Genomic DNA, 975175 nt, shown 5'->3' on the forward strand with positions numbered 1-975175 from the left:
GTATAAAGCTTAGGTACTGTGAGCATTTCATTATGCCTGGGAGATTTCTTTCTGCTCCTTTTAGTCATCTAGAAAGGTGTTTGCAACCGGCTTCTATGTAAGTGAGAAGAAAGTTACATGCTTTAAGAAAAAAAAAAAAAAAAACCTGCCGTACTGACTTTGATTAAACCAGCAGATCTGTCAGGAACATGTACATCTGGAGTAGGGTGGGCCCTGCTTTGATCTCACATCTTATCGTGAAGGGAAATTTTCTCATAATCTGAATTACCATGTGTCAGCAAGTCCTTGGATGCATCCATCTAAAATCTACATGTTGGAAATATAGCCTGAGTGTAGGATCAATGCAAGTATAACATTTGCCAGCTTAAATCTCACCATTGAACAAACAGATGGAGAAAAAAAATATCAAATGGTATAAATGTCACCTTCACTTTCTCAATACAAGCAATGCAATGTGTGCCTGATTGCTTAGGAGAGTTTTTTGCTGGACAGATGTATGCTCAGATTCAGCCTATTTATTAGAGAACAGTCTCAGCTCTCATTCTCAATTTTAATCACTGTGTCAATTTTAAAAGGGCAGTTCTCATTACATAAACATTTGGAAGTTATAAAGCTGAAAGGTCAGGGTGTAGACAAGACAAAAGATAACATGCCACCAGCTGGCATAAACTTCCTTGAGCAAAATATTCACCCAGTCAGCCCAACCCTCAGACAGCAAGGACTTAGCACATAAAAGCAAAATGTTCTCATTTTTCTGTTTTTCAGGCGAAGTAATTTTATTTATGAGGCTGGAACTTACACATATCTTTTCACTCAATGATGCTGAAGAATGGAATTCTGCAAGGAAATTTTATGACAATTAATAAACAAACTCATTTAACCAAATATTTTTGTCTAAATATAACCTGATTGCTATTGTCTACCCTACAGTAATGATGGAACAATTGTTCTCCCAATGCTATTCCATTTAATCCTTCTTACAGGTTTATTAAGTGGTATTTTTTAATCAATAATATACAGAAATGGAAATTCAGATTTAGAGAACAATAGCAACATTCTGAATTATTATATAGTATATATGTATATATACACACACATATACACATGTGTATATATATACACATATATATATGTGTGTGTGTGTGTATATATATATATATATATATATATTAGGTACAGCACTCTAACCCAGGCCTACTTAATATTAAGACCTAAGATTAATCTACACACAGCTTTCTTCTTTAACAAGTGTTGCATAAGTAGAAAAGTTTGTTTGAATTACATTAAAAAGTATAGTGTAGGAGTGAAGAAATCCTGAGAAGCAAAACAGGAACTATAAGTCTCAGACGTCCTATTTTCATCAGCTTTGTGTAAAAGATAAAAATGAAACAGGAACTTCAAAAGTATGATTTGTACTCCAGGTTAACATTTGAGGGAAAAAATGTTTTCATTACTTTTATTTAAAACTGATAGAAAGTTATATCACTACATAAAACAACAACAAAAAAAAAAAAAGAAAGAAAAAACCAGAACATCTGAAACCCAAACACTCAAAATATAGCTATGAATTATTATTAAATCTACACGGAATTATAGATGAGATTTTACCATTTTTGTACTTTTTGTTTATTTATTTGTGTTCTGCCTGCATGTATGCTTGTGTACTGCATGCGTGTGGTGCCCACAGAGGTCAGAAGAGGACATCAGGTCCCCTGTAACTGGAACTACAGACAGTTGGAAGCCACCATGTGGGTGCTGGAAATTAGACTTTGGTCTTCTGGAAGAGCAGACAGTGCTCTTAATTGCTGAGCTATCACTCCAGATTCACAAATACTTAAAGTTTGGGAGCACTGCCTTAAATGAGCTACCCATATATTGTAGACAAATTTCTAAACAGTCTTATTAAATAAGAAACACAAAGCCAAATACAGGGGTGACAGCCATGGAAAAATAGGAATAGCAACCAACTAACATTAGCTCACCACACCTCCATCGTAGCTTCCCCCTGAGAGAACCAAATCAACTTCTTCCTGTCTACCCATGCCTTTATTGCCTTGCTGTTCTGCTCTCTCATTGGCTCTAAGCCCAGCCACCTCACTTCCTTGTAACTGCCTGTCTGTACAGACCTCCAAGTCTCTATGGTTGGTACTGGTATTAAAAGCATGTGTCACTACACTTGGCTGTGTCCTTGAACATACAGAGACTCTGCTGGCCATGTGATTGGATTAAGGGTGTGTGCTACTACCACCTGACTTTTGTTTATGGCTGGCTAGCTATATGTCCTCTGATCTCCAGGCAAACTTTATTTATTAACATACAAGTAAAATATCTCCACAATATATAGCTAAGAGATTCAAGGACTAGAGCTATAATTGTTACATAAGAAAATTGTTTAGATTCTAATGAAAACTTTGGATAGTAGAATTCAAAGTGGAGGAGAGCTGGGGGAGAATCTTTCTCTGAGAAGTGCTTGGACCAACATCATGATGCCTGAGGAGACCCTAGAGGGCTAAATGGGAACAAGGACAAGAACATATGATAGCTGACAAGAGGACTGTGATTGAAACTGTCTTCAATAAGCATGTTGAAGACTAACATCGGCAGCCACAAAGATGGTCATTGTCTCTACAACAAGGGTGATAAAGCCCAAGAGGGCTGGCTCATTTCAATGGCACCATTTTTGTCCAAATGATTCTTCAACAAGCTTCCCTGAAAGTTATAAGGATAGTGGAATCCGCTTAGAATTCTTATGTGGTGTAGGATAGATTCACATTGGAACACTGGTCAATACAGATGAAAGGCACATGATGCAAGACAGTTATTGTTTTATTCCTCATAACAAAACCAACAAAACCTGCAAAGCTTCCAACAGAAAATTATACAAAATTAAGAGATGAATGAAGTGTTCAGATCAGTAAATTTTTAAACAAATATTATGGAAAAATCAATTACATTTAAAAAAGAAAACTACATTGTCCTGAATAACTTCCACTGATTTCTCAAGAATGTAAAATTTTGCTTATTTAGATTCTCTATACTGATAGAACTAAAAAGTGGCATCATTTTAAAATCCCAAGGACAATAAGTAGCGGTAATATTAAGGATATACTTTCTTCCAGCTCCCTGAGCTCTTGAGGAGTCACTCCTAAGAAATCAAAGGAAATGTTATGCCTTTAAAATCATCTTTTCTAGGATTATTATATGTCAGAGGACTAAATCCAGTACTGATATTCTGTCATCATCAATGTGAGACTACTAGATGATCTCTTTAAGCATCACTTTGTATTATTTCCTCTTTCTTGTCTACCATTTTTTATTTTGAAAATACAAATGCTATATTTTGTATTTACTGCTTTTTCAATGTAGTTTTCTTTTTTAAATGTATTTGATTTTTCCATAAGTCTTACCTTTTAGTTCTAACTTACTCTCCTAACTCTCTCTTCCTTTATGATGAAAACATTGTATATTAACAAATATGAGAGTACTGTTAAGATGATCAGATTCCTGTGACCAATGTTGACATAAAAATAACCTTGGTGCTCATAAAATGATTGTAATTTCAACTCATTATTAAAATATTCCAGTCATGAAATCACCAGAGCTTTATGACTTCTCCAGTGAGCAATCTCAAAATTCTATTGGATAAAATCCAAAATTACTTCAGAATTTTTTAAATCTAAGATGATGTTAGACAAAAACTAACAAGAAAATTAAAAAAAAATGAATCACAGATAGTTTTAGGTAATCATAAATGAGATGTACCAAATGAAGTATTTCTCTATATAATTAAAAGCCTCACAATTTTTTTCATTTCATAATACATGTGAAAAGTGATGTGTTGGCAACCTATATAATCTAGGGTCATCTGGGAAGAGAGCATGAACTGAGATTAATGATTGATGCTGGAAGGTTACTCTTAAGCCATGGTCTTGAATGATATAAGAAAGGAGGCAAGTAAGTTATTTTGATGGTGAGCATATGTGTAATTCTACAGCTCTCCGGGTCTGGTTTTTGCAGTAAGCCACTAGATCCCATATTGAACACAATTTAATCTCAGTATCAGCCATTAGAATTTTTTTTACTTTGCTGTTCTAGCTTATTTCTTACAGAGTGAGAAGTCATTCTTTGAAGAGTTTCTTTTTTCAATAGATGGTTGATGTTGGGATGGTTACTCAAATCAAGTGATGAGTGAGGAACTCCAAGTCATTCTTGGAAATAGCAAATCTGTAGCCCAACATAATTATCCTTTAAACTAGAGAATATCACTTGTGAGAAAGCCATCATGGTCACATGGCTGATCTAGAGTGGAGTGCTGAGTTCTGGCAAACAGCTGTATCTTTCTTCCAGTGAGTACCTGAACAGGGCTGATGTGAATTATGTACAGTCCAGATTTTAAGAATCATACTTTCTCAGGGATCTCCACAAACTAGTGGGTGTCCTCGCTGCCCCGTGAGACAGCCTCTGTACGGGAGAGGCCTCACGTGACTTTGTCCCTGGTGTTCCTCTGGGGACACCTGTGTGAGAAACTGCATGCTCCAGAACCAGCTCTCGTGTCCTTTGGCCAATGCCGGATTGTGAAATAGTCCAACGTGGGATTTTTCTTACTGGTAGTAAACAAAGGATGATCCCAATCGGGAATCGTGACTTTTTTTTTTTTTTTTTGATGGTCATGTTCTGTTTTGAAATAACCTCTGTGTATTTCATTTATTTTCTTTTGCCTGGCAATCTCTGAGCAGGCTTCAGATTTTGACAGTTGATGAAAGATACGACAAGCATTAATGTGTGGGTGAAAAGCTTGGTGAAATTCTGAGTGAAGTTTTAAAGATGGTTGAACTTGGGATTGACTGGGAGGCCAAAGATTTAAAAAGCAGAAGATTCTCTCAAGACACAAGTTGTATGATAATAGTGTGTTTTGTGTGTGTGAATGAGAATTTGTAAATGTTGAATTCTAGGCTCCGACAATCATTGTCAGTGAAGATCAAGCTGCAAGTATTTATGTTTTAAAACTTAAATTATAAAGCTAGTTACGTCTTTCTAACAACTAGTTTTAATGTTTATGAGCATATTTTACCTACATTACCTTTTCAGGATGTTGAGAAAGATGCATCACAAGCACAGGCTGGAGGCTGGGGGATAGATGGTTTTGAGGAAGAGGTCTTGGTGGACTCTTTCATAGAGCAAAGGGAAGCAATGCCTTCTGGGAATCGAGCTAAGTTTTAATCTAAAGTTTTGACTTTAAGATTAGAAGTCAAAAACAAAAATATTAAGGAAATGAAAACCTAATTGGTCTTTGAAGCATTGTTATGTGGAATTGAGTGGGACTTTTGAGGCCTTTCTTCCAGAAAACAAGGACTTGGTTGTCAGGCCTATATTAGGCCTAAACCTTGGTGCCATGTATTTGTACTTAAATCATTTCAATGGAAAGTGTCTTAGTGATTGGAACTTCTAGTGCAGTTTGGAGTTCTTCCATTTGAAAAATGTGATATTTGCATGGGATTGTTTGAATCTTGTTTTCTAATCCCTCCCCATCACCACCCTCAGAGTCTGAAGGTAGATTTTTCTCTTGATAAAGGAACAAAAAAAGTGAACATCTTGTTTGTAAATTGGTATCTAGTAACTAGTGGTAAACTTGAAATGGTAGAATTCTTTAAAGCCTAATTCTAGGTAGCCTTAGGAAAATGCATCTTAATTATTTTTGAACCTGTTTTCACCTTGTTTTTTTCAAATATCTTAAGTTATATTTTCTTTTTCAGAGCTGCTTCTTATTTGGGGCTACTTTTTTTTTTTAATTGAGGCGTAATTCATAAAAGGGTATATTGTTTTGATGAGACTTTTTACAACTGTGGCTGGATGTCTTTCTTTAGTCTTCCAAGAAGGGCCATTTTACTTTTTTAGAGTTACTTTTTAAAGTCATGAAGTCAACAACTTGGACTACTATGCATGTAAGTGCTAATGCAAATTAAAGCCCAAGTTGCCCTCCAGCAGCAGTTCATTCTATGTTGACAGTGAGAGAACACTTTGCCTGTTAGGATACTGTTACTCGTGGACTGAAATGCTGAAGAAACCCCTCCCCTATTTTGTTTTTTGCAAAAATCAAGGTATATTCTAGGGTTTCCTGGTTGACCTCAACAGATAAACTGAGCTGATAGTCTTAGTTCAGAAACGATCTGAATGTAGATTTACAGTCTATGCGTACAGCTGGCTAAGTGAGATCGCTTTCACAGTTCTGCATGTATCCCATCGGCTCCCCATTAGTCACTGAACTCTTAAAACTAGTATTGTAACATTACCACAATGTTTTGCGCCAATTTTATAAACTTTACAGTGCAATATGTGTTCCTTTTCTGAGGCAAACCAAAGGTATATTTCTCAGGGTTCTGCTGCTATCAGCAGCGTTGATGGAGGATCTTTTATACATTTGTAATAGATAGAAATAAACCAGATTGCATATTTTGTTTTTCTTTTTTTGAAAATTTAAAAAAAAAAGAAAGAAAGAAAGCAGGCTGAGCAAGCCAAGAGGAACATGTCAGTGAGCAGCAGTCATCCTTGACTTCTGCTTCAGTTCCTGCCTCTGGGATCCTGCCTTGAGAGCCTGTCCTGACTTCCCTCGGTGAAGGACTGGGACTTGAATAAGAGTTGTGAACTACAACAAGCCCCTTTCCTCTACGACTTGCTTTTGGTCATGATGTTTTGTCACAGCAGAATGTCTGAACATGTGACTATCACATGCCAGAAAGAATGAAAGAATGAAATAAACTAATAGAAAGAAGATAAGATAAAATCCTAACCAAATTCTGTAGGGTTCAGAATATATACTGGTGTGTGTGAGGGGAGATAGGGTGTGCACACATACACATGTTTAGTGTAAGATTTAGCTTTCTTGCTATCTGTTTCCTTTATTTTTTTCTGGATATCTATAGGAAACACAGCTGTGCACCTGTGAAGAGAATTCTGCATCCCACAGCGACAGTTTACCGAATACTGGGCTCAGCACTCTGCTTTCTCAGAAAGGACCAAATGACTCAGGTGCCTGCTGTAAGCCACACATGCAGCTCTCTCTTCAAAGAGACAGTTCAATTTTCTGTCTTTAAAAAGAAGCACAGCATAGTTATTCTTTCTTGCCAAATACACTTTGATCACATCCAAATTAATTACATGGAGGTTGCTTACATTTCTCCACAAAACATTTAATAAATCCATTGTCAAAGGCTCTTCCTTTTAGCTATTCAGTGTCCTCTCACTTAAAGGACAATTTACAAACGTTTTGGAGAAAGTCTTATCTTCTAGTTCTAACTTACTCTCCTAATTCTCTCTTTGTTGCTAAGACTAGGACACATTAGAGCCATTTTTTCCCTTAAAACTTTTTTGGTTTCCTCATTTGTACAATGAAATAAAGGAATGTCAGAAGTTTATGCTTTTTTTTTTTTAAATTTCTGGGTAACCACACATTTAGGGACTTAAACACAAAGTTAGATGTGGTAAGAATGCATACATAACATGCCAAGGCGTTTAATCTCCAATCCCAAGAAGAAAATTCCAAATAATATTTCCAGTACCCGCAGATGAAATAACCCAGGGGCTGAAAGGAAGTAACTAAGAAATTAGAAAGGTAGTTCACAAAACATTGCGAAAGCACCTTCACGGCTCTGTAGTCTGCAGTCTGCAGTCTGTCCGTTCTCTTCAGCGTGTGGGACGTGACAATCAGTACTAGCTACTGAGTGATGCACTGCTTAAGGAGCCGGTCATGATGACATTCTCTGCTCAGATTCTGAGAATGCTAAAATCCATTCTCTGTATCCATGGCTTTTATCTCTGGCTGACGGTCTTCTGCAAGGCCCACGAGCTGTTGGCATAGTTTTTGCCTTGCTCATTCAAACTAAAGGCCCGTTTCTCGGCTAGCTGTTTCTCAGAGGTATTTTTTCCACTCACATACTGCTGGTTTGTGCTTACAGCTGGACCCCTCCGGCTGCTACCCAGAAGCAAAGAAGGCGCCTCTACAAATCTGTTCATACTTCAAATCATAGACTCCTTATATTAGTTTATACTTCCACCTTCCCTTCCTCCACTTCAATAGTTCCCTTTTCTTAGATGTAATTGTGCTAAATATCATGATATAAATATGAGAATAAAATTTTTTAAAAAACTACTTTTCCAACAAGCATAATGTATAGAAACATTCCCCAGGGTTAGAGACTCTGGAGAACACTCAGAACTTTACCCTCTGATTTTGTTGTTTTAAGGACCAAATAGAAAAACATTTAAAAGCATTAACTTGATACCTAACTTTTAATAAAAGACTAATAAATTATAATTTATCATGGCTATGATATTTGAAGGGAAGAAAAATGAGTGAACCACCAACTAATCGTTTATTCAGTTGAACTGTAAGAAACTGCTGTTTCTACATTAATGAAAAACTTTAAAGTGCTGTGGGATGTTGTGTATGACAAATGTGTTGCTCTGATTGGTCAATAAATAAAATACTGATTGGCCAGTGGCTAGGCAGGAAGTATAGGTGGGACTAACAGAGAGGAGAAAAGAAAGAACAGGAAGGCAGAAGGAGTCACTGCCAGCTGCAGCCAGGACAAGCAGCATGTGAAGATGCCGGTAAGCCACAAGCCACGTGGCAAGGTATAGATTTATGGAAATGGATTAATTTAAGCTATAAGAAGAGTTAGTAAGAAGCCTGCCACAGCCATACAGTTTGCAAGCAATATAAGTCTCTGTGTTTACTTGGTTGGGTCTGAGCGGCTGTGGGACTAGCAGGTGACAAAGATTTGTCCTGACTGTGGGCCAGGCAGGAAAACTCTAGCCACATTAAAGTATCAGTAACTCATGTGATTTTATTTCCTGAGTTCAGTGGCATTGTTCACAAGACATTGCAGAAGCACGGCCACATTTGTTTTCAGTATCTTTATCGTATGGTTTGTAACATGTAATAGGTACTGAGTACTGTGTTTGGCAGTGTTGAGCACAGTTTGACACTGTGGGTCATAATCCTGCATAGCATCCTGCAACTCAATGCCGGGTTGAAATAGAATTAGAAACAAAGTTTTCTGAATATATAATGATGAAAGTTAAATTCAAAATCAAACGAATAATGAATCCAAGGTATTTCTGGCAGTGGTTGCTTATGTTGCATAGCGTGACTTCACTGCAGTCTTGGTTCTGGACATACCACACACTCTGAGCACCTTGTATGCTCGCTCTCACACAATGCAACACCAGTGAATGCTGCCTGAAACAGTGTAGGTTAGGTTTTGGATTACTGATGCCATATAAACTACAATGTTTTCATTGTATCTAAAGAGTTTTCTGTTCTTATGGAAACATAAGGGTCAAACTAAAGAAAAGACAGTCTTTTAGTAATTTCCTACCATCGTGTTTTTTTTTAATTTGCAAATATCAAATTAAGGGTGCTTTTATTTGTGTTGTCTTAGAATATTTCACTGACTTTAAAAATTGCCTTTGGAATTGGTGACTTGAGTTTCATTTTTAAAAATCAATTGAATTTTGGGGTGAATTTGCAATAGAATTTCCAACCATTTCTGAAGATCCTTTAGCAACTTCATACTATGTATTTATGAAAAGCATCTTTCTAGGATTGGTCATTATAAATCAAGATTTCATTCAAGTTCTGCCTCCTGTAGTATCAAATATCCAACCAAGATTTAAATTTTTATGTTAAATAAAATACACATACCCATCTCCTTAGAGCAAAAATTTACTTTCATCTTTAATAAATGGCAAACTTATAAGAACAGTAAAGGGTTGTTTTAAACTAAATTTCTTTATAATCTATTAATAGCAAATGTTTGATTTGTGTACATATATGCCTAGGATCACATAAAAATTTCTTAAGCAGTGAAGTGTCATGGATGAAAAAGTTTATGAGCCGGGGTTTGTACGTACAGAAAGGCAGAAGGCCCTCAAGGCAAGGATTGGATGGTGTCTGACTTTACCTACACTTGGGAGTGAAGCTGATAATAAACCAAGTTTCTTCCAACAAATATAAAGGAAGCAACACATGTAGCAATTTCATGTATCTAACTCATACTGTTTATAATTCCAGTACAAAAACACACGCAGCAGATAAATTTAGAAGAAATTCTCCGCTGCACAGGCCCCATGACAAATGGAGTGTGCAGGCTTGGCTAGCAGCCCCAAGGTTTGCAGCGTCAGCTGGCTTCCTAGTCTGGAAATACCTTTCTTAGTTTCTCAGCAACTCATGACAAACAATTTTAGCGTCTCCTTTTTTGGTTCTGAAAAAAAAAATAACATAAGCACATTTGAACATCTATCTTCTAGTTTCAAAATTCTTAATTGCTGGCTTGGTGCATCTCAAATGGGAGCCCACAGAGAGAATTTGTTCCAGATTCCCTAGACACAAGCTTCTTCCTTCATGCAACAGGATCCCAGCCTTCCCCGGTGTGCTTTGTCATTATTTCATTGGTCAGGACATGAGCAACTTCTGATGCAAATGTAGACTCTGCTGTCTCTGCAACACTGGTGTGGGATTGCTTCAGTTACATTAAAATAAAAGTCTCCAGGTCAATTTTGTCTTTACTGTGAGAAATTGTCTAATAGTAAAACAAACTACACAAAGTATCTTAGAAACAATGTAATCTAATCCTCATTGTACCTGAGTTTTGATGGCAGTATGTCCCTAAACAGCCGGGAGTCTCCTTTTGAACACTGGGGTGCAAGGAGAAGTACACAGCAAAGCATGCTCTTCACACTTCTTATTCTTCATTGCCAAGTTAGAATACTGTTGCCTCTTAAAACCCACATTGTTTTGTGTTGATTGTGGATTGGCAAAAAAAAAAAAAAAAAAGAAAAAAAATTCCACACCTTCCCCAGATATTCACAGATTATATTAAACTCTGATTTAATTAGTCAAAGACACAAATAATTAACAGAAGCAAGATGCACTGTGAAACAGACTAGAACAAGTTGGAAACAGATGCACCTTCTCTTGATGTGACCTTTTCTAGGCCTCAAGTTCCCTTAAAAAGGCAGAAACTAACACTTGGCATAAAGTTTAATAAAGCCTGATGAGAGAAAACAATTTGAGTTCTGTTAGTATCACCTTTTGTACTCAGGGCTTGCCATCTGCTATTGGTAGAATTATGAAGCTCCTATACCTATGTCCTAATCTATAGAACTTGTGGCTATTTTGTTTCTGGGCAAAGGAGAGTTGATGTTGCAGATAGAATTAATGACCAACTCAATTGAACATAAAGTATCCTGCGTTATCCATGAAGGCCCAGATTTATCACAGGGTCCTTCAACATGGAAGACCTGAAGAATTAGTGAGAGTTATAAAAGGCTTTGAAGAAGGAGAAAATGGATCATGAAGTAATCAGTATAGGTACATATAGAAACTAAACATGCAAAGAAGCAGTTCTCCCTAAGAGTACAGTGGTGAAACACTCCAGTTTCAGGCTGGAGATTAATTTTCACAATGATAGGTTTTAACCCTTGTTAGACCTCTGGTCTACAGCATGTCCAAGATTTGTGCAAGCTCAAAATGAACAAAATCCCATAACAGAAGGAAGTGGGCATGAAGTTCCACCCCTTGGCAAGGAGATATTGTAAATTAAGCCTGAGAGAGAGAGAGAGAGAGAGAGAGAGAGAGAGAGAGAGAGAGAGAGAGAGAGAGAGAGAGAGAGCTTTCCTTGAGTTCCTTGAGACTGTGGTCCCTGGTAAATTGACCTCACTCAGTGGAAGGCCACATATCTGAGACTATAAAGAATATATAGGCAGCACAAATTGAATTTGATTGTTTATTTTTAAAGAGGACTCAAAATTGGATGGATAAGAAAGGGGGTGGGTGATTTGGGAAGGTTTGGGAGAGAGGGGAATATGATAAAAACACATTGTACTAAATTCTCAAAGAACTAACAAAATTAGTTTTGAAAAAATTATCTATATAATGTTAGTTGCAAAAAGAACAAAAGAATAGTCATGCAGTCTCTTTCATTTTTATATGGGAACACTAAGATAGCAACAGAAATAAATTTCATAAAGCCAAGTAGTTGACTACAGATCTCATGTTAAGTGTTACCATGAAGGTACAACTTAAAACATCCCAAAGTCCCATAAAGGAGCTCTTAAGACAGTGTGGGTTGCTTCCTCGTGATCTTAAGACAAGGATAAGACGTCCGAGATATTCATGCACCTCTGACCAGACCTCTGCAAACACACTGTTCACATCATAGTGAGGAGCACAGAGGAGCAAACTCCTCTGCGCTCTGTGCCTGTGAAAGAGAGGGAGAAGAGGCATCTTCCCATGCAGGTGCTGCATATTCCAAATGAAAGTTGTCTGGGAACTTGCACATAGGAATGTAGTAAAGAATTTGAGGGAAGAAGGCTTTGAACTGACAGTGTCTATTACAGCTCCCACATAAAGGGTTGTCTTCTAAGAATCTGTGAGCTTACACAGCAGAGGAGGTTGAGTGTGATTATAGGTCAGTTGGTCTTTGGAAATTATTCCAGGTAGTAAAATCTACTTTGTCTGATGTTACTGCACTCACTACAGGTTTTTTGCTTGTTTGTTTGTTTTGAGTGTGTGTGATTGTTGCATTTTATGTTTTTCCTTGTTTTATTTTAGCATATTTTTATCTTTCAATCTAGAGTTAATATGTACGTCACAATTTATTAGAACTAGTTTCAAATTTATACTGACTTCATTTCCATGAGCTATGGAGCTGTGTCTCTGAATACTCTCCCCTCTCTCTTCTCATTGGTAACACTGCAGAACACAAAGTCTCTGTTACAGATTCAGTACTTAATGGTTATAAGCATTATATTGTATAATTTTATTGTTTCAAGAAGTCATTAAACAAAGCAAAGGACATATACAACTTCTGTCATAGCAAATGTCTTGTCAGTTCTGAGTCTCTATTCATTTCTGTGGATTTGAGTTACTCCCTGGAATAATTTCCATAAACCAGTTGACCTATACTCACACTCAACGTCCTCTGCCATTATTGGCAAAGAACCCACATTCTTATATATTAACTATACATGTAGCCTTTTATTTTATACAATTGCTCTTAAGCAGGCAAAGGAGGAAGCATTCACACACTTAAAATTCCACAACTGCCTTCATAATTGTTCTTTGGAGAGCAAATCCAAAGAGCATATGCTTTTTGTAGCTTTGCAAAACATGTCTTCAAACAGCTAAGTATTTTACTCTTTCTTATGTTTCATGTATTTTTCCTGTTTTCAACTGTGAAGGATGGATTTTCTGTGGGTAAAATTTGGGGTAGACTGTTTGTGTTTTTGGGTTTTTTTTTGTTTTTTTTTTTTTTGTTTTTTTTTCACCAGAAACTTGGCTTGTATTACCACCTACCACCAGCTTCCAGGCACTTCCTCCTGGCTTCCATTGTTTCTGAGGAGAATTTACCTTTCCTTTGCCTAAAGTTCCTCCTAGATGCTGAGTCATTTTCTCTTTCAATACCTTGCTTTCAGGCTCTGGGCTCTTTAGTTGCTCGGTGGCTTTGCTCATCCTCCTTGGAGTTCATCCTGAGATTCCTAGACTCACAGACTTGCGTTTCCACATAAACTTGGAGATTTTTTTTTTAGAATTGCTTCTTTAAAAATTGTCTTAAAACTTTTGTCTATGTTCTTCAGATTTCATAGTCTCTGTAAATTTACCTTCATGTCAGACCTCAGCTGTGATTTACACAAGCATGCTCTCCTGTGTGTTCCTGGGATCATGTGCATTTGTTACTTTCATGGTACATTTCATTTGAAATCACTTTCTAAGGAGGATACTATAGAAAGATCTGGATACTTGTTCATCCCTCCCCACATTTGTTGTTATGATTGCTGTTTACACTTTCTGTGACTTACTGAATTATTTTAGTGGGTTTATCATATGCTTTGTTTCTACCCATTCACTGGGAAACTTTTGATGCTGTTTATCCGAGGACACAACCTTGAATAACCCACAACTACACGGAGATGACAATACTTTTGGCAGATATCTTTTGCCTCTTTCCCAGGCCACACCCAGTTGTTGGGCTCCAACAATTGTCAGATGATATTATTTTCAACAATGTGCAAGGCTCTGGATGACTACATAGGCTGATCTAATCTGATCCAGGCACCTCTGAAGGTGTCCTCAGGTCATCATTTGAAATGTGTTCATCCATACAAGTCAAAGAGGGCTCCATCCAGCTGCCTCTTTCTAGTTCGCTCTGACGAATCAGTCAATCAACAGTTGAGTCCACATCCTCAGTAAATCTACTAGTCTCCCATTGTTCCCAAAGATTGATTGTTATCATGGTCTGTTAGACGTGAATTCTTCCATAGTCTACTGTCAGTGAAAACACTTTTTAGAATAAACTCAGAGTTCTCTTTCAGAACCTAATATCTCACCCTGTCCACCACAGAAATCTTAAGCTGGGAAATGACAACAGTACCCACCCCCTGAGGGTATCTAATATATTAGGATGACCATCTTCTTAGTTTACCTCCCACTCTGGAATCTCTAAGAGAAGAGTAGGCCCACTGTTTTCAACAATGGCATACCCAAGAGAACACAGCCTTTGTTTTGTGGAGAAGGCTTTGTGGGAAGAGTGATCTCTTTCCTCAGTGATTCTTACTCAGAAAGAACTCAGTCCTTACACAGGAAGTGGATTCAACTTGAGAAGGGCTGAGCCCTGGCCTGACCTAGGTAATAAATCTGAGCTTAGTTGTGAAGAAAAGGAGCTCTGTGTTCTTTGATGCACAAGTCTAGAGTAGAGTTTGTATCGAGTGAAATGGGAGAGCAAAAGAGGTATAAGTCTGAGGTCAGATGCTATGAAGCTCATAGAGCTTGCTAAATTTTAGTTGATTTTCTTAAGTATTTTCTCATGTTGTAGGCCATGGGCTCATTTCCTAGGTACTTCCAGAGTTTTATTTTGAATAATACTTTTTTAAAGTATAGCACATTTTTAATAAACTAATGTAGATGAGATAGGTACATTTATCAATTCATAGTAAACTGTGTTTTACAGTCTAATGTCAACCCAAAAAATTGCTCATATAATGTCCATGACAGTGTGTCCAAGTATGAGAGTCAGATGGCATCCAGAATAGTCTTCCCTGGTTCTACTTGGTAGCCTGGCCCAGGAGTTTGATTTTATTGTGCATTGTCTGGAAGATTCATACACACACTAGTATTTGAAAACCATATAGAAAAACATCAAATCATAATAAATGTATCCTAAATATTGAACTTACTCCATAAACGAGAAATGTTATAAAGGGATGAAGCAAAGAACCCCTGAAAAAGATGTAAGAATAATCAGAGAGGTAAAGGCATAACCAGGGATAAAATGTTTTTTCCAGTATTTAGAGTTTATAGGTTAAAAACTTGTAAGAGAACAGCATAAAGTGGAGACTGTTTTTAGTTGCCAAAAAGTAAGTTATAAACCATATATACAATTAGAACAAACAATATTTTAGTCATGTGTGAACAGACATACTCAAGTTCTTGGTCATCCTTGGCATCTGATACAATAGTTTATCAGATATTTCTGTTTTGACAGTACATCTAAACGTGTATGAAAAGCAAAGAAAGCCATTTCTTTCTTGTTAATGTTAGGTTAAATGGGCAATGGCATATTCAAAAACTGAATTTCATCAAAGGTCATTCAGAGCAAAGTGCAACAATTGCTTATTTTTTTTACAGATACTAATTATGTTTTCACTCAGGCTTTCAGTATTTCAAAACAAAATTGTTCCTCATTTTTGTGCCAAAGCATCTTTATAAAAGTTGTTACAAATTATTTCCAATACCTTTTGCTCAGCAATTTGGCATCAATGCTGTTCAGGCAACAACATTCATATGGTAATAGTTAAGTTTGTTTCTCCCTAGGGACCTCTCAGCCATTTTTTTTTCATTTCGAGCCAGCACAGGCTGAACTCTAGAAAGTGCTTTAACTCCTTTGTTCAAATGTGAGTCTCTCTAAATCAGTTAGTATCAGTCAGTTAATATCACACACACCACCAATTTGTTTTGTCCACGAAGAGTGGGCAGGACTTGAAAAGTTTGAGTAGATGATCTCCCAGACTCCAGCTGGCTAAGCAGCCCTGGCTTTACATTGCAATGCTTGTGTTCTTACCTGTGTGGTATTGGTAACTTAGCAGACCATCACTTCCTCGTCTCTGAAAAGAAAATAACACTTTGTGTTGTTCTTGGACAAGGGAGTTGAGTGTAATAATGCAGAAAATAGAGCTCCTGGTATGTGGTAACTGGCTCCAGTTGTTGCTACTTAATGAATTAACCCAAAACTATAGAGGTGAGCAGTTTACATCCATCTGTTTATAGAGTTCAGAACTAGGGAGATGCTTAGCTGGGGGGGGGGGGGGGGGGGTTCATGTTGAGGGCCCCTGCAGTGTTTTCTTTTAGATGGAAGGATGGGCTGCTGTTTTTATAATCACAGATGGACAGGATGTCAAACAGCTCATCCAAAGCTGACACATGAGAGGGGTGTGAAGGTTCAACTTTCTGTTAGCAATTCAGACACTGACTCCTGTTCCTGAAAGAACAACAGGTAAAGGTCAGAAGTATAGTAAGTGAATAATGAAATAATGGAATAATGGAATAATGAAAGTAGGCACAGGATTCCAACATGTATATGTGCCCAACATCAGTGTCCATTGAAAGGTCCCCACCACAGGAGGCCTTCAAAACCAAACGGACACGAGGACCCATCCTTGTGGAGATCAGTCATCTTAGTTACTCAGCCAAGACGATGCTGACAAAATGAGTTATGAATAAGGTAGGCCTTTTTCTTGTGGATAGGGACCATGAATGGACCAAAAAGCACAGACTTTATCTCACCAAGAATAATCCAGCCACTGCCACCACAGAATAGCCTGTCTCTAGTGGTAATATGACACATCTGAGTTTTGTTATGTTGGACCCCTTTTACGTGTTGTGGTCCTCACCAGAACTGAAGCCAGAGTTTCCTTTCAAACCTAGGAGATTTTCTGGGATTAATCTTAGGTAACTAGTGCTTGAACCTATGATAGAGTATTATATTAAATGCTGCCTCACTCTAACAGACCAATTCAACAATAAAGGCAGTATCAGAATAGATGCCACCCACAGAGTCCACTTTGGACTTAACACACACCTCATCATCTAGAAGCAGTTATCTTTATTAAACTGAAAATTACCTATTCAATGGCTTGGAAAGTTGGGGCCCAGTTCTCTAGAATGAGGTCTGTCTTTGAAATCAATATCCTGTTCCTGGTTCTGGGACCACAGTAAAAAGAATATGGAGGCCTTGGAAGAGTGGCGTTTTTTATCACCATCACTACTAGTGACTCTCTTAAGACAGTATACTGTCAAAGATAGTCTCCTTAGAAGTTCTGATTGAGGAAATGCAACTTGGAAGAAAGAAGCATGCTGGTGAGTGAGAGGAAGGATTCGAGAAGATTGGGTTCAGATGTGAGCAGTAAAAGGTCACCATAGAATTGAAATATGTACATGAAAACTCATAATGAAACCATTATTTTGTATGCTGAACTTAAATTTTAATTTTAAAAGAATGTAAAAATAAAACCATAAAAGAATTTTTTTTAAAAAAAAGGAAAAGCAATTTCTGTTTCCTGAGCTCTTTCCATCAGGAAAGGAAGGGTTCTAATGTTTTTTGAAGTTGACATAATGCCTATCAAAGTGCTATAAGATCAGTAAGTGAAGAATTAGCTGGCAATATTTGGCCTTGGTTTATTAGTTGGAATTGTTACATATTAGGGTCTGGGAGAAATACATTAGGGATAGAGAGACACTGGGGTGCCCTGCAGTGCTTCTTCAATACTCAGAGACAGCAGAATAAACATCTGTAGCAATTACAACCCATAAATGTCAAGGGCACCGAGGGCTCCAAACTTCTAGGGATAAAGTGCTGTAGTCATTTCCCCAACTCAGTCAGGTAGTGACCAAGTACAGGAATAATATAAAACAGATCATGGGTGGAGGAATATTTATAGCATCAAGGACTAGAGCTCATTCAACTCGCTCTCTTTTATCCTAAGCTTCCAAACTCAGGAACTGTCTTGAAGAGGGCTATGTGATGAGTTGGAGAGAAACTGAGAAGTGACAGGGTTGAACTTTGGGCAAAGGTGATGTAGTGCTGGACTCTACCTCAAATGTTCTCCTTCTCCTGTTCCAAGATGCTACAGTTCTTTAAAGATTTTGATATAATTTCCAATGTTGCAACCTGATCACATATAACTTGGCCCTGAGATAAACATCCCTCAGTTTCTTCCTGTCTGTTTTGTCTTAGCTTTGATACGTCTGCATGGGAAGTTAGCAAGAACCTACAAATCAATCGGAAGTGCAAAAGAGAAAATGTCAGTAGAGTTTTCCACATCAATTGTAGTCAGAAACTGAAGGATAAACTCTCATTTCTGTTGCTCAGTTCTGAAACTCGTACAATAAGGCTTCTCTGAGAAAACTACAGGGTTGACACTCTCTGATCAACTTAGTAATGCACCCTTGCATCAGAGTTTTCTATTTCCTGTTCAAATCTCTCCCACTTCTTCCTTTCCAGTGTCTCTTCACTTAAAATCGCACATACAGAATACTGTCTTAGAACCTGCTTTCAGAGCCTGAAATACATGGCTACTGGAAAACCTAAAGCCATGGGGAGGAAGGAAATTTGCAGAATGGGAAAGCTGTAATGGTTTTAGGGCATTATGTTTCTGTATGGAGATACTAGAAAGTTGCCTATTTATTAGAGACTTCAACCTACTAAACAATACTTGAAGCCTCTAGAAAACTGATGTAAAATTCACTCTCATTACTTCTGGGCCTGAAAACTATCCTAACACAAAGGTTTAAAGAATCCAGAGCATGATGCAGTCAAGGCTGGAAAGTTTTCAACCAGACACTCCCATTTATGTCATTAGAGTACGGACAAAGATCCAAACACAATGACTGGGCCACCCTTTTGGCAGAGGTAAGTCTGCATTTGTGGCACAGAGGCAATGACGTGTCTTTTTTTCCTCATTTCAAAAAACACTTTCTCCTGATCTCTGAACACTTGTCAACAAAATTTGAGAATCCACCCAATTCTCTTTGCAGAGTGTCCTACAACAACAACCAATATGTGTTTGGGGTTTACAGATGTTGTTTATGAATTCCTCTGTGTGACATAGCTCTGTTTCTGATAAACAAGTTGTAAAACTTCAAAGATCTGGCATATAGGATTTAGACAAAATATATGAGGCAAATATCACTGTCAACAAGTTTTAAGCACTGACGTCATCAGAGTTGTCACAATTCAGTATGAATATGCCTGGAGACTTTTAAGTTTTGAGACGATTTTCCAGAAAACTCCACATATGTGTGATTTCTTTACTGAGGAAATTTGTAGAATGCAAAACACTTTTAGTACAAATTAGACACTGCAGAGAACTAACTATGAAAGTTTCTAATAAAAAATTTACTCTGCCCTTAAATATACACTTATTACTTTAAAATTGGTGTATTTGTACACACCAGAAGAGCCCTACACTTAAATGAATAATGAAAATACTGAAAATTGTTATAGCAGGCACTATCAAACACTTTCTATGCCATAAACATTTTGCTGAGTGCTTTACATATATTATTCTATTTAATTTCACACAATTGTGTGAGCTAGATTCTGATATTATCTCTGTTCTCTAAGTGCAATTACTCAGTCACTCAGAGATTAGAAACTTCCAAAATAATGTCCAGCTTGTAACTCACAGAACAGTAATGACACTCCTTCAGAGAAACACGATAAAAGGGCAATTGCTTCATATTTCTCTGAGGTGTGTGATAGCAATTGTGTCCAATAAGATAAGATGAAACAATATCCGTTGGTATTCTAAACTAATTTCCCTTCGCTGTAAGGATCTTGCCGTAGTTCTAAGGTGACGTTTTACCGGAATGAGTCATAATGTGAGCAGTGACACCAGACCCTCACATGCATATTTAATTGTTTAAAATGGAGCTGTATTTTCTGCTGGAGTTTATGCCGTGTTGTGTCAAGAACAAACGTTTGCAAGCTTTAGTGGACATGCTTGTCATTGCCTTACCAGATGCTGAAAAGCGCCCAAAATGCAAAGCACTGTTTCAAATGTCCCTGCCTTGTAGTATGGTCATGCTACTCAAACTTGCATTTCATTTCTCTCTCCTTCCGTGGCCATCATGTCTGACAAAGGTGCCTCCAGGTCTTCACATTTTCTCCATAAAGGGGAATTTTCAGAGCCTCTGTAGGATCCCTGGTGATCTTCACAGATTCTGCCTTCCCAGCTCTTCCCTCATTACTGGCTGTGGTCCAACAAGATGATGCAAGGTTGAGCAATTGGACTGAGCTGAGGGAAGCAGGCCACAGAGGTCAGAGAAACCCCATGTAAGCAGAGCTATGTCTGGCTTGGGGAGAGCATGCTGAGCCATCTCCTCCACAGAGCAGGCACACATCTATGCAACAGTCAGCCTTTTTGTGTTAATGACATAAATTATTTCAACAATCGATGAATTCCATATCAGGATCAGGGCAAGCCCTTAGGATAGGTATGAACCAAGCCTGCTCCCTTTTGACATCCTTTGTCACCACTGCCATTATTTCCCCATTGGATTTTAAATATACCTCTGGAGCTCATCTTATATGGAGGTATCACCTCCTGCTGTCATGCCTCAGCCCTCATGACTTAGTGTTCTGAGTCTTATCCCAGCCAAAATTAACATAGGACTGTTTTTTACATCTTGTCCTGCTAGCACAGGATCTAGGCCTTAGTTGACATGTATTTCACGTTAGATATACTAATTAAGTTTTGAGTGTGGAAACCCTTTTATAAATAGTCTGTTAGAGGTCAAGAAGCTGGATGAAAGAATTTCAAGCTACATTTGACACTGAAGCAGCTTAGTTTGCAAAAGGTGCTGATTTTCTCCATCTCTCCGTCAGCATTGCCTTCCCCATGTGTAGCCACGGCATTGTACAGTCCTATGACCCCAGGAGATGCTTGACAAATGAAGTTCCTAATGCATCATTCATCTTACTGTATGGTGCATGGTCATTTGACCCACAACTCAGCCTCTCTGTTGAGCGGGAACTCGCAACACTTACTCATGCAGGTCTGAGCCTTTCTAATCCTTTCCAGCTGTCCATTGTTCTTGGATCAATCTCAGGTCCAATCTTTCCTCCAACATTTCCTTTACCATCATGAGAGCAGAAATAAGGGTAGGGAAGAGTACAGGGGCATTGAGAAAAGCAAACTCTATTGCCTCCAAACTCATGGACTTTATAAAATTCTATTTTAATTAATAATATGGAACCGGGCGGTGGTGGCGCACACCTTTAATCCCAGCACTTGGGAGGCAGAGCCAGGTGGGTCTCTGTGAGTTCGAGGCCAGCCTGGGCTACCAAGTGAGTCCCAGGAAAGGCGCAAAGCTACACAGAGAAACCCTGTCTCAAAAAAAACAAAAAAAACCAAAAAACCAAAAAAAAAAAAAAAAAAAAGAGTATTTTCATGTGATCCAGAAATAAGCAGTTAGGCTCAGAAAAAAAAAAAAAAAAAAGTATCTACTTTAGTACCGTGGGCCCAAGAAGAAATATATCAAACCTGGAGTCAAAGACAGGATACTCAGTCCTCATTTCTCATGCGGAGTGTGAGCTTGGTCTAACTTGTTTCTCTCTGGGTCTCGGGCCTATGAACAAAAAGACTACTACAAAATTAAATTAAGAAGCTGGAGAAGTGGATCTTGATCAGTGGTTAACGGTATTTGCTGATCTTGCAAAGGACCTGGGTTCAGTAACTATTATCTAAGTGGCATCTAATAATTTATGTAATTCTAGTTCAACACAAGCACCAAGTGCATATATGTGGCATGTTGACTTATAAACACAATTACATAAAATACCCATACAGAGAAAACAAAGATGGAGTAATTTGAATTAAGTTCTATGATATATGAGTATACATGTGAATGTATTTGTGTAGTGGTATATACTTAAAGTTGTAAAAGATGAATAAAAATCGAAGAAATAAATAAGCATTTAACAACCTGTTGTAAGCATCTATGTGTGTTCTTAAGAATTCTATGATTAATGATGACAACCAGTAGTAGGCATCCCCTTAATCACTGTGGTGTCCCTCATCTGAAATGCATGATGTACTCTGATCTCATCTCTTGCCAGATCCCCATCCAAGGTTTTATTCCTTTACTTTAAAGACCTCTGCCTTGACTTCCTAAATCCCCCTGAAAAATCACATCCCTTCACTTTCACATAAGCTATTCTTCTCAACCTGAAAATACTTTTCTACCTTGATCTCCTGAAGAAGCTAAGACACAACTTCTTTGTGAAGGCTTACAGTTTTCCCAAGACATACATGATATGCAAATATTCGTATACCTGCAAGTTCACATGCACCAACTTATTCCTCCACTTATTCCCTGGGCATGGCACAGAGATTCTGAAGAACTGTAACCCTGTGTGGACTTCCATGAGTGATATTCAGGCAGTCAAAAGCCTTATAAACTTTTCAATCATATTTGCTTTGCTGTTCCACATTTAAAAAAAAAAAAAGATACTTGGATCTTTCATCATACTATTAGTAGGCTCTGTGATCCTAGTGAGTATAATAAGCGCTGTTGTAGCTTTAGGTAGAAATGGTCATTGAGTGGCAATATTATCACTGGCATCAAGTGTTACTGTCTTTGCATCCTGAGCCTCTAATGGCACTAAATGTTTGATAGGTGATTAATTGAAGTTGCACTACAGTATTCTCAAGATATTAAAAGTTGTGGTCACGATGCTACACGAGGAACATGGCATCCATGAGACAGGCAGAGCCTTCCTTACCCAGCTGCCAGCAGATAGAGCTTGGTTGATGTGGTTCACAGTTTGCTAATAATTGGTGCTTTTTCTACACACAGGAATTAATTATAGCATAATAGAATTTAATAGCATTTGTTCTTAATTCTCCTCTGATCTGTATTCTGCTGTTTATTCTCATTTGTTCTGATAAGGCCCATTGTCTCTAATGTTGCTTCACAAAGGCCAAGATATAAATCAATGGTACTTAGCTTTCCCACCATCTGGTCTGGCAAACATCCCAAAATTAATGTTTAAACCTGGGTGCAGTTCATGTATTTTGTCTTGTCTTGGGAAAGATCTCTGGTGGCAGGAAATGAGGGGTAGGAACTGTCCTTGTAATGCCTAGAGAAGGTGGAGCTTTCTTTAGGTATCACTGCTTCTGTTGCAGATTTCCATGGTGCACCGCCATTATTGATCATTCTTAAGGTTCCTGCTTAGGAACCTTACACTTCAAAGAAAGAGAGAAAGTTAGAAAGTTTTTCCCACAAAGACTCAGAGGGCGAATCTTTCAAGCTTTGTAGGCCACTCAGTTTCTTTCACGGTCATTCAACACTGCCAAGAAGAGTCAGCACAGACAAAGAAGTATAACTCTATGCCAAAAAAAGTTTGTTTACAAAAATTAACACTGAGGTAGAGTTTGTTGACCCTTAGAGGAAGGATTTTTGAAAAACCATTAATGAATCACTTGATAAATTCCAGGTTCCCATTGTATGGTGGGAAAGTATCCAGTGATGTTTTTGAGGCTCAGTTTTCTAGTCTGCAAAGCAATCATGCAAGCACCAGCCTGAAGGAATAGTGAGAAGACTTGGGAATACATTTTAGCATGTGTACACGTTTTTCTCATAGATAGGACTTAATAAACCATTGTCATACTGTTCCATCAGAAGCCTTCCACTGGAGTCTACTTGACATTTGCTACCAAAAATAACAGTTCACATGTTCTGAGTGTCTAATGTAAAGAGCAAGCACTGTGCGAGGTTATCTTTTTTATTTCTCATTACAATCCTATGAGGCAGGCATTACTGCAGATCTATTTTCCACAGAACACATATGAGGCATAAGTTTATTGTGCCACTTTTTGAAGGCTGCACTACTAGCAATTTTCACACCCATGTTGTCAAGTTTTGAAGTCACAAAATGGACAGGTGTAGTAGGTTATCCCATCACAATGTGGGAAGGGTGTTCCTTTTACAATAGCCTAAAGTTCTGATACATCTTACAAGGGAGAATCACCTTTGCCCTCTCTCCTTGGATCTGGGAGGCCTACCACCAGTTTCACCAAGAGTATGGAATAAAAGCAAGGCTGCATGACTCATGGGGCCAGGCCAGGCACAGCTAGTCAGTTTCCACCTGCTTCCTTCAGGGCGTCTGCTCTGGAAAAGCTGCTGCCGTGGAGTTTGGCTATCCAAGAGAGGTTGCATGTGAATGTAGCAGTCAACAGCTTGGCTGAGTTTCCAGCCAACAGTCAGATCATAAATGAGCTATCTTTCATAGTTAACATAGTTTTCAAGTGGCTGTAGCCCTACTCCTGATCTAGCTGCATTTAAATGATAGAGTTCACAAAACTTTCATACTTCCTGCCTCAAGTTCAAGAATAAAATATCATGATGGCATAAAGAATCTTTTTCCTCTGTCTTCCTACTCCATGACATCTTTTCATCAGTGACCCTTTCTTTTCTGGTCCACCTCCATTCAGATTGTCTTTCATTTTGGACAAATGAGAAACCCTTCCTTTTTATTCATAACTATTCATTCCTCAATACCATTTAATTGGAAAATAAATTTCCTATAGAACATATATTATCCTAAGGGTCCCTTTATGGAAAGAATACCAGTAGCGGCATATGTAATTGGGCACATTATCCTTTAACCATGGTTTCTCAGTATGGTCAGAAAAGGCCTCGCAGTTGGGAAAACTTGTCAGGATGTAAGTAACTCATGGCCCCTTATTTAATTGGGAATATTATTCTGTAACACACACTTCTAGAACCTCCACATTCTGTCCCTAGCCTGCTTCTCTCATGCGCCCCTGTTGTATTGTTCCCTGTACTGCCAGCTCCTGTGCTTGCCATCTGCGGCAGCGAAGGCAGGGACGGTAGGACTTATTTAAAGTCCCTGCTTAGACCATGAGTGTGTTTGGGCAGTGAGCGCAACAAAAGCCACAGAATTAGTATAGCTCTCTTACGGTAGACATGTTTAGTAGAAACCCTAAAGCCAGGTGCAGACACCGATAGATAGAAAACGGGGATCTATCTATGCTGAGTCCAATCTTCCCTGGAACCCAGTTCCCTTGGATTTCTCATTTTATCACATCAAACTGGAAAAGCCCTGTCTTCGGCTCCACACTCAGCTGAGTTTTCTAGGAAAAGCGCACACCTTTACATGCATGAGCCCCCCTGGCATTTTGAGTCACGTCTTTCCCCACCGTGCCATGAGTCATATTCTGCTGTTTGAATGTGAAATATCCCCAGAGGGGATGTGAAACACAAACTCATATGGCCCCAACCACTGGGACTGTTCTAACAGGCTGTGGGACCTTTGAGTCAGAAATTCCAGTAGGCATAGCCCGCTAGAGTTATTGATGACACCTACCTGCAGTTCCAATGTAATCTCCTCTTCGTGGTCCTGCTGCAATGAGATCTCTGTTAGATGTTCTCATGGCCCCATGATGTTCTATCCCTTTGAAAGTGTGTCAGAATAATAGCTTCTTCCTGTAAGTTGTTTCTCTCCATATTTATCTCAGCAACAAAAGGTAAAATACATCCTCTCACATTTCTAGAATGTTCTAATCCTTCTCTAACATCACACGCAAAACACTTCCCCCTATCTTCCCTGTTCCTGCTGACCTCAATTCTCATTTTACAGGATAAATTAAAATAATATAAAGACAATCCCCGCAGCTTTTATTTCTACCTGTAACCATAGTTGTGTGCCCATGTCATAGACTCTTCCTTCTCTCTTGTCCTCTCAACGTTTTGTACCAAGGATTCTCTCCTGGGTTGTTTGTACTGGGGCCACACAGCTCTTGTCTTTTCAAGGTCAGTGTCTTGCAGATCTTTCTCACCTCTTGTATTACCACCACCTTTCCCTCTTTACCGGTTTCTAATAGCTTCCATGCTTGATGTCATCTGTTCTATAGTAACCAGCGAATTCTTCCCTTGATGTTGTCACACCTATGCGATTCCATATTCTCTATCATCCTGATCTTTCCAAATTGTTTGTATTCAGTGTTTGCAATATTCTTGTCCCTTTCCCTAGAAGTCCTCTGGCTTTCTCCACTCCTCCTCTCGGAGGGCTCCCTTCATGGTCATCATTGATGGCTATACTTCTAAATTTGATAACTAGTTCTCAAAGCTAAGCTCATCTCACATCCCTCTCCTTGGGGCTTGCGCATGTTGAAACCTAGTGGGTTTTGTTGTTGTTCTTTTGTTTTTTTGTTTGTTTTTGTTTTTGTTTTTCAATCTGGCTGAGAAGATTTCACATTCCCCCAGTTATCAACATACACTCTCCTCATTCCTTTGCCATTTTCTCTTTAGTTCCTCAACCTCCAATACAATGGAGACTCCAGAGCTCAGTCCTCAAACTCTTCAATTTTCTCTTTACCTCCTTGTTGCACATTTGTGACTGAAATCATAATTTATATACAACTCACACTAATAATTCACCTTGGTGCCACACACATTGGACTACTGCTAATCTATTTATTTATATTTTGTTGTCTTGTCAGATTCACAAATTCATTGTTCCCTAAAACCTGTAAACTGACAGTCTTCCCAGTCTCTGGGAATCTGAGCCCTTTTCTTCTTTTTCTTGACTAAAATTTTGAGGTCATCTTTCACTCCTTCCTCAGAGTTATCTCACACCTTGTATGCTAGTTCTGATGACACAGCATTTCTGGAATCTTACCAGTGCATGAGCATCTGCTATTGACTTAACTAGTGTGTCTCCTTCTACATTTGCTTACGCACTCTCAAGTCTGGTTTCAATGCACTTTGAATCGTGGATGTTGTTCTTTTATCAAACAAGTAGTAAGTGATAAAATACTCTTTCCTGATGCGGGCCAGTAGGAGGGAGCATTAGCTTCTTGTCAACCACACAGTTACCATGGCAATATCCCAACATTCCACAGAATACTATGTTCCATGCCATGATATTTAGTAGGTAAGGTGTAGCAGGAATCTTAAAAGTTCTTATTAATAAAATCAAACCTGGAGCCAGGTATTGGGGTGAACTGGAAGATCAGAGAACCAGGACAAGCCACAGCTAACCTCACCTGGCCAACTTCTCAGCTGGTCTTGTTTCCTCAGACTGGATGCTTCTGTGTCCTCATCCCAGTGGCTCTCAGCTGAACTGTGCTCCAAAGCCTGAAAGCTTAACCAGTCAAATTCTTAACCAGCCAAATGCTTAACCAGCCAAATGCTTCTAGCTTCTGGTCTCCACGCCTTATATACCTTTCTGCTTTCTACCACCACTCCCTGGAATTAAAGGCATGCTTTCTGGAATTAAAGGTGTGAGTCACCATGGTTGGCTGTATCCTTGAACACATGGATTTCTGCCTCTGGAATGCTAGGATTAAAGGCATGTGCTACCACTGCCTATCCAATATGTTTAATATTGTGGTTGTTCTGTCTCTGACCCCAGATAAGTTTATTAGCATGCACAATATTTCGGGGAACACAATACCACAGTAAGGTGTATTAAATGTTTTCCCTACTTGTGATATTTTTAACTGAGGATAAAATTATCTGGTTGTAACCCCAGGATACTCTTAAAAATATCCGTATTTCTTGGGAGATCTTCATAGACCTCCCCATTTTTAAAAATTGCAACAATGACCTCCCTGGTGCTAGTGCTTATTTTACATTCCTCCAAAGTACTTAATATCAGAAGCATTTTCCCTCCCTACGCTACAGGAAGGCATGGATTATGTACTACGGCTACAAAAGTCCTAACACTGTACAACACTGGCTCCTGTGACAACAGCTAGAGTCAAAAAGGTGACCCAGCAAGATGTGAGGGAAGGCATGCCCAACACACAGGACAGTTGGTCCACTCACAACTAAAAGTTAGCTTTGTTTTCACAACACATCTACCTCACACAGTGCCTCTCAGATCCCCCTTTGAAGTGACTGTGTGGAAACAGATTTGAAACAGATTCCCATGTCTGTCTCACAAACACTTTTACCCAAGCCATTGATCTTCTATTCATCATTTCCTTTTCTTTGAATTCCTGCTCCCTTTGCTCTGCTTTCGGTACACAAGTGAGAATGTGTTTGACATTACTGATGTTCCTCTCCATCCCAGTGTGCCAGTTTGTTATGCCTCTGGAAAGGTGACCTTTCCTCTGAAGGAACAAGGACATAAATAACGTTGGTAGCATCTCCACCAATGCCTTTGTTGGGAAGTCTTAACAAATGAATTGCAGACTCTTCATTTAACCCCTTAGTGTATCAGAATGCATACGAAGTATGGTTTTTAGCTTGCACATTTGCATATTTACATGTTTTCAGAAATAAAGAGAAAATAGATAATATTTGGGAATAGTGTATGAAAATGATTTTCACAAGTTACAGATGTCCTGATAACTCATACATACTGAGACTATGTAAGGTCATTTCTAATGAGTGAAAACATTTTTTATTTCACACTTCCCACATCATTTTGCTCTGTTTATAAAATTGCTTGAGATATTTTAATTTTTAAAGAAATGGTAGTTTCATTTAACTATGAAAACTGCATAAATATATTTTTACCCAATCTGACATTGCTAAGATTACATTGGCTTAAGAATCTTTAAGGTGATAAGGGAAAGACAGTTCTTGTAACTCAGAACTTAAAACATAAATTCTTTTTTTTTTTGCAATCATTATAAATAATTCCATCTATCTCTTTCTTTATGATAGAACATAGAATATTTTTGAGCAATATGTTTTGTTGCTTTATCTTTAAAGAGAGCTTATTATATATTTAAAATAAATAGGCAGCTATCAAGAAGCAGATCTCAAGACACAAAGGATAAATCGCAGTGACTCAATGTGAGAAAGGTTTTACATTTACTAAAAGGGAAAGTATGAGCATGGGAAAGTATATTCCAGTCAATCGTATCTTCTAAAAGGTCACTTTAATGTTAATCATCCAGTCAATTATACTTTTCAAGTCACAAGTGCCACTTTCCATTCATTTGTTTACTTATTTGTTTATTTATTTTGAAGATTTGTCTTGTTACACTGCTTCAACCGGCCTTGAACTTCAGATTCTTCTGTCTCAGCCTCCTGAGCAGCTGGAGTTATATATAGGTGAGCAATACCACACCAGGCAAATTCATTTTTTTAAAAAGTAAAACCTTGTAGTCACCCAAACATGGATGACAAGAACATTAGCTGTGTTGAACTAAGGAAGAAAGATTTCCTATGGTACTCCTATGGGGTAAATGTGCCCCACACTATAGTCCAGATCACTCTGAATTCCAGATGGGAAGCATTCTACTACTGAATTGTGTGAATGTACATGTCTGAAATATGGTTTAATGTCTAAAGAACTGTATTTAGAGAGAAAGGTGATTTTGTTTATTCTGATGTTGTCATTAGGGTGTGGATTATCCATAGCCTTTAATGAAGGAAAAGGGGTACCGTGTAGATAGGGGAGAAAGAAGAGCATATATCTGCCTGACCACTACTGCTGTGTTCACAATGGTTCTCAGACATTCTAATCCCCTTGGATTTTTTTATCTACCAAAACAGCTTGGGCCCATCAGCAAATTGCAGTGGCATATGGTCCAGGTTTACGGGTAATCTGGCACATGATTAAGGCAAGGGAGAGGCCACCCTTCAGCAATACTGAAAATACCATGAAAAAATTTGGTAAGGTTTCAAAAGTCAAAGTGATAGAATTGTGACTGTTAAATAGTTCTCCAAACCGCCACTTTTGATGTTTTTCCAAATTAAAGTTTTCATTAGATACAGAAAGTTACTGTGGAAGTTTTGAAGAAAACAAACACCAATGCCTAAGGTATTCAGAAGCGGTTCTGCTCCTGAGCCTGGAATCAATAGCTTTAATCAATAGCTTTAATCAATAATAGCTCCTTTAAGAGCACACATGACTGCACACTGGGCCGGTGTTCAGAAGAGGACCAAGTTTCCTCCATCCCTTGCATTCTCATTACAACTGACTGGAGCGATACTCCAGGAAAACAATTTAGGCCTTCCAAAGGAAGGCATGATATGACAAGTAATACCACAGAAAAAAAAAAAAAACTGTCTGAAATAGCCCTGCCCTTAGTTCTCAGAGTGGACTAATGTCTAGCTGCGGCTTTTCAGCCCTACATGAGCAATGAGATCATCTGAGGACAGTGTAAAATGTAGCAATGCTCATTCTGATTCACCAAAGGTTCGGCTTTAACCGATCTAAGACTGGGGCTTGAGTGTTACCACTGCTGGTCCACAGTTACATCCCACTATGTCAGGGCAACAGGCTGGCATGCCAGGTGGTACCCAACCAGTAGGATAATGGTGAACACAACGTTCTGGAAAGCCCTTCTTACTCAAAATTTGGAAGACAATGCCTTTCATTACCCTTTGCTGTGGTGATATTTTGTTTGTGCTCTGACAAAGAAATCTTGCCCTGGGGATCAGAGTGGGGAGCAGGCCACTAGAGCCCAGGCAGAGGTGGCTCACACCTTTCATCCCAACACTTGGGAGGAGGAAACAGGAAGTGATATGGCTGGGCAGAGAGGGGAAGTGATTAGGCAGGGTGGAGACAGCAGCTCAGCCCCTTTTTCCATCTGAGGATTCCTAGAAGTAAGAAGCACGCAGCCGGAGTCACTGTCCCAATCCCACTGACTAGGTTTTCCTTTCTTTTTGGGATTTTTCTGTTGTGGACACTCTGCAGCAAACTCCATAGGCATTGGGGCTCCAAAGGCCACAAGAGTTAGCCGTTTTCATGTGTTCCCCCACACAGATGGCTGGCTCTTTGGCTTCTTTTCTCCTCAGTGGGTTGTGGACTTTCCCTGGACCCCCTCCTTGGGTTGCTGCCAAACTATGTAGCTGCCTTGAAAATGTGCTCAGGCTTCTATGTTCTACACAGAAGCAGTCAGCTTCACATTATCATCGACAGATTTGGTGAAACATTTAGGAATTCTTAAAGGAAAAAATAGTTAAAAGAGAGAGTTCCACCCACCCTTCACATTAAAAAATGAGACATGCTATTACAATGGAGAAAGTTAAGTCTCTGTATGATAATACATTGGATGGTTTGAAAATGGAGCAATTAAATGAAAGGATAATTAATTTAGATGGGATTTATATAATGTGAATTATAAGTAATATCTGTTTGATAATTTTTGTTTTATCAGTGAAAAAGTTGATTAATACAAGTGCCAAGATAAAAGTTTTAGAAAAACTTATTAAAACAGATCATAGAGATATTCAGACCCAGACAGAGGAATTTAAAGGAGAACCAATCTCAGCATTGCATTATAAGGTTAGAGAGGAACAGCCTAAGGTTTTCAGTCAACCTTAATTTATCCAGTAACCTCACAGGAACTGCCAATAGTAGATATTCCCAAGGCTATGTAAAAACTGAATGGATGCCTGTGCAAATGTTAGATCTGAGGAGATTCAAGGAAGCAATAGTCTTATATGGCATGTATTCACCCTTTGTGAAGCAGATGTTAAATTTGTGGTCAACTTGTAATAGAATTATCCCTGAAGACTGGAGAGACTTGGTTTCAGCAGTCTTGGAGCCTGGTCCTTAGTTACAGTGGAGGACTTAGTGGAAAATGAGGCTAAGACCATTGAACAACGAAGTAGGGCTAGAGGTTTCCCTAGACCAACTTCTTGGAGAAGGAGATTATGTTGATGTACAAAGCCAATTTCTATATGATGACCACACCCTGGCTTATGCCATGCAGCAGCCTTGAATGCTTTGGACAGAATTGAAAAAGTAGGAAAGATAACTGAGTCATTTATTAAAGTTAGACAGGACCCAAAAGAAACCTTCACCAATTTCTTACAAAGATTGACTTTAGCTGTAAATACAATTATACCAAATTCAGAAGCTAGACAAATAATAATTGAATCTCTTGCTTTTGAAAATGCTAATCCACAATGCAAAAGGGTAATTAAGCCATTAAAGGCAAGATCAGCACCCTTGGAGGAATGGATCTGAGGTACAATCAGTATTGAATCTCATGACCATGGTGATGCTTGGATAAGATAGGTGATTTCCAGAGGTTTGAAGAAAAATTGAAGTGTCAAGTGTTTCAATTGTGGTAAACAAGGTCACCTAAAGAGGGATTGTAAATTGAACATTCCTAGGATGTTTTTTCTAAGAATAAACCCAACAAAACACCCTTCACTTCTAGACTATGCAGAAGGTGTGCCAAAGGCAGGCATTGGACTAATAAATGTGGCTCAAGAAAGGACGGACAGGGTAACCCTTTGACATGAGAAAACATCTTGGGGGGGGCTCTTGAAGACCCCCATGTCAAATTTGGTTCAGTTATTTTCTATTATCATGGAGGAAACTCCTTCCCACAGCAATTAATGGACCTAATGACTATTGTAAAAAACCATACTGCTCTGGATGATAAAACAGCTTTAGAAAATAAAACAAAAATTTCAGGAGAAACCATAAATCAAAACTGATAAAGATTAGATTTGAACAAGAGAGAACTCTTAATTAGAAGGGTTCATCAAACAGCATGCCTGTTCAATCAAAACTAATTTATAAGATTAACAAATGTTTCTCATTTGATCAGATATGCCAAAATGGAACCTCCCCAAAGTTAGGGTTGGGGCAGGGTTTTGTTTTTGTCTTTCAGGAAGATGAAGACATCCAGTTAAAGAATCTGGAGAACACTGGACAAAGGAGACATATGAAGAAAAAGGACAAATTATCAAAAAAAAAGTCCCAAGAAAAAGAATAAATTAGCCTATTGGTATATCATATCTCTAACAGGATAAAATTTCATAACTCAAACCAAAAAAAAAAAAAAGCCAGGCGGTGGTGGCGCATGCCTTTAATCCCAGCACTCTGGAGGCAGAGGCAGGCGGATCTCTGTGAGTTCGAGGCCAGCCTGGGCTACCAAGTGAGTTCCAGGAAAGGCGCAAAGCTACACAGAGAAACCCTGTCTCGAAAAAACCAAAAAAAAAAAAAAAAAAAAAAATTTCATAACTCTTCCTGAACAGTTGTTTCTGCTGTTCTCTACAGACATATAATGCAAATGACAATTCCAACAGGACTATGATAATACCACTAAGCTGAAAAACGCCACCTAAAGATCAGCTTTGGACTACAAACTGTTCAGGACAATTTCGAGGGGGCTAGCTGAGATGATCCAGCCTCACAGACTATTCTAGCCGTGACTTGAGACAAGCCCTGCACTTTCCCATTACATAGAGACTGGACAACAAATAATACGGCTACCTCTCCCAGGACTTGACAATTAACCCATTTTCTTTTTCAGGATCCCCTACAGATGCTGTCACCCCCCAGACAGCAAGAGGTAATTTTAAGAACAGGAGGCCCATATTCCCAAGAGGAGAGGTGGTTGGTTTTTGGTTGTTCAAAATTTGTCATTATTTAGGATGGTTGGTTACAAGTTGTAATTGGTAATGGTTAAAACAAAAAGCTGAACAAAGGAGATAAGACTCAGGGGTTTTGTTTGAAAAAAAAACGAAAAGAAAAAAGTGGGATATAGAAATGATAGGATAAAAGGGTAGATTATTGAATCTACTCTGAAAAGAAAAAAGGGGATATAGCTATGTAGGATAAAAGCATAGGTTATTGAATCTACTCTTAAAAAGCTACTACTTGTTTTAAATATTTTACATTGATATGGATCTTGGTATATTGATACAAATTTGAGATTATTTTTATTAGAACATACTGTACATACATTTCTAATCTTGTTCAAGGTATTGCACCTATATAGCTCATTTAACAATGTGATGTAAATTGCTAGTCCTTGAAAGTTACTATTACCAACTAATTAGAACATTAGAAATGCAAGTTAATAATTAGTCAACACAATCAAACCTGTAGTCATATTAGGTATATTTTTAAAATCAAACAGATATATTTTAGATAGACAAGTCATCTTCAAACACTTCAGAAATCTACAGACTATGGCATCTAAGATCTTTTAATAACATAGGTTCATATTTTTTTTTTAATGGCAATGAGACATGTCTGCTCTTGGCAGCATCAATCTACTTCACAGAAGATGATGGGCATTGAAAAAACTCCTTATGGAGTTTGCTTTCTTTGTGACAAAAGTTAGCCACTGGGCAAGAAAATGTCCATACTACTGACAGTATGCTGTACAAAATGGACAAGCAAGATACAAAAGAAAGGACTGCTAAACCTTGCCAAGACAAAGTAGAACAGCCCTTCAGAAAATCCTGCTTCACAGAGAAGTCTGTCAGATATGCTAGGCCTATGTACTCTAGCATGGTTGGGAACAAAGACATTCATTACCAAATAATTTAAAATACATTTATGCATACATACATATGCACTAAATTTCCCAAAATGTGTTCTTGTACTTAAATACCTATTATGTGAAAAACAGGCCAAGTTTAACTTTATCGTCTTCTAATTTTCAACTTCATAAAAGTATTAAGAGGACTCCAGTGATGTCCTCTACTCACAAACTTTCTCATTTTTCTCATCAGGGTTAGTTAAAATAAAATTCTGTATTGATCCATCTTTGCTACAGTATTCATGTGAGGAGGAAATGTGTTTTATTTCACTCTTAGCAAAGTAATTGTTGTAAAAATTCCAGCTGGGAAAAATCAACTGGTGAGTACTTGGCCAGCTGCAGAATCACCATAGCAACATGGCATGGCCATCTCATCATGTCAAGACCTCTGTGCTTTGAGGATGCCGACTGTATCTAGCAGTGCAGTGACATGGAGAGCAAGGGTGTGAGACTCTAGACAGCTCTGGTAAAAAATTACATGTCTGTACCATTTGGAAAAATCCTACAACCATAAATCAACGGTAAGTTCTTTGCATTGGAGCGAACCCTCAGGAAAGCTCAAAAATGTGTTCAATAGATGCAGGTGGGGGGAGGAAAGGAGAGAACTAAGGATAACAAGGTAGTTTCCAGCAGTGAAAGGATTCGAATCACCACCACCATCTGGCAGGCTCAGAGTGGATTCTGATGACTTACATGGAAAGTTATTTAGGTAGGAGAGAGCTACTCTGCAGTCTGGAATTTTAAAGTGTAAAGATTTACTTTTCTTTCTTTTTTTTTAAATCACAGCATGAGAAAAATGTAGGCTGAAGCAGAATCTGTGTGAAAGGTCTGAGAGTAATTTTCCTGACTTCCTTAGGGATCAGTTGAGGCAGAGAGCCGAGAAGGCCAAAGGACCACTAAGACACAAAATCACAGGGCAAACCCAGAGAAGACGTAAAACAGCGTGTCTGGGTGAGATCTGAGTCATTTCTGATAGAGGCGAAGCACCACGCCCATGCTCTGCAAGCTTGGGTGCGTGTTCACTGGAGGGATTCTGCTGTTCTTCCAGCCAACTCATCTGCGCTGTTAACAACCTTGTTTCTAACCCTCGTGTGACTTGAAATGTACTGACTCTTCCATTCTTATCCCCATCAGTATCCTGTTGTCCCCATTTCTCATGTTCACGATAATATTCACCCAGATCAGGCCTCTGCTCCTCCATTGCTTGCCTCCTTCTGTCACCCTTGTCTCCTGTAACCTCAGTGTAAGTAACACCACAATCCCTCCTACCCAAAGTGCATGGTTTTCTCTAGATCACTACAAGTTAATGGTGCTGGCCCTTAACATTTCCAGAAAATCCTGTTGTGGGTTCCTAATGAGCTTATTACTCCCTCTACAGATTAACCATTTTTTAACTGCTTTTCCAAAGTTTTTCTTCCATAATCTCATCCTTCACTCTCAGCCAAAGGTCCCCATCTCACCTTTTACAAAGAAGAAAAGACACAACCCAGAAGTTGCCCAGTCCTTTATTTTTCTCAGGGTAAATTCTGTGGCCTCTCTGTATGTGTGTGTGTTAATTCCTTCTCTTTTACATAGAGCATCCATCTAGTCTCTGAAGGCAAAATGTTCTCTCCTAATTCTCTATTCGTTCTTAACTACCTCCCATTCTCATCTTAAAAACACGACAATTCAAGAAACCATGTGTATCTAAAGACTTTAATATCTTACCACCCACTTTGCCTCCTGATGCTTGCTGGCTAGTCCTTACTCCTACCGGGCAACTAAACAGCTCATGCACAGATAGCGTGGCCAGACATCCTGACTTGCCTGAAACTCTCAGATTGTTTCCGCTTTTCTATCACACTCACTACAAGCCACACATTTCATTCTCAAATCTAGGTTATTTTAGATGCCGAATTATTCTGCTTCCTAATCCTTGATTTCCTTCCCAGCACTGTGGCCCATGACCCAAGTTCTTTCTTTCAATTGCCTTAGCTCCAAGACTCCATCTTCACCCTTCACCAACTGCTTCACTTACTCTCTTATGTAATCTCTAGTTTCTTCAACTGTTTGAAAGGTTAACATCACTGCAGGTTTGGTTGCAATCCAGTCCTCTCAGACTGGTGGATGGTGTCATTCCCAATTGCACAGCTCTATCAGGGATGGCTCCTCTGACCCTTATGTGAAACTACTCGTGGGTGTTTACCCTGGAATTCTCACAGTGACCATGTAAATTATACCTGTCTCAGCTGAATGCCTCGCCCCCAGATCACTTTCTTTCCCTTGGCTGCTCCATACAGGGAGGCAGCAGCATCACACTTGCTGCTGAATTCAGAGATCTGAAGACCACCTGAAACCTATTCCCTTCCCTTGTTCCCACACTCATGTCAAATTTGTCCTCTGTTATAATTAATTTGTATTTAAAAATATTTCTTGAATTTCTGACCCTCACATACATTGACCTGGCTACCTTGCTTTGGGACCATACGTGTTTTTAACTGTCCTGCTCTAACAACCTTTCAAGTGGCCTTCCTGTCTCAGTTGTAACCCCATTTAACCCATGTGCCACAATACCACTAGCATGGTCTTCCTGTGTCTAGTCAGTGACTTCAGTCATGGGCTTTCATAAGCTCACCTTGGCTTGCCTGCCCAGCCCTGGCACCCACTCATTCCTCCTACTTAACAAGGAATTCCTGGTCTGAGCCAAGTTCCTCCTGCTTCTTATGTTTCTTCTGCTCCCTGGAACGTCTCTCCTAATTCCCTCCTCATCCAAATTTATCACACTTGCTCTTCCTGTCAGTGTACTCTGAGAGGCATTCAGCAGGATTAGCTGCTCTGTGTTCACTGCACCACTGAGTTCACTGCACCACTGCATCACTGCACCACCATGTTTCACTGCACCACTGTAGCCACTGCATCACTGCACCATTGTGTTTCACTGTATTACTGCACCACTGTGTTCACTGCACCACTGCACCACAGCGTTCACTGCACCGTTCTGTTTCACTGCACTGCTGTGTGTTCACTGCACCACTGTGTTTCACTGTACCACCACAGTCACTGCATCACTGCACCATTGTGTTTCACTGTATTACTGCACCACTGCACCACTGCACCACAGTGTTCACTGCACCATTGTGTTTCACTGCACCGCTGTGTGTTCACTGCAGCGCTGTGTTTCACTGCACCACTGCAGTCACTGCACCACAGAGTTTGCTGCACCACTGTGTTCACTGCACCATTGTGTTTCATTGCACCACTGTGTTCACTGCATCACTATGCCACTGCATTCACGGTACCATTGTGTTCACTGCACCACTGTGTTTCACTGCTCCATTGTGTCTCACTGCACCACTGTGTTTCACTGCACCACTGGGCTGCACCACTGGGCTGCTCCAATGTGTTCCCTGCACCACTGGCCCTTTTCCCTTGTAGAACTCATCATCTGGAGGTACAGTTGTTGTTGCCTGTCTCCACTGTTAGTCTTTAAACCATAAGACTTCATTGCTTCCATCAGGCACAAATAGGTATTCTGTAGTTTGTTAAGCTAATTACTTAATGGATATCAGCTCATTAAAATATTTTAGCCTAACAGGGAAGGTACAACTGAAGAAAAAGAAACATTTTCTAATATTTTTAAATATTTATAAATAGTTAACTAAAACTTGCTTGTTTTAAAACAATAAATTTATACTTCTTAGATTTGATTTAAGCATCATGTGGAAATGTTAGTTACTTGGTTATTTTGCTCAGTGGTTCATGACTTCTATCTTCTGATTTACCACTCAAAATCCATAGCTTATTTTTCTTTCTTATTGCTTAATTACTGTGTTCCACTTTCTATCTGCTGTGGTCCTAGTAAGGTTGTGACTATGTAGTAATTCAGTCCTTCAGGAATGTATACCAGTCATTATAAGATTCATTTTCTTGTTAACAGCTTGGCTACTTTCTGAAATGTTTCATTCTCCTAACACTTGTTTATGAAATAATTTTAAACTAAATTATAGTCTCATAATGTTTATTATTTTCACATTCAAAAGATGAGTAATAAATCTCTTTTTTCTTAGCTCATTTGTGAAATAAAATGCTATAAATTTGTTTAAATAAAAACATTTTTTAAAAAGCCGTAAAGTTGCCGGGCGGTGGTGGCGCACGCCTTTAATCCCAGCACTCGGGAGGCAGAGCCAGGCGGATCTCTGTGAGTTCGAGGCCAGCCTGGGCTACCAAGTGAGTTCCAGGAGAGGCGCAAAGCTACACAGAGAAACCCTGTCTCGAAAAACCAAAAAAAAAAAAAAAAAAAAAAAAAAAGCCGTAAAGTTCTATGATTAAGGGGAGAGGGATCTCACAGCTTTTGCCAATTTAATCCAAATGGAAAGTATGAAGTGGACTGCATCAAGAAAAGTAGAAATGGGAATCAAAGAGGTGATTTGAGGTAAAACTGAATAAGGTAGTGGCTTGTGATTATTACCTTGTAGCAACAATAACCAACAGAGAAAACATGTCATATTCAAGTTAGAAAGTGAGAGAAGCTTATGAGAAGGAACAGAAATGCTGTTTGTGCTTCCATAGACTATGACTTCCCAGACTCCATGAAGAATTCTAACACTTGTTCATCTTCCACAACTTTGACCTTAACCCTCTGCTGCTCATAACTGTGCACAGTGCTGTTCTTTGAGGAAAGGTCTACATATTTTTCAAGTCAGTTTTGAAGACTGTATGTGTCCAAAATGCCTTAAATGTTTTCTGACAAGTTTTATTTGTAGGAAATTTCAAATGATTACTCCCAGTGAACTTTAGGTAACCTAACTAGGTTGAGTGAGAACTGCAGAGCCTTGGCGGGGGGGGTGCTGATACAAATACAGAAAAGACTATGGTGGGAATTCATGGGACTTCTCAAACTATAAAGACACAAGGCCACTCAAAGCCACCTAACACCACCATGGCCTACAGGGACAACTGATGACTGTCTTTGCTTCAATATAATAGCGTCTCCAGCATTAGCCTTGGATAATTACCAATTTCCATTATGCACCCAATATCATACTATACCCAACCCTGAAAAAGGACAGAAATGGGGAATGAATACTATTCTGGAGTAAATATTACCTATTCCTGGAATTCCACACCTTAACTCCTGATTAATCCTCCCAACACTAAGGTTTGCACATAAAATGACCTGTGCAGAGTCCCACAAACTCTCTCTCTTTAGAAGTCTTCATTCATACCCTTGAATGTGTGCCAGCACTTGCATTCTCTGGTCTCTGACTCTTTCTCTGCTAGAGCTGAGGCATCAATACTTGACAAGGATAGCAAAGCAAATCTTCCCCCAAGTATAATCCCAAATATGACCCAGCGATGATTCTTATGTCACTTATCCCTTAACTTTCCCTTTCAGCCTTCACAAAATTAATATATAGACAGTATAACACAATCCTGTATAGTTGTCCTCATCAACTATTCAGTCACAAAGGTTATGCCTGTCAACACAGCAGACATAAGTAGGTCAAAGTCTCCATTTGTTTTGTGATATGTGGGAACATCTGGAGAATTCCTAGAGCTTCATGGGTATTATATCACAACTTAAAGATGGTTGATCCCCAGCCACCATTCACAGAAGTTCAAAAAGGAAAAAAACTCTATGTCAAAACAAAGAAAATGCTAGGATTCAAGAAGCTATGCCCTTCAAAGAAAGTGATCCTTATGTCTGAGTATAGAGTCCAAGTTTATCAATTCAAATGACTCAAGCCAACCAGAGACTACAATCCCAATTCTCTGGGAAACCAGAGCAGGAGACTGGCAAGTTCAATAAAGACTTGGATTTCAAATGAGTTCAATACCAGTATGAGCAATTTAGGATGATCCCATCTCAAATAAAAATTAGAGACAGGGCTGGGAATGTATGTCAGTAGTAGAGAGAAAGAAAAAGGCAAAAGGGTCAATCTCCCAACTTGACTTAGATATTTAATTCAATCTCAATCAAAATCCTAGCAAAATGTTTTGAGGATAGCAAGCCAGTAAAACAGCTTCAAAGCAGTGAAAGATACAGAATGGACAGCAAATTGCTGAGGCAGTAAAGCTACAAGAAACAATCTAATTTTCAAAAGGGGCCAAGGACTTTAACAAATACTTTACCAAATGAGATGGCACAACGGTCTATGTTCCACACAAGTTGTCATGAAGGGAATACAAGCTTGCAAACAGTGGAATACTACTACACACCTACTAATAGATGAACTACCAGATCCTGATGACCCCCAGTGAGGGTGTGGAGTAACAGAAAAGCTCCTTCTTTGTAGGAGGCATGCAAAATGGCACAACCTGTTTGGAAGAGAGTTGATCCATTTCCTGAAGAGCTAAACATACACTCTCCATGTTTTCTGGTAATCAAAGAAGTAGTGAATGTGTGTAGACATGGGCTCTGAGTAGGGGTGCTAACAGCATCTTTGTTTATTAGTAGAAAAACTTACAAGTGGCCAAACTGCCCTTCAGTTGGTGATGGATAAACTGTGGTGTATCCTAGCAATGAAACACTTCTTACTTGGTATTAAAAAGAGATCAGCTATGAAGGCATGAAGAAACATGAAGGAAACTTAAAATATTACTAAGGGAAAGAAACCCAACTGGTGGCTACACATTACACAATTTGAATTAAAATACATTCTAAATAAGACAAAACAATGGAAATAGTAAGAAGTTCCATGGTTGCCAGAGGCCAGAGTTCAGGGAATGCAAAAGCAGAGCTGATTTTTTTTATTAAGAATTTTTTTTTATACATTTTACATACCAATCACAGATTCCCCTCTTCCCTATTCCTGCACTTCAGCCTTTCCCCACAAACCTACCCCCTCATTCATTCCTACAAGAAGATAAGGCCTCCCATGGGGAGTCAGCAGAGCCTGGTACATTTAGCAGAGGCAGGTCCAAGTCCCTCCCTCTGCCTCAAGGCTGTGTGAGGTGTCCCACCATAGGTAGTGGGCTCTAAAAAGCCAGCTCATGCACCAGAGATGGATTCTGATCCTACTGCTGGGGGCCCCTTAGGCAGATCAAGCTACACAACTGTCTCGATAATTTTTAGGACAGTGAAAATGTCTTCGTAGTACTGTCATGATGGCTAGAAAACAATATAGACTTATTGAAGGTCAGAGGATAGTCTGTGAACTATGATGTCATTGGAGGTTGATCAGTTGCACCAACTGTGCTGATATGGTATGGGATATTGTGAATGAGAGAGGCTATGCATGTGTTGGGATATGGGGTATGTGGAAAAACCTCTGAACCTTCTTAATTTTGTTGGAAATGTAAAATGCTATTAAACTACAAACTCTTTAAATGTTCTTAAAGTAGTGAGAGTTCAGGTTGTAAGTGTTTCACGGAGAGAGAAAGAGAAAGAGAGAGACAGACAGACAGACAGACAGAAAGACAGACAGAGAAACAGAGAAACAGAGACAAAGAGAGACAGAGAGATTTTCATGAATCAAGGATCAAAATGAATGATCAAATTGCTGATTGACAATCCATGGTTCATGTCACTAAACTTTTCCTCATATGAAATCAAGAAAAACATACTTATCATTTGATTTTAATTTTTCCCAGAATCTCATTATAGACCAGACTGGAATTAAAACTCTCTATGTTCCTGTCCCAGCAACCAAGAGTTGGGAGTATTGGCATACAACACCACACTCAATGATCATTTGACTTTTGAACATATTTTAGTATTATTTCACTGTTTGTTGAGTTTAAGAACACAAGGCAAACTGCTCAATATCAATTAATTGCTTTCAGAAACTATTCTAATGCAATGGTGTTTCAAGCTACCTCTTCGTGTTGGAAGATCCACCTAACAATGGAGACTGTACAGGAATACTGAGCCTGTGGTGAATCTTGGGGAAAGAATGCTCTTTCTACAAGCTGGAAAAAGATTTTTCCATTCTCATTTATAAATTCACTGGCACCTGTGACTAACAGTTTGCTATAAAGCAAAATTCAGCATAAGGCAGGTCCATATTGAACCCTATCCAAGGGGGTTTAATTACTGAATCACCAAAAAAATCCTGTTATAAAATGGATTTACCCCAAAGGCAGCCAGATGGCCTAGTTCCAATGTATCAGAGAGGACAAAAAAGAACAAGAAACATGTTGTCCCCTACCCCACCCCCAAGATATTTGTTGTGTTGCTTAGATGAGTCAGAACCCAGGTAATGGGAAGAGGTTAATGCCCGGAAAAGTGACACCAGTTTCATGACACTCTCAGAGACTGACCAGACTCGCTGAGGCCTGAGCAACACCAAGGGAAAAAAGTCCTTCTAGACCAAGTTTATTGTTTCCAAAAATGTTGGTGCTACTTGCCTTCATAAGCAACTGTATCTTAGGAACAGAAAAATTTAATTGACTGAAATGCACTGTGCGGAACTTAGAATGGAAATTGGGTTCTCCACCTCCGCGGCACCTTTATTTTGGGCCATGAAGCTTTGGAAGGACAGCAGAGAATTTCAGCCGGCTACTGGTTTTCTCCAGTTTTATTCATTCATGTGCTCAGACCCACCAGGAAGCATTCCAGTTCAAGGAAATTGAAAGGAAGGTTAAGAGTGGTGCTAGCAGGGCAAGAGAGATAAGGTGGGCGAAATGCTGACTAGTTAAGCAGGACAGACACAACTGTCATTCTAGCCCCGGAGCTCACTGGCCAGATTAGTGAGCTCCAGGTTCAGCTATAGACCTTGTCTCAAAGAAAATAAGATGGAGAACCACTGAGGGAGATACCCAGTGTCAATCTCTAGTCTCCACATACACATGTGCACATGTCTACAAGAACAGGTGTTGCACACATATTCACTTGGAAGACACACACACACACACACACACACATGCATGTGGTTAACATTAACAAGCAAAATCATAAAAATAATTGTATCCTCACCCTTCCCAGAGAGACTGCAGGTGAAACATCCTCCTCACATAACCAAACTGAACATATGAGGCCAGCTCTGTGGCCTAGGAATCACTCTTAAACTGCAACCACAAAACAACAGGAATGAGCTCCAAAACTGGACAGTGTCCGCTCTGCTAGCCGAGTTCAAACTCCCACAGATGGTTGAGGAGACAAGAGCCCTGATGACTCATACAGGCCATCAGGTTTGGCAACAAGTGCTTTCACACTGAGCTCGTTTACCAACTTGAACCCCATTCTTAGTGGATTCTCTTAAAATACCACCCAGGTGCTGGGGAGTTTTAAATCTGTCCCTTGAATAGAGTCTCTATCTCCATTGTTAACCTGACTAGACTTAGGATCACCTACAATACTGAGGAAGATTTGTGGTGTTCCTGTAGGGTTTCCCAGAAAGAATCAACTCAAAAGAAGTATGGGTTGCATTATTTTATAGACTGCAGACTCAGAAAATAAGAGACCAAAGGGGTAAAATGAGTCAAACACTGATATTTACCTTTGTCTGGCTTCTAGCTTAGACAGTAAAGCTCTGCTCCTCCACAACTGCCTACCATCCATTCATGCCCATGGCATCCAACCATCCATGCATGCTTGTGTCACCCAACTATCCATTCATGCCCATGGCATTCAAGGCAGCATCTATTATATAATAAAGCTGAGTAGTGGACTATGTTTCACGGAACCTAATAAAGTATTTTAAGGAAATGTCTCTTGCATACTCAGCCAGTTTCTGTCAGTTTCTTGAATGGATGAGTACCACAAGCATGCATGGATGGTTGGGTGCCATGAGCATGCATGGATTATTGGGTGCCCTGATTTAGAAGGTGTACACTTACTTTTCTAGTCAATGTGACAAAACACTCAAAAGCAGTAAAGGAGGAAGGATTCGTTTAACTTGTGGTTTCAGAGGGGTTCATGAGTCATGGCATGGAAGTTGTGGAGGAGCAGTGCTTTACTATCCAAGCTGGAAGCCAGACAAAGGGAAATATCAGTGTTTGACTCATGGTGTGCCTTTGTTCCCTTATTTCCCAGACTATGGTATAGTGCAACATTGGTGTCCCTAAAATCACCAGCTACTTTTTCTTTATATTTCTTCTGCTTTGAGGACTTGGAAACATTATTTTATAACAAATACTAAATATTGCTGCAGTGATTTAACTAACATATTCCACTTTATTAATACAAAATATTGTTAGCATCACTATGGTTTTGTTGACTTGAATTATGTTACCCAGCATTCCTTTTAATGCTTTATTAAACATAGATTCATTTTAATTTTAGTGTAAGCAAAATGTAGTCCAAGGGCAAATGATTTCAAGATGACTTGCTAATCAGAGAACCATTCTTTTTTCACAATCTGGTTCTAGAGCCATTGCAATATTCAAACTGACCTTTATCATACAGATATACCTAAGAGAATGCATGATATTACAAGCTGCCATTTGGTAGAAGGAATAAGATGAAAACCTGAGAGCTTTGCTCAACGGACTCAGAAAAATTATCATTTTCTTTAGTTCAACAAGTCAACTCAATTGACAGTCGCATTCACAGACTTGATGTCACTGGCATGTTGCTATTACCATCAGCGATTAAAACTGCCAGCAACATGAAAGGAAGCGGTTTGATAAAACATAGGCACTCAAAGTCTTTTTTGATTGGTTTTCTAAAGTTTCACAGATGATTGAAAGAAGAATTCAAATCAATCCTAACCTGTAACATGTGCTTGGTGCTGTTAAGAATAAAAACACATTCTGAAAATTCGAGTCTTTGTCTCTTCTCCACAAAATGTTACGTGTTCTCTTAACTGCAAATTGAAGCCCTTCCTAAACACACTGTTTTTCACAGAAGATGGAACAAAAGTTTTAAAGAGAATATAACAAGAAGTGCTCTACAAACTAGCCAGTAGTGTCATAAAGAACAGTGAGCCGCTAAGAACACCGTATTGTTAAAATGAATCAGCCACTCCATTACAAATTATTGTGCACATAAACCAAAGTAGAGCTCATAAGAGTCACTGTAACTGCAGTAAGTAGGTAATTTAAATACCATGTCGGGAAGAGAAATATATTTACTTTTAGCAATCCTTTAATAAGAAATATTTGTCTATGCTTTGTGTATTGAAATAACAGGAACAGGAAGCAGTGGTGTAATTAGACCATGTGCTAACCCAATAACTTTATTTATTTCTTTTTTTAAGATTTACTTATTTTTTATGTACATTAGGGCTTTGCCTCCATGTATATCTGTGTGAGGATGCCAGATCCCCTAGAACTGGAGTTACAGAGTTGTGAACTACCATGGAGGTGCTGGAAATTGAACCCAGGTACTTTGGAGGAGCAGCCAGTACTCTTAACCACTGAGGCATCCCTTCAGCTCCTTATTTCTAATCATTATTGCTTGGCTGTGTTTTGTTTTGTTTTTTCTCTAATGCAATGTGGTATCAAATAACATGATTTCCTGTGTATTAGTCATAGCCTCATTTTTTCCAAATAAACTGTTGGTGGTCACATGCATAACCTGCCTGACTAGTTAGTGTCTTTGCCTTGGAAAATTTCAGAGACAGATGTCCTGGATGGGGTCCAGTTAAGGAGAAAATTATTCACTTTAAAATTAGTTAGAAGCAGTCCATCCTTGAGACAAAATAAGCCTAAATTATTTTAGTTCAACTAACACTTTAAACTCTGAGTAAATATACACAGAAGTATTATTTTTCTTGTCTAATGTATCCAATATTATTCTAATGATATCTCAAGTTATAGAAATTATGTTTTATAGATATATTTCCTAATAGCACAAATCATTTTTTGCATGTTTTGCATCCACTTTAATGGTGGTTAACTTGAGCTCACAGAGGTTGGAGCTTTAAGCCCTATAAGGAGGACTCCTCCAAGAGGCAAGTGAAACGTAGTCCTCACTTAAGACCTTTATGAGAACACCAGATGGAGCACTCTCGACCTGCTCTGTCCTCTCGGGCAAGTGACTGATGTTGTTAGTAGAAAGACATGACCACAACATATAGATGAGCTACTCTCTCTGCTGTACCAGATTTATGAAGCCTGGGTCAATATAAATTGTTATAGGGGACCGACAACCTTCTAATTCACTAGGGAACAATAATTGAAATGAAAACATGGCCTTGATGCTGTCTTTGCTCACTCTTGTTATTGGCAGATGTATAATTGAATAAAAAACTATCTTGGCATGTAATGAGCAGTAAAGTATGAAGAATTGCCCTCTTTGAGCACTGTATTTAATCTTTAGTGATAGCTCAGGCAACAGAAACAAAGGTGAGCTTTGAAGGCTGAATTGGCGGTCATTGCACTAGAAGTCTCATCAATTTCCTTTGAGTTATTTATTTATGATTTTGGGAAGAGAATTCTCGTATAGTGTGCATATGAAAACCCCACCTTCGAAAAGCACATCACTGAACAATCGAGCATAATTCAAAAAGGTTTTTACTTTGAACTTTATTTTAAAGTCAAATGGAAACAACTATTCATGCTGTTGTCCCCATGCAACATTTATTATCAGACAGTTCAAAGGACCTTACAGGCCATTAGGCTAAAATAACAAAATAACTCATAAGCATAGCATTAAGTGCTTATCACCAGTCCATTGCCATCTACAGGACTCATTCCTTCTATTGCATCTATTTCATATTATTGTTCTTTCAAATGCTTTCAGGCTTCATCACAATTGTTATCAATAAAATCATTGCCTGTATTTCACGTGGTGTTTGCTCCTTTTAGTTACTTGGTGCAGCCATCTCCAAAAGGCCAGGCATTCATCAGTGTTCATCAGATGAGCATCCAGGCCCTCGAGTAACATGAACAAAATTTAGCTGCAGGTGCAATTAGAGAGAAAAGTGAAGGAAATAAAAGAATCTAAGATAAGACTTTCAACTGAAAAGCAAAGTAAAAATTTTGCAGATGATTACGGCCCTGTCAATACAGATCGATTTGTAGCAATTCATGTGAATTTGAATGTGATGCTCTATTTACCAAATGGGCTCTGGAATTCCCTTTAATTTTTTATATTATTATTATATCTGCATTACCTAAAAATAAGATAAAATGGCAATTGTGTTATCTGCTAGATGGAAAAACTGGGTCTTTAGAAAGAAATGACAGAGTGAATTTTTACATGTCATCTGAAATTGTGAGTGTCAGGAACGTCGTCCTGGAGATCCCTGTTGAGGATAAGCTATACCCATGAAATCTCAACAATGTGGCTGTTTAAGCAAGGCCTGAACAATAACAATGCCAGTTGATGTGCCAACATGGATGAGAGAAACCTCACAAGGTCTTATACCCACAGAAAGAACTATGGACAATGAATAACTGCTGAAATGGGAGAGTCAGTTTTCCAGGAGATGAGCCCCTTAATTAATTACCCAATACCAAGGGGCCAACACAAAAACCATTACATTTGGCCAACATAAAAGGACTCAGCAAGTTGTATTTAAATATTTATACATATGTGTACATATATAGATATAATAATTCTAAAAATGAGGCCATGGCTTTTTTTCAGTTAGATTTATTTATTTTATTTTATTTTATGTGTATAAGTATTTTGCTTGCATGTAAGCCTGTGTACTACATAAATGCCCAGTATCCAAGTTGGTCAGAAGAAGGTGTCAGATCCCCTGGAACTAGAGTGACAGATGGTTGTAAACTACCTTGTGGGTGCTGGGAATCAAACCTCGGTCCTTTACAAGAACAAGTACAAAAGTACTACTGAGCACGTCTCCAGCCCTGGGGCATTGAATTTGAGGAAAAAATGGGATATGGGGTGACACATAGGAGTTGGATGGGAGAGAAAGAGGGAAGAATGGTGTAAATGCAGTATTCATAAATGAGATTCTCGAATCAATGTATTTTCAAAAATGAATCAAGTTGTTGCATGCTGCTAGGGTGGGTGAAGGATTCCAAGATGGGTAGGCTTAAAATTGCTCCAAAAGCCTTTGGTTGGGTAGCTTGTGGGGAGATCATACACTGAAACCAAGATAACTGTGAACTCCCTATTGTTCTGGAAGAGACTTTCCACTATAGATTGGCTACTGTGTCTGAGAAACCCCTAGTAATGGACCAGGCTTACTACAGGCCACTGTGGCCAAGGCTGGTTTGGTGGATGATTATGAAAAGAAGTTTAATGCCCTGAAGATTGTTCTGCTGGAATAAAATTGCTCTGGTGGACACTGAGGAAAGAAGGACCTGAAGAGCTGTTCTGGTAAGCTCAAGAGAAGCATGAACATAATTCCTTCTGATTGGATGACCATTGAGCACATGAATGAAGTGTTCCCAGAAGCCGTGTGAGACAAAAAGCATTCCTGTAGGCCTCACAAGCTGATTGAGAACCTGCGAACAGTCTAGAAGGGACCTGTGACCCTTGTATTTCAAACTCTGTGCATTAAAATAAAATCATTAAATACAAAAAATAAGAGAATAAAGTTGCTATAAGTTTTCATGTGAAAAAGAGAGGGGAAGGGAAGGAGGGAGGGAGGGACAGAGAGAGAGAGACAGAGACAGAGACAGAGAGAGAGAGAGACAGAGAGAGAGAGACAGAGAGAGAGAGGGAGAGAGAGAGAGAGAGAGAGAGAGAGAGAGAGAGAGAGAGAGAGAGAGACAGAGACAGAGAGAGAGAGAGACAGAGAGAGAAATGCAGAAACTTGTTGAATTGTGTTGTGACCCACAGTAGGTTACAGGCAGGGATGGAATTTGCACTGTTAATACTTTTTCATAATAAATTATCAAAGATTTTTGTTAAAGTAAAAAAAAAAACAAACCTATGTATCAAGGTACTAATGCCTCATTAAAAGTAGCTCTAAAATTAATTAGCTGATAGTAACCAAATAGCAATTATGCCAGGTAATGAGGGTGGTATTTACTCTCTGTCCCACAGGAGCCTACTTGCTGTGTGTAGAAAATTCTAAGTGATCTCCCAGTATCCTTGTGAGGTGAGGAAATAGAGTACCCTCATAGGTTTACCTCCATTTTACAGATGGGAAAACCGAGCTAGAGTTCAGCAAATTATGCAAAGTGCTATTTGGAGGAATTACGAGGGTTTTCAGGCCAAGGAGTGTAGTGGCCCCTGAGCTCTTGACCACTGCGCTACCATTTTTTTTAATAAAAAAGACAAGAACATGATGATAGTTGATGGCCAAGTGCAGGAAGATACAGGAACAGATAGGATGCCATAGGACCTCTATTAACTCCAAACTACACACACACACACACACACACACACACACACACACACACACACACTGCAGTGAATGAAATTTCACACAGAAATGCCTAAGGTTAATGATATTTAGGTCAAGGTGAAAAAACTTGATGATGATGAGAGTTTAACATATATCAATATGTATTAACACAGATTATATATACAGTACACACACACACACACACACATAATGTGTAAAGTAGGCTTTTACACATACACATGAATACAGCTGAGACACAGTGACAGTATGAGATAAATCAAAGGCATAATACAACTATAGCAGACCACAAGCTCTAAGTGTGCTTTCTACCACATTACATTTAATCAGGTACAAATACTCTCATTTATAACTGTTTTTGCTAAGTTTTGTATTCTTTTCCATCATTTAATTATCCTTAATTATTATTCATTGACTAAAGCAATGAATATTTAGTAAGAGACAGAATTAATTATTATTTATTGAGAGCGCACCATGTGCCAAAGACTGCTGGCAGAGCATAAAGGGACACGATCTTGCCTTTGGAGAATTCTCCAGACAAAAAGAAGAGTCAAATGCAGTTGGCCTTGGTCTGTAAGAAGGTTATTCATGCTTATATAGTCCTGAGTGACAGGATACTTTCGAGTGTATGTATGTGTGTGGGGGTGTGGGTTATTTCTGTGTGTGTGTGTGTGTGTGTGTGTGTGTGTGTGTGTGTGTGTGTAAGTATTTAGGGTGTGTATGTGAGACTGTGAGATGTGTGTGTGAGTGTGATATGTGTGTGAGTGTGTGAATGAGTCTGTGTGCTTGAGTGTGTGAGTACGTGTGAATGAATATGATCCTATGTGTGTGTGTATGTGTGGGTTGTCACCCATGTAGCCTATGACTAACTCCTTTCTTGTTTTTTTTTTCTTTCAATTGACCACTGATTCGCATAACTTGGTCTCAAAATGTTGAAATTAAATTAACATTATATTATTACTGTCCTCATATAAATAGTAAATATTCTCAAATTGCTTTTATTTAAAACACAAAATATTCACGAGGCCTTAGGAGAGAGAAGAAAAAAAAACATACAACAAGAAAATAGAGCCAACATACAGAGCAGTGGTTCTCAACATGTGGGTCTTGACCCCTGTGAGGGTCAAATGACCTATTCACAGGGTCACCTAAGACCATCAGAAAACACAAATATTCACATACATTCTGATTCATATCAGTAGCAAAATTACAGACATGAAGTAGCAATGAAAATAATTTTATGGTTGGGGGTCACCACAACATGAGGAACTGTATTAAATAGTCATGGCATTAGGAAGGTTGAGAACCACTGGGCTAGAGCAATAAGAAATCAATATATTTTGTGCTGTACTCCTTTCTTACTAGCTACTATCATAGTGTTGACATATGTCTGTCTTGGGTTTCCTACCTATACATATCAAGCTCACAAAGATGATGCATACTATTCCCATGAATGTTTATATTTTTGCTCCCTACAAGTAATATAAGTGTTTTTGTTTAATTTTCACATTTTTACCTGAATTATCGTATAGATTTTCTCAGTAGTTTGTGTTCCTCTGTGCTGCCTTCTGGGGATTTATCCAGGCTGATACTTGCAGTTCCAGCAACATGGGTGATCTTATGTATTTCGGTGGCCCACAAGAAGCCATGAACTAATTTCCACCTTTTCATAGTTATTGAGCGCCCCCAGCAAACATCTCTACCACAGGTAAGTCTCTCTGTGCATCTGCAGAAGCCAGCCTTTGTAAACCACGGAGCTTCCCCAGCCACTGGGATGATTTAGCTTTATTAGTGGCAGGTTGTTCATGGCAGGTTATCTGCCTACTCCTGAAGCTTGCTGTCTCCATGAGGACCGCCATCCACTCTCATCACTCCGCATCTCAAAAGATGAATTTCAATTGAAAATACAGTGTTTTAATTGTACATGTATGAGTGTTTTGCCATATGTACTTCTGTGCACCACATGCGTTCCTGGTGTCAACAGTGGCCAGAAGAGGGCGTCAGATTCCTGGAACTGGAGTTACCAATGGTTGTAAGGTGTCATGTGGGTGCTAGGAATAGAACGCGGTTCCTCTGAACAAGCACCCAGTGTTCTTATCTATGGAACTGTTTCTCCAACCCCAGGAGACGTTTTCTTTCAGAGAGAGCCCTTGCTGTGCATGTCCTACTGAAGACAATCTCATCCTTTATTTATTCTCTACTCACCGGAACAAAGGAAGGCCCAAGTCCTTTCCCTGATGATGCAGCCATTGGCCTTGCTGGGCTTTTCATGCCATGTTGGGATCCTACTCTGACATGTGTTTCCTCTGTGCTCGTCACCCCACCCAGTCTCAACCTTTAAATACAGTTTTATCCATTTTTTAAGGAAACAATAGCTTTTTTAATCTTCCAAATTTTCATTTCTGACCTTTCCAGCCAACCTTCCATCCTATCCTTTGGCCCATGGGCATCTCCTTTCTAAACACTACTATTTCACTGCAATTGTCTGACCAGTCCTCTTAAAAATTACTACATCCAAGGAACATTTTTCAGTTCTTGCCCTCTTGGGTTTCTGGAGAGTCTGGCAAAGTTGATTCATTCCTTTCAATTTTATTAATGTTGAGTAATGTGAATACACAAATATATGCTTCCAATCACAGTTGAGACAACCATTCCATATCACTCCCTTAAACAAACCTAGGCGTTTTTGCTGTACTTTCCTGAATGATTATTTAGAAAGGAATAACACGTGCAAGACCTTGTTCTTCTCCTTTGCTTTTTAAAAATTAACTTACAGTCTGAAATCAACGGAGATTTCTCTGAAAGAACTTTGGAGCTGAAACAGCCTTCTGTGTCCTGTGCTCTTCTGTCCCCCAGGGTTCCGTCCCCCTGATTCTCATGGCTGTTTCCCTGAGCCCTTGTCAGCCACTGCTGATTGTAGATCTCCTTATCCCCTCTCAGAGTGTACTCTTCTCTTTCCCAATGAATTCAACATCTTGCACAAGCCCACATTTCAACCATTCTCTGATTTTTTTCTGTTCACAGTTTAGTATTGGCTGTTCTTGTATATATAAGAAGAATCATTATTTTGTACCTTATCTTATTCAATATAGAATGGTATGTTTTTCATTTTACTTTACTGAGGTACAATTAAGATTCAAAAACACATTTGATGTATTCATTTTGGTGGAATTTTGAAAAACATTTTCCTGTAATAACCCCACCAAAAGGAAGCTATTATACATATCAACCACTCTCTGAGTATTCTTGTGTTCTCTTTTTCATATCTTGTTTTTTGTCATAAAGAGGAAACGAGGAATAGAGATAGTTAACTGGATTCAGAAGATGGATATGAATAACCACACATCACTGCTCCCTTTACCTAGTTTTGTGATCTGGGTGACCTCATTTACCAATCAGATTGCGGAGACCAGTTTGTCTGTAATATCCCATTGTCTACTGCTGAGACTGGCAAGGTTAGGCCTTGTAATTGTTTTTGCATATTTTAAGATACACAATAACATATTAGTGGTGAATATTGTATTGTCCAGAAGATCTCTGAATGTATTTACATCATGTAACAAAAGCTTTTTATACATTAAAAAAGGGACCTATATTGATCCCTCCCCTCTCATCAGCCCCTGACATCCGCCATTCTATTTTCCAAGACCTCCATGTGCTTGGATGTACTAGAGACCTTGTCCTTGTATGACTAGCTTATTTTACTTGGCATACCATTCTCTGAGTTTAATTTATACTGTTGCAAGTGGCAAGAATGCCTTCTTTAAGATTAATAGTCTATTGTACATCCATACCCATTTTCTTTAGACACACATCCATCACACACTTAAGCTTGTGGGGCAAGAGTTGGATAAAGAGATGAAAAGTAAAAATGCTCTGACTTGGCATAACCAAAAGATGTGATAGGCCTGGTGACTAAAGATGGTCCCAGGTGACAGTCAGCAAGAGAATAGCAACTGCAATCCAACAACTTCAGGGAAACAGATTCTCCCCTAAAGCTTTGAATCTGGTTGACAGAACTTTAAGATGCTGTTTGTGAAGTTTTAAGATACTAGACCTGTTTTAGTAATTTATTTTAGCATATACAGAAACCTATTGTTAAGGATAACTTCTGTAAGGCAAAGATTATATTTCTGTCTTTTTTTATTGCCATGAATAACCAACTTTTGTTCTGGGTGCATGTCTATTAATTAAATTAATGAACAAATTAATTAATGCCTAAATAACATTACATTGTGTTAGCTTTACTTAGTAAGGAAATGGTTTCACTAGGTAGTCGAGGAATAGAATACACCAATTAGGTTTAGATTCTAGATGGATGGAAAATGCAAATCAACCCTGGAGAAAGTTTTTGTTTCTTATGTTGTTAGCTATATTTAACTGTAGGAAGGACTAGGTTGGGCTCTTCTAATGTAATTTTTTATCTCCTTTTACTTGATAAGGAAAATTATGGAACAACAGCAGGAAATGTATTATTGTAGCGATATGGCCTCCAAAATCTAATCTCAGCATGACTGTGGACCTGAGTCCCTTCAAGGCAAAATCAAAAGAATACGTTCAAACAACTCAAAGGCAGGTTTGCACGGACAGCACTCATTAGTACTCCTTGGAAGAGGAAATCTTAACTTCTGTGCTTTATTCAGAAAACAAGGAAAATGTGCACAAGTGGATTTGTGAAAAATGATAAAAGTGGTGAAACAACTTAACTGTTGCAGCAATTCTAAGCCTGTGCTACTGTGTGACTTAGATGTAAATAGTAAGCACTAGGTGACCAGGCTTCAGAGAGATCAGATACAGATCACACAAGAGAACTATATGCTGTAGTAAATACTTTGTCACATGTCTGCTTGAGTGGCATCTGTGATACACTCATGTTTAGGAATTCAACCTCATTTTGACTCTCAGGGGAAGAAGGTACAGTCTAGTGGCGTGTAGCAATGGCAGTGTTCACCAGAGTGGTCTCCATACAGAACGCTTGTCGTGCTGAGACCAACTTACCCTACATCTATGACAGTGTCCTCGCTTGGCCTTTAGACCCTACATGTTGACTTTCCCTTCATATCTGTGACTTTCATGTCCTTTTCTCTATCTTCCCTACAAAGCCAGTCATCCAGGTCACAAAACCAGGCAAAGGAAACGATGTGTGATTTATTCATATCCTTCTTCTGATTCAATTAATTATTCCTATTCCTCATTTCTATGAATTTAACTGACATATCTGTCATGCTACTTTCTTCAACTTATTGGGCAAACTAGAATTACTGAAGGGTTAAAATTCAGAAACAGTCCATATAGAAATATAAAATGCTACAGTGGTTTTGAAGGAATATATTCCTTTTGTGTATTTTTACCTTATAAAGTTAAATACACACTTGTAATTAATAGCCCCTATATAGTTTAGAAAGCAATATGCATGTCATATTGCATAAACATCCAAAGGCCTCTATAAAAATATTCTTAGACATTCTTAAAATTACTGAAAACTGAAAATCACCCAAATGCCTGGACACAGGTAATCCAGATGGATTATATCTGGTACATCTGTACAATGGAATATAACTTGGTAATAAAAATTGCTGCAACATGCATAACAGAAAGAAGCCAAAGCATACTGTGTGGTTCCCTCCATCTTACATCTCCAGAAAGAGATGACTATGACAGTGAGCTACGCATACATGTCAGGTGTGGATGAGAGGGGCATGATGTGAACACAGGGCAGATGTTAAGGGGGTCTTTCTGAAATCCTCTGCTTTGTATTGTAATAGTGGTTATGCAAATTTATACATTTATAATTGTTCATAGAACTTAATTCACAGAGCAGGCACATGTATGCACACACATGCATACATGCACATGTGCACACATACACAAAGCCATCAAACTATATGAAACTATTGTGTGCTATATTGTCAAACAAATCTTGCCTAAAAGATAAAAATTTGATATAGCAACACACTCTGTGGGAACTCAGTACTTCCAGTTTTCTTATAGAGTGTTTAATGGACTGTGATCTGCCCATTGAAAGACTATGTTTGGTTGTGTGGTAGTTGCTGTTCTGTATGTCAGTTACATCCTGTTGTTTGTGTTGTTTGATTTTTCCATGTCCTTTATAATTCTCTCATGGTTGGAGAAACTAACTGACTAGGATGTCACACTTGAGCCACCTATTAATTACTGTGGACTTATTCCTACTTTTCTTATATCTCTGTCAGTGTGTGTGTTGTGTATATGGAGGTTTGATGGCTTTTGTTGCCTGCTTTTTGTTTTGCTTTGATCTTGGTATGCACTTAGAGAGATTGGTATTTTATCACTATCTAATATCTCTTTCTGTCTCTAACAGTATTCTTCCCTGTGACTTTATTGCATACTAATATAGTTATACTTGCTCTTTTAATTTTTTACAGTGCACAGCACCTTTTCTTTTACTCGAATACACTATATCCATGTCATTTCATTTGAACTGAGACCAATTTTACTGTATTTTGATAATCTCTCTTATTTAATTCCTAGCTCAAGACGACACTGGGAGATAATATATACTTTACTTATTTAGATGGGCTCTATCTCAGGGAGGTTCTGGGTGGAAGGAAGACCACTTGCTCTCTCTCCCACTTCCAGCAAACACTATACTACGTTCTCTAATGACACAGACAGGGTCAGGCTCTTCTCTTCCTCTTGTGTGATCTCATTAAACTTTATTTCCTCTTTGAAAAACTCTTGATACATTTTTTTTGGTTCCGTATCTGTCCTCCTTTGACAATCAGAATGCAGAGATCAGCTTGTCGTCGATATCCCATTGTCTTCTGTGGAGACCTGCCCAAGATAGGCATCTGCTGGCAGTAGTGAAGTCCATAAGAGCTTCGACTCAAGACACTTTCTTTTCCTCTCTGGCTTGGCTCCCAAGGTTGCCCTTCATCCTGTGTTTTGCAGCAGGGCAGAATTGGCAGCATTCTGTCTTGGAAGATCTTGGGCTCCTTTCTCTTAATGATAAAATTAAACTCACTGACCTCTCATTCTTTAATCATTCAAATAGTCCTCTTGATCTCTGGCAATCAAATCCAGTTAACCTCCTGTTACCCCAGGACTCTGCCTGCAACAGTGTTCCTGCCATTCTAAGAGACACCATGAAAACTTGAGTGCTGGGGATACCGTAAGGCAGCATTCCCTGGCTTCTGTGAGGTATCCCTGTTCTTTCTCTACTTTGTGTAGGTCAGAGAGGGAAGTGAGGGTAACAGACTAGAATGTATACCTGGGACGTACCATTATCACGAGGTAAAAACAAAATATAACTATCTTTTTCCAGTTGTCCATTGTGAAGGGCTACTTCACTACATATCCCTCAGCAATTAAAACTAAGTTCTGGATTAATTATCCCTTCAGTGCTCTGGTTCTCTTTGTTTTTTCTATTCAATAAGAACTGCTTCTGGATCATGTTAGACCAACAGTCTTCAGATGTCCTAAACACATTGTACAGCAGAAGCCTCACTGCCCAGCAGTCAGGCCAGCCTCTGAGCTGAATCATCATCCTAGCATTTGTTTTCTTTCCCCTGGAGGATATTAAATTTATGTGGCTTAACTTTCCTGTAAGTTAAGCAAAAGTAATATTTTGCAACAAATGGAATGGTTTAAGGCCTGGTGATTCATCAGTAAGACTTCAATACACACTGAAAATTGTGCAGTGGCAAAATGAGATGCTCTGATTGGTACAGAGTTTATCTAGGCTTGGCCACATAAAACAGGCCCCACTGAGCAGTAAATCTCATTTTACGCGATCAGGTTTATTTTTTTAAATGGACCACTCAGGATTCGTGCTGTAATAACTATTTTTACTGAGTATCATCAGAAGATCCTTCTACCTCCTAACCATGTCCTCAAAATACAAATTAACATTTCCACAGGGGTTGGCAAAATAAGCACATTGCACATAATATGCACCTAGTATATACCTTTTGAACAAAAAAAATGGGTAATATATGCATAAGAACATTTGAAAATGCTCAGATACTCTGTAGATACAGGCAGTCTTAGGATCTCAAAGCATATAAAAGTTCACATCATGAATAGTTCACAATATTTTGAAATACATAAATGGATTTTGAGAAAGGAGTATGTATGTATTTATACAAAATTGGAAATATGCAAAAATGACTTCTTCTGCATGTATCAAAATTAATAATTTGTTTTGAACAACTCACGGTACATGACATATAATGTTTTTATTTAGAGAAAAAAATCTATCTAGAGAGTTTAACCCCTTCTATTTTCATCATTTTAGACTTTATCACTTCTATGAATATCTTAGTAATTGCTGCTTAACAATATTTGCTATAGAGGTAAGATTTGCTACAATTTAAAATCCTTCCTTAAGAAAACACTTTTAATTATGGATTAAAAATGGTTAGCAGGTGAGAAGAAGTTCTGTTTAAGTCCATATGTCTATTACTGATGTTAGCATTAGAATATCAATGTATTTTTGTCCATAGTCTCTGGTGATATTTAAATATCTTCCTAAATGTTTTTCAGAATGACAGTAGAAGGTTTTCCAGGAATATCTTAGTTAACTTATGGCCTTCTGCACAAATGCTTTGGAGAAAACAAAACTCAGACCACATGATTTCGTCTTCTGAGAGATTTTTTCATCTGGCAAATGTCTTCCAAAAACTTATTCCTTAGCTACACCACTTGTATAAAGTCTCAGGTAAAATAATACAGCACAAAAGGGGGACCAATGGAGGTCCCCTCCCCCACTCCAACCACAACATATCAAGATAATGAGTTTGTACAGGGAAGGACTTCACGTTGAAAGCTGATCTTGACTCCTATGTTTCTTATGACGGTAGACTCAAAGGAAGTATTTACTAAAAGGAAGATTCCTATATGTTTGCAGTGGGCTTAAAAATGGCCTTCCCAACATTCATGTCTTTCTCCCCAGAACCCATGATTGCTACCCTCTCTGGAGAAAGGGAAACTACAGACATGTTCATGCTGAATTATATGAGTGAAGGCGGGACATCATGGTGATCTTTGTATGTCGGCAGGTCAGAAACAGCTGCTGAGGACTGCAGGCCTTTGGTGTGAGACACTTCAGGGCAGACAAAGCTAATGATGGCAGGCAACAGTAGAAACTGGGAGAGAATAAATGTGTTTTGTATTGAGACACTAAATGTGTAGAACTTTGTTACACTAGCTATAGGAAAGTGAAATAAAATATCTCTGCTTAATTTGGTTGATATTAAAAGTTTCTCAAAGCCAGAAATTTTGAACATATGTAGTTATAACCTTGAGGTGAAATTTGTCAAACTGACCTTTCAAGTTATGGCAAATATTTTTAAAGAAAACTGACCCTCAGCCTGTTCATGAGGCTTGTTTTATGAATTTGAGAAATACACTATATTTGAGTATCCAGGAAGCTAAATGAATCAGCCTTTCTCTGTCATTGGATAAGGACTTTTGAAAGTACTGGTTCAGTGTTAGAAATGCATCCGGTCAGTAGTTTCTGGGTAGTGGTAGCACACTGAGTTGCTAGGCAACCATGATGTTGCAATCACTTTCTTTTCTAGTATGTGCTGTACACCACTGAATATCCCAAAAAGTACACTGTAGGTCATGATGTAGTCCCCTACAGTAGCTTTTTTAATTACTTACAATTCTTTCCAATTTTCTGAAATATCCTTCTCCTTAGGAGTCTCAAGATGTTCGTTACAAAACTCTTCAAAATTTCTCCCATAAAAACATTAAGAATTTGTTGAAGATTTTTACACTTGAACATATTGTTTAAAATATAATCATTCTCTCTGTGTGACAGCCTCACACAAACAAAGTATTTAAAGAAAATGAAGGTCTGTCATTGCTCTGTTTAATTAGCAGAAACTTTTAGAATTAAAAGATGTTACAAAAAGTAGAACTCAAAGGGAACTTGTATAATCATGGTAGTTGTCTGATTTTACATCAGAATTTCATCAAGTCCAAATTCCATTTATAGGTGTCATCTGCTAGACTGGTCAGTTTTGTTTCACATTTTGAGTTTTTTCTTTCCCCAATTACTTTTACAAATCAGATGGTGGAGTCCATGAGCATGCCAAAAGATTTATACTTGCTTCTGGTTTGACACATGATGCAGCAACTCCCTTTACCATCTATGGCTTTGAAGGCACCGAGACCCTTTCCTTTGTATCTAAATTGTTTACCACCTTGTATTTTTCTTTATGAAAGAACTGCATTTATTTTTCATGACCTAAACTCTGGGATTTCTTTTCTAATATTTCTAGTTACATTGAATATAATTAAATATACATTTTAATTGTGTTTACAATTTACTTTGTATTATGACTAACACCTGCAATCTTGTAAAGATAACTTATCAGAGATACAAATAATTTTACAATGATTAGGATTATGAGACAAAATTTAGGATGTTTTTCTTTTTCTTCTTTTTTTGGGGGGTAATGGAATTATTACAGTAGCCTTCTACATTAAGACCGGGATGAGTTTGTGCAGGGATAACTATTCAAATATACTTACAAATCCTAAACTGTGTCAAATTACTCAACAAATTAGTTGCCGCCGACTATGTGCTGTGGGCAACACAAACATAGTTATTGCTAATTAAGTAAATTTTTTTGTTCAATATTGACTAGAAGAGAGTTTAAATTTTAAATTTCTATAATGTATAAACTATCTCATAACAGCTTCAGAACAGGTTGAGTTTTGGGTTTTTTTTTTTGCCTCTTTATTTGCACATTTGAGATACTCAATGAGACTGTAAAATCAGAATGAACTGTATTAATACTTTTAATAATGATTTGCTCATCTTCTGAGAGGTTTTTTCATACACTGACTATAGTACCAGTTGTTCTGACAAATTCTACTGTAAAAAAAATTAACTAAGGAATTACTCCATTATGACTTAATTATCAAATTATACGTTAGAGTTCAGTGTCTTTTCTGTAACTACGTTGGCAGTTTACAGAGCTAATACTGCCAAACTTTACAAGAAAGAAGGCACTCATTACAAATTTGAGATAATTAATAAAGCCTCTGGTTACATCATTTTAATGCAGACATCAGACCTGGGAGGAGCTTTTGGTATTTCAGTTTGTCTCCAGTCTATGACTGAACAGTTGGCTTCTCAACCTGGTGGCTAGGTTGCCATGTAGGACCTTCCTCACCTACTTCCTAAGCTGACTAATGTAGAAAGCAACCTCAGCAGAAACATTTATATATAAATGAATATGCAGTCCTGTGTACATTCATATTAGAATTTTCTTCTGGCAGGAGTACAAAAACATATTTTACAAAACAGCACGAGGCCTGCTATATTATGGGTTTTCAATAAATGTATTCCTTCTTTTACCCAATTGACTGAAGAAAGTTCTAGTAAATATAGAAACATACTAAAATTAAAGTGTTCTCAGAATATGGCATAGAAATTGACTAGACATAACACTAATCTAATGAGACTTGACTGTAGCTATCCTGACTACCCCGACTACAGACAACATTCTTTAGCTTCACCTGCCCAGTACTTTAACTATATAACAGATACACTAATTATTCTTAGCATTTAGTGTGTGTGTGTGTGTGTGTGTGTGTGTGTGTGTGTGTGTGTACCCACCACTTTGGGAGTAGTCGTTAAATTCTAATAAACTTACTAATGTGATAGGGATGAAAATCTAATAAAAGTTAATCAGAATATGCAAAGGAATAAATTACAATGCTTTTAATACTTGTATATATGACCTTACTATATTTTGTCTTCAAAAGTTTCAAACCCAACATCTAGTATTCCGATCAATCAGAAATGTCTCCACTAACTTGCTCGTCATAATACAGATAGTATTTCAACTTTAAAATAAAGGAATAAGTCTATCTCTGAATGGTAAATAAGGGTCAGCAACACTCAGATAATGAAATTCAGTTTGTAGAGACATTCATATCTTATATCCAGTAAGGATTTATTAAAAAACAACAAATAATGAATAATTTGTTATTTAAATAATTAGAACAAAGTTCACTGGAAATATAAGCGAAAGTTCTCGACAATTTGAAATCTAAGGTTTTAAACCTTATACACTCTTAAGAAAATAGTAATTAACCATAGATGACAGATGCTGCTTCTCAGTCAATGGAGACTCTCAAGCTTTACTCTGCATCTCATTGGGAAGGAAATATAAATTTTTAAAATAGAATTAACTTGGGGGAAGGCATCAGCACTGCAACTCTTAGCACCAAATGTTTCTTCTTGGAGCACCAAATGCTTTACGGAAAACATTCCAAGTATCAAAGTTTTCAGATAGATAAATATTTATGGATCAAATCCATAAAGAACAGACATTGTTATGAAATATATATAGATGCCTTCAAAACTTTCTTTCTAGGCAGAGGAGACACATAAGTTAGGAGTCGTTCCCCACTTAATTGCTTTTGCAACCTTATGCAACACAAATGGATGATGGACAAGACTCATTTGTTTGCACAAAGAAGGAGATCTCGACTGACATCATGTCCAGATAAATCACACGGGCGCTATTGCTATGTATGAAAAGTGTCATGTAGAGAGTTTCAATGTCCTTTGCCAAGAAGATTAATTTTAAAAACAAATTCTTCTCATTTCTGGTTAGATTCGTGATTAAAGCATAACATTACTCTGGTTCATAAGTTTAAGGGCAATGAAATTCCATCTGTCTTTGAACCTTATGAATGATACTTTTTCAGTCTATGTATAGACTTGTGATTCACCCTCTTCATTTACAGCTCTTTGTTGTATTTTTATTACACATCTCCAGCCAGTGCAACAAATCTCAAGAAAGCTATTTTGCCACTTAAAGGCAGAGGTTTATTTACATTTCTCGTGGTGCAAATATGCTACATGATTCTGTAAAAATTTAAAGTGGTTACCAAAGAAACACAGCCAGAGCTTCTGTAGTATTTTGGATGCTCTTAAAATATCCCTGATGGGCACACCTGCATCAAAAAGGAAGTTCCTATTGGAAAAAGTAGCCATGGGTCCTGCTCTAGAGGCAGACACAGAACAAATGTCTACAAGGACTTACTGCAGAAAGAGTTGGGTGCACTTATCAGCCTTCTACATTGCACATGCACACACACATTGTACCCCAAGCATCAACTGTGAATCAACTGTGAATATACTAGACGTTTTTCAATTGAATAGAATTCTATCTTGTTACTAACCAGAGGAGTTATGTATTCAACCAAGAGAGTGTAAGTTCTATGTGGGCTTAAAGAAACTGATAACAAAGACTTAGGTAAAAATTTTATTCATTAATATGTGGAGGTGTGACTTTGGATCCAGCCAGTCAGTGACATAAATAAGCTTGAGCAAAAAGATTCAAGCTAGAGAATATGAGTGTGCATTTGTATATTTGTGTGTGTGCGCGTAAGGCTTCTTGGAGCAGTGCCACAAACTTGGACACCAACCAAAAGTATCACTGCAGCCCTTTGAAATGTCCATAAAGAGCACAATGTGGGTAATTATACCAGGATGCTCCAAATCGTTTTTTCCATCTTGTGCACTCACATGCCCGCCAAACATGAAATGTTCGCCTTCTCCCTTCCAAAGTGATGGTTGTTGAACTTATTTTTAGTGTCATTTGATAAGCCTTTGTGCTCGCAGAGAGACATCCCACTGACCCGGCCACTGGTCATTGTCTATACCAGTTCACATCAAAGCAGGCGCACTTTGTCAGGTTTCCAGTCGAATATCCATTTCGCATCTGAAGTACAGTATCAAAAGTGACTAGATCATCTGAGTTATTTCCTTCAGCTGCTGCCGCCTTCCTCCCCCGCCGTGTTTCTGTTCACGCTAACATAATCTGGCATCGTTGATGTGGCACGATGGTGATATTTCTAAAAATTTATAGTACGTATATTGTCAATGCTTTCTGATGGCGCCCCTCCTGATTTTAATTTATAAACTGAAGAAAGGAGATCTTTTTTTTTTCTTCCTGGGCTGAATCACACCCAAGGTGCGGTGCTTCTCAATATCCAAGTAACATGCATACAGTGATAGGTCATTCAATGTCAAAAGGCATAAAAAAGATGAGCAAAGTCTTCACAGGCTGCTGCTTGCTGTTGCCTTTAATTATATTAATTAAACTTTGAAATTTTCATGCAAAGAGAGTTGCTGGCTTGTGACGCTGAGGAGCCCTTGGAGACTTGAAAGAAGAAAAAACCCTGAGCAGAAGCTTGGTGGTTACTGCTTCCTTAAATTAAAAGCCAAACAAATACGTAGGTGTGTTTACAGATACTAATGCTTTATGCACTGCTAAATCCTAAACACTGAGAAAGGAGAATCTACCAGTCAGAGGACAAGGTCTCAAATCACGAGTCCTTATGCTGAGCTCCGGGTCTTTGGTTGGAGGCGGTCTTCCTGTTGAATTAACGCTCTATTAATTCTCTTGTCCCGAGTGCATAATGAAAGAAAGGTGTCTTGGAAAACTAAAGGGCAAAATTCTGCTTGCATCCAGTACCTTGGGGCGTCTCGTCCACATTTTGTCATGCGTGTACACTTTCAGTGTAACAGTGACAAGATTTTCTAGTCAGAAAATTCCCGTAAGGCACAAAGTCATAGAGGACTTAGAAGGCTTTTGCTATCTAACATAGCTACAAGGCAGTGGACTCCATTATCTGTTTAGCCTGGTAGGAATTTTCCTGATCTGCATGTAGCTAAAGATCTTGCCAAACAAAAGCACCCACACTGTGCATCCACGTCAAAAGCACCAGTCGCCATTACAAAGCCACATGGCTGGTGGGTTTCCAGTCTTTGCTTTGGTATCATCTTTACATCATAGCTGTGTCTGCTTTGTCTTCTTACACATTCAAATAAGCTTTTCAGAAACCGTAGCATGAAAATTAACATTCCTCTGTATTTTCAGTGTCATAAATCATGAGTTATCGCCGCCAAGTTTCATCACCTCTCATGAAGATGGCAGAGCAAGTGTTTGAAAATGTTTGGTGCACAGGAAGCAGGAGAGAAAACATTTCCTGACAGAGAGGAACTGGGCTGTTGTCCCAAGAACTTCTGAGATGCACTGGACTGTCCATTCTATTGGAAGTCAGCATCATGAAGGTGTGCTGTCTTCTTATCTTCTCATTCTTTGTGCTCTCATTTTATTGATGTGGAACTCGGGAAAAGTTTATGCACCGACCCTGAGGAAAGAAGGAGATCCACAGTGAAATACTGAAGCAGTTGTTTAAAATCCAAGGAACATCTAGTTTCCACAACATGACACAGCTAATGATACCCAAGCTCAGAACAATGTCCACACAAGTCACAATGTCATATCATTTTCCTTGGCTCAACACAATATAGCTCAGGTTTTACTTTACCGTTTTTTTCCCTACAAAAAGTTAACTTATTTGATGGTATTCTAAAATCCACATAGGAAAAAAACATCATGCAATAAAACTTTCTTAGTGCTGTCTAAAGTGTGGTACCATTGTCATAGAAATCAAACTATCAAAGACATTGTTGTATACGTCTCTATGATGAAAGAAAATGGAAGAATTTTCTTATGTTTTGGTGATTCTAAAATGTTCACATGAAGAGTATATTTAATAAGTTACAAACACTGAAGATAAGGAAACATGAGACTGGATATAGATGTCTTCTTTGTGCTGTATTTATAAATGGCTTTTGTAGCTCACAGCCTTGTTTGATATCATGTCCAATGCTGCCAACCCATTTCTCATACCACTATAGACACTGCTTTCCAACACTCCGAAATTGAGACAATTTTTTTGAATTATGTATTTTCAGAGTATTTTCCAGTTCAATTTCTAAACACTTTAGGGAAAGTTGTGTGGACACACTGATTCATAAACTAGTCACAATCCAAATAATATTTGAAAATAAAATTTCCAATTATTGATGCAGACTCTCCTTTCCTCCCTTGACCTATCATGTAACTTGTGTCCAGAGTCCTCCACTGGCCAAAAGCTAGCCCATTCTCCCCTAGTTTAAGCCAGAATAATCACGTGATTAAGACTTTTTCATTTGTTATTATATCCGCTCTCAGAAGTTCATCATGTTAGAACTTCCCCTAATGTGAGTGCTTGTTTGGAATACTTGACGCATGGATATATATATATCCATATATATATTGAAAGAAGTGGAAGAAGAGAACTTAGAACATAAAAGCTTAATTTTTGTTCATTTTTGATTCAAACATAACTGCTCAACAAATTTTGAAACTTCAGACATTTTTGAATACAGAAAACCATAAAGACCAAAAAGAGATGGAGTTTTTAATCAGCTTCTACTAAAAGGCAATTGACCATCAAAGTTTTTGTCTTCTAAATAATTTTGGAAGCACGAATATTTCTACAAATACTAATTTTATTAGTTTGTGCCTAACGTGAAGTCAGGTGTAAGTTTTAGATAATAATACATATCTTATATCATAAATTATACTTAATATGGACACAATTTAATTTTCTCAGTTTTCTGAATTTTTGACTCAATATTTCTCTAATTATTTTTCTAAATTTAGGCTCGTGCTCTGCTCACACCTGAAACCCACACAAACTGTTCTGATGCGTTGAGTATTACCTATATTGCATATTTGGGCATTAATATAACTAACTTGAATTTTATGCTCTACAAATGACTGAGTCATGTTTGAGTGATAACATTTGTCAATAAAAATTGAATTAAATTAACATCATAATACTTCATTACTTTCAAAATTAATTATAAATATATTTCTTCTGCTTTGGGGATGGAGATCTCCTTGATTTCAGTGGAAGTATGATTTAATTTATTCATTTTGCATGAGAAATTATTAGCAGTAGAATTTGCTAAATATTTAAAGGAACTAAACCTAGGCAGAACAATATGAATTTACTACTGACTTTAGGCTATAATCAAATATTTTAAAGTATATAGATGCATTGTGATAATTCAATTATTAAGTTGTTGATCTTTCTCAGTATACTTAAATCAATTGGGCAAATTAATTCCAAAACAAGATCACTCCCAACCAACCTAAACTAAATGTTTTCTATCATATAAGAAAGGTGTATGTTGGTAACTGGCATCACTTTATACACTCTTTGAAGGTCATGATTATTTAATAAACACTATAACTTTAAAGAAATAAAACTGCCTTCCTTTTAAAGCATACTGTTTTATGCAACCTTATATGGAACATATTACCTAATTACTGAGTTTCTGTGGCAAGGAAACAATTCGGATGTCATGTAAGTGGAAGTATAAATTGGCAAAATCTAGATGGTAAGCAACTATGCACAAAATGGTCTGAAAACACTTCTATTCTTTGACTCTAATCTAATGTTGGGACTTAAAATATTTACCGTGGGACTTTTGTAATAGTGAAACGATAATGTCAGTTTATATTTCTGTTCAACAATTCAGAGAATAAATTATGATTCTCCTAACTCAATACCATGTGGTCAATCAAATAGGGATCTTTAAAAGATGAAGGAAAATGATAGCAAAAAGAGAATGCCAAATTGTTATACACACATGATCATAACTGTGCAAATGTGTGTCTAGATAGTGAAAGATTAGCAGACAGCTTATCAGCCAACTGTGAGGAGTAACATTCTCTATGACATCTTATTTTTCATTTGTACATCTTCTGTACACTTGCACTTATTTAATCACTTTTAAATAAATATTAATTTTCAAAGAATAAATTCAGTGACCAAAAAATAAGTTCATATTTATTAAATTTCTTTATAGCACTCTTTATTTATGGGTTATTAAAAGTCAGCCCAAATATCTATTCATGTTTTGTTTTAGGGAACCACCATTAACTGCCCAGTCAGAGATTTCCAACGTTTGCTGGACTCATTCATTTTCTCGTCCAGGTTGCATCTGACATTTAGCATCCAGGTGAACCTGCCTGAATTGTAGTTCTGCTCAGGGGTGGGAATGTCTGGAATCAGCAGATTGATTAGTAGATCTTAGAATCTCCACTCAGCATTTTCTATAAATATGTGATCTAGAGTTAGCACTGCAAATCCTATAATCTAGAGTCTTCCTTTATTTTTATGGTACTAAATTTCAGGAGTCTTGATAAAAAGGCTGTTCAGGCATCTGACAAGGTTTATGGTTGGCTAATTTTTAAATATGCTTGTTTATATGTAAGGACATGACACCAATTACAGCAGTGGTTCATCACATTTATGCTTATGAATAAATGTATCCAGTGGTTCATTTAACCACATTTAACCAGAGGAAGGAGAATCTATAATTTTCATACATGAAAATTTCCTAGGCACATTGCTAGCTAGGGCATATGTTTCTCTGTTCAATTAATAACACAAAATATCCATGCTTTTGGTACCTGACAAAATAGTTTGAAAATCCTTTCTTGAAACTACCAAAACTCTGCTTGAGGAGGAGGCCATAAAGGAAATATTAGCCAGCTATTTCTTTAAATCAGTAGTGTTTTCATTCTGTGGTTCATGAACAACTGTGCATTCTACAGGTGCCTCAGAAGCTACCAGGGTTGGAGTGGCACATGTGAAGGTCTCATATCCATTCCAGCCTAAGGAACTCTGCTGTGTGTTATCTTGAAAATTGCAAGTCCATACTGTATGAGACCTTGTCTAAACTAAAACTTTAGTTTCATAACTACTAATACAGAAATTTAACCTGACCTTATGTTAAATGGTGAATGAACTATTCATATACCTTGTTTTTTTATAGCTCTTATGAATGTCTTCATAGATCTCCAACATTATAATATTATCCCCATAATTTTCCATAATATAAACAGTCTGTATAACCATTGGGTATATAAGGAGAAGGCTGGGTTTTGGATAATTATGTTTATAATATTGATACTGAAGGATCAGTTCACTTAGAGCTGGAGAAAGCTTAGGCTAAGCTCTCTTGCTTCCCTTTTGCTACACAAACACTACTATATAGCTTGGTCTTTTTCTCTTTCTGCCTTGGACATGGGGAGCTCATCCTGGGCAGGATGATTTAAAGTAACAAGTGACCATTACAATGAATCTTCTGACATAACTGAACCTTGATTTTGGCCCATAATCATTGCCCTATTTTTACCCTTCTGAAGCTTTCTTGTCGTATGTTTTCTCTCACCACTTCTTTGGAAGTAGTGTAGGGTTAAGTAAATATAAATTAATGAAAACCCCTTAATTCTTACTTTTTCCCAATCATAAGGAGTATTTGTATTAAACTTAACCTTCACAATCGTCCAACAAGGCATCTCTTTGACCTCTGCCTTGTGCAAGCAACCCTATCTCATTTCCTTTCCCTCTCTTATTCTGAAAGCCTTTAATGAAGGATTATACAGACAACACTAAATAGATGACAAATGATGATTTATTTGAACTGAACCTGAGCTACGCAGAAACAGAAAACATGAACTTGAAGTTTAGACATGTGAAATACTGAGGCCATGCTTTTCTTCATGCAGCATTCTTCAAAAATGAGTCCTCTGAGTCTGAAGACTGAACATTGACTAATTTCATTGAATTCTAGAAAACAGTTTGCTCGATATGAATCATTACAAACCGGAAATATAGCTAGGCCGGTGATACAAAGTTGCAATCCCAGAACTTGGAGGTATAAGCAGGAAGATTAGGACTTCAAGGTCAACCACAGACACATGAGTTCTAGGCCAGTCTAAGGCGTATGATTCTCTGCCTCAAAAACAAATCTAGAAATCTATTAACATTCCCAACTTGCACTTTAAAGTGGAGCTCCACATGAAGTTTTAATTCTATTAGAGATTTTCACCATAAGAAGAACCCGAATATACCAAGCAAGAATGTACCATGAACAAAAGACTGAGGTAACAAGTGGTAACAAGGCTAAACTCACAGTCAGCTCTGACAGCTTCAACTGTACTCAAGTGATATTTCAGGCAATAATGAAACTCTCCCCAGTAACCATGTATCTTACTGACATTTTCCCTCACATCATTATTAGCAATGCCCCTTCTCCTAGGCTTCACAATAAACAAGGGAAGCAGAATACCCAAAAGAAAAATATCAAAAACATTACCACTCCTCACTGAGCTAAACCAACAGGGGAAAATAAGACAGCTGCAGACACTGGCATGTTTGCCGCGGGTGAAGTGAGCAAGATACGATTCTGTCACAGTATTTAAAACCTGATTTCAGCCCCATTTTTATTGTGGTCAGTAACAGCAGCAATAACCAGAGCAGACACCGGGTTTCCCATCTCTGCAGCATTAACATTCCGCGGGCGTCAGTGCTTGCACGGTCCTTTACTAGCTATCTGCACAGGATGTATTTCACTGCCGTAACCGTTACAGGATTATGCTCACCTCATAAACATCCATTGACAAGGCAACGCAAACAACTGCACTTTAGTCGAGACTTCTCAAACACGGAGAGCTGATTTATTTTTATCTCCACGTCTAAAAAGACCTCCCTAAACCTCCATGCACAGTGCGATAGTAAACACCATTTCAAATTTTAAATGGTACAAAAACCCAAAAATACACAGACACACAGACAGAGATTAGTCAAAAAGTCCAGGAAGCCACTATTGCTAAGGAAACCAAAGAACACAAAAGGCTTTTTCAAGGTCAATTTCCTATAGTAAATGGTGGTACAAAACTCAAGAAAGGTATACACCCCTTCCCCATTTATAGAGAATCTGAACTAGAGATGGTTTTACCTAAAACTGAAAGATTTTGAGCTGAAATACAATTCTAACATATTGTCTTCTAATTGAAGTTCACTCTATAAATGCCCCATCTAAATAGACTATAATTAGATGTTGTTAATGGAATTGCTGAGTTTGCCTAAAATTCCCCTTTAAAATTGTTTCTTCATTTTGTCATGATACCTGCAAAAATTTTTTGTAACTCTGTAAATACAGATAACACTTTGCAAATATTTTGTGTATTGACAGTTTTGAAATTTAAGCATATTTCTGGAAATGAATAAAACGTCTAAACCATGGTTAATAAGAGATGAAATGATCCTTCTAAGTTATTAATTGCATTACAAGATGTGCGTGTATGAATGTATGTGTGTGTGAGAGAGAGAGACAGACAGAGAGTGAGTGTGTATGTGTGTGTGTACATAGATATAGATATAATTTTGACAGTTTTCTGGAAATCATTATTGGCAAAGCCATTGCTATGCTTCATAATAAATTATAATGGGAAGTAGATACCCAAAAGACACACTGCATACATACAGTCAAAACAGATTTCTGTATATTTTACTCTTTGCTTAATATTTATTTTATCGGTTATATCATAGGTAGTATAGCAATGATTCTCCTTTCCCTAATTTTAATTAAAATACAGACTGTGGTTCTGCTACTTCCTCCAGATGGTTGGCTGCACTGGTCCTCAGGGTGGAGGGAACAGAAGCAGGGAACAGAGTTCAGACAGCCCTCTGGGAGACAGACTTCTGTGAACCAGCTCAACTTTATTCCAGAGCATAAGGAATATATAGGACTAGGGAGCCTGAGGACAAACCCTTATTTGCCTTAAGTGGCACACTCCTATCACAAGGCTTTGCATGTGGCAGTAGATGCTATCAAAATGGCTAGAGCATTTATCTAACTACCATGTGGGTCACCAGAGGAAAAGTGTTTGCAGGTATCTGTGTCAAGGGTCAACCTTGAGGTAAGTCAGGCATCCTGGGCCTAGAGACATCCTCCAGATAAGGCTAAGGAGAGCAGGATGCTTTGCTGGGGAAGGAAGGAGGAAGTTTCCTTATTGCCAGACTTAGAGAGTACTGCCAGGCTACAGTCGACTGTGACCTCTACAGTCAGCAATGTCTTCCAACAACAGATTATGTCTTAGGTAATATTAAAAAATAAAAAGACATCTTTAAAACAATAGAATACATGGCCGGGCGGTGGTGGCGCACGCCTTTAATCCCAGCACTCGGGAGGCAGAGCCAGGTGGATCTCTATGAGTTCGAGGCCAGCCTGTACTACCGAGTGAGTTCCAGGAAAGGCGCAAAGCTACACAGAGAAACCCTGTCTCGAAAAAACCAAAAAAAAAAAAAAAAAACAAAAACAAAAACAAACAAACAAACAAAAAAAACCCAATAGAATACAAAAAAAATGGGGACAGAGAGATGGCCCCATTAGGAAAGTGCTTGCCACACAAGCATGAGGACCGGAATTAGGCTCCCCAAGGCCCGTGTATAAAAACTGGGTGTGGTAGTGCATCCTGTAACCTTAGAGCTGGGGGAGGAGTGTCAGGAGAGGCAGACAAGTGGATCCCTGGAGCTCACTCGCCAGTTAGTCTAGTCCAATGATAAGCTACAGTTTCAGTGGAAGACTGTCTCTAAGGCTAAGGTAGACAGTGACTGAAGAAGACACCCGAGATCACCCTCTGGTCTCCATACATGTGCACTGGTACACACACAAACATGCACATTCTCATATGCAATAGAGACAGACAAACAGAGAAAACAAAAAAAAGTAATGCAAAACAAAAAAAATGCAAGCAAAAAATTTAAAACAATCCAAATGGGTATCATTAGGGGAAAATGAATAAACTAATACATAGACAAAAGGAAAATAATATAATTCTAAGGAATGTCATTCTAAAGAAGGCCATCATAGAAAGATGGCCAAGGCTTATGAAAAGCTAATGCTTTTATGTTATAAAAAAGGGAAATATATTGGGATGAAAATGTGGTTATATTTTTAAAGGAAAGAGAAGTAATCATTGCCTCAAAAGTAAGTGTTTAGCAAGAGATGGGGATACACCTTTTTTATTATGGGAACCCAAATGCAAACATTTAAATATTTTACATTGGAGGCAGAGTTGGCAATGAGAAATGTCTACAAATAAAACAGTTTCACAAAGTACAACCTTGAACCTATCAAAAGCATAACATGTGGCAGGAAAGATGATGCAGAAAAGACCCCAGTACATGCCAAAATGCTTTTGTGCAGAGCAAAGAATTAGTCATCTGAAGGCTGGATGATGAACTGTTCCCTATTTCCTTAACAGAGGAACCCTGAGAAAAGAAGCATCCCACTGGGAGTTTGGGATAAAGCAAGAGAATATGAACCACGGCCCTAATGGACCCAGTTTCCTCCTCAGCCACCAGGATATAACCACACAAACGATGAGAAGGACTGAAAAGATCCTTCCTAAGCACACATGGCTTCTAAAGAAGCTGACCCCGAGCAGTATAAGGCTTCAGGCATGGGCACATATGGAGACAGACCTTTCAAAACAAAAAGCTTACTGTGGGTCATGAGAAGATGCAGTTACAAAGTGACATCCCCTGCAACCCAAAAAGTTTAGGGACAGGTTCTAAGTTGGGAGGCAGGGGTTAAGAGGAGGATCCTCCTGGTGAAAATTCTTAACCTTGCCCCCCAAAACTCTGCCCTGTAGTTCATTGGTGAAGCCAGCAGTGAATTACAATGAAGTCTGCAACAAACGCAGCCCAGAGAAGAAACCTATCAACAACCAGACAGAGAAAGAGGTTTAGTCTATGTATTATTCTAGGGGTAAAAGTCAGTGTCCAACTGCCTGCCTCTTTCTTCTCTTTGTATATATAAATGCATACATCTATCATTAAGATAGCTATACACACATACACACAGACATTATATATGTTATATATATTCACAATGTCCTGCATAAAATCATAAATGATAGTTATAAAGAAATAGAAAAATATTTCCTTTAATCAACAGAAAACACAGCCAATACAGGTGGCTTACAACACAGCCTAACAAACAAAGACAAACAATAGCTATGGTAAAGTTGTTTTTAAATCTACTGATAGCAGCGGATAGCATGCCTATTCAGTATTTCAAATGAAGAGTAAGTTTTAAATAAGAAACTGTATGAATAAAAATTAGTGTATTTGACTGGTGTTCATGTAAACTGGACACAGTAAAGACTTAACTGATCTTGAAATTTTAGTTTTTTACATTGAAAAGCAAAGTAAAATAAGAATGCAAGATCTCTGAGCCACATGACTATTGTCCTCTAGGAAATCGCTGCCCACAAGGAATAAATACAAAGTGAATGGGAAATAATTGCTTAGGACCTCCTAGAATCAATGAATGATCTAAGCTTAAAAATCAAAGAAACTTGTTGAATCCCAAGGAGAACAAATGCCTATAAAAACGAGAAATATACAGTAAAATTTCAAAACACAAAACTATATCCTAACAGCAGGTATCTCTGCTTGTTTTCTTCCTCTCATGCCCTGATACATGAGAAACGTCATAATGCTAACAGCTGACTTTCTCTCAGAAGCAGTGGAAGGCATCTGACAATGGAACGTTCTAACTATTAATTTCTTTAAAATTAACTATAACTTACATATTTATTAAGTGAAATAAAGACATTTTGAGGTAAACAAAACCTGAGAAAGATGAGTGGAAATAGACTTTAAGAGACTATGATTGGAATTTGGGTGTTTTAGTCTGGTAGGGTCTATAGACGTGCTTCTTGGGTTGAGTTGTTTCAATTTGTATTTAAAGAAAAGGGCGGCTGATGTTAGCTTTGCGTGAACTTGCTTTGCTCTTAACAAGAATATCTGCAATAGTGTTTTATTCATCACTTTATTCAACACTCACTCTGCTCTCTCTGTGCTGTTTGCTCTGTTTTCCCACAGGTACAGGAGGGAAACTTTATCCCAGGGTCTTTATGACCGCTAGTTTTTCTACAAGAATAGTTCTGAAGAACAGTTGTGGATTACCTTGTAAAAGATTACAAATAACTTTTGGAGGCTTTAGTTTTTATGTGCTTATCTCTGTCTGTGGGTATGTGTCCATAAGCGCAGATGCCTTCAGAGACTCAAATCGGGTCTCCTCTAGCTGAAATGACAGGCTATGAACCACATGATCTGGGTCCACAGAGCAGAACCCAGGTCACCAGTAAGGTGCTGAGCACCCTAAGATGCTAAAACATTTATCTCTCTATTCATATTTTTTTTTTGAAAAATCTTCCTAAAGCTCTAATTTAAAAGATTAGCTGCAAGCCAGGCAATGGTGGCACATGCCTTTAATCCCAGCACTCAGGAAGCAGAGGCAGGCAGATCTCTGTGAGTTCAAGGCCAGTCTGGTCTACAAAGAGAGTTCCAGGACAGCCAGAGCTACAAAGAGAAACCCTATCTCCGAAAAGAAAAAAAGAAAGGAAGGAAGGAAGGAAGGAAGGAAGGAAGGAAGGAAGGAAGGAAGAAAGGAAGGAAGGAAGGAAGGAAAGAAGGAAGAAATTAGTTGTTATGATTCTGTTTTCAGTCCATCACAGTCTTAATAAATACCATATATATATATATGTGTGTGTGTGTGTGTGTGTGTGTGTGTGTGTGTGTGTGTGTGTGTGTGTAAGGATAATTCAACTATAAGACTATAAGTATATGCTTTTAATATTTTCATTACACTTGAGGAAAACAAGTTTAAATAACTGCAGTTTATCTTTATGTTTAATAGTTAGACATCTAAGTTCCAAAAATGGGGTTTAATTTTAAATATATGCATACTAATATGCCAAAAAATAATTGTCTTTTTATAACATAATAATTTGAATGAAAAGTTTTGTGGTTGTATTTATGCTTTCTAAACTCTTAGAGAAACAGACAAATGACTACATTTGTTGCTAAGTTGAGATCATGGAGAAGAAAACTCCAAACAATACTTGAAGTCCTTTATGTACACCAACTTAAAGCTAATAACACCTGAAGACTATGCTGCTTGTATATTCAGACACAGGTCCAAATAAGATTTTATGATACCTTTTGTTGCAAGGAAAGATGACAGATACTGTGGCCCAGATGTCATTTCACTGATCAGTGAGTATACAATGGCATTTAAGTGGGATTTCATGTTCACAGCTTGGAAAGAAACTAAATGTGCATTAATAATGTCCTTTAATTAACATAGTTATCACTAACCTACATGGTTTCTATAAATTAAAAAGAGCAAGTTTTAAAATGATTATGGAAATACTAAACCTATCTGGAGATACAATTAGTTTCAACAAAATGAAAAGTATAAATGCTGAATCTTTTAAGCTTTTACATAAGAATACATGTATATTCATATGACTAGAGATATGAAACAATGCTGTTCCAAAACAACAGTTGATTAAAAATGAAAGTGTATGAAGTCTCCTTTATGTACAAAGACTCAAAAATGTCCAAAAAAAAAAAACAGATTGAAGTAAAGTAACAAAAAAATATTTGGTTTTGACAGTGCAGCACCCTTTTGATCATGGTGTGATATTTCAATGTAATTACATGTTACAAAGTAAGACCCTGAGGTTTCAAGTCTATCTGCAAACCAAACATTGAGTAAAATGGATGATATCATGGGATATGTGAATACACAGGTGGATGAATAGCTAGCTAGCTAGCTAGATGATAGAAAGAAAGAAAGAAAAATAGATAGATATGTAGATAGATAATAACACAAACAAAACAAGCATATGGATATGAATATAAGGATACTGTAGAGAAATATGTTCTGATATTCTAAGAAAACATGATATTTTAGTAATAATGTATTTAACTACCTCATTACACTCTCTGAAAATAAATTTTTCAAAAAAAACCAGTATTAGACTTTAGATGCCATTACACTGGGTTTAGCATTATAGTAACTTCTAATTCCTACTATTTTCACTTTTTAATATATAGATTGAGAAATTGCGTGTGTGTGTGTGTGTGTGTGTGTGTGTGTGTGTGTGTGTGTGGTATCTGCATGTGTGTGTCCTGCTCTGTCACTGTTTGCCGTATTCCCTTGACACAGGGTTTCTCACTAAACCTGAAGCTAGGCTGGTGGTCAGCAAGCCCGGAAGATCCTTCTCTCCCTCTCCCCAGTCGTGCTGAGATTTCAAGGGCAGGTAGCCATGTCCTGCTTTTTACATGGGCCCTGGAGATATGATCTCAATTCTTTCTGCTTGTATAGCAATTGGTCTTACAGTCTGAATCATCTCCTTCCCCCCATTTTTTTTTCAACAAACTAGTCTTGGGTATTTGTTTCCAGCCCAACCATCCTGTTTTTTATACCATAAACTCCATTATGGTTTTTTGGTGTTTTGTTTTGTTTTCATTACTATTTTGCAAATATTAATTCAGGGCTCACCCTGCAGTGCTACTGATAAAATACTAGGCAAATGAGTGATCATTAAAATATAAAATCACAGGCTGGGCAAGGTTATGTACATCTTTAATCCCAGCACTCTAGAGAAAGAGGCAGGTGAATCCTGTGAGTTCTAGGACAGCTTGGTCTACATAGTGAGTTCCATGAGATCCAGGACAAACAGGGCAGGGCTATATAAAAAAAACCCTGTCTCAAAAAAATTAAAAAATAAAGAAAAGAAGGAAAGAAGGAATGAGGAAGGAAGAGGGAAGATGGAGGGAGGGAAGGAGAGAGAGAGAGAGAGAGAGAGAGAGAGAGAGAGAGAGAGAGAGAGAGAGAGAGAGAGAGAGAGAGAATAAACAAACCAGGCTTGAAATGCCAAATGTAAACTATATAGTCAATATTCTCTGACACATATAACTGGTATTATTTATAAGGGTATTGAAATTTTCATTCTAACAACATGGTGGTCAGTGAGTTGTAAAATAAAATGTAGTGGTTTACTTGTCTAAAATGATGTATACAAAACTACATGTCACTGCCCACTAACTGACTTGTAATTAATCAGCAGGAACAAGAGTCTTCCTGCTTTCTTTTGTCACATGAATATTCAAATGGCCTGAATGTCCTGTTTCCAGTGCCTAACACAACTGGCATAACAGAGAAGTGGTTGGATTGCAGGATGGCAGTGCTCTAAACTGGGCAACAGCAGGCATCATGGAGGGGCTGACCTTGGTGTCGGTCCTGAACAGACAGCAGATGGTAGAAGCTGGGTCTGTTTCATACTGAAAGCTACCAACAGACAGAGACAATAGGAAGGATATTCCAGCTCCATAGCAAGTCTTAAATCGAAATAAAAGACACGTTTATACAAGTGGAAAGTGATTCTCCTGAACAACTCCACCACCATGTGTTGTTGTTCATAGCAGGAAGTAGAATGTTAAGTTGGTGTTATTTAACATGAACATTTATTTCCCACTATGCTTCTGTTGTTTCTTGTCAGAGCAGTCAGTATTTGAAAAAAAAATCATAAATTTTCCTTCACACAGGTAGCATAACCCTTGGTGTATATGTTGTGAAAATCCCAAGGACCAAGCTATGAACCATGAAGGCATACCACATTCAAGTTATTAAATATGAAAATGAGAATATTGAATACTTTACATAGATTTTTTCAAAACAAATATTTTTAAAAGCTCTCAAAGTTGACAGCGTTTTCCAACAAATATAAACATTCAAGTACTAATTTTAGATTTTAAAGAGAACAAAAATATTTTTAAAATAATAAAACCCAGAGCTGGAGGAATGGGTTAATGGTTAGAGGCATTCACTCTTCTTGCATGGGACTCAGATTCTGTTCCCAGCACCCACGTGGTAGCTCACAACCACCTGTAACTACAGTTCCAGGGGATCAGATTCCTCTTCTGAGTGCCACAGGCTTCTACACATATAGTGCACGCACATACACAATTAATTGATTAGTTAAAAATTAATGATGAGACCCAATTTAGTAAACTAATTTCAATTACTATTCCTTATTTAGTTAATGAGGAAAATACTTATCTGTATTTCACTATTAGAGGCATTCTTCTTGGGATAAAAGACTAAGGTAATTAATAATTCCATAGAGGAACAGAACACAGACACTCTTTGAAGTTAGAAACATAAAAGAGGAGAAAGCTTCAACTGCAATACATAACAACAATAACAACGATTAATAATAATAATATAAAATCCAGTTTTCTTAAAGCCTGTGTCCTTTGAATTGAATTTTAAAGTCTTACTATTTGAAGAGTTGAGAAGATGGCACACTTGGTAAAGTGCTTGTACAAGCATGAGATTATGAATTTGATCCCAAGACCTCACGTAAAAACAAAAGCCTGACCTGGTAGTACACATTTATAATAACAGCCCTGGGGAGGGATAGATGGGTGGGTCCTGGTCATTCACTGTTCAACTATCCTAGCTTAATCATTTGTGAGCTCCAGGTTAGTGAGAGACCCTGTCTCATTTTATGGTTCATGGTTCTTGAGGAACAACACCCCAAGATTTACCTCTGGCCTCAACAGATGTGCAAATGTGTATAAAACAGAGAGAGAGAGAGAGAGAGAGAGAGAGAGAGAGAGAGAAACTTGTCCCTTGAAAATATCCTTTTGATGATTGAAGCAAATAAATAAGAAGCCTAATTGTCATGTCAATTACAATGCCACAGTACAGCCTGTGCATACACAGCCACAGCAGCCTAGCACAACAGAAAGAAAGGCTCTGTGAAATGATACAGTTGTAGTTTTATTTGAATAGCACCCCTAAGGAAATTCAACAGCAACAGCAAACATTTTAGATTGAAATGAAATGTGGTATCCTAAAATCTTATTGTTTAAGCAACAACACTAATCTTTGGAACTTGGAAAACGCTCAGTGAATATTATGGTGTTGGCACACCCACTGGACAATTGTACCAGTGTTTACACATAGGCTCTTCTGACAGCATCAATGTAGAATGACAGCCAGTTGTTCATTCTATCTGGTGCTCTGGGATGTCTTTCTGTGTGCTGTGAATATGTGTTGCTCCCATTGGCTAATAAATACAACTGTTTTGGCCTAAGGCAAGGCAGCTTAGAGGCAGGTGGGAAATCCAAGCAGTAATGGGGAGACAAGAAAGGAGAGTAGGGAGAGAAGAAAGGAGAGTAGAGAGAGATGCCTAGCTGCCACCCAAAGAGCAACAAGATGCCAGCAGACCGGTAATGCTACAGCCACATGGCAAAACATAGATTAATAGAAATGGGTTAATTTAAGATGAAAGAGCTGGCTAGCAAGAAGCCTGTCATAGGTCATACAGTTTGTAAATAATATTAAGCCTATGAATGATTATTTTATAAGCAGCTGCAGGACCTCAGAGTCAGGTGGGACCACAGGGCCAGGTGGGACCAGAGAAACCAATCATTGCAGTTGGCACCCAATGTGGGGCTCTTGAATTTCCAGAAGGCCTAAAAGGGCTTAAAAGGGGGCTTCTAAACACACAACAATGGAGCCAAAAACAGCTTCCTACTTGTGTCTCTCATGCAGGCCATGGTACAGAGACACTGCAGCATTTGGGCTTGAGCATAGCTTGGGAGATTCCCACATCGGTAGACAGAGCTCGCTCCAAGCTGTGCAACACACTACATGGCAGATTTAGCTTTTGCTCATACAGACAAAAAGGTTTTATGGGCCAGCTGCATGTTACCTGGTGGCAGCATGGACCCCAGACTTGGTGGGGTAGGTATGACTCTCCTGGGTACCTCCACCATATTGGGAAGCTGAAATGGGTGAAGTCAGGGGCCAGGGCTCCTGCTTCAATCTTAGCCAAGCTGAAGTTTGTAATGATCAGAAAAGGATTATAGATACACAAAAGACAGATTCAGATGGAATAAAGCTCTAAATGATTTACATTATATATAAAACTTTACAAAGGCTTGGGATAGAGAGGAAAAGAGGGATAGACAGTTATATAAAGAAATAGATATTTTTAATAGATAGTTTTAACCTGCCTAGCCCCATGGTCCCACCCAGCCTCAAGCTCCTGCAGCCACTTATAAAATAATCGTTCAGAGGCCCAATATTATTTACAAACCGTATGGCCTATGACAGGCTTCTTGCTAGCCAGCTCTTTCATCTTAAATTAACCCATTTCTATTAATCTATGTTTTGCCACGTGGCCATTGCATTACCAGTCTGCCGGCCGGCATCTTGCTGCTCCTTAGGCGGCAGCTAGGCATCTCTCCCTACTCTCCTTTCTTTTCTCCGTATCTCTGCTTGGATTTCCTGCCTGCCTCTAAGCTGCCTTGCCATAGGCCAAAACGGCTTTATTTATTAGCCAATAGGAGCAACACATATTCACAGCATACAGAAAGACATCCCACAGCAATCTGGTGTTATTAAAACCTGTTTTACAGACATAACTTAGATTCTCTCTTTCCCATTCCAAATGCCGATGGCACTGAAGCCTCTGATAATAAAGAAAACATATTTTATGTGGGTTTTTTTGGGTACTTCTAGTTTTAAATAACATCTTAACATATGTTTAAAACAGAGCATATGGAAAAAAGAAAAAGCAAATCTGAATTCCAGGCACAAATATTGGTTAAAAAGATAACACCATGCAAATCCATTACTTTTATAGTAATCTCAAATCATGCATATCAATAAAACTAAACACCAATAGGAGCATGATGGTTTTCTATAATCATATCACCTTCTAGGAATTCAAAATTTCTACATCTAACATTTGTTTTCAGGGAACATGAAATTAATTCTCACAGTCAAAAAGATTACATCAGACTTTTTGTGTATGACTAGCTTCAGTTTCCATTGATCGGTATTTTTAAAAAAATGCATTTTTATAAACCATCCATTGAGTAACTGCAGCAGCTAGTATGTAGCATCAGTGTAACTATGTCCAACTGGCTGTTCTATCAAGTAGTGTTTATGAACAGGAGAGCCCCCAGGAGCCAAAGTCTGATATATATAATTCAGCATCATTCAGTAGTTCTCCAGACAAAGAGAATTTCTAAAGGAGTTTGTTTCTGTTAATGCTCTTCACTTGTATGGGGAAAGACAATTTATGCCTGAGAGCAAATGGGCTTAGGCAGTATTACCAATCAACATACCCTTAAACAAATGGCTTCAATGTTGTATGCTTCTTTTTTTAACCTTGGGAGAAGTTAAAAATTAACATTTAAAGCAATGGCTGCAGCCAACAATCAAGATTACAGGATCAATGCTGTTTGCTACACAACTCAATAAAGCAGCAAATACTTATAGATGAGAATTTGCATACAGAATCTTAAAAATGGATGGTCCACACAAGTCTCATGGTTATGTGACATTTTTAAGGGGATTTATGTAATGGATTAACAAGAATTTTCATTTTACCAAAATATAGAAATCCCAACCACTTCTATACAAAATAACTTACTATATCACATTACTAATGTGGCTAACTCGATCCCAAGAGGTCTTTGGTCTAATCCCATCATCTCACAAACTACATGCCAACTACTCATGTAGAAGGCCATGTGACCTAACAAGTTGGAGGGGGAGTATAAACTGCCATATTGAAGCAAATGATGAGTTTTGACTTTAAGCTGAAAAAGGAAAGGAGAATTTATAAAGCTCTGTAAAGACTTGCATTCTGAAGTATATATTTCATTGCAAAAATACATCAATTTCATCAAAGGAGACAGCTGCACATAACAAGTCTATAGATATTTTTAAATGAACTAAGAAGTCCGATTACATTTCTTATATAGAAAATCCATTTTGATACTATATCTCACCCGACATAAAGTCTTTGTATTTGTATTCCTATGCCAATCCAAATGCCTGAGTGGGAAAAAAGCATTGTCGTGTGTACAGAAATACTCAATAGCCAAAGTATAGAAACAATCTGTGTCTACCAATGAATTAAAAAAAGAAGATTTTTAGACAAATTATTCTTTTAAGATGAACATGATTTTAAAGGAAAAGAAAGACGTGGTTTATACAAAAGAACTCTATTCAGCATTCAAAAAGAATATTCTGCCATTTACAACATGATTGAATCAGGGTGACACTGAAAAGTCAAAGAAGCCAAACACAGGAAGAAAAGCACAATATGATAATACATACAGAAGATTTTCTTAAAAGTCAAATAAACAGAGTGGTTGAGGGATGGTGGCCAGGGACAGAAAGGCAGAGGGAAAAAGGGAAAGCAGGTCAAAGGCCACAAATAGGCAGTTTGAAAGGTGTTTCAAGACACACTGTGTGGAGGCTGTAATTAGTAACACCGTATTAATGTATGGGAAAGACGTGCTAAAAGCAGGCTTGGTGTCTTCATATCTCTCTCTCTCTCTCTCTCTCTCTCTCTCTCTCTCTCTCTCACACACACACACACACACACACACACACACGGAGAAAGTTAACTATGGAAGGGGGTAGATATGTTTATTTGATTTTAGTAGTCATTTCATTTTGTATGTATAAAGATCATTGTGTATCTTAAATATATAAGAAATTAATTATATATATATAATTAAATGTAAATTACTTATAAGTAAAAAGTAGAGAAGAAATAGAAGCTTTAAAAAAAGCCCTAACAGAGAATTGAGAGAACAGGAAGGCGGAGGGAGACACTGCCAGCCACCACCATGACAAGCAGCATGTGAAGTTGCTGATATATGGGCCGGCGGAGACAAGCAGACGCAGGCTCTACTCAGCCCGGGCTTCCTTCTCCCATGGATATTGCTCAGACTGGGCCTGCTCAGATGGAGCTGCCTTCTCCCCTGGAGCCTCCTCAGAGGGAGCCGCCTCCTCAGAGGGAGCCGCCTCCTCCCACGGAGCCTCCAGGGATGGAGCAGCCTCTTCCCATGGAGCTTACTCAGATGGAACAGCCTCCTCCCATGGAGCCTGATTAGATGGAGCCTCTTCCTCCCATGGAGCCTGCTCAGAGGGAGCTGCCTCCTCCCATGGAGCCTGATCAGATGGAGCCGCCTCCTCCCATGGAGTCTCAGCGGGGACATTGTCGGAAGAGGCTGCTTTGTCCTTTGGACCATGCTCAGGTAGAGGTTGCTCAGACAGGGCCTCCTCACATGGGATCTGTTCAGAAGGAGCCTCCTGCTGTCATGGAGCCACCTCTTCAAGTGAAACCAGTCACCAAAAGGTCTTCTCCCCGAAAAGAGAGTACCAAGAAGAGGTTGGGCATGCAGAGTGAGGTGGTGCGGCAGGAGCAAGTCCTTATTGAAGTTGGCTTAGTGCCTGTTAGAGATAGCCAGCTTCTGAAGGGAAGCAGGCGAGCACAGGATCTTCCAAAGGGAAAGTCAAGAAGAGATGAGACACCCAAGGACCAAGAAATTGGCTCTGATGGGGAAGGAAATAAAATGGCCCCTCTCAAGAAAGTGAGAACAGAGGAAGCTGGCAAGAGTCTAGCTACGCTTGCTGCTCCTAAGGAATCTACCAGTGTCTTATCCTCGAAACAAAACCCAAATGGGTCAGGTGGTGAAACGTTACATGCTAAGTGTCAGACTGGTTCAGCTGGGCTTCGTGAAATGGAAGTGGACACTGAGCAGAACTCAGACAGTGTCCCTGTGAAAGCCTCAGCACCCAAACCGACGTCACCATTGCCTCCTGTCCCATCACCAACCGTAACGGCCTCGCCTCCTATCACTTTGGCTTAAAACGAGTCACTAGACATTGATGAAGACGAAGGCATCCACAACCATGATGGAAGTGACCTGAGTGATAATATGTCTGAGGGAAGTGATGATTCTGGGCTGCATGGGGCTCGGCCACAAGAGAAATTAAAAGCGGAGGCCAGAAGAGGTCGCAGATCCCTGGAACTGGAGTTACAGTGGGTTGTAAGCTGCTATTTGGATGCTGGGGACTCACCAGGAATGGTATGTACAGACGTGCACAGAAACAGTATACAGGCAAACAATAAATGTACCTTAAAAATACATACATAGCATAATAAGAGATCTTTCATTTTGAAACTAAGGCTCAAGTAGGAACCAACAAATTTGGTTTAGAATATCTTTTTGAGAAGTTCTATTTAGAATCACAATTCTGATTCACTGCTATGTTTTCCAAAATTTTAACCACCAATTGTCTTAGTTAGGGTTTCTTTTACTGTGAAGAGACACCATGATCATGGCAACTCTTATAAAGGAAAACACTCAATTGAGGTGGCTTACAGTTCAGCGATTCAGTCCATTATTATGGTGGGGAGCACAGCAATGTACATTTAGATGTGGTACTGACTACAACAGAAAGTGGACTATGACACTGAGGGAAGCTTAAGCAACAGAGACATGAAAGTCTGCCTCAACAGTAACATACTTCCTTCAACAAGATCACACCTATTTCAACAAGGCCACACCCCCCAATAGGGACACTCCCATGAGCTTACATTCAAACTATCACACCAACTTTGATTTCACAACTGATGAGAAGAACTACCCAAACTGTTGCAAGATCTCCAATAATCTTATAATAGTAAGCAAGCAAAATATTTGTTGTATAGATTCATAAATAAAAATGAACCTTATAGCCACAAAAATAAATAAGAATAAAAATAAATGTGGCATAAATATCCCAAACTACCAAATAAACAAACAAAACACAACAAAAAACTAAACTTACACACCTGACACACACCTTAAAATATTTTGAAAACACTGATCTAGACTCACAGATGAAGGAAAGATTCCCAGGGAACCTGTGTGTAAACAAGGCATCTATGATATTTGTGATGAACAAAAACTATGTGAGAATTATGTGTTTCTTTAATTTTTTAAAGAAAAATTTAAAAGTCCTTCTTTAGTTATCTGTTACACTATTGGGTATTCAAGATAAAGCCACTTTTGTATTTACATATATTATGAATTTCTTCAATGAAAATCTACTTTGGTTGATTGGTGGGTACAGAAAATAAAAAATACAATTGTATTTTTAATTTGTTAATATTTATCTGGTAGTGTAAGATATTTTATATTTTGGACAAGATTCCTTCTGTTTAAAAGAATAACATATGCTCTGAAACTAACATGTGAAATATTCTGTAACTATATGTTAGGATTCTTTGGTCAGTAATGTTCACATATTCTGATTTTGTTTCTTGGTGATTGGTTGATGAAATTGAAGTCATATAGGCTCGCTTTTTTTCTGTATGGAGACCTTTGTCTCACTGTAGATCCTGAAATACTTTATTGACTATTCTGCTGTTGATAAAAGTGTGTACCTCTGCACATACATACTTGATGCATGCCCTATAAACTTGCCAAATTAACTGTTTTGCTATAACATAATAGACAAAAAAAAAATCCAAAAAAAAAAACCCTTTCCTCCTCAAGTCTTGGCAACGAAGTTTAAATAAAAGGCAAACTAAAACAAAACAAAACAAAACAAAAAACAAAAAACAACAACAAAAAAAAAACCCTAACATTATCCTACTACTTAGCTCTTGGGACGACTATGGTCATTTTAAAAAATGAATAAAAATAACAGTTTGGAGTAGATGTAGAAAACTCAAATTCTGTGAATGGCTAAGGGAAATGGAAAATTATGTGATCTTTCTGGAAAACAGCATGATGGTTTTTCAAAAAACAACAACAACAAAACAAAAACAACAACAACACAGAATTGCAGTATGAGCCCCAAATGGCCTTTCTGATAAGGCTCTAACAGACCTGGGAGCATGGACTCCTGCATCCAGGGCAGCATTATTCACATGCCAGAAGGCAAAAAAAGCCAAACAGGAATGTCTATTCAGGGATAAAGCAGTGCTTGAATTAGAAATATGAATACAGTGGACTCTTCTATCCATCCTTAAAAAGAGAGTCTACTGCAGCCACTTTCCCAAACCAATACAACTCCCAAATACATTCTCTATATTTATCTTTCATTCTCAAAGACAAATGCAGCTCTCACCTCTCATCAGCAAAGTTCCTTTCCTCAACAGATGGAGACTACTACAGACATTCACAACAGGTCAAAATTCAAACAACTGACTACAGGGTGTCCAGCACAAAATCATATATCTATAATGCAAATAACTCCTACACCTAAAGCTCAGGTAATATCATGGAAGATGGGGGTCGGGAAGATTCCAAGAGCCAGAAGACCAAGATGTCTGCTGCTAGTGCCTTATAGACATGACAGGGATACTGCATCCATGAAATCTCAACAATATGGTTCCCTAAGAAAGGCCCACATAATGACAAGACCAGGTGAGATGCCAATGTGAATAGATGAAATCTCACAATTCCCTACCACTGGATGAAGAGCTACAGGTAGTCAGTGGTTGCTGAGAGAAGGAGATTAAATCTTTTCCAGGGAGTAGCCTCCTGATATTTTATCTAAACCCAAGCAATCAGCTTCGAACACACAGTAATATGAGCAACACTAAACGAACTCAACAAGTGTGTAAGTGTGTGCAGTGTGTATGTGCAGTGTGTGTGTGTGTGTGTGTGTGTGTGTGTGTATGTAACAATGTAACAGTAACAGTAAAGATGTCCATAATTTGAGACAGTGGGGAGAGACATGCTAGGATTGGAAAAGGAAAGGGAGAGAGAGAAATGATATAAATACAGTGTGTATGTATGAAATCCTAAAAAATAAAAATTTAACTTCAAAAAAGGAAATAATATTCTAACATTGCATGCTACGGCGCTGGAGAGAATTATGGCAGCCGAAAGAACCAATCACAAAAGAGGGATGCTGCATGATTCTACATGTGTGTGCAACCTAAAACTGCCACATTCACAAGGACAGATGATACAAAGTGGCTCCCAGGAATTAGGGAGGAGGAGAAGGACTGTTTCATGGGCATGAAACTTCAGTTTGGGTTAATGATAAAACTTCTGGAGAGGATAAAAGTGACGGTTGTAAAATAATGTGGATGGATTGGATGATTCTGAATTATACATTTAAAATGATTAGTATAATAACTTTTATGTAGTACATAACTCGACAAAATAAAAATATTGTTATTATGTGTACAATTTTTAAGTAACTGTAGTGTGATTAAAGAATTCAGTGATGAGGTGAACTTAAGGTATACAAATGAAGAAAGGATTCAGCAGGAGAGAGGGGATGAGACAGTACAATGTAGAGTAAATATACACATGAAATTGTCAAAGAATAAAATGCAAAATGCAAAAATACATAATAAATTAGGAATATAATAAAAAGTGTGAGTAAAAAGAATCAATTTCCCTATAGATAATGAGACTTTGGCTCTAAAAATAACTAATAAAACTTTCTTGAAATTAACCCCCCCAAACTAACTATTTAAAGATATGATGGCCTTCCATTACAAATTATTACCACATGATTATTTATAGATACTATCATGGTTGTTTTATTTATAATGCAGTTGATTCATTTTACTGTAACAAAACTGATAATGGTACATAAAAAGTATTGCTTAATATGTATTTTTACGAGGCACGTATTCAAGAAAATATGTACCATTTCAAAATTTAACTAAGAATAATATGGTAGAAATATTACTGACTCAATCTCAATAGGATGCTTAACAGAGTTGGAAAACTATTAACTCTGCATAATAGCTGGAAAATCAGTAATTCAAAGCAGAGCAATTACCCTAACCGTGGAGTGGAGGGGGTGGTGGGCTGGTTTTCTACCCATCCTGGGCGCTGGAAGGGCTTTTGTCATTGCCAACCATCTGGCAAATGAAGATGAACATAACTGGGTTCACGGATTAGGTCATCAGGAAAAAAAAATCAGTTAGGACCCCAACACTTGACAGTGAAAGAGTACCACTGTGCTTAGCTGTGCTTAGCTACTAACGATGTAGCTACAACCACGGGCTTCCACCCCTACTCTCTAGATACAGCTGTAACCAATAAGTCCCACCCTCACCCCCACCTCCACTCCCACCCCCTACTCCCCAAGATGGGCCTAGGATGTTTAAGCAGTTCTGCGGTCTCTTCTCCTTCACACTAACAGAAGAATAGCACTGTGGTTCTCAAGACTTTTCCAGTATCTCGATGATACTGAATATCCAGAACACAGTAAGTTTCAAATATCATTTTAAAGTAAAATTTGAGGGTGGGCAATGTGATACACTCGTATAACCTCAGCATTTTGAGAGACAGCTGCAGGATGGACACATGTTTGAGTGTTGCCTGGTCTACTAAGTTCTAGGCTAGCCGGTGCTACACAGTGAGACTCAGTCTGAACTTCTCTCTGAACCTAAAGTACAGTGCCAAGTAGCACACAGAACAGTTCTACTCATTAGATTCTAAGACTTTATATGTCATTTGGGATTGAGTCTTTTCAAGAACATATTCATACTTCCTTCTTCTTCCTGAACTGAGCTGTGTGCACAAACCCTCGTGATCAAGGAGGCTGTAATTGCCGGCACTGGTTGTTCCTGCTGTCCAGGGTTCAGGAGTGTCTGCAGGGAGCTGCTTCTTCCCCCAGTGGACATCTCTGCACTGCAATGCTTCTCCGAGTGAGTCCCTGTCTGTCTGCTCTTTCCTTCCTCTTCTCGAGGCTGCCACTTCTCCCCACTGTGTTGTATCTGTCGCCAGGAGGCCCCCGTGACCCTGGTCTAGTTCATCACGTCTAATCCACCCCAAGAATGGAAACCAGATGATCAAGCATCTGAAAATAGGTATAATTTAAAAATAAACAGCATAAATGAGCTGAAACTTTTCGACATCTATTTTTACTGATGAGAAAACGATTCATCTATTTCCACTCACAGCTTAGGGTGTGTTGGAGGTATGAGAACTGTGGCAATACCATATGGCTTAAAATAATAACATCTTGGAGAGAGTCTATGGAATAATTCAGCAATCTGATTTATATGTCGAATATAGAGCTATCGTTTCCTAAATAAAATTGTAAAATTAAGTCGACACTTCAACACATAGATCAAAATAGAACTCAGTTCAAGTATCTACCATATTTTTTCAGCCACACCAAACCCCATATTATGTATATTCACTATCACATGAGAAGCACCCTCGTATTCAAACTGCATATAATTTTTCTCAACTTGAAAAATCTAGCAAATGTGTGCTTTGTTGTATTTCCTTATTTAGATGCTGGGTTGTGACTTCTTTTGCATTTCATAGGCTAAAAATAAATTATTATATTTAATTTTCCAAGAGTCAGTAAGTCAATAGATATGGCTTTATGTCTCCCTTACAAAATTTCCACTTGTGCCAACACTGAGTAAAATCAGTCAGTCTCTCTCTCTCTCTCTCTCTCTCTCTCTCTCTCTCTCTCTCTCTCTCTCTCTCTCTCTCCCTCTCCCCCTCTGTTTCCAGATAAATGCCAGTCATTTGGACAGGGCTAACTCACAGAAGGTGCAGCAGGCACAGATGGCGCTAATGCATAAATGTAATCTAGCAAAAGAATGCCAACGCCAAGCCGTAAAAGGTTCCAAGTTACTACAGTGCACTTACAGGAAGTCTGCGGTTGGCAAGGTTAATGCCGCAGCAGTGAGGGTTCACTGTTGGTTCCCAGAGCAACACTACAAAGTCTCAAGTAAATGAGTACACTTCACGTATTTGCCACAAACGCACTGATTTAGATAAATGATGTATCATTAGAAATAGCAAGGTCCATACACAACACACACACACAAACTCACACACACACACACACACACACACACACACACACACACACATTTTGAGCAAAGCCCTTACTGGATTCAAATTCATAATTCTCCTGCCTCAGCTTCTATAGTAGCTGGTGTCACAAGCAGGTGTGTGCTAACAAGAAAAACATTAAATAAAGATAATATGATTTGTGCCGTTCCCTGGACATATTCAGATATGGATCTGAATGATGTTCATTCCCTATTATTTTACTTACTTTGTTTTCTTCATAGTACTTACCACCTAAAATATCATTGTTTGCCTAAGGATATGCCAAAGTATGACTCCCTCAGTTACCTTCACTGATATTCTTAGTCATGGGACAATATTTCATACTTACTTTGAATATTTACCTACTGTCTGCCTTATGAGATAGAGATTAACTCCATAAGAAGAAAAATTCGATATGTATCTTAGTCATTAATTCCCATGGTGCTTTGTAATAAATCATAAAGTGAACAAATATTAAACAAAATAAAAAAATGAAGAAGTTTATGTGCACTTATTAAACACCACGTGGATACACATTTGAAATGATTGCAAGCCAAGGGTAAATGGCATTTGAAGGAGAGTTAGTGCATACTCTTGCCCTCCCTCGCTTCCTCTGCTTCCCTCTCCACTCTTCTCTAGGTTTGGAATTCCCACCAACTACCCATTGTGTAGGAAAATGTAACTATACCTTTAACATTTATATTCTGTTAAATTTTATATATGAGTAAAAGATTAATAGGGCTAATTTTTTTCAAGAGTCTTGCTTGTCCCTGAAAAGTGCTCCCAAGAGAAGGGAAAGACCCAGGCTGAAGGAGTAGGAAGAGAGGGGACAGGGGCTCAGGAGGGGAGGACAGCAGTGTAGAAAGCCTTCTTGGGACAATCAATTAAAATGTCCTCATTAGCATTAGCTGGATAAAAGTGATCTACTTGCCTTGAAAAAAAATAATTACTTTTCATCCTTCCTTGATGAAAACTCCTATGAGTTTTATTCTCAAAACACCCCACCTGGAATAAAAGTATCCCCTCTTAGACAGGCAGTAGACATGTTCTAGGTGTCCATTTATGCCTGACTATGAATAGCACTAAATACTACAATGCCAACATTTTCCCGTGCGATGTGCACAGTTGATGCATTTGTATTGTGTCTAAGCAGCACCATACGCTCTGGTGTATGCTGTGTACTCTGCAGTACCACAGCAGAAATAGCACTGATTTCATTGTCTTAGCACTTACATGGATGGAAAATCTGTGGACAGAAAGATCGTGTTGACGGTAGATCTTAGCAACCCCAGCATACAATTGTCCTTCCATAAATAAGAACTTGCACATTTTCACTTAAAAAAAAGTGTCTTAGAGAGTCTCACTTATGCTCTGGGGTTATTGCCAAGTAAAATAAGGTTACTTGAGTACAAGCACAGAAATAGCCAATCTGATAACATGCCAAGCGATGAACAGGCAGGTAGCATATACAGTGTGGATGCACTGAACAGAAGAATGGTGCACATCCATGGCAGATGCAGCAGCACCATCGTTGATATAAACATGTTATTCAGAAAAGTGTGACACTTAAGTGCTTCTTCCGAAAGCTCTCCATTTAATATTTTCAGAATGAGGTTGGCCACAAACATCTGAAATGAACCTTCAATAAGAAGGAACTCTGATTGCTGCCTTTTACACATGAAGATGCCGTCCCTACCGTGAAAAAGTATCCAATATTCAGAGGACAGATAAATGAGCAATCTCAAATGTGCTTAGTTAATACAACATGGCTGTTACGACTACCATATAAAATAATATAAAAGAAGGTATGGTTTATTTTTATTCCAATAAGTAATGCATATTAATTGTGATGAGATTCACTGTGAAACTTCTATATATGTGTATATTGTGCAGTAATGATATAGTTGACACACAGGAGAGAAATTAGTACTTAGAAAACATAGTCTCAAGTAGATTTTTAAAACAGCCTGAGAGAAAAAAATGGGATAATACTTTAACTCTTTGACAGCTGGTAGAGGATACATTTTGCCTTGGCCCTTCTGACACCTATATATTTTTCCTTAAAAATATATTTTTATTTTGTAATAAGAAAAAGTGTTTGCCACACATTACTACACACAGAAAACACATACAAAAAAACCCATAAACAATGATTATGTTACTTTTCCCCTAATATTTCTTTTTGTGTGTGAGCAATTGCATAGACATTTATATGACAGAGCACCTTTTGAGGTCAGAGGACAACTTGCAGAAGTCAGTTCTCTACTTGTACCCTGGGGTGCCAGAGATCAAACACAGATCCCTGGACTTGGCAGCAAGAACCTTTACCCACTGATTCATCTTACCAGGTTGCCCTACACCCTTTATTTACTTAGTATAATGCTATGGAATTAAGTGTGTAATCCTGAGGTGTTTTTCTCAGATATGAGCTTTGGTATATTACCGAACTTTATGCATGAAAACAGTAAAAGGCTTTGGGAACAATATGGGTGAATGGCTGCCTTCACTTTTGAATATGATGATGAGAGTGGTCAATAATATAGGTTTTTCCTGTCTGTAAAAACCCCATCTCAGCTATCCTTCATTTATACCATGTGGAATACAATAGCATACCTGCCTCACAGCTTTACTGGGAGAACTGTGGAAATGTATGTGATGCTCAGTGTCAATGCAGAGCAACACAGAATAAATGTCATGTGTTACACTACTGTGTCCATTCAACACACTTGAAATACTTTGATGCATACAATTATTTTCAAAGAAAATTTCACAGTAGATAGTAGAGCTGAAACAGAAAAAGATGCCAGAAGTCAAGTTTAAAACCAGAGAAACATCTGTTCAGCAGGCCCCTCATGAAAGGTTCCCACTCCTCCGTATAAAATGATCCTACTTTCAAAGATTCACCTCACCATTTTGGTAAGACATAAGTGAGCAGTGATGAAAGTTTGGATGCATTTGTGGCACACCTCAAGTTACAGTGTGCACAGCTTGAAAATTTTAAGCTTCTATTTTTTTGAAAAGAAAAAAGAGATAAAGCGAGAGGGGATGGAAGAGAAGAAAGCAGAGCAGAGGAGCAAGAATAGGAGGGAAGCGGAGGGGAGGGCAAGGGAGGAAGAAAACGAAAAAGTAACAATTTGGATGCTAGAATAAACCATCTTTCTCTCTAGCTTGGCCAGAACAAAGAGGGTTGAAATGATAGCATAAGCCACAGCCAGTGCTCCTGCCCCCATTTCCAGTTTTCTGCAGAATATAACATGTTCAGGTGTGGACAGCCTTCCTGAAATTATATGCCATTTTTTAATTTTAATCTTCATTACAAAGATTAAAGTGTATTGATAGTTTTTTGGCTTTAACTCTTAAGAAAATTAGTAAATGAATTGATTTTAATTTTTACTAATGCTTAGAAAACACCCATAAATGTCAATAAGCTTTTCCTCCCACTAATATGTAAGCAAACAAATAAATAAATAAAATAAAAATTAAAAAGATGTTTTCATTCCCTAGCTATTGTGAACACAGCAACAATGAACATTGTTGAACAAGTATCTATAAGGTAGAATATCGAGTCCTTTAGGCATATGCCAGGGAATGGGATAGCTGGGTCATGTGGCAGATTGAATTTAAAGTTTAGAGGACAGATTTCCAGAATGTGTGCATCAGTTTGCAATTCCACCAACAGTGAATGAGGATTTCCTTTTCCCACATCCCTCCAGCATTTGTTGTCTATTCTTTTATTGGTCTTTGCACTTCTGATTGGAGTAAGATGATATCTCAAAGTTGTTTTCATTTGCATTTCCCTAATTGCTAAGGATAATGAACAGTTGGGGATATCTCTTCACCATTTTAATCCCTTCTTCTGAAAGCACTGTAGATGCCTAGCCCATTTTCGAATGGCTCATTTGTTGGGTTTTTTGTTTGTTTGTCTGACTCTTTGTGTTTAGAGTTTTAAATGTACTCTGGATATTAATTTTCCATCAGATGTATAGCTGGCAAAGATTCTCTCAATCTAAGTGTCCTTCAAGTGATAAATGAATAAAGAAAATGTGGTACATACACACTATGGAATACTGTTCAGCTTTGAAGAAAAATGAAACAATTAACTTTGCAGATAAATAGATGCAAATAGAAGAGATCATACTGAGTGAAGGAATTGACCCAGAAAAACATGATGTCTCTCATTTGAGTCTCCTAGCTCCAAATCTTCAAATGTGAGTACATAACCTGGAGGAGCTGCAGAAACTTAGAAAGTAAACTTAGAAACCACTGTGGGGCAGGGTAAGCAATAGAGAGGTGAATATCAGGTTATGAGTGAGCTGAAGGGGGAAGAGGGAGAAGCAGAGGGGTTTTAATTAGGGAGAGGAAAGAAATAAAAATAGAAGGATGGAGGAGGGTAAAATAGCAGTAAGGCTGTCTGGAAATGTCATAAGAAATCATACATCTATCTATTTCTATCATCTATCTATCTATCTATCTATCTATCTATCTATCATCTATATTTCCACCTATATGTATTTCCAATTTGGGCTGACATTTCTTCCCTCTCAAGAAACATAGACTATTAAAAAAAACTGGCACGAAAAGTTTTCTTTTGAATTGCTGATAATGATTGACCAAGAGACACTGAAAACATTACACTTTGTTACTGTTGCCCTTGGTTACCCCCAGACAAGAAAGATATGTCCCCATCTGAAGACACCATACACGTCATATAACTTGAAAGCTTCCTCCCTAATGACTAGCTTTCATAGTACCAAAAGGCACCAAGCAGGTTTCCAAAGTATGGAAGCAACCGAAAGTCCTACCCGCCTATGATGCCTATGAGCCACAGCAATGACCAGCATGACATAACAACCCTAAGGGTGCAATATTGGCATGCACATATTGGTGTCAGCAAACAGCTCTTTAGTTGGACTTATGACCTGTCCAACAAGAAAGAAATCATGCCTGGTACTGGAAATCTATGACCTACCCACGGCTAGTGAAAACATGAATCTTGGAGAAGAACCCACAAACTCCACTTCACTAGCATAATCCCTAACTATATTATAAATGTTTGTCACTATACCCACATATAAATGTAGTCTTCACTTCTCATCAAGGAAACTTCTTTATGCAACAGATAGAGACCATTACAGAAAACTATAACCAGCCAAAATGCATAGTTATGGAACCCAGCCCCAACTGATATATCTACAACAGAATGCTTGCACCTAAGGCTTAGGGATCATTGCAGAAGAGGGGACAGAGGGATTGTAAAAGTCAGAGGATCATGAAGTTTGCTGTGAGATTATTTCTCCTGAAAATTTCACTGAAGTCACACCCGTTAAGTATCACCAACATGACTGCCTAAACATAATCTGAACAAGGATAACACCAATAGACATGGTAAGGTGGATTGTGGAAAGGTTGTGAGGTCTCAACCCTAGAAGAAGAACTACAGGCAATTAAGGAATGCTAAGAACAGGAGAAACAGTCTTCCCCAGGGAAGAGCACACCAAGTGGTTATCCAATACCAAATGGTCAACCCTGAAAACATAAATACAAGTAATATTATACAGATTGAGCTTTCTCCCTCTCCCTCTCCCCCCTCCCCTTCCCGTGTAATGGCAATTAAAGAAGAGGGCATGAATTTGAGCAAAGAGCAAAGGAGGGTTCATGGGAGGGTTTGGAGGAAAGAATGGAAAGGGGAAATGATGTAATTATATTCTAACCTCAAAAAAATAATTTTAAAAAAGAAATCAATCAATCTAGTCACAACAGCAACATTAAGAAAATTGAGGCACCCATTTTATGTTCTTAATGGGGCAGCTACTCATCATAGGAAAATCTCAAATGATCCAAATTTGGCTGTACTAAGTTCCTCATAAACAAATCTTGTATTATCATCCCAAACAACAGAAAATCAGTCAGTGCAGCTCTCTGGAAGATGGCTTGCACTAGCTGACCATGCTCAGACTCTTCTGGGTGGCTTCTAACTAACTGTACTGAAAGCCTCGCTGCAGAACATCCATGGAAACCTGTTTCTTTGGAAGCAAGTTTTCACGCCTCTCACTTGGTCCAGTTTTCCCAACTCCAATTTGTAATGTGAATTTATCCTTATAAAAATACTGCCTTGATCATGCCTCTCTCAAAGAATCGATTTGATTTATTGTATAAACTAGAAATAAAGAAGCTATAAAATGCTCTATGTCATTAAGTGACAAGGAGACTGATAAGTGCATATTGAGCATCAATTATGTACTGGACATTGTGCTGTTTTGTTTTTTTTAATCATCTAATAGTAGTCAAAATGCATTGGATGTAAATTAAAAATGAGAAATACTATTTTGTTGTCTGATTAATCTTTCATCTATCTACTTATTTATCATAAATGACTGTATCATGAGTTTGACTAAACCTTACTAGTGACCATTTAGACAGATGCTGTCACATAAATAGAACACAGCCTCAACTTGCTGACTCTACATTCATTTCTGATTGAATCTCCAAGGTAGAACCTGAGAGAGGCTGCTGCCCATACAAATTAAAACACAGAATCCTCTAGAGCAGTGTTTCTTATCCTGTGGGTCATGACCACTTTGGATGTCACATATCAGATCTCCTGCACATCAGATATTTAAATTACAATTCATAACAGTAGCAAAGTTACAGTTGTGAAGTAGCAACAAACTAATTTTATGGTTGGGGGTCACCACAACATGAGAAACTGTACCAAAGGGTTGCAGCCCTAGGAAGGGTGAGAATCATTGCTCTAGAGAATATTTTTTTGTCAACAGAATGCTGTTGACAAAATTACAAGGATGGGAGAGCGCTCTAGAATTCCAGCCCGATGAATGTATCCAGAATGCTTTGGCATTTTCATGACAAACTCTCAATTACTCACTCTGGCCCTACAGAAAAATTTAAATAACACTGAAAAAGTGGTTTATTACCTTAAGTACTGCTACTTTGCTATCTGTAGAGGCTAATGTATTGCATTACATATAGAAATAATTGCTACTGCTGCCCTCGTTAAAAGCCATTAAATCATGAGACCATTTGAAACTGCTGTAGTAGAAGAAAAATGTTCCTTTTTTTTAACTGTATCATACTCTGAAACCTCACCCCCCCCAAAAAAAAAAAAATCATGTACTGCTGCACTGCACTACTTGGAGGTAAGAATGTGAATACGAGATCTTATAACCAAGTGTACATTTCTACTGTGTGGGAGAAACAAAAGATTATTTCAGCCTTCCAAATCGGAGGAAAACTTCTGTCTACACTGTGACCCCTCCAGTACAGAAGTAAGCCATGGGCTGATGCTGTGGCCCATGTGGTTGTCATGCATGCATTTGTGAGTTAGTGTTGCATGCTTTTGTTGAAGGTTTTAATTTCAATAGTCCATTAATCCTTTAAATACATTAAGCATGTCCACCACTTCTGGCAGACCCTTCTGCCCTTCTGATTCTCTGTTATAGTTCAATGCTTTATCCCCAGAGCCTGAGGAGCAACTGCCAACAAGATGAAGAAATTGAATGAAAATTGCACTCTCGACCCATGATCTCACAATATTCTATTCTTGTGTATGCTAATATCAAGTATACATATATTAGAAATGCACACATGTTGATTTAAAGCATGTTTGTTTAATCTAGGCTTAATTTCAAGCTATTTACTGCAAATAGATCCTTTCACACTAGAGCAAGCTTGGCGTGAGGAGAAGAGCCTCTCCCTCCCTGCTACATTCTCCTACCGGGAGCTGCGCGCATCCAGGGGAGCAAAGAAAGTAAATCTGCAGGGATCTGCAAGCAGACAGAAGACCACTCAGGAGACCAGGTATTCTGCAAAGTATATCCAGCATAAAGATTCTACGTTTGGGGGGATGCACTCCCAATGCTTCCTCAGACATCAATATTTGGCTTGACTGCAGAGAAATCGCATGCCTCAAAATTCCCGTCACCTTGGTTTCCAAAGGTTCATGTCAATCAAAATCCACTTTCTCTAGGAAAAGAGGCACTGACTACCAAGGGATTAACACCATAGGCTAACATGGCTACAATCACTGAGTGAGCATTTACTCCAGGCTGGGCAATGTTCTCAGAGATTCATGTGTGTTAACTCATTTAGTACTCAAAAGAATGTGAAGCTGGGTATTTATGTAACACAAAACAAAGCTGGGAAATCAGTTTTAAGTTTCCTTTCCTAATAAACACATTATTCTCTGATTTGAAATGCTCATTGTAGGTTGGAATCAAAATAGTAAGTTTTTGTTGTATATCTCAGTATTCCAGCTGCTCAGATTTCTCTTGTTGTGTTCATCTGGCATCTTTTCCCATTAGGCATCCCACCCACAATGCAATGAGTGAAGAAATCCCATGCAGTCAAAATGGTCTGGGCTAGACCAACAGCACCTAAGTCAGATTTGTTTTGGCCAACAGGAATACATATGCCATGCATTAACATAATTGCTCTATACATAAATACATACCCTAGATAGGTTCACTGCCAATCTTAAAATTATTTGAAAAGAGGAAAAGAATGAAGGTTAAAGCACAGTGGAAAATATGAAATGTGAGATGTAAAGCTGAGAATCAAAGATGCCAATTTTGAGCATAATGAAAATAAGCATAATGAAAGTTTGCTACTAAAAATATCAAGTATATAATCTAAGATTTTCTGAGCTTGAGTCACAGCACTACAACCTTTCCTATTTCATTTACTCTTCCGTCACCCCTGTGAAATAAGGGTTATTATGCAGAACATCTGATCCTGAACATCAAAAAGGAGAAAATAAATTTTGGAAAGACTGGGAATTTGTTCATGGCACAGAGGTCCTACAATCAGGCCCAGAACCCAGATAGAGCAACTTAGTGAAACAGATTTTTGAACATGGTCATGGGCCTGTAAAGAGGCTCTGTCTTAAATCTGTTATGTCTGCTCTTGTTGAAAACAGAGGGCATTCAGTTTTCTTATATTGCTAATGAAGTATCCAACTTAAAAAAAAAAATAAGTAAATGAAATCGGTCATGACTGGAAACAGTCCCCTCTGCGCCTGTTTGTTCCCCTGCCCCACCAGAGGCATGCATTTGTTTGGGGTGTTCCCCACCACCCGATGACAGAGAAAGAAATATACCATAGTTCAATAGTGCTTATATTTTATATTCTGAATCTTTCATGTCTGCACACAGCATAAAATAAAAAGTCACGATTTTTTTTTTCTTACAGAAGGACTCACGGAGGTAATATCACAAATTGCTATGAATCTCTTCTATGTGTGTATCAGCTGTGAGATGCTTCTGGTCAGAAGCAAATACAAACCCCACTGCGACTATGATTCAGAGTCCACACTTCCCAGTGTAAGAGGATGTTCTAAGATACACCACGCAGCCACCCTGAGTTTGTAGGTCTTGCATTAGAAATACTTCCCTCCTTCAGATTTGAGGCTAACTGAGTCATCTACATTTTTTCCCTTTTAAACCAGCTCCTATGAAAAGGGGGAAGACGTTTTTATAAATAAAATATGAGGCTGGGAGAAAATTATACTGCTTTGTATGTTGGTATCCCCTCTTCAAAACAGAATGGATCTGTTCATAAATTCTAGTCCAATGAGGCTAACCTGGTAGTCAACTGGGCAGCGAGGTTCCCTTTGTAACAAAGATTTAATCTGCACTTCGAGTCCTACAAAGACTAAACATTAAGACGTGCTCGATATACACAAAACCAAACGAGAACGTTTATTATTATGTGCCAAAAGACTATTTTCTAGCCCACAGCCTGCATTCACCCTTTGCCATGGTGGTGTCAGAAACACTTACTGTACACGCAGAGATCTGTGTTTCCTTTGCCACAGACAATAAATCTTTAGTGTCTTCTCCTGACACGCATGGCTCCCCTTGCTCTCGTGAGGCACGGTGTGTCTCTCTTGCCACCCCCCTCACCTAACAAGGTCATTTTGGAGTGATGGTACAATATATGGGGAATATCTAGGTATGTGCAATAACCAGGATCGGCTCTGAAGAACCTTGACTGCAAATACTACAAAACCCGGAAAAGGCATCTTTCCCAAGCATCACGTAGCCAGAAGTTTGATTTCACAAATACAGATATGAATAAGTCTATGTTAAAAGATTTCTGCCCTATTTGTTACTGACAGAAAAAAACACTCCTATAGAAAATAGTTATTTGAGAAAAAAAATTCTAGCTTCATGGAAATCATCTTGTCATTGGATAGTAATGTAGAAACTAAATATAAGAAATTACCACTTGACTGTTTTCATTTCTATATTGCAACATTGAATCTTTTTCTCAATTTATGGGAAAAAGCAGTGGCAGAAAGTCTGTGGTAGAAAATTAATTTTGTCCCCATTAGCCTTTCTGAGCCAGGTTCATGAGTGCATGAAGCCCCGACGTTCAAAGATGTCCAGGCTGTATAGAGCCACCTCTCACATGGACCTCATACCAGCCATGTGGCATCCTTGGGAAAACTGAGGAGAGTCTTTTGAAATGCTGCCTCTGTTCTGGGTTTCACAGAAGAAGCTTCAGTTGAAAAAGTCTGCTTTAAAACAAAGGGCTGAGAAGGACGGTCTGAGGAGCTCTGGGCCAATCACAAGTAAGTTAGAAAGACAACATGTGACTCGGAGCTTCTCACAATTACAGCACATGCACAACCCATGTTGTTCCAGAGTCCAGCCATGACACTCTCTTCTCTTGAAGTGTCAAATTAAGACACATAAAAATTCAGAACTCACTTTAGATTTGTTGCCTTCGGCCCATCAGATGTCTCAGAGTTTAAAGATGCTTACTGTCCAGCCTGAAGACATGACTGAGTTCAATCCCTCGAACCCACATGGCTGAAGGAGAGAGCTAACTCCCAAAAGTTGTCCTCTGACCTCCATATGCACACTGTGGCACATGGGAACATGGGAGCACGCACGTGCACACGTGCACACACACACACACACACACACACACACACACACACACACACCAACTAACCACATGTTTGTTTGCTTGTTTGTTTAAGTTGAAATAAGTCTCCTAAAAAGTGTGGGGGTGGGTATGGATAACACATGTCTACAAAAAGGGTCTTAAGTGAATCACGAAAGATAAAAGTCAGAGATACTTCAAATGCCGGCATCTGAGACAAAGGAACTGCTAAATGTATTCCATTTAAATATACACTATCACGACAACTTTAGTTTAAGATTAAAACCATCAAGGAGATTTCTTCCATTTCCACTTCAGTAATTCGGTAAATGGGGGAGAGAAGTAATGAAGGAAGAGGCGGGGAGATTAGGGGACAAGACGTTAGAAGAGGGGAGGGGAGGAAAGGGAGGTGTTTGAATTAAAGCAAAGGTTTGATGGAGACATTATAAGGCTCTGTGGGCATGATTTACAATCTGGGTTTCCTTGTTCCCTGAGTCAGCCCTTCTGTTGCTTCTCTGACTTCTCCTCTAGCTGTCCAGCATAGCAGGATAAAAAGGGCCTCTAAATCCATGGGCCATGCTTTATGTTCAGAAAATATTACACCTTAATAAATGTCAGGCTATGACTTTAAAACTAAGAAGGATCCTCTCAGTAGGAGTGGCATAATGAAAACTCATCAATTTAGCTGTGAGACCTATTTTAACACCATGAAAAAGAAGGAAAGAAGGTGCACACACACATGCCCACAAACAGGATGAGGCGAGCAGATCACATGGGCTCAGTGCATTGTTCCATGATAGTTACATATCTGGAATGACTAGGAGCTGTCTAGTAAACAGATAGTGACAGGTAGTAATTATTCTAATGAACATATGTGTACACTAAGCAAAGATGGCCAGGACACTGTGACAAATGCAAGCCACTAATGATGACAAGAGCTGGATTTAACTGCAGTAGCTGTCACCATCTGAGGTTGGTGACCACACTATGACAGTCCTTACGGAGTGCTTCCTGGGAAAACGCAGTCTATTTTAAAAGTATACATGGAAAACGCTGGGCACAGAAACAGGCACACAAAATCAGAGTCCTCTATGCATCAAGGCTTTGTTCCTTGGAAGGTTGTAAGTTATTAAACCCAACATAAAGGGACTATGGGTGCAGCCTTCCCCACCTGCTGGCTGTTGGGTCATTATCCAACTCCCATGTACATAATGGAAACCACCTCTCATGAGGATCCAGTGAGAAAGGGAATAAGCGGCATGCAGGTGTGAAATAAATTTCAATTCTCTCCTAAGCCAAGTTCTTTCCTGGGAGAGTTGGCCCAAGCGAGACTTAAATTGCTTTTTGTTAGTAAACCTGTACCATTCTTAAATATTTTGCTGAAAATATGATAATTGATAAATTGTCATCTCTCACTGTTTAAAGTGAAGTGCATGGCTGGTGGTTATAAAACATTTGCAAACATAACATTCTGTCGGTGGTATCTGAATTTCACTGTTTCCATTAAGCTAAAAAAAAAAAAAAATACTTCTAGTCTTGGCTGGGAGGCTGCTCAATTGGTAAAATGCTTGCTACAGAAGCTTGCAGACCTGAGTTCTAATCCCACATGTGACTTCATAAGAAGCAGAGCAGGGTCATGGTGGTGCACCTGTCACCTCAGTGCAGGGGGGCAGGGGGCAGACAGGAGGTCCCTGCAATTGATGGAGAGCTAGTCTTGTTTAATGGGTGAGCTCCAGGTTCACTCCCAAAAACAATGTGGAGAGAACTAGAGGATGAACTTAAGATGGGCCTCTGGCCTTCATATGCATGAGAACACATGAGTAGTATGCGCTGGTGCACACACACACACACACACACACACACACACACACACACACACACATGCACACGCACATACACATACAAAAACTCTTCTATTTCTGAAAAGTTCTCAGTATCCATTATTTTGCTCAGTTTCACTCATATTCCTTTTAATTAAACGGCAAATCTAAGACTCATCAGTCTTTGATCTTTGAAACAGCTGTGAGAAGATAGCCCCCAATTCCTTTCTCATCTTCTCTATCCTTTTTGAGTCTTGATGATTCCAATAGTTACTGTACAATACTATCTCCCTTAGAAATCAAATATCACCCTTTGATACCAACTTTTTAAAACGAAATCACTTCTTAGAGTCTACAGACCCTCAGCCCTTAGTCAGGATCCTCCCTCTTCAATTTACAAAAGCTTGACTGTTCTGGAGGGAAGAAAGGCCATGTCTCGAGCAGATGCATGCCAACGGTGCTTGGAGGAAAGAAACCATGGGGGAAATGGCTGTAGAAAGTTAAGAGCTTCGTAATTTTCCAAACAGAATACTATCGCTTCTTTCTTCTCTCTTGCTGCCCTTTCTTCCCACTGCTCCAACACTGAGGGTGCAGTGTGTTTCGCACTTTGCAAATGGCAAAAGTACTAGGAAACAAAACATGACATCAAGGAGTGCTCGAGACTCTGTTTCGAAGTTTCAGATGCATTTACTATGGCTGGATGCAGTAGCTCACATCTGTAATCCTTCTGGGGGCTGAGGCAGGAAGATTGCTGCAAGTTCAACACCAACCTGAGCTACAGCACAGCACAAGAACAAGAGCAGGTGCTGTGTTGGGTCCAAGAGACAAAGTGATAATAAGTGAGTAGCCCTTGGTCCTTACAGCCTTCCACAGTTCCAGTGTCTGGGTCTGACTTTTCTGCCACACCCTCTTTCCACTAAGCATATCTGACTTTCTCCTCCAAGCTCAAGGCACTGTCAGCTGGGTTGCTTGCTCCGCTTAGCATCTGAATTTCCAGACTAAACTTTACTACCCTGACCCGCCCCCCCCCCCAACCCTAACTGGGTGTTTCCACAAACTCCAGCTTCCTCCTGCTCTTATCTTCATTTCATGAAGCAGGACAACAAAATTAGAAGACACTAATTAAAGTCTCTTTTTGTCTGAGAGACATGGATTTTCTTCATCCCAAAGTTTAAGAAACAAAGCAATAGATACTTGTTGGCCATTCCCTGGTTAGTCTAGTAGACTAACACCATAGACCATCTAGACTTGCACAAGACTTCAAGTTTCCCCTGTTATCTCCCACCCATGGTGCCAAGGCTCCAGATAACTAAGCCAAGCTTTCTTGCCTTTGGACCTTGTCTACTCCAGAATCTCCTCTGTTCTGTGCTTGTTTCCTCACCTCTCACTGCACCTCATGCCCCACAGGTGGAGTGTTTTGCCTTAACACAGAAGGCCATTATATCTAGACCATCCATTACTAAGTTGAGCAATCCTTTCCTCAGAACCTTCCTCTGCCTTGAGCTAATATTTGAACTGTTCATTATTTACTTCCCACCTGCCAACTACGGGTTTTCTGAGTAGGTTACAAACATGTTAATGAACACGTGCTAAATATTTTGGGGTCTCAAACATTGTCTGAAAATAGTGGCTGCTCAAGAAAAATGTTAAGTTTTTATTTTATTGCTATGTCTCTCATGTCCTAATTCTAACATATGATGAAAAGCCAAGCAATTAATTGGTGGAAAATTATAATTGTGAAGTTGTCACATAGGTAAGTATATATGTATGTAATATATATGTGTGTTTGTGCCATTCTTTGCTATATATCATAAATTACTTGTAGACAATTCATGTGTATATTACTAAAATAGTATGAAGCAAAATTATTATTTTCAAAATACATTTTGAATGGCAATATAATAGATTTCTAGGGCATAAATTAATGAGAAATTTAATTAGAAATTAGAACACATCTTGATTGAATAAATAGCTTTATTCTTGCCTATCTTGCTCTGGCTCCATTATATCTTTTGGAGCTTTCTTAGTTTACTTTTTGCTGTTCGGGTTATGAAGGTTTTTGTTTTTTCATTTTCATTTGTTTGTTTGCTTGCAGTAGACTCACTTTGTAGCACAGGCTGGCCCATAACCCGCTTTGTAGCCCTTGCTAGCCTCAAACTCATGTCATTTCTCCTCTCTTAGTTTCCCAAATGCTGGCATTTTGATTGCCATCCACGACACCCTGCTGGATTATAGTTTTTCAAGACTTTTTAACCTCGTGACTGCCCCAAGTGAAACATAATAAACTTCTAGCAGGTGTAGATTATCCAGTTATCTTTAAATTTAAAAGGAAAATAAAACCTAACTCCTCTTTAGATAGAGTAAGTGGTAACTTGTAGCTCTTTTCCCTAATTTTTTTAGAAAACATTTTGCCTCAAAAGAGGAGACAGAAATGTGTTTCAAATCCTCCAGTAGAAACAAAATAGCAAACACAGGTAAGTGAATAGAAAAAGAAGTATCTACTACAAATAAATAACTTACATTTAAAATATCCAGTACGTTTTTTCTCTTTCTGTCTTTTTTTTTTTTTTTTTTTTTTTTTTAATGTGGAAGTGCTCGCCTGTGTGTTCCTTTGTGCAGCACTTAAGTGCCCGGTGCCCACAGAGGCCAGAAAGGGTGTTTGATGCGCTGGAACTAGAGTTACAGAGAGTTGTGGGCTGTGAGCTGTCTGTGGTACTGAGAGAACCTGGGTCCTCTAAGAGAGCAGCCAGGACTCTTAACCACTGAGCCATCTCACCAGCCTCTGCCTTGCTTTTGGAGACACTCACTCTGTAACCCAATGGACTCTGAACTCACAGTGATCCTTCTGCCTCCTTAGTTCTGGGATTACAGGGGTGAGCCATCATGGTTGACTTTAATGTTTTTCTCATGTTTGCCATTAAGCAGAGTGTCTTATAGTTGCTATTGATAAACTAATACTATTGTGTTTATACAGGAAATACCCAAAATGACATCCTTGGAGCAGAGAAACACCCTGTTTTCTATTATTCAGTACAAAGGCGTGGTTTTTTGTTTGTTTGTTTGTTTTTTTGCAAAATAATAACATGGCCAATATTTGCATTACCATGTCATATCATGAAAGTCTTTCAAAGTGTCTCCTCAAAACCTCAGGCCATCACTTGAAGCCACTGGCCTCCCATAGGACGTTTAAACTTAAAGTTTTATCTTAATAAAACTGGCTTTGTATTCTATTATTAAGGAAGCAAGACATGTATTTGATCTATTAAGTGCCTAGAAAAGTATAGTTGATTAGTATTCTTCTACTCATAAGCAATCTAAAACACACGTTTACTCTAATTGATCAAGAGTAAGGTAAGTATGCTACAAGAAAAAAAAATCACAAGCAAGCCATCCTCCTTAGAGGTTTGTTGAAACCTGGGGCTAGAGGTCAAAGACTAGATTGGTGTTATCTGCCATCCAGTGAGCTGTATGGAGAGAGACCACTTAATAAAAGAAGTGTATTTATCTGATTTAAATCAAAATGATTGATTTTCATTTAACATGTGTCTAGTATTGTTAGCCTTGCTTGAAAAATCAATTTTAGTGTGACCCAACGGGAGAACAGTTCCATGTATCTCTATATATTTAGTGACAGGGATATATTAGTGCTCTTCTGTGAACAACTATTAAATAAAAGGAGAGATTGAATTTTTCAGTTGTGCCACATGGCAGCAAGTTGTAGCCTACCAAAATGACCATGGGAATAATCAAATCTCATATGCTAAATTCTCTTTTTTGAGGAAAAATTGTAAAGGAATAGAGATGTTTTAAAAATAGAACACTAGCAGACAATTAGCTATATAGATCTTTTAAACCTCCATCCCCTTTGCTTCCTTCCACATGCAGATATTTTCAATTTATTGTAAAGCATAACAGCAGCAGAAAAAGGTCTCTATGGAGCTAGACTCGTGGCTTTGCAAGAGTCACTTGAGCAGATTTCAGCATATTATGAAGAATGCTTGCCATTTTTCCGGCTTATATGTTACGATAAAATATTTGTGTTTTTTCTTGATCATGGATAGCCTAGGAAATGTCTTATTGCTAAGTATGTGTTGCTGTAAAAATATATTTGTTAACAGTAAGCTAGATTTTGCCACCATAAATTCTCTTAAAAGCTTTTTTTTTCCTGAAGGGTAATGGGCAGGGTCCAGAGATCTCCTCATGAGCAAAAAGGAAAGGATCCTTCTTCATAGAGCAGTCTTGTTTAGACTTCAATTGAAAAATAAATAAAAAGACAAGCTCACACTCTAAAATATTTTGTGGATCTTTTCAAACTCTACGCAAATGAAAAACCCAAAGATTAGAAAAACTGTGTTATGTTGACACAAATCAATGACAGTGTAGAAATCCCACATCCCTGGGCTCCAATGAAGTAAGTAGCCTTTCCAATTTTCCAATGGTGTTAGAAGCTGCATTAATTCCATCCTCACCAACAGTCCTCTCCAACTCAAAGTCTTCTGCTCCCACCTAGACAACAGGTTGTGATTCCTAGACACACTAGCCATTGATCTCTCTCATACCTCTGCACATTCTCTTCTACTGGGGCACAGAATTAAAAGTATGGATGGAAGCTTCAGTGAATGAGGTTAAATCACACGGCTGATGAGGTCTATTTTGGTTCAGTTATTCCTTATCCATGCCTGTGAACTTTCCGAGGAATTCATCACCACCCTGATACATCAAATTTTATTAATTGATGCACACAAATTAAAAACATACTAAATATGTTATCATCGAGTAATATGCATGTATCCTGAATACATGACAAAAGCAGTTTATCAATAATGATGATTAGTTGCCAAGACAATCAAATTTAGAACTAAAAATTTAAAAGTACCTTCATACCTGTATAATTATCCTCATGTTTAGCTGGTTCAAAATATAAAATGTACTGCAAAATAATAGCACAGAACCAGATGTGGAGGCATCCACTTATAACCCTAGGAAGCTAAGGCAGGGAGATTACCACAAGTTCAAAGCTAGCCTGTGTTATACAACAACAACAAACACTGAAACAACAACAAACACCGAATTTGAGTCTAGACCCAACTACTTTCCAACAGTGAGATGTTGAAGAATGTACTAAACTGAGTCTGTCAATTTCATGTGTAAAATGGGACTGATATGATATCTAGCTCTGAGACTGTTAAGGCAAAAATGAGATAATGTATTTGACAAACCAAAGATGCAATGGATGCTCATGGGCTGGTGGCTGAACTGGGGTTCTAAAACCACCCTATGAAAAGGAAGCTATAAGTTTCCTCCAGAATGGCAACGCCTGTTTTCCCTGCACTGGCAGACACCAACCACCACTCTACCCAACACACATACACCCATGCACAGATGCACACAAGCATTACAGACACTGAAATTCTGAGCCTCAATAATCTACACAAATATTCCCAAGAAGCAAGAAAAGAGTCCTCCAAAAAAACCAAGAACATCTTAGACAAGGACCCACAACATCCTAGGTTCATAAAGCAAAATTGGTGCTCTAAAAAGAACTACTTCTATTGGGAGATTGTTCTTTTCTTCAAGAGTCTGCTGGTCTTAACCAGCCGAGCTGCAGTACCACAAGCTCCATACAATTCAATTAGTGATCCATAATGAAAGACTAGAGATAAAGAATAGAACCATCAATACAGTCTAAGCTGTTCAGAAAACAAAACAAACAACAAACAAACAAACAAACAAAACATTTTCTTTACTCACCATCATCTAAGAGACTTTGAAGGGCACACTCCTAATCTCTGTTTTGTGTTATTACTGACTGTTCAAAGCTTCCATGGGCTTTCTAGAGCCTATAAATTAAAATCTAAATCGTTGGCATCAGCAGGCTTTTGCATCTGCAACAGTTCCTATGCACAATTTAAGTAAGTAGATTAACGGAGAATTTCATCTCTATATTTTCCTACAGACTATGTAAAGCAACCCATAAAAAGGAGAGAACAATGCAAAGAATAGCACACACCTCAAAGTCTAATGTATGATTCTAAATCTGCTGATAATCAAGAATACCCAGTCCCCTGACTAAATCTCACTATTGAAGTTTAGGTCACTGCTATCAACTGAAGAAGGTCTATGTATATTTTGCCACTGATTTTTTTTTTATCCAAACACATGGAAAACACAGAATATAATCCTGAAAACTTATTTCAGAAGTTCTGATCCTTATCTATTTTTAAAAGATCTTTTCCCTTGAAGATTTATAAGCCACTTTTGGCAGACAAAAATACTCATAAGTAATATAAGTAGTTACAACTTTCCATTGAAAAGCAACACAGAATCCTGCCATAGACTGAAGAGTAAAGAGAAGTTAATGGGAAGCATGGAAAGGGAGGGAGATGGGATTTTAAGAACAGAGAGGTTAATTTGTTTGCTTTGAAGTGGTCAGGACTATAATCATTAAAAATACACAATTTGTTGTGTATTACCTAACCACAACATCTCACGTTCCTATTTCTTGAATTCTATTTGGAGAAATAATACTCTCTTGTTTCTTCATCTGTTTTGTCCTCTTTTTTTTTCTGTTCCTTATTCTTGCTCTGCTTCTCTTTCTTCTATGTCGCTCCACACCTGACATCTCCCTTCAGTGAAGTGTTTGGTATTCAGGTAAACATGAAAGTAACATTATTCAGACTTATTGCTAAGCTATATCGAGAGATTTTATATAGATTTATTATTAACAGTTCATCATTTCTGGATGCTCACGGTAGCTGTCAAAAGGTGAAGGCCTGAGTATTAACACAAGGAAATACTTGAAAGACACAAATGAAAATATTTATATAAGGCACATGCATGTGTGCATGCACACAGACACAGACACAGACACACACACACACACACACACACACACACACACACACACACACACACTTCTATGCCTCCTAAAATTCTTATCTTGTAAAACATTGTTTGATACCAAAGCATGACAAATTAAGGGCTTAACATCAGTATTAATAACTCAGATTTAAATTTCTTGGCAAATAATTAAGATTAATGACAGAAAACATCCCCTTTTCCCCAACGTAACACTTGCTTGCACCTCTTCACACCTTTCCCATCATCCCTTCCAGGCTCGTTTTGGGCTGTGAAAACAGAGGTCCTGAAACACTGATCCTGTTATCTCCTGCTTTTTGCAGCAGAGTTAGCAAAATAGACATGAGCAAATTTACAGCCAGCAGCTCAGACAGCTGCCTTACTTAGCAGTTAATAGGAAAGGCACTAATCTAGTTAGGATCCGGGACTAGTTCATAAATCTGGATTCAGAGGACAGCTTAAGCCATCACACATTTTTCCAGAGAGTAGGATTTGAATTAGATCATCAGCTTTCTCACCATGAAGAGCCAGTATTTCTGTAAACTAGAACAATGGGACATGGAGCTAACATAAGCTACATGCTAGCCAGCTGGTTGAGTGACTAGGCAACACATGATTGACAAGAACTTACATGGTTTGGCAGGGACTAGTACGTATCTAGAAGAATGCCAATCACTAAAAACTTTTCTTGGATCAAATAGGAAGTAAAGATCAAATACTTTTTAAAAAAAAAAAATGGGGGAAATGCTACTCTAAGCAAAAAAATCATAATCTAATGAAGTGAAGTAATAAAAATAACTAAACTCCATCTAAGCAGAATTCAACCTCAAGGGAGATTATTGTGTCATACTTGTGTAACTCAAAAAAATGCTTAATTTAGTTCATTATAACTTGAAATTGATTACCATGCAAAAAAGACAAATCTTAGCTCCATAAAATAACATTTTATGTACCACTATTCCCTACCATGCCTTAATAAGGAATTATTCAAACGTGTCAAATAATAGAATAGCTTTGTCTTCCTGTTCCCTGCAGCTTATTTTCAGGAAGGTGTAGGACAGTAAAATACGAAGTAATGATCATAGAAATACTTAAATCTACAAAGTCAAGTGACATTTCTCTCACATATCTCTAGGATCTAACACATTGTTCATTTTTATAAATTACAACAAAACCAGAGATGACATCTGTGTACAGAATTCTGTGTATTGAATCAATCTCATGTATAACAGATAAGATATTGTACCCAAACTTAGAATATCAAAGTCTTAATGCCCCTTACAGAGTTGTAAGAACCACATAGGCATGTTCATGTCTACTGGGTCTCTCCTTAGATGTAATTTAAAGGATAGAGTGAACGGCATAGAGGATTATATAACTAGAACCTGAAAGCCTCCATGAGTTGTATGATTAAGTCCAGTTAAACACAGATAATGTAGTGACAACCAGGCATCCAAGTGGAAAATCACATAAGTTCTCAGACATGCAGGTGGAAGTCAGGAGGAAAGGCAGACTTGTCTGAGAAAGATATTCCTAATGTTGATATCAAATCACAGGGCATCTCTGTGCTTTCCACAGAAAGGTGGGAAACCAGAGAAATAGACCAAGGATTAGGACTTGGGGACACACCAGGGTTAAGCGCTAAGATGGGGTTGAACTGAAAGAGAGTCACTGCAAAAAAAAAAAAGCACCTTTTACTCTAGACTTCTTATCAGTATGCTATGCACATAAACATGCTATATGCATATTTCACTGCAATACTCTGCAGACTTACTAACTCCATTAGGTGACTAAATATAAAGGGGATTTATTTGTGTACCTGGTCCTTCCTTGGGAAGAGCAGAGATGTATGGCATAAAATACAGTGAATTCAGAAAAATTCAAGAAATCATTAGTGCCATGAAATGTGCTAGTAGGACATTTATTTTAAGAAGGAACCCTCTTTATTTTAAAAGCCTGTTTCAAATCTGTAATTTGTATTTAAAATAAAATATGCTTAGTAATCAATGGCATTATGAAGTATAAATTTCATGTAGGTGTACATGTATGTCTATGAGATATATGTATGTATGAAAGACACATACTTAGCATTCGGTACATTAACCAGCTTGCTAAGAAATATCATGTGAATCTGAAGTTTAGGACATGTATTAGTTTCCCCAAGTGTTGAAATGAACAGATCTGTGGACAGAAACACATGATACAAATCAGAGGATAAAATTAATTTGAATTGAGTTTGAATAAACTACCCAATTTCATTGTTTTTGAAAATCATAAAGAGAAATAAAAATAATTTCACATAATTCATTAAAAGAGGATAATTATTATTGCAAAGCCAGAAAAAGTAAAATTGTAAACAAATGGAAGTATGCTAATGTGTGTCTATGTGTATTTGCTATTTATTCAGCTTAAAAAGTAAAACATACTTATTTTACATCTGAAAATCATCAGTTTCAAAATAATTATTAGACATTTAATTTTATTCAAAGTAAAAAATGGTAGAAATATAAATGTGAAGGAATTTTAAAAGATGAATTACTATAGTTAAGAGATTCCAGGTTTTATTTGTAAATAAAAGTGAAATAAAAGATATGTAGCAAACAACACAAACAACTAAGCAGTGGGGGAGAAAGGCACATTGATATCAAAAGGGCAGTCCTAAACATACAGACCACTAACATTAGACAGACTGAACAGACTTAGAATTTGTACTAGAGATGTATAAACATAGGCACACACAAATGTATGTAACAATTAATGAAATGAGTTCATAAACTAGGTATCTGTGGGAGGGTTTGGAGGAAGGGATGGGAAGAAGGGAAATTAATTATATCATAAACTTAAAAATAAATGTTTCTTAAAGTACTTAGCAAAGTATTTTAAGACTTTGTCCTAAAAGCATTATTTATATAGCATGTTTGGATACGCATTCTTTTGAGAATCAGAGGACACCCAAGCATGCTGGCACACACTTGTAACCCAGCACTCTGGAGACTGAAGCAGGAGGATTGCTGCAAGTTCAAGACCTATACAGTGAGGACAAGCCAGTCCACGGCTACCCAGCAGGACTCTGTCTTTGGGAAAGAGAAAAGGATGAAATAATGAAAAACTTTAACAGTAAACTTACAAGTGGGCATCTGGTAGACCTTAACGGCTCAGTCAGTCACAGCACATTCTTTTTATTTTTGGTTGTGAGCCTAGCCTTTAACGGCTGAGCCATCTCTCCAGCCTGCACAATTCTTTTTAAACAATAAGTTATTTCAAAATACATTTTCTTCCTTTTTAGAGTGCATTCTGAGCTCCAAATTAAAAATTGAGTATTTACACATAATGAAAAAATACAACTTTTATGTTATAAAATCTGTGAAGTGATTGATTAGAGATGTGTTCTCTCCTTTATAATAAAGATTATATTAAGATTTAAATGGGACTAAAAGGATGGCTCAGCAATTAAAAGCACCTTCTGCTCTGGCAGAAGAGCCTGGTCTGGTTCCCATTGTCCCCACAGTGGTTCACAACTGCCTGCAACTCTATTCCCAGGGGATCTAATGACTTTCTTCTAACTTCCAGAGGCACCTACATGTGATGCACAAACATACACTCAGGCACACACATACACACACACACACACACACACACACACACACACACATATAATAAATAAATCCTGTTTTTAAAAGCTTACATATAAAGTACTGAAAAGAAAAGGGCGGGGGAAAATGTTAAAGTGTAACTCTGTGAAGTCATTTCTCCCCCAGGAGGGATGACTGTGGATGCTCTTAAGATGTTCCCATTTAAGCACACACCGAGTTTATGAAAATAATGTGCTCAGCCCGGGAAAACTGAGATCAACTTTTGGCCTTTTTTTTTAAAAGGATCTTTTTTTGTTTTGTTTTGTTTTTGATATTATAATATAATACATTTCTCCCTTGCCTTTCAAACCCTTCCATGTACCTCCTAAATCTCTTTCAAATTAATGGCCTCTTCATTTATTTATTGTTATTGCATGCATACAGGTATATACATATACATTCATAAATATAACCTGCCTAGTTTATATAATGTTACATGTATACATGTTTTCAGGGCTGTTTGGCTTTGGACAACCTATTGGTGCTTCCTTGGGGAAGACCACCTCTTGCATTTTTTTAAAAGTATTCTTTCACTGTGCCTGCCAAAGCTTATACATGAAGGAAAATTTATATTTCTAAAAGCAGTACATTAATCTAAAAGAAGTGTAGAGGTGTTTATCGTAATAAATAATTTTCTTTATTAATTATAAGAATGCTCATTAAGCATCCAAATACTATTTATAGGTCTTTTTAAAAAATTCATCTAGCTTTGTAATTTAAGTAATTGAATCTTACATGTCCTGCATCTCACTTCAAGAAACCAGAATGAATTAACACGTACCTGTTTATTACATAATTAAGAGGTGGTTTTACTTAAGCTGCACTCTCTATGAATGTTAATGTCCAGAGCAAGAGCCATGAGTTGATGACTTCCATAAAAAGCAAATGTGTTCTGTACGACAAAATACAGTTATACAACCACAGTGTAAAGGCACGCCGGTCTCTTCAGGCATGCACCCCTGGAGCAGTCAGGGGATCTGCTATGACAATGGCATGTTCCTGCCATGGGTTGTTCTACTGGAAATTTTATCTTTCAAGCGTGAGTCAGCCAAAGGTAAGTTAGCTATAGTCAGTTGCAGTCATTAACAGCATACACCCAGGCACCGAAAACATTTAAAATAAGGAACCATTTGACGAAAAGATCAACCTTCTCCAGAAACCCAGAAGAGGTTTCCATAGCAAACACGGTGGACAACAAAAGCAGGTGACAGGAAGCCCTGATGTGGAGGAGTCGGCCACTCCATCCTCTGGACGGTGTCGGGTATCACATGATTCATAAATGCAGGGCAGCTCACCGTGACCCTTGGGAAGGCTGGAGTCACTGAAGAAGCTGAGATTCAAAAAAGGGTCAGGCCTGCTTGTTTGAGCAAGAGAATTCAGAAGCAGAGCTAACAGAGGTATGGACATAAGTTGACAACTAGGATATAAACTGGAGGTGGGCTTCGGTCACTGGCCTCTGCAGTGACAAAGCTCCTCCGCACCTTCTGAATGAGTTTGTGCTCCCTGGGATCCTGATGCATCTTGTCCTGTTTGGTTATAAACTTTTAAAAAATGGGGGGCTGATGTTCTGTCGGAACCGACATCAGTCATTTCAAAGAATGCAAAGCACACCAGTATAATTTGTCAGTGTTCTGCACATACTAGATCTGGCTTCACTTAAACTTACCGTGTACCTACTCTGCTTAGGTCACTTCTGGCTGATGAGGCCTTGCCAGCTCCAGCTTCTATCCCCAGGCCCTTTCCAAGGCTACTCTGTAGCAGGAATCTTAAAGAGTCTTATTAATAAAATCAAACCTGTGAGCCAGGTATTGGGGTGAAAGCTAGAAGATCGGAGATACAGAACAGGCCACAGCTAACCTCACCTGGCCAACTTCTCAGCTGGTCTTGTTTCCTCAGATTGGAAGCCTCTGTGTCCTCATCCCAATGACTCTCAGCTGAACTGTGCTGCTCCAAAGCCTGAAAGCTTAACCAGCCAAATGCTTAACCAGCCAAATGCTTCTAGTTTCTGGTCCTCACGCCTTATATACCTTTCTGTTTTCTACCACCACTCCCTGGGATTAAAGGCGTGAGTCACCATGCTTGGCTGTATCCATGAATTTCTGCCTAGCTTTGCCTCCCAAGTGCTGGGATTAAAGGCGTGTGCTACCACTGCCTATCCTCTATGTTTAATATTGTGGCTGTTCTGTCTCTGACCCCAGGTAAGTTTATTAGGGTGCACAATATTTTGGGGAACACGATACCACCACACACTACTCCTTTGCTCCAAAGCATTCGTTAGCATAGGCGACTCTCTCATCTCAAGGAGATAGATGGTAATGCAGCCACTTCACTGGATGGTGGGGTAATTCACATGACTGCAATCTTTATTCTCTGACATAAGCCTGGAACTCCTACTTGCCAGGCTAGTATTTTCACCCATCCCACTGCCATTTACACACCCATGCATGATTAAGACTTTTTACAATATTTTTGGTAAAAGTCAAACAGATCGATGAACTTTCTTTCAGCTAAATGTAGGTACTAGAAAGGGGTGTTCCCTCTCCAGGAGGAAAATGTTCGTTTATGTTGATGCACCACAGGTATGGAGTCCTGATAAATAAGAAGCACAGTGAAGTAAATTCAATTTCCTAGATTTTTGTTTTACTGGGGGGGGGGGGGGGACGACGCATTCATTTGGGAAAAAAACAGAGCCTAAATTTCACATCTGCAGAGTTCAGAATGTGCAATAGCACTGAACAGAAGCCCATGCATTTCAGGCATGCTCTGCGATTCTTCTGTTGCTTGTGTAAGTTGATGTGCCTACTGGTGAATGAGGAGCCATTTGAAGGTTAACATAACCTCGAACACTGTCAAGGTCCTCGGGGATTTAATTGGTTTGTGGAACAACTCCAAACTAGTCCTCTGCTTTCTTCTTTCTTTGCCTTTCTGATTCTCTACTCTCTTTTCATAAAAAAAAAAAAAAAAGGAGGACGCGTGGTAATGCATCATTTATAAATTACCTTGTTATTGAGGGGGAAAACACACACACACACACACACACACACACACACACACACACACAACACTGCTTTGAAAACCAAACAAACTCCTGCTGCGGACTCGGGCCTGTTTGATGGAGACCCTTCAAAAGAGTCCAGGGCGTAATGGAGGTTGTTTGTGCAGAGACTTCGATCTGTACCTGCTGTCCCCTGTCACTCCCTGGAAACTTGGCGGCAGATGTTGCAGCCCTAAGTTGTCTCTGAAGTGGCTCTCTGTCCTGTCCCCCCACCGCCGTGGAGTCAAACTGCATTAGATCTCCTGTTTGTGCCTCCGGCAAGTTTGGGAGCGCAGCTGTGTCCACCCCGCTCCTACCTTTGGAGTTTCAGGCCTCCAGGCAGCGCGCGCGAGACCAAAAACGGTCCTGCCGCTCTCAACTACCTCGGCTGACAATCGGCCGCCGCCACCACCAGCAGATGTCGGGACAACCTGCTAGCGCGCACCTGGCCGCCAAACCCGCGACTCCCAGGACCTGCCGCCCGCATCAAAGCCCGCGCTCGCCCGCAGCCGCGCGCTGGGAGCCCGCCCGCCCGCCCCCGCGGCCGCTTTGATAAGGCTCGCACCAACTTCAGCCTCCGCATCAAGGACTTCGGGGCGCGCAGAGCTCAGCCCGGGAGCCCCGCGGCCTCTGCGCCCCAGCACAGCTTCAGCTCCAAATGCGCCGGGAAGGACACGCTGCCCCCACCTGCGGGACTCAAGGCAGCTTCAGTTCTGTGGTCGCGGGTTTGTTTATTCGACTGAGCTCTCGGGAGGCGGAATCTGCGGGAAACTGTTCCTACATAAATGACAAGGCTGTTTTCCAAAGCACAAAACAAGCTGCTGGGTAGGCAGGGGTTGTGTTCCTTGGAGCCATTAGTCAGGCCCTGAGAACAATTGTGCTTTACTAGCTGTCATGCGGCTTAAAGTCAGCCTCCTCCCCCACCCTCAGAGGATGTGACTCTCTGGTATCCAGAAGGAAAAGTATTATTTATGCCCTGGCAATGTAAACGAACACCCCCCATCTAAATGTGGGAGTTCCGAAGCCTTCCTAATGCCTAAAATGAACCAACTGTTTTACAATCACACAGTCACCCTCCTGTACCAACATAAATACTTCACAAAAAGCACAAACAGAAGTAAATGTTGTATTTGCGCATACGCATGCATACAAAAAAAGGTTGACGGCCACCACCGGAGACGTGGAGGGGGGGGGGATTAGTAACGACACCAGTTTACATGGTGAGACATTTCAAATTTTTCCTTTAAGTAATTGACCTTAATATCAGACAACACTGGTCCCAGTGAGTTATTTGATATCATAGTCAAACTACTTCAATAGGAATTTAACATGCTTCCCTATGCTGACAATACACTATTTCATGGACTTTCTAATATTTAATGGAAAGTAAATTTTTAGAGCAAACTGGTAATCAGATGAAGGCCTCACCTTACATATATACTGTTCATATTTACATGAAGTATGTATTCATGATTTAGAACTTAATGTTGAACTCTGTTTAACCGAGTACTGGTGAATTTTAGGGGAGTAAATTTTGCAAACATCCAAACTTTTTCATAATAGTTGAAAGAGCATATAAAGTTTTAAGAAGAGAACTGGAATCCCACCCCCAATATCTCACCATTCACTTAATATCCAACACTTAATAACTTAATAAGATGGAAATTATTAAACATACAAACCAATATCTAACCTGGTGAAGAGCACACTGAGAAGAGGCATGAAAATAATTGCAGTGGTATTGTGTTCCCCGAAATATTGTGCATGCTAATAAACTTATCTAGTGTCAGAGACAGAACAGCCACAATATTAAACATAGAGGATAGGCAGTGGTAGCACACACCTTTAATCCTAGCATTCCAGAGGCAGAAATTCAAGTGTTCAAGGATACAGCTATGCATGGTGACACACGCCTTTAATCCCAGGGAGTGGTGGTAGAAAGCAAAAAGATATATAAGGCGTGAGGACCAGAAACTAGAAGCATTTGGCTGGTTAAGCATTTTGGCCTGGTTAAGCATTTGGCCTGGTTAAGCATTCAGGCTTTTGAGCAGCAATTCAGCTGAGACCCATTCTGGATGAGGACTCAGAGACCTCCAGTCTGAGGAAACAAGACCAGCTGAGGATCTGGCGAGGTGAGGTAGCTGTGGCTTGTTCTGGTTCTCTGATCTTCCAGTTCACCCCAATGTCTGGCCCTGATTTGTTTTTATTAATAAGACTCTCTAAGATTCATGCTACAGAAGTGAAAGTCTAGAGAGTTCACAAGGAAGAAGAGTTACATGTAGCTCCAGAAACAGAACTCAAACCCACATCTGAACTTAAACTGAGATGTGAATTTCCATATAAAAGAAGTTTCTATTGAGAATCTGCCAATAAACTGGCAATAGAAGAGTCTGCATCATAGAGCACATAGCTTTCTCTCCCAGTGGTCCTATCAAAGGGCGCTGGCATTATGTTAGAGAGTTCATCAATATTTCTCAAGATGCATATCCTCAATGGCTGAATTCAGAGGTTCCTGAAATGTTCCAAAGTTGAAGTTTAAGTGTGAAATTCTTTTAAACTCTTCAACACCGAGCTAAAACCACCTAATACTAAATACATCTTATCTTGGCTTCATAACGTAAGTACTAATTTGATGGAGTACTTCACAGTGTTGAACAGTAGCATGTTAGACCTAAGTGAAGCCAAAGTCCTCTGAGGAGATGTACATGGTGTTCACTCCTTTGTAGGAGAGGCAGGATTACACTCACACCATGGAAGCAGTCTGGCATCAGGAACGGCACCGGGTCTCGCAATCAAACCTACCACTGTTGCCTATGAGGAGCCTTTGAACAATTTCTCTAAAAGTGCTACACAAGGAAAATGGCGTAAATCATTAGAAAAATATTAAAAACAGAGTAATTCTAAACATATTTTTAAAACAAGAGTTTTAAACCAACTCCCTTGGTGAGGAAAAGACATACATACAACACATCTGTAAATATGTGGATCTAAATAGCACGACCACAGACTTCTTTGGTGCTTCAAGAATTAAGGACACCTTGACATTATTTCAGAGGCCAGACTATGCCAACTACTGAAGGCAGGTAACATGTTTATAGTGAAAGACAGTGGGTCTGAGGTATTTTCCCTAGATCTCATGGCTACTAAATGCTAGAAAAAAGACTTCAGATGCAAATTCCCAGTCTGTTTCTTCCAAAAGAAAATAACTCAGAACACTTGTTTTCAAAGTCAAATGCTAAAGCAATGAGCATGCTTATGGTTTTAATTAATTATCTGGGAAGGCACTGCTGGGGAATTGGCTTGAAAATGAACTGTAAAAACAAAATTTAACAAATACCCCATGTAACAAGAGCACACACTGGTCAGTATCAATTCCACCCTGCACGCTAACAGGAAGTTTTAAATTATTTTCGTTAATATTTCCCTACTTTCATTATACTGCCCCCCCCCAGCACCTTTCTCAAGAGATCCCCATACACAAACCTCGTCTCCTTCCTGGGGTCTCATCAAGGACACCCGGTCATATTGCTTCAAGATCAAAGCCCAGAGTGCATCCAGACGACCCTAAAGAGAGATTGGATTTGTGAGCTTGGGTAGCTTCATTTCATTAATCAACTAAGTAAGTTAGTAAATACAAAAACTGGAAGGCTTTTACGCTAAGAAAATAAGTAGTTGCTAGAGCACAAAATGAGTATCTGCTATCTGACCTGCCTTAGTCTTCCTCCTGGGACAGGAGAGACAGTAAAAGCTACTACATTCCCGTTAGCGTTAAGCTGTATCATGCGAAATGCAGGCCAGTACCTTAATCGGCGTGTACCACTTTGTCTGAGGGGCCTGGTATGTGGGTTTGGGTCGAGGTGGTCTTGATGGCATGGGTATCTCTTCTTCGGGGATCATCACCACAGCATTTTTGGCTTTCTCTAGCCTTGCCCCTTCCTCTGTAGATCCTTTATCTCCCCAGCGGACCTTTAAAACGAAAGAGACACTGATGTCAGACAGAGTGTCCCAGAAGAGCAAGCTCTCACGTGGCCCACAGGCCTTCCAGTCACCAGCCCGTGTAGGAAGATGAATTGGTATAGTGACTCCCAGTTCCTTCTCTTCTGAATTTTAACGGGCCCCTTGCCATTCATTATTATTTGCCTGTGTAGATATGTGTGGGTATATATGTGCATGTTCATGTGTGTTTGAGTTCATATGTGTGTGGAGGCCAGAGGTAAACTTCAGAGGTCATTTCTCAGGTGTCCTCCACCATGTGTTTGTAGACAAGGTCTCTCACTGGGACCTGGAGCTAGCCCATTAGAATAAGCCGGCTGGACAGGAAAGTTCAGGGATCTTCCTGTCTCTGTTTTCTCATCATTCTTTATTATATGATGATCATGACCCAAATGCAAAGTAACTCTTGTAAAAATATGATATTACTTAAATCTGGTGTAATGGTTTCTCCATCAGTTCAAATAAGGAGATAATTTGTGGTATACACGTATGACTATGTAGTTCAATTCCACCTTAAGGTATTTGAGATGGTAATGGTAGCATTTATTCATTGTGTTCATGTGTATTCAATCCATACGAAATGCAAGGAAACAGATACTATGTGTGTCTCTTCCAGATGACAGAACTATGGCACGGGTTAAAAAATTGTGCCCAAAGCTACCACAGGTGCGTACAGACAGGGCAGGGATTTGGACATAAGCAGTAAGAAATGAGTGAATAAGTTTTACATGATTTTGTATTACATAAATTTATCTTACATAAAAGGAATTAATCTTTTTAAAGTTTTTCATATTTCATATTTGATTGGTTCTGAAAGTATGAATTTCCATTTACAGCATTCTTCTTGCCAAAAAAGCTTTCTGTTCTTTTCTCATCTGAATATAGTCATTTGATAAATAAATTCTTACTTGAGAGACAGGAATTGGAAAAGGTTCTGTTTGGGGGGGGGGTAAAACACAGACCATTAGGGAATCCCACAGATTTTAGATCATTTCATTCTCTGGGAACTCTTAATATTGACCCAAACCAAGAGGACTGGGGTTATTGTTTTCTTTACTTTTCAGTAAACAGAAATTAAGAGCCAACTCATAACCCAATAATATATGAATAGGAAATGGTCTCAGGAGAAGGACTTTACCCAAACAGGATCAGTGGGAGAATCCCAGCACTTTGCCCAAGAGGACAGTGCTCAACAAGCAACGTGCATGTAGAGAAGCAAAGACCAGTCCAAGACATGCTACAACATACCATTAAGTCATCTCAGTGGAAGAAAAAGTTTAAAGACACTGACTGAATTGTTAAGCAGGAAGATGGATGGTTACTTTTCATAGAAAAAAAAAAAAAACAAAAAAAAAAACCTATGCAAGCCAGTTAGATAGTTTTAAACACATACACACATACCCCTTTTTACTACAATTTTAGAATAATTTTCAATTTCAAGTGGACCCTGCTGAGTCATCAAAGTCTATCTGTATCTTTCAATGTGATCAATAGCTAGAATGTTCTTTATGGGGTTGTTAAATTTGTTTGAAACACATTAAAACTAGATAGTTCGGCTTTCTTTCTGAAAAAAACAAAGGAAGAAAGGAAGGAGGGAGGGAGGGAGGGAGGAAGAAAGGAAGGAGGGAGGGAGGGAGGAAGAAAGGAAGGAAAATTACCATCTTTTTTTCAGATCACAGTCTTCGCCTAGATAAGCTAATACTTAGAATAAGATCTTTAGATATAACTAATGAATTTAAAACTCTAAAACTAGTACACATTTCTTGCAGCTCAAACATCTCAATTTTGGGGAGCAAAACTAAACAAGAGACAGGTGGTTCAGTAAACACATGGATTCACCAACTCACAGAAATAGTTCAGAGTGAATCTGTAAGTAGATATAATTTAGATTCATACAGAAGAGGTAGATTTGAAAACAAACAACTCGTTAGCCTGGCTTTCACAGTTGAAACCAAAGAGGTTATGATAACTAGACACAATATCGCTGGACCCATTCTCAGATTTTAAAACAGTGAAAGTTGGTTGAACTGCAGTTCTGATCCAGCATGGCATTCCCAGGCTTTGATGATGATATGCATGACCCTCAGTCATAGAGGCCTAAGGAGATTGATAAGTTTGCTGTCTTTGTTTCATGAAAAAGCTCCTGAGTTATCACCAACCTTCACCAAACACAAGTTTCACTTAATCTCAAGGACTAAGACTAGAAAACACCTTGTAGAAGTATCCTGCAACCCTACAAAGGAATTAAACATGTGTGTGTGTGTGTGTGTGTGTGTGTGTGTGTGTGTGTGTGTGTAAATTTAAATCTTTAATTTGATCACACTGGAATGCCCTGAAAGGACAGAAGGCAGAAGAACAGAAATAGATTGCTAAAGAAATTCTTAGGAGAATTTGCCCACAGCTTTATTTTATTATGGGGGAAAAGTAGGTAAGGACAAACTTCAGAGCTGGATTCTTCCAGCTCTACTTGGCTTTCATTATCAACAACAAGTTTCCTAATTTTCAAAGCATATTTGGATAACTTAGAGTCTATATGATAAAGGAACAATTTCAGAATTTTTAAAAGTCTCTTTCATGAGAAATTGGCAGGAACCCCCGTGTGAAGTGATTAGGAATTGTAGTAGATCTGTTGTGATAACAGCTGTTATTAAAAGCTCTGCTCCAGCTTTCTGAAAACTCCATTAGATGAGAGTTTAAATCAATATTTAAATTAAAAGAGTGAGATTTGTAAAATCCAGAACAAAAAGTATCCATTGTGACTTAATCTAACCTCAGCTCTGAAGGTTTCTTCTCCAATTCTGATGACCTCAGAACTTCTATAATCCATTTACTCTTTCCAGCTTACGTACTTTGCAGGTTTGAAGAGGTGTGCTTATAAAACCACTATGGATGGTTTTTCCCACTCCAATTCTAAATTCACAGTTGAGAAATTTTAATGATACTTAATTCTCAATTCAGTTTTATTGTGTACCTGTATATACTGAATTTCTTCTTTGTAAATATCTGTACTTTCTTTGTCATTTTAAAAATTCATTATCATACCATTTACCATCATATCAATAGAGTGTTCCATTTATGTGGCCAAAATTTTTCAAGATTAATGGATACAGAGTCAATGGAGGTTGACTCTTTTTCAAAAATAAAAATTTCCTCTACTAAAAAGGAAGGACAGGTGATACAATGTCACATGCTGGAATTCGAGGACTCTCAAAGTTGGAATTACAGGCTACATGGAACATGCCTGTGCTTTCTTGAGCATAGAGAAATTACTGCAGTTTGGATATGGAATGCCCCCAGGGACCTGGGTCTTGGTCATTGGTGTGGCTCTTTTGGAAGGTGGCAGCACCCGTAAGAGGCAGGACCCAGGAGGAGGGCTAAGAGTTTTTACAGGTTGCGCATCTGGGGGTGATAACAAGATGTTCATTGTCTTGTTTTGCTCCTGCCTGCCCATAGTAAGCAACATGCTCTACCAAATGCTCCCTGCCACAATGTTCTGCCTGGACCTAGACCCCAAACCAAGAAGGCTTACAAACCACAAGTTAACCTGAGCCAAAATAAAATTCCTTTTTTGTAAGTTGATTTATCTAAAGTATTGGTAACAAAAACCTGACTAATACATAGAATCATGTTCCTTTTTACCCAGGATCTAATCATGGGTTTATGATTTTTTTTTTTAAGAAAGAATCTCAATCTTTGGACTACTGCACTAACAACAATTAGTTTAACATAATAAATGATATGCAGTATTAATTAGGATAGTTGGTGAGTAGCAAGTAAAAAGCTGTTGAAAGTTTTAAATGTGCCTCTTCTACATTTGTGATAAATCCATATCCATGCTGTTGAATATTTTAAAAATTTGTCTGTCAAATAGTAACTAAGTGTTGGGTCTTTTCAAAGAAGAACATTGTTGCAACTATGAGTGACTGGCATTCTTGGAGTTGGTGTTCCATGGGGTAATTTTTCCCAAAACAGTAGGGAAACCCGTAACTATTTTTAGGCTTGGGATTCAGAAATTTTATCAATGCAGTCCTTTGACTGATGAAGCCTCTTGTTCTTCCCAAATTCTGACATGGCTAGGATGATTCCACAGAAAAGGAATGTGCTCAGAGAAGGCCCAGTGCTAACTAAAGAGGTTATAAAAAAAAAAAAAAGAAAGAAAAAGCAGTGTCTGTGGCTCAATAACCCTACAAATACATATTTTAGATTAGCACTCTCTATTTCTTTATGAGACCAACCTCCATTCTTTTAATTCCTCCAACTCCTCGACCACCATAATAGGAAGCATCCACAGTCGGCCATTTCTTGTTGGGCAAAGGTTCTTCTTCCTCTTCCTATGGAGATATAGTTTTAAAAGTTGATTTAATTAATTTCTTAAAACGTCATTTGGTCAGAGCTGCATCACATTTAAATGTTTTAAATAATTCCATTGTTATGGGAAAATGTAAAAATTATACCTGGGATATATGGGTGCATTTATAATCACATGCATCAATTTCAAGTGCAGTTCTACAAGAGATTAAGACATCTTCCCTTCAGCAAATTCTCACTACATCACCCCTAGGCTAACAGAAGTTGCTTTTTTTTAACTGTTAGTGTTGTGTATTTAAACCAAGTATATCCACCAATTCAAACTTGAAAAGATGATTCAACTTAGGGCAACACTTCAACAATTATTTCATGTGTTAATATATATGTAACTTTGAAGTGTGAAATTTATAGTGAAAAGACAAACTTTAAAGAAGCCTAGAAATGCACAATACCAGCAATTCCTTACTTTATGTTGCTAGAATGATATTAGCTAACAACGGAATATAATAGCAAATTGTCACTTTGAAGAAAGTAAGGGCATCTTTGAACTGCCAGCTTGGATATTTCAACAATTTTAGATAAGTGTCATCAGGACTATTAATACATTATTATAAAATATATTAAATCGCTATGTACTTTTGATCCTGTAGCTAGTCTACCAATGAAGGGTTCATTCCACTACTCCATAAAAGAAATCATAAGATTGAAAAACAGCAGTTGGTTTTCACAAAGTAAAAAGTAGATACTTAGTTATCACATAAATAGAATTGGTCTAATTTTGGAATGATATTTACATATGAAAACAAAACAACTCCATATCACTTTATTAGGCACTCTCTTACCTCCTTTGGTGCAGGAGGTGGTGGGGGAGGATCCTTGATAACCTGTCCCAAAACAAAACATAATAAAATGTAAAAAGTTCCATAACATAAGAAAAAGTAAGAATGTATAAAAAAAAAATGGTTACTGTCTTAATTCCAGAGGTGGATTAAGATTTAAAACAAAACTGTACTCAAATGAAGCTGACTTAAGGTTATTAAGAAGGGGATACTTTGTATCTTTACTGACCTATATATCCAATGAAAGTACTGCTATCAGCATTTCACTGGTAAGACCAACACCAACACAACCTTTCTTCACAATGTTTTCTTTCTAGGAGTTCACTCTTTCCAGATGCAGACAACAAATGCTGGCATAACCTACAATGTCTCCTTTTTCTAAATAACTTCTCAAATCCTTTCCAGGTCCAACTGAGTCTTTAACATAGTTCTCTACCCTCTCCCCCTCCCATACCACGAATTCCCGTCTTCCCAAAGCAAAATATAATTTCTGCGATATTTACAGATGCCTCTCTTCTTCCATTTATAGGGTTCTTTGTTTTTTAATCCAGTTTTTAAAAAATCCCCTTGTAAATGTCAATACACATTTCACATGAGCATTTCCTGCACTCTGTGCTCCTACTGTTTCGCAGAGGGGGATTGGTACAAAATACACTTTCAAGGATGTAAGGCAGGAGGGAAGGGGGAAGCCGGGAAGAGAGAAAAGTAAAAAGGGTGGGAAGAGAAAAGAAATGGAGGAGGAAAAGGTAGGGAGGAAGAAGGGAAACAGGAGGAAGGAACTACAGAAAGAGAAAAGATAAAGAGATAAGAACGGATCATTTTTATTTCATTCTCACTGTCACAACCCAAAGTCGAAGACTTAGGAATCTATGAACTTTAAAGATGTCAAGCACATTTTTTAACTCATGCTAGTTACACACAACCAAAATTTCAATATTCTAAAAATTCCCCACCTAGTAATGGTTCCAATTATGTCTGGACTACTGCAATAGAGAAATTCACTCTTTCACAAATCATCATTTGACTGGCAAGGGACTCATCACTTAAAAGTTGTTTTTTTTTTTCCCCCAAAATAAAGCCAAAGCTTCTCTCTGTAACAATTTCCACTCTTCAGCCCTGGTCCTGGAGTCTGGAAAACCTGAGCTTGTGCACACACACACACACACACACATACACACACACACACACACACACACACACATGCTTTTTTTTTCCTAATGAAGGTAAATTCCTAGTTTTGGAGACTACAATAATTATTTCATTTCTATTGAGGTTATATTTGGGAGCTAAAGATAAAACTCATTTTTTATAAAATGGTTATGAGTTACCTGGGTTATTTTGTTCACTTTCTATAATATATATTCATTTGTCAATATCCTAACTACAGTTTCCTTAATCCAAAATAACATTTTTTAGATATGGTTCGGCAATTAAACTCAACAGCATTTTGGACAAAGCTGTTGGACCTTGTGATTTCTTGCCTCTTCTGGGCATTTTAATAGATAGGTTTCAAAAAAGAGCAAATGAGATTGGTAGGGGATAGTGGTGGGATTGACGGAGGAGAATTTAGAGGGGAGGGATTAGGAGTGGTAGATTTGATCAGAATATATTATATGCATGTAGGAAATGCTCAATAAAAAGCCAAAAAAAGGAAAGTATTAATGCTAATATACATGCTGTTGACAGTCTATCATTACTTTTTTTTTTTTTTTTTTTTTTTTTTTTTACCAGTGGTTATATGCAATCCTTGTGGTAAAAATTAAACAACTAGCCTCTTTCAGTATCTCTAGCAAGTCTTTGTTTTAACTTGTGTAATCCGGTCAATATTCTTCTAAAAGAAGCTTAATCAATCATTTTTCCAGTCAAAATAGACTCAAAGTTCCAATGCATACAGTTCAAATCAAGAAATAATTGAATTTTATTGTAAGGACTCTCTTACGTCTTCCAAGTGTTCTCTGGAGATCTCTCACTAGGGAAAGTCCAAAATACACCCTTCTATTTCAATGAGCCTGAACATATCTGAGCTCACTTTCACTTCATAGCAAAGATTTCAAATTTACTCAGATAAATAAAATTTGCACAGATAAATAAAAAATAACATAGACTCTCTAGTAGTCTCCTTTATCATATCATCCTGGGTATTACTGTATACTCCCTTCAATAACTCTTCCTTTTTATTTCATACTGACCATCCACATGAGTGCTAATAGAGAAAAATTAAGATTCAGCCTAAGATTCTTCTAGAAGGCAGGAGAAATTGGCTCAGGAGTTAAGAGCATTTACTGTTCTTGCAGAAACCCCAGCTTCATTTGCCAGAACTCACATGGTAGTTCACAACCACCCATAACCCCGGTTCCAGGGGAACCAATTCCCTCTTTTGACCCCTGTAGACTCCTGTACGCATGTGGCATACACACAACACTCTGGTACACACACACACACACACACTAAATAAATATGTATTTAAAATCTTTATGTAGTCACTTCTGTCAGAGTCACACAGGACAAGGAGTACCATTGTGTTTCCACTTTGCTGGAAAGCCTTTACTTATCCTAATCTGTAATGTGGCGATATCAAGCCTCTGGGGTACATCTATATGAGCCAGCCATTCTGTTGTCATTGTCTGATGCCTCAGTTTCCACACAACTCTGTCCCAACTTTCTCTCTACATGTGTCTAACTCCAACAAGATCAAAAATCCCCCTACTTCCTTCAAATACATGAACCATTAATATTTTAGGTCATGGCGTATTATAAATTTAAAGAGATTTTGAAGTCTGAAGGTATGCATGGCTAACAATGAAAATAAATCTTTTATGTCCTATCTCAATCGAATGCCAGTCTGCTGAATTAAGAGACACAACCTCCATCACAACAAATGACAGGAACCTCAGGACAGGACCCAGAACTCAGGTTGGACTGTGTTCTTCTTGCTAATAGTAACCATCCTTCACTTGTGCTGTCATATGGCAGACACTCTTTATTTTCATAATCCTGTAAGATAACTATGCTGATGTCTATTTTAAGCACAGCAAAAGGAACTCCAACAACCCCTAATTACAACACCTCTCCAAGTCAATACAAAGAGCAAAGATAGAACTAAAATTCAAATCCACCACTTAGAACAATCCACTTGCAAACTCTGAGTTTAATTCCATTACATTAGATACTTTCAAATGAAAGGCAACTGCCAAAGGAAAGTCTGTGAAAGATCAGTTGTTTGCCAAGCAATTGTTACTGGGATGGATGGGTGAATGGAATCACAGATGATAGAAAATTAGAGTTACATAAAGTGTAGGCTTGAGATGGGCTTTATACCATTTCAGAGAAGCTTTGAACATTCACTGTGATCCCCCCCCCCCCAATCACTCATTTAGAAATTTCAGGACAGGAAATAAACTAGTTTTCTTCTTACATTTTGAAACTATTCCTATACACATTACGATGTGGCCTCATAAGTAACAAAAGGGCAAGAAAATAACGTCCCTAATGACAGGAGTCTGTAGAAGCGACAAGCCTGCACACCAGTAAAATTTGTTTGGGGGGAGAGAGCAACTCAGTGTTGTCCAAGTGCATTAAAAAATAACAGTCATGAGGATCTCATTCTCGTATTAAATAGTACAAGAGCACATTCACTCCAGAGAAGGGTGCATTCATGTGCACCATATTTCACGAGAATTTGCAGGTTTTAAAAGGCATAATATTGCCTAGTTGCCAGGATTTTTTCCACTTAGCATCCTTCAGCTCTGTATTGAAAATTCTGGAAAACACTTTCACCACTTTACGAACCATATGGAGAGTTTGAGTCTTCTCCAATTTTTTTTCCATTTGTTATTATCATCATCGGGGTGGGTGGGGGGAATTACATCTCATCTACTTAGCTGCTAGAATGAAGATTTCAGTTTGGAGGAGAGCCGATTTCTTAAAAATTTAAAAAAAAAAAAAAAGAAAGAAAGTTAGCTGCTTCAGGCAACAGTCCTTTTGATCTGCTCATTAACACTTTTCAAATGTTCGAGTGATGTGGGCATTCTTTGCGCTAGAAAATGTCAGCACTGGAGCCTGCAGCCAGCTTGATGCAATCATATGTTCTGATACTCAGAAAAAAAAAAGTGAAAGAACTGTCAACATTGAACTGCTTTGGATTTTACTTACACACACACACACACACACACACACACACACACACACATACGTACATGCGCGCGCGCATATACACACAAATACAGTGTAATGACTGTAGATAAGAAGTATTTCAGAAGTAATTTTTTACCAGTAATTAAAAGAAAGCCATCTACATGCTACAAGCCCACAGACAATGGGGGAAACACTCTGTTTACAGGAAGTTTTAAAAAAATATATGTGGTATATGTAGGCCTCCCTTTCATTTTCTCCTTGACAAAACCATGGGTCAAGGACATTGTCTTTCTTCTGGAGTGCATAAGCCCTAAGTTCCCTTAGGTGGGTACTTGGAAAGTCCTTTTCTGAATCCCACAGTTGGACACAGAAAATATAGTCCAGTTATCTTGTCCTTCTTTTCCTTCCCTTCTTAGCAAGGTCACTAATGCTCAGGGCATCTTACCTTGAACAGATAAACAAAAAGCCAGAAATCTATGCAATAAATACAAGGTCAAATGGGGCATGGGAAGAACAGTAAAAAGATGCATCCTGACAGGAGTTAACGGTGCTACTGTCACAGACCAGGAAGAATCTGGTACTCTGTTTCCTAAATGATGGTGTTGGAAAATATCACCATGGAAGCAATACATCCAAGCATCTACCACACTATATTTCAATGAGGCAACCAAACATAAATCATTTTAATTAATGGTGCAAGGAAGGCATATTAAAATTTAAATTACTTCTGTTTTATTGTGCATTCCCCCCCAAAATCGGGCCTCTCTGAAAGTAATTCAATAAAGGTACCAGGAGCCCTCCTCAACAATAAAAATCGAGTGCAATATAGAAGCATTATTACTATGTAAAAGGAGCAGCACAGCTGTTGCTGGCTAAGAAAATTATTCTATGGAGCTCTGGTTGGAAACATCACCATGAAGTTTACCTTATAAGCAAATTAGGTTTTTTTGTTTTTTTTTTTTTTTAAAGGCAACTTTTAAGTTGCTTTCTAATTTAAGATTCACAACATCTTTCTGTTGTGTCCTGAATGCACTAAAGACACAATGAACTTCACTGCACTTCCTTGAGAGTGGATAAGTTTGGGTAAGGACACTGAGCAACATGAGCATTCAACGTTTCCAGCATAATCAGTGATATCTGCTGCTGTGTACCACACTCATTGACAGCAATCCAGAAAGCTTCTGTTTGCTACCTCGTGAGCCTTACATCTGTAAGCCTGTGGAGTGTCTGGCTCTCCCAAAGGATGTGACTATGTGGCTGTCATTTCTGCTGTCCTGTCCAGTCAAACAAATCTGCCATCAACACAGCATGTCCTCTAAGCTAAACAGTAATGAAAACACCGATATTTTTCTGATAGCTTACTCATAACTCAGTACACAAGAAGCTTTTCTTTAATCCCTTGTGTCTTCATTCTTTTCATCAAATGCAAAAGGAAAACCAGTGGCGATGTCCTTGCTAAAGAAAAGCAGTTGCTCTGGAGGATGTGGGGATTCTCGACGGGCAGCCTCAGCCTTAAACAGGAGGCAGGGATGACCTCTCATCAGAAGAACTTTCCCCTGGCGGAGCAGTTCACAAACACCACACAACCTGCAGCTGACTAATGGTAGGGTCTGTCTATTCAGCTTCTTATAAAAGCTCTCTTATTAAAAAGTATTGTTGGATAAAGGCCCCCCCTCCACACCCGCCCACCCTCCCCCGCAGGTCACCTTTGCTCCTGTTTCTGATTCAATGGGAAAGCCAGGCACACAGAGGACACAATCCGAAGCATTTTTAGTTACAACCATCTCCCTCCTCAATCCCTAAAAGTGTTCCTTGCAATGAATGGCAGGATAGAAAATTATAAACAGTCCCAATAAAAGCATCTTGAGTGGCCGGACAATCTACGACAGACACTTTTGAAATGACTTTTGTATCTTGTGCCTTACTTTAGCAGCCTGGTGAACCTACAGAACCTTTCTCATATTAACTAAGCAAAATTTAAACACATGGTATTTTGAGTACATGAATAATATTGAAATTAAATTACAGTTATAAAGATACTACATTTATAAACCTATTAAAAGTCTGTCGCAGAAATGGGCATGCTTCTTTATTAAGTCATTAAATAACAAGACCAAGTGACAGACGTGTGACTTATCATGACTTTGAAGCAGTGAGGCATGTAAAGTATGTTTCAAAAATACCTGAACTATAAATGTGTTATAGAAACTATGTTTTCTACTGGTGACAAAGTCTTCAGTACTAATCAATACTTTAGGGACCACAGACAAGGAATGAAGGCAATTGATAGGCATCGGTTACAAGTAGAGACAAAGTTTTTTTTTGTTGTTGTTGTTTTGTTTTGTTTTTCATACAAATTCTTAATCCTTCTGCTAGAAAGTCCCCTGTGGGTTACATGCAGTAACAATTCCACATGAGCTAAACTGATTATATTTCAGATTTTATTACAGTTAAGAATTCTGTTTCTGAGACCCAGAGCCAAACACTAGGCAGAGCTTGGAGAATCCCTTGGAAGAAAGGGAGGAAGGATTGTCACAGACGCCACAAGAAAACCCACAGAATCAACTAACCTGGGCCCATAGGGGCTCACAGAGACTGAACCAGCAACCAGGGAGCCTGCAGGGGACTGACCTAGGTCCTGTAGACATATATTACAGTTGTGTAGCTTGGTCTTCTCTTGGGACTCCAAACAGTGGGAGCAGGGATCCCTGACTCTGTTACCTGCTTTTGGAATCCTTCCCTCCTACTGGGTTACCTTATCCAACCTTAATAGGAGAGGAGGTGCCTAGTCTTACTGTAACTTGATATGCCATGACTGGCTGATATCCATGGGAGGGCTGCCCTTTTCTAAAGAGAAAGGAGGGGGAGTGGATGTGGGGTGGGGGAAAAGGGAGGTTGGGGGGAAGGACTGAGAAGAGAGGAGAGGAGGGAACTATGATTGGGCTGGAAAATTAATTATGTAAGTAAGTAATAAAAAAAGAACTCTGATTTTATGGGAGTACAACATGTGTACTTTCTATTGTGTATGCATTTATAAGTGACAAGTTTTCAGTGAAATGAAAGAAACCAGGCATCCTGGGTAACTACAAATTCTCTTGAGCACAACATGCTTCCACAGCCAACAGAACTTCTGTTATAATGAGCAAAAGAGTGCTCTGTTTTAAAGCTGGTTGTGGGTAGACACAGACTTGACATCTCTCAATGTTTGGGATGATATAGTTCAGGAAGATGCCCCAGGAAGAAGTATTTACTGGGCAACATTTATATGTTATTTATTTATATGTTTATGTCACTGAGCAGATTTATAATAAGTAACACAGTGCCCGCTTTTATAAACTTCCTGAGATACACTAGAAGATGGATTTTAAGTAAATAATCATGCTAAATGCTTGCTTAATTATAATTTTACTCACACATCACCAAAAATTATACTATTTTACACTGTGCATTTTTACTAGAATCAGTATAAAACTGGTTAGAAGTAAAGCTCCTGGCTTTTGTTTGTTCCTCGAGTCCTGGGATGAGGCTGGTAGAGCTAACGGGGGGACAAACTAGTTTCACAGACACAGTACCTAGCTAAACATTCTGCGGCCTGCTGTTCTCTAGACAGTCTCGGGTTTTCAGGAGGGTCAACAGCTCAACAGCTATATTTGAATGAAGCCATGTTGAACACTTCTTGCAAGCAGGATCAGCCTGAGGAACCTGCCCACAGATCCCTGCTGCCAATGGTGCTATAATCTAATACTGTTTTCATCTCACTCTGAGACAGTAAGTCAGTCCCACTCAGTACATGAAGTATTACACATGCTAGTTGACAGTTCTCCACTACAAACTCAAACCGGGCTATTGTATTTTGTTTAGTTTTATTATATTTATCTATTTATTTTGTGTCATTATGTGAATAATGACATCAGAGAACAATTTTTAAGAGCCAGTTGTATCTCTCTACATTGTGGTTAGCAGATATTAAACTCAGATCATCAGGCTCCGTGGCAAGGGCCTTTACCCCTGAGCCATCCTGCCTTCCCCAAATCAATAACTTTAACCAGTCATTTCCAATGTGAGAATACCAGAATGAGTCTAAAAATATTGTTTTCTTATTGTTGCAACAAAAATATCATCAAAAACCTGTGGCTTAAAACAATAGAGACTTGTTCTCATTCACTTCTGGAAGTCGGGGGTCTGATTTAAGTCTCACAGAGGTTAAAAGTTAACTGTTGGCTAGCTGCTTCCTTCTGCAGGCTGTGGTGGGGACCACTCCTTGCCTTCCCAGCTTCTGCTCATACCGGCATTCCCTGTCTTGAGGTCTGCGTCACTCAGGTCTGTCTCCATTGCACTGCCTTCTCCCTTTCTGTGGCCCGATTTCCCTCATAAGACTTATGGTTATGTGTAGATTCCATCTAAATTATTCAAGACGATCTCTCTGTCACAAGAACCTAAATCATTCAGTCCTCAAAGACCCTCGAATCTCTCTAGTTACCTCCCATTCTGAGGTGAATGCAAACTTTCTAGAAGGCATAGGAGACACTTCTGCCTGAGGGGTTTTGTCAAAACACAAACTGTCTTCCACAGGTCTCAACCCAGCACTTTTTAAAGCACACCACAAAATAAACACACACACACACACACACACACACACATCTGAAATGTCCACTAACCGCACATTTTCTTTATTATTGAAAACATATTTGAGATCATAGACTCAGTCAGGTTCCTCTCAAAAAATGTTCATATATTGCTATTGGGCACTTAGAGACCTTCATTTACACTTCTAGCCCACATTTTTTGTTTCTACATTAAAATATAAATTTTCATATCATATTGTAGGTATCTATGATTGCCCAGTTCCGAGCACAGTAGCTGCCATGATCAACATGATCAACACATATTTGCCAAAGAGTGAATGAAGAATTTTGCCTGTGCCTTATCCCAGCTTTTCAACCTCCTTTAGAACACATTTGATACAGTTTGCTTCCACCTAAGTGAGACTATGCACATTTGCTACAGTTCACAGTTCCACCTAGGTGTGACTATGAGTTCACATCCAGGACTTGAGGCTTTTCATTTTGTGCTTCTAAGTATAAAATAAAAGCGACTGCCTCTGTTAAACAAACCGGAACTAAGGAGCAATCATGCTATTTCTGAAGCTAGGGACTCTTTCTGAAATCCTGTGATAACTGGAGGGACTTCTCAATGCCTTACATAAATAGTTCCATGGTTTATTATCTGTGAAGCCTCAGGTTAGAACAGACCTGCTCTCACCAGCTGATGATAGGCTCTCCTCTATAACATCCAAGATTATATTCTAAACCTACATTTCAGAACATGTAGCAACTTTCTAAAAAGGATCCATTTCAGTTTTTTTTTTCTTGTATCTTTAAGGGAACAAGCATACACTTTGACACTTTTCTACCCTGTGACCAACAGTAAATGAAATTATAAACTAATGAAGGGAGGAAATTTGCCATCATAAAATTTAAATTAAAAATGCAAGGAGCACAAATCACATTAGGGCACCATTTTGCTTTTTAATTTGAGACTCAAGAATGCCATCCACCCCCAAAATAGCCATATCTAAGATAATCAAGTTTATACCAGGAAACTGTCTGAGCATAACCTGCTGTGGCAGGAACTTGATGAGCTCAGCAACGGGACAGGAAGAGTTTCAGCTCTCCTCTTGTCAGAGTTAATGCTGTGGGCCTAGTACCCTGAGATAAAGGATTGGAAGGCTACCTCACGACAGCAGACTGTGGTACAGCTAATAAGAAATGTAGATGGAATACAAAACCTGGCCTGATGTCCTGGGAAGCGGAAATCCTAACAAAGGTGAAGGGAGTGGATGGAGGGAGGCAGGCTACTGTGTCACATGAAATACCCCCATGAAATGGAGTAACACTCTCCAAACAAGTCACAGGAACACCCTGAAAGATTTTCCTGGGATAATCTTTCCTATAAACTCTAGATAAACGGGGATTAAGTGAAATATGCTAATATATATAAGTTATGCACTATCACGTAGGAGGCTGAATAATACCTCTATAAAGATGTCTATGACTTAATTCTCTGGTACTGTGAATAAAGTACTTTACATGGTAAAGGGATTTTAGAGATGTGATGATTAACAACCCTGAGATGGAAGATGATCCTGTAGTGTCTAAATGGGTCCAACTGAGATATATAGGTCTTTAACACTGGGCAGCCTTCCCCACTTGGATTCACTCAGCGATATGTAGGTACAGAAAAAATGATCAAGGACATATGACACAGCCACACTGGCTCTGAGGATGGATAAAAGAGGTCCCATGGCAAGAAATGAGGGTGGCCTCCTTAACCTGGAAGTGATGGACTCTGGCCCTGAGTTTCCGAAAGGTGTGCGTGCCCACTGCATCCCCCTGGTCCAGGTGAACCCAGTGAAGCCCATGTAAGAGCTGTGATGAAATAATCATTAGGTAAAATGTGTGGTGCTTTTGCAAGTCAAGCAGGTGGCAACATGTTAGCTCAGTAATAGAGAACCCCACACCACCAAACTCTTCCACGGGCTTCCTGCAAACGCGAAGGCAGCATAAACTGAAGCTGCTCGTCTGTCTCTAAATTAAGTGTTTAACTGACAGCCTAGCTTCTACCTTGGACTTACCTCTAAAGCATGCCATGGGTGGAAGACAAAAGAAGACCCTGGGCCAACAGAGCTTTAAAGCACTTTTTACTACTCTGAGCACTTTTAACACAGACACCAGACCCATGATTCTCATGATGAACATGAGCAGAACATGGCACCTGTTTACCCAAAGTTTTCTTGAACTTGAGTGGAAATAATTTTCAACCCAACTATCCCCAACCTCTCAACACCTCTTCCCCCAAGCTTGAGTTCTGAAGTGCCTCTGAGGTGCATTTTATGCTAGATAGTGACATACCTGTTTTCTAGAAGCTACTCTACGTAAAAGACTAGAAATTCAGGCTGCTAAGGAAAACTGTGCTGTTGCTGGACCACGTGGCATCCACTTGTGCGCCGGGCCTTACTTTATGCCTTCCTGCTCTAGAACATGAATAGGAGCAGAGTTAAAGTACTTACCACTTTACAGCAGAGGGGCCAGAACCACCACATCAAGGCCACGCCCACGAGCAGCAATAACACCAAAATAGCTATGATGGCTGCAATCCCGTTAGACTGTAGAGGGGAAAATAAACAAACAAAGAGTAAAGCTTGAGGTCACATCCCACAGGTCATTTATTCTTTTAAGGAAGCTCACACCAGGCAGGAGAAAATGAGCACAGGAGGCAAAACAGTGTCAGACCCAAATTGTGTTGCATTCTCTTAAGTTTTATTAATTCCTTTTTATTTCACGTACTATACGTCATGTTATGTTAAGGTGGTCAGTAATAAATGTGACGTCTTCCAACATGCTACAGACAGATTTCGATGTGTCCTAAAAGGATGTGAGAACGGCAACTTCTGAGGAGTAAACAAATGGTCCCCTTAGGGACTTTTGTGTTTAGGCAACAATTATGTTGGTTCAGGCTCAATTTATTCCAGGCAGAATTTCCTCGGGTTTTGTGATGATAAAGCGGCAATTACTTTACATACTTGGAGGGTAAGGAAGATATAAACATGGGCCAATAAGAAAAACACAATGGGGACCAGGTGGTCGTGGCGCATGCCTTTAATCCCAGCACTTGGGAGGCAGAGACAGGTGGATCTCTGTGAGTTCAAGGCCAGCCTGGTCTACAGAGTGAGTTCCAGGACAGCTAGGACTGTTACACAAAGAAACCCTATCTCAAAACATAAGAAAGAAAGAAAGAAAGAAAGAAAGAAAGAAAGAAAGAAAGAAAGAAAGAAAGAAAGAAAGAAAGAAAGAAAGAAAGAAAGAAAGAAAGAGAGAAAGAGGGAGGGAAGGAGGGAGGGAGGGAGGGAGGGAGGGAGGGAGGGGGGGGGGAGGGAGGGAAACACAATGGCTTTGGCTATGTATGCCTCAGTGGAATACAGCTGAATGAGTCCTTAATTCCAGTGACTTCTGGTCGTGGTTCACATGTGACTCAGGCAAGACCTTCACTGTCTGACTGCCAAGCGCCTCCACCCTAAAGGTTTAAACCTAAAGGTTTCCAGAGCACCTGCTCTGGGCTCTGCCTGTAACCACTGTAGCAACTACTGATCCATCCTTCGGCCTCAAGCTAAGTCCTCCCAGTAGGAACCCTGCCTAGGATTTCATAGATACAAAATGGTTTAGACAACAAATTTAGACAGAATTGCTCTAGATTTTAATCAAAGCATTTTTACAATGGATTGATTATGAGCTTTGGATAATTTAATTCCATGTTTCTATCATGAATGTACATCTCCTACAAAATCAAGGGCCATTTCCAATCAGCTAACCACTTGATACTCCTTTCTTAAAGTTTACAAACTATGTACCAAGAAAATGAACTCCAAAGCAATAAGACTCCACATGACACAGATGTCAAAAAGAACATACACCTTCACTTTTTTCACTGAGTTTAAAGGAAACTGGCATCTCTGCCAAAGCCCAACTTCTCTGGGATTCCCAGGGAAACTGTTTTAGTTGGTTGTCTTTTGCTGGTTTTGTTTGTTTTAAAAGAGAAAGAACTGAGAGAAGAAAAACAAAGGGAAAGAAATATTTTATAGAGAATCTGAGACAAACATCTCAGTGCTGTCTTCTCAAAGCCAGCAGAAGACAATCAGAATGTAGATGAGGAAAACACGGGAAGTGCATCACCCTTCCTCACAAGTTGCACACTCAGGAACAAGCCTGGCCACCTCCACAGATGCAGTTACAATAAATACAAAAGCAGGCAAATGGGAACATAAAGGAAAAGCATGTCCTAGAAGGACACAGGAAAACTATAGCATACACTAAGAGAATCACATGCATTCTTGGCCTTACTGTCAACTGTAGGGTCTTGGGGAGATCATCCCCACCTCCACCTAGGCCCAGCAACTCACAGAGATACTCTGTGTGGTTGTGCTATACAACTTCACAAAGAGCTGTGCAAACATCTGATTGCCCCTTTTCTTAGCATTCACACCCTGTTTTCACAAAAGAGGAAATGCAACTAGAGACCATGAATCTGCTGAAACGGAATGGTCACTTTGTTCTTTCTATGCAATGAACAAGAAATCACAAACCTGTGCTGACTATTGGTATATTAAGTAGATAGGCACTTAAAATTCTTAACTTTTTCCCTCAAAATTAAGTGCCTCAATTAGTAAGACTGACAAACAACACAGCCGCCCGCAGTGGAAACAGACATTTAGTGTGGCAACACTTTCATCACAACTGATTCCAAAGACTGCCTCCAAAGCTTAAAGCTAGAATACACATGTTCGGGAAGACTACACGTCTCACTTTCCTTTGTCTCAGCCGAGCATGTCGGAAACAGGATGGGCCGAAGCAATGATTTAAAGCTACCTGACCTCGCTTTGTCTGTCTGTCTGTCCTTATCCCAGACACTAGCTCAGCTTGTTGTATAGGAATCGCAGCTTTCCCATTTCCTCTGTATTTGTTGTCAGAGCTATTATCAGATCATAGAATGGACAGCGAGGAAAAGGAAATGATTGCATTGTTCACCTAACTTCATAAACATATTCAGGAGAAGCCAAGCGTGGAAACCACAGTTCTATGAATGGACACCATGGTGCAGACCTAGAAGCCAGATGAGGAAGATTATGAAACTGGGTCTCAATACTCCTAGATCTGTGTCATGATCACAAACCAAAAGTTTCTCACTTCTACTCAGAAACGCCCCCTTTAAACAGACCTCCAGCTGAAAAATCCTCATAAGTATTCAACACATGCATGCCATTTTTCTTGAATCAATGAATTCATATACACGGCAGAAATCTAAAAGTATTTTTCCATTCATCTAAACCACGCTCGACCAGCCACTACTCTGTACTGGGCTGTTAAATGGGTGCCGGGACATGTCCTCATGTAGGCCACGGGTAGTGAAGCTCGGACAAATAACGAAAAATGTGAAGACGGGGGAAAAAAACAAGAGAAGGATGGGAAATCTGGCGGACAACCCTTTGAGGAAAGGTCAAAGGGTGGAGGAAGTCTGTAGGCATACCGAAAGGGCCTTATAAATGCGAGAAGCCACTGTAGCTGGGGTGTAGAGTCACAGAGAATGGCTGATACCTGAAGAGACTCAAGAAGCCAAACGCAAAACTCTGAAGAGCTGAGTTCAGGGTCTCCAGCAAAAACTGTGGAATTGGTGTTGCTGATGACTCCCCAAATGACCTTGCAAAACACTAACACTTGTATAGTAGCCAGGGACTTCCCTAACACTGTCACTGAGGGACCATTGCCACTTACACACACCTGTCGCTCAACAGGGAACTCCTCATATTCCACCTGATAACTAGTCATCCTTCTGGCTCGAGGATTAAAAAAAAAAAAAAAAAACAACTATTTTAAAAATTCTAAATCTCTTTCTTACAAATTACAATTTAGACAGATTGAGGAACCCAACAACTTGAAATGTACTGAAACCTAACCTCTTCTTAATCATCCCCCTCACTGTCACCCCAAAGGGACGACATGCTTCCTGTGCTTCTTAGATTATAGAAATGCTAATGGAATTGGTGTCCATGTTTGGTTGTTGTTGTTCATTTTCACACAGTGGCCAGAGAGAGCCTGCTCAAACTTCTTCCTCTAACTAGGAAGACAATCTTAAGGCCTTACAGTAGCTCACACAGTATCAAAAGTCCTGCACCCCATCCATCACTGTTTCTACCACACCAAGACTCCAACTTTCCTGGCCTGTCTCGATGCCAGCAATGTCCACTGACTCTTCTTTAGGAGTCCCGCCTCAGGCTCTGTCCTGTCTTGGCCCATCTGTGCAGAACCTTCTTATAACACATGGTCTTGAGGACTGGCTCCCTCATCTTCCAGGCCTTGGCTCAAACATCACCTCAGTGAGAGTCATCTTGACTCCTATTTAAGGGTTAATATTTTCATCTCCAACGGTTCCCCACACCCGACATACCCGATATTCTTTTTTTAACATTTTATTCTCCAACAGCCTCTGGTAACCTAACTCTCCTGAGAACTCTCCAGGCTCAGATACAATGGCCTCACATATCTGTAAGCACCAGGTGAGTCATTCCACCTCAGCATCCCTGCACATGGAGCTAGTTTTTGGCTATAAGACAGAAACAAAGACCTGTTTTCCTGCCTGCCAGGAGGAAAGATTTTTCAGTGGGGGGAGGGGGTAAGGAAGGGGAAGAAGGGTGGAGAAAGTGTCATTTCAGTGAGCTAAGCACTAAGCAACTAACTACACAGCACAAATATTTGTAATCTTAATCAACCACATCCTGAGAGACCAGAAAACCAAAACTACAACATCCACAAAGCCTATTTGCTGAAAAAAAAAAAATGCTATTTACAAAACAGAAAAAATGTTAATTAAAATTATCCAGAGTTCAATAGGATCAAAAGCCCATGTATATACTTCCTTTTTCCCTACAACATTGTCTTACAGTGAGAAACAGATATTTCTGCAGAGGCAATATTTTGTGTCTCCTGAATTAATAGATAAAAATACATTAAAAACCAAGATATGAGAAAATACTAAGCTTGCTTTTTGGTGTTTTAGAGGAAAAGAGGGTTTCTTGTTTTCCCTTTATTTGCTTGTGTGTGTGTGTGTGTGAGAGAGAGAGAGAGACAGAGAGAGAGAGAGAGAGAGAGAGAGAGAGAGAGAGAGAGAGAGAAAACGCATATAAAATAATAGCCATGTAGAAAATCTATTTTAAAGCATTCTGTTTTCACGTTCAACAACCTAACATCAAAACTTTCTGTCAATATTCAAAATTAACTACAGTGAAAAAAACTGTCTCTGTGGAGTTTATGTTTTAAAGTACTGTATTTTAGATGATGCAAATAAATAACTCAACTGAAATACAGTTTCAAACTTAGCTATCACCCAGCTCTCAGAATGAGATTTCTTACTTACATTAGAAAGTACAGACAGCATCTATGTGGACAAAATGATGATATCGCCTATGGAGGTGCACTAATGATTTCAAAACCTGATCAACCTCTTAGATACTAAATTCTAATCTTCATAATAAAAGAAATCATTTCCACATTTAATCTCCTAAAAAGAATGCTTCATTTCTATTCTCTTACCTTATGTTGTGCTACAATATGACTTTGGGGAATTTTATAAATGTTAAAATCTAACGTATAGTACTTAGAAATCCTTTCAAAGGGATCAGAACAGAAAGAATTAAAATAAACTCTATACAAATGTTTCCTTGTCGTGTTGTGACTCCTGCTTTGCGCCTTCCTTGCTATAACAAACAGCACAGAGACTCCGTAGGCTATTATCTCATGATAAAATTCTTTCTAAAGGTGATTAGCTTTTTACTCACACATTCTGTAGCTGTGACAGTTAAGGATCTTGAGACGGCAGACTTCCCATCATTAAAGCTGATTGAAACTTCAAGAGTTCTACAAAAAGAGTGAAGAAGCAACAATTAAAGCCAACCAGGAGATGTCAAGGTCAAGTCGATGAAATCTTTGCCAGAGCTGTTTAAAGCCATCGGTACTTTCACAGTCTCAGAGCTGGGGGCCAGGATTGAACCAAGGCTTCTACCTGATTTCAAACCCTTCCCTTCACACCACCAAGGCAAGAGGAAATGATGCAATCAAAGTCCTTCTGGTGCATCTTCCCTCACCACGACAGCTTAGCTCAGATCCACACAGGGATAGAGCCACAGAGAAAGATAGTACTGCCGAAGTCAAGCTGAGATCTTACTCATAACTCAGAAATTCTCCTGTTAATATTCTTATAACATGCCCACTTCAAAAAACTCTTCCTTAAGAAGAAAACAGTTTAGTTAAAAACGGAAAAGAAGGGGACTTTTTAATTTAACTGAATTTTTGCAGTATTTCAAAATAGAATGCCAAATGGCCTGTTTTGTTTTTTTTTTAAAGTTAAACCAAATTCTTTATTCTGCAGAACTTTGTTTTGTTTTGTTTTCATGACTAAGCATTACAGAATCCAAAATAACCTTTCCTAATTCCAAATTCTCATGCTTTGATGTGTGCAGTCATATGACAGGGCAGACATGGTTCTACTTGGAGAAAAGGTTATTTTTATTGATGCTAATATATTCTTGTCAGGGTAATCTCATTCACTACCCTCTAGATCCGGCTAGAGTTGTTTACAATTCCACACTGAGAGTCCAGCAGAGATAGTCACCATTTTAACACTTAGTGAGGTGAGTAAGAACACAAGATGAAATTTGAAAATTAAGGTGTAGAAGAAACACATGCTGAGACCTTAGTTATACAAAATAACTCGTTATCCTCAAACAACATTCTAGTATAACATGACCAGTTTTGAGTAAAACTGAAACAAGTCTGCGCAGATATGAAAATCTACCAGAAGCTTCTTTTTATACATGGTCTTCACAGAAACAATAAAATGCACATATTGGTAGCAAGATCCAGACAGGAGAGTCAATAAGAGCACTAATCAATTGAGTACTTCCTATCATCCAGAAACATCAATTCATCTCATTTAATTCTCACAGTAATCCACTGGCACTATCTCCATTCTGCAAGTCAAGAAACAGAAGTTTCAAAAGGTGCCTCATCAGAAGATTGGATCTCTCTGAATTTGTAATCCAGGAACCTGCACTTCTCTAGCACACCATCTTCATCCTCCACACATATTTTAGGGACTTCTATTTGCATTTATCTCATACACATTAGCCAAGGATTACTTACTCAGATTTTCCTATATTCATATCTTTTCATGGTTAACTACAGCACCATTTTCCTAAAACAAGATATTTACTCTTGAATATATATTTATGAATATTTATAATTTTTGGAAAAGAATTTTGAAAGTGTTGTAAACATGAAAAACACAGTTGCTTCTGCTTTTGAATTCTGTTGTTCCTTTAGAAAGAGTCCTTAAATTCCTGGTATGGTATGGTATTGTCATGAAGCCAATGCCTACCCCAAGCACAAAGGTAGTTAAAGGCCATCCTCTAGCCTAAAGCCAATGCTTGGAGCATTGTTTGTCCCAAGATTGCAATGTACATAGTAAATGTTTTCTGTCATATTTTATGTCCTTTCTCTTAATTCCAATACATTGCTCATTCTTGTGCCTGTATAACTCCTACTTCTAGTTAGAATGCATCTAATAATGGAATCCAGATCCTTGGTTATGGGATCTAATCATAGGCTGAAACATATTAAATAAATATTGTGTTTATTGAATTCCAGGCATAAATAGGAGGCAATGGAACAGTTCATCTTTATTTGTCCAAATGTGACCACAGCTTGCAAAATTAGGCGTATTTATGACATGCGTGGGGCAAGCTAGAGTCCCAAGCTTGAACTTATGTCGATCAGTTTTAATATTCTATTCCTCAGCCTGTGAAAGTATGGAAGTTATACCTATGCCAGAGTTGCTCGAGGGAGGGAACTTAACAAAATATATAGATGTTCCTTGCAGTGTGTGAAACTCAGGAGCTCTATGAACCTTTGTTATCGCCAGTGATTTATTGAAAGGACTTTCATAATATCACTATGGTTTTACAATCTTATTACAACCACTCTAAAGAACTAGCATAGAGAATATAGGATATATATAACCAGAATTAGACATATACGCAAGATGTTTGCCTAAAGAATTTCTCTTCTACTGACATAAAAATATAGACAGCTAAACTGTTCAAAATTTCCTCTTAATTTTGCGTAGACTTGTGTAAAGAAAGTTTGCAGTTCTATTTCCTGTTATAGACATCTTATTAAACCCAACATTATAGCTATGTTGAGTTGTGTGTGTATATCCATATACATAGACAGATATACTCAAATCATACTCTATATTGTTTGATCAATGTTTGCTAATATCAATCACTTGTTCTTTTACTAGTTAACACAACAAAGACTCTTAAGTTGATTAAGATACCACTAATAATTGCTATAAAAGAAGCACAGCCAAAATAGGATTTGTTTAATATGACTGTCATAACAAAACCAGTCGCAATGTAACTGAATGGAAGATACACAAGAATTCACCATGGAGTGTGCCTGGCATTATAAGAAATAGGTATGAGCACAGGCGTTCTATCGGACCGTGGAGGAGGACAGATAATTCATTCTTGGAATGAAATGACAAAAGTTTCCAGAAGATAGTCACCTCTAAGACAAATCCTGAAGAATGATCAGGAGTTCAAAAGTAAGACCAAAAAAAAGTGAATTCTTGAAGATGGAGAACCTGACAGGCTGAAAGACAAGAGAGGCAGAGAACGGTCCAACAAGATGCCATTCTTGCAACATAGTGCAAGAGAGTGGGGAGGCAGCTTCTAGTTGAAAATGGTAGTAGCAGGGATGGCTGTGAGGTCTGCAGAATTCCAGCTCCAGGAATCTGAAAATAGTCTGAAAAGGCAACGAGCATCATAAAAACATGGCAATAATTGTGTTTTACAAATGTCATTCTTGTTGATCTTGCCTGGAAATTTGGAGCTGGTTGGCAAGAAGGGAAGCCTTTGAGAAGATGATTTTATAGGTCAGGAATCCAACCATGAGAAAAATGGATAGTTAAGAGACTCAAAAAACAACAGGAAGCTGGTGTAACATCTGGAGAAAGACTGAAAACATGATGTCTTGCGAATGTGGAGACAGTCTAGGAGAGGCCATAATGCATGATGATGCAGGAACACGAGGCTGAAAACCCAACTTACTCAACCCTGTTGGCCATAAATGGAACTAGAGTGCTTAGTACTTCTTCTAGACATCCTAACATTCCATGGGCACCACCCTTCTAAGTTTTTCAAAATAAAATATTTTCAAAATAAAAGACAAAAGAAACCTTTACAACATATCACAATATGAAGATTTTTGAAATATATTTTCATGGTTCCTGTTACTCAATTAATGCTGATAAAGCTCAATTCTTCTACAAGAGAAATTGTTAAATAGTGCTCTGGCATATTATTGACTAAATAAAATCAATTAGTCCTCATGGTCTTAGTGCCTCAATACACCTACAGATACGTGAGTAATCCAAGATAAGAGGAGGAGGAGGGCCCAGTGCTATATGTCAAAGCTACTCTGATCAGAGAAATGTCGTATTTCATGAAATATGGTTAACATTGCAATCCACAGTAACCTGGTTGAAATGTGTGCATTTGCTCCCAACTTTATATATAAATATATATTCTGAGAACGATTTCTATTTTATGATCCATTAGAGAGGATTTTAAAAAGTAAATGAAACTGTTAAAGACATTTGCTGGAAGCACTAAATAATTCACCTCCAATTTGCACATACTGAAAATTAAACTGGCAACCACTCAAAAAGTTGTTAAAATTGTGGTGACTTCAAATATTTTGAAAGCAAGCACTACTATTGAATACTTGGCAGAGTGTTCTTTGAGCTAGCTTTGTGAATGATAAAGATTTCAAATTGAAGAGAGAGGTTTCAGATTTGTGAGTAGTTCAAAGAAGCCACTTCAAATTGAGGGTACAGAGGTAAATTAATGTTTTGTCTAAATATATTCTTTAAAGACATTAAAGGAATTTTTAATTAAATAATTTCCTTATGCTATGGTGATACATATAAAGCCAAGAAGACTAACAACATTCAGGAGAAGCCAGTGGGTATTCCAAGCTATAGGAAATCACGTCTAAGGGCACAGTCTAAAGGCACAGGGTTGCACTACCACAACTCCTTTTTAAAAAGTTTGTGAAGTTTAATAAAATATATAAAAAAAAGATACTGGAAAATAGTAACTCCTTACTTTGTTTTCATAATCATAAAATTGACATGGTAAGTTTTATGGGAAAGAACACAAGAAGCTGTAAGAGATACCACATCATCATCTTCTCATTCCCAGCACACTCACTAAGATATTCTAGGATTTGAAAAGATCTTCCTCACAACACAGCAAAGTATGCTTCTCTTCTCATGCTGTTCTTTCTTTCCTTCATTTGTAGCAATAAAGAGTAAGTTGGGGCCTTCCCGGGAGGGCTCTTCCGATGCTTGGCGAGGCTGTGTGTCTATCACATGGGAGCCACACCTTTGCCCAGTCTTGGAAGCATTGGACTTCACATTCTCACATCTGGCAACATCTTGTTGGCCAGCCATACAAGTGCTTGAAACAAGCATTGTTGCTCTTAAAAGACAGTGTCTATCTGGGTGGCGGTGGTGCACATCTTTAATCCCAGCACTAGGGAGGAATACCCAGGTGTGAGTTCGAGGCCAGCCTGGTCTATGGAGCGAGATCCAGGACAGGCGCCAAAACTACACAGAGAAACCCTGTCTCAAAAAAAATAAATAAATACTAAATAAATAAATATAAAAGACAGTGTCTATAACTGTTTCAGATACTCAGGAAAGGGATACAGTGTTGACCAAGTGAATATGACTTGCCGGTTGATATAATCAGAAGACAATATGAAAGAAAAATGGTACAAGTTTCAGGATGGGAGAGGATTAGAGTAACAAAATTAACTTATTTCATTAAGATTCTAATGGTTATAATCCAAACAAAGGCATAACTGATGTCCTGGTATTCAGGATTGCAAATTAAATCATCAAGTCTCATTCCTTGCAAGAAAGAACAGATTGAATCAATAATGTTTGTATCACCTGCTGCCAACACAAAGGATCTAGGGACTGCATAGATATGGATATACACACACATATGTGGGTATGTTTTTGCAAAAGAAAGGAAAGCTTGGTAAAAAGAAAATTCAGCCAACTAAGAAAAAAATAAGTAAAATTGGTCAATTGGATGCCAGACAAACTAAATTAGGCTTACTATTGAAAAATAACAATGTTCAGGGAGAAAATTTTTAATCAATTACCAGGTCTAGCCCTCATTCCAAGTCACCCTCAGGGAACATCCTGGAGATCCCCTATCAAACTCTTGAAATGACCCTCATCCTCCATCACCTCCATCTCCACATACTCTGTTGGTGGCTTCCCATGCTGCCTTTTAAAAGGACTAATACTATCACTTTCGTCTGATTTAGATATTTATTTCATATTTGCCAGAAGATTCTGGCCAATGTTTTTGAAGGCAAATTTAACTATACCATATGCCTCCTTAAAGTCACATCTCTCGAGCAAGCTGTAGATTGAGGCTCTGCTCTGATCCATTCTGTTTTTCTTTCTTCACAATGTGTTTATGTATGTTTACCCAATTTTTTTTCTGTTCCTTTTGTCAAATCGCAGGTTTGAGATCTCAAATACTCCAGAGCAGCTGTGCTATTGTCGCTGACTCACAGAACAAGGGTCAGAGAATTAGCTCTGTATCGCAAGTATGTGTGATGACCACATAGCCTACCTGGAGTCTGCTACCATGGAACCGAGATCAAAGAACCCTTAGGATGTCATCCTATTTAAACTCAAGGAAGGCATCTTGCTACAAATGAGCAACTCACACAAACAAATGAAATAATATACCAAAATTTTGCTAAGACAATTTTCATAAGTATATGAAGTTTTAAAAGGAAAGCATGTTCAAAGAGGAAGAGGAAAAAAAAAAAACCAGCTACGTCCACTCTTATTTCTTTCTCAGATCCTTCAAATTTGTTCATCTTAACAAAATATCTGTATCAAGGAAATTTAGTAAACATTGGTCTCTTTCAGAGAAGTTGCTCAAAGCCCCACTCCAGGTCTGCTAAGTAGAATTACTCCTAGATATAACCTGCGCAGATATTTTTAATTTCTTTGTTTTAAAACTTGTTTATTAATTAAATTTGCTATTTGACAGCTTGATACTTACATATGATGCATTCTGATGATTCCCATCTTACCTCCTACCCCCAACCTCAATCCTGCAAATCCCTTCCCCACATTCAAGTCTGTCTAATTTTTGTTACTTCATAACATCAGTAGTTGAATATAAGACATCTTAGCTATTCTAATGCAAGTTCTTAGTCCTGTCTCCCAGTAAACACCCACCTTACCCCTCATTTAAATCAAAATCCACAAGCACATTCAAAAAAATGCAACACAAAGATGAGAGAAGAACTAATAGGACAGACTAATGAGCAGAGGCGCATGTCTGTGGACCAGCTCTGAGACCATGCATCTGTCTGTCTAGGACTACTTCACCAGAGCATTGTTAATTATTTAGGTGAGAGAACAGAGGGACCCATCACCACATCTGTCACCTTCACACAGTGAAGCCTTCCTTCACTGATGGGCCAGATGTGTTTATTTGAAACACAGACTAACTAGCTATTTAATGGGTTTGAATCCTTAGCCAAAAGGTAATTAGGCAAACATATTAAGCATCAGTCACCTTACAAAGCTACACTGTTTCAGTTCTGTTGGTCTTAATTCAATCTCCGAAGAGCTGGTCACCAACAAAAAGTATTTGAAGAGAAGTCAAGACAAAGGAAACAGTCTAAATTATGTGCAACAAAGTAAGTAGAGTAAATAATGATACTTTCCAGGACCCAGTGTATTAACAATATTCCCTAAAAGTTTGCCTCTGTGATTAGCTAGAACCTGGTACCAAAATAAAGTAAAATAATACAAAAGCAATTCTTTTAGATGGATTTCCTCCCAAAATATTCTATACCTATAAGCAAAGTATTAATATTTAAAGCTAAATAAATGATGGTTTTTTTATACCCAATGTTCATAATTATGTGTGCAATTATTAAAAATCATGTATCTTTAAGTATTTATCCTATCTGCAAAGCATTAAAGAATGTCAGTAGTTGCTATAGTACACTACTCAAAAGGAGAGAGAAAAATACTGAGGCCTGGGAGACAGCAGGTAAAAGAGGCTGCTGCCAGTTTGATCCCTGAGATCCACGTGATGGAAGGAAAGCTGAAAGTTCTTCTGTGACTTTCTTATATACCACGGCAGGTGCACATGATGTGCCCGCACAGCACACCCACACATATAGAGATTAGCAAAAGTAAAAGTAATTTTTTTAAATTTAACTGATGCTTGACATATTTTATATGTATTTATAAATATAAATTCGCATGTCATTTCATTTTATAATTATATGAGATAATAAATTAAACTGTCCTCTTTAATCATTCACTTATTTAAAAGTTTTGTAAATTTCTGTCCTTGTCAATGGTACATCATCCTAAAATAAAATTCTGAACATTTTTCCTAGCCCTGTTCCCCCATCAGAAATCAAGTGACCTCTTTTTAACTTTTTATATTTATTGGTAAACAGAACTGTTTGAGAAAAAAAAAAACGTAATCACCTTCATCCATCAAATGCTTAGTGAATTTATACTATTATGGGCACTGGGTAAATTCAAGGGAGTCTCCAAGAAACAAAACACAACATTTATCTTAGCAGAAAGGAGCCACAATAAACAGTAAGCTTTTGAGAGAAAATTCAGAACATGTAAAGGCAATAAGGAGGTAGCTTGATCAGAAAGAGTACCTAGGAAGGGTTTCTACTTTACTGAGAAGGTGACACGTGAGCAAGACTTAAGGAGACAAGAAGATTCCATTCCAAGCAGAGGGACCAGCAAGTAGGGCATCACTGATGGAAGTGTAAGCTGATTGGGTTAAGAGATGGGAAAAGGGTTGTGTGGCCATAGCTGAGCAGAGAAGCAGTGAGGAGATGAGATATAAGGAAGGAGTTTTGTGGCTGGAGAGATAGCTCAGTGGCTAAGAAAAGGAGTTGGGTTCCTGTAGAATTTCAGGGGCATACTGCCAACTCTCCTTGAACTTCAGGTGGGACCTATTCCCAATAATCCTCTCTGGAAGGATGACACAAGCTTATCTATTCAATGGGATCCCTGAAGCCAAGGACAGAAACAGAGGCCAACAGAGAGATGAGCGGTGTTGGCAGGAGACATGACTTTGCCTAGGATGGCAGTAGTGGAGACAGTGAGCTGAGAATCTTATGTGCCCAGTGAGCTCGCTGGAACAAATCAATTATGATTCAAAAGATTTTTCTACCTGAATGACAAAAAACAAAGATGCTATAACCAATGGAAAGACTAGAAAATATAACTGAGACTGGGCCAGGGGCATAAAGAAGGCCAACCAACAGGACGCCAACTAAACAGGTCCAAACTCTAATACAAGATCACTGAATTCTACTATACGCTTAGGGTAAGAAGATGCCATGAAAAACTAAAACTACCAGAAAGTCCAATTCAGCCACAGGCCAATCATCACTAATACTACATAATCACACAGAACACAGAAATTTTTGAATAATAGTCTTACTCCTAAAGCTATATAATATAGCCCTTTCAATCTATTTAAAATAGAAAACTGATACTGCTTGATTTTATTTGCATGACCAGACATGTTGTTCAATAACTTCTGAATATACTGAACATTGACACTTTCACAAAAACTAAATATTCATAATGACTGAAAAATACAAACACCATTCTCTTTGATTCCATGGAGAAAAATATGATCTTCATTGTGTGAACACTAATTTTGACATGAGATTATAGCTTTTGGTTGTGATGATATTGTGTTCCCCAAAATATTGTGCACCCTAATAAACTTATCTGGGGTCAGAGAACAGAACAGCCACTAGATATAGAGGCCAGAAAATGGTGGCACACATGCCTTTAATCCTAGCATTCCAGAGGCCGACATTCGCCTGGATCTCTGTGAGTTCAAGGCCACACTGGAAACAGTCAAGCATGGTGACTCATGCCTTTAATCCCAGGAAGTATGGCAGGAGGCAGAAAGGTATTTAAGGTGTGAGGACAAGGAACTATAGCCTGGTTAAGCTTTCAGAAGCTTATTTGAGAAGCAATTCAGCTGAGATCCATTCTAGATGAGGACTCAGAGGCTTCCAGTCTGAGGAAACAGGATGGCAAGGCAAGGTAGCTGTGGCTTGTTCTCCTTCTCTGGTCTTCCAGAGTTTACCCCAATACCTGGCTCCAGGTTTGTTTTTATTAATAAGACCTTCTAACAATTCGTGTTACATTTGGTGTTTAATATTTTTATGCTCTGTGCAAAAGATCAACATTAAGTAATTCCATCAGTTGGATCAGCATTCTGATTTTTTTCTTATAATCTTTAATATGCAACAAATAATTGCATTCATTGCTATCAATGTAGAGAACATCTCAACTTTTTGCAATTATTTGTTGCATATTAAAAATTATAAGAAAAATCAGAAATACTAAGTTATTAATTAAAAATATTTTTGCATTGATGAGTCAAAATAAAAGCCTGTCTTCTGAACTAAAAATTTATTTTAACCAGTTATAATCATAGTTTACAGTCACAAAAAAAAAATAATGAGTATAGGATTAACTGAAATGGGGACTAAAGTACAAATTAATGAAAATGTATGCTTAGTCATATTACCATGAGCCACTGGCTTTTATCTCTAATATTTATTAAATTTTATAGCAAATATTTAAAATCTTACTTTGGAACTCTGTGTGTGTGCATGAGTGTGTACATTCAGTACTCTAAAGTTCAAAATACTGGGTGTGGCTCTGGTTATCTGCAGATTTTAACAATAATTCTCAAACTCATCTATGTGATTTTAGATTGTATTTAATCAATATTCATAAACAAGATAAAGTAAACATTAATATCTTCAACCTACTGACATTACAGTTTTAGATTTAATTTATAATTTCACGTTCACTTTGTGCCATGTGGGAGGTACTGAGGTCATGTTCACAGATAAGCACTTGGGGAAATAGGAATGTTAAACACACAGGGAAGTTTCTTCAAAGGAAGGGATGTATAACTTGTTATCCTCCCAGGAGGTTGAGAGCTGACCTGGTTAATAGTCTGGTATCCTTCTGCACTACTTGTGTGGCTAAGACCACACCACATTCTCCCCCAAGACCCTTATTGTGAGCTTGTCAAATCTATAGAACATATGTTTATGGAGGGTGTCACATCTACTTTACAAAGAGTGTCAACGGAGTCAGTCACATCTTAAGATTTATTGTGCACATAGGACTGAATCAATTATCACCAGTGAAGTTTTCACCAAATTGTGCTGTGCTTAAATACGCTTTAATATAGACTACTCAAAGTCAGACGCCCAAAGTTTGAACCAGTACAAGCTATTTAGTTTTGTTGAACCGAACTGCCTTCTTGCCTCTAGTGGAACATTATTCTGCTGACCATGGTGGCTGTAGAGACCCATGTAGTACAGTAAAAAAAATATTCATAATAAATTGAACAATTAGCCTGGCTTGGTGGGTGCACACTTGCAATCTCAGCATTGGAAGGTAAAGGCAGGAGGACCAGGAGTTCAAAGCCAGCCTCAGCTACTTAGTAAATTTGAGGTCGCCCTGGGCTACATGATACCTTGTCTTCAAAAGACAAAATAAATAAACAAAACTACCAATGTGCAATTGTCATTTTATAGTAATTTGTTGCTTTTTTTGTTTTGATTTTGTTTTGTTGTTTGTTTTTAATCCATGAAGAAAGGCTTTTGTTAGGAGTGAGGACAAGAGAGAGAGAGGAGGGGGATAGGGAGAGAGAGGGGGAGGGAGGGAGACAGAGAGAAGAGAAGAGGAAAGATCCTCCTTAGAGCAGAGCAGTTGCTCAGCATCCCTGTTGAGCTGTTTTTGATGGAGTACTTACTCTCCAGCTTTGTTGAGGACAGGTGCAGGACAAAGTATGGAACTGTGCTGAACAAGGACGGGCTTTTCACCTGAAATAGAAAATGTCATTTAATTAATAAAGAGTTGTATATCTCTAACACAGTCTCATTTAATAAACAACAACAAAGTCAAGCACTCCACAGTAAGAATTCAGGGCCCTCTGCATAAAAGAGACAGTTGGGTAGCTTGATCGGCTTAAGGGGCCCCCTGGCAGTAGGACCAGGATCCATCCCTGGTGCTGCATGAGCTGGCTTTTTGGCGCCCACTCCCTATGGTGAGATACCTTACAAGGCCTTGAGAGGGGGAAGAGCTGGAACCTGCCTCTGCTGAATATACCAGGCTCTGCAGACTCCCCATGGGAGGCCTTCCCTTCTTGTAGGAAGGGATGGGGGGATGGGTTGAGGGAGAAAGGGTGGAGGGGTGGGAAAAGGGAAGGGGGGAGGGTCTGTGATTGTTATGTAAAATGAATAAAAATTTTCTTAATTAAAAAAAAAAAAAACATTTAAAAAGAATCCAGTGGGGAATATGAGAAAGAAAGGTCAACAGTATTTTTTTTAAGTCTAGTTAAGGAGGCAAAATAAAAAAGATGGAAAAATGAAAATTTATAAAACCTTGATATGAAAATATGGTAAATCATAAGTTAGGACTTTTTAGCTAAGTTAACAGTATACATTGTAGATACAACTTTTTCTCTAGAATGTTTCAAGCATCTCAGACTTTCAAGGATAAATTAGACATTGTTTCTAAGAAAGAGAATTTAGAATGGATTGGAAGACTAGTGCCTAAGTGGACAAGCTAGCTATATCTCTACACCATACAAGCACATCCTAACAAGCTGGGTGCTTAACCCCCCTTGGAGCTTTAACAGTCTGTGTGAAAATTCATCTAGCAATGGAACTCCTGAGAAAATTTCCATAAGCAAATGGATCATCTCAGAATATGAGGAATGAAAATACAATTCCACCTCCATAAATTTGAGAGTTGACTTCAATAAAATGAATCTTATCGATGTGTATATTATAATCAACCCAAATATGCAACCCAAAGGAGTCATATAAGTCTAGCACTTACATACAAATAACTACTGAATAGAAACAAAGTTAGCCTTCCCTGCTCAATTGTGTAATGTATTATGAATTTGTTACAAATATTATTTTGCCAAAACAAATGGTGTTCCTGATACAGAGAAGAGAAAGTAGTGACCACATTTACCATGCTGAGATTCTCACCACTTTCATTTCACACTAGCGCACAAGTGGCTGAGTGTGGCCAAACCTATGCTAATCAGAGAGTTGAGTACCGTCAGAGAAACAGCAAAGTTACAGCTGAATTTCTCTAAAAACAGTTACACCAGAATTCATACATTTTAAAGGCCGAAATACCCACTGGCTGAAGAAAAAAAAAACAAAAAACAATGTTTTACTAGCAGACCAACACACTCAGGAAACCAAGACCTACTTGTGTGATGATCCAACTCACTTCTGGTGAACTCTGAAATCCTAAAAGGCCAACAGCACAGAAAAGCAAACCAGACAATAATAAAAGTAATTTAAGAAACTGAAAAGTTATTGGACATGAAGTATAGAGAAGGGCTGACCAAAACAATAACGCTAAGGCAACAAGTTGTGAAATAGTGTGATACAATTTTAAAATTACATTTTAAGGCAAGAGTAGCAAAATGTAAGTCTGGACAAAGGACAGTTTGATCACATGACTGATGTTGTTAGTCCAAAACCCAGGTGCAGGTATTTCAATTTTCAGCTGTGCCTGTCATTAGCTATTTCACCACAGGAGGAAGGTCATTCTACTCACCACAAACCATCTTCTGAATAGGGAGGTTACTTAGGACAGAGTCTAAGTGTTTAGTAAGTAATGAACAAATGTTGTCACTGCTAAATGATTATTACCATTTGTAGTATTATGGAGGTTTCATTTCTTTTCTGATGAAAAACTGTAGCATGGCAGATTTTAATGAAGGAAAGGAAGGAAGGGAGGGAGAGAAGGAGGGAGGGAGGGAGGGAGGAAGGGAGGGAGGGAGAAAGAAAAGGAAATATCCCAGGCTGCAGCAATGGCTCAAAGATTAAGAGCCATTGCTGCTTTTCCGGAGGACCTGGGTTTGAACCCCAACACTCACATGGCAGCTCACAACCACCTATCACTCCAGTTTTGAGAATCCAATGTCTTCTGGCCTCTGAAGGCATCAAACGCTCACTAGGCACAAAATATGTGCAGGCAAAGCACTCATACACATAAAAGAAAAACCCTTTTTAAAGAAGAAAAAATACTCAAAATTGTGTGCAGCAAAGACACTGATGTGACATTGGCATTCCTGGAGACGTACTCTTTGAGTATGTGCTGTTCACAGTGAATGTACAGAGGACACTGTCATCATGACTGTTCGATGTGACGGCTCTTCCACTCAGAACAACTTGAAATTCCTCTAGAGATAAAAAGAAAGGCAAGCACTGAAACCAGTGTTTTACTAAAAAAACAACCAAAGTATTGAGAGATTTGGAATACATTTCTTCATTCTATCCATTTAACCAATAACCATGAAGATCCAACTCCAGCCAAGATTGCTTTCTGTAGATTGTCTGGGTGGGTATAGTGGAGACAACATTTACTGTCACACAGAACTGTTATTTGGTTTTTACTAAAGTATTTGCCAATAGTAACCCAGGTATTAGAATTAAAATATAGTAATAATTACATGGCTTATCTCAATTCCCAGAATTCCATTCTTACATCTTTTTCAAAAAAAAAAAATATATATTCTCTTTTTTTTCCACTCTCAAGCATAAAGTTCAGGTAGTAAATAAAGAAAATGTGTCAACCTGTTTCATCTTCTGTTGCATACAAGCTTAAAATCCAACAGAGGTTCTATCATTTGGATTCCTGACAGCTGTGACCATGACTAGAGGAAGTTGACTTACTGTCTCCCTGTCTACAATGTAATAATAGGCACTAAATGTTAGATAAGGAAAGAATATACCAGAAGAAAAGTTGACAGACAAAATCTCTTGATAGGTTGAGAACACTTACTGTTTGACTACAAGACAATATGTTTACCATCCCAACGGTGATGAATTATTGTCACAAAGACACACTGAAGGAAAAGAAATGTTAGAGAATTTATCTGACCAAATTACAATTTAGAAATTGGCAGCTTCAGCCGGGCGGTGGTGGCGCACGCCTTTAATCCCAGCACTCGGGAGGCAGAGGCAGGCGGATCTCTGTGAGTTCGAGGCCAGCCTGGTCTCCAAAGCGAGTTCCAGGAAAGGCGCAAAGCTAAACAGAGAAACCCTGTCTCGAAAAACCAAAAAAAAAAAAGAAATTGGCAGCTTCAAGGCAAGGGTAGTTTGAGAGCTCCACCAAAAAATTCAGCAGTTTTTTTTTTTTTTCTAGAAAGAACATAGAAATAATGCAAGTATACACACATGTATATACAGAGAGAGAGACACACACACACATGTCCACACATTCACATCTACCTCATGGGAAAGTTCCTACCTTAATATTCTAAATATATTGGTTGCTTTTGACTGGTTCAGCTGAAGTTCTGTTTTTTGTTGCTGTTGTTTGGTTGGTTGCTTGGTTTGGTTTGGTTGTTATTTTTTAGTACATGCATTTATAAAAATATAGCTCGGGTTTTGTTGAAGTTCACAGATCAAGCAAGGGCCACTTGTGATGTCTAAATGGACTTTTATGCCCAGATTTCTTTCATTTTAACTCACATTAATACCCTCTATCCTCTCAAACTTCTCCCTCCCTAACATCATTCCCCACACACAGGTACTGCCATCAGCACCAAAACAAAACCTACTGGCCACTCTCCATTCACAGAAAAAAGACTTACTTGTCAGTTCTAATGATGTACAGGTAAAACCTAAAACGTAATTCAGTGAGAGCATGGGCCCTGCTGTCAGATGGGTAACGATCTAAAGGACATTGACTAGTCTGTCTGTGCCTCAGTTTCTCCATCTGCAAACTGAGGATTATAAAACTTCCAAGTAGCGTTGCCATGGTGAGTAGGTAAAACTATCTATTCAAAGGACACAGTCAACAAGGTGCATGAAGATGGACTCTAACAAAGAAGAGCTGTTGTTTTAATGCAGCTTCAACCGATTTGTCTTCATTTTCTCTAAGAAACTAATGATCATTGCCTTTAGAAAAGACCCTGCTGCTCTGGAATGTCCTTGTGTGCTCTTCCTGCTCAGCATCTCCATGACCATTGATTAGGGAGCCAGAAGATGCAGAGAACAAGAGCCTGTGCAGTACTGTGATGCTCTGTGATAAATACAGGGTATATTCTCCTCCTTTCCTCCAGGACTCAACATTTTTCCTTTTCTAAGTAAAGTTGTGCTAAAATGAACGCTAGGTCAAACTTGAAGAAGAAAATAGGCCAGGGAGAAGCAGCCTGTCTGGGCCGGGATGTCTGGGAGGTGGGGACCTGAGCCTGCTTTGAGCAGCAGCTGATGAGGCCACCTGCTTCCTTCCTGCACGCTGCCCCTAAGTCACTTCCTCATGTGCCTGGAGCTAGCAAATATGATGATATGGCCAGGTCATCAGAGCACACAGCCCTGTGCCTTCCGATCGATACCTGACCACCCAACCAGACAAAAGATTCTATATTTTATTTTATTTGCCATGGAAAAGGTCTCCAACATGAACTAAATATACAGAGCATTCTAAAAGCCTGTCATACAATATGCTCATTATTTAAAATAACATTCAAATCTTAAAAATTTGAATTTGAAATAGAAATATTTCAAGGAATTATTTAAAAATTCTTACACAAAAAAAGATGCCAAAAAAGTTAATTTTGCTATTCTCCTTCCAACATGAGTTTCAAATCATATATTTTAGCTATGGGGAGAAAAAAAAAACAATTTCTTACATGGTATTTTTAAATTCTAAACACTTACCCCCAACACAGACACTGGAAGGACTCAATTCCAGAATTTCAGTACATGATTGAGCTAGTATCTGAAAAAAGAAAAAAAGTAAGGCTAAGCTATAAGACTAATTGTAAACATGAGAATTCTATGTGTACTAACAAACTTGAGGTCACCTCCCTGTTTCAAAAGATGTCAGATAAAACTCACTTCACCATTACACACAGAGCTACAAAAGTCTTTGGAGTCACTTGTGTTATCTGAGGGTATAACCTAACATTGTACATTGTAAAATCCAGATCAACAGAGAAAAGATGCACACCGCCTCAAAGCCGGGTGGCCTTGGGAATGAATAGCTGAAGTTTCTAATATCAAAACCAAAGCTAGCCTTTCCATGTCTGGCAAAAATAAGACAGCAAATCAAACTTCCTACTTAATACTGCTGTTTGTTATGTTTTTTTGTTTTGAAATTTAAAGTTTACCAATATATAACAGCTTCTTTACTGGCCAATGTGTTCTTAGTCTATTTCCCAAGCTTAATTCCCAAAGGTGCAAAACATCACACTTGCAGAATGAAGACTCTGTGTGAAAGCCAAACATTATTCTCAAAAACACTGTCTGTGTTCAAGCATGCACAACACCCTGGAGCAGAACAGCTCCACTTAACATGCTCCGAGTCCCAGAAACCACCACACAAGGCACATGGTTGCAAGTAAAAAACAATGATGAGGAAAGCTCTATGCCTGGTGGTCACCACAATCCTGTCTCTATTTTGAGAACTCCTCTGCACAGCATATCAAAGTCAGACAAAGTCCAGAGGGTCTGTGAGCAGCCTTCCTCTGCTGGTGGAAGTTGAGGACAGATGAAGTGCAGTGGTTTCCACAGCCCCTGCCTGTAACTAGACAGGACGGAAGTCCTAGGGCAAAAAGTACAAATACTTCCTGTACTTCTCACTTACTGTGGAAACACTCAGCATCTGAAATCACCTGTAAAATCATGGGCCTCTGCCCACGGAATGTGCATCTGAACAGGAGGCATCATTTGAACTTTGGAAAGGTTTTTCCAAATGAGTACAACTTTTCACATACCAAGCAGAGTGAGCCTCCAGTGACGAGAAAACAAATCTAGTAAGAACTTACTTTTGAAAAACAAAAAACCTATAGATAACAAAACTCAGGGCCCATGGTAAAAGCTAATACAGCCTCATGAAGGGGTGGGATTTCAAGTCAACATGTGTAAACATTCTCACAGCATTTGGGTAACAAGACTCTAAAGAAAACAGGACAGAAAAGTTTTGTGGGTTAAGACTAAACTAAAACCTTTCCAACTATTGAAAACGGGCATGATTGATTTAGTTTAGGCTAAGGAAGAAAGTTTTTTAAAAAGAGTGAGTCACAAAGTCAGCATCACCATGTGACATAATCCAGTTGAATTTGCTCAGCATTATCTCCCTTCTTCCAAATTTGAACCTTATGTTCTATAAGAAGATATTTTTGGAAAGTTACAATAGATTACATTGCAGACCCCACCTCATGATGAGTTTATACATGCAATACAACCACTAACTACATACATTTTAAAAAAATGAACAAGAGGTAGCATTAAAAATGTTTCTCCAACCATCAAAGCAACATGACATTAGGGCACAGATAAGTCAAGACAGTTGGTAAGAAAAAGCAACTAGCCCTCCTACAAATTATGAATTTTAGAAACACAGGATTATATAATTTGAAACAAGGTTCACCAAAATCACTTCCAAATGAAAAACAGTCAGAGGGTGGGTGGACGAGAATGACAAGAGAGTTGATACAGTTTTAGAAATAAAAATGACTTGTAAATTTGCCTTCCTCATCTAGAATTTACCATATTCTATACTAAGAAGGCAACAACTAGATAAATTAATTAATTTTTTAATTTGAATTTAAAAATAATAATTTATGTTGGAATGTAGACAGTTTACATGTAACACTTTAAACAATATTTAGCACTGAAGCACAATAGTTCATGAAATCTTCTCTACGCAGCTCAGGACATGAAAATGGAGATCTTCCAGATAAGATGGTCAACTAGACGTTGTCTCTGCATGAACTAATGGAGAAGAGTCAGAATTTAAAAAAAAAAATACTAGCTCTACTCCAAAGAGAGAAAAAGACCAAACTTACAAGACTATGGATAGGCTATCTAAAGAGTATAGATGAATGCACAGGTGCTTCATGGAGGATGCCAAGTATAAGACACTGTGAGCATAGGGATGCCTCCTGGGGAGGGATGGAGGAAAGCAGAGAGTTTGTCAGAAGGGTAAGGCCTGTGGCCCTGGTGAAAAGGGGCTTGGATTATTACCTCTAGCATAGTGCCCAAAGCATGGGCAGGCCTAAAATAAGATGGTTTTGGTGAAATAGCAATTCCTTGGGCTGGTGGATCAACAGTGGTACAGAATCCCACTTTCACTCTGTGTGACTCATAGGGAAGGTGCTGGGCCAGGCAGCATCATAAGAGAGAAATTACTGTTTGAAATAAAACTATCCTTGGAGACTAAGAAAGAAGATCAGTCATGGGACAGGGAATTGGAATGATCTGCAACCATCCCACGGTAAGAATATCCCTTGGATGCCACAAGAAAATACACAAGATCAACTAACCTGGGCTCATAGGAGCTCACAGAGACCGAACCAATAACCAGGGAGCCTGCATGGGACTGAGCTAGGCCCTCTGCATACATGTGACAGTTGTGTAGACTGGTGTTCTTGTGGGACTCCTACCAGTAGGAGCCTTGGGGGGCGGGGGGCTGCCTCTCACTCTTTTGCTGGCTTTTGGGACTATACTCCTCACACTGAGTCACCTTGCCCAGCCTTAATACATGGGGAGGGGCTTAGTCTTACTGCAACTTGATATGCCATGTTTGTTTTTTTTTTGTTTGGTTGGTTTTTTTTTTTTTTTTTTTTTGATATTCATGGAAGACCTGCCATTTCCTAGACAGAATTGGAAGGAGTAGATTGGGGAGGGGGGACAGAGGGCAGGGCAGGGAGGGACTGGAAGGAGAGGAGAGAGGGGAAACTGGAGCTGGAATGTAAAATAGATGAATAGGCAGACAGAAAGAAAGAAAGAAAGAAAGAAAGAAAGAAAGAAAGAAAGAAAGAAAGAAAGAAAGAAAGAAAGAAAGAAAGAAAAGAAAAGAAAGAAAAAGAGAGAGAAAGAAAGAAAGAGAGAGAGAAAGAAAAATAAGTGAATGAATGAATGAACAACAACAACAACAAAAAAAGAATAGCCCTTGGAAGCAGCTGTAGAGAATTCGAGGATTAAAGCTCTAAAGCCAAAAACAGGACATGGCTCAGGAAGTGGAGTACATTAGGAGAGGTAGATGCCCTTCTTAATTGCCTAGAGCAGGTTTCATCAACTATGAATAACCCCAAATTTGGGTAACTTGGAGCTTAGAAGCTCAGTGAATATACCTACCACTGAAACCCATTTATCTGTTATTCATTGCCACCTGAAGATCCCATGGTCTACTAACACTACAGCTGCATTTCAGGAGGTGGACAAAATATTTAGGAGATCCTCCTACTTGTACAGATCTCAGTGTGTAGTTTTCCCACTCCCAGTGAATGTGGGAGACACATACAGCTAAAACATTAACTACCCTAGGGAACAGTAAGAACTGGAAAGTCCCGAAGAGTGAGAGATTCTATGCAGAACAGACCGATTGCAAAGCTGAATGTGAGCAGCACAGGCCCTGTTATGCAAAGAAGGGAAACTATAAAAATTAAATTTGAGACCCTTACGAGTATGGTACTCAATAGGAATATCCCCCAAATAAAACTGAAAGATGTGCACAAACCCCACCACAGAAACAATAAATATGAAAAGGCAAGGCGTCATGAGTCCTTCAACATACCATAATTTTTCAACCACTGACTTAAAGACACTGGAACAATCCTCAAAATCATTCCACAAATAGAGAAAGCAAAGTACCAAATTTGTTCTCCAAAATCAGTATTGCTCTGATACCAACTAGATAAGGACATAAAACACAAACACACATATGCATGCACACAAAGAAAGAGACAGAGAGACCGAGATCTGTAGACCCATTTCTCTGGTGCACAAAGACAAAATTCTTACAAATCATACTCTTGTGAATATATTAAGAATCACACATATGAGGCTGGAGAGATGGCTCAGTGGTTATGAGTACTTGCTATTCTATTGGAAGACCCATATTCCCAGCACCTACATGTTGGCTCACAATCATTTATAACACCACTTCCAGTGAATAGAATGCCCTCTGTTTTACCTCTGCTGACACCAGATATGCACGTTACACATACATACGTGCAGCATACATTCGTATATATTAAATGAAAGTAAATAATTCTTTGAAAGAAAATTATAAAACGACATCACGCATGTATTATGACTAAGTAGGTCTTACTCCGGGCAAGGAATGAAAGGTTGGTTCAACATACTAATGCAACACACAGGGACTTAAAAGACAAAAATTACATCATTGTCTCAATTGGTGTACAAAGTCCTTTGACAAAGTTCAACATCCTTCCTGATAAAAGCCCTTAAAAAACAGGAATAAAAAGAATATGCTAAAGATTGTATATAATAATTTTGCAGACAGCATGATACCAAATGGGGAAAACTGAAAACATTTCCCTGACATCAGGAATGAGACAAGAGTGTCCACTCTCACTGTTCTCATTCAATATAGTACTTGAAGCCTTAACTAGAGCAAAAATGTAAGAGAAAGAAATTAAAATGAATATAAACAGGAGAGGAAGAAGTGAAGGTATTTCTACTGCAGATGACATAGTTCCAAAGCTAGAAAAGCCTAATGACTTTCCCAGAAAACAATGAGAAATTATAAACACTTTCAGAAAAGTCTCAGACCATGAAATGACCATACACCACTCAGTAGCCTTTCTATATGCCAATAAAGACATTCCCAAGAACCAAACAAGGAAAGCATCACGTCCACGATAGCTTCAGTCATTTACCCAAAGGGGTGTCAGAAATGTTAAGACCATGATGGAGGAAACTGAAGTGGTGACTAAAAGATACTTTCCAGGCCTCCCATGTTCAAGGATGGGAAGAAGACATTGGAAAAATGGTTATCTAGCCAAGAGCAATCTGCAGATTAAATATAAACCCCATCCAAATCCCAATAAAATTCTTCACAGGACTAAAGAAACTTATTCCAAAATTCCGATGGAAGCACAACAACCCTGATGATCCAAAACAATGCTTAATAGAGAACATAATACTGGAGGTATCACAGTATTATATCTCAACATTCCTCTATACTACAGAGTCACAGGAACTAAAATAGCATTGTAGTGGCATTAAAAAAAGGCACATAGACAAACATCCCAGAATAGAGGACAAAGAAGTCCCGCAGAGATATAGTCATCTAACTTTGAACAAAGATATTAAAAATATATTTTGGAAAATGGCAGACTCTTCAACAATGATGCTGGAAAGCAGAAGATCTATCTTATCATCTGTTTTATACAGGAATGTGACTCATTCCATATCTCTCACACTGTACAAGCATCAATTCAAAGTCAGAGATTTTAATTTAATACCTGGATCCTGGAAACTGCTAGAAGAAACACCAATAAAGAACTTTAAGACATAGGCATAGGCAAGGAATTTCTGAAAAAATAATCTAACAGCCCAGAAAATAGCTCTAAGAATTGGTAAATGGGATTCTAAAAAATTAAAAAGCTCCTGCACAGCCAAGGAAACCATCACCAGAATGAGAAAAATCTTCATAAACTACATAGCTCACATGGGATTGATATCCAGGCTATATAAGGATTTTAAAATTTGAGCACCAATAAAACCAAGTCATTCAATCAATGAATGGGCAGTGGATGGAATAAACAGTTCTCAAAAGTAAAACAAGAAGCGGCCAATGAACGTGAAAAGCACTCAACATCCTTAGCCATCAGGGAAACGTAAATTAAAAGCAGTTTAAGTTCCGTCTCACTCCAGTTAGAATGACTGACATCTAGCACATAACGAACAGACAATAGTGAGGATGCAAAGAAAGGGCCATGGACTGCTGTTCGGCTGTTTTCCTTCACTCTTGCAGACAAGGGCATCTGCTGTTGCTGTCACTGCCGCTGCTGTTCTATTCCCTCACTGACATCAGAACCCAGCTTCTTTGGGCTCTGTGGCACACATACCATACATACACACACATTTGCACATATACACATGAGAGTGAACACACATAAACACACATAAAACATATGTCAAATTCTTTTCTTAAGAAAACAAACTAAAAATAGAACTACCACATGAACCAGCCATACCACCCCTGGGTATATACATGAAGGACTCTAAGCCAACATACATGTGTCCATATTTGTTTGTTTGTTTACCATCCACAATAGCTGAGACATGGAACTATCTAGATATACATCAGCAGGTTAGGGAGTAAAGGAAATGTGATACATACATGCCCAGGGGAACTTCATTCAGCCATAATTAAATGAATAAGGGCTGAAGAGACGGTTCAGCGGTTATCAGTGTATCCTGCTCTTGCAGCGGATGTGAGTCCAGTTCCCAGCACCCACGCCAGGCAGCTCATAACTGCCTGTGACTCCATCTCTGGAGGCAGGAGGAGGTGGGGGAGCATCAATGCATCTGGCCTCCGTGGACACCTGCACTCTCATGCACATTTCCACACACATAGTTAAAAATAAACACTTCAAAAAAAAAAGGTAAACCTCAAAAGGAAAAAGAAAAAGAATGATATTTGCAGGAAGGTGTACAGAGCTGGAGATAGTGTTCAGTGACATAAGCGAGAATCAGAAAGATAAATACCATGTATTCTCTCAGGGGCAGACTTAGATGTGTGTGTGTGTGTGTGTGTGTGTGTGTGTGTGTGTGTGTGTGTGTGTGTGTGTGGTGTGTGTGTGTTTGTGTATGGGAGTGTGGGGGGTGTGTGGTATATGGGGTGTGTGTGTTTGTGTGTGTGTGTCTGGTGTTTGTGTGTGTGTGATGTGTGTGTGTGTCTGGTGTGTGTGTGTGTGTGTGTGTGTGTTTGTGTATGGGAGTGTGTGGGGGGTGGTATATGTGGTGTTTGTGGGTGTGATGTGTGTGTGATGTATGTATGTTTGTGTGTGTGTGTGTGTGCGCGCGCGCGCGCGCGCGCGCGCGCGCGCACTGTGTCCTGCTGAGGGCTGGTCTTTCATTGTTCTTTCTCTTCATTTCTTTCCTTCTTCCTTTTGTGAACCACAGTCTCTAAGGTCCTTTTCATCAACATCTGCTCCCACGGGATACAGGTTGAGTGGAAGATGAAGATGTGAAATTCCAGGAGGCAGAGCTCACGAAGGAGTTGCTACTGGGACAACAGCACATCTGTAAATCTTGTGCTTACAAGCTTGCGTAGAATTACAATGGAAAACAGACAGACAAATAGCATTTTGTAAAACCCTAGGTTCCAAACTGTTAATCAAGTGGCCATGTTTAAATGTCTTTGTTGAAACGCCTTCCTATTTAAGACTCGTGTGAGTGCCTCCTGTATAATGTGTATAACAATTTAAAAAATGGTTTTCTAGTAACAAAAAAATTCAAAGTCCAAATACGTCATCTTTTCTGACTTGTAGGGTCAGATGGATTTCTGGGCACGGTGGATCACCACTTTAATCCTAGCACTTGGAAGGCAGAGGCAGACAGATCTCTGAGTTCAAGGCCAGCCTGGTCTAGAACAGCTAGGGCTACACAGAGAAACCCTGTCTTAAAATAAATAAATAAATAAATAAATAAATAAATAAATAAATAAATAGGAAATGGCTGTTGAACTAATTACAGTGTCCTTTACAAACAGTAATTGCTAATTTTCTGTTGCTATCACCAGTACAGTTCAGAAGCCAGAATTCTCTGAGGAGATTGTGAAGTTGCAAACACTGATTTTGTGGAATTTCTCTATTTGACGAGGGCAAAGGGAAGAATCAGATAAGGCTGTCTCCTCTCCACTCTGGGTTAGCACCAAGGCTGGGTGTCGGTGGAGAGGCAGCTGCTGCAGCTGCCTGCTGGCCTCCTTGAGGGCACAGATGTTTGGCCCGAGATGAAAGTGGATGTCACTACTGTCCCTTTTCCGCAGCCCAACTTGAATGAGGTATCAAAATGGTGTTTGAACCCTGGATGCTGCAGGCACATTCCAAATTAATTTGGATTAAACCTCCTCTGCAATCTTGTGCAGTGTCAGGCTGCAGACTTTCACTAGAGACCGGGCTCTTCACTAGCTAACAAGGGGCAGACATGCCCTCTGTAAGCAAGAGCTGGCACAGAACTGAAGAATGGGAACCAACTCTAAGTCAGAAGCCAGCTTTTCCAGAGATTCCTCTGTCTATGCTGAGTGCATTGTGTTGGCTTCATCTGACACTCATGTGTTTATAGCTGCTGATTAGTAACCAAATGCAATGACACTGTGGTCAAGGAACCATCACTTGCAGGGAAAAAAAAAGGATTTTATGATATATTTAAAAGGATGTCTCATGTATGTGGAGTTTTCTATATTTTTCTTGAGATCACATAACCTCCTGAACGAGTCTGCATATTAGATGTGAGTTGTAATATCCAGTAGGACACACATAAAGTAAAAGCTGTATCATGAACTGAAAACTATGTATGATATAGTTAATGGGTTTGTTTGTTTTCTGGGATTTGGGACAATATAGGGCTATTTAGTGAAAAGTTGTACTTGGAATACTCCCATGATAAAATCTAACCTGGAATAAATTAATGGAGCAAGGAAGTAAAAATATTATTTACAGCCTACGGCACCTTCAAAACTTATGACAACAGTACAAGACATAGCTCAGAGCATTATGATTTAAATATCAAATGTCCCGTTTGGAAAAAAACAAAACCACAAACTTTCAACAACCAATATAAGCCAAGACAGAGTGAAAAGTCCATATATTATTTCTAAATAGCCTATTCCATAAAAATGTAAATAATTTTAAATGAATAGGATTACCATATCTTTAAACTGAAACCTAATACAAAAAGTGTATGGAACATTATGCTACAAATATCACTTGCTCAATTTAATTAAATTTGACTGAAAAACAAATACAGGGCTGGGCATGTAGTTCAAGGACTTTTCCAATAAAAAGCACAGACAGATAAATGAATACAGAGCTTCCTGGTTTGCTTTCTACTGCTATGATAAAAAAAAAAAAAAAAACCTGACCAAAAGTAACTCGAAGAGGAAAAGGTTTGTTTCATCTTAGGACTTACAGTCCATCATGAAGGGAAATCAGGGTAGGAACCTGGATGTGGTGTTGTTGAATCTTAGGTGGTCTTTAAAAAAAAAAAACAAACACCAGAGCCAGATATCAGGGTAAAAGCTGAAAGATCAGAGCAGAGCAGGTCACAGCCATCATCTATTACCTCACCAACTCCACAAATCCTCTGACTGAAAGCCTTTGAGTCCTCGCCCAAATGGGTCTCAGCTGAACTGATTGAGTTCCTGTCTCCTCACACCTTACATATCTTTCTCCGCCCAGCCATCACTCCCTGGGATTAAAGACATGTGTGCTTCCCAGTACTGGGACTAAAGGTATGTACCACACCACTGCCAGGCTCTGTTTCCAGTGTGGCCTTGAACTCACAGAGACCCAGATGGATCTCTGCCTCTGGAGTGCTAGGATTAAAGGTGTGTGCCACCACCACCTGGCATCTATGTTTAATTTAGTGACTTGTTCTGTTCTCTGATCTTTAGGAAAATTTTATTAGGGTGCACAATATATCACCACACAAGATTATTTTGTACTTATCTTAATAGCTTGAGTATAATAAAAGCTAAGAAACCTTTTTGACTTTAGATAAGAGGAAAAAAAGAAGACTGTGTTCTAATCCTTGGTGATCATGTTGTAGTATCTAAGCAGCACCCTGAAAACTGATTCTAGGTTTGAATAAATCTTGTCAGTTTGGTTATTAAATCTTTATAGTCACTCAAGCTCTGCACTTTTCATCAACCATGATTTTACAAATACAGGTTTCCCCAGCTAAGACAGTCACTGAAGTCACTGTGGTGTTCAGCTTTTAGGCTCCAGCTTCTCTGCTTGCCAAGAGAGAACCAAGTTTGCAGTATTTCCCCTTTCTGTTATAACCTAGTTCTACACCCACTCAGATTTTTTTCAAACAAAACAACAATGAACATGACTAGAAACAAGTTAGCTCCAGATGCCAATGTTTATATTCCCAACACTATGGATGAAGTGACTTTTTAAATCTACATTGTATAGTTCCTCTTAGACAGCATCTATTGCAATGTTACTTGAATACACCCTGTCTGGGATTATTCGCTTCTTGTTTATGCACCTGTACTTTATGTTAGCTCTTTTTCCAAACACATTCTCATTAACCACAGTCACACTGAGTATAGTGTTCTTAAGTTTCTGATCACAGTTATTCTATGAAGCCAGCTTCATGATGGATTCATCTCTTTCTGTTTAATCTTCTCCAAGATACTCTTATTAAAAACAAAACTTGTATAAATAATTCCAAGTAGCGAAACATCCATGGTCCTACTTTGAAAATTAAAAGCCAGGGAGTTTCCACAGAGCATTTTTACTTTTGCTCTTTCTAGACTGTTCATCAATCTGTGGGTTTGTTTTATTTTTATCTTTTCTTCCACAGCATAGTGTAATGAATCACTGACTTTGAACCACGGGATACTCACAAGTTGGGTCTGACTTTTAGTAGTTCAAATACAATTTCATTTCAAATATAAATCTTGCAATCATTTTCTCAAGAAACCAAAAACAATTTTAATGACTACAATTTTTTAAAAATAATCTCAAGTTTAGAAAAACAGAAATTGTTTGTGCTTGCAGTCAGTGTGGTTGGGGGAAATAACAAAGGGAGATGTAATGACTCAATTTTAAAAATTTCCAACCTTAACATTTAATTTGTCTTCCAATTTTCTAAGGGACATTTCCCCTCTGGGTTTTTTTTTCTCTCTCAAAATCAATTGGATTCCCCTCTCCACTGAGCTCTTAAGCGTGTCCAGTAAGCTTCCGCCCACTCCGTATGAGAAGTTTTCACTCTGCCTTCAGCTAGTTATCCATCTTTGGAGCCAAATGCTGCTGTTACATTTGACTTCCTTTTTTGTTCCTTAGTCCTATGATCCAGAGATCTTTCAGGTTTGGGTAACTTTTAATCACCCAGATTCACCATTTTATTACCCGTCTATCACAAATAACAGGCTACAGCACTAGTACCACCCTAGGCATAGGAGTCCACACAGCATGACGTAAGAATTACATAGCTTAAGAGTCAGGCTCGCCCTATTCTTGACTTCATTCTGACCAGGAACAAGAACCTGTTGGGTGTTTCCCCAGTTAGGTCCTTGAGTTAGTTTTATTCTTAACAAGCTAAAAATCCTCTGCCTTAAGGAACTATGATTATTTGAGTATGGTCTTTCCTCTTGATACCTGGCTCTAAGTAGCACTGGAAAAGAATGCTCCCTCAAAAGAAATTGTGGCGTTTTTTGTGAGTGTGGGGTCCTGAAATTTTACATAACATTTGACATAGCAGATACAGATCTCATTACCGGGTTTGGGACTGAGTCTTGATCCCATGACCCGAAGATTTGGAAGTAATGTCTGGCCAAACACTTGATATTGATTATCATACCATCTAGAAATCCTTTTCATGACCTGCTTATTGAATTCAATTCTTATATAGTTATGTGAATCCAATCCCCATACAGCTATGTCCTATTATCCCTAAGACTTTGTCACACACATTGCTGAACATCTTTCCTCATGGATTGCCTTACAGATGGATCAGTTGCTGCATCTTATATGGTTTTTAAGCTCTGCTTTCCTAGCTCCCCACCAGATGTTTCCAAGTCCAACATCTCTGCCCTGGGACACTCTTAACCATCTAATGAAATACAACTCGTCACTTGCATTCCCAAGGGTGAAATTTAAAATTCAAGAGAATTACATTACAGATATATTCGAAGTCACATGGTTCCATAGCAGCAGGTTGGAAGTCATACCTGGTCCTCCTACTGTCAACCTCAGACTGTCTCCACCCCTTTTCCCTCTTTCACGAGGACAACTGTAAGAGATTGTAAACATGCGACTCCATTCTATACATCGCCCTACCCATTACTATTTGTTGTTTTTCCTAAATCTTCATGATCATCATACAAATACCAGGCTCTAAATTAACCTTCCATTTCATTTAGGAGATGAAATTCATCCAAGTATGCCTAAATCTTCATGATCTTAGTCAATGCTACCTGTCAACATTTACTCTTTAAATCACTGAGCCCAGGCCATTCTAGTCAAGTGTGCTTTGTTAATAATTAGCCCCACTCCAATGGTGAAAGTCCCATTCAAATCCCACCATAAAAGCCTTCTATAGCATCGCATATCCAAACCTAGCCTGTCTTCACGTCAGTTTACATCCAATCCACGTTAGCATTTGATACCAGTTGTGATTTTAGTTTCTTTTGAATCCCCTGGGATGACTGTAACTCCCTTCTTCTCACTTCTCTGAAAGACTGAAGTGTTCTTATTTATTCCATATGCTTAGCTTTAAGTACACACCACAGTACAATTTCAGCCACCGGTTTGATAAAGCATAACTCACTCTGAAAGACATTCTACATTTGTTATAAATACCAAATACACGTTTCAAACAAGGCAGTAGCGTGTAACTATAAAACACAATTCAAGTTTAAGACTAAACAAGGGTCTTATGTATTCTTGGGGACTGAGCAACCTCTGTCCTAAAAAAAAGAGATGGCGTAGTTGAATTGCATCTTATTTCTACAAAGAGACGCAACCCTCAAGCTGGCATCTCATGGATAAACACGCCGGGCATTACTAAGACCAGACTGCTGTTGGTCTCCAGCTTCCACCTGCAGACCCTGCAAGGTTTCCCAAGGGGGTGCTCCTTGGGGTGACAGAGCAGCTGGAGCTGAACTGTGCTAATGACAGGGCGCCCATCTGCACCCTCCAGACGAAATGCAAGTGGTCTTTCAATGTGACTTGGTGTCTAATTTCCTGCTGACTCTTCTGATATAACGTATTCGAGCTAACATCTACCAAGAGCTGCAGTGCAGACAGGCTGCACTGTACTTAAATCACATCCTAAAGTTTCCCTGAAGGGAAAAAAATCACTACACTTCTATCCCCCATTCATAGTTTTGGAAAGCTAGGCTGTCATCTAGAAGATTCTGATGCATAGAACAACAACAACAGCACAAAATCAAAGAACTAATCCAGAGAGGTCTTTACAAGCACATCCCTAAGCACAATAAAAATCTATCAAAAATACACACCACTGACCGGTTTACAGGGAGTCAATTATTCCTCCATCCCCTTGAATTTTAAATTTTACATCATATTGTTATTTACCCTGAACTTAGCCATAAAACTTAACCATTTTTCACGTGGCAATTTTTCCCTAAAAATCAAAACTAAATAATCTACTAAAATCCTGCAATGATTTAATCTCCATTTTATTCTGCATTTACATTTGGGATGTCCACTAGATGTGACTGAACCAACTTATATGTCTTCTCTAAAAACTCCATTAGTTCTTGTAAAAGTAAAGCCAATAAATCCCACCCTGCGTGTCTCAGGAACATGATCTTTAAAGAGAAATTTAAAATGCCAGAACCAAATGGTGGCAGTGAGATACTTCTCCCTTTTATAAATGCCTAAAGATTAAAGGAAAAGATTTTGCTTAGAGATATATATTCACTTGCAGTTTAGGGTGATGTTTACCAAATATCATAAATACTTAATAGCAACTGTTCCTAGTGCTTCTAGCAAAAGGCAGTAAAACGAAACATAAACCTCCCCAGCAAGAGCCAGGAACTCGACTCCAAATTTCATTCCTCGCCTTCCCCGCCAGACCCCGCTCAAGAGAGCCCAGAGTCTAACAGTCACCAGGGAAGACGCTGCTGAATCCCAAACAGAAATATTATGTGCTCCAGGGAAACTATTAATCATTGAAGTGGGAAGAACAACTGCCATCAAACCTTCAGCCGCTGGATCAAGTTGCCTGACTAATCCACAAGCAGGCGTGGAGGAAGCAGTCATCCTGCATTCCAATCAAATTTTTTATTTTACATTTCTCCTATAAAGCCTGGGGGAACTCTCAAGGTATAAGGTGGTTAACTCCATGCTGAAAGGGTGGAGATGTCGGAGACAGTTTGTGAAAATCTTAAACTAGAAATCACCAGCCCAGGATTGCAGAGCACACGTGGAAAACAGTGTCAAGTCTCATGGACAAAGACATCTGGGTCTTTGGAATTACCTCATGTTGGCAGCAACAAACAAAGCTCACGCTCCTTTTGCTACACACTGCCCACCTGCTCCACATGCGAAAATTGCTCTTACAGCTTGAAAAGCATGTGAAGTTATCGGTTCAGATAAGTTCCAGACCTCAGAGGCATACTCACAGAATTGATGATCCCTTTAAGAGCTTGGAATCCACCTTTGACAGGGAAGACTTGGTCCTTGGAATCAGCAATTTTTTCCAGCTTAAAATGAAGATGAAGGCTTAATGGATGACCGAGACACACAACCCTTTATAAACTAGCACTCTTCTGAAAAATTACTGCCTATGACTCATTCACTCTGTGATACAGGAAATTGTTTTAATGATCAAATACACACACACACACACACACACACACACACACACACACACACACACATATATATATATATATATATATATATATATATATATATAAAAGACAGAGTTATATAACTATAAAAATACAATTAAAATTCAAGGCCAAGAACTAATGGTAAGGATACCACTTTCCCTCCAAAGATACTACCATGAAATGAACTAAAAAAAAGTCACTGGCTACAAAATCAGAGCAACATAGAGATGGTCTAATTACTGTTAATGGCAGGAGATTCTGGAATTTTAGCCATTACTCACACATAAATTTAAATGTAAAGTGATTTGTGAGAAAACTTCATGCAACAGATTTATATGGGAAAAAAGTCTTAAAGATTTCTAAACAGACTCTTCAAATTCCTGCAGATAAGAACTCTAGACATAACTACCATCATAGTCTTACCAGTTAAGGTAAAGGGATGTTACACAGCATTAATCTAAACATTTATCTTCTTTTAAGACCCACGCCAAATAAATACTCAAGAAATTTCTTTTGAGTTTCATTTCCCATAACAAGACCTATGAACATTCTGACATTTTAGGAGAGCTCAAAACATACATCATTTTATAAAAAAAAAAATCTTTGTAAGTCACAACAGAAGAGCTCCTTTAACTATCTTTAAGGCAAGTTAGTGAGTTGCAGTTTACAGATCTGGTTTAACTCACCTGAGCTTGTTCAAAATCGAGGACTCCAACACAATAAACACTAGCACCAAGTGACCTGGACTTCTTTGCCTGTGAAGAAACAGAAATAGGAAGGGGAGGGGAGAGGGGAGAGAGACTCAGATAAGCTATACGTGCACACACAGCTGACCGAAACACTGCGTGTGTAGACGGCTCCTGCTCAGCACTCACCTCATTTTCTGCGTATGACGGCACCAAGCCATCCAGCTTACCATCCGTCAAGGCAATTATGATACTGGAGGTTTTCAAGCCTCCTGCATTTTGAATTTGTTCATTTGCCTGAAAATGAAGAATAATGATTAAGGGGTTTTTTTGTTTGTTTGTTTGTTTGCTTCTTTTTCTTTTTCTTTCTTTCTTTCTTTTTTTTTTTTTTTTTTTTTTTTTTTTTGGTTTTTCAAGATAGAGTTTCTCTGTGTAGCTCTGGCTGCCCTGGAACTCTCTCTGTAGACCAGGCTGGCCTTGAACTCACAGAGATCCTCCTGCCTCTGCCTCCCAAGTGCTGAGATTAAAGGCATGCGCCACCACCACCCAGCCTAATTTTAACTATTGACCAGCATGGTCTATAAAGCTGAATTTGTAGGTCTGACAAGATAAAGATATTAAGGACTATAAAATAATACATACATATTTATATATACTAGTTGATAAACCTAGGTATTTGTATTAGTATTTTTATTTGAAATATGTGGGTATTTATATAAAAGATACATAGACATACATAAATGTGTGTGTGTGTGTGTATGTGTGTGTGTGTATCATTGGGTTTCTATGATATAGATTTTGATACCTATGATGATTAATCTGAATATAATCCCAGAGGGAAACAGAAGATTTGTTAAGAGACAAAATACACACAAACTTCACCTTTCAACACTCACCACTGGTGTTTCCTACCAGTCATGTCTAGGATGACTAAACCATTGGAAAAATAGACATAAATATGTAAAGGTACTTTCCTTATATAATAAGCAGCCACTCTCTGTCATAGTTACAAATATAAAATAACTTACAAGCTTTAGTCCTTCATGGATATACGTCTCTCCAACTGGCTTGACAGCTTTTAAATCCTCCAGTCCTCTACCAATTTTGTATCTGGGGGAGAAAAAGGAGATTGATCAAAGACCGAAGACCATAATAAAGACTTTCTGAATAACTTAAGTCCTCACTAGTAAGAAAAAAAGGAAGGATGTGGGCTTTGAAGGCATATCACTTCTTATACTTTCTACCATGTTAATAGACGTGATGAATTTTAACCGTGCAATGGTAAGGCACTAAATATGTCATAGAATCAAAGTATATCATATATATTTTGAACCATGAACAGATACCTTTGATCATACTTGCTTTATCAAGTGCTAAGAAGTCCAGTATGTTTCCTTTCATACAAACAAATGCAAAAATGAAGTGCCTAAACCTCCCTGAAAATGTTCTGGATGCTCTCACCCCACCTTCCTAAAAGGGAGCATTGCCTTGCTGTCTCACAAACTCTTAAACTCTTACAGGCGAATGTTAACCCTTGCACACGGAAAGCGACACTTTCTGCTTCAGTCTTATCGAGTCTTAAGTCTTGGGATTTCACTTTTGGAGGAACTATTCACACATTCAGACTCCAGCATATTCTCTTGATTTTAGTAGGAACTTAGTACAAATTTGATGAATGAATGAATGGGTAAATGGATGAATGGATGGGTGAGTGGATGAATGGGTAATTAAATGAATGGATGGACAAGAGGTCAATGAACTCTTGTTAAAGAAAATGTGAATAAGAAAGACTAAAAAAGCAAAGAAGCATCTTTTTCCTCTTTTCTCCTCCTCCTCTTCTTAAGGCATGGTCTCACTATGTAGCCTTAGCTGGCCTAGAATTTGTTGTGTAGACCATGCTAGCCTCAAACTTCCTTTCAAATTTCCTTTGAAAAAGAAAAGAAAACTAAGAATCCTGAGGCAAAATAATGTTACAAAACCAGTCCAAAATACATTCAATTTTTGAGGGTTTTCCTTTTGTTTTATGTTTGGTGGGTTTGTTTGTTATGCAGTCTAGGGTGGTCTTGAGCTCCTTACCCTTCTGTCTTAATTTCCTGGTTACTGGAATCACAAATGTGAGTCAACCACACCTAGCTTAAGTATTAATTTTAATGGTACAGAAAATATCTTCATAAAATATTTTTTCAACTCTTAGTTTTCAATAAAGCAAAAAAAAAAATTCGTTTTAAATGTAAATCTGGAACTATCAACAGAATTAATGTCCTTAAAGAAACAATGAATAATGTTCACACTACTGCATATAACATACAAAGGAGTTGGGTTATAAAAATAGTATCACCTTAATATTAAAAAGCATTCTGAAGTTTTACAAAGAATTTCATGCGTACATTATACGTATGTGTTGTGTGTGTAACATGTGGTGGTAACACATAAAATTAATAAGAAATATACTAAAATATTTCAATGAGCCATGCACCATGTTTCACACATTTTAAAAGTAACTTATTATTGGTGATATTTTAATAGTATTATGAATTTTTTTCATAGATATCCAATCTCCATTTCATGACTCTTCTAGAAAACACAGCACAAGTTTCAAGGTATAAATAAACCTAACTGCATTTCCTGTTTCAATAGATTCTTCCAAATGAGGCCACCTGTCTTTTGCAATGCTTGGTTTAAAGATCTACCAACTTGTAGCCTTTCACCAAACTCTCAGCTTCTATTCATATCTATATTCAGATTTTATTATGATAAAATATAGTTCCTTGTAACATTTTACTTACCCAATTAATTTAATTGAAACTGTTCACTTCTCAGCGAGACTAGAGGTTTGCACTAGATGCTTATGTCTTCTATTGCTGATGTAGTCTCCTGCTCTGAACCTGCTCCTTACTATAAGGCATCTTGCAAAAATAAATGCTCAATAAAACTTTCAATCTTCCATGGGAAATAATCATAGTTCCACAGATGACAGAGTAAATACCATAATGTATAAGCTTGTTTTTGTATAAATATTTATGTTTGAGATCTATGGAAACAACTTGAAACTGCTTTTATCTGAATGCAGATAAATATCAAATACTTGGTATTTCCTCGAAATGAGTGGCAGTGTGTCCTCAAGCATTAATGTTTGCTGTCAAATAGGAGAGAGACAACTGATGTGCAAGCTTACACAAACAGAATCCGTGTGGTAAAAATAGCCCTCCCATTGGCTCAGACCCACTCACTACGGCATGTGAGAACCAGAAACATGAGCAAGGCTGAGTAGAAGGAACCCACCAGTGTGGGATTCACAGTCTTTTCCAGCTACGGCTAGTCCACTTAGGGGGACAGAGAACACATCAAGGTTTTCTATCCCTAAGTGTGCCTACCACACACATGCCCCTCCAGACTACGTGTGGTTCATCGTTTTTGTGTTACAAAGACATACAGGGGAAGTCCTTGCCCAGAGCCAGAGACATGGGCACGCAGGGGGCAGGTGTGGGCCACTTATGATAGTACGTATCCAAGCTGTTAGGCTCTTCTTAGTCAATGTCAGTTTAGGGAAACTGGAAGCCAGACCCAGACAGGGCAGATTTCAAGGGGCTTCCAAGAAGTAAAAGTTCTTAGTTTCTCAGTCAACAAATGAGAAGTGGATGATGCTGCAGATTAAGGACAGACGGTCCTGTACACATCACATGGTGCTGTGACAGAGGACTCTAAAGGAATGTGAGTAGAAATGAGAAGAAAAGGAAGGGTGAGGAACGGTGAGTCTGCTAAGAGATGCTCAGATTCATGTCATCTTGAAAGCCCGTGGTTTCACAGGGCTTGACTTTAACAATGTGTCTTCAGCTACAAGGAAGGGTAATATTGAAACCGCATCAGTGTTTGTTTGAAACTGTTGCCAAGGATACCGCTATCAAGTAAAACCCCCAGGAAGCCCCACAGTTGAAGGCTGTTGTCACCTTTTAGTACTTGCTAAGCACTTCCTCCTTTCTGCCTTTTACAATATGTCAACTTTTTTAAATTCCAAATATCTATTTCTCTTTTTTCACTTATTGAAAATAGATTCTTTTCTCATATATATATATATGTGTGTGTGTGTGTGTGTGTGTGTATTTATATATATATATATATATCTTGATCAGTTTCCCCTCCCTCTATTCCCTCCAGTTCCTCTCTGCCTCCTCTCTTCCAGATTCACTTTTTCTGTCTCTCATTAGAAAAGAATAGCTTTTAGGAGTTCCTATGTCAACTTTTTATTTTGCCCCAACTGCCAAGAAGCCCACAAAAAAGTCTTAGTCACAAAAATCTGTTAAGTTCTTATAGCTAGCCACTTGTTTAATCTTCTTTTCTAAGATATTACCTACTTTTTCATATTTTATTAATGTTATTATATCCTAAGGAGCCTCGAGTATGTTTTGGAAAGAAGTAGGATTAAAATAAATAGAACTGTTTATTAAACATCTTTTTTTTTTTTGAATTGAGAACCAGGGAACAAAACCCCATTATCAACCAGAGAAAGACAGAGGGAAAAAACAAAGAGGAGAGAGAGGAAGGAGGGAAATGGGACAGAGGGAGAAACTAGACACTGATTCCTATGATAAACCCTGAGGTCTAGCAGTGCCACTTATATGTCTCTGCTGAGGATGACGGGAAGGGGGATGGGAGGGGAAAGGTGTCTCAGCACATTTGATTAAGAACCCTTGCCTCACCTAATTAAAACTGTCCATGTTCTTGGAGTGCTCCTCCCCCTACCAAGTCTACCAGTCAGTTCTCCTGAAGGGATCTGGACTAAACAGGATAATTTCTTAACCGGTAGCTAGAGTTTTTGTAATGCCATGGATCAAGGTGACCACAACTGATAAGAACATAAATTAATTTCAAAGGCAACCTTGTTTCCTCATCTACAAAACATTTGCTTCATGGAACCTTTATGAGAGTAATAAATAAGTGCGTAGCGGTACAGTCACAGCTCCCGTCAGTATCAGCCATTTCTCTGTTAGCATAATTCTGTTCATCTAGTTACTCTCTTCCTGATTCCAAGCAGAGCTCTCATGACAAAGGATCAAAAGAGGAAACAGAGGCAAAAGAGGAAGTAGAGACAAAAGAGGAAGTAGAAGAAAAAAGAGAACAGTTATATCATCAAAGCTTTGGCGAGAAGGCACCAGATAAGAACTATGACTAATTCACAGGTACCACAACAGCAAATTCAACCAACTGCAGATAGGGTTATTTCTTTCACTTGTGTTTTGAGACATGGTCTCATATCTCAACCTCACATCAAACTCATGATCCTCCTGCCTTAGCCTCCAGGTACATTAGATCACAGTGTTCACCACCATGCCCAGTTCTCAGAGTAGAAAGATGATCTATCTCATATCTATATTCTCTTTTTCTTTTTGCTTTCTAGGGGTGAAGATATCTTTAGGGAATCTTGAAAGGAAAATTTTTGGGTTAATTGTCAAGTCCTGTATCATTTGTCCAGTCTCTGCATAATAGGAAATTTCAGGGCTTGTCACAAGTCCTTGTTCGAGTAGTCTGTCAGGTTGGATTCCCTCAGCTAGTCATCTCGAAATTGTCCTGAGTAGTTTGTAGTCCAAAGCCAATCTTTCCTTGGTGTTAATAAGCTTAATGGCTTTACCATAGTCCTTACAGAATCGTCTTTGTGGAGTCCCATCTTCTTTTTGAAGATTCCAAAGTCACTGTTAGGTGTGGTCATGGTTCCCTGCAGGTGTGTATTTTTTTTTTTTTTTTTTTTTTTTTTTTTTTTGTGGTTTGGAGCAATCACAGTCTGATAAATGTCTGTCTCTTGGAACCATGAACGTTCTTCCCTAGAAGAGAATATCTTCACAGCAATTTCTCCCCACCATTTGTCTTGCCAAACTTTTCCAAATTGACCTTTGCCAATGCTTTCTTGTAACACAATGGTTCTGGTAATTCTTCTCTGAACAAGCAGCAGTAAATCTTTTGTTCCAGCTAGTGGCATCACTGCAGTTACCAACATGATGAGAAGCAACTAGCAACTCGGAGCAGCAGCTTTTGCCTCTATGGTCCCACCACTGTTTGTGGTTCAGCCCGGGCCAAAACTTCTCCCAAGCCTCCTAGGCCGGCCTCAAACTCAGGATCCTCCTGCCTCTGCCTCCTTCAGTAAATCCAACCAATGTGCCACCGCAACTGGCAACGTGTAGCTTGGGCCGGAGCTGGGGCCCACAAGGCTACAGGCAAGCAGCTTTTTCATGAATTTGTACCACAAACGTTGGGCACCAACCATGAGCCTTTAATCCTAGTACCAACCATAGAGACCTGGAGGTCTGTATAGACAGGTGTCTGTCAAACTCAGAAAGACAAATGCTTCGTGTTCTCTCTCATCTGCAGTTCTTAGTCCAAAATCTTCATAAGTGAGTACAAAACATGGAGTAAATACACAAACTAGGAAATTATAAAGAGACAACTGGATGGTTTGGGAGAGGAATAGCAGGATACAGATAATATGAAGCAGAAAACAGAATAAGTGGGCGATGGGAGGTCAATACAGAAGGAGAGGGAAGACAAAGGACAAATAACACCAAGGTTGTTTCACCTCAAGGAATCATATTATCTTATATTCATCTGAAATTATATATAACATATATATAATATATGTTATATATAATATATATAGAGAGAAAGTCTGAAAGGAAGTTGTCATTTGGGCTGACAATACTCCTCACAAGAACCATAGACTAACAGAAACCCAGAAACCCAGTAGCAGACACCAGGAACCTCCTTTTGTGATTCCCAAAACAATACCGATTACTGATGCAGCCCTTGGCTGCCCCTCAGGGGTTAAAGGTAGATACCTGTTGATGGAGACCCCATACACTTGGGACACAGGAGCTGGGAATTACCTGAAATCTTCTTTCCTGCAGTCTATCTTTTATGTTTCTAGAAAATACTATGCAAGCTGCCTCAAAAGGGAAGCAATTTAACAGTCCTACCCAGCTGCAATACCTATGAACCACACAATTACCAGCATGGCAAGATATAACAGTGCAAAAAATGGTCCTCAAATGTTGAATGCAATCAACAGCTGTCTAACTAGGCTTAGGCCCTCTCAAGAGGAGGTAACTCATGCCTGGTATTGGAAATCTAGCCATCTTCCAGGAACTAGTAAGGAAACAGACCTTAGAAAAGAATCTACTGCCACCACTTTGCTAGACCAGCATAATACCTAACTACATTCTAAAACTTACCTTTACACCCATAGGAAAGTATGGCTCTCACCCCTCGTCAAAGAAGCTACTCTTCACAGAAAGCAGAGAGCATCACAGAAAACCACAAATAGACGCAATGCAAAGACCAACAGATTGTGGAGAGCATAGCCCAAAGGATACATCTCTATCATAGCTCCCCTGCATCCATGGCTCAGAGAATGTTGAGGAAGAAGCTGTGGAAAGATTCTAAGAGCCATAATACTAAGAAGTCTGATGTGAAACTGTCTCTCCTAGAAACAACTGCATAAATAAGACTGGAACTGTAGCAATATCAATGGACATGTTAATGTGAAAGCAGGAAATTTTGTGGTGTCCCACCCCTGGACTACAGGCGACTAATGACTGGTGGGAGATGGAAAATTAGCATCTCCCAAGGATGATGTCAGTTAAGAGTGGTCAGCCTTGAAACTATATACATACAAACAACAAAAATGGATTCAGTAGGATATATACATAAATATATATGTATACATATATACATATATATATACAAATATACATATATATTTGTGCTTGAGTACATGTAAAAATAATTAAAGAAAAAGAGACTATCAACTTGAATGGAGGACATAGCTGGGAGGGGCTAGAGGGAGGAAGTGGGAAGTGAAGTGTTGCTGTTGCCTAAGCCTTGCTTAGTATGCTTTTTTGTGAATCAGTCAATAATTAAAAGAAGGAAATGACATCAAAGGGTCAGATTTCAGGGCTGAGAGACAGCTCAGTTCTATACCGTGCTGGCCATGAATGCATGAGGGTCATAATCCAGTTCCCAGGACTCACCTAACAAGCTGGCCCATGAGTAGGCAGAGACAGGTAGATCCCTGGGGCTGGTGGACCAGCCAGCCTAGCCTAAATAGTGAACCCCAAGGTCCTCGTGAGAAACTTTGTCTCTATAGAGTAAGGCGAATGGTCACTTTGAGGGATGACATTGCGGTTGTCCTCTGTCCTCCATACATGTGCTTAAGCACATGAACTCGTGCATACTCATGTACACGCAAGAAGCGTCAGATACATCATCAGCACCCCTTCCCATTCCTTAAGTGAGGCCCAGTCCCAATACTTAGAAATATATTTTTGGTTCTTAGATGTTCCTGCCAGTGTTTGGTTCTGTTTCTGTTTTCTGAGTCATTCTTCCTTGTTCATAAGAATTAGTTCACATGTTAAATTCCTTCATGCCCATGGGAAGCCAAGGGTCCAAAGGTTTGTTCACTTTGAAAACTCTGTCTTTCAATCCATGGTGAAAATTTGTGATCCCTATATATCGAATAATGATCCACTCTGCTGGACAAAGGTCATAAGCAAAAAAAAATTTTTCACAAGAGGATCCTAACTACTTTAGATTATACATAGGGTGAAACATAAGCCCAGGATGCTTATGATGCCACCATTTACCTGAAAGTATATGCAGCACACCTTTTAGATTCTTGTAAGTCCTGTTGTTTAGAGGACAGCATCTATAAGACCCTCATCTCAAATCTTTCAGAAACCTTGACACAATGTCTTTGTTTTGCACTCTCTGGTTTGAACTCAGATGCCACACTTTACAGGCAGCATGCTAGGTCTGATGACTAACCCAAGACCTTAGACTTGGCAAGTACTTTGTCAAGAGACACTGGTGGATGAAAGAGAGTTCTATTTTTAAAACTATCAATCTCAACTATACACTTTGACTAAACACAGCTTGAAAGGGGGAAAGTTACTTTTTCAACATGGCTCCATCCTCTCTCTTGTCAACACAGGTAGCTGAGAGAAGCTGACTGATGAAGCTGCCTGATGTCGTCAGCAAGCTTGCTACAAGCCTCTTATGCAACATCCAGGCGTGAGTGTTGTTTGCGAAGCACCCTTTTGTTTTCAACATTCTACGGAACTTCCCGCAATGACTAGCCAGGCCAACCTGTGCATGTGGCCTTCAGCAACAAAGTATGTGCTGCCCTTCCGGTCACTGCTGTTCATCTTCCCAAGGGCTTTCTACTGGTTCTACTCTTCATGGGAAGGCCGGGCTTCACTCCAGCACAGCAGTCTCTGGGTCATCACAGTTTTATACAGTCAATGTTTTTCCAAGACCATGACAGGGGGAGCTTCCATGGCTTGTTAAGTCATGGGCCTGGAACTGGAGCTGACAGCATTTCATACTCATGTCTGCTGCATGCTGTGGTCAGCCAGCCCCAGTCCCGGAATGGATTTTAAAAAAAAACGTGAACATGTGGGTGTTTCTATCATCTTAGAAAATGGTAGGCTCTCACTATAATTTATATAAAATCTTGCCTATTGTTTACTTAAAATATTATTCCAAGGCCTATGTTTGTGGTACAGAATCTAAACCAATAAATCCAAGAAGTTGTCCTGGATCTGAAAATATCTGCTCACCAAGTCCCCTGTCACTCTGACTTTAATGGGAGGGTCCCCCAATTTAGTCTGCATTTTTCTAGTCCTCCAGCCTTGAAGTTCATCCCTGCTGCATTTTTTCATATTATCGCTTTCTTTCCTCACTCACCACACCCATTGAACTACTGAAAGTGGCCCCTGCATTTTACCCCTTCTGTGTGTTCAGGTTTGTCCCCCAAACATGAGTAAAAGCGTACCTAATTCTCTAAGACAAGTTTACAAAGCAAAGTAACTGTGAGTACACCCATCATCAGACCCTAGCAGCTGCCATGACCAGACGCGCCCAGAGGGCAAGTCTGTGGCCAAAGCAGACTTTTCTAAACTGATTTCCCTAATAGAGTCTTTTTTAAAAAGAAAACCAAGCCATGTATGGTCACTTTATCTCTGGTTTGTAATAACAGAGTAATGTAGAAGAGGATGACTTTTCCAAACTCTGACAGATTCATTTGAAAATTATACAAATGAACCACTGGCAGCCTGAGTCAGCACAGCACACTGGAGTGTTCATGCTTTGGTGTCACGCCAGGGTGAGTCCGCCTGCTGGCCTGAGCCTCTGTGAGCCGGACCACTTGGAAATCTTTGACCTTCTGTTAGTAACCTGGCACGGGATGAAGCTGGAATAACCTTCAACTCCAGTTTCACCTTAGCCCTCCTCACTAACCACTAAAGCATAAAAAAAAAATGAAAACATGCAGGGAAAGGAAAGATACATAATTATTGACAGGGGATAGAAACAAAGAGAAAAAAGCAAAGAGTCACAAACATTTCAGTGCGCCCAGTGTATGCTAAATCCTTAGCCAGACTTTCTCAGGAAGAGCACTTAGTCACTTCATCATTGCTTTACCGTGGGGATGGTCAGATCTTCCTGTGTAGCTATGGGCTTGGGCTGAAGAAGTTAAGAAAGCACCCAGTGTCACCCAGATACTATGGAGCTCCTATGTTTGACCCAAGGTCAGATCTTCCAACCAAATGTGTTCTTCATCTCAATGATTCTTTTCAATCCCTCAATCCCATTCTGGTTCCAAGTCTGCAACCCATGGCTGCAGAAGTAAGGTTCCTTTAATTCAAGCATTTTTAAAAACTTTTCTACAAACATATTCCTGTTGAATACATGAAGATCGAAACTATGATGACTCTCCTTACATTCAATCTGCCTACAACAGTACCTTTAAAAGTTTATTGTTTATCATAGGAGCTCCAGAGTATCCGGGTGACACTGGGTGTTACTTAACTTCTTGAGCCCAAGCCCATAGCTACACAGGAAGATGTATTTTTGAACACATACAATACATTAAAGAATTCTGTTTCATTTTTCTTTTACAAAAAATTCATGTTATATTCTGCAACTTGATTTTTCATATACTAAATCTTATACACAGTTTATATCAGTATTTTGATTTACTTAATTGTAATGACTGCATAATATTTTATCCTATGTATATATGGTGACTTAAAATATCAATTGATGAACATATGGTTTGGATATAGTTTCTCATTATTACAAATAATTATTTAGTGTCCAATTTTGTACCTATATCTGTCTTTGCTGGGCCAATGCAAAAAGTGGAATTTTTTATTTGATACTTTTTACTTTTAGAGATGCTGACGATTCTTTTCTGCAAAAGTGATGTGCTAATTTATGAGTTACCAACTGTATGTCAAGAACAACTTCCCCATAAGTAAATATTTAATTCTGTTTTTAAGCAATTAGAAGAAACTCATTGAAACAATTAAAATGCATCTATAGTATAAACTTAATTAAATGACCTCTATCATCTCTACAAGTTCTCATAGGGAGTATTTTTCCTAAGTCATCTTGTGCTCAAAATCTAAAGATCACTTGGAATACACAAGACTTTCCTAACTTGAGGCAAATATAGATATTGAAAAGGAAGGTGAGAATATTTACAACTGCCATGTAAGAATAGGAACGAGGAATGTAGCAGATACAAGTCAGTATTTACATTACATTGGTAGAATTTATAATGCTGGCATAACTAGAATGCACTTTATTATAGTGGCTCTAAGCCATTAACTAAGGCTCTGGCATCAGAAGAATTCAGTCACTAAACAAGGATTTGTTGAGCTTCTACCATGTAGCAGGCTCTGTTCTAGGGTTGGGTTCGGCCTACGAGTGAATGAGACCAACCAGGGCCCCATACTTTCATATATTCTAGGCTTAGGGAGATACAAATTAATTAATTAATTAATTAATTAATTAATTAATTAAATATCTTAAAAATAACAGTGTTTTTGGAGGAACCAGGGAAGGGGAAGGATACCTTAGACTTGGAGGCAAAACCAAACTTCTCTGAAGTTATACATGAGACGAGCTTTTGGTTGGTTGGTTGGTTGGTTGGTTGGTTGGTGTGAGGTTTTGCTCATTCATTATTCCCCTGTTTTCTGAACCTAAGCTCAAACCCAGGATCATACTCATGAATGCTTTACCATGAAGTTACAACCCCAGCCCAGGAAAGGAAGACAAGAACAAGACCTCAGAGAAGACCTGAGTCAGAGAAGGAGGACAGGGTCTAATGTGCAAATACACTTGGCTTGTTCATGGGATGAGAAGACCATGGCATGCAAGGGGACAACTGGAGGGGGCAGGGGTGTGCAAGCGGTTGAGAGAACACCGGGAGACATCTATTTCTATTCTGGGTCATTAGACTGTTTTAGACAGGATGACATAATGTGTCCAGACATTAAAGAACCATGTGGATAACACACTGCTTGGCATTTACTACTGTGTGTTCTTAGACCAGATAGATGGCCCGTCTTAAAGTACAGGTTGTTACAACACCTGTAACTTAGAGTCAACAGAGGCTATGCAAAGAAAGAACATTAAGGACTACCTGGCACATAATAATTGTTCAGCAAATGTTCTAATCTAAATCATTATCACAGAATTAAATAATGATAAACAGAATTGGATAAAAATCACTCTTCCCAGTGTGTAGCCAGTTATATAAAATAGTAACATAACATCAGTTATGTGAAATAGTAACTAGTAATATCTTCAGACTCCGTTGTGATTCCATATTCTGAGAGGCTGCATATTTACATACTGAATATTGCCCCTCCCCTGACCCTCTAATATAATTCTTGGTTATTTACGTATACAATCATGTCTTCTCTCTCTCTCCCCCTCTCTCTCTCTCTCTCTCTCTCTCTCTCTCTCTCTCTCTCTCTCCTCCCAACTCCTTCTCTCCCTCTCTTCCCCCACCCCCACACATACATTAGACCACTGTCTCTGTGGACTCCAAATCCCACATATATAGCAGACAGGCAGGAAGGTAAGTAAGTGGATCAGTGGCCAAGCAGGTGTAAGGAAAACAAACATCATAGGAACAAGAGAAAATTAAGTGTGCTTCAGATTAAGGCATTAAATGTAATTTAAAAAAAATAAGCAATGAGTATATAAAATGTATAACTGGAAACTCTGCCATGATTTTGGGACTTTCCATGACACTGGACATCATGCTAAAATCGTAACAGAAGACACTGCCATGGTGTCAGTACTCACTGCCTTCCCATCTTGCTTCATCTGTTTAGCAACCTCCGAGAAACATAAAAGAACTACTTCTTGTATTTGCCAAAGTACTGAAAACTATAAGTCATACAACCAAAATTGTGAAACTCTCTGTACTTGTCTTTTCCTTAACTATTGCTTTTCAAATCATGTGCACCCTTGGGAAACTTTGTAAGCAGTGAGGATTCCAGGTTCTAGGTTTTAATACTAAGATCCACATGGGACTAGGAAACAGTTGCCCACTGATCTTCCATCTCAACAAGCAAACTGTTCCTCTAAATTTAAAATTGTGGAGTGATCCTATATCCAAAGACAGAGAACCATAGAAAGTTGATATCAATTCAATTATTAGAACTAGCAAAGTGGCAACTTAGAAGAAAGTAGCCCCTTTTATTGGATATTGTTCTGTGACATGTCGTTGTGCCTATGGTCTTATTTGGATCTTCGCAATAACTCTAAGAAAACATGGCCGACTGTAATCTGTGTTCTATACACAGAAAAACTGACACTGAGTAACGGATCCGCCTCGTTTTGTGTGTGTGCACATGTTGTGGAAGCCAGGGGACAACCATGGATGTCACGTGTCAGAAGCAAGCCACTTTTGTGGTGGTATTGTGTTCCCCAAAATATGTGTATCTTAATAAACTTATCTGGGGTCAGAGAACAGAAGAGCCACTAGTTAGGCAGTGATAGCACACGCCTTTAATGCTAGCATTCCAGGGGCAGAAATCCATCTGGGATCTCTGTGAGTTCAAGGCCACATTGGAAACAGCCAGGCATGGTGACTCACGCCTTTAATCCCAGAAAGCCAGCCTTTAATCCCAGAGAGTGGTGGTAGAAAGCAGAAAGGTATATAAGGCGTGAGGACCAGAAACTAGAAGCATTTTGGCCTGGTTAAGCATTTGACCAGTTAAGCTTTCAGGCTTTGGAGCAGCAGTTCAGCTGAGAGTCATTCTGGATGAGGACTCAGAGGCTTCCAACCTGAAGAAACAGGACCAGCTGAGGAATTGGCAAGGTGAGATAGCTGTGGCTTGTTCTGTCTCTCTGATCTTCCAGTGTTCACCCCAATACCTGGCTTGGGTTATTATTTTATTAATAAGAACTTTTAAGATTCCTGCTACACACTGTTTTTCTTTTCATTTTTGTTTTGAGACAGGATCTCTAGTTGGTCAGAAGCTTGCTGATCAGGCTAGGCTTGCCTTCTGTCCAGCAAGCCCGGAGACTCCCCCGCCTCGGCCTGCCCCGCACCCACTGGTACTGAAGTGTGACCACCATAGCCAGCATTTTTTACACAGTATCTAGGGATTGAACTTGGGTCCTTAAGCTTGCACACATGCACTTCACTGATGGAGCCATATATCTCCCCAGCTCCAAAGCTCTTATCTCATGAGTACTAACAGACTGGATCCTTTCTCATATTCTTTGCCTTCAGTTCTTGCAACTATCTTATAAGGTAGGAGTTACTTTTGTCCTCACATTACCATCATCATGTAGGTGAGAAAAATTGAGTCATAAGGAGCTTAGTATTAAGCAACTTCTCTTTGGTCACTCAACCAGTAAATTGGAAGGACAGAATCCAACGTCAAGTAGACTCAGCGCAGTGACTCTGAAGTGTGTCGTAATGTTGCCTCTTGAGATTCTCTTCTCCTAGCTATTCCAGTCCCTCCTGCATTGGATTTAACCCCTCGACAAAGGACATATCTTGAGCTTAGATAAAAGATTTAAATCCCCTCCACACATGTCTAAACATTATCAAGTTGGGCGACCGGTGACTACATTTCATCTTCGGAGTGATGGAGGACCCATATGCAAAATGCCTAGCAGAAACCCTGGCACAATGTGTGTAGCTGTCAGTTACTGAGTCTTCAGCATGCCTGGCACTGTGCTAAGTGTATATATATATATATATATATATATATATATATATATATATATATATGAATGTCATAAATATTAAAACTGTGTGCTTCTTCCTTGACATGCCAGATCCAAACCCGACTCTTTGAAAATTAAACTGGTCAGTAGACACATCTCCTTTTCATAAAACTAGAATCTTTGTACCAATGAGTTATAAGGAACTGTAACTGCTAAGAACCATATCTACATATTAACTTACAGAGGCAAAGTACAAATGGGAAGACTGAAGCCCTGGGCTGGACTCACAACCTAGAGAGAAGTTTCCTCTCCAGGAAGAGGAAAATGTAACACAAGAGTTACATGTAAACACACACACATCATAATATATATATATATATATATATATATATATATATATATATATATATATAATTTTCCAGACCAAGTCAATGAACTGTAAACAAGTTATCCAATTATTTTTCAAAAATCTACACATCCTTCAAGTCAAAGCACAGTATCTCCCTTATAAGTCAGGAAGACATGACTCCAAAATGATGCCCCTCATTCATTAATTCACCAAAGAATTAATTCACAAGAATGCACTAAACAAGGTCTTAGAGCCTTCATGTTAGATGAAATGAAACAAAACTAAAGAATAACATCCCATTTCTGACTGTAGAATTCATTGTCTAGCAGCAAAAATAGACCCTGGAAAAGCAGCCATAATCTAGATATGTGAATGACTACTTCCAAAGAGGCCACGATATGATCAAACAGCATAGAAACAGCCAAAAGAAAGACTACGACACTAGACAGGGAAGCCACTCCTTTCCAAAGCACTGAGGGGTAGCAGTGTGTGTGTGTGTGTGTGTGTGTGTGTGTGTGTGTGTGTGTGTGTGTGTGTGTGTGTTTATAAAGTTAAATACATTCGGCATCACTGAACTTCAGAGAAGGACTGGAAATGTGGAATATCTGCTGAACCTGATAAATTACCCAAATACATCCATCTCTCCTCCTCCTTTGAATTCCTCTTTGACCCACACACTGCATCTCCCTAAGACAAACGTACAGCTGCTCACAGTAACAGAGGGGGAAGGTGGGAAATAGTGAATACACAACTAAGGAAGGGACTTGCGCTCTATGCTGCAACCAATATAAATGATATTGATTTTCAGATGATCTATTCCATATTACTCCACTGCTTCTCCCTTCTATTACTGTAGAGCACTGAATTGTCTGTGCATTTGCTTGATCCCACTGAGAGGCCTGAATCACCACATGGCAATATCAATCATGCCTTTATGATTCATCCCTACTAAAAGCCTACATTGAAATGATAATGCACTAACCTGTCTCCAGTTAATGGCAAAATAATGGTTGCTTGAGAAGAAAACACAATGAAGGACAATCTCATTTCAGGGCTGCAAAATAAGGAAAGAGGCAGTTAAAACATTTTTAAAAGAAATATTGGTACAATACAGAGGCAGAGCCAGGGAGTCTCGTTTAAAGTGATTCTCACTGAACAGTCCCCCCACACACACCAGCCCGCTTCCCTTAAATGGAACTCTCTAAGTAGATCCACTGACTCTGCTCAGCCTTGCTGTCTGGACTGCATTTCTTTTTACGAAGCTGGTGCTTCTCAGCTCTCAGAAACGCTCCCCCATGACCTACTGGGGTTTACATCTAGAAAGAGAATAACTGGAACGATTCTAGGCGGCTGCAAAATTCTTTCTGAGAAAAAAATGTTCCTTCCTTGGATCTTCTATGTCATCTCTTTGCAGTAGGCCACACCCTTCGGGTAATAGATAGGAACTACTTAGGACTGAAGAGGAGCCAGTCTGACTCAATGGCCAGAGTCACGATAAGAGTTCAAACAAACCTCACCCTAAAGCAAGAATACTTAAAGCATTAAGAAACCACTGTTTTATTTGGCACATTCAACTTTCCAATCTATCTTCTAGGCTTCAGGCACTTATGTCACACAATCATTCCTGTTTCGAGAAAAGTGTATGCAAATACAGCTCAGGTCTGAAACTTGAGACATGAAACTATGATACAAGCCCCGCCGAAGGTCATACTTGGAGCATTGTGCTTGCCTTTTATTCATTTCCTACAACATAAAATGAGTAGCTGATTAACTACACTTGAGCCAGAGAACAGTATATGCTATAGACATCCAACTTGCAAGCCAGATTCGATAAAGCAGCTTCCTTTTCTTCAGACGTTACACTGAAAAGATCCACCGCTCCTGACTAACACTGTATGGCACTCCCAGCACGTTCTAGGACGGAGTTGAAAATTTATAAACAACTGCCTATTCCACTTTGACGATTACAGATACGGGGGTCTTGTTTATTTTCTTTCCTAGACTGTTTTACCTCAGAGCCTGTCCAGGAGCCAGAGTGTTCTCTTTGGCTCCTGACTCAGGAGACTGGTGATTGAACACGGACAGGCATACATTTTTATAGGAATAGCTTTACTGCTTGCCAATACCCGAAAGCAGGGATTGCCTAGGCCTCTACAGATTGTTTGAAGTTACTTGCAACATGACTTTCAAAATGTTTTGATCATCCAAGCCTGTTTTACAGAAAACATTTGGGCTAACAAGACTGAAGGAGGCAATATTTAATGACACGGTTCCTATTCGTGTCCTTCCCATTATCCTGATAAACTTGCACTTGTTCCTGACATTTTTTTTCCTTCCAAAAAATCAAGGAGGGGGAGCCACAAAAACATGGTTTCCAAGGGTTATTTTTAAATAGGAGATGCCACTAATTCCTAGTTACTTCTAAATAAGAGACTAAGCTGGATTTCCTAGCAGCCATGCTTTTTATAGGCGAGGAAAACAGTGTTTGCTGCTAGTGAAGCCTCCTGCATATATAGAACAGTTAAATTTTAAACCAGCCACACACCCACACATTGTGTAAACACAACTCGTTTCTTTAAACACACACACACACACACACACACACACACACGTGCTTTTTCTGCTAGTGGGTTATTAACACGTGTTCATTTAAAGTTTTCCAACACTTTTTTTTTCCTTTTCAATGTAGACGTTTACAGTGCTAAGTGTGTGGAATTGAAAATATAGCATGGATACTATTAGCATAAAATTTATTTTTTTAATGTGATAAATTATGAGAAAGCATAACTCAAACTCAAAACAGATGAAAATTGGAAAAGGAAAAGACATTAAGAGTTGCATTTGAAGATGTTTCCCCACTGCCTGGGCCAAGTTTCTGGGAGCCAGATGAAATGAACCTTCAAGGGACAGCTGAAAGATTCCACGGAACAACATGTGGACAAGGGCCACCTTGAGACACTTAAAATTCGACATTTCGGGAAAGGTTTTCCCTACAAAGGGTTTCAGAACGGGGAAAGCCGGCCTTGCGGTTAGTTTCCTCTCTAATGTCAAGAGTGAAGTGGGAGACGTACCTTACAAATCGTTCTGTAAGCTGGTGGACAAAATTATAGATTTCAATCCAGTTATTTGCCACACTCCCAGACCTGAAAAATGAAGATAAACTGATCAGAAAAACAAAACAGGGGACTGAACTGCAAACATTTCTTCAGTCCCATAAGGCTGGGGGCGGGGTCCTGGCCCCCCAAAGTGAAGTACAGGGCTTCACCTTAGGAGCTGAAACTTGAGCGTCTGGACTGCATTGAGGAAGCCAGGAAGACCACACTCCTCTGGGGGCAGCTCGCTTGCGAATTGTTTAGTGTGAGACCAGGCTTTTCAAAATAAAAACACAAGCCCTCATTTCCCAGGAAATGCAAACCACATTGGGTATATTAAGCCTTTTTTCCTGGCTCTCATGAAAGGGCTGTGATCAGGGGGAAATCGGGCAAACTTTAGAGAGCCTAAAGGGGTGTGGATGATAAAGGGACCCAAGGAGCCAAAGAAGTTCCTGGGGTGAAACATGCTGCAGGTGGCCGCACACTCATATCCCAAGAGACCCCAAGACTAAATCAAGCAGTGGATGCTTACCTCTGGAGAGCCAAGTAGACCCTGGTTCCCACCACCCCGCTCCAGCCAAAGTGCTTGCTTGCTTTTTGAAAGGAAGCAGCAACAGGGCACCCTAGCGAGGGTTCCCACTGCCCTTCCCCAGAACCCAAACACATCTCAACTCCAGTCCCAGCTGACCCAGTGTTGCCCTCACAGGAGACCTTGACCCCCTTCACTCACTTGTCCAGGACGAAGTACAGATCGAAGGCTTTTTTGCAAGACGGCTGCTCCTGGGCGCGCAGCAACGACCCCGGACCGCCCACAGCCAGCAGCCACAGGCCAGGCAACAGCCAGCACCCAGGGCTGCGCGCCCGGGACCGACCCGCCACCATCCTGGGGCCGGGGCCCGGTGGTTCCCTCTGGCTCACAGCCCCTTAGGCTCCGGGCTCCGGCAGAGCAGAGATGTGAAGAGGCGGAGTCACCAGGGACTCACCCGGGGGTCAGAGGCTGAGAGGGGCTGGGAAGCCCGCTCCAAGCTCAGCGCCACCCGACAGCTGCCACCGAGAACGAGAGGGAGGGAGGTCCTGGGAGGACAAAGGGAGTCTCTGCGGCCGTCACAGCTGCCACCGGAACTCTGGACAAATCCCAGTAGGCGCGCGGTGCAGTCCTCCCCCTCCAGATTCCGGAGAGTTGCTGCAGACAATAAGGCCCGAGGCGACAGCTCGCTGGATAAGTTCCTCCTGGCCTCCGGTCGAGTCTCTAGCGCCTACCAGGGACTGGAGAGCTGACGTCCAGCTGCCTTGGTGAGCGGCGGGACAGGCGCCGGGGGACCCCACGGTCGCCCCGGGAACTCAGCCGAGTCCTCCTCTTCCGCCTCCCCTCCTCGGACCGCCCAACTCCTCGCGGCACTTTACAACTTTCTTCCCAGCACCAGGCACCGGCACGGGCACCGCACCGCGGGGCGATCCTCTGCAGCAGCCGGGGATGCTGAGCACCCAGGGGAGCGGCAGGACGCGGGACACCCCGGGTCAGGGTGCGCGGGCGGCTGTGCTCGCGTGAGGCTGTGCGAGCCCGAGGGCGGGGCGCCGGGAGGAAGCCCGCGGAGCCTCACAAGCACACTTGTGGGTTCGTTCTGAGCAGCGGATGACTAACGCCTGCCAGATTTCAGAAGAGAAAGAGAGGGGAGTTCGGAGAAACAAATGTCCTCTAGAAACTAAACATACCCCGCTCTCCTGCAAGCCTGGCCCGGGCCGGTTTCCGCAGCTGTGCTGGAACAGCCCTCCTCCACATACGGTTTAGAGACTCAAGACCAGCTGTCTCCTGAGAAGGGATGGCCTTATGCCTCATCCATCCACACCTTTCATCCATCACACACCGACGACGTAGTGACGCAGGCCTTAGTGTTTAAGAAAGGGGACTTCCTCTTTTCTTGTCTTTCCTTTATAAACTTTTTTTTTCATTTCTTATTAATTCTTTGAGGATTTCATGCGATGTGTTTTTGATCAATTCACCCCCAACACCTCCCCCTAACTCCTCTTAGCTGGACCCTTACCTCCCTACATGCGTCCCTCACCTCCCTACATGCGTCCCTCAACTTTAACACACACACACACACACACACACACACACACACACACACACACACGCACACACGCGCGCGCGCGCCTTTTTTAACAGTAACCCATAGACTCCAATTTGAACTGTCCTTATACTCCTGGGTGTGGGGCCATCCACAAGAGTAGGTTTGACCTACCAAGAACTACATTCTTAAAGAAAACTCCAACCCCCTAGAAGCCATTGACTGTGCATAGCTCCAGGGTGTCAGGGTGGACCTTTCCCACTCACTGCTAAAATATTGGCGAGCTTGCTCTTGTGCTGGTCTTGTGCAGGCAGCCATAGCCGCCCTGGGATCATGAGTACAGCCTTCCCGTCATGCCCAGAAGACAACGCTTTGCTCGGGTCCTCCCTGACCTCCCTGACCTTTCTGATCTTTTCACTGACCCTCACTCTAAACCCCCACCCTCTCTGGGTTGCCCCTGAGCGTTGAGAGGGGGTGTGATTTCTAAGTCCCCACTCATGGCCGAGCACTCCACTAACATGTATTCTCTTCGATTCGACCGGTTGTGGATTTCTGCGTTAACCATCATCCCTGCTCTAAGAAACTTCCCTGAGGAGGAGGAGGCCAAAGAGTTGTACCGCTCTCCAAGTAGAGATAACAGGAATTTAAATACATGCGCAGTTTGCTTCCATGTCCATTTAGTCCCCTCTGAGGAGTCGGTTCACTCTTGTGGCCTGTGAGCACCAAAGGAGTTCTTGGCCAGACTTACAGTATCGTATGTGTTCCTTTCTGCGGAGTGGGACTTCGACCCAATCAGAAAATGGTTGTTACCTCATAGCATTTGTACCATTATTATAGACATGGGCCTATCTTGCCACGCTAGTCACTGCTGTGGTTTGTAGGCCTCACTGGTAGGCGGAACTATTGATTGCTTTTCTCTCTTGGCAGCTCACCAAACGATTTCTAAGACCGTGAGAGCAAGTCTTCAGGGAGACTCCAGGTCAGTTCCTGGAGATTCCTTCGAAGTCCAAAGTGTATGGTGTCTTTCGCAACTTAACTTCAAGTTCTGGTAGGCAACCCAAAGCAATAGCAATAGGAGTGATGTGGGGGTCTTTGGGGCATCTCTGACCAACGACTTAAAAGGAGGTTATCCCACACCCGGCACTGGGCTTTTATTTTGCATCTGACCCAGCCAAGAAAAAACAAGGGGACAGTGATCACCAGTAATGGAAAACTTCACCTCAAAATATTTTGTCCCACTCTCATTGTGCCCCAGTTATCAAGTATTTCACATTGAAAATGCTAAATAGTTGAGGAGATAACTATGGGCAACTTGTGAGCATTGTACAATGTGTACATTGATATGTACAATTTTATGTTTGTATATGGATTAAAGAACCAATTTAATTAATAACAATAGACTTTATTTATGGTGAGTTTCTCTGCTCTTGCCCAAGTCCTTCAGGAGCTGAAATTTGTGTGCAAATTTCTACTTACTGATTCTGCTCCCTTTCTCCTCTCTCTCTCCCCTCTCCTCTCCACCACTTCCACAGGATGACTGACTGGTGTGAGGTACCACCTCCTCCTTTACATTTTCACGACGTCAGTGCTTTATAATATGAACGTCTTGTGGTATTTACAGGCAGCTCTTTTGAATGTTTTGTTTGTCACCACCTATATTTAACCTTCTATTTATGATGGTTTTGATTTATAGCCAGATATGTCAAGTCAGCTCCTTGAAGTTAGGAGACAGTCACTTTAAGGAATATTTATTGAGTACCTATGATGTACTAGGAACTGTTCAGCTAATGCACAGAATTCTGATAGCAAAAGCCTTTTGGGAAACTTGCAGTTGGGTCTCTATTTTCAATTTTAATTCAAATCAAAAGAGAATTACCCTTTAAGTACTTTTACCAACTAATACCATACATGTCATATGATTAGATATATCCTAATTATATCTGAGGTGAATGACGTCTGTCAAAAACTGTGAAAGTGGTTTTAGGGAGCAATTTGAAGAGATAGGGTACAGGATGCTGCCCTTCATGAAGAACTTGAACTCTTATTGATTGGCTTCCTTTGCCCCCAGCTTCTTGACTCCTTGCTTGCTCATCTCAGGGATTTCACAAACTGGTCTAAGGATCTATTTTCTCTTATACACAAATTATAGCAAAATACACACTGTGTACTCAACACTTCCCTGATTACAAGGCCAATAGAAGTAACTGATATACTAAACCATGTCACTCATGGTTCTTTGGTTGGTTTGTGGAGGTGATGAGCTCAGCGTGGTTCCAGAAGTCTTGCATTTCACTTGCTTGCTCATGTAAGATCTACAGCAAACCAGGAAACGACCTCACCCAGCACAGATCAATAGTCAACCAAATCACTGCATGTAATAAATGTTTGTAGGCAGGTCTTTCTTCATTGGGGTAACCAGCTGTCCTGATTCCCTGCCAACTATGAGGAGTCCAAGGACATGGGCTAGAGCTAAAACTAGGTCAGTCCCTCCCTGGGAGTGTCCCTGGCAAATGCTGCTGCTGGCCATGCTTTTCACAAGCAATAATGAAGGAGGATGAAAGCCAGAACACACTTGGGAATCTCTCCAGGCCATGTAGGGCTGAGAGGACAGCAGCCCTTCCCTCTTCTATCCTTACCCAAACTAACTTTTCTTTTTCCCTAAGACCAGGAAAAGGAACTCAGAATTTCAAGGACTGCGGTGCGGGGAGAGGAAGGGAAGGAAGAAGGAAGAGATGAAGATACACATATATACACACACATATGTATGTATATATGTATGTATGTATGTATGTGTGTATGTATAGAGTGAACTAATTAGGATGAATTCATATGACTTAAACTAAAATATTAATCATCTAATTATTTGAATTTATGTTGAAGTACTGTGCTTAACAATCCATCCATCTCCTCCTTTGAAACATTGTTTGTATCAAACCCAACTTCAAACTCAATGTTTGCCTATATCACCTTATTATAGAAAAGCATAAATAACCCCCAAAACATTTAACTTCAATTAAATACAAATAAAATAATGTGAGTTTATATGTGGTGCTTATTGGTTTTTATTGGACACCTATTATAGATCCTTTCTACTGCCTAGAGTTTGCCTATGGACTCATGTTCCATATTATATAATTATTTGTGTACTAATCTTTGTTAACAGATGTTTATGGATACCTACTTTGTGTCTTGCAACATTGTAAGCAAAAATGCAGAACCAGAGATATGGCTCAGTGGCTAAGAGCATATACTCCACTTGCAGACAACCATATTTCAGTTCCCAGTATCTATATCACGAGGCTCACAACTTCCTGTAACTCAGCTCTAGGGTATCTAATGTCTTCTTCTGGCATCTGTGAGCAACGTACACATGCACATACCCCCACACAAACACACTTATATGCACATCATTTAAAAATAAATTAAAATGCTACATACCCTGATTTCAAGAAATTTGCATAAATTATTTTATTCATATCTTCCTTTTACCAATAAATAATAAGCTAACAAGCAAATGAGTAACACTAAAGGCTAACATTTTAAAACATCTTTTAGGTCTAAAAATTCAAAATCTATGTTACTTACGAATAGGCTTCTTTGCCTGGCATCTGTAAAGTTGGACGTGACTCCCTTGGATGTCTAGTGCTAGAAGTGATTCATACACACATCACATGGGAAGTGATTCATTATATGGTACCTAAAGTGACTCAGAGGAGGGAAGTAAATCTTCAATATCTACAGGTGACAAAGCCTATTTCAGCTTTTACCAGACATGATCTTAGGAGAACTAAATTTCCCCTATGTCTGAAATAGTTCCTGGGAGTGGTTTGGGGAGTTGGACTTACCTATAAACTGTGTATGACAACAAAGAATTTCAGTCTATATTAGAAAAGGATTATCAACATCTGCATTTGGAACTAGATGCTTCAAACCCAGGTCCCTAGAAAGAGATGTGAAACTAAGACTGCGTGCAGGAGGTGAACTGGGGCATCCTCTCAAGAGCAGAACCTAGGAGAAGGAGGAGGCAGGAATGGTCCCAAGTAGGACATGATGGCAGGGGAAGCCTCAGTCATCCTCAAAGGTAACTCAGGAGCTGAAATAACCATCCATAGTTGATTCAAAGTGAGGAGGAAGGCGAGGGCCAGGTTTTTGTGTTCCTTCATAGAAACGTCACCAAATGTGGACTGCCCCTCAACTCTGGGCATGAGCTCCAGCAAGGAAACATCCTTTGGCTGGGCACCCTTATGAGGAACTCAGCTGTGAGCTGTTACTGGCAGCTTCCGAGAGCGAGGGGACTGAACATGAACCCAGATGGTGCAGCTGCAACCACATCTACAAATACAGCATCCAGAAAATCAGAACAAGCCAGGGCCCTGGATCCACTTCCATGAAAATCATCTTGTGTGTGAATTCAGGCCTTCACAAACCAGCTCAGGGTTAGATTGGCATGGTGGAAAATAAAGTCATATGAGTATATCCCTTCTACTGTGCTTTCTATAGTGGCTCTATTCCTGGTCAGTTTCTCATTTTTCAGTGGTGGAGTTATTCAAATAGTATTCCATCTCCCTATGCTTCCTATACCTTTTAATAAAACTGATTGTGAAAATTGCACACCTACTCACTGTCAGTGTAATCACATTTCCAAATAATTTATGGCTCACAACACTAGTATCACTGCTTAACTCGTCTAGTTCCTGTATGCATCAGAAAAACCAGGATCTTTCCTGCTCCCCTCCCAGGCACAATTGCAGCTTCCAGGCTTACCTCATTTTATAATGTCCATTTTCCCTGATACACACTCCATGGGTCAATGCAATCTCTCTTTTTCTTCCCTTCCATTCCTTTGCTGAATAATTCAGTCAAAAGCCACTAGGCAAGGCCAACCAAATGGTTATGGAGAGGAGGTGTAGCAGCCCGGAGCAGGCTGTCAGAGACTGAGCACAGTGAGAAGAATGCCCTATGTGCCGAGAGACTTGGCTTAGAATCGGTGTTGGAACCTGTGAATGGTAAGAAAGATATCCACCTAAGAAGGCAGTGTCTCGTTATTAATCAAAAAATAAGCCTAAAGATGAAGTGTCTGAGCCTCAGAATATGAGGAAGACCTTGGTGTGGAAAAGCCTGCTTTGGAGTTTGGAGTGACTCCAACCGTGTGAAGCAGGATCAGGACAGCAGATTCAGGGTCTGAGGAAAGCTTGTACTTCAAAATTGACCCCTTTTGTAACATCCTCACCTGGAAGAAGGCAGAAGGGTTTAGAGGACAGAATTCATCACCTACAATCTTTGTAAAAGGGCACTGAGCTCTCTTAGGAGGGCAAAATCCTCATGGCCCAGTCACCTTCCAAAGGTCCCGTTTCTGAATATCACCACTTTGGCATTAAAGTTCCAACAAATACATTTTCAGAGGTACATTTACACTCAAAGCAGTAGATGAGTGGCTGAACAAACTGTGCTACATACATAGCATATACTGTTACTCAACAATAAAACCAATCAACTATTGAAACATGGAAGAACTTGGCTCCATCCCAACAAAAGTATACTGAATTTTTTAAAAACCTAATCTAAAATGGTTATACCCTGTCCTAGTTAGAGTCATTACTGCTGTGAAAATAACACCATGACCAAAGCAACTTGGGGAGGAAAGGATTTATTTGGCTTATACTTCCAAGTTATTGTTCATCATTGAAGGAAGTCAGGACAGAAACTCAAACAGGGCAGGAACCTGGAGGCAGGAACTAATGCAGAGGCCATGGAGGGGTGCTGTTTACTGGCTTGCTCAGCCTGCTTTCTTATAGCACCCAGTATCACCAGTCCAGGGATGGCCCCCCAGTGGGCTAGGTCCTTCCCCATCAATCATTAGTTAAGAAGATGTCCCATAGGCTTGTTTACAGTCCAGTCTTCTAGAGTCATTCCCCCCTCCCTCTGGTGGAAGAGGTGGTTTATTATAGATGTGTGGGAGACCATAGCCAGATCAGATGCAGGGACATCTGGGAGAGTCCAGAGTGGACATGACCGTGAGCCATGTGACAAGAGGAGGGGAAGGAAGAGGGGAGAGAGGGGAACCGGTGCAGCAGCCACAAGACCCAAAACAGAGTAGACAAAAAGGAAGAACCATTTTCTTAACTGAGGTGCCCTCCTCTCAGATGACTTTAGCTTGTGTCAAGTTGACATAAAACTATCCAGCACACACTCTTTATTTCCCCATTAATATGTTCTTGAAATAAAGTTAAATAAATTGAGATCAAACTAGAGGTTCTTTGGACTTTAAGAAAGGCGAGAGGGCGAGGAAGTTGTTTAAAGTGGGCAATTCAAGGCAGCCCCGTGTTCAGGAACAGTTCCGCGCGTCCATTGTGCTGGTGCTTATGTGAGGACACACAAGTGTGAAATCACAGAGAACGACATATGCATCCAAAACCAGTAAGATCTGAACAAGTTGTGTGGATTGGGCATGTATGGGTTTCCTGGTTGGAATAGTGTGCTGTAGTAACTTAGGGTGTGACCGTCAGAAGAAACCAGAAGTGCACACAGAACAGCACCTCTGTGTTGTACCCTTTGTTTCCATCATAATCCCTTGTGTCGTCTAGTTCTAAGTAAAAAGCTGTTTAACTGAACAATGGTAAAACATCATAATTTAGTAGACAAAATAAGAGACCATGAGTCCAGGGTAATATAAATAAATATATTAATATATATATATAAGAAGCAGAATTGATAGGAGTGATCACAAAATATTTATGCATGACAAAAATAAGTAAATTTGAACTACATAAATCTCTCAGATGTTTTCTCAATCAAGTTATCAAAGTTAACATCAGTAGCACGGACACAAAACTAAGTTACGGGACTGGGGAAATGCTCAGTCAATAAACTGTGAGGACCTGAATCTGATCACCTGCTGGCACATAAAACACAAGTGTGTCAGCACACAGGACACAAGTGCTTCAGCACACACCTGTAAGCTCAGTGCTGGCAGGAAGAAACAGGATACCTGGGTGAGCAGGCCAGCTAATGTGCTAGAAGTTCAGTGAGACACCTTCTCTCCAAAAATAAGATGGACTCAACAGGATATATATACATATATATATATATGTTATATTATATTATATATTGCATACACACACCACATATATAATAATAAAAGAAAAAGAGGATATCAACGTGAAAGTGAGGGGACACAAGTGAAGGGTTCAAAAAGTGTAGCCAGCAAAGGGAGAGGGGGTCTGGAGGCAGAAAAGGTGGGAGGAAAGTGATGTAATTCTATTTCAATTAAAAATATATTTAAACAAATATGAAAAGTAATTGAGGAAGACCATGTCAACATCTGTCCTCCACGTGGATGTGTGTGCACATGTGTGCGCACGCAAACACACACACATACACACACACACACACACACACACACACACACAACTAAATTCTGTATTTCATTGTATGTAATGAAAAGAATGCTGTATTACTTGGTAATATTCCTGTGTTAGACCTATCACCTGAATCTAATCATGAAAAAGCATTATACAAATCAATGGGCTTTGTACAACCTCACTAGCCCGGATTCTTGAAATGTATCCAGAAAGGACTGATGAATCATTACACAGCAAAGACTAAAGGGATGTAGCAACCACATGTAATATGTGGTTTTCAAGAGAATCGTCGGATGATTAGAAATACTTAGTGCCTATATTGGAAAACTTAGGGGAATGCCATAAAAGTGCTTGGTCATGGTGGCTTGTGATGAAAACGACTCATCCTCAAAGTGGTCCAGGAGAAAACACCTCTTTGTATTTGCAACTCCTTAGAAGATCATTGTAAAGTTGATGTAGGAAGGTGAGACTAACAAAACAGAATCCTGTATCCTACATTTCATCAAAGCAGACAATAGTTGTTACTAGGAAGTTTGGTGAAACTGGAGTGAAGGAACTTTCCTGATAGTATCAACCAGTCCCTAACGCTATTCGTATTAATGCTATTGTACCAATATGAACTTTCTACTTTGGGCAAGTAAGAGGTTGGCTGGTTGTGGGCAGCTGGTCTAGCCAATCACCGAGCTCTAGGAACAGTGACAGACTCTGTATCAAAGCTTAAGGTGGAAAGCAATTAAAGAAGTCACCTACTGTCAATGTCTGACTTGCACACACAAATGTCAACCTCTGACCTCCACATTCACAAAATCAGACTACCAACTACTTCCTGATGTGTGTGTGTGTGTGTGTGTGTGTGTGTGTGTGTGTGTGTGTGTGTCCTTGTGGACCAAATGTAAGCTCTTAGCTACTGGTACAGTGCCATGTATACTTCCTGATGCCACATTTGGATGGTCATGTACTAACTTCTGAAAATGTAAGCAAGTCCCCAATTAAAATACTTTCTTTTATAAGTTGCCTTGACTTTGGTGTTTTGCCATAGCAACAGAAAAGTAACTAAGACAAAAGTTGGTATCAGGAGTGGTGTATTGCTGTGATAGGCCTGGCCATGCTGAGTTTTGGAGAAATGTAGAAGACTTGGGAAATATGGACCAAAAAAGTGGTTGAATGCTGCATGCAGGTATTAATAGGCTATCCTATTTGTGGAAGACAGCAGTGCTAAGAGCTGTGTGTTCTGTGGAGGCCCAGCTCATGAAATTTCAGAGGGAAACAATATTAGTAACTGGGTTAGAGATCCTTCTTGTGATATTTTGGCAAAAAAGAAAAAAATGTGACTTTTTTGCCCTTTCCTAAGATTCTGTGTAAGATTGAACTGAAAAGTTTTGGATTTATTTCATTGGCAGAGAATATTTCAAGACAGCCTAATATCCAGGTGTGGTGGTGCACTCCTTTAATCTCAGAGCTTGGAAGGCAGAGGCAGGAGGATCTCTATGAGTTTGTGGCCATCTTGTTCTACATAGTGAGTTCCAGGACAGCCAGGACAACATAGTGAGACCCTGTCTCAAAAGATAAAATAAAAACCAAACAAACAAAAAAGATTTTTAAAAAAGACAGCCTAGTATTAACTGTGCTACATGGTTATTAGTGATCACTCTTATTGAGTCTGTGCAAATGTAATTCAAGGAGGGGGCCATGTTCCAAACCAAGCAGGTAGCAGAACTTAGCTGTTTCAGCCACATGGTTACGGCTTTCGAGTACAAGGGATACAGGAGTAAAGGGGCTGTGGAATTTTCCTACGAGGTTAAGGAAAGCCACTGAAGCCAGGCATGTTGCAGAAGAGTCCCTGAATGGAGGCCCAGAGAGGTCATCGTATGAAGCTATGAAAGTAAAGCCTGAATGTGTTGAAAGACCCCAAGATGTTGGAGATTCCAGATACATGATGCTTACTGAGAGCTGAACACAGGGAGTGGAGCCAGCCAAAAAGAGAGAAGTCTGCTATAGTCATCCAAGTTGGAAGGGCTGAAGTGTCTAAGCCCTTTGACATCATTATATCGTTATATATACACATCATTATAGAGTTAGAGTCTGCCCCTGCTGACTTTCAGTCTTGCTTGGTCAAATATTTACTCACTAGGCCCCCTTTCCTCCCATGTGGAATGGTAATGTACATTCTGTGTCATTGTATGTTAGAAGTATATAATTTGCTTTTGGATTTTATGGAGGGAATTACCCATAAAGAGATTACCTTGTGTCTCAGAAGAGACTTTGAAATCTGGACTTTTAAAATAATTTAGAGACTGAAAGACCTTGGGGACTTTTAAAGGTGGACTATATGCATTTTTCCTTTGTGATATTGGTATAAGCCATGGAGACTGGGGAGTGGAATGTGGTGGTTTGAATAAGAATGGCCCCCATATGTAGTGGGTAGCAGCTGTTCTGTCTATGACCTTGAAGCATCACCCCAGAGATGCAGCAGGTAACTGCTCCACCTGCCTATGACCTTGAAGTACTTGCCCCTGGGGTGTGGCCTCTCAGCGACCCTTAAGACCTGAGATGCATGTAGGCATTGCTCTCTCTTTACTCCATCACGCTACTTGGATGTGGGACTGATTCAGGCGGCCGGGACAGCGTTCCAGAACCTGTGTCAATTCTGTTCTGTGCAGTGAGTTTCCCCCTTAATAAATTCTCTTGCCCTCTAAACAGACTCCATGGATTTCTCATTATACCCACAGGCCCATTTATTTAAATGTTTGATCCCCAGGGAGTGGCACTGTGGCACTATTTGAGAAGGATTGGAAGGACTAGGAGGTGTGGCCTTGTTGGAGGAAATGTGTCCCTGGAGGTGTGCCTAGAAGTTTCAAAAGCCAACACCAGACCCAGTCTCTCTCTCTCTCTCTCTCTCTCTCTCTCTCTCTCTCCCTTCCTCCCTCCCTCTCTCTGCTTGCACATCAGGATGTAACTCTCAGCTACTTCTCTAGCAACACACCTGCCAGCTGCCATACTCCCTGCCACCATGTTACCCGCCATGATAATGGACTAAGCCCCTGAAACTGTAAGCAAGCCACCCGACTGAACTTTTAAAATAAGTTTTTCTGCATTATGGTATTTTGACACGGCAGTAGAAAACTAACTGAGACACGGTGGGGAGGGCAGGCATGGTGGTACATACATATAATTATCAATAATTCAGGTGGCTGAAGCAGGAGTTCAGGGCTGCCTGTGTCACAGAGTGAATTCAAGGCCAACCTGAGCAACATAGTGAGACTCTTTAAGTAATAAACAAACAAATGATTGGCGATATAGCTCAGCGGTAGAGCATCCACCTAATATGTGCTAGGCCTGAATTCAATCCTCAGTATCTCAACAAAAAAAAAAAATTGATGAGTTGTATTGTTATAAAAGTTGAAATTCTTTTTCAGTACTCAAATTCTACTAGAAAAATGTGGATCAGCCAATATTTTCTTCATGAACCCTCACCTAATTGTTTCTGTTCACACGAGTATCTCCTTATTTCTCTGTGTAGCATAGTTATTCTCCTCATGAGTCCTCAATGCAGCTTGATTTATATTCCAGTTTTGAAAATCTAGTCATCATTTTCTTCATTATTAGTCTCCAAATGGGAACTGGGTGATCATTAAAACAAAATCAGACTAAGAAAACAAACCAGAAAATAAATCATGACTGACATGGCAGGTAACGGAAACTGATTCATGCAACACTAGCTGTGGGATGGTCTTTCTGAACTCTGTGAATATGTGTTGCTCTCATTGGTTGATAAATAAAGCTGCTTTGGCCAATAGCCAGGCAGAAAAAGGTTAGGTGGTACAATCAAACTGGAGGTGAAAAAGGGTGGAGTCAGGGAGATACCAGCCAGCTGTGGGAGGAGCAAGATGTATTAGAGCACAGATAAAACCACGAGACATGTGGCAAAACATAGATGAACAGAAATGGGTTAAGTTGTAAGAGCTAGTTAGTAATAAGCCTAAGCAATAGGCCAAACAGTTTGTAATTAATATTAAACCTCTGAGTGATTATTTTAAAAGCGGCTATAGGACAGGCAGGACAAAAAAGCCTCTGTTTGCATATACCTATCTATATGGACACTAGGAAAGCTGAAAATGGTTACTTCCAAGATCCTCCACTGGATGGTTTCCTCTTGATTTGAAATGACACTGTGTTTACTCATGCTATACTCTGAACCAGAGCTGAATTTCCCAGGTGAAGAATTAGGGCATGATGTCTTCCCATTTAGGTCAAGCCATGGCATAACCATGCAAGGCACCACACTCTGGTTGTTGGCCTTGCTGGAGTGTACTCTGGAGAGCTGATTTTCAGCAGTCCACAGGACCCTGTGAGTTGCTCAGCACTCTTAATACAGTTCTTTTCATTGCATGTGGCTAGAGGAGCTTCAGTCACAGAAGACAAGACAAGCTACCCCCTCCATCATCTCCATGAAACTTAGTTATTCACTCTGGCTGCCATTTATAATTATGAAAAAATATGATAAATAAGAGATTGTGCTAGTTTTGTTCCTCTGTTGTGATGAACACCATGACCAATAGCAACACAGGGTTGAAAGCCTTTGTTTTACTTACAGGATACAGCCCACCATCCAGGGAAGCCACAGCAGGAACTCAAACAAGTAACCTGGAGACAGGAACTGAGGCAGAGACACTCAACTTGCTTTCTCAAATAACCCAAGAGGACTTGCCCAAGGATGGCACCACCCACAGTGGGCTGGGGCCCTTCTCCATCAATTGGCAATTAGGACAATGCCCCACAAACTCTCAGGTTTCTCAGTGAGATCCCTCCTCCCACATACGTCTAGATTTGTGTCAAGTGGACAGGAACTAACCAGTGTAGACATAAAGAATTGTGAATTTTTAAATTGTCCATTCCATTCATTTGATATTATTCCTCTCCTTTTAAATGCAGATACCCTAAAAGAAAAAGCAAAGTTAGATTTTAAAAGGAGACAGAAAAGTAGGGAGAGAAAAAAATGGAGGAGGAACAATACACATGTTTTGAGAATTTTTGTAACAAATAAACATCTTTTTGGCTACCTTAACACTCACCATAGAAGTGGGCAATTTAGACAACAGATTCAAAAAGTAGGATTAATTATAGAAAAAAAGCAGTTCAAAAAGGAAGCAAACACAGCTAGGAGTGATAAGTAAAAAACATAGTCTTTCAATCTGCTACTCCCAAATTCAATAAATTGCATGTTTATATTTATTCCTACTTCCAAGAAGTTAGAATATATGATGACCTAGAATGATTTAAATGATAACATTAATATTTATTTAATTCTATGATGATACAAAAATTTGAAAATACTATGAAGCTAATTTTGTTTTTTTTTTAATTAACTTATCTTTATTTTATGTGCATTGGTGTTTTGCCTGCATGTATGTGTGAGGTTGTCAGATGCCCTGAAACAGGAGTTGTGAGCTGTCATGTAGGTGCTGGGAATTGAACCCAGGTCCTCTGGAAGAGTAGCCAGTGCTCTTAACCACTGAGCCATCTCTCCAGCCCCAAAGATAATTTTGATAGTAACATAGTTTTAAGGCAATCTGTGCTGTCTTATCTCTTATAAACATTTCTAGTTTCAAACAAAGTAGCTTTGAGGTATTCAAGAGTAACGGAGTCCAATACTGTTCCCCCCTTATCCAGAAGTTTCCTCCAAAGAAACAAATAAGAGCAGGATAGCCTGGGGAAAGTAGCTAAATAAAGATGGTCTCAGCCATGCATCAAGTTAAGGGAATTCACGGTTATATGCTCTTGTTCACATGGGGTAGGGGCATCTTACATCACTGTCTACACTGTTTTCACATGCAGCAGACATACAAGCTCTCTGGGAGCTCAGCCCTAACTCAAGACTTTGGAGGCACACGGGAAAGGCATAAAGCCCCTTTTTACTTGTTTCTAACTTATTTAACATTTTTAACAGCCACAGTGTTTCTGCTCCAAGATATTTCAGCTTTTGGATATTTAACTGCTTTTTTAAAATGAAAAGTTTGAAATGTGATTTTATTCTTTGGAGTGACTACTGTAGGAAGTACAATTAAAGACATTTTTTCATGGTTTGGAGGGCCTCGTGTTTCTCATGGAAACCGCTTGATTAACGCATATCCAACTTTATGTTAGCAGCACATATGGCGTGTGGATCAGACATCCCAGCTTCCCCGGGAAGTTGTTTGAAGGAGCAGTGGGAAAGTTGTCAATCCCCAAATGGCCAATAGGTTTCATATGCAGCTAAGTTGGCTGGCAAAACCCTCAGTGTAAGTTCAGTAACACTAAACCACTCACAAATGAGGACATTTAAAAAAAAAAAAAAAACCAGTACAGCAGAGGTTTACCTTCAGTCCTGATCCTAGCACAGAATAAACACTTCCTCATCAAAAAGGGGAAGCATCGTTTTATAATTTTTTAACTTATTAATCAATCATTTAATGCCTACTCTTAGTAAACTGATCTGTGTTGTTAAGAACAGATAAAGTCTACTAAGACAGATACATTGGTTGGATATCGTAGTTACCGAGCTAATCTCCATAAAAAGTAAGTAGACCAAGATTAAAATGGTTGTGATAGAGTCTAGCAGGATTCCAGTGAGGGGGAACTTATTCATAGCTCCAGGCCCAGGGAGGACCAGGGGTTAATCTCCATATGTAAAACTGGGTAGTGGTTTTAAGATTGGCACAGATGAAGGGAAGAAAAAGAGCAGCAGCTTCTATCTGAGGATGAAGTGGGGATAAGATGGCATCACTGGTTGGAACAAGCAAAAGAGCGAGCATATGTATATATTTTTTAAGTCCTTATTGTTGAGAGCTCATGGGTGCAGCTTCCCTATCGTATATAGCAGACACCATTTCGCAGCAGATGCCCTGATCTTCTGAGTCTTACAATCTTCCCACCCCCTCTTCGGTGATTTTTTTTCCCCAAGCCTTGGGTATAGGGATTGCATTGGACATGCATCAGTTGGGGGCAGGCACCACACAGTCACTTAATCTTGTCATTTTGACCATTTGGGGGTCTCTGTAACAGTCTCCATCTGTTGTCAAAAAGAAGATTCTTTGATGAGGGGTGGGAGCTGTACTTATATCTAAAGATGCACAAGGTCAGCACAGTGACATCAATGGACATGCAAACAGATACAGGGAAAATTCAACATGGTCCCACCACTAGATGAAGAGCTACAAGTGGTCAGTGGCTGCTCATGGACAGATGATAAGTCTCCTCCCGGGACAATCTCCTGCATGTGTTGTCCAATCCCAAGTGGTCAGCCATGGACATATGTACATACATGCAAGAATAAATGGACTGAGTAAGTCACATAAACATACACACACACACACACACACACACACACACACACACGTAACAACAGTCATTAAGGAAGAGATCATGGGTGTTATGGTAGAGATGCAGGAGAGTTGGAGGCAGGAGAGGGAGGAGCAGGGGTGACATAGATGTAATGCTCATATATGAAGTTATCAAAAATTAAATAAAACAAAATAAAAACTTTGGCTGCTTCCTACCATCTCACACTATGGCCTATATCATAATCTTTGAATCATGAAATGAGGGAAGATTGCTGTTCTTAGACAGGGTCTCACTGTGTGGCCTAAGCTGTTCTCCAACTCCTGCACTCCCAGGAACCAGGTCTATGGAGTCGAGCCACTATACCTGGCTTGAATTGTTTTGATCATTCATTTTTTTTTTTAAATCATGCTCTCTCCAATAAATCTTCATGATAATTTTAACAAGCAGTATGACAACATAACTTAATAAAGTTATGTGAATTTATCACTTTATGGAAATGTATTTAAAGAAATAACATCACACCACCCCCTTATCCAGGGGGACAGAATATAGAGTAATATATAAATACAGAGTATTTAAAAGCCACCAGCCAACCTTACCTCACCAACTCTGCAGCTTCCAAATATGCATTACTTCCTGTCTACCCACACTTTTATTGCCTTGCTGTTCTGCCCTCTCATTGGCTGTCTTAGCCCAGCTACCTCACTTCCTCTTCCTACACAGCTCTGTCACTTTCTGTCTGTCTGTACAGACCTCCGGGTCTCTATGGTTGGTACTGGGATTAAAGGCTCTGTTTCCTAGTGTGGCCTTCAACACACAGAGACCCTGCCTGCTAAGTGATAGAATTAAGGGCATGTGCTGCCTGACTTCTTGTTTACTTAAAATGTCTGCCCCCCCCCATCTCCAAGCAAGTTTTATTAAAGTACAAATAAAATATCACCACATTCCATGTTATTCACATTTAGGCAAATATGAAAGCCAAGACTGAGTAAAAACTGAAAATTTAACAGTAAAATCAGAATGACATTTTAGGAGTAGGGGAGGTAAGGGTATTTCTGTGCCTCAGAGAGATGCCTGTGGTCTACAGTGAGCTCTTCCTGGGAAAAGCCAGGCAGTCACATGAGCTGCTAGTGGGGAGGCTGGGAGAACAGCATGTGGGAACTCCCCATGGGAAAGCATTTCAAAGATCTTGACAGTAAATAAGCAAATTCAAGCCACGGGGTTTAACCCCAGGAGGAAATAAGTTTGGTTTTAGAAAAAAAAAAGAGAGAGAGAGAACTGGGTAAAAAACAAAGGGAAACATGCCCTTAGGCCACAAAGTGTCTCCTGGAAATAAAATGGTAAAAGCTCCAATGTGGAGTCTGAGGGCTCATCTGGAAAGGGCATGTCTCAAGTTCAAATTTCCAGGAAAAGGACTCTGTTATATTGAACTTTTTAGATCAGAGGGTCATCCATGATTACGTCTTAAGTTCCAAGGAAGACTCCAGTAACTATGACAAGGCTCCAGCCTAGGAGGTGAGAAGACATTTCTAGAAATGGTGGACTTGGAAGAGACCTCAGGCGGGGGTCCTCCATAGAGTAATTGGAGGAAGGACAAAGCTCACATTCAGAAAGTTCTGCTTTCTGCTATGGTCAAGCTCTTTGGGACACCTCAGTTCCACAGACTAATAATAATGTAGATTGTTTATACTTAGCATATCCCTATCTCCTCTCTCCAAAAGGGTTTTCACTCTCATTAAGCTTAATTAGACAAAGACAGAAAATGACTTTTGTAATTCATAAAAAGAAATTAGTCAATATTTTGATTGATAATCTAGCAAACTGCTAAGGAGCAATTACTCGGTGCAGGTTCAATCAACAACCTTCTGTTTTTGAATTTGACCTTGCAAATTTGCACTTTGCAGTCATTCATTAAAGATTTTCCTTCTGTGGCACAAATATGGAATACAAACCAAGGGAGCTGAGTATGCATACACACTAATCTATAAAGAATATTGCCACATACCTTGAGGTGGCTTTAAACTATTCGAATTCGGGTCTTTGAATTATCGCTTGTTTTTGTTCATACATGATTTTGTACAAGATGAATCATGAGGTAGTCAAAAAGAAAAGGCTAAATCGACATCTCCATTGTCCATCTATCCCTTGACTTCTGTCAGAGTGGTTCCCCCCCCCCCCCCCGAACTGACAGTCCAACCAGAGGGACAACACATAGAATTTCATGTTGCATTCATTCATATTAAATGGTAACCCAATCCAGTAACAAACCCATGAGATCAAACAGCAATTTCTCTCTTGCCCGATGCCGACTTAAAACATGCATCATCCCTTTTAACTACTGATTTTTCAGACAGGATTCATGTAGGAGACAGAGCACCTCCACCATCTCCATACATCACCACCATGTGCTGGGATTTAAATTGAAAGCTAGGTCTGCAGGGAAACAAGCAACAATGTCTTTTTAAGTCCTCGTGCCTTAATAAGAAAGTTAATGATCAGGCTAAAAATGGACACGAGAACACAAAAATTAGTTTTTGAAGAGACGTTTTAAAACAGTCATAGTCACACCCTTGCTAACAGTTATGAGCTACTCTGTGACTGCGCTGAACATTTTCTATTCTAAAGACTCAAGGAAAAGTTTAGGTTTGTTTTTGTTGTATTTTTCCTTGCCCTCTCTTTCCTTCTCTCTTCCTCAGTTTGCTTATTTACAAACATCAGATGTCATTCGTGTGTTTAAAACATCTGTCTGTATGCACATGTGCAGATTAATCACATCCCATGCCTTAGAGCTCTAGGATAGATAGATGTCAGGAAAAGAAGGTCATTCTTCCTTTTCATTTGTTCCCTAAATTTTATTTACTATTTATCGTTGTTGTTGTATGAATGCATGATGGCATGATATGGGAGCACACCTGCCATGGCCTGCATGTTGCAGTCAGAGGACAACTTTGTGGGGTCAGTTCTTTTCTTCCACTTGTACAGGGGTTCCAGAGCTTAAACTCAGGTTCCTAGGGGTAAATTAAGGGTGCTGACACAGTGAGCTATCTCACTGGCCCTGTCTTGAGCCTTTGTCTTCTGTTCAGATGAAGTGTTTCTTCTGGCTTTCCACTCTTGAGGACTCTGTTTTCAGCAGCGTTTATGTAAATGATGTTATCTTGTTCTTTTAATCACAGCTGAACAAGATGTTGTTAGTCTTTCGTGGGATCAATCTCTAAGTTTCTATTCTATTCTCAGATGACCCAACATCTGTCACTATGTGGCTTACAAGTGGTGGGAGGCCCAGAGGGAGAGTGCTGGTCCCACAGAAGCCAGGAAATAATTCCTTGGAATATAAGTTGTGTATAATATCTTATGACCCATTCTCTCCAAGATGTGTGTGTGTGTGTGTGTGTGTGTGTGTGTGTGTGTGTGTGTGTGTTTTCTTTTTGCTTTACAGTACATCTAGAAGCTAGGGACTAGTTCCCTGGGTAAGAGCATTTATTTGTTCTGCAGACACAAGGACTTGAGTTCAAATCCCCAGTACCCACTAAAAAGCTAGACATGGCTGCACATGCATGTAACCTTGGCAACAGAGAGTGGAGAAAGGTAGATCCCAAAAGATCTCCAGTCACCCGTCCTAGACAAAATGGCAAGCTCCTACTTCAAGAAGAGACTGTCTCAATGCGGACAGCAATAGAGGAAAGCATTCCAAGTCTTGCTCTGGTCTCCATATGCACATGCAAGGGCACATACACCTGCACGCACATGTGCCTGCCACTCATCTACACAACACACAAACACACAGAAAGGAAGAAAGGAAATAAAAGAAGCTAAGAAAGGAAAAGAACTTCTGGAAGAAGAAGATGACGGTCCGTCAGAGGCATCAATCAGGCACTTGCTCCTCCACAAACATGCAAAGCAGCAAGCATACCACCACACCATGAGGAGAGCAGTTGTGAGAGGGCACTTGACTCAATGGGAGAAAAACTTAAAACTTGTAAAGTCTAGAGGCTAATGATAAAAATATAGCAAGAGAGCCGCGCGGTAGTGGCACACGCCTTTAATCCCAGCACTCAGGAGGCAGAGCCAGGCAGATCTCTGTGAGTTTGAGGCCAGCCTGGGCCACCAAGTGAGCTCCAGGAAAGGCACAAAGCTACGCAGAGAAACCCTGTCTAGAAAAACCATATATATGTATACATATATATATATATATCAAGAGAAAAAAGATATCTTAACACCTATGACCCTGGCTCCACAGCCACGGGGAAAGTCTCCATTTCATCAAAAGTGAAGAAAGAATACCAGAAAATTTTATCGACAAGGATGATAGCAAGCCAAGCCAGGAAGTCTCACAAGCACAGAAGCCTTGCAGTCTAACTAGACAGGAAACGGGAAATCCACACAGTATCCTCACATTGAAAAAGGAAGTCACTTCATCTTCCACAACACCTCCCCCATACTGTGCCCAACAAACACAGTATTGCAGTCAGGAGCCACCTTGATAAGAGATGCGCTGTGCATATTTGGACTGTTCTGGGGAATTAGCAACAGCTGCATATTATTGGCTCTAAGAGTCCAGGGACTTTCTGCTGCCGTGACTCAGTGGGTAACTGCCTCTCATGAGTCAAACATGGGTCAGCAGGGTGGCTGACACACAGCTGCTGAGAGCAGTGTCCTGGCATGAAATGAATGGGATGCCACCCTCCTGAAATGGGGATATTAGGTTTCTAGGCCTGAGGAATACGCAGGCATGTGTGGCAGTTACCCACACAATTTCTGCCATCCCAATGCTAGGCATGATGCCTGTCATTATTAAGGTGGAGAAAAGAGTTTAAAATCGCTATCCTTCAACTAAAGGGACATGGTAGGGTTGTCCCAAGCAGTCCGATAGCTTCAGTTGTCTGGGGGCAAACTATCTAAGACCGTCTATAATGAGACTTATCTAGTCTCAAGTTCTCAGCCTCACTAACAGTGTCAAGTAAGGCTTGTACCATAAAAATTGTTTCTTTCTTTTGAAAATTGTATTACAGTGTGTATGTATGTGTGTGCATGTGTGTGCGAGAAAGAGAAAAAGAGTGTGCGTGTGTATGTCTGTCTGTCTGAATCTGAATGACTGTGTCTGTGTCTTTGTGTGTGTATGTCTGTGTCTGTCTGTCTTCCTGTGTCTCTGTGTGTGTGCCTGTGTCTGTGTGTTTAATGTGTGTGTCTGTGTTCCTGTATGTGTTTGTGTGTGTGTGTGTGCATAAGTGCATGGTGCATGCCTGTGTACATGTTTGCATGCCACAGCATCTGTGTGGAGGTCGAAGGACAGCTTTTGGGGATCTGTTCTCTTCTTCTACCATGTGGGTGCAGGACGTCACACTAAGGTCTTCAGACTTGGCAGCAAGTGTCGCTACCTAATGAAACATCACTAGCCCCAGAACCGGTTCTTTGAAGTGATAAACAAAAATAAAATTTCACCAAACTAAAGGGTCAGGGTAGAAGATACCTTAATAAATGCAATTAGAGACAAAGGAGAGACACTGTGACTTATATAACAGAAATTCAAATGACAACGATTAATCATTTTTTTTACTATATGCTAACACATGGGAAATTATCAAAGACATGGACAAATTTCTGAAAATATGTGAACAACCAAAATAGAACCAAGATGATATGAAGCATTCTTAGTACTTATTATTATTATTAGATCAATGTCAAATTCTAAAATCACATCAATATTTTAAGTTTTCCAGCAAAGGCCAGCCCAGGACTGAACAACTTCACCAGTGAATTCTACCAACATTTTAAAGACTAAATCCCGTAGTTCTCAGACTACTCTATATAATTAAAAAGAGGTGGTTCCTCCAAACTCATTCTAAGAGACCACTATTAGCCATTATCAAAGCCTGCCAAGGACATTATTTATAAAAGGAAGACTGCACCAATACCTCTGATCAACACAGATGCAAAATTCCTTAATGAAATATGAGGAAACTGAATTCACAACACATCATAAAGATCATACACAATGATTACACTGGTTTCATTCCAGAGATGCAAGGATGGTTCAACAAACACACACATGGAATATATTATAGAAATTGCAAAATAAAAATCATATGCTATGTCCAGGCACAGTGAGTCACATCTTAAATCCCAGAACTGAGATTGGAGAGTAGAGACAGGCAGATCGCTATGAATCTGAAGCCAGTCTAGTCTATATAGTAAGTTCCAAGTTAAATGGGGGTTACACAGTGAGACCCTGTCTCAAAATAAATGATCATTTCAAAAAATTGTCATCTTAATAGATGTGAAAAATTCATTAGACAAAATGAAATATCACTTCAAATAAAAGCCCTGAACAAACTAGGTATAAAAGTGATAATGGTATGATATGATGATCTAATAACTACCCTAGTGCTGAATTGGAAAACACAGAAACACCTCGTCTAAGACCTAAAATAAGATGGGTACCAACTCTCGTCACCGTCACTCAGCATAATATGATAAATTTTAGTCACAGCAATTAGGCCATAAAAAGAGATAACATGGAAGTTCCTGGATGAAGAAAACCAAGTTATCTTTGTTCGTCGGGCATGGTGGCAACTGTCTGTAATTCTAACACTTGGGAGGAAGTAACAGGAGGATCCTGAATTCAAGCTCAACCTGGAATACATGGTGAGAACCTGCTTCAAAATGAATTATCTTTGTTAGCAGATGTTATGACTCTACACAAAGAAAAACCTAAGGAATCACAGAAAGACTACTAGACTGATAAATCCATTCAGTAAAATACCATGATCTAATGCCAACACACAAAAATCAGTAGCTTTTCTATAAGCCAATAATAAATCTGATGAGAAAGAAATATAGAAAACAATGAAATTTACAATAGCACACACAGACACAGATACACAGACACACACACACACAGACACACACACACACACACACACAGAGACACACACACACACACACACACACACACACACACACACACACACAAACTTAGCCAAGGAGGTGAAGCACTCTACAGCAAAAATTACAAAGACTGAAAAATGATATTGAAGAAGATGGCAAAGGTTAAAAAGAGACATTCCATGTAAAGAGAAAGAATAACATTGTTAAAATTGTCATTCTGTCCAAAGCAATCTATCAGTTCAATGCAATTCCCATCAATATATGAATGAGATTAGGAGTCCAAAATAATAGAAGACAAGGGCAGACATGGACAGCCAAGTGAGATTATAGACAGTAACAGCCAGCTATCCATCTAAGAGGGTTAATATCCAGCTTATATAAAGGACTCAAAAAACTCTACAACAAAAAGCCAAGAAATCCAATTTAAAATTTGGCAAATATGAACAGACATTTCTCAAAGAAGAAATGTGAGTGGTCAATAAATATATGAAAAATACTCAATGAAGTTAGTCACTGAGAAAATGAAAATCAAAGTTACAATGAATTATCACTCCATTCCACTTAGAATGGTTATTTCTTAAGATTCATTGTGTGTGGTGGTGGTGGTGGTGGTGGTGGTGGTGGTGGTGGTGGTGGTGTGTGTGTGTTATGTGTTGGGAACTACAGATGCAAGAAAAGGGGGCCAGATCCCCCCTGGAGCTACAGTTACAGGCAATTGTGAGCCATCCAGCATAGGTTCTGGGAAACAAAGTTAGGTCCTCTACAAAATTAGTACAAGCCCTTCATCTCTGAAGTCAGGGAATGGTTATAATTTAAAAAGTGAAATAGGGCCGGAGAGATGGCTCAGCCATTAAAGGCTAGGCTCGCAACCAAAAATATAAAAAGTGAAATAATAAATAGTGGTGAGGATGCAGGGGGAAAGTAACCCTTATACACTGCTGTTAGCAAATAAGTACAGCCTCTGTAGAAATAAATCAGCCTGTGAGTCCCACCCCACAAAAAAAATTAGGAGAAAACTATAGTGTAACCCAGTTCCTGCTTCTGGAAATACATATAGTGGAAGTGAAGTCTACATACACATGAAAATATCTGCATTTCCATGTTTATTGCAGTACTATTCACAATAGCTAAGGTAGGAGGTCAGCCTAAACACTCATGTAAGACAAAGAAATGATCACACACATACACAATGAAGATATGTTTGGCTATAAAATATAATGAAATCCTATTATGTGCAAAGATGTTCAGAACTGGAAGACGTCATGCTAAGTGAACTTAACTCACGTGTAGAAAGAAAAATATCACATCTTTCCTCCCAAACATCTAAACGAAGAGAAAACCTTAAGCAGAAGAGTGATTACTATAAACTACAAGGGGAAAGGGGCTAAGGTTCGAAGGGAGTCGGGGAGTAAGCAGGGAAGAAGTCGGGGAGTAAGCAGGGAAGAAGTGGGAAAGGGGGCTGTGGATAATGGATGCATTTATGGAAATATCACAATAATTTACATTAATTTTCAGTATTAGTGTAAAGTATGCATAATAGCTTTAACAAATAAAAATGTTTTATCTATTCTTAATACAAAGAAAAACTGGCACAAGACTTAGCTAACCCATTGTCCACAAGTCTTTTAATGGATGTTGGGTGTGGTTTTCTTCCTACTGTGTCCTTCTTGACCCTTGCTCTCCATGTTCAAAGTCTCCTCAGATTGACAGTTACATGTCAGAGGCCACAACTTCACTTGGTATCCAGCTCTCTGCTACTAGAATCTGATTTTAAACTCGAGGTCCATTTTATTAGTTTGTGAGAAAGACAACAGTGTGGTCAAGTTGGAAATTACGGCAGCTGCTGGAAGGAGGGAGATGAGAAAGAAGAAGGAGAAGGTCGTGTCTTCTGAGTTAGAGTTGGCTCAGAAATAGAAGTCATCAAGATGCTGCATGACAGCAAGCAGCAAGGGAGAGAACTTCAGAGGAAGAATGAGAGACCAGGGTGTCAGAAAGATACCATTTATTAAACAAAAAGCGTTACCAAGAATAGGGAACAGAGTAGTTAGCAGAATCAATCTTGGGGTATAGTGTTAAAGGGTCCCACCCCATATTTTATAAAAAACCTCTGCATTAAACTATTCAATTGAGAGGCTAGACAGATGGCTCAACTATTAAGATCACTGGCTGCTCGTCCAGAGTTCAATTTCAAGCACCCACCTGGAGGCTCACACTGTCTATAACTCCAATATCAGGGGGATCTGGTGCCCTCTTCCAGCCTTTCCAGGCACCAAGTATGCAAGTGGAGTACAGCCATCCATGCAGGCAAAATACCCACACATATAAAATAAAACAAACAAATGTGTACTTTTTAAATTATCCAATTGAAATGTTTCCAAACTGCATTCTACTGGGATCCTGATCAAAACAGCCCAGCTTTGAACAGTATCCTGTGCTCTACCAACCACACTTCCCATTTATAGCTGGAAGTTTTTCCGTGTCCCACAGCTGCTAGGTTCCAAGTAAACACACAGAGGCTTATATTAATTACAGTCTGGTCTATAGCTCAGGCTTCTTGCTAGCTAGCTCTTACATCTTAAATCAACTCATTTTTATTAATCTATATATCACTATGTGTCTTGTGACTTTACCTGTGTTTATTACATCTTACTCCTCCAAGGCTCTCAGCATCGCGCACCTCACTCTGCCTTTCTTCCCCTTATCTCTTTGCTTGGATCTCCTGCCTGGCTATAACCTATCTTGCCATAGGCCAGAGCAGCTTATTTATTAACCAATAGTAGCAACACATAGTCACAGCACACAGAAAGACATCCCACAGCACTTCCCCTTTTCTGTCTAATCTAAAAGGAATGTTTTAACTTAGTAAAATTACATAAAACAAAACAGTTGTCAAGCAAGAATTACAGTTACAATATCTAGTCTATTTGGCAAAATTAAAGAAAATAGTCTATCATCTATCCTATTTTTGTGAGTCTGAAATTTTATATATAATTTACTTTTTCTCATAACTAAGGAAAACTATAATTATAACTATCTAATCTTCAACTCCATCAAAGACCCCAGAAGGATATATATGTGTGTGTGTGCGTATAAATATATATATATATATATGCATGTGTGTGTAATATATAATTATATATATTTTATATAATATATAAAAACAGAAAGTGCATTGTAAGCAACTTCCAAAATTCTAGAAATGACAGAGACATCTGCTGCCTGGATAGTCATTCAAAGTTCCTCTGCAATGTCGGGGTATCCATCTTTAGCCTACAGGCCTAGAGTCTCTGGCAGATGTTTTTAGTGAAGCAGGAAATTTGAAGGGTTGTCTTGCCTATTGGCAAAGTTCATCAGTCACTTTCCTCTGTGTCCTACAGAATGTCTGGCAGTTTCTTCTGTGAAGCAAGAACCTGAAGGACCATCTTGCCTTATTTTGGCGAAGTTCAGTGGTCACTTTCCTATGGGTCCTGCATGTTCAGTTTATACAATATACTGTCAAGTAGTCCAGGCAAGAGCAGTTTCTTGCCTAAATGGCTAGTCTTTTCCACATTCTAAGCAAACTCCATAATGAGATTCTTCAATGCCCATCATCCTCTTTGAAGAAATTGGTGCTGCCAGGAGCCAACAGGTCTCACTGTCCAGAAATGTCTGGGTTCTTAAAATATTTTAAATGCTATATTCTGCAGGTCTTTGAAGTGTTTGAAGATTACCTACTTAATTGAGATATATCTTTGTATACCTAGAAAACTTAACTAACATGACTATAAATTTGATTATCATAGATGACTATCAATCTATATTTCTTATATATTACAATTTTAAATGAGTTGCATAAACATAATACCTTAAACAAGAGTAGAAATATACATACAGTATAACAAAATTATCTTTAAATTTGTGTCAATAAACCAAAATCCATACTAATGTAAAGTATTTTGAGATTAACAGTTGTCTTCTGGATCAAAATAGATTCAATAATTTATCATTTTTAACATTTCTATATTATATCCCCCTTTTTTCTTTAGAAAGAGATTGCATTTATAATCAACTTCCTTTAAATAAAAACATTCATAAACAATATTTTAGGAATTTAGACTCAGCTTTTCATATTGCTTCCTGCTGATTGGGAGTGCTGGTAATCTTTGGGGGACCCTGAGAAAATTTAGAATTATAGTTAAATCTTGTTTATAGTAGTCTGTGAGGCTGCATCATCTCAGCCAGTTGCCTTGAAGCTGTTTTGGATGTTGGATCATATGGGCCATGGCTGTCAAATCATCAGAGACCTTTCATGGCATCTTGGTCAATCAAACCACATTAGCCTGGAAGCAATCCACAGGTTCTCATTTTCTGTGGAAACAAAAGCAGAATCTCTTTTCCAAAGCAACATATCCTTAGACCCCAATTTGGAAGTCAAGATACTTTTAAAATATATATGTTGGTTTAAATTAGCAGCCTTAACAATCACATGTCTCTCTGATGTTAAAAAAAAAAAATTCCCAAAGACAACACAATAATATACAGTATCCAGACTCTCTGTGTGTTTTCATCTTTATGTGGCTTATCATATTTTTTATTATTCTACTTCTTTTTAAAGGACTTTTCTACTCTTTTTCTTTTCTCTCTCAAGCCTGTGTATATATATATATATTTTTTAACACACTGTAACCCATTTAGAGTTTTGTAATCCTCATCTGACCAGAAGAGTTCTTAAACTGTTAAGCTGCATGGCTGGAATGAAAACACGGCTTGGGCTGCTGGCTCCAGCCCACGTGGCTTTGCAGCATGGTGCAGGTAGGTACCAAGGAGTCATGCCTACCTTCCCAGTTCTGGGGAGCAGTATTAAGTACCATGGAGCTGTGCTTCTTCTTTTGTTTGTTTGTTTGTTTTGTTTTGTTTTTTGAGACAGGGTTTCTCTGTGTAGCTTTGCGCCTTTCCTAGAACTCACTTGGTAGTCCAGGCTGGCCTCAGACTCACAGAGATTCGCCTGCCTCTGCCTCCCGAGTGCTAGGATTAAAGGCGTGTGCCACCACCGCCCGGCTTGAGCTGTGCTTTTAAACCCTCAGCTTGTTTTCAATCCCGCAGTCAGAGGCTGTGAGAAGCCTCTTTGTACCACGGCCTGCGGGAGAGACCGCAGAAATCCGACGGTTAGCTCATGGCGGCTGGCGTTCAGCTCTATCTCACAGGCAGCTGTTGAGAGACGAGTCTCTGCACTGCTGCTGGCACGAGACTGTGAGACTAGGACACCCAGTGTGGCTCCATTTCTGTGCATTCAGAATCTTTTTTTAAGCTTTCTCAGGCCTATGTGGATCAATGTACCACACTGGGCACCAAATGTAGCCAGAAGTTTTCCTGTGTCCCGCAGCTGCTCAGTCCCAAGTAAACACACAGAAGCTTATATTAATTACAAATTGTTTGGTCTATAGCTCAGGCTTCTTGCTATATAGCTCTTACATCTTAAATGAACTCATTTTTATTAATCTATATGTCGTCATATGTCTCGTGGCTTTACCTGTGTTTATTACATCTTGCTCCTCCGAGGCTCTCAGCATCTCCCCTCACTGCACTTTTCTTCCCCTTGTCTCTTTGCTTGGATTTCCTGCCTGGCTATAACCTGTCTTGGCATAGGCCAGAGCCGCTTCTTGATTGACCAACACATATTCACAACGTACAGAAAGACCATCCCACAGCACCCATTTCTACTTCGACCCTTCTCAACTCGTCCTTTCTTGCATTAAAGTCCTATTTCTGCATTCCTTGATCTAGACAACCCAGCTCTTCAAGCTTTCTTCATAAAGAGATAACATCATAACACACACACACACACACACACACACACACACACACACACACACACACACACGCCATTTACCAGGGAGTCTGGAGAGATGGCTCATTGGGGAAAGTTCTGGCCGCACATACATCACAACCCAAGTGCCAGGGTTCAGTAACCACATAAAGCCTGGAATGATGGCACACATCCGTAATTCCAGCACTGGAGAAGAAAGACCCAGGTGGTTCCCTGGAGCTCATTGGTTAGCCTGTCTAGCCAATCCGTGAGCCCCAGGTTCAATGATTGGCTCTGTCAGTGGTGGTTTGAATGAGAAATGTCTCCTACAGACTCGGGGTTTGTACATCTGTTTCCCAGTGGGTGGCACTGTTTTGGAGGTGATGTGGTGGTGTTTGAGGAAGGACATCAGTGGGTTGGGCTTTGAGAGTTCATACACTCACTGAACTTACAGCTCACTCTCTCTGCTCCATCTTTGCCTCTAAAAATGTGATCTCTCAGCTGCCCGCTCTAGGAGATCTTTGAACTCATAATTCTCCTGCCTCAGGCTCACAAGTGCTAGATCGATAAGCATATGCTGCCACAACTGATGCACAGACCTTTCTATATAAAAATGCTTACATGTATTTCCTTAGGCATGTATTCACAGGAAGGCTACTTAATAAAATTTCAGTATGAAAATAGTCATATTTTTTTTCAATAAATATCTTCTCTGTGGCTTTGCATAGCAAATTATTCTCATCCTAATTAAAATGGATATGGTCCTATTTCACTGAATAAAACAGTAATTTAAAAAAATAACAACACAAAAATTTTCTATGAACTTTTAGAGGAAACAGACAAATTAGAGGATTAAAGACAACTAGATTGTCTGTACATTATCAAATTATAACCCAAATAAAATGTGCTTCCAGACATGTACAGATGGCAGTTTAAAATCACTGAGACTTAAAAAATGATGAAATATGGCTGGCCTTTAGGTTTCCTGGATGAAGTCTACTACAGCACGACTCAGCATCTGAGGATGCAGAGGATGTATAACAAGTGTTATCACCAAACAGCGTTGGATAAAGTCTTCAGCGGAGCAGAAGTAAGAACGCAGCCTGGGGCCTGGAGGCCTTCTGTCTGGCCTCTGGCACACTGTCTGCCACTGTATCTAGTCTACGCAGAAACCTTATTTTAATTCACTTTGGGTCCATATGTTTCTGCTGCCCTTTCCTTGAGAAGATGACTTTTTTCCCACATTTTGCTATTTTCTGCTTTATAAGCATGTGGATTTTTTTTTAATTCTTTGGTTTTGTTGAAGTGACACTTCACTAGCTAAGACAAATAAAGCATTTAACATAAGGGTAGTAATTAAAAGATTTCAATAGTATCTTAAATGTACACACAACATCCTAAAGAATACCATAGACGGTGAACTCCATGTTCTGACATTCCCTCTAATGCAGTGTTCATTTAATCAAAAATTAAAAGCCTTTAGCTTTATTTTTATCAAAATGGAATAAAGTTCATTTTAGTTACTTTACACCTCTAAATGCACTTCTAAGGATCCTAGAAGTCCAGCTAGATGAGGTCATGTGCTCCAAAGTTTAGGATCACAAGTCTGAGGCAGTCAGGGCTATACAGAGAACCTTAGGGCAGGCTGGCCTGTGTAACATGGTCCTGCATCAGAAATCAAAAAAAAACAAAAAGCTGAAAAGAATATTAGAAAACCATATGGCTACATTACTCATAATAATTTTGTAATTCCTGAAGAAATTGCTTTCAGATTTTACTTTAAAATCTATCATATCAAGAAAGTATGACGGGAATGTGATTTGGTGAAGAAGAAAGTTTTTACCTAGGCATCCAAAGTAAAACTGAAGACCAAGTGCCTACACATCAGCGGTCTTACTCAGCCTTGAACCCTGCATGCTATAATAATATCAACCGACCAGGCAAGACATGCCCACTACTTCAATAGCGGCGTAACTCTTAGAGAGAGAAATAACTGCTTTCAGACTGGATGTGAGGCCTGTCCCACAGGAAAGAAGTAGTAGTATAGTCCTGGTCAAAGCCCATGGATCAGGGTGTGGCAGGCCTTAGGGGTAGCCTACTTTTGTTATTTTACTAAATAGTCATATTGTCATAGTTTCTAAATATTTATGCTTATACCCATAGTTCTGTGCTGTTCTTAACCTCTGTCAACAAAGCTTCTCTTTACAGTGGACAGGGGCTGTGCAGAGACTCAGAATTGGTCAAAGTTTTGAGACTAAGTGACTGTGAATGCTCATACCTCAATGGCATATTTGTAGAAAGCCACACCCCAAAGCCCAATGAACATGATGATGAAAGGGCTGGGAAGAGCATAAGAGTCAGAGGATAGGGAGGAGTGTTGGAAAATGCTGTCTTCCCTACATGACATGATGGTTGCACTATGGATACTTGCAAAAGACTCACAAAATGTCAAGCCAATTAAAAGTCCAGCATAGATAGATAGGGAGGGGTTCATAAGGCCCTACCCATAGCTGAGGACCTGTTGGCAACTGATGACTTCTGAGGGAGGAAGAATCATTATTTCTTATGGGCATGGCCACTGGTAGGTTGCCTATGCTCCAGTAAATGGTGCCATACCCATTCACCATGTACATGATACTAAATGGACTCTGGAATTAAGGGAAAAAAAGCTTATGAAAATCAGAGAAAGAATGTGTTGATAGGAGCCAGTTCTAAAGGAGTTGGAAGAGGGAAATTGGGTAGATTGATCAAAACACATTGTACACATGTGTGAAACTCTCAAAGAATGAACTTAAAATACTACAATATTTTTAAAAAGAGTGTCAGCAGATGGTCTGCATTAAGATGGTACACAATTCTACCAGATTAGTTACAGCATGACCCAAGAATGGAAGTGCCTCACTCAGCTGTCCTGGCCATCCGTCTGCCTAGCAAGAAAGAGTTAGAAGGTATTGAGGGCCATTGCCCATAAATTGATGACATCCACCATTAAAATTATCCCATAACTGTGTTCCAATTGCATTTCTGCCAACCTGTTTCAACTCCCCCAGAAACTTTTAATTTCTTTATAGAAAAGATAATGTACAAACCAAGCAACATCAGAAACTCAGTTTCTTTGTTACATATTTCTTATTGAAAATTAAACTTAAATATCCCCACACTGAGTTGTAAAACGTTCCCTAGAACCAAATCATTGCCTCTGCCTTGCTTCTATAGCTATGCTAATGCCTAGTTAACTACTGTGCCTTGCTTCTCTTTTACAACTTTTCCTCATTTCTTACCTCCTAACAAGTCCAACTCTAAAATGCTAATGCACCGGTTATGCAGGGCAATTATGAAAATCATATGGAAGAGCATATGTGTAAGCGCTCTAATCAAATGTGACAATCATGCGGATTCGTAATGGAACCTAGTGCCTAGCCAATGTTCGGCACATTGCAGATACTCACTAAATCCTTTGGACTTATTTATATGACACCTATTCCACAAGAGAATTGAAAAGAATAAACAAAGGATTACTTTGTAAAAATTTTTTCTTCTTTTTCAGCAAGACTGGCATTACTTATTTCACTCTAGTTATTTATCTTAAGTGTAAAAGGCAAACATCTGTTTCTCAGAAGCTTTACTGTGTTTGCTCTTCACATATACATTTTATGAGGATCTCCATAAAGACATTATACATTTACACATACATATACAAATAATGTGCGTTTACTCAAAGCCAAATATTTATTTCTTTCCTTATTCTGAGTTGATTTAGTCTCCCCAATTCAAAACACACTGCCATATTGGAGCCAAAAGGAAATCTCAGTGATAGAATGGTTGCCTAGTATGCCCGAGGCCTTTAACCAAATGCTCAGCACTGTAAGGGAGAGAAGGACAAAGAGAGGGAAGGAAGAAAAGTCACAACAGAAAAATTCCATTGACTAAATAGACATTAGTCAGCTTTCCATTACTATAACCAACGCTTGAGATGACTGACTTATGTGGAGAAAAGTTTTGATTTGGGTCAGAGTTTTAGAGATTCCAGTCCATGACTAGAGAGACCTATAGCTTTTGCTGGTATGTGGAACACACATTGTAGAATGTGTATGACAGGAATCAAAAGGGATAAAAAAAAAAAAAAGGGGGCTGGGTTCTACAGCCTCTTAAGAAATGCTTCCCAATCACCTGAAAATTTCCAGAGAAGCCAAATTCCTTAAAGGTTTTACTACCTTCCCCAAACACCAAATCTTCACTTCAGAGGCTTTTGGAGGATACTTAAGACTTTAGTTTAAGTATACACAAACTGCTTAAATATATCACCTTATATAACAATCAAAATAAACCAAGAATGTAGGTCCAGGTTTCCTCAAAAAACAGTTTCTTTAGTTCAAGCAGATAAGCTTAGGGTTTCTATTTGGGAAAGAGTTGAATAGAGAAGAGAACAACAATCAGTTCCCTTGTTCCTTCCTCTGCCCTTCTGCTTAAGTCCCGCCTCCTCACCTTCAGAAGCCACGCCCTTAGGCTTAAGTTCCGCATTCCTCAACTTCTGAAATGGCTGGTTCTTCTCTTTCCAAACAGCTCCAAAGCTCAGTGCAGTTTTAATTTGCTTATTGGTAGCTTGAGTTTTAGCTCCCCAGACCTGCTAAGTCCGTTATCATTTATCCATCTGCTTGACAGCTTCCAAAATTATCAGTGTGTCCCAAAATGTGCTAGAATGATAAGTCAGAAACTGAGAGGTGAGGTCTTATCCTTTGAATTAACAAGCCAGATCAACCGATAAAAACCCACATTAGCCACAGTACTCTCAGCTTGCTGGCGGCCTCCAAAGCTATTTAGGGACAGAGTCTGTTGGTTGGGAGAGGAAATTACAGATTATCCAATTCCACTTCAATCTATAATTAAATAACCTCATGAAAGAATCACTCATAGGCACTGCTCACCCATCAGCATATTCTTCCACAGAGCATCTTAACTTGCGTCTGACAGAGAAAACCTCTTCTTAGCCCATACATGTTTCTTGGCAATAAATCCCGGTGGTAGGCATGCTGCCTGACCCATAACTGGTGCTCAACAAATGTTTGTTGAATGAATGAGCACAAAGATCTGTCCCTCAGAAGTTTAATTCAGTTCAGCATGAGCAATTTAAGGTTGCGGCTTTCAATATTGGCAGAATGATGACTGGCAGCAAATCCTCACAAGAAATTTTCTTGTACTTTTTTGTTCATGAGCATCACCAAAGATGAATCTTTTTAAAGAGTGTTCTAGTTAGTTTCTACTTTAGATAGAAAACTGTTGCCTTAGCCCATTTCGGAGGCTGACAGCACTGAATGCTGTGGACCAAGCAGCTTATAAACAATAGAAATTTATTATCATTCTGAAAGTTCAGAAGTGAAAAACAAGGCAATAGATTTGCTACCTGGTCAGGTCTCACAATGCTCCCCGTTGTAACAAAAATACCCCCAAAAGACCCACCTCCCAATACCATTCATTACATTGCAGCTGAAGATTTCAACATACAAAGTGTAGGGAGACACATCCCATCTATAGCAGATAGAATCTGGAAATTCAAAATGGGGCGGGGGGAGTTGTGCATGCTTCATATTTAATTTTACCAAACAATTAAGATGCTCAAGAACTTAATATTAGACATTATGCCCAGACTGCTAAATTTCTAGTAGAGTTGAGAGTTCATGTGTTATAAAAAAAGAATTTCAGTCAAACTTCAGCTCCCTTTTCTCTTTCCCATAGATGCACTACAGCTAGAGGGCATGTACTGAGCGGGGGATATTCGGGGAGGAGTGGAGAAATAAGGCTTAAGCTGGTCTTCAGTATCACCTGCTCTCACCGGATGTGCCAGCCAGCCTAATCTATGAGAGGGAAGAGGCAGAGGGTGAATTCAGAAGGAAGGGTGGTCGGGGTTGAAAACCCCACAGAAGTTTCATTAGTGGCCCATCCAAGCTTTGCTGACCGGATTCTGATATTTGAACTTGAATTGTGTCACGTGCCCGCGCAGACTTCTTTGTTGTTTGCCTTTCTGCCTTCATCTGCGCCTTCTCGCGTAAGCCCCAGGGAGCTTTGCACCTGGCCCCGGCTGCTTGCTTCTGTCTGACAATTTCATAGTTCTGCTGCCAGTGGGTGGGTCGATCAGACTGTGCCAAGCAATTCGGATAGCATCATTCCTGGCAAGAAGAGACGTTTGCGGCGGCGGCGGCGGCACATGTAGCACCTTCCTGGAATTCCTGGAGGAATCCTGAGGGGCTCCTTTGCATAAAATTGGCTCTTTGCATCCTTCAGCTGGCAGCCAGGACCTGAGACCTAAAGCTGTTCTCCAGAAACAACGGTGGGAACATCAAATCCAAACTGTTTGGTACTGTTCTGCAAATATTAAAAAAAGTAAATGTTTTCATTTGCTTTGACAGATACTCCTGCAAGCAGCGTTTCCAGGGGAACATTATGACCATTTATTTTTACTGAGAAAATTTAACTTTTTACAAGTCATGACCATAATAATAACTGGCATACAGTGAACAGATTCGGGGCTTAGGCTAAACGCTGTCTCTCTAAATCCACACTACCATCTCACCTCTGTCTTACAAATAAAGCAAGACTGTAATGGAAAATGGTACTATGACCTCCCTGAGGTCAAATAACTTGCAAATCTGAAGTTCATGATTAACTAAAAATTATCCTGAGTTCTAAACTCAGCCACTATTACATTAGCCAACTAAATTAATGTAAATATTGATAAAGTTCTGGGGTGTAGAAGAGAATAAATAATATTAGGAAAAAGGAAAATTTATTGACATTTATTTCTCAATTAAATTAAAGTGTGAGTACAGGCAGATAATCAGTATTGCAATGCATCCTGAAGTAAGCAAAAACTGATTGTATCCAATTTTACCTATTTAAAACATATTCATCACTAGCCCAAAGGTGGCGTCACTAACAGAGAAGCTGAAACAGAACAAAGCCAGATTAGCACGAAACCTATTCCACTTATTTCTACCCTTATTCCTTTCTATTATTGTATTTCCGGGTCCTTGAATATAAAATATAATGGAAATATATCTTTGTATACCCTCATGTGACCATAGAACCAAAGACACCGGAGCCACCAACAAACTAGGGGGCAGAAACTTCGGTTAGTGCCGGCTCAGCCAGACAACTTGGCGGTGAACTCTTGGAGGTTGATGTCGGGGAAACATGCAGCAAAACAGGAGGAGGCTGGACCGACTCTCAGGTTGTGCTTTGCAGCCTGTAGGTCCTGTTACTTCAGCTGTGGAGTTTAATTACCAGAAATCCTCTGATGACCATGACAAAGACGGCAATGCTCATCAAACCCAGGGCTTCCACGCTTTTGAAAGACAAATAATCTTATTCTCAGTTGCTTATAAGTGCAGTTTAAATTTTAAAAAAAAAATTGAGATTTTATCTTAAATGCTTCTTCACCACCACCCTTTTATTTCTTCAACTGTTGTCTGTTTACATGCAGGCAGACTCTAGGGCAACAAGCCTGGAGATGGCTGCGGTGGTAGGGGAAATGGAAGTGAGAGATAGAGTCTGTAATGACCACTGAGTGGAGCGCAGGAACAGAAGAGTGCCATGCACCAGGAAGAGGGAGAGAGGTCAGGCAATGAGGGAAGCAAGTGTGAGCCAGGGCTGAAGGCCATCTGCATTGGAACTTCAACCGCACTCCCTAAGCCCCAATTCTTGCTGGCTGTCTCCTGATTCTAGGCCAGGACTTATAGTCCTCTCTGAGCATCACCTTCTGTAGAACAAAGTACAGAGAGCTATCGTTGTCCTCTTGGGATAAAATCAGAGGGCCTCCAGTCCTGTGTTCTTCTGTCATCCCTGGTTGAGTAGATCCACCATGGACAGCTGAGTGATGCACTGCATTTCACAGAGGTCATAATCTTCCTGATGCTCCAGCTCGCCAGGGCCACACTATAGCCCAGAGTGAGCACTGGCCTCAAGTATTTCTCTGGCCTGTGGATGAGTTGGAGAAGGGGGATGTGACAGGGGCTGGAAGAAAGTCTCCAGGAGGCTGCCATGGCACTACATACTTGATGTGATGACAGGAAAGTCAGGACACTGCCTGGTCAGCACAAGGACCACCGCTCCCTTTTTGAAAGCCTCAGAACTTGCCAATATTCATGGTCAAGTTCAGCCCCAGGTCTACATCCTCCACACAGGTTTCTTTGAGTGGGAACTCACAACACAGAGAAGATGCCATAGTGCTAATGGGTGTGGCCAGCTGTCACTGCTCTGGAGATCTGGTGTCACAGAAATGATGGAACCATGTAGGTGGGATCTAGCCACCTGGGGAACATGTCTGCCAATCTTAATGAAGATGATAACAGCACTTGAAGGAGGCTTCCACAGAGCCCACAGTCGTGGCTTCCGTGGGGGGGTCACTAGGAACGGGCACCAAGAGGCAGAGTTCCTCATGGAATTGCAAGTGGTGGACGCCAGCCTGTGCCTCAGGGGTAACCAGGTCCTGCACTCAAGCAACCTTCAGAGGGTGGTCCATTTGGGCTGTTTCTCCAGCTTGATGCAGTCAGGTGCATCTAGGACCACACTGGTTATATCACTGGCGTTCAGCCCAGGCAGGACAGGGTTTTCTGATCGCCTTCAGCGGCATCTGGTGTGCAGCAGACATCTTCCACGCTGTTGCATCGCCCAATCATCATCATCTGAGGAAGGAAGACCTTCTCCACTGGAAGAATCTCGATGCGTAGCTCACAGCCAGTATGACCTTGTGACTGGTCTCCAGGAACTCATCAGACCCATGAGCTCCCTTGGGATCTAGATCCTGCTGACAATCTTGGTGTTCTTCCACTTCTCTCTGAGGACCTCCTTAACTGTGAACATATCTGCTGCCTTGCAGATGAAAATACCATATCTACATCTTTCTCTACTCTGAACTTCAGATCCTGGATACCTTTGCTGGCATGGCTAGGATGCACAGAAGCCCCTGGAAGGTTCTCCTCCTTTTTGTTGCCTAAGGAGCCACCATTTCCCTTGCCTTTCACCAGGAAGTCAGCACCTTGCCCCTTCACCTGAAGGGAACGAATCCCTCATCATATGGTCTTCTTCCTTCCACTCCCACCACATTGCAAATGTTCTTGTTGTCTGACCACAGGATGTCATCCTCACACTTTTCCAAGCAGGTGTCATCCAGGGAGATCTTGAGCGTGACTCCCTTATTCTGCCCCCTTCACAGTGCTGCTGCCCTTGACAAGCACTGTCAGGATCTCAGATCCCTTAATACACAGAGCCCCAGCCACAGGCCACATGGCACTTACAAGTTCCAAGAGAGTAATTCAGACTAAGCACATTCACTCCAGACTTAATCAGCTCCTTCTTCAACATCTGCCCACAGATGAGGAAGCAGGACCCAGGGTATGAATGATGCCAGTGTTTCGAGGAGTGGTGGGTGATAAGCTGTTCTCCATGCAGCATGGATGCTCTAGGAACATGCCAACCATGATTTTGTGCAGCTGCTGTGTCTGAATGAAGGCAGTTATGCTGTACTTTGTGGCTTTGGCATGAATTCTCCAGACCTCAGGTATGCCACAACTCTACTGAGCTCTACTGAGCTACAGAACTATAGGATTGGGACGCTTAGCTCCTATAGGGCTGGAGGTTGAGGGAAGAAATGTATTTACAGATACGTCTCTGCACTCATTTTTAGCATGAAGTACTCTATGAAGTCTTCTTCAAATTCCTTTGGAGGAAGACAGACATGCTCCCTATGTAGTATAAGCTTATTATGGTGCAATGGTCTGTACATTTCCTAGTAGAGACTTTCCATAACTTATTGGAATCACTGATGAATTCACTCTTCTTTCAACACCATATTTTGCAACTGAGAATCTGTTTCTTTTCCTTCCCAGCACCCTCTGCAGTTCCTGTGAGGTTTAAAAAATTGTCCTAGCTAAATGCAATAAAAAAAAAAAAAAGGCAAGAAACAAGGAAAAACTCAGTCATCAAACCTACAAGCAAAGAGACGAGACAGCTTTAACCTCTCTAACATCTGGGTATATTTTCTTAGAAAGGTAACTACGTACCCTAAAGACACATGGACAGGAGAGCAGGAGTGATCTGTAAACACACACACACACACACACACACACACACACACACACACACACACACATCTATGGAAAGACTTTTTTTTAAAAAAAATGTATTACAGGTGCATTTGTGCATCACACACAAAAATATCCATTCAGTATATAAAATCTCAAGTTACAGAAGACAGAGTGAGTCTTCAGTATGGGACGACTATGAATCAAACATAGTGCACGTGATTTTGTTCCCAAATGACTGGCTCATCACATCATTTTGAGTTACTAACTTCCCCAAATCTCCCATAAACAAAATAAATAAAAACTTGAGTAATCCCATTTATTTCCAGATAGCCATAATCAGCCAACTCTAAAAATGGAAGTTTGGAGATGGGTATGAAGGGATAAGACAGTTGCTATGGAAAGAGAGAGTTTAAGTGCAGAACTGGGTGCCCAACAGAGGAGCCAGCAAACTGCCTGGTTCTCAGTCTTTATTTTGCATATTATAATTTTTAGAGTGTCAGCAGACACTTGTAGCCCACAAGGAAACAGTATGAGAGCAAACCCTGATGTTCTCTGGGCAGCAGGATAGAAGGAAACTTGACTTTTTGAATCATTTGAAGAGTCATCTGATTTGCTATGCCTACCATAACAGAAGATGCGTATTTGAAGTCAAGGTATATTGTGGTGGTATTGTGTTCCCCAAAATATCGTGTACCTTAATAAACTTATCTGGCATCAGAGAACAGAAAAGCCACTAGTTAGGCAGTGATAGCACACGCCTTTAATCCTAGCATTCCAGAGACAGAAATCCCTCTGGATCTCTGTGAGTTCAAGGCCACATTGGAAACAGCCAAGCATGGTGACACACGCCTTTAATCCCAGAAAGCCAGCCTTTAATCCCAGAGAGTGGCGGTAGAAAGCAGAAAGATATATAAGGCGTGAGGACCAGAAACTAGAAGCATTTGGCTGGTTAAGCTTCAGGCTTTCGAGCAGCAGTTCAGCTGAGATTCATTCTGGATGAGGACACAGAAGCTTCCAGTCTGAGGAAACAAGACCAGCTGAGAAGTTGGCCAGATGAGGTTAGCTGTGGCTTGTTCTGTCTTTCTGATCTACCAGCATTGACCCCAATAACTGGCCTAGGGTTTGATTTTATTAATAAGAACTTTTAAGATTCCTGCTACAGTATATGAAGTTCACTGAATGTTTTCTAGAAAGCACTTTACATTGACAGCCACTTAGAATCTAGCTCTTGTATATACATAAAGCTAACCACATATAACTGGCATCTATCAATACTTCCTAATTTGTATGTTAATGAAACTTGGAGGAGGGATATGGTCACTTCCCAGAGGAGTTATGTCTCTATCATCTGCATTAGTCAATAAGTTTCCTTTTTCTTGTTATATTGAAAAGATGCTGCCTTCTGAGGATAAATGGGCACACCTCCCCTGTGTATAAACCAACCGGTTACTTGGTTATAGCAATGTATCCCATACCACCCTGAAAATCCCAAATCCCAAAGATATGTGACAAAAGACAACATCAATAACAGAGTCGATGATAAAGTAGAAAATCCACATCTTCCACACTGAAGATACTCCTTATAAATATTGGGATACCATCAAGTACTGTATCTTTTGTGATTGAGTTGTATTTACCAAAGTTACAATACCAACCATAGGTTATCTAGACACACTCATAAACAAAACAAGCTTGGAGAATAGAAAAGATACAAGATTTTTACTAAATTTTATTTTTAAAGTGTAGAATACCTATCATATAAAAATATTCTATGGTTCCAGCAATGTAAGGAGACCATGAAAACTGCTTTGGCTCATTTTAGTGAACAAGAAATGAGCAGAATTATTCACTGACTAGAAGGGAGAAAGCTCTCTCATCTCTCGCTTTGTCAGTAAATGAGGGCAATGGTTGGTGTGGCAACTATTTCTTCAAAGCTCCAGCTTGCCTGACTTGATTTACCCTTCTTTATTTCTATCAGACCGCAGGGTGCACACCTTCTCCGTCTGCTCTGTCTCTGCCTTGCCTTCTCCTTAGCTGGGGTGGACGTATTTTCATTGGTACATTTCTAGAAAAAGATACTGATGGCTTCCTGAGAAAGTTCTGTCCCTCCCCTTGCTATTGTATAACACTCCCAGGGTGAAGGGTTTTTTTTTTTTTTCCTCTGAAGTTCTCTTTAAAATGCACAGAGGAATCCTGAGACTCAGGAGTGATCCGCTCCTTCACCAGGAGCAGGCACGGGAAGAAATAACAACCCAAGGGAGGAAGATGCGATAAAGAACAACTGCTGAGAGCAGTGTTTGGAGAGAATTATGTAAATATTTATGCAAAGACAGCTTTGCAGAGCACACCGAGCTGCATCAGAACTGTTCCTGCCAGTGTGCAGGCAGCTTCACAGTTGGATCAACAGCCTGAAAAGCAGATGTGCCAATTTCCTGTATTTGATTATGATGATTCCTAATTATGCCAAAGCTGTGGCAATGTCCTTCCCTAGAATGACTCTTAATTTTGTTTTGCTAAAGCACACACACAACCTGTTTTGGACGTGTCATTTATTGTCACGTTAAGTCCATGAAATACTCATTTGCTGGCTGGTGATGAGGACAATGGGCCACATGGATGCTGTTTCCATTTTTTTTTTTTTCATTTGGTATTCTCAAGCACACAGGGAAAAAAGAAAGAAAACGTGCATCGTGCTGTAGTTAATGTATCTAACATCAGCTGATCATAGACTCCCCATCACTTTCTACAATTTCAAACGCAGTTGAATGTTTATTTCTGGAAGGCCCACTTTCGTGTCTTACACAGATGTACATTTACAGTGCTAATGACCAATCAAATCTCAGCACTGCTTATGTGACTCAGCTGCTGTATAAATCTGATGTGGAGGACTGGGGAGATGGCTCAGTCAGGAAAAGACTTCCCATGCAAACATAAAGACCTGAGTTCAATCCCAAACAGCCATGTCAAAGCCAGAGGCAGTAGGGCACACCTGTAATCCCAGTCCTAGAGACCAGAGGATCCCTGAGCCTTGCTGGCCAGCCGGCTTAGTTGAATCAGTGAGCCTTATGTTTAGTGAGGAGTCTTGCCTCCAAAAATAAGCCAGACGGTGAGAAAGGAAGGCACCTGCTGTGACCTCTGGCCTCCATACATACGGGCACACACTTGCATGTTCACATACATGCAGGAAAATTGATATAACCCATAAAAGATGTTAAAATAACAAACTGCCTGGCTTTTGGGTGCTTAGACCTCAGATATATAATTTGCAGTGGGAGAAAGAGCAGAATATGGGCAATTCAAGCTCATCTTAAACATTCCACGAGTTCCTTGTACCCTTGAGGAAGGCTTTGCTGCTCAGGGCTTTAGTAGATGCACCCTTCTGTATCCCAGAGCCATCAGTGATGGTTGTATTTGCCTCACAAGTTAAAATGCTCATTTTACTTAGAATTCTTTATTTATACTCTATGGTAATCCCGTGAGACCAGTATTCTTACAATCCTAATTTAGCACTACAGAAATGAGTAAAAAGGATTAAATCCCTTAATCCAAGTACAAGACTTAAATTCCAACATATACATTGGTCAACAAGTTTTTATTGTTGTTTTTTTTTTTTTTTTTTTTTTGAGGGGGTTCGGGGGTTGTCTGAGGCAGGGTCTCACTATGTAGCCCAGGCTGGGCTGGCGTTAGTTGTCTGCCTCAGCCCTCTGAGTGTGAGGATTACAAGCACTATGCCTGGAAGATAACTATTTATTAACTGAGCTTGATCTTTGTGAACAGTAATGATGAAGAAAATCTTGGGTTTGGATGCCCTGCACCAAGTCTTACTGTTTTGTAACTGTACAAATGTATGGTGTGTGGGAACAATATTCAGCATGTGAATGAATACAGGGTGTAATGATCAAACCAGAGCAATGAACATTGCCCTCTCTTTACCATTTTAGTGCTTTTGTGGGTTTGTTTGCTTGTTTGTTTGTTTGTGTTAAATACTGAATAATTCAGTCTTCAACTCTTGACAAACTGGAACTGTGTCTCTTTTTCCGGCTTCCTGCTGTTCTTTGTATCAGAAGCCAAGTCAGGGTCCCTCTGCCTCAGGGAGTAACCTGGAAACTTTCTCTCCAGTCTTCTCCTCATCCTACCTTACTGTGTTTCTCAGCATGTTAGTCCAGATGTAGTATGGAAAGTCTCCGGGGGAAACGACTGTGACATGTGTGGGACCCAGGTTTGACAAGGAGAGAGTCTTTGCTTTCTGTGTTCCCTCACTGCCAGCAGCACCTCCAGTGCAGACCAGAGGACACAGCAGTTAGCCCCCCTGAGTTACATCAGCTCAGTTGTGCGTTCTCAAGCTCGTACTGAAGGTGACCACCTGAACCCGAAAGCATGGCATGGCGTAAGGCCTTCAGTCGAGGTGGGTGATATGGGGGTGATTTCTGGAAGCAGGAATGAGTGTGGGATAGAACACCAACAGAAGGTGTCATAATCCAGGCGACAAGTGTGGATGATCGGAACTTGACTCCTCCAGGATTTCAAAGTACTGGGGAGAGAACACACTGAGGCAACTGTCATGTATCCTCTGGGGAGAAGGAAGGTTCGCTTTAAAGATAAGTATAAACGGAGAATGTCTTTGGTTCCATCCTTGACTCCTCCAGGATTTCAAAGCAGTGTGGAGAGAACACATAACCACATCCTGAACGGCAGGGAGTAGAGGTTTACCCTAAGGATGTATGTGGTAATAGCGCCACATTTACAGGAATTGCAAGCAGGTTCCCACAGCTTTGTAGAAAGCTCTGAAGAAGGAAATAGGATAACAGGGTATAGTGGGAGGTATCAATATGAGAGGACCTTAGTGTATACTCTTATTTATTTACACACACACACACACACACACACACACACAGACACACACACACACACACACACACACACATAGACACATACACACACACACTTCCTGCTTCTTTAAAATTATATGTGCTATCATATGCCTCCAGCCAGAAGAATGTGTTTTAGAATTTTCTTCAGTATGGAACTAAATAAAGTCTCTGTTTATACTTATCTATAAAGATAATCTTACTTCTCCCTACAGTATATGACATTTGCCTGAGTGTCAACTTTCAAGTAGGCAGTCATTTTCTTCTACTGGTTTGAAGCTGCTCTGTGGCCTTTTACCCATTATTTCTGTTCATCTTTCTCAATTCTCTCTCTTTTCTCTTTTGTTGGCCTCTGATAATTCCTATTCAAGAGTTCCCTCAGTGTCCCTTCCGAGCTTTAGAGTGTCTCTGTTCTCCAGGCATTGTTGCCTCTGCTCTGTCTGAATCTTTTTCCTCTAAGACATTTTCTAGTTCTTTTGTTTGGTTAACACGTTATATGCCCTGTCCTACTTTCCTCTGGGGATTTTTAATTTCCCTTATGTTTCCTTCTAAAGTTTTCCTATGTGTTCAAAAACAGAGTTGCTCTCTCAAATATTTTTATTTATGTTAATTTGTTAAGTGTAACAGTGAGAAAGTTGCTGTGATTGTCTTGACTCTCATAATTTTAGTTTTAGTTGGCATATTTGTTTCTCTTACTCCCTTCTAAGTTGGACTTAATTGTTTGTAAGTATTATAGAGAGAATTACATAGAGATAGTTGAAGCCCCGACAGAGGTATCTTTCCCCAGAGACGATTGCATTATTTCTCTGAGTTAGAGGCACTCTCCAGTGCTTTTAGCTCAAGCATGACTGGGGAAGTTTGGAATGGGTTATCTTCAGCCATCACTGATGTTGTTCTAACATTTTAAAGCAGTGCTTCTGCCCCCCTTCCCATTACCTGCCCCAAATCTTCAGTGTCTATGTACTGTCTAGAACTTAAATTTTAAAATTTAGTCTTGGTGTTCACGATTCTTTTAACTGAAGCCCCTACCTCTCTTCCAATCTTGTTTTCTACTGTTCTTCAAAATGCAGTTTCAGTTCATGAAAATAATTTCTTTAGCATACCATGTCTACCTTTCCTCTTTCATTTCTTTGCCAATATTGTCATGCCCAGAAAGCTCTGATCTGTATTCCAAATCCTCATCCTTTTTAACCTTCTAGATCTATCCAAATTTCATCTGGTTTAGTGAAGACATAATTTGCAATCAAGTTTACAGCATTATCCACTTCCTCTGGGTAATATATTTCCTCAAATTTTACTTAGCAAGAAGAGTTTGTTGGCCATGGTGTTAATGTAACAGCAAGGAATTTTTATTTTTCTGGATATGTGTCTGTTCCCTCATAGCAGATATTTTGATTCATTCACCCCATTTCTGCAATATCCAGAAAATCTATACATAAAATGTATGTGTATATTATTTTCTCAAAATATTACAAATCTATTCTAAATTTCCACAGTTTCCCTAAAAGCTTTGAGAATTGTTAGTCCTGGATGCATCTAGCTTCCCAAGTCATCCTCTCTCTTAAGTCATAGGGATTTCTTTCAGAGGAGAAAGAAAGGTTCTTATGGTCTCTGAGAGATGAATTAAATTTTTTTTTGATTCTTGACTAAAACAAAACTGTTTATAATAAATTCATTGCTTGTGTTTTTTACATTATAAAAGCAAATTTATCCACCAAACGTTGGCAAGGTGAGAAAAACAATAAGGTTGATTTTTTTTAAAGTTGTTTTACTAAACCTTAATTACTTGGAGCATACTTTTGCTGAGTGGGACCTCTACTCCATTGCTGGAGGACATGCAAAATGCTACAGCTGCTTTGGAAGACAGTTTGTCATGCAATGAAGTGATTGTGGCTTTTGGTATTTTTTCCTAATGTGTTGAAAACTTATGCTCACACAAAAGTCATACACAGGTGTTTATAACAGGTGTGTTCATAATTACTAAAAGTTAGAAGCAATCAAGATATCTTTTAGTAGGGAAATGGGTCAATTGTGGTATAGACAGACAATAAACTACCATTCCAAATTCTAAAAGATTGGCCTATTGAGCTATGAAATGACCTGGAGAAATCTACATAAAAATTCTCAGTAAAAGTCATCAGTTCACAAGGGCCGCTTACTACATTATTCCAAAAATATGACATGCTGGAAAAAGTAAAGCTATGGATAAAGTAAAAAGACCAATGCTTTCCAGGGATTAGACACAATGGAGAGATGACTAGATGGAACACAGGATTTGGGGAAGGGAAAGACTTCTTCACAGCACTATAATTGCAGGTGCATGTTATTATACACATGTCTGATCTATACAATATAAAAGACCATGAGTGAATTCTGATGGGCACTTTGGCATAGTACATCAGTGCAGGTATAAGGTATATCGTTACTCTGGGTGGCTGAGGTGATATCTCAATGGGTAAAGTGCTTACCTTGAAACAACGAAGACTCGAGTTCAATCCCCAGAACCAACTAACAAAACCAGGCATTGTGGCAATGCACTTGTAACTTCAGTTTCTTCTACAGAAAAAGGAAAGAAGTGGAGCCCTGAGGCTTGATATCCAGTAGCTTATGGTACTTGGTTAGATCTAAACTTATGAGAAACTGTCTCAAAAAAGAGATGAATAGCAGCTAAGGAACAATATCTGAGGTTGTCCTGTGGTCTCTATACATGTATATGTGCATATGTACTCACAACCTGCTCAGTGAACAGACCCCCCAACACAGACATAACTTTGATGAGAACAATGACAATGGCCGACTTCATGATATGTCTGAGCAGAGTTGAGGAGGTGTATGAAAAACCTCTGTGGTTTCACCTTGATTTTACAGTGAACCTAAAACTAGTTTTAAAATTGTCCTTAAGGAAAATCAATGAGTTAAATCTAGCATTCCTGAGTAAACTTTTTAATTAAATTTAATTGAAGTTGGTTAAGTTAAATTATTTTGGAAACAATAAATCTCTGCAAAAGATTTTGAAACCCTTATAAAAAAATAACTTTTAAAATAATTTAATAAATTTAGGTAGTATAGAAATTTTTTATAGTGGGAGGACATGGGCATAGGTGAAAATAAAGGGACCCTAAAGGGTAGGGTGGTGCGTGTGACCAGAATGTATTTGTGTGTGTGTATGTTTCAGTTGCTACTTTCTCTATTAGATAGCAAATTCCGTGAGAGCAAAGCCACTTTTTAATTTTTCATTCACTGTGTACCCCGAACCCAACACAATAGATGCTACACTCTAAGAGAACAAATGGCTGTTGAATAGATGAATCACTGCTGCTGTCTCTTGGGGCTAACTTAAGTACTTGTAACTGTGATCCTGAGAGGTCATTAGATTTCAATCATTGCCGAAGACCTAAGCCCCTGCAAAGATACAGAGAATCTGCTGAACCCACCAGGCTCTGTCACCTGCAGATGACAAAGCTCAAGTCAGGCTCTTTTGCAGCTCACCTTGTTTCCACATCCAGCTTAGCTTGACATCTTTGCACTTGACTTGTCATCCTCTAGGCCTTTGGTAATAGAAGGTCTTTTCTTCTTTGGTCCAGGATGAAGACGTGAAGATGTGACTTGGATACAGAGCATCATGATGATATTATACCTGCATCTACCACCAGCTCCTATCCTCCCAAATCCAGGCTTTCTTTACTCTAAGCTTTGAAGCTTTTCTGCTTCTAATATCTTTTCTCTCCAAAAGAGCCCTCCATATCTTACTGTGCTGTTCTAAGTTGTGTTTCCCACTCTTTACCTAAGTAGTCTCCTTGCCTTTCAGCCCACAGCCCTGCTCAGGCACTTACACTACACAATCATGAGCAGTAGGTAGGACAACAGTGACGTAGGCTACCTACATATTATACATCTAAGACCTTTCTGATGAAATTTAGACATTGTTCCATTGCATCTCCTGGTCTAGGCTTGACCTTGTGATTCTCAATCATGTTTGAGAGTGATACAGATCAAGACATTAACTGTTCAAGGGCAAGTAATGGTTTGAAGGCTCAAGAATGATTGGTCGGGTGTGTTGACACAGAGATATCTTTATCTCAAATGATCATCAGGAAAATGTTTTAATTCCCCCAGCATGGTGTACTTAGAAGAGGTCCTTGGGTCAGATCCTAGCTCTATCATGGATCAGTTTGAGGCTGTTTGACACTTTTGTACATACTTCTTCATACACAGACATCTGCAGGATTCCTGTCAACATTTCATAAGATATCTACATAATAATTACATATGTGTAGGTCTTTACCTATCAAGCTTCTGGCACAGAGCAAGTACTGAAGAAATTTTTTTTTTTTAATAATTGTTCTGTTAAAAGTCCAACTCCTCACTTGCATCCAATTGTCACTATTGCTGCTTTTCTCTTTTCTTCTCGTCAGTGCCTGCACATTCTCCCAATGAGAAGAAAACAGTACAATCCTAACATACTCCATCAGTATTCATTAGCATTTGTGGATCATCGGAAGTCGTGATGCAAAGTGGTTGGGTTGGTGGACTCTGGAAAGTGAAGGCTCTGCCATGTTCTTATTAAGATAATCAACTCAGTTTTATCACATGAAGAATTCAGATAATATTTGTGTCTGCTTGATGGGGTTATAATGAAGAGAAAACAATAAAATTACTATTATATATTAGTAGTTTATGCTTCCTTAAAAGTTTTTACTTTTTTAATACGTGAAGGTTTACTTATAAACCTCTGGTTTGAACAGAACTATTTGAAAGCAACAGGATCCCCTTTCATGCCCAGATGAAGACCCCAAAATAACCTGTCTTAAACCTTGTTTTAAAACTTACCCACCTTTCAACTACTTTTTCCTGCTTTCATGGTAGATTTTTTCCCCTTGGTTTGCCTTTCAATGAGTCACTTCCTAGTCTGCTTCGTGTTCACATTTTAAACCTCCTGATGGTTGGTGAGTCACTTCTCTGCTCCTCACTGGTTTGTTCCTTTGCCCCAGCACCTGCCTCTAATTCCCCTGGGAAAACAAAACAAGGAAGAAAAAAAGACGATTGAGATGAGAACCATGGATACCTGGAGAAACTCTGCCATGAATGCTTCAAATAAAGCTCCAGTTATCTGTTGGTAGAAGTTCCTCTCCGTTTTTACCTCATCACAACCCTCAAGCCTAACCCATGCTTGTCTCTAATCAAACCTGGTGTTCAAACACTTACATTGCTTTAGTAATATACATTCTACACTGAAAAGATTTGGAGGATGTAACTATAGATAGAAAGGGTATCTTTCTATGATATGAAGAACATGGGAGAAGGGAAAGGAAAGGAGGAAGAAAAGAAAGAGATGCCAACAAAAACCAAGAGGAGGTGGTAATCATACAGGAAAAGAGAAAGGAAGAATAAGGAAGAGAATCAGGGAGGTGAACGGAGACTAAAGGAAGTAGACTGGAATTTACCCAGCAATTGAGCAGACATGCAGAGCTCCACAGAATGCTCATGGGGTAGCTTTACCACTCACTGACTGTGTAGCCTAGAGCAACCGGCCAAGTCTCCCTTCCATGCCTTGCTCTCCACATCTTCATAATGAGGAAGATTGAACTACCTACCTCTCAGGGGTGTTGTGTTGCTCGAAAAGCTTTGTGGATAATTTCAGAACTTTAGTGCTTAGTAAGTGTCACTGTGGTGTTAGTTGAAGTATTTATTTTTATAATTAGAATAATAACTGTAATCATTACATTTCTTATAACAACATTTACAGTTTCTGCTAACTCCTACAACATCCAATCATTAGGAAAATGCTGAGTAGAGACATGCAGTGCATTCATCAGTGATGCTGAATGTTACCATCTCACTGAGAATGTGCTAAAGAAAATTCAGCCAAACAAATCTTTTCACAACTTGCACAAATGTGCTGCAAACATGAATAAAAAGAAATCTAACTGCATTTTATGCTGGATTTAGTCTGTTTTAGAATATCTAGTCGTCATCCTCACAGCAGGACGTCCTATTTTAAAACACCAGGATCTAGAGGGAGACTAAATATTATACATTTAACTGTGTTCCATACACTTCCCAGGGAGCTGTCCCCACACTTCAGCATGTGGTTCCTATGAGGAGGAGAGAGGAATAAGAAACTTTTAGGTAGAAAGAAAGCAGAGAGGAGACAGACCAGAAACACAGGATAGCTGGATCAAAATCCACCAGCCCCTTCTGTCTCTTCAAAGGGGCTTCTTATAACAATGCCAAGGGGAGGGGTAAAAGACCTCCCCCTTGCTAGATCAAATCACATGGCACAGCCAAGTGTAGACCCTTCTAAACACCGGGTGACCATGTCCATGGTCCAATCATCCCCTTATGCAGCCCTGTTGGGTAAAGCAAGCTCAAATCTCACTAGGAAACCTCTGTGGTCTCCACAAGCATGAGTGTTACATACCTGTCTCAGGCGCCTGAGTCAACAAAGGGGTGACTAGTCCTCACTATTAGACCCACATGAAAGTTCTAATCAAAAAGATCTCATCAGATGTTCAGATATTCTGAACTTTGTTAAGAGGAAGTAGAGATGTTTTTCCACTCAGCAGGAGGTGTGTACAGTCAGGCTCCTTGAGGACATCAGCGGTTCAAGCAGGTGAGTGACAGACTTGGTTACAACCAACAAGATAATCTACATTGTCACCTCCCCTCCCCTCTAAAATATCTCACATTAAACTGACTAATAAACTTCAGAAAATACAGCCCACTGACACCCACACATTCGAACTGTTAGTAACAGTTAGTCAGACACCTGTTATCCGGTTTGTGTGACTTGAAGGTGATGAACCTGGGTACTTTTCCTTCATCAGCTGACTCTGTCATTTTTTAACAGTGGGAACAGGATGAGAGGATTCATCCCAGTAAAGTGAAGAGCCATGTATATGATGTCATAGAAAAAGAAATGAGCTACAGTCTAGATGCCTTGCTTTTGTCAAAAACCATGGTGTTGCCATTTAAAAAAAAATGAAAGCAATAGATTTTATATGTGAGGTGCAGAATTTCCCATACATGGCCACTTACAATTTCTCAATGATCTTAAGGCAAATTATACTCTTAGATTAATCTCTATAAAAAAATACCCTACATAATCTATGTTCTTGATCCCAAGAACAAAGAGTCTACAATCATGAGGGAAGATATTTGTGACACAATACATATTCTTCATCTAGCCTAGTAATTGCATGAGCTTCCTTATTGTGCTTTCATTTTATTTTTCTCTAATGAGGTACAAATGTCAACTTTGCTGAGACGTAGTGACTTTGGTTTTCTATAAATTATTATAATTTAATTCTTACATTTATTCTAGTAAAGACTTCAACTTTACTAGAACTAATAAAAGGCATCTCAATCAGATCTAGATCTGCCTCAGTCTCTTTTGGCTTAGAAATCTATTACTATTTCATGCTCTTCCCCTTTCTCCTTCTCTGAGGATAATTCTGAGATGCTCACTGTCTCCAGGGTCAGATCATGGATTTGAAATGTGCCATCTTTGGTCTACATTGGCTAATACTGTTTGGTACCCTTGACCTTTAAGTACCATTCTGCCTTTTGGTACCTGGCCTGACATGCAGCGGCATTGTATAATGGCCTGGGGCCACCAGTTTGTAAGCCAGAAGCCCTCTATGAGGTAACTTGTCACCCTACTGGACACGAAGCTACTTGTCACCCCACTAGGACCCACGGGACTGTAAAAGGCTGTTCTTAAACCAGTTAGCAGATACTTCCTTGGCCAAGGTTAACCTACCACTTAGTCATGCTTGAGGGCCTAGTTTGGATGCTGCACCTACTAATGTCCATTGAGTTCCATTTCCCTGGGGTCCTAGCGTACTTACCTAGGCTCTCTTTTGCTTTTCCTCTGAGAATTAGAACTCCATAAAATATAAGAAAGCAAGAGCCTTCCTGGCACCTACTTACCTCTCAAATTTTTTTCTTCACATCAACTCATTTGAGTTCAGTTTCTTTTCCCTCAAAAGTTTGTATAAATCAAAAAACACTGGCATTGAAGTGCTCAGTTTCTGATACAAATGAATCGTAGTCTACATAATCTGCTCATAGAATTATCAATACACAATCATTAGACACTTGGTCTTAAGAGCTAGATATCACACATTCAAATCTCAGTGTCAACACATACTATCTATCTGATATTACAAACATCAACCTCTCTGAAGTCCTAAAATGTTCTATAAAAAGATTTTTGTCTCAAAGGGTTGTAATAATTAAATAAACATGTATGTATTGTTCAGAAATGTATCTAGCATGTAGGAAGCAATTATCTTTACTATTAAATTCATCAAAATTATTATGCTTAGAAGCCAAAAAGTCCAAGAATTGAATGTAGGTCCTACTAAGCACCCCAGTGCTGCTCATCTTCATGCAATGACCCACAGCCTGCATGGGGAAACACCTAACATATCCTCTCACTACAATGAGTAAAATTTAACATTTTTCTAACCAATATGATGTCCCATTTAGATTATACTAAACATAAATTAAATTGTTGCAGTGGCTAAGACTGATGAAGCAGGATCATCTTTTTTTCAGATGCATCTAGATTTATATTCAGCAGATCTAAAATAAAACATTCATATCAAAATTCAACCTGTTGCTAGAGTTTTTCTGCCTTGCCCACAGTCAGGATAAATCTCTGTCACCTGCCAGTCCCACAGCCGCTCAGACCCAACCAAATAAACACAGAGACTTATATTGCTTACAAACTGTATGGCCGTGGCAGGCTTCTTGCTAACTGTCCTTATAGCTTAAATTAATCCATTTCCATAAATCTATGCCTTGCCACGTGGCTGGTGGCTTACCGGCATCTTCACATGCTGCTGGTCATGGCGGTGGCTGCAGTGTCTCTCCGCCCAGCCTTCTGCTTTCCTGTTCTTTTATTTCTCCTCTCTGTTAGTCCCGCCTATACATCCTGCCTAGCCATGACCAATCAGGTTTTATTTATTGACTAATCAGAGCAACTTGACATACAGACCATCCCCCAGCACAGCCAAGTGCAGACCATCTCAGACACCTGCACTCAGGCCCATGGTCCTAATCATCCTCCATGCGGACCTGCTGGGCAAAGCCACGAGGAACCCAAGAAGGGCTCCCACAGGACATACAGAACATCCCACAGCATCAACCTACCCCACAAACTCCTTCCTAATTATCACCATGCTTTCATGTGTACCTCTAACACCTCACATAAAACTCAATGTGATCTCTCTCTTTTGAAGTCTCATAATTGACTCTTCCTTTTGTGACATTATCTTCTTACATATTGCATCATTTTGACTCTTTTCCTTGTCTAGTCTCGCCATCTACATAATTGACTCCTATTTATTTTCTTTTGCTGACAATGTCTATTATGTTTCATATAAAAAGATTGTAAGTAAATGCTGTTCAATATAATTCATAAATCTGTCTGTGTGAGATATAGACAAATTGGATCAAAAAACCTGCAAGGGGTGCTAAATTTGTAAATGCAATAAAGGTCATTGTTTAATAGCATGGTCATTGATAAAAACTGCAACAGGCTTAAATCACAAATTACCATGTTGTGATCTGTGCAAAAGTCTTCATGGCCTTCTCATTTTTACTTTTGTGATAAGATAGCTATTTGAATTAAAATATGGACAAAAATACTTAGCACATTATCTAGCATATAACGGTCATGGATTAATAATAGTTATTAATAGCAATCACTCTTGAGTTTGGGCTAAGCTAATCATTCTAATTGAAATCCTTTGAATAGAAAGTCAGAGGCTATGATAGCTGAAACGGTCATTCCAGATACACCCTGTTCACCAAAACTTGTAACTCTTATCTATGTAAAAAGGATACCCTTGGGGTTGGGGATTTAGCTCAGTGGTAGAGTGCTTGTCTAGCAAGTGCAAGGCCCTGAGTTCAGTCCTCAGCTCTGAAAAAAAAAAAGACAAAAAAAAAGGATACCATTATATGTAATAAGGATACTGAGCTATGTGTGAACATCAAGTTGAAGCTGTAGGATCATGAGTTTGAGGCCAGCTTTATCTACATAACTACACCATGGCCATAACAAACAAAGAATATAAAGATCTTGAGATAAGAGACCATACACATGGTTCTCAGGTAATCACAGAGTCCTTATAAAAGGAGGTAGGGTGAGTGGCGAGACAGTCATCAGCTAGACATGACCACACATACCATTAACGCCTGAACTAGAAAGGCAGAGCAGACTGGTCCTGTGAGTTCTCTGGTCAGCCAATGTAGCCCAACGGCTGGCTTCTGATTCTTTTAGACACTCTGTCTCAAGGGAATAAAATACAGAGCTATAGAGGAAGATGTCCAATATCCTCCTCTGGGCTCTGCATGCACACACATGGACAATGCACATATCCACAAATCAGAGAGAGAGAAAGAGAGAGAGAGAGAGAGAGAGAGAGAGAGAGAGAGAGAGAGAGAGAGAGAGAGAGAAGAGAATGGTCAGAAACAACAAAATGTGATGTGGTGGTATTGTGTTCCCCAAAATATTGTGCACCCTAATAAACTTATCTGGGGTCAGAGACAGAACAGCCATAATATTAAACATAGAGGATAGACAGTAGTAGCACACGCCTTTAATCCTAGCATTCCAGAGGCAGAAATCCATGTGTTCAAGGATACAGCCAAACATGGTGACTCACACCTTTAATCCCAGAAAACAAGCCTTTAGTCCCAGGGAGTGGTGGTAGAAAGCAGAAAGGTATATAAGGAGTGAGGACTAGAAACTAGAAGCATTTGGCTGGTTAAGCTTTCAGGCTTCTAACAGCACAGTTCAGCTGAGACCCATTCAAATGAGGTCACAGAGGCTTCCAGTCTGAGGAAACAAGATCAGCTGAGAAGTTGGCCAGGTGAGGTTAGCTGTGGCTTGGTCTGTTTCTCTGACCTTCCAGTGTTCACCCCAATAACTGGCCTCAGGTTTGATTTTATTAATAAGAACTTTGAAGATTCCTGCTACAATGTGATGCTCACAAGTTAAGCACAGCAGCCATTAGGAACTGAAAGAAAGCAAAGGAATCGTTCCTCAGAGGCTCCATAGGAGCCAGGCCTCCCAGCTGGATTTATTTCTTTGCGCTTCTGACCTCCCAGACTCACAATAGGTGTGTGTTTGAGCCAGTAAATATATAGTAATTCACTACAGCAGCAAGAAAATTAATACAAAGACCACAAAACTAAAAATCAAGATACTACTACTACAAAAGACAATTTGATAATTTATTAAAGGTTAAACACACAATTGCTTTATGATCAAGTAATTGCATGCCTAGGTACATTGCAAGAGAAAGAAAACACAGTGTTTATACAAAAGCATTCACAGCACACAGCTGCTTGCTCAGAATAACTCAAAACTAGTAACAACCTATGTGAATTAATGGATTAATTAAAAAAAACTAAAATGGTGGAATACTATAACATAGCAAAAATTAAATTACTGATACAATAACAAGGATGGATCTCATTCTGCTAGTGGAAGTTTGGACAAAAGTTTGCCTTCTGTATCATTTCATTTATATACATTAACAAGTAGAGTTAATTCACTCTGATAGAAGTCAGATCAACAGTTGCATTGGAATGTTGGTATAAAGAAACATAAGCTCTGATGAAAGAAATATTTCACACTTTGGTTATGGTGGTAGATACTCAGGTGTGCAAGCATAAAAATACAAAGAGTTTATGAAATTGTCCTAGCTAGCTGAATGACTATTCGTGTAATATAGACCTTAAAATTGGTAATGATGCTAATATACACTAGACTAGTAAATTCATGTGGATTTCAAATGCTCCCTCATCTGAAAAACAGTACTGAGAAACTGAATGCACACAATTTATTTGGAGCATTGCAAAACTTCAGAAACTGTTAAAAATAGATAAAACATGAAAATTGCTATTTTTGATTATCTTTGTTGAGGGAGATGGTGTTTCTTTAGAAAAGCCATATGTTTTAGACTACACCAGAAATAATCTATAAAGGTTAGAAAAAAATCAAATATCAACAGTTTTTCATAATTTGACTAGTGCCAATCAATTTTTCAGCTAACTCCATTTAGTTGCCAAGTAGTAAAGTATAAAAGACCCACTAGTTTCTTACAAGTAAAAAAAACCTTATGTCCTGGGTGAACATACTTTTCCAATGAACATTTTAAAAATTGGGGTAGAATGTGGTTATTATCTTATTCTGTCAATTAAAATTCAAAGATAGTATATACTTTGAAAAGTATTTTTGCATACAAAATGCCGTCGGTTTCAAACACCCTGCATATATTTACATTCTGAATCAGTGTCGCTTTCATCATATGTTACCACAGTAGAATGTTTCTTCTGTAATGAATTTTAAAAAAGAGCAAAAGCAGGGAATTCTTGAGCAAGCAGGCTTTGACCAGCTGCTCAGCTCAGCCTAAGCCCATGGTTTTGATTGATTCAGGTACCTATAATTATCTAAAAAGCAATCGAGATAGAACCAATTTCAATCCAATTCAGGTCATTCCCTCAAGGCTTCGTGCCTGTAGAGACTGGTTAAAATGAGGATTCTGGAATGCTTGGCAACAGCTCCCCTCAGCACGAGGTTGAAGTACTAAAGAAAAACTGAGAAAAAAATCCAATTAAAAGGTCCAACCATGGACCTGCATTACTCAGTTTCATTTCATAACAGAACCACAGTTGACTGGAGGAGGAAGGAGCTCTGGGAGCCTGTAACACATTTCCATACCACTGTCCTCCTGGTTTGATTAAAATCAGAGTTCTGTAATGCTTCAGATTTGGGTGGAGGGCTGGGGTGGGGGTGAGGGTGAGGGTGGGAGGCACATCTAATGGATACTCATACAGATTCAGAAAATGGAGCAAGTTCTATAAAAGAAGAATAGAGTGGTTTTTGGTTACTGTTGTTGTTGTTGTTGTTGTTGTTGTTGTTTTCTTAAGATGGGAGGTTTGGGACCAGGAGAAGTGTCTAATAAACTCTTCTTTTCATTATGGAATAATACCTAAATTGCAAAAAAACAAAGCAATGGCACATGGTGCTGCCACCAACTGTGTACCTTCTGCCCTGGGTATTTAGGAAGATTGGAAAACACAGCCTTTCTCGTTTTTGAATGTGTAAATAAATATATGAGAACATCATTACTGTGCCACATTTAACTTCTGTCTGACAAGATGCTCTTCCTTTGGGGGCTATCAAGAGCATCCCATAGAATTTAAAAACTTATTCTCTTTAAAGGCAATCAGTCCTTTTCTCTTTCAAACCCTCCCCCATTCCACTTGTTCTTCAGATCTAACTGTCCCTTTTCCAGCAAGTCCAAGATTAATTTAAAATCCATTAAAATTGCAAATTAACAAAGGATACAATTCATAAGCGTGGCTTTATAGTCTTGCTGGCTATAGCCAAGTCCATATATAATCGAGCAACTGAAAATAGCCATGCTTGAGGGTAGGGAGACATGTTTTAAATATCTCCTTTGGGAGATGACAAAAAGAAAACCTCTTGTTTGTTTCTCCTTAGATCATCCTGTTGTAACCCTCTGTACATCACGACTGGGAACACAGTACCTAGGGATGCTAACAGGACTCGAAGCAGAAGAAAAAGAAGGACATTATGTCTCTTGAGTTTTCTTTAACTGTGCTTTTTCCTTTTCTTCTCATTTGTCTAACTCGGAGGCAGAGAATACTGATTATAAAAGATGCATTGGTGTACCCAACTTCAGTCCGTTTTATCCATCTGGGTAGAAAAAGTTTGACAGGCGTGCGTGGGTGTGGGTGTGTGTTGTGAGGATGTATAAGCAGGGATGCAGGCTTGAGAGAGTGAGAGCGAGAAAATGGACTGTGAAAATTTAAGTCCACCCCAAATCCTTATTAACAAGTCTGTTATTTATCTTAACTCATTTTGTAATCAGGGCACACAGGCACCATTTTTCTTCCAGCCTTCTCCGATTAGAAAGGCAGAACCAATAGATCTGAGAGCTATTGTCCAAACTGTTTCTCTAGACCTTGCCTTGGAATGTCTATCAGTAAAATCAGTTTCATAGGTGTAATATCCAAAGCAAAGTACAGGAGCTCAAAATGCAGTTTGGCAACAGGGGCAGCTATACCAAGCAAGCAAGTTCCATGGTCAGTGCATTGCCTTTGGCCCAGATACCTTCATTAACTTTACCCTACTGGTTTTCCTCCTAAGTCCCCACTATTGGTTATATTTGGGGTTTTCTTGACTTATCTTTCATCTTTTAATTCTTTATTTTTTCTAACTCCTCACTTCTTCTTTCTTCCATACCTATTATCATATATATCAGCTACTGAAATTTCTCTTCCCTTTTTTCCTTTTACATATACTGGGACTTATTTTCCACTATAAATGTGCACTTCTTCAATCCTTATGATTGAGAAGTAATTTCTTTTCTATTCTTTTTTTTTTTTTTTTGCCCTTTTTTTTTTAGACAGGGTTTCTCTTTGTAGCCCTGGCTGTCCTGGAACTCACTTTGTAGACCAGGTTGGCCTTGACCTCACAGAGATCTGCTTGCCTCTGCCTCCCAAGGGCCGGGATTAAAGGCATGCACCACCACCACCACCACCTGGCTTAGGAAATTTAATTCCTTGCTTGAAGTAGCTAGTACCACCAGAGCCTTTTTGTATTAATTTACTTCCCATAGAGGGAAGGTACACAGAGCTAGCCCCTGAGGATGTTCATAGGGAAGGAAGCAGCATGGTCAACCAATGACCCAAAGTAATGATCTCCATAACCAGCATCCACAGATGATTTTCATAAGGCTACTGGCACCCACATGATTTAGTTCTCACATATAATCATGGTAGTAGATCTGCTCTCTGAAGAAAGAACTGAGACTAGGAGAAGGCTACCCCAAACTAAGCTCATCGTCACACCATTGGCGAATATAAAAATAGGACAGGAACTGAGGTCCTCTATGAGCTGTCAATTTTATTGGTGTTTTTAACATCATGATATGAATCTAGACACAGAGTGGGCCTTAAGTAAAAGCTCACCATACACATGGCTTGAACCAAAGACAATTTCCAACTAAGCAGACTGCATGTATGCATGGCTGCCACAGTAATCATTTTCAGATCACTGTTGAATAACATCAAGTGCTAGCCAGTCACTTTTTAGTTAACTAACTCTACCCTGGAGTTCTCTTTTTTAGTTACTTAAAATAAACAGTATTGAAATAGTTAATAAACTGTAGTCTAGTCTTCAGGGAATGAGCTCAAATGGTTTCAGTTTCCAGGTTGTTTTCAGCTGAAATTTAGCTGATATTGGCTAGTCTCTTCTAGACAAGAATTAAGTGATTTGCTTAAGAAAGAAAAATATTGAGAAATGTTTCCATGTTTTACAGAGCTCAAATCTGTTGGATGTTCACTGTCTTGTCTCAATAGTAACTAAACAGTGTGATGTGACAGATGTTGGAGAAACTTGGGTACTAATTATACATCTCCATTATTTTTTTTTCTTTACTTTCTCAACTAATGAAACTGCTGGTCTTAAAGAATTGCTTGTTTTTTCTTATTTTCCATGGAGGTATAAGGATAATGAAGAATGCATATAGATGCGTTTATGTACCCCAGAGCTCAAGTGTTGGAAATTTAATCAAGTATGTTGGGAGGAGGGACCAGGTGAAAGGTGAAAGGTCAAAGATCTGAAAACCTCTCCTGATCTGAGAAACTCCAGGCAGGGAAGTTAACTTGACTAATAACACAAGCAGGCTGTTAGAATCCAGGGAGCTTCTTAAGAGACAATCAATGTGCCGATGCTGCTGGTATTCACCACTTTGGGATTACAGGAGAACTGAGTTACTTATCTGGGGGTCAGAGACCAGAACAGCCACTATATTAAACATAGAGGTCAGACAATGGTAACACACACCATTAATCCTAGCATTCAGGAGGCAGAGATCCACCTGGATCTCTGTGAGTTCAAGGCCACACTGGGAACAGAGCCAAACGTGGTGACATTCACCTTTAATCCCAGCACTTGAAATCTCATGTCTTTGCTTGGGAGGGACACAGGCCCTTAATCCCAGGAAGTAATATGGCAGGACACAGAAAGGTATATAAGGCATAAGTATACAGGAAGTAGCCCTCTCTTTGGCTGAGGATTTCTAGCGATAAGAAGGTGGCAGGCTTCTGCTTCCCTAATCTCTCAATTTCTACTCCAATATCTGACTCCAGGTTTTTATTAATAAGACCATTTAGCAATTTGTCTTACAAGAACATTTCAAAAGTTTTGTTTGGTAAGTTAGGAAAATATTCACAGAAAGAAATGTAGATCTACAGAATATGACCTATAAATGATTTTTTTTTTAAGAGCTTACATTACCTATTCCATCCAAATAGGTTCTTGTCAGCTTCTATCAGTTATTAGCATAAGATTTCTTATTTAGTTTTCTCCCTGGGACATCCCTCAGGGTCAGTGCGTTATAAATGATATCTTGATTTGATCAGTGGAAGAAGAGTAGACATAAATATAGATAAACGCAAAGACATAGATAGTTCTTAAAGCTCAGGGATTTAGAAGGATTCCAACCAGTTTAACTTTGCCTTGTTATAAAGTACATAACTGTGTATCCCTACCAGATCAACTTGACACCTAGGAGGCAGGCTCCCAGCTACACCTGTAAGTGAATTACTGGATTAAGTAAGGTTAGTCTCTGAGACTATCAGTTAGGTGTTGTCTTGATTAAGATAAATTAATGTGGGAAGATACATTTTAATTGTGGATGGGGCCATTTCCTGATGGGGATCCTGGACTATAAAAAACAGAGATGGCAAGCCGAGCACTGTCATGCATGAATTAATTATTTGCTCTCTGCTCCTGGTTAGGGATGGAATGTGACCAGATCTCTGAATCCCCCGCTGCTCTCACTTCTCTGCCAAAATGGACTGGAACTCAAATTCTGAGCCAAATCAAACCCTTTTGTCCCTAGGTTGCTTTTGTTAAAGAACCTACAACATAAGGTCAATAGTTAAGACACTTACTGGTGGCATGGATGTATATAGCCAATGGCTGTCTACTGTAGACATTTCTTGTTTCATCCTTGAGGCAGATGTTTGTTGAACCCTGCGGCACATCCTCTCACTTCCCCATGGGTCTTAGCAGCAGCTGTTGTGGAAGATGTCGTGAAAGGTGCAAACCTCTTCACCCACTCAAGCCCCAAGTCTCTTAAAGCAAGCACTCCACAAGTTAAAGTGCGTCAGCAGCATATGGCATGGAGTCCCAGAGTCTTGGTCCTTTGGAAAGGTGTTCCCAAGGTCATTCTGCAATCATACCTCAGAAGATCCACAATAGAATTGAGTTTCATAACTCAGCACCATCTCACTTCATACCCCTTCCCTCCTTTCTCACCTCATCTTCCTCTTTTTTAGCCAAAGCACTATTTCTCATCACCACTAAAATAAAATTTAAAACAAAACAAAAAAATAACACATAGACTTTGTGTCAGCTTTGTCTTAAAGGGACCCAAGCTAGTACACTACCTGCTCTTCACATTCACCAACACGCTTATTGAACAGTCCATTTTACTTCCATTTAAAAAGTGGCAATAGCATTTAACAATGATAACCATGTCTGCGATTACCAAACAAGAGGAAAAAACAACTTTTTCTCATTAATAATGGCCTGGTGAAGAAGTGAAATCAGAAGAGAGTGACAAAAATGATATCAAACTGTCACCAAGGTTGTGGGGATACAGACCTGGTGTGGTAAAATGGACAGATCTGAAGAAGAGGGACTTCGCATGTGACAAGAAGTTACACAACATTAAGCTAGACTTCACTTATAAGTAACTATATTAAAAATGAGAAGTCTGTGAGTAAATTTAACATACGGTTCCCATGGCTTAAAGGCAGAGCAATGTTGTGGTAGGTATAACGCCAGTCTGCCTCCATGACTTTATTCTGGACTAATTAAGAAGAAAGCAGAGGAATTAAGGAAACAGTTACTAAGGTATTGCCTTTATGGCTTAGACTGGCTTACAGGCCAGGGGCTGTCCTTCTGTGGATTCATTCTGTCCTAACTGACGATGATCCCACCCCGGGCACCCTGAGGGCAGCACCTACCCCGGGATGCTGGTGTCGTGTTGCACGCACGTGTGTGTGTGTGTGTGTGTGTGTGTGTGTGTGTGTGTGTGTGTGTGTGTGTTCTCCATGTAGCTGGAACTGAATAGAAACAGAGTGGCCAAGAGCCGTCTAGTCTCTCCTTCTCAATTCAGCCACCAAATGCCATTCCTTTCTGTCTAGGAGTAAGGACATGGACATCCCACCGGTCAAACTCTCTCTGTGCCGAATGAGCCTCAGAGCTGGGGAAAGCAGGCTGTGTACTCCCACCATGTTGGACAGCAATTGCTGAGCTCTGGTGCTGTCTGCATTAGCACAGCCTCCCCCAACTCCTGTGGTTTCCTACTTCTCTTGCCTGTGAGGACGTCACGTGCTTTCAGTCGATGCGGAGTTTACTGTGACATGAAAGTATAGGACACTATTATGTGCCTAATGGCACCTAAGAAAATTTTACTCTGGGTTCTCTTATTTGAATTAGACACTTTCTCACAAACAGGGAGTCCCAGAAGTGTGAGTCTCAAGGGCATTTTGCAACCAGTGAAAAAGAATCTTGAGATAAAACCCTTGGTTCCCTGTCCTTTCAAGAAGAAGAGGGCATTCCATGCTGTTCTGCAGATCTCCAGTGAGTGAGTTTCAGTCACCCTTGGTGGTAGCCAATGGGAGAACATCCCCAATACAAGAAATTCACACTCCATTTCTGGTTAGTAGTTAATATTATCTATTTTCAATCACTATTAAAAGATAAGTTGGTTCCCCTACTCCTCTCCCACTTATCTTTTTCTGTTTGAATAACTGTGTTGTGATAAATCCGATAACTTTGATCATGGTAATAAGTAAACTACATAATGCCTACATATCATATATATATATATATATCTCATTATGCTGTATACATTAATATATATTGGTTTTTCGAGGCAGGGTTTCTCTGTGTAGCTTTGCGTCTTTCCCAGATCTCACTCGGTAGCCCAGGCTAACCTCGAACTCACAGAGATCCGCCTGGCTCTGCCTCCCGAGTGCTGGGATTAAATATATATGTTTTTATTTGTCAGTGGAGCTATACTTCACTTTAAAAGTTAATTTAGGAATTGTTTTAGAATCTACATTACTATTGGGAAACCACTATCAATGTGATTAGAAAGCTAAGCATTATAGTAAACATTTATAGTCCTAGTACTCAAGAAACAGAGGCAGGAAGATAGTAAGTCCCAGGCTAGCCTGGACTCTATAGGGACACTGTCTCAAAATCAAACCAGAACAAAATAAGGCATGGTATTGTCTGTCTGTAGTTTCAGTTACTCTGGAAGCTGAGACAGACAGATTCCTGGGATAGCCAGCAAGATAAGCTTACTTTGTGACCTCTAGGCCAGTGACAGACTGTCTCACAAGAACAAGGTAGATAGTTCCAGAAAAATGAAACCAGAGATGTTCTCTGGACTCCATGTACACACACACACACACACACACACACACACACACACACACATACACACACACACACAAACACACACACACACACACACACACACACATACACACACACACACACACACACACACGCACGCACGCACGCACGCACGCACGCACGCACGCACGCACGCACATACATACACAAATTAGAAGTCAGTCTCTTTTATGATGGGAAAAGATGCTTGGACAGTTCCCAGGCAGTTAAAGCTGTGCATCTCTCTCAGAATACTCAGTGCTGACAGATCCTATTGTCCAAGGAGTTTTCATCAATCAAGAACAAAATCCCTAATGTTCAATCTATTTACCTAATGAAACTATTAAATATGTAAAAGACCTTTAGGCACTAAAAATTAACATTACTGTAATCATCCATGCCATATTTACATAATAAGTCAACATTTCCCTAAACATTTGGAAATTGACTACAGACGTATCTAAATTATCTTAAATTCAATTTCAGTTTATAAATTATTACTTTATAATTTTCTAATGCTCTGGTATCTAAATGTCTTAAGTGGCTCACCAGTTAAAAATACTTGCTGCAGCCAGGCTATGCTAGCTCACACCTTTAATCCCAGCACTTAGGAGGGAGAGGCAGGTGGATCTCTGTGAGTTTGAGGCCAGCCTGATCTACAGAGTGAGTTGATATGTCATTATGAATTCATAACTCTCCCACATTCAATTTATATCAATGAGCAATAATTATTTTATTTTACTGCCTAAGTTTTCCCAATTTGAATAGTGGATCTTTTGCTAGGTAGAACATTTATCAGGTTTATCCTCCTGGCATTCCTAAAACTACTTTTTTTTTTTGTCAAAAATGGTATGCTTCTTCCACATCTTAACTTTTTCTCATTTCAAGATAGTGAAACTCTTGCTCTCTGAGGAGTCATGTCTTCTTCAGTTGAAAATGGTAATGAAGAAGAGGAGGGGGAGGGGGAGGAAGAGGAGGAGAGGAGGAGGGGGAGAGGGGGAGAGAAAGAGGGGGGAGAGGAAGAGGGGGAAGAGGGAAAGGAGGAAGAGGAGAGGGAGGAGAAAGAGGAGGTAGAGGAGGGAGGGGAAGAGGAGAAAGAGGAGGAAAAGAAAGAGGGGGAATAGGGAGAGAAGGAGGAAAAGGAAGAGGAGGGGAGGAGGAAAAAGAGGAGGAGGGGGGAAAGGGAGAGAAGGAGGTGAATGTCACAAGGAACCTCATTACTCTGGACCAGTAATACACACCAATAAAGAAGAAAATGATACATCTATTCTGTTACAGTCCTTTTTCTTTTTGTCTTAAAAACTTTTATACATACATTTTTCTTGTTGATAGGGTAGGAGGAGGAAGTCTGGCCTTCAGGAATGCAATGCTGGTCTTGTTGTAGGAGAGAATGCTAATAACTCCTAAATCCTCAATGTTTGAGAATGGTATGGGATGACTTTTTTTTTTTAGGGTCAAGTTTCAAGCTGACATTTTAATCTAGTGCTAACATTTGACATAATGTTCTTTTATCTTATTTTTAAATGATGTTTTGCAATCCACAAACAACGCCTACCACATGAAATTCAGTCTAGCAAGTGAGCCTAACTGCTCCGAGTTTTCTAATGAGGAAATGAAAAGCTTCTCGACTTAGTCCAAGTGACCATGCCAACAAAATTGTAAAACTCACATCAGGTCAATAAACACTGTTGAACAATCTTTATGAGAACCTCTTGTTTCTCATAAAATTGTGAATTCCTGTTATTTTCTCTGCGTGAGTATCAGCTGCTCTGCGTCCAGTTATGCAGAAATTCTGTCCCCTATGTCCTTGCCTACTTAGAACCAGTTTGCTGTTGCTGTTTGCTTGCTTTGGATTTTTGTTGTTTGTTTGTTTGTTTTATTTCACTTCCATGTATCTTTAATTAGTTTTCAACTATATTCAAAGTACTGGGCTTACCCATGGCATTGCCATACATGTTTTGTCCCTGTTGTTCTCCTTCCTGCCCCCTTTCCCTGGTCCTCTGTGACCTCTGTGACCTCCCATTGGTCCCCTGACACACACATTAGGCCCCCTTCTGCTTCCATGTTGCACACATCCTGTTATCCCTTTTCCCCAACCCACTTTAAAATGGTCTGTTTTCATGCCTTTATCATGTACGTGTGTAAATCTAGGACCTGCGTTCTAGAGAAAGTGTGCAGAGTTCATCTCTCTGTATCTGTCTTATTTTGCTTAGCGTAATCATGTCCACTTCATCCATTTCCCTGCAAATGCCATCATTACCTTTTCTTTACAGCTGAAGAAAATCCCACTGTATGTATGTGCCACACTTCTTTATCCATTCTTCTGTTGGTGGACATATAAGTTGATCTCACGTCTTAGCTATTGTGAATAATGCAGCAATGATGTGGATGCACTAGTGTCCCTGTGGCAGGGTTTAAAGACCCTTGGGTGTATGCCTGGAAGTGGTGTAGCTTCATCATGGAAGCTCTATTGCTAGTTTTTTGAGGAACATCCATAATGACAAGCTGTACCATTTTACAGTTCCACTAACAGTAAACAAGGGTGTTTTGAGAAAATGTCTCACTAAGTGTCCTGGTTGGCCTTGAACTCCTGGCAATCAGCCCTCCAAGTGCTTAGATTACTGGCATTGCTGGCATTTGCCACCACATACAACATAAATGCTTTTAAGTAGAGGGAAATTCTCTGGAATTTTCCTAACTCTAACAATGATTGTTGATATTGGGAAATATCCGCCATCACAGACCTTCCTTTACTCTAGGCAAATATTTGCATTTCCCATGATTTTTATCATCATCTCTGCTGACCACCACCTCAATACTCATTCTATACTTCGCAGGGAGATAGCATTATAGAAACAAAAGTTGTAATAAAACACATGTTCACTGGCACGCATGTCAACATGTGGGTGTGTGGGTGTGGCTAAGTGATGTTATTTTACCTACTTCCCATGGCAAACATTGCTGTGTGATCACCCAATTCTCACCTCTGTTCTTGCTGCTTCATGTTACAGTTAGTAGGGGGAAAATTAAATCCCATATCAAATGGCCTACAAAACCAGTGGCCCATGTGACATAACCTCTAGGCCATGAAATAGAAGTTGCTTAATCCACTTAGAATTGAATTCTGATGTTAGAAAGTTCTTCTAGAGCAGTGGTTCTCAACCTTCATAAGGCTGTGACCCTCTAATACAGTTCCTCATGTTGTGGTGACCTCTGACCATAAAATTACTTTTATTACATCATAACTGTAATTTTTCTATTGTTATGAATTATAATATAAATACTTTTAGAGATAGAGGGTTGTCAAAGGTGTTATGATTCACAGGTTGAGAACCACTATCTTAGAATGTTCTTCTAGAGGAATTCAAATCAAGACAATAACAGGAAGGTAGACTCTTACAGAGCCATATGAAGAAAGTCTTTCCCATGGTGAATCGGTACAAATGCAGGAGGAGGAGAATGCAGGGCGTATCATCACTTAGAGTATTGGAGAGGCAAGGGGACAATGGTACCAACAATGGTATCTGATTGCTTTGCCACCAACGTGAAAACAGAATAAAATCATGAAGTCAGCTCAGGAAATTTTCAACTCAAAACTCTTTGTCATTGGTCTGTTATACCTGTGTTCAAAGACCCCCTCACCTTCCACAGCCAGAGGACAGACAGACAGCCTAAGTTAGTCAGGCTACAGATCATGTTGTGAATATAACAGTTGATAAGGCTGAATATATAATATTGGGAATTCCCTATGCTAAAGACATGGTCCTGGTAGGGAAAGGAGTACACCTAAAATCTAGAATAAGAGTGACTAGGTGTGTTCACATAAAATTTTGAACTAATAATCTCCTGAAACTCCTTACCTAGCAGAATCAGCTCTGTCCTCCATGGTAGATCATAACCCTGGACCATGAAAAAGTCACTTCATCCTCCATGGTAGAAGATCATGGCCTGGACTATGAAAAAGTCACATCTGAAACAGTTCGCTTACAAGATAACATCTGACCACTTCAACATCTGCACTCTACCCTGGCTCACAGCTTCTCTACAGGTGGATTTAAAATTTTACCATGTATCCGTATCACCTGAAGGATTTATCACATCACAAACAGACAGGTCCACACTCTGAGATCCTCTTCTAACAAGCCCCAGATGGTTGCACTGGTCCAAGGACCACACTTTCAGAACTCCAATGTAGAAAAGTGGTCAGGACAACTCTCAACCCAGCTTTGACTAAGGCAAATGTCACAGAACTTAAGTAGCCATGACCAAGAATGGATCTGAGGTATAGATTGGTGGGGAAAGAGGCAGTTGTTAAGTGGCTTGTTGATTTGTTAATCTGCAAACTTCAAATATTCTCTCATGCCTCAGAACCCACATAGCTAGGCCAGTCTCACCTTGCTGCTATGGCAGTTCTAGAAGCAGGGAGGTTATGGGGGGCTCTGTTATGTGAAGCAGAAATGCCTAAAAATGGCCATTGTAGAAAGAGTATTGATGATGGACTCAGAGGTTTATGTTAAAATAGATTTGGAATGTATTACCAGAAAACCCACCAATTATGCCCCTCAGGAAATATCCAAATAAACTCTTTTTATTAAGGAGGGAGCCAGGTTGGTGTGTACAGGTTATCTGCCCTTTGTCAGTCAAAGACTACAACAAAAATAGTCCTATAAGAGTCGGTATCCTTAGTTTCAGTTGAAAAGTAGATGGAATTCAAAAATAAGAAATGGCTAGCCATAGCATTTGAAGCCATTGGGTGTGGGTAACAGCTGGAGTACCAAGCAGCCTTCACTCTTGGAGGTACATAGCCACTGCTGATCTGGAAGCTCCAAGAAGCAAACTAGGTAGGGAAGACCTATGGGTGCCATACCAAAAGTAAGTAGAAGGTTGATATCAGACGGCATGGCGAAAAGTCATGATTCTTCATCTGGGCTCCCTGAGTCAGTGCTCAAAACTGACGTCGGGGTGGGTCTGCAGGAAGCATCGTCCGTTTTCCAATAAAATGAAGCTACAGCTGCTCTCTGACTGTATCGGCCAAAAGCAATGCTGCTGCCTGCCTTTGGATCGTCATCAGTTGCAGTTGCCGACTTAAGTGCTTTCCGAGAAGTACCTGAAGCAGGTGTGCCTCGGATAACCACAGGTGGAAAAAAGCCTGAAAATTGCAGAAGCTTCAGCTAGACAAAAAAAAAACCCACAGTAAAAAAGGACTCAAAAAACTTTTAGGGAAGGTTTGAGAGGTGCAAGAGAGTAGGTAACCTAGACCGGCAGAGGTGCTAGCTATGGGTACAGAGCAATTAGGGTGCATAACAGTGGGAAAGATGACCAGTTTCACTCACAAAAGCAACACTAGCTATAAGAACGAGGTCCATCCTTTGTTCTACTAACTCACTCACATTAAATGGTTGGGGTTTTTTGTGTTGCGGGGGTAGTTAGTATTTTGTTTATCCAGCACTGTAACCAGAGCCACAAATTTGAAGACTACATAACAGAGGAGAGTAAACTCATCACAGGTCAAAAATGCATGTAAGTGGTGCCAAGAAGGAACTGTGGCAGATTGCCACCAATACTACAGCCATAGCCTCTCAGCCCCAACCATCTGTTTGTGCTAGTCTGGCTTCCAACTGCAGAACCTTCTCCTCTTTGCCTGATGGTGTTCTCTGTCTACCAACCCTTCTCTGCTTCCATCTAGAGCAGATGAAGGAAGGGGCCCTTGAAAACAAATGCCTACAAGGTCAGTCCTCAACCAAAGACAAGTGGGTAGGATATATATATATGTCCCTCTTCCTTGGATGTGAGTATCACAGTGATTAAGTTCCATTCATTTTCATGCCATAAGTAGCATGATAAAATACATTTGCCCCTTTTCATGCTTCCCTGCTTCCCTTCCTCCTCTCACTTTCCCACTCTCCTCCCAATGTCTCCATAATCCTCTCCCAGGTACACTAGATAAACATGTGGAAGTTGTATTTTCTGCAAAGAAATGTTAAGATGCACAAGTAAGAGAAGGAGGAATTAAAAGCTTTCTCTGGACTCTGGCATAGTCCACCATCAACGATGGGCATCTGGTGGAGATTAGAGCATGTTGTGTGCTAGACAGACACCAAGAATGGGTGCAGGGTGACAACCTCTGAGTCCTTCTCTCTCACACGAGATTTAAGAATTATCATGTATAAATCAGTTAGGGGTCAAAAGCCCTGTTGAAAGTAAGAAAGATGAGGCAATGTCACTGTTGGGTCTGCTGGGCGCTGACAATGATGTCAAGACTCAAGATGGGATCAGCTGTCTACGTGGAAGCTCATGGTAGCCTGCCCATGCCAGGAGACTTGACCACACATCCCTTCATCTGTAACTTCTGTAGGCTATTCTAGAAGGCTGACTTGCAATTGGGGGTCAGGGAACATTGCCCAGACTTTCAGGAGAACTCCAAACCCCATGGAGATCAACCTTCACTTCTCCCATGACTGTGGGAAGTCCCACAGACAAGCCCCACTGTTGAATCCAGATGTCACTGTTTAAGTGAAAGAGAAGAAAAGTCATCCTTGTAGAAAGGAAACTGTAACTTGATGGTTGTATAAAATAGCATCTCTTTAAGTTCAAGGAGAAAGAGACCATTTTACCTGATAAGTGTACCTTCTGGCACCGTTGAGTCCACACCATCCAAGAAAGGGGCTTGGTGTGAATATCACTGAGCAGAAATTGAATATTTTCAAGAATAACTTTCTTCTCTTACTTGTTAATGGGAAATCACTTTCAGTGGTGTGGCTCGACCTCACCCACATGATGAAGTACATGTTTACACTTGCACTTTGCAGAGATATGAAGAAAGGGAAAGGCAAGTGGATTGGTTTGGCTGCACACAGGAAAGCTCTTGGGATGCTGTCAGTCCCACAGACCCAGGACTATGACAGAAGCAGGCAGACCATGGCTACAGGACTCCAGACTTCAAGAACAAAATAATGACCTTCCTTATCCCTTCTCTTCTCCATGAAAACGTTTGCCCTGTTCCTGACTGCTCTTATATATGTGCTGTGTCTTTAGACAATTCAGCTACTCAGAACCAAATGCTATTAAATGAAGGAATCTCACAGAAAGGAAACCCTTTCAGAAGTGTTTAGTATATTAAAATTATTGTTAAATTGTGGAATGGGTCTCAACATAGAAATGGAAAGAAAGGAATGCAACCTCAAGGTTACTAATTTACAGGATATGAGTTCCAAATCTATGTCAATATTAAACAAAACACCTCAAAGCATGGTTCTGCAGGGTATTCAGCAAAGTACTGTCTAGAGAAAGGTAATACCACATTCAAAATTTCCTTACAGGCTGTGGTGGTTCAAAAGAAAATGGCACCAAAAGGCAGTGGCACTATTAAGAGGCATGGCTATGTAAGAGTAGGTGTGGCCTTGTTGGAGGAAGTGTGTCACTGTGGAGGTGGGCTTCAAGTCTCATACATGCTTAAGATACTGTCTGGTGAGATAGATCACTTCCTGTTGCCTGTGCAGGATGTAGGACTCTCAGCTACTTCTCCAGCACCATGTCTGCCTGCATGAGGTCATGTCTCACCATGATGATAAGAGATTGAACCTCTGAATTGTAAGTGAGCCAGCACTATTAAATGTTTTCCTTTGTAAGGATCATGATCATATTGTCTCTTCACAGCAATAGAAAACCTAACTAAGACAGAGGTTGGTACCAAGAACTAGGGTATTTCTGTGATAGGCCTGACTATGTTTTTGTTTGAAGAAATATGAACCTTGGGATTGTGGGTTAGAAAAGCAGTGGAATGCTTTAAGTGCTGCTTAGTGGGTCATCCTAGTAGGAGCATGGAAGACCATGGTGCTAAGAGTTCTTTCTACTGTGGAGGGCTCACTCAAGAGGTTTCAGAGAAGAACTTTAGTATGTTGCCTAGAGATCATTCTTGTGAAATTTTGGTAAAGAAAATGGCTACCTTTTGTGCTTGTATGAAGAGTCTGCCTGGGGGCTAAAGTGAAGAATTTTGGATTAATTCCCTTGGCAGAGGAAATCTCAAAACAGCCTAGTATAGACTCTGTTATGTGGTTGCCAGTGTTAACTATAACAAAGATTTATAATGAAGAGGAGCAAGCTGAGCAGAGTAAATTACAAAATGTAAGTTTTGAGGAGAAAAAGAGCACCAGGAAGTGGAATGGAGCTAAGTCCTGTGTTCAAGGAGATAAACAGATTAAGAAATGGAATAAAGGCAGTGGTGACCTTAGGGCAAGATCCCACCCAGCTAAGTTTCCAACTTGTGAAAGGGAATTAAAGAAAAGCTTAGAGCCAGATGTGGTGGTGCATCCCTTTAATCCCAACACTGGGAAGGTAGAGGCTGACAGATCTCTGACTCAGAGGCCAGCCTGGTCTACAGAGCAAATTCCAGAACAGCCAAGCTTAGGCAGAGGAGGAAACATAGGAAAGCTGGTGAAGACATAACTGGATGAGGGGGGGCATGGTCCAGTCCCAGAAAGCAGCAGAACTTGGCAGCTTCAGCCATGTGGTTCTGGCTTTAGTATCAAGTATAGAAGAAAAGAACTAATAAAATTTGCCCCTGCATCCAATACAAGCCTGACATGTATCCCTGGATGGAGGCTAGAGAAGCCATTGCATGAAGTTATTGAAGCCTGGATTGCCTTGGAGACCCCCAAGATATTGGAGATGTCAGAGTCATGGGATACCTGTTGAGGAAAGTTGCTAACAGGTAAAGTGGAACCAGCCCAAGAGAAAGAAGTATGTTATAGTCAACACTGTCAGAAGTTGGAGACTGAAGAGCGTTTTGACATCCTACATGGAGATGCAGAGTCTGGAGTTTGCCCAGCTGGTTTTGGTCTTGCTTTGGTCCAGGATTTCCTCACTATGCTCCCTTCCCTATGTTTTGGAATGGTATTGTATATCCAGTGCCATCATATGTTAGAAGTATGTGTTTTATTTTTCAGTTTTGATTTTATAGGGTATTACAGTTAAGAGATTGTATGAATATCTGAAGAGATTTTAAACCTTGTACTTTTAAACATGGTTGAGACTGTGATAGACTATGGGGACTTTTGAAGTTGGACTGAATGCATTTTTGCATTATGATATAGCTATAAGCCTTTGGGGGGCAGGGAGTGGAATGTAGTGGTTTGAAAGAAAATGCCCCCCAAAAGAAGTGGCAGTATTAGGAGGCGTGGCTTTGCTGTAGCAGGCATGGTTTTGTTGGAGGAAGTGTGTCACTGTGAAGGTGAGCTTGAGGTCTCATACATGCTCAAGACACCATCCAGTGATATAGACCACTTCCTGTTGCCTGTGCAAGATTCAGGATTCTCAGCTGCTTCTCCAGTACCATGTCTGCCTGCATGCTACCACATCCCACCCTGATGATAATGGACTGAACCTTTGAATTGTAAGTGAACCAACACAATAAAATGTTTTTCCTTTATAAGAGTTGCTATGATCATGGTGTCTCTTCACAGTAACAGAACTCCTAAGACACTCAATTTGATCATTTGCATGGGAAAAGGCAAGAATAAGACTTTCCATAGGCTGGGAGCAAAGGATCTGAAGCCTCACCAAACCCACTCACAGGAAGGAAGCAAACTAAAGGAATTAAAGCCAGCTTTGCCACCTGGTGGCACCGCTGCCTGGGAACCAAGCCTTCAACATTTTGTGGGACGTTTATGATCCAAACCACATGGGTGTGAACACAGAATCCCTGACAAGTAAAAAGCTCCACACACAGTTTAGCCTAAGCTCTTGGTGATGTAGACATCGTTATTTAAAACACGACAGCTCTGAAGTTGAGGTTCAACCTCAGGAAGTAGGAGTGGAGGAGAACTCTAAATCTGAATAGATTTAAACCATCGATGGCAAATTGACCCAAGCCTTCCTGGATTTAACTGCATGTTAGTAAGGTAATAGTTGTCATTAGCCAATAACAGTCGCTATATATAAAACTATATCAAACATATTTGCCCTCATATTTGAGAAGATGTACCACCAACTCCAGTAAGAAAATCTCTGTCAACATTTTGCATGCAAGTATCCTGCAAACCATCTTTCTGGAAAGACCATAGCCTTGACCGGGCAGTGCCAGAGTCCCATCACTACAGAACTTGAGTCTTTCTTGTAAAATAGAGGTGACAATAGCATCCACATGATAGAATTAAGTCAAAGATCTAATGGTTAATACATGGTACCTAGCACTTAATATATGACAGTAATTATAGGGTGTCATTAGCAAGCAAACATTTATTACCTCTATATGGCATTTTCTTCTGTATGGGCAAAATTTAGTGTAACCTCCCCCTTTTGTATAAATTTATTCCATTTTTCCTAGGAAGAGAGATACCTAAATGATAGATTTGGAAAAATAGACAGGAATGCTGTTACCATGGCTCCTTCTAACTTCCCTTTTGGAAACTATGGTCAGTGCTCTTCCAATGAGAACATCCATTACTCATCCAAATCCAGTAGGTCCTCCATAGTTTGAGATTGCCCTGGTTTAATCATGATGCATATTCAAGTGCTTCTGTTCGGCCTACACTATTAGCGGGTTCATTTAGCCCATGCCCGTAATTTACCTCTTCTAAGCAACAAGGGTAATATTTTTGCCCATGCCTCTTACTTATTATATGCCAGTTTATTTTTAAAGATCAGGTAACTAAAAAGATTGCCACTTGGTTCTTAAACAATTTGCTAATAGTCATACATGTTGCTAAAGACATTTTGGTTTTTTTAGATTCTTTGGTATTCCACTTAAAGAGGTGATTAAATGAATGTAGAAATATGAATGCATAAATCTTTCCCAATATTTTTTCATGATTGATAAAATTTGATTGTCTATTGCTAGAAAGATGGCTCAGGGGTTTAGAGCAGTTGTTGTTCTTACAAAGGACCTGGTTTGGTTCCAGAATTCATATCATGCCTCAAAATCATCTGTAACTCCATTGCCAGGGGATCTGATGCCTTCTTATGAACTCCACAGGCATGTACATGGTGAACAGACATGTATGATGGCAAAACACTAAAACACATAAATAAATAAATACATAAATAAATAAATATCTTTTTAAAAAAACATTAATAAGAAAAAATGTTTTGAAAATTTGATTTTCCAACAAAAGGTAACTACTTCCATATATGGAGCAATCGACATTAAAAACCACATTATAGAGTTAGAGAGATGGCACAGCCATTAAAGTCCAGGCTCACAACTAAAAATGATGCTGTAGTCTTTGAACTCTAACTAGGTGAAATAATATAAACCAGATTTACACTCTCAGTTGACTCATCTAAAAACATGGAAAGCACATGAAAACAAATGTTTAGTCTTGGACAAAAAGAAGCCAGCGTTGTGTTCTCTGAGAGTTGTGAAAGAGGTCGCATCCCACATTTGAAGTACTTACTGTGTGGACCCTGTTTGCAGTCAAAGAGCAGGAAGAAGGACCTCAGAGAGAAACTGATTGTATTGCTTTGTTGAGAAGACAGAAATTGGAGCTCAAGAGAGCTGTGATCTGAGAGGCAAGGAATGAAAACAGGGGCCTCAGAGAGAGAGCTCCGTGATCTGCAGGCAGACATTACTGAGTCTTTAACTGAGTGCCCATCCACAAATGTGTAAGGAAGTTATAAAACAGTAAGAAAACACTAATGCCAAAGAAACGCTTTCTGAGCCCACAGTTTAACTTCCCATCAGTCAGGATGGGAAGCTCTAATGATGCATGGTCACACATCAGGAGGAAGTCTCACAAATACATCATGAAGACAACATGAATAAACTAGTCCTAAACTAATGTGTTCTTTATGCCTACAAATATTAAAACTTAATGAATGTAATTGATTAAATGTGCTACCTGGACAAAATCCAAGACTTAAAAAACATAACTGAAAAATAATTGACCAGCTGGGCCGTGGTGGTGCACGCCTTTAATCCCAGCACTCGGGAGGCAGAGGCAGGTGGATCTCTATGAGTTCGAGGCCAGCCTGGACTACCAAGTGAGTTCCAGGAAAGGCACAAATTTACACAGAGAAACCCTGTCTCGAAAAACCAAAATAATAATAATAATAATAATTGACCAACAATGTAAATTCACAATATCTGACATCAAAATTATGAGGTAAGCCAGGCATAGTGACACAATGTCTTTAATCCGAGAGCTCAGGAGGCAGAGACAGGAGGATCTTCGTGAGGTTGAAGCCAGCCTGATCTACATAGTGAGCTCCAAGACAGTAGGACTACATAGAGAGACCCTGTCTCAAAGAAAAAGAAAAAAAGAAAGAAAAGAAAAAAATTATGAACTAAATGTGTAAATAAGAAAATATGAATGCCACTGTGTTGAAAGTCAAACAATGGAAATATAAAATAATATCCTTAAGAATTAAGATGGGGCTTGAGAGATGAAGGGGTGTAAAAGAACACTTTTGCTCTTGCAGAGGACCTGGATTTAGATGGCTCACAATCATTTTTAACTCAAGTTCCAGGGGATCTGATTTCCTCTTCCTGCCTCCATAGGCACTATGCGCATGTGCACACACACACACACACACACACACATACACACAGGCAAAAACACCCATAAAATAAAATAGATAAATCTTTTTAATGTTGAATTGAACATCAATATTAAAATATTTTTGTTTGTTTATATTTGAGACAGGGTCTCACTTTGTAAGCCAGGCTAGCCTCTTGGGTACTGGGAAGATAATCGCTCCAGTGCTCCTGGAAACACTTTTAAAGAAATGCTCTCTCTTTGGTGGTTGTTTATGTAAATGGATTATGAGTTTTGCCTATCACATTCTCTTCCTGAGAAGGCATAATGAAAGGATGAATAAAAATCACAGAAAAGTAGAACCAGAGGCAATGTATCACAGACTACTTTCTTTCATGTAAACACATATATTTGTGGATAGTTTAACACAATTTATAACATGTTTTTTGTAACTTGCCACCAAGTCTTTCTATTTGAAACTTACAAAAGCCAAAATGTCAGTAGTTCTTTATGGATGATCAAATAGCCAAAGCTTTCTAATGTTTGTGGAGGTCTCTGAAAACACACGGGTTTGCAGAGTAACTATCTCTATGAGGCAAGAGAAAAATCTGGTTCAAGACTCAGTATCCAGTTTTGGTTCAAACTGCAAGAGCCTGACACTGGGCAGTTTATTTTAGGCATATTTAAGTACAGAACAATATGGGGGGGGGGGGGTCCCCGCTGGTATACAATCCAGTGTGCACAATAAAGCATAATCACATGGAAATTCTTCTCAAAGTACATGTCACTTCTTCCATGAAGACGGGTCTATAAATAGACTACATGTGTTATCATAAGGGCTATGGGGAGGGTCTGGTGTGGTCTCAGTCATACAAATAGTGCAGAGGTCACCTAGGCTTTTAAGCATCTCCAATCCTGTTTGTGGGAGCCTGGGGTAGCCCTGGGCCACACAGACTGTGCAAAGGTCAGCTAGGCTACTAACCACATCCATGACAGCCTTGTGGGTGGAAAACAGGCCATATACCTCTTCCTTTGAAGAGATTGCTGTGTGTGTTTAACATTCCTTATTTCCCTAATGCTTCTCTGTGAGTGTAAGGCTCTCTGCTCCCAACCATGTTTCTTGTGTTGTTTATTGATGGACATTTTCTACAATGGTAACAAGAGTTAACAACTGTTGTTGAGTTTTCACCCCCAAGAAAGGAATATTTTATGTAAGTAGTCTCGGTTTAGTCTTCCCAGCCACTTCCTAAGAGCCCATCCCACATGTACTCATGAATGGGTTAGTCTACTAATGAAGCTGGTCTTTCATGATCCAGTCACTTCTCTATGGCATAACAGCTGAAGTCCACGCCTTAACATAAGCCTTTTGAGGAGGAAACCTCATGTCTAATCTATAGTATTGAACAATGTGCTACTCTGATTCAATGAACAAATAACCATTACAATCACATTCTTTATGTTAAAGAGACCAAATATTTAATAACCGTGAAGACTTAGTAGATAAAAACTCTTTCCTTTCACAACGTAAGAGGGACAGAATAAGCCCAGCATGGTGGTTCATGCCTGTAATCCTAGCAACTAGGAAGGCAGAGGTGGGAAGATCACTTGGAGTTCACGGCCAACTGGGTCTACACAGCAAGTTCCAGGCCAGCCTGGCCTACATAGTGAGGTTCTGTCTCAAACAAACAAAACCGACAAGAACATGGCAGTCATACATCCGCACAAGTAATACAATGAGGAATCTCAGTTGTCCCTTGGTGAGATCTAGAGCCACAGCCTCTGGCATGCCTATGGGAAATGGTCCTGATTACATCAACTGGATTAGGACTTGCCTGGTGTGGGTGACACTGTTCCCTGGGATGGGATCCTGGACTGCATAAAGAGGCACTTTTTTGTGAGCATAGGTATTCCGGTCTTTTTCCTAACTGCAGACACAATGTGACCACCTGCTTCAAGCTCTTTCAGCTTTGACTTCACTGCCACGATGGACGATACCATAAACCGTGAGCCAAAATAAACCCAACCTTCCTCAAGTCATGTTGTCACAATATTTTATCATGACAGCTAATGATACCCAAGTCACTGAAAGAATGAATTTCCCCTTACCGTATCGAAGTAGAAATAGATTAACAATTATGTTAATTCATATTAAGTATTAATCTTCCTCAAGTGCATAAGCTCCATTCAATAAACCCAAGAGAATGCAGAAAATAAATTCATAGTTACATATGGTTTTATATATATATATATATATATATATATATATATATATATGTGTGTGTGTGTGTGTGTGTGTGTGTGTGTGTGTGTGTGTGTGTATATATATGTATGACTTATACATATATATATATATATATATATATATATATCTTAGTTAGGGTTTCTATTGCTGTGAAGAGACACCATGACCACAGCAACTCTTATAAAGGAAGACATTTAATTGTGCTGGCCCACTTACAGTTCAGAGGTTCAGTCCATTATCATCATGGTAGGATATGGCGGCAGGCAGATAGACATGGAGCTAAAGAAGTAGCTGAGAGTCCTACATCTTGCAGGCAACAGGAAGTGGTCTGAGTGTTACACTGAGTGAAGCTTGAGCAAAAGAGACCTCAAAGCCCACCCCCACAGAGACAAACTTCCTCCAACAAGGCCACACCTACTACAACAAAGCCACAACTCCTATAGTGCCTCTGCTTTGGGGGGCCATTTTCTTTTAAAACATTACATTCCAGTCCCTGGATCCCAAAGGCTCATAGCCATTTTATAATGCAAAAATGCATTCAGTCTAACGTCAAAAGTCTCCAAAGTTTATCACAGTCTCAACAATGTTTGAAAGTACAAGGTTCAAAGTCTCTTCTGATATTCATGCAATCTCTTAACTGTAATCCCCTATAAAATCAAAATTAAAAAATAAATCACATACTTCTAACATATAATGGCACAGGATATATATTACCATTCCAAAACACAGGGAAGTAGAGTGAGGAAATCCTGGACCAAAGCAAGACTAAAAACCATCTGGGCAAACTCCAAACCCGGCAACTACATGTCTAATCTCAAAATGCTCTTCAGATACCAACTCCTTTCAGCTTTATGGATTGTAACACCCTTCTTTCTCATGGGTTCCACTCCCTGTTAGCAGCTCTCCTTGGCAGGTATCCCACAACTCTGGCATTTCCAACATCCTGGGGTCTCCAAGGCAATCCAGGCTTCAACTTCACAGCTTCATGCAATGGTCTCTCTAGGCCTCCATTCAGGAATACCCCTGACACATGCCTGGCCTCAGCAGCTTTCCTTAGTCACAGGGGAAATTTCCATAGACCCTTTTTCTCTCCTTAACTCCAAAACGATGTGGTGGCTGAAGCTGCCAAGTTCTGCTGCTTTCTGGGACTGGACCATGGCCCCCCTCATCCAGTTATGTCTTCACCAGCTTTCCTATGTTTCCTCCTCTGCCTAAGCTTAGCTGTTCTGGAATTTGCTCTGTAGACCAGGCTGGCCTCTGAGTCAGAGATCTGTCAGCCTCTACCTTCCCAGTGCTTGGATTAAAGGCCTGCACCACCACACCTGGCTCTAAGCTTTTCTTTAATTCCCTTTCACAAGTTGGAAATTTAGCTGGGTGGGATCTTGCCCTAAGGCCACTACTGCCTTTATTCCATTTTTTAATCTGTTTATCTCCTTGAACACAGGACTTAGCTCCATTCCACTTCCTGGTGCTCTTTTTCTCCTCAAAACTTACATTTTGTAATTTACTCTGCTCAGCTTGTTCCTCCTCATTATAAATCTTTGTTAGAGTTAACACTGGCAACTACATAACAGAGTCTATACTAGGCTGTTTTGAGATTTCCTCTGCCAAGGGGATTAATCTGAAACCTTCACTTTAGCCTCAGACAGACTTTTTCGACAAGGGCAAAAAGCAGCCACATTCTTCACCAAAATATCACAAGAATGACCTCTAATCAACATACTAAAATTCTTCTCCTCTGAAACCTCTTGAGTGAGCCCTCCACAGTTAATATCACTCTTAGCACCACTGTCTTCCATGCTCCTATTATTTTTGCCCATTAAGCAGTGCTTAAAGCATTCTGCTGCTTTTCTAATCCAAAGTACCAAAGTTCATATTACTCCAAACAAAAACGTGGTCAGTCCTATCACAGTAAGACTCCAGTCCCTGCTACCAAGTTAGGGTTTTCATTGCTGTGAAGAGACAACATGACCGTGGCAACTCTTATACAGGAAAATATTAAATGTGCTGGCTCATTTACAGTTCAGAGGTTCAGTCCATTATCATCATGGTGGGAGAGGGCAGTGTGAAGGCAGACATGGTGCTGGAGAAGTAGCTACAGTCCTACATCTTGCAGGCAACAGAAAGTGGTCTATCTCACTGAGTGGTATCTTGAGCATAAATGAGTGTTGCTAGAGAGCTTCTCTCCAGCTCCCACCAAGCCCCGCTGTCCCACAACCCACGTATAAAATAATCGCTCAGATGCTTATATTACTTACAAACTGTATGGCCGTGGCAGGCTTCTTGCTAACTGTTCTTATAGCTTAAATTAACCCATTTCTATAAATTTATACCTTGCCACGTGGCTTGTGGCTTACCGGCGTCTTCACATGCTTCTTATCATGGCAGTGGCTGGCAGTGTCTCCTCCCACCTTCCTGTTCTTTCTTTTCTCCTGCTGGTCCCGCCTATACTTCCTGCCTGGCCATTGGCCAATCAGTGTTTTATTTATTGACCAATCAGAGCAATAGATTTGATATACAGACCATCCCACAGCATATGAGACCTGAAGCCCACCTTCACAGTGATACACTTCCTCCAACAAAGCCACACCTCCTAATAGTGCCTTTGGAGGCCATTTTCTTTCAAACCACTATATATATATATATATATACACACACACACATACATATTTGTGAAAATAATATATTATAAATATAAGCCGGGCAGTGGTGGCGCACGCCTTTAATCCCAGCACTCGGGAGGCAGAGGCAAGTGGATCTCTGTGAGTTCGAGGCCAACCTGGGATACAGAGTGAGTTCCAGGAAAGGCACAAAGCTACACAGAGAAACCCTGTCTGGAAAAACCAAATATATAATTGATTATTATTTTGCCATTTTCTACTCAAAGCCTCCATCCTTCCCTGGAACTTCCATGGTTAGATTAACCATTGACCTTTTTGGAATCTGGAGTTTTCTGAATGGGGATAGATTCAGTTTGGCTTTGCTGAGATACATTTACGCTCCCAGTCCAGCCATTTTCAATTTAGACTTCATACATGCAAAGGTGCCTTCCCACGGCATCATATCTCAATATGCTGACATACTTGAGGCTGTGATCTGAAAACACAGTACTGGAGTTTGTAGTAGGAAATGAGCCTGTCCCTGTGGGGTTTCATACTGTAGGTCAGAGAACAGAGAAGAAAAAATAAAATATAAAATTGGTCAAGAAGCTAGTCTGTGAGAAACTCTACAAAATCTCAGATACAGGGGAAAAAAACAGAACCAAACCTGCAAACAGGTGTCAATTATTCTCAGTAAGTAAATCTCTGTCAATGGACTGTTCTATTTCCTCTATTAGAAATGATTCTTGGGTCAGTAAGATAGCTCCCAGGCAAAGGCACTTGCACTCAAGCCTAGTAATCTGAGTTCAGTCCCTGGACCCCACCCCACGTAAAAATCCAGATGCAGTGGCATGCATCTGTAACCCCAGTCCTCCTGCAGTGAGACTGGAACAGAAGTGGAAGAACTGCCCAGCGAGATAGCCTGGGCTATGTAGTGTATCCCAGTGTAGCTACAGAGCAAAAGCAAGGAAGACCCTTTCCAAGCCTCAAGAGAAGGCTAAGTGGTAAAGAGCACTGGCTGCTCTTCCAAAAGACTTGGCTTTGATTCCCAGCACCCATTTTGCAGCTCACAGCTATTTCCAGCGCCGGCACCAGCTGGATTTAATGTCCCCTTCTGATCTCCAAAGGCACTTCGAGCACATGGTGCACAGACATACATGCAGGCAAAACATCCATACACATAAAATGAAGAAATACATTTTAAAAAACTAAAGACTCTGCCTCAATAAGGTGCTTGGCAAATAATGACTCTAAAACGTTCACCTCAGATCCCTACATAGAGTTACAAACACAAATAATAATAAATAAATAAAATGACCTTACATAATTCATAGGGTTATGAGGAAATGAAACCAAATGTTATGAGAAAATAAAAGGAATTAAAAAATAATATCAAGAGACCAAGCACTGGTTTTAAAACTAGGTTATTAATTTTCCAGATTTCATGATGTTTGTGATATCTTATGGAGATATTTTATTTGTGCTGAAATGTGATTTTATTTGTATGTTAATAAAGTTGCCTGGGGATCAGAACTAAGAGCAAGCCATTAAGCAGAAGTCTGGTAGTGGTAGCACATGCCCTTAATCCCGATCACATGGCAAGCAGAGTCTCTGCGTGTTCAAGGACACAGCCAAGCGGTGACCCAAACCTTTAATCTCAGTACCAACCATAGAGACCTGGAGGTCTGTATAAACAGGCAGTGATGAGGAAGTCGTGTGGTTGGGTTTACAGCCAATGAGAAGGCAGACAGAAAGACAATAAAAAGACAAACACACAGGAAAAAGGTTGCTGTGGGATGGTCTGTATGTCAAATGCTCTGATTGGTCAATAAATAAAACACTGATTGGCCAGTGTTCTCCTCTAACTAACAGAGAGGAGAAAGGAAGGAACAGGAAGACAGAGGGAGACACTGCCAGCCACCGCCATGACAAGCAGCATGTGAAGACACCAGTAAGCCACGAGCCACGTGGCAAGGTATAGATTAATAGAAATGGGTTAATTTAAGATATAAGAACAGTTAGCAAGAAGCCTGCCACAGCCATACAGTTTTTAAGCAATGTAAGTCTCTGTGTTTACTTGGTTGGGTCTGAGCGGCTGTTGGGACTGGTGGGTGAAAGAAATTTGTCCTGACTGTGGGCAAGGCAGGAAAACTCTAGCTACAGGTCTCTCTCTCTCAGGGGAAGGACAGGAGCGAGTGGTAAGATAAGGTGGTCTTAGCTCTTGGCTAAAGCTCTGATCTCTGGGCTTTTAACTCTTTATTTGGCTCTGTGTTTCTTATTTAATAAGACCATTTAGAATTACATCTACAATATCTGTCAACTTTTAAAATCTTATATTTTTTAATATCATTTTCCTAATAGATACACATTATTGTTTCTAATTTTTTATTCACTTCAAGTTCTGTCCCAAAAAAATATGTCCAAAACTCCAGGTGCCTCTCAATAACTGGCTTCTCCCCAGCCAAAAATCTGAGATCTACTTAAATAATGTCTTGTGTGCCACTGAATTGTGAAGCACATTAGTAGATAATTAAATTTATTAATGCTTCAATATTCTGCATACTTCCTTCCCATAGTAGTTCTGAATTATCAATGAGACCATTGATGGGAAACACTTAGAAAAGAAATAAGTGCCATATCAGTGCAGATTGCCACCTTTATACTCTTTGAAATGCAGGCATTGGGAGTTCTGGATATTTGATAGGCAGCTTTCTAGCGATATTTCACTAAGTGCATGGGCTTCCTGGGACTGTGTGGGTATAAAGATAATTTATATCCAAACTTGTCTTCAGGAAGCTCACTGTCTACATCATGAGAATATTGTACTGAACATAAAGTAAGAGATCAATTCTACATTAGTAAGCTTCTATTTTTTATTACAATCCACATTTTAAAGTGAAGCTCACAATCACCCACATGCATACATATGTGCCAACAAAACACAGACTTAATAAAAGATAATTATTTTTACCTGGCATGTCCTCTTACAGTTCCCTTTTCTAGTCAATTTCACAAAATACTGGCCATACCATCTAACTCAAATTCCTAACTTCCTAATGGGTCAAGCCTATCATTTGAAAAGTACTGTTCTATGGGAAATTGGCTTACAGGGTGCGGATTTTAAAAATCCATAAATATAACCAAAAAGAAAATCTTCATTATCTACAGTAAAAATTTTAAACTCTACTGAGTGAAAGAATGTCCTTGAGATTCCATCAGGCTTCTGGTCCCAATTCTTCATATGCACTTTGTGGGAGAAAAATGTCAGCATTTCTCTTACATTCATATGCACAGACGTGAGAACAGATACTTGCACTCACGTGCCTTCTCTCTCCACGTCTGTATGCTACATTAGATTGTTTTTGCACAGCAACAACTGCAGTGAAAGCTCCCTGCAGAGAATCACAGGAGTCTGAGTGAAGGGGTCACTTCACTGGCTCTTCACCATCTCAAAACTACATTGAGCCTCAAGAGCTTTCTGACAGGACTTGGCAAGCTTCGTGCTATTGCCAAGATTGCTTATTCTGTTGGCAAATTTTTGATAAAAGAATTTGTCTCTTTATTCTAAAGTATTTATGTGCATAACCATATATATTTAATTTTTTATTCTTTAAGATCATAATAAAATTATATCGCTTCCCCTTCCTCTTTTCTCCTCACAAATCCTCCCATATACCCCTTCCTTGCTCCCTTTCAAATTCATGGCTCTTTTTATCATGAATTGTTATTACATACATGTATGTATGTGTGTGTATATGTAGCTTGAATTCTAATTGGTCTTACTAATAAAAACCTGGAGTCAGAGTATCAGGATGAAAGCTGAAAGATCAGAGAAGCAGAGTAGCCAGCCTCTAGAAAGACTTCTTACCTCTAGGAATCTTCAGACTGAAAGGGCCAAGTTCCTGTCTCCACCCTGCCTTAACACTTCCTTTCTCCACCCAGCCTTATCACCTCCTGTTTCCTCCTCCCAGGTGCTGGGATTAAAGGTGTGTGCTACCACTGCCTGGCCTCTAGTAGCTAGCTCTGCACTCTGATCTTCAAGCAAGCTTTATTTGTGACCGCACGAAATATCACCACATGTATATATTCCTGAATACATAAATACAACCTACTCCATTTGTATGATGTCACCTATATGTATTATGTTTTCAGGGCTGATCATTTGGTATTGGATAACCAATTGGTGTGATCTTCCCGGGGGGAGACTCTTTCCCCCACTCTCAGCATTCCTTGGTTGCTTGTAGTTCTTTGTGTGGGACCGACACTTCAGGAGGGCTTTCCCCTTCCATGTCTGCATGTCTATTTGGTGCCATCCTTATTCGGGTCATGTTTAGGCTGCCATGGTGGTAAGACTTCATGAGTGTAGCTTCTCTGACATTTCTAGGCAATATAATCTCACAGAATACTGCCTGATCCTCTGGCTCTTGCAGTCTTTCTACCCTCTCTTCCACAGTGATTCCAGGGTCTTAGGTGGAAGGATATGCTGCAGATGTATCTATTGGGCTCCACAACTCTGCATTTTGATTGCTTGTAGTTTTCTGTAATGGTCTGTGTCTGTTTCAAAGAGAAGTTTCTGTGATGAGAATTACATCTATCTGTGGGTATAAGGACAAACAGAATGTAGTTAGGGATTAGGCTGGTTTAGTGAAGTGGTAGTTCTTAGTGTTCCTCGAAGATCCATGAGTTCCTAGCCCTGAGCATTTGGCTAAAATTCCTGTATTAGGCACATATATTTAATTCTACAGAAGACGTACACATGAATGTGTTTATATACTTCCCTGAACATTTTTTACAGTATTTATGCTTTAGCTGCCACATGATAATAAGTAATTTTCTTAGAAATATGCCATATTGATGGAATGGTTCTACAAGCCTCCCTCCTCAGCACAGAACTCAACTATATTTAAGATGCACATTGGGTCTGTAGACCTCAGAAAAAAAAGTGTTCCACAAGAATAGCAATAGTCAATGTGGGAAAGAATGCATTTTAAAATGCAAAAGTATTAATAATGTTCTATTCTAGGAGATGGCCAAAAGGTTTATTCAGTCCATTTCTCTTACATCTGAAGGAGGAACACAAGTGCCCATCATTGCTGCCTAGGGGGTCAGCTTCCAGCAAAACAGGGCTCAGAGACTCCACAAAGTCAGCAGGTACTAGGATTTTTTTATCTGAGGGGGTTAGGGGAAAAGACACACACACACACACACACACACACACACACACACACACACACACTCTTGATAGTTTTATTCTTTTTTCTTCTGTGTTCTTCTGTATTCTTTTCCTACTGTCATCTTTTTTTCCTACAGCTTATATACTCCAACAAAGTTTTCCAAGCAACATAGGGATTACAATGTAGTTACATTCTATTTTTCAAGTGAGTGATTATAATGAATACAGGTAAAAACCTGTTTTTCATCTCCTGCTGTGGGATAATGCTTTTTTCCACTGGCTAAATAAAACACTGATTGGCCAGTAGCCAGGCAGGAAGTATAGACAAGGAGATGTCCTCTGGGAAGAGGAAGGGCAGAGAAGGAGTTGCCAGCCAGACACAGAGTAAGCAAGATGACAAGGCAGAGCTGAGAAAAGGTATCAAGCCACATGGCTAAACATAGATAAGAATTATGGGCTAATTTAAGTGTAAGAGCTAGTCAGTCATTAATAAGCCTGAGCTAATGGCCATGCAGTTATAATTAATATAAGCTTCTGAGTGATTATTTTATAAGTGGGACCTCAGTACCTGGCAAGACAGGAAAAAACATACAACTACAATCTCCCTCACATGATTAAACATTTTACGTGTTATAAGAGAAAAACAAATTATCCCAAGAACCCATGTGCAATCATACCCAAGCAACTTGTTATAGATTAACTGTGTAGGCAATCATGATATTCTTCTCAGTAAAGTCTTTTACTGGTAGGATATGTTTTGCATTTATAAAGAAAGGGCCAATTACTTTATTATTTATCTTGAAAAGTAATCTTATAAGGATTCACAAACCTAAAGTTTCATATGAAAAAGAATCAGTCAGCCCTTCTTTAAATCTTTAGGGTGCATACCCACGCAGCAATATAGTTTTTATATCAAGAGATTGAGGGTAGAAATGAGTATAAGGAATTAATCATCACCTTTGGTCATCAACCAATCCTCAAAAGAAAGGTGTGTCAGCCAATGATACTGTTCTTTGGTCTTGTCCCGGACCTTAATAAGTTCCTCACTCAACTATGTACCTTTCTAATACTTTAGATTATCTTCTAGAGTTTTTCACCTCAAAACTATTATCAAAACATCTGATCTAACCTGAAGTTATGACAAGGCTTTGTTTCAGCTAATGATTTACTCCAAACCCTATGAACCCATCTCCCAATATTAAGGTTAAAGGAATTTAAGCTAGCTGGGCTACTGGGACTCATTTGTTTTTCTTAATCATTAACCTAAGCCACAGTCTATACAGCTCCTCAATAGAAACTCATGTGTTCTAGCTGTGTGACACTTCCTTGTTTATATTTTAATCAAAACTCTATTTAAACTAATGTTATTATTATCAATTAGACAGTACAGCTTAGGAAGGAATCATCTTCATAACAATCTACAGGTAAAAATGCCCAGTAGAATGGGATTTTTTTCATGAGATAAACACACTACATTACAGGCAGTAGGGATCTCCCCACACCCATTCACACCATGCCAGATATCAGAGAAAGATGGCAGCAGCAAACATGTAAAGGCACAGCAGAAGCAAAAGACTTTCTGGGGCCTGGGGTCTTGGGTCCTTCCCTATCTGAGATTCACCCATCAGGAAGTTTCCCTGTGGTAGGCTGACACCTTGAATGTCAATTGCCACCTGCTACTCCTCTGACACGACCACGGGCAGCTCATCTTCATATTTTACTCTGATCATATCTTGTCAGCAAATTCACTTCCTTTGCTCAGTTCACGAATAAGAAAAATCAGGCTGGAGTGAGGTCATGACCCCGAAACTTTGGGATCCAAGAAATACCCCTAGTGTCAACCCCCTTGGAGTCATTAATAAGGCCTTGTGGTGAAGTTACTTCCTCTTAAGTCCCCATCTATGCCACACTGGCATGCACCAAGCCATGAAGACATTTGGTGAGGTAGGAACAGCAGGGTGAATGCAAAAAGAAATGTGGCAAATTCAGATCTTAGACACATGTGAGCCAGATGTATGTGTCATTGGAAAGTTCCCAATGTTTTCTTTTAAATTAAATTATACTCCACATCTATTAGTTGGTTCAGCACAAGAATTCAAATATCCGTGATTTTCTTGCTCTTCAAATTAGACATAAAACTCAGTCATTGCAATTCTCAATTCCAAAAATCTGTTTCTAAATTATCTGTAAGGCTCGTCTTTGCTTTGACCCATTCTTTATCTTTAGATCCTAATTTTTTATACACCATTCTTGCCAGTGTGATATTTTTGTGACATTTACATACACCTAATGCTGTTTCCCCTAACAATGTCTTTACTTATTTTGCAAAAGAGAAACTCTCAAGATCAAACTTAGATGAATCTCCTGTGAAATATTCTGGAAACCCAAGAGAAGTGAATCCTTTACCCTCACACCATGAATGAGCCTTGCACAGCATTTTAACATTTCTTTTTCTTCCTTCATGAATCCGGAAGTTCTTGAAATTTGAAACTGTGTGATATTTACATTTTGTCTTCAATGCCTCTTATAGTAATTGGTTCAGGATTTTAGTAGATTATTCAATTCATTGATCTCGTCAATCAATATGACTGCCTTGATGTCTCTATTGCTCTTGGACCCCTATTTTATCCAAAGGTACTTTTCTCTGCCCCGTCTGAATTTCTCAAACTGTGTTCAGCAATCATTCATGAGGTTACATTGCACTTCTTCTGAAGTCTGTATTCTTTACCTGAGAAATAGGCACAGTGACCCAGTCTGCCTCTGCCTTGCAGAGTGTATTCATTGATGGTGGATGAGGCCATTCATCCTGAATGTGAATATGAGAATTACATTGGCTCATGTGAATTGCCTTGGCTCCTTCTGATATCAGAGGTAAAGTACTTAAAAAGCTTTTTGTCACTGCTCTTAATTTTCTTTCTGATTGGCAGACTTCTCTAGTAGATCGTCTAACTACATCCAGATCAATGGTAAAATCAGGACAGCAACTTTCTGCCCTATCCAGCAGCCCAGGGACACATCAGTGAGTATGGGGGGGGGGGGGGCTTACGGAGAGCCTGCTCCAAGGCCATCTCCAGGGTAATGCAAGATCCACGAAGGCAGTGAGGGCTGGATTTTTTCTATCTGAGGATATTTAGAAACAAGTTTCTATCTACTGACCGTGAAAGAAGAAAACATACATGTTTTCTGATGTTAACTTTCTCTTTTATTTCATCTTAAGAATGGTCTCTGATGCTTTCTATCTCCCTACAGCTACATATCTCCACTTTGCTATGTTCTATACACACAGCTACATGTCTTTCTTTACATACATACAGTCATACATCTCCATACAGTTACATCTGTTTTCACACGTGTACACATCTGTCTCTTACATACATTTCTCTTCTGCATATCTTTTCTATCCAGCTTCGTCTTCCTTGCCTCCACATGGTTACAAATCTCCACACAGCCACAGCTAAACATCCCATTACATAGCTCTCTCACCAGACAGCACTTCACACAGTTCCTAGGCACAGCTCCTCTACACAGCAGCAGCGCTTACACACAGCTCTGTCACACTCATTCACACACATACTTCTACATTACTCACTCACGCTTTACACACTCATTCACCCACTCACTCCCTCACACTTCTCTGGTGCTTCTTCATCTCTCACTCAGCACACACACACACTCACACACACACACTCACTTCCCTCACCTCCTGCAGCAGCTCTCACAGACCTCTGCACAGCCGTCTCTCTCCACACCACCGCTGCTGCTGCTGCTGCCTCAGAGCCAAACTCTGGACAATTATAAGTTACATTTTCAGGGCCCTATCCATTCTCAAAACACAAGATAAGTCACATGGTTTCTCTTAGGCTAGTAATGTCACATTGACCCATGCATGCATGTAGCTTTAAGTTGGTGAGGGGTCCCAGACAGTAAACAATCGGCTGAACCTTGATCGGCCAGGGTTTGTGCAGAAAGGGAGCTACTTACAAGAACCATCTTGATGTAAACAGCCTGGCCTTGATTTAGCAATAAACAACGCCTGGGAATTAGTCTTTGTGTGTTTTCTACAGGGGCAGTTTAGTCTGTATTGAATTTGTCCTATGTGCTTTCCAAAATGTGTAAAAGGCTGTCTTTGAGACTGAGAATACTGGTACTTGTCTGGGTCAGTAAAGAAGAATATTCTGGCATTATGTATTAGAATTATAAAGCTTAGACAAATCATAACCTGACCATCCACAACTGTAAGTGTGCCCAAAGGTGTAAAACACACTACCAAAGGGCTGTGGAAAGCACCCCCCAGCTGTCCTTATTAGGGAGGCATAGCAGTGGCACCCGAGAAAGCTACAGACAGAAAACAATCGGTTTCCACAGCCAGTGACCCCACGGCTTTGCCAGTGGAACTCCCCGTCAGGGAGTTCTGTCTGATGGGTCGACTTGTCAAACATTAGTTGTCACCTGCTGTATACTCCCATGTATACTCAGCAAGTGAGAAGTCTGTTTAGAGGTTTAAAGTGTTAGTGGTCCCCTAACAGCATTATTTCTCAGTTACTGGAGCCCATTGTAGGGGATGTCTCCCTCTTAACTACTGCTTCCCTGATCTGCTGTACCTGAATGTCCGTACAGACGTCATTTTCCCAGGAAGTATCTGCCACTGTCTTACTTGCTGTGAAACTCATCCACAACTTCCTCTGGTCTTGCTTGACATTCAAAGACAAACCCTATTTAATATGTGGATTGAAACTTATCAAAATATTAATGGCAAAATTAGATTCCTGAACAAAATGAGATTCCATGAGAAGTTTTTTATTCTTTTTTTTTTTTTTAGTTCAGTGACAGAAACATTATAGAAAAGAGTTCAGCAACCTTGGGCTACCTTGCTTAAGAAAAACAGGATTTGTCAGTATTGTCTGCAGCCATGGAAGGAAAAAATTAGTATTACCTAACAGAGTTCCAAAGACCATAGAGCCCAGGTGAGGAGAACTTTTCCATAGAGTCACCCATAACAATTCCATCTGCATTTGCTACAGTCAGTCAGACCCCTCACTGGGTGGTACATACCTGTGCAAGCACCCATGTGTGATGCTGAAACATCACCATTGAGAGTTCCTGACCAGCCTGGACTTTGTAGTGAGACTATATCTCAAAAAAATCCCAAGATTTAAAAAGCCTGAACCAAGCCCTAAAGTATCCCAAAGAATCAATCCTTCCAGACAATTTTTTTTTCCTACATTTAAGATAAGACTAGAACTCAGGAGGCAGAGAACAGCTGACCTCTGTGAATTTGGGGACAGTGTGGTCTAAGCGGTTAGTTCCGGACAGGAAGGCTAGACAGAGAAATCCTGTCTCAAAAACACAAAAAGAAAAGGAAAAAGAAAAGACTGATCCCCCAACTCCAGTAACTGGCAATGAGATTCTGTATAGCTGGGAAACGTCAATGGCATTTCTAATGGAAGTTACCTTATACTAGAGCACCCTAGATTTTTTTCAACCTTATCTTCTCTTTGGAATAGCTCTCAGACTTTTTCTTAAGCATGATGGCTATTCTCAATCCCCAGCACGGGAAGGTTTATAACCACCCAGGAGATAAACCTCAGGAGGTGCTATGAAAGCATTTCCAGGAAGATTTAACTGAGAAAAGAAGACTCACCCTGAAGGTAGATGACATTATTTCAATGGCTGTGGCCCCAAGCTGAATAGAAAGGAAGGAGAGTGGAGTACCAGCCCTTAACCTGTCTTTCCAGCTCAGTTAGAACTTCAGCTGCCACAGCTGGAGGTATCCAGTGTGCCACACCTTCGCCCATGGTATTAGGCTGCACCTCCTAACTATAAAACAAATCCTTCCCTGTGTTGCTCTAGCAATGAGAAAAGTAGCTAGTATACTATGTATTGTTCCTCCTGAATTGTTCCTGTTATCTGTTCAAGATGATACCTTGGATCTCATGTGAATGCCAGAGACACCTTCCCTGCAGACCAGATTCTCACACCGCCCCCTCCCCCCTTTTCAGCAGCCCTCAAATGATCCCTGCTCTGGCCACTGAGTATCAGGTGGTAAATAGTTCAATAGCCCTAACACTAAATAAGTATCTGAGAAGTTCACATTTGACAAATATTTCCAGATCATAATCAAAATAAAATTTAATCATTGCGGTTAATTTTTAAAAAGGAAGACGATAGGCAGAAATGGAACCAGACTGGGGTTCTAGCTCTTCATTAACTGCTGTGAATTGAAAGGAGTGGGGGGAGAGAGAGAGGGAGGGAGGGAGGGAAGGAGGGAGAGTGATCTTTCAAAACAGCTAAGGAAAGTCAAATGGATTTCCTTATATTGGATAATTGTAAAATTATAAAAAAGGCACTTTCCTTTAGACCCATCTCCTCACTGACCGCCTCACCAGCACTTCAGGATTTCCAGTGTTCCTCGGAGGTTTGCGTGTGTAGAGAAAAGCACTCAGGGATAAATACCACAAGCCTCCTTAGGTCTCTAGACTACCAGAAAGTCTACAGATGCCTTCTTTTTAATAATAATAATGCCAGATAAGTGCACTTTCACAACGATTATAGCATATTATCCTCACAGTAATATCCCCAGGGAAGATATTATCCTCATCACACATATGGAAACAGGCTCAAAGAGGTTAAACAGCTTGTGGGACGACAAGAGGAAAATAACGACCTCTGAGTACCCCTGCTGTCCCTTCCGCTCTGTGTCTGTCTGCAGCACAGAAGCCGGAGCTGAGGTCTACCCTCCGCCAGCTACGTCCAAAGCAGCAGAGAAAATGAAGCAAAACAAGGCTAGCTTTGACTCCCCAAATTATAATTAGCTCTACATCGTGATTTTTATATATTGGCTCGAATGCTCATGGTAGCATGAAAGCTGTTAAAATTATCATTATTTCCCATTTCAAAGCAATTATATCCAGAGACCCACATCCTCAGACACCATACCCTACAGAACTTCAATACTAGGGAGACCCCAGTCTCACAGCAAAGAAACCTTGTCTCCTTTTGCTCAGATTAATATGTCCTAGTGAGATCTGCGTGCGCCTTTAGACTGTGTGTTGTCTAGAGAACATGCCCAGTGCATTCTCTTTGTTTCACAGAAGAGGCCTCCAGAATAGCGTGGATTTTAATTTGAAAAATAAATAAGCGCCCTTGAGAAAGGAGAGTGGGTATGTTACCATAGCCTCCCTCATTAGCGCAAACTTCATGAAACACGTAGTTCAGCAGTGGGGCTCAAGGTCAGAGGCAGCGGGGCACACAAACTTGGTTAAGCCTTTTAAAGATTGAAGAAGGAAAAATGCGGTTTCTAAGTTGCACTAGTTGCAGAATGAACAGCATATTGTATGTGCTACGCTAGAGGTATGTTATGAATAACAAAAGCCCTGGAGCATTTACATATTTGTTTGCAGCCATCCCGGCAGTTGGATTTCACCAGTCTACGCCTCTTTGCCAGAATCACTAAACACTGGTACATACGGCATCTGAAGTACCATATGCCACGGAAAATGTTAGCTGATGCCTATACTTCTAGATTATATTTTTATTTCAGATTTTTGCAGTTTGAACAAAGAATAGTCGGAAAAACAAAATATTGGACAAGCAGTAAACAGTAAAGTGAAAAAAATGTCTTCAGAGAAAGCAAATAAAGGAAATGAATCTATCATGAGTTAACATGACTGTATGGTAATGAGTCAGATATGAGAAGTAATTGTTTTGCATGAACAGATTTACATAGCCTTTCATTCCATTGTTTTGGGAGCTGGGAGCTACAGCGGGAAGACTGAAGGGTAACATATTGTTCCTACCTTATTCTGTCTGACATTTCTTGCTAAAAATCAAATCTCCATTTGATTGAAGTTAATTAGCAAGAGGACCACAGTTGGCACATCTAGATTCAGGTTAAAACAGAAAAGTTTAAATATCGGGAATTACTTTTCCAATATTTATTCAGGTTTTTAACAGAGATTGTTAGTACAACGTAGGTGGGTTCTTTTGTTTTGTTTTGGTTTGGTTTTTTTTTTTTTTTTTTTTGTCTTTCTGTTTCTCAATACAGGAAGGTTCTAAAACAAAATCAGCATGGCTGAATAGTTTGCTTTATCAAAACAAGAAAACAAAAACCCCAGGCCAAACTTTTACCAATAAGAAAAATATCTAAATATCAGAATAGGGCTGGTATATTACAGAAATGTTTTAATCTCTGAAGGGAAAAAAAAAAACCCTACATATTCACAACATTCCAAATGTAGTTTACTCCCTTTAATATGGCCAAAATTCAGACACAAACTGCCCAGCCTGTATGTGGATGATGACCTGGACTAATCATGTAACTCAAAACTGTGGAAGCTGATAAGGCATTAGAATAGTTGACCCAGTAGTTGAATGCATGAATCTGATGGAGTAGAAAACAATGGAGTGAGAAAAATACATTTGCTTAAAGCATATGTTGCAGCATTCAGCTTTAAATAATTTAACAAAAGCAGTAGCTTTAAGCTACCCTGATATTATAATACTTCACATCCTTAAAACCTCATTTATTCTGGGAAATGATGCCTTTAATTCCAGCACTAGAGAGGCAGAGGCAGGCAGATCTATGAGTTCGAGGCCAGCCTGGTCTATGTAGTGAGTTCCAAGACAGCCAGAGCTACACAGAGAAACCCTGTCTCAGGGGGAAAATCATTCATATGTTCATATTCTGTCTCATGGAAACAATTACACAAACGAGGTATTAGTGCTTTCCCATTTCACAGATAAGAAAGTCAGTTCAGAAAGGCTGTTCTCTTCTCCTTATGTCCTGGCCAGATACTTTAACTATGCTGCACTGTAGAAATAATCTCACTGCGGATGAATAGGAAAGAGGTCCGTAGCAAGATGTATTCGCAGAGGAATCATTCTGTATGGTGCAAAATGGTATATGAGATACAACCTTAAGCTTTTCCTAAAAGTTTATTCATGAGAGTTACAGAGTTTTGATAAGCTTGGGGCTGTATTTTCTACACTTCAGTCATTTCGAAATCAAGAATCTCGAGCTGTCAAGTCTACACAAGAAACCAACTGTAGCATGTGCTAGTGTTGGCCTCCCTCTCAGAATGCTGAGCTACAGCAAGGAAAAGATATGCTTGCTTTTGAGAGGCGCCCTAACAAATGATCGTACACTTGAGACTTCAAAGAACAGCATCTAGGCCTACACCACAGAGATCTCCCTAAACGTTCCCGAAGAGCCTACTGCCTTGCTTTGCCCTGTGGGAGCTAGGGATCCCTAGCCTGTTGCTGTACAGCCCCGGTTTCCATCTTCCTCTCTCTGTGCAGTTCTTCTCATCTTTGTATGCATCATTCTCCGGTGTCTTTTTTAGGACGCGTCTTGCTGGCATTTGTCAATTCATGCATTTCATGTTGCACTTATCTGAGATCCTTAATTGTATCAGCCAAGTAAAGTCACTATATGGCTTCCATTTCTGGGAACTGGAATGTAGGCACCTCTTTTGACAGTCACCCTGTTCAACTCATGTCAGTCCACCCTCTGCTGTCTATCTGTTCTCATCCGTCACCCTGGGAAAATCATATTACTACCCCCAAGCAGCTCCCAAGTCTCAGTTCATTGCTGTGGCAACTTCTAGGTACAAAGTTTTAAGCAAATACCATCGGCTGAAAAAAAAAAAAAAAAACAACTCAACTTTATTATGTGGGCCAGGTATGGGTTAGACTCTGGGTATGATCCATTCTGAGACAAAATTGTTCTCCATATGTGGACACAAAAACTAAGAAAGCAAATGACTCTTCCAAATTTCAGTGGTGAAATAGACACAGGCATTAGATATAGATAGGAGAGAGAGAGAAATGAAGAGAATACAGGTGTTACCTTTTCCAAGTAAGTGTAAAAACGGGCAGGAATTCCATTAGTCTGCTGTGTGTAAGTTTCTGTGTCTTGATCCCACGCCATCTAAGAGCCATGCATAGTCTCTCTCTCACCTGTAATCCTCCACACTGGAGTCATTATTCCTTTTCTCTCCAAGGAACTGTGCTTACAGTCTCTTGTCTGTGTGATTTTGAAGGCTCAATCTCATTCTCTCATTTGGGTCCTTATATTTTGGAGTTCAAACTATCAGTGTTCCTGATGACATAATATTATCAAAACTCTTGTGGGTCTCCCACATATGTACAAGGTGTGTGGCATTAGACAAGGAAATCTGGATCATCATATCTCCGTTCCAGATATCTACCAAGATCGTTGAGTTGATCTTTAAGTCACAAACCTAATTGCTTAAGTAAAAGTTTTTTTCCAGTTTCATCCTCAGGCTTTTTTTCCAGAGACTACTTGTCCAGCAGTGAATCTTTGCAGTCTGGATAGGCCAGAGACTCTCAAACCATCAAGTACTGAGATCTGTTTGGCTAACAGTTCCTTCCTTCCTTAAATTATATCTTCCCTACAGAGCAAGAATAAGAAAAGAAAAAGGGTAAGGGGACCACACCTTCCAAACCTCCCTTAAGAATCTCTTCGGCTACAGATATCATTTTATCACTTCCTGTTCTCCCCATTAGTGTAAAATGTAATTCAGCCAAATTTCCTGCTACCCTATAACAATTCCTCAAGTATATAAATCCCTTCAGTTTTCAACATAGTCCCCATTTACTCCTACTGCCATAAGGCAATAGGCTTTTTCTATGGTGTATTTAAATGTCTTGCGGCCTCTACTAATTGCCTAATTGTTATATAAGTGAGCCAGAGATGGTCTCTCTATATTGGTCCCCAGGTTGTTTACTTTTCCATTAACTGAAATGCCTGCCAGCAGCAGACTCAAACATTCACATATCCAGTCATTTTTAAAAAGAACCCAAATAGGCAGACAGTTAGCTACTTTGAACCTGTCTTCTTTGCATAATCCCACGAAATTATGTACAGCACTGATAAGCTAATTGCTAGCTGAGGATAAGAGAAAGACCGAAAGCATGAAGACTGTGAGCTGCTGGTAGCTTCCAGAACCCTCTGGCTAGAGAATCTCCCATGCTGGGAAGGGACATCTCAACACATGCATCTGTCTCCCTCATGAGTTCCCCTCATGCTCCCCTTTTAAGGAGCCCACATCACAACTTCTAGAGAGTGCCATGTTGTGAGGGACTTCCTGTGTGATGCAACTCTGTCCTGATAAAGCCTGATAGTGTCTGTGTGTGCTCCTGCTATACCTTGCTTATACCTTTTCCTTGGTCAACCCTACATACATTGAGGCTCTCTACAGAAGGATGGAGTAGCCATCCCCAGGTTTAGGTTATCTGTTACTGCAGTCCTCCACTTTCCAATGCAATGGATTTATCCCTTTAACCACATCACGCAAATGAAAGCAGCACCGTGCAACCTCACCAGATTGTCTTGCTCAGCTTGATGCTTTCGAGATCCATCCAGTTTCATCTATAAATCTCTAATAAATCCATTTTTCTTGGCAAACAGTAGTCCACTGTATCAATGAATCAAATGTATCACCTGCTGATAATATTTCAGTTGCTACCCGCTTAGGCAACTATGAATATAGTTGTGAACATCAGCAGATACAATTTTGTGACTGTGTTTCGGTTCTCCGAGGTAAATACCCAAGAGGTGGGAAAGCTGGGTTATAAAACACATGCTCTCAAAGAACACCAAACTATCTCAAAATAGCTGAGCTTCTTTACACACTATGATCATGAATGTGAGTTCCAGATCCCAGGCAGCTGCATCTACACTTGGAGTTTCCACAGCCTTCAAGCAATTCTAAGAATTCTGTAAATAAATTCACCATAAAGACTCCAGATGCTGAACATCACTTTTTGTGCTTGGTTACCATCCCCAAGCTCATTGAAGAGTTTCTGTTCAAATTATTCACTCATGTGTTAACTGGACTCTTTTTTATACTGTCCAGTTTGAGAGTTCTTCTATGTTTTCATTATAAGTTTTACATATATAACTTGCCAGTGGTTTCTTCTAGACCCATAAATCCTATCTATGTGTAGCCGTGTGGCTTGGTACCTTTTCTCAGTATGGCATTCTTATCTTGCTTCTTCTGAATCTGGCTGGTGACTCCCGACTCCACCCTTCCTCTTCCCAGCATTTAGTTTGGTCACCCTGCCTACACTTTCTGCCTGGGTACTGACCAATCAACATTTTATTAAACCAATTTGAGTGACAAATCTTTACAGTGTGCAAGAAGATTAATCCATAGCAAAATTGTGCTAATTTGTTGTTCAATGCAATTTTTTTTACTGCCATAGTCAAGAGTGTAAAGCTGAGTTGAGTATGTTGACCTCTTCTTCTCTTGTAGTCTACATAACATCTTGCAACACTATGAGAGCTAGGCTCCAGGGAGCAGTCTTCCAGATATACTTATCTATCTGAGTCCTGTAAACAACAGGTATGATGACTTTGGCAGTATTCCTACCTTTAAGTTCCACAATCAACCAATGATAACAGCCTGCATTGTTTGGAAGACAGCTTGAACTTCCTGACCTACAAGTTGAAGAGAAATAGCCTACACCTGACACTGGGCTTTTGTTTGACGATCTATGGCTTCTTGAGGGAACATTTTCCCCCATGCAGGATAATTCTAATTAAACTATGTTTTTCATAAATGTTTTTAAGAAGTTCATAAAAATAGTAGGTTTCTCTATGCTTGTTCAAGTACCCTTAGAATTATCTACGTTCCCCCACTCTCTTGCTCTACCCTCTCTCTTATCTCCTTCCCTACTTATTCCCCTCCCCCCACCACACCATTTTTTCCTCTTCATAGTACCTCTTCTGTTCTACACCCACTCTCTGGAATGGTTTCCCCTCCCTTCCCACATACACTTACTTTTCCTGAGTTCTATAGTTACTATGAATAGAACACTTAAACCTAAAGATTAGGAGACAGGGTGTGTGTATAAGAAAGAACACAGAGCATTTATTTGTCTTGCTGGGTATGCATTACCTCACCCAGTACAATATTTTCCAGTTCCATTCATTTACTTTCCAATATCATTATTTATTTTTTTTCTTTACAGCTTAATAAACTTCTATTGTGTTTATTTACATTTTTATTATCTATTCATCACCTACTAGACATCTAGGCTGTTTCTATTTCCTAGTCACTGTGCATAGAACAGCAATAAGCATGGAGAGCAAGTGTATCTGCAGTAGCATACAAAATCCTTTAGGTATAAATCCAAGTGGCCGGGTCACATGGTAGATCTACTTTTAGCTTTTTGGGGATTCTCCACACTGATTTCCATGGGAGTTGTATCAATTTTCACTCCCTCCAACAGAGAATAAAGATTCCCCTTCCCCATATTCTTGCTAGCCTTTAATGTTATTTGTTTTCTTAATCTTAGCAATTCTGACTGGGATGAGATAAAAATCTCAAATTAGTTTTACTTTGTACTTCTCTGCTTGCAAGGGCGTTGAACTTTTTTTACATATTAGCTATTTTCTTCTTTTGAGAACTCTATTCAGATGTGCTATCTATAGATTAATTAAAGGTCAGTTGATAACTTTGCTATGCTGAGTATTCTAATACATTATTTAGTTATATCTCTTTGTTATTTATATTTCTGTAAATTTCCTTTGTCAGTAGCATTATGTAGATCTCAGCAATAATCTCAAGTATATTGATTTTCATCATTTTATTAAAAAATTTGCAATTTTTAGCAAAACAATTAGTATCAAATTGTGCATTGCCTTTATATAGAATGATTATTCTACGTGTTTACTTTTTGAACTTGTGTTACTTGACTTTGCTTTATTTATAGTTCCCTTGGAGACATATATATAAAATTTCAAACCTAGAGCCCCCTTTATGAAAGGCAAGTACTGTATAAATAAACACTATCCCCATTCCCCTGATGTCTTAGTTGGGGTCTTTATTGCTGTAATAAAACACCATGACGAAGGCCATTTATAGAAGTAAGGGTTTATCTGGGGCTTCTGGTTCCAGAGATATAAAAGTGCATCACCATCAGTCACATCAAGGAAGAGTAGCAGCAGACAGACATGGTGACTTGAGCAGGAAGCTGAGAGCTGTGAGTTCACATCTCAAACCACAAACAGGAAGCAGAGAGCTGTAGTGGGTAGCCATTCCAGCTTTGGTCTGGAAGTTCCAACCCCCACTGAGGTTTTGGTAACTATCACGCCCACAAGGCGGGGCAAAGGGAGGGCCTGAAGACCGGAGATAGGGACCTGCTCTCTTGCTGCTGGGAGCCCAGATGCTAGAGGTGGACAGAGGAGAGTTCTCCAGAGAACATCCCCGGACTACTGCTGCGTCTTTCCCAGAACCCTCAACCTACCTATTCCTTCATGTGTAAGTTATACCATTAAATAAATCTCCTTTTAACTACATGGAATGGCCTTAATAATTTCACCAATAGAGGGCAAAGGCTTTTGTAGCCTCCAAGCCTGCCCCCAGTGGTGCACTGCCTCCAGCAAGGCCATACCTCCTAAGCCTCCCTAAACAGATCACCAATGGGGACCAAATATTCAAATGCCCAGACTGTGGGGGACATCTCATTCAGACCCCTATACCTAGGAATATTTTATATTGGGAATTCTGTCATCTGCAAAAAAGGAGGGGTACTTCCTCCTTTCTGCCCTGTATGTGCTCATTATTGAAGTGGCTAGGATTTCCAGGATGGGGATAAATGGTAACAGAAAGAGTAGATAATTTTGCTTTTTAAGTCACTGGGTAGGTTTCATTGTAGTGCTAGTGAGTACAATAGTAGCTACAGATTATGGAAGGCCTGCATTAACTGGAACAACATCTCCTCTATTTCAAGTTCACTAGAATTTTTAGCCAAGAATGGATGTTGATAACATGAAAAAGAGTGGAATTAAAATTTTATTTCACCCCATATTGGAAAATCAACTCAAAGTTGGCTAAAGATTCAAATGTAAAATTTCAGAACGTACGATTGTTATTTTAGAAGAAAAAAAAAGTTTCTTAGCAATGATCTCAACAACAACAAAAATGTTGGACATGTCCCCAAAAGCACAGGAAGAAAAACAAAAATAGACAAAGAATTACATCCAACTAAAAAGCTTAAGTATAACAAAAGAAACAACAAAGTAAGGAAAGATAACCTATGAAATAGGGAATATAATTGTAAATCGTACATTTGATACAGAATTAATGTCTAAAATACACAAGGATCTCAGACAACTCAAGAGTATGAAAACAGCTCAACTAAGAATAGATGGAAGATCTAAAGTGGTAAAACTCAGAAGACAGTCAAATGTTCAAAGATACGCAAAAATGCTATTGTCCAGGAAATGGGGTCAAAATTAAGATGAGATGCCATCTCAAATTTTTTAGAGTGGTCAAGAAGACAGATGGTAGATCTTGACAAGGGTGTGGAGTAAAGGGAACCCTTATGTACTCTTTGTGAGAATATAAATAAGTAGAGGAAAATAGATGGACAATATGGGAAAAATGGAGTTTTCTCAAAAAATGTAAATGGTGTTATCATATGATCCATCAATTCCTCTTCTGAGTATATATTCAAATAAAATGAAGTCAGTGTGGAAGAAGTCTCTATACTCTTATGTTCATGGAAGCATTATTCATAACAGCAAGATATGGAACCAATTAAGAGTCCATCAATAGATAAATAGATAAAGGATGTTGAAGGATGCAATGTAGCTCAGTGGAACAGTACTTGTGTAGTATGTACAAGACTCTGGGTTTGATCCTCAGTGGCAAAATCAGACAGACAAGCAAAAAGAGTAAGATAAAGAAAAAGGGTAGATGCCATACACATATACTCAGGCTCAAGGAGAAAAGCCCATCATTTACAACCATGTAGACAAACCTGAAGAACAAGAACAATAAAACTAGAGCTCTAAGAGGTAAAGTGCAGAACAGTGGTTACCAGGACTAAATGAGGCTAAAGGGAGTTTTAAGTTTCAGTTATAGAGCAGGACCAAGTTCTGAAACAGATCCAGCATGTTGACCATATGACTTACAGACTGTGTAGTAGAATTTTTTGTAGTTGAAAGTATGGGACTGGAGGCTAGGGGGTAGGGAAAGAAGTGGGTAGTGGGTAGGTTAATTAAAATTAAGGATATTTGGAAACTATCCTTAGAGTTAAAATTAAGCTCTTTGGAAGCCCATTAGTTAGTAATTTATTTTCAAAATACAACCTTAAAAGAAATAGTTTGGGCAGAATTGTCCTACATAGGTTGACAATTTCACTCCCAGAAAACATGGGTCATTCCATGAACATATCAGTGTAAGACAGGTGGGTTGTTGGTCAGGAAGACCCAACAGGTCTTCAAAACTGTAGGCTGTGGCTACTGCCCTTGGTCACTCACCATAAATACAATGTAAGACCTTATTGCTGAAGATATCACACATTTTGGCTTCGGGGAATAAAGTAATCCATCTTAAACTGACTAAGCAGCTTCCTCCCTTCTGGCTAGCTTTCATAGTTTCAGAAAGTGCTATGCAAGCTCCTGGGGAAGAAAGGCATCAATCATTTTGCCCACCCCTGGACTCTGCATACTGCAATACTGACAGAAAGGATGTGCCCCATGGTGTGATAGTGGCATTACTGCTAGAGAGTAATAAACTGCTTTCAGATTAGATTTGAGACATGCTCTACAGGAGGTAATCTCATGCCTGATGCTGTAATCCTAGGCAAAAGCCCATGACTAGGGAGGTTATGGACCCATAGAACCTGCCATTGTTATTTAGTAAATGGTCATGCTCTTGGGGTGCTTGTAGGCCATAGTTACCCTAATACTCAAACCACATAAAGACTCAACAAAGAAAGAATTACAGGCCAATGTCCCTTATGAACATAGATGTAAAAATACTCAATAAAAATACTTGCAAACTAAACCCAAGAACACATAAAAAAAAAAAAAAAAAAAAAAAGGTCATCCACCATGAACAAGTAGGCTTCACCCCAGAGATGCAGGGATGGTTCAATACACAGAAATCAGTAAATATAATTCAACTTAAACAGACTGAAAGAAAAAACAAACAAAAAACAAAACAACAACAACAAAAAAAAAAACCCAGCATGATCATCTCATTAGATGCAGAAAAGGCCTTTGACAAAATCCAACACTCATTCATGATAAAAATCCTGGAGAATACAAGGAATATACCTAAACATAAAAAGGCAAGTTACAGCAAGCCTATAGCCAACATTAAATTAAATAGAGAAAATACAAAGCAATTCCACTAGTGCTTGTCAAACTGGATGCCTGCATGTAGAAGAATGTAAATAGATCCACATTTATCACCCTTCATAAAACTCAAGTCCAAGTGGATCAAAAACCTCAACGTAAAACAAGATACACTAACCCTGATGGAAGAGAAAGTAGAGATCAGTCTTGAGCACATTGGCACAGGAGAACAGAACACGGATGGTGCAGGCACTAAGATTGACGATAGATGGGACCCCATGAAAGGGAAAAACCTTCTGTAAGGCAAAGGACACCATCATTTGGACAAAATGGCAGTCCACAGAATGGAAAAAGATTTTCACCAACTCCACATCTGACAGAGGGCTAATATCCAAAATATATAAGAAACTCCAGAAACTAGACATCAACAAGACAAATAATCCAATTAAAATGGGTTGTAGATCTAAACAGAGAATTCTCAACAAAGGAATCTCAAATGGCTGAGAAACACTTAAAGAAACAATCAACATCTTTAGCTGTCAGGGAAATGCAAATCAAAACTACTTTGAGATTTTATCTTACATCTGTCAGAATGGCTAATATCAGTAACTCAAGTGACAGTTCATGCTAGCAAGGATGGGACTACCCTTCCATTGCTAGTGTGAGTACAAACCACTATGGAAAGAAATATGGCAGTTCCACAGAAAATTTAAAATCAATGTACCTCAAGACACAGCTATACCACTCTTGGGCATATACTTAAAGGATACTCTCCATTCTACCACAAGAACATTTTTTTCAACCATGTTTGTTATGGTTTTATTCATAATAGTCAGAAACTGGATACAACCCAGAAGTTCCTCAACAGAAGAATGGATGAAGAAAACGTGGTACATTTACACAATGGAGTTTATGCAGCTGTTAAAAACAATGATATCAGGAGATTTGAAGGCAAATTGATGGAACTAGAAAAAACCATCCTGAGTGATATAACCTAGACTCTGAAAAGCAAATATGGTATGTATTGACCTGTATGTTGGCATTAGCCATTAAGTAAATGATAACCAAGCTACAATCCATAGACTCAAAGAGGTTAGGTAAAAAAGAGGGGTCTTGGGGTGATGCACGGCTCTCCCTGGGAAGGGGAAATAGAGTTCATGGTTGGACTGGGGGTGGGTGGAGATAGAAGCAGGAAGGATCGGGTGGGGTGGGGGGAGATGGGCTGGAGGGAGAGAGTGCAGGGCAAGACAGCTGGAATGGGGGGGGCATTTGGAGGGGTGTGGAAACTTCCTGGAATTTATGAGGATGATCCTAGTGAGAATCCTAGTAATGGGAGATATAGACCTCAAGTGGCCCTCTCTTATAGCCAGGCAAGGCTTCTAGTAGTGCACTGTGTTGCATTCAGTTGAATTATTGGCTAAAGGAGTCCTGTGGAATCCCCCAAAGAACCCAAGATGATGCTAAGACAGTGGACTGCTCTCTGCAAACTTGCAGTGGCACCCCATTGCTGAGGACAACATCCACACAGCTCATTGAACATGGAGAGGTTGAGATGGTGCCTGCATGGAGTCTTCATCCCTACATTCTAGTCTCTTTGGTACAGGAAGGTACATTGCAGGCTACCAAAAGAGAAACATGGACACTAACCCAGCCACAAAACCTTTGACCAACAATCTGTTCTGCTTACAAGATGCGCTAGGGCAATGGTGTCACAAACTTTGTGGGAGCGGTCAATCAATAACTGGTTTAACTTAAGGCCCACTCTTCAAAAGGGAGCCCATGCCCTACACTGCCTGGATAGCCAGGAACCAGAGACTGAATGACCCAGAGACCTAAGTTACAACCAAACAGGACTGATCTAAAAAAAAAAAAAAAGTCAATGAAATGATTCCTAATGATATTCTGCTATACTCATAGATTAGTGCCTTGTCCAGTCATTACCAGAGAGGCTTTCTCTGACTGCAAATGGGAACAGATACAGAGACCCACAGCCAGACATTATGCATAGAGAGTCTAAATTGGAAGTCTCCATTGGATCCTTCCCCTAGGAGCTTAAAGAATTCCATGGAAGAGGGCCCCTGGAAAGATCATAGGAGTCAGAGAGATGGAGGACACCAGAAGTACATGGTCCCCTGAATCAACTAAGCAGGGTACATACAGGCTCACAGAGACTGAAGCGGCAAGCACGGGGCCTGCATGGGTCGGCACCGGGTCTTCTATGTATATATTGTGGCTGTTAGCTTAGAGTTTTTGTGGGACTCCTAACTGTGGAAGCAGGAACAGGAAGCAGGTCTCTGCCTGCTCTGGGATGCTTTTCCTCCTCTTGGGTTGCCTAGTCCAGCTTCAGTGTGAGGGCTTTTGCCTTATCTTATTGTATCCTGTTTTGTTGTGTTTGGTTGTTGTCTCTTGGAAGTTGGCTGTTTTCTGAAGAAGAAATGAGAGGAATTAGGATCTAAGGGATGGGGAGGTTGGAGGAGCTGGAAGGAGTGGAAGAAACTTGGTTGGGTGTGTTGTGTGAGACAAGAACCTATTTTCAATTAAAAAAAAAAAGCTTGTTCTAAGTCTCAGATGATTCTTTAAATTCATACTTTTGAGCAGTGTTGAACCCGTTAAGTTGTTGAGAATTCATTGACAAGGATTGGCTGTATTTTTCATTTTGAAAGTGACATGAGCTTTTGGTGGGGCACAGTGGGATTTTATTATCTAGAGTGAGGTATTTGAGTGTCAAATTGACAAGGGGTAGTAGACTTGTGGCCTTTAATCTTCATTGTCAACTTGACTATATTTGTTCCCATCTAGGTTAGTGTGCAAACCTTTGAATGTGTAGGCCAGGGTGTTTCCAGAGAAGATTAAGTGATGGGGGAGTACCACCTGCTGGGCTGGGTGCCTGGATGAAATAAAAAGAGAAGAAAGAGAAAGCCAGTGGAGTCCTGGTGCTTTTACTCTCTCGGCTTCCTGGCGCACCATGATGTGAGCTGCACTGCTCTGAGGGATGTTCTCATCATGAAGGACTGGACTCCCGTGAAGTGGGAGCCGAGATTAGCTCCTCCTCGAGTCTGTCCAGTATCCTGTTGACAATCACAATAAAATTAACTAACAGCATGCTCGCTTTCCTGCCCATTATAGAGAAAGGAGTATCTGAGACTCCATCTGCATTTGTATATTAGCCTGTTCCTCCTCTCGTGTCTGTAGCTTTCCATGTTCATGACTTAAAGTGTAGTTATTACTGATTCTTTTCCCCCTGATATTTTCTTTAGCTGTGAAATTTGTATCAGCTAGTGATACAGCCACTACATGTATCTATGATTGTATTTTTATGTCTCTATATTAACTTACCCTCATCGTTACATTTGAAATAACCGTTTTATAGATGGCATCAATTTGATTTGTGGTGACATTTCCCCTTAACCCATTCTTTAGCATGTTTAGAACAAAAACACTTAATGCAATTATCAAGTTTGCACTTCTTCTTGGAGCTGTCATTTTTATTACTCTGTCTTCCACATATGTGGTTTTCACACTTCTGTTTCTCCCTTCCCAGCTTATTTGGGGTTGTTCTACCATTTTAATGTGCTAAATCATACAATAAATTCTATTTAATTTTTGAGGCCCTGCCATGACCTTGTTATTGTTTGTTATTGTCTGTCTTTTTCATCATAGCCATTCTGGAAATGGTATCTCATGATTTTGACTTATCTTAGTCACTTTTCTGTACAGTTTTTCTGCAAAGATGTCCCACACAGAACAGCAAAATTTGTAAGCTGAATTATTAATGGAATAATTGCCTTATTAATTTCATTACCAGGTTGATTATTGAAAGTATGTAGGAAAACATTATCCTCTTAGATACTTATTATTATCCTGTCATTTCTTTATCATACTTATTACTTCTAATAATGATTTAATGACTTTTCCTGGATTTTTCTGTATTAGGATCATGTCTTCTGCACATAGGTATTGGTGAGCATCTTTAAGTGTGAATGCCTTTTCTATTTCCCGCCTCAGTGCTCAGGTTAGGATTTCCATCCCAGTGCTGATTAGATGTGGGGAAAGCAGACATCCTTACATTGTTCCTGGTCTTAACAGGAAGGCATCTAGTCTCTTGTCATTAGTATGATGTGGGTTCTTGTGGGTATCCTTTATCAATTGAGGAAGGCCTCCTCTATCCCTAATTTGTGGATGTTTTAATCATTTTAAAATGGGTTAGTTTTGTTAAATGCTTCATATGCATATGTTAAAGTGATCACATCACTTATTTTTATTCTGTTGATACTTAATTTAATTTCACATATTAAGCCAAACCTGGTTCTCTGAGTAAAACTCCATGTGTTAATATATATTCCCTTTTCATAACATGTTGTTTTAGATGATTGATGTTATTCTTAAATATTTTCTTGAAGATTTTCCCACTTACATTAATGAACAATATTAATCCAGAGTTCTTTTTTTTTATGTCTTTGTTCTGATTATGTAATCATGGTAAACGTGGCCTCCGAAAATTAGTCTGGATTTGTTCCCTTGTTTTCTATTTTTTCAAGAGTGTTTGAAGAATTATGAATATTAACTTCTGAATACTCAGTAAACATTAATAGTTAAGACATTTCTTCTGGGATTTTTACTGTGGATAATTTCCTTTTTTGAAGTTTTTTTTTATGATTTAAGAAGATATTTATAAAACGAATAAAAATTGTCAGCGATAAGAGGTGAAGAACATGTAAAAAGGAAAGTGTATAGTGCAGGGGTTGGAGAATTTTGGTTTGTTAGTGAACACAGCACTAAGCTGGGCAGTTAGCTCACAAGCAAGGTATTAGCTTTGGTATACTCAAGATTCTGGGTTTGGCTGACAGAAAATAAGTAGTAGGCAAATGAATAAATACATAACTGGAAAGTTGTAGTATTACCTGTGGTATTGTATTCCCCCAAATATTGTGCACGCTAATAAACTTATCTGGGGTCAGAGACAGAGCAGCCACAATATTAAACATAGAGGATAGGCAGTGGTAGCACGTGCCTTTAATCCTAGCATTCCAGAGGCAGAAATCCATGAGTTCAAGGATACAGCCAAGCATGGTGACTCATGCCTTTAATCCCAGAAAGCAAGCCTTTAATCCCAGGGAGTGATGGTAGAAAGCAGAAAGGTATATAAGGTGTGAGGACCAGAAACTAGAGGCATTTTGGCCTGGTTAAGCATTCACGCTTTTGAGCAGCAGTTCAGCTGAGATCCATTCTGGATGAGGACTCAGAGGCCTCCAGTCTGAGGAAACAAGACCAGTGGAGGATCTGGCAAGGTGAGGTAACTGTGGCTTGTTCGGGCTCTCTGACCTTCCAGTGTTCACCCCAATAACTGGCCTCAAGTTTTATTTTTTTAATAAGAACTTTTAAGATTCTTGCTACAATTACCTGTGTGTGGACTGTCTACGAGACAACTCTTTCAATAATTCCAGTGTTACAGATTTACCTAAGAACAAGGCGACCTTAGTCAAATGCCACTTAAACTTCTATTAAAACACACACACACACACACACACACACACACACACACACACACACACACACAAGCAAGCCGGGTGGTGGTGGCGCATGCCTTTAATCCCAGCACTCGGGAGGCAGAGGCAGGCGGATCTCTGTGAGTTCGAGGCCAGCCTAGTCTACAGATCGAGCTCCAAGAAAGGCACAAAGCTACACAGAGAAACCCTGTCTCGAAAAAACAAAAAACAAACAAACAACAAAAACAAAAACAAAAACAAAAAAAAACACAAGCAAAGGCCATATTTGCTGCTGCTGATGCAATTGAATGCAAACTATTTTTTTTTTTTTTTAAGATTTACTGTTAATTCTGTGTAATGTTGAAGGTTCCTCTTCCAACCTTTCCTGGGCTCCTTCCAGCTGTTAGACATTACCAAGTTCTGGGCAGTCACTGTTTCTCAGCAGAGCCAGCATGTACAAACTCCTTCCAGGTGATTCTCATCTGTGTTGTCTCTATAAAAAAAAAAAATCCACCCCCACCCTGAATTTAAAGATCATATGTATATGTGTATTTTACAGTACACCTTTGCTTACAGCCCTTTTGAAGACCACTTTGTAGTTGTGTGCTCATTTTACCAGTTGTTTTTGGCCATTTCTTGGGCTTCATATTTATCAAGCTTTGATCCCAGGCAGCTGGGGATTAGATGAGGAAAAACCAAGACCTGCACACTCTGTAAGGAATGCCGTGGAGCTGAGATGTGGGGCAGTTGGTCTGGAGTAGTCTGTGCTACTGCTTCTGCCTTTACAGACCTGAGAGAGGCTAGCAGCAGGATGGTCCTGCCTCAAGCACAGCAAACTGCACCTTTCCCAGGGAATCTTCATAGATTCCATCCGGTGTGTGTTGTTTGCCCTTACAATCATTTCTACATCCTTCAAATGGTTGCTGTTTTGCAGATGACTTTTCCTCATCTCTACACTTTATTTTCAGAAGTCAATCTATAGCGCACTTAAACTTATGGTATACAGTACCCGCAGAAGGTACAAAATGAGTCCATCTTTGCTGTATACTTTCAAGTGCCAGTTTTTCTATAGTTTCCCTCTGTTCAACACTGCAGACTTTCCTTAGTGCTTCAAGTTTTCAGATCTAGCAGAATCAGAAATGCAATTTTGTTTGTGGTAAGATCTAGAGTTCCCATTCCAAGCTCTCATGCCACCTGTAATTTTTATCTAAGTTTACAATGAAGAGAATGTGTTTTTCCACCACTGTGTTCTTCCACTCTTGTTGTCTGTGGGTTAGTTGGATTCAGAAGAGGTTAGGAATGGGAAGTCAGGAAGAGGAAGTTGACTGCATTCTGGAATCCAAAGGAAGCCTCCAAAGGAAGTCCCAGAAGACTCGCCCTTTGCTCTGCAACTGGTTTGTTATGAGATGATCATCTTTGGCTGAAACCTGGCTGGTCTTAAGAAAAAGAGTTAGCAAGTGATTAATCAAACATAGTGAGGCTGGTCCCAACACAGGAAGCCACAAAATGATGAGAGCCCCTCTCCCCTCAGGGCAGGTGCCCAAAGAAAGGAAAACAATAGGGTGTGCCTTCCAATCTTCCAGATCTTGGCTTGCAAGGCCCTCCAAGATTTCTTAAGAGTTGATAAGAGCCCTTCAGCCAAATGACTCAGAAATGATTCTTTAAACTTGAATTCAGGGAGGGAGGGGATTCAACAAAAAAAACAAAACTACTTAAATACTTGGGGCTGGAAAGATACAATCAGTAAAATGCTTGAAATGAAGGCCAGAACTGTGCTCCTATGGGAAATGGAATCGCTTGGAGACAGTGCCACACTTGTGAGGCATTATTTGGCCTCTGGGTATTTTTGTGAGGGATTATGCTGAATAGGTTCACTGAAGTGGGAAGACCCGCACTGAAAGTGGCCTCCACCATTCCCTTGGCTTGGGTCCTGGGCTCTACAAAAAGGAGAAAATAGCTAAGCACAAGCATTTGTCTATCGCTCTCTGCTTCCTGACCATGAGTAGGATATGGTCAGAAGCCTTGACTTCCCTGCCCTGATGGACTGTATCCTTGAACTGTGATCTGGAATAAACCCTTTCTCTCCAGAGTTGCTATTGCCAGGATATTTTATCATAGCAACATGAAAGAAACCAAGACAGAATCCTCAGCACCCACATGAAAACCCAGATGTTGTGACAGGGGTCCTTTAATCCATTCCTGGGAAGCTGGAGACAGGAGGATCCTGTCTGGGGCTTGCTAGCCAGCCAGATAGCTGAGTGAGCAGCTTTAGACTGAGAGAGAGCCCATCTGAAAAACTAAAGGATGAGGAGTGATTGAGGAAGACCATCAACATCAACTCCTGGCCTCCACATGCAAGTACACACATGCATACACACAAATGCACACACAACCCAAGACTTAAAAAAAAAATACAAAAAAAAACAAAAACAAAAAAACCAACCACTTGCATGCTTCAGTTTACAAAACCTGTTAAGATTTTTACCTCCATATCAGGAGAGTGGTGCAGGCCTTGAATCTGAGCACTTGGAGGCTGAACTAGGAAGACGGAGAGCTCCTGGCTAGATTGAGCTATACAACAAAACCCTACCTCAAAAACAAACAAACAAAAATTACCTCCAGATAGAACTGTTCCTCAAAAAGAGTTTGTAAAAAGGGCTCTGTGGCGAGTACATCCCCCGGTGGGAGGAAGAATCACTGTTGATTCAGACTTGGTATAACACTCGTTTATTCACACAATAAGATTACAAGCAATATTTATCCCGTCTTCCAAGTGGAATCGGGGGTACCTCTCCGGGTGTATAGGTCTGGACTCGCCACGTCTGTTCCTCTGGATCTCGGGTCAGCCTTTCTGTGGTCAACCTCGTCTGCGCTGAGGACAGGATCTCACGTCTCTGGCAGAGGAAAAGTCGTCTCACATGAGGGTCTGACGAGCTCTGTTGGTCGTATCCGAGGCTTCATCTTTTAAACCCCTTTCTGGGTAGGTTTCTAGTCTTACCCCTACTCCCACGCAAAGCTTATCACTACTCCATTCGTGGTTTATTTATGCCATTCTATTGCTTACCACTCCTGACCAGGGTTGTTCACCCTAGGTCTTACATGTGCCTTACAGGCTCACAGAGCATTTTATTCATAGGTAATAATACTATTGTGCAGGCCACTCTTCTGCCCCGAGAGCATTCTTCAGCATCCCCCCGCCCCCCGCGCCCCAGAAGTCACGTCATCTAGACCCCAGAAGTCACGTCATCTAGACGCATCACCAGATTCCAGCCTCTTGCAGCTACTTTCCCAATAGATTTGGTCAATAGTCTCCACTAACATGAAATGAGGCCCTAGGAAGACAGATACGGGGAGGCTGCGCTCTAAACCCCACCTTCCTATACCACTCACTGTCTCTCTGGAAGCAGTCACCTCTCAGTATTGGCCTTCTCCTCCAAAGCTCCCATCCTATAAAACTTGGTAATCGATTCTTGCTTGTTGCTGACATTAACTCTTTTATCCTTCCATTTCTAAGGGTTCTCTTTGTAGCCCATCACCCTTGTCAAAACCCTCATCACCCCTATTTTTTTTTCCCACTTTGAAGACTAGTTTTTCTCAGCTGGTATCTATGGCCGTGTGACTCAGAGCCTAATCATGGAAACAAAGCAGTTCCTTGGCTGAGGAAAAGAAACAGCCAGAGCTCTTGACCCCATCCCTTTCTTTAACCTTAAACTAATAATGTGACATCTGGAGTTATAGTAGTTATATTGTGACCATGGGCCAACACACCCACGGTTGTTAAATAATGTTTCTATATAGCAAATAAGATACCCAATTAAATTTGAATTTCTGATACATTGATTATAAATTTGAAGCATTCATGTCTTACTTAGGGTTTCTATTGCTGTGACCAAACACCATTAACAAAAAGCAAGTTGGGGAGCAAAGGGTGTATTTGGCTTGCACTTCCTGATCATAGTCCATCATTGTAGGAAGTCAGAACCAGAACTCAAGCAGGGCTAGAACCTGGAGGCAGGAGCTGATACAGAAGCCATGGAGGGGAGCTGCTGATTGGCTTGCTCCCCCAGCCCACTCAACCTGCTTTCTATAGAACCCAGGATCACCAGCCTAGGGATGGCGCCACCCACCATGGGCTGGTCCCTCCCTCATTGATCACTAATAAAGAAAATGCCTTACAGCTGGATCAAATGGAGGCATTTCCTCAGCTGAGACTCCTTCCTCTCTGATGACTCTAGCTTATATTAACACAAAACCAGGCAGTAAAACTGACCCCCTCAATCCTGGGCCTTCAACTGCCGCTGAGGCTGCACCTTCACCAATGGCCTCTCCTGGTCTCTCACAGTGCCAAGCCTCAGCTGCTGTCCATGATCCCTTCATGCCTTCAAAACCAGTACCACCTGGGTGACTCTAACACATTATTACCAAGTATAGCTGCCAACAGGAGGTACAACCTTGGCCACCTCTGAACACAGCTTCTCTGTGCTCTCAGGAAACACATTCCAGAAAATTTCACCTCAATGATGCTGGTCTCTTCTTAATCACTGCTAATTCTTAGCTCTAGCTTAGCTGACCAGCATCAACTATCCCAGCAAAACCAAGTTTCGCTTTAATAGTTCTGGTATCTTGTTAATCACAGCTGATTCTTCAGCACCAGCTAACCAGAACCACAGATTCTTAATTCAAAATAACAAATGGCCCCAATGAGTCTTTAAACTTCCCCCTGAAACTTCACAAACCAGGCCTCATCTTCTGCATCTTAACATCTCTTAACATTCTAATCTTCCAAATTACTAAAGAACATCCCACAGAGCTCTTAACACCCAATGGCTTTTCTAGTTCAAAGTTTCAAAATCCTTTCACAATCCTCCCTAAAACATGGTCTGGTCTGTCTCAGCAACACCCCACCACACTGGTACCAATCTCTGTCTTAGTTGGGGTTTCTATTGCTGTGAAGAGACACCATGACCATGGCACCTCTTACAAAGGAGAACATTTCATTGTGGTGGCTCACTCACTCACAGTTCAGAGGTTCAGTCCATTATCATCATGACGGGGAGCATGGTGGTGTGCAGGCAGACATGGTGCTGGAGAGACAGCTGAGGGTTCCACACCTTGCAGGCAACAGGAAATTACATGTCACTGGACATGGCTTGAGCATATATGAACCCTCAAAGCCCGCCTCCACAGTGACACACTTCCTCCAACAAGACCACACCTACTTCAACAAGGCCACACTTCCTAATAGTGCCACTCTCTGTGGGGACCATTTTTCTTTCAAACCACCACAATTAGTTTGTGCCAAATGTTTTATAGTGTATATTTTTAAAAGCATAACATGTATACTAGTTATATTGTGAAGAAGAGCCAACATATTAACAAAATAAAAAGCTGTTTTATTGTACTTTATATTGAGTGCCACAAACTCTTTAAAAATAACCCCTGGTGGGGCTGAAGAGATGGCTCAGGGATTGGAGAGCACTGGCTGCTCTTCTAGAGGTCCTGAGTTCAATTTCCATCAACCACATGGTGGCTCACAACCATCTAAAGTGGGATCTGATGCCCTCTTCTGACATAAAGGTGTGCATGCAGACAGAGCACTCAGACCAAAAATAAAATAAAATAAAATAAAATAAATGAATAAATCTTTTAAAAAAATTTATCCCCTGGTTGTGTTATTAGCTATATTAAATATGGAATGGATACAATAATGTTTATAAAGTGTGCATGTCAAAAGGAAAACAATAGGCTGACTACCTACCAAACATCTGAGTCTAAGACAACCTTTGCACACGGCTATGTTTAATTTTCCTTTTCCTCCCATATCGTTCCCTGGTTTTGTTCAGCCCTGTCTACTGTGACAGTCAAGGAACTGAAGCAAGGCCTTTGCTGCCCTTCGAAGGAGAGTGGGCTCGGCGTCCCTCTGCCGCCTTACCAAGCTCTGGGCTGAGTGATACAAGTTCAAAACGAGAAGGCACTCTTTCCTGATACTCAAGGGTCACCACCAAGGCAGAGAAGTCGATCTTTTTAGACCTAGTCGGGTTTCTGGGTAGGCAAAGGTACAAGACACAAACCGCAGTGAAAGACGCCTTGCAGTTAAGGTTAGACTGTGGGTCTCTGGGCATTTTCAGAGAAGCAACCTCAACCTCCAGATTTTCTAAGGACTTCCTCTGCCTTTCCCCCCACTCAGCCACAGGCTGTGAGGCACACCCCTGCCCAAGCCTCCCTCCTGAGATTCTGCATATGCTTTCCTGCTAAACGACTCTTTCCCTGGTTATCTCCTCACGGGATGCATCTGCTGGGTGCCTAGCATCCTCAGCTCCGCTTTCATCTCTTCGTGTCTCAACACATTGTTTCCTCCAGTCCTGATGGCAGTGTGGAAGGGAGCCATCCCACCCGGCCGCGCTTTGGGATTGGCAGCGAATGAATGATTGGCAGCGGGCATCTCTGTCAGAGCTTTGGCATGCCGCAGAGTGGGAGCCCCGTGCTAATGAATGCCATCTACACCTACCAGATGTGCCACTGGGTGACATGCCAGGTCTTTTACATAATGCCATTCTGCCGGACACGAGACAGCTGGGGGTGGGGGGTGTCTTTTAATGCCTTGGGGTAGGAATGGGTCTGTCTTCTCTTTATTTCATTTTTTTTTTTTTAAATTCAGACTACCCTTCACTGTCCATAAGCCCCATCCGCTCCCATTGTGTTACTGTAAGACTATAAACCTGATGATGTCTAAGAGACAGCTCTAAACTGGAGAAACTTGAGTTCACGGAATGTGTCCCCTGGCCTCCTGCACACCATCGCCTGTCTTCTACTTCCTCGAGTTTGCTGTCGGCTGGCATCGCTAGAGAAACCTCTTAGAAGTGTATAGAAGAAACTGAAAGCGCCTAGGAGATCTGAAATGAGGGGAGCGGAGAGGAGACGCCACACTTCCCACCCCACACACACACACCCTCCACCCCCATGTTAAATGTGCACTGAGCTTCCCACACTTCCGCGGCCCCTTCGGTTCTTCCCTCTGCCGCCACCACCCTTGGGAAACTAAAGACCATTTTCCCCAAGGAAGATACCTTGACACCTTGCCCAGCGTCTGTCTCAAGTTCTGGATAAAGTGTGGGGGTGTCCAAGAGACTCGTCTTTTGAGGGGAGGGGATGTTTCCTCGAGTAGGATGGACGATGTTGGGAGGCAAGGGAAACTAGAGATTTTAGACCAACAGCGGATCTCTATCTGCAGGCGAGTCTGGGGGGTGAGGGTCTCCACCCTAGAAGCAGAACCGCTGAGCTCACGGGATGCTAGATTGTCCGCAACGCTTCCGCCACATCTACCCCAGTGGGGGGATGCCCCGAATCTGGGCTACCTGAGGAGGGCAGGGCTCGGATCCTCCCAGGAGCCATACCTTCCCCACACACGCCCTCCCACGACCGCTAGCCGCTCTGAGGCCACCAGGCGCCGCTGCCAGCCAGGCGCTGCTCCCACGCGCGGGCCGCTGCCCTTGGCCTCGGGTCCCGCAGGCAGGGCCGGTCCCTAGCCCCCGCGCCCCGCCCGCCGCCGGGCTCCAGATGGCCGCTCCTTGCGCTCGGCTGGCGAGCCCCCCGACACCGCCCCGCAGCAGCCGGCAGTCGCTCCCTCCCAGCTGCTGCTGAAGAGCCCAGCCCAGACCCGAGAGCCTCGGCGGGGATCCGGGCGGGACCACGGTGTGCCGGAGCGCGGGACTTGAGAAGTCCGCTGGCCGGGACTGAGCGCCCCGCATTCCGCAGGTAAGAAGCCCGGGTGCGCACTGGGACGCCGGCCCCAGCCTGCCCCAGGCGACCACCCGCGCTCTCCCTTGACCTTCCTCCTCCCCACCCCCGCCCCCACCCAACATCCAGCGAGTCGAGGGCGGGGCTCCGGCTGGACCACCCAGGGGACAGCCCAGAGCCGCTGCACAGCGGCCAGGAGAGGGCGCCCAGCACCCAGAGCCCGCTCGGGAGTCAGACTGTGTCCAGGCGCCGCGCCCCGCGCAGCCGAAAGCCGCTTCGGCCCTGGAAGGACGCCCCCTTCCGCCCGAGAGTGGTAATGCCCACCACCTGGCGAGACATCCCACTTTTCCAGTTTTCTTCTCTTCTCACTGTCCTTCACTCGCTTTCCATTCTCCTCTCCTCCCCTCTCCTCTCCTCTTCTCCCCTCCTCTCTCCTCTCTTCCCCTCCCCTCTCCTCTTCTCCCCTACCCATCCCAATTCCTCTCCTCCCCAACTCCTTCCCTTCCCAACTCCTCTCCTCCCCTCCCCTCCTCTCTCCTCTCTTCCCCTCTCCTCTCTTCTCTCCTCTCCTCTCCTCCCCTCTCCCCTCCTCTCTTCTCCTCTCCTGAGCTCTCCTCCCTTCTTCCCTTCCCTTTCCCTCCCCTCCCCTCCCCTCCTCTCTCCCCTCTTTCCCTCTCCTCTCCTCTCCTCCCCTTCCCATCCCAATTCCTCTCCTCCCCAACCCCTCTCATTCCCTCCCCTCTCCTCTCCTCCCCAGCTCCACTCCTTCCTCCTCTTCTTCCCCACCCCACCCCCATCCCCGGTTCTCTTTCTGCTCTCGCCTCCGCCCTAGCATTTCGGTAATTTGCATTTCGGTAATGTTCCCCATTCACTCCCTACGGTGGCTTAGGAAGATTTTGTCCGCCCTGGGAGGTGATGTGCAGGGTGATGGGTTTCCTGCCCAGACTTGTTGCTCTGTACGGTGCCTCCAACCAGCCGGGAGTATGACAACCCGCGAAGGTGGGGTTGGTCCTCTGGTGACGATGAGAGAAATGGAGTGTTTGACTTGGGAGTGTGTGTTATAGTGGGGAGCCGCGCATCTTCAGAATGCGGAGCTCCGGTTTCCCCTTGCTGGACAACAATACGTGAAGTTTAGTCTCCTAGAACTGAGCTCCTTCTTCCCAACGCACTCAGGACGTCCCACAGAGTCCTCCCTTTACGAAGGCACCCCGAAGACCTAAAGTTGACCTCCCAGACCAGTCTTCTCTGTTTCTACCAAAGCTGGGGCTGGGGGTAGGGATGGAGAAAACGCACTAACGGCCGCGGTGCCTCGCCCCTGCGCGCCCATCTGACGTCCCCTCTAATCCCCAAGTGTCCCGGCGCGTGCCCACAGTGCCCTCGGGGCCGCTGCGCCCCAGCCGCGGGGCTTTAGACCCCGGGAACAGGTTCCATAAGCTCTCAGAATAAATCCCCTCGGAAACATTAATCACAACGACTAGCGAGTGCAAATTGTGAGCCCGCGCGGTGTCTGCCTTTTAATCCTGAGTGTAATTCTGAAAAGCAGCACAGGACAAGGGCTCTGTTGATCCCTTACATGAGTCCGTGCTATCTCTGACCTATGGACGTGCTTTTCTGAAATTCCACGAAGCCTTGGCCAAGGTAAAGGAATGTGAAAGGGCAAAAGAGAAGCAGTGAGAGGAGAAAAACGGGAAACTGGGGTGCACGTTCATTATTGTGGTATAACCTTAGTCAGGAGTCCAGAAACTGGACGGGACGGTCGGCACTGCAGTGGGGGTAGGAAAGAGGTTGGATGGACGGAGGCGCTGAGGTAGGTTAGGAGCTCGAGTTGAAACCCAGCTCTTTCCCTTCCAGGCTTCGAACCCACGTGACCTCGCCGAGGTCCGGTCCCCTTGTTTGGGTCAGCTTGCAAGAATCAGGGTTTGCCCCTCTGGGGCTTGTTGCTCGCTCTTGAGATTTCACTACCATGTCGTTCAATTAATCATATTTCACTTCTCCCATTTTATTCAAAACCGTCTTCCAGGTCCCTCATAATCGTAATTTGCGCCATTGCCTTTTATCTTTGATTAATTAGGAAGCTGAAAATGATAATGGAGGGTTGGACCAATAAATTAGCTTTAGGAACAGACAGACCGACACCCGGAGTTGCTGTGTGGGTGGGCGCTACAGCAGGGGGTGGCGGCCGCCAGGGTGAGAAATACACTCGCTAGGCGCGAAATGCGCGGGCTAGGATCATTCTGGGTCCTGAGTACTGAAAGACCCCTCCTGCAGTTTGAGGCTGCTCTTGGAGAGGAGCAAGTGAGGGCGGGGCTTCCCCTTTCTTTTTGAGGCTACGCTAACTAGCTAACTAGAGCCCAGATCTAGTCTTCCCTGTTGAGCACATTTCTCTAACCTAGAGCTAGGAAGTTCTCATTGGCTTTTGCACCCTTTCCTTCTTCCCTTACTGGCTGAGAGAGAGGAGAGGGGAGAGGAGAGAGAGAGAGAGAGAGAGAGAGAGAGAGAGAGAGAGAGAGAGAGAGAGAGAGAGAGAGAGAGAGAGAGAGAGAGAGAGAGAGAGAAGAGAGACTGAGAGTCAAAAAATCAGCCCCGTGGCTCCCAGGCCCTAGAGGCCCATTGCGTCCCTTTTCTCCTTCCGTGAAATCGCTCACGCCTCCAGACGGCTGAATGAGAGAGCACTTTGCCGCTCTTCAAGGCTTCACCCCAGCCTCTTTAGCTTTCAATTGAAAACCAATTAAAGGTTTCTATAAATCTGTTAGCTCCCCTTTTATCTGGGGACCCCTGATGCATGCGATATTGCCCTTTGGATGCCTCTTCCGTGTTTTGTTTTACAATTGTTGTATCAATATAATGCAGCCTTTCTTCTCCTGTCTCTATAGATACAGATACACAAGGAGAACCAGAGCTATTCAGGCTCATTTGTCCAGGAGCCTAGCAGCGCTCCCTTTCTCTGCGGCTGCTTTCCCTGCTTCGGTAGCAGCAGCAGTTATGGTAGAAGCAGATGGCTGCTGATTGGGGGAGCTTTGTGGCACTAATGCTGAATACTTTATGGAAAAGGACTTTATCATGCTTGGTTGGGCAGAGGAACAAGGGGGTGAGATTTATGGCTAGGAAAAATAAATCTTTTTCCAAGTTGTGGCTCCTTCTCACCCGTGTCTCCTCTGCCCCCGGGGGTCAAGCACTAAGGAGCTGGTTTGATTTGATTTGATTCGCCCTTTCTGCTAACAGCGTTTTTTTTTTAGTCGGGATCTGCGTGGAGAGCGCACTGAGAGTCAGAAGTTTATGAAATACCCCCACCTTGCTGGTGCTGCCTCAGCATCCTCTGACCGCAGGGTGAAGAACGGAAGGACATGGTCTCAAATGCTGTTGGAGGCCATGCTTTCCTGAATGTCTTGCTGAGTGGGACATCATTGCTGATTATCCTATTAATCAGTGGAGAAGAGAAAAGGGTGCTTTCACAGCCAAAGCCGGAGGAGGACACTAATTGTGAAGGAGAGAGGAAAGAATAAATATGGAGAGACCTGTGTGCTTTCCACCCTGAAAGGGCTTCAGCTGGAAGATAGTTAAGGCATGTCTGTGAAGGCAACAGTTTTAGACTGAAATTTAAACCCAATTGTTGAAGGATACACACAGTGCAACCTTCTACTAGAGGGCAAATTCATCTCCACATGCACCCGTATCATTTGCCTTCTCTTTTCCTCTCCTGAGTTTTGTTTCTCTTAAATCAGATGTGTTCTGCATCTGCTGCTGGAGTGGGTGCCCCTCCTCTTGCCTTTAGAACCTGCTCTAAAGCAGTGTCACCCTGTCCCTAAGGTCATTGTGTCCCTAAGGCACAGTGTCACCCTGTGCCTCCCTAGGGAACACAGAGATAACATGCACAGCTCCTGGAAGACTGGCATGAAGAGAGGCCAACTAACCTCAGTGTTGGCTCTCTTTCTACTTCAGACATCATACTCCTTGTTTTCCTGACCTTTGAAATGCCATTTTCCATATATATATTCACATTTCATCCTGACCCCAGAAACTGAAAAGGCAGGCAGGGACAGCTTCCACAAATGCCACAGTTTTCTGCTACTAACTTCCTCCTACCTTTCTTAGGAACACTGCCACCCACATTCCAACATGCACCTCTGCATCTTCTTTCTCTCTAGAAAGGAAAAAAAATATGCAGTAATTGAGCCAAGATTGAAAAAGCTATATTCACTGAGCACCTCACAAGGGAGGCATTCAAATGCTTCAGACAACTAACGTCTGGCCTTTTCCTGTGTGCTAGGCCAAACGTTCACCCACACTTAATTCGTATGCTGACACACGGACTATTTTTTAATCATCGTAGGTTTACCCTTTCTTCACAGGAAGCAGCAGTGCAGAGGGACTGGTTAACCCAAGTGACAGAGCTGTGATCTGAACACAAGCCTGGTCTTGCAGTGTGGAAAGTTCAGAGGGGTTAAGGGATTTGCTCAGACACATAACTAGCTAACTAAAGATCTAAAGCTCAAATTTAAGTGCTCAGCATCCCAAATAGACAGCTCTTAACTACTGTCTGTGTTATCCTTTAGAAGGAGGAGAAACTGGGGATTCACGAATGTCTCTGAGTCCGGGAACTAGGCTGGAGATTTCAGATAGCTGAAGATTGTAAACTTGGGACAGTATTCCTAGTTGTAGAGGGTGTGTACAGTAGGAGGAGGCAGTTGCTGGGCTAGTATGTAGGTAGGTATCAGGTCTGGGGAGGGGAGAAGGAGAAGAAACTAGTTGGAGGGAGGGTAGAGAGTGCTTAGGGCGTGGCTTGCTGACCCTCCCTATGCAAATTAGCTGTGCTGTCTGTTGGGGGGGGGGATGCTGCCAGTCCTGTCGTCGATGCTGCTATGTATGGACCCAGCTGCTTGGTCTGTCTTGAGTTACCAGTAACACATTCCCAGGTTTCCCATCCACTGAGCCGGCTTACCTCGGACTATGCTACCCTGATTCCTCTTTTATCTAACTTGGCACCCTGTTGGGTGGAACCTCCCAGGCCTGAAGCAAAGTTTCCCAATGAGAATGGAGGTGTGTGTGTGGGGGGGGGGGATCCTGTCTATTCCTACTATCCTTCTTTCGTGGACTCCCCCAAACTCGTGGAGACAGGTTGGGTGGGGAGGCAGTATCTCCTCGGCCTTCACTGAACCCCCTGGAAAGCGGGGGGAATACACTTTACTGCATTCCCAATGAGGAAATGAAGGCAGCCTGAGTAGCTGCAGGCCTCGTTGGCATTGGGCATTTGCCCTACACTAGGCATTTCTGTGCTCTTGCTAAGGAGAAACACGATCCTCGCAGTAACTCCATAGAAGGGCTCCTGCACTGCCTTGTGTTTGTAGATGAGGCTGTGACACATGCCGGATGTTCTTAGAGCAAGGAGCTGAACCCGGTGTCGCTCCTCGGGTGGGACAGTGAGCCTGCTAGGCCGGTTCTTCTTGGGTCGGTGCTCTAGGCTTCTGACTAAGGAGGATGTTCGTTAATGAAGGCGTTGAGACCTCCCCAGGATGTCAAAGACTGAAATGAAACTAACCCTGGCTCACGGAAGTAATCCCTTACCATCTGCCCAGCAACTGGCTTTCCAAAGCTAGCTCGCCCTTGTTCCCTCACCGAGTCCTCACTGCAATCCCGAGGCAGCTCTTGCCAGCTAGTTCAATTGCAGGAAAACGGAAGCTGAGCTAGGTCACTGGCAGCCAGCTAGTGAGAGTGCTAACATCGCCGGCACTCGCAAAAGCTGGGCGATCTGCCAGGGCTAGGTCATGCACCAGAGCAGGTGGAAAGTGATGCTGGCGAAGAAGTGAAGGAGTATTACTCTCCAAGCAGGGTTCGCCCTGGAGACCCCGTTCTACAACAACCAACCGCCCGGCACCTCGCTTTGGCATTAACTGAGAGGAGGCTGTTGGGAGGTTAGGCAGTCTGGGAAATGTGACAGACCCTTAGGATTTCTCTGGGCCTCTGCCTTAAGGAGAGTGCCTAGCACACTGGTTGGCCTGTCCCTGCTCCAAGTTCAAGGTTCCTCCAGCCTCTCTCAACCTGGTCCCCTCCACTTGCTGTGGGCGGTACCCCTTTCCCTTCCCAGGTGACATCTTCGGCCATCAGCTCTGCATTCTGGTGAATTAATGCAAATATTATGGATCCCTGGCTATATTCAAGTCTGGGAAATATTGTTGGGTGCTCCCTCCTTGAGGCCTGTGGTTTGGCCTTCTCTGGAAGATTCTTAGCTCTGTCGCTATTGCTGAGACATGGGCACCGACAATCCAGACATCAGAAACTTTCCAGACCCCGCAGCAGTGCCCATACTTTGCCTTGCTCCCAAGCTCTGAGTTCAGATTCAGTGTTAAGGGGTCTTGGGATACAGCACCCAGTGAGTCTAGGGAGGAAATGTAATCTGCTGTAGTCAATATGCATTGGCTTTCTCCACAAGTGAAGAGAAACCCTATTTGCATGCAAACAATATGCTAGGACCTCAGATAGACCTAAGATCTTGTGATGCTGAGGGGCATATGCTCACACACAGACACCACACAGTAAAATTATATTGAGAAAATATATTTTTACTATTTTGCCTCTCTCCGGGGCCAATAGCTTTATCATATGACTTACCTTGAATTGTATTCTCAAAACAGTGTCACATGAAGACATGCAGCAAGGAGCATTGAGTCCGTTATAGGCATGCAGCCAAGGAAAGTAAGAGAAAGTCATATTTTTAATTGCTAATTTCAACAACTTTCACATCGTCGTAAATACACAGGCATACAGAAAAAGGGTTAACATTTTTTGGGGGGGGGTTGTTTGTTTGTTTGGATAGAAGATGACAATTCAAATGTCAAGGAAGCCAAGAGTCAGCCTGAAGTAGAAAGAAAGTCAGCACTGAAGTTGGTTGGCCTCTCTTGTTACCAGGCTTTGGGGGGGGCAGGTGTCCATGTAGGTCCCTACACATTAGGAACATCTCTGTGTGTCTTCAGTTATGGTCCTTGGGAGGGGAAGGCCCTAGGGGCAGGGTGATGCTGCTTTAGGATAGGTTCTAAAGGAAAGGAAGGAATTCACTCCAACAGCAGGTACAGCACATCTGAAGCAAGAGATGCAAAACTCCGAGGAGGGCAGGAGAAGATGGAAGATGTGGGCATCTCTCGGGGTGAATGTGGCCTCCAGTTGAAAATTGCCATTTATGTACTCCTCAATATTTGAATTTCAATTTCACTCTAAAAAGGTTACAGTCATCTATAGATAGATAGATAGACAGACAGACAGACAGATGGAACCATGAGTGAAGTGCACAGTTGTTTTGGCCTACATTGAATTTGAGGCCTAGGCAATCACAAATATTACAATCATTATAGTCAATTATGTTTACTTGGGAATATTTCAAAAAGATTCATTTGGAAATTTAAATATAATCCATTTTTTTAAAACATGAGTTCTTGTTAAAATCTATGGAGGCTCATTGATATACTGTAACCGGTATATCCTATTGCTAGGGACTCCCATGCCAGCGTGAGAAGTAGCTTTCCATCTAATTCATTCAAAAGAGCAAACATGCATGTCAACCCCACTGCAGAGTTTCCTCCACCTCATGAAGTACACTCCCTGCCATCTGTCACATCTATGATGTTACTATTGCTTCTGACAAGCTTTTCACCTTTGAGTTTTTAAGGATACTACTTCTCCAAGTATTCTCATTGAAAACCATATTTGCTGGTGATTTTAAGTACTTTTAAAAATATGTTGAAAGTTATAGGCTTTCCACAATACATTTGAGAAGACATCCTCTACTGATGTTAAATTAATTTATGGAACACCTGTTGTCCATTTGCACTGAAATCATGGAAGATGGCTTGTACTCCAACAGTTCAAATGGCAATGCAAGCAGAGGAGTCATTTAAATTGGATTTTAGGAGGACTTCTAAAACTCTTACAAAGCAATGTGAATCTCACTGTTGTTACTATTGGTATTCCCAAAGGTCTCAAAAAGTATACCACCATTAGCAAATTCCAACCTAGAAAGGCCTGAGCTTGTGTGTACTCTGGATAGACTCCTTCCCTAAGAGAAGAAATGCTTTTCTGCTCACTCCCACCAAACAATTCCTTGCAGGGCAAGTGCTTATCTGTTCAAAAGGCCAGCTGGAATTAGGCACCAGGGAATGAGTCTGCCTGGGAAATGCACATAGTGTGCCTGATCAGTGCCTCCCTCCCCACTGATCGGGTTTCTCTTTGTAGCTCTGGCTGTCCTGGAACTCACTCAGTAGACCTGGCTGGCCTAGAACTCACTGAGATCCCCCTGACTCTGCCTCCCAAAGTGCTGGGATTAAAGTCTAGAGTTATAGTTTGAAATGAGGCATGGGGTAGATAGAGTTCAGGTGTTGAATGTCAGGGTAAGATCTTTCTCCTGGCTGAGTGAAGAAATCTGTTATAAGGTCTCTCAGCTTGGTGACATTCTCCAGACTTAAGCCAGCTTCATCAAAAGTCTCTCTCTTCACTGTTAGACATGCCAAGATCCCACCCTGGCTGGCATTGATGAGGAGTGCTGAGCAGTTCTCCTTAGTAATCTGTTGCTCTTTTGTTCCGCTCACCTTTCATAGTGCTATTGATGGCCAGTGGTGTCAGAGTCTGGGAAGAGTTCAAGAATCTACAGACCTGACAGAAAACTAGCTGTCCCTTGAGAGATCTCTAGACATTCATCTAGGGAGTGGTAGAAAGGCTGGCATTATCCAAGGGTCAATATACTAGACTAGGTTCACACATCCTCCCCATCCAGGTGAGTGGGAAGCATTGATTTTTAGATTAATAGTGTATCATTTCAGACTGCTAGCCCTTCTGGAACTTGTATTCAGAAGCCATTGAGCCAGTAGGCTACCACTCAGATCCAAGAAGGGATGGCAGAGCAAGGCATGAATGACACATGCCTTTAAAGACTACCCGGCTCTCAGATCGACCCCCAAAGAACTGAGAGGAAGGTAGATTGTAATCACAATGATGCCAAGGGGAACAGCACTAAAGACGACTGAAGAAAAAAAGAAAGGAAAGAAAGTCTTTTTTTCTTTCCTTCTTTTCCTCTGAAGAGGCACAGTGAGGAGAGTGTGAAGAATACGAACTTCTTCCTGACACGCTGTAGAATTATCCATCCCATGAGATGGATGATTTCCCAGGACCAGACCAGGAAGCACATTTTTTAAAAAATAACCACCCAGTGGTTATTAAAGCTATAATACCCCAGGAGAGGGATAGACCTAAACTGAGCTTACCATATACACTTGTAAAACACAAATTGTTCACAATGTTGGTGAACCTTTATGCTCAGCAAGACATAAAACAAATAATGAGATTCGTATCTCACTCTCTTTCTAAACTCACCAGTTATCATCCTCAATAAAAGAAAGTGGTAGCCTGGTGTCGTGGCACACGCCTTTACTTCCAGCACTGGGGAGGCAGAGGCAGATGGATATCTGAGTTCAAGGCCAGCCTGATCTACAGATTGAGTTCTAGGACAGCCAAGGTTATATAGAGAAACCACGAAAAAGAAACCATGTCTCACTCCCCTCATTCCAGCCCCCCCCATTCCAGCCCCCCCCCCCAAAGAATAAGAAAATGAACTGACCCATCATCAATAGTTTTGGTATCTGACAGGTGTTTCGCCCAAACCAGTGGCACATTGCCCATGGTTTCTGCTTCTAAATACAAATCATCAGTCATATTTTTCCCTTAGAAGACTCCTCATTCCGAGAGATGAAGTAAGATAATATCATGCTGCACTGGAAGTTCCTTCTCTCTCTCTCTCTCTCTCTCTCTCTCTCTCTCTCTCTCTCTCTCTCTCTCTCTCTCTCTCTCCAACTCTGATGTCCTCTTCTGCAGACATCCCTGTAGGAACTTAACCAGCTTGGGAAGAGCTGCTACCTTCGGCTTCCTGCATATCCTCTCATGTCTGAGAACAATGTTCCCTTCATCTCTAAGAATAATCCTCTGTGCACTATGAATTGCCAAACTCTTTTGGTCACCAAGACTGTGCTGGTAGATTGCTTTGGCAATGGGATTAGAGATGGAAACCAAGACCTAGACAGACATAGAAAAACAAAACGATGTGTTCTTGCTAACAGTGGCCAATCCTTATGTGACATCTTCTCAGAGAAGTCATTGTTTTTCTCCTGTGGTGGCCCTGCTTCTTAAGCCGGAGGGAGAAATTCACTGAGGACCAAACTTCACTCCTTGTCCTTTCTTCACTCTCTCCTGTAGGTCAATAATCATCCATCAGCTTCTCTCGCCTTCTCTTCCACAGCAGCACTACCATGGTCTACCTGTGTGTTTGTTGCCACAGCTGCTAGAAACCCTGCCAAAGCAGAGCAGAGTGAGTGCTCTTGCTCATTACGAGTGGCACTTTAGTTGGAAATAAACCCCCAGGAAAGAGCTCCAAGTACATTCATAAACCCAGTGTTCTATTTCACTGCATAAAACTATTGAGTGCAGTGTGTTTTTATAGCACTGTCTGAGGCTGAATAAATGTCTCAACTCCTCATTTAGCATTGCTAAAATCCAGTAAGTGATTTCAAAGTAGTTTGTGTACTACCTTGGCCCATACATTGCTAGAAAAATAAAAATAATGGTGGAGTTTATTAATGTTCTATTAATGATAGTCATTTTGACCACGTATACGACCAAATAAAATATATATACCACTTAAAATACTTAAAAATGGAAGCCTCTGAAGCAGGAATTTCAGCATAACTGTTTGTGTGGATATGTCAGACATTTATTTGGTCTTCAAACAAAAGAGCAACTCAGATCCATCAATGTGAGGGATTTTAAAATTTAGACACTTTAACTTAAAAGCAGAAGGGACATTTACTTAAAGGATGAACAAAAATGAGATGAAACATCTTTTGATCAGATTCTTTAAAAAAAAATCTCACCTTGGAGCTGGAGGGTAGCTCAGTGGTAGAGAACTTGAGGAAGGTAGGCCTCTCTTCCTCCTGATGTACTGAATTCTAGGTTCCCTCCAGTTTTAGATTTGAAAACCAAGCTCATCAACTCCCACATGAAATGCCAGAGACATTCTTTATTTTTCACCAGGTAGAAACAAGAATTCAGTACACCAGCAGAAACAGAAAGAGAAAGGAGGCATAACACTGGAGGAGAAAAAAGTCAGACACAAGAAAAACACCCTCCATTACGAGAGTTCATTTTCTGGAAGCCTTCTGAAGTGGAATGGGGGGTTGGGTGTTTACAGGATGTATGGAGATTGTTAAAATGCATGGGCAGATGATGTTTTCTGGGAAAAACAAACTTGGTGTTTTCTAAAGGATAACCAAAGCAGACACAAAGCTCTGTTCTGTTCAACTCATTAATGGAGCTGAGTTCCCCCAGCTTGTGTCCCCCTTAAGGCTTGTGTTACCTGGACCAGGCCTTAGTTTCTACCCCACCACAGCCCTATGAGAACTGATTTTCTTACATTTTTGGTTGTGAGCCTTGCCTCATCTCTTCAGTCCTAGAACTTATTTTTCTCTCATGCCTTTCTATTGCTTACATTTGGACCTTTCTGGTCTTTCATGGCTTTCCTTCTTTAATTCACTTAAATATCTTGCCTGTATTCTTTTACCCAGGGGCTTATTTTCCATATCTGAGACAACTCTTTCAACATTTCTAATGCTCCGATCCTTTCTTTAAAATATCAGTATGGGGATGCTGTGAGAAAGAGAGAAGGGGGGCAGGAGAAGCGGGAGGAGCGTAAGGAGGAGAAGGAGGAGAGGAGGAGAATGCAGAGGGTTCAGAATGAGGAGAAATCAATGGAGTTGTAAGAAAGTTGATGGCTAAATACAGCTGCAGACTCTTACATGGAGATATTTGAAGACTGCCATTTCACTGAACTCCTTCACCAGGATATTTTAAACTGAACAGACTTAGAGAGGAGAAAGGACATTTGGGAGTTGAAGAAGAGCTGCTGTTCAGGAACTTTCTTTGGAATGTCAGGTGTTAGCCTTGAAGTCAAGTGAGAACTTTGACCTTTCTCCTGGTCTATGATGATTGGCACCCGGCCCTTCCTCCAGCCCCAGCTTAGTTCTAGCTGGGGATTCTGCCTCATCAGGACTGGCAACCTTCTGGAGGAGGTGAAAAGAAAAGACTCCGGAGATGTGAACTTCTAGGAAATTCCCTACTTTTCTCCAATGCGCATTCTTCCCTGGCGGCAGGTACCTACAAGGAAAGACACTGATGGTGTGTTGGTGTGTTGCTGGCCGAGAGAGAGAGAGAGAGAGAGAGAGAGAGAGAGAGAGAGAGAGAGAGAGAGAGAGAGAGAGAGGAGAGATCTCAGAACTGCATGAGGACCATACTGTCCTCTACCAACCCTTCATAAGCTCACCCTGAGAGGCAGGGACAGAGATTGTCTCCTTAAATCCTGGTCCTGCCTCTTGCTCTTTAGGGAGTGAGTAAACTGTACAATTGAATTTATACTAAACCTGACCTATTGCCCAATTGAATGCACTGGGAGTGGGGGGTCGGAATTGTGGGGATCGTTTCTGCCTCTCAAAGGCCTTTCTTCCCTTAGGAATGGAAAGCTACCAGAGAGAAACAGCCTGAGAGCCCGCTCCCCCCCCCCCCCCCCCCCCCGTCATTGTGTTGTGGCCCCTGCAGAATGAGTAAACTCTCCGTCTGTCAAAGACCTCAAGTCATTAGCATCAGCTGCTTCTCTAAAGGACAAGCCAGCGCCTCTAAGTGGCTTAGCGCACCAACGAGGCTCCGGAGACAGCCTCACTCCTGTGACTCCATCCACTCGTCCATCAGCGGTTGGATATGAAAAGCTCTTGAGAGCCCGTCTCAGTAATAATTTTTATTTTACTTTGAACCATCCTCCCTTTACCCCGAGGTCTTAGAATCCCGGTCGCTCTTCCCATTATGGGTCCCCTTGGGGACCACACAGTACACGATACAGAGGGTGAAAAGCTTTAACACCTGAGTCCAACGAGTCAGGCTCTTCCCAGCAATGTTCTCGCAGCCCATACCCACTCAGGGACCCTTTTCCTGGGACCGGAAGACCACTGAAGTCCCTTTAGGAGGTCTGGCATCGTTCCAGATTTATCTTCTTACCCCATCCCTTAGGGCAGGAGAGGGCTAAGCCAAGTTCCCAGGAAAGCGCATCCCTTGGTCCCCCGAATTTACAGGGGACTCCCTGCTAGGGAGGGAGAATGCCTTTTAAGAGAGCTGGGGTTGTCACTTCCTAGGTCACTAGCCTCACAGATTAGCTGCAGCTCAATAGCCAGAGAATCCCTCGGGGCAAATCCTCCCCCTTTCTTTGGGCTACAGCACTCAAACTCTGGGGACATATGCGAGCAGTCCACTTGCTGGCAACAGAGCCAGCTCCTTGTCCTAGGTCCTCCTAGTAAAACGGAAAAGAACCGCTCTGCTCCTTCGGGTACCTTCCTTTCCAGAGCCTGAAAGTGATTTTGCCATCCCAGGAGTCCCAGAGGGCCCCAGCCGCAGGAGGAGGCGAGCCAGGCTGCTCTTGGGGAGGCTTTACCACTTGGGGAAGGAGCTCAGGATCTGCCTGGCTCTGGCAGGCCGGAGAAGCCAGGCTTTCGGCGCGGCGCGGGAGGGAGCTCCCAGACCAGCAAGAGTTAAAGGGAGGGGACGTGGGCTGTCACGCGTCATTGGGCAGATTATGTGCAGCAAACAAAAAGTGTGTGTCTGCGTGCCAGTCAGTCATTGCATCGGGTCCATCTGTACAACTCGCCTCCTCTCTCTCTCTCTCTCTCTCTCTCTCTCTCTCTCTCTCTCTCTCTCTCTCTCTCTCAATCTATCTGCATCTCTCTTCTCTCTTTGGACAGGACCTACAAGACTGACATCGACACCTCTTGACATGGAGATAACACTAATGTAATAGGCAGAAAGGAACACTGGGGTGCACCCTCTCGGTTCCAGGTGGCCTTATTTGGGAGACTCGGTCCTGACCTTATTTCTGGTAAGTCTATTTGCATTGACGTTGGGGGTGGGGAGTGGGAAAAGGGCAGGTTGAGTGGAAAGAGTGGGGGGGAAATTGCCTTCTTTCTCCTCGTTATCTGGAAGATAGGAGAGAAGCGATTGCTGAATGTTATCTCCACTGCCAATAAGATTATACAAAGGGAGGAGCGGGTGGGAGCACTTTGCGGGAGAAGCAAGGGACTGGGGAGCTCGCGGCAGGCAGACAATGCCAGCCCGGAGTGGAGGGAGACCATCCGGCAGCCGCGACAGCAGCGACCGGTTTTAGCGAGCCCACCCGGCTCTAGGTTTCCCCGGAGAATCTGCGGAGGAAGAGAACCCGGGGCCTAGGGATAGGCGTCGGGCTGTGAAAGACTAGCTGGGTTCTGCCTATGGCTTATTGTGGCTGGCTTGCGTCGTGGCGGCCACCGTGGCAACACCGACCGCTATTAGCCCGGGCGTGGGACCTTTTCGCTGTATTGTTAGTTAGAACTGCATTTTAATGACTTCGTCCCTGCTGTTGCCGAAGTAGTGGGCGATCTCCTGTCACAATGAAACACTTCTGTGAAAGATACTTTCAAAAAGCGAGGCAGAAATCAAGGTACAAAACATTGAAATGCAGGCAACTGGGGAGAGAGAGAGTGGGATTCTGTTGAAAGGGAGCCAAGATAACCTGTATTCTGCAATGTATTTGATCCGCAATTGGAAACCAAAACGGGATGGAACGCATTCAGGACAGAGGGTAGCATCCAAACTTTCAATTTTGTGGTTGTTTTCCTTACTCCCGCTGTCTGGAAGACATACTTGCCATTTGGGGCATATGAAAGAATGACTAGAAAAGAGCCTGACTGGAGTTTCAGGCATTACCTTTTTATCACATTTGTAAGACTAAATTGGTTACTAGATGCTGATAAAAATACACATCGCCAATATTGTTCTTTAATGAGCTGCTAGCTGTATAAGAAAAGAGTAAGACGGATGCTCCCCTGCCACTTAAATTATATAAATATAGAGAAATCGCCGTCAATGGTGAAATTACTAGGGAAAAGTCAACTTAGAGGACTCATTAGATCACTCAGAAAAAAAAAAATGACACGACCAGCTAAAAGCTAGTTTAAATATCTTAAATTATTGCTTTCTTTAAGTGCTAAGTTTTGTAGGGGGTGTCCAGTGGCTGAGGAAGGAAACCTTCCCTGTATGACAGCTTAATAGAGAGCCCTCCACTGGGGCATTACTTTCTAAATTGCTACGGATTAAACAGCTGGAGGGTCCACGGAGGACCATTCAAGCAGGGCTGCCCCCTCTTGCCTGAACAGGGAGATACCCAGGGATGGGAGCATTCACCAATCATTGCACACTGTATCTCAGACGGGGGATACTTGAGGCCTGCCCTATACCTGCTCGCTTCATGGGCCACAAGCAACTCAATCCACCCCCTTGTATAACAAGGTAACTGGGATTCAACCTCATCCATAAATAAGCATGTCAGAAAAAAAATAATTACCTCTGCTTGCTGTTTTTAATTAAAGCCTCGGAGGGACGGTGTTGGATTATGGTAATGAGCAGACATGCGTCCCTTCTTGTAGGCTGCAGAGAAAGGTTAGCTGACACAGAATTAGTGGCCCTGACACTCCACTCGAAATCCATTCGCCATGCTCCGCTGTCCCCCGCCTGCTAGCTAAGGCTGCTCCCCTCGTTAGAAGAAAAGAAGAAATTAGGCACTGGGTCCAGTACATAGGAAGACAGACTTTCCCCCAAGGGTTAAAAGTTTTTTTTTTTTTGGGGGGGGGGTTGTATTCAGTCAGAAAAAAATCTACATATGCTGGTTTAAAAAAAACCCACCTTCACCTCCAAAGCTCACTCTATGCACCCCAAAGCAACGTAGATATGATCTAGTATTCACAAGCTCTTTATTTTCTTTTTCTCAAGCAGGAAGCATGCTCTCACGCTTCCCATTCCAGATATTTAAAAGGAAAGAATAATACTTTGAAGCTGGCATCTTTAAAACCTGCCAGATTGATCTGCTTTATTTTTAAAATAGGAGCTATGAAAGAAAAAAAAAAAAAGCCGGCAAGTGCAAAGAAAATATGTCTAGTAGCGGAAACTCTCTGCCGAGGTTCATAGCAGAAAAGGCAGTAACAACTCACTTCTTGTCCTGTCTATCTGTCTCCAGTGATGGAGGATTCAGGCATCCAGAGAGGCATCTGGGATGGAGATGCCAAAGCTGTTCAACAATGTCTGACAGATATTTTTACCAGTGTATATACAACCTGCGACATCCCAGAAAATGCCATATTCGGTCCCTGTGTTCTGAGCCATACTTCCCTGTATGACAGCATAGCTTTCATAGCCCTCAAGTCCACGGACAAGAGAACAGTACCTTACATCTTTCGGGTAAGTCTTCAGCTGGTACAGTGGAGGTGTCTGAGGGTGAGACTTCCTGTTGGGAATAAGCAAGGAACCATCCTAAGGACAATGTGATCATTTGAGCAATCATAGTGAACACAGCAAAAATTAGAAAAGAAAAACTAGACTCAAATTATCAACTGATTTTTTCTGAGAAAATTTGACTTGAAATACTAAGGATGTGGAAATCAGTGCCCTAGTTCTGGGTTTCGGGCAGATTAGGACTTCCTGAATTGCTAGGGAGACCTCTCTAGGGCTGGGACTGTTTACTTGGTAAGTACTCCCTGGAAGTACTTTTACAAGTATTGAGTATGTTTGTTTTCTAACCTGGGATGTCTCCTCATCTTCTGAACATTGCTTTCATAGTTAAGATTAGCTAGTGCTCGGGGTTTGTATTTAAATAAGAATGGCAATTGTTTTGGCAGCCAAGTATCCTAAATTGTGTTTGTAACAGGCCTCACGTTTCCTAGTCTTTCCTTTTTAAGAAAACCTGTATGTTAATCCTTCAAGCCGCGGTTAGTAAGATGGACATGAGTGCCATAGAATAATTTCTAAGATCCAAACCTGCCATTTACTTGTGAAACGCATGAAGTTCCCTCTACTTCTGTGATAACTGAAAATGAAATTCTGAATAGGCTAACCTATAAAACTGACTTAATGTCGCAAGGGATCATCATCTTGCCCGTTGACTACAAATATAGGGATGTGGTCCGACTCTGGTCAAGTTTTGCAAACTTGGTTTGGGATGTTAGGAGAGAACAAAAACCAAACAGAAGGAAAAACCCTGGTTTCCCTCCTTCACATGGACGGCCCTTCTTGTCTTTCTTGAACACTGTAGGTAGACACTTCAGCGGCAAATGGTTCCTCAGAAGGTCTCATGTGGCTGCGGCTGGTCCAATCAGCCAGAGATAAAGAAGAACAGAATCTCGAAGCTTACATAAAAAACGGACAGCTGTTCTACCGCTCTCTCCGCAGGATTGCCAAAGATGAGGAATTATTAGTTTGGTACGGGAAAGAACTGACTGAGTTACTCTTGCTCTATTCCTCTAGATCCCACAAAATGAACGGTAGGTTGGCTTGCGACCTGCGTGTGGGTCTGTCGCCAGCTGGGAAGAGGCACGGGGGAGCCGAGCATCAGGGATTAACCCAGGCTCCCGGCACACCTTGCTTCTCTTGGGTGTCTCATAGGCTAGAGTAAGTTTCTGAGGTGTCTGTCCAGAATACAGCTGGGACAGAAAGGGAAGGGAAAGATGGGGCTCACCTGGCTTGATAAATGTACTTCACCAAGTCAAGAAGCAAAGTTGTACCAAGTGGGATAGTATATTCTTTTCTCCGGCACTCAGCCCAGAGAGATAAAGTGGATTTGTTACGGGGATGATGGCTAAGTGGCCTGGGGGCAATGCTGACTAACCATGTGATGTGGTGTGTGTGTGTGTGTGTGTGTGTGTGTGTGTGTGTGTGTGTGTGTGTGTGTGTGTTGTTTGCTCACTAAGCAGGGTCGTCCCCTTACACATGCCTGGAATGCAGCCAACGTTTCCAGTTTGAGTTCCCCTACGTGGCGCATCTGCGATTCCGCTGCCCCAAGAGACTTCACAGCGCTGATGCGAATCCCCAAGACCAGCAAAGTGGCGGCGTGGGCACCAAGGACCACGGCGGCGGCGGTGGCAAAGAACAGCAGCAACAACCACAACAGCAACAGCAGCAGCAGCAGCAGCAGCAACAGGAGGCGCCCTTGGTCCCAGGCCCCAAATTCTGCAAAGCCGGACCCATGCACCACTACCCGGCTCCGTCCCCGGAGACTAGCAACCCACCGGCAGCCGCAGGTGCCGGCAGCGCCAAGCCGTCCACGGACTTCCACAACCTGGCTCGGGAACTCGAAAACTCCCGGGGAGGCAGCAGCTGTTCGGCCGCCCCGAGCGTCGGCGGGAGCCGCACCGGCCACCAGGAGGCGGAGCTGAGTCCCGACGGCGTCGCCGCGGGCGGCTGCAAAGGGAAGAGGAGGTTCCCGGAGGAGGCGGCCGCGGAGGGCGGCGGCGCGGGGCTGGCGGGTGGCCGTGCGCGCTTCTCGGAGCGGCCGCTGGCGACCTCCAAGGAGGAGCTGGTGTGCACGCCGCAGCAGTACCGCGCCGCGGGCAGCTACTTCGGCCTGGAGGAGAACGGCCGGCTCTTCGCGCCGCCCAGCCCCGAGACCGGAGAGGCGAAGCGCAGCGCTTTCGTGGAGGTGAAGAAGGCGGGCCGCGCGGCGGGCTTGCAGGAGGAGGTGGCGGCGGCGGACGGCGCGGGAGGCACAGCCGAGGACCCCGACGCGGGAGGCGGTGGCGGCGGCGGCGGCGGCGGCGGCGGCGGTGGCTCGACCACGCCCGCGGCCGTGTCGCCGGGGGCGCGGAGAAGCTGCTGGCCCCGCGGCCCGGAGGTGCGTTGCCCGGCCGGCTGGAGGGCGGGAGCCCCGCGCGCGGTAGCGCCTTCACCTCTGTGTCGCAACTGGGCGGCGGTGGCGGTGCCGGGACGGCGGGGACCGCCGGGGGCGCGGGGGGCGGTCAGGCGGCTGCCTCGGACGAGCGCAAGAGCGCCTTCTCGCAGCCGGCGCGCTCCTTCTCGCAGCTGTCCCCGCTGGTCCTGGGCCAGAAGCTAGGCGCACTGGAGCCGTGCCACCCGGGCGATGGCGTGGGCCCCACCAGACTCTACCCGGCCGCCGCCGATCCGCTGGCCGTGAAGCTGCAGGGGGCCGCGGACCTGAACGGAGCCTGCGGGCCCCTGGCGAGCGGGGGCGGCGGTGGCCTGCCCAAGCAGAGCCCCTTCCTCTACGCCACGGCCTTCTGGCCCAAGAGCTCGGCCGCGGCGGCGGCGGCGGCGGCGGCGGCCGCGGGGCCCCTGCAGCTGCAGTTGCCCTCGGCGCTCACGCTGCTGCCGCCCTCCTTCACCTCGCTCTGTCTGCCCGCGCAGAACTGGTGCGCCAAGTGCAACGCCTCCTTCCGCATGACCTCCGACCTGGTGTACCACATGCGGTCTCATCACAAAAAGGAGTATGCCATGGAGCCCCTGGTGAAGCGGCGTCGAGAGGAGAAGCTGAAGTGCCCCATTTGCAACGAGTCCTTCAGGGAGCGCCACCACCTCTCCAGGCACATGACCTCGCATAACTGATGCGGAAAGGACCCCGGCTTTCCAGGCGCGTGCACGCACCGTCAAGTCACCGGCAGGAACAGACACGCGAGGACGTCCACCACTTCCTAATGCCCCAAAACACTGCAACCAAACACGTGCACCACACAGGTCCCTCCCCTGGACAGGAGCCTCATCATCCAAATGTTTAACATGTTTAACGTGGGACACACACACACACACACACACACACACACACACACACATACACACTCTGGACAGGATGGTGGATTTTGGATTGGGTGGGTTGTTTGAGGGGTTTTCTTTTGAATGCACGGATTTTCACTTTCCCAAAAACAAAGGTACATTTAAAAAAAATCATATATTGCAACATATTGATGCATTTGTCATACGTTTCTACTTAAATTATTAAGCACTTATGGTTTAGATGTAATAATTATATGTAAGGACAAAATTTATTTTAGATATAAAGTAATGGAGGAAGGTGAGATGCTTTCTGCATTTCCGGATGACAGCTGTGTTCTTACAAAAAATAAACAAAATGAATAAAAAGGGGATCACCATTCAATTGAAGTTTCCAGGGGGAAGTGCATGTATCACGAAATGATTATGGACTTCAATGAAGAATGTCATCGATTATGTAAATATGTATTTCCTTTTAATACAAAGTGTAATTTTGTGCCAGTGAAATGGAGTCTGAATAGTTATGTGTTTCTTTTATCCCTAAAAAGATTTATTAAACTTTATAGTTTATCCAGGTATGTTGGATGCTTTGACAATAAATAACTATTTTCTTCAAAGCAAATATTTGGAAAGTTTTTAAAATTTTTTTGTAGGCCAGTACACTTTGGGTAGTTCATGCATCTTCACTGATGCCTTGAAAAGAAGGGAAGAGGTAGCCCGTGCCATTTTCATTTACTTAACTACAAGCCAGTTTTGAGACCAGAGTGTTGCTTGTCACTGGAAAATTCTTTAGTTGAAAAGTGTTAGGCTGACTGATCAAGAACAAATCACCTAGACACAGGGCTTGCCACACAGCTAACCTATCATGAAGTTGTCAGCATCCCTTCCAGAAGGAAGATAATCAACCAATCAGGTGACCAATTTTTGGACAGCATCTGGGAGAACTGATTTTCTTAAAAAGCCACTTTAGGGTCTAGAAATGATGCTTCCACCACGGGGTAGCCTACATTCTAGAACTTTCAGGTTTCTGCCATTCATTAAGGATTCCACAGAGAACTTGTAATCAGGTTGTAAAGATCGTGGTTTGATGGTCGTCAGAGTACTGAAGGGCCCAGTTTCAACAGCTGTTCTGCTGGGAGTGATCTTGAGACTGAAATACAGCAGCCCCAACTGGTTCTTTATGAAAAACCTCCCTATCTTCTGCAGCCACTGTCAACAACTCTGAGAGAACATCTGTGTATGTGTCTGGGGTGTGCACTGAGCTTTTAGACTAAAAACCAAAAGGTCGGTGAGCCTTTTGGGGCAGCATCCTCACACCCCAGAGTCCCAGGAACAGACTTATTTCTCCAGAGGTTGAGGCACCACCCTCACCCCCATCACCCACACAAACACTTTCATAGTCTGTTGATTTTCCCCTTATGTTGGAGAGATATTTGTGGATAGATTTCTAGTGGGAACTTCACACAAGCTCTCCGTTCAGAGGCTTTCCAATAACTTTCCCTAAAGCATTTTGAAGCATCCAGTGTTTTAAGACCACCAGATAGCAAGTTGCATTTAGAGTCGGGAGCCTGTAAAGAGTAGGGGCAGGGTTAGTAAATTTGTTAAGGACATGTGACCAGTGAAAAAAGGTGACTGGCTTCCTTGGATTCATTCAAATAGTATTTGGCTAAGATTTTTTTTCTCTGAGGCCTTCTTTCAGTTTCCCCACACAGCGGTTTGATGAGCTTACAGAGAAACCTGCTCAAGATGTAGGTAAAAAGAATGGTCCAAAAATACCAATTCCACCTCTGCTAATTTTGGCTGGTATTACCCTGTATCATCATTCACATCATTCGGTATGCCTGATGTGAGCATATTTATGTCATCTGTAAAACCAGTGAAGCATGTTCTGGTGTCTTTAAATTACTTCCAGCACTGAAGAGGGGTTTTGTCTTTTGTTTCCCAGGGAACCAAACAATTGAACCTAAAGAGAGATTTCTAGAAAAGGACTAAGCTCAGTTGTGAAGAAAATGGAACAGCAAGAACAGAGGACGATATTTAGGTGTCAACAGAAAATGGTTCTTAGGGAATGCTTACTCCCACAGTCTGACATATTAAACTATCTATGCTTGGGAAACTACTGTATCACCGGAACAAATATCTACTAAAAACAAGCAAGTGCAGAACATCTTGGGAACCAACTTTAAGAGGGGGAAAATACTTAAATTTGCTTTCCTGTTCTATCTGATCCTTCTGGAACCCTCACTTTAACCTAAACAGCTTTATTATCAGTGGAGATTCAGAATGAGTTGTCTGGGAAAGTTCAGCAAACACTGCTCTTGGAAAAGGACACATGCAGACATGGCAGTCCCTTCCTTATTCTCCTTGGTTTGGTCATTATCTTACCCGTACTATCTATGAAGCAGGAAAGCCGCCCAAAGGCTGAGCTATTGCCTAGGCGACCCAGGTAGGCAGACACTTTAGTGCCGGGTGGGCTGTGCTGTTTGCTCCGTGTACAGACCGTTTTGGCGGGAGGTAGTAGAGGAAGGATTCCCAAAGCTAGTTTTACCATTAGCCAAGGCAAACTCAGTAATGTGTTCTTTTAACGAGCGAGCGCTGTCAGAATGCCCTGCAATCCTTTCCGGTATTCAAACCCCAGAAGAGAGTTTCTAGAATTCACAATCTCTCCTAGCCGAGGTCATTGGCCAAAGCTGTGTTAATGCCTGCACACAGCTGCGGAGGAAATAAGGTCACAGGGCCTCAAGACAAGCTGGTTCCACAAATTCCATGCCAGGTGTCCCAAGCTTCCAGGCCTCGCAGGTGGCCTGAGCTTTGAGTGAGTGCCCTGCCGGAAAAGCAGGTCACAAAGGCAACCAGTAACTTCCCAGCATTTGTTGTGTCCCAGTCACTGGAATAATGCCTGGAAATGATCCGACATCTGGGGTCTGAGAGTTCTTCATTCGTCTCCTTCTCCAGGCATTTGCACATGGAGGAGGCCATATGTTACAGGGTGTCTTTACCGGGTGCAACCGGCACCCACAGGCCTGCACAACGGGGGAGGGAGACAGGAAGGGATGCTCTGCTGGAATGCAGAGCACGGAGAGCTAAGTCCAAAACGAATCTTATCTGGGAAAGTTCCCAACTCCTACCAGCCTTGACTTTGCAGCCCTCATACACCTGGATCCTGGAGTGTGGCAGCCTCTGTAGGGCGGCCAGGGACTAGTTGCAAACACACGTGTGTGGCTGTGGTCTGGTATCGAGTCCAAATTGCGTGATGGATCCTGTGCCGGACCTCTGAACTGTGGCTTCTGGTTCGCGTTAAACTTGTCCCTGACAGCTTTCTTACCTCAATAGGTGCTTTGAATGTGACCTTTAATGGGAAACTGTTGAACAAGCAAGGACTAGAAGCGCCCAGAAAAAGGGCAGGGAAGTGTCCTGTCTCATCCCGCCCCCGTCGCGTCCCTGTCCGTCTGTTCTACCCCACCCCCCCCCTTAGCCTGCTCTGTTCTGAGGACTGAGAGAACGGAGCAACCTACCTCATCTAGGGGGTGGGGGAGAGTTCAGCTCTTGCAACCTTTCTACTTCTCTGTCTCCTAGGCCAGGTTCTCCTCTCAGCCCAATATAAACTGTAGGTTTCATGGCTGGAGCCCACCCTACGGATCTGGCATAGTACCATGCCCAGTGTGCCCAGCTGGGAGGCCAGCATCTGTCTGGGGGTTTTAGCTTTCCCCTCTTTCTTCCTAGGGGGCTCAAGCTCAGGTTCTGGAATTAACAGAGCTGATTCTATGGTATCTCCTGCTTTCCATGCCCCCATCTCCTCCTCGCTCCCATGGCCTGTCTCTTAGTTTCCTAAGCTCTTGTGGAAGTTTTCCTTCTCGGTTTTATAAGGAAAGTCCCCTTGGAAGTTCTGCCCTCCAGGAAACTGGCGCCAGCACTTCACCTGAAGACTACACTGTAAATTACTCAGCCTGGGACTGGAAGAGAGGGACTATTCCTCCAGCACACACACACACACACACACACACACACACACACACACACACACACGCCACATACCACACAAACATACACTTGACATTGTTTTCCAAAGGTGACATTCAAGTGATGTAGAATGGAGCCTGCCTAAGGGCTGATTAATGCACCCACCAGAAAGCTGGGGGCCTTACCTCCCTCCTTCAAAGGCATCACTGAGGTGGAGACCCAGTTGGTGGCCCAGTGAACCTTTCTAACTCTTAGAAGGACTCAGAGGAGCAGAGCATAGCTTCTCCTTTCCCCACTGTAGAAGGAGAATGGAGAACTTGACAGAATTTTGTCTAGTCTACAGAACTTGTGAATGATACAACTGAAGACTAAAATGTTTATTTTTAATATTAGGCTGTCCAGCTTGAAGTACTCTACTTGCCGCTGATTACTTAGCTATCCTATTCCAAGTTGTGTGTATAGTAGAATATCTATGTAAGTTTGCACACATGTTAACCTATGTACAAACATGTGCATTTAGTATACATACAAATCTACATATAAATGTAATACATACTCAAGCACATAACAGGTAGGAACTATTTTTAAATATTTTTCCTGTATTGACTTGATTTAATCTTCACAATCTACCCAAGAGGATGGCAAACTAAAGAGTCCATTCTCTCGTGCCTCAGCATGGTTACCATGGCTGTCACTCTGGAAGAGAAATGTGAGTATATAATTGGGCATAATATAAAGAATAGTGGATCGTAAGTCAGTAGACCAGCTCCAAAATTTGTGGCCTAACTGTTTATGCTTCCTTTCTAGAAAATGTGGGTAATGCCACCTAAGGGCTTATCCCTTAACAGTGTCTTGAAAAATAAATATAGACCATATATGTAGAAATTTGCAATCCTATTATATAATGGCCATCACTGTTGGTGGGTGGGATAGACTTTTATTCTCTTTTTATTCATCTTCCTTAGCTGGTTAAGGTGCTCTAAAACTTTTATAAGGAGTCTTTTGTGGCCTTAACTCTCTTTAATGGTCTGCTCACTTTAAACCATAAGTGGAAGTGATCACTGGTTGATTTTGGAGGTGTGTGTACCACTCTCGGACTTGTCCTAGTGTCTCAAGCTTACAAGGGGGCCCCTGGGGTTGGAGGGGACCTGAGACATAAAATCAAGCCAAGTCAAGGTACACTCATTTGTAGTTTCAGTTGGCTTAGCAGCAATGGTACTAAATAAGTATGGTGAATTTCTGGTACTTATAAATGATAAGCCACCATGATCATAAAGATAAAAAGGGCTGTAAGAAGAAACGGAGCTGTAATGTTTCCTGCCACAGACAGAGTGACCAGAAAGTAGAAAAGTAGATGGTTCCAGTGGTTGATGTGTGGCAAACAGCACCGTACTTTGGAAGCTCTACTGTGCTCAGTATTGGAGGAAATGCTTCCTGCTGCAGAGGATGCCCTAAGAGCTGGTTGATACTCATTCATCAGTAAAACACCATGCAAAGGGACCCCTGGCTTTAAGTTTAAGCTTTTCAATATTGTTTTTATTATTAATATTTTCAGTATTTAAAGACGCATGCTGAGCTACAGGACTCTGCATTCATAAGCAACTCTGCTACTTTAAAAACGGAAACTTGAAAACACACATCATCTCTTCTCTTTCCCCATTCTTTAGGTTTCTAGAGAACAAATTCTTGGTTGAGGGAGTAAGATCTTTTGTAAACTAAGAGACAATAAACATACAAAATTTGTTAGAAAAAGGAAGTCATGAAATGAAAGTAACTAATTCTGTCAGGTCTTTGTTTCTTCACTTTTCCCTAAAATGCTCGGCCACCAACTCTAAATGCCTTCCCCACTCCCATCCCCTGGGCTTCAGAAGAGAAACACACAAATCACTTCTGTCCTTGGTGGAAGGCTCTGTGTGGATTGTTTCCAGGGCTGAAATCTGGACCAGTGCCTTAGCGCTACACCTTTCCTCTGAGGTCATCCCTGGGCAGCTGTTGCCCGTGTTACAAAACTGCACACTGCTTGTGCAACTCAAGTAGCCTTTTGTGTTTTGTTTGGCTTTGTTCATTTTCTAGTGAAGTTTTAAATTATTATTATTTTTTTTGCAAAAGTATTTGGTGACTTCTTTTCTCTCCAGTAAAGTAAATTAAGATCTGTTTTCCCCTCTGGCAAGATTTTTCACTTGCTCTTTAAGAAAGACAAATGTAGTCAAACAGCGACATCCAGCCCAGAAATCCATGGAAGCCACAGAAATGGAGAAGTCTTAGCTTGCTTCTTCTCTAGGCTCAAAAGAGGGTAGGAGAAAGAAAGTAAAGGGGCTATGACTTCGGAGTCCGCCCTAGAAAGATTGAAGGTAGCATTCCGGGAGGGCAATTAATGTTTCCACTAAAATGCTTTCAAGGAGAGCGCAGGCTAACTGCTGGCTTTAGAAAGGAGACTAGGCAGGGATAAATAATGAGTGTGTGAAAGCTTATCTCCAGGGAGGTTTAATCTGCTGGCTGAATTCCATCTCCAAAACCCCCATGTTCTATTGCTCACACCTTTAGGCCTTTTTAAAATCTCCCTTTGTCTGTTTCCTCCCCCAGGCAAAGAGGTAGCATCCAAAGTCTCCACCAGTGAGAATAATAGCTAAGATAAAAGTTTCAGTCTCTACTAGATTTCAAAAATTTATGCCCTTTTTTCGTACTTATTTTCTAATTTTGAAACTTCTAAATAAAGAGAAAGCACTGATATGTAGAGGTGCCTCTCCACCTAGGGTGATAATGCTTCCAAATCAGAGGTATTTGATTTTGAGGCTCTGGCTTATTAAGCCTCCAAACATGCCTAAACCTAAAGCCAGGAAAGACATTTCAAAAACGCAGCTTTCAAAACTCAAATTCCACACCTAGTAAAGAACAGCATGGTAAAGCAAGTCTCATCAGGTTATATGATTGCCAGCAGCTCACATCTGAATTTCTTAAATCCTTTGAATATTCAAAATATATTCACTTTTAACAACTCAGGCACAGAGGGTTGGGACTTCATGCATCTATATAAATTGATACACATATGTATCTTGCCAACTTTCTTCTTCAGGAGACTGAGGGGTTCCTTTTGTATACATTTCAAGAGAAGCCACTTGTTTTATTACTATTATTGTGGCTGGTGTTTTGATACAGAGTTTTCATGCATGATCCAGGCTGGCCTGGAACTCAAACTCCTCTTGCTTCATTCTTAAAACTGCTGAGATGGCAGGTATGGAGCACTTTACTAGGTGGGAGGAGAAATCTACAGTTCAATAGTGCATAGTTTCAGAGTGCCTGCCACCATAGCTTTCTGTAGAAGCCTCCTCAAAGACGCAGGATACTGCCAACTAGAAAATCGAGGAAGGGTGCAGATAGAGGGGAACTTTTGATATGATGTCACAGTCTCCCTAACTCCATAGGGAGAAGACAGAAAATAAGGATAATTTCCACAAGATTCTCATTCTTAAGATTCTCATCATCATTTTTATTATTTACCTCTATTTATAGTGGGGGAGCATATATGTGTGCTACGCATGTGTGTGGAAGTCAGAGGAGTCAGAGCTCTATTTCCACCATGTGGGCACTGAGGATCAAATTCAGACCAGCAGCCTTGCTTGTAGGCCCCTTTACTCCCTGAACCGTCCCTCCAGCCCAAAGAAATTTCATTCTGTAAAATAAGCATAAGCAGCTACCCAAAGAAAGGAAAAAGAACAGAATCTAAAGGACTTTACAGATATCTTATAGGAAGAGATTACTCTTAAATCACTGTTAACTTAAAAATGCAAAGCCCACAGGCAAGATCAGAGACCCTGCTGTGGAACAATCCTTCTGTAAATTGTGGAAATGTGTTGTTTTCATTGTTAATAAAAAGCTGATTGGTCAATAGCTAGGCAGGATTTTTGGGGCAGAGAGAATGCTGGGAAGAAGAAGGGATGAAGAAGCAGCATGGGAAGTTCATAGATGAGGTAAACGAGCCTCAGGGCAGCACGTACATTAATAGAAATGGGTTCATTTAAGTTGCAAGAGCTGGCTGGAGACAAGCCTAAGCTATCAGCCAATCATTTATAATTAATATTAAGTCTCTGTGTCATTATTTGGTGAGTGGCTGCCTACAAAACCCAATAGAACTCTCATAGGAGCCTGAATCTTTCACTTCCAGCAGTTGACCACAGACCTTACAGGGTGGCTGGATCTGCCCTTAGCTAAAATTAGAGAAGAGGTTAGATCTAGCCCTGCCAATGCTAGAAATGTCAGGATTGCCACCTTAGAAAATGTCTATACTCCTGAAATAGAAAATGCACTCTGCATTATATTGTTATAAATAACATTTTCTAAATCTTCAGTACTGTTCTGTCTGCATTTCAGATGATCACAGTTTGCTCTTTTATTCCCACTAAAACCTGTGCTAATTCTATAAACAAAACTTATGAGAATGGGTCTAAAGAGATGGATCAATGATGGCTGTTCTCCAGAGGACCTGGTTCAATTCCCAGCACCCACATGGCTACTCACAATCTTCTGTGACTCTAGTCCAGGGAATTTGACTCCCTCTTCTGGAGATCCTTTGCCGGCTTACATGGGCACCAAGTATGCACTAGTAATACACACACATACATCCAGACAAAACACCTATACAAATAAAATAATTTAAAAAATTTTTTTGAAGTGTGAGGATATAAGAAAGTTCCTATTTAATACCCCTTTTAAAATTTTATTTCATTTTATTTTTTGAGACAGGTTTCTCTGTGTAACCTTGACTGTCCTGGAACTCACTCTGTAGACCAAGCAGGCCTTGAACTCAGAGATCCTCCTGCCTCTGCCTCTTGAGTACTGGGATTAAAGGTGTGTGCCACCACTGCCTGGTTTTGAGAGCACTTTGTTATTATTTTTTTTTGGTTTTTCAAGACAGGGTTTCTCTGTGTAGCTTTGTGCCTTTCCTGGAACTCACTTGGTAGCCCAGGCTGGCCTCGAACTCAGAGATCCGCCTGCCTCTGCCTCCCGAGTGCTGGGATTAAAGGCATGCGCCACCACCGCTGGGCGAGAGCACTTTAAAGTTAAGCAGAGGAAATTGTTTAAATGTTCATGGATCAGTACCCTATCAGTACTTTCCATTTTGCTCGGTAGACATTAATGCATGGAGCTTTCTGAAATTGCTTCCAAACTTACTTGTACATATGCCCTTTTCAGGATCAGATGTGAAATTCCCAGGTACTCTCCTAAGCCCAGGTTTTTGAAAAGCTAAGAGCAGTAGCATCAAAAATCCCTTGAGCTACGGGTTTGTCCTTAGTTCCAGCCCAGGAGCCAACCACAGTCTCTGCCAGTGATGGCTTTCATAGCTGCTGCTGCTGCCACTTTCTGATTGGGGAATGGCTCTAACCCCTGGGCTCCCAGCTGGTGTCAAGGCAGCGAGTCTCCACTTCCCGCCTGTCACTGCTCTAAAGGCTGCCGCATTCTCTTGCCATTGAGGACGGTGTCTCAGGAGGCATGGTAGAAGATCTTAGTAACACCAAGTGGCACACAGTGCAGAACGTACAATCACCCATCAGATCTGAAGCTGCCCATGGCTCCTGAGCACAGTATGGGTTCCTGGAACGCATCCTTGGTATAAACACGGCTATGCCAATTCTGCTTTTCTAGGCTTCTAGATGTGTCAGGACACTCTAATGAAAGGAAGAGGCACAGACTATCAGTGGGCCATAAGTATAAGCTTATCTTAAAGTTCCTATAGTTTTCCATAAGCATACAGAATTTTGCTAAAAAATCACCTCGTGTCTGAAGATCAAAACTCTAATCCTGTAGCAGGCTTTTTTGGACCGCCAGCCCCCAAATCATGACATGGAGACTTATTATTAATTATGAATGCTAAGCCTTAGATTAGGTTTGTTTCTAGCTAGCTTTTTTTTTAATCTTAAATTAACCCATTTCTATTAATTTATGTGTGGCCCAAGGCTTGTTTACCTCATCCAAGTACTGTCCATCTTTCTTTCCTGCTTCTTCCATGTCTGTCTGTCTGGCCCATGGCTGGCTGGTCCCTGGCTGGCTGGCTGGCTCCCATTTTCTCTCTGTCCACCAACCCAGGCTATCCCTCCTCTGCCTAGCTATTGGCTGTTCAGCTTTTTATTAAACCAATCAGGTGCCTTAGGCAGGCAAGGTAAAACAGCAACACATCTTTACATAGTTAAACAAATGTAGCATAAATAAAGTAACACATCTTTACATAGTTAAACAAATGCAGCATAAACAAATGCAACACATCTTTACATAATTAAATAAATGTTCTATTCCACAGCATTTCCCCCTTTTTGTCTAAATAAAAAGGAAAGGTTTTAACTTTAACATAGTAAAACTATATACAATAAGAACAATTATCAAGTAAGAATTACATTTACAATATTGAGTCCATATATATTTGGCAAATTCAGAGAAAATATTCCATTATTTATCCTATGTTGGTGAGTCCAAAGTTTTGTACCTAACTTACCTTTTATCATAACTAAGAAAACTGTAACTATAACTTTCTAGTCTTCAACTCCATCAAATATCCTAGTAGGATATATCACCTGAGTAATCAGGAAGTGCAATGCAAGCCACTTCTAAAACTATAGAAGTGACAGAGACATCTGTCACCCAAGGTTCCTCTACAATGTTGGGGCATCTATCTTTGGCCTTCAGGCCTAGAATATCTGGCAGCCTTTTCTATATAGCAGGAATTTTGAAGGACTGTCCTGCCTTGTCTTGGCAAACTTCAGCAGTCACTTTCCCTTGTGTCCTGCATGTCCAGTTTGGACAGCATACTGTCAGCAGTTGAAGCAAGGGCAGTTTCTTGCCCACATGGCTAGCTTTGCCATATTGAAGGCAAACTCCATATGGAAGTTCTTAGATGCCCATCATCCTTTTATAATGTAGACTGGTGCTGCCAGGAGCAGATGTGTCTCACTTTGATGAAAAAGCCTTAGGTTATTAAACATTTTAAATGCCATATTCTGTAGGTCTCTGAAGCATTAGAAGATCACCTATCTAAAACATATCTGTTTAACCTTGAAAACATACCTAATATGACTACAAGTTTGGTAATTATAGATGATTAACTATTAATCTGTATTTATTAATTATACACTACATTTTTAAAAGATTTATTTGTTTATTATGTATACAGTGTATACAGCATTCTGTCTGCATGTGTGCCTGCAGGCCAGAAGAGGGCACCAGATCTCATTATAGTTGCTTGGGAGCCACCATGTGGTTACTGGGAATTGAACTCAGGACCTCTGGGAGAGCAGCCAGTGCTTTTAACAGCTGAGCCATTTCTCCAGCCCTACATTACATTTTCAAATGAGCTGCATAGGTTCAATACCCCAAACAAGAGTGAAAACATGCATAGTGTAACAAAGATAACTTTAAATTTGTATCAATATACCAAAATACATACCAATGTAAAATATTCGAGGTTAATAGTTTTTTTTTAATCCTATTTTCTTATATCCCCCCCCCCCCAATGATGTCAAATATCCTTAACCCAACAAATGACCAAAAACCATCCCCTACCTCTTGGGAATGTGGATGTTGTGTTCTCTAGACTGCTTCCTATTGTCTGAGGACTATGGCATCTTTAGGGGATGCTGAAAAAATTGAGATAATAGTCAAATCCTGGGAAAACTAGTTGTAGCATTTGTTGTCCAGTCTCAGAACTGTTCCCATGCAAAGGGATCAGTATACGCATCATCTATCTTGTAGTTTTCCTTGGTTTGTTTCTTTATGTCTGTAGGCAAGATTTTTATTGAGATCTCCCCTGATCAAACCTGATCTCTACTAACCTTGAATGAATCCACAGCCTTTCATTTCCTGTGGAAACAAAAGCATAACCTCTCCCCCAACTCAAGACATTTTCTGTCTTCCATTTTAAAGTTAAGACATCCCTAAAGTATCTAGGCTGGTTTAATTCAGCAGTCCCTTTTACATTCCAATGTCTCTCAGAAGCTGTTGTTCGCTCATCAAAAAAATTCTAAACCAGGGGGCTGGAGAGATGGCTCAGAGGTTAAGAGCACTGACTGCTCCTCCAGAGGTCCTAAGTTCAACTCCCAGCAACCACATGGTGGCTCACAACCATCTATAATGAGATCTGGTGCCCTCTTCTGGCCTGCAGGGATACATGCGGACAGATTACTGTGTACATGATAAATAAAATAAATCTTTAAAAAAAAAAATTCTAAACCAACCCAACATCATACAGGATCCAGACTACTTGTGTATTTCCCATCTTTACGTGGATTTTTTCCCGAGATACTACTTTACTCTTTCATCAAAGACTTTATTATTTATTTATTTATTTATTTATTTATTTATTTATTTATTTATTTTTCTATGACTGTCTATATCCATTTTCTTTTCTTTCTTAAGCACCTACACAAATTTTTAAACACACTATAACCTGCTTAGTTTTATTTTTTTCCTTAATGTCTGGACCTGCTTTACTGTGCTCCTGTAGCATTTTCTGACCATGTGAGCCCAAACTTACACTTTCCCTGTGACATTGTGCTGGTAGCTGGTTCTACCCTGTTTGGGTCTGGGGTCTGTGAGAGTTGAGCTGTATACCTTGTGGGCCTGGCTGTGAGCTGTGTTTAACCCAGAGCTGTATTTAACTGTCCCAGCTCTAGGAAGTTGGTGCCCACACCACGGAAGGAATTTATACTTAGCTTGTTGTTTCTACTTAATGTGCCAGATGCTCAAGTGCTCTCTGTGTAACAGAACAGTGCTCCCGCATGCCACAAGCACTGGGCTCCTAGGAAGCCATGTTGTTGTTTTTCAGCTTCCTCGGGCCCTATGTAAAAATATGTGTACCATGTTGGGCACCAAATGTAGCAAGCTTTCTTGGACCACCAGCCCCCAAATCATGACATAGAGACTTATTATTAATTGTGAATGCTCAGCCTTGGCTTAGGCTTATTTCTAGCTAGCCTTTTTTTTTCCCCCCAAATTTTAGATTAACTCATTTCTATTCATCTATGTGTTGCTTGAGGCTTTTTTTTTTTAACCTCATCTATATACTGTCCATCCTTCTTTCCTGCTTCTTCCATGTCTGTCTGTCTGGTCTCTATCTGGCTGGCCCCTGGCTGGCTCCCCTTTTCTCTCTGCCCACCCACCCTGCCTATCCCTCCTCTACCTAGCTATTGGCTGTTCAGATTTTTATTAAACCAATCAGGTGCCTTAGGCAGGCAACATAAAACAGCAACACATCTTTACATAACTAAACAATTATTCTGCAACACAAACAAATGCAACACATCTTTACGTAGTTAAACAAATGTTCTATGCCACAACATAATCCCATTTAACTATGCCATTTCCTAGCTAAGGAGTGAACTAAGGCCTCTAAGCTCCTGGATTCTCACCTATAAAATAAGAAGGATGAGATTGGAACTCTCCAGATGATAGATGCTATATACCTGGAGATTCAGAATGAAGATGGGAATGGATAGGGACTGTTGAGATTTACATTTTAGTTAAGCTTCAAGTTTATTCTCTCAGTACCTTTGGGATATCTATCTAGATTCTCCATTGTGGTCTCCTATTAGAAGCTTTTGGAAAATTTAACAATTACTTATATCCAATGCCATTTCAAGTCAATTTCTGAGACTCTCTTGTGTCTGAGGTTGGGGCCTGTGTTCTAGTGGGCAGAAAAGGTCTGTTCTGCAGCCAAGAGCCAGTGGGTTAGACCATTTCTAAGAGATTTTCTTTTTAAAGATTGTCATTTAATTACATTTCTCCTTTTTTTTCCTCCTTGCAAACTCTCTCATACACCCCTCTTCATTTCCCTTCAAATTCATGGCCTTCTTTTTTGATAATTGTTAATTGCATGCATACATGTGTATGCACCCACATATATATTCCTAAATATAACCTATTAAGCTCATACGATGTTATTTATACATTAATGGTTTAAGGGCTGACCATTTGGCATTGGATAACCAATTGGTGTGCTCTCCCTGGGGAGGACCACCTCTCTTGCTCCTAGCTTTACTCAGTTGCCTATAGTTCTTTGAGGTTGGGGACTTGTGGGTTCCTCCATTCCCATGCAGTTTGGCATGTCATTGGTATTCTCATTCAGTTCATGTTTGGGTAGTCACATTGGTGAGATTTTATGGGTGTAGCTTCTGATGTTACTGGGAGACACAATCTCAAAGAAAACTTTCTGATCCTCTGGCTCTTACCGTCTTTCTGCCCCCTCTTCCACAAGGTTCCCTGGGCCTCGTGTGGGAGTGTTTTGTAGATGTGCTGGGACTGGCTTCACAACTCTGGATATTGACTGGTTGTGGTTTTCTGCAGTGGGTCTCTGTTCTAAAGCAACATTTCCTTGATGAGGGTTGAAGACTACGATTATCTGTGGGCATCAGAACAAATGTTTATAGAGTGTTGTTGGGGATTATGTTGGTTTAGTAAGTTAGAAGTTTTACATTCTCCTCCAATAACCATGGTTTCACTAGCATTGAATATTTAACTAGGTTTCATGTACTTTGAATTCCCATTTCTTATCTAGGTTTCTGGTTCTGTACTCTAATCGCTCAGCTTGTAACTGTGAACTGATTTGTATGTACAGATGTACTGTTATTTATAGGCAGAATTGTTTGTCCCCAAATGCACACACTGGGGTCCTAGCACCCAAAAACTTTGAGTATGATTGTATTTGGAAAGGCCATTACTGGGGTCACTAAGGTTAAATGAGGTTCCTGGCATAGTTCCTATTTTACATGATGGATGTTCTTATTATAAAAAGGGATAACCACATGGAAAACACTGGCAGAGAGACTCCCACATGAAGAAACAGTGAGAAGGGGGCCATGTATGGGTCAAGGAGAGAAGTCTCAGAGAAAGCAGACCTGGCAATATTTTGTTCTTGAGCTCATGAATCTGTTGGTCTCTGGAACAGTCACATCTGACAATTGATTTTAAGGTGGTCATTGTAATCACACAGTGAAAAAGATTACCAAAACCACCTGGCTTTAGAGTGTTTCATTTGTTCAGAAACAGCATACTACTAAATGAGTACAAATGGACTCAGACAAGCCTAACTTCAAAAAGAATGAGTGTAGTAGGATTTTACCCCAAAAGTGATTATTAAAATGAGCCATGGAAATAAGAAATGCATTTAACAATACTATAACCTGTTTCCAAGGCTAATGTATTAAGTAATTAGACAAACAAAAAACAGAACAAAGAAAATATTCAGTGTTTTTTGATACAAATAATAAGTTTTAATTTCACTTAATAAATCACTACCAAATATTTAATGTGATCCTTTAAGAGTTAATATAAATTCTAATTATGAGCATATGTGGAACACTTTATTAATTTAGTTTTGTGCTGGCTATTTATGTCCTTGTATATTTACAAGTTCCTGCGTCTCTATGTGACTATTTCTCTATTATTAATCTTTTAATCTTAACTTTGCGGTTGGTTCCACTAAAGGGGGAAAAACTCAAATAGGTATTTTCATTTTACCAGAACTGTAAAGAAAAAGATATATTGCCACCTAGTGGAAAATAGGCTGAATCTTTGTGTAATTCAGGTTTTTGCCACAGCACGGGTAGCGGGGCTATGTTTCTGAAAGACTTTTATCATGCCTATGGATACATGGTAAATCATGCCTATCTGCCATGTCACTGTGGACTTTGTGCTGTGTGTCAGTCATCACTACTTTCAGCAGCAGCTCCGTGCATCTGCTACTGCTCGAGGCTGATGGACACAGCTGAACGCGGTTTTTCTTCAAGGCATTTAGCTGAAATACTAAGATAATTTATGGGGAAATATAAAACAATTGTCACTACAGAAAGCCAGTGAGTAGTATGGTAACCAGCTGGGGTGAATATGGCTGACTTAGCTTGGAAAAAAAAATCACATCTCTAGACTCATTTCTTCATCCAAAAAAAATGAGGAGTGGACTGCATGATTTGTAAAAAGTTTTCAGTTATGATCTTAGGACATACTGACACTGCACGAAGTTTTCTTCTTCTTAGTATCAATTGCTTTTATTTATTTATTTACTTACTTACTTACTTATTTATTTATTTATTTATTTATTTATTTATTTATTTTGTACTTAAGTAACTGCCCAAGTTGTTTTTAGAAGTGGAGCTCATGAACTCATAGGTATTTGCCTTGGAACGACATTTCAGAACAGAACTGAAGGAGCTTACTCATGGGAAGGAACTGCCTATCTATTTACTTGGTTGCCAGGTTTCCAGGAGGATTTTCTTTTCCGTAAGAGTAAGGTGACCTGGCTAATTTTATCTTGAGCAATTACGTTCCACCCAGCTGAGTTATCCTCACAGCTTCTCTCTGGATATAGCATCTTTATTGTTTCCTGTCCCCAACTTTAAGGAAGTTGTTCTTAGCTGATTTACTATTGCTGACCTTTAGCAAGTGTGGAGGAGGTTGTCAATTACTTGGTAATTTTGTAAGAGCCTTTCCTACCATAGATCAGGGAAGGAAAGGAGAGATTAAAAATACTTCCCCTTAGATACTTAGTTAACCATAGAACGTGGATGGCCTCTCACAGCCTCTATGTCAGGTGATGTAAGTAAGGCAGGGAGCTTAAGTCATTAAATAGTTGGATTTTCTTCTGCACTAAGATAGAAAAGTCACTAATGGGGTCCTTTCAAATAGTGTGGGCCTCATATGAAATGTCAACTCTAGGAAATAAGAAAGTCACAAAATACCCCAGATAGGTAGATGGTATAATTAGTCAGCTTTAAAATAATTAGTTATGAGGAACTGTCTGTAAATCATGCCTATGGGGGCATGCACATAAAAAAAAATAAACAATGTGGGAAGGATTAGTATCATAATATTTCTGGTAACTTCCTTTGATTCTTTTTTCTGTGCCATCTCTATTACAATAAAAAATAGTAAGAGAAAGAATGCAAGAAAAATGATTGATTCAGCCGGGCGGTGGCGGCGCACGCCTTTAATCCCAGCACTCGGGAGGCAGAGGCAGGCGGATCTCTGTGAGTTCCAGGCCAGCCTGGGCTACCAAGTGAGTTCCAGGAAAGGCGCAAAGCTACACAGAGAAACTCTGTCTCGAAAAACCAAAAAAAAAAAAAAAAAAAAAAAAAAGAAAAGAAAAATGATTGATTTTTTCCAACTAAATTTACAAGTCTCACAAAGAACAAAAGAAATAGGATCTTTTCTTTTCCAAGGAGCTTTTAAAATGTATCCTCTTCAGTAGTGGTTGATTCGTAAGTGTATTTTTGTAGCATTTATTGCTTGCTTGATCCAACCAACAAACAGCAGAAAAAGTTAAATCCTAGATGGGGAACTGCAACCACCTGCCTCCCTAGACTGTATAACCCCTTCTCACCCATTGTCTTTTCTTTTCATATAAAAATCTTTAGATTGACTTATTTTATTTATTAGTGTATGTGTATGAGTGTTTTGCCTGCATGTATGTCTGTGCACCACGTGTGTGCCTGGCCCAAGAAGGGCAGAAGAGGCCTTTGGACCTCCGGGTACTGGAGTTACATAGATGGTTTTGAGCCACCATGTGGGTGCTGGGAATCAAACCTGGATCCTCCACAAAAGGAAGGGGTGCTCTTAACTGCTAAGCCAACTTTCCAGTTCCTGCTGAATTGTCTCTATAAATCATTTGGTAAACAGGCTCACCTCATTTCAGAGGTGAAAGTTTCAGTTTAAAATGTAAAGTGCCTCTCTTCTCTCAGCTTTTAAAGTGAACATGGAAAAGGAATACTGCATGCCTGAAGCAAGAGTTGAATGTGACAGAGACAGATGAAAGGTCATGACACATGTCATTAAGGACACTTTCTATAGTTTTTTAAAACAACTTTTAGATTGATCTATGACTCAAATTCCAACATAATTTAATATGCCTGTTTTTAGTATAGAAACATCTGCCAACTCATTACCATTATTCTCTCTAAGATATCATTTCCCCTCCACTGAAATAAAGTAGTACCAGATAACAACAACAACAAGAAAAAAACCTCATTTTGAGAAGACATCTTAAGAGTAGATCCCCCCAATGAATATTTTAAAAGATAACTCGTTTTGACTGTACTATTTACTGCTAGTATTAGTTGGTAATAAAATATTATTTGATAATAAAGAGTTTTATTATTGGAGTGCATGTTGTTTTAATACACATTCCAGGAAAGCTGAGGTTAGAAAGTTAACGGTCTTATCATAATAAATGAGAAGAGATTTCTAAAGTCATACGTGTTAAATTCCAGGCATTTTCTGTGGCTCTTAACAGAAAAAAAGTCATAGTTAAAATGAAAGACTTTGGCAGTGCTGCTATTCTCAGAATTTAGAGAGTGTTAAGATAAGAAAATGTCTGGGAAGCATATGCAAACTGACAATGGTCCTTTCTGCTAAAATATTGTTCTGCTTAGGTATAAAATGTTTTATTAGCCCTTGGTTCTATTGAATGCTATTATACATATGCATGATAATAAGCTTATTTATATTCAACAAAACATTCATTTGGCAAGCAGCCTAGAATATTCTAGTACTCTAAGAGTCAAGCAAATGCCTCAGAGATTCAAAGTCTTTGTTGCCTTTTCAATATTGCAAAGCATAACAATTCTTTATCCTCTTGTTGCTACATTCTAAAAAGTATATTAATTGACAAGTGACACAAGTTGCCCAGATGTGTTCGATGCCTACTAATGTAGAGCATTCATTTGGGAATCACCCCTGGTACACTTATACATACATATACATACATACATACATACATACATACATACATACATACATACAATTGAATGAATTTATTTGGCTTCCAGATAGTAAGAGAAAAGCCACTAGTCAAAGTGTGTGTTTGATTTCATTTTGTTTTTGCTGTTGTTTTCTCCTCACGCATTGTGGCATACAGCTTAGGTCGGGGTTCAGAAGCACCAGTCATGGAGTTAATGAAGTTGACGGTTAAGATATCAGATCTCTGGTGAGCAAAGGGATGACCATTGGTGGCCCCTCCTCACACTTTGGTCTGTATTAGGAGGTGGAGCTGGAGAAGGCATTGGGGTCAGAAGGACCTGGCGCTTCTACCCTGGTTGTGTTCTATGATTGTCTGAACTGTTGGCAAGCTGCCTTCTGAATCTGTTTACTCCTTCTTCTGTTACCTGCATTAGCTGAAAACTCTACAGAGTTATAGTAAGGAGTGGAGATAAACCATTAAAAGCCAAGTCACATTGTACACAAATATTATTGTTTTCATAATTCTTTCTTGTAGGTTTTGGTGAGCTTTCTATAACCTATGGTTTCTCAACTTTAATGGCATAAATACTTTTTTTTTTCTCACTTATGAATGAAAGAGGCATTTCCTGTCTTCTTTCTGTAAGTGGAACAGGATGTTGCTGGAAACTCTGAGAGGAGATGTTTAAGGAAGGTTACACTATTCCTTTTTTTTTTTTTTTGGAATGGTAGATGGGAAATTAAATAAGACCAAGTCCAGTTTGATTCTGAATCAGCTCCTGCACACCTCACAGTAGATTTCTTATCTTCTCTAAACATCTTGGGTAAAAAAATTCATTCCCCAGGACTGGCTTGGAGGTTTAGTACTCCCCAGCTCCCTTCCCTGGTGGTCTGGTGGAGCCCAGGAATGCTGGCCTTTAGGGCGCATGGCCAGACCTGTTTGCTCACTCCTGCTGGAGTGAGCATCGTGGGAGGTCCTGATAAGCTGGCTACTTAAGGGTGCAAGATGCTTTCTGAACATTTGTAAACACTAGTGAGACAAGCTGTCAAATGGTCATCAAGAAGTTTCTAGTCTAAAAAAAAAAAAAGTGTGCATTGTATTGGCATATTATCTTACAGAATCATTACAGAGATTCTCTAAAAATATTTTCCAGTATTTATACAACTTTGGAAAGTAACCAGCCAGATCTTTAACCTCTTCTGAATTGTTTGGGTGCTAGAAGACTCTAAATCTGATTTTAATATGAAATGAGTAAATTTTTTAATGGAGGAGAGGGTTGGCTTCTGCCTTTGTTTAATTCATTCATTGTTTGAATAGTTCTCGGGTATATAAAAAGTGAACATCAGTAATAGCAAGCTTCCACAGCCTGTTGCTCACACTCTCTTGAGTACAGTGAAGTTGTAGGGGAGGTATCAAGTTAGGGAAGTTTCTCTGGTTTTGTAAAGATGACCTTGTGTGAGTTCAGCTTCTAGTTCCTGCGCTTAGTCTAATTACTGGGTGTACAATATTCTCAGACGAGAAGAAACAAAGTGACTGTGGGTAGCACATGCTTGGACTCTTAACACCTGGAAGGCTGAATGGAGAGCCTTGAGGCTAGCAAGGGGCACTTCTGTCTTAACAAAAACCAGGGAAGCAAGCAAGGAAGGAGGGAAGGGAAGTTGAGGAGAGAGGGAGGGAGAGAGGGAGGGAGGAGACTGGTTAGGGCATTCCTACATGCTCTTTGGTTTTTGTGTATTTCTGGAATAACAGAAAATCCCATTCTGAATATATTTTCTCTTTTGCCTTTCAGTATCTCTTTCCCTACCTTCCTTTACTTTTATTTATATTATTTTATTTCCCTTTATTTTTTTTTATTGGTGCAAGGCAAGTGCTCTACCATTGAGGAATATCCCTAGAGTCTAAATTTCCCTTTATTGGGCTGGGCCCGTATAAATTTCCCTGTATATGGGCGGTGCACACCTTCAGTTCCAAGCAAGCAGATCTATGAGTTTATGGCCAGCCTGGTCTACTTAGTGAGCTCCAGGCCAGCCAAGGTTGTATGCATAGTGAGATCATGTCTCAAAACCCCAAACAACCAACTGAACAAAGCCAAATAAACAAATTTCCCTTTTTACATTTTTCCCTTTCTATAAAACAAAATAGTCTATACTTTTAAAATAAAATCAAATACATTTAGTGATGTGTCCTGAGATATGTATCTTCAATCTGGCAAGGATCTCTTCTGCTGTCCATGTTTCATCACACAACCAGAAGTTGTATTTTCAACATGTGCTGTTTAAATGGATTTACTTCATGATTCTGAACCAGGAAGCCATTGATACTGATTTATGACTCTTGTTCACCTTGCTCAGCAGAGGATCTGGATTATGGCGGAAGGTTAACATTAGTTTAGAATTCAAGGGACCAGCATAAGCCCTCTGGTCAGTTGTGGAAAAGCATGCTGTAGACCATTTCCATATGCAGAAGGTGAACACAATGAACTTCAGACCCAGAAATGTATGTGCTGATGGGCCATCCTGGTTTGTTGCTCATGACTCTGAGCTGTATGCATCATGGGCTGACCAGACAGGCCCTTTTGTCTGATAAACACCATGCTGCACAAATAAAACAAACCAAAACAGCAAATAACCCCACCTCCGCAGCACACACGCACAAGTAACAACAACAACAACAAAACCATCTTTTAAAGTTCACCTTATTTCAAAAACATTAGTTCAAACCAGGAGAATTCACTAACTTCCTGTGAAATACCGATTTTAGAACTTAAATGCAGCTGAAATAAGGAAACTAAGTTTCTAAGTTTGTTTTTACTATTATCCTGAGTGACTTGTGTCTACAGAGTAAAAAAAAAGGGGGGGGGGAGCAGGTGGTGAAGGCAAGATAAACGTGCTTTTTCAAAATAAAGAGCCAACTTTGCCAGTGAAGAAAAAAGCCCACTAGAGGTCACTTTTCAACTCATTTCTCCGAATAACTGAAAAATTGAGCCTTGATTCTTGCTCCTGTTCCTTTTTCCCGTCTCTGCACAGCTGGTTAGAAGCTGTTACTTAAGAACCCACGGCTGTTCCCTGGGGTGGCACATGGTTATGCTTCAAGCACAATTTCTGTCGGAACATTTCTGGGGATTGTTTTGGGTGCCTCGTTAATTTCGTATTATTTCTGATTATTGAATGTCACTATTTGAACTCAGACAAGGTGTGCTTTTATTTCCTGAAGTTTTAACGAACTTTGCGATGTTGTGTTGGTGTGAATGAGGCCGGCAGTGCACAGTCTTCAAGACTGCAGCCTTCAGTCATCATCCCTTGCTACAAACACCACACTTCCACAAAAGCACTTCAGCCGCACCGTCGGTGGACTTGACTGACAAGAAACCCAAATCGTTCTTGATTTTTCTCTTGTATTTATTAAACTAGACTTTGAACCACTTTGTAAAAAGTAAAGGTTCAGAGCTGGGGGTTGATTTCAGCTCAGTGGGAGAACACTTGCCTAGATGTAGGCCCAGGGAATAATTCATTTTAACTCCCCCCTCCACACACACAAGGTATAGTTCTCAGCTGTAAATTCCTAGCATATTTTATTTAAGAAAAAGACATTTTAAAACCTTTTTTTCCTTAAACTTGAGCATCAGAGCATTCACAAGCTGCTATTACGTTCATTTCAGTACTTATGCATGAAGGGTATCATCATAAACAGTCTTGTACATTTACTAAAGGCCTCTGGCAGAAGTTAACAATATTCTGACTTCTCAAATGCAAATACTATATCCTTCCTGCATCCATATATTTACTGATCTTCAAACATTTCTCAGTTATGTGAAAATTCAGTTATGTAAAAACTCCGAAAAATAAGGACTTTTAAACTTGGCATTTTTCTATGACAGGGAAGCATTAACTTTAAAAAATCACATGCAGAAGTTTATTTTTGGCTTCTAAAACCGTGTCTGTCTCTTTACATCATTATTGTCACTTACCTACCTAAGTGCCATAGAACACCTCAGACGTGGTCCTTGATTCCTGCTGTTCCCCTAAGCTTGGTCTACTACTGTTACTGAGCTTCATCATAGCAGCTCTGTGTAAATTCTAATCTCATAACTTCTTGTTCTAAAACAACCTCAGAGTTACCTAGATTCTTGTATTTTTCTCCAGTTTCACAGACAATTCACTAATTTTCCCTGTGCACTCCATCAGAAAATATGGTTCACATCTCCTTACCCCTGTCCTTACCAGCCTAACTGGCCCACCCCATGGTGATCACCTTGCTGATAGGATAAACTTCTGTGACTCTTCTTCTTCCATTATTCTTCCCCCCCCTCCATTCTCCCCTCCTCATCTTCCAGTTTCAATGACCAGTAGCTCACTGCCCATTATTTTTCATCTGGAATGTGAGATCTCAGCTTAACATTCAATCAGAAAGAACAAACATTAGACCAATAAAGACTGTTTGATGATCACAAGAAAATAGAACAACAGGAGGTTTATCCAAATTAACTAATTTCAAAGTCAGCATCATCTCACATAGCTCAGGTTAGCTAGCTTCAAGCTTGCCTTGTTGCTGAGGTTGACCTTGAATTCCTAGTCCTCCTGAGTACCAGGATTACAGGTGTGTGATGCCATATAGTTTTTTTTTTTCAAATCTACTTTTTCTGAAAACACTTAAGAAAATACCTAGTTTAATTCCTGTCAAGCACCAGAAAACAGAAACTGTATAGAAACCACACACTTTCAAGTGTGACTATCAACTTTGCAATTTTGTTGATTTGCCATGACTGACTCGCAGTACAACAATTCTTATATAGTTGATAAATTTCTTTTTCTCACACAGCAGCTCATTCAAGTTCCAGAACTGCACCATGAACTAGTCTGACTGAGCAGTACTGATCTCTGTTATGAGTGAAGAAGCAAACATGTTTTTCTTGCATAGTTTGCAAGCATTCGCTGCTACAAAGTAGCATAGAGTGAAAACTGTTTGGTTTCCATGTAAATAACTATTTTGTAGCTAGTGCTCATGGTTTGTTGCTTCGGACACAAGGAATTGGTGAGTCACAGGACATGTATGTGCAGCATTCCTTAATTATCACTAATTTTGCACACCTGGATATTCTGAATGTCAAGTTGTCAGGCTTGGGTCACAGGATATATAGCTGGGCTGGGAATAAGTAATCAAAAATAACTATCAGAGTATGTAATATAAGAAACATGACACTCAGAGTCTGTTCCTGGCTTTAGAGGAGAATTCAGCCAAGCACTTATCTCTGAATTTTTCTGTACTATTACAAAGAAAATATGGTTGTTTATAAAACAAAATTGTAACTTTTTTCTTTTAAATAATTTATTTACTTGTCTTTTGTGTACATTGGTGTTTTGCCCACATGTCTGTCTGTGTGAAGGTGCCGGATCCCCTAGAACGGGAGTCACAGACAGTTGTGAGCTCCCGTGTGGGTGCTGGGAATTGAAGCTAAGTTCTGTGGAAGAGTAGCCAGTACTCTTAACCACTGAGCCATCTCTCCAGCCCCAAGTTCAACTTTTTTCAATTATATTTTGAGTTGATTATAGGTTTAAAAAAGCTGAAAGGAAACTTGATTTCCAGTGTTCTGTGGAAACTAGTCTGGAAAATTAGCATAATAAATTAGCATTATTCAGGAAGGTCGGGCTGAAAACCATAAATGCAAGATGTGGAGGACCAGAGGTAAGAACAGAGAATGGTAGCATAGGTTTGCAGTCTTAGCACTCTGGGGCTAAGGCAGGAGGACCTTGAGTCTGAAGCCAGTGTGAGCTATCCAGAAGGCTTAAGGTAGCTGGAGTTACATGGTGAGACCCTGTCCATCAGTCAATCAGAGAGACAGACAAACAACTAGGAATACAACACGGTGGTTAAATACTTACCTAGTGTGAGCAAGGCCCTGCATTTGATCCTCAGAGCAACAAAATCATGTTTAAGAAAGACCGAGGTGTGCTATTTTAATATTGTAGTGGGTTTGGTTGTGGAATATTGTTTTAACGAGGCAAAGACATATTACATTTGTTTGTGCTGCAGACTATCACTTTAACTGTGCAAAGGTGTATTACTCTTGTTTGTGCCGCATTTGTTTAATTAGGTAAAGCCGTGCCTTGCCTGTCTAAGGCACCTGATTGGGCTAATAAAGAGATCAACAGTCAATAGCTGGGCAGAAGAGGGATAGGCAGGGCTGGCAGACAGAGAATAAATAGGAGGAGAAATCTAGGAAAAAGAAGGAAGAAGAGAAGAAGGAAGGAATAAGAAGTAGAGAACTAGGGAGACGCCAGGGGCCCGAAGACAGGCAGCCACCAGCCAGCAGACACAGTGAAGTTAAGATCTACAGAAGTAAGAAAAAGTAAAGAGCCCCAAGGCAAAAGGTAGATAAATCAAAATAGGTTCATTAAAGTTGAAATAGCTAGCCAGAAACGAGCCTAAGCTAGGCTGAGCATTCAAAACTAGTAATAAGTTTCTGTGTCATGATTTGGGAGCTGGTTGGTGGCCTAAAAGAAAAAGCCTGGCACAAGGTTTTGTTTTTCATGTCACTTGTGCACAATTAGAGCATTTTTCTTCCTAGTAATCTCCTTCAGTTGACTTTTCCCCCAGACTCCTATTCAAGGGTCCATTCATTGAACTGATTCTATAGACAATGAAGCACTTCATCTTTGGAAGCTTGTGTTCTTTCCTGTTTCACATATCTATATCCTTTTCTTCAGTAATATAAAAAAGCTGCACCCAGTTCCATGGTTAGTCACTTAAATATACTTAATATGGATTTAATTAGAATCCTTGGAATCTGAAAGTTACAGGTAGATAACTTAGTCATTTGCAGTTGAGTAAACTTAGGTTGAAAATGTAAATAATCCCCCCCCACACACACACCCGGTGGTCCATGGCAATTACTCAATCTCTACCTTGAAACTCAAGTGCATGGTGGTTCTCTATAGGATACCACGTCTACCACTGTATGCTTCTTGTAATTGATAAATGACAGGCTTTTGTCATATTGACAGACTTTGAGGCTCCAGTAGGTAAGTACAAAGACACTAGGTTCATAGTATGGAGGTAGTATGTAGACACCCTGGACCTGTCTGACTACGTGATCAGGGGGGCCTTGTGAAAATCAAAACACTGAAATATACAAGCTTGAATATCTCAAATGTCATGACTTTAAGTCACTTAATATTGCACTAAGAGAAACTAAAAATTTTAATTTCAACTCGCATTTTTACTATTTATCTCCACTCAATGAGAATTTTAACTGTAAATTTTTAACTACACCACTCTCTTTTTTACCTTCTATGAGTTTTGTCCTTACCAGGGCAGTGAAAATATGCACAAGACTGAATCATAATTATAGAGAGGCAACTTTTTTTTAATACTATTTTTAGGTTCTTAACAACGAAGGCGTGGCCTTCAGCAGGAAGTAGCTCGACCCCATCCCCTTCCTTCTGCATTCAAAGTAAGTTTTGAGTACATGGTCTCTGGGACTTCCAGCAAGACCCTCCCTTCTCATTCTTACTCTTGAGTGCAGCCAAATGCGTGTCTGCAACTGTTAAGTCTGATTTCCCATGTACAGTGTGCCCACGGGAGACCTGTTTCACAGATGGGGCAGTAAAGAACAGTGGCAGGCACTTACATTGTACCTAGATCCTCTGTTGCTCACATGAGCCACTGTGCCATTGGATTTCATTTCCAAAGCAAAATTCCACGCCAAGTGAGAATTTCAAGAGGGCACTAACAAAGCGTTCGAGTAAACGAGTCTGCACAGGTGCAAGGTCCTGAAGCTGACTCTACCTCAGTTGCTGCTGCATCCTTCGGGCTGGTACCCACAGGTACCCAGCTTCCTCTGCAGCAGGACACATCTGCTCTACTGGTTCCACCTCCTCACTTGCCCCCTCATCTTTTCAAGCAGATTTTGTACAAAATGTTTCCCCTCATGCCTGACAGTCGACTTCTAGTTCCCAGCACTTACTAATCTAGATTGTTTTGACTTTGTTTACCTTTAACATCATTATTTACCTGCCAAGTAACTTACCCCCAAAACAGTCATTTTTAAAATCAATTTCCTCATCTTTTCAAAGCAATTTATGATGCAAATTATTAACCATCAAAGATTATTCAAAAATACAACAACACTATTGTCTATTATGATGTTTTCCCCAAATGTGTCTTAGAAATACAATCACTATATAAAAATTTCCTTGTAACTAAACTCATTTGGTTATTGATAACCAAGCCTTTCACATTTGAGATAACTGATCTAGAAAATATAAACAATTTCCTCACTTGTATATGATAACAAGGATTCAATTCCTGTCTTAAAAAGCCAGTCTATGGCTCTCGCTATTAAGCCTTTTTGAATATAGTAAATTTATTTTTTGAGACTGAGTCTCTTGCATCCTAGTGAGTTACTTGGCTTAAATGGTGGGAGGACAATTTCAGCAAGTGCTTTCTTCTTGACACTTGGTTAACTTTCCTTGGAATCCTATGTTCTTTCTTTCTTTCTTTCTATCTATCTATCTATCTATCTATCTATCTATCTATCTATCTATCTGTCTATCATCTATCTATCTGTTCATCTGTCTGTCATCTATCATCTTTTTGTTTGTGTATGTGTATGGACATGTGGAGGTCAGAGGACAACTTTTGGGAAGTTGGTTCTCTCGTATTTATTGACTTTGATCTTTGATAATTTTAGATATTATAAGGTGCATTCTGCTTACTGTAACCCCACTCTCTAGCCCCCCTTGCCTTCCCACATATATCAATCCCTTTCTATGCAGTTCTCTTTAAAGATCTTTCTCTACCCCCCCCCACCACCGCCAACTCTTCTTTCCTCCTTCTCTTTGGTGTTCAGTCCCACTCTGTAGCCCAGGCTAGCCTGGATTTAAGGCAATTGTCCTGTCTTTACCTCCCAGGTACTGGGATTGTAGGCATGGACCACTCTACCCAGTTTTCATCCTTCTTCTTTATTATTGTTATTATTAATTATTATTATCAGTTTCTCATTTAGCCCATGCTGGCCCTAAACTAACTTATATAATTAAGAGTGTCTTTAACTCCTGATCTTCCACTTCTCAAACAATGAGTTGACATTCATGGCCTACTATGCTCACAAATTTTCATGAAAAATATTTCATGTATTACTTTTCTCCTAAAATTTGAATTATGTGTAGTTATTCTTGAAATTAGAATTGCTGCAAAATATTCTTGCTATTACAATACGCCTAACGAATTTTAATCAATCAACATTTCCAACATGCATAATAGCAGAGTTACTTGAAACTTAAAGAGCCCTCACCTCATTTTTACTGTTTTATGGCTTATGTTTCTTAGGAATTATCTTCATGGAACACAATATGTATTCTTACATGGCCTAAAATATGTGACCTTATGAGCCTATTGAAATCTTTTTGGTAGTGTTCCTAAGTGAGCTTTATCAAGGTTCTCAATGCATACTGCTTTCTTCGAACTGCATTCTGATGACTAATTTCTATTTTAAATTCAGATTCCTTTTCCTGCTAACTCTCCATGACTCTAGCTGGACACACAGATGCTTGGAATACCTCTTCATGCCCACACTTCCTGTCCCTGAGGTTTCACTTTCCACCCTTTTCCTTTCCTGGGTGTTCAGTTTCTCTGCTCCCTGGTCCTCCTCTTCCTGTCCTGAGGCTGGTATGTCTGCCTGAGAGTCTTCAGGTCCTCAATGGTGGAGAAAGCATATTTCTATCCTATACTTCACAACATTCTCTTGCTGTTACCTACTTCTGCTTGGACTGCCCCCACCCATGCCCCCCTCTGTGGATGCCAAGTTCTTTTCCCATGCATTTATTCTTTTTATCACCCCCCCCACAATAATTCCTTGTATCTGATATGGGAATTCTTGCCATTAGAATTCCTGATTGGAAACCTCCATTCCCCATGTGAACATGGCCATGACTCACTTCTTCAATACTATACACCATTACATAGGACCCTGACTCATCACTGCCCACATCTACACCAGAAGGGTGTTCCCTGAGTTTGCTGAAAAGCAAACATTTTCTATGTAAGATGCTTATGAATTTGTAGATGAAATAAATTATTTCCATTCCTCTATTTTATATCTGAGGATATTGATATCCTTGCAAAGAATGTCTTGTGAAAATTATTCACAAGGAAAATATACAAACATGGATTAAAGCAAAAACTAGTAGCCCATAACCATTCTCTTCAAATAGCCAGCAGACTATTAAATGAAATAGCAACTAAATGATTAAATTTATTGCCAGAGGGTAGTAATTGGACAAAAGCACTTTTATAGTTTCTAATGTGATACATATGATGTACTGCCTAACTGTGCACTTTTCTATTTAGATTATAAGCTTTACCTGTGACTTAGAGATGTTGAATGGCAGGAGTATTTTCTCTCCCAGGGAGATTCTATCATGTATGTTCTCCAGACTCATCCTGATAGACATAGGATATGAAGGAACTTATCAAAGCTTCTACCTCACTGTTCTCAGTTAGGGGGACTTCATTCCCTAGAAGACATTTGGCAAAATCTGGAGACAATTTTAGTTGTCACAACGTGAATTGGCAGGCTACTTGGCCAGGAGCCACAGAGGCTGTGGGGTTTCCCACAATGCACAGCACAGGCCCCTACAACAAAGCATCCCTCCTTTCAAATGCCCACAGTGCTGCTGAGGGTGAAAAACCTGAGTCTACCAAGACGACAGTCTGGTTTACAAAGTTAATCCCAATTAGTCCTGCTGCCTAATCCTATTTTGCATGCAAAAAATCAAATATTACTTCATCCTTTCTTATCATGTCTCTTGTCAAATCTTTATCATTTTTCTCCTTTTAGGTTGTTGGACATTTAATGTAAGCTTGATAAAGGTCATATATCAGACATTTATGATTTTTAAAACATGATTATGTTAGAAGTATGTCACTATTAGAAATAGCCACAAATGACTTCCTAATATGGCTGAATAATTGTTTGCGCTATTAAATTTCTTTTTATTCCTGTTTTGTATTTCCCCTTTCTTTCTATCCAAGCAGGTGGCTCATTCTGAGTTAGAATGATTGTATAGTGGTTAGAAATAGCATGCAGTACTTATAGGGTTCAGTCAGAGGGTTTGTGGATGCACGCAAGAGGATGCAGAGAAGTCTCAGTCTTTGACAAGGTGTTTTAGAGACTCCAAGGTAGAAATACTTTTCTTTTACCTACAGACTGAAGGGACAACTACCAATTATGTAGGAAAGGTCAGGCAAGGGGCAAATAAATGCTTGAGAAGGTATCTAGGGGTTGTGAGGAAGAGGAAGGTTTAGAGAAGGATCAATTGGTATATTCATACTGCAGACACAAATTACCAGAAGCAGAGGCTCCATCCATGGGAATGCTGTGGGAATACGTGGCTAAGAACCAAGTTCTCCTAAGTTATTCCAGTCTTGCTCTAATTGTGAATAGGGAGATGGGAATCCCAGAATAACATTTTAATATTTTGTGAATCTGGCATAATGAGAACCAGGAGAAACAAACTCAGTCATTATATATATAATTTCATTGAGTGTCTTACCCATGTGAATTATAATTCCAAATCCACCAGAAGAAGGTGCTATTGCCCCTAAACACTGAAGGCGCTTTGAGAAAATCTGCTCGCACAAACCAGTTACAATCTCATTCCACACAATCTTTTGATAGTGTGAGCCTTTTCAACCTACCAAGCACGGCCTGTTCATGGACTGTGAAGAGATATTAGTAAGGTATAGCATTTAAAATGAGAGTTCTAAAGAGAAAAAGGAAACAGAAATGCCACACATGCTTAGCTGAAGCATTCACTGGTGAAATGTGTCGTGCAAGCCACATAAAGTATAATTAAGACAAAGTTGTTAAAAGATGTATTTCCAAGAGACTTTTGGACTTAACCCTTTCCTCCCGCATCCAGCTCATCTTACTCTCCTCGTAGAAAGGCCTTTACTCCACTCCATCACTTTGCCCTCTGCCCCTCTCTCGGTTAGCCATTCGGCCACCATTGGTTGCTTCTAAAACATTGGTGTCAGTATTGCGCCCATCAGCCTCTTTGCCGGGCCAGGTGTTACTATAGTTGTCAGGGCTCACCGACAGGTGAATTCACTTTTCTCTCCCAGCAGCCTGCACAGCACCTTCCAGCACTATGAAAGCTAGCCAGTAGAGAAGGAGCTTGCAGGTGAGTACTAGCAGGTGAGGAACAACTCTGTGTTTGGTGACTGAAGTATATAGTGTCCGCAGCAACGGGATCTCAACATCAAGTTCTGGAGGGTATCCAGGAGCAATGGCAATAGCCTATAATGTTTGGGGGTTCATGTGACTCATTAGCCAACAACTCCAAAGGAGACCACCCATTTCTGGTACTGGGGTTTTTGTTTGCTAAAATGGGATGTTTCCTGAGGGTATTGTCCCCGATTGTAGTATAACTCCATAAAATTATTTTAATACATGTATGTGTATGTATTTTATGAACTCTCTATAGCAATGGGTTTCCATAGGGTTTTTTCAAAAGGCCTTCAATGAGTTATCCTCCACATATTGCCCCTCTCCTCTCCCATCTTTTATGCCCCTTACACTCCAGGTCTATATTCTACGACAGTGGTGACATTTTTGAAAACTGTCAACCCGTGTAAGTTTACTCAGATGCTTTCAACCATTTCCCCTACCTTTCAGAATAGAATTTAAAATTCCTGTCATCAGTGAGGCTGCCCCTGATAAGCATCCCCACCCCTTTGACCTCCTTTATTACTCTCATTCTCTTGTACTGTGTTTTGGTCACAATGTTCTCCTTGTTCTCGGCATTGCACCATCCATTCTGTTGTCCTCCAGGATGTCTTTCTTTCCTTTCCCTCCCTCCCTCCCTCCCTCCCTCCCTCCCTCTCTCTCTCTCTCTCTCTCTCTCTCTCTCTCTCTCTCTCTTTCTTTCTTTCTTTCTTTCTTTCTTTCATCTCTTCATTGTTTGCCTCCTTCCTCCTTTTCAGTGTCTCTGTCAAAAAGTCCTCTTTTGGAGGCTGGAGAAATAGCTCTGTGGTTAAGAGAACTACTGCTCTTGCAAAAGACCCAGTTTTGATTTAAAGAGCCCATGTTGGACGGCTCACATCCAAGTACAACTCCAGTTCCAGAGGATCCAATAACCCTTTCCAGCCTCTCTGCAGACACCAGTATTCAGGTGTACATTTGAACACACACACCAAGTAGAACATGGAAAAAATTAAGCTGGTACTGATCTGCAAGCTTCATTCATACTGTCTAACTTTCATAGTATTAGGAGATGCTATGCAAGTTACCAGAAAAGAAAAATAAATTATTAATCATATGAACTTATGAAACCTACAGGCTATAATAATGACTTGCTTGGCATGATGTGCCTAGTGGTGGAACAATTCAACTAATGTTATGGTACTAACTAAACATTTTCTGATTGCAGCAAAGGCGTACTCCTTGAGATGGTACCCACACCTGGCACTGTTAATGAGTCCAATAATGTGGCTAAATGTCTAGATAAGTTATGGGCCTACTACTATTATTCCTACTAAATGGACATAGCATTAAGCAGACTCCTAATAACTTATTACCATATGCATAGATTAATGCAGCCTTCAGACCTCATCAGAGGAGGTTCTTGTAGTAATGGTGATTGACACAGAGACCCACAACTGGCTGTTGTTGGGTAAATTGGAGATTGTAGAGTGCTTATCTTTAAATGAAATATTTATATCACACCTCCCAACCCCAATGCTCAAGTATCATTACAGAAGAGGGGGAAGAAAGATTGTAAGAGCCAGAGGACAAGGATGACAAGGTGAAATAGTATTTTCTAGACAGAACAGGGCCATTGCACATAGAAACTCACAGTGATTGTGACACATTGCACGAGACCACCTCAAAGCCAAACCAGACAGAATCCCAGCATGGAGGGGGAGGTGGGCATGAAGTCCCACCCCATCCAAAGAGATATTGACAGTTGATAGCTGCTGAGAAAGGGAGAGTCAGTTTTCTTTGAGGGTGTGACCTCTGGAAGTTTGACCATGTTCCAGGGGATGGCCCTACAGCCAAGAGCATTTGGGCAGCATAAATTGGGCTGGCTGAGTTATTAAAAAATGAGGGCATAGGTGGGGTAGAGAGGTGGGTGTAGATCTGGGAGGAATTGAGCAAAGGAGGTGGATATCATCAAATTATATGAAGTTCTCAAAGAATTAGTAAAATAAAAATATTTTCAGAGTCTTTTTAGAGCACCCCTGTAAACCAGCAGCACCCCTTCTTATCATACCTAATATCACTGTCCTGCTATGCATCATGATTTTATTTTGCTTATTTAGGAAATACTGATTGATTTATTTTCGTGTGTGTGTGTGTGTGTGTGTGTGTGTGTGTGTGTGTGTGTGTATGTGGGTTATGTTCGGATGCTCACAGAGGGCAGAATGTGTTGGATCCCCCAGAGGTGGAGTTAGAGGTGGTTGTAAGTCATGTGATGTGGGTTCTGGGAACAAGCCGGGATCCTCTGCAAGGACAGTAGGCGCCGTTAACCACTGAGCCATCTCTCCAGCCCAAATTTTATTTTATTTTTAATGAGTCATTTATATCGTCCTCCCTTTATCGGGAAAAAATTCCACAAATATAATTTTGTCGCTGTTGCTGCTGCTGTTTATTATCGTATCAGTAGAACCCAGAATGATACCAGATACAAAGTGAAAACTAGAACGAGATTAGTGAACACGGTGGTTTTGCCAGCACTGCAAGCTTACGTTTGAAAACATTTGGATGGGTGTCATACTTGCAAGTGCGTTTGTGCGTTCATTACTTGTGTGCCTAGTCAGTGTAGAGCCAGAAGAGGACATTGGGTCCCTGCAACCGGAGTGAGGGTAATCCAGAAGAGCTGGAGTGGGGGGCAGAGCCTCCCTGTGGGTAATGCAGAAGAGCCGGAGTGGGGAGCAGAGCCTCCAGGTGGGTGATCCAGAAGAGCCAGAGTGGGGGGGCAGAGCCTCCAGGTGGGTAGTCCAGAAGAGCTGGAGTGGGGGGGCAGAGCCTCCCTGTGGGTAATCCAGAAGAGCCAGAGTGAGGGGCAGAGCCTCCAGGTCGGTGATCCAGAAGAGCCGGAGTGAGGGGCAGAGCCTCCAGGTGGGTGATCCAGAAGAGCCGGAGTCAGTATCCTTACCTGCTGAGCCATCTTTCCCCACACTCACATATTCACCATTCTAAACGATCACAACGAACACTCACTGAGCATCAGAGACTCTCAAATACTGAGCGGGACACATGGGAATTATATTGCAACTAACCATGCCTGCAACTTAATTGTCCCCTGAGCAGGACTGACTACCACTCTCCTAGAGGATTACCTTCTCAAGTGAGAACATTTGTCAAGGCACACATGGTAAAATGTTGACAGGATTCCATCATACTGAATTAGAATATCTTTCCACGGAGGTGTCAAGGCCCGGCAGAAATCTCACGCAGCAGCAGTCCTCGGTGACTCACTGTTGTTTCGAACTTGGATGCAGCAATCTGGCATCAGTAAATATTGACTCAGTTGAGTCATATGAAAAAGGAGTTTTACAATCGCTTATAATTACCGACTTGATGCTGGTATTTTGGGATGGCTGCAGAGTTGCTAAAATTAAGTTCAAATGAGACATGGCAATCTCTGATTCCCATTCTGAGAACTCTGGGTCCTTAAAGAAGAAGAGCACGTTCAAACGCTTCTCTCGGACTACTCTTCTCTGCATAGGAAAGTGGCAAAAACATAAATGATAAATGAAAATCACACGCCACCGAGGCTCATCCCTTTGTTGTCTTCTCTGTGGTGTCCGTAGTGTACCAGCTGCCTCTGGCATGCACTGCTCTGGGCGACTCTCAGGTCTGCTGGAGTTCTGCAAGCTTCCCTGTCATTGTGGTGTGATCCTCACAAGCCACTCTGCACTTGCGGGGGCCACCACTTCCGCTCTCAGCCCGGGGGCCCTGCTTGTGCGTTCAGAGGGTACCCGTCATCCCGCTATGGCAGTCTGTTCTGCCCTCCGTGTGTTATCATCTCTCTAATGTCTCCTCTACCGGCAGTTCCTGAACTCTGGCTACCGACAGCTTGCCAACAGCACACCCTGTGCCCTTGTCTTCGCTAGCCTATCACACCTGCTGGCGCCACCTGTTCCGGTACCTTGCCAGCACCTCCCCTACTGCCTTCAATGCTGGCCACGATCCGTCAGGAGGAGGAAGGACTTCTGCTAATCAGCGGCTGCCTCTTGACAGCGACACAACTACTCAGTGACACCTGGGAAATATCAAGTCCCCTGTCCTTGAGACGGGGAGGAGCTCACACTGCAGCCAAGACATCTAACCGCTCAGTTCGGTGGGTCTGCAGTGTCCACTGTCCGTGGAATACTCTCTCCTCTGGCTTTCTAGGAATTGCATCCTCTGCCAAAATAAATTCTAACCCTCATTGAAAATCACTCCAGTAAGCCTTGTTTTTGTAGTTTATCCTTTGACTTCTGCATCAAACTTTATGGGGAGAAAGAACAAACTACGTCTTTGATAAAGGCTGGTCCCAGTGTCACTGACATTAGCTAGACTCGTAGACGTCTAAGGCAACGAGCTCTATTATGTTGATAAGTAAATCCCGAAGGAAATGTTTAGATTTTAAAGTGAATATTGGTAAGTGATGTGAACATACAATTAATTAGGACATTTGTAAGCAAACCACATATTTTTGAGTGAGTATTCTATACCATAGCTTTCCAAAGCCAAAGGGAAGATAGGCACAAGGGAGGAAGAAAGGAAGAGGAGGAGTAGGGGTTGTATTTCAGATTAATATAATCTTTTAATTACAAAATACAAGTTACAGGAAGATTGTTTTTAAATTGCATGTTCATAGCATAATAGATGAATCTAGATCCAAAGACGAATGAAAATTAAAGCTTATAGATGTGCTGTAAATGATAAAACCATGCAAATATGAGGCTTGTTTTTAGAAATGGTATTTCCAGAGCAGTAAAGTAATCTCATAACAAGAAAGTTTATTCTGTGTGTGGGGACAGTCTAATGGCTACAGAGACTGCAGTGGACAAAGCATGCTGTGATTCTGTTTACATTATCAACACTTCCATGCTTTATAGGGCAAAATAACTTAGTCACAATTTTAAAGCCCTTAAAACAACTGAAGACACCCTTATAGAAACGTGATAGTTCACAATAGCCATATTTAATACGAGTGAACACTTAATCGGTTTCCAGAGGCATGTTGACATACGATGCCAGTTCTTTTTTTTTTTTTTCTTTCCCGGAGACAGGGTTTCTCTTTGTAGCCCTGGCTGTCCTGGAACTCACTCTGTAGACCAGGCTAGACTCAAACTCATGCAGATCTGTCTGTCTCTGTCTTGCAAGCACTGGGATACATGAATTATTAACATCTTAAGTACCCTAATAAGCTCTGGCAATAAGACCTTTGTGACTTTTTGTTTGTTTGGGTTTCTTTTTCTTAAAATTTACTTATTTCATGTGTATGAGTCTCTCTCCTTCCTGGATGTATGTGCTATGCCAAGTGCCTTTTGGAATTGGATCCCCTGGAACTGGAGCTTACGGTTCTTGTGAGCCGCCACGTGGGTGCAGAGAACTGAGCCAGGGTCCTCTTCAAAAGCAACATGTACCCTTTAGCACTGAGCTATCTCCAGTCCTGTTTTTGGTCTTTGAGATGGTCTCACAGTGTAGCACAGGATCTACCTGGAACTCAGAATCTACCTGCTTCAGCCTCAGGAGTGCTGGAATTTCAGGTATGTACCATCTTGCCTTGCTTTCCTTTGTCACTTTTGAAATGTGTGTACACTTTTATGTTTGAAACTGGGAAGATAAATGTCAAAATTTCAGCTCCAAAACCAGATGTCAACTCCTCAGCTCTTCTGTGCTCTACACTCACTGTCCCTAAATCTTTCAACCACATGTCAGGACTCTGAGCTTCTTGGTAACATGCTGGTTATTCCTTAGTTCTGTGTTAAGATGCATCATTCTGCTTTGGAAATATGTATCTTGTATCCTTGAAGTGTTCCAGAACTGCAATAGGCATTTACAAGATTTGGAGATTTATGTTAAGACTGTGATGGATTACTGTCATGATACATTAATAAACATGTGTATGATGTGAGTGCATGCACATGTGTGTGCATGTGTGTGTGTGTCATAGGTATGCACTCACGTTGGTGTGTGCACAAATACATGTGTGAATGTACATGAGGAGGACAGAGGTTGACACCGGATGCTTTCTTTAATTGTTCTCTACCTTATTTTTAAAATTTTCCACAACTATGATTTCATTAATCAAAAGGGATATGAATAAAACACCAAGGTTCATGTAAGCACAAGTCATGATATATAGTGTTCCATATTTAAAATTTTATGAAAAATTTGTGATTATTGGTATTTCATTTAAAATGTATTTAATAATAATTTTATATGGGGAAGACAAATGTTACAAAAAAGAAAAATAACAAGTAAAAAACATTGAACATTTTTGCTTGTGATTTTCAACTGTGAATTACCATTATGCTGGTAATATTTCAAATTAAGTACAACTTAGTCCATTGTTGCTTATAGGAATTTTTAGTAGCTCTAACTGAAGAGAAAAATGAAACAAATTGAAATATCACATGTAAAATTCCAAACTATTGTGAACCCAGGAAATTCTAAGCCTATAATTCCAAAAATTTTGCACAAAAAACCTTTATATCTAAGTCTAATATTTAACTGAGAGTGTCATAGTAAGAATAAGTGAATATATATTTGGTATTTTAGTAAAAATGAATAAATAAATAAATCAAATTTCTTACATAAGCAACCTAAAAGAATATCACTGTGTGGTGATATTATGCTCCCCAAAATATTGTGTACCCTAATAAACTTATCTGGGGTCAGAGAACAGAACAGCAATAATATTAAACATAGAGGCTGGGCAGTGGTAGCACATACCTTTAATCTTAGCATTTCAGAGGCAGAGATCTGCCTGGATCTCTGTGAGTTCAAAGCCACACTGAAAACAGCCAGGCGTGGTGACTCACGCCTTTAATCCCAGGAAGTGAGGGCAGAAAGCAGAAAGATATATAAGGTGTGAAAACCAGGAACTAGAGCTGGTTAAACTTTCAGGCTTTTGAGCAGTAGTTCAGCAGAGACCCATTCAGATGAGGACACAGAGGCTTCCAGTTTGAGGAAACAGAATCAGCTGAGGAACTGGCAAGGTGAGGTGGCTGTGGCTTGTTCTGCTTCTCTGATCTTCCAGCATTCACCCCAATACCTGGCTCTGGGTTTGATTTTATTAATAAGACCTTTTAAGATTCATGCTACATCACTGAGCTAAACACCCAACAGTAAACAGCCTGATAGAAAAGAAGTACGAGGTGCTAAAGCTGTATGGTCCAATAACAGCAGTCATGTCCAACATGCATACCAGCAACAAACATGAGTGAGATAGCTCAGCAGGTAAAGATGTCTTTTGCCAAGCTTAAAGATCTGAGTTCAAGCCCCAGGACCCCATGGTAGAAGGAGAAAACTAACTCTGGTAAGATGTTTGCCTCCAATACACACACACACACACACACACACACACACACACACACACACACACATGCATGCACAAATAAATGTAAAACAATAAATCTCTATTCTCTGACAATCTCATGTTGTGTTCACAATCATCCTTCATCCTTCTGCCCCCTCTTATCCTCCTCTCATCCCCACCTCACTTCTTACCTCTCACCAAGTTCCCATCTTTCTTTCATGTCTTTTTGTTTTTGCTTTGACCCACAGGATTAACCCAGGCCACCCTTTGGAGCATGAGCAAGTCACCAGTGGCTACATCACTAAGAGGATTTTTCCTCTAGCAACCTTCAACTGCCATTCCCTAGTTGGACAGCAAGCCTCGGGGATCCTTCCTTCTCAGTTCTACCTCAGTTCAGGGTTATGGGTACTCACCACTATGCCCAGGTTTTTACGTGTGTCTGGGGAATTCAAACTCAGGTCTCCACGCTCATGTGGCAGGCACTTTACCAGGGAAGCCATCTGCAGCCCACACAAACTGTGTGTCATCTTTCCCACTTATCATGTTCTGGAAATGTTCTTGTCACCTTATAAGCCGTACTTCTCTTTTTACCACTGTCAGTTCGGTTATATTCACTGTGTTGATGTTAAGATGGTAAAACTGTATTATATACATTTGTTATGGTTACAATTATGTAAACAATATACCCAGCTTATTACAATAAATAAAAAGGAAATCAAACAGAGTAAAAGTAATGACTTTTACTAGGGTTAGGTATTAGAATGTGGAAATTTTCCTCCCTCCTTTCATTTTCTTTAAAAAATTTAAATGAAAAATTATATTATTTGAATAGAACTTTAACCCTTCTCTCAATTGAACAAATTATTTTCAACCCACTGACTCTTTAGTCTCAATGAGTAAGCTTTGGTGAGTAAGATATTTATTCAAGCTTTTGATCAGGAGGAAATACAATAAGTACCACACTATACGGTTGGTTAATGAAGCAATTGTTGAACTGAAATGATAAATGGTGTAAATCCAAGTGTGGAGACATATTTTCACATTGTGAATTTAAATGTATCAGTAGAGCTTTAATAAGTATTGCATGGTACTCACTATGAGCTTTATTCAAGAGTCTCTGGAAATGCCATCCCAGGATCACCTGCGTTAGGATTTCTGGACTATGGAAGTCATTTCTCCTCAAGGAGTATGCTAGCTCAAGAGAGGCAGGTACATACAGTAAACATACAGTTACAGACAGCGTGGCACTGGTGGCAGATGGTGAAGTGACATGAACCCAATGGGGAAGAAGACTAGGTAGTGTTTCTGGGAGAACACAATTGGGATAAATCCTGAAACATGGAAACAAATCATGGTTTGAGAAAAGCATCGTAGACAAAGAGACAGTCGGTGTGTCATCAAGAAAATGTCAAAGATTGTGACCTGAGGTTTATGAATCCATGCTTAGTTCATTATGAATGAGCAGTGAATCAGAGAAAGAGGCGAAGGCCAGCTCATGAAAGGTTTTTAGCCTGTATCTCTAACAAGAAATTGTGTGTTGTGTACTGAACATCACAGGAAATCACTGAAGGATCTTAAATAGAAAATGACTTCAGTTTCATAGCCCTGGTATTATTAAGATGAATTTACTGAGCAAGAGGAAAGCAGAAGTGTGAGAATAGTGAGCAGCAGTGAGGCCAAGTGGAAAAAATGGTGTTTGAGGTGGGAAAGGGTGGGGCCGTGGAGATATGAAGAGTAGGAAGATTTAAGGGATAGTTTTAAGCTTTTGGGGATTCTCCCTTCTTTTGTCCATAATAATCATACCATTTTATAACCCAGCATTTCCAATTCTGCAGTCAAAAATCATTGAGTGTAGGGCCTTAAAAATGTGCTGCATCCGAGATCATTGTGGTACTATCCAGAACAGCCAAGAGGTAACAGCAATCCAAGGACCATCAGCAGCTCACTGGATAAACATGATGTGGTACCTAATGAAGAGGAAGTAGCAGGGAGGCTATGACACACACTAAAATACAGGGGAGATTTGAGGACATAGGATGAGTGCAAGCCAGTGGCAAAACATGTAGACATTATGTAGCTGTATTTAGTAGGACATCTCCAGCAGTATGGGTGTGGAGCACAGGCTGCATGGGGTGGGGGGTGAGGGTGGGGGGTTGAAGTTGTTTAGTGGGTATGAAGTTTCAGTTGTTCAAAAAGTTCTAGAGAAATATTTCAAAACACTGTCAATATACTCATCACAACTAAACTGTACACACAAAAGCAAGGAAGATGGTGTTCTGGTGAGGTTTTAGTTTTGCTTGTCAAAAGCTTGACCCAGCTAGAGTCATCTGAGAAGAGGGAACCTCAAGTGAAAAACTACTGCCACCAGACTGGCCTGTAGGCAAGTCTGTGTGGCATTTTCTTGATCAGTGACTGATGTAGGAGAGCCCAGCACTACCCCAGGCAGATGGTCCTGGTAGGAAAGGTAGCTAAATATAAATCTTAAGGAGCAAGTCCTCCAGGGTCTCTACTTCAGTTCCTGCCTCCAGGTTCCTGCCTTGCTGAAGTGCCTGCCTTGGCTTCCCTTAGTAAATGACTATGATTGGGATGCACAAGCCAAAAACCAACCAAACAGAAGTCCCCTTTCCTCCTCCAAGCTGCTTTTTGTCATCGTCCATTGTCACAGCAACAGAAAGCAAAGTAAGACATGACAAATTTTGTTTCACTGGAGTAATTTTTCCCCATAACAAAAAATGTGAACAAAATCTAGAAATTGCTCATATTAGGTATGGAAGATAGAAAGTTGGGGAAATGTTAATTCAGAGCATGCTGGCTTGGGCAGCCTGATAGGTGGTGACTGCATTAATGGAGAAGTGAATAGGCATGAGGAGGAATCGCCATGGAGACTGTTGTAGATACTGTGGTATTTTCAGTCCCCCCCCAAACGTTTATGGCATGGTAGGGATATACAGCCTCATTGAAGCTGGCAAGGGTTCTAGCTCCAAGTGGGAAGTTGTACAGTCACCTTTCTATCTCAAGTCTTTCTCATCAAGTTCCAGAGTCCTCAACCAGCACATGAGTTCATCCTGCATAGAGGAGGAAGAGGGCCTGGTAGGTCATTGCTCAGCCCTCCTATTCTCTTCAGAGTCAGTTTTGAGCTAGTTTTTCTACCGTGCCCTGGCATGTTCCCAGTGGGTCTGAGAGCTGGTTCTGTAATATGCTCCCCTCCCAACACACAGTGTGTCTATTTTTCTTCTTCCAGTGGATTAGTTTAACCAAATACAGCTATGGATTCCTTCTGGAGACTCTTCTGTCCTCTCAAGTTTTTCAGCTTATGTGAATAGTGGAATCCACTCTGCCTCCTTTGTCCTTTTATTTCATAAAATGGTTTTCTGTAGAAAATGAATAAGCATAATGAAAATATGTTTTCCACCCCCGTTTGATGTTTGATTTTCGTCTTTCTAAGAATTTTCACCTGCAACAAATAGGTTGGTTTTCTGTGCTGTTTAACAGCTGCAGGACCCCATCCTGTTCATGTGTCATATCTCATTTGATGCATGATAAAAGAAATGAGGCTGAAATCTGAAGAAATCCAGGATCTTTGGCACTTTTCCAAAGGCTAAAAGAAATGAAAAGTGTTTGTGACCTGGGAGAAGTACATTTAAAAAATATTAAATCAAAATTCTATTCTCCAAGAAGACAAAAAAAAAAATGAGAAATTTGCAAGTGATGACTAGTCCCGTCGTGAGTTAAAATGTTCTTCCCCTTCATACTCTGAAATCTGTGATCAGGTTTTCTGACACTTATCTTCCTGTAAGCACAAGAAGCTCTGACTCCTGGACACCAGTGCTCTGTGCTTCTCCTCAGATTGATATCTAATCTCTCTTGCCTTTTTCAGAAACAGAACTTTCCCTTTTATTAAGTTCAGAGGAATTATTGCTTTGACTTAAGTTTAAAGAGGATCACTGGACATTGACCATCATTTAAAGGGTGTTAATTCAAAGTTGTTTCACAAAACAGTAGTATTTTAAAGCTCGAAAGAAACTGAAGTCCACCAGTATTGTGTCTTTGGGAGCCACACCCTTATCCAGGCACTACTTGAATTTTGGAGGCTTTTTTTTTTTTTTTTTTTTTCTGTTGATGCAACTGAACGTTTATTGCAGCATTTACAGTAAGCCCTGCTAGATAAGGAAATGTAGCTTGTAACAAATTTTACAGTCACAAAATTGTCAAACTGATGTTTTACACTGCTGTCATATATGTATTTGCAAGACAATCTATTAACATACAATCCTTACATACAAGGCTCAACTGTCCAGGCCAAACCAGATGCTGTCCTATTTACACTGAATTCTGTTCACTAGACAGATTGCCATAATCCTACTAGATTCTCATGAATCACTGCAAACTTCCACACAGCTTTAATTCCATCCACATCTTAAACCCAATAAAATTAAAGAATCAATATTTTCACTTATATGAAATTCAACAACCCTCTTTAAGAAGCCGTGATCTCATCTTCTATCCATTAATAAAAATTAGTATCATAGTTGGCCTTATTGGCACAAAATCCCCAGCACCTAGGAGGCAAAATGGTTGAGTTCAAGGCCAGGGCTATGTAAAGACCTCATCTCAAAACCTCCTAGTCAATACTGTACATTTTCTTCTTTTGTCTGCCTTTTCTGCATGTTCACAACATCCAATTCTTATACACCAGCAAAACCTTGTGCCACTGTCCACTTATTCTCCCAGCAGCTCTAGGAACCTTATAGGCAGCTGGCATCTCTATGTGTTGGCAGTCACTTTTGAAATGAGAAAGAGTCAGGTCTTTAGCAAGTGACTTTTTGTTATGAATTCCCTGGGATGGTTTTGGCCTCTCTCTTCCATCTGGGCATCTCTTTGCAACTGCTTTGAAGACCCAGAAAATGACGGCGTCATTGTTCCTACAGAAAAAGACAAAGCCTTCGGATCCCGGCGTAAAAGCGCTTTGTTTTGTTTTAAGCTGAGGTGTCATCTGTAGGCCACACTGTCCTTCAGCTTATGGGAATCCTCCCGCCTCCAGTCTTCAAGGTGCTGGAATTGCATGTATGAGCCATGACCTGGTCAATAGGCATATTGAATGTCTTCTTTGGACTTCTGTTTATTCCTTTGTGGCATAAGAGTGAGAATTTTGGAGCATATACTTGAGGAGTAGCAAAAGCTCCTGGGGGTTGGCCCCTGAGCACTGCCTTGGCTTGTTCCTCAAGGCTAAGTGTGAAGGTTCATCCCCTTTGAGTCTTCTAATCTCTAGAAAACTTGGTAAACTCACTCACTTTGCACAAACCCACATGTGGAAGTGGGCAGCCATGTACACCTCTCCCTTGAGTGCTCCTGTGGTGTGTCCTCCTTCCTCTCCCTGTTGACTGACCTGGCAGTAAAGCCACATGAAAACAAACTTTACGAATGTCTGAGTTGTCTGTCTGGCAGTATTTCAAACCCAGGCATACTTTTCAAAATTAAATTATTTGAAAATTTTGTACAGGCAGATAATATGTTTTGGTCAAATCCATCACCCCTATCCACTCCCCTCAACTTTCTCTCCTATTCCTCCTCCTCTTTCCCCTTACAACTTCATATACTCCCTTCTTAAACCTACTGAGTCCACCTGGGGCTGCCTGCATGTGCGTGAGTGTAGGACCATCTACTGGAGCATGGGTAGTCTCTGAGAGGCATCATCCCTGACTCTCTCTCCCGCAGTACCATCAATGACCAAAAGCTTCTGAGTCAAGGGTGCAACAGCATTAGCCCTCCTCAATCTATGCCAAAATTTTGGTGGACTTGGTTTAGTGTAGGTGTTGAGCATGCAGTCACAGCCTCTGAGTTCAGCATGCTTTGGCCCTATTGTGTCTCTCAAAGACTGTTGCCTGCAGATGTCCAGTATCTCTCCTTTAATAGAACAGCTTAGGCTAGAGTTTAATGTCTAATATAAACTATGAAAAGTCATCTGACTCTAGGTGAAGTGTCACTTATTGGTTAAGCTGTAAGCCCATACAAAAAAAAGAAACAAAAGATTTCACACTGGCTTCACTCATTCACAAGTATAGGTTGTGCTGCTAAGTTTCTGTCCCCCACATAGACTTTCAATTCACAAATACCTTGTCCAGTTATTGGAGGAAATGTAGCCAAGAGTTTGATTTAAAAAAAAAGATGTCTTTATTTAACCTAGTGCTTGAAGAAGATGTTAGAGCAAATATTGATTTATGGGGAGACTAGCAGTGCCTACCACACACTCAGACTGTTTCTTCATTTAGGTGTGTGTGGGGGAGACAGGCATTAGGCGATTTAGCTATGCAGAAAATATTCTATCTGGACATGATGAAGGTAAATTTTAAAAAGAATGAAAAGCTTTGAAAACGCATCAGGGGAGGACCTAATCTAGACACGGGGTTAGGGAAAGTCTGCAAACCCTTCTGTGAAAGCAGATTTTTAAACTCAAGCAGTGGATTAAAGAAGTAAAAGGAACGTGTGTAGTTTTGTGGAGGGTTCATTTTAACACAGAAACCCAAACGCCTTCCATCTAATCTTTCTTCACAGTTTCTATCTCTCGTGATTTCCACGAAGGATCAAATCTCATATGGCTTCTCTTTAAATTGTATTGCATATTCATTGTTTTTATTTATAATAAGCATGTGTGGATAAATAATGGGGCTAGGGGAAGGCACTAGTGCCAGGGCGCATGTGTGAAGGCCACCGACATCATGGCACATGTGTGGAGGTTGGGGTGGCGTGGTTTCCCTCCTCTCACCTGACATGGGTCCTGATGATAAAACTAAAGTTGTCAGGCTTGCCTGACAAGTACCACTACCCACTGAGGTGTCTCACCAACCCTACAAGTTAAAGCCTTGGTATGCAGCGATTGTTACATAGCCATGCATTCATCAAAACTCAGGTAAGTGCACGACAGAAGATGAGTTTTACCACATGGAAGTAAAAAAGAAATCAAATCAAAATGCAAATTAACTGTGTAGTTGGTGACTACCATCCAGTTCCTCTCTCAGCTTCACTCTGAAAAGGGACAAGCATGGGAGTGTGAGCAGAACTGTGTGCTTCTTGGAAACCCCAATATTCCCCACGTGGATGGAATATTTGCTCTTGTTTTTATTTGTCAATTCTTTCATATTTCTAACCCAAGAAGGTTTCTTTAATATGCCTTCAATATTTAGGCTGCCTAGGGAAATTCCCAGAAGAAAAATACATTTTTTTAAACACACCGATTCGACAAATGGAGTGTCATTTTAAGGCTTTACTCTCGTGTCACGAGACAAGTGCCTTTGTTATCTGCAAGAGATACAGCTTCGCTCATGGAGAACACGTGACAGAGGCGCCTGAATGTCAGCACTCCGAGAGCAGGATGGCTCGGGGACCATCATTTCATAGCCTGTAAGATTCTGGTATGATTGTTGTTAAATTGGAGGGCTGTCATCTCTCAACATGTCATCTGATGCTATTATCTCTGATATTTATGTCAAGAGAAATCCCTTGTGATTTTTACAACTCAAGCTGAATTGCATTTTCTTTACAGAATTGACGCGGCCTACCTTCGAAAAGGAAAAGCCTCTTCAAGTGTGGTCTTCCCCTCCCCTGAAAGGATTTCCTGTCAGTTCTCCTGCAGAGGATGGGCAGCACTGATTCACCCCTGTGTGGGCAAGCCACACCATCTTCACATGAGAAACAGTACCACGAGATTTGGCCTGGTTTTTGTTTCCTAGGCTCACAGGGCATAGGAAGTTTGCTCCATGTTGGAGAGCCAGGGATTTGGGAGAGGGAGACCGACCGACCTTACAGTACATACTTCCTGCTCCCAGGCTAAGTGTGCTGGTAGAGGAGGCAATACAGGACAACTCAGCCAGCCGGTCTTCAGACTGATGTTTATGTGTGTGCTGATATCTTCCTGAGGGAGGATGTATATTAGCACCAATGTGCATGTCCAGTCCCAGCATTTACATGGACCAAGGTTTCCTGTGACTCCTTTTAAGGGGCTACAAGCAATGAGCTCCCTAAGGCTTTGCTTGGGTAGCAACCTTGGTTGGGATGGCAATATAATAAATGCTAAAGGGTTACAAAGGCAAGGTGTCGGAGATTTTCTCCTTCCTTGCAGTGACTAGGAAGGTGACAAAAATTCCTAACAATAATTTCAAATGTCAGGGGCAAACCGGTTTTTAAACTGGTCTTTCACACTGGGTTAGACAATTCCTCCAACTCTCTTCCTTGCCCTTCCTGTTCACCACAGTTCTGCACCACGACCAGCCGTGCCCAGCATGATTCTTTCCTTAAAACACATTGACCTTAGCCGGGCGGTGGTGGCGCACGCCTTTAATCCCAGCACTCGGGAGGCAGAGGCAGGCGGATCTCTGTGAGTTCGAGGCCAGCCTGGGCTACCAAGTGAGTTCCAGGAAAGGCGCAAAGCTACACAGAGAAACCCTGTCTCGAAAAACCAAAAAAAAAAAAAAAACATTGACCATTTAATTTTTTATCTTGCATATGCTCAAATGTTTCACAAAAAGTGCCTGTTATATTAGACATACAGTGGTGTAATACATCTGCCCAAACAAAGCCCAGGCTATATCAAATAATGTGGTAAGAAGTCCTAAAATACTTGGTAAAACTGTAGGAATTAATCATATTTGAGTAAAATTCCTAATGCTTCAAATTTGTTTTTGGTTTCTATTATCGGAGAAGCTGGTGTGGCAATGAGTGGAGATTTGTACCTGCTCCATCTATCCAACAGGTAGGACTGTGAAAGCTTCACAAAAGCAGTGTCTTCAAGGCAATCGGACACATTAAAAAACAGTACTGTCAAACAGAATGACTCTGGCAAACTCTTCAGCTCTCCTGGAATATAAGCTGAGGCACCTGAGAACTGGATGTTCTGGAGTGATGCAATCAAGTTCATTTGTGCACTCAACATAATTATTGGGTACCCACAGTGTCCAGTGGCATCCTGTGTGTTTTCTAACTTTGAACAGAGGAAAGATTTGAACCATTGAGTTTATTGTTGTTTGTTTTTACTCTTTTCTTGGGGGACCCGCCACTCAGCTCCCAAATAAATCACATACAGAGGCTTATCTTACTTATCAATGCCCAGCCTTAGCTTGGCTTCATTTCTTGCCAGCTTTCCTTAACTTAAATTATCCCATCTACCTTTTGCCTCTGGGCATTTCCTGTTCTTTTACTTCTGTAAATCTTACTCCTACTCTGTGACTTGCTGGTTGTGTAGCTGGGTGGTTGGGCCCTGATGTCCTCCCCTTCTCTGGCTCCTTGATCTTAGATCCCTCTTCCCAGATTTTTCCTTCTATTTATACTTTCTGCCTGCCAGCCCCGCCTATCCTTTCTCCTGCCTTGCTATTGGACCATCGGGTGTTTTACGCAGACACAGTAACACAGCTTCACGGAGTTAAACAAATGCAACATAAACAAAAGTAACACACGTTAAAATAATATTCTACTGCAGCTTGCACACTAAGCAGCAGACTGAAACAGACAGTATGCGGCTCTCGGGATACTGAAATTCTCCAATAGCAGGTTAGAAAGTCATAAATTGCCACAAAGATACAAGGACATTGGTTCTGGAGAAGACTACTGAGCCTGGGCCTCAGCCCCGCCCTTCCAAACTACATGAAGTAAATACGTTTTTTTTAACTTCTTTGTGCCTCTCTCTTTTTTTTTATGACCTCAAAGAAACAAGACGATGATGACTATTTCTGACAGATTATGTGAGCATTTGATGAATTCATAGCTGACCAGAATCTTGCCTTATAGTATAGCTTTTCTAAGTGTTTGTGAAATAGACAACAATTTCTGTGGGGGAAAAGAACCAATAAACGGTATGGGTATTACAGAATGCTTTTTGTACAGACTGCTCAGATTTGAGAAGAAAACATCTGAGCAAAGCCTTAAAGAGGTTAAAGGACTTGACCAGACACTTGTGTTTGAAAACTCGGCCTCAGCAGAGGAAGTGAGTGGCCTTGGTGGCTGGATGGAGACAAGGTGGAGGTGGCAGCTGAGATACAACTGAGGGAAAGCTGATGTGGCCGCAGGTGAGAGAGCGTGATCAGGTGGGGGCTTGAAGGCCACTGAGAACACTTGGGCTTTTGAGTGGAGTGAGAAATGATGGGGAGTTTTAAGAAGAGGGGTGTTATAAACTGATACTAATTTTTAAAAAAGGATTACTTGGCTGTGAAGAGAACAAAGTGCAACAGTCCAAGGCCCAGAGCAAGGAGACTTAAGGTTACAATCAGGTGTGAAGGCTGTTTCACTCTGAATGGCTTCCGTGGAATGGGGTAGATAGAGGTAAGGAGATTTGGGCTCAAGTTACACTTTGGAGATTAAAGAATTCCCGATAAATTGCACATGGAACAGGCGGGAAAAAGAGAGAGAGAGAGAGAGAGAGAGAGAGAGAGAGAGAGAGAGAGAGAGAGAGAGAAACCAGCAATGAGCCCCAGAGTATAAAATCCTCTGAATGATTCTTCTGTCTCCCCTCCTTCCTGTGTGCAATATTTTTAATCTACCTGAAACCGCCATTTGGAGTTAAATGCAAAGAGTGTTCCGAGAGTAGAGAGGACCATGGTGTGAAGGGAGGATCACAGTGTGAGGGGAGGACCGTGGCATGAGAGACAATGGGGTAGAAACAGGAAGCAGCAACCATCTGGAGGAGGACAGACTGGCAGCCCCTCCCAGAGAGCATCCCGGAGAACATTTCCGACTGGAAATAGATGCAGATGGATCCTTAGGAGACCCAGCTCTGTGAGCAGTCTTTCACAGCGTGAGGAGGCTCCAGAAGTTTCCCTGGGCCAGTATGAATGTCTATACATATTGAGCCTGAGGAAGAAAAGGTTAGGGCATATGAAAATGAACAGTAGTGTTGAAATCCCTTTGGAAAAGGAAAACCCCGGGGAACTTTTTCATTTTGCTCCTTCTCTTTCCTTAACCTCTGTTTCATTATGTTCTCTTCCTTCTCTGTATGAGGATATAAGCTATAGTAGGTATCTAACCTGCCAAGGAAAACCTGATTACTTAAAGCATTGATTCTGATTTTTCCAGTGATGTCTAGTAGAGTGTATTTAACTGTCCCTGGTAGCACCAGCCTAGTGCCATGAACTTCCTCAAAATGATCTTTTTTTTCTGAATTCTATAGAGAATAAGTTGGTTTTGGCTTTCATGTTAGCATGTCTTTGCTTCCTTTCCTTTTCTCATGCCCTTCACTCTACTCTTATCAGCTGTGAAATTGTTCCTACCTGTTAAACCATGGTATCCTTTAAAAAAGACTTCCCCTGGAATCTGACCACGTTCATTTGCTCATTAACAGATGTTACAGCCCCAGGCTGCATTTCTCTGGGGTAGACAGAGGAAGGCCAGAAAACTCATGGATATCTTCTGTTAGAAGTCAATAAGCTGTCATTTGTTTTTCCCCCGGCCCCAGGCAGCTGCTCATCCTTTCTTCTGACAATTGCAAAGGTTTCCAAGACCCCAATGACAGCATTCAGTAGCTCTATTAACAGGTGTTCCTCTGTGTAACCAGACAACAGGTGTTTGCCTAGCAGAGCCTGCCAAAAGTCAGGGTATTTGGAATAGAAAATAAAGTTTGTTTTTAAAAATGATTATTATCATTAAGATCTATAGTAATGCAAATGATGAACACACACACATACACACACACATGAGAGAGAGAGAGAGACAGACAGACAGACACACACACACACACACACACACACACACACACAGAGAAGAATGCACACATACTCACGTACCTTACTTACTCATGAAGATGTGTGAGACCAAATCTTCAGGTCTCTTGATTAAGGAAATGGTAGAGAACAAATTAGCCAGCTTTGCAACATACTTTTAAGGGTTAAAAGTTCTTACTTCTTTTGGGGAGCCCTTTAAACAATTATTTAGCATCATTTAAAACCATTTCTTATAGGACCCATGATTGCATTTTTGATTGTATGTCAGCACATGCTGAAAGGATATTGCTTTTAGAGAACCTGTAATTTACTTTTGACCATATAAAACCATGAAAAAGTGAAACAATGAAATAATAATAATACCACAATAGTACGTTCAGTAGTGACCATATTACCACAGCAAGTTTTACTGTGTGTCCATCTGCTCTCCATCAGAAACTGCTTCACTTATATTTAATAAAAATCTTGATGATTGAAGAGCATGTCTTGTATGCTCCTCCAGTCCCTTCCTTAAGAATCATGCAAGAACATCTAAGACAGAGCAGGCAGAATGGTTAACAAAAGGTAAATTCCCCCTTCTCCTCCCTCTTCTTTTCCTGAGACAGGATTTTGCCATGTTGCCCAGGCTAGTCTCCAACTCCTGGGTTTCACGTGATCCGCCTCCTCATTGAGCAGGAACTGCAGGCATGCCTTACTGACTACTGTGCCCAGAACTCCCCCTCTCTCTCCCTCTCCCTGCTCTCTCATCCAGGAGCTAGGCTAGAGAGAGGCCAGAACCCATTCACTGCTCTACTCTGGTCAGCAGCAGGAATAAAAACAAACGTATCAGACCTGGTCACGAGTTACAGTAACATGATTTTCTGGTTGTGCCTCTATGATCATAATAATCGAAATGATTCATGTAAGTTAGGCCTGTCTTCTATTTTCTTCTTGTGTATGTTTGCAAGTGACAGGAACGGGGGTATAGTGGAGCATTCAGCTCCACCTGATAGACACTATGACTTGTCAATAATTTCCACAGCACTATGAAGGAACAGGCTAGATTTTTACATTAGCTATTTCCTAATTAGGAAAGACTGGCTGGAAGAAACAGAAGGATTTTTCAAGTAATCATCTTTCTAGAGAATTCTTTTTTCTTAATTTCTTTCTTTCTCTCTCTTTCTTTTTGTTTTGTTATGTTTTTTCGAGGGTTTCTCTGTGTATACCTGGTTGTCCTGGAACTCACTCTGTAGACCAGGCTGGCCTTCAACTCAGAGATCTGCCTGCCTCTGCCTTCCCAATGCAGGGATTAAAGGCTCTTTCCTTCTTTCTTTCATTCATTGTTTGTTAGCATCATTTGGCTGAGCTAAAATCACTTTTTCAACTTCTGAGAGAAGGGATGCAATGACTATTTCTCTAGAATGTTTTATGGAAGCCAAGCGTGCAGTGCACACCTTAAATGCCAGCACCTGAGAGACAGTGTCACATAGAGCTCCATGAGTTCAAGGTCAGCCTGATCTACAAAGAGAGTTATAGGTCAGCTAGTGGAACACTGAGATCCAGTTTCAATAAATGAATAAATCATAAATAAATATGTGTATGTTTTTTTTTCTTGGAAGAACAAAAACTACAATCAAATCAAACCCAAGCATTGTTGACGCCATCTTTCAAATTTTGTGTACACTGATAGTTGATTGCCTGGCTATGTCTTCCTCCTTCCTGATCAGCATGAAAGGAAATGTACCACCTTATTACTGGGGGGAGAAATACACTCTGAATGTACAGACCTGATCTGAGAAGGCATCTTCAGAGTCCCTTTCGGAAAGACCCCTCTGGGTGGGTTGGTGCATAGACAGGTCCTGTCAGTTTGTTGCCTGCACCAGGTTCACTGTCACTCCTGTTTGTGGTGATATGTTGTGCACCCCAATATATTGTGCACCCTAATAAAGCTTATCTGAGGAGCAGAGGAAAAGCCAGCCACTATATTAAGCATAGAAGTCAGGCAATGGTAGCACACCCCTTTATTCCTAGCATTTGGGAGGCAGAGATCCATCCGGTTCTCTGTGAGTTCAAGGCCACACTGGGGAACAGAGCCAGGCTTGGTGACACACACCTTTTATCCCAGCACTAACCACAGAGGTCTGGAGGTCTGTACAGACAGACAGGAAGTGATGTAGCTAGGCAGAGAGAGGAAGTGAGATGCAGAACAGAAAGGCATATAGGCATGGGTATACAGGAAGTAGGTTTCTTTGGAAGCTGAAGAGTTGGTGAGGTGAGGTTGGCTGTGTCTTGTCCTATTCCTCTGATCTCTCAGTTTTAACCACAATATCTAGCTCCGTTTTTTTTTAAATTTTTTTAATTTTTATTTTTTTTATTAATAAGACCGTTAATCAATTCGTCTTACACCTGTTTGCTTCTCACCTCTTCCATTTGACACAAGAAGAGTTTCCCAGGTGACCATGCAGCCTTTCTCTTCTTCCTACAGTCTTTCCCCATTTTTCTTGAGTACATGCCCATTTGCTTATGGCCTGCCTCTCTAGAGACAAACTATTCAGAATGCTAATAGACCTATCTGAAGAGCAGACCTTACTGTCTTCCTCCTCCTTCTTCACGGATGAGAAACACCCATGATTTCCTACTCAATGCCCTGTTGAGAGTAGAGACTCTCCCTGTGTGCTCACAATGTACTCTTTGGGATTATTAGAAATAGATAGTGCCAGTAACAAAATCTATCACACATTGCAATTGTCTGTGGACCTTGCCCAGGGTTGCACAGAGCTCTGTTTTGGGGGAGGGCTTGAAATCATGATTTTTTTTTACCCATGTGTATTAAAAATCAGACATCTCCTCTGCTGACCAGTAGACCCTTTAAAGTGGTTATTTCTCCACTGTTGAATCTTGTACACTGAGATAATTGGCATCCTGTGGTCTTTTGGGAACCCGGTGCATGAGTCTGTACAGAAGCTAAAACAAGAACAGTCACTAGGTTAGTTCAAATGCCCAGGAATTGAACTCTACTGAGAAAGACATCGCTGATATCATTGACTTCATTCTACTTACAGGAGGTCTTTTTACATCCGAAGCTGCAAACGTCGAAGAGGGCCATTTCCAACCATCACCCCTTCAGAGAGGAAATCATTGGACTATGAAGACAAGGGAAGAGATCTAAGCCCCTTGTGCTCCTCTTGGTTTTCTTCTCACACAGAAGTCCCTTCCCACCCTTCTCAACCTGTTCAGCCTGCTCCTGTAGCCACAGGCAGTCTTGCTGCTGTAATGGCTGCCAGCTTGGCTGGTGGGAAGCCAGGCCTGGAGGGAATAAAGGGTCCTGGCAACTGCATGGTCTGAGGGCCCCACAGGTCAGCTCCTAACTACTTCCACAGGCAACCTCATTGCTTTCTGTCTTCAGCTGTTTTAACAAGAAGGTGGGAGACTGGATGGCTTGGAAAACACCTAAGTATGCTCCCAGTTCCAGTGTCTGGGAAGGCTGAGATCAAGGTGCCTTTTGGCTACTCTAGGATGGGCATTCTCTGATTTCCTCATATGGAGGGGGTGGAACCTCTTTCCTGTCCCTTCTTATAAGGGCGCTGGTTCATGAGGAATCCATTCCCAGGGCTCAATTACTCCTCAAAGTTCCATCTCCAAATAGCATTATACTGGAGCTTAGGGGTTCAGTGTGAACTTTGAAGTATCACACATATTCAGTCCATAGCAGCCTTCTTGAAAACGTGTATGGCATCTCTGAGAACCTGGTTGGCAAAATATGATGTGTTTTGTTATGTGGATAACCTCTCTGAGCATAGAAATGGGGCAGGAATGGTAGGAGCCACAGAGCCCTTTAAAACCAGGGTTAACACAGCTTTTGCAGAAAAAAAATTGTGTTTGCTCATATCAAAGAGAGGCCTTGCCTTCCAGCTTTATGAGTAACAGACCCTCAAACACACAGACTCCACCAAGTACTTGCATTGCCAGGAGCAGAGATTTGGTTCAAGGGAAGCTTTGGACCCGAGGTCTATGCAGGGTCCTGGCACAGGAGTCTGCTTCCAGGTGGGAGGGTCTCTAGGATGGCTTGGACTGCATCCTAAGACACTGTCTGCATCTTTGCCCTTCCTGGTCCCAGCATGATGCAATGTAGGAGTGATGTCTTTTAAGCCCTGCCCCAGCAAGGTTAGGACTTGGCTTATAGCCAGTGGGAGGTCATGAACCTCCCCCTTGGATAAAAGGAAGCATTTATCCTAACCTCTGTCTTCTTAGGCTTCCCAGATTTAAACTGAGGGTAGTGTATTTCATCTTCCATCCAGATGCTGTGGTCAAGAAAAAGGGAGTCCAAGGTGGTGGCGCTTCCAAATGTGAGGTTTAGATCAATAAAGTGACAGCAAGTGAGCCTGAAGAAATAGGGCTGTAGAAAATCAACATGATGGGATGGGGCCAAACTGACTGCACACCCCAAGCCTGGCACCTAGATGATTGGCAGACGCAATCAGTTTGGTGAGCTTTCCATTGCTCTGTTAGATGGCAATGAGTACATACACACCACTCTTCTAGAACTGTTTGCTTTATAAAGCAGACAGATAGCAACATGCTTTTTCTCCAGGTCTTGCTTCTCAGTTCTGCGAGAGTAGGAATAACACTATGGTGCTGGCTATGGGTTCAGGCTTTCAGGAACTGTGTCCAGGTTTCAGTGGCTCATAAACAGCAACTATGGGACTATACCAGCAGGGGAGGCAGGGTGATATAGCCTTTTAGAAAGCCACCTGAAAAAAAAAATGTGGTATAGGATTGCACTCACGTTGGGGTAGAATTCACTGGAACGAATCCAGAGCAGCCAAGACAATGAAATGAGAGATTTTTGCCCACAACAGTGAATTCGCTGTGAGCCCAGGTTTGGCTGAGACCAACTAGTCATGTGTGAGAAAGGATGTAGGCACTGCAGGCATGCACAGCTCTGGTGTGTGGAACACTAACTGAGTTGCGGGGTTGGGGTGGGGTGGGGTAGTTGGGGGGTGGGGGGTGAGGGTGGTTTGGTCACTCAGCTCACTCACAAGTGACAGGCATGCTGTTGTTGTCTCAGTTCCTCTGCCTCAGTTTGTGTAGCTCCTCTTAAATGAGCTCCATACCAGTTTAACAGTCCTTTATCAATATTAAATTAATGGCAATCACTATTTGCTTACATGCACCAGCGGGGGACATGGTTTTCAACGCACATGTACACGTGTTTTATCCTTCTGAGAAGAGAGTTAAGTTAGGTTGCTTTGCCAAATTTAATCACTTCACCCCCAGCAGCTGGGGCTTGTCTCCTAAAAGGTGAGCCCCACCCAAACCCTTGGACACCAGAAAAAGTCATCTTGCCATGCTCCAAACTGAGGCAGACTAAAGCCTGAGCAGAAGTCTCAGTCTTTCTAAGTCACCCTTAGGTAAGGATTTGATCTTCAGCTTGGCTCGTGCCAGATACAAGAGGGGCAGAAATTGCTGTCTCAGGCAGACAGAACAGAAAGAGGCCAAACTTCAGTTCTTCAAAACTCCCAGAGTCCTCCTCTTTCTCCCACTCTGGAGCAAAGGGGGTGCTCAGACATCTGAGGGGTAGGTCACTCAGCCGTTCCTTCCCTGGACTCCTCAGGATAGGGGAGGGCAGCAATGGAATTTGCTTTGAAAAAAATTTGTGAGTTTAGTCATAGGCAGTGGATTGGGTGACACACAAGGAGTTTACTGATGTCATCCAGAGACAACAAAAGTGGTTTGAACCATGCGGATCAAGGGTTTCCTCTTCCGAAGGCGTAGCACAATGTCTCAGCGTGCTAAATCCATTCACCCCGGAAGAGGTGACTCTTTTCAAGTGAACCTTTTGGAAGGAACCTGGGATTGTTCTCATGGTGGTTTGGGGGACAGCTGACCAATGGGCTCTTCTGTGAGGGCCTCTCTTCCCAATTCAAGTAAGCCAGAGAAGTGCAGCGTGGACCTAGAACAAGAGAACTCCACACAGAGAGTGTGCTGTGGAGCACCCAGTGGCACTGTGCCTCTTGTTACAATCCTTTGTGTTAGATCTCCCCTTTCTTCCCTTTGGTGGCTCCTCGTGTTTTTTCAGGTGAATGAAGGTCTGTTGTAAAGTTGTACTCTGTCCACGGACAATTTGCAATTCTGAAAACAAATCTACATCCGTCTTACAGTTTTTCATTTTTAAGATAGGAAATCTTAAGCAGACACTCAGTAATGAATAAAGTCATAACTTAACATCAAGCATGACTTATGTGGATTGACCTTATTGGCCAGTATCATTGACTTTTCATTTAAAAGACCAATGAGTAATATATCACAGTGTAGTTTAAAGTTTCAAATATGTTTTCAGACAGAAATATTCCAAGAATGCAAGTCAGGTATATTTCTCAGATAAATAACAGTCGTAGCGTTACATACAGGGAAAGTCTCCCTTCTCGGGTTTCCCAGTTGAGATTCAGAGTTGTCATTAATCATTCACTGGGGTCGGTCCTCCAGTCAATGGAAGTTGAAGAGAGCGCTGTTGGCTAATTCCTCTGGGTAAGGGGATCATGGGGCCAGACAGGACAACAGGGCAGCCAGTCACATGTCCTGGTGTTTAGACCCACTTCATCCTTGCCTTGAGTTCAAGTGTGTGTGTGTGTGTGTGTGTGTGTGTGTGTGTGTGTGTGTGTGTGTGTGTGTGTTTCCTCGTGGGCGTTCACCTGTTCCAACTCAGACACAGGACTTTCCAGAAGGATAAACTGGGCACATCGTTCACTTGCTGAGTTCGTTACAGGGCAGCAGTTGAATTCTGGCATAACGATTCAGGGTGGCTTTCTAACGAAGAAATAAGCGCACACCTTAGCTCTTTAATAAATCAACAACATTAGGAAACCAGCCTTCTCTCCCACCTGGGCCACCACAAAGCCTTCCCGAGTTGTGTGGCCAATCAGTTCTTGGTTCCCTTCGGAAAGTGGTTCCCAGGCTCCAGGTGGTAGGGGCCAGCAACTTGGACATCGGGTGCTGGGTAAAGAGGGAGCTGCCTGGGACACACGTGGCCACTGAGGACGGGAACCCATGCCCACGTTTCCGTCCTTGCCCCTTGCGCGCGGAGAGGCACGCTCGGAGCCGAATCCCGCGCGGCTGGCTCGGCCAGGGTGTGGGGTGACCCTGTGGCTCCAGAGAACCGCTGGGGTGCGTGGCCGGTGCTTGGGCGCAGCCAACGTCCTGGGGGGCAGCTTCTGAGGGCCAGGTACCTCCTCCCACTCCTGGGATCGCTTCTCCCTCCTCCTTCACACCCCCGCCCCCGGGACCGCGGCGCTCCCTCCCCGCACCGGCCAGTGAGTACACAAAGCGGCGGGTGAGGGGAAGCTTCGCAGGCGTGCACGGAGCAGTGAGATCACTGGCGTTATAAATATCCCGGTGCCAGCGCCGAGATCCGCTCGGGTGGCCTCTCTCTCTCTCCCTCTCTCTCTCTCCCCCTCTCCCTCTCCCTTCCCCGAGGCTATGTCCACCCTGTGCGGCGAGGGAGGCAGCGCCAGAGGCACGCAGCAGCGCGGGGGCTACGGAGCCCGGAGCCAGCCCTGCAAGATGCACTTAGGACCCCCGCGGCCGGAAGAATGAGCTTGTCCTTGCTCTTCCTCCTCTTCAGCAGCCACCTGATCCTCAGCGCTTGGGCTCACGGGGAGAAGCGTCTCACTCCCGAAGGGCAACCCGTGGCTCCGAGGAACCCGGGAGACTCCAGCGGCAGCCGGGGCAGAAGTAGCACGACGTCCTCCTCGTCTTCTGCCTCCTCCCCAGTCGCGGCTTCCCCGGGCAGCCCGGGAAGCGGCTCGGAGCACAGCAGTTTCCAGTGGAGCCCTTCGGGGCGCCGGACCGGCAGCCTGTACTGCAGAGTGGGCATCGGCTTCCATCTGCAGATCTACCCGGATGGCAAAGTCAATGGCTCCCACGAAGCCAGTATGTTAAGTAAGTTGCTCACTCTCCAACAAAACCTGTTTCTGGGAGGGACAGCCGGTATTCCTTTGGGCCACAGCGGCACCTCTAGGAGCCCCAGCTTCTGGGACTCGGTTGATTCTGGAAATAGTTGGGCAGGTTTCGTGGAGATACGTCTACAAGGTCCGTGCACACGCACCCCTCTGTCTTGGGCAGCGGGCATGGCGCTTCCCCAGGTGGAGGTTGCCCTGATGAGACAGGCAGCTGGTTTCCAGAATGCCCTGGCCGAAAAGACCAGCCTCTCACCATAGCTGAAGGAAAAAAAAAAATTAACGCAGGAAGTAAAAAACCTTTCTCTTGGTACAATTTCTTTTTACTTATGAACTAGAACTGCATTTTTCTTTAAGTGTCAAAGTACATCTCTTTTTTCCCCCTGTATACATTTCAGGTTAGTTTCTGAAAATATCAAATCTGAGTATTTCTACTCTCCAACCACATATTTCATACACATATATCCCATATTATAGATTTATATTAATATGTGTAACTTTACACTCATAGGCACATTTCACACACGTATACATATATATGTATACAGAAATATACACACATACACACCAGCTACACCCGTCTACGTAGAATTTATATGTACGTACTGAGAGCAGAGTCCTACTTGCAAGAAAGCAACCTGATCTGAAAAACAGTACAGACAGTGTGATGACTGAGTCCGGGGCCGGGCTTATCAGTGTTTAGTAAGCTGAGACCCTGACAACACCTTCTTAGCCTTTGATATCCAGGGACATTTAGAAAGTTCTTAATTTTAAAAGAACCACAGAGGAGGTTGCAAATAGTTGTAAATTGAGCATAACTTAAAAAACAACAACCCAACTTGGAAATTTTCTTTCTGAGTTCTCTTTCCTCTTTGCTTCCCCTCCACCCGCGTCCCCTCCACTCCACCCGCGTCCCCTCCACTGCACCCGCGTCCCTTCCACTCCATCCCGCTCTCCCTCCACTCCATCTGCCTCTCTGGACTATGCAGTAGCCGCTCGCACTCGGCTCGCACTCTTAGGCGGCTGAGGCGAGCAGTGATTTGGGGCTGTGTGCACGGGGCTGGGGTTGTCTCTGTGGTCCCGCTAGGTATTTTCTCACTAAATTCAGATCGCTTTTTCCAGCAGGGCTTAGTTCTGATAAAAGCCACAGCAGGGATCTCTCAGACTCCCAGGGAGAACGGAAATGGGGCGAGGAGATAATGCTGTGCAGTCACCTGGCTTCTCTAGTCTTCCTGGTGGCTCTCAGGTATACCTCACCCGACCAGCGTCCCCCAGAGATTAGAATGCTTCCGTTTATTCAGCTCCAAGAACCGCAGGCTTTATTTGTTGGGTTGACAGTCTGCTGGGGCCTGTGGAGAGGGTTTGGAGATCCAAGCACAGGTGGGGTGGCTGGCTGACCAGCCTCTTTCAATGAGTTAAGAGGATCAGACGCCTGAGATCTGGCAGGAGGGTTCCGGACAGGTGCGGTTCCGAGCCAGCAGGCTGCTTGCTTTGTCTTTGGAGGGCTCCCCTTCAGCAGACTGAGCTGCAGGTGGGGAGGCAGTGCAAAACAGAGGCTCCCATCCCATTGAGTCCCAGAGCTCCAGGATGCTCCACGTTGGATCCCCTCTCTTCACCTTTGAAAGAACTCTGGTCTTTGTTGATGAAGGGAACAGCCTGTGCTGGTTAAGGTGACTTTTCTGAGGCTTCAGGGAGATGGAGAGCTACTTTTTGTTTCAGTGTTCCTACTCACACTCCTCATTTTGTAGGACTCAGTTCTACCAGGAGACACCAAAACTCAGTCCCCACTTCCAGCAATCTTCCTAGCTCTTGGAGAAAACCATTCTCTAGTTTGTTGCTGTGGATTTTATTCAGGAAACTGGCACCAACCAAACATAACCCTTGCTTGCTCAGGAGAGACCCAAAGTAGCAGGTAGCAAGTGGTAGGTTGGAGTCCCTGATGCCGGAGGTAGCTTTGGAGTGCCGGATAGCTCTGAGAGCAGGATGTCCCTTCTTCATGACAAAAGCACGTTGAAGTTAAATGTGGCTGCAGTTTAGGCCTTGCTAGAAGGGAGTTTTCAGAAACACAAATGAAGGAAAATGAGAACAGATCAGCAGACTCAATTTAGGCTAAAGAAGAATATGGCCAGCTATCTATTAATGCCAAGGGCCAATTTATATTAAAATCCTCATTGAAAGATGGCCACCAACAAACAACAGAGATGTATCCTAGGCAGGGACTAATAAATATTTGTAAGTAGCTTTTTCCTAACTCCCAAGCCCCCAGTTTTAAACAGTCATTCAAAGTTTAATTTGTGTCTTTCAAAAGACTGGCTTTTATTCATTCTCGCATTCATTCATTCATGTACCCAATGTAGGGCACCTGCCTCAGGAAGTGGGAGGTTTGAGTTACTTTTGTACCACTTTTCTTTTCTTGCTTGCATTTTCTCTGACCTTGCCTTCCACAGTTTTTTTTTTCTTAAAGGAAAGCATAATTTAAATAACCACTGTCATAGTGACTGCTTTTGATATTCAGAGTTCCTAAAAATGCTCTATGGAATATTTCTATGTGCAGTGGGAAGGCGTGGAATTTGGAAAGTTAACACGGCTCTTTACACTTCCATAGCCATGGGAAAAAAGCAGCAGCTACTTGCAGTTGATTATTTAGCGTACTTTGAAGGTAGTGCTTGATAGATTCCTGAAATTTATGTAAACTAAGGTATTGACCTTGGACCATTACTTAGAATATATGTGGAAACATTTGTTTGTGTTTCACAGGAGAGGCCAGGAGGGCACTGCAGGAAAACCTCAGTATAAAAGGTTCTTTAAGATGCTACAATAAAACTTTTTTTTTTTGGTCAGATAAAATGTCAATTTTTACTCAATAATAAATATATTTGCCAATTGAGAAGATTTGTTTAATTTTACTATCGAAATCATGCTCTAGTCACAGATATTGAAACATTCCCTTCAGTACATCAATTAGTAAGACTCTGGTTTACCTCATTCAGTAGGGGCACCATACTAGAATATGCTATCTAGCTTATTGCACATGGGAAGGAAATACTGGGGAAAGATGGAGAAGGATGGAGATGAGGTTATGAGCTCTAACCCGGAAGAGAAAGGAGCAGCTGCTTTCACTTACAACCTGTCAAGTTTAGCTTGGATACAGTGCTATTGGTTAACTTACCTTGGACCATTAAAACTGTGAAATCAGTATCAGTTCAGAGGAATAAACTTTAGGTGATGACTACACAAAGCATTCACACAAAATATGAAAATTTCATTTACGTTTTGGTTTAAGGGAGTCCTCGATTTTACATTTTGTTTTGAGAATCTAACTCGACTATCTGTTTTGGTGTCACACAGTCAGCAGATATTTCCCTGAGTTGGAGAAATCAGAATTTACTAGGCAAAGAGATTCAAGGGGAAATTTTGTTACTAATTTAATCAGCAGAGACTGTGCTAAATTGGATCATTCAATACTAAGATTTGATAACTTGGCAGAGTATATCTGTTGCCATGGATGGAAGTAGAGAAACTTCAGTGTCGCCATATTTTTCTTTGGGAATTTTCAGATGTTATTGAAAGATTCTTAAGACATGTGACATCTGTGTTGTTCTAGCTTTTATTCTCCAAGACCCACCACCATCAACAGAGCCCTCTGATAGTTAGAGATCTAAAGAACAAGAAAGGAATCTATGTGTTCTCCTACTGAAGTAAACTTATTCATAAAGCATAATTTTCCTTTGAAGAAAGTAGATTAAGGACCAATGGTAGAGACACCAAAAAAGTTTTGTTTCCTCCAACCTTTATATCAGTCCTGACATTTTACTGAGAAAAGGCTTTCTCCACCCCCACCCCCACCCCCACTCTTTCTTTCTTTCCCTTGGTCTCTCTCTCTCCTGTGAACTTTGAACATCTTGGGGAAGATAGCACACCGTCTTCAGTACCTGACCATGAATTAATTTTTTCCTGAGTTCTCTACACCCTTCCCCAGACAGAAGAGAGATGCAATAATAAGAACAACTCAAAACACATGTTTCTACATGGTGGGGAGGGGTGTCCCTATGACAGTGTAACAGACAGTCACTGGCTGGTCTGTGAGACAACTGCCTTCCAGAGTTTTGCTTAAGGGTACTGTTTTGACATCCACAGGGTGAACAGGAAATTTCCTTCAAGTTTATTATCACCGACTCCTAAAGATGAGGATACAGATAACACCGATGTTTTCAAAGTTAGTGTTAGAGAAAGGTTTCTTGGGATGCATTAATTAGTGATATAATATAGGTTTAAAGTATTTCCTAGAATTCCTTAATGAGCTATTGAGATTTGGACTATAAAGTAGATAACATAGACAGCCTGTGCTCCCTTGGAAAGAGGAATAGGAAACCCGCTCATTGTGAGTTGTGTAGAATTGTGCCAACATTCTAGAAGACAAGACAGAGTGAAATCATTATTGACATTAGTTTAGGAATATGATATTAAGAATGATTCCAACATTAGATCAAAATTACATTCAGATTTAAAAGATCAATTCTAAAGTTGCCTGTGAAAAACAATTCTTATGTACATATACACTCACACACATACATACACACATATACATATATACATACATACACATATATACACACATATATGTATGCATACACACACCTATAAAGCTTCCAGATACAATGGAATCTTCTTAAAATTATATAATCCTTCCATTGTTTGGCAATACATGATTTTTGTAATAGAATTTATCGGACAAACCCTGCAATGTATAATAAAATAACACTTTTACAGCCACTGCTTCATCATCTCCCCATACTTAGAATTAATTGAAGTGAAAATGTGTGTAATAAGCACATATGCAGTGTATTGAGACACAAATTTAATGAGATAAAATGAGTCCTTAAAAGAAGGTTATATGATCGGAAAGCAGTAGTTTGATTAAACAAAACCGTAGGTGTTTTCTTCATTTGTTTGCTTTTTTTTTTAAAGCAAGTAAATATTTATAAAAACCATCTAATCAACATCTCAAAAGCTAGACTGAAAACATGAGAATTTGATCTTTGATACTGCCATATATTTCTCATTAATATATGACCTATTTATACTTATAAAGCTGAGGGCATCCATAAGGTGAATGGAAATTTCCTTCGAATTCATTGTCAAGGATTCCTAATAAAAAATCAGCTTATAGAAAATATTGAATTTTTAGAAAATCATTTTTTCTTGGGAGTGCATCAGTGTGTGAGTTAAAGCACCACTTAACAATCTAGAGCTGTAAGAACACTGGAGAAAACCTATTGAGACCTCATCTCTCAACCCATTTGTCCCTGTTATGTCATAATCATTCCACAAAGAAAGCTCCTGTGACGGCCTCTTCATGCTTCTGATCACACATGTTTATGCAGTGCTTACAAGTTCATCCCCAATCAACTAAATATTTGAACTTGTTATTGATGCTTTCAGAATTACTCTTTAATTCTGGCTCAAATATAGCTTTTTATTAGACATGTTAGTCATAATTTAATAATAACAATAATATTATATCTACATCTTTATAATTTTATCAAGTTAAATATCCTACATGTAAAGTATATTTTAAATTTTAAAAAGTCAAATACACCATGTATGTATACATATTATACTCTATATAAACCGATGTATATAACTTACAAAGTATTCCCTGTGCTTTGCCAGTATCTGGTAAAATGATAATGCTTCTAAATCTTTGGGTGTGTATCACAGTCAGACAACATTTATATTAAATTCTGCACAAATTACATTTTAGAAACATTTTAAAGAAAATGATGTACAGGACATTAGTGTCTGTTAACACTCTCTTACATAAACAAAAACAGCTCCTTGTTGAGTGCATTTAAAATTCATGAAAAGAAACACCACTAAATTGGTACCTGCAGTTTTTCTGAAGTGGTTTTCATACTCTGGGCTAAGGTTTCAGAACAATAATAACAAAAATAGCTTCTCAGGTGTTCCTTTTTTCTGTCATATTTCTAAGTATTTTTAACAAAGCAAGCTGAGAAAGCAAGCAGTAACATTTGTGACAATGAGAGGTGCTCAGCTTGTGTTGTGGGACATAAGTCCTCAGTAAATTGATTCATCTACATGTACTTAGAGTCCTTGCTAGGAGACTCTGCCCGGGGAGATTGCTATTTCAAGGAAGACTGAAGGAGGTGTCATCTCAGCAGAGATCTACTGAGATCTCTAGTTAATATGTATGCTTGAAACAGTTGTGACCAAGTGTGGAGATGTGCTTTTTCCTCCTCTGTGTTTTTTCTCTCAGCTCTAATGAACTATATTATCTTGTTTATATATACATATATATATATATATTTTTCAACTTCATATGTCTAACTAACAAGAATGTTGTCTTTTCTCATACTTGCATAAAATCTTTTGTGACTTTATTATTGATAATGGGCAGGCTTTATAACTATATACAGAATACACATTTAATCATATTCATTCCATGAATTACAGTAAACAGTTTCTTGACTTGACACATGGTTCTTGAAATGACTGTATGGGATGAAGGACATTGCTTTAAAGTTAGACTTATGTTTTAATACTAAAAGTAGATCATCTTTGGTAGAATAGTAACAAGTTAAGATTAAATTCAATACCTTTAGGATTTGAAAAGAGTCTAATGTCAAACGCTATTTACTAAAAGCCACCTACCATTTGCAAATACAGAATTATTGAGGAAGCAGAATCAAATTTCAGAATCTGGAAATAAGTCATCCCGAGTGTCCACTCGGATGGTAGCCATTCTTTAACATAGCGAATGTCACGAAAGGTCACTGTGTGTTCTTTTCTTTAATCACAGTAGTGAAGACTGAGAACAGTTGGTGTAGACATTGAATTCTTCACAGTTCTGTGTAGAAGAGTCTGTGTTTTATTTTGGGATTTTTGTCATCCTAGGTATTTTGGAAATATTTGCTGTGTCTCAGGGGATTGTAGGAATACGAGGAGTTTTCAGCAACAAATTTTTAGCGATGTCAAAAAAAGGAAAACTCCATGCAAGTGTAAGTAGAACCACTTTATATTTGTTAAAGGTGCTCTGGAGATTTTACATTTGTAACAAAGATGAATTGATTTTTTTTCAAAATTAGTAGATAAGATAGACAATTTGCTTATGGAACTTAATTTTTTGGGATAAAACTATATGTATGTATGAACAATTTTGTATGTAAGTAATCATTTGAACTTACTTGAAAATATATAGAACCTTTAAAACGGTAAAGGATAAATGTACTTAGAAATAGCCTTGGCACACTGGTTGCCATTGTTAGTTTCCTAGTAGGGTCTGGGTGAGACTTGTCACGGCAACATGCTATTCTGTTGCATTTTAACTTTCCATGTTTACCTGGTGGTCTGAGTGTTTAATAGATAGAGTCCTTATTTGATTTTATAGGTTATTTATGATGTCAAATGTGGTCTAAGTAATATACATTTCCATGTAAGCGAGTAAGAGACAAAAACCAAGACTGCAAATCCCCTTAGCTCCCAGAAAGAAATTGTACTGGATGAGCTAGGGGAATTTCCCTCTTGTATTTTGTCACATCAAATATAATTACTTAATACTAATCTCGAATTGAAAATATTCCTTCACACTACTTTTACGATTTACAATCAGTTTACAAATTAGTTATTTCTTGGCTCTTAGTACATCCAGATTCTATTTATTTATATTAGTGTATAGGCTTCACACTTAAAAGTAATTTAGGGTTTTTGTGATATCAGATTTCTTCACACTAAATAATTTTAAAAGGCAATTATTTTTTAAAGGCAGTCCTTTAATTAATAGTAAATGAATAGCTGACTATTCCTTTCCCAATTTTCAAAGTAGATAGAATGTCTAAGTTAAGAGTGATATCAATGGAAACTTCTTGGCCTTTTACTTTATAGACCTTTAAGAATCCAATCAGAATTCCACTAATTTGTATATGCAAAACTCTTACAGTTTCCTTTCCATTGCATCTAAAGTAACACTGTGGCTGTTTGGGGATTTAGTGAGATAGTACATAGAAAGTACTGAGGATAGCATTTGGTACCTTGTAAGTGTTCAATAAATAGTGTATATTATTATATGCAATAAACTAAATATAATGTAGATGTAGCAAACCACAATCTAAGATAAATGGAAACCCTTTGTTAAACTATTTAGTCATTAATTTCAAAAATTATAAAAGCACTTTATTTGATATCTGGGTTCTTTGCAAGGACTAACACAGTTTTTTGTTTGTTTGTTTTTAAATGATTGCTATGACTGAACAACTAAAAGTAACATTACACATATTTAAGTGGGAAAATATTCTGTATCACCATGGGTAAAAGTCAGACATTTCATTTTGTTAAGAATAATATTTGATCCCTAAAAATTCACATCCCGGTTGGAAAGCAGTGACTTTCCCTGTTCTATGTTAAGGTTGTAAAAGCCTTCAGAATCTCAGCATCAAAATGTATAAAACAAGTAAAAAAAAAAATCACCTCTTACGGGTTTGTTTGCTGTGGGATGAAAAAATCTTAACACTGAAAATATTCTGAGTTGTGCACCAGTGCAATACAAAAACAGATGAAACTTGGGCCGGCGTGAGGATAATTGCTACAGAAAGCAAAGTATTATAAATGGATGCCAATTAGAAGGGTCAAACTGAGAGGTTAGGATACATGATTCCTCTGTCAAATGCAAGTAACTAATTTCTAGAAATTTGACCCAAATGTCTAAGGAAGACTGGTGGAAATAATGCAGATAACGCAAAAACAGCATCTGTTATTCTTTCTCATCTTGGCAGGCTGAAGTTATTTCATGGAATAATGACTTTTAGCCAGTACAAAGCAAGTCTTGCTCTTGTCACTCACTGGGGCTCTTTGATATAAAAGTCATTCTGATGACTTTGAGCTGAACCATAGATAAAAAATTAAGCCCTACGATTATGTCCAAACCTACATTCTCTTATCTGAGCTTTTATTAGCACTTTTTCTCTAGATGGAAACCTAATTAAATTATGAAGTGATTTATTTTTAAAGAAGTCGAGTTTAGAAATAGCACTAATCATAGCAATTAAAGGCTTTATGCCCAGCTGGTTTCTTTCCTGTTTTCACTGTAGCAGAATACGTTAAAAAACAGTCTTATAATTTTCATCGTGTTTACTTGACTTGGTTTTGATATTTACAAAATTACATTATCATCCCAAAACCTAGCTCACATTTACTAATCCCTAGTGTTTGTGAGTTACTTTATATTAATAATCTCACAAAGGCATTAAAGAGTACCTACCTTTTGGCTTCTTCTTCTAAAGTAGAAGTCAACCAGAAGTGTAAAGCATCCAGGTAACTCTGGAGAAAGTAATCCCCCTACACTCAATCGTCCATTTCAGTTCAGTTCTGCCAAAAGAGATTAGTCACCAGGCAAGGGTGATGTACTTTCATAGTTCTCTAAAGACTTTCCACTCATATTGTCTCATCAGACACTGGGTCGAGGAAAAAGTTTGAGATGTTTAGTTATTTTCCTAAGGTTACACAGTTATGTGATTGAAGAAAACTGTACCATTTTCAAATTCCCTCTTTAAATATCCAAATGCTTTGTCGGTTCAAGTTAGTTTAAAAGAAAGCATTGTGTTTGGGAACAAATTACTGTTTTCATGTGCTTATAGCAATTACCAAGTGCCTGATTTAGTAATATTTTCATACCATACGTAAAAAGTGAACATTATGGCACATCACTAAGAGCATTTATAGCACACTATTAACCAGCAAAGAAGAGGGAAGTTCTATATTAGACGTGGAAAGTTGTAAATTAATTTCCGCCTTCTTCCCTTGGATTCAGAACACATTAATTTGGTCCTTGCTTCCATTCATACTCTCCAGTACTTGGTTTTAGTCCACAGAGGAGGGGATGTGTCTGCCACAGAACTTCACAGACATACGTGTTGTTTTCCAGTGTGATGTTGTGTTTCTTAGGGAGCCCTTTTCAAGATGGAACTTTCAAAACAGAAAAGAACTGCCTGGTTCCTAAAAGTCTTCATGCACTGCATGCTACTTTCTTTGTGTACCCAAAGATGGCACACTAACGCGGCAGCCCTGGGCAGTGTCAAGGAGCCGACACTGGTGCTGACCTGAGTGCCCTGAGTGTTACTTTCACAATAGAAGTTTTACTTGAAACTCAAGCATGTGGACAGGTGCTGTTTCAGGCTCTCACCCCATCCCTTCATCTGCATGCCCCTCTCCTCAAAACCATTCTCAGATTGCAAATACACAGATAGCCAAATTCCTACCATGTAAGAGTCTCAGCACTCTTTTTTAAAATAATCTTTTTTATTGAAAATATTTTTTTCATGCAATATATTCTGATTATAGTTTTCCCTCCCCCAACTCCTCCCAGGTGTTCCCCACCTTCCCACCTACCCAAAATCACACTTTTTGTCTGTAAAGAGAGAGGGGGGGGGAGAGAGAGGGGGGGGGAGGGGTTATGGGCCGAAAGTGTATGGTCTTCTTGTCAAAATGTTCCAAGAGTTATGGAGAATAGGAGATAATAATTACTTCCCAGAGAGCCAGCAGGATTAGTCAGTCTCCACTACGGCTCTTATTCTCTGTCTCAAAGTCCTCCAGATGGAGGCACCTTCTGAGAACAGGTGCCCTTTGTTGTCTCTCGTCTGTTCATGCTTTTTCTTCAGGTCTGGGGTCCTTTAAGAAAGTCCCACAGAGAACCTTTTTGGATTTTCCTTACACAGTTCTGATGTGAGCATGAATCCCTCTGGGTGTGCAACGAAGCACACAGACCACTCAGCCAGTTCCGCTCCACACTTGTGTCACTTTATTTAATGGTCCTGTTTTTTTTTTCCCCTTTTATGAGTGATACAAATAGGAAAATCATTTTCCTGCAGTGACTGCCCACAGTGGTGGCTGTGTTTTACATGAGATAATATGTACAGAATATTTGGTGTCGTGCCTGGAAACTATTATTACTCCCTATTTAAACAGATCTTCCAGAATGTGTTCTCTGGCAGCTGGTTGATGATCTTCAATCTTTCCTTCTGATTTCAAGGTCAAGTAGCTGTGACTCTTCCGTTATTTAGAGTAGCCCAAATCCTACTCGCCATTAGCCTTTGTTCCTCCGGGTCACACTTTTTATGCACACAATAGTCTCTTATCTGTTACGCTTTTCTTTTGCCAAGGAGTCAAATTTGAAGGCAACATTTCCAAGCTCACATTGTCCCAGTGGCAGGGATTTCTACTGTCACAATTATGCAATTCTTTTGGAGACCTACAGTCCATTTTAGTATATTAAACCCTAAAGAACGAAACCTTGGAAAAGTTGGGTATCACATGTGCTTCAACCTCTTCATGAAGCATGCACAGTAGCTTGTTACATATTGGGGAAAAGTCTGTTGGCTTAACTATATAGAGAAAAGCATGTGGTCAAATGGTTATTTTCTCATGTCTCAGGGTCTTAGGGGATCATGTTTGGAAGGAAAGCTAATTGTGGAGTTTACGAAATAGGCTTGGAATGTGTGTTGATCAGCCCTGGGTGAGGACGAGAACATCCTCCTTTCCTGGGTTCAGAGGGTGCCAGCTGGCTGGCCTCGGAAGAGAGGCTGGACTGGACTTTAGGTGCTGGGGGCAGTGAGGAGCAGCCAGCAGCTCCCTAGCTCAGCATGTTTACTAAAAGGGGAAACAGAAAGACTTGAGCAGTGCTTACCATCATCACTTAGAAAAAAAATAAAACCTAGTAAGACCCACTCTTCCAGTCAAGACTGTGTTTTATATCAAAGCATTTGTTTAGAATCGTCCTTTGCACTGTAAGAGCGGCTCATTTATATGGAAAAGTGAGAGGTCCAGTAATTTGGGATCAAAAATGAGCTTGGGGTTCTGCCTGTGCAATTAGTTCCCTTTATCTGACTTTAATTTTGTCTTCTGTAACGTTGATGAGAAGGACTTTTTTTAAAAAAATAAATTTGGGTAAAATGAATGGACTTGTCACTTCAAAATCCAAGTTGCCTAAAGTAAGTAAGAGTGTGAGATTTCTCTGATGGTTTAGGGAAAGATGTTTAGCATTTACCAGTATTTAAAAGTGGAAGGACTTCAGAGTAAGTGCAATGCTAAAGTGAGAAGAGAGTCCCAGCTTTCAGTGTTGTGGAAAGAACTGTAATCTCAGTCAGGAGAAAAGTGAGAGGCCCGTACCTAACGTGGGACTTCAGGCCGACCCTGTCCTGACCCTTCTGATTTAAAGCCAAATGATAGTGTTTGAGTTACTGAACAAGGTAAACGACGTATGCTAATCACTGGATATGGAGAAGTGCAGTTTTACAGGGCCATTGAAGAAATGAAACACCTGTTTTCTAGCCTCCTTCTTCATACATGATCCTTACCTCACCTCCATCACTACCATCCAGTAAGCAGCTGGTGACATGAGTCCAAGCCTTCATCTCACACCCACTGAAGTAGAGTCTCTGGAGACGGAGCCAGGGGCACAAGCCTTTTAAACCTGCTATCTGATTAATATTTTGAAGTTATATTGATTTCCTTTAAGTTGTTTATTTTTTAGCCATTTAAATATGTGTCTAAAATTTATAAGCTCTCTGAGGTTATGTAGAACCAAAATGTAAGTCTGCTATCTGGTTGATTTTTCAGACAATTCTCACAAGAGGAGAGGGAGGTCTCATGGTTGGCGTTTGTCACTGTATTATTAAGTTGGTTATTATTAAGCTCAATTGAGACATTTCTTTGGTTGCTCAATAGGAAGAAATGGGATCTGGAATGGTAAGATGTTCAGTGTCAAGCAGGACCTGTGACCCAGCCAGGATAGCATAGCAGGGCTCCCATGGGCCTCTCTATGACTTCCATGGTAAAGGGTAAAGGGCGGCTCCTTTGGGCACACATTGCCTCCCATCAGGGCACAGCTGTACACATAGCCTGAGCTTCCGGCACATTCTCCAGCAGCAACATTGGTAGAAGAGGAGGTGAGAGCCCAGCAACACTGAAAGGGGCTGGCGGAACTAGAAGCTGGGATCCATGCTCCCAGGAAACTGCCTAAAGCACGATTTGGCCAATATGTGTTTTCATTGCAATGTATAATGACGTTTTACTTATTTGGATTAAGCTAATTATTTTTTTTAAATTTATAACTTTTAGGAGAAAGAAACCAATTAATGAAAAAAAAAGAGTAAAATAAATTAAGATTAAATACCTCGTAAACTCCACATTAGGCGCTGTCTACCCAAATTCACTCCAGTTGACATCTCTTTCATGCCCTGCGTTTTCATCCATAGTTGTACATTTTGAGAACTGGTATTTGCGCAGCCCTGGTCTGGAACCAGAGATCCTTGGCTTCAACCTTCCCAGTGCGGGGATTACAGGTGTGTGGCATGAACCTTTAAAAAGCATCCGTAATTTAGAATGGATCCCACGCTGTGAGAACAGACAGTAGCGTCAAAACACTACCATTACTTATTTTTGTTTTAAAATTTTTAACATACAAAGTATTAGATTTCCTTATATTTTCCAGTAAAACTGGCTGTTGTTCATTTCCCCTTTCCTGCTCTCTGTACTCCTGACCGATTCCTGGTAATCACCTACTGATCCCAAGGCCACTTCTGTGTTTCACGCCTGCCACCACACTCAAGTTCTGTAACACCTCCCCCAGTCTCCCTTCTGATTTTGTCACCTGTACCCACGCTTACCTGTCACATACACTAGTAAAACACGCCAAACAATTAAAGAGAGCATGTGAATTTAGCCTTTCTGTGAATCAGTTCCCTCACTTGATGTAATACTCTCCACCAAATGATTGAAAATTTCATGATTTCATTATTCTTTTCAGCAGACCAAAATTCCATTCTGTATATGTACCACATTTTTCGTTATCTATTCTTCTGTGGATAGTTATCTGGGCTGGGTGCAGTTTTCTTGCTATTGTAATAATGCAGCAATAAACATAGATGTGCAAGTATCTTTATGGTAGGATACAGATTTTTTTTTAAATGCCCAGGAAAGTATAACTGGGCCCTCTAGTAGTTCCATGTAGATTTCCATAGTGTCTGTACTAGTTCATAGTCCCGTCAGCAGTGCCTAAAGTTTTCTCCTTCCTCCATCCCCATCACCACCATCTGCTTTTTGTTTTGTTTTCTTTCCATTCTGACTGGGATGAGATGAGACTCGAAGTAATTTTGTTTTGCAGCTCCCCAATGGCTGGTGATGTTGAATGCTTAAAAAAAAAATACATATGGGCCATTTGTGTTTCTTTTTGGAGAATCGTCTGTTCATTTCACATGCCCAATTATCAACTGGCAGTTCTGGATTTTTTGGTGTTTAACTTTGGCAGTTCTTTATGTGTTCTAGATATCTGCAGCACAGCTGGTGAAGACTTTCTTCTGTTTGGTAGACTTTCTGGTAGTTTTTCTTTGTGTGCAGCAACTTTCCAATGTCATATGATTCCACCTGTTGATTCTTGGGGCTATATCCTGTGCTAGTGGAGCCCTGTTCAGAATGTTCTGGCCAGGAGCTACCACTTGAAATACATTCCCTATCATTTTCCTCTGGCAGTTTCGGGACCTTGGGTTTTCAGTTGAGATCTTTGATCCACTTCACATGTATGTTTGTGCCGCACGAGAGATGTGCTTCTAATTTAATTTTTTCAGGTAGTGATCGGTTTTGCCAGCACAGTCTGTTGAATGGACTTTTTTTGAGCCCTTTGTCAAAAATTAGGTAGCCATCGCTGAAAATACAATGTTTGGTAATAAAAACTTCTTGCTGTCGGTGGCGGCAGCATATCCCCTCCCTCTACGTAATAATTTGGATAGTCAAGCAAACATAATTCAATTTGATTTAAGTTTTACTTGCTTTGACAGCTAGAAATAGTAGCTACAATAAATTAGTTGATTTAAATATTTCACTTTCATGTTCAACTTGGGGCCTCTTGATTGTAACTTGCCTTGATGCTTCTAAGATGAGCAGAAATTAAAGAGAAAACCACAGATAATTTCATTCATTAAAGAAGATTGGAAGGGCTTATGTGCATATATATAGTTTTTCCCTGTAAAAGCTGCAAATAGCATAGCATTTGGCTACACAGTCAGCAAACAGCTATGGAATCAATTAAAACATATATTTGAAACAAAGATAGGGGTAATTGTCTTTTCTTCTTCTTTCTATTTCTTTGAGACCAGTTCTCATTGAACTCCTGGCTGTTCTCCTGCCTTCGTCTCCTGAATGCTGAGATTACAAGTATGTGCCACCGTGCCCAGCAAAAACAGCGAGCTGAGGCTTTTCTGCCCTAGTGACAGACAGTGGTGGGACACCGAAGTTATGAGTCCCGATTTCCGTGGCTAATTTAGCATTTGATTCACCTGCCTATATCATACCTTCGGTAAACGAAAGTGTGCATGCCAACTTCACTCCCCCACCAGGGAAATAATGTATTTCTATCATTTAAAAACTATGTACTTTGTTAGAAAATGTCCTATAATTTAAAACAGAATGTAACATGAAAAGGACCCTAGTAACACTCAGTCCTAAATGAAATGTTTCCATCTAACCCCTCTCCTCAGTGCTCAGGAAGCTGTGCAGAAGAGGAGGCAGAAAGACTGTAAGAGCCAGTGGGAGTTCAGGACACCAAGGAAACAGTGTCTTCCAAACACAAGGACTTACACACATATAAACTCACACAGACACTGTGGCAGCCTGCACAGGTCCAAACCAGGCAGGATCCCAGCGCTGAGCGGTGCATACAACCTCCCATCCCTAACCAAGAAGCTGTCTCCACTAGACAATGTGCTTGTAAAGAAGAGTTAGTTTTCTCCAGTGGGGTCTCATTGGGCACACAAATCACACCTAAGGGCAGGGCCCCTGCCCCGTGGTAGACAAAAGGAACTCAAAGGTACTTCTGTAGATTTTATTTTTGTCTCATATTGCTTTGGGCATTTAAAAAGATCTCACTGGTCTTTCACTTGTAAATTATGGTTTTTGATTTTTGTTTTTATGGGTTTTGTTTGTAGGTGCGTCTGTGTTTCTTGTGCTTTTGTTTTTCCTTTTTTTTTTAATTCTAGTCTGTTTATTTTATTTGCCCGTGTGTTTTCTAAAGAGAAAGAAGTCATGGCATTGGATGGGTGGGGAGGATCTAGAAGAATTTGAGAGAGGGGAAACCGTGATCAAAAGATATGGTTTGGAAATATTTTCAATGAAAAAAGTGAAGAAAAATTACTCTAGAAAGTTATTCTCCAAGGTTTTTTTTTTTAATTTAAATTTTTTTTTAAATTTTTTTTTTTTCTAGACAGGGTTTCTCTGTGTAGTTTTGGTGTTTGTCCTGGATCTCGCTCTGTCGACCAGGCACGCCTCGAACTCACAGAGATCAGCCTTGCTCTGCCTCCCAAGTGCTGGGATTAAAGGCATGTGCCAGCGCTGCCTAGCCTCTCCAAGGTTTTAAAAGAATAATTGTATTCATTTTGGTAGATGTATACTTATTTTGGTAGGTCCATGTTTCCCGGGCACTCTGCTCTGAGAGGCTCCATGGTGATCATTGTATCAGACATTTTGTTTAGTCACCACCTTACCTGTGCGAAGACGAGACTACTGACAGGACCCGTCTGTCTGTCCTTCAAGACAAAACTAGGTTTCCTAGTGAAAAAGGCCATGGAAAGATTTGTTCAAATAATTCTGGTATATCCTAGATGGGATTTTTCAGACAAACCACAAATTAGAAGTCAATTAAGAAAAATCCAAACAGGTCTGGTCCTTTTTTCTCCAGCCTTTTTACTCATTGAGGGGCTGCATACAGTGTATGGAACTTTAGCACACTGTTATCTCTACTTGGTGTGACCTTTGAAAGATGGGCATCTTCAGAAGCCATCACCTTCCCAAATGAACCTTAGAGCATGAATCCTTCAGAAAGTGGAGGACGTCTCTATGCTGAATAATGTTAGGGGTTGGACCAAGAGGATTTTCCATTCTATGATAGAACTAATACGTGTTTTTAAACATGGTGTGTGTGTGTGTGTGTGTGTGTGTGTGTGTGTGTGTGTGTGTACAGGGTCACACACCCACGCTCATGTGAACATGTGCACATGTTCATGCGTCATACACTTCAACAGGTGACCTGTCTTTACTTCCTTAGAGACCATGAGTGTAAACAAGACTAAATAATACAGCCCACTTCAAAAACCGGACATGGCTTTGTGTGCCTGTGTTATATGGCAACATTGCAAAATAAAATGGCTTGTGTTGGTGCTTGAGATGCTAAGGATTAAACCGAGAGCCTTGCACATGCTGAACAGCCGAACATTGATCCATCTGCAGCCCTGGCCTGTTGTTCTTTGTAAGGAAATGCTCCATGTCTTCTAAAATAGTTGTCATTTTATGGAGCCACAAACAGCTGAGGTGGTTAAGGTTTTTATTTTAAAATGTAACTGGAAGCCAGGTGTGGTGGCACATGCCTTCAATCCCAGCGTTTTGGAGGAAGAAGCAGGTGTTCCTCTGTGACGTTGAGGCCAGCCTGGTCTACAGAGTGAGTTCTAGGACAGCCAGGGTCATGTAGTGAGACGTTGCCTAAACAAAACAAAACAACAAAAAACATAAAATAAAATAATCTGGGTCAGGAGTCCGAGGCTGTCTGATTCTTGTGAATTTGAGGCTAGCTTGATGTACATAGAAAGTTCTGGGGCAGCTTGGGGTACATAAGTAAGACTCTGTCTCACAAAAGTATTAAAATCAGACCCATGTTTATTTACACCAGAGGGGAAACCTTTTAAAGAGCTGAGCAGCCATAGAAAAAAAATTAGATTGGATTTGTAAAGAAAGACTCTTTAATAAAAACTGGGAACAAGTAATGTGCTTTTTCTAAAGCCGTATCCTTACAGCAGCATCCTTGGAGTAGACATAGGCTGACAGTTTGGGAGTTAAAAGACACGAGGAGACGATGCCACATGTGGGGGTAGTCCTGTAACACACCTGCTTCCAACCTAGCAGATCCAATGCAGAGTTCTACCGGTCTGGTGGAATAGCCATCTATCCCTTCATAGCTATTGGAAGAAACTTGCGTGACCCCAGTGCAAAAGACGTGGTGAGTCTGTTGTTGCCCATAGGTCAACATGTTGTTGGAAATGCTCTGCTCTTAGTTTTCCTCTTGTGGTTTCTTCCGATTTGCAGAAGCAAAAAAGAAAAAAAAAGTTTATGGGACTCAATAACTGATTTTTGTAAATCTCCTTGCAGGAGGCAGGCTTTCAGATTTCAGTGTGCGATCTGCATTGCAGGGGAAAGTTATTGTATTATTAGGAAAAGCAAGGAACAGAACACCTTTCTACCCAGAAATAAACCACAAGGGGGAAAAGCCACCCGCTATTCTCAAACCCAGGAGCTCTGTGCAAAAGGGACCCTGAAACTGTAAATCTTGGTAGCCTGGACTAGTACAGGAACTCCTAAGCCATTCAAGGTTTTGGGCTCTTGTGTGTTTGATGGGAATTATAGATCCTTACCCTAGGAAAATGGGTTGATTATCACAGTAGCCACATAGGCAGAGCTTCTGCATGGGAACTAAATGGGTGAGAGCTCAGGAGGCGGTACCAGGCCACAGCAGGAAGACTGACGCACGCCTGTACTCTTCCCCCGACATATTCCCCCAGATGTCTCCATTTGGCAAACAAGCTCTTTGGGAGCTGGCACTGGCCTACTTTATCGACCCCATCTCTTGTCCTTTCCAACATATATCCCAAACGGAAGTCACACAGAATGACCTATCAGTGTTCACAGCGTCTGAACACACATTCCTGTTTCCTGGAGGTCACTCATATGCCTCCTTACTGTCTTGCTACGCTCACTGCAGCCCAAACGTTGGCTTTTATAGGGTTTTCCTGCACTCTTGCTTACCACCTCCACTGTTACCATTGCACTCCCTGTACACGGGGGTCACATTTCCTTACAATAAGCTGTACCTTGGTGGGTGTCAGCTCTTCTACCTTCCTGTGCGTTTCGAAGCTCGCTTGTCTGTGAGGATGTATAAGGTGCAGGTGAATCGCTGCTAATGACGCTGATGACTTTTTTCTTCCTGGCATCAGATGTACTTTCTCGAACCACATATGTGAAGATATATTTTTTTTCCTGAAGAACTCTAACACATGCAATATTAATAGAGCCATATGCCACTCCTCTCTCAGCATCAAGAATCACACTGATAACTCTGAAAATGTGTGCTTGTTTCAAAAGAATCATATGACCCTGCTAACTGTGTTCCTGGTAGGATCTTGACCTTCTGCAAACCTGAATGTATTTCTTATTGGGCAATTGTTTCTTAGTAATCCAGTTCTTTTTTTTTTTAATGACTCGGAGGGGAAAATCCTATGTTAAGACATTTTAGATACAGATTTCAAAGTATTTTAAAAACAGTAATTGTATTTATATGTATTAAAATGAGAACTTATAATACTTAAATCCAATAGTCCCGACATTTGTGAAAACAATGACACCATATATCCTACACATAATGAATAAAACATAGTGTTACAAAGATAAAGTAGGATTATAGAAACACACACACACACACACACACACACACACACACTCACACTTTAAAAGGAACATATCTTTATAAAAGGGAATGGAGTTGCAGAGTAGGAGGTCCTAGAGTCACAGAATTCTTGGGTTTTCAAGACTTCGTACTTACATGTATTGTAAGTATTTGTGTGCTGAACTATTGTCGCAACTTAAATGTCCTCTTTTTCCCTCTCTAGGCTAAATTTACAGATGACTGTAAGTTCAGGGAGAGATTTCAAGAAAACAGCTATAATACCTATGCGTCCGCCATCCACAGAACTGAAAAGACAGGGCGGGAGTGGTACGTGGCCCTGAATAAGAGAGGGAAGGCCAAGCGAGGCTGCAGCCCACGGGTGAAACCCCAGCATGTCTCCACCCACTTCCTACCCAGATTCAAGCAGTCTGAGCAACCTGAACTTTCCTTCACGGTCACTGTACCAGAAAAGAAAAAGCCACCTCGCCCAGTCAAGCCAAAGGTCCCCCTGTCCCCACCTCGCAGAAGTCCCAGCCCAGTGAAGTACAGATTGAAGTTTCGATTTGGATGATGCTCATCTCAGCCTTGTGGGAAACCGATCTTCCACCTCAGGACCTTCTACAGGCATCATGGAGCCCTGAAGGAAACCTTCGGACGCAGTGTCCCTCCGTCCATCCGCTGTGCTTACACGTGTGGAAGTCAGGTCATTGTTTCACTTTGGAACAAAACTGCTTTATTTTTTTATTTTTATTTTATTTTATTTTTTTTAAATTTTAAATAGACACAGAAATGGGATTCTCTGTAACGATCCAGGGAACACATCCTTTCTGCTCAGTAAGGTATAAAGACTTCGTGATTAGAGGATGATTAGCATTCTACATATTTAGAATGTTCCATAACCTGGACTATATGTATTTTTGTGATTTTTTTACAAATCAACCTGAAAGAACAAACATGATGCATTTTTTATTTTTGTTTTCCAAAGAATATTTTAATGCAGATAAAATATTTTATAAACTTTTGTTTTTTTAAGGTACCTCTACATTGAGCATATTTTCTTACTTTTATTATTTTAATGTGCCACAAGCAGTCCATTTATTGCTGTTCATGGATTATAAACATTGATTGATTGTCTGGTAGCATGAGGCTCTCCTTTGCATTTTTTTCTTTATTGCATTGTTTACTTTGTTGTAGCCATACCTCAAGCCACCTAAATTTAGTTCTACATTTTTAAAATGTTTAAATGTGCTTCCACAGCCCCAGAGGCTCAGCTGGAATGTGTGTATTGTGTATTAAGTCACGGCGTTCTGAGGAATCCTGCCACGTCAGTGGCTGGGCTCTCATGATTAGAAGGAGGACAATATGAGAACGTTCTGATGGATTTGAAGGTTGGATGTAAAGAAAAGGATGGAGGCAAAAGCACAGGAAGTGTGCAGCATCTGTGGCGATCTCATTCCGTCTCTTCTGCGTCTCCTTTTACCTGCCCTCATTCAAGAACAGCTGAAGGAATACATTTTATCCTGTCCATCAAGTATACACCGTGAAACTGGAGTGCTTACAAACACTTCTGACTCTAGTTATCCTTACTGTACAGACCCACAGAGTGCAACTAATCAGGGTGTGCGCGTGCGTGGTGGGAGCGTGTGTGCATGTGTGTGTGTGTGTGTGTGTGTGTGTGTGTGTGCGCGCGCGCGTACGCGTGCTTGTGTGTAGATGAATCACTGGCCAGGTATTCGTGTTGAGACTCATGGTCAAAAATACTCCTATTATTCAATTAAATACCTTTGAGCTTTCTATCCTAAAGGTAAGGAGTGCAGCAAGTGAGTCTGCTCTGCTATAAGAAAATCTGATGTCATCAGACACAGGAGCTTAATCTGGGAATTTGATACGTTGAAAATGACACTTCATTCTCAACTCAAATGCCAAACACTGAATGGGAATCACAGAAAGTTTAACTTACAAAGAGTTACAAAATTTATTTTCTTGGATAATGATTTTTATGGAGATCTATGAAATACAAGTGTTCATCTTATATTCATAAATGCTGCAATAAAAATGTGCATATGACCATTAGCTGTGTGTCTTTCATAGAGCAGACACATTCATACAAGTCTGTGCCTTATACTCCTGTATATTGGAGGAATACTGATAAACATTTTACTTAAAGCAAAGTATGGTTTACTCTGGTACACACACTAAGACACATCAAAATTGAACCCAGTACCCCACATACAGGTTGCATTGTTTTAATGGGAACAAACTGTACATGTATATGTTATGTGTAATATACCCAGAATGAAAACATCACACATGCAGTCTAGAAGTTGGTTATAAAGCCAATAATTTCACTAGGTACCACACTTAGCACATGATTTTTTTTAAAGTAATGAATTGCTCCAAATTTTAATTAGCATGTACTTTAGAAGACTCTTGATTTAAATGAGACAGTGGCATTTTGCACAGAACAGGTTCCATCAAACTCCTGTAGCGTTACTACATGGCCTTACCTACAAAGGACAATGATACAAACCCTCTTCTAGCTTATTTAAATGTCCTGTTAAAAATTGTGAACTATTTATCCAGTTATTAGACTACACAGAGAAGCAGAGATTAGGAATCCTGTTAATAAATGGGGAAGAAGCAGATGACAGTTAACAAATTAATATATGCACCAAATCAACTAAATACCACTCACACTTTATACCAAGAAGTGTAGCTTATCTTGCACTTTGAGTTTGATTTAATTAACATATGAAGGTTGAATTAGGAGAGTAACCAAATATATATTATATTCAAGTCAAGACTCATTAATTTCAGAATTTAGAGCCATACTGAAATTGAAAAAATAAATTAAATTACACTTATCTGAAGTTTACTGGCAATATACGGTTATATTTAATTAATGCACAATTAAGCCGAAAGCTTCAATTAAGTGAATCATGTACAGTTGATTTACATACATACAATTCCTTCTTATTTTTATTTTGTTTTTCAAGACCGAGTTTCTCCATGTAGCCCTGGCTGTCCTGGAACTCCCTGTGTAAATCAGGCTGGACTCTAACTCACAGAGATCCACCTGCCTCTGCCTCCCAAGTGACGTGATTAAAGGTGTGTGCCACCACAAGCATTTTTTTGTTTTGTTTTGTTTTTTTCTTTCTTTTTAAATAACTAGCTCATCTCTTGTCAAACAAAGCTGCCTGGTTATGATCCTGTTCATCCAAAAGTGTCAATATTTAGGATACCAGTTTGTGCCAAACAGAAAAATCATCAGGCTGATAATTCAGTTTTGTCAATTGTTTTAAGTTCCCAATATTCTTTGTGTGGAACATATACAAAGATAAAGAGAGGAGTCCAAATAAGATGATCAGCATTGTAGTTCCCCAAATCAACCTTTGCTCCCTTCTAAGGAAAGTAATTGTGGATAACTGCAGATATAAATCACTTTTGTCCTTGTACCTGAATTATAGTGGCCCCACATTATAAAGTTGTGTGATAATGATAAAGGACACTGACAAGAGTCATTTCCAAATAGCATAGTCTAGGAGTTAGAAAGTACAAATCAGAGGGGCAAATTAATTGTATAAATTACCTACAAAATGTTTTAAAAGGAACTTTTAGGTAAGGCATGACGGCTCTCAATCTATCTTCTTTTAGTTTTAACCTAGTTGTAGAAAGTATCACTGTGTTGGAAGCAATATTTTCCTCTTAGGAAGACAGAGAGAGAATTACTTCCTACTTGGAGCTCTTTTTGTTCTGTTTGAAAGTCTTGGAGACAGAAGAGACAAAAGGCAGCTGAAGCTGTCTCACACCTAACAGTCTAAGACAGTGGTCCCCACCTTCCTCATGCTGTGACCCTTAATACAGTTCCTCATGCTGTGGTGACCCTCAACCATAAAATTATTTCCCTTGCTACTTCACAACTGTAATTTTGATACTATTATGAATCATAATGTAAATATCTGTGTTTTCTTATGGTCTTAGGTGACTCTTGTGAAAGGGTCATTTGACCCCCCCAAAGGGGTCATGGCCCACAGGTTGAGAACCACTGATCTAAGTTGTACCAGGTCGTTCAAGTGTGCCTCAAGTCATCAAACCGCATTTATGTAGCTATAAGTTACCAGATATGGTAGTTAATAAGTCAAGAGCTCTTCAACACTTCCCAGCCTAGTACCTTCACACCACAAGTTACTCCAGCCTAACCTGACCTCTACCATTTGGTCTTCAACACCGTCTCCAGCTTTATTACAATAAATTGTACAAATTTCTAAATATTAACAATTCTAGTTAGCTCTGCCAGGGAACTCCTACAGCTGATAAACACCTTTAGTGAACTGACTGGATACAAGATTAACTGAAAGAAAATCAGTAGCCCTCCTATAAACGAATGATAAATGGGCTGACAGAGGAATCAGGGAAACAACACCGTTCACAGTGGTCACAAATATAAAATATCTTGCTGTGACTCTGACCAAGCAAGAGAAAGAACTGTGCAGCAAGGGACAAGAACAATTCTAACTAAGTTTTTAAAGGGACATGGTTCTTTAGATTCAACTAATAATCAACATCTGGATGGAACATGGGAATCACATGAAAAAAAAGTCAATGAAGTAAGAAATACATGTAATTTAAAAGACCCATTCTTAGTTGAAAAAAAAATTGCTGGGGATAGAATCAGCAGAAGAATGTTTATTAGAATGCAGAAAGTTCTGTGTGTGATCCCTAGAACTAAACAACTGACCAGAAGTGATATTGGATTAATAGACTTAAAACATTGAGGTCATACCTGAGTTCAGAATTTTATGGATAGGGAAAGTGTGAATTAATACAGAAGTGGCATCATTGGTCACAACAAATAGTTCTCAGACCCCACACCATCTTTTAATGTTCCTTTTGTGATGATAATAATCTGCAAGCCTTCAAGAAATCTATGAAGGACTATAAGGAACTCTTTCTTGACATCGTTCATCTGAATAAGGACAGCTCATCACACAATACCTAATCACTGTTTTCTTACTCTCCAGTCACTCAGGAAGCTTTCTCTAAAGTTCTAACTTGTGCAAGACACTCAGCTAATGAGCTATGTTTGATTTGCCCAGTACTTATGCAATATATTCTTTTTGCTCTCCTATTTTTAAATTCTAGAAAGAGCATGTCTGCACTTACTGTACTTTATAGTCTGACGTTAGGAAAATGGCTCTTATGAAATCCTCATAGCTGGTAGTGATTTTGAATATGTTTCTGTGACATACTTTGTAGAGGTCACTGGATATGTGACTTATTCACAGAGCTTAGTATACACAACAGGTCTAGGTCCCTGGTATATTATTTAGTCTTTCAAAAATTTTAGCATGAATTGATTGACGAGTAAGATGTACTTGAAGAAATCTATCCCAGGTAAGAGAATTTTATGTTAGGTGTAAGATAGCTTCTTCAGTATGAGTGAGAACCCTCACTCTTCTTGTCACTATACTTAGATTGTTTACACACAAATTGTAAGACCAAATTAAAAATGCCGAGCATTTATGAGCCGCTCTAGGTAGCAGTACATTAGTCAGCATGCGACACTTCAGTTTCATTGACCATCATAAAGTAGGTTACTATGCAAATCCTGATTTTTTTTTTTCCTATTTGTAAGGCAAACAAGCTGCCTAGTGAGATGTCGGTAGGTATCAGTGGGGGAGTGAGGACATTTCTCTTTTGGTAATTTATTTCTAGATGTGTTTTTCTCCTTTCTCAGATAAACTCTCTCAGAGAAGACTGAGTTTTTCTGTACCCTACAGTGAGATTAGTGAATGCATAATCACACAGTGACAGGTCCCGTTCCAATGTGTTTCTCATTAAATTCTCTGTCATTCCCTCTGTGGGAAACTGGGAAATTTATCAGATTTTCATACAGGGAGGTGAATTTCTGCTGAGGAGGCAACACCACTTCTTTGACTCTCCAGAGAGCAATTATGGCTGGGCATCCACCAGCAGCAGTTCAGTATTTTATGGCCGGCTTTCTGTAGAATGTGTGCACTCTACACTCTGACACATGCTATATATTCACATTTTTTTTTTTAAAGTTTGCTTGTTGTCCTACAGCTTCCTCCACAAAGGACCCCCGAGAGTAAGTGTACCTGCAGACTAAATTAATAAATGTATAAAAATGTACTACTTCTACAACACTCCCTAGTCCCACCGAGTATCTGAGACAATGAGTTTAAATTTTGGAGAGGAAAAACAGCATACAAGGAGGACAGTCTCCTTCAATGTGAATGCTGTTTTTCTGCATAAAAGATGCATTACAATGGGGTGAAGGCATTTTTTTTTTTTTTTTTTTTTTTTTTGCTTAGTGAAAGGATAACTGAAATCATCTACATCACTTCTACAAATATCCTTGGAGGACTGGAGTTCCTGCAAATGATGATTAGGAAGGAAAGTTGTGTCCATCAGAGTTGTCACAGTAGTTGTGTTGTTGTGGAAGAAAATTGGGTTGCCTCTGCTAGCTCATTATTACCTTGGGAATAATGTTGTCCAAATCCTTAGCCTTCACTGTGTAGAGAGAAAAAGAGCAACTAGAATCAACACACACGTATGTATGCCAGCCTGTGGTGCGGAGCACAAACCGCAAGATCTCTCTTTATTAGTCCTGGGAATTTGATGTTTAACGATGTAAAATCAACTCAGTCAAACAAAACTCCAAGGTCCCAAGGAGCCAATGCAAACTAAATGAATAATGACTTCATGGTTGCTAATAATGTATGCAAGATAGCACTAATAATTTTCAAGCAAACACTCAATGCCCAGTTCACCTCATACCTGGCATTATAGTGAGGTTCCAGAGTTAAAATTAAACACAATAGCTGTGTGATGAAGCTTACATTTTTTGTTCATATTATCATGACAGTGAATCCTAGCCTTAGAATGTTATATTCAGTTCTTAGTATTTTTAAAATGATACTTATTCTTGCCCAAGTAATTCAATGTTAGGATACAGTTTACCATGACAGACCCAAAAGCTTAAGTTGTAGGTTATGCTATCTGTTGTGGAAGTAATACACAAGTGACCTTGATACTCATTTTTAAGAATGTTTACCATATCTTCCATATTTATTGTTATAGGATATTTTCAAGGGTACAAGACTGTTCTATGTTCATTTAAAGATAATCAGACATCATGAGAACATAGCAAAATAATATGTGGCTTTTAAAAGGGTGACTTCAGAGTCCATCTGTTATAGGCAATTAGTTGACAGCAAGAATTAGAATAAATAATCTGATCTCAGAGTTTCTCAGAAACTGGAAACACTGACCTGTGCTTTCCAGAGTCTGATTGTTTTTGACATGAGGATGTCTATAGTGCAGAAACAGGTAGAGAATTAAAACATCAGGAAGTGAATCTGGCCCTGAATCTACCTTAACTTTCCAGCTGCTTTTCTACCTGCTTGCTGCAGGCCAAAAAAAAAAAAAAAAAAAATGCTAACAATTTAGCACATTTTAAATAAAACATCACCTCCCACTGTTGGTCTTAGGCAAGGGATTATGTATCAGACTCCCTCTGAGAACAGCTGCTGCGTTTTGGACTGCTGGGGTTAGTGCAAATGAACCTCCCCCAGGACATATGAGGGGGCTGGCAGATGCTACTGCGTCTACCATGGGTGTTAGAGGCACCTTTACCGAGGTTTCAGCCAGCGTTCCTCTAACACTGGCTTGCTGTCAATACATATTTCATGTCTTTTCCCCCCGGGGGTGTGCTCAGAGGACCACCCTGCAAGTCTCTGGCTCTGTGGTCACAGCTTCATGCCGTGGGCGGAGAGGTGGGTGTGGAGACAGAGGCAGGATGTGCAGGCAGGATCCAATGCGGTTAAAGTTTGGGATCAGTAGTCTGGCTTTAGGGAATCTGGAGCCTACTCTATGTCAACACTTGTTCTGGGAGAAGAAGCATGTCCACCAGAGGGTTATCATCAAGCATCTGCGTGACTCACCGCAGGGTTAATGGAAGGAGACATTCATAAGAGGTGAGGTTGCAGGTTAAAAGAGAAATAGAGGCCTCACTAACATACAATGACTCTTCCTTTCAGGAAGGTCAAAGCGCTGAATGAGCATAATCTATTTTTTTTTTTATTTGCTACATCTGAGAGCTGTACACACAGGGATCACTTTCAAGAGGACTCCCCAGTGTCACTCGGGGCCACTCTCAACCCGAGTGTTTCTGGAAAACCCATTCTCCAGGGAGAGGTTCTAAGCAGAGTACAGATAAAGGAGCACCCTGGATGAGGGAAGAAAGCTTCGAGCAGAGTAAGGCGAGGACCCACCGGGGACCCAGTTTTTATGTTTAGAGGGCACGTTTGACATTCTTATGCACATGAGGAACGTTACAGAGTACTCATAAGCAATAACAGATTCAAAAGTTGTACTGTCTGTACAATTCTAAAATATTTCTTCATGGAAGCACGTTTCTGAGGCATTTACTCTTGGCTGTACCTCCATAACATTAGATTTTATGTATCCTACATATCATACTAAAGCATGTGGGTTGTGTTTTCAAAAATCATGAAAAGCATGTGATCAAATTAGGGCTTATCAATATTTCTGAAAAGAATCTTTCAAGAATTAGAAGATTTCCTTCCTTCACAAAACAGATTATTTTTCTTTTTAACTTATCCAAAGTAATCAACTGTCTCTGGTCTTTCTGCACCCCACCCCCACCAAGGCCTGTTCCTTTTGTCTATTTAATACTTCTCTTCCACTCCTGGCCTTGGGACCTGAGGACTCTATTCCGCTTCTGCCCTTGTACTTTTTGCACTATATACTCACTTGTGATTTCATCTCTGCCTCACTCACTGTGAATGTGTGTGTGTGTGTGTGTGTGTGTGTGTTTGTGTGTATGTGATGGCTCCCAAATTTAAGCCTCCATCCTCAACCTCCCTGAGCATGTCTCAAACTTAACTCTTGTTCCCATACAATGTAAAGTCCCAGGCTTCTACAGTTTAACCAAATGGTATGATGTCTTACTTGAGAATTTGAGCTAGACATCTGGAGATCATTTTTGTGTCTTTTGCTTTCACTTGGAACCCTCATTCAAGCTACTCGTGGCGACCTTTATCTAAACTCTAGAAACATACGAGTCCTATCTCGTCTGTCAGTCCTTCATACCTTGGCTAGACCTCTCCCATCTTTCATTTGATTGGTTGACACAGCCTCCACCTTGTTGGTCTGCCTTCTCAGTATGGGAGATTCTCGGAGAAACCAGAGTGAAAGTTTAGCATAGAAATTGCTCGTTTTTTTCTCTTCAGAAATCTTCAGTGGCTTCTTAGGCACCCTCTGGAATGGTTTTAGTCCTTAACCCACTTTTCTGTAATATCTCCTCTTGTCTTCAGTGTCAGGAACTCTGTTTTGACTACAGCTGTTTAGGATGCCTCTCCTCTGGTCCTTCACCGACTCTACATTCTCCTCAGAGATGTCCTCACAGATGGTTCTGTTTAAAGTGTCTTCTCCCTCCTCCATCAATCCCCTCTTTTTTTTTTTGTAAGAGTCATTTTTATATCACTCAACTGTTTTTGTGCTTGTGTGTCATGGTTTCCTCATGGGTATGTAAGTGTTCTGTCTCCCACTCAGAAGAATCTCAGTATTTTGATTTCATCACAGCAATATTTCTGGTCCCTAGCAACATAGTTAGCACAAAGGAGGTGCCCAAAATTCATTGACTGATTAAACCAGACAAGTATAGTTGGTTCTGCTACAACACTTGTTTTAAAAATACTATTTCCTTCCAACTTGATAGACCAGAGAGCAATTGAAGCATAGTGTGAACCCTGCATTTGAATATGTAGTTTCATCCATGAGGGTCATTAGCAACTTCAGTTGGACTAAACGAGAATACACACCATGTACAGTCATATATCTTGTGAGATCAGTGAGCCACAGCTACCTGCTTTTGATGGCACAATTTTCCACCTGCTTCAGAGGACTGATGGATTGCACGGTGCGCCTCCTAACACTCACATGTTAGAGCCCTGACCACCAATGCAGAAGCAATGGCATCACAGAGACAATTAAGAATAAATGAAATCACCGGGTGGTGGTGGCACATGCCTTTAATCCCAGCACTCAGGAGGCAGAGCCAGGCGGATCTCTGTGAGTTCAAGGCCAACCTGGTCTACAGAGTGAGATCCAGGACAGGCACCAAAACTACACAGAGAAACCCTGTCCCCAAAAAACGAAAAATAAAATAAAATAATATAAAATAAATGAAATCACAAGGCGGGGTCCTAATTTGAGAGGACTCACGTCTAAGAAACTTAGGGAACACAGAGTTCTCTTTCTGCCTTTGTGTAGAGGAAAGGCTGTGGAGGGCAGAGCATGGTTGCAGCCATTTGCAAAGCAGCCAGTGTTCCTAACGGCTGAGTCGCCTCCCAGCAATCTCTTTTTCTTACTGTCACAGGAAAGGGTCTTTGTCATGTTTATTACAGCAATTCATGTTTTTTCCATCATTTGACACATCCAAAAAAATTATCACTATTTTTATTGGGCTCCTGTCCTTTTAAGTTTTGTGCTCTTAGCCCCATTTTTTCCCTATGCATCCTATCATTTTTATTGAGCAATTTTGCGTGGAGTGGTGGCTCTCAGACAAGGAAATGCTGTGCTCTACAGAAACGACTGTCTTTTGTTCTTTGTGACTTAGAAAAGCTTACCCTCATTCCACTGATGATGCAGAAAATTTACCCCTCGGGCCAACTTAATGCATATACTCTGTGATGTACTTTCTGATATTGATACCCATTTAAGGTTATAAAACAGTTTTCACCACATTGTCTCCAAAGAACTGTCTTTTGTGGTGGTTATTTACCAAGCAAAGGAAATGAATACATACAGCTTAGGTAATTTAAGTCCAAAGTCTACAACCGACAATCTAGTTACAATGAAAATTTAGATAGTACACCCACATCACTGGGGTCAAGAAGTTGAGTTAACAGCTTCCTGATGCATACTCAATTTTATTTTTAGGTCACATACACATTAATTATTAAATCATATCAGTTTCAAATTGTATAGATCAGCAGCAATTAAAAATAAATACTTGAATATATAAATAACCACTTGAATGATTTTTCTTTTTAAGATGGTGTCTCATGTATCTTAAACTGGCCTTGAACTCCTGATTCTCCTGTCTCCATCTCCCAAGGTTTGTGATTAAGGTTGGGTGCCACTATACTGAGGTTTAAACACAGTTTCAAAAAGTCTTACATCTTATTATCAGATAGTATCTCTCTCATCCGCTACAAGAAGATATATAAAAGGACTAGAGAAGACTCATTGCTCCTCTGCTGTTTCATGTGCTTGTCTAGACCTCTTGCATCTCAATTCTCTGGCTTTCAACGCACTCACTGGAGCACGAAAGACTGGCACTGACTGCCTCTGAAAGTTGCCCTGCTGCGAATAACTAGGAAGGCTTAGGCGTCTTGTTGGGGTTTGACCTGATCACTTATAAAACTCTAGTACTTTGAGCTTTTCTTTTCTTTTCTAGTTATTTCTCTTCCAGCCAGTTTCTAAATTAGGTACACTTAACACTGACCTTTCTATTCACACAGTACATACTATTGTGGAGAAGTCTTTGCTCCCCTCTCTTAACTCTGCAGATATCTGCAGGCTCCTTTTAGAAAAGACCTGCTAGATAGACATGATTAAGAGAAAGTTATGAGTATAGATCTACTTAACATAAAATAACAGACTTGTCTCGGGGGGGAAGCAGACAATTCCAATAAAACTTTGTTAGCTTAATTATTATAGCTAATTGAATGAACAAAAAGATTAGCAAATATTTCTTCATCTCTTTCTTAGTGCACATCAGTGTTAAAGGCCTTTCAATATTCTACTCTGGGTAGAAGGAATCAATGATTCTAATTTAGAATCGACTAAAACCTCCCACTAAACTCTCCCACTAAATTAAACTTTGTCTTCAACTTGAGTCTCTTGAGATATATCACACCTTCTAATATGCCTTCCATTACTCTCCACTCTTACTGACATTCATTTCAGTTCTAAAATTATTTCAGTCTTTCTCAGAGTGAATTCTCTCCAAAAAAAAAAAAAAAAAAAAGGCAGACAGCAGACATGGAACAGCTATAAACACGACAACGAACAAGGCAAAGGTGTAAACACACCCACAAACACACAGGAAGTTGGACTAGATTGTTGCCACCACACTCTCTAAATCTGGGCTTTAGAAAAAACATCAGGAAAATAAATGTCAATTATGCCCAGCCACAAACAGGACACCTAAATCCCCCTTGCCACAACAAGGCTCAAGGACCATCTCAAAGGAATGGGTGGAAAGGTTGTAAGAGCCAGATGTTGGGGAAGACTGGAATGAAACCATGTCTTCTGGATATGACACAATCCCTGAACTCATGAGCTCATAGCAGCTGTGGTTGTCTGCCCCCAAACCTGCACAAGACCAAACCAGTAGACATTCTAGCATGGAGTGGGAAGGGGTTAATGAGCCTCTACTGAGGAGCTATGGATAGTTGATGTCTCTAGGGGTGGGAGATTTCCTTAAAAGTCTGGCTCTTGGTAGGCTGACCACACTCTAGTGGATGCCTCTACACCCTGGCGTATATAACAAGTCAAATTGATATGATGTGTTTTAAAATGAGGACACAAAGTTGGTGGATGAAGGCACATGGGACTGGATCTGGAAAGATTTAGGGGAAGGAGTATGGGGTGAATATGATCAAAATACATTGTATGAAATAATCATGGAATTAATAAGGTATTTTTTAAGACCTTCCTGCAATGGACTCACTGGTTGTAAACATCTTGACTGATTAGCTGCTACATTAATCATCATTTAAAGCACTCAATCAAAAGCTCACTAAAGAGGAAAACTGTGGCCATAGCACTCAGAAGGCCTGACCTTAAGATGTGCTTGAATGTTTCAGTGGCAATGAGACACACTCAGTAAGAAGTTACTCACTCAGAAAACTTGGTCTCGACTCTAAGAGGTTTGATCAGACTAATTTCTGACATTTCAAGAGCAGAAAAAAAATGAGAGCAGTATTGTCAACAACAACAATAAAATGAGCAGACTGTTGAATTCTACAAAAGATGGCTTGTTTTGTCTTCAAAATCCAGTCAAGGGCAAAGGAAAGGTCACTTGAACACAGACATGTGTTATTTTTAGCAGAAGTTATGACCACTCATGATTCAATGTAAAATGTGTCACATCTGCATAATAGACTCATGTGGCTATTGTGCTAACTGAACTGTGTGCTTTTGATGCATTCCTATTCATGGTAAAGTGTGGGAACAAGTGATGGAGGCCACAGTCACGGCAATTGGACACACTAGATATCTTTCTTCTATGACTCTGAGTCAGTCTCCACAGTGGATTACTAAACACATTCCAGAAATCTCATAAGTTACTACTGCTCTAAAAATGGATATAATTAAAGATGAGTAAACCTACCGCAGAGCTTGATGTAATCTGTAAGCTAATTAACACAAACTATGTGCAAGCGGCTTTTATTCTACTTTTCTAAAGATTGCATATATGTTACTACGGGTCCATAGACCTTACCATTACAAAAAAACGACCCCCTCCTCAACAATACTGAGACCTAGGAAGGAGGTACTGACACTGAGAGAGAGGGGAGGAGTTAGTTCTAACAACTGTAGTTGTTTATTTTGACTGGTGCCAGCCAAAGGTGTGGGAACCCTTCACAAATCCCATTATTTTAAGGACTTACCAGTAGATTCCTCCAGGTGTGGGAGTACTAAGATCTGGAGCATGCAACACCTAAGATCCGATTGCCCCAACAACACTGTTTTCATTGCTATGCGACCAGCTGCTTTCTGTGGTGGTGAGAGCAATGATTCATCCCTAAAATTCTCCTTCCTTTCAGGATTGACTGAGTGTTACTAAATCCTTGAGAACGAGGGTCCTTTCTTGCTGCCCTGAGGTGCTCTTAACTCAGCTATTCCTACCTATAGCAAGGCTTCCGGTTCTACATGGGTTTCCTGAAAGAGCTGTATGGTAGAATGTCCTATCTTGATGTTCATATGAAGCCAGTGTTTTGCATAAACGAGAGAATGTGTTAGGTGCTCTCACTAACTCCTTAGGCATCAGAACCATGGGAAGTGTAATTTTCCTTTCAGGGTGAATATGAGATTTAAATACTGTGTCAACCCCCCAAGATCTTGAGGCAAAGTCTAGAAACTGTTTTTTTTTTTTTTTTTTTTTTTCTGTTTTCTAGTACAATGCCACACAGAGGTTATTAACTATTGTTTCAATTTCTATAATATGCTCATCCTTGAGACTCTATATTACCTATGGTTCAGCTATGGAGGAGGGGAAACTTTTGAACCAGTGTTCAGGAAGAGAAGAGGAGGGGATTAGTTGAACTGGAACAGAGAATGTGTATTATTTGTGTACTTGTGTATATGAGAGATGCGCCAGGCACTGACTAACTTGACCAAATAAAAGGTTGAAAATGGATCATGCACAGTGAGTATGACTTGTTCAGTTACTTGTACTTCCTGTATACCCGTTGGTACACAGGAAAGAGCCTTTGGGTGTATTGAATCATTTTGTTCATTCTGATCTCTAAAAAAATATGAGAGAATGTTTCCTTCTAAATTTATACTCAAAGCTACGTTTACACATGCTTTTATATCAGGGATTCAAATCACATTTACTTTCAACATCAAAGAGCCAGAAAACAAATTGCAGGAGTCAATCGTCACAAAACGCAGCACACACAGCCTATCTTAGAGATACCTTCGTCTCATTATAATTTGACCTGGTCTTACTTTAGCAGTGGTTGAGAATATTGCTCTTTTTCTTAGCTGTCAAGATTCACTTGATACATCACAGATCCCTAAAGCTATGTAGGGAACTCTCCTTAATTCCATCCGCTGCGTTTCTAAGCATCTGTAATAGTCACTGCTGGGTTCAGGGAGAGTTTTGCTTGCTCTGAGCGTGAGATCACGCCCTCAGTAATTACGGTGAGCGTGCAGCGAAAATATGTGGTGCATATAATGTCAGGAAATCATGCAAATTTTATTATCGCCGGTGAAGGGGTGGCTGGTAGCGAACTTGTCAGTATTTGCAACTTGAAGCCTAATTACTTTGGTTTACTTGCAATGCCATTCATAACCCTGCTGCCATGCTGCTCCTGACAGCACCTCTGCGTTCTACAAGAAAGGAATAATGCCATGTAAATAATTTAAAAACAATAAATCATTTAGAGTGGCTTTAAACCAAAACCTAATGCAGTAGCTGGCTGAGTACTTGCTACGCTTGACAGGTAGCTGGCATGCAGAATTCATCTGTGTCTGGGAGGTATTTACTCCTAAATTCCACAAAGGCAAAGAAGGCAGATCGGAAAAGAATGAGACCTCAAGCCTTGTCTCACTTCAGGGCCACCCTCTTACCTTTTTGACATGAAATGGAAGATGGGAAAAAATCAGAGTGTATTTAGGATCCTTCTGCTTCAAACAAGAGATTTGCTGAGTTACACTAGGCAAATGACTAATTAAAGTTGCCTCTCCAGGCAGAGCTGGCGGAGAGTTGGAGAGAGGGTATCTAACTTGCCCCGGGGCTGCCTTCCCACCTCCTCCACCCCCACAACAGAGCTGGAGGGAAAGGACCGGAAAGGTTGGGAGCAGGGTGAGTGAGGAACAGGGCTGACAGGTAGCCAGCTCCAGGAGAGCAGTACTCTTTTCTCTCTGGCCATTTCTTTACACAAAGCAGATAATGAAAAGCAGGAAGAAAAAAAAAAAAGAAAAGAAAAGCTTGTGCTTAAGAAGGAAGGTAGGAGAACTTGCATTATGCCAGAGGGAGCACGGGGTTGCCAGCTGCTTCTGGACAATTGCGTTCCTACTGGGTGCCAAGCATGTCATTATCTCTTTTAATCCCCACAACAATTCTCTGAGGTAGGTATGATTATCCCCTTTTACAGATAAGGACAAAAAAACCTGGAGTTAGATTAAGTAATTTGCCTGAGATCACCAGCTAGGGAGTGACTATCAGGATTAAGTCTGAATCCTCCTGACTCAGGCAACACTCCCCCCATCCTCACTCTGTTCCCTCCCCCACAAGCCGACTTCTTTCTTAACTCTGAATCCACATATATTTTTTTGACATGCCTTTGAGGTAGTCCTCTGAACACTGAGAGTGGTAGAACCCTTCTGGTGATAAAGGATCCTGAAGACCAGCAGTTCGGCTGTGTCTCAAAGACCTCTGCTCCACCTCCCCGAAAGATGTCCTGACTAATTCTGCTGTATTACTGCCCAAGAAAAGGCACAGGTATGTTGTTTGACACAGGCTGACAGCGCCATTTCTTCCACACTGTACCCCGAGTTCCTAGGCCGTTGGTCCCCTTTATTATGCATTTTTTCCTTCAGGAAAGATTAAGTGTATATTTGTTGCTTTTCCTTCCAAAATACTGACATTTGAATGCTTAGTTCCTTAGAGAATGCTTGGTTCTCAGAGTTTGGTCTGCCCAAGACTCACCCAATGGGCTTGCTCTGTTGTCAATGAAAACTTCACAGTGCGATGATGCTTTGGCTCATCCTAGGCATTAGCAAATGTTAGTTTGTGTGAATAATCTCCAGCATTTCATGTACTTCCTTCACTGAAGTTGACCCTGGCATTTCAGACTTGGGGCTTTAGTCTCAACTTACTACAAGTTGTTTCCTTGAGTAAATAAATTCAGGAAGAATGTTTTTTAAATGTCTATTAGTTTGTATCGTGTCATAGAACAAAAGTCTAACACAACATGTGCCTACTCATGTCTACATGGCAGACTACGCATTGTGGGTAATCAGAGTTGTGCTATATTTATAGAAAAATGATATGTATTTAGAAAGAGCTTCCTGTCAAAATCATTTGAAGTGCTTCAAGGAAGAGAGGTTTATTTTTATTTATTTTTATTTTAGATAAAATTCACCCAGTATCTGTTTATTGATTATATATTAATTATACAAAACAATGGGTTTCATTATGAAGCCTTCACACATGTACATAATGTACTTTGATCATGCTCATCACACATTGCCCTCTGTGGCCCCCTCTCTCCAGAACCCTTTCTTGTCCTAAGTCCCTTTGTGCTTTGTCCCTGAGTGAAACAGACTCAGAAAGGAAACTATCACTTGCTTTCCCTCAGATGCAGGATCTAGATTTATTGTTAACGGAAGTTCATTCTTAAGAGGACCAAGGTCAACTGACAGGGCCCCTGAGTGTAGTCTGCTGAACACTGGCTGCTGCTACTGGGAGCTCAGCGTTTGAGTTGTCATTTGCTGGTGAGGAGACCTGGAAGTTGAACACAGAGGACGCTTGCCTTCTGTGGGACAAGACCATTACAGAAAGAACCTGGTGGGGTTTGATCAAAGGCCTGTAGTTCTCAAAGTGTATTCATCCCTGGACCAGCTAGTACAGCTGCACCTGGGATCTTGTTGGAAATGCAAATTCTCTAGTCTCACCTCAGACTTACTCAATCAGAACCTGTGGGCAGGAGGCCTAGGAATCTGTTTCAGCAAGTCCTCCAGAGGGTTCTGGTAAGTATGGAAGTTAGAGAATATGGTTGTATTTTTTTTAAAGTAATCAAGGGTTAAAAAGCAGGGCAAGAGAGACCAGAGGCTCAGTAGGTGAAGGTGCTTCCTGGACCCAATGACCTGAGATCAGTTTCTAGGACCCACGTGGAAGAAGGAGAGAACTGACATCTAGGAGTTGTTCTCTGACTTCTATGTGCACACCATGCTACACGCATACTTCCAAGTTCATACTTGTGCAGGCTTTTGCTTGTGGGCACACACACACAAGCACGCACGCATGCACACGCACACCCCACACACAATGTAATTTTTAAAAAGGTTAGAAACTAACTTTTTGACTTAAGATTTCAGCTGTGATACTGTTCTACAAGCCCCATTAAGTCTAACAGAGGGCAAAAAGAAAGCTTCCAGTAGCTCTGCTCTGGTGAGCAGTGGATCTCACTTTGGCTGCACAGCAGACCTATGTGAGGGTGCAAAACAGCAGTCAAGCTGGGCTTAGTAGCAAACACCTTTAATTCCAGCAGAGGCAGGTGAACTCTGTGAGTTCAAGGCTGGTCTACATATCAGGTTCCAGGACAATAATAAAACAACATTAATACAGTTAAATGTCATTTAATTATAGGATTTATGCATTGTTAGTCAATTCTGTCACTGTGAGAACAGTAAAGGGTGCATGTATATCAACCTAGATGGTGTAGCCTACCACTAATAGGTACATGGTAGTAGAGGGCGCGCGCGCTCATGTGTGTGTGTGTGTGTGTGTGTGTGTGTGTGTGTGTGTGTGTGTGTGTGTCCATCACTGTGGTATAGCCTGCTGATAATAGGCCCATGATGATCAACCTTAGGGGAAATGAAGCTGAAGGGAAAAAAAATGTTATCAAGAGACCAGGCACACATAGGAGGCTTGAGGCTACTGCTGCTATAACATGCCATACTATTTTACAGCACATTTTTTAAAAAATAAGAGAACCCTTTTTAAAAAGAAAATAAGAGTGTATCATAAATATATAAACCAATTAACACATGTGCTTAGCCTTGTCATCAAATACTATGCCTTGCGATCGGATCGAGTGTCCCTGACATCTTTTCATGCAAACGACAGCACAGTACATTTATTTGCATGAGTATCATCATAACACATGAGTAAAGTGTTGCAGATCAACACTGTAACTGCTATGATGTCATCAGGAGGGCAGGTATTTTAGCCCCATTATAAACGACGAGACCGCAATAGATGTAGTCTGTTATTGATCCTAATGCTGTCAGGTGGTTCCCTGTGCTATTCCAGGTCACTTCCTAGAGACTGCGATTTCACTGTCCTAAGGTAGTGCCCCAGACTTCTACATTTCCCAGAGACTCTCAGGTTGAGAATCTGGTTGAGAGGTGCTAACTCCTAGGGCTTGGGTTTGAAGATCACTGGTGAAGATGTTTATGACCTGGGGTGTCAGACAATTTAAAGCACCAGAGCAAGTTGGGGTGCTTTATAAGGGACAGATTTACTAAGTACTGGAAGGTGACTGCCACCATCCGTCAGAGTCCTTGGGGCTCTTGTGGGCTCTTGTAGCAATATGTGAGTTTTCCAGACTGTGAAGTCACTGTCATTGTTCCTACCATGACCTGTTGTGCAACCTTCATAGGACTGTTGGGCCCACACTGAAGTACAGACATGCATTCTTACATCAGTCCCAGCGCCACACTGGTAACTCTCCTCTATGTAATGGGAGAGTAGACGAGTGCATAGAGGGCTTTAAGTTTCAGAGTGAGAACATCACCATTGGATCAAACAAATGCTTTGCACCTGTTCCCATATCTGCACTGCACATTTGAAACAAAACTTGTGTTCCTAGTTCCCTTTGCTCCATGTAAAGTAGCCACTGTGTGCTGACATCGTAAATGTACATGTGTCTATACATATGTATACTGTACACTAAGTAACTGCATAGTTCATTGTGTTGTAGCTCTTGAACTTTGCATGTTATTCCTTTAGCTTCTTCACTTATTAAAAAGTTAATCTTCCACTTTTCAGTAAGTAATGCTGATGTTCTACGGCAAGCAGAAATGGCCAGAATTATGTTCACACTGTACACTGAGAGGGCCCACTTCGTCTCTCCCAACAGAAACATCATAAAGGCCAGGAGCATTAAAGTATTGCTAAAAGCAGGTTTTCATGAAACAAACATAACATCCTCAAAAGTAAGACATTACTCAAGCTTTTTTTTAAAAAAAAAAAAATTCTACTGTTTGATTTCATGATCTGTTTTTATTATGAAGCCAAGACCTTAGAGGCTAAGACCGAGGAGGGCTTGGCTGAAGCACTTTCCTTCCCTCTCATAAAGGATGCTCCAGATACGGCGTGACTCTGAAAGGTACCATATGAAGCGTATCACACAATTATTACACACCATTCATCATGTTCATTTCAACTGCCGAGTTTGGAAACCATGCAAGGATCAGATTCTAAATGGAGCACTTAGGAAGGAGACAGATATAGCCCTCTATCTTTATTGCCCCTGTGTGCTATCTCTCTTACTTTTTGTGTTGTAAATATTCCTTCTCTTACCAGTATAAAAGGTTCCCTTGTCTCCTACTTTAATGTTTCTGATGTAAACTCAACGAGCCCATTTCAAAGTTTCTTGGAAACTTTTATTTCTGTTGAAGCAAAGGCCAATCAATAAACACCAATTTTCATTTACGTGACGTTAGCAAATTTTGACGCACATTTGTGTGTATGTATCCGCAGCCTGTAGCAAATAATTCCCTTCTCTTTAGCTGAAGCATGGCAATACAGAGTTAATTAGCAAGTATGCGGCCAGGGAGAATGAGATGTCAATCAGGCAGAGGTGCACAGAACCCTTTAATTAGCATGAAAAGGTAAATGATGGTTCTCAGGGAAGAGAGAAATTTGTTGCATTTCACCAGAAATGCTTTATATAACTGGAAGATGGAGTTCAAATGTCAATTAGTAAACAGAACCTACATTACACCACTCTCATTTGGATCAATATACTTTTGTGAAGATTTTTTTGGGGGTTAGGAAAATATTAAAATAACACTGAAACATACTGCATTTAGAAATACTGCTTTCAATTGTTGTAACACAAAGGACAAAACAACTGAGCCTGTAAAATTACACTGTTCTCATCTCAGTAGACTATCAACACTAGTGAGGGTAAAATTATTTTAGTTCTCGCTAGGAATTATTTTTTAAAAAAGACCATTTTCTTTAATAATTTTCAATTTCTATATATCATTTGTATTTTCATGCATGAATTATCTATAAATGCATATGTTACATACATATATATGATATTTCATGCTTATAAGGCTATCTTTTCATTGAGTAATCTATGACAGAAAACCAGGAAAATTCCAGGAAGACGGATTAGTGTATCGGGACCATCTGTGTGCAAAGACAACTACATCCCTTTATTGGCAACAAACCAAGGAGACCCCAGACTAATCAACACACTTGCAAACCTATTAGGAGTCCAGTAAAAAGGCAACTGCATTTATTCAAGCAGAGAAATGGAAACTCTATGTCGAGACAAGTTCTCCAACTCTTGAGTTGTGAAGTATTTAAAGTATACAGTAAGAGTGTGGAAAAAGTAGTAACTTTGGCAATAAGATTTGTACAGCATTATGAGACTTAGGAAATTAAAGCATCAGCGCTTTCTCAGAATCTACGTCTCCTGATAGCCACTTATGTCTCCAGTCTGCCTTCTTCCTTATTTTGATGTTAAAAATAAAAATCTCAGGTGAGGGAAACATCAAGCCTAGGGATGGCAGATGGGACAGGAAGGATGAGGAAGGGGCAAGATGGATGTATCAATAGATAGGTAGGGAGGTATGCTGATGAAGAATATTTTGGCCATTTTCTCCCACTGAGCCCCCATATCTTCTAGAATTAGCTCTTTTGAAAAAAAAAAATATTTGAGGGCAGGTGGGATGGCTCAGCAGGTAAAGGTGTTTGCCCCAACCCTGAGAACCTGAATCTAATCCCTGGGATCCACATGGTGGAAAGAGAAAACGAACTCTTGCAAGTTGTTCCCCACCCCGAAACACCATAGTGTGTGAGCGCATGCCCACACAAGTGTGTGGTCACACCTCCACCCCCACACACTGCAGTGTGTGAGTGCATGCCTACACAAGTGTACACACACACACACAAAAAAAAATAAATGTAATAAAAATTTTAAAATATTTTAGCCAACACCCTCAAATTTTTATAAAAATGATGTTTATAAATTGCATACACTACTATGGAAACAATTATCAGCAATACATATAAAAATACTAATAATTTTATATTAGTTTATATTGTACCTCATGAGACATTTTCCTTACAATAGTTTGCATTTGAATTTACTCTGTCATCATCTATTTTTTATTAGGAGATATAGATACAGTGACTCTTGGTCACTGTAGTAGTCACCATGCTCTATAGCAGTGGTTCTCAACGTTCCTAATACTGCAACGCTTTAATACAGTTCCTCATGTTGTGGTGACCCCCAACCACAAAATTATTTTTGTTGCTAATTCGTAACTGTAATTTTGCTACTGTTATGAATCGTAATGTACCTATCTGTGTTTATCCATGGCCTTAAGTGAGTCCTGTGAAAGGGTCATTTGACCCCAAAAGGGATAATGACTCATAGGTTGAGAACCAATGCTCTACGGGAACAGAACCAATAAACTCAATATATATTAAAAGGAGGTATTAGATTGGCTTACACGATCTAGTCCAGGTAGTTCAACAAAAGCTGTTTTTACCCTGGAGAGCCTGAAACCCTGTAGCTGCTCAGTCTGTGTAAGGCTGGGTGCCTCAGGAGTCCTCATGTGCTGTTGGAGGTCGGGAAGATTCCTACAGAGCCATTGGTTTTCAGTCCATGCTAGAAGGCCACAGAAGTGAGGTTCCAGTGTCAGTGAAGGTGGAGGCAGCGGCAACCGGGACAGTAACAAAGCAGATGCATTCACTGTGAGCATCCAAAGCAAGCAGGTGAAGAAGCTAAAATCTTCTCCTTGAACCTCTGCACATCTGTGCAGCCACCACTGGACGGTGCTGCCCACACGTAGCTGGGTCTTCCCGGTTCAGTAAACTTAGTCAGGAAAACCCCTCACCGGTGCACCCTGAGGCTTGCATCTCAGTTGACTCCAGACCCAGTAAAGCTGACAACCGAAATTAGCTCCACTCACAGTCCCTGACACTCCTGCTGTGCCCTAGGTGCTAGGCTATGTCGGTGACACAGGAAGTGGGAGGGTCATGATCAATCTTATTGTCGTAGTGCCTCTGAAAGGGACACAGCCTGGATATAGTCACAGCTGTTGAATTAATGTAGCCTTACGGTTTAACAGAGGCTGTGGATGTTCTTGTCTTCCATCCACAGAGTCCTGACAACCTGGAGGTAAAGCAGACAGGAAACCAAGTGCTAAGGTAGAAAAGTTAGAAGATAATCTCCATATACCTGTGTATATATGCTTCATGTATATTCATATAAAATTAAAATACATTAAATTTAGTGTTTCATTCAAATCAACTGTGGGCATTGTCAACAGATAGAATTCACAGTATATTCCTATTATATCTCAATTATAACTAAAATAGGGAACATATTACATATAAATTGTTTATATTTTCAGGAAACTAGGCTAAGAACAGGAATAGAATTCAAAGTCAATTTGAGAACAATATACCATGCTAAATTTTATACACATTTTCTAATTTGTCATTCTAAAACATCTCCTAAAGTAGCCACTTTTATTATTCCCAGTTAAAAAATAGGAAAACAGGTACAGGAGAGATTCTTTGATTTGCCCAGTATCACACAGTGACAGAAGGCAGATACATCTTTCAAATGCAGAGCATCCTGTTTAATAGCTGAAGTCTAGCTAGAGCCGATTTGAGACCTGTTTCTTCCCTCTTTACTAATGTGGATGTGCCAGGGCTTCGAAGAGATTAAAATCAACAGTATTTAAGCACTACTTAAGGGGGCATGTTCAGATACGTCACTTGTAAGTAAGCATTCTTGTGGTTTGCTTTGTTATGAATTAATGATAGCTCGGGATATCAGCTTTGCCAAATTTTAATATGCATTCAATAACTGTTTTTATAACAGTTGAAAGCTTGTTCTTAAAAAGGTATGAGTAGATAATTATTAAAAATGTGAATACAATCGTCCAACTTGGAAGACTAATTGCTTAAGCCTTCCCTGTGCTTGTATACACTCCCTTGAAAGAAGCATACGGGGTGAAAGGTCAACACACGGAGATGAAGCTGTAGTATAGATCAATCCAAACTTCAACAAGGACTCAGGTTCTCTGAGAATAGCACTAATCTCTGTTTCTCAGGCTCTCTGTGTCTGTATTTCCGAACTTTTGGCTAAACGCTTTAAAAGAAACTGTTTTCATGGGGGAATGTCATGGCTACTTCCTATGCAACATGCCCTTGGCTTCCAGAGGTCTTCACTTGAGGCCAAGAGGTTGGCCCGAACTCAGACCCTCTGTGTTTTGTAAAACACTAACTCCTCAGCTGAGCTGCTTAATGAGCGTCTCAGAAACACCACTTGCATGAATACAACCATTTCTGTGGATGATAGATGGACTTGGACAGAGACAGACAGACATGTTGAAAGCTTCATAGTATTCCTGGAATCACTTTATGATTCTTCATTAGTTTTTATGACTGTGCTATCAGACTCATGCCAGATGCTGGTAGCCTTTAATAACAAAAAGCTCAATATGTTGCAAAGTGGTTTCAGAAGCTGTTTTCCATGTAGAGAAGAAAAGTTGCCCTGCATGACAATTTCTCATATTTTATGCTGTAAAAGATTCATATGTTAAGAAGTCAGTAGTAGGACATGTTGGATGGGTTACAATGGGAGTTGAAGGGGAAATTGGCTATGAATATGATCATATTTCATCCTATACGTGTATGAAATTCTCAAGTAATAGAAAAATTATAATAATGAAAAAGAATTGAAATGACCTTTGCAGACAGATGTTACCGTGTATGTGTGTGGACATACAAACTTACTGCCGCTGGGATGCGATAAAGCCTCTCTGTAAAGGCATTATCATGTAAAATAATTTTAGAAAGAAATGAGCCTTATTTTATCGAATCAAAGACAACTGATGTGTGACTTGTTAAATAATATATAGTCTTTTAAAAAATTGCAACATTTGTCATAGTACAAAAGAGTAAGTTATTCTGTGAGTAAGTAAAGTCATCAAAGGAGGAAGTTGTATAGGATTTATTTATACTAAATAAATAACAGCAAGCAAAGGAAAAAATGCATAATGATATATTAGTAAAAAACATTTTTCTTTGAAACGAAAAATTCAGACAAATATTTAAGAAGTGAAATTGTCTTTATTTGAGATGACATTGTAATATAGACACACAGTCATAACCAATCCACTATAAACTTACTTGAACTAGTAAATCTGGTGAGGTTGTGGCTACAAGATTAAAATGTAAAATCAATTATAGTTCTAGACTCTTATAACAAACAAGTCAAAAAGTCGAGAAAACACTCATCCTCATGGATAAGAGCTAATTTTAACAAAATCAGTGAAAGACTAGCACTCAGAAATGATACAACATTGTTAAAATAAAAACTTAAGCACAGAGACACATTCTGTACCTGTGGATCAACCTTCAGTGTGGCAAATGCTTTCCAAGATATGTTATTAGCATCCAATTTAGAAAGATAAGTTGGAACTTATGACAACTTAAAACATTCAAAGGATAATGTTAGAAAGCTAAGATACAGCTCCTAGAATGATACAATTTATTTGATAATCACATATCTGATAAAGAGATTGTATATAGAATGTAGAGAAGTCCTACAATTTAATGGCAAAATCAACATCTGCCAGAGTCCCTGTCAGCTTCTTTATAGACATTAATCATTGAATGAGTATGGAGACTGAGTATAGACACCAATCATTGAATGAACGTGGAGACTAGGTATAGACACTAATCACTGAATGAGTGTGGAGACTGGGTATAGACACCAATCATTGAATGGGTGTGGAGACTGGGTATAGACACTAATCATTGAATGAGTGTGGAGACTGGGTATAGACACCAATCATTGAATGGGTGTGGAGACTGGGTATAGACACTAATCATTGAATGAGTGTGGAGACTGGGTATAGACACCAATCATTGAATGGGTGTGGAGACTGGGTATAGACACCAGTCTTTGAATAAGTGGGTAATGCAGGAAACATGTGGATTACTGATAAAGGACTATTTATTAAAGGATTATATTGAGGGGAACAACTCACTAATACAGGAGAAGGCAGATTCAGTCTCAGAGTCTTGGAAGGCTGAGAACTGGTCCCATGCTGCTTCACGCTGCCTGATTCCTTCTCCACCATCCAAGAGTGTGTGAGAGTAGGGGCTGGCATATGTGCTCCCCAGGTCTTACGCTGGCCGAGAGGCCACACTGTAGGGGCTGGTACCCAAGGCCATAGGTGGAATGAACACCCACTGCAAGTGTGGAGACTGCAGGGGCTTACCAGCCAAAGCACTTTTGAAAAGAACATCGATGGAGAATCTGTACTTCTCCATTTGCAAAACAATGGCAACCACGATGGTCAATTACTTATGTATGTGTGTGTATATATGAAATATACTACATAGCAACATGCAAGTTATGTGTAAATGTATGTTATATATGAACAAGTGAATATATATCCCAATAGTATGGGGTTAAGAGTTCAGAAACAGACATATATATTATGGTCAGTTGATTGATTTCTACGGTCTCTTTCTTCCTCTCACCACACTCCCCCTCCCTTCTCCTGCCTCACCTCTCCTCTCCTCCCTCCCCTTCTCTCCTCTCCTTCTCTTTTTTTTTTTTTTGACATGAAGCTCAGGATGGCTGTGGATTTGAGGACCTCATTCTTCAGCTCCCTCCTGAATGATGATTCTACATGTCTCTTCCACAAGAGCCAATTCAATTGATGTTCAGTAAGACACCAAGACCATCAAAAAGAAAGAAGTTTTCAACAAATACGTCTTAGACAACTGGAAAGTCACAGGAAAAAGAATGATATTGAACACTGCTACTTCTCATCCCAATGAAAAGTAGCTTGAGATGTTTAGAGAAACTGAATGATAGAAGTAAAAACATTTTAGATATGAACTACAATGTTCAAATTAGTGCTTTAAATTTCCCATTGTTTTATCAAGAAATGTGGTAGGCACTGTGGGAGACCTAGAGAAATATATTGCATGGCTCATGTGCATGAACAGCCACATCACATTCAGAAGTAGTTCCTGGTAGAGTATGAACCTGTGTTCCCAGAAGAGAAGTGATAAAGGCGTGTGCTCCATAATGAGAATTCTACTTATTACACAGCATTTCTTTCTAAAGACTAACAGTTTTTCCCCTACTGAATTTGTTGATTCTTTTGTTGTTTATAATCAATAGAAGTTGCTTTCTAGCTTTTATTTAAAAAATTAAAATTAAAAAGAAAAATATACATCTCTTAGAAGTAAACAAAGGAAGAAATCATCAGCACCTTAGACCTGGTGGCAATTTTCTGCACATGTTCCTAGAGCATTAGCATCAGAATTAAAAAAGATAAGTTGAACATTTCATAATTTTAGACTTTTATGCCCCAGAAGACACTGCGGAAATTAGAAGACAACTCTCAGAACGAGTCAATGTATTTGTAACTCATATATCTTTTAAAGAGATTGGCCAGGCTGTGATGCATGCCTTTAATCTCAGCACTCAAGAGACAGAGGCAGGAGGAACTCTGTGAGTTTGAGGCCAGCCTGGTCTACAGAGCTAGTTCCAGGACAGGCGCCAAAACTACACTGTCTTGAATCAATTCTCTCTCTCTCTCTCTCTCTCTCTCTCTCTCTCTCTCTCTCTCTCTCTCTCTCTCTCTCTCTCAGATATAGATAGATAGATAGATAGATATTGTAGTGTATGTATAATATGGAAAAGTTATATAATTTAATAACCAAGGCACATAAATTCAGTGAAAATGAACAAAGAATATAAAAAGATATACTTCCAACCAATAGAAACACAGAACAGTTTACTGTTTTTATTCACTAAGGACATGCAATTCAAAACCATAGAGAAACCACTTCAGTTCACTAGGGATGCCATAGTCAAAATGTCTGTAAGTAACTGGACAGAAATGAATAGAAATCAAAGCTCTATAACTCACATGGTGCAAATGAAAATCAGTTCAGTGATTTAGAAAGCAGTAGGCTAGTTCCTCAAGAAGTTAACACAGAGGACATCTTACATAGAATTCCTACTCCTGGGACTCTGTCAAGAAAAGTGGACAGATATCCACACACACAAAACGTTGTCTAATATTTCTAGCAATGGCATTCATAAAAACCAAAACATGGAAATAAGCCAAGTGCCTATCACCTGATGAGTCAGCAAATGTGTTTTATGTATATAATGGAATATACGCAACCATAGTATGAAGTACTGACACTATGCTATAACATAAATGAATCTTTAAAATACACTAAGAGAATCTGGATAAAAACCCGTATGATTCTATTTATACAAATGCTCAGAATAGGAAGTACACATGAGTGGAAAGCAGGTGACTGGGTGGACAGGGATGGGAATCTGGGCATGTTGGGAGGGGCTGGCAGATAGGGGCTGAAGAATGCAGAGTTTCTTCAGGGACTAATGAAATGTTCTGAAACTGATTGTTTCAGTAGGTCATGTATGAATATGCTAAAACCCATGATACAATACAGTCTGAATTTGCAAATTATACAATACTTGAATTATATACTTCAGTAACATTATTGCTGATAAAAATATAATTCATGAAGCAGCATATTTTTGTCTATACTTCTAGAATTAAGAATCCAACCTTTGACATATTGGTTTGAGTTATGCCTGTGCAAATGAGCTGAGATTACAGACTGCTTTTAGAAGGGAATTTCATTTGGTCTGGATGAAAAATGTCCTGTTCACTTCGAAAATACAGATGCATCAGCTTCATTTGTCACTTAACAGCATTATGAAGCTGATGGTTAGAAAGGTCAAAGGACGTGAAATAGGAGAACACAATCTTTGGCCTTTTTTCATTTTAAAACAGGTGCACTCTGTCCTCAGAAACAGTTGGTGCAACCCTTAGATGCAGTTTTTGGTTTGTTGATATGTCGGTAGAAAAAAAAAAACCAACAACCTATTTTCAGATTGTGTTCCCATCTAATGAATTATACATTTACAACTTATTATTCTTAGCCAGCTATGCAAATAATTGTAGGACATCTCACCAGAATCCTCAAGAGCTGGTGTGAAAGCCAACTATGTTTGCCGCCTGTCTCCTTTGCCTGTGAGTCTTTCCAGTTAATAAATCTGAAAAAAATGTATTAGTCACAGCGGTTTGGAGTCCGCTTTCCTAAGCTGTGTTTTCAGTGTGCCCTTGCACTTCTGAACTAAAATTTCCCTGCTCTTTGCCGCCTTTCACCCCACGCTTTTCCAGACCTAAAATGTCAAAGTATCAAGCAGATGGAATTACAGTTGGAGCATTGGTTTGGTGGAGAATGACTCCATGCTTTTAGCAAATGTGCACTTGTATTATATTAAAAAAAAATGGACTATTAACAAAAGATTCATTGAATTTGGTTTTCTGTCCTAATTATTATATTTAGATAAAATACGTGATGCAGTAAAATAAACTCACCTATCTGCTGTGGACCCCAGGCAGGCAATTTAGTGGGCTTAAATTTATTATTATTATTTTTTTAAGATATTTTAGAGGAGAAAGATTTTGAGCCCTTGTATACTTTAGTACAGGATTTTTGTTTAATTTGGCTAAAGATGCTAAAGCACTTCCCCTAACCCTGTTTAAGAAGGTAAGAATGGAGTGCTTGGGCTCAGCCTAGATCCCATCCCTGGGCACCAGTCACTCCAAAGAAGACCTGCCCAACTTGGTGCCAGGTTCTGGCCACTGGGCATGATCCCTTCTACCCCCACCCCTACTGGGAAGGATCCCCTTCTCCAAGACCCCCGGCAGACCCTGCAATCTCCACGCCCTGCCCCCTCGCCCATCTGCCCGAGACCCCAGTCACTTCCTGAGACTTAGAGACCAGCCCCCAGCTCCCATCCTGCCCCGGACTTCCTGTCTGGACAAGAGCTCCCATCCTTCCCTGGACTTCCCATCTGGACAAGAGAGAGAGAGACTTCCTGAATCTGTCAGCTCTGTCTGGACCAAGTGCACTGATAAGACCAAGAACAAACCACAAGGAGATGGGCAGATGTCAAGGCAGAAGGACATACAACAAAATGAAGAGCAATGCAGCATCACCAGAACCTAGCCCTCCTCCAACATCTAGACCTGAATATCAAAATTGGAAGAAGCAGAAGAAAACAGCCTTATGAATAACATCATGAAGAAGGTAGAGGCTTATATAGAGGAAAAGATAAACAAAAAAATGGGAAGGATGCTATAAAAAACTAGAGGAAAGGACAAATAAAGTAGAAGAAAACAATAAAGCTCTGGAAGGAAACAATAAAGCCCTGAAAGAAAATCATGAAAAAGCAATGAAACAGATGAAGAAAACAGTCCAAGACCTGAAAAGGGAAATAGAAAAAATGAAGAAGACACAAACAGAGGGAATGCTGGAAATAGAAAATCTGAGTAAACAATCGGGAACTTCAGAAGCAAGTATAACCAACAGAATGCAAGAGATGGAAGACAGGATCTCTGTCGTTAAAGATACGGTAGAAGAAATAGATCCACCAGTCAAAGAAAACACTAAAGCCAACAAAGTCATGACCCAAAATGTCCAAGAAATTTGGAACACCATGAAAAGACCAAACCTACAAATAATAGGGATAGAAGGAGAAGAATACCAACTCAAAGGCACAGAAAATATATTCAACAAGATCATAGAAGAAAACTTTCCCAACTTAAAGAAGGAAATGCCTATGAAGATACAAGAAGCCTATAGAACACCAAACAGACTAGACCCCCCCAAAAAGTCCCCTTGCCACATAATAATTAATCAACTAAATGTACAGAATAAATAAAGAATATTAAGAGCAGCAAAGGAAAAGGCCAAGTGACTTATAAAGGCAAACCCATCAGAATAACACTCGATTTTTCAATGGAGACCTTTAAAGCCAGAAGGACCTGGACAGATGTAATGCAGACACTAAGAGACCATGGATGCCAGCCTAGACTAATATACCCAGCAAAACTTTCAATCATCATAGACAGAGTGAACAAGACATTCCAAGACAAAGCCAGATTTAAACAATACTTATCCACAAACCCAGCCTTACAGAAAGCACTAGAAGGAAAATTCTAACCTAAGGAAGTCAGATACACTCTCGAAAACACAGGCAATAGATAAAGCCACATTAGTAAACCCCAAAGAAGAGAAGTACACACACTCTACCACCAAAAAATAACAGGAACGAACAATCACTGTCATTAATATCCCTTAATATCAACGGACTTAATTCACCTATAAAAAGACATAGGCTTACAGAATGGATAAGAAAGCAGGACCCATCTTTCTGCTGCATACAAGAAACACACCTCAAATTCAAAGATAGACACTACCTAAGAATAAAAGGCTGGGAAAAGACTTTCCAATCAAACGGTCTTAAGAAACAAGCAGGTGTAGCCATCCTGATATCCAGGAAAATAGACTTCAAACTAAAATCAATCAAAAGAGATCAAGAAGGTCATTACATACTCATCACAGGAAATATCCACCAAGATGAAGTTTCACTTCTGTACATTTATGCCCCAAACACAAGGGCACCCACATATGTAAAAGAAACATTACTAAAGCTTAGACCACACATAAAACCCCACACATTAATTGTGGGAGACTTCAGCAACCCAATTTCACCACTGGACAGATCTCCCAAATCGAAACTTAACAGAGAAATAAAGGACTTAACTGATGTCATGACTCAAATGGACTTAATCGATATCTACAGAACATTCCATCCTAACAAAAAAGAATGTACCTTCTTCTCAGCACCCCATGGAACCTTCTCTAAAATCCACCACATACTTGGCCACAAAGCAAATCTCAACAGATACAAAACAATTGGAATAACCTCCTGTGTTCTATCAGACCACCATGGTTTAAAGATAGATTCAACAACAACAAAAACTACAGAAAACCTACAATCTCATGGAAACTCAATAATGCTCAACTGAATCACCAATGGGTTAAGGAAGAAATAAAGAAAGAAATTAAAGACTTCCTAGAGATCAACGAAAATGAAGACACCACATACCCAAACTTATGGGACACTATGAAAGCAGTGCTAAGGGGGAAATTCATAGCACTAAATGCACACATAAAGAAGTTGGAGAAATCCCACACTAGTGACTTAACAGCACACCTGAAAGCTCTAGAACAAGAAGAAGCAAAGTCTCCCAGGAAGAATAGACACCAGGAAATTATCAAAGTGAGAGGGGAAATTAATAAATTAGAAACTAAGAGAATAATACAAAAAATTAATGAAACAAAGAGTTGGTTCTTTGAGAAAATCAACAAGATAGGCAAGCCCTTATCCAAACTAACCAAAAGACAGAGAGAGAGAGAGCACCCAAATTAACAAAATCAGAAATGAAAAGGGGGACATAACAACAGACATTGAGGAAATCCAGAGAATCATCATGTCATACTTCAAAAACCTCTACTCCACAAAACTGGAAAACCTAAAAGAAATGGATAATTTTCTGGATAGGTACCACATACCTAAGTTAAATCAAGACCAGATAAACTATTTAAATAGTCCAATAACCCCTAAAGAAATAGAAACAGTCATTAAAAGTCTCCCAATCAAAAAAAGCCCAGGACCAGATGGTTTCAGTGCAGAATTCTACCAGATCTTCAAAGAAGAGTTAATACCAATACTCTCTAAATTGTTTCACACAATAGAAACAGAAGGAACATTACCAAACTTCTTCTATGAGGCTACAATTACCCTGATTCCCAAACCAAACAAGGATACAACAAAGAAAGAGAACTACAGACCGATCTCCCTCATGAACATTGATGCAAAAATACTCAATAAAATACTGGCAAACAGACTCCAACCATGATTAAGTAGGCTTCATCCCAGGGATGCAAGGGTGGCTTAACATACGAAAGTCCATCAATGTAATACACCATATAAACAAACTCAAAGAAAAAAAACACCACATGATCATCTCACTAGATGCAGAAAAGGCATTTGAGAAAATCCAACACCCCTTCATGACAAAGGTCTTGGAGCGATCAGGAATACTGGGGACATACTTAAACATAATAAAGGCAATTTACAGCAAGCCAACAGCCAATATCAAATTAAATGGAGAGAAACTCAAAGCAATTCCACTAAAATCAGAAAGGAGGCAAGGCTGTCTGCTCTCCCCATACTTATTCAATATAGTACTTGAAGTTCTAGCCAGAGCAATGACACCATAAGGAGATTAAGGGGATACAAATTGGAAAGGAAGAAGTCAAGCTTTCCCTATTTGCAGATGACATGATAGTATACTTGAGTGACCCCAAAAATTCAACCAAGGAACTGATACAGCTTATACACAACTTCAGCAACATAGCAGAATACAAGATCAACTCAAAAAAAGCAGTAGCCCTCCTCCTACATAAAATTGACAAACAGGCTGAGAAGGAAATCAGAGATACATCACCCTTTACAATAGTCACAAATGATATAAAATACCTTGGGGTAACACTAACCAAGCAAGTGAAGGACCTATATGAAAAGAACTTTAAGTTCCTGAAAAAAGAAATTGAAGAAGATGTCAGAAAATAGAAAGATCTCCCATGCTCATGGACAGGCAGGACTAACATAGTAAAAATGGCAATCTTACCAAAAGCAATCTACAGATTCAATGCAATCCCCATCAAAATACCAACACAATTCTTCACAGACCTGGAAAAAATAATACTCAACTTCATATGGAAAAACAAAAAACCAAGGATATCCAAAAGAATCCTGTGCAATAAAACAAACTCTGGAGGCATCATGATCCCTGACTTCAAGCTCTACTATAGAGCTACAGTAATAAAAACAGCTTGGTACTGGCATAAAAACTGACATGTGGACCAATGGAATGGAATTGAAGACCCTGACATTAATCTGCATACCTATGAACATATAATTTTTGACAAAGAAGCCCAAAGTGTACAATGGAAAAAAGAAAGCATCTTCAACAAATGATGCTGGCATAACTGGATTTCAATGTGTAGAAGGCCGCAAATAGATCCATATCTATCACCGTGCACAAAACTTAAGTCCAAGTGGATCAAAGACCTCAATATAAATCCAGCTACTCTGAACCTGCTAGAAGAGAAAGTAGGAAGTAGTCTTGAACTCATTGGCATTGGAGATCACTTCCTAAATATAACACCAGTAGCTCAGACACTGAGAGAAACAATCAATCAATGGGACCTCTTGAAGCTGAGAAGCTTTTGTAGAGCAAAGGATATGGTCAACAAGGCAAAGCGACAGCCTACAGAATGGGAAAAGGTCTTCACCAACCCCACATCTGACAGAGGACTGATATCCAGAATATATTAGGAACTCAAGAAATTAGACAGCAAAATGTCCAACAGTCCAATTTAGAAATGGGCTATAGAACTAAACAGAGAATTCTCAACAGAGGAAACTCAAATGGCTGAAAGACATTTAAGAAATTGCTTAACATCCCTAATTATCAGGGAAATGCAAATCAAAACAACTCTGAGATACCACCTTACACCTGTCAGAATGGCTAAGATCAAAAACACTGAAGACACTTTATGCTGGAGAGGATGTGGAGCTAGGGGAACTCTCTTCCACTGCTGGTGGGAATGTAAGCTTGTACAAACACTTTGGAAATCAATATGGCGCTTTCTTAGAAAATTGGGAATCAGTCTCCCCCAAGATCCAGCTATACCACTCTTGGGCATATACCCAAGGAATGCTCAATCATACCACAAGGGCACTTGCTCAGCTATGTTCATATCAGTATTGTTTGTAATAGCCAGAACCTTGGAAACAACCTAGATGCCCTTCAACTGAAGAATGGATAAATAAAATGTGGTACATATACACAATGGATGAGACCTACATGAACAGCCTGGACATGAGTGGGGTTAATGAAGGGCGAGGGTTGAGAGAAATAGATCTTGGGGGAGCGGGAGATCCCAGCTGGATCAAGAACAGAGAGGGAGAACAAGTAATAGGAGACCATGGTAAATGAAGACCACATGAGAATAGGAAGAAGCAAAGTGCTAGAGAGACCCACAGAAATCCACAAAGATGCCCCCACAATAGATTGCTGGCAATGGTCGAGAGACAGCCCGAACTGACCTACTCTGGTGATAGGATGGCCAAACACCCTAATTGTCGTGATAGAAACCCCATCCAATGACTGAGGGAACTGGATGCAGAGATCCACTGCCAGGCCCCGGATGGAGCTCTGGGAGTCCAATTGGCAAGAAAGAGGAGGGTTCATATGATTGAGAATTGTTGAGACCAAGGTTGGATAAAGCACAGGGGAGGGATAGCTCAGCCATTAAAGGCTAGGCTCACAACCAAAAACAAATAGCCAAACGAATGGAAACACATGAACTATGAACCAATGGCTGAGGGGCCCCCAACTGGATCAGGCCCTCTGAATAGGTGAGACAGTTGATTGGCTTGATCTGTTTGGGAGGCATCCAGGCACTGGGACTGGGTCCTATGCTCAGTGCACGAGTTGGCTGTTTGAAACCTGGGGCTTATGCAGGGACGCTTGGCTCAGTCTGGGAGGAGGGGACTGGACCTGCCTGGACTGAGTCTACCAGGTTGATCTCAATCCTCGGGGGAGTCTTTGCCCTGGAGGAGATGGGAATGGGGGGTGGGCTGGGGTGAAATGGAGGGGGCGGGAGGGGGGAGAGCAAGGGAATCTGTGGCTGATATGTAGAATTAAATTATATTGTAAAATAAAATTAAATTAAATTTAAAAAGAAGAAGTTGAGAATGAAGGTCTTCCTGCCTGCTCTTCTCCCCACAGGGCATCAGGCAGGGACAATTTGTTATGCATCTTAGAAGAAACCTCTACAATTGCTTACAGGCATACATTTTGCTGTGATGGACAGTACATTCTTTAATCTTTAATTTTTGTCTCTGCACTTCACATTGCTGAGTCTAGACTCAGGAGGGACATACACAGGCTGAGTGCTGGAAAAGCAAGCACCCAGGAGCCAGGTCTCCAGACTTCCATCACTGCTCCACCCACTAACCCTTCTCCCCAGTACTTATTCTGTATTTATACTATTTCCTTCATTGAACAAATAATCTTCATTACACACAATGTATGTTATTGTCTAGATTGCTGAGCTTATTGGATCTCGGCTTCCTCATCTGTGAAATGAAATATGAAATATGAGTAAGTAATAGCTATGACAATCCTAGTAAGGTCCAGAGAACAGATGTTAATGCATTTAAATTTTTCCAGTCCCCATCTACTCTTCCCAAAATCTGAATCTTTTATTTATATTTGCACAGTTTTCCCTACAATTCCTTCTGTCTGAGATGACTCATATTGTTCTACAGTGTTGACTAAACATCATAGCTAAACTATCTTAAACTTAACCATGCCATTTTTATCCTTTGTCCTCCTTTTTCCCTCTTCTTTTTCTTCTTTTTTCTCTCCCTCTTCTGCAATATTGGGAGTTGAACCCAGAGCCTCACACATGCTAGACAAGCACTCTACCACTAAGCCTTACTCTAGTTTTCTTTTTCCTTTTATTTGTTTGAGACAGAATGACATTAAGTTATACAGGCTGACCTTGGACTCACTCTGTAGCCTAGGCTAGCTTTTGACTCACTCTACAGCCTGGGTCAACCTTGGACTGTTCTGCAGCCTAGGCTGGCTTTTGACTCACTCTACAGCCTGAGCTGGCTTTGGACTCACTCTGTAGCCTAGGTTGACCTTGAATTTGTCATTCTTTTGCATCATCTTCCCAAGTAACTGTGATTAAAGGTCTGTCCCACTGGACAGAGCTTGAATAGTTTGAACATGGTTTTAAGTAAACAGTGTGTGTGCATGTGTACATTTGTGTGCTTGTCTTTGTGTGTGTGTGTGTGTGTGTGTGTGTGTGTGTGTGTGTGTGTATGTGTAACATGAAGCAAGTTGATCAGTGGACATATATCATTAGACAATTCATGATGTAGGGTCATAATTCCACAGTGCTTGAAAATTCCTTCTAGTCTGCATAATGGGTGATTATTTTTATATTGAAAAAATCAGACCTGATTATATGGATTATTCCATTTATTCTCCTTTGCAAGAGAAAGCAATGGCCATATACACATGGTTTCTGTGGTTGTCCAGTAGTCAGTGGAAAATGCTCTTGACTGCAGATGCAGGAACACCACTGGACATGAGCTGCCCTGTGCGGCTCCTCATGACAATGCGTATCACTGCTTCAGCCTTGCTCAGATATTCTTCCTTATGGTAGGAGACAGAGTCCAGAAGTAGCTCTTACTCTCTTTCCTCTCCTCTCCACCCCTTGAGAATACAAGTGGTCAAAAGGGCATATCTGCCTGAGCCTACATTCTTCTCCTTAGCCTACTTCCAGAATCCCAGACTTCCCCGTCACCAGGGCTCTATGAACCCCATCCGCACTGCAGGTGAATGTGCCCTGGCTGAGGGATGGTCAGAAAAGGGGGTGAGGACGGGTGTGTGAGCTGCAGAGGGAAAAGAGGAGTGGGCTCCAGCAGACCATGCTAACATAGGAGCTAGCCTGGGAGTCTGCATCAACTGTTCATTATATCATGTATGTTTCTGTGATTCTCCCCCACCCCCAGTTCTTAAAGGAACAAAGGTATAAGATGGACACTTGTGGATCAATCTAACCATAAGTCCTAAGCAAAATGTTTTAGGTTAATTAAAGTCAACCTTGGATCCCCTCCACCTGTCTTTTATGCACCCTTCCATCTTATTAGAATTTAACAATACATCACACCATGTTCTCATGTATGGTCCTGGTTGCTTCTAATCCCCAACTTCCACAGGGTACTTTACCTGGCCGATGAGCATGTTCCTGGATCCTTCTTATCCTTTTTCTCTCTCCCTGATCCAAATCAATAAGAACTCCATTTGTTTCAGGAAGTGCTGTGCTGATGTAAATAGCTTAATTAACTGATCGTACTTTTGACAGTTCGTTTTCTAATTCAAATGTCCTTTCTTCCAGACAATCAGAGGCTTGGCTATATTTAAATACAAGCTTGCTCAAAATGTAATCCAGAGAAAAACAGCCCCCATAGTTAGACAGAAATTCCGATGGCCCAGGTTTTAGGGAACTCATCTATGAAGCAGTCTTGGCCCTGCCCACTCTGTTTGAATTTCACTCATTCGGACTCTAATTGCACTGCCTCTGTTACCTTTACCACAGAGCATGCGAGATCCTTCTTCTCTACTGAGAAGGCCAACTTTTTAAAATACGCCTTTTTCCCCTTCCTGTTCGCTGAAGTCTAACAAAAGGGAGATAAACAGATTAGAAGCCACGCAGAAGCTTTGCTCACTAGTACCGCTTCACTACCACACAGTTGTTGAAATCTTAAGAAACCCTGAGTTTTCAGTAATCATGTAAGACAACAATTATTTCAGTAGGAATAGGTGGGAGTAGGGGCCAGAAGAGTTCAGAGTCAAAACAACCAAGTTATTTTAAGGAGCAACACTAATGATCCTTGGCTGGAACTCCAGGTAGGCTGCCAGGAGAGCTTTTGGTTGGCAGGCTTGATGCCCTCCAAACCATAGCATAGTATGGCTTGCACCTGTGGGAAAAGCAGATGCTGTAGAGAACCTGGGGCAAAGGGGAAGCCGGGACTGGATGTTGCACTCTGGTTGAGGAGACTCAGGCAGGAGCACCACCCACAGGAAGCTGGGCTAAATGCATTCCTCAGAGAGAAGTAAAGCAGAATAGCCTATGGCTAAGACATCCATCCAAGGTCAGAAGCAGCCGTTAGGGTTGTCTGGGAAGGAGGTCAGACAAGCCCTGTAGCAAAGGCAGACTTCGTAAGTGATGAGTTAGAAACTTCTTAGGGGGTAAGCCCAGCTGGTTCTGGACTTGTCACACAACGAACAGTGTGACTGGACGTTGACTGTCATTTGCTATCTTGGGTGCAGACCTTGCTGTTTGAAGGACCTATGGAGGAAAAATTAGTGGAATAACCATTGTTATTTTAATGGTCAGTGCTGTGGTTTGAATGAGAAAGGCCCCATAGATGCCTGTTTTTGTATACTTGGTTCCTAAATGGTGAAACTATTTGGGAAGAATTAGGAGATATGGCCTTGTTGGGGGAGGTATGTCAATGGGTGAGGCCTTTGAGGTTTGAAAATACTTGCTCCATTTCCAATTAGCTTTTTTTTTTTTTTTTTTTTTTTGCCTTGTAGTTGTGTCTGAAGTTGTGAGCTCTCAGCTACTGTCCCAACACCATGTCTGCCTGCCTCCTGCTCTGTTCCCAGCCATGGTGATCATTGACTCCAAATAAATTCTTCTGTAAGTTGTCTTCGTCATGGTGTCTTATCACAGCAACAGAAACGTAACTAAGATAGTCAACAAATCATATAAACCTATAATGGAAAGCATTCAAATATTTGATAAAATTAATGTAATTTTTCACTCTTGAATAATTATGCAGGCCAAACTTCCAGAAAACAGCCAGAGCATTAATGTTATCTTTAATTATGTTTTAGAGTATTTTAAATTAACAATTAAATTCTCCCTCATGTACCAGTAATTATTTTTGAAATTTTACATGTTGTAGGTTAATTAGAATGATTGTCAACAGTTACATTGTTCAGATTGACTCTATTCTAACAATGATTTGAAGAAGTTACTAGATTCTTAGTTGGAAGAGATAATACTCTTAATATACATTTTAAAAATTCAAGTACTGACTGTGTACTGCATGTACTTCCTGGAATATATAATGTAATGGGACATACTATAAAGAAAGGATAAATAATTGTAGTTGGCTTTTTCTCTTTTGGTGGGCCATCACCTAGCACCCAAATAAAGACACCAGACTTCTTATTCTTTGTTGCAAATGCCCGGCCTCAACTTAGACCTGTTTTTAGCCAGCTTTTCTAACTTAAATTATCATAATTCTCTTTATCTATGTTTTGCCTTGGGGCTTTTTACTTTTCTTTCCTTCTCTCTGTATGTTTTACTTTCCTGCTTCTTCTGTTGCTGGCTAGCCGACTGTCTGGGTGGGTTGGTGGCTGGCCCACGGTATCCCTGGCTTCCCTGGTGTCCCTGGCTCCTTCTCCTTCTCTCATTCCTCTTCTCAGCCTTAGATTTCTCCTCCTATTTATTCTGTCTGCCCACCAGCCACATCTACCCTTTCTCCTGCCTAGTTATTGACTGTTCAGTTTTTTATTAGACTAATCAGGTGCCTTAAGCAGGCAAGGCAAAACAGATACAACACATCTTTACACATGTAAACACACATCCTTACATCATCAAACAAATGCGACATAAAGAAAAGTAACACACCTTTACACAGTGTAAGTAATATTCTGCAACATAAACAAATGTAACACATCTTTGCCTAGTTAAAATAATTTCCAAAACTAATAATTGTTTTGCTCTCTAGAGTGGACATGAAGAAAAGCTTTCAAAGTATTCTGCTGTCAATTTTTAATATCACTGGAGAAGGAAATTTTCCTGTGTGCAGCCTGGTCCCATAGCCACTTGATCCCAAGTAAACACACAGAGTCTTATATTAATCACAAACTGTGTGGCCTATGGCTCAGGCTCATTATTAACTAGCCTTTATAATTTAATTCAACCCACTTCTATTACTCTGTGCTTTGCCATGTGGCTTCATGGTAGTACCTGTTCTCTCACATCTTGCTTCTCTGGGCAACTGCCCGCAGCGCCTCTCCCACTCTCTTTACTTCCTCTTCCTCTTCAGTTTGAGTGTACCGACTAACCTTTTTCAGTCTTGCCATTGGACAAAATACTTTATTTTTTTAACCGATGAGAGAGAGCAACACATATTCACAACATGCAGAAAGACATCCCACAGCATACCATCCCTTTTACAAAGTTCCTCAAAGTCCAATAATTGTTTCAGGAAACCAAACTGTAAAAGAGAAGAAGAAATTACTACAATACATGGTTCATTATACATGGCATCAAAGAGGGTGGTCTAATTTATGACTACTAATGCATCATTACTAATACATCCTTACTAATGCGTTTAGCTACCGATACACATACAGAGAGCCCCACTTCAAAGCTTTGGCCTTCATTTTGTTATACGGTCCCCTGCAGACACTGTGGTTGTATGGCTGCCCTGACTATCTGACTCCATCATGAAAATTCAGGGATACTACCACTGATGGCCTGGGAGAAAGCCATTTTCAAAGGAAATAAATTTTTTGAGGATAGCAGTAATTAAAAACAACAACAACAAGATGTGCAGTGGTGAGCATATACGGCATATGAATATGGCAGTCGATATTCTGAGTGGCATGGGAAAGAACACATTTAGGAGGAAGGGTTAGACAGTCAGAGAAATAAAGTTCTCAGTGAGGTAATAGCGGTAAAGGAAACAACTACATGTCTTTTAACGTGGTCACGTAAGTACATATTTGCTAATACCTACTTAAGTCTATACTTGTAGTGCTTATTGCCGATGCACCATAGAAATATCTACACTTGTCCTCCCTCCTCAACCTGGTAGATTTGGTTGAGGCAGGTCCAGTCCCCTCCTCCCAGGCTGAGCAAAGTGTCCCTGCCTAGGCCCCAGGTTCCAAACAACCAGCTCATGCACTAAGGATAGGTCCTGGTCCTGTTGGAGGAGGGAGGACAGGGGAATCTGTGGCTGATATGTAAAATCAAATTAAATTATAAAATAAAAATACAATAAAAAGAAATATCTACACTTTAAAGAGATTTTAGTTTTTTTTTAAATGTATATGTAATGCCATGTGTATGCCATGTATGTGTGGGTGTCCAAGGAGGCCAGAGGAGGTGTGGGGCCCCATGAAACTGGAGGTGCTTGTGAGTTCCAGGCCCCTCCTCCATCCATGGGTGCTGAGAACCACACTCCTTTCAGAAGAACAGTCAGCACTCTCAAGATGTGAACAATGTCTCCAGCCTCACCTTTCTATTTTTTTAAGGCATATTTTTCAGTTTCTTTTCTTTTCTTTTTTCTTTTTTTTTTTTTTTTTTACTTTTTTTTTCTTTTTTTATTATTTTATTTTATTTTACAACACTATTCAGATCTAATAACAGCCTTTCAGTTTATTTTCTATCCCCTCATAGGATAGGCTTTCTTCTGGCCCCAAGGACCCAGCTCCTTATGTCCAGCCCTTCTCTGTATGAGAAAAAAAAAATTCGTAATAATCTTTCTGTGGATGCTACAACTCAGGCAGTGATGTAGCTTCACACACAGCTTGGGATGCATCCAAGATACTTTCTTCAGAGATGGTCCCAGAAGCCATGGCTGCTACTACATTTCACATAAGGAATTTCTCAATGTCTTTGCCCCTGGGCGTGATCAAAGGCCATCCCTGCAGTGAAAAGGCTGGGGTCTCTTTTGGTATGGCGGTTGTTTTTTCTTCTCTTCCTCTTTCTTATCTTCCTTTTCAGCAAGACGTCATTGATTATTGAAGTCGACAATGTTTTGTGTTTGGTTGATGACAGCAGGAACATTTTTGCTTTGCAAAAATGAAAAGCTTAGTTTTACCCATAAATGATACTCTTAGATATCAGTATGTTTAGTGCTCATTTTATTTGGTGAGTGCTCTTGTTTATTATACCTGAATTTTCCTAAAAATAATATCTCACGTTTTTTTATTTGAAAGTTAAAATGCTAACAGTAAACATTTTTTTTTCTTCTTTAATGGCCACAATTTATGTCCTAAGTACATTTTCAAGGCTTTCTGTTTCTTGATAAAGTAACATCTTTGTTCCAAATTAGCACTTCAATTTCATTGCCACATTGTTGCTTACAAATCATACCATAATGCTAGCAAATTTAATTCCAATTTTAATGTGACTGGCTGGCCATCTGGGAGTATGTTGTAGGGGGATATTTTAATAAAGGCATCTCTGAAAGCAAGCATGCAGAAAATAGTTCTATGCTCCAAGTCTCTGGGACGAAAGAAGAACATCTTTTTGCATTACTTTAGGGCTCTGCCTTGACTGGAGAGTTGGGAGTCCTCCTAGCTGTACCAAGTGCAGATAAAGTCACTGTGTGAAGGCTGAATTCTACCCAAGCAATTTTGTTGGGCAGTCTTCCTTAAACGTTCTCCCTATTAATTACTAGCATTTCCATTTCCTATTTGTCCCATTTAGCTGCATATAAACGAGTCCCTTCTGAAACTTGCAGTGATGGGTGTGGGAGGTGACTCATTCTCTCATACATTATCGATAGCTTCCTCCTCTCTTGGAGAGTGTATGTCTTATTACATGTCAATCATGGCTCTTGAACTATATCCTCACTTTTATTTTTTTGTATCTGTGCTTTTATGTACATACATACACATGTGCATACAAGGGTGAATACATGCATGAGTTCTTGTGTGTGTGTGTGTGTGTGTGTGTGTGTGTGTGTGTGTGTGTGTGTTCTACAATGTAGGAGATTGTGTTTGTTTAGTTCAAATCCTTGAGAAGTCTGGAAATGAAAGAGGCAAATAGGGGAAAAGTTAGTATGATTAAAAAGAAAAAATAACTAAAATTGGGGATAGTGGTGCACACCTTTAATCCCAGCACGTGGGAGGTAGAGACAGGCAGGATCTCTGTGAGTTCGAGGCCAGCTTGGGCTACACAGTGAGTTACATAGTGGGGCTCTGTCTCTAAAAAAATCAACACCAGGGGCTGGAGAGATGATGGTTCAGAGGTTAAGAGAATTGGCTGCCCTTCCAGAGGTCCTGAGTTCAGTTCCCAACAACTACATAGTGCCTGGCCTGCAGGCAGAACACTGTATATATAATAAATAAACCTTAAAAAAAAATCAAAATCGAAACCAACCAAAGAACTAAGAAGTAAAATTTCACCTGGATTCATGTGAGTTTTTTATTCATCATGCTGACATGTTGTATTGTGTTAAGCTAAGGCATATTGTCTGCAGTGTGGTTTGGAAGCAGAACCAATGGCAACAAGCCAATCAAAAGTCTTCTGTCAGGATAACCAATCACAACAGCACACTGAGACTAACGTTGCCTGTGTTCCCTTCTGAGTGCTACTATTTTATTCTAATTTTTTTAGGTACTGGTACAGATTTCCACTGACTCGATGACATCCATTAGAATAAATGGCTGTGTAGTTGATGTTTTATTTCACTTACAATCTCTGATTTTTAAATTCTTGTATGAGGATTTTTAGAAAGTATCCAATGATTAGTGTGCTGTATAGTTTTGTGGCAACTTGACACAAGCTAGTCATCAGGGAGGAGGTAGCCTCAATTGAGAAAATTCCTCCACAAGATCCAGCAGTAGGCAAATCTTTAGGACATTTTCTTTTCTTTTTTTTTTTTTCTTTTTGAAGATTTTTTAAAAAATTTATTTATTTATTATGTATACAGTGTTCTGCTTATATGCATGCTTGCAGGCCAGAAGAGGGCACCAGATCTCATTATGGATGGTTGTGAGCCACCATAATGTTGCTGAGAATTGAACTCATGACCTCTGGAAGAACAGCCAGTGCTCTTAACCGCTGAACCATCTCTCCAGCCCATAGGACATTTTTTTAATTAGTTATTGATGCAGGAGGGTCTAGACAGTTGTGGGTGGGGCCATTCCTGGGCTGTTGGTCCTGGTGTCTATAAGAAAACAAGCTGAGCAATCCATGGGGAGCAAGCCAATAAGCAGCACCCCTTCATGGCCTGGGCATTATGTTCTGCCTCCAGGGTCCTGCTCTGCTTGAGTTCCTTCCTGTCTTGACTTCCTTCAGTGATGGACTATGATGTGGAAGTGTAAGCTGAATAAACCCTTTCCTCCTCAACTTGTTTTTGGTTATGGGGTTTCATCATAGCAATAATAACCCAAAGCCATAAAATTAGTTTTATGAAACATAAAATCTAGTAATGTTATAAGTTGTGTTTCCATCAAATAATCTATATTGAACACTTAATAGGTTCTAGCCATTTTTATTGGTGTTGGGAATATAGAAACGAAGTCTGGGTAGACAATATCCCTTCTTACCCAGAGCCTACATCAAAATAAACAAGTATAAAGTACTTGAATGACTACAATGTGGAGAATCAGATAATGATATTTGGCTCTTTGGATCAGACATTCAGCATATGGCCTAATTTGTATTTGAAAATCTGACCTGAGAATGGCAAAGAGGATCTAGGTATACAATGACTACTAGGGCCTGAGGGGAGAGATGACCTTCTGGACCACAGTAACGTGGCCACAATAGATTCTGGGAACAGAAAAAAGGCAGAAGAAGCTACCCGATAACAGGAGACTAGGGGAGAGTGAAGTAAAAGAGGAGACAAGGACATTGACGCGAGAGAAGTAGGGCTTTATAAAACAGGACAGAATTTCCAAATCTTTTCTAATTGCAATGGAAGTCATTGAGTACTTTAGCAGAACGATGACATGATCTGACATGGATTTAAAACAAAATACGCTTCTACTGTGTGGCGTGAGGGCTAAGAAGGGGGGTGGGGGCGACAAAGGGGGAGAAGGTGGGGCGGCCAGGAAGTTCCACAGTTGTTTGGTTAAAAAAAAAAAGTTGGTGACACACGCCTTTAATCCCCGCACCTGGGAGGAAGAGGAAGGCAAATTTCTGTGAGCTGGAGGCCAGCCTGGTCTACAGAACAAGTTCCAGTCAGGGCTACATAGAGAGACTCTTATCAAAAACCCCAAACAAAGAAACCAGAGATGAAATGATGGTAGTGTGCGTTGGGATGACAATTGAGTGAAAAGACCTGAAGGGGTTTGATGGGGGTGGGGGAGTTGAGCTAAGCCTACCTAAGGGAGTAGATGTGGGGGATGGGGGCAAAGGCTGTTTAATCGAGTTAGCTCCTGGTTTATTACCTTGAGCAACAGGGTGAATGATGTTGCTCTTTGTTGAGACTGGGAAACGAGAGTGGTATAGAATTTTTTTGTTTGTTTGTTTTTGTTCAGCCAAGTTAAAATGCTGAGATATCTAATTGTATCCCTGTGGAAAATTGATATTTGAGACACAATTTTGAGGATTGGTTGAAGTTAATGATACACACATCAAAATCCCCAGTGTAGAAGAAAGGATTTATGGAGATGAAATGAGATAACCTAAAAGGAATATGTAAACAAAAAGTGGTGTGTGTGTGTGTGTGTGTGTGTGTGTGTGTGTGTGTGTGTGTGTGTGTGTTGGGGTCAGGATTAAGCTCTGAAGCATTCAAGAGTGCAGTAGTAGTGGGATTCTGAAGTATGCTTAGAAGAGGTGGGCAGTGTGGCATGAAAACGGTGTAGGGAAGCTGAGACGAGAGAGCAATTCACAACAGACAGACCAGTCAGCTGTGCTCAATGCCAAGGTCAAGCACACTGAAAGCAGAGCTGCATCCTAGATCAGACTGTAAAGACGTGAGTGGTGACTTTGAAGTGATCAGTGCTGGTCTGAACACGGTTTCACTTCAGAAAGCGTAGGAGAGGTAGAGAGTGGTGGTGACATTTATGGTCTCCTTTTTTCTGGGGGTTATTTTTGGAAAGAAGAAAAAAAAAATGACAGTAACTGACAATATGAAGCCGAAGTCATTCACATCATTTAAAGATCTGAGGTCCTGGAACATGTGTGGTTATCATTAGGAGTGATTCCTGGAGTAGGAGAAATGACCAAACCCAGGAAGAAAATGTGTAGCTACAGAAAGAATCCCTTAAGTAGCTGAGATAGGATGGTGTAAAGAGCGTTGAAGGGCATGGGCAGCATCCTGCCGGAGCAGCACATACCTCATAACTATAGAGTGCATCATCACAGGTGCAGAAGACTGGGGGACCAATTGGCAGGAGGATCGCCAGAATGCCTGAATTAAGCATGGGGTGAGATTATCACTTGGGAACATGTGTACATAAAGATGAAGTCAGCGGATGGGTAAGGGTGACAGGTGGTAGTGCAGGGCGGGGCAGGAAGGGAAGGAAGGCAGCAACTTTAAATAGGAATGAGCACGTGAAATAGGCATTTTTTTTTTTTTTTTAAGGAAGAAAGCAAATACACAAAGACAGAACTGTGGGACTGCCAAGCACATTGCGATTGGAGTTCCTGAGGTAGAGTAAAATCCAGTGCTTCATCCCAATCAAGGCACATGATAGGAAAACAATTGCACTTTTTCTCTTTCTCCTTGTCTGTCTCCTTTAGCCCCAACCCAAACACTTTGTGAAAACATTAGAACACCATTGCAGAATTCTGAAGTGATACAGCCTTAGAAGCCACCTGGTATCTTAACTTACTCTTTTCCAGGCTGAAAAATCAATTCCTACTGAATTCTTCGATTTTATTTATAAAGAATTTTAGATTATATGTGAGTGTCTATATGGGGATATGTTCATGTGAGTGCAATTGCCTGTGAAGGCTAGAAGAGGGTGTAAGATCCCCTGGAACTGGAGTTACAGGTGGTTGTGAGCCACCTGATGTGAGTGCTGGGAATCAATCCCAGGTCCTCTGGAAAACCAGGTTATGTTCTTTCTGGATGAGCCATCCCTCCAGGACCCACTACTGACTTCCGTAAACATACCATCCCTGAACTCTTTCTTTGTGTTAAGCCCATCCTCTACATATAGGATCATTTTTCTGTACTATATTATATATAATTTTCTATATCATCACAACTCTTGTAGGTTTTCATCTTGGTCATTTGCAACTTTTTTTTTTCCTCACTAAACCCGCTTAGATGATCTTGTTCTGTCTTTTGATCAGCTACTAGCGTAATCCTTGCTTCTTCCATTCCTAAATTAGAATAGCCCTGAAGGGAAGGATCGGGCATTATTTTTCTTGCATAGTGAGAGTCCAGCACCATGCAGGGTACAACTCTTGGGTTACCTAAAGTGAATGCTGAAATAAGTTTGTTTGAGTAGGCTAGAGGTGGTCAAATAGATGGATAATTATCACGTAGACAGAATGTGAGATGTCCTAGAGTAGCAGAGCTGAGTCCGAAGGGCGAATTAGCCGTTAATAGAACTGGCACCGCTCTACTGCTGTGTTTAAGCGGTCTGATGATTGTAACATTTCTGTTTTCCCTTTCTGCTTTAGCTTAGCTTTAGCTTAGCTGTGACTGAGGTCATATTATTGCCGTGGTTGCAGACGTGCTTAAGGACCTGATGAGCTCTGACAATGTATTCAAAGGCTAAAATGAAGATGTTGATTTAAAATAGAGCAAACCTCTCCTCTCAGGAATTCTATAGAAGCCGCTGTGTGTTTTAGAAGTGCTAAATATACTCCTCAGAGAGGCAGCCTGTTTCCACCTTGTCTCTGGGGGTTTTAAAGATGTCACTTTTTATTCTTTGCTGCATTTTCTTCTGAGTTTCTGTCTTACCATCAAGCCAGTCCCTCATTAGTGAGTTAAGTACTTGTGAGTTTTCATTAAAAAAATGTTAACCACATCACTGTATAACTTATTTTGAGCAGCAGAAGTTTGATCTGAATGAGAAACTGATTCTTGCTTGAGGGTAAAGTGCATACTGAACTTGAAATCAGTCTTGTGTCTCCATGATTCCTTCTCCAAAGAGCCGTTGAATCCATCTCCCTGCAGCTGCTCTCAAAGTCAGAATCCCCCTCCTTCCTGTCTCCCGGTGTAAGATGTCTTTCTGCCTCCCCTCCAGCCACTCACTACTGTCAGAAAACTCCAAGCTCAGCTGTGAAGACCAGTTCTTTCCAGGCACCTCCTTTGGCTTGCGTGTGCTTGAAGAGTGCAGTGAGCTCTTACATGGACAGGGCTTGGTGTGGTCTGCTTTCTGATCTGCTGTCCTATTTTCCTTTCTCTTTTGTACACATCCCTCAGGATCATCAGATTGACACATTCACTCTTCCTTAAACGTCATTTGTTGTCTGTTCTTGAAACTTTAGCACGTGATTCCCTCAGATGCCTGTTTGTGCGGTGTCCCAGTTCCTCCATCTTGAAGCTTTCCTCGGTCCCCTCCAGTAATCAAATCTCAACCTTTCTCAATTTGCCGGCCACTTCAGAAATCACTCTGGCTTGTGTTGTTACACTGGTATAGCTGAGCACTTTTCTAGAGCTCGGGTGCGAACGCTCAACTTGAAACTGTACTCTTTACACGAAGGGTAATGACACCCACCCAGCAGTTTCTAAAACGGAGTAAACAGGACTGAGAAGGAAGTAGCTCCACTCCGCGATCGCTTTTGAGGAACGACTGTGTTTTGGGCAATGAATGAATGTGTCAGCTGCCGTGACTACAGGGAGGAGGCTGAGCAGAGCCTTTGACTTCCTGTGTGTAGGTTCTGACCATGAAATGAAGCACGTACTTTGTTCACAAGCAAACTCTCCCTGACAAACGGTATGCATGTCGGGAATCAGAGTGTGTTTATACAGACTAACTCCTGTGTCTCATCTTCCCACACATACCTGGAGGCATAATGGAAAAAGAGCATACTGTGAAGGAATGTTCTAGGCAGAGGGGACAGTATGCTTGAGATTCACTCCCAAAACCCACGGTGGTTCCTTTGCAAAATGAAAACTGTCTGGTGTGGTTGGCACTTAAAACAAGAGGCATAGCAAATGCCACAGGAGGGTCAAATGCAGGAGATTTTGCAAGTCGTGCTAATAAAGTCATCACAGACCCGAGCAGGAAAACATGAAAGATTTTAAGAAGAGAAGCATGAGGTCAAATTGTTTGTTTGTTTGTTTGTTTGTTTTTTGTTTTTCAAGATTTATTTTGCCTGTGTGAGTGCTGGCTGGCATGCATGTATGTGCACCATGTGCCTGCCCGGTACTCAATGGGTCAGAAGAGGGGGTTGGACCTCTTGGAACTGGAGTTACAGATGGTTTTGAGCCACTATGTGGGCACTGGAGACTGAATCCTGGTCTTCTTCAAGAGCAGCAAGTGCCTTTCAGCACTGAGCCACCTTTCCAGACCCAAACTGGTGTTTCAAAACAATCATTCTGACTCCATTACGAAGAGTGCCTGAGAGAAGGGCATAAAGAGAACCCTGACAAAGGGAGTCAGCGTGGCTCGGGAAACACTGTCAACGAGCTTGAAGAGGCATCGCAGCCTATGAGGTTTGAATGCGTCTTCTAGAACATTGGGTTGTATGTGTAGGGAAGGAGGGATGGTCAAGGCTACCTTACAGGCTCCCTTTCTTTTACTTGAAAACACGTTAATTCACTCTTTGAGAGTTTCAAACATTGTGTTTTGATCGTATATACCTCCCATCACTAAGAAATGGTGATATATGGGAGGGAAAACTCACCTTTATACATGTTCTACATTCAAGTGCTGTCTTCTAGATAGCTGGAGATGAGGTCTGGAGCTCGAGTGAGTGGCACAGCTAGTTATTTAAATCAGAGGCCCATAAACATACAGAGTAGTAAGCACAACAATTGATGTGGAAGTCCCCACTGCTGATGACACCGTTCATTTGGGGCACAGGACTCAGAGGATCTGAGCTAGCTCTGACAAAAAGGCTCCTCTCTGAGGGCTAGCTTTCTTTATTTTTATTTTAATCTTTTTACATGTATGAGTGTTTTGCTGGCATGCATATATGTGCACCACTTGCATGTCTGGTGACCACAGAGGCCAGAAGAAGACATGTTGTGAACTTCCATGCGGACGCTGAGAATCAAACTTGGGTCCTCTGGATCCCCAGAGATTCAGTGCTCTTAACGACTGAGCCATCTCTCCAGCCCCAAATCTAACTTTTATAGTCCTGGATGGTGTTATATGAGCTGCCAAGGGAGGGCAGCAACCTGTGGTTTTACCAGATGTGATACCTATGAACCACAACAAAAGTCCACATGCAAGATATCCTTAAAGATGTAATTGTTTTTTGGTGGTAACCAATAGTGATCTAATTGGATGTAGGGCCTGCTCACAAGGAGGGAAATCATGCTTGGCACTGGAAGCCTAGCCAACTAACCAGGGCTAGTGACATCATTAGAGGAGAAGCCGCTAGTGCCCCCCACTAAACCAGCACAATTGCTCACTGCATGCTAAATACTTAGCAGCACACCCACTGATGAGGGGCCCTCCTAACCTCCCCACAGAAATTTCTCTTTGCAAGAGACTATTAGAGAAATCCAGAACTGGTCAAAAAGCAGAGAACACTGATTACGGGGTGCCCGGTCTCAATGAATGCATCTACGACACAACCCCTGCACCTGAGGCTCAAGGAACATTTGGGAGATGGGAAAGAAAGATTCTAAGAGTCAGAGGACCAGGAAATCTTCTGTGAGATTGTGACTCCTAGACACGACGGGGAGGCTTCACTCATAATAACACGACTGACCAAACAAGCCCTGGACAAAGACATTACCAATAAACAATGCTAATATGGAAGAGAGAAATGTTGTTGAACTCCATCCCTAGACAAAGAACCATAGGCAATTAAGGGATGCTAAGAGTTTGAGACTCATCACATAGCACATTGGACGGTGGATTTTTATTCTTTATCAGCTGCTGATATTGGTCAATCTCAAACCTGGAAACAAATCCATTTTATATTGCTTCCCTTCAGGACTCTTTCCCATTGTCAGTTATTGAAGAAGAATGGAAGGAACTATGAGACGAACAACTATGTCTCTGTGACCGACTGAGAAGCAGTGGAACATGCACTTCAGTGTGCTGAGTGTGGAAGTCCAGTGACCTCATCAAAAGAAAATAGCTTAAACACATTCAGTGTCATCATTATTACAGAGTGCAAAAAAAGCTCTCCTTGCTCATGATTAAGCAACAGCCCTCACCTGCAATCGCAGGCACTTAAGAAGCAGTTGGGCAACATCAGATACAAATCGCTTATCTTATTAGAGTGAGCATATGTTTTTCTTTCCTACAATATGGTAATGTAGTAAGTCCATCATAATGGGACCTCAAGTTCTTACTCAGAGTGTTTAGCATTTATTAACATAATTAGCACAGCACCCCTTCCTATCATGTCAACATACCAAACTATATTTACTTACTTTCCCAGCTAGCATAGAATATTAGTAAGTATTTGGAAGTAGAAAAAGATAGACTTTAATTTGAAGTGGCTTTATCTCTCTATAGTGAGTATAGAAAAAGCTTGTTTGTTTCAAAGAAATGTTTATGCTTGGTTTTCCCTATAACCTTTACTTTACCAAATGCCTTTCTTTACTCAGTAACTAAGCTAAATAGGGCATGGATTTTCTTACACTTCCATATGTTTCTTCTCTCTCACGTCTTGGCGATTGTTGTGAATATACATAATCCTTGCTTGTCATTTTAAGCAGAGAATAGAATTTCTGAGATTGGTACTAAATTCCATGATTCAATATTTAAAAGTCCCAGACTTGAAGGAATTTCTGATTTCCAAAATAAAGCATTTTTTCGTCATAACAAAGTCCTCACCATAGGAAAGAGACTGGCTTAATCTTGTTCATTTCATGGCGGCCCCTCTTTCATGGGGTTTCTCAGGCACAGGTCTAAAGTGGTTCTGAACTCAAACTGAAAATTTAGAAGACTGTATTGGTAGGCTCACAGTAATTTAAGCCTTTCTGTGTAGAACACGATAAATTTATAAATTTCTTTTACTGTTCATGGAGACACTGCTTTGTTGAAAAACTGTGTTTAGAACTGACAGTATTGAACTCATTGACTGGAAATATCCTGATGACTGTTTAAATTTACATGCTTTGGGGATCATTTCACCAAAGAGCTATCAAGCGCATGGTCAATTTAATGAAGTATCTCTAAAAATCTACAACTGCAGTGGATCATACTAGAACAGTGAAGGCAAACATGGTCCCTGCTATCAGAGTGCCACAGTGCCGTACACTCAAACATTCCTTAAGTGTTTTATTTTTTTCCAGGAAACCTTGGTGTGGGGGGATGTCAAAAACAGGGGTAATCCATGTAAATACATCCAAGTGCTCCTGGGACTTGAGCAACATGCACTTGTTTGAGCTCCATACCCGAAGCCATTGTCTCCACAGCTTCTCTTGTTCAAGGACATGGCTGCTCCCTTTTGCAAATTCTTTAATGCAGCTTTCAATTTCGATTCAGCTCCTTTCTCTCTACGCAGCTTTGTCCTTTCAGGAGTCTTTCCCGTGTCCCTCACTCCTGCCCAACTTGTCCCCCCATCCCACACAGTGCCTGTGTTTCTTGCCCCCACAGTTTGGAAGCTGCTCCTACGGCCTCTAGGATTCGTGTCAACCTATGCTCCTTAGCACAAGTGTTTCTTCCTAATAAACACACGTCTGTATTTAATTTTACACAGCTCTTGACAGCCCCTCTTTACCTCCGCATCCCCTGTGAGTGAGCAGAGGACTGTTGTTATTTTTGTGAGGTTCATTTTTGCATCTGAAACTTTGGTCAAGTCACTGAAATTCTGTCTCCACATTGAGTATAACACCAATTCTATTTTTCTAGTGAGTTTGTTGTGATGAAATGAAATAATGATTGCATGGTATTTAGGGGCTGACATGTGGTAAAGTCACCTTAATTATCACACTAAAGCAAGTTTCACAGTCTGTGTACACAAGGGGCAGACACTTTTCTCAGCTTCTTTCTCTTGTGCTCAACACACCTTCCCCTTCAGGAAGGACTCAGAACTTAGTGTATAAAGCAGGGGTTTCAGCACCAGATGTATAAAGTAGTTGAGGGGAAGGTTTTTACTGTAGCTACGAAGGAACGTACAGCCAGAGGCATCTGGAAGAGTCCGTATCAGGGAGTGAAAATAGGTACACTGAACATGGCCGTGAGTGAGCTGGGCCATGATAGTGGTGAAGGTGGGGGCAGTCAGGGAGGAGGATCAAGAGAGAAGGACAAGAGAGAAGAGACAGAGAGAAAGAGGGGGGGCACCAAGAGAGAGTCAAGAGAGCACATGGCCTACACTGCAGGATTATATAGGACTGAGCAGCTGTGGGAAGGGAAGCCCATAAGCTGGAGACATTTAGGATGGAGGGCAGGGTGAGAAGAGCTAAGCCAGGATGCCATCATAGCCCCTGTAACTGGTACTTGGTACTTGAGATGCTGTGAAAATCTGGAGGCTAGCATGCACTTTGGTATGCTAACAGTCATGGCAGTTAGCCATTGTCCTGAGTTTCATTTGGACCTGACAGGCAGTACAGAGACCTCCCTTTCCTACCAGAGAGAACGTTTTAGGTGGCATGGATTCTGTCTCCATTCTTGGAGTTTAATTTCTAAAGCTTCCTAGATAATTATACAATAAAATTGTTGGCAGATGTTTATTTTAATAAAGATATCACTTATTAAACAATTTGGGGTCTTGTACAGTCTTGGCTTGACTTTGGGTCCACAGATGTCCACTCTCACGCCACCCCCCCCCCCGAATAAATGGAAGATCCATTGTACAATTTGATTTGAGTTCTACAAGGGGTGGAATGGATTGTAAGTCCCCCAGGCAGAACATCAAGCATTTGAGCTTCCAGTGTAGAAACAGCTGTGCGGGTCAGCTCTAATAAGAAATAACTTTCAGGTGGGCCCCCCAAAAAAGATCAATTTTGTACTCATAGTATTTTCTTTTTTAAAAATTTATTTATTTATTCTGTACACTGTTCTGCCTCCATGTATGGCTGCATGCCAGAAGAGGGCACCAGATCTCATTATGGATGGTTGTGAGCCATCATGTGGTTGCTGGGAATTGAACTCAGCACCTCTAGAAGAGCAGCCATTGCTCTTAACCTCTGAGCCATCTCTCCAGCCACCTACTCATAGTATTTTAAAGAAATGAGTAAATAGAAATTTAAGACAATGACAAATGTTCCCATGGCATGCATAGTTCCATGATTAGGATTTCCCCCCATTTTTAAAGAAAAGGCAGGCTCAAAGAGGCAAGATTTTTTTTTTTCATTATTCACTTACTGAATTTAAAATATCGAAAAGTAAAGGGAATGAAAGGCAGAACCTTAGGGACAAAGGAGGTCTTTAAAGATCCTGTCAATAAGACTGTTTCATTTGGGAAGTTTCTAAATTGTCTCTTGCACTCAAACTTAACAATAACTTTCCTTAAGTTGTAATGTGTAAGACTGAACAAGATCACGTGTGTATTTTGCTGCTGATGTAGACAGCGAGACTATTTCCCCTAGATTTCTGTGATAGTCTTCTTACACGGAACTTGCTGCAAACACTGGGCACGCACATTTTGACGGAACACCCTAGAGATGTTTTTTAAGCCCTGGGTGGGAGTTTGCATCTCAGCGGTGACTTTGCCTTGGACGGGTTCCCAGGGGTTAGTTAGTCCAGTTGAAGCCAACCTGGGAGCCGACTGGGGCGGGATTAGCCTTGCGTTCCCCGCCCCCCACAACCGGTCCCGCCCCCAGCTTCCGTTGCTAGGGACGCCCCGCTCCCAGTTTCGGTCGCTAGGGACGCAGGCGTGTAGCGGCGATGGATCAGGACGAGGGGCTGACGGCCGTGGACAACATCGTCACTCAGTTCAACACCTACGAAGACTTCCTGGACTCGCAGATCACTACGGTGGACCTGTACTACCTGGAGGTAAGCGCCGGGCCACCCGGCCGGCCGCGGCGGGGCTCGGTCGCCCCCTGGCGGTGGCGGTGCGGATGGCAGGTCCCTGGCTTTCAGAAGCTTCCTCCTTAGGCTCCCGGAGTCCCGGGGCCCTGCAAACCCTGGTGTGCAGCACAGACTGGCAGGTGTGTAACTCCGGGTCCTTGTAAAGCAGTAATAACGAAGGAAGAGCGAAACCGGTGGGAAGAAGGCAGAGCAGCGGGAAAACTGCAGTGGGTGGGTTCTGCAAGCCTGAGACCGGAAGTCCCGGGAGGTGGGTGGGTGGGGGGACTAAGATGTCACCTCCCTTTCAGGGCAAAGAGAACAAGCACCATTCTCCGGATTTGAACCTAGCCAACCCCATCTCTCCTGTGCAAGGCGGTCACATAACAATTTAGTATACGGATTTTTTTTTTAATTCCCAAAATTGGATTAGCGTTTTACTTACACGAGGACTACTTGACTACTTGTTTGAAAAATGTTTTGCCTTCGAAATATATTATGTGCCGCTGTATGAAAATAATCTTAGCTGCACAGAATTTGTTGTTTTTGAAATTATCTGTGAAAGCAAGTGTAAGTGGTATTTCTAACAAAACATGATTTCTAAAAACAATAACAACAAACCAAGTTATCAAGTTTATTGCACAGATAACTTTTAAAATTACATTTATGTGTACACACACATGCATAAAAAGTCAGAGGACAACTTGGGGTCGGTTCTGAACTTGCATTCTATGGGTCCAGGAATCCAACACAGGTCATCTGGCTGGGCAGCAAGTACCTTTCCCACGGAGCCATCTCCTTGGCTGTTAGACAATTTTTTAAAGCCACAGAAGTTATTTTTAATTATTCCTTGTATTTAAGACTGAAATGAAGGAAAATAATAATGCTGCTTTCCCATGTTTACATATAAGCCTTTGGATGTTAAAAAAAATCACACACACACACACACAAACAACCAAAACAACAACAACCCCCCAAAATGTGGGTAATAAGTATCTTAATAAATAAAGGAGTCCTTCTAGCCTGGGTGGAACATTGCCAAGCTTAAGGCTAATAGTATGAGGTCAGATATATATAATTTTAAGACACAGATTTTCAGGTAAGAAACTAAAAATGTTAATGTTGATTGGAGGTGAGAAATTACTATGTTGTAATGTTCCACCAGCCAGAATTTTAGAAATCTCCCAAACAGAGAATGGTAACATTGTTGAGGGAATGGCAGGTGCTCTTAAATTTGTAACTATTTAGATCTTTTGACCTCTTATGAAAAATAAGATGGAGCTGAGTAAAGGTAGTGAAGCAACTGTGTACTCTGGCAGCTGGATATCTCCTTTCATCGTGTTCGTCCCAGGGATCAGACTCAAGACACCAGGTGTGGGGTCAGTGCATTTACTTGCTGAGCCAATATCATTGCCCCTTATGACAACTTTTAAAGGACTGTTGGCCGTAGACACTTACGTTATCAAATGTGGCTGCAAGGTTAAGGCCCATTTAAGTCACGCGGAAAGTAGAATCCTCAGAACGCCATCAGCAGTACCACAAGCAAACTACTCGTAGACCGTGCTGTTTACAGTAACTCCCTTGCTTGTTGGCTTTTCTTTGCTTTAGTTTATTTTTTATTTTTAAAATTTTTGTTTTTCAGGACAGGGTTTCTCTGTGTAATAGTTCTTGGCTGTCCTGAAACTCACCTTGTAGCCCAGGCTGGCCTCGAACTCACAGAGGTCCACCTGCCTCTGCCTCCTGAGGGCTGGGATTAAAGGCGTGTGCCACCACCGCTCCGCTCAACCACTTTTCTCTTTGTCACAGGAAACTGACTTAGGTTCCACTGTGGTAAATTATCTTATCTTGTACAATGTTATCACAATGAAGTATACACACTGTAGAATAACTAAAATAGAGACAATTAGCATGTTCTACCGCACACAGTTATACTCCTTAGTGTGGAAACATTTAAAATCTACTTCTTAGCACTTTCAAGAATATATTGTTGTTAACTGCAGTTACAGTACTGTGCAGTGGTCTCTTGAGCTTATTTGAATAGGGCAGATTTTAAACAGTAAATTAAAGATAGAGTATTATAGTCGGAAAAGCTGTGAATTCCAAGTCTCAGTTCTGTAATATTGTGTTTTAAATCAATTTGAAATCCCATTTCTTCATCGGAAAAAATGAAGGGGGTGGACTAGGTAGTAGTTAAGATTCTTTTTTTTTAATTAAAACTTTATTATAAAGATCTTGCACATTAAAAACATCACACAGTAAAAAAATTAGCTAGACTCAAAATCTTCAGATTATGTCAGTCAAATTAAAAGTTATTTACACGTTTACCTTTCCAGTCCAGCAACTCCTTTCTTAATCAGTGTCTTTCACTAGAGTCTTCTGTGCTCCACATTGTCCTGATAGTTCTAGACTTGCTGCCACTCACCCACTGCCCTGTGCACAGGGTCATCTGGGGTACTCCAAAAACGATTCCCAAGTATTCGGTTTTTCAGGTGTGTACTATCTGCTGCATTACGTGAAAGATGTTCTTCCATTAAGCTAGTTCCGTGAAGATGTCTAGCAATATTTCAGGTTATCCTGTATCTGTGTTGTCTGAGGCTAACCTTAGTGGGTATTTATTATGTCCCACTGGTTTGTTCTGGTTTCAGCCAGCAGGATACACAAGCAAGAGATCAGAGGGTTGGAAGACAGTGGTGAGAGGATGTATTCCCTGTCACCTCCTACTGGCTGTGGTTCCGAATTGGCCGCACTCCTTAGGTTTGGCCATCTTCTCTCATGTGAGTTGCAGCCCTCTGTCCAGGCTCTGGCAGCCTCTGGTGTTGTGGGAATTTCTTCCTCCCCTCTCCTGGTGTGTGCCATGGTGTTCATCATGGTTTTCGACTGCTGCTTGCACTGGGATGTGTCCCCGTTCTTTGCTGGTTTCTGTGAACTCTGTCCATATCGTCGTGAGTGCTGTTGCTATTTCCAGTCATCCCTTTGAGTTTGCCCAGTAGCCTGCTGCCGTACCAGCCTAATTCCTGTGTCACCATTTAACATTTCAAATACACATTGAGCATGCAAATAATGTATGCATATAATAATCACCACACATTTTACAAGAAGCTTCTTTAGGGAGAGAGGGAGGTGGGGAGAGAAATTATGACACCATCTTAATCATCTTATGAGCCGGAGGATGAAGAGCATGGTTTGCGAAGATGGGAGCAGCAGTTCTCCATCATCTATCCTTCTCCTGTGTTTACTGGAAAATGAGAAAACATTAAAACAACTTTATTGCAGTAGCAGCAAATAAAATTATCTTTGCTAAGTGAATCAACAATGTTGATTCTGTAAATTAGTATCATCTAATTAAACTAATCACTTCAGTGAGTGAGTGTACAAATCATTGGAAAGCTTCAGCAAGATTGCTACGCTATGGTTTTCCAGATGCTTTTCTGATGGTCTGTACCTTTGACTGAGCACAGCTCTTCCTTTCAGTGGCTCTCTATGACTACTGAAAAAATAAAAGTTCCAGTTGAATTGCATTCCTTGGGTAAGAGATGAAGAGATGTTAAGATTATTTAAAGATTTCCCTGGATAATGGATCTCATGCGTGCTGTCATGCTTGAAGCACTGGGTTTAATTCCCAGTACTGGAAAAGTAAAATACACACACACACACACACACACACACACACACACACACACACACGAAACAAACCCCAACCAAGTAAACAAAAACAAAAACCAGTTCTGGAAAGAACTGTAGAATTATAGATGAAACTGTAGGGAAAATCCAAGAACAGTTTACCATGACTGTAAAATAAGCCAACTACTAATAACCAGTCAAAGTAGTTTTCCTATTATTTATTATATGAAAATATTGTTTCTTTTATTCACTGGAAATATCTGGCATACATGGTTGTTCTTCATGTAAATGGAGTTATTTATTTATTTATTTTTTGTAGCATAGTGCTTCCTCCATGTAGAAATAGTCAAGTTACCTCATGGATATAAATTCTGACCAGAGAAGAAACAGCCAAGAATATCTTAGTCTCAACATGTCTGAAATCTTATCATTATGATAAAAGTTAAATACTTAAGTCTGGTCTTCTTCTTAGTGTCTCAAAACAGTTTACAAAATCCACATTTTATGTATTCACATCATATGTCATCCAGTTCTTAGTTATATTTACTGCAAAAGCTACTGGTATGTACAGAGGCAAGAGGAGACGTGGAAAGAATTCCCAAAGAGAGTGTGTGGAATGAGAAGACAATGGAACTCGTGAGAAATGTAGACGATTAGCGATTACTTGTGGTGCAGGCATGGAAGTAGCACCCACAAACCTCAGTGAGAGGGAGGACAGGGAAGTAGAAGAGCAAGAGAATAAGGTGGTCCAGAAGCTAAAAGCAGCTATGGAATATAGCTTAAAACACCTGAAAAATGCTTATACGAAGTACAGAAAACTAAGTCCAATAAATGCTATGATTAAGCATGTTTGATGGAACATCCATCAAACATGCACATCCTAGAAAGTATCAGCATCCATGCAGGAGAAAGGTAGAGCAAAACAGTGGCGCATCTAATGGACCACAGGCTGAGAAACCTGTCAGATGGAAACAGATATTCATCTGAAGTACTAGTTAAGTACTTGTAAGTACTACTTATAAGCAATAGTTAAGTTAGAAAAAAAGCACACAAAACCAGAAGGGGTTTGGGCATTCTCTTAGTAGATACTTGAGTACAAAGCATCTCTGGTGAGGAATGAAGGAGTTGGAACAGTCTGGGATCTGGGACCTCCTTTTAAAATTTTCCATTTTTTAATACATCAGTATACTTTGGTCATATTCCTCCCCCTCCTCCAACTCTTCTCAGAGCCTCCCCATTTCAATTTCATGCCTATTTTCTCTCTAAGAAAGAAAGCAAGAAAAAGAACAAAATCAAAACAAACTAAACAAAAAAGAATATAAGACAATGATTGCCCCAACAAAACTGACCAAAGAGCATACAAAAAACATGGAGTCCATTTCATGCTGGCTGAATAACCCTGGGTTTGGGGGTTGCCCTGGATGGTAGCTGATATACACAGTGGTACTTTTTTAGAGAAAATGAATTTTCAGAGTAGATATCAACTGAAAATAGCTTCTCGGTTAGGGGTGGGACTTTGTGTCCACTTCCTATTGCTAGTGCTGGAATTTTGCCTGGTTTGAACCTGTGGAGGTCTTGTGCATGCTGTCTCAGTCTCTGTGAGTTCATGTGTGCATTAGTCCTGTTGTGTCTGGAAGATGCTGTTGGTGAGGCTGACCTCTGAGATTTTGTTTGACATTCTGAGTTTTTCATTTCAAGTTTTATTTAAGTTTGGGTTTTCTTTAGTGATTCCATTTCTTTGTTAAGTTCTACTTTAATTTCTTCAATTGTTTTCATCATTTCATTTAACCATTTATATTGCCGTGGTCTTTATTAAAGCATTTACTTACATTCTCTTTAAGGACTCTGAACATATTCATGATTACTATTTGGAAGTCCTTGGTTTGTGCTTCAGCTAAATTGCTTTTCTCAGGGCCTATCACAATAGGGTTGCTGGCTTCTGGAGGGGGCATATTGGTTTGGTTGTTCATGTTTATGTTTTTGCTCTGGTATTTAGGCATCTGGAGTTATGATGTTTGAATTCTTGGTGTGGATATCTTGCCTAGTCTTTGTTTGGGTGGGTGTTCTTTGATTGCTGTTTCCCACTGAGGGTCCTAGCCAAGTGTAGTGGCTGTGGGGTTTCTGAGTCCCAGGCAGGTATGGTTGCTGTGGAATCGCTGGTAGAGAGCAGTTCTGGGTCCCAAGCAGGCATTATAAGTGTGGGGTCCTTGAGAGAGAGAGCTGTTCTCATTGTTGCTGGGGAGTCACAAAGAAATAGAGGTGGGCTAGATGGAAAGACTGAGGGGGTGGCAGGAAGGAAGTAGGAAGACGCTGGTCTACACCAAGAGGCCAAGTCCCCAGGACATAGAGGTGGTCTGGGAGAAGAGGCTCCAGCTGCAGAAGGACTAAGGGTAAGTATAATAGTTGTGGCTTTTTTTTTTAAAGATATATTTATTTATTATGTAAACAGAAGAGGGCACCAGATCTCATTACAGATGGTTGTGAGCCACCATGTGGGTGCTAGGAATTGAACTCAGGACCTCTGGAAGAGCAGCCAGTGCTCTTAACCTCTGAGCCATCTCTCCAGCCCAATAGTTGTAGCTTTAAGACCTTATTAGACAAGCATTGTTTTAAAAATTCTATTATAAACACTGAAAACGAAAATCATAAAAACAGGGCAATCTCAGGGATTGGTGGGATTCTGTGCTCAGGGAGTGGTGAAATTCTGCCGCTTGACTCTGGGGCAAGCTCAGGGATTGGTGGGATTTCAATCCCTGGTCCTAGGGTCAAGTCAAGGTATGGGTGTTTTTTTTCCTTGGCACTTTTCACCCTACATTCCCCCTGTTTATCAGTAAACAATGGGGGTTTAGGAAAGAAAGCAATGTTATCATTAGACTTCTTCCTGTTGATAGGGGCATCAAGGTCCTTGGGGCAATCCTGATCTTCATTATCAGGATGTAACTGGATGCTGCAGGCCTCTGGCTCTGCAGCTAGGGCCCGGTAATCCTTTAACAGTAACTGGTTAAAAGTCTGGTTAGAAATCTTCTGGATCGGTTGTTGAAGCCATCTAGATAAGAAGTTTATAAGGCAGGGTACAACTAGTAGGATTAAGAAAAGGAGGAGAAGAGGGGTTAACAAGGGTAACATCCAGGTCCATACTGGACTGTCAACGATCCACTGGCCAGAGGCATCAAGCTGTTTCCTATGTGTTTTGAAGATCTGTCTGAAGTTTGTCAGATCTTATCTTTTACTATGCCTCATTGGTTGACATAGAAACAACATTCCTCCCCGTGGAAGAGAAAGACCACCTTTCTCTGCTGTTAGTAGATCTAGCCCTCACTGATTTTGTAGGACTATGGTGGCCAGCAAGTCGATTTGGCTCTGAAGGGTTAGGAATGGTCTGAGGCACTCACTGAAGATCCTGGATGAACTATGGGTAAAGCCGATGGTAAACAGCTAAGGAGGTCATCAGTCCTGCTGTGCTGGTGGTGACACCAGTGGTTATGCCCAGAGCTGCTAGAAGGAGTATGGTCAAGCCAAGGGAACCAGGGCCCCTGATCAGTCGTTCATGGCCAGACCAAGAATGTTGGGTAAAGGGCAATCTGGGCTTGATGTCCTCATGCTGCGAGGAACATGGGGACCATCAACACTCCAGTGCCTTCTTGATGGTACCTTGGACATTGTCTGGGTGGTTTATGAGGGTTTGGACAGGTCTGGGCCAACGGCCCTCCTGACTGCATTTGAAACAAGGACACAGAGGTTCTCGGGCTTTAGGAGCAAAGGCTTTAGCCATCATCAGGTATTTTTGTTTTGGGGCTTTTTCATCTCTCCCATGGTTCCCCTTGAAGGCCATAGTTAAGACTTCTGCCTGTGGAGTCAGGGTGCACTCCCTAGACATTTAAGTTTGGCCCTAATATCAGGGGAACTCTGTGACAAGAAGTAGGTCATAAGGAGTTGCTTCCCATTTGGGGTATCAGGATCCAGACTGGTATATTGTAAGAGGGCCTTTGGATGGCTGTCTAGGAATTGAGATGGGACTGCATGCTTTTCCTGGATGACCCCTTAGACTTTTTCATAATTTACCATCATAAGGATGTCCTTGCAGAGACTGGCCAGGAGACAAGTTAAAAATCGATTCCTAGCTAGGACGTACCCTGGGGTATTGTAATCCCATTCAGAGTCTTCCTTGGGGACTGTCCTAGCTCTAACTGGGTAGGTGTCATCAGTTTGGTGGATTTTATCTGCACGGGCCTTTGCCTGGTCCCAGACTCCTATGCTTCTCTGGGAGAAGATTGTTGGTGAGAATCATATAAACATCATGGAAGGTGAGGTTATAGGATTGGATAATATAGTGGATACCCAGTTGGTTCTCCTAGAACAAGGCCTTACATGTGATAGTCGAGTATTCTGCTTTAAGGCCACATACTCAGCCCTGACTGAGTAGGCAACCTGTCCCTGAGGAGGGAGAAAGGAAAACCAGAGAGGCTGGGGAGGAAGAGAAGAGACTGCGGGTTGAGGCTGATAAGGGGGAGGCTTGCTAGTGTGACCGAAAATAGTGGAAGAGTCATCTGGTTTGGGCTTCATAGCTCGGAGGAGTTGTTTCCTCCTTGGTTAGTTTATCCCCAAATTCATCACACCACATGGTTCCTTTAGGATTATAGATTTTAACTATTGAGGAGATAGATTTACAGTCTTACTGATTTTTTCAGATTTTTGTAACCTTGCCCAATATGCTCACAGATCTTGAGGTAAGGTTTGTACCTTAGCCAAAGTTTTAGAGCATTAGAACAAAGCCCGAAGCATGTGAGGTGAGTGGCCATAGCCAGCACAGTCCACACTGGGAATAGTCCGTCCCTTTATTTTGCTTTGCTTTCCTTTCTCTGTCACATAGCAGGCAGTTCGCCCGATACGGGGCAGGTATTTTAGAGAAAACCCTTTAAACAAGCATGTTTGGAGGGGGAGCCATACCCCAACTCCAGAACCAGCTTTCAGTTGAAGTGGCACAGCATAAAACAACAATCTAATACCACTCACACCTAAAAGGCACCCGAATTCCTGTAAAACTGAATCCAGTAAGCTGGGAACAAAGGAATCCCAGAGACAGGACATTTTTGACCCTAGGCACAGATAGAGGACACCGCAGGAAGGAGCTGAGAGACACACCAGCCAGGGAGGGAGGGCTGTGTGCCGGGTGTGTGTGGCCTGCGGCTGGCCTACCCCTGTGCTTCCTCCCCTACTGGGCCTGGCTTCCAGCTCCCACTTTGCCAAAAGATTACAGATCCATCAATGATAACTTAAAAGACAGGCCATGTACACAGTGTGTGTGTGTGTGTGTGTGTGTGTGTGTGTGTGTGTGTGTGTGTGTATGGGTGCGGGGGAGGGAAGACCAGACCCAAAACAAAAACAAAACAACAACAACAAACAAACCGGGTTTGGAGTGGAGAAAAGAGAAAGCTTGGATGCAGGGAATGGGGAATCTCTTTCCATTTCCCCAGTCGCTCACAGTATTTATAAAGATCCCGAGGAATATTAGGACCTAGTGTGCCATTAGGTGGCCATTTGGATTGATTATAAGGGACATTAAGGCCAACTTTGATTGCAAAAGTGAATTAAGTTTATGTCCCTTCAGGTAGGGTGCCAAGTGTCGAGGCTGGAGGTTTCCTAAGAGGCTTCCCAAGGACAGATGAGAGTGTGTGGGAGACACCACTCCCACAGATGAGAGAAGGAAAACGTCACTGCAGCCTGTAGTCGTGGGCATCCCCGGGACTCAGGGAGGACAGAACGAGGACCAAGCCATTCAGTGGGTCCTCACCACATTCAACAGGGGTCAGGGCTTAGCCTGGCTAGGTCAGAGGAGAGACTCGGCGCCTGGTATCAGGGCTTTCATAGAGGACAGAAGGTGAAGATAAGAACAGAGCTCTAACAGGGGAATCTCATCCATAGGGAAAGGGACGAGAATGGGGTCACAAAAGCACAAGGGCCTAGAGGAGCTGTGGGATTATGGGCAGCTCCAGAGGGAAAATGGGAGAAGAGGAAAGGAAGGGCGCAATAACCTAGTTGGGCCTAAGGAAATGGCAGAATGGCAGTTCCAAGAGTGTTGGGAGGGGTCAGTGAAGAGGGCCAGCTGTCGCCTTAAAGGCCATGGCTGGGGGTACTTCTGTCTCTAAAGAGTACCACAGTGGGGCCGGACACTCAATGGTCAGGTCACTTCATGGGACTCAGGGAAACCTTTACACAAGCAAGGAGGGAACTTACATAATTGCCACTGGTGGGTGGGGTGCCGAGTGATTGATGAGCCGGAAGATGAGTCTGTTGCAGGTGGGCTGGAGATGGGGGATCGGGTCCCAGTGCAGCTCAGACCATGATGGGGTGCACAGGCACCAGGAAAGCCTCTCCGAGTCAGGACGTCACATATAAGCATTGCAGCTCAGATGGAAAGGTATTCTGGCAGTTGGGAGCTAAGGAGTACCACAAAGTCACTGTAAGTGTAGCAGCTTACAGCCTTGCTCCAGGGAAAGGTTCCCCAATGCAAGTGTAATAACTCTGCCCCACTGGGGGACAGCTTCTCCATAGGGAAAGTGTTACAGGTCTGCTCCGCTCCACTCTGCTCTGGTGAACGTTGTTACAGTTGGGCTCAGCTCCAGCTCCAGGGAAAGCATCACAGGGCACAACAAACCTCACTCTAGAGATTTACTGGGAAGGCAGAATCCAGGAGGGTGGCTGACACTAGGGTGAGAAGTTGCACCAAAATGAATAGAATGTAGAGCTTCTATAGGATTTCTTGGGGGACTGAGCTTTTTAGGGTGGCTTGGGATTGGTGAATTTTTGTGGTCTAATTCTGGGGAAAGCTCAGTGGTTGTTGGGATTTTGTGCTCAGGGATTGGCGGGATTCTGCATCTTGACTCTGGGGCAAGTTCAGCGATTGGTGGGATTTCAATCCCTGGTCCTGGGGTCACGTCAGGGGCAGGGTGTTTTTCCTTAGCCCCCTTTCCCTACAGTAAGTTTAGAGAGATCAGAATGGAGGCCAGGAAAGAGGATGAAGGTCCCCCTCGTAAATGTCCCTAGTAGGGCAGATTTGGTTCCCTGTTAGTGAGAGGTTCTGCAGGTTGGCGGGGTCACATAGCACTGAAGATTGGCTGGAAAGGCTGAAAGGGGCTGCCAGGAAGGACCAGGGACTCTGGGTCTTCCTCAAGAGCCTGAGACCTCTTGAAACTACCTTCTGTACCTACCTTTTAGACAGCTTCACACCATGAAGATGCTGTTGGAGTGGGACAAATGATTCAGCTGAACAGGGACAGAAAAGACAAAACTTGACAGATGGGCTTAGGTGAAAGTAAGGGAGTGTGAGGATGAGATTCTGTGGTGTGCTTCCAGAGGAGGGAGGCCACCAGCAGCTCTACCCGCTGTGACACCTGTGGACCACACCAAGGACCAGCATGGCAGGATAACCCTACAGGTGCGGCAGGGGCGCACACACCTTGGTGGACCCAAGACCCACTCGACAAGAGGGAGACGGTGCCTGGTATAGGAAATCTAGCTAAGTCCTCAGGGATAGTAAAGTCACGGTTACGGGAGGGGATTCTACAACCACCAATGAAGTAAACCAGCACAGTCGTCACCAACGGTCCATAAGCATTTGTCCTTATTCCCGCAGATAAGTGTCGTCGTCGTCACTCGTCAAGGAAACTGCCTTCTGCAACAGACGGAGACCACTGTGAGATTGCGTCTCCTAGGAATATCAGAAGCTACACCTTCAAAACTTGACCACCCAAGTGTGAGCTCAGCAAGGATGACACCGATGGCCATGCCAAACTGGGCAGGGGGAAACCCACAAGGCCTCAACTGTACACAACAGAACTAGAGACAGCCGAGTAAAGCTGGGAGCAGGAGAAGTGGTCCTCCCCAGGGAAGAGTGTATCAGTTGGTTGTCCAGTGCCAAAAGGCCAGCCCTGAAAGCATACATACAAGTAACATCATGTGGACTCAGCAGGTTGTTTTAGGAATATGTGTGTACATACAAATATATATATATATATTCATGTAATACCAATTAATGAAAAAAGTGGCCATGAAACATTGAAGGATAGAAGGGAGGTCATACAGGAGGATTGGAGGGAACAAAGAGAAGGGAGAAGTGTTGGAATTAAATTATAGTCTCAATAATAAACAAAAAGTATAAATAAATAAACAAAAGTAATGGGGAAAACAATTAAAAAGGGATGAGAGGAAATTTCAGAAAACAGGTGCCCCCATTTAAAACATGAATACAGCAAGTAAGTGCAGCTCTGTGGGCCGTGTCTTCTAAAAGGTCTGCGAAACCGGGAATGGCTAGCATAAAAAGCAGGGGAGTCCAAGTCATAAGAATGAGAAGTGGAATAACACCTCCACAGATAGGGAAAGCATGCTGCAAACACCTGCTTATCGAAGAGGAACTTCTGAAAATGCACACTGAAAGCTGGTAAGAAAAGGGTGTACACACGAATGATTTTAAAAAATGATGACAGACTTCAGGAAATAATTAGGAAGAACAACAAAAACCCTCCAGCATTGAAAACTAAAACCAAATGGGCATGGTGGCTCTTGGGAGACCGGGTCATCCTGAGCCTCATGATAAATTTTGGGGGCAGTCAGAGCAACATGGTGAGATCCTCCTCCTCCCCAAGAAAAATAAGGTAGGAAGGAAGTCAAGAGTGGATACATATAACCAATAACTTCTTTTAAGAAAAAGCACAAACAAGGAAACCCTTTTCCAGTTGTTATGTTGGTTTATGTTTTTAATATATTTTATTAATTCTTTGAAAATTTCATGGTGGGTACAATGTATTTTGATCATATTTACCTCTTCTTCGACTAAGTCCCACACCCTTGCCAACCTCATGTCTCCTTTTTTGACCTGACTTACTGAGTCAGATTTATGACCACCTCCATACTCAAAAGTATGGGCCACCTGCTGAAGTATAGTGGATCTACCAGTGTCCAAACCCTTAAAGAAAACTGACTCTTACTATCCTAGCAGCCATTGACTGTCAATAGCTCCTCAGTAGGAGTAAGGAAGAGCTCATGAGCTCATCCCTCATAAACACTGGAATTTTGACTGGCTTGATTTTATGCAAGTCTTAATGTAGGCAACCAACTGCTGTGGGTTCATGAGTGCATCAGTCCTATGATTGCAGAAGACACTGTTTACCATGGTCCTGTCTGACTTCTGGGTGTTAGGCTATTACCGTACTCTCTTCTGAAGTTTTCACCGAGCCCCAGGGATAGAAGGTGTGACTCAGAGGTCTCGTTTATGGCTGAGCACTACACAGGCACATTCACTCTGCCCTTTGAGCAGTGGTGAGTTTCGGCATTAATTACTGTCCGCTCACAAGAAGCTTCTCTGTTGAGGTCCGAGAGCTGCACAAATCTATGGGTGCCAGAGCTGAGTGTTTAGAAGCTAACTTGATACTGTGTCAGTTTAGAAAGATAATAATAATTGTTTCACTCCAAGGACCTATGTTTCCCAAGAAATAGATTCTTGGCCACATTTACAATAGTAAGCATGTGTTTCTTCTGTGTAGCAGACTTTAAATACAAACAAAAGTGACTGGTCACACACACAACATCCATACCACTATTACATCCATGAGCATAATTTGCCAGTTTGATCATTTAACTTTCTAAAAAAAAAAGAAAGAAAAAAAAGAGGAGATAGATAAGAGATTAAGCAACTACACATCAGGTGAGGACTCGTGCTCAGGAATAGATGACCAACACAATTTGGACACCATTTTTTTGTTAATGGATCCCTTCTTTTTTTTTTGAAAAGAAAGGGAAAGAACATGAATTTGGGTAGGTAGAGGAAAAGGATCTGGGAGGATTTCGGGAACAGGAAAGAATATGATATGAATATAGTGAATAAAAATGTCAAAGAATGAATTTTAAAAAGAATAATCAGTGACTATAAATGAGGGGGAACACTGAGGTACTGCTGAGAGATACATACTAAAGTTTTATTCTTGGTGTGAGTGGTTATAAAGGGCTTTATCTTTTAGTAATTCATTCAGCTCTACATTTGAAAGTTTTATCTTTAATTTTATATTGACAAATTATGTCTTGTGATATAAAAAGTGAAGTTATGATCTATGTGGGATATGAAATAAAACTAATCAACATTTGTCATCCCAAGCTTCTGAATTTTTGTGGTTACAACATATCAAATTTATTATCCTAGCAACTTTGAAATGTAGAAGATATTATTGTTTACCACATCTACTTTGGTATATCATATATGTTAAGGAAGAAAAACATTTTAAAATTTCATGTTTGAAATTATAATTCAATTACAGCCTTACCCCCTTCCCTTTCTTCCCTCTGAATCCTCCCCACTCAGCTTCAAATTCATGACCTTTTTTTCATTAATTGTTATTGAATGCATATATTCTAAGTACAACCTGTTCATATAGGTTCATAACCCTATAATGCTACCTGTATGTATGTTTTTAGGGCTTACTATTAGGTACTGGGCATCCATTTGGTGTGCTCTCCCCTGGGGAGGGCAAACTTTCCCTTTACCAGCTTTCCTCAAGTTCTTTGGGTAGGATTGAGGCCTTCTGGGCCTTTTCCCCATCCAGTTTGGCCTGTTCATTGGTGTCATCCTTGTTGAGTTCATGTATGAGCAGTCATATTGTTTAGAATTTATGCGTGTAGCTTCTGCTATTACTAGGAGACACAATCTCACAACAATGGTGGCTGCATTAATCATTTAAAAGCAAGCTCAGTAAGCAGGCAGAGTACAGAGCTGGATAGCAGGCTGACTCTTAAGTGACCTCAGGTTGCATTATTAACTCGACTGTGAGGTCCACCTGACAGAAATCCTCCTGCTTCAAGCTTCCCAAGTGTAAATCACCAAACATTGATTAATAGAATATTATATGTATGCCTTTTATAAGTTAGACTCAAGTATAATTCAACCCCGGTGTTTCATTATTAATTCTCTCTCTGAATGATTCACCCATTGTTGAAAAGTGGGGTATTGGAATGCTATTTTCAATGTACTGCAATTTATCTCTTATTTCAGAGTCTTTAATATTTGTTTTGTATAGTTTAGGTGTACCAATGTGTGTGTGTATATATAGATATATATGTATATATCCCAGCTAGGGCCTCCTACATGCTAGGAAAACACTACCAATAAGCTTTATAGCCAACTCTCATTTTCTAGTTTTTTTTTATTAAAAGTATATTTTCTCTGATATAAATATAGCTACTTCTGGTTTCTTGTGGTTTCTATTTGGATGTCTTTTCTATTCCTTCACTTCCAGTTACTTTAAAAGTGAGATGGGTATCTTGTGGCAGCATATAATTAGATTTTACTTCTGTATCCATCCAATCATTTTCTATTCTATTCATTTTTGTTTGATAACTTAGTCCATTTACATCCAAGGTAGTTACTGATACGCAGTTTTTCCACAAATATTTTATTAATGACATTCTGTTTGCTTTAGTGTTTACATGTTTCTTACTCTCCAGTCTGTGATTTTGAGTGAGCCAGCTGGTAATGACTCCGGCAGGTAGAACTTGGATTTGGGCTCTCCATAAAGCTGGGATGCTTGGTGCCTTGTTCTAAGGTCAGGTGGAACAGCTGGCTTGGCTTTGCAGCGTGAGGAAACCATTGAGTAAGCTCTTCAACCAGGGCATCACCATTATGTGAGATTAAGTAGCAGAGCATCTTTGTAGTTCAGGCTGTACTGATATCTGGGTTAAGCAGTAACAATGTTGTGGGAAGGACAGTTGGGATGGTGGAGTAGCTCATCTGTACTGTGGGAGTGGCTGCTGTGTGGAATGCATAGTTGTGGTTTGTCTTTTTGCCTATACAGGACCATTGAAGGAAACTCTGAAGCTAGGCTGTATATTATTTACACTCCTGGGTATGACAGATATAGCCCACCCTCTTTGCTGAAAATTGTTCTTTGTTTCTCTATGGGTGGGACACTGTGGTGGTTCCAAAGCATATCTTGGAGGCAGGATGTTCAGATTTTAAAGCAGGGCACAGCTTCCCATCACTTTTGGTAGTAACCAGCCTAGCCTTTCAAATGGATTGGGTGTCAGTACTAGTAAATACAGCAGGCTACTGTCTGATCTATGTGCTCACACTCAGCTTTGGCCTCATGTTCAGACTGCATCAAATTTTGTAGGACTTGGATAGCCCTTAAATCTATTGAGGAAAGCGTAGTACAAACACTAAAACTAATTTTGTTCATTAACTGAATAAAAAAACTGAATGAAAGTATAGAAATATGTTAAGATATAGAAGTGAAATGACATGTGAGGTGAGGGTTATGGTGATTACTGTATCACCATGAATATGAAAAATCCTAGATTAATTAAACATCAAAAATGATACTGGGATTAAAGGTTTAAGAAGGGATGTGGTGGGGGGTAAGAGAAAGGAAAGAATGGGAAGGTTAACCAAAACTAAAGATACCTGAAAAACTCACATGGAAACTTAGTATTCTACAACCTAGTTAAAATGTAATTAAATAAAAAAAAAGAGAGAAGGAGTTAGAATACCAGTAATTTTCATGGTAAGATGGGTTATTAAATGGAAATCTCAGTCTCTAGCTTGTAATACCTGTTACTGACTGGAGAGGCTGCAGATGTCCCAGCCAGGCTTTTAAGTAGATGGTCAGTTGATGTTTTTCTGGAAGGCATTGTCTATTACAGTTGCAGGAGGTAAAGAAATTCAAGCTGAAACTTACCCCCAAACGTCCTCCCTGCTGGTAGTTCTAGAAGGTGCTACGCAGGGTTCTCGGGGAGGAAAGTCATCACTGAAACCCGAATGCTGCAATACTGACCTTCCAGGCAGGGGTCCCTGTACAGAAGTGCCATGAAGGTCATGGGGATCTGAGGCCGGCTCCACAGGAGGACTCTCATGTCTGTTATTGTAAGCCAGTCACAATCCCATGGCTCAGGAGGACACAGGCTGTACAGGAGTACCGACTCCTATTGCGCTAAGTGGCAACGTTGTCAAATTGCTTTCTAAATACACATATTTTCCCCCATAAATTCGCGCTGTTCTTGACTTTGGCCAGAGACGGTGCCTCTGCAGGGGAAGCCTTTAAGGCAGACGCCTAACTGCTCAATGGGCTTCGAGTAAGTGACTGCTGAGCGCTCGGCCCAAAGCGGGGCATCTATGCGAACACCCCGAAGACTCGGGAAACAGAGGAAGGGAGAGTAAAAGGGCTATAAGAGCAAGTGTGTGTGTGTGTGTGTGTGTGTGTGTGTGTGTGTGTGTGTGTGTGGTGAGTTGCTGTTTCTGAACATGACATGGCTGCTGTACTCAAACTCACTACAGTCACGGTTACCTGCACAGGATCAAACCGGTAAGAGCAGCCAATACGCTAGCACATAACGCTAATGGGACTCAGGGAGTTACAAAAGGCCAAGAGGAGAGGACGTGCAGGTAGGGGGAGGACGTGCTGTGGGGTGTCCAGGAGGAGTAAGGGGGAGTGGGGGATGGATATGACCATGGTATGCACGATATGAAATTGTTAAAGATTAAATAACCAAGTTAAAGCATTGATAGATCAAATTGAAGAAGAAAAATTTATGATTCCTGTAGGTGCAGAAAAGACATTGAACACAATTCTAACTCTACCTTGATAATTTGATAGACCATTTAAAAACATTTGTAGAATATTTAATTCTCAGTTTAAATATCCAGTTCATATTCAAGTTAGAAACCCGATGACTATATCTGCTATTGGCAGTCTAGTGGAAATAACACAATGCTGCAGTGTAAAGAAAATGTCACACCTATTTAGAAGAAGCCAGAATATGGGGAAGATGCAAGAAAATTGGTTGAAACTTGATTAGAACAAAACATGAGTTTAACAAGGCAATAAAGATTGAGCTAAAAGTAATTCGTGCACTAACAATAAACACTGTGATATCAACAGAAGACATAAAGTAAACAAAAACAAATAGAGCATCCCTGAGGTAACGCTGTCAATGTGTCCATGCTGTCAAATACTCTAAAGTGTATGAAAGTGGTGTTCACAAGAACTGGGGGGAAATATTTGAAAAGATAACAGTTTTATGAAATTATAAGTGTACAAAACCAAGAACATCAACAGACTCTAAGCTTAATAAACACAAAAGAATCCCACATTAAGGAACAGTTTCCTGATCTCACTAACAGTCAGTCATAAAGATGAGGATTCAGTGCAGCCAAGGCAGCATGATAGCGTGTGGAGGAAAACAAAGGAACTAATTGTAGAATACTATCTAAAGGTGTGTTACTTTTGTTTGCGTTGCATGTGTTTAACTCTGTGAAGCTGTGTCACTGTGCCTGTCTAAAACACCTGATGGTCTAATAAAGAACTGAACGGCCAATAGCAAGGCAGGAGAGAGAAATAGGTGGGGCTGGCAGGCAGAGAGAATATATAGAGGAGAAATCTGGGAAGAAGATTGAGAAGAAGTAGTCAGAGAAGGAGGAAGACTGGGGGGGGGGGGGGCGCCGCGGGCAGCCACCCAGCTACACAGCAAGCTGTGGAGTAAGAGTAAGATTCACAGAAGTTAGAGAATGGGAAAAGCCCAGAGGCAAAAGGTAAACAGGATAATTTAAGTTAAGAAAAGCTGGCTAGCAACAAGCCAAGTTAAGGCCGGGCATTCATAGTTAAGAATAAGCTTCCATGTGATTTATTTGGGAGCTGGGTGGCAGGCCCCCAAAAGAGTAAAAGAGTTAGCCGGGAGGTGGTGGCGCACGCCTTTAATCCCAGCACTTGGGAGGCAGAGGCAGGCGGATCTCTGTGAGTTTGAGGCCAGCCTGGTCTCCAAAGCGAGTTCCAGGAAAGGCGCAAAGCTACACAGAGAAACCCTGTCTCGAAAAACCAAAAAAAAAAAAAAAAAAAAAAAAAAAAGAAGTAAAAGAGTTAAAAAAACCAAAACAATAACTATTGACTGCGCACTTCTCAGAAACAGTACACACCACCAGATAACAGAATGATGTTTTTGAAGTGCTGAGCAGTAAAGAAACAAAGAAAACCCGCCATACTCACCACTACCCATCATGGAAGGCAAGAAACTGAAGACACAGTAATGAACTATGTGTAGTACCTTCATTCACAGAGTCATGGAATGTATGATTGCCAAATATTTACTATATGCATATTTCATGAAAAGGCATCCAAGATATGTTACTAAATTTAAAGAAATGGGGCATGAGAGGCTTTGCTCAACACTTGACTGCGTTTGTCCATGGAACCCTAGCATGATCATACACATGCCAAGAGCAATGACTGGGAGCCTCTTCCTCTGAGTCTCAGTGGTTATCTCTGAGTGGCAAGATCGTATGTGATTTGTCATTTGGGTGATGTGTTTGTCCCATGTCTTGAAATTTTTTTCAACAATCATTTTACACTAGTAAAGAAGGAACCATATAAGGAATCTAGTAGTAGCTGTTACATTGTGAAGTTTGTAGCTAGCCATTACCCTTCTCATGACACACACACACACACACACACACACACACACACACACACTGCTAGTTTCAGAACTATCCAAATGGTTTTTTATAACTGAGTTAAGACATAAAGACATGCAAAATTTAGTGTGTAAGTAAATACAAAAACTTTTCAAAGGTTATCAGCATGTAAAATTCTGTGTTGATCACAAGAAATTTATACTGTGATGAAGGAGTCTTCCTGTCTTGATGAGCACAGTTCTTTCTGCAGACTCATTTTAGCAGTATATTTAAGGCAGTTTTATACTCAAATCAGGTTTGAAAGCTAATCTCAAATCTGTGTTGCTTTTTCTACTAAAGATTAATTCCACTAGGTGGAGGCATTTGCTCAGTTTTGTGGTTCACAGCAATAGGGAACTCTATTAAGGAGAACATCTGGAACAGAGCAGCAGCCTTGATGCTCCTAGGCCTGGAGCTTTGTGTTGGCGTGGCCTAGTAAGTGTGTGCAGGCTGTCCTATGGGTCTTAGAGTTTGCTTTAATGCTTAGTCAAGTAACAGGGTTAATGTGTAAGTTATTTGTGGGGCAGAATAGATTAGTAATCTAGCATTCTTCATGTTTGTATTTAATTGTCAGTCATGTATCCATTACTGACATCTAAATTATAATATATGCTGTTTTTGTTGTATTTGAAATGTTTCTTTCATTTCATGTGATTATTTGTTGATAAATATTTTGTTTAATAGTTTATATTTTTAATGCCATATAAAACAATACCTCTTTATGCCATGGGAAAACAAGTATTATTTTTTTGAGTATGCCATACACATAACATTCATGATGCAATTCTTAAAGTAACTTAAATACGACAGGCCTAAAATACTGTGGGGAAATTTGTTTCCATCAACTTCAGGCATTTTGTGGCTATCTTCTTGGGTGTCTACTTTTCTATTCTTATTGGTCCCATCATTATATGGGAACAATATCTTTCTGGCTAAGTAGGAAATAAATCTGCTCCTCTTTAGTTGCATTTGAAGTTATACTGTTCTGTGTCATCAGCTAATTGACTTAAGCGAGTCTGAAGCACCAAGCACTCTGAAAGCAACCCATTCTCTTTGTGTGCAATTGATTCTCTGAGCATTTCTTTTAGGCACACTATTGTCTCTAATTATACTGCTTTAAAGATACACTGTTAATTGTCTACTGCTGTTTGCATAAATTGTTTAAAAACACAACAGATTTTTGTTCTTCCATCCCTTGGAGAAAAGTTGGTGGTTGATGCTATTTCTCTTTTCATCTTCTATCTATGGTTAAAAGAGAAGACCAAATGTGTCTAATTGTACTGTCGGGAGGCTAGTTTTGAATGTGTAATAGCTCTTGTCTCCTTTTAAAAAAGAACACTTAATTTAAACAATCATTTTGTGTACGTTGAAGACAATTCACCCAGACATCTGCTTTTCCCTTAGGATGAAAGCTTGGCCCGCCAGTTGGTGGAGCTAGGCTACCGAGGGACAGGGGAAATCGTGAAAAGAGAAGATTTTGAAGCAAGAAAAGCAGCTATAGATATTGCAAGACTGGCTGAAAGAACCCAGAAAAAGTAAGTGTCCATGCTCTACATCTAGATTTTGTTATATTCCAGAGTATCTGGAAAAAGCCAACTTTTCTCTACGATGATAACTTGGAAACATTGCTTGGAGTAGTAAGACTTGAGATGTCTCAAACCTGAACCTACAGCCGGGACACAGAGGGACTGTCACATGCTTGCAGTAACACTGTGTGCCAGTTTGATCTACTAACTCAAGAAATGCAAATTCCAAAATATGATCGTTATATCAATAAAGTCACGTTAAAAAGTAACTGACTAGCACTGGTTTTATGCATTTATAAACGAAAAATATGTGACATTTGCCTTAGAAGTCTTTGTACTTTTGAAGCATATAAACCTTGGTATTGTTGATGTTCTTGAACTTTTCAAACATTGATTCATGTAAAGACAATAACTGCCACTGGTTTTTGTTAATATGAATACTATAAGGTAATGTAAAATATGGATTGAATGAAACGGATGGACATAGGTAATTAGGAACTGGAGAGGGAGTTCATTTGGAAAAGGACTTGCTGTGAAAGCATGAAGACTAGAGTTAGAGCCTCAGAATCATGTGAAAAACTTAGCATGTGCTGTGTGTCTGTAATGGCAGTGTTGGGCCAATGGAGATGGGCAGGTCCCTGAAGCCTAATCCTAAAACAGTGAGATACCCAGTCTCATAAAACCAGCTGGTAAAACTGAGGAACAACACTTGAGGCTGCCCTCCGGCATCCACATGCACATGCCCATATGTGTAAGTGCACTTGCACACACATGAGCCCACGTGTCTACATATACACATGTGCTTATACACAAAGACAGGCAATGAAAAGACGTTTTCCTAAGGTGAGTCGAATCAGACCGGTAAGACAATTTTAAAAAGTGTTGATAAACCAACTGTCTACTTAATTTAAAAACGTCACTAAATTTTTAAGCGTTGGACATGATAACTGTTTAGAAAATACTGAATTATTCTTAGATAAGATCTTTTAAAAAATACCCAGTAATTATCATTAAAAATTCCCATGTAGTCATAAATAAGATGCACTGAGAGATGCATGGGTTCTGGGAAGGTGCTGTTTTAGATGGCCATTTTAGTGATTATTGTTTCAGTACTACATAATCCTATATTTTAACACATTGGTATTCAGCAATTTATGCTTTCCATTGTATCCATAACACATAAGCTCAAAAGGCTCACTACAATACATATTCATAATTTCTCCTGTCAGTGTGACAGTCCTACTCAGTACATCACAAGACTGGAATCTGCTGTTGCTCAGGCTGAATTCTTGTCTGGACCAGGCTCTAGAGCTGAATCCCAGTGAGTCAGGTTGTTGTTTGTGATTTTGGGGCTGTGGTCTTCATGTCTTTGTTATTTGTCATGGGATCTGTTCTTTTCTGCTAGAGGCTGTCCATATTCCTACTCCTTTGCCCTCTCCCTCCAGCAGTAATGGGTCACCTTTGAAATCTTTCCAGCTTTCTCTTGTGTGTTCCCTTTCCTGATCTGGTAGGAAAACGTTCTCTCCTTTAATAATCCCTGTGATGACAGTACGCCCATCTAGATGATCCAGGATCGTCTTCTGATTTCAAAATCTAACCTTCATCACCTATGTAAGGTCCCTCTCCGAATGTAACAGACTCTTAGCAATAGGGAATTGTCATCCTTAAAGGAAAATTCTACCAGTCACGGGTGAGTCACATAACCCTCAGTAACTTACACACAGTTGGCCACTTTAGCCTCCAGTCTTATTAATTTGTAACTATGCAAGTTGTATGTGTAAATCGTGTATGTCTTTTGTTTTGTTTTAGTTTTTTGAGACAGGGTTTCTCTGTGTAGCCCTGGCTGTCCTGGAACTCGCTCTACAGACCAGATTGGCCTTGAACTCACAAAGATCCACCTACTTCTGTCTCTCAAGTACTGGGATTAAAGTTGTGTGCCACCACCACCCGGCTGTGTTATGTCTGATATGAGACATCAGACAGACAGACAGAGACAGGGAGAGACAGAATTTATTTACATTATGTCATTTTATAAGAGATATAAACTATTTCATATTGAGAAGAGTTGGTCATGTTTAAAGTTTAAGATCTGTCCCTGTCACATGTCCATTTTGCGTTTGAGGATTAGAGTGGATTTTTCTATGCGATGGTCTCTTTAACTGTCCGGAGCTGGAAGTCATCAGACTGCTCAAGTGCCAGTCTTGGGAGGCCCGTCCCCACCCAGAGCTTCTAGGAAAGGAAGGTCCTTTCATCTGAGATCTCTTCTGGTTGTTTTTGTTATGGATGTGTCCCATATGGTGCCTCCTGTCCCATGCGGGAGTCACTTTGTTCTTTTCCCTGCAAAATCCATTCTAGTGTTGTTGGCACCACGGCCAGCAGAGGGAGGCCTAGAGCTAAGAATATTGGCTTAAGTCTCTCTCTCTCTCCTCTCTCCTCTCTCTCTCTCTCTCTCTCTCTCTCTCTCTCTCTCTCTCTCTCTCTCTCTCTCTCTCGTTTGTTTTGTTTTTCTAGACAGGGTTTCTCTGTGTAGCTTTGCACCTTTCCTGGAACTCGCTTTGGAGACCAGGCTGGCCTTGAACTCACAGAGATCCGCCTGGCTCTGCCTCCCAAGTGCTGGGATTAAAGACATGCGCCACCAACGCTTAAGTCTTAACAGCAACTGATACCAAGTTAGAAATCCTTGATGGCATCTGTCAGACATGCATGCTCAGAAGTGTTCTCACTTCCCTAGCCTGCAGATGAGATGCTACAACTATACTACAGTTCTCTTGGTTTAGCAATGATAGAGCGGCCAGGTGTGGATGTGTTGGAGTATTTTATTTATAATACCTTCCTCACTGGAGAAAAGAGTCTGGAGAGATGGATGTTAAATACAATGGGAAGGGATATTTCCATGAGGGTAGTTGCAGAAGAATGAAAAATATGAAAAAAAATTTTGAGTTTTTAATCATGTGCAAAAATTCATAGATAGCCATCCATATGCATTAGGCACTGTGCCAGGTTCTGGGACCAGAGTGGAGTACAAGACTTGGTCACTGCTCTCGAGGAGTCTGATGACTAGGTGAATAAAGTTACATCGTTGGTGGGAATGGAAAATGGAAAACAGCTTGGCAATTTTTCAAAAAAAAAAAAAAAAGAAATTAAACAGATTCTTACCATATGGTCCAGCAATTTTACTCCTAAGATTATACCCAAGGGAACTGAAAACACAGGCAGGTAAGTACTCATCCATGAGTATTGAAAGCAGCATTATTCATAGTTACTTCAAAGGGGAAGCAATCCAAATGCCTACTAATCGATAAATGGCTAAAAATGTGATATGTAAGTATAATTGAGTGTAATTCCATTATGAAAATGCAATACGCTGTTACGTGCTTCAGCACAGATACGCCTTGAGAACAGGGGAAATGAAAGGGACTAGACACAAAAGCCCTCCGTGCTTTGAATGAGATGGTCCCACAGTCTTGGGCATTTGAATACTTGGTTCCCAGTTGATGGCTCTGTTTGGGGAGGCTTCGGAATTGTGGCCTTGGAGGAAATAACGGCCCTGGGGGTGAGTTCTAACATTGTCATCAAAGTTATAAGTATACACATTTCCCCTCACATCCATTATTATTGTTATTCAGCATAAGTCTACCCTCTTCTACTGCTTCTATCTTAATAAGTGACAAAGGTGAGGTGTGGTGGCAAATGCTTGTAGTTCTCGCTACACAGAAGGCAGAGGCAGAAGGATAGCCTGAGCCCACAAGCTTGAGAACAACCTGGGCAATATGATGTGACCCTGTCTCAAAAAAAAAACAAGTACTAGGGCTAGTGAGCTGGTTCAGCCAATGAGAGCACTGACCACCAAGACTGACAACTTGAGTCGGATCCCTAGGACCCCCAAGGTAAGAGGGGAGAACTGTTTACACACGTTACCCTCTGACCTCCACACGAGGGCCACGGCACGGACCTCTCCACTACACTTCAGATACATGGAATGGAATGAGAATTACCCCTCCCACACTGGAAAGCTACCCTCCAGTAATGGTCAGAAATAATAGCTACCTTCCTCTTCGCTTCTGGTTATATATAAACCACTGATTGATGACTGAAATACTTTTTACAGCTGAAAAATTGATAAAGATTAAATGTTGCTGGGTATGGTGGTGTACATGGTTAGTTCAAACACTTGAGAAGTAAAGACTCACACCATTTCTGGTTCACTCTATCTGTCTCATGATTGCTATTCAAAACGTGAGCCCTCAGCTGCCTGCTCCTCTCACCAAGTCTCGGCTCTGCCATCATGGTCTCTAAGCCTCTAGGACTGTAAGCCCAAGGAAACTCTTCAATAAGTTGCCTTGATCATAATGTTTTGCCACAGCAATTGAAAAGTAACAAATAGAACTATAAATGTATACATTTATGTAAAATGTCCAGAATAGGTAAATCCATAAGACAAGTTAATACACAGTTGCCAAAGCACTGGGGTGAGGGATTGAATTGGAGAATGGCTGCTAATATAAGTGAGATACCTTTCATGGGTGATAAAATATATAAATAGTAATTGACAATTCTTGCATTATTTTTATAATACATTTGAAGCTACTCAGTCATGTGCCTCTAAATTGAACACCTTTGTAGTAGTTTTTTTAATTTTAATTTTATGTGTGTGAGTATTTTGCTTGTATGTGTACCTGTGTACCATGTGCATGCCTGATGCCTGAAGAGGCCAGAGGAAGGTGTTAGGTCCCCTGGAACTGGAGTTACAGATTGCTATAAACCTTCATGTGGATGCTGGGAAGAGCACCAGGTACTCTTAACCACAGATCTCTCTCTGAGCCATTTATAATACATTGTATGTCAATAAAGGGATAATTACAAAGGTTTATGATAAATTATGATAAGGATTGTGGTAATATCTCGAGTTAGCACAAAGTCAAGATTTTGGGGATGGCTGTGACAAAGAGGGGAAGTTCTTGAGACACGCCTGTTCAATTTATTCGTTGTTGATGAATAAGGGTTCCTCAGGCAAAGGGTGTGAAGGGGGCGCATCCACTGAGCTTCAGGCTATGATAAATCCTCTTCTTCCAAACCATTTCTGTTCTGTAGCCATATAAACACCTCTTCCTTTCTCCTCTCCCCCTTCCCTTCCTACCCACCTTTCTCCCCTCCCTCTTCTTCTTCTCTTCTCTCTCTTTTTCTCCCCATTACGACTCATAGCAGCTAGTTACAGTAGCCACAAATGACCAAGGTTGGAAAGAAGAGATGTGAGAAGTTTGTCTGATGCCCTTTTGTTAGGACCAGAGTGTTCTCTCTCTCTCTCTCTCTCTCTCTCTCTCTCTCTCTCTCTCTCTCTCTCTCTCTCTCTCTCTCTCTCTCTCAGGGGTCAGCTATAGTTTTTCCTGTAGAACTTTCTAACATAGGTGCCTCAGAATGTCCACCTACAGTAAGAAGTTCAGCTGATTCCCATGGATGATGGAGAGATGTGAAGCTGAACTGTGTGACTCAAGATGAATACCGGGTTCTTGCAAGGCAGACTGTAGTTTTTACCCGAGTCACCCTCCAGGTAGGCAGTCTTCTGGTTGAAACATCAAGGCCATCAGCTGGTTCACTTTGAATCTGCTTGTATGCCAGGACCCACATCCACTTCTCCTAACACTGGTTCTGGGAAGTGACCTTGTTTTGTTGAGGTCTGGCTGTTGACACCCAAGCAGGGATGTGGGTGTGGCTCAGATGCAGTCTCGGTTGTACTGGTTTGGCCACTGTAATTTCCTAGAGAACTGTGATGAACCTCCGGAATTCCCAGGGAGTCACTGTTAGGAGGCCCTGATTCCAAATGTCCAGGGATCTCTATGAAGATTGTTGGGGTTGGTACAAAGGGTCTCTCTGGTGACTTAGGGTGAGGGTCTTGAGTCCTTTATCCAGGTGACCCTCTTAAGCAAAAAAGTTGGCCAGTTTTCAGACTCTTTGATACTAATAAATTGACAAATTTACCATGTTCACTTCTACTTTCAACATAGTAAGATTGGACCTAGTTTCCTTCAATTTGCTTTTTCTTCTTTAAAACAATATATTTCTTTTTAAATTTATTTTTTCCATTTCCAAATATAATTACATTATTTTCCCCTTCCCCCTCCTCCCTTTCACCCCCTCATTCCTTCTCAAATTCATAGTCACCTTTATCCTTAGTTACTGCTGCACATATATGCATAAATACATAAACACAACCGGGTGAGTTCATTTAGTGTCGCTCGAGTGTGTATGATTTCAGAGCTGACCACCAGTTGTTGAATAACCAAGTAGGGGGCTCATCCCTGAGAAGGTCGGATTTTCTTATCGCAGCAGTCATTAATTGCCTGTAGCTCTTTACGTAGGGATAGAGTCCCATAAGAGTTCCCTCTTCCTCATTAGCGCATCTATTGGTGTTGTCATCATTCGCGTCTTATGCAGGCAGCCACGTTCTTGCGGTATCATGGGTGAAGCTTCTCTGCCATTTCTAGGGGATACAATATCACATCGGACGCCCTGGTCCTCTGGCCTCTGCAGTCTTTCCACCCCCCTCTTCTGCAATGTTCCCCGAGCCTTCGGTGCAGGGATTGTGCTGTCCATGTACTCCCCGGGGCTGGACACCTCACGGTCAGTTGTTCTCTGTGCTGTGACCAGATGCGGTTTTCTGTAGGGTCCATCTGCGCCAAGGAGAAGCCGCTTTGATGAAGGGTGAGAGCTACTCTCATCTGTGGATAGACAGCGACTGGGAATGCAGTTAGGAATTATGCTAGTTTAGTAAAGTGACGGTGTAGATTTCCTTCTAAATTACACGACTTGATGATTGGCTAGGTTTCTGGCACCGGTCATTATTCATGCCTGTTGAGTCGGCCCGAAGTTCAGTCAGACAGCTGTTGGTTGCCACCAGGAAGTAAGGGCATCCATTGCACCTTTAAGATACCTCTGGAGCTGGGCTTGTAGGTGTGAAGATCGTGGCAGGGTTGGTGTATTGTTTTTAAGGATGGGTAATATTTAGGGAATTGCTTCTATGGCCATGAATGTGCTAGTGAAATTATTCTGATTAAGGTGATTACAAATGACCTATTTAGTATAATTTCATTTTGTGTGTTTGTCACTGAGGTAGCAAGAATGTAGGGAATACCCGTGAAGTGAATACCATTTATGTTTTCCCCTATTTATTTTTCACAATTGACAGTTCACACGCATGTATGAGGCAGAGTTATTATTCTCATCCCTACCCTCTCTTGTTTACCCTTATGCTTCCCTAACCTCCCTCTTTCCTGGAGGAGTCTCTTTCTCTCATCCATGTCTCATTTTATAATATTGTGACAGAATGAGTTGAAGTAGGACTTTCTGTGTGATCGTGGGTTTGGGGATATTCTTTGGAGAATGGTTGGCTCATCAGTGGGTGTAGAACCAAAGAAAGTGACTCCTCCTCACTCAAAATCTATCAATATTAATAGTTCAGTAGTAAGGGATGAGTCTCTGTGAGCCTGTCTCCCTTCCATGATGGCTTGTTGACAGGGCCAGTCTTGGGTGGCCGGTTACCCATACAATCATGGTTGATGATTGTAATGGTGGTGTCAAGTCTAGAGGATGGGATTTAGGAGCCCTTGACAGTATCTTCTGGCTCCTCTACTGTTTCTGCCTCTCTTTACCTGAGCCTTAGAGGGGATGCTGTAAAGGTCTTATTTAGGAATGAGCACTTAATGGTCACGTATTCTCAGCATCCTTGGCAGCCACGAGTCTCTGCATTCACCATCGTGTACTGCAAAAAGAAAAAAAAAAAAAAAAGAGAGGCTCCTTTGGCTAAGGCTGAGGGTAGCATTTGTCTCTGGGTTCAAACACAGGTATTTAGAAGGCAGTTTGCTGATGTGTGAATTTAGCTAAACAACAGTAGTAAAATTGCCACTTCAGTCTAAGGCATCCCTAAGCGCTGGTTGTTAACTGGCTTACAGACCAGCCATGGGTTCCCTTCACATGCAATCAGATGGTGATTTCTTTTTCCTACAGCAGTCATGTCAGTACTGCACAAGTGGGTGCTTCTTGCCTGCCAGGTCGATTTTGTTTGGTTCATAGTTGGGTAAGACCACTAAAGTGTTTTTTTCTCTGCAACAGCCTGAAAACCACCTTCTAGTCCTGTGAGAGCTAGCTGTGAGAGGGATTGTCTCCAGTGTGCTTTTTCTATATCTCTGTGTTTTACAGCTGAAGTGTGTGGAACTCACCTTCTAATTCTGGGGTGGATGCAACCAAAATTTCTGATACTTCTTTAGTTTTTGGTTTTTGGAGACAGGGTTTCTCTGTGTAGCTCCAGTTGTCCTGGAGCTCACTTTGTAAACCAGACTGGCCTCGAACTCACAGAGATCCGCCTACTTCTGCTTCCTGGGTGCTGGGATGAAAGGCATGTGCCACCATGCCTGGAAGATTTCTGACACTATTGAAGGGAGTATAAACTAGTGGAGTCACTTTGGAAATCATTTCATTTTACTGCCTGAGGGTCCAGCCTCCAGCAGCAAGGGCTCAAAGGGAAATCCACAGAGTCTGCACATACTAAGACTTTTTATCTGAGGGGGTTGGGGAAAATGACACTCACACACTCCCTTGATGATTTCCTTCAGATCTTTTCTTTATTCTTCTTTTGCATTATGTATTCTTTATTTTCCTGGTGATTTCCTTCTCTCATTCTTGATGTTTCCCTTCTAACTTTATCTTCATTCTTAATGTTTTCCTTCTAACTCCTTCTAATTCTCTCATTCTTGATGTTTTCCTTCTAACTCATTTTAACTCTATCTTTATTCTTTCCCTTACAGCTTACATACCCTAGCAAAATCTTTCAGGCAATATAAAAATTACAATGTAGTTACATTCTGTTTTTCAAGTGAATGATTACACTGAATACAAGTTAAAAAAAAAAACAGCCTGTTTTCTATATCCCTTACATGATTAAACTTTTTTTTTTCAAGACAGGGTTTCTCTGTGTAGCTTTGCACCTTTCCTGGAACTCACTTTGTAGCCCAGGCTGGCCTTGAACTCACAGAGATCCGCCTGGCTCTACCTCCAGAGTGCTGGGATAAAAGGTGTACACCACCACCACCCGGCAACATTTTATGTATTACAGGTAAAAAACAAATTATTCCAAGAACCAAGGTATTTTCATATACAAACAACTTGTAATAGATTAATAGTATGTAAACAAGCAAGATATTCTTGGACTGTCAGGCTGCAGTTTTTCAGTTACAAAGAAAGGACCAATCACTTCATTACTTATCTTGAAAGGTAATCTTGTAAGGAATTTTAAAGGAATCACAAATCTAAACTTTTATATAAGAATCACTCAGCTCTACTTTACATCTTTAGGGTGCATACCCACTCTAAAATAGTTTTTTTATATCAGGAGATTGAGGGCAGAAATGGGTATAAGGAATTAATCATCACCTTTGGTCATCAACCAATCCTAGAAAGAAAGATATGTCAGCCAATGGTATTGTTCTATGTTCTTGTTACTGACTTTAAAGAGTCCCTCACTCAACTGTGTGCCTTTCTAAAGCTTTAGATTGTCTTCTTGGGTTTTTTACCTCAAAGTTATTTGACAAAAATGTCTTAGTCTAACTTTAAGTTATTTTCAAAGCTTTGTTTCAGCTGTAATGCAGTGTGAAACCTGTGAACACATCTCCCAACATTAAGACTAGAAGAATTTAAACTAGCTGGGCTACTGAGACTCAATTGTTTTTCTTAATCATTAACCTAAGTCACGGTTTATCTATATGGCTCCTCAATAGAAACTCACGTGTTCTAGCTGTGTGACACTTTCTTGTTTTATTTTTTTTATCATCAAAACTCTATTTAAAGTAATGTTATCAATTAGACAGTACAGTTTAAGAAGAAATCATCTTCATAGTAATCTACAGGTAAAAATGCCCAGTAGAATGGGGTGTTTCCATGAGATAAACACACTACATTACAGGCAGTGGGGATCTCCCCGCACCCATTCACGCCATGCCAGATACCAGAGAAAGATGGCAGCAGCAAACATGTAAAGGCACAGCAGAAGCCAAAGACATTCTGGAGTTTGTGGTCTCTGGGCCTTGCCTATCTGAGATTTGCCTATCCAAGATTCACCCATCAGGGAATTTCCTCCTGGTGGTCTGACACCTGAACTTCAATTGCCACCTCCTGCTCCTCTGACATGGCCACCAGGAATTCCAGAAGTTTCTCCAAAAACTAGAAATAAGACTACCATATGACCCAGCTATGTCACTTCTGAACATATAACCAAAGGATTTTATTATGCCACAGAGACACCTGCACGTTCTTATTACAATAGATAGGAAATGGAATCAGCATAGTTGTCCATCAAATATGGAATGGGAAATAAACATGTGGTACATATACACAAGAGAATTTTGTTCATCTGTAAGGAAAAATGAAATTAAGAAAATTTCAGATAAATGGGTGAAACTGGAAAAAATTACACAGAGTGAGACAACTCAGGCTCAGAAGGACATCACTATGTAAGTGGATCCTAATGTTCACTCTTTAGTCTTGTTTATTTGACTTGGGGGTGCTCCTGGAAGCCGTGAAACTAGGATGGTGACAGAACTGCTTCAAAGAAGTGGAGACAGTAGAGCAGCACAGTAAAGGGAAAGTGGAGAAGGGGACATTGTGGTTGAAAGCCTTGAGCAGGGAACAGTGGGGAGACAGGGGAGATAGGGGATGGACAGGGATTAACCAAAGCCAAGAGTGCCTAAAAATGCCAAATATTCCTTATATTCCTCCTCCACAAAACACAAAAGAGAGATTAAAATAGGTTCAGCTACATGCCTTGATAATGCTGATCCTAGAAGCAATAGATTACTAAACATCATTTCCTATGTGTGAAATACCTCTACAGGAGTTGGTAGGGAGGCCCAGGGGCCTCCAAACAATAAACTCTCTTGTTATATATTGAGACAAAGTCTACTGTATTGCCTAGATTGGTCAATAGTGGTATTAGAGATACATACCATCATGCCTGACTAGATTACTTTTTCTTATTACATCTATTTGTGTGTGTGTTTGTGTGTGCATGTTTGTGTACCACTTGTGCATATGTATGGTAGAGGTCAGAGGACCACTTGCAGTATTGGTTCTTTTCCACCAGGTGGCCCCGAGGATTGAACTCAGATCCACATGCTCGCCATTAGGTGTTTTACATGCTGAACTGTCATGTCAGTCCTTGAGAAGACTTTAAAATTTGAATATGTATATTTAATTTTCCCAACTTATAATTGTTGCTGGAGGGCTTCTCTTCAGGTTCTCCAAGCCCCGCAGTCCCACAATCCACTTATAAAATAATCACTCAGACGCTTATATCACTTATAAACTGTATGGCCGTGGCAGGCTTCTTGCTAACTGTTCTTTTATCTTAAATTAACCCATTTTTATAAATCTATACCTTGCCACGTGGCTGGTGGCTTACCAGAGTCTCTACATGTTGCTGGTCCTGGTGGTGGCTGCAGTGTCTCTCCCCTCAGCCTTCCGCTTCTCAGAATTCTCCTCTCTTCTTGTCCCACCTACTTCCTGCCTGGCAACCTATTTCTTGCCTGGTCACTGGCCATCAGTGTTTTATTTATATAGAATGATATCCACAGCATATAATATTATGGCTTTTTTCAATTATTACTTTATTGTCTTTTCTTTTATCCCTGAATGTTGAAATTTGTAACTATGCAGACAGATGATGGCTATAGATGTGAAAGTCTTCATGGTGAAAAATGAGACAGTACATTGATGTGAGCGTATTTTGTGCAATGTAGTAATAGGTAGTGACTGTATTATAAATATGGTTTCTGAGTTGTGGCAAACTAGAGAACTCTGTACATGCTTTAATTTGTTTTATGCTCAGAGCCATCTTGGTGGATGTAAATACTATTATCTCTGTTTTAGAGATGAAAACCTAAACACATGAAGTTTATGGAGTTTATACTAAGAAAGGCCAGAACCAAGTTGAAAACTCAGACCAGCTGGTGGAAAAGCCTGAATTCTTAACAACTACATTCTTTTGCTTCCAATAATAAAATATGTTAAACGCTGCAGCTTCAGAATGTGGACTCCTTCTTGGATGTTACTCCCTTTATTCTAAATTATTAAGTCACAGGACTAAACCAATATTTGTGGAAATTGTAAGCATTGAATAGTTCCTGATGATACTGGCTTTGGAGAGGATGCTGTGAAATGAAGGTTTATCTCTATGGGATCTAAGTAATCCGATAATTCACTCTTCATAGCAGATGGGACAATGGGGTTTTTGATGACTAAACATCCATGACCTTAATATGCTTGCTTTCACACAGTATTTGATCAGTTTTGAAAAGGTGCAGGTGTGTTTTGGTAGCTTTCTCTCTACCTAGTGAATTTGTAACATTAGCAAAGCTGTTTTTGCACCTGGATTTGAACAGCGATAACAAACTTTCTCAAGCTAAGAATAAATTAAGACTAACATTTAGTTTTTTTTCTGTAATTTAAAAGTATTTGAATTATAAATAGTTTTGGAAAAACCCACAGCAATAAATAAATAAAATTTGTTTACATAGGTGTCATAAAACCATTTCCTCTTAATAGAGATTGCTGTTCCTTACAGCAAGTTAATAATCCCCAAGAAAAAAAAAGCTGGAATATAGGAAATCATTCCTCTGTGGAGTCCAAGGTTTTAAAGTGATTCTGCTATTTTGACTTTTCCCTTTGTTCCCACCCTACTTACTGGTCCTTCTGATCTGGCCCTTCTGGAGCATAAGCCTTATCCTGAACGAGACTCCTTACACTGGCTGTTGTCTCTGCTTCACGCAACCACTGTGTGTGTGCTTTTCATTTGGATCCTCGTCTAGGGCATCTCCATAGCGGTCTCCTCAGACCGCCCATCTGAACTCACCAGCCAGGCTCTGGCCGACTGCTCTTTCTCTCAACCTCCCTTACCTATGCAATTCCTTGCTTCTCAACTACAGTCGAGTTCTATACGAGCAGCCCTCTCCTCTTCTCCAACACCACTGTCCGATCACAGCCAGTCATTACACCTGAGAAATATTAGGCAATTAATCACAGTTGAATAAATGCATTTTTATTCAGGCTCGAGAGTGGCAGTTGATGCATGTATAAAATATATGTTTTGAAAATGTAATTTCTTAACCAGGCATGGTGGCACATGCCTTTAATCTCAGCACTTGGGAGGCAGAGGCAGGTGAACCTCTAAGTTCAAGGCCAGCCTGGTCTATAGAGCGAGTTACAGGACAGCCATGACTACTCAGAGAAAATTTGTCTCAAAAAACAAAACCAAACAAATGTAATTTCTGTTATGTGCTTAGGTAAGTTGCTCCCGAGTGAGAGTCCTGAGTAAATAGTTTTATATACACAGGCAAAGATTTTTATTTGTGGTAAAATACATAGAAAACTCATTGTCTTAAAATTTAAGAGACAGTTCATTAGTATTAGGCCTGTTCACAACAAAGTACAATGAATTATCAGAACATTTTCATCTTAAAAACCTGCAACTCTAAACTAATATTTTAGCCAACCTCCAGCATATGGTTCTCTGTGTGTTTGGATGTCCTGACACTGTTTATGCCACACAAGTGGAGCTACACACTGTGGTTTATTTTGTAATTATATTTAGCATAATGCCCTCAAAATTCATTCATTTAGCACATATCAAAATTTCCTCCCTTTTAAAGGCTGTTTCATCATATGTATACATTGCATGTTGTTTATCCATCCATTAGTGAACATTTGGGTTGTTTCTACCTTTGGGCTACTGAAAATAAGGCAGCTACAAACATGGTTGAATAAATACTTTTCTGAGAATCTGCTTTTGTTCTTGGATGTACCTAGAAATGTTCCTGCTAAATCACCTGGTAATTTTACTTTTAGTTTTGTTGGCCCCGTGACACTGCTTTCTTCACAGCTGCACCATTTTACATTTTCAACAGCAATACACAGGATTTCAAAGTTCTCCACGTTCTCCTTAACCTTTGCTATTTCCTTACACCATCCCTCCTTCCCTCCCTCTCTCTCCTTCTCTCCCTCTATCTCTTCCTCCCTTTCCCTTCCTTACTTCCTCCCCGCCTTTTTTTGTAACAGTGATGCCTAAAAGTATGAAGAGTAACATTTAAAATTTTAGTATCAGTTAAAACATGAAACTTATCATCAAACAAATATTCCTTGGTGGCTCTTGGAAATTATGCTAGAATTGTCACAGGACATTTAGACAATCAAGGGATGTAGGGGTTTTAAATAAAGATTCCATCATTGCTAATTATTCATGTCTTTATGTGGGTTTGTGTATGAGTTCCCAAGGAGACCAGAGGTGAGAGATAACCTCGGACTATAGTTACAATCAGTTGTGAGCTGCCAGATGTCGGTGTTGGGAACCTATCCTGGTTTTTCTGCAAGAGAAGCTCCTGGTCCTACCTGCAGTCATTTCTCCAGCCCCTGGACATGATGAGACTTTAATCCTGGACTGCTTCCATGCCTGCCCAGTGTGGGTCTTGTCATCTTGTATTGAGCTGCAAGAATTGTAGCAAAGAATTGCAGTGGCTGGCAATGACCTGCTGTTAGTGTGGTTTCTGTTCTGCATCCTTCAAGAAACTGATACCAGACAGTTCTTATGGTAGTCTCAAGAACCACGCTTGAGATTATCCAAGGCCATAGATGGTCATTAGAAGACTGCAGTACCATTCTGGAGGTTAGCCATGATGAAGTCTTTGTTTACTCTAGGCATCTAAAATGTTATTTTTAAAGATTTGTGTTTTAAATTGTTTTTGAGAATTTCATACATGAGTAATATTCTTTTTTTTTTATTTTACAACACCATTCAGTTCAACATAATAGCCAGAGATTCCCCTGTTCTCCCCCTCTCGCCCCCCTCCCCCTCCCCCCAGCCCACCCCCTGCTGTGGATATCATTCTATATAAATAAAACACTGATGGCCGGTGACCAGGCAGGAAGTAGGTGGCCAGGCAGGAAGTACGTGGGACAAGGAGAGAGGAGAATTCTGGGAAGCAGAAGGCTGAGGCAGGGAGAGACACTGCCAGCCGCTGCCACCATGACCAGCAGCATGTGAAGTCGCCGGTAAGCCACCAGCCACGTGGCAAGGTATAGATTTATGGAAATGGATTAATTTAAGCTATAAGAACAGTTAGCAAGAAGCCTGCCACGGCCATACAGTTTGTAAGCAATATAAGTCTCTGTGTTTACTTGGTTGGGTCTGAGCGGCTGTGGAATTGGCGGGTGACAAAGATTTGTCCTGACTGTGGGCAAGGCAGGAAAACTCTAGCTACAACCCCCCATTCCCACCTCCTCCAGATCAAGGTCTCCCCCAAGGACCGGGATCGACCTGGTAGACTCAGTCCAGGCAGGTCCAGTTCCCCCCTCCCAGACCGAGCCAAGCGTCCCTGCATAAGTCCCAGGATTCAAACAGCCAACTCATGCAATGAGCCCAGGACCCAGCACCAATGCACAGCTGCCTCCCAAACAGATCAAGCCAAATGACTGTCTCACCCATTCAGGGGGCCTGATCCAGTTGGGGGCCCCTCAGCCTTTGGTTCATAGTTCATGTGTTTCCATTCATTTGGTTATTTGTCCCTGTGCTTTATCCAACCTTGGCTTCAACAATTCTCGCTCATATAAACCCTCTTCTTTCTCACTAATTAGACTCCCAGTGCTCCACCAGGGGCCCAGCCGTGGATGTCTGCATCCAGATTCTTCAGTCCTTGGATGGGGTTTATGGCACAACTATCAGGGTGTCTGGCCATCCCATCACCAGAGTAGGTCAGTTCCTGCCGTCTCTCGACCATTGCCAGCAGTCTTTTGTGGGGGTATCTTTGTGGATCTGCGTGGGCCTCCCTAGCTCTCTGCTTCCTCCCCTTCTCATGTGGTCTTCATTTACCATGGTCTCCTATTCCTTGTTCTCCCTCTCTTTTCTTGATCCAGCTAGGATCTCCCACTCTCTTTCCCTCGACCGTCACCCTTCATTGTTCCCACTCATGACCAGGCTGTTCATGTAGATCTCATCCATTTCTCTGTGTCTTTTTTGGGGTCCCATTTTCCAGGTAGCCTCACTGGTGATGTGAGTAGCAGTCCAGTCATCCTTGTTCCACATCTAGCATCTTCCTATGAGTGAGTACATACCATATTTGTCTTTCTGAGTCTGGGTTACCTCACTCAGGATGATTTTTTCTAGATCCATCCATTTGCCTGCAAACCGTATGATGTCATTGTTTTTCTCTGCTGAGTAGTATTCCATTGTGTATATGTGCCATAATTTATTTATCCATTCTTCAGTTGAAGGGCATCTAGGTTGTTTCCAGGTTTTGGCTATTACAAACAATGCTGATATGAACATAGCTGAGCAAGTGCTCTTGTGGTATGATTGAGCATTTCTTGGGTATATGCCCAGGAGTGGTATAGCTGGATCTTGGGGGAGATTGATTCCCAATTTTCTAAGAAAGCACCATATTGATTTCCAAAGTGGTTGTACAAGCTTGCATTCCCACCAGCAGTGGAGGAGAGTTCCCCTAGTTCCACATCCTCTCCAGCATAAAGTGTCTTCAGTGTTTTTGATCTTAGCCACTCTGACAGGCGTAAGGTGGTATCTCAGAGTTGTTTTGATTTGCATTTCCCTGATGATTAGGGATGTTGAGCAATTCCTTAAATGTCTTTCAGCCATTTGAGTTTCCTCTGTTGAGAATTCTCTGTTTAGTTCTAAAGCCCATTTCTCAATTGGACTGTTGGTCGTTTTGATGTCTAATTTCTTGAGTTCCTTATATATTCTGGATATCAGTCCTCTGTCACATGTGGGGTTGGTGAAGATCTTTTCCCATTCTGTAGGCTGTCACTTTGCCTTGTTGACCGTATCCTTTGCTCTACAAAAGCTTCTCAGTTTCAAGAGGTCCCATTGATTGATTGTTTGTCTCAGTGTCTGCGCTACTGGTGTTATATTTAGGAAGTGATTTCCTATGCCAATGCGTTCAAGACTACTTCTTATTTTCTCTTCTAGCAGGTTCAGAGTAGCTGGATTTATGTTGGTCTTTGATCCACTTGGACTTAAGTTTTGTGCACGGTGACAGATATGGATCTATTTGCAGCCTTCTACACGTTGATATCCAGTTATGCCAGCACCATTTGTTGAAGCTGCTTTCTTTTTTCCATTGTACACTTTTGGCTTCTTTGTCAAAAATTATCTGTCCATAGGTGTGTGGGTTAATGTCAGGGTCTTCAATTCGATTCCATTGGTCCACATGTCGGTTTTTATGCCAATACCAAGTTGTTTTTATTACTGTAGCTCTATAGTAGAGCTTGAAGTCAGGGATTGTGATGCCTCCAGAAGTTGTTTTATTGTACAGGTTTCTTTTAGCTATCCTGGGTTCTTTGTTTTTCCATATGAAGTTGAGTATTATTCTTTCCAGGTCTGTGAAGAATTGTGTTGGTATTTTGATGGGGATTGCATTGAATCTGTAAATTGCTTTTGGTTAGATTGCCATTTTTACTATGTTAACCCTGCGTATCCATGAGCATGGGAGATCTTTCCATTTTCTGACATCTTCTTCAATTTCTTTTTTCAGGGACTTAAAGTTCTTGTCATATAGGTCCTTCACTTGCTTGGTTAGTGTTACCCCAAGGTATTTTATGTCATTTTTGGCTATTGTAAAGGATGAGTAATATTCTTATATCATTTCCACCATTTCATCTCCCCTCAGACTCCTCTTGTGTCATCCTACCATGCCCTAACTTTGTGACCTCTTCTCTAACTTTTATTGTCTTATAATTTAGGGTTGCTTGCAGGTACATGTTTAGGGCTGACCACTGGCAACTGGATAACCTGTCCGGGACCTCATCTCTGAAGAAAACTGACAATTTCTCTCAGCCATTGTTTATTACCAGCAGCTCTTTACCTACGGGTGGTGCGTCATGTCATCTGTGGTTGTCACTGTGAAGGTTTTGATAGATGGCCATATTTTTGAGGTTTTGTGAGTGCAACAAATATTTCTGCATTGGAGTCCTTTGGGTGTGTGCCCAAGAGTGGAATAGCTGGATTATGTGGTGCATCTATTTCTGGCCATTGAGGAAGCTCCCCACTGATTTCCATGGTGGCCGCACCAGTTTGCACTCCCCCAGCAGTGAGTAAGGGCTCCTTTCCTCATTCCTCACATCTACACTAGAATGGTTTTTTTTTTTCCACTTTGCCATTCTGACTGGGGTAAGATGAAATCTCAAAATAGATTAAATTTGTATTTCCCTGAAAGCTAATGATGTCGGGGAAAAAAATGTTTCTCAGTCATTTATATTCCATTATTTGAGAACTCTCTGTTTAGTTCCATACCTCATTTTTAAATTGTGTTGTTTTCTTCAGTTTTTGAGTTCTTCATATATTCTGTCCTATGTATACCTGATAAATGACTTTTCCCATTTTGTAGGCTGCTTCTTGACTGACTTTTGCTGTACAGAATTTTTTCAGTTTTGTGTGGTCTCATGTATCAATTGATACCTGCACTACTAGGGTAATGAGAGTAATGATCTAAAATCCTCTCCCATGCCTGTATATTCAAGCATACCTCCCGACTCCTCCTCTCTCAGAGGCAGGGCATCAGGTCTTACACTATGGTCCTTGATCCATTTGGAGTTGTGTTTTGTTCAGCGCGAGAGACAAGGAGTTACTTTTCCACCTGCAGCTTCACTTGGGGCCGTTTGTCAAGGATGCTGACTTTTCTCCAGTGAGTATTTTGGTCATGTTTGTCAGGAGTCAGGTAGCTAGTGGGGTGTGGACTTAAGTCCTGGTCCTCAATTCTATGACATTGATCAGATGTCTTGTTTTTATGCCAATACCATGCTGTTTTCATTACCGTAGTTCTGTAGTACAACTTAAAGCTAGAAATGGCAATATTTCCCCAGTCATTCTATTGTTCAGGCTCATCCTTGCTATCCCGTTTTTTTTTTTTTTTTTTTTTTTTTTTTTTTTTTGTGTGTGTGTGTGTGTGTCTTTCTATCTGGAAATTTAAGATTATTTTCAAAATTTATGTAATGAATTGTCTTGGAATTGTGATGGTAATTGCATTGAATCTGTGCATTGCTTTTGGCAGGATGGTCATTTTTACTATGTTAATGCTTCCATCCCATGAGCACAGCGTCTTGGACATCTCCCATGTCTTCTTCAATTTCTTTTATCAGTGTCTTCAATTTTCCACTGTAGATTTATTCCAGAATATTTTTGAGGCTATTATGAACGGAATTGTTTCCCTGATTTCCTTCTTTCTTTTTTTTTCTTTTGTTGCTGTGTAGGAAGGCTATTGGTCTTGATGAGTTAATTATATGCTATTACTTTGTTGAGTATGTTGATCAGCTATGGGTGGAGTCTTCAGGATCATTTATGCATAGAATCATATCATCTGCAGGCACGGAGTATTAAATATATCTGATGCGTTTGGGAATTTGAATTCCTCATAAATTCTGCCATGGTAAACAGAATTGCTCTGGCCATACCCCCTATCGTGCACAAGGCTGGCTGCTCCTGGGCATACACTGGGCACTGGATATATCACTTGTGGTGTGTAAATGTGAATATTTAAGCTTACCTTCAAAGTATCTGAACTAGTTTGCTACCCTACTGCTGAAGAAGGCCCTAGGAATTAAGATGTGTTTCAAAGATTCCTTTCTAGAGTCAGCTTCTACTAGGAAGTACCACACTGGGAGTCAAAACACCACCCCCTCCATGTGATATCCTAAGCCTTGATACCAAGAGAAAAGACTTATTTCCCAGTGCTGGTAACTAGGGTCCACAGTTAATACACATGTGTATATTTTCTTTTTCAACCATCTATAGGTTTTAAGACTGCCAGAGACAGAGACATATTGAGAATTTCTTTCACTCAAATTCTACCTAAAACTAAAAATAAGTTCATTTTCATACATATGTAATGTCTCATATGTAAATGACCATATATGTATGTGCATTATAATTTTCCCTTAATGTACATGAGCATTTAGACCCAGAACCACACCGTATATCCAGAGGCTCCTGTCACCCTATCAATTGAGTGACTTTGGTTTTGCACCTTACCTAACACTTGTCAGAATTTGCTTTATTTTTGCCATTCAGCCATTTTCAAAGGAGGTTCCCTCTGAGAGCTTGATTTCGGTTTCTTATTACAGAGGTATTTCAGCTCTTTAACCTAGAAGACTTCGCATAGATGCCACTAGTGGGGAGTTTTCTTTTGTTTTGAGGTGTATTTGACAGTTGGAGAATGATAATAATGATGACCTGAGGCTATCTAGAGTTCCAGAGTAAGGTACACCTTTGTGTTGCTTGTGTGAAGAACAGAAATGTAACCTGGCCTCTTCCACTGTGAACTGTCCACTGCCATTTGAGGGACTTGTTAAGCATAGCAGACAGCCAGAAGGGGCTCCGAAGAAAAGAAAGAAAAAGATAAATTTTTTTTTTTTACTTTAAAAAATGAGTTTCTAGTATAAAAGTATACTATGGCACAAAAATCTTCCCATTTTAGCTTTTCTAAACAAAAAATATGGTTAGATGCTATCTTGAGAAATATAAACAACTGCTAAATGTATATGTTAGCAACTGACATAATTATGGTTTAAAATATTTATGAAATGAGAACTTGGATATAGGTAGTTTCATGATTATAAGCAGAAAGAAAAACATGAGAGACTTCAGCTGTTTTCAAATATTGTTACTTCTAAAATAAGGTATTTCAGTCACTGCCCAGATCTACAACTCTTAGAAATATACCACTAGATAAATACATACAGGCACTTAAAATTAATGCAGCTGTGAGAATATGTGTTTACTATGTATTATTATAGAGTACAAATTCAAATAGCAAAACTCAAAATTTCAAATGCGCTCAAAAACTTGTTGATATAGTTTAAAAACAAATTTTAGCCTTTTAATTTGTTTTGTTCTTTGCAAACTGTTAAAGATGGCCCCATAGTTTCTTAGATTATATAATACTTTAATTAGGAGATGGATTTTTAAGTGCATGTAGAAGCATGAAGAAAACATGTTTTCAAAGATCACCAAGATATAATTGTTGATGGTCATATTATGGATTGTGGGAATTCTGATTTTGTTTTGACAGCTTTTCTCTTTTAGTTTTTATAGTGTGTAGAAAAATGTTCAGAACTGGTATTTCTAAATTCCATCTTCACTAACGGGAATTACTTGCAGCACCTGAAATCTGATACAAGACTTGGAGAAAGGTACCATGAAATGGTAGCATTCATGATTACAAAGCAAAGAGGCTTAGAAAGAGCAATATATTTTTTAGAAAATAAAAAGACACATACACCACTTGGAATGTTTTATCAAGAGAGCAAGACAGAAGCAAAGAGCAGTCCTGCTTTATTTGGCATTATTGCTGCATTCGATTTTGGTCTTTGCATTTGGCAGAGACTGTGGAGACTCTGGAGAAAGTCCAGCGAAGATCAGCCAGAGTGATGTAAGGAATAGGGACCAGGTCCTAAGAGAGGGCTCAGTGGGATCAGAACTGTTTAACTTGGAGGGGGAAGACGAAGGGTGATTTAACTGTCTTCAAGCATTTGAAAGGTTATTGTATGGAAGATACAGAACAGATGTTCTGTACTCTCATAGGAGACCCAATAAAAGGAAATACTTTAAAATTGTAGCAAGAGAAAAAGTTCAGTTGGTCATAAAGATGGACATAAGTAGAAAGAGGGGATTAGACACCGAGACAGGTAACTCAGGGATATGGGGAAGTTTAGTCCTTGGAGATCTTTAAAACTAGAAGTACATAACCATCTGCCTTGGATGATTTAAGTGTCTCCCACCTCAGAGCAGGGAGCTCTCCTGCTTCTGCTTTTGAAACGTCCACCTCTGACATTCTAAGCATGTTGTTGTCACCCTCACGGAGCTGTCTGGAAGGCCGTCAAGAGCATTTATTCTAACATAGAGGCTGGGATTGAGCAGACACCGAGGTTCAAGGGGCTACCTGATGTTTGCATGGTTACATCTGATTTCTCTCAACTGCACAGCTCTTAGTGGTTAGAGCTCAGAGGAAAAGGTATTTCTTACCTGTGTGTTTGTAGAGCTGTATGTGTCCCCCGCCCGCCCGCCCCCCACCTTTTCCTGGACTTTCTGTATTGATGCTTTGGGGAATCGTAGAAGCTGGTTTTATATTTAAGGTCAGACATTGCTTTAAATTATTTTATTTGATCATGGGGGAGGTAATATGTTTCTTCTTTCACAGGTGAAGGAGAAATTGGCTTAGAGAAGTTTAATTACTAGCCTGGGACCCCTCAGTAGGTTAATGAAGAATTCAAAACTTGACTTGCAGCCAGTTCTCCCTGCCCTAGTCTAAGAAGTTGTTTCCATTTAGAAGCACACACGTGGGCAATGGCAATCACCTGTATTGTTTTAGGGATTTCTTTATAATTTGAATACGTTCTAGAATTTGAACATTTCAGCTTCTGAAAGGCATCAGCAAAATGGGATGTTGAAAACATCCACAGCTTAGTGAATCTCTAAATGATGATAAACTACAACCATTTTAGAGGTAATTTAGAGAAATAACACTCTACTAGTATCAATTGGTATTTAATTCATCAATATGTAATTGTTCTCACCCATTACTTGATTTCATTATTTCCCAAACTTTAGAGTTAACATAATTTGAGTTTCTGCATTTAAAATAAACAATACTTCTGGGAAAAAAATTCAGGTGGGTAAAAATGAACGTAAAAAGCCTAATTTTCAGTTGAGAATGATCAATTAATAATTGTATAGCATTTGTCTCACTGTTGGAAAATGGCATCTACCTTTCTTATTTATTTATTCATTCAATAACACACTCCTGATCTGCCAGGTACTTAACACACGACTTCTTTACCATTTTTGCTATTTGCTGTGTATGGTCTCTGATTCTTGGGACGCTTGTAAGACAAATAGGTGTTGAGATCTCTTCAGCTGGATTTTCTTCCCCATTTTTGGTGTCTGTGCATGTTTACATGTGTGCTTGCCCACATGTGGGCGGGTGTGCATGCATGTATTTGTATGTGCATGTAGAGGCCAGAGGACAATCTCAGATGTCATTCCTTTGGAGCTGTCATCAATGCTTTTTTTTTTTCTTTCCTTCTTTCCTCTCACTGGCCAGAAGGCCATGACGCAGGATAGGCTTTTTTGGCCAGAAAACGCCAGGGATTTACTTGTGACTGCCTTTCTAGTGCCGTGATTATAAGTGTGTATCACTGCAAAAGTTCTGGGCAAAGATCTCAGGTCCCCGCGCTTATGCTACAAGCACTTTATGATTCAATTCTCTCTCCAGCTCCCTTCAGTGTTATTTTCTAATATAAAATTCCCCTTTACGCAGTTTTCCTTTTTGCATTCTGTGATTTAGATTTCTTTTACTTTATAGTAAAGACAATAGTTATATTCTGATATAATAATAACAATAATAATAATAACATTCATTGGCAATTGATGTGCACATAGAAAGCATTGTGTCTTGTATTTTCTCTGTTCTCTGTATGACAAGTATTACTGTAGAAGCTTTGCAGGTACCATCTTTCTGAATAGTTACAGTCATCCTAAAGACTATGGGCTGTCTACCAGTCTCTTTGTAGAGAGTATTGGATTTAATCACAGCAGGGTTAAGTATCTTATGGAAGTCACTCAAGTAGTACATGAAAGAGGTGGGATTTGGATCCAGGCAGTTAGGTGGATGCTTAGTATTCAGATCTCTGTTAGAGACAGCCTCATGATCATTGCAACAGCTCCAAGCTGCCATACTTAATTTTACCAATAGTCTGAATCAACCTATATTTCTTACTGCTCAGATAAGTATGTACTTATTATAAGCTTCTACTAAATGAGTATTTTCTATGAAAATTTTTTGGATAAAAAAAATCAAGCAATAAATAGTCCTTTTTATTAAGGACCTTACAGTTTAGAGCACTAACTTAGATGTTCAACTAAATGCATCTTGAGGAAGTGTGTCCTGACTGGTAGAGGAGCAATGTAAACAACATGGCTGAGAAGCACAGAGGAGTCAGAGTCAGCGTCACTGGGCAAGTGTGCTTCATTGCCTCAGAAAGAAAAGCTGCAGGGTTTGCTTCAGGTAGGGTAACTATGAGAGTGTGGGCACAGACCTTGGGGAACTATGTAATGCGGGTAATATCAACATTCCTGCAGCTTTTACTCATCAAAGATTTGGGAGAACACAGCAACATGTAGAAATGTGTCTCAGCTTTTTTGGATTATGGACATTAGGAAGCAGCACCTTGATAGTTACATGTCTGTCCACTCATATACTTACTCATCCTGCCATCCAATTACTTGTTAAAATGATTTCAATTCATTGCATTAGTAATGGTCATCTTTGTGCCCCAGAGCAACCTGCACATCAACAGTATGGTCAACGGTTTAATTAGAATGTGTTTAATAGAGAAAGAGAGGAGTGAAATTGCACACCAAATACAAAGCCAAAGGTAGTCTCAGACATTGGTGAGTTATTGAGTTATCCTGGGGGAAATTTCATCTTCTTTGACATGTTTATCCAATTATTTGTGTTTTTCATTTTGGCACGTTCAATTTTTGTGAGAGTTTTATGCACATCCATTTTAAGTACAGTGGGAGGAGGGGCTTAGCCTTTTTGGTTCAGCATTGTGACCTTGCCGGTGTGACCTGCTGTCCGAATTGGAGAAGTGCTGGGGCAGTAGCTGCCATGAATGAACAGGGATAAGTTAAGAAGTTCATGCCCATCGGCCAGATCATCACTCTACCCCCATCACAGAAGCCTCTTCTTGAAGTAGATGGCAGTTAACACGGAGAACCACAAGTGGACCATGCACAGAGAGTGAAAGGCTTTGGAGTACCAAATGGGATGACTCTATCTACCCACCCCACCCCCAGCCCCCAGGCTTTTATGTTTTAGAGGAGGAGAAAAGACGATAAGAGCCAATGGTGATGAAGGATGACATCAAGCAAACAGCATCTTCTGCTTACAACAGGGCTGGTACACATGTAAATTCACAGAGGCTCTGACAGCACACACAAGACCTGCACAAGTTCAAACCAGAAAATAAAAAAAAAAAAAATCCCAGCAAGGAGAAGGGGATGCGGACACGAAGTCCCACTCCCTGTTTGAGAAGCTATTTGCATACCCGGTGGGAAAGGGAAACAGTTTTCTCCAATGGAGTGTTCCTGGATTTATCAACCACAGATGCTTAGAATATATTGTATGAAAAATTTTAATAAAAAGAAAAATTTAGCCAGATACACATGTTGTCTGTGTAGACAGAGGCTGTGCCATAGATTTACAAAGATTCCCCTAGCAGTCACGGATTGGTTGTTCGTGATGAAGATGCATCTTCCGTCACTAACACTGCTTGGTAATCTAGCCTTTGTCTGTGGCCTTGTGTGTGATGACAATCTGGCAGTTTTTCTGGATTAGCTAAAGCATGATTCGGGCCTAAGAAATAACTGAAGGGCCCCAAAGCTGCTGCTAAGTTCTGATGTGTCTGAGCTGCTCCTCAAATAAATTTGAATTGCAAATTGAATCAAATAAAAGTACTCTGTAAACATTTACTATTCACATAAAAATGACTCTCTGGCAGAGTAGATTACTAATGTGGGTATGACTCTGAGGACATTGAATCTGAGGGAAATAAATTTTTGATTTTCCCTTTTTCTAAAAGTCTGGTGGCTGAAGTAGTAGTTCCATTATGTAAAATTAATAATGTATGTCTTGAAATACATCACTGTGAAAAGTTACTGTATGTATTTATGCTATGGACATTAGATCCATTTGCTATGATTGAAATAGCAGATACAGCATAAAGCCCCAGCAACTGGAATTTCTGAAATAACTTTAAAAAGTGAACTGAAATTCCTGATACTAGATTTTTAGGTCATATTATAGGCAATGGTGTTCTGCTGAAAAGATTCATAGCAGGTGTGGGTGATTCTTAAGATTTAGGAAAACAGTGTAGAGTTATTTGGGAAATTTTGTGGGAGCACTGGATGATCATAGTTACAAAGCCACACAGAGCAGAACAGTAGAGTGGCTAGGATTGTTCATTATAAACAGGAGGGAGGAAAGTAAATAACCAAAATAGAAAATAGGTGAAATTACTTTAGTGGAATTTTGAAAAGTACCATTTCATGGAGAAGTTGTAGAGAACAGTTAGAAAGTGTTATTAATATAAATACTGGAAGGGCAGTTGATACCTACCCTTGTGTAGTCTTGACACCTCAGTGTAGCTAGAGTTTTCCTGCCTTGCCCACAGTCAGGACAAATCTTTGTCACCCGCCAGTCCCACAGCCGCTCAGACCCAACCAAGTAAACACAGAGACTTACATTGCTTACAAACTGTATGGCCATGGCGGCTTCTTGCTAACTGTTCTTTTAGCTTAAATTAATCCATTTCCATAAATCTATACTTTGCCACATGGCTCGTGGGCTTACCAGTGTCTTCACATGCTGCTTGTCATGGCAGTGGCTGGCAGTGACTCCTCCCACCTTCCTGTTCTCTCAATTATCCTCTGTTATTCCCGCCTAAACTTCCTGCCTGGCCACTCTCCAATCAGTGTTTTATTTATTGATCAATCAGAGCATTTGACATACAGACATTCCCACAGCACCTCAGGGTAAATATGGGGGTTGATATGAGTACCATTGATTGTGGGATGTCTTTTGAAGGTTGGCATGATTTTATCACTTAAAATTATGCTTTGTTATATGACAAATATGTGACTATGTCTCACTCATGATTTATCTATCATACATTTTGTTGTTTTTTTATATGATCTTTCCTTTATATTTTTGTGATATTTTGACAAAGTGTTACCCTCTTTTCTTTGAAAGAATTTAGAGCACATAACTGAGAATGTGTTCAAAGCAGGTATAGCTAAGATAGAATCTCATCACAGATGTATACGAAGGGACTACTTTTTTTTTAATGTTGTATGTCTACACATTTTTACATCATAAATAATTGAAATATAGCAAGTTGTTCTGATATTTCAAGATCTTTCTATGAATTCCACTCTACCAATCATTGATTTATGGTCAAATGGAGACAAGTCTCCAAATGATGCTAGTTAGTATGATGAGCAAAACAGATAATTGGTAGTTATTTTACAAACTGCTTCATTGTATTATGACTGGTAATTTGAAGAATGGCTTACAGCAAATCTCTGTGTATAAACTTTGAAGTCCTATTTCATTGCTATTCTGAACATGAACACTAGGGTAGGCGGCCTACCACAGCACTTCGTCATCAGTAAACATTCCCATGCATGGACCCTCACACAATATGGCTCTTTCCTGGAAGCAGTTCCTCATTATGTTTTTGGTCTCCATTTTGGTGGTAATAAGCTATTTTTCCCGTGACAAGGATTAGCTGGGGGACAGTCATTTCACAATTGGGTGTCAATTTGAAATATATTCATATTTTCTATTCTGTTAATTTTGGAGTACTTCCAGTGCATCTTGCTTCAAATTCTGGTTGATGCATTACAGTTTGGGGAAGTTTGGACAGCTCATGGTTGTGAGGTCCCCAGTGCTTAGCTCTGCCCTTCAGTTTTATTATTTACTAGTTAATTTGCGTTTTGGTTTTGTTGAAAGAGGGTCTTACTGTGTAGCCCTGGCAGACTTTAAATTGACAGGTGTGTACCAGGGTCATCCTGGGCAATGCTCTCCATCATTCTAGATTTGATGCTGTTCCTACTGAAGCAAAGCTTGGTTTGGGTGCTTTTAGCTCCAAATCTTTAACAGCCTTCCCTAGCTCTTTCTCCAGCTCACTTTCCTCACTTGTTTTCTTTCACAGTTCTTTTCACTGCAGGAAACTGCCCACTCTGCCTCACAGAGGTCTTGGTGGTCTGCTTCTTGTCTTTCAGTCCTCTGCTTATTAAGTCCTAGAATAACTCTTTTCCAGGAACCGTTTTATTGTTTTCACAAAGATACTCCCTCTCCTATGCACCCCATATATTCTATACATTTTTAAATTTAATTTTAAAAATTGTAAAATACTATTTTATATTATGTTTATGGGTGTTTTGTCTGCACGTCTGTGTATCACATGTGTGCCTTGTGCTTACAAAAACCAGAAAAGAGCATTGCACTCTCTAAACTCATTACAAATGGATGCTGGGGATCAAACCCAGGTCCTTAGGAAGAACAGCAAGTGCTCTAACCCATGGCGCCATCTCTCCATTATTCATGTACTAATGTGATACTTCAGGAAGTTTTATTCGATGTATGTAATAATCTTCCTTTCCTTCTCTTTTGGGGTCTCATGTTACATCATTATATGATATGTGCTTTTTACAATTTTTACATTATTGTTTTGTTTTGTGACAGGGCAAGACTGTACAAAGGTTCTTCCTTCTTGGATTCTTGCTGAGACCTTTTCCAGGTTTAACTAGAATCTTATCTCTTTGAGGGAGAATCCCATGGGAAACCACCCAACCCCATTCTAGGAACCAAAGGTCAGGATGTCCTAGGTAACTTATCTCAGCCTTTGTTAAAACTGCTTGTTTGTGAGGAAGTCCCTCCAGCCCACCACTTACCTTAGCTTCTGTTAAAACCCGCTTGCTTCAAACTGCTTACACTGTGAAGCCCCTGCCCCTTGCAGCTGCTGAGCAAGATGCCTGGACAAGGTCTCTATCCTTAAAAATAACATGCTCTGGACACTTGGGGCCACACCTCAGTCTCCAGGCACTTGGGTGTGGTCCTAGCCAGCTGGAATAGAGATTTTTAATTGGCTGTATGCTGTATCTGAGTGGTCCTCTCTGATGAGCTCTCCTTAACAGTTTTATCTTATCATTACCCATCAAAGGCCCTTTTCATGGGTCCACTGGATTGCAATCTCATTGGGGACACAGATTTTGCTTTAATTCCACTGTTTCCCCATAATCTTTAGAACAGTGTAAATAGGTTCTCATGAGCATCTATGGAATAAAGAACAAAAATTACATTTTAAATCAGTTAAATACAAACTGTTTTTAACATTGAGAAATTAGGAAACCAACATATTTACTTTGTGATGTTTTGTGGTCTTACTGCATAAAGTTTTGGAGTAATGAACTATTATTTATTGCTTGTCTTACAATACTACTTATTTTCTCTTTTAATTTTTGAGTTTATAATATAATTACATACTTTCTCCCTTCCCTTTCTTCCCTCCAAGCCTTCCTTTGCCCTCTTTCAGATTCATGATCTCTTTTTTCAATAATTGTTGATATATATATATATATATATATATATATATATATATATATGTATATCCTAAACACATAAACACACCCTGCTCAATTTGTATAGCATTACTTGTATGTATGTTCTCAGGGTGACAATTTGGTATTGGATACCAATTAGTGTGCTTTTTCCTGAGGAAGACTGTCCCCCACATGCCTTCAGCTTTCCTTAGTGGCCTGTAGCTCTGTTTGTAGAGCTGAGGCCCCATGGGCTTCCCCAACACCCACATTAGCATATCCATTGGTGTCATCCTTGTTCAGCTCACATTCTTCTTTCTACCTGTTTTGTTTTCCCACAGAAATGTTTAGGTAAGAGCATAAGAAAGACGCAATAACAAAACAACATAAATTAATGCATAACAAATTGGATTTTGAACTTGTGTTATACAGGACTCCGGGAAATGGGATTTGTAACTGGACTTTTCTATGTGTGGGGACTTCATAAGGTGCTTTTCAGATGTCATGGGCAAGCCAGTGTGTAGCAGGATTCTTAAAAGTTCTTATTAATAAAATCAAACCCGAGGCCAGTTATCAGGGTCAATGCTGGTAGATCAGAGAGACAGAACAAGCCACAGCTATCTCACCTTGCCAATTCCTCAGCTGGTCCTGTTTCCTCAGACTGGAAGCTGCTATGTCCTCATCCCAATAGCTCTCAGCTGAACTGCTGCTTAAAAGCCTGAATGCTTAATCAGCCACATGCTTAACCAGCCAAATGCTTAACCAGCCAAATGCCTCTAGTTTCTGGTCCTCACGCCTTATATACATTTATGCTTTCTACCATCACTCCCTAAGATTAAAGCCTTGCTTCCTGGGATTAAAGGCGTGAGTCACCAAGCCTGGCTGTTTCCAATGTGGCCTTGAACTCACAGAGATCCAGAGGGATTTCTATCTCTGGAATGCTAGGATTAAAGGTGTGAGTGCCACCATTTCCTAGCCTTTGTATCTAGTGGCTGTCTGTTCTCTGACCCCAGATAAATTTATTAGAGTACACAATATTTTGGGGAACACAATACCACCACACCAGTGCTTTTTTCTTTCTTTTTTTTTCAGTCTTTTAAAGAGATCTTTTACACAAAAACAAACCCAATAAACCCTACTGTTCTAATCAGTCTTCTTCATCCATGATACCATTTCAGGATTTCACAGAATGCTGTTTATATATATATGTATATATATATATACACACATATATATACATATATATATATATATATATATATATATACTAAGCTCTTTAAACTTTAAACTTTAACTTTAAAGAAACTAAGTTCTCTCTAAAGTCAGTTTTAGAGGCCAATGTGGTTGTCACTGAAGCTTCACAATGAAAATGGTCTGTTATTAGAATTTACTAAGGTGCTGTTCATTTATAATGCATAAAAAACAAATGTCACTCTTTTTTTTTTCTATCTTAATGGGTGGACTACAATATGAAAACATGAAATAAAAAACCCTGAGGGCTGATGAATTATTCCAAACAAGTGTTTTATTTGTTCCCTAAATACTAAAAGATAGCAAAAATGTTGTTTTGATTAGTGATGCTCCAGCCGCCGGGACAAAGGATGCAGTAGCTCTGCACTCTGGCCTGTCAACCCGCTGACCCAGTTCTCACACCTACACAGCAGAGCTGCTAGGATCACACATCTGATGCGAATCAGGCCTCTGAATTTTTTTCAGAAATTCAGCTTTCCCCTCACTCATCTTAAACCACTGGTTTTCTAGTTCCTCATACTAAAAAGTAAAACCCTCAGCCTTCCATAACACAGTAGCTAGCTATTTCCCACTGTCTTCATGCTGTTTTTATCTAAGTTGTTCTATTTACCAATAAAAACTCGGGAGTCAGATGTTAGGGTGAAAATCTGCTAGATCAGAGAAGCCAAGAAGCAACCAGTGACCTCCCTTTTTGTCCAGAGACCTAGTAAGAGAGTGTTTCCCCACCCATCCCAAACCAAAAGGACCAAGAAACTCCAAGTCCCTCGCTACCCCTTCCCGGTGTGGCTCTCTATCCATCTTCCTGGCTTCTCTCCTCTCTATGGCTAATTCCTGTCAACTAGTTAGTTTTATTAACACGGTCTCGGAGTTTCACAATGGAATGAAATATTCCGTAACTTCTTCATATACACAGTTTAGGTTTCTAATAAATGGGATTATTTGCAGGGTCATGCACTTTGCAGCTTTGTGCTTTTTTTTCATCCAGTGTTCCTCGTCTTGTTGTGTGTGGAATTATTGAATTTGAGCATCCATTCAGCCAGGGACTATGGTGAAAAGAGAAATACTTGGTAAGTATGCTTATAAAAGCTCAAAGATGAGTAACATTAGGCTCTCTGCCTTCAGGGGCTGGACAATGTCTCCTGGCTAAGTAAATAAAGTACAATAAAGCACAAAAGAAAGTAGTGAGTGGGGGTCTGTCTTGTTTTTATATTCCATGCTAGTATCTAGCCTGAAAAAAAAATCAGGTTATCTACTTCAAAAACTATAAGATAAATCTTATCTTCATTTCTATCAAATACACACAGATAACTGTGTGTAGAAAGCAGCGAAGACGTGAGCACACGCTAGGTTCACGTCCTGAACCTTCGTCAATTCTTTTCTGTCCTTCCATCCCCTCTTCTCCAATTCCTCCCTCCCACTCCACTTCCTTCAGCAGAGTTTCACTATTTAGTCCAGATAGGCTGGATCCAGATGCAAAATTAATATTGGAGCAATCACCACAGTGGTGGATGTTTGGTGAATCCTGAAATGAGTAACACGCAGTGCAGTTCAGGGTTGCCAAATCCTAACGTAGTTCAGAGTCAGTAAGTACAAAACTAACGTGCCCCGTTAAGTTTAATGGCCGAAAGACCCTTTCCTCCCCAAATTCAAGCTCGCTTTGTGGTTCCTAGACTCAGAAGCAGAGTCTGCTGAGAGCAGTGTTCTCTTCTGATGTGGCACTTAGCCTCTGGGAGAGCACACACTGCTGCAGTTTCTCTCTGACTCCCCTCCAAGCCTCCCAGGGAGGCAAACTTGTCCTTGGACCTCCAGACCTGGATCCCATTGGATCATCCTATCTGCAGTGTACATCTTGCTGTATTGCTAGGGGACGATGTAGTGAACAGGTGTCTGACTGGCACAGTAATTATTACTTCTTTGCAGCCCATGCAAACTGGTCCACCAGAATGGTTTTTACACACTGGTTATAGACCTATGTAGTGTAGACTAATGGACAGATGTAGGGTGCTGGTGGACTGAGGCCTGAGTTTAAGCTACTTGTAGGACCCATGTATCACCTCCAAAAGTAAGGCTGTTTACTATTCTACTGCTGTGAAAAGATAGATTTTTTTGCTCTTCCACTGTTGGGTCCAATGGATGCCACTCAACACCTCTGCAGGTGGTCCTTTCAGATGGTCATACCTCAGGCCATCTGAGGATGTTAGACCTTCTGCTCTTCCTCATAACACTAATAGGTCCTCCATATTGACAACCTTTTTTGGCGTTGTTCTGTGTCAAGTACATTCTCCCACTGAACCTTAATCTATATTGGAAGAGGAAGATGAAGAGATTTCCCTTGCTTCATTGGGACTCTTCTTTCTCTGACCATGCCTCTTTGGATGACCTTCCACTGTTGGTCATGTGAGGAGGAAAAAAGGGGGGCCTGGGGTATGGGCAGAATGAGCTCAACATATAACATATACTTGTACGAAAATTAAATAATAAAACAAAAAATAAATAAAAAATTGTTAATGTGGACTGGGATCTCTATATTCTAGATGAGCCCAACCAGAAATAGTACACAGTCCATTGACTGTCCAGGGATAATGATGCCCATTTTTTTCAGAAAACAGCTCTCACCTGGCTACCTGTGGTGGGACAATGTGTCTTCAAGTTGCTCAAGAACTTTTGTGTCCCCTTGACACAGTTCATGATCCTTGCCACAGTTTGAATGTGTCTCCTGAATGAATGCAAGTGTTGAAATCTCAATTGCAAATGAAATGGGAGGTAAGGGCAAATAAAAGAAAGTTGTGCCATATGGGGCGGAAAGTGGATGATTAATGCCCCTGTTGTGGGGGTGGGTTCTATAAAAGAAAGGATGGTCTCCCCTTTGTTTCTTTCTTGGTCTGTCTTTGTCCTTCCAGGATGAGATGCTACTGTAGAAAAGTCCTTGCCATTCACCAGTCCCTTGGTTGTGCACCTACTAGACTTTGGAACTGTGAGACAACAGTTTTGCTCATTAGAAATTGCCCATCTTTGCCCTTCTTTCAAAGAAACACAATACATAGTAACTGCGATGGACACCTGAAATGTGTTGGCGGTATGGGAAGGAATGTTCTCTTTTTCTTTCCTGCATAACTTAAAAAAAAAGGGGGGGGGGCGTGTGAGGATCTACACTCATTTCAATAGGTATAGGATTGAAAAAAGTTCCTGAGAAGTTTCAAAGTCATCTAAATTCTAAAGTAAAGTACCTATAAAATAACATTAAATGAAGTTGCTAATTCCTTCAATGGACAGATAGGTTTATATGACAGAATTATGGGAGCTGAGCAGTGTACCTGGCACACGACGTTTATTAGATTTCTAAATTAAACATTAGATTTCTAAATTAAAAAAAGCAAATGAATGATTTGGCTGTAGAGTCAGGCATAGGAAAGACACTGTGATTCTTTGCTGAATCACTGTGATTATTATGTATATACATGTATTGAATTTAAATCTAGACTCAGTGTGCTTTTCTGTCCTCTCTTTGATCTTAGCTCTCTAGTTAGTCTGATAGTAATGTAATTTTCAGCAGTAACTGGATTTTAAGTGTTTCTTAATGTTTCTAGTTATTAGCCATTTTGTTACCTCTTGAATGTCTTACCACATAGTCTCTCCTATGATCTTTTTCATAGGCTATCCCAAGCACAACGTCTTACTTACAGTAGGCTGTCAGCAACTATGTGGAAAGAACAATAATAGCTGCTTAATGCATGACGTTCACTTATAAGCCATCACTGTGTAACAAAGAACATGGAGCACACTCTTAGTTCTTAATGCTGCTGGTAATCATTTCTTTAACTGGGGATGAGAAACATTCCCATTACTACATTTTAGTACACAAGGTTTCTTAGAATACAAATAGCTTTGGAGATGTGTTCATGAAATCAAAGGTTATTCTTACCTGCTCCCTCTTCTTGGAGAAGGACTGATTCAGGCTTCTGTGAGAATAACATTTAGTGTTGTTTTTATGTTCCATTATCTGTCCTCAGTCCTTTCACTTGGAGTCTTTGCAAGTGCAGGTGTACAAATAGACTTGTTCTCATTTAAGGAGAACCTTGCCCTTAGCAAGCCTCTGCACCTGCAGCAATAAAATTCAAGAGAGATAATGTACTGAATTTTAATCACTTGTTACCTTGTTACATATTCACTATTTAGAAACATTTCCTTTATTGTACAGTGGTTAGTCAAAAGGGCAGTGTTGCTAGTTAAGCCAATGAATGGCTCAGGGAGTGATTTTACACCAGGGAATGATTGGAGTCTCCTGTAAAAATAGCAGAGTCTTCGGTTAATGTGGAAACTCTGGTAAACAAGCTTGATGACAGCTGATCTCATCAGAAACACTTCAGATGTGTGGATGTGCATTTAAGTGTGGAGGCCATTGGGTTTCTGTCCAAGTACACAAAAGAAAGGGATCATTTAGCCATTAGCCAATCACACTGGTCACTTCTTTGTACTTAGTTACATTGGGCACCAAAGACAGCTTAATGAACTTAATGTAGAGCCTTCAGCTTGTTTGCTTTTAATTCTATTTGATTTTCATAAAGCAAAAGCATTGAAGAACAATTAATGGAAAAAGGGGCCATCAATTTTCAAAGAGAGCAAATAAGGGTATACATGGGAAAGTTTAAAGAGAGCAAAGAGAAGGGAGAAATGATGTCTTAGGGTTACTATTGACATGATGGAACATCATGACCAAAAGCAAGATGGAGAGGAAAGGGTTTATTTGGCTTACATTTCCACATCATAGTCCTATACTCCAGGAAATCAGGGCCAGAGCTCACACAGGGTTGGAACCCAGAGGCAGGAGCTGATACAGATGTGAGAGGTGCTGCTCACTGGCTTGCTCCCCATGGCTTGCTGAGCCTGCTTTCTTATAGATCCCAGGACCACCAGCCCAGTGTTGGCATCAACTACAATGTTAAGGGCCCTTCATCATCAGTAATTAGTTAAGAAATGTTCTACAGGACTGCCTACTGCCTGGTCTTATGGAGGCATTTTCTCAAATGAGGGTCCATCCTCTCCTATGACTCTAACTTGTGTCAAGTTGACATTAAACTAGCCAACACAAGTGACATAATTATAATATCAAAATAAAAGAAAAAAATCTAAAACCCCAAAAGTGTGCATGGAAAGTGTAATGTGTATATAATTACTTTAAATCATCACCTTAGGGGTATTAAGATTTAAAAATTATATACCAGAAATTCACAGTCTAAGGAAATTTAGTTAGCTCATATGTAGAGAGACACATTTCTGAACCTGTAAGACATTTGTTAATTACCCTTGGGGGTGTTAGATGCAATTTTCACTTGATGAAGCTAGAAATTTTCAAGATGTATGAAAGGGGTAGAAACATTTCTACCTTTGCTTGGATAGAGTATAAAAATCTGAAGTCCTTGGCAGCAGCTGAATCCTTTTGGACAGAAGAGGTGTGCGAACTTTGTTTCAGATCTTTATTCTGCTTCTATAAGTTTGGAACATTGCTTTCTGTGTTTGGAGGGTTTTGCTTCCTGCTTTCCTCTTTGCTCTCTGGCTCTTATGCTCTTTCTGCCTCCTCTTTTGCAGGGTTCCATGAGCCGCGAGGGGAGGGATTTGGTGAAAACATTTCCTTTAGGGCCGAGTGTTCTAAGGTCTCTCACTCTTTGTATATTGTCTAGCTGCAGGTCTCTGTGGTTGTTCCCATCTGCTGCAGGAGGAAACTTCTCTGATGATGGCTGAACAAGGCACTGCTCTATGAGTAGAGCAGAATACCCTCTGGAGTATTTTATTGCTACCTTCCTTTATTAGAGCAGTAGTATTTTGTTTTCCCCCAGGTCCTTGGGCTAGCTATCTCTGGTTCTTGGTCATACAAGCAGTGTCGGGTATGAGTTCCATATCATGGAACATGCCCTAAGTCAAATCAGGTATTGGATGGTTACTCCCATAAGCTCTCTGCTACCACTACTTTAGTGGATCTTGCAGGCAGGATATCATTGTAGATCGAAGGGTTTGTAGCTAGGTTGGTGTTTTCATTTCTCCTTTGGTAGGGTGCAGAGTACCTTCCAGTATGAAGAACACTAGCCCGAAGTGTAAAGGCTGTAGGTAGGCACCACCACATCAGCTTCTCTGTGTCCAATGAGTTGTGTAAATATTGTCTTTAGCAAGAGGCCCTGCCATCAGTTTGTGGAGAGCAACCTATAGCCTTGGCAGTGGCTTGGGCTGTTTTGGGGGGCGTCCCATGGGACCCCTTTGGCTAAGAACTTGCTTATATTTAACTCATTCCCAGTACTGGAGTCTCCATTTAATGACAAGAGATGTCCAGTTGGAGCTCTGTGTCCCCCATTATTTTGATGATTTTGTTTAGATTACTTCATATATGTGTAGAGTTTAGGAAGTTTTTACTGTATTAGGTTTCCATACTACCCCTCAAATGGCCCTTAATTTAAGTTATCTCTGCCTATATTTCCTCCCTTAGCTCACTCTTCTCTCCCCCTCCCCTCTAGATTTTCCTATTCCAGTCTCCCATTCACCCCCCAGTCCATCTATACCTATTCTATTTCCCCTTCCTAGGGAGATCTATGTGCCCCAACCCTGTCTCTTACTCTGTACCCACCTTCTGTGTGGTTCTATGTAGCTTGCTTATCGTTGACTTAATAGCTAGTATCCACATATAAGTGAATATATGCCATCTTTGTCTTTCTGGATCTTGGAGAATACTGTGAAGATTTATAGAACATGCTTCCTTGACCTACTTGATTTTCTGTCAGGCTTTGTCAGTGGGTTCCCAGGGAATTCCTGTTAGCTTCAGGGAATGAGACAAAAGGGATGAGTGGAAAAGAAGTTGGCATAGATGTATGACATCCTGGAGGTGGGAGCAGAGAGGAAGAGAAAGCCTCAACAGGAGGTCTGCTACAGAACCGAAGTGTAGCTTTAGGGCTTCTCTCCAGGTTCCCCAAGCCCCGCAGTCCCACAATCCACTTATAAAATAATCACTCAGACGCTTATATCACTTATAAACTGTATGGCCGTGGCAGGCTTCTTGCTAACTGCTCTTTTATCTTAAATTAACCCATTTCTATAAATCTATACCTTGCCACGTGGCTGATGGCTTACCAGAGTCTCTACATGCTCTTCTCCTGGCGGTCGCTGCAGTGTCTCTCCCAGCCTTCCGCTTCCCAGAATTCTCCTCTCTCCTTGTCCCACCTACCTCCTGCCTGGTCATTGGCCATCAGTGTTTTATTTACATAGAGTGATATCCACAGCACCGAAGAGGAGTGAAGCTGCAGGATTGGATTTGGAGGTGAGGAGGGAGAGGTGAAGATCTGCAGTTTGCCTACCTGCTTCCCTCAAATTCTGTTCTTTTAAAAAAATAATGTAGTTATATCAGTTGTGTTATACTCCTGTATAATTTAATGTAGTCTTATGTTATTTTATAAGAGTGCTACCTTATTTTCTGTGTTCTATTTATTTACTCTAGTTTTTGCTTTTGTGTCTTTATTTTCTTTCTTTTGTCTTACTATTAATTTACAGATTGTCTTAGTTAGGGTTTCTATTGCTGTGATGAAACATCATAACCAAAGCAACTCGGGAAAGAAAGGGTTTATTTGGCTTATACTTCCACATCTCTGCTCCTCATCAGAAGAAGTCAGGGCAGGAATTCAAACAGGGCAGGAACCTGGAGGCAGGAGCTGATGCAGAGGCCATGAAAGAATGCTGTTTACTGGCTTGCTCCCTATGAGATTTGTTTATCCTGCTTTCTTTCTTTTTTTTTTTTTTCATTTTTCTTTATTAAGAAAATTTCTATGCACTCCACATACCATCCACAGATCCCCTCTCCTCCCTCCTCCCATCCCCGGCCCTCTTTCCCAAGCCACCCCGCATCCCCACATCCCCCAAATTGAGTTCTCCCATGGGGAGTCAGCAGAGCCTAGCACACTGAGCCTAGTCAGGTCCAAACTCCTTCCCACTGCACCAGGGCTGTGTAAGGCATCACACCACAGGCACTGGATTCCAGAAGCCTGCCCATAGACCAGGGACAGATCCCGATCTCCCTGCCTGGGTGCCTCACAAAACAGTTTGAGCCAAACAACCATCTTCCATATCCAGAGGGCCTAGTCCAGTCCTATGGAGGCTCCATGGCCACCAGTCCACAGTTCATGGGCTTCCACTAGTGTGGCCAGTCATCTCTGCATGTCCTCCCATCATGATCTTGATGTCCCTCACCTACAGAATCCCTCCTCTCTCTCATAGATTGGATTCCTGGAGCTCAGCCTGGTGCCTTGTCGTCAGTCTCTGTATCTGCCTCCATCTGTCACTGGACAAAGGCTCTATGGTGACAGCTAGGTTATTTGCTAAACTGGTCATCAGAGTAGACCATTCCAGGCACCCTCTGGACCACTGCCAGCAGACCAAGGTGGGGTCATCCTTGTGGATTCCTGAGAGCCTCCCCAGCACCCTGCCTCTTCCTCTTCCCATGATGTCCTCATCTATCATGGTATCTCCCTCTCTGCCCTTGCACCCTGTCCCTCTTCTAGGTTGACCCTCCCATTTCCCTATGTTCTCATCCCCGACTCCTCACCCTCTGACACCCCCCATCCAGTCTGCTCATGTAGATCTCATCTACTTCTCCTTTGCATGGTCATCCATGTGTCCCTCCTAGGGTCTTTCCCTGTTAGCTAGCCTCTCAGGAGTTGCGGGTTGCAGTCTGGCCATCCCTTCCCTCACATCTAGTAAGCACTTATGAGTGAGTACATACTATATTTGTCATTCTGAGTCTGGGTTACCTCATTTAAGATGTTATTTTCTAGTCCCATCCATTTGCCTGCAAATTTCATGATATCATTGTTTTTTTTTACTGTGGAGTAGTACTCCATTTGTGTATATGTGCCATATTTTCTTTATCCATTCTTCAGTTGAGGGGCATCTAGATTGTTTCCAGGTTCTGGCTACTATGAATAATGATGATTTAAACATAGTTGAGCAAGTGTCCTTGTGGTAAGTTGACCATTCCTTGGGTATATGCCCAAGAGTGGTATAACTGGGTTGTGAGGAAGATTTATTCCCGATTTTCTGAAAAACTGCCATACTGATTTCCAGAGTGGTTGTACAAGTTTGCATTCCCACCAACAGTGGACGAGTGTTCCCCTTGCTCCACATCCTCTGCAACATAAGCTGTCTTCAGTGTTTTTGATCTTAGCCATTCTGACAGGTGTAAGATGGTATCTCAGAGTTGTTTTGATTTGCATTTCCCTGGTGACTAAGGATGTTGAGCAGTTCCTTAAATGCCTTTCAGCCATTTGAGATTCTTCTATTGAGAATTCTCTGTTAAGCTCTGTAGCCCATTTTTAATCAGATTGTTCAGTATTTTGAAGTCTAGCTTTTTGAGTTCTTTATATATTTTGGAGATCAGTCCTCTGTCAGATGTGGGGTTTGTGAAGATCTTTTCCCATTCTGTAGGCTGTCGTTTGGTCTTATTCACCATGTCCTTTGCTCTACAAAAGCTTCTCAGTTTCAGGAGGTCCCATTTATTAATTGTCACTCTCAGTGTCTGTGCTACTGGTGTTACATTTAGAAAATAGTCTCCTGTGCCAATGCATTCCAGACTACTTCCTACTTTCTCTTCTATCAAGTTCAGTGTAACTGGATTTATGTTAAGGTCTTTGATCAACTTGGACTTGAGTTTTGTGCATGGTGACAGATATGGATCTATTTGCAATCTTCTGCATGTTGATATCCAGTTATGCCAGCACCATTTGTTGAAGATGCTTTCTGTTTTCCATGATACAGTTTTGGCTTCTTTGTCGAAAATCATATGTTCATAGGTGTGTGGATTAATGTCAGGGTCTTCAATTAGATTCCATTATTCCACATGTCAGTTTTTATGCCAGTACCAAGCTGTTTTTTATTACTATAGCTCTATAGTAGAGCTTGAGGTCAGGGATCATGATGCCTCCAGAGTTTGCTTTATTATACAGGATTCTTTTAGCTATCCTAGGTTTTCTGTTTTTCCATATAAAGTTAAGTATTGCTCTTTCCAAGTCTGGAATACAAGGAACATACCTGAACATAATAAAGGCAATTTACAGCAAGCTGATAGCCAACATCAAATTAAATGGAGAGAAACTCAAAGCGATTCCACTAAAATCAGGAACAAGACAAGGCTGTCCACTCTCCCCATACTTATTTAACATAGTACTAGAAGTTCTAGCCAGAGCAATAAGACAACAAAAGGAGATCAAGGGGATACAAATTGGAAAGCAAGAAGTCAAACTTTCATTATTTGCAGGTGATATGATAGTATGCATAAATGACCCCAAAAATTCTACCAGGGAACTCCTATAGCTGATAAACTCCTTCAGTAAGGTGGCAGGATACAAGATTAACTCAAAAAAAAAATTCAATAGCCCTCCTATATACAAAGGATAAATGGGCTGAGAAAGAAATCAGAGAAACATCACACTTTACAATGGCCACAAATAATATAAAATACCTTGGGGTAACTCTAACTAAGCAAGTGAAAGACTTGTATGATAAGAACTTTTAGTCTCTGAAGAAAGAAATCAAAGAAGATATCAGAAAATGGAAAGATCTCCCATGCTAATGGATAGGTAGAATCAACATAGTAAAAACAGCAATCTTACCAAAAGCAATTTATAGATTCAATAGCTTGCTTTCTTATAGAACTGAGGACAACCAGCCCAGGGATGGTACCACCCACAATGGGTTGGGCTCTCCCTCATCAATCACTAACCAAATGCCCTTCTGGCTCATCCACAACCTGATCTTATGGAGGCATTTTCTCTACTGATGCTCCCTCCTCTTAGATGACTTGAGCTTATATCAAGTGGACATAAAACTAGCCAGCACATAGATCATTAAAATTTCCACTTGATTTATCTACTTTTAATGTATCTATTTCCATAATTTTTAGTTGCTCTAGGTATTAATTATACATATAACACACATATCCATACAAAACTCAATAAAAACTATTTGTCTAATTACTCTTCTAATTTTGAATGAAGCATAAGAGTTTTGATTCCATTTTGACTCCTTCCTTTAAAAAAAAAGTATAATTATCTTATATACAAATCCTCTAAATGTATTTAGCAACATATCAGGCAACATTGTAACTCTTGTTTCAATCCTCAAATGTTTAGTTGCTATTGTGTTTCTTCCTTGAAGCATGTTGGCCTAAATGCCACTCAGCTGCTCTCCTTACTCTTTACCATTACTGTCATACTCTAGGAGGCCTGGCAAACACATGATAGTTCCTGTTACTTATGGGGCTGGGATGGAGGACTAGAGTCAGCTCTCTGGGGAGCAGAACAATATTTTAATCCCTTTGTTCACTTGTTTTTCTCAAACTTTCTTTTTTTGTCCTGGTTAAAATAATCCAGAATGAAGTTAACATTCTTATTCAGTGAAGTTAAAAATATGTTCCAACAGCAAATACATGTTTTTTTTTTTGTTGTTTTGTTTTTTTACAGACTTTTCCCATGTAGCCCAGGTTGACCTCTCAAACTCACAATGTGTCTTAGACAATTAGGAGAAAATAATCCCATGGGGGAACAATTGTAATGACATGCTACTTTCTTGAGTCTTTTGTGACCCTGTGAGATGTGGTTTGGATTGGTTAGGCTCAGCTTCTAAGCAGAACCATTTCTGCTGAACCCCATTGACTTCATTGTTGTCCAAGGCCTTGTCTTGCTTCCCTTAGTTCTTCTAGGGAATGAAGAAGCAACACTGTTTGTGCTGGAATACGAAAACTGATGCTTTGCTCTAACCTTCTAAGACTATGCTCTGATGTTTTCCTTTTGTGTTGATATCTATGTTTTTTTTTTTTATAGGAGAGACAATATGTATAGTCAATATATGTCTGCTTCCCTCAAAAAACAGATTAAGTAAAATGGTGGTGGCTCTTCTCTCATAAGTAAAATGATTTTGAATGTATGACAGATATTTGGAGGGAAAGGTTGCTTTATGGTCAAAAGAAGCTGAAGAAGTGTGAAATGTTAAATGTCTAACCCATGTTTATGCACATGTGTAGTTACAGCTCTGAAAAGGTGTATGGTAAGGGAGCACCTGTTTAACTTCGCTTAGCCCACATTCTTGAGGATATTTAACCACATAATTCTCTCCCACTAAATTTCAGTTTTGCTTTGTGCTGTCAGCATGAACAAATTTTAGACTATTATTATCTATCAAAGCCACTTTTTCTTGGGAAACAGTAATTTATTTGGTGCCTACTATGCTCAGTGTGTTATCATTACTTTCTTCTTTTCTTTTTTTTTCAGATTTATTTATTATGTATACAGTCTGCATGTTACACATGCATGCCAGAAGAGGGCACCAGATCTCATTATAGATGGTTGTGAGCCTCCCCGTATTTGCTGGGAATTGAACTCAGGTCCTCTGGAAGGGCAGCTAGTGCTATTAAACTCTGAGCCATCTCTCCAGCCTTATGTTATTATTTCTTTTCTGGCCTTCTAAAAGCTATAAGAGATCAGAAACTTTACTGCTCATCCATCTACTACATGTTTTCCTAACAAGCATGGAGTTTTACAGGTTTTAACATATAGGAGAAATTGTCTCAAGGTTGCATTTGACACTTAACTTATATTTGCACATTTCTGTGGAAAGCATCATATTTCCAAAGTTAGAGTCTAATGTGACTCTTGAAGGTGAGACCCATTCCACTCTAGAAGATCAATTCTACCATCAAACTTGTTGATACTTTCCCAAACTAAGAATGCACTAAACAGCATTTAGAAATCTAAATAAAATAGAAAATACATTATAATTAATGGCTGATGGCATTTTAGGACATTTTATTTTTATTTAAACATCTTATAATTCTTAGAATTTGTATAAGGAGGAGGGAAAGCTATTTTAGATATTTAATAGCAGATTTAACTTATATGCTTCTCTGCAAGTTCAGATTCTTGATGCATCTATTATCTTTATCTGCCAATATTAATTCATAGTGCTCTCTAAGTAGTTATCATTTCAATGTAGATGTAACCAACCATCTTATTAAATAAGAAACACAGAACCAATGTAAAGATGAAAGCCAAGAGGTCAGAGCTCAGAGCTAAAACCTTACCCTTCCTCCTTCGGTGGTCCTACCTCTCCGAAAGAGAGCTACTTCCTGTGTGTTTGTCTTTATATAGTCTTTCTGTTCTGCCTTCTCATTGGTTGTAAGCCCAACACGTGACTGCCTCATCACTGCCTGTAAGTACAGCCCTCCAGGTCTTAAAGGCGTGTGTCTACAATGCTTGCTGTATCCCTGAACACACAGAGACTTACCTAGCTCTGCCTACCAAGTACTGGGATTATAAATTATGCCACCACCGCCCTGCTTTCCTATGGCTTGCTAATAGCTCTGACCCCTGGGCAACTTTATTTAGTAACATACAATTAAAATCACATTTCAGTACAAATAAAATACCACCATATTTCTCACTTATTATATACCATGAAAAGTGAAAAATAAGAAATAACTAGTAAGTAACACTAATTTTGATTTGAACTGTTTCTCAGTATAAGTGATAAAGCGATTTCACAGACAAAGTCACTAGAGTAACCAACAATTACTAAACAAAATATGTAGAACTAGAATGGTTGGGTTTGGTCAATGGTTGTGAAGTGGTCCTACACCTTATCCAGTTCTTCTTTCTTCTGACATCTATTCTGATATTATTCATTGTCTCTCTTGGTTTCTCTCATCAATGAATGTCCTTTTCTTTCCTGTTATTTCTACATTCTATAGAGTTTCTTCATTCATCCTGTAGCTATGTCTATCCATTTAAAACTTCAGAATTTGCACTTTAAATTAAAAATAGACTAGGACTAATCTTTTGTCAGTCTCTTATAAAATCATGTGAATAGAATTAAGTTTCAGGGCATAATGGTATAAATTTAAGTGACATCCTGTGTGAGGATGGGAAATGATTGCAGAATCTGAACTCTTGCTATTATGAATAGAGGCTTCATTTTTTAACCAACTGAATTAATTATTCTAGGTAAACAATGCATAAATAAATATAAAATAAAAATTTTACATTATATATATATAAATTTTATATTATATATATATATATATCTCATTTTCTTGAGAGAAATATTTCAACAAAACAACATTGCATTTTTAAAAGTGAATTCATGAGTAGAAATAAACTAATATCTCCAGAATTATTTGCACTTCATATAAGTGTGGCTATTTTTCTTGGCCTCAAACATTTTCCCACTACATTAGGCTCAATTCCACTTGACTGTATTTGCAGAAAGAACATGAGGTTATTTGTGGGATGAGTGCTTTACAAGTTCAAACCATGTACAGTGCAGAGTTCAAAGTTGAAATCACAGTACTGTTTTCCCGATGAGCTCTTTCTGGCAAATGGCCTAGGAAAATTCTGGAATATTTCCGTTCATTCCACCTAATATTCAACTACTATAAAATCAGTCATCAGCTAGGACTAACTAGTTGCTCTAAAGTTATTTATCTGAATAAGATGATTTCTATTAGCTTTGTTGAAAAATAAGGGCATATTAACTGAACAACTCAAATAAGAACTCTTTTGTTTAAAACATTGTGTGTGTGCCTATAAGTATATGAACTATCTTAGAAAATTATATTAAGAGTTAAGTTATACAAACATATGAACATACATCTCAATGTAAAAAGTATAAAATCATGATAGAGACTTCCTGGGAGTATTTCTGCTTTAACTTCATTTAATTTTATGTTTCTCTAGCATTCCATCAGCATTCTTCACTTATTAATTTATTTTGGTGAATATGATGCTGAAATATTATGTCATTTCAAACTATAAACTCAGCTTTATTAAAATCTTAAATAACATTTAGATAGTGAAGATTCAGTTTGGTTACTATGGCATGAATATAAAATTGGATTTTAAGGATGTGAGCAAGCTATGAAATGTTCAATAACTAATAACTTTTTGGTTCAGTCTCTTTATCTCTTCTCATAGAATTAAATACTGCATCTTAAAAGAAGTCGAGTTTTGATTAAAAATTGTAATTTGTAATATGTCATTATACAAAGGGCCATATTTGTAAATGTTCAACTTTTGGGATAAAATAAATAATCTTGGTGTTGGAGAGAGGATTAGGAATGCACATTTTATGCTGTATTTCCATGTTTTCCATATACTATTACTCTCTGAATTTTATGTCAGTGTCACCTAGAAAATAAAGCTTTGGTAACTCCCACATTTTTAATGTAACTGCCTACAAGAATTATACCATCGTAGCATAATTACCTCTTTATTCTAAATTTTATATTAATAAATGAGATTAATTTAATTATTGCTTTTATAGAACATGAACTATGTACTAGGCACTGTTCCAGTGCCTGATAATTCATTAAACAGTAGGAAGAAAACAATTCATGTTGTAGCAAAGCCACTGGGTGTTGAGTCTGAGTCCAGTGGCTAGATTGTAGCACAGCTCCTATTGGACTTGCTGCGGTGTTGAACACAAATGTCTTTTTGCTTTACCTCTCAGCACCCCTTGCACTTATTTTTCTCCCCTCCCTCCCTCCCTCCCTCCCCCTTCTTCTCCCCACCTTTCTCCTCTCTGTCTGTCTGTCTCTGCATTTACCCCCCTCTAGACCTTCTTTATCAGTATCTTTTACTCGTCCCTCTTCATCCTCTTAATGCTGAAGTCCTCTGCAGCCAAGTCATTGTACTTCTGCAGCTTGCCTTCGTGGCACCGCTGATCTATTAGCTGGAAATTAAATATGCCCTTTAATGACATCTACTTGGTAGCTTCCACTTAGGACCTCTTCCTTCCCTGCCTTCCAGATTCATTACCAGATTGCTTACTTCACAGGTCCTCTTGAATACAGATTTTCTACATGAGTAAATGGCAGTCACAGCCAAACAGCTGGGACTCACTCACTTCTCTCTCTCTCCTGGCACTTCTCATGTCCATTGTCTTTCAGCTCACTAGCTTGACCTCCTGGACTGCAGTCACTAGCACCTCTTTGCTATTCCTCATACATTCCAGAAGCCCTTTAGATCCAGAGCCTTTTACCTGTAAAGCGGTCCCCTCCAAACACCTGGTCTGTTCCTCACATTCTTCAGGTTGTTTTCCAAACTCAGCTCAGTGGGACCTCTGAACAATACACTGAGAAGTTCATTTTGATCTCCCCATACTGCAGCTGCCTCCATCTCATTTACATTCCCATCAAGGTCTTATTTAATTGAATTAATCCATATTAAATAAGCTATATATTTCACTTACATTGTATTTATTCCTGGATCGTAACCCCACTAAAATGGGCGCTCTCTCTGCAGGGACTTTCATCTATTTTTTCAGTACATGGAAGACAGCGCTTAGATCCCCAACAGCACAGAAAGCACCCCTCAACAGGCTGTTCCTTCCTCTTTCCCTTTCTTCTCTGCTTCACACTCTGCTCCCTCAGCCCCGCTTTCCCTCCCTCCACCTTCCTCTACATCTCCTTGTTCTCCTTTCTTTACTTCACTATCTCTTTATTCTTTCTCCTTCTCTTTTTTCTATTTTTTTTTTTCTGAACTTGCTCAAAGTAGTCCTTGAGTTAGGGCCAGTTTTCCATTTCTAGCTCTCTGTTTGGGCTGGCAGTCACTTGGTTACGTGTGTAGTTTCCCTGAGCTCTTGGCTGCTTGTGACTTCTTGGAGATGCCTCTTAACCTGGTGGGTCCCCTCTCATTTACCATGATGTTTGAAGTTTCGCTTGCTGGCGGCTCAGTGGTCATTGAATGCTACTGATACATATCTCAGAAAACAAATCATTCTCTGGAGAATGGGTTGTTTCTCTAGTGAATGTCCAGGCTTCTGAGTGCTGATGTGGTGGTTTTGCATGGTGCTTCTTTATGTCTTTTGAGGCTGCATTACATTTACAGAATGGGTTATGTCCTCTGCACTGCTACAATATAAGCTCTCTAGACATGGGGACCTTTCTTGAATACCAAGGCCTAGAACAGTACCTAATTCAAGAAAAGACCACAATAGATACTTTCTGAATGAGTAAATGAGTGAACGAGTGTCTGAATATCACTTATAAATATAGATAGGACTATGTAAATGGAGAATCAAATGGAAGCCATGCTTTGATGATTCTTCCTTTCATTTGTTATATCTAAAACAATATTTATGCAAGGAAGTCTTTGTTATTATTGGTCCAGTTTTTTTAAAATTTTTCTTATGATGAGTAATCTATTTTAAGATACAGTTGTGCATGGTAGTGATAGTCTGAAATTGGAAGCAGAGGAGCGGGGGTGCTTGACTCCATGTATTTCCCAGATTCTTTTTATTAGTGCTTATTTTTAATAAAGGATAACACTTGGGATTGGGAAATAGCTTGGTTGGTAAGTGCTGGCTGTGCTTGGAGTTTCTGTTTCCAACTTCCCAAACACTCTGGGAGAGGAGCTTGTGTCTGTAATTTCAGTGCTGGTGAGGCTGAGGCAGGCAAATCCTGAGGGTTTGCTGGACAGCTTGTCAAGCCAAATTCGAGAGTTCCAGATCTAGTGAGTGACTGTCTCAGCAAAAAGGTGGAGAGCGATTGAGGAAGACGCATAGCATTGACCTCTAGCATGCATAGACATGACTGAGTGTACATGTGTTCAAGCACACACACACATGCACGCACAGAAGTTAATTCTTACTTTTTAAACTCATATTGATGATTGAAACATTAGATTGCTTTGCCTACTCTCACACAGCAAAAACTATCATCAAAAAGACTTTTTAAGAGTTCCCTATGGGACAAAAAGAATCCGGCAATTGTTTTTGCATGCATTAACCTTAATTTACACATCAGTTCTCAAATACAAAAAAATGTGGAGAAAAAAAAAATCTCCTAAAGGCTGAAGTTGTGTGATTTCTCCTGAGGTGCTACATCCTGGAAAGGATGGATGAGCTGTGTTATTTTAGAGAAGGCATAAGTTAGGAAGCATGCATTACCGACTGGGTAATTAAAACGCATGCTCTATGTGTGTGTTCAGGTGTCACTTCCCTCAAAGAATATAAAATCTTACGAATTACACATCACAGCAGCTTTAGTTGTGTGTTAAAATACTTCTGTGGTGATGACTAAGAATTGATTCTAGAAAAGACACAGAACTGAAAGGCTCTGCCTTAAAGACTAATGTTCCAAATTCTATTTCTCTCAGCTTTTCAGGATGACAAATGAAAGATTTTTTTTTTATAAAAAGAAAGCATAAATGGTTTTAATGCTTTAAACAGATATTTTCTTCCCATTAATTTGAATCACTTGAAAAAACACCCCAACATTAGCAAATAATTATATGTCACCATTTCATATAATGTGTTTTTAAACAAATCCTAAATATTAAATATTTGATTATCAACTTAGTATAAATAAAACTTATAAAATAATAGCCAAATTTTTTTGCTCATAGAATAACTGTTTTATTCAAGAAGGTAAAAAGAAGACAAGTAAAATTTTATGGTTTCTTTGAAATTATAAAATTCTCTGAAAATGCATTTGATTTAGAAAAGCTTTATTTTTTGTATTCACTAGGAATTTTGTTCAAAAATTCATGATTATTATGGTCATGACATTCATTAAATGTACCCAGTGCTTCATTTCTACAGTATCATTAGTAAAATAAGCAGTTCTCTTGTTATGGGACTTTATGTTAGAATTTAAATCTCTGGATAAGGCATGTGGTACATACCTGTAATCTCAGTACTTGAGAGGTAAAAGCACGAGGATCTCTGTAAGTCTGAAACCTTGTCTACACACCACGTTTCAGGTCAGTCTGGGCAACAGAGTCCAACACACACATTGGCTCACACCAGGTTCTAGATCAGTCTGGACAGCAGAGTCCATCACACACATTGTCTCACACCAGGTTCTAGGTCAGTCTGGACAGCAGAGTCCATCACACACATTGTCTCACACCAGGTTCTAGGTCAGTCTGGACAGCAGAGTCCATCACACACATTGTCTCACACCAGGTTCTAGGTCAGTCTGGACAGTAGAGTCCATCACACACATTGTCTCACACCAGGTTCTAGGTCAGTCTGGACAGTAGAGTCCATCACACACAGTGTCACAGCGAGTGCTCAGCCGATGTTTGCTGAGTGGTTACCTCACTCCTGCGTTGATTCTCAACTTCATGAGTGCCTACTGCACCTCAGGTGTTGGGTGAATGCGAAATGTAAGGTGCACATTTATAATTCTAATAATTTTACTTTTATACACTGAGAAAATTCTCATGGACATCACCAGGGTAGCAACTGTTCCCCAAATGATATCTAGTCAACTTATTACTTTCTGCTGTTTTACTGTAAACATACCGGTTTACGGGAAATAAATAAACAAATCGCTTTTTCTAAACTTGTCATGTAATTAGGTTTCCCCCTTAACCTGTTTTCTCTCATCCTCTGGTAACTGGAGATGAGTCTGTCTACAAAATACAGATAGCATTTTCTAAGCATCTCTGGATGTGATGCGTGCTTCATTGAGACATGACCTGAAAGAGGACAAAGGTCGCTCTTTTTGTCACCTGTTCCAGTCTTGCTGCTTGAAAGGCGTTGTGGCGATGGATTGTCACGAGCCACCTAGGAAGGAGCAGCACAGAAAGGACAGAGCTGCCTGGCAGGAACCCAGGCTCCCCATAATTGCCCTGAGCAATACGGAAACGAGAAAAAGCTTCTAAGCCCGTCTCCTTTGCTTGCCATGTTGGGATCTCTGTTATGCATTCCAAGCCTATATCCTAATTAAGATTTTTTTTCAGAAGTGAGATGCCTTCAAAGGTGTGACCTAGATATATGTAGCATATGATGTTTATCATTTGGGAGACGGGAGAAGAGACATGAGGACTGGGGTCTGAAAAACAGATTGATCTTAAGGACACTGAGGAGAGGCATAGTAGAATTGTAGCTTTAAATGTCTTAGAACACAGACCACATGCTAAAACCAGGACCATAGCATTATAGGGACTCTGAGGAGAGTGGCAGGATTTTGATGTGTGCTGACTGTAGCTTGCTCTTCCGGCAAAATCCCATCACAAAAACGGACTCAGATAACAGGCAGCATACAAGCAGAAGTGGAAAGGAATACAGAACTGCTAAGAAAGTCTCTTTGTGCTGGGTTTGCAAAATAATTTCACTGAGAGTCCTATAATTTGAGGTCTTTAAGGGTTGAAAAAGTCAACTCCTTCTGTACTCCAAACCAAAGTAGTTATAATTGGTGGCTTCAAAGCCACTGCCTCAGTAGGAGATAAGCTTGAGGCTCTGCCAAATTTGGGAGCCAGACCAGAGGCAAAATCAAATTAAGGGTATTGCTTTCCCACCCAAACAAAGTTCGGGTAGCCTACATGTCGTCTCCCTCAAAAGAGATGGAGAGCAAAGCTTGCAGGATAATAAGAAAAAGACAGGAACCTTTAGGTTTCAAAACTGCATCTAGATTAGATCTTTGGCTACAGTTTCTTACATATGGCTCTAATCCAAAACAAATTGCCTAGAAGCTTACCAAGTTTGTGAGGGAGCTGCATGGATAAAGAACAACAATATGGCCTGAAAAAGCCTATAATTGTCCAACCTCTAAGGAAATCCCTGGGCTGCCAAACCTGGAACAGCCAGACGCAGGCTATGATAACATTTCAGCCCCGACGAGGGGTGATCTTTGTAATGACTGCTTGACTCATGGCAAGGGAGAAGAAAATACAGGAAAACACCATGCCGAGGATGGAAATAGGCTTTGGGAGACAAAGGAGAGTTCTTCAAAACGAAATCAGGGATTTCCAGGTAGGCCCAACCAAGGGGACCTACTTCGTGGTTAGACCAACTAATAGTACATGATTCCTGCCTAGGCGATGTAATATTGCAGGGCCCAGTGATCGCTATGTGTTTCCCAACCCCTGCCACCATCGAGGGCATTTGAATGGCCCTATGTGGTTTCTTCACAAGTCTTGAGTTTCTACCTTGCTGAAGGACAGGTATTTTTCCCTATCAGGTTGTGCCTGGATATTTCAAGTACCTCACAAATAAAGTGCAGCAAAGAGTGATAGTTGTACTCAGATTTCATTTGTTCCTCTTAGGTAGTGATGCATTTCCCAAGTGGGAACCACACACATGTTTTCCTGTCGCCCTTGGCATCACTGGGATGGCATCACAGCTGGCTAAGAGCACGTGGAGGAAGGAGGTGGGCAAACCCTGAGCTGTTTCTAAAGGAAAGGGTCCTCCCATCCTGTCACCACTCCTCCCGGCTTTTTTCACTGTTAGGAATGTAAGCAAGGATGTTGACTGCCACGAGGGAGAGCATGGTTTGGGGTGAGAGAAAACAGAACAGTGAGATGGTAAGAGTCTCCCCACCCCACCCCCTGGGGTATGTTCATCGGACAGTGCCAACATCCCAGCCCTATAGAGCATAGAGTAAACTTTCATCACTTGAACGTGTTGATGTTCGGGGCTTTTATCAGTCAGCCATTGTGTAGCAAACAATGTTAAACTCATAGGGTCGTGACAAAATAGGCATTTCTTTCTTACTCTGATTGTATTGGTTGTGTACAGATCTTTGTGTCATCTTCAGACGGTCTGGTAGCTTTTGTGACGCACCCATCTCCCTTTCCTGGGACTTCAGGGCTGGTCAGGAGCTAGCCATTGTGACAGGCAGCTGTCAGATAAGTGACCGTGGGAAATCAGCTTACAAAGATGTCATGCAACTGAATGTCACCAGGGAAAAGAGACTTGGAAATGGGTTTCCTAAGGTGTTATTTAATGCTATCCTGGTTGGAAGCGAGTGACTACGACATTACTAGTACTGGTGTATGTGTAAAAATGTCTACCATTTTGCTGTCTGTCTCTCAAAAATGTTGAAGAACTGAGAGTGTACTCTGCTAGCATATTGGTAGGTTGGTCTGTCATAACTTAATAGATACCGACAGGAGACGAACACTCTTAGTGAAAGATGAAGGAGTTTATTTTTCACAACAATGGCAGAAGCCAGAACACCTTCACATTCGGCATCTGTTCCTTGAGTCAAGTTCTCATAGCAGAACACGGTGAGGATGAATTAATGCCTGTGAACTTGGTGGAGTACAACTCAGGAGAGAAAGTCTGAGACGCAAACCCCAAAATTTTAATTTTATGTGTGTATGTGTATGTACACTTATGAGTAGGTATACATGCAAATACTTGTGTGTGTGTGTGTGTGTGTGTGTGTGTGCGCGCGCGCGCGCCAGCCAGAGGTCAGTACTGAGTGTCTTTCTTAATTGCTTTCTCCTTTATTTTTTAAGGCAAAGTTTCTCACTGAATCTGATTTCTCAGATTTAGCCAGACTGGCTGGCCATTGAGACCCAGCAGTAGATTACAGGCTCAAGTTTTTATGAATGAATGCTAGGGATTTGTACTCAGACTCTCATCCCTGAGAGGAAGAACTTTGCCATCTGGGTCATACCCCTAACCTCCAAATTTTTCAAAGCATGCTTGCCTTTTCCTCTGGATGAGAGACTTCATTTTCCAAAGCTGTAAACAAACCTGGTTTTCATTCTACAGATAGACATCACATCTTCCATGTCAATTCATTGTCCATACATCATTGAAAAGATATTCTGGAACAAAATATATCACAACTTTCTGCTAGCAACATAATGCAAGAAACCCAGAGAGTATTATAAACCACTCCTGCTGCAGTTATAACTGACATCCTAATTCCTGTTCAGTGGGCACCTTTGTCTGCTTATCTAGCCTGATCCCCCTGTTACCTTTGATTGTCTTGTGGTCATCACTTACTCTGGCTCTACTTGTTTGGCCTTTTTCTGATCCTTTCATTGATTCAATATACTTTGAGCAGTCTGGATTCTCTAGGTGTCTGGTAGACAGTTAGACGTGAGCCGAGCAGGGAGGCCTTGTTCTCATGGAGCTTGCAGTCGAGGAAGCTCAATAATGAACAAGAGAAGTAAAGTGACATCTGACTTGGTAGACGATGGCAAATGCTAAGGAGATGAATTAGGGAAAATAAATAGGTGTATACGGAGGCTGAGAGAGTTGTAATTTAAGAGAGAAGACCCTGTTGAGAAAGTAACTCCTGGACAAATACTTGAAGGGAGTGAGAAAACCCTGTGATCATTTGAAGGAGGTGGATGAACAGTCTAGAACAAGCCAGAAGGAAGTGGAAAGCCCTAGAGCTTACACAGAGCGAGGTGCCCTGAGGAACAGTATCACACTCATGTTTGCACGCTTCATGTTCAGCTTCCACAGGCCACCCTATGCTAACAGTGTTAGTTGTATTTTTCCCTTCTCGTGTGTGTGTGTGTGTGTGTGTGTGTGTGTGTGTGTGTGTGTGTGTGTGTGTGTGTGTATTATATACCTGTTCTTGTTTTTTTTTAAAGGCAACTTATTAATTATTCTGTTTCTTGCTTGACCACATTGGAAAGTTAACTCACCTAGAAATAAATTCCCATATGGATTAGTTTTTATTTTATTATTTTATTTACTTTCTTCTTTTTCACTCATATGTCTTTTTATTCTTTTTATTTATTTTTGAATCAACCAACAAGATGATTTAACTTTAACACCTTCTCTCTCTCTCTCTCTCTCTCTCTCTCTCTCTCTCTCTCTCTCTTTCTCTTTTTTTTAGAAATTACCATTTCCTTTTATTTATCTGACTGACGTTTACGATCCTTATGTCCACTTCCAACAGTGTTCAGGTTACTTCAATCTTCTTCCGCTGGATAGCAAACTTACTTTTATTTTTCACACCCTCCTTTCTCTCTGCCTCATTTCCCACTTTCCCATTCAGTTTTCTATGTTCTTGTGAGTTTCATTTTTTTTTTTAACAGTACAAATCACACTAAGACCTTCTCCTCACCCACTCACACTTTCTGCTTAGAGTGGTGAGTTTGAAGCCTTGCTTGCACTCAAGGCGGTCTGGTAAGTAATGCAGCTCTGCAGCCTGACCTCTGCCACTCCTGCTGCACAGTTCAATAGTTCATGTACTGGCAGCCCTGGGCTCCCGAAGGCTGTGTCTGCGTGCCATCACGCCTCCTCTGCGGCTGTCTGTAAAAGCCCTTCTGCTCTCCTTGTCCCACTTGGTGCCAAACCCGCAGACGTCCTTTCTCGACAGCATCAGTGTTCCATGGGCTTTTCCTCTGAGCAAGCTTTTCCTATACCTTTGGTGTCTTTTTCCCACCACGCTGTCCTGTGAACGTCAGCAGCCATGCTGTGCACAGGTGTCAGATGATCTCAGGAGTGGCTTTATACCCTGCCATAAGAATGCCCAGTTCCTTCTGTTAGTCATCTTATCCCAAGCGCAAATCATTATTCTGTTCACAAAATAATAGCTTTGAAAGGGCCATAAATGTGAAAAAAAGCAGGAAGGGGTATCTGAGAGGGTTTAGAGGGAGGAAAGGGAAAGGAGAAATGTAATTAAATTATAATTTGAAATATAAAAAGTTTTAAATATTTTATAGAAAATGAACGTTATGTTTAGTTGTATTTATTTTAAGTTGCTATTTAATATAACATTTTTTGGTAGTAAGTATAATTTATATTTTACAACATAAACATGACCCTTAATGCTGAACAACTAATGCTAAACACTGAACATTTAGGTAATTTTGAGACAGAGTTTCTCTGTGTGTAGCCCTGGCTGTCCTGGAACTCACTCTGTAGACCAGGCTGGTCTCCAACTCGCAGAGATCCTCCTGCCTCTGTGAGTGAGTGCTGGGATTAAAGACGTGTAAGGACATGCGACACCACTGCCCAGCAATAACTCACTTTTATTGTTAGTTTAAGTTATTTTTAGGATTCAAATGGTCGGGCTTAAAACAGTCTAATCAAATTGCAACAAGTTCCAGATAGAAAAGTGTCCCAGGTGCACTTCCTAAGCACTTGCTCTGGGTGGTGAGGCACAGGCCTGGAGACTGACTTCTGCTGTGAGCTGTCATCCGGTCTCATCTCCTCACAGGGATGCTGAAGCATCCAGCCATGCAGCTTAAGATCCTCTTCTGGCACACTTTATAAGTCTGACCAAATCCAGTCAAACGAGAGCCGGGGACCCCAGCAGGGCCTGCATGTTACCACTTGCTTTTCTCTCGGGTGCTTTGACTTTCAGATTGAGTGGTGACACAGAAAATCGCTCCCTCACTTTCCTGCCTCAATCTACTTATTATTTAAATCACAATGTTTACCAATGAAATTTGACTAGGTTGGTCAAAGTGAAACCTTAAGTTTTCTTCCACATCTACTTGCCCTGAACTTTTTTTCTTTCATTTTTCTTTATTAAGAAATTTTCTACTCACTCCACATACTATCCACAGATCCCCCCTCCTCCCTCCTCCCACTCCTAGCCCTCTTTCCCAAGCCACCCCGCAACCCCACATCCCCCAAATTGAGGTCTCCCAAAGGGAGTCAGCAGAGCCCAGCACACTAAGCCCAGGAGGTCCAAGCCCCTTCCCACTGCACCAAGGCTGTGCAAGGTGTCACACCACAGGCACTGGGTTCCAGAAACCTGCCCATAGACCAGGAACAGATCCCGATCCCCCTGCCTGGGTGCCCCCCAAACAGTCCAAGCCAAACAACTGTCTTCCGTATCCAGAGGGCCTAGTCCAGTCCCATGGGGGCTCCACAGCCACCAGTCCACAGTTCATGGGCTTCCACCAGTGTGGCCGGTCATCATGATCTCGACGTCCCTTGCCTGCAGTATCTCTCCTCTCTTTTATCAATTGGATTCCAAGAGCTCAGCATGGTGCCTGGCCATGGATCTCTGTATCTGCCTCTATCTGTCACTGGACAAAGGCTCTAAGATGACAGCTAGGTTATTTGCTAGACCAGTCACCAGAGTAGACCATTCCAGGCACCCTCTGGACCACTGCCAGCAGACCAAGGTGGGGTCAACCTTGTGGATTTCTGTGAGCCTCCCCACCATCCTGCCTCTTCCTATTCTCATGATGTCCTCATCTATCATGGTCTCTTCCTCTATGCCCTCCCACTCTGTCCCTGTTCCAGCTTGACCCTTTCATTTCCCTATGTTCTCACCCCCCACTCCTCACCCTCTGCCACCTCCCCACACCCAGTCCACTCATGTAGATTTATCCACTTTTCCTTCACAGGGTCATCCATGTGTCCCTTCTATAGGGTCTTTCCCTGTTAGCTAGCCTCTCTGGAGTGTGGGTTGCAGTCTGGCCATCCCTTCCCTCACATTTAGTATCCACTTATGAGTGAGTACTGTGGGGTGTTTATCCACCAACCCCACAGCTCCCCAGAGTTTTCTTGAGTGTGAACATCAGGAAATATTAGATAGAAAGATTTATATTGTGGAGAATCTTGCAGAGATAAACAGATAGAAAATAAAGGATATCCTCAAGAGGGCCTGGAACCTTTTCCAATGGGGCCTGACTGTCTCTGCCTCAGGGTGTTTATAGAGACACCAAGGGGGTGAAGCAAAAGACCTCTCCCCCAGCACAGCCAAGTGCAGACCATCTCAGACACCTGCCCTCAAGCCCATGGTCCTAATCATCCTCTATGTGGACCTGCTGGGTAAAGTCATGAGAAACCCAAAAATGGGCTCCCACAGAGTACATACTATGTTTGTCCTTCTGAGTCTGGGTTACTTCACTCAAGATGACATTTTCTAGATCCATCCATTTGCCTGCAGATTTCGTGATATCATTTTTTTTTACTGCTGAGTAGTACTCCATTGTGTATATGTGCCATATTTTCTTTATCCATTCTTCAGTTGAGGGGCATCTAGGTTGTTTCCAGGTTCTTGCTATTACGAATAATGCTGATATGAACATAGTTGAGCATGTGTCCTTGTGGTAAGATTGAGCATTCCTTTGGTATATGCCCAAGAGTGGTATAACTGTGTCTTGAGGAAGACTTATTCCCAATTTTCTGAGAAACTGCCATACTGTTGCCCTGAACTTATGCATTGAAATTATTTGATTTTTAACTTTGTTATTCAAAATCATCTACTAGTAATTATTTGTAAGTGAAACAGAATTATTTTGTTAATTCAGTTTTCATTCTAGCTCTTTATGCTTCCTAATTGGTTGTTGATACAAAAGAAATTCAATTATGCACATCTGGTTTTTGACATAATTTCATTATATTTTTTTTATTTAGGAGTTGAAGTGATTTCTTTTTTACAACAAATGATTACTGAATAATCTAATTTTTTATTAAAGGGGAATGTATGACCTCTAGTATACTCAAAAAATTGAATTTTAGAAAAATCATTTCATTGTTATTATTTTGTAGTGATGACCTGTGTATATAAGTACTCCACTACTGCGTGTCCCCTGAGACCATTTAACATTATGATTATAATATGCTTATATTTTCTGAAGTTTGTTTTGTATTATGTTGTTAGATTTAATCATTTATTAATATTTTTTATCTTGCTGACATGTGATTATTTATTTTTTAAATTTTTTTTCAGAATGCTAAAACCTGAGAAAAACTTTAGTTATTTTTCTGAAGATAAAAGAGCCCATAATCTCCTTAAGTACTTTATGTTAAATTTGACTTAATATTTATAGATATGAATTTCTTACCATAAATGCAACTTTCTTCTCAAAGCTAGGAAGTTGTTAAAAAAATTCTGTTACTGCCTATATCATACAATTTGTAAATATTTAATTTTTTTTATTATTGCCAAGTGATTTTTTTCTTTCTCTAGCTAAATGTATTGACAAGGATATACAGTAAAAGTCTAGAACTAAATGTACTGTGTTTGCTAAACATTTTAGGAACTGTTGTTTGTGATCATCAACAACAACATTAAATTATATTCAAGGTTCTATGTGTAGGATTAATGAGCAAGTCCAGGAATAAAAATAAAAGAAAGACTGAAAGAAATGCACTTGTAGTTATAAAAGCTGTTAAATAACCATATAATTTACCAACCCATATAAAAAGTTATCACTATTACAGTTGATACCAAAGAAGAAAAGAGAAGAGGGAAGTCCCAGTTTTCTAAAATACTACTAGTAAGTGCATTCACATTCATACCAAATATAATAGAAACGTGAGTGCAGATTAATATAATAAAGCAATGCTTCCAACAGAAGCAGTGACTAGGGCCTGAGGAAATGGCTCATAGGTAAAAGCATTTACAATCATGAGGACTGGCGTTTGGATCCCTAGAATCCATTCAAAGGTTGGGAAGATATGTTAGCTTCCTGTAACTGACCCTCTTGAGAGGCAGAGAAGGGATTCCTGAGGCAAGCTGGATAGCTGGACTTACAGAGAGAATCAGGAACTGGGAGTTAAGCAAGAGACCCTGCCTCAAACAAAAAGTGGAGGGCAATTGTATTGATGGTGGTAAAGTTCACATAGCAATCATCCTCAATTATCATCCCATTGCTTAGACTCCCAAAGTCATCCCTAAAATAATGATCTTTGTTTTGTTCCAAGGAAGCCACAAACAAACAAACAAAAAAAGTCAAAAAGGATAAAGAAACACTTGAAACAAATACAATATTAAGGAATCAGTGGGTATGTTTTTGCACTGATAGCCCATGTTAGATTGCAGTAAGGTGTATATATAAGTATTATTTCAAATTTTCTTTAAAGTCTGGAATTCCAAAATGTTGTTTTTAGCATCATGAGATGTTTTTTTCTGAGTGAGAGTTTGTTCATCGAGGTATGTTCCACATTGAAAAGGTTAGAGGCATGGTGGCTAGAACAAGGGCCGAGCTGTTCAATGGTTTTCCAAGAACCCAGATCACAACATTTCATGCTGCAATACATTGACTGTCCAGGATACAATATTGAATTGTTTATAAAATAAATAATTGATGAGTGGCCTCTGAAAGAGAGGGGAATGGGGAGAGACAGAGAAAGACAAAAGAGAGAGAGTCTGATTTCATACTTTGTATATTTGCGTAGTTTAAATAAAGTGCTATTGACTTTCAGAATATAATCCTTGAATAATTTTTCAGCTTCCAGGAAGCTTAATTACAATGCTTGATGTGTACTGACAGAGCAGTAGAGCGAAGGTAAATGTTGCTCACCACTGCTTTTTCCCCCCTCACCATTGTTAAGATAAGCAAAGCAACTTTGGAAATGTTGGAGGATTGTCTTTAGTTAAGTTTCTCATACTGGAAGACTCGGCATCAGCATCACCACAAGAATGTTCCCAGTTAACGGTCTGGTGTGAAGACTCAGTGGGTGGAGAGACTTGTTGCTAAGTGTGTGACCCGAGCCCTGTCCCTGGGACACAGTGGAGGGAGAGAAGAGATTCCTACCATCGTTCTCTGACTTCCACATGTGCACTGTGGCTCTGCACCTCTCACAATGAATGAATGAATGAATGATTGGATAAAAGCAATGAAAACTTCCACAAAGAGTATTTATGGTTACAAGAAAAATGTAATTTTAAGAATTGTTACACTTAAATTACAAATTAAATGAACGTTTTGAGTTCTGGTAATTCTGTAAGATTTCCAACCACTGGGAGAAAATGTGTACATTTGTTATCGTCTGCTTGTTTGAATGAGATCCGTCACCTCAGTTCAGTGATGATGCTATGGAAAATCAAAGGTGTTCATTAAACAATTTTGGTAAATAACAGCTTGAATCCATTTCAAACACAAAACCACATCATACTTCTAACTGAAAGATTGAAAAAAATTGAAAAAGTCTCATTTAGGTTAAATATTGCAAGATCTTCTGTGATATTTTTGCATCATTTTAATATTAAAAGCCTAAAATATAAAGAAAATTCAGTATTTTCCATTAGGTATATAAGGATACCTCCAAAACCCCTTTTATAAAAAACTTCACCTTTCCTATGCTACTACAGATAAAGGCTGTGAATAAATAAACTTCTTCGCAATTCATTGGGGGAGAACAAGGCAGTAGTTGCTGAGTCCTAACAGTAGGCTTTCTTCACGAAGATGGTGCTTTCTAAATCACTGAAAGACTCTTTACATTTCTAGAAATGGAAGTCCAACAGGAAGGCACCCATGGGTTAGTTTCTCTGTCCCTGGTTTGCACATGGCCACAGTCTCATGGCCTTTCCTCTCTGCAGTCTCTTTCTTCATGTCTCCATGGGTCCAAGTTTTCTCCACACATGGGTTGCATTAATTCCCATTACTTGTTTAAAGGTTCTGTTCCTAAGCATATTCAGGTTCTGGATTATGAATTTAGCATTTTCTGGCAGATACAAGTCAGTACATAATAGGGGTTACTTAGTGCAATCAAGTATGAGTGTATTGATTATTTCGTTATTTTTTTTTCCAATGGAGAAATGATTTTCACTTTGTCTAGTACTGATAAACTGAGTACTGATAGTCCTATCTGGTACATAGCTAAGGTGATATTGTCTACTGAAAATACTTTTGTTGAAATGAAAATTTGTATTCTTAATGCTTGATTTAAAGTTTGTTTTTGATCGTTTGACAACATAAGAATTAATTTTTCATATTTTAAGATTAAAATTTTAGTTTTAGTCACATGTATGTGTGTGTGCATATGTGTATATCTGTGTGCCCATATGTGCCCATGTAAGTGCAGGTACCCTTCTGGGCGATTCTCAGAAGCCCTTAGCACATCTTCACCTAAATGAATGTTGTCCTGGTAGCTGATGCTTTTTAGATCCTGAGACAATACAACCTGTTCTCTGCCTGAGAGTGCAGCCATAAAATGATGTCGTGTGCACTAAGATGTGTGTTCCAACCTGCGTTCTATACTTTCAATAAAGGAACACGTAACCTTTGCCTGACTCTGTGGATATCTTTCAGTCAATTACATCATCCTGTTGGGACCACCAGAACTTCAGCTATTCATTTTATTCCATACTTGCTTCTCTTAGTACCCACCCACAGATAAATTATAGGACATGCGAATCCAAATTAGTTTTTTCTGGCTACTGCCATTTCTGGGAAAGAGAAGAGGATAGAATTACTTTTAGAATTTCTTCTGAGAATTTATTGGTCTCTTAGGTTTGTAAAGGCTGTGGGTATTCTATATGGAACTAGCTAAGTTATGTTAACATGCTGCCATTAGGGTAAAGTCTATTGTAAAATATATCTGATGGTTGGTTTGTTTTATATGGCAGAAATTTAATGCCTTTTGGAGCTAAAGCCACTATTGTTAATATCCTTAACATTGAAAAGCCTGTCAAACCAAGCTGAATGAGAACAATGTGGTACAACAATAAGTTTGAAAAATAATGTAATTAAATTATTATATTTTACTTGATTACTTGTTAAGCAGTAGAAATTGTGGGAGTAGATTATGGGATTTGTTTGAAGGGATATAACACATTTACCCAAATGAAAACATCTGTTCATGTTGGTGTTTTCCATTAGTCATCTTCAGAGACGTTAATTTAACTTAAAACAATTCACACTCTTCTGTTGATGATTAATTTCAAAATGATGTTTGCATTATTAGTTGAAGTCAGAGACATCATGAGAAATGGGAGTGAAAACAGATGGCTGGATGATGCATGTGGTACTTTGAATGTTTACATTAAAGCAGTGCCTGGTGTTTGTATCCAGATTCAGAGAAAAATAAATGCTAAAATGGGCACAAGTTATTAACATGCCTAACTTAAAGAGTCCCTGTAAAACATCCCAATGGCACTGCAAACTTACCCAATTCAGTGTGATTGATATAAGAGGTGCTCATCTGATATTATTCTAGAGAGCCACAAGTTGGGTAGTAGCTGTCCAGTTTCTTTCCATTCACATTTTTGGAAAAGTTTCAAATAACAAAACCTATTAGAAAATATCATGATTTGCTGACTGAATCTTACATATCCTAAATATTCTAGGCTTAGTAGTCATCAGAATTTTCAGGCAAACATATTGAAATATATTTGGGAGTACCTACACTATGACATGCATTCTCACTTACCAATGAGAGCCTAGCCTTGCAAGACGAATTGCTAAATGGTCTTATTAATAAAAAACAAACAAACAAACAAAACCTGGAGCCAGACATTGGGGTGAACACTGAAAGATCAGAGAAATAGAACAAGCCACGACTAACCTCACCTCACCAACTTCTCAGTCAATCCTGTTTCTACAAATCCTCAGACTGAAAGCCTTTTGAGGCCTCACCACTGAGGGTCTCAGTTGAACTGCTACTAAAAGCCTCTGAGTCCTCACCCAAATGGCTCTCAGTTGAACTGCTCAAAAGCCTCTAGTTCCTGGTCCTCAGGCTCAAGAGACTAAGTTCCTGTTTCCTTACGCCTTATATACCTTTCTGTGTCCTACCATATTACTTCCTTGGATTAAAGGCGTGTGTCTTTCCCAAGCAAAGACATGAGATCTCAAGCCCTGAGATCAAAGGTCTGTGCCATCACTGCCTGGCTCAGTTCCCAGTGTGGCCTTGAACTCACAGAGATCCAGATGGATCTCTGCCTCCCGAGTGTTAGGATTAAAGGAGTGTGCTACCACTGCCTAACCTCTGTGTCTAATCTAGTGGCTGTTCTGTTCTCCAACCCCCAGATAAGTTTATTGGGGTGTACAATATATCAACCACATAGCCTCACACTGGTAGGTACCAGTCCTGGACGTGGCTCTGGGAATGTTGTGTCCACCCACCTGCAGCATGTGTTTGTACTCAATGCCAACTGCTCAAGTGCTCAGCTGCACAGCAGGGCCTCTTGAAAGAGCTGTGCCTCTGGTTGGGGATTTAGCTCAGTGGTAGAGTGCTTGCCTAGAAAGCACAAGGTCCTGGGTTCAATCCTCAGCTGGGGCGGGGGGGACACAAAATAACAAAAAGAGCTGTGCCTCTGTATGCTGAGCCTACCTGAGAGACTGTGGTTGTCAGGAAGCTGCTTGTTCAGAATTTATTTTTATTTTTATTTTTAGCTTTCTCAGGCTTTATGTGGATATATATGGCTGGACTTTGTAGATGGACTTTCTTTTCTACTGCCAGCCCCAATTAATGACATGAAGACTTCTTATTAATTATGAAAGCTTGGCCATTATCTTAGGCTTGTCCAACTTAAATTAACCCATTTATATTAAACTATACTCTGTCACATGGCATTACCCCCCTTTCACCTTGCACCTCCTGTTCCCATTTTGTCTGTTGCTGATTCTGCCCTTCTTCCTCCCAGAGTCCTCTTCGTCCCTGGCCTAACCTCATTGTAGCTGTTGGCCATTCAGCTTTTTTATTATACCAATCACAGCAATACATTTTCACACAGTGTACAAATGTCCCACAACAATTGTTTCTTTTATTTTTTGAAATTATTACTTTATTCCCCTCTTCCCTTGCCTTCCTCTGACCCCCTCCCACATACCCTGCCTTGCTCTTTCAGATTCATGGTCTCTGTTTTTCATTATTTGTTGCTCAGTAGTCTCGAAAGCAAGAATACAATACTATGTTAAAGTAATACTTGAAAAGCTAGGGATGTAGTTTAGTGATAGCACATTTGCCTAGCATGTAGAAGATTCTGGTTTAAATTGCTAGCACTTCCTAGAACAAACAAACAAAACCAGCAAAAACACACACAAAAACAAACAAACAAAAACAACTACTCACAAATTTAGGAAACAATAGGTGAAATAAAATGTATTAAAAACTGAATCAGAATAACTCAGGGTAAATCCTAGAGAATTTGAAAAAGAAATAGATGATGAGTGATCTATTCTTCCTTCCTTCCTTCCTTCCTTCCTTCCTTCCTTCCTTCCTTCCTCCCTCCCTTCCTTCTCTTTCTTTCTTTCTTTCTTTCTTTCTTTCTTTCTTTCTTTCTTTCTTTCTTTCTTTCTTTCTTTCTTTCTTTCTTTCTTTTTGAGACAGGGTTTCTCTGTGTTGTTTTGGTGCCTTTCCTGGATCTCTCTCTGTAGACCAGGCTGGCCTCGAACTCACAGAGATCTGCCTGGCTCTGCCTCCCAAGTGCTGGGATTAAAGGCGTGCGCCACTACTGCCCGGCTGATCTATTTATTCTTGTAGCATATGGCTGAAGGCACTAAGCAGCTTCTTAAGACTCCTTCTTATTGCTTGCATTTATGTGTAGATGTGCATTTGGTACTCACCAGCATATACTACCAGCATTTCACACATCAGGCAATTATATTTTATCCATTTACTGTCTGGTGTTAACTAAATACCTGCTAGATGTCCATCATTGCCTCAAATCAGAAAATACAGAAATATTAAAACAAGCAAAAATCACTGTCCACAGAGCTTACATTTTAATGCAAGAGTATAGAAAATAAATAAATTACAAAAATATACAATATGAAAGATTGTGATAGGTTATTTGGAAACAAGTTAAACCCACCAAGGAGATAGATTGGTACAAGGGATAGGGTTATAATTTTTAAAAGAACAATCAAAAAAGACTCCATTTAGAATTTGATATTTGAAAAAAAACATTTAAAAAACTGAGGTAGCAACTGCCAGGGTAAGCGTGGAACAGTACTTCAGGGCAGAAGGAGGAGCAGGGACAGACAGCCTAGGGTGGTCCAATGCTGGTGCTCTGCAGCAGAGCAGCGAAGAACCTGAATTGTTGGAATGAAGTGATTTAAAGACACATGAGATCATAGAAATAAAGAATGGGACAAGTTTATGGTGGGTCATTATGGAGCTTCCATCTTCTTTCTCTTTTGAGATTATAGCTTAATTATAACTTGTCTCCCTTTCCTTTCCTCCCTCCACACAGTCTCATGTTCTCTTCCCTGATTTTCTTCATATTCATGGCCTCTTCTTTCACCAATTGTTATTGCATGCATGGATGTTTATACATATATGTTCCTAAATACAACCTTCTCAGTCCATATACCCATATGTATGTTTTCAGGGCTGACTATTTGGCACTGGGCACCTTAGAGATAAGAAGCATGAAAATGCTTTGTCCAGAAAAGTGACAATATCCGGCATAAAGGGACATTTCCGGAAATAAACACAATAGTATTGAATTTGAGTAAGAATGAAAGCAAGGATAGCAGTTGTTGAAGTTAGCTAAACAGTGCATGGCATCTTGTTGACCAAGACAACAGCGTTCAGAGTTCCGAGGAGTGCTTGATATGTTTTGAAGATAAAACAGAAACCACTTTTTGATGGTTGACTATAAGGTGAGGAATGAAGAAGGCAGAATGGAATGTGAGGACTTAGGATCAGGAGTTTGCATTTCAGACCTGCCAAGTTTGACATTGTGCTATATTTTAGATAGAGTTTCAGTGTGTCTCCTCGAAGGTTCACGCACTGAGAGGCTTTTTCTTAGTGTGGTGATAGGAAGTAGAACTTTCAAGAGGTGGGACTTACTGTCAGGTGATTAGGTCATCAGGGGTACTGTGCTGGTTCTCACAGGACCCCACTTGCTTCTCATGAGTGTGAGTAATTCTGTAAGAAAAAGGCAAGCAAACTTGCTTTCTAAACTGACTGCTTGCTTCTCTCGTACTTACTGCCCTGCCGTGTCATTCTTTCTGCATCTGTTCCTACCGTGAGGTCCTCGTTCCCACTGTGAGGTCCTTGTTCCCACTGTGAGGTTCTGGTCCCCACCATGAGGTCCTCATTCCCACCGTGAGGTCCTTGCTCCCACCGTGAGGTCCTCGTCCCCACCGTGAGGTCCTGGTCCCCACCGTGAGGTCCCCACCAGAGGCCACACAATGAGACAACGTGTGCGTGGATTTCCAGCCTCCAGAGCTGTGATCTATTTCACCTCTCTGCACATAACTTGGCCTTGGGTATTTTGATCTAGCAACAGAACACAGACTAATGTAGGTCCCTGTAGAGATTCAAGTGAAGACAGAGGGGGCAGTTAGACCACCATGTCAGAGTTCAGTAGGGTGGTCTCGCTTAGAGATATTAATTTTTGAGTCATAAAAGTAGAGTGAGATTTAAATTCACGTGGTAGGTGTGAGCTCTGCAATGCCCCAAAATATACAGGTTTGAGTGACAAAGAACTAACTAGCCGAGGTGCGGGAAGGCTTGCTACAAAACACTGAAGGAAATGGGATGTAGTGGATAGAAAGAAAGTATTCTATGGATGTCTCTATAAAGAAAAATATACAGTTGTTTTTGTTGGTAAAAGCATACTGGTGAGGTTCATATTATTTTATAAATCTATTAGAACATATAAAAATGGAAGTTATACTGTACAAATAGTTAGCATTATACCAAAATGGAGCCACTTCAAATACGGCTTTGAAGTAAACACAATAGAAATAAATTATTCAATTACACATTCAATTGCAAGGCAAGAGTCATAATATTTGACAATCTGCAGACAGTGTTTTCTTCACCACCGGCAATAAATCACATGCATTGAGTAACTTTGTTGTTACCCAAAGTCCTGGTAACATCACCAAAACCTGGGATCACTGCTTGGGCATGTTGGAAAGGCATTTGTGGTAATTTCCCTACCCGGAGAAGTCAAGCAAGCTGCCTTGTAGGTATTTGGAAATATTTTCTTTTGTGTTTTCGCACTTACACACAGTTAAATGGGGTGACAGATGTTTCATCTACCAAGTCCTTTTGGCTTGGATGTCTTCACAGAGTAAGAGAAAATATTCTCATAAATATATATATATACATATATATATTCTTTGAGTCCCTAGAGTGCTATTAGAACTTCATTCATTATAAATGTCAATATGTGGCAAATTAATTCATTGGATATGTATTTGTTGGTCCTATATATTCCCCTTTGTGTACTTCAGTCTCTCTTTGCATTTCTTCTTTGTTTATTTTCCAAGTCTCCAGCTTGGAGTCCTAAAGAGGAGAAACAGTCCACTTTGTGACCATAAGAAGGGATACAGAATAGATTTCCACCCATCTCAGTATGGAAGCAGCTAGATCTGTAGAGCAGGGTATTAACCCCACCCCAGAACAGTGTTCTGTCTCTGAGGCCTGGACTCTAAGAATGGAGGGCCCCACCACACCAGATCCTGTGTCTCAGCTAGAGCAAAGTGACAGCCCTCAGATTCCAGGGCCCTTGTATCAAGGGGCAGCAATGCAATTCATTGACCTTCAGGAGTTGTGAAACACATTTATACACAAAAGTTCCAGTTGATACCACCATGTATGTATCCTGCTATTGATCTCTAAGATTGTGGTGATATTTTATTGTGCAACCCAATAGTTTATCTGAGTACAGAGGGAAAAGCCAGCCACTCTACTAAACATCGAAGTCAGGCAATGGTAGCACATGCCTTTAATCCTATCATTGGGAGACAGGGAGCTCTCTGGGTCTCTGAGAGTTCATGGCCACACCACACTGGGAACAGAGCCAGGTATGGTGGCACATGCCTTAAATTCCAGCACTAGTTAACCAAAAAGGTTTGGAGGTCTGTACAGACAGACAGGAAGTGACAGAGCTGGGCAGGAAGAGGAAGTGATGTAGCTGGACAGAGAACGCAAATGAGATAGCAGAACAGAAAGGCATATAGGCATGTGTGTACAGGAAGTAGGGCTCTCTTTGGAAGCTGAGGGTCAGTAAGGTGAGGTTGGCTTGTGGCTTTTCCTATTCCTCTGATCTCTCAGGTTTTAACCCTGATATCTGGCTCTGATTTTTTTTATTTAATAAGACCATTTAGCAATTCATCTACATAAGATACTGCCCCTAGTTTGGGGTTTGGTAGGCAGTTCCTCTGAGCCAATATTATTTTGCTGGCTATTTCCTGCTCCTTGTGTAGATCATTTTCCAATGCTCTCCAGGCCTTCTCTATCCACATTCCATCATAACACCCACTTTAAATAGAATGCCCCATGATATTCCTTTGTCTTATGAAAAACTGAGTCCCCTCCTGAGCACACACTGTTATTATTAATATTTATCAGTCATCTAAAATAGAGACTATTCATTTCATGTCACACAGGGATTCCGGCTACTTGTAGATTTTCTGAACCATTATTCCTCTACTACTCATCCCAGATTGGGAACCAATGACAGATCAAAGGAGAGAAAACTTCATACAAGTGTAGAGGTGAGGGGTTACTGACAGAAGTGAAAATGACTCAAAGGCAGCTACATCACCAAAGCCCTTCCTTGTATGGCTGACAGCTCATAAAAACTACAAGCCTGAAGCACGCTGCTTAACTGGGAGACAGCTTGACTGTTGTTGCTTTGCTAAATGGACATAGAGTCAATCTTTCTTCTAAGTATTTGTTTATATCTATAGATTAGGATTTCTCTCAGTATTGGGCAGAGAAGTTTCTATTTGCCACAGTTTATAGTTAATGCTCCATGTGGTTGCTAGGAATCAAACTCAAGACCTCTAGAAGAGCAGCCAGTGTTCTTAACTGTTAAGCTGTCTCTTCCAGCCTCTCAAGTATATCTTTTCATGGAAGAGGAGGAAATAATCCCAAAGGCTGGGAGAGTGTGCTGGATATGACATGGCTGCCTGTCCATGACTGCACACTAGCAATGGCTGCCTGTACATGACCTGCATACAAGTGGACCCATCAGCATTCCATCATGACCAGAGAGGAGACTGTAGGCTCCTTCCTTGGAGCTGTGAGCAGTTAATGGTTGCTGGGGAAGGGGACTTGTACTATATTTTTTCGTGGTGTAGACGCTGGCAAGTTTTCCTTGCTTAAGTAAATAACCCCTGCCTACCGACCATGCTCATGCACACAATTGGAATTAAACTCGGTGAGTCACAAACAACAACAAAAGACATGAGAACAGGAGAAGGACTTGTTCCAAAGAAGAGGTTCAATGGGAGATGAAGGAAGATAACATAGATAATGGAGGATGTGGTCAGAGTACATTGTACATGTATGAAATTTTGAAAGGACAAATTAAAAAATTTTACAAATGAAGTAGTAAAATGTAAACATTTAATGGAAATAACCTTGGCATGCCAATTGTGGGTATTCCTCTGCCTCACTGACATAACAAAAAGCAACAGTTCAGGTGACTCAAAGAACAAAAACTTATTTTATAGTTCTTTTGGGCCAAAGTACAAAACTAAGGTGTGGTCAGGGTTGGTTTCTGGAGGAACTTCTCTTTCTGACTCACAGATGGCTTTAAAATTCAGTCTCATGTGGTCTGTACTTTTTTCAGGACACTGGTCTTAGTGGATTATGTTATGTCCTTATGACCCCATTCAACCATACTCTGTGAAGGCCCTATCTCCAAATAGTCACATGGGGTTAGAGCTTCAGTACAGAATTTAGGGTGCTACAGTGCAGCCCATCACATCATTGCAGGCACAGCAGAGATTCACTGGAGTGCTGTTTTGCTGATTATGTAGTATCATTAGTGTTTTCTCAGGCTTCTCTTCATAAACACTAAGGTGTTGCCAACCGGATCTGGTCTTCATCAGCTACAAATATCTGCAACATCTCATTTCCCAGTTAATGTTTATTATACCAGAAAGGCATAATTGTATCTATATTTAGCTAAAATAATGTTTTTTGGCTGCCTTTGACTAAATAACAAGATAAATAGCCTTAACTTTCTTTTTGTGAGACACAAAGAAAAATGTACAGTGTAATAAGAACTTCTAGGCCAAGTTTAAGCCTAGAACAAATATTGAGAGCAAATTAAAGCTCCATAAACACATGGGAGGCTGATAGATCCTGCATATCGCCAACCTACCGAAGCATGCTGCAGTTTCCTCTGTCATTGCTAGTTCTGAGACCAACTGCAGCCGCACACTGTTGGCACATTAAATCGGGTGCCGAGGTCCTGTGTTAGCATTCTCTAAGGACAGAATATTTTTATATCTGAAAGCGAAAAGGGTGGCATGTGTTGGACACGGAAAAGACAGTAGTACTGTTAAAGGCCTTTGTGTAGCAGAGAACCTTGAAAACAACAAGTGTCTTTCAATTTTCAGTATTTAAAACTTCATTCCTAATGTTTCCCATCTTTGCACAAGGAGCATGTCATCCAGGATTCCAAGCTTCAAAGACTTAAAAAATAAACTGCAAGACTAGCAAGCTTTTCTTTTTTGTTTTCCTTCTGCTATTTTTCTAACCTTTCCTTTTAAAGAGTCTTTCTTGCACTTGCCATTTGCAGATAAAGTTGGTAGTATTTGAAAGGTCCATTTTCAGTAAGCCCTGAATGTGCTAAGCTTTCTGTGAGTTTGACCAAATGACACATAAATGTAAACCCTGGAGGTGTTACAGCCTCTTTGGCCTTGTCATAATATTTTGACATCTTCTCATGAGCTTCACATTTAAAAATACCTGGAATATTGTAGATTGGGAGAAAAACAAAGATCCTGCAAACTGTAGAGGGCACCTTTATGTCTTTTGCTTTTACAGTTTTAATTTTTTTTTTTTTTTTACTCAGGCCAAAAACGACAACAACCAACCAAACAAACAAAAAACCAACTGTTTTTTCCTCTTCTGTAATGAGTGTAAACCTTTTAAAAATTAAGAATAGCATTAAAATGATAAGTTCTATCATAATCACAGTTATAAATGTTCTCTTGGGTAACTCATCTCAAGATGTTGATCAAACTTTATTTACAAAAGGCTTATATAAATTTGAATTCTTTGATGGATGCACAGTTTATTTTTTGTGTATGGAAGCTGAAAAATCAATATTATCTAATTTAGTAGTCTTTTTATTATTTTTACTAGATTTAATCTACCAGAAGCTGAAAGTCAGTAAATCTTTCTTGATAGTATAATATAGATGATGCAAGTAAAATTCCTAGAAAACATAAAAAAAAAATAAATAAAATGAAACCTTTGACCAGAGAAGCAGACTAAATAATTTATGGAAGGTGATGGAGAAGAGCTCCATCCCTTGCAGAAGTTCGTGGAGACCGAGGAGAAAGGAAAGGTGAGTTTCAAGGTCTCAGAGAAGAGATTATAGGAGGCAGATGCAGAGGCAGATGCAGAGGCAGAGGCAGATGCAGAGGCAGAGGCAGAGGCAGAGGAGGCAGAGGCAGAGGCAGAGGCAGAGGCAGAGGCAGAGGCAGAGGCAGAGGCAGAGGCAGAGGCAGAGGCAGAGGCAGAGGCAGAGGCAGAGGCAGAGGCAGAGGCAGAGGCAGTGTAAAATGGTCTACAGAATCAGGAGCAATCTGTGGAGAGCCTTTGGCTTTCTATCCATCACTGGCTGGCCATTCTGAATTTCAGAAACTATTGCCATTTCATGAGGAAATTAAAGTATATCTTTGTCCCTCCATAACAGCATCCACATCCAGCTACCTTGGGAGAGTAAGGAAGGAAAACCAAGAGAAGCAGTGACGTAATAAAAACTGAGCAAACACACACGTAGGGATGACAGGCTCAACACAGTTCTTGCTTCTCCCCAATATCTGAACTTTTATTTAGGTTTCATTTTCCTTGAACATACACATTCCCTTTTGAAGGAGGGAGTCCCAAAGCAAACAAAGTTGGAGCAACTGAGGAATAAACAGGTCATTTGATTAACATTCACAGCTCCCTCCTGGGAACAGCCCAGCAGTCCTGGGGTATACTTCACTACACAGGGATGCCCGAGAATTCTGTCATTCAGCAACCTGGAGGGGGGGGGCAAACAAACAAACAACAAACAAACAAACAAACAAACAAAAAACAGGTCCTTTCAGAAGTCCAGCAAGTACAGAAATTTCCAGGTTTTGAAGTTCTTGGTTGGAATTCTATAAATGAGTTTACCTGAAAATGGATTAAAGTGAGTTAGAAGCCTTTGTGAGGGACTCAAGCTCTGGCTAGATTTCCTTAGCTTCTGAGTTCCATTTCCAGAATCCACTTGGGCATCTCACAGCTGCCATAGCTCCAGCTGCAGGGGATCCTTCATGGGCAGGAGCATGCAGGTGTGTCTAACACACACACACACACACACACACACACACACACACACTCACACACACACACTCACACACACTCACACTCACAAACACATTCACCATTGTGTAGGTACACACATATACACACACAAATGCAATTAAAATTGTCTTAAAAAGAAGTGCTTTGTAAGGCTAAGATCTCTCTAGAACTATGAAAAGGAATGGCAAGGAGCTCCATTGGCACAGTCGGTGATTACATGGTACTTGTATGAAAAGAAACAACAAATATAAAACACAGAGTAATTCTATGAATAGTCAATGCTGTATTCCATTTCAAGGCTCTAAAAGTTCTACGTGACTTACTCACATATTTTGTGCACACAGTGCACAAAGACCTCAATGCAAACTTATACATAGAATGTGTCAGAGGACTCAGCTTTGCCTGCCATCATCTGCTGGTACACTTGTCAGCATTAAAGCTACGGCAGAGACCATCAGACCTTTCTTTCCAATGTGAATGGCTTCACTCCCAGTCCTCTTGAAGCCAACCGTGAGAGCCGCTTTTTTTCCTCACCTGTCTACTCCAAACCACAAGGACTCAGTAACTCAGCATCTGGGACGTCAGCTCTTAACCTCTATGTTCTATTTTGCTTTTCTTTTCCATTTGCCCAAGCAACCTGTACTTGACTTCCATTCTTCTCTATGCCATAGGTCTCTCTCTCATGCCAGTCTGGTTTTACAGGTCCATTCATAGTAAAATGTAGCTATCAGAACAGCTGGTAAGTAAAGTACTGAAACAAGGAAGAAACACAAGCCTAAGCTTTGTTTAGACATAATGAAGACAATCACTTACCAGTTACACACAAGCGATGCTTCTGGCCTAACACAGACTCTCTAGCCAAAAATTTAGCTGAAAGCCAAGGAGAAGGCTGTGAGCTACCGTCTTAGAGCTATGTTTGAAAGCCCATCTTTTCTTGTAGGTTGTGTTTTTATAAAAGGTGGATCAAAAGCTGCGAGGGTCAGAAGCCAGCATTCACAGTCTTGCAAGTCAATTGGGTGTTTTTAGGTTAACTGTCAAAGTGAAATTGTGTGCATTACTGACACTGTCAGAGTTATCAATCAGGCCATGCCCGGGCCCCGCTTGCTCGGGCATATTGATGGAGGAGAGTAAGGGTAATTGTTCTCTAGACTTCAGTCTTCCCTCTCCCTCCTTTCTCCTCATAGTCTTCCTCTTCAGACTAATCTACCCTCTTTATTGCTAACATTTCTTACTCCACCTTTATTGTAATTTTACTTGCTTTCTGAATCTTGTCCTTGAAAAAGCCTTCTCCCCTCCCGTTCCACCCCTGCCTGCCTTGACCTGTCAGACTTCGCAGGCAAGAGTCCCGCCTATCAAGTCTTCATGAAAGCATTTTCCTTTCATGCACCCTCCAACTCTAGAACATGCCATTTAGTCTAAGTAATGTCACTCTTAGTGCTCAGTGATGTAACACAATTGTGGAAGAGTGTCAACTTACATAAGGAAAAAGCTGATATCTCACAGGCATAATGCCACCTGTCCTTTTTTGTTTTGTTTTAGCCCTTAGGCATAGGCTAGAACTGTTCACTTTTAAGATCAAGCCAAGAGAATATGCTGAAACTTCAGTGCCTTTCAATAAATCGAGACAGTGAGCCAAAGTGAGCACTGATTCCTTTGTTAGCTTCCAAAAGCTAACAAAGGCAATTTTGGGCAAATGTAGGGTCAGAAGGAATAATGATTCCATGTGCCCAGAGTCCTGTTTCATACTTTTTCTCAGTGACAGGCCCTATATTGGGACTTACTTTCCAGATAAACCTGCATCACTGAAAAAAGCAATCAGTAGAAATACTGCATTAAAATTGTGACATATGTATTATCTACACATTAAAGTCCCATATGATTACTTCTCAGTTCATGATCTCTGACCAGAAGCAGCAGTTGCAGCTCTTGGAAGCCTGTTAGAAATGCCTGACAAACAACAACTCTTTGGACAAGTTTCAATGGGTATCTCTGAAAACTTTGGTCATTAAAAAGAATGTGTGGATTTTCACTTTCCCTTTTCCTTTTGTCTCTATTGCTATAAAAGCTCTTTAGGATTCCAGAATCCAAATTAGGAAAATGGCTTGATAAATCCAATTCACTCTGCTATTAGTTGATGGTTTTATTGATATAGCACCTTAAACGGAAATGTTGCTACTTTAAAACTCTTTGTAAATGTGACTGTTTTAGATGTCATTACTGAGTCACTTGATGCCATTTAGCGGCCTACATTTTGTTTTATTCTCTTCATGTGAGAGCTGAGGATATGAAAGTTGCTCCTTACATTGACTTAATTTTGTCACTTACGTTTTAAGTGAGGACTGCTAACATTCCACATTGCTAATGGAATCCAAGTGGCATCTTTCATCTCACAGGATATTTACTCCTCTCCCTCAAAAAAAATTTTCAGATTTTTTATTTCCAGCATTCCCTCTGTTTGTGTCTTCTTTTTTTCTATTTCCCTTTTCAGGTCTTGAACTGTTTCCTTTATCTGTTTCATTGCTTTTTCATGATTTTCTTTCAGGGATTTATTGTTTTCTTCTGCTTTATTTGTCCTTTCCTCTGTTTTTTTTAATAGTGTTCTTCCCATTTTTTTGTTTGTCTTTTCCTCAATTTCATTTGTGATATTCTATACAAGCCTCTACCCTCTTCATGATGTTATTCATAAGGTTGCTTTCTTCTGCTTCTTCCATTTTGTGATGTTCAGGTCTAGCTATTGGAGGAGGGCTAGGTTCTGGTGATGGCTGTATTGCTTTTCATTTTGTTGTATGTACTTCTGCCTTGATGTCTGCCCATCTCCTTGTGGTTTGTTCTTGGTCTTATCTGTGCTCTTGGTCAAGACAGAGCTGACAGATTCAGGAAGCCTCTCTCTCTTGTCCAGATGGGAGGTCCGGAGTAGGATCAAGAAAAAATTTTCACCGGGCGGTGGTGGTGCATGCCTTTAATCCTAGCACTCGGGAGGCAGAGCCAGGTGGATCTCTGTGAGTTTGAGGCCAGCCTGGGCTACCAAGTGAGCTCCAGGAAAGGCGCAAAGCTACGCAGAGAAACCCTGTCTCGAAAAACTAAAAAAAAAAGAAAAAGAAAAAGAAAAAAATTTCAAAACTCATGAAAGAGAGTAAGGCATGGAGCTCTTCCTTAGAAAATAGTTAGAAATATCTTTATATTTTACAGTCAATGAGTGATGTACTGAAATACTTTGGAAACCGTATTAAATGAAATTAAATTCTACACGGCATAGCCAATACTTACAACATGGTAAGATAAACAGCAATAGTTGTTTCTCACTATGAGCAGGCACAAGATTGAGTCTTTTTGTGTACTGAGTCATTGATTCCATGATCTAACATCCGACAGGAAGCCATTGCCATTGTCTCCCCTTTACAAGGAAGATGCCTGCTAGAGAGTTTAAGAGCTTGCTCAGGATCCATGGCAGTAGATGGTTCAGATCAAATTTGGTACTTAAGTGTTGGACCACGACCACCCTCGTATTATTGTGCACGCACTTAATGCAGCTTTGGTTGATTATAGAGATGTCAGAAGACTAGATTAGACCTGTCAAGACAAAGCAAAAAACAAAATCTCCACACAATTACCAGGAAAACCAAACCTCCAAATGAAAGCAAATGCTTCCCAAACCCAGAGCTTTTAACTAATGTTATTAATGAGCTTCTTGCAAAAAGCATGGCAGGGTCATTAAATATTGTAGCCTAGAATAGCAATGCTGTGTCACTAACAGATTTTGGCAGGGAAAATCCTCTGGTGACATTAATTCCATGCAGTCCTAAAAAGGATCCTTTGCTAAATGCTGGCCAATGAGGTGGCAATAACGAGACTACTTTCTCCGCAGGGAGAGAGTTGGGGTGGGGGGTGTCTAACAACCTGCTCTCAGAGCTTACAACCTTTCAGTGCAAGACAGTGATGCAAGGTCTGCCTTCGGAGCCAGCCGAACTGGGAATGCATGTGAAATAAGATGTGTCAGGTTTACAGAAATGACAGATCCAAAGTTTGGCATTAAGGATCCGTCGTGTGTCTGCCAGTGTGTCTGCAGCCAGGGCTGGGAGGGCCCGTGTGTGCCTTCCCACACACCTGTGTTGACACTGAGGCCTTGGCAGCGCCTGACCCGCGGCCATCCTTCACTCATAGCTTTACTGTGCTCTCAGCCATGGCAAGCCACACTGCCTCTGCGTTTTCACTGGCTCACACTGTTGACTTAGCAGTTCTAAGCTTGGAGTTTAATAGAAATCTGTCTTGTTGAATCTCCCACTTTAGAATGTTACACAGACTTTAAAAAAAAAATCCTGAACTGGAAATGTTTTCTTCTTGTATATACCATAGAGCTTTACAAAGGGGAGGAGAGGCAGTTTTTATATAACCTACTTCATATATTTTCCCCAAACAGCTTCTCTAGGATTTCAGATAAGTTAACTGTTTTAGGAAGGTAGACACTAAGAGGGGGGAGAATGGTCATTGTTGAGACTCTGTAGGTTTCAGGCTCACTATGTTAAAGCAAGGGGCATAAAACAATATACTACTCAGGAGTCCAAAACACCTCCTGGGCCCAAGTAGAACACACAGGGGCTCTCTCTGCAGGGCTTGGTTTTGCTGGCCTTTATTTGGGTTTGCTTCCTTGCCACTTCCATGCATCTGATCAGAAAGTGAAGCAAGGAAAACATTTCTCTCCTGACAAGACAGAGCGCTCTCATGGGGAGGACTAAGAAGACGGTATGAGCAGATCCACTGTTTTCAATCTAAAAATACTTACGATGCCCTCTCCAGGAAAGCACATGTCTGAAGAGAAGAAATAGAAAGAATAAAAAAAGACCAAGGAGGAGGAAGGGTGATAAAGGAATGTTAAAATGTCAGGAGGCCTTACAAAATCCACATTACCTGTTCATCCAAATAACAGACATGATGGTTATGGGCTTAAGTCAGCACTATTAGTACTGATAAGTGATAAGTGCACTTACTTAACTAAATTTAGACTCATATTAAGAATGGGTAGAGAACACATGATAAAATGTGTTTGCCAAGGTAAGTAATTTGAATGTGGGGCTGAAGAGAAGACTCAGCAGTTCAGAGAGCCTGCTGCTCTACCTGAAGACCAGAGTTCAGTTCCCAGCACCAGTATCAGGTGGCTCCCATCTATCTGCCTGTAACTCCAGTGTCAGAGGATCCAGTGCCCTCTTCTGGCCTCCATTGGCATTGTGTGTGTGCATGTGCACACACACAAACACACAGACACACACACAGACACACACACACAAATAAAAAAATAATACAAGGAACTCTTTAAAATAGATTTTACTAGAGAAGAGAGTTTGGATGCTACTTTTTAAATGAAACTTTACTCACTATCAATTTTTCAAGATATGTGCCGGAACCTGATTGGTGAATAGTGGAGTCTATCGGCCTTGTGTTTTTTTGAACCTAGGGCCTATGAGAAACTTTGCTAAGCCTTGGTGTAGGGAGGAGGGGATTGGACCTGCCTCGGCTGAGTCTACCAGGCTGGGCTGACTCCCCAGGGGAGACCTTGCCTTGGAGGAAGTGGGAATGGGGGGTGGATTGGGGAGGAGGGCTGAGGAGGGTGGGAGGAGGGGAGGACGGGGGAATCTGTGGCTGATGTATGAAATTAAGTTTATTATAAAATAAAAATAAACAAAAATAAATGATCATTTAGTAAAAGAATAAAAAAAGAAAATAATAAGACAACGTAGCTATATTAAAGTATAGTGAGTGTTAATGTTCTGAGAACTTTCAGGAAATCTATGAGGAATGATTAGTTCTGTCTCTGAGACAGAAACCTTGGTGAAAAGATAACCAGCTCCTGACCTCATGGTTTACTAGGATTTAAAGATAAGCAAAAACATCACCATCACCTGAACACGGAGAAGAGATGAGCAAGGCCCTCTGTGATCCCACTGTGATGCTAACCAAGATGTTTTGGATCAGGAACCCCTTAGAGAGGGGTGTATGGTCAGGCCACGACCTTACTGATGAGGAGAGGCAGCCGGATAAGCACCAGGGTAAAGGATAGCAAAGTGATCTGTAAAGGGCAGTCCACATGTTAATTCCTGAAGCCAACAATGTGTGTCTCTAAGGCAAACTGAGAAAAAAGAGCCCATGGGCCAGTGTCATTAATCCTTCCCAAGTGGTCCTAAAGTTTAATTTTTATAGTTTTTGATGTGTTTAAATGGCTTCACTTAAAAGGAAAATCTAAAATATAAAATTTGAACAGGTGAAATACCCCTCTACTTTTAAATAAAAGAAGCTATTATTATTATTATTATTATCATTAGACTATTCCAGATTAGAAATTTTGGGTCAGCAAACTACCCAAAAGAGATTGATTGCATCTTTAGCAGACTAAACATAAACACGTTTTTATTGATTTTTTTCTACTATTAGGTAGGTATAGTGCTAATCTCAGCACACAGAGGGCTGAGGCAAGAGGCTCTAGAATTTCATGCCACCCTGTGCTATACAGTGAGACCATCAAAAACTAGGTCTCAAGGATCTAGCTTACATGTAGAGCACTTGCCTGGTCAAGGCCCTGGGGTCCATCCCCAGCTCTCCAAAAATTAATTGTAGTATCAAAAATGTTTGCTATTATATTTTTGCTTTTTGACTATAACATGAAATTTACATCAGTTACTTCTTTTATTATCTTCGATTATGTCTTTAGTTCTTCTAAATTCTATATTAACAGCATTTTCATTAGGCAAAACCATATTTAATAATAAGATGATTAATATTTTTCATTAGTGTTAAAGTTTGAAATGTTCTTTTGGAAATCACACATTTTTATTTTTAATTAGCATATAAAGCATTAGGTTTCCTTATGTCAACATTATTTGTTTTGTTGATCCTTACCCTAACTTATCATCTCTCTATCTGTGTCTTCCAACTTGGAAGATTTATTTCTAATTTCTGTGTATGATGTGCATGAGCCTGGGTGAGTTTATTTGTACCACCTGTGTACTGGAGCCCATGGGAGCCAGAGGAGGGCACTGGGTCTCCTGTAACTGCAGTTACAGGCAGTTGTGGTTTGTCATGTGTGTGCTGGCAGCCAACCACAGGTCCTCTGCAGGGGTGGTGAGCTCTCTCCAGGACGACTTTCCCACCTTGTATTATTCCTCCAGAGCTTCCTTCCTGCTTTTCAAACCACTGATGTGAATGGACAGTCCGTTGGTCAACTATGTTCCCCAGAGCTTCTCTGTGTGATGTCATAGCAGCTGTTCTCTGTTTTCTTGAGGCTCTTAAGTCAGGTGAGGGAAGTTCAAGTAAGATTCCTTACATCATCATTCTTAGCTCATATATTTACATTAAACAATCTTTATTCTACTTCTGGATGTCTTTATGACAGTGCCAGAATTGACCTCCTTGTGTTCTTTATCCCTTTGTGATTTTACCAAAACTCAGGGTTTCCAGAATGAGCTTTCATCATAGTCACTCAGCATCTTGCCCTCCTTTTCTCCTGAGCTGGTTCAGCAACCAACTTTACTTATTTTCAGCTTTGAGCACACCCTAGACCTTGAATTCCTAACACTGTGTAATCTTACGTCTAGTGTCAAACATTCTAATTTTGTTTAGGAATCACTGTGTATTGAACCTAGAGCCTTGCATTTATCTCCAGCTCCCTTTTAACTTATTTTTAGACATGGTCTCATTGAGTATTCAGACGGCCCTTGAACTGGCTCTGTGGCCTTGGTTAACCTTGAATTGTGCTTGTGACCCTCCTACACCAGCCTCTGAGTGGCTGGGATCCTAGCCTGTGACACCAGGACTGATATAAGCATCCCCCTTTCTTAGCACTAATCACTAAAATTTCAAAAGTTTTCTCTCTAGCTCTCACAATTTACTCACCGTCTTCTATGAGGCCTGAAACACCTTGTTCATCCATGTGGGTTACACTGTCCCTCACAGTCTCTATTCTCCCATGGCATCCCTCTTAAGCTTAGAACCCTTGAAATAGCATTGTAATTGCGCTCTTGTAGACATTATCAACTCTCTTGCGCCGAGTCCCTTCTCATTCTGTATCTACACACGGAGAGGTGAATGTGTCTAGAGAAAATTCTTGGAATGAGTGATGTCACTTTGAGGCCGTGACCATGATGTGGATGGACTCTCTCATTGTCCCCCACCTTCCTCCTACATTCTGTTTCACTTGCCAGTGGTCTTCAAGTGTTCCTCGTCATATAATTCTTCTCAAAGAAATTTGAAAAACCGTGTATATTCTCTGTTCTCATAATTTTCAAGTTTATTTCTAGTATTCTCACCAAAATTTAACTAGCTCTTGTGTCTGCTCTGTTGTATGCAAATTTCCCAGTAGGAACAAAAGGCCTGTTTCCCATTTAAAAACATGGACACTATTCTATAATCACTGTAATTGTTCAGCATGCATCTTCTTAACTCTAATTCCATTTTATTTACCACACAGACATTTTTAAATTAATTTTTAATTATTAAATGAAGATACATCCTTTCCTACACTATAATCTGATTATGTATTCCATTCCCAAATCCTCCCCACTTCCCTACCCACCCAAGTCCACACCCTTTCTCTGTCTCATTAGAAAATGAACAGGTGCTAGGCAGTGGTGTGCACATCTTTAATCCCAGCATTCAGGAGGCAGAGGCAGGCGGATTTCTGTGATTCAAGGCCAGCCTGGGCTACAGAACGAGTTCTAGGACAGGCTCCAAGGCTACATAGAGAAATCGTTATGAAAAACAAACAACAACAACAACCCCCCCCCAAAAAAAAGAAAAGAAAAGAAAAAGAAAATGAACAGGCGTCTAAAAAATAATATCAGATAAAAACAAATATACCAGAATATGAAATAACAAAGAAACTGGCAGGAAAAAAAAATCCCAAGAAAAATCACAAGAAACACATATAAATACTTATACACACACACACACACACACACACACACACACATTCATACATATATTAGAAATGAGAAGCTATAATGTATAAGCAAAAGATATGTAGACTTAAAGGAAAACAATGTCCACACAAATCATTATGAGATAAAGGTCCTCCAAAAATGCCACTGAATTCATGTGTTGGCCATCTATGCTGGGCCTGGGGCCTGCTCTTAAGTGTGGTTTGTAGTATCTGTGAGAATCCATTGGAGAAAGCTCATTTGTATTTAGAAAGCCATTATCAATTGGAAATAGCTTCTGAGTTGGGAATGGAGGCCCGCGTCTACTTTTCCTGTCAGTGCTGAGACCCCCATCTGGCCTAGACCCGAGCAGGCCCTTGTGCATAATGTCACAGTCTCTGTGAATTCATATGTGTGCCAGCGCTGTTGTATCTGGAAAGCCTGGTTTCCTTGGTTTCTTCCAACTCTGCTGGCTCTTAAAATCTTTCCACCTCCTCTTCTAGAAGGTTCCCTGAGCCCTGATGGGAAAGATGGGTGGGGAAATCCCATTTAGGACTGAGTGTTCCAAGGCAGAGAACGTTCCTGTCTGCAGGTTGTCCTGCGGTGGGTCTCTGTGTTTGCTCCCCTTTGTGGCAGGAGGAAGCTGGCTCCCACAGCCTCTGTACCACCATTGCGCTAGCGGATCCCGTAGGCAGGTCACCCCTGCAGACTGTGGGGTTTTCAGATGGATGAATGTTTCCCTCTCTCCTCTGGTAGTCTGCAGAGCACCTTCCAGGTTCAGGAACACTAGTTAGCAGGGGTGAAGGCTATTGGCAGATACCAGTTTGACTCCTCTGTGTTCAGTGAGTTATGTAGATGTCTTTGGCAGTGGGGGCTTACTGTCAGTTTGTGGAGACCAACCAATAGCCTTGACAATAGCCTGAGTTATTTGACAGTTTTCAGAGGGCCCCTTTGTCCAACATTTTGCTTAGATGTAACCCATTCCTGGCACTGGATATTTCATTTGGTGGTGAGAGATGTCTAGTTAGGGTTTTGTCTCCCCCTTTGTTTGGTGATTCCATTTAGATTTCTTGCGTATATGTATACATTTTAAGAAGCTTCTGTTGTGTTAGGTTTCTACATGAGTCCTAAAGTGACCTCAATGTTAGCTGCCCCTCCCTGTATCCCCTCCATTATGCCCTCTTTCCCTCCCTCTCCCTGTTTGATCCTCCCATTCCAGTCCTTCACCCCCCACCACATGGAGACCCTCTCCTGCCCCCCACCCCCAGAGTCCCTCACTCTATACTGAACCTCTGGTTTTACAGATTATAACCTGCTTATTGAAGACATAACGGCTAGCATCCACATTTAAGTATATACATACCATATTGTGTTTTTAGATCTGGGTTACCTCACTCAAGGAGACTTTTTCTAGCTCTGTCCATTTACCTGGGATTTACATGATTTCCTTAGAGAAAATTCTAGCTGGGCTGTAGTGGTGCATGCCTTTAATCTCATCACTCAGGAGGCAGAGCCAGGCAGATCTCTGTGTGAGTTCGAGACCAGCCTGGTCTACAGAGTGAGATCCAGGACAGGTACCAAAAACTACACAGAGAAACCCTGTCTCAAAAAACAAACAAAAAAAAAGAAAAAAGAAAAGAAAAGAAAGAAAGAAAGAAAATTCTATTGTAATATTCTATTGTGTAAATGTACCATATTTTCTTTATCCATCCATCCATTGATGGACGTTTAGGCTTTTTCCAACTTCTATTTTGAGTAGAGCAGCAATGAACATGGTTGTGCAAGTGTCTCTCTGATGGGATGTAGAGTTCTTTTGAAATATGCTCAAGAATGGTATAGCTGGTTCTTGAGGTAGATCTATTACCTGCTTCCTGAGGAGTTGCTACACTGATTTCCATAGTGGCTGTACAAATTTTAATTCCCACCAGCTATAAATAAATGTTCCTCTTCTGTACATCTTCACCAGCATAAGCTGTCACTTATTTTATTGATATTTGCCATTCTGACAGGTGTAAGATGAAATCTCAATGTAGTTTTGATTTATATTTCCCTAATGACTAATGAGGAACGTTTCTTTAAGTTAGGGTAAGGAAATGAATTATCATCACAATTACTTTTCATTAAGCAATTGAACAAATTGAAAAATCTGGTATATAGTCTGAAAAACAATTGTAAGCATTTTTTTAAATGTAGGATCTTCAAAGTCAAAAACAGACAGCTAATTTCTCAATTAAAATGCTTTATCCAGTGAAGCCATTGTGAAGCCATTGGGATTTCAAATGTAACACAGTTTTTACAAGTTGACTCTATTTCCCCATATGTTCTTTTCTTTTTTTTTTCTTTTTTGGTTTTTTGAGACAGGGTTTCTCTGTGTAGTTTTGGTTCCTGTCCTGGAACTCACTTTGTAGACCAGGCTGGCCTTGAACTCAGAGAGATCCACCTGGCTCTGTCTCCTGAGTGCTGGGATTAAAGGAGTGTACCACCACCGCCTGGCTTCCTATATGTTCTTTAGCCAAAACTTTTGCTCACTGTCTTAATAAGAATGACATTGTACCTTACTGTGGAAGACATATTACGGTGGGGTGCCCTGGACAGAAAGGTCGCAGTGTGGGGTAGAGGTGAACTCAAGTAATTTGCATGAATTCCACTTTGACAAGAGAATGTATAGCAGTAATATAAGACAAGCCGAGTTGTGTAAATTGATTTCTGACTCCTGGAACAGACTACCTGAAGTAGACAAATATTCCCAGTGTTGAATATCATAAGTCAAGATCATTATAGACATTTTTGAAAGGCAAGAAGTCCTGAAAATGATCAGATAGATATCAATTGTGATTTATAAGATAAAAAACAGTAGGACTTGCCTTTAAAAGTGAAGAGATGTCAGATAAAACAACTTTATAATAATTCCCAACACAGTGCCTTAGTGGATTGAATTTATCTAGCTGCACAAAGATTATTAAGTTTACTAGTTTATCCTGATCTCTGCTTAAAAGAGAGAGAGAGAGAGAGAGAGAGAGAGAGAGAGAGAGAGAGAGAGAGAGAGAGAGAGAGAGAGAGGAGAGAAGAGCAGAGCGATTAAATACAGGACTTAAAGACTTAAAACTTCAAAAATTGGGAATTTGCAGATTTTGCAAGTAAATCACTTCTTATTTAGAGATTCAATATAGAAAGAAAACTTTGTGATTTTCTTTGCATCCCAGAGATTTTCAAGTATTTTCTGAGTGAGAGTGGTAGTTTTTATGAGCAAAAGATTCTATGGTCAAGTAACTTTAGGAAATACTGAGTTAAAAATCAAACTGATTTATTTGCTGCAAGATTTCTCAGACCATTTAATGTAAGTTAATGTGTATAAGAAAATCCCACGTCAGGGGGATGGGCCAGTGGGCAAAGTGCTTGCTGCATAGGACCTGAGTTTGGATCTCATAACCCATGCAACAGCAGGCTGCACCCATGCAAGCATCTCTGATGCCAGCACACACCTAGTGGGGGATGGGAGGTGGAGACCGGAGCATTCCTTGACTTTTCAGGCCAGTTATCTGGGCTCATGCAGTGGCGAAGTGATCCTGCTTTAAACAAGGTGGAAAGGTGACAGCTGACCCCAAAGTTTGTTTGTCTTTTAACTTCCACGTGGGCACTGTGGTGGTGCATGCCCACAGTCACACACACACACACACACACACACACACACACACACACACGCACGAACACATACCTGCTCACATGCTTGCATGTACATTCATATCACAGAAAAAGAAAGGAGAGAGAGAAGAGAAGAGAAGAGCAGAGCAGAGCAGAGAAGAAGGGAAGGGAAGGGAAGGAAGGGAAGGGAAGGGAAGGGAAGGGAAGGGAAGAAGGGAAGGGAAGGGAAAAAGGGAAGGAAAGAAGGGAAGGGAAGGGAGGGGAGGGGAGGGGAAGGGAAGGGAAGGGAAGGGAGGGGAAGGGAAGGGAGGGGAGGGAGGGGAGGGGAGGGGAGGGGAGGGGAGGGGAGGGGAGGGGAAGGGAAGGAAGGGAGGGGAGGGGAGGGGAAGGGAAGGGAAGGGAAGGGAAGAAGGGAAGAAGGGAAGGGAAGGGAAGAGAAGAAGGGAAGGGAGGGGAGGGGAAGGGAAGAAGGGAAGGAGGGAAGAAGGGAAGAAGGGAAGAAGGGAAGAAGGGAAGGGAAGGGAAGAAGGGAAGGGAAGGGAGGGGAAGGGAAGGGAAGGGAGGGGAGGGGAAGGGAAGGAAAGGGAAGAAGGGAAGGGAAGAAGAGAAGAGAGAACTTTCATATTCTTTGGTGTATGTCAGGAGAAATGTTTGACTCAAACTCTAAGGAAATGCTCTGTTGACCGGACTTCAATTGCTAAGTAAGGTCAAGACACATTTCTGGTCCAAATCACAAGCACCGATGACTCACTAATAAAGGCATTAATTGTTCTTTATAAAAACTAGTCTTAGCAACTCTTTCTTGAGGAGTGTTTTGTCAGCTTGAAGCAACTAGAGTCATTTGGGAAGAGGGAATCTCAATTGAGAAGGTGATCTCCCACCCCTCAACTCATAGATGGATGAGACTGTAGGGCGTTTTCTTGCTTAATGGTTGTGCGTGGTGCCACCCCTGGGCAGGGTGCCCTAAGTGGTTAAGGAAGCAAGCTGAACAAGTCCTGGGGAGCAAGCCAGTAAGCAGCATTCCTCCATGGCCTGCCTCAGTTCCTGCCTCCAGTTTTTACCTTGAGTTCCTGTGCTGACTTCCTTTCATGAAGAACCACAAGCTGTCAGATGAAATAAACTCACCCTCAGTTTGCTTGGGTCATGTTTTGCCACAGCAACAGAAACCTTATCCAAGAAAAGGAACCTGTACCCACACTTGAGTATGTCTTAATTTCTACATCTTTTTGAGGAAATGACACACTGTACTCCACAGTGTCTCCCTGACGTCTGGCGGCTTTTCTTCTTCTTAACCTTTGTGTTTAATATTATGTCTAATTGTCTTTCTTACACCCAAATCTGCCTCACAAAGTAAACAAAAATAAATGAACACTGGTGCATTTTGAGTAATGGTTTACGACTTCCCCTGCTCCTGAAAATCAAGTTAATTGAGTTGGAATCAAGGCCTATATGCTATATTTAAGAATAGCTTAACAATTCAATAAAGTTGATTGAAATTTGCTCAGCTCCATTTTTAACTGTTGAGAATTTACAATAAAATAACTTACTTCCCTATGATAGGCATCCCTATTGGAGAACTTAACATACTTAATTTCTAATGAAAACTCCCTTGGGCCTTTGAAATTGTTTTTCTCAACTTTTTGGAGAAAGTGAAAATGCAGATTAGGTCTTATACCTAAAGCACGTAAGTGTTTCTTACTGTACAGGGATTGTTTTGATTTTTAAAAATTATGGCATTTGTGATTTTTTACTCAAATATGAATGTCACCATTAATTTGACTTTTTGACCAGAATGATGAGCATTTTCCTCTTTAGAGTTATTTTGCAGACACTTTTGTTTGATGGTTAACAGAAGGTGTGTGTGTGTGGGGGGGGGCGTAGAATTAACTATGAGTTCTCTCCTATACTATTCTCAGACATTTTCTGTGTGTCAAAAAGACAGAGAAGGACCCAACTTGAACCCTCTTGCAGCTGAACATCCTGGTTATTAGATTATTAAGACAGCACAGGGTTAGAGGCTAAAGATCAAGATATCTGTAGAGTAGGGACTATAAATGTAAACTGTCATAGAAATTCAGGCCACAGTATATAAATATTACTGTTTTATGTTTTTAAAAAGGATTTATTTATTTACTTTATATATATGAGTGCTCTATTTGTATGTATGCCTTTCTGCCAGAAGGGGGCATCAGATCCCACTAGAGATGTTTGTGAGCCACCATGTGGTTGCTGGGAATTTAACCCAGGACCTCTGGAAGACCAGCTAGTGCTCTTAACTACGGAGCCATCTCTCCAGCCCATACTGTTTCACTTACAACTAATACTAATGACGTCTTACATTGCAACTCTTAAGACTCTTAAGTTGTTATTTACTTAGGCTTTTAAGAAATGAAAAGATGGCCAGGTGGTGGTGGCACAGCCTTTAATCCCAGCACTTGGGAAGCAGAGCCAGGCAGATCTCTGTGAGTTCAAGGCCAGCCTGGTCTACAGAGTGAGATCCAAAACAAAAAAAGAAAAAATAAATAAATAAAACAAAAAGATGACAGAGCAGTGAGTTGGCTCCATGGGTAAAATTGCTTGCTACACAAATATGATGCCCAATTTCACTCCCTAGGACTTAAAGTGAAAGGATATAACCAACTTCTGAAAGTTGCCCTCTGACCACACACACACCACAACATGCATGGACCTACACACACACACACACACACACACACACACACACACACACACACACACTTATACACACACCACAAAACACTAATTTAAAATATAAGTTTATAATAATGAATTAAAAATGAAAATAATAATTTAGATGTAATAATAGCATTGCCTATTGAGATGTGTCTGTGAAGAGCCCTGTATGCATTTGTCAGTAGTGAACAACAAACTACAGCAACCCCGCAGAACAGGGGAAGAGACCGTGGAGAGACGATGCCGCAGAAGTGTCTGAAATGAAAATTAACCAAGGTTACTGGACGGTTGTCTCAGAAAGGTAAGGCTGGATTGTGATCTCACTGAAGAAACTGAGCAGTTTCATTGAGTATGGCTTACCTCGATGCCAAGTAAAGAGACAGTAACAACCCAAAAGACATCGTATCTAGTTTCAGTCAATGGGATGTGTTCTATAAAGGAAAACTGTGAGAGATATTCAGCTTTGAATCTGGCATTGGATGCAGAGTTTCTGTGTCTCTGAGCTTGGTCAAAAGGAATGCATGCTATGACTCCATCTATGTCTGCTGGCCTTAGAACTTATAGACAAACATCTTCTGCTTAGATTATTTATATAGATTTCTCCTTATTGTTACCTTGTTCTTTGTTTACAAAAAGTAATTATAATTATTTAGATTGAACAGAGTCAGTTGGATCCATGATTGTTAGGTCCTTCCTGAATAATTCTCAGTTTATTATGTGTTCTTTCAGGAAATGGTTATTAAGTTCCTGCTAGGTGGACAGTGAAGACTGTAATTCCTCAATGAGATATGTCCAAAGGTACTTTTATTATTAAAAGAAAACCATTTCATGTTTGATTGGCAGATGCCATTCAAGTGGCTACTATTCTTTCTGCATTGGTATTTTGTTTTGTTTTGTTGTTGTTGTTCTTTTGAGACAGGATTATTCTGTGTAACAGTCCTGATGGTCTTGGAACTCACTTTGTGGACCATGCTGGCCTCAAACTCATAGATATCTGCCTGCCTCTGCCTTCTTAGTGCTGTCATTAAAGACGTGTGACACCAGTGCCTGGCTCTAAGTTTGTTTGTTTTTGTCCTTGTTCATTGTTTGATCTTAGTTATCCCTGAAGATGGTTTAATGATTAGCCCATAATAAATATTCAACATTTGTGGAATTGATTAATACATGTTGTAAAGACTCAGAAAAGGTAGATAAATTATTTATGACAATGGAAAAATGTTAATTCCAGTGTGTCTAACTCCAAGTCCAACACTTTTCTCATTATGAAGAGATATGTATCCATTCTACCATATGTTTTAAAAGATGAAAATCCAAATTTGTGTGATACATGTTATTTCATTGTGGTAAAGAATATGTAGATTGAGTACACTTATACAAATCTAATATTCTTCCAAGATGATAAAATCCAGCGTTACATTTTATAATGGAGGTGGCGAGTCAGGGAAGGAAGACTGTTTAACTTGACTGAAGTTCTTTCCTTCCTGAGTGTATACTTACATGATTGACTTTCCTAACAAAATAGGACCTACAGCAAGAACAAATTTTGCCTCTATATTTAAAATAAGCCTTTATGAAATCATATTAAGAAATGTTACAGACACGTTTAGCAGCCAATTCTTTGGTGGTTGTAAATTCTTTAACGGGAGTTGAAACTTACACTTGTCAGTTTTCTCTTTGTTTAGAGAAAATTCCTCCATTTCTACTTAGGTGATCTTATAAATCACATCAAAACTTATTTTTGTCCAAAGTTTCTCAAAGTAAACAACAAACAGTGGTTGGAGTCATTGAGGGAGGGCATGCAGAGTTCAAAGCCAGCCTCATCTCTATAAGGAGTTCAAGGTCAGCCTGGGCAACACGATTCCCTGCTTTAAAGCATAAAACAAAGCAGTATTTCTCAAAGGTAGTCAATATCAGTTGGTTTACACATGAAGGTGGTGGGAGCCATGAGGGACCCGGGTCCCAAGCAATTACCCCCTTTCTGTTCTCTGATACTGCACGGAGAGCAGCGTCCCTCCATTCTATATTTCATTAATTTCTACTTGAGAGACCCAATTAAAAGCTACTGCCTAATTTTTCACATACAGGAGCCCCATGTCTTTTATTAAAACATAATCTGTAGCTTTAAATCTGTGCAAGTTGTACCGTATTGATAAAATTAGGCTCTGCCGAGTTAAGTGTTTTCAATTGCAGTGCTTCTATTAGTTCCATGTATTCAATCTTCTCGTTTGTTGGGGTAACCTGTTATTTTTGTTGAAACGGCTGTCAAAGCAGTAGTAAATTTACTCTAGGACGGTTTAATATTTGTGGTATTTGGCAGTGGATTCAATAAATCTTTAATTGGGTCTGATAGAAATGCACGTTCCATCTGTCTCACACGTGCGTCCTACTGAGCATGACACCAGCGCAAGTCTGTTTCTGATGCTCATGAATAAGATACCAACAAACCCACAATATTGGTACAGACTGTTCTGGAGCAGGTTCTAAAATGTTAACCACAGGAAGTGATTTTCTTTCTTTCTTCCTTTCTTCCTTTCTTTCTTTCTTTCTTTCTTTCTTTCTTTCTTTCTTTCTTTCTTCCTTCCTTCCTTCCTTCCTTCCTTCCTTCCTTCCTTCCTTCCTTTCTTTTCTTTTCTTTTCTTTCTTTCTTTTTGAAGCATTTTCCTCTTCCCCAGCCTCCTGCATGCTTAATGTGGCATTTTGGATTTACTGGATCTCTAAAGTCCTCCAAATTAATCTTATAACCAAGTGGTAGGTGATCATAATCATTTGGACAAAGTGCAGACAATAATCTGCTAAAATGACAGCTGTCTAAGATTGTTCTGATTGTTTTATTATAACTGGAGTTTTAGTAAAGTCCACTGAAACTTAAAGACTGTGTGGTCACAGCACATCCAGTTAAGTGCATCAGTGATCAGTGTTTTTGATAATTTGTCAGATAATTTTATCCCAGAATCCACTTAAAACATTTATTACGTTTTTCCTTATTTTGTATTTGAATGGGTACATGCATTCTAAGGAGCACTTGTAGATATCAGAGGACAAATTGTGGGAGTAAGTTCTTTCCTTCCATGGGGGTCTCAGGAATCAAGCTCAGGTCATCAGCCTCGATGGCAGGCACCATAACCCTCTACACCATCTTGTAGCCTCCAGAATCTGCTTCTGTTAACTCAGATATTCTACTGCTATCTCACACCCTCTTTTCCCTTTTTTTTCTTTCCATTTTCCTCTGGGCATGTGTTTTCTTGATAGATTTCTTTTGATTTTAGGAGGACTCTAACTTTAAAAACAAGTTATTCTTTGAAATTAAAATATAATTACATTCATAATTATTTCATTTTCCCTGTCCTTTCTCCAGCCCTCCTCCTGCACCCTTCCCCTTGCTCTTTTTCAAATTCATGGCCTCTATTTTTTTAAATTATTGTTATAAACACACAAAAACCCCAATGACAATAAATATATTTATACATATTCTGAAATATATAAATATAACCTGCTCAGTCACTATGAAGTTACTTGTGTGTATATGATTTCAAGGATTACTATTTGGTATTGGACAATGAATTCTGAGGCTCTTCCCTGGGGAAGACCTGGTCTTATGTTATTTGTAGTTCATTGTCCAAGGTTTAGGCCCCATGAGATTTCCCCTTCTATGTTTGCTGGTCTATTGATATCATCTCTTCTCCAGGTCTTGTTTATGTGGCCATGTTGGTTATAGCTCATGGGTGTAGCTTCTTCAACATTTCTCTTCTTCAACAAAATCTCACAGAAAAAACAAACAAACAAACAAACAAACAAAAAACTCTCTGTTCCTCTGGCTATTACAGTCTTTCTACTGATCTTCCACTATGATCCCTGAGCTTCAGGTGCAGGAGTCACTTTCTAGATGTATCAGTTGGGGTTGGACACTACACAGTCTCTCATTCTCTACATTTTGATTGTTTTTTTTTTTTTTATAATGGTCTCTGAATGTTGCAAGTAGATGTTTCCTCGCTGAAGAGGTGAGGATACTCATTTGTGGGTATAAAGATAAATATTTAGAATGTAGTTAGCAATTATACTAGTTTAGTAATGGAGAAGTCGTAGGTTCTCCTCCAAAACTCTTGACTTCACTAGCCCCAGGTCGCTGGCTAGACTTCCAGTATCCGACAAGTTTTCTCTAGTGTTGAGCAGGTCTTAAGTCCTATTGCTGTTCATTATTGTCAAGGTATGCATGGCACTATTTTACCCTGTAGGGTACTGTGTGATTTTGGTCATTGTTTTAGTCTATAGGCATCATATCTGGGTAGTACTATTGGTTCCTCTCCTCCTTTGGAAGCTTTCATGGCACCTTTTACAGGTCAGAACCCACTTAGATCCTCAGGGTATGGTGTTCAAAGTGCTCTGCTTCTTTCTCACTTTTAGGTGTGACACAAACTTTTCTTGGATATGACCTTGTATTTCTCAGCAAAATTAACCACAAGCTGTTGGGGTAAGAGAGTAACCTTCCAGAAGAGCTATGAAAATAAGAAAGTTTTAAAACCGAAGGAAGATTCTAATCTCCTTGACAAGAGGTGGGTAGGGAAGTCTTCCAGTAGGAACTGAGAGGTCAAGTCAGTGGTCATCATGATTTCATGAGAAACAGATCAAGTGAGATTCTTGTTTTCTGCTTAAAATTGAACCAAAAAACACTATTCTAACAGTACTAGTATCCTAATAAAATCTTTCTATCTTAGATAATAATCTGCAAAATAAAGTTAAAACCTTTTAGCACAGCACTCATGGGACTTCACATTCTGACCCTCAAGGTAACTTCCTCTGATTGCCAACCTCACTTTCCTGATAAGTGTCCCTTCAGTGTAAATGAACATTTGAGTCTTTGAGTTCTCTGTTCTCTTTGCCTGCATTGACCTCCTTCTTCCACATTTCTCCTGGTGAGCAGCTCTTACTCATCTTCCAGCACCCAAGCACAATCCTTCTGTGCTCTTTGAAGTTTAAATGGGCCCAATAGGCCTATGCAGAACTCTTTACATGGTTCATTATATTCTTACAATTCTCACAGGAGGCTGTGCCATATCGATGCTAAGAGCACTGGCATCACAATAGGGACTTCCACTCTCATGCACAACTCAGCCTGAGGCCCTTGGCCTGTGTGCTGTTATACAAATTAGTGACGGGACCTGCCTAGCAGTAGTCAACTGTGTTAGCAGAAGTCAGGTTTGCAGTTGTGGCTGTCAGTTTAAAAGTTATACACATGTATCACTGCTGTGGATATCATTCTATACAAAAAAAAAAAAAAAAAAAACACTGATGGCCAGTGACCAGACAGGAAGTATAGGCGGGACAAGGAGAGAGGAGAATTGGGGAAACAGGAAGAAGGAGGGAGAGACACTGCAGCCATCGCCAGGATAAGCAGCGTGTAAAGATGCCGGTAAGCCACAAGTGACGTGGCAAGGTATAGATTTATATAAATGGGTTAATTTAAGATATAAGAACAGTTAGCAAGGAAGCCTGCCACGGCCATACAGTTTATAAGTAATATAAGCGTCTGAGTGATTATTTTATACGTGGATTGTGGGACTGCGGGGCTTGGTGGAACCTGGAGAGAAGCCCTCCAGCAACATATCACTTTCAGGCTATATGATTGTTTGGGGCAGAAACTGTCATATTCACCTGTATGCTTGTAAATACAAGCACACAAACATCCTGTACATTGAGTTGAGAGGGATGACAAAACACTGAGGTTGTAGATCTAGTTAGCTGATGGAGTAGCATTTTCCTTTATGCACTAGACCCACACATTCCTTTCAACAAATCTTTATTGTATACATTCACTATGGAAGATACAATATTAGGAACTATCGATAACTTGTGTAAGGAAAAATGGTTCACACCTTTGCAAATTTTACATTATGTTGGTAAAGACAGACATCAATTAAATAATTATGAAAATAGGTACATAATTTTAATCCGCTGCCAAGGATGATATGTGGCATTCTTATGTTGATTATGAATAATAACCAAAGTGGGTCCAACACTTTTTTTCCAGGCAATCATTTGCATTCTAAGCAATGCAGTGAAGGTGCCTACTGAAGCATCAGGATGTATAGTTGTATGTGAATTGGAAATAGGTTCTCTTTAATACACAGTCTCTGAAGATACCGTATTTCAAAGGTTAACATTCATGCCGTATGTAAAAAAAGACAATATTTTATTGTCTCAAAAGGAATTCCTTGCGATGCTATTTCTGTGTTTTTAATGACAAAAGCTTCTGCTGGGTAGTCTCTTCACGTAGATGAAGTCAGACATGCTTAGTTTAGACTGTCTTTTTACATAGATGTGAGAGATGACATTTAGTTGTAAGAGATATAAATGGCATTATAATCTATTCCAGATTTAAATAGGAAACACTGGCATTCATAAATTTCAAGACTGAGTTTGATAGGTGAATTTTAACATCCGTTTTTATTTTAAGAAGTTTTAGTAATACTAAACCCAGATGAGGCCATCTGAAATTAATGTCTGAGCAAGAGATTCCTGGGTGTGGGGAAAAATTTTAAATATTCATGTGGTAATTATTGGAATCAGTGGCAATCGTATACATGGAAAGATAATAGCACTGGAATCAAGGGAGTGTGTTTGTCAGTGGAGAGGGTAGCCTAGCTAAATAACAGTCCATGGCTTACTGTTTCTAAGAAATCCTGCAGGTGAAATTTGTAGAACTCTGCATGTTTTAATTTTCATTCATGAATTTGGAGAAAAAGAGAAGCTGGGGACAAAACTTTAATTGCTCTATGGTTTGAATTGATGGCAGTGCATGGACTGATAGGACAATGTAAAGAATCTAGGTGGCTTTTACTAAGTTTTGACACAGACAAAATTGATAATTGCTCACAGATTTTTCTTTATTTGCTTCAAAGCTATTTTAAACTAATCTCAGATAACTCTTTTTTACTCTTGTCTTACAAACTTCAATTTGTAACTGCCTGACAAGTCAAGTATGGGTGATAGGAAAACATAATAAATATGGATTAAGATAAGCTATGGTTGGTGCTATAGTTGTTGAATTGATTATTGAGTTCATGGAGTCTTAGTAAAATATACATAAAGAGATGCTAGCCATGCACCTCCCCATGGCCAACTGAATTCTATGAACTAAATCCTAACAGCATTTTAATTTTTTACATGATAAAATGCTATACTCCTTGATGTTATTTGCATATTAGCTGAACAGTGAATTTATTTCAGGTTAAGAGGAATTCATCCTTTAATCATTTTAGCAGAGTTCCGGGCTGTTCTACCATTTCAAGATGTAGACATGCTGCCTCTCCTCTTTTTCCCACCTGCTCAAACTCTGTCATGAAGATTCCTTCATTTATAGCAAACATGTGTGCGTGCTTGAGTTTGGGTGCTCAGGGAGGGAGCTGTCCGCATCAGCCCATTTGTTCACATTTCTAGATGCCTCAAGGTGATGCTACAGGTGAGGTTTCCGTGATAAAGTTCTAAACAGTTCTGACAAGAGTGATGCTCCTTAAGCCATCACAGGATCTTTTTACTTTTTATATTTCTAAGGCATATTGTTTCAAAACCCCATTAGCACATTTGGGAGCCTTTATAACTTCATCCTATAGAAGGAATTAAGGAGGGGTTTCAATGTAGTCCATGGAAAGTGTTGCATTGATCTTTAATACTAGCTTTAGAAGCATTGCTTTCTTGGCAATATGCAAATCTTGTGGAAAGTTGGCATTTAATTGAAGTGCTAACCTGACACCAAAAATAATATGGATTATACCTCAAAGAGAGATGTCAGGCTCTTGTACTTCCCTGCTTCCTCTGATCTAATCTAATTTCCATTTTGAGTATCATATCTACTCCAGTCCTGGTCTGAGTGTTTTGTTTGTTTTTCTCACAGCTCTCAGTGATGTTTTTTATGATGTGAATATATTTAAGATACAAATGCTGGCCTCGTATGTTCCAGAAGCTCTACTCATTGGGTATTTATATTGAATTTCTTTCATTTAAAATGATAAATTATAACTGATTTCCATAGAAAGAGAGCTGACACTTAAAATGAGTTGTATCCTTACACTACTACACTGTAATTATTCAGGCTCAAAATAGCTTTAATTACACTAGCTAGACACATTCTCAAAGTTGGTCTCAGCTGGTATGCAAGAATAATCCATAATTGAAACCTTACAAGTTATGTCATGTCCACTGTACCCAAGGGAAAAACTGAAAAAAAAAAAAAACCCTATATTTAGATTGTACTGAAAAGGTGTGTTATTTCTTTAAAGGGAAGGAGTTAGTATAAATGGATTTCTCCATACTAATGCACTTACCTTCTGAATAAGCTTTCTCTCTCTCCCCCTCCCCCCCTCTCTCTCTGTGTGTGTGTGTGTGTGTGTGTGTGTGTGTGTGTGTGTGTGTGTGTGTGAGTGTACCTTACATGCCTGAGAGTATGGGGGTGTATGTACCTTTGCGACTTCATGTGGAAGCCAAAGCATGATGGCCAGTGTCTTACTGGCCTAAGAGTGGCTCTCCCATTAAACTGGAATCTTGCCACTTAAGTGAGGCTGGATGGCCCACAAGCTCTTGCTCCTCAGTGCTGGGGTTACAAGCTTTTGCAGTCACGACTAGATTTTTATGTGGGTGCCGAGGATTCAAACTCAGGCACTTATGTTTACCCATCGAACAATCTGCCCAGACCCCACTTGATGGACATTTTATAGTTTTTGGTCCCCCCTCCCCCAGTTTTTGATGGTGACAGGGTCAAATCCAGGGCCTCAGTTGAGTGTGTTAGGTAAGCACTCTTTTTTTTTTTTTAAATTTTTTTTTTCAAGACAGGGTTTCTCTGTGTAGCTTTGTGCCTCTCTTGGATCTCTCTCTGTAGACCAGGCTGACCTCGAACTCACAAAGATCTGCCTGGCTCTGCCTCCCGAGTGCTGGGATTAAAGGTGTGCGCCACCACCGCCCGGCAAGGTAAGCACTCTTAACAGTGAGTTGCACCTCAGATTCATATCTGCTTTTTACATTTTAATTTCTAAATACATTGACTAATGTGTTGTAAATTGCTTCATAAGACTGTCAGGGAATAATAGGGCTATCTAATACATGTATTGTTCATAATGTTGCTGCAAGACATGGTTTCTTTTGTTGATTACAATCAACCGATTTCATGGGATGTCTTGCCCTTGTCTTATTTTCTTTTCCTATTAGTGTGATAAATGCTCTGACAGAAGAGACTTAAGGGGAAAATGGTTGATTTGACTCTCAGTTCCAGGTTAAGGTCTGATGGCAGGGATATCACAGTGTCAGGAGCTTGATGGTGATGGTCACATTGCATTCATAGATAATCAAAGAGCAATGAAAGAAATTATTCCACTGCTTAGCTCCCCTTTTCTCCTTATACAGTACAGAATCCCAGTCAGGGATGCTCCCCGCCCCCCATAGTAAATGGGCCTTCTGACCTCCACTTATTAGTCAAGACAGTCGTTTAAAAGCATGCACAGAATTCTAGGTGATTCTAGATTCTGGCAAGTGGACAGTTAAGACTAGCCATCACAGTCCCTTATAAATGACATTTTTGTTTGGTGTTTTTTCTCCAACATAATAAACACAATAGGAAAGAAACGTACAATAAAAAAGAACTTCATTACATCAGCTCTGCCATGCCTTGCTCTTACTAACTCAGATGCTTATATTTTTGCTCTGCTTATATTTTTAAGTGTTATCAACCCATTTGGCCACTTAAGCTTGCTAAAAGGCCAGAATTACCTTGTGTGTGTGTGTGTGTGTGTGTGTGTGTGTGTGTGTGTGTGTGTGTTGTGTGTTGTGTGTGTTGTGTGTGTGTGTGTTGTGTGTGTGTTGTGTGTTGTGTGTGTTGTGTGTGTGTGTGTGTTGTGTGTTGTGTGTGGTGTGTGTGTGTGTGTGTGTGTGTGTGTGTGTGTGTAGGGTGATGATGATGATGTGTGGATGGACATGTGTGCCATAGAGTGTTCGGAGGTCACACAAGAACTTTGTGGAACCAATTCTCTCTTTCCACTCTTATGTGAGTTCCAGGTTGACAGGCTTGCATGGTAAGTGTTTTACCCACTGAGCCATGTTGCTGGCCCATCTCTAGAATTTTAAATTCAAATGCATATAGGACATCTTCACCTAGATACATTTGAGGCAACTCAAATTTGTTATGTTCAAAACTGAACTTCTATGCCTGGCATGGTGTCACACATCTTTAATCTTCGTACTTGTAAGGCAGACACAGGAGGCTCTCTGTTCAAGGCCAACCTGGTCTATACAGCAAGTTCTAGTCCAGCACGTGGATTAGGAAGGTATTCATGCAATTAGCATTTTGACTATCTGAAAAAGATATATATGCTGAAATATCATTGCTTAATACTGTTGGTTATAGGAAATGTCATCTCACGCCTTTATACTAATTATATAATACACATGAAAAAGTTAATTCAAGAGTAACTTTGGCACACTAGATCATAACATAACTTACTTGCAGTATATAGTATTTCAAAATAAAATGTGATTTCCTCTCTAGGGTTTCTTTGTAGTCTGTATCCCACCCACTGTTTAGGACACTTGGACAGTCTTGGTTCATTGCTCTAGAGAAGAGAAGAGTCATGAAAACAATGAGAAAAAAATAAAAGCAAGAGAACGTTTTGATTAGAAAGTGTTGGGATGGAGATAGCAAGGAAGGAGGGTCAAACAGGGTCGTCTATCAACTTTGACCTAGTCTTAGGGAGTCCCTGAGTGCCTCTATCCACTAGTGAAATCCCAGGTGAGGACCCAGAGAAACCTCATTAGTTTTGAAATTCCCACAACCTTGAGCTTCCTTCCATGGGAAAGCTTGGGAATCACCAGAGATACAGCTATGTGCCATGTCTAGGCTCCTGTGCTGAGGTTGGTAATAGATGCTTGCACTGAGTGGCATACTCTGCAGTGATTAAGAAAATCCTTAGACATGCAACAGGTTTGTGAAAGTAGCAGAGAAAGATGGTAGACATGACCTTATAGACGAGAGTCTGCTTTACAGATATATAATCTCAGCAGACAGACTTCTAAGAACCTGACAAGATGATTCAGAGGGTGTAAGCATGAACTCCAGGTATGTATTTGTCTCTTGGCAGCAAGACTTAGTCCTGAGCACAAGTAGCTGAGTGTGAGTGAGTTCAGAAATTAAATTATTGCAGTAGTGTTATTTTCTCATGTGGATGAACTTGTGACTGGAGCTTCATACCTGCTTCACACGTTTCTTTTCTGAACGCATTGAAAGTCTTAGCTAATGTGTAGTCTTGGCTCCATGAGCTTCAACAATCACAGGCAAGCCGATAGCACTTCCTCAGCTGCATCCTTGGGACCAATTGGATGCCATATGGCAGTACTTTATGAGGCTCTGGCTGGCAAACACTCCTTCTGTAGGGACTGTGGAAATTAGATCCTCTGACCTTGCACTTACTTGAAATTTGTATAAGAAGAATTCACACAGTCCATCATATATGCAATAATAGCAGGAGTGAGTAAGTTCCTGTCTGTTTCATCTAGGAATGAGATAAAAGTCACATCCAGAGATTTCTAGGATTTCAGACCCAACACCAAGTAATTCCCAAGTTCCTGTTGAATTTCCTCAGTTTATAGGTTTATTCTGGAACACAGACCTCCAGACACCAGATCAGGCCAAATGACAAGCTGCCAACAGAACAATATGGCATCCACTTGAGCGTATTTTTTGACTCAGCACCACAACCTTCTAGAGCTGAAAGTCAGCTCTAAACGTTTAGTTTTTCCTGCATCTAAACCTGTTGATGATTTCCTGACTTCAGATATCTATAGAGTCATGATTTTTGTGACTAAGGAAGAGGATGAGGGTTTTTAAACCACAGGATGTAGTATAGTTGGACATAGATACCTTAGTATTGCTGGCATTAATTAAATGCAGAATTTAAACACATTCTAAATATATGAAATTATTTTATTTTAGTTTTAAACACCTTATAAAAATTAACAGCAAACACTCTATTTTATTAGCTTGTAGCATGCTAAAAATATATCATTACATCTCTAAATTTTTCTAGAAGTGTTTTAGAATAGGCTCAGAAAGAGAGGGTTGAATTATATTTATTTATTGACAGCTGTGCTCTGCTTACAGAGGAAAGAGAGTTCTAATGTTTGTGTTTTAAAGTGAAGTTGGTCTAAAGTAAAAGCTTAATAAATATCAGAATCTTCTGTTTTCTTGTGTGAATGTGATATATAGTCAAGACTGTATTGTCATACACATTTATGGTTTTCCTTATTTGAGTCTTCAAATCTTGACCACACAGTGGGAATATTGAAACTCTATATTGGTCTCTTACAAACTTACATACTTCTGAAGTATCATTACTAGCAGGAGAATTTTTCATAATTTGAAGAACATTATTCATTTTGGATACATAATAACTTATTTATGTAGTGTTGTCCATTGTGAATGCTATCATGAAACAGACAGCAACAGAAGCTGTCACTCACTTTTGGACATCTTGTTTCATGACGGTGAGGATTCAGGCCCTGAACTGCATAGAGATTGCAATGGCTTTGTCTGATCTTTGACCATTCTCTGCATTGCTGCCGGAGATACTTTTTATTCATACACACCAGAGTATAAAACTTATCTACTTCAAAAGCCGGGCTTTTCTCATTGGTCGCAGATTCATCATCACCTTCATGCCTAGCTTCGGCACAGCCAACTGTGCCGCTCCCCAGTGTCCTACACTTAGCAGGGCCCCATGCTTGACCTAATGCTGCATTCCTCTTATTATTGTTATTGAAGAGTTATTTATTGTGCTTTTGTTTTATGTGTATGGATATTTTGCCAGTGTCTCGGTGCATGCACCATGTGTATACCTAGTGGCCAAAGATGTCTAATGAGACTATCAGATACCCTGCAACTGAAGTTATAGACAGTTACGAGCCACTATGTCAGTGCTAGGAACCAAATCCTTGTTCCCTCCAAGGGAAGCAGGTCTTGTAAATCATGTGGAAAGCCTTTTCCAACTGCCCCAGACAGAATTCCTTCTTCTTTTGCTGCTGTGCCCTTAGAAACACCTGCCGGAAGTGTGCTATCAAGTTACATACAGGTTAATTATTACCATCTCCAGTAGTGTCCTGAGCTTTGGTTTGTTTTGCTGAAAGTGAAAGGTAATGGAATAATAAAATCAAACCTGGTTCAGCAAATGGAGCCAGTGTAGTTGGACAGCCTGGTGATGGGATAGTCAAACACCCTGATAGTCGTGCCAGAAACCCCATCCAAGGACTGAGGAATCTGGATGCAGAGATCCACGGCTAGGCCCCGGGTGGAGCTCCAGGAGTCTAATTAGCGCGAAAGAGGAGGGTTTATATGAGCGAGAATTGTTGAAACGAAGGTTGGATAAAAGCACAAGAACAAACAGTCAAACGAATGGAAACACATGAACTATGAACCAAAGACTGAGGGGCCCCCAACTGGATCAGGCCCTCTAATAGGTGAGACAGTTGATTGGCTTGATCTGTTTGGGAGGCATCTAGGCAGTGGTACCGGGTCCTGTGCTCATTGCATGAGTTGGCTGTTTGAAACCTGGGGCTTATGCAGGGACGCTTGGCTCAGTCTGGGAGGAGGGGACTGGACCTGCCTGGACTGAGTCTACCAGGTTGATCTCAGTCCTCAGGGGAGGCTTTGCTCTGGAGAAGGTGGGAATGGGGGATGGGTGGGGGGGGGAAGGGGAGGGGGCAGGAGGGGGGAGAACAAGGAAATCCATGGCTGATATGTAGAACTAAATGGTATTGTGAAATAAAATAAAAGGAAAAAAAAAAAAACTCAAGGAGAATCTCAACCCACACCTTACAGCACACTTCACTTGATGATGAACTCAAAGTGGACAATGGGATTGAAGGTAGAATGTAGTAGAACCACCTCGCTCTTAGAAGAAAATAGGCTAGGAAATCCATAGCATCTCACAAAACATGCACCGGGATGTGTCCAAGGATGACTGTGCAAAGCTGAAATATTGGTGGGTTGTATTAATGTTGATATCTGGTTTAGAGCTGCAGAGATGGCTTAGAAGATAAGGGTGCTTGCTGTCAAGGCTCAGAGCCTGGGCTCCATCTCCGGAAGATGCATGGTAGAAGGAGAGAACCAAGTTCTGAAAATTGTGCTTTGACTTCCATGAATACCACAGTGTGCTTGTGACCTCCACCTCACCACTAAGTTTACATTTCATTGGCATACTAGATGCTGACACTGTTATATTTTTTATGTACTCTTTATTCAAAGATGTAGAATATTGATTTTTTAATCATTATAAAAGTTCCCACTGAAGTGGGGCTGGCGATAATATTTTTAGAGTGTGTGCACATGTGCTGCTGTTCAGCTGTGTTTGACTTGATGCTGTTAACCAGAAGGATTTTCTTAAGAAGGAATTTACATGGGTCTTTATTTAATTAAGTTCGAGAAGTGCAATTTTGTTGCAGCTGGAACAGAATCTTGGCGCAGACTTGACCAATCTTGTGGAACCTTTGACCTTTTCCTGGCTAAATTTGTTCATAAGAATGAGAGAAATTCTTTTAAAAGGTGCTATATGTCTTTAATCTCTGCGTGTGACCACTCACTGTGCTTACACTTTAGACTCAAAAGCAAAGAAAATGAGTAAAATGGATTCAGAACTGAGCAGGGCTTTCTATGATCTGCACAATTGAAATGATATAGCCATATGATGAACTTTCATATTTTAAATGTTTTCTGTTTAATTGAGGGAGAAAGGAAGGCATGGGAAGAGAGAGAACGAGAGAGAGAGGGTGTGAATTAGAAATCTACTTTGCTGTTTCATGATCTTTGCTCTCTCAACACCTCCCTATTATGCATTTGTTTTTCTCATTTCCTTATTTTTTAATTGACACCCCAAACTGTCCATATCCATATTTCTAGGGCAGCTTGTGATGCACAAGAGTTCATGGGATCTTAAAATAGCATCAGTGGATATCTTCTCTATGCAGGAAGTTAATCTAGATAATATGATTTGATAATCAACTCAGACAAATGAAAGTGTACTAATCAAGCCTTTCAAAACAAAGAATGCTCCAATAGTTGTTTATCCTAAAATGTACTTCGTTACAGACGACATTGCATGAGCTAGGTCACTGGCTGCTGGTCTCCTGGTCTCTGCTTTGTCCTGTCTTAGAAAAGTGGGCATGCCATATTTTATTCTGACACAGAGTTAGTGACTTTATAGCCCCAGTTTTCTCCTCTTTTTATTTTTAGGCATCTTATAAAGGTGAATCTGGTATTTCTGTTAGAAAAAACATTACCCAGATCCAGTAGGAGATCTTATCAGCACTTTAGGTTAATTTTTATTGTTACTTCTGATGGAGAAGTAATATAAGTGTAGTAAGTAAGAACATGGGTGTTGGGTTGTGCTGCCACTGAACGCTCTGCGGCACACAGAATGCAGTTATTTCCTTTGAATGTCATTGAAGACCAGACTCATTAAACAAATTATAATGTGACATTCTCTAAAACTATTTACCCCAGGCCCATTATGTGACCCAAAATTTAACTAAAGAGAACCTTTTTGTCTTTTCCTGGCATGTGCAATTGGAGTTACACCAGGCATGAACTAACAGGCTCTCTTTAAAGCTACACAGAGAAACCCTGTCTTGAAAAATCGAAAAAAAAAAAAGTTTTATTAACTTAATATTGTTATCTCTTAGAATCATTATAAAAATCATGACCATAAAGGTAAGATGCCATATAAAATGTCAAAAGATTCATAGATGTCTAGAAATTAATTTTTAAAAATTATTAAATTTGTAAAATTATTGATTAGTTTTTACAGGCTTTTTTTTATCAAGATTCTTCTTGAATGTTTTCAGAAACTAGAAGAATCTTCCAATACTTTCATGTGTGTTAAATCAGGTTGAAATGAATGTTAAGTATAATCTTGGTTCAGAGAAAACACAGGAGTTCCACTTTCATTTACTTTACCCTAAAAACATAACTCAGTATATGTATCATAAACTAGACGGTGTATCTTATAGACTATCAATATGCCATCTACATAAAAACAGAAACACATTTGTTTCCATTAATATTCCTCTCTCTTATTGGTTATCTGTATACTGACAAGGTTGAATTAAATGTTAAGGTGTGGTGTACTAAGATTAATGTGTATCAAAAAAAAAAGAAACATAGTTCTATTTATTGAAAAATAGCTCGTGGATGAACACGTTTACAGAACACAGGAGATGACTAGAGCTCACTAAGGAGACAGGTGTTTTGAATCCACCTGAGGAGAGTCTTCATGCTATTTCATAGATGTGAGCTACTTCATAAGACAGTGAGAGTCATGAAGTAGAAGGATAAAGTAAAGTGATCCATGTGAAGAGCAGAAAGTTTCACTGCCTGAGCTCAAAGCCCCTCTCTACAATTTATCAGCTCTGGACATTGTGAAAGTTTCTTAACATTTTTTTAGCATCATTTCTTTATTAATTCTTTGGGTATTTCACATCCGCTCAACTCCCAGTCCCCCCATATCCTTCCTTCACCCATGCAATGCCCCCCAAAAGAAAATTAAAAAAAAAATGAAAACAAAACATAGCAAGTAAACAAACACAAGAATAAAACAAAACAAAACACTCCCAAACTCTCTTCATTTCCCCATCTCTTCTTTCCCGGCTCTTCAACACCTCTTCATTCCTCCAGGTGGCATTGGGAGTTATGGTGTGTCATATAGTATACCCTTTTATCCAGTCAGCTTTACTAACCAATGTCTGTTGCAACAAGTCATTGGTCTGGTTCAAGGCCTCTGGTTTCTGGCGCAACATTGCCACTGGATCCTCACTGGAACTCCTCTGGGATATCCCACGGCTGCTCCAGTCATGAAGATCCTGCAGATATTGTTCCACAGGACCGGTTCCTTCATGAGCCCCAGCAGGCCCTACATGGGGTAAATGTTAGGGTGGGCCAACCCAAAGCCCAGCTGTGGGCCTGGGTGGTAGCTGAGCTGGTCAGTCCTTGCCACTGGGGACACCTGCCTCAGGCAAGGGGTGGGAGGCCATTTCTCCCGAGTGCGGTGGTCAGCTCTACTGTGAGGGTTAGAACCAGCTCTCTTGTTGCAGTGTCCAGGGAGAGGCAAGGTCAGCTTTCCCAGGCCAGTGAAGGGTGGGGCTGGCTCAGCATGGCCATCTGATTCCATCACGTATGGTTCCTATGGCTCCCTGAGGTGACACAGGCCACAGACATCAACACCGACCCCAGCTGCAGTTGGACCACAGACCCAGATAAGGCCTCAGAAGCAGCTGGAGCCTGGACAACATCCTGGCTCTGGGTGGAAGCACTGGCCACTCAGATCAGGATGGCTCTGGCAGCAGCATGACCCCTGGACACCAACAAGGCCATAGGTTGTTGCCCCAACACGGGCTTCCATGTGATCTTTGGTGGCAATACGGGCCTCAGATTTCATCAAGGACCTAGCCATGGTAGGACCACTGACCCAGACATGGTCTTTGGCAGCAGCCAGGTCTAGATGTCACCATTGCCTCAGATGGCAGTGCCCCAGATTGGCATGGCCCCAGTGACAGCGTGGCCCTCAGACACTAATGTGGCCCTAGACCTTGGGTGTCTTCATGCCCTTTGATGGTAACAGGAGCCTTGGACATCAACACACACACCCTGGCTACAGTAGGGCTATGGACTCAGACATGGCCCTCCGCTGTGCTTCTGGCCCAGATGTCACCATGGCATCGGGTAGCAGTGCAGGCCACTAAGATCTATATGGCCCTGGCTGCATCATGGCCCTCAAACACAGACCTGGACTCAGATGGCTGACCTATCCCCGGGCATTCACACAGACCTTGGTGGCAACAGGAGCCACTGACATCAACCCAGACCCTGGCCACAATAGGGACACAGACTCAGACATGGCCCTTGGGAGCAGCATGGGTCCAGATGACACCATGGCCCTGGGTGGCAGTGCAGACCACCCAGATGTGGGTGGCTCCTGCTGGAGAATGGCCCCCAGCCTCCAACAGGGCCACAGGTTATGGCCCAGACCCTGGGCCTCTGCATGGGCCCTCATGGCAACATGGATCATGGACTTCAACACAGACCCTAGCTACAGTAAGACCGTAGATCCAGAAGACATAGTCCTCAGCAGCAGCCTGGGTCTGGTTGTCACCATGACCCCAGGTGGCAGTTAAGGCCACCCAGATTGTCATGGCCTGATTGTCAGCACAGCCCTAGCACACCAACATGGTCCCCGGGGGCAGCCAAGACCCTGGGAATCAGCATGACCCTCAATGGCAGCAGGAGCCATGGATATAATCAACATGGGGCCTGGCTACATACTGTAGGGCCATGGACCCAGACATGGCCCCCAGCTGCAGCTCTGGTCTAGATGTCACCATGGCATCAGGTAGTAGTATGTGCCACTCAGATCTGTATGGTCCCTGCTACAGCATGGCCCTTGGGAACCAATATGGTCCCAGATGACTGATCAGACCCTGGGCAACCACACAGCCTTTGGCGGCAACATGGGCCATGGATATTAAGACAGACCCTGACTGCTTGTAGAGTCATTGACCCAGGCATGGCCCTAGGCAGCAGCTCAGGCATGGATGGCACCACGGCCCCAGGTGACAGTTAGGCCACCCAGAACATCACGGCTCCAGAAGAAGCATGGCCCTTGGATACCTACATGGCCACAGGTGGCAGCCCAGACATTGGGCATCCATGTGGCCTTTGGTTGCAACATGGACTATGGATGTCCACACAGACCCAGACATAGCTCTTGGCAGCAGCCCAATCCAGACATCACCATGGCCCTGGAAGGCCAACTGACTTCTAACGTCAGCCTACTCCTCACCGCCTTCACCATGGCCCCAGGTGGCAAGCAGGTCTCCTGCAGCAGCCCACTCCTCACCGCCTTCATTTCTTCCATTCTGTCTCTTTCCACAGCACATGAACCATTCCACTTCTCTTCCTTCCCCAGTTTCCTCACTTCTTACTCTCTCTTTGTGTTCTTATCTCAAACAGTGATCATGGTAGCTTCCAAGAGCAGTTTTATAAGGAATGTAGTTAACCATCATACTCCATCACTGTCCTCAAAATTATGTTGAGTCCTTCACAATTACTCAGGGTATGCTCATTTATTTTAATTTTTTTATTTTATAATGATAATTTAAGGAAAAAATCCTTTATTTTTTTATTTCTACTTTAGAGTGTTCAGTGTTATAAAAATGTTTCCTGGTTTGTTGTTCTTTTGTACCTGTTCACACATTTACTTTGTTATTTAAAAAGAGGGAACTTGAAATCATTTATAGTATATATGATTCTTCAACACAGGGATTTTATGTCAGGCAGAATTGCATTAGTAAAAATAACTTTATAAACATCCAATTTACTTCATTATGTTTCTCATAAATATATGTTGGAAAGCTAAAGTTGTAAACAGGAACCAGATGTGATGAATCTGTAATATACAGCTTCAAAGTCATCTCACAAGCACAGATTTTCTAAACTAAACACAGTCACAAATATTTAGCTCTCCAGGACTACTGTAATGGCAAGATACATGATGTAGTTAGCCCAGAAGGAAGACCAAACTCACATTCTAACACAATTCTAGTATTTAAATCTGTGCCAAAGCCAGCTAATGAAAATAAAATGTAACATTGGTTGGTTTGTACTGTATGTTTTTACTTAAAAAGTTGAATACTTAAAGCAACATCCTCAATGTAATTAAAGTGTTTATTAGATTCAACCAGGGCACATTTGAAGTTACAGTTTTTTTTTTTTATAAAGTATAAGCTTGAAAATTAAATTGTAGATAGAGATGGTAACTGGTTGTAAATATCTATATTTTTCTCACAGTACCACCGCCAGGCCCGGTATTCACTCCTGCTGGATAGTGTGGTGGCATGGGCTCAGGCATCAACTCCTCATGCTCAAATCCCAACTCATTTGCTTGCTGGCTGTGTGACTTTCTTTTGTGGAGTTCATTTACCTTCTCTCCACTTCATTTCCTTATCTGTGAAAATATTTATTCTGGAACTACTTTATAGAGTTCATGAGAAGATTAATGTTACACACATGTGCATATGCAAGCTAAGTGATACACAGAAAATTGCCACATCCTTATCTACTTTACTCATAGCCCATTTTTTTTCTGTTGCTGCTAAATTTGAACAAATTTCAACAGTTATATTATTTTACTTAATACATGTCAATGAAGATATTAGTCAGTATCTAGGTAACCAATCAGAAACATGTTTAATGGGAATAGATGTATTTTGTTTTGTACATAATTTATGAAAACCAGTGTTTTCAATAATACCTTCACTGACATGTGCTAAGCAAAAATAATATAGATGTTCAAATTTGTTTTTAATATATTATTCCATTTCTTTTTCTGCATCCTTCTTTTTTTCCCAGCAATATTTGATTTTCAGCTTTAAGATGACATGCCTGGATTATTTCCTCATTTTTCTTGCATGTACTCTATCAGGAAGCCAAAATAATGGTTTCTTTACCCCTTTGCCTCATCCCACACTCGCCATGAGTCCTCACATCTTCTCTTTGAAGTGGTTCAAGGCATAACACCCCATGCCTTAAAAACAAATGCAAGGCATCTGATTTCAGTGCAAAAGTCTGTTGCTTTGCTGGAGTAGTACACACTGGAATTGTGCATTTATATTAATGGACTTAAGTAATTGGAAAAGTGATGACAACTTTTTGTCTTCAGCAAATGCTGAAGAATAATAGATTGGACTTGTAGGTAGAATGGTAGATTAAAAGCTCAGCTGTGAGACTCAATGAAGGAAAAAAGATGATAACACAATAATGTTTCCTTACAAGAGGCAGCAACTGTAAAGAAATTCATTAATCTGGGTGCGATCTCTACAGAGAAAGTTGATAGGAGGGGACAATACCTGATACTGTGAGGACACAGCCATACTATGGTGCTTCAATGGACACTACCAAAGGAAGTGCCACCCACCCCTATCCTACATGGCTGCCTCAGAAACAGTTAGTTATCTGGTGACCAAGGGCTGGTTAGTGAGATCCCAGGACTAAAAAGCCTGAAGAAGAGACTCAGTAGTAACATACAGGCTCCAGCAGAGCTCAATGGGAACTGCCAGACAAACTCTTTTCCTCCTAACACACCTCCTACACTCTCTACAGGAATATACCTGTTCCTCTCAAATGGCAGAGAAAGAAGCCTGAAGATGAAGAACAAAGGCTGGATACAAGCTGAGATCTGGGGTTGATACAGGATGTAGAACTTGGGCTGAAGTGTGCTGAAGAGGTCAAGGCAGAGAGTTTCCTTGTTCTTCTCTCTATGGTCAGTGCTGTGTCCAGAAGCAATGCCCACCTCCAAGAACCTCCTAGCCAGGGGAGATGAACAATCCACTCACAACTTAGGCTTGGAGACCCGTGCATGCTGGGGACATGGAAGCTGATGTGCGCCCTTCAGGGTGTTGTGGAGTCTCCTATCACTGTCTTGGAGAACAACAACACAGGAACTGGGAACTGAGAACTATATCTTGTTTTTCTGAATTCGGCTGCTCCCAGAGACACTAGCCAAAAGACATGTGTTTAAACTTCGCTAGGGGCACATCATACTCCAGATCTGCTTTTATAGGTTTGAATTGGAGTGACAAACTTCCTTCCTCTCCTCAGCGCAGTTTGCTACACAGAACTCCACACAGAGGGAAAAAATGAAAGGCTTGTCCCACCATGGAAGGAATTCTGACTGATGAATAGTACTTTTAATCTATTTTACTCTCCCCTTTGTCTTATTTATGTATTTTTAAATAATTTTTAACTTTGTAAAAGTCTACTATATACTTATATTACAATAAACAAGTCACACTCCTGGGCACTTGCCTCTCCCCTTCCAAAATTCCTAGTTAACTTCACATTAAAACCCTGTCCAGCTGTGATTGTTGCGGCACTATTCACAACAGCTGTTATGAAAACAACCTAGGTGTTCAATATCAGAAGGATCGCTTAAAAATGTGACATAAGTGTGAAATGGACTTTTTGTCCATAAAAAATGAAGTTATGCTGCTGCATAAAAATGGACTAACTAGAGTTAATCATCTTAAGTTAATTAAACCAGTTTCACAAGGTAGTTTTGAATGTTACATACTTTTTCCCACGGGGTCATAGGTGTCTGATATCTGATGGTGAGTTTGGAAAAGTAGGAGACAGAAATCTGGTTTGGGCAGTTTGTCCATTTTCATTTATGTGTAAAATTTGATATAAATATGAAGTGTAAAGCATTGATGATAGATTGTTTCAAAGAATAAATTTCAACAGTTCACCACTATAACAATTATAAATAAAACTTATATTTTCTGGACAACGCCAGCATTTGGATTAAAAATAATAAGTGAATTTCTTATTGACAGCCACCAAATGGTGTTTGTAGTATTTTTCTCATATAGTAGATTACATCCATACACTGTACTTTTCTAAGTTGTGCTACATTCAAGCATATCTTTTCCACTTTCTTTTTAAAAACATTTTATTTATTTATTTTATGTATGAGTGCTCTATCTGCATATACATCTTTATTCCAGAAAAGGGTATAGAATGCCACTGTAGATGATTGTGAACCACCATGTGGTTGCTAGGAACCAAACTCAGGACCTCTAGAAGAGCAGCCTGTGTTTTTAACTGCTAAGCTGTCTCTCCAACCCCACAAGTACATCTTTTCAATGGTATTTGTCTTTTGTGCTGTTCCTCTATGTTTACTTTCAAATTACAAAAGAAAAAATGAAGAGCTTCTGTCCTACTTTTATTTCTGTTGCTGTGATAAAATATCCTGACAAAAAGCAACTTAGAAAGGATTAATTTTTAGCTCACAATTCCAAGTTACAATCCATTGCTTCAGACCAATTACTGCAGCAGGAACTTTAGATATCTGGTCAACCACACTTAAAGTTACAGAGAGAAATACACAATGGCTTGCTTTCTAGCTTGCTTGCTTGGGTTCAGCCTGGTTTTTCCATTCATAGTTCAAAACCATCCTAGGTAGGGAATGATGCCACCTACAGTGGGCTGTGTCTTTCCAAATTAGTTGATGAGTAAGAAAGTCCCCCAACACATAGGTCAACCTAATGTAGATAACCATTTACTGAGATTATCATCTCAGGTGACTCTTGATTGTGTCAAGTTGATAATTTAAGCCAACCATTACAGTGTCAGTGAACATTAATGTCATTTGACAATAAAAGGATCTAAAGACTAAAGTAGATAGATATTTTTTATTTAGAGTGAGAGACTTAATATCATTATTTATTAACAGCTCCAAAGGTACTGTTTCAAACCATTACCTGTATTGGAATTTCTTTTAAAAAGCAATAATGTAAGAACAGAGCACTTGTGGGTGTTATTTACTCATTACACATAGAGACATCTTTCATTACAGGCACTAGAAATATAATCAGAGTGTGAAATAGGGTGAGAAGTGGTATTAGCATAGCCTTTGGTAAAGTGGTAGACAGCAAACACAGGTGTGTGTGTGTGTCTGTGTCTGTGTGATATGTCAAACTGAAGCAGAAAAATCAATACCTAATAATAACCCGTGAGGCTCCCTCCAGTAATATAAAGGAATTCACTATGCCCTACCTCTTGAACGTTCTGCTACCTCCCAATTATGCCACCCTCTAGATGAAGTCTTCAAGCATACCCTGGGAAATACCCACAGAAGTCATAGCAGGCCACAATAAATCGTGGAGAATATAAGAAATGCAGATGAAACTGGGCGGTGGTGGCACACGTCTTTAATCTCAGCACACAGGAGGCAAAGGTAGGTGGATCTCTGCGAGTTCGAGGCCAGCCTGGTCTACAGAGCGAGATCCAGGAAAGGCTCCAAAGCTACACAGAAAAACTCAGTCTCAAAAAACCAAAAACAAAAACAAAATACAGATGAGCCTGTTTCATTGTGATATCTTTTGGGATCATTTGTGATTAATTTTTAAATAGTTTAACTTGAGTGATGTTTAAGTGAAAAATCTACAACAAATAGATCAATTTTCAAAAACACAGCTCCTAGAGTTTCCACTCTCCTGAAAGAGGCAAGTGCATGGGTCACAGCTCCAGTGATACTTGGCCAAGAGAAACCCTGACAGGAATGCACAGACAAGGCTAACACGTCTGTCTGCAACAGCTAACCAGAGGAAGGCTACCGCGTTCTACCTGCTTCCTCCTTGCAGATGGGTTGTCACTGATCTTTTGTGACCTACAGGCTTAAGGGATGTCCTGAGCTCCTCTGACAAACACTTGACATCTGACCTCCTATGAGGAGCTATTTTTTTTTGGGGGGAAAACAATTGTGCTGTTGTAGCTAAATAAACAATTTTTAGCAGATGTCGTGATAATGGTCTTTTGATGTGTGCCTTTGGTCAACTCTTAAACCGTATGTTAAGTAACTGTGGAGAAATGGCTCCAGAGCCCTGTGGAAAGCAAATCTCAGGCTTCCAAGCAAACGCTGAGTAAGATGCGTTTGATACTTAAGTGAAGAAATGTTGAAGAGGAGGAGGCCTTGTCCTTGTCTCTGTAAGACTGACTTCAATTACACAGAGTCCCACAGTTGAGATTTTTATAACTTCCTCAATTCTTTTTCTGAATCCCAGTTTCCACATTAAGTGATTAATGATGGTGATCAAAATAAAGTATACACTAGAAAGTAATTTTAAAAGTAATTGTTGCCAGGCGGTGGTGGCACATGCCTTTAATCCCAGCACTTGGGAGGCAGGACCAGGAGGATCTCTGTGGGTTCAAGGCCAGCCTGGTCTACAGAGTGAGATCCAGGAAAGGCTCCAAAGCTACACAGAGTAACCCAGTCTCAAAAAACCAAAAAAAAAAGTACTTGTTGAAAGCATAAAACAAACAGATAAAGATTATTTTTAATTGTAATCTAAATTGAGTTCCCACTTTAATTTTGTTCAACTTCTATTTAAAGAAAGAAATATGTCAGGAGTGTCTTTTCTTAGATCCCAGATGTTAAGGAGGCTGCATGTACACATGTAGCTTGGTCTGGTAGCTCAGTTCATCAGTTTTTCTATGGGCTAATTCACAGTACTCCCTTTTCCCCCCTCAAAAGTGTTTTGCTTTGGCTGGAAAAGAGTATCCATGTCCTATCTGATCTATTTTTTGTGTGGGGTGCTGTTACAATCTAAGAAAGGCCAGAATGGCTCCAGCTGCAGTTGTGATGTGCAAGTAATTTAAAAAAAATTGTGTTCATTCAGAGCAAGCATCAGTTTTCTGCCGGGTTACTCTGAGGGATTTGCTTTATGTTATATTCCTCCAGATTTTTCCCCCATTACATACTCTGTGAAGAAAAAATATTATTCATTCTGGTAATGTTAAATTCAAGTAGTCTTTAATCCAAGATAATTTTTCCTAGTGTCATTCCTGTTAATATTTGTATCTATTCATAACTCCAGAGTTTGGGTTATTTCATTAGAGGAAGAAGGTTTCAAAATTTAAGCCTGTGTTAGATAGTTCCATCCCAGAGTTAACTCTGGTGTCTGAAGGGTTCCTTGAAGTAGCATGATGACTGCTCTTTGGAAAGCACAAAACATGGCACGTGGATAAATGGACAGCATAATGAAATGTTATCTTTCAAAAATTAATTTGAATATTACAGGTTAATGATATTTCTTCTGCTCATCCAAACTACAATAAAAATAACACAATTCTTAGTCAAGAACTATCCAGCATCACTATTCACATTTATTTGATTACATTAAATACACACATAATTGAGAAATATTAAGTCACCCCATGTAGTATATTAAGTGAGGGACTTCTTACATATATGTTTAAACATGAAGAACTGGAGAGTGTAGAGGCTTAGGCTTGGAAACCTAGTATTTATAAGGAGGAGTCAGGAAGATCTCAGGTTTGAGGTATGTGGGAACTACATAGTGAGACACTGTCTAAAAAAGACAGAATAATAACAACAAATCAAGAGAGAGTTTGGGAAAATGAATAACGAGATAATTGAAGTTATTGCTATGATGAACATTGTTATAATGAATTTCTGCTATAGACGTGTAGATGGAAGTCTGTCACTAATTATTATGGAGTGGCTCAGGAATATTCTTTTCATGCTGTGATGCAAACTTAACCTCTTTCACTGTCAGAAACCTGGCTTGTGTTTTCTGTCAAATGTTGGATAAAACAAACAAACAAACAAAAAACAGTCACAAGCAGCAGAGCCTCATAGAGTGGGAGGGCTTGAGGGAGGCTTCGAACTTTCTGAATAGTAAAAGATGGACTTGGCCCTTTGATCATACTGTTAATCTTTCAGGAATTTAATAACCCTGGAGGCAGTTTTACTTATTTGACTAAGAGGTAGCCAATAATTATAATAAAATTTAAAGTGCCTGTAATAGCATGATGGGCAAGAGAAAGGCAATAAGAGCATGGCTCACAATTTTAAGTGTTTAGTTCTTCAGGTCAATAGAAGAGCATATTGTCATATAAATGGGGTGATCCACTCAAAGCACAACAGGTGGCTGGCAAGCCGTTACTAAATTAAAATGATTACCTGAAGTCCAGTGTTATTTGATGCTATAATTATCACATCAAAGACTCGACCTTCAGCTTGTTGTCATCACTAACCACATTTTCTCCACTTTTCTCAGTCCTTTCTATTGGTTTCACCCCTTTGAGCAGATTGTTACTAAGAAAGAACACCAGTTCATCTCCTTTTGGAAAAAAGAATCTGAGAAAAAAGCATGGTCACACCCAAGTTTAATAACTATGGTATAAAACCACTGGAATAAGCAAAAATCATCTTAATGTCACAAATTACCTTTCTAAAAACCAAGATGCTTCATTTCTAAATTTAATGTGTTGATAGCAAGATTTTAATACAGAGTATAGAAAATATTAATAACTCTACCTAAACCCACCCAGGGCTGTGGCTATTACAATAGAAAAGAATAAATCCTTTTTGTTAAATGCATAAATAAATTTGAAATGTTTATTTATGGATAAATAAATATGACTCATTTTACAATTCATAAGATCATTTCCTTTATCACCACCAAAAGAAATGCTTTATAACCAGTCATCAATTATTGCCATGGGTCCGCTGAACAGGAACAGCTTTAAAAACTATGATTAATTGATTGATTTGCTTCTGTGTGTGAGAGGGTATGTGGGAGGTGTGAGTGCTCTGAGCAGAGCGCACTTGTGGAAACCAGAGGATAGTTTGTGGGAGTTAGTTCTCACTTTCCAGCAGGTGTCCCAGTGGTCATCTTCAGGTCAGGCTTGGCAGCAAGTGCCTTTACCAACTAAACCATCATGTTGGCCATGAACAATATGTCTTGAGACATGCAATTGATTTCTTGAAGAAATATTTGGAAACATATTTGTATATCATGACCATGAAAATAATTAAATTGCATTGCTTTTAAAATTAATGTACCTCAAAACTATTGTAAAAAACTCAGTATTATTATGTTGCTATCATTATCTGAGCTCATCTTAATTGATTGAATTCCCAAGAAAGTTGTTTCATTTTAATCGATTTCACTTAGTCTCTATAGGCATAAAAGGGAAAACCTTCATAGGACCCAGACCATTCTACCTAAATCTGAAGAAAGCATGTATTTGTTGTTGCTCATTTCCGCCTGTATATTAGTATTTAACTGCATGTATATGTGTGCACCTCAGGCATGCCTCTGGCACTCATGGAGGCCAGAAGATAGCATCAGATTCTCTAGAACTGGAGTTACAGACGGTTGTGAACTGCTGTGTGGGTGCCAGGAGAAGAACCCAGGTCTTCTACAAGAGCAGAAAGAGGTCTTAACCCCAGTGGCATTGGTCAGGCACACACACTCCTCCCTCCTCAGAATGGTTCTGTTTACTTAACATGTCAACAGTAAAAAAAAAAAAAAAAAAAAAAAAAAAAAAAAAAAAAAAAAAAAAAAAAAAAACAACAAAAAAAAACAGAGGTTAAAGTTTTCCCTGTTTGATTTCCTTTTTAGGGTTAATAGAAAATGTGATGTCTCAGCTGTAGCGTGAATTCTAATTGGTTTTAATAATAAAAACCCAGAGTCAGATATCAGGGTGAAAGCTGAAAGATCAGAGAAGCAGAGCAGGCAGCCACTAAAAAGACTTCTTACCTCTAGAAATCCTCATACTAAAAGGGGCCTGAGCTCCTGTCTCCTCCTTCCTTATATTCTTTTCTCCATCCAGCCATATTGCTTCCTGTTTCCTCCTGTCAAGTACTGGGATTAAAGGCATATGCCTCCCAAGTGCTGAGATTAAAGGTGTGTGTGTTATCACTGCCTGGTCTCTAGTGGCTAGCTCCACACTCTGATCTCCAGGCAAGCTTTATTCGTTAGAGCACAAACAAAATATCACCACATTTCACACTTTTTGCCTAAAAAAGGCAGAGTGTTATAACTAACATAATAAAACTATATACAATAAGTACAATAACTGTTTACAATATATACAGGCAGTAAACTCATCAACAATGTCTAATCCATTGACAACTGACAAATTCAGAGAAAACATTCTATATTTATCCTATCTTGGTGAGTCCAAAATGTTGTACCTAATTCACTTTCTATTCTAACTTACATTACTCAAACTATCTTTTAATGTCTCTCAACCTTATACGTTTTACATTTCTTTAGTGAATTTCTTTGCTGAATCTGGTAACAAGGAAAACTATAACTATAAAGTCTTCATTGCCATCAGAAACCAGAGAAAGTAGGAAGTGCAAGCAAGTGACTTGCAAAAAAAATGTGAGAAATGACAGAAACAGCTGGTTGTCTGGACAGTCACTCAAGTTTCCTCTGTAATGTTGGGGTATCCATCTTTGGCCTACAGGCCTAGCATATCTGACAGACTTCTGTGAAGCAGGATATTCTGAAGGGCTGTCCTACTTTGTCTTGACAAAGTTCAGCAGTCCTTTATTTTGTGTCCTGCTTGTCCCATTTGGACAGCATACTGTCAACAGTCAAGGCAAGAGCACTTTCTTGTCCAGTGGCTTACTTTTGCCACAAAGAAAGCAAACTCTATGTGGAGTTTCTTCAATGCCCATTATCTTCTCTGAAGTGATTGGTGCTGCCATGAGCAGACATGTCTCATTATCATAACAAAAGAACCTATGTTATTAAAACATCTTAAATGTCATATTCTTTAGATCTCTGAAGTGCTTGAAGACAACCTGTCTATCTAAATATATATATATTTACATACATACATCTGTTTGACCTTAAAAACATACCTAATATGACTATAAGTTTGGTTGTAATAGGTGACTAACTACTAACCTGTATTTCTTTATTATCCTAAATAGTTTGTAATAATAACTTTCAAGGACTAGCAATTTGCACTACATTATTAAATAAGATGTATAGGTATAATACCTTAAACAAGATTAGAAATGTATATACACTATGTTCTAACAAAAATAATCTCAAATTTGTATCAATATATAAAGATCCATATCAATGTAAAATATTTAAAAAAAGTAGTTGTCTTTTAAAAGTAGATTCAATAATCTACCCTATTTTCTTTTCAGAGTTGATTCAATAATCTATCCTTTTATCATATCATTCCTATATGCCCCCTTTTCCTGTTTTTTTTCTTTCAAAATAAGAACCCTGAATCTAATCTCCTTTGTTCAGTTTTTTTTTTAAAAGAAAACCATTAGTAATAACAACTTGTAACCAACCACCCTAAACAATGACAAATATCCATAACCCATTGAATGACCAAAAACCCATTGAAAATCCCACCTCTTGGGAATGTGGACATTATGTTCTTAAAATTACTTCTTGCTATCTGGGGGCATAGCATCTGTAGGGGATCCTAAGAAGAAAAATTTGGGTTAAATGTCAAGTCCTGGGAAAGGTAGCTGTATCATTTGTTGTCCAGTCTCTGCATAATGGAAAAGCTCAGGGAACCCCATGGAAGAGGAAGCAGAAAGATTCTATGCTCCAGGTGAGATGGATAGAGAACTAAGGAAACAAGGCCCTCTAAACACATCAGGACCGACACACATATGAACTCACAGAGACTGGGGCAGCATGTACAGGTCCTAAATGGGTCTTCACCAGATGATGTCTCAGCACCAAGAGAGAAGTGGACACAAGCCCCCATCCCCAACCCAAAAGCTATATCCAATTGATAACCACTCACAAATGAAAAATCACTTCTCTCCAATTGAGTCTCACTGGGGTTACAAACCACTTTTAAGGCCAGGCTCCAGGTCCAGCAGTAGATGGATAGCACAAAACGAACTCATGGCATCTTTGGAAGTTCTTTGTCTCATAAGATTTTAATAGGGCATGTGTGTGTATTTGTTTGGGGGAGGATACTATGGCTTCAGGTTTTGTATTTTTAGGGGATTCCTGTGTATATGAACATGTGTGTCTATATATGTACATATAGGTAGGTTGTGAGAAACTGTAAGAAAGTATAATACAGATCAGGGAAGGGAAGTGCTCTTATTGGGTAAACATGACCCATTCCAGGGGTGAAGATGGAAAGTACACATGTGAATGGAGCTGGGTTTGTATACTTAGGGACAGAAAATTGATAAAATTCTATAGATATTTTTTGTTGTATAAAGTTAAGGTTATTGTTTATTTTGAAAACGGGTGCATCTTGAACTTTGTAATGAGTGTGGATATTTTAAAAAGGCAATGTATAGAAAGGGTGGAATTCATTGATCTGGAAGCATTTCTATAGTGCAGTGTGTGATGTGAGTGGATGAGATTAGTGGTCATAGGTCCATTGTAACACTCATGTATATTGCTCATTTTCCTTAGTTTGTGTATCTACCCAGGTACAGAGAACATATCCAATTTAAACTAGTCAGGCACATTACAGAGACTCAGGAGTCAATGATTGCTGGACTCTACTATAGATTTGAGAGTAAATAGAGACACAAATAAGCTATTTCATAGGAAGAAAGCAGACACACTTGACAACTGTGTGCCTTGCTGTGATTTCAAAGCATGTCCAGGGTGAAAACAGTGAGTGGTAGAGCTAGGATAATGCACAGGGTGGTTGTCTGGGTTTAAAAAACTAGGAGTGGAGAAGTACTAAATGGTGACAAAATTAAGGGTGTGGACATGGAGCTGGTTATTAATGTAGAAGAGAACAAAAGCTCACTGACAATGAGGAGACAGAAGAATTGAGAAAATAGAACATGTGTGTATGAACTTCAAACACACCCAGTTGATGTGAATAGTTGTACAGGAACCTATGCTGAGAACAAGTCCTTCATCAAATGTAGAGGAATCACCAAAAGATTTGTACACAACAAAGAGGAGTGAAACAGGAGGGTGGGATAATTTATAAACCACTGGAGACCAACAGTACACACGGAGTTCTATAGCAACCAACCTTGGGACATCACTGAGGATTTGTAACAGTGGCAACCTCTTGCCGGACTCCAAGGTGAAGGGAATATAAGAAAATGGCTAAGTCCCATTTGCTAGTTCTTTACGGGAGGTTTGAGTCGAGGCAGGGATCCAGAAAAATTAGTCAGTGAAGCCGGTCAGAACAAAGATCAATTTGTTTTTCTTGAAATTATGTTTTTAATCAAACAGAACAAAGAAATACCTATAAAACACATTCAAATGTGACTTCGAGAATTACATGGAGACATAAATTCAAAGACAATAGAATGTCTGAAAAAAAATGTGCATGTCTGGCAGTGAGCAGACAAGGGTAACAGGTTGAAGCACTCCCTGGGATTGCTTGACCATCAGGCTCCATTGGCTGGTAAATGGATATATGGGATCCTCAGATTGCTTGAAGTGTGTAGGGACTGCCTAGTAAAAACCTGGGAGGGTATGAAGAGTATGCCAGGCAAAAGGAAAATATACATTAAAGTGCATAAATATCAAAAGCATTTAGCACATAAAATGAGCTCTTAAAGTGAACCATGGATTGAGAAATAGAACGTGCAGGCTGGAACTTTTGACCTTTTGACCATGAGGCTTGAGTGTAGAGGAGTAAAAACTTCCTCAGGTGCTGGGGTCTCCCCCCCGGAACCAATCAAGTTTGTTTTCATCTGTGTAATTCCACTACTTAGCCGAACTCCTAGCGCAGGGAAGGTGCTCAGTTGATATTTGTTGAACAAGTATTGGTGCAGTGACTTTAACTTAATTTCAGGAAGATTTATGTGTTTTAATTGGAGTTAAAAAATGATGACAGCCTGTGATATGCCCCAAACAATGAGATACAACTTAATATGTATGCATTATAAAATTCTATGTTTTTAGAAGAAGTCTACCACCTAAGTGTGATAGTGGATTGGTTGTGGTGATGAATAGTCTGAAGAACAGACAGTGTTAGCAAATAAGAAAATTTTTAATTGAGCCCAGCCCAGAGTGAGGCAAAATGATTGTATGATTGCCTCAAAATCTTGGACACATAAATGTATCTTACATAAGAACTCTGTACCCATATAAATCACAATGTATCTGGGTCATCATTTTTAGTTCTGGGCATAGAATTGTATGATTCTTATAATGTTGGAACTACAGTTAGTGTTAGAATAGGCCAGAACAAAGACAGCTGTGAAAAATCTTTGCACATCTTCCCTGCCTACTCCATCCATATTCTAGGAAAATACTAAGTTGATATTTTAATAGAGTCTGCAATAGATAACTGGCAATAGCATAGGGAAAAGCTAACAAAAACTTTAGTTTTTCTTTTTAGTTTTTTGTGTTCTTTGTTCATTTAATAACTCTCTCTCTCTCTCTCTCTCTCTCTCTCTCTCTGTGTGTGTGTGTGTGTGTGTGTGTGTGTGTGTGTGTGTGTGTGTGTGTTGAAATAGGGTCCTGTTATGTAGACAGGATGGCCTTTAATTTTCAGTCCACCTTCCTTAGCCTCAGAGTATTGCAACTAAAAGTGTTGGTGTAAGTTGTTTCAATGAAGTATGTGTTACAACCAATCACAACTAAGCCTTGCTTGAAAAGTTTTATTGCTGAGGCATCTTGAACTCATTTTATATCCTTTAAGCACCAAAATATTGACTTTATAGGCAAGCTGTGTATGTTAGTGCCACTGAGTTGTAGGTGTGATATGCTATTCTGGCTAGTTTCATGTCAACTTGACACAAGGTATAATCATCAGAGAGGAAGGATTTTCAATTGATAAAATGCCTTCATTTTCCTGTGTACAGATCAGGCTGTATACAAGCCTGTTAGACATTTTCTTAATTGGTAATTGATGGAGGAGGGCCCATGCCATCATGGGTGGGGTGATTCCTGGACTGGTGGTCCTGGGTTCTGTAAGAAAGCAGGCTAAGCAAGCCATCAGGAGCAAGCCAGTAAGGAGCACTCCTCTATGATCTCTGCATGAGCTCCTGCCTCCAGGTTCCTTCCCTGCTTGAGTTCCTGTCTTTCTGTTCTGACTTCCCTGACTTTCTCTGATGATAAACAGTAACATAGAAGTGTAAGCCAAATAAACCCTTTCCTTTTCTTGCCAACTTGCTTTTCAGTCATGATGTTTCATCACAGCAATAGAAATCCCAACTAGTATAGAAATGGGTGCCAGGATCATGGGGGATTGTTGTGATAGACCTGAGAGAGTTGGTTTGGGAGGACTGTGGAAGGACTCTGGAACTTTGGGCTAGGAAAGCCATCGAGCTCACAGGCTCTTCTGTGGGACTTTGAAAGGCAAGAATGTTGAGTACAGACTGTGCAGGCCTGGTTTGTGAAATTTCAGAGGGAAGTAAAGACTCTAGCAGGTCATTTATGGGATGAATCTGTGGTGTCTGGTCAGATGGAGATGAAGAACCAGGGAGTGATCAACAAGAGACCAGAACCTCTAAAGCATTGTTCCATTGCCAGAACAATGAGTGTTGGTCAGCTGGAGTTCTGATTAAGAAGAGAACAGTGTCATTGAGATGAAAATTTCTGCGAAGTGTTTTCTCAGCGTCAGCACACAGAAACTGTGTTCCAGAGTGGCCACAAGGTGGTACTTACTACCTGTTGGCAGCTGGACTTGGTAGTGTAAGAGTTAAGCAGGTATTGCTGGTTTTGAAGGAACGAAGGGGGTCCCGGAGAGCAGCTAAGGCTTGGCACTGTGTGGTAGGGCTGGAGTTCCTGAGGAGAACCCAGGAGAGGCTACTGGTGAAAGTGCAGCCCAGGTGCAGCAGAAGACCCCAACATTTTAGAGGAGGCAGTATCACGGGACAACCACCAAGGACAGCTGTATGTGTGGAGTGGAGCTGGACTGAGTGTAGGAGATGATCTATGTGTGCAGATCCAGAGAACTGACCCAAGCATTCTGGAGGAGCCCAGAATATCATGAGTGGATCCCAGACACTGGATACTGAGCTGTTACATAGTCGGTGTTTGGTTGTGATTGTGCCCTGGTTCTTCCTTCTTGAAGTAAGAAAATGATTTAGTTTTGACTTTATAGGATCCTACAGTTGAGAGACTGAAGTTTTAAATAGATTTTAGGCTTTAAAGGAGACTTTGGATTTTTTTTTAACAGACTGGATTTTAAAATGTTTGAATTTGTAAAGTCTGTGGGACTTTTAAGACTTGGAATACTTTATATTGTGATGCTCATGTGAATGTGTGCTCTTGGGGATGAACAACAAAAAGAAAGGTGGTGGCTTAACTGTGATATGTTTGTATGTCAAGTCGATAAGGGGTCCGTTGTGCTGGGCAGTTTTGTATTAACTTGACACAAGGCATAGTCATTAAAGAGAGGGAGCCTCAGTTGAGAAAATGCCTCCCTAAGATCTGGCTCTAAAGTATTTCCTTAATTAGTGATTGATTGGAGAGGGCTCAGCCCGTTGTGGGTGGTGCCACTCCTGGGCTGTTGGCCCTGGGTTTTATAAGAAAGCAGGCTGAGCAAGCCATGTGGAGCATGTTAGTAAGTAGCACCCCTCCATGGCCTCTGCATCAGCTGTTTCCACCAGGATCCTGCCCTGTTAGAGTCCCTGCCCTGACTTTCTTCAGTGATGGACTGCTACCTAGAAATGTAAAGGGAGACAAATTCTTTGATCCCTCAGCTGCTTTGGTCTCCACCTTTCCTCACAGCCATCCACAGTAACTCTGAGTAGGACATGTGTTTGTTTAGCGGCAGTGCTACTTGTGTCCCTCAGCTCCAGGTGTCACATGCTTCGTGGCAGTAAGTCAGTGTCAGTCTGTCTTGCTCTCTATCAGGGTGCTTTCTGTGACACAACACAGAGAGCTGTATTTTACCTTCAACTTCTTGTTTAAGATGATGATGATGATGATGATGATGATGATGGTTTTACTTCTTAACTTTCATTCTCCTCTACCGTGGAGATGCTCAAGAAATCCCCCTAATGTTGTCTGCAGGCCTCATCTAAAGTAGCTCAGCTGTGCTGCGGCCTCATCCTGTTTTGCCCAATAGCACAGATTACAGTACACTCAAACCAGCCTTGCATATGAGAAGATACCATTTTGAATCTGTTTAGATAGATGTACAGGGGAATCAATAATACATTCCCCATGTTATTTTTAGGGTCTTTGCAATTTATTTTTTTTCTTTTCTCCCTTTTTTTGAAATTAACATTTTTTTCTTTTGTTTTACATACCGACCACAGTTTCCCCTCCCTCCTCTCCTCCCATTCCCTCTCCTGACTCCCATCTACCCCTCTCCCCATCCACTCACTCTTCCTCCATCTCCATTCAGAAAGAATTTCATATATATATATATATATATATATATATATATATATATATATATATATCTTAAAAGGCACTAATAGTAAAAATGACATTTTTTTAAAACTTGGAATTGTGTGTTTATGCACATTTCACCAGATTTTTTTTCTGGCTTTTTAAAATTATAAGTTAATTACATTTGAAATAATTCTACAAGTGTTTCAAGGCACTATATAGGAAAAAATGTAGATTAGAACAAGAAATATAAGTGTAGCATGAATCTTAAAAGGTCTTATTAATAAAAACAAACCTGAAGCCAGATAATGGAGTGAATGCTGGAAGATCAGAGAAACAGAACAAACCACAGTGTCCTCACCTTGCCAATTCCTCAGTTGATCCTGTTTCCTCAGACTGGAAGCCTCGGAGTCCTCATCCAGAATGGATCTCAGCTGAACTAATGCTAGAAGCCTAAAAGTTTAAACAGGCAAAAGCTTAACCAGACTAGTTCCTGGTCCTCATGCCTTATATACCTTTCTGCTTCCTACCATCCTTCCTGGGATTAAAGGCATGTGTCACCATGCTTGGCTGTTTCCAGTGGTGGCTTTGAACTCACAGAGATCCAGACAGATCTCTGTCTTTGGAATGCTAGGATTAAAGGTGTGTGTACCACCATTTTCTGGCCTCTATATCTAGTGGCTGTTCTGTTCTCTGACCCCAGATAAGTTTATTAGGGTGCACAATATATTGGGGAACACAATATCACCACATATAAGGGATAAAATAATAGAGATGATAGGAACATAAAACACGAATCCCTTGAAAATGTATACACAGAGTGCTAGACCTATGACCAGGGAGGCATACATTTTTCTTTTTCACAGTGAAGAAAATAATATAAGCAGAGAAGAGAAGAAGCGACTTTTATCATTAAGACAATTACCCAAAATATTTAGATAAAATTTTAGAATCACCTGGAAATCGTGCACCTTAGCATAATTAAAGGTATCTAAAATGACGGGGATTTTAGGCTTGTTTTTTGAGGAATTCAACTGACAACAGTTGTTTAGGTATATTGTTTTGCAAAACAGTCTCCAAATGACATCAATTTAGCTATATGTTTTTCTAGGCACAACGAAAGGGTGATTCTTGATAATACATGGTATTCTAGTTAGATTCAGCTGACAACAATGCATCCTGGAGTCGTTTGACAAGGGGGTCCCATTTGAGGCATTGCCCAGATCAGATTGTCTTGTGGGTACATCTGTGGGAATTGCCTTGATTGTTAAATGGTGCAGGAGACCCCACTGTGGGAGCACCAACCCGGGCAGGCGGTCCTCAGCTGTAAGAGATGCTGGCTAAGTATGAATAGACTGTGAGTGAGTCAGTGGGTAGCCATCCTCCACTGCTCTGTTTTTGTTCTTGATCTCACTTCCCTTAGTGATGGTTGGTGACATGGAATTGTAAGCCAAATAATCCTTTTCCCATCACAAGTTACTTTTGGTCAGAGTATTTTATCCCAGGAATGCAAAGGAAACCAGAACAGAGATTATTACCAGAGAGGTAGCATGCTACTGTGAGAGGCAAAGGAAAGCAGAACAGAAATTATTACCAGAGAGGTAGGATGTTACTGTGAGAGGCAAAGGAAACCAAAACAGAAATTATTACCAGAGAGGTAGCATGTTACTGTGAGAGGCCCGGACATGTGGCTGTGGGTTGTTGGTTTGTCTTGTCTGAGGAACATGGACACATTTTGAAATTTGAGCTGAAAAGGCCATCGAGTGCTCCGAGCTTCATGGGCTATTCTGTGGGAGCCTGGAAGACAGAAATGCTGTGAAAAATATGGACTGTATAGACTTGACCTGTGAGGTTTCAGAGGGGATCAAGGAACTGGGCTAGAAGCCATGTGTGTGATACTTTCACTTAGAATTTATGTGTGCTAGTCAGCTGGGGTTGAAGAATCAGCTGTGATTAATGAGACATCAATATCACAAGATGAAATCCTTGGATAAGCATAAGAAAGTATTTACTCAAGGTCAATGTAGAAAATATGTGGTCCAAATTGGCCAAGGCTACAACTCCAGCTGGAAGTCCATCTTGACAATGTGTAGAGTCCTTGTGTGGTACTGGCTTTGAAGGGATGATAAAGACAAGATTGATGAGGCCTGGAAAGCAGCTGATACCTGGCACTGTGTGGTGGGGTTAGAGTCCCTGAAAAGATGCCAGGAGAAGCCTTTGGTAAATATGCAACTTCAGTTGCAGTGGAGACGCCAAGATGTTGGAGATTTAGGGATTGTGAGATATCACAGGATGACGGCAGGTGTGAAGTAGAGTCAGCCTGAAGCTATGAGATGAGGCAGTCTGTGGCAGAGCTGGAGAAGGGGACTGTCAAAGTCTTTTCAGAGGCAGAAGATGATACAGTGAGAGAGTCCATGTTGGACACCGATCTAAAGACTTTCATTTACACTGCTTGCTTTTGCTTGGTTCTTCTCCTTCATAATAAGAAAGTGCACAACTTTTTATTTTATTTTATTTTATTTTTTATTTTACCATATACCACAGTGAAGTGACTTGGATTTTTAAAAAGACATTGAACTTTTAAATCTTTGAAATATTTAAAGATTGTTACTTTAAAAAAGTTAGACTGTTTTATATTGTGATCCTGGAGGAAATATGAAAAGTTTTGGTATAAAAGTGATAGGTTTGAGTGTCAAGTGGACAAAGAGTGTCCTCATTAACTTTGTCAGCTTACCACAGCTTACAGTCTCCTGAGAAGGGGAGGGCAATTGAAGAGTTGCCCAGATGAGACTGACCTGTGGGCATGTCTTCAGGGGATTGTGGTGGCTGCTAAATGATGGAGGGCCAGGCTCACTGTGGGTAGCATCACCCTTGGGCAGGTAGTCTTTGGCTGTATAGGAATGCTAGTTAAGTCTGAGCCTGTGAGTGAGCCAGAAAGCACCAATTTCTCCATCATTTTTGCTTTAAGTTCCTGTTTTTATTCCTACCCTGACTTCCCTCAATGATCGATTATGACCTAGAAGCATAAGTCCTCCCACCCCAACAAACAAAAACCAAAAACCTTCCTGCCGAGGTTGCCATGGGTCATCGTGTTTGTCATAGCAATGAAACTAGAACCATTACTATCATATTTATATATTTTACTTTTTAAAGAAGGTAAAGTGGTATGTTACTGTTATATGAAAGTACAATAACAATTTTTATTTTAATTTTATGACATGATGTTTTTAAAGAAGGTAAAGTGGTATGTTACTGTTATATGAAAGTACAATAACAATTTTTATTTTAGTTTTATGACATGATGTTTGACTATTACAAACATAAGAGAATTATTTTGATTTTTTTAATGTAGTAAAAGACACCTACATGAAATCTCCCTGCTTAACAAATTTCAAGTCTATAGCACAATATTACTGGCTACATGCATATTTTTAGAACATTTTCATTTTGCATGATAAGAATTCTATTCTCATTGAAGTGATTCACTTTCTGTTTATCCTACCCACCAAGATCCTGGCAAACACCATTGTATGTTTTGGTCTAATATGTTTGACTACTTTAGATATCTCGCAAAGGAAAATGATATTATCATTTTTTTCTGTTACTGGCTCACTTATTTAGCACAATATCAAAATAAGTCATTTATGTTGTGGAATTATGTCTTTTTAACACTGAACAATATTCCATTATATTCCATACACTACACATGTCCTTTGTCCATCAGTGGACTCCCAGATTATTTCTGCTGCTTAGCCTCTGGGAATAATGCTGTTATGCACATGGCTGTACAAACCCCTCTCCCAGTTCTAGTTTCCATGGAGTTTTTTGGGGGATTGGGAATATGAGGCAATGGAGTGAATAGATTCTATGGTATATTTTTAATTGCTTGAAAAACTGTCTCTGTATGGATTGAACCATTTTTAATTCCCAACAACAACATACAAGTGTTTCAAATTCTTCACGTCCTCAGCAAAACTTCTCCTCTCTAGTTTTTGCGACTTTTTATTGTTTGTTTGTTTGTTTGCTATTTGTGATGGCTATTCTTAGTTGTCAACTTGACTGCATCTGGAAAGTAAAACCCAGGAGGCTGGGTACACCTGTGAGGGATTTTTTCTTAAATCATTTAAAGTGAGAAGACTCACTTTTTAATCCTTTGGCCGTGGGAAGATTCACCTTTAATCTGCGCCACATCTTCTACTGGCAGCCTACATAAAGGACATGGAAGAAGGAAGCTTGCTCTCTTTTCCTGCTTGTTCTTGTTCTCCATGGCAAGTCATTTCCTTCACTGGCATTGGAGCCAATTTCTTCAGACCTCTGGTATATATGAAGACCAGGTGAAACATGCAGCCTCATGGACTGAACAACTACTGGATTCTTGGACCTTCCCTTGGTAGACAGTCATTGTTGGACTAGTTGGACCAACGACCTGTAAGCCACTCTAGTGAATCCCCTCTCTGTCTAGTGTGTGTGTGTGTGTGTGTGTGTGTGTGTGTGTGCTATCCCCGGCAGTCAGTTCTGTATTGTACATAAATATATTGTAATATATATATGGAGATAGATTATATAAGTTGTGTTCCTCTACACAACTCTAATATACTGTTTTTGTTTTAGTAATGCCATTCTAAAAGGAGAAAGTTCACAACATGTCAAATGAAGAGAGTAAGTGTCAGTAAAATTCTCAGCTGCGAGTGGGACATCTATCTACATCAGCCCCTCTCATAAACACTGTGTCTAGGGATCATCTCAAAGGGGGTTAGAAAGATTGCAAGGGCCAGTGGTTAGTAAGGAATGAACTGAAACATTGTCTTTTGAACAGGGCAGGGATGCTTCCGTCATGAAATCACAGAAGACATGGTGGCCTGCACAAGATAAAGCCATCTAATACTTTGTCGTGGAATGGGGGAGTGGCTTAGAGCCTTGCCTTAGTTTTGTATTGCTGTCATAAAGACCAGGACCAAACTTTACTTGGGGAATGGAGGGTTTATTTTGCTTATACTTCCATTGCACAATCCATTACTGGAGTAACCGAGGTAAGAACTCAAGCAGGGTGGGAATATGGAGGCAGGAACTAAAACAGAGACCATCGATGAATGTTGCTTACTGGCTTGCTCTCCAGCTCTCATTCAGTTTGCTTTCTTGTAAGACACAGGACCATTTGCCTGGGGATAGCACTACCCACAGTGGTCTGGCCCTTCCCCATAAACAATAACCACGAAAAAGCATCACAGGCATTGCCTCCAGAACAGTCTGGAGGAGGCAAAAATTTTCTCACTCAAGGTTCCCTCTTCCCAGACGACTGTAGCTTGTGTCGAGTTGATAAAAACCTAACTGAAGAGCTAAGGATAGTGACAGTTGATGACTTATGGGGAGAAGAGAGCCAGTTTTTTTTCCATGGGCATGGTCCCTGGTAGGTTGACCAGGCTCTGGTGCATGGCCCTATTCCCTTGAATATCTGGGTGACACACAAAGGACTCAGTGAGATACAGCGGGAACAAATAGGGCAGGTAAAGTTGAGAGAGGGTAAGAGTCGGTCTAGGGGAAGTTAGGGAGAGAGTTGTAGGGCCTTGTGCCATTTACTTAACCCTTCCAGTCTATATTTTCCTGGGAAATATCTACCTCAGTCTCTGTTGAGGAGTCGTTATCAGGGGCACAAATGCTCAGTAGAATACCTAGCTCATACTGAGCACGCTCTGGAAGTATTAGCCGTTGTTCTCAACTTGTAAAAACTCACAGTCATCTTTCAGAAATGTGTTCCTGGGGCCTCAGCATGCTTGTCATGGAATCACTAGGGACTTGCTAGCTTTACTGGTAACATTTATTTCAGAAAGGAAATAAAATCATCTGGCCCAGGCTTGGAAGCACTTTTTAATGATAAATTAGGGCAGAAAGAGACACGGGAGAGTATTTAGAATTTATTTGTGACTTTTCTCTCCTGTTGAACCTTTCCTCCTGCTTGTCTATGCATGCCATGGTCGAGGGGAAGGAAACAGAAGGTGGGTTATTAATCACCTCAAATCCCACTTACACCACATAGCCATACTGAAGCTCCTTATGTCTCCTGGTATACAGTGTGTGCAAAGCCAGAGTCAGTGTATGAAAGTACCTTTCAACCAAATTATGCCAAATATTTTTGCATCCACACTGCCCCGGCAGGACTCCTCTGCTGTCTGTTTCATGGAAACTACACAATTATTCTCACTTCTGTCGTTTGGTTCATACCTATCCTTGCCAGTATCTCACCATTCTGGAATTGATTAAGTATTGTGGTTTGGATCTAAAATGTCTCCCCAAAACCAAGTGCTAAAAATTTGCTTGTCCATTGATAACCCTATTGTGAGGTGAGGGAACTTTAGGAGGTGGAATCTACTTGAAGGAAGCTTGTTGTGGGTCTGTGTCTTGTACCCACAGCTTCTTACCTATCATGAGGTGAGACACTGTTCTCCCAGCTTACCACAGGCCCCAAATGCTGTGGCCAGCACACCATGGATAGAAACCTGTGAAATTCAAGTAATCCTTTCTCCCTTTAAGGCTGCTTACCTCAGGTGTCTCTTCACAAAAACAGAGCTGAAGAACACTTGAGGTCTTTGTGCCTTCTATGATTGCTTTTGTAAACACTACAGCTGATTGAAAGAATGGATAATCTGTAGCAGTTAAGAAAATAATTGAGCCCAGAGGTGGGGGCACATGCCTTTAATCCCAGCACTCAGGAGGCAGAGCCAGGCTGATCTCTGTGAGTTTGAGGCCAGCCTGGACTACAGAGCAAGATCCAGGACAGGCACCAAAACTACATAGAGAAACCCTATCCTGAAAACAACAACAACAACAACAACAAAAAAAGAAAGAAAGAAAGAAAGAAAGAAAGAAAGAAAGAAAGAAAGAAAGAAAGAAATTGATTGTAGAGGGACAATAAAATAACTCTATCCACCTCAGATCTTGAAGAAAATGCCCACTTTCTCCCCTAATTGATACACCACCTTGTGTTAGTCTTAGAGGTAACATAGTATATTGACACTGACTTTAGCAACCTTTATTCTTTTGTCCTGTTTTCGTCTTCAGGGCCCTACCTACACTTAGGATCTGGTAGATTATTGATAAGGATTCTTAGTTTCTGGAAATATTGTAAGCTTCCACCTTGTATGTTTTATTCCCAGGAATTATTAGGTATTAGTCTACCATCTTAGATTGTTAGGCCTTCTGTCATTTAATTCATATGCTTAGAATTCTGCTTGGCCCACTTTGATTACATTGGACCATCTCCCCTGTAACTGTAATATCATTCTGCTTCCTGCATCTTTCTGTGGAGCATTCCCTTGACTTTGTCTGAAACAAAAAAGGCAGAGTTTTCCCTGTGTCTCCTTTCTCTTTCTCATCATTGGCATGTGCCATGGAATGTTCTGTGTCCCGTGTTTAGTGCCGCATTGTGTACTAGGCACCATGGAGAGGTGATTTGATTCTCCTTCAGATGAAGCCACTGAGTCAGTAGCTGTCACAGGGTGTTGGCCAGCTTCAGAGGTGAGTCTTCTCTAAAAATTGCCCTTGGAGAAAGATGGTGCCTCACTTCAGGTCTCTTCTCCAAGTCTTAGCACCTGCATCTGAAAGTACTGTCTGCATCCAATACCTGGTCTCCCTGCTTAATTTAGACAGCTCAAAAGAGCTGTTTCAATCCAGGAGGTTTCTGCTGTAATGGCCCTGTAGTGGAACTTTGCCCTCTGCCCAAACCCGATTTCCTCATTTCTTTGAAGACATTACGAAGAACTTTCTCTAATAAACTCCCCACATAAGAAACAGCCCAGAAACACATAGGTCCATATAGATCGATGCCGATGTTCTGAGTTTCTCAAGATGACCAAAGAAAGAGGGTCACTCCAGAATGTAATTCAGGCTTTCTGGCCACAGGAAGGTTCAGCCTGGATGAACTAAATGTTGAACAGCTGTGCAGAAGAATTTATCGATTGCTACACAAAAGTTGTTTCTTGGGTAAAACAACTTCCTCATATCAAAGCCCCTAATCTAATCTATATGTTTCTTGAAGGAAAACATCGCACCCCTGAAACTTTGTCCTTACTCTGCACTGTGTGTAGTACTCAATAATGCAACACATTCTAGGTGTGCCTGGACCATCTTGTGACCAAAGTCATGCAAGGGTTGTAAAGCTCCTTAAGGAAAACAATTCTACAAAAAACAGAAGACAATCAATGTTTTTTACAAGGATTTCTTCAAGGTCAAAGTACTAGGAAACAATTATTTGTTCTGATGTTTAACCTAGATACGGCGAAAGTAACTTTCATTCTAATGTTTACCCTAGATACAATGGTTCTAGTAGAATTCCACTACAGATCTCAGCCTGAAGTCTGCAGTGTTCTTAGAGCTTTCACTACTTACGCTTGGCAGCATCCTTTTCTTGGAGGAAGAACAATCTCTATTCTATGTGAGCTGATAATTATTGAATTCCCCTGTTCCTCCCGTGTTTATTCCCTCAGACCCTAAACTGGACCCACACCCGGAAGTGTGTGTACATTTTCCCATTTGTAGTCCTCTTTGAACCTGCTCTGTTGTTTTCTTTTCCCAGTGGTGCAGAAATTCTTATCTTGAAAAGTAGAGCTCACAAATCTCTACTGCTGTTGTTTGGATGTTGGTCATTTCTAAAATTCATGCTGAAACTTACTTGTCATTTTAACAGTCATAGGAGTTCAGACCTTTGAGAGAGACTGACTGCCCTCATGAGTGAACTGATGTTGCCCTCATGAATGAACTGATGCCATGGGAAAATGGGAGAGTTTCATTGCAGTCAGCAAAGATCAATGGATATTCCCTCTCCCTTCTGCTTCATGCCATGGTGACACAGTAAGAAGGCCCCCACTCAATCCCCACCCTTTGACCCTGAGTGGTCTACCTTCTGGAATTGTGGGAAAATTACCCTCTGTGGATTTTGTCATTGCAGCACAAATGGGTTAAGACAAATACTTACTCTCATTTCCCATTCAGTGTTTTCATAGCAACAAGCATGCTGTATTATAATTATTTACATATTATATGTCTTCATCACTACACTGAGCGTTTTTTGATCATCAAGACTGCACTCTCCTTGTCTTTGTCTTTCACATTTGTCACCCATTGTTTTAAGTACTCAGGACATTGAAACATTCAGCTAGACACTATTACCTGCCTTTGCTTCTTTTAAAAACTTACTCCTTTTTACTTGCCTTCAGATTTTCTCCATCCCTAATCAGTCTCTAAAGCACTGTGTCCAAAACTCAAAGAGACACTTCAGTGACTTTCAGACCTCTTTTTCTTCTTTCTTGTTGAAATCCTCAAGTTCTGTTCTAGCTTGTCATTGGTACCTCTGTTAGGACATGCTGCCTTATATCCCATCCTTTTAATGTGTTATTTCCTCTGCCCCATAGTGTCTCTCTTAATTCTTTCCTGGCAATAAGTATCACTTCTCATAGTCTTCAGTCCAGTCAAATATGCATCATCTGAAAATTACTTTGGTCTATGTTAAAATATGATGAATTATTTCAGACATTACATTTTGTAAATATTGCCTACTGCAGTGTGTGACGTTTCAAACAATGTACCCAATCCTATTTCTAAAATACTTCCTTTTTTTCTGTCCATTGTGCTAACAAATTAACTCATTTATAGTTATTTAGGAGTTTGGTTTAATCAATGCTGAAATGTAGTTCTCTTGATATTGGAAGTGAAGTCACTTCTAAAAAACTGAGATGTAGAGAGAAAGAACTGACAGTTAAAAGCTTCAGTAGAGGCTTATCGTCCAGAAGAGAATTAGGGAAAACACTAAATAGTAATTTTTAAGTTGTATGTGAAGTAGAAAAGGCAGCCATTTTTTCACTACTATGATGAATATATTTTTATTAATCCCACTAGGGGTTTTGAATTTCCAGATATTTGCTGTGGAGTGTGATTATCTGGTCGAAGTGGCACTATAAAAATATCTGAAAATATGTCTGGAACTATGATTGCAACATTACAAGGTTAAAAATGCAAAATCACTAAAATTACACCATGGTGTTAATGAGGCAGGTTAGAATGGGCAGGGTCATTTAAGGACATGAGAAGGAAATCAATTACTCTATTCAAGAGTCCAGTTGAAATTTCTTACCAGCTAAGAATCAAGAACTAACACAATCAACACTATTTATTTGAGGATGTTCCCCTTTTCTGACTATTATATTTGTTGAGGAGCCTAGCCTAAGACCTGTACAACACTAGTGCTTTCTGCTTTTAGCTTACCAGATTGTAATCCAATTCCAGATACCTCTGCAGCCACCCTATAATCTTAGTTATTGAAAGGGGGATTAGAGATGGAGCAGGAAGGGCTTCCTACAATTCCATTAAACAATGAAATTCCAAAAGCTTCCAAAATCCGATATGTAGTCATTATTAAACATCTCTTTGGGAAACCCACATCCATGCAATCAGGTATGCCTTATTCTTTCCCCAAGAGCCCTTGTTTTTAAAAATAAGCTTCAGCTTTGCTTCCATATCATACTGGTATCCTAAAATTCTTTTCTGCGTCAATGCAAAGGATCTGGTTTTTCTCAGTCAAAGTCCCTGGAAGATTAAGAGAAATCCTTAGGCTGCAAAGTGTGAACATGTGGAGCTCTGCCTCCATTCCTGCTGCAGGTAGCCTTAATGTTTAGGGTTTTATTTAGAAATACATATATTATTTGTTACATACAGATTCTGAAATAGTCAAAAAGAAATGATTTTATGACACTTTAATATTAGTATTCCCCCTTCCAGAATGATTTTTCTAGGTATTAAAATTTTATGTCAAAAAGTAATAGTCATTTGATTGTCCCATATGTGACAGTTAATATTATCAACTGTGCAGGGTCTAGAGCCATTCATGAGACAAATCACTGGGGCATAACTGTGGGAGATTATATTAGGTTAGCCTATGGCCGTGCCTATGGGGGATTCTCTTGGTGAGGCATAATTGTAGAGATTTTCTGTATTAGGTTGGCCTATGGGCACACACCTATGGAGGATGTTCTTGGTTAGGCTAGTTGAAGTAGAAGACCTTCCCTAAATATGAACAGCACCACAGAATGGGATTGGATCCTGGACTGCATAAAAGGGAGGAACTGTCTATGCACAGGTATTCAAGGCTCTGTTCTTTCTGCCTTCCTTACTTCTCCATCATAATGGACAGTACCTCTAACTGTGAGCCAAAATAAACTGTCTTCCTTTAAGTTGATTTTGTCAGGGTGTTTCATCACAGTAACTGAGAAAAGTAACTGAGACACTAAAATCTATTTCTTTATTATTTCTTAGCCCTATGGCATTTCTTTTTTGTTTAAATGATAATAGCAATCAAGTCATTCAATAGATACCTTCTCCAACCCTGACAATGTTCACTAGTGGGCAGACTGGTGAGCTGACATACAGAGATTTATCAATGAATGTTTTCTTTTTTGTGGATTTTCCTCTTAGAAGGGGGAGAGCCATAAAACCAAGTATGAGTTATTAAGTTTATACTAGGTGGCTATCAATGCAATGGGCAAAAATGAAGGAAAGCAGGGTGGTGTGATAAGGAATGCTGAGGAGAGGGAGGTATGCTGAGGTGAGGGAGGTGTGTGGACTTATTTCATAATGTCACAAACATTGGAATCAGAAAACTGGTAGTTAGAGAAGAAAAGGAAGGAAGGAAGGAGGGAGGGAGGGGGAGGGAGGGAGGGAGGGAGGGAGGAAGGAAGGAAGGAAGGGCAGATTTAGGGTTAAGAGTACTCCCAGCAAGCAGGCATTTTCCTCTAGGAGCTGGTGAAGTGGATAATTGAGGGTCGGTAGAAGTGAGACCCAGAGCCTGAGTGGTGTCGTGACAGCAAAGACCACGTAGGGCCTAGCCTGATATGCACACTCCAGGCTTTGCTTTAACAAAGACTGGACTCTTTGAGATGGTTTTCAACAGACAGCAATGAGTTCAGTTGAGAATGTGTAGGGCAGCTGCTGTGTTGAAAGGTAAAGAGAGGACTGAGGAGATCACTTAGAGGACTAGATCTATTACCCAGGCAAGAAATGAGGCTGGCTTGGATCACAGTGGTAGGAGGGAATAGACAGTAAAACGTGACCAGATTTTAGATGTGTTTCTGAAGCTCACAACAGTTTCCCTATGTATTAGATGTGAATTGTCAGTAAATGAAACTGTTATTTAAAATTTCTCTTTTCATATTTCAGACATTTATTAATTCACACATACATTTTTTATGTACTTTGAAATGTTTGCAGGACAGGGGTAATAACAACATTAGCTATGAAGATTGCCAGCATAGAGATAACATTCCTTTCATACATGTGATATGTGCATGGAGGTACAATAAGCCAGACATAAAGTTTAAAGTACGTTAGTTACTTTGGGGTAGGGCTCCATTTCTTTCCCCATAATACCTTTTCTGTCAATCTCAAAGAAAACTTTGGACCTTGGTTACAGTCAGGACACCTTAGTTCAACTGTATTTTGTCAGTTTTTATCCTGCCAGGCTTCCCTTAGGAATCATGGGATGGTGTCATTTAGGTTCTGTACTGCTTTTTCAAGACAACAGTTTCCAACTGCACCAAACCCTGTACAGGACTGTTGTAAAGACAGTGAAGTGACAGTCTCAGAAAAGCCCACATCCATGCTCTCAGCTAGGTCTTATTTTCTTCTTGAGGGTCTCTTTTCCTCTCATGCTCATGCTTAAGCCTAGGCTAAAATACCTTTTAATAAACCCTGTCTTAATTAGGGTTTCTATTGGTGGGAACAGACCATGGCAACTCTTATAAGGAAAACATTTAGTTAGTGCTGTTTGCTTACAGTTTTAGAGGTTCAGTTCATTATCCTCATGGCGGGGAGCATGGTGGCATGCAGACAGACATGGTGCTGGAGAAGTAGCCAAGAGCCCTACATCTTGTAGGCAACAAGAGGTGGTCTCTGACATTGAGCAAAGCTTAAGCAAAGGAGACCTCAAAGCCCATTCCCACAGTGACACACTTCCTCCAACAAGGCCACACCCACTCCCATAAAGCCACACCTCCTAACAGTGCCACTCCCTTTGGGGACCATTTCCTTTCAAACTACCACAAACTCCAACTGTGCTTTTTCCCAGCCTTTCCCACTTCCTTCTCCTGAGGCCTGAGTGGTGGAGAGGCAGACTCCATCTTCAGACCCCAGGTAAGTGTCTAGCACCCTGGTGATCTGACTGCTTTAGGGTGACTTATCATATCATAGTTCTTGGAAGAATGTGGTAATTTTCTGGAACCTCAATGCTGGTAGGAAAAGGTGTCAGAAGGAACAGAATACTAAAAACATGGAAAGAGTCTATTAGAAAGTTTGACTTTTTAAAGATTTCTGTGTGGAACTGGAAAGTTTATTTCTCCTGTTCGCTGTTTCATCCCTCTGTAGTGTCAGGCAGTGGAAGGACCAGCTCCTGCTTGCTCTCTAATCAGGTGGTCCTGAGCCCAGTCTAGGAAAAGTCCAGGCTGTGTGTTGTTTGCTCTGTCTGTTTCTATTTAACAATTAGATTGCCCTCCTTTTAATTGTTTGTGCGGATTAGATGACTTACACCAGATAAGTCACATAAATCCACGGACTCTTCATGTCCATGCCTCGCTCTCAGTGACAGACAGTTATCATTAACTGCTATGATTGGCTCCACTGACCCTGATGATCCCACTATCGTTAGAATCACAGCCTCACTAGAATGAGGTAATGAAATACTAGGAAAATCAAGTTTGAGTTCTGCATATTATTTACAGAACAGGAGGAAAACTTCAAAGGACTTAAGGCAACCACAGCAGATCTGATAGTGTGGCTGCCAAAAGAACAGAGGACCTCCCACGGGGAGGAGGCTGGGTGCATAGCTAAGGACTTCTTACCTTGTGAATTTCATTACTTTAATGTCAGGGGGCCAAGCATCTCAATACTACAAGCATCTTAATTTATTGTATTTTTGTTGTGTCTTTTCCCACCTGACAGGTCTGAACCATATGTATACTAGGTCCTATTGAATTCCTTGAAATCAATTGTCTCCCTCTGAAAAGCCTTTCGCCTGTGCGTTGTAATCTGAGTGGAGCAATCCTGCACGCATGTCTGTAGAACGGGGATTTAAGAGCTCATTAGAAATATTAACTCTAGAGGCAAGCCCAGGTGCAGGACTCTGGCTTCAGCTGCATTTGCATAATAGCAGCTGGATAATTGAAGCTGTCAGTGGTTGCCCGGACAAACATAAAAGATAAAGACACCATGTTCAAGCCTGAGTCCCCAAATCTGTCTACAGTTTACCTTTTAAGAAGTTGAGTGGATGTTGTTAATGTTTGTTAGTATACACAGGTGTAGAATTCCAAAGTTCTATTTATGAATTCTTTGACTGGAATGTCTAAGTTTCTTTCTTTCTTTCTTTTTTTTAAATCTTACTTATTCAAGCTAGAAAGGAAAGTTTTGCCATTAAATCCCTTCCCTTTTTCAGGGTGGGCACCTTTCAGAGTTTAATTATAGAAGAATTCTAAGGTTGGCAAAGTAAAGCCACTTTGTTGTCTGCCTCAGGGGAACTTTCACAAAGAACTGAAAGAGTCTGCACACTAAACAGCCAAGAGGCAACCATTTCCCTATGGTTTATCATTGGGAAGGACCTGAACTTAAAATATACAAGTTAGCAATATACATAAGAAGCTTTTTAGTGAAAATGTGTCTTAGTCTTCTGTATATGTGCTTCAAGGACATACATCCCAGAGCTGTTTATAAAACAGAATGCCTGAGAAACTCTAAAGTGAAATGTAGAACCTGTGCACATTGAGGTATTCCTTAAGATGAGACTGTGAAAGGCATTCTAAAATCTGTGAACAGATTCTGAATTTCTGAAGAAATAAAAACAATGCATACATTGCTTGATGCTGTGTATGAACAATACGTGATTATGTACATGTATGGGTATAATTATGATGGTGATCCAATTCTATACTTAGAAGGGAAATGTTATAATCATTAGACTAGAATACTATAATTTATTGACATATGCCATGAATAATAAAAGGATGCCAATACCCTTAATTCTGTTTTTATAACATTTTTCAGACAAAACCACAAAAACTCAAAGAGTAAATTTGATTATTTCTGGTAAATGCGATCAAATATTTTATTCTCCTTTCTTCCTCCCTTCTCTTCTCTTTCCTCCCCTCCCCTTCTCTGCCTTTCCCTTCCCTTCTCTTCCCTTCCGTCTCTCTCTTTTTATCCCTCTTTCATTCTTTAGACACATGAATGTGAGTGTGTGGTGCACATGCTTGTGTATGTACATGAAGAGTTCAAAGAAGGAATTAGGTGTCATGGTTTATTGAATCCTGCCCTGTTTCCTCAAGGTCTGTCACTTTGGGCTAGGCTGCTGGACAGTGAGTTCCCAGGAATCTGTCCCTGCCTCCCAAAGCTGGGGTTACTGGTATGCCAATTATGCAAGAGCTTTACCTGAATGCCAGAGATCTGAACTCAGGTCCTCATGCCCGCACAGCAAGTGCTTTTACCCCCGAAGTCATTTCCCTAGCTCCACACACTGTATTTCTTTCTGTTTTTTAAAACCTCAGAGAAATTGAAGGAGTTAATTTTATAATATTGGAAAGAATGAAATGAATTTAAAAAATACTTAAAAATAAATGACTCAGGAATTAGAGAAAATTTTTTTACAAGTGCACTATTTGTGTTTGTATTATCCTTTTGTCAAGGCTTAGAAAATTCCCAAAATTTTGTATAACATTTCTACATAGAAAAATTTACATCTCATCTTGGTTTTGACAATTTGTGCTGATGTGGTTGGTCTTGGTAGTTGTATGTACTCAATACAGTATTCCTTCCCTCTCCATAATTAATAGATATAACATACTTGATAACTGGAAATAGAAAAAATTATTTATTATAGTTTGATGATTCTTTTCAGCTTAACAAAATAGCTTTTATTCTATTGATCTACGTATCTGAAATTATTAGGGGACAGTAAGGTGAATGTGAAAATGATATTTTAAATTGTATATTTGTATGTGGAGAACTTAAAGACATTTTATTATTATAGAAATGAATAATAGGTTCAAATGATAATGGAAGTATCACTGACGGGCCAGTGAAATGGCTCACCTGATAATATTGCTTTCCATATAAGCCAGATGATCTGAGTACCTGAAACTGATTTGAATGCCTATAATCCCAGCACTCCTGTTGTAAGGTAGGAGGTGAAGACTGAAGGGCTAATGACCACAGGCCTCAGGTGGACTAAGAAACTCCCAACAGGAAGGGTGCGTCTGATGAGATCCTCTTACAATCCCTCTGGTACCTCCCATATGGAGACGACATGGAAACCGACCTTCAGATGGAACCTTCCATCCCTCAAAGTCTCCTCCATCCTCAAGAGACCTCAAGCACCCCAAACCGTGTGTGAAGTCTCCACTTCCTCAGAGAGATACGGCCCTTTAGGTCTTCTGATTAAAGGAACGATTCTTGTTTTGGAGGTGTTTGTCTGCTTTCTCTTATTTTCAAGTTACAGCCATCAATCCTGATCTAACAAAGATGGAAAATCACTTGGAAGCTCAGGTGCTGGCTAGCCTGGGTTGCACTGAGGCAGGCAGAGGGCAGAGTGGATCCTATCTCAGTAAGTGTGGAAGGAGATAGTCAATTCCCTAGAGTTGTCCTCTGACCTCCCAGATGCATGCTATGGCATGAGTGTTCCCATAGCACACCATACAGTAGTAATAAATATAAATAAATTTATATAAACAGAAACGGCACCAAAATCAGGACATTTCCTCATACTGATGTAGTTACTGTGCAAAAATATTTTTGGTCCCCCAAAATTGTACGAAACTTAATGTCCTTCAATTTGTAGTATGTTCAGTATGTTCTTATTTTTTATTTTTTTAAATCACATAGTTCCCTTAAAAAATGAATGATTGAAACCGTTTGTCAGTAGCATTATGAGAGATAACCTAATTTGAATATCAAGAAATCTTCAGAATTTTAGATCCAGCATATTTCTGAACAATAAAAACAAATATTAAGCGAGACTTGGCCTCCTGCTTTTGGCCTGTCTTGGAGGAGACAATGCATTGTCATTTTCTGATACAGGGGAGACTCTTAGTTTAGACAATTTGCCTGTGTACTCTTTCCAATTATAAGAAACATCTTCAACTTGGGTAGGAAAATCTTGTATCATAAATACCTCCAAAGGTACTGAAGCAGGCAGAATGCTGAGGAAAACTATGGGGACATGGAAACAGGAAAGAAACCCCCCACCCTGGATCAAGTTTGCTGTTGATGCTGAGAACAAAGAACATCACCACAACTGAGTAAGCCAAAATTATCATGAAGACAGTGTGTGCAATCCTGAAGAAATCCCAAATGAAACGCTGAGAAAAAGGAACTATGCTAAATTAGGGTCAGAATGTTTGTAATCTTGGGTTTTACCAGATTAACACCCTTCCTTAATCTAAATAATGCATCTCCAAAAAGCACCTTCAAATTTCACCCATGAAGGAAATTCTTGGAAAGAGAAATTAGTCAGCTAGTGTAATTTTGCTCTTTTTCTATAATTATATATTTTAAATTTATCCTTACATTTATACATCCTGCCTGGTGTTATGTTACATAAGGACAGTTTTGTACAAACCATTGTTCCCTCCCCTAACTCCTTCTCCATCGGTTTCCTTTCTTCCCTTTGTCCTTGCTGAGGAATGTGTCATTTAGAGCAATCTGAACCCACGTTCCTGGGCCATAACCTCTTACACCTGGCTTAGATAAACCATATCTCCTTCCTTGTGAGGTGAAAGTTGTGTTTGGCAACTACACTTGGGAAAACCAGTTATCTGCATTCACAAGAATTAAGGCTGACCCATGGCCCACACCATACAAGCATCAATTTAAAGCCCAGCAAAGACTTAAGCATGTTATATGAAACTGTAAAGCTTTTTGACATCGACTGCTCTGAGTGATAGAGTCTTAGGTAGAATCCCAAAACACAGTGATGAAAAGGGACATATAAAAGTGAGATTGCATCAGACTAAGACACTTCTGCTCAATGAAGGAATCAGAGTGAGAAAAGGTGTTAATCCGTATATCCAATAAGAGAAAATAGCAATGGGCTGGGGGCTGGTGGGGTGATATTTCCTGGACTGCTATGAGGCAATGAGCAATGTGGAACCATGCCCTTCTACCATGGTGTTCCTAGCTTGCCTGAAAGCAGTGTAGCCAATGGATCATGAACTAAGACTCTTGCAATCATGAGTCAAAATCAATTGTCTTCTTAGGTTCATTTCTCTCGTGGTTTTTCATAGGGTTTGAAAGAAGAATTTGTTGCTTTTATTTTCTAAGAGAAGGAGGTAAGCCATGCTATGCAGGGACACCTGGGGGAAGTATAGGGCTTTATTAAGAAGGAAGGAGGATTGGAGCATGGTTATCCTTTACTTTACAGCTAGTATCTACTTATGAGTGAGTACATACCATGTTTATCTTTCTGGGTCTGGTTTACCTCATTTAGGATGATTTTTTTTCTAATTCCATCCATTTGCCTACAAATATCATGATGTCATTGTTTTTTATGGCTGAGTAATACTCCATTATGTAAATGTACCATATTTTCTTTATCCATTCTTTGGTTGGTGGGCATCTAAGTTGTTCCCAGGTTCTGGCTATTATGAATAATGCTGCTATGAACATAGTTGAGTAAGGTTCCTTGTGGTATAATTGGGCATCCTTTGGGTATATACCCAAGATTGGTATATCTGGGTTTTGAGGTAGATTAATTCCACTTTTGTAAGAAATTTCCATATTGATTTCCAAAGTGGTTATACAATTTTGCATTCCCACCAGCAGTGGAGGAGTGTTCCCCTTGCTCCACATCGTCTCCAACATAAGCTGTCATTAGTGTTTTTGATCTTAGCCATTATGATAGCTGTAAGATGGAATCTCAGAGTTGTTCTGATTTGTATTTTCTGATGGCTAAGGATGTTGAACAATTCTTGGCTCTTTGAGATTCTTCTGTTGAGAATTTTATGTTTAGATCTGTACCCCATGTTTTAATTGGAGTATTTGTCTATTTGATCCATAGCCCTAGAGAGGCTAGGTAACAAGGAGGGCTCAAAGAGGGATGCATGGATTTCCCTGGGAAGGGGAAATAGAAGAGCTTTCCTAGATAAACTGGAGGCACTTGGGGATGGGAACATAAGGGGCAGAGTTGGGAGTGGGAATGGAAGGGGAGATTAATGAAAGAGATGTCTTGATGTAGAGGGGGTGTTATATGATATTTTGTTTGTATTCTGACAAATAAAGCTTACCCAGAGCTCAAAGGAACAGCCAGCCACTAGAGAGCCTTCTTACATCTATGAAATCTCAGACCAAATTGGGGGAGATTGGAAGGGGGGCACTCCTGTTTCTACAAATCCTCAGACTGAATGGGGCAGATCCTGTCTCTATCCACCTTATATTCTGTCTCCACCTATCTAGTGCTGGGATTAAAGGTGTGAACTTCCCATGTGCTGGGATCAAAGGCATGATCCTCCCTAGTGCTGAGATTTAAGTCATGAGCCTCCACCACCCAGCTCGGTTTCTCTTTTAGACTGGTTCACTCTTGTGTAGCCCAAGGTGGCCTTCAATTCCTGATCTTCCTGCTTCCTCCTCCCAAGTGCTGGGATTAAGAGTGTGAGCCACCACTTCCTGGCCTCTATGGTTAACTAGTGGCTAGCTCTGCCCTCTGATCTCCAGGCAAGCTTTGTCAGATCATAAACAAAATATCATACAACTCCCACAAATCTACAAGGATAACCCCAGCTCAGATTCCTAGCAATAGTGGATGGGTAGCCTGAACTGGCCATCTCCTGTAATCAACTTGGTGACTACCCTAATTGTCATCAGAGAGCATTTGCCAAGTAATTGATGGAAGCACATGCAGAGATCCACAGCCAAGTGCTAGGCTAAGCTCCGGGAATCCTGCTGAAGAGAGAGAGGAAGAATTGTATGAGTCAACGGGGTCATCATAATGGAACCCACAGAGAGAACTGCCTGGGCTCATAGGAGCTCACAGATATTGATTGGACCAACGAGCTAGGGAGTGGGCGCTATCCCTAACACTTTGGCAGGCTTTTGGGAACTTATTCCTTATACTAGGTTGCCTTACTCAGACTTCGTTAGTATAAGAGGAGAAGCTTAGTCCTACCTCAACTTGATATGCTATGCTTTGCTAATACCCATGGGAGGGCTGCCCCTTTCTGAACAGAAACAGGAGTAGTAGATGGTTGGGTGGGTGGGGGGTGCAGAGGAGAAGTGGAAAAATGGAATGGGAGGAAAGGAGGAGGGGCAACTCTGTTCAGAATGTAAAATATATGTATAAATTTAATTAATAATAAAGTAAAAAAGAAAGAAGGCAGAGGGAGAACACATTATGGATCATCAACTCACTCTGTTTTCTGTGGGAAAAGTCCAGGCAGAAGGAAGAAAAGAGCTTAAGGATGGCTAATTTGCATGATGTCAGAAAATTCCGGGCATCGTGATGTAGGGTTGGGGGAATACTGGCTTTCTTGATGTGTAACAAGATACAGAAGGGTCTTGGTGAGTGTGAGGTTGAAATTGGCTTAAGAGTGGTATGATTTTCCTTCTGTGAAATCCGAATATTAGGGGAAATGTAAGCAACATTGGCCTACCGTGTCTCTGTGAGTAATACATGTCACATAGACAAATGTAGACTCACACAACAGAACTGGAGAACTTCTCTAACATAGAAAGCTGATATCCGCCCCCCAACCCCAATCCTCTCTTGCTAAAAGTAGCTAACTTTGTAACTGTGGCTTGACTAATCTGTCAGTGTGCTGGAGATCAGGTTGGGAGAGGCCAGAGAAGGAGACACATTAGGGAAATTATTGTTGGTGAACAAAGCATCTAATTTTTGGAGCCATGAAAAAAATCCTTTAAAATTTAGTTTTGGTTGTTTGGTACAAGCTGTTGATTTCATGATAGCTAGAGTGTCTTGAGTAAATGCAAAGAGAATAATGCTTTTTCCAAGCTGTTAATCGAATATGAATGAGCATTTTTCAAAGTTTGCCAATGACTGATCTTCTGGCCTTCTTGTTATTTCTGGGAGCTCCCTAAGATGTCCTCATGAATTCCACTTATACTTTCCCTACATAAACTGCATTCTTTTGTTTCAACTGAAAACATTAAGAAAAAAAAAGAAAGAAAGAAAGAAAGAAAAAGAAAAAGAAAGAAAACATTAAGCTATGAAGTAGAATTTAAGGATTTGATGTTTTCCTGAATTAACAAAACAAACAAACAGCAGATACAACTTCAATTAGTTGAAAATATTTTTAAATTATCTTATGTATAACAATGAACGTTTCGGCTTTGAGGTAGAAGTAGCTGCTATATAACAAAATAAGATGAAGAAATGTAGGTGGGAGCTTGTGAGATTGCTCAGTTGGTCAACTGTTTTTCTGAAGCTTTTTCTGAGTTTGTTCCCTGGTTCCCACAGAAAGGTGGAAGGAGAGAACCAACTCCAGTGAGTCGGTTGTCCTCTGACCTCCACACAGGGTGCTATGGCTTGCATTCACCCCACTCACTCATCAGTCATCAGTATGTGCTCTCTCTCTCTCTCTCTCTCTCTCTCTCTCTCTCTCTCTCTCACACACACACACACACACACACACAGACCCACACATACACAGACCCCAGAAATATAATTAGTTCAAACAATAATTACACAGTTCTTTCCAGTAGCAAAAAAGCAACAACAAAAAAACAAAACAAAAAATAAGAAACCCATAAAACAATGGTGAGCATTGTAGGTAACTGTGACCTTCAAATACAAATGTAGATTCCCAAGTCTATGTTCATGGGACAGAGTCTTAGAGGTAAAAGACTCTTTATAAGAAACAATGTTAGCCTGAAACCCTGTGTGCAGAGGTGGGAAGACAGAGTTCACGGTTAAACACCAGGCTAAGTGGCACCTATTCAACCAGCAAGCTAGAGAAACTTCTTATTCACGCAGGAAGGACCAAGCATGGCTTTCCTCCGTATATCAGATCCGTTTTCAAGACTTGAAGTCAATATTGTACTGTTGAATTAAAATATTGGAACAATGAAGAGATGCCATTCGCCACATTGGCACCAAGTAAGTTTCCTTGTGGGTTACAATAAACCTTTGGAATGAGTAGCCGGGAATGATCTACGAAGGCCTTTCAACTTGTGCTGAACGTCATCTACCCCTTTGATAATCATCAGAGCTTCCAACCACACAGCAGGGCAAGGAAGCAGATGATTCATCTTTGCTCTGATCTCCGTCGTAGTCAAATTAAAACCTTGCTACTAAAGAGAAATTTATTTCCACAAAGACGTTTTGTAATGTATTCTGCCTTTTCCAAGAAATATGTTGGACATATGATCCCATGTGATTTAGACATAATATTAACAGAAAATAAATATTTCAGTGATAGTACAGCTAAATTGTGAGAAATTTATACATGTAGTTTCTCTCTCTCTCTCTCTCTCTCAGCATTACAGCAATGTGATTTCTCTGTTTATATGTAATTCATATAAACATGGTTAATTTTATTTGAATTCTTTGCTTCCACATTGCTTCATTGTGGTTGGTAATTCTGACCAATATAAGGATGAAACATTTCTTCAAAGCAACAGATGGGTTACTTCAATCAAAATTGTAAATATGTTAGCATTACATGTTAGCTAAAGAACCTGGAGTTATTCTGGTGTGGTGTTAGACTCCATTTTCTGTAGGCATACTTGGAAATAAGTGTACCTCACAGACATTTTGGAAAATTTTCTTTCATAATTCTTTTAGTGTTCTGTGTTCCACAGTGTGCATATGAGTCTCTCCAGACAGGACGAACATGATATCACATTTCTACCTTTAATGCACGTCACAGTAACTGACATAATAAGATCTTCATATAAATTCATTATGTTTTCTGATACATATTAAAATGCCCTACTATTCATTATGTGTGCAAAAATATTCATTGTGTTAAGCAAAATAAAAATCTTGCTTTCACCAATTTTAACTTAGGATCATAGATACTTAATAAACACAAAAAATAAGTAGATAAGGAAAAAATAAAAAGACCCTGCTGGAGCTCATGGGAACAGTAGTGCCATGAGAGGGGAATTCCAGGTTGTTTGCCTGTTATCAAGGTTCTTAACTGCTGCTGAGTCATCACCAAGGACAAATGGGAACTCCAGGACAGATGCCATATGCATAAGTGGAGTCAGAAAGTGCATCTGCAAAGCATGAGCCAGCTTCTAAACTATCTGTCTTCATTGCTGATTCTGCAACCTGCCCAACATGGGAAGGTCGGGTCTTAGGGACCCTGATGCTTCTCTCATCACAGTCAGGCTATGGAGGGTCTTCCCCCTCCTCTCTCTCCACTGTGAGTCTGTGAACACCAGGCAGGAATCTGGTGCTCCACCGGATTCATTTGCCACCCAGCATTACTACCTTCTATGGCGAAGCGTTGAGCCTTAGTCTGTGGCAATGTTCACTTTTTCCTTTGGACTTGTCCAGTGGTGCACTGCTCAACCCAGAGAAGAATGGTGGCTACCAAGGGTTCTCTGAGGGCAGGACAGTCAAGCAGTAATTATAGACAAACAGGATCTAGGGAGAAAGAGAGAGGGGAAAGAGAATAGAAGAAGGTGGAGGAAAAAGGAGGAGAAAGCTAAGGGGTGGAAAAGAATTCTGAACACCATTTCTGCCAAGAAAACTGCTTTTAGTGGGGGGGCAGTGGTAGGAAGTTACTACAGATTTTGAAACTGTTTGTAGTCAGAATCTGGTAGCACTCTTTTATAGTTTTATATATTTTATTTTGAGTACTACAGGAAACACACTTTTTTTTTTTTTGGTTTTTCGAGACAGGGTTTCTCTGTGTAGCTTTGCGCCTTTCCTGGAGCTCACTTGGTAGCCCAGGCTGGCCTCGAACTCACAGAGATCCGCCTGGCTCTGCCTCCCGAGTGCTGGGATTAAAGGCATGCGCCACCAACGCCCGGCCTAGGAAACACACTTTTAAAGAGGATTAAACAGCACACCACCCACAGCACCTCCACACAGTCACAGTCACACAGGTACACACACACACACACACACACACACACACACATACACACACACACACATCTCATACTTAGCGGGCTCCTGCTTCATTGAGGAAAACTACTCAAGGAGTAGAATGGGAGACACAAGTGAAAAGGCTGCTGGAATTTAACATAAAGGATGCTTGGGGTTTGAATTTAGATTAGTGGTAGAAACTGAGGGAACAAATGGTTTCCACATATATAGAGATTGCTTCCTCAGGACTTGGTGAAGAGCACAAGAGAGGACTACATTAATTAAACTATTACAATTTTCATGGTGGTGTCTCTAGAAGTATGCTTGTCACACATATGTTAATAGATATTGTGTGAAATTATAAAAAGCAATTCTATAATCAAAATTCTAAAGAACAGTTTAGATAAAGTTAAGACATTTTGTAAATGTTTTTCAGAACCTTTAACATGCTAGTATATACTGTGTACTTTCTGGAGCATGAATGTGGAATTAAATTATTTTTAGTGGACTTCTTACAGTCTCAATTAAAAATAATTTATCAGATCACTAGATAATTTACAAGTCTATATTATAACTTATCTGTGAGCTCTGATTATAATTATCATATATAATTATAGAAATTAAAATTCTGGTATTAGTTAATTATCACATGGTACTGCTCCAGTCAGCCCATTGCTATAATTGTTTAATGCTGTAGTCCAAAATCTATTACTGACCTCTAATTGTACTAAGAATATGATGCATATTAGATGATCAATAAAGCACCACAATGATATTAGATCCAGCAGACATTCATTCATATATCATATATGTTGATTTGTATTATGTTCAGAATCCTCTTTGTACTTTGGTTGAATTTGCTGAATCCCGAACCATCATATATAACTCTAATTCCTCTTTCCCACATTTAATATACCATTATTTATATATGTTTGACTGATTTGATGGGAATAATGTACACATTTTGAAACACTGGTCAAATCTCTGTCTCCTTTGACTGGGTTTAACAATGGATTCCATTAATTTGCTCCTGATATCAGCATTTGAAATGAAGTCACAGCTTGACCCCAATTCTGCTTCTTTTCCATCTTTCTTCTCCCTATATTAATATTCACATTTTCCCCTAACTTTCCATATTATTTGGGGGGATACTAAGTGTATAAAAAATACCAAATCTTTAAAGATATGACCAAACACAAATACATTCTTACAGACACATAAATTCCCAAATATGAAATATAAAAAACAAAACTTGCCCTTTTATTTACTATGGATTGTGCCTTCAACACACAAGGAATGCCTCTCAATTACATTGCTTTTCCTTTTTCTGGAAATATTGGCTTTAGTAGAAAGCTGATTAACAATATAGTTTTTAAACTTTTTTGTTTTTTAATGCTGGTTAAGGAGAATGAGCTCTGCTGCTCATAGCTCTGTTCAGTGTTTCAAAGATTCATGCTAATATTTGATCAGGTGTGGGCTTTTAGTGTAAGACAAAACCCTAATAACCATGGAAACTGTTCAGCTGAAGTGTACAAACAAAAATAACACTCTTTAGATCACTTACACTTTGGAGTTTCTAATCTCATACAGTACTGCTGTTTTTACAGTTACTTGTTCATTTTACTAAACAATAAAATATGTGGCATTAAGGTCCTTGCAAACAGCATCTCCTGAATAATAGATTATATAGGTTATGACCAAAATTTTTTGTTTTGTTTTTTGAGACAGGGTTTCTCTGTGTAGCTTTGTGCCTTTCCTGGAACTCACTTGGTAGTCCAGGCTGGCCTCGAACTCACAGAGATCCACCTGGCTCTGCCTCCCGAGGGCTGGGATTAAAGGCGTGCGCCACCCACCACTGCCCGGCCAGCTAAAATTTTACCGTAAAGTTTTTAACTGAGGGTGTGCTAACGGTGTCAAGAAGACTAACTAAAAAAAAAAAAAAATGCTTTAAAATGACTCCCTAATCCAATTATTTATTTTAAAGGATCACACATTTCCAAAAGCTCTTTAATTGAGAAAATACATAATGGGAAGATAAGAGTATATATAACTAACATTTATCTATTACAGTAGTTACAAAGTATTTGTGAAGGAATAGCTAATTGTGATTGATAGGGCTGTGTATAAAATTAAAAGTAGATTGAAATAAAATATGGAAAAAAGAAAAAAAAAGAAATAAAATATGACCTCCCATTGTCCTGAGGTAGCTGTGGCTAGAAGTCCACTTCAAAAATGGTCCTCTCATTGACATTATGGGTGACTAGCTACTCTGACTAGTGGCCTCTCTCTTTCCAAATGACAACTCCCTCACCTGAGCTTTTCTATTTGGCTTCCATATATATCATAGTATGGAAAGTTCAATATGGCTACTTTTGTTATGTATGTGTGCCAAAATAAAACATGGCCAGTATTTTTTCCTGTATTCCATTGTGGAACATTATTGGATTCAAGGATGTGGAGAGGGAAGAATACTCTTCATGACAGGTATCATGGCCTTATCATGGTTCATCAATCACAAACCTAAACACTGCTTATTTATTTAAAGCAGTCAATGTTTATAATAGCGAATAACTAGAACTAGCCAAATCAATTATCAGTAATGAAGTGCATGAGTGATGGTCTTTTTAACAGTGGAGTCCTCTTCAGCTTAAAGCAGTGGTGGAGAAATGCCAGAGTGAGAGCAAATTAGGTTATTTGAGTATTTCTTTGAAGTAAATATTGAAACGCCTCTTTTTCTGTTTCTTCTGTACACCCTGGCCACCATGAGCTAAACTTATGCCTGCCATGTGGTCCCAATCATCATATATGGTATTACCACAGGCCAATGGAGCCAACCAACTACGAGAAGCATTAGTGGAGTCATCCAATGATAGGAGGCATCAGTAGAGACATCTACCTAAGATGGAGACAAAGTGGAGCCATTATAGAGATCACCAGAGCCAGCCAACTGTAAGATGCATCAATAGAGCCATCCAAGTACAAGAAGCATCTGTAGAGCCATCCAACTAGAATAGGCATCTTCTGAAACCTGAAGCCAAAACTCGCCTGACCTCCTTTTCAGTTAATTATCTTAGATGTTTCGTTCCAGTAGTGAAAAGCTGTCTCGAATAGTAACTATAAAGAAAAGACCTTCAGCAACTTTGCTGAAGATTATGTGGCGTGTCAGGGTGGTTTCCATCTCTGTCTTTTCCTGTATCTGTTCCTCCTTTTTGTTTTGTACTGGTACAGAGTTTTTCATTTAATGTCCTATGACTTCTGGGGATAGCTTTATCCACCTATATGTGTCATATCTGTTCAAAATGCAACAACCCTTTGTAATAATTTCTTTGTGTCTTTCTCCCCAGATTCCAATCTTTCTTGTTTTAGGTCATTCCTTTTTTCATGCGTGTAGTCAGGCACCTCATTTCTGATGTATGACAGCTCCTGTCACCCCTGCAGTTGTAGACAGATTCTCACTTGCTTGCTCTTTTCTGGTGATGAACTGCCTACTGGAATCCCACCATTTCAGATTCCCTACCTCCACATGTAGCCACTTTAAATATTCAAGAAGCACACTCAGAAGGGACTAGACAGACGACATGAAGATATTGAGCCTCAAGACAACCATTAGCTCGCATCATTTGCTTGAGGCACACACTGGACCAATTTTAGTGTTCTGTGGGGGTAATAGGATAGACTTCCTCAGATAGCCTGGAGACAGGCATGCCAGACTGGACGTTGCTTTCTTGAACCTGAGCTTTCATGGTGTAAATACACCCAGAAGGTCAGAGAGTACATTCTAATCAGGACATAATTGCTCCTCAGCAGATAATGAAAGTAAAGTTCTAAAGAAAATGTAAAAATAATGTTTTAATATATTTTGAACCAAAACTAAGCACATTTTCAGGCAAAGACTACTTTTAACTACATGCAACAGTTTTCCACTTTAAATTATGGGAATGTCTTAACCTCTCATTTTTTAAGAATTAACTAGAGAAATTCACCAAATGGACAAAAAGGAAGATGAACCAAGACTTTTCTCACACAGATGTCGACCCCTCTGTCTCAAAGGAAAGCAAAGTTGATATCTGAGAGGAGTGAAGTTTGACTGGTTTAAAGGTCCATGGATCTTAAGACTCCTAGTAAGTTTCCTTGACATGAAAAGTGAAGAGAAACAGCCGTCTAGTGTGCGTATTAACACTCCTTGTGTCCGTGTGTGCTTCTTACAGAAATACTCCTTGAAGTATTTCTCTGAGATGTCAGTAGTTACCGAATTCATTTGATCACCCCATCCTGAAAGACATAGGGAAAGCAGAGGTATTCTTCCTCCCAGTGGAAATTTGATATTTTTATTTATTACCAATAAATGAATCTGAAAACTTTTAGGGTATAAAATAGACCTCTGGAAGCTAGGTGGAGATCACAGTCCATATTGTAAAAGTTCTTCTCTAACTCCTAAAGAACATTATCTTAATTATACTAATGACTTGAAGGAGATGGCTAGTAAACTGATTCCAGACAGCATTGGGAAAGACATAGAAAAGGTTTGCCAGTCCATTTATCCTCTTTATGATGTCTTCATCAGAAAAATAAAAATGCTGAAGAAACTCAAGTTTGAATCGGGAACACTCGTGGAGCTCCAGAGTGAAGGTGGTAATCTGGAAAAATTGCTGGTGATGAAACATGTGCTGAAGTTGAACAAGTGATGGATATGAACCACCAGTACAAGAATCTGTTTAAAATCTAGAGTTCTAATAGTGACAAATAAACGGTCCTATTTGTGAAAAAAATACATTTTTTAATTTTTAAAGGCTTCCTGTCATTTATTTTTTCTTGATCATATTCTTCCTCTCCAACACTTCCTAGACATTCCCAACATCCTTACCCACACAATTTCTCTCTCTCTCCTCTCTCTCTCTCTCTCTCTCTCTCTCTCTCTCTCTCTCTCTCTCTCTCTCTCTCCTTCCACAAAGAAAAAAACAGACAAAGAGTCCCAAAGAAAATCAAACAGAAAATACACAGAATACATGGTGTCGTGGGCACAGGGTCTGCGCCGAAGTGTGGTTCACACACCCAGTGTCACTCCTTTAGAGAAAAATGATTTTTGCTTCCCTGTCAGGTATCAACCACAAATTGCTTTTTGGTTAAGAGTGGGACTTTGTGTTCAGTCCCCCTTGTCCTTGTCGGGGTTTTGTCTGGTTTGAACTGGGCAGGACTTGTGTGTGGTATCACAGTCGACGTGAGTTCATAGTTGTGTCAGCACTGTCCTGTCTGGAAGTCGCTGTTTCTTTGGAGTCACTTCTGGCTCTTACAGCCATTCTTCCTCTTCTACATAGATCCCTCAGCCTTGAGGGGAGGGGTTTGATTAAGGCATCCCACTTAGGGCTGATTGCTCCAAATTCTCTCACACTTTGCACATTGTCCATTTGTGGGGCTCTGTGTTAACTGTCATCTACTGCAAGAAGCAGCTTCTGTGATAAGAGCGGAGAAATGCTCTGAAATATGGATGTAGTAGAATGCCATTAGGAGTCATTTTATTGCTGTTTCGTTAGCAGAATAATAGGAGCTTTCCCCAGCACCCATGACCTATCTTTATATTTATTTTATGCATGAGTGTTTTGCCCCCTGCCCACCCCCCCCTCTCTCTCTCTCTCTGTGTGTGTGTGTGTGTGTGTGTGTATACACGTGTGTACATGTACTATGTGTATGTCCACAGAATTCGGATCCCCTGGAACTGGAGTAGTGTATGTACCATCATGTGTGTGCTAGGAGCCAAACCAAATTTATCTCTCAAGACCCTGATATAAAAGCCCAAAGTAATAAAAGAGTGCCCCTAAAATCTTCTAAAAATTGAATTGTAAGCATTTTTTTGTGTGTGAATTAATTTTACTCAAACTCCAAGGACTGGTAGTAGCATTTGTCTGCTGACAATAATCCTACACTTTTGAAGGTATAGAAGCATTTCTTTCAAGTTATTTTTAAGCTTATATAAAATGTAAACTTGGGTCTAGTGGTGGTGACACACACATTTAATCCCAGCACTCGGGAGGCAGAGGCAGGCAGATCTCTGAGTTCTAGGCTAGCCTGGTCTACAGAGTGAGTTCCAGGACAGGCTCCAAAGCTACACAGAGAAACCCTGTCTCGAAAAACAAACAACTCCCCCACCCCAAATGTAAACTTGGACTGAGCAATTTATTATTAGAATTTAACAAAGCAGAATATCAAATCCATCTATTTACCTCTCTCAAATTAAGAGGAGGGAAAGTCACAATGTTTTGCAAAATTGAACCAGTTTTGCTTTCCCTTCCAAGAAAACAAATAAAAACAATGGCCACAGCAACTATAAAAATGTAAAAATAAACATTTAAATGCAAAGATTTCCCAGCATTATGACTATGTTAGTATTTCTTCTCTAATGATTCTGGTACAGTGAATTGATACTTGATTTTCTAATATATATTGGAGTTGTAGCTCACGCAATTAATAATTATTGCAAACTCAATAAGAGCATAAGGCACTCAGTTTTCCCGGAGTCATATGTGCAGAAAAGTAAAGATGGGTGAAAAGAAGGGAACTGTTTGCTAGAGTCAGGATTTTGGAGTATAGTATACTGTTGTTTTATTTTTTTAATATGCTTTTAATTCAAATAGAATCATACTGCTTTCTCCTTCTCTTTCCTCTCTCCAGTCCCTTGGAGCTAACCTCCCCTAAGCCCCTTCCATGTGCCCCCTACTCTCAAGTTGGTAGGCTCTTTGCCCTTGACTATTATTGTTACATAAATACCTATATTTGTATGTAGGTATATGCACAAAAAGCAAACAAATACAAGTACAACACGCTGGATAGTTTTTGTTGTTTTTGTGCCTATGGGTGGTTTTAGGGCTGACTGCACTACACTGGGCAACCACTAAAGGCTCATCCTTGGAAGCAGCTAACTCTCCTTCTCCCAGTGCCTGTTCGTTGCCTGTAGTTCTTTGTCTAGGTGTGGGACCTGACAAGAATTTCCCCTTCCATGGTAACATGTCCGTTGACACTACTGTTTTCCCCGGTGTTGTTTAGCAGCCATTTCCGGGAGATCCTGTGTCACAGCCATGCTCCCGGTATTCTGCCCATTACAGTCTTTCCACTCCTTTCACAGTGCTTCCTAGCCACGGATGCAGGAGCTGTCGTGTAGATTTACCTATTGGGGGCCTGGATCCCCATATCTCTATTGCATTCGGTTGTGATTTTCCATGGTGGTCTCTGTTTGCTAAAAAGAGTGGCTCCTTTTACGGGATATGGGAGAAAAGTCCTTCTAGACTGTGGCTGAGGGCAGGCAAAGATACAAAACCATAACATGTCCATGGTACACAATGCATGAAGAGATTAATGGTGAATCAAGAGGAAAGGTCTTAGCTCTGTAGGCAGATGACTGAGCACTGCCTCTTCATGAGAAGACAAGAGAAGACGGAATTTGATTGTATGATTGTTGGCGGCCATGTTCCTCTGCTCATCTACAGCCCTATAGGTAGACAGCTAAGGCTATATGCTGATCATATCACTCCAACTTCTTATCACTTTCAGTATGGGAATAGTAAAGTCTCCTAGTTTCTGTATTTCTACCACGCCTCATGTACCCTCATAACCTTGTTGATGTCCCTCCCTTTTTTTTCTTTCTTAATTTCCATCCTCAGTTTACTACTGAGACAAAGCGAACTCCACACTGCTGTGATATTTGCATCTCTAGATTACTTGTAGTACTCAGCACAGTGTGACTATTATATAATTTTAGTTGTAATATTATATTTTTATGGCATTATAACAAGAAAAAAAGTCCTGGGGTTACAGGCATGCAAGATCCAGCTTTTCAAGTGGGTTTTGGAATCTAACCTTAGACGTCATGCTTGTAAAGCAAGTGCCCTTACCCACCAGTTCACCTCTCTAGTCCCAATTTTGCTTTCTTTAAAAAATGATATCAATATGAGTATTTTACAACATACTTTTATTCATCTATTATTTTAAAATTTACTCTCTATTAAATTTTGAGGAATTAAACTATAGGAAGTTTGGATTATATATTTAAGTAAGTGTTATTCAGTTAGAAATATGAAGTGTAGCCTTTGTCATAGTTCACTGGCAAAACAAACAACAGCAACAATTAAAATATGTCAACCCACCTCTGGACAAAGTAGTCAGTTGCAATCCTAGTTAGACTAGCATGATTATTGTGGTTGACTAAGTTTCCATGTAGGCCCCAAGGTCAATGCTCTTACATTATACCTCCGGCCTTCTCCCTTGAAATATAACTGGCTTCTTCCAGTGAATTCTTTTGGTTTTTATTATGTAGGAGAATGTGAACTACAGTCTACCAGAGCAATACTTAAGTCAATGAGCTGCAGATTTAAAGTTGGACTCCAACAGATGACAGCCAAGTTCCTCAACCTCACTGAGTCTCACTTCATCTGATGGGAAAAAAGTATATTTTCTTTAAGCTTTGATTTGAGAATAAAAGTGTTTGCAAGAATACTCAACAGCTAAAATCTATTCCTATTCTAATAGATTGGACACCAGATTTGATTTAATAGTTATCAGGACATTTGTATAGAAATATAACTTGATGGTTAATCTAAGCTTGCTTATAACATTCCAAATTTTATACTTGAAATCTTAGGACAGCTAATAAATAAGCCAAACTTGCTAAAACTATTTGAGTGAACTCTTAAGCAATTAACTCTCCAAACTAAGTTTCTCCAGTTTTTCATGTTCTTTCCTTTTGTTATTTATTCTTTCTCTTCAAGTGTTAATTATGTATCTATGATATGATATGTAAACAACATACTTAAACTGTATAACCAGTAGCCTGGTTGTTGAGGATTAAAAATATGTTTGTCGTCATTCATGCCAGATTATATAAATGCCTTTAGCTAATGATTAAACACGGTTGGTAAAAATTAACTCATTCGCATATAACTTTTAGCCCATTTGCCCGTGCAGTGGCGTGTAAACAGAGATGAGGTATTTGCCTTTATAAAATTCACCCTAAGGTTTTGTAACAGACCCACTTCTTCTTGAGGAAGTGAATTCTTTTGTAATATTTATTTAACCAGAGTTTCTCAGGTCACTGACTGTTAGAGAAGCCTAGTCATTTAAGAGTATTGTGTGTTAAAATCATAGGATCTCCTCATCTCACGCTCTGTACTACTTTCCTGTTCTTGATGAGGAGCTGCAGGTTCTCAGCCTTCAGGATGGGATAGCAGCCATTTACTATGGAATGGCTTTTTGCTTTCTCTTCTGTTTATAGCTTTGTAACTATAGACCCTTATTTTCCCTATGTATCATATGCATCAATTCTGCTCGCTAACACTGTGTGACTGTTCTCACAAGCTGTATAGTAGGAAGGGGCCTAGAGATTACTTATCCCACTGTGGAACCCAAAGTTAGACAAACACGGTGGCCGGAATTACCTGGGAAAGGAGTATAAATTAAAGACTGCTAGCCCATGTAATATTTCAGTTTAATTTGATTATCTCATGCATCTGCTTAAGATATTTAGCTACTGGATGTGAAAAATGAATTAACCTTTTCAGCAATACTTTCCTGGGAAATCTTGAAAATATTAAATATGAGGTTAACGTTTAGTTTGGTCTCCCAACCAATCATAAAATACCTTTTCTTTCAAATGAGTAAGAACTCTCACGTAGTGAATTAACAGTTAGTATTCGTGGCCACATTGCTTGCCAGCACATGGGGAAAACGAGACAGTTATATATTTTATAGCTGGTGGATTTATTAGCCCAATCAGTATGGAGTTACTTAACTAGATAGTCTTGCTTTTTATCATTTATGTATTTTATTTATGAGTAATAGTTACAAACCGATAAGTTAAATTAAAAATGCCACTTATTAGAAGAGGACTGTCATTACAGATTCAAAAACAAAACTGAGCTTGTTATGGTATTAGAAAAGTTTTCTTATAATTGTTCCTACTGTGATTGGGCTGATTTGTTTCTCTACTAGAACCTGGTCAGTCATGACTGATAACTTTGCAAGACTAACTCTGTTAAAACTTTACAGACAATTTCCAGTACACTGTGGTGCTGTGGGATGGTCTGTATGTCAAATTGCTCTGATTGGTCAATAAATAAAACACTGATTGGCCAGTGGCCAGGCAGGAAGTATAGGCAGGATTAACAGAGAGGAGAATTGAGAGAACAGGAAGGCAGAAGGAGACACTGCCAGCCGCCGCCATGACAAGCAGCATGTGAAGATGCTGGTAGGCCACGAGCCACGTGGCAAGGTATATATTTATGGAAATGGATTAATTTAAGCTATAAGAACAGCTAGTAAGAAGCCTGCCACGGCCATACAGTTTGTAAGCAATATAAGTCTCTGCGTTTACTTAGTTGGGTCTGAGCGACTGTGGGACTGGTGGGTGACAAAGATTTGTCCTGACTGTGGGCAAGGCAGGAAAACTCTAGCTACACTGTGGTTATTTTTTTTCTTTTGCATTTGTCCTTGTTCAAATCATGTTTGGACAGCCATGTTGGTGAGGCTGTATGGGTGTATGGTGGCTTCTGACATCACTAGGATACAGAATCTCACAGCAAATGACCTAATCCTCTGGTGTTTGCAATCTTTTCACCCCTCTTGTCTGTTTAGGCATTCATTGTGTGTGTGTGTGTGTGTGTGTGTGTGTGTGTGTGTGTGTGTGTGTGTGTGTGTGTTGCTACTGAAATGTGTAGGTCAGAAGACAGTTTTGGGGAGTTGTTTTTTCCTCCCACTTTGTAGGTCCTGGAAATTGAACTTGGGACACCAGGCTTGGCTGCAAGTGCCTTTACCTGTTGATTAACCTCATGGGTCCCATTTTATCTATTAAATCCACAGATCTGTCATTCCCTGCTTTGCTGCCTTCCCTCACCACTGCTTTACCTCCAGAATTTCTCATCTCTGGCGGAAACTCTGAAACATCCCCCCTTGTGAATTCCTCTAGTGTTTTTTTTTTTTTTTAAACCTACATTTCTGAAAGGTGTTGAATATTCTTTCTAAAACACAAATTTGACCATCTTTTTTCCTTGTGTGAAATTTGTGTGGCTTAACACTTTTATGAAGCAATCTTGGAGCACAGAAACCCCCTCTGAATGATATTACACCTTGGTGATTATAACAAGTTTTAGGACAACCTCAATATCAGTAAAGTCAACAAAAATATCATCACCTATTCATTTTATGTGTTTTTTCTCCCTTTTGTTGCATTTACTTTCTGACTGCCTTGACATTACTTGAAGTTGCATTACAACCTTATACCTGTATTACTTTATTCCTTTGCAGTTATGAGTACTTTTCTCCCTCGCTATCTCTACAATGACTAACAGGCTTACCTTCCAGCATCCAGTTTAAGCATAGCTATTTTTTAATGTAAATACTCTTCTTTGATAAGATAGCCTATTTTCTCATGAACTGCTGATACTCTGTCTGTATTTCTACTGATAGTTATCACTACTGTATTTACATATCTGTTTACCTCTAGGAGACTTAGGCAAGCTGGGAGCAAGAACTGTGACTTACTGATCTTTGTGCCCTGATAAAGCTCCTGATTCAAAATAGGAAAACAATAAAAATGTTGGTTGAATACATAGAAAATTGCCATGTAAAGACAGGATTAGTTTTTCACAAAACACTATGCAACTCACTTTTCATTATTTGGTTCAATGTTGCTGCAATAATCTTTATTAAACTTTAAAAATATATTTTAATGTATGTGTATGGGTGTTTTGGCTACATCTATGTCTGTGCACCATGTAAGTGCCTAGTGCCTATGGAGGCCAGAAGAAGGCATAAGATTGTCCTGGAACTGGATTTACAAATGAATGTGAGTCAGCATGTAGGGCTTGGAATTAAACCCAGGACCTCTGAAAGAATAGCAGGTGACTTTTCAACAGCTAAACTATCTTTCTAGCTTTAGTAATCTTTCTTTCTTTCTTTCTCTCTTTCTTTCTTTTTCTTTCTTTCTTTCTTTCTTTCTTTCTTTCTTTCTTTCTTTCTTTCTTTCTTCTTTCTTTCTTTCATGTTTTATTTATTTGATACTTTTATACAATATTTTTGATCATATTTTTTCTCACCAAATTCTTCTCACATCCTCCTTCATATTTCTCCCTATCCAACTTCCTGTTCTTTTTCTTTCTTCAACAAACAACCACAAAAAAGCATGGAGTCAAATTTGTGTAGTCATAGGACCTGCCCTGGAATGTGGTTGATATGCCAAGGTATCATTACAATGAAGAAAACTAACTTCCCCCTCTCTTAGAACCTATCACTTGTGAATAGCTTCTTGTTTAGAGGTGGGTCTTTGTGCCTATTTGCCCTCCTTCATGCTGAGGTTTTCGTCTGGCTTATGCTTGTGCAGGTCTTGTGCATTCTGTCGGCCTCTGTGAGTTTGTAGGTGCACTGTGTCTGGAAAGCACTGTTACTCACCACCTCTCCTCTGGCTTTGACAGTCTTTGTACCCTTTTTCTCTATAGTTCACTGAGCTTTGAGGGTAGGAATGTGATCTAGACTTCTACGTTTAGACTGAGCACTCGAGTTTCTTACTTTCTACATGTTTTTCCATTTGTGTGTCTCCAGTCTACCGTATTTGTGATGAGGGCTTGAGTGGTGCACTACCCAATGGGTCCAGCAGCATGCCGTTTGTTGCCTTTGTATGTGATGTTCCTTTATGTTAGGCTATGTTCTGTAGGTTTCTCCCCCGAGGCTCATTGACCTGTCTCGTCTCAAGCTTTTGACCTTACAGTGTCAAGTTTGGATCTCATGCAGGAGGGTTTACATCCAGTTAAAGAGCTGTTGCTTGCCCCATGCTATCTGTACCACTGTTACACTTTGGGCATGTATCTTGTAGGCAGGCCATTATTGTAGCTCACAGCGATCTTAGTTGTGTGAGATTGATGTTCGCTTTTTCTCCTCCAGTAGTATTTGTTATCCAGGAAAGGTAAAGTTTTCAGTTAAGTACCAGCCAGACTTCTCAGTGTTCTATGTCACGAGAATGTGGTGTCTTCAGCAACAGGTCTTACTGTCAAGTTATGGAGGATAAAAAAATAGCATTGGCAATAGCCTGTAATGATTGGGATGTCTAAGTTGACCCCTTTGGCCATGCCTAAAAAGACATATAATCTAGTCTTGGTTCTGGGGGTTTTACTTGGCAGCATATGATATCTAGCTGGAGTACTCTATTCAATGATCTTTCTTATACATTTTCATTAAAATTTATTTCTCTGGATTTTTAATAATTTTTTATCTGACAAAGATATCCCAAATGACTTTTCTTTCTTACATTGAGAATATCTACTGGTGGAGAGAAATTAATGCTTTGTCCTACTGATTTTATTCACTTAAACCAATCAATAAACAATACCTAAATTATGGGCATTTTATGTGAAGAGTATAAACATGTTTATTTTTCTTGGAGAGATTAAGAGAAAGGATAGACACAGAGATGAAATAAATTTTATATGGCTTGAGGAGTGATATGGATGTTTATATTATTTATAAACCTGATTTCAAGTATTTGTAAATAAAAGCTCTACAAACATATAAAATAAAATTTTAAGCCTGATTATAATGATTTTGTGTATTTGGTTTCCATGTTATAACTATATTGTCATACAGACTAAAGAAGAACAATTTTTGACCACACAATGTTTCAATAATATTTTTATCTGAGATACTATGGCATTATAGTCTGATTGTTGTGATGTGTTTTTATAGGGCACTAACAAGTGCTGGTAAGGAACTGCAGGATAATTTTCTGAAGGCCCTGGCCATGAGAGAAGAAGATAATCGCAATGGGAAAGTGAGCGTGAGTACATTTTACCCCAAAATTCCAATGTATTTTCAAATACATGGTTCACATGCATGATACAGCCTGCAACACCTTCCATAAAAAGCAGTTTATGTACAGGCAAGAGAGACGGCTTAGTAGTCAAAGGGGCTTGCTGCTGGGTTAGATCACAAGGACTCACATAGTGTCGAGGGAAAGCTGACTAGATGGGTTCGTCCTCTGATCTGCACATGTGTGCCACAGCACATGTGCACTCCACACCCACAAAATAACAACTGTTATGTGATATCCCTGAGTATAACATATGAATATATTTATATATTATAGTAATAGGTGTAGATTCTTAATAATCATTTATGTTTATGAAAGTGGGAAATGGTGAAAAAAGATAAGATTCTAAACGTTCTTAGTAGGGAAAATGAATGTATTTGTCAGACTGGCTGTTATTTCCCACTTGTGCTAATCTTAGGTTAAATAGTCCTGCTTCTTTTCAGTCCTACCTAACTGTTATCTCTAAGTTCCATAACCCACTGACTTCCACACTTTGTTCTGTGTTGCTTTCAAGGGTGGCCTGAAAGACACTTTTGTGATCTGTCTTACAGCTCTATTTTCTGACATAATTGCTTCTAATGATCTATATTATACACCTATGAAATTTTCTCTAGAAGAGTTCCTTAATTTTTACTTGATATCCTAAGTATATAATTTTTAATCTTAGCTGGGTAATCACTTGTTTGAAAACCATAATATTGTCATACTTATTGACCATGAGAAAAAAAAATGTGTGACCATCCATTTGGTCCTTTGTGTTTGCACTGAGTTGTTTTGAGAGAAGATACAGTATTTGAGATGATTGATATGCTTGACTTGAACAATTCTACACTGTAAACACGTATCCAAATAGCATGTTGTACCCATAAATAATATATGCTTATTTCTGGCCAACTTAAAGTATAACCAAACACTAAATAATTAACTTGACAATTATTTAAGTAAGTAGCTAATTAAAAAGGTCTTCTGACTCCAAGACCATCCCCTCTTTGCTCTATGTCACACACTTAATTGATAACTTGGCAAATGTTCTTTCTCTTTCCTACACTTCACATGTCGCATCTAGTTGACCACTGAGCCTGGTCAGTTATTCCTTTTAAGTATCTCTCAAAAAAGTAATTGAGAGGACATAAATGATTCAAAATGGGGGGAGGAGGCAGCTCTAAAGTGTCTCTTTTTGTGTTCAGTAGCATTAGTAGCAGCCTGAAGAAGGCTTGAAAGAGTTTAGAAAAATGGGAGGTATGATCAAACAAGCATTTGAAATATTTGCAGCAATTGTTGGGGAGCAGTGTGTGTCTCTAAGGGGCAAAAGATGAACCATGAACCAGGGAACTCACCTGAGAGGTCAACATGATTATCAGACAATAGATAATGGCAGGGTAGGATAAAGAAATGACAGAACTAATGCTGGTAAAAGAAAGAATAAACTAGCATCCTCAGAGATCAAATCTGTAAACCATGTACTCTTCGTTTGTTTTGGTGATAGGGTCCTCCACCTGCCACTCCTGAGCTGTATCTCCAGCTCCCATGTGCTTTATTTTGACACAGGATACAGAAGGACATAGAGGGACTTGTGAAAGACTATTTACATGACTGAGTTTGGAATATTCCATGGAGAATGAATAGCTTATGGGATGAGAAGTGTAATACTGAGTTTAGAGATGTGGGTGTAGAGTGTTTCATATAGCGCAGTGATTAAAAGAGAATCTGGAGGTGGAGAGTGACTACTGTCAAGGTCAGTACTCATGGTTTGTTCAACACAACAGATCTTCAAAGGGTCTGTAAATAAAGAAAACTTGCCAATGAGGCAAATTCTTATGTTTCTCTAAGCCATGTTGGCCTGTCCTGTAATGTGGTATTTAAAAGAATATTCTTTTAATATTGATTGAGTTTGGAAACAAAACATGAGTACTTTGCACAATGCATGTTACATTAAGTATTTAATATTTAATGTGTTATATAAAGTATATTTATAGTCACTAAAGTTCGAATTGTGAATGAAATAGATATAGACAATATTGTAGAATATTTCTTTGCTAGTATATAAAGGATGGGTTTAATAAATTTGAATTAGCTCTTTAGAAAAGATAGTTGAAAGGGCTCTTTGTGAGGATTATAGATTCATTAGGGATCTAAAGATTATTCATCATTGGTAAGATTCTATACAATCAGAATATTAATAGCACCCTTTATAGAGTGTATTTCTGCTATACAAAATATTTGGTTTTTTATTACTGTTTCTCTCTATGCAAATCACTCATATTTATCACAAACATGAATAAGACATGGGCTCTCCCTACCTTTCTATTGCCACAGGTTTATGTAACTTCTGAGTGGACAAGTAACTAAATCACTTTTCAGATGGTAGTAATCTAAGAATTCTTGATTTGGTTAATGGAAAAAGGAAAAAATAAAACATTTCCTATCTAATCAGAGCGTAATGAAAGCTATGACCTTTCGCATGTGTTCCTGGTGGTTCCTCACGGTGCTTATTTTTCCCTCTATGTTGAGTGTGTAAAAGCTACATGACTGACTAGTTTGACCTTTGAAATATGTATTATTGAAGCTGGCATAAAACACTATCTACAACTTTCCATTCGCGGACATTCAAAGAAGCCACTGTAACCGGAACAGGAAAACCTATGAATTAGGTTTTCTAATATACCCATATCCGGTGTTGAAATCTCTATGAAACATAAGATTGCATTGTATATGACCAATTACATTGTGCTGACATGATCTTTCCCCTCTTTTCTATCTTGAAACTTCTCTAAAATGCTCCCTTTCAAGAAAACAAAAGTATTAGAGATATGCTGACTTCCTTTTTAATAGAATCCATGCCTGTCTGCTGTAAACCATTGTGGAGATTGTATGATTCATAATGTCTTGCCTTCATTATATACAGGTTATCTCAATGCTTGAAAAATAAAGTGCATATCAACTTCACTTTAACTAGAAATGTATAGTTGAATATCTCTGTATCTTTAATTCACTTGTCTTTGGATAAAAATATGGTATGTGGACATTGAAACAAAGGTGAAACAGAAGAGGTTATGTGGTCATATTATCTGTGTTTAATTTTTAGATTGACCACTTATTACAGGCTAAACATGCATACTTTTACTTTAAATAGTCCTAGTTTTCCCATGTATAATGTGAAGATTTTTACACTGACGAGACCTTGTCATATTAAAATAACATAAGGTGTAAAGCCCAGTTCTCTGTTGTGAAACCTTTAGGGCCTGAGAAAGGTGATGATGTAGATAAAGACTTAGGCAGAGATGGGACCTCAGCAGAATCCCAGTCTTAGTCCGATCACACAGTGAACTCTGTGAATTGTCTCACAAAGTTTCTTCTGCTTTAAAGCAAGGGAACTATGCCCTTATCCACTCTGGTCCCACTTCCTCTCTGTTGGTTGATCAATAGCTGTCGCAGAGGCAGGAGGTAGCAAAAGTGAGGCCATCCTTTGGACGAAGGCACAGGCAGCAACAATTAGCTGTTAGCACCTGCCAAGTCTGTAGATGAGTGCTAGTGTCCAGGGCAGCGACCTGGGCGTGACAGCTTTGCCACAGGTCTCTAGAGTTACCATTTTCATCTTTCATTTCTTCCCCTTACCCACTCTCCCTATTAGAAATAAATAAACTAAAACATGGGATATTTATTTCTCATGTATACCTATCATTTGTAAAGTTAATATTAAATGGTATATACACCCAGAACTTTCTGGATAAGAGGCAATGATGATAGAATTTTTTAAAAATCCAAAGGAATAATAAATACTTCTTCTGATCCCTCTCCAATAGGTAATCACAACAAAAGTTTTAAACTATTTAGAGCAAATCATAGTGAAAATATTACATCTAGCTAATGTACTACTTAAAGGAAAATATTATTGCCCTAAGTTCATTCATTTAAATAATAGCAAAACGGTGTGCCAGATGATATTTTTTGACATTGTGAATAATATCTAAAAGAAACAGTTTAATGGAGAAAACCTTTATTTGCCTAAGAGATCAGAGGTTCAGTGTGTTAATTCTGGCTAGTTGATTCCTCTGTTGTTTCTCAGTCTGTAAAAGGCAGAGCGTGACAGAGGAATGGTATATAGTGGACCAGAGCTGCTCGCCCTAGGGTAGCCAGGAAGTAGAGAGAACGCAGATTGGCCAGTGGCCAGGCAGGAGGAAGTATAGGTGGGACAAAGAGGAGAAGAATTCTGGGAAGTAGAAGGCTGAGTCAGAGACACTGCCAGCCGCCACCATGACAAGCCACATGTGAGGACACCGGTAAGCCACAAGCCACGTGGCAAGGTATAGATTTATGGAAATGGATTAATTTAAGCTATAAGAACAGTTAGCAAGAAGCCTGCCATGGCCATACAGTTTGTAAGCAATATAAGTCTCTGTGTTTACTTAGTTGGGTCTGAGTGGCTGTGGGACTGGCGGGTGGCAGAGATTTGTCCTGACTGTGGGCAAGGCAGGAAAACTCTAGCTACATATATATATGCATAGTCCCCAATAAAGCCTACTGAGTCCATGTATTACTTGCCTGTGTGTTTCAGGGCTGACTGTGTAACACTGGACAACTAATCAGTGTGCTCTTCCCTGGGGAGGACCACCTCTTCCTCTCCCAGCTTTACTCACTTGCCTGTAGTTCTCTGTGTAGGGCTGAGGTGTTGTAGGCTTTTCCCGTTCAGGAAAAAAAAGCTTTTTTGGCGTGTTTGTTGGTGGCATCCTTGTTCAACTCCTATTTGGGAGATCATTTTGGTGAAACTTTGTGGGTATGGCTTTTTGGTGTTTCCAGGAGATACAGTCTCACAGCAAAGTCTCCAGTCTTCTGACCCTTACAGTCATTCTGAACATTAGATACAGGAGTGTTTTGTAGATGTAGCCATGGGGACTGGGCTCTACAACTCTGCACTTTGATTGGTTGTGGTTTTCTGTAGTGGTCTCCATCTGTTGTTAAGAGATGTTTCCTTGATAAGAGGTGAAGACTATACGTACCTGTTGGTATAAACACACACACACACACACACACACACACACACACACTCACTGTTGCTGTTAGAGATTTTGTTTTAGGGTTTAGTAAATTAGTGTTTGTAGATTCTCCTCCTATAACTATGACTTCACTAGCACTGGTTAGTTAGGTAAGTTTCCCGTACCAGACACGGTCTTCTTCTTATTGAGTGAATTTCATATTGTGAAAGATATAGATGAGAAATGAAAATAGAAAAACACATGAAATATATTGCTAGAAATGAGTGAAATGTCTATTCAGTCAACAAATAGGTTCAATTCCAAAGATAGGACTCAGGAAACTTCTAGTGAAAATCATCTGTCAGGAAGATTGGTACTCACAATAACAAAGGTAGTCCCCAAAGCACCAAGAAGGATGTAAGAATCGTTTTTCTTTGAAATGTATAACAATTATCACTTAATCTAATCTAAAAGTGTAGTAGTAAATATAACAGGAAAACTGTTATAGTATATGGCAGTTCTAATTTGATGTTTGTATTAATAGGCAAAAATACATTATAGTCAAAAGAATTTTTTTTCTGTTTCCTTTTGAATATAATTTAATAACTCAAAAGGTTGGTGTAAGTACTACATGTATATGTACTAAATGTGCCATCAGTGGGGTTTGCATATGTGTTACATAGGCTTCGGTACCGACAGGAAGTACATGTATCAGAGAGGTGACTTATTAGAGTAGTTAACACTACAGGGCCTGTGTAAGTGTGACAATAGGCTGAGAACTTGGTAGCTGCCCAGCCTGTGAAGATGGATGCCTTAGAGTTCCCAGTCTGGTGCCCAAAGTCTGGACGATGCCTGGTATTCAGTCCACCTTGAGAGACTAAAGAAGCTGATGCAGTTAGGTGCCTCAGCATTCCCAGTCATGGCTGGAAGTCTGAAGATTCCTGGAGGATCTCTGGTGCTTAGTTCATATTGGAGGGCCAAAGAAGGTGTGCAGCAGCAGTGTAGTTTCATCACATAATATGTAAATGGTTGTATATAATTAACACATTATATTTTATGCATGTTAAATGATATGAGATTAACAGAGGGTGTGTTTGTGTGCACGCGCATACGTGTGTTTGTGTGTATGTGTGCGTGCATGCGTGCGTGCGTGCGTGCGTGCGTGCGTGCACGCACACCCACACATATGTGCACTGGGGAGCACCTGTGGGACCTGGGGATCAAACTCATCTCACTATCCTGTGTACAAATGCTTCTTCCCACTGAGACATCTTACCAGCCTGGCTGATGTCCTTTGGATGGGAAGTCATGCTGGAACTGGCAGGCATTCTTTTTTTGGACAAGTTTCAGACTGCAGGTCTCAATATTTACTCATCTGAGTTGGCTCTGAACCAAAGATTTCATTACAATCAAGACAGGAAGGTACTTGTGTTAATTTTCAGGGAAGCCTTCAATGCATTTATAGATTGCTTTAGTTCTGAGGTGTTCCTCAGAAGGCTTTTTTATTTGTCATTTTGTTGTTTTTTAACTTTCTTTTTATTTATTCTTTGTGTCTTTCACATCGTGCATCTCGATCCCATTCATTTCCCCATCCCTTCATATCCACCCTCTGCCCATGCAATGCCCTCCCCACAAAAATAAAATAAAATAAAATAATTTTTAAGTGGAAAACAGAAAAATCTCATCGTGGATGCTGTAGTGTGATACAGTGAGTCACACAGTAAACCCTTTTGTCCATATATCTATACTTGCAAGTATTCATTCTTGGATGAATCCCCCATCCTCCTTCCCCACCGTCCCTGCTCTGCTTTCTTCATGAAGTAAACATGGCTACCTCACTTTTATGAATAGTGTCCACTTTTGTATTCATCATTTACTATGTGATGGACTGTGCTTGATATTAACAGGATGATTTGTTTCTCTAAATGGCTCCACGTCTTGCTAGAATGTCTGGAAAGCAAATCAGATAATATGGCATCTCAACTATTTGAGAATACATATGTCAAAATAAATGTAAGTTAATGGTTGGTCACTGCCTTCTTGGGTGTTTCTTTGTACCAAGATGATGGAGATGTCCTTGAGAGGAATTTGTATAGCACTCTGGCATCTGTGATCAAGTATTAAGTATTTATTAAATTGTCCAGCAAGGGAAATTGTACACATATTTTCTTGTTTTTTTTTTTAAGTGGTAAAGTTTTCCAGATTCTTGAAAAACTATTTGGGGAGGAGAAGCATCCAGTTCCAAATACTTTGATTCGGGGTAAGTGGAGTTGGCATGAAACAAAACATTCTATGTCTGACCCCTTGTAAGGACCTCCATCACAGCCCTGAGTCTCTGCAAGTCTCCAGAGTGGAGAGGAACAGAGAAACTGCAGGACCACATCTTCTGTCATCAGGTGGTAACCAGAAGAGAGCAGAAAGGGACTGTGGTGGGGGGCGAGCAGAGGAAGGGGCAGTGGAACGAGACTGATACTCGTTTGGTACCAGTCTCATCACAAGTCATAACATCCTAGAAATGAAAGGAGCGGAGTTTATCTTGTTTTGCAGCTTTCCCATATGGCAATCTCCTTTGCACTCTCTCTGACAGATGGCCACTCAGCCTCTTCCTAAATAGTTGAAATATTTTCAGTGATAGGAAACTCATTCCTTTGTAGGTTGTCTTTTCCATTTTGGCAAGTTAGAATTAGACTGTAATGGCATTTTATTAACTTCAGTTATTGAAGCCTGACTATTTACATCATCCTTTTAAAGTTTTCTTGCTCATTTTATGCTAAAAATGAGCAAATCTTTCTGTCATTATTTAAGCCTTTGTCAATCTATATAACTTCTTGGTAGTCCCTACATTTTATTGTTCCTTGAAAAAAAAAACTTCAATTTAAAAACTCAAAGTGTAGCATACAAATTAAAGTATGTAACTCATAAGTGCTTATAAATTTCTATAGTTCATAAATTACTAAAAAAATGAAGCAGCTCTCTGGTCACTATCCAGAATAAGAACTAGAATATTACTGACAACAAATAAATCCCACATGTGCCCCTTGAGTCATGACTGTCCCATTCTCAAAGGCGTTCTGCTTCTGCCAAGATGCCATGCCACTCTGTCAGTTCTGAACTCTTATAAACACAATGGTATTTTCTGACTTCTGTCACCAAATGTTTCATTTGTAAGAATCACCATGTCATTGAATGCAGATGTGATGCATATTACTTCATTTGTCAAGATTTTTTAATTTTATAATAGTGAATAGAATAATGGAATCTTAATGGAACACAATTTATTTTTTCCTCTATGGCTAGAGCATTTTCTGTCCCACTTAAGGTATATTTCTATATCCCACTTAAGGCATACATTCTATCCTGCTTAAGATATCTCAGAATCACTAATATGTACTCTTTTTACACCATTTGGATGTATATTCCTTGAGATGGCTAATTTTTCATATAATGTGAAGTAGGGATCATGGCACACGGAGTAGTCATTTGTACATCTCTGCAGGATGCCAAACAAATAAAGATATGTGAAGTTCGATTTCAAAGTATCAGTCTGGGTAGTTGAAACTGAAGGAGTTTCTAGGATATAATCCAACTTAAGGCTGTGTGGTTGCAGGCTTACATGTGGGTATAGACTGAGGAGAGTAATTCTGATTAAAGCCAGGGACACTCAGTCATGTCACCCCAAACTAGAGTTGGTAATTTCTGGCATGATCAATGTATTGTTATTGAATAGAATATGTTGCAATTTCTAATGACCTGGATGTTATTTTAAATAGCATATCCTATAATTGTAGTCTTTGATTACATTGGCTTATGCTACACTATAGTTAAAGGTTGTATTTAATTAAGAATTATAGTAAATGAGATTGTATATGAATGATTAAAAAGTCATGTCTTTTTCTTTTCTGGTCCAATGGGATTAACTTGAAGGCCAGAATTTATATTTCATCTCACTAATTTTAATGAATTTTTGTGTTATTCGGGTCATTTGTCAACTTATCAGGATGTTCACATTCAAAAAATAATTAATTCATCATAATAATTATCTCTAGCTGTGCTCTCAATGTCAGAAAGTTTGATAAGGAAGTGACGGATGGTCAGTGCTGGGTACTCCAGGGTCATCTCTTTCTGCATCCCTGTTCAGGGTCTTGAGGTGGGGCTTATGTTCTTGTCAGAGCAAGTTTCTTCCAGAGTCTATTTATTTTACCTCTGTGTAAAAGACTATCCAAAGCATAGCGTGGTGTATGTCCAAATGTTATTCTTTGGCCTTGAGCCATGTCTACTGTGAGAAAATAAAACATTTATGAAGAGTAGCTTTCATTTAGCCAAGTCTAAAACAAAACAAAACAAACAAAAAAAACAGCTTAGGTATGCATTTATTCCAACTGAAATTACATTTTATTCAAGGCATTATGAAGGCATGATATGAATTATGGATCTGTGTCCGGTCATGTTAGATCTAATCTCTAGGCTGGTCCTTTACGTTTTTATTGATTATATAGTTCTTTACTTTCTGGGTTACTGATCCCCAGTTTAAACGCTGTGACTGCACTCTCTCTTAGGACACCTGTGATCACCACAGGATGCTTTCTCAGTTCCTCCTCACTAGCAGGGGCACCATTTGCACCTTCATCATTATGTGTTTTACACTCACATCCTATGCACCAGTTTGTTTTTCTCTGATATAATGGGAATGAGATACTGGAACACGCATTCCTGTTGGGGTTAAGCTGTGTTGTCTGTAAACCAATAGGTCTAGGCTTAAAGTCCCTAATCACTACTGTTAATATGTATGCGTTTTTAGCTTGTCTGAAAAATTTGAATTACTGAGGAGACAATGATTTAAAATCATACTAATAATGAATACAGATTCAAAACTCTCTCAGTTATACTTTGTGATTGTGTTGTTATGAATTTCTTTCTTTCTTTTTCTTTTTTTTTAAAGGAACCCTATTACACCTCTTCTTGCAGACTACTACTGTTACATCCTCAGGAAATCTTTCAGGTCTGAAATTTGTGTTTCGAGTGTAAGGGTTCATTTATTCCTAAAGCACTACCAGTAGTGTTTTTATAAGGCATGTGACCAAATCATAATATGTGCTTTAAGCAATGAAGTAATGAAAGTTGTTGACTATCAGTAGGAAACTTGGATGCTATGCAGTTGATTTTGGGATATGAGGGGGAAAAAAGCTAAAGCTCACTAGATCTCAAAGGGAAAACTAAAAATCCATGAATAATAAACAGAGAAAATATTTTTAAAAGGCAGGGTGTCAAATTCCTATGACATCAGTTTAATATATATGATCCACATTCATATATAGCACATAACTAACACTCCAAGTGACCTTGGCCACCGAATGAAGGCCATATTTTTGAAAGACTGGAGTTGTACTGAAGTAGTTGCTGAAATAGGGTAGGCACAAATACGCTTTCCTTCCATTCGGTATATAGAACTTTCCCCCACCTGTTTATTTTTCCTTAAACAAACATATTATCTGATATAACCAATCCAAAGAAAATGTTCTCCCAACACATGAATGAAATCCCCTCTTACTACCCCTTTGCTAAGTCCTGGAGATTCTGATGTAGTTCGGGCTCTTATATCATTTTCATGTCACTTTTGGAATCACTTCAATGAGTGCCCAGAATTATTTTCAAACATTTAATCAGCTTCTGTTTAAGCCTGGTTTCTCCATTGAGAGTGGGAGTTTATTTTCCGTATGCAAGCATATTATAACGCAGACTGGAATCCCTGTGCTGAGATGAAGCTTTATATGAGAAATCAGCTTTAGTCTTAACGTCTTTGATAGAGACACAAAATGACATAATTAAAAATGTTACATAAAATTGTTTCGCGGCCCTTATGAACATTCTTTCATACTATGGTTATTTTCCGATAATTAGATATGGGCTTATGGAATGTTAAAGATATGGGCTCCATAGGTGTGTCTCCAATTCATAGATGAATTGTGGTACTGGTGAGACTACTTCAGGGCAAGCCTCTGTTCTTTGTTTCCATTGTGGAGTGGCAGTGGTAAAGGCATCTACTCAGTGAACTGTAGGATGTGTGTAGTGTGGTGTCCATATTTACTGAATGCTTAACAAGTAGTAGGTATTAAGAGATATTAAATTATCATATGAAATAGTAATTCTTCCCAAAATTAACTGCATAAATTTTTAAAATGTCATTGCTTTTAGTGTATGGATGATGAAATTGAGGCTCAGAAAATATGATAGAGCCTTGCATCCATCTTAACTATCCCCTAAAACTGGAGTGGTTAGAATCTTAACCTCACTGTTTTATTACTTGGCATTATTAAAATTTTGAGCTTCTGTAACTTATTTTGTCTAAATGTTGAATATCTGATTTGTATATTTCTTAAATATCCTTGTTTATAAATTGTCTTTGAATGCACATACTATGCTTTTGTGCATAACTTTTCAGGGCACTGATATAAGTTTGCATTAAGTTGACAAAGATTCCAAAGTCAAATGGAATGAGGAAGTGATCTTGACTCTCAAGTAGCTATGCTGGAAGAATGGCTGAGGGTCCAACTGAAGGCCTCCTGTCACGGTGCTCTCCTGTTTTAGACTTTGGGACAGTGTAGAGGAAAGTATGTTGTACTCTCTGAACATTAATGTATGATCCCCATACCATCTCAATCTTAAATCAGTTATTGATTTACTAATCCTTTGTGAGAAATGTATAGAGGATTCTCATATCCATCTCCAGGGTAAATAGAAAGGGTAGAACAGTGCATTGACAAAAATCAACAGATTTCAAGTTAATGAAAAGGAGAAGTCAAGGTTGAATCCCTAAGCACGCTCACTAAGTAAACCAAACTTACTGCTTTGGCAAGAACATTTGCAGTCACCGAGTTTGTGCAGTATTATGGTTATCCTACGGCCTGTGGCCTAAGACATTTCAAAGAAAAATATCATGAGAATATATATGCATGAAAGATTTTTACATTTCAGTATTCATCATAAAGCTCAAGAGAAGTAAATTCACTGAAATGTAGGAACACTTCTATATCAGAGGAGACACTAGATCTTTGTCTTATACAATGTGAGAATTCTAGGATAAAAATATTAAATACAGAAATCAAGCATCAATTTAGATTGATGAGACAAATCTAGATGGTCCTAGTGGCTAATCTCTGTCTTCTCTTGGTGGCTTAGCAGAGTCCTGTCTTTGCAGGTCTGAGCTAGCCAAATGGAGAGACTGTACACATTCTAACAAGGCTATTATCTAAGGAGGAACCTTTTTTTAATGGAGATTTTTCTTCTCTTAGCACTGTGAATGAAAGGGTACCGACAAGGCTCCTCCTTGTTGGAATGTTGGCCATGTGCACCTACATCTGGTCAGAGGTGTAGATAATGTGCACTGTCCTGCTCCCTGACTTGTCGTTTTTCTCTTTATAATCCTTTGTGTGAGACCCATACTGTACCATGCTGGTAGTGTGTGGTCAGTCATAAACCCTGTCCTTACAAATGTTTAAGCAAATTGTCATATAGTGTTAGTAGCAAGAATATCTCCCACTGTGTTGCCAAAGCTAAAAGTATCAGAGGCAAAGACTTATTTAGACTGTGATCTGTTAAAAACCCCATATAAGTAAAATGAATACACTAAAAGTCAAATGTGAGCATTGTGCTAATAAAATTTTCATATCAATTTTTCTTTCTGCCATCTCCTATGACAGATAAATAGGCATAGGCATGAATGGATTGAAAAAACTGTTCAAACACCCAGAGATGTCTATTAATGTATGATACAAAATACCAAAATAAAAATAATACTTAGACACACTTGTGCTTCTCAAATTCAATTTTTTTGAGTATTCACTATTAGAAGCCTTCAAGTAGTCTTTTCCTCTATAAATGCAGACATTTTGTAATCCTAGAACATGGTAGGCTGAGCTAGGAGGATTTTCAGGAGTTCAAGGGCAGCCTGGTCCTCAGAGTGGGACCCTGTGTCTGAAACACACAATGGGGACAGAATAATCAGAACACCTTATGTACGTGCATGAAATTGTGAAGGAACAAAATTAATCAGCAAAAAACCAAAAACAAAACACCAGAAACAAACAAGATTGATGGCAACCTAAATTCTAACAATATGAAATTAATATAAAATGACTTAATAATCTAAATGTTAGACTATTATGAAACTATTAATAAGGTTTCAGTCAAATCAGTGATGCTTTAAAACATTCACAATCAAATCCAAAAAACGACATTCAAAATGGAGATAAAAATAGCAGTGTATAGTCATTCTTTTTCATTCTAAAGGACAAATAATACTTTAAAGACCTAAATCTTATTCAGTTATATCCATGGTATTAGGATGGGACATCAAAACAATACATGCTTGGAAACAGTCATGAATTTGGGCCTCACTCATTTGTTAATGACTAATTTTTGCTCATGTGAAACTAATTATCAATTAAATATTCTTTACATTTTCAAAAAGAAACATTGTCAGTAAACAATTCAAGAATAAAATCACTCCATTTCTCTTTTAATTTAATTGAAGGAGGCTATTCTCAGAAAGATCCTCATTTCACCAGAAGGGACAAGTTGAGATTATGTCCGTCAGTGGAGTAATGTAACTGTAATCTGTTTTTCTGCATTTTTCCTCTGTCCTCCCAATTTTATTATTTATATATTATTTCAAATGGTTACAGATAAAATGTTCACTTAAAACCAGAACATAAGAAGAAAGTTTCATTTTGTACTCACATTTAGAGATTGTGAGACCTGGATTTTTCTAGTTGAAGCCTTTATCTCCAGCATAACCAGAATTAGTTCCTTCAGGTGTTTGCCTGAGGGTTGATGGTTTAGGTGTTAAGAGCTCTGCTCTTCCAGAAGACCTGGATTCAATTCCCACCACCCACTAGGTCGCTCAAAACTGCAAGTCCAATTCCAGGGACTCCAATTCCCTCCTCTGGCCTCAAGCAGTAGACATGCACATGCTGCAGAGATACACATACAGGCAAACACGGACACTTAATAAAGACACAGGGGTGTGTGTGGAGGGGAGAGTTTTCCCTAAGGAAGTAAGGATTGAAATCAAAGAAGGAAACTTAAAAAATATCTATTTGAAAAAACTAGGGTTGTAGGGGAAGGAAATAACATTTAGTTATCAAAAGTTTGAGGAGCTCAGAGTGTCTATAGAAAAGTCATAAAAGTTGGAGGGCAATGAATGCAAGCTAACGAACCCCCACCTCTACACCCAGCACTGATTTAGCCAGCTGTCCATAAAAGATTCGGGTTTGTCCTTAACTAAATATAAGATCTCAAAGAACTGTAGAAAATAGTCTAGTGTCCCATTTTCTTGTCACATCTTGACTTATAGTATCAAGTCATGACAGGTGAAACTCAAGATGTGTTTTATAAAACCCCAGAGCAGGAATTGATTTACCAACCTTCCAACATGTAGCCTTGTTTAGGCCTAAAGAAATGGTTTCTTTTATGAAGTTTCTAGACAGTAGCATGAATAGATATGGTGCATGGGCAGGTGGCTCACAGTTAGGTTCATGTAGGCATATATAAAGATGTGTGACTAAAGGCGCAATGAATTCATTAGGATCAGAACTATAAAGCAAAGACGGGACCAACATGTATCGAGATGAATGCAGGGACAGCAGCTGAACACTCCAACAACAAATGCATTTCATATTGCACATCACAAAAGCAGGCTTCATTGCGTTCAAGTCCTTGCCTTAAACGCTTGCCCTAGAGTTCAGTTTGATAACAGAAGGGACATTTTAACATTAGGGAGATGAAAACATTAGGAAGACGAAAGGGAGAATGAAGGAGAGGAGAATTTGGAACTGACCCAATATTGTCTTCAAGGGAAGTGCATTAAATTAGAAAAAAAACTCTAACCGAGTTCATTTCACATTGGCGTGATCACACATTTTGCCACCAGCGAAAACAGAGGCTCAGAGGTAAGTTAATTTCTGTTACAGAGAAAAAAATTAAAGCTAGTTTTATTACCAAAATTATATAAAATGCCTATGTTGGCTAAAAGAGAAGTGACTGTAATTGTACTTCAGGTTGCATTGAAATAGTTTACTCATATTTTGGACTGTGGAAGTTCGATGGTTTGCATGGCGCTTGTGTGCAGATGCATTTTCTTTCAAGCATTTCCCTTTCAACCAGATGTACAATACAAACGTCTGTAACATTATTTTCCAAAAGCAAAAAGTAGCCTAATGGGAGGAGAAGGAAAATACCAAATATGATTTTCCTAAAGTGTTTTTGCAATAATCATTTTTCCTTAAACATAAAAGAAATTACACTCATACATCTTACTGTGACTACAGACTGGAAAACTGAAAACCTAGATTATATAGCCAAGAGGAAATGATTATGAAATGCTCCTTCTGACTTTACTGCATCTTTTCAAAGAAAGGAAATAGAGACTAATGTCAGGAATGTGTTTTCAAAATGAGTTTTTAGCTTCTGGTATTTGTTCTGAGTTTAATCTGAAAATAAAATTAAAAGAAGACATGTGTTTGTTTCTTTGAGGATAAAAAAAGTTCGTATGTCATTTACTTAGTAATATCATTATGTCAACCTTCTCATTTTGTTTAGATCTATTTATTAGGAACTAATATAATATGAAGAACACTAGAGTCCCTGACCTAGATCCACCTACTTAATAATACTTTAAGTTGGCTATTTAATTATTTATTCTCTCTCTGTGTCTCTCTGTCTCTCTCTGTCTCGCTCTCTCTCTCTTTCTCCCTCTCATGTGTGTGTGTGTATGTGTGTGTGTGTGTGTGTGTGTGTGTGTTTATTTGTGCCATGGTGTTCATGTGGAGATCAGAGGGAAATTTGTAGGAATCTGTTTTCTCTTTCCATCATGTGAGTTCCTAGGATTAAACTCAACACTCCCATGTGACCTTCCTCTTTCTATCTTTTAAACTCAGGCCTTTATTCTTTTAATTCTTGTTATATGTGCATATATATTTATAAATATATAAATGTAACCTACTTGGTTCATATATGTTACTTGTATGTATATGTATTCTTGAATGATTTTGATAATTATTGTTTGGAATTTTCATACTTGCTACATAGAAGGCATGAAGTGAGAAAATCAAAATGGAATAAAGTCAGGCTAGGTTTTGGAAAAATAATTCCTTTATATAAATGAATGATAAAAGCCACTTATAAATGCCATCTTTACTCTTTTTGTATTATGTTTTTGAAATCAGCTTAATTTTTACTTTCCTAGTGGTAATATAAAAATAGAATACTTAGTACTTGTGCTGTGTAGCCCTATGGTATCCTGAATTATCAACCACATTAGAAATGCTTTCATCTGGTCATTTAGATAATAAAAAGCATTGCAAAGGTAGAGAGAGTGTCTATCTTGTTATTTGATATAGTCTTTACTGCGGCAGGATGTCCAGGTACTCAGTAGTGTTTAAAGCATGAAGGGCCAGGAGTTACAATATGTCTATAATCTCAGAACTAAGCAAGTTGAAGCAAGAGAACCGCAAGTTTGAGGTCACCCATGGCTACTTAGTGAGACCCAGTAAAGTCGCAGTAATACCTACTATGTTAGAAAATTCCTAAACTATATGCATATATTAAAGGAATTTAAATGCAGTTACCATATAATGAGGGAGACCATGCTCCAACTAGTCATCATTTGCTACCAAATAAAACCACCAATATGGGGCAATTGTTTACATCTTTTCCAGTCATTAACCAATATGGTCCCATAGAACCCCTCAAACATTATGGACTATTGTCAGTGCTATTGGTTACCCTCCGCAACCTGATGGTAGGCCCTTGTTAATGAAGACACTTTGTACTTAGGGCACAGAACATTGAGAATTAGAGGTGGAACTCAATGGGAAGCTTCACTTCTGCTGACCAGTGTTCACAGTGCTAGAGAGAGGTTCCTCTGATTACCACCAGAGAGAAAATTAATCATCATTCTCACCCGGCTACGAATACCACAAGCTACAGTAGAAATCTGCCTTCAAGACATACACTTCTGGTGGGAGGAAGGGCAAATGAGATCAAGGTTGTGTGGTACAGTCTCAAGAAATCATATTGTTTTATGTTTATCTAAAATTATTACATATAATCTCTCTCTGTGTGTGTGTGTGTGTCTGTCGTCTGTCTGCCTGTCTGCCTGTCTATCTTAAACAAAGTTATGCGACTTGGGCTGACATGCTCCCTATGAGAACCATGAACTAACAAAAACCCCAGTACTAGTCATGAGAAACCTCCTTTTGAAAGGTTTGTCAGGGTAGTTGAAATGACTCCACAAACAATATAGACTATTGCTGATGTCTTTGGATGCCTCTCAGAGGGTGAAGATACACCCCTTCTACTGGAGACACTGTACACTTGGGACAGTGGATTGGTTATTAAGTTGGGTCTTACCTGAAACCTCCCTCCCTATGGCTGATGCGTAATACCAGAAAGTACTATGAAGTTGCTAAGGAGGTCTGGAGGAAGCAATTAACAATCCTACATTGAGGTGACACCTCACTCATAAACCATAAAAATGAGCAGCATGGCATGATATCTGGAGGAAGGAAGGAATCAATATAACTATATTTTGATTAAAATGTAAAAATAAATTAATTTTTAAAAAGATATGCCCTGTAGTACAATAGCAGTACAAATGTTATAGGAAAACCCAACCACTTTTGGATTGTATTTAAGGCCTAGCCCATGAGGCAGAACCCAAACTACTGTTGTTAATGAGGTTGAGAACCTGAGGCTAGATAGCTCATGGGCTCTAGTGGAAAGCTTACTACTATTATTCTGCTAAAGAAATACATAGACCAATACATCATTTAACCCTAGTCAGAGAAGTTTCTCCTGGTAGATGGTATTTAACCCAAAGACACAAATGGACAATGTGCACAGAATGAGACACTTTGGAGGACCCAGTCCTAAATGAGATGTCTTTAACAAAGACATGAAGCCTTTTCATGAAGGCTCAGGGGTCAACATGGAATAAGAGGAGTACAAATTGTAAGAGCCATAAGTGACGGATGACTCTCAGGAAACATTTTCTTCTAAATACAATATGGCAGAGGTACATATGAACTCACAGAGACTGTAACAGTATGTAAAGACCTGCACAATTCAAACTAGGTAAGATCCCAGATCAGAGAAAGAGGAGTGGGCACAAAATTCCACCCCTAGCCAAAAGATATTTGCAATTGGTAGCTGCTGGGAGAAGGAAAATAAATTTTCCTCAGTGCAGTGACACTTGCTACATCAACCATACTCCCGGGCAGGACTCATGCCCAGGAACAGTTGGCCATCACAAAACAGGCACCATGGTTGTTTTGCTTTCTTTTTTCTTTTCTTTTCTTTTTTAAATAGAGAAGGACCATGAAGTTGGGTGGGTAAAGCTGAGGGAGATCTGGGAGGAGTTGGGGAGGGGAAAGAATATGATCAAAATATACTGTATGGAAACTAAAAAAATTTAAAATATATAAAAATAAGAAAGATGGAGGAGGAAGGGGAAAGAAAGGGAATCTTAGCACCCAAACAAAAACAAACCAAAACCAGAAAGTGAGGCAAAGAGAATGGGTAGAGTATGGAAAAGGGGAGGGGAAGATGTAGATACGCCAAGGATCACAGTATGGTCATAAAAATTGTAAGAGTTTATTAGTTTGAGTTTTTATTGCTGTGAAGAGACGCCATGACTATGGCAACTCTTATAAAGAAAATAATTAATTGGGGTGGCTCACTTACAGTTTCAGCCCATTATCATCATGATGGGGTGCACGGCAGCCTGTGGGCAGATGTGGTGCTGGAGTAGCTGGGAGTCCTACATCTTTCAGGCTATGGGAAGTGGACTGATTGTCACACCGAGGGCAGCTTGAGCAAAAGAGACCTCAAAGCCCACCACCCCCCAGGTACACACTTCCTCCAATAAGGTCACACCTCCTATTATTGTCAGTTCCTTTGGGGACCATTTTCTTTCAAACCACCGTGTTCTACTTCCTGGCACCACAAAGAGTGAATTGCACTAAAATCTAAGTCATCTATAAAACGTCAGTATTTTCTGACTTCAGAAATGTGTAGTTTTTCTGAATACCCAAGGGGTTGGTGACATATGTCTAACTGGCTTCTGCCTGTGGAGAGGAAGCATGGGAAGAGGATACATCTGGAATAAGAAGGGCTGTCATGATAATTTGTTTTATAATTTAAACCGAAAAAAAAAACCATGTGTCATGATAAGGGGAAGTATGTTTTTTTTTTTTATATCCCATTGCATTAAGAAGGGGAAATTACAGTGATGATTCATAATGGACCACCTTGGAAATTACATTGATCTAAGAGCTCACACAATAAAACAATATGAAGATTCTGCAAAGGAGCTTGCTTTTATTTTAGATTAGATATAAAGCATGTCCTAACCAGAATTTCTTTTAAATTTTTTTATATTCAATTAATATATTTAGATGTTTTCATTACAGATATGTTATCTTATTTTTTTATAATCATTTACAAGTGTCAAACTTAGGTAGTTTGGAAATGTTATAAATGTCTGGATTTTTTTTCATCTTGCTGTATCATTTTCAGACCACTGTCTCTTGTTCTCCCAAACACTTGAAAGCCCATTCGTGAAAATATTACCTGAATTCAAACACATACATTGCACATACATGTTCATATTGTTTATCACTTACCAATGTGACTGACTGATAGATGGCCCTAAAGAACCAGAGGTCAGCATTCAAATAGGCTTGAAGTAGGAGGGTTCGTTCAGGTCTGAGTACACCTCATGTGGATTTCCTCACTTATTTACTGAAGCTAAAGCAACAGGAGCCTGACGCTGCTCAGAGCTTGAAGAGGGAACTGACAGAAAGTTCAGCTCATGGAAAACTTTCTCCTACAAGTTAGAAAAACATTCTGGCTTCATCCTGCACATACATTCCGCCCCAAGGCTTCTTGCTACTGTTTTCCGAATTACTCACTGGCTTGATGAATGGCAGTCACAAGTAGTGTTTTTACTGCAATGTACAGATGTTGCTATTTTCCATGATTTTCTTGGAGAAAGTAGAGGGCTTTCATGTTGAAAAAAAAATCATTTTGGATGAAAGAAAAGAACTTAGATTTCTACTTTTCAAAATTCTATATGCTACCTACCTCTTTACTCTACTTTTTTAAAAGTAAGTTTGTTTAAGGAACCTGTCTTCCTTGGCATTGATAGAAAGCAGATGTTAACAGCTGGATGAGGCTAGGAAGTTTAATGGGAATAATAAAGAAAAATATGGTGATGTTGTTGAGGGTGAGAAGTGGGGTTAGAAGACTTGTAGAGAGCAGTAAAGCAAAGAAAGATGAAGAAAAGCAGATGAAGTGAAGAAAACGATGCATGAAACATTTTATGGAGGCTTAGGTTTGCCTATATTTAATAAAGATTTAACTGGATATTTAAGGGCCTTAATTTCTTTTTTAAAAAATTTATTTACTTTGTTTGTTTTATATCCAGGCTGCAGTTTCTCCTCCCTCCTCTGTTCCCAGTCCCTCCTCCCACTCCTCCTCTGTTCCCACTCCCCAATCCACTCCTCCTGATTAGGAAAGGGCAGGTCTTTCATGAATATCAACAAAACATGGCATTTTAAGTTGCAATTAGACTAGGCACCTCTCCATGTATTAAAGTTGGGCAAGGGGAACCAGTCTGCAGAGTAGGGTCCCAAAAGAAGGCCCTTAGTTTCTAAGACTGTTAAATCCAGGCTTTGAACCCAGTATGAAGCATGGAGTATGGATGAATTCCTTGGAAAAAAATTCCAAGATCTTTAGTACATGTATGTATGATATTTGAACTTTGTGCCGTATTCACAATTGCAAGTTATTAAAACTAATCCACATCATATTAAATAATGTTACTTTTTCAAGAAAGAGTCATGCCACGTGCATTTTTACAATAGCAAACTAAAGTGAAATCTGAATAGTTTTCATAGGTATTAAAGGGCTTTTTCTATGATGTTGTTTAGCTATGTTGAAGAATCCTGATAATTATAGTTTGATGTTGATGCAAATATTTTTAAGGTCTGGCCATTATGCTATAAAAAGAAGATCTTTGGGAGCTGGTGGGCTTTTCTTATAAAAAATTATTGGAAGGTTTGTTTTCTATAATCTGCTAAGAACAAAAGTCATTAGCACTTTATAAATACTCAAGTACAATGGCAGAATATTTGTATAGCATCATGAGTTTTAAGCAGTCAAGTGTAAAATGTACAAATCCTATTTCAATTAGTTTTTTTCCATAAGACAGGGTTACTCTATGTAGCCCTGACTGTCCTGGATCTCCCTCTGTAGACCACGGTCGCCTTGAACTCACAGAGATCCGCCTGCTTCTGCCTCCCTAGTGCTGGGATTAACGGCATGTGCCACCACCGCCCAGCTTTAATTAGTTTTCTAACTGTTAAGTGTTATAACGGAATGCCCAGTGAGGTTTTATTTGACATTTAGTGTTTACAACGTTTCCTCATTTTTATTTGACACGTGCAGAACTAACTTTTTCTCTCCTTGTTGCTTCCTTCCTTATGCCCTTCCCGTTATGTAGGCCAGGCTCGTCAGGAACTAAAAATTCTGCTCTCTCTGCCCATCAAGGGCTAGGATTATTGATGTATTTACAGTGTGCCAGGCAACAGTTCCTTTTCCTTAAAACATACATCTATATAATTTTTTATATTTACATCAATTTTGCATGTATCTATATATATTTTTGATTTTTCAATGATAACTGGCCCAGCTATAAATTTGAACTTTTACTTACCATATTATATTAGAATTTGTGCTTATGCTGCTAATAGAATTCGTATGCTAAAGTGATAGTTTTACTTTATTAGTCCAAAAAAAACCCTCAAAATGATAGAATGAAAAGAAGTGTTTGAAAAAAAAATAAATGCACCCCCTGTGCTCAGAGGCCCCCCAGGTAGACTTGTAAAGTAGTGAAAAGATTCATGGTAAAGGAGAAGGGTGGGAGCTGGAGAGATGGCTCACTGGCTAAGAGCTCTGACTGCTTTCCCAGGGGATCTGGATTCAAATTCCAGCATTCACGTGGCCACTCACTCACAGCTATGTATAACACCAGTTCCAGGTGATCTCACACCCTCTTCTGGTCTCCTGGGCCCTGCAAGCATCTGGCCCACAGATACATACGCTGGAGAAACACCTTCACATATAAAATGTTAAAAAATAATCTCAAAGGAAAAGAGTTAACTAAAACAAAATAGTATATATATTACTAGCCATGTTTACTCTCCACCTCCTGTTTTATGTGCCTTTCTTATGACACTCATGAACTAGGAATTCCCACTTACATCTTATAATTTTCTTAAGCTTGATTTCTTTGTTTAGCACCTAAAAAAAAATGTTGTACAGAATGTATGTTGGTTTAGATAGTAGGAAGAACTTTGAAGTTTTTGTCAAAATGGACCCATAGCTAAAGTATCTGCTGGGATCTTGGTTCAGGGCTATAAGGTTTACAAAAGCTCCTTTCTTAATGCAAACCTATGGTTCCTGTTCAATGATAATAAGACAGGCTTTTTATACCCAGATCACTATCTCAGAGTTTGTTATTAGCCCAGAAACTTGCTGTCAAGAGGGTTTCATCAGTCATGGTTAAATTGCTCTGGGTGGCCTGGAACCACTATGTCATTATCAGTTGGGGGAGGGGCTGGTCACACTGTTTGTAGTTTCACTAAGTTGTTCTATCAGCTCTCCAGAAGCCAATGCAAATCAACGGGTTCCGAGCCCCCGTCAGAGCACACTGTAAATCTTTGTAACTTCATGGCCAAATGGTGAACCACAGGACCACATGACTCAATTCCCCTGAGACAGCCATGTTATTCTTGCCAGGCTTTTCTTCCCTCATTCATCAGCTGGAGACTTTCATCTCCTTTTAAAGTCATGGCCTTTCAAGTAGGGGTGAAATTACACCTGTCAGTAATAAATGTTCCCAGCGCTCTCTGTCATTCCGTCATTTCACAAAAAGAAATTAAAAGGAACTGTATAGTCTGTTCCATATGCAGTTAGCAACAATTTTTTTTGCCCCCTACTCTATGGTACTTTTAAATACCTTCTGTCTCTGTGATTGTTCAGACTTTTAAACTATTCACAAAATGGGGGGACATATGGAAATGCTGGGAAAATTAGCTTCTATGTGAGGGACCCATTATACTTAATAACTGCAGTAGACTTACTTGACAGAAAGATTTAACTGTATACACAGTCTACAACAGCACTGAACATGTGCCCTTTAGCACACTGTTCTGTTTATTTTTTCTGTGTTACACTCTGATAACTTTGTCATTGCCCAGAACACCATACAGCAGTTGCACTTGGGCGGCCACTATTTTGTTTACCTAGAGAACAAAGTTAATGTTTTATCAAATCCAGGCCACACCTGGGTTGGGGCATTAGTAGGAAGCTGAGTTCAAATCAAAATTGCAGCTTTGTTTTGGACTGGTATTTGAACTCCATTGAGCAAATTCTCTTTGAATGTTTTGAGGATTTGCTATGCTGAGTCCCCAGAGTCAAAGATGAACAGGCAGGAGGAAGACTGAATGCATCACGTGTTAATGCTGCTGTTCGAATTAGTAGATCCTACCTAAGAGACCAGAATGAGTTCCATCTTTAGTGTCCATGCTATACATTATTCCAACAAAAAATCCTTTAGTTACCAATATACTTATGTTGATACACCTAACTTTCCAGGCACATATTTGATCATTGTTCCACAACCAAGAAAAATGAGTCAATGAAAAATTAAAAATCATTCATGCTAGTAATGTTCTGTAAATCTTTTGATATTACTGAGAACTAAACTCAGTATTCTGCAAGTGCATCAAGTGCTCTTAACCACTGAAACATTTCTTTTTCCACTCCATACAATTTCCCTTCCTATCCTCCCAATTAACTGAAAAGTAGAGCCTAAATCTTTTTTTAAAGATTTATTTATTTTATATATATGAGTGCTCTATTGATTTATGCCAGAAGACAACATTAGATCACTGTATAAATTGTTGTGAGCCATCATACAGTTGCTGGGAATTGAACTCAGGACCTCTGGAAGAGCAGCTTGTGATCCTAACCACTAAGCCATCTCTCCAGGCCCCAGAGCCTAAATTTTAATAAGCATGATGGATTAGCTCATTTTGTTACTAAAGAAGACACCCCTAAACTATAAATTAAAAATTTGCAGTAAGCTTGTTAAAGAATTATAAACATTTAGAAAATATTTTGTGCCCTATCATTTTAGTTTGGTGAGAAGAAAAAAACTATTGTCTTTATTTCAATTTGAATTCATATATGGGCTAAAATGAATTGCTGTTATTCAATACTGTGTTTTGTAAAATGTCTATAATGAGTCTGAGAAATGAATTATCTCTATGTTATATCATTAGTTGTCTGCATATCAAATAAATTTCTGTGCCTTTATTCAAAATGTTCTAATAATACTTCTACCTAAGTAGAGGTTGGACTTAGTACTCTCAAATTTTTTCATTAAGTTAAAAAGCCTTTGACCATGTCTAACATGGTTCTCAACAGGCTTGGTATCTTAGATATTTTATTTACTTTCAAAAGATAAGACTGAAAGGAGCAAGCACATTAGTGAGAAGACAGCCTTAGCTCCTGTGAGCTGCTGTCTGGGTTACCTGCTTCTCACCACTGTGCACACAAAGGATTCCGCACAGTCTTAGATGAAGTACACGCTGATTTCTTAGGCAGGGAAGCGAAGGCCCGGGGAGCTGTGCAGTCCCTGCTAGGTTACTGAGTGTCAAGGTTAACTCAGCAGTGAGGACCAACAGGATGACATGTCATCCATACCAGTTCAGTGCTGCCCAATGTATTATGCTGTAGCAAACAGCAGAGAATTGTTATGAGGAAAAACTCCATAGGAGCAGTGAAACACACAGAGTGCCGATACTCAAAGCATCATATATTTTCCCCTAAGGTTAATTAACACTTTTTATTTTATGATTTTTTTCATGTTTTCCTGAATCAGTTAACTCTAAAAACTGATGTAGCATGCATCATATCTTACATGTATTTAACTAACTCTTTCCACTTAAATCATCATGAGCAAAACTTACCCATCCTTCATTCTTCCTCTAGAAAGCCAGCTTATACATGGAATACCAATCTAAAAGGAAAACACATGTTCCTCCCTCATCTCTACCAAAATGTCTACAAAAAAAAAAAAACCTTTTAAATGGGTTTTTTTCTATGACAAAACTTCGTTCATGTCTACTGTGAATTCTGACTTAAATGGTAACATCTACCCTCTCTAATCTTCCCCACCCTTGTTATGCCCCATCATGCCTTACAATTCCCCTTCATGACTATTTGTTGTTATCACTGCTTTGTTTGGTTGAGACCCACTAAGCCTAACCAGGATCATCCCCGTGACTGTGAGTGTGGAACTGTCCTATGGAGACAGGTGGGCTCCTCCGTGCCATACAGAGTTCAGCTTTGACATCATCCTGACATGCCTATAGAACACAGAGCAACGCTTTGAGAAACGCAGCCCTGTCATCCACACTGGATGACATCATGGATGCTGCCTCTGTAGACTAAGGAGTCTGGAATTGGGGCTCAGGCTCTTTAGAGTGTGAGAGCCAACTTTCCCTCAGAGATCCTCTCCCCTGACACATTAGGACGTTGCTCTGCAGCTGGCTGCATTGCACAGTAACCCTGTCTGCAAAATGCAGTGCTTGGACAAACCATGGCTGAAGAGATTAATGACAGTAAAGCTTACACGTCTCCTCGGTTTATAACTCCATGACTGTGGCCTTGTTCTTCCTTCTCCATTTCCAATAGAAATGCAGGCAGGGACATATCTGACCCAGTTTCTCTAGTTTACTGTCTAGATCGCTGCTATAATTACTTTGTAATTACTATGGAGTTAGGCTTCCTTATTGGAAGCCATAGTTTCTAAGACTTTACCCTTTGTACTAAGTTTTTTTTTATTTCATTTCCCCTTGCTTTCTATATGACAAATCCTCCCTCCTCGTGTTAAATTTACTCCCATAGAAGGTTGACATTGGTTTTTACTGAAATTGGGTTATTCTTCTGGTGCTAATGAAAAGACTTTGATTAAAATAGGCTGTAGCTAACAGTGTATGTGTTAAGAAGTGATTGAAAACAAACACACACAAAATATTATTCCTGAAAGACGGTGTCCCAGGTCATTTATGTGAGTAATAAGGAGCTGCCCCAGTTCACTCTATATTTAATAGAGACAGCAGAGAGTCCACACTGGCAGCGGGACACTAACTGCTGTTGAAAAGGGACTCTTGACAGATGTTGGTCTAAATTTCATGAGGGACTGGACTAGGACGTCTGCATAATGAGACAGCTGTGTAGCTTGATCTGCTTAAGGGGCCCCTTGGCAGTAGGATCAGGATCCATCCATGGTGCATGAGCAGGCTTTTTGGAGCCCACCTCCTATGGTGGGACACCTTGCACAGCCTTGCGGCAGGGACCTGCCTCACCTGTATGCACCAGGCTCTGCTGACTCCTCATGGGAAGCCTTACTTTCTTGTAGGAGGAAATGGGGGTGGATGGGTTGGAGAGGCTGGAAGAGCAAGAGGAGGGAAGAGGGGCATCTGTGATTGGTATGTAAAATGAATAAAAAAATTCTTAATAAGAAAGGGGGCCTTGATCTAATGCACACCACAGATACTTTCACTAAGGAAGATGGTTCTGATTTGATGAGGGCCGTGGAGAAGAGCCATGAACCAGGTTCAGAGTTGGAGTAGTGTGTGTTATGAATGTTTTAGGAAGCCTGGCTGTCTCTTAATGGCTGGAGAGTCAAAGCTAATATAGTGTAGTTGGCTTTTCTACCCATTTTCCTTCTTGGTTCCTCTCTTCATTTCCTTATGTCCCTTCATTTCTTTTCTCCTCCTCCCCCTTTTACTGAAATGTTAAATACTATCAATTGCTGGTAATGTGTCACTTTCTGAATGTGGTTAAAAGCCTTGAATTTCAAAGACTTGGTTTAAGTTTTTGAAAACGTTGTGTAAACATTGCTTACCCGCAAGGCTAAAATATTGTTTGAAGTGGAAATGTTTTGAAACAGTATCTGATCAAAAGACCAAATCATTATCTTACTGTCAACATGTGTGAGACACCTTTGCGTACATGTGTGCCAAAACACTGTAAGTCAGCACGGCGAATCGTAGCCCCGAGTTTTCCTTCTGCTCACTGTTACATTTCAGTGTGTAACCGTCAGGGGTGGGGCACGGCTCGGTCTGTAAAGTGCCTGCCATGTAAGGGTGACAGCCTGCCCTCTGATCCCCAGCTTCATGGACAAGCTGGGTTGAGAGGCACTTGATGCTAAGACCAGTACTGGGAGTTGGGAACAGAGTCAGGGAAACATGAAGGCCAGACAGTTTAGCCCATCTGTGAGGTCTATGCTCAGTAAGAGACACAGTCTCAAAAATAAGCTGGAGTGTAGCTCAAGTTTTCCCTGTGTCCACCAGGCTCCCACAGCCGTTCAGACCCAAGTAAACACACAGGGACTTATATTACTTATAAACTGTATGGCCGTGGCAAGTTTCTTGCCATCTAGTTCTTATATCTTAAATTAACCCATTTCTATTAATCTATTAGTTGCCACATGGTTTGTGGCTTACCAGTACTTTTGCATCTTGCTTCCCTGTGTTTGGCTGGCAACTCCTGACTCAGCCTTTTGTTCCCAGAATTCTCTTCTCTCCTTGTCCCGCCTATACTTCCTGCCTGGCTACTGGTTAATCAGCATTTTATTTATTAACCAACCAGAGCAACATATTCACAGCATACAGAGCGATATCCACAGCACTGGATGCTTGCTTGGATGGCTAAGCAGGTGAAGGCACTTTGGGCTAAGTCTTATGACCTGAGTTCAATCCCCAGAACTCAGACTGTTGAAGGTGAAAGGCAACTCTCACAAGTTGTCCTCTGAAAGCCATGAGAACCATGGCATGTTCCACCCTCTATATCACACCCAAAATAAGTAAGTGCAAATTAAAAAATAAGTGGGATGGACAGCTTTAGGCTTCCATAGACACACGCCAGTATGCATACATACAGATACACAAACACACACTTATACTAAAAAAATAAGTAAATGTCTACCTGCTAATTATATTTTAAATACCACATTACATTACAGATTTTGTCAGTGGCAAAGTAAATTAAGCTTTATAAATACTTTAATAGTATTCTTTTTTGATAAACTGTACTTTTGTCGCATTAATTCTTTCTTGCTCTATGAGCAGCCAGCATATTTTAACTAATACTGGAAACAGAAGACGTTAATATTTCGCAATATAGACTTTAGTTTTCTAGACCTTGTGAACTCTGCTTTGGGCTTAGGAAACTACAAAGAACCAGAGAGGACAATGTAGAAACCAGTGACTGTCTAAGGATATATTTGACAAATATTTGTATTCACTTGGCTGGGCAGACAGTGATATGGAAGCAGATTGAAATAAATGCAAAGTAAATAACAATACATTCACTTTTCATAACACTTACATCTGTTTCTAACAAAAGTATTGTGGGTTATTAGAACTCAGGCTTACTTAAAGCAAAAACCTCCAAGAGTATTATATTAAGTGTGCCTGAAAGATTAGGAGCCTGAAGCTACTTAGCATAGTGTAGGCATGCATTACTTTCATCAACACTATCTTAGAAGTACTTCGTGTCTTTTATGTTTCACTGAGAAACCTCTACAAGAACTTTAGGCAATACTAAGTTACTTTTATTAAAGAAAACTACATTACAATTCTTGATTATAGAATAGCGAATGTTTCTGGTCCCTCAACACCACTTTCAAAGTATACTACTTTGGTTGTCATTCTTATCTTCATTCCTTTCAGCTGTTAGACAACTGATTGTGTCGCCAATTATAGATGACCTCATTACACAACCCTTTAGGGAAAAGGTTCTACTTAATTGTACTAGTCTACATCATTCAAGATATCTAAGAAATCATTTTGCCGAAAGCTATTACAAATATTATAATACACCATATCTCTACATAATTTTTTCACTTGTATGTCTTACTAAGGAAACTTTGGTTTTATCTGTATATATTTAAACAGTACAGCTAGAGCTACATCAAAGCAGTTATTCTTTGTGAACCTTAGGCCTTCTCTCAGGCTACAGACAGGTGGTGTTATTGGCTATGAATACTTAGTATAATTAAAGGACTTCAAAATGATTATAAAGTTTTACATGTTTACATTTTCTCTGTATTATATTGTAGATAATATGTAACAAAATGTAAATATAAGTATCTGAATAGCCTCAAGCCAAAAGTCACACTTTTACTTTTCAAATGAAGGAACCAGGGAACACCTACTCCATCTCATCACATGTTGTCCTGGAAGGCCTAAGAATGTATAATACTCGTTACACTTTTCAGACTGTGTGAGGTTCTAATGGTCTCCTCAGACTAGTCACATAAGAAATCTAAACATGTCTTTTGACAATTGTATAGAATGCTAAGAAAATAAATTGATAATGGATCATCTTTGGAAATGTAAAATAAGATACATCTATATACATATGTATTATAAATAATATGTGGCTTAAGCATTCTGAATACAACATGTTTAATAGGTTAACAGTACTAGCAAATGACATTGATAAGAGAAATAGACCCACACTTCATACTTTGGAAAGTTTTCAATGTCTATATGAACTCAAATGCAAGTAATTTTTGATATAGCAATTCCCACTGTCAGAGCTTTATAGGAAAAAGAATTATATGAAAATTATAAATGAGAGCTGTGGTGATATTGTGTTCCCCAATATATCATGCACCCTAATAAATTTATCTGGGGTCAGAGAACAGAACAGCCACGAGACAGACATAGAGGCCAGAAAATGGTGGCACTCACACCTTTAATCCTAGCCATCTGGAGACAGAGATCCATCCAGATCTTTGAACTCTGTGAGTTCAAAGCCACACTGGAAACAGCCAGGCATGATAACTCACACCTATAATCCCAGGAAGCGATGGCAGAAAGCAGAAAGGTATATAAGGCATGAAAACCAGGAACTAGAGCTGGTTAAGCTTTTAGGCTTTAGAACAGCAGTTTAGCTGAGATTCATTCTGGATGAGAACACAGAGGCTTCCAGTTTGAGGAAACAGGATCAGTTGAGGAATTGGCAAGGTGAGTTAAGATGCGCAGTATTAAGTCAGCTTTTTAAGAGAAAAAAGTTCTGCATCATGAAAGAAAGGAAGACAAACATTTCTCAAACACGGATATGGTATTGAAATAAAACCAAGAAAACTAAGAATTTAAGAATAGTCAATGAAATCCTTTTCAAGTTCTTGGTCAAATTTTTATATGGAAAGTGTGTCATTGATTTAAAAAGTTTACGTTCTCTTTGTGTTAGGAAAAAATAAAGAGATACATCAAAAAAATACTTTGCAGTTGAAATGGTATAAACCAAACATCAAAAAATTTTATAAGGAAAATTTGAAACACAAATCAAAATCATAAACTGGTGATTAAAATAGAGTTAACTATCAGCTCAACAAAGTCTGGAATCATCTGGGAGATGAACTTGCAGACATGCAGTTGTAGGATATTTTTGATTATGATAATTGACATGGGAACACCTTCCTATTGTGGGTGGCACTATTCCTTGGCTGGGAATGTGTGTGTATAAATGGAGAAAGGAACTGAGGCATGGTATACATTCATCATTCTTTTCTTCTTGATTATGGATATAATGGGCCAGCTGTTTCAAGTTCTTTTACTCCCTGACTATGATGGACTATGAGCTGAAATAAACCCTTTATCCCTTATGCCATGGTTTTGTCAGGGTATTTTAGCATAGCAACAATTACACACACACACACACACACACACACACACATACACACACACAACATATACTGATAGTCTGAAATATCTTGTGGTCTTGTCTGCTGAATGAACTCTAGTTATTTCCATGTTTTTTCTGCTACTCAACTAAAAAGTCATTAAATATATTTCTTCCTGTCCAATTAAAGATGAGGTGATAAATGACAATAATCAGCTTTTAACTGTGAGAGATCAAAGCAAGCTCATACTTTCCAATAATAGAAATGAAATAACAGATTTCAAGCACATGTGAAACTGTACTAAATATGATTCATTAAAACAGAGGAAGCATGATACACATTTACAAAATACAAATAACAAATAATTTTGGCTATCTATTTTAAAGTCATTTATTAATCAGGGGCAATTTAAAAGAATTGGATACTTTATTTTAAATTATTATATAGTAATCAGTTGCTGAGTTTGAAACAAGATATAAAAAGAATTACCTGTATATCACTAATATCATACCAAACATTTAGGAGAGATTATTAATCTTAAATTCAAACTTTATTAGGAATGAATCATATATCAAACTCATTAAATCAAAATGCCACAAGGTGGCAGTGGCTTTCTCACAGTGAAATAATTATATAGGCCATTGAATGGTCATCATTTTGGAGCTGAAATTTGAACTTGGTCTTATATTTTGGATAATTAAACTTTTGGCTTAAGGTACATTGGATTTTTAGAATATATTATATCACAAACACTAAATGTCTCATTTCCACCATTTTTATTACTTTTGTCAATACTACAAGAAGGAAAGAAATAAGGCAAGAAAGCTTGTTAATTATTTATTTTATATATCGGACACCTAACCAGATATTATACTTTTATATTGTCTTTATAATATGGCTAAATATTTATATTATATTTAATATCCTAAAAATACTAAACTAAGTAGCATAATTTCTTTTATCTACAAACACAGTACTGTTAATAATGAGGTATTACTAACTGTAATAGTCTGCAGACACCTATCATTGGCTGACACTGTTTAATTTGCCTACTTGTAACATATGTTCATGCAGACATTGTATGTTTAGACATTTATAGGATTGCCATTAGTACAATGGTTTGCATTATCTATCTCTCTGTTACTTTGGGCCAAGCTGAAATTGATAAATTTGTATATTGTTGAATTGTTCATTTTCCATCATGAAAATGACTCATTTTAAATTACTATTTTTCTACTCCCATAGAAACCATTGCCACATAAAAGTAAAATGACACAAAGAGTCCAAAACATTGAGAGAATAAAATGATATATGTCTGTGGAAACAATTTTCAAATATGAGATATGCAATCCAAGTGTTTTGACATTGTTATTGTTTTTATATTGATGTTTGACATTTAATGAATTGCACTTATGGGAAATTATGCATAAATAATCCATCAGCAGACTCCAACACTTGGACATGCAGCACATGGCCACGCCTTTGGGCAGTACACTTGCAGACATAGAATCTTCAGGGTTGAATGGCACTATGCTTGCTAGTAACATAATATGATATGTGATTGTTTATGAATGGCTAATCAATGAGTGATTCCAGAGATAACTAAAAGAACACTTTGCTGAAAAGGGATATTCATGGAGGTGTCAGGGTGGCATGATTCTGAAATAGATGTTCTGTTTTCAGGCATAGTTGATAAAGCTCTCTGTGAAAGTTTTGTGACTGAACACCACTGTGACTTCTCTAAGGAAGTCCCCCAAACTGTTTTGGAATAAATCTAGTAAATTTTTAGTTTGGGTTTTCTGTTTGCCTAGCAATTGGGAACTTTAAATTATGTTATGATTGCTTTGGGGTAGTGCTTTAACATATGACACTATGTAGATGAATGTAGTTCAGTGTCTTTATTCTTGTCAATGGGCTAATCAGTTTAATTAATCATTTACAGTCATCTTTAATCAACTTTATACTGACTGATAGTGTCTCCAGGTTATTTTTTCTATTTAAATCTGTTCACTCCATGATGTCCGAAGAGCACTGACTTTTGAAGGAATTATATTTGTGTTCAAATTCTGGTATAGAGACTGGATAGCCATAGATTTTTCATCAATTAAACATTTATAAACCTAGTCTGGAATTTTTTTTTTTTAAATTTGCTTTGGGGGTTGGTTTATAAGAACAAAAAGAACAGAATGTAGATTACCTGGCAGACCTTGAATATTCAACCTACTAAAGCTTCTGTTTCTGTAACTGCTTTTATTTTAGGTTCTTCCTTTAATCAACAGCTCTGCCATTAATATCTCAATCACCCAGGGCAACCTTTCACTGACCAATGCTCTTTTATTAATGATTCTTAGTGGAGTACTTCCGGTAGAGTCCTTCTCTCCTTCAAGTGTTGTCTCCAATATTTGTCATACCATAAAATAATATTGGATTTAAATACAAATGAAAGGCTGTGTTAATCTACTCTAAGATGAATCTAATTTTCCCACTTGAAGCCAACTTCTTACCTATTCCCAATGCACAGGCTTGTTCTCCTGGATGCATGAAAATAAGTAGTTATAATTTAAATTTCCCTTTGGTTCACAAGTTAAAGTACTCATCTATTAGTTGAGAAAATTACTGTCTTCCTCAAGTTTTATCTAAAGTAAGCATTTTATTTTTATAGCTTTAATGGGACAATTTGAAACTTTATTTCCATTCAATTACTTTTCTCTGAATACAAGATCACTTCTTGCTTTAACACAACTATTCTAGATACAGGTTAGAAGAGAAATATTTGATTGAGTTTGAAGATGAATCATCACAAAGACAGATTTAGTATCTGATGTATGCCAGACTCCATTCCACATGTTGAAAATTCTGGGGTGAGTAAGACAAGACTTTTCAGAAAGGTTTAATTGTATCAATAAATTGTTTCTATAAAAGTGTTTATCGTTAATTCATTATGATAAATACATCAACCAAAAATAATGCAACAGGGCAAATTCTTCAATTTATCCACAAACCAAGTATTGGGCCATATGGAAAGTTAGATACTTAGCTTGAATATTTTAAAAGTAATATTTTTTTCTTGCTCTGAGGAAGTATGGAGTGCTAAGGCGAATGTATTGAGGGAAAATGAATTAGAGGTCCAAGGAGAATGAAAAACATACAGTCATCTAATGATGCATATTTTAAGGTTTGTTAGTAGGCAGAGAAGGCACCTAAATTTCAGTAAAATAATCTGAGGTAATAGTTAAGGCCAGATCACTCAGATTTTCAATGCCATGACATAAGCATTATTATAAACAGTGATCTACAGGATTATTAATTACAAAGGTCTTCTGTGACTGTAAGTTCTGAATATTATTTCTTGTCATAGCAGAGCAAAGACTAGTAATAAGAAACAATTGGAAGAATGTTGTAATAATCTGGGAAATAGAGGATTTGAGATGAACTGGGGAAAAGATGATCACTGAATAGGAACATAGCAGTCTGGATGATACATTCTCAGCTCTACACAGGGTTGTTTCTCCCTTCAGGTTACCACACACTGTTTTCTGTTGTTGTTTTTACTATATTATGGTATAATATTATATACTTATATAACCAATGGTCATTTTTTGATTAGTCAGACCAGATGATACTGATTAACATCATGTCTAATTTACCTATAACAAAATGTCCTTTCTTGGATAAAAAAATGTATGTTGACATCTTTTTAAAAATCATTTTGTATTAAAGTATGTTAATTTCAGTAGCTCTTTTAAGTTTTCTTTATGATATGGACAGACATTTTTGGTTGTTATATCAAAGTGGGTTCATATTTAAATGATAACTTCTACACCAAATACTAGAAGCAAATGATAAAATACAGTGTTACAGTTGTTGGACTTAAAAACAAAGTCACTAAGTTACAAGTATCTAAAACTATAGTCTAGTTGCAGTGTCATGGTCCAAAATAAAAAACAAACATCAGCAATATTGGTGTGTGAAATGCATAATAATCACACACACATGAGTATAAGTACACCTGTTACTTTTAATATATGACAATAACTTTCAACATTTATTTTCAAGTTTCTTTGAGTACATTCAGCATTTAAATACAATAGAATTAAGAGAAAGCATATTCTCAAGTAAGTAGAGTTCTCAAGTTTATAGAGTGCTTAAAGAAGGCCACTGATGGGATTTTTGCAATCCATTTATTTGATTTATGAATGAAAGGAACAGTTTGAAAATAATTTTCATTTTAAATAGTGCAACATTATTAAGCATAATCCATATTGTTTTGAAAAGGCACAATATAAAAGATTTATAATATTATAAGAGTGACTTACCTGACACCATAATGAAGACATAAAATGATATTAAGAACAACTAAACAATCATTTTATTCCCTTTAGCATGTCTATTATAAAATAATTAAAAAAATTTATCCTAACCCTTTTTCTTCTTAAAATTGAGAAATATGAAAAGGTGAGATGTATTCATCTTACTCTTCCAGGTAGCAGTCCATCACTGAGGGAAGTCAAGTCAGGAACTCAAGCAGTCAGGAATACTGAAACAGGAGCTGATGTAGAGGCCATGGAGTAGTGCTGCTTACCAGTTTGCTTTCCATGACTTCCTTAGCCTGCTCTCTTAGAGCCCTCAAGACTACCAGCCCAGATGAGCTGGATCCCCCCACATCAATCATTAACCAATAAGATGCACCACCTGCTTTCCCATGGCCAATGTGGTAGGAACATTTTCTTAGCTGGGATTCTCTCTTATAGAATGAATTTAGCTTGTGTCAAGCTGACATAAAGAATAGCCAGCACAATTGACTCTGTCCTATTGACACAGAAACACATGACTCTTAACCTACAACCCTTTCTCTCCTGAGATCCCCAGGATCTCATATTAATATCACAAGATAACCATATATAGCTTGAAGACACACTTAAAACAGCATATATTCTACTTTATAAATGCTCACTAATTTTGTTATTGTTCAGAAAGTCTACTTTAACTTCGGTTTGAGTAAAGGAATCTGATCTTGAGTATGGATCTTGAGGTTGAAGATATATATGACTGATAAGTTTTAGGCCTCTTGAAGGTCTCTCCACCGTTGCAACAAACTGAATCAGACCGAATCAGGAAAAGCCCAGGTTTAATGGGTAAAGCTCTCCCCGACTGTTCCCTGGCTGCAGAGAGGAGACAGGACATGGGACCAGAAGAACCACAGCCTGTTTTCTGGGATGCTGCTTATATATCCTGTGGGAGAGGTCTTGAGCCTCTCTGGGGGAGGAGCTGTGTTTGGCAGGCTTTGAAGGGCTGGGTTTAGGGAAAGAGATAGGGGAAAGGAATTGAGGTGGATCTTCCACCAGACTCCTTCCAAACAATGACAAAACATTTTTTATGATGTACTATGTTTGGAACATTGAAATACTCTCAAAAGTGCCGTTATAATGAATTTAGAGATTAGATTGTAGTTTTGGAAGATATCATGAACTTATAGAATTGTTTAATTGTTTCATCAAATTTGGTTGATAAAGAGTTCCATTTAGTGATTGCCAGATTAAGTAGAATTTGCTGAAATGTAAAACATTTGCCCCTTTGTCTAACCCAAAATGAACAATATGTACATAATGAAATAAAACTAGCCTTATATAATTATAAATAGTGAGGTAATTATAAATCATTTCTCACTCTGCCTCCCAGATGAATCCAATAAAAAGATTTCAGTATATGATACAATTTACAATCCAAAATTTGTACTTTTCTTGATACAGCCATCATACCTGGGTCTAGCTTTATAATGTAGTCTAATTTATAAGTAATCTATAAAGTTCTGTGACATAAAATTATAAAGTACTAAATGAGTTTAGGGCCATTCATAGATTTTTTTTTTTTTTTTTTTACAATACTTGAGGTCCTTTAGTTCCAGCTTATCTTGAATTTAATAGCATCAAGCTGAAGGCAGCTTCCACAGCTCCTGTCAGGGTAGCTGTCATCTGAAGGCTGTATAATAAAATCTCCCTGGGAGCTAAATATCTTGAATCTGTTTGTAATTTCTCTCTTTCTGTTCCTGCTATAATAAATAGCCATTCTATAGTATACAGCTAGCACCAGTCTCTTAGTTTAGTTCCTCTATTATTAACTGAAATAAATATTAAATAATTAAAGTCTTAAGTTTTGTGAAAATGTGCCATTCAATAAAACTCTAATGTCAATATTCCAAAACAAAGTTGACTGCAGCGTGGGCATTTTAGCATTGTTAATAAAGCAATAGCACCTTCTAAAACTGATCAGTGTTTAATATGAATTAAGAACTGCTATGACATCTTTATATTCTCTAACTTATTCTTGTACGTGAAATTAATGAGTGAAACATAAATACACAATTAATAGATTATTTTGTATTTTAATGATTAGTTATCTTCTACAACTGTCTTTAGATTTCTTCTAGGTAATGCAACAGCAACTTCAAGAAATGAATGTGAGTGGCACTTGTTAGTATTAAATAGAATGACAGGAATTCCTTTTTACTTGTAGAATTGTAAAAGTCATGAGCTCCAATTAAACTTCATTAGTTTGGGCCATGATTCAACTTATGGCCCACTGATAATCGTTTTTTGCTTACATATTAGACAGTAATAAAATTATATATTTTCTATAAGGAACTTCACATATATAAGTAGCTAAACCATGAAAAATAAATCTTATCATTACTTTAGTTTAATTAACAAAGAATCAGATGTTTTTAACAAAATGGCAAATCTTTTGAGTAAAATGGTCACATATCCATGATACTAATATCCCCCAGAAGGTTAAAGAATTAAAGGCATAGTAGTATATGCCTGTAATCTTAGCTCCATGGGAGTCTGAGATGGTAAGACCATAAGTTTAAAACCAACTGGGCAATTTAGCAGGACTCTATTTCAAAACAAAAGTTTAAAAAGCTGGAAGTATAGCTCAGTGGTAGAGTGCATATGCAACCTCAAAAGTCTTGGAGTGGGTCAATACTTAGGATAGATAGATAGATGAATAGATAGATGGATAGATAGATAGATAGATAGATAGATAGATAGATAGATAGATAGATAGATAGACAGACATGAACAAATCAGCTCATATTCTGAAATTTCATTCCCTTCTTCGGAGATTCAGATGGGAATTAGAGAAAAAGAAAGTAGCATTTGATGGCAGAGATGATCAGCTGCCTTACCCTTCACAAGTCCTTGACCTTAATGTGAAATTCATGTGTTATTAGATGCCAAAGCTGGGCTATCCCCGAAAATTTCCTGTCTGACATTAAAATTCCATCTATGAGTGAATGAAGCATTTCATTTATAACTACTTGGAAAATTTTTGATTCACATAAAACTTACTTGTCAAAGGAAAGCAGGAAAAGATGTTAAAATGGAAAATTTTAACAGAAAAATCTCCTCCTAAGTTTTAGCACTTAACTTCATATTTATTTGTAAATAGTCAAATATTATATACTAGTGGCTTTAGAAATATCAGGGTTTGGCAAAATTCACTTAGAACAACCTCCGTTGTGTTTAAATGAGGTTGAAGTAGGTTAAGAGAAATGCATGAATGAGGGAGGCAGTAGCAAACATTGCTCTATATCAGTAGATGCTCGCGTTCTGTGTTTATGATTTCCTAATACCATCTATGGAATGAAGTGGAGCAACAGCTAGGAAGGGGTTGCCCCTGGACCAGATTCGGCCTGATCTTCATTTGTGTAGAAACTAAAGTCAAGTTCATTCATTTTCACAGGAAGATTAAAATACATGCATTTCATTTATTTATTTAAAAAGTTTATCTGTGGCCTAGCAGGCATAGACAATTAAGTGTAAGCATACATTACAAAAGTAGAAAATTCAATACACTTTTCAACTGTGGTGGTATTGTGTTCCCCAAAATATTGTGTACCTTAATAAACTTATCCGGGGCTAGAGAACAGAAAAGCCACTAGTTAGGCAGTGATAGCACACGCCTTTAATCCTAGCATTCCAGAAGCAGAAATCCATGTGTTCAAGGATGCAGACAGGCATGGTGACTCATCACGCCTTTAATCCCAGAAAGCAAGGCTTTAATCCCAGGGAGTGGTGGTAGAGAGCAGAAATGTATATAAGGTGTGAGGACCAGAAACTAGAAGCATTTGGCTGGTTAAGCATTTGGCTGGGTAAGCATTCAGGCTTTTAAGCAGCAGTTCAGCTGAGAGCAATTGGGATGAGGACACAGAAGCTTCCAGTCTGAGGAAACAGGACCAGCTGAGGAACTGGTGAGGTGAGATAGCTGTGGTTTGTTCTGTCTCTCTGACCTTCCAGTATTCACCCCAATAACTGGCCTCGGGTTTGATTTTATTAATAAGAACCTTTAAGATTCCTGCTACAGTCAACCAATAGCTTGAAATCACCAAGCAATAATGAAGAGTGTGGCCATCCATGGATACTACAATTGGCTGGGTTATACATTACTTGTTTGGTTCTTTAAGGATCAGGAATCTACGATGTGCTGTATTCTATTCATTACAGGTAGAATGGTGCTATGAAAGGTCTCTGAAACAGCTGATATACCATGAACTGTTCCTCAAAGGAACAAAAGGGGAAAAGCCATTGTCAGCTTGGTGTAGTGGGTGTAATTCAATGTACAGTAAAAATGAGAAGTGATAGATAGATAGTGTTTTTTTTTTCCTTGAAAATTCTCTTATTTCAGAAAGAAACAGTTGTCAGTGACTGTGCATTCCTTGAATTATATTGTGCTACACAATGGCAGCGTTTGTCTTTAGTCTGTGGACCTAGGACATTCACCATTGATGGGACCTTTTCCTGTACAGGTAATAATACGGTGGTCAGTCATGCAACCAAAAGATCAAATTTAAAGTTAAAATTAAAGGAGAATTCCCAGCATGATAACATTTCATATTATGTAAAGCTCTCCCCCAGCCTGGCTCCTTTAAGTGTCATAAGTATGTAAATGAGACCACGAGGTTGACATGAAAGATAAATGCGAGTTAGTAGTGCATGCCACAAAACAGGAGCGCACAGAAACACTAGAACAAGATGATTAGTGACTTGAAAGAATAGACAAAAAAATAATTAATGGATAGCATGTAACCTCCACCATGTTCTCTGAAAATATGTGTCCCCCAGTTCAACTGGAGGTCACAGTGTCTTACTCTGTAGGACTTCCCTGAAGAAGTCACATTTAAGGTATTAAAAAAAACGTCCTGTGTATTTCTTTCTGTCATGTAAAGTTGACTTCGTGTACAATTTCAAAAACTATAGTTTATTTATGATGATGTTTTCATTATTTATTTATAATAATAAAATTAATTAATTTATACTAAGTATTTAAGTGTGAGGAAATGGTGCCTGCAAGGGAATTTTGGAGATCAGGGGATCCGCTTCACCAAAGTATCTTTTTAATTGACAAAATGAGGAGCTGAAGTAAGAAAGGCATTTTATTAGAACTCTGCAGCAAAATATGATCAAGATGGTAAGAAACAACTGACTTCAGCCTTCTGTCCCTGGCTACTTATCTGGGCCAGTCTGATGTACATGCACACATGCATATGTACATGCTCACGCATATGCGCACACACACAGATACACACAGACACACACTTAGACAACTTCTTTTATTCAGTGTAAGCATTGTTCTGTGGAAAGGAGTTAATTTTTAACACAGGGTTCCAACTGAAGAAAATTCCTTATACATTCAGATTATGGTGCATCTAATTAATAGGATATTTTCAATATCCTTTGAATTCAATTTCATCATTTTAGGTTTTGTCATAGATCTCTCTATAAAAATGGGAGGATGATGATATGAAATTTTTAATCAAATGAAGTAGTCTTGTTTCAAAGAGACGTGCTAAGAGAGTGAATCAGGACCAACCTGTTGGGTGGAGTGTTTAACACACTAAGGCTTGAGAATATGAAGACAGTATTACAGTTCACACTTCACTAGCTAGATGAAATGTGTAGCTCTAGATCACCAAAATGATCCTGCTTCCAGATGGAAAATTCTATTATTCTCCTTTAATTCTGTTAAATTTGGGGTCCAGCAAGGATACCACTATGACCACATAACTTTGAATATGTCTACTAAAGATGGGTTTATGTGGTGGGGCCTTTGTAGTCCATGTGGAGTGAGAAGTGGAGTATAATGAGAGGTCATTAGTGATAGGCATCAACCCCTGTGGAAGGCTAAAGGCAGCTCTTGTGGGCCCCAGATCGTTCTCCTGAATGTGAGGTATTCTAAAAAGGATCATTTGGGTTTTTTTATTTATGGTCTCACGATGTGATTTCTCAGTTTTGCTTACATTTAACATGACACTACCCACTGCATGCATTCATTGGGGCTGTTACTGTGTCCCTAAACATCTATTCCTGTGAGATTAAAAAAAAAAAACATTAAAAAATGTTCCTAGTTTCATCTACAGTGTAAACTAAAAAAAGTTGGATTCTACTTAGATGAGGTAGAATTAGGTTGAGTGAGGAAGAAGGAAGTTGGGAGTTGATGTTTAATGCACACAGTTTTTCTATAGAAAGATAAAATCATTATGAAGATGACTGAAATATGGTGTCCGTGACAAACAATATGAATATTATTAATGCCATCCAGCCTTACACTGAAGCATGGTAAACTTATGCTGTATTTTATCACAATAAAAGAATTTAATGGACCAGATGTGAGCTCCTTCTGGTTCAATGTGTTGGACAACTACCTAGTAACAATGCCTACTGAGCCTGCTTGGTTTGTAGCATGCTATGGAGATACTAAGTCCATAGCTCTGTCTGGAATTCTGGAGGCAGGTATGTTGGTGTGTCAGGACTGGCAGGAAATGCAAACTGGAGCAGCAGTCTGTGACAGGCTGTTCCTGTGACAGATGGACTTTCCTAACCAGATGTTTACACCCCCCCCCCCGCGCCCCATTTCCCATCAGTACTCACCTGTGTTCAGGTACACCTCTCAGGACCTGACACCAGTTAGTCTATGTAAACAGAACATTTCTCAACAGATTCCCATTGTTTAGTTGCTCCAATAGCATCTCCAACTCCTCTTCACATATTCCTTCCAAGTGTGCTGAGGAATTCATACCATCAGGTCTCAGGATTAACCCTGGGAGCTTCATAATCCCCACAAAGTGAACTACAGGAGTGACATTAGATATCACCTGTAATGCTCACTGGAATTGTTTCAATACAGTCTATTTTTGTTCTGTGTGTATTTTACGGTGAATTATTTTCCCCCTCTTGTGTGTGTGATGCTTATATTCTGTCTCAGAGGGTTACTCAAGATTAATTAGTGTCCCCTGTGTATAGGAAATGACAACATCTGTAGTTTATCTTGGGAAAACATATTAATTTACTTTGCTCAATCAAATCCAGATGAAAATATTTCATTTTTTTTAGTGCAAATGTTAAAGAAATATGCGAAAAATGCCATGTCTCTGAGTTAGTCTGGACAATATCACTATTAATATAGAATTTTAATATCAGTTAAATTACATGAGTTTAAATAATTTTATTATATAAACTAGTTATTTGTCTTTGAATCCAACAATTGGAAAGTGGTTAACATGTTATAATATGTATGTACTGGAATGAACTATAAGTTTTTGGAGAATAAACTTGTTATAACTATATCCATTGTATTCCAGAAATTTCTAATATGACTGTTCAGTGAGGGCAGTCAGTTACATAGTAATGTGCTGTGATCCTTGGTTGAATACAAATAAACAAAGCATGTGCTCTGTGAATGTTCTGTTACTACTATGCAATATAATGTAGAAATGTACAAGCTGAGTCATGAGCTCTTGCTTGTGCGAATAAGAATGAAATCATTATGAAAGGATTGTTACCTTTACTTTATAGATATTTTCACTGCTTCACTGATGATAATGAATAAATATAATACCATTACATTTACAAAAACTAAAGAATAAATGGGTTTAGAATTCAGACTTAATTACTCTACTTAGTGACTCTCCCCACTGAAGAAGATAATCTTACTGACTGCACATTTTTCGGTATTCATGGGAGCTCGTTTTCCTCTTCCCGATTCTTCATGTAATTTCAGATGTGTTGGTAACTGGAGTGGAAACAGCAAGCACTTGCCGTAAAGATTTTATGAAGGATAGGTCAGATGGGAAGAACATCGGGAGAATCCTCACTCTTAATCCTTATTCCTCGAGTATATTTTGAGCTGCATTTGAAGATTTTTACACTAGAAACAGCTGCTTTCTCTGTAATGGTTCAATGTCTGGGCTCATTGCCTAGCTTCACGAGGCAATATTTTTCAGGCTTCAATATGAAATGAATTAATATTTAAAATCAATTCATTCCATGAAAAGAATATGAAAAAAATGAACATTAAATACAGATTATTTTTACCTCTTTTCAGTAGCAATCGTGACTCTGTATTGTCCCCGCTTCAGTCACTATAATGCACACCCTCCTTCAGAAACTCTGCATCTCCCTCCTTGGTTTCAGAAATCCGATTCTGAAGACCCCCACCCCCCTTTTTTTTCTTTTGCTGTTTCAAAACACGTCAAGTATTTGTAAAGCAAAATTCCTGGTCTTTTCCACCACTCCTTTCCACCGCCTGCCACCTCAGTGGACAGTGTGATCACTCCTCCAGCTGTGCAAGGCTGATCCTAGTGCCAGCAGTGGCCCCGGCCCCTCCCCCTCGCATGTGAAGTCTGCTGCCAGGCCTTGTCTCTTCCCCCATCCCCACCACCACGTTCACAGCCGACTAGCCTACCCCTTTTTCTATACCAACGTTTTCCTTCTCCCTGTCTGTTCTACTGAAAGTCATCAAGTTAATCTCAACTCTGCTTTACATTTATCTCAATCTCTCATTGCCCTCAGGATAATACGTCCGGGAGCATCCTAAGCGGGCAGAGCTCTCTCCCTGGGCTTTGGCACACATAATCTCTAATTTGGGAGTGTTTCATCCCCACATTATTGCTTCATCATCCTATCTATTGCTTAACATCAAGATCCTGGTTTCAGTATTTTTTCAGGAAATCCTTTTAGACTAGACAAATTTGCACTTAGTTCTTATTGCACCATATACCTCTCCTTAGTTATTTCAATAAATAAAAGTAAAAAATGTGTTCTGTGGTTTGATTTTTCTCTGTTTTATAGAAGAAATCGCAAATGTTTCAATTTATTATTGTCTTTCTAGTGATTATAGCTAAGAATACTAAATGGGCTCTATACACATTTATTGAATAAATGAGTGAGATGGATGCTCATGGAATTTCAAAAGTTTATCAATATTCTGTGGTTAATTTGCTGTTTACTGACACCTTATAAAATTAACAGAGATGTTTTTTCAGCTATTGCGATCTATTAAGTAATAATATAAAGATGAAGGATGTTTGACCTTTGTGGTGATATTTTGTTTGTGATCTGACAAAGCTTCCCTGAAGATCAGAATGTGGAGCTAAGTCACCCAGTTAGCCATAGAGGCCAGGCAGTAGGGGCACACACCTTTAATCCCAGCATTAGCAGACAGAGGCAGAGACAGAGAGATCTCTTTGAGTTCAAGACCACCCTGGGCTACACAAGATTGATCCAGTCTAAAAGAATAACAGAACCAGTCTGTAGTGACATATTCCTTTGATCCCAGCACTTGGGATCTCATGCCTTTAATCCCAGCACTAGAGAGGTGAGCAAAGGAAGTGATATGGCTGGGTGGAGAAAGGATGATAAGGCAGAAGGAGGAAGGAATTCAGTGCTTTTAGGTCAGCAGAGGTAAGAAGTCTGGTGGCTGGCTGCTCTGCTTCTCTGATCTTTCAGCTTTCACCCTGATATCTGATTCTGGGTTTTTATTAATAAGACCAATTAGGCTTCATGCAACAGACCTCCATTAAGATGAAACATTTGATAGTGACAACACAGCTTGTCAGTCTCTTCTTATATCCTTGTTCTCTGTTACTTGGGAATCTAATCTGAGAGTAGCGCTAGTCTTTAAATATATATATGTTGTCATGCATGACTTTATATGTTTTCATAATTATCTCTGTATGCTGATATATAAATACTACTTTGCTTTAAGAGTTTGTTACTTTAAGAATATTCTTTCCAAATCTTAATATAGGAAAATGACATAAAAATAAAAACCGAACCCCAAATCAGGTCTCCAGAAAAGCACACTACACATGCTGTAAAAGCAATCATTATCAGACACACTTGGTGCCCCCTGAAATTTTTCCATTTATTGACAATTATTTGTGTTAGCCTTTTCCCTGACCTAATAGAATACCATAACTGGGGAGACTAACAATATTCATTTGTCACAGTTCTTGAGGCTGTGCATTTGACATCAATGTGCCAGCATGGCACGGTTCTTAAAGAGAATGCTGCATATGTTGCTAATCTTTTCCTGGGCTCCCAAAGACCTTACTACCAAGTATCAGCTTTGACTTTCAATATATACATTTTTAGGAACCCAAATACGTCATCTATAGCACATATAGAAAATACACATGCATGTACATCCATTTTTGAGAATTAATAATGCTTTTCATATGACATAAAGCAGTCCATATTTCTACCTGTACAGTTAGTTCCTTACTTTTCTGGTTTCATTGCAGTTCATTCTATGGCTGTGCGGTCATTTGTCTAGTCAGTCACCTAATGGTGCTGACACCACTTTATACTATCAGCACATAACCATTGTATACATTCCTGCAGGAGAAACAGAACAAAGACATTTGCAATCTTTTAAATACTGTTAGGTATTATGAGAACTCTCTCTGTAGAAATTACATTTTCTTATTCATGAAACTAAGAACACTGTAAGGGGCCATAATTTTTTATTTCTCTTTTATTTTTATTATATATAACAACTTGTGTAATTATTATTTATGTGTAATAAATATAATAAATATTATATATATGTAACATGTGGTATCCCAGATAGGGCCCCTAGAACTTCTGGTAACCATCTGGAGAACCTGAGAGTTTAGGGTTTTGATGTGGCTGTCTTGTAACTTGGGGGATGAGGAAATAACAAAATAGAAGCCATAGCACCAACCTGGGAAGCTACCTCATCTTGGGTTAGTTTTGAGGTTGGAGAGAGGCGCTTGCTTCTGTCACATGATGTTCTTTCTCTTGCGTGTTCTACTTCCCAAGGTCCCTGTGACGCAGGGTAGAGGACTGGCTGTGCCGTTTCTCATAAGCAGTCACAGGTGAAACTGGGACAAATGGTTCGTGCAAATATATGCCGAATAGTTTCTCTTAGAGCCTGTGTGTTCACTGCGGCTGGAGTGTTACGGATTTCTTTGTTAAGTATTCAGAATTAGCTGGACCCTGTTGCACATGCTTCTTTCAACTGTTTAGCTTTCCGGACGCAGCTTTTTAACACACTAGTTACTGAGAAGGCAGCATCCTTTCCTAAACGTGGTAGCGTCTTTGAACCACAAGTTAATGAAAATGGAGGATTTTAACTGCCAAACCACAACAGTGCCGCCAGTGTCTGTCATCTTGCTTTGAGCTGGTGCAAAGGCATGTGTTTCGCATCTGTATTAGAGAGGTTAGCCTTGACATTCCTTCATCCCATGCAATATTTGTTAAATAAAAGGAAAAGAAAGAGGCAGGCATGCTTCACCCAGATGTGATATTTAGTCAGTTTGGAAATTCTTCCCCTTGGCTTTCCTGTCACTGTACAGCATTCACCGGGACCGGCCTCCTGCATCCAATTAAAATCGATGATTGCTAGTGACTTATTATCCAGATTTCTAATCAGCTAATTACAATAGACCTACTGTGCAGAACAAGAGTAGTACAGTTTATTCTGGAGGAAGCTTTATTCTTTGTTTCATGTTTACAAAATCCATTTAATGAATTCTCTTCCTTGAGTCACGGGCATTTGCAAGCATTTTTAAAGGGAACAAAAACAAGCAAACAAAAAAACAAAAAAACCACCCAAATCTTTTTTCAGCTTTTGTGAGAAGACAAGGTCGTGTGTCAAAATCTGATCATGTTTATTTTTGCAAACCAGCACACATTTATTCTTATGGGTTGAAATCACTGTCTTCTCTCAATTCAGACTTCTGAGCACATAGGAAATCTCTGTATGGGTTTTGCTCCTTCTACCTCCATTTCCTCCCATTTCCCACTTCTTTCTTTGCTCTCCCTTTTCCCTCCTCCCCCTTTCTTCTCTTTTAAAAATATAAATCATATTTACTTATATCAATGAAGTGATATTAATTAAAATTGATTGAAGTTTATATTTTATTGTCTAATATGATGCTACCGGGGTAGTTTTGAAGTGTTTGGGATCGAAGGAAAGTGTTGGAGCTAGATTATCTAGACTGCCAATTCTTTCAAAAATAACTGGAAATATACATGTAGGTGTGTGTTTATATTTAGTGGAAGAAAAATGTTAAGAGCTAAGTTTACTTTCAAGAGTGTGAACCAAACCTTTCTTCCTAAAGCGGTGTTAATCAAGTAACAAAATGAGTCCTTCTGTGCAAGACTTTGTTCTCAGAACCCAGTTTAGAAAGTGCTGATCTTCAAACCATTTGCATTTGTTAATTCATAAGCACAGACATATTTATTCTTGGAGAAGTTAGACCATTAAATAAACTTTCTCTTGCAATTACTGTGGACTTCCTAATAATTTAAAAATATTTAAGTTTATTTTGCATTTTGTGTTTATCACACAAGGGCAAATATTTTAAGTATTAGTACATAAGAAATGCTATAAATCTATATGTAGTAACTTTCTGGACTGTAAAATGGCCCATCATTTCTGAAAACCCTTTCTCTAATGACCATGGGATAGGTGCTTATGCTAAGCAATGCAGGCTTCCTACCCACACACTCTGACTTCCTCTGGTTGACTTGAATGCCCATCAACAGACAGTTGTATTTATAGTCAGTATTTTTCTGTTGGATGTACTTGTTATTTTTCTATGAAGTTTAATGTTTAATTCTTCATAGAAACCAATCATATATATTAGGTGTTACATAAGTAGACAAATGGATGCCAATAAAATATTTGAAAACTTTTTGATAAAATTGTTCTTATATTAGGTGGAGAGAAAATAATTGTAAATATGTAGATAACTATCATGAATAAGTTATTTCTGAAGTATCTCTGCTTCCTTAAATACCACAAATGAATCAATACTAAATTTTATTTCTTTATTGAGAATAGACTGTAGTTTGTGTGAAACACATAATAAATTCTGAAGAATGGCCATCATTTCATATGCTTGGACAAGGTCATAGCCATCATTTAAAAATACAACTTCAAAGATATTTGCTTTTGTTACATAAAACATTGTCCATAGCCTTTACCAGAGCCTTGCCTTGGCTGTTCTCATAAGAACTCAACTAATTTAAAAAGTTAAGCTTTTAAATTAGAAACTAGAAAATATTCATAAATAAAATATGAGAGTAAAGTAAAATTTTCATCTTATTGTATAGAAAATGTTTGTTCAAATTATATTATCGTTGAAGGGTGACTAAAATTGGATTTTAAAATATTTTTGAAGACTCCAAATTGTTGTCATATGTTTCAGTTTTATGTGCCTTTAAAAAAATGTATTCACTAGGCATTAGGGAGTTTCCTCCATAAATTATTGAAGAATATATTCTTTTTAAAATGGACTTTCAATTTCATACATGATATATTGGAAAAAGAAGTACTATGTCATTATTTATTCAATGATGTACTGGCTTTTAGTTGGGAAGTTAGCTTAAGTAAGCAAAATAACTACAAAATAGTTTCATAGTATAAAAATGCCCTATTTTATCTATAAGCAATGTGAAAATAAGAACCCTGTTTATAAAAAATAATTTAAAGGCTGGTAAGAAGGCTGGTATTTGCCAAGCATTAAACATTATAAAGAGCTGCAACTGTTAGTTGTTAAATCAAGAACTTTAAATTACTATGTAACTTAACTAAACAATTTAGAAATATCAACTACAATAACTATGTCTCCTAGCATCCAGAACAGTGAAAAGTACCTACGTAGATTTTGAAACATCAGTCAATCTAATTGAGAAAAAAGCAAATCATATTTACGTTTGTAGATTCTCTTCATTACAGAGTTAAGTAAGGCTTTGAAATCATTTAAAGATGATTTTCCCCTGAGAGAAAGACACTGCATTTATAATCAGAAACTGAGACAACTGGTAACTTTAACAACTTATAGCTGAGACTATGCCTTAGGGAACGTCCTACTGTGGGATTGTTTCAAGATTCTTTAGAACTGAGGGCTTTGTTTGTTTGTTTTATTTTTTTTTTGTTTCCCTTTATTGAAAAATTGTTTTTCCCTTCATATAATATGTGGTGATATTTTGTGTATGCTCTAACAAATAAGGCTTGCCTGAAGATCAGAGGGCAAAGCCAGCCACTAGTTAGCTATAGAGGCCAGGCAGTGGTGGCCCACACTTTTAATCCCAGCACTTGGGATCTCATGCCTTTACTCCCAGTACTTGGGAGGCACACACACTTTTAATCCCAGCACTAGGGAGGTTGAGACAGGAAGTGATATGGCTGGGAGGAGGAAGGAATATAAGGTGGGAGGAGACAGGAGCTCAGTCTTTTAGGCTGAGGAGTTGGTGAGGTGAGAGGTAGTTGTGGCTTGTTCCTTTTTCTCTCCGAACTTTCAGCATTTACCTTGATGTCTGGCTCTGGGTTTTAATAAGACCAGTTAGGATCCAAGCTACAATAATATGTCCTGATTTAGGTTTCCCCTCCCTCTACTTCTCCAAGTTCCTCACCACCTCCCCTCCCATCTTGATCCATTCCCTTTTTCTCTCTCATTAGAAAAAAAAAACAGGCTTCTGTGGGATACTAATAAAATAAAATATAAGATAAAACAAAAACTAACATCAGAATTGGACAAAACAAACAGAAAGAAAAGAGCCCAAGAGAAGGCACAAGAAACAGAGACCCACTCATTCACATATTCAGGGATCCCATCAGATCACTAAACTGGAAGCTGTAACATTTACTCAAAGGACCTGTAGGGCAAAAAGAGAGAAGAAAAATATGGATAAAATGAAATGAAAATAAAAAATAATAAGATCATTTTTTTTTTAAAAAAAGGAAGATCCCTGATATGATATTGTGAGACAAGGAGCCTCCAAGGTTGTCATGGAGTTCCTTTTCTGTTGGCCATCTACTGCTGGTCATGCAGCCTATCCTTAAGAGTAGTTTGTTTCTCTTGTGAGACTCCCACAGAAGAAACTAAAGTTTCATTTGCAAGTGGTTATCAATTGGAGATGGCTTCTGTGTTAATCATGGAGGGCATGTGCTCACATCTCCTTTAAGCTCTAGGGTTCCACCTGGTTCAGGTCCTTTGAAGCAGACTTTTTCAACTGTTTCCTCCACATGACAAAGATTTGAAAAGTGTCTGAAGAATATCACAGGAGATTCTCAGATTCCCAGGAAATACCAGTTTCACCAGTGGAGTGAATATTTTCCCAGCTCAGCTGAGGTATCTGCTACATGAACATTGTCCTGTAAAGTCCTGTGATGATACACAGTATAAGAGAAAAACTAGACCATGTGTGGTGCTAATCCTCTGTAATCTTGATCAGGGGCTTCAGGTCAACTTTGTCTGCATAATGAACTCAAGGCAAGCCTGAGCTTTATGAGACTCAGTCTCAAAACAAGTAAAAATAAATAGGAAAAAGAAAGAGCCACATATAGTGGCTTCTGCTTATAATCTGAGCACTCATGAGGCTGAAGGTTGCTTGGAGATCAAACCCTCCCCTTGCGTTGTTGGCCAGGAAACTCTCAGAGGTCCCCAAGACAATGCAGACTATTGGAATCACTCATTGGTGCCCAGAAGAACTAGACAGTGAGCATATTGCTGAAGACAACAAACACTCTGGATACAGAACTGAGAGAAGCTATGATTAGGTCAAAATGGAAGTTTCCTCCCTGTTGGCTACATTTCATGTTTTGCTGCAAGCCATTGAGGGAAAAAAGTCATCACTCTGGGATAGAGACCCTGTATTACAATACTGAGCTACCAGCTAAGACATACCCACTGGTGAAATAGTGGCATCAATATGCCAGGGGTAACCAACTGCCCCTGGATTGCATTTGTGACCTACTTCGCAGGTGAGAATACATGTCCGATACTTTAGAATTCATGGGAGAGAATACATTCCCAGTACTGTAGGATTCTCCAGAAGCCTACACCTTAGAAGGTCATAGATCTTATGGAGGATTCTAGTACCATTGTTTTGCCAAATAGACAAGAAGTTAAATTGCCTTATAAATATTACATTTATTCTCCCAGGTTAGTGCAACTAGTGGTCTTGGTCAAAGAAGCAACTTTGGGCAGACACACATAAGAGGTCAGAGTGCTGAGAATAAGTGATGGTGGACTGTTTGGCCACAAATGAGACATCTGTATCACCCATCCAAAGCTCAAGAACATTGTGGAAGAGATGACAGAGGACTCTGGGAACTGAGGAATGGGGAAGAATATGGTGGACCCTGTCCTCTAGAAACTGCATGTCCATTGCAGTCATGACCACACAGCAGTTGTCAGCGCCTACATGAGGCCTAAGAAGATAAAGAAACCAGAAACAAGGGAAGAAGGGACAAAGGATATGATAGTAGGGGAGGGACTAGCTGGGAAGATGGGACTTTGCTAGAAAGGGGTAGAGATGGAGAGGTCATTGGGAGGTAAATGTGATCACAGTGTACTTGTATGCATGTATGATACTATAAAATTTGGTTACACAAATAAAATGTAATTATTTGATACTGCTCCAAATTAAAACTAAAACATGTTGCATAAACAACTACAAAATCAGAGAATTAACATATGGTCAAAATTCCCAGAGTGGACAAGGGCTGGTGCTACAGCTGGCATCTGAGCTGAATGGCTGCTTCTCTAGCTCGGGATTCTGGGGTCTGGGCAGAGCCCTTGTCTTTCTTCTGCAGGCTCCGTGATTCCTAAGCAGTACTAGGGAAGGGGGGCCCTCAGCTCCCAGTCAGCAAAATAAGTCACTTCTCATTAATAGTCTTTTTCTTTACAGTTTCTTTCCTCTCTGTTAAAATACTTAGAGGAGACTTTTTTCCTGCAAGGTAATGTATATGAACCTAATATTAGATATTGGCTATAATTTGATTGATATTAACTATTGGATGGCTGAAAAAATTTATTGTGTATTATTTAAACAGTTGGCAATTATTATGTATGGATACTTCCAATAGGTTTTGTTAATATGTGGATAACAACCTTGAAAATAAAGAAATCAGTAAATAGCTCCACTTACAATAACTTAAAAAACTAGGACTAAACCAATCAAGGAAGTGAAAGACTACTACATTAAAAACTTCAAAATAATTAAGGAAGGAACTGAAAATGACACTAGAAGATAGGAAAAGATCTTATGTTCATGGATTAAAAAAATTAACTATAAATGATTATAATGAAGTAATATTCATATTTAGCATAATTCCAATGACATTCTTCACACACTTAGAACTTTTAAAACTCATATGGTAGTACAGAATACGTCAAATAGAAAAATCTATCATTCACAGGAAGTGATTATGGAAGCATTATAATACATCATCTCAAACTATACTACAGAGCCATAGTAATAAAAGCAGTGAAGATACAGGAATAAAATAATACATAGACCAGTGGAACAGAACACAGAACCTAGACACAACCACATGAAGCCAGAGCCACCTTATTTTTGACATAGGCATCAAAAATTAACATTGGATGAAAGACTCATTATCCAATGTTGTTGAGAAAACTGGATTTACACACATAAAGGAATCAAGCTGAAAGACTTTCTCTCACCACTCACAAAAATCACCTCCAAATAGGTCAGGTATCTTAACCTGAAACTTACATAGGTAACATACTTCAAGATATAGGCATAGGCAAAGATTTCTTGATAAAGATTTTAAAGGCCAGGAAATAGTCACAAGAATTGTTAAAGGACATTACCTGAAGTTAGAGAGCTTCTGTACAGCAGTAGTGTGAAAAGACACTCTAATGGGCAAAAAAAAAAAAATGAATTCCTGATAGTAGATTAATATCTAGAATTTGGACAGAACTAAAAAATTAAGCACCAGAAATAATAAAACCCAATATGTAGGCAAAATGGATCAAATAGATAGTTCTCAAAAGAAGTACAATTGGCCAATATGCATAGACAAAAGTGTTCAGAATCATTCAATGCATGGAAATGCAAATTAGAACTGCCCAGACACTTTCATTCATCCCAGTGAGAATGTATCAAGAAAACAAATAACAACAAATGCGGTGTTGATGTTGGAAAGAGGGAACTTTTATACACTTCCAAGAGTAATGGAAACTGATGTAACAACTATGGAAATTAGTATGAAGTTTCCTGAAACAGCTAAAATAAATCTACCATATGGCCCAGCTTTATTACTTCTGGGTTTACACAGAGAGGAATTGAAGTCAACATATCATGAAGATAATTTCACACTTGTGTTTATTGCCTAACTAGTCACAGAACCCTTTAAAACATAGAATCAGACTAAACACAAATGGATAAACTATATGCTATATAACATATATAACATCATTTTTAAAAAGAGTTGAAATGAATTTGAAAGAAAGCAAGGGAGTGACATGTGGGAAGGTGTGCAGGGAGGAAGGGAAGGGGAAGGAGAAATGATGGGATTGTATTATTCTCCAAAATATACGGAAACAGTCTTAAATATGCTATGGTCAGCTGAAAGGAAGAATAAAATCATGCCATTTATGGGGGAATGAGGCATGCAGAATCATGCTAAATTGAAATGAATCAGACTCAACAAGGAAATGCATTTTCACAGACAGGTGAAATACAGATTAAATAAGTAGAGGGGAGGACAATGTGGAGGAGGAAGGGAACAGAGCACAATGGGTGAACAAAGCATCCCGTTCCTTTCATTTGTGAGATCTATGTTTTACTACATATTTACATACACACCTGTGAGACATGAAAGTAGATGGAGATTTACCATGAGAGAGACGGAATGTGTAGAGGGTGGGGAAGGATGGGAGAGGTAAGCAGAAGTGAATATAAGCAAAACACATATGTGTGTATGAAAAACAAAATTAAACCCATTACTGTATGATATTTAAAAACAGAACAAGTGAAAGCAAGATACAAACCAATAAAAGGGGGGAAGGAAAAAAAAGACAAGGCAGATCTTATCCCCTCCAAAATGTATTTAGGTGGTTCTGAAAATATAGAAGAAACAATTCCCAGATGATAAAAAGCTACATTTGTACTAGAAGATCAAAACCAGTACTATCATTAAGTCTTGCAAAACACTCAAGACAAATTAGGCTGCGATTGTCACAACATTTTTATCTGATGAGAACTTGAAGCCGACTACACATGGGTGCCAGTAAATGTTTCCCATTAGAAGCGACACTGTACATATTAGATGATGAAATCTCACTGGGAATGGATGTAAAACCTCACTCATGCCAAAAATGCTTCATCAAGTAAAGTCTCTGCATGAGGTAAATTTCACCAAGTTTAAAACTTTTATGAACAATATTTCATAGAACATATATTTTGATATTTGGCAAAACTACAGAGAAAAGCGAGAAATGAAGGACATAAATTTCAAGTTAGTAGTTACCTCTGGGAGAGGAGGAGGTGGGTGTAACCATGGAGGGCAAACTGGGGGCAACAACAGCCATGGGAATGGTGAGACTGGTGGTTATATGGATGTTTAAAAATATGATCCCCTGTGCTTCTAATAGACATTATGCATAAGATTTGTCTGAATGAGATATTACAGTATTTTAATAATTCATGTTGAAAGGAACAAAAAATGCTACAAGACTGTGCTGATTATATGCACTTCCTACTAGCCCCGGTTCCCTTCTTTCCTAGTCATTCCATACTTTCTGGTCCTCATGCCCCCCTGGTGCCTCTGCTGCTCCCTTACTCCTCTCTGATGATAATGATGGTGATGGTGATGGTGATGGTGATGATGATGATGATGATGATGATACCCAGAAGTTTCCAAGCTGTACACAAACAAGCCCACCCTCCAGATCTGCCTCATTTCCAGTGTAGACTTACCTGTGCCTCATTTTGACAGTCTCAGATTTACGCTCTATGATTTGCCGTGGAGAATCAATCAGTGACCCCAATAATCTCCAGAGACAACTCCTCCCATGTTTTCTGTCTACTGAAAAGTGAAATGCTGCTTACTTTCTTCTCAGTTCTCATTTCTCAACCCATCAATATTTAGCTGCATTTGCATCACATGTCTTCAAATCTCTTCTGCCAGGTAATGGTTAATGCCTGGACTGTTGCTCAGTGGTGCAAGTGAGACCCAGGAGCATTGCAAAACCATTCTCTGGCCTCAAAACCTCTCCATTTTCATCCATGCTGTTTTCCCTTCCTATAACTCCTTTCCATCTCTCATTCTGCTGTAGTTTGGGGTTTGTTTTGACTAACTAGATTATGCATGTGAGAGAACAAGAATAAATGGCTTCATTGGTCTTTTTTATTGAAGATAAAAATATTGTGTTTTTCATACAATATATTCTGATCGTGGTTCTCCTCCCTCAACACCTCCCCTCCCATCAGAATTCACACCCTTTCTGTCTCTCCATAGAAAACAAACAGGCATCTAAAGAATAATAATAAAATAAGGTAAAATAAATAAACCAGAAAAGGATAAAACAAACAAATATACAGAAGAAAAAGAGTCAAAGAAAAAGCACAGGATAAACATTCAGATGTAGAGACATACATGTTTGTACACATAGGCATTCCCTAAAAATACAAAACCAGAAGCCATAATGTATACACAATACCTGAAGGGAAAAACACCCTATCAAGCCTTCATGAGACAAACCATCTCCAAAGATGCCACTGAGTTCATTTTGTGTTGACCATCTACAGACATGGGACCTGGCCTTAAGAGTGGTTTGTATCCTCAGTGAGACTCTATTGGAGAGAACTAGTTTTTCGTTTGCCAGTGGTCATCAATTAGACATAGCTTTTGGGCTAGGGATGGGGGCTTGTACCTACTTCTCTCAGTGCGGGGACTCAATCTGACATCGACTCATGTAGGCATGCTGCCACGGTCTCTGTGAGTTCATACGTGTGCTGGTCCTACTGTGTTTAGAGGGCCTTGTTTCCTTACTGTCCTTCCCCTATTCTGGCTCTTACAGTCTTTCCTCCTCCTCTTCCAAGATTTCCCTATTCTTTGAGGGGAGGGATTTCATGGAGACATCCCATTTGAGACTGAGTGTCCCAAGGTCTCTCACTCTCTGATCGTTGTCCAGCTTTGGGTCTCTGTATTTGTTCCCATCTACTGGAGGAGGAAGCATTTCTGATGGTAGTTAAGCAAAAATTGATCTATGAATATAGCAGAATGCTGTTAGGAGTCATTATATGGCTATGTTTCTATAGCAGAGCAGTAGCATTTGGTTTTCCCCTGAATCCCTTCTTTGGCCATACCACCAGTGCCAGGAATGAGTTCTATTTCATGTAATGGGCCTTCAATTCAATAAGATATTGGTTAGTTACTTCTACAAGCTTTGTGCCACTATTGCAATAGTACATCTTGCAGGCAGGTCAACACTGTCGACCAAAGACTGTAGCTCAGTTGGTGTTAACCTTTCTCCTTTGGTAGCATGTAGAGTACCTTCAAGTACCACGAACACTACTCCATTTAGGAGTGAAGGATCTAGGTAGACACTGACTCAACTTCTCTGTGTTCAAGAAGTTGTGTAGGTGTCATCTTCAACAACAGGGTCTTATTGTCTGTCTGTGGCAAGCAACCAATAGCCTTGGCCATCGCCTTGGTTGTTTGAGTATTCCCATGGAGCCCTTTTGGCCAACAACTTGATTAGACATAACTCATTCCAAACACTGGAAGCTTCATTTGGTGACGAGATGTCCAGTTGGGACTTTGTGTCTTCTGTTATGTTATGTTATGTTATGTTATCGAGTTTCCTTTCATGCATGTATATATTTTAGGAAGCATCTACTGTATTAGATTCCACAGGACCCATAAATGGCCGTTAGCTGTCCCTCCTCCTATTTCCTTCTTCACCCCATCTTCCCTTTCTCTCCCAGTTTGATCCTTTGTCTCTGCCCTTTCCCCCTCTATCCTTCATGATATTTTACAGATCTTTATTTCACGTACTCAGTTTTTCTCTGATATGTCCGAGTGTTTGACAGTGCCAAACTATTCAAAAATCACTGTGTCCCCATATTGTCCTCATCAGTATTATCCACAGCACATACTTCATGTAGCAGGCAGATGAGCTGGTGGAATACATGAAGAAAATATTAGCAGTTCTGTTTCTAATGGTTGACTCTAACTCCCCTACACAGTGCTTTCTATTAGATTGGATGTTCACAAAAGCATTCAGAATATTTTCACTTTTTTCTTTGTAAAGGGCTTGGAGCATACATTTTTTTAAAATGTTATTTTTTTCTCAGTACATTTATTTATTTATTTATTCACTCATTTATTGATTGATTGATTTATTCATCTATTTAATATCCCATACATCCTGGCTGCAGCTTCCCTACCTCCTCCCAGTCCTCCTGAAGCATACAATATTTTAAAAACATTTTTCACTAAAATTATTCATAGTGTTCACTTGAGATGTTAAATTACAATAGTGAAAAAATATTTCATAATCAAAGATACTGGACTTTTTTTTGATAGGGTCTCATTATGCAGCTGGGGCTAGGTTTAAATTCACTCTGTAGAACAGAAAGGCCGTGAATTCACAGGGTCACTGTGCTTTTGCATTTTGAATACTGGGGTTAAAGCATGAACCATCAGGCCTCAGTCTGAGATACTGTTTTTATCAATGAGTAATAGTAATTTGTAGTATTCTTTTCTTGTTGAAATGCTCATATATGTCATAAAATTATTCATTATTATCAGAAACTATCTCCAATTTTTTCACCTGTCTGCAATATATATTTATGCATATGTATGTATATACCACATGCCTATTAAGTAGATTTTTATGACTAAACTTGGTGAGCAGGCACTATTGTATTTAGTGGATGTTATTTCAGAGGCACATTTTTTGAAGTCACTACACTGAGTTATATGTAGTTTTCTTCAAATTGTAGTTAGCCTGATTAGAATACTTCACAGCATTAGCACCCTGAGAAAAGATAAGCATCTTCTGAGAGTTGAAGTTAGAGTAAAAAGAAAGACATGGATTTTCTACTGAGGTAGACAGCAGGTATTTCAGGTGACTGTAGCTTGCTCATGAAATTTTGTAAATCCTGTAGTCCACCTTGAATAAAAAGTTTTCTTTGGTCTCTACAAACCCTACACAAAATAATATTTCTGACGCTTGAGCTCTCTTGCTCTCTTAGCCTTTACAGAACTCTGCCTGTTAGCAAAACCAAATTATGTAAAGTTTTCTGATGTAAATTGATGATTATTGAGTGTCATTTGAAAACTGAAATAGCCACAGAATAGTAAGTATATTCTACAGGCATGCCAAGTTTTACATTTACTGATTTGGGTAATCTTTACTTTAATATTCTGTTATCTTAAAGAAAAGAGGTACCTTCCTATGTTTGAGTAGGAAGCATTCTGGGACTTCCCCTTCACCCCGAGTTAGACCCCAAGAGAGGAAAATGTTCATAAATGCATTGAATGTGATGGTAATTCCTATGTTCTTAAAGTTAATGCCTTTGCAGTTTGTATGCTACACTGAAGTCTTCAGTGAAACTGACTTTCTTGAGTAGGTATTGTCCACTCAATAAGGAATAATTAGTCAGGTATGCCGTGATGGTTTCCAGTAAGCAGTCTCTTTTACTGTGAGGGACAGAAAGAGGATTTGTTACTAAGTAAAAAACAGAAAAATTCTGCAGATAAATCCTCTCCCGTTGGCATCTGGTCAGTGTTGGTTAAAAAAAAAAAATAAAACAACTCATTTAAAAGTAAGCACTCTGTAATATTAACAGGAAGTGTACTTCATGTGCACTAAACTTGAACCCCTGCCAGCCAGAAGGGCACTTACAATGGAACTGACATGAGAGGTTCCTGCAGCTGTGTTGGCTTCATAAATATTTTCTTCTTGAAGAGCAAATGGAGACCAATCCTTCTTCTTCCAAGGGCATGGGAACATGTTTCTTTTCTATTACTAGATATCCATGTTATTTTCTTGAAATGTTTGAAACAGTGAGTAGGCACTTCACCTTGCTGACACAGCTGTTGGGAAGACCAGACACAAAAGAAGCCCAGCAATAGTCTCAAGGCAAGATTGAGATTGTAATTATGTGAGTGTTTGCTGCCGGAATCACAAACATGGGTCTTCGAGAAGAAAGTTGGAAAGTGGCCAGCTTCTTTTGGGAAAACCTATTCATAGATCTCACAAAGAGACTTGGGATTTGCCATGCCCCTTTCCCTCACCTTTACTGGGATGCAGACCCTCTCCCTGCTCTCTGATTAAATAGTATTTCTTGATGTTTCCAAGTGGAGGTAGGAGTGGAATGGCTGGAACTTGCCTTAATGATCTTCCAGCTTTCTGAATGAGCAGCTGCACTAAATTGCTCAACATCATTTTGAATACTCAAAGACTGATGTTCAGCTCCAATTAAAATAAAAAGTGTGATTTATCTTGTTGGCTATCTTACTATCTATATTGAATACCTTTAAGGCTTTAACAAATTTGCTGTAGCATAAAGCTAAGACAAAATATTGTTGCCCTGGGACCACTGATATACATTTTCAGTTACTTCCTACATGCTTTGAAACTTGCTAGAAACCTTCCATGAAAGCTAGAAGGTATTTCACCTTTGCAAAATTTCTTAGCCATTATTTCTATTCTCTTATGAATAACCCTCTCCAAATCATCAGCTCTGGCTGTGGATATGGGTGATGGTCATTTGTTCTTGCCAGAGCCTATGAAACGCTGTGTGTCTTCTCTTACTTCACTTGTTACTAGAACAATGCCAAAAAGTTTGCTAACTTTTTGTTCATATGTACTTATATGTATTTTAATCAGTTCCTTTGCCATAGACATGTTTGCCCATCTCTATAATGAAAAAATACCATTAACCTTCAAGTCACTGCTTTTCTCCCGGTCGTTTCATTTTGTTTTGAAGTTGGTGGAACACTGGTCATTAAGTCACTGCGTGTAACGGTTCCTTCATCCCTGCCTCTAGCCAGCAGTAGCTGCTTCCAGGTAAGCAGTGGAAGAAAGATGCAAACAGAGGATGCCTTGAGAGATTCCAGAAGATGACCTCTCTGCTCATTCCAGTTCAAGTGAACACATGAAGTGAGACCCTGCGTAGCGACTTTGATCTTCAAAGTAGGGGCTTGCACAGAGAGGTGAGCTGAAGAACTTGAGAAGACACTCAGTGCTGTTCAACTTGGCAGCCAAGGCAGAACATCCTCCAGAAAAGCACACTCGTCCACATTTCTATTAGTGGATCCAATCTTCTCTGGTGACCTTTCCCCTTTCTTTGGTGACCACAAATTAGGGCATATTTTACTGTGGCCTCCACAAATAGTTCCTCCTGCTCTTTGCCCCCCTCCCCCAATGCAAGCTTTCCTATCCTTTTGCCCCACACAGAACCTTCAGAAGACCCTCCTTAGTCTCTGCCACAAGCTCTTTCATGGCAAAGAAATACTTACTTAAACCTACTTTTCTTCCCTCTCTTCCTCCCTTCCTATTGTTATACAACAAACCTTGTACTATATTTGCTTTTCATAGTATGTCTTGTGATTTCTGTTTTAAAGTGAAGACAGGAGGAATATGTCTGTTTAATCTTGGGTTACAAGACAAAACAAGAAGACGTGAATGCAGGAAAGAGATTTGAGGGAGGAGGCTGACAGGGTGAGAGAAAGATTAGAGGGAATGGTGGTATAATTAAAGAGAATACAGTGTGTGTGTGTGTGTGTGTGTGTGTGTGTGTGTGTGTGTGTGTGTGTGTAAAACTGTCAGTGAGAACAATTAATTTAAAAATAATGAAGCCAGAGGACACTAACAGATCTGATGTTACTCTATGCAACAAATAAACCTTTTAATTATTTATATTTAAACAACCGTTTTGATCTGAGAAATGGGAGGTGCACTTGAGTTCCGTAGAAGCCTGTCTTCTTGCCTCACATGGGCATTAACTCAGGAGGTAGCGTACCAGATGTGTGCTATCATACAAAATGTCCACTGCTTCGGCGGCCTCCAAGTTCTTTTCTCACAGCTTCGAAGGATGAAATTCATAGACCACAGAGGGTGGTTTTAGAAAGAAGTTTATTATGAGGCTGGAGCTGAAGATAGAGAAAGAAGACAGGGCTCCCGTGTTGCAAGAGTAGGTACCAGAAATGGGGAGCTGTCAACCTGCTAAACTGAAGGCTTTTTATAGGAAACCAGGGTGGGACACTGACATGGGGGGGTCATCCTATTTCAACAATATTAATTGTGATAGACTGTCCTTAATGCCCCTGGAGAGTGTTATCATCCTTCTCAAAGATTTGTTTGACTATATAAGTGAGACTTTGCTTCTTGGCTGTGTCATTCATTGACTGGCCTGTGTGTCTGTCAGTGTGTGCACACATTGCTGTTTAAGAAAGGTAACTTAAAATAAGCATTGAGATCTAGAAGCCTATGACCTCCAAATTTCTTTGTTTTCCTCATTGGTTTTGGTGTTTAAAGTCCACATGAATTTTGCCTATAAGTTATATTTTTTTGTTCTCTCCTTGCTTAGCCTTTAAAGGGTCTACATGTATAACCACAATTAATACTTCAAATAATACTTTCTTTTATCAACAGAATGCTACCATAAATTATAGGTAGCTGATAAAGACATTAATAATATAAAAAACGCATGATACAGTTGTATTAAGCAGTAGAAACAGTCATATACTTAGCATTTGTAGTGTTAGAAATCTGCTTCTGAACTCTAACAAGCTGTATTGTCATCAGAAAGCTATTTAATCCTTAAAAGCTTAAATCCTATCATTCGTACAGTGCAGGTAGCAAAATGGACTATCCATATGATGTGTCCCAGCTCCAACATTTTATGTAAAGTATAAATTAGGGGAACTAGGCATGGCATGGTAGGGCTTAATCTCTTTCCTTACCCATTCTAGCATTGCTAACAATTATGAAATTAGCCCCTTTTCTATGGAAGCATGTTATATGTATTCTTTCTTGTGGCAAAGAAAAACCTGCGTTTTGATTCCGTACATACACCTTAATTTTCCAACCATTGGGAAGCTAATGGGGTAGTTTAACACAAGATTAAAGACAACTTGGACACAGGAGTGCTGAGAGGTGTGAATCAGGTAAACAAGATAAATCACCAAGATTGATTTAGTAAAAGAGAAAAAAAAAAGTGGGACCAATGAAAAAAACACAATTGAAAGTGCAGCCGGGGATACTGCAGGCGACAGTTCTTAGGTATTAGAACCCAAATGAGAGCTACCCTCCTCTCAAGTTGTCCAGGAACCTAGGTATATAAAATCAGACAAAAGAATTATTTCTGAACTGTTGGAAGGGAGGAAGGACGTAATACTTGGAATTTTCCAAAGGTAACTTAGCAGATGGCAGATGCACATTTCAAAGTGTGATCTTGGGCAGTGACTATTCACAGTACTCTAGAAAGTCCCACAAACCCAGTGCTTCATTTTGGAAAGACTTAGACATCTGGAGATGGAAGAGTAGTTATGTTTCATTCCTAACTCCAAGTAGTATAAGGCACGGCAGCCTTTAAAAATCAAGACACCACTGCCCAGATATTCTCAGGTGTGGTGTTCTCTGCTGGAGCATGGTTGTCTGATCCAGAGTTGCACTCTTAGAGAAAACTAACTTTCTCTTTCCTGGCAGCTAAGTTGCCAGTGACTCTTTGACTACATGTCATGCCCAACTCCCTCTCCTTGCTGGTCTGTCCTGAGATCGCACAGATCTGGAGCATGCTATCACAACCACTGTGAGTTCCTACGTGCATCTGTCCTACTGAGTCCAGAAAATGTTATTTTCTTGCCACTGTGCTCTTCTTTGGTACTTGTCTTAGAATTACAATGAGGTTCTTGGGAAACTCCAAATCTCATCTCCATTACATGTGAAGAGAAACTGAAGCTAAAGCTTAGCTGGCTCTGATTAAATGCTGTGTCTGGATAATGCCTCCAGGGTCATTATCCCTCCTGTTGGTAGGAATGCTGGACATGTTGCTGCCAAGCACGGCCCTGGAACCCCTGGTCAGAAATCTCCCTCTCTATTGCAGCAGTTCGCCAGTTGACATCAGTGCTGATTTATGGGTTGTGAATTACCTCTCAGTCATCCCATTTTTCTCCATCTGGTCTACAGATTTTGTCAATTCTTTCCTGCTCTACAACACTTCCATTTCTTTTTAATTCTATCGAATGAATTATCTCCAGTTTAAGTTAATCTTGTGATGCGGATAGGAATGGAAATCTCTATAGAATATTGTGTAAATGTTGAGCTCTGTGAACTATCTATAGATTCTCAAAACGTCTCAAAAGTTCTAGTAAATTTTCATCTAAGTACACAGATTAATATTTTATTCAACTTTATGTCTCTATAGATCCTTTATGAGACCAAATCTAGTGCCCAGGAATTCTATTTTTATAAAGTCAAAAGCCCTTCATTTAGTTATTAGGTACAATATTTTCTTATTTTGTCATTTCCAAGGGATGTGTAGGAGAGGAGATTGATATTAATTTAATAACATAAAATTTACAGATATACCTGCTTCTATTAGTTACTGGATGAAGGCTCTATGATGACAGTTAGGATATTCACCAATCTGATTACCAGGGTAGGCCATTTCAGGGACCTTCTCCACTATTGCTAATAGTCTAAGCTGGGGTTATCCTTGTGGATTCCAAGAAATTCCCTAGCACCAGGTTTCTCCCTATCCCCACGATGTCTCCTTTTATCAAGGTATCTCTTTCATTGCTCTCCCACTCCATCCCTGTTCCAGACTGACCATTCTGTTCCCTTATGTTCTCATCCCCCATCCCCATCCTCTATTGCCCCCACCTTGCCCTCAGTTTACTCAGGAGATCTCATTTGTTTCCTCTTCCCAGGGCAGTGCATGCACCCCTCTCAGAGTCCTCCTTGTTAGCTAACTTCTCTGGAGCTGTGGGTTGTAATCTGGTTATCTTTTGTTTTACATCTAGTATTGGAATCTTTATATGACACCAGTTTTGGAAAACAAAAACAGCACCTGACTTGAAAAATAATACTTCATTGGGTTTTAAGTGTGTATAATTTTGTATTTTTGATTATATGATTGGGTTTGAGATATTTCTGAGATTTTCGTTAGCCATGTATAATTTTCATCATCTCTTGTGCATAGAAAATGCTCCATATGTATATATATATATATGTATGTATGTATGTATATATATATATGCTATTTATAGGTTATCACGAAAATATAGTTCATTTCTTTTCCTGTATTATTAAATTTCTTTTTCTGAGTTGTAAGGAGTGCTTATTAGTTACAGTATTTCAACATTTGGCTGATCAGTCAACTTTTATAACTTTTTGGCTATCATCGACTTCAAACCTATTTGTTCACATTCGCCTTCTAAATGGTAGCCTAATACCTTAAAGTTCTATCGTCTCTGAGAACTACTCCCCAACTTTGCCAGGAGTGGCCGTGCATCTCTAAACTTTTGCCAAAATGGGCTGTATCTTTCCATCTTTCTGTGGTATGACTGGTTTGCCAGGATGTAAGATGTCGAGTACATATGACATTGCCTTTGTTCAGGGGTACTGCAGAACTTTTCTTATGTGTATGTTTGTTTTAATTTTTGTTACTTACATTGAAATTGTTATTTCATATTTTCCCTACCAACCATGATTTAACTTCATCAGCGTGAGAAGTCACTATATGATCTAACTATAGTTTTATATTTTTAAAGCTTTTTTTTCCTGGCATATTATTGAGCATATACTATTTCCATTCACCCCCAATAAATATTTGTTTAAATTACTTTTGTGTCATCAGGGTAATTCCCTTCCTTCATTATAAAATTTCCTTTCCTAAGTTTTAGAGCATATACCTTAGTTACAGTATTTTAATGATTTCATAGAAAATAATACTGTCTACATCTTATATGTAACTTAAATCTGTATCCTAGTTCCTTATACAGTGGGTTAGATATACTCATAATTTGTCATTAATACTAGATTTTTTTTAAAAAAACTAAAATGATAGTTTCTAATGGGAACCAGAGTGGTTACAATTACAGTAGTTGACATACACACAAAAGACTCCATGGGCAACCCTGAACTGAAAGTTTACAAAATAACCAAGTTGACACTGGGTACAGGAAGAAGAGCTGTCCTAGAACTTCCTGAGCCATGCCAATATGGACTCTTCCTACTCTCCTGCCTGTGTCCACCCCTGAAGTCCATCTTGCAAGGACCAAAATTGCCTCTATTCCCACCACCATGTCCCCCTGGAAAGTCCTTGTGGGATACCACCTGGGCCCTAGTAGCTGCCCAGATCATATCCTCCTATATACACCATGACAGTCATCTCCCCCATATGAGAGCCTTCTGGTCCCCTTCCTGGATCATCTCTCTTAAGGGCCTTACACTAGTTGCATTCATTTCTCCAAGAGAAGTTCATGTTCTCACAGGTAGAATTAGAATACTTCCGGTCTCCAGTTCCCTGATGTCCACCACCTCCACCAGCTTTACTGGGAAATCCTCCCCAGCCATGGTTGCCTTGCCCTTCAGCTTGCCAGTTTCACTGTCTGTAAACAAATTACTCACAGGCTGCCCAGTTTTTTAATTTGTCTCAATAATCCCAATCTGCTTGAAATAATCAGCCACAGATTCAGTTGTAGCATTCTCCCGTAGGCCTTGCACAAAGATGGTGGTGTTGTCTGAATTATCCTGGTTGGAATCATGACGCGATCCTTGATCACTAGGGCCATCAAATTTATTGAAGCCACCACGGTCACTTTCACTTTCATGGTCACCTCCTTAGACACCTCCACGGGTTCATAGCCATCACTGCTTTGGTTGTGACTGCCTCCACCACCTCTGCCATGACTCACATCATCCTGCTGGCCCCCCCCCCATAGCCACCACCATCACCACCATTCTGGTCCTGATGGCCATAACCAACCACTGCCTCCATCCCTCAGGGAAAGACTGGCCCTGGCCATAGTTGCCTCCACCACCCCATGTGCCACCTCCACTGCTGCTGTTGTCCTGTTCTGTTGTCCATAACCCTGAGGTGGATTATGGGGGCCTCGTTACTGTCTGTTGCTTTCTTGTTGTCCACCATAGCCAGACCGTTGGCCACAGCCTCCACTCTGGGGCTGCCCAGAGCTGCTTCTCTGAGAACGGCCACCATAACTTCCCGATGTGCTTTCAGGAGCTGGCTATTGGCCATAACCAGGACAGGAGGACTGCTGCCCATAAGAAGACTGGGAGCTTGGGCTGCTGCCATAGTCTCCAGTGGAACCATATCCCTGCGGAGCTGGCTGAGTGCCCTAGTGCTTTGGATCGGTCATAAGAAGAACCATAGTTGCTCTGACCATACATACTGAAGTGTCAGCTGACTGGACATAACCACGCTAGCTCTGCTGGCCAGAGGGTTGATCCTCTGTTGGGAGCAGCCCTGCCCAGGCTGGGTAGGACAGGCCCTGGAGCTTTGAGCTGCGTGTTGGGTAGAGTGGTTTGAAGCCATGTCCCTGCACATGTGCACAGGCTGCCAAGCAACAGGATTCCAGGCGACGGAAAAGAGAAGCCTCAAGAACTGAGGAATACTAGTGTTTGAATATCTTAAAACCCTTTTATTGGGGCCGGGGAAATGACTCAGTTAGTAATGAGCTTGCCGCAGGAGCACAAGTCCCCGAGTTTGATTCCCAGCTCCTTTGTCAAGAAGCCACGTGTGATGGATGTGGCTGTGATACCAGCACTGAGGGGTAGAGAAAGGAGGGACCCTGGGCCTGGCTGGGGAGCCATTCCAGATGAAAGAGTAACCCCCAAGTGCAGTGAGAGACACTTCCTTAACAAAAAGTGAAAGAGCAGCTACAGGAAGAAGCACAAGGGTGACCCTGGCTTCTACACACACATGCACACATACACACAAATGCATGAACACATTTTATTATAACTACTACCTAACATAATATTCCTTTCCGAAGTAAATAGATATGGATCTTTCTCTTTTGTCTATTTGCACTCTTAAAACTTTCTCAGCCGGGCGTTGGTGGCTCATGCCTTTAATCCCTGCACTCGGGAGGCAGAGGCAGGAGGATCTCTGTGAGTTCAAGGCCAACCTGTGCTACAGAGTGAATTCCAAGAAAGACACGAAAACTACACAGAGAAACCCTGTCTCGAAAAACAAAACAAAAAAAAAACCCAAAAACAAAAAACTTTCTCTGTCCATTAAATTTCAGATGTGTGTGTGTGTAAGAGAGTTTGTGTCTCTATATGTGTGTGTATGTGTGTGTGTGTGTGTGTGTGTGTAAGAGAGAGACAGAGAGAGAGAGTCAGAGACAGACAGAGATTTATGTGTGTGTGTGTTTACATTTATTCCAAAAGAATGGATAAAATAGTATGATTCACAAACACAAATAAAACCCCACACACTGGTTCCTAGGAAAAGGCAAACTACAACTGAGACAACAATTAACCACTTTATAATTATACTGGCTTGTATGATTAAATATAATTTAAACAATATTGGAAAATCATTTTGGACTTGGACCTGAACATTGCTTTATAAAAGCAGCAAACAAAAAGAGATCTTGAAACTAGAATTTAATGTTCTAAGCAACACAATGTACCTTGACAGATTTTCCAGATAAAAGAGATCTTGGTTTGGCCCCACACATTCACCTAGCATTCCGCTGACGCTTTCATCACTTAATCTACCAAGTTCTTGTCCAGCACATACATTTTCCAACTGTTATTAAATTTGGGTTACTAGTTTCTCAGATTTGGTTTGAGATCTCCAAGGGGGAAAAAATCCAGGGCTTCAACATGAGCTACCCAATGCATAATGTCTGCTTTCAAAACAAGGAACTGAGAAACATGACCCCATGCTTGGGAATTGAAATCTTGCCATTTGCACTGAAGTATTACATTCATTATGTCATACCACACACATCTGATAAGGGAAAGCATAACGCTGTTGGATAGGTTCTTGTATACAAGAACTCCACAGGTCAAGTAAAGCGCTGTTTCTCATTTAATAACTGAACTCTGCAGGTGCTAATTTGGACCATATGCAGGACAATGCTGAAATATGCTACCCCACAGTAAAATGGTAGTATGTGTGATAGTTGGTATTAAGGGGACTTTTTGATTAATTAAGGTGCTTATGCAGTTAATTTAAGCCATGCAATTCAATTGACATAACTTTGTAAGAAATTGAAGCTCATACAAAACCGTCGTAGGGCTGATCCTCCCCACCCCCACTGTTCCTTTTCTTCACACACCCTGAGTTTTGAAGCTCCCTACAGACCAGTTCATTTGAGAGAAACATATTGGATACTGGAAAAGGCCAAATTAGAACTGAGGCAGCAATTGACTCCCTCGTTAAATATGCCTGCCTTGGGATCTCCACTGTGGATCTGGCACAAGTAACACTGAGTGATTCGGGTTCTCAATATTTTTCATCTTCTTGTGGGAACTAACTTTGAACAAAGGATCCCAGAGGTAATGCGCTAAGAACCATTTTTATAGTTTAATTGCAGATTTATACTAAGCAAGCAAGTATAGCCTACGTGTTGAAGATTAAGTAAATCCATGGCAACTTTGATGGCAATTCTATTTTACCGCTGTTAGAATCAAATCCTAGGAGAGTTTTTCAGACTCTGTCCCATCTAATGAGATTCACATTTCACGCCATTTTAGCTTTTTAGTTGCTCAGATACTGCCCAGGCCTGTTGAGTTTCCCCTCTGTCTCCATTGTGAAGCTGTTACTAGCTGCTTTTATTTGCTTACAAATACTATCCTCTAACTTCTTAGAAATTATGATGAGAATTAAATCCTTTGTTAGTTCAATGTAGCATCCAATGCATGTGAAAAAACAACTTGCCATCTTACTGCACACAGAGAAAGGTATTGCAGCTCTTACTGGTTTATATTTTAGCAATAATAAATAATAACCATTAGGCCATGGTGCATTGGTAGTACATGGATCAATACCCAATTCCAAGGAAGGAGAATGTTTAAATAAAATATAAATATTGGCTATGTCTTTGCTACTCCACTGAGAAGGTGGCCTTTATTACCTCCTTTAGCTCCTGACTGAATCTGCTTTTGGCAACTCATTCCTGTATGGATAGAGTGATCACATGAAGTTTACCTCTTTGGAGACACCCATATTTACTGTTTTTGTTAATCTTGACAGAATATACTTTATAAAAGTTAATCTCCTTAGAAATTAGTTTTGCTTCTAAAATAAAACTTGGACCCCCTGCTGGACAATTAAGACGCCCCACTGTCTGGCTCAGCCTGCCAATCAGCTTCCTTCCTCCTGATCAGGAGGATCCTCTCTAGAAGGTTGGTCGCATACGAGACTATTACATCAGCTCTCCCAAGTTCACCCAGTCCCATAGTCCTGGAATGTGCCCCTCCCTCCTTTCTGTTTATTAAAACCCCATATTTCACATTCCATGTCAAACTCTGTTCTGCCACCCAGGATCTTCTCAACTTTGGAACTCCTGAAGTTATTTATTGTAGAATCCCAGAGTTTCCTATCTCAAAGGAGGTTTGTAAATGATCTGTTTTAATTTCCTCATTTCATAAGTAAGAAAATCAAGACCCATGGAAGATCATATTACTAGCTAATTATTGAAGAAAGTTATACAGAGGAGAGAATTGACACTGAGATGGGAATTACCATTCTAAACTCTTCAGCTCTGGGCTTGAGTCTTATATCTATCCCTTAGGAAGTGTGCAAGAGGTTTGTAAAAAAAATAATTTGAATATGTTATCTTGGTGAAGTTGACAAAGTGGAAACCAAGGATCATTCTAATCCTCCATCCAGAACTGAACGCACTGGATCTCCTCACTAGGAAAGTTACAACAAAAATTTCTCTTAATATTACTTACATAGAAATATTACAAATATCCCCTCCTTGAAAAACTGTTTTCTGTAAAATTGTCACTGACCTTAAAATTTTTTGATGTTTCTGGCTTACCACAACATTCTGGAAATGCAGCGGTTGAGGTCTGAAAGCCACACAATGGAGAACATTCTTTGGAATCTTCTTTGTTTGATCACCGCTGAACAACATGCAAGCTTTGTATTTTTTCACCTGAATAAATACAGCCCTGCATTTCACCCTTTGAGGTCAGTACATACATCTCTCAGGACAGGCATTCCTGGGCTCTTGGCCTGCCAATTCTAATAAAAAGAAAAAGCTCAGCCCTTATGCCACCTTGCTGGGAGTGGAGTGCTCTGCGTTTTATTAGTTTTTTCCTGTTTTTCAAGGCTAGTTTCTAGTCATTGGTTGTTTTATATGTAACAATGTTCTCTTATTAGGGAAGAACTATATATATCTATATTCTGCTTGATGCTTTAATTACAAACATAGTCTCATGGCAGATCGTTTGCAGGGCACTCTCTGAATTTTGTCATTCCACATAGTCAGAGGTGCCCAGAAGAGCTACCAGTGTTTGCATTCGGTTGTGAATTCCATTGTTTTCAAAATGCAGTGGTATTCAGTGGATGCATGTAAGAGTTCCTGGCTGAAGCACTCTTTCACATGTCTAACTTTTAAATAAAAGTCATATATTTAGTTATCTTAAAATGTTAATTGAATAGAGATTTCTGGGACTGGGGTTTTTGTTTGGCTATAGTTTTTGTGGGTAGCATTGTTAGTCCAAGTAGCTTAACTTTCTCTCTCTCTCTCTCTCTCTCTCTCTCTCTCTCTCTCTCTCTCTGCATACACATAAATTTATATGTATTATATATAATTTTAGGTAAGTATAGAATAAATAATGATTTCTTATTGCTTTATCAAGCAATCTTGGCATTATTTTTCCACTTTTTCTCCTCTTCCTTCTGTTTTGACCTCCCTCTGTCCTTTCTAGTTCCAGCCACCCGTGTTATTACATTTCTCACTTTATATCACCTGAAACCTGCTTTTTCTCTCCTACTCCCCCCATGATACCTTTATGCTTTCTTTGTTTTTGCAATTACTCAATATCCTATAATCCTATGTGAGGATTTGGGGCTAGGAACCACTATGAGAGGGAACATGCGGCTTTGTCTTCCTGGATCTGGGTGGCTTCACTCTATGTAGTTTTCTCTAGATTCGTTCATTTCCTTGAAAATTCCATGATTTCATTTTTCTTTATTGCTGAATAGTATTCATTGTGTACATGTGCCACATTTTTATTATCCATTCATCTGTTGAAGGACATTTGGATTGTTTTCTGCTATTATGAATGAATGAGCCCTGCTGAGCAACTATCTGTGGAGTAATATGTTGGACTGGGTAGTTCAAGTGACTCCCAAAACTGTATAGATTATTGATGAAGTCATCGCTTGCCCCTCAGGGTTGAGAGCAGGTCTCTATTGCTGAAGACATCACACACTTAGGATGTAGGACTTTTATGATTCAAGTTGGGTCTGACCTAAAAGCCTCTTACCTGCAGCCTAGCTCCCATGGTTCCAGAAAATGCAATGTAAACTCTCAGAGGAGGGAAACAACTATACTGCCTTATCCAGCTGCAACACCTATGAACCACAAAAATTTCAAGCATGGACAAGATATGCATAAAGGTGCAGTAAGTGGCACTTGCATGTCTGAGGCAAACAACAGCTGTCTAGTTGAATTTAAGGACTACTTAACAGGAGGGAAATCATGCCAGGTACTGGCAACCTAGCCAGCTTCCTGGGACTAGTGTTGTCGTGGACCTTAGAAAAGAATCAGCTAGGCTGGGCGGTGGTGGCACACGCCTTTAATCCCAGCACTCGGGAGGCAGAGGCAGGCAGATCTCTGTGAGTTCGAGGCCAGCCTGGGCTACCAAGTGAGTCCCAGGAAAGGCGCAAAGCTACACAGAGAAACCCTGTCTCAAAAAACTAAAAAAAAAAAAAAAATAATCAACCACCATCACTTGGCTAGTTGAGCCCAGCTCCTTACTACACTATAAATCTCACGTTAATATCCACATATAAGTTTAGCTACCACTTCTCATTTTTAAAAAAAGCATCTTTTTACAGCAAATGAAGATCATCACAAAATGCACAACTGGACATAAAATGCAGAGATCAACAGAATGTAGAGAGGCTAGATCCAGAAGGTGGAGCTACATCAGGCATCTGGGGCTCCGGGAATGTCACAGAAGAAGAGGTGGAAGGATTGTGAGGAGCAGGATACCAGGAAGCCTGCTGGGAAAGTCTTTCCCAGAAATGGCTGCATAAACAAGGCCAGGAGAATGGCAGTATCAGTAGACATGTCAGTGTGGAAGGGGCTAAATCTTGTGGGTTCCCACACAGACAAAGAACTGCAGGTAACTACTGAGTGCTGGGAGAAAGAGAATTAGCCTCTCCCAGAGATGACCCCTCTTATTGACTGTCCAACACCGAGCCTTAATAATATATACACATAAGCAACAACAATGAACTCGGTAAATTTTATTTATGTGCATATATGCACATATATGTGTGTGCATGTATATGTATATTTAAAAATAAAATTCAAGGAAAAGAGATTATCTACTTGAGAATCAAGGGTCATGAGAGGGGTTAGAGAAGGATAGTTGGGAAGGACTTGAGGGAAGAAAATAGTGGGAAGTGAGTTAAATGTATTTTAATTAAAACATTTGTAAAATGTCAACTGTAGACAATATTCATGGTTACTGTTAAATATTTCAGATCAATTATATCATAAAATGTGGAATTGTTTGTTTTGAACATGTCCTGAATTTGATACTATGAGAAACCATTAAGGTGGAATTGTATGGGACAGAAACATTATAAACATGGGAACCATGAGCAGAAAATGGTATTTTTATTTGTGTATTTCATAAAAGGTCTCCATAATCAGACTTATATTTGGAGTCAGGAGTTATTATCTTGCCCTTCCTAGTGAAGCTCTGTGGATTGATCTTCTTGCAGGGTGGAGCGGTTTGTTAGGGTTTGTTTCAAACCTATGTAATCTGTAATGTCTGAAATGCCTCTTGATAGCATCACTAAAATAAACCAAGTACGTTTGAAAGCCAAGGTAGATATATATGTACAGATGACTTACATACTTGAGTACATAGTATTTCCATAAAGACTCATGCTTCATCTTTTGTTTATGAAAATTTTAATATGTTTGAACTAAGACTACACTACTTTGCATATTTCTAGCTATGCTAAGAAATCTATTATATTATTTTTTAATGCAAACAGATACTGGCAAAGCATTTGAGGAGGTCTTGTGTTTGCCTATGGAGTGCTGGAAAGTTCTTGTCGTTTTGTTTTTAAGGACCCTGCTCCTTGCTGCTTGTTCCAGGGGTAGCTTTCTCACACATAACTCAGTGAAAGTTGTAGCTAGCATCTACAGAAGATACCTTAATTACCCAGACAGGACAAAATCATTTTCTATCACATTCATATTTCTAAAATGCAAATCTGGCTCACCTAGATGGGAGCATCTGTGTAAAGAATATTTGAATTATTCCCCACCCCCAAATTCCCAAATTAACATCTCTTGGTATAGCTAGAATTGAATGTATTAGAAATCAACCAAGGCAAAATAAATATAATCTATTGTGTAATAAATTGTTGATCTTAGCTTTATTATCTTACAATACTACAAAATATACTCATAAATAAAAGCCTCATGTATGTACAACTTTAAAATGAGAAAAATTTAATCCATGGTGTCTTAAATACACTATATTCAAATAAGTCACTTGTTTGGAGAATACATGGGAGAGATGCTGTATTTATAAAAAGTAAGTCTACAGGGCTGGAGAGATGGCTTAGCAGTTAAAAGCACTGCCTCTTCTTCCAGAAGACCCGAGTTCAATTCCCAGCACCCACATGGCAGCTTACAACTGTCTGTAACTCCAGTTCCTGGGACCAATGTACATAAGATAAAGTTAAATTATTTAAAAAAAAATAAAAAGCAAGTCTAGTCTTTCCATAGTATGTGGCAGATACACAGCCTGTGAAAAGTGGTAGAAGAAATGAAAATGTCACTTGAGAAACATGAAAATTAATAAAGGACAGCAAGATCACTAGAAAGGCAGAGAATCTTCACACATCATTATTTTGTCTTGGTGGAATCTCTTGCTACCAAGAATTACCTTTTTGTTCTGTATTCTGCAGACATGGAAAAAAAACAAACAAACAAGAGATCCCAAGGGAATAGAGCTGTGACTAAAACAAAGATCGTCCTATGTCACTTACTTTCTATCGAAGGAAGTCAGTGACCAATACATACGCCAAGTTAAAGTTGGTAATTTTATGTGATAAACACAAAAGAGAGTAAATGCATGGAACACAGTAAAGATGGAAGAGAAACTTCAAAGGAAAATGATGGAAGTCTTCTCTCAAAAGGTGACACTTGAAATGTGTTCAGAATAGCAAGAGACCAGTGGGAAGAAATGGTGTGAGTGTGCTAAGAAGTAGTGAGTGCAAAGACCTAAGTGTGAAGGGTACAGTGTGTGTGGAGAACAGCTGCGGGCCACTGTGTGTGGTACATGGTGAGTGCTGGGAAGAACAGTATAAGATGAACTGAGGGCAGTGGCCAGGGACCTTATGAAAAGATAAGCAGTCTGGATTATATTGTACTGCCAATGGAAAAGGTGCAGTTACAATTAAGTTTATTTGAAACATATACAGGTCTGGTAGTTTTTACATATTTTAATTCAAATTAAATCTTTTAAAAAGGTTATTTATTAAAGGGTTGATGTAGAGTTATCAAAAATGATCTATTTAAAGTAACTCAGAATCAAATATCGAGTTAAATGAGTCTTAAAGTGGGGCAAATTCCTTTATAGGATGGTGTCTGTTCACTTTCCTCCTTCTTGTGATTAAGTCCATGACATTCAAATGTCACAAGGAAGAGTTGTTCATTCTGTTCCCAGCATTAGCTGTATGATAGGAGAGTGGTGTAATGGAGCTGCACACATCACAGCAGGTAGAAGGAAGCAGCAAAGGTCTGGGGGTCACATGCAACGCTCCACACCAGGACTATGGGATCTGCCTCTTCCAACTGGGCCCGATTTCCTCAAGGTATTAGAAGCCCCCCTACCCTGCCACCTCACACGCAAATATTACCACCAGTAACAGATGAAACACTCACCACATGAACCCAGAGGGGCATTTCGTGGACATATCCCAACAGGCGAGCCTAAGGTTGGTAGGTCGTCACTGAAACAGCTGTTAGTGTACAGCAGTCATTTTGATGTTTTTTAAAACCTACTCGTAAGATTTATTATCTCACCTTTCCTAGTTCATACCAACAGGTGTACCAACCACAAATACCTTCATCTTCAAAGGAAAAAAGTGCACAAAATAAAGAAATGGGACAAAAAAATTAGCAAAATAGAAAAAGAAAGGATGAGGGACAACCACTAACTCCTGGCCTTTGAAACTTGGTGTTCTGGGTCTCCAGAATTTAGACTAATTTTCAGCTGTGGGCAGTGGATAACACACATATATTTGCTGAGTAATAGATTTGGATTTCAATGTAAGTAACTGAGTGATGATAATAATTAGATTGTCAATTACAGTAGAAATAGTCAAGGCAAAATTTATGACCCTCTCCAGCTTTCACTCCGACAATTTCATGTGAAATAACATGGCATAGGACAATCTGTGCCTACACGTGTTTATAAAAACATTATATCCAAAATAGTTTAAGGTTATATTAGAGCAATTTTTTACATTGATATGTATATTAATTTTAATGGATATTAAATAATCCATACATATTTTAAATAAGCAACTAAGAGATTATAGGTCTTTTCATTCTCAAGAAGTCCAAGCCAACATGCTTAAGTTGATATTAAAAAACTTCAGTGTCATAACTGAATAGTGGAAGATTAAAGAATGATACCACTGGATTGAGCACAAAATTGAAATGCTGGCCTTGTAAGTTCCTGTATTTATGGCTGTGACAAACCACATTAATCTTTGAAATACACTTTCTTATCAAATGCAGTGAACCATAAATTTCAGGATTACATTATGAAAGTTAAGTGAGTTAAGTCATTTAAAAACCAACGTAAGTGTCTAACCTATAAAAAATACCTCAGCTTAGTAGGTACTACCTCTGTTTTCTTCTCCCTCAGTGGCCGACTGTGTCTGCTGCAACATTACATCACCAGAATCCAGCCCAGTGTCCAGGAGTCAGTGCACAGTTTTGAACTAATAGACAGTGGATAAATAAACGAGCACACATACTGCACTTGAATTTCTTAACAAGTTAATTTAATTTGGCTCTCTTTTCCACTTGTGTTAAGGACAGTAACCATTTCTAGGTGTCTCTTACATACTAAACACTATTTTAGTAACACAGTCATAGCCTATAAAGAATTTTACCTGTGCTTCAAATATTCCCATCATAGAGTTAGTGATGCTGTAACAGATCATTTGCACGTGGAAAACTAGCATGCATTTACTATTTCTGGCAGAATTTGAGTTTTCCAAGTACCCATAAGTGTTTTGGTATCAGCAAAGTTGCTAAACAGTACTTCTCAAGTTCTGTGCAGTATTCGTCCTTAGAGTGAGAGAACTCCGGCTCTTAAACTCTCTAACAGACATGCCCTAAGGCTAAGTCATTATTCCAGAATGCAGTTGAATGGTTTTTCAAATATTCTTTTACTCTGTGTCCTAAAAGAGATCTTCCTCTGGTTTACTGGACATGGTGGTGATTTTATTAAGCCGCAGTGGCCCGCTGGCATCTTGCTCACCATTACTTCATTGTTGCCCCAGCAGAGAGCATGCTACCTACTGCTGCCTTTCCAGACTGCACAGTTGCCTGTCACGTGACACATCTTCCCCCACCCCACCCCTGCGCCCCCAGATGCAGACACCATAGGGATGATTCCAAAAGGAGGTTTCAAGATTCTCCTCATGGCAAACAAGGAAACCAAGTAAATGGGAGGTGGTTTTCCTCTGATTTACACCTAATTAGAGAGTTCCAAGAAATAGTGGAAGCTAATCAAATCCACAAGATCAGGTGAAGAAATGGCCACTGTGCTAGAGTTGATACCATTCCTCAGTTCTGTGAACTTGCAGTTTTTACCTAAATCAAATTCCTTTTGCTAAAATGTTGAGATGCTCACTGGCTTTCCCAAACACAGTATTTCCAAGATATAATTGACGGTTTCTGATATTTTTGGAAACTCATACTTTCTTACTTTTAGGCACCAAGTTTAAATTGCTTGAGAAAGTTAATTATCCTGCTCATGATCCTAATATACCACTGAACCTTAATTCTAGATACAGTCCAGGCTTAATTTTGGATCTCCAGTCTCCTGGCCATTCATGCTGAGAGAATGGTGACCAGAGTGAGCTTTGATGAGGAAGGCAGTGTCTCTACTGAACTTGTGTTTCTATCCCAAAAGTAACTGAGAACTACTGAAACCAGGGAAGTGACTTATCAGGTCTTACTAATAGAGGAGTTTTTGGTCCAGATCAGGGAGGGTAGACTGAATGACATAAGAAGCAAAGAATGCCATATCCATGTAAGTGAAATAATGAGAATGTGGAGAGGTCTGCTTGAAAGGTAAATGAGAATTATAAAGAGCAGAAGCCGCTACAAAGACAATAAAAGAGTCGAGAAAATGGAAAGATAAAGTGACTCCCACTCTGGATGCCAAGGTGCATACTCCATATAGGGAGGTTCTTAAATGTTTAGGATACAAAGACAGAAAACCCATCTGATACTATGTGACCCTGGAAATTTGCATGAGCCTTTCTTCATTAGATGTTAATAATGGTAATTATCTGACAGAATGTTTTGTGGATATTGAGTTAGTGCTAGTGTGCCTGGCATGTAATGAATATTTGAAAGTCTTAGTAATTACTGTTGTTTGTAATGTATCTGATAATAGCTGTAGTGTTAATATCATCAGTGGAATAGCATGGCTCTTCTCACTGGTGTAGAGCTATGGAGGAGAACGTTGAAAGGAGACATATCTAAGTGTCAAGATCCAGTACTACTGAGAGAGCAATATCCAGCAGGAAGATGGTCCCAGAGCTTTAGAGCAGTGGTTCTCAAGCAGTGGGTTGCAGCCCCTTTGGCAAACCTCTCTCTCCAAAGATACTTACAATCCATAAGAGTAGCAAAACTACAGTTATGAAGTAGCAACCAAAAGAATTTTATGGTTGAAGGTCACCACAACATGAGGAACTCTATTAACAGGTCACAGCATGAGGAAGGTTGAGAACCACTGCCACAGAGAAACTTTAGCTTGGGGAGAAGGTTAAGATTGTCTGCTGATGGCCAGTGTACTAAGCCAAGACCAGCATAGGAAGGCATACATGAGGCAAGATTTCATTTCACAAACACACAGAAAAAATAGCAAGATGGGCAAGGCATGACCAGAGAGGGGGGTTCTCTTCAGAATTATTGTTTTTTTTCATGACATAGCCAGAAGAGGTCAAAGCAAGGAAAATGATGACTAATCCATATTGATGATTCGCTAATAGAAAAACACATTTGTGTCAGCCAGTTATGTGCCATAGGCTTAGAATCATGAAAGCTGATGGAGGCTCAGCTGTCACAGGTCACCTTCAATGTCGGACCAGAAGATACACACGTTCATAGTACGGAACAATGTTGCTTTACCTCTGATGCTTAGAATAAAAAGGGTAAGGGACTGTGGTCTTACAAGAACAGTAATGGGTGAGAATTGAGAACATATAAAGAAACAAGGAGGGCTAAATAATCCTTGAGCTAGGTTAGAAGGGAAGATAGCTGATGAAGAAAGAGAGAAAGAGAAGCAATTTCCCATTAGCTCAGCCCTTGTAGAAATAGACATGAGCTTAATTTTGCTAAAAGTGTCAGAGTTCTAACATGCAATTATCAAGGGCCTACCATCAAGCCAGTTTAGTTAGCTTATTGACTTTTCAAAAATATTTTAATACGTCACTTCTATCTCTCCTGGTAAGAAGTATTTTAAAGTGATATTCAAAGATCTCATGGTCCACTCACCTACAATGAGTTTAGACAGGAAGTATAGTAAGAATTATCTCTATTTTTAATAACAAATTTTAACTATGCTTACTAAAGCAGCTGAGCAAAACCTTCTTCTAGCAGTGTTGGTGGGATTTAAAACCGATTGCTGGTATCTTTGTCCTCCTTGTTTGTAGGCACACGGTGTTTTCCTGAGTCAGGTCAGGGAAGCCCCTATTGATTCAAACCAGGCTCATAAAACAAAATGTGTGCTTCTACTTTTTATAGGCAAATGACACGGAATGATTATAAACAAGGAACATGCCAAGGTGATACTACTAATCAACTTGTTTAAACAAACTCGTAGCTGTATGCCAAATATCTGCCATCTTGTGAGGGAACAGTTTATGTTCTTTCTATGTGGCCAGATTTTATTCCCTGGGGATTTGATGCTATGAGGCAGGAATTCAATTTGTGTGTGGTTAGGAATGATATTAAGTCCTGGACATTCTGCCAGAATGTGTCTTTCCAAGCAGGTGGGAAATGAGGTGGGGTGGAAACACTCTACAGTGATGCAGAGGGGAGACATAAATAGATTTATTTTTATTATACTATTTCAAAATTCTTCTAAAGCATTCTTCATCTGTCCAAATAAATTAGTAAGTTCTCATATTACTTTACATAATAGGAGAAATTTCAGTGTCTGCAATGATTCTTTGTAAACTCCTTACATATCTTCCATAAAATCTTATTGGTTTATCTAGGGTGTTTTTTATTCTGTTAAAAAGTAATTTATTAGCTAAATGATTTTATAGTATGGAAAATTTCTCTCAGGAATGTTTAGGAAGTAAAAACGTTCTGCTTTTCTATGTAGGTCTGACCTGTTTCTTAAGTAGAGAGAGAAAATACATTACAAAATGTCTGAAAAGTTGGCATAGGATCAGGCTAGTTTGCATGTCTGTAGTGGAAATTAGGTCATTCGTTAAAGCCTTGTCAGATAAGACTATGCACATATTTTTTTGTTTATCTCTGTTAAGTTGTTGCTACTTGAGTAAATTCTGGAATCATATTGAATTATATTTCCTGGTCATTTTGCTTCATATCATATAAGGTTTGAAAAAAATGGGGGTGAGAGGGTCCCTGCAAATGGTATACTTTTTAAAATGCAGGCATATTGATCTTCATACAGTTTGCTTATATTAGTCATTTCAATCTAGTTAATTACCAAAGAGGCTTAAAATCTTATGTCATGTTCATAAACAAATCTCAGTCAAACACAGAACCCTGCCAACCGAGTCTGCATTTTGATTCACGGAGTATTTCTGTAGTAGACTTGGAAACGGTGACATAATGTAAGAAAAAGCACTTAGTCCTCGGGGAAGATGCTGGAAGGAAGCTGTGCAAACCCGTCCTTTGCAGTTAAGTCAGCATCCAGATCTCCAGATAGTCTGCCTGTCTCTTTCCCACTCAAGTCTGTTTCAGCCTCCACGATTCTGACTTAGTGAGAATGGAGACGGTTCGCCCGCCCCTTCACATCGCGCCTCTTATAAAGAAGACAATGAGATCTGGCTAATGTGGGTGTCACAGCACTGAGACCTTTCTAACCACCAGATCAGTTTTTCCTGGCCCTGGCCCTGGCCCTGCTGATACTGGCTTCTGGAGCTGAACTCTCTGTAGTCTCAGATAAAGTCTCAGTGTGCAAAGGCTAATGAAAAGAATGATCTAGTTTTCCATGTGTATCTGCTTAATGATGATGAGATGCTAGTACAGCCATTAGATTCCTGAAGTCACAGTGATAAAGAGCAAATTTTTAGTCTTTCTGTACTAAATAATAGCATCTATCTTGGTCGTCTTTTCTTTTTTTCTGTCACTAAACAAGGTACCTGAAAACAGATAGTATAGGAAGGAAAGACACGTGTTGAGTTCATCCCACTAGAAATGGGAGGTCCAATCACATGAGTGTATACAATGCCAGTGTGTAATGAGTATATAAAATATGCTTTAGATTGAGAGGGAAATTAATTGCAAGGAATGAAATGTTGCATGTGTTAAGAAAAATGAAGCTTGACATAGAAAACCTGGAGGAAGTGGGAATACATAGACAGACATTCCTATGAATGTGTATTGGGAGTCCACACAGCCTGCTATAAGGCTTGAGAGACATAGCAGAGGGTGACTCTTCTGGTGAGGGAAGTGACAAGGGACAAACAGATGAGGATAAGGACAGGTGAAAGGGGAAGAAGATAAGTGAAGCCCGAGTAGAGTGCTCTGCAGGTTTTCAGGGCCCGACTGCTGAGAGCAGAAACAGCGGGTTCCTAAGGGTTCTCCCCTTAGGAAGGGGAGAAAATTCTGGAGGAGCTGCCATGGGAAATAAAACATTGTCCACTGTTTTAAAAGAATGCAAATTTAAGTGGAAAAGCTCCTTGTAATCAGGTGCTTACAGAGACGATGCAAGTAACTCGTAAGGAACCTCATACTTCATTCATTTCTAAAAGTAAGACACACTGCTGTACAATTTCATTTTATAGGCAAGTTCCCCATAGATTTAATAGATAATGAGCTTAATGACATGTCAGTGCTGTTGTGGAACATGATCTAACATTCCTGAAATTGCAGAAGCAGCACGTCTTCAAACCCGCAATTATAATAAAATGAATGAATATTGGTTGCCACAGCTCCCCACTCTTCTACCAGCTCTGAGTAGACTCTCTTCAGATGAAGCAAGGGATTTTCAGGTTACAGCCTATTCTAGTTTATTCTCTTTCTTAAAACATTCACTTAAATGCTTTTGTACTACGGGGGTTGTCAGTCAAGAAGAATGAAATCTGTAGAATTAATGCTCATTTTACCCATTTATATGTGATGGGGAAACTGAATACGACTCAGCTTTTCTGTGGATAAAGCAAGGATATCGTCTTTCAGCTTTACTGCAGACTCAAGTAGAAAATGATGTTGACCATCAATCAGGCTTTGGAGGCAGAGTGTTAGTGGGTTTGCTTCATAACGAAGAAAGAAACATAATCTGCTCTTCGTGTGTCCTGCCAATTGCTTTAAGTAAAGTATTAATACCTGCAGAATTAATTGACCCCAACAGTTACAATTGAATAGAGATCTGAACAAAGGCAGGAGAATCAGGACTTCAAGGCAATCCTTGGCCAAATAAAAAGTTTGAAGACAGCCTGGGCTATATGAAATCCTGTATTAAGAGATCGTTGAATCAAAAAACAGTATTGGAGGCTAGAAAGGTGGCTCAGCTGTTAAAAAGTACTTAGTATTCTTGCAGAGGATCTAAACTCAGTTCCCAGCACCCACATCACAGCTCAAAAATACCTGTAACTTTAGTTCCAGGGTCTCTGCCATTCACAGGCCCCTGCACACACAGGGTGCACATGCACACTCAGGCACACAGATAGACATGTTCAATCAATCAACCATCTTTAAAAGGTTTTCAAACTGAAAACACACACACACACACACACACACACACACACACACACACACACACACACACACACACATTGATTATTGCCCACAAGTCCTCTCTGAGCAATGACAGAAGGATGCTATGTCTTTTTGAGTCACTGAGTGACCTTTGTTAAGAGTCTCATCGTTATCACACAGCTTCCAATATTGCACAGCTGTCTCTTTTCGATATGAGTCTGATAAAGCTTGGGGCAGGTGGCATACAGTGCATTTGATGGGCTAGCCTGTGAAGTGTTGCATTTGCTTGTACTGACAACCTAGTATCCAACACTCTATTGTCTGACCAAATCTAACTTCAAAAGAAACTGGGGATTTAATTACTCATGTGCCCAGGACAAGGAGTTTGGAAAGACTCTGTTCCATAACCAGTACTGTATTGACTTCTCAATAAGAAGTGTGGCAACAACAGCCCACAAATAGATCTCATAACAAAGCAGGCATCTGTCTAGTCCACATTGCCACAGACTGCTTGTGAATACTTACCAATTTTTTCCTAAGTTAGCCTTTATTTGAGTACATTGTTAAGTTAACAAACTTCACTAGTCTGATATCCAACAATTGGAGGCTGTTAAGTATAATTAGAATCTGCCTTCCAGAGTAGATGACAGTTCCGAACACAATTGGGTAACATGGAACTCTCTTGTGGTTAATACAGGATGCAAAGCTTTGGTTCCATGTAACTGGCAATGGGAAAACTAATAAATGCATTTTGATCAGAAGACATGGATGAGAATACCATTAAGGGAGCAGAATTTTTCACATTTTTTGTTATTATTTTGCTCTTGCTGGGATATTATTTATGTAGTTAGTAAAAGCTCTGGTTTCTTAAGCAAGAATCCAGAGCTCTCCAATGTGTTTAAGTTCTTATCTTAAGGTATGCTTATGAAGCATATGGCTGGGAAGGAATGTTCAAAATCCAGTCTTTATTTTCATCATGATTATAATTTGATTTCAGAATGTAGGCTCTCATAAGCAATTACAGCCAGATGTATTCTTTAAAAAAACTCATCATCATTGTTAGCCTGGGTTGTTCTGTGGTCAGTACTGTGTCTTAAGCAACTACTGTTTATTTTTCTCATATTTAAGAGTTAGATTTATGTGAATGTATCTTAAAACATTTAAAATTTAATTAAAATGTAAGATGTTTCCCAAACCCCTGTATTGTGTAAGGATTAAATAAAAATATCATTTATATTAATCTTGCCCTCAGCTTCAAAGTTTCAAAGAATAAAGGTTTTTAGTTCTGTTTTTGTTTTAAATCAAACACAAGGTTTTTGAAGGAAACAAGATTTCAAATCATATTTGAAACTTTTACTTTTTTCTTACTGAATAAATTTCCTATATACAAATATTAAAACTCTTAAAAACCATGGGCATTAATGGCTGAAATTATAGCATATACAGAGTATGTTATAAAAATTCAATAGATGTGTAATGTAGTTTTATACTGAGTAACAGAAAATTGCTTGTGTGAATGTATGCATGTGCATGTATGTGAAGTGTGTTTGAGTGTGTGTGAATTATATGCATAATTATGTATGTGAGGTGTGTTTGAGTGTATGCATATACATGTGTATGCATGTGTATGTATGTGAGGTATGTATGAGTGAGAATATGTGTATTTATATGAGGTGTGTATGACTGGGATTATGTGTATGCATGCAGATGCATATAAGGTGTGTCAGTGTGTGTGTGTGTCTGTATGTGAGTATGTGTGTGTCAGTATGTATATGCATATGTATGTATGTGAGGTGTGTTTGAGTGTTTGCATGGTATGTATGTGGAGTATGTGTGCATTGTTTGCATCTATTTAATAAATCTTTAAGACTTGGTTTCTTATTTTTGCTTTGTCCTAACATGAATTTGTTAGAAAAATCCTTATTCTGTGAGCCTGAATCAAATTGGATACAAAATCTTATTTTCTTCTAAAAACCTTGTCTTTTCATTTTTAAAGATTTAATTTAGGGTGTATTTATGTCTATTCATATAACTGATACTGTAATTTATAATACTAAGTTGATCTTGAATTTTAGCAAACACAAGTATTAACTGGACAGTTTATTAAAAGCTTGCATTCTTAGTGAAACAAAATCAGAGGGGAATATATATTCAATTCAATATATATTCAGTTTCTCAAAAGCTTGGCTCATGGGTTACACACCAAGAAATGCTGCCTCAGGGACACATAAAGGAGTATCTCTTACATTGTTTGTTTGTTTTTACATATATTCATGTGGATGTCAGAGGACAGTCTGGGCAAGTCAGCTCTTTGCTTAGTTCCCCCTGACATGTGGGTCCTGGAGACTGAACTAAAGTCATCAGGTGTGGCAGCAAGTGCCTTTACCCTCTGAGCCATTGACTGCCATAAAAGGAATATTTGTCTGTTGGAATGCTTAACCTTAATATTGTGTGAGGAAATATGTTGCTTCTGAAGTGAGCACTTTATGCTCTTCATGTTTCATATTTAATTTGAGTTTTATTGTAACATACGGAGACTTTGACCAATAACCTCAGCTATTACTCTTTTAAGCATAAACTATATGACATTTATATCTAGGGCTCTCCAACTGTGGGTTATAAGCCAACTATGGCATATTGCTTACTTTTAAAAAATCCATTGTTTGAGTATATTTTATATTTTGAAATTGTTGAATACAAATCAAAGGAAGAAGGATGCCTCATGACTTCTGAAACTGTATTCAAATGTTAATATCTATTTTAAAAGAATGTTATCATTTGTTATGGATTACTTATGGCTATTTATATATTATAAAGACAAAGCTACCACTGAGACAGTATATGATGTCATAGTTTCTTATGACTGCTCAGTCTACTACCAATCACAGTGACACCGTTATAATCGAAATATCTCAAATGCTACATGTATTCAGAATGAAATACAGACTAAGTCCTGTGTGTACTATCCAGTGTCATTATAGCTACATAAACTAAAACAGCATATATTGGTATCAGGGTAAACAGCTAAGTGCATATCACAGCTTCTCAAACTCATAAGATACTAGGCAAGACTGGATATCTTTTTTTATAACAATTTCCACATAAAAATTAAAAATTCAAATAGAGATACAAGGTTTCCAAGTAACTGTTTGGTTAGTCAAGCAAGAAAGCCATTTGATGATGTTGAAGTAATTGAAAGATGATTGATTGTAGTGATTGAAAATATTTGTGTAGTGAAAATAAACGTTTAAAACTTTTACAGTGTGTGTTACCGTGTGTGTGTGTGTGTGTGTGTGTGTGTGTGTATGCGTGTGTGTATGTGTGTGTGTGTGTGTGTGTTACTAGGGATTGAACTGAAGATTTGCATATTCAAGGCAAGCATTCTATTCCTGAGTCATATCTCCAACCTAACTATTACTCTTGTGGTGAAACAGTAGCTTGAATAATTGAGATTGTTGAGAATGATAGCAGTACTTATTATGTGACTTGTCCACATGCGGTGTGGACATTCTTCTCTTTATCCAGTGAATGGGAGACCAAAGAAACAGTGCTGCCTAAGTGATTCTTAGTGAACCAATGAGTTTTTGGGTTGCTTAAAGATGTATGGATGAGGGGTTACTATAGAGCACATGAGTGATTCAATGGAAGCTATATTATGAAAAACCACCTCAACTTGGATGACAACTTAGGAAAGCTGCATCCTTGGAATGCCATACACAGCTAGCTTATAGGCAGCTCAGCCAACTGGAGAGTCTTCTTTCCTTAACAATTATTTATCACTTTTAGAACCCTCAGGGGGACCTCATGACTCTTGTAAATTTTAGGGCCTTCTTGAGTCTTGTAATCTTCATTTCCTTCCTAAGCCTCGTAAATTTTCTTTTCTTCCTGAGTCTTGTGAGTCTCCATGTTTCTTCTAGAAAGCAATGCTTCCTTCTGAAGAAATCACTTCACCAGAATTGTTGATTGAAAAACTGAGCAGAGGCTTAGGGCAGTTTCCATGGCCCTTGTTGATCGACACACACGTCTGACAGCTGACAAGCTTACTTGACAAGGCAATCTTGAGTGTAAAGTCACTGAATATTTAGTCCATATAAATAGTCCCCACAAAAAAGTAGGAAATAAACAATTTTCAATTGAGAAAACTAACTCAGTGTCACCCAAAGTAGCATCAACTAAGAGGTTATAACTGGTGGTGTCTAAATATACATGGAGAAAAATGACTTGGAAACATTTACAGAACATGGGGAAATGATGAAAAGGTGCTCAAAGCATTCTCCATGAGGAATCCTGTCAGTTTGGTTTATTATGAACTACTCATTCAGCTGTGGTAATTCATACCCTCTGTCAGTTCCATGATGTTTTGTCAGAAGTTGAGAATATATCAGAGTTCATTATCATACTACTGTTTTTCAGATTAGCATTGGTCACATTTGGTGGTATTTTTAAGAAAAGAGGAAGATCTACTCTTAATACTATCGTAAATGTGTGACTTTGGAATCGGCCTTGCTTCAGATGTATGAACATTTCTAAGAGATTTAACTTAAACTTATGAGAAAATGGTACTTATGTGTGAAAATTTTATTGCATAACTTAAAAATTTGCATAATTTGGATGAACCATGTTACTTTTTTAATGATCTGTAACAAATTACCACAGAAATGACAGCTCAACACAACAGTCATTTATTACCTCACAGCTTTGTAGGCTGAAAGGAAGGTATCAGCCAGGAGAGTTCTTACTGAAAGACTCTGGGGGGAAATCTATTTCCAAGTTTGTTCTTGTTATTGGCAAGATTCAGTTGCTTTCGATTGTGGGACAGGAGACCAAGTGTTTTCCTTCCTGGCCATTCTCCACAGGCCACTTGGAGCATCTCAGGTTTGCTTACATATCTTCCACAGGGCCTCTCCAAGTCAGAAACAGCACATCAAATCTTTTCTCAACATTAGAGTCTTTGATATTTTATCCTCTCAAACTTCTACACTAAATTCAAGAATCATGAGACACCTCAAAATTCCAGCACAGTCCCAGTCACAGGGATTATTCAGGTATATTCATCTGTTTATGCATTAGCAATGGCGATTCATGCACCACAGTGACAAACCCTAGAAACTTCCATGGAAACTATGTCACTCATTCTGCTCTTTTACAAGGACATCTTGGGAGCCATCTTAGATTTCTTCTTTCCTGCACACAGTCATGGCAAGCTCATTTCATGCTTTTATTTGTGTCGAAGTTAAAATAAGAAACCTTCATTGACATTCAAGTTTGTAGCACCTGTGTTTTGCAGTCTCAAATTATAGATCCACAGTGGGTAAGGGGGAAGAGAGCTGTAGTGCAAATACAAAGGAAATTTCCATATATACTGAAAAACTCATTTATGTGTGCAATTGAGATGCTTCCACATAACCTTCAATTGGAAATGATTAATCTACAATGTCATGGCATACAAAAAGGAAAATATCAAGAAAAGAATGTAACAGAGTTCTATAAATGTCTTCCAAGCAATGAATATGCTCAATTAAAATCATATTCTTATAAACTGATGTGAGCACTTGGAATTACTTGTGTGAAAAAGTGTTTTCAAATTGGAAACATGAGTGGTGTAGTTTTGGATCAAGTGGAAAGATGAGTTTCACAGACAGGTTTGGTGATATATCCTTGCATCCCAGTTAAGCAGTATGTTATTAAAAAACCAATGAAGTTTTCTATTCATGTTTGTAGCCTATAGAAACATATACACAGGTTGCTAGAAGATGCTATGCTTAGGACTGGTTATAGATCACCCTCACTGGGAATGACTAAGAGATTTCTATCTTCAACCTCTTCTTTTTAACTATTACCTGTTTATCTAATCTTTAACCTTCAGATTCATTAATCTTAATTGTAAATGTCATGCTGTGGGAATCTGGCAATACAAATAATTTTCTATTAACTGTCCAATGTTAATATTCTTTACATTATGTGCTAGGTTGCTGTGGTCTTATATAATTGTATAGGTATAGGACAAAGATGGATCTATAGAAAAGTAAACAGGAGTTTATTAGTGAATGTTCCCATCTACAACTATTTTCTTCTAGTTTCAAATGTGAAATTAAAAAGGATTGTGAAGTACATTATAATTTTATCTTATTCCTGAAATTAATTGATTGATAACTTCCTAAGAAACACAGTATCACAAAATAGAATAGAACAAATCTTTTAAAAGCACACAGGTAACTTTGTGTATTTCCATATCTGACTTCAGTTGTGGAAAGGTGTTCTTCATGCTTTCCTAAAACATTATCGCTCTTTCACATCATGCCTGTTTTAACTAGATTTAAACTACAGTAAATTTCACATTCCAAACTCAAAGACTTTGAAACTTAACCTATCCAATGAACTCATTTACTGCCTCCCATAATTAAGCAAGTAGTTCTTCTCTATGATTTTTCTACTTCAGTCTGGCTTCTTTATCTACCCAGCATCCTCTGTGCCTCTAACTGAAAAACACTTAGCATTTATTATGTATCAGGTCCTGTGTTATTTGTGGTGTCAAGGTGTATGATGAAAAAGAAAGGCTCATTTCCTGCTCTCATACATTACGCTGATTTTTGGGAGGCAAGCTAGACTCAATAAAACTAAGTATGATTAAAAAATAAAAAATAATATACTAATGATTTGTAGTTAATTATATTCATTCATTTAAAACACTAAGTTATTTTCTTTAGGAGCATAGGTGCTCAGATTTAAATGACAAGAGCTGCTATTGCAAAATAATGAAGAGCTTTTTCTAACTAAAGTGAATAACATGTGCAAAGACCTAAGGAAGAACTGGTTTTGTTTAACGAAGTATTCCTGGAACGTAGTATATATTTGCTCAGTTTCTAAAAGCATGTTGCCCAGTATATGAGGAAAAGAATGTTGCAAATAGGGAGGGAAATGAACATTATTTAGGATATACCACAATACAAAAGTAAGGTTTATTCTACATGTAAAGGTAAGCCATTAAAGGATGTTAGTTATGGAATGATATCAAGGATCTATGTGATGAGAAAAACACTTCTTCAGGTAATTACTGCCTACCACCACCCCACACGGTCCATTCCTTTGCTCCATGGTCTAACAAACTTGCCTTTCCTCATTTTCCAAACGCCCTATGTCCATCTGTACTCTGTGTCTGTACCTATGTGTGTACTTTTACCTTGTCTTAAAGAGTCTTATATACCTCTTATTTCTGAAGGAACTTGCCTCAATAAATTCTAAAGCTCAATTCTTCAATTAACTGTCTTCTTATAGACTCTTTCCTGAGTCTCTTAAAGAATGTAGCTGCCCCCTCTGAAGCAGTTCTTTATAGCTTTGATGCAGAGGAATTTCCTTCTGTTCCACGTTACACGTTTATGTTAGTTTCTAATAACTTTGAACATGATTTTCTAAGTTATTATTTTCTGTTATCATTTCCAAGCTATTATTGGAATATGATTCATGTTGGCATACTATGCTTCTTTCCCTGTGTCTAACACATAGAAATAAGTCAGAAAATGTTAGCTGAATAAAAAATGCCATGAAATAGTTTATTTACTCAAATAGATTCACTTATTATTATTTTATAATGTTATGTAAGCTTGGTTTCTAGAAGTCTCTCTGGCAGATTTGCAAAATTAATCATTTCCATTGTTAGAAGCATGATGATTTAGGTATGTCTTTTTGGCTACAATTTGATTCTAATTATTAATCCCAGCTCAGACTAATTAAAAATACTTCTTGGGTTCTGAAATTTAGTTCTGAATTATGAAGTATTTTGTAAAATACTATGACTGAAGGTTATACTTACATGACCTATTTACTTTTAAACATGAACATTAGAAAAATGGGTGATATTATCCAGTTATGTCTAGTTAACCTAGACTCCTAAAAACTAAGTGCTGGCTTTTTTTTTTTTAATTTAATTTAAATTTTTTTTTCTACTCATATCACCCAGAGGCCAACTTTCTTATTATATTTATTGTAAAATATTTGACCTATGTCTAGTGCTTGGTTCATTGTCATTGAAAAGTACAAAGGGATCAACCGGTGTTACATGGTTGAAGAAAATGGTGAGTACATATGTCTTCGAGTGTACCAGTAGCACGCTGACATTTTTCCTCTTCACGTATCATTTGTGCTGAAATATCGTCCATGTTACTTAGTCCTCTGAGTCCAGGTGACGTTCAGAGCTGTTCCATCTTTAGTATTATCAACTTTATAGACAATTAGCTAGCTCCCTGATCTCCCGATCATTAGCCCTTGGTTGTAATGGCCTCCAGCTTTCCCCGCCCCTTGTTCCTAACTCCTGCTTTTTGTTTTAGCCACATCATTAGACAGCCATGCAGGCCGCGCTTCCCCACTGCCGTTCCGATTACCGCTGTTGTACTGTACGCCCTTTTGATCATTACTGTGCATTTTAAAGTCATCTATCATCCAGGGTATGGACAAACTCCTCATGAGTATATCTTAAGAGTACAGATTCTGTGATATTGGTTTATTTGACAGTGATCTTTAATCCCTTTTTTTGGTCTTAGAAATAGAAAATAAATTCTAGAATCTCAAAAGTTCATTCAAATTTATGCCTTTTATGTGGCAGTATTCTTGTTATTCCCAATTTAGAATACTTTAAAACCACAATGGGTCAATTCATATAGGTATCTAAATTACAATTATCCCCATAGCAAACTCAAAACTGCAACAAGTGAATATTCCAGTTTAGTTTAAGAAAGTAATAGTATGTATGTAACCATTCACTGTAAATCCAGTGTTGAAGAATCAGATAAAATGACCCTTGGAAGCAGAAAAATTCAGAATCTCTGAGGGATAACTTGAGGTTCCTCATATAAATCAGAAATCTTGAGCTATGATCCATGGAGGGACATAAATTGAACTTTCAAATTTAAGGCTAAAACTATTGGTTCTAAATCAGGTTATCCAGAGCCAGTATCAATAATTTTCAAGAATATAATAACCTCACTAGGATATCCAGTTTGCAGCTGCTTGCCAACACATCCAACTCTTGGCGTGGTTGTCAGTTAGACTATTTCAGGGCTTTGTGTGTGTGTGTGTGTGTGTGTGTGTGTGTCTGTGTCTGTGTGTGTGTGTGTGTGTGTGTGTGATTTTTATGGCTTTATCATTTGATTGGATATACAAGGCTTTTCTGCTAGAATTCTAAGCCCCTTTCCCTTTGGGGTGTGTGATGGCTATTCTTGGTTGTCAACTTGACTAGATCTAGAATTAAATAAAGCACAAATGACTGGGAACACCTATTAAGGATTTTATTCTTTACTAAGTCATTTGAAGTGGGAAGGCCACTTAATCTAGATCTTTGAGGTGGGAAGATCCAATTTAATCTGGGCCATGCCTTCTGCTAGACTGTATAAAAAAGCCAGCTCTCTCTCTTTGCCTGCTTGCTCTTGCTCTCACTAGCAGGTTCATTCCTTCCCTGAATTAGAGCCTACTTCTTCAGGATTCCACATGCTGAAGGCCAACTGAGACAGCAAGCATCATGACTGAACAACTACTAGATTCTCCAACCTTTTCTTGGTAGACAGCCATTGTTCTACTAACTGGACCACAGCCAGTAAACCATTCTAATAAATCCCTTTGTGTGTGTGTGTGTGTGTGTGTGTGTGTGTGTGTGTATAATTTATAATAATATAAACATATAATACAAACATACACAAACACAATAAGTTCTGTTTCTCTGGAGAACCTTCACTAATACAAGGTAACTAAAAAAAGAAAGGACTAATTAATTCATGCTTTATATTTGTTGTTCTTATATTTTTGTTACTTTGTATGCTCAGATAAAATCACATCCCTAGTACAGCACAGAGGCAGGCTTTGTCCTTTGCTGTTTATGTAAATGTATTCCAGATTCATTTAGATTTTACTGTCGGTAAAACTGAGCCCAACATTGCACAGGATACCTGACATTTTCTTTATTGCAGTCAGTCTACTATTTGCAGCTTAAATTGTGAACAAATTTCAGTGGAAATGACAGTTGGTACTTTTCAAAAAAGATATGTAATGATTCTACTTTAAATTAGCATCAAATTATTTATGAAAAATACTCAAAAATGCTCTTTGTGTTATGTTTTAACTTCCCAAAAGTGCGTATATATGGATCTATCCAAACAGTATCTTTTCATTAGAGAGTCACTTGGGAATTTTTCAAAGTTGTGATACTCTAAAATCTCTTTACTCATGATATTTTGCACATAAAACAATACAAAGTATAATGTAGCTAAAATAAAATAATATTGAAGGTTGATACTTCATTAAAAATTGCTCTTGAATATAAACTTTGGATTACCAATGCACTATAGTACAATAAGAAACATTAAAATAGGTGAATGCAAATTTTCTTTGTAAGTGCAAATAAACACATTTAAGATTTTTATAGGGAACAAGAAATGGATGATTTGCCACTTAAACCACAGAAGATCAGCTTTTAAGCTGTAAACATTGCACAAAATAGTTAATTATTTTGCTATTGCAACTGTTATGGATTATTAACACATTTGCTTTTATCCAATTGTGAAAGAAAACCATGCTTAATGAAAAGGAACCCAGCACATGGTAGAACTAAGATAAATACACACCTACAATCCAAATATTTCACATTTAAATCCCAGTCTATGGTGGACAAAAACCTTTTTTTCCCCTAAGTTTAGCTATTTTATTCTTCCATGTGTTTGTTGATGACTGTGACTCCTTTGAAGACAATTTGGCACATCCCCTTCCTGTTGTATATATAAATTAAAGCAAATGATGCTTGTAAAGTCACAAATGTTATTAACTGGCAGTACAGTGATTTTTTTCACTTGATGTACATGAAGCATCAGGAGTGGTAGTGGCACTGTGTGTATTGATCCTTTTCCACGTCTATTACTGAGTGTGGGATGACTCATCCCTGACAGGCTTGAGGACCAGTAGGCCCAAACAAGTAAAAAAAGATGCTTTCTGAGAGCCAGCCTGGGTCTGCCTACTGGCCTGAGCAACAGCCACTAGGACATGATCTGGAGATGACCTGGACCAATGAGAGACAGCCATGTCACACCAGCAGATGCATATTCATCAGACCTCCCCCCAGGGTGGGGTGGAGGGTATATTAAGGCTTGCATTTTCCTGAATAAACTGAGCTTGTTGTTTTGACATTCTCCCAGAGTCTGTGTCATTGACTCTGCACCTACCTTCCCCAAAGAAACAACAGCGCAGTGCCCTGCTACAACCGAGAACTTTTATGGTAGGAGTTTCTCTCTCAATTTAAATTGCCTCTTCAACCTGAAGGATGGTACTTTGCCTATTTCCCAGATGTTCAGACACTAAGCAAGACCTGTGGTATTCTGTTAGAGATAAGCTAGATACAATGTAGTATAAACACAGATGACATCTTTGGATCTACTGGGCACAGTCTTTCTGACTGTTAAACAAGACATTTCTTTTGATGAGTCAACATACCTGCTCATCCAGACTGTCCTCCTATTTGTAAGAGTGTGAGATTCTAGATACATAGCCTCAACATTGTCAGGGCATAAGATACACTTAGGAAAGAAGAAAGAGAATTGAGACAAATATTTAATGAGACCCTCATTTTCTTTGGAATATTTATTCCTAAATATAACTTTGTTACACTAACATGAACACATGCCAAGTGATGCTACAATGTAACAGCTATTGTTAATGTAGAAACTTAGGTTCAGAAACCAGTCCCCAGAGTTAGAACTGTGTGTCTCCCAAAAGCTGCTTAAAACCCTCATATCTCAGTCCTTCTGTGTAAAGCAGAAATACTGTTAGCATTAGATTCCTTTAATATAGCAATTTGATGAGTTTATCTATGAAAATTTTTGTGATAATTGTAATTATAATTAGATTCCTCTAATATATCAATATGATGAGTTTATCTATGAAAATTTTTGTGATAATTGTAATTATATAGTAAATGTCATGAACTAACACAGCTGCTAAACCAGCACGTCACCCCAGAACTGCTGCCTTTGGTACTTAGACTAATAGTGTAATATACAGTAAGTGTATACATTCATATGATGTATGTAAGTAACATATAATAAATAATATATAACTGACTTAACATTACATCACTGAAAAGCAACACAAATGGATAATTATTAAGTTCTATCAAATTTATCTGAACCCCAACTATAGAAACTGATGTAGGACAATGAGAGCAATAAATTAAGACTGAATGAGATAGGACAGCAATGATAGTGCAATGGCTGAAAGGAAGTTGGCAGGTGAGAAATTGAGGGTTTAAAGAGTGAAGAAAAGTCAGTAACCAGCTCTCTCCAGGTACAGGCTGTCAGAGCTGAGAGCTGGAAGAGCATTTAACCAAGCCTTCTCAATATTTCGGTGGAGGTTGTTGACACTGTTTTCCCAGTATCCCTGGTGGCTGAAGATAATAGATTCCACTTGGTCCCTGGAAAGCAGAATGCAGAAACTAGAAGTAAAATTAGTTTTTGTTTGTTTGTTTGTTTTGTGAAATTGCAGCAATGTGCAATATATGATGTTGCAAAAAGAAAGCCCTGGTAAACATACCTGAGAAACTGACTCTGGTTTTCTCCTCCTCCCAACTGCTAGGTGACTAAGACGGTCACCATTTCTCTCAGCTTTCACATCTGTACTTTTTTTTTAGTTTTTCGAGACAGGGTTTCTCTGTGTAGCTTTGTGCCTTTCCTGGAACTCACTCTGTAGACCAGGCTGGCCTCGAACTCACAGAGATCTGCCTGCCTCTGCTTCCCGAGTGCTGGGATTAAAGGCGTGTGCCACCAACTCCTGGCTGCACATCTATCTGTACTTTTAAAATCCACATGTTGGAAGGCTGGGAGCTAGCTAACTCAGCGAAGGGTTACCTTATAGTGTATATACCCAAATTTGCTCCCTGGAACCCTAGTTTAAATAATAATTATGATGATGATAATAATAACAACAGGAACAACAACAAAAATCCCAGCTACAGTGTCAGATGCTGGCAATTCCAGCCCTGGAGAGCTGGGGATAGTTGGATCTCTGGGTCTCACTGTCCAGACAGCCTACGTTACATGGTGAGTTAAAGGCCAGTGAGAGAACTGGAGAAAGAGAAAGAGAGAGAGAGAGAGAGAGAGAGAGAGAGAGAGAGAGAGAGAGAGAGAGAGAGAGAGAGAGAAATAACAACTTTGCTTGATTCCCAGTCTCTACACACTGTACACACAGATGTGTCCACACACAACACCATGTATAGTGTTGGTCAAAGTCAGTGGACTAAAGTGAACTTTTGTTTGTTTGTTTACTTTTGTCAGTGATAAACAGGGGAGAGTTTTAATCCAATGCTGTAAAGCTTGTGTCCCCAGACTCTGCCAAGTCCCCCTCTCTCCACTGCAGCCCCTCTGCTGCCTTGCCTGGTCCCTGGCTGCCTTTGCGTTTGAGACCTTCCTACCTTTTCTTTCGTTGTATTTTTTCTACTCTTAATCCCATGTACATTCAATATGACTATGTGACAAGCAATACTAGCTTATTATCTATATCTTCATGTGCTTGCAATTCCAGAAACACATTTCTGAATCTGAGAACAATTTATAGGAAAGGCACCATCATGTGTATTTTTACAGAGGAAGAAACTGGGGCTATGGGTGCTGATCGCGTCTCAAAGGCCACAAAGCTTGTGAGCGGCAGGGACAGCATCCTCTTTTACACATAAATGTAACCACAGCCAAAAGTCCTCCTGTCTCATGTCATTTACTCTGTTGCTTTAGTAAAATGTGTAGATGTGCAAAAGGGCACATTCATCTGGGTGACAGTCTCACCCAGAGTGCCATTATGTGGAGGCTGTCACATTGCTCTAAGGGAAGGTATTTCAAGATTGGATCCTGTAAGTCATCTTAAGAGAGACCTGATCTTGATATTGTTCTTCACCCAAACATAAGTTCTTTGAATCGATTCTGCTCTCCAAATAGACCAAAATTTGTAGCAGGAGTTATCAAATGTAAAATTATATTTTTGTTTGCATTCCTAAATTCTTTCTGCTACATTTAACACCCTCTCTGCTAATATGCTAACGTTGCCTCTGGAGGAGATGTGAATTATCCAGTTTAAATTATGCCATCAAAGTTTCCCAGGCAGAGTTGAATTGAGGTGAGCTTCTGATGGGCTGAGAAGTTCCCATGGCTACACTGGCTTCATAACACATGAGCTTACTGGAGACTAATGGTGTGAGTCCTTTATGTATTGCATAAGGCTTTTGGTTACTGCCCTACAGCTGTCCTGTCCTTGGGACCATCCCTCCCATCCCAGTGTCTGCTCCTTAAAGTTGTATCTGAGTTGTGAACACTAAGCATAGTGAAAAATGCATTCTTGTTAATATTATAAAGCTTTAATAGCCATGACAAAGTTGTGTTGAAGCTTGATTTTTTTTACCTCAAGATAAATACTAATTCCAGAATCTAGTTATATGTTAGAACACAAAGTAAGATAAAGGACAATGAACTATGACAGCATTTCTTTGCTACTAGCTTAAGCTTGAAGCCCTGGCAGGATAAAGAAGCATCTTGTTTTGACTTGAGAAATTAAATTTGTAAATCTGTAACGGTGACTAATTGTATGATCCATACCAAACAATTTCACATTGCTTTCATCACCCAAATGCAAAAACTACAAACTTTCCAAGTCAGCACCTAAATATGTTAGAATAGATCTGAAGATATTTTAAAATTTAGACCTATAAATGATTAATGATGCCAGAAACTCTGTATGCTAATTTTAAAAAGAGAAGTGGTTTGGAATTAAAGCAACCATCTAGTATGATATGCATTATTTCCATAATGATTCATTAGCTGAATAGTTAATGACTATTAATTATTAATGAATATTAAATCATAAACAGACTCAACAAAATGTGTACTTTTAAGTACTGCCATCTATCTATCAAAGTCTTCCAAAAAGCTGAGCAGTATGGTTACTTGTCTTATTGCTGTGACAAAATATCTCAGGAAGAAACCTTAAAGGAGAAGTGTGTATTTTGAGAGTGCAGTCCATCTTGGCTGGGAGAGCATGTAGGCAGCTGGACAGATTGTGTCTGTACTCAGGAAACAGAAGGATGTGTGGTGGTATTGTGTTCCCCAAAATATTGTGTACCCTAATAAACTTATCTGGGGTCAGAGAACAGAAAAGTCACTAGATACTTAGGATAGGCAGTGGTAGCACACACCTTTAATCCTAGCATTCCAGAGGCAGAAATCCATCTGTTCAAGGATACAGTTAAGCATGTTGACTCACGCCTTTAATCCCAGGGAGTGATGGTAGAAAGCAGAAAGGTATATAAGGCGTGAGGATCAGGAACTAGAAGCATTTGGCTGATTAAGCATTTGGCTGGTTAAGTCTTTTGGTTTTGAGCAGCACAGTTCAGCTGAGAGTCATTCGGATATGAGGACACAGAAGCTTCCAGTCTGAGGAAACAAGATCAACTGAGAAGTTGACCAGGTGAGGTTAGTTGTGGCTTGTTATGTCTCTCTGATCTTTCAGTGTTCACCCCAATAACTGGCCTCAGCTTTGATTTAATTAATAAGACCTTTTAAGATTCCTGCTACAAAGATGTGAATGCTGACACCCAGTTTACCTCCTTTGTTATTCAATCTAGGAATCCTGCCCATGGAATTAGCCCACCCATATTTACAGTGGGTCCTTCCCACCTCAGTTAATCTAATCGGGAAACTCCCTTAAAGAGATCCTCGGGGATTTATTTCTATGGTGATTCTAAAGTCTATCAAGTTCACACTCAAGGTGAACCATCACAGAGAGGTGTTTGATCATCATCTCAAACATAGACAGCCTCCTGTATACCAGCATGGTGTTGTGTGCTGGACACCAAGGAACAGTGGTAAACCAATAATTGAACAGGAAGTCAAGGGAGTACAAGAGCTGACTTCTGAAGGATATATATATATATATATATATATATATATATACTCAATAATCCAAGATATATATATATATATATATATATATATATATATATATATTCAATAATCCAAGTTGGAATGAGTTACATTCTAGAAAAGCAAAGTGAAAGGAACAAATACATGGAAAGGAAAGTCCTTAGAAAGAATCATAGATGAATTGGTGCTAGTGAGTCTCAGTGTAAAAAGGTGAAACGTACCTAGAGAGTTGGACCAAAGCTTGGACACAGGGATTCTGGTTAACTGGACGGAGCATGTAGTGGGCCAAGGAGTTGCTGTCAGCCAGAGAACTGTACTTGTAGCTCTGTTGGCTGTGCCTCAGGCAGCAGTGGGTGGTTTGGTGAGTTATCAGACCTTAGTTAAGGAAAGATTCCAGGAAGAATGAAGATGCTCTGAACTTAGCTGTTCTTGCTCCACTGTCACCCATACAACACCATTTTCTAAATATGTGGAAATGATACTAGAGGCATCCCACAGAAACATCACCAACAGTTACATTAGTGTCAACATCTGTAGCAACCAGAATTTATGGAGCACTCACTCGGCACCAGGCATTCTACCAGGTTTCTAACATACTTCAGTATAACTGGACTATGTGATACAGGCTCTCTGATTATCCCTGTGTTTAGAGAAACTCAGAGCGAAGCAGTATATGAGAAAAGATAAAAGCCTGTTTTGGAGCTATAATTGTTTTTTTTTTTTTTTTTTTTTTTAGTTTTTTCGAGACAAGGTTTCTCTGTGTAGCTTTGAGCCTTTCCTGGAGCTCACTTGGTAGCCCAGGCTGGCCTCGAACTCACAGAGTGAGTTTAATCCGAGTGCTGGGATTAAAGGCGTGCAACACCACCGCCCGGCTGGAGCTATGATTTTTAACTACTATGCTATACAGCAAAGCTTACTTGACTTATGACTGATTTAATTTATAAGTTTAGGCATTCATAACACAATAAAGAAATGGACTTCAAATAGGATTTGAATGCATTTCTCTTCTAAAAGAATCAAAACTACGTGGATTTTGTGAGTGTTTTTGCCTTTGCTATAGGAAGATATTTAACTTTTCAGTTTGTAGCTGTTTCGATGCAGGCTTCAACTCCAGAGGAAGGGCTTGCTCACACCCTAGAAGAAGTGAGACACTCAGCAGATAATGCTACATTTCTGAAACAGCAGGTTCCCCCGACACCCTACTACTTCCCCCCTCCCCGCCCCCCGCCACACATCTTGCTGCTTTACCCTTTTTTTTTTGTTGTTGTTGATTTATTTTTTGTTTCTTTGAACTCTTTTGAAGTAAAGGTAACCTGAAACTGATTCAAATAGCTTGTTTGGTAGTTATTTGAATCACTTGTTTGTCCTTTGATTACTGTACCTATTAGAGCAGTGGTTTCACAGGGGTCACCTAAGACCATCAGAAAACACAGATATTTACATTATGATTCATAACAATAATAAAATTACAGTTATGGAGTAGCATTGAAAGTAATTTTATGGTTGTGGGAACAGGAGGAACTATATTAAAGAGTAGAGTTGCAGATTAGGAAGGTTGAGAACAGCTGAGCTAGTGGAATGATTTAATATAAAAATGAGGGCCAAAAGGAGTCAAGATGTAGTACAAATCCTAATTGGTGTTAATAATAAAAACCCAGAGTCAGATATCAGGCTGAAAGGTCAGAGAAGCAGAGCAGCCTACCATTAGTTCTTATCTCTATGAAATCCTCAGCCAAAAGGGGACAAGCTCCTGTCTCCACCCCACCTTATCACTTCCTCTTTCTGCCCAGCTTTATCTCTTCCTGTTTCCTCCTTCCAAGTGCTGGGTTTAAAGGTGTGTGCCACCACCTCCTGGTCTCTGGTGGCTAGCTCCAAACTCTGATCTCTAAGCAAGCTTTATTTGTGAGAGCACAAACAAAATACCACGTTTCTCTTTTCTGTCTAAAATAAAAAAATAACTAATATAAGAAAAATTAGATACAATATATACAGTCAATAAATACTTCAACAATGTCTAGTCCATTAACAATTGACAAAGTCACAGAAAATATTTCATATCTATCCTATCTTGGTGAGTCCAAATTGTTCCTAATTCACTTTCCATCCTAACTTGCATTACCAAAACTATCTTTTAGTTTCTCACAATCTTACACATTTTATTCACTTCTAGTGAATTTCTTTTCTGAATCTGGTAAACAAGGAAAACTATAACTATAAATATAAAGTCTTCAACTCCATCAGAGACCCAAGAAGGAAATAATATTACCTGAGTAAGCAGGAAGTGTAAGCAAGCGACTTCCAAAAAATATGAGGAATAACAGAAAGAGCTGGCTGCCTGGACAGTCATCCAAGGTTCCTCTGTAACTTTGGGGCATTTATCTTCAGCCTACAGGCCTAACATATCTGACAGACTTATATGTGAGGCAGGATATTCTGAAGGGATGTTCTACCTTGTCTTTGCAGAGTTCAGCAGTCCTTTCTTTTGTGTCCTTCTTGTCCCATTTGGACAGCACACTGTCAGCAGTTGAGGCAAGGGCATTTTCATGCCCCATGGCTAACTTTTGTCACAAATAAAAACTTCATATGGAGTTTTGTCAATGTCCATCATCTTCTGTGAACTAGATTGATGCTGCCAGGAGCAGACATGTCTCATTTTCATAAAAAAAAAAGAACCTATGTTATTAAAACATCAAATGCCATATTCAGATCTCTGAAGTGTTTTAAGACAACCTGTTTATCTAAAATATATCTGTTTGACCTTGAAAACATACCTAATATGACTATAAGTTCAGTTGTAATAGTGACTATTTACTAACCTGCATTTCTTTATTATCCTAAATAATTTATAATAATAACTTTCAAGAGCTAGCAATTTGCATTACATTGTTAAATGAACTGTATTGGGATAATACCATGAACAAGATTAGAAATGTATGTACAGTATGTTCTAACAAAAATAATTTCAACTTTTTGTATCAATATACAAAGATCCATATCAATGGAAAATATTTAAAACAAGTAGTTGCTTTTTTTAAAAGTAGGTTCAATAATCTACCCTTTATCCTATCATTTCTAAATCTCCCTTTTTTCTTTTTCCTTTTTCAAGGCAAGATCCCAGAATTGAATCTCCTTTGTTCAGCCTTTTTCCTGACCATTACCAATAAAAACTTGTAAACAACCACCCTAAACAATGACAAATATCCATAACCCATTGAGCAACCCACCCCACCTCTTGGGATTGTGAGCATTGTGTTCTTAAATTTACTTCCTGCTCTCTGGGGGTGACAGTATCGTTAGGGGATCCTGAAAAGCAAAGCTTGGATTAATTGTCAAGTCCTGGGATAGGTAGCTGCATTATTTGTTGTCTAATCTCTGTGTCATGGGAAAGTGCAGGGCTTGTCTTAAGTCCTGGCTAGAGCAGTCTGTGAGGCTGGATTGGCTCAGCTAGCCACCTCAAAATTGTCCTGAGCAGTTTGTGGTCCAAAGCCAATCTTTGGGTGGTGCTTCTCAGCTTAGTGTCATTATCGTAGTCCATGTTGAATTGTCATTGTGAGGAACCATCATTCTTTTGGAGACTTCAAAGGTTGATGTTAGGCATGGTCATAGTTCATTATAAAAAATTTAAAACATTTTAAATGTCATATGCAGCAGATCTCAAAGAGGTTAAAAGATCAATATTTGCTATGTACATCCAGAGTACAAAAACTTAATTCCTAGTTACCCGATAAAGAATCAAACATGAAATAATGTACAGGAAACCAGATGAAACCTTTTTCTAGAATTAGTTAGAACTCTATATGACCATTAATAATATGACAAAAAGTTTAAAATATATATAGTAATCTTACAAATTTTGAGATAATATTTATACCTTAAGAAAAACTGTTAAAGAGTCAAAATAAAACCAAAGGAATATGAGATTAGTAGCAATAGAATAGTTCATAATTTTGGTTTTTCTTCTGTCCCACATCAGGTGGTTCTTCTGACATGAAGTAGAGATTTGGGATTTTACTTTAACAAGCATGCTTGGATTTAGAGAAGGAGAGAGCCGCACTCCAACTCCAAAGACAGCTTTAATTTTCAATTGAACTGGGACTACAAAAAGACCATTTGCATTATATGCTGTAGAGAAAAGCAGAAACAAACATTTGGGAAGACTTACAAAATTTTATCCTGTTAGAAATGTGATATAACACTAGACCAATTTACTCTTTTTCTTGGTACATTTTTTTTTCTGGATGATTTGTCCTTTTTCTTTGCATATGCCTTGTGTCCAATGGTCTTCAGATTTCTTAGCTGGATGCCTTTATTCTCCTGAAAAACAAAAACAAAACCCTGACCCAACCCTGACTTTGGGGAGGTTCCTTTTTTCACCAGTTATACCTAATCAAATAAGAAGCATTTGTTAGTCTTAAAGTTAATTTAAATTGAATGGACATGCCTGTTGATGTACTATCACCTCTTTTTATTAAGAGGTCTCTCTTGTTCATTTCAAACCTTTATCAATTTTTATGGTATCCATAGTTTTTTCCTGTAGAAAAAGAGCAAAATCTCTTCCCCAATATAACACATATCTTGTTTTCCATTTTGAGGTCAGCACATCCTTAAAATACATAGACTGATTTAATTCTGTAGTTTTTTTTCTTTTTCCACACCTGTTGTTCCTTTCCCATTAGCATTGAGAAAATTCAAAGTTAATAAAGCATTATGCAGTTTATTTCTGGGAGTCTTTATTACCCCTTTCTATTTATTTAGCATATCCTTTAGAATTCGATTTGACCTTTCTATGACTGCTTGCCCTGTAGGATTGTGTGGTATACCCGTATGCTTTATATTATAATAAGCAAAAAACTGTTAAATTTTACCAGAGACATATGCTAGAGCATTGTCAGTCTTAATTTGTACAGGTATACCCATGATGTTCATAACTTCTAGCAAATGTATGATTACAGAACCAGCCTTTTTGGAACTCAAAGCAGTCATCCATTGAAATTATGAATAGGTATCAATGGTATGGTGTACATATTTCAGTTTTCCAAATTCTGCAAAATGAAGCACATCCATCTGCCAGATTTCATTCCTTTTAATACCCTTTGGTTACTTTCTGTAGGTAGTGGAGTTTGATAATATAAAGAACAAAGAAGGACCTTTCCTTATAATTTCCTTGGCTTGTTGCCAAGTGATGAAAAATCCCCTTTTAAACCCTTGCTATTGACATGTTTTTATGAAATTCTGAAGCCTCCAGCACATTTTCTATCAATAGCTGATTAATCTCATCATTGCCTTGTACTAGAGGGCCTGTCAGTCCCATAATGTATCAGGTGTGTGTTATATATAAAAGGTGATTCCTATTCCTCATTATTGCTTGTAACTGAATAAATAAAGAAGTTAATTCTGACTTATCAGGAATAAATTCAGCAGTTTCAATCTGTAAAACAACTCTTTCTTCATACTGAGAGTCAGTAACTATGTCAAGAGGTTTTGTAAATAGCGTATAATTCTGACTTTTGGCTGAATCATAAGGGCTTTGAGCCACTTTACTTAATTTTTCTGATTTGTAACCTGCCTTTCCTGATTTGTTTGCATCAGTATAGGATGTAGGCACTCCAGATATTGGTGTTACCTGCACAATGTAAGGAAGGATCCAGTTAGTTCTCTAAGAAAAATTTGCCTTCACAGTGCCTACTTATAATAATTCTTATTCTGTTAAGAGACATCAATGGAAGGTTCTCTCATAGGGAATGTCAAATAGTTCCCACCTTGTGCCAATATTTGGTATGACAGCCATTGGAAATGATAAGTAAGCAATTTCCTCAATCTATAGTTTACCATTACATTGACAACATCTTTTTTTTTTTACCTTTTAGAGCTTTATTAGGAGAAGGAGAGAGAGAGAGAGAGAGAGAGAGAGAGAGAGAGAGAGAGAGAGAGAGAGAGAGAGAGAGAGAGAATTCTTTAGGTAACAGAGAAAGCAAATGAATTCCAGACTGTTAAGAGCTCATTGTCTGAATCACCTTATTAACAGCTTTTAGGTCTGTTATCATTCTCCACTTTCTAGATTTCTTTCTAATAACAAATACAGGAGAATTCCAAGGGCTGGTTGATTCTTCAATATCCTGAGCATTTAACTGCTCTAATACCAGATGTTCTAAGGTCTGCAATTTCTCTGATGTTGAAGAGAAATTGTTGAACTCATACAGGCTTGCCTGTTAACCATTTTAAATGTATGGCTGTTGGTACCTTTGAAAGATCAGCAGCTGTTGTGCCCTGTTCTTGTACAACCTGAATGGTCAGTGAGTGTTCTTTATAATACCTTCTAATATTTTCCCCACAAACATATGTTATTTTACAGTTTGTTTCTGAGGTTGGAGGAATGTTAATCTGGGTATTCCATTGCTGAAACAAATCATGTCCCAATAAATTCATTGCAATGTTAGTAACATGTGGCTTTAATATTCCTCTCTGTCCTTTTGGCCCTATACATTTGACCCATCTCGTTCTCTGTTTTACCTGAGATAACATTCCAATCCCTAAAAGCTGAATATTTACCTCATGAAGAGGCCAATTTGAATGCCAAAATTCTGGTACAATTATTGTTACATCTGCACCTGTGTCTATAAGACCTCCATTAATGATGTCATTTATTCGTATTTTTAATTTTGTCTTTGTTCACTTTTAGAAGTTTGCTAAAATATTCACTTTATATTTCCTCCTGAATTTTCTGTTTTCTCTACTATATCTGTTCTATCATTCAGAGTCGTATGCTTTCTTATAATAGGCATGAGGCTCTTTATTTGCTCTGGGAAGGAATTTCCTCCACAGTGACAGGAAATGACTAAACCAAATTTCATATGAGGGCCTGTGAGAGGCCCCTCAATGTGTTTGCCTATGGCAAAAGGTTACTTTGACTGTCTCTTGTTGATCTACATTAATTAGTCAAAGGTCTGCTTTTGCCACACCTTCTGCATACTCCAGAAGGGAGTGTCATTCTGTTAGGATTATTCTTAGAAAAATGCATTGCTTTTAGGAATGCCCTCTTTACAGTCCCTTTATAGGTGGCCTTATTTACCACAATTGAAAACACCTGACATTTAGATTTTTCTTCAAATCTCTGGAAATCACCTCTCCTATTCAAACATCATCATGGTTATGAGATTTAGTATTATCTTGGATCTGATCCTCTAAAGGTTTTGATCTTGCCTTTAAGCCTAATTGTCATTATATATTATGTATTAGCATTTTCAAAAGCCAGAGATTCAATTATTATTTGTCTAGCTTCTGAATTTGGTATCATTCTATTTACTGCTGAGGAAAGCTTTTATAAGAAAGAAGTGAAAGTTTCTTTTGGTCCCTGCATAACTTTTGTAATGACTCAATTTTCTTTCCTACTTCTTCAATTCTGTTCCACGCATTCAAGGCTGCTATGCAGCATAAAGCCATGGTAGGTCATCATATAGAGATTGCCTTACTACATTAGCATTATCCCCCTCTCCAAGAAGTTTGTCTTGAAAGATTTCCATACCTCTAGCCCTACTTCATTGTTCAATGGTTTTAGCCTTATCTTTCCACCAGATCTTCCACTGTAACTGAGAATCAGGCTCCAAAACTGCTGTAACCAAGTCTCTCCAGTCTTGATGGATACTTCTATTATGAGTTGACTACGAGTTGAACATCTGCTTCACTAAAAGGTGAATGCATGCCATATGAGAATATCACTTCCTTGAATATCCTCAAATATGACATTTGTACAGGAGCCCACTCAGCTCTTACACAGTTTGAGGATATCTGTCATTTGGTAGTTCCTGTAAGGTTACTGGATAAATTAAGGATGATTGTTTGAAAGCCTTAGGTTGTTTCTCTGTAACCTTATAATGCAATGCTGAGATTGGTTCTCCTTTAAATGCCTCTGTCTTGGTCTGAATACCTCTATGATATGTTTTAACAAGTTTTTCTAAAACTTTTATCTTGACACTCATAATAACAACATTTTAATAATAAGACAAAACTGACCAAACAAATATTTATAATTGACATTACATAAATCCCATCTGAATTAATTATCCTCTCATTTAATTGCTCTAGTTTCAAACCATCTAGTGTATTATCAGAGACCAAAGTCCCTCCATTGTAATGATGTTTCCCATTTTTTAATGTAAGAAAAACTCTCTCTCTTGACTAATTCTTCCCTTTAAGAATTCCCAATTTTCTCACCAAATCTGCCGATGAAAATAATGAATCAGATGTGAGACTGACTGCCTCTGCCTAGAGCAGTAGAAGCCCGAGCATGTTTCAAGGCAGCTACCTAGTGTAGTAGCAGCCTGAGAAAGGGGTCCAAGGAGAGCCCACAACCCTCCAGGAGAGAAGCCAAAGAGCCAGCCATCTGCATGGGGGAATGTTAGAATGCATCTAACTCCTGCAGTTTTTGGAGCCCCAAAGCCTATGGAGTTTGCTGCAGAGAGGCTGCAATAGAAACTTGGCTGGTGGGGTAGGGACTCTGGCTGCTGGCCTGTGTTGGTGGCTGCAAAACCACAAACAAGTGGCTTTTTTTGTAAATTAGTGCCTCAAAAGTTGGGCACCAGATGTAGCATGAATCCTAATTGATCTTAATAATAAAATCCTGGAGTTAGATATCAGAGTGAAAGCTGAAAGATCAGAGAAGCAGAGCAGCCAGCCACTAGTTCTTACCTCTACGAAATCTTCAGTGGAAAGGAGGCCATGCTCTTGCCTCCACCCTGCCTTATCAGATCCTTCTCCACCCAGCTGTCACTTCCTGTTTCCTCCTCCCAAGTGCTGAGATTAAAGGTGTGTACCACCATTGTCTGACCTCCAGTGGCTAGCTCCACCCTCTGACCTCCAGGCAAGCTGTATTTGTTAGATCATACACAAAATATCACCATATCCAGAGGCAAAGTCAGAGATGCTTCCAAAGCAAGTGAATCATTGCCTTTTGAAAAGACACTAGCCCTCAAATAAGCATCTGATGTGATGATCAGTCAAGGCTAACATTCAATGGATATTATTTAAACTCTATCCTCCATGTCAGTTTCTGGTGATGATGTAACTTACGCTGTGGTGAGACTGCATGGACCAAGTATCCTAAGTGGAGGATGCAGTACCATGATGCATGGGCAGTTACAGCTCTCAACTCCAATCCTAAAATAAACCCAGGGTTCTGTCATTTCCCCATGAGCTTTGACTGACTAAATCAATTTCTGAAATGCTGTGCAATGACCTGGAGTCCCACTCTCCTTCCACAGGGTTTGACAGCGACTCCTTTCCTTACCTTCCATTGTACCCTTATTCAGAAACATGCCAGTTCCTTTCAGACATGTCTTGAACTTGGTTAGAAAGTAAAACTGCAATTATCCTGGGGCTTGCAGTAGAGATATAATTTGGGAAGACATGATTTTCATCATGTCTATGCCATACTATGTCAATTTTAGAAATCTACCGAGCAAAATTCTGACACTGGTGATTTTTACGTTGTTCTAAGGGAAAATATCAATGCTGACATCTGACAATTTCTCACAATTTCACTTAATTCAATATCTTGCTTTAAAGCTGCATGGAGTTCATACTGCGTTCCATACACTTGACTCCTGGCAAATTTAGAAGTACTGTTAATCTTACTAAAACCTCATCATTTTACAGGTAAGTTCCCTGCCTTCCCCAATACATCACTTTCTCTCTTCTCAAAGGCTATTAGACTTCCTGTACATTATACCAAAGTGGACAGGTGTTTTGAAGATGTTCTGATCAATCCAAATTAGGAAATAGGTGTTTGAAGCTTGCTGGTTGCAAAACTTGGCTGTGTGATTGGGTGGAACACAGCAACAAAACGCAAAGCATTTTGCTACTTCTATGTGACCTGATCTTGTTTAAGAGAAAGGGATAAAATGACAAGTTGGCTTACCTCAGCTGCTTTGATCTCTCTGCGAATCCTGCAAATGCTCATGTCTACTAGTTGCTTATAATTAAAGAGCAAGCAATTCTTTCAACCAAAAGATGTGCTTTGTATTTTGTGATGGCATAAGTTAGTTTGTTTCTGATGTGGAAATAGCAAACATTTTAGTTTCCCAAGGGTGGTCATAAGTATTGCACTTCTGAAAGACCAAAATGAGTCAGTAGTTTGTGTTAAAAAAGAAACACATTCCAATGGTCATCAATTTATTTAACATGGTATGAGCTTTTCAGAAATAAAACAGTTTCTCCAAACTAAATGAAACTGATTTTAAATGATTAACATACACAGTCTTTAACTGTATATTTCCCCCTCAATATTTTTAAGTGAATAAACCCTTCATTTCTATTGGAAGTTTGATGGTTGAGAAGATTTGAGTTTTTTATCTTCATTTAATTGTGAGGAGTATTAAATTAGGAGTCTTAATGCCAAGCAACATGAAGCTCCATGTAAAAGACAAGTCTGAAACCAGTTGCCTTCTTGGGTTTCCATACACTTTTAATGGTAGCCCTGTCACAGCAAAGATTTAATGTGAACAGTTACTATTTTGTGAGAACCTGACTTGCTTTTTATTACAACTGAATGTGAACATAATCTTATAGACTTACTAGGATACTTTTAATTGGACTGAAAGAATGCAGGGGTCCTTACCTATAAGTTATATAGCCCAGGGAAAATAAAAAAGAAAGCAGAGAATAGGAACAGTAGTTCAGTAGAATAAGAACAGGTATGAAAACAGAGGTAACCATTCTTTTAAATTTTTATTCGTTTTGTGAAAATGTTGTGATTGATTGCTATGTGTGGGTATCTTATTTGCCTCCTCCACTGGTGCCAAGAGAGATGTAAGGCACATGATATTTTCACTTTGCCTACAAGGAAAATGAGATTTAAAGACTTAAGTAATCCAATGCCTAACAGCAAATGAATATCAATAAAAACAATACTAATTCATATTCCATGCTACAATTAAGTCAGTTTGAGTTTTAGTGTAAGTCATTAATTAGCGACAGTTAGACTTCATCTATGCAAAAACACCTAGAACATCATTACATTGCTTCCAAACATTTACCCTTGATGTGCAAGCTTATCACTCTTATATGGATCCCCATTCTTACATTGATGAACTTTGTCTCCAGTTACATCTTTACATCTTTTTTAGTCTGTTTCTTTATACTAAAAGTGAACATAACACTCCTTTATGATGGAAGGGAATTACTTAACAAAGTCCCTTGCCTTGTATGTGATTGGTTTTCTACAAACTGACTTAGTTGGCTCTCAAGAAGTGCACATTCTGTATACAGCTATCAAGTAGATCAGGATGGTTCCCAAGCCATGACCACTTGAAATGTCTGAGCATCAGTGGGCATTGTCAGTGATAGAAGTAGTATCCACCACTCTATCCAATACCTCTGAAGGTATGAGCTTACACGTTCTCTGGTGTCTACTAACAACACATATCCTGCAACTTTCTTTGGACCCACATTTAAATCTGCAAATATACTATGGAACTTTTTACTTAGTATTTGTTCAAGTAATCAGTGTTGTGTTAAACCACCTGCTTCAATACAAAGATATTAAAATGAGTAAGACAAACATGTCTCATCTTTTCTCTGGCATTTGATAAATGCAAAGAAATAAAAAAATAAGGAAACAACTATGAAAATATGTGGCCTATTCTCTAGTAGAGGAAGCAGGAGGGAAGGGCACAGGATGATTTAGAAGAGTGCCCAGCACAGACAGCAGGGGATGGTCCCAGTTTGGGAGTGAGCATGTGCAAGCAAGAAATGAGAGGATGTGTTAAGATGTTTTTGAATAAAATAAGAGAACCAGCATGTCTGGCAGTGATTTTCTCTTGTGTACTTCCAGCTCCTCCCATGACATTTGAGATATACAAAGTCATACTTGAATGCTTTGCTGTGACCACTGTGAGTTACTGGGAATAAATTCAGGTCAGCAGAAATCACATATGACTACTCTTTCATTCCAAATGCTGGTAGACAAAACATCTGAAGCCTTCTGTTCTCCCAAACTATGTGCTTGAAAGATTCTTAAGTTATAGACCTATGTCTTAGGATCATTATTTTAAAAAAACAGAAAAAGTCCATTGTCATGTAAGAGTTAATTGGTATGATATTGAATTAATACTGACAGAACTCCTGTGTATACATTGTGAGCTGGAGCAGAAACATTTTTCATATTTATTGGTTTCAATCTTTTTTATGTTTTTAATTACGATTGGCATATAGTGACTACACATATTTACTATTGTTAGTTTTGATCTTAACAGCATAGTAATACTGACATTTGTCCATATTTTATATAAGTACAATGTGAGTTGAGAAGAAACTAGTCTAATTCTCATTATATTCTCCTTATCATAAAGTATGTTCTTGAGAATATTGGCTATGCAAATGTGTGCTATTTACAACATTGGCTGTCCCTATCTTCATAAACATGTTTTCATCATTCATCATTGTAATCTTATGATCACTTTTAGTGTTACAATTATAATTACATATTGTTTTTTCAGATATCTCTTCTTTTCCATGGGTCTTCCTGTGATTTTTTTCCTCATTAGAAGTAATGCCAAAAAATTGTTGAAGTCAAAGTGTGTTCAGAGGAAGGTGAGAAAGAATAAGGAAAGGTGCCAGGGGATGGTGGTGCATGACTTTAATCCTGGCACCCAAGAGGCAGAGGCAGGCGGATCTCTGTCAGTTCGAAGCCAGCCTGGTCTACAAAGTGAGATCCAGGACAGGCACCAAAACTACACTATTGGTGAAATTATTAAGGCAACTCCACGTGTTTAAAAGGAAGGTTTATTATGTTGGGTAACTCACAAATGAAGGGATAGGTAACAGCATCTGTGAAAGGTGTAGCACAGTCTGGAGGTGTTCTCTGGAGAACTCTGCTTGGTCTACCTCCAGCGTCCAGTGTCCATGAACCAAGAGAGCTAGCACATATGGATCTCTGGTCTTCAGGGTCCTCTCTCAGCCCTGCCTTGTAGGCGTGACAATTACTGAAGCCTCAATGGGTGCTGAAACTTCCAGATCAAAGCTGTAGTGGCTACCCACTACACTACACAGAGATACCCTGTCTCAAAAAAGGAATAAGGACTTGGGAGGCAGAGCCAGGCAGCTCTCTGTGAGTTCGAGGCCAGACTGGGCTACCAAGTGAGTTCCAGGAAAGGCACAAAGTTACACAGAGAAACCCTGTCTTGAAAAACCAAATAAATAAATAAATAATAATTATAAATAAAAATTAAAATAAAAAAGAATAAGGAAAGGTGAAAACTATATATCTTCTGCTACTAGTGCTCGACAGAGTAGTTTTTCTGAGGAGACTCTGGGGATTCTGAGAAACATGCATGGCAGTAGGACCTTGTTAGAGTACTATACTGAGAAACAAACCAAGTGTGAGGATTCTGATACAGCCTCAGGGCAAGGAAAACATAAGAGACTACCATATCCCTTCTAGGACAGGGTCCCTAGTTCCAAAAGTAAGCAATGGTAGAGGTAGTTTAAGGAGTTTAGTGGAAGTAAATGGAATATTTGAAGAGCAATGAAAATAAAAACAAATAAAAATTGCACTTAAAATATATTTTAGAGGTTTATTTCATAGTAAGTGACAAATAAAACATCAGTGTGTCTCATGAAGTAAAAATATTGTAAAGGCATACTGTCCGATTAAAGCCATAAATTTACAAACTATTAACCAAAAGTCCCTTTAACTGTGATTTATATATAGTAAATAAATAAAACCTGTAGCTTGCAGAAGAAAAGGGAAGAAAGTTAGAATTATATAAATTCTGAGCAGAAATAATAATAAAAATATTATGTGTGATCATCAATAGTAAGCATCGAAATGATATCAGAGAAGAATCCAAAGCACTGAGTACATCACTGGAGATGGAATATTAAGCATGATCATTGAGAGCTCTGTGGCTGTTTTGTGGGTGCATGCAATAGATGGTAGAGAAGCAAGTGAAAAGGATAAGAGTCTCTCATGAATTAACAATATTTGGAGACCTTTCACATGTCACCCAGATGAAGCTGCAGAGAAGAACTATTATCCTGGGCCAGATCAAGTAGAAGAATGAGGAAATATGTGAAGGAAAAAAATGGTTGCAATGACATTAGATGTCTAGAAGCAAAGGACAGTGGTTCCTGGGAGACAGGAAATAAAAGAGATGTACTGTGCAGTTGTCCAAGAATACTACTTGGATAGTTTCTAGGATGCGTTGAGAGGAGGTCTGGAAGCTTTCATGATTAGTGTAGACAATCTGAGGTAGCATGTTCATCAGTTAGCAGAGTGAATGAGGACAAGCTGCAGAGCAGAACACAGGAGACTCAGTAGAGGATCCACAGAAAGTCTTGAGCTTACTATCCCAGATGCATGTGTGCATCTCACTTGGAATGAGCAAGAAAGAGTGATCTCTAATGCAAACATAGGACCACCAAATCTGCATCCACAATTTCCTAAGTCACAGGGCAGCAGGTACAGTTCTGAGGAGTTTTCCATCAAATGTAGAGAAAATTAACCATTTGAAGAAAAGTTGTAGTTCTGCCTAACAAATGTTAAAATCAAGACTTGAATGTTCTATAATTCCAAGTAATTGAATCACGCCAAAGGAAAAGATCTCAAGAATATTAATAGGAAGCATAAATAACCACTATCCCAAAGACAAATTTCACAGTTTTAGCAATTACTGTAAACCAGAAGCAATAGAAAGATGTTACCCAGAAGAGATTACATTGAATAAGAAAAAAAAACATTAAAGAGAGACAGCTTAGAGCTGATACAGATGATCTACTTTGTGCCCAATCATATTAAAAGAGTTATTATAATTATGTGTATTAAAGAATTTGGGTGTAAGATAACATGGTAAGCAGTGAGTTAAAAGAGATTTTAAATGGCCCAAATTTAATTTCAATAAAACTATATTTGAAGTGAAAGATACATATTAAGGAAAAATGGAATGAATTTGCAGAATAACAAGACAATATATTAAAAACTAAACAAAAAAGAAAATATATGTAGTGTCAGTGAGCTGGAGAATAATACCAGGAAGTCTAATATGCATGTATCCGTGAACTGAGAAGAAGCAGGACAGAAATGGGACCACTTCTGTGCAGCTGGAGTTATGGTTGGTTGTGAGGGACTATGTGGGTGTTGGGAACTGAACACAGGTCCTTAACTGCTGATACAGCTACATTCTAGACACCCTGTCTGTCTCACATTAAACAGTATCAGTTGTGGAGGAGGGTTGATGTTGTCCCAGTAGCAGCAGAGAATAAGGGTAGCTGACCAGCCCTCCAACAGACTCACATAATTTTTACAAGTATGGGACCCATTTGCTGTCATCTCATGGGCCTGGTGCTATGTATCTGTGTCCCTCTGGATGGCACACATGTCCTTTTGCTTTCTGCTCTATTGCTTAAGGCTCAAAAACCTCTTTAATGTATTTAATGTATTCAACAGTATTATAGATGTGGTGGTTTGAATAGGAATGGCCCCCATAGACTCATGTTTGAATGCTTGGCCTAGAGGGAGGGACACTCTTAGGAGGCGTGGCCTAGTTGTAGGAATTGTGTCATTGTGGAGGTCGGCGTTGAGGTCTATCTATGCTCTAGCTTTGTCCAACACAGGATTTCTCCTTCTGCTGCCTGGAGGATCAAAATGTAGGACTCTCAGATCCTTCTCTAGCACCATATCTGCCTGCAATCTGCCAAGTTCAGCTCCTCATAATCCACATTCAGCTGGGTGAACTAGTGTACATTTTGAATCCTGAGTGATCCTAAGGGGAGACAAGGGATGGGACAGCCAGCCTGGTGCATGCCTCAGCTAACACAAAAGAGACCCTGCCGTGAGCAAGATGGAAGGGGAGAACCAACAACCCTGAAATTATCCTCTGACTTCCACACGTGTGTGTCGGCCCTCCCACAAATGAATACTCACATACACATGTGTACGTATGTGTGTGTGTGTGTGTCTGTATATCCTTAAGTTAAAAATAAAACCAATACAGTTCTATGTTCAAAGTTGAATGAATAATCACCACATAATGAGAGTGGAAAGAAAAGGGAAAATAAGCCATATCAAGGAGAGATGAATTTTTCCTCATCCTTCATGAGTGCCGAAATGTGTTTTGAGATATCTTTCTTTGTAATGTTTTTGGCATTTCACACCCATAACAGATCAACACTAGCATATGTTCTTCCTCTGATTTTCCATTTCTTCACTGACTTAAACATTGTGGAGACTGGCCGTATTACTCACCACTGGTGGAATAAAGTAGTTGGCTTTGCAAGTGATTTAAATTAGATCTGATATTTCAAAGATATGAATCATGTTTTTACAAGGTTGCCACAATTCCCATGAGACATTATCTAATCAATGGGATAGAGGTATTTGTTTATAAATTATTCTTTACTCATCAATAAAGACTTCTCATAATGAGGGTTTCTTTTCTATTATTAAAATAACTTTGTTTAGAAAAGAAAATCTTGTTTTCCTTTCTATACCCTGTCTCAAATGAACAGCAAAAGTGAGTAAAACCCAAATAAAAGAAAGCAGGTCTTCATGAGTTGGGGTAATGATCTAAATATTCCAAGATAACATGTAAATATTTCAGGAGAAATATTTCCTTTCAATGTGAAAGAAAGTCTATGTATCCTTTCTAGGAAATATAATTTTATTTTGGCCCACTAGTAAGTTATAAGAGAGCCCAGAATTTTAGGTCATTTAATAAAGATACCTATATGTTCCTGTTTTCTTTCTGGAACATTTTTAAATGACTATGGTATTTAAATTAACTAGAATATCTTGAGGAGGCATTTAGCTAGACTATGTTTCATTTTCCCCTTCTGAAAGTATGGAGAGATTAAAATGTGAGCTGTTTTTGTACAAGCTATAATTTCATGTTGCTTTCAGGGTAATGTATGACTGAATAAGCCATGCAAAGACCCTCAACAGTAATGGACTCTATTAGCTACTATTGTAACCATAGCCCTCCATTATGATTATAAAGAGATTTTATTTTTTGTTTTCCAAGTACAATCTGTTGTTATACTTGGGACAGAAACTCTTGAATTTCTGACCCTAGAATTCTCTGAGAAAATATTTTTCAGAAATAAGTGTAGAAAACAAATATGATGTTTGCTGAGAAACACTATGATATTATAAAGGAAAAGCAATATTAATATTTGTGAGAACATAAAGTCATGATATCAATTAAGTCTAACCAAGTTCCAAATATGTTGATGTCTTTAATTTTGTAGCCAAAGAAAAATTCAGATCAACTTATGTATCAAGCAAACAGAGAAAACATGATGTCTGATTCTGAAACCATGAATTTCACGAATATTTCTCTAAATCTATTACAACTTAAACAATGAAGAATGTTACACTGGGGTGGAAAGGAAACTGAACTCAGTATTTCTGTTGTGAAAAACTTATTAAGTGATTTTCTAACATAGGAATTGTTACAAAGAACAATGAGCAACATCACGGCCATCCTCCTGTTGCAAAACTTATAGGACACTCTTTTTCAAAGATTGGAGCTTTGATTTTGAATGTCAAGGCAATACAATTTAGCTCCTAACATTTTTCACAATTTCCAACACTAAAAGTGAAATCTCAAAAATAAAAATATTTTCAGGAGGAAAAAACAGACTAAAGAATATGACTGTAGATTCTCTCACATTAAAAGTTATCCTTTAGGAGCCCTATTTAGTTTTCTGCTGTTTATTTTTTACCTTATGTTTAAGATCTTCAGAGTTCCTTCAATTTATAGCCATATTCTCAACTGATCTTTTCAACTCACTGAGGAGCTAGAGAGCTAACCTGAGCACTCGCTTCTTCCACAAATTCTTTTCTCAGTCACCTGGATTCACTTTCTCTCTCCATCTTGGATGCCTATTGTAGCTAGAGTTTTCCTGGTCCTGCCTGGCCCACGGTCAGGACAAATCTCTCTCACGCGCCAGTCCTGCAGCTGCTCAGACCTAACCAAGTAAACACACAGAGACTTATATTACTTATAAACTGTATGGCCGTGGAAGGCTTCTTGCTATCTAGTTCTTATATCTTAAATTAACCCATTTCTGTTAATCTATAAGTTGCCACATGGCTTGTGGCTTACCGGTACTTTTACATCCTGCTTCCTTTGTGTTTGGCTGGTGACTCCTAACTCAGCCTTTTGTTCCCAGAATTCTCTTCTCTGTTTGTCCCACCTATACTTCCTGCCTGGTTACTGGCCAATCAGCATTTTATTTATACAGAGCAATATCCACAGCAGCCTATACCTTAGTTTTTTACAGAAATCCACAAAATGAGGACTTGGAGGAACAGCTGTCCTTGCTACACGCTCCTGGAAAACTTGCTCCACATTAATTCAGTGGGTCCTTTAGAAAATTTAACCCCTTCAGCATACATCCACACCCATCAGGGTGAGAGATGGGAGGTGTGGTGCCGGTCTTCATTGATTTGTACTGACCTGCCCAAAGATGTATCTGCACTTTGCATAAGTGACATTGCCAGGTTTTAAATGTGCTCTGCCTTATATCTCCCTGTAACCTACACATAACAAAAACCTTCACCTCCTCCCTTCTTCATTGACAAAGTAAAGGAGTTTTGGGATAACCAAGCCAGTATTTCACTGAAGGGGTAGGGAAGACAGGTTTTATTGTTGCTTTATTTCTTTTAATGAACAGGTTGAGTTTACAAAAACTAAAATAATGAAATGCATATGATGATTATTGTATTTTTACTCTAAGTAAATTTCTGAGGTCCTAATGTAGCCACAAAGCTTTGTATAGATTTTCTTGCCTGTTGTAGATGGAAAGCCAGTGGTTTTCTCTTCTAGGGAGGATAGTATTTGGTGCTCTGTGGGAACACTTGGTCTTATACTACTGCAAGCTTAATATCCTTTGGTTTGTTATTACCCAGCTTCAGGGGACAGTCCCTTAACCTCTGTCTATGAGTAAAGTCATTTGCTTGTACTAGTAAATCTCTCTTAGGAGGTCAGTGATCCTCACCACAATATCCTTTTACTTATGTAATACTTTGCCTTTATCAGACTTCATTCTATGAATCACTTCTAATAAACTATGGTGGAAAATCATAGTCTATCAGTCTTGATATTGGATCATAAAACAAATATGGTTTCCTTTGTTGGCATTCTCAGAGGTCACTCACTTTAAGGGAAGTAATTTGGGGTCATATTTTAGGTAGCCTTGGAGACAGAGCATCCCTAGTGTACTTGGCAGTGGGTCCTTCCTTCCCAGTCCATCTTTGCTGACTGCATCCTGGGCATATGAAGGGACTTCAACCCAAGGAGAAACTTTTAGTTTAAGGTACCCAGTGAAGCCCGGATCTCATTCTGGACTCAGAAACTATAAGATTATTAAGCCAAACAGTTTTGCCTAAATATATGTAAACCTAAATTTTAAGACTTAGAGCGTTTATCTGCATTGTTCTTTTTCAAGCCTTCATGGTGTGTATTAACTGACCTTGTTTAAACACATAGCTATATTACTGACCACCTATCAGTGCTCAGACACAAGCTGTTGCTTCTTCCCACCTCTGAAGATGCCTCTGTCCCCTGTTCTCAGCATCTATACTTCTACAACTACTCTGAGAAGGTTTCCCGAGAATGAAACCCTGTATAGCACCTTCTCCCGATTGCTTCAGTGTTTTGTACCTTCTTTATTGGCCACCTGATACCACCTTGTAAATATTTGACAGACACAACAACTTAAAAATAAAAGCTTATTTTATGTACCTGTTTGTGCCGAGTATGTGTTTAAAGGTGGCACCTGCTGCGGATGTCTTTCTGTATGTTCTGAATGTGTTGCTCAGGTTGATTGATAAATAAAATGCTAATTGGCCAGTAGCCAGGCAGGAAATATAGTATAGGCAGGACAAGAAGGGAGGAGAATTCTGTGAAGTGGAAGGCTGAGTCAGGAGATGCTGCCAGCCGCCACCATGAGAAACAAGATGTAAGATACTGGTAAGCCACGAGCCACGTGGCAAGGTATAGATTTATAGAAATGGGTTAATTTAAGATGTAAGATCCAGCTAGCAAGAAGCCTGAGCCGTTAAGCCAAGCAGTTTTAATTAATATAAGCCTCTGTGTGTTTACTTGGGTCTGAGTGGCTGTGGGCCCGAGCAGGACTGGAGAAGACTCCAGCTACAGGCACCTACTTTTCCTTATGAAAAAAGAAAAAGAAAAACCCTGTGACAGCAGTAGGTGACGGGTTTGTTTATTTATTTATCCTTACCTCAGGAAAGCTTTAATACCAAACCAAACCACATATTGAAAGTGGTATACAGTGATGGTAATTCCCTGCTGCTAAAATAAACGTTAACTGAGCCGATGTGGGTAAACATCCACAGGCAGAATGAAGTCACCAGACCTTCTGCATTTGAAAAATGCCCACTGGCAGTTTTTTTTTTCTTCTCCAAACCCCCACTGACAATAAAAGGGAAGGCATGAATGAGGAAATGCACCATAATGGCTTGTAAACTAACTTTCAAATTGCACAGACTCAAGCCTTCTGTTTTCTATTGAGCCTACTGGCCATTACCAGCTTTAATGGGTGCAGGTGCAGCTGTTTCTTAACATGCTTTTGTTTTTGCTTAATCCCCTTATCTCTGGCTGTTACCATTGCAACTGCATCTGCCTGCTCTCCTTCCGCAGTCCACTCACTGAGCTCTGTAGACAAACTCAATTTTCTAAGGGAAAGAAGAATTCCCAATTTTACCACAACCAAATAATGAGCGACTCTGTGTTATTCAAGTACACTGGCTACAGTTTTCTTGGGCAGTCTGTGGCTGGGTTGATGTTCCTTATCCATTCTTGCTGTTTATTGTGACGCAATTATCATCTGCTCATTCCCTAATGAGCAGATTTAGATTCTAGAATAATCCCCTAGTTTTTCTATTCTCATCCTTTAGCCTGTAACTCAGCCTCTTTGTTGGCTTATTTTTAAGTATGATTCTTAAGTTATCATTTTGCTGGCTCATTACATGTTATAGGTTGACCTACCTTATTTCTAAAACCTTTCTAATTTTCAGTCCTCCTGGGTTAGCTCTCTTTAAAATGCTGTGCAAAGATTTCTCTGCACTGAAAAAACACAATTATGTATTTTGAACGTGGACACTCTAAGCAGGAAAAGGACCAATCTGATTGGACATGTTCCAGAAAGGGTGGAATATTTGAAGGAAATGATTTAGTTTCATGGTTTTTCCTAGTAAATCCTGCTATTTGCTTGGAGAAAAGCCATAGGTACTCTGGGAGTTCGCTTTGAGAATCACATCCCTTCAGCTATGGGATGTTGCCCACTGTTTCAGGTGCACAGGAAGACTAGTTTTCCATCGTGTTTTAACCTTTAGTCCTGGGCTTTGAAAAAGCCTTCACTGTTGGCTGGAAAAATACAGACAGTGCTGGCACACACAGGTAAGGGAGAACTCACCTGAGCTTCTCTACTGAGAGAATTAGAGAGGAACCCTTTTGAATGCACACACTTTGGTTCTTCACTGCTTCAGTTGAAACTAGAGAATCAGAGAAGAAATTGTCCCAAATGGTTCTTGCCTTTCTCTGTTTTCACCAGACAAACTCTTCCTCTGACTTCAAGGTCAGTCTCCTGCAGGAAGGTCTTCCTGGATCCTCTCTTTGGAGCCATCATGTTTGCTGGGCTATTTTCTACTTAATGTTTCATATGGCTCTCCACTTGAGCTCATTACCCCGCAACCATTGTACTAGAAATGCTTATTTATAATTGACACACAATAGATGTTGGTTAGGAAAAATAAGGCAATAGCAGAGCTATATATAAAATTATCATGTACATTATCATGTAAAGAGCCTTGAAATAAAATTTAGTGTTCTTTTCTGACTTCTGATGACCATAGCTGTTAAAGCACTTTTGCATGGCTTGTCACCACAACTCCTAGGAAAATGCATATGAATCAATGTGAAGGGTACTGTCACTCAATGTAAAACTAGAGCTGTTTATCATCTTGAGGTGGCTGCTATTTTGAGAGATGGTAAAGTGTATTTTATGTTAACTTAAGATCTATTTCTAGCCGGGCGGTGGTGGCGCACGCCTTTAATCCCAGCACTCGGGAGGCAGAGCCAGGCAGATCTCTGTGAGTTTGAGGCCAGCCTGGGCTACCAAGTGAGTTCCAGGAAAGGCGCAAAACTACACAGAGAAACCCTGTCTCGAAAAACCAAAAAAAAAAAAAAAAAAAAAAAAGATCTATTTCTATATATCTGTCATATTATAATATTTTGGTAGCTGTATATGTCTACCATAGTGAACCAAAACTAAAAATTCATAAATTTGTTTGGGATTGAAAAAGACATGAACTTTTATTGAACTACTAGACTATCTTTTTGATGTATAACTAATATCGATGAATACCTATTGTTGTCTCAGCTAACAGAGGACATTAAGCAATAGTTAAGAAGTATTTAGAGGGTATTCTTCTAGAGAAAATAAACAGTACCTAATACCTAATAAAAGGAATTACACTTAATCTCATACTCATCCAGAAAAGATTACTCAATCTACTCTAGTATTAGCTTATAGCAGAACAAAAAACAATTTTTGAAATGAAGGTTATAGTCTAGTATAGAGATAGAACTAGCTCTTTTGGTGATCAGTGGGGACTGTTTTTATTAGATGGACAGTAATCAAACATGAATTGTTCTCTACCAGTGAAGTCATTTCAAAGATTATAAAACTTCACAAATGAGGAAGATCAGTTCTGGATGTAAAGCAGAAATGATTAAAAATTAAATGTTGCCTTAGTTTAATTTAATGTGTCAGCCTCCATGCTCTGTGTTTGAAAGCTCAATCAACATTACATCCTACAGACACTTTGGCAACTCATTCTTGTAGGAAAACATAGTCCAGATATATGTGTAGGCAATGGTGTTTACTTAAAAAGAGGTTAGATGTGTTAGGAAAATTTAGAAAGTGTCCACCCATAGTTGACTTGGTTGCTCCAAACCAACACATTATAACCTGAACTTAATGTTCATCTTTCATGGTATTTCAAGTTACGTGCATATAGTTACACAGAAAACATGCACTTAAATTATGCAAGGATGTGCTGTTTGCATAGAAAGGTTTCAGCCATCTTCTATGCTTTATTGGATTTTGTAGTATTTTGAGGTAGATAGACTAATAACAAATAGTAGAATGCTATTCCTACTTCTAATGAGTGGTCTGGTTTAAGTAATCCTTCTTATTTCTCACATTCAATGAGCTGGTTACATTTTCAGACAAGAATTTTTTCATTCTTTTTCAGCAAATAAAAGATAGACTTGAAAGAACACAACATCCTTAAAAGTAAACCAAACTATTGTGTTCTCATTTGGAAACATTTAGGAAACACACAATTAAAAAGTGCATATTGGTGGGAGGCAGAGGCAGGCAGATCTTTGTGAGTTTGAGGTCAGCCTGGTCTACAGAGCGAGATCCAGGAAAGACACAAAGCTACACAGAGAAACTCTGTCTCAAAAAAACAAAAAAAAAAAAAAAAGTGCATATTGGAAGACACATGTCTATAGTGACAATAGGATTTTCATTTCCTGCTCATAAAGGAAATCTTAATTCTGATGGTTGTTGACTGGATTGAGAGACATCTGGAAGAGGAGTAAAGCATGCTGTGTGTCTGAGAGGGTGCACTCAAAGAGGATTTAATCGTGAAGGCATTGACCTAATCCCTTTATGGTTCTAGAAATAGAGTCACTTGGAAGGTAGTAGAACTGTAGAACGTGGAGGCAGGTGAGGAAGTGAGGCACTGTGGGCAGACATTTGAAGGCTTTGTCTCAGTTCTGTGCTCTTCTGGCTACTCCTTTGGGTTTCCTGGATGCCACGAAGTAAACATCTCTCCTCAGCTACAGCTCTCCTCCATGACATCTCTGTTTTGCCCCAGGCCTAAAAGCAATGGATTCAGTTGACAGATGGAAACTTCTCCTGCCAGGGTCTAAATAAACCACCTCCCTAAGTGATTTTTCACAGATATTCTGTAACAATGACAAAAATTCTGACGAACATAGATGTTCGCCTGAAAGTCTCATTCATAATTTAAAATTACTGTCTTCATTCACAAACCTTAAGTTTGTGAATACAGTTGGCTTCAATACGTTAATGCTGTCCCAAGCAGTCCCAAGGGAAACTCCTCGTACAGTAGCATTGACCATTTGGGGCATGTAATTATTAGAAACCCACCCATTAACCCTACAACATGGTATGGAGATATCACAGTAATTGTCCCTGATCAGTAAAAAGCCACCTTCAGTGAAAGCATTTGACATTGTGTTCGTTAGCTGTCCACTGCTGTGACAAAACACTCAAGCAACACACACTTAAGGGGGAGAAGATTCATTTGGTGTGCACCGTTTCTGATGTTGTGGGAGAGGAGGTGTGGCAGCCTGGAAGCTGGAGGAATTACATCAGAACTAGCCGGGTCTGTCCCTTTCTCCTTTGATCCCCCTGGGCTTCCAGCCTACAGGCTCCTACCGCCATCTCTGGATGTGTGCTCTCTAGAAACCCCCTCCCAGACGTGCATTCAGGGACATGCTTTACTGATTCATACACACCCCTCGATGCACACCAGTTGGACAACCAGGACTAACTGTCACAGTCAGTTGTGATGGTGCTCGGCTGCTTTCTAGGCACCCAGGACACAGATATCAGAGGATCTTGTATCCGAGGTCAGCCTGCACTACACTGAGATATTTTTGTCTCGAGAAATGAAAAAGAGTCTGTCATTGTCTTCGTTGTTAAGGAAACAGGTGTCTGTAACTTACTTCTACATCAACAGCCAAAGTAACAGAATAGATGAAGAGAGACATAGTTATCCTTCTACTGCTGCAAAGAGACACCCTGACCAAGTCAAATCTTATAAAAGAAAAGCATTTAATTAGGGACTTGCTTATAATAGTTTTAGAGGATTAGTCCAAGATCATCATGTTGGAGAGCAGACAGGCAAGGCACTGGAATAGGAGTTGAGAGCTTTACATCCTGATTCGTAGACACCAGGTAAACAAAAGACACCAGGCCTGGTGTGGGATTCTGGAACCTCCAAAACAGTTTCACTAACTGGAGACCAGATATTCAAACATACAAGCCTGTGGAGGCCAACTCACTACAGACAGTAAGGACAACATTAAGCTAAGTGTTTGAAGTATCTCTACAGAAGGGCCATCAAGATTGAAAGAGGGAAATGCCTAGAGGAAGAGCGAGAGCTTCAGGAAGAAAGAACAGTAAGCATCAGGAACCTGAGACAGGAACATGCCTTCATTTCCTGAGGAAAAGCCAAAGTGATTACAGGCTATAGCATAAGGGCTGGAGGCAGAAGAGGAGGATACAGATGGAGCAGATCCACTAAAAAAATAAAAATAAAAAAGTAAAAATAAATAAAAAAAATTTTAAAAACTTCGGAAAAACAGAATAGAAAGTTTTAAACACCATAGCTTACCTTAACTTTATTCTTTAAATAAATTTAAATTTATATACTATTTTCCATATATACCCGTGTGTGCCTCTCTCTCTTCCCCCTCCCTACACACACACACACACACACACACACACATACACACACACACACACACACACAGATATGATTATCTACTGATTTGATTTAAATCTATTATAAAATACAATATATACTTGATGACAGGAATTAATATGTGGATAAATGTCTATAGTATAAAACAATATTAAATGAATCTGGAGTCAATTTATATCTAATTTATAACCATTTTTATCATTTTTACCTATGATTTAATTATCACAAAATAAGTTTTTGCTACTTGGCATAAAAACCTTAAAAGGAGAAGTTTGAGCAGTCATGTTGGTGAGACTCCATGGGTGCAGCTTCATGTTGCTGGAATACTCAATCTTACCGGTCCTCTGGCTTTTACAGTACCTCCACTCTCTCTTCTACAATGACCCCTGTGCCTTAGGTGTGGGAGTTATGTTGTAGATTTATCAGTGGGTACTGAGCTCCACAATCTGGCATTTTGGTTGGTTGTGGTAATGGTCGCTGTCTGTTGCGAAGAGAAATCTCCCTGATGAGGAGTGAGGACTACACTTGTTCGTGGGTATAAGGACAAACATTTAGAGGTTATGGTGGTTTAGTAGGGTGGCTGGTGCAGGTCGTCCTTCGAGATCCATGACTTCACCAGCCCTGGGTAGTTTGCATGGACCAGCTATGAGTTCCCTTTAGTCGCTGAGTCTTAAACACAGGCATACTAAAGTGGACAGGGTAAGATTCTGAGGAGGCCTCAGTACAATACAAAAAACTGCCAGCAATTAAGGAATGCTTAAAGTGAGAGAAAGTGTTGATTATCCAATACCAAATGGTCAGGCCTGATAGCATTCATACAAGTGGCATCATACAGACAGTGGGTCATGCGTGTGTGTGTGTGTGTGTGTGTGTGTGTGTGTGTGTGTGTGTACAATTAATAACAAAGAGGCTATAAGTTTGAAAGAGAGAAAGGAAGGTTATATTGGATGTTTTGTGGGGGAGAACAGGGAAGGGAGTAAACGATGTAATTATATTATAATCTCAAAATATTAAAGAAATAATTTCAATTATTTGGGAGTAGGGATGTAGCTAATCTGGTAGAGTTCCAGCTCAGTGTCCAGGATTTAACTGGCTGCTTCTTCGCATTTCTATCACTGAGTAGGTGGAGAGAGCAGGAATGCAAGGTGATCCTACACTGTATAGTTAGTTTGAGGCCAGCCTGAGCTACATAAGATCTGGGCAGAGAAGGCCACAGAGCAAGAGAGATGGAGAGGGAGAGCTAGAGCCAGAGCAAGGGGGTATTACTTAGCTGCACAGTGGTATTTAAGAATGAGAAGAATGGAAATCTATAAAATATGACTTAACTTGCCACGTGTCAGAAACCATAAAAGCAATTGTGTCTTAGGGCCTTTCATGCCAGTGTGTATAACACAAGTGGTCTTTTTCATCATTTATAGTAAATATGATTATTGCCAGATTGTCAATATGGTCTCAGTCTGTTCCTAGGGAAATCTGGCTCAGTCTGTTTGCAACTCTTCACAGATGTTAGTTTCCACAACGACCCTATCATTTTTACTTTACTACAAACTGGAGATTAGATAATTTCATTTATCCCTTAAAATATGCAATAATGTTATTTACATGAATCACATTAGAAGGATTCAGGGAGATAAAAGGTATAGTAGAGGGTTGAGGAATAAATTTGTTCAATATACAACATATACTTGTAAGAAAAGTTAAATTCGTAACAAATTAAAAATTCTAGTAATGTAATTAAAATATAGTTGTGTTGTGTAAAAACTGAATTCCAAATGAAGAACATAAACCTCCACACCTGAGCTGAGCCTAAGGGGTTGCTGTGTGATAGGAAGCGAACCGGAGGCAGGAACCGTGACTGCCCAGGGCTCTTTGTACATATTACTGCTCAGTTTGGAGTGGCTCCAGCTCTGTGAGCCTTGCAGTGGCATCTCAGGGTATTTCTAGTTCACTCATCACGCCCTCTGGAAGTTTTCAAGGAGTGACAGTCAAGGCAAACAAACAAACAAACAAACAAAACCCCAAATTACTATTTCCCACTTAAAGGGTGATATTTAACAAGATGGCAGTTTTGAGAGCTTACATGCAACAAAATCACTAGATTTGGTGTAAATCACACTTCTTACTAGTCTTGGTTCTGGGGCCCGCATTTTGTTATCCCAGTGTTGTGCATCAGCAAGCAGACTGGCTGTTGTTAGAGTTTGGGAACAGTCTTGACACTGTGGAAAATGTAAGAATGAGGATAAAATAGTCAGTGGGAGCTGAAATAAAACCTGTGGTAAAAATTAAATAAAGGTGCCTCAACCAAATAAAGTTGCGTGCATTTTTACCAGATCATCACCAAAAATGTTGTACTGTGCTTTAGGATGATATTCGCAGATGTTCAATGAATGTGAACGATAGGATGAGTTTTGCTTTACCTCTTCAATAGCATTTTAAATTTTAGAATAGAGTTAGATTCACAGAAAATGAGTTAGATTTACAGAAATGAGTGAAGATTACAAAGTTCACATATACCATAGACTCACTTATGCTATTATTATCTTCCATTGTTTGGGTACCTTTGTCAGAATTGATTAAGCAAATTAATAAATTGTTAATAAACTAAGTCCATGCTTTATTTATATTCTTTATTGTTTTGCCTAAGATTGCATCTAAAACTCCCCATTTCTTCAGTTTTTCTGCTTCCTCAGGCTGCTCTTGGGTGTCATGGACTCTCTGGCCTTATTTCTGAAGACCTTGGTAGATTTGAGGAGAACCAATCAACTGTCCTGGTCAGAACATGTATTAGTTGAGATTCCTCTATTGTGTCTCTCTTTCCTTTGAGACAGGGTCTTATGTAGCCAAGGCTGATCTCAAACTTCCTATATAGTTAAGAATGACCTTGAATTCCTCATCCTACCTCAACCTCCTGAGTGCTGCAATTAGAGATGTTTACCACTGTGTCTGGTTTCATATGGTACTAGGGGTCCAATGAAAGGCTTCACATCAAACACTTTACCAACTGAGCCATACCCACGCCCGGTGTGTTTTTTGAAATAGCACCTATTCATTCTGACAGTGCTTAGCCCTAGATGAAACATCTCTCTCAACTCTCTTCCCACAACAACCTACACACAGGGAATATCACAGAAGAGGAGCCAGAAAGAATGGAAGAGCAAGACACTGGAGAGGATTGCTGTGAGATACAAAACTCTAGATTTCATGTGGCTATCCCACATTAAGTTACTCTACCTGGGGTCCCCAGCATGAGACCTGTACAAGATCAGTCCAGCCAAAATCCTGGCATCGATGATGGAGGTGAATCTTGTACGACCATTTACCAGATTTTTAACCATGGGCAAACAGGCTCCTAGAGCACATTTCCACATTGAAGTCACATCTCCTAATTTGGGGAGTGTCATAAATATTTAAATAAATTAGTCAGTGTGAGTTTCAGGTGTACTTTCTGGACATAGTAACTTATTAATAAGTAGAAGAATTTGAAAATATTAGTACGCACTATGTAAAAAAACAGAGGGCACGAAATGGGTTCTAATATCAGTCTATTTAAAATGAGAGGTTGAAGAGTTAGGCCTATTTTGGTTATGAAAATACTTCATTTGGGAATATATTCCTCTAAGTAACATAACAGCTTTGCATATGGTGTAACCAGAATGGTGTGATTTCTCCGAGTAAATAATCCGTTCAATTTTAAGAACACTTTCTCCACTGTACTGTCATTAGATTAAAAGGCTGGTATCACTCGAGTGGTTTTGATTTTCTTCAGTTAATAGAGATGGGTTAGCTTTTGAGTGGTTGATCACCCTCAAGCAATTTAAGATTAAAATAACATTCACAGTCTAACAATGGTTAATTGTTTAATGAAAATACTTTACTACTGGAACAGACAGCTGTTTTCATAAACTTGTATTCAAGCAGATAGTGAAAATGGAAGACATTATGTAGTCTTATTAAAATGCATTTTTAGTTACCCGGTGAAGAGTTGTCTAATCAAGCCCATTCAAACTTGCACGCTCAGAATGAGCCATCACAAACACAAGCCGGAATCTAGGGAATGGCTTTCTAAATATGATGAGCTAGATAAGAGTGAGAGATCATGGTAATAAGGACTGTCTTTTAGCCATGACTTTAAAGAAAGTAGACTAGGTTCAATGGAAATTGGGCTCTCAGCCCAAGCTGAATTAGGCTGGGAGCCTAAAGGAAATTGAATGTTCTCTGCGTCTCCTTTCTGCTTTCTATTTAATTTGGTTTTGGAAGAAATAACTGTTTGTGAGACAATCTTGAGTTTATCTGAAGCAGGTGGATGATGCTTTTAAGTTTTCTGAGATGGAAAAGCAAAGAATGATAGCAGAGAAAAGCAAGGCTACCACTAGTAAACCTCAGATGGGCCGTGGAAAGCATTACATGTGGACCCTTAGGCTTGGGGGAGGGGGATCTGACTTCCTCCTAGGACAACTGGACATGGGGTTGCTTGTATTTATCTCATAACTTACCCCATGTGTCCTGCCATATTGTAACAGAATTACAGTAATCTAAAAAAGGAATTAGCATATTCTGATTGACTTACTATTCCTTCCTTATAGTCATTAAATGTACCAAGATATAAGGAGGCTCGCTTTGTTAAACAAGGAGTACCAGGATAGAGACCTGCAAATTCTAATGATAACAGTATATTTGGATGGATAGATAATAAATAAGTATATCAAGAAGTATATATAAGAAGAAAAATGCGTTTTCCAAAAAGTATATTGAAATTGTTTATGCATGGCAGTTGTGGAAAAATGCCCCCTAACCATTTTCTTAAAAAAAAATCAGGAAATCTTAGAGATAAGGGGAACTTTAAGGTTTAATGCATATTATTTATGTCTAGGAATGTTACAAACTTCCTGTGTGACTCCAGTTTTTCAGTGAATGCAAACAGCACTTTGAAAGTGAATTGATTTTTTGTTAAAGAAGAGCAAAAAACAATAATACTAATTATTGCTGGCGCTAAAAGACAGGATGGACTCAAAGGTGGAAATTGGAGTTGCCTCCTCTGATGGGAAGAATCTTGCAAATAAAATAGGAAGAAACTGTGGTGGTTTGAATAAAAATGTCCCTCATAGGCTCATATATTTGCTTAGCCTCCAGTTGGTGAACTATTTGAAAAAAAGATTAGGAAGTGTGGCCTAGAGGTTTGTAAGATCCCTGACCAGACCCAGTCTCTCTCTCTCTCTCTCTCTCTCTCTCTCTCTCTCTCTCTCTCTCTCTCTCTCTCTCTCTCTCTCCCCTTTTCCCTTCCCTTCCTCCCTCTGTCTCTCTTCGCAGCAACATAACAGTAACTAAGACAGCAGTCAGAAATAATAAAGAAGGTATGATTCACTGAAATGCAAAGATAATCAGAAATTAAACAATGTTTCATACATTCTAATAGCATATTGTATGACTACAGGATAAATTATCCAGTGTGCTGTGTTAAGAATATGAATGAGTGTAACAAAAAGCTCAACACCAAGGGGAAAAGGGTATATTTGACTAGGTTCCTGGACTCTAGGTAGGTTTGTTGGTTACAGTCTATTTTGAACAAACCATTGTTATATGTGTCGTTTATGAGCTGGCTTTGCTTTCTCTGCAGGTAAATTATTATGCAAATAAATTTAATCTAATTTAGGCTCCAAACAAAAGTGTGTCAGAAGCTGTAAAGAGCCATGAAGTACAGGTATTATCCATGCCTTTGTTAAAGGGTGTCTTCTTCCCAGTCTGCTACAGCTCATCTCGTTACTAAACCTAAACCTACTTATGTGTTGTGTAATTATAGCAATGCAGCCTCACTCAGTATCCTCTTTGTCTCTTTGTGAGAATAAAGCACCTTCAAATGAGTTACTTTTACAGCCCTCAATATGAAGGATATCCCAAAACACATTTTATCAATGTGGAAATACAAGAGGCCAGAATAAATAAACGTATAAGAGGAGGATTCATAGTATGTTTTTATTAAAAAAGAGTGATGCATGTGTAATTAAAAAGCCTCAATGAAATTAATCAATGAAAAAATAAATAGCTCTTTGTTTAGAACAAATCTATCTTATTGAAGGATGACTCTTACTGATTTATCAATCTTTGATTTGCCCCAGATGCGTGGCATTGGTGCATGCATGTGGAAAAAAAATCCCAGGCCCCTGTTTTTCTAAAACAAAGCTTACTAAGTAGAATAAGTATGATGTTAACATTCACCAAATTCCGCTAGCAAGGAGCAGCCATGGGTTAAGAAAAGGTAAGGTGCTGATGCTGCTGGGGCTTTGGAATGCCTTTCTACTGCTCAGTCAGCAGAGGGTGTCTAGTCAGTCCCTTTAGGTCTTCAGTCCTTTAACGGAGCTGCCTTTTGGTAGCCGGAAGATAGTAGCTACATATTCATCACATTGGTGGGCTAATAAAGATTTGTCACATTGAGTGAAATTACTAGCATTTAATTGGCTACAAAGATTTGACAAAGTCAATCTCCCAAGCAAAATCTACAGCAATGATGTATTTGGTGACTTTCAATGCCTCCAGGGCTGTAAAGTCTATAGTCTGTTAGAGGCTTAACACATTGCACATGACTGGATCCTTCCAGAGTTCCATCTCCTGGGACTTTTCTACAAGAGCCTCAGTTTTCCCTTCTTGATCATGAGCTCCCTGGGAACAAAGTGTTTTCTGTCCCCACTACTCCACTCACAGGTGACTCTCATCTGAAAGGTGATCATTTCCATGGTTGCTTGGCAATTCAGTCAAATATCAGGATAGGAGCCTGAGACTGGCTTTGTCACTTCCCAGACAGTGTATCATCTGATAATTTATGCATATGTTTAGCATATATAGTTTTCACCTCACTGAACAAATGGGCAGGGTTATTTGTTTCCTTTTGAAATATTTGGAATCAAATATTAAACCTGATAAATAGAACCTGTCTCTATATAAAAACACAGTATAAATACCATAGATTTTCCTATGCCCTAAGCAGGAAAATCTTATCTTCCTTATCTGCAGAGTATGTGATTTTTTTTCTTTATCACTTTCATCAACATTGTTTTTTGAGAGCACTTACTTAGGTATTGTATTTTTATATAAAATATATATTTATATTTATGATATACACAAATATATATAATCATATATAAATATACATGAGATTTATTCTATAACTTGCTTTAGAAAGAGATTTTATATGTTTTTTAGAAAGAGAATACATTCATCTGCTTGTTTTAAAATATTTTTATATAGTAGCAGTACAGAATATTCTGTATAAAACTTTGGGATCAACAGCCTGGATTTGAATTCTTATTTTTTTCCATATAATATCTATTAAATCTACTTACCTCTCTTTGTCTGGGTTTCTGTGTGTATTTCATAGATAAATGGAATTTTATCATTCTTGGCTGCTTTAAGAATTAAAAGAGAAGGTACTTATCACAGAAAGTTATGTTTGGTAAGCGATAACTAAATTTCAATAATTACTAAACTAAAACTTGGAAAGATAAACCCTTTATTTGGAATTCTAGTTTATAGTTTATATTATATTCTAATATATGTTATAAACCAATTTTTCAGATGCAAACATTTTGATATTTCATATGTGATATTGTACAAATACAAGATAAATATTCAAACTGTATAAAGTGTTTTATAATGAAAAGTCTACCACTCACATCGTTATCTTTGAAAATAAAATAATAAGTATAGGATTTAAAAAATGATAAAATAAAGTATAACATTTAAAAATGATAACATAGTTGATATATCTAGATCATATATTGGCATTTACAATGCTTGAATGGAAAAAGGATTCTACAACTAATATATGTGTCATTGCTGGCCTCTATAACATTCTGGCATGATTTATTATAATTACTGCTTTTGCTTCTGGAGTGGTGTCATTATCAAGTTCATTACATGAATAGTGACAATGAGCACTGTGAAGAAGAATCATAAATCTTATATAATAGGAATCCACCTGTGGCTTTATGGTCTTGATCTCTAGCCATGATTTTTCAACAGCAATGAAAGTTCGGCTTTATATCAGATAAGGAGAACTTTTGACCATTAATTATATTCCTTTCTTTATTGTGTCAAACTCTTGGAACCAATAGTGTTTTCACAGGGAGGGATTTTTTTTTTGGTTGTTATTGTTGTTTGATTTAAGTCACATTGAAAGCTGCAGCCCATGTGTTAGTTGCTTTGCCAATATCACAGTTTGATCTTGGGGTGAAGACATCTGAAAGAAAATGTGCTTTGGATTATGTGACGCTCTAACTATCCTTTCAGAAACACAAAGTTAAGAAGCATGTTTCGACTTAAAACCATGTTCAGAGTTTTGGAAATCGGTGCACCTAATATTTGTCAACTGTAACAGAGACCTGAGAAATGAGGATGGAAAGAAGGGAGCTGGAGGTTCTCTGGGGTTTCTTTCCAATAAACACCTGTCTTTTTGATGTTCTGAACTTAAACAACCCATTAATTGAAAAATTCAGCTTGATATTAATTATTCTCCTTTTCTGTGCAGTTAAATTATTTTCCTACTAAATGTAGGAATTTTTATTAATAATTTATAATCATTAGTTTTGCAGTGAAGGGTGATGTATTTATTATAGTGTGTGTGTGTGTGTGTAGTAATGTAGTAATGACAATTACAAAAGTGGGGATCCTGAACTTGAGGGGAAGTTGGGAGAACATAGCATGAGTTGGATAAGGGAGAAGGAAGGATGGGGATGATGTAAACACAGTGCTCATGAATGGAATTTTGAATCCTATTACACTGTCATCTCAATAATGATAGATTGATACATTATTGAGATTGTATGTCTATGAAAGACAATAATGTCAATAGTAGACTGAAGGATAGCTCAAGGGGGTATTTCTAACCCATGCCACTTTCTAAAATTTGCCTTTTTCTTATACAGAGTTTGCATGTGTATTTAACTATTGGTTTTACTTGAATAATTATGATTAACATGTGATAAAATATCATATTAAATGATTCTATTTATATCATGTTGACATAGATTTTAAGTTTGAAGTCTCTTATCTGTCATGATACAGATGAAAAATGTGTGTCCTATGACTTGTTTTGAGTGTATAACTTTGATGGCAGTTAAACAGATGCCTGTTCATATTTTCAGTGCTTATCTAACTAGTCTATTAAATTGAGAAACTTGTAAGAAACTAAGCTTATAGAGAGCTCAGACTGCGGGGTGGAGGCTATGTGCTTATAGGTACAGCTAGGAGGTCAGTGAAGCTCTCTGTTGACCCCGGAGGATCCCTCTTAAGCCTCACTTTCATATATCATTTTCTTCCCCGGCTTCTCATTTCCTGACTTCTCACTGCATGGATTAACCTTTTTACTGGCATCAAACATATAAATAAGCAAAAAGGTATGTATTTTTGTGCATCTAGTTTACTTATCTCAAAATTATTGTGGAATTAATCCATGTTATGATATTTAGGAATAGGTTGTTTAGTCTTCTATGAATGTGACTCATACTGTTATCTACCAAAAGAAAAACTGAAGACAAGCACTTTTAAATAATAATTTTGCTTTATTCTTGAGAATTTTATCTATATATGCAATGAAACTTCATCCTATCCACCCTAGATTTCCCTCGCTCCAACTCCAAGTCCCTCCTAACATGGCCCCCTCCCAACTTCATGTTCTCTTTTTATTTTTTGATAACCTGCTATGTTCAGTTAATGCTGCCCATATGTGTGTATGTGTACATGGGTATGGGAAATTTACCAGTGACCACATATTTTTAAAAACTGAGGGAAAGAAGGGAAGGATGAAAGAAAGCAGCTCTCAACGGCCAGTGGTCCCTCAGTAAAAGATGGGAGCTAGAGAGCATTTATCTTCCTCACCTATGCTGAAACTTTAGCTGACTGGGTCTTGCTCAGGTCTGTCACAGATAACCCCAGCTGGTATGAGTTCATCATAGCCCTGTCAAGTTCTCAAGTGTCCATTTCACAGCATTCCTTCCCATCATCTGACTCTTATATTCTTTCTTCCCTCCTTTTCTATGTTTTTTCCCCAAGCACTGGTGGGAAGGGTATGGGAGAAAAGATGCTCTGTTTAGGGCTGAGCACTTGGTCTCTGTTCAGTATTTGAACCAATTACTAACTCCATCATTGACTGCTTGCTAACTACTGCAAAATAGAAGCTTCTCTGACCAATGCTGAGAGCAGCCCAAGTCTTGGGTCTGATCTAGTCCCTTTCATCAAATGAGTATTATTATTAAAATTATTTCATTATTTGTAATAAAATCTTAGGTGGGCAGTGGGGAGGAAATGTGAGTATTGGCCTGGAATTAGAAATGTCAAAAGTTAATCAAGGGTGCCCAGGAGGGGAACATTCCCCAGATTATAAAGGAGCACTTGACAGGGTGGTACTTGCTCTTCCTGGGCATCTGGATCAGGGGTAGAAGAATTAGGACATTTATTTTTGCTCCCACCATTCTTTGGTTAAGGGATATGCCACTCTGAGTGAAAGTTTTGTTCCCCAAGTCTCAGAACGGTTTTTGGTGGAGATGTAGATGTTGACAGTTGAAAATGAAAGCAAACTGACGAAGATGGCAGTGAGCTCTCCCAGGACATGGGTAGAACAGCAGAAAATCTGTTACAAATAACATGTATCATCACTTATTTATTCATTTCACTGTTGAGAGACATTTGGGATCATTCCTAGCTTTAGGTTATTATGAATAATACTGCTGTGAACATTTTGACTTTTTGCATATATTGAAATAGGAAATAGAATTAGTAGACCATACATTGTTCACTTCCCATTTAATGAAAAGTGTTAATAGTTTATGGTAGTACTTTTAACAATTTATAGTTGTCAGCAAGAATATATGTGACTCATAGATGGTTAATTTTATCAGATTTTAAGGTTGTCAGTCTAATTTTTAACTATGCAGCAAGTTGTCAGAGGTACCTAATTTTGCACTGTTAATTATGGTATTACTTTACACTTCTCTTATATGAACTGGGGAAAATTATATTTTCATATGTTTATGGATCATTTGGACACCCTCTCTTTTGAAGTTATGTTTAAGTCGTTGTCTAAATGTTATCAGATTGCCTTTATCATAACAACTGGTAAGAGTACTTTACTTAGTTTACATTTGACCCACTTGCCAATTACACTGAACAGGATGAGAACAGTGACTCCCTAAATATATGAGGCAGCACCTCCCCCACTCCTTACTAGAACAGGTCTGAATCCTTGGGACCTGTAAATACTATTTTATATGCTAAAGATTTGCAGGTGTGAAAAAAGACATTAAGATAAAGAGATTATCCTGAATTATCAAGGTGGGTTTTTAATGCATCTGGGTGTATCCCTGGAAGAAAGAATCAGAGGAAAAGTTGGAATGTATACAAGAGATAAGGTGAGAGAGAATTAGAGCCCAAGTCAATGCAGTTTCCAGAAATGAGAAGAGGCAAATTATGTGTTCTGCCCAGGCCTGTTGATACTTTGATTTTGTCCCAATGGTGTTAATTCCAAACCTCTGGAATCTAAAACTTATAAGGAAACATGTTTGCGTGTTTCTTAGTTCACTTGGCTGATAAAAATCTATTTAGAAGGTAATTTTATATAAATTGTAAATACTATATGTACTGAATTGTTGTATTTCAGTTCTTTTCTTGATGTCTTAGTGCATGACAGCTCCCAGTATGATTGTAGTCCAGTTTATATCTCTTTCCATACTGGGTCTTGATTTTCTTGCCATGTGTATAAAATGTTTCTCTGTTGTAATTTCAGAAGACTATCCCCCCTTTTATATTTTGCCTTTCAAATTTATGTTTACCAATTCCCTAGAATCTATATTCATATAACATGAGGTAGAGCTGTTGAACTTAGTGTCTATCTCCTGTAAGAATGCCTTTCTGATCAGGATCATTTAGTAAAGCAACTGCTCTTTACCTTTACCCTCTGAATTTTAGTGGGGACTTAGTTATAAATGAGAAATTTTGTCACTCTGTTTCTGTCCTCTGTTCCATTGTTCTAATTGTCTTTGTGCAAACAAACACATCTGAATTAACTTCGCACATGATGTCGAGATTTTTCAGCTATCTCTTATTCTTTAAAGTTATCTATTGAACTACATATATCCATAGCTGTTTTAATATCATGTTACTGGTATTCACAAAAAATCAAATGATATTTTTATTTTAATTATAATTAACTCTATAGTAATATTTGCAGAGAACTCTTACCTGTAAAAACAAAATTTCAATTCATAAAAGTGCCATTTCCTTGCATTTATTTAAGATTGTATTTTTTAAAACAATATTTTGAATTTTTATTTGTTTTACTTCTAAACACTTCACACAAACACTTCACGTTATTGCTGTTATAAATGCTAATTTGAAATTGTCATTTTTATAACTCTATGTAGCTTGGAAAATATAAATATGAAGAGATTCTAAAAATATTGATTTCCTATATATTCTATTAGATACTGAAATAAACTCTTATTTAATATGTAAATATTATTTTGTGTTTTGTATGTACACATTATATGATGTACAGATAAATTTTCATGTCTTCTTCCCTAAATTTATAGTCTACCTCTTCTGGCCTCCTCCTTCCCTTGCCTGTTTTCTCCTCCTCCTTTCTTCCCTTCCTTCCAGCCTTCCATTCTTCCTTCTCTTTCCCTCCCTTCTTCTCTTCTCTCATCCCTCACCCCGCCTGCTCTTTCTGCCTTATTAATAAGGCTTTTCACTATAGTTCCAATAAAAGTGCTAAGATTGGACACTGATCTATTCTTCCTTATATCTGAATGGAAGATTGTGACATGCTACTATTGACTATGAAGTTTGCTTAGATTATTTTCTTGGTGCCCTTTGTCAGATTAGGAATATTTTCTTCTTATTTTAATTCTGTTGGGAGTCTACAGATCACATATTTTTCATTGCTCTGTTCTGGCTGTTGTTTGACATGATCATTTCATTGGCTTTCTGTTCTGTCAATGTGTAAAATTACGTTAATTGATTTTCCAACAGTAAGAAACCCAACTAATAACACATTATCCTCCTATATATTACTGCATTTATACATAGCTATTTTGAGCCATGTTTCTTCAATAAGGTAGCCTTGTAATTTTCCCTTCCTGTAATATTCTTTTAATATTTTGACATAAAGGTTATTATGAACCCATAAAACAATTTTTGTTTTATATTCTCTTTTTGCATATTCTGTATATGTTTTATATGATTGGCATGATTTCTTCTTTAAGTGATTAATGGAGTCTATTAATGAAACTACCTGAGCTGCAATTTTATTAAAGAAAGGTAATTTATGTATTCAAACAAAATTATTTATGGAGTCAAGAAAATTATTTTCTTATGCTAATCTAGGCAGAATGTGTTTTTCTGGAATTTTTACATCTCATGGATTTTGCTTTTTATTGCTGTAAACTACTTGGTAATATAATTTTATGAGTGTTCTGATGTCTGCCTAGCTCATTCCCATTCCATTTCTAGTAATGGACTTCTGCTTTCACTCTGAAATTCTTAAAATTTTTTCTTCAATGATCACTTTAAACAGGAATACCACTATTATAAAAAATTGAATTAGTTTCTAAGATTTTTATATTGACTTTAAATTCCATACTTGCTTCCTTATACTTTTTTTTTTATCTCTATTTCTGTTGTTTTCTATTCCTCTAATCTTTTTTTTTTGTTGTTGTTTTGTTTTTTCGAGACAGGGTTTCTCTGTGTAGCTTTGTGCCTTTCCTGGAACTCACTTGGTAGCCCAGGCAAGCCTTGAACTCACAGAGATCCACCTGCCTCTGCCTCCCGAGTGCTGGGATTAAAGGCGTGTGCCACCAACGCCCGGCTCTATTCCTCTAATCTGAATGCTTAGACAACATTGAACTTCATCTTTTCTTTCTGATGGAATACATGTGTGTCAGAGTATTTATTCAAGTAAGCATGCATTTAGTTACATCTCACACGTGTATATAAATACTTCTTTTATTTCGGGGCTGGGAGATGGCTCAGTGGGTAGGAGCACTACATACAGGCTAGATAACCTGAGTTTAATTCTGACAACCCACATGGACCCAGGAAAGAACACATTTACAAGAGTTGTCCTCTGACCTCCACACAGAGCATAGGACACGTGGTCACTGGTGTATGCACATGGTTGTGCACAGGAGCACACATACATATACTATTGCTATGATTCCCACTATGATTTCTAGTTTGATATGTTAAGGAAATCTTTGAAAATTTAAAAAAATGATGCTTGTGTAGAGTTGACAAAAAATAACAAAGAACAAAAAACACACAAACAAACAAAAAACCCAGGATATATGCTGAAGGACTATGGTGCTGTTTCCTGGCACAGGAAATTGGAAAGTCATGGCTGTGACAGCAGTAGACAGCTCTTTGTTTGGAAATATGCCTTAATTTTTACTGAACCAATGCCGGATCATATAATAAGAATGTATTAAGGCATGTGTGTGCATGTGTGTGTATGCATATGATTGTGCTTTGTGTGTGTGTGTGCACATGTGCACATGCCTGTGTGTGTGTGTGTGTGTGTGTGTGTGTGCATGTCTAATGCAGGTGCTCAAAGTTGTAGTAGTATGTTCATGGTTGCTATGGCTCTGTTACATCCAGATAAAGGTATGTCACATTACTCACTTTTGGATGGTTTTAACTGCTCTAAATTTTCAAAGCTGTGTGGTTTTCTATCAGTCTACAAGCACGTTTAAAGACTTCACATCACCAATATGGCTGTTGAGAATTCTGCATTTTGCTGTGAATCATATCTTTGTTCCTTTAATGCAGCATGCCTTTTTTCTCCCAATCATCATCAAGATTGTCTTTCTGACTTTGGTTTTCAGCAGTTTGAATATGATATTTCATGAGGGGAGTTGTTTGTTTACTTTTTTTTAATTTATTCTGCTTAGCATTCTCTCTGTTTCCCTGTAAGTGGGTGTCTAACATTAACTTTGGAAATTTCCCAGCCATTCTACAAACATTTCTTTTGATCTGTTTTCATTCTCTCCGTTTAAATGTCCTGTTGCGTGTATTCAACACTGTGACTGCTTACATCATTTGGCTACTCTATTTTATCATTTCTTTTTCTTTTTTTTTTTCTTTTTTGTGCTCCCTTTGCTCTGTCTTCAGTTTGGGATATTTTTGCTGGATTGCCGTCACCTTCTCTGATTCTTCTCTCCGCTATGTCAAGTTTAATGGGGAGTCACATGAAGTCACATTTCATCTCTGACTGTGTTTGTTTTCTTTAGTTCTAGCATTTCCATTTCTTTCTTTCCTAGTTTCTTACTCACTCTTATGGGCTTTCTTCTATTCCTAATGGCTTTCTCTCGCTGCTACTAGTGTCTTTGCTGAATCAGTGATAATAGTGTAAAACCTTCTAGCATATTGCTCCAAGGTCAGTATCATACCTAAATCTAGTTCAATATATAAAACAGAGGTAAATAAATTGTGTGTCTGGATATGTCTTTATTCTAGTCCTTTAGTATGGGGAGTTTTTTTTTCCCATTAGTTCATCATGATCCTCAGATTCTCTTGGAATATCACCCTGCTCTTCAGACACTAGAGGGTGTGGTCATGCAGCTGTTCCATGCTCAGCTTCGGACCCTCCTGTTATAGTGTGCCTTGAGATGTCCCCAACAAACTCCTGCTTCTCACCCAAGAATGGAAAAGCCACTGTCTCTCAAAGTTTGCTCTTCTGTTTCAGGCAGGAGCTCATTCTCTTGCACTACTGAATTAAGCCTCACTTTCAGGCAAGCATGTTGTCAAGGGTGTAAAAGTAGGGCATGCTCAGTGACTCTGCTCCAGCCTTACACTCCAGTCTGGATCAGCTATGTCTTCTTTGTCCTCTGTTTATAAATACTAAAAGACCACAGGGGAATTTTCGAGTTTCCTTCTGGTTGTAACGGGTTTTGACCAGGTCTCTAAGAACGGTAGTGCTTGTTCTTCACGGTGACACTTTTAGGCCTTTTTCCCAAGGAAAAGATGAGAGGAGAGATCAGTTCAGTCTTTCCTGTCTCTTCTACAGCAGTCGCCATTCAGTTTGGACAGACTTGCTCTTTCTAAGGAACTCCTTTTTAGCTCCAGTTGGTCTACTTTGCAAGCGCTTGAGGGCTGTTGAATATGGTGTTCCTTGTGCTGCAGTTTTCAAGTGTTCTGTATTCTCGAAGTCCCCCTCTGCCAGGCTGACTTCTGCCCAGTGCTCATATTAGGTACCTGCCCCTGGTAAATATGTGCTGGCTTAGGTCTGTCTTTGTAAATGCTTGTCTTCCCTTAAAGTTCCTCTTAGGTAATCAGTTTGGGTCTTCAATCCTTCAGTGAAGTCCAGAAAAGTTGTGTGTTTATAGATTGTTCAAAGTATTGTTTCTATTAGTGTTCCTTGAAGGGTGGAGAACAATGTCACATCTTTCTACTTCCTATGTGGCAACAGATAGTCATTTTCAAGTCACCATCTGCCAAGATGAAAGGAGATGTCATCGGAACACTAAAGAGATGGGATTTGGGGCAGTCTGAAGTTGTTTAAGGCCAATAATAATCAAATTAGACCGAGTCTATAATAGTACAATGAAAGAAGAGATAGATAAATGAACAGTTGTATTATTTTCCTGTTATTTTGTTCAATTATTTTCCACAGGGGGAAATAAACAAGTGTAACATTACCATTGACTCTGTTGTTTAAGAGACATGAATAAAACTGAGATGTAAGGCCAGATGCAAAGTTGACTTCTTTGGAATCACATCTAACAAAACAAAGGAAATAAAATCAAAACCATGAATGGAAAGTGTTAAGCTCTTTTTAGGGCATCAAAATTTACTACTTCTTCCCATTTCATTTGATTTATTTTGAAATGTTCTTCACAATTTCCTCAATTATAAATTATGGAAAAATATTTTGAAAATAAAGTTAGAGGGTCATAATTCATGTAGAACAAAGGCTTAGAAGATTCTACCATTTAGTTACTAAGTGTTCTTTAACCTTCAGAGTGATAAGTAGCTAATGAAAGAAATAATTGAAGTTGGATAGAGAGTGGAAAGGCAACATGATCCAATCAATGGCTGACACTGAATTTGTCACTGCTCAGGAAGCAGATGCTGCCCCTCTGTGCATTTGGGGGATGGTGGGTGGTGCAAGGAACAGCACAATTCTTGTTAAAATTGTTTAGCCAGTAGAATCATGTGCTTAATTCATTTAACTAACAAGTATTTTTATATTTTACATGAATAAATAAGGTAGCTCTGGCTCACATGGTACTATTCTTTTTTTTTCTTTTGGTCCTTTGGGTCCTTTCTTCCTATTAGTATGGCCACACTACTGTACAGTCTTCTATCAGAAACTTCTAAGAGCTAGAATGTGTGGACTCTGTCTTCTCTACACTGGAGAGAACCGTTTATGGACATGAAGGGAAAGTGTATATAGTGTTTTGTTGTACCATATCATCATTTTACATCCAGATATTTTATTTCAAAGGTAATAATTATGCCTCTGCTTGGTATTTTAAATGCTCCTAATATAGAAGATCCTAATATAGAAGATACTTGCAATTATCTTGAATTTATAACAACTTTCCAACAAAAAGTATTTCTGAGAGATTATCTGTATTTCTGTTAATTTTGTTTAAATTTTCTACATTTTCAATCACTCCATGTTTTCTTCTACAAAGGAAATATATCTTGGGTTGACTGAATTTCTGTATTATCTTCTTTTGTTTATCTGTATACACTGGCAATATTTCTTTCTGTAAGCAGGAAAGTGTATTTAGAATTATTAGTTCTCTTTCTGTGGCCACCATCAAAAGCTGTATTGTTAACTAACAGCCGAGATTAGTGGAGGAGCTCCTCAATAACGTACATCAAGGAGTGATAAACTGTGACCTTCATGCTGAATCTAGCCCTTGAGCTGAAAATGGCTTTTACAACTTCTAATGATTATGAAGTATCATAATATTTATGTCTTGACCCATGAAAAGTACCTAGTATTCCTATTTCAATGCACATAGAGTTTTACTGTAATCCCACTGTTACCTGCTCTGAGTTCCTGATGGATTGCTTTCATGGGAGAGAAGCCAAGCTGATTAGTTGCCACAGACCTATATGGCCCACAGTATGTAAAGCACTTAGTATCTATTTGTTTACAGAATAAAGTCCCTGACTTCTATAACACACACATAAAACAAACAAACAAACAAATGCCTTGATTAAGGTATGGGGAGGTGACTCAGTTAATAAAGCAATGTGTGAGGACAAGAGTTCAGATCCCCAGAATGCACAGAAAAGCCAGGCAGGTGTGATTGTTGCTTATCATACAAGTACTTGGGAGGCAGAGATGCAGGGGATCCCCAGGGCAAGCTGGCTAGCTAGATGAACTGAAATCTGAGGAGTCCCATTCCAGTGACAGACTTTGCCTGAGTATATAAAGTAGAGAGGGATTGAGGATTTTTGAGCCTCCACAAACACAAACACACATATGTGCACACATTGGCACACGTGTGCATGCACACAGAAATGGCACCCACACCACACACTCATGAACTATTTTTTAAAATAAGGAAACAGTGTCTAGGTAAAGTGGGTTTGAAGGTACGTGCCTATAAAGAAGGAGGATGCAGGAAGATGAAGAATTCAAAGCTAGCCTCCTTCACATATCAAGTTTGAGAATAGCCTAGGCTTCAAGAGACTCTGTCTATATAAAGGAAGTAGTAGTATATAGATAAATCATGATGAGGAATATTTCAGCCAGGAAATGTTGTGCCAGGTAGCGGTGATCCAAAGAATGCATGTTGCCACTTTTATCTTAAAATTGTGATTTCTTAAAATATATTTATTGACAGTTCTTGCATTTTCACTAGTTTGGAAATGCATGAACTATCAACCAATAGCTGAGGAGCCCCCATGGTACTGGACTGGGCCCTCTGGATAGGCGAGACAGCTGTTTGGCTTGAACTGTATAGGAGGCCTCCCAGGCAGTGAGATCAGAACCTGTCCCTAGTGGATGAGCTGGCTTTTTGGAACCTAGTGCCTATAGTGGGACTTGGTGCAGGAAGGAGGGGCTTGGACCTGCCTCAATTGAATGTACCAGGCTCTGCTGACTTCCCCTGGGAGACCTTGCCTTGGAGGAGGTGGGAATGGAATGGGGGGTGGGTTGAGGGGGAAGGCTGGGGTGGTATGCAAAATGAATAGAAAAATCTATTAATAAAAAATTATTTAAAAATAAAAATATATAATATTTATGAAAATAATTTATTTGACATTTGTAGTTACATTAGCTAATACTGATACGTCTCTTGCATGCACATACCATAGGTTAGAATTTAAGCACTTTGTGTGAAGAACAATTAAAAAATAATTATATTATTACATAAACCACCCATTAAAACCAAAATTAATTTTTATAATTATAACTCACCTGATCCAGTGTTTTTGTTAGACTGTTTGTGGTTCTTCCATAGTTTCATGTGTGACAAGTTGGAAGAAATTATTTTAAGAAACAAATCAAAAAAACTAATCAGGAACAATCAAATGAATAGCATTAACTATTGTAACCCAAAGTCATCTTGACAATGTTATTTCATTTCACTGCTGTTACTTTGTTATTGAAAGGGTGAACTTGGAATTATTTAATGTCAGTTTCACAGAGATCTAACAAAAAGCTAAGTAAAGATGATTATGCATGATATTTCCTCTGATTTTTAGCAGCCTGCTTATTATTGAATACGTTTTCCACAGCTTCATTCACTTAATGTCAACCTAAGACTCTCAAGTTTTATTTTATTTTTTATTGAAAAAAAATTTTCATGCCATATATTTTCCTGCTCTCCCAATTCCTCCCAGATCTTCCCGCCTTCCTATCCACCCAATTTTATGTTTTTTCCCTCTCTCTCACTTAAAAACAAAAAACAAAAAATCGGACAAACAACAAAAACAAGCAAGAAACACAAAAAACAAATCAAAACAAACATCAAAAGACCAATAAGTCCAAAAAAAAAAAAAAAAAAAGCCACCCCCTAAAAAATAGTGTAAAATGAATCAAAAGTGCCAGAAAAAATCCCAGAGTTTCTATCGTGCTGGCCATCTGCTCCTGGGTATGGGGCTTGCCCTGGAGTGTGGTTCTCACAGTGACTCTCCACTGGAGAGAACAGATTTCCCTTGGCCAAAAGGTACCAATTGCGAGTATCCTTCTGCCTCGGGGTGCGATCTCCCACTCTCAAGAAACGACTAACTTCGACTTGGAAGTGTAACATTTTTAGTTTCTTTCAGCAAACGTGATATGAAGTAATGTGAGTTCTAAGCAGTGGCTATGACGACCACATTTGAGAAGTATAGAACTGCTTGTTGCCGTGAGACCTGTGAGCAGTGCACTGATGGCAGAGAGGTCCTTTTGTCTGAGGAAGAGGCTGTGGGGTGAGAGGCCTGGAACAAGAGGTGGACACAGAGCCAGGGTGACTAGAAGCAACGAAGGACACACTGGCTCCTATCTCTTTTTCTACCATGTCTCGCCATGATACTCGGATCTTCAAGGCTGCTGCTGATTTTCCAGCTTGCAAACCTGTGGCCCATTTCTCTCTCTGGAAATGGACTCATGGTTTCAGCTCAGCCAAGTCGACAAAGTACATAACTATTGTACTTCTGTTTTAAAATTGTCCATGTGTTCACCTCATACTCTACATGTGTGGACGTTCTCACTGCTTTCCAACCTTCTTGCTCAGTGTTGAAGACACTAGTCTACACAAGACTGTCTTTTCCCCTCGAAGTTCAAACAATTCCAGGAACCAAAACACAAGCAGTATTTTAATATTTAAAAGTATTAAATAAAATATAGGCAAATTAGAAAGAATTGCTGAGGTCCTTCCAACAGGCTCCACCACGAAAGTTTTACAATCAAAGAGACCTCGAGACTGATAACAGATAAATGGGGGACAATGACAGTGGGAAGGAAAACATTTGGAAAGTAAAGCTGTGGGTGAAACATTCAGAACTTAGAGAGAGGATGGTGCAGGGAGGGAAGCGACAATAGTCGATGTGAGTGGATTCCCGAGTCCCCAGAGGAATGAGTATCCATTGGTGAACATACTCTTTAATAAGTTATTAACATACAGGTTTTCATCCTCCCGTGCCCCAAACTCATTCTGATCTTATTATAGTCATTTGCAAGTTGCCATTTTTAGAACTTCCTCTCATCTCGAGGGTTGTTTTCATAGGTATTATTGTCTCACGGCAGATGTTTTGGAAATAATTAAGTCTGGCAAAAACTGCATCTTATTTAAAATTTTCCATTTCAAATTGTCTAAAAGTATAATATAAACAAGAACATATGTTTAACCAAACTCTTTTTTTTTCCTCTTCCCATATCCCTTTAGTAACATGTCTTTTCCTTCTGGGTGGTCACCATCACAGCATTTGTTTTTATACAAAGAAAAATATAGGAGGACTCTCCTGTAAACTAAGACACAATGGAATTTTGCTTGCAATTTAATTCTTAAAGAAACCTCAATCGTACATTACTTTCTGTGACTATTAACTGAACATATCCCTGGGTCTAATGATACCCTGCACTCTTAAAATCTGAACAGTTGATACATTTGGGTGAAAATGAGAAAGTGAATACACTTCACCTGAGGTGCAAATGCCCAGGCTAGAAACATTAAAATGGTTATTCATCAAAGTATATGAGGACAAAAGCATACAGAGAAGAAGCAAATGTTTTCTACTATATTTGTAATAATTAAGTTTGCAAAAGGAAAAATTTTCAGCATAATAGACATAAAGTAACTCAATTTTCTTTACAAATTGCTGTGAAGCCATTGTCTTATTCTTTTATGAAATTCATTTTGTGTGTATATGTGTTTGTGTGTGTGTGATATATGTACATGCAAGCTTGCCTGTGTATTATGGTGCACATATGGAGGTCTGGGAGTCAGTTCTCTCCTCCTGCCTTGTGACAGAGTTTCTCATATATGTATCACACTGCATCCTCCAGGCTAGGTGGCCAAACAGCCTTAATGTGATTCTCCTGTCTCCACTTCCCATCTCACTCTAAGAGTTCTGGGTTTATAGATGACACCACCACATCCAGCTTTTGTAAGTGGCTTCCTGAGAACCAACTCAAATGGCCAGGCTTGAGTAACAAGTGCTTTTACCCTCTGAGCTGTCTGTCCTGCATCCCTGTCTCATTTAACTCCCATATTTAAAAATCTTTAGCAGAAGAACAATTTTGTACCAGCTAGGACTCATGTTTTCTTTCCTACAAGCATAAGATAATGTCATGTAAGTCATTCTTTATCAAAACAGATAGTTTTTCTTTCAAGAGTAATTGCCCTGTACACCCATTTTGTCTAATACTCTAGTATTAGTCTTGAAATTAAAAAAAAACTAATGCAGAAATTCCCAAAGACTATATTTTTTCTTGGTGTACATAATTTTTTTTTGCCTTGGGTATGAAAGTATATGTGTGCTTCAGATTTACAAGTAAGAGACTTTTAACAAGTATGGTTCACAGGACAAGCCGTGACATTGGCACCTACTTTCTTCTCCTAAGGAAAGATGAATCATCAGTAAACAAACATTAATAACACTAAAAGTTCTAAACACAGCTTTGGAAATCCACAGAGGGTGTCATAGACGTTCCCAAGAATTTGCACAGAAGGATGCTATTATCCGATAGTTACTTGCATCTGTTTACTCTTTTCCTCATTAATGGATTGTTCTAAAGACAATGGGTTAGATATTGTTCAACAACACCAAGAGGGAAAAATCAGTGGAAATATGAAAACTCAAAACCATCAGGAAGATGCTATATATGTAAATAACATGACATTTGATTTTGGCTGAACTTTGTAAACTATTGGGTTCCTCCAGATTACATAAAAATGTAGTGGTCTTAAAGACAAGTCATGTTTCGAGCACAGAAATAGATTTATTATTAACCATACCTAATCTGTATTGATTCATCTAAGGTGGTTTAACATTAGCCATTACTAAATGCACAGAACATTTAGAGTATTGTATTAGCCTAATGCATTATGTGGTATTCTTTCTCATAATTCACTTAAGTTCAGTACATTTATGTATTGATTCTACTCTGTAGCAGAATCTTTGTTAGATTCTGAGATCAAAGGTCTTAAGACCCGGATAACAGGGGAGAATAAAACTGATTGAAATGGGTTCAGTTTTAGGAGAAAACAGTAATGCAGTCAACCTGTGCAATAGAATGTGCCCTAAATAGAAATCTAGATGGCTTTTGCTGCAGCAGCTGAGAGGGCAGACCATCAATGCTGCCAGCCATGATGGGAACACCATCAATGCTGCCAGCCATGATGGGAACATCATCGATGCTGTCACATGATAGGAGCACATCATTAATGTTGCCAGCCATGATGGGAGCACATCATTGATGCTGTCACATGATGGGAGCACTATCGATGCTGCCAGTCATGATTCGAGCATCATCGATGCTGTCACATGATGGGAACACATCATCAATGCTGCCAGCCATGATGGGATCACTATCGATACTGTTAGCCATGATGGGAGCAGAGCTTTTTTCGGGGGAAGAGGCATTTGAATTTGATATGTCAGGTGCAGTAATGTTGTCCAAAGCACAGCAGAGCAGAACAGGTTATCTTGGAGTTAAAACTATGAGATTCCAGTATAGTCAGTTCAAAGGAAAATTAAGATTTATATACTTTTTTAAAAATAATGTTATACAATAATAATTAAGAGGTCATAACTTTGAGAGGAAGTGGAAGAAACACAGGAGGAGATGGACGGTGGAGAGAGGGTATAAATTATGCAAATATAGGACTTATCTATAGAGTTCTTAAAAGAACAAAAATTTTTAATTGAAAAAAAAGTTCCTCTGCCAGCTTCCTGATCCTGCTACCATGCATTGTAATCCCTACCATGATGGACTATGAACCAAAATATACTTCTTTCTTCCCTCCAACCCCAAAGAAAGAAAAGAAAAAGAATGCTATATACATTTTATTAACTGCTTCCTACTTCAAGCTTAGTAAGTATTCTTTTTTTTTTTTTTTTTTTTTTTTGGTTTTTCGAGACAGGGTTTCTCTGTGTAGCTTTGCGCCTTTCCTGGAGCTCACTTGGTAGCCCAGGCTGGCCTCGAACTCACAGAGATCCGCCTGGCTCTGCCTCTCGAGTTCTGGGATTAAAGGCGTGCGCCACCAACGCCCGGCCCAGTAAGTATTCTTATTAGAATTATTTAATATATATGTTATGATAAAGGTATTATTATCCTGGTTTGTTTGCTGATAGAGAAAGTGAGATATAGAAAGCCTGTTGCCAAACTATCACTAAAGGTGGCAGGGTTCACTGGAGGCTACATTCATTGTATTGGTGAATAGCACATTACCGTTCAGAGTGTATTCGAACAATTCCTATTTATTTATCTCACAATTCTATGGGTTGAAGTCCAGATGTGAAGGAGCCCAGCTGCTACCCACGATCTCTCCAAGCTGAAATCAAGATGTTGACCAAACCAGGGCTTGTGATCTTCCAGGTTTATAAATATTTGATCTGATCCAGACCAACATTTCCTTTGGCTCTAAGTTCCCAGTGTCCTTGAAAATTGTCAGTTAGGGATGACTGTTATCAACTAGGGGCCACCCACACTTGGTTGTGGACTGACGCCCATATACAGTTCATCACATAGTAGTTTCCTTTCTTTCAGACTAGGAAAGGCTGAACTCCTATCCTCTGAATCCCTCTGCTAACTGCTAAGCTACAATACAATATTATATAATCATAGAGTGATCATTTCATCACCATTTTTCATGATTCTTAGCCTCATCATATTGCCATGGTCTATACATAGTGAATAGGTGATTGAATAAGACATGTATCCCAGAGGACAGAAATCTTGAAGGTCTTCTCTTATTGTTGTCTTCCCTTTCTATTGTACAGTATACTCGTCATGTCAGGGTCCACACAAGTCTTGTCCCATTACAGCCTCAGCTGTAGCTAACGAGCTCGTCATCTAAATCAAGCACAGATGTACATCCTTAAATATAATCTAGTCACATAATTCCTGAGGCACACTTCTTCTCCATGGATGTATAAGAATTAGAGACAAAATTTCTGCCCCACGATACTCCCATCATAAAATATTTATGCAAGCATAAGACTATATTAGATCACTCTGCTTTCTCAAAATGGAAACAGGAGGTGAAGGAGTCTCTAATTCAAAGCATGTTTGTATAACATCTAGGCCAATGGGGGCTTCTTGATTTGTTTCTAAGGGCTAGGATTAAATCTGTAAGGCTACTAGTGTCCCTTCTTGTCTTTCCGAGTCATCTTTTCTTTACTGAAACATAGTACCACCTCTGCACATGTGTATTTTATGAGTCTGTTTCCTGCCTGCTTCAGGTTTATTTGTTTGCTTGTTTGTTTTGTTTTGTTTTATCTTAAATGTCTCTGAGAACCTTGCACATGCTAGGCAAGTACTCACTAAGCTGTTGCACTGTACTTTCATTTGATCATAATTGTATCCCAACACTCATATCAAAAGGGTTGATGCTCAGAATGGCATTATCAGGTGGTGGTAAAGTCTTTTAATAGATGGTAACTTGTGAGATCTTCTAGGTCATTGGGGATGTGTCCTTAAAGAGTTTGGGTGCTTTGGACTTTTTACTTTTTCATATACACCAGACATGGAGTAAGCCATTTTGCACACAGGCTCCAAAGCAAGAGAGCTAACTGAGCATGGTCTGAAATCTCTAACACTGTGAGCCAAAATAAACCTTCCTCTTAAAAGCTGAACTCCTTGCCGGGTGGTGGTGGCGGCGACGGCGGCGGTGGCGCACGCCTTTAATCCCAGCACTCGGGAGGCAGAGGCAGGCGGATCTTTGTGAGTTCGAGGCCAGCCTGGGCTACCAAGTGAGTTCCAGGAAAGGCGCAAAGCTACACAGAGAAACCCTGTCTCGAGAAACCAAAAAAAAAAAAAAAAAGTTGAACTCCTCAAGAATGTGTTGAAATGACAGAAAACAGACTTGACAGCACCAATAAAATCAGAGTGGGGGTTTTCTGACAAGCTTCTTTCATTCGTCACTGTCAGGTCTAGTGTGTGTTTCTCTGCTGATGAGGTCTAGTTAAGGACTCCAGGGACCTTCTGTGAGTGTCCATAGCATTTGCTCCATCAGACAAATGTCACATCTAGAAGTCAGGTCAGGTCGGTGTAACTCCGTTATTTGGGGGTCCTCTTCCTAGAGACCTACTAGTTTGAAAAGATTATACAGTTCTTGTCCTTTTGAAACTGCCTTCCTGTGGTGAAGTGTTCTGACTCTTCACTGTAAGCAGGAAATAAACAAGCAACCTAGTCAGCATCCTTTGGCGTTTCTGCTCAGAAAGGAAATCTTAACTGTCCACCGAAGTTTGTCAGTTAGCAGTTCTGTTTTCCACATGACTGTAGTAGATTATTTTGCTAGACTTTCTCTCATTGTATAGTTTATACCTCCTTGTGTTTTGAAGAACAAATAAAACTTTGTCACTGCAGTTGTTAGAAGGTTGTCCCCCCAACAAGACCACAGTGTCTGGGGGTCAGTCAAGGGTGTGGAGATGAACCATTCCAGAGAGATGGTTTTAGGGAACAGCGTCTGCTTTATTGTGTGTGAACAACCACTTACATAGTGGAAAGCTAGCAACTGTGATTAGTTAACAGATTAGTACAGCATGAATCTTAAAAGTTCTTATTAATAAAAATCAAACTTGAGCCAGGTATTGAGGTGAACTGGAAGATCAGAGAACCAGAACAAGCCACAGCCACCTCACCTGGCCAACTTCTCAGCTGATCCTGTTTCCTCAGACTGGAAGCTTCTGTGTTCTCATCCCAATGGCTCTCAGCTGAACTGCTGCTAGAAGCCTGAAAGCTTAACCAGCCAAATGCTTAACCAGCCAAATGCTTAACCAGCCAAATGCCTCTAGTTTCTGGTCCTCATGCCTTATATAACTTTCTGCTTTCTACCACCACTCCCTGGGATTAAAGGCTTGCTTTCTGGGATTAAAGGTGTGATGAGTCACCATGCCTGTCTGTATCCTTGAACACATGAATTTCTGCCCCTGGAATGCTAGGATTAAAGGCGTGTGCTACCACTGCCTATCCTTCATGTTTAATATTGTGGCTATTCTGTCTCTGACCCCAGATAAGTTTATTAGCATGCACAATATTTGGGGGAATACAATACCATACATTACCTTAGATTAGACAGTGAGCACTTGTACCACTGTGGTCTCAATGCAGAAGAAGCACATAAAAGGAGACATGGAGGGTGCAGACTCCTCAGCAGGCCATCTACCGACTACTCAAGCTACTTCAGAATTCAGTGCTCTAGTTTCTGGGAATACTCAGGAGCATGGTGTGCCATGCTTCCTATTTAGATGCACAGAGTGACAGGTAGGCTTACCACCAGGTCTTGCCTGCATTTTCTCCTACATATAAAAATAACTGAGAAAGAAATGAAGAAAACAATACCTGTGGTGGTTGAGTGAGAATAGCTCATAGACTCATCTGTTTGAATGCTTGGTCTCCAGTTGGTGGAGTTGTTTGGGAAAGATTAAGTGTGACCTTGTTTGGGGAGGTGTGCCACTGGGGGTGGGCACTGAGGTTTCAAAAACTCACACCCTTCTCTGTCTGTCTGTCTCTGTCTCTGTCTCTGTCTCTCTCTCTCTCTGTGTGTGTGTGTGTGTGTGTGTGTGTGTGTTGTACTGTGGACCAGGAATTAAAGCTTGCAGCTAGTGCTCCAGTGCCATAACCACCTGCCTGCTGTCATGTTCCCTGCCATGATGGCCATATCTGTACCATGTGAAGCTGTAAGTCCCAAATAAACTCATTCTTTTATGAGTTGCCATGGTCATGGTATCTTATAACAGCAGTAAAGAATAAACTAAGATGTAAGTTGATTCCAGGGAGTGGATTAATGCTGGAACAAGTCTGGCTGTGCTGTGCTCCAGGGAGTTGGTTAGTGCTGTAACAAACCTGGCTGTACTGTTTGTTGTTTTTGTTTTTGTTTTTGAGCAATGTGGAAGACTTGGAGACTCTATGGACTATGGACTAGAAAGGCAGTTACATGCTGTAAGTAAGGATCCTTGTAGGAGCTTGGAAAACAGCAGTGCTGAGAGCAATGTGGACTTTAGAAGCCCAGCTCAAGGGGAAGCAGTATGGACTATGTTTGTCCAGCTCAAAATGTTTCAGAGGAGAGCAATGTTAGCAGCTGGACTAGAGACCATTATTGTAATATATTGGCAAAAAAATGTGACTTCTTTCTGCCTTGTCCTAAAAATCTGCCTGAGGCTAAATTGAAAAGTTTTGGACAAATTTCATTGGTAGAGGACATTTCAAGACTGCCTCGTATTGACTCTATCACATGGTTATTAGTAACCACTATTATACAGGTCTACAATGAAAAAGACCTAACAGGAAAAAAAAAAGAATTATAAAGTGTACAGTTGGAGAAGAAAAAGAACACACACCAAAGAATTTAATTGGAGCCAAGGCTTATGATGAAAGAGATTGTTGGGACCTGGTGACCTGTCAAAAAGCACCCGAATAGGAGAGCGATGATTAAAAGAGACAGAGACAGAAGATAGAATCGGGAGGGCTCTCATTGAATACTGCAGCAGCCCTGCATTTATTCCTCATAGCATTTTTATATCCAAAGCAAGGGTGACAAAAGGCTTCCATATCATGATTCAAGGAACAAACAAGCATAAATACCTCCTTAATTCTCAAAACAACTAGTAACCATGCCTTTGGCCAAACATCCTGTTATTCAGCCTTACAAAGCAAAAACAAGCTTGAACAGTCAATATGGAACCAAGATGCAAGCTGGAGTCATTGTGAGCTCCCACAAGAAATAATAAATAAATAAATAGAGGCTCGATCCAAGAGAGAATAAAGGCAGTTGGTGTCCTCCAGCTATTTCTGCAACTTGTGAAGGGAAAAGGCCTAAAGAATGTTTGCTTCTAAAACAAAGGAAAGCTTATGCAAATGTAATTCAAAAAGGGAACCAGGTTCCATCACAAGAATAGCAGAACTGAACTTGGCAGCTCTAGCCACATGGTTCTGGTTTTAGAGTCTTAAAGGATATAAGAGCAAAGCAGTTGTGGAATCTTCCTCTGTGGTTAGGGGGAGCCACTGAGGCCAAGAGTCTGGCAGGGGAGTCCCTGCTTGGATGCTCTGAATGGCCTTTGTGTGCAGCTGTTAACATGAATCCTGGGTTCCACTGGAGCCCTGCCCTCAAGATATTGGTGGTGCCAGAGCCATGAGATGTCTGATAGGGAGACATGGATGCAGGGAGTGGAACCAGTCCTAGAGAGAGAAGTGTGTTGCAGTTAGCAAAGCCTCCAGGGAAGAGCCATCTTAGCCCTTTAATACCAGGCACAGAACTACAGTATTTGGAGTCTGCCTTGCTGAGTTCCCTGCCACCCTGTCCTGCAAACCCCAGCCCCACTTTGGTTCAGTGGTTCTTCAGAATGACCATATTCCTCCCTTTTGGAATGGTGATGCATATTCTGTGACACTTATGTTGGAAGTATGTAATTTGCTTTTTGATATTACAAGGGGTTACAATGAAGAGATTTTTGCTTTGAGTCTCAGAAGACTTTGGACTTTTGAACTGTGTTGAGACTGTGAAAAACTTCGAAGTTGGACTTAATCATATTGCATTGTGATATGGCCATGAGCCTATGGAGAACCATGTACTGGAATGTGGTGGTTTGAATGATAATTGCCCACATAAGCTCATATGTTTGAATGCTTGGACCCCAGTTGGTGCTTGTAGATTAAGATGTAGGATCTCAGCTATTGCTCCAGCACCATGCCTGCCTGCCTGATGCCTTTATAATACTGGATTTAACCCTCTGGAACTGAGTACCAAATTAAACCCTTTCTTTTATAAATTGCCTTTGTGTTTTGATCACAGCAATAGAAAAGTAAGACAGTACCATTAACTTTACAGCAGTCTCATAAAATATGTCTTGATATAACTCTACCATTTCTTTATTTCCAAATACCACTTTTTGCATTGACTATCCTTTCAGTTACAAAAATATGCTAATTCAGAAAAAAACACCTTTTTTTTGCTTAGAAATATAGATATTTGGTACAGAAACTTTTAATATATGTAAACATCACTTATACTACTAATTAGGACTATTTTGTTAGCATGATTTTTTTTTCTCAGAATAGATTCAATGAATAAAATCATTAACTATGTTCTCAACAAGGAAAACTAAGTTTGTGAGTTTCCTAGGCATCTTCTTAGCTTATGTTTTGACTTAGAAGTCTAATCAGCTGATAATAAATCTTTAAGTACTGTTGGCTTGAATACCGAATTTTCTCACTGAGTGACAGGCTGACTACAAGCATCTAATATGGGGACCTTATGATGTTGTCTTGTACCTGTTCCCCCTTTATTTAATTGTTCAGGCATTATAAGCATGTTCTCTCTGGTGTATGCCTTAAGGTGTTCATAATTAAGCCAACAAAGAAAAAAAGAGAAGGTAAGAGGGCATCAACATTTCTATTAAATAGAATACCTAGAAGTTGTGCATGTCACTTCCTCCTATGTCCTGATATTTTTATAGAAACTATTCAAGTGCCCCTTCCTTTCTGCAAAGGAGCCTTGAGAAATGTAGTCGGTGCTGAAAAGTAACAGATCCAGCTTAACATGCTAGTTATTATAGAACAAAAAAGGGAAATAGCATACAGAGGACCACTAATACTCATTGCCATATGTTTAATTATTACCCAATGTTTTGTTGGCTAACACTTGAGGCTCGGATGATCAATTGTTACTTATCATTTGTGGCTAATCAGAGGAATGTGAATTAAAATGCAGAAGTTTCTCACAGGATATGAAAATCTGAAGTTTTAATGAAATGCAGCAAAGCAACACCTTTAAAGTACCGACCAAGGATGCAGATGGTAAAGGTCAGAGGTCAATAAGAACTCAGTGAGTATTCTCTGCTTCAGAAAGAACTCAGTGAGCATTCTCTGCTTTTCAAAGTATGTGATAAACACCAGTGAAATATGGATAAAAGTAACAAAAATGTATCAATATTCCAGAACAAATAATGTTGGGATATGAAGAAAAGGCAATGTGGCCCACCATGTAGGATATGGAGTTGTGATAGCATGTCAGTGCAGAGTCCTACTTTATTTAGCATTGATCCAAGCTGTAGTCTCATTGCAGGAAACACATTCAGTGTGTTAAACGGAAGGGGGATGCTTTTTAAATCATTAAATAAAACCTCTGATATCATTGGAATGGCATTTTTCCACAATGACTTGAGCAATCACTATTTTCTCTGTTATTGCCATTAGTATGATTATAATGGTTTAACTGTAGAACAGATAAAGTTTTAAAAAAGGTTATAATCTGATGCCATTTGAATATCCACAAGAGTTGGGGGCTAGGCATTGAGTAAAGACATAAAGGACATTCAGACTAGTTGAAGTGCAGGCTACCTGAATTGTGATGGACTCAGCAGGAAAGTGAGTCCTCCTGGTGTGAAGCAGACATAGGAGAACATGAGGCTCCTGGTGTGAACCAGACACAGGAGAATCCCCACTAAATTTCCCGAAATTAAGGGGGCACTGGTTCATTCCACTTCTAGGGCATAGATTGAAATCCATGCCTGGTAAGATATCTATAGAAAGTGGCCTTGAGCTTCCCTTAGAGTTGAGAGTGGGACTGTGCCCTCTGCCTGCAAGGAGCCCTAAGGAGCTTTCATTCAGCAGAAATGATCACTTCAACTGACTCGGTGAATTATTTTCTTTTAAAAAATATAAAAATGCAAATAGCGATAATACAGTATGCATTTCATCAAACCTTACTAGATTTTTTAAAGAAATATGCAGAAATAGCTGTTTTCTGTAATATTTTGGATACTAGTCTTCATTAAGTATTTGGAGTGTTTAAATATAGATTTGGGGCTATTAGAATACATTGACAACTAATATTTATTTGCAGTTGAATGTATTTGAATAATTGTTTAGGACTTGATATTTTTAGTTCAAAAATTATTTTTTCTCCCCAATATAAGAGTCTTAAATATCACTATATCTTGTACTTTGTCATTAGACTTACTTCAGTTTCTAAGCACATAATTGAAATCATTAAGAAATTTTTGTTTACTTCAAGTTGATTATAAATTAATCAAAGGCTTCCTTGAAGCTTAAAATGTCCCTCATTATGAAAAGAGTTAATGATAAAAACATGATAATTTAAGTTTTAAACCTCAAGTAAATTACATCTGTGTATCTTTGGCTTTGTTAAATTTATATTAATTTGCCTCAAATGGTCATAATTTTTTTTCTGGCATATAACTGACCCACAAATATCCTTTTACAAAACAACTGTGATACTTTATGTTTTTAAAGCACCATTGTCCACTTAAATAAACAGCATATAAAAAAAACCCTAAATAGTCTTTCTACACACACAAACCCCTCCTAAGTGGACTATGTCTTTCTTCTCTCATATAAATGAGCACATATATGTACACACAATTACTTTTTCTTCTCCTTAAAAACAGATTGCTTGCCGGGCGGTGGTGGCGCACGCCTTTAATCCCAGCACTTGGGAGGCAGAGGCAGGCGGATCTCTGTGAGTTCGAGGCCAGCCTGGTCTACCAAGTGAGTTCCAGGAAAAGGCGCAAAGCTACACAGAGAAACCCTGTCTCGAAAAACCAAAAAAAAAAAACAAAAAACAAACAAACAAAAAAAAAACCAGATTGCTTGTACAAAGATCTCACATATATGTACATATATTATTGAAAATATTGTATTTAAAGAACTGTTCTGATCAGTTTCCCTTCCAAGTCCTGCAAGAAATTAACAAGAGAATGAGAAATAGTCAATAAATAGGTGACTCACTTTCAATCACATAAATATGCATTAAGATCGTTACATAATCTCATGTGTCAACTTGGCAAACTTATTTAGTCACACTATTGGTAAAACTGGATCGAAGAATTCTAATGTGCCTGGAAGGTACCAGAGGAGCCTGCAGAGCCCAGACAACTCCTAGGGCACTGAGTGATTAATAGCTAATATTCCCAGTTCTTGACACAGTAATTCTGTTTCTAAATACGTGTAAAGATTGTTTCTATAGCCATGAAAAGTCTTTTGACTTTTTTTTTTAAAAGAATAATGATGTGTGGGTATTCTTAGGCAAACCTAAGGTTTATAAATATTCATGTAACATAGAAATCTCTACAAACACACTTTTAATTAGGTGTGTACCTTGACATGATGCTATAAATTCCACCTCTTAAATATGTATTACTTCAACATCCAGAAACAGTAAATTATTTAATAGATAATTTAAAAATGACTAATGTATGTGTGTGTGTGTATGAGGTGCACAGGTTATTTGCAAGTGTTGCCTGTGTGGATGTGTGCATATAAATCTCTGTGTGTGCATGTATGTGGATTACAAAGGACAACCTCAGGAGTCATTCCTCAGGTGACAGAGTTTCTTACTGTGTTGGAGCTCACCAAAGTAGGTTAGGCTAACTGGTGAGTGAGGCCAGGAATCTCCCTATCTCTGCCTCCCAGCATTCAGATTGCAAGTGCATCTAACCACATTTAGCTTTTTAAACATACGCTCTAGGTGTGGCACTCAGGACTTATTGCTTGTACACTGAGTGGGCTGTCTCAGTCACACATGTTCACTTAATTTTATGTGTGATTTACATTCACTGGATCTTGAGCAGGGCCTTTCTATCTACAATGCACTGCCATGTGCTTTCTTGAAAGCTTGTTTATTTAATATATTTTTGTCACATAGTTAACTAGCTTGAGAAATTAAATGAGAACACTATCCTTGGACCAAGCAAGCATTCTTTGCCCTAGACAACCCTGCAAAATTAATGACAAGACATACCAGGGCACTAAAGGTGAGGAGGAAAATCAGTTAAAATGTGTTTGTACAAAGCCTTAAAATCTAACTTGTGAGCATCTTTGGAGAATATTTTTGAAAATCTAGCCATCCAAATAAAACTTGTTTTTCTGGGATGCAAATACATAAACAAAACGCTCCCATAAAGTGAGAAAGGCCTGAGTCTTTGTTTGCTTCCCTGTTATTTTTAACACGTTGCAATGTTCCAGTAAGTGATTTGAATTGCAATTTGGGAACCAACTGAGTCAACACAATAAATATGACAATTTGATGCCATTTGAGGATATTGGCATCTCATGAAAGGGATTGTCACATAGACCGAATGATGGTTCTGGCTTCGGTCACATCTGTCCCACTTCCCCACCTCCCATGGAGTCGTCACTACCATCCTCTAAGCACTCCCCTGCCAATTCTATCACCATTGTAGTAATTAAAATAATTTATAAGAAGTGGAGTGGATTTGATGTCTTGCAGGTAAGCAAGACTTTGATGCTCCTTAGGGAAAAAGGGAATGATTGTACCAGTGGTCCAGAGAGGAAATATGCAAATTTGGCAATTTTCACAAATAATTTTTGGGAACTGGATATATTTTTACATTGTAACTTAGGCTGGTCCCGACCCTGAGTTAATCCTCCTGCCTTATTATCCTGAGGACTGGGATTATATAGGCCTGAGCCGTATGTCTGCCTTTCACAAGTGTTTTTGAAATCATCATCATCATCATCACTAGGAGCTCATCTATTCATGCTTCCATTCTCTCGGTGCCGTCTCACCACGGCTGGATCCACTTGCATGAATTTTGCACCAGAGAACTTTTCGTCTCTTGGGGATTCTTCACACTAGGTCAGAGGCACCACTGAAGTGTCCAAATGACTTTCAGGTGTTACATAACTCTGAAGTTGTATACAGATGTTTGGTATGTAGGTTAAAGTCCGTGTGTGTAAATTATATTCTCAAAAGTGCATATGTCACAAAAATGGAAAATCACGTGATGCTTTACATTCTGTTTTCCAAAAGTTCAAGCAATTAAAAATCAGACACAAACTGGTACTACCATAGTTATTTCTACCTCTCTATCCCCCAAACCCTTAAGGATGACATATGTTAGTCCTGGGAAAGTCACATATCAGAGTCTTCTGTAATTCTCTTCCTCACTAAGCACTCTGATTTCCTCAGTTCCTTCCTGTTAACTTGTGGCTTCACCATCATACACTCATATGCACACTCCATTTAAGAAAAAGAAGAATTAGCTTTAAACACATACTAGCTAAACACAGTGTTACAACTTGTACTGTGTTGTATTTCCAATAAACTAATTTTAAAGACATTTATAAAACAATAGGAGGAAATCTAGCATGATAATACTGTTTTGGTCAGTTTTAAAGAGCTTTCCCTATTGGAAACCCATCCTAATTATATGTTTATGATTATTCTAATAGAATAAGTGGACCTATGACTACATAGATAAATGAAAACAACATTTGCCAAGTTGATAATTTTTAAAGCTTGTCAATGAGTTTAGGAAATAAATTGTATTTTCTATCTAAAATTATATTTTGAAGTATTTCTTGTTTTTGTTTGCTTGTTTAAACCAAATCGAGCAAAAGTTCAGTTTTAGCTATTGGAATTGCCTATGTTTCATTTAAAAAGTTGTAGCAGTGGAATTAATTTATTATGTGTAAGTTTCACATGTTCTTCATTTATTTCATTTTACATGAAGTAAAAAGAAAACTTCACCAGTCTAGCTCTCAAAGTTCCCTGCTTTCCGATTTGTGATATGGAGGAGAAGCCTTCTGGGCTGCAGCGCAATAGATATCTAGAAAGTACCTGCACACAGTGTGCTGCTGTCCAGGCTGCTGTGAGGGGAAGTGAGTCTCCTGTAAGGTCCCACAGAGGCCTCTGTGTGGGTGGAAGGAGGAGAAGGTGTGCACTCCTCTGCTGGAGACAGACTCGAGCCTTGCAGATGATGCCTCTGAAGCCATTGTGCCACAAAAACAGATAGTCCCGTGATGACCTCACAACTGAATCTTTTCTCTATTTTCCAGACTTGGAAGCCACATCAGATGAATTTTCCTGTTTTTCATAGGGGACTGTCAATTTCTTACATATCCCATTACAGCTGCTGTTGGGACAGACTGCTGTTAAGACATCTGTATTTGAATTTTCTCTTCATGTGACAGTCTTCTTTACATAAGCTGCAGGGCCACCATTTCCTCCACATATTTATAAAAGGACAGGGAACAGAATTAATGTTTTTCAAATTGAACTTTTTATTTGAAGAAAAGCATAGACATGATCTGGAAAGAAATACTATTTCTTACACAGGTCATCTTATTGTATAAAATGATAGTATAACATCACAACCATCAATCATATTAACACTGATGTAGCTGGCTGCTCTTGTTCAGATTTCCTCGGTTCACTGAGAAACACAGTTGTCTGTGTGCATTAGTATAGGTGTGACTTAATTTCAGCTCTTTTCTTGGGTGTGTAGGTTAACCTGGAGATTGTATGTTGTGTTGTGTGAGTCTGTACAGATAATATGATAATAGGTTTATTTTTAGTACTTAATATAGAACCCCCCACCACCACTACCATCTCAGCAGGAGCTGCACAGGGCAAAACCAGTGGCCTCGGGCCACCCAGGCATGGTGGCTGGAGTGGAACCGCTCCTGTCTTTGCTGTCATCCCTGGGTCTAGAGGGGCTGCAGATCACATTGCTGCTGCTCCAGGAGGTTCACAGGACACTGGAAATGACAGCCTCAAACCTGCCGGCTTTACTGAGACCTAGGAGATACCAATCAAGATAGCTATGTCCATCATTCCTTGAGCAGTCATGATGATATCCCAGAGGCTTTAAACATTTCACAGCTGCACAGGGAAACTCTGATCCGGCTCAGGACACCTGGAGATTTCAGCCTAGCCTCAGTGAACCAGAAGATACTCCATTTCGGTCACAGCTGTCACAGATGCTGAAGCCACAGCTTCCACTGGTGGAGACTTAGTGCCAGCTAGAGCAGCTCCGGGCTGCCTGCAACAGAGAGGCTTTGCTTTAACCATAAAGTCTCCGGATGACACTTCATCTCCCAACCTCCAGAATCATACCCAGTGTCTCTACTCCTGCCCTCTGTCTGGTTAGAGAGAAGAATAGCACTACACATGGCAACGGAGACAGACGGACCCAGTAAGTCTGCACAGGCTGTGCAACTAAGCAGGAAGTCTGTGGCTAGTACTGGAGGCTGTATCCATGGATGACAGGCCTCCTCTCCTACTTCCAGAGCCATCAGGGAGACCTCCCTCTTGAGTTCTGTATTCCTTTTGCTACGGCCTAGGCCCCAGTAAAACCTCCTCTGAGTACTTAATTACCTATCATGCGTGTATTTAGCATGTGTACAGCAGGTTTATCCCGGTAACACGGAGGGGTGGCAACTCCCAGGCCTGCCAGCACCAACACACTCAGGAGTGACTGTAGAAGGCAGCTAGAGAATCCAGAGAGCGCAGAAACAGACACTGTGGAAAGGCAGTGCCACGGTGGACAGGAGAAGTGGTTTGAGAGGACTGAGGCTATGGAAGAGGATGAGCTACAGGGGGCCAAGTGTGCAAAGGACAAGGGCATCAAATAGCTGAGTGTGTGTGTGTGTGTGTGTAAGTAAAAAGGCCTTTGAGCATATTCTTCCCCATTTTCTTCTTTTATCACCTTTACACTCCAGCTAATCAAGTCATCTCTCCTACATTCATTCACTTCACTTTTGTTTGTGTGTGTCCTATTGAACTTAGGGTTCCTTTCATGACCATGAGAAGGGGGTTATTTATTTCGTAGACAGCGCCTTACCTAAGTCAGGGGCTGTACCACTGAGGACCATGACTCTCCCTCTCTCCGCAACCATTAACTGCCCATATCTCCTCAGGGAGGGATGGGCCCCATAAATCCTTTCCCCATCCACGATGGAATGTTTTTGGACCTATTCGTGTGCTCCTTGGGTCTGACAGTAAAGTTCTACGTGTGTGTAGGACCACACAGAACAAATGATGAAAATTTTATACTTATTTTTTTCCTTCTTTTAATGTCAGAAATTACATCCTCATATTTTCTAGTAATTCTGAAATTTGGAATTGCTATTTTCTTTGGCTTCACCATAGCTAGTAAACTAGTTACTTGCAGTTCTAACACTTTGGTGATATATGTGTGACTAGTAAAAATGGGTCCTCTATTTGGTGGGCTACATTTTCTGCAGAAGGAACTATACTCCTTCAGGCTGTTTTCCTGACATAGTTTTAAAGGGATAATCTTAGTGCAATCAAATCATAGCTTGGTGTGGAAAGGAACTATGAGAGAAGATATTAAAATTAATGGAAACACTGTGGACCACACTACCTTGGCAATCTGACAGAACAGATTCAACAGAATAAAAAGTGGCTATTTGCACCACTATAGTATATACACAATAGCTCGACAGGGTTTGACTTTCAGATTAATGACACTATAAAGACAAATTACCACCTAGATACTTTATTACTTTTCAAATATGAACTCCTTTAAAAACTACAGTCTAATTATGGATAATCGTTCTCCTGTGGATATTAGTAAAAGTTTGACCAAGCCTGAATTATGCTTTGCACAACCTTTTTAAAGTCAAATGCAACAAAAACAAACCTCAACCGATTATAGTAACAGTGTAGGTGGTTTGCAAATATAGGATACATTTTGACAGCTGCTTTTTACTGGAATTCTATCAAGACAATCACTGAAATAGTTTAAATGCTTACAATGAGAGAATGCTAAATTTATGACTGTGCCTCGGTCACTGGATGTCCCGGATGGAGATGGAGAGTGCGTTTGTGGTTGCTAACATGCTTCTAATTCTTGAAGTCAGCCATATTCTGCAGTCCAGATTCCCCAGTGACCAGCACTAAATACTTACTTTAAATTGAACTTTTCACTGTTTAAAATGTTTATACCTTCTGTGCGGACACACTTGTACCTCTGACATTCTTGGCCAATACCATGAAGAAATAAGATATGCAGAAATTATCAACACATATTACATATATGATTAGAAAAGAATATTCCTGGACTTGTAATCTTTACAAAACACTGTAAAGCTGCAGGAGGGAATAAATGGAAATGTGCAATGCTAACTCTTGACATTGTCATTGACATAAAGTACCCCATCTTTTGTTAAGTGTGGAGAAATGTGTAAGATCCTTGTATTATATGAGATATACATATATATAGCAAAGTAGCAAGTCTTAATTTCCCTCTGGTGGTACTTATTACCATTTTATGTTGAATGTCATATTTAGAAAAAAGTTAACTTGAAAAATCATCTTTTCTCATCCTTTTAACCTCTATTCTTTCCTTTTCTTCATTCAATAATTCAGTCACCTCTGGCTGCATTTCTTACCACCCTGTTGGGTTCTAGACCTTCTGAGAAGCATCTGTGTCTAAGGCATCCTCTGGTCCCACCATCATCTCTTGGCATTGCTTCCTGGGGCAGCAAAGCATCTCCCACAGTCACTTCACATAGTCCAGAGGAAGTGTAAGGAAACAAACCCGAGTTATACCGAAGTGTGAGTTCAAGTCTGCCAAATCTGTGCATGGCTTGAGTTCAAGAACCCTGACTGGGGGTGTTGAAAGAATGAAGATAGGACCGACACACATGTGAAAGGACAGACATGCATATGCAAAAAAAAAAATGGGTCAAGGTGATTTGGGGTCTCTGATGGAAACTGTAGCACCTTGGAAGCTCAGTGTGTTTGTTACATACAGTTGAATAGGGAAGCAGGGTTGTTACATGAAGGTATGTTGGTAGAACAAAGATGCTTGAACTCACAGATAAGCACCAGGGAAAGCAGGAATGTTAAACATGCATGACCGTCTCTTCAAAAGGAGTGATACATAACCTGTTTGTCCACCTGGAAGTCTGGGGATGGAGGCGATTAATAGCCTGGTGATCTATGCTATATGTATGATCAGGGCCATACCAAACTCCCGCAAGCGGGACAGGAGGTAGCTAATAGTCTAGGTGACTTTTGCATTATCTGTACAGCCAGGAGCTCCTCCGAGTTCCCACAACCAGGCCTGGAGGAGGTGTCTAATAGCCCAAATGGCCTCTACACTTTCTGTATGACTGAGCTTACACAAGATCCTCCCTTAGGCCCTTAAGGGAACACACATAGCCTACCTCTAGAACCTGTCTTCATGGAAGAAGTTGCATGTATTTTGAGAAGAGTTTCAATCTAATTATGCCTCCTTATGCACAGTGGATTGTATTACACTAGGAAACTTTTTTTTTTTTTACCAAAATTATACTGTACTTACATATGCCTTAAATAAACTGCCCTGTGTCAGACTCTAGAAGTTTGAACCAACACTGGCTACTGAGTTGTGTTGAACTGGATTTTCTTCTTGCCTCACACAGATGGTTACTTTGCTGGCCCTGGTGGTCACAGAGACCCCTACACTGAAAAGTAGGACGCGGTTATCATATACAGCTGAACAAGGAGGCAGGTGCAAGCTAATCTTGGTAGAAAGAGTCTCTGTAAGATGGCAGTCGTCAAGTAGGCAACATATATGAGATAGACAGAGAAAGCATTCATGGGCATTCCCTTTTTCAAGAGCAGATGTTAAACGAGCAGGGATGTTAAAACAATTTTGTTAAAATTTTTTACACACAATATATTTTGATCATAATCTTTCCCCTTCCCCACCCATTTCCCCCCAGATCCTCTCCGTCTCCCTCCCCCTCTCTCTCAAAAAACATCAAAACTAAAAATAATCACAACCAATAATATAACTTACTTTTGTCACCAAACATGGAGAAACTGAGCTGGTGTCCACCTAGAAGCCTTACTTCTGCTGGGTATCATTCATGGTTTGGGAAGGTAAATGCATTGCTACCAAAGGAGAAAAATAAGCATCAATATTGCCCAGCAACAAACCCTGTAACCTACAACCGAGACCTGCCTACAAAATATGTCAGTGGATACTTTCTTCACACACTATCAAACTTCTCATGAGGAGCAGAGAAAGGCCTGGCCATCTACTGAATCTCAGCCAGACAAGGCTTTACCACTCCCATGGGACTAAGGTATTGGAGTGAGGACATGCTCACATCAATGCCACACATTCACTGCAAAGTTTACTCACTCCCTATAGCAGTCCGTTTTCATCATAGTTGTTTGTGGATATTTGTTACAGTCCCTATATCAAGCACTATATGAGACAAGGATTGAAATATTTAAGATTTAGTTCTAACCTAATTCTACTCTCTGACTCTGATCGTCATATCCAGGAGCACCCACCACATTGGATTCTTCCCTCTGCTCTCTCCCATTTGAAGAAACACAGACATCTGCCCCCACCTCCCAGTTCTTTTCAAGAAGCTCCTGTACACAGCATTAAGGAAAGTTATGAGTCCCTTCAACTCTCATGTCTTCAGACCACTGGTGCTGAAAAGTCATACCAACACTGCCCAGTGTGTGGGAGCTCTCATTTCTAGAAAGCCATCAAGGTGCTGATAATCTAAGGATCGCACTTTGAGAGTCTACACTATTGGTATTGATTAAATGTAGAAAACCACACAAGAAAGCATTTTCTCCAAATCAATCTGAAGGCATGACATGGTTTTCTCTGCCTTTATGTGTGTTATTAGTTCTCAGGCACAGTTGGACAGCTAGTAAGACCAGCACTGCAAATCAGAGCTCATCAGCACAGAGGCTGGGCAGAAATAGATCTATACCCTTACGGTAAAACTGTAGTCGCTAGTTTTAGATGTGTTTTTCTGATCACCATCTGGGGATTAAGTAGTTCTTATTATATTTTGTTATTTGGAGATTGAATTCCATATATCATGTATAAATGTGTGCTTAGGTTGACTGTGTGTATACACAGGAATGTCTAGTGGCATAGTTTGTAATGCATGGCTCATTGGCAAATGGATATCAAGAGCTTAGTAAGTACTACCTTAGTGGAACTGAGGATAAATTTGGTTGAAAAGCCAGTTGTCTCTCCCTCTTCCCCTCCTCCTCCTTCTACTTCTCCTTTCCCCCCATCCCTTCCTTTTCATCTCCCACCTCCTCCTCCATTTCTTCTCCCTCCCCATCTCTCTTCCTCTCTCCCCTCTTTCTCTTCCATTCTCTCTCTTTTAACACCATTAAGTACACACATTATATTGCCCGTTTTATGCAGATGGGAGTCACAAAGATTAGGAAGAAAAAAACCATCATATAGAGAGGACAAGATGATATATAAGGGGCTTCTAAAGCAAAATCATCTGTGGTAGCTAGAAAATCTTTGTTTATTAAAAGTGGTTTAAGGCTAGACAATATGTTCTTGGATTTTCAAAGGTTTTGGTTTTCATTGGAATAGGCAAGCCTTTAAATTAAGTGTGGTTGGCTTAACACAAACATTCAATACATTCTCCGTCTCCTATATCTGCCCTCTTCGGATCAGGGCCAAGTCACTTGAGGGTTGCTAAAATACAGCTCTTGAATAATGATTTAACACATAGAATGAAGCTATTTTTCCATCTGGAGATTTATACATATGGATAAGTTAAAATGCTAAGAGATTTGAGTTATGAAAAACCCCAAATTCTAGGAAGCAAACATGAATAGCTTTGATGTGCATCAAAATAGACAATTGGCTTTATCGTGGCCAGTACTTAATAAGAATGGGTGCATAAATCCCCCAAATAGCTGGGATTTTATGAGGCCTTCCTCACCATTGCAATCATGAAAACCCAGCCTTGCTCTTTAAGCATCTTACTCCAATTTTGGAGTGACTTACACACCCAGAGATTAAGTTCCGATTCAGTTGGAGGCTTGGGAGAAGAATAGCACCATGAGTTGACATATTGACTGACTATTTCAGTTAGAGCCTTGCCCAGCTTACTTACTTTAAATAATGTCATTAATTGGGGCAGTAATTCATACTGATTAAAATTTACTTGTAGGAACTGATTTTGTTACCATTTCTACACATTTCACTATATGTAAACTGCAAACAAAACATTGGCATATACTGTCTATGACCAGGTTCCTAACACACTTACTGTTATATGCTTTATTTCTTTCTCTGCTTTAGAGATAAGTGAATAGGACAAAAGAGATCTACCCAAGAAAATAATCCTTAGCAAGCAGATTTGTGAAAAAGTCTGAACACTACCCTTTTTTGTCTCTTTTTATTTAATTATTTTGTCTCTTTAATGTTGTTTATGTGTACATGTGTTTGGAGTTGATCACTGGGCATGAGGTAATCTACTAAAGGCTTGTACTGGAAGAAGACTGATTCTCCCTCTCTCAGCAGTCATTAATTGTCTGTAGCTGTTTATTTAGGGATAGGATCTTGTGAGATTTCCTCCAACCACACTAGGACGTCCATTAGTTATGTCATTCTTTAGGTCTTGTTTAGGCAACCATAGTGTTGAGATTTCATGGGTGCACTTCCATGTGGTATATGGAAGACATAATTCACAGCAGATTTTCTGTTCCTGTGACTCTTACAATCTCTCTGCCCCTATCCCACAATGCTCCCTGAGCCTTAATTATAGAGATTATGTTATAGATGTAGCAACTGGGACATACCATATCCAGTTGGTCTCTGCATTTTGACCATTTATGGCTTACTGTAAAAATGGAGCTTGTTTGATAGAGGGTAAGAGCTACACTTAACTGAAGATATGGTGAATGGGATTGTTTCCACAATTTCTTTATCAACATGTTTGGTTTTGGTGTATAGAGAAGCTATAATTTCATAAGTCGATTTTTTTAACCTGTCATTTTGATGAAATGTTGGTCATTTTTAAAATTTTTCTTGTGGAGTTTTTGGGATCTCTTATGTATAGTATCATATCACCTAAAAATAATTCGACTTCTCCTTTACCTATTGGCAGCCTTTTAATTTCCTGCTCTAGCTTGTGCTTCAAGCACTATATTGCAAAGGAGTGGAACACGCCCTCTCTTATTTCTGAGTTTTTCTTTACCCGAGATGATGTTGGCTGTGGTTTGTTATGTAGTACCTTTGTTCTGTTGAGGTATGTGTCCTTCAGCACGATGCTCTGGGCTTTTATCAAAAAGGCACGATTGAGTTCGGTCAAAAGTCTTTTCTGTATTAATTGAGATGGTCATGTGATTTTCATTTTAAGTCAATTTACACGTTGCATTACATTTTCTGTATGTTGAACCCTCCAACATCTCCAGGAAAAATTCAACTTGAGCCGGGTGGATGATCTTATTTATATATACTAATATTTGTTTTACAATATTTTTGGTGGATTGTTTCATCTATATTCATTAGGGATATCAGTTTGTAGTTTGGGGATTTGATTGTTTTGTTTTGTGATTTTAACCTTGTTTTGGTTTTAGATAATACTCACTTAGTTGGTGTAATTAATAGAAATTCATTTGCTCTTAATTTTAAATTTTATTTCATTCATATAGGAGACAGTTATTTCAATTTTTCTGGATTTGTTAAAATTTGTTTTATGTTCCCGGATATGGTCTCTTTTTGAGAAGCTCCACAGGCTGCTGAATAGAATCTATATTTTGTAGTGTTTGAGGAGAATATTGTGCAGATATCTGTCAGGTCCATTTGATGTATGATATCATTTAGCTTTAATGTTTCTCTGTTTCATTTTGTCTCTATGAGCTGTCTCCTACATTAAATGAGGTTTTGACACACATTTGACACTTAATATGTGTCTTTAAGTCTACTAACACACTTTGTATTAAATTGGGTGGTCCAGAGTTCAATGTATATATGCTTAGGAGCATTAATGTCTTATTGATTAATTGCTCTTTATTTGAAGTGCCCTTTTTTTAAATCTCCTCTGCTTAGTTTTAGTTTGTATGCTATTTTGTCAGATACTAGGATAGGGACTCCTATTTGTTTACTGATAGCAACTAGGATATATATATATATATATATATATATATATATATATATATATATATATTGGTTTTTCGAGACAAGGTTTCCCTGTGTAGTTTTGATGCCTGTCTTGGATCTCACTCTGTAGCCCAGGCTGGCCTCAGACTCACAGAGATCCGCCAGGCTCTGCCTCCTGGGTGCTGGGATTAAAGGCATGTGCCACAGCCACCCAGCTGAGGAACATTTTTTTTCCTGGCTCCTATTTTGAAGATAATGTGAGTTTCTCATGAACAGAAGACAGGTGGATTTGTTTCTTAATCCATTCAGCTAACCTGTGTCTTGAATGGCAAGATAAATCCATTAATATTTACAATTATCATTGAAAAGTGTGTGTTAAAGGCCATGTGTTGTTGTTTTGCTATATATGCTCTTATTCTTACTTTGTGTTTCAGTAATTATAGTTCTATTTATTTCCTTTCTATATTGTCTCGACTTTGGGTAGACATATTCCTGTCCTTACTCAAAAGTATCACTCCTAGTATTATCTGTAGGAATATTTCGGCTGACATGAATTATTTTATCCTGCTTACAGCATGCAAGTTTTCTTTCTCCTTCACCTATGATACCTAGTTTTGCTGGGTACAGTAGTTTAGGTTGGCAGTCATGGTGCTATAGACCTTGAAGTACATTGCTCCAGATTCTTCTGACATTTAAATTTTCCAGTGAGAAATGAGATGGGCTTTTTGATATTCTAACTTAATTACAACATTTCTCCATTCCCTTTCCTCCCTCCAAACTTTCCCATATAATTCTCCCCATGCCTTTTCATATTTATGACCTTTCCTTACTGTTATTGCATGCATATATGTATATACATATATAGCCCTAAATATAACCCGATCAGTCTGTTTAATGCTACCTGTATGTATGTTTTCAGGGCTGACTGTTTGGCACTGGATAACTAACTGGAGTGTTATTCCCTGGAGAATGCCACCTCTCCTATTCCCAGCTTTCCTCAACTGTTATTTTGATGGGTTTTCCTGCACATGTGACCTGTGGTTTCTCTCTTGATACATTCAGTATACTCTCTTTGTCCTGTATTGTTAATGTTTTAGCTGTAAGATGCAATGGAGAGCCTCTTACCCGATCCTATGTATTTGGTGTTTGGTGTGCTCCCTGTATCTGTAGAGATGTGTCTTTCTGTAATTTGGAGATGTTTTCTTGTATGAGCTTGTTGAAGATCTCATCTATGTCATTGACTGCCATGGCATTCTTCTTCTTGATTATGCCAGTGCTTCTCAATATTCCTAATGCTGCAACCCTTTAATACAGTTCCTCATGTTGTGGTGACCCCCAGCCATAACCTTATTTCATCTCTACTTCATAACTGTAATTTTCTATCATTATAAATCTTAATGTAAATATCTGATATGTGGTAAATCAGATATATGACCCCAAAAGGGATCATGACTCTCAAGTTGAGAATTGCTGATCTATGCTATAATTTGATGATTTGGTCTTTCAAAGTATCTCACAGTTCTTAATATGTTCCTTTAATATGTATTTTTTTTAATTTTTATAGTCTTTGCTTCAGTTGTCCAATTCCTTTGCTTTAATTTCAGCTCTTTGTATTCTATCTTCTATTTCATATATTTTACCCAAAGGGCTTCCCTTGAGTTTTCTTATTATGCTTTTCAATTCCATCTTAATTTTAGCTTGAGTTCTCTCCAATATTTCTATCTTTACTGAATTCAGTTTGCAAATCCTGAATTGTCTGATCAGTCCATTCCACCATATATTTGTGTTTTCCTGGACCTCACTCAGGCATTCATTGTGATCCTCTGTAAGTCTACTGAGCTTTATTTTTCATGTCTCGTCTAAACTCCTTGATTTACTTGATAAAGATATGATTGTTCTTTTTAATTCTGTGTCCTGAGGTTCATTAAGATAAATCTTGCCGGGCGGTGGTGGCGCACGCCTTTAATCCCAGCACTCGGGAGGCAGAGCCAGGCGGATCTCTGTGAGTTCGAGGCCAGCCTGGGCTACCAAGTGAGCTCCAGGAAAGGCGCAAAGCTACACAGAGAAACCCTGAAAGATAAATCTTATTGAAGAACATTGCCAAAGGATAGGTGGGTCTGAGGCAGGACTTACTGTGTTTGCCTTGCATATTGTTTGTGTTTTATGGTGTGGCCGGGCATGTGGACATCTTTCTTCGATTGTGTATCTGATGTGAAATTCAGCCTGCCACTCACTGGGCCAGCATAGGAGCTGGGTGACTGGATATGGGTCTCTGACTGTAGATTTGTTACAGGTGTGTGTGAGAGTCAGAGGGGCTCCCCAGACAAAGGAGATGTCTCTCCTATTACACATAAAAGCCTGCCAGCTTGGTCATGCATGTTTAAAGCTACATCCAGAACTATGGAAAATATTTGTATATTAACAACAAAATTGTTCACCCTTTGTCATCAAAGCCTGAGCACAAGCAGCAGAACACCCATAATTAGTGGTGATACTGTGACAATATATGTATGTGAAGACTATGTATTTAATGATTAATTTAAATATATGTCCATTGCTGGGAGTGGCCTTTAATCCCAGCACTTGGGAGGCAGAGGCAGGTAGATCTCTGTGAGTTCAAGGTCAGCCTAGTCTGCATAGTGAGTTCCAGGACAGCCAGGCTATGTAGAGAGACCCTGTCTCAAAACAAAACAAACAAAACAAAACAAAACAAAAAAACATATCCCTCCAAATAGCAAACAGCAGAAATGGTTTCGATATTAGCAATCAAATGAGGACACTAAGGTTTGCATATGTGTTAATTTGTGAACTAGAAAACCGAGACCATTATTTTCCAATTATACAACAACTAGAATGGGTTTTCTCACATTTAACCCTCTGGTAGAAGGAAACTTTATGTTTTTAATGATTGCATTTTAACTGCCTTCAAATAACAATGTACCTAATTTTAAGTTGAGTTTTCTTTTTTTTATTATTATTTTATTTTACAATATAATTTAATTCTGCATATCAACCATGGATTCCCTTGTTCTCCCCCCTCCCGACCCCCTCCTTTTCCACCTGCCCACCCCCCCATTCCCATCTCCTCCAGGGCAAAGACTCCCCCGAGGATTGAGATCAACCTGGTAGACTCAGTCTAGGCAGGTCCAGTCCCCTCCTCCCAGGTTGAGCCAAGCATCCCTGCATAAACTCCAGGTTTCAAACAGCTAACTCATGCAATGAGCCCAGGACCTGGTACCACTGCCTAGATGCCTCCCAAACAGATCAAGCCAATCAACTGTCTCACCTATTCAGAGGGCCTGATCCAGTTGGGGGCCCCTCAGCCATTGGTTCATAGTTCATGTGTTTCCATTCGTTTGACTATTTGTCCCTATGTTTTATCCAACCTTGGTCTCAACAATTCTCGCTCATATAAACCCTCCTCTTTCTCGCCAATTGGACTCCCAGAGCTCCACCCGGGGCCTGGCCGTGGATCTCTGCATCCAGTTCCCTCAGTCATTGGATAGGGTTTCTAGCAGGACAATTAGGGTGTTTGGCCATTCTATCACCAGAGTAGGTCAGTTCCGGCTGTCTCTTGACCATTGCCAGCAGTCTATTATGGGGGCATCTTTGTGGATTTCTGTGGGCCTCTCTAGCACTTTGCTTCTTCCTATTCTCATGTGGTCTTCATTTACCATGGTCTCCTATTCCTTGTTCTCCCTCTCTGTTCTTGATCCAGCTGTGATCTCCCGTTCCCCCAAGCTCTCTTTCCATCGACCCTCGACCTTCATTACTCCCACACATGTCCAGGCTGTTCATGTAGATCTCATCCATTTCTCCATCACTGAGCGATCCCTGTGTCTTTTTTGGAGTCCTATTTTTTAAGTAGCCCCCCTCGTGTTGTGAGTAACAGTCAAGTCATCCTTGTTCCACATCTAGTATCCTCCTATGAGTGAGTACATACCATGTTTGTCTTTCTGAGTCTGTGTTACCTCACTCAGGATGATTTTTTTCTAGATCCTTCCATTTGCCTGCAAACCTCATGATGTCATTGTTTTTCTCTGCTTAGTAGTATTCCATTGTGTATATGTACCACATTTTATTTATCCATTCTTCAGTTGAAGGGCATCTAGGTTGTTTCCAGGTTCTGGCTATTTCAAACAATGCTGATATGAACACAACTGAGCAAGTGCCCTTGTGGTATGATGGAGCATTCCTTGGGTATGTGCCCAAGAGTGGTATAGCTGGATCTTGGGGGAAATTGATCCCTAATTTTCTAAGAAAGCACCATATTGATTTCCAAAGTGGTTGTACAAGCTTGCATTCCCACCAGCAGTGGAGGAGAGTTCCCCTAGCTCCACATCCTCTCCAGCATAAAGTGTCTTTAGTGTTTTTGATCTTAGGCATTCTGACAGGCATAAGGTGGTATCTCAGAGTTGTTTTGATTTGCATTTCCCTGATGATTAGGGATGTTGAGCAATTCCTTAAATGTCTTTCAGCCATTTGAGTTTCCTCTGTTGAGAATTCTCTGTTTAGTTCTAAAGCCCATTTCTTAATTGGACTGTTGGGCATTTTGATGTCTAATTTCTTGAGTTCCTTATATATTCTGGATATCAGTCCTCTGTCAGATGTGGGGTTGGTGAAGACCTTTTCCCATTCTGTAGGCTGTCACTTTGCCTTGTTGACGGTATCCTTTGCTCTACAAAAGCTTCTCAGCTTCAAGAGGTCCCATTGATTGATTGTTTCTCTCAGTGTCTGAGCTACTGGTGTTATATTTAGGAAGTGATCTCCTATGCCAATGCGTTCAAGACTACTTCCTACTTTCTCTTCTAGCAAGTTCAGAGTAGCTGGATTTATGTTGAGGTCTTTGATCCACTTGGACTTAAGTTTTGTGCACGGTGACAGATATGGATCTATTTGCAGCCTTCTACACGTTGATATCCAGTTATGCCAGCACCATTTGTTGAAGATGCTTTCTTTTTTCCATTGTATACTTTTGGATTCTTTGTCAAAAATTATATGTTCATAGGTGTGTGGATTAATGTCAGGGTCTTCAATTCAATTCCATTTGTCCACATGTTGGTTTTTATGCCAGTACCCAACTGTTTTTATTACTGTAGCTCTATAGTAGAGCTTGAAGTCAGGGATCGTGATGCCTCCAGAGGTTGTTTTATTGTACAGGATTCTTTTGGCTATCCTGGTTTTTTTGTTTTTCCATATCAAGTTGAATATTATTCTTTCCAGGTCTATGAAGAATTGTGTTGGTATTTTGATGGGGATTGCATTGAATCTGTAGATTGCTTTTGGTATGATTGCCATTTTTACTGTTAATCCTGCCTATCCATGAGCATGGGACATCTTTTCATTTTCTGACATCTTCTTCAATTTCTTTTTTCAGGGACTTAAAGTTCTTGTCATATAGGTCCTTTACTTGCTTGGTTAGTTTTACCCCAAGGTATTTTATATTATTTGTGGCTATTGTAAAGTGTGATGTATCTCTGATTTCCTTCTCAGCTTGTTTGTCAATTGTATATAGGAGGGCTACTGATTTTTTTGAGTTGATCTTGTATCCTGCTATGTTGCTGAAGGTGTTTATAAGCTGTATCAGTTCCTTGGTTGAATCTTTGGGGTCACTCACGTATACTATTATGTCATCTACAAACAGGGAAAACTTGATTTCTTCCTTTCCAATTTGTATCCCCTTAATCTCCTTATGTTGTCTTATTGCTCTGGCTAGAACTCCAAGTACTATATTGAATAAGTATGGGAAGAGCAGACAGCCTTGCCACATTCCTGATTTTAGTGGAATTGCTTTGATTTTCTCTCCATTTAATTTGATGTTGGCTGTTGGCTTGCTATAAATTTCCTTTATTATGTTTAGGTATGTTCCCTGTATTCCTGATCGCTCCAAGACCTTTATCATGAAGGGGTGTTGGATTTTGTCAAATGCCTTTTCTGCATCTAGTGAGATGATCATGTGATTTTTTTCTTTGAGTTTGTTTATATGGTGTATTACATTGACAGACTTTGGTATGTTAAACCACCCTTGCATCCCTGGGATGAAGCCTACTTGATCATGGTGGATAGTTGTTTTGATGTGTTCTTGGAGTCTGTTTGCCAGTATTTTATTGAGTATTTTTGCATCAATGTTCATGAGGGAGATTGGTCTGTAGTTCTCTTTCTTTGTTGTATCCTTGTTTGGTTTAGGAATCAGGATAATTGTAGCCTCATAGAAGGCTGTTTCTATTGTGTGGAACAATTTAAAGAGTATTTGTATTAACTCTTCTTTGGGGATCTGGTAGGATTCTGCACTGAAACCATCTGGTCCTGAGCTTTTTTTGGTTGAGAGACTTTTAATGACTGTTTCTATTTCCTTAGGGGTTATTGGACCATTTAAATAGTTTATCTGGTCTTGATTTAACTTAGGTATGTGGTACCTATCCAGAAAATTATCCATTTCTTTTAGATTTTCCAGTTTTGTGGAGTAGAGGTTTTTGAAGTATGACCTGACGATTCTCTGGATTTCCTCAATGTCTGTTGTTTTTCCCTTTTCATTTCTGATTTTGTTAATTTGGATGCTCTCTCTGTCTTTTGGTTAGTTTGGAAAAGGGCTTGTCTATATTGTTGATTTTCTCAAAGAACAAACTCTTTGTTTTATTAATTTTTTGTATTGTTCTTTTTGTTTCTATTTTATTGATTTCAGCTCTCGATTTGATAATTTCCTGGCATCTATTCTTCCTGGGAGACTTTGCTTCTTCTTGTTCTAGAGCTTTCAGGTGTGCTGTTAAGTCACTAGTGTGCGATTTCTCCAACTTCTTTATGTGGGCATTTAGTGCTATGAATTTTCCTCTTAGCACTGCTTTCATAGTGTCCCATAAGTTTGAGTATGTGGTGTCTTCATTTTTGTTGATCTCTAGGAAGTCTTTAATTTCTTTCTTTATTTCTTCCTTAACCCACTGGTGATTCACTTGAGCATTATTCATTTTCCATGAGATTATAGGTTTTCTGTAGTTTTTGTTGTTTATGAAATCTAACTTTGAACCATGGTGGTCTGAACCATGGTAGTAGAACACAGGAGGTTATTTCAATTGTTTTGTATCTGTTGAGATTTGCTTTGTGGCCAAGTATGTGGTCGATTTTAGAGAAGGTTCCATGGGGTGCTGAAAAGAAGGTATATTCTTTTTTGTTAGGATGGAATGTTCTGTAGATATCGATTAAGTCCATTTGAGTCATGACATCAGATATGTCCTTTATTTCTCTGTTAAGTTTTGATTTGGGAGATCTGTCCAGTGGTGAAAATGGGGTATTGAAGTCTCCCACTATTAATGTGTGGGGTTTTATATGTGGTTTAAGCTTTAGTAAAGTTTCTTTTACATATGTGGGTGCCCTTGTGTTTGGGGCATAAATGTTCAGAATTGAAACTTCATCTTGGTGGATCTCTCCTGTGATGAGTATGTAATGCTCTTCGTGATCTCTGTTGATTGATTTTAGTTTGAAGTCTATTTTGCTGGATATCAGGATGGCTATACCCACTTGTTTCTTAAGACCATTTAATTGGAAAGTCTTTTTCCAGCCTTTTATTTCTAAGTAGTGTCTGTCTTTGAATTTGAGATGTGTTTCTTGTATGCAGCAGAAAGATGGGTCCTGCTTTCATATCCATTCTGTTAGCCTGTGTCTTTTTATAGGTGAATTAAGTCCATTGATATTAAGGGATATTATTGACCAATGATTGTTCATTTCTGTTATTTTTTAGTGGTAGTGTGTGTGGACTTCTCTTCTTTGGGGTTTACTGCTGTGGCTTTATCTATTACCTGTGTTTTTGAGGGTGTATCTGACTTCCTTAGGTTGGAATTTTCCTTCTAGTGCTTTCTGTAAGGCTGGGTTTGTGGATAAGTATTGTTTAAATCTGGCTTTGTCTTGGAATGTCTTGTTCACTCCGTCTATGATGATTGAAAGTTTTGCTGGGTATATTATTCTAGGGTGGCATCCATGGTCTCTTAGTGTCTGCATTACATCTGTCCAGGTCCTTCTGGCTTTCAAAGTCTCCATTAAGAAATCAGGTGTTATTCTGATGGGTTTCCCTTTATAAGTCACTTGGCCTTTTTCCTTTGCTGCTCTTAATATTCTTTCTTTATTCTGTACATTTAGTTGTTTAATTATTACGTGGCAAAGGAACTTTTTTTGGGGGGTCTAGTCTATTTGATGTTCTATAGGCTTCTTGTATCTTCATAGACATTTCCTTCTTTAAGTTGGGGAAGTTTTCTTCTATGATCTTGTTGAATATATCTTCTGTGCCTTTGAGTTGGTATTCTTCTCCTTCCTCTATCCCTATTATTCATAGCTTTGGTTTTTTTCATGGTGTCCCAAATTTCTTGGACATTTTGGGTCATGACTGTTGGCTTTAGTGTTTTCTTTGACTGATGAATCTATTTCTTCTACCGTATCTTCAACGCCAGAGATTCTGTCTTCCATCTCTTGCATTCTGTTGGTTATACTTGCATCTAAAGTTCCCGTTTGTTTACTCAGATTTTCTATTTCCAGCATTCCCTCTGTTTGTGTCTTCTTCATTTTTTCTACTTCCCTTCCCCAGGTCTTGGACTATTTCCTTTATCTGTTTCATTGCTTTTTCATGATTTTCTTTCAGAGCTTTATTGTTTTCTTCCAGGGCTTTATTGTTTTCTTCTGCTTTATTTGTCCTTTCCTCTAGTTTTTTATAGCATTCTTCCCATTTTTTGTTTGTTTTTTCCTCTATATAAACCTCTACCTTCTTCATGATGTTATTCATAAGGCTGTTTTCTTCTGTTTCTTCCAATTTTTGATGTTCAAGTCTAGATGTTGGAGGAGGGCTAGGTTCTGGTGATGCTGTATTGCTCTTCATTTTATTCTACGTACTTCTGCCTTGATGTCTGCCCAGCTCCTTGTGGTTCGTTCTTGGTCTTATCAGCGTACTTGGTCCTGAGAGAGAGCTGATAGATTCAGGAAGTCTCTCTCTCTTGTCCAGATGTGAGCTCTCTTGTCCAGATGGGAATTCCAGGGCAGGATGGGAGCTCTTGTCCAGACAGGAGGACCGAGGCAGAATGGGAGCTCTTGTCCAGAAGGGAAGTCCAGGGCAGGATGGGAGCAGGGGGCCGGTCTCTAAGTTTCGGGAAGTGGCTGGGGTCTCAGGCGGATGGGTGTGGGGGCAGGGCGTGGAGATTGCAGGGTCTGCTGGGGGTCTTGGAGAAGGGGAGCCTTCCCGGTGGGGGTGGGGATAGAAGGGATCCTGCCCAATGGCCAGAACCTGGGGCCAAGTTAGGCAGGTCTTCCCAGAGTGTCTGGTGCCCAGGTATGGGATCTAGGTTGAGCCCAGGCACTTACCTCTTGTCCAGAAGGGAAGTCCGGGGCAGGGTGGGAGCTTGGTGCCGGTCTCTTACATCTCAGGAAGTGGCTGGGGTCTCGGGCGATGATGGGCATGGGGGCAGGGCCTTAAATTGAGTTTTCTAATTGGTTGCAGATTTCATTGTTATTTTACGAAAAGAAAATATTACTTAATATGTCTCCTTTTCTTTTATGAAAATAAAAAATAAAATTAAAATGAGCAGTAATGCTGATTAAATTAGATGATCTAAAGGTAGTATTTAGTGCCATTCTTATATACAAGAAGCTCTTAATAATATATGTGAGCAATTGCAATAATTACAGCCAAGTACCATGTTTTAGATCACTAATTATGCTGACAAGACAATTGTGCATCAGAGAATCTAACACTGAAGCCCAACAATAAGCATGTAACTGGTGAAGAGGGGGTATATGTACTAGGTGTTTTAAGATGGCCTTACAAACCCCTCCTATGTTGGGTTGACTTAGAAAAGACTCAAGTTTGACACAAATCTTGGGATAAATGTCAGTGAGTTAAGACCTCACAGAGTTAGTGGTATAATTACATGCAGAAAAGATGAGTAGAAAACTATAAAAACCCAGCCAGCTATGCTTTCACAAGCCTGTAATTCCAGCATGTAGAATGCTGAGATATGAGGATTCCAAGTTCAAGGTCAGCCTGGGATTGAAGGGGATGGGTAGTTAAAACTCCAAAAGAAAAAAAAAAAAGGACAGAGAAGTATAAAAAATAAAGAAAGGAAAAGTTGGGTCATATTACCACAGATTATGACCAATATGTGATTAAAGTGCACAAAAATCTAAGTTATTCACACATATTCACAGAAACATAGGGAATAGCATTAAGGAGCAAGGTTATTCTTAAAATATAAATCAAAATATAAGCTTCCTCAAATAGCCACCTGTAGCTAGAGTTTTCCTGCCTTGCCCACAGTTAGGACAAATCTTTGTCACCCGCCAGTCCCACAGCTGCTCAGACCCAACCAAGTAAATACAGACTTATATTGCTTCAAGCTGTATGGCCGTGGCGGGCTTCTTACTAACTGTTCTTATAGCTTAAATTAATCCATTTCTACAAATCTCTACCTTGCCACATGGCTCGTGGCTTACCGGCATTTTCACATGCTGCTTATCCTGGAGGGCGGCTGGCAGTGACTCCTTTTGCCTTCTTGTTCTTTCTTTTCTCCTCTCTGTTAGTCCCGCCTATACTTCCTGCCTAGTCACGGGCCAATCAGGTTTTATTTATTGATCAATCAGAGCAATTTGACATACAGACCATCCCACAGCACAGCCAAGTGCAGATCATCTCAGACACCTGCACTCAGGCCCCTGGTCCTTATCATCCTCTATGTGGACCTGCTGGGTAAAGCCACGAGGAACCCAAGAACGGGCTCCCACAGGACATGCAGAACATCCCACAGCAGCCACCTGTGCTGTCAGTTGAAATGAATGATTTGATATTACAATAAGTTTTATCTAAAAGATTCATAATGTTGCCTCATCCTATACTTGTTTTTTTATGTAATTGAAATTATCCAATAGGATAGTCACTAATGGCTATTTACAAATATTAAGATTACAATTTAATGAAAATATATTTTATTGTCTACCTCAGTAGTGGTTTGACTGAGAATGATCCCCATAGGTTCATATATTTGAATGCTTGGTCATCAGGGTGTGGCACTACTTGGGAAGGATTAGTAGGTGTGGCCTTCTTGGAGGAAGTGTGTCACTGGGGATGGGCTTTAAGGTTTTAAGAGCCAATGCCAGGCCCAGTGTCTATCTCTTCCCTTTGCCCCTCCTCTCTCTTTCTCCCTCTTCCTCTTCTCTTCTCCCTCCCTTTCTCCCTGGTGCATATGGATCCAGATATAGAATTCTCAGCTGCTTTTCCAGTACTGTGTCTGTCTGCATGCTGCCATGCTCCCTACCATGACAACAATGGACTATATCTCTGAAACTGTAAGCAAGCCCCATTTAAATGCTTTCTTTTGAACTAGTTACCATGGTCATGGTGGCTGTTTACAGAACTAGAACACTGACTGAGACAACACTGACACTGAATAGGAACTCAAATAGCACTTTATAAAAAGAATATGATCTCTGTCTCACACCGTTGGTTTAGTAAAACCTTTGTATGAGTCAGGAAAATCTTTAAAGTCTTTACTGACTTGGTCTTATAAGTATATTGAGATTTCTGAAGGACTTCCACTCCGATTTTAAACTAAATGAAGTGTGCATTAGTGTATGACCATCTACTAGATCATGGGTGGTAGTCTCTTGAACCACATGCCTAAAGAAAATGGACCTCTCCTTTTCCCATCTCCCAGCCATCATTTGCCAATATCTTCTTAGCTATGGGTGGGAGTTAATGAACAATCCCTACCTCCATGCTGAGATTTTGGCTATCTAAATCTTGACCAGGTCTTGTGCACACAGTCCTAGCCCTTGGGAATTCAAATATGCAATAACCATGTCATGTCTAACAAATACTGTTTTGTTGCATATGTCTATCTCGCCTAGCACTTCTTCCACAGTGATCCTTAAGTTTAAGGTTTGGGGGTATAATACAAATGTCCTATTTAGAGCTGAGTACACCACAGTGTCTTAGTCTCTGAATGGGGGCCAATTAGTTGTGAGTTTGTATATTAATCACTATCTACTGCAAGAAGAAACTTCTCAGATTAGGCCTGAAAATGCTCTAATTTATGAGTGTAAAGGTAAGAACTTAGGGACCAGCTTATTATTTTATCCATTTGGCAGAGTAATAGGATTAAATTCTTCCCTAGGGTCTATTATTTTCTCACAGGGTTTGGGCCTAATAAATGATATCAAATTGGTTTCTCCCATAAAACTCATGACTTTGTTGCACCAATGGGCACATCTTGCCAGGCCACACATTGTCACAGTTCAGAGGTTGCATAGCTGGGTGAGACTGTTGATTGCTTTTTTCTCCAGATAGCATGCATAGAACCATCCATCACTATGAAAATTTGCCACTGGAGATGAAGCTCCCAGAGCAGTAACATCTTGATTTCTTTGTTTTCTATGAGTCAAGTGTGTAGTGTCTTAAGCAATAAGGCCTTGTCATCAAGTTCTCGAGCACAATCAAGAGCAATGATAATAGTCTGTAATGTCTTGGGGGGGGCAGTCTATGGGACAGCACTGACACATAGCTTGAGAAGTGGTATCATATCTGTCACTGGGCTTTTTATTTGATAACTTTTACTATTATGACAGGCGTTGTCTTCTCTTTATAAGGTAACTCCATTTAAACTATATATACTAAAAGTATATATTTTAGAAGACTTCTATAGAAGTGCATTTCCACATCTTCTTTTTAAGACTTCAGTATTCATCAATTGGTTATACAATCTCAAATGATCATCCCTGAAAGCATACATACAAGTAACATGCAGACTGAGCAGGTATATAACCACCACATTGATTTCCTCTCAGTTTTGCACCCCAACCAACAGTGAGTGAGTGTTTCGCCTTCCCCACATCCATGTCATCATTAGTTGTCTTTTTTTTTTAACCTTAGTTATTCTGACTGGGGTAAGATAAAATATTGAAGTATACCGCATTTCCTTGATGGTTCGGTATATTGAATATTTTAAACAGTAATTCTCAGATATTTGTGGGTTTTTTTTTCTTTTGAGAACTCTCATTTTAGTTCCATTTCCATTTTTAAACATGGGTTATTTGTTTTCTTGGTATTTAGTTTTCTTGAGCTCTCTGTGTATTCTAAACAATAACCCTCTGTCACATGTGCAGCCAGTCAAGATTTTTTTCCATCTGTATATACTGCCTCTTTGCCTGAATGATGGTGTCCTTTGTTGTACAGAATTATTTTAGTTCCTTGTCTCCTTTGTCAGTTGTTGGTCTTAACACCTGGGTCTGCATGTTATCAGGATTGTTTGTTTGTTTGTTTGTTTGTTTGTTACTAATCTACTTTAATTGTTCTGCATAAAACTTTCATAATGTTTACATACAAGTGGAATGCTAATTTTATCCTCTATTAACTGATGAGCCCATATTTATTGTCTAACCAGAAAAAAAAGTGACTTTTGAGTTTCTAAACTTTTCACAATGTTAAAAGAACAGACAAAATTTGAAGCTATACTTTTGATAACTTATTGCCAGCAATATGTTGTCTATACTCCAAAAAAGGTGATTTTGATACTAGATGCAACTGTCCTAGATTCAAAACACTAGCTTGAATATTAGTATTTGGGAGATAAGTTTTTGTAGGATAGACTCAGATTTATTCAAGGCCAGCTTGGAAGAAGACAGAGAGACTAGTTCTTCTTCAAAGCTTCATCTTCTCCAGTTCAGATTTGGAAATTGTGTTTCAGGGTGAGAAGAGGTAGGCAGACGGTGGTGATTTCTTCAGATAGTGTATGTATTGCTCCTGAACGTTGCATTGGATTGCAGGGACTTGGACATTCTCTGGCTAGTTACTAAAGAAGGGTGTTCTGTAGGCCATCTAGGTTCTACCAATCTAGACAAAGATTATCTTCAACTAGAGGAATAGGAAACAGAAGATGGCAAATAAAAGTGTAGAGGTGTGGAAAGGACAATTGTAAGTATGCCTCCATGATGAAATAATACCTATGAGGGTGTGGTATGCTTCACTGACCTTTATAAATAAAGTGATTAATTTTTCTCTCTACAAATTTGCTTCTAAAGTATCTCCCATGGCCTGAAATTTAAATAAACAGAAAATACCTTGTCAGTCATTATTAGAGAAAAATTGTTGGCAAGCTGATGAACTTCTCATTAAATTCGTATATGTAATAGTCTACAGGCCTAATATGTTCCAAATCACTTTTATGGATTACTAAGCTTAATATTGCACCTCTGGATTGGTGATTAGCAGAGGAAATCAAGCCAAATGAATCAATTTCCCCATATAGGTTGTTTGCATATTCTTCTCTGGTTCCATACAGTCATGATATCAGCGAGAGAAGGACTCAGGCGAGCAGAACAAGACAGTCAATGAAACTGCACTTGACAAACTTTCTGCACAAGAGCTGTGTGGCTCGTTCTCACAAGGGTGGGTTACATGGGATGGCAAGCCAATTTAGCCCAAAGCACTCTTTGTTTTCTCACATTCAAACTCCTATGAAGTTAAATAGAAATATAATCCTTATGTCTTTCATTCATTTCAGCTAATTCAGGAAAACAATATTTTGCAAGCACGTTTTGATGTCAGAGAAACGTGGTTTTTGTCCCTTGAAAGCCACTTTTTGTTGTTGTTGAAGCAGGAAGTCACAAATTAGCATAAAGAACAAAATATAATGTTTTCAAAACACAATTTAAGCCATCAGAATTAACTCTTAAAATTTCAGATGCCTGTTTGCCTCATTATTTTAATTCAAATGTTTGAAATTTGTCTTATCACAACTACTTGACTTGTTTTACAAGAAATTAGATGCTTATAAGAATGGAAAGAGGGAGTAATAACTAATTTAAAATGTAGTTTTCAAATGCAATGGGACAGAGGTTTAAGAATACTTACAAATACTCATTTAGAGGCCTGGCATTCAAAATATATGGTTTTGATGTGGGTGAGCAATTTTGGTTGTGGTTTACATGATTATCTTATTGTTTATTTTTTACCTCCTATTCACATTCTATCATATTTCATCTTAAAAGAACAAAAGAATTATGGGCTTTCCCATACATGCCTCCAACATGGCTTTAACGTTAGTTGCCATGATGTCAGTTCATTAGTGGTCATCTGTGAGTGTGTTGGGCATTCCCCACCACCTTAGAAGCCCTCAGATGCACTCTGGTCTTTCTGCCATGGAAAACAGCCTTTGATATTTGAAACCTCTACTGTGTAGGAAAAGTTCTGGGAAAACGATCAGTCTTTAAAAGGAACCCCACCATGCCTTCCTTTCATTTTCTCATCTTCCTAAATATGCTAGGGAGAGAGTATGCTATTTTTCGATTAGCCTTACTAACACTGTCGTTTAATAATAATGAATTAAGTAATTAAGAGATACAGTGTAATTTAAACATATAAAAATGTAGTAATGCCACATTGTGCTCCTTGAATTATTAAATTGTGTGAAGCTCTGCAACTCTTTTACATGGAAATTTCTCATTAACCTTAGATGAGAATCTAGAAACACCTCTTTATTTTTCTACTAAAAAATTAAATGGCAACAGTGCTAAATAAGTGTGCTTTTTAAAAAAAAAACAAAAAGGTCTATGAAATGATGTGCAATGAATAAATAAGAACTTTGCATAATCTCATATAATCTGCCTTTTAATATTCAAATAACATTTCAAATTCACACATACATTCAGTGATAGGGGCATAATTCAAACCAAATACTTTGGACTTACAATTTTCTGTGTATCATTTTACTCAATATAGTCACTCTAGAGATTGTGGAAGAACTCACCATTTGTTATAGTGGATAAAATTATACTAGTGATTACAATATGGTTTAATAGGGATAACTATTAACATACATATAGGTAAGGGAGCAGAATCAGCAAACAAACCATTGAAATACATTTAGGATTTTGTCAAGGAAATTCCATCCAAGAATTTGTCAAGATTTCCATCCAAGACACAAAGGTACTTAGTAGTCTGAAACTTCATCAGCACTTCATATCATGGAACAGGGAGTTTACAGAAAACTAAATGATTGTGGAACCATAGCCCCATTAAAAGGCCAGTGAGGTAAAAGCTAGAGCCAAAGAGAATTCCTTTAATCCTGCATCTAAATGACTGATAGTGATCTAATACTAGCTATATGTGCAATTTTGATTTTTCTGTTATCAATGTTAAAAAAAAGTCCAGACAAATTAATTTTATTATATTCCACATACAGAATATTTTGTATATATTGTAAATAACAGTTTAAAACATTTTTTTCAGACTACATATTTATATTTTCAAAATGTCTTTGAGGTAAATGTACATAACAAAGTTGATCATCTTATAATCGTTTGACATGTACACTTCAGTTTTATGCCTTTGTGTTACTCTATCAAAATACCTTAGTTTTAGAGATAAAGAAGTCCAAGATCAATGAGCCACATTAGTTCTTTCTTAAGGTTCTTTCTGTACCCTCACACGGTAGACAGAATGCAAAGACAAAGAAAGGGGAAAGATTCTGTGTCTTCATACAGTGAAGAGTGGAAGAATAAAAAGGCCAAACTCCATGTTAAGACTCTTTTGTAAAGATCTTAATTGTGTTCATAAAGCAGGAAGCCCAATGACCTGATCACCCCACTTGGTCCTATTATTACAACATGAATTTGGAGGGCAAATTTATTCTATACTTTGGGGATTTAAACTTATCCACAAAGCAGCCATCTCTACCCTCCATCGTTATAGCCTTTTGATCTTGAAAAACTAAACTCCTGTGCCCATTAAACAACAACTTGCTATTCTTTCTCCTTTTGGTAGCCAGCAATTGCCATTCTTCTTTTTGCCTATCTGCATGTTACTACTCTATGTATCTCATTTTGATAGAATTGCACACATAATCTATTATTAGTTTATTTTATTCTTAAAATTCTATCTATGATCAGTATATACCTGAATTTCCTTTTATAAGGCTAGTGTCCCCCTAAAAAATTCCATATTCAACTTACACATTCATCCTTCAGTAGAAACTTGGGTTGCTTCAGTGTCTTAGCTATTATGAGAAATGATTATATAAACACACTTATTTGTATGATTGTTAACAGTGCTTCAAAACTCAGATTTCAACATAATCCTTTCTCAGTGATAAATATTTTAAATATCAAGTTCAATTTCTTTTCTGATATGTAGCACAAATCTTTAAATGTCTTATTAATTAAATCCAACCCACGAACATTGGGCACCAGATGTAGCACAAATCTTTAACTGTCTTATTAATTAAATCAAACCCAGAACCAGGTATTGGGGTGAATGCTCGAAGATCAGAGGAGCAGAACAGGCCACAGCTTCCTCGTCTCAGAAGTTCCTCAGCTGATCCTGTTTCCTCAGACTGGAAGCCTCTGAGTCCTCATCCAAATGGGTCTCAGCTGAACTGTGCTGCTCAAAAGCCTAAAAGCTTAACTAGGCTCTAGTTCCTTGTCCTCACACCTTAAATACCTTTCTGCTTCCTGCCTTCACTTCCTGGGATTAAAGGCTCTTGTTACCACGCCTGGCTGTTTCCAGTGTGGCTTTGAACTCACAGAGATCCAGATGGATCTCTGCCTTTGGAATGTTATGATTAAAGGTGTGTGTGCCACCATTTTCTGGCCTCTATCTCTAGTAGCTGTTCTGTTCTCTGACCTCAGATAAGTTTATTAAAGTGCACAATATTTTGGGGAACATAATATCACCACACTGATACTAGGTTAGATGCCTGATCTCTTTAAGCTACTCTTTCTATGGTATATTGATCACCTAATTCTACTGTGAAAACTAAGAGCAGGTATGGTGATTTGAATGAAAATGAGTCCCATAGGCTCATAGGGAATAGCATTATTTGAAAGGATTAGACATGGCCTTGTTGGAGTACATGTGGCCTATTGGAGGAAGTGTGGCACTGGGGTGGGCTTTGAGGCTTCAGAAGCTCAAGCCAGACCCCGTGGCTCACTCTCTCTTCTGGCTCTTTTCAGATCCAGATGTAGTCTTCTCAGCTACCTCTCTAACTCCATGTCTGCCTATATACCACAGTGCTTCCCACCATGATGAAAATGGACTAAACCTCTGAACTATAAGCCAGCCCCAATTAAATATTTTTCTTTTATAACAGTTGCTGTGGTCATGGCATATATTCACGGCAATAGAACATTGACTAGGAAAATAGGAAAGATTTATCTCAGTTTATTGTTTCAGAGGTTCAGTCTATGGTTTTCTGTCCCTGTTGCTGATAGGCTTATTTAAAAGCAGAAATATTTTTCTTAAACTTTCAAAATTATAAATTTCTTATTATTTAGTATTAGAATACAATTACATTATTACAGTGGTTTGGATGAGAATGGCCCCCCATCACCTTATATGTTTGAAGGCTTGGTTCCTAAAATACTTCTCTTATAAGTTGCCTTGGTCATGATGTCTCTTCCCAGCAACAGAACAGTTACTAAGACAGAAGTTGATACCAGGAGTGGGGTATTGTTGTGTCAGGACTGATGATACTGTTGTTGTCAGAATGTGGACTTTGAGACTTTTGATTAACAAAGCAGACTGATGGACCATCCTAAAAGGAACATGGAAAACAGTCGTGCTGAGGGTGATATGGACTATGTAGACCCAACTCAAGAGGTTTCAGAAGGAAAGAATCTGGTTGGCTGTCTTAGAGACTATTCTTATGATATTCTGGCAAATAATGGGGCTGCTGACCTGGTCCTAAAAATCTGCCCAGGGATAAACTGAAGAGTTTTGAATTAATGCCACTGGTAGAGTAGATTTCAAGATAGCTGATAATTGACTAGGTCACAAGGTGGGCACTCTTATGCAGGTCTACAATGAAAAGGAGCAAGAAGGGCAAAAAGAGATGCAAAATATACACTTTGAGGAGAAAAGGAACACCAGGAAATGTAATGTGGGAGTCAAGTCTTATGCTCAAGGTGATGAGAAGTTTAAAGAAAAGCCTGATACTAAGTGGAATAAAGGATGCAGTAACGTCAGGGCAAGACTTCACCTAATTCTGCAACCTGTGACAGAAAGAGGCTTGAAGGAATTTCCTAGGCCCAAACAACAAAAGAAATCTTATGCAAATATAATTCAAGAAGGGGGCCAGGTTTCAGACCCAGCAAGCAAAGGAACTTGGCAGCTTCAACCATCTGGTTCTGGCTTTAGTGTCAAGAATATAGGAAAGAGTTTGTGGAATCTTCCTCAATAGCTTCCCTTAACCAGCTGAGTCCAGGTATGCAGCAAGGGAGTCCCCGCACAGAGGCCTAGAGAGGCCATTGTGTTGTGAAAATGAAGTCTGGATTGTGTTGGACACGCCAAGATGTTGGAGATGCTAGAACCATGGGACACGTGCCAGGGAGAGCCATTAACAGGGAGTATAACTAGCCTAAGAGAGAAATGTGTTGCAGTCAATGAAGTTGGAAGGAGTTGTAATTCTGAAGAACACTTTTGATATCCCTCCCTGATGCTCATGCTTGTAGATTAGGATGCAAAGCTCTCAGCTACTGTTCCATTGCCATTCCTGTCTGCTTCCAGCCATGATGATCATGCACTTGCCCTCTTGTAGACAAATTTCTAAACAGTCTTATTAAATAAAAAACACAAAGCCAAATACAGAGGTAATAGCCAAAGAGATCAGAGCAATAGCCATGCCTAGCTTTAGCTCACCACCAGCAGTAGCTTCCACAGAGAGCTTCTTCCAGTCTAACCCATGTTTTTATTGCCTTCCGGTTCTGCCTTCTCATTGGCTTCAAGCCCAGCCACATGACTTCTTTGTCACTGCCTGTCTATACAGACCTCCAGGTCTCTATGGTTGATATCGGGATTAAAGGCTCATGTCACAATGCTTGGCTGTGTCTTTGATGACACAAAGACTCTGCCTGCCATGTGATCAGATTAAGGGCATGAGCTACCACCGCCTGACTTCTTTTTTATGTCTATTTGACCTCTGATCTCCAGGCAACTTTATTTATTAACATACAAATATCACATTTCAGCACAAATAAAATATCACCACACTCTCTAAAAATGTAAGCAAGCCCTGAATTAAGTGCTTTCTCTATAAGTTGCCTTGGTCATGGTGTTTCTTCATAGCAACAGAACAGTAATTAAGACAATAATTTTCCTTCTTTTCTTTTTTCCCTCTAACCCTCCTTATAGATTCCCATCCCCTCATTCTCTTTCCAACTCATGGTTTCTTTTTTCTTTAATTGTTACATATATATGTGTGTGTATACACACACATACACACCCAGCACTCAGTTCACATAATGTTATTTGTATGTGTGTTTTCAGGGCTAACCATTTCATATTGGATAACCAATTGGTGTGCTCTTCTCCGAGGAAGATGAGTCTCCTACTCTCGGCATTTATGAGTTGCCTGTAGTGCTTTGACCAGGGTTGAAGTCTTGTGAGCCTTTTCCCTTTCACATGAGCATGTCTATTGCTGTTGTCTTTCTTCGGGCGGTTTAGGAGGTCAGCCTGGTGAGACTTCATGGGTGTAACTTGTGACAGGTCTAGGAGACACAATCTCACAGCGAATCCCCTGTTCTTCTGGCTCGTACAATCTTCCACCCCAGTCTTCCGTGATGTTCCCTGAGTCCTAGGTGTAGGAGTTATGTTGTGGATGTATAAGTTGTTATTGGGCTCTCCACAGCCCTACCTACAGTTTGATCACTTGTAGTTTTCTGTAATAGGTCCCCACTTATTAAGAAGCGAAACTTCCTTGATGGGTGAGGGCTACACTTCTCTGTGGCTATAAGGGTAAATACTATTAAGAATAGTATTTCATAGTGTATGTATACTATGTTTTCATTACACATTCATCAATTTCTGCATTTTTAAAAGAGGAAGTGAAGATGGCTTAGAAATATCTCAAAAAAAAAAAAATGTTCATTATCCCTAGCACCGAGGGGAACATAAATCAAAACAACCTTGAGTTGTCATCTTTACCCTTGTCAGAACGGCAATGGTCAACAAAATAACTGACAACAAATGATAGAGATGATTTGGGGGAAAGGGGAATCCTCGTTCACCTTAGGTGGGCATACAAACTGGCACGGCCGTTATGGAAATCAGTATGGAGAACCCTCAAAAACCTATAAATAAATCCACCATCTGACCCAGCTGTACCACTCCTTGGCACGTGCCCAAGGGACTCAACTTCATACTCCGCAGATACTTGCTCAGTCGTGTTTATGGCTGATCTGTTCACAAATAACTAGAAAACAGAAGTATTTTTATAAAAAGACAAGACAGAGGAAAGCCGCTTGCCTCGTGGTAGTGAGGGAAAAGAAAGAAGAAAGAAGATGGGGAGAGGGAGATGGTCAAGGGGCAAAATACAGAGTGACGAGATATATATTCAAAGTGAACCAATCCCTGATGTAGGCTCAACCTCCCATCAACCAAATATATAAAAATCAATTAAAAGAATAAAGATCTAGAAGGGAAACAAAGGGAGTGCATTTCATATACAACTATACAAAGAAATATCTCCCCTCCATATTTTCACTATTAATCTATTTGCCTTTGCATCTAAAGTCTCTGTTTGAGTCCCTTCAGGAGACAGGTGGTTAGAGCATAGGTTTTACGAATTTGCAAATCTTGTTATTTCCACCAGAAACTAATTCAGTTATCCAGTCCTGTCCACAATAACACCTTATAAATGCAATTTTGAACTTTCTACCAGCTATGGGTTCAGTTACTAGCACTCACATTTTGACTCACAGATATCTGTAACACTAGTTCCAGGGGATCCACTGCTTTCTTCTGAGTCCTTTCAAGCAACAGGCTTCCAAGAGATGCACAGACATACAAGCAAACAAAATATTCATACAAATAAAATAAAATAAATCTAAGGAATACATAGAAAAGGGAAAGCCAAGCCGAGCGGTGGTGGCACACGCCTTTAATCCCAGCACTCGGGAGGCAGAGCCAGGCAGATCTCTGTGAGTTCGAGGCCAGCCTGGACTACCAAGTGAGTCCCAGGAAAGGCGCAAAGCTATACAGAGAAACCCTGTCTCAAAAAACCAAAAAAAAAAAAAAAAGAAAAAAGAAAAGGGAAAGCCAGATAAATTATTTTATGATATATAATATATAGAATGCATCTAGTATTTTATTAATAACAGATAAAATTATTTGACTAATAAAGACCTGTTTCTATCATTTTGCTATTATTTTCATATAACATTTCTAGCTTGTCTAGATTCGTGTCTTCTGTTTCCTACATTGCTGTCTTTCGTGTTTAGTTGATTTCTTCTTAATGAAGTATTTACATTTTTATGATACGCTCTTGTGTATATCCTGTAGTTATTTTCTTTATGGTTACCATAGGCATAAGATGAAACATCTTAACAAGACAACACTGTAATTTGTATTTATACCAGGCCAGCTTCAAAACCATAAAAACTCTGTTTCTTTATAGCTCCATAAACCTTTGGGTTAATGATGTCACAAAAAAGTCTCCTTTGTATATTGTGTGCTCACCATACAAACTAATCATTCCTGAGATGCACAAGTGGCTTAAAACAATACATGAAATTATAAACCAAAGTTACAATAGTTTCAGTTTGCTCTCACACTGCTGCCAAACTACCATCTCTCTGTCCTTCATTATTTACTATTTACTGTTCCTGTATAGTGTGGTGACTCTAAACAGTCAAGTGTCCTACACGCTCCTAGACACCCCAAAGAAGCTCGTGTTTCCTCATCTGTGTTAAGCCTTCTGAGCAAGTGCCTTCCCTCCTGCACACGTTCATTTATCCAACAAATGTCTATTATGCATTTGCTGCAGCCAACCAATAAGCTAAGTATTGTGAGTTGAGAAACAAGGAAAGCATCCCTCTTAGCTTCAGGAAGGTCCACGTAGAGAAAGACCTTTGCATGTAATGTAGTTTGGTAGGTAGCACCTGTGCCAGTCTAGAAATTTGCCTACCTGCTTTCTTCTTTTAAAATTTTCTTCATTCTTGAGAATTTTATGTATGTATATAATGAAATACGATCATCGTTGCCACATTTCGTTTCAACTCCTCACATATCCCCCATAGGCCCAGCAGTACATCCCTCTCCCAACTTTCACGTCTGCTTTCACGTCTGCTGAGTCCGGTCATTCCTGCATGAACGCATGTGGGGCCACCCAGAGAGCAGGAGAAATCTATCAGCAGCACATCCTCAAAAAGAGTGATGCTCCCACCATCAGCAACTATCAGCTGCCAATGATGCCTCAGAAAGTGTTGGAGACTGGAGGCCGTCTACACAATTTTTGCCATAATTTTGGCTACCTTGATTTGGGGCAGGTCTTGTGCAGATAATCATAGTTTTTGTGACATAGCCCTACCATGTGCAGAAGATAGCATTGAAAAGCATTCTTCCTCATCCTCTGCCCCTTACATTCTTTCTACTTCCTCCTCTACAGTGTTTAGGGAGGCCCCGTATTCTCTGGCGTAACGATATTTTCTTTGCCCTTACCCACCCAACATAACTACATGGGTAAGTCCCTATTGCTGAAAACACCACACACTTTGGCTGCAGTACACAAAACAATTTCAAATCTACCAAGACATTGACTCTCTGCTGGCTGGCTTTCATAGTGCTGGGATGCTCTGTGCAGGCTGCTGGGGGAGAAAAGACATTGGTAGTCTTACTGAGCACTGGATCCTGCATGCCGCAGGACTAACTTGCCAGGCTGGACATGCCCATCGGTGTAAGAGTGGCACAGTTGTTATGGTAACTAACTGCTTTCTGACCAGATTCAAGGTCTGCTCCACAGGAGGGCCCTTCACACCCAGGAATGTAGCCCTGGTCATAGCCATAGTTCCATGACTGAGAATTCATAGGCCTTGAAGTAAAAGTTTCTTTGCTGTGTTCTGCTTTCAGATTAAGCAGTGGGATCATTAGCAATTCTAGGGAAATACCTTGAGAACAGTGGTTTTTAACAGACTTGTGCATGTGCATCATGCATGCACGTGGGAACTGGTCCTCTCCTTCCACCAAGTTGGTCCCAGATGGAACTCAGGTCATAAGCACCTGTACCTGCTAAACCATCTCATTGTCTGGAAATACATTAAAACTGATATTTTAAGCATTTTGAAATTATAATCAATATGTGAGTACATTGAGAAATATGATAATACTTTGGAAAATTGTTATTTTTATACACATTATTTTTATTACAATTTTTTAAAATTATTTATCTTATATCCTAAACAGTTTCCCCTCCTTCCTCTCCTCCTTTTCCCTCCCCCACCTCCTTTCTACCCCCTATCCACTCCTCCCCCATTTCTGTTCAGAAAGGGTCAGGTCTCCCATGAATATCAACAAAACATGGCATCTCAAGTTGTGATAGATCTAAGCATTTCCCCTTGTATTAAGGCGGAGCAAGGCAACCAGTATAAGGAATAGGTTCACAAAAGCTAGTTAAGGTGTTAGGGACAGCCCCTGCTCCCACTCATAGGAGTCCTGCAAGTAGACCAAGCTGTACAATTGTCACACATATGCAGAGGACCTGGGTCAGTCCTATGCAGGATCCCTGGTTATTTGTTCAGACTCTGTGGGCTCCTATGAGCCAAGATTATCTGATTCTGTGGGTTTTCTTGTGATTTCCTTGACTCCTCTGGCTCCTACAATCCTTCCTCCCTCTCAGCAGCAGAATTTCCCTGAGCTTTGCCTAATGTTTGGCTGTGGGTCTCTGCGTCTGTCTCCATCACTTACTAGATGAAGTCTCTCTGATGACAATTGGGATAGTCACCAATCTATGTGTATAGCAAAATATCATTAAGTATCACTACATTGACATTTTTTTCCAATTGTGTTTGGTTCTATCTTAAATTCTGGGCCTTCTAGCCTCTGGATCCTGACACTCCAGAAAGTATCAGGGGTGGGCTCACTCTAGTAGCATGGGTCTCAGGTTGGACCAGTGATTGGTTGTTCACTCCCACAATCTCTGTGAACTCTTACCCCAGCACATCCCATGGGCAGGACAGACTGTACATCAGAGGTTATGTGGTTGGGTTGATGTCCCAGTCCCTCCACTGGAAGTCTTGCCTGGTTACAGAAGATGGCCAGTGTAGGCTATATATCCCCTTTTGCTAGGAGTCTTAGCTGGGGCCATCTTTGTAGATTCCTGTGAATTTCCCATTGCAGGAAATCCACAGATTACTGAGAAATGATTATTTATTAATGGATTATATGGGAAAACAATTCACCAATACAGAATGAGGCAAATTCAGTCACAGAGTCCCTGTGAGGCTGAGAACTGGTCCCATGCTGCTTCACACTGCCTGACTTGGTCTTCATCATCTGGGAGCATAAGAGAGAAGGGACCTGAGTACATGCTCCCCAGATCTTAAGCTAGCCAAGTGACCAACTCTAGGGGCTAGTACCCCAAAGCCATGGGTGGAACAAATGACCAGTATGTTTTCCCTCATACCATGTTTCTACATATTGCCCCAATTGCCCCCTGCTTTCCAGTCACCTCTTTCAGTACTCTTCCCCTCTATCAACCCCCAACCTGATTTTTATGTTACCATCCTCACCCAGCCCCAGTCCACCTAGGAGAACCCTGTAGCATGAAACTTATTAACAAAAACAAACTCAGAGCCAGGTATTGGGGTGAATGCTGGAGGATCAGAAAAGCAGAACAAGCCACAGCCACCTCTCCTGGCCAACTTCTCAGCTGATCCTGTTTCCTCAGACTGCAAGCCTCTGTGTCCTCATCTGAACGGCACTCAGCTGAACAGCTGCTTGAAGCCTAAAAGCTTGACTAGCTTAGTTCCTGGTTTTCACGCCTTATATACCTTTCTGCTTTTTGACATCACTTCCTGGGATTAAAGGCGTTTTTCACCATGGCTGGCCATTTCCAATGTGGCCTTGAACTCACAGGGATCCAGACAGATTTCTGCCTCTGGAATGCTAGGATTAAAGGCATGAGTGCCACCATTTTCTAGCCTCTGTATCTAGTGGCTGTTCTGTTCTCTGATCCCAGATAAGTTTATTAGGGTACACAGTATTTTGGGAAACATGATACTACCACAGAACTCTTCCTTTTCCCTTTCCCAGGGAGAGTCATGTGTCCCCCCCTGAGGCCTCCTTATTACTTATCCTCTCTTAGCCTGTGGATTATAGTGTGATTATGTGTGACTTTACAACTGATAGCCATTTGTAAGAGAGTACATACTATGTTATATGAACATATTTTATATTTTTGAAATATAGTTTTCATGCAATGATGCATAAATTAACCATTTTGCCATTGTTTCATCCCTTCTTTTCCAGTCTGAATTTATTTCTATGGATTTAGTTCTTTGTTTTATTTTTTTATATGCTCTTCATCTTGGACCCCACTACTGATCCTCAGCATGCATGACTACATGGAGCAATAGGGACTTAGGTGTCTATGGAGCTACAAACAACTCTGATGAGTTAAAAAACGGTTGCATTTATAAGAGGCAAGCTGATAGCATGATAGCCACTGTCATGTGAGAGGCTGTGTTATAGTATCACCTAATCTTTGTGCTAATTGTATTGTTATCTACTTTTAGGAAAATTCAGGCATAAGGTAGACCTTCTGTGTGTGTGTGTGTGTGTGTGTGTGTGTGTGTGTGTGTGTGTGTGTGTTTGTATATAAATATTCATCTGGAGAACACAAGCATAAAATGTAATTTTCAGATTGTTAATATGAAAGAAATTTGGGAGTAGGGTCTCTTATAATGGATATTCAGAGGAATATAAGCCATGTATAACTTTTGGAAATTTTTTGTTAACTCTTAACTTGGAGCAAAAATTTTGTCACCATGCATTTAAGAGAGAGACAGACAGAGACAGAGAGAACCACAACTTTCAGAGGAAAGTGAAGGGAGTCTTTCTTTCCAGCTGCATTTCTTTAATTCTTAATATAAATTACTTTAAATTAAAGCAAAGATGTATTTTGCAAATAAAGTAGCAATTTGATTTTGAGTGTCTACCACTGAACTCAAAGATCCCATATTATGCTATGGCAGAATCATATTAATTAGCATAAAATGATTGATTAGCTATAAGATGTCATAAAGTTTCTCAATAGTAAGAAAAACTGTTGATATACATCTTTCTGTGCATTCTTAAAAATAGTAAATATTCATGTTGACTGATCCAACTGAAATTAAGAGTTAGTAAATCCATTCCACAGGCCACCCAGTGATAAACATGTCACATAAGTTATCAGTTAACACTGAGTTCTGCTGAAGAGATTTATCTATATTCCACCTACGCTTCAACTGTTTACAATTTCAACAAAGCACACCTGTAACACTTTATAATCCTATATTACTAAATATAAATCTAACTGATACTTAATGAACACCTGCTATGAAACATGTCCTGTGCTTGAATATAGAGTTGTAAAGGTATCCTTCCTCCAAGAATTTGACAGGCAAGTACAGAGCAAAATATAATATGAAATTCCTGTACAATTAAAGAGTTTGTAAAGGATTCATTTAGCAAATATTTCTTGACTTACTATAATTCCCAAGTCACTCACCACTCTAGAGTGTAATTCTTGAACTATATGACCTCCAAAGTCAGCAAAACTCCCTGTCCTGCAGAATCCGTCTTTCAGTGTCAATGGACCATCAGTGAAAAGATAATTAATAGTAGTGATTGCAAAGACATAGCAGAAAATATAGAGGTTTAAAGATGAACATGGATTTGGCGTGTCCACCAGACGGTGTTGATTTGAACGGTAGAAATGGCAGCCTTTCTACAGGGATGAGAGTAGATAGGGGGAGCGTGTGTTCACTTTTGGCATACTTGTTTAGAAAGTGAAGAAATCCAAACCCTGTTAGAAAACCCCAGAACAGTTATAGGATGCACCACAGTGATGGCTAGCGATCTGAGGATGTCAGTTTTTTTCCAAGTGATTGAAAGAATAAGAAGTCAATTGTATTAATCTTTAAAAATAAGAGTAAATTGCCTTCAGACTTACTCATGAGGTCCCAAGGATGCAAAGTGATGGACAATGTCTTATAGACATGATGGTATATAACTTCTGATAGAGAAATGCCTCTTTATCTAGCTGAAACAATAAGGCTCAATATTCTGAAGACACAGCTGTTTGTTTTAAATATATTAATTAGACCACAACACAAGTTGTGAGGAGGTGGAAATGAGTATAATACATTATAACATTCCATTTTCCTGCTGATGAAGACAGATATTTCAAATAAAATTATTCTTAAAATAATGTGATATGTTTTGCAAATGTAGGACAATATCATGAATTTAACATAAGAATATATTGTTATTAGCCAGGCGGTGATGACACACGCCTTTAATTCCAGCACTCGAGAGGCAGAGCCAGGCGGATCTCTATGAGTTTAAGGCCAGCCTGATCTACAGAGTGAGATCCAGGATAGGCACCAAAACTACACAGAGAAACCCTGTCTTGAAAAACCAGAAAAAAAAGTATGTCTACGGCCATACCTCCCTGAACGCGCCCGATCTCGTCTGATCTCGGAAGCTAAGCAGGGTCGGGCCTGGTTAGTACTTGGATGGGAGACTGCCTGGGAATACCGGGTGCTGTAGGCTTAAAAAAAAAAAGTATATATTGTTAGGATAACTTTAGATTTAGAACTAATAAATGTATCTTCCAGATGTGAAATAGTTATCAAATATTATATTATGTTGTGCCCTACAAATTTTACATCACAAAGAAACACCAGAAACATGATCCGAACTGTCCAAAAATATTTATGTAATGCTTTATAAGTTCTATTACTGAAATGCAATACAAAACAACATGTATAGCCTTTAGCTGGAAAATGCCCTCTTAAAAACCATGCTTCAATACACTTCTGACTGCCTTTCCTTCCTAGCCAAGGTTATAGTATGATGTGCTGATATGATGCTACTTTTTGTGTAGATGAATTTCTAAATGGTCTTATTAAATAAAAAACACAGAGCCAAATATAGGGTGAAAGCCTTTGAGAGATCAGGGATATAGGGAAAGCCACTAGCCAACCTTACCTCACCAAATCTTCAGCTTTCAAATGTGAGTTACTTCCTGTCTACCTATGTCTATATGCCTTGTTTACATTCCCTTTTCAAATGACCTTGTTTACCACATTTGAAACATCTGACATTATTATTTTTCCTCAAAGCTTTTGATATCACCTCTCCTATCCACATCTCATCATGGTCATGAGACTCAATATTAATTGTGTCTCTGATCCAATCCTCCAAGGGTGCTGATCTTGCCTTTAATAGCCTGATTACCCTTTTGCATGCTGCATTTGCATTCTCAAAAACCAAAGATTCAATTATTATCTGTCTAGCTTCTGAATTTGGTATCATTCTATTTACTGCTGAAGACAGCCTTTGTAAGAAATCCATGAAGGATTCTTTGTGGCTTTGTATAACTTTTGTAAATGACTCAATTTTTTTTTCGTGCTTCCTCAATTCTGTCCCATGCATTCATCACCATAGAATTAGGGATTGATTATCATATAAACATTGTCTTTGTATATCAGCATTTTTGTGCTTTTGTGCTAAAACTATATTGCTCCTTTTGTTGTTGTTGTTCATTTTTTATTTATATGTGTGTGAGCCTTTGTGAGTTTATGTGCACCACATATGTGCAGGAGTCAACAGAGGCCAAAGGAGGGCAGCAAAACATAGAAAATTGGAGTCACAAGGGCTGTGAGTGGCCGTGTGAGTGATGTCTTTTGCAAGAGCAGTAAGTGCTCTTAACCACTGAGCTCTCATGCCAGCCCTGTAACTGAATTTCAAGCAGGGGCTTTCATTAAAGATCATTCATTTAAAGTTTTCTGGTAGTCACTTTCTACATTTCCCTGACTGGTCTTATTTTTGCACATGTAAAAATATACGTGTTCAAGAGTCTCACCTCTTCAGTTGATGTATCTTGTTGTAATAAAAATTTGTGTTAATATAACTCTGATTTTACAAAATATCTGTGTAACTCTCCTTAAGAGAGGAAGGACTTATTTTGGTTCACACTATTTCAGGTTCTGTACATAATGCTCACATCTGCTGAGCTGTTCTAAGCTGATGTTAAGGTAGAATTTCATGGAAGAGAGCACATGGGGCAGAAATTCCTTATATTATTGTGGACAGGCAGTGAGGGAGAGGATTCAGGAAAATGTCTAACCACCAAGGACACATCCCCAGTAACTCATTTCCTCCAACGAAGCCTGTTCTCCTAATGTTTTTATATCTTCCCAAAACAGTACTAGCAACATTCAATGCATGAAGCTGTGGAGACATTACATTTTAAATTTTTATAATAAGTGTACATGACCATAATCTCCAGAAAGTGGAGTTTAGTGTCAGATTGTAAGTCATCCTTTTCCTTCATGACATCCTTCCTGTCCTATATGTTTCTGTTTCGAGAGCCCTGATGTTACTCACAGACAACCTGTCCAAGTATGCTATGAACAATTCAACACTGCTAGTGAGAAGTAATAAAAGATGAAGTATTGCACTTTATTTCATTAGATGTAAAATTTAATATGGTATACATAAGTTAAAGTTTCGATATACTCAGAAGTTTGTGAAATTACATTTTACTTTTCAATTTTGATACTTAAATATTGAGTCAAACAAATTAATTTAGCCTTAAAATATGTTTCCTAGATGTATATGTTGACTACTATGACAAAAACATATTTCTTCAGAGTCCTTTCATCACTAATCAGAGTTCTGTCTGAAGAAGGAACTTGGCATTTGTTGATCACAATGGGCTCGATGGCCTCTGTGAAGCCATTTGTGTTCAAAACCAATAGCGTTTCACCTGGAATGACCAATCATAGCAGCATGGCGTTCGTGAGTGTTTTCAGTTACTTTCCTGCAGAATATAACCATAACTTCACGAAGAAGTGTTCAACTTAATTCTTTTCCTCTTATTGAAAATAGATTATTTTCTCACAAAAATATATCTCGATTATGATTCTCCCTCCCTCTACTCCTCCCAGTATCTGCTCCCCGCCCTTCCCATCTGGATCCACTCCCTTTCTTTCTCTCATTAGGAAAGAATAGGCTTCTAAGTGATAATATTAAAATAGAATAAGATAAAAACAAAAACTATCACATTGAAGTAGGATAGGAGAAACCAACGGAAGGGAAGAGCCCAAGAGAAGGCAAAAATATCAGGGGCCTACTGGTTGGCACACTCAGGAATCTGATCAAAACACTAAACTGGAAGCCATAATATATCCACAGAGGGCTTGGCACAGACCTCTGAGGGCTGTGTAATTCTGCCTCAGTCTCTGTGAGTTGATAATAGCTTTGTTCATGTTGACTTAGAAGGCCTTGCTTGCTTTCTTACTGTCTTTCATCCCCTCTGGCTCTTACACTCTTTCTGCCTCCTTTTCCACGGGGCTCCCTGAGGGGAGGGATTTGATGGATATATCCTATTTAGGGCTGAGTGTTCGAGGCTCTCACTCTCTGGTCATGCTCATCGTGGGTCTCTGTATTTGTTGCCCTCTGCTGTAGGAAGAAGCTTCTCTGATGATAGCTGAGCAAGGCGCTGATCTATGAGGCTAGCAGTTTCAATTCAGTTGTTTATTCCAAAATGCCCTAACTGCACTTACAATTTTGACATGCTGGGGACTGATTGAACTTTGTGGAGTCGAGGTCTTTGGCGTCAGTCTGATACATGTTCAGCCACAGTGCGTTTGCCTGGAGGGCACAGTGACCCTTTCTGTCCCTCTATGAAATAAGCCTAATTTAAGAGGTGGTTAACGTGCCATCCCATGTTCTACACATGGTTGACATTAGCTAATGTGATTTTTCAAGCATCTCTTAGGTGTGACACATTTAGGAATAAATGCCTGTGAGGGTCTTGATCCTGAGAACCACAATTACAGGTTAGAGCCTATTCTCCATCTCCATTTGTGGCTTAGTCTTAATGTGGTCATGGTCCATCGTCAAATGATTTACAATCACACGGACTTACCGCTGACTTCTGCCTCTTATAAGCATTATAAATTCATATGCACACCTTCCAGATGCACGGGAAATGCAGAGACGTTCTCATAATGGATTATTCAGACCATTTGTGTGGGGAGATCCAAAGCAAAACCAGCTTTTACATATGGCATCCATAGCTGTAACGTTATTTTATTGTAAGTCTTCAGATGAAGCAAAGATGTCCTTGACAAAGACAAAAAAAAGAAAAAGAAAAAAAGCCAACAATCTATTTATAGCTCGAGCTGTCAAATTTAGAGTAAACCTTTTGCCTCTAACCACATTTGGTGCAGAACTCTTCTCACTAATTGCAGGCTACTCCTGCTCCGCTTGGAGACATCTGTACTGTGGCACACCCTATAATTATATGGGAAGGGATCACTCATGATTCTGTTGATAGTGTATTATAACTAAAACCTTCGGGTGGGAATGGGGAAAATGAATTGTTTCAATACAGGGAACAAATAGTGCAAATTTTAAGGAAGGAAAATTGTCCTCAGAATGAACCATACACATGGTATGTAAGGATGTTTTGTAGCCTTTAAACTCTGTGAAAGAGAAAAAGGAGAAGAGAAAGAGGATGTCTACACATGAGTCATATTCACCACCATGCTAGTGCAAGCCCTATAACCTCCAGATAAATTATTGAGAGAAAAAAATCCCCACACAAAAGCTTCCTGATCAGTTGCATAATGCTCGCGCCCGCGCCCCGCCCCCCGGCCCCCACCCCCCCCGGCCCGGCCCCTTCCCCCGCCCTATTCTTTACGATGAGCATTGGTGCACACTTTCCAATTCTGTTCTATCCTATTGCATATCCTCTCCAAACCTCCAGGATTGGAGACCAGGTCTCCTAACCTGACATCCACACCTCCCTCACCTTCTTCTCCTTCATCTAGACCCCCTCCTGTGGCATTGCATCTGCATCGACACAGTGGCATCTCATGTGACCACTTCAGTTCAAACTCTTCTTCTTTCTAGTCCAGTACCTCCCTGGATAGTGGCTTAAAAACTCAGTCTTAATAGTTGCACCTGTAAAGTGGGTCTAATAATGGCATCCACATCGTAGGGTTTTCCTGAGATCTGAAGATAATAATACGTGTAAAGCAAAGCCCTGTCTGGCACACCGGTGCACACTCAAAAATTGACAGCTGCTGCCTTCTTTGTTGTTGTCTCTTGTCAGAGGACACATCAGGAATCCTCTCACTGAATCCTTCCCGGGGAAGGATTTGCTAGCTACCCATGTTTGAGTGACATTTAAATTTGGCATACGTGTAGACCGCTCTTGCTACCCAATATCTTTGTGTTTACACTTGCTGTGTTACCTCCCTACCTCGGAAGGCATTTAATCAGAGTTCTCTGCCTGATCGTCTTCAGTGGGTTGAATAATTCTGCCCCCTGCCTTACTCTTAGCTCTACAAATATCAGATGGATACTAAAGCCCAGAGTGTGACCTTATTTTAAAATAATGTCTTGGCACATGCGATAAGTTAAGAATCTAGAGATGAAGCCTCTGGGGCTTAGTGTGAGCCCTTCATCCATCAACGGTTGTCTTTCTCAGAAGAAGACAGAAGAGATGATGGCTTGAAAATGGGAGAGAAAGATTGGGCAACACATCTACCAGCCTGGCAGCACTCAACATCTCTAGCAGCCACCGAAAGCTAACAGGGGAAATGGGATGTTGTTACATGTACATCCTCCAGAATGAACTGCCTCTGCCCAAATCTTATTTCAGACTACTGGCCTCTAGATTCGTGAGACCATAAATTTCCGCTTTGTTATAAAATACGCAATTTGTGGTCGTTCGCTATAGCAGCCACAGAAAACAAATATGTGAACATACCTCCGTCTTACAAAACTCTGTTCTGTCTCCAGCTGAGTGGTGAACCTGTCACTGAACCTGACACACATGTTCCCCACTCAGAACATTCACTAGAACGTGCAGCGTGCTCAACTATGTTCTTAGCTTCCTGTTCTCTTGCCTTGACGAGTCTAATTCTTGTCTCTATACCAGCACAGTCTTTGTAAGGATGGAAACCGAACCTTATACAGTTTTATAGAACATAGTAATTTCAGTACTAGAGATTGACAGATGATCGTGGAGTCCTCCAAATCACTCCTGAACTCTTGGGATCATGTGTAGAAAGCTCTAAGTATCTGCCATAGAAACAACTTAAACTGCAGTTGCCCTTCACCAACTACAAACTGTATTTTTAGACTGATACTTCTTAAATGACATGGAATTTCAAGCATGTTTATGCAATATCCATTGCAAAACACATTCCTAAACCAAATATACATATAAATGTCCACTATATGTAGTTATTGTGTAAAACATGGTTTGATTATATACATTGTTATCAGAGAAAGTAATAATTTGTGTCTCATATTAATTTTCTACCCAGTAGATGAAAACATTTGTATGCTTTGAAACATTAACCCAGCTGGGCAGCTGTGGCACACACCTTTAATCCCAGCACTCAGGAGGCAGAGCCAGGCAGATCTCTGTGGGTTCAAGACCAGCCTGGTCTACAGAGCAAGATCCAGGACAGGCACCAAAACTACCCAGAGAAACCCTGTCTCGAAAAACAAAAACAAAAACAAAAAACAAACAACAACAAAAAAAGAACCATTAACCTGAAATTGTCACCTATCTAGTGTGGTAGGAATATTAGGAGCATTTAAAATGATTGCTAATAATTAGTACTTTAAAGACTATAGTCAAGGCCTTGGGCTTGATCTCTGATGGTCTGGTTAATTTTCTACCACTTTCAAGTTACAATCTGTCTTTTCCACTATAGCTGACTTAGTCATACATCTGTGGTCACTTAGAGAAATGACCTCCCGATACTAGGTCAGCTGTGTCTGCTTTGTGTTGACAGTGTGGTGAGTAGAGAGGCTGCCCTGCTGGGTAATACATTGTAAAGGCTTTGGAATACTGGGGCTTGGGAGCCTAATCTTGTGTGAATAGCAAGTTCAGCTCCAGAAAACAGACGTGAAGGACAACAGATGTAAAAGCACAATGGGACATATGAAGAGATAAGAAATTTAGCAACTCTATAGTTAAATAAGAATACTATGGGATGTAATAACTATGAAAAATATGAGAGATGTGGGGTTGAAGAATGATTTTTGAATAAAGGAAATCTGAATAACAAAAGGACCATGTGAAAGACTGCACAATTCCAGAGTGGGAAGTAAAGTCTTTTTTTAAGGAGAAAGAGAAGAAAATATTCATACATTAGAAGCTTTTCTAACATGACAGTTTGTAAAAAGTGGTGAAAATTATGTGTCTATGATCTGTGCCCAGCAAGAAGACCAATGAGTCACAGCTGGAATGAGCTGCCTTCCTATCATGGATTTTGATCACCACTTATGTGTCACAGCTTTTCTGGCAGGCGCAGTAACTGGCTCCCATGAGACTGCAGGTTGGGTAGACACACTGGCACTATTGAAGACACGGTGACAGATGTTTTCACAGAGGCTTGCATATGGACTGTTAATGCTGCACATAAAATGAGTCCCTCCCACATCCTGGAATCAACTAAGAAGAGCTGCCCAGATGCTGGGACACATACGAGGGAGAAGGAGGATCTAAAAGACTGTTGATGGGAGCACTAAAGTCTACCATGGAAAATTGCTTTCGTTTATTCCACTTATTTATTTAGTTTCTAGTGAACCTACTATGATTTCCAAGGCACTGAAGAGACTAAGAAAACATGTCACACTCTCATCTAACCTCAACCCTGCATGGAGATAACCCGTGTACTGGAACTGGCATCATTAGTTAAATTGCAACTGATAAAAATGTTTGCTTAAGAAACAAGTAGAGTATTTATAATTAAAAATTGGATGGCAACAGTGAAAATTCTTTTATTAAGACAGGGTTTCTCTGTGCAGCTTTAGAGCCTGTCCTGGAACTCACTCTGTAGACTGGCCTGGAACTCACAGAGATCTGTCTGCCTCTGCCTCCCCAGTGCTGGGATTAAAGGTGTATGCCACCACCACCCACCAGTGAAAATTCTTAACCATTATTTACATGAATAACCCTCAGATCACCTTGTCCCAAAGTATGGCTGCAGGATAATGTAATGTAATGGGTGTTGATTTCATATTTCATTTTTGAATCTAATAGTATCACAAAAATATTCTCAAGGCATGCTCATTGAAGCTGATGGGAATTTATTTCTACAAGAGAATATTGAAATGTTCCACACTATGCTATTGGTCTGTGGATGATGTAATACAATTAATAGAATTCTTGTCTTGCTTACATAAGGGCCTGGGTTCAATCCTCAGCACTACATAAACTCCATGTGGAGGCATACACCTGCAATCCTAACACTCAGGAGGTAGAGTCTGGAGATCAATAGCTCAAGGTCAAACATATACATTGTACTAACAGTCAGTTTGTGTCCAGCCAGAGCACAGGAGACCTTGTCTCCAAACTAACACATGAACAACAAAAAACACCACATGAGATAGAACTTGAATGGATAAAAGTGTTGAATTTTCTTTCATATAGAATTTAGAAGTTTAAGAAAGGAGTTCATTTAAACATCTATTTTGATATATATATGTATATATATAATACATATATATATATATATATCCATAACATTTGGAGGACTTGACAAATAATACTGTCCAAATCATTCAGATAATTACAGAAGTTCAAATTAGGTTTGATACTAAGCCTTGATGCAGTAAAATATTTGGTATAAATTCTTACCTGAAAAGAGAAAAAAAAAACGCAAAATTTGAAGTATTTTTAAATTCCTTGGATTATTGTGAAATCACTCAATTAATTCATCTACATTTCTTGCCAGTGTAAAATAAAAGCAGACTACATTTGCTCCTCCTCCCTCATTAATGACCTACATTTAAAAAGTTAGTGTACTTACTCAATGCAGGGCAACCTTTTGTGATTGTTTACATGGCAGCTAATTCTCAAAGTACTGGAAAGTCTTACTTAGCCTAATAACTTCTCTTTTTATGTGCCCTGCCGTGGCTCTTTCCCAAACTCCGAGGAGAACACTACTTCCTAAAGCTTTGAAAAGTGTGTTTAAACAGGTTGAACTCCATTACACTTCATCATTTCCCCTTCAAATGTGAGCTAATTATGTTCTTTCCTTTTAAGATGTTTGTTGAGACATTCGCACGTGTTGCCCAGCAACCTCACAAACTTGTTAAAAGCACGTGTGTATTTTCTTATGCTAGAAATACACCGAAAGTTGGCTCATGGTATCAGATCCAGATGGACATGAATGTCATCATATCATTAGTAAACCCATAAAAGAGCCATCTTTCTACATTAGGGGAGATTCTAAAGACCTTCAGATAGTTTCAATGAAAGAAGAATACTTGAACCAGAACATACATCCCACAGAAAAATATGCAATAAATTAAATCCCCAGTGAATCTTTTTGTTTGGATGAGGATCCTTTTATTATTTTTTGAGACTTTCAGTAATTTGAAAGACTCTAACAAATTTGAACACTGAGTATGTGATTTAAAATATTTCCTTGAAGTATTTACCAAAATTAGTTCTTTTTATTCAGCTATTAATTTTAAATGAAGGTTTAAAACATTTTGGTTGCCTTTCTCAACAAATTAGTTTTGAGCTCCCAAGTGAATACTGAGACTAGAAAAAACAACACAGCACAGTCTAAAGTAAGCTCTTATCTTCCTAAGGACAGTCAACAAACAAGTAAGCCAAGAACAAGAAGAAGATCCCTGAGGAACAGAATTTGCTCTCAGAGTAAAGTCTGGATTGAAAATTCTGACTTCAATATCCATCACAATAAGTAATTAAAATGTAAAAGTTCCAGAAATAATCTATGTACCTTAAATAGATATTCATCACATGAAAGTGCACACACACACACGCACACGCACACGCACACGCACAGACCAAATCAGTCACAAGTTGACCAATGCCATCATTTATTGCATTCAACAAGTGCAAAGTGGACTTGTCAAGTCCAATAACAAACAAAATCAGTCTAATTTGTGTTCAACAGAATCAGCCAAAGTACTAAACAATACCTGGTGACTCAGCAAACAGGCGCATGAACCAAAGAGTTAATAACAGAAGCAGAAACACACCTTAAAACTGGCCTGGGACATGCTTAGCAGCAAAGCAACTTTTGTCTCTGTAAAACAGAGTTGGGCTACTGTAAAAAGAAGTAGAAATCTTCAAAATTAAAAATAAGATGGGGCCAATTGTCTGTGTTTCTTCTCTCTCAATTTCGTCCCTACACCTTTGTGGCATGCTCTATTACACACACAAGAATGGGAAGCTGTGTTGTTTCAGCACGTGGAGGTTCAAGCTTGCTTCTTCAAAGGGGGTAGAGCATGTGAGATGGTGAAGGCAAAGGCAAACATGTTAAGTGGAGGCCACACCAGCTACCCTTGTGTCTGTTGGCTGGTGTAGTCAAGAGGCATCTGGCTTTCCTGTGGCAGTTGGAGCTGAAGGAATGTCTATTTTCTGGCCTCATAGATGTAGAGAAGTAGCCTGTGGGTGAGCGTGCTGGTACATTTCATGGCTAAAGCCTGTGTGATCTGGTGGCTGTCAAAAACTTCGGTGACACGTTATTCTGAAACTGTAGCAGAGGCATGGTTACCTGTAGCCAGCAGCCCTCTTCACGGGAGCAGAAGCAGCTCCCCTGCCAAGCTAGTTCTATGGTGGTGTTCTTGTATCTAATGTCCGGTCTATCCTGGGGCAAAGAATAAAGGGCTCCTACCCTTTGCCACAGCTGGGACATCTGTAAAAGCCACTTCAGCTCCAGGTCTCCCCGAGGATGCACTGAGGCATCATTGCCATGGCATTATAGATTAACTCTCAAAACCCACTTCCCTTTCCTTCCCACAAGTACTGATCCCTAGAGAAGTCTTCCAAAGCCTCCTCCATGCAATTACTTACCCTGAGTACACTTACTGGGCAATCATACCTAAAATAATTCATCTTTCAAATCCATCCTACAGTCAATAGTTCATAATTTTAAATATTCTTCCCTTTTGAAAGTAATATTTTACTAACATAGTGAATGCTCGTAATAAAATATAGAAATGGTAGATAATGAAATAGGTACTTTGAAAAATGAATAGATATGCAAACATTTTCCATATATAATTATTTGTTTGTAACACTAGAATCATGTCACAGAAATGCTTAGATTCTCTATTTTGCTTTTGTGAATTACATGACATAATGGTCGCTGGAACTGATGTGAAAAGTTTCAGTGAAACCAGGCTTTATACAATTTCAGGTCTGAGAAATGATTCTATAGCAGAAAGCCTCGAACATTTCAAGTTAGTGTAGATTCGAGGTCATTTTCTTAGGACATGTTTCTTGTTATTAGGTTCTTGGAGGAATGAGCTTGCTCAAGTGTAAGATTCTTCTTCCCCTTCTGTCAAGGAAGATTGCACTCATTTACCAGACAGACAATTTGAGAGTTTTCTTCGATGATATCTCTTATGATACTGTCTTAAAACATGAAAATGTGTCTAATCTTGACGCATTTTTCATAACAAGTAAAGCAACACTTTCCATGTTTATTGAGGATTGATGAATTTGCTTTGATGAGCTACATACTCATTCTGGGCCATTTGGTCTTCTTGACTTACTATTTTTCTAAAATGAGAAGTTATATCTGAGAAAATACTATATTAATCTACAAACCGATAAATAAACAATAATATATTTTTCATGAAACTTCATATTATATATTCATGAATATTTGTAATAAATTAAATTGATTTTATACTATTAATGTTAAAGCATTAAATTGTGTTATAAATGTGGCCACCTTATTGTGATTAGATCCCTAAATACAAATTGGATTCCTTTGACATTATGCTCTATGTCATTTTGTTAGACTAGTAGCCTCATGAAAAAATGGATCACCACTTATTTTTCTTTAGGACAAACTGGCACATGTACATGGATGTAGTTTTCTTTTCTAAGGCATCAGTGCCTTACTTGGTATGTTCACCACTTTCCAGTCTCTTCTAATGTCACTCCAGTTTGGGGTTGAATCTAAGACACCACCCCACATCCTCTGAATACCAAAATTTCCAGATGCCTTCGGTAAAGTGGCACCGTGTTGTATATAGCATATGCATATCCTCTATGATGCTTTGAATTACATGTAAGAATCAATACAGTTTAAATGTTTTGTAGGTTAGTGGCCAGCATAGTTTATGGAATAATGTCATGAGAGAAGTCCGTATATGTTTAATTAATTCTTTTCCTCTGTGTGTATTTGTAGGCACAGGTGCAAATGCACATGTGTGTATGTGTGTAGAGGTCACAAGACAAGCTCAAAGTATGCCACTGAAGTTGATCTCTTCTTGCTGCCAATACTCATTACACTCCTAAGTAGAAGTCCTCAGTTACTTGTAGTGACTTGACCTGGCTGGGTCTTTGGTGAGCCATATTATACTGAGACTTCTGTAAATCTCTCTCTCTCTCTCTCTCTCTCTCTCTCTCTCTCTCTCTCTCTCTCTCTCTCTCTCTCTCTCTGTGTGTGTGTGTGTGTGTGTGCATGCGCGCGTATTTTAAGCTCACAGCCATGATTGGCTTTTATTCTCTGAATTCTCTGCTACTCCCCTGCTTAACCATCCTACATTTTCTTCTAGCTGAGAAATGAGTCTTCAAATGTGACTACCTCCAGTCTTCTCTTCTCACTGTGTCAGTTTTCTCCTGTTTCCTTTATATTGCGGGTGTCCATCAGCCCTTCTAAGTAGCCATCCAATTATCCAAGTTATGTGCACCTACTTTACAACACTGTAAAGTCAATGTTTCTTTTCCTCACAGGGAAAAAAAATACTGCTAGTGAGAGACTCTTAGCTTACTTCCTCTCAATATACTTCAGAGATTTAAGTGTGTCGGTCTCTATCCATGCCTAAGAATAGTGTTTTAAGTAGTCCAAAATACTTCTGAAGTGAAGAGTATGTTTCCATGGCCCCAGGTGACATTCTAATGGCACTGCTTTGGGTGCCTCATGCCTAACTGTTGTCAAGGTGACCACAGCCTCTTTTGACAGCCCTTCTTCCACCTGCTTTTCCAATTTTAGAAACTGTTATACAATCTAGGTCCCCCCCTTTCAATAGTTGGAGGGGATTTAATAAAACCAACAACCAGGTCTTTATCCATTCACCCTCTCACCAAATGTGTCTTAGATTTCTACTGTATGAAGAATATTCCAGCTGCATGGAACACAAAGGGAAACATAAACCAACAGAGAAACTCTGTCCCTAGGAAACATAAGGAAGTGTAAGCTGCAGGTTACTGAAAACAGGCTCAGCTCAGAAGTGACAGATGGACTACCCAGAGAGCTATGCAACTAACTACCCTGTGTTACAGGTAGCTACAGGTGACTGCTCATGGTGTTTGAGGAACAGCCAGAAGGGTGGTGTTGCTAGAGCTGAGTAAGAGAAGTGGTAGGGAAGGACTTCAGGGTAGAGAAGGAGGGGGGAGTCGGTATGTCACATACAGCCTCAAAGGGGATTATAATCATTTCATGTCACCAAGGAATAGTTTACTTCTATTTTGAAAGCACCCTCTGTTTGCTACTGCTCAGTGTGGTGGGGAGACAGAAGGCTGTGAGGGTGTTGCTTTTCTCATCACCAAGATAGACTATCTGACAAGGCAACAAGGACATCTTCCTCCTGCAGTGTTCAGGCATACCGTCCAGCTCAGCAAGGAAGCTGTGAGTAGGAGCAGTTTATTGTTGTCACAGAAGGAGCTTGAAGCAGCTGTTGACATCTAGTCAGCAGGGTCAGCAGCCAGGAAGCAGAAAGTGGGTGTACACATGAGTAGAAAAGGGACAAGACTGTAGCCCTGCGATCTGCCCCCCAAGTGGCCTTTGCCCAGGTGTTCCCTACTTCCTGAAGGTTCCACAGGCTCCCCAAGCAGTGCCACCTGCTGGGGAACGTTCTCTGGCATGGGAATCAGGGGGGGGGGGTACTTCACACTCTAACCATAACAGGTTAATCAGTCTCTCCATCCTCTGGCCTCATCTTGCAGGTTGTCCAACATGCACATGGTTCCTTAAATTATGAATGCAGATGTTTTATGTTATGTGTTTCAAAAACTTAGTAAAGGCCAATTTCTTTATATTATCCATTTTGGATAATGTAGATTACTATACAAACTTATTTTATGCACATATAACTGTTTAGTAGATACTTGGACTAATAACTCTAACATGCTATATGTCGATCATGACAAATATTAATATTAACCAGATCCCTGTAAAAGCAATGAACAGAGTTCAGAATAATATTTACCAATCAGAGACATGGCAAACCTGGTCACAGAACTGATGGATCACGAAATAATTGTGGTAACTTCTGCAAAGGAACAATTTCTTCAGAAGAAATTACTTTTGAGCATTGTTAATGAAGATATGGAACTCAGTAAACACTTGGCTATGAACAAGCCAGTCTGTGCCACATATTTGGACGTGGTGTCAGGAAACTCTTCACAGAACAGACTCGATAAGACAGCCCCATTCTCACTCTTGAGTGACTGAGAAGGGAACAAATGCGATTTTAAAAGGTGTTTATTTCCTTCCATGCAGCTAGGGGTATGAAGTTGAAAAAACAAATAGTTCCGAATCGTGTCAGTGCGTCCTACCTCCTCCCGCGGTAACACCCCACCGCTCTCAATTTTGGAAAACACATTATACAAACGAGCTTCTGAAGCTGAGAGATGCCTGGGCACCGAGCAGAGACTGGGTTCTTCTGGTAGCAGTGAGAAAGCAAAGACAGCACACCTGCTTGCAGCTGGGCTCCCCTAGCCCATCTCACAGGGCCTTGCCATGTGAAGTCTCAGCCAAGTCAAACAAGCAGCAATTTTAAAGTAGCACCCGAGGAGGAGCTTGGGCAGAGTTTGCCAGAAAAACCCCAGACCCCGAAAGTCCCTGCTGGACAGGCTTGATGTTCATTTCCTTGACCCATTTGCAGAGAGTTGTTACTGATGGCCAGCTCTGCCTCCTTGTACACAGCACACGAATAATAAACAGAGGCCAGCTGACACCCCAAGACACCTGCAGAGCACTCACAGTGCAGGATTGTTCACCCAGGGGGGGAAACATTTTTGCTAGGAGCAGATGGGTGAGCATCCACTGGCTCATTACATACACAAGCGAGCTCACAGGGGGCACATGCATGCACATACACACCTAAATAAAGTTTACCAAGAGCCTTCCTGAGGCCCGCTGGACTGCCAAGACAACTAATAGAAAAGAACCGCTGGCTGTGGGAACAGGGTGTGAAAAGGCCTCTGTATGCAGTCATCCCGTGTGTCCCAGGCACTCGGACTTGATGAAATTAATTTTCCAAAAGTGTGGTAGGAGCTGTAAGGAAACCTTTGCAGCAAGACTTTAAAGCATTGAGCTTCTTACTCCAGTTTCTCAGGCTCCAACTTCTTATTTATGCATAAATTACATATTTGCCAACGAAAATACTTTATGGAAGGTCTGATCAAGCAGGTGCATTCAGGTAACCTGAAAAGCCTTCACTGGCATTTGAAAACTTTTCAGAACTGGGTTTCTTGGAATTGAGAACAAAGGTCTTTTTTTATTCCATGAATTCAAGCTAGAAATGTTTATCTAAATAATTCAGAAAATGTGACTTAAATTCCTAATGGATCGATAGGACTATGTAGACTAACATGCACCATGTTATAAAAGTAACTTATTTCAAGCATGTTCACATGCAATAATTAACATCCTTAAGAAGCCTTGCTCAGTATTCAAAATGTTCAGGACACATAGTATTTTTATTACACTATTCATGCCCAAAGAAATAAAATAAAGCTGATTCTATAACTGATATTTTATAGCTATATGGTTCAGTTAGTACACACACATATCCCATATATCCCATGACTGTGAGAGCAGTATGTGGGGAGAGAGACAGACAGACAGTCAGAGAAATAGGCACACACACACACACACACACACACACACACAGAGAGAGAGAGAGAGAGAGAGAGAGAGAGAGAGAGAGAGAGAGAGAGAGAGAGAGAGAGAAATAATGAACATCAAAATATAAGAGGATGCAACTGAAGGCCACATAAAATACGGACAGAGTTGGATTTCAAGGCTGTACTTCATGTGCACTTTCAGATACTATATGGTCACTTTTTGACAGATGGGTCAACATCCACTGTCTTGGCACGCATACAGGAGCAAAAGATTTTCAATGACACAGAAATAATCTAAAAGAAAAAAGTGATGAGTTAACTTGCAATGAATACTAGCTCTGAAGTAATTATGGCTTAGAGAATCCAGCATATTAAGATTTTTTTGTCTTATTTTTTTTCATTAACAGAAAGCATCTTTCTGATGGTCTTTAAAGTCACTTACATCAAGTTTTAGGAATAGTTCAAACCATTCTTGGACAAGACAAGCACACCAGCTGTGGTTTAAACATCAATGCAGCTGTGGAAAGTATGCACATAAGACCTTAGGCTGGCAAAGAGCCAATGTGTCTTAAAGAATCCCACCTGGACCTACTTAACGCCTCCCTTGCCCTAACCTAAACGTATGCCCTTGTCCTCCTTGGGGACAGCACTGGAACCAGGAAAGCACAGGGATTAGGATGTAGTTGGAATTGGCAAGATGATTCCAGGGTGCCTCTATTTCCTGCCTCCCCCAGTTAGGCCCTTTATTTGCTTTCCTCTATACTACAATAGAAAACTGAAATTCAGGGCCAGTAGTCATGCTAGACACTGATAAACTGCATTCTTTCCCCAATTATTTTGGTGAGAGAAACCTAAAGGTCATACTGGAGACGATCATACATTGCATGTAAGCAGATGGGTAAATACAGAAGCTGATCCAACTCTGTAGATATGCTGGTTTGCCCATAAAGAATAAAATCTCTCCTTGTTCATGTTCTTCTGCATACTTTCCTGAAAGATACCATTCTTCTATATGCAGCAGCTAACATTAAATTTGCAGAGTTCCTCGGGAGCAGCTGCAGTGACTCCATTATGCTTTCATTTATTCTACAAGTACTAATTACTAACATCCTTGACCTTGATGGCATATCTCTTTCCTAGTACTGGTGGCTAACTACTCTGCCGAGATTGTATGATGTAAACAAAATTGCAGCAATGCATGCAGTAATACAGCCATTATCTAGCATTTGTTTTGTTTTGTTTTTGTGAGGGTGTCTCCTCTAGCCCAGGCTAGCCTCTAACTCACTTTGTAGCTGGGATGACCTTGACCTTCTGCCTTCACCTCTTAAGTGTTGGGATTGCAGGTCTGTGCCTCCAAGCCCAGCTTACCTGCCCTTTCTGGATAAGAAAAATAATGGGAGGCTAAAGAACCTGCCTAAAGTTCCCCAGATAAGAAGTTGTAGAATTAGCATTTGAAGAGGCTCTAGTGTAGGAATGTTGCTGGTGCAATGTAGAAAGCACCTGTATGAAGGGTCACTGCACTTCTTCCAACTTTTCTTCATGTTTCCAAATATTTATAATATTATATCAGGAGAAAACCACTTTTATATTCATCCCCACATAACTCTTATTGAAATGGCTCATTGAGACTCATTTCTTATGCATTTGGAATAACATTATAAATGGCAATATAAGATACAATCATTAAGAGGGCCCTAAAAGTTCCCAAATCTTTCTTCTCCCCTAATAGCAGTCACAGGGCAGAATCTGTCTGGTGTCACTATTTTTTAAAAGAATTTGTTAAGTTTCAGGGTATCATGACTAGTAAGTTGCAGTTAACTTCATCTCTCAACAATAGCTAACCAGCCCCTGTCCCCAGCCTGAGGTAGGCATGTCCATGCTGCAGCCTGCACACACTGTGCATGAAACACAGGTGAGAGAGACCCTAGAGTGTTGCGCTGCGTGCTCACGGATGGTTCGGGTCATAGGTGTAGACAACCCCTGTATCAACACTCCTCACCTGTGTTGTTGCGACTCTCCTTCTCAAGATAGACTCACTTTACAGAGTCTGCAAGGCTTCCCCCAACCCCTTCCATTTCCCTTTTTGGAGCCAGAAATTAAGCAACAGGATAACCAAAGGCAACTGCATATTTATAAAGCAATCAAGCACACAAGCAAGCAAGGAAAGACAGACAGAGAGAGGGAGAGAGGAGGGGAGGGAGGGAGGGAGGGAGAGAGGGAGGGAGGGAGGGAGGAAGACAGACAAAGTGAAAAGGCTTTCAAAAAAAGATGCAACAGCTTGGGCTTATATTATATTAATTATATCATATCATATCATATCATATCATATCATATCATATTATATTGTATTCAGGCCCATCCCAAAGTTGTTTAAGATCCAGCATCAACAGAAGATTAAAGTGGCAAATGAAATAAAATGACAAAGGAGAGAAAGCACAAAAAGAGCAGAAAGACTGAAGATCAGGGAGAACTTTATTTCCAGATTTACTACCTCACGAATTCCAAAGCTCAAGTTTTCAACAACAAAAATAAAAATCACAGTCCATCAGAAGAAGAAAAAAACTTACAGGAAAAAAAAAATGTATGACCTGTTTAAAGAGACGGGGGTGAGGGGGAGCTAGGCAGAGAATAGCTAGATAAACCAGATGGTAGATCTACTAAACAGAAGGCTTTCCAACAGGGGCCTTAAAGCTGAGAATATTGGCTCTTTGCTCACAATGGATGCACCAAAGACAGATTAAAACATATTAAGTAAATAGATGGTAGATAGATAATAAACAAACAGACAAATAATAAATAAATAAATAAATGAAGGCACAGTAAGCCTAAAAAAGACCTTTCCCAAATTTATAAAATTAAAAATTATACCTACAAATGAAAAAAGTCATTAGAGGATCCCAAAGGAAATGCAAAGCAGGCGGAGACTACACTAGCACCCTTGAAAAAAGGACGAAGAGAATTACCAAGTGTGAGGAAAAGAAACAAGCGAAGGAAGGGGACAGGGTCTAAGCGACTTCTGGAGCCTGATCAACACGGTGGTGTAGATTTCGGAGAAGTAGAGAGGGATGGGAAACAGGTTATTTGAAGACAAAATGGTGAAACGTTTCCTGAGGTCTGTGAAAGATGTGATTCCAAAAGCCAAGAAACCCGGTGCACTCCACCAAAAGTGAAGCCTCACAGTCGCTACAAGCAGAACAGCTACAAAACACACACAAATGGACATAGCCAGTGACGTGCTGTGAGAAAACCAAGTTAATCACAGAAGATGGGGTGGGGGGGTGGGGGTGGGGTGGGGGGGTGGGGGGGCAGGATTTGAGGGATAATAAAAGAAATTTAGAGCAAAATAAAGATAATCATCTCCCCTTTTCAGAAGCTATAGTAACTATAAATATTTACATCACTGATAACAGAATGTCAAGTTATAGAAAGTGAAACTTGGCAAGATTGAAGGGAGAAATAGACAGTTCCACAATAATAACTAAAGACTTTAATACCCCACTCTCCAGGATGGCTTAGATAACCAAACAGAAGATAAAGAAACAGAATATTTGACCCACACAGTAAACGCACTGGATCCCAGAGACCTGTGCAATAAAAATATCCAACAACAAGCATTCTCTACCACTACATATGGGACATTGAATTTGTAGCACAGGCTACAAATTTAGCCTCAAATAGATTTAGAAGTATAAATATCACAGAAAATATTCTCTCTCTCTCTCTCTCTCTCTCTCTCTCTCTCTCTCTCTCTCTCTCTCTCTCTCTTTGATCATAGCCGGAATGACATTAAAAATTAATAATGGTATGAAGGCTGGAAACACCCCCAGAATTTCAAGGACATTAAGAAGCATTTTTTTTTAGATTTAATTTTAAAATTTTAGTTATATGTTTTTGTGTATGCATGTGAGCATAGGTTTATGCATAAGAGTACCATGCCTGTGGGTGCCAGTAGGGGGCATAAGATGCACTGCAGCTGGAATTACAGGTTGGTTGGTGTCGGGAATGAAACTAGAGTCATCTGCAAGAGCATGGCAGACACCTCCTAGCTAACTTCTGATCCATGTCTCCAACCCTCAACAAAATACATCAACTACCAGTGAATCAATGAAAACACGATAAGGTAAATAAATTAATACTACGACAGAGAGGTAGATCAGGTTAAGAGTGTAGACTGTTCATACAGAGGACATGTTCCCAAAACCCCTGTCTAGTGACACACAACTGCTTATAGTTACAGCTCCGGAGAATCCAACCCCTCTGGCCTTCTCTAACACCAGCAATCCCTTGCACTTACTCCCACACAGACACACATGTACATGTATAAGATCAATATTAAATAAAGCTTGAAAATAGTAAGAAAATACTTAGATATTAAAAAGAGAGACGGACATTTAGAAACGAATGAAAATGAAAAGAAGATACACTAAAGCTTATATTACATAATAAAAGTAGAGCTAAGACAGAGCTTTTAACTTATAGGTGTTTGTATTATGACAAAAATATGTACACAAGCATGTTTTTTGCTGATGTGTTGAAAATAACTAGGAAATGGAATCAGTCTAAATGTTCATCCACTGATGGATGGATAATGAAAATGTAGTATGTAGTATATTTACATGATGGAATTTCATTCAGCTGTACAGAAAAATGAAATCCATAGGAAGAAAATGGATAAAATTAGAAAATATTACCGAGTAAGGTAACCCAGTCCCAGAAGGACAAACCCCAAATGTTATCTCGTATGCAGGTCTGAGACTGGAATTTTTAGATTTCTCTTTTAAGTGGAGAGAGTATCTGCAGAGGCCAGGAAACAACAAAGGAAGCCTGGGGTGTGTATGTGGAGGAGTCATTGAAGTTGGGAGACAGTCAAACACATGTGATATGGAAACAGAGGAGATTAATACCAGCGGTGAAAAGGCTTAAATGGTGTGGGGCAGGGGGTTGGGGAAAAGTGGCAAAGGGAGAATGTCAACAAAATTGAGGTATGAAAAAGACATGTGAGTACCTGCTTCCTTACAAACTAACTCAAAAAGGAGTGTTAAAAAATAATAAAGAGCTTGAACAGAGGTACATTGCACAGCCAGATGATAACGCTGCTCCCAGAAGTTGTAGGTTTTTAACACAGAATCCCCTTGTGAGTTCTTGGCCTCCATAAGTTCCCAAATTATGAGATATTGCCACTGTACTTGATAGGCCAACAGAACTAGAGGCCCAGACACCGTTACTGAGGACAACACATTTGACACATGACAGAGAAACTGACTGGCAATGACCTAGTCAGAGTAGCAGATGGTGTTATGAAGGCTGATGGTAGAGAAAAAGCCATCAATGGTCTCATCCACCTACTGACCCTGTGTGCTCCGATACTGACCTGCCAGGCAAGAAACATCCACTGGTGAAACAGTAACATAACTGTTCTGGAGAACCCAACCGCTTCCTAATGGGACCTGAGGTCCACTCCACCCACTCCAATGGAGGAAATGCCTGCTTGATACTGGAAGCCTGCCCCAAAGTCAAGGGTTAGGGAGAACACAAACACTAAGGGTCAGGGTAACCAACAACTATTATTGTGCTAAATGGATATGTAGTTAATGACCTTCTAAATGTTTATATTTATAGTGACAGAGACTCCTAACTGGTAAGAGTGCTGAGAATAGGTGAGTGCTGATTTCTTAGCCCTGAATGCACATCTGTGTCACCATTCCAAGGTCCAAGGAGTATTGTGGAAGGCGGCTTGAAAAGACTGTGCACCCAAAGGATGGAGAAAAGCACGATGAAACACACTGCCTTCTGGATACAGCATGGTAACTTCAGTCATGGACACAGCAGCTGTGAACCCTGCACACACACACACACACACACACACACACACACACACACACACACACACACACACATGAAGGTAGAAGGTGATTCATTGAAAAGAAGAAGGTCAGAGGGAATGAGAAGGGGATACAAGCAGGTAGATGAGGGTGGACACAATGACAAAGCATTGTGTACAAACAGAAACAGTAAAAAAAATTAAAAGAAAATGTAAAAACATCTTGAGGCAATAATATAATTTAAGGAATCAGAAAAAGAATAGTTAACTAAACCCAGAGGTAACACAAGAAAGAAAGAAGTGTAACAGCAGAGACAAATAAGGAATAAGAAATAAAGTAGAGATCAAGAACACTAAAGTGTTGACAAAAAATCATTCACAAAATGAAAAGATTTTAGTATCCTGTGAATATATGTTGTTCCCATTGGTTAATAAATAAGCTGTTTTGGCCTATGGCAAGGCAGCTTAGAGGCAGGTGGGAAACCCAAGGAGAGAGACAGGAAAGAGAAGCAGAGGAGACACCAACCCACCACCCAAAGAGCAGAATGCCAACATACTGGTAACTCCACAGCCATGTAGTGAAACATAGATTAATAGAAATGGGTTCATTTAAGATGATAGAGCGAGCTAGCAAGAAACTTAAGCCATTGGCCATACAGTTTGTAATTAATATAAGCCTCTGAGTGATTACTTTATAAGTGGCTGCAGGATCGCAGGGCTGGGTGGGACCAGAGAAACTTCCAGCTACAGAAACTGAAACCTTTGTGCACAGCTGTGGACATGTCAGAGGAGCAGCAGGTGGCAACTGACTCCAGGGTGTAGACGAACTTCTCAGTGGTCTTACAAAATAAAACACATGGAGCCACATATAGGGGTGAAAGCTTTAAATAAAATATCACCACATCAGGGGATTGGCCCACCAGCATACAACACCGGTTGGTGAATCTTGGATAGGCAAGGCCCTGAGGCGTCAGCCCCAGAATGTCTCTTCTGTTATGTCTCTGCATGTTTGCCGCTGCCATTTTTCTCTGGTAAGACGGGGCATAGGGAGATCCCCACTGCCCTTAATGTGGTGTGATTATCTCATGGAAATATCCCATTCTACTGGACATATTTTTGTTGCTGGAGAGCTTCTCTCCAGGTTCCACCAAGCCCCGCAGTCCCACAATCCACGTATAAAATAATCACTCAGACACTTATATTACTTATAAACTGTATGGCCTTGGCAGGCTTCTTGCTAACTCTTCTTATCTTAAATTAACCCATTTTTATAAATCTATACCTTGCCACGTGGCTGGTGGCTTACTAGCGTCTTTACATACTGCTTGTCCTGGCGGTGGCTGCAGTGTCTCTCTCTCCTTCTTCCTGTTTCCCCAATTCTCCTCTCTCCTTGTCCCGCCTATACTTCCTGTCTGGTCACTGGCCATCAGTGTTTTATTTACATAGAGTGATATCCACAGCACTTCCCCTTTTCTTCTTTTTTTAAAAAGGAAAGTTTTAACTTTAACATGGTAAAATTACATATAACAAAACAATTATCGAGCAAGAATTACAGTTACAATATTAAAGATGTCCTATCTATCTTATATTTGTGAGTTTAATGTTTTGTTTTATATCTAACTTATCTTTTATCATAACTGAGGAAATTACAACTATCTAGTCTTTAACCACATCAAAGACCTGAGAAGGAACTTAATGGTACCTGAGAAATGGCAGATGGATGCAAGCAACTTTTGGGAATCTTGCAAGAGTAGACCAAGACAGCTGGCAGCCTGGACATTCACCTCATGTTTCTCAGCATTGTTGGTGCAATCAAATTGGCTACAGGCCTAGAGTATCTGACAGACCATTTTCAGAAGCAGGAATTCTGAAAGACCACCTTACCCTGTCTTGGCAGAGTAAAGTGGTTGCTTTCCTTGTCTCCCGCTTGTCCAGAAAGGACAGCATTGCATTCTTACTGTAAGCCATCAAGGCAAGGGCAGTTCTTGGCCCAGTAGGCCATTTTGTGCCAAAAAGACAAACTTCCAAATGGAAATGTCTTAGAAGCCCAACATTCTCTCGGGATCAAATTGGTGCAGCCAGGAGCAATTGTGTCTCACATCAACAGAATACTAAGTTATTTAAATGCCATATTCTCTAGGTCTATGAAGTGTTTGAAGATTACCTATCTATCTGAAATATATCTATGTATACCGAGAAGACTTAACTAACATGGCTACAAATATGATTATCATAGATGACTAATTATTAATCTATTTTTTAATTATCCATTACAATTTTAAATGAGTTATAAAAAATAATACCTCACACAAGAATAGAAACATATATATATATATATATATATATATAGTATAACAAAATTAAGTTTAAATTTGTATCAATAAACTAAAATCTATAGCGATGTAAAACATTTTAAACAAGTTGTTACTCTTTAAAAGTAGGTTCATTAATCTACCCTTTCATCCTATCATATCTAAACTATCCCCTTTTTTTCTTTAGAAAGAGATTATATTTATAATTAACCTGTTTTAAATAAAAATATTGGTTTTTCTCTGTCCCATACCAGAGGGCTCTTCTGATTTGGGACGCAAGACTCTCTTAACCATTTTTTTAAGCAATATGTCTAGGTTTAGAGGGGGAGTGAGCCAATTCCATCTCTAAAGCCAGCTTGGTTTATTTGGGAATTTGGGCGTAGCTTCTCTTACTACTTCCTGCTGGAGGGGGGCACTGTATCTTATGGGGACACAATGAAAATTTTAGGATTATGGAGTAGTCCATGAGGGTGTATCATCTGAGCTAGTTGCCTGAAACCGTTCCAGATGTTGGATCATCTGGGCATGGTGTCATTGGAGACCTTTCAGGGGGTCTTGGCCGGTCAAACCTGATGTATCTTAATCTGGAACAAATCCATAGCCTCTGGCTTTCTATGGAAACAAAAGCAGAACCTCTTTTCCAAAGGAACATATCCTTAAACCCAAATTTTGAAGTCAAGGTACCTTTAAAATATACATATTGGTTTAATTCAACATCTTTTTCGATCAAATGTTTTTTTGCAGTTAAAATTCCCAAAGACAACACAATCCAGATTGTCTGTGTAATATTCATCTTTATGTGGCTTTTTTATATTAACTTATCTTTGTCTCTTTCAAGCCTACGTATTGTGAATCTATTGCTTTAAACTGCAGTATTCTAAGACTGAAACGGCGCTGTGGCTGCTGGCTCTGCCCATTTCAGCATACCAACATGGCGTTTTCCGCCAGTTCTGTGAGTCATCAAGTCTCAGAAATAGTGGGTCTAAGCTTTTAACAAAGCAGTGTGTAGCCCAGAAACCTTTTTTTTTTTTTTAATACTAGTAAAGACTAAATCTACCACACAGCATAATGTGCCGCTGGCAGACACCTCATTACCGCCATTGTGCCTGTCAAACACACACGCCAGGAACCCGCCAGTAGTTCAAACCCACATTTTGTGGTGTCTAGCTGCCCTTTTGAGACATAAAGCAGGAACCTGGTTTTGACTCTGTTTAGAATTGGTTATTAATTGATTAATTAATAGAATTGGTTTAAGGTGGAAACTCGAGCCGTGGGGTGCCATTTGTTGCTGGAGAGCTTCTCTCCAGGTTCCACCAAGCCCCGCAGTCCCACAATCCACGTATAAAATAATCACTCAGACACTTATATTACTTATAAATTGTATGACTGTGGCAGGCTTCTTGCTAACTGTTCTTATATCTTAAATTAACCCATTTCTATAAATCTATACCTTGCCACGTGGCTGGTGGCGTACCAGCATCTTTACATGCTGCTTGTCCTGGCGGTGGCTCCAATGTCTCTCCTCCTTCTTCCTGTTTCCCCAATTCTCCTCTCTCCTTGTCCCGCCTATACTTCCTGTCTGGTCACTGGCCATCAGTGTTTTATTTATATAGAGCAATATCCACAGCATATTTTTACCTGTGAATTATTGTGAAAATGATTTCCTCCTTCTAAGCTGTACTGTTTAACTGAATCAATAGTTTTATACAACAATAGTGTTAGTTTCAACGGGATTTTGATGACTAAGGGTTTTTTAATAAATATAATAAGGTCTTTAATATAATAAGGGATTATGTTAGAGGTTAGCTTAGTGGGAAAACTAATATAGGTAAAAGCAAAATATGATTTTGCCCCCACCCCTGATAGAGCAGGGACTGCAGAGGACAGAAAATAAGAACAAGGAAATGTCTCACAGCTAGTTTCTATTGGGGAGTGGTATAGACTGTGGCTTAGGTTAAGGATTAAGAAAAACAGTTGAGTTCCTATGAGCTTGGTTCATTGTCTCTATAGGTTTCCCCATCATGAATTTGAGTCCCCTTGCTCATAATCCCTCTTTCCCACATTTTTCCACTTGACTCGTGGAGCTCAGCCTGGTACTTGGTTGTAGATCTCTGCATCTGCTTTCATCAGTTACTGGATGAAGGCTCAATGGTGACAGCTAGGGTAGTCACCAATCTGATTACCATGGTAGGTCAGTTCAGGCACTCTCTCCACTATTGCTAGTAGTCTAATCTGGGGTCATCCTTGTGGATTCCTGGGAGTTTCCCTAGAACCCCTTGACCCATAATGTCTCCCTCTATCAACATATTTCTTTCATTGCTCTCCCACTGTGTCCCTCCCCCAGCTCAACCATTCCCTTCCCTCATGTTCTCCTCCCCCATCCCCTCCCCTCTCTTTTGCCCCCCCTTTACCCCAGTTTACCCATGGAGATCTCCTCTGTTTCTGCTTCCCAAGGTGATCCATGAGTCCCTCTTAGGGTCCTCCTTGTTTCCTAGCTTCTCTGGAGCTATGGCTTTTAGTCTGATTATCCCTTTCTTTACATCTATTATCAACTTATGAGTGAGTACATACTACCATTGTCTTTCTGAGTCTGGGTTACCTCACTCAGGGTGACACTTTCTAGCTCCATACATTTGCCTGAAAATTTTATGATGTCATTTTTTTAACAGCTGAGTAATACTCCATTGTGTATATATACAGTACAAGCTCATAGGAACTCACAAACTTTAGACAGAAAATTATGGAACCTGCATGAGACTGGATTAGGCCCACTGCATACAGTAGACAGTTGTGTAGCTTGGTCTGGTTGAGGGACCCCTGGAGGTGGGATCAGGATCTATTCCTGGTACATGAGCTGGCTTTTTGGAGCCCATTACCTATGGTGGGATGCCTTGCTCACCCTTGATGCAGTGGGGAGGGGCTTGGTCCTGCCTCAACTGAATGTACCAGGCTTTGCTGACTCCCCGTGGAAGGCCCTACCATTTTGGAGGAGGGGGTGGGGAGTGGGTCAGTGGGTGAGGAAGGGAAGCTGGGGGAGAGAAGGATCTGTGATGAGAGGGATGAGAGGGGTATCTGTGGTTGGTATGTAAAATGAATAAAACAAATTTTAAGTAAAAAATAAAATAAATGAAAAAAAAAAGAAAAAAGAAAAACAGCTGAGTTCTAGAAGCTCAGCTATCTCAAGTTCTTTTAGTCTTAATGTTGAGAGGTGTGTTCATGGATTTGGTGTGCATCATAGCTGAAACAAAGCTTTAAAAGTAAAATGTTTTTGTTAATAGCTTTGAGGTAAAAATCTTGGGGAAACAATCTAAGGTTTAGAAAGGCACATAATGAGTGAGGGACTCATTAAGGTCAGGGAACAAGAACAAAGCAGCCTAATTATTATTAGCTGATATGTCTTTCTTGCTGGGATTGGTTGGTGATCAAAGATGCTGATTAATTCTTTGTATCCATTTCTGCCCTCAGTTTCCTGATATAAGAAACTGTTTACGAATGGGTATGTACCCTGAGGATTTAAAATAGAGCTAACTGATTCTTTTCCACATATAAAAGTTTAGATTTGTGATTCTTGTAAGATTTTCTTATAAGATTATATTTTGAGATAAATAATAAAATGATTGACTCTTTCCATGTAACCACAAAATGCAGCCTACCCACAAAAGAACTGGTAAGAAAAAAAATACCTTGCTTGCTTACACTCTGTTAATCTATAACAAGTAGCTTGGGCATAAATGTATGTGGGTTCTTGGGACAACTTGGTTTTCACCTGTAATACGTAAAATGTTTGATCATGTAAGGGATACGGAAAACATGCTGTTTTTCACTTGTATCCATTGTAATCACTCACTTAAAAATAGATTGTAACCACATTATAATTTCATACTGCTTGAAATATTTTGCTGGGATATATAAGCTATAAGGGAAAAAATAAAGTTAGTTAGAAGAAAGACATCAATATAGACAGAAGGGAAGCATCAGAAGCAAAGAATAGAACAAGTAACAGAAAGAATAATAAAAGGAAGAAGTAAGCTTTTGTCCCTCAGAAAAGTCCTTCCTTGTGTGTCTGTTTGTCTGTCCAGTAGTTCACCAGCTCTGTATCTCCTCTTCAGTTTCTCTGACTTGCTGAAGGCTTGCCATTCATCAGTACCCTAGGTGAGATCCTGACGTGTTGGAGATTGTGTGTGTGTGTGTGTGTGTGTGTGTGTGTGTGTGTGTGTGTGTTGTGTTGTGTTTCCCTTTATTTCCAGCCCCAGAGAGTTAAGTTTTGCTCCCTCAGATAGAAAAGTCAAGTTGAGTGACTAGCCTGCCAACTCAACTAGCTCCCCCTCACACCCTGAGCTGCTGGAGCCTGGTCCTCAGCAGTGGTAGTGCACTGTTGGGAAGAATGCAAATGGTACTGCTGCTGAGGAAGACAGTGAGGTAGTTCCCTGAGGGAGGGAGGGAGGGAAGGAAGAAAGACCTAGCAGCTGGAAGTTAATTCTTCTTAGTAACATTCCTCAGCCCTACTGAGAATCAGCACCCATGAAAGGATAAAAACGTATACAAAAGTGTACTTATCAGTGGACATGCACAGAGCTACACATTTTTTCTTAGGCCTCTCAGAGACACTAGGATTGTGAGCCACCCTGTCAGAGTATTAGCAGTGCTTCTCAAGATGGACAACAGGCCTGTGGGAGCTGGAGGGATTCGGGAGCATTCTTCAACATACAGACTCTTCAGTCATTCTCTTGCTTCTAAAATAGAATCGAGAGTCAAGCCTAGAAATGGCATTTTAACTCTCAATTCACACACACACACACACACACACACACACACAAAGTTGACATCCATTTACCTCTAATATTTATCTGCATTCATATTATGAGTGTACCTTAGTAAGAGGCTACACCATTGACCCTCGAGAGTACAACACATACTCTATATACTGTGCACATTCAATTTTTGTAGCTCATAAATTCCCATTTGAATAAATTGCTTTTACAAGCAATAGCACTTCAATTCTCACCTTTCTCTAATTAATCAGGATGGTATATAAAAGAGAACACGAGCTCTTGAATCATCAGGACTAGGACTTGCTAATGTTATTTGAAGTAGTTTTGCATGTCATAACTATGCTATGCCATTCATAATAAATCTAGACCATGGCATGTTTACAACAGCTCCTTCTAAATAAAGCTCATTTAGAAAACATGTGTCAGGTAGTATTTTTGTGTGAGAGCAATGGACATAATGTGAATGGATTTCTATCCCTTTGATGCTCCAAAATATTTATTGTCAAATGCTCAGGGCCATTAAGTCTTAACTGGAGCTGATTTCCCATGTGTCGATTAGTTAGGACTGTCCAATACTGTGATAAATGATATGCACTGCACAGCACCTGGGGATGTCATCTGTCTTGTGGTATATGATGCATAACCCAGTGACATTGCTCAGAGGTGATAATTATACCCCAAGGGAGTTCTAAAATTCTAAACTGAGTCTTCTTTTTTTTTTTTTTATCTATATCCTATCGTGGCACATTGGAAAACATGTTCACTGTTTAAAAAGCCATATGCAAGTTCATTTTCTAAAATGATTTGTAAGTACACTTGTATCTAAAACAAAAGCAATATACATATTCATCAGATAAAATCACTACTGTCTTAGGTTTTTAAAAGAAGTGATAAAGACTGTAGCAACTAGTTACAGAAGGGTTTGTATATTTTTTAAAAATATTAAGATTTACTATAAATTTAAAAGTTCTGATGTTCTCATTTCCATTTCAAATGCAAAATGTTTACTTTTTCAACCCTAAGCATTTAAGATTATTTTAGATTCATTTTTAGAATAAAACAGTTTGTTATCACAAAAGCTAAACCATACTTAGAGAATGTATTTTCTCTTGCAGAAATATTTATTGTGATAAAAGAACCACTGGTTAAATAAGTGCTTTTATCAAAAAGAGATAAAGGGTAAGAAAGTAACAAAAACAAAGAGAAGAAACAGAAGAAAAAGAAACAAAAAACAGAAAGGAACTAGAAACTACATTTAAAATGTTTTATGATTTAAAATTTATATTTCTATATAGGTCCATATATAAAAAACTAATGTTCTCATTTGAAACTTCTGTGATGGTCTCATAATTTCCCAAACAAGTCCAGTCCATCCTCGGAGAAGTCAACACACTGTGTTTACTCTCTGACCTATAATAAATACCAGCTGAAGCTTCCTGCTGTATTGTATGGTCCAGGTCTTAAGAGTACGTCATCTGGAGCCCCACAGAGAGATTGTAGTAGCAATGTGTCAATGTACTGATCCTTACAGAATCCAAATGACAGATCAACTGAATTCAACAGTGAAGGCACGATGCCCTTCCAAATGGTCTCACCCTGAATCTCATCAAAATTATTATGTGACAATAGTTCACTTTAGTTTTCTGGAAAGTTTGCTGGTATAAATGGATACTCCCACACATGAAGGCACCATGACTTTTCACAGTATGGCTCAGTTCGTGGCATTGGGGTGACACAGCCATCTAAGCCTACTGTTTCCTTTCAGTTACATGCAGCTATACTTTCTGACCTTTTTTTTTTGTCTCCTTTCATGTTAAATAATGCGGTTCCCTTAAATATTCCTAAGTGGCCAGGTGGTGGTGGCACACGCCTTTAATCCCAGCACTTGGGAGGCAGAGCCAGATGGATCTCTATGAGTTTGAGGCTAACCTGGTCTATAGAGAGAGATCCAGGACAGGCACCAAATCTACACAGAAACCCTGTCTCAAAAACCCAAAAAATAAAAAAATATATAAAAATAAAAATATTCCTAAGTGAAGCTCACACAATTATGAAATAGTAACATCTAGAGATGGCTCTCTTTCTTCTATAAGCATCAAAAACTTGAAGTTGAATTTACTTAGGACTATAAAAGGTTAGTGATGTAAGTTTTATAAAGGAATTTTTGGTAACAGATAATAAAAAGTAATTCAAATAATGAATGGCTACTTGTTAAGGCAAACATTCTTTAATTATTCAGAAAGTATTTTCTTATGCACTATCCTCTTCTATAATATTCATGGTGAGATCTTTAACAGTGCCTTAAGAGTTCATGTATATTTTTAAAACTTCATGTAGTACACCATTCCGATTGGATATAGTTCAGTAAAGCCACTTCATTCTATAAATCTGTATCCTTACTATGCCTTCTTGTTTCTGATTCATGTTAGGTGTATAACAAACATTTTGGGATTAAGATGATTAGACATGGGGCCAATTCTTTTTAGTTGGTGTCATCCCTGGGCTGAGTTCTATAAGAAAGCAGATTGAGCAAGCCATGAAGAGCAAGCCAGTAAGCAGGTTCCTTTCCTGTTTGTGTTCCTGTCTTGACTTCCTTTGGTGATGAATAGTGATTGAGAATTATAAACCAAATAAACCTTGTCCTCTTCAACTTGCCTTGGTGATTGTGGTAGTTTGAATGTACTTTGCCCCCATAGGTTCATAGGGAGTGGCACTATTAGGAGATGTGGTCTTGTTGGAATAGGTGCGGCACTAGTGGAGGAAGTGTGTCACAGTTCATTTCCTGTTGCATTCAGATCAAGAGGTAGAACTCTCAGCTTCTTCTCCAGCACCATGTCTGCCTGCATGCTGCTGTACTTCTCACCATGATGATAATGAACTAAACCTCTGAAACTGTAAGCCAGCCCCAATTGAATATTTTTGTTCACAAAAGTTGTCATGGCCATTGTGTCTCTTCAAAGCAATAGAAACCCTAACTAAGATAGCCATGGTGTTTCATCACAGCAAAAGTAACCCTAAGAAACCTCCATAGTTACACAGTAGATGGAAAAGGGTCTGGAGCACATGTGCCAGGAATAGTCAGGGTCACATTGGAATTTGTACCTGAACATCTATAGTGAATCTCTGGTCTTTACTCTATACCTGTAATAGGAAGGGAGTCAGGCTCTGTTGGAAAACAGTTCCAGTGCCAAGAATAAAGTGAATCTTCGGATCAACGATATTTCATTTCCTCTTTATCATCTACAGTGGTGTGACATTGCTCTCCCAGGGAGACTATTATTATTTGGGAGAAAATGAGAAACAATCAGGAAATTTGGATTCCTGGGGACTTCTACTCCATTTAAGTGTTTTTCTTCTGGGTAACAGGAGGATGTAATATTCAACTCTTTTCAGTATGTTGATTTATAGCAAAGGTCTTCTCAACAGCAGTTAAAACAATCAGAAAGAAGAAAGCCTAAAAAAAGTCATTCTTGTGAAATACAAATATCCTAAAACAATAGAAGTTGTTGTCACGCCGAAGTAGAGCAAGACAAACTATGGGATGAAATTGTTACCAATTCTGGGCATATTGTCACACACCACCTAGTACTCAAGCGGCAGAGGCATACAGATCTCTGTGAATTAGTGGCCTGCTCAGTCAATGAACAAGTGAGTTCCAGGATAGCCAGAGCCACAAACAGAGACCCTGTCTCAAAAAACACCAGATAATAAAATGTTACAAAATATTACCAGCTGCTGGAATTTTATGGCTCTACTCTGTTGAACATTACAGGATAAATGTGGAATGCCCCCTTTGTGTTGATGGCCATGGGCCTTTGACTGCCAAAGGCATAGGATCTGACCGACAGATTAAGGCCTTGTAACTCCAGGCCCTATGAACTAGAAGCTCATGACCTCAAGATCTGGATTCCACGGATTTAACAGCACTAGATACTCGGGTCTGAGGTACATTGCTCTGACCTTGAGTGTCAGCAGTACACACTCAGCAGCAGTGAGCACACTCAGGCCATCAGTGCTAGTTCCTTCTAATCTTGAGTGCCAGGACCCCTAGCTCACAAAGATCTTTAGCCTTGGGTGTTGGGGTCCCCAGCTCTTAAAGTCCAGCAGCTTCCTAGACCTGACAAGTGACGAGGATATTTATATCTTCTCTTTGCCTATGAATCTTTAGCTCTCTGCCTGCCTTCACCTTCTCTATATGGCTATAGTCCATTTTCTCAGCTGTGTCCCTTCCCAACAGTTTCTGGCTTACTTCAGCTACCTTACTGCTGCTGTTATAGCATTCTTTGAGAGCAAGCAAGCATGTTTCTTGGCTTAGATGGACTTCATCCAAAAACTAAGATCCTAGAAACCCAAGGGCCCACCATGTCTCTTGGAGACAGTGGCTCCCAGATTTGTTGTCTATAGCCTTGGAGAATGATGATTGAGAATAGTTGCAGAGCAAGGAAGATGGGGAGAAGCAGCTCACAGCAAGAAGAGGGGAGATTTGAAAAGGAAGTATCCCTCTGGCCTCCTTGACTGTCCTTTTAGGTCTAGAGCCTGACCAGCACAGGACCTTGTGAGCTGAGAGGCTTCTGTTTAGCCCAGTTGAATGGGTTCAGAGGGTGGTGGTTGCGTGGGTGGATGGTGAAGTAAAGGAAAGCAGGCTTAGGAAGAGCCCACCAGCAATAGAAAACAGAAACAAAACCAAAACACTCCAAGAAGTTTGAAAGCAAGAACCAGAAAGTAAAGATAACAAAGGCTGGTAGTCAGAGCAAACCTGTGATCATCCATTGTCTTGGTGAGTCTCGGAAGGCCTTTTAATAGTCACAGATTGGGTGTGTGTGTGTGAAGGGGTGGGGATGGGGAAAGGGCTGGAGGGAGGAAATGAGGGGAAATAAAAAATTCAATTAAAAAGTATTAGAACTTATATGCTAAACTCAGGGCTAATCCAGACTGTTGGGGTCTAGGCTTCCACTTCCACTGTCTCGGTAGAGTTCTTCTCATCTGGAGACAGTGGTGCTAATTTACAACTGCTTCCTCCTTCAGAGGTTGTAGCTAGAGTTTTCCTGCCTGGCCCACCGTCAGGACAAATCTCCCTTACCCACTAGTCCCACAGCTACTCAGACCCAACCAAGTAAACACACAGAGAGACTTATATTGCTTATAAACTGTATGGCCGTGGCAGGGTTCTTGTTATCTAGTTCTTATATCTTAAATTAACCCATTTCTATTAATCTATACTTTGCCACATATGGCTCGTGGCTTACCGGTACCTTACATCTTCCTTGTCATGGCGGCAGCTGGCAGTGTCTCTCTGCCTCAGTCTTCCACTTCCCAGAATTCTTCTCAGCTTGTCCCGCCTATACTTCCTGCTTGGCTACTGGCCAATCGGCATTTTATTTATACAGAGCAATATCCACAGCAGAGATAACCTTGAGGCTTATGCCTGTGTAACGCTCACTGGGAAACTGGCTCTACCACTTTATAAAGGTTCCTTCTCAGGGTCCTCTTGAGGAAGAACTCTGTCATCAACATCATGGTGGCTGCAGCAATTTTTTTCCCCACTAGAGTATGGTTTCATCCAGTGTATCTGTAAAGTGTTTGAAGAAGCTGAGAAACCATGATAGCATTCCAGCCAGTCAGCAAAAGAGAGACTGGTCAGTTGTCAGCTTCCACACTCAAGGCTGCCAGGCACAAGAGACATGTCTAACAGCTGTCAGTCAAAGGTCAAATCAGCCATGCACCTAGTAACAACTTATTTGAATGAAAACTAACCATGAAAGGGTGCTCACAATAATGACCTATCATTAATATAAACATTTTAGCATTATTTAGCAGTGGTCAAATCCTAGGCAAATACCTATAGAGAAAGTTGTGTAGGCATTGATATTTTTACCCACTCTACAGTCTTCAGATTCATTGACTATGAATGTGTAGGAAATTCTTTATAGTTTTCACTGTACTCAATTTTGTCAATCTAAAAAAACCCTTTAATTTTCTTTGTACAACTCCTAAATTTAAAAAAATCTATGTATTTTAATATAGGCACTTGAGTAAGTGAGATCATTCTTTCTTTTAGAAGAGCTCATTCAATGTTTACTAAGACTATACTGTACCAAGTATTGTTCTTCACATGAACAATACAATAGTAAAATAAGAGCTTGATCTCATGGGTACACAATCTGTTGAAAAAGAAGAGACTAGTTCTCCATCTAGAATCATAGAAGAGACATCTTCTCTTTTATCATTTATCATTTTTTCTTATTCTTTGAAATTTATCATCTTGAAGAATTTTATGGACCAATTCTTGCATCTTCCTAAGACCCATCTTGTAGGTCTTTCCTGAAAGCCAGTAACACTGTATTTTGCTTGTTTCTTCACTGTTTCATGGCTCTATAATTTTCTGAACTGCTTCTCATCAGGAAGGTTATCATTTGTCTTGACACCTACAGACAAGTGATGTGCCTAGCACAGAGGAACCATGCACTAATGTTTACTGGATAAATAAGTAAAAGAACAAAATACCTTTCTCTTACCATACTTTAAAATGAGTAGGAGTCACTTATATGATAGAAGGAAAGAAGTAGTAATATACTATACCAAATAAATAACTAATAAACAAATCATAACTTATTGGTAATGTTCCATGTGATAGGCATTTCTTTGTATTCTTTGTATGTATTATAACTAAACTAGATATTCCTGGTCCCACTTTTTAATCACATCAGAAAAACACAAATTATATTCATCTAAGGACTTAAATATACTAAGTGGTCAAGTCAGAGCCATGAATATTTATTAATTCAAGTTTTTGTTCTATTCAACCAGTATAAAATTTTCATTTCCATATGCATGGAAAAAAGTCTCCAACTAGGTTCTATAATTGTTGCTTTGACAGTAAGCACATTCTCTGGGGGCATGTTCTCAGTTCTATGTGTGAAGTAGAAACCTAGTGGAGCTATGAAAGCTCATTCTGCCCCTTAGCAGAAGATTGTGTATAGAATAAAGGAATAGCTTAAATTATCATTTTGTTTTCCTTGTTTAATTACTTGGATCTCTTATTCAAAGTACAGGGCAAGTTCTTTTTTTCTCTAACTTGTAGATTCCTATAGCAATTTCCTTACTTCATTCATTGGAATGAACTTTGAAAGCCTGTCATATAATTATGTTAGGGATCAGACTAACTAATGTTTTCCTATGACATTATTTAGACTTTAAAATTCTTTAGATTTAGGGGAAATCCCACTTAGATCTTTCCAACGCATCTGAATTTGCAAATAACATTTAGTTGTTTGGGGTTTAGAAAAAACATATGCTTGGAAACTATGCTGTTTCTGAAATGTAGAATTTAATGTTCATCTATACTTTATAAGAAAACTTTCAAATGATAAAATGACAGGCGATGCTGAACACTTCTCTGTCACAACTTTGTGGTGTTTATATGAGCACATCGCAGTGTGTTTACTTCAATAATTACTAGGGGGGAAAACCACAGGGTATTGAGTAATTCATGATTTAATTAAGAACATCAAAATCCATACATGTCATGCCTAACTTAGTCACAACATAAAAATTTAAACCTTATAAAGACAGGCCTCAGAAGATGGTACATGACAACCATGCATTTACAGCTAGAATCTCTGGGGAATAAGCCAAGGAGAGTTGGAGAGCAGCCATCCCGTGATGGTGGAAAGTCACTGGTTTCAGTACCAAAGAAAGAATGGAAACTTTAGAAGCAGGGCAGAAGGTCAAGGACTCCAGAGTAGACTCCATAGGACTCAGCCCCAAATAGGGAGTGTTCGGCCCCCAGTGTGGAGTGAGTGCCACTGCAGATGGATGAAGACAAAGAACCACAGAAACAAATACCATACCCTCAGTACTAGATACTTTCAAAGATGGAGAGGGAGAGGGAACGCCAGAGCTTTGGGGAGAGATGAGAATATGTATACGAATAAGGAACAAAGTCAGACCACAAATGTGCTATCAGAGGACAGAGAGAGACAATAGGAAAAAGAGACTCAAAAATATAACCAACAGTGGACTGTTGCACTGAGCAGGTCTGCAGTCCAACTAAACAAGAATCTTGGTATCTGCATAACATAGACTTACAAAGAAAATCCTTGCTTCTCAGCATGTGGCTGGAGCTGGAGCAAGGAGTCATTTAAAAAAAAAAAATCTATTGTTGAATCAGCCACTAGGTGACTCTAGATGTAAAAGTCTCTGCCTACATGACCCATTCTAGGAACGCAAGACAAATGCCAGAGGACTACATATATACTGAAATCTGCTCTGAAGAACCTTTTAGATATAAGAGGAATACTCAGCCAGAGACACAAAGTTACTATGTGGTCAACATCTGTTCTGAACTACAGTTGGAAGGAGATTCACTATCTCCCTAGAAGAAAGATAAACAGTGACATGAACTTCCAGGTGCCAAAGTCCAAGGCATGCCAGTGCCTATGCAGTACCTAGAGTTAGGAAAATGCCTAAAGTAACAAAAACCCACAGCCCAACCCAAACTCTGTATCTGTGCTTGCTGGGCAAACAACATAGGAAATGAGAAAACATGAAGGACCTTCTTCCATTGAAAGATACCAAGTAGTAAGAGGAGTGAACAGATAGATAGATAGATAGATAGATAGATAGATAGATAGATACCCTCCCATTGTACCTAGGAGAGTAACTACAAAGAGAAAAATTCTGTACTCAGTTCTCTTTCCTTTACTTTTATATGTCCCTTATTTAGTAATACCTAATGTTGTATTTCAGCTTTGTCCTGTCCTATCCCATTCTGAGACGATCTGTCACATAGGGTATGGGCTAATTTGAGTCCGGGCACCTCTCTGCCTCACATGGGATTGTTTTAAGTGGCCTTTCTTCGTCTTTTTCTATTTTCACTCACTAGTGCTATCTTATCTCCTCCTATTTATTTATTTCTCTCTCCTATTTTCTTTCCTTCTCCTAATTTTCCTGTTGCTTTAACGTGTATCAACACTCTTACTATCATTATTTACTAAACCTTGGTAAATAATAATAACTTGGTACACATTGCACTGTCTTCATTTAACTTCAAAGATAGTTTAAATGGGAATAGAAAAAAATAATTTTACATTTGTATCAATATACAAGAATTTATACCAATGCAAATTATTTAAAGCTGATAGTTGCTAATTTAATTTACAATTAGATATAATAACCTACCTTATTATCCCATCCTATCTATCATCCTTTTTTTTTCTATTCCAAAAGCCTGGCTAGCTCAGTCATTAGAGCATGAGACTCTCAGTCTCAGGTTTTTGGATTCTTGCCCCATGTTGGGTGCCACTTGATAAGTGAATCCACAAGAGTCTGTTAAAGGATTTCAAAAATTTATTGAAGTGTTAAATGGGGATAACACACTCACTGATACAGAAAAAGCAAGATGCAGCTGCCGATCCAGTTGCTGAGTCCTGGCTGAACAGAATGAATTCCTACAACACTGAAGAGCACATTTCATAGAGCTATGACAGGGCTCTGGCTAGATGACTCAGTGAGAAAAGGCATTTGCCAAGCCTGGTGACCCAATCCCTGGTACCCACAGAAAGGCAGAAGAAGAAAATTTGTTTTACAGAATGGTCCTGATTTCCATGCATATGTCACATAATGGGAAACATACAACACATATTATACACATATGCACACCCCCCCACACACACACACAAACTAATGTTTTAAATTTTAAATTGTCTAGCCTATAGAAAGATAGGCTGGCTTATTGTGACAATGGAGTGGAGTGGCATTGTAACATCAGATTGAAGGGTTGTTAAATGATCTTGGTCCAGGGAAACTGATATGGCCACTCCAAACATGACAAGTCCTTGCCAGCAAGAGTACACACTCAAGGCAAGTGGAATTGTATGGCCTCTAGCTGAGGGGCTTGCTATCAAAGATGTACTAACTCCTCATGGCTGGTGATAGAGAGAAACGAGCACTGGCCAATAATTTAACTGCTCAGAACATTATGCATTTATACAGTGTTGTTGTAAGTGTGAAGAAACAAGATACTATTCCTGTCTACACCTTCTGACATTCTAGTATATGATTAAATATTCATTATTCTTAGAGATACTCAGCTATCACAAATGGCAGTTTGGTGAGTGCAAAGAATCTGGACAGAGTGGGAATGAAACATCAAAGTCTACCACAGCCAGTTTCCCATTAACCAAACGTGAGCAGAGATAAACAGTTGTTCTCAATGAGACTTAGTCACCTCCTTTATAAGGGAACAGGACTTCTGGGACATTGAATGGTTTTTCTTAAAACATAATGGGCAAAACCGATTGTCCTGAGGATATTCTAGTTTGATGTTTCCCAATAATTCTGGAATAGCTTGTGTGCTTAATAAAGATTAAATTAAAATAAGATCATCTTAATCCCCTCTTTCCTTTGCTTCTAAGTCCGGAAGGATCTTTAGCCAACTCAAAAATCTTATGCATCATGCTAGTTAAAAAAAAAAAAATCAAAACAAACCCTGAGACTAAGCATCAGATAAAAAGAGCCGACTTTCTTCCCAGAGTCTCTGTAATCCAAAGCAGGCTGGCTGTGGCTTAAGGGCCATGGGCAAATAGAACAATGTGATCTACGGATAAAAAAAAAAATTAGTTATCTTTGTTATCTGCAACATACTTTTGTTTTAACTGTGATAATTAAATCAAAATTACCCTGTAGTATTTATTGTGAAGGCTGAATACTTTTGTACTTTCAAGGATGTCAGCTTAAAATACCAACCAATCTTCCCCTACAACTTGCTTACCCAATATCCTCACACCTGTCAACATGATAAGCAGTTTTACAGAGATAGTGAAGATATTAGCACTACACTTCAGCAGACCACAATAAATACCATCTAGTTCATATTTTTGATTGTGATACATTAAATGTCAAATATATGAATTTTTCATGAAAATAATTCTTTTTATTAACATAGAGAGCAAAACGAGTCATTGTTGGATGTTTTCAATTTTGTGGAGTTAAACCAATAAATTTAATAAGCCTATACAATAAGGGTTTTCATAAAAATATCTCATTACAACTCACCCCAGCTCAGTATGGCATACAGAATATTCTTGCATCAAGTTCTAGAGGAAGACTAGCTGTCTTTCCAAGACCTCTGTCTCTTTTGGGGGGTTTCCTAGAGACTCTAAGGTCTTGGCACCTTAGAAAGCAAATGAATACTGTGGGGTCCCTGTGTGAAGCAGAGCTGTGATGTCAAGGTGTGAAGCAGAGCTGGGGATCACAGTGTGAAGCAGAGCTGGGGATCACGGTGTGAAGCGGAGCTGGGGATCACGGTGTGAAGCGGAGCTGGGGATCATGGTGTGAAGCGGAGCTGGGGATCACGGTGTGAAGCGGAGCTGGGGATCACGGTGTGAAGCGGAGCTGGGGATCACGATCACGGTGTGAAGCGGAGCTGGGGATCACGGTGTGAAGTGGAGCTGGGGATCACAGTGTGAAGCGGAGCTGGGGATCACAGTGTGAAGTGGAGCTGGTGCATTTGGTACTTGGGTGTATTCGGGATAGGAGTTAGTGCAGAGTGCCAGAAAGTAAATCATAAACCATTTGTTCCTTTGGGGATGTTGTTAAACTATAAATGGAGGTAACCGCAAATAGAAGCCCAGGCTTACATAAGCATTCTACCTTCCATTTTCTTATTTTAGCTGCAGTATTCTCCAGTGGCATATATAAGAAAGAAATTGCTGGGGTCTATTTCACAGAGAGAAAACACAGCAGTGGCTGACATGGCTGGGCTACTTAGGAAGGCTTGAAGGACAGGGAAGCAAATCTGATCTTCCTAGCACCTAGAATTTTCTGTTAAGTTAGGTATGAGACATTAGAATCTCAGATCATCAAATGCAGATTGCAGAACAGGACAGATGATGGCCGGCAATGCAGGAAGGTAATGCCTCTCATCAATGCTCACATACTCACCTCCTGCACGCGTGATTGCCACCTTCTTTAGAAACAGCGATTCCAAAGAGAGGCTCCAAGTTAAGTACCTTGGAATCTAAAGCTTGTGCTGGAGTACCTGGGTCAACTTAGTGAAACTGTTCAAGTCCTTAGAAGAGGAAAAATGTGGCAGGTGGGGCCAAAGCCTTGAATCCCAGCACTCAGGGAAGCAGAGGTCAAAGGATCTCTGTGAGTTCCAGGACAGCCAGAGCTAGACACCCTGTCTCAAAAAAAGGAAAAAAAAGAGGGAAACGTTTCCCAGTAGATATCAAATAGGGAAGCTAAGAGGGGGCCAGATAGATATTCTGCTGCTGGCTCTGAATATGAAGGAAAACCTCCATGAGCCAAGGCATGTGGGCAACCTCAAGAAACTAGACAAGGGAGGAAAGGAGCTATTTCCTCCAGGAGCCTGTAGGCAGGAATTGGACCATGGCATTTTGATTTTAATGTAGTAAGACCCATGCCAGGTTTCTGACTTACAAAATCACAGGTTATAAATCACACTATTGTTAAGTTGACAATTTCATGTCAATCCATTAAACTCAAGCAGGAAACAGTGGAGTGAGAAATTTTAGTCACTTGCATATATATCTTAGAGTTAGTCACATATTCATTGTAGACAAGTATTATAAATATTGAATAGTATAATTAATTATACATAAAAGCCAAAGTGTAGTTAGGATATCAGGCTTATTATAAACTGCTTTGTCAACCTCAGAATTATGATAGATGAGGAATTAAGCAAATTGGCCTATCACCTGAGAAATCTCTCAGAACTACAGACATAAAGGAACCAAGCAGCGAGGAGGAGAAAAACAGGAGCAGGTGCTGTCACGGTCACATGAAGACACAGAAAGTGCTCCTCCCTCTGTCTGTCTGAATGTCATTCACAAAAAAGGGTTGCATTTTGACTCACTGCAAAACAAAGAATCACTGTATTTAAAAAAAAAAAAAAAAAGCTGAGGCTGAACTGAGGCTGATATATGTACTTTCCAGTGGGGGGAGGGGAAGTATTCATGGTTCTAATTGTTGCCAACCCCAAAAACAAATCCAAGTGCTAATTGGTTTACCTGTTTCTAACTTCCCTTTGCCATTCCTACAAGGGTGCCCCTGAAGCAAGAACAAAGACAGTCTCATTACTCCAAGACGCTTCCTATCATTGCACGTACAAAGACTTTACAATGTATGGAGCCATTCACAGATCCCAGCAGCTAGAAGATGCTGGTTTTGGGGAACACCTTTAGCCCACTTGTAGTTCAAAGTGTGGAGAGATCTGAGTCTGCCTGTCACTGAGATCTCTGAAATCCTTCTCTGTAGAGGCTGAAAATCTCTACTTCATCCAAGAACTAATGATAAGGGGCACTGGGTTTCCTGTTCCAAGTCAGCACCGAGACATAAGCCCCTTAAAAGAAGGCTGTGTGTCTCAGGATGCTCCCAAACAGGAGAATCACTAACGCCCCCGACCTGCTTGAAGTGCAGACTTTGGGTCACTGTCTGTCCACATCAACTGAGTCAGGAGCTCCGGGGTAGGCCACAGCAACCTGTTTTACAAGATGAGCATAAAGTGTGGTAAATACTGGAAACCATTGGGTAAAATGAAGAAAGAGAGGGGAGGTGATAAAAGGGAGGTAGGGGGGATATATAGAGAAGTTTGAACATAAAAAATGCCTCCATGGCAAATGCTGTTTGGTTCTGTTTTTAAACTAATCAAAGCAGAGTGGGCATCATCAGCTTGAGGAAGTGCCCCCAATGCCATGGTCTTCTCAAATTAGAGCCCAATTCTCCATTGCTTTAAACAGGTAAATGTCTCAAGATTTCACAAAAAAAGAAAAAAATTGTTTCTCTCATTTCCCAATGGGCTTTTACTCTGTCGCAGTTGAAAAGGTGTTGGGGGTATAATCAGTGCCATGCTCTCTTTCTCTCCTTGTGCTAAATAAAATCCAGCAACCTAGAACACAATCAAATGCTCCACCCTAGGAATTCCACAAATTCATTCATTTAGCAGGTATTTACTGAAAATCATAAAATTTTTCATTTTATGGGCCCTACAATCCAAGGAGAATAAAGGAAAGCGTCAAAGCTAAGGAAGTAAATACCAGCTAGACAGAGCTGTGCCGGAGACCAGCATATGGCAAAGTGACAGAGACTAAAATATATTTGTTATTTTCGTTAGAATGATGTGATAGATCAAACTTGAAAAACTCCAAAAAAGACTATTTTTGTCTGAGAAAATACCATACAAAAGGGCACACCAAATCAGGCCTGGTTGTGCTTGCCTACATTTCTAGCACTCAGAGCCTAAGGAAGGGCTGGATCATGATTTTTTTTTTCAAGACATGATTTCTCTGTGTAGTTTTGTCTCTGTCCTGGGTCTCACTCCTCCTGGCTCTACCTCCTGAGTGCTGGGATTAAAGGTGTGTGCCACCACTGCCCGGCCTGGATCATGAATTTAAGGCAAACTTGGATTACACAATGGGTTTTAGGCTAGTCTGGGATATACACAGAAAAAAGCAAATATATGTATATGTGTGTGTGTGTATGTATGTATGTATACATATATGTATGTATATATGTGTGTGTGTATATATATATATACAGCAGTAGGATTATTTCTCCAATGGCTAGTCACATTGAGTGCTAGAAAGAGGTTTAGGGGTGATGGAGGAGTAACTTATGCAAGTCTAGTATGTGTGCCACGGTAGAGGCAGAACTTGTCAATAAGTTAGGATGGGTGTGGGGTGTGATGAGAAGTAATAAATCAAAGCACCTGGCTTTGGGCTGAAACAACTGGGTATGGTGTCGTCTTTTCCTTAAAGAGGAAAGGTTTGACTAAGATGGTGAAATAGAAGACAGAGTCTTGCGGAGGGTGATATGAGATGCATGTGTCAACTCTAAGAGGTGAACGCCGAGTATGAAGAGCGTGGAAGAGTAAGAGCTCATCCTTAAAGCTGTGATTCTGCCTAAGATCAGTCAGTGGATGAATCAAGACACAGAAAAGGAGAGAACCTAAGCCCTGGTGACTCCAACACTTCTGGATTATGAGGAACAGGAGAAGCTAATAAAGAAGAAGGAAGGGATAAAGCATAGCATGCTCATGGGGACCTGGGAGAACACCAAAGCCTGTGAGCAACATGCTTTACAAAGGGGTGGGGCTAACAGTTAAATGAAATGCCATGGAAATTGAGTCAAGTGAACATTGAGAATTGACTGTCATGATGATTTTTAAAGAAAGGATAAATGTTGTTAGAACCATTTTAGTAAAATGGTCAAAAAAAGATTGGGTTTTGTGACTAAAAATATGAATTTCCTGTAAAGAGAAAAACACATCTGGGACCATAATTTACTGTTTCTCGTTAAAACAGTAGCTGTTACAGAATCTTATATAAAAGACCTCATAGAAGAAAAAAAAAACTACAATTCAAGAGAAATGAGTGAAGAAATGTGGCCAACTAGTAAAAAGCCAAGGCAAACGTATATAGGAAGCTATATATTTCAGTTTTTTACTTGTGTGGAAGAACACAGAGCTACTGGATTTTGGAGGAAGAAAATGAGGTGATTCTGACTTCTCTCAGAAAAAAAAACAAACAAACAAGAAAATGCATTGCAAAAAGTTTGATGAGAGAAAACATAAAATTTAAGCTTTAAGAGACAGAATAAATGTATTATGGCCAATTATTTTACAAGGGTTATGAGGTCTACCCGAGTTAATGATTATTAACCTGCACTAAAACTAATAATAATAGTTTTTGCCTGTATTTATCTTAATTATTCTGTGCAAAAACAGAATAAAGGGGAAGTAGGGTTGAAATAGTGTTGGAATCTTTTAATGAGTACTCAGGATTGCTCAAGTGTATTTGAAATGCTCTGCACATGCAACTTGCTGTGGCACTGTGGCGTCTACACTGAGTGAAGAGAAACAGCACATAGAATGATTCATGGTGAAACAGTGGCCTGATGGATGAGTTACCCAACGTGCTGAAAGAATTCTTGGTTTGGAGTCTCTAGAGTATGCAAACTAGAAATCAAGGAGCTGGAAGGCTTAATGTGGTATGATTACTAGCAAGATTTTGGGGGTGCATGCTTTTAAGAAAGAGTAGTTGCTCATAAAAGGCATAAAAGTTGTCCTGTTGAAAAGCACTTAAACTATACATATACCTATGTATATGCATTCCTTTCACCCACCAATCCTTGTACCAATGATATATGACTTTATATTCTAACTTCATTCTTTGCAATAAAGCAAAATCTACTATTTATTCATTCTTTTCATAATTGTCTTTTTCTCATAGTCATTTATTATATTTCTTGTGCATGTATTGCATATGTGCATGTGTGTGCAGGTGTGTGTGTGTGTGTGTGTGTGTGTGTGTTGATATTGGGTGTTTTCATCAGTTGCTCCTTACTTTATATACTGAGGCACATCTTTTATTTGACTATGACAGAGCTCACTGATTTGGCATATCTTGGCTAGCCAGCTTGCCCAAGGAAACTGCCTCTGCCTCAGGAGCACTAAGACTGTGCATGGCCTGCCTCACTTGCCTGGAATGTATATGGCCACGGAGGACCAAACTCCTGTCTTCAGCCTTGTACAATAAGAACTTGACTCACTGAGCTATCTCCCCAGCCCTGTAAATGTTTACTCTTCAAAGAAATACTTTAAGTAATAAAAATACTTCATTGGTATTGAGCTTAGAACTTCAATATTCATTTTAGAGTGACCTTTCCTTTGCAGTATCATCTCGGTTTAGCTTTTGAAACATTACTTTCGACAAGCCTTTTCATAAAAATATTTGGAGAAATCTTTGTCTTGGTGAAAAGCATAGGGGGCATGAAGGTTGTATGCGCAATAAATAGCTAATGCTTCTTACTTGGGGAACTAAAACTTACTTTTGCATAGACATTTGGGTTGGATCAACACATGGTGACCTCCACTGAAGGGTCTTTAGTTTATAATTTAGATTTTAAAAGTAAATCTCAGTTTACATATAAATTTGACCATCTCATTTTTTTTTATTTCTAGCATTTAGAGTTTATATGAGTAAAAATTCCTTATGTATTTTTGCATGTTATTTTCATTCACTCAAACCTCCAGACCATTTTGAATTCTAATGGTGAGGGCAAGTGCTCTTAAAGAATTATTTTCCTCACAGGTACTTCAAAATACACAAACATAAGAACTTTTTGAATATGGACATATCTTACAGACCAAAATGGAAAACTAACATCAACGATTTCCCTTGGAAAGCAAACCTTCAATTGTTGCAAACGAACAAGTGAGCTATATGCGACACTCTTAGTGGATTACACTACTTGCAAAAATGGCCACAGTGCTCCAGCCTCTCCCCTTTGCAGTGCCCCTCAGCAGCATTCCCGCCAAGAGAGGATGAAGTCACTCTCCCTGCCTCTGAAATCTGGACTAGACAGTGAGCTACTTTGGCCAACTGGATATGGAAAACAGTGTGGTCCTTCTGAGCCTGCTTTCAAGAGGGAAGAGGAAGCACTGTTTCCAACAGCCCCAAGATGTGTGTGAATAATGAGACTATACACAGCCATCCGAGTCAGTCAAAGAACATAGAATTAAAAAACAATTATCAACACAGAAATTTCATACAGCAATCTGTTTCGAAGAAATTTACTCTGTCATTTCTTTCAAAATGTGGAAAAGCAGTGCTGATCCCCAAAGAACTATGACTGCATCAGCAAAAGTCATTTCTCTTTTGAGTTGAAGAAAATATGCTCCTCAACTAATGATGCATTAGCACATTCCTCAGTCGTAAAGTCCCAGAGGAACATTCCTACGTTCTTCTGTGTGAGGCGGTGGTGGTCCCCGAGGGGTGGCACAGACACTCCGCGCTGGTCATCAGCTCTGAAGTCCTTTTGGAGTGTCAGCCCTGAACTGTGCAGCTAAGATCGCCTTTGTGTTCTGCTCCGTCTCTGTGACTCTGGCTCCCCTGGCCTCTCAGTCCCATTTCGCTGTATCAGGTTCATATCTCCTCATTAGTAGTTGGCAGGAGAAACTAGGCAACACATGTCCCCAGCTTATAACAAGTTTATGAGATTGTATTTTAATCCACTTCTGGGAAAAGACAAGCAGCCAAATATCTACATGATACATGAACAGACTAAATTTTACTTTAATTCATCTTTTTCCAATATACGAAATGCCAGGAGGATCTAAGTATTCCCTCTGGGAGTCTTTTCATTTAACACCTGTTTGCTTTGGAGGTTACAGACTGTCACTGACACCTCGGACTCTGCACTCCCACTCCTCTGTCTCCAACCCCACTTCCATATCAGGAATGAACACACACCGATATTTTTCAATGGCTTGTCACACTGGAGATACAGACAGACAGACCTATCTCCTGCTTTATATTAGTGGTTAATTAAAAACCAGTTTTCTCTGACTAGGTGGCTAGGAAATTCAGGTCATTGTGTGCAGCTTCCAAAGTGTCATTTAGCCTCCACGCATTTGTGCTTCTACTTTGGCCAATTCTAGAGAGAGTTAAGAGTTCTAATGAAAATGTACATTTTGAATTTTTTTTCTATAAATGTAACATCATGTAATAAAGCCCTTTACTATAAAAGGTATAGCTTTTAGATATCTTTTGGGAAATTAACTGTGGTTTTAAAAAATGGATTAAAAAACTGGGTGTTGATGGCCCATGCCTTTAATCCCAGCACTTGGCAGAGGCAGGTGCTTCTCTGTGAGTTCAAGACCACCCTGGTGTACAAAATGAGTTCCAGGACAGCCAGAGCTGTCACACAGAGAAACCCTGTCTTAAAAAACCAAAAAATAAAATGGTATTAGAGTGAAAAGATCTGTTTATTTATTGATGATTTCATTTCTATGAAAATGCAGAAAAGGTAATTGATAGACAGCAAGTGTATTCATGACTTCTGAGGCTGGTGGGATGGGGATGTTAGTGAATTGTCCCACAGGATCTCCTTGGTTTCATGGAAATGACCCAAACCTGGACTGTTAGACACAATTTTGTGAATTTGCTGAAATAAATGACTGAGTTATGCACTTACAATTGAGGATGAATTTGATGTTATGTAAACTGTGCCCTCAATACCACTGGAATAAGAGTGAGGAGCAATATAAGCAGAGGGAACTAAAGAGTTGTTCTTAAACAATACAAGGCTCAGAACAACAAAGTTGTCCTTTACTGAGCTGTGCCACACTCGGGCAGAAGAAGCCTGTGAGCCCAAGGGGGCTCTCATGTCCTATTCTGGCTATTTAAGAGCTGGTATCACAGCTTCATCTTCAACTGGGTCTGTTCTATGCATGTATAGCAATGCTGAAGACATATTTATATCTAAATTTCAAAATGTCTTCTATTTTCCCCTGAGAAGGACTAAATTTAGCAAAAGAAATGAGGCATGTGTTGTTACCTTAGCCATGTACACCTAGGGAAGGGAGGCTGGTGTGATGAGTCTGTTTCCTCGCCTTTAAGATGCTAACACAAGTAACACAGTCTCAACACAGTGGCCACAGAAACAGAAACAGACAGAAAAACAACAGGTAGGTACGACTGATTTCGTGTGTTACTTCGGGCTAGGCACTGTTGAGTGCTCAGCAAAATAGGCTTGTTTAATTTAAACACCAGCTTCTGAAGCAAGGGCTAACTCATTTTAGTATAAAGGAGACTAATACAAAGTGTAACTTACCAGAGTCGTACTGCAAGTCGATGGCAGAGCCAGCACCTGAAATCAGATCTGTCTGTGCATTATGCACCCAGTAAGAACATGGACGGCGCAGGAAGCCAACCCAAGTCTAACTTTAGGTGTCTTATGCTGTCTGCGCATACATGGATGCTTATTCTGAATCACAGTATGCTTAGTGTCCACACTGATAAAACAAGGGTCATACTGTTACCTGTACATTATTCAATCTTTATTATTTTTCAATTAGCATGCAGATTAATGAGCTTCACATTTATTACAGCACGTTTACTCAAGCTTTGCCCTTGCTGGTCCTGCTTCCCTTCTCCCCTCCCCATCCTTGGCCAGTTCTTGCTGGCCACTTCCCTTCCCATTAGCCCTCTTCTGAACTCTTGTCACATGCATTCTGTTCCCCTCCTCTCCTTCCCTCGGGGTCTCTTTGTCCCCTGCCATAGTTCCCTTCCCAGCTCCATGACCTATACCCATACCCACCTTCTACAACTTTTAGAGGATTATATAAGATAAGGAGTACAAGCCCCCAGTACTGGGCCTCTGAACAAAAGCAAGTGTATTTGTAGTAGGAGTCGCTGCTGTGCTTTCAACCTTGTTATTCCCCAGATTTATCATGAGGCAAGATGTGAGCAGTAAGCTTCGGCTCTGACAGGCTGGAGGTCATGACTCAGGTGCCTGCAGGACAGAGCTGGCTCAGGGCTCTGCTGTCTTCTTTGGGTCTTTCCATTTTAAGTACAACCTCGTATTCTTGCCAATGTATTTCAGAAGTTATGTTTTTGATTTGACCTAGAAATTTTATTTGCTTTCACCACAAAAAAAAAATGGGTAATATATCTAATCTGTTATTCTACTGGCAAAATATTTCTCAGTGGGAGAAAGACACACATGTGCCCACACAAACACATACAGGGGGGCAGAGAGTGGGAGTAAGGAGAGAGAGAGAGGGAAGAGATTTTCTTTTCATGGTATAGAGGTTCATTCTGAAAATAGAAGGCTTCATTAGAACGTCTTTCTCCTCTTATGTCTCAGTATGACTGACCTACCCTCAGGATTGTGCTGAAGATGAAGACAGGCCCAGTACCTCTAGGAATGCTAATGACACACTAGAAGTTGTCGCTCGTGGCCCTGTTTAAGAAGCAGCTGCAAATCAAGCTATTGGTTGAGTAGCATGAGAGTCTCAGGAAGTCTGTTTGGGTTGATGTCAATTTAAAATTTATGCTGCAAAAAACAGAAAATAACACCCATCATAAAGAAATCTGTCCTACTCACCACCAGGCTCCATGGAGGAACTCGAAGGACTAGTGGGTTGAAATAATGTCAAGTTGCACACAGGAACAGCAGCAAGTGTTAGGTCATCCTGATGTATCAATGGAGTGTGAGATTAATTTCTCAAATACTTCCTCTATTTTTGTAGCAAGAACCTGCGGCAGGATCCTCCTTGGCACAGTGATTCCAGTACCCAGCAGCCAAACACCCAGAACAGGCAGGCAAAGTAACCTCCCAGCAGAATCACAGTGGTTGGAAACGCGGCTCTGCTCACTCATTCTGCTGCTGGGATATTGTTAGGAACAATTTTCCCATTGAGTCTCTTCTTAGACTCAATGGGAAAATGTCCCTCTAAGTTTCTAGCTTTGTTCTTTTGGAGTCTCTGATACCTAAGGTCGACTATGTTAGTTTATTGCCACAGAGGCCCAGCAAGTGACAACCCAGTGACGGCTGGATAGGAAAAGGCGATCTCCTGGGCTTATCCAACTAGTGAACTTTGCCACAGAATTCCACTACTTTGTCTCACTTTACAAACAAATGTATATGTTTCCAGTTAGAACATAGTATTTTTTAAAATTTTTATATCAGCTTTGCCTTAAAACTCAAGCAGAATGCTTATGGATCTTAAGGGTGAAAGTTACACTCTAACCATGCCCACTGGCCTATTTATGCTTTAGGCCTTTGTGCCACAGATTCTCTTTGCTCACTGGGCTTCACCTGCTCCTTCCCATGGCTTGCTTCCATCACTCAAGTCCTTCCTTTAAAGTCTTCAGGCCTTTTCTCATTCCCTAAATGAGCCTACCCTGTACATCATTGTGTTGACATTCATCTTCAGCTCTACTGTGTTTTTCATTCACTGGCACTTCTATGGTTTTTAGTTTTCATTGTCTATTGTCCAGATGACTCTCATCACCAAAAAATAAGTTTAGAGGGTCTGGACTCTAACATTCCTGCCATTTGCTCAATTCTTTTACCATGAGGAATTATGAACGCATAGAACATGGTCAGTAGATTTGTGAAGAATCAGTACAGATGAGAATTGTGTTAAAGATTGCAACTTATTCTTTTAGTTTAATATACTTGATTTTGTAAAATAAATTTTTGATTGTCATGGTACTAAGAATCTATTTATATAGCTCTAATATCAGATATGTAGAGGTTCATTTGGAGGAAGAAACAGTGGTTAGAAATACAAGCCTGGAGTTGAATGACAGCTGGGATTGAATGAGTTGAATGATAGCTGGGAGACCTGAGAAACTCAGCCTCTCTCTGTATCTCAGTTTACTTATAAACAGATGACCATAAAGAAGGTAATGAGGCTGGGCGGTAGTGGCGCACGCCTTTAATCCCAGCACTCGGGAGGCAGAGCCAGGTGGATCTCTGTGAGTTCAAGGCCAGCCTGGGCTACCAAGTGAGTCCCAGGAAAGGCGCAAAGCTACACAGAGAAACCCTGTCTCCAAAAACCAAAAAAAAAAGAAGGTAATGAGATTGAGAGGTAAGTAAATAAATCCATATTTTTTAATGCTTAAAATAAAATTTTCTTAGAAATGCTGGCCTGAATTTTTTATAATGTGCTGCAAAATTACTGTAGATGTGCCATCTGCACCTAAGGCCTCTTGCTTCTCCACATCCTGCGGGGAAGAGATAACACTGCCTTACCTGAGAGAGTCATAAGGGTGAAACATTCAGCCCTTGAAATGGACATGTGCAATGCTTCCTAGCCACAGCTTCTGTTCTGCTGAGCTAAAGCACTCAAGTGACCTTATTCCTATTCCTTTCCTGTTCTTTGTTCTCACCAGACTGTGATCTTCATTCGTGACAAAAATTCTCACGGCCAAGAAGTGTCAGGATATATTGATTATGCCCACAGACTAAAAACTGAAGATTTTGAAGTTTACTTTACTGGAAAAAGAAGACTCCTTCCAAGGCCCACGGATATGAGGTAAATTGTACACAATTCTTACACCTCAGGGACAAAGACATAGAATTATTGTATATTGCATATTGAGCCCTGTATGATAACGCACAAAGGACAAGAATGTGAGTCTGGCTATGAAAAGCTGTCCGTGTCATGAATCATCTGGGAACTGCAAACCAGAACCACAGGAAGATAGCACTTCACTCCAGCAAAGCTGGTTATGTCAGGAATGCTGAGGAGAATGTGGCAGGAAAGGGAGCCCTCACACAGTGGGAATGTAAATTAGTGCATCCATTAGAGTAAATTGTATAAAGGTCCCTTTAAAAACTAAAAATAGAGCTCCTGTGTGACCCATCAATCTTTCCAAAGGGAATGGAATCCATATAAAGAGACATCCATACACCCAAGTTTACTGTAGCACTATTCACAATAATAACCAAGTGGTGAAAACAACCTAAGCATCCCTCAATAGATGATTGTATTTTTAAAAAATATTGTACATAAATCCAGTGGGATACTATACAGTCATAAAAAAAATATAAAATTCTTTCATGGTGTTACTCCTATGGTATGATCGCATACATGTTGGGAACAAAGTATTGGCTACCCTAGACTATGAAAGGGCAGGGCAATCTGAGGAAAAGTTGATGCATGGGCAGTAAGCTATGGTTAGAAAAATGTAAAAAGTCTTATGTGGTATAGTACAGTATGATAACCAAAGATAAAATAATATGACGCATCTTGCAGGACACTAGAAGAAAAGATTTTAGTAGTTCTCATCATAGGGTAAGGATAGAAGTTCAAGACAAGTGAGAGCTAACACAATTTATACATTATACATGCATGCATGGACTGAAATATCACAAGCCACCCCATTAACAGGAACACTCTGGTGTTATATGACAGACGAGAGCAAGTTTAATCAATAAAATAAGAAAAATAAAGGTAAAATCGGAGCTTTGTCTCAGACCTCTTCCCTACCCATGCCCTTTTAACCAGTGGCACCCTACTCCCCATCACCTCAACAGATTTGCTCATGTTACAAGAGAAACCAATACAGACTTTCACTTGCAAACACTGCTGTCCAGATCTGTGATTAACAACACCAGGACCTTATCGTACTTAGCTGAATATTCTATATTATTATAAAACATCAAACCTGATGAGTACCTACTTATACTTCATTGATTAAATCAAACAATTACGGATGGTTTACCTAGTCAGAACAACCAAGGAAAGGGTTTGCTCCTCTGTCCAGTGCCCCCTTACTTTGTAACAGCCACTCTGTGCTGCTGACTTGTTAGTGAACTGTTCTCTCACTTTGTTTCCCCAAAAATTCTCCCATTGTTGTTATCCACGTTCCCATTTCCTATACAATCACTTGAATGGCTACAATTTCAATATTTTTCTTCGAGAACTTTTGATAACGAGATGCTCTGTATTTCCTGTTGCCCAATTTTAGATCTTTTGAAGTTGATCGGTAGATTTAGGTTGTACTTATCTAATCATTCATGGTAAATTCCTCCATAAAGTTTGACCCTAAGATTTTAATGTCCACTAATGAAGGTTATCTAAACACTCTTGTGATATTGTTAGCACTCTTTATTCTTTCATTTTTGAGATTGTAATATAATTACATCATTTCTTCCTTCCCTCTCCTTTCTTCAAACTTTCCCATATAGCCCTCCTTTTGAGTTCATATCTTTTTTCAATAATTGTTGTTACATACATATATGCATACATATACTTTATTTATATATTATGTGCATACATGTATACAGATATATTCCTAAAAATAACCTGCTCAGTCTGAATAATTTACTTGTATATATCCATTCAGGTCTGACCATTTGGTATTGGATAAGCAGTTGGTGTGCCCTTCCCTGGGGCACATTCTCGGTATTCCATTTTTTATTTATTCCATTTATTCCATTCTTGGTATTCCTTATTTGCCTGTAGTTCTTTGTCTAGAGTTGAAGTCTCTCTGGGGGCTTTCTCCCATCCATTGTGGCATGTCTATTGGTGTTGTCCTTGTGAAGCTAGTGTTTAGGCAGTTGCTGGTGAGGCTATGGTTGTAGCTTCTGACATTCATAGGAGACACAATCTTATAGCAAATTTCCAGATCTTCTGGGTCTTGTAATCTTTCTGCCCCTTCTTCCCCAGTGTTTAATAAGCCTTAGCCATGGGAGTTGTTTGACAGATGTATTCATGGGGACTGGGCTCCACAACTCTGCATTTTGATTGGTTGTGGTTTTCTGTCGTCATCACTGTCTGTTGCAAAGAGAAGTTCCCTTGATGAGGGTGGGGGTGTGAAGACTACACTTATTTGAAGGTAAAGGGATAAATATTTAGAATGTCCTTAGGGATCATGCTGGTTTAGTAAAGTTGTGGTTGTAGATTCTCCTCCAAGATTTGTGACTTGACTTGCCCTGGAAAGTTGGCTAGGTTTCTAGTAGCAGGTATGATTTCCCTCTGATTGAACAGGTCTTAAGTCTGAATAGAGAGCTATCAGTTTCCACCAAGTATGCATGACACTCCTTCACCCATAGGGTTATTGTGCTGGTCCTTGATGTGGTTCATGGCATCAGAGCTGGGTAGGGCTGTTGGTTATCTCCCTAGTCCTCAGTGGGGAGACATTTGGGTTAGTTCCAGCTCTGGGTCCTATGTCTGGAATTAAGTGCAGGGTGTCTTTAGCAGTAGGGACATAACTTCCACTTCTGGGGCAACCAAGTAATAGTCTGTAATGTTCTGGGAGTCTCTTGGACAATCAGACCAACAACCCAAAAGAAGGCTTCGCATGTCTGTCCTTGGATTGGATTTTTGTTTTGTCTTTTGTTTTTAATATGGTCTTTGGCTCTTGGAGGGAACATCATCAACCTAGTTGAGAAAAGTTCATTTAAATTATATATGTGTATTTACACACAAACTTAGGTATATTTTAGGTGTTTAAGAAATATTAATAAAAGTTACATATGTGTTAAGGAGATGCCTCACCAGCATAGTGCTTACAGCGTGAGAATGAGTGCAGAGTTCAGATCCCCAGCACGCATGTATAATCCAGTCATAGCAGCATGCAGCTATAATACCTCCTGTACGGGGAAGGAAGTAGATCCCTGGAGCTTGCTAAGCTAACCAGCCAGTCTAGCCAACCGGCAATTTCTGGGTTCATTGAGAGAACCTGTCTCAAAAATAATGTGAAAAGCACTCAAGGAAGACAACTGCCACGACATCAACCTCTGTCCTCAACACATCCTCGTGACATGTCATACAAAAACATGCACGCACACACACACACACACACACACACACACACACACACACACACCACAAGAGAGAGAGAGAGAGAGAGAGAGAGAGAGAGAATGTATACAGCTAATGCCATTTTGCTTCTCAAAGTGTTTATACCTACATGTACTAAAAAGAAGTACTTTATAAATGGTATGTCCTGCCTTTATCTATGCCAAGAGGTAATATTCACTGTCCTGACTGTCTTTGCTATGAGAAGTTACAAATGATTGCTCCTTATGGTTATCATTTTCATTACTATGATTGCTGATCAGACTGGACATCTTCACTAACTGTCAGAATTTCTTCCTTTTAAATGTCTATTAAGGTTTCTCCCATCCACTTTCTCAATGGGTTATTTTTTATTTCTATCTCTTAAGAAGTCATATAAATTTAGTCATCTGGGAGAGGTCTAGCTACAGATTATTTTTGTCTTTATATTGCACAATGTATTTTTAAATTATATTATGTTTCTGAAAGATGAAATTTTATTATGTTCAATATGTGAGGCTTGAAGAGTCTCCTAAAAACTCAAGACTCATCACACTGACCCATTCATTCTCATCCCAACCATCACCTAGTACTAAATTGCTCTACCAGATTCAAACAGGATTGACTGTTCAAATAACAGCACAAGGGAGTTATCAGGTTCCTCTGGGTGTTTACATTTATAACTGTCCCAAAGTCATACCATTTGCTCTACCATGAACTCCTCCTGTCCAGCCACAGGGCTTGGCTTAGTGTAAGCTTCTAGGCTCCCTCAGACTGTGCCACACCACCGTGGTTAACAAGATGAGATGGAATAAAGGTACAAGACAATTAGAGTAATAATGAAAATTAACTGAGCACTCTGCTAAGCAATTTATGTTTATCCCTTCGTTTCCTCTTTACAACAATCTTGTTGTAGATTAGAGACTTCTTTTGTTCTTTTACAAAAAGAGAAGCAGAGCCATTGGAGCATTAACTGGCGTACCCAAAGTTACATAGAGACCTTTGCACACAACAACTAAAAAATACAAGACCAGGTATCAAACACTATGAGTTTTTAAACCAATGTTCTATTCTGTTGAGAATTAGTCATGTGAAGATGGCATTTTCCCTGTTGGCCTTTGTCAGGTCATAGGCTTTTTTTTACAGATGTCTGTCTCACTTAACAAAGCCCAATTTGAGGTTGCCTTTCAAAACCTTAAGCAATCCTACTGTCCACAGTTGAGACAAGGGAATGTTGGCCTTCCTGTACCCACCCTTGCCACTTCCTCCTTTCATTGAGCTTGGCAGAAAATAACCCTTTGTACTTAACCAGCAGTTCATTTTCAGTCACTGAGAGTAAGAATTACCATGTGCCGCAGCTTTGTATGTGGAAGAGTGCTGAACAGAACTAAAAGTGGTCTGTAATTATGGCTTCAGCCAAAAGGTCATCAAGGGAAAATTGGCCCCAACTTGCTGAACCTCAGTTATGTCCCAGGATACTTTTAGAATCTATTCATGTCCTCTGAACTATGGTTCACATCTTTTATTTTTTTTTTTGGGGGGGGGTAATATCTACTTGGAATTATTTCACAGATAAACTGAATTTCTCAATACTTAGCTCATTTTAGCATCTCTATCCAAGATGAGCACTAAGTATTATTGCTCATGCAAAACTAAAGAATAGAACAGAGATGGCACACCATTCTCAGATGCATGTCCTGACTGTCTATAAAACCTGCATATGTCCTGATGAATCCATAGTAGAATGTCTATCCACATCATCTGGTGCCAGCGTCATCCTGGCCTCTCTGGACTCGTTGCTTAAAAAGAAAAAAAAGTCAAATTCACATAAGCACTCATACACCTCTGTCCCTCCACTCACATATAAGCTTGCATGTGCAAACATGCTTACACATAGGTTCACAGCACACACACACACACACACACACACACACACACACACACACAAGAAAGCTCATTGCTGCTGAATCTAAATTAATTACTATCTCCTGACCCTTATTTCTGCTTGTTTCAGCAATTCTCTCCATGTTAGGAAAATCATTGCAAGCTTCCAGACTCTGCATTACCATTTAGTAACACTAAATTTTATATTTTTGTACAGAGAATGTATAATCTTGTTTAATACTCCTTTGCTTTCAAAATTCCCAAGAAGACTTACATATTCAATAATAAGTTGTTTTGCATGCATATAAATTCAATATTTTATCACAGGCTAAAATATACAACCAACAGAGCTCAGTACACATACAGTTCATATAAGGATTAACGAGATGATTTAAGAAGAGTTTAACTGAAATAAATTTTACTGTAGAGTAAATTCAGTGGCATGATATAGTGTTCACTACTTGGGGATAATTATATACTTATATTATTATTTGTCATCATAGTCTGATTTTTAAAAAATAGCCTATCCTGTATCCATGTTAACTTTCAATTTTTGTTAATGTCTGTTCTGCAAAGCTCTCACTGATGGGTCACTTAGAGGATAGGCAGCGGGAAAGCGTCAAGACATGCACTTCACAGACACGACAAGTTTGCAGGTGGGAGATGTTGGCCCAGAGATATTTCCAGCACATTGGAAGCACATCTGTCAGGTTTTTTTCTTTTGGCTTTATTTATTTTAAACTGTTCTAGTCTACAAAGTTCAAAAGACTATGCTTTTTTCTCTTAAAATTATATAAATGCATTACAAAGATAAACGTGTTTTACCTTAAAGATACAGTGGATTTTGCACCATACTCCTTTTACAGATAGCATAGAACTTTACAGATGACTTCGTACTTCCAGAACTTCAACGAAAAAGAAAAAAAAACTGAAATAAAACTAATTAAAGTATTTAGGTAATAGCCTAGTTAATAATATTTATATGATTCTATTTAAATGCCTAAAGGTAAATATTTTTAAGGCTTAAGACAAATACTGCTTCTATTTTTAAATGAAGGATTCCTGTCAGTCTTCCTCTCTTGTCTCACGTCTACACACATCTTCACCCTCTCTATGGTATGATTACAATTAACCACTCATGGGTTCTAAATAATCCAGCTGCCTCACCATCCTTTACTCAAAGTACCTGGTTTCATTCTGCACCAGAGAACACAAGGCAAGTGAAGTTTCTCTCCCCCAACTCGTCCATTCCCCGAATGACCTGCCAGTCCAGTTCCATGCTACTTTGTTCTCCATGTTACTTTACATCATTCGTGACATGTCCATGCTTTGCTGTGAGCACTAGAGCATGAGGACAGCGATGGCATGACGCGTTTCAGGGTGACACATTGTTGCTATCGAGTTCCTATTTGGTTTCAGTTTGTTTGAAAAAGGAATATAGTAGTAACTGAGGACCAAAGGGCTTCGTTTGCATAAACTTCAGCAGTCCAAGCACCAAAGTGCTCATAAGTTAAATGAGTCTCATCTCTACTAATTTAGGAAACTGGATGATGCAACACGCAATCAGTTCCTTTGAAAAATATATGGTTTTATTTTCCAGCATTGTGAAATAGTTGTCACATAAAAAAAATCATTTCAAAATCTGAGTAATAATTTGCAAAACTAAATTTCTCCTAAAGATTTTAGTTTTGGAAAAAAAAAGAGCCTGTAGACTATACTTTCCCCTGCTTTTATGAATAAAAGCATTAGTTGTCTAAAAAGACCTAAATAATTCCATTCAAATGCACAATCTTTTAGTGTGGGTCTGAGAACCAGTTGGAGAACAAAGAAACAAAAATCCCAGCCCTGTGGTGGCTACTTCTTTCTAGAAGCAGGTCCATGCCAAAGGTTTTCTTTCTTTTTTGTTTGTTTTGTTTTTGAGACAAGGTTTTTCTGTGTAGCTCTGCACCTTTCCTTGAACTTATTCAGTAGCTCAGGCTGGCCTCAAATCACAGAGATCCACCTGGCTCTGCCTCCCAAGTGCTGGGATTAAAGGCGTGCGCCACCACCGCCCGGCCCTGCCAAAGATTTTCATGCCTAGTAGCAAAAATATAGGACCAAAGGAGATATATCCAGCTGCATTTCTCCTGAAATTTGGCAACCAGGAATAATTAATAGGATTCTTTGTTTGCCTTCCCCAGCCACTCTTACACTTATAAAGGAGCAACAGAAAGTTGTTTGGTTGGTAAAATGGATGTAATATAAAACTCTTATCCTGCTGTTTTTATTCTTTCAATAACCAGAAATTTCAACTTTCTATTGATATTTACTTGTATTTACTTTTACTTTCATATAATCATATTTTGAGAGTGTGAAAGTGATAAGCCCTGAAGCAAGGTAACTATGATTTATGAACAAACCTTACACTTGGTAGCATATGCATCTACTCCTATGCCACAACTTAATGATGTGAGATGAATTGCTTCTCCTGGCTAAGGAGATAGATGCCTTAAGAATGCCATAGCACAAAATCCATCTTTTCTTTTTCATTTTCTTCTTCTACCTTTAGACAAATAAGACAATAGGCAAGCCCAAACAATGAAAAGGCAACTCATTTGGATGCTGAAATACTTTCTTACTAGTCCCTAATCTCACGTTGACTATAATCCATGTATGGGGGAATCTTCAATGTCAAGTATTTGGGTTTTATTGTAAACTTAGTGCTAAAGCAGTTGACTGTGATGCTGTCAAGAAAATTCAGAAAATGAACCAAAAAAACAGGAAAGAATGGAAAGAAAAGTGAAAGAAAGTAGAAAGAACAATGGTAAGAAAAATGAAGGTGAGATTCTATTCAAAGAAGGAGACAGAAGATGGGAAGGAAGCGGGTTTCATAAAATACCTGAAAATTGATCAAATGAATCTGTTTAAACAGAACTTGTTTGGAGAATGACCTCAGCTAGATGACACAACAGGAGAGCAAAGTTCTTACTCCTCCAAATCCAATGTAACAACATTAGGACAAAACACCTTCAAGAAGAATGCCTAACTCAACCAAGTAGAACTATCCAGAAAAGCACAATACAGAGCAGCTGCCTCTACATGGCTAAAGAATTCCACTTGGTTGGGTCAGAATCTCCCCAAGGTCAGTTTAACCCAGCACTGAGCAGATTGTCTAACACTGTAATTTCCCCTAGAGCAGGAAAGAAAAACCTGGGTGTGTCCTGGATGCCTGCTCCTTGCCTTTATAGAGTGTCTCCCTTGAAGCTGACTCTGAGTTGCTTCCCTCTGTGTAGTGAGCAGCTTGTGGGGTTCACTGTCCTGAACAACCAGGAAGGGACACAAGAGAAGGGAAAAACCCTTATTGCCAGCTTGGCTTTCCAAGCCTGGGGAGAGCACATGACAGGAGGTTTCCCTTCAGAAGAGAAAGATGGATGCAAAAGGAACCTTATACCCTGGTCTCCATTTGGGGGCCAAGTTCTCTGCTGCCACATAGCATATCACATAGTGACAATCACTTGTATACCATACAAGGAAAGGAGGCAAATGTCCTCTTACAGGTTGCTCTATGAAACAGGGCAAAAACTACAGAGAGAACCGAAGATCCCCTGGAGGGACTGAAAGAAGTTAAGGATGCCTTTTTCCCACCTCACAGTGTTCTCTGACGGGAAGGTCTTACATCAATCCCATAGTGCTCTCTGATGGGATGGTCTTACATTGCCTCAGATTTAGTAGTGTTGGGCAGTGTGTCTGTCTGAGTCAAGACACCTCCATAATATTTGGAAGTGATAGCTGTTTCTTCACATGTGAAGACAATAACACAAACAGGCAGAGAACATTAAGAATCAAGAAACTATGACACAATTGACTCAAAGCAGATTTCTAGTAAGCACCCTGACAGGGGGAGCTGGATCACCAGACAATTCAAAACAATCATCTTGAAGATGCCCAGTGAGGTATGAGAGCACAGATAGACAGGACAAAGTTAGAAAATATCAATGAAAGTTCAAAAGGAGACATAGAAATTATTTTTTAAGTCTAAACAAAAGTTTTGAATCTAAAGAACAAAATAATTAAAAGGAGATTTTTCTCAGGATAGGCCTGATAGTAGATGTTGTCAACGTAGAAAAAGGAATCACCAAACTTCAGGAACATTATGAAATTATTCAGTGTGAGGAGCAGTAGGAAAACCTAAGGATTTAGAGAATACCACCAAGAGAACTACTGTGTGCCCCAGAAATTACAGAAGGAGAAACATTGTTTAAATGCTTGCTTAAAGATGAAGAGACAGCTCAGCTGTTGGTGCTTGCTGCTCTTCTAGAGGTTCTGAGTTTGGTTTCCAGCATCCACACTGGGCAGCTTGCAGCTACCTATAATTCCAGCTTCAGGGGATCCTGTGCCCTATTCTCATCTCTGAGGAACTTGCATGCACATGTGCATACACAGAGAGACTCAGATAAAAATAACAAAAAATTCAATACCTATTTAAGAAAACAATGCCTTTGGGCATAGCAGTGCATAGATGTAATCCAAGCACTTGGAAGACTAAGACAGGAAGATCCTGAATTTGAAACCAGAATGGGCAAAAATAGGGAGACCCTGTCTCCAGCAACAAAACAAAACAAAAGTGAAGTGATAGGGAAAGAAAAAGGAAAGGGAAGAGGAGGAGGAGAAGGAGGAGGAGGAGGAGGAGGAGGAGGAGGAGGAGGAGGAGGAGGAGGAAAGGTCCTTGCAGCAGAGGACCTGCAGGCCCAGAATAAATGATTTGATAGATTAAGATGCTAGAAAGTAGTATCCACATCCAAATGTTATATACCAGCTGTCCATCAAAACCACAGAAATAAAAGCATTCCAAGAAGAAGAAGAAGAAGAGGAGGAGGAGGATGAGGAGGAGAAGCCTACTACTAAATCTGTCACATTAGAAATGTAAAAGAAAACTCTCATGAAAGCCTATCTGTCAGGTTTTTTTAAAATATAAAATTCATACCTTAAGAAAGGTTTAAAGAATCAAAGTAGAACCAAAGAATTCAGATTAGTGGCAATTTAATAGGCCCCAATTTTGTTTTTCTTCTGTCCCATATCAGATGGCTCTTCTGATATGATACAGAGATTTTTCATTTTCCTTTTAACAAACATGCTTGGGTTTAGAGAAGGAGAGAGCCATTCTCCAACTCCAAAACCAGCTTTAATTTCTAATTGAACTGGAACTACATAAAGACCATTTGTTTTAAGTGTCTTTAGAGAACAGCAGAAACAAACATTTAGGAAGACATGAAATTTTATATGTAATATACCAGTAGGCCAATTTACTCTTTTTCTTGGGACATGTTTTTCTGGATGATTTGTCCCTTTTCTTCAGATGTCTCATTTGTCTGGTGTTCTTCAGACTCCTTAGCCTTCATTCTCCTAAAAGACAAAACAAAAACCCTTCCCCAAGCCTAACTTTGGGGAGGTTCACTTTTGGCAAGTTATATCTGACTAAATGAAAAGCATTTGTTAGTTTTATAAGTTAGTTTAAATTGGATGATCATGATGGTTGATGAACCTCTTCTAATTAAGAGGTTTCTCTTGTTCAAATCAAACCTTTATCAATTTTGATGATATCCATAGCTTTTCTTCTCTTGTAGAAACAAAAGCAAAACCTCATCCCCAACATAACATATATCTTGGCTTCCATTCTGAGGTCAGCACATCTTAAAGTATATAGGCTGATTTAATTGTGTAGTTTTTTTATTATTATCCAATGTCTCTCTGCAGATGTTGTTCCTTTCCCATTAGCATTGAGACAATTCAAAGTTAACAGAGCATTACGAATCTATTTATGGGGATTTCTTTTACCCCTTTCTGTTTATTTAGCATATCCTTCAGAATTTGATTTAATCTTTATATGACTTCTTGGCCTGTATAGGATTATGTGGTATACCTGCAATATGCTTTATATTGTAATAAGCAAAAAAACTGTTTCATTTTACCAGAGACATATGCTAGAGCATTGTGAGTTTTAATTTGTGCAGGTATAACTATGATGGCCATAACTTCTAGCAAATGTATGATTACTGAATCAGCTTTTTAGAACTCAGAGCAGTTGGCCATTGAAATCCTGAATAGATATCAATGGTGTGGTGTACATATTTCAGTTTTCCACATTCTGCAAAATGAAGCACGTCCATCTGCCAGATTTCATTCCTTTTAACTCTTTGGGTTATGTCCTGCTGGTAGTGGAGTCTGATTGTAAAAAGAACAAGTAGGACATTTTCTTACAATTGCCAAATAGTTAAAATTTTTTTTTAAAAAAGGGGGTTGATTATAAATGAAATCTCTTTCTAAAAGAAGAAATGGGTATGTGATATAGAAATATAGAACAAATATTTTATATTGCTACAAACTTTATTGATACAAATTTAAAGTTAATTTTGTTATACTATATGTATATTTATACTCTTATTTAAAGTATTTTGTTTGTGCAACTCATTTGAAATTGTAATGTATAGTTGAGAAACAGATTAATAATTAGTCATCTATGATTATCAAACTTATAGTCATGTCAGTTAAGTTTTCTAGGTATACATAGATATATTTCAGTTAGGTAGGTAATCTTCAAACACTTCAAAGACCTACAGAATGTGGCATTTAAAATGTTTTAAAAACTTAGACTTTTCTGGACAATGAGACACATCTGCTCCTGGCAGCACTGATTTACTACAAAGAGGAAGATGGGCGTAGAATATACTCCATATGGAGTTTATCTTCTTCTTGGCAAAAATGGCCATTTGGGCGAGAAACTGTTTTTGCCTGGACTGCTTGACAAAATGTTGTATAAACTGGACATGCAGGACCCATAGGAAGGTGACCACTGTGTAGCTGGAGAGCTTCTCTCCAGGTCCCACCAAGCCCCCGAAGTCCCACAACCCACATATAAAATAATCACTCAGACACTTATATTACTTATAAACTGTATGGCTATGGCAGGCTTCTTGTTATCTACTTCTTCTATCTTAAATTAACCCATTTCTCCATTTCTATTAATCTATAAGTTGCCACGTGGCTTGTGGTTTACCAATACCTTACATCTTGTTTGTCATGGTGGCGGCTGGCAGGTCTCTCCCTCTGCCTTCCTGTTCCCTGAAGTCTCCTCTCTGTTAGTCCCACCTATGCTTCCTGTCTGGCTACTGGCCAATCAGTGTTTTATTTATTAACCAATCAGAGCAACACATTTGCCATACAGAACATCCCACAGCACTTCCCCTTTTCTTTTTTTTTTAAAAAGGAAGGTTTTAACTTTTACATAGTAAAATTACAGATAATAAAACAATTATCAAGCAAGAATTAGTTATAGTATCTACTCTATTTATAAAACTAGTTTATTTGGCAAAATTAAAGAAGATATCCTATCTATCTTATATTTGTGAGTCTAAGGTTTTATATCTAACTTATTTTTATCCTAACTAAGGAAAGTTGTAACTATCTAGCTTCAACTACATCAAAGACCTCAGAAGGATAGAATATTACCTGAGAAATGGGAGAAGGATGCAAGCAACTTTCGGGAGTCTTGCAAGAGTGGACAGAGATAGCTGGCAGCCTGGACAGTCACCTAATGTTCCTTGGTAAAGTTGGGGCATCTGTCTTCAGCCCACAGGGCTAGAGTCTCTTGGTTACTTTTTTCAGTGTCCTGTAGAATGTCTGGCAGTTTCCTCTGCGAAGCAGGAACCTGAAAGACCATTTTGTCAAGCAAAGTTCAGTGGTTACCTTTCTATGGGTCTTGCATGTCCAGTTGATCAAGCAGTCCAGGCAAGAACAGTTTCTTGCCCAAATGGCTATTTTTGCCAAGGTGAAGATAAATGTGGTGGTATTGTGTTCCCCAAAATATTGTGCACCCTAATAAACTTATTTGGGGTCAGAGACAGAACAGCCACTAGATACAAAGGCTAGAAAATGGTGGTACACAGACCTTTAATCCTAGCACTCCAAAGGCAGAAATCCTTCTGGATCTCTGTGAGTTCAAGGCCACATTGTAAACAGCCAGGCATGGTGACACACACCTTTAATCCCAGAAAGTGAGCCTTTAATCCCAAGGAGTGAGGCAAAAAGCAGAAAGATATATATAAGGTGTGAGGACCAGAAATTAGAAGCATTTGGCTGGTTAAACATTTAGACATTTGAGCAGCAGTTCAGCTGAGAGCCATTGGGATGAGGACACAGACACTTCCAGTTTGAGGAAACAGATCAGCTGAGGAATTGGTGAGGTGAGGAAGCATGGCTTGTTATGCTTCTCTGATCTTCCAGCATTCACCCCAATAACTGGCCTTGGGTTTGATTTTATTAATAAGACCTGTTAAGATTGCTGCTATACCACTGAACTTTGCAAGGCGAGATGGTCCTTCAGGTTCCTGCTTCCCAAAGGAGACTGCCAAATTTTCTACAGGCCACAGATAGAAGTGACTGAGAGACTTTAGGCCTATAGGCTGAAGATGAATGCCCCAGTGTTGCAGAGGAACTTTGGATGACTGTCCAGGCAGGTAGCTGTCTCTGTCATTTCCAGAATTTTGGAACTTGCTTACAATGCACTTCCTGTTAACTTAGGTAATATTATATCCTTCTGGGGTCTTTGATGTAGTTGAAGACTAGATAGTTATAGTTATAATTTTCCTTGGTTATGATAAAACATAAATTAGAAATGAAACTTTAGAGTCATAAAAATAGGATAAATAAAATATTTTCTTTAATTTTGCCAAATACAAAGAAACTAGATATTTTAACTGTAATTCTTGCTTGATAACTGTTCTTTTATATGTAATATTACTATGTTAAAGTTAAAACCTTCCTTTTTTTCTTCTTTTTTATTTCCTTTTTTTTTTCCAAGACAGGGTTTCTCTGTGTAGCTTTGTGCCTTTCCTGGAACTCACTTGGTAGACCAGTCTGGCCTTGAACTCACAGAGATCTGCCTGCCTCTGCCTCCCAAGTGCTGGGATTAAAGACGTGCATCACCACTGCGTGGCCTTCCTTTTTGATTAGACAGAAAAGGGGAAATGCTTTAGAACATCATTCTGTATGTTGTGAATGTGTTGCACTGATTGGTTGATAAATAAAATGCTGATTGGCCAGTAGCCATATAGGACGTATAGCTAGGATAAGACAAGGAGAATTCTGGGAAAAGGAAGGCTGAGTCAGCAGTCTCCAGCCAGATACAGAGGAAGCAAGATGACAAAGCAGAATGGAGAAAAGGTACCAAGCCACATGACTAAACATAGTAAGAATTATAGGTTAATTTAAGTGTTAAGAGCTAGTCAGTAATAAGCTTGAGCTAATGGCCATACAGTTCATAATTAATATAAGCCTCTGTGTGTTTATTGGGGTCAGAGAGGTTGCAGATCAAGCAGGACACAGGAAAACTTCAGCTATAATACATTATTTATAAATGAGTAGATCATCCAATCAGAGAATTAACATGAAAATAAACTTGAATCAAACTTTACCCCAAAGTAGTAAAATATACACATTTTTACCAAATGAATATAATGTACCCTCCAAGACAGACCACATGGCATCAAAAAATCATCTCAACAAATTAAGAAAATTAAAATCATAACCATAATTCTTTTCCAACCACAATAACATAAAATAGAAATCAATAGGCATTTGAGAAAATTCACAAATGTACTCCCAAAAGAAAACACTGGAGAAAAGATAAATCAAAGGGGAAATAAAAAGTAGCTTTGAACCCACATAAATGGAACCTCCATGGAAACCAAAACATAGGGACACTGAAGAAATGTGTGTAGTGTTAAGCATATACATACAAACAAACAAACAAAAAGACTTTAAACTAACCAACCTAACTTTACTGCTAAGAAAGTGTAGTAGGAATAAATTAAGCCCAAAGTCAACATGAGAAAGAAAATAATATCAAAACATAGATAAATTATATAGAAAACACAAAAGATAGCTATTTTTAAAATAAAATTTACAAACCTTCACTAGAAAACAGAAAAATTTTGTGTGACAGTGAAGAAGTACTAGTTGATACTGCAACAGTACAAGAAGCTAACATAAATAATTAGACACCAACAATTTTAATAATCTAGATGTGAACAAATTATTGTAAACATAGGATCTGAAAGGTGAATTAATGGGAATTTTAACTATATCAATAACAAATAAAGAGACTGAATCAGGAATCAAAACTTCCAAACAACACAAAGCTCAGAATAGATGACTGCTGGTGAAGTCTATCAAATACTAAAGGAGAGAGGCTTGCACTCCTAAACTTTTCCAAAAATATAAGCCAAGGGAACACCTCCAAATGCATTTTAAGAGGCCAGTATTACTTTGAAGCCAAAGCCACGCAAGGACATTGTAAGTAAACTACAGACAAATATCCCAGATGAATACACATGCAAAAGTAATCAAATACATCAGTAAGACACCAGTGCATTCTGAACTTAATGGCACCTTCACAGGAGCAAGCGACATGATTAAATCGATTTAATTCTAACAGTGGAGGGTTTTAAAGTATTTAAATAAAAATGTAGTACATTATATTTGTTCAAACACTAAGGGACAGAGCTCATATGATCATCTCCATATATAAAGGAAAACACTTGACAAAAATTAAATTCTCTTTCTTTCAAAATTATCAACAAATAGATACAGGAAAAGTATACATTGATGAAGCCCACAGCTAACGTCACACTTAGCAATGGAATACTGAAAGATTTTCTTCCAAGTTCAGATATTAGCTAAGACTGCTCACTCTTACCATCTCTTGTCAGCACAGTATTAGAAATCCTAGCCAGAAAAATAAGGAAATCAAGAGAAATGAAATAATCCAGATCATAGAGAAAGAAATACAGAGCTACTACTAACTTAAAGGACAGCATGATATTTACTTGTTTGATTGACTGATTGTGTGGACATGGTATATGCATGTTTTTTGTGTTCATGTTCACCTGGACATGGGTGTGAATACATGTGTGAAGGCCAGAGGTGGGACTCAGGTATATTTTTCTACTGATTTCCAACATTTTAAATAAAGATTGCATTTAAAAAATTAATTACATGTAGGGGTGTGTGTGTGTGTGTGTGTGTGTGTGTGTGTGTGTGTGTGTAGGTATATGCATGGAAGGATGGCACTGTGGAAGCCAGAAGAGGATCTACTGAACTGGAGTTACAGACAGTTATAAGCTGTCTGATGTGAAGGCCAGAAACAGATTTGGGTCCTGTGAGAGAGAAGTGTGGAGCCAATAAGCCAACTCTTAAGCCCTGAACATAGTTTTTGAGACAAGGCTCCTCAATGAACCTGATGCTTAATGATTTGGCTAAACTGACTGCCTAGTGAGCCCTGAAGACTCCTAGCTCTACATCGCCTTTTCTGGGGTGGTAGCCATGTACCATCATCCTCAGCTTTTTATATGAGTTCCAGGCATCTTCACTCAGGTCCTCCTGGTTGTGTGACAGGCTCTTTACTGAGTCTTCCCCTCAGGCCCCAGCATGATCTTAGAAAACCCTCAAGTCTCCAGTAAAAATACTTGAACTTACACATAAATGCCTCAAATGGCAAGCTACAAAGAAAAAAAAGCATAAAAATCAGTTCTATGTATATATACTAATAACAAATTATCTGAAGAAGAAATTAAATACAAGTTTGTACCAAAATATAAATACTTAGAAATAAATTAGCCAAAGAAATGGAGGAGTTATGCATTGCAAACTCTCAAACATAGATGAAAGAAATTGATTAGGTACAGGAAAATGAAAACATACTGTTCATTTACTGAATAAGTCATATTTGTTAAAATATTGATGCTATCTGTGTTTGCTGGGTTTCTGTCACTGTAATAATACTTGAGGTTGTCAGCTACAGAGAACAGGCTTAGAGTGGCTCCCAGTGTTGGAAGTTTCATCCCCCATTCAGGCACCACTGTTCACTGGGCCCGTAGCTAGGCAATACATCATGCCAAAAGCACATGGAGACTAAAGTTTCCACCTAAATGTCTGAAAAGTTGGAGAGAAGAGGCCAAAGTTGTCCTGTGAGAAGGACACCATTAATAACACGAAAGCTCCTACACGCCACTCTTTAAAGTTCCCACCACCTTCCAATAACATCAAGTTCTCTACCAAGTCTTGAACACATGGCCTCATGGAGAACACTGAGCACATGGGTCTCTGGAGAACATGTCAGATCGAAACTCCCGCCTCACTGGAGAACTCTAAAGACTTAATGCAAAGTCTATGATGATGTTCAAACAAAACAGAAAAGAAATCCTGAAATCCACCTGAGTCTCAGGTTCATTTCTGTTGCTGTGATGTAATACCATGATAGAAAGCTACTTGGAGGAAGAAGGTTTTGTTTGACTTGCTATTCCAGGTTACAGTCCCTATAGGAGGGAAGTCAGAATGACGTGAGCATGCATCACCTCACAGTTAAGAACAGACAGATGCAAATCCATGCCTGACAGTCACTTGCTTGACCTCAGCCTGATTTCTCCACTTTTGTATGGTTCAGGAACCTCTGCAAAGGGTGTGGTGCTGCCCAAAGTAGGCTGTGTCTCCCCTCATCAATCAACTAAGACAACCTTCTAAAAACATGTGCACAGGCCAACCCAAAGTAAACAAAGCCCTCATTGAGACTCTTTCTTCAAGTGGCTCTAGGTTGTGTCAAGTTGACAATGCTAAGCATCACACTATGGAACTATGAAAGACTAACCAGTCAAAGCAGTCTTAAACAAGAAGAACAAAGCTTTAAGCATCAACATCTTGATTGAGGAATATGTTTTATATACTCTTCTGTATAAAATTAAATATGTAAAGCTAAACATAAAAACTAACAATGTGGTCAAGTACACAGTCAAGACTTGAGTGAAACAGAATGGACAATGCTTTATGTCAATTGATCTTCTATAAACATTGGAACATACATGGAAAAAAGATAAATTCTTCAACAAACGATGTTGGGAAAACTGAATATACACATGCAGAAGAGAGAAATCAGACATCTATCATGCAGAATTTATTTAAAAAATCAACCCCAAATAGATTCTATATAAATATCAGTCCCAAAGCTACTGGCTAAACTATTATGAGAAACATAAGAGAAACTCGTTAGCAACAGTCTGGAAAATGACAGAAACAGGCTTCACAAAGAACAATTGATTGAGGGAACTGCACAAAAACAAGACTCTGCACAACAAGGGAAACAATCAAGGGAGCCAGGAAACAGCCTAGAGACCAGAAGACAGTGTTGAAAGCAGCACATCTGACTAGATTAGCGTCTAAGCAATACAAGGAACCTGAACAACTAAGCAGCAAGAAACAAGAATCTTGATCAAAACATTATCAAGTCATCTGAGCAGACATTTCTCAACAAAGACATATGAATGGCCTACAGGTTTATAAAAGGTGTTCAACAGCTCTCATCCTCAAAAAATGCAAATTAAAGCAGGAAAAGGCAATACCTCAAATCAGACTAATATGGAGGGAAGAAGACATATGATAGTAAGTTTTTACAAGAATCTGAGAAGAATAAAAGCAGACATTGTGCACATTTGATGGGACTTTAAATTGGTATATCTATTATTGACACAGTATGTAGAGTCCTCTAAAACTCAAAATTAAGTGTTGTGTGACCCATCAGTTCTACTTCTGCGTTATTTCTAAAGGGACTAAAGCCACAGTTTGACAGAGGGGCCTCCACCACTTCGTTTACTATATCATCCTTCACAGCGGTCAAGGTACAGACATATCTGCGTTTATGTGTGATGAAATATTATTGTCTTGGAAAAAAATCCTGTAATTTAGAAAAGCATGTATGAAACCAAACAACACAGTGATAACTGGAATAGCTAGACACAAAAAGAAAATGCCATGTGATGTGACTTTAAATATATTTTAAAAGTCAAATCATAGAACAGTAGTGGGTTTTAGGGACTCATGGATAGGTAAAAATAGAAAAAAAAATAGTCCACACACACACACAGTTTCAGACACATGGGATGAAGAAGTTATGAGAACTTACAGTTGAAGTGGATGACACGGTACTCTTTACTTACTAACACTGTAATCTAACCTGAAGTGTGTGAAGAAAGTTGGCCTTTAAGTTTCGCCACACACATGCACATACTCACAAAATATGTTAACTAGCTGGATTGTGCTAGTCACATCATAATGTAGACATATATCAAGACATCATGTTATTATTGTATATATTACATATATATGTTTTACTTGTCAATTACACCGCAATAAAATCAGAAAAAAATAATCATTGTTATGTTTCTTTAACTAAGAAGTTGGTTAATCATCTTTTAGAAAGAAAGAATAGGAACTTTCTCAACTTGTCATAAATTCGGTTTTCTTTGTTCAGTGAATAAATAAATAAACGTCTTTATGTTTTTCAAAACCCTGGCTTTTTTCTTAATTTTTAATGAATACACATTTTTAAAGGATACAAAGCTAAATGGTACCTATAGCTTTGTCAACATTCACGTTCTCTTAAATTCTCACTCAAAAAAGTTTGTCGTGATGGTTACATTTCCAAAGTGGTTTCCATCTTTAAGCCCTGCCCCCTTGTGAACACCATGTAGAATATGTCCACAGTTTACCTTTGTATGACGATGAACAGGAGACTCTTGATGCATCCCAGAAGCAGATGTGCCGGCCTGTGGAAGTCTGTGGCGAGGACAGACTGATGGAAAAGAGGGTTAAGGGATGAGACACTTGAATCCATTCAAACCAAACAGACTGGGATAAATGAGGAAGAAGGGCTTCTCTTGCTAATTCAGCAACTGTTTCATCCAGAAAAGCACACTTATACACTTGGCTTGTTTGTTATGACTATTACCTCCTCTGATTTATTCTGTTTTCTTGCACATTTCAGTTCACTAAAAATAAAATTTAAATGAGTGGATAGATACAGTATGTAATATTTTAAACTTCAGCTATAAATACTGTTACCCAGAAATACAAAGTGTCACATGCTATTTTACAGGTTTGCTATTATCTTTGAATAAAGTCTGAAAACATTGTAAGTCATAATGCACATACACATTACTATATATTAATAAGCAAGTGACATGAAATAACTACCTTTACAATTGTCAAAATGACTAGAAGAGTGTGTGTTGGGGGTTTAAATTCATTTAAAAAGGAAATAAGTAAAAATTAAGAAATTGGCTCATTGTTATTCAGCATTTTGAAGAGAGTATGCTGGAATGACCAGTTCCGAACTGAATTACTCATCTAATTCTCAGAGGAGCTACACAGAGAGTTCTCCATTCTCCTCATCAGCCATTCAGAGCACAGTTCTCAACATGTGGGTTGCAACCCTGGGGTCATACATCAGATATTTGTATTAAGACTCATAACAGTAGCAAAATTATAGTTATGAAGTAACAACAAAAATAATTTTATGATTGGGGGTCACCATAGCATGAGGAACTGTATTAAAGGGTTGCAGCATTAGAAAGGCTGAGAACCACTGTCTTAGAGTAATGTCAGATTTGGTGATGGTGGGCTTCTTGTGCTTCTGGATAGGGCTTAAAAATATCACAGCACATGTGAAGCAAGTCATTCCTCAAAAATAAAAAGAGAAGTGAGATATATCCATGCATTTCCTAGTAGATAGGTAAAATTGAATGATCATCTTTTTCTACTGTTGGATGTAAACAGTAAAGATACTAATTAAATTTTTATCTTGTGCCATAATTCAACAAGTGTTGTGCCATTGTGCTTTGTTACTTATAGATTTTATTTCATAAAGTATTTGTAACAAAATGATTCATAATGATGAAACGTAATCCATTGTTCTAAAAATGCTATACTAAGGTATCTAAAATGCGTCTGAGAACACAAATTCAGGTGTGATTTAGCATTTGGGAAAGATACAGAACAGACCACTGTCTTTGACAAGTAAGTAAGAGTACAAAAGAAAACCCATGAGTTTGGAGATAAAAGTTTAAAGGAAAAATAAATGAGAAGACTTTTATGCCACCCCATTCTGTGGAGTTCTAAATCAACTCTTTCATGGTTACCTTTTACTCCCTGTGAGTAACAGTGCAATGAGTTTAATGGAGGTAATGTGGAAATGGCAATGCCTTTGTTGGGTTGTATTTATGATATTTGAAAAATATGATAAATAAAGTATCAGACAGGGTGGTACTTGCTGAAACACACAGGCTACCAAGCAAGATTAGAACTTGACTTAAGAATGAGGCACACGCTTTTAATCCCAGCGCTCAGGAGGCAGAGGCAGAACCTGAAAGTTCAAGGCCAGCCTAGTCTACATAGTCCAGGACAGTCAGAGCTACATAGTAAGACCTTCTATTGAAAAAACAAACAAACAAACAAACAAAAATCAGAAAGACTGATTTGACAGTCTAGTATTGATAAGTATATTAATATCTGTCTTCTAAATAAATCTGATTCTAAGATGACTATGTTCTCATCAGTTGAAGATAAAATATGTGTAATTAAATCCGGAAGAGGCTACTTCTATCAGATAAAATACTGGAAAACTCATAAAGGGAAAAAGCTAGAAGTATCAAAATTTGACAGTTTATATTTGAATGATAAAACAGTGTAGACATACAATTTAGAATGACCCCACAAACCTTTATTTTAAAGTAAAATAAGAGAAGTCTGGGCTTTGGAATCAGTTCAATCTTATTTCTAATTCCTCATTGGTTATCTAGGGTAAATTCCTTAACTTGCGTGACTCTTACTTTCTGTGTGTGGTAAGCGTAGATAATAATGCTGACTTCATTGTGCTAGAGTGAGGCACAGTATGGTATGGAATGGAAAGCAAAGAGTGGGAAAACTAACCCACAGGACATGCTTCCTGATGACAAGGCACAGGCAAGGTCAAATGTGAGAACACAAATGATTATCAATGAGTTGGGAAGTTATTTCTTGATTTTTTTTATTTTTTGAGATTATAATATAATTACATCATTTTCCCTGTCCTTTTCCCCCAAAAGCTCTCCTATATACACCTCCTTTCTCTCTTTCAAAGTCATAGTTTCTTTTTTCATTCATTGTCATTACATACCGGAGTGTGTGTTCCTAAATATATGAATACAACCTGCCCAGTTTCCATTGTGTTACTTGTATGCACATAGTTTTCAGGACTGACTGTGTGGTATTGAATAACCAACTGATGTTTTCTTCTCTGGGGAAACCCAGAAGGAGACCATTCTGAAAACCACACAGCAACCAAAAGGCAGTTATTGAGCCCTATCCCAGTAGATATATCTATAACACAACCCCTGCACCTAAGGCTCAGGGAATATTCTAGAAGAAGGAACAGAAAGATTATAAGCAACAGAGGATCAAGGAGATTGTGTCTCCTAGTAATCTCAGAAGCTACACCCAGAAAGTCTCACCAAGAGGACTGCCTAGGCATGAGCTGAACAAGGGCAGCAATAATAAATATGCCAGCATGGATGGGATAGGGGGAGCCAAAAAGGCCTCAGCCCTATGTGAAGAACTACAGGCAACTATGGGATGCTGAAAGCAGAGTATTTTTTCTTTTCTTTTCTTTTTCTTTCTTTCTTTTTTTTTAGAGTTACAGAGAGCTTTATTAGAAGGCAGGAGGGTATAGGATGGAGGAGAGCCAGGCCTGGAGAGAGAGGAAGATGGCAGGAGCAGAGAGGGAACAGAGCAAGAGCAGAGCATTCCTTAAGAAGGCCTGCACTGATAACAAAAGATCAGTGTGAACCAGATCCCTTTGCTGTCTCAGCACTAATTAATTTTGAATAATTATGCATTGTCTGAAAAGTGATGAGTACTGGTTTTTGTTTTATTGTTTCAAAAAAAGTTTTTATTTTTCTTTAAAAACAAGGCAAGCCTGTGATGACTTGGTGTCAAACTAATCTGAACTGTCACAGCGGCTCCCTGGTTCTATTGTAAAAGTAATCCGGAACATCTTAGTGGTGGTGTTTTGTTGTTGTTTTGTTTTTCCCTTCTCTCCTTTGGAGTGTAGAAATGCCTCCTTTAATAACAGACTCTCTTGAAGTTTCCTTTTCTCCCCACCCTTGAGTAGATCCAGTCTTTGATGAAACTCATGAGTGTTGGGGGAATCGTCTCACATCCCTTCTCTCTAGGATACACTCACTAGTCATGTGACTATGACTTTCATGGGTACTTGCTTGTCATTTGATGAATTGGGGGTGGAGGAAGCAGAATAATTTTGAACTTCTTTCATCATTAAATGAAAAACATTATTGTACATTAAAAAAAAAAAACAAATGAATTAAGTCCCTAGTTTAAAAGTATTATTTTTGCTGTGTCAGCCATTTTCTTAGATGCTTAATGTAAGAAAGGCCTCTGGGTAATTTTACATCTTTCATTTCATACCCTGGAAAAAATAATCCTTCATTTCCCTTAACTTTCCTTGAAGGGGCTTTTGATTGGGGTTTGGCTATCTTCACAATTCTTAAGAGAAGATCTGGAGGAGCTGATATTGTTTGGCCTTGCCAAACAATTTGATCAGCATAGTTGGTGTGGACCTTGGGTTGTTGCTTTAGATGGGGCCATCCTTGGAGTTTCCCTGTGGTTCAGCTGCCTTGTGAAAGGCATACACTGGGCTCTGCAGGGAAAGCCAGGTAATTAGAAACAGCTGCATTCCCATCTGAGCAATAAGACTAAACCTTCTGAAACCCTGTGAGATGACATTGCTCCTCAGGGATTCTCCAGCTGTCTGCCATAGGTAGCAAACAAATGTCCTAAACATTGTCACAGGCAATAAAATCATGTACCTGATATTAGGGAAAATTGATTGGACTTTGGCAAATGGTAAAAAGTGGGTTTGCACGATGATAAGCTATCTCAAGTATTCAGAATTGGGGGATTTAAAACACTGTGAAATACCAGTGAGGTTTTATGTGAGAGAAGTTTATAATAAAACCATGTTCTAGAAATTCTGTTATGATAAATAAGTGCTTTCATTCCTGATGCTTTCTAAAGGCCATTTCTTGAGCAGGAGAAAAACTGCAAACGCTTAATTAAAATAGTAGACTATTCTCCAAGTGCATTTGGAGAAAAAACTTTTATTTTAATAATAATTTCTATATTTTAAGAATTTGATTATTTCATTTTATCAATTAGGCTTATGATCTGTATGTTTGTTTCTCATCCAACAAAGGAAGAAGCAAACACAAGAAAAGCTCTAGCTTTGGGGTGCACTCTTAGCAAGTTCGACATTTAACAGGAACTGTTCTTTAATTCTTCCTCCCAAACTGAGATTGCAAGGCCAATTTCCACTGCTCCTTAAAGTGCTGATATTTCTTTTCAATTTAACTTAATTTTTTAATGTGTGTGTGTGTGTGTGTGTGTGTGTGTGTGTGTGTGTGTGTGTGTTCACATACATTTATGTGCCTGCAGATACCAGAATATGTCTTCAGAGCCTCTGGTGCTGGAGTCACAGGTGATTGTGAACCACGGACATGGGTGTTGAGAACTGAACTCCATTCTTCTGCAGGAGCTACAAGCAGTCTTAACTGCTGAGCCATCTTTCTAGCTCTCTGGACAATTTTTTTTAATTATAAAAATTATAATTCTAAGGCCTTGTATATACCAGCAATAATATTCTCCATGATTTAAAAAAAAATCTGAGAATGATTTTACTGTGACTTTCTCTGACCAAGAATGGTGTGAGAAATATGTTGAGTCCTCCCCAGGGACCTGGCAGGAAGTTTGAGGACTTAAACTTGGTTGCTACTCTGGAGAAATACTCCTCTATGGCAAAGGGTGTATTCCTGAAGTTTGCCAGCTTGCTTTTATCTTGAGATTTATAAGCTAATACAAAGTGATTTCAAACTTCACTCAGAGAATCTAAAGTGTCTTCTTCATTGGTGTCTGAATTTTTCTAGTCTCATCAGTTCTTCTTCTGGTCTCCCCATTATTCAAAATATTCATTTTGTTAGAATGTGCGTAGTGAACTGTGGTGTTGTGGTTAATACCACAACCCTGGAATGACAGTTTGATTTCAGGTAGTAGATAAACCTACAGCTTACATTTATCAGAGATGTGAGAATAAACATGACATCAAAGTCAGTGATGCATCATTCATTTTACTGATAGCCTCCTCCCATGGAGTTGAGGTTGTTAAGTTCTGAAAATTCTCTGGCTTTTCTGAAGCTTTGGTTTTCACAGTATATGCAGGCAATTTTGTTGTTGTTCACTTTTCTCCCAAAGTTTTCCTGTAATTCATTACTCAAATATCTATAATGCTGGTCACGAATCAGAATTCTGATCTATCTCACTTGACTGTACATGGGTATTTTCCACTACTTAATTACTTAAAATTAATTGTATTTTGTTTGGTCTTCATAAGACTTCAGTGAACTCCTGGGACCTCACATCTGTGCAATGAAAAAGAGCTTATTATTTTCCAAGAGATTTGTTATCATAATTATTTAGCTTCTGGCATAGATGCTAAATTAAAATTTGTAATGTGGTTATAAGATTAACTTTAATAGTAAATCTTTAGTCAACTAATCAAAACAGATATTAGAAATCAATATATTATACAGTGCCCGAATAATTTCAAGGGTCCTAGTGTCTCAGGATACATTTAAACTCTAAATCTGATAGGCAGTGAATGTCTTTTGATTCTCAATTATACATTCAGAGATGTTTTTACTGTTCCTTTCTTTAAAAAATATAAATTGATAGCTGCATCTAAATTCAACATGTAAGAAATGTTTCACAATAATTAAATATATATTATATTCTCAAAGTCTCTTTAGCCCAACAGACCAGAACACCAGAGTTTTCATTTAAATTTGACCTCAGAATTTACACTTTACATAAGTCATCAACTTCAATTTTTAATACAAAGAAGTCACTGTCACAGACTGCTGAACTCAGAACTCTGTTTTAAGATGTGTACCTGCTGTCCAGTTTTCACTGTAGGGCATTAAAATTTAAAATCAGGGGATGTGTGGCTCAGGAGGTAAAGTATGTGCTGTACAGGCATCTCCAGCACATGCCTGTACACCCAGGGCTGAAGAAGTGGAGCCAGGAAGATTCCCAGGGCAGGCTACCCATCCAGTTTAGCAAAACATGATGAGTTCCAGGTTCAGTGAGAGACCCTGACTCAGAAAGCAAAATGGAGGGTGACTGAGGAAGATACTTGTGTTGATCTCTGGCCTCCCATGTGTGTGTACAAACACTAAAATCCTTTTTACATATAATCTAATAAATACTCATTAACAAAGTTTCCCCTAATCTTAGGCCTTCAGTTTCTTAACCTTATCAAACTTACTTTCTTCTTTTGAGGTAAATATTTTCATGAATCTATTTTAAACATTTATTTACAGATAAGAACTTGAAGTCATTTGAGTAAAATAAAACATAAAAGACCCATCACTTTCTATGTTCCTTTTAGATTTGAGTTGCTCGCTTTTTTCAGCTTTCTGGGCTCAGGTTTTTACTCGTTTTTTTAGCCATGCTATCTTCTCATTGTGCTTAGCCAAGTCCACACTTGAAGACCCATTAACAACATAAATGCAGATGAATTTCCTAAATATGCTCATATCAAAAATGTACATAAAAGCATTGATTAAAAGAGAGAAAAATCAAGACATTTCCTTAGTTAGGTTGTATTACTCATACAAGGTTCTGATAGATTTGGAAGCAGTTATCTCTTCCGAACAGAGTTTCTTTATGTGATTTCTATTTATTTGTCTGTACGCTAAAAGGAAATTTAAATTGAATGCATTCATCATCAAAATTGATATCAGGCTTAGATTATTAGGAAAAATCTGGCTGCAATAAAATTCTGGTCAACTCCATAAATTTCATGGTGAATTTCATGTCATACTAAAGTACATCACATGGACCTCTGAAACCATACCACATACCAGAGAAAGGAAAACAGAATTGCTTCTGTCAGGTTCAGAACAATGCTCTAATAAGCACTTGTGGAAGGGAAAATGTGTTTCAAAGAAGGAAGAGGAACTTGTTTTGCAGTCAAAATATCTGTGTCCATTTACTTGTTTCTTAATATACCACGAGAAAAGATGCCTCAGTCCTTGACTTTATAATGCATTGCAACTCAGTTTCAGAAACAAAATTTGAAATTGCTGCTAAAGTGCACACACACATACACACACACACACACACACACACACACACACACACACGGCCTATAGATGCTGACCTTACACTTATAGAATCCATAGCATCTACTTCTTAGGAAGTTTTCGTTTCATTCTCTAAGATGAATATTTAGAAAGTACTCATTTGATTTTCTAAATAAAATGTTAGATTCATTGCATATTCTTTGGGCTTTTCAGTCTCTCAGACAAAAAAAAAAGAAATAATATCTCATCACCTAAAACAAAGAAAACATAAAATAGTGTTTCATCATCATAAACTAACTCCACTAGAAAAATTGGCCCTTATGCTGCATTTAATGAATATTTAGGCATCAGCTATTCGCTGCACCCCTGTCTTCCACATTACACCAGAAGGACAGATTGTAGCTACAAGTTTTCCTGTGTCCTGCCCGATCCTACAGCTGCTCAGACCCAAATAAACTACACCGAGGGTTATATTAATTAGAAACTGTATGGCCATGGCCTATGGCTCAAGCTTCTTGCTAGCTAGCTCTTATATCTTAAATTAACCCATTTCTGTTCATCTCTGTCACCACATGTTCCATGGCTTTTCCTGTGTACCATTACATGCATTACAAGATGTAGTGTCGGCTCTGCCTCTCCTTTCTTCTTCCTGTCCCCTCTTCAATTTCTTGCCTAGTTATAGCCTGACTTGCCATAGGCCAAATGACTTTACTAATCAACCAATCAGAGCAACACATATTCACAGCATACAGAAAGATATCCCACAGCAACAGACAGGGGACCTGTGGACAAAGTAAAATAGGTGAAATCTTAGCCCAGTACCCCTGAGATACCATGCAGCACACGCACCCTCCTATCACCTAACAAGCTCCAGTTTGCATGGCACAGCAAGGATGATGTACACTTTTGGGGAAGGTGGTCACCCATGGACAAGTACATTCTTCATGATATGGGAGCCATGAAGAGGGATAGCTTTGTAGATTTGAATAAAGCTGAAAACAGGCAAGAGTTGACAGCTGGTCCAGACATGTGGCTCAAGTCCAAGCATTAACAGTAATCCAGAATCATGAACTCACAGTCTTGGTCCCAAACAAGTAAAAAATGCCTCAGATCAACCTCCAGCCTCTTCTTGGCAGCACAGGCTCACATGATTTCATAGGAGAAAAGCTGTTCTAGCCAATGGGAGCAGCACTTAACTGGCCCTCCTGGAACATGAGCTCAATCTCAGGATCCTGAAAAACTCTCTCATTTCCTGATGGATATATGGGCAGAAGTTAGGAAGAGGGAAAGCAAACACATTGGACAGGAGAAGGTAGTGTCAGGGGTAAGGAAGGATTTGACTAGTCGGGTTCCACCCAAAATGGCACCACCAAATAGTCAAACTGCACCATGTTCCACTTGTAGGGTACTTAGAAAATCAATCCAAAGGCATCCCAAATATTCTCTAAAGGTGTGCACTCTCGGTCTAAGGAAACTATTGTCTGAAAGGGGGCTTTGAAAATGAAGGTTCAGGTATGAAATAGGAAGCCTTGATGGTGAACCAGAGGGAAAATATAGGAGATACCAGAGAGTGGTTCCAAAGGGAAAAGGTAGGAAATGAAAATATTCCACATGAAGTACACAAAGGGGTCAGCCAACCACTTCTCAAAGGAGAGCTGACCATCACAGATACTTATTCATTTGGTTTTGGATCCAACTTCCATTTAAAGTGCCATAATGTACTACAGAATCTGCAGGCTGAGATCACCCAGATTCTATCAGCTAGGACTCCGGCTGAGAAATATGATCCTCTTCTTTAAGTATAACATGTTTGTGCATGGAGAGACACACCATGGTTGTCCAGTGGGTGGATTAATGTCAGGGTCTTCAATTCAATTCCATCGATCCACGTGTCTGTTTTTATGCCAATACCAAGCTGTTTTTATTACTATAGCTGTATGGTAGAGCTTCAAGTCAGGGATGGTGATGCCTCTGAAGTTCCTTTATTGTACATGATTGTTTTAGCTATCCTGGGTTTTTATTTTTCCAAAAGAGGTTTAATATTGTTCTTTCGAGGTCTGTGAGAATTGTGTTGGGATTTTGATGGGGATTGCATTGAATCTGTAGATTGCTTTTGTTAAGATTGCCCGTTTTACTATGTTGATCCTACCTATCCAAGAACGAGGGAGATCTTGCCACTTTCTGATCTCTTCTTCAATTTCTTTCTTCAAAGACCTAATGTTCTTGTCATACAGGTCTTTCACTTGTTTGGTTAGAGTTACCCCAAGGTATTTTATGTTATTTTTGTCTATTGTAAAGGGTGATGTTTCCCTGATTTCTTTCTCAGCCCATTTATCATTTGTATATAGGAGGGCTACTGATTTTATTTTTTTTTAGTTAATTTTGTATCCTGCCATTACTGAAGGTGTTTATCAGCTGTAGGAGTTCCCTGGTAGAATTTTGGGTGTAACCTATGTTATATATCATATATATATATATATATATATATATATATATATATATATATATTCTGCAAACAGTGCAAGTTTGACTTCTTCCTTTCCAATTTGTATCCCCTTGATCTGCTTTTGTTTCCTTACTGCTCTAGCTAGAACTTAAAGTACTACATTGAATAGATATGGAGAGAGTGGACAGCCTTGTCTTGTTCCTGATTTTAGTGGAATCGCTTTAAGTTTCTCTCCATTTAGTTTGATGTTGACTGTCGGCTTGTTGTATACTGCCTTTATTATGTTTAGGTACGTTCCTTGTATCCCTGATTTCTCCAAGACCTTTATCATGAAGGAGTATTGGATTTTGTCAAAGGCTTTTTCAGAACCTAATGAGATTATAATATAGGTTTTTTCTTACAGTTTGTTTATGTGGTAGGTTACATTGATTGATTTTTGTATGTTGAACCCCCCCTGCATCTCTGGGATGAAGCCTACTTGATCATAGTGGGTGATTTTTTTTACATGTTCTTGGATTCGATTTGCTAGTATTTTATTCAGTACTTTTGCATCAATATTCATGAGGGAGATAGGTCTGTAATTCTCTTTCTTTGTTGCATCTTTGTATGGTTGTAGGTATTTGTAGCCTCATAAAAAGATTCTGGCAATGTTGCTTCTGTTTCTATTGTGTGGAACAATTTGAGGAGTATTGGTATTAGTTCTTCTTTGAAATTCTTGTAGAAATCTGTGCTAAAATCATCTAGCCTTTGGAATTTTGATTGGCAAACTTTTAATGACTGCCTCTATTTCCTTGGGAGTTATAGGCCTATCTAAGTTGTTTATCTAGTTTTGATTTAATTTTCCTAAGTAATACCTATCCAGATAATTGTCCATTTCTTTTTCATTTTCCAATTTGTGGAGTACAGGATTTTGAAGTATGACCTGATGATTATCTGGATTTCCCCAGTGTCTGTTGTTATGTCCCCCTTTTCATTTATGATTTTGTTAATTTGGATATTCTCTCTGTGTCTTTTGGCTAGTTTGGATAAGGGCTTGTCTATCTTGTTGATTTTCTCAAAGAACCAACTCTTTTTCCATTGATTCTTTGTAATATTCTCTGTTTCTGTTTTGTGGATTTCATTCCTCAGTTTGATTATTTCCTGTTGTCTACTTCTCCTAGGTGAGTTTGCTTCTTTTTGTTCTAGAGCTTTCAGGTATGCTGTTAAGTTGCTAGTGTGAGATTTTTCCAAATTCTTTATGTAGTCACTTAGTGCAATGAACTTTCCTCTTAGCACTGCTTTCATTGTATCCCATAAGTTTGGAAATGTTGTGCCTTCATTTTCATTGAATTGTAGGAAGTCTTTAATCTCTTTCTTTATTTCTTCCTTAACTCATTGGCAATTCAGTTGTTCATTATTCAGTTTCTATGAGTTTGTAGGCTTTCTATAAGTTGTGTTGTTGTTGAATTCTGACTTTAAGCCATGGTGGTCTGATAGAATACAGGAGGTTATTCCTTTTTTGTATCTGTTGAGGTTTGCTTTGTAACTGAGTATGTGGTCAATTTTAGAGAAGGTTCTATGAGGTGCTAAGAAGAAGGTGTATTCTTTTGTGTTTGAGTGGAATGTTCTATAGATGTCTGTCAAGTTCATTTGAGTCACAACATCTGTTAGTTCCCTTATTTCTCTGTTAAGTTTCTGTCTGGCAGACCTGTCTGTTGGTGAGAGTGGGGTGTTGAAGTCTCCCACTATTAGTGTGAGGGAGTTTAATGTGTGGGAGTTTAAGCTTCAGTAATGTTTAAAAGTGTGGGTGCCCTTGTATTTGGGGCATAAATGTTCAGAATTGAGACTTCATCTTGATGGATGAAGTTTTTCTGTAATGAATATGAAATATTCTTCTCCATCTCTTTTTATTAATTTTAGTTTGAAGTCTGTTTTGTTAGATATTTGGATAGCTACACCAACTTGTTTTATTAGGTTCATTTGATTTGGAAAATATTTTCCTAATATTTCCCTTTACTTTGAGATAATGTCTGTCTTTGAAGTTGAGATGTGTTTCTTGTATGCAGTAGAAGGACAGATCCTGTTTTCATATCCATTCTGTTAGCCTGTGTCTTTTTATAGGCAAATTGAGTCCATTGGTATTAACAGATATTAGTGACCAGTGATTGTTAGTCCCTGTTGGTTTTTTTTTGGTAGTAGTGTTGGTAGTGGTAGTGTGTGTGTGTGTGTGTGTGTGTGTGTGTGAGTGTTTGTGTTTCCCTTCTTTGGGATTTGCTGGTGTGAGATTATCTATTGCCTGTGTTTTTGTGGGTGTAGCTAACTTCCTTGGGTTGAAGTTTTCCTTCTAATACTTTCTGTAGGGCTGGATTTGTGGTTAGGTATTGTTTAAATCTGGTTTTGTCATGAAATATCTTGTTATCTCTGTCTATGGTGATTGAAAGTTTTTTTGGGTATGGTAGTCTAGGCTGTCATCCATGGTCTCTTAGTGTCTGCAAAATGTCGGTTCAGGACCTTCTGGCTTTCAGAGTCTCCATGGAGAAATTGGGTATTATTCTGATAGGTCTGCCTTTATATGCTACTTGGCCTTTTTCTTTTGCAGCTCTTAATATTATTTCTTTATTCTGTATGTTTAGTGTTTGGGTTATTATGTGACCAGAGGACTTCCCCCACCTTTTTTTGGTCCATTCTATTTGGTGTTCTGTAAATTTCTTGTACCTTCATAGGCTTGTCTTTCTTTTGGTTGGGAAAGTTTTCTTTGCTGTGGAATGGTCTGTATGTCAAATGTGTTGCTCTGATTGGTCAATAAATAAAACACTGATTGGCCAGTGGCCAGGCAGGAAGTATAGGCGGGACTAACAGAGATGAGAACTGAGAGAACAGGAAGGCGGAGAGAGACACTGCCAGCCGCTGCCATGACAAGCAGCATGTGAAGACGCTGGTAAGCCATGAGCCACGTGGCAAGGTATAGATTTACAAAAATGGATTAATTTAAGATGTAAGAACTAGATAGCTAGAAGCCTGAGCCATTAGACCAAACAGTTTAAATAATATAAGCCTCTGTGTGTTTATTTTATAAGTGGGCTGCCAGACTGCTGGGGTTTGGCGGGACCCGGAAAGAAAACTCTCCAGCTCCATTTCTTCTATGACTTTGTTGATATTTTCTGTGCCTTTGAGCTGGAATTCTTCTCCTTCTTCTATCCCTATTATTCTTAGGTTTGGTCTTTTCATGGTGTCCCAGATTTCCTGGATATTTTGTGTTAAGAATTTGTTGGATTTGACATTTTCTTTGACTGCTGAATCTATTTCCTCCATCGTATCTTCAACATCTGAGATTCTCTCTTCCATCTCTTGTATTCTGTTAGTTATGCTTACATCTATATTTCCTGTTCGTTCACCCAGATTTTCCATTTCCAGAATTCCCTTGGTGTGTGTTTTCTTTGTGGTCTCTATTTCAATTTTCAAGTCTTGAAATGTTTCCTTTACCAATTTGATTATTTTTTTTTTGGCTTTCTTTAAGGGATTTATTGATTTCTTCCATTTTATGTTTGTCTTTTCCTCCATTTCTTTAAGGGAATCTTTCATTTCCTCTTTAAGGGCCTCTATCATCTTCATAAAGTTATTTTTAAGGTCATTTCCTTCTGCTTCATCTGTGTTGGGATGTTGAGGTCTTGCTGTTGCAGAACCACTAAGTTCTGATGGTGCCATATTGTTCTTTATGTTGTTGAATGTATTCTTACACTACCATCTACCCATTTCAGTTTGCGATAATTATAGGTAGGGATGTTGATTCTTCCTCCAATAGGTGCAAGTGGAGCCCATGCCTCAGGGGACCTTTGATGCCCTTGGGGATGGTGGCAGAGCAGCCTGGCCACAGGAGTCTTGCCTGTTGATCAGCTGTGAGGCTGCAATCAGCTTAATTTTTAAAACAGAATCACCCACAATATTCCCTCCTCATTTTACAATCTGTAGGATATGTAGTAGTACAACCCCTCTCATCCATGATATGAATGGTTTGTGCTATTCCTCTTTTGTGTTAGCTCAGTTTACCTAGACCTTTAAGAGATTTATTGGTATTCCCAGTGAACAAACTTGGAGTTTCACAGAATTTTCTCTACTGTTTTCTGTCTTCAGTTTTATTGAATTTTTAATTTTATTTTTATTGTTTCCTCTCTCTTTTATATTATGTAATTGATTTGTGATCATTTAAATTTTTTTCTAATATTAGTGTTTATTGAAACTCTTCTAAGTACTGCATTAGTTTCTTGTTGCAGATTTTTATATATTTATTTCCTTTCCATTCTCTTCTTGTCAAATATTTCTAAATGCCTTTTTTTTGCTTTGTACTATGGATTATTTGAAATCTTTTGGAAATTTTGATTCTTGCCACATATAATCCTACACTGATAAATTGTTCTACTTTTCCTGTAAGGACTCTGATACTCTCTCAATTTTCTCTAGCTAAGTTGTTTTTTGTTTGTTTGTTTGTTTGTTTTTCATTTTTTTAAGATTTCCATTTGCTATGGTTTTCCACAATTGTATATATTTGTGTCTTGATGGGTTTTTGTTTTGTTTGTTTAGAATATCTTTTATACTTCAATTTTATTGAGCTTTTTACAACTATGCTTTTACTTTTCACTAACTTTGATTAAAATCAGTGTTTCTTATTTCCAGTGTGGTTTTTTGGAAAAGGTTTCCCCCACTCTTTCTCAGTTTTACCCTTCCCCTTGTTCTAGAACACCCATGGCACATGCGTCAGCTCACTGAAGCTCCTGTTTTAGGACACCCATTACACATGTGTCAGCTCATTCTGGTTCTAGGACATGAAAGATGAATTGCTAAGTGGCTTTATTAATAAAAAAAAAAGCTAGATATTGGGGTGAAAGCTGAGAGATCAGAGGAACAGGATAAGCCACAGCCAACCTCACCTTACCAACTCCTCAGCCTCCAGAGAGAGCTACTTCCTGTATACTCACATCTATATCCTCTCTGTGCCCTGCCATCTCGCTTCCTCTCTCTGCCCAGCTACATCACTTCCTCTTTCTGCCCAGCTCTATCATTTCCTGTCTGTCTGTACAAACCTCCATACCTCTATGGTTAACTACTGCTGGGAATTAAAGGTGTGTGCCACCACACCTGGCTCTGTTCCCAGTGTGGCCTTGAACTCACAGAGATCCGGATGAATCTCTGCCTCCTGAATGCCAGGATGAAAGGTCTGCCTGACTTCTATGTACATGGTGGCTATCTTTTTCCTCTGATCCCCAGATAAGCTTTATTGGGGTGCACAAATAAAATATCACCACAAAGAAACTCATGGCACATGTGTCAGCTCAGTCTGGTTCTAGCACACCCATGGCACATGTGCCAGCTCAGTCTGGTTCTAGCACACCCACAGCACATGTGCCAGCTCTGTCTGGTTCTAGCACACCCATTGCACATGGATCAGCACAACTAAGCTCCTCTACTTTTTCTCTTACTATGCATTTGGGTTCACTGACATTTTTCTTTCTGTAATGCCTAATGGATGATTAATCCAACAAATAGACATTTTACTTCAGGTGCTATTTTTCATCTTTCAATTTTTATTTGATCTTTTCAGTCTGCCAGACTATCTCCTTAAGGTATACATCGTTTTTTAGCGCATTAATAAAATAGACTCAGATGACAAGGCACTAAGAATAACAGGTAAATGTTAAAAAGCCAGCATGTATCTCATGGTATACAGTAACTAGTGTTTTCTTCCAGGTACAGATAACATATCCGTCCTTTGTATGGTGTTTTTACTGAAGCATTGTATATTGTACATCATTCTTGCTCAATAATGAATCCTCTTAAAGAATGTTATGCTTTGTCACCGGGGCGGGGGGTGGTGGCAGCACATGCCTTTAATTCCAGCACTCAGGAGGCAGAGGCAGGCAGATCTCTGTGAGTTTGAGGCCAGCCTGGGCTACAGAGTGAGTTCCAGGAAAGGCACAAAGCAACACAGAGAAACCCCGACCTGAAAAACAAACAAACAAAAATGTTATGCTTTGTTCTAAAATGCAGTTACCTAATTGTGAACCAAGTTCCTCTGACACTTTTTACATGCTATGTTGGACAAGTCCAAAACAGCTTCCTGTCCCTTTCCCCAATAGCCTATGTATTATAAGGGCTTCATAATCAGCTGGTGGAAACTTGAACTATTGCTCACCCTGTGCAAGTACCTATAAGTCTTCCTTTGAAGAGTGAACTCCATTTAATCATAAATAAAAAGGAAATGTGGTTTCTGGGATTGCATAAGTGGCAGAATATATACATTATAAAAGATACTGGAAGCCAAGAAAACCATAGTGTTACAATCTGATTCAAGAGTACAGATAGAAGTATTAATTATGAAGAAAGTGATTGACCGAATACACTGGAATATAATCTGGAGCAAAGTAATTTATTCCATTTATTCAAGAAAAAAAGTCCAGAAAGAGGGAAGCCAGATACGACTTTAATGTGGTAATCTAGAAGTTAGCCAACAGGGAAAGCATAGAGCTGTACTAAGAGGGAAAAGTCACTATAAATGATGTTGGAAGGGAGAAACATGACGACAGGCAGAATAGGATGATATTGGAGGTAGAGAGGGAAGATACACCATGACTCCAGGATTCCTAGGCAGGGGATTACAAAAGCAATGGGGAAGAACATCAAGCTTAATTCCAAGTCCAGAGAGTAAGTTGGACTTGAATTTTATGGTGGAGACAGCACATCCAAGTGTCTCCACTGAAGATAACACACTCTTCCACAGATAACAGAACTGGGCAGGGGACATGAATCCAGAAGAAACACGTGGTCGATAAGACTGAGTTTATATGCTTTTCAAATACCATACTCATGTCAATCTAAGGTAAATAAAGGAAAAGCAAGTAGTGACATTTTCTGCTTTCCATTTTATATGTCCTTTGGTTTCTAGATTTAGAAAGGAATGAGAAATATCATAATAATTCAAGGGAGGCGATTCTTCTGCACAGTTCCTTATATAAGCATTGAAGCCTCACAGAAATGTTGTGCTTGAGGGAACTCCAGCCCATATTCTTTACCAGAGCCTTGGCTACCCTTCAGATAAACAGCCTCCAAATAGTTCACCAGTCACCCCAGCCGTTGCCAGGCTAAGGCTTTCATTTCCTCTCCATGGCACTTTTCCCAAAGTATCTGAGCCTTTTGTGTTTTGAGGAAAGTTTTCATAAAGCAGAAATATGCCCTCAAAGCACAACAGATTGTTATTTTGTTCATTTTATAGTGCTGCCAGCTGCCGGCTACATCTCTCTATTCTTTACTCTCTACAGTTTGCTCAAGTAGAAAACTATTTAATGATACTGCTCAAAATTAATCATAAGATGAAGACGTAAACCGACATTCGAGGGCATGTGAGAAACCACCTACTGCTCTGCTGTGCAGATGTAAACATTGCTGGTCTGAAATGAAGCAATAACCTCTCCAGTTATTGGCCCAGAACTGGAACAAATTTCTTAACATTCTATTCACTGCTACTTGCGGTGCCGTTAGCTCAGCTCCTTTGTGAGCATTTCAAAATCCTCTTAAGACAGTTTGATGCCAATCAAGCATGGTTTTGCTGGTTTATTCACCTTGTCAGTATCTTATGCTATCTTGGTTTTCTATTACATCCACAACGCAGCTGTAACCCTGGTTAAACTCCAATTGGCCAACAAAGATTCAGTTGATTTCACAACACATTGAAAACAAGCATTTTGCTTATATCTTTTTTGTTACTACATGCCTTGACTATGATTATGAGATAAACTCCTAGTTTCCATGGCTACAAATAATAACAAAGTGTATTTTTTCCCTAACATCAACTGATGGAGACAAGTTAACAAATAAATACATTCTGGTTTATAGCTAGTTATATGAGCTATTACTTATAAACTCAATAATTGTTTTTAAATAATAAATGTTTCAAATGATATTTAATTCCAGAGTTGCCACTAGAAATACACATTGTATTTTCCCAACAATATTATGTATGTTATTTATATATTTTTATACTAGTTTTCATACTCTGTGTGAATGTGTGTGTATGTATGTATGTATGTGTGCAGTCTTTTAAGAAAAAATGATAACTATCTTTTATTTGTAATAGTGATTTATGTATAATTTTTGTTTTGTTACATTTTAATTCTATTTATTATTGTTATTATCATCTTTATTGTGTGTGTGCTTAAGTGTGGAGTATAGGTGAATATATGGCAGGGTATGTGTGAGGGGAGTCAGTGGACAACTTGCAGGTGCCAGTTCCTTCTACTATGTGGGTCATAGGAATTGAATTCAAATCATCAGACTTGGCAGCAAGGGCCTTTACCCACTGAGCCATAATACCAGCCCTTTAAAATATTTTGAATGATGTAATATTTGTTGCCAATAACAACCTTTCTTCAACTCCAGTGGTCGAATGAAGTGCTCCAGACCCCTGCTCAGACACAGTTTGCACAATATCAACCCCAGTGGGTAAATACAGAAGGGGAATTGGGGCTGGTACACGCAGTCACATTGGGCTCCTCAGGAGCAGATGCTATGTCAGAAACTTTAAGTCCAGGGAAGTAGCTTTCTGTTTTTCTTTTCAAGTTTTTATGAAAGTAGATTAATTTTGCATGTTAATAGAGTTGAAGTGATTTCTTTCATATGTATGTTTAGGGAGGACTGTCATACCCATCAACCCTTCTACCCACCACCAATACCCATCCTAGCCCCTGACAATCACTGCTCTACTTTGGGCATGACTTTGCTTTAACATTAAACATAGGAGAACACATGACATTTAGCTTTCTGTGTAGCGTTTATTTCTTTAATGTGATGCTCCTCAGTTGTTCCAGGGTTTGTTCTTGTTTATAACTACATACTTCACTGTGCTTATGTACCATATTTTCTTTTTTTAATTAAGAAATGTTTTATTCACTTTACATACCAATCACAGATCCCCCCGTCTTCCATCCTTCCACCCCTTCAGCCTCCCCCTTCAACTTACCCCCCCATTCTCTCCTATAAGAAGGTAAGGCCTCCTCCCATGGGGAGTCAGCAGAGCCTGATACATTCAGTAGAGGCAGGTTCAAGCCCCTACCCCTGCATCAAGGTTATACAAGGTGTCCCACCCTAAGAAGTGGGCTCCAAAATGTCAGCTCATGCACCAGGGATGAATCCTGATCCTACTACCAGGGGGCTCCTTAAGCAGATCAAGCTACACAACTGTCTTGCTTATGCAGAGAGCCTAGTCCAGTCCCATGGTGGCTCCATAGCTGTTGGTCTAAATTTCATGAGTTCCCACTAGTTTGGTTTGGTTGTCTCTGTAGGTTTCCTCATCATGATCTTGATGCCCCTTGCTCATAAAATCCCTCTTCTTTCTCTTTGACCAGACTCCTGGAGCTCAGCCTGGTGTTTGGCTGTGGATCTCTGCATCTGCTTCCATCAGTTACTGGAGAAAGGCTCTGTGATGAGAATTAGGGTATTCACCAGTCTGATTACTGGAGTAAGCCAGTTCAGGCATCCTCTCCACTATTGCTAGTAGTCTAAGCTGGGGGTCATCCTTGTGGATTCCTGTTAACTTCCCTAGCACCCAGTTTCTCCCTATCCCCATGATGATACCATATTTTCTTAATTTGTGTATCTAGTGATGGGCTATTAGGCTGTTTCTCCACCTTTGGTCTTACTAACAGGACCCCAGTACACCTGAGCCTGCAGGTGTCTCTTCAGTGAGTTCATTTTCTCAGAAGGTACACCCAGGAGTTGGCCAACTGGGTCATATGGAAGTCCCACTTTTTACTTTTTGGGGTTTGCCATGCTGTCCTGCTGTCAGTAAGAGCTAAACACAAGTTCTGTACGCTGTGGCAGGAGCTGAGAAGTCTAGAAATAGCAGTCCTTTCTTTCATGAATAGACTAATGAGAGATGCCCCCACAGAACAGCATGTCTGATTGTTAGCTCTAACATTTACGAGTAAAAGCCAGCAGTTATCTGTATTTTCCAAAGTTTGGTAGTGAACCCACAACACTGAGAACTTGAATTAATTTTCTTGTTACTATTTCAGTAAACACACATTTAGTTCTTAATAGTGGTTGTAAAGCATGCTACAAGTTGGGCAAATTACAAAACTGAATATTCCTACTTAGAATGGTTTCCAGATCCCACAATTCAGGTTATAATCCAGTGCATTATATCAGTATTTTTGCCTCCATATGGCTTAATAACCATGTTGAATTACCATGCAACCCTTTAATTCAACTTATTGGACAAATGTGGTACATGAAGTTCAAGAATGTAGCCTCTGGTCACAATCATGTCTACAGCAGAAACAAAGTCATCTGCACATTATAATTCCAGTTGATGGAATTTTCTATTATAGTTTCAGGCTATTTTAATGTTTTCCATTTTCAACTTTAGTATGAGATCCTCAGGTAATGTTGAATTATCCAATACTTGAACTTAAATGGCTCTTTTACTTTCCAAGCTACATAAGAATCTGTTTTTCTTCTAAGTCCATGACTCACAGATTCAATATGTTTGGATCATTTTCTAATGAGGTGAACATCATTTTCTCTTGTTTTAGTCCAAATTTATCTACTTCACATAGAATGAGGACACTGAGTTCATTCAGGTAAGGTTTACTATGTGTCTGCTAATTCCAGTTTTACATTAAATATGACTATTGTGAAGATCACCATACAGATCAAATCAAAAGACACTGTCATTGTTCTTGCCAGAACCCAAGTGTTGGAGGAGTCAAATTTTGATACATACCTCAAATCATTTGCACGGGCAAGGTTTGGGTAAGCCCTCATACATGAAGGTTTACAGGGTTACTTTATACAGCTCTATAATACACTTCTCAAAAATAATATGTTTATAAAAACTGACATCTCAGCCGGGCGGAGGTGGCGCACGCCTTTAATCCCAGCACTTGGGAGGCAGAGCCAGGTGGATCTCTGTGAGTTCGAGGCCAGCCTGGGCTACCAAGTGAGTCCCAGGAAAGGCGCAAAGCTACACAGAGAAACCCTGTCTCAAAAAAAAAAAAAAAAAAACTGACATCTCATTTTAATTGCTTGTAAAAATTTGGACTAATTAACCTCCTTTATGAAAAATACTGCTTTCCCACTGAAGTCACTTCTACCCTTACAGTGTCTCTTTTCAAATTTAAGAGACAAGGCAAGTAGCCCTAGTTTAAACTTCTTCCTAACAAGCAGCAATAATGAAGATTGAGCAATAGTCATCAGACTGACGTGCAGCTGGACTTCCAGCTTGTCCTTCTGAATGTGAGTCACCTTCCTTCCCTTCACTGAATACATGTTAGATCCCATTCAAGATGGAAGTTTTTCTGAGTCAATCTGAGCATTGGAGCCAACGTTAAACAAAGCATGGGGATGGCGTAATGTAAAGCATGGGCCAGGCTGTAGTGTCAACATGCTTAGCCTCTTTCCCAAATCACAGAAGGGGCTTCATTCTTCAGAGGATGCCTGCTTCAGATACCCACTGCTGCTCACCTGGGGCCTCCTGTAGGATACCACGTGAATATTCACTCACCTAACTTTAACCCTCTTTCTCCAGTTCTGTATCTTCCATTGAGCTCCCTTCCAGGTGCTGCCCTTCAGCCAGACACCTTTTACTACAAAGTAATGATGGCTGAACCTCCAGTTTCTTCTGATTATTTGAGCAGGAAGTCCAGAGGTTCCCTGAATGAGGATGACTCCATGGCAGGAAGGTGTGGTGATATTGTGTTCCCCGAAATATTCTGCACTCTAATAAACTTATCTGGGGTCAGAGAACAGAACAGCCACAATATTAAACATAGAGGTGAGACGGTGGCAGCACATGCCTTTAATCCTAGCATTCCAGAGGCAGAGATCCACCTGGATCTCTGTGAGTTCAAGGCCACACTGGAAACAGCCAAGCATGGTGAATCATGCCTTTAATCCCAGGAAGTAATGACTGGAGGCAGAAAGGTATTTAAGGCGTGAGGACAAGGAACTATAGCCTGGTTAAGCTTTTAGGCTTTTAGCAGCAGTTCAGCTGAGATTCATTCTGGATGAGGACTCAGAGGCTTCCAGTCTGAGGAAACAGAAACAGCTGAGGAATTGGTAAGGTGGGGTAGCTGTGGCTTGTTCTGTTTCTCTGATCTTCCAGCATTCACCCCAGTATCTGGCTTCTTATTAATAAGACCTTCTAACAATTCATGCTACAGGAAGAAGTGAGCTTTGGTTTCAGGGGACATATATGGGGGATGTGTGGAAGGGTGAGTTTAAATAAAAGGGCTGAGAATTCAGATGAGTTTAAAATAGGGGTAGGGGGTTCTATTCTTGATAATGACTGGTTTTCTAACAGCGTTGATACTGAGCCAATATCAGTCTTTATGAAAATACCTATTTCTTATATTAACCTGACTTTTATTCTATTCTTTATCACTAAGTATCATTTTATTATTTGCTGAAAACACATATATTCTCTTGAAGTCTTAATTTCTGTGAAGTTTTGCCTATATTATTTGACAAAGGCAAGAACCAGCCCAATGATTTTTCTTATCCAGCTCTCCCCGACTCCCTTTATCTGTTTTTGTTTATTTGCTTGTTTTGTTTCTGTTTTTCAGTGTTCGAGAGTAAATCCAGGCCTTGTAAATGCTGGGCAATTAGTTCACTACTCACCTACTCCTCAGCCCTTTTATTTACTTGCTTTATTTTTTGAGACAGTCTTACCATAAATTCAAACTGGACTTGAACGTACATAGCCTAATCGGGCCTTGAACTCTTGTATCTCCCCGCCTGTACCTCCATAGCACTGAGATTACAGGCCTGCTCCACCATGCCTAACTCCGATTATCACATTCTTAATCCCTAAAAGGCTTAAGGGAAACAGTTAAGCGTGTCCTCCCACACAGATTTACCTTATGTTTTAATCTTCCTTCATGATCCTCCTGTGTCTTGAGCACAGTATTAAGTGATCTGAAACATGATAAATAAGACACAAGTCCCTCCCTTGAAGATCACATTGTTTTGAAGAAAGTAAGACTAAGACAATTATAAGATGATTAGAAGATGCAATGTGATAGACATGCCCAGGTTGTTTCCAAATATAGAGAAGAACACGGAATTGCTGTGGGGATATAGACCAGGGTTCCTAGATTAGCAAAGCTAATTTCTAAAGAAGGTATAGACATTTCCAGGCAGGGTGTGGTGTTTAAGCAGAAGGAGCAGGTGAACAACATAAATTTGAAAAATGGCCTGGTTCATAAAAGAGAAATTATTGGCAATTTGGGGTTGCTGCGGCATACATCTCAAAATTGGAACAAGAAGACATGAAAGGTCATGTCAGCCAAATGAAGAAGCCTGGAATGCATGCTATAGGTGACAGTGAGTCATCGAAAGGATTTGTACCAAGGAGTAACATGACTGACTCTATATGTGAGAAACTTCCCTGAGGGCTGTGTGCAAGACAGGCTGAACAGGCAGGAGTCAGGAGACAAGGAGACAAATAAACACTCTGCTGCTGCTGCAGAACCCTGGATAAGGGCGGTGCTGGAGCCAAGATGATAAAGGGCCAGCATGAGGGAGTTCACAGCGGTGTAAGTCAGGGAGCAAGCAGAGGTGGATGAGTGGAGGGGAAATGGGACTCTAAATCTAAGACTAATGTTCCTCAATAAACAGAACTGCCATTAAAGGTGAGATGGGAAACTCAGGTGGCTATATCAGAGGAAGACCAAGGACTTGATTGGGAGACATGTTCAGTCATGGAATGTGGAGAGCACAGTAGATTACCATAGGTAGATGCATAAGTCTGGATTTCCGAGCTGTTTGGCAGTGGAAGAGGGATGTGGAATTTATTTGCATATAACAAAAAATGGCAAATCTTCCGTGGAGTTCTGAGCACTGTCAGCATCGCCGCTGTTCTTGCTGATGCAGCTGCCTGGCTCACTGGTTTGGAAGAATGGCTGTTATTGTTTCCTACATATGTGAACTCTGCATATTTTTCTAAGATGTACAGTTGAGAGAAAGGCTTAAACTTTCACTTGCAAATTAAAATGCATAAAGGTAAGGAAACATGTATTTAAGCAACAGTGCAATTTACTTTTAGTATAACTTAAAAAAAATCAGAAGTATGATTTTAAATATTAGTCTTAAATGTAGAGCCACAGTGGCTGGGAGAGGGCTTACAGGGTAAGAGCACTTGCTTTGTAGGCCTGGACTGAATACTCACCTGAATTCAGATCTCCAGCACCCACACAAGAAGTCAGATATGGCTGCACACAATTGTACCCCAACACTGAGGAGCTGGAGACAGGCAGATCTTGAGAGTTCATGGGCCAGCCAGCCTAGCCAAAATGGCAAGCTTTGGGTTCACTGAGAGATTATGTCTCGAGGCGATAATGCCTGGAGACATGGAGGAAGATATCCTATAATGGCCTTCACAAACACCAGCATATGTGTGCACACTCACATGAATGTAACACACACACACACACACACACACACACACACACACACACACACCAGAAGAGAGGGAATACCCATGTAATAACTCAGTACTTACAGATAGAGTTCATATCAGTTCTTACTGAATACTTAAATAAATAAATAAATAAATAAATAAATAAATAAATAAATAAATAAACAAATAAATAAAAAACTTAAGGGATACAAAGTATCTGCAATTTATACTTTAAGATTTTTTTCATATAAACTTACAAAGCATTTCAAATTTAGACAGATACACCAAGACATGAGAAAACAAGTTTCTGTTTTATTCATTTAAAAAGAAACACTTTATGGATTTAAAATAATGTCTCCAGACTAAGGAATACACCCAAGTGTCCCATTGTGCTCTGCACATTCCACAGACCCTTCAAACTGAACATGTCCAAAGCCACGTCCTTTGTCTTCCTCTGAGATTTTGTCACCTGAGTTTTCCATATATTTAATTATGTTTCAGTTTATGGAGAGACATGAGTGTTTGAGGAAACCATGGTAACTATAGGAAAATACAAAGAATAAGAGACTGTTAACTGGTTCCTAAGGTCCCAACTTAAGATCTTAAAAGTGTTAAAAGCACTGAAATATCCAAAACATAAAATATAAATGTAAAATGTTTTATAAATATGTTAAGGTATTATAAATATAAATATCAACTTTGAGCATATATATAATTTTTACAAGCATGTGTACATAAGCATATATATATATACTTCTATATATAGATAGGAGGTTGGCTCCTGGGTGAAATTTTGTTCAGCAGGACAGCAACATTAGATCCAATGTGTATTCTGTGGTCCATCGTCAGCTTTCTATCTAAAGGTAAATATGTTTACACAAACTCTAAAACATCTGCACTTGGATAATTTCCTCCAAGGGAACACACTGTTAGCTCTAGGAAGACATCTTGTTTAATACAGGCTTTGCCTTCAAAGGGTATCTTCCACTAAGACAACAGTTCACCCACAACCGTCCATGCTGGCATGTCAATCGGCGTTGTCATCTATCAGGTCTCATTCAGGCGACCATATTGCTGAAATTTTGTGGGTACGGCTTCCTCATCATAAACAGAAGACATTGTCTCAGCAAATAATATAATCCCCAGCCTCTGGATCTCACACTCTTTCCACCCTCCCTCCCATGATGACCCCTGAGCCGTAAGTGTAGGAGTTGTGGTGTAGATTTATTGATTGAGCTGAGCACTCCGTGGTCCAATTTTCTTTGCATTTTGCCCAGTTGTGGCTTGCTGCAATGGTCTCCGTCCACTGTAAAAAAAAAAAAAAAAAAAAAAAAAAAAAAAAACCCTGCTTTAATGAAGGCTGAGAGCTGCACTTATCTGGAGGTGTGAGGGTAAGAATTTAGAATGCAGTTAGGAAGCATGCTGTTTAGAGAAATGGCAGTTATAGGTCCTTTTCCTGTGGCAATTCTTCATGTGCCTATATCTTTGTCTGTGATTCCTAGACATGGAATTGTTATATAAAAACTTATAAAACTTGTTATGCCAGTGCTAAGATGCTTTTGAAACATGGATAGTGGGATATGAAGATGTCTCAGTTGGTAACATGCTTGTCATGTAAGCAGAAATTCCTGAGTTCAGATTCACAGCACCCACAAAACAGCCAGGTACGAAGGCACAACTCTAATCTCAGTTCCCAGGAAGTAGATAGAAGAGGATCCAGGATGTAGATGTAACTGTCTTATTAAATAAGAAACACAGAGCCAATACAGAGATGAAAGTCAAGAGGTCAGGGCGATAGCTAATAGCTAAAAACCTTACCCTTCACTGTCACTGTACCTCTCCGAAAGAGACCCACTTCCTGTGTCTGTCTTTTTTTTATAGAGTTTCTGTTCTGCCTTCTCATTGGTTGTAAACACAACCACATGACCTCCTAGTCACTGCCTGTCTGTACAGACCTCCAGGTCTTCCATGGTTGGTATTGAGATTAAAGGTGTGTGTCTCCAATGCTGGCTGTATCCTTGAACACACAGAGATATACCTAGCTCTGCCTACCAAGTGCTGGGATTAAAGGCGTGCGCCGCCGCCGCCGCCGCCGCCGCCGCCGCCGCCGCCCAGTTTCTGCTATGGTTTGCTAATAGCTCTGACCCCCAGGGAACTTTATTATTTATTAACATGCAATTCACATTTTAGTACAAATAAAATATCACCATACCAGGAACTTGGTAGCAGCCTGTCTAGACACATTGTTAAGTTAGGTAAGAGATCTTGTGTAAAAAAAATAAGGTGGAGACATCCAATGATGACCTGGCTCTGGCTGATACACCTGCACACATGTGAACACATACAAACATACATGAACACACACATACATGCATAAACCACTTATGGTGACATTACATAAGACATTTTTTTCTTTTATTTTACAATACTATTCAGTTCTACATAACAGCCACAGTTTCCCTTGTTCTCCCCCTTCCTGCCCCCTCCCCTTCCCCCCAGCCCACCCCCATTCCCACCACCTCCCTATCAAGGCCACCCCCGAGGACTGAGATCAACCTGATAGACTCAGTCCATGCAGGTCCAGTCCCCTCCTCCCAGATTGAGCCAAGTGTGCCTGTATAAGTTCCAGGTTTCAAACAGCTATCTCATGCATCGAGCCCAGGACCTGGTACCACTGCCTAGATGCCTCCCAAACAGATCAAGCCAATCAACTGCCTCACCTATTCAGAGGGCCTGATCCAGTTGGGGGCCCCTCAGCCTTTGGTTCATAGTTCATGTGTTTCCATTCATTTGTCTATTTGTCCCTGTGCTTTATCCAACCTTGGTTTCAACCATTCTCGCTCATACAAACCCTCCTCTTTCTCGCTAATTAGACTCCCAGCGCTCCACCAGGGGCCTAGCTGTGATGAGAGGCTCATTCTGCTGCAGTACAGCTGGCAGGGAGTATGATAACCTTTTTTATGATCTCTAAAAGATATAATCATTTTATTTGAGATTCTTTAATAATTAGCAAAATTAATGATCCTTTTAATTACTTGTTGCTATTATTTTAAACTCTGTGACCTACCTGAAATTGTTCTCTTGCAGTGTCAAAAACCAAAGTCACAAAAATTTTCAAAATTACTAAATATGAAGGATATTTATGCATAAATGTTTATTACTTGTCTTTTATTTATGACTTCTTTTGACAAAATGTTTGCGTTGTTATGAAGTTTTATCTTTCTCTGTAACGTTTTTCATCTCTTTGGGGTCCAGTGTTGTGAATACATATAAAGCATTTTATGTACATCATCAAATGGCTTTCTAAAACATAATAAATGGTACCAATTTAACAATAGTAACTTTCCCTTTGACTTCCTGTAGCAGTCATATAATATCCAAGTGCTCTTGATCTTCTTCTGCTATCTTTTATTCTTGTTCACCTTTCAAGTTTCCTCATCATTGTCACATTTTAAGGTGTATTAAAAAGCCATATCTTTACCAGCTCCCTGTAGGTAAAACAATTGTTTTTAATACAAAGGTTTTGCCCAGTGGTAATGACAGCTGCCATTCATACTCTAGTGGTGCTTCTCATGCTTCTGTCCCACCAATGACTGAGCTGGGTTTCAGAGCAGGTAAATAGCTGAGCGTGAACAATCAGAACATGTCTGCCGCACGCACAAGAAATACCTGCTCTTACAAGGGACAGAACATGTGCCCTACAATTATAGAGATAGGTGGAACACACAAATGAAAGAGGAAACAGGTTCTTATGTGTATGTGTTTAACAAAGTCCTAAGCCCAAGCACCAACTGATGCAAGAAAAGACTAGAAGAGAAAGTTGAAAGAGAAAAGAGCAAATGAGAAGCTGATGCTGAAGAGGAGAGTCCAGCCACACCACCCACAGCAATGTCAGTGACCAGTACAACAGCTGATTCATAGAACAGAGACGCACAATGACTGGAAATGACCCAGTAGCAAGTGCACTAAGTTCTAGGAACAATGGAATAAAATACGATTGCTGGCTTATTGGGCCCACAGACTGGTTAAGAAGACAGAATAGTAAACACATATCCTAGAGCAGTAGTTTAGTTTATATGATAGGGTGTCTATCCTGTGAAGTGTAGACTAGGATGCTTGAGTGTCGCAGGTTACCCCCACAGATGGCATTATGTGAGGAGAATTGAGTGATGAATAGGGTTTAACTTGATGCAAAATATTGTGGAAAGGACAATTCAGCCTAAGAAAACTGCATACTTACAAGCAGAAAGGCATGTCAGAGCCTAGGAGGGAATGTTTGAACAAATGCATATATACTAGGAAAAGCTCAAGAGAATTATGAGACTTGGTGTGGGTATGGGGTGAGAGTGGGTTATAGAGACAGTCTTCAAGTTTTGAGGAGTTTGTGTCCTAAGCTGTTGCATCCAGAAAGCCTGTGATGTTAAGAGAGTTATGTAGGGGTCTATTTCTTCTGCTTCTTCTGCTTTGTGATATTCAGGTCTTGCTGCAGGCCCTCTGGATAAGCAAGACAGTTGTTTAGCTTGAACTGTATAGGGGGCCTCCAGGCAGTGGGATAAGGACCTGTCCCTAGTGCACAAGCTGGTTTTTGGAACCTAGTGTGCTGGAGATGTCTTTCTGTATGCTGTGAATGAGTGTTGCTCTGATTTGGTTGATAAATAAAACCATGATTGGCCGGTACACACCAGCACCTATGGTGTATACTTCACTTTGTGAAGCCTTGGTGAAGGAAGGAGGGACTTGAACCTGCCTCAACTGAATATACCAGGCTCTACTGACTCCCCATGGGAGACCTTGCCTTGAGGAGGTGGGGATGGTGAGTGGGTTGTGGAAAAAGGCTGGGGGGTGGGAGGAGATAGAGCAGGGGAATCTGGTTGGTATGTAAAGTGAATAGAAAATCTCTTAATAAAAATTTATTTAAAAAAGAAAGTCTGTAATATTTGATGTATTGATATACTGTGTCTAAAGAAGTATATAGACATAGGAGAGATTGAAGAGCTAAAGTCTGTAATACTTGACGAGTAGCAGGATTCAGGACAAAAGAAAGAAAACCCAAGGATGAATTCATTTCTTATTTGGATGATATGGTAGATGGCAGCACCATTTGATTATGTCTCATTCATCAAATTATGACTCAAAACATAATAAGACATTGCTTCTTACAGTTTCATTTTTTAAAAAAGGAAAGAAGAATCAGTTATCAGTTGCAAGGAAAAGTTTTCATGCCACTGTATAATAGTGAAGAGGTTCCAAAATGTTATGAATAGAGGCAGGAGTTTCACAGACATATAAAATGTTGAATACTTGGTTATGCCAATGAAGAAAACCTTCAGAGAGAGATATCATCAGGAGATATGCTTGTTTTGAAAGGCCAGATAGACTAGCAGTTTTAACTCGACTGGATATTTCCCCTCCTTGAATCTTACTGTATAACCAAAGTGCCACAAAATGCAGCTGCTTCCAGTTTAATTCTGGTTCAGAGTGAACCAGTATATACTTCCTTGGTTCATCTCCATGTAATTCAAACAGATGGGATAATTTTTAAAGATAATTTTCCATATCTTGCACATAAATGCAAAATTGTCCAACCAAAAGCCAAAGGCTGTGTCGCTTTTAGATTTTCTTTTTGCCTCTGGTTGTTTTTCTTACTCTGTTTATTCTCATGGCTTCAGCCTCTGCTGTTCTGTTGTCAGTGCGTTATTTCTCCACGATTGCATTATAATTATAACTCATGCTCTTGATTCCCAAACCTCAGTACAAACTGCGGCCACGTTCCTTTCAATATTCAAAATAAATTCCCGTCCATCATAGCATCCCATACATCCAAAAATGTTTACATCCTCTTTAACATGCCTCCCTAAGGTCCTCCAAAGGCTTCCACTATGCCTAATATGTTAAGTATCTATTGCTGAGTGACTTAATTGAGTCACTGAAAATGACATCCACTAACCATGTCACAGTTCTGCATGTCAGAGGTCCTTACCCGGTGTGACTGGGGTCTCATTTCAATGTCTCTAATATGTCAGCAGAGCTCCCTTCCATCCCAGATGCACAAAAGAATCAACTCACCAAGTCACTTAGACCATGGGCAGAATCGAGTTCCTTCCAGTTAATGGAACAACTGAAATCCTATGGTCCCTGTATCTTAAAGCCATCAATAACATACTCTTTAAATCCTTCTTTTGTGTACATGTACCCTGTTTTCTTCTCTTGTTTATAACAATTCATGTGATTACACTGTGGCCCCCGAATAACCTAGTGAACCTTCATTTCCTCACTCTTGCTTTGCATTCTACAGTGGGAACCTCGTGAATTTTCATCCTTTCTTGTCCCCTTATTCCCATGTTGGCTGACCTATAAAGTGGTTACTCCAGGGCATTACATTTATATGTAAGTACACATCTAAATGTTGATATCCCTTAAGGGTTGGGGATTTAGCTCAGTGGTAGAGCACTTGCCCTGGGTTCGATCCTCAGCTCAAAAAACAACAACAGCAACAAAAAAATGTTGATATCCCCCAGTGTCTGTTTATCAGTATTGTTCTACACTATAGCTTCAGAAAAAGCACCCCTTTAAAGAAACCACAGGTGTAGTTCCCACTCACTTCCCTAGCTGGTAGTACCATTTCCATCTAGTCCACTGTGGTGCTATTGTGTTCCCCAATATATTGTATACCTTAATAAACTTATCTGGGGTCATAGAACAGAACAGCCACTAGATAGACATAGAGGCCAGAAAATGGTGGCACACACACCTTTAATCCTAGCATTCCAGAGGCAGAGATCTATCAGGATCTCTGTGAGTTCAAAGCCACACTGGTAATAGCCAGGCATGGTGACACATGCCTTTAATCCCAGAAAGTGATGGCAGAAAGCAGAAAGGTATATAAGGCATGAAAACCAGGAACTAGAGTCTTGTTAAGCTTTTAGGCTTTTGAACAGCAGTTCAGCTGAGATCCTATTGTATGAGGACTCAGAGGCTTCCAGTCTGAGGAAACAGGATCAGCTGAGGAATTGGCAAGGTGAGGTGGCTGTGGCTTGTTCTGCTTCTCTGATCTTTCAGTGTTCACCCCAATACCTGGCTTCAGGTTTGATTTTTATTAATAAGACCTTTTAAGATTCATGCTACAGTCCACCAAAACCAGGAGCCTAAATAGGAGCCTAAATATTACCTACTATACTTCTTAATAACTTTTCCCACTGCTGCCCTCAATAACTCCCAAAGTAGCTTTTTCTCCTGCACAATAACCTAGAATGTGTCCACAAATCTAGACTGAGTAACTAAAAACAGTTCCTGAATTTATCAGTCTCCTGCCTTCTAAGCCCATGGAACTTTAACCTGCCCTCTACCCACCACTGGGATGGTCTTTCTAAAATATGTGCTGAGTCGTGTTGCTCTCATGTGTATAAAACCCTCAGATGCCCCCATCGCCTGCTGGGTAAAGACACATTGTTGAAACCTGTTCTCCAGATTTCCATCCAGTTGCTTTCTTGGGCACTTGCTTCCATTTTCTACTCCATCAATGCCAAGTCATTAGCCACTCTATCCTTAGGGGTCTCATCCAGTTGTTCACCAGATTCCCTGCATCTCATCTACTTGGAAATGTGTGTCTTCCATCTCTAAGCCCGTCACTCCCCCAGGCTGCATCTTACCACTCAGTTATCAGCCCCAGCATGCCTCTGTCTAGGAAGCTAAGCTCTTCTCATCCTTCAGTCTGGGTAAGATCTCTTCCACCTTCCTATTGAACTCCAAGGCACTTTTATCCTCTGATTTGTTTCTTTGCTCCCGTGAATGAATTCATAAGCCTGGGACTGCATTGTATCACTCATTTGGTTACAAACACCTACAAGTGTAACACATGCCCTCTCCATTGACACCAATGGACAAAAAGAAAAAGAGTGAATGAGTGAAGGAACCAATGCAACTTCTCTCGTCTCTTCATCATGATCTAAGCTATATGTCCTAGATAGCATGCTCCTCTTGTCCTGCAGGAAAAAATGGGGAGGAGGGGGGAGACTTGAAACCATAAAACCCCCAAGTAGCCTTATTTGGTTCAAATTTATCTTTATTGGAATCTCCAAGTTGGCCCTGTAGAATGGGAGGAGAGAGAGCAGCAGTGTCTGATACAAGGATTGGTAGCTTCAAATTCAAGCTAAACACTTGGCAAAACTGTAATGATGATGATGTTGTCTATTTGTAGATGCTCTAGATGAGGAAGAGCACCATCTCACTCAGTCAACAGCCCTAGTGCCTGCATAAGCAATTGTTCCTATAAGAATCTACTCTCTCAGCATCTATAGCAGGCTAATGATCTATGTGAAGTAAGATGGGGCTTTGGAAAAAGAGAGGATCTATACTCACTCTTTTGGGTTAGCAAGGAAATCTATGTTAAATTTAATATCCCAAGCCCATGTTCACCTGCTTGGACCAAGAAAATTTCAAAGATTTCCAGTCTTGCTCTAATATATGCTCCAATACATCTAATCAAATAGATTGAGCATAGCTTTCGAAAGAGGTCATCCTGCATCCTCCCTGAGCTGAAATGCCTGTTTCCTGGGACGGCCTCAACAGTGGAGGGGCCATTGCCTCAAGACATTTTCTTTGGGCTCATTCCCCCTGTTTTCTTCCCCTGAGATTCACTCTGAGAGAAGAATGTTTATAGCTTCCACGAAAAAGCAGAACTTTGGGGCCAGTTTGAGAAAATGGATATGCACTAATGATTAGCAAAGCCCAGCAAGAAAAAATATGCATCTTAAAATCATAGGCTAGACATGGTATTGCTTTAGTTCCTCCTAAAGTACCTAGCTTCTTCTGTAACTTCAATGTTTTCTCCTATAAGTGACATTATGGTACATAATATACATACCTTGCCTCTCGTGCTCTTTGTAGATATTAAGCAAGAGAATATAAGTTGGAGTTTCTTATAAGTTCCTAACAGTGTTCTGTAGGAGTATCTGGGAAATGATGAGATGTGGTCAGTCCACTGATGATGTCTCTTTACTGTGACAAAAATAGTGGACCAAAGCAACTCAAGTAAGAAGAGTTTATTTTGGTTCAGTGTGTAAGAGAGGTTTATTGTCACAGTGGCAGGACGGGTGGACATAGCCTCAGGAGCTGAGACTGCTGGCCACAATACTTCTGGAGTCAGGAAGCAGACAATAGATGGGACGTGGAACCAGATCATAAGACATCAGCTGCTGCCCACAGTGTTCCACTTCCACTACCAAGGCTCCATAACACAAGTCTTAAAAGGTCTTATAATAATAATAATAATAATAATAATAATAATAATAATAACAACAACAAAATGGAGCCGGGTATTGGGGTAGATTCTGAAAGATCAGAGAAATAGAACAAGCCAAGCCACAACTTCTTTTTTTTTCCTTTGGTTTTTTAAGACAGGGTCTCTCTGTGTAGCTTTGCGCCTTTCCTGGAACTCACTTGGTAGCCCAGGCTGGCCTCGAACTCACAGAGATCCGCCTGGCTCTGCCTCCCGAGTGCTGGGATTAAAGGCATACGCCACCACTGCCCGGCTTCAAGCCACAACTTCTTACCAATGGAAAATCCTCAGCCAAAAAGAGCTACTTCCTGTGTACTCATGCCTTATATACCTTTCTGTGCCCTGTCATCTTACTTCCTCTCTCCACCCAGCTACATCACTTCCTCTTTCCACCCAGCTCTATCACTTCCTGTCTGTCTGTACAGACCTCCAGAACTCTATGGTTAACTATTGCTGGGATTAAAGGCATGTGTCACCACACCTGGCTCTGTTCCCAGTGTGGCCTTGAACTCCCAGAGATCCAGACAAATCTCTGCCTCCAGAATGCTAGGATTAAAGACATGTGCTACCACTGCCTGACCTCTATGTTTAATATAGTGGCTGACTTTTTCTTCTGATCCCCAGATAAGCTTTATTGGGGTGCACAAATAAAATATCACCGCAAGGCCCCACCTCCCAAAGGGTATACAACCTTCCTAAAAGAGCACCACCAGCTGTGCACCAAATACTCACACACATGAGCCTCTCAGGGGTAGTTCACATTTGCACTACATGTGCCTGTCTGTGACACCTGCTCATCCTGGCTTCCCTTCCTCCAGGATGCTGCTCTGAACAAACCTTCTGATTTAGTATTTTGGCCGTAAATGACCACATAACTCGGTGATTATAGAACCAGGTGCTGGCAATCTTACTTGGCCTTGCAGTTCTCAATCCACGACTGCAACTGGGAAGGATGTTCCTAACACTTTCCAGTGGCACCATTAAAAGATCTTTCATAACTCCTAAATCTGCAGCCCAACTATAAAGAAGTCCGGGAATGGGAATATCTTCTGTTTCCATTCTTCTTTTTTCTGTTGTTGGGAGATAGGAAGAAAGAATTCCAGATGCCCTACTTCAGATCTAGAGTCCCAGTGAGGAAGTCGGCTCAAAGAGGAGGAGTACAGAAGACGTTACAGAATTCTTCATCAGAATCTCTAGCTTTCTGAAGAAAAGAATTCCATGGAGGTGGCCTGAGAAACTTACAAATCAGGGTGCGTTATTCTTTATCCTGAGGGCCTACAATGGACAAGTGTCCCTCAAATCATAGTCCATTCCCTCTTCCTCGATGGCTTCCAACAGCCAGCTCCTGCATCTACTAGTACCACAATTTTTTGTTCAAAGTACATGACATGGTGAGCAAGCCAGTGAGGTCCACCTGTCAGCTTACCAGGATGAGAATTTGTAATGGTGGCTAGCTGGCAATAAAGTCATCTTTTTGTTTACCTGCCAGAAAAAAAAATGTAGATGAGTCAGCCTATGAGCTCTCCTTGGCATCTTCATTCTGAGCATACCAAAAGCAATATACTCCCAGTCAAAATTCAGTCACAGCAGGAGAAAATTAAGAACCAGATTTTGCAATTGATTCAATTCACAGCAGGTTACCTTCTGCCTCATCCTGGAGGGTACTTTTCCTATAATGCTCAACACTGATGGATATGTGTTTCCTAGTTCTTCTTTTACCCAACTTTCATTGGCCTTTCTACCTGAAATGCATGGTCCTGCAGCTTCTCAACAAAACAAATCCAATTAGAAATAGATCTTTACCAGAAGATACCATTTTAAAGCATTGTGCTCTACAATAACTGATTTCTTTCATTTGTATTTTTCAAAATACAAATTTCTTTCATTTTCTACACTGTATTATAATATTCTCTCATTTTTTTGTTCCTTCATAGTCTATGAATTCCTTGAAAAAGAACTGTTTGCTTTTACTATTTTGTGCCCAGGAACATTCCAGCCATGGAATCGAGGCTCAAAATCTTATTGAATAAAGTAAATGATCTTTCTGAGAGTATCTGTCCTGGGAAATTTTTGTGTTCATAGTTATTCTTCTAATATTTACAGTGGATTTTCCAATAATGATATACATATATATTCCAAACTGGAATATGCATTTATTAAACAGCTGATTGAAATTAAAGACACAGTATATAGCCATGAATAAGAGCCAAGTTAACTCTTATAAGAGCACTAAACTTTAAATTTCATATTATTACCAACCAAAATAATTGATCAAATAAATATTTTTCATGGAATATATTTCAGAAAAGTTTCATAATAAAATATTTTACTACTGTGATATTATCTTAAAAATAGGAAGGGAGAGCTAGAATATTTATTATTCTAGATTAAATTTTATGTCTCTCTACCACAACTGCAATTCCATGTAATATAATTTTTCCACAGCAATAAAATAAAATAAAAAGGATTAACCATAAGAAAACATGCTTTAACACTGTTTAAACATCTTTATCACATTTTGGCAAATCTATGGCAAAATTTTGGAAGTAGTTTACATAAATATTGAATAAATCAACTTTAAATCAGCAATATTGAAATGGTTTTTGGTGTGGAGGCCACACATTGCTATTTAGTCTGGGATAGAATATGGGCTTACTCTTACACTCTTGGCACCATTATTAGTAACAGCCCATTTCATTCTCACAAAAGGTCCTAGTTTGGGCAATTAAATTATGAGACTACCCACCTCACAGTCTGTCTACAGAGAGGGGACAAGAAGATACAATAGTGTGACATTTAAATATACCCAGGAGTGATATAAATATCTTCTGACTTTTATACTTTATAAATTATGTGGGGGCTGGAGAGATGGCTCAGCAGTTGAGAGCACTGGCTACTCCTCCAGAGGACCTGGGTTCAATTCTCAGCACCTACCTGATAGCTGAGATCACACAGTGTTTGTGTTTCCATGTTGATGCAGTGAATGCCCAACGTCATGTTGTCACAAATTATGACAGTTTCTGTCTTTTAAGGGAGAGCAATATTTCTGTGTGTGTTTACCTTTTTTTTTTTTTTACTTAATGGCTAATATTCCCTTATAAGTGAATACATATGACATTTATCTTTCTTGGTCTGGGTTATCTCACTCAGGATGAATTTTTTTTCTAGTTCCACCCATTGGCCTGCAAATTTCATTTTACACACACACACACACACACACACACACACACACACACACACACATATTCTGAGTAATACTCCATTATGTAAATGTGCCACATGTCTTTAACCATTTTTCTGTTGAACATCTAAGTTGTTTCCAATTTCTGGCTGTTATGATTAAAGTCTCAATGAACATGTTGAGCAAGTGTCCTTGTGGTAGGATAGAGCATCCTTTGGGTGTATGCCCAAGAGTAGTATAATTGGGTCTTGGGGTAGATCAATTTCCAACCTTCTGAGAAACCTCCATGTTGATTTCCATAATGACTGTACAAGTTACACTCCCACAAGCAGTGGAGGAGTATTATCTGTGCTCCACATCCTAGTCAGCATGTGTTATCACTTGTGTTATTGATTTTAGCCATTCTGAGAGGTGTAAGATGGAATCTCAAAGTAGTTTTGATTGGCATTTTCCTGATGGCTAAGGATGTTGAACATTTCCATAAGTTTTTCTCAGACATTTGATATTCCTCTATTGAGATTTCTCTGTTTAGATCTATACTCCATTTTTAATTTAATTATTTTCTTTGTTGATGTCTAGTTTCTTGAGTTCTAGTTTCTCTAGTTCTTGGGTATTAGGCCCCTGGAGGAAGTAGAGTTGGTAAATCTTTTCCAATTCTAAAAACTGCCACTTTATCCAATTGACAGTGTCCTTCGCCTTACAGGAGCTTTTCAGTTTCCTAAGGTCCCATTTATTGTCTATCTTAGTGCCTGTGTTCTTGGGGTTCTGTTCAGAAAGTCATCTCTTGTGCTTAGTCCTTCAAGGTTATTCCCCAGTTTCTCTTCTACCAGGGTCAGTATATCTGGTTTTATGTTGATCCACTTAGACTTGCGTTTTGTACATGGTGATAAATATAGATCTATTTGCATTCTGCTACATACAAACATCTAGCGTTGAACAATTGTTGAAAGTGCTGTATTTTTTTCAGTGTGTATTTCTGGCTTCTTATTTTTAATCAGGTGTTCATATGTATGTGAATTTATGTCTGAGCCTTCAGTTTGATTCCACTAAACAACATGTCTTTTTTTTAATGCCAATACCATCTGGGTTTTTTGTTCTGTTTTGTTTTGTTTTTGTTTTTGTTTGTTTCTTTTGCTGTTTGTTTTTGGTTGTTTGTTTTTGTTGTTGTTGTTGTTTCTCCGGGTTTCTCCGTGTAGTTTTGGTGCCTGTCCTGGATCTCACTCTGCAGACCAAGCTGGCTTCAAACTCTCAGAGATCCCCCTAGCTCTGCCTCTCGAGTGCTGGTATTAAAGGCATGTGCTACCGCTGGCCAGCCTCCATATGGTTTTTATTATCATAGCTCTGTAGTACAACTTGAAATCCAGGATAGTGATATCTCCAGCATTCTTTTATTGTTCAGGATTGTTTTAGCAATCCTGGATATTTTGTTTTGTTTTGTTTTGTTTCCATAAGAAGTTGAGAATTGTCCTTTTGTGGTCTGTAAAGAATTCTGTTAGAATTTTTATGGGGATTGCATTGAATTGCTTTTGGTAGCATGGCTATTTTTACTATGTTAATCCTACTGACCCATGAGCAGCTATATAATTTTTCAAATGGCCTTGATTGTTAGTTGTCCATCTCTATATTCCCTCCTTTAACCTTCTCTTCCACCCCCTCCCTACTTAATCCTCCTATCCTGGTTTCTCCTTTGTCTCTCCATATCAATATATTCTATTTCCCCTTCCTTGGGAGATCTCCTCCTCCTCACTGATTCCTTACTAGGTTCCTAACCTCTGTGGTTATTACAGTTGTAGCACACATCAAAAGCTTATATCTACATAGAAGAGAAAACATACAGTATTTCTTTCAGGGTCTAGGTTACCACACCGAGGATGATTTTTTTTCTAGCTTTATCCATTTACATGTAAATTTTGTAATTTTATTTTTTGACAGTTGAATGATAGTCCACTGTGCAAATGTACTATATTTTCAGTATTCATTCATCAGTTGTTGAGTATCTGGGCTGTTTCCCATTTCTGGATACTAGGATAGTACAGCAATGAACACGGATGAGCAAGTGTCTCTGTAGTAGGATGTAGAGTCCTTTGGGTATATCCAAAGAGTGATACAGCCAGATCTTAAAGTAGAGCTATCCCCAGCTTCCTGAGGAACCACCACTTGATTTCCATAATGACTGTACAAGTTAACTTTCTCACCAGCAATAGAAGAGTGTTCCCTATACTCTACACCCTCACCAGCATGAGCTGTCATTTGCTTTATTGATCTTATCCATTCTGACAGGTGTAAGATGAAATCATGAAGTAGTCTTGATTTGTATTTCCATGACTAAAGATGTTGAACATTTCTTTGTTCCTCAGCCATTTGTATTTCATCTTTTGAGGACCTTCTACTTAGTTCTGTACCTCATTTTTAATTGGGTTATTTGTCTTATTAGTATACAATTTTTTAAGTTCTTTGTATATTCTAAATAATAATCCTCTATCAGTTATGTAATTGATAAAGATTTTTTCCCATTCTATAGTGCTGTGGGATGGTCTGTATGTCAAATGTGTTGCTCTGATTGGTCAATAAATAAAACACTGATTGGCCAGTAGCCAGGCAGGAAGTATAAGTGGGACTAACAGAGAGGAAAATTGAGAGAACAGGAAGGCAGAGGGAGTCATGCCAGCTGCCGCCATGACAAGCAGCATGAGAAGATGCCGATAAGCCACAAGCCATGTGGCAAGGTATAGATTTATAGAAATGGATTAATTTAAGATGTAAGAACTAGATAGCTAGAAGCCTGAGCCATTAGGCCAAACAGTTTAAATAATATAAGCATCTGTGTGTTTATTTTATAAGTGGGCTGTCGGACTGCCGGGGCTTGGCGGGACCCAAAGAGAAAACTCTGCAGCTACACTATAGGTTGATGCTTTGTCCAAATGTGTCCTTTGCCATATAGAATAGTCTCAGTTTCATGAGATCCCATTTATTAATTGTTGAATTTAGTGCCTGTGCTTGTTCAGAAAATCTTTTCCAGTGTCAATATGTTCAAGGCTATTCTATGCTTCCTCTTCTATCATATTCAGTGTATTTGGTTTTATATCGAGGCCCTTGAACCATTTGGTATTGTTTTTTGTGCAGTGTGGTGAGTATGGATTTATTTGCATTTTTCTACACACAGCCATCCAGTTTCATGTGTGCCATTTGTTGAAGATGCTGTCTTTTTCTCTAGTGTGCATTCTGGCTTCTTTGTCAAAAATCAGGTGTCCATAGAAGTGTGAACTTATGTCTGAGTCCTCAATTCAATTCCGTTGATCAATGTGTCTGTATTTATGCCAATGCTGTGCATTTTTCTTACTAAAGTGCTATAGAACAACTTGAATTCTGGGATGGTGATACTTTTCAGTAGTTCTTTCATTATTTAGGATTGTTTTGGCTATATTGGTTGTGTGTGTGTGTGTGTGTGTGTGTGTGTGTGTGTGTGTGTGTGTTAGTGTATGTGTGTTTTCATATGAAGTTAAAGATTGGTTTTGGGATTTACATAAAGAATTATGTCGGGATTTTGATGGGGATTACACAGAGAATGGAGATATTTTAATCAGTCTACATCTGGTATTTTTAGTATACAGACAGATAGTCAATGGATAGAGAACCTTGTGGTTATTGGCAAGTGTTTTGTGAATCAGAAATAGGCAAAGGCATTAGGAAATGGTTATGCATTACAAGAAAAAAATGTTGAGCCATGAGCCAAGTAAGGTAAAAGCAATAGTATAGATAAGCTAATAAAAATTACTATATACCAACTAAAAGTAACCAGAGAATGAAAACTAAAAGGAGCATTTGGCTTAGAGTCTACACCCTGAGTCTGAGACTCTTCAGGTGTACAATAGATACCTGAACTTTCAACTCTAGCTTTTTTGTCTGTGTAGTAAGGATAATAATAAAAATGTGAAATGTTGTGATTATAATTATTCACACATAAGAAGTAACAACATAGCTTTGGACATTACTAGGAGACACAATCTCAACAGCAAACTCTCTTCCTCTGGCTCTTACAATCTTTCTTTCCCCTCTTCTGAAATACCCTGAGCCATAGGTGTAGGGGTATTTTGTAGATCTATCCATTGGGACTGGGTTGAACAACTCTGAATTTTGGTTGGTGTGGTTTTCCGTAACAGTCTCCCAAGAGGGAGAAGGGAAAGGAGAAATGATGTAATTATATTATATCAAAACAAAAGAAAAAAACTTTTAAAAAAGGAAGTGGCATAGTACATTTAGATATGAGATATAAGTATTCCTGTATAATTTTCTATGACAAGGACTTTTTCATAGTTACTGTCTCTTTAGAGACATTCTTCACATTCTCTCTGCATCATGGAATTATTCTGAAGTATTATCCTCACTTTCTTACTTCTTTCCCACATGTGTTCTTAAAGAACTTAGTCTTCTTTGGTAATCTTTTTACATCCTCCCTTTTATTCTCTATTACCTGACTTTTCTCCTATTATCATTATGAATGATCCCACCATAATATCTTTCAAAGTGTCAATTTTTTTTTTACTGATTTTTCATACTTGATCTAATTTGTAAACCATTTCTCACCATTGTGTATGTTGATATGTTTGTTTGATTGGTTATTGTTTGTTTCTGTTGTGCTTGGAGATTCAGCATGATAGGCAAATATTCTACCTCTGACAGTGAAATCTCCATCCTCTGTTGTCTCTTTTGAAAGTGTGCTTTTGTGATATATCTCCCCCTCCCTCCCTTCTTCCTTCTCTCCCTTCTTCCCTCTCTCCCTCCTCTCTGTCTTTCTTCTGTAAGATGACCATGCTGATTCTTTTTGATTTCTGGTTATTTCTGCATCGATATGCTGGATTTTACCATTCGTTTCTATTTTATAACGTTTGTGTTCTCAAATTTCATCCTTTATTGCATACTCTTTGGCCATGTCGCTCTTACCGTTGAATTTAGATACTTGTACTGATACCACAGATACTTCACATCTATTATTTCATCACAAAATGCCTTAAAACTTCTAAAATTCATATACCACGTTTGTGCAATTAATATGCATTTGGACTGGATAGTGTGCCAGGTGTGAGCTTGGAGGAAGTGTCAGAAACAGAAGAGTAAACAACAAAAAACAAGCTCTCTGCTTTCATTTTCTTGGGTGTTTTCCAGGGATTTCAAAGTTCAGTCTGTTCAGATGTGAACTGAAACTGCTCCTTCTACACTCAGTTCCTTCTTCTGCATTTTATATCTGAGTAAATGCTTCCCTTGCTTAGAGAATTCAACAGAAACATCAAAGTAAATCTAGACTCTTGTCTTGTCTTTGTCACTCACATAACCAGTTTGTCCATCCATGAGCCTGGTTAGTATCTTCTCAAATCCAGTCCTTTGTTTTCAGCTTTATGTGTATAATTCAGGATTGCCTGAACTAGTTTTGCTTGCTCTCAAAGCAATTATCCACACGGCTTCCAAATTTTTCTTTCTGAACCTACACTTTGAGCAAATTGTTTCATTGCTATAGTTCTTTTTCATGGCTATATTCTAGAAACAGTTTGGTCATTGCCTCAGTTCATCATCTAGGAAATGCTGTGGTCTGTGTGTCCTCCACCATCATCTTCCCTAACATTTGTTGTTTGTTTGTCTTACATGGCCCAAATAAACTAAAACTGGTTTTTTGGGAAAGTCTTATCATGTTTCATGTGCCCATGCCTTTTCATATGGTCTCTTTATCTAAAATGCTCTTTCACCATCTTATGAACCTGGCATGTGATTTATAAAGACTTACTGTAACCCTTACTTTCACTACAAAGCCTTCCAGCCCTTGACTTTGGACAGCAAGAATATATGCTCTTGTTCCTCTTCTATAAAACTTGCATGATGCTCACATATGTCTTCTATTTTCTGGTGCCGAGAAAGGACTCTTTCTCCTTGATTTTCTATTCTTCATTTATTCATAGCTTATCCTCCTCCTTGATTGGACAGTGGACTCTAGGGTATGTAAGCTGCAAAATTCTAGATGTCTGGAATTTAACTGTAAATTTAATCTACTTCAATATTGCATTTAATCACAGAGAAGATAAGGATCTAACCTATTCAAGAATTTTGATTTCCCAGTCTCCTACTCCTGTGTTTCAATCAACTAAAGACTTAATTAAATTATTTAGCTGACCTGAAGACAAAGGGAGATAAAAGCACATGGATGGGTACCGAGGGCTTGTGCCTGTATCATTAATAAGTTATCGAGAGGATTCAGATTTGTATCAGAAGGATCATGAAGAACACACAGTGCTAGCATTTTTTTATGTGTAAAACCTTTGTATCCACAAAACATTTTCTTTCATAGAGACATATTAACTATAGAACCTGACAAGAATGTCATGTGTACTAATTAGTGTTGCTATAGAATATTTTAGTTTGTTTTTAATTAGAGTTGTTTGTATATATTGGTGTTCTGCTTGCATGTATATTTGGTGCCCATGGAGGGCAGAAGAGGGCACTGGATCCCCTGAAACTGGAGTTACAGACAATTTTGAGCCATGATGTGGGTGCTGGGAACTAAAGCTGGGTGTCCTGAAAGTGCAACCAGTGCTCTTAACCCCTGAGTCATCTCTAGCCAACCCCCCAAAGCTAATGTTAAATTTAAAACCTTATGAATTAAAAAATATCTGGGGATTCTTTTTAATTTTTTTTATCTCCCTTGTCTTCAACATCTAATAATATATTGTCTTTCCCCCCAAAAAGTATGATACCTAGCAGATGCCAAAAATTAAAGAAAATTTTTTTTATCTTATCCCAGATTTTATTTAAAAAAATTAACTTAAATTGTTTGGGGAAAAAAGTGAGCTTTAGATATAAGGATAAGAACAACATTAATGACATAAAAGCTTTTCTTTGAAATTAAAATTGTCAAATTTGTCTTCCCCAGGGGTGAGACCCTAATTGGTTATCTAATACCAAGTGGTCATCCCTGTAGACATTTCCTTTAGATATATACATGCATGCAACACTAAATTGCCACAGCAGGTAGTATTATATATGTATTCATATACGTGTAACACATGTAACAATAATACTAAGAGAAAAAGAGGCTGTGAATTTGAGAGAACTGCAGTGGTCTTGGGGTGAATATGGGGAAGGAGATGGAAGGGGGAAATATATAATTTATAATTTAAAATAAATTATATGATTTGTTTTAATTTAAAATAAAACAAATTTTATAATTCATATTTGCAAATAAAAAAACAGAATTGTTGCAAAATTTGGCAAATATAAAAGCCAGCAAAGCTTGAAAATTATTCAATAAAATTTAATACTTTATTATTTTTAGCTATAATTTTGTGCTTTTTTTAGTTGACATGATTATTGTTTCTAGATTTCTTGTTGACTCAAGAACATCTGAACATTTCAGGAAACTCGCATTGGAAATGAGAATGTCTTATCATTGTTAGTGTTACTATCACCGGGAACCCAGAGAATCAAATGGAAGAAATAGTTAGAACTAATAAGAAGCTTACTTCAGAATAGCTGTATGCAAAATAAATATTTACATAAGAATAAACACCAACATACATCTTCCTGAAGATAGGCACCAAATGTAGACAAATTTTTAAACAGTCTTATTAAATAAGAAACACAGAGCCAAATACAGAGGTAATAGCCAAAGAGATCAGAGAAATAGTGAAGACCCATGATTAGCCTTAGCTTACCACCATGCAGTAGCTTGCCCAGAGAGAGAGCTTCTTCCTGTCTAAACTGCACTTTTATTGTCTTCCTGTTCTGCCTTCTCATTGGCTCTAAGCCCAGCCACATGACTTCCTCATCACTGCCTGTCTATACTGACCTCCAGGTCTCTATGGTTGGTACTGGGATTAAAGACGTGTACCACCACACTTGGCTGTGTCCTTGACCACACAGAGACTCTGCCTGCCATGTGATAGGATTAAGGGCATGTGCTACCACAGCCTGACTTCTCTCTATGGCTCCCTATAACCTCTGATCTCTAGGCAAACTTTATTAACATACAAATAAAATATCACCATAGTACCCACTTCATAATAATGATGTACGGAGCAATGATAATATATAAAACTCCAAAGAATAACCTGAAATTTAAGTTCTTCCCAGCTAAGTTATTCATCCAACTAATAGTAGGTGTTTTTTTTTTTTTTTTTTTTTTTTTCCTCCAGGCATCATCGTAGGCAGAAAAGACTAGATGTATTCACACTAGGGATTGAAATCATGGAGCAGCAGATTATACACTTAATTCCAAGTCATAAAATAAGACTAGGAAGAAACACTAGACAAAATTTTTATTTTTGTAAGATTCACAATGGTATAAAGTTTGTTTCACCAAACATTAAATATTCTACAATTTTTTACTAAGCATCTTTTTAATACTGGTATGAACAGAGCGTGGAGAAGCTTGGAAACACACATTATCATTTTTAAAACATTTATGGTAAAAGAAGCATCGCTAATCATTGCATGGAGGAGGAGTGAGTTGACAAGTAATGCTAACAAGTGCCCACATGTTGGAGCCATACACTGTATATGATTTCCTTTTTTTTTTTTTTTTTTTCAAACGTAGAGGCCATGCCAAACCTTAGTACGATCGGGCTAGCTCAATCCTTTAGTCCTCATGTTTCATGGGACTCCACATATCTTCAGCACCTAGCTTCCTGTCCTCTCCTTTTAGCTGGTTAGAAGGAGAGGAGAACGTGGATGTCTGTATAGATACCGATGGAAAGTGGCAAATATGACTTCTGCGCATGCCCCATTGACTAAATCTCTACCGTGTGTTTGCACAGAAAGGAAGAGTTGCCCGTGGAAAAAAGTAAACATTTGTATGTCGGTAACTGGCTATCCTCTGTCGAAGAGCTTCCCAAAGCTGAAGCCTGCTCTGGAGAAGGGAGCAGGGCATGTGAGCAGGAGGACTCTTAAAACCTGGGGGCGGGGACATTTCCTTGTCCATCCTCTGTGTACAGGGGGCTGGTGCTGTACCTGATTCCTGGGGTTGGTGAGAAACTGAGGCAATCCATTGGGCTTACAACAGGACCCAGCACCTGCTGTTAAGTAATTCTCCTATTAAATGCTGATCATTAGATAGGAAAAACGACAGAAAAATGAAGCTACTTAGGAGGAGAAGGCATTGGCAAACCAAATGGTTTCACCAAAAGCACCGTGCACCACACAAATTCAATTTCTTATATGAAGAGTATTTTTAATAAAGCCTGACTGGGTTTCCAGAAGGCTTAACCTGATGTCTGAGCAACAAGATCGGAATGCGCGATATAAACCATGCCACTGTAAGCACAGTTATGACTCAGGAGCCGTGATGGGATTATCTATATCTTTATATCTCATAAATAATTATTTAGACACATATGTCAAGTTTGAAAGTCACATCGTGTCCCCCATTCTAATCTAGCAATCTCTTAACTGAAAGTCAGTTAGGTGAGGTCAAATTATCTTCTTTCTTCAGGTGAAACTGAATTAGAAAGCCTAGATTGGAAGGCTGCACTGTCAAACCAGCTGCCAAGTCGCTGCTATGCATTTGCCATTAAATCCCCAGAACTCAGCCTTTCCCCTGCTGCCCGTGTCCTGTTGGAGACTGAGCCTATCATGCTAGTGTTATTCTTGGGTACCAGCGCTGAAGGGTGGGCAAGGATGGTGAGATACCCAAATCCAAGCAGGAGCTTCCTGGTGCTTTCTAAGTAGTGGCGAAAGCATAGACAAAGCCATTTCTTCTCACCCCACCTCAGAAAGGGTAGCCATTCTCATGCAGATCTACCTGCCCAATGACAGAAAGCACAGGATATGGGCAAGCGGTTCTGGGTATTGGCAATTTACTGTTTTCAGATAGTAACACAAAGGTGATAGGTAATACCTAGGTTTCCCCAAACAACGTAACCATTCAGAGAGAATTTAACCAGTGAAAACATCTCCTTCAGAAGAAGGAAAGAAGAGTAGTGGGCCAAACTGAGAGGTAGAATCTGGGTAAACTTATGAAAAAGACAGCAAGGGCTGTAGAGATGGCTCCACAGTAAAGAACATGGACTGCTTCCCAGAGGACGCTAGCTCTGTTCTGACAGGTCCCAACCACCTTTTACTACAGCTCGAAGAGATCTGACACCTCTGGCCTCCCCATATACCTGGACTCACACAAAATGAATCTTTTTAAAAGTACATACTACAAATATTTGAAAGCTAGGTCTATAAACCATACACTCACCTTGCTCTTTGCCATTTTAAAAGTGAGCATACCATTTAAAATGTCTGGATAAGAGTAACACACATTAAAGAAGATACACTGAGAAGTCCTTCAGTTTAAAGAGCAGTACTGTATTCAGTGTTGACAAGTACAAAAACAACATGTAGAAAAAGCTAGAAATCCTCCATAGAATGTTTTTAAAGATAAAATGCTGGAATACTTGGATAGTTGAAAGAGCATAGGTATGCTTTGAAACACACAAGTTTGAGCTGGAATGTTATCCATATGACATGTGACTTGCAATACCTTGACCATGCTGGTCACTTTTTCTAGCCTCCTGTCCTCTGAAATGAGAGCACCTTCATAGGGATATCCTCTTAGAATACACCAAAACATGTCTATCCTATGATAACCACTTAAGCGTACAGTTCCTCCACTCCCTGGGAAATGAATCAAAATAGAAACCCTGGAAGAAAAAAATCAATGTGAAATTGTTTTGAATGGAAAGAGGTGACTTCGTCTGCCCTTCTCTCCACTAAACAGTCTTTTTATACCCTGAAGAGTCTACAGTGGAACAAATAATCTTAAATTGCATCAATTTTCTCCTTGACTTCCTGTGAATATAATACTAGAATAAGTCCTAAGTTACAGTGTCCAAACCAGGAAATCATGTAAAATCATTATAAATATGTATCTAAATGATTGGGGAGTAACCTCACATAATCTTTCAGCTAGAATTCAAATTTCAGATGTGTTCTTCATAGTTATTCTTGGGGATGAACTGTCCCAAATATTTTCTGAAGTGTGTATCATTTTAATGTGTTAGACATCTAAATTCTTTAAAAATGTTTATTTTTATAGCTTTTACAACTGGGACAATCATATTGCTGTTTGCAACTCAAGTCCAAATTATCAAGTGCTTGCTGACAATCCTGAAGGCTTACTTTTTAAATATAAAAGAGACAGAAAAATTCTCAATGTTGACCCAAAGGTAATCATGACTTATACTCACCTATTTCTTCAAAATGTGTTATGTTTCTACTTAGTCAAAAAATCTCTTAAATGTCTGACACCTTTAGGCTTGGAAGTTTTGTGTGTTTGTTTTGTAATTTAGAGATGAAAAATTGCTTTGAAGCATGAACATTCACAATGAAAGAAAAGACAAGGAGAGAAGAGCAAGGGAATAAAGGAGAGGAGGGAGAAAGGGAGGGGGAGGGAAGGAAGTATTCCTCAGAAGTTTGGAAGATTATGAGAAGAAAGAGTTCATGTGGGATTGAAGTAGAACTTCTAAGTGGGAAGATTTCTCCCTGCCTAGAGCATAATTAGATTAGAGAGAAGTTGATCGTCTGTTTGCTCTGATCCTTAGGGGTCTAGACTTTACATTGGAGGTATCAGTAGAGAGGGATTCTTAACCTTGTATTTGTACCCTTGTGGTGCTTTGAAATAAAATGGCCCCAAAGGGAGTGGCATTATTAGGAGGTGTGGCTTTGTTGGAGCAAATAGGTCACTGTGGCAGGGGGTTTTAAGGTCTGAATGCTCAAGCCACACCCAGTGTCTCAGACCACTTCCTTTTGCCTGCACAAGATGAAGAACTCTCAGGTACTTCTCTAGCATCATGTCTACCTGCACACTGCCATGCCCCACCATGACAATAATAGACTGAACCTCTGAACTGTAAGCCACACAATTAAATGTGTCCTTTATAGGAGTTGCCTTTGCCATGGTCATAGTATCTCTTCACAGCAATAGAAACCCTAATTAAGACAACCCGGGATTCTTATCCTTCACTATATGACTAACATTGAAAAAAATTGTGACAGAAAAAGCCAGGCAATATGGTTTTTACCTATAATCTCAGTAACTTGGAGAATCAAGCAGAGGCTTGTTATGAAGTAAGACCAGCTTGAGGTACACAGTGAACTCTAGACCAGCCTTAACCAAAGAGAGAACCTGTCAAACAACAAACAACAATTGAAAAATAAATATATCTGTTAATATACTTCTAAGTATTACTTTAGAAAATGTTTCATTAAAATATTTTGAAGACATGGCCAATGATACTTAAAATTTTATCAAGAGCAAATATTTACATCTTAAATGTTTTCAAAAGTTAAAATCACATCATGAATTTTGATCATCATTTGTATGTCTAAGGATAAAAGTTAAAATTTTGAGTAACGTTATATGCTGGAGTTGTTTAGGTGTTTATTAACTTTTGTTAATAACTTTTGCCTTTGATTTTCATTCGGGTTTGTTGTTGGTGTTGTTCATTCACATGACAGTCTAACAGGCAAAGGCAAGGAAAATAATGTTCCAGAATGAAAAAACATAAGAATTATGTAACATGCATGTGATAGAGGCAGAGAAGCCAAAGGCAAAGTATAGGCAGATGGATTCTAAATCTTTTTCTGAAGGTTTTAGAGAAATAAAGTCAAAAACTCATTTCACATTCACTTAACACACATTCTGTCATACACAAAGTGCTCAATAACTAAGGGTCCAAAGAATGAATGAATGAAATTGTACAAAAAATCGTGTTGATTGTGATCACATTCAAATTGGAGAGCATATCCAGCTGGACAGAAGCTGCTTGTCTTCTGCTTCTCAATCTAGACAGTCGCATCCAAGGTTGGACCTTGAACCAGGACCAGTGTGAACTGTTCTGGATCCCAAATAGTCTCCATGCATGGATGAAACAGACCACTGGAGAGACATGAAAATATACAAAAGTTATACTCTTGCTGCCTTTGAATAAAATTTCCCAAAAGTTTCTGCATAAATGTCCTCATGTTCCATGGCTCATGTGTGGCTAGATGTGACCTATCCAGCTGTCTGAAAGTCTGGGCAGTGTCCTATTTTTTTTTTTTTAGGTCTCCATGTGCTGTAGGATGGTCTGTATGTCAAATTGCTCTGATTGGTTAATAAATAAAACACTGATTGGCCAGTGGCCAGGCAGGAAGTATAGGCGGGACTAACAGAGAGGAGAATTGAGAGAACAGGAAGGGAAGAGAGACACTCCCAGCTGCCACCATGACAAGCAGCATGTGAAGATGCTGGTAAGCCATGAGCCACATGGCAAGATATAGATTTATAGAAATAGCTTAATTTAACATATAAGAACTAGATAGCTAGAAGCCTGAGCCATTAGGCCAAACAGTTTATGCAATATAAGTCTCTGTGTTTACTTGGTTGGGTCTGAGTGGCTGTGAGATTGGTGGGTGACAGAGATTTGTCCTGACTGTGGGCCAGGCAGGAAAATTCTAGCAACACCCATGCACCTAACTGAAAAAAAAAAAATATGGGTTCTGGGTCCAGGGAAAGGAGATATTGGATAAATAGCTAAGGAGCTTCTATGCAGTGCCATGTTCTTTAGAGGAAACGCTACTCCTTTCTTTACCACAAATGAGGAACTGGAAACTGTGGAAACTGTGGGGCCACATTTATGAGGAATCTCGGAGAAGAATAAAGCTTGTTAAAAGGCCTTCTCTGTAGCAGCACCTCCTGTGTAAAATGTCAACATGTGATTAGATGATGTTAGGACAGAAAGCTGAGCAAACAGCCTTTACAGAGGTTTTCCTCTAGAAGCTAAGAGGTATATTTAAGGAAAACCTCAAATTATTAACAACTTCACTATGACTTTGTGGGAAAAGTGTTTAAATAAGTTTGAACAACACATTATTTGACCTACTTCGGGGCTCTGTTTCAGTTAATGGTGTACTTGAAGTACACACGTCCTGAAAAGAGTTTCATGAGCTCTGAGGAATCAATCATACAATTACTTGAACATGTTTAACAAAATCTCTCACTTCCAAAATCATTCATGAAATCAAACTTCATCAACAATATATAAAATACTCAATTTCCTCTATTTTTTAGGAAAAGAATTTAATTTGATGGAAAAAGTCACTAAATCTTGGAGAAAGAACCAGTTCATGAATACTGAGTCAAAAATGAGTCAGTGAGCCATCTGTTGATAACTGAGTAATTTCTTAATTATACAGGTTTCAATTGTAGATTAATGTTATCTGTTTGATCTCCAGAAAGATAAAATTGATGTCAGACTTTCTAGAAATAAACACTAGCCTCAACATCCAGAAATAAACTTGAAGGCCACTACTCCCTTACCCATGTTGCCTTGACAGACTCACATCGTCTTCCTGTGTGCCGACACAGAAGGAAGTGGAGGGTTTCTGGTTTTTGTTTGATTTGTTTAACTCTGATCTCGCGAATCTCTCAAATGCACCAGCTCCATGTTCAAACTTGGTCTTGACCGAGCCCAAGAAGAACAAACTCCATGATTCCATGCTTGCCCATGACCCACACAATTCAGAAAGCTTCTCCCTGGAAAAGCAGTAACCTAAGAGGTATGGCCTTCTCTTCCCAAATAGAAGTAGAATAACACAGACTTTAATTTTTATAATAATTTTTATAATCTAGGCATTAAATTTGCATGTGTGTCCCCTACACAATTTGTATTCACCATTTCAAAGTGCCCTGATGTTCTGTATTTCATGAGTCCCCAAAATAACACTTTCAGGAAACTAAGAAATATGATAAAGTGCACGTTTAAATAACTACAAATTATAAGAATCACATTTTTATATTTAGTATTTCTCATAATAATTTTTCTTCCAATTTTTCAAAAATGAACATCTTGTCATTCAGACAGGTCAGGGGCTGCAAAGCACCATGAGGACATGGCTCATCCCGCCTATTCTTTTCCTTCGGATACTGTCTCTGAAATACTTGATGCTTCAAATTAAGGAGGTCACGATCAATGAAAGGTGGAAACAGTGGTAAACAGGATGTGTTTCCTTTGCACAACAGATGTAGCCTCATTAATTCTAAAGTGCAGTTCCCACGAAACAGTTGTTTGTGAATGGAAGCGGTCAGAAAAGGGAAATTGTACAGGTCTTAGAACAAGTAATATGAGTTCATGGGTTAAGAAATTCCAAATGCAGTTAAGAGTTTGGTTGCATTGAAAACAAGACCACTGGCTTTAACCTCCCTGCAGCTGTATAACATCTGGAACAAATAAGACAAGTTTCTATTTTTGAGTGAAGAATGCTTGTCTGAGTGATTCACACCCACCGAAATGTTTCCAGTGTATTATCTTAGAGGGAAGCACTTTGCACTCACTTCTCTGCATTATCTGAACAAAATGAGATGTGGGGGGTGGGAGGCATTTTTTCTTTTACTTTTAAAACATACTAGCAGAAGACAGTTTGCTTAGAGTCTTACCATAATAAGGGTGCACAAAAGCAAGCATGTTCCACCAAGGAGATGAGGAAGCCAGATGAAGTAGGATAATTATAATAGGGAGGGAGGAGTTTTTTAGTCACACTAGCTTTCCCCACATACATACTCTGTCTTGTCACAAAATTGAAGTGTCTCATGAGGACCCCCGGCACCTACAGAAAGAGCCATGCACAGCGGTGCAAGTCTGTAATTCTACAGCTTGGGGTGATCACGCTGGCTGGCCAGCCTAGCCGAGTTCTAGAGATCCGGGTTCAGAGAGAGATCCTGGCTCAAAACAATAAGGTGGAGAGCAAATGAGGAAGACATGGGATGCCATCCTCTCACCTCTGCACGCATGTACCCACATCACACGTTCACACATACATGAACATGTACACCCATAAACAATGCACATACACAAAGTCTTCAGCAATTATTCATTGAATAAATGGGTATGTGGCGATACATTGTGCACCCTAATAAACTTTGCTGAAATATCAGAGAGAAAAGGAAGAAGCCACTGCCACGTGTTACCTCTAGAAACTCCTCTCCCTGAAAAGCCTTTAGTTCCTGTCTCCTCACGCCTTATATATCTCCCTGCCACCACTTCTTTCCTAGTGCTGGGATTAAAGGTGTATGCCACTACTGCCTGACCTCTATGTTTAATCTAGTGGCTCGTTCTATCCTCTGATCTCCAGGCAAAGTTTATTAGGGTGGGCGTAACAAAACATCACCACATGAATTATTCCTTTCAAAAGAAAATTACAATCAAGTGATAAAGAATTGGGCAAACTACGCCCCGATGCTGAATGGAGGGAGCAGTGGTAGTTTTAATTAATACAGCCGCCAATTCCGTGAGTCATAAATAACTGCAAGCACATCAGAGAAGAAGTTTGGAGAAATCTTTATTTTTGTCTATGCTTTCAGATTCTTTTTCTGAAATCCGAGAAATACATAACTTCAGGTGTTCTCCATGAGAATAGTAAGTTAGAGTGCAGTTTTGACTTTTAAACACACGCAGGCAGCTTAAGTGCATATTTAAGATGACATGTTTCACAGTAGAGGCTATCAGTGACACTTAAAATTCAATAATCCTGAGATGCTAAGGGGAAGACAAAGATGAGAAAGACCTCAACCTTGGCCCTCTAGCTGCTTGTGGGTGTTTTTAGTTTCTTTTTTGTTTGTTTGGAAGAAATAATCATGGGAACACACAGCATCAGTTAAACACAAGGAAGATTTAAGGCACAGATTGAGCTGCCGCCATGATAGGTGAGAGGAAGGAGGGGAAACCTTTAATGTTGGTGGAAGGATTGGCAAGTGTGCATGAAGAAATGTCTGGTTGTAGTGATGGAGGGCATCTTAAACATGGATTACGATGATCAAAGATTGGACTTGCAGAACGAGAGGGAGAAGACAGACAAAGGAAAATGATAGTTCAATATGCTCCGGCATCTCCTGGTGATATGGACTGCATCACCTGGGTAGGTGCCATGGGAATCAAGCTCTGAGAGATCACGACAAGGCTTGAGTGCAGAGGGCTGATGAGGACTGTGCTCTGCTCTTGCTAGGAAATGGAGAAATATGTCAAGTCTTCGGCAAAGAAATAACAGGATGAAGTCCTGAGTAGGGTATATAGAGGGCATAGAACAGAGCAGCTTGGCAGGCAAAGCCGCAGCAGGTCAACAGGGCGTGAGTCCACATGAAGGGAGAAGAGGATCTGAGATGGGATTCTATTCGGAGAGCAGACTGTGAGTTGATGCCTCCAGGTTTCTCACTAGCCTGATCATCCTCAAAAAGACACAGCTTAAAGAATGTGTATTTACCCACGGAAGTCTTCGGAAGCTCTTACTTCTCCCCCAGACCTCTGAAAAGAGTCATGCACTAGAGCATAATGTGGCCATCGCTGTTCACCAAGTGATGGATAAAATGAGCAAGGCAGCTATCATATTGGAAGGATTCAGAGGTATGTGGATTCTGTTCAGTGTCAGGCACTGTTGAAACTAAGCAGGCATAGTGTTACCATCACCCTTTGGGGGACCGTTGTAAGTGTGGCATTTTGGAAGGCACATGAGATACACACTGAGCACTGATTTATCCAGATGAGTGTCTGGTTTCTTTACGTGTCAGGGCCCCTCCTCCTCTGAAGACTGATCACAACTGTGTATCCATAACAGTGAGCTACTTTCCACAATAATGTCTCCCTAGCTTATTTCACTTACTGTGCGTGCATAAAGGAACCACAGTCATTCCCTTACAACAGATCAGCAGTCTTGATTTTAAGTGCTTCAGTTCACAGTTTAAGTCTTAAAATTACACAAAGAGACTAAAAGTGCTGCCCATGTCCCACAACTCCTGGAAAACCCTCACAGGAATAAACCTCATGATGCTTCTGACTGGTAAATTGCTACAATTTTTCCTTATTTGCTTGGGCCACTACAGGAGAGGGAAAAAGTTGTAAGGTGGCATGTATTCATGCTATTCCTGTCTTCTCGGGAATCTCTGTATGCAGCACATCTGCCCAGAGGATCACACGAAACAAAACTTACCAGTCCGAAACTGTAAAATGCAGAGCAGGAATGTTGGCTGACTGTTTCACCTTCTTATTGCCCGTGCTGGCCATTATGCCCATATGTGGGAGGTGCTCAAAGACATCTGTAGAGTGAATACATGGAATATTAAATATTTGCTAAAGAACTGAAGAATGGAGCCAAAAAGAACCTTGGAAACTTTTGAGGTTAACTTCAGAATTCTTTAGGTTCTCAAGCACTGGAGACAAGCAAAGCTAAAACTCTGTAGCTGACAACTACCCAAGGGGTGGGTGACATGGCTTGCTTTTCTCTCTTTGGTAGGTGCATGAATTCTGAGCATTCTTAGGTGAGCCTTGAAATACTGACCCTGGGGATCCAGGGCAGCGGCTGTGGGGCAGGTGTATGAGTGAATGAGCCCGGCAACCATTTTATTGTTTTTAAATAATTGTCTAGATGTTAATACATATTCTATATAAAATATTATGTATTTTAGCATATACTGTATATATGCTAAAAACATGTCAAATCCTTTCTTTTTCTGTGAGCAACAGAATGCTAGGTAAATAAGATTTTAAGTTAAATAAATGTGCCAAACAAAAGCACCTGTCCTCAGCTTTGCTTTTTTTTATTTTAATTTAATTTGGATGACAATTTCATCAGTACTTATGCCTCTCTCCTCAGCTCCAGAAACTACCACCCAAGTGCTTTTTGCTATTAGTGGGGAAGGTGTTAATTGCCTCCTTCACTCTGCCTCCAGCCTCTGAATTCATTGACTCTAATTTCCCTTGGCACCCAGACCTTAAAATCCCAGCCCTTCACTGGCTTAAAACTGCGGCTCTCTAGATGGAAGCCCATGGCATTCCTACACCCTCTAGGCAGATGGTTCTAGTTGAATATCTTGGAGCTTGATCCCTTGGGAAACAGCCTCATGTTTGACAATCTGTTTTTTTACAAGAGCCAGGTGCATCTCCTTCTGATCACTAAAAACAAGACCCAAAAGCAAGATGCTGAACAGGCGAAGATTAAATAGCACTACCGCTTCTTCTGTCTTCAAGTACGACTACCCAAACTCCATGGCAAATCTGGCTCACCCTGGGCCAGTGGAGCAAGGGACACTCACTGATTCAGCAGCTCCGTCTTTGGGCCTTTGGCTTTTCCCCAGGAGGCCGCCTGTAAATGTTGCTTTTTAACTATGGCACAGTCACAGTTATTAAGTAAAGCTGAGGTGTTGCCAACTTTCTGGGTTTGCTGCCTAAATTATTGAATATTTGGTTGATTATAGCCCTAAAACAGCCGCATACTAAGTAGCTTTTAAACTTTTTCTCCCTTGGGCAATCACCTGGTATATCTGAACTGAAAGTCCACCACATATAAATTAGTATTTACTCAACTAACTACTACTAAAATCAATGGCCTTAAGGAATCCATTAAAAATTACATAATAGATCTTGGCTTTTATGAATTAAAACTCCTAAAACTTAAGTGCCATGTCCTCCTCTTGACCTGGAAAACTGATTTTAATTTTATATGCAGTATTTATGGAACAAGCCCTAGAGATAAGCACCAGTTGTTAGGTGTCCAAGACATGAACTCACATATGAAGTATAACACAAGAAAGGCAAACTGGGGAAAAGAAAAATTCAAATCTATAATGTTGAATTACTATATAGCTCTTAGTTCTTAGTAATAATAAAAAGAAAGATCACTTTGTACTATCCCAGTAGAATATCACTAATGATATTCAATATGCATAGCCCAATAAAAAGTGAGAAAAGTTTCCAGTTGCCTTTCTCGTTACAAAGTAGCCCCATCATACATAATGCCCAAGGATAGTCAAAACAATAGGGCCCAGGGAATTGGGAGGCAGAGATCTGGAGACAAGAGCTTTAGCTTCATTTCTTGGTACACTACCACAGTCTAGGAGCAGGAGGAAGAGTGGGGAGATAGTTTAGCACCAAGAGGTAAACTGAGTCCGAACACAATAAGTATTTCTTCTATCATTGCAAAGATCTGATTTCTTTTTCCTTTTTTTAAAATAACTTGTATTGAGTTTGATATTCAACATTTTCACTCATGTATAAAGGGTAGGCCTTCTGATTCCTGAAACAAACCATCTCTGATTTCCCTTCCACCCCTGTTAATTCTCCCGAAGCTCTCATCCCCACAAGCATGACTACATTGTTGTTGTTGTTGTTTGGTTTAGTTTTTGTTGTGCAGAGATTGAGTTTGACCTGCATCATCTATGTGACCATAGGTTAGGCACTAACCACTGGAGCCTGATAGACTCCTCAGTGAATGAATAACTCTACCAGTAGTTGAGCAAGAAGGAGAAGGGCACCATAAGCCTCTTCCTGATCCATGATAACCTGCTGATAGGCCCAGGATTGTATAGGCCCATTGTAGGCAGCCACAGCCGCTGTAAAATCATAATTGATTGCCCATGCCATGCCCAAAAGATAACACTTCACACCTCGTCTTTCTATCTTCTTGTCTGGAAGTCTTTCTACCCCCTTTTTTCTCAGTGACCCCTGAGACTTAAAGAGAGTGGTGTAAACGACTTATTTAGTGCTAACCACTCAACCATTGCTTGTGCACAGTGCCTTGAACAGAAATGTTTCTCTGTATTCACCAAGGTTCACTGCAGAAAGAGGCTTATTTGGTGGTGGCTGAGAGTAGCCATTTGTCTACAGGCATATACATAAATATTTAGAAAGAAGCTCAAGTTCATGACAATTTAAACAACAGTAGTAAGTTCATCCCCAGGACCTAAGACCTCCTCAGCCATAAGTTTTTGGCTGAATTTACACTATTATGAATTCACTCTCATGGAGAAGACCTTAAACCCAATCAGAGAGTGGAAAGCCTGCCCTATTACTAATCATGACTCTACTGTATCAGTGGGCACATTTTGCCTGTGGGGGCCCACAGAGACTCCATAGCGTGGCCTTATTCCATCTTGACTCAAGGTTAAAGAGTCCAAGCTTGTTTTGCCCTGCACAGTTGCATAATTAGATGTTTTGGCCAAAGGCATGGTTACCAGGTGTCTTATATTTCAAGGCCTAATTACAGGATGTTTTGCCATAAGGCATGGATACTAGATGTTTGGAGAATTAAGTTTACATTTGTTTGTACTTTGAACCATTGTGTCCTTGAGAGGGAGAGGTCTTTTGCCTCTCCCCTTGCTGATATTTAAAAAACCCATGAGAAATAAACTTGGAGCAACTGTGGTATTGACCCAGAGCCCTCCTGATGTTATTCTATGTCTCTGTCTTTTTCCTTTATGTCTACATCATCTATTTTTCATATCTATTATCTCTTAATTCTTACTCCTCCCTTCAAAGACTGTTCGATAGTTATCCAGCATTGCAGGGTATCTCTCTTTCTCCTCTTCTTCTCCTCCTCCTTCTTCTTCCTCTTCCTATTCTTCTTCTCCTCCTTCTCCTCCTTCTTTATCCTCTTCTTCCTCCTCCTCTACTCCTCTCCTCCTCTTCTTCCTCTCCCTTCCTCTTTCTCCTCCTCTTCTTCACCCTTTTCTTCCTCTCCTCCTTCTTCCTCTTCCTCCTCCTCCTTCCTTTCTCTTCTTCCTCCTCTTCGTCTTCTTGTCCCCTTAGCTTACAAAATAACAATTTTAAATATGACTTCATTATATATTCAATAGTTGATGGGCAGCTAGGCTGATCCTATTTCTGAGCTATTGTGAGAGCAATCAATGAACAAGGATAAGCAAGTATCTCTGTATAGGATGCTCATTCCTTTGGACATATACCCAGGAACAGTACTGTGGTGATATGATAGATCTGTTTCTAGCTTTTTGAGGAGCCTTCATATTGAATTCCCTAGTGGCTGCAGCAGTTTACCTTCAAAATCTTATTTCTTCATATCCTCTCCAGCATTTTTGTCATTTGATGTCTTGATTATTTCTATTCTGACTAGAATGAGATGGAATTTCAGTGTAGTTTTAATTGCATTTCCCTGATTGTGAATGAAACTGGATATTTTAAAGGTATTTGTTGGTCATTTTCATTTCTTCTTTTGAGAATTCCATATTCAGAACAATGGCTCATATTTTAGTTGGGTTGATTTCTCCATGTGTGAGTTTTTGAGCTCTTGTATATTCTAGATGTTAATCTTTTCTTCAAGGTACAGCTTGCAAAATTTTCTCACCTGCTAGTGGGCTGTCTCTTTACTCCACTGGCCATTCGCTTTATTGTATGCAGAAGCTTTGTACTTAAATAGATCCTATTTGTCAATCTTTGGTCAAAGACCTGATTTTTAATGAAAATGAAATATCAGAAATCACTTGAATGAGGTATGGAGTCATGGAAAATGTAAGACCAACACCCATTTAAGGAATTATTACTTTTTTTTTACTGAAAAACATTTTTTCATACAATGTATTTCTATGATAGTTTACTTTCCCACAGTTTCTCCCATATCCTTCCCACCTCTCCATCCACTCAGTTCCACACCCTTCTTGTCTCTCTATTTAGAAACCAAATGTGCAGACAAACAAAACCAGAATTTTTAAAAATAAGAAAAACACAGAAAACACACACAGACACACAGACACACACACACACACACACACACACACACACACACACACACACATCCCATAAAAACACAAAGTCAGAGAGCATAATATTTAAGCAAAAGGCCAGAAAGACCAAAAAAAGTAAGACATCACTTCTATTTCTAAGAGAAAAGATGGTTTTCCCCCTTAAATGTGAAAATTATTTAGCCAAAATATAGATACTTTGTAAAGCATTATCTAGATATCATCCAGTTATGTTCTAGTTAGACCATCTCAACTTACAATTATACCTGGATTGTTTTGACACTCCCTGTTTACCTCACTCTTGCATGCTTTTCACACTCTATCTTCAGGTTTGTTGAGGTCATTTTTATTTGTGTTTTTACTATTATTGGAAATGAACATTTCTTTTATACAGGTGTTAGTATATTATATTTCCACTTCTTTTGTTACCTTATGGTGTAGTAACACACTATAAACCAGATCTGTCTTTTAGCATTTATAATGGTCTGTGGTATGGAAAAAATCTTAAAGTATTAGTCCAAACTGCTGATGTCCCTCCTTGAGGTTTTTTTTTTTTTTTTTTTTTTTTTTTTTTTTTTTTTTTTTTTTTTTTTTTTTTTTTTTTTTTTCCCACTGCTGATATTAAGTCTTTTCATTCTAAGGTGGGGAATCATTAGCTTGTATTTTCTTTCAGTTTTGTGGCCTGTTATTTATGTTTAAATCTGTAACTCTTGTACAGTTTGGTGGAACAAGGATGGTATTTCTTTGTCCCGTCAATGATTAATGTTCAGCATTTTATCACCCTTGGTCTTATCCCAGTATTTTATATTTTGTTTTATTATATTCTATACTCAGCTTGGGAGTCTATCACTCCTGGAATGTAGCAAAGACTGCAGTGAAATATTTTTTAGCAGTTTCTTACGGGAATGTGAGTTTGAAGAGAAAGCTTATTAGGTACTGACTTTTCTGTACACGCTGTATTACATGCTGTGACTGCTGTGTATGCATGGCTGCTTTTAGCACTCTTGAGATCTGTTTTTAAGGAACAGTGTCTCAAGGGATATAGAATCATGATTCCTATGAATATGTGTGATTTTTAACTGATAGGCTAGTAAAGGACCAGTAAGATGTTTCTGCTGTTCCAAAGAATCGTTAAAAAAAGAAATCACTCAAGTGAGAGACCTTGGAACACTCAGCTCTAAAAAGGATGTCTCCATCAAATCCCTTCTCTCAGGACTCAGGGAACCTTGTAGAAGAGGGAAAAAAAGGGTGCAGGAGCCAGAGGAGATGGAGGGTACCAAGAATACATGCTCCTCTAAATCAGCAAGATTAAAACACACAGGAACTCACAGAGACTGAGGCATCATAGAGGGCCTGCAGGGGTCCGCACCAGGTCCTTTGCATACAGCTTTCTGTTTAGTGTTTTTATGGGATTCCTGAGTATATGAATGAGTGGGCCTATGTTTCTTGTGCCTTCTCTTGGGCTTGTCCAATTTCAGTCTTACTATATTTTGTTTTAATTATCCCTTAGAAGGCCATTTCTTTTTAACAGACAGTTGTAAGCTGGCATGTGGTTGCTAGGAATTGAACCCAGGTCCTCTGGAAAAGCAGTCAGTGCTCTTCACAACTGAGCCATCTCCCAGCCTGACTGTTTTTCTAATGGCAGGTGGATAGGTAGTAAATCTATATGGGAGGGCACATGGGGAGGAAGTGAGAGGAGTAGAGGGAGGGGAAACTGTAATCAAGATACATTATGTGAGGAAAAAAATCTATTTTCATTAAAATGGGGGAAAGGAATAAAGGAATAAATGACATAATATGGATAAGAAGTTCTAAGATATGTTTAGGAATAAGTACAACATGAACCTATCAAAGCCAATGCCAAAACTCAGGTCCTTCGACTTGAACACACTTTATTTCACACTGCCACACATAAATTATTTGAATTATTGTCAGACTTACAACATTCACAGAATTGTTACTGTCATGTAGATTAAAAATGAAAAATATATATGAGTAAATAATCTAGAGACTCATAATTTGATTTTTTTATTTTGCCCATCTGAAAGTTTCTCATGTTTTTCTTCAACTGGATCCTCCCCTCCTTTTATCATAATGATTTCATGGAAAGACTACTTGAGCATCAAATAAGCTGACTCCACTGATTCCCCGCCATCCTCCCATGGGGGAGAAGAGCTATTAACAATCCAAACGTCACGGCTGCTTAGAAACTCCAAGCCCTATAACTCTGTATGTCTTGTTGTTATCTGTAGCCCTGACTGTTCTGGAATTCACTATGTAGACCAGGCTGATCTCAAACTCCTGGAGATCTGCTTGCCCCTGCCTCTCAAGTGCCATGAGCCCCATTTTTTGAAGTCATTTAACTTTTGAACAAATAAACTATTAAAATTTTCTTGGAAATTTGCATAAGGAATCTTAAGTTGTGATCTTGAAACTTTGTTTATTGTCTTGATGGAAGGAATCCAAGACCAATAAATTCTCTCCATAACATTCCACCCTCAGTTGCTATACATTTAGGGAAATCTCTCTCCATTTGAGGTCCCCAAAAGATCCTTGAAGCCAAAATCCAGATCAACTGCCAGAAAGAGCTTTGAAGCTTGGCCTCCTTAAAAAAAGAAAGAAGAAGAAAAAGGAAAAAAAAAAAAACCCTAAAGATGGTTTGAGAGTATTGCTTAAGAAATAAAAAAAAAAAAAACCTAAAGATGGTTTAAAAGTATTGCTTTCAAATGTTTCAAAAAGGACAAAAATTATCATTAGACAGAGTGTTTATTCTATGTAGCCAAATTACATAGGTTTTTAAATAACCCTTTGATATAATCGGCCAAGGAAAGAGTGAGTAAGCCAGTAAAGCAGGCCCATCAAGTCTGGGCAAACTACTATACTCCAGAAATAGGAAGAAAGTGTGTGTTCACACAAAAAGATAAAGGACTCTCTACATCATGACCACCAACATGGAGAGACACACAGAAGCCAATAGGTAGATGTCAGCATTGACACAGACCAAGGCAAGGGTGAACGAGATCACCAGGCCCTGTGTAGAGTCACAGTCATTCCCAGTGAGAAAGACAGGATTCTTACCCTTAAAGCAGGCAAGCAGACAAACAATGAAAACAGTTCTAAAAAGCTGGATTCCCTAAGGTCTCTCATTTAGGAGAGGACTAACCCCTCCCTCCATCACAGCACTTACAGAGATTGCAATGATAAACTGTATGTAAAAAGCATACTACTGTCACCAGTGGAGGAGAATTTATCACTTATAAAAATTTCAACGACAAAATGAAATCCACAAAAGCGGTTAAAAGTGTATCACTACAGAAAGAAACAGATTATCAGGTAAATTAGCCTTTCATTGCTCCTGGAAATTTACCTCTGTGAGCCAAGAAGAGTTAGAATAATACACCACCCTCAGAAGCACAGGCTACCCAACCATTAGAAGAACTACTGGGTATTAGTAATGTCTGCAATGTTTACAAGATGGTCTTCTGGAAAGGGTGTAGCCATAACTCTCAGACAGATGCAAAGCAAATGTTCCAAAATTTTTACTTCATCTGCCGCTTATAGAGGAAACCAGAATGATACAACATGAAAATTCAAAGAGCAGAAATATGCATACAGGAAATAAGGAAAATTGAGATTAAATAGATGCAATGGTTTCCCTCTGCGTAATACTAATTGCAGCCCACTCAACACTCAAAAGTTTGCATTTTTGTAGATAAGAATATATTTTGCATTAGCAGGAGTTTTCTACAATTTAAAAATTGTAAAGTAACATGAAATCAGAGAATAGCAGAAATGTGTATGAATGAACAACCATCAGCAACACCCCCGCCGTCTTTTGTTTTGTTCATTACAAAGACTTTACAATTGTCCCAACACTTACTAATACAGCATAGGCTCAAAATATCCTCTCACAAAGGATGCAAGAAATTCAGTGTCACAAGAGAAAAAGAGTGTAAAACTTTCTGTAATACCAGGTCTATGTTCTTTATCAGTTCTGTACACAACAGAATAAAAATAACCTAGTAACACTGAAGTTTTGTGTTGTAAATATACAAAAGACCCAATGGTGAACATTAGGCAAATCATTTAGAAGGAAAACTTCTTCCCTTTAAGAATTAACTTCATCCAGACTCTTCATTTCTCTCTTTATCAATAATGGGATTAGCAAACACTATCCCCATGGTTCCCTCTGAGCCGGTCTATACAATCAACAATCCTGAGTAAAGGCAAAAGGAACAGATTTTTCTCACAGATTTCAATTTAAAGAGGAAAAATAATCCAGTTCATTTTGTTTTCAAGCAGATGAGAGGGAGGCTTTTTGTGAGAACCACCATGGCCCGATATTCCCACTGGTCCAAACTTCAAACCGTAGACATCTTTATAGCACACACTGGAGCGAAAACTAGGATAGTTTTTTAATTATGTCTCTGAAATAACATCTGCTTGTAGAGCCCTTTGTGAAGATTTCTGTGGAGTTGGGGTTAGTGAGTCCTGGGTTTACTAGACCAGCTGGAGCCTGGGACACACTTTGATCGCTGGTACTTCAATAATGTCACAACCCAGGCAGAAGCTGCTGACAGGAATCATCACCCATCACCACTCCTGAGAAAAGAATGGGAGGGGAGGGAATGTGTAATGGTCTCCATGGAAACAGCCTTTCCAGTCCTGTTTTCCTCTAATATCGAAGCAAACAGGAAACCCACTTAATGCCAGTGATGTCCGTGGACTTGACTAACAACGCAATTTGTGTTTTAGGCTCAGCCAGGCGACAACTCTACCCGAATCCCCATCCAGACGGAGCTCTACACACACGCTGTCCTCTTCGACCACATTTCCAGAAGGAAGACTTAAGCAACCCATAGTAAACGGTTTCCTTATTGTCTGCTACATTTCAATGAATTCTTTGGTCAGGAGCAAAGTGGAATCATAAACGAGTCCTATAGCTAGAAGGCAAATAAGAGTAATAAAAGCTAACAAAGAAAGAAAACTGTAATCTTGACTGTTTTTTATTTTACCGATAGCCTCTTGATCTGGTTTAGGTTTTTCTTTTTATTATTTTCTTCTTCTTCTTCTTCTTCTTCTTCTTCTTCTTCTTCTTCTTCTTCTTCTTCTTCTTCTTCTTCTTCTTCTTCTCTCTCTCTCTCTCTCTCTCTCTCTCTCTCTCTCTCATCTTATTTTTTTTTTCTGAACACGGGCTGGTTGCAAAAGTCCATGAAGGAGACTCTTGTTGCCACTTCAAAGATGTGCTAATTGGTGACATATTTTTGTAACTCGGATGTTCCAAAACAAAAACGTTCCAGGTCCCACTGTTGCCAAATCTAGTACCAAATAGGATGCCATGTGGCATCACTGGCAGCACTGTCCCTCAAATTGCTGAATATTGATAAGGGGGCTCCAATTGGAAGACTAGACTAGAAAAACACACAGGGTTTTCAGTCACACTGAAATGAGTCAATAAAATCTGAAACCTTCCGTGAGATTGTAAAATTATGAAATGAATAAAAGTTGAGCGTGTCTGTGTGCCTGGATGACCTGAGTCCCATGACAGTGGAGCTAGGGAGATGAAATATAAAGGAAACCAGAAGACTTTAGAGAAACCAAGACATTATGAGAAAAACCATCATGTTTTTCTAGTGTGCCCTGCGGATGGCCTTTGTGCAGGAAAGACTATTCAAAAGTCAGTTTTTATTTAAAATTATTATTTGGTTCTTATGCCATTATGTTTTCTAATCAATCTCATAGTGAAGCAAGTAAGTGGAATCAAGCAAGGTAGGAGTCCAGCCTCATGTTGAAGTGGGGCAGAGCCCAGAGCAGAGATACAGAGTTCAAGCAGGGCAAAAGAATTGTATGGCGTGGTATAACAAATCCCAAGCAGGGTGAGTGGAATGGAATTGTTACAGTTAGTTATAACTGTCAAGTTAAGAAAACTTAAAAACACCTAGGAAACAAACCTCCAGGAAT

General features: G+C 39.7%; 4 protein-coding genes, 1 long non-coding RNA gene, 1 other non-coding gene and 2 pseudogenes across 9 annotated transcripts; 5 read left to right on the forward strand and 3 right to left on the reverse strand.

Annotated features, from left to right (window-relative positions):
* Positions 1–61420: 61420 nt before the first annotated feature.
* On the reverse strand, positions 61421–193091 carry Antxr2 (ANTXR cell adhesion molecule 2). 2 transcript variants are annotated; one of them, XM_028873150.2, is made up of 17 exons: positions 192250–193091; positions 191499–191570; positions 189410–189481; positions 174083–174164; positions 173244–173351; positions 173055–173123; positions 172156–172236; positions 157731–157791; positions 155147–155245; positions 152786–152855; positions 141611–141689; positions 136295–136390; positions 125095–125136; positions 124180–124275; positions 119753–119917; positions 119435–119515; positions 61421–64655 (listed from the first exon to the last, which is right to left on the reverse strand). In XM_028873150.2, the coding sequence occupies exons 1-17, from the start codon at positions 192399–192401 to the stop codon at positions 64617–64619; spliced, it is 1464 nt and encodes a 487-aa protein (XP_028728983.1). In that variant the 5' UTR covers positions 192402–193091; the 3' UTR covers positions 61421–64616. The 2 variants fall into 2 exon arrangements, with proteins under 2 accessions (XP_028728983.1, XP_037065084.1); XM_037209189.1 differs by having other exon boundaries at positions 192503–193088.
* On the forward strand, positions 192725–196630 carry LOC119088665. Its single transcript, XR_005092358.1, has 2 exons — positions 192725–192812; positions 194516–196630. It is a non-coding gene; the product is annotated as an uncharacterized LOC119088665 (long non-coding RNA).
* A 32797-nt stretch (positions 196631–229427) lies between these two features.
* Positions 229428–230474, reverse strand: LOC114695749 (annotated as a pseudogene).
* A 93504-nt stretch (positions 230475–323978) lies between these two features.
* On the forward strand, positions 323979–328513 carry Prdm8 (PR/SET domain 8). The gene is given in 4 exon segments (XM_028873151.2): positions 323979–324576; positions 325427–325655; positions 326085–326969; positions 326972–328513. Coding segments are annotated over 4 exon segments (2091 nt in total). The 5' UTR covers positions 323979–324357; the 3' UTR covers positions 327730–328513.
* Positions 328514–384960: 56447 nt separating this feature from the next.
* On the forward strand, positions 384961–408123 carry Fgf5 (fibroblast growth factor 5). 2 transcript variants are annotated; one of them, XM_028873152.2, is made up of 3 exons: positions 384961–385718; positions 392651–392754; positions 405448–408123. In XM_028873152.2, the coding sequence occupies exons 1-3, from the start codon at positions 385370–385372 to the stop codon at positions 405793–405795; spliced, it is 801 nt and encodes a 266-aa protein (XP_028728985.1). In that variant the 5' UTR covers positions 384961–385369; the 3' UTR covers positions 405796–408123. The 2 variants fall into 2 exon arrangements, with proteins under 2 accessions (XP_028728985.1, XP_028728986.1); XM_028873153.2 differs by lacking the exon at positions 392651–392754 and having other exon boundaries at positions 405448–405525.
* Positions 408124–460212: 52089 nt separating this feature from the next.
* Cfap299 (cilia and flagella associated protein 299) lies at positions 460213–974207 on the forward strand. 2 transcript variants are annotated; one of them, XM_028873155.2, is made up of 6 exons: positions 460213–460370; positions 480892–481022; positions 641833–641923; positions 890027–890169; positions 957752–957881; positions 973970–974169. In XM_028873155.2, exons 1-6 carry the CDS (start codon positions 460260–460262, stop codon positions 974063–974065), a joined length of 702 nt encoding a protein of 233 aa, XP_028728988.1. In that variant the 5' UTR covers positions 460213–460259; the 3' UTR covers positions 974066–974169. The 2 variants fall into 2 exon arrangements, with proteins under 2 accessions (XP_028728988.1, XP_037065085.1); XM_037209190.1 differs by lacking the exon at positions 957752–957881 and having other exon boundaries at positions 973970–974207.
* On the reverse strand, positions 707325–708399 carry LOC114695738 (annotated as a pseudogene).
* Positions 838966–839084, forward strand: LOC114695759. The gene has a single exon (XR_003734910.1). It is a non-coding gene; the product is annotated as a 5S ribosomal RNA (ribosomal RNA).
* Positions 974208–975175: the final 968 nt, after the last annotated feature.

This window comes from Peromyscus leucopus, chromosome 10 (assembly GCF_004664715.2).
Source record: "Peromyscus leucopus breed LL Stock chromosome 10, UCI_PerLeu_2.1, whole genome shotgun sequence".
Classification (NCBI taxonomy): domain Eukaryota; kingdom Metazoa; phylum Chordata; class Mammalia; order Rodentia; family Cricetidae; genus Peromyscus; species Peromyscus leucopus.

Coding starts and splice junctions, on each gene's coding strand:
- Antxr2 (XM_028873150.2), bottom strand. CDS start 192,401: ATGGTGGCGGGTCGGTCCCGGGCGCGCAGCCCTGGGTGCTGGCTGTTG. Junction 173,124..173,243: donor CGTCATACGCAGAAAATGAG/GTGAGTGCTGAG, acceptor GTTTCTTCACAG/GCAAAGAAGTCCAGGTCACT. Junction 125,137..136,294: donor GGCCCCTCTGCTGTAAAGTG/GTAAGTACTTTA, acceptor GTTTTGGGACAG/GTTATCAAGGATCCTCCCCC.
- Fgf5 (XM_028873152.2), top strand. CDS start 385,370: ATGAGCTTGTCCTTGCTCTTCCTCCTCTTCAGCAGCCACCTGATCCTC. Junction 385,719..392,650: donor CCACGAAGCCAGTATGTTAA/GTAAGTTGCTCA, acceptor TTGTCATCCTAG/GTATTTTGGAAATATTTGCT. Junction 392,755..405,447: donor AAGGAAAACTCCATGCAAGT/GTAAGTAGAACC, acceptor TTCCCTCTCTAG/GCTAAATTTACAGATGACTG.
- Cfap299 (XM_028873155.2), top strand. CDS start 460,260: ATGGATCAGGACGAGGGGCTGACGGCCGTGGACAACATCGTCACTCAG. Junction 890,170..957,751: donor CCAAGGCCCACGGATATGAG/GTAAATTGTACA, acceptor TTATTTTTATAG/CTTTTACAACTGGGACAATC. Junction 957,882..973,969: donor TTCTCAATGTTGACCCAAAG/GTAATCATGACT, acceptor TTTGTGTTTTAG/GCTCAGCCAGGCGACAACTC.